Here is a 980406-nt window from a genome sequence, read left to right on the forward strand (position 1 = left end):
CTCCATAGGCACAAAGAGGAACCCTAGGAAGACTGTCTGCTTGAGGTGCTCTCTTAGTGTTGGGCCGTGGCACACCACTCCCTACACAGGGCTGCGATTTGCAAACTACAATCTAGCCCTGTGTGGACAGAAAACACTGTCCCATCAGATGGCTCTTCTCAGCCTGTCTTCTGATTGCTACCTGCGCACATGTGCTGAGTGCTGAACAGGAGAAACTGGACAAATTCCCCCTGCCAGAGACAGGTGAACATTCCATCCGTCTTCCTGTCCCTGAGATTGTGCTGCCAGGGGCTGGGGGAGAGTATATATTTTTCTGCTACAGCATTTCCCGCTTCAGGTGGTGGAGGGGGGGATAAGGAAATGCCACAGCAGCCAGAAAGCAAACCTCTGTATGCTCAGCCATCAGGCTGCGAAACTACCACGATTTCGTTGATTGGAATCCGACACATGTTCCCTGTCTCCGCTCCTAGACAACATTTCAGGAGCGCGAGGAGAATTTTAAGAGCTCCAGCATGGGGCAGTGCTGGCATCAGTGTCTGTGAATGAAGATCTGTATTCCTGGAGCCAGCAGATGGCTCTAAGGATGTCGATTTTCTGGAGACGTCAATGAAAGCATTTGCTACCTAGGAGAGAGAAGGTTTATTAGGATTATTTACATTTACAGTTTGATTTCCAGACCACAAGAGACAGCTGACTCATCAGATGGGATAACAGCCACAGTGCTGGAATCAGTGGGACCAAATCCTGGACCCAGCACAAAGCCTGAGTCAATGGGATTTGCACTGGGCTTCTTAGTTACAGTCAAGATGGGAATGGAGTTCCCCAACTCCAGGCCGTATCACACCTCAGTGCTGCCTTCCAGCCCCCTTGCACAGCAAGTTTGGCCATTGGACCTGCACAGTTGTGTGTCTACTGGCTATGTCACCCCCGGACTCTTGCACTTGGCTCTCCAAGTCTAGGCACCTGTCTTCACTCAGCATAACTGCAGCAGTTTAATTGGCTTTGGGGGTCTGTCCCTGGCCACAGAATCCAACCACCTTTCCTTGTATACTGACATCTCTTTGGTTAAAGAGCCTTATTTCACATGGCATCAGGATGCCTTCGAAAGCTGACAAAAACCCATTGTATACTTTTAAACCTGTAGGGTTAAACTATGCAAAAAACCTCCATATCAGATGGACGGTGATTGGCTGATAACTGTAACAGTGAACAGAATGGTCATGAAAAGGTTTGATCTCCAAACCCCCTTCGCCCCACTCCAACACACTTCCTGCAAAGTGTGCCAGATAAGATTTCTCTAAGCATGCACCCAAGGAAAATAGGCTCAGTGTGGTGGTGGCTGCTAGGGACTCTACTGTGTGTTGTCATTTTTCACAGACTTGTTTAATGCCCCAGGGATCCATTTATGGGTTTGAAGCTCTTCTTGCATATCACTGCCAGCATTGTAGAAATACCACAAAGAATCCACATCAACCCTGGCTCCTTGAACATTCAAGCACTTAGGAAAACAAACACAAATTACCAGTGTCATCTGCCTCACAAGTGCCCCTTGTGGTCAGGCATGGCTCTGCAGGGCACTCCATCCATCTCCTTTTTTCAGGGCCCCTTAAGAACTCCACACAATCTTTCTCATGGCTAACACCACCCCTCCTTGGTTTAATAACAGAAACCGCTCAAAACTATCCTCAAGGTCCCCAGAAAACATCCAGTGCTACCACACTGAGTTCTAGTATCTTCCACACTGCCCAGGGCTTGTCTTCTGTCCCAATCTGCTCTTCACAAAGCTGCCGCTCCCAGACCTTCCTAGCTGGAGCACACACCCCAACCCTTCTCCCAGTCAGGGTCTCCTGCAAGAACCTCCTACTCTCTGGAGCTCCTGTCTGCCAACACTTCCTCTCCCTTTCCCTATAAGGAGTCAGAGGGGAACAGGAAACAGCTGTCAGGTCCCATCAAGGCTGCTAATGAAGCTCAAGTGGTCTGGAGCAGTTCCCTCTTCAAGGGCTCAGTCCTCCCTGTGACAACCTGCTCTTTGGCTTTACACTAGTTTATTTCCAAACTGCTTTGATTTGGGTTCCTGTGGCCAGGGCAACACCCCTAAGGATAAGGACAGCAAGAAGCTGGACCTATTCGGCCACAAAATGTACTCTACTGCAGCCCTGCAGCTGAGGGTCGCAAACCATCAGGCCCTCCTAGGGAAATACAATTTGAACCTGTGGTCCTCACTGCAGAGGTTCTGCTCCGGGTTGCCCCCGGACCAGGCCGCAGACTTCACCACTGTGTCACAGGAAGGTGTGGCGGTAGCTAAGGCGGCACTTCAATCGGCCAGTCACGCAGCGGATACTGCCAGCAGGGTGATCGCTTCGGCCATCGTCACGCGCCACTGCTCCTGGCTCCAAGCTTCAGGCTTGTCCCAGGAGGTCCAACAGACAATTCAGGACCTCCCTTTTGATTACACCGGCCTCTTCTCCGAGAGGACGGATGAGAAACTCCACGCCCTAAAGGACTCACAAGCCACCCTGAGATCCCTAGGGCTATACACCCCACAGGCCTCAAGGTGCCAGGCCTGCCCTCAGGCCCAGAGGCAACCACAGCCTCCACCTAGGCTGCCCCTCAGACCCACTCAACCCAGGAGGGGTCAGGATCGGTACCGGGTGCCCAGCCGCCGCGACTGACAAGGGTCCTCTGCGGGTTCCCAGCAAGGCCCAAACAAGGGCAATGCGGCCAATAAAAGATTTTGACGGGGTGCACAAGGGTGGCACTCCTCCTTTCCCACTGGATCTCTCCAAGTTATTTACCCACGGGCTTCGGCCGTACCACACCGAATGGGAAGCCATTACCACGGACCAATGGGTCCTTGGCATAGTCCTCAAGGGCTATGCCTTACAACTTACGGCCTTCCCCCCCAACTCTCCCCCTACCCAGTCCCTCTTCAGGGACCCCTCTCACGACCAGCTCCTCATACAGGAAATCAACTCCCTCCTCACGCTCGGTGCGGTGGAGGAGGTTCCTCCACAGGAACGGGGAAGGGGATTCTACTCATGGTACTTCCTAATCCCCAAGGCCAAGGGGGGCCTGAGGCTAATTCTGGACCTCCGCCGTCTGAACAAGTTTTGTCAGGCGCACCAGGTTTCATATGGTTTCCCTAGCCTCCATCATTCCTGCCTTAGATCTAGGGGACTGGCATGCCACCCTCGACCTGAAGGATGCGTATTTTCATATCACTATCCTTCCAGGTCACAGAAAGTTCTTAAGGTTTATGGTAGCTGGATGCCACTACCAGTTTTCAGCCCTACCTTTTGGCCTTTCGTCTGCGCCAAGGGTGTTTATAAAATGTATGGCAGTGGTAGCGGCCCACCTGCGCCGCAGAGGGGTTCAGATATTCTCATACCTGGACAACTGGCTGATCCGGGGCAAGTCCAGGGCCCATGTGAGGAACAGCCTGGCTCTTACCTGCACCACATGCACCAGACTGGGGCTGCTCATCAACGAGCAGAAGTCTACTCTCACCCCGGTGCAGCGCATAGAGTCCATAGGGGCCACCTTGGATGCCCAGGCCAGAGCCTTCCTCCCTCAGACTCGTTCAAGATCATGACCGCCATAATCAACGATCTGCACAGGTCCCCCACGATGACAGCCAAGCGCTGCCTTCAGCTGTTGGGACACATGGCGGCATGTACTTATGTGGTGAGGCTGGCTCGCCTCAAGCTCAGGCCTCTCCAAGGGTGGCTAGCCTCAGTCTATGTACCGGCCAGACATCGGCTGAACAAAGTGGTCACGGTTCCCACCCAGGTACTGTCCTCCCTGGACTGATGGAGGGACCCCGGGGAGGTTCTGAGAGGTGTTCCCTTCAGAGACTTGGCTCCCTCAGTGACTCTGATTACGGACGCCTCAGACGGGGGTTGAGGGGCCCACATCAGAAGGACCTGAGCACCCAGGGACTATGGTCACCAGACGAGAGGGCTCTCCATATAAATGTCAGAGAGCTCAGGGCAGTCCGATTGGCCTGCAAGGTCTTCCTCAAATTCCTGAGGGGCAGGATGGTTCAGGTCCTTTCAGACAACACGGCGGCCATGTTTTATATAAACAGGCAAGGGGGAGCTCGCTCCTCGGCTCTTTGCCAGGAGGCTACTCATCTTTGGGATTTTGCTGTGAGGCACAATTTTCACATATCTGCCTCTCACCTCCCGGGGGTCAGGAACAACGAGGCGGACCACCTCAGCAGGTCGTTTTTACCCCACCACGACTGGTCACTGCACCTGGAGGTGGTGACTTCAATCTTCCGGAAGTGGGGGGTTCCCCAACTGGACCTGTTTGCGTAGTCCTGGAACAGGAAGTGCCCGAGTTTCTGCTCGCTCCGAGGTCGCGAGCCGGGCTCCCTTTCCTACGCGTTCCTTCTAGACTGGATGGGGACCCTCCTGTATGCATTTCCCCCCATTCTGCTCCTGCCCAAGGTCCTCTTGAAAATAAAGAGGGACAGAGCGGACATGATACTGATTGCGCCAGCTTGGCCACGGCAGCACTGGTACAGCATGCTGCTCGACCTGTCTATCGACACGCCGATTCCGCTCCTGAGGTGCTACGACCTGCTCTCACAGGACCAGGGTCACCTGCTGCACCTGGGCCTGGACCTGAGCAACACATCTCGAAGAACAACAGTTACTGGTAATAGTTCCAGAGGGGTAGCCATGTTTGTGTATACAGCAAAAACAATGAGAGTTCTGTGGCACTTTAAAGACTAACAAATTTAATATTTGCAGACATAAGCTTTCGAGAGACTTCAGCTCTCTTCTTCAGATGCAGTAATACAGAAAATAGGTAACACAGAGGCATCTTATAGATATCCTGGTGCATTGAGAACAATGGGGGAGGTGGAGTACGGTACTTAAGACCTAATGACGACCATTGAGTAGGAGGTGAGAATGGGTGAGCAAAGTAATTTACCTTCGGTAGTGAGATAGCCACTCCAAGTCTCTGTTTAAACCCAGTTTGAATGTGTCAAGTTTGCAGATCATTTCTAACTCAGCAGTTTCTCTTTGAAGTCTGTTTTTGGAGTTTTTTTGAAGAAGTACAACAACTTTCAGGTCAGAGACAGAATGCCCTGAGGAATTAAAGTGTTCTCCCACAGGTTTATGGATGTTGTTATTTTCTATGTCTGATTTGTGTCCATTTATCCTTGTGTGTAGTGATAGTCCGATTTGGCCAATGTACATGGCAGAGGGGCATTGCTGGCACATGAAGGCATATATAACATTAGTGGATATGCAGGTGAATGAGCCCCTTATGGTGTGATTGATGTGGTTAGGACCAGTGATGATGTCATTAGAGACGATGTGTGTGCAGAGCTGACAACGGGGTTTGTTGCAGGGATAGGTTCCTGGGTAGGATTTTTTGTAGGGTGTATGGTTGCTGGTGAGTATTTGCTTCAGGTTGGGAGGCTGTCTGTAAGCCAGGATGGGTTTGCCGCCCACTGCCTGAGCGAGAGATGGATCATCTGCTAGGATAGGTTGTAGATCTTTAATGATGTGCTGGAGAGATTTTAGCTGGGGACTGTAGGTGGTGACCAGTGGGGTTCTGTTGTTTTCTTTGTTGGGTCTGTCCTGTAGTAGGTGACTTCTGGGTATCCGTCTGGCTTTGTCAATTTTGTTTCTTTACTTCTCCAGGTGGGTATTGTAGTTTTAGGAATGTTTCATAGAGATCTCTGTCTAAGGGATCAGAGCAAATCTGGTTGTATCTTAAGGCTTGACTGTAGACAATGGATCATGTAATGTGTCCAGGGTGGAAGCTGGAGGCATGAAGATATGTATTGTGGTCAGTTGGTTTTCGGTATAGGGTGGTATTAATGTGCCCATCCTTTATTTTTATTGTAGTGTCCAGGAAGTGGATTTCTTGTGTGGATTGGTCCAGGCTGAGGTTGATTGTGGGATGGAAATTATTAAAATCCCGGTGGAAATCTTCAAGGGACTCTTTCCCGTGGGTCCAGATGATGAAAATGTCATCAATGTAGCGTAGGTAAAGAAGAGGTGTTAGGGGACGAGTTTTGAGGAAGCGTTGTTCAAGGTCAGCCATAAAAATGTTGGCATACTGTGGGGCCATGCGGGGGTGCCCATAGCTGTGCCACTGACTTGGAGGTATAGATTGGCTCCAAATCTGAAGTAGTTGTGGGTCAGGACAAAGTCACAAAGTTCAGCTGTGAGGTGTGACATATGATCATCGGGGAAAGTGTTTTTGATGGCTTGAAGTCCATCTGTATGTGGAATGTTGGTGTAGAGAGCTTCTACATCCATAGTGGCTAGAATGGTGTTTTCTGGGAGATCACTAATGGGTTGTAGTTTTCTCAGGAAGTCAGTGGTATCACAAAGATAGCTAGGAGTGCTGGTGGCATAGGGCCTGAGGAGAGAGTCCATATAGCCTGATAGACCTGTAGTGAGAGTGCCAATGCCTGAGATGATAGGGCGTCTAGGATTTCCAGGTTTGTGGCTCTTGGGTAGTAGATAGAATAACCCTGGTTGGGGCTCAGGGGGGTGTGTCTGTGTAGATTTGTTCCTGTGTTTCCTTAGGGAGTTTATTAAGTAGATGTTTTAGTTTCTTTTGGTATTCTTCAGTGGGATCGGACAGTAGTGGCTTGTAGAATGTGGTGTTTGAGAGTTGTTTGGCAGCCTCCTGTTCATAATCCAATCTATTCAGGATGGCAACGGCACCTCCTTTGTCTGCCTCTTTGATTACGATGTCAGAGTTGTTTTTGAGGCTGTGGATAGCGTTGCATTCAGTTATGGGCACCCGCATGGCCCCACAGTACGCCAACATTTTTATGGCTGACCTCGAACAACGTTCTCTCTGCAAGTGCCATTCTCCTTCTTTGGTCTCTTTGTTAGTCAAAGTACCCTAGTTAGTTTTAAGTAGTTGTTAAGTACTGTAGTTTAGTAAGAAGTCCCTGACGGACTTAAGGTCCCGGGCTATGTCCCGGCCGCCTGGTCTTAAACCCCCCTCTCCCCTCCCTGCTCGGTACCTTAAGTGCCTGGGGGGAGAGTAAACAGGAAAGACAAGAGTAGGATATGCAAAGCGTTTAAACAGTGAGCCCAGAGGGACAGAGAGATCAGGTTTAAAGCCTTGCTCTTAACGCAGCGCTCTGCTCTGTGTCCGGGCTGTCCTGCTCCTCGGCACCATCGGCACCAGATTTGACTCGGCACAGAACAGCATCCCAGGTGCCGACAACGAGGAGAGTGCATGGAGCGCGGACACTACCCTACGCCGTGGGTATGGGCAGGGTCGAGTACAGAGATGCACCGGCCACGGCCAATCGAGTTCTCTCTGGGTCTGCATCTCTGAGCAGGGAGCCACCCCCGACTCCTGGAAGTGGGAGAGTGCCCCTGCCAATGCGGAGGTTTCTGGTGGCAAGAGCCTTGTTGGCCTGCCTATGCCACCTCCACGCCACCCCTCCCCCCCCCCCCCGCTGAGGGAGAAGGGGCCGGGCTCCTGGGACCGTTGGCACCGGATTCGACTCGGCACGGAGCAGCATCCCCACTGCCAATGACAAGCAGTGCGCGTGGAGCGCGGACACTCCCCTGCACAATGATACGGGCAGGGTCGAGTACAGAGATGCACCGGCCACATGGTGCCGGAGCTCCACGTGGTGCCGGAACTCCCGGCAGTAGCGAGGTTCCACACAGTACCAAGACTCCTGGTGGTAGCGAGGCTCTCGCGGCGCCGCAGCTCCAGGCGGTGCCGGAGCTCACAGCAGCGCTGCACCTCCACGTGGTGCCGAGGCTCCCAGCAGTAGCGGGACTCTCCTGGCCCCACAGCTCCAGGAGGCGCCACAGCTCCACGCAGTACCGAGGCTCCCGGCGGCGCCGGGGCTCTCCGCAGTGCTGTGGGTTCTTCGGAGCTGCCCCTCGGTGGTCCTCCTCCTCCCCTGTGCTGACACAGGCAATTCTCATCATCCTCCATGGTGGAGGCAGCGAAAACATGGTCCCTGGCGCGGGCACAGCACCCAGGACCAAGGACGGCTGCCTGTGTAGCTGCTTGGGTCCCACGGAGGGGACAGTCGTCAGGACAGCCGACATCCCCACAAGGTGTCGAAGCAGGTGGCACAGTCATCCCCAGTTGGGCCCTGGGGTCAAGGGCCTTATTGGGCCCCATGGGACACCCAGATGGGACCAGGGCCCCAATCCTCTCTGCTAGCAGGGGTACAGTCCATGCCCTGGCACAGTCTAAGGCCCATAAACACCGCTCCTCGGCTGAGGAGTCGGACCCCGTGGAGGGACCCTCTACGGGTGCATCCCTTCAGCAAGGGGAGCACCCAAAAGACTTGCCTCGGCAGTCCTCTTCCTCCTCCCTTGACGAGGCAGTCTCCGGGGATCACATGGCATCACTGGAAGATTTTAGGGCGCACCAGGAGCTGCTCAAGAGGGGAGTCCCTACCTTGAGGTTGGATTCTGCCATCCTGCATAGAGGAATCATGGTGGCTAGGGCAGCACTCCAAATGTCCAATGATGCTGCTGCTGCAGCGGGTAGGGCCATAGCCCCGGCCAGTTCCATGAGGAAGTACTCAGGGCTGCTACCCTCAGGCCTGTCCAGGAGGTGCAGCAATCAATCTAGAACCTTCCCTTTCATGGGTCAGCCCTCTTCTCCAATCGGACCGATGCGAAGCTGCACGGCCCGAAGGACTCCAGGGCAACGCTTCACTCCCTGGGCCTGTACACGCCCCAGGCTTCCAGGCGGCAGTCGCGGCCCAGGCGCAGCAGCGACCAAGACCTCCGCATAGGCCCTTTCCAACCCTACAGAAATAGGGACAGAAATAGGGGGTTTAAAAGATGGACTCAGCCCCCCCCCAGCTCGTCCTCAGCCTCAGCAGGGGCCCCCAGCGGGTCGGGCAATCATAGGAGACAGTTCGATGGTGCACCCGAGGGTGGCGCCCCTACTGCTCTCCTGCCCCGCCCCGCCCTGTCCTGAACAGATTAAGGCCCTTCTATCCTGAAGGAGCACCCCCAAGGGTCTGAGACCCGTACTAGACCTGCGTTGTCTGAACAAATATATTGAAGACTCAGGTTTCACATGGTCTCACTAGTCTCCATAATCCCTGCCTGGATCCAGGAGACTAGTATGGTGCCCTCGTCCTACACGGACGCATACTTTCGTGGGTCCATCCTCCGGAGCCACAGGTGCTTCCTCTGCTTCACAGTGGCTGGCTCTCACTACCAATTTACAGCCTACCCTTTGGCCTATCTTCGGCTCCAAGGGTGTTCACCAAATGCGTGGTGGTAATGGCGGGCCGCCTGAGGCGAAAAGGTGTGCAAATCTTCCCTTACCTGGACGATCAGCTGATATGGGGTAGGTCCAGGTTCCAAGTGCAGGAGAGCGTGACTCTCACTTGCTCCACATGCAGCAGGCTGGGACTGCTCATAAACGAGCAGGAGTCCACACTAACCCCAGTGCAACACATATAATTCATTGGGGCCACCCTGGACGCTTCCCAGGCCAGAGCCTTCCTGCCTCAGCCACGTTTTAAGGCAATGGTTTCTATCATCTCCCAGCTGCACCGATGCCCCATGACAACAGCCAGGCACTGCCTACTGCTGTTAGGCCACATGGCGGCCTGCACATACATAGTGAGACTAGCTCGCCTGAGGTACAGGCCACTTCAGGCGTGGTTGGCCTCGGTATATGTGCCGAGCAGACACCCATTGAATTGTGTGGTCCAGTACCCCACCCGCCCTAGCCTCCCTAAACTGGTGGAGATTCCCCAGGGCAGTAGGGAAGGGCGTTCCGTTCATGGAACTGGTCCTGTCGGTCACCTTAATCTCCTATGGCTCGTATGTGGGATGGGAGCCCACATCGGTGCCAACCTGAGCACTCGGGGGCTCTGGTCGGGGGAGGAAAGGTGCTTGCAGGTCACCATGGAGGAGCTGAGAGCCATTCGCCTAGCATGCAGGTTGTTCCTCCGATTCCTGACAGGCAGAGTGGTGCAGGCGCTGCCGGACAACACCACACCCATTTTTACATAAAGGGGCAGGGAGGGGCATGCTCCTCCGCTCTCTGCGAGGAAGCTACCCGTCCGTGGAGCTTTGCCGTGAGGCACAACTCCGCTGGACTGCCTCTCACCTCATGAGGATGAAGAGCGACGAGGCGGATCACCTTAACAGGTTGTTTCTACCCCGCCACGACTGGTCACTGCACCCAGAGGTAGTGACTGTGATCCTCCAAAAGTGGGGTGTCCCCCAACTGGATCTATTTGCGTCGGTCTGAAATGCGCTGTGCTAAGGCTCGGCTTGCGCCGGGGTCATGAGACTGGGTCAGTTTCAGATACATTCCTCAGTAATGGGACAGGGACCCTCAGGTACGCGTTCCCGCCCATTCCACTCCTGCCCAAGGTCCTACTGAACATAAACAGAGACAGGGCGGATGTCATATTCACTACTCAGGCCTGACTAAGCCAGCGCTGGCTCAGCATGCTGCTGGACCTTTCGTTCGCTCCGCCCGTGGGGCTCCCAAGGCGGCACAACCCTCTCTCCCAGGACCATGGTTGCTGCACCCGGATCTGGACTCCCTGCAGCTCACGGCCTGGAGGCTCTGAGGCTGACAGAGGTAGAGGGAGCCTGCTCGGTGCAGGTCCAACAAGTCCTGCTGGGCAGCAGGGACCCTTCTACACAGGTCGTGTATCAGGCTAAGTGGACATGGTTTACCTCTTGGGCGGAGTTCTGGGGCATTCCGCCAGCCTTTTGCCTCCGCAGGCGACCCTGGAGTACTCCGGGGTCTGGTGCTGGCCTAGTTGACAGTCCACTTGGCAGCTATTTTGGCCTTCCATCACCCGCTAGCGGGGAGATCCCCGTTCTCCCATCCCATGTTGGTCAGGGTGCTCAAGGGGGTGGAGAGGTGGTATCCCCAGGTCCGCAACCCGGTCTGTCCCTGGGTTATCAGCCTGGTCCTCTCGAGACTCATAGGGCCCTCCCCTTGGAACCCATGGCTTCATGTCCTCTGCCACACTTCGTGGAGGGTAGCCTTCTGGGAGGCCATTACCTCAGATTGGGGGATCTTCAAAATTAGGTCATTGACCTCGGAGCCCCCTTATACACTATTCTATACGGATAAGGTGCAGTTGAGGCCGCGCCCAACCTCCCAGCCTGGGATGGTTTCCCAATTTCGTTGTAACCACAATAAATCTCTCCCTGTGTTTTTCCCAAACCGCATGGTTTGGAGGAGGAGCGGAGATGGCATTCGCTAGACACGAGATGAGCCCTGGCCTGCTACGTCGAAGACACGGCCGTTCTGGAAATCGGCACAGCTCCTTGCCACGGGGGGGACAGGATGAACGGATCACTGGTCTCCACTCAGCACATCTCCATGTGGATCACATCCTGCATCAAGTGCTTCTATGAGCAGGCGAATGTGCCGCTCCCGGGTATCATCACAGCGCATTCAACCAGAGCTAAGGCCTCATCTGCGGCTTTTCTGGAGAGAGTGCTCCTGCAGGACATCTGCAAAGCCGCCACCTGGTCATTGGTGTACACCTTCACGTCCCACTACGCCATCGTTCAACAGGCGAGAGAGGACGTAGGATTCGGCAGAGCCATGCTGAGGGCAACTCACCGGTAACTCCTACCCACCTCCAGGGTATGGCTATTTAATCACATATATTGGAATGGATATGAGCAATCACTCGAAGTATAAAACAGGGTTACTTACCAGTAACTGTTGTTCTTTGAGATGTGTTGCTCATATCCATTCCACACCCTCTCCCCGTCCCCGCTGTCGGAGTTGGCAGAAAGAAGAGACTGAGGGGGCATGGGGGCAGCAGTGCCTCATGTGCTGTGGCATGCGCAGGGCTCTCCAGGGGGCACCAGAGCCGGCCCTATGGGGTCTGTTAAGGGGAAAAAAGTTCCAGGAACCGTGCACTGTGGCGTGCACACACCTATATTGGAATGGACATGAGCAACACATCTCGAAGAACAACAGTTACTGGTAAGTAACCTTGTTTTCTAGGCTGTCACATATAGGGAATACGAGGGTTTCTGACTTCAGAATTATTGGCACATCTGCTTTGTCTATTGACAGCAGTATGTCTTCCTTTTGTACAGTGGCTGCAGGAATGGGCCCTGGGTTCTGTACACATAAGACACTGAGGGGGGAAAACGCCCACTGAAGTCAGGGGAAAGACTCCCACTGACTTCATTGGGTTTTGGATCAAGCCCAAACACCAGCACAGAGAGAGCCTGAGCTCATGTGAGCAAGATTTGAAAGCTCAGTAATTGATGAGACAGTTATTAAAACAGCTCTCCTCTCCTAAGCTCTGTCAGGCATCATTCAACTTTGGCGTAAAGCACAGCTCTCTGTACCGTCGCCGTGCAGATCCCAGGAGCCGCATGCTTCTTACCTCAGCTTTTAAGGGCTATTTCTTTTGAAGATGAAGATGCTATCTTTGGGGCCGCTGTCTGTACTGGAGGAGAAGTGCAAGACCCATCTCAGTGCTGGTGCTTTGGTGATGATACAATGTTAATATCAGCATTGCTTCTCATGGATATCATGTGAACAGGAGGGTGGGGAAAAGAGAGAGCCCAACTGGTGAACAGCAGCACTGCACTCTGAGAATGGAGGAGGGGAAAAAAAGAGGATCTGCACTACTTAGGCATGCTAAGTCCATACATACCTGACCTCAGAGGGCCACAGCCTGTGAGGCCGAAGGGAGCATGATTCAGGATCAGAGGAAGTGAAGTGAATTGCAAGGGAAGTGGCTATTTGGCAGGCTGACTTGCCCTCGGCAAAGGACTGGATATGCAATCTCCGTGCCCACTCAGCACCAACCTCGATGTGCCGCCTCCTTGTGCAATTGTCCAAGGGTCCCTCCCTGTCTCACACACACAACTGACTGCCCCAATTCTGACATTTCCTCACAGCTAACCTGGCCTGTTCAAGCATCTATAGCACCTTCAGTTGTGGCTTCATTAGCTCTTCCAGGCTGAGAAGATAGAACCTACTTAGTATTTGGCCTCTTTCTTTCTGAATGATCCAATGTGAATGGAAGATAGTATCCTTGTTGGTCATCCAAGGATCTTCGAATGCTTGCTCATATTCATTCCCAATTAGGTGTGCGTGCACCACATGCACTGGTGCCGGAATTTTTTCCACTAGTGGTGCCCGTAGGGCCGGCTCTGATGCCTTTTGCAGCGGCATGCATATGCACCCACATATAGGCGCTGCTGGGCCCCCCCAGTTCCTTTTTACCACCAGTGAGAGTGCTGAAATGCCTCTTGCTCTCACAAGTCTTATCAACCCTAGTATTTTTTCTTTGTTTACGTGTACATAGTTGATTGTTCCCATTAGTTGCAGAGTTAACGTAGTTAGTGTCCCAGGGCCCCAGGGTGTGCCCTGTTCCCCAGGGTTTAAACCCCGTGCTTCGTGTAATAAGCCTATGGCAAAGAGCGACCCACATCAGAGCTGCCTGAAGTACCTTGGGGAAACTCATGTTCATGAGAGGTGTAAAATTTGCAAAAGCTTTCACCCACAGGCTAAAGAGGACTGTGGCATTTGGCTCAAGGCCATTCTAATAGAGTTGGCACTCAGGCTGTTGTTGGAGCCTGGCAGATCATACTTGGTGCCAAGCACCGCAGTCTCGGCATGCAGTGCTCCTTTGGCACCTTCTCTTTCCCAGCACCGATCGCCATCCCCGGTACCAAAGAAGAGACTGAAAAAGATGCACGCAAGTGAAGGAGCTCACCAGCTAATAGGAAGAAGAAAAGTATGGGTGACCAGAAAAGACCCTTGTCGGGCTGCCAATCCCCCCAACCCCCAAAGGGTCCCTCGCTATTGTGAGCTTTGAAACCTGTACCGGGCCCACCACTGACTCCAGGTAGTGGTAAAGGGCCTCACCACCTGGTAGTGCTGTCAACTCCAGAGGCCTTTCAGACAATGACACTGAGGGAGGGCAGACTGCCATACTGTGACTCAGCGTCAATGCCAGCGGGCAGTCTATTGAAGGACAAATCAGCACTGAGACCTGCACAGCAGTCCCCGTCTCCTAGGCACCGCTCGCCAGTGTATAGATAGTGCCCTAACACAAGATCCCACTCTTCAGAGCAGAGCAGTAAAAGATCGGGTTCCCGCCGTCGGTCCCTGGATGCCCAGCACTGGTCAGCAGAGCAACAGCACTGGACCTTGGAACATCAGAGGTCACTGGACTCCTGGCGTGGGTCCCCAGAACCTCAGCCCCATCCTCCTAATCATTATAGAAAGCCTAAAGACAAGAGCTGATCCTGAGACGCCTGATGGTCAGACTTCCCACTCTGATCCACGGTGCCAGAATGCTGCCACGCTCCATACAGTGCTGAAAGATATTCGGAGTTGGCACTGCCCTGGTCCTCAGACAGTAGCTCCTTAACCTCTGAGGGTGAGGATGTGGTTCGACAGTCAAGACTGGCTTCAGTCCTGACACCCGGCTTCTTTACAATGTCACCGATGGGGGGTATGGCCTCAAGGACAGTGGCCTGGACTGTGGCAATATTAGAACCCCTGGGGGTTCCCCCCGGAGTCCCACAGGCCTATTAGGTGGCAGGGACCTCGGTACCAAGATCTTCCCCCAGAGCACGGCACCGCATTTGGATGCGAAGTCGGACCAAGAGAGGTCACCAACCCCAAGCCTGGGAGGCACTACCCTGGCCAGGGAAGAGGATCCTATTCTGCCGGTTACCAGTCTCTTCCTTATCGTCACCAGACAAGGCAGTAGTGGGACCCTCCTCAGTGACTCCATTAGATGATTTCAGATCCCATCAAGATCTGTTAAAAAGAGTAGCATCCAATCTGGGCCTCAATATAGACGAGTTGAATGTGCCTGCGGATGAGCTCTTTGGAATCCTGGCATCAGTGGCCCACTCCAGAGTGCTCCTTCCCGTTCATGAAGGGGTGGTAAAACTTGCCAAGGTGCCATGGCAAACCCTGGCCTCCTTGCCCCCCATGTCAAAAAGGGTGGAAAGGAAGTATAACATACCAGCAACAGGGTTTGAATACCTGTACACCCACCCCTCCCCGGGATTGTTGGTAGTCACAGCTGCCAACGAAAGGGACACACAGGGCCAAGTGAGCTCCACACTGAAAATTAAAGAGGCAAAAAGGTTGGACTTGTTTGAGCGCAAAATGTATTCTACTGCGAGCCTACAGCTGCGTGTATCTAACCAACAAGCACTGTTGGGTAGATTGGCAAGTCACTAGAGAAATTCGTAGACTCCCTGATGCAGGCCTCTAGGCAGGAGTTCAAGGCCATCCTGGAAGAGGGGAGGACAGTAGCCTGGGCATCCCTACAAGCAGGCTCTGATGCAGCAGACTCTGCAGCCAGGACCATGGTGTTTGCGGTATCGATGAGAAGGCCTTCATGGTTGCAATCGTCGGGCCTTCCGTCAGAGATCCAGCAATCGATCCAGGACCTTCCCTTTGGCCCTCTTTGTCAAACAGATAGACTTTAGGCTGCATAGCATGAAGAATTCGAGGGTGACCTTGTGGTCCCTTGGCCTGTACAACCTGTCATCAATCAGAAGAGATGTCAGGCCTCAGCAGCCGCAGGGGTTTGGAGGTCAAACCCGTAATGAGTCCTACAGAAGAAAGAATAGGGGTTATAAGAGGCACCAGGGCCACTCATCATTCCCAGTTGGGCTCCAGCTGCCACAATCAAGGTGGAAAACAGACCTTTTGAAGGTGCATCCGAGGGTTACCTACTAGTTTTAACCCTTGATCCAGCCTCCCTGTTGTTTTCTTCTTGCTTAGTTCCTTTCCTCCCAGCTTGGGCTACCATAACATCAGACTGCTGGGTAGTCAGCACAGTAGCTGCAGGATACACCCTCCAGTTCTCCTTCCCCATCCCTCTTCAGGGACCCCGCTCACAAGCAACTTTTCATCCAGGAGGTGCAAGCACTCTTACAAGTGGGTATGGTGGAAGAGGCCTTCCAACATCTAAGGGGAAGAGGATTTTACACCCGTTACTTTCTAATTCCAAAAGCAAAGGGAGGGCCAAGGCCTATCCTAGACTTAAGAGGCCTCAACAAGTACCTCAAGAGATGGTCTCCTTAGCTATTATTATTCCTTCGCTGGATACAGGCAACTGGTACACTGCTCTCGACTTACAGGTTGCCTATTTTCACATCTTGATCTTCCCAGGACACAAGAGGTTCCTATGGTTTGTGGTAGTAGCTCACTCCTATCAGTTCACAGTGCTTCCCTTTGTCCTTTCAATTGCATCATGAGTTTTTACCAAGTGCTTGGTGGTAGTTGTGGCCCACCTCCAACGCAGAGGGGTGCAGATTTTTCCTTACCTGGACGATTGGCTCATCAAGGGTAAGTCAAGATCTCAAGTTAAGGGCAGCATCGCAACCATCCAAACCACTTGCCAAGCACTAGGCCTGCTAATAAATGAGCAGAAATCAACGCTCAACTTGGTCCAAAAGATAGTTTATTGGGGGTGATTCTGGTTTCTACCAAGGTCAGGGAACTCCTACCAGCGGGAAGGTTCCTGGCAATGTCAGAAATTATAGCCCACATTTCAGCCTACCCTCTCAACATGGCGAGGGTATGTCTCAGCCTGCTGGGCCACATGGCAGCCTGCACTTACGTGGTGCAACATGCCAGACTACACCTCAGGCCCCTCGAAATGTGGCTGGCATTGATATGTTCCCTGGCCAGGCATCATCTGAACAGAGTACTCTCAGTCTCTCCACGGATACTTACCTCCCTAGCATGGTGGACAAGACCATATCAAGTGCTCTCAGGAATACCCTTCGAGGTCTCTCAACTGTTATCGCTGGTCTCAGATGCCTCAGACCTAGGATGGGAAGCTCACCTGGGCCCCCTCAAAACTCAGTCCATCTGGACGGCAAAAGAACTGACATTGCACATCAACGTCAGGGAACTCAGGGTGATTCATCTGGCCTGCATAGTGGTCCTGCCACAACTCTCAAACAAGGTAGTGCGGGTACTCACAGACAATATGGCCTCAGTGTACTATATCAACAGACAGGGCAGGGTCCGGTCCTCAGCTCTGTGTCAAGAGGCCATACGGGGACTTTTGTGTGAGCCACAACATTCACTTAGAGGTGGTGCATCTCCTGGGGATCAGCAACACTTTAGTGGACCACCTCAGCAGATCCTTTTTCTCTCACCAGGAGTGGTCCCTACACCCGGAGGTGGCCGATCACATCTTCCAGAGGTGGGGCAATTGCCAAGTGGATCTCTTTGCCACCAGAGAAACCAGGAAATCCAGTCAGTTTTGCTCTCAGCAAGGGCTCAGTGACAGCTCACTAACCTATGTCTTTCTCCTTTCCTTTTCAGGGAGTCTCATGTATGCGTTCCCACCAATACCAATGATCCACAAAGTCTTCATAAAGGTGAAAAGGGACCAAGCACGGGTCATCCTGGTGGCCTCAGCAACATTGGTTCAGAATGCTGCTCGAGCTACCGGTGTACCACCTGTGGATGCATCCCATCTCTTGTCCCAGAATCAGGGTTGCCTGCTCCACGCAGACCTGACCTTCCTGAATCTGATGGCATAGATGCTCCATGGCTGAACCAGAAGGAGCGAGCCTGTTCAGCCCAGGTCCAGTGGATTCTACTAAAGAGTAGAAAGCCATCCACCAGAACCTCTTACCAGGCCAGATGGAGACCCTTTACCTTCTAGGTGGCTGAACAGGGTGCTTCTCCAATGGAGACCCCAGTCCCAGTGATCTTGACTACCTGCTTCACTTGAAGCAGGAAGGATTGGCCTTCTCATTCATTAAGGTCCACTTAGTGGCCACATCAATATTTCACCCTACCGTTAATGGTAAAACAATCTTCTCATATGAGATGATGGCCATATTCCCCAAGAGCCTGGAAAGGCTCTTCCCACCAATGTGGGACCCAACTTCCCAATGGGATCTGAATCTGGTCCCACCTTTGGTAAAAAGGCCGGATGCGAGCGCAGTTGAACCTTGTCCTTATAAAGATAGTATAAGGAGGTTCTGAGGTCAATGCCCCGATCTCTGAGACTTGCCTTCCTCATGTCCATTTCACACCCACTCTCCTTCCCCTCAGTTGGAGTTCTGGCAAGAAGGAACTGAGAGGGAGGAGGGCCAGCAGTACCTATATGCAGGCACATATGCGTGCTGCTGCAGGGGGTGCTAGAGATGGCCCTACGAGTACCAGTAGGGGAAAAATTTCCGGCAATGGTGTATGTGATGCACACACACCTAATTGGGAATGGACATGAGCAACACATCTCGAAGAACAATGGTTAAGAGGTAAGTAGCCGTTCTTTCCCAGAGGAAACTGTCTGTCCCTTCTCTGGGAACTCAACCATCCCATCTTTGACTCCTCTCCTGAGAGAGCACAACATAGTCCACCCAACCCTCCCTTGGCCACATAGTAGGGTAGGAGATATAGCCAGTTGCATTGTCTTTTGCTCTAACTACCTTACAATAATATCTGCCATGTCCCTGAGTGACTAAATACTTAGCAGATATTTTTAAGATAAATGTTTTTATTAAAATAATGGAAAATTGGCAGTGATGGCTAATGCACTGTTTCTCCATCAGTGGCTCATGACCCCTTGGGCTATCATGAAAGGCAATCAAAGGGGGTTGCAAGGCGCTGAAAATTGTATTAGAGTTCTAAAGCAGTGAAAATAAAATTTCTAGCCTAGTTTTGGGGCAGCCAAAGCTTTGATGCTGTGGGGTTGTGAAAATGTTTGGCTTTGAATATGGGGTCAACAACTTGAAAGGACTGAGAGCCATTGGTCTAGTGGCTGGGGTATTAGACAGGGTGTCAGGGGACTTGGGTTCTAGTCCTGGCTCTGCCACTGACCTACTGAGTGGCCTTGGCAAGTCACTTCCACTCTCTGCCTGTTTCCCTTCCCTTCCAACTCCTCCTAATGCTCATCTTTGTGCACGGCTCCCGTAGGAGACCAGATCCCCAGCTGATGTAAACTGATGTAGCTCGGTTATAAACCATAGTCTAATTAATGAGTTAGATAAGAGGGTGAGATGACCATTTCCCCCCTTCACATGGAGATCTTCACGGTCAGCATGGCATTATTTCAATCCAGGGAGAGCAAGATCCCTTATGCCATGGAGCTTTCACAGCAGAACAGCTGATCGTTTGTCACCTATGGAGACAGCCTTGTTGCTGCTGCTGCTGTTGATTTCATGGATCCAGGGAAAAAAACTTCAAGGCAAAAACCACCAAATGTTATGTTCTATTTGCGAAAACGTGATGCTCCATCCTTCCCCCCCGCCCCTATTTTTTTTTATACTGCTATACTGCAATTGTGATGTAAGGGCAGTTTAAACATCACACCCTCCAAGGGGAAGGGAAATAAAAGGAGGTTGAAAAGGGAAGGGGTACCCAGGTTGTGGGAGACCTCACTACCCCCTGCCTTTAGCATGAGGAAGCCTTGTCCATGCCTGCCAGACAATGTAGTCACCCTCCTCTCACCCTGGGTGGGCTCCAGTGTCCCTGATGCAGGTGAGCAGTAGACACAGTCCAACCCCTGAGTCCTCCAAGCATCCACCTATGGTGTCTAGCCCATTCCCTTGGACACTCACAGCATTACCCGACCTGCTGTTCCCAAAGGAACAGAATACCACAAGCTCCTCGTTACACCTTACAGCCCAGTTCTGCTTAGCATGCAGCATTTAGATGTGCTTATAGAGAAAGCGAGTCAATGTTTAGTGAGCAAAGAACAGAGATTCCACTGACTGCAAACAGGAATATTGGAAACAAAGCAGTACATAGAAAGTAAAATCAGCCCAGGTGTTCTAGAGCCTAAATGTAACTGATGAGCTGTCCTCATGTCTATGGAGGTCCTGCTTCCCCTAAAGCCCTTCTTACAGGGTTTTTCCACCAGAATGGCTGAGACTCTCTGTTCCGAGCCCATTGGCAGGTTATCTCCCCGCATGCAGGATGCCAGGTCCTCTGTCTGCACCCCTAGTTATGTTAGGCCAGCCCTTTGTTTTCCACCAGTAAAATAGGGTGCCCCTTGCTGAAGTCCCCACAATCATTAACATTTGACCCAGTATGCAAACAGACTTCCCTTGTAAGATACATAATGGTCAGCCAGGGAGAAAAGTGCCCCCCACTTCCTGTCTGGTGGAACCTGTCTTAAGGCAGCTTACCTCTGGGTGACCTACCTTTTCAACTGAAAGGCTTTAAGAACATAATTTCTAATATAGAGAAATTATATATAAAATCTCATTACATATTATCTACACATACATTTTGTAAAAATTATGATGACCAGTGTGACACAGACTTTCAACAGAGACCTTCCATGACACTTTTTGGTAAACCAGTATATAAAAACCAGATCCTGTAACTCTTATGCAGCGTGTGCCCTTTGCCACTTGGCATCAAGAGGTTCTTGGGTCACAAACACACAGTTCCCAGCCTTATTTTTACTGACTTGCAGTAAATTTTGCTTATTAATAGCATTGTCAATACACAGCAAGGTAGTTAAGCACATGCCTGAGCTTAAGCACGTGAGTAACAGACCACTTGTTCTTAAAGAGACAGTTGCATAAGTACATTGCTGAATCAGGGCCTCAATAAAGCTGACTTCCCCAAAATGTGATTGTAGATAATTTACTAGGGCTCTGCATGTGCCCTAGCTATGCAACTCCTGTGCACATAGTAAAGACCAGTGGTTCTCAACCAGGGGTATGGGTATCCCTGGGGGTATGCAAAGGTTTTCCAGGGGATACATTAATTTATTTAGATATTTGCCTAGTTTTACAACAGCCTACATAAAAAGCACTAGCGAAGTCCGTACAAACTAAAATTACACACAGACTTGTTTATACTGCTCTATATACAATGCACTGAAATTAGAAGTACAATATATTTCAACTGATTTATTCTTCTTTGAGTGATTGCTCGTGTCCATTCCACTATAGGTGTGTTCATGCCTCCTTGCACCGCTACCAGAACATTTTTCCCCTTAGCGGATCCCATAGGGCCAGCTCTGGTGCTCCCTGGAGTCCCGCGTGCATGCCGTGGTATATGAGGCATTGCCGGCTCTACGCCCCCTCAGTTCCTTCTTTCCGCCCATGGCAGTTACTGGAACTGCCTGCGCTTCCATTGCAAGCGCTTTATTCCCCATGTTTAAACTTTTAAACTAGGTTTTTTGGTGTTAATTAGTTAGATTCGTAACTGCTGTAGTGCTAGTTAGACACTTGAAGATAGTCTAGCTTAGCTTTTTACTGGGTGCGGGTATGCTCCGGTGTCATGGCTTCAAGCCGTGCGCTCCAGTGGGAAGGCTTTCCCGCTAACTGACCCCACTGCCTAAAGTGTGAGAGGGAAGCTCTTCGTAAGTAAGAGAATGGATCGTAAGGCTTTCAGACCTCTGGAAAATCCACATGAAAGCCCGGCTCATGGAGCCCTGAGCCGGCTCTGAGCCACCCACTTTGATGTGGTGGTATCCAGCACGCCGCCGGTACAGAGAGCACCGTCGGCACCGACCCGACTCGGCACCACAGAGCCACGGAGGTCGGATCACGGAGACCTGCTGCCGGAGCCACCATCTCCAGCCAGGGAGCCTCCTCTGACTAGAGGAGTGGGGGAGCCCCTTGGCACTTACCGGCTTTGGTGGCCAAAGGGTGGCAAGATCCTTGTTGGCCTTGCATACGCCATCGCCACCCATACCTCCATGACAGAGAAGGGGCTGGCATTAAGGGGAAGCCCGCATTGAGACCCCTGAATGGCTCAGGAGATCCCTGGTACGGGGAGGAAGATCTCCTGCAGACCGGTTTCCTAGGGTAGAGCAGGATCGCTCCCCTAGAAGTCATCCCAGATCATGGTTGCTGGACTGACCTGCACCGAGGCGGTGAGCAGAGTCGCCTACCTGGCACTGGTCTCGACACCCCTGGCACCGTTGGTCCCCTGTCCGACTCGACTCCGCGGAGGCGGACCTTCCCGCACCGTCGGAGCAGGCAGGGTGGAACACCTACTGGCACCGTCGACTTCGGTGGCCAAAGGGTGGCAAGAACCTTGTTGGCCTTGCATATGCCACCGCTGCCCATGCCTCAATGAGGGAGAAAGGGCTGGTGTTAAGGGGAAGCCTGTGTTGGGACCCCCCTGAATGACTCAGGAGATCCCCGGTATGGGGAGGAAGATCTCCTGCAGAGCGGTTTCCTAGGGTAGAGCAGGAATGCTCCCCTAGAAGTCATCCCAGGTCGCGATCGCTGGACCGACCGGCATAGAGGCGGAGACCAAAGTCGCCCCCCCTGACACTGGGCGAGGTCCATCCCACAACCCCAGCATTGCAGAGTTCGCCCGCAAAGATACGGAGCTGATCCCAGTCACCGCAGGCAGCCTCGGTACCAAGGACTTTGCCAGACGGTGCAGAATCTGGATGCTGGAGATGGACTCAGCACCGAGGAGTTTGCTGGGCGGTACAGAACCCCGTAGCACAGACAGGCTCGGCACTAAGGAGTTCCCCCCACACCGAGGCACCACTGAATCCTGGATGCCAGAGATGGACTCGGCACCGAGGAGTTTGCCGGGAGGTGTAGAACCCGGCATCCTGAGACAGTCTTGGTACCGAGGGGTTTGCCCCCTGTACCGAGGCTGCGCCAAACTTGGTGCTGAGACAGGCTCGGCACCGAGGAGTTCGCCCAGCACTGAGGCTGGGCATAGATGGTTGCTGGAGCTTGACTCGGCAACCAGCCACATGTAAAGCACAAAGTCCTCGATGCAGGGATGATGCTCAGGTCAGCCCAGCCCACTGGAGCGTTGTCCGTATGCCTGCACCAGCCGCGGTACTCACGACGAACCTGGTAGTCAAGGTCGTCGTCAACAAGGGGTCACTCTCTGGAGCGACAGTAGCGCACAGTAAGAGGCTTTTGGGAGCCCCAGCAGTGGTCTGTCAACGATGCCAAAGTATCTCTTCGGGGATGCAGTACCTAGGGGAGCAACCATCAGCGGAAGGTGCCAGAGCCCTAGGTGGATGGCCTGAGTGGCAATGGTCACTCCAATGGCTGTATGACCTTGAGGTTTCCTGGGGGGGATGGGACCATGGTCCATCAACTCCTCAGGGATGCAGTCAGTGCCTCGAGTACAAGAAAAGGCCACCATGTGCCCTCGGATGACGGCTTGGCCCCACGGGCAGAGGCTCCTGGGGGGACTGCCTGTCAGCAGTAGAGTGCTGCGTCTTGCAGAGCCCCACCTTTTTCTCTCCTCCCCACCAAATGAAGCATGCACCCGAGCCCTGGTTGATTCTAGGGCATAATGGGAACTGCTCAAGAGGTGGCCTCCTCCTTGGGGCTGGAGGCCAAGGAGAAAAAAGGGGCATTGGACAACTTTTAATGTGATACCGATGGACTCCGCAGGGTGGTAGTGCTCCTGATCTATAGAGGGGTACCAGGCATAGAGTAGGTCTCGTGGCAACTTGCTCCTCCATATCCCAATGCCTAGAGGGAAGAGTATTACACCCACCCAAGGGGCTTGAATACCGTTCACCACCGCGCCCCAAGTCCCTGGTGGTGGTGGCCGCTGATCACAGGGACAGGCAGGGCGGACGGGCTCTACTCCAGAGAACAAGGGCGACTGCAAGCCAAACTTGTTGGAGAAAATTTTATTCAATAGTGCTACCAGCAGATGGAATTGAGCCCTTGGGGGACTCGGTGAGCCCCTTTGCTGAGGTTCTGCCCAGCAGCAGGCACAGAACCTGTATGCCATTGCAAAAGAGGATACCACAGGAGCTAGAGCAGCGCTCCAGGCACCCTCAGTTGCTGCTGATTCAGTGGGCTGAGCCAATGCCCCCCGCCACCAGCATGCCCAGAGGTTAGTGGCTGCAATCCTGGACTATCCCAAAAGGTCCAGCAGCTTATCTGGGGCCCATCCTTGGACAAGTCAACCTTCTCCTTGGCTCGGATAGAGGCGAAGCTGCATGGTCTCAGGGCCTCCTATACTACGCTTTGTTCCCTGGGCTGCTACGAGCCACAGACCTCCAGGTGTCAGGCAGGTCTCCAGGGACAGCAGCAGCAGGAGTGCCAGCCACGGCTGTCTCCCGACCTACAGAGACAGAGTCGGGGTCTGGGAGACACCATCTGCCCTGACTGGCTCCTTAGGCCCTCAGTAGGGGCCCTTTTGGCAATAAGGTGATTGGAAAAGGCCCTTCTTCTAGTGAATGCAACGGCGGTGCCCAGCCTATACCCTCCTGCAGGCTTGGGTGAGCCAGAAGGCCTTTGGACCACTGATTCCTTCAGATAGTTCAGTGAGCTAGAGGCCCCGATCGTCTCCTCCCCCTGGGCCCTTGAAGCCACCCCCTTCCTCCCTCTCAGTGGCATTTCCACATCCAAGAGGTTGAGGACGCCTCAGCCAAGAGCAGTGGGAGAGATCCCGCAGATGATGGCGGAAGAGGCCCTACTCGAGGTACTCCCTCATTCCCTCCCAAAAAAGGAGAATTTAAGGATGGTGGCAAACCTATGTCATCCCACAAATACCAAACAAGGGGATCAACTCTCTCATGGTCCCCCCAGCTCCAGTAGTGGAAGCATGCCGACCTGGATATCAGGGACACACATCCTCAAAGGTTCCCTCACTTCGTAGGAGTTGACTCCCCCTAATGCTTTACGGCTTGCCCCGCAGTCTGTTACTTGGCCAGCGGTGTCTACTGAAGGCTTGGCAGTGGTAGCCGCGCGTTGACAGTGCATGATCTGCCCATGCAGGCCCAGGAGCCAAGCCCAGAGCAGTGCGAGCCGGTCAGGCGTCTCTTGTGGCCGGCAGGTCCTGCTGGTAAACACACAAGTTCACGTTAATGCTGGTGCAGCCTACGGAATGCATCGGTATAACCAGTTGCTTCCTGAACCAGACCTTCTTGCCCCAGCCATGCTGCGGGACAGAGTCCCTCACGGGAGTCCACTTGTCAGCCTTATAAAGGGAACCTATCGGTCCTAGGACCTGGCGGTGATCACGTCCCGGGAGTTAGGAATGGCAAGGCGGACCACGTCAAGGGGTCGCTCTTCCTCACCATGAGGGGTTGTTGCACCAACTAAGGGCGTTTACGACCATCTGGAGGGGGTTTCCCCCCAAAGGGAATCCGTTGGTATCGGACTGCAGCACGAGGTGTCCGCAGTACTGCCCTCTCCCTGGTCAAGGGACAGGGGCGCTAGCCAATGCCATTCGTCTGCAGCTGTCAGAGGCCCTCATACTCACTTTCCTGCCTTCCCCCTCCTGTATGCAGCCCTGCTGGAAGTGAGGAAGTGCTAAACAGATGCCATCTTGATTGCTCCGGCCTGACCACGCCAGCACGGGCTCAGCATGCTGCTGGTTTTCTCAATCGCTGCCTCAGGAGCCTCCGAGCCAGCGCGATCCCAGCTCCAAGGATCACGGTCACCTGTGGTGCCCAGACCTGGACCCTAGGCACCTCAAGGATTCATAGATCAGTGGCTGAGAGGCGATGAGCAAACCGCTCATACCGAGCCCAGCAAGTACCAATGGGTAGCAGGAAGTCCTCCACGCAGGTCGTGTACCGGGATAAGTGGAAGTGGCTGTGGCCTGCTGGGAGCAGTCCCGAGACACTTTACCCAGCCTTTTGCCAGTATAGGTGATGCAGGAAATGCTTGCCGTAGCTAGGAGCCATATCGGCCTTTCATCAGCCACTGTAAGGGGGATTGCGGTCCTCCTGTCAGATGGTGGTTTGATCCCAGAAGGGGGTGGAAGGCTATATCCATAGGCCCGTGACCCAGTGCCTCCCTGGGATCTCGACCTGGTCCTCCTCGGCCCATGGGCCCCCCCCCCCCCCCCAAAACCCACGGAGTCATGCCCTCTACTCTGGCCTTCCAGGAAGGTGGTCTTCCTGGGGGTATATTACCTCGGCAAGGAAGGTCTCCAGGATCAGTGCTCCGACCTCAAAGCTCCTCCCTCATACTTTAGTGTATAAGATAAGGTTCAGATGGGACCACACTGGGCCTTCCGGCCCAAAGTAGTTGCCCAGTTCATTGGACCAATCATATACTCTCCCCAGGTTTCCCCAAACCACACGGCTCAGAGGAGAGGGAAAGGCAGCACTCGCTAAAACACGAATGGGGCCCTGGCTTTTACACCAGATGTACGAGGCCATTCTGGAGAGCGATGAAGCTCTTCCTCACAGCCTCCAACCAGATGAAAGGTTCACCGGTCACCGAATGGCGCAGTTTCCTTGTGAATAATTTCCTGCATCGCGTTCAGCCACGAGCAGGTGAAAGTGCCTCTTCTGGATGCCACAGCTCTCCCAACAGAGCTCAAGCTCCATCTACAGCCTTCCTTGCAGAAGTGCTAGGACATGGCATCTGCAAAGCAGCTGCCAGGCTGGCGGTACATACCTTCACGTCCCACCACGTCTCTGTCAAGGGCGTGGGAAGGAGTGGGCTTCAGCAAAGCTGGGCTGTAGGCAGCTCACCGCTAACTCCGGCCCACCTCCAAGGTACCGCTTGTTAATCACCTATAGTGGAATGGACATGAGCAATCACTCGAAGAAGAAAACAAGGTTACTTACCAGTAACTGATGTTCTTCGAGATGTGTTGCTCATGTCCATTCCACAACCCACCCTTCGTCCCTGCTGCCGGAGTTGGCGGAAAGAAGGGACTGAGGGGGCGTAGGGCTGGCAGTACCTCATATACCGCGGCATGCGCGTGGGACTCCAGGGGGCACCAGAGCTGGCCCTACGGGATCTGCTAAGGGGAAAAAAGTTCCAGTAGCCATGTATGGAGGCGTGCACACACCTATAGTGGAATGGACATGAGCAAGACATCTCGAAGAACATCAGTTACTGGTAAGTAACCTTGTTTTTTATAATTATATGGTAAAAATGAGAGAGTAAGCAGTTGTTCAATAATAGTGTGTTGTGACACTTCTGTATTTTTGTCTGATTTTGTAAATTTTTAAGTGAGGTGAAACTTGGGGATATGCAAGACAAATCAGACTTCTGAAAGGGTTGCAGTAGTCTGGAAAGGTTGAGAGCCACTGTCATGGACCACAGAAGATGCCTTTGCCCAGAGTATGGGGCGAGGATGCCTGTGGACCTATATCTAGAAAAAGGGGCCTACCCATTTTTTCGTAAGGAAGCCCTAGGTGTCTCCAGTATTTCAGCCTAGACAAGTTGACGTGATGAATAGAGAGATACTCTCACACACAGAGGCAGATGCCTTTTCAAGTCTGTGTTGTGTCTATAGCCTGCAGCCACACTCTGCTCCTAACTGAGAACACATTAGTGGTTTGCATTCCAAATCTGATTGTCTGAGACAGACTGGAGTCCTCGGAGGATGGTAAAAACAAAAACAACAAAGAGAGATTTCAGGAGATTAGATGCAGAGCCCTTGTGGCAACATTTTCTTGCAGCCCCACAGAACAACAATCTATTTAAGGGGTTTGTGCCATGTATACAGATAACATCCCAAAGGGAACCTTACAAGAACAGTATTAAGGTTGCAAAGGCAAGCAATCCATGGTTAGGAAAAACCCAAATTAATGGTGTCAGTATGACCTTAAGTCTGCCCTCATATGCGTATGCAGCATGATGCAGTCTTTAATTATGTGATCGTAATCTTCCAAGTTATCCATGCCTCATCCAGTGCACAGGATGGACAGTGCTCAATGGATGAGCAGCCAACCGATATTTTGTTTTCTCCTCATTTTTCAATGGGGCCTTATTTACTGCCCACTATTCAAAGACTGCTCTGGTGAAAGAATGATTAATTTCCTCATGGGTTTTTCTCTGGTGCTCATCACTACAGTATCTGCATGCTTCACAGACATGAATGAATTTATCTTCACGCCATCCCTGTCAGATGGGGGGTGGTGGTGGTGGTAGTATTATCCCCATTTTACAGATGGGGAACTGAGATATAGGGAAATTCAGGTCAAAGGTGTCCACTGATTTGGGGTGCCCAATCTAAGATGCTAGGCCCCAATTTTTCAGAGTACTCAGCATTATAGATAGTACTTTATATACTCAAGCCCAGATCCCCCTGACTTTGGGGGCAGCTGTGCGTGCTCAGCACTTCTGCAGATCACTCTCCAGGGTCTCAAGTTGGGCACACAGATAATGAGGATAGTTGGGTTTAAGTGGCTTGACCCACATTACACAAGAACTCTGTGGCAGGAGCAACAGAATCCAGTTCTGCAAGGCAGCATTCAACAGGCTTAACCATGAGGCTATCCCTTCTCTTGTTGCAATTCCCCTACCTACTTCACTACACACCTTCCAACTTCTGCAACAAATGAGGTAGTGTCCTACGGACAACAGACTCCTACACTACACACCCCTGATCCATCTCCAGAGAAGATCCACCCTGTTTCATTAGCAAGGAGTGAAGCTGAATGCAAGTGAAGTTGAACAAGCGGAGCTGTATTAAATCCTGTGCACTGCGTTGTCCACATGGCTGAGCAGCTGAACCCCCCTGTTGGCTGTTTCCCCTACTGTCCCATCAGTAACCATCTCCCCAGTGAACATGGGTCCTCCGACTCCATTTCCACTGGTCATGATATGCATCCTGGGCAATGATCTCCTCTGGTTCCTTGTCTGATCTTAATCCCCCTGCTCACCACCCTCTGGCTCCCAGTCCCAGGCTCCTTGCCCAGACAGTCCCACTCTCCCACCTCTGTTGGAGGCTTAGTATAATTTGAGTTGATTGACTACTGTTTTACAGGTTTAGCACAGCTTTAGTTGTTTGCTTGGCTATTTTAATTTTTGTAGCATAACATCTTCCAGTTGGCAAAAATAAATAAAAACTACTAAGTAACCTTGCAAATATCTCAGTTTCTGCATACCACAGCACATAACAAAACAAAATCACAACATACTTGCTTGCAGCTGCACATAAATAACAGTAATAAAACAACAAATTATCCTTAAACATCTGAAAATACACTTTTTCATTGCCAAGGGGCATATTTTTACACCACCCCTCCTATCACCAAATATTGTTTTAACAACCCCAATTATCATAATAAAAATAAAATATAATAAAAAATAAAAACCCAATATAAATAATTAACATAATAAATAAAACAAATTAAATAAAAACTATTTATAAAAAATAAATCACAACTTAAACAAAAAAACGCACTTCATCAACACCTAACTCCACAAAAAATGCTTCCAATCAACCAAAAAATCCACTAACTCCCTGGCGGGGCCCCTAAAAAAAGAAAAAACATTCCTGTATACAACCTTCTAAATAACTACTTAGCTCTCCAAACTTAATAAATATAATATAATTAATTTTAAACTTTATATTCAACTACTATATCTATAAAAAACCTTGCACATTAAATCTTATTAATCTGCAAATCAAGCATACCATATCTCACTAATATTCACACTAATCACTGAATATCTAATATCAACACCTCCATCTCCCAATCTTCCTTCCTGGTTTTTTGCCCCAATCTACTCCCTCTGTTCCTGCCCTCCTCCCCGCACCTCAAACTCCTGCTCCAGTGCCCAGCCCAGTGTCCCTTGGTTGCCAGTAGGAGCAACTGCAGGAAAAGGTCTGCTTAGCCCCTTCAACCTGGGATTGGTGCATGCTCAGTTGCTCTGTGTGAATGGTGCATGCTCAGTGGAGTCAGCACATAGGAGCCACAAGGGACTGGAGCATGCTCAGTGCAGGCAGAATCTTCAGAGAATTTAGTTGCCAGATGCTAACAAGTCTCTACTGAGCATGTGCAAACTGAGACTTTTTTCAGAGGCTCATAATTTGGCCACATTTGGGGTGTGTTTTCAGTTGCACCCAACTGACATCACCTGCTGTTCTTACAGCTGGAGCCTTCTCCATCGGTCTGTGCTCTGCACCTGCCCTGATGCTACTAACCAACCAGCTGCTGCCCTCTTTGCCAGTTGCTCCCCAGTTCTCTGGAGCACACAGGTCTGGCTCCTCTTGCTGGACTGTAAGTAGAGATTGACCCGAGCTGCAAAATTTATATCTGGATCCGAATTTACCAAAACTGGGAGTGCAAAGCCCAGAGTTTTGGTTCTGTCTCTTGTGGATATAGTCAGTGGCAGCTGGTGCTCAGAATAAGTGGTGGGGGCTGCAGGTAGCAAACTGCATGGACTCCTAGGTCTGGATGCTGCAGGAGACACATGCAGACAAACCCATGCTGCACTTCGGTAGGGCAGATCTGAGCTCCACTAAAGCATGTTTTCTATATTCTGCTTCTGCTGTCTGCAGTTGATACGCTCCAGTGCCATGTGAATCCCCCAAGGGCAGCAGGTGATACTGCACGCTTCAGTTCCTCAGTCACACTATCATTGTTGGAAGCTCCTTCAGACCAGCCATCCTCTGGATACAAGGGACGAAGCCCAGAATTTGCGTGGCACTTGGCCACAGGAAGAGAAGCAGCTAATGGGAAATGAAGAGGAGAAAAGGAACAACAGGAAGAAATCAAAGAGAGGACGACACAATAGGTTCAAAGGTCATCAAGAAAGTGCTTCATTAAAAGATAAGATGTGTGAGCACAGCAGCAATGCAGTAAAAAGAAATGGGAGATTTGGATCTTTCTTAAAATATGGCAGTCTTTAGAGCTGGGATACTGGTTTGACGCATGTGGAGCCATCTGTTGTAGTTTGGATCCAGTGCCAAACCTGTCCGAAGTTTGAGGTTGTGTGAGGACAGTGTGGTGTTTTGGAACCGTCACCAGTTGTGGGTTTCTCCAAGCACAAGACGATTGTGCTGCAGATTTATAGCCCAACATGCTTCCCTCATTGGGGTACCTCATGTGTCTGGTGAGCCCCTGCTACTAACAGAGTGCTGGGGAAAGTCTCCTTCCTGCTGTGGCTGTTAGATTTTGCTTTCCCTCTCACCCCTGCCATACCACAAGCTGCCAAGTCCCCTGTCTGCAGATAAACACTCCTGTGGCTCTTTATTTTCCGCTGCATCAAACGCCCTCAATTTTAGGATAAGACGTAAAACCACAGTTCTGCATCCTCATGCATATTTTGCAAGAGCAAAAGGTGTTAGAGACAGTCCCATGGAGGAATTCTAGCTGGGTATTTGCATCGCCTGCCTAAATCAACCCCAGTCACGTCAGTTGAATTCTTCACTTCCCCTTCTAAGCTGCTGTATAGTATTGCTGTGTGCTGCTAAACAGCTGCTATATTCCATCTCAGAAGTGGTAGTATTCCAGTGGTGGGTGAAGTGATCCTTTGTCTTTGCACATTGGTTTGTAAAGTGCTTTGGGACTATGGGGGGAAGTGCCAGTATAAAAGTCACTTTCTTATCAGGTAAGTCATTATAATCCTCCATTACACTGTCAGCCAAACTTATCCCCCTGCTCTTCATTTCAGCTTTTAATTATGTATCAGGCTGATGAGGCTGAGCTTGGTCAGTCAACATGGAGATGAATCCCGGCATTAACTTCACTGCTAAGGCTAAACGTGCCCCTGCTTCACTATTACCAAAGGTTCTCCTTCTCAGACTAATGGCAGAAAACCTTCCCTTGGTAGGAAACAAGTTCCAGAGCAACTAGAACTTGGGTCATTATTCTGGTGGCGTTTGGAGCTAAGAATTCCCTCCAGGTTCTGATAGCTTTCTCTAATCCCTAGGGTGGCAGATCACTGTTAATGAGGCTGGCAAAGGGCTTTCTCAAAGGTGTCAGCATGTAGTGCCAGATTATGCTAGCTACTGAAATAAGAGAAACTGGCAAGTTCTTCCCCTTCTAGTGATTCATATCTATCTAGTCACTAATGTCCACCATCACCATCATATTTGAGCACTTCACAATCATTCATGTGGTTATCTTCAACACCCCTGTGATGCAGGGAAGTCCTATTATCAGAGGCCAATGATTTCAGCCAGCACAGGAGGAGAGCCAGGTGAAGTGGTTATATGTAGTGGCTTTAATACTGGTGAAGGGTGCTGGATTTGAAGCGCTGGAGACTGAACTCTTCTATTTATCCCCGGAACAGGTACACAGCAATACCCGCTTCTGTTTCTCCACAGCAGCAGCAGTGCCTGCTTCTCCCTCCCTGTGCCCTGCGTCCCAGTCAAGTGCCTAAAGCCTGACCCTGAGTGCAGCGTCTCTAAGCCAGCCATTTCAAGTAAGGGGGACTCAGCCCACAGAGAGAACCTTGTACCTCAAAATAGCTGTTGCTTCTCCACTCTGTACTTCACCCTGCTGGCCTCTCAGTGGTGGCTGCCTCACCCTCTAATACCAACTGATGGGGCCGTACAGCAGCCCATGAGCCTGCACTGAATAATAGCCGCAGATGCCCAGAGGCAAGTACCACCTCTCTCTCCACTAGGAGCAGAAGCAACATGAGATCCTGGCTGAGAGGGACAAAGCCTTGAACACCCTGTGCCTGTAGCACCAAAAGTATGACCTCAGCTGATCGGCACTTGGAAGGGAGGGTGTGGGGATGTGCCCTTTGCAGTGATAAAATTCTGTGAAAGGCAGGGGGGAGATCTGTGCCCTACTTGCCCAGGAATGCCCTGGCCGTTGCGTATACTTAGACTGTGAGCTCTTTGCAGCAGGGACTGTCTTTTAGTCAGGTGTTTGTACCCCACCTAGCACAACGAGGATCCTTGGAGGAGTCTCGAGTGGCTATCTATAACATCGCACCCAGCTTGGGAAACCCAGGCATCTGTTCTCTTCACTTCCGTGTGTATAAATTCCATTGCCTAATTAAGAAATAAGCCGTCTCTCCAGCTGTGTATTTCAGGACACAAAACTCCCCCAGCCCCTGGCCTGTGCCTAAGGCCATTTCACAAGACTGAGTCAGCAATGCCAAGAAGAGAGATGGGACGTGGCCCAAGGGAATATGCCAAGGAGAGGCAGAATGTAATTGAACAATGGGAAACTTAGGCTCAGTAGAAGGAACTATTTCCTAACAGTCCAATGTTAGGCACAGTCTGTGGACTTATCTCCCTGGGGAAGTGGGGGACACCCCATTGCTTGAGACATTGAAAACTGAAGTGGGCAAAGCGCTGGAACTAGACTGGGGGGATAATCCTGTGTTGGCCACAGGCAGGGGGTGGACCTGGCAGGCTAAGGATTCCTAGGACACTAGAACTGCCCAGAACTGCTAAGGTGCATTAGACAATGGTCTCATCCTGTGAAGGTGCCAGGAATATCATGGGAGCGTAGGCAGGGCCCTCTCTATGGGGCAGGAGCAGACCATTAGCTTTCGGTGTAGGGGGTATCTGTATTGCACGCTCTGGGTGATGCTACAGTAACTTCCCCTGCCCCTTCTTGATCCAGACTTCTGCTGCTCCCTGCTCTGCCTCTCTGTGGACCAGCTCTGCCCTTCTGCTCCATTCTGTCTCACTCTCCTGGATACATTTGTGCTGAGGCAGCTGATTACACATGCATCCGCTGCAGAGGATCAGCCGCTGGGAAGATAAAAGTACGAGCTGGGACAGCCTGCGTTTTGCTCAGTGAGATCACTCCCTCCTCTGTGCAGCTTCCACAGAGAGATCAAGCCACTCGCCAGCCCTGTCTAGAATGATATGGGACCACAGGAGTGGACCCAGCAAAACAATGCAGCTCTCCTTCCTTCCCATCTCTTCAGCTCCCAGGGATGGGGCCTCCCAGTCTTGTCTCTCCTCAGAGGGACTCCAGTTTTCCTGAGATATTCAGCCCATCCTGGCAGGCCGTGGGCTGGCATTCAACTTACCACCATGTTGCTTCCCTTTGACTCTGCCCTTACTCTGGGGCCCTGATACCAGATCTTCTGCCTTGATCCAGACTTGGGGATCTAGGTATGCCCAACCTGACACTGTCTAATGAACGTGGGTGTCAGGGTGCCCTTGCACACCTTCGGAGCCATTCAGTAGCCTCAGCTGTCATTCCTACCCAAAGCAGCAGCCTCCCATGCTAGCCGCCTGTGACTTCACCTCAGTCCCTGATAGTTTCTCTGGGCAGGAATAAGGTCTGTGTCATTGCTGCTGTAAAGGGCAAGGACTCCCTGGGGAATATGTTCTATTCCAACTGCTAAATTTAGCTTCCTTTTTAAAGTAAAACCAAACAAAATGCATACCCAAATCTCTGCTCAAATGCCATTACATCCAGCACTTACAGTCTCCTGCATAACTGAATGGGGAGCAAGGAGTGAGGAGAGTTCTTCTTCACCCATCTACTGCTGTCTTCATGTTTCCACTGGCAGTTGCTTGATATGGACTTGTCAAGTGCCACGCCTTCACTGGGTTTACCAAGGTTTACGTGATCCTGCCTGAGTGCCGGGGTTGGACTTGATGACTTCTCAAGGTCCCTTGCAGCCTTACATTTCTCTGATTCTAAGCTACAGATTTTGCAGAGCATATTGTGCCAAGCAATTGCCTGCCTGGATGAGGATGGTCTTGTGAGATGGGCGCTAGACTGGGACTTCAGAGACCTGAATTCAGTTCCTGTCTCTACCACAGGCTCCCTGGGCAAGTCATGTAGGGCTAGGTTCACAAAGAAACTTCCCCAGGCCTAACTTTTAGGCACCTAGAAGTTCACCAGGATTCCTGAGGCCTGAGTACAGCACCTGAGCTCCCTGTACAATGCATGGGGAGAGATAGGCACTGCCGAATGGGATTTCTAAAAGCCAGCATGCTGGGCAGATCCTCGCCTAAGGCAGCGAGTGGGAGGTGGCAAGCCAAGGGTTGTGTACTATGCCTCACCCATCTCAAAGATATGTGCCTAGGTCTCAGCTGCAGGGAGGTGTCTCCCTCTGCCTTGCATTCTCGGCTGCAAACCTCTCTTGGTGTTAGGCGCCCGCATGGGTTTAGTAAAAAGCTGTGGGGGGGCGGGGGTGGAGGGAATGGACCACTTCCCTTATACTCTGTACTTCCACAGAAGAGCCTAAAGGAGCCCTACATCTCACCGCGAGGGATCCGCTTTCATTGGCGAGATCTGCGCATACTTGCCGAATTGGGCTCCGTGGGTGAGTTAGGCAGCGAAGCACTGCTCTTCCCCCACTTTGTGCAGACTTGGGGCCTTAGTCATCCAAACGCCTAGCATGGGGCTGCAGTCTGTGCTCAGAAGCAGAGGCATAGGTGGCTAGGGGACTTTGTGAAAATTAAAGGCACTGAGTGATTTTTAGGCACCTACAAGACTTGGGGGCAGCTGAGCAGGGTTTTGTGAATCCCAGTGGGACCTGAATCTGGGATTTTGGTGCCTAAAGTGGTAGTTAGGCACCTAAATCCTTCTGTAAATCTAGCCCATAGTCGCTCTGTGCCTCTATTTCCTATTTATAAAATGAGGACAATGATGCTTCTTCTCTCATCTATTTGTATTGTAAGGTCTTCAGGGCACGGGCTACCTCTTACTATGAGTGTGTGCAGCACCCAGTATAATGGGGCTCCAGTCTCGGTTGGAGCCTCTGGGTGTGACTATAATATAAATAATGGTAACTTACATGTGGCGAGCACCACCTCCCGAAGTGTTTTACTGACTATCCACAATGTATTCAGGAATCACTCCATGCACATCCCAGCTCCACTGAAAGGTGGCTATCTCTGGGGTAGAGTGCAACAGCTGTCTAACAGCACACAGCAATAGTATAATATTTTGGACAGGCAGTGAATAGCCAGTTGACTATGCAGTGAGAATGTTAGGGAGGCAAAATATAATGTGATGGGGTGTATAAACCCTGCACTGGCTAACCAGGGGTTAACAGGAGTCTGAGCACAATTAGGCCAGTAGGTGGCACCTGGAGAGGTATTAGGCATAATTAGTGATCAAACCCAGCTGGGGAGAAGCTGAGTTTTCACAAAGGAAGAAGCACAGGACAGTGGGCAACAGCCAGGGAGGAGACCTAGGTGAGAGGTGGCTAGGAGTTTCTTTCCTGGGGCCAAAGGCTGAGGTTTGGAGCCAGAAGCCGAGGGTCCTGAGCCAGGAGGAAGCCTGGGCCAGACAAGGGGTATTTGGCCTGGAGTTTGGGGAGCTGTACAGAGAGAGGAGTACATGGTCCCTGGTAGCAGGGAGTGAAAAACATATAAGGAACAGGAGAGCTTTAGCAGGCTGAGGAGACTGCCCAGGGGAAGGTTTGGTAGGAAGAAGTCAACGGAGGTGGCAGCAAGGAGTGTGGTGAAGTGAACCTTGAGTGCCTGTCCTAAGGTCCCTGGCCTGGAATCCAGTAGGGATGGGCCTGGGTTCACCTACCAGCCACTAGTAAGGTGGCATGGAGCCCCTGGGAAGGGATGTGGATTACTGGAAGTCATGAGGAAAGGGTACATGGGCCCCTCAGGCCAGAGTCAAGGGCAGCAGACCAGATAGAGTGATTGGCTATTGGTTTTTATTGGACCGTCTGTTACTCTGGAAGGGGTGGGACTAAATGTGATGTGGCCAGAGGACTGAGTCGCAGGGACCAGAGTGGCTGTTGGGAGGAGATGCTAGAGGAGGAGAGCTGGCTATGTCCTTCCCTGGACGTGAAGGGGTGTGACAGTGGTGTGTCCCAACTAGGGTTAGGCCAGGCCACTGAGATTAACAACACTGCTATGGCAAGGAAGGGTTGCAGTGAAATGACAAGGCAATAGTATGGCTTCCTGTTGTGGACTGAGACCTTTGGCACATGGCTCTGTTGCAGAAACATGCAAAGAAAGCGATGGCAGCATCCACACAGGTGTGTAAACTACATGGAGAACGACTGGTGTAGTCAGCAGCACTATCAGGGCATAGGAAACGGGCCAAGGAAGATGCTGTCTGTGTGGAGAAGAACCCAGCACACTTGTAAGTACAAAACTGTAACAATATCCTAAACACTTAAGGTGGATGTTTTCAAAGCTGCCTAGGGGGTTCCCTTTACAATTAATGGCAACTGGGCATCTAGCTCTTTAGGTAGTTTTAAAAAAACTCAGAATCTGTAGTGACTATATTTACTGGTATATGTTACAGACCACGCTAGATGCACACAGCTGGTGTTCCTTTGATATCAATGGCGCTACAGTGATTCACATGTTCTGTCGTTCTGGCTCCATGTCTTTAGAGGGCTCTGTTTTGTGGACAACATTGTTACTTGCAATTATATTGGAAAGTGTACTGCTCTCATCACTAAAGTTAAGTATCCCTGATTTCTAATGTATATAGATCAGGAAGTAGGTCTAGTGCTCAGAGCAGGAGCCTAGGGGTTATGGCTTTTTCTCCTAATTCTGATAATGATTAGCTTCATGGATGTAGGCAGACTATTTGAGCCCTTTGCCTCAGTTCACCATGTGCATATGGGTATAACAGCCCCAACCTCTCACTGATCCAGTGGTGAAAGTTTCCAAAGTGCTTTGAGAATCTCGCTGCCCTCTCCTTTGCAAGTTCTGTTTACCTCCTGCAGGTAACTGAGACTGAAAACTTTTGCAGCCAGTGCAAATATTAATAATTAGATGCCTATCTACCTGACTATGCTATTTACTGATGGGCTGTCATGCTAGACAAGAAGCAATGAGCCTCTGTGAATAATGAGCCTCTGTGAATAAGGTCTAGAGATGATCAAAGCCAGAGAGGGAGATAGTAGAGAGGAGTCTGAGATCCAAACTGTCCCAAGTTTGAGAGTCTTCAAAGTCAACAGTGTTAGCAATTTTTCTGCTGATCTCTGTAGCAGAAGCTGCCTGCTAACATGCTTATTCCTAGTAGCTGGATCCAGTGGTAGATAATGGAGGGGGTGTAGGGAGGGGGATGCTGCATGTTATGGCTTGCTGAGAGAACAAGGAGTCCAAACCCCAACTAAAAGTACCTCAAGTCACTGCCTACAATGGGGAGGGAAAGAGGAGATGTATCTATTCCCCAATACCAAGAGCCTTATTGATGTAAATGGAGTGGTGATAGCCTGGACTGTCTGAAGTTCTGTCCCATGTGTCCAAACCACCATCCACTTTCCCGGACCTTCCCAGAATGCCCTATGCACCAGTCATCAGCTGTCAAACCTCCAGCTTACCCTCCTAACGACCTCTTTCTGTGTCATCAATATTAAAATCCTGCAGTACTCTGAAAATTGGGGTTTAATGTAATATGAAAATAAATAGCACAAAGGAGGCCATGCATATCTTCATTTCCTGGTTGTATTGGATAGAAACTGCAGAGTATGGATTTGCTTGAGACTGCCATGCAAATTCCAGTTTGTTCTAGGAATGAGAGTTCTTTGCAACAGGATTTTGGATCAGTTTGCTTCAGAGTACACTGGGCATTATCACTGGCAATTCTGCAAAGCTTCTTCAGCCTTGTGAAAAGCTCTGTAATAATAATGTAGTGTTTTATCCTAATAATTCTCGCACTGTCCCATTGCTCTAGGGTGTGCGTGGCTTTCAGCCTGAATCGAGACTTTAAATCTGCCTTGTTTGTTTTGTAGTATTAATGACTAGTAATGAATCGTGCCTTTAGATAAATGGTACAATGAGCTCTTGGGACTTGTATACAGCTGACTCTAGGGCAGCCAAGGGAAGTCTCTTCCAGACAAGGGACTTTCATGAGGATTCAGGAGATCTTGGTTTGACTCAAATATGAGTAGATCTATGGCCTGTGCCATGTGGCGGGTCAGACTAGATAAGACTTGGTCTATGAATCTACAAACTAACGCAGGGTTGGAAGAGAATGATCCCTTAACTTAAAGATTCTCGTGTGGTGTTAGTCATCCCCAAGAATCAGTTACCCAGATAAGTAACCGCTTTTTTTTGGGCTAGTTTAATGGAGACCAGGAAAAATATAAACAAAGCTAGAGTGGGAGCAAAACTAAGCATTTTGGGGTAGCTCTTATTTCAGCACGAAGACAGCTTGTGTGCTGAGATCACCACCTACCCTGCTGATCAATCTGGTCTCCTTGTTTCCGTGTGCTTTTTCCATCTGTCTGCATCCACTTATTGTCTCCTGACTCTTGGACTGTAAAATAGTTCCTGTCTGAAAGGTCTTTTTGTTCTGTGTCTTACAGTGCCTAGCACAATGGGGTCCTGGTCCATGACTGGCGCACCTAGTCTTTATTGCAATGTAATCATACAAGACCGACATGTTTTAGCAGGTTTGCAGTAGGGGGCAGGGGAGGAGAGCTTTGTTTGCTCGCTACAGCACTTCATTGAAGCCAATGCAAGTCCTGCACTGCCCAGCCTGAGAGTAGAATTCAATGGTGTGGATTGTGGAACATGTCTTGAATCTCTGCAAGCTTGAAACATATTTGTAAATAAATGCAAGCAAAAAAGCTACCCTCCACCTGCAATGGATGTGTTTTCAAGCAGCAATGCCTTTTAATGACTTATAATGCAACAGATGAAAATTCTATGCATATTATCACATGCTTCCTTGAGAGCAGAAACTCTCTCATGTTGGATATTGTGGAGATGTAACCTCCTGGAATAGTATGCAATATACACATTTGGTACCTCCACATCTTATACCTATCCAATGCAACTCCACCCCCCAGCTATTTGGCCTGTAAGATAATGCCATACAACAATATTAATACTTGTATTATATATTTCACGTGAAAAATTCATGTTGTTGAAAATAACTTTCCCTGGATTTTTCAATAGGGTCTCTACAGGCACATCACGCTGTCCAGTATAATGGGGAGTGGATGATAACTAACAACCCTGCATCCAGACAATGCAGTCATAGCCTACAAGTGAGAGTGATCATTGTTAGTACTCAATTCACTGCATTAGATTACATGTCTATTCTGACTGGGCCTCAACATTGTGTAAAACTTGGCTCCCTAGGCAGACCCCTTGTGCATCCATACAGAGTAAGGACTCCCAGGTACTTCAGCTGTTCCCATCCCTAGCTGTAGCACTACTAAAAGCTGCATAGCACACGGGAGCGAATCGGTCTTGCAGCTGAGTTAAAACCTGTGTCAGTCTGAGGTCTTTAGGTCAATGATTAAAACATGGATTGGTCCCACTGGAATTACATTAACCCACTTTGTAACCATTCTTGCTCTATTTCTGGGCTGTCTTGCATCATATGGGATGTGGCAAAGTTATTTTGATCTTTTACTAATTACCCCAACCCCTGCTATTGTCTCAGCTTCTGGCATCTTATGGAGAAATTATGAAAACTCTACTTATTGCAAAAGCCTTTTAAGAAATTATTCCCACTCATTTAGAATTTCCTGCTCTAATAACTTCTATTTTAGTCCTTCACTTTGGGTCTCTGGTCCATATGTTTTTTTTTTTTTGGTCCCCTCCCATCCAAGAACAGCTTGCCAAGTCTGGCCACTGATAGTCTCAAGTTCAGCCACTTAGACATCAGAGAGGGAGAGAGGAAGGCTGCTTTTCTATGGATAAAAGGGTGGTGTACTGAGCTCAGTTAGGAGCTGGTGGTGACCTTCACTTCAGAGGATGCCCTAACTCTGACTTGTGCTCCCAGAAGTCACTGAGCTGGGGGGGAGGGCTTGTCTCTGTTCAGCTATCTCCTTTTGTATAGAATGGTTGGTATATAATGATGTTACTTTCTTGGATCACTAACTTGGGACCTCCCCAGGCCTGTACATCAGCTTTTTGTCTCATGGACCATTCCCACCAGATCTAATTCTCCAGATGCTGTATGCAGGTGTCATTGAACCCTTTGAGTTCTCCTTTGAGTGCTTGCTCATGTCCATTCCAATGTAGGTGAGTGCACGCCACCGTGAATGGATTCCCGGAACATTTTTCCCCTCAACAGACCACGTAGGGTCATCTCTGGTGCCCCCTGGAGTGCCGTGCACATGCCGTGGTATATGAGGCACTGCTGACCCTATGGCCCCTCAGTTCCTTCTTTCCGCCCGTGATGGTTGCTGGAACGTCTCTTGCTTCTCGCAAGTACCATTCCCCTTGTTGAACTTTGTTGTTGTTATATAGTTAGTTAGGTGTTAAGAACTGTTAAGTAGAATAGTTTAGTGATAGAATAGAAACCCTCAAGGGCTTAGGGGGGCCGGGCCATGCCCAGGTCACCTGGCTGTAAGCCTTGCGCTTCTTGCGGCAAGGCTTTTCCACATAGTGACCCTCAAGATTGCTGCCTGAAGGGCCTGGGAGAGCAGCACTGGAGGGAGAAGTGCAAGATTTGTAAGGCTTTCAAGCCTAGGACTCAGAAAGAGTGGGTGTTGGCGGGCCGCCCAAGTCGGCCCTGTCGCTGCGGCCCTTCCTCGGGTCCTGTCTCTGGAGGAGGCCACAGTGCCGTAAAACAAAGAGGAATAGTTCACTCTCAAGCAGTCTCTCGCCCCGGCCCCAGCAGGGCGGGCGAGTGAGCAGTCTATTCCTCCGGCCCTTAGGCTGGGCGAGCGAGTAAACAGTCTATCGCCTGGCCCTCAGCAGGGCAGGCGAGCAGTGGTTCTGCTCTTGGGAGTGGTGTGCAGGGTGAGGCTTTCCCAGGGGCTAGGGAAGGGGGGAGGGGGACGCAGGCCCACCCGTCTCCACTGCGTCCCAGCCAGGGCCCTAGTAGTGGCAAAGGCATTTGCCACTGGGTCAGCGGGGCTCCTGCCGCAACACACTGACAGGGTTGCCCCCAGACGCAGCCACTGCCTATGGCTGTCCCTGGGCTACTTTCTCCCCGTACCCCAGGTACTTGAGTCTCCATGGTCGCCGGGGTACTTCGTCCAGGTAAGGCCCGCCAGTCCCTCCTCGTCCACAGGCGGTAAGGCGGGTAGCTCCTCGGCGAGGGGCAGCTCCTCCAAGTCATAGGGTTCCGGAAAGCGTGCAGCCTCCGGCAGCTCATCCAGGTCTGGTCCTGACTCGGGGGCTCGGCGGCCGGCAGTTCCTCCAGATCCTGTCCGGCCTCAAGGGGCGTTACCCACCCAGGTTGTGTCGGGGCCTCGGTCTGGTTCAAGGGTGCTGGTCCAGTCCCCTGGTTCAGGTCCCAGGGTCCAGTCCCTCTGGCCGGGTTATATGGTCCAGCTACAGGATGGCCCTACCCAGTCTCTAGGGCCGGCTTGGCCCAGTGTTGGCTGGAGTCTCAGCTCCGGCCTAGTCCTCTGCCAGAGGGGCAGCATATCTGCCTCCGGCGGCTGTCTACCCCAGACTGAGCTCCTGGGCCTGTCTCTTATACTGTGGGCTGCTTGGGAGGCTCCGCCCCACCTTGGCTGATTGGGCAGCTCCGGTAACCCTATTGCGGCCCGGCTCCTGGGTTGCCGGGTAGATTGGCCTTCTGGGGGGTCCTCTCTTGTCCAACCCTGTCACTGCGGCCCTTCCTTGGGTCCTGTCTCCGGAGGAGGCCACAGCGCCTTCCTACAGTGGGACATTAGGCTGAAATCCATTTTGATGGAAGCAGTGCTCCGGCTGGCCTCCGAGCTGCCTCATTCCACCTCGGCACTGAGCATCTCATCAGTGCAGAGCGCACCACCGGCTCTGGAGTCAACTCGGCACAGGGAGGCATCTCTGATGCCGAAGAAAAATAGGCAGCAGCGCACGGGAGTGCACACACTCCCCTGCACCACCGGTACGGGCAGGGTCGAGTGTGGAGGTGCATCAGCCACGGCCCGTAGAGCTTGCTCCGGTGCCTGCATCTCCGGGCAGGGAGCCCCCTCCAACTCCTGGGGGTGGGGGAGTGCCCCTGCAGGTGCTGTTGATGCCGGAGGCTTGTCAGGCGGCAAGAGCCCTGATGGCCTTGCCCACGCCTCTGCCCTCCCCTCCGCTGAGGGAGAGAGAGCCGGTGTCCTGGGGCAAACCCACGCTGGGTGTTCGTCGTCGTCGTCCCCCCCCCCGTCCCCTGTCCCCGCCCGAAGGCTGGTTGAGACCCCTGCAGGGGTAGAAAAGTCTCCCACCGGATGGTCACAGAGGGTAGAGAGTGGAAGCTCCCCTCTCAGCTCTGAGTCCCGCTCGTCGAGCAGATCCTCCCCGCGGTACCTAGGTTGGCCCCAGATGCCGGAGGCAACGTGGACAAGGCAGTGCCACTCAAGTGCCACCTTGCGGCACAGGGACCGTTCATGCTCCCAGCCCCTGGAACCAAGCCGTTCACCCAGGCAGCACCGGACCCGGTCACCGGTGGGGAGTCTGGCACCGAAGGGCTCGCCCACCCCAGCATGTTGCAGATCCCAGTCTTCGGAGTCGGGTTCGGCACCACGAGGCTCCCGATGGCACCGCTCCCGGTCGCCTAGGGGCAAGCGGTACCGGAAATTGTTGGTGCCAAGATGGGCTTCGTCCTCGAGCTCCTCGGAGCACACCTCCTCACATCTGCACCGTTCGAGGAGACGGCGGCGATCCTCATCTGCCTCCTCGGAGTCATTGAGGGGTCGGTCCCTGGCACAGAGCGGCACCAAGGGCCGGAGACGAGCTCGACATCACCGCTCCAATGGCTGCGGGTCCCGGAAAGGCAAGGACGCTCAAGGGTCCAGCTGACATCACCAGGAGGCTCATCAGCCGATGACAGCCCTGGGTTGGCCCCAGGGTCCCAGGCAATGGCCCTAGTGGGGCCCATGGGGGTTTCATATGGGGCAGGGGACAGTTTCCGTCCCATCCTCAGGGGTGCAGTCGGTGCCCCACGCACCAGACAAAGAACATAAGGGCCGTTCCTCGGACAAAGAATTGGACCAAGGGGAGGGACCCTCCACGGGGGCACCCCATCTCCAAGGGGACGAGCGATTGCAGTCATCATCCTCTTCCCCAGATGAAGCAGCCTCCAGGGACCATAGGGCGCTGCTGAGAGACTTCAGGGCACACCAGGAGCTTCTTAAAAGGGTGGCCTCTAATTTGAACCAGGAGATCAAGGAACTAGCAGAGGAAGAGGATACCCTCTTTGGTGTTCTGGGGGCAGAGGGCCCATCAAGGGTTGCCCTGCCAGTTCATGACAGGGTCCTTAAGCTTGCTAAGGCCCTGTGGCAATTGTCAGCCTTGGTCGCTCCTACATCCAAGGGGACCAAAAAGAAATATTATGTCCCTGCTGAGGGGTTTGAGTTCCTCTTTACACACCTGGCCCTGGGAACCCTGGTGGTTGATGCGGCCAATCAGCGGGACAGACGGGGGTATCAAGGTTCCACTCCCAAGAACAAGGACAACAAAAAACTGGACTTATTTGGGAGAAAAGTTTATTCAACTGTGGCATTACAGTTCAGAATTTCGAACCACCAGGCCCTACTGGGCAGGTATAACTTTAACCTCTGGGACTCCCTCAGGCGGTTTGCTGAGGCATTGCCCCAGGAGCAGGCGGTGGACTTTGCCACGGTCCTCAATGAGGGGATCACGATGGCTGGTGTGGCACACCAAACCGCCAGTGACATTGCAGACACAGCAAGCAGGGCTATGGCCTCTGCCATCACCATGAGGTGATATTCATGGCTGCAGTCCTCGGGGCTTTCCCAGGAAGTGCAGCAGTCGATTCAGGACCTCCCCTTTGATGGGTCGGGCCTGTTCTCGGACAAAACTGATGAGAAGCTGCATGGCCTTAAGGATTCACGGGCCACGATTCATTCCTTGGTCCTCTATACACCCCAAGCTTTGAGGTGACAATCGCGGCCACAGGCACAGCAACAACCTAGGCCAGCGCCTAGGCCCTTTCAGGCCAATGGGGCAGATACAGAAATAGGGGGTTCGGACACCGTAACCGGCCTCTTAGCTCGTCCCCAGCCTCCCAGCAAGGGCCCCCCAAATTCGGGCAATAGGAAGGGGCAATTTTGATGGTGTGCCCGAGGGTGGCACCCCTACCATCTCCCTGGATCCGCCCCGTCTTTTCTTGGACAGACTAAAGCCCTTTTACAGGGAATGGGAAAACATTACGTCAGACTGTTGGGTCCTCGAATAGTTATCCAAGGATACGCCCTACAGTTCACATCCCACCCCCAAGCAACCCCCGTCCCTTTTCAGGGACCCCTCTCACGAGCAACTTCTCTTACAGGAGGTAATCACCCCCTTTGACCTGGAGGCGCTGGAAACGGTTCCCCAGAATGAAATAGGGAGATGATTCTATTCCAGATACTTCCTTATCCCCAAGGCAAAGAGGGGGCTGCGGCCCATACTAGACCTGCGCCGCTTAAACAAATTCATCAAGCGACTCAGGTTCCACATGGTCTCCTTAGCTTACATTATCCCTGCTTTGGATCCAGGAGATTGGTATGCCACCCTCAACCCAAAGGATGCATACTTCCATGTATCTATCCTTCCCAGCCACAGGCGCTTCCTTCGATTTATGGTGGCTGGTTCCCATTATCAATTTGTGGCCCTGCCCTTTGGCCTCTTGTCTGTCCCCCAGGATATTCACCAAGTGCATGGCGGTAGTGGCTTCCCCCTGAGGTGCAGGGGGGTGCAGATTTTCCCTTACCTGGACAACTGGTTAATCCAAGGCAGGTCCAGGTCCCACGTCCAGGACAGTGTCCCCCTCACCTGCACCACATGCAGCAGGTTGGGTCTGCTCATAAATGAGCAGAAATTGACTCTACCCCCGGTGCAGCACATAGAGTTCATTGGGGCCACTCTGGATGCTTCCCAGGCCCGAGCCTTCCTCCCGCAACCTCGGTTCGAGGCTATGGCTGCTATTATCGCCCAACTGCACTGGTGCCCCACGACGACAGCCAGGCATTGCCTACAGCTGTTAGGGCACATGGCAGCCTGCACATACCTGGTACGGCTGGCTCACCTCAAACTCTGGCCGCTCCTGGCATGGTTGGCCTCGGTGTATGTGCCGAGCAGACGCCCCTTGAACAACATGGTCACGGTCCCCCCATCAGTCCTAGTCTCCCTGAACTGGTGGAGAACCCCCGGGGCAGTGTTAAGGGGCATCTGCTTCAGGGATCTGGCCCAGTCAGTCACCCTGATCTCCGATACCTCGGATGTGGGGTGGGGAGCCCACATCAGTGCCGACCTGGGCACTCAGGGGCTCTGGACAGAGGAGGAGAGGCACCTCCACATCAATGTAAAAGAACTCAGGGCAGTCAGACTGGCATGCAAAGTGTTCCTCAGGTTCCTGACGGGGAGGATGGTGCAGGTGCTGATGGGCAATACCGCAGCCACGTTTTATATCAACAGGCAAGGAGGGCGTGCTCCTCGGCCCTCTGTCAGGAGGCCATTTGCCTGAGGAACTTTGCAGTGAGGCACGACTTTCACTTGTCTGCCTCTCACCTCCCGGGGGTGAGGAACGACAAGGCGGATCGCCTCAGCAGGTTGTTTCTACCCTGCTGTGACTGGTCGTTGCACCTGGAGGTAGTGACTTCCATCTTCCGCAAGTGGGGTGTTCCCCAATTGGACCTGTTCACGTCATCCTGGAACAAGAAGTGCCCGAGGTTTTGCTCGCTCCGGGGTCACAAGCTGGGCTCTATATCCAACGTGTTCCTCATTGAGTGGAAAGGGGCTCTCATGTATGCGTTTTCCCCCCCCCCCACCACCCATTTCCGCTCCTGCCCAAGGCCCTCTTGAAAATAAAGCGGGACAGAGCGGACATGATACTCATTGCCCTGGCCTGGCCGAGACAACATTGGTTCAGTATGCTGCTGGACCTGTCAATCGCCCCGCCAGTGGAGCTCCCGAGACGGCACAGCCTGCTTTCCCATCTGAACCTGGACTCCCTGCACCTCATGGCCTGGAGGCTCTGTGGCTGACGGAGGGGGAGAGAGCCTGCTCGGTGCGGGTCCAACAAGTTCTTCTGGGCAGCAGAAAATCTTCAACACAGGTCGTGTATCGGGCTAAGTGGAAGCAGTTTACCTGTTGGGTGGAGTCCCGGGGCCTTCCGCCAAGCCTCTCTCCTATCCAGGCGATCCTGGAGTACCTGCTCCAACTAAAACTCCAGGGTCTGGCGCTGGCCTCCCTGAAGGTTCACCTGGTGGCCATCTCAGCTTTCCATCAGCCGCTAGAGGGGAGATCCCTGTTCTCCCACCCCATGTCGGTCAGGTTCCTTAAGGAGGTGGAGAGGCTTTATCCACAGGTCCATTACCTGGTGCCTCCCTGGGATCTCAATCTGGTCCTCTCCAGACTTATGGGGCCCCCCTTTTGAGCCCATGGCTTCATGCCGTATGCTTGTCCTCTCTTGGAAGGTAGCCTTCCTGGTGGCCATTACCTTGACTAGGAGGGTTTCCGAGATTAGAGTTTTGACCTCGGAGCCCCCCTACACCGTATTCTATCAGGATAAGGTGCAGTTGAGACCTCACCCAGCCTTCCTGCCCAAGGTGGTCTCCCAGTTTCTTTGTAACCAAGATATTTTCCTTCTGGTGTTTTTTCCCAAACCACATGGTTCGTAGGAGGAGTGGAGATGGCACTCACTGGATTTGAGAAGCGCCCTGGACTCCTACATCGACAGGACAAAGCCCTTCCAGAAAATGACGCAGCTCTTTGTCGCAGTGGCAGATCGGATGAAAGGCTCACCTGTCTCCTCCCAGCACATCTCTGTGTGGATCACCTCCTGCATCAAGTGCTGCTATGAGCAGGCAAAGGTGCCGCTTCCCAGTGTCATCACAGTGCACTCAACCAGAGCTCAGGCCTTGTCTGCGGCCTTCCTGGAGCGAGTGCCCCTGCAGGACATCTGCAAAGCTGCCACCTGGTCGTCGGTGCACACCTTCACGTCCCACTACGCCATCGTTAAGCAGGCGAGAGAGGACGCGGGTTTCGGCAGAGCCGTGCTGAGGACAGCTCACCGGTAACTCTTACCCACCTCCAAAGTATTGCTTTTTAATCACCTATATTGGAATGGACATGAGCAAGCACTCAAAGGAGAAAACAAGGTTACTTGTTGTTCTTCGAGATGTGTTGTTCATGTCCATTCCACACCCACCCTCCATCCCCACTGTTGGAGTTGGCAGAAAGAAGGGAGTGAGGGGCTGTAGGGTGGCCAGTGCCTCATATACCACAGCATGTGCACGGCACCAGAGCCGTCGTGTGAGGGGAAAAAAGTTCCAGGAACCCGTGCACGGGGGCGTGCACTCACCTATATTGGAATGGACATGAGCAACATATCTCTAAGAGCAATAGTTACTAGTAAGTAACCTTATTTTTCAACTGTCTCTGGTTATGAGGCAATGACGCTTAGTCAGCAGTACCATCTAGCATGGCAGAGATCATGGCCTTGTACTGCTATCCTAAAGGAGGACTTTACTCTGGGACCCTATCCCTGGAGAACAAGAGGAGCAGTTGAGATTTGCTTTCATCTAATGTGGCTAAAACTAGAGAGAGATCCTAACCAGAACCCCACATCCCTTCTGTGTCCCCAAGTTTTGGGAGGCACCAGACAGGGACTCAAACAGCACTGTCGAGGCCTGTCTCTCTAGGATGAATTTAAATCAAAATACCTGATCTGAGCCCCTTTGTGGGGTGGAATAGTCTGCATGTGGTTCCAGACATCATGGCTCAGATTTCTCTTCCTATGGAACCTGAGCATCTCCAGGCCTTTTCCACCCTGCCTCTGAAAGTGGAGAATGCAGTGAGACAGGAGCGTGTAAGCTGTTTGTGGAGAGAATCAATTATGGCTTCTCCTTCACTGTGGGGGATTGAAATCGCTGGGTTAGGTTCTGTTTGACTCTCTCCTTTGTTCTCTGCGCACTTGCCATAAAGCCAGCATTTATTTCCCCGTTCCATTGGCTGACTTCCACGTGTTGCCTAATCCGTGATTCTCCCTCACTCCTCTCCCCTCTCGGCACACCTGTCACTGCTGTCATATGATAGCAGATAATTTGGTGGTTGATTGTGGGGTATTAGATGGATTTGAGTTTATTGCTTTCACGATTATAGTCAAACCTTCTTAATATCACTCCTGGTTTATAACACGCTCCCTCTTATTATCCACAAATCTCCAACCCCCTGAGCACGTACAATTCCATAGGAGCCAACTCTGGTGATTATCAACTCTTTCCTGCATGTGACACTGAAAGGGGCTGACAGCGTTCTGCCGATGTACTCTGCGGATTGTAATAAGCTCTGTCTTTCTTCTGTCTCCTGTTCATATATCAAACCTTTCTCAAATGAGTAAACCTTCATTGCTGTGTACCCTTTCCCTCTTCATCTCTCACCTGCTGGCTTTACTCTAGTCACAGACAGGGAGTGCATGGCTCAGGGGAGAGTTAAAGGGTTGAGTCAACCCTTTTTCACCTGGATGGCCTGAGAGAAATGAGTTCATGATCTCAGCCTGATTCCTAGGGAAAGGCTTCCCCATCGCAAAGCCACCATAACAGCCCCCAAGGGGTGACGGTGGGTGATCTGTCACAAGGTGAGTTGGGCTCAGCCTCACCTGCCTGGCTCCCAGGTTGTGGAACTGAGAAGCCAGAGAGCAGGTGACTGAGCATGTGAGCAAGAGCTAGGCCCCTCAAGACGGTTATAAGGGTCAGCCTGAGCTTGAATCAGCCAGGAGGGGCAGGAGCTCTGGAGAAAAGAAGCACGCAGCTGAGGAGTGGCCGTAAGTACAAGGCCAGAAGGGACACCTGGAGTTGGGGCTGCAGACAACCCTGGGTAGTTGGAGAAGGATCTGCAGGGAGTGGCCTTGCTGGTAGAGAGTCAGGGCAGCACTGAGTTTGAAGGTGGACAGCCCACAGGGCCAAGTACCATCACACTGGGACCCCCCACAGTGCCACCAGGAAAACTGGTGCAGATCACCTCTGTCCATGCCAAGTAAAATTATTATCTGGGGAGGGCTAAGAATGATTCCCACCCATGAGGGGGGCAGCCAAAGGACTGAGCCCTAGGGCTCAGTCGACGTAACCTGTTGGTAGAAGTGGTGTGCACATCCCTCCAACACAAGGAGACACCCAGGGAGGACAAAGAAGCTGCTTAGTTCAGGAAGGGCAGAAACTCCTTCCCAACCCTTGAGGAGCTGTGTTCCCTAACATAATGTCAAACATGTAGCTAGAGACTCTCTGTTGAGCAAACCCTGCTACAACCATGAGGCATTCCCATCTGAGCAAGCATGAGCTCTGTTGTTGGGGTGATGTAAGGGAAGTTTACATTCTTGCTGCCTGTTCTGACACTTACTAGAGGACTTACTATCAGAGCTGTTAGCTCATCACTAAACTAACTAGGGAAGGAAATGAAAAGCCCTCTGGAAGGAGGTGACTTACCTAATATGTCCTTTTTAATTGAATTCCCCCAGCCGCCTGTTCTTGCTGCCCTTAGTGCTTAGGGTAAAACACTTGAGCACAGAGTCTAGGCAAGTTGTCTTTCATGAAAAAGATAAAAGCAACCATCCACAGAGATCCTTTTTATTTCCTCCCCCCTCCCTGCCCTCCCCTTGCCCCCTGTTTTCCTTGCACATGTATGAAACTTCTGCTTTGCGCTGTCCCCCAGGCAAAGCTCTGAGGAGCCTGAAGGTGCTGCTCAGACCATTATGCTTCTTTCTCTGAGGATTTGACCATTTAGCCTCCCCATCCCCCAAGACAGTATCTCCACCCTGCTCCCTCAATGTTGGAGCTCTCTAAAATCCAAGACTTAGTGCCCCGCTCCCTCGCCAAAAGGGGATTCTTGTGCCAAGAAGCGTAAGGGCCATGTGACCCTAAGCGCTCATGTATTCACATCCTCTACACACTGTTGTAATGACCTTTGTACAAAATGTCTTGAGGTATCTTTGAATGAATAACTCACATCATGCAAGAATATTAATAATCAGTAAGTATGCAGAGTGTATTGAGTTATGGCTATATGCTGGAATTCTTTCTAAAGTATGCTTAAACCAGGCATATCAAGAGGAGTTGGTAAACAGGTCTGCCCTAGACAAAGGAACTTGTTTGCTTCTGTGACCACCCTTGTTATCAGGCAGAGACAATGAAAGTCCATTTTTGTTTACCTAATATACCAAAGCTGCTAACTGGGGGAGGAGACCGCATGGCTTCTGTGCCTCAGCTGGGGAGAGAAGCTTGGTTTGGCTTTTACTTTTTTAAAGAATACATTGCAAATGTTTACTGGCCAATAAAGATTGGGGAGAGGGGTGTGTTTTTGAGACTCTGAACCTCAAGTGATAAGCAACAATCAACTGACTTATAATGCAGTAATATTGTATACAAAGTGTATCAACTGAGGTCTCTTTCAAAAGCTTAATGACACATACATTTCACAATGATAATCATTATCAATATTAACGCTATAGGAGGAAATATGGATACTTAATGGTTTTATGCTTTAAAGTGTGTGGACAGGGAGAAAGAGGCGCCCCCTCCTCCCCCCCAGACAGGAGAAAAGGTGGTTATCGACCAGTCTCCTGTGTAAATTAAGTATAGTGGACTCAAAACAAGGGAAGCCCCAAGGCATGATGGCATCCTGCCTCTTGGAGCAGGGTCATTGAACTTTGGAAAATATAAACAAGGACAGGGAAGCCATCTTTGTTCCTTTGGGTCTGTCTAGTAACTGATGACAGAGCTCTTGCAAGCTGAGAAAGCTGGGCATTGACAGGCACCCAAGGTTGTTTTTACCACTTGTCCTGCCCCTCACTGGTTGGGATTGCACCCTGAATGCCACACAGCAGGCAAGCGTCCAACTCCCATAGACTGCTTAGAGCTGGGGTTGGCACTTCCTGCTGGAACAAATTTCTTGTAGTGTGCTTTTCTATAGCTTGGAAATGCAAAGGTGGTCATGCCAGTGTGACATTCTCCTAGTGCAATATGGACTGGTGAATTGCTGTCACCTCACTACCCCACTCCTGGAGCCAGTCTTGCTCTGCTCTGTGAACTCCCACTCCTGGGCTGTTCACGCACAGCCTCCAGCAAACAAGTTGCCCCCAACTAGGTGAGTGAGTGCTTCTAGCCAGCCATTCTTTGGAATATACAATAGAATGGCCCCAGCTATACCCTCAGTGCCAGATGCAACCCTAGGAACTTCCATCTCACAATGTTCAGTGCTGCCTACTGGACAATGGAAGCTCATAATAGTTCGTCAGTTTAACAGACATTGATATGCACCAGCCTTGTTACTCTCAGTGAAGTCTCCAACACACTTCAAATCAAATGCACTGCTTTAGGTAAAACAAACAAATGTATTAACTACCAAAGGTCTTTAAGTGATAAGTCAAAGGGTAACCAGTCAGATTTGGTCAGGATAAACAAAAGCAAAACATATTCTAAACTAAGCATAACACTTTCAGCAATCTTAGAAACTTAGGTGATTCTCACCACATGCTGGCTGGTTCCCTTCAGCTAGGCTTTCCCCTTTGGTCAGCACTTTAGTTGCTTTGTGGTGTTTGGAGATGGAAGAGAGAGAACATGGCAAATGTCTCCCCTTTTTAAAATGTTCCTTCTCCTGTCTGGGGCTTTGCCTCCCCCTTCAGGGTCAGGTGACAAACAATGTCCTTGTATGGCTTCATCCTTGTCTTGAGTCAGTGAACACTACCTTATCGTGATTTCTTTGTTGATGCCTAGGCCAGTCCTTTATTCCTGGAATACTGCCCTGGGTTTGTTCTATACATGCCTTGGTGAGGTGAAAACTGCCCCTCCTCTGTTCCTAGATCCAGGCAAAACTCTGTTTCAAGCCATGAGGACACATCTGTGGAAAAATGGAGCCTCATAATCATACACATGACATTATAACAGACATATTACTATAACAATAATATTCAGTACATCGTGAACATTCCGAAAACATCTTATGTGACATAATTTGCATTAAACAGTACACAATTATACTATAAGGGTGACTATGGGCATGCAGGCTAGCACAGTCATGTCCCACTAAGCCATTGCCAGGTACCCCCACTATTCCCCAGCTCAGACTACTATGTGGTGACACAATTGTAGAGATGTAGGGCTGGAAGGGACCTCAAGAGGTCATCTAGTTCAGCCCCTGTATGGAGGCTGGACCAAGTAAACCTAGACCATTCTTGATTAAATTTGTTGTTCTCCTCAGACTCTCTCCAATTTGTCCACATCTTTTCTTAAGTGTGGTGCCCAGAACTGGACACTATGCTCCAGCTAAGGCCTCACCAGAGCTGAGTGGAGTGGAACAACTACTTCCTATGTCTTACATTCGACAGTTGTGTTAATACATCCTGCAATTATACTAACCTTTTTTGCAATTGCATCACATGGCATTGAATCAGCCACCAGAACAATGGGCTTTGGGTATCCACCTACTTGCTTAATCAAATATGGATTGATGACATGGAGAAGGCTCAGTGTATAAGGTGGTGTGGAGCCAAACTCTTGATTTACCAAGAGATGCAGGAGCCCATCCAGTGATACCAATAATAATAATACCTAGCACTGCACAGGCAGGAACTAATTCTTCACAACACCTCAATGAAGGAAGTAATATTGCAATGGTGAAACTGTGGCATTGAAAGGTCGAAGGACCATGGTCAGCAATGATTCACTGTTTGGGCTGGGATTGCTACTTGGGAGGCTGGTTTCCAGCCCTGTGCTCAGACCCCAAAATCACACTGCTTCTCTAGCAGCACATGCTTCAAAGACAGACAAGGAAGTAACTTCCTGTACAGTTTTCAGGTATATTTGAAGACTTCCAGAGGAGTAGCCGTGTTAGTCTGTATACAGCAAAAACAACTAGAGGTATATTTGAAGTATCTCGATGTGTGAATCTTTCATGCCAGCAGAGGGAGCTGTTGTTACTGTATAATCATAAAGTGTAACAGACTACTGGGGCAGGGAATGCACCGCAGGCATGTAACTTGCATTGGCGATGCCTAGGTGCTGTTCAGGGCTAAGGTCACATTTTAAACTGATGGCCATTAAAAGCTGCTGTGCTAAGAAGACCATCTTCCTAATCCTAGTCCACGTAGGGCAGGCAATGCCATCCAGTCCAAGAGATGCACAGAGCTCAAGGGGGTCTGGATTTCTACAGCGGCCCAAGCATCTCTGGGATCTCAAGCTGCCAGAGCATGAATTGGCTGTTCCTCCAGCCCCGGTGCCAGCTGGGGGGGAGCAGACTGAGCTTCAGGCTAGCAGCACAGGGCAAGGCAGAGCTTCAAAGTGCAGAGGCCAAGAAGTTCTTGTTCTAAGATTAGCTCAGTCTGGAAGCCCCTGGGAGAAAAACCGTTACCGTATTATTTAACCCCCCAGATAGGCCTGTGGTTAGAAGCCAGGTAATGAGCAGAATCTGAACTAGATTTGTGCTTGTGCAGAATAGACTTGGTATGTCCTTGACTCTAATTGAAATAGATGGAATCTGAATGGATCCACATATAACTCTTTACCTTGGTGAATGGAGACATATGTTTAATTTTCTGTTAATTCAGTCTGGGAGCTCTGGCTCATTCTCTAGTGCGCAAATAATGATCACGCCTGGCAAGAGGCATCTCTGCTTGATATGCACTGGTTTGTACAGTAGCTCTCTGCTGGAGCTGCCATCTGTGACATTGCAATGGAAAAAACACTAGACCCTGGGTTAGAATTCCTCATGAACACAGGGGTCTGTGACTAACTGGCTTGTGTGCCTGTCCTGTGCACTGCATTGCTTACTCCTAAAATAAGACAGTTCTGCTCAAAAAGTTGTCTCTGCCAGCTGTGTGTGTGGATTTGGTCCTTTAATTCTCTAGTTGGGAGCCTCTATGTTAGGGACAAGAGGTGCCAAGTGTGTCTGTGTGTGTCTGGCCGCTGACCACAGTGCATGTATTTATGCAGCCACTGCTGCCTACAGACTGGCGCCCATCCATTGGATTGAATGCTTGTGAGCCTCAACTGTCTGGCTGGGAGCTTCAGAGCTTGCTGTCTCTATCTGGGGGGGGGGGGGGCAGAGCATGTGCTAAGCTGGCTTTATGTACTGTGCCTCTTACCACAGCCCTCTGTGCCCGAATGTAGCTAAGTGAGCTACTCTCTTTTTTTTAACCAATGGAGCTGCTCATTTCACTGGCTCAAGTTTAACCTCTTATTGTCTTGACCATGGGGCTGGAGGAACATGGGGTCCAGATCCCTATCTTCACAGATCTCTAGAGGCCTCTCTTACCCCCTCTCCCCCGTCAGCAGTGTTTCAGGATGCTACTTTGGGACACGGTTGTGACAAGGTAGCTGCCAACCAAGTGACTTTTCAGAGTAAGGAAGTACCTGCCAAAGCACTGTCAGATGTTGAGTTACAGGGTATTGGGAGCCTGTGATTAGTACACTAAGCCTCATGGCTGAGCTAAAGAATTAGCAGCTTTGTTCAATGCATCCAGCTCTGCTAGTGAGCTGTGCAAGGTGATTACAGTACATGTACACAATAAATGGGAGGGAGCTTCCTGGCATGGGCAGACAGCGTGCTAGCTGTGCTCAAGCTAGTGCATTAAAAATAGCAGCGTGGCCATGGTGGTATGGGCTAGCCACCCATGTACGAGTTCACCTGACCTTCCTGGGTATGTATATAGGTGGCTAGCCTGAGTCACCGCCTGTGCCTCAGTGGCCACACTGCTATTTTTAGCATGCTAGGTTGAGGAGAGCTAGTATGTCTGTCTACCAGTGCTGGGAAGCACCCTCCCACCGTGCTGTGGCTGTACCCTAAGGCTGTCCTGCCCCAGTATGCACTCAGTCCCATAGGGTGGATTATACAGGAGCTGTCTGTTTTGGATACTTCGAAGTCCTGGACTAGAAGAGGATAAATTTAAAATCTAACCAAGCTCTTTAAAAACAGCATTGTCAGTACTATTCTAGTAGCACCTAAGGTCCTAGCAGTGATCAAAGTCCCACTGTGCTAGACACAAGGTGTCCCTGCCCCAAAGATCTTACACTGGAAATATATGGGGGGGTTGGGAACTGTATAATCCCTATCTCTCAGATGAGGAGCCAAGATACTGATAAAGTTACTTAATCACTAGAATGCTGGTGTTTTTTGAGGCCCAAGGTTAATGCTTTCACCACAAAACCATCCTCCCTCTGTAACTAATCTCTTAGTCTGGTGAGTTTAGCAAGGTTAACCCCATTTTGCAGATCAGCTCATTGAGGCTAAGGGGTTTACTCAAGATTTCCAATGTCCTGATGACCAGTCCCTTGCTCTAACTGCCAGAGTGCACTCTGTCCAGGGCAGCTGGTGTTTTCTGGTGGTAAGTTGGTGTTTTCTGGGGTAGGGAGGGAAACCAGTTTCCACTAATTCTTCTCCCCTAGCTGGGAAGTTGTGGCGGCAATTGACTGGTGTGAATGGAAGCCTTCCAGCAACCTGAATGAGAAGTTATGATCACTGAGACTTTTTTGGTTGTGGGAGGGGGAGACTCACGCTCAGTTGCTGAAGTGCTTGTCTAGGGAGACCTGAACTACCTCATCCAGCTGATGATTCTGCCTTCAACATAATTTTCCTAATTGCCACAGCGACATGCTGCTGTTATGTTGCTGTTTGTTTACAGGAATGTGTTCATGAAACCTTCAGGGTTATGTACTTGGAGTGTTGCAGGAAATTTTCAGTTGCAAGAAGGTGTGAAGGTGCACAGCTTGCAGCTGGGCATTGCTGCCAAATGGCCTGCAGTAAAAGAACCTCCTTCAGACCAACCAAGATGCCTCAGTTGCTATTGGGCCAACCTTGCCTTTCCTCTGACAAACAGGATCATATTATTTGTGTTACAGCAGTACTAAGGGTCCTCAGCTGGGATCTGTGTCTGTACATACACATGGTAAGAGAGAGTCTAAGGCTAAGCTCTTCAGGGCAGGAACTAGACGAAACAAAGGGTGGGAGACAAAAGAGGTCGTGTCATGCCCCAGGTCACAGTGCTGCATGGGAAATAGTTTTTCCCATCCTGTGAAAATTTGAGACTTCAGAATGTCTTGGTTTTATCACAGTGGGAAAAATCTTCTGAAGTTTTTTCAAGAAAAAACATATTAACTCTAGACTGGTGGATGGAGCACTCACTTGGGATGGGGGAGATGCACAGTATGTCTGCACTGCATTTGAAGTGAGTCTCATGGCAATGAGTCTCTGAGCCCAGCTATACAGACTCAGGCTCATGCTACTGGGATAAAAACAGCAGTGTGGAAGCTGTGGCTCAGGCTCTGATGCCCATCCTGCTCCCTGGGCTTTGGAGCCCCTGCTCTGGATCAGGCAGGCTTGTACCTGGGTTTCCATATCTCAGGAGGGTGTCATAACCTCCAAGCCACTCAGGCATGGGGGGGGGGGGGGGGGGAAGGTGGTCAGAATCTCCATCCTGGGCTGTCAAAACAGCCCTCTCCCACTAAAAGCTTTGGATTAGACAAAACAGTTTTCCAACAGTCTTACCAAAAAAATTCCCAAGTGGCTCTATTACTTTCTTGCTTTGGTGCTGTCTGCTGGACACACTGCCTTCAAACTTCTCTATCAGGATGCTCCCCCTGCAACCATTAAACAAACCCTTCCCAATCTCAAAGCAGGCTTCTTCAGACTTCCTCACTGCTGTTCATGGAAAGGCCTGATCCAAAGCCCCCTGAAGTTAATAGAAACTTTACTTTCAATGGGCTTTGGATCAGGCCCCAAGCAACTCTAGTGCAGGGCTCCTTCTAATGACTTCTTGATATTAGGGAAGTGTCTGCTTTATATCTGCACTCTGTTGTAGGATCCCACAAATGATCTTTGACCTCTGGGTGTAGACCACTCTGGTATTTTTCTTCTTGGGAATCAGTTTTCCTTTTAAAATGCTTTCCCATTATAGGACCTGAAAATTACTGTAGTCTGTTTACAACAACCTAAAGCCACTCTTGATAGTACCAAAAATGGACTGCTAGACTGAGGGATCAGTGGGGGTTTAAAGTCCAAATTCTCATGACCCATTGAATCTAGACACATGCTTTATCTTGCTGAGAATTTCTGTTTTCCAGTGCTACAAGGCGTATGTGTTGGTTGTACAGTTCATGATTAGCCTAGAGAAGTGGGCCAGGGGTTGGGAGGGAAGAGCAGGATGGAAATCAGTATAATTTTAAATTGACTTAATTCTAGGGCTTGATCCACTGAAGTCAAATTGACAGCAGTGGGCTTTGGATTAGGCCCCATGTGAGCAATATACTGGGAATTTCTATATGTAAAGCTAATCATTTATACTATCTGAAGTCATAGAGTCTTCCAACTTTTCAAGGGCACAAATTGTGATTCAGCACCTATCTAAGTTAATGGTCTTTCCATTGGTTTCAGTGGGTGCTAGAGCAGGACGCGGTAGAACAACTAGGTGAATGATATTTTTTCAGTTCACTGGCAATTCTGATCATTTTATCTAAAATATATAGAGAGAGAGACCCAAAGCATTTTGTTTCGATTTCTGAGCATTGTCTAACTTCAGCACTTTTAAAAATTGAAGAAAACTTCAAACTGAAAAGGCATTTTAAATTGAAAAATCAAAACACTTAATTTTGAAAATGCCGAAATGGAACATTTCAACTCCTTGTCTTGGTTTAATTTTTTGGGGGGAGGGATTAAGGGCGGGAGGGGCAGGGAAATCAGCTCAAATTCACGTTTGTAGCTGAATCTGTGGGGCACTTTTTGTTGTCAAAAGCTTTGCATGAAAAATTTCACCTAGCGCTACTCCATACTGCTGAATATAAATGGAATTTGAAATGGAGAAAGGAAAGGTAAGATGTGAAATTTTTATCAGCTTGCTATCTTGCATCTTATTGGAGCTGTTTGGCAAACATCTTTTCTTGCTACAAAAAAAGTCTTGTTTTGCTGAAATTCTTCGGGGTTAAAAAAAAAATCAGCTTTCCTGTTAAATCCTCTCAACGATGTTGTCAGACACTTCCCATGGAAATTTCCATTTTGCCAAAAAAGCCACTTATCCTCGCATTTCAAATAAAAAGCTTGATCTGATCTACTAGGCATGCTTTGGCAATATCAGTGGTAATTCTTGGGGCCTGAGCTACCTTTTTCAAACACTGCTCATTAGTCAGTGATCAGAAAGGAGGAGGAAAAACAGCCTCTAGTGCAAGTCTCCCCAGCCAGGAGATTCTGCCAAACATGTCCTACCCATGATATGGTCCCCACCTGGTCCTTTCCCTATCTCTGGAGGTGTTTCTTTTAGAACCTTCCCGTTTGCTTCATAGCCAATGAATTTCTCATCCTCTTGACATTTCTTTCTCTAAAAAGAAAAAAGTATTTAGGGGGTAAATATTTTTTTCTTTTGCCTGCTGATTCTATGGAGGGTCTGCAGTGGCTGTAAAGCTTGATTGCCTCTCATTTTACTATACATACGAATGATACTAGAAATAAAAGCAGCACACTCTGGTGGCCTGAACAAAAATGCCCAAGAGTAACATGTCCTGGAGATGCAGGTAACATCGATTCACTCATGTCCTGGCTGTAAATTGCATGACAGAGTTGGATTGCAGGGGGAAGAGCGTGTAATACCCTGTAGCCCGCCCTGTGCTACTCTGCTGTATCCTTGGCCTTAAGGCTGGGATAGCACACTTGTAAGGTGTCCAAGTGCTGTAGTTAGTGATCAATTTTCATGCAGCTTAAGAACATGCCATGTGATGGTGACAAACATGGTGGTGCCATGATTTTTTGGGGTGGAAGTGTTAAGATGGGGGATCAGCTAATGGGAAGGGGTGGCGGCAGGTGTGGAGTGAAGCTGAGGTGAATTGACTATGGGAGGGGGAAGGAAGGATTGCAGCATACAGCCAATCAGCACAGGGCAGAGAAAATCCAGTCAAACCTACAGAAAGTTCTCCAAGAGCTAATGGTTCCAACTTTGGCTGCTTTTGTCCTTCCTGCCTGGAGCCTTGGGTTGACTCCTGTTTCCAGCTTGTTACCAAGCCCACATGACCTGGGTCCTAGTGCCTCCAGCGCATGTGTGCCTGTGTGTGGGGTGCGGCGGAATCTGTGTATCTTCCCTGCACAGTTCTGGGTCCAACAGTGTGTTGGGGAGAGGAGTAGCCCCAGCTGACACCTCCTCCCTCAGTGCAGCAGTCTGCTGGGACTGCTTCTGCCCTTACCAGCTGGACATTTCTTGCAAGGTTGTAGTTGTACCAGAAAGACTGTGGTGGAGGAGATGACAACTGCCCTCTTCCTTCTCTAATGGGCTATGGTGGCAGCAGTTCTGGCTATAGCAGAGAGGGCTTTTTGCCTAACTTAATGAAGATTTCACTGTGGGATCTCCAGTGGCATTGCGACAGAGACTCTCCCTTCTCCTGGAGAAAGTAAAGATGGATTAAGGCCACTTTATAATACAGGGCCTGCCTACAGTGCTTTGTCTTGCAGTCATCCTCCCAGGAATCCTGCCAGGGAGCTATATATTCTCCCCATTTTACAGAGCAGGAAGTTGATCTTTAGCAGTGGCAAGCAACTTGCCCAAGGGGTGTGTGCTAGGGCCTTCACATACCTTGGGTTCTTGAGGCTGCCACAACAATAGCCAACTTACCTATTAGCTTTGTACATCAATGTGGCACCCCTCCTGGCTGGCCCACACCTGTATCTAGCTGGCCCTCAGTAGCAGTCTCTGAGCATCTCTTACTGATGGATTCTATCCTTTCAACACACCTGGGATATAAGGTATTGGGATCCCATTTTACAGATGAGGGGAGCTGTAGGGCAGCTGGTACATTAAGTAGCTGACTCAAGGTCTTACAGGAAGTCTGGGGGAGAGCTAGGGCTTGAATCCAGGTCTCTGGCGTCCCAGGCTAGTGATTTAGCAGGAGGGGGGTCTAAGGGTTAATTGTAACCACGAGAGATTTTGTTCAGTTGAATCAGGAGAGGGCGTTTTGCAGCTGAAAGAGCAGGGTGCTCAGTGCCTGTGAGCTGTGCAGTAATGGTGACTGTCTGCAGGACCTAGGCTTGTTCCCTCAAACGGCTGTAGCAGGGAGTCCCGAGCTCGGCTCTTAACCAGGCGAGCCGAGGAGCGCCCTGGATTTAAAATACCCCTCAAGTCCGGGTGCTTATTCAGCTAGGGCCCTGGGAGCTGCCCCTCCGTTCCCCATCCCTTGGGCACACGCAGTCGCTTCTCTTCCCCTCCTCTCAGCTGGCGGGCCCTGCTTCTGACGCCCAGAGTGGGGTGCGCAGGACCCCCCCCTCCCAATGCCGGGAGGGGAAGTCCCGGCCTCCGCCCCCCAGGCCGAGGGTGGGCAGGCCAGGCGTGGTGCAGGCTCGCCCGTGCCCGCTAGGGGGCTGTGTGCCGGGCCAGGCCGGGGGAGGGGGAAAGCCATGCTGCTGAAATTTAAGCCAGAGCCAGCCACAGCCGAGCCATCGCGGGCGCCCTCAGCCGCAGCCTGCGCCGGGGCTCTGCGCTGCGCGCCGGGAGGCTGAGCCGGGGCGGCGGGCTGGAGGGGGCGTCGCCGAGTGCCCGGGACACCTGCCGCCGCTGGAGTGGGGCCACCCGATTCGCGTCCCTTGCTCGCCGGGCGGAGTGGGGAGCGGCACACGAGAGAGCCGGGATCACGGAGCAAGGGAGCCTGGCTGCGGCTGGTAAGTGCCGGGCACCTGTCCCTGGGCGTCCCCCACCCCCGTCAGGTTTCAGTACCATGGAGAGCGACTCAGGGAGCCGGCCTGGCTCCGGCGCCGAGCCCCGTGCGCGCAACCCCGGCCATGGCCAGGCAGCCCCGAGGGCGAGCCGGGGAGCTGCTCGCCGGGTGGCAGAGCGCCTGGGGGAAACTGGGAGCAAGCCCTCGACTCTCCCCTGGCGGATCAGCAACGCAGCCTGGCCGAAGGGGGATGCCACAAGTGGGGTGCCTCTGCCAGTGGCAGGGATGGTTCCTGCCTACCCTCACAGGAGTGGCTAGCTGAAGATCGGGCTCTCCATGGCTTAGGCGGGGAAGTGTCAGGGACGTGGCTAGCGAGGAGCCGTTTGGGGAGTTTCTGTGCCCTGGCTCTCGGCGCCTGCCACGGGAAACGTTCCCTCTGCCGGCTGAGGAGACAGGGCTGGGCCTTCCTTGGACACCGTCTGGGACAAGCCGGCTCCTCTTTACACTGTAGTTAAACATGGGTGTCCCCAGACACTGCAGCCCTAGTCCCCTCGCCTCCCTGCAAGCTCCTGCCTGATGGCATTCTTCCCTCCTCCCCTGCTGTCCCAACCCCGACACCCTGCCTGGGAAAGACCAACAGGAGGTGGGGTATTCACCTCTGAGGCAGTGTGATACTACCTTCCCCCCACCCCCCCAGCAGGGTGTTAAGGGGTGCTGGGCTCAGGGAGGTGCCCACAAGGTGGGATCATTAAAGATCCCATGGTGCTTCTTGCCAAGAGAGCTGGTAACCTCCTGAATTCCAACCTGGAGAGTTATATTTTGCCTCCTTAAATTCCCCTGCCTCAGTTCCTGCTGGGGGATGTGGTGTTCTTCGTTTCTTGTCCCAACTGTTGGGTAATGTTCCTTAAACAGCTGACACCTATCAGTGGCTGCATTTTAGTGGTTGGTAGTGATTTTTTGGGCATATTATTGGGCCAGATCCTCACTGGTGTCAATCAGCGGCATTCCAGCAGAAGTCAATGGAGCAAAAGTAATTCACATCAGCGGAGGATCTGGCCCAATATTTTGTAAAGCTCTTGGATCATGTAAGATCTCATTGATTTAGAGGGAAGCCAGAACCTGGGTGCAGAAAGTAGAATAAAAGGATGCAAGGAACAGGAGAGACATAGGAGAGAAATGGATGCAACCCACAAATCTGACAAGAAGCACTGAGCCACTTTGGTGAATTTGTGTCTTTTTCTTCCCATCTGAACTTTGGCCATTCCAGGGGACATTTGGCCAGTTTGATCACCCCTAGAACAGGTCCTGGAAGTGAGTCTGAAGTGCCCGAAATAAACTTCCTGAGTAGCTAGCTGCTTTGGTTTTCTTACTGTGTGTAACAGAGCTCTCATTTTTCAGGCTTCATGTAGGTTTCTCCTAGATGGGGAGGGTTGAGTGAAAGGGAGATTGGGCATTTCCAAGGCACAAATTAATTAAATGCACTCCATTAGCAGTTACTGATTACAGTTTCTAACAGGGAGTGGGGTATGTGTGGAAAGGTTGGGTCCAATGTAAGGTGCTTATTGGAGAGCTTGATCCCAAGTGCTAGCTATTGCAGAGAGCAGGGTTTCAATCTCATTTGTTTTTCTGTTCTCTCCTGTGAAAAGTACATCCCTGCTTAAAGATCTCACGTGAACAGCCTACAACAGAGCTGGGGGAGAATCCGGCCCAACGTGGTAGATGAGTAGGAAGGTGTATTTCTTTCTTTCCCTCTGGCAGCTGCACCTTCTCCTTGCACCCTTTAGATAGAAATCCCCTGTGTGTTTCATAGTTATCTGCCAATACTATTCAGGGAACATGCTCTGTTGGGAGATAATTAAGGCCATTTGTCTTCAGTTTCTACTGATTGATATTTTTAACTGAAAAGTCTCTGGATTTTACAAAAGCTATTTGGTTTTGACTGACTTCTTCTTTTTTTTTTTTTTTAATCCAAATTTTGGACCACTCAAGTTCATAAATATATTGACAATGTAATGCATTGGATTTTCTTAACATAAAGTAGATGTGTTTTTGTTAATGAGTTTGTGTAAATGCGAAGCTGTCAGTCAGGTAATGTAGTGGAAGATACAAATACACACGTGTGTAAGTGTACATACTGCTAACGTACAGCTCATTAAACAAACCACCACTTTTACTATACTTTTCCGTTTGCTGCTTTTTGTCCTTCTGTCCCCCAGTATTAACCCAATATTTCCCCAGAAAACAGTAAAATTGTTGTGTTTTGGGCACTGATTTCCACCCATTTTTAAAAACTCTTTTAAATTACTGACCAATTCCTGGGAAATATAAAACTATAAAATGAAAGGGCCTTAGTTATTCCCAACTTTGGAGCTTTTTCTGTTGTGGGCCCGTCTCCCATGCTGCTCTAGGCTGGACAGTGCCTTGCTCTCTCTGTTGGTTGGCTGGCTGGCTAGTTTGCCAGAGCCTGTATTATTAAAGGAATGTCTATTTTACCCTTGGATTTTTGCACACCTTTCTGATTGTTCTGTTCCCATGGCTTTTCCAGTACTGAATGGGTACATGTTTGAGTTATATCACTGGGCAGGGAAGCAGCAGTTTAATGAATGCATGTAAAGGCTGGGCAAGGACAAACAGACAGGGAAATATAAACTTTGGCGATGGATAGGCACTGCAGCTAGCTCCGCAGCCTTGGCAGAACGTGGCCTCCAGTCTGTTTGTTCATTAGGATGTGGGGGATTAAATACAAAGTTCTGTTGAAACAACATGTCAATTTACTGCAGATTGACAAGAGGCGGGAGATTCAGTATTCATACTCCTAAACTCGCCCTGTCTTTTGGCCTGGGACTCAGCACAGAATATGAGTTTCTGGAGCAGATGATCAGCAGCACTGGGACCTGATGGGAATTAAGTGACGGACAAAGTGACCTTCTGGCCTTTGTTTGTCCTGTCAATCTGTAAAGAGTTATTGGGGAAGATCTTCTGTCTGAAGTGCTTTAGGGCTGCTCCCTCTCACGCTGGAGAGCAGTATTTCCCATTGGCTTCTGTTGTCACGGAGTGGAGCTAGCTGGACCAAAAGAGGTGTATGGGTGGGGTGGGTGGGCTCCTGACTGTGGATGCCCTAGCTACAGTTGTAGGAAAGGCTGATATTGCTGCCTTGTCCAATCCTGCAGTGATCTCCTAGGCCAAGCCCATTTACTTGGCCTCTGTGGTCTTGGTTCCCTGCATAATCACTGGACAATAAGATTTAATCAAAGGCTGGAAACACAATGGTGTGAAGAGCTTTTGGATCCAGATCCCAGCCAGCAATGCATAACAGCTGCTTGGTGATCTGGGGACAATGAGTTTGGGCACCTCTGTGCCATTCCCAGTGAGTAGATCTCCAGATCACATAAACCATCCTTGCAGCAGGCATCCTACATAGCAATCTCACCCGGGAGGCCAAACACTGAGGGTTGAGCACCTAGATGCAGCCACTCCAGGGCAGAGTGGGAGCAGCTCTCCAGTGGCACCAGCACTGCTCTCAGGAGTGATGCCTGTTCGTCAGTGTAAAATTTGCTTTGAAAGAGAAGGATGGCCTGCTACTTAGTGGGCAGCGCCCTGTACTGGCATGTGGGAAAGTGAGGTCTGGTTGCTGATCCTGTTTCACACTGGCAGCACCTGGGTTTGCCCTATGGGCAGCACGTCTGCTCCTGAGCCAGAAAAGGCACTTCCTGGTGCAGCAACTCCTCCAGATACTTAAGCACTGCAGAGTTTGGCCTTTACTACTGAGGTCAGCAGGGCTGCTCGTGTGAGGGACATACTCGGGGTTGCTGAAACAGGCCTTGTGAGAGTGACTCTGTTCCACTCTTCCTCTGTGTTCGCTATCTCAGCAATGTAGTGATGGGTTCTGGGCACAAGCCTGCAGACAGAAGGGAGAAGGCATAGGTTAACAAGGGGCTGGCGAGTGGAAGGGAAATGGAATACTCTTCCTTGCTCTAGAGCTCTGAGGAAAACGCAATCCTCTCCTGACCCTGATAGCTACTGATGCTGTGGGCTCTTTGGAGCCCAGTGCAAATGAGGAGTATGGGCTAGTGGCGAAAGCACCGTGGGGGAAGAAGGACTCCTGTGCTCTGGCTCTGACTTCCTGTGTGACTTTGAGCTAGTCCTTGTAAAGACCCGATTCTGAATTCCAGGTGCTTTGACCCCCTTCCAGTGGAGTCCAGAACCTCTAAGAATGAGGCCCTTAATGTCTCTGTGCCCCTAATCTCCCCATCAACATGTAAAAAGGGGGCAATGATGCTGGTCTCCGTCTGCTTCACGGGTGTTCAGTAAAGCTTGTGGAGGGCTTGGAGGACCTTGGATGGAAGGTGCTGTAGAAGTGCAACCGTACCATCCTGGTGTTCGTCAGCTAGCAGCACGATGCTCCCTACCATTTGGGTGTGGTTGTGCCGATCGAGACTCCTATGAAAAGGCTCTACATTGAGTGGCCATGGGGTGTAAATATGCTACCACTAAAAATTGCATCTATGATCTACAGAGCTACACCAGCTGAAGCCCCTAGGCTAGGAATCTTTGCACCAGTACTGTTTATTTCATTGGGGAATTGGGATAAGCTCTACTAGCACTAGAACTCTTTTGCTGGTATAAGCCATGTCTCGTCTAGGAGGGTTTGCTGACAGAAAACCCTTTCAAATGTAGCTTAGGCTTGGATAGCTTAGGCTTGGTGCACTGAAATCTGAACTGCGGACTCCATGCTCAGATGCAACTCTTACCTTTTGAGAAAAGCTAAATTGTCCAATCCACTGTGTACATGGAGTGAACTGAATCGAGTATTCTTGGGGGATGACTTTAGATTTCTGTTCTTAAAAGAATAGGTTTTATAGTGAAAACAGACTTCCCTTTTTGAAGTCCAAACACTCCACCCTCAATCTGTAGCTGTGGCTAATCTGCTTGGGAATCTCCCGTTTTCTTGCTTTGGGTAGACCTGTCAGCTGTGCAACATTTAGTCCCAAAGTTTCACCCAAACCTGTTTTTCCTGAACCTTCTTCACATCAAAAATAACAGCACAGGAAGGGAAGGCTGTGGCAAGAGCTGCTTACAAGATAGGAAGGAATCCCACAGCTTTGTTTCCTGTAGGACTATTGATTGTTCCCCTCCCCCACATTCTGGGTCTTTGTCTTCCTGTGTCCAACGCTTAGGCCCACTGTAGGGCAATGGGATGTTTTTGGGTTATTGTTCAAAGTGAATTTAGGGGTGGTGATAGATACCACAGTGAGTCCTGCAGAACAAAGTCCATCTGAGACCTTGCCCGACCAAGTTGTACCACATCACTCGTATAATTAAAGCAGTGGATGCAGTTCTACAGGTCCAAATGTGCATATACTGGTATAATATTTCCCCTGTGGGAAGGGGAATAAGCAATATTGGTATAATATATTAGAAGAAGCGTGCAACGGTGCCCACTCTAGGACTTGTGCCAGTATAACCTGTATCAGTGAACTATCACATCCCTAAGCTGAATGGTAATGCCAGTACAAAATCTGTGTAGGTCAAGTCTCACTTCAGTCCCCAGGTCATCTACAGGGCAGGCAAGGGCAGTGCAAGGCTTCCCTCTACTACCTTGTGTCCATCCCCACTACCACAGAGGATGAAAAGGTGCTTGGTCTCCTTGTCCTGTCTGTTGGGAATGACCAATAAGGATGCAAATTAGAACCAACAGGGCTGCTGGCTGCTGGACTGGGGACCCCATCCCCAGGGGGCTCTAACTCTCTCACACAGGTCAGCATAGGGTAAGAACTTCACTCACTGTTCCTCTGGGTCGGGGGGCGGGGGAGACAGGTAAGCTAGAAGTGAAAGGGCTCTACAGCTGATTGCTAGTCCTCCCATTACATTGGTGTGTGAATCTTTCTTGAGTACATAGCAAAATACAATAAACACAGCTACAGAGGGATCATTAGCAGTGTAACTGTGTAGGGTACAAAGTAGGGGTTGAAGCATATTATATAAGCAAACATAAATTAGATGGTGGAAGAAGTCAATTAATTGATGAAACTGCCCAAGCAGAAGAGAGAAACCCGGCATGCAGGAGCTGAGGCACTGTGTGACGTGATACAGTATTCATTTGTAATCCTTTTTTTTCCCTTTAATTGTGTCCGTAATGAGAAATTAAATGTCAACTTCATTGGATTCTGCTTCCCCAAAGAGAACTCCTATGCCTGCCCACCATGGGCTTTTGTCCACAGGTGTAGTTGTGTCAGTAGAAACTCCTAGAGTGACCTGATTTACAGGGGTGTAGTGTGGCTTAGCCTGCTTGGAGACTGAACTCTTCTTGCTCCAATAGTGAAACTCCCCAGTATGACCTGCCCTTCACTGGCACAGTGTGACTGGCACCAGTGCAGATTACTTGGGGTGTGGTTTGCACTTCTGCAGTTATGCCAGTGTCTAAAGTCCCTGGGTAGACAAGGCCGGTAGATAAGACTGGTGGGACCAGCATGATTCTCCCAGATCACTGACTTCCCATATCCCAACACCTCCACAATGGCTTTAACTGGTCACTTGGGGCTATAGCACTGGCTAGAAGCAGTCACTAAGCTTGCTGGCTCTTGTGCACTTGAAAAGTGATGGGATGGTGATCAGCACTCCCCCAAGGGCATAGTAGAGAATCCACCCACTGGATGACTGTGTTGGTATCTCATCATCCCCAAACCACACAGCTCTAGCAGTTATGTTGTCTTCTCTCAGGCAGAATGCACTGTAAGCTTGATGTATTTTAAATGAATCAAGGAGGTAGATCATTTTTGTCTTTCCTCTAGTCCCTCAATTGGAAGGTGCCTGGACAGGATAAAAGAACAAAGGGAGACACGTTCTCTGACACACAATTCATTCATGTCTGATAGTTTCTCACAGAGACAAAAGCAACTCAGAGCCTCTTAGAGTAGCATGATTCTCACAGAATCTATCATTCTAGTTATACTTCATAACTTCCCTTTCTAATTATATCCTGCTGTATCAAGCAAGCCTGGATAGATGCCACGTGTATCTGTTGCTCTGTAACTATTTTCTTCTAATAATCTCTCTCATGACTTCCCTTTTACATAGGAATGCCTTAACTTAAAGCATTCAAAAGGTAGCCAATACAATTTAATTTGACCTCTCGTTAAAGACCATCTCTACCCGACCCCTAACTTTCGTTGGCCCCTAGGTGGTCATGTCAATCAGGTTTCATTGTAATTTAAGAATCCTTTGACTATCCCACTTGAGAGAGGGCCCTCTTTCTCCTTTCAAGACAAACTAAAGAGCCCAGGCTACAGGGTTGTCCCTATGAAGGTTGGAGTGAGTCACATGGACCCAGTGCAGACACAGCATCAAAACACATGCAAGAGTGGCCTGTGATATATAGGTACAGCTATATGAAAGGATTGGCTACAATCATAGAATCATAGAACTGGAAGGGACCTCAGGAGGTCATCTAGTCCAACCCCCTGCTCAAAGCAGGACCAACCCCAACTAAATCATCCCAGCCAGGGCTTTGTCAAGCCTCGGCTTAAAAACCTCTAAAGATGGAGATTCCACCACCTCTCTAGGTAACCCATTCCAGTGCTTCACCACCCTCCTAGTGAAAAACTTTTTCCTAATGTCCAACCTAGACCTCCCGCCCTGCAACTTGAGACCGTTGCTCCTTGTTCTGTCATCTGCCACCACCGAGAACAGCCTAGCCCCATCCTCCCTGGAACCCCCTTTCAGGTAGTTAAAGGCCGCTATCAAATCCCCCCTCATTCTTCTCTTTTGCAGACTAAACAAGCCCAGTTCCCTCAGCCTCTCCTCATAAGTCCTGTGCTCCAGCCCCCTAATCATTTTGGTTGCCCTCCGCTGGACTCTCTCCAACTTGTCCACATCCTTTTTGTAGTGGGGGGCCCAAAACTGGACACAATATTCTAAATGCGGCCTCACCAATGCCGAACAGAGGGGAATAATCACTTCCCGGCTCCTGCTGGCAATGCCCCTCCTAATGCAGCCCAATATGCTGTTAGCCTTCTTAACAACCAGGGCACACTGCTGACTCATATCCAGCTTTTTATCCACTGTTACTCCCAGGTCCTTTTCTGCAGAGCTGCTGCCTAGCTCGTCGGTCCCCAGTCTATAGCTGTGCATGGGATTCTTCCTTCCTAAGTGGAGGACTCTGCACTTTTCTTTGTTGAACCTCATTAGATTTCTTTTGGCCCAATCCTCCAGTTTGTTTAGGTCACTCTGTATCCTATTCCTACTTTCCAGGGTATTTACCACTCCCCACAGCTTAGTGTCATCTGCAAACTTGCTAAGGGTGCAATCTACCCCATCCTCCAGATCATTAATAAAGATGTTGAACAAAACCGGCCCCAGGACTGACCCCTGGGGAACTCCGCTTGTGACCGGTTGTCAGCTAGACATGGAGCCATTGATCACTACTCGTTGAGCCCTATGCTCTAGCCAGTTCTCTATCCATTTTATAGTCCATTCATCCAACCCATACTTCTTTAACTTGCCGATAAGAATACTGAGAGACGGTATCAAAAGCTTTGCTAAAGTCAAGGTATATCACATCCACCGCCTTCCCTACATCCACAGAGCCAGTCACCTCATCATAGAAAGCAGTCAGGTTGGTCAGGCATGACTTTCCCTTGGTGAATCCGTGTTGACTGTTCCTGATCACCTTCCTCTCTTCCAAGTGCCTTAAAATGGATTCCTTAAGGACCTGCTCCATGATTTTTCCAGGGATTGAAGTGAGGCTGACCGGTCTGTAGTTCCCTGGATCCTCTTTCCTCCCTTTTTGAAGATGGGCACTATATTTGCTTTTTTCCAGTCCTCAGGGACCTCCCCCTGTTGCCACGAGCTTTCAAAGATAATAGCCAATGGCTCTGAAATCACCTCAGCCAACTCCCTCAGCACCCTCGGGTGCATTGCATCCGGCCCCATGGACTTGTGTATGTCCAATCCTTCTAAATAGTCTTGGACCTGTTCCTTCAGCACTGCGGGATGTTCGCCTCCTTCCCATTCTGTGCCACCCAGTACAGTAGTCTGGGAACTGATCTTGTCTGTGAAGACAGAGGCAAAAAAGGCATTGAGTACCTCCGCTTTCTCCACATCCTCCATCACTAGGTCGCCTCCCTCATTCTCTAAGGGGCCCACACGTTCCCTAATCTTCCTCTTGTTGGCAACATGCCTGTAGAAACCCTTCTTGTTCCCCTTCACGTCCCTTGCTAACTGCAACTCCAATTGCGCTTTGGCCTTCCTGATTTCATTCCTGCATGTTCGAGCAGTGTTTTTATAATCCTCCCTAGTCCTCTGACCAAGCTTCCACTTCTTGTAAGCTTCTTTTTTGCGTTTAAGTTCGCCAAGGACATCTTTGTTAAGCCAAGCTGGACGCCTACCATATTTGCTTTTCTTTCTGCACATCGGGATGGTTTGCTCCTGTGCCCTCAATAAGGTCTCTTTAAAATACAGCCAGCTCTCTTGGGTTCCTTTCCCCCTCATATTAGCCTCCCAGGGAATCCTGCCCATCAGTTCCCTGAGGGAGTCAAAGTCCGCTTTTCTGAAGTCCATGGTCTGTATCCTGCTGTTCTCCTTTCTTCCTTTTGTCAGGATCCTGAACTCGACCATCTCATGGTCACTGCTGCCTAGGTTGCCACCCACTTCTACTTCCCCTACCAAATCTTCCCTGTTTGTGAGCAGCAGGTCAAGAGAACACGGCCCCTAGTTGGTTGCTCCAGCACTTGCACCAGGAAATTGTCTGCGACACCCTCCAAAAACTGATTGTTTGTGCTCTGCTGTATTGCTCTTCCAGCAGATGTCAGGGTGATTGAAGTATCCCATGAGAATCAGGCCCTGTGAACTGGAAACTTTCCCTAGTTGAGTAAAGAAAGCCTCCTCTACCTCATCCTCCTGGTCTGGTGGTCTGTAACAGACACCCACCACGACATCACGCTTATTGTTCTTGCTTCTAAGCTTAACCCAGAGACACTCAACTGACTTATCTCCAGTTTCATACTGGAGCTCAGAGCAGTCATAGTGCTCTCTTACATACAGTGCAACTCCTCCCCCTTTCACCCCTGCCTGTCCTTCCTGAACAGTTTATACCCATCCATGACAGTGCTCCAGTCGTGAGAGTTATTCCACCAAGTCTCAGTTATTCCAATCATGTCATAGTTTCTTGACTGTGCCAGGACTTCCAGTTCCTCCTGCTTGTTTCCCAGACTTCTTGCATTTGTGTACAGGCACTTGAGATAAGTAGCCGATTGGCCTACTTTCACAGTATGAATCGGGAGGCCTCCCCTGCTGCACCCTCCTCCTTCTGCTTCCTTGTGGTGTCCCTCTTCCCCACGTACCTTCGGGCTTAGGTCCCCGTCCCCCGTCGAAACTAGTTTAAAGCCCTCCTCACTAGGTTAGCCAGCCTGTCTGCGAAGATACTCTTCCCTGTCTTCGTTAGATGAATCCCGTCTCTTCCTAGTAATCCTTCCTGGAACAACATCCCATGATCGAAGAATCCAAAGCCCTCTCTTCGACACCACCTGCATAACCACGCATTTACTTCCACAATGCGACGGTCCCTACCTGGGCCTTTTCCCTGAACAGGGAGGATGGATGAGAACACCACTTTTGCGTCAAACTCCGTTATCTCTTTTCCCAGAGCCACATAGTCCGCAGTGATCCGCTCAAGATCATTCTTGGCAGTGTCATTGGTGCCCACGTGGAGAAGCAGGAAGGGGTAGCGGTCTGAGGACTTGATAAGTTTTGGCAGTCTCTCCGTCACATCCGTAATCCTAGCTCCAGGCAAGCAGCACACTTCTCTAGTTTCCCGGTCTGGACGGCAGATGGATGACTCCATCCCCCTTAGGAGGGAGTCCCCGACCACCATCACCCTTCTCTTCTTCTTGGGAATGGTGGTCGTGGAACCCCCGTCTCTAGGATAATGCATCTCTTGCCTTCTGATCAAACGGGTCTCCTTCTGATCCATTCCCTCTGAAGGGTCCTCCAAATCATTCTCCGCCGTAGTACTTGTGCAGAGAGGATGAAAATGATTCCTTACTTCTATCTGCATGGTGGGCACATGGGTTCTCTTTCTTCGGGAGGTCACATGCTGCCAATTTTCTTCCCCGTTCTTCAGATTCGCCTGCCCGGCCTTTTCTGAATCTTCCTTACACTCTGCCTGTGCCCAATGGAGAAAGACATTGTTTTCTGTAATGCACCGCAGAGTTGATATTTGGGTCTCTAGTCCTTTAATCTTCTCTTCCAGTAAGGAAACCAGCCTGCACTTGGTACCGATGAAGTCATCTCTATCCTGTGGGAGGAAGACAAACATAGCACATCCAGTGCAGGTGACAACAACAGATAGCTCCCTCTTCATATCTTTGCTCTGAGAGCCTCCTCAGATACTCTATTTCCTGCTCAGCAATGTCTGAAAGGCAAAAACCTGCAGTGGGCTCGCTCGCGCTCGCGCTCCCTCTCCCTCTCCCTCTCCCTCCCCTCCTGTTAGCCGCCCTTCTGTTCACCTCGCAGCTGGCTGCTTTTTATAAGGCTGGGGCAGTTGCCCCGCCCCTGCAATTACCCCTCAAAGCCCCACCCCCGCAATTAACCCCTCAAAGCCCACCTGGATCCAATCAATCAAACAGACAAACCCCCAACTGCCAAAATGGTCCCTGTAACCGCACCAGTCACAAGCACACACCCACAGTCAGCTGTAACTTGCACCAGTCACACACCTGGTCTCTCAGATACTCCCCCCTCTAGCACAGCACACACAACACAGCTCCCCTCACTTAGCACTTACCTGGTCCTAGTACTCCAAGCCTTTTCACTTGCAGTGTGGCTGTTCATCACGTGAGGACCTGTGTGAGATTAGCCACATCATCTCAAGGAGTGACCCAGATGTAGCAGGTTAGAGCTGTCCGTCATGGTACAGTTTATCAGTCCTTCATCACCATGGTACCTGAGTATAGGAAGGCGCTGTAGGCTTTTAGTTCAATGGAAGGGCACTTATGATATGTGAGAGTTATCTGCCGATGAGCAGTTGGTGGCAATCCCATTACCGTCTGTAGGTATAAGTAATCCATTCTGAATAGAATCTGAACTATTGTGTGTTAAGGTGCAGCAGACCTACTGTTGCCCAGTAGCGAGGTGGTGATATTTACAACTGCCCAGAAGATTGAGCTCCAGGACCTACCCCTGGAACATGGCTGACATGAGAAGAAGAGTGCTTGTTTATCCACAAAGCACCGGGAAAGAGAGAGGTCAGTTTCTTCGCCTGTCATCTCTGGAGATATGCCTGAGGTTTAGGTTCAGGCAGTTTACTGTACATTGACTTGAGTCCAAATCAGAACTCCGGCGTGTTGAGGCTCACCTTTCCCTACTTAGCTTGACATAACAAGGGGCAGATTAAGGCAGGATATGTGGGATCCGGGTCCTGTGATCAGAGGAGTCCTGGACAAAGCAGTGAATCTGAGGCAAAGTAGTAGGTGACACTGCAAGGCACAGCTGCTTGTGCTCAGCTGCTTGCCGGATGATGGTGCGGAAATTGACTCACTGGGCTGCCGCTTGGGAGAGGAAGATCCAGGACCATGCAATGGGAGGAAGATGGGAACTCATGTGGTGGGGTTGGGTTCAAGGAAGAGTTTGTCAAGGGGAGTTGTGTGTGGCTGGTATTCCAGGCACAGCATTGAGACCACATCCCTTTGTGAGCCCCAGGAGGAAGAGAGGCAATTTTCCAGGGGCTCACAGGCACCAAATTCTAAATACAAAAAGTTTCATTAGATGTTATGAGCAACCATTGATCCCCGGTGATGCGGGAGACAGTAAACTTTGGGGCTAAGGTGTTACAAACCTCAGTTATACCTTCCCATTGAAATTCCCAGTGCTCTTTCTACATCAGCTGTCTGAATCTGTGATGCTCCTTTCTGGGATCTAGGATATGTCGTGTGGCCATGTTACCACAAAATGCAAAAGGTAGTTGAGCAAAATGCCATCTTGTAACAGCATTTAACTTCTTGGAGCCAACCCAGTTGGGTACAGACCAAGTTTTAAGCAGCAGCAACAGCAGCACAAGACCCTGTACTCTGTTGCTGGAACTGCTGGCCGGAGATGTTTCCAAAGGTACTAGGAACAATGCCTATTCTACCCACCCATTGTTTTAAAGGCAGGCAGAAAGGCCCCTGAGTTCCATGCCATCGCTGGAATGGATGTCTCCCAGTGTCACTTGCCATGTCAGTGCTGGACAATGGGATGCTATGACATGTTTTTAAAATCCCTGAGGATAGCAATGGGCAACCCAGCTTCCCTCTACAGCTGCGTTCCTCAGGGCACAGTTCTGCCAGCTTTTAACCCCTGTGGAATTCTACCCTCCTCCACAGTTGCTTCCATTTAATGAAGGGGATCCTGCTGTTGGAATAAGCTGCTGCTTGGTATCCATAAGAATGGCAGAATCAGGCCCTTAGCCATGTTCCTGCTTCATTCCTGAGCAGTGTCACTCAGTGCATCTCTTTGTATTGGCTTTCCAGCAGCTTCTTCATACAGCCAGTGACTGTTTGTTTGTTCATGTGGCTTGGTTTAGTCCTCCATGGTGTCAGGGGCATGTGCAGAAATTTAACTTCTGACCCCTTTTGGAGGGGCATGTTCTGTGACCGCCCCAGTCCTGGCAGCAGCTCGTTCTTCCCTCCCACCGTGGTGCCGGGGCTGGAGGAGTTCTGTGCCCCTGATAATTATTGGGGGGGAGGGGCATGCACCCGCTTTTGCCCCTGGTGCGTGCCCCTACTTGGCGTTAATTCACAGCTGGTATTTTGTCTCACAGCATTAATGGTCTGGCTTGGCTGGCATTTTATATCTCCCTGGCATGAATAGTGTGGCTTGGCTGGTATTCTATATCCCTGGCACCCCTGGCCTGGCTGGCTGGCTGGCATTCTAGATCTCCTTGGCACTAACAGCCTGTGCTGGCTGATATTTCATATCTCTGGGGCTTTAATAAGCCTAAACTGGCTGGTTGCTTTTCCATATCTCCTTGGGCATGAATAGCTTGAGTGTGCTTGCCTGCTGCATTTCCTTTATGCTAGTAGCTTAGGCTGCCTTTGGATATTATTTGCCCCCAGCTAATCACCTGGAAGTGGTATTTTAATACAACTAATCAGTGCCTATGATGGTGCTAAGTTTAATGAGACTTGCCCCCACTGGGTCTGTACTGGCTGCTGCTCTCTAAACCTGGGGTCAAGCTGGTCTTTACACTTTCATTTGATCTTTCTCGCTTCCCCTTTCCTCTAACTCTGTTTCTGGGTTTTATTTTGAAACTGTCTTCCTTGCTTTATGATTATGTTTTCCATTGGAAGGATCTCTCACAGCAGCCTCCTGGTGGGGCCCAGGTAATTGTCTGAATTTTTTTGATGCTTTGTGATGCCAAAGCCTCGAGTTTATATAGATTACTGTGAATATATCTCCAGCAAATGCATCCAGAGAGGCTGGAGCCTGCCTTGTGAGGCATTGTAAATACTGCGGTGCAGGGAACAGCAGTACTTGTGTATTCTGTGTTCGCCTAAATGGATTTCAGTAAAACACACACTTTAATAAGTCGGTTTTGTCAGCCCTGCCTGTTTAAGTGGCGATGGAGATCTTCTTGCTAGCTTGTAAATATCAAGGTTAGCTTTGGCTGGCAAAGTAGCAAAGAAGTGTGGATATTAGGTTAGGTGATGTTGCAAGAGTCCTCTCCTTTCCCTACCCACACTGGGACTCAAAACTTGGAGGCAAGTGAGTCCTTGGAGTGAATGTCCATGAGAGAGAGAGCCACTGGGGACAGAGTTAGCTGACACCAGAGAGCTGGAAGCATGATTAAAGAGGTCTGGAAAACTTTAAGGGACAGCAGCACAAGTACTTTAAAGGTGCTGTCTTTTGCACAAAACAGTATCTCTAACCGAGATAGATGGCACTTGTAAACTCCACAATCAAACCTCCTGTTCAAAGCCATATATATTTATAGATGTAGAAATGAAGTTTAATGCAGCTGAAAGTTGCTGTAAAAAGCAAAAGACTTCATTTGTATCTATACATCAAGTGAAGAGCAATATACGTTCAGTGTGTGTCTGCATTTCCTGACCCCACTGTGTGGGTGTATCCTTTCTACATACAAAAGCTTACACAACAATTAAAGCAAACACAACTGGGAAGAGAGAAGTGGAGGGTCTCCATGGCATGGTAGGAAATGAAGGCGATGCTGAGAAATGCTCAGACTTCCCTAGAGACTTGCAAAAGGGGGGGGGGGGGAGGGAAGTCTTCTAAATTCTGATTTTATTCCCATCTAAAGTTTGTTTAAATTTGCCTGGTTGTTAGCAAGCCTCAGAGGTGGCCATCTCTATGTGGGCTAATACATGGCTGTGCTCTCCTTATACAAGGTTATGTATCGGATGAAGCATAAGGTGGGAGTTTGGGTTTGCTGGTAGCTCCTCAGAAGGAGGCTGTAGCATCTGGTACGATGAGGCCGCTGAGTGCATAGCGCTGGATGATGATTTGAGAACTCTGCGTGGGGGAGTGTGAAGAGGGTTATCTTAGTGCTATGGCCAAATTCAGACTTTATGGAAGGCTTATAAAAATCGTAAAATTTTTATTGTGCAAACCCATAAAAGGCAGCAGAAATGAAAGCCAGTGCACTTAAATATAGGGTTTACCGAAACTCTGGTCTCCACTGTACAATCAGCCCTGTCTTATTTATCCGTCTACTTCTACGGCCCTCGTCACCATAATATCTGAGCACCTGGCCAAGCCCAGAGAACTTCCCACTGGGAAGGAACCAGTGGCAGGAAGCGGTGGAAGCAAGAAGTGAGTGGTATAGGAGGAGCTGAACGTTGCAGAAAGTGAAGGGGGAATGGTTTGGTGGAGATGCTGAGAGGATGTAGTGGGGTTTCCAGCTCTCATGATTTGATCATGAGTTCTGCGATTTTGGTGCGTTTCTTAATGCCCCAGTGCCTGCAATCATGAGTTTGCATGAAAATTTCAGCTTTTATTTTTTTCTTTCTTGACTTTCTAACCCTCATGGTTGCAGAGAAAAGCTTGAAAGTGTGAAGCAAGTGCAGCCTAAAGACTCAGTAACCACAAGGCAAATGGAAAAGAACCTCTAATTGATTTAAAAGAAAAATCTCTGACTTAAAAATCATGACTCATGAGTCAGTTCTGACGTAGGGAGAGATGTGCAACGGATGGTGCTGACCTGTGTAGTGCAGCTAGGAGACTCCCAGAGGCAGGCTGGGAGTGGCAACAGGGAACTGAATGGCCTGGGGAGCACAGAGCAAGACTGAGGAGGAGCTGAGAGGCAGGCTGCTAGGGAGCAAAATAGGGGGCTGGGTGTTAGGTGGGCATGGCCTGGGGGAGACACTGAGGGTCCCAGAGAACATAGAGGGTGGAGATTGAGATAACAGAGGTCACAGACAGCCACAGGCAGAGACGCTGGGCCCTCAGGCTTGCCTACAATAGGCTAGCGCATGGGGAGAGGTGCACAGAGGGCCTGAGAGTCTCAGGTTCACAAAGGAAATGATGAGCACGGTGCTGAGAGCTAAGGGGCCAGGCCCCCAGCTGGGGTAGTCGGCACTGACCTAGAGGAGTTATGCTAGTTTGCGCCAGCTGGGAGTCCGGCCCACAGAGTGCATGAGTGGGGTGTTCAACAAGCCACCAGTCGTTGCTGGGAAAAGGCAGAGCGCTCCGTTCCGCTTCAGGTGTGCGGATGGGGAGGAAACATCCTCAGGCCTCTGTAATTGTTCTCCTGCGTGCTTGTAGTCTGTTAATGATGGAGCACAAGTTTTTCTGTGCACCGTCATCCGTGAGGACAGTGACATTTTCCAGGCCGTTGGCCTCTGTGAACGATTCCAATGTGATCTCCGTATGTGTAGACCCAGTCTGAGCCCTGCTGATGGGGATGTCCAGTTAGCCAACGTTAGTTATGTCCCCAGGCTTTCCTATGTTGTGCAGCAGCTTCAACCCTCTGCCAGTCCTGCAATGTAAGCTGGCTATATAAAGCTGGCCAGCCTTCTCCATCTGCCAGCCCTGGGGCACAGGTGCCTTTCTGTCAAACTATCTGACATAAGACTGCGAATTAGCCGTATCATGATACCGCAATGGGGCTCCAGATGCTAAGTGCTGCACAAACAAAGCAGAGTGTCCCTGACACAAAGAGCTCCTGCTCTAAACAGACAAGACAGAGGAAGGGACATGAGGGGAAACAGAGGCACTTGCCCAAGGTCACACAGCAGGTCATTGGCAGAGTTGGAACTAGAACCCAGATTACCTGAGTATCAGGACTTTAGCCATTGGACTGTGTCGCCTCTCATAAAGAAAGCTGTCCTGTACATCTTTGCTGCACTCTGGGTTCCCAAAGCCAGACTCTCCCCCTCATGAACAAGCTGACCAGCTGTCTTCATTTTATAATGGTAGGAATCAGTTCATAGGCTTAGAACTTGATTTCCCCCTGAGAAGATGCTGGGCACAAATCTCTGAACGGCCTGGTCTGGTTCCAGCCATACGTCAAAGGTTTGAGCAGCTGTCCAGGACCTACCCATACTTCAGACCTCCGGATATCTGTGATGGGAAGGGTGGGGCTGTGGTTAAGGCATGGGATGGGTGACTCTGGAGATCTAGATTCCGTTCTTGACTCTGTCACAGATTCCCTGTGTAACCTCAGCCAAGTCACTTCATTTCTGCATCTCAGCTCCCTGCCCATAAAATGGGGATAATTTTGTCTCCTTGTCTATTGAGACTGTATCACCTCTGCCCGAGGGTGCATTTCTCACTTTCTGACTATTCAGCACCTAGTACAGTAGAGGCCTTGATGCAGGGTCAGGCCTCTAAGAAATTATCTGTATTATGGCAGGTGCCTAAACAATCCACAACCTTCAAAGGGTTAACTGTGGGTGTGGGGGTGTGTGAGAGAACATATTCTGTATTCCTCAGCTGGTGACACTAGCTAGAGAAAAAGCAGGGAGTGGGGACTAAGCACAGGAATGTTTAGCAGAGGTGCAGCATTCCTCAGACCAAGCTTTGCCACCAAGACTCGGCCCAATTTCTGTAAGAGGGAATTCAGAATTTCAGTTTGTGGAGAGTTAGACTCATGGAGATGCAAGGAGCTACCGCCCTGGGCAGAGAGAGAGGGAGCTGAGTTCTCCTATCAAGGAGCTTTGCAATGCAGATCTAGATGTTGACATGCATTTTCTTTAAATGCATATCCGTTAATCTCATACTAAAATTGTCTGAGGCTGAGAAGCTGGAGTTAACATGCAAAATGGGAGCTGACCCTTGCTCCCTGCCTTTCTTTTTTGCCCCTCCCCTATTTGTATTTTGTCAGATTAATTTAGTGAGCCTGAGAGTGGAGGCTTTGCTTGCTGTCCCTTGGGAAAGCAGTCTCCTGCATTTGTCTGGAAGGCAGGTAACGCAAAGTTAGTTTCTTTAGTGTCACACTTTCTCTGCTGGGAAGTTGGAGTGGGCTAGCTGGTCAAGAAACCTAAGAGCCTTTCAGCTATTCTCCTTTATTAGATCCTTGGTACATGACGACTGATAATTAATCAAGCCAGTTCCCACTGACTTCACTTAGCTTTATAGGTACTCAGCACCTCTGACTTACAGTCTTCAAAGAGCTTCAAGCTGGACAATCAAAAAAATCAAGGCATCCAGAAGTGGCGGACATTTGAAAAAAATGTAATGCTAATTGGCTTTCCAAAGGTCACAGAGCATGTTATGTAGAGTCAGGAACGCAGTTCTGGAATCTCAACAGGAGCTATGCTAGCCTGTCATAACAAAACCCAAACTCATCTGGGTCTGGATTTGGTTACGGAGCACAAACTCCACCCGTGTCTCCTGATGGGTTCACTGAGGCTCATGGATGTGTTCTGAGAACCTTGGCTAAGTTTTCAATTCCTCAGGATCAGTTGATGCATCTTGAGTGCCTCATGATCTCCACCCAAGTTAATGAGACATTCTGCCATCCATCCCCAGACTATCACAAATGTGACACTCTGGCTGCAAGATCTAAGATTTTTTTTTTCTTTTTTGGTTTGTTTTTTTGTTAGGTCCTGTTCTCTTATCAAGATAACTTCTATTTACCTAGGCAGTTGTAGAGTAATTGCATTAGCTTCAATGGAATTATCCTAGGGAATAATGTGGCCCAATTCTGCGTCTCTGAACACAGTGTTGTTGGCTTGTAGGAGCCAGACAATTAATGCATTAACAAAGAGTAGACTTAAACTTGTTTGAATCCAATGCTCCTAGAAGATCTCACATTATCAAGGGCATCTGTTCCCAGATGCTGTCTGTCTGCAGCCTTGGGTTTCTTCTGGACACCTCAATGCTCTTGGATGCTCAAATAGCCATGGCTGCAAAAAGTGCCCACTTTCATTTGTGTCTGGAAAAAGACCACAGAACATTCTATCAGCGCACATGTGGCCATGGTGACCTACATGGTCATGACCTCTGGGTTTCATTGCTACAAAGAATGAAGGCCCCCTCCACCCCACCAAGCTCCAGCCAGTACAAAATACGGTAGCCCATTTGATTAGCGCCACAAGTCGGCCTGATCACATCACTCTGCTCTCTGAACTAGTTTCCCATGGAACACAAGCCCCAGTTCAGTGTCTGCACTGACGTTTAGAACTCTCCAAGGGACTGGACAACCTGGAGAGATCGGCTGGCTCCACTACCATGTCCTCCCCCCAGAACAACAAGGACACTGTTGACCAATAGGGGGAGGCTTGTGAGGTCAGCAGATGTTTATAAATAAAAATAAATTTGTATATAATATATAATTTTATAAATTAAAATACAAAAAATGCCAGCAAAGTAGCCTTGCATTCAGCAACTGAGCTGGTCCTTGGAACATCCCCCTGGGGATGTTATTGGTTGACGCACATGGAGAGAGAATGAGTAGGCTGCTTTCTCAAGGGAGATGGAAGGGCTGGATCCAGAGCCCATTAAAGTCAGTGGGTGTGAGGCCTTGAATTACTGTGTTTGGTACAAGATGTCTGAGATGGAGGGGGCTGTGGGCTTCCTCACCCATGCCAATGCCACGAAGGAGACCATAGCAGGCGTGATGAGAGCCAAATGACCTGAAAGGTACTGGGCATAGCAACAGCAAGTAAGCAAGGGGTAGGGTTGGGATGAGAGACGGGAGACTGTTAAACCCCCATTGCATCTGTAGAATCCTCATTGCTGGTCTCAGGTGTCTGCTACATAATAGGCAGGTTTACTAGTAATTTGTGCTTCCCCCAACCCCTCTTCAAAAGCTCAAATGCTGCAAAGTGGAGGAGAGCTAGTTAAAGAAGAAATTGTGTCTGTCTAGCACCAGGAGAGGGGAAAGAATACCTCTAAACACTCTAAACCATTCACAATAACCGTGGAGGCTGCTGTGGCTTTATTTAAGAAAATTGTTCTGTTCTGTTTTGTTCAACTCATTTTCATCTCGAAAGAATATGCAGCTTGGAAGCTGTCTCTAATGCGGGTGAGTCCGCTCTGCCAGAGCACGTTCCTATTGATTTGTGTGTCAGCAATTCAAATGGGGGTAGTTATACTGGAGCTGAGCACCTCATAAACATTTAAATTATTGTTAAAAAAACAAACGAGAGAAAGTGGTGGAGCAACAACAACAAAAGAAAGGTAAAATGCTAATGCCATAGTCAAGGAACAAAGAGGAGGAAGCTGGGTCTGTGTCTCATCTGAAACCTTTCCTGCAAATTCAAACTCCAGGGAAAAATTGTCCCTCCCTACTTATGTTGTTAGAATCCTAGGGCCATGTCTCTGGCTGGTGTAACTCAGCGTCACTCCACTGACTTCAGTTGACTTATACCAGCTGAGGATCTAGCCGGCTGAGCTCATTGCTAATTCTTCATTCCAGCATACGTTGGTATTAAGCTTCCTCTCTCCTCTTCATGGTAATTATCTTGGTTCTTGCAGGCAGACTTGGAGGTGATTTGGGTTTTACAGGAGTGTTTTGGCGTCTGCAGGTAGATGGGTGGTTCTGGCTACTGAGTCCTCTCTGGAGGAGTGGAGCAGTAGCAAGTTGCATTGGCAGAGCTCTGAGACCCAATATTGGGACAGCAGGGGCCCTGAAGGTCAGGACAAAGTTCCTTTAGCAAAGCTGTGTATAAAAAGTTTGGGCAATGGCTGCCTCTGGCTCATTCTCAAAGTTTCACTATGATCCCACTCAGTCCAAAAATCCACTGAGAGACAGTAAGTAATCCTGTGAATCATCAGCTGGAGCAAGCTTGGAAAAACTTCTCAGATGCGAGGTCTTGATTAGTGTGTTGGTGGGGAGGAGGGGAGTATGATCAAAGCATGAAAGCACATGAATTATTCAGGACACCAAAAGGTTGGGGGGGGATCCTGGGGCATGTCAAGGAAATGAAGATCCCTGCAGTGAATGAATGGAGGAAAGAGTGGCATGACAGAGAGACTGAAACCAGGGTGGAGAAACGAGAGCTTCCACATATCACATGGAAAAGTATTGGGAGAGCACCTTGTGTGAGCCCTGAGCAGCACTGCAATCACAGACAGATCAACCAATGCTGCGTCCACACATCGAAGATCACTTATGGCTATTGTAACAGTTGGGCAGCTCATGGCTGAGGTTAAATCCCAGGGAGTGGGCCGGCCAGCCAGCTCTCGAATTGCAAAAAGGGAGGAAACAAATCATAGATACAGGCAGCAGGGGATGGTCACGCGCCAGGGGCTTCCAGCAGTTCTGTATGAGTGGTCTAGTCCTCAAAGATGACGGGAGGTGAATCAAAGCATAGCTGATCAGCGGAATTGTGTAGCAAAGTTAAAGGGGGATGATGATTGCAGTAGCAGCTAAGATCAGGATTCCGTTGTGCCAGGCACTGCACAAACCCCTAGTGCAAGACAGTCCCAGCCCCCAAAAGTTTGCAATTATACACTGAGGGTCCCTAACATGGGAGTGGTAAGATGTCATGACAAGGAACATTTGCATGATTTTTAAAAGTTCAGGGGAAACGGAATAGGGGAAAGAGGGAGTGGGATATTTAACCAGGCTCCAGGATCACTGTTTATTTCAACACCCTGTGCACCTGTATTGTGTTAGTGTATGGGAACCAGGGAAGTGATACTGATTGGAATGGAGGTGTAAGACTGGCCAGACTCCCCTGCTCACTTTAGGATAGGAAGGATGACCCAGATCCACAAAGGTATTTAGTCACCTAATTTCCACTGAGATGAGTAGAAGATAGAAGCCTAAATACTTCTGGATGGGACAGATGTTTATGAAGGTAGCAGGCAGCTGTGGGAGTTGGGGAAATAGGGCTGTCCATAAATTACATAATGCATTAGAGGGTAGGTGGAGCCTTAATTTTGTGAGTTTGATTCAATGTGTTAAACTGTTGCAAGGACTAGGTGGGACTTGAAAACCGCCAAAAAGTACATTGCACAATTTACGGACAGCCCATCTACCCTAGCTTCCTTGGGTGAGCCATGGAAGTCCGTACTCTGCTTCCCCATGATTGCAAAAAGGGGGAAATATTCCTCCTGGAGGCACTGTGAGATGTAACTGGTGCATGTTTGGGAGGTGCTCAGATATTTCAGTGATGTGCGCCCAGACTTTGAAGGCAATGAGCTCGTTTCACTGTCAAGCTAGCAAGCATCAAAGGGTGATAGGTAAAATGAGTTTTACCTGTTCCATTCTGGTTTTAATCATTTAGGCGGCTGTTAGTAACAAAGGGAAGGGACTGTTTTGTACTGTGCAATTTTTATCTTGAGTGACCCTTTAATTTCAGAGCTGGTAGCTTGACATTCATGGCTACAGTGGGACATTGAAAATCCTGCTATGGTCCTCTTGGTTAGAGTTGGGTTTTCTGTCTCCCAACAGGAAGAAAATGCATCAAATAAATGTCTTTTCAATTAAGACCCTGCTTTCTATCCTATTTTGAGTGTTGCAGGGCTCTGAATCATTCTTAAGGCCTGATCCAAAGCCCATTGAAGCCACTGGAAAGTCTCCTGTTACCTGGACAAGACTCATGCCTCCATTCCTTCTCTATTCAGTTCAGTAGAGCTGTACAAAATGTTGTCAAACATGACTTTGAAACTTCATGCAGATTTTTGCAGAAAACTTGCTTCATTTTTAGTTCAAAATTTTCTGTATTTCAATTAAATAACATGAGAATTTTTGAAAAGTTCCGTGTTAGTCTGTATACAGCAAAAACAAGAGTCCTATAGCACCTTAAAGACTAACAAATTTCTGTGGGCATAAGCTGAAGATATCTGACAAAATGGGTTGCAGCCCACGAAAGCTTATGCCCGCAGAAATTTGTTAGTCTTTAAGGTGCTACAGGATTCTCATTGGTTTTTTAATGAGAATTTTTGTTTCCAGTTTAAAAATTGTATTTGTTCTTCAAAACCTGAAAGTATAGGTTTCTGGGTTGTGGGATTTTTTTGTTTTTGTTTTTTTGGGGTGGGGGTGACGGGTCCTCCACTTTTTCTCCTCTCTCTCACTGAAAGGGACAGAAGGAGAAGGGAACAAAAACACCAAAATGAAACATTACCATTTGAAACAAAAGGGAAATTTTCTTTGTTGAAAAAGTCCATGAAATTTTTGAACAAAATGCAATATTTTTTTGGTACATTTGGGACCTGCATGTTCCAAAGAGCACTCTGCAAGATTGGACTTACAAATAGAGGCCAGTTTGTGCATCTACATAAGTCCAGTAGCTACAGGGGGGTTGTCCCACTGCTGCACCAGGGTGCTGAGTAGATCAGAGGAGTGGATAGTTTTAATTTAACACTTGAAGGGGCATGTTAATCTCAAGTCTGGCTCTGTCTAGTGATCAATTGCAATACAAAACTAGTGCCTAGGATAGTCCAGCACTGGAATACCCATGGGTGCTTCCTGACAGATGGAGGTGCAGTGGGGGAACCAAGGCTGCTGCAGAGCTGGACCTCAGGTACGTTGGCAGAGCCAGTGGCTATGGGCTATCACAGCAAATGGTGCTGCAAATCCAGATCAAGGAGTATTACACGTTCCAAACACAGCTCTGTTATACCCTATTTTGATTGGCTCTAGCAACAGTCCTTGCTGTCATCACCCATTGATGTTCCGGTCTTCCAACCTTTGTAGAGGACCCTGACTATTTGTCCTTTGAATTTATTCCTTGGGGACTAGACTGAGCTCATCAAATTATCTGAATTTGTGGTTGTGGACAGGATTGGAAACAACCCTTGCAAAGTGGAAAGTCTGGAATAACAACCCACTGCCTCATCCAGAATTTAGTCAAGGTATTTTCATGAGAAGCCTCTGCTGGTATAGATGAGATAAACTCACTAGAAACCAAACAGCTTAAGTGCTGTCCTCTGCTATACACCAATATGCCAGCTACCAGTCTGCTCTATCCTTTTTCTACCTGTCACTCTTTATAGGCCATGAGCCAGTTTCTATGGCGAATGTATAAAGTTCACCTTTATTTTAGCTAAGCGAAGTAATATTGCACGTATTTCTCTATAAAAATTATAAAATTAGCTGGTTTGCATGAAGCTCAGAAGGTAAAGCCTGAACTGTGTAATAAATAATAAATCCCAGGAAAAAGACTCTCTGGAGTAAAGAACAGAGATAATTTATCCTTCACTTCAGCTAGCAAACACTTAAGAGAAACTGTATTCAACCCCCAAATATTACAAAGGCTGGAAATCCCAAATGGTGGTTCCAGTCAGCAACATGCAACTGCACAGTAAAGAGAACCAAAACAATCTTAACTTTGCCCTGTAGTGCCATCCTGAGAACAACCAAGGTTCTGTGACAACACTATTGATTCATCACTAAGTTTTGCCTCATCAGTGGTCACACAAACTGCAATATCTTCCTTCTCATCAGGCAACAGTTGTGCAAACTCTGTCTTTCTCTGTATAGCCATGGGAAGAGAATTACCTTGACAATTCCCGATGAGACACATAGCACACAGAGTTCATGTAAAAAGCATATGTGGAAGGGCATGATTGAACAGTCAATCTGTGCTTTCGTACTCCCATGAGAAGAACTTTAAATCTGTTATGATCTCCTACTGTTTTCAGCAGACCATTTATTAAAAAACTCTAAAGCACTTCTGCTCAAGAGACAAGCACTTTCTGACATTTGTAGGTACAGCTGTTTTGGAGATATGAAGAGACAAAGAACAGTAGGAAAATTGTTTGAAAGTGAACTAAAGGTATATTTTGTGAACTAGTCTGGGCAGAAACCCTCTGATTTACCTGAAGCTTTTTGTGGGAAAATCTTGGCAGGGAAGAGAAATGGTATTTGAAGTTTCAGATTAGTTGATTTGGGTAAGGGTCATGAGATTTGAAAACTGCTTTTAAAAAAACTTTTGATCTAAACAATGGAAGAGCATCTATTCATGCTTTGCAGGTACATAGTTATAGTGAGGAAGGGTGGTCCAGTAGTTGGTTAGGGAACTATCCTGGGACTTGGGAAGCTCATGTTTAAGTGCTTGCTCTGTCACACACTTTCTGTGTGACCTTGGGCAAGTCACTTAGGGCTAGACTTTCAAAGATATTGGTCTGCCTGTTGGTATCTAAATACCCCTGAAAATCTGGCTTCAGTTCCCTATCTGTACAATCAGAATAATAGCACGGCCCTGCCTCATAGGGTTGTTTGCAGGATAAATCCACTGGATTGGAGGTACTCAAACTTTAGAGTCTTGGAGGACATAGACAGATAGTGCCTTTCATCCAGGCTTGTCAAAATGCTTTACAAAGGGGGGGGGGGGAGGAGGAGTAATAGGGAGATTGAGACCCAAAGAGGCTACGTGATTTGTCACAGCGACTGCGTGGCAATGCCAGGAATAGACCCCCAAAGCCTTGACTCCCACGCCTTTGCTTTAACCACTTAACTCTGTGCCTTCCTCCATTGTTTTGCTGTCTCCTACCATGTGTTGTCTTAAATGATCCATGCAGCTTTGTCCCCTGATTTTCTCCTTAGAACTCTGTAACTAGAAACAAAAGGGCACAATAAGTAATGATATGAAGGTCAGGGTGCTGAGAGCCATTGAACCAAATTATAAGCCCTGTATATAATGGAAACCATTTCGAGCCAGGGGATGTGGCATCAACACCGGAGGTAATGTCTAAAGGGAAATTGGATCGTTTTGCATTAGTTGGGGCATGTGACTAGGTGACATAATTACTCTTCATTGGCTTGGCCGCCTGAAATTTGAAAATTGATTGCCAGGTCAATACCAATGCATTTGAACATGAAGGGCTGGCTGCCAGAAGCAAGGCGAGTGTTGTCTCCCTGGTTATGGGAGGCCTTGAATTAATACATTAAGATCCAATATTAAGGTAAAGAACTGGTAGCTTTCTTCAGAGCATCCAGCTGTTATGGAAGGCTACAAAGTGCAGTTCAAACACACTCACTCTGTCTAGGCTTGTCCAGGTCCCATCTAAAATCCAGGGAAGATTATTTAGAAGTCTCTCTTGGTTTTAAATGCCTGTTTGGGAATATGCAGGGGATCATTAGAAGGATCATCGTATCAACATCCATATTCCCATCTACCCTAGCAAGAGAGCTGCAGTGATACTCTTTCACTGTATTGTCATATACTATAATTTCTGGGGAAACAGGTAGTTTTGCTCTATGGCCTCAGATCACTCACCCTGTTTTTTCACATGTTGGAACTCATCCATCATGTGGGTTGTCTTTACCAAAAACTGCAGTAGGGCATTCGACTCCCTTTCTGTATAGTCAGGTGTTTGTATTTCATGTTAGAGTTGGGTAAGATCTGAAACTTCACAGGTTTGGTGTGTCTGGTATCTGAAGTAAGACCTAGATCCTGATTTTACAACTTGGGTCCATTTTCCTTGGGACCATCTCTGTTTAGCAGGGCAAAGCAACGTGTTAGGTACTGCATGTTTTGGTTAAAAATCTAAAACACTATGCACTCTTGTGTGGGTCTAGGCATGCAAGTGCATACACATTTCAAGAGCACCAAGCACTGTAGCATCTGAATACCAGATACAGTTCCTTGGGCCAGTTTTTCAAGTGCTCTGCACTCCACTGTGGGTGCTGAGCAATTTTCAGCACAGTTCAACTCAACTCAGTTTAAGCATCTAAACAAGGGCCAAGTTTTCCAAAGCGCCACAGCACTCAGACGCTCCTATTGTGAGGTTCATGGAGGGATTTTCAAAAGAGCACAAACCCAGCGGGCACCCATGTGCTGAGCTCATTTGAAAATCTGGCCCTTACTTATTTCATTGCCTGACCAGGAACTGAGCTCAGCTGAAAGTTTTGCCACTTTCTATGCAGAGGACCTCCTAGTGGGTTCTGTACTTGGCCCCTCCCGGGTTCTCGGCAGCTTTGCTTGCTGCTTGTGTTGTGAGTAGAGAACTCCTGGTGCTCGGTTACCATGGGAGGGTTTTGGCAAACAGGAAAGGTCTGTAACAGGCACTGAACCTGCAGTCGACTGGAGCAGAAGCTGCTGGCAGTGGTGCCGAAGGCTGCTCGGTCTGAAGTGCTGCAAGGAGGATAGCAACCGTTTTCTTTTGAGCACCTTAAGAGAGAGGAAATGAACCTCTAGAAATCAGGACATCTGGGCCATGCCCACCTGTAACCCTCATGTCTTGGCCTAGGCCTGTGTCTCTTGACCACACCACACAGTTTTTCTTCCTTTTCTGTAACTTGTAAATTATCCCTGGCTGCTGGGTTCCATGCCCACCTCAGAATTCACCATCTGTTATATCAAATCTTATTTAATGAACACTTCAAGCTGATCAAACATCAGAGTCAAAATACGGGTAAGTGTTCAATCGGATGCCCAGGCAGAATGGCCTAGACCATGGTTTTGCTACAAATCGAGGGCTTGGGCAGGGGTCCCAGCATGAGAGGTGGGCTCTAAACTGGCAGTTAGATTATTGTGAATGGAGCCAAGTCTATTTTATCTTCTCCTGAGGCTTCTCACCTCCCAAACTTCCAGTCCTGTGAGATCACAAATGTCATCTCCACCAAGCGATGTGCCACACTGAGTATGTTTGTTTCACTGGGAAGATGAGTCTAGCCAGTCTCTCTCCCTCCAATAGAAGGAGATATAAAGATGTTCTCCAACACTGGGCAGATGTGAATAAGTGTAACCAATCCCCTGCCATTGTAGGGGTCTTTGGCGTGGGTGCCCCTTGGTCCCTCCTGTTCTCTGCCTGTGATAATAGTTAATCTCCTGTGGGCTGTAATAATACTAAAGCCTAATTTCAGTTGTTGGGTTTCATGTGCGGGTGCTGGTGGCCTGTGACATACAGGAGGTCAGACTAGATTATCTGATCGTCCCTTCAACTCTGAATGTTCTAACCTAGCCTAACAACACCTCAGCCCGGTGGTAGGTATTGTTGAGGTTTCCAATTTCTGGATAGGGAATTCTGGTAGAGAGAGATGTAAGTGTTTTGCCCACGGTCATACTGGGAGTCAGAGGCAGGAGGGGATAGAACTCAAAGCGTTTAACTCTCAGGCTCAGCCCTTTAACCACCAGCCCATTTCTTTCCTCTTTCCCAGCTCTCAAATTGAAATAAACAGCCTGTTTACAGAGCATGCAAATGTCCCTGGTAAATAAACAAGGGAGGGGAGAGACAAGAAAATACACCATATAGAGTGGAGCCGAATTGCCTCTAAATGGCTTTGCATAGCTTTCCAGGTGCTGTCAGCTGATCTTTAATAACTCCAAATCCACAGCTATGCCTCATCTTTACATATGGCTCGGTTTGCTAGTGTGTTTACGATCTCTGTGCTCCTAGCATGTACAGAATAATTACAGCTGAGGCCCTGATGAATTTGGTGCCAGTAATTAAAGCTCTTATTGATTTTTTTCCCTACTTTGGAGTTCCCTGTAGCTAGAAACAATGAGGGGGCCGGGAAGGGATAAACAACCCCAGGAAGGTAATTTCTAAAGGGAGGCTTGTTTTGTTTGCATTAGCCAAGGCCTGCGACTTGGTGATACTGTCATTTTTCACAGGCCTGTTTGCCTGGAATTTGAAAATTGATCATCCAGTCAATATGGGTCTAGTTCAACATACCAGCTGGGAAGGACTAGGCAGGGTCACTTCACCAAGCCTGCTCAGCCAAATCAGCTGGGAATGTGTCTTTCTTTCCAGGGCCCAGTTGGTCAGTTTTTGCTTGAATGATGTATGTGTATGACTAGTTCCTTTTTATCATCTGTGCTCATCAATCAGCAATGGGGTTTTCACCAGCACCATTGCTGCAGTCAAAGCATGGGGTGGGTCTCCTCCTGGACAGCATGAGCCAAACATCTGAAAGTCAAGGAGGGGAGGGTCACAGAGGTGGGAGGGATGGTAAGAGAGGAGACTTGTAGAGATGTCAGGGGACACAGGGTGAGAATTAGAGTTGAGAGAAACAGAGACGGAGGTGATGCATCGAGAGAGACCAATGAAAGTTCATTTTAAACCCCTACTTAAAGATCCCTTAAGTCATTTGGGTGCATTTAAGTCTTAACTTCCTTTCAGTAAAGGATCTGCTAACTTACTTTCCAGGCTACCATCAAGGTCGGTTCCCACCAGGCCCCATCACTCCAGATTTTGTAATTTCCAGTCATTTATACTCTTCCATTTCCTGAACTCTGCCCATCTCGGTTACTTTCTTTCTCCTCATTTTCAGATATCAGCTGCTTTGTCGGTTTCGGGGGGGAGCTTGAATAGTCGGACTCGGAAATGTTACAGGTCGCTTTGTGCATCTCCTGACAGCACAGGATTGCCGTGCCTTGGATATAATACATTTTAAAACACATTAGGTTCCTTTTTTTCAATTGGAGGCAGCAGCAGCAGCAGAGGAGATGGGTGTTTGCACAAATTCTGTAAAAATCAGTGTCAAGCAGCAGTAATTTCTGGCTCTTACTCTGCTGCTTTGAGTTTGTTCTCCGGTTTTGCAAGTGGCATAGAAATGGTCATGCCAGATCAGGCAAGCTGGTCCAGCATCGTGGCACCAATATGGCATGCTTCAGAACAAGGCGCAAGAAACCAAGCCAAAAATCTGTGATTGAACCAGGGATGTTTAATTTTTCCATCTACCAAGCTACTGCAAATCCTGCAATGCTGGTTTGATCTGAGTTGGTTCTTCCCCAGGAAGAATCCTCTCTGCATTTGCTCTTTCCAGAAGTGATGCGGGGGGATCAGGCACATGTTTAGGTCAAGATGGTCACAAATGACTCCCGAGTTTGGGTGCCTCCATTTTTGGATGCCCGACTGGAGATGCTGTTGGCATGGTTTTCACTGGTGCTGAGCACTGACCAGCCCGATTGCAGTCAATGGGAACGGCAGGTGCTCAGGACATCGAAGATTAAGCCCAAAGTATTGCAAGTCGGGAGGGCCAAAAATAGAGGCATCCCAAATCAACAGCCACTGCTGGAAACATCTGCCTGGCCGCAGCTTGTTGGGTGTGCAGTAGTGGTAGCATGAGCTGGATTGAGCTGACGTTTGGGAGTACATCACACCCTCCCTTCTCTGGGCTCCCCTCCCATTTCTGAACAATTTATGCTTTCATTTTTATAACTGAGTTTCCTGCTTTTATGGTTGTGAATAAAACCTCCTGACTGTGACTCTGTGCCGTGCTGTCTACCTGAGTCTGCAGATGCAAGGGCTGCATTCAGACTTTGTGTCAGAGAGTGCAAGTTCCATGGATGTCTCCCAGCTAAACTGATTGCCTGGTGATGCAAGGGGGTATTCTCTGGGGGCCCACACCTCTGCTTTGTGGCATCTTCATGCTGGATTAGTTGGAACAAAAGAACCACAGGGCACCAGTGAATCACAGCTGGATATGTAAAATGAGTGTATTTTCCATAGTAAGGGGCAACATCAGAGGTAAAGCAGGAAAAGAATCTGCCCCAGAGAATCTGCTCCTCACAGTTACCTTTCTCGCAGTGAGTTATCGTGTTCCTGATGATACTTTGGTGCTGCAGCTGTCACTTGGAATCCAGGACATACGGGTGCCCTGGACATGGAAAAACAATGATGATGGGTGGGGCAAGAGGTATCCAAACTTGACTTAACATCCAGGGAGGTTTGGATTGGCATGTGTGGGGAAAATGTCAAAAAGTGTTTGTACAAAACTTCCAAATCCTTTTTATTCAACAAGGTTCATAAACTAACAAGTTCTTGTATAAAAATATGTTGAGAGAATTTGGATAAATAATGTTTGGTTTTTGAATTTTTTTGCTTTTAAAGAAAATTCTGTCCTCCCCACCTGCTTCTCCATTCTTTTCCAGTTTGCCACCAAAAAGGGGGCGGAAACAAAATAACTGGAAAAATATCAAGATTCATTTTTTACAGTTTTTTTTGTCAAAAAACAGCAGTTTTGAAATGAAACAAGAATTTAATTGGTGAAAATTTCCAGTTTCAAGAAAAGGCCAACTTTTTTCTTTGAAACGTTTTTCGATCTCCTCTAGTTTGGATTTGGGTTAGCTCTTATTGCAGCCAGATTGGTTCACTCTACCCCACATATGACATGTGTAAGTGACATGGGGATAGCAGGCCAAAGAGTCTTGTCCGTTCATTTTCCATCTCTGCCTATGAAGTGGGGCAGACATCCAAAGGGCATAGAGAAGAGGAAAAATCCTAGTACTGAATCCCAGAAAAAAAAGCCCTAGTACTGGAAGGTAGAAAGAAGAGCTCTTCCTTTGTCTCACAGGAGTCCAGATATCACCACTCCAAGTCTTAAACGATCATATAGTTTTTTTTTTTAATTGATTAACTTGGGGGCTCTTTATCAGCCTTTTAGCTTATGAATCATTAGGATGCATGAGTTGGCATGACTTGTCATAGTCCTATGACTGTCACAGGACTTTATCTGTTGCTTCCAGCATCCTCCTGCATTATCTGCACATAGTAGCCAAATTCAGTGGAGGAATTTTTCTCCACTGCAACAATAGGCACTACCCAGTGTCGTACTATGTATTGTAATTGTTTCTATAATTGCAATTGTTTTCTGTGCCCTTTTTTCCCCTGCAAAGTCTCCTCTGTCTCCGTCCGCTGCTGCAGGCTACTACTTTAGAACAAAAGCTGAACTGAGATTCAGAGAGTGAAAAAAGATATGTGCTATCACAGTGCTACGTGCTCACAAAGTTAATAGTCATAGCTAGTAATAGTCATAGTGCATCTGAGGTGCATAGCCCCTGTAACATTAATCCAAGGTCAGTCTGAATAGCATGGTGTTGGGGAAATCTCTGTTTACGGCTGCTGTGCTGAGTGCCACAAGAAAAACACTCCAGCAGATACAAAGTTCCCCTAGTGAAGAAGACCTCAAGATCTGGTGCCCAGAAGTGTCTATTAGTGATGGGGGTGCTCAATAGTGATGGGGGTGCTGCCATTTTATGCTGGCTTCATGAGAGAGGATCATCTTTGGGTTGAGGCAGTGGACTGGGTCCGAGGAGAACTCTGTTCAGTTCACTGGTCCTATCACAGATACTAGGTGTGACCTTGGGCAAGTGGCTTTGTGCCTCTGTGCCTCAATTTCCCCTCTGTACAGTGGGGAGAATAATCCTTCCTTTTTTGTCTTGTCTTGTCAGATTGTAAACTCTTCAGTGGCAGGGACTCTCTCTCTCAGGATGTGTACAGCCCCTTGCACCGTGGGGATCTGATTTTTGGCTGGGGCCTCTAATTTTTGTTCTAATATCAATAAGAGTGGGTGGTCTCTAGCTGCTACATTAATATAAATAATAGTGTGCATGCATGTGCGTGCATGTATACATGTGCACATGTTATTTGTGTAATTTAAATTATACATGTTTTTAAAAGCAGATTTTTACAAAAATCCATTTGTGAAGTACTAGCATTAAAGTGATCTAATTACTCAGTTAATTATGTAGCACTAGTAACAAAGTAAACCAGACAAATGACTCGACGTCTCAGGGAGAGCACTCAGAATTATTTAATTAATTTTAACTAAAGTAATTATTTACTGAAAGGAAGAATTTGCTGGCACGCCTCAAGGGACTCTTTACTCCTGACCACATAACAAACTCTGTAATTCCCGATTAATTACTTCACATGAGTGACACATTGTTTTCTTTGAATGGTAAAGGGAATTAAGAGAAAAAAGGTAGCACTTGAATTGTTCCTTTCCTTCCTGACCTTTCACTTATCACACAATCACACCTGCAGTACTGCTCCTGGGCAGTAGGGGGCGAGATTAGTGCAGTGCAGCCAATGGTCCAATCCGGCAATGTTCCGAGTGCCCCAATTTGCTCGTCAGTTCAATGGGAGCTCAGGGTCCTGTTAGGAGGCACTTGGTAGAAGAGTACTGCGCAAAGATGTTGGTAAGGTGCCAGTGGGTAGCATTCAAGAACCTGCAGCATTGTTCATAACTTTCATTGGCCCTACAAAGCTGAGTGGCTTTGCAAAATGTTCTTGCAGTTGCACCTGTGACTTGCACTGCCACTATGAGCATGCATAAAAACTGGGGGTCATGGTGCATGCACCATTAGTTGCATGACTAATCATTTCCATATGCAGTTGCCTGCTCCGTGCGTGTGCCAAGGCCCTGGTCCAGTGCTGGGATCCACATAGCTGGGTCCTTGTCCCTGTGTGACAGGCCACACAGGATGTCCTTGGATGTAGTTGCAGGGTCAGAGCTTAGGCATGTACATGTAGCTTTGTGGTTTGAAAAATTGCTCCCCTGCTCCAGACCTGCTGTTTTGCAGCTGGCCAGAAAAGCATCCCCATCCAGCAGGTCTCATTCCACACACTATCCCTTTTCAAATAAAAACGTTAGCATCTGAATTTTTGTTTTTGGTGAAGTTAAAGCAAGACCTTTTGTGCCCCCGCCCCCATGTACTTCTCATGAACGAGACAGAAAAGAAGGGAGCTGTTGATAAGTCTCAGTAGGCGCCTGAATAGGCAAGTCTCCGTCTGAGTGACAGGTTTGCATGTAAACAGCCGCGACTCATGAAAATAGTTTTTAATCTACTTGAAAGGCATGTTCACTGAAGGAAATAGAGTTCCCTCCAGGTGTGGGGGAGCGCTTTCAAAGAGCAGCTGCTGCAGCAATGCAAACTCTTATGGAGAGTCTCCTTTGATTATCTTAGATTCTCCTCCACCCACGTGCAAAGGAAACTGCTGTTGAGGTTAATTTGCTCCAATGGGGAGGAGAATCCAGAGGCAAACAGGGAGACGAGACAGACCCTCTTTTCCTATACCACAGTGCACAGGGGCTGATCTGAGATTGGAAACCTCAAGCAGGGGAGGGTTGTCTGGTGGTTAGAGGAGGAAACTGCAGTGAGGAGGGGCTGAGCGCTAGGGCTCACACTCTCAGAAATGGCTGTTGATTTGGGGTAACTCAGATTTGGGCACCCAGCTTGAGATGCCTCATAGAAGCCTGATTTTTCAGAGGGTAGGCTCTCTGCCCTCTCTGAAAATCAGGCCTCTCTCAGGTGCCTTCAATAGGGCACCCAGAAATGGAGACACTCAGAAGCATTAGTCACTTTTGGAAATCATGGCCCAGGGTCCTCCAGGAACATGAATAAAGCCAGCTAGCTCAAGCGTTGTTTGGGGGTGGGTTCCCACAGCCTTTTTGGTCTCCACTCAGATCACACCAGATCTACTCTGCACATGGTTCCCGGATGTCAGAAATGTCACCTAAGGCTAGATCGGGACGTTCTTTTGCTTCCCTGAGACATTTTTTAAAGGAAAGCTTTTGGGGAAAATATGAACACAAGGGGCCTGATTCTCCATAGCTCTTGTCACTTGTGCCAGTGCAAAGGGAATTTATAATGTATTGTTTGATGCTTGATTTGCAGTGATGTAGCTGATGATGCAGCTCGCTTCAGCAATGGATAGTTGGACTCAAGCACACTCTATGGTGAGACGTGTGGGATAAAACTTTAGATGGAGCTGATCCAATTGAATGTTTGCCCAGTGCTTGCAGTGTGTTAGATGCTAAGTTGTGTGCAGTGTATGAGTAATTAATTAATTGCCCTTAGGCTTTTAGCTGGAGAGTTGAAGGTTTTCAAATATCTTTTATCTCTGGCTCTTGCTCATTCCAGCCAGGGCTCTTTCCTTGATTAAATAAGTGAAGCTATCCTCTTCCTGAGTCCGGTGTGGCTGGGGCTAAGTACGAATGAAGAAGAAAGGAATGATAGTGAACCCAGGGCAAAAGAGCAGCCACCGTATCTACCACACTGTCCTCATAAAGCAGCTTTAGCTCACACATGGGGCAAAGGTTAAAGGTAACATGGGTGCCAGTGATATGAGAGCAGCGTTGCTGTGTGTGTCTGAGCCAGCGTGATTCTGTGCTGGAGTCAGGGCTGCGGGACGCCAGCAGAGCTGTTTGTGGAGCCCAGGATGGGATAGCAGCGGGCTGGCAGACCCTGGTCTGGGCATAAGGCATTCCATGCAGGCTCATGGACTGTAGCTGCCTCATTTGGTCAGGGATATTGGCTGCTCTCCTGCTACCTCCCTGACACATTTTCTTTTTATTTATATTTTATTAATATTCATAGTGCCAAAATCAGCCCCGGCAGAGTGGGAGTGGTGGGAGTTCTGCTTCTTGCTGCTATGCTATCCCTTCAGGAAAGAGATATCTGCTCTGGCTTCCGGGACAGATTCTTTTAACAATGAGTTGACTTGGCTTGAGGTGTGAAGTTGGAGCTCGTGAGAGTGAAGGGCTGAGGGCAGGGGTTAGACCCAAAGTCTTGTGCAAGTCTCAACCCTGGACACCTCAATCCTGACCTGCAGCACCCCTACAGCCCGGTCCTGAGTTCCCCACAGTCCTGACCTGCAGAATCTCCTGTTCTTCCAGCCCTGAGCTCCCACACACCTGAATGCTGAACTGTTCCCTGGCCTTCCAGTCATAGACCCCCCTCCACACACACACACCCCCAGCTGGGAGACTGCACCTCAGTCCTGGCCTGATATTTCAGTTTCAGAGCTCTGCCAGTGCACCTCACTACTGTCCTGAACACCCCAGGCTTTTCCAGCCCTGAGCTTCTGTGCAGTTCTGAGACAGGCCATGCTGACCTGAACCTTTTCCTGCCATTCCAGTCCTAAGCCCAATCAGAGCTCTAGCTAATGCACTTCATTCTGACCAACAGCATCCCATGCTACTCCAGTCTTGAAACTCTCCTGAACTGAGACTACCCATTATGCCAGTTTCTGCATTGACTTACTGCTGTGGGTCAGATAATCAGTGGACTAGCCTGAGTGAAGTAGAGCTGGGAGGTGTATAAATGGAAAATATGAACGCATCTGTGTCTTCGTGTTCTGATCGTGTCTGTGTATGAGGCTGTCTTCGGTGGGCAAAGGGGGGAATGTAATTCCTTCCCCCATATCTTCCTTCAAGGTTTCGAACTGGAAAGTCTTAACTTGAATGCTGCTTATTCTCCTCCATATCAGAAAATTCAGACCTATTGGTTTAATTCCTGCTAGCTCTTCCCAAACAAGAGACCCCATCAGCACTAAAAGTGCAGGATTCTGTTCTTTGCAACTCATGTTTCTGGCACCCATTAAAAAAAACCTGTCTCAAGCAAACAAAAGACTAGAGTGGACATTGGAAAGTTGGGAGATGCAGTGCAAAGAGCTCAAGGAGCACAGGATTTCTTATGTCCGATCAAACCATGGGTCCATTTAGTTTGGTACCCTGACTTTGACCCTGTTCAATATCAAAGAGGATAGTACGAAAAACAACCCCAGAATGTACACAGCCAGTTGTGCAACACTGTGTTTAGGGATGTGTGTATGTGTATATCTGTGATTGGAGCAAGGAAAACAAAACAAAAACCATACAGCTCACAACACCGTGTTTGGGACCAATACTGCACCATAGTCTGGAGCAGGGGTGTCAAACTCGACGATGGTGACGGGCCAAATTCACATAAACTCCAATTCGCTGGGGCCATGCAATGCCCGCCACCCGCTTCCCTCTTTTCGGCACCGGGATTTCGTGGTGGGCCCTGGCTGCGTTGCCGCTTTAAGGGATTTCTAGCAGCGATGCCCGCCACCGAAAGATTCAGGGCGTCTCACGCTTTTCGGCAGCAGGCTTCTGCGGAGGAAGATATTGCCGCTTTAAGAATCACTTCCATGTGTTTAGAAGAGCTTATGACAAAATTGCAATGGCAACATATGATGACTGATCCATTCTGTACAATCTACGTGGGGTCAATGCAGTAACTGGTGATGGGGAGCTACTTGGATAGCTCCATGCAAGAGGTGGGTTGGGGGATGCATGTTTCCCTCCAGTACCTCTCATGTAATTTACAGCTTGTGATGCAGCAGTAATTAGTCCATATTGTTTACGTTCCTTCTTTAACATTTTCCCCATGGTCTCCTGGTATTTGAATTGCTCATAAATTCATGCCTAGCTTTGTTCAATGACTTGAGGGGGGTGCACACACGTGTGGGTGTCTCCACAGATTCCAGAGCCTAGTCTGTGGCATACAATTCAGCATCTGTCTCTCAGCAGCAGCAATGTGACCCCTTTTGTGGATGACTGTAATTAATTCCACCCTGTCAATGGCTCTCCTAGAGATGAAGCAGCAAGTATCAGGGCTTTTGTGAACTAAAGGCAGTGATGACCCCTTCCTGCCTTTCCCTCAGAAGCTCTGGTGAGAGGGGTAATTAATTGCAGCCTTTCCGTGCTGTGTCTGATTCTCCTCTCTCAACATCCGACTCGTTGGATGCAAAGCAGACACCACTGCCTTCAGAGCACTTACTCCTGATTCACGCAGGGATTGGTCAGAGGAGGGCCACGTCACTTGTGTGATTTGGGCTTTTGGCTAGTTAGTTTGCTGTGTGGCTGGTGAGAGGTGCTGGCACTGACAGTCTGAGTTTGGTAGTCTGTGTCTCTACAGCACGGGAAGCAACTGGGAACCCTCCTTCCCCACTACAGCAAGTGAGTCTGCCATGCTTCTTGTTTACACCTGTATAAAATATCTCCTCTGATGCCAGAGGGCCCCATTCTCCACTTCTCTGTGTAACCCACTGTTCAGTCTGTCTCTCACACACACATCTGCTTGCTGCTGCTTCCAGCCCATAGACCTAGGTCTTGCCCATGTTTAGAAAATTGACACTGACCGCAAAGGGCCCTCTCGTTGTGAGGAGAGAGAAGGCAGTTGTCTTTGTGGCATATTCTCTCCTTCCCGTGTGTGTGCGCTCGTGTGTGCGAGATAAATCTACTGAGACCCTCCTACTCATTTCACCTAAGGCACAATCAGCATCTGTGAGGTGCTGAGCACCCTCAACTTCCACAGAAATCAGTGACAGTTGAGTATCCAGTATGTTGCAGGATCCAGCTCTTAAGACCTGAACTCTTCATGGCAGGTTGCCCTGAGGGGAGGGCTTGGGACTCAGGGGTATTCCCTCTCCTGCCATCCGCTGCAGAGCTTTATGGTACAACTTAGGAAATACCTTTGCAATCAGGCTTTTAAGTGATGCTAGGCTACTGTAGGAATGCGACGTGGCCTACTGGCTAAGACGCTGCACTGGGATACAGGAGGTTGAGCACTTCAGCATGTCATTCCTCCTCTCTGCACAGCTGTCGACAGGGTAGAATTGCTCCTCCTAGTTTTTAGGTGTCTTGTCTACTTAGACTGTAAACTTTTTGGGCAGGGGCTGTCAACAAATGAAGTAGTCCAGTGATAAAAGAAGCACAAATGTCACATGATAAGATAAGATTGGGATAAAGCATAAGAATACATAAGTGGATTTTGCCTTGTGTTTCGAGAGGATAAGGTTTAAAGTTGGCATTATAATAAAGTGGCTAGTGTGTGTGCACCACTGCCATCTACTGGACAGCATTGGAAGGGGTCAGTTCTATGTCATAGACTCTATACTGTTTATGGCTAAAAGTGTTTTTCTCATTTAGCGCAAGCCATGTGGGCCTTTTAGCGTAGAGTTCTAGGCCTGCTCACACCATGGAGTTCCAAGTAGCCATGGAGTGCCGCACAGTGACAGCCAGGAAGTTGCTAAGTGGTCTTGGATTTATTATTGCATTGCTATTTGCTTATTTATCTGCAGATCCGTTGCATTATTATTTCTGGCCCATTAGTGGCTAGGTCATGGTTCTGATTCCTGATCTGGGTCATGAATGAGTAGGAGACAAATCTGGTGAAAATCTGTCTTTCTCTCTAGCATGTCATTTCCTTTTGTTAGTTTTGCATAATGAAGACTAATCACAGGGGGACAAAGATTAACGTGTTGTGATTTCTGGCTGGATGAGTGGAGATGAGAAATGGCAGTCCATGACAGAGCTTTAGTCAGGTGAAATAAACAGTGTAGCAGCAACCAGCCCCAATGCTAACCACTGCAGTCAGAAGTTGCATTAGTACAGCTATGTTCCTGTGTGAGGAAGAAAGGAAAAATTATGGACCTGTGATAAAGGCACACAACTAGGAATCAGGAGATCTGGGGTCAGACCATCCTTTTGGGAGTAATGAAAAAAATGGGCAAGGGGAAATACTCATTTAATTACAAGGGGCATGTTACACTCTCTATGATTTATCCCATCTACCATCCACATCAGTCTGCAAAGTGAGCAGCCACTAGTAGATATGGGGAACATCCACCCTCGCTTAAATTGCAAGGAAAAGGCAATGTATACCCAGTGCTGCAAAAGTATCCTCATTTACAGCTCCCAGAGACCCAGCAGATTTGTCTGTAACCACAGCAACCAGTTAAAACATGAAGGCTGTCTATTGTGCATAGCATAGAGATAGGGGCAGCTGATAGTATCAGCAGAAGCAGGTAGACAGACAGTTAGAGCATGGAAGATTAACGGAAAATGGGAGAGCAGTCTCAGATCCCAGGAGAAATGAAAACTCATCACAGCTGAGGCAAACCCGAGGTATAGGGGGAGAAAAGCTCAGCTGACTTGGAGGTGAATGTACACATTCATCTCCCTGCCCTGTGCCTCAAAATGCTGCACAAGCAGTATTGGTCCTGCTGTACCAGGGCATGCATATTAGCTCGAGGGTGTTGCTCTTTCTTACTGATACAAATGTGGGGCAGAATGGCATAGAATCAAAAAGTTAACCATGAAGAGCAGTGAATAGGGATCTTATCTGTACTCGCTATCTAACCCAGCTGCAAGAGAGAAGTCTAGGGAAAGAGATGGGGGCATAAGTGGTTGGCACAAGCCCTTGCAAGAGGGAAAAATTGTGGGATGGGATGCTACTGTTCTGGAGCTCTCTGGTTTGTTATGCTTTCCCATACAGAAAGAGAAAACTTGTATGTTCAGTCAGAATGAACTTTATTTTGTGTTAACAAGGAGAGGGATGAAAGTAAACTCTCAGTGAAAGAGCATAGTGTGTGTGTGTCTTCTGACAGTCTGCACTGAACTGAAAACAAAATGGCTGCCTATCTCCTCCATCTAGAAATGCAGAGTAGCTGTACATGAAAATAAGAGTAAATCAGAACCGTTCCAGTGCATTGCACAGTCGCACACAGCAGTGGGCAACAGGTAGGAAGGAGGGGGAGACTGTAGGAGTGCATCTACCTTCTGTGACCATGCTAGGAGAGGAGTGAGATGGGAGCAGGGGGCCCCTCTACAGTGATCATGGGAGTGGGGAGAGAGATGGGGGGTCCTAAACCCAAGGGGCCAACTTCAAATCCCGTCACCGCCCCTTGTTTGTGACTTTATTGTGGTCCAGCCATCATCCTCCACCACTCCTTTCCTGTTGGGCTATGCGCACATTCTGGTTTTGGCTATGAAACAATTTCCTACACAGGCCGCCTGACGGGAGCACTGACTTCACTGTCAGTGCTGACAGGCTCAGGAGCCGGCAGCAGGGGTGCTATTTTCTTTCACTACATTAATTGCAGCTGGAAGCTGATCTCCTGAGGTCTCCTCACTCTCCAGAGAGAAGAGACATGGCAAGTCAGGATTGGTTGCCTGTTCAAGTATGGCTCAGTTCAATAGAGACTGATGTTCTGGCATGTGGGAGAGGACAATAAATTGGGCCCCATGTTCCTGTCTCCCACAGCGACCTCTGTGCCTTTTCCAGGGCTGTTCCTGACTCCCAGAGAGTCCTCCTGATTCTGAAAGCCATGCAGCCTTCCTCTTCTCCTTCACTGCCATCCTCCCAACACCCCTTCCCCTGCAACCCTTCCAGTAACAATCCTCAACTTCCCCTTTAAAAAATCTGCTACAAACCACACACCGTTAAACATACTGAGTGAGCACAGTGTGAACACCATGCCCCGTAGCGCCCCACGCTCTGATCCTGTGTATTCTGCCGCTTGCTTTCTGTCGCAACGTCCTCATCTTGAAATCAATGTGGGCTGTAAAATATTTGGACAGGGACTAGTCAAAACCTGTAAAGCCCCCTCTGCCATCGTGCTCACAGGAAATTGCTGTCCCAAATGGGTAGGCAGGTGGCAAGTGATCTCCGCTACTGAATGGCTAAGAACTGCGCACTCGCTAGTCTGCCACAACAGCATGTTTTTGTTACCGCCAGCCATCTTTCATGGCTTGTCTTTCAGAGTGTAAGCTCTTTGGAGCAGGGACTGTCACTTACTGAGTGTCTGTACAGTGCTTAGCACAAAGGGGCACCGACCTGGTCAACACCTCTATATAAATATTAAATAATAAAATATGGGGGCTCAATTCTGTTCTCACACACCAGTTTTACCCCACTGTAACTGCACTGACCTCAGTGCTCCTACTCATGGTTTACCAGGATGTAAGTGAGGGGCAGATCCGGCTAAATGTCTGTTTGCTCTGTAAAGTGCTAGGTGAACCTGTGGCACTCTGTACATGTATTCAATAAGGAGCTACTTCCCCCTGCTGAAATACAACCAGTACCTACCCCCACTCTGCCAGCACTGCTCTCCACTTTGTGATCCATGCTGTATCCAAGTGAAAGCACAGGGGGAATTTGGGTGAACACAATGCAATTACCTGAATTGCAGTTTGACCAGAGCCCTAAGGCGAAGGCTTCAAATGCTTTATGAAAAGTGCCATGTGATCTTTAATAACCATCCGCCATAAGGATCCGTTTTGTAGCACCTACCGCTGCCTAGTGTCCCATAGCAGCACACTGGCGTATTAGGTCTATACTGACTCCAGGGGGAAAAGGTTTCCTGCAGCAACCTGATCTTCCCTGGACTTTTCCTAGCTACGTATTGACAGGTCCTGCCCTGCTTAGTTTGTAATCCTTGTTCAAGATGGCAAGGCACCAGCCATACACCTCCTGCCGCTGCCTCCTCTTCCTCTTCTAGACTATAGCACGCTTTCCCCACAAGATGCTGGAAGACAAATGGTCTGCATGATACATCCTGAACCAAATAAAGGCCTCTCGCAGGTGAGGAAAGTAGGGCAGCTGCTGTGATAAAGCAGCTGCAGTGGGGAGATTATCCGGAGACTCGAGGGAACTTCTAGGAAGCTTGGGCTGTTTTTCTACAGGGGCTATACTATGGTGCCCTGGCTATGCTGCCATCACCCCGTAGCGTAGACATAGCCTACACCCAGCAGAAGGGGCTTGTCATTGTAGGAACAGCACCTTCCTGAGCAATGGTAGCTAGGGCAATGGAAGCAGTCTTCTGTTGACCTACTTGCGTCCACACCAGTATTGGGTCGGCAAAGCGGCAGTGCTGGGTTGTGGATTTTTAATTCGCTATATCAACTTAAAGTAATTGTCAACCAGGCCTTAGAGAGGATGCTGGGCCAGGTCCTCTGCTGGTGTCAATCAGCATAGCTGCGCTGCAATCAATGGACCTGCCTCGATGTACACCAGCTCAGGAGCTGACTGTCTGCTTTGGCAGACAGTTGTGAGGCCACTCTAAGAAGCAGACTGATGTAGAGCATCTCTTACCTCTGTCTCCTGCTCATATTGTTTATTTAGGGTGGAGGGTGGAAATGATTACAGCCTAGCTGGTGCAAACTGGTATAGCCCCATTGATTTTGATGCTGATTTTCACCAGCTGAGGCTCTGGCCTGTATTTTATAGCGTCCTCTCCCTCTCCCCTTCATGCTCTTGTTGTTTTGTATTTCTCGGTGCCACCTTATTATCTCCAGCAAACAGGCTCTTTCCCCTGCTCCTTCTGGAGTTTCTTGCACTGATGCTGGGATGTTTCCCTGCCAGCTTCTCTGCTCAGCCCTGCTGCTGCTCTTTATGATCTGAGGCCAGTTCTGTTCTATTCTGCCTCATCCCTCCAGAGCCTGCAGGCCTTGTGGAGTCAGTAGGCACCATTCTCCTTCCTCCCACATCTTCTCACATCATTATCCCACTTCAAGAGCTGCTTCTGCACTCTGCATCTCGGCTCTGCCTACTTCTCCCGTTCCTCTCTTCCTTTGCGCCTCTCATCTGCCTTTCTCTCGTTTCCTTATCTCCTCTCTTGTGTCCATCTCATCCTCACTTTCCTCTCTTACTGCTCTCTTCTCTTCTTTCCAGCCCTCCCTATTGCTCCCTCTCCTCTTTTTCATTCTGTATCCCAGTCTTCTCTCCCACATGCTTCCACATCTCCTGATTCTCTTCTCTCCTCGTCATCCATCTCCCCTCCTTTTCTGTGTGTATCTTCCTTCCTCTGAGCTGTGGACTCCTTTTTTCTTCTGCCTTTGTTAATTGCTCTTGTTTCCCCCTCAGTCTCTGCTTCCCGGCCCTGCTCACTTTCAGCCTGCCTCTCTCCCCTCTTTTGTTTTCCCCTCAGCTTCATTTAAAAGCTCTATTTATTACATTACACCCTAACATGAAGAGAGTCTCTCTCTCCACTGCAGATGGGATCCTTGTTCAATCCAAGTCCTGTTCTCTGCCAAAGAATAACAATGAACTCAGGCGCTGCAGAGAGACAGAGAAAGCACATCTCTGTGTTTCAAGAGACACCCCTGTCTCGGGGACTAAAATAACTTCACTTGTTTTATTTATAAACTCAGAGGGACCAGGAGTGACTGGTATACAGATGTTGCCGCAGCTGGGGCTGTTGACTGTGTCTGGGCTCCGAAGTGATTTTTGGGCCCATGGAGTGGTGGATTTTCCTCCCGTTGGGGAGTTTGAAGCCCAGATAGGTTTCCAGGGCAAAGGCTCAGGACTCTGAATTAGCTAGGAGGCAAACTCCAGTAAAGGGGAGGATTGACTGGCCTAACAGCTGTGACTGTGAAGAGTTATGGATGAGGGGGATGAGTTCATGATAAATAAGAACCAGTCCAAAACTTTTGGCAAAAAACATCTTGGGAGGGATCATGGTCATGGGATTAAGTTACAAGAATGGGAGGCAGGAGTCTATTCTTGGCCTCGCTTGGAGGCCGCTTGCCTCATCTGTGCCTCCATTTTCCCATCTGCAAGATGAGAAGGATAATGGAGGGCCCAAGGCCATGCTAATGCCTGTGAAGTACTTTGAGATCCTTGACTGGAGCATTCGATTAGAGATGCCAATTATCTATACTACAAATCCAAATCGGAACTTTCTTGAGGTCTTATAAAATTCCAATAAATTCTTTTTCCAGCCTAGTAATTTTCACTTTCCTACCCCTCTGCAGATGGTTTAGGCAGGCCTGGGAGCCTAAGGTCTAAATACTTGTTAGGTCCTTATCATTATCATCCATAGAGTGGTAGCCCTTGTTATTGCTGGTTGTTTCTATGACCGTCCAGGCCCAGTCAGGGATCCAGGCCTCACTGTGTCTATGCCAACACCTAGTGAGAGGCAGAGAGCTTACGGGGGGGAAAGTAATTATTTATTACCCCCATTTTACAGATGGGGAACTGAAGCCCAGAGACACTAGAGGCCAGGTTCTTCAAATGATCTCAGCTCCCATTTAGGCACCATGGACTAGATTTTCAAAGGTATTTAGGGAGCCAAAGCTGCAGCTAGGTGCCTAGTGGATTTACAAAAGGAGCAAGTCAGACTAGATGATCATGGTGGTCCCTTCTCCCCTCAAAGCCAATGAGTCTAGGCACCTAATGCTCAGTTAAATCAATGGGCAGTACAAGTTCCCATTGAAATCAATGGGAGTGAAGCACCTAGACTCGAAGGCCAGAAGGGACCATCATGATCATCTAGTCTCACCTCCTGCTTTTGTAAATCCATTATGCACCTAGCTGCATCTTTAGTTGCCTATATCTTTTTACAGATCTGACCCTAAACCAGGAGCCAGATTTTTCCCAAGTGTTCAATAGCGGTAGCTCCCAATGAGAGGAAAGTAGTTTGGGGTGGGGGTAGCAGTGGAAACCCACCCATTTCCCCCATTTTGAGAGCAACATACTGCTGTTCAAAAAAAATCCACTCCCTTCATTCAGGTGCTGAAGTAAGAGCTGGGGGTGGAGAAGTTCTCTGGGGGGGAAATGGTCATAACTGGCTTATGTCTAGAAAAGGAGTGGCAGAATTGGGAATTGAACCTGGATCTCCCAATTTCCCTGCTACTGCTATACCCAGTGAAATCAGTGGGAGGCACAAGTTCCCATTGATTTCAATTCTCTCCTTTCCTGATGTTTCTAGCCCCACCAGGAGCAAGAGTTTCCCGTTCAAATTCCCATGATCCAGCACTTGGCCAGCAAGTGCTATATTATAAAACCTGTGGTTTGCCTGGGGTTTTCCAGCAAAGCTATAAAGCCATGAGTGGTTTCTTCTTATCTCTAGAGTCCTGATGTAACAGCCCAGCCATAGAATTGTTACCCATTGGGTGTATTTTATTCTCTCTGGTAACTGAATCTGAACAAAAATCCACACAGATGCCTAATGTAAACTTCAGCTTTATTATTTGCAAACAGACATCCTTTCACATTTGATATTCTCTCTCTCTCTGCCTCTTTCAATGTCTCTCTCTCTCTCCTTGTCATCTTCCTAAGAAATGGGCAATCTGGGCATTTTTCAAGCCGTTTTGCTGTAGAAGTGGAATGGCAGAAATCTCTTCAAACACCCTCACAGTCGACATGTCACATCCCAGTCTCAAAGCAAACTGGAGCTGATGAGCTCTGGCATTCGCTCCCCTCAGCAGATGCCTGAGTGGCCAGCGCTGCTTCTGAAGTAAAACTGAACCTAAATAAATAAAAATAGCTACTTGAAGAAATTAGAGAAGAAGGGCATGGGAGGGGGAAGGAGAGAAAAGATGATATTATGGTTAAAGCATTTGACCAGTACTCAGAGGAGCGGTGTTAAATTTCCAGCTTTGCAATTGACTTCCTTTGTGAACTTGGGCAAGTCACTTATAATGATGTTTTGTACCTGACATCACCGTGTGGGCAATAAGATGTCACAGCCTATGACTGTCAATGATGTATCTGGAAAGGAACAGGCCCTTTACTCATATAGGCAGGCATCACTTCACCCACTGCTGAAATGCAGCCAGCTCTGGGGCGAGACACAGCAGCTGTTTTAAAGCGCCCAACAACACTGTATAAGAATTTAGTACAGGAAACTAAGATATAGTTTAACAAACTGCAAGCAAACTGCAAGTATGTGTGTAGAATGTAGGAACAAGCTCCATTCTATGGCTAACTATACAGCCTTACACAACTATAGATTGTCAGAGAGAGAGAGAGAGAGTGTGTGTGTGTGTGTGTGTGCGCGCGCGCACACATACACACAGAGAAAGACATGCACACAGCAATGTGTAAAACTAAACTAGATAAAACACTAGTAAAAGTGTAATAATAAACTCATGTATAATAATAAGCAAACCCTATTATGTGCCTGGTGTAACAGGGAATGAGAAATTAAATCTTATTGCAGACCCATAGCTAAAAATAATTAGTCTACAAGCATTGTTCAGTTTGATGGGCAATCAGGTATAGTTGAGATCTACCTCAAAATATGTTACTCTCTCCCCACCCTTTGTTTGCTTTTTATTTTTTTAGATTGTATGCTCTTTGGGAAAGATACTGCGTGTACATGTGCACGCACACTGCCATTTTATGTGCTACCAGAATTCTTCTACTAATGCTGCATTGGCAAAGAGAGGGATTAGATAGCTGAACTGGTCTTTTCCCTCTCTAATTTCTGTAAGAAGATACACCTACAGATGTGGAGCTATGAATGGATGTAGTCACAGATAGCACCCATGGTCTAGTGGTTTGGGGACCCGGATTCTGCTCCTAGTTTCAGCACTGACCTACTGGGCAAGTCTCTTGACTTCTTTGTTTCCCCTCCCACCCTTTGTTTTGTTTATTTAAATTGTAAGCTCTTGGGGAAGGGACTGTCCCTTACTGTGTGTCTGTGCAAGGCCGAGCATAGTGGGTCTCTGATCGTGGTGGGGGCCTGCAGCTGTGATTGGAATGTTAATAAGTATCCCAAGAATTAGCTGCCCGGCTGCTTCTCGGATGCAGTTCTGTGCAGTGCCACTCTCTATAAGGCACGTCCAGTAATGACGCTTGTAAAACTCAATCGTCCTCCTCATGAACAAGCTCTACAATGCTGCATATTGCTAACAAGCCAGCACAACTGGAGGCAGAGATTCAGATGTGATGGAGCCTTGTTTTGCTTCTACCCAGGGGCTCCTGGGCTGAGAAAGGGGAGGGGGAAGCCCTTTCTCATCATTTTATATGCTCTCAAACATGCACATGCAGAAAACCAAATTAACTTCACTAGCAATTTAGCAGATTCCTCCCCCCGCACCTGAGTACACCTCCCCCCCTCATACCCACTCTCTTCCCTTCTCTTCCAGAGTTCCCACTAGTGAATTGGATTAGTCACATTCTTAATTAACTGTGCAGTGTGAGCTCTATTAGGAATTAAATGTTTGTCACAATCCAATTAAAAAATCCATCTCAGCAGGGCAGGTTTTCCAGGCTGCAGCTCACAGGGCTGTGTTTACAGCTCTCTCAGCTGGCAATTGGCAACATGAGGCTGGTCCCACTGGGGAAGGAGCTGCAGGGTTGCAGTGACAGGTTTCATTTCCTCCCTGGGTGAGGGGAGAAAATGCTCTGCTTTTCTCCTTTACACCCTTCCAAGAGCTTGGCAGCCACGTAGACAGGTGGCTGCAGCCCCCATGACAGGAGAGTATGAAGATCCGGTAGTTGTCCTCAGTATCCCACAGATAAAAGGTAGCCTCTCTTCCCCAACCTGTGGAATTGTCCTGTGGGGCAGCCTCTCTCGGAATCTTTCCTTGGATTCCTGAGCTGGACACTGTCACAGCTGCAGTGTAACAGCAGGAGGGGATGTGTCAGGGCAGCTCTAGGGAGATTGACAGCTTTTGCCCCAGTCTAGCAGGTTCCTAATAACAAAGTGGCTTTAACCTTTGGAAGGACTTCTTCATGGTCATTTTAGTATTTACTCATATGCACACCAGGCTCGCTGATACATTAGAGCTGAGGACTTTTAGTAGAGCCAACTGGAGGGCAACAATTCCATTTCATGGTAACTTTGCCTTTTAACCTGTTACATGATTGTGCAAAAAAATGGAATTATGTCTAAATATCTGGGGAGGTTTCTACTATGGGAGTTGCATGGGTGTTTCACTTACCTGAGATGTAGAAAACCCAGGGTTAAGTCCCTTGGGTGCCCGGTCATGGCAGATACTTTGTTTGATGAATCAGGCAGAGCAGGGACATTATTCTGGGGAGGTTTCTACTATAGGAGAGTTGAATGTCCCTCTATAGCATGGGTGTTTATGCACTTACCTGAGATGTAGAAAACCCAGGGTTAAGTCCCTTGGGTGCCCGGTTGGCAGATACTTTGTTTGATGAATCAGGCAGAGCAGGGACATTATTTTGTTTTCATAATTGGAGTTTTCAGCAGGAAATTTCAAATTTTTGTTGACAAACTAAACACCCAAAAAACAACTTTTTTTGGCCAGACTTCCGGAAATGGACAGATTTCAGGTTGGTGGGTTTCAAAAGGAAAACAGACACACTTCATGAAGATTTTTGTTCGGTTTGTTTTCAACTCAATTTTCCGTCAGGGAAAAAAAGTTTTGACAAAAAATTTTCAACCGGCTCTAGTGCATTCATGAGTCTGTGAAGAAGAGGGTCTGCCTTTAAAACTTCCTGGGCTAGATACAATTGAACTGACCTTAGCTGGTGTAAACAGGCATAGCTCCATTTATGTCAATAGAGCTGTGCTGATTTACACTGAGAGAATCTTGGCTCTTGTTCCAAGAAAAGGCTACCAAGATTACTGTATATGTTCCTAATAACAAAGTGGCTTTAACCTTTGCTCTCCATCCTCTAGCTTCTTTTCTTCAAGTGCTGTGACCTGCATCACTCTGCACAAAAATGGCGGCTGAAGAGGTTGGTGGAGGGAGAAGGGCTGGCATGAATTAAGTTTGCTGTCCCAATTCTTTCTCCTTCCAATTCGCCCTGTTTGGGCAAGTCTCTTCTGTGCCTGCGCCCTGCTCTGTGATCAGCAGTAGTATGCCACTCAGTAGAGCTGTCCAACGTTTTTTTTTCCAGAAACAAAACCGCTTCCCAAAGGAAACTCTACTGATTCTGGAAAAATTTAATTTCCATCCAAATGTTCCAGGGTTTTGGGTTGTTTTGATGAAAAGTTAAAAAGCAAAAAGGTTTCCGTTTTTGGTAAAAATTCTCCATTTTCCAAAAACAAAAATTTTTCAGAGTCGATCAAAAACAAACATGCACACAAGAAATTTTCTAAAAATTTCCCATGGAAAAACAATTGGGAGTAAGAGGAGAATCAACCCATATAGTTTAGCTGTAGCTCAGATCACAAGTGAAATGAGTTTAGTAGCCACAGTATCCCATAGCTCCATAAAGATTTTCTCCTACCTCAGAAGCTCAAAGCACAATTCTGCCCTACTGAGTGTTTTCATTTTAAAAGAAGTCCAGAGACTAGTATAATTGCAGGTCAAAACTGAAGTGTTTTGTCAGAGCTGTGTATAGGCTTAATATATGATAGCAGGGGCCACTGGAGATCAGGACTGAAATGCATCAGCAGAGCTGTGCAGTCATCCGGCACTGGAGTGGCAGGAAGTGCTGTAGGTCCGGATTCAGGTACTTTGACAGAGCTGTATGGGGGAGGATTGTGCTGTCTGTTTTTCCCCAAGCAACTCCAACATCCCATGATCATTTTTTAAGGTTAATGCAGTCTGTGAAGTTTGATGGGGACATTCCAGGCATGCGCCGGTTGCCATGCACGCTCACTGTGTACGCTCCAGAAAGGCTCTTAAGGGGAAAGAGAAGCCAGTTAAGAGAGTCTGGGTGGAAGCGCTACTTTAGGTGGAAGCAAAGTCCCAGGCCCATCCAGTGAGTGAACTGAAAGTCTGGGAGCTTAACTTAATGTGTCAGTTGTCACTCCCTGAGAATGAAAGGCAGGTCAGGCTGTAGGTTTTGATATTGACACTCTATGGTAACCTTTCCAATACTCAAGGCAGAAGGTGGAGGCAAGAGAAACCTACTTCATTATTTTAGTTAGGAACAATGTTAGTTATCCAGTTTCATTTTAGCTTCCTTCTTTCAAGCTGGACTCAGCCGCCTTCTCTAAATTTTTGTATAGCCTATTCCTGGCGATAGACTCCATCCGTACAACTGCATCTTTTTAATCTGGTTTCCCCCACCCAGTGGAGATGGTTTTATTTAAAACATCAGCAATAATATACTAAATGGGGTCTGATACGACAGCCTCTGAAGCCTGCTACTTGCTACTAGAAGTGGAGATGACCCTAAGCTGTCAAAAATGTAAACACTTAAAATGAGGGTAATTTGGTGGTGGTGAAAATTTAATTTATTTTACCGTCTGTGGAAAAGATCTCCCCAACTGTATTGTGCAGTCAGGCAGCTGATGGGTTTACAGATTAGAGCTCTTCATCCCATGTTCCTTGCAAATTCTCAGAACTTGTAGAAGTGCCATGGTCTCTGTTAGGCATGAATTAACTGAACTAATTTCTTTAGCCTAATTTTGGAGGCACTCCTTTTTTTAAATGCATTCCTGGTCTTATCCACCATCCATTGAAATCAACAGGCTTTAGATCAGACCTACAGATTTTGAAGCTTGCGCTCTCCCTATCTGAGCTGTGCTTGGTTCAAGCTGATGAAATCGGTGCCTGCTGAGAGGCCTGGGGTCTGGACTCTTTGCCTCTTTTGGCTGTACAGTTATCAGATCTCTCGAACTAAACAGCAATTGCCATTCTGGGCCAGACCAATTGCCCATCTAGTCCAACATCCTTTCTCTGACAGGCACAAGTAACAGCTACTTCAGGGGAAAATGCAAAACCCTGAAATTTAAAGGAATTTGGTAATCGGCTTATGCCCTGAAGCATGATACTATGGTGATTAGTACTCTATAAATATCTAAGACAGACAGGCAGATAGATAAAATAAGGATTACTGTCCTTTATACATTTTATTATCCTAGCTAGTGCAACTGTGAATATTTTTCATATAAATATCTCATCCAGTTGTGCTATTGTCAAGTTCTTCTCCTCAGTAATATCAGTGTCAGTGAGTTCCACAGGTAAATTACATCATGTGTAAATGTTTTGTATTTTATGTGTTTCAGTTTCACAGGGTGTCTCCTTGCCTCTATATCACTCTTTATTGTAAATACTTCTGTCATGTTATACCGCCTATTCATTTTATCTCTAAGATGCTACTATTTTTGCACTCTCTTCATATGGGAATCTTTCTATGCCTCTAGTAAAATTGCTGTTCTCTGGAATTTTTCTATTTCTGTTCTGTTGTTTATGAGAAGAGATGAGCAAAATTGTGCACACTTCTCACATTGATGGTGTGCCATTGATTTATGGAATAACATTATAATATTTTTCACTACTATTCTTTTTTCTCTTAATGCAGCCAAACATCATGCTTGCTGCTGCACAGTTTTTTCCCCCCCTGAGTGGTTACAGTTAATTTAGAACCCATCAATGTGTATGAATAGTATAAATTGTTCCTTTCCTTGCACTTGTCAGCGTTGAATTCCATCTGCATCATGTCACCCAATTTTCTAGCTTTATTAAATCCCTCTGAAGCTCCTCACAATTCTCTCTAGACACAACTACTCTGAATAATGTTCTGGCCTACAGCAGATCATTGGGGCACCCCACTGTTAATTTACTTCCATGCTGAGATCTGATCATTAATCCTGTTCTCTGTCTTCTGTTTTATAGAGACAAGGCAGGTGAGGTAATGTCTTTTATCTTCTGTCTTATAGTCAGTTTCTGATCCAAAATAGAATTTTACCTCTCACCTTAGTTTTCTCAATAGCCCCTTGAGAGGGACTTTGTCAAAGCCTTTTGGACAGTTCAGATAAATGGTATCTACCCATTTTCCATTAGGCACTGTTTTGCTGACTCCCTCCCAGAACTCAAATAGTGACACAGTTTGCCTTTAGAGAAATTGGACTGGTTTGTCCCTATCATACTTATCTGGGTGTTTTTCTCAACTAATTGTAAAGCTCACGGGGCTGTAATTCCCAGGATTGTCCTTTTGTGCATTATTGAAGGCTACGTAAACCACCCACCAGATCCCTGGGCTAGTAGTTGATTTTAATGATAGGTTGCATATTGTTTTAGCAGCTTGGCTTCTTCATTCTTAATATCCTTCCGATCCTGGTGACTTATTGTTGGTACAACAAATGGTTTGTTTTAACACCTCCACCTCTGAAAGTAACCAGATGGGAAACCTCCAAAATGAATCCAGGGTGCTTCAGGAAGTGTGCCACTTCTCAACGGGCGGCACTCTTCCCTCTGAGCCAGTACTGTCCCCGCAATGTGCCTGCTTCATATTAGGCAACATAGTGATGCTAGAAGTTTCATATTCTTGTTAGGGCTTGGAGCTGAGCTGAGCTGAGCCCCTGACCACTTGTGGAAATGAACAATCAATAGTTCTTTGGTTTATTTCAAGAATTGGGATGTTAACTCTTTTGTCCTGGCTAAACTTAACTATACACTGCCTCTTTAAATTTCCACTGCTGTTGCAGTTGGAGATAGCAATCTTCTTCACCCCCTGCCCTGAGCCATTTGCATAGTGTAATGCTGCAGTGAGCTGTTAAACAGCTGATGTGTTGTAGTCCAGAATTGGCTGCATTTTGCTGAGGGCTGACATGATCCCTGCATGCAGTATTCTGCACTTAGAGAGATTTCGCGAGGTCTTTAGCTACCTATTAATATGATGATTTATTAATAGGGATGCTACAGGGCAGAAGACTCTGTCAGATCTGCAAAGAGCAAACTCTCAGCAGAGACAAGATGAGCAGTGCTCCTTCTGCCTTGGCCCAGTGCAGGCTCCCTGAGTCTGAGCTGGTAATGCAGACTTCCTGTGCCTCTCCTGGTGGAGCTGCTATCTGTAGATTACAAGGGTCCAGGGGTGTGTCAGCTGCAGTAATGTGCTGATGCATCCATGCTGGGAGATGAGAGCCTTCCTATAAGCTGATGTGTCTGCTGTGGTCTCCCACAATGAGGAGGTGCTTTGCTAATGGTTAAGGCTAACTCTCTGTGCTGTAGTACTGTGCAAACAGCATGTTATCTGCACTGCTGGGCTCAAATCTCCACTCTGTTGCACTGCGTGGAGGCAACTGTGTCTATAGGGAGTCTGCATTAAATCTCACCCTAGTGATCTGTGCCCACTGTACGCTGCAGAGGGGATTCTCGCCCTCACGCAAAGTGGGTGGAGTGGCAGGGACGCTGGCTGGTTCTGTGAGCCGAGGGGTTAACACCAAATGGGGTGTGGCTGAGAGCAAAAGGAGCGTGCTTAGCAAAAATCTGCACTGCACATATTCCCTGGGTAAAGTTGATGTAAGTGACTGGTGCAAAATAGAGTGACCACAAGGCTGCTCTAACCACAAACACAAAATTGTTGTGCATGGCTCCTATTCAGTAATCATATCGACCAGTGCCATGCTCCATGCCTGCCCCTCTGCTGGTGACACATCTCTCTCTTCATGCTCTCCTTTCTGTAGTGCCTTATTTTCTACACAATCATTCCCTGGTGTGTAGACCATGGAAACAACAATCTATTTGCCTTTGTGTAATCTAGAGAATTGCCCTCACAGAATGTCTACATGGGGACAGCATCTGAAAGCCACTGAAGACTTGTGAAGACTGGAGATATGGGAGGGAGGAACAAGGGACAAGACAGCTGAGTAGATCATTGGTTGGCAAGATGGATCCCTCATCATTCACCCAGTGACTGTCAGCAGAGATATGGGCTATTTTGCAGGCTGATGCCTGCATTGCACAAGGGCAGATTGAGGGGAAACTTTACAGCACTTGGGGAGTGAAGCTTTTCGAGGGAGGTAATTCCTATCTGCAGATGTATTTGATGTTTGCCTGGGCTCACACACAGGCAGTTTAGAGTCTTTTATCTTTCTGCTAACTTTCTACATTTCCTGAGCAGCAGTGATAGGATGAGCAGTTCAGGGGTGGCAGTCTTCCTGCCACAGGGGTAAAGAAATGAACAGGTGTGTGGTTATAAGGCTTCCACCCTTATCTCCTCCCATTATCCAAAGGCGCTCATGTCTGCGCTTGTGCATTTCTGGAGTGCAAACTACTGGAGAATCAGGCAGGGGTTATGGCTCAGTTGCACCAAGATTACCCAGGGAACTGCTGCTACAGCACTCACTTCACACATGTAACCTAGAATCAATCATCCTGGGTCTGTGCTTATTTCCATCCTGTTGGGATGACTTGTAACTAGGTTGTCTCATTGAAACTGCTGCCAAGTTGGGATGGTGAAGGTGAGTGTCTGACTCAGCAGATCGGTAATGGAATAGAGAGGCTATAAACTCTGGATTGCTGGGTGGAATCTAGCCCAGTAATCATGACTTAGGCAAGTGAATAGCCCTTGGAGAGCTATGAGTGAGATTGGGTCTCCACTAAGTCTGGTGTATTAGTGATGCTATCACAAAGCTTCTTCCTTAGTTGACTCTTGCTGGCAGTCAGAGCAGCGAGACTGAGGAATGAATGTGTATTCTGTCCTGTTGTACATGGTTTCTCCTAGTGCCCTTATCCTTGTAGTGTCTGAGCACCATCCAATCACGCATTAAGTGATGTGACTAACATATTTCACATGTGGTACTCTCTGTCATGCCCTCCTCAGGGGGAGAATTGTGTGTGTGGTGGAATGTGGTGTTTTGATAGGGCTTTACTGGGGTTTTGAAATGTACACTCTGCTTTGTGTTCAGACTGGAGAAGGCAGATCGAAGGAGAGTAACTGCCACTTGGAGCAGAAGGCGGTGAGATTGTCTGATGGACCTTAGTTCCTGGGAGAGTTCATTCCACAGTCTTGAGCCAGACCTAAGAAACTCCTCTCTCCTGCACAGATGAACATCACCGTTAGGGTAGAAAGTTTCTCTGTGCCAGAGGAGTGGAGTGGTGGACCATGATCTTCATCCTGGTGCTTCAGGCTCTTTTAAATACGCTGGGCCTAGGCCATGAGACCTTGAACTTGATGTGCTGTTCTCTAGGAAGCCAGTGTAGAGAGCAGAAGACTGATTTGTTGAGCTCTTGGTAGCTCGTGTTGCTGACGAGATGGGCTGCAGCAATTTGTAAGTGGAGTTTCCTACATGCTGAAGTCTTCATGCCCAGATGTATTGCGTTGTTGTAATCCAACTGAGAAGTGAAGAATGGTCTAGTTATTACATGGTCCTGCATTGAGTGCAGGGGACTGGACTAGATGATCTGTTGAGGTCCCTTCCAGTCCTACACTTGATTCTATGAAGGCATGAATAACAGAGACCAGGTCGTTGTCCTCCAAGATGGGACACAGTCTCCTAGCCAACCAGAAATGGTAGAATGTTACTCCATGGAGGCTGCTACACACGAGCTTAGCATCAGCAAACAATATAGGGGCATCCTGAGCTATAGACTGAATTGACCGATTACAGGCTGGTGCCTTCAACCAAAGGAGACTGCACCATGGTTCCAAACTCTTCAAAATTCTTCCCTCTGCCCACTAGCATTGCCTTGAGTTCAGCCTCAACCAGCTGTTCTTCACCCATGGGCTGATCTTATCCAAGCCTGGAGAGCAGACTCCACCCTCACTACGTCAAGAGGTCCGTTACACTTTGATTAGCGGCACATTAGCAGGGTGTGTCAAGCCAGCCCTGTTCACAAACCCAGGACTCGCCTCTTGGGTTGGCACCTTTCCCCAGTATGGAAGCTTGCCAGTATTCTTATAAAAACCTGATAAACCCAGCTGTCATGGAGGGGTTTGAGGGCCAGCAGCAGTGAAGGGGTCAATTATCTGCTGCAGAATGGGCTCTAGAAAAGAGCCCCCAGTGGGGAGTATCTCATTTGCAGCAAAGGCAGAAAAGCTTAATCCCTTTAAATTTCTCTTTATTGATTGCGGATTTACAGCTAAATCACTTGCTATAGAAATGCATGAGCTTCCTTATTCCAAGTGTATTAACTGACTGAGGGAGTCCCCTACCTGCCCGACGTTGGCACCAGCCTGGCTGACCGCATCAGGGAGTGCTTTGCACACAGCAATTGGCACCATCCAGAGGAAATTCCAGAACACATCATCAAACCCTGACAGGGCTTAAATTGGTCACAAAGAACAGCCAAGCCACTCATTGCCCAGCAATAGGATTCCATTCGTGTGCACCAAACATTAGAGGACTTGACATTGCTTCCTTTGCAGGGGAAAGAGGGTGTTTCTTTTTGAATGCAAGAGAGCAGAAGCAGACTGGATACTGAGGTGAAATGGGCTGAATCCCCGCCAGGGGACCATGCTTGCATATGTCAGCCCACTCTGGATATGTCTACACTGTAAGAAAAGACCCACAACAGTAAGACTCAGAGCCTGGGTCAGCTGAGTCGGGCTCTCGCTATGGGGCTCAAATAGCAGTGTAGATGTTCCCACTTGGGCTCTGAAACCCGGCGAGGGAGGGTGGTGCTGCCACAGGGTTTTTCTGTTTTCTGTCGCAGTGTAATCATAGTCCCAGAGGCCAGCTGGAGTTCCTAGGTCCCGGAGGCCAGGTGGGCTGGCGTGGCGCTGATCCCTGACTGGCAAAGGGCAGAGGTGCCAAACCCAAGAGATCAGTAGTTGGAAGAAAAAGCAAAATGGGCTCAGATAGCTTCTTGCCAGCTCAAAATGAATACAGACCGCATTCCCAGTGCACACTCCCCACATGGGCACCTCAGCACCATGGCTAGTAGCACCATGTCCTGACAATAACCAAGAGGGTGAGGGGGATTGGCTGATTGGTGCTGAACTCTAAGGGCCTGTAAACCTGCATACTTTGTGTGCTTTTAAGCCTTGCTCAGTCACCTGAGAATGGTCTCTGGTGATGAACCTGTGGCAGATGGAAATCCCAACAGCTGGTAGGCATGGATTCAAATACATGAATAAATGAGCAGATCATTGGCCAATGCATTTGAATCTTCAGCTGCAAACCTCCACATCCTATAGCTTTACCCCATTGTGTTCCTGACTCCATCGTGATTTAGGATCCCCAGTATCACCACCCTGTCCAGCAGGCAGTAAACCTCCTGCTGCTGGCTAGGATTCTCTAGGGCGGGAGTGACCTTTTAACGTTCATGACAGCGAGCTACTTCACTTAGCCCCATTAACAAAGGCCCTGATTCTCCATTGCCCCATCTCTTGTGCAGTCCCTTAGATCAGGGTGAAGTGGATTTAAAACCAGGCAATGAAGCCACTGGTAGGCCATGGGGACAAAATGAGCAGGAGACAGGATAGACTCAGGGCTGCAGTGTTTTACATTTGCTTTGCGCAGATGGAGAAGACAACACTGGGTGCAACGCAATGGGGAGTCAGCCCCAAAGCTCTGTCAGGTGTTCTGTGCTCCTCTGGGATGCGAGCTGCTGGCTGCCTGTGAGATTTTTATGATTGTATTATAGAATCTATCTGCTTCAAGCCAATCTGCAGCTCTTATGGCATCTGGCTGAGCTTGCGCATATTGTACCTATTGTGGCTTGTATTTTTCAGACCAAGGCATGCATTTCGCACTGGGTGGCTGAACTCCCTTCCCCTCCTATGCAGGCATTCCCTGATGCAAACATGCTACCGTTCTTCCTGTGCCTCTTTCACTGCACTGCCATCTTTGGGGTATTCTCAAAAGACCTGCTCCAATACACTCTTATATCCTCCAGACTGATCCACTGTGAACTGGGGATGAGGGGAAAAAGGGGTTTCCTACTTGTTATTGATCCTGAGAGCAGAGCATCTGCTACTTCTGAAGATTTGCTTTCAAGCAATCAATGAAATGTGTTTATCAGGAAAACATGTTTGAACTGGACAAGTGTTTTACCAATGTAAACAAACCAGGAGAGAGGGAGGAAGAGATAAGAAGGGGTGAGAGGAGAGAAAGATAGCAATACAAAGGCATGTTAGAGGAGAAGAGAGGGAGGAAATGACAGTGAGTGTTTATAAAGTGCTTTGAAAGTGTAAATCACTGTGGAAGTGCTAGGTATTGCCAGTGCAATTCAAGACAGAAGGAAAAGAATGGCGGGAAGGCAAGAGAGGAGAGAGAAGGTGAAAGGAAGAATATAAGGGAATGGGAAGGAGGAGGGAGAAGAGTTTAAAAGGGGAGATTTAGGCCTTGTCTCCACACACAAATTGTACTACTTTAACTATACTGGTAGTGTAGACACAATTATAGCATTTTAAAGGTGCCTTATTTCAGTATGGCTTATTCCTGTAGGGAAGGGAAATATGCTACTGGAATAAGGCATCTTTATACCAGTACAATTGCATTCACACTAGGGGTTGTACTGGTATAATTATAGCATTAAAAATCATACCTCTAACTGACATAGTGAAACTGATACAAAAACTGTGTAGACAAAGCCTTAGGCACCTACAGTGTTAATTTAAACTGGTTTAGTTAACCCAATGAAAACCCCTAGACAGCCTTTCTTAGGCCAGGTCTCCTCTACCAACTTCTGCCAGCACATCTGCCATATAGTGTACAGGATTGCCTACATCAGTAAAGCCCTCCTAGTGTAGATGTGATCTTATCTCTCTTTATTTAGTTCAAGTTGACTAGGAACAGGTTTAAGCTAAGCTGAAATAAGCTACTTTATACCAAACTCCTGTGTCCACACAGGATCTTGCACCAGTTTAACTAAACGAGCTCCAGTTTATGCTTTGAAAAGAGAAAAAGTGCAGGGGATGGAGGAAGGACTGGCTTTCCAAGGAAATGAGAGCTACAGGGAGAAGAGGAGAAAATGAAATGACAGAACAAAGGGAGGTGTAGTGGGAAGGAAGAAAGGAAAAAAGAGAGCAGTGTATTGATCAGGGCACATGTAGCTGGGATGCATTCTCTAGTGACTAGATGAGGGAGGCCTGGCTGCCAGCCATGTGCTTAGCTAACGGGGACATGAATTATGCCTCTGGCTATGCAACGGAAGCATTGTTAATCTCCTTCCACCCAACTTTTCTCTGACTGAGGACTAGGCAACCGGAGGTATCTAGGCCCAGAGACATTTGGGTGCCTAACCCCTATTCAAATCAATGGGAGTTAGGCACCTAAATAACCTTTGGTATCCTACTCCTCTGATCTGTCTCCTGTAACCTTTGATCCTGGTTTCTTTTGGTCACTCCCTTCCTCTGAAGGGATGACCATTGCTGGTTCTGTGAGACAGAATGAGCTGAACAGAGGAAGCCGTCTGCTGTGCACAACAGCTTCTGTCAGTCCTAGTTAACCTATGAATGATGCTGCAGAACGCTGCGTGCCGCCATCTGGTACACGAATTACTAACTATCCACATAGACACAGGCTGCTCTTCTTCAGAGCGCTTTCGTAACATGGGAGTTCCCCTCCATAAACTGGAGGTCAGATAGGCCAGCACCTTCCTCTGTGTGCTTCTCTATTCACTGCCCCAAGTGGCACGCTCCTGTTACACCTCTGACCCCAAATGGTCCCCTCTCTGTTTTCTTTCTTTTGTCTCCCCACTTGATCAGCCCTGATTTATTTTGGGTCCCTCCTTTCGTTTTCTCTCTCTCTCAAGCTCCTGTTCTCCCCACTGAGGGTTAAAGAGCTGAATGCTTTTTACAGTCTCTAGAGGTGTGTCTGAGGGTGAATGTAGAGTACCTGTGTGGAGATTGAAAATTGCAATGGGATCATCTTTGTGCTGGGGAATGCCACGTCTAAAGTTACTCCTTAAACAGACAGTATATTCTCCTTTCTATGCTGTGAGGCACAGTTTAGGGGAAGGAAGGAGTGTGCCCTGAGAGACAAATGCTGTGCCCAATTTATCCTGCTGAACTCAATGGCATTAACACCAGGCATCAGTTTCACCCACTGTGTTGTCAAATTGAAAGTCTTTTGCTCCCTCTGTAGAATTTTTCTCTAGTTAATTTCTCCAGTCTCTTCCTGCTCATGGCATGTCAAATTCTCAGCCGAGCAGAATAGGACATTGGCTTACTACATGGAAAAGGCCTTGATGAAAGTCTGTAACTGGTTCTCTGTTGCAAGATGCAATGACCTAATGACCACTTCAATGTTGTCATATTCCCTAAAGTTTGCCCCATGCATGTGGCACTCAAAGACTCATGCTCAAGTGCTCTGCTTCTTTTCTTTCTGTTAGCTCATTTTTAGGTTATTTCTTTGGGGGCAGGGGGAGGAGGAAATGCCCTGACCTTTTATGAGGTAGCTTTGTTTACAACAGGCATTTCAATGTTTATGCCAGGCATTTCATAATGGATCTTTTCTTTATAATATGTGTGCCTAGCATCATTTGTCCTAAGGGATCCCACAGAAACTTACAAATGAAACATACAGAAATTACCTTATCCAACACTGAAATACAGCCATCTCTACGATGACTTGGGACATCTGTTTAACAGCTCACAGCAACACCACACAGCAGTTTAAGAGAGAAGGCGAAGAAGCATACTCTCTCCATTTAAACTGCAAAGGGAGTTTAGCTAGGGAGAATGTAGGTACTCAAACTGGAATGCAGCCAGTTCAACATGCCTATCCTCTGCAAAATGTACCATAGGACCTTTAATGACTAGTCACCGATCAGGACTTTGGTCTTGCATGGTATCCAAAAGACTGAGGGTCAAATCCTGGCTCTGTTTAAGTCAGTTGGAGTTAACTAAAGTTAGGCACCAAAATCCAGATTTAGGCTCTTAATCAGAATAGTCCTGCTTTTCAGAGGTATTGTGTACACGTAATCCCACTGAGTTCTCTTTAGATCTCACTCGCACCAGTGACAATATGGAGTGACTCCACCAAAGTCAATCTTGTGAAACCGGTGTGTGCCCTGAATCAGGTCCATTATCTTTAGTAGCAGCTGTGGGTACTGAGCACATCTGAAAACCAGGCCTCTGATATCTAGGTACCAAAATATAGATTTAGGTCCCTAACTGTAGTCACCAACATTTGAAGACTTTGGCATAATTTTTTAGATTATTTGTAACAGTAGCAGGAGCAACATTTTCACTCAGGAAATGTGATTCTCAGATTGATGGGGTCCCTTTGATAGACTGTCAGTAGGCCTCATTTGCGGGGCATGATCCTAATAGAGCAGGGTTAAAACTTTCACTGCACATAATCATCATTGCATATGCATCCTACACAAGAGCATTCAAGTAGGTGCAACATGAGTGCTACAAGTGTGTGAGACCCAGATCAGGCAATTGCTCTCTCTGGTGGGCTGCAGAGACCTTCAGTGTCAGTGTTCCCACTGATTTTATATTGTCCCTTTGTCAGGGTTGATTGTGGGGAATGGTTGCACCAGATGAATATGTGGGTGATCACATGCACCATGCGCTCACCAAAAAAATAGGTCTTTGTACCAAGCCTCCAGGCCCAAACTGCTCAGCTAGTACAATGGCCAGGCAGGCATTCAGCTACGACAGCAACGAGCATGAAAGCCATTAAAAATAATTTCCAGACCTGGACGGTGCAGGGAGCTTCTAGCAGGATCTGGAGCTTGGTTGAAACCAGACCGGCTGGTTAGTTCCCTAAAGCTCTTCCCGTCTGGTGACTGTTTGGTGCCCCGTGTGAAATGAGAAGGTGTTCTCAGTCTAGTTCTGAATGGAAAGGGTCTGTATGTGATCCACATTTGGCCCCTGTGTTTGCAGTCCTAGAGCAGGTCAAGCATTTGAGTGGCCCACAGAGGGGGAGCTACTGGCGCCTCCATCAGAAGTAATTCCTCCAGGTCACTGTCGAGACACATCTGAGGGAGGCAGCTGACACCACACCAGCCTGTGCTCTACCTGCTCTGCAGATTGAAGACTTGGATCCAAGACTGCCTGCCACAAAGTTCCATTTTTCAAAGATATGCACACTTTACTTCCTGGAGATGAGACGAGTCGAGAGAAACAGCATCCTCACACTTTGATTTCCACAGCTATCTTCCACCTGAGCTCCCCCGTGCACTTCCATACATCTCTGTCCAATGTTAAATAACCATGGCAGTGTTTACTTTTGTACTAACCAGGAAACATACAGTGCTATCTGTCAGTTGGGGAAACGCACAGTGCTAATGCTGCCATGTATTGCTTCGCAAGGAGAGCCCTCTTAATGGCAGTACAAATAAGTCCCTTATATGCCAGGAAAACTACGGCACCTTCCATTATTATTAAAATCTGGATCCACCTCCTGTTTAATTACATTCCCCTGATGGACTTTTCTCAAGAGCTATGGAACTCAGTTGTATGGTGTCTATATGGGAAGAAATGCATTTTCTTGTACATTTTGTCCTGGACTTCACTGGGGTATATGTAAATCAGATGAGACATATAAGAAACTCACCTGATTTAATGCAGAAAAAAATAGGGCAGTATCCTAATTTTATTTTAAATATATAGGTAGGTGCCCGTACATACATAATTTTGCAAAATAGTTTTCATCTCGAAAGACACTGGGTGAAATCTGGCCAAGTCCCGGTCAGTTGTGATTCAAAGTTATCATCCTTTTGCCACCAAATAGTCTTCAATGTGAAATGAGTTGACAGTCTCCATCCAGTTCCTAATGGACAAGGAACTACAAAAAAAACCACTTTGACAATTGCAACTGGTTGGCAATCTCAGCAGATACACCAAGGATTTACTAGACCCTGGAGACTGAACTGCCTTAGAGGTGGATGCCATAGGTCAGAATTAAGGCACATTAATGGAGAAAAGTGGTGGGGGAAGCTTGCCCAACTGGGGAATCTAAATAGAGTAAATAAATAAGATTCTTCTTCAAGTGCTTACTCATGCCAATTCCAAGCGAGTGTGTGCGCGTCATGTGCACGATTGTCAGAAGGTTTTTCCCCCAGCAGTACCCATCGGGTTGGTGCATGCTCCCCCTGGAGTGGCACCTTCATGGAGCTATATATAGGGCTCTGCCTTCCCACCACCCCCTCAGTTCCTTCCTATCGCCAGTGACGGTTGTCGGAGCTTCCTCGCCTTGCGTTCGCAAGCATTCTTCTAGCATAGCAGTTCCTGTTAGTTTTAAAACAAGTTAAAATTAGTTATTATTAGAAAGTTGTAGTTTGTAATTAGTTGGGGGAGTTCCTCCTAGTTAGTGGTATTCCCCTTCCCAGGGCACCGGGGCATGCCAAGGGCCCAAGGCTTCAAGCCCTGCGGACCTTGCTATAAACCTATGCCCAAGGACGACTCACACGACTCTTGTTTGAGGTGCTCAGGGGAATCGCACCAAATCGACCGGTGCAAGACCTGTAAAGGGTTCCGCCCCAGGAGCAGAAAGGAAAGGAGTGCTAGGCTCAAGCAGATCCTGATGGAGGCAGCTCTCCAACCACAGGCCCCGGACCCAGCACCTAGTGCTTCGGTGCACAGTGCCCTGGCGTCGATTCGAGACTCGGTACCGAAAAAGAGCTTGGCCCTGAGGGGATCCCAGCACCGCTTGCCGGCACACAAAGCAGCGCAGCACCGATCTCATTCAGTGGTGCCGCGCAAAAAGCAAAGGACAGGTTGAAACCACTCTCCTACGGTGCCCAATGCAGGAAAGACACTTCTATACCATGCCCCCAGTTGCACCAGACCACGAGCTCCAACGGCACTCTATGCTGACCCTGCAGGAGCCCGCAAGTCTGGCATGCAAGGACTCTCCGGCGAGGGATAGCGAGTTGGAGGAGCTGGACCTCCCTTCCACGCTGGACACCTTTGAGGCGGCAAGGAACTTGATCGCCATGATGGCCCATCAGTCCTTGGCCTCAGCAAGAGCCAACCCAAGACCTCCAGCACTGCACATGGTGGTGCCATCTAGAGGCAAGCCGACAGTGATGCAGCACGATTCGCCTTCGCCACAGCACCAGCCCCTGACGCTTCAGGGCAGTCACCTTTGCCCCGGCACCAGTCGCCCGAACGGCACCAATTGTCTGAACCATGGTGCCAATCACCTTCGCTGAGACACTACTCGGCTTCGCCGCAGCACCAGCCGGCTTCATCGCGGCACCGTTCCCTGGCGAATCAGTGCCGTGTGTCACTGCCCTGGCACCAATTCCGAATATTGGCACTGTTCAGCGTCATCTCAGCACCGGTCTTCTGAGCACCGGCACCACTCCTCCACACACCATTCCCCAGTGCCTTGGCATGGCACTAAGCACCGCCATGGTTGCCAAAGGTGGGTTCATGGACCTCAGACTCAGGTGGGGGGTTGTATCCATCCAAGCACAGCAGACGCAGGTCGGGGAGGTGCCGCCTCACAGAGGACAAGGGGCAGGGCTGCCCATGGGGACATGGCTGGTTCAATGGAAAATGCCCCAGCAATGGCCCTTCTGGACCCCATGGACATACCATCAGGCCCAGGGGATGCAGTCAAGAGGCTCTTATTCAGTCATATCGGAGACCCAAACATCCCATGCCTCGGAACGCAGAGCCCCTCCCAGTACTGAGGTCCATGATTGCAGGGAGAAGGAGCCTGCGGTGACAGCCAGTGAAGGGCATGATGCCAGAGAAGGCGCCAGCACTGAGGAGCACCCTGAAGGGGATGTAGAGGAACCAGACAGGAAGGATCCGGATCAGGATATATTGGAGGCTGGCATCGGATCAAGAGCCTCTTCCTCCTCTTCCCCAGATGAAGCAGTGGTGGGCTCATCGGTCACCCCATCCCAATGGACAACAGAGGAGTTCTGAGATGGGTGGCTCAGAACTTGGGGTTGCAGGTGGAGGAGGTAAAAGAGTCAGTGGATCCAAAGGTGGATATCCTGATGCCAGAAGTGCCCTCAAGTGTAGTCTTGCCCCTCATTAAGACAATTCAGACCACAACAAAGACCTTGTGGCAGACTCCTGCTTCGACTCCCCCAGCTGCAAGGGGCATAGAAAGAAAGTACTTCGCGCCCTCCAAGGAATACAAATACTTGTTCACACACCCTCAGTCGGGCTCCCTGGTAGTTTCGGCGGCAAATGAGAAGGAAAGGCAATGACAACAGGGCCCAATGCCCAAGTCAAAGGAGCCCAAAAGACTGGATCTGTTTGGAAGAAAGGTCTACTCCACAGGTGGGCTCCAGCTGCGTATCATCAATCAGCAGGCAATCTTCAGCAGGTATAACTTCAACTCATGGGAGGCGATGTTGAAGTTTAAAGACCTTCTCCCACCTGACTCCAAGTCCAAGTATGGAGTCCTGTCCTTCTTCAGGGACCCCTCTCACAAGTAACTTCTCATGCAAGAAGCATGTCAACTGCTGCACGCTGGGGTAGTGGAGAAGGTCCCTCTGAACATGAAGGGAAAGGGATTTTACTCCAGATAGTTTCTGATCCCCCAGGCAAAAGGGGGACTCAGACCTATCCTATACCTGTGAAACTTCAACAAGTTCATAAAGACGCTGAAATTCCACATGGTTTCCCTTGCCTCTATCATTCCCTCCCTGGATCCAGGGGACTGGTATGCCGCCCTTGACCTAAAAGACGTCTACTTCCATATTTCAATGTTCCCCCCTCAAAGGAGATTCCGCAGATTCATAGTGGGACATGCACATTACCAGTTCACAGCCCTCCTGTTCAGCTTCTCCTCGGCTCTAAGGGTCTTCACCAAATGCATGGCCATCGTTGCAGCTTTCCTGAGAACCATGTTCAGGTGTACCCCTACCTACATGATTGGTTAGTCGGGGGGCGTTCCAGGGAGCAAGTGTGGGCCCATGTTGCATTGGGGAGATCAACCTTCACCAATTTAGGGCTCCAGCTGAACATGAGCAAGTCAACATTGGAGCCAGTACAGAGAGCCAGTACAATAGAGTTCATTGGAGCAATTCTGGACTCGGTCCAGGCCAGGGTGCTGCTCCCAGAGGCTCCTTTCCAGACCATCAGGGCATTGATAAGGGGCTTCAGGTGGTTTCCCACCACCACAGCTCAGAGTTGTCTCACCCTCCTAGGCCACATGGCCTCATGCACCTTCATGGTCAGATATGCTAGGCTAAGACTCAGACTGCTCCAGTTGTGGCTCATGTCAGTGTATTGTCCCCACAGGGACAAACTGGACAAGATGGTCTCCATTCCACATCAAGTGCCAGAATCCCTACGGTGGTGGCTAGACCCGCAACAGGTTTGAAGGGGAGTACCATTTGCTGCTCCATCGCCGTCAGTGGTGCTGGTCACAGATGCCTCAGCTCTGTTGCCTCATGCCCATGCCTCAGTTGGGGGGCACACCTCGGTTCACTCACAATGCAAAGTCTGTGGTCCGTGGAAGAGTTGTCACTCTATATAAATGTCCAGGAGCTTTGGGCAGTCTGGCTGGCATGCCAGGCTTTTCTGTCTCAACTTCAGGGGACAGTTGTGTCGGTGATGACAGACAACACCACAGCGATGTTCTATATAAACAGGCAGGGAGGAACACACTCCTCTCTCCTGTGCCAAGAAGCCATCAGCATGTGGGACTTCTGCATAGCCCACTGTATCCACCTGGAGGTGTCATACCTGCCTGGAGTTCAGAAGGAACTAGTGGATCATCTCAGCCACTCCTTCACCACTCACGAGTGGTCTCTCCACCTGAATATAGCAAGACACCTTTTCCGAAGTGGGGGTCTTCCCAAATGGACCGCTTTGCGACACATTCCAACAGGAAATGTCATAGATTCTGCTCTTGCCTGAACCACAGCCCAGGTTCTTTAGTGAACGCATTCCTTCTCCCGTGAGGCCAGTTCCTGTCATACACCTTCCCGCCGTTCCTTCTTATTCACAAGTCCTCCTGAAAGTCAGGAGAGACAGGGCCTCAGTCATCCTCATAGCCCCAGCTTGGCCCAGGCAGCACTGGTTCTATGTTGGTGCAGCTGTCCATAGACACCCTGATCACTATGCCTCTGGTCCCAGACCTCATCACTCAGAACCACAGTTGGCTCCGCCACCCCGACCTGAGCTCGTTCCACCTCACAGCATGGAGGCTGCATGGTTGAACTCTAGAGAGACCATGTGCTCATAGCAGGTGCAGGAGGTCCTCCTTGGCAGCCGGAAACCATTCACCAGGGCGGCATACTCGGCAAAATAGAAAAGATTCTCCATCTGGTCATCTCAAAAAGGTACTCTCCCCGACCAAGCTCCACTGCCCCTTATCCTGGACTATCTGCTGCACCTGAAACAGCTAGGGCTAGCTGCTTCATCGATTAAGGTGCACTTAGCTGCAATTTCTGCTTTCCACTCAGGAGGCAGATCGGTCTTTGCCAACCCCATAGTGTCACATTTTCTTAAAGGACTAGAAAGGCTTTACCCTACGGTTCATCACTCCATCCCGGCTTTGGATCTGAATTTGGTGCTTAATAAGCTCATGGGGGGCCCCCATTTGAGCCTTTGGCTACTTGCTCCCTTCTGTTTTTGTCCTGGAAGGTGACCTTCCTTGTGGCGATCACCTCAGCAAGGAGGGTGTCTGAACTTAAGGCATTGACCTCAGACCCACCATATACGGTGTTCCACAAGGACAAAGTGCAACTACGCCCTCACACAGCTTTCCTCCCCAAGATGGTTTCCCACTTCTATACAAGTCAGGAAATCTTTTCGCTGTTGTTCTGCCCCAAACTGCATGCTAGCAGCAGGATGCGTGCCCTCCATTCACTTGATGTTAGGCAGGCGTTAGCATTCTACTTGGAGCGTACCAAGTCATTTCGGAAGTCGAACCAGCTTTTCATAGTGGTGGCAGACAGGGTGAAGGGCAATCTTGTGTCATCCCAATGAATTTCGTCATGGAGCACTACTTATATTAGGACCTGCTATGACTTGGCTAAGGTTCTAGCCCTGCCCTTGACAGCACATTCTACCAGGGCACAGGTAACTTCAGCATCGTTCTTGGCATAAATCCCCACGCAGGAAATTTGTAGGGCTGCAACATGGTCCTCCATCCATACATTCACTTCACATTATGCCATTACCCAGCAGGATAGGGACAACGCAGGATTTGGCAGGGCTGTGCTGTAGTCAGCCACCTCGTGAGCTCCGACCCCTCCTCCTAGGGTCAGCTTGGAAGTCACCTGTTTGGAATCGACATGAGCAAACACTCGAAGAAGAAATGGCTACTCACCTTTTGTAACTGTTCTTCGAGATGGGTTGCTCATGTCCATTCCAAGACTCACACACCTACCCCTCTTGTCAGAGCTGAACGGCAAGAAGGATCTGAGGGGGCGGCAGGGCCCTATATATAGCCCCATGAGGGCGCCACTGGAGGGGGCACCTGCACCGATCCAAAGGGTACCGCTAGGGGAAAAACCTTCCGATGATCGTGCACACGGCCCACGCACACCTGCTTGAAATGGACATGAGCAACGCATCTCGAAGAACAACAGTTACGAAAGGTGAGTAATCGGTTCTACAAGTCTCCAAGCTGGGTCCTCTCACCAGCACTTTAAAAAAAATCATTCAGAAAGTTTCATCTCTTTTTCAGACATTTCTATCTATAGCTTTCCACCAGACATTTGAAATTGTCCCCCTCCCCCTTCTTGCTGGTCATATGTCTGAGTAAGATTCAGAGATGCAAAAGCCAGAAGGGATCACTTTGATCACTTAGCCTGACTTCCTGAATAACACAGGGCAAAGAGTTCTTTCCAATGGCACCTGCATCAGCCCAGTCACATGTGGTTGAACTGGCAGATATCTTAAAAGAAACGGCTAGAGTTGTGGGTCCAGGAATTTTTACAGGTACTTGGGGAAACTTTCCACTATTTCTTTGTCCTACCAACATTCCTAGATGTTCCTGGCTGCTTCTCTGAGGACAGTAATGTTTAGTTAAAGGATAGGTCCATGACCAAGAGGAATGTCATGGCAACCAGTGGTGTTTTGCAGGCATTTATTGTGAGTGGTCTGCTTTGCTGTCAGCCTTATTCCTATTACATTGCAAGAGAAGAGAGGAGTCCGCATACAGCAGATTTAAATGGGGAAAAGGGTGATTTTCTCACATTGCTAGGGTATGGAAGGTTTGTGCTGCTGCTGCCTCTTTGGACTTTCTAGCGATGTTCATAAAAGGTGAAACTTGCTCCTATGCAGAGAGCCAGCTCACAGCCTATGTACCACTTAACTCCCAGTTCAGCCCTCTTTTGAAGGATTAAGTGGTACGTAGGTCTTGTGCTGGCCTTATGCACAGCAGTGAGTTTCATCCCTAGAGGGTGTCCACTCAGAGCGGAACTGAAAGCAAAGAACTGTTGTGGGGTGGAGCACGCTATCGAGGAAATGGTCTGCAAGAAAAGAGAGATTTGCCTGACTGAAATTCTTCTCTTGTCATACAATTTAAACTTCCTGCACCCTGCTTATCCTTGTAGTCACAGCACTGTGCTGGGAATATGCTGCCACCCAAAGTCAGGTGTTGGGAAGATTCTATAGTTGTCTGCTTTCTCCCACCATGGAATGTTGCACGGTTTTACCATGGAAACTTTTTTGGTCACAATCATACTTTTATACATCTCAGGGACATTTTCCACCTTAGGATTTGCTGCATGGACCACCAGCTGTTTCAAGAGAAACTGATATATAACCAAAATCTGTTGAGAATTCTCCCTGTTGATATCTCCAGAGCTAATGCACTGTAGACAGCAGCTGTCAGACATCCAGTTAGTGTGCAAAGCAGGCAGTCAGCCAATATGCATTTGGAGATGGGTCTGGGATATCAACTTCAGGATCTGGATTCCAACCTTTCCAGAGCCAAGGGGGTTTGGATCCAGTTCAGACCCCACGTAAGAGAGAGGACTGTGATCCCCAATGCTTGGATCTCAATCCAGACTTTCCCAAAGCTTGAGCGAATTTGGACCAGAAATTAGGCACCTAAATACCTTTGTGGATCTGGGCCTTTGTATCTAGGTTTTTGGGTTAGTGCCTTCTCCTTGTGCAGTTAACCAGAGTAGCAAGATGTACAACATCATGAAGCCAGATCTTGGCCACATGAAACTTCTCCACATCGGATTTACTCCAGCTTCCATCGAAGGCAATGGAAAGCACCTACTGACGTCAGTGGAAGCTGGGTCAGGCCCACACAATAAACAGATTATGCAGTTAAGCAATAGGCATTTAAGCAGTGAGCACACTGGGGGCTATTGGCTTGAATGGAATCACACTGATTTACATTGGCTGAGGATCTGCATGTATGCCCAGTCGTGTTGGCCAAATGCATGGTTTCCTTGCCCATATGGGTAAGATATCTGATATGAAGCAGGGCTAACACAATTGGGCTGCAACAATCTCCTAACCAGAGGGGGCCCCACTTACTATCTACGCTATAGGAGCATTTAGCTCAAAAGTCTGCTGTAACTTACTGAATAATACCAGAGCTGCAGCATGGAGGTGCCAACTGCTGGCTTGCCTGCACAAGCCATGTCCAGCTGGAGCTCTTACACACCGCTGCCCTGTTTATCTCCGATCCTAGAATATGCTCTGTCTTCTCATGGCAGATGGCCTGCATCAACCCAGACTCGGGTGATGTGAAGTCAGGAATGGTAGAGATGAGTGGGTTAATAGTTGTGTCTTTTATTGCTGGACACCTGGTCTCAAGGGTGACTTGAGTTTTAGTTGACCTGAGCTTGGTGACTCGAATCTACTTATTTTGTGTGTTTGTACACATGACAAAACCACCAAGCAATCTGATTAGCTGAAAGTCTATTTAGGAGAGCCCCAGGACTGGAACAACAGGCAGTGCTACAGGTTAGCCTTGAGTGTCACGGGCACAACTGAGCATGGGCATGTGTGAAATTGCAGGGTTTGGTCAGGCTTCCGCCCAGCTCCCTGGTATTGTATCTCCTTCCTGATGTAGAAGGACCACATGTAGTGGTTCAGTTGTGTTTTAATCAAGATGTTCAAAAGCAACCAGTGACTTTTGGGTGCCTATCATGAGACACTTGAATGGGCCTGATGTTCAGAAACTGGTGACCTGAGACTTAAAACACCCAAAATCACTAGTTGCTTTGGGACACCTTGGTCTTCATACCCCTTCAATCCTAGTCCTCTTTGGTAATATACATGGGTCGCTACAACACGAGACAGATTTGATCCAGTGACCTAGAGTTACAATATTCCGTATCTCCCAGCTACTGTTAGTCTTGTGAGTTATCCAGTCTGTAGCTGTCATATTTGACCTGCTGGGGGTGGTCTGCCTCTCTTTGTTTTGTTTTTGATGTTTGTATGTGGCTACATAATCCATTCTCTATGTCTATCAAACAATACTAGATTTATTGGAAATGGTGAGTCATTGCAGCAAGAGATCTCTAGTGTCAATAAGAACTTGTTTTCGATGTTTTCTTCCCTGTGAAATAGAGGGTTTGTTATAGTAAGGGTCCATATGTCCAATGACTCACATCAACACAGATATATCTCTGAGTTATGGCTGAGTCTCAAGAGGGAAATAGATACCAGTAGTGTTGTTGGGAGAGACATGGTGGACTTCCTAATTCTCAGCCTGCCAAGGCCCAAAGGTGGGGCAGAGCTCCAAAACAAGGGGGACACTCACATCATTCATGCATGAAAATCACCATGCAGTGGGATTCCTTTTTTTAATGTAACTGACTCTTTGTGTAGTCCCAGCTTCATGATTTTTTGTTTCTGAAATAAATAATCCTCAACAATAAAAGTGAGAGGTGCTGGAGAGGGGCAAAAAGAGAGACGTCCCTTGAAATGAGAGATATGTGAAAGATGTGGCTTGACTGTATATTACAGAAATCCTCAATTCATTTCTAATCCAGGAGAAATTATGCCTCTGGCCATGGAAGAAAGATGTGTTTTATTTGCCTTTGTTAGCTGTTTCTTATTGCTTGCATATGCAAGTGTGGATGTATTGAGAGTGACTGTAGATCTGCATGAAGGAGGAGAGAAGAGGGCCTCAGATTAGTTGGCCCTTAATTCAGTCTGTGACCTTGGGCAAGTCACGTCTTTGCACACCAGTTTAGCCATCTATAAAATGAACATAATGCTCATAGGGATATTGTGAGACAAAATTCACTAATGTGTGTAAAGAGCTGTGAAGATGCATAAAGAAAGGCATAGAAAATAATACTGAAAATATCAGAATGTCATTCTATAAATCGAAAATATTTAGCAGAAATAGAGGGAGTCCAGAGACAGGTGATTAAATTATTTGAGCCATGGAGAGATTTCCATATGAGGAAAGATTGAAAAGTTCCAAAGTGTTTAATTTGGCAAGGAGATGAATAAGTACGGACACATTACGGGTATGCAAAATAATGAATGGTGCAGAGAAAGTGAATTAGGTGCCCCTGTTCATCCCATTTCATAATACAAGAACAAACAGATCCATGATGAAATTCAAAGGTAATACAGATAAAACTGATACAGGGAAACATTTATTTATTTATTTATTTATTTAATATTAACATTTCTTACATTCACAGTTACCTTGCAGAGAGCTCTACAGGTTATCTTTGAGGCCGAGAGAATTCTTCTTGAACCAAGAGTAGAATTCAAAAAAGGATTAGTAATTTCTATGATTAATGACACCATTCAGAGTTGTAGCCAACAGGAACAAAATAGTATTAGAAGAGGTATAAACCTTCATGCTTCAAGGCATAAATGAATCGCTAACTGCCTGTGGTTAGGCAGTAACTTCTGCTATGAGGCACCTTACTCCATAATTGTCCGTTGTGGGTTCCTGTCTCCTTCCTTTGAAACATTTGGTGATGCCGTAGTTGGAGATAAGATATCAGACTAATGGATCCTGGTCTTACATGGAATGACTGTTTCTATATGCAGACGTTTGTAAGACCTTCAGAGAACCAGGGCTATACTGAATTAATATATTTTTATCAAATGTATCACAAATATATATAATGTATCATCTGACTGCCAGTCCATAAATTCATCCATCTTGTGGCCACTTAAGGCATGTATTATAGTAAATGTTGCAAAGTAGTTTTTCAGAACTTGTTTTAAGTTGTGCATGACATCTTGGATTCAAATGTCCATGGGTTTCTGCCTGAAGCTGAGTATTTTTTTTATTTATTTTTTTTTAAACCCGAGCAAAATCTCTTCTTCTGTTTCTTAGTTCAGTGCGATTTATTTTAAAGGACATTTTTCCTGCTTAAAAAATTCTAACCCAGTCATTTTGAATGGGAATATGTAAAAAAAATTGCTGCTGTTAGAATGTGCAAATTTAGCATGGTAAATGTAACAAGGAATAGAATATCTTGCTAGGTTAAAAATAATGGTTTGGTTTTAGCAAAGTTAGGAGCATTTGAAAACTGTGTATAATTCATCTAGGTCCCAATTTAGCAAATTTTGAGTACATATGTAAATCCATTCCTATTCAGCACAACATTTAAGCATGGGTTTAAACAGAGATTTGGAATGGCTATCTCATTACAAGAAGTAAGTTGCTCTGATCACCCATTCTCACCTCCTACTCAATGGTTGTAATTAGGCCTCAAGTACCCGGCTTTCATCCACCTTAGCCCACTGTTGTCTATGCCTTTGAATATGTATATGTTGCCTACCATATATGTTGCCTGTATTTGCTATGTTATTTCTACCAACTGCATCTGAGGAAGTGGGGTGCAACCCACAAAAGCTTATGTCTACTGAAATTAAATTTGTTAGTCTTTAAAGTGCTACAGAACTCTCGTTGTTTTAGCTGTATACAGACTAATACGGCTACCCCTCTGGAACATTTAAGCATGTGTTTAACTTCAAGAACATGCTGAAGTAAATGTCTCACTGACTAGGGACAGACTGCTACCTCATCGCCTTTTCTAGGTAACTACATGGCGCTTATCACTGTAGTATTTGAGTGCCTCAAAATATTACTGGATTAGCATTCCTCAGAAGACCTCTGTGAGGCAGGAAAATATGATTTTACAGGTGGGGAATGGAGGCACTCAGGTCACCCCAGAATTCTGTGACAGAGCCAGTTGAATTCCAAGCTCCTGAATTCCAGTGCAGTGCCTTACCCACAAGAGGTTTTTACTGTCTGTTGGGGCAGGCTTAGGACATGAGCAAGCCCTTGCCATGTACATAGAAGAGAGATATATACAAATATAACAGAGGTGGATGGCCGGCCTCACACAGCGTCGGGTATCAATAGTGAGTGAGTGAATAGCTTAGGCAAGACAGTAACAAGAAAGCATGGATGGGGAGACAAGACAAAGGAACAGTACAAATGGATGGAGAAAGAAACATGTTAGAGAGATCAAAAGGGTGTCTGGATAACTAGGATGGAGGCTATAAAGAGGATAGATAGGTGGAGACTGATTCAGTGTTGTGTGGCACATGACAGGTGAAATTGACATATCTCGATCTCACAGAATTGAAGACAGACTTGATAATTCAGCAGGATTAAAAGCACCAAGCTCTTTGTATGGGTTCCTGATCCTTTTCTTTAAGGTCATTCTGCCCATCAGACAGCAAGGGAATCTTCCAATAAATTATTTTTGTGGTTAGTTTTGGCCTGCAGGGGAAGCACCTTGTGCTGCAGTCCTTTTAGCTCTTGTAAGCTAAATGGGCTATGGAGTTACTGGTGCGTGGGAGGGGGGGAGTCTGAGTGGCCAGAAGTGGTATCAACCTCCTGAAGGACCAACACATCTGTCACCAGGAGTAATTCCCCAGCCTGGTGCTAGGGGGCGCTGAGCTGCTGGCTGAGCCCTCATTCTGATAAGCAACACCAGAAAAGTCTTGACCATTTAAAGACCAGCCTGGCAGTGTTGCCAGCTTTCAGCTAGCCCCTGCCGGAGCCAGTCTTACATTGACACCAGAAGCTCCAGTTCTCTCTGTCCCTTAGGAGCTGGAGGAGTTTTTGGATGGGGAAGGGAAGAAAAAGCAGCTGATACCATTCTCATAAGAGGAGAATGGGGAAGAGGGAGCAGAAAGAGCCCAGCAGCTCAGGGCAGCTCTGATCCTTCTCCCCCCGCCCCCCATCCCCTCTTGTGAAAAATGGGTCCCATTCACTGCTCCTCCCCCCTCTGTTCTCCTGCTCTGTAATGCTGCAGAATGGGACCTGGAAGGCAGGAGAAGAGACTCTCATTGGAGCTGTCTCACCAGGCCTAGGATGGGGGTGGTGTGATGAACCACCACAGGGGATGTGGGGCAGGTGTGGAGCTGGAGGGCAAAGGCGGGGAGCAGGGTTGTTGTGTGACCAGGTGGGTGGAATTGAGGTGAGGACGGAGGACAAACCATGCCTGATTTGGGCCTGGGATGCAAAGCTAATGTGGGACTGCGGTACAAGATTAGTTGGCGTAGAAGTGCAGTGTCCAAAATAGTATTTCTCACTATAAACTGACAACAGCAAATGTGTGACACACATGGGAGGGAGCAGGGCTGGTTCAAAAATCAGGAGACCGCTCCAAAAACAGCCATTTTTTAACTTGTGTTTTGGGCCAATCTCATTATTTTGTGGGGGGGCAGGGCATGGTCTGCCTCATGGTTTTGGAACTCCTGGGCTTGGCAATACTTACCTTGGCTTCCCCCCTTCAATAAAGGATTATTAATTGTGGGGTCTTGGTGCATTTCTGGGTCCACTAATTACATTCTGCCTACTTAAAATGCTTCATGCAATTTCAGTTGGATATGCTATCCTTCACTTCCTGACCTAAACTGTTGTGATGTATTCCTAGTGTTTTAAAACAGATGACACATTTCAGTCCAGAGATGGATGTGTTTCCAAGTTGGGTGACGTGATCCCTCCATATCTCTTAAGTGAATCAGATGATGTTGAGCAACTTCATTAATTGATGTTTGTAAAGTGCTTTGAGACCCTCAAGCAAAGGTGCTGTAGAAGGGCAAACCGTTATTCTTATGTTCAGCTTTTTTCATCAGATGAAATCATCTGCCTCCGTTGATGTGGTGATGTCTGAAATGGAGTAGGCAAAAGAACCATGTCACAGTATATCCAGGGCCTTATTTTCAGCCATGGGGATATGTTGTATCTAAGGGTAATTTGACAGAGCAGAAGCGAGTAGATGCAAAACATACTTGGAGACGATAGGGAGCTCTTGAACAAAGAGTCGCAGGAATGTAGGAATTGCCATCCCAGATACTTCATCTACTCTAGTAATAGAGGAGTCAGAGAAAAGTGTAAACCCCTCATTGAGGGTAATTTATGCAATAAATAACCTTCCCCTAAAGGGAGTTTTTCTAACCAAGGGCAGTTAGTGCTTGACTCATTTCCTGACGCATGAGGGCTTTTGTTTTTTATGCATTTTTATCTTCCCTAATGTAACGGAGGATGTTCTTATCCATATCAATGGCTAATCCTTTCCAGGATCCCACTATGCTTCTGGCACAGATGTCAGATTCTCTGATATTTGTACACTGATAAGATTCATATTTGGGGTTGAGCTATTCAGAGCTGCTCACATTTTTCATGAGTATTCTATAGGTCAAATCAGAATGAAGATGGGCAGGAGCATCAGAATGGTAGCAATCTAGCTGTGAGTGGTGAACGGGAGCCATCCCTGTCCATTTCCCTTCTTCCCCATCCTATCCTATCCTCCCCAGACCTTTGACTGGACCCTTGTGTCCTGTGCTTATTGATGGATGCAGAGAGAAGGGTGAAATGTCATTTCCAAATAATAGTGCCCAGTGCGGAGGGTGGGATTGGCAATCCAGACCCATTGACTAAGCTGTGTCACTTCCCTGGAGCACTACTCTCTCCCCCACGGATAGTTCTTTGCATCTTAGTACATGAGGTGCGCATGCTTCAGCTGCTGGATGAGGTCAGCCGCAAGTCCTCTGTCTGTAAAACCTCAGGGCTGTAGCAGTGTAAGCTTCCTCCTCATGCTGCCCTGCCCTGGACCTTGAACTGGGCATGGAGGGACCATCTCTTGGAGTGAGAGATCCATCCTTAGCCTATTTGCTGAGCCTGTCAGCAAGGGAGCAGGTGTGACAGCATGTTTTTAAGGTGGACACTTGGAAACTGGCTTGAGACAACCAATCCTGTTCACACAGGCCAGCAAATAAGCTGTAGATGGCAACAGCGGTGGGCCACAACGTACTTGGGCTAGATTTTTCTCATTATTGTTTCCATTACACTGGTGTCTGGAGGCCCCAAGCAGGATCAGGGTCCTGTTCTTACACATAGTGAGAGAAATAGACAAGAGTGGGAGAAAAGGACTGTTATTGCCAGTTTACAGAGGAGGAACTGAAATGTGGAGAGATTAAGTGACTAGCCCAAAGTCAGATAGGGTGACTTTGGTAGAGCCAGGCACTGAGTCCAGATCTCCTGACGCTGAGCCCACCCTGCCTCTATCCTGGAATCTAGAAGTGAAAGACTCTATGTCCCCTTGCCAGTCCCTACAAGATAAAACCCCCTGCCAACCGCAGCACCGGCACTTTTTTCTAGCTGGTTCTTTTTGTTCAAGTGCTGCCCTTGTACCTAGGTCAGGTCATGTTAAATTTGTGAGTCGGGCTCAATTGACTCACAAATTGTCTCAGAGAGACCCGGCACCTCAACCCTGCTGAAAACAGCATTTACAAGCTGCCATTCCCCATCCTGATGCTTTACATCAACATGCTGGTAATTTACATGCTACAGTGCCACGGCTGACATTTTCATAGAGGCTTCACTGATTCCTTCCTCCTGCTCTCTTCTCGCATGAGCCGCCCGGCTTCATGTCAGTCGGGGCTGCAGCTGCTTTCCACCCCTCCCTGCTCATCAATCTTCATGCAAAACAGTTTATTTAAAACGTGCAAGGCGATAAGATCCCATTTGCAGCGTTTCCAATTTGTATAGCCTGCCTGATTAAATCAACTTAGCTACTGTGGGGAAGCCCTACTAATTAAATAATTTGGGCTACGGAATATTTAATGAATTGTAATTACCCAGGCCATCTAGCAGACCTCCCATTTAGCACCAGCTGGATCACTGCCCCATTGTATGTTTTTCTTCTCCTCTCTCTTCTCTCTGGTGTGCCTGTGCCAGAGGAGATGGAGAGGGGCTTGATGAAACCAGCAGCAGAGATGTGGGGCAGAGGAAACTGGAGCCTGATCCCTCCATAAGGAAACTGATTCCCAGTGCAGGGAAAGCCCATTTAACAGCAGCCTGACGTCAAAGGGAAGTTGCTGGATTGAGGTGGCAGGGGGTATCAGCAATCCATTTCAAACAGGACCTCATTGCAGAGAGACAGGTGGCCATTCGGGGCTTGTGTGAAACAAACTGGAGGGTGGTCTCACTCTGTTTTCCTGTGTCCTGGTGTCTGTCACAAAAAACAGGGTCATGACTGGCACTTATGGCCATGCAGTTCACCTTGGATTGTGCCGCCAGGCAAGCACGCAGCTAGGAGTTTCTCTTGGTGCCTTGCAGTGAACAGGTCTCTTTCTCCAGCACACACAATGGGAATGAGCCTGTAGAAGGGACCGCTGCTAATTATTGTTATGGTGGTGTCTAGAAGCACCGAAGGAGCTCAGGGCCCCCAGCGGTAGGTGCGGTACATACACACAGTGAGAGGCAGTCCCTGCCCCGAAGAGCTAACAGTCTAAGTGGACAAGAGATGAAGGAAGTGTTGTATCCTTCTGCTCCCCTTTATGCTGTATTTGTCCTGTGAGCATACAAAGGGTCAACTGAATCTGACTGCCGCTGTTCCACTCTGCAAGACCTTGCTCCAGCAGGAGGTGAACGCAGCTCACCCTGCCCATAGCCACGGGCCGCTGCTTAGAGCACGGCTCAGGGGAGCCGGCTGGCTTCCTATTCCAAGTGCTGCCTGCCTATCTTCAGACCAGAAGCCCCTCGCTCCCACAGAGCTGCAGAGCGTGAGCAAGACAAATGGCTCTGCAGCGTACCAATTAAAGTGAGTGCTTCCTAGGCCCCCCGCTGCCTAGTCTTTCTTCCCTCCCATTAAACGACCCAGGGTTAAACCTGTTGGAGGAACAAACCAGACTCAGGCTGAGGTTACGTGAGTCATCGTTGTTTACAGTTCCGTGCACTCTGCTGGGATATATAAAACCCTACTAAAAATGACCGTTTAATGGGCAGGAGAATACAGGCTGCTAGAAGGCACAAGCAGGCTGCGGCGGATTAGATAGGCTGGTGACACAGGGTTAGAGGGGCAATACACTCTTTGAAGCAGGAATCACACTGTCCTCTGTCAGCCCTGACCAGCCATACAGCAAATGCCGCAGGTGCAGTTCTCAGGCTATCTTCATGGTCTAGTGCCTAGGGCTAGGAGCCAGTAAGTCTGAGTTCCAGTCCCACCTTTTCTGCTGAGTTGCTGGGTGACCTGGGGCAAGACACTTAACCTCTTTGTCTCAGTTTCCCCATCTGTAAAATGCAGGCTTTTAACACCCACCCATCTCATAGAGGTCTTGGGAGAGGTGGCTAACGTTCGTAAAGCTCTTGGAAGAGAGAAGGCCAGATCCGTGTTTGCTGTAAAGCAGGGGTAAGCCCATTGACTTCAGTGGAGATCAGTAGAACTCCATTGGTTGAGATCCGATCCATACAGTGCTAAGCATTGAGAGGAGCACAGCAGCAGGCCAAGCGGTGCTGGCTGAGCCTGCCTTCGTGATCCGGAACACAGAGGAGAATCAGCCACCTCCCCATGGGTCCAGCCCCCAACCTGTGGGCTCAGCCAGACCTCCATGATGCCATAGCTACATCACGCTGTGATGCAAATGTGGACCAGCCACCTTTGTGTCAGCAATCTAACCACAGATCTCACTCAGCTAGCCCGTGAGCCTCTCACCCCTAGATGGGCTAGCAAAGGTCAGCGCAGGGAGGAGTTTTCTGATCATTGTCTGCGCTCTGGTGGAAATCTGCAAGCACCGTAGAACTCCAGCAGGCTGTGGCACAAAGGCCAGGCTCTTCTTGGAGGAGTGGGGGGAAGGGCGGTATTTGGGAAATGCTGGAGGTCCAGACCAAGGTGCGTTGCAAGGTGGGCTCATCGAGGTGGGGGTGCTTTGACAGAGCAGGGGGGAGCTCGGGATTGGGAGAGCTGGTGGATGACGGTTGAAGGTCAGAACGGCAGTGTTTTGGAAGAGCTGTGTGTGCCCATGACTAGAACCACAGCCTGCTGCTTGTAGGGTTTGCTGCAGGTCAGGTAAGAGGGGCACTGGCAGAGCTGGGGAGGGTGGGAGAGATGACTCAGTGCTGTTGTAGCAGGGGGTGCAGGTGCAGAGAGAGGGGCATTGGCAGAGCTGCAGGGGTCAATTCTGTGATAGCTGGGCATGCAGGTTAGGACAGCAGTGCTATAGTAGAGAAAATTTTCAGAGGGGTTGCTCACCATCATGTGGCTCTCTCTAGCCACAGGCCATTAGCCACTGACTTCCAAGAGCAACTATTTTCCTATCCCCTCCTGAACCCCCTCCAAGATCTTGAGAAGCTGACAGACATAGGGGCTGGTCGACTAAACAAGAGCCCCTTCTCCTGACAGCCTCCTCTCGGTCTCGGTACCAGGTCCTCTAGCAAACAAGCGCAGCAGCTAAGCTGGCTCTGCTTTGCCAGTGGAGTGCGGGTGCTGTTAGTGAGCCCAGCAGGGTATTCAGAGAGAGTTAGCATCACAGGTAAATTCAGTGTGAAATAGCCCTGACAGCTCTATGGGTCGTGTTTTATTTATTAAAAGAAGGGCTGACAGTGAAGATAAATGCAACAGTGGGAATGAGAGCCTGTAAGCCTCCAAGGAGGTGTGTGTGAAATGGAGCCCAGGTTTTTCCATGTTCACGAGGGGGGGGAGGGAGGGAGAAGCGGGGGGGAGAAGGGGGAGCTAAATACCCTTCCCATCCACACTACTCAGAGCGCTACTTCCAGGGGGAGAGGGGGCTGTAGCTCTCATTCAGATAAACTGGGAGCCTTCACCCTCCCCATCCCCACCAAACCAATCAGAGATGGGTGGAGCTTTTGTCCCCAAAGATGCATCAGTGCCCCCTATTCTGAGATGCTGAGTGGGGGCGTTTTTCCCCCAGACCCATTCATGTCCCCACATCCAAATTTGGAGTTGGGGCAGGGGCGGGAAGAGGACCCTCTTGTTCTAGACAAGTTCCTGCCCCTTTACTGCCAGCTTACTGGAGGGCAGGGGATGAATCAGTGACCCCCTGCAACCCCATTTGAATGTGCTGGAAGGCCCAGGATTCATCATGGTGCTTTGGGGAGCCTTCTCTCTCATGACATCTCATTGGCATCTCATTCAAAGCAGCAGTAGAGGAGCTTCATTCCCGTGAAGAATTAGTTCCTCTCACACATCCCCTCAGAAGGCCTCAGGCCACCCCAATACTGCCTTGCTGCCAGTGCCCTTGGAGGTGGGCAGCTCAGCGTAGAGTTCTCCACCTGCATTGTGTTTCAAGTGAATGCCGCCAGGCTAGCCCCCCATCTGCAGTAAGCAGGCATGGCTCCAGTGATTTGAGTGGAGCAATGCCAGTTTATGCTAGCTGAGGATGCTGACCCCCTTCTTTACTCTGAGTTTGGAGAGAACCCCAGAAGAGTGGGAGAGCAGACCGAGCACAAGAGTTTGGGAGTGAATGAAGTCTCCTGTTTTTGGCTCTGAATTTTCTGTGCCTCTTCCTAAGAATTGATCCTGCTGTGTAGTGTGGTTTTGCCTTTTCCTGGCAAATTCCACATTGGAATGACTCCCTCTCAGGGAAAATGGTAAAATGGCCCTTTGTGCCCGGGCGAAGAATGAAGCGAAACAAAGCCCCAGAACGTGACCCATTCCCTTCTTCCCTGTAAGCATGCTTTCCACACACGATGCTAACAGCCCCAGCACTCAGTGAATCCAGAAAACATGCAGCGGATCCTTTTCTCTGAACCAGCGAGGTGCCGACAGCATCACAGTTCTCTTAGCCCTGTATTCCAGCAAAGCACCGACAAGATGAGTCAGTCAAACCAGACAGAGAACACGTTATCAGAACAATCTCCCTCAGTGTCTGAGCCTCCCATCCTTTTGGCTAGAACTTAAGACTGGGATCATGTGGGGCAGGAAGCATTGCTATCGAAAATCCAATCTGATCCACTCAAACTGAGCTATTACACTCCAGATCCGATATCATCGCACTTTTTCAACAGGGAAAAATTAAATCCGAGAGAAAATGAGCTTGCTTTTGTTTCCTCTTGGGTCCTGCTGATACATGTTTGTGATGGCTTGACCTTGATAAAAGCAAATAAGATGGAATGCACAAATTAAATTAATTGGTTACTTTAGCTGTGTGCCTGTGCCTCGGTGCCTGCTGCGGTTGGGAGGTGGGGAGTTGGAAGAGTAGCCCATCACTCCTCTACAGCCAACATCTTTACAGGGCATCCTCAGGGAAGACTTTGCATTGGAAGTGGGTACAAGCTATCACCCAGCCAGCACTGCATCCAAAGCCATTCTCCACAGTGACTCCTGCTGGAAGAGGCTGGCGGGGAGGGGGGCTGCAGACAATGTGAGTCATCCCTGGCCAGCGCTCTTACACCAGTTCCTATAGTGCTTCCTGTAGTGGGGGAGAGGAGCAGATACCTTTGCCCCTCTGCATAACATAAGAACAGCTATACTAGGTCAGACCAGTGGTCCATCTAGCCCAGTATCTTGTCTTCCGACAGTGGACAGTGCCAGGTGCTTCACAGGGAAAGAATAGAAAAGAGCAATTAACGAGTGATCCATCCACTGTCATCCAATCCCAGCATCTGGCAGTCAGAGGCTTAGGGACACCCAGAGCATAGGGTTACATCTCTGACCATCTTGGCTAGTAGCCATTGATGGACCTATCTGCCATCAACTTATCTAGTTCTGTTTTGAACCCAGTTATACTTATGGCCTTCACAACATCCCCTGGCAGTGAGTTCCACAGGTTGACTGTGCATTGTGTTAAGAAGGTACTTTCTTTTGTTTGTTTTAAACCTGCTGCCTATTAATTTCATTGGGTGACCCTTGGTTCTTGTGTTATCTGAATGGGTAAATAACACTTCCTTATTCACTTTCTTCACACAGTTCATGATTTTATAGACCTCTATCGTGAACCCCCTTTAGACATCTCCTTTCCAAACTGAACAGTCCCAGTCTTTTTAATGTCTCCTCATATGGAAGCTGTTCCATCCTCCTGATCAGTTTTCTTGCCCTTCTCTGTACCATTTCCAATTCTAGTATATCTACTTTGAGATAGGGCGACCAGAGCTGCAGTAGTACTCAAGGTGTGAGCGTTCAATGGATTTATATAGTGGCATTATGATATTTTCGGTCTTATTCTCTATCCCTTTCCTAACAGTTCCTAATGTTCTGTTAGCTCTTTTGACTGTTTGCAGCTAGCGTTCCTCCACTGTGCACTATGGTGAGCTCCCCTAAAGCCTTCCCTACCACCCTTCCAGTAGTAACTAGAAGCTTCCCCTCCCCACTCTCATGTCTCCCACATTCCCTATTATGCCTCCTGCTGGGAAAGACTGGAACTGTGCATCAGAGAGCTTCCTCCCAGTCTGATAGCCTACAGCTCCCAGCAGCCCAGATAATTACGGTCGTTAGCATTCTGAGAAGCAAGGTGATGCCAATATTTTAACAAGATCAAGAACTCTGTCCTGCCTTCACCTGCTTTCCCTCCTGCACTAGGGGACCGTGCGCTGCAGGGGCAGAGACTTGTTTCTTTTCACCTTTAAACAAAAAAACGCTCTTCCTGAACTGGGAGGCGACAGGACACAGCAAATAAACTCTGATCAACTGCATTTCCCTGGAACTCTTCAAACATCATCCCTGGAAGTATATGTATCGCCCACACATATTGATAGTCTAGCGCTGAGTTCAGCCACTGAAAATTGAAATGGGAGGAGGGATGACTCTCTAGGGACGTTCATGGAGCTCATCCTCCAGGGAAGTTATTTGGAGAATGCCTGACACTTGGTGCATTCCACTTTGCTCTGCAGGGGGATTTCTAGGCGCCCCAGGGATAAAATGGGTTCAGGAGTACCCATTCCCATTCATTTGCTGGCAGTATTTGAAAAAGGGGAGCTGTGCACAGCCCCCTCCAGCACATGGCTGATGCCCTGGCTTGTGTTACCGAGGCAGGGATTTGTTATGTTCCAATGTCCCAGCCTCCCTGTACATCCCCTGGTGTTGGTGTTAACACGTTCCGCTTGGCAATCCCATTTCCAATCCTAGGCCCTAGGCTCAGACCCCTGCATCTGCTCCTGCTTTCATCTGTTGGCACTGGGAAACAACTCTTTCACTGTGAAGGGAGGAGAGGAGAGACACTGTTGTTTTGCACAGCCATAGGTTATTTAGCAAAAAAATTACTACGGGGATAGCGCCAAAGCCAAATCTCCAACTCTAGTCCATGGGTAGGGTCATTTGGGGGGGAGGGGTTGCAATTAGCAGTAAATAGATTCCTTCTCTTCAGCAGCTAGTTTTAACTTCTTGTTTCCCGTTGCTGAGTCGGGCTCCTCACAGCTGTTTGCTTTGTGATAATGCAGTGTTGGCTCTAAATATCCCTCCTTGTTTTCCTAAGTGTTAAGAGCCTGTGGAGGCAGATGTGCTTTGTGAATCACCAAACACAGCTGTGCATCATCGCTGGAGAAGAGACTGGGATCCAAGCATAGGAAGTCTTCCAAGCTCACCTTTATTTTCTATCCAGAGAGGGGAGCGGGCAGAGAGAGGGCATAGGAACAGAGATGAGTAAATGATTTGGGTAGTAAAACCACCTTCCCTAGGGCACTTGATACGCTCACTGGGAAGTTAAATTTGCACTGAACTGTGCCCTGAGGCTGTGGTGAGCTCTGGGATTCCTTCCCCAAAGGACCAGGGATGTGGCTATCAGTTTAAACTGACAGATATATTCATCAATGAACTGCCTCACCCCTAACGTCGCCATGCAAACCTGCTATCACGCTCGATCTCTTCACTCAGCGCAGGAGCAGTTAGGGAGCAAGCGAGCAGAATGCCAGTTAAAGACCTAACAGAAACTAAACAAAGGTATCCGTCACCACAAGAAGCGGGGTCCCCAGCAAACTATTTGTATGACAGTAGCACTCAGAAGCCCCAGCTGAGATCAGGGCTCCTGAGCGGTAGGCACCACACAGACAGTGAGGGAGATGCTCTAAATAGACAAGACAAAGGGTGGGAGAAAGAAAGGATCATCACCCCCATTTGACAGATGGGGGAATTGAGGCACAGAGAGTCGAAATGACCTCCTGAGGAGTCTGGGGCAGAGCCAGGAGTCCCATCCAGTGTCTTAAACATATGCCCAACCTTCCCTGTGCATTCAGACTTGCCCATCTTGACTTGCCTGGCGCACTGCCGCCTCCGCCCACAGTAGGAATCACTGAGGGCGTTGAACTTGGAGTTAGCTCCCCAAACCCTTGAATTTGGCCAACCATGTGTGCCAGGTGACCCCTGCTTTGAATTTCCCCAGCTCCCTTCTGATCCACCTTCCTTTCCTCAATACGCAGCTTCCCCGTATTCACCGCATCCAGCTTCTTTTTTCTCTGCCTCTTTCCACAGAAGAGAGGCACACATGGGCAGGGTTTATTTACCAGGCCTGATTTTCCCCTCTATGCAATTTATTAGTGATATGCAATTCATTATTGCATTCTATATGCAATTCATTAATGATCTGGAGGATGGAGTGTACTGCACCCTCAGCAAGTTTGCAGATGACACTAAGCTGTGGGGGTGGTAGATATGCTGGAGGGTAGGGATAGGATATAAAATGACCTAGACAAATTGGAGGATTGGGCCAAAAGAAATCTGATGAGATTCAACAAGGACAAGTGCAGAGTCCTGCACTTAGGACGGAAGAATCCCATGCACAGCTACAGACTGGGGACCAACTGGCTAGGCAACAGTTCTGCAGAAAAGGACCTGGGGGTTACAGTGGACAAGAAGCTGGATATGGTTCAGCCTTCTATCTTCGAGTGATTGCTCATGTCCATTCCAATATAGGTGTGTGCACGCCACAGTGCACGGTTCCCGGAACTTTTTTCCCCTTAGCAGACCCCGTAGGGCCGGCTCTGATGCCCCCTGGAGTGCCGCGCTCATGCCACAGCACATGAGGCACTGCCGGCCCTACGTCCCCTCAGTCTCTTCTTTCCGCCCCTGATGGTCGGATGGAACTAGCACTTGCTCTCTGCAAGTGCCATTCCCCTTCTTTGATCTCTTTGTTAATCAAATTACCTAGTTAGTTTAAGTAGTATGTTAAGTGCTGTAGTTTAGGAAGAAGTCCCCGATGGACTTAAGGTGGTCGGGCTATGTCCCGGCCGCCTGGGTTTAACCCTCCCCCTGTCCCCCCCACTCGATACCTTCAGTGCCTGGGGGGACAGCAGACGAGTAGGATATGCAAGGCTTTTAAACAGTGAGCCAGAGGCAGAGAGATCAGGTTTAAAGCTTTGCTCCTATCGCAGCGCTCCGCTCTGTGTCCGGGTCGTCCTGCTCCCCCTCGGTGCGGAGCGCATCGTCAGCACCGTCAGCACCGGATTCCACAGCACGGAGCAGCATCCCCAGTGCTGACGACAAGGAGAGCGCATGGAGCGCGGACACTCCCCTGTGCTGTGGGTACAGGCAGGGTTGAGGACAGAGATGCACCAGCCACGATCCGTCGAGTCCCCTCCCGATCTGAATCTCTGAGCAGGGGTCCACCCCCGACTCCTCGGAGTGGGAGAGTGCCCCTGCCAACACGGAGGTCTGGCGGCATGAGCTTTGTTGGCCAGCCTATGCCACCTCCGCCCCCCCTCCGCCAAGGGAGAAGGGGCTGGGATCCCGGGGCAAGCCCGCGTGAGTCCCCCCGAAGGATGGTGGAGATCCCCGGTACGGGGAGGACGATCTCCCGCCAGATGCCACCGGGGGTAGAGCGAGGACACTCCCCCAGCTGGTCGGCACCGCTGCAAACCTACCCCGGTACCGAGCCCCCCCGGGCAGTGATGGTTCCACCGGCGGTGGCAGGGCTCTCAGGCACCGCAGCCCCAGGCGGCAGCAGGGCTCCGGGCAGTAATGGGGCTTTCCCGGCTCCACACCCCCAACCGGGGCCAGAGCTCCCGCCAGCACCGGTGCTCCCGCCGGCTTTGCACCCTGAAGCGGGGCTGGAGCCCCCAGCGGCAGCAGGGCTCCCGGTGGCTCTGCATCCCCAAGCAGGGCCGGAGGTCCTGGTGGCAGCGGGCTCCTGCCGGCTCCGCACCAGAGCCCCCGGTGGCAGCAGGGCTCCCGCTGGCTCTGCACCTCAAGTGGGGCCAGTGCTCCTGGCAGCAGTGGGGCTCCCGCGGGCAGTGGGTCTCGTGCAGCACCGCAGCCCAAGGAAAAAAAAAAAGAAGCCAGGGTCGGAACAGACAACAACCCCACAAAGTGTCCAAGCAGGCGGCAAAAGTGCTAGTAGGGGTACAGTCTGTGCCCTGGCACAGTCTGAGGCCCATAAACACTGCTCCTCAGTTGAGGAGTCTCCCACAAGACTTGCCTCAGTAGTCCTATTACTCCTTCCCGGATGAGGCAGTCTCCGTGGACCACATGGCGCCACTGAAAGGTTTCAGGGCACACCAGGAGTTGCTCAAGAGCGGGTTCCCTACCTTGAGGTTGGCTTCCGCCATCCTGCATGGAGGAATCACGGTGGCTAAGGCAGCGCTCCAAACGTCAAATGATGCTGCTGCCGCGGAGGGTAGGGCCACAGCCCCTGCAAGTTCCATGAGGATGTGCTCATGGCTGCTACCCTCAGGCCTGTCCAGGAGGTGCAGCAATCTATCCAGAATGCCTGGATCCAGGAGACTAGTATGCTGCCCTCACCCTACAAGGACGCATGCTTTCATGGGTCCATCCTCCGGAGCCAACAGTGGCTGGCTCCTACTACCAATTTACAGCCTGTCCCTTGGCCTATCTTCGGCTTCAAGGGTGTTCACCACTTGCGTGGCGGTAGTGGCAGCCCACCTGAGGCGAAAGGGTGTGAAAATCTTTCCCTACCTGAATGATTGGTTGATAGGGGGTAGGCCCAGGTTCCCAGTGCAGGTCAGCGTGACTCACGCTGCTCCACGTGCAGGAGGCTGGGTCTGCTCATAAATGAACAGATGTCCACTGACCCCAGTGAAACGCATAGAGTTCCTTAGGGCCACCCTGGACGCTCCCAAGGCCAGAACCTTCCTGCCTCAGCCATGTTTTCAGGTGCTGGTCTCTATCATCTCCCAGCTGCATTGATACCCCACGACAACAGTCAGGCATTGCCTACTGCCGTTAGGCCACATGGCGGCCTGCACATACATAGTGAGGCTAGCTCGCCTGAGGCACAGGCCGCTTCAGGCATGGTTCACCTCGGTATATGTGTCGAGCAAACACCCACTGAACTGGGTGGTCCAGTTCCCCGCCCGTCCTAGCCTCCCTAGACTGGTGGAGATTCCCCAGGGCAGTAGGGAAGGGCGTTCTCTTCATGGAACTGATCCCGTCGGTCACCTTAAGCTCTGACGGCTCGTATGTGGGATGGGAGCCCACATGGGTGCCAACCTGAGCGCTCGGGGGCTCTAGTTGGTGGAGGAAAAGTGCTTGCAGGTCACCGTGGGGGAGATGAGAGCCATTCGCCTAGCATGCAGGCTGTTCCTCCGATCCCTGACAAGCAGAGTGGTGCAGGCACTGCCGGACAACACTGCAGCCATTTTACATGAAGGGGGGGGGGCGTCCTCCCTGCCTCTCTGCGAGGAAACTACCCGTCCATGGGGCTTTGCCATGAGGCACGACACTGCTGCACTGCCTTTCACCTCATGGGGGTGAAGAGCGACGAGGCGGATCGCCTCAACAGCTCATTTCTACCCCACCACGACTGGTCGTTGCACTCAAAGGTAGTGACTGCGATCCTCCAGAAGTGGGGTGTCCCCCATCTGGATCTGTTCATGTTGGTTTGGAATGCGTGGTGCCAACGCTCGGCTTGCACCAGGATCATGAGACTGGGTTGGTTTCAGATATGTTCCTCAGTAATGGGACGGGGACCCTCAGGTATGCGTTCCCGCCCACTCCACTCCTGCCAAAGGTCTTACTGAACATAAACAGGGACAGGGCGGATGTCACATTCACTGCTCAGGCCTGACCGAGCCAGCGCTGGCTCAGCATGCTGCTGGACCTTTCGTTCGCCCCGCCCATGGGGCTCCTGAGGCGGCATGACTGTCTCTCCCAGGACCACAGTCGTCTGTTGCGCCCGGTCCTGGATTCCCTGCAGCTCACGGCCTGGAGGCTCTGTGGCTGATGGAGGTAGAGGGAGCCTGCTCGGTGCAGGTCCCACAACTCCTGCTGGGCAGCAGGGACCCTTCTACACAGGTCGTGTATCAGGCTAAGTGGACATGGTTTACCTCTTGAGCGGAGTCCCGGGGCATTCCACCAGCCTCTTGCCTCCGCAGGTGACCCTGGAGTACTCCGGGGTCTGGTGCTGGCCTAGTTGACGGTCCACTTGGCAGCTATTTTGGCCTTCCATCACCCGCTAGCGGGGAGATCCCCGTTCTCCCATCCCACATTGGTCAGGGTGCTCAAGGGGGTGGAGAGGCGGTATCCCCAGGTCCATAACCCGGTGCCTCCCTGGGATATCAGCCTGGTCCTCTCGAGACTCATAGGGCGCTCCCCCTCAGAACCTATGGCTTCGTGCCCTCTGCCGCGCTTCATGGACGGTAGCCTTCCGGATGGCCATTACCTCAGCTTGAGGGGGTCTCCAAAATTAGGGCCTTGACCTCGGAGCCCCCTTATACACTATTCTATATGGATAAACTGCAGTGGAGACCACGCACGGCCTCCCAGCCTGAGTTGCTTTCCGAATCTCGTTGTAACCATGATTGATCTCTCCCTGTGTTTTCCCAAACCACGCGGTCTGGGTTTGGAGATGGCATTCGCTAGACGCGAGACGAGCCCTGGCCTGCTACATCGAAGACACGGCTGTTCCAGAAATCAGCGCAGCTCCTTGCCGCGGGGGGGGGGGGAACCAGATGAAAGTATCACCTGTCTCCACCCAGCACATCTCCGCGTGGATCACATCCTGCATCAAGCACTGCTATGAGCAAGCGAGTGTGCCGCTGCCGGGTGTCGTCACAGCGCATTCATCCAGAGCTAAGGCCTCATCTGTGGCTTTTCTGGAGAGAGTGCCCCTGCAGGACATCTGCAAAGCAGCCACCTGGTTGTTGGTCCACACCTTCACGTCCCACTACGCCATCTTTCAGCAGGCGAGAGAGGACGCGGGATTCGGCAGAGCCGTGCTGAGGGCAGCTCACCGGTAACTCCTACCCACCTCCGAGGTATGGCTATTTAATCACCTATATTGGAATGGATATGAGCAATCACTCAAAGACAGAAAACAAGGTTACTTACCAATAACTGTTGTTCTTCGAGATGTGTTGCTCATATCCATTCCACACCCACTCCCCGTCCCCGCTGTCGAAGTTGGCAGAAAGAAGGGACTGAGGGGGCGTAGGGCCGGCAGTGCCTCATGTGCCGTGGCATGAGCGTGGCACTCCAGGGGGCACCAGAGCCGGCCCTACGGGGTCTGCTAAGGGGAAAAGAGTTCCAGGAACCGTGCACTGTGGCATGCATACCTATATTGGAATGGACATGAGCTACACATCTCAAAGAACAACAGTTACTGGTAAGTAACCCTGTTTTCTTGGCAATAAGGGCATACTGTTAATGACATATTGGGCTGCATGAGTAGAAACATTGCTGGAAGATCGAGGGAAGTGATTATTCCCCTCTATTCGGCACTGGTGAGGCCACATTTGGAGTATTGTGTCCAGTTTTGGGACCCCCACTACAGAAAGGATGTGGACAAATTGGAGAGAGTCCAGCAGAAGGCAACAAAAATGATTAGGGGGCTGGAGCACAGGACTTATGAGGATAGGCTGAGGGAACTAGGCTTGTTTAGTCCGCAGAAGAGAAGAATGAGGGAGGATCTGATAGCAGCCTTTAACTATCTGAAAGGGGGTTCCAGGGAGGATGGAGCTAGGCTGTTCTCAGTGGTAGTAGATGACAGAACAAGGAGCAATGGTCTCAAGTTGCAGTGAGGGAGGTCTAGGTTGGATATTAGGAAAATCTTTTTCACTAGTAGGGTGATGAAGCACTGGAATGGGTTACCTGAGGAGTGGTGGAATCTCCATCCTTAGAGGTTTTTAAGGTGCTACTTGACCAAGTCCTGGCTGGGATGATTTAGTTGGGGTTGGTCCTGCTTTGAGCAGGGGGTTGGACTAGATACCTTCTGAGCTCCCTTCCAACCCTCATCTTCTATGATTCTGAGTGCATGGGGAATAAACAGCAGTAAATGTATAGCTCGAGGTGTGTGCTGAAAACACGGGGCCTGGCTCTCTGGCATGCTCTGGGACCTTTCTGCTGCTCTGGTAGCATAAAGGACCTTGAAGGGAGTAGAAATGGTTCCCTGAGAATACCTAGGTTCAGAAGGCCACCTTAGCTGGGGTAATGCTGTGTAAGGGCTCTATACAAGTCCTGCTCATAGCCCCTGGCATATAGGTGGGGAGAAGATGTGAATAGACTGCACTGCTCTACGGCTATTCTCTGCTGCCTAGAGCCAACAGGAGACCATGGAAAGCAGAGCAAAAATTAAAGAAGCCCTGAGGCTGCTCTAGCCAGAGCTGGGAGCTGGACTGACTACCGGCTGTTCCCAGTATGGTGGGAGCTCAGGAGCTCCGCGGTGGCTCAGAGCTACCATTGCTCTGCTGTGACAGACTATATCCCTGTGTTCACACCCTACTCGCTGGTGTAATAATGTCAGTACAAGGTCGGCCTTGTGAGGTATCATTTCAAAACTCATAATTTGCTGAGCAATAATAGCATGGTGAAAAGCCCACAGCAGCATTGTATGAAATGGTCGAAGGCCATCATTTTAAATTATAGGGCACAAGTTCTAATTGTTCATCATTACTTTTTAATTACACGGTAACTACAAAGCTATTACACTCAAAACCCCTCCTAACTATGTTCTAATTACAGGCGCCTCTTGATATTTGGTAATGATCATGCTTCAAACGAGTCCAAAAACAATTTCCCTGTAATTTGCGCTATGGTGTAGGAGAAGGAGCGAAAACCATGCTGGCTTTGTTATTGCAGGGCTGGTTACCCTCTAATTATCCTCAGGCTTCTTCTGTATGATGCCACCTGATTAAGCGATAAACAGTTACCTGGCAAAGAAAGAGCTCTCCTGAGAGATCTGTGTCCTGCAATGTAAAGGGAGGTCATTGGGAGAGGGGTTTAGTTAGCAATACACAATAAGGCACCTTTTTAACTCCTCCCAGCCCCCACCCTGCAGCCTTTCCTCCAGTGAAAAGTCCCGCTGAAGACAGCTGAAGACAACAGAGTGGTTCGTGTATGCATTGCAGATCAGGCCCAACACCTGCTTCCCGGGTGTTAATCCTCAACTCTGCCCCATCTGTTCAGTTCCCTGACAGGGACAGGTTAGTTACTCCTGTGAGCATTGCAGAGCCAGTAACAGCTGGCAAAGAGCAGAGAGCTGCATCCAGTTCTCTGATTCCATGATAACATCAGGGCTGATGTGCAAAGCCGAGAGAACACAGCTTGATTTCCAGATACAGGAGCTAAGCTGCCACTTCTGGTGGGCAAGGAAAACCCCCTCTTCTTTCCACATGTAAGCTGAGCAAATATGACGTGGGAGCCGAGTTTGAAGAATGAATATGGCCTGCTGAGATGTCATGTTTACAATTGCTTATTTATTCTTTAGGGAGGGAGCTTAGTGAGGGTTGAATAGCACTTGGTGGAGACAGGCAGTGCTGATGCGAGCTTTCCTTGTGCTATGCTGCCGAGCCCCCTTCATCCTCATCTACAGCCCCCATGGTATTCTCATTCTCGCTTACCGCCAATCATGCAGTGCCTTTGCTTTCCCAGTGTCACACAATCCTGACCTGCAGCGCCTGTGCTATTCCCATCCTGTGCTCCACATCACAATCTTGTGCTCCATAGGCAACAAAAACTGGATCATGGGCTCTTCAGTCTAGCAGACAAAGGTATCTCAAGATCAAGTGGCTGGAAGTTGAATCTAGACAAATTCAGATTGGAACTAAAGTGCAAACTTTTAACCACGAGGGTCATTAACCATAAGAACAATTCACCAAGGGTTGTGGTGGAATCGCCATCACTGGCAATTTTAAATCCAGATTGGATGTTTTTCTGAAAGATCTGCTCTAATTCACACACAAATTAATTCAGAGAAGGCCTATGGCCTGTGTTCTATAGGAGGTCAGACTAGATGTTCCTAGTGATCTCTTCTGGCTTTCTAATCTAGGAATCAATCAGTCTGCCAACGCACCGCACTCTTGACTTGCAGTATGGATGCTAGTGTGGTCTTGTGTTCTCCTATAGTGCCACCAGCGCCCACTCTAAGCTACTATGTCTGCAAATGCACTTCATGCTTGACCTGCTATTACAGTCACTCTCTTTTGTGCACTTCTGCCAGTGGACTTCATTTTACTTCAGGCTGGGCCTCCCCAGGCTGCTCAGTGTACTTCTACTCTGAGCCCTTAGGAAATATCCCCTTTTTATTCCAGTCCAGTGTATATTTGTTGAGCAGAGACTGCCAACTGTACCCTGGGTTCATAATATGAAGGCGCATTTGCCCTATGTGGTTGACTCAGGATTTGAAGCTAGGTCTCTTAAGGTGAAAGGGTAGCTGTATTGATCTAGTGCATCACCCAGTCACGTAGAGTGTCACTTTCCTTTCCAGACTCAAATTCAGTGCAGAACACCTGCAGCTGGGAAGTGCTTCTAACATCACGCTGCAAAGGGGACTATCATAACTCACGCAGAACACAAGGCTTGTGGTTGCAGAGCGAAACTGATGCAAAAAAAAATTGCTTTCCCTCTGCACCTCTATCTGCAGTAAAACATCCAAGGGAAGTCAATCAGGGAAGCACTGATGGAGTTTCTTTGGAGAGATGAACTGCACTGAGTGTCTGCAGTGATGCTTTAATTGGTGTGAATTGCAGTTTGGATCTGGAGCAGAACTGATTCCAGGGCCCAAAACTGGGGTGCCAAAGCACTATTAAAATACATATCCCCCACTATTATAATACATAGTCCTCACACGCATACACACACTATTATAATACAATTCTGAAACAGAATAGGAATCTTGCCACCTCTTGAACCTGTGCCTCTGGGCTATATCCTCAGCTGGTGTACACAGACAACATATCCCCACTGAAGTTACTGGAGCTGCAGTGACTGACACCAGTTGCAGATCTGGCCTGGATCTGCCTTTGTTGCTACGCTTAACGGCATCCCTACCAGCTAAATAAGGTGGTCTAAGGAACGCAGCTCCTTGCTTTGTTTCCCTTGTGAGGGGTGGAATAAACAGTTGCAGAGCCCGGATTCCGAGTGTAGAGCCGAGCTGGAAAAAAGCCTTTCAAATCCCCTTAAAAAGAGAAATAAGTTAGAGAAACTGGTCATGCCATTTTTTCTTAATGAATTTATTGCTACTTGAAATGTAACAGACAGGCAGCACTGGCGGGCTCTACAGATTCACAGAGACAGGCATTAACAGAAGCAGTGTTGGCTTCTCCTTATAGCCCTTCATACTAGATCTGAAGGGCCTTTCTGTCCGGGAGGGGAGAGGGGGGAGAATTTGGTCTCTTTCAGCTAAGACCCAAGGTAGTGTTGATTGTGGAGACTTGGGGATATGGACACTTGTCTTCTGGGAGCTTTCCTGAGATCCACTAAACTCATTTCACACTGGTCGCCAAAGAGTTCTCAGATGGTAACAACTACAGGGGCGACTCGGTTAGGCCTGGCTCAAATAGCAGTGTGAGGTATGTAAGTCTGTAGGGCTAGTCACTGACCCCCTCTGCTGTCCAGTCCACCCTTTAACATTTCAAATGCAGGTGAGACATTCTCCTTTTGGCCGGAAAGCTGCAGGTCCCTTAAATTCTCTTGTGCGCTCAGACTTACTACTGGGCACTGGGAGGAACCCTCTCTTCCTGCCTTCACACTGACCCTACTCTTTAGTAGGATGAAGGGGCTGGTAATGTGTCTGTGTCTATACCCCTCTGTAGCTGTGTCCCCACCAGCATCCTGTCATAAGAACGGGGATGGACCCCAAGGAAAATCCCAGATCTGAACACTCCCAAACTTTGGAGAAAGTTAGATCCAGCTTTAGACACCATGGCTTAGGCCTCTTTCTAAATAAGTCTTAGCCCTGCTATGCAGCAGCTTCTAGCCAAAGGATATTCCCAGTGTTAACTGATTAGCCTCACACCCCCACTCTGGGGAGAGGTGAGTGTTGCTATCTCCATTTTACTGCTGGGGAAACTGAGGCACTGAGAAACCAGGGGCTGGAATGTGTGATTGACACAACCTCCTGCATCCGGAGATGCAAGGCAGCACCATCCGAGAGTTGGAGACTGCACTGGAGCACACAGTATTCAGGCTGCACCATCCCTTTGAGTGGGTCAACCTGCTCTCCCTTGTGCAGGGTGGGATTGCAAGGAGGAAACAGGGCCATGGCCTTTGGAAACAGGGCCATGGCCTTTCCCTGGGGATGCTAGGAGGGAACAGCCCCTGTTCTTCCCTCCAAGGTCAGGGATTTTGATTGTGTCTGGCCCTTGCATGGGGGCACATGGCTCCTTCCCCCTTCCCCACACTGGCCAGGCACAAAGTAGCCCTATGGGATTTGCCCAAGGTCACAGAGTGAGTGAGTGACAAAACTGGGTTTAGACCATCTTCCTCCTAACTCTCTCCATTAGGCCACACTGTGCTGTAAGTGAAGATTTTAATGTGCAGGGTCTTGATAATATACTGATACAATTCTGCTTTCTGCCTCACCTGTGTAACCCCCCTAGCAGTCAATGGGGTCACACAGAGCTCAGTGGGGCCAGCATGGATTATCCCCTGGCTCAAGGAAATCCATTTGGATGGACACAATGGGGTCCTGCCGTGTTTAATCCAGACATATAAAGGGAGAGGTTAGAGACCATTTGCAGCTTTCTTTCTCTCTAAACTCATCAGTGATATGGGGTTTTGAGAGACACCCCCTGGAAGATTAAAGGGACACTGGCGCAGCTGCTAGGGCCTCATTACTCCTAATCCAATTGTCAATGTCGATGTAATTTTTTGGCTAGCAAAGGTTTCTTCAAAAATAAAAAAGGAATGATGATGCCAGAAGCACAATGCACGCAAGCCACCATACAAAGCTGTGTAGAGCCCACTGTAATCAATGGGAGTTAGGTGCCTGAAGACCTTGGAGGATCTGAGCCCGCATCTCACTGGGTGGGAGTTGCAAAGCTACTCAGGTGCCTAACTCCCATTGATTTCAATGGAAGTTAGGCGGCTAAGTACCTATGTATATTACTGAACCATCTGTAAAATGGAGATCCATTTTGCCCACCCTTTATTTGGATTCAAAGCTCTTCAGGCCAGGGGCTGTCTCTTGCCATGTATTTGACAGCACCATGTGACCCTGATTTTGGTTGGAGCCTCTCGACTAATATTTTTTAAAAGGTCTCAGCTTTGGCCCATGGTGTCGATAGCCCCTGGGATTAGGATCTCCAAGCAGACAGGTGAACATAATGTTTTCGGTAGAGTTCCAGGATGTGGTATTCACCCGAATAAGCTCCATTAGTAGAACTTGTTCTTTTCTAAAATGTAGTTTAGTCACCATGGTCACTTCCTAGTGGTATGGAGTGGTGCACGGACTCGAGGGGAATTCCACCCCAAGCCAGAAATCCCCTCCCTGTACAGCGATAACACATTCATGTAGACCACAACTTTAGTTGCCCCATATTGGGGTCGAGGGACTCCACTGTTAACTCTGTGCAGTGCAGTGGGAAGAGACATGACACAACCCAGCTGCTGGAGCAGGACATCTGGAGATGACACATTTTGACAGATCTTTAGTACAAAAAAATCTCTAGTCCCCTGAACTATGAAATAAAGGACAAACCCCATCAAATGCATTAATATCTATTCCAGGCTATGTCTGTGCTTGGAGCTGGGCATGCGATTCCCAGTTCATGGAGACATACTGAATACAAACTTCCCCACACCTTGCAGGAACGTATTCAGGGCAACTAGCCCATGCGGCCACTTGCCACTGTCTGTGCTCCCATGCTTACGCTATTATACTTAGTGAGCTAATGCAAGTATATCTACTCAAGCTGGGGATCATCCTCCCACACCCAGTTCCAAGTGTCAATACAGCCTAAAAAAGTGAAATCCTGAGTTAGCAAAGCAAGCTGGGAAGCAGATCATCCCTTCTCTTTCTGTCTGTCCTAACATCTGGGTTACTACGGAGGTGGACAACAGACTAGCTGACAGCTTAGGCGGGGTTAAGACTGACTGACTGAGAAACTGTGATGACTTTGGTGGGTAGGAGAATGGTGTGGGAGGAAATTGACTTGGCTGTTTATCAGAAGGGGAAGATTGACAGGGATTACTATAGCAACAAGGAATTATCAGGTACAATAACCAATCAATCAGTCAAACCAGACTGCAAATTCCTTTAGAGCTATGTGCAGTGAACTCTGTTTTAAGTGACTGCCCAAGAGACTAGTGAAAATCACTTGCCTAGTAGTGAAGGTCAACGAAAACTGTACTGGAAGCCATGTGGATGTGTTTAATTGGTCACTTAAGACAGGGAAGCGGGCGGTGAGGTGCGTCTCTTTCTCTCTCTCAAAGTTAAGGGCATAAACTGCAACTGCAAAATTTGTACATATCCCATGTGCCCACGCTCCCATAGTGGCATAGTCAGACAGGTGTTTCTGTGTGCAAAGGAGGTAACTGTATACACAGGTGGGTAGTCGGAAATAGACCCATGGTGCAAGAAAACCCAAAGTTCAAAATGTTGGAATCTGAGGCTTCATTTCAGCCTGTTCTAGGGCATATGGGGCCAGATGTGAAATGTGAAGCTGACCCCAGCTTTGAATCCCAAACCACCCTTGCAGGCGTCTCTGTGTCTGATGTTTGTTTGGGTTTAGCCTATTGCCAAGATAGGGGCCAGCGGTGAAATTTGGCTCCAGACTCTGACACTTCCATCAACAGTTTGAGTTCGGATCTGAGTGTTTGGAGCTGGACCATCTAATGTAGTCAGGCCTCTTTGCTGGGAAGAAGCACTAAAGGGGGACTCAGAGATCTGGTCTCAAGTCCTTATTCCATCACAGCCTCCTTGAGCAAGTCACGGAGGGGGAAATGTTCATGTGTGCTCAGCAATGGCCTAACTCTACTTCCACTGAAGTCCATGTAACGCTCCCATTGACATCGAGGGGAGCAGAGTTAAGCCAACACTGAGCACGTCTGAAAATCCCAGATTTAATCCCTTTGTGCCTCAGTTCCCCACTCATAAAATGGTGCTGATAATCCTTCCCTACCTCATGGAGGTAGGAGTTATGCGGAGGACCCATGTTAATCATGAAGTGCTCAGAAGCTCTCATGACAGAAACCATATAAGTACATAGGCAGAGTAGATTTCTGGATACAAGTGCCATTGGTGAAGCAGTGACTACAAAACTTCTGCCCTGCCACGTGCCCATGCGTCTCTGACTAACTTCTCCGAGAGCCCAGGTGAATGTGAAGGCAGATTGTAGCCATCAAAGCTGGCCAGATCCAGCCACACTTCCAATCCCTATAAACTGATGAGAGTGAGGCAGAAACCCCTGCCTGTTTGCAAGTAGGAATGGGAGGCTTGAACCTGAGCAGCAGATGTTTGAATACTCATCAGCCTCAGCTCCTCCTATGGGAGGAAAAGGACATTCATGCAGCTGGCTAGGGTCTTTGCTAGAGCCTTAGCCACTGCCTTGATGGGACACGAGTGGGGAGGGATGCCACTTTTACTGCTGCCCTGATTCTCCCCATCTGCTGTGGAGAAAGATAACAAGCAATGTGAATCCAATATTCGCTCTCAGTAGGAACAAGAGATAATCAGCATAGATGTACTGCTGGGGAGCACAGCCTGCTTGCTGTCAAGTCACAGAAGGAGAGTGCTTGCTAATCCCTCCTTAATCTCTCAGGTTTCAAATAAAAAAGCTCCTCTCTTTTTTCGCTCTTGCACTGCCCACAAGGAGTCAATTTGCCAGTATCATGGCCCTGGTTACCCACAGCAGTATATTTCTGGACTCTCTCTCCTCTTCCTGCTGGCAGAGGGCATCTCTGTTTCTCATTACAGAGCTCTTGAAGTCCAATCAGCAAGTTAACTCACTTGACTGGTCACACCCCCTCGCCCCTGCTTCTCTTGTCATGAAGGGAGGGTGCCTTGCAGGATGGGATTGCTTTCCATTTATTGAAAGAACCTTGCGTGACAGCAGCAGGAACAATGATGATCCACCATGAGAGAAGAGTTTCAGTGTGGACCCCTGGGCTGAGCAAACAGTTGGTATGCCACTGGGAGAGAGGGTTCACAGCAGCAGAGCTGGTCGTGGGCAGAGCTGTCTTTTTGTTCTGTGTTTGTACAGCACCTAGCAGAAGGGGGTCCTACTACTGCCATGCAAATAAATAATAATTTTCTCTATTAAGTAGAAGCATCAATTTGCATAGAAGTAATAAAGCCTATATCCAGTAGGCTAAGGTGGTGAATTTCAAAGCTTCCTAAGGGAGTTAGGCTCCTTTGAGAAACCCAGCTGGGAGTATGTAGATATCTATAGTTATATCTTTTAGCATGGCATTCCCCAAAATGTATCTAGCCTCAGTTACCCACTGGTGAGAGCTCAGTGAGCCATGGGACTTTCTCAACCAACAGAATGGATCCAGCGAGGTTCTTTCCCTTTGCAATTTCATTAGGAACTGCAGTAATGTCCATGTGAGCTCAGAGCCCTCTTGTCCTAGGTACAGAGATGCAGTGAGAGAAGAGCCCACAGTCCGTCCAACCAACCAACCTGAGAGAAAGGAAGAGTCATTATCTCCATTTTACAGATGGGGAGCTAAAGCCTAGGTAGCTTACAGGATTTGCCCAAGGTCACCCAGGAAACTTATGGTAGAGCTAGGATTGAATCTAGACCTTCTGAGTGTCACTACAGTGCACTAACACCATAGCCATTCATGGGGTCCCAGTTGGTCTGAGAAGCCAATAAAGCAGTACAAGAGCCAGGATGTACCACCCAAGTGCTCTCCTCAGGCACCATATGCTGCCCTTCAGCTGGCCAGAACTCCCTATTGTAGAATTGCAGAAGATGAAGGGAAAGGACCTAGGACATCACCCACTACATGTCCTGCCAGTTCAGGATTCTGTCCTGCAGTCCGCTCTCTACTTTTAAATGGCCCAAGCAATGGGGCTTCATCACTTCCCTAGAGACACTACACGGCTGAATATGTTTCAATACATCAGTGAGGTTTCCCTCATATTCAGCCTATTTTTTCTAGAATTCCCTTCTCCCGTGCACCATTCCTGGGTGTACCAGCCATTCAGATATTTGTAGACTATTAACTCACCCTCTAGGCCCCCATCATTTTTGCTTCTCACCCAACTCCCTCTTGTCTGTCAATATCTTCTTGATAACATAGTGACTGCAGTGTTCAAGAAGCTCCTATTGGTGCCTACACAACTGGCATGCTGGGGTCTAAGACAGCCTATGGCTGATGGGCTGTATATTTTTATTACATCATTGCAATGATATCCAAGTGCCTCGCAGAGTCCCTGCTAGGAGAGCAGAGCTTGGCCTCTCAAATCAATATAAAGAGGTTTCTTCACTGAGGCTGCCAGACACAGCCCAGATTGTCTGAATATGTGGGTCAGTTGTAACTCACAGCACAGCATGTTCCAAACCACCATTGGCTGGAATTAGTGTTTACATCATCCTCATCCAGGTGGTGATTGATTCAGGGACTAGTGTCAATTTTCTGGACGAAGAAGCTTGGGCTTCATGTCACACTCAAGGAGAACATACAGGGTCTGTCTGTATCCATCAGCGAAAATAAAGACTGAACTATGGACTTGCTACAACAAAGTCCTTTCTATTCCCTGCTACAATGGACGCTTCTGCCTCTGAGGAACACACTTTAACTATCTCAGATCCAGACACTCTTTGCCCTAGATGTCCTATGGCTTCAGATGTATCCTGTGTTGAGGTTTCTATTCTTAGGACCCTAGGCTCACCTGTCCCCTATTTAGCCAATGACTTCCTGAGCAGCAATGTTTGGCTTCAGCCTCTTCTGTAACAGTAGCCACAGAAGTCAGTGAAAGGGGATTATAGCTGTTTTGTAACCCAACCCATGTCACAGAGCTTAATTTGTGCCTGGGCTGAGCTCTGGCACCTCTAGGCTGGGCAGTTCATAACCCCGGCACCTCTGGGCTTGCCGCATCAGTTGTGAAAGTAAAAAATTGCTTGAGCCCCCGGCACCTCTTTCATTACAAATTAAGCACTGCCATGTCCTGTGATAGAGGCCTGGGAATCAAGATCCAAGCATTTCCATGTCTCCGACCTTCCTCCTTTCCTCTTCACCTATTGATTGACTAGAAAATAACAGTACAAAACTATTCTGGGTCACATGATCCTGAGCCAGCCAACTGTACTGTGTGGTTTGTGTGTGTGTACATATAAGCCTCACTCTGTGTGTGTGCATCTGGAATGAATTACCACACAGCTCCAGCCACTAGTTTAAATTGTGTTGTCAATTTAGGAGCAATTCCATTATCTCCCAATGAAATCCATTCCATAGCTGTGATATAATCAGCCAAGTACTGTGTTTTCTTCTGATCATGGGGATATAGTCCATGTATAGGCAGGAAGAATCTCTTAGTGGAATTTTCTCTCTCTTATCACTCTTCTGACAGATCGGGGCTGAGGGACAGAATCCAAGGGCAGGAGAAAGCGTTCACTTTAAGAGCCTGCATTTCACCTCTCTTACCACAATGTGTCCCTCTTATTCCACATGGTGCTTAGCTGGGCAGCAGTTCCATGGGGCAGGAAAACAGCTCTTCTAAAGGAGTCAAGACTATAGGAGGGCTCTGGCCCCCTAGCCGGGAGATCTGTTTGTGCATCCCTCACAAGTCATCCTCCCTCACTGCTCACTATGGAAGCCATGTTGGGCTGACTGGGGGAGAGCTTTCCATGTGCACACAACACCTTGCACATGGGCAGTCAAACCAATAGGAAGCCCTGCAGTGGGCTGCAGATTGAGTCTTGCTAGTAGAAGATGCCATATTCAGGTGAACACAGAATTTATTCTTCAGTTCCCATCCATTCTCCTGAGGGCACAGGGTCATCCTACTGTATGACATCTTCAGAACCAAGGACAGTCCCAAGCTGTGTAACCAGCTCCAGAAGGCTAGCGGAACCATCATCTCCATAGAGAGGGAGCCCAGTGGAACCATATCTCCCAAAAGGCAGATTTCCTGTAATGACAAAGCAGGCCTTCCCATCTGGTGTGAATCACTGGCACCCATACTCCAACTCTAGCAGGCACAATACACGGGAACCATACTTACACAGCATAACAAAGATAAAGAGATCAAACCTCCCAATGCCTAGGTGAGCACAGTGAGTATTATCAGCCCTATTTTACAGGTGGGGAAACTGAGGCAGCGAGACTGAGTGACTTGCCCAAAGCCACAGAGAGAGTTAATGTCAAGAGGAGTTACAGCTAAGGAGTTCCCAGCTCCCAGGCCTGTATGAAAGCCACTAGCCCATGTTACCTTCCTTCAGAGGGTACTGCAACGCAAGTAGGAGCTTCTTCAACAGGCAAAATGCCACATATCTCGAACACGAAGTAACACAAGGCTCGACTCTCCTCTCACACAGGTTTCACTCCCAAGTAAGCTAGTGAAGTTACTCCTGATTGACACTGGCACGAGAGGCGCATCAAGCCCACTGTGCTTATGCATGGAATATGACAAACCTTTAAGCCAGGCACATACCACGTGGGCATTTCACTGGTCTGCATTCACAGTGCGGCACAGCTGATATGTGGGTGACATTAGACGGGCTTCCTCAATGGGGGAAGAGGGGTTTCCACTGCTTCACAGCCCAGTTTTCCCACACAGCTCCTTTCTGAGGGATAACTGCTTCACTGGTGATGCCCAGCCATTTCCAGCTCTGCATCCAGGAGTGTTTAGGCTGAAAGATGAGCCATCAGAGATTGACAACAGCAGGTATGAGGAATGTGGAGGAGTTGCCGTTAGTTCAGATGAGAGTATGTTACATCTATTGTAATCAGCCTCTTTGGTGTGTGGAGGCTCAAGGTCAAGGGGAAGGTTATATGATGGTTTATAGAACGTATGGTCCAGCAAGTGTGCCCAGTCACCTTGATGTTCTTCACTGTCAACATCTGATCCATGGCCAAAGCATTGCTCAGTCAACCAGAGCATAGATCAATATATCTACATAGCCCCATGTACACACAGCTGCCAAATGGCTCCACATCTGTCAATCCCCCTAAACAATGTAGGAATTTCTTCAGACATGGCATTTCTCCCCCACCAGCCCCAAGCCAGCAGACTCTGTACTGAGACATCTCTTTCCAGCCAGCCCATATTGCAGACCTTTGCTCTCTATGCCAGTGTCAGACCAAAGGCTGTAAAAATCCTGCTACAGAGCATGGGAGGTAGATGAAGAAAATCCATGTTATATCCTAGATAATCTGCAGCTCAGCACAGATCAGGCAAAGGATCTCAAGGGAGTATACATCCCTGCTGGCGCTGTTGCTGCTTAGACATGCACAGACATTTAGAGGCTGGCTCTTCCTGGAAAGGGCACATGTTGCTCCTGTTATAGTTAATAGGAGTTGCTTGACCACAGTCTGGATGCTAAGTACCCCTTAATCCTTACACTAGCAGGTGCTGTAATTTGGATGAATTGTCCAATCACCCTATGCAAAGTCTCAAGACTAAAGCATTAAAATCTTCCTACCTTATGCCAAGGGCCTGATCCCGTTGTTATGGCAACTTTTAACAATGCTCTGCTGAGCCCTTTACTACTGGAGGAGAAACATGTGCCATTGGGATATTGGGAGGTTTTTTAATTTTTAATTTCAGGTGAATATGAGTCCTGCTGAAAATAAGGGACGGTAACAGATGTCACCATGTTTGCCTGAAACACCACATTCTGCTAGCAGATGTTGACCATCTGGGTAAGGATTAAATGGCTTCTGCTGACTCATTGAGGCAGGTGACTCATAACCCTACTTGGTATAAAAGAGGTGGGAGTGGCTCACTGAGGGGAAAGAGGATTGAGGGTGTGGGCTGAGCAGTCCTGAATGAGGAACTTTAGGAGCAGCTGAGCCCGAGGAGTAAATTTCAGCTAATCTTTATCTTTGTTAACTAAACCACTCAGTTTGGGTTTGGACTTTTACAAATTGTGTGGGCAGTATTTTTCAAACAGGTTCAGTTCAGTGCCTGTTTACAGTGACCAATAATCCTGATTTGCCAGGTGGAGTATGGGGGAGTGCTGTGCAAAATTGACACATGCACACACCTCTCATATACCCACTCCTAGCCTGCAGCACCGTCTGCTACTCCAGTTCTGAGTTAATGCCTAGGCAAGGCTTATGGCTCACCTCTCCTGGAACCTATCTTTCTCAGGGCCATGATCCAGCTAGAGACAAATGCTGTCTTCAACCCCGATTCTTTGCATCATGTGTGCTAAAGAAAATCCTCATCTGGTCCTTTCCAGACACTAGAGCAAACTGTTTCTGCGGTGAACAGAATCAGCGTAAGGGAAACAGACGAAGTTACAGAGACGTTAGTAGGGAAGAGGACAGGTCCTACAGTGCCAGGAAGGGAGCCCATGGTAAAGAAATAGGTCCCAACCTGCACAAAGGTGGTCCCTCCCAAGCTCTGTTGAGCAGCTTTATGGAAAGTTATTTCTGGGGGAAACTGAGAGTCCAGTAAAAGAAATTCAGCGCTGGTGTCCACACAGGCACTCAGCCATCAGTGTGAAATATCCCTCCTCTTACTGCTGGCAGCTGGGGAAGGTTTATGCCACCAGAAAGGAGCCATTCTTTCTGTATTGTAAGGGACAGCAATGGGCTGGAGTGCTATGTACCATTCAAGGGACCCACCCTCGTACACAGGTTATTCCCGATCACCCTCTAGGCTATGGAGCATGAGCCGCAGTTGTTGGTGTTATTTCATGGGAAGGGACTGGATGGCACTAACCCTATCTCCCCTGTCCCTTCCCAGGCCTTCTCTCTTTCCCTCCCTACCCCAGGTTCCCTCCTGTCTTTCTTTTTGTCTCTCTCTCTCTTTGTATTTATGAAGAAATTCAGCACACAAAGCAGGGAAATTCCTTTGAGCTCTGCACACAAGCCAAGGGAGACTAAATATAGTAACAGGCACAAATTCATCAGTTACTTGGCAATGCATTTTAACCCCATTTGCTGCTCCTTGTCCACCTTCCTTACTGTGTTGCCTTCAGCAACCAGCATTCTGCTGAAACAAATGGAACACTACATAGCAAGGCCAGTGAATTCCACCTGGATGTACCTGAGCCAGTCAGGAGCAAGGCAGGTGAGCTGTACCTGGGTGTACCTAGAACGTTCAGAAGCAGGGCAAGTGCACTCCACCTTGGCTATAACTGGGATGTTCAGCAATAATCCAATGCTTAATGTGCCCAGCTGTGGTTTGCTTCTATTTATCCATGAAGCTATTAAGCTCCCTTATATCTTGTAATAAGAAAATGTTCACAAATCCTATATATTTTTGCTCTTATGGTTCAAAGTTAATGAATTGCAGATACACTTGTTAGGAAGAGGGAAGCAGGATCACAAGCTGCATGTTGAAAGGAAAATGCCAGGGATATCTCCCAACACCTCAGCTAATGGACCATTTCAGCCAACTTGTACGGATGTGGCCCCTGATTTTGGATGCCTCAATCTCAGGGTGCACAACTTGATATGCCTTGGGCCTCATTGTCAAAGGTGTTGAGCACGCATTGCTCCCATTAAATTCTGCTGGAGCTGAGCACGTGTGGACATCAGGGCCCAAGCTAGCTCAGAGTCAGTCTCTCTTTCTGAAAACATTGGTCTCTGTGTTTATTTAGGCGTGGCGCAGGAGAAATCACTGGTGTTTACCTTGAAACAGACAGCTTTGAGCTCAGAATTGTCCTTCCCCTCTCAATAGCAAGCATATCCGTCTTTCATAGAATAGTTTAAAGAGCTCTGACTGTATAGCACAGGCGCCGTGGGCATTCCTGTGCAATCAAACCTATCTTCTAAATGGCTCCTCCCATTCTTGCACAGGCTGCTATTTGGTGAGTTACAAAAGGCGGTAAAGCTCAGTAGCTTTCTGTCTATCTCCATCTGCAGTCTCTGTTAGGTTCCTGTCTTCACCTGCCACTCTATCATCCCCCATCCCTCTGTTCACCCATTTTGCTTAACTTCCCCTCCGTGAACCTTGCATGTATTACAGTGTGCACCTGCTGTATCTAGATCTTTCATTTCTGCTTGCTCACCTGTATCCAGATCAAATGGGAATCCCAGAGGCAGGATCCTTTCATTTCCTTTTAACCATCCTCGGCTAAATATACAATGCCATACCCAGCAATGTGCAAGGGCTGTAGTCAGAATAACCCCTTTCCTGGGACTGATGTCTCTGTTCAGAAGTCTGGAAGACTCAAAAGGAGCTGAAAAGGAGGCAGGATCACTCTCTGACAGGGACACATTCTGCTTTCATTTTTATGGGGATGTGTTCATGTGTGATAGACCCAGCCCGTCGTCTCTTCCTGTTCATTTATTTATAGTGTTAATAAGTCCCCTGAGAGGTCTGGCACCAGATTGCTCAGGTGCTGCCCCAGAGGGATGTTGTGGAGGTGGCACAAGAGGGGTGAACCTGTGTTGAGGAACAAATCTGCCGCAAGCAAGCAAGACTCGGTTAAAGGCTTAAAGGTTAAAGCCCATAGCCTGCATCCTGGGCTGCATGCTTGGGGCAGTTCAGGTGGGAAGGTGGAAAAGAGGCATTAAGCCAACTTTTCACACCCTGCCCCCAACTAATCTGGAGCCATACCTGGGCCAGCCCAGCCATACAGAATAAACTATATCAAATCTACATTGGCTGCCCACAGCATCCATAGGTCAGCTGTTCCCCCTGTTATTTCAAACCAGGCCTCTGTTAGCCAGCCCTGTCAATGCCTCTCAGTCCTGGTCTTCATGAATCCCTGCTTCTCCATTGCTGTGTTTCCTCAGCAGAGTGCCAGCTCCATGCTTTGTGATAGGGTTGCTGTAGATGGACCCCAGACTCTATGATGAGATCAATGCTGGCTTTGGAGTGATTGCCACTAGAAGTCACCAGGCATTACAGAAAACTCACCGCTGAGCTCAGTAAGAATTGAACTGAATGGGACATGGTAGAGAAAATGACTTGTGAAATGCCAGAGAACTCTAACTCCTGCACTGTCTCATAGACTTTAAGATCAGAAGGGACCATCATGATCATTTAGTTTGACCTCCTGCACATTGCAGGCCACAGAATCTCACCCACCCACTCCTCTAATAGACCCATAGCCTGGGGCTGAGTTACTGAAGTTCTCAAATCTTGAATTAAAGACTTCAAGTTACAGAGAATCCACCATTTACTCTAGTTCAAACCAGCAAGTGATCCATGCCCCATGCTGAAAGGAAGGCAACCCCCCCCCCTCCTCCCCTCACCCCCAGGATTTCTGACAATCTGAGCTGGAAGAGACCTTCCTGACTCCAAATACAGCTATCCATTAGACCCCGAATATGTGCATGAGACCCGCCAGCCAGACACCTGTGAAAGAATTTGCTGTAGTAACTCAAAGCTCTGCCCATCTAGTGCTCCATCTCCAGCCATTGGACATGCTTGCTAATAGCAGTTGCAGATGGGGTCCCGCTTTTCCCCCTGGAAGTCTGGTCCAGAACGTCACTCCTCTGATGGTTAGAAACCATCATCTAACTTCAAACCTATACTTGTTGATAGACAGTTTATATCCTTTTATTCTGGTGCCAATATTGGACCGTAGCTTAAATGACTCCTCTCCTCTCCCTCCCTGATGTTTACTCCCCGATGTATTCATAGAGAGCACTCCTAGTTTCCCTCTGCCATTGTTTGACTAGGTTAAATAAGCCAAACTCCTTAAGGGTATGTCTACACTGTAAAAAAGACCCACGGCACGCCCATGGTGAGCCCAAGTCAGCAGACCTAGCTGCTTAATCGCTGTGTAGACGTACCCTAAATCTCTCCCTTCTGTCCAGCAGGCTATCCAGAGACAACACTCTCAGCCAGGTCAGAATCATTACATCATCTGACCAAATTTTCATTGGCTGATCATACTCTTTATGATTAGCAGTACAGTAGTATCCTGAGGCTCCAGTTCAGATCAGGGCCCAATTGTTTTAGGCACTGGACATGAGCCAGTGAGAGACAGTCCCTACCCCAAAAAGATTACAATTTAAATAGACACAGACATAGGGTGAGAGGGGAAACTGAGGCATAGAGCTGTGAGATGACTTGCATCACACAGCAGGTCAGGGGCAGAGCCATTCTAGCATCCTCGCCACTGGACTATGCTGTTTCTCAGCTGTTGTGCAAGCTAAATTTCCCCTCAATTCACCAGTACCACCCAGATCTCAGCCACCAAACTCACATGATGTGTGGTTCTCAGCAGGATCTCATTCTTTGCACCATCCCGTTCACCAAGGTGCCACCTCAATCATTAAGAAGCAGCTCAGATCACAGGCAGTTTTGGCAATGGACTCAGATTGCCACCTACAACAATGCAATATCTGCACTTAGCCTTTAGCACTTCTCCCCTCTCTGTCTGCCTGCACAGATCCAGGGAGCAGGTGTTATAATTGCACAGCGGGAGATCATTAAATCTCCTGCCGAGTATTCCACAGGTATGAGAAGATTTCACTGACTGCAGCAGAGTCAAATCATAGGAACAAACTTCTAGTCGAGAAAAAACACAGATCCAAGGGGACAGCTTGAGACGGGCTAGCAACTGCCACATTGTAACTAACTAGGGAATATTTGCCGCAAACTGGGCAAAGGCTCCAGGATTAACCAATGTAAACTTGATAAATGTTAATAAAGGATACTACAAATTACTGCCCATAAACCTGGCAAAACTGACCATGTCATAGCCCATAGTCTGTGAAGCTGGCAGGGCCACAGCCCAAGCAGTGAAAATGGTGATGTTGAAGCTGACTAAAACCTATTACTGGCTGTCCAGTACAGATGGGGAACTTGGCAAGCCACCCCTCCTCCTGCCGGAAATATTTCCATGCTGGTGAAATGGCAGTACCTTTTGCTTGCCACTGTTGTCGAAGGCAGGCAGTGACCTCCCCTAAACCCCAGATCTAGGTGGCCGGGTGACAATAATGCGAACTACAGCAAGCTACAGAACATGGCATGTGCGAGGGTGATGAAGTTTAGACCATACTGCAGTACAGTGATGGGAAAGTGATAATTAGCCTAAGCCAGCAGTTCCCAGACAAAGGTCTCTGGCCTGCAGCTACTCCACAAAGCACTTCCACGGAGCTATAGTGCACTCTTCAAGCAGAGATGCTTGTTGCTAGTTATAGCCCAGTAAAGGATTCTCGGCAGGTTCCCAGAGGCCTTATTGGCCAGCTGAGCTAGAAAATCCAAGCCCAGCTCTGCCCCTGCTGGGAGGCTGCTTCAAGTCTGTTGTGTGACTCTTTGATGTAAAGTCAGCAGTGGGGAAATTTCCAGCTGGCACCAAAATTCAACAGGGTGTCAGACACTTCAACGGGGCCCAGAGCTGCAGTGGAGGCCTGGAGCCTTTAAAAGAGATGGCCCAGCCTTCCCATGGATCTGTAGGGTTTCTGGACTGCTCACATGGAAGCATGGGGGCAAATGCTGCCCCACAGACGGGACAGTGTGGGAGAACTCCATGAGAGATCCCTGTGGAATTTTCCACCATCTAAGGCTCCTCCAGCAAACGTTACCTGACATGTGGAGGGTGGTATGAAGAAGTCATCAGCCCCGTGTGTGATAGTCTGTCATTGCTTCATTGTACCTATATGGCCATGAATGGTTATGGTGTGCACCCATATTACAGAGAGGGCATTCCTGGCAGGTGCACAGGTTTTCTGAATGGTGAAATCAGGGTTTTCCTTGAGGGCTTCATGGGAGCATTTTTTGGTGTTGATCCCATGCCTCAGCTTCACTTTGATTGTTGGGCTCAAAGATCCTGGGATCTTCAAACAAATCATTGCTATTTTGTCAAAATCTTGGAATCCCCACAAACTCCACATGCTTTAAATCAGGCCAGGTTCACTCAAAGTGAACTTCCAACACATCTCTTGTAAGGTTCAGGTCTGTGCTGACACCAGCTGAGTTTCCTCCTTCAGTGCACAGTACTGCTGTGTTAGTAGTGCTCATTGTTTCTGCCACGGAAATCTCCCTTGGGAATATGGCATTGCCCACCCCAATGAGTCAGGCCTAAAAATAAATCACATGATTGGTTAAAATATCATGAGATCTTTAAAAGTAAGAACTTGGGGCACTTTTTATTTGTCTTCTGGTTTGAGAGTCTGAAGGGGCCACATTTTCAAGCTTTTCTCCACAAGGGCTAAAAATGTACCTTTTTTAAAAATGAAAAGCTGAGATTCTCATGTAATCACCTGACTCCAGGAGCTGGGGCAATAAGAAATATCAGCGACTCAGAAATACTGGCAATAGGAGGTCTGCTGCTGCCAGAGCCAGACCCTACTCCCCTCTCCACAACCCACAGATAGTGTCCCTGCCCATTTCCCTCTCCCCCCATTCACAATCTCTCCCAGCCTCCCACAGGCAAGGATGCGTGGGGGAACACTCCTTAGCCCTTGCATACTTCATGTTCCTGGAGAGGGGTTCTCCCCAACTCTTCCCCCCCAGCTCTCAGGTGCTCTACAGAGCCATTAGTAATTATACCGGGGAAGGAAAGTAAAGGGAAGCAAAGAGATTCAGCGATAGCGGCAGCCTTGCCACTCTCCCAGGAGTTTTGTTCTAGCAGCAGTGAGAGTTACGAGCAAGGCGCACCCATGTTACTCCTGTGATGATAATCTCTCCAAAGGAAAGTGTTCCTGTGCAGCCTGGTGCTAAGCACTTGCCTTCCATTCTTCGAAGTTGCACTGGCAAGGCTCAAAAAGGCAGTTCTCCTCTACCTTCAGTGCTAGCTCCACTGTGAACTGAGTAGATCTCGTAGGAAGTAATGATTTCCCCTCTGGTATGTCTGATCTGGGTAATGACTGGATATGGAGGGGGGGAAGATGGGTCATTTGAACTCGCTGGATAATGTAAGCAAGATGAACAGATTGATGGCGGGGAATAAATGTGATTGATACCTGGACTAACAAGACGGGAAGCTAGCAAAGATGAAAAATATAAATAGGTGGGACTATAAAGACGACAGATAGGTCAGAAATAGCAGGCAGGATAGACAGAGAAAACAAAGGGGCTGAACTAGTCAGAGGGAAAGATAAACATAGAATATAAAAGTGACAGTATGTATAGAGAAACAACAAGGTGGATAAATAAAAGGCAAGACAGATAGAGAATATAACCAGGGAGACAGGGCTGCAGAGAGAATTAGAAAACATGGCAGAGGGATGAGGACTATAAAGAAAGACATTAAACAGTAGAAAAGTGTCGGGTTTTAGCACTGTTAGTTAACAATTTTCAGCTAGAGGAATCCAGTCCCTAATGGCTCTGGCAACGTGGTTTAATGATGAGATCCCTGGAGCAGAACGGAAAACACACGGAAGCCTTGTTGGGATTTGGTTACCTTCCCCAGGCTTGTCACTGAGAGGAACTTCAATCAGAACCAGCGTAGCAATTAGTGTCTCATCCAGCGGCTCATGGAGTGGAATCAAGGCTTCCGAGTGCTCCAGGCCTGGGCTGTGAAACATGCACAGAGGAAGAGAGGGGGAAAGGGGAAGCACAGAGGTGGTGCTGGGGACCCATTGTGTGAGTGAGGTGTTGAGAAGGAAAGCTGTAAGCTGCTTATCCACTGGATTGTTTATGTACAAACTTCCCCAATGGGGTCTGACTCTCTCAATCGCCCCTTTGCGTCAAGTGCAACCAGAGTGCAGTGCTCATGCCTGACAACTTCTCAGGGGAAGAGCTCGCTATGTCGGGAGATGAAGGGGGCAACACTGTTAGGTTGGCTCGTGCCCACTTGAGGCTGCCGTTTTATACCTTCAGTTCATCACCCCGTTCCTGCAAAAGAAGCTGAGGAGGAAAAGAATCTTGCTCATCTCTACTCCCCCACCACGCTCAAAATAATTTCTTATGGCTTTTCAGTTTCACCAGCAGCCATTCTGACTTGAATTTTGCAGCCCACACCCAAAGATATATTCCTCAGAAAAACAAGCTTTGAGTGGGAGCTCATTTCCCACAGTGGAAAGATACCATAAACAAATCCCAGGATTCCTCCCCCCTCAAATTAATGAGCCCCCCGCCCCCCCCCAGCTCATGCCACTCTTCAAGCAGCCTGCAAAGAGGCCTCCCTGTTAATTGCATGGTCTTTCAAAAGACAAAAGTCACTGAATCCCTCCCAGTCCCAGCAAGAGCTGCTTTTGCTCTGTGACAGCCAACCAGATGCTTTTGTTTATGACTATTGCTGAAGATGCTGCCGAGGGCAAAGGCTGCCTTCCCACTGAGAGCCTGGGAGAAATTCTCCCCACGTGTGGCAGGAGCAGATGCCTAGAAGGATCTGCTCACAGGTTTCACGCAATATCAGGTATAAATAATGGAAGCGATAAACCCTTATGTGGCTGCTGGGGGAATACTAAGGTGGACATGTGCCCTCTAATGTTATTAGCGACAGGCTTCTTGCCACGTAATCTAACTGGTGGATAATGTCTCCCTTGGGCTAGCCCGTTATGATCAATCATTGCTCTGGTATGTCTCTCAGCTTGGGGGGGCACTAGGGCACACCTGAGTCTGTAAAGCAGCTGTGTGAGTGTAACAGATACTGCATGGTCCGATATTCCTTAGCACTCCTCCGCGGACAGCCAACCTTTCCTGTAGGGGGAGGATTCCTGACTGAGGAAGCAATTCTCAGAGGAATTCTCTGTTCTCCCTGCCGCTACGGGAGAGAGAAAATATGCATTTCCCAGTGACTGCAGCAACGGGGTTACCTGCCAGTTTGCAACACACCAGCCTGCTTCTGATGTTGAAGGAACTTGTGCCTGCCGTCATTATGCCAGGGAGCATGCTGGCTTGTGCCAAGACTGTGAGGGCATTGGTGGGAGCCAGCTTGAGGAGAGGTGGGGGGAATATCAGAGGCTCCGTCTCCAGCACGTAGCGGGGTGAAGCTAAATGTGGAGCAGGCTGGTCTGTGTACCCTGGCTCCGCAGGATGCTTTGCATGCAGTGAGCTGTTTTAACAGCAGCACACCCTAGGGTTTGGGATCAAAAGCTTTGGGTGTGGTGGGACACATGGCCATAGTGATTTGCACCAAAGGACAAGTTCTGGTGTGGGGGGAGGAAGACTAAGGCAATGGCAGGAAAGGTGAGTTTGAATGTGTTGGGCTGGGCACCCAGAGGGCAGGAATAAAAGGATAGTTTGGATGTATAGAGGTGTGTGCCCTCGGTCCAGGGGAACCTCAGTAAAGGTCTGGAGGTGTTGGGGTGTGAGCCCCCTACTCTCGGGCTGAGGTAAAGGTCTGAAGACATTGGGTGTGAGACCCCCATTTTGAGAGTGGATGTAAAGCTCTGGAGGTGCTGACAGGAAAGACAGTGCTGTACCGGCATTAGGGGTCTGGTCTGGGACTTAGGAGACTTTGGTCCTATTCCTGTGTGACCTTGGGCAAGTCACTTCCCCTCCCTGTGCCTCAGTTTTCCCTCTTATCTCTTGTCCAGCTTGTTTAGGTAGCTTGTAATCTCTTCAGGGCAGGGACCAGTGGTTATTATGTGTGTGTATAATGCCTAGCACAATGAGTCCTCTGTTGCTAATAATAATGGATGTGTTTGCATTTCCTTGTGGTTTAGAGGCACTCCTCCTAAGTCACTCAGCAGGTGTATTGCTTTCCTCAGCTCGCTGGAGCTGGAACAAAGGGAAGATTTCTTGCATCCTCTGGGAAGCTATGAGGCTTTCCCCTTTTCCCCCTCTCTATCAGCCAAAGGGGCTGCTGTCACAGGCTGTCCCTTTACCTCAGGTGTATGTGACCCAGGGAGCAGATGGAAGGATGGCAACAGAACCGTTCCCTGTCCAGCTGTTCAGGAGACAGCACCAACCTCCAGACCACCCCTGGGGCTCTTCCTTTAACAGGCCTTTGAGATGGCTGTAGATCTAGCTGTGCAGAGCAGCTCTCTGCAGCTCCCAGGCTGTTCCCTCCCTTGTGCATTGCTCATTCCTCAGTCCCATGCTCACTGACAGGGAGATAAAACTTTCCCTTGTACAGTGTTTCTCAAACACAATGCTCCAGGGGTACAACTTCCCTCTTGCTGAGGGTCAGGCTGGGTGCTCCTATACCACCGTCTTCTGGTCTTCCTTTCTAAAACTAGCATGCCCCAGCGTTCTCCCCCCACCCATGAGATTCCCCCTCCATGTGTCCCCTAGATATCTGCTAGGGAAATGAGCCCATGCATTGCTTTCTTTCTAAAGAGTTTGGTGCTGAGGAAAGGTGAAGGCGTGGAGACTGGACTCCAGTCCTCGGTACCTCCACACACCCCAGGGAAGCAGCCTCTCACACTGCACTGCAGAAGTCCTCACAGTTGTATAATAAGGAATCCTCCAAAGTCTTCATTTGGATCAATCCCTGAGAATTTGGGGCCCTGATTCATTGTCACTCTGCCCCATGGTCAGACCAGCACGCCTGTGCAAAATGGGTGTGAAATGCTATATTACCATATTACACTCCTTTCCACAGGCAGAGCACCAGCATAGCAGCTGTCTCTGTCTGTCTGTCTGATGTCCGGTGCTGCCCTGTAGACATCTGTCCCAGATGTCACCAGAGCACCACCCACAACCACAGTCTCCAAACAGAAAGCCCAGAAGGAAAACACAATCTAGGTATGTCAGCCCCACTGATTCACTCCTACCACAAGCAGCTCCTCTGTATCTTCTTCCCCACCTCTTCCCTACTCATGGATCACCCTTCCTATGCTACTTTGTGAGTCCACATTCAAATGTCTCCTGTCTATTGTGAAGCATCCAGCAGCTTGCCAACTGATTAGGGGGAGGTTGTGGACTTAAGGATGACCTATAGATCTATTACACACAAAAAAGCTATGTGAGAAGAACATTATTAAAGTTGCAAAGTCAAGCACTCCAAAGTTAGGAAATGCCAGAATTAAGGATGCCCAGACAACCATAATGCAAGCCCTTTATGCGTATGCATTATAATACAGTCTTCAATGACATGACCACATTCTATTTTTCCATTTATTTCATTGTGTTATTAATACAATAGATTGCCCAGAGTGGCCTGTTCTTAGTATTGCCAACCCCAAGTATCCAAACATCATGAATCAGGCCCCAAAAATCACGAGATGGCCTGAAAAACCATGTGATTTTTTTTAAAAAAAAAATCAGTGTTAGGTTCTTTTTATTCACCTTCTGGTTTTTTAAAGTTTGTAGGGAGTCACATTTTCAAGCTTTTCTCCATGATCACGAGGGCTAGAAATGTCCTTTTTTTAAAATGAAAGCTGAGTCTCACATAATCACATGACTCCAGCTGCTGGAGCTTTAAAACCACCATTGATTATCACAAGCCATGGTAAAATCATGAGCAGTGGCCACACTGCTGCATTGCAAGTGCTTTGCTAATATATTGTCGCCCTTTCCCCTTCCCTCTGTCTGTTTCTTATTGAGATGGCAAACTCTTTGGCCAGGGGAATATGACTACTTTTTGTTTGTTCAGCACCTCACATATTACTGGAGGTATGCTGTACCATGAACAAGTTACCCACTACCTCCCAGATCACTAAACTTCATTTCATCCCTCTTGGATTCTTCAAGCTACCCTATGGTTTGAGGCTCTTCTGCAGGTGAGGAAATGTTGATTCAGCTGGCACACACAGTACCTTGGTGATCCATTGCATTTATCCCCTGGATGGTGTTCTGGAACATCACACCACAAAGTCATTTATACAGCTTCAGCACAATTGCCACTGGCCAGACAAGCAGACTGATGAATATCGTCTTCTTAACAGTGACCTGCAGATGATTTTGTTTTAAATTGGGCTCAGGTTTTGCTTCCATATGATGGATAAGGAATGCCTGCAAGGCTTCTCCTGGTTCTTCTTCTTCTTTATAGAAGATTTTTCGGACCTGTTTTCTTACCTTAGAAATAGCAGGAATGTCACATCTGCTCAGCTCTGATTTTCCTTTTGGGAAGCCCTTGGAGCGGTGCGTTGTGAGCTATTGGATCTTCCTGGAAGGGGCAGGGTGTCACATTTTTAACCAAGACATGTTTTCTCCCAAGTGTCTGTAAGGTATTGGTGTTAACAAAACAGAAGGGTTTCATCACCCCCTTCCTTTGGAGGGTGCTGAGGGAAATTTGTAACGTTGTCCTCATGGAGTTTTCTCCTGAACTATTCCATGGGATAGGGGGGTTGCACTTCAACTGAACAGGCTCTCGAGTCCCTTGGATCCCCAGAATCTATGATTCTATTCCCAGCAGCATCCCTTCCCACCCCCCATCTTTGACAGCACGTCTCCACTGGAACCACGCTACCAAGCTTCCCAACCCAGGAGCTGCTCCCCACATCCCCCTTTAAAGGTGTGTGGCAGAGAAGGGAAAAGTAATGCTATCCTGGCTTGCCACTACACACCCCTTGCACTACACAGACTGGTGGGGAGCTCTCCACAGGCTCTGGATGGGGAGAGGGTGCTGCCACAGAAGGCAGCTGATTTCCTCTGTGTCTGGATCAAGGGAGAAACATTGGGCCTGGCCCAGTGAATCTCAAAGAGCCTAACAAATCTCTCCTTCTCCCCATTGCTTGGGATCAGGCACTTGCAATGTCACCATTTCACCATGTCTCCTGTTGCTATGGACTCTTCCAGGGTCGACAGAACCTGAATGTCCCATGTAAAAACAAGCAGCCCCCAAAATATCCCCATCAGGCCTTCTCCACAAAGCACCGAAAAAGGGGACAAGCCCAATTTTCTTCTTCTTCTTGATTATTTGCATTGCAGTAGGAGAACCAGGAGTCCATTGGGCTCGCCTTTGTTCAACCAAACATAAAAATGGTGCCTGCCCCAAAGAGCTTCCAATCAAAGTGTTTCTCCTTTACAGGTCACCTGTAATAGTTGAACTTACGCAGTTCCCTAAAACCAGAAAAAGCCACTAATTAATTCCGTGCTTTGCCAACAAAAAGGAAGAGACGTGCTAAGTTTTATTACCCTCCTCCAGCCATTTGGCTTTGCCTGGGTTAAACAGAATGGGCAAGATTCCTCATTAGGCTTTTAAACACCAATCAGCTGTTAAGGCCTAAAATTCGGCCCCCAGCTGAAGATGCTTTGGGCCAAAGGTTCCAGTGAAACTATATTTCGCTCTTTAGCCCCTTCATTCATGTTTAGATTATCAGCTCCTCTGATCAGGGACTGTCTCTTTGAGTGTTTGTGCTGCCATAATCATCATCATCTAGCACAGGCTGCACGTGAGTCGATATGGCTGCACAGCACGACAAACGAGTGTGCCTGGGATTTAGAGTGTACTAATCATTCCCAGTTCAGTCAGCTGGGAAAAAAACCACCAGCTTGGGATACCGATAAGCCGATCATCTTGGATTCTGTTAGTCTGTTAAATCCCACTCTTGTATTTTTGCATACACGAGTCACGGTGATGTCAGTAGTTACTTGCGATATGCAAAGAATTCAGGCTGAGGCCCATGGGCTCACTTGGTACCCCCTATTTCTGGTATTCTTCTTTGCCTTTTCTATACTCTTTTTCATTTATTTTCATCTCTCAGCTTCATCTTCTTAGTCCTTCCCTGCCACTGCCGCCTTCCTAAAGGGTTTGCCTCTACAGTGTGCAGTGGATGCCAATCAGAAACTCCCCGCTTGCTGCTCTGCAGTGGCTGTGGAATCACAGGAAGCGCTAGTCTAAGTCCAGGATGAGCTCATAGTTACTGATGGACTTTGGGGCAGAGCATGTTGAGTTTTATTGGAACCGCTGTACACTGACCTCTTCATTTATAGATGAGCCATGCCTGCCAAGTGATTTCTTGCTTTGACAAGTTTAATACAGTAATGGACTGGTTGCTTTGTGTGCGTCTCTCTGTGCGTGTATTTCTCACTGTCCTCTACTGGAATGAATCTGTCGAGCAACTATCGAGCAACTATCTGTGAGCCTCCTTTTGTTCAAGCAGCAGGCATCTGGGCTTTTGAGTGCAGATTACCCTTTGCTATGAGGGCTGAGTGGGCACAGTGTGCAGCGCAGGGAGAGGCAGAATGTTCCAAATGGCCATAACTTTGTTGGGACATGTTTAATAAAGCTTTTATCCGTTCAACCAAAATGGCGTTTTCCTAAATTCAGGGCTGGGTGCTCTGGGGCAGCCAAACTGTGCTTGGTGCAGGACCAAGGGAGGCCAGTGGGCAGATCAATCCCTGGCATGGCTTAGAGCAGCCTTGAGACTGCTCTAAGTTCTGCCCATGGCTCCAAGGAGCTGTTCCAGCTGCTTGGGGCTTTTGGAGCATGCCCTGGGATCCAGGTGGAGCCACTTCTGGGCACTCGGAGATATTTTCTGCACTGGGGAAATGTCTAACTGCTAGCCTGGTAAGCCAGTTCTCTGCTTGCTTTGCACTATAGACCTGCACAAAGAAAAAAGATCCCGGGCCAGAATCTGGCTTGTAGACTTTGAGGCTGAGACTTTCAAAGCTGCCCAGGAGATGTGAATGCCCAATTCCCATCAAAATGAGGCTGCTTGAGCCATGTATTTTTAAAAGTTTAGGTGGCATCAAAAACCAGCAACATCCACAAAGAACTTCACTGATAACATTTACAGCCGCCTGCCATTGTCAGGCACTGAAACGCTGAGTTGCATTTTTGGTGTCTCAAAATAGTGGCTGTCATGAAAATGTCATGATGGCTGTTTCCCCTTTGATTGTCAATTATTCTTTTTTATTATATTTAAGACACTAAAAAAATCTAGGTGATTGATTTCCCTTTGTAATTAGATGTAGTGATTAGAATCTCTTTCATATTACACTTCAGTTTTCCTTTAAAGAAGCATTTCTGTAATGAATTCTCCCAACAGGCACACAGCACTGTTTCCGAATTTCCAATTGCGCCAGTAGCCCTACAAACAAGCGGCTTTTCATTTAGGGCAACGTGTGTTGGCTGCCTCCTGGGCACTGGTGTCAGAGTGGGCACAAGGAGGGGCTTCTCCTCCTCCCCCAGGCAGAAATGCGATGTGATCCAGAAGTAGCACTCTTCCTTTGACTCATAGATTCATAATTTTTAAGGGCAGAAGGGACCATGATGAGTGGATGATTTAGCTGAGGTTGGTCCTGCTTTGAGCAGGGGGTTGGACTAGATGACCTCCTGAGCTCCCTTCCAACTCTAATCTTCTATGATTCTATGATGTTCATCCAGTGTGACCTCCTGCATAACACAGGCCATAAAACCTCACCCAATAATTAATAGGTTGGGGACCCAGCTAAAGCAGCCATTTGCACCCTTTCTGCACAATCAGATGATCTGCCTGCAAGTCAGGGCACCTAGAGCCTCTGTAGCATTGTCATTGGGCAGGGTCCTTTTTGGAGCAGGAATATTATTCTCTTAATTTATATTACAATCACTCCTGGAGGCGCCTGTCAAGATCAGCTGTGTTGTGATAGCTTTTTGTGAACACAATACAAAACAGCACCTGCCACAAAGAGTTTATAATCCAAGTGATGATCTCGGCAGTCCCTCCAGGCCTTAAAATCAACGATCCTGTGATAAAGGAGCACTGCTCTAATGTCAATAATAATAACAGAGTTATTATACATGATAGTTATGTGAGAACAGAATCAGGCTGCGGATTTCAAAGTCGCCAGAACACCCCATGTATGCATAGGCACTTTCTAACCATGCCATGGTTAGAAACCATGGTTGCCTGAACTCCAGATGTGAGACAAGCCTTTACAAGACTTTTTTGCCAGTCGTTCAGATTTCAAGGGACAGTCGGCAGGGGGGGTTAATAATGCAAGCCACTTTTGTGAATCAAATTGTTTTAAAACCTTCCCGCAACTCATGACCTGTTTTTCTCTAAATTTGTGTCAATACCCCCAAATATGGGATTGTGTAACTGCCATTGGGAGAGAGGGAAATGCATCCCTTTCACTAACGAAACAGAATACTTTATGCTAACTGCCCCTGATGTACCTCAGTTTGTTACGCATGCTTATAAGGCAATTATAATGCAATTATTGAGTTAATGGGAACCACCAAAATGTGTGAGAAACATAGTGAAGAACTTTACCATTATCCTGGAACACAAAGGGAGGATTGCATATTAACACAAAATGAGCAATTAAAAGGAAACTTTACTGATTTATTGAACTTAAAAATAACCCAAACACCAGGAACATGTATTACAAATCAACAGTTGCCTGTACTGTCGAAAATGCTTGCTTCATACATATATTATGGGATTCTCTAAAACTACTGAAGTGTGATGGAAATTCTCCACTAGATCCAACGTTGGTTCTGTGGGGAATCCCTGTGAAAGACGAGTCTGCTTCTTCTCCCAAACAGACATTGCTCCATGTTCTTTAATGTTGTGCAATGCTATGTATTATTCAGCAAGAGAAATCAGAGAAGGGCCCAGAGGGTCATGACAGAAGCTCAGAAATTTTACAGTGTTCTACTGATGGATAAATAATGACAAGGCTTTAAAAAAAAAAAAAAAAAAAAAAACTGGAATCTGGTTACATACAATGGTCTTTCCTTCATCAGACTCTTTACGGGCCAGATCCTGGATACATGGGCAGTGGGCTGCTTCCTCCAGGATGTGGGACAGAGGCAGAAACCTCCATGGTACTGGCTGAAGCAGCCCCACCCACGCTGTATGCACCCCACTCCATTGGGTAGAAGACTAGAGCATCCATGCCGTAGTGGATTCCCCCCTCCTCTAATTTAGCTCACCTGCCCCTGAGCACAGCCAGCCAGCCAGCCAGAGAGCCCCTTACAATGGCACTCCACACCTTATAGGAGTGCACACTCTCTGCGCAGCCTCCCCCAACCCCTCAAATTCTGCCCTTCTTGCACAGCAGTGCTGCACATGTCCCACTGCCAGGGACTCTCCATGGCCTTGTAAACTGGGGCTGAACTCACCCCATATTTGTGAACGCAGATGCTGCCAGATGGAGCACAAAGCTGTGCCACATACACAAGTGCGGCTCTCTGACACTCTCTAGTGGCTGGACAACACCGAGGTTTACATCTACTAATGTAATATACGCCATCATGTGCCAGCAATGCCCTCCTCTGCCATGTACATTGGCCAAAGCGGACTGTCACTATGCAAAAGAATAAATGGACATAAAAAATGGTACCATCCATAAACCAGTCAGAGAGCACTTCAATCTCCCAGGACACTCTGTAGCTGACTTGAAAGTTGCCATACATCTACAAAAATACTTCAAAAACAGACTTCAGCAAGAAACTGCAGAGCCGGAACTCATATGAAACTTGACACAATCGAATTGGGTCTAAATAGGGACTTGGAATGGTTATCTCCTTACAAGAAGAAAGTGTCACTGTTCACACATTCTCACCTTCTAATCAATGTAAATAGGCCTCATCTACTCTAACTGAATGGACTTTGCTAACACCTTCCCTCCCCATTGTTGTTCCTTACCCTTGGATGTATATATATATATATACACATACATATATATATATACACCCCCTATCTGATTCTGTTTCTTGCATCTGACGAAGTAGGTTGCAGCCCACGAAAGCTTATGCCTGCAGAAATTAAATTTGTTAGTCTTTAAAGTGCTACAGGACTTTCATTGTTTTTGCTGTATACAGAATAACACGGCGACCCCTCTGGAACAGAGGTTTAAGTGTCTCTGCGGCCTTTTTGCTAGCTGCATTCAGCAGCCGTTCATGGTTTTAGATCCGGAAGTCCACGGCTCTGTCCTCGCTGCTGTCAACGTTGTGTTACACAGATTTCAGTGGTAGACAGGCAAAGCATCAATGACTGGCACAGAGTATGATCCTTTATGACTGTGGCTTTTTTTATGCTGTCTCCCAGATACACTATCACAGTGATACATTATGGATACATGAAATATCTAAATAGATCAGATTAGATGCAGCAACCTTTCAGATATTTACTTGCTGCTCACCTAAGCAGACGCTGGCTGTTAAACTATATGCATTTTTTTCTTTCAGTATTTTTTTAAATTGGCAGATAAAAAAGGGGGGCTAAAAGGGGGTGCAGCTCGAAAATGTTAGTTCAGTGCAACCTTGTCAGAATTGCTGTGTCCCCTGTGCAATGAGAGTTAGTAGATTTCCTCAGGACAAACCACAACTTGTTTTGGGGCAATTAGAAGAGAGTAAACTGGATTAGGATGTGCCATAATATCCCAGTCTCAGCTTGCTGCTTTGTAACCTTTCTCCCTGGAAGAGAATGCTACTCTCTGTGGTCACTGGTTCAATAGTGTACATGTATCTATTGAATTTCAATTTGTTTCCATTATAGTAGGTACCTTCGTTATTGAACTCCGGCTGTTCAGTAGACCTAAAGGCACCACTTAGCTCTAGGATCACTGGCTATATCTGAGGCTTCACCACAAGTCTATGCATGTTACATAGGAAACAAAGATGGGTCTGAGTCATGGAATCTAGACCTGGATCCTATCTCAACTGTATTCAAAACTCAGTGTGTTCAGATTCTGAGTTCCAGTTCAAGCCCCTGATAGAGCTGCCCAAGCAGGGAAGTCCAGGTGTGGATCCAAAACTACTCAAATTATGGGCATTTGGCTCCAGTTTAGGATTATCTCTAACAGAAAGGGAGGTGGGCTCTGGTATTTCTAGGGGTGTGAACACCCAGCTTGTCTTTAAATGTCAAAAGGCTGAGGTTGGTGATCCCCCACAGCATGTGGGACAGGGTCCTCTGATCACCAGAGGTGGGATAAAAGCTTCTCAGCCTCTCCTAACTGGAGGGGGAAGAGGCATGCTCCGCTTCCCCAGACTGGAAGGCCAAGGAGCTGCCTCTACCTGGGATAGCCACTGCTGGGAGGGGGATGCAGGCCACTAGTCTGCTTGTCCACCAGCGTAGGAAGGGAGAGTGAGGAGGCCCTGCCTGGCATCAGACTTTGGGCAGGAGAAATGTATAAGGTGGCTGGGTTTGGTCAGACTCATGGGGAGACGTTTAACTTCTCTGACCCACAGCTGCTGCCCCATCCCTGCTTCTCCTTCCCATGGTGTGTCAGACAGCTCTGGCAGATGGAGGGGGACCCCATCTCGTGTGTACAGGACAGTCCCTTAACAAACACAGCCCAGTCAATGGCCCCGAGCGTATACTGAGTGGCAGGTGAAAGACCAACTAAAATAGCTACAAAAGCCTCCCTCTGCCCCATGTGCGTGTACACGCACATTCTGGCTACTGACCCGATTCTTATGCCATTTGAAATAAAAAATGCAACTAGAAGCTACTTCTAACGTGCTTTCTGTAAGAGCGCCCAGGAGCAAGGGGCTGTGCACCAATGCTAGCAGTGGCCGTGCTATGTTGCTGAAATCTGCAAGCTGTCATCTACTCTGCTCAGCATGGCAGGCCAGTCTTTGTTCACATATCCGCCTCTCCTCCCCCTGGAATGAAGAAACAAACTGAAGCAAGACGAGCATGTGCAGCAGCCTTTGAAGATCTGTGAAAAGGCCATGCCCCCCTCCGGTATATAAAGAAAGTTCAGGGAACAAATCGGCTCATCTTTAGTCTCAGCACTTATGAAATGTTGCAACCTGTTAGGCACAGCAGCACTCTGCTCACCCAGGGCCAGGCTGTGTGGCCAACAGTACTGCCTGGCACTAAGCTGCAGATGTGGCACTGACTGGCTGCAGGTTCAGTTCCATCCTGCGCCAGGCTGAGCCGGGCGATGAGGAGGACCAGCTGCTGAGGGCGTTCAGAGCCTGATTGACCATTTCGCTGCTCCTTGATGCCTGACAAACTTGATGCTCCCCTCATTGATGCCTGACAAACTGAGTGCAGAAAGCAGCCCCATCTCAATTCTCCTCTTGGCCCAGTGACATCACTTTACACACATTTTGCACTGAGGTCCAGTGACTGCCCAAGGAACAGGGTGGCCGTATCCCCTGGGCACAGGAGAGGGCAGCACACTGCAGAGTGGATATGTCTACAGCAGCACAGGCATCCTTTCCTGCCTAGCTCCAACTCCTTTGGGGCCAGGCACCTGCAGGCAGCATTTGCTGCTTCCCTCCCTTGAGCCCTGCAAGATAGGGCTCTCTGTTGGAGGAAGGGGGGGGGGGGGGGAGACACCCTGCACTTTCTGCCACCTGTAATGCGCCAGCATACAGGCAGGACTAATTCAGCCCTAAGGTTCAGCCAGAGACCTTCTGCAACCTGCTCTTCCCCCAGAGGCGTCCCTCTATTGGCATAGGAAACAAGGATGGAGAGGCAGTTGGCACCTTCCCTGTTCAGATTCTGTGGGAGCTGGTGCAGCTTGATGGCTGCCCTCTGCTGTAACGACCCTGACGGGGCTTTGCAGGGTCTATGCCAAATCCGCCCCCGTCTTCCTCTGGCCTGCTCCTGCTCTGGAATACCCCCTGCACCAGGGCTGCTGTGGAGGCGGCTCAGATCTGCTGTGGAGGCGGCTCAGATCTGCTGGAGCTGGCTCTGTGCCTGGCAAAGGGGTCCCCTGCACCAGGAGGTATTCTCAGGCCTGCCCTGTGGACATTTGGGATAAAGGGGCCATAGCACAATGTCGTCTCAGACCCAGAATGTCTCCAGGCTTTGGCTCCCCAACAGCCTGGCTCCTCCCACACTCTGCTTTAGCAGGGAGCCAGCATAATTGAAACTCAAGTCTTCAAGAAGCTGCATTTCCCTGCCCTCCCCCCAGGGAAGTACAGTGATTCCAATAGTCCATTCAGGAGCATGTCTCCACTCGTCTTTGTTGTGAAATCCTGATATCTGTGCGGAGTCCAGTTGCAGGGTCTAGCTTGAACTAATCTTCTCAGCTGCTGCTGCTGCTGCTGCTTTTTTTTTTTTTTGGAGAGAGTTTAAGATCGAAACTGCTTCTAAAAAGATGTGAACTCTACAGCTCTGCGTCTGCTTTAATTAATACAGAAACCCTGATAATTAGAAACAAGGGGAAGGAGTGCTGGGGATTTGTTGGAGGATCAAAGACAGAGCGTTTTTTTCCAATGGTTGTTAGCAGCAGCCAGCAACTTGCAGCAGAGGATAAGAAGATACTGGAGGATTATTACATTTGTACATTTTTGTCGACACTTATCAAAAGGGCTGAAAGGGAAATTAAAATATCTGGGAGTAACAATTTCTAATAAGATGTCAGAATGATGCCTGCAGCCATTGCATTTTGTGCTGTGATCCCATTGCATGTCACACGCAGGTAGATAGGGACCTCCGAGAAGAGCTCAGGGAGCAGTAACTGAATACATCATGTCCTTTTGAGGCCTGGGGGCTCTGTGCAGCCAGGGGTGACGTCCTTCAAATGAGCCATAAAACTAAGTGACTGGGCATTATATAAGACAAGGGATTTCCAGCAGCGGGACAAGTTTTAGCTCTGATGTCCTGCTAAATTTCAGCTAAGATGGTTACATTCTGCTTAGCTAATTTTCTACTGTGTTCTCTGCTAAGCTGCTATGTGCTTCCAGACAGCTGCTGCCTTGCTTGCTGGGGTTGGAGGAAGTGGCCCCTCTGTGTACCTTGTTTAGCGACTTGTTAAGGACCAAACTGATGCTGGCTTCACAAGGATGCACAATGGAGAAGGGGCACAGAGAGCTTTCCTGTCCCACCAGTCACACGTCCCCCTGGGTTGAATTTAGAGTGTCGGGTGTGAATGGACTCTCAGCTCAGCATCTGCCAACACCTAGGAGCCAAAGCTGCTGGCTCACGTTTGCTAAGCCTGTGACAACCCAAACCAGGGAGCTCCAAATGGTTTAGAGCCAGCTCTTGCAACTGCTTCATAGCCCAGAAGGACCACTGGTGTCAGTGGGGCAGAAGCGTGCCTCCCAGGCTCCCCAGGCAATGCATGCTGCTGTGCCCCAGGGTGGGCTGCAGGGCGCTCCCCCACTTACAGCTGGACAAGCTCCACTGGCTGGTGCATAAGAGGGGTGAAGCCATGGCTTTCACTGCCTTGAGTCCCTCCCCACATTACCTGGGGATGCCATGTGCCACCTGAGAGCAGGGAGTCACTGCTCTGCCGAGCCCTGTCGCTATTGAGCCAATTGGCTCGTACCCAGGCAAAGTAAAGAGGGAGAAGGCTCCTTTACACTCTCACTCCCAGCCCTGCTGGACACACACACAAGGACCAGACAGAATCCAGCCCTTGCATAGCATGACAAATGCTCGTGGCAATTTACGGAACATAAAGTACACCCTCAATGAACATACGGTGATAAGAGCCATATCTGAAGGTTCAGGGCCTGATCCTCTGAGACATAACACAAAGATATAGGACAGTGGTTTAGTTACAGGAGCGGCAAGGAGGCTATTGGGAAGGAGAACAAGGCAGGAAGGATTCCTGCAGGAGGTGGGTTTGAAGTGCTTATGGCCAACAAGAACTGAAAGATGCTTCCAAGCCTAGGGGATGGCATGAAAGACTAAAGAGAAGAAAAGAGGCAAAAGATGGGCACGATAAGGAGAGAAGGAGCAGAAGAGTGGAGCAGGAGCCTATAAGAGCAGAGAAGTGAGTGAGGGCAAGATTATGTCAGAGCTTGAGGGTGAGAAGGAACTGAAATATGATCTGGTAAAAGGCTTGGAAGCCCGTGAAGGGATCCAAGGCTTGATATCATGTGATTAGAGCTATGGGGAAAAGATAGAGGCTTTGGCAGCAGACTTGTCCATTGAGTGGATGGGGAGGGGCCTGGCAAGAGAAGACTGTAGTATTCATCGGAGAGATGCCCAAAGTGCGGATATGAACTTTGTGGAGTTTACAGAGACCCCACAGCACCATGGTGGAAGTGAGAAGAAGACTGACTTTATTTCTGGTTTACAGAGGCTTATACTTCCCCACTCTATGCCCCCTAGTGGTTCTTTCTTTTTACAGCTAACACCACATCCCCTTTTCTGAGGACAGGTGATAAACCTTTATCCAAACCTTTCATTAAAAAACAACGTATAACTAAATACAATTGCAATGCAAACAAAACTAAACAACCCTAGGAAGGATGGGAAAGATTGTCCAAACCTTCAGCCTTGTGTCAGGGATTCATTCTGCCCTTTTATGACATTTGGCTATTAGTCCTCTGACTTTCTTGGGTTCTCAAAATCTTAAATAATCCTCCTGGAATATCTTTCTCTAGCTGGATACATCCTTGCAGGGAGAGGATCTGGAGGACATGCTAGCAGTTCTACGTGGGCAGGCAGGGCATTGTTAATAAGTTCTGTCTTGGCGTAGGGATCAGATTGTATTGGAGGTTCCTGGAGTGACTCAACAAAATGACATGGGTTTTGATGGATGAATCCCCTTAGGACACTAATGAAGTAGGATCAAGGGGTTCTGGCACATCCCTGCACTGTGTCCTTTTCTTGAGAGTCTTTCACCCAAACGTAATCTCCTGGATTCAGTACTCAAGGATTGGATTCTATGGCGCCTATCCAAGTCCCTCTTCTGGCAAGTTTTATATTGCTCTTCATTCTTCTGTGGTCTTGGGAAGTCAGGCCAACAAGGGTTTTTTGGGAAGGCAGGGTTGGGATAGTGGACGCAGCTTCCTTCCCATCCACAGCTCTGCAGGTCTGATACCATTTGCTAGAGGTGTCGACCAGCATGCCAATACGGTCAGATAAGGATCTCAGGATTGAGAAAGGAGTTGTTTTGGAGTCTTTACCATGAGTTTTGCTTCCCCATTACTCTGGGAGAACAGGAAGCTGGATGCAACGTGATTGAAACTGTAGGTCTCCGAAACCGCTTAATGGTCTCTGTGGAAAATTGGGGCCATGTTAAAGACTGCTTGCTTGGGAATACCAACAAGGGCAAAAATGAGTTTTATCTTCTCCACAACTGCACCTGATGTGGTGTTGAGTAACTTGGCATCTTCAATAAATCAGTTACCAAAAGACAGGTTGTATTATCCAGATGGTAAGGTCAGTCCCAGTCTTCTGCCACAGCCTGTCTGGAAGATGGTAGTAACGGTTCCAATGGGTTGGTTCTCATGCAAGTGGAAATATCATATTTCCCGATTCTTTGTTTGCTCAGTTTAGGCCACCAACCAGACTGTTTAGTTCTCTCCCTACACATTGTACATCCTTGGTGTCCCTCCTGCAGTCTGTCAAGGATTTCCTATAACCAGTCTGGACTCTAACAACAGGCTGTGGTGTGACTGAATGCACCACTGTATTTAAAACTAATAACTAGGGCCCTACCAATTTCACGGCCATGAAAAACTGTGTCACAGACTGTGAAATAAGCCCTTCTCCATGAAATCTGATCTCCTCCATGCTGCTGGGCATACCCCAGCCAGGGACCCCTAGCTCCTAGTCCAGGTTGGGCTGGGCTGCTCCCAGCGGCACACAGGAGATCAGACTCACCTCCCTGCAGCCTTCAGACCCCAGCTTTGAAGGCAGCACACAAATGAGAGTGGCAATCCTGCTACTCCCCTACAACAGATTTGCTATTTCCCCCCCCCCCAACCCCATTTTGGGTCAGGCCTTCCACAGTTACAACTCCCTGAAATTTCAGATGAAAACATCTGAAATTGTCCAATTTTCAAATCCTACTGCCATGAAATTGACTAGAATGGACCATGAATTTGGTAGGGCCCTACTAATAACTCACAGGTCAGTGATATCATGGTGAAATGTATGTAGCAACATTATATGTAAAGTTATGACCATAAGCTGAAATTTGGTCTGAAATGTGTTTACCTGATGAGTCTGGAGATGGGGTAAACCAATTTCTCTAAGACAAAGAACAAGCTGATGCCTCTAGCCAGGTGTCATCAAAGTTGATAGGCCACCACCTATCAAGTGGCAAGGAAGGGGGTGGTAAAGAACAGATCCGCGTCTTAGCAAACAACAGCATAAAACCTCTTTCACCATGAGATTCTATGACTCCAGCCTCACAGCGGGAATGAACTTTATCTAAGGGTAACCTTCAAGAAAATGTATTTCAAAGGGGGACTGGACTATAAAATCATGGGCAAAAACACTTAAAGTGATCTCTCCTATCCATCTCTCTCTCTCTCACCTAAGAAGACAAAAGAAAGAGTCATTTGACTTTGGGAACAGATCCTGACCTGAAACTTGGTCAGCCCTGTTGCTGGGAGCATGTGGTAAGAATTTTATCTTGAACCAAGTCTAGCTTGTTAAGGTTTAGCACTAGGAAGCGCTTTATCTTTATTTCTCTTGTGACCATTTCTACCTTTAACGCCTTTTACTTGTACTCACTTAACACCTATCTCCTAGACATTAAATAAACTTGTTTTATTCTTCAATCAAAACCAATCCAGTACTGTGAACTGTGTGGGTAACTCCATTTAGAGTAGCAAACTGTTATGTTGCCTGAAAGGGCAATGACCTAATATATCTGGACTGCCCAGGAGAGGACTGGACACTGCAAAAAATACATTTCTGGGGGGAAATTCGAGACTCAGAACATGTCCAGGTCACTCTGAAAATGGTAAACAAGGCAGCTGGAAACCAGAGTGTGACTGGTGTTTGCTGACAGGCTGCTGGGATCAGGGATGCTGCACCAGGACTGTGACTATACGCAGACACTTTGGGTGTGGCCTGCATGCTAGAGGTTGTTTGTGAGCAGCCCAAGTGAGAGCTACAGTAGCAACGCATTATGAGGCACCCCAGATTGCAGGGCAGGAGTGATAGAGCTACTCACTGCTCTGGACTGCACCTCAGAATTGTAGGAGAGTAAAGAGTTTAAAGCTGGACAAATGGTCAGGCCTAAATTACAGGAAACGGGGTCAAGGCACGGGCAAATCTTGTTTCTGTTAATTGGTATGAATTCTAGCTTGAGTCTGTTATCTCTCCTCTTTTCCTCCCTTCCTGGCCATCTGCGCAGAGGATGAGGCTAACTATCGCCACTCCTGCACAAGGCCTTTGGTGGGAAGAAAACATTATCTTCCTTCCCCGCCTGGCATACCTTTACTTCAAAGAATGTTAGAGTAAAATTAATAGGCTTTAAGGTGATGTGCCTGCCCTCTGCATGGTAATCCTGTAAAAAACAAACAGGGGTGGGTATAATTGTATTCATTATGTAGTTGTTAATATTCGTTTTATAGGTGTCAATATAACCAAATAAGGGTCTATGGGGAGTTGCTGGAAATGTATACATTTACATACTGTTATGGATAAAAGAATTGTAAAGTAACCCCCTCGTTGCGTACTCGCGGCATTGAGGTGGAACGAGCAGGCAATAAAGGGTTCCGTCTCCCCAGTCCGCCCCAGGGACAACCTGTTTTGGTTATTTCTAACAAGAATGTCACATATGGTTTATGGTAAGAGTCCCAGAAACTGCCCAGTGTGGGTGCCTGGAGGTTTCTGACTTTGTCGGGGTTGTCCAATCCTTTCTGCAATGGTTCATGACTTGGCTCAGTATGTCATCTGCCTCGTGTGTCTTTTTCAGTTCTTGCAGGCATTTTTCCGTGATTGGTAAAGTAATATTTACTGCATCTACAAAACCTTCCATGAGCAGCGCCTCCTGTTAACTCTCTTGCTGTGGTGCATCTGGAGAACGTATCAGGTGTGGCAAGGTTCTTCCCCATCATAACAGTAATTGAGAACTGAACCTGCATGAGTCTCATTGTAGCCAAGAGGGTAACTCATCTAGGTTTTTTGAACCTAGGAGAGTGACTGGTGGTTTATGATTAGTTTCCACATGAAATTTTATGCCCACAAGAAAGTCTCTGAACAGTTCACAAGCCCATGTAGTGGCTAGGGTGGCTGCTTCTATTTGCACATAGTGCAGCTCTGTATGGGTGAGTGCTTGTGAGGCATACGCTACTGGACGCCATGGAGAAAGGGACTGTTCCTGAAGTAAGACTGCCCCATCCCATAAGATGAGGCATCAGCTGATGGTGGTTTTATTTGGGTTATACAGGGCCAAACATGGTGGCATGCTTAGGTCTTGTTTGGTTTCTCTGAATGCCTGGCTCTGTTTAGTTCCCCAATACCAGGAATTTTGTGGACTCAGAAGATCTCACAATGGCTTTGTCTTCTCTGCTAGGTGTGGTAGGAATTTCCCTAGATGTTCTACCATATCCATGAGTCGACATACTTCCCTCTGAGGCTCCTTCATGTGGGTAATTGCTTGCACTTTCTCTGGATTTGGTTTGATCCTACACCATCAATGATCTCGCTTAGAAACTTAATTTTGTCTTTTGAGAATTCACACTTGTCATTGAGTGTTATGCCTGACTTCTCAAGTTGCTTCAGGACTGCAAAGAGACGTTGGTCATGTTGGGTTTGAGTTGATCCATCAATAAGGATGTCATCCATTTGGCAGAGAGCCCCTTCCAGACTCTCTAAAAGTTGTGATATTTTCCTCTGGAAGTGTTCAGGTGCAGATGATATGCCAAATGGTAATCAATTGAAACAAAACCTTCCAAAAAGTGCTCTGAAGGTGGTTAGCCGTGCCAATTCTGCAGCAAGAGGTATCTGCCAGAATTCAGACTGAACAATTCAATTTTGATAAGAATGGTGCTTCACTACATTGTTGGAGGATGTGTTCTGTGCAAGGGAGTGCATGCTGCTCTCTACAGCCATTGTCATGAAGGTTGGTGAGGTCTACACAGATCCAAACCTTATCGTTTGGATTAGGGAACACTACCTTGCATGCACATCATTCTGTTGCAGTGTCTGTCCTGGAAATGACACCATCTGTTCCATGTGGCTGAGTTCTGCTTTCACCCTAGACAGTAAAGGGAGGGAGACTCATCTAGGTGTCAACAGAGCCAATGGTTTGCATTTGGTAGGAGTTTAGTGCGGTATTCGCCTTCTAGTTTCCCCAGTCCATGAAACAATTTCAGGAACCCCTTCTTAATCTCAGGTTTTAGGTCCATGGTGACTGGTTCTATCCTCATTACTAGGCCTATGGCTGTGATTGTTGGGTGGCCCAGGAGAGCAGTGCATAAGCCATCTTCAACATAGACCTCATGGGACATAGTCTTCTCTTCCAGTTTCAGAGGGCCGAAATTTTTCCTTTGTCATTTAATGGGTCTTTTAATATCTGGGCCTTTTAATATCTTTTTTTGGCTCTTGAAGTTTTGGTGCATTCATCCTCCTATGAAGTGATTCTGGCTGTTCATGTCCACACTATGCTCTGTCAGTGGTGCATGCCCTCACCAGTAGTGCTTAAGTGAGGCATTGTGGGTCACTGACTGCCAGAGTCCCACAACCCAGGGCTGTCAACTGGAGCCCCAGGGTGGCAGGACTCCGACTGTGAGCCCCAGGGTGGCAATGTAAGCAATCTCGTGCCTACACTGACACTGCATTGACCTAGCTACATTGACCTAAGCGCTACGCCTCTTGTGGAGGTGGAGTTATTAGGTCAATGGAGCAGGCGAGTTGTATCAGTGGAAGGAACATTGTAGTATAGAAGCTTACTGAGTTAGGTCAACGTACTCTACCTTCCATTGACCTAACTATGTGGTGTAGACCAGGCCTGAGAGAAAGCTGGAGGTGTGCAACAAGGGACAGGCTGGGGGAGAGAGGCAGGTTTGGTAATCGGCCATGGAGAGATAGTAGTTGAATAAGCTGAGAGGGTTCATGGAGACGAAAAGGAACTAAAGACAGGACCTTGAGGGATGTCAACTGCTATGAGGAGGGGGAAGATGAGGCTAAATGGCTCGTCATCATTCAGAAATGATTTTAGATGTTCTGTGCGCAGCCAGGTGAAACAGACTCAATATTTCATAGTTCATCAAACTAATGGCTCATCTAACCTTTACTACCAAATACTTCAGGAGTCCCTAATGTACGTGTGAAATGCCATGGTGGGCAGGCCTCTCTTTCACAGCATTTTCGAGACCTTCACTCGGGGTGGGGGAAAGACAAAGGCACTTATTTTCCCATCATTTTTGCAGGCGTCCATTGTGTTCCGAAACAGGGCTCGCTCTCTCACAGGCTGGCAGTGAAGTCATAAATTCTGACTCAGAACCCTGCATTTACAACATCACAGTCTGGTGCCGCAAAGCTGATTTTGATCTCACAAACCCTGCATTATGACTGAATAGAAGTAGCAGACAGGCTGTGAGCTACCGAGCAAAGAGCTAGAACAATTAGCAAATATAGCAACAAATGTAGTCAACCTGCCGGAACCTGTGGTGAGGCTTTCTCCCTTTGGATCTCCTGGTGTCTAGGGAGGTGAGGTCAGCTCTACTGGATAAGGGGGAGGAAGAGAAAAGAAGACTTAAGGAAAGGGGAGGGAAAAATGGTGTTAGGCTCCTTTTCATAGCCAGAGCTGAGACTCATCATTTGAATTCAAATACATTTTTGATGCCACTTTCTTCCTGAATGTGTTGGGTTTGCAGTCCATGAGCATTTAAGTGCTTGCACTTTGCTCGTGCAAATACTCACCGCAAGTAACTTTTAGGCTTGAATAGTCTCCCAAAGTGAATTGTAAATGTCAGCCCAGCAGGGAATGGAAGCCATACTGAAGAGCCATTGCTTGGCGCCCGAAACAGGCTGGCGGAGTCCGTCCCTGACTTTCCCAAGCTTCATAATCAGGTGGCGGTTTGACATCCACAAGGATATTGTCTCTAATACAATGGCCCAAAGCCCTTTCTGTTCTACAATGCTCCCAGGCAATCTCTGTGAACACCCTGGACCTGTTCTTTGGGTTAGAAATGGATATAGGAAAAATAGATACTTACTGGGGGGGGCCTCTTTTAGGTGGGAATCTGCTGAGATCTGACTTTCCTGCAAGATTCCCCAACTAGAAATACCACAAGAGCAGCTTTCTTACTGTTTTGGCACTTTGAACACTTTTGCCCTTGTATAGTGCCCTTCAGCTGAGAATCTCAAAGCACTTTGCAAGATTAGAGAATTATGCCTCATGGCCTCCCCAGAAATAAATTAAATGTTAGTCCCATTATACAGAGGGAGAAACTGAGGCACAGAAAGGGTGAAGGGACTTCCCCAAGGTCATGCCAGAAGTTTATTGACAGAGTCAGGAATGGAATCCACATCTCATGGCTGCTCATCCTGTGTTTTAATCATAAGATTGTCTTTAGCTTCCATCCACAACATGGGAGGGTAGGGTGTGTGTGGTTAAACATAGAGAGTTAACTCAGCTGATGTGTTCCTCTGAAAAAGTTTTGGTTTAAGTGGTGTGAAGGTTCAGAGTGGTTTTTATTTATCATAGTTGGCTCACCTTTCCCTAACCAGTGTGGTCTAGTGGCTAGGGTACCAGACTGGAATTTATGACGTGGGGGAAGGGGGTGGTCTATTCTTGCTGCTACCAGGTGAGCTTGGACCAGTCACTTCCTGTGTCTCAGTTTTCCCATCTGTAAAATGTGGGTAATGATACTGACCTCCTTTGTAAAGGGCTTTGAGATCTACTTATGAACAGTGCTAGGGATTATTATTATTATTGATAACCACTGCTGTTTCAATGTGTTTGTATCCATTTGAGTTCTTGGTCATGTGGTCTTGCGCTGGATTTTATAATGATTTAGGGTTGTGTGTGCTCTTTAATATTATCAAGATTAATGTTTTTGTGTGTGCTGAATTTATGAGATGAGACAATGTTTAGAAATGGTGTTCTGCAGGAATTAATTCATTTTTAATCAGTTGACCATAATGATGTGATAAAAATGATCTTTCTGAGCCAAGGTTAATCAGCACTTGAACGCCCCTTTCGCATCATGTTATTTAAAGAGGGGAATTTTTATAGAAATACTGTTAGAGATGTTATTTAATCATGTATTTGTTTTCACTATGTACACAGCTTTCAATGGGCTTCTCAGTATTTAATGTAGAGGTGTTTTATTTATTTATTTTTATTGGTGGTGAATTTAGTACTGCTGAAAGGCACCAAATTGCTAGGCTTGGAGGCTGCTGCAGTAATCTTTTCATACCATTTGGGTTCAGTGTTAAAGAACAAGACTAACACAGCACTGTGTAACTTACAAGGGATGCACTGTTGTTCACCCCAGGAGCCGCTGTTCTCCCTCTCCTCAATATACTACCACACATCAGTGAGTTGGTGAGACATGCCTGGGTCCTGAGTGTGGCAACTCTACAGCCACATGCGGCCAGATTCTCAGCGGGTGTAAACTGACATTGCTCCATTGATTTCATGCTGAGGAATATCCCTTAACCCAATCTCTCCCAAAATGAAGGTATGTCTGAACTGCAGTTGGGAAGTGTGTACACAGCACATGTAGACATACCGCTATCTATACCCACACCTATATCTTGCAAGAGCTATGCAAGCTTCATGAAGCCATGGCAGCACAGGCAGCAACAGGTTGGGTCCTGGGCATGCAGCCTTCCACGTAGCTGCGACTTCACAGCTATTGTCACCCGAGCTAGCTTTGTTCTAGCTGGATCAAAGCTAGCATCAGGGATGTCAACCCATGCTGTAATCACATGTCCTGATTGCGGTGGAAGCAGACCCTGAGAGAAAGTTGTTTGGGGTTCCTCTTGATCATCAGATACCTGCGTCTGCCCTACTTATAAAAATTTGCAGCAACATTTATCACCACAGATGCCAAATCTGTGCTGGGATGGGGTGAGGCAGGCGGGACATGCAGTGTTCATTTTCAGGTGGAGCGTTGCAAAGAGATTTGGTGTCCAGGATCAGGCAGGGTTGCTCGCTGGGGAATTGTGGGCAGATTTGGCAGCTGGGAGGTTGGACTAAGTTGCATGTAGGTTCACCAGCTGGCAAAAGAGTCGGGTAAGTCATTAATAGGCACATGTGCTGCATGCAAATAGGCTGGGAACGTGGCCACCACCTGTCAGTCAGAGCTGATTTTTTGCTTAGATAAATAAATAAATGTACAATATAGAGGGTGCCTCTGTCTCTCCCCATAATTAGCCTTTACTATGTGCGGCAAGTTACCATGCAAATATGAGAGACAGCTGAACCCAACATCTTGCTCTGCATCATCCCTGAATTCTGGATCCAGATCTGAATTTGGAATTGGCATCTATTTCTATAAAGGACTGATGGCAGATCCAAACATCACAGAATGTGGGGGTGTCAGAAATCCAGAATTCTGCATTCAGGGCCATCAAGATGGGGCCACTCAAAAAGGGGGAGATGGGCTTATGCACTATGCTGTCAACTGCCAAAAGGGACTAAATTCCCATTCCAGAATGAAATATGAAATCCACTCATCAGCTTCTGCAAATAGTCATGGGGATCACATGAAACATTTGTTGCTGTTTTCGTACACAGAAACCACCACACGGCAAAAAAACTTGCCCCTGACAATTTCTGTCCAATTGCTCATTGCTTCATTGGTGCCGCTGTGAAAGGATCTGTCCCCAAGGACAAGTGACAGGAAATCAATGGGAGTTAGGCATCTACATTCCTTCAAGGAGCTGAGCCTTGGTTCCTAGCCGGAAGGGGCACTGCTGTGGACCATCTTTTTAAATTATTGAAAAATTCCTGTTTTCTTAAGAGATACTTGATTTTACTTTACTGAAATGATGCAGGATGGGACCCTGATCCTGCAGACATGCCCCTTTTACCTCACTCCTATCAGTAATCCTACTCACTTCTGTAGGACAACTCGTCAGGATTATGATTTGCATTGCGATAGTGTCTAGCCCCATTATACTAAGGGCTATGCAAACAGATTGTGAGAGACAGTCCCTGCTCCAAAGAGCTTAAACCCAGATTTTTAAAGGTATTTAGGTGTTGCCGCTCATATCCAGTCCATAAACCTATCACTCTCCAGCTGTACAGGACACGAAGTTATGCATATTTAGAGCACAATAGATAGTGCATCTCTCACTGTCAGACAGGGCTGGAGACTGCAGCCGCCCCAGGTCATAGGGAAATGGCAGCACATGCACAGACTGTGTTCACTTTGGGGCTGTGTCTCATTTTAGTGTGCAAAGCATATGTCTCAAGATGCTAAATTACCCCCTCGATTGGTGTATAACTAATGTAATTAAGCGACATTTAAGAGCTCTCCAAGATGCGCCCTTTTCAATGTAGCGTTTCACATTTTGTTATCTCTTAACCATTATGCACCAGAGGCTTTTTAATACTAGAGGATGTGTCAAAATCAGAGGGCGTAAAACAAAGTCACTGAATCCCCTGTTGTCAGGAGCTCATGTTGGGTTGGCGGGATTTTTGCCGAGGGGCTATCCCCACTGGGCAACAGAGCACCAGAAGGATATCCTGGTTTAACAATGTCCCTCGAGCAGTGACATAGACAGCAGGCAGTGGGTGTGCCACTGCAGAAAAGCCAGTGGAATGGACCTGTTTCAACAAGTTTGCACAGGCAGATTATGGAAACTTCCTCTGAGCTCAGGGAGCCCATTTAAACTCCCAAACAGAAGGTAATGAATTATTTGCAGTTTGCAATCATCTGTGTATAATGGCAATTGCCCACTTATAGGGGGCACCCACCAGATCTATTCAAAGTATGCCAAACATCCAGATTAGATCCCTGCCATCCATAGAGCAGGGCAAGGAAGTGTATTCAAAACCTCCCTTTTTACAGACTGAAAGTTTATATTTAGTCTCTCATATATTTGTATTCTGGTGATTTCTAGAAGTCCCTTTGTGCTAGACACTATAAACATGCAATGAAAAGATGGTCCATGCCCCCAAAGTGCTTACAAGAGATACAACAAACAGCTGGGGAGAGCACAAGGTAATGATTGTAATTGTTATAAGTGGCAGTCACATAACTATGACTCCAGTCCCTTCCATGCCAAAAGGTCCCAAGGCACTTTACACCAACAGCTTTTCAAAGGCCCTCAGCATGAACTACGAGGGCAGATATTGCATGTCTTGGACATGCTCAGCACCTCAATACCCTTGCACTCCAGGGGGAACAGCAGATGCTCCACACCACGCACGAGGTACTCAGGACTTCTCAGGATTAGACCCAGAATTTGAGCCTGGCAATTTATGGACCCCAAAATTGAAGGTGTGCATACCAATGGGAGCTGCCTGCTGGGGATACCAGCTCCCTTCCTATGCAGTGCTGCCTCATGGGGACACGTGAGATGGAACCTGCTGCTGGCTTACTCGGAAGGAGACTGCTCACACAATTTTTCTCACGTCTCCCCTGTGGAATCTGGTTGGTTATCTCACTGGACACATGGCAATGGCCCACTAGGCATTTGGGGACGGAGGGCTGAATGACATAGTAAGGAAATGGGATCAATGTTCTGACGCTGATTAGCGTGGTAGGTAAACATAAATGCTCCACTGCTGGGGGAGGAGTTTATTATACGGTGGTTATAAATGTCTGTTTAAAAAATGAGGTAAACATGCCCAAAGCAGAAGACAGACACTTGAAAGATGCCAAATCAAATGCTATTTCTGCATACAGTGGCTCCAAATGGGGAAAGCAGCCCTATTCAGGACAGCACTGAAGCAGAGGCTTAACTTTAAGCCCTAGCATAAATTGCATTGAAGTCAGCAGGACTTAACCAGGTGCTTGATTTTAAGTGCTGTCCTCAACTGCGGGCCAACGTGGGGATTTTTGCACACACAGAATTTTGATCTTAAACTCTATGAATCTAAGACTGTGGACACCCCAGAATTTTGAAGAGTGGTTTCAGACTCCAGGTCTGGCTCAGACTGTCCCAGACTTCACCAGTGAGTGAAGTCAGGGTGGAAAAGTCTCAGCCCGTTGGTGGCTTCCCATTGATTCCTTGGGGCTTTGGATAAAAATGTTCAGAAGTGCCTGAAGTAAGTTAGATGCCCACCTTTCTAAAGAGGCTCTTCTAAATCAAAGTCCATTGACTTTCAGTGAGAGCCTTAGGCACTGTAGGAAGCCGCTGTGGCCTCCCACGGAGCCAGAGCCTGAGGAAGGACGCCCGCGCTCTGATTGGCTCAACTCACACCCTGCCCTGGAGTCTGCCCGGCAACAAAGGGCCCGGGCCGGGATAGGACAACCCGGCCAGGCCAATTGGCTGCCGCAGGGCGGAGCCCCAACAGGAAGGGGAAGTACAAAAGCCTGGCCCCTGAGCTCAGTAGGCCCCAGACTGCTGCCAGAGGTGGATGTGCTTCCCCGCCAGCAGAGGCCTAGGCCAGAGCCTAACCGCCGACGAAGAACCCCGGCCCCACCTGGGCCCGGGGATTGGATAGGGCCCTCGAGAAGCTGGACTAGGCAACCCGGCCAGGACGACTGGGCCGAGTTACCCCGAGCCCGGGGCCGTACTCTGGAACCGCCAGACTGGGCTGAGACCCCAGAGCGGCCCGAGTGGCGGGCACCCCCAGAGGCTGGGCTAGATTTGGAGGAACTGCCGGCCGCCAAGCCCCTCCCTACAGCGGGGCTGGACTTGGAGGAGCTGCCCGAGGCTGAGCCGCTCCCCACATCCAATGACCTTGAGGAGCTGCCCCCTGAAGAGGAGCTCCCCGCCTTACCCCCGGTCAATGAGGAAGGACTGACTGCGCTACCCCTGGAGGACCACCTTCGTGGCACGGAGGAGGCAGGTACTAGGGTCAGTGGGGAGGAAGTAGCCCAGGGACAGCCATAGCCTGTGGCTGAAGCTGCCTTATAGTCGGTGTGTTGCGGCGGGAGCCCCGCCGGCACAGTGGCAGCCGCTTCTGCCACTGCTAGGGCCCTGGGCTGGGACGCAGTGGAGACGGGTGGGCCTGCGTCCCCCTCCCCTTCCCCTTTGCCCTAGCCACCGCAGGAGAATTGCTCTCCTGACCCCGCCTGAAGCTGTTGCCTTCTCCGCTCACCCTGCCTAGAGGTTGGAGCACCTGACTCCTGGTTCGCTCGCCCTGCCTGAGGGCCTGAGCGATCTGCCTCTGCTCACCCTGCCTTGGGGTTGGAGCACCTGACTCCTGCTCACCCTGATTCGCTCGCACCCTGCCTGAGGGCCTGAGCGATCTGCCTCTGCTCACCCTGCCTAGGGGTTGGAGCACCTGACTCCTGGTTCGCTCGCCCTGCCTGAGGGCGATCTGCCTCTGCTCACCCTGCCTAGGGGTTGGAGCGACCCACCTCCGCTCACCCTGCCTAGGGTTGTTGGAGCATGGGACTCCTTGCTCACTCGCCCCGACTGGGGGCTTGAGTGGCAGACTGAATGCTCGCCCCCCACATATGGGCGAATTGCCTAAACTGACCTCTCGCCAAACGCGAGCTATTCCCCTGTAGGAAGCCGCTGTGGCCTCCCACGGAACCAGAAACACTTACAGGCACCCAACTCACTTTTGAAAATGGGACGTAGGCACTTTTGAATATTTTACCCTTTGCGGGCTTTCAAAATATAGATTAAAAGTTTACAACTTGTATGCATCACAGTTCTGACATGCAGCCACCTCTGAAGCAGAGCCCAAAACTATTTTAGCAGCTCACTAGAACAGTTCAAAAGGAACAATACTTCTGTCTGGAACCATACAGAGAAAACAAGGGAGACCACCTCTGCGAGACAGCCAGTTCCCCCTGTGTGATTGTTTCAGACAGATCTGGATGTGTTTTATTTTTAAAGCCCATTCCAGGCATCAGTACAGAAAGCCAGACAGTAAAATTAATTAATTTTTTTTTAATGGATTGCCAAGGTGGCGGCTGTGTAATGTATTTAGAACTCAGTAAAGTCTCATGCGAGCATCCCTGAATAATTATTCCTAGGGGCTGGGAATGGGCCTTCTCCTGTGGACTGAAAACTGACTGGAGCACCACAGAGGCAGGGGTAGTGCAGAACAACAATGCAGCGGGCTGTGGCATCTGCTGAGCAGGGTGCCACCATAGGGATGGATGGTAGGCCCTGTCTTATTTAACAGTGTCGTCAATGAGAGGGCAGGAAGGTGGTGAACAGGGCATTTCTGAAGTCCATGGCTGATGCTAAATTGGGAGGTGTTGCAAAAAAATGGGTGAGGCTAGAGGAAACAATACAATAGGGAATGACAGGGGCTAAGAATACAAAGAGGAAATAATGTTGCAAGATTCCATCTGTAAAATAGAAGCTTAATACTGGAAGTACAGGGGAAATAATCCAAGGGCAAGGTTGTGATTCTGCTACTCACTTAGAAAGCAGCTGTTCACATGAGTAGTTCAATTGCAGTCAGTGGAAGTGCTCAGCTCCCCTCCCCCCACCCTGTGATCTGGAATTTCACCAGGCCAGTTCTTGAGATAGCAGCACTGCCCAATCTGGCTCCAAGCATGCACCTGCTCTGTGACTGTACACAGAGGCACCACACCAAAGAACAAGGAGATGGCAACTCTTCTGGATCTCACAGCAGTTACACTGCATCTCTAACCTCAGTTCGCCCCCTGACCTGAGCTCTGCTTAGCACAGGGAAGGAAGTTGTGGGTTGCTCTCACCAACACCACTGCTGTATGGTCACCAAGGGACCCTACACAAATTAGGGAACCAGTGGAGCTCTGCCATGCACCTACCTCCTCTTCTTCTCCCTCCCCCACAGGTACACCCCTCATGCTGGAGGTCAACAGAGTAGCTGACCCAGGATCTGGCTGTGCCAGCTTTATAGCAGTGGGGTGTTCCCTTCCACCAAGGAATTTGCCACTGGCTATTTATGGCCATAATTTACCCCTTTGCATCTTTTTAAAGGTGGAAGCAAGATTCAAGGAAATCTGGATTCTATCACTGATCCACTATGTGACTTTGGGGAAGTTGCCTGCTCACTCTGTGCCTCAGTTTCCCCACCTGCCAGATGGGCATAACAGTATTTACATACCTCACAGAGATGTTGCACAGCTTAATTCATTCAAGTTTCTAACAATCTTTGGGTGGCCCATTGCAAAGTAATTATATTACAGTACTGGAATGTAACAGCCCATTTCCATTTCTAATTTCTGTGACTCCATAAGAACCTGATCAGAATAATCAAAATTATTTCACTTTTGCTGGGGCCGATGCACTGCAGCACAGTATATTTGGGATGCGGCATGAATATTCTGTGCGCAAGAGCAGGTTCTGTTTTTACTGAGTGGCAATGATGCAGCAAAACAGAAAGCGGGGGGAGGGGGCGGGAGATTTCCATTCCTTCTGGCCTGCCAGCCTTTCCCCAGGGAACCCCATGTCTTATTTTGAGAACAATGGGTGCTGGCTGAAACAGGACTCAGAATGCTGTTCTGATTTAATAGCTAGGTAGCTCATTACTGCTTTCCAAACTGCAGGCTGTTCCAGCCCTCTCTTTGACAATGTAGTATCATCTGATGGTGCATCACCAGTGAGGATAATGCACTAACCTTCCACAGGTGGGTGGGAGCCTAAAGCACTAACAGAGGAGAAAGGGAGGGAGACATGCCAAGGTGTGCCATCCCCTTGCTACAAGTGGGAAATTTAGGCTGGAAATGTTCATGTCACTGAAAGCTGGACTCCTCAACAAGTACAAGCCTCTACCTTGAGATGAAAAGATAACGCCACATACCTTTCTCTCCACAGGTGGCTACAGCATAATACCTTGATAAACAGGCTGCTTCCTTTTGAGAACTGGATCCAGGAGAGTGTGCCAAGGAGGGAAAAACCAAATCACCTACTCCAGCAGGTACCAGATCTTCTTACTGTGTGCTTTCCCATCACGCCCAAATTTCCAACTCCCGGGTGAGGTTAATTGTCCCTTGGTGCTTTGCTGATAGTCCAGGCAGAACTCAGCTTCATGCCTTGCTGGCACAGCCATCATGAATAGCCCCAAACAGTACTTTATTTATTGGACACCTTGCCAGCTGGGCTTGGGACTGATAGGGGCTGTAGCAGCTAGTACAAACCTTGTTTTTAATAATTGACTTCAGGAAGCTAGCGATTATGCGGCTGGTAATAAAAGTGTATTATTGTGCTCAGTGATGCCAGTAGTTTGCTCTTTATTCCTGCAATACCTGAGTTCAGATGGGCCAGCACAAATCATTTTTTTGGAATTATTCACTAACCTAAGTGAAAATTTCCAGTGCTTCAAAACCCATAATAAAACATCTCCACGTCCCTTTAGCATTCGCCATAACTCTTTCTGATGTGGAAGGAAAACTCATGTTTCCTTTTAATTCCAAAGAGTTCCAGATGTTCTCATTTTTCCTTCACATGGTGCATAAAGAACCAGACAGTGCAAAATTCTTTGAAAAAAGTTATTTATGGTGATATTTTATTCTTCCCAGCATTTTCCCCTTCTGTCTGCTTTACAAAGAGTCTTTCCTCAACTTTATCAGAGAATAAAGTTTCTGGGCCAGATACGCAACTGGTGTAAAACACCATCGCTCCAATGAAGTCAGTGGATCAGCTCCTCAGTTGGTGTAAATTGCTAAAGCTGCATTGACTTCCATTCCAAGGTACACCACTGGAGTATCTGGCCCTCTGGGTTTTTAGAAGGACAAATGGGCTTAGAGGTTTCTCTTTGAAAAGGCTGGATAAAAAATATTCCCTTTTTAAACTTGTGAAACAAATTTTTCATGAAAATGCATTAGCTTCTTTTTAAAAAAAGAAAAACACTTTAATGAACAGCAAATAAAAAAGGTCATAATCACAGCCAAACTTTGCAGTATTCCACCAGCTCCAGTAATAAATCTGGTAAGGTTTGGGGGCACTGTCAAACTAATAAACACAGGTACATATTAGCTGGAAGAGTTTTTAATATGAAAGAATCAATACAGCAAAACATAAAATGAGCATCATAAGGCAGCCAGAGAGGTCCTAGGTATTTTGTTCCAGAATCTCTGGTCACTGTTCTGATGCTACATTAACATCACACAACTTCGTTGGGAGAGGGGATTGCTGCAAACAATGCTGACAAAACACTGCCCAGCTGATAATGGCGAAGCAGGTGGTAAATGTGGTTGCTATTACAGAGCTGTTATCTAGTGCCATTACAAAAATAAGCTGTGCCTATGTATTGTACACACAGCTAGTCTCTGCAAAAATCATATGTATTACTGCGACTTCGTCTCTTCCTTCATTTGTTCCTTTCCTCTACCTGTTGCGCCTTGTCGTAAACTAAGATTGTCAGCTCCTTGGAGCAGGGCCTGTGTTTTATACAAGTACAGCTCCTAGTGTAATGGAGCCTCAGTCGGGTGGGTGCTGCACTTATACAAAAAGTGGTAAGAAAGCACCATAGCCCAGACCAGTGGCAGCAGCACCTCCTGTTCCACAGGGCTGGGCTTGGCTCCCCACCCAGGCATTGAGACTTGGCGCATGGGGTTGCAGCACCATTCGGGTTTGGCCCATCATCATGATGGTGTGGCAGTCAGGCCAAGTTTGAGTGAGTGGCATTGTGACGTGGGATCACAGCACCACACAAAGCCATGTGCCGTGTCACAATGCCCAGAGCAGGCAACTGGGCCCAGCCCTTCAGGACAGACACTTCCACTGTTGGGTGAGTGGGGGCAGGTTCACACTCCAATCCAAGGTGAAAATGTGCCACATACATACCTAAAGGCTGCTGGTGGGTTGCCCTCCCCACTCCACCCATTAACTCCACTACTCCAATCCATCAAAGAAGCAAGAGCACTACGCCTCTGCTCTGAAGTACAAGTGGATGGTGTGGAGGAGGCCAGTTTCCTCTTTGATAACATGTAGGGTAGACCAGCCTTTCTCCATGTTTGCAAGGAGGGATGGTCTTATCGATGGCACCAGACTAGGACTTAGGCGGTCTGGGTTTGATGCCCAGCTTTTCCACAAACTCCCTGGGTGATGATTTTGGGCAAGCCACTTAACCTCCTTGTGCTTCAGGTCCCCATTTGTGAAATGGGGATTATAGCATTTCCTGTGGCTAGCTTGTCTATTTAGCTTGTAAACTCTTTGGAGCAGGGACTGGGTCTGTCTATGTATTCAGCATTTAGACTCTCATCTTGATTGGGGCCCTTCGGTGCTACTGTATGACAAAAAAATAACATGATGAAGCAGACAGCTATGTTTATATTTGCTTTCTTTTTGTTTGCTTTAAAGAAACCTGGGTTTACAAATGCCCCCAAAAGAACCCCACTGGAGTTCTAGCCGCTGAAATTACAGTTTGGATCTGTTTATCTTCCTTGTACACATTGCTGTGCTGGATTGCGTTATTCTTTTATTTCCCAAATCCGGCTCATGCTTTTGTAGCTCCTTGGACTCAGCTTCCAGGCAAAGGCAAGCATCTGAGTTTCTTCTGTCAGTGGGAAAGGAGTCCTATACCTTCTGGGATTTACTGTATGCCCAAATGTATTTGCACAGGCAAGCATGCCTGAGTCACTGCCATCTGTCACCGTGGAGATAGGGGTTAAGCAGATAGGGACAGGGTGGGCATGTGCATTAGCAAATCCCATGTTAAAAGCAGTGAAATGGTCCATTTTCCCATGATGGAACTCTGCACATACACATGGCACCAGCACATTAAGACGACAACCCATGCAAAGGGCTGGCTTTCTTTCCATAAGTCACAAAGCAGAGTTTTGGTTCGGTTTGATGCCTGCTCTGAAAATATGGCAGGTAAAAAGATTGACACAGTATCTAGCATCAGTTCAGTAGAGTGTGGGTGTCCTGCAGGGGGTTCAAATGTCAGCATAGCAAAGCAGCTTGTGAACAGGATGAAGTGAATGGCAATTATCTACAGACAGGACAGTAACACTGGTCACAGCGAATTCAGATACCTGGTTTTGGGAGTGTGCCACACTTTTTAGCAGAATGCCCTGCTATGCTGAGGGCCCTGGGCATACTTGACCTAGTCCGTAGCATAGATTCACAAAGGAAGCAGGATTCTGCGGATGTAATGATGTAAATGTAGGATGTGGAAATACTCAGCATTTACAAAATATGTGGATTTAAGCCACTTTAATGCCATAGTGTGTGCCACGCCTATGCCCCTGTAGAGATTATGGCTGGGCACCCATCTGCATTAGGCTCCTTTGAAACTCCCACCCATCCTGTGAATGAGTTGTTGGCACATTGTCTCCTAGAGCTTTGACTATTGATCAGTCCAGCTTGCTATGAAGTGAGTCCTGGTTCAGATACTAATCAGTACCGTAGGCATGGTACAGCTGTTTTGTCCATAGACAGGTCTCATTTTTTCTCATCTAACTTATCCCCATTCTGACATGCAATAAGTTCTTGCAAAGGAGCAAAGTCACACATTTGCTGTGCACGCTGACCAAATGATATCTTTCAACCATCACTTTAGGCATGAACAAGTTCTGTACATCTAACACTGCAGCAACAATCTAGGTAACATGATGAGGAAACATGATATAGGCTGGCCTTTTATTAGCAATTGGTTTGACTGGAAAGGAAGGGGGTATTCAGTAAACCAATGTGCAGGAGACAATGACTAACTGACTTTCACACAAAACCAGAATCAAAAGTGATTTGAAATTCTAACACTTTTAATTAACATGTCATGAAGGGGGAATATGGTAAGTCTTCAAATATCTAAAATGTTATAAAAAGGGGGGTGATCAATTGTGCTCCTTGTCCACGATCGGTATGACAAGCTGCAATTGGCTTAGTTTGCAGCAAAGGGGATTTAGGTTAGGCATTAGGAAAAGCTCTCTAATGCTAAGGATCGTTAAGTACTGGAACAGGCTATAAAGGGAGGTTGTGACTGGTACAGTGCATGTTACTCACCACCGGACTGGCACCTCTTCTTGGTCATCTTGGGGATTATCTCGAGGCTGGCGCTCCCTGTCCTCAGTCTGCACACCATCATTCAATTTCTGCTGTCTGCCTGCTGCCCCTCTCACAGCATCCTCTTCATGGCTCAGCCCCCCCAACCGTGTCATTATATGTGTTTCCCCCCCTTCCAAAGAAGTTTCTCTCCTAGTCCAGTCATTTCTTCCAGTGGCGACTGCAGTGAATTGTCCTGCCACTTCCCCAGCAGTGACTGGGTGGGATCCAGACCCCCACTACTCCGGGTCCCAGCCCATGGACCCTGTGGATCACAGCCTCCTGCTACACCTCTCTGCTGCTGCTATCGCTGCATCTTCCTTGGGCCACTTCCCCATGGCCACAGCACCCTCCTCTTTCTCAGCAGCCCTCCAGAGCTCCTTCTCTTTTCCCTGGGTTCCTGCCTGCACTGCTGTGTCCAAGGTGCTACAGCGTTGCAGCCTACTCAGACGCAGACCCTCCCTCTTGAGCTCCAAGCAGCTACTGACTCTGCTCTGTCCTGCAGCTCTTCTTACATGGGCATGTTTCTGCTAGGCCCTGATTCACAGCTCTTCTCCTATTGGCTGCTTTTCACACAGCCTCCCTAGAGCACTATTAACCCCTTACTGGTCACTGTAGGGCCTACACCCCACCACAGTGATACTCCTCTCATTGGAGGTTTTTAAGAACAGATTAGGCAAACGCCTGTCAGAGATGGTTACTCTAAGTGTACTTAGTCCCAGCCCAGTGAGGGGGATGGAGTACATAACCTCTCACAATCCCTTCCAGACCAACATTTTTATGGTTTGAAGGAGAGCAGCAGCTCAGTTTTAAGCACCTGAACTTATTAGAACTGAAATTCCAAAACAAAGACCAGCTGCATAGCATGGAAGGGAGAAAATGTGCATGGAAATTGGAGGAAGATTAGCACTAGGGAAAAGCAGATAAGGCAGGGTCCGGCCTCTCCCTCCCCCTCTGCCTAGAGCTCCTCCCTGCAGACAAAATGTGTTTGGGGGCTCCAGTGGAACCAACGAGAAGCTGCTCTGTACCGTGTGCTCTCCTGGGAAAGGCCACCCATTTCTGCAGCAACTGCAGCAGTGGAGGGGATAAGAATGTGTGCAGGCTTGGTGGCAGACCTGATCCAAAGCCCACGGTACTCAATGGAAAGACTCTCATTGGCTGCGGTAGGCTTTGGCTCAGGCTCTCTCTCAGTGGCATCAAAGAGAGGCCTACCCAGACGTCAGGTCTGCCCAGGGAGTCAATGGGGCGGTTCACCAGCCAGTGCACAGCTTCTGCCTCAGATGCCCTCCCTCTCTTCCGACAAGGGCTGATACAATGATGAGAACCTCCCAGAATCTGCTGCACACATTTTCCCCTCCACACGTCTTGTTGGCACTGTGCCTTTCAACATCTTCCATTTACAGTGCGGATCGATGCTGTTGCTGTGGAAAGTAGGCCTATTGTCATTGGTAGCCGTACGTTCTGCTCAAAAGCATGCCACGGGTAGGAAAGATGGTTCCAAGAGAGTGAGGGTAAATGGAAAAGCAGGTGGTTGAAATGCAGATGGTTACAGTAGCACTGTCAGCAATGAGTGGCTGCAACGGTTGTGTGATGAAACTCTAACTGAGCTGTTCTTGGAGACAATAGAATTGTGATGTGTGGGTGGGCTCGTGCAGACTGTAATAAACAAATGAATCAAAAGAGTAGCATTGTAATAGGAGCACTTCTCACTGTAATCAAGGTGATAATGAAAAGAATGGGGCTGTAATGGAGGTGCTGGCTGTAGCAGAAATGATTCTTAAGATACTAGTACTGTAATAGAGGAGATGGTGTGCTTCTAACTGTGCTAAAGGAGCAGCTGAAGGGAATGGAGCAGTGATAAGGATGCTAATGACTGTGAAGGAGCATGTCACAAAGATCATAAAATCAGCAGTGGAGATAAATCTAAGGATAATGAAAGTGTAATGGAGATAATTATGACCATAATAGAGGAGGTGTTGGTGAAGATAATAGCAGTGAACTGGAGGGGACAGGATGTCTATTACAGAGATAACAGTGATGAAGATACCAGGGTAAATCTTCATCTAGTGTAAATCGGCAGATCTCCATTGACTTCAGTATCACTTTCCATCAGCTAATAATCTGGCCTGTGACACTGTAGTGGGAAAGAGTTTGACAGATCAAGAGTGTGATAATGAAAGAATAAATCTGTAATGGAAAAATAATTAAAATACAAAAATCAGAATGGAGATAATTATGACTATAATAAAGGTGGTGATGGTGAAGATAACTGAATTATCTAATGGAGGCAATGAAGATAACTGAGTTGTAATGCTGGGCTGTTGCTTCTGCTGGTAACAGAGATGAAGATATGGAACTGGATGCGTGGAGATGCAGATATCAAAACTGTAAAAGGCTTAATTATGACTATAACTGGATTAGTAATAAAGATAATGGAATTGTAATTGAGGAGGTGATAGTTATAAAGAAGGAGGTGCAGATAAATATAGTAAAGAAGATAAGGAAGACAATGGATTGGATTTGGAATGGAGTTGTTGTTCAAGTTAATGGAGCTATAATGGAGATGATGCTAAAAGGGAATGGAGTTATAATGAGGTAATGACTGCAGTGCTAAAAAAGATTATTGTTGTAATGGAAGAGATGAGGACAGTGATGCAAGTGAGGATTATATTGATAACACTCATCATGCCAAGTGGTGGTGGAGGGGACCATGAGGGTAATGAAGAATGGATGCACTGGCATTGTCAATTACTGAAACAAAAATGAAACTGGGATAAAGACGGGGGACTGTATTATTGGAAATACAAGAGAAGTCCAGATCACTATAATGCTGTTCAGAGCTGCACTGGAGGTAAGTATCTAACAGATGTGATTTTTGATAGTGACATATTCAGTGGTTCTCAACTTTTTTTCATTTGCAGACCCCTTTGACAATTTCGAGTGGCAATGCAGATTCCTTTGGAAATCGATTGTCTGTATGTAGTTGAATTCTGTTCAGTCAGTTTTCAATCTAAGTCTTTTGCAGCTCCTTAGACATAGTCCACTGACCTCGAGGGGTTTATGGACCACAGGTTGAGAACCACTACATTAGGAGACCCAGGTGACTGTTGTAGTGCTTTATGCACTAAGGGAATGCTGCCCTTCAGAGCCTGGAGCCCACCAGGGTAAGGTGCTGGGAAGGCTTTGCTAATGCTTGTAGTGGGAATGAAGAAGATGAGGGTTGTGATGATAACAGTGATGATAATGAAGATGGGCACTGATGGGAAATGGCAGTAAGAGATTGTGGTGAAGAGGAATATGACTGTAATTCTCATGGAAGCAGTAAGGATGTTGGTTGACAGGGTCACAGTTTAATATTGCAAGAGTTGATCAGTGACTGAATGGGATAAAAATGTGTGTAAAAGTCAAGGAATCAATGGGAATACAAGGGTTACAGTGATGGTAATGATTCAGATAATGGCTTTAGTATTTCAGCACTATGAGGAAAAATATGTTATTCTGTCTCAGCTGGAAACCACATACCCAAATTAACCTTCACAGTAGCATTTGCAGAAGTCCAAGTACGCCCAGCCCAGAGTATGGGGACTGCCACATGGATCATGCATTGGGAAGCCACCTCTGGGTTGGTATGCCAAGGCTGTGGGAGGTCACAGAGGAGGCGATATGAATGGGCCATATTTTTCATAGGTAGTAATATCTCCGATGCTTATTCTTAATGGGGATTTTGAAAAAGACCATCTGTTTCACCCTTCCAGACCAAGGAAAGAAAAATAAGGTGATTCTGGATTGAAGGGAAATTAGGAAGGACAGCAGAAGAATGACAACTCCAAATGGAGAAGTGGGTTACAGCACAAACTCAAGATACCAAAGTTCTGATGGCATAATGATTCAAGTGGGCAAAAAACGACCTCCAGCATAACACAGAAAGGGCTCTGCTCTCTTCTATACAAGTTCTGACCACACCATCATGGTCTCTGAACACTCATTTAATTTGAACGTCAAATACACCCAAGACATAGAAATGAACCACTTCATTGCTAGACACCACGATTTGAAGCCTTCACTCCAGAACATTCAGCATCAATATTACACTTTGGGAGTAAATATTAGCCCTGAAGAAGAAGATATTCAGGGGTTCCAACATAGGAAGGAAAGTCCTGCTATTCTCCTGATCCTTGGCTTTAGCACAGTGTTCACTGTTTATCAGTCACTAATCCAGCCTGTAAAGTGTGTGTATTATTATTCCATAGCTTGCTTGGAAGGATTTATTTATTCTCTAAGTGCAGTCTCATGCCACATGAGTTTTTTTTAAGATAAAAGAGCTCCATGCATGACTATTCTAGGCCAACTGCATCAGTAGCAAGTGCCTGAGGCAGAGCTAGTCTCCTCTTTCCCTGCTCAAGCACCCCTGATGTTCTGGGAGCTCTTTGCTCCCTTCTATATAGATAGAGAGTTTGGAGGGTCTCCCTCCAGGATTATTTTTCCTGCCTCTGTAAGACAGAAGAGGAACTGAAACTGCCTCCAGCACCACTCTCCTACAAAGCACATGATGCCCCCTTGCCACCAGACACACTGGCCAACATCTTCACATGTGGGAGTCTTTCATGTTAAGCACCTGGATTCATATTTAAGCACCTAAATATGCAGTCTGGTTCTCAGAGGTGCTGAGCACCTGCAGCTTCATCTGAAATCAACTGGAGTTTGGAGGTGCTTGGCTTCTCTGAAAATCTAAACTCCCCAGACCCCCAGTAACTAGACACAGCTTTATTCCTTGCTGTCCTTAAATACACTGAACGCACCTTTTCCTACCCCACCCTTCCCCTGGCAGAAAAGCAAGCTTCCTACAAGTCATTTGGGCAACAGTAGTTCTAACAGCCTTGACAATGATCACAAATACTCACCCACAAACACACTAAGGGTCACCTTCATTTGGCATTGATGTCAATGGAAAGACTCTCAGTGACTACAGGGGATGTCGGATCAACCTCTAGCCCAATTTGGCAACCCTTAGTCAGTGGGATAACTCCCATGACTAAGGACTAGGTTGTCTGAGTAAGGCCTTCATGATCAGCCCTTATAGGTGTATAACTGATCCACAGTGCGGGAAGTAGTCTTCAGCCGCAGCCGGCTGCAGTCTGGGTTGGACAGTGTGGTGTGATCTGAACCTCAGCTGGCCATTTCACGTGGCGCTCACTGAGCATTTCTGTCCCAGTCTGCTGGAAGCCAATATTTTAATGTGCAGAGGTTTCAGGTGCTGGCTCCACATGCCTGAGGAGAAGAATAAATGTCCTTTAATGCTCAGGCAACTGTGAAATAAAGAATGGAAGATAAGAGCTAACAAAATCAACGAAATGGAGAAAAACTGGAAGGAAGAATACAGTAGATTGCACTTTCCTCCAAGATAACCTGGAAACATACTTTATCACCAAAAGTCCATTTGCAGGCACAGAAGGGAGTTTATTTTTTTAATCGGTTTTGAAAAACAAACAAAAAAAGTGAAGTCAAAATAACCTAGCTTAGCAAAGGACAAAGCAATTGGAAGTTAATTTGCTGGCTAATTGCCACATAAAACTTTGATGTAAAAAGAAAAATTTTTGCAACAAGTCTTCCCAAAACATAGGAGAAAAAAAACCTGCCCAATTTCAGAAGCAATTTAGCCATAGATATTCTATGACTAGCATGCATAAGTACAGGGCCCTGCTCCCACTGCAGGCAATAAAAAAACACCTATCATATTCAATGGTGCAGAATCAGGCCTAAAAATTAATAGTCACATCTGTGGGCACTATCAAATAATCAAAATGGAAGGCAGGGCAGAGCTTACAGCGACAGGGTTTAATTTTTACCATTAATCAATGCGATAATATTGATCTTGGTGGGGATGTTTGGATCTGATGTCTGATGCCCATAAAGAAAGAGATCCTTCCCCGGCAAGCTCCCTACACCACTAGACAGGGACAGCCATGCCAAGGGAGTAGAACAGGCCAGCAAGGGGAAAAAGCAGATACAAAGATGAACACAGTGTGCCCACCCACATCCCCTTTAAAAGCATTACAGCCAGCGGCGGCTCAGATGGCACAGGGCCAAACACCATGGCAGATTTCCTGTCAAACCACCACAGTAGGGAGCCGGCAATAGCTCATTGGTGGTCCGTTGTGATGAATGGGCCTGAATGAAGTGAAACAAGCCCATGGATGCTCCCAAGGTGAGGTGCAGAGCTGAGATTAAGACTAGCCAATGACCAATTGCTCTGTGGGGTGCCTATGTTAATCAGCAGGAGATAGAGCCAGATACCAGCTTGCCGGGTGACTCTGGTGCTGTGGCTTGGCATGATGAACTCTGGGTTTCAATTATAATAATAAATGTAATACCTGGCTCTTCAATTGCACTTTTCATCAGGTGGTCTCAAAGCGCTTTACAAGGGAGGTTGGTACATCACTCTCCCGATTTTATAGATGGAGAAACTGAGGCACAGAGAAGTAGCTTGCCTCAGCTCACCCAGCAGGCCAGAACCAAGACTAGAACCCAGGCCTCCTGAAGCCCAGTCTGCTGCACTGGCCACTAATCCACACTGCCTCCTTCCAGGATCAGTGCCTCACCATACATATAATGGTACACAGGGCTGCAGCTCACTCTGTGTGCTTCTATCCATTCCACAGGCGCCCACCATTAGTAACACCATGTGAGCCACATTACATGCATCATTGCTTCCTGCCTTGCTCTGCATCTATTGCATCAGCCACTGGAAGGAGGGCATCCACCAGCATCCTTCCAGTAACTGGGGGCAGACAAGCCCTCCAGCCCTCAGGTTGTGTCTTGTTCCATGGAGTCGCTGGAGAGTTTGGGGAGGACTGTAAGTTAGGGGAAGAGGAAGCCAACATCTCTTTCCTTGAGCCAGTACCCCTTTCTGGGTGCCCACTTGCCCCACCTTGGCAATGCTTAGAGTATGTGCAGCTGCCACACACGTCTTTCTCCAGGGCATTAATCAGTAGGGGAGCAAAACAGTGCTCCTGCTTACATTTAGCTTGCACTGTTTTTCCCATGTGCACAGCTTACATTATACCTTTTTGACATCATGCAAAATAGCAGTGCCTCGGACTGTCACTGCTGGAGGAAAAAAACCAAAATGTATCAAATTCTCCAGCCAACCAAAACACACACACACACACACACACACACACACACTCTCTCTCCAGCTTAAAGACTTCAAATCACTCTGCTTGTTACTGCTGAGTTGCTCTCTCTGCTTTTCCCAGGGCTGCATGAACACCAAGTTCTTTGCTGTTATGAGGCAGGCAGTTTAATCAACTCTCACTCCCCTATGCCTAATATACAGAATTTTAACTGTTCTGAGACCACTTACCCACTGAGTTCTGCATACTGCAGTTCTGAATGCTGCAACGTTAGTCACCCTCATAGATGTCCAATGTTATGTTTCTCTACACACAAAGTGTGGGCCTGGGCTTTCAGATTGAAGGGCTTTGATTGTACATGAAGGAAAGCAACACACCAAGAAAGAACAAATGTAGAATCTGCATGAGGCAAAGCACCGTGAGTCTGATTTGGTCACAGCATCCAAAACTGTTCTCCAGAATGGAGAGCCCCACGACAGCTGGGCAGGAATCCTCCTCCTATTTGAAGGGCCAGTATGCAAAAAAAAAAAAAAAAAAAAAAGCGTAACTTCTGCTGTGCAATTATATAGATACCCACCAAGCCTCCAGTGCTGGGATTCTTGCTCCTGGCCTTCTGTTGTAAACACTGGCACATCTGCACAGTCTTGCTTCAAGGTCAGAGGGCTAATTCATGAGGAGTCCTGCCTCAGGTCCAGACATCACCGGCTGACTTAGAAAAAGAGAGGTTTTTACACCTACTATAATCACTCAGTGAAAGCTCACGAGATGCTGGCCTGAATCCTAGCTCAGTATAAAAACCCCCACCAGCTCAGTCAGCCGAGCAGCATTTCTACCTCTTACAAGCATGAATATATCCTTGTTCTTTAATCAGAATGTAGTAATCACTAAATACATCATGTACAATATATTGGGGAGGGCACAGGTCTTCAGTCTGCCCAGTAGACCATGCAGAAACAATCACTACCATATCATGAAACCCTTTACGATTTGCCACCGATATCAGACCTGCATGGCATCATTAAGTCAAGTTAAATTGCTTAGTCTCCTGTTGAAAAAGAATCGGACAGAATGAAGTAGCAGCCAAGACCAGAGCCAAGTCTTTCTGTAGCTCGGCCTGCAGCCAGCACCCCTCAAGCTGTGCCTTCGTCAGATTTCATAAGTGAATCAGCTACGGATCTAGTATAATTTGGAAGGAAGGTCTATAAGGAAAAGTCACCTGCAGGTTGTGGTGGTGATGACTCGGTAGGTTGCACTCTTCTTTCTGAGTTACACTGGCTGGCTCCAATTGTGGGCGATGCCTGGACATGTAACATGTAAATCATTCTAGGATGAAAGGTGCTCTGTAAATAAGTCTTGTCGGATGTGTACAATGTCTTTCATTATGTATCCATTGCGGGAGAGGTTGAGGGAGCCCCACATCAGAATAAGCCCCAGGTCAGGGTTTAGAGCTCTCTCCTAAGAGATGGGAAAGCCGCCTGTTCGCTGCCTCTCTCTCCCTGGAGGGAGGGTGGAATTGAGCCTGGGTCTCCCACATTCATGGTGTGTGCTCTAACCACTAGGCTACAAGCTGTAAGATGGACACTGCTTCCTCTGGCTGGTTTGTGTGGAACAAGGCAGGCACCTAACTCATTCTCTCAGAAAGTAGCTTAGGGACTGAAGCCACCTGCCTGCAGGCAGCAGGTTTCCATTCTTGGATCTCTAAGCAGAGCTTGGTGCCTCCCTATACCAGACTGAGGTGCCTAGCGCCGATGGCTTAGTGCACACCCCTTGTGTCAGAATTGGCTAGCTAGGCACCTCAAAAAGTGATTCACAAAAGCCAGCCTGCAAGGTGGGGAGCTGCTTTTCTCTCCCCATTCACTGTATAGGGAGTCCTGACACCTAATGCAGGCTTCATGGATTGGGGTGTTCCTGTAAGTGCCTAAATGTTCAGCGCCATGATACTCAGCAGTGCACCACTTAAGTCCCATTGTGGACCCAGCCTTGGTCCTTTAGCTGAGGCTCGTGCTTTTAGATCCAGCGGTCCTGGATTCAGTCACTGCCGACACCCAGTGGTGTCATTAGAAGCACGGGTGTGTGTGCCAAAGGGTTAAAGGAAATCGACAACCCTCTAGCTTACCAGCTCTGGCTGAAGCAATTGCTATTAAATGGAGTGGTGAAGGGTAGGGTGAAAAGGCCAGACAAATTACAACTCAGTGTTCAAGAGGCTGAAGTTTCTGTTTTCTTGTAGCTTTTCTTGGGCTGGACAAGGAGCCTAGATCCAGCAGGGAAAGCCCAGGCTAAATATACTTGGGTCTCCCAAGACTGCCACGGAATGGAGTAGGAAATCCTGAAGCATTCTGGCTGGCCTCATTTGCAACCAGGAACCGTGCAAGTCCCTGTGCATATAGGGAATGAGAACACACACTTAGCAGAAGCTGTTCCGCGGTCTGGTTTGACAACCCTCGTTTGGACCCACTTAGCAAGATTAAGGCCAAGCAGCCTGTCAGTCATCCATTCATTCCTCCTGCCTGTGGAAGCCTGATAAATATTTCAGGAGCAAGCTCTGGCAGGGACAGCCTCCTCTCTGTAATGTAAAGGAAGACATCCAGCTCACTGGAGGGGCTTCATGAATACAAAACGCCAACCATCAGAGAGGCTGGGGAGGAGAGCGGGTGGGGAAGAGCTGCATTAAGGAATGAAAAAGAGTCTCTTTAGCTTAAAGAGGAGCTCTGTCTGTCACACTGATACTGATAAGGCAGATAAGACAAAGGAGGCTGTAGGCAGCCCCCACGAGGATTGCGAAGACTCCTTAAATTGTTTCATTGTGCAGGGGATGTTGGACCATGCTTAGAAATCAGGTGGTGCTAAATGAGCAGCAGGCAGTAGGTTTAAACTCAGTCAGCTTAATGCACCATACTTGGGGGTTCAGATTGTCACTGGATCTCTGTTCTGGGAGGCTCTGTCCCCCAAGGGACACTGCTTTACAGGTTCTCCGCTAATAAAGGGGATGGGCTGGGATTGCTTTGGCCGCAGTGAAGTTCTTGGGATCTGTCATTCTTTGCCCGGCAGTGCAGGGCCCTGTGGAAGTGATCAGCCTGACTCACTGAACAGTGACTACATAGCTGGGGCAGCAGGGCTGTGCACAGGCCTATGGAAGAGCAAACACTAGGGCTGGTTTTGGCCCAGTATCGGGACATCTATTCCCCAGCCCAAATTGGCCTCTACTGTCTTCGTATCTCCAGGACTCCTCTGAGTCTGACCTGAGCTGGACCTGCTAGTCATCTCTGGACCTATACTGCAGAAGCATCTAGTAGTGGAATCATTCTCTCTCAGCACATGACCACTGAAGACAGTGTTTGCCTAGGCGGAAGGGCTGGGAAGTATTCTCCTGCCATTGGTGCAGTCCCTCATGTTCTCTCAGTTCAGAGTTAGACCAAGCCAAAACCCCAGCACCAAACACCTCTGAACTTGGCTGGAGACAAATCTGGATGTGACATTAGCCAGTGGAGCCTCTGTGTGTGGCCTAACAGGTAGAGCATTGCACGAGCTTCTGTTGTCTCCTCTGCCATTTGCCTACTGGGTGACCTTGAGCAAGTCACTTCATCTTGCTCTGTGCCTCAGATTCCCCATTTGTAAATGGGGATGATACTAGCCTCCTTTGTAAAGTGCTTTAAGATCTACTAATGAAAAGCACTATAAAAGAGTTAAGTAGTATTATATAATGGGCTAAATAGTCTGGGACAGTTCAGATCTGGATGATCTCTTATTCATACTGACAGAAGATGGCTACTATCCTTGACTCGAAGAGTCTTCTGAAGAGCAGATTGCTGGCTTTTTGAAAGCACCAGATTGCACTATAAGACATGAATTTAACCAAGGATTATTCTCAGGGGAGAGTCCACTAGGACCTTAATATAATTTCACAATTGGCTTCCAACTCTGTCATGGACCAAAAGCCCAGAATAGGCCCTACCCCTCCACCCCAACTCTGGGATGATTGAAATCTAGATCCAAATGTTGTCATTCCCAGGCATTTCTTCACTAATTAGAGAGTCACAGTAGTTGAACTCACTGGTAGGTGAGTATCTATATATATCTGCTGGGTATAGTGGGTATAGATACATCTGCCTGGTAAGACGAAGAGACATTGGCAGGCTGCTCAGGGAAGTGACATTTCCTAGATCCTATTACTTACCATTAAATGGCAATCAGTTGAGCAAATCAAGGCAGCAGTTATGAAGGATGAAGGAGCTCTGAATTTCAAGGTAAAACGACATGTAATACAATGTGTTTGTCTGTAAATTTTCTTCTGTGTGCCTGTATCACTTGGCTTTGATGTATCTGCTGCATTCCTGACAGTCCTGCTTCACTCTGTAATACAGTAGGTTTTGGTCATTTATTCTCCCCTGGAAGGCTCAGGTCAAAGGCATCTGGTTCACAGCAAAGATTACCTTACTTTGTAAAATAAAATCCCCAGCCACGGTTGGCCAAGGCACAAGGAGGTCCCTTCTGAGGCCTCCAGTGCACAGAGCAGTTAGTCTCTCTCCTCCACTCAGGGGGAGGTTCGTTCTGGCTCCCGGTCCTTTGACGAATGGTTCCTATTTATTACAATCCATTAGTGGTTGCAGGATCACTAGTTAGGTAGCTAGTTTAGTTTTCAGGGCAGGCAGGCATCCTGACACAGCCACGCCAGAAGGAAACAGATGTACAAGGACACACACGCACTCTTCATCCTTGCACCCATACACACACACACCCTGAGGCACAAACACAGATCCATGTACTCACAGTCCAAGACACACCCCAGAGACATGTGACCTACACACACACCACAAGGAACACCCAGACACATACAAATGTGTGCATGCACACATCCAGAGATCCAGGTGCACACATACAACATCCCAAGAGAGTGCTCGGGGAAGGGCGATTAAGAGGGGGCCAAGAGAGAGAATTCACGGAACTGGGAAAAGATGGGAGCTCTTCAAAGCTGCCCTCTAGGTTCTGTTTTCTTCCCCACTAACCCTACAAAAGCACATCAGCAGCTGGGCAAGTCATTCCCATGGAGCAATGTCTGTTGCCAGCTGAGCTCACAGAGCCAGGAAGAGAGATAGGCTTCTGATTAGAAAGAGAGCTGTCTCTTCCCACCCCATTGTGCCTAGCACAGGGCCCACAAAGTCTGCCTGGCAGAGGAGCACAACCCCACATGGCTTTGACATTAAAATGCCACAGATAGGCACTGTCTCGGAGTCTCCTGCTCATGGCTGTGAAGGGGGATCCCTAAGGCTAGCAGTCCTGAGTCAGATGAGAGACCATCTCCCATCCTGGATCAACATTCAGACCCCAAGACCTTGCCTGCAGAATATTTAAATAAAATCTTGCCTGTTTACCAACCAGAACTAAAGGAACTTGCAGTTGCTAGTGCCACCTGTGCCCAGGAAACTCCAGACCACACAATCTCCTTGCCCGCATCCCCAGCTGCAGAGCATGAAGGGCTAGAGACAGAGAGAGAGCAGGAGAGAATCCAACTGCAGCTGAGAGGTGGAGGTGGAGCTTTAGAGCAGCATGCATCTGGCACAAGACTCTCAGCCTGGTTATGGGATAGTAGATTTGTTAGCACCGCTCCTGGACTGGCAGATCTAGTGCCAGATGGATCTGCTCCTAGACAGCTACCATTAGACCCTACAGCAGATGCCTGGACAACCAGCTTACTCTCATATAGCAGGCTCCTGCCTAGGTCTTGATGAATAACTGATTTTTTCAATTCACTGGCCCAATGGAAAAATTGGAGGGGGGAGGGGAATGGATTCATATTGGGTCAACCTGCAATGAAATGTTTTCAAATTTTTCAGCAAACTGAAAAAGTCAGGAAAAAAATCAATTGGGGGGTCAAAAAATATTTTGTTCGACCCAAAATGAAATGCTGCATTATGGGTTTAAGAGTTATTTATTCCCCCCACCCCCGTACTTTAAAAAAAAACTGAAGCAAAACACAAACAAAAAAGTTTTTTCATTTGCAACAATCAAAATGTTTCGTTTCAAAACTGTCAAAACTAAAGTTTTTGATTTTTTTTCTGAATTTATTTTTGGCCTTTTTCCAACCAAAACAATTTGGCAAATTTGACACAAATTCATTAAATGTTTCGGCCAACCATATTGGCATTCTTGGCAAAAAGAATTTTGTCCAAAAATGCACCCAGCTCTATGCCAGACTGTTCTAGCTCAGCAAATTTCTCTTTCTCTCTAAGCCACAGAGTCATAGAAGTTAGAGGTGGAAACAACCTATTCAGTCAATCTGTCCGTTCCCCATCTCACAAAGGATTGTGCTTTACAGTGTTTTCTCCAATATAGTTTTAAATATCCCAAATGACTGGGTTTTCTTTCTTTCCCTTGGGAGACTAGCCCACAATCTAATAGACCTGACAGTCAGGAATACTCTCCAGCCTACATTTTCCTTTAACTTTCATCCCTTTACACCCAGTTATTTCCTCTGGGCCCTCTCTAGAACAATTCCTCCTTTGCAGAAAGTTCTCTCAGTTAACTGATGTAAAATCCCCAGTAACTCCACTGAAGTCAGTTAGTTATTCTGCATCTATAGCAGTGTCACCAAGAGGCAAATTCAGCCTCAATGTTGATACTTTTCAAATATTTGTAGATCAATTGTTTGTAATCAAATTAATTGCCTTTGTTTCTTCCTCCCTCTTCCATGCTTTTGTCTCATCTCATACTCTATTACGATAATTCCCTATTATCAAGATCTCGGGGGGGGGGGTTTCCCCTTCTTGCTCCCCTCAGAAAGTGTGTGACTGCAGGATTTTTATGAGTATTTAACCTTTGATTTATAGCCAGGCTGGTGTGATAAATTATATAAGTGCCAAGGGATGTGGGTAAGAACAGTAGGTGATTTCCCATATCTTTCCCCACAAAATTCATTTTGCCAGATAACAAGATCATAATTAAACACCTGTGTGCCAGATGTGGACAGCTATAGGTGTTTAATACTGCTGATTCAGCTACAGAATACCTCAAGGGTCTGACTCAAAGCTCACTGATATCAATGGAAGTTGAAATATTTTGGTTTGTTGAACTGACCTAAAATGTTCGGTAGAGTCAGTTTAACATTGAACTGCATTTCACTGTAGTGGCACACTGCCTTATGGGAGCTATTAGTTTGGGGTGTCTGATGCCTCCCCATTCTGCCCTATAAACTAGACTCCCTGGGTGGACTACATTTCCCATGATGCAATACAATCCTCTCCCCAGGAATATGGTGCACCATGGAAATCATATGGCTGCAAGTGCATCACAGGAGATGTAAACTGGCCAGGGAGTCTCATCCACAGGGGAAAATGGGGCCCTCAGAAACCTGAACTACAACTTCCATGAAGCAATGTGCCACCATAGAACAACACAGTTTAATACTGATCTGATTTAAAATGAAATATTTTTAGATTGCACCCTCAGCAAGTTTGCAGATGACACTATAAGCTAGGGGAGTGGTAGATACACTGGAGAGTAGGGATAGGATACAGAGTGACCTAGACAAATTGGAGGATTGGGCCAAAAGAAATCTGATGAGGTTCAACAAGGACAAGTACAGAGTCCTGCACTTCGGATGGAAGAATCCCATGCACAGCTACAGACTGGGGACCGACGGACTAGGCAGCAGTTCTGCAGAAAAGGACCTGGGGTTACAGTGGATAAGAAGCTGGATATGAGTCAGCAGTGTGCCCTGGTTGCCAAGAAGGCTAATAGCATATTGGGCTGCATTAATAGGAGCATTGCCAGCAGATCGAGGGAAGTGATTATTCCCCTCTATTCGGTATTGGTGAGGCTGCATTTGGAGTAGTGTGTCCAGTTTTGGGCCCACCACTATAAAGGATGTTGACAAGCTGGAGCACAAGACTTATGAGGAGAGGCTGAGGGAACTAGGCTTGTTTAGTCTGCAAAAGAGAAGAATGGGGGGGATTTGATAGCAGCCTTTAACTACCTGAAATGGGGTTCCAGGGAGGATGGATCTAGGCTGTTCTCAGTGGTGGTAGATGACAGAACAAGAAGCAGTGGTCTCAAGTTGCAGTGGGAGAGGTCTAGATTGGATATTAGGAAAAAGTTTTTCCCTAGGAGGGTGGTGAAACACTGGAATGGGTTACTTAGGGAAGTGGTGGAATCTCCATCTGCAAGCCAAGAGACAGCCTCCTCTGTCCTGGCTTATAGATGGGCAGATCCCCAGGTCCCAGCCTGCGTGGAAGCCTCCTTCGCCTCCTTCGCCCAAGTGGCAGCTCCCCTCCCCGGCTCAAAGTCCAGTGCCCAGAAACCCAGGTGGAGAGCCCAGAGACTTGCCCAGTTCTGGAGCTGGGCTCTACCCACAGGCTTACTTGTCAATTTCCCTGCTCTAGCTCAGCAGTGAAATTGACAACTATGACAGCCACAGATTTTACCAGTATAAAAATCTTAAGAGGGGCCCACACAGTGTGATTTGCCCCAGACCTGCACCCCCCTAGGGACGGCCATGGGGAGCACTGCTATCCACTCTGGTGGGCTACTAGTGCATGCTCAGACATCAGAAGTTCCCGCCTGTGTGAGGAGAACACCACGTGACCCCACCATCAGGCCATAGTGATTGGCTGGTGTTGACCTTTGCTCCTATATGGCAGAAGGGGAGGAGGAAGGAGGGGAGAAACAGCAGGGAGTTTTGTGATCTGCCACAGCCACACAGCACTGCAGAACTCAGAACTCTCCTGCCTAACGAGAAATACAGTCATTCAGCGGTAAAGGGGAAAAAGACTGTTTCTCAGAGCGGAAAATTGAGTGTTGGGGTACTTATTAAAACTTTCAGAAGTTAGGGGGTACTTGCTATTTAAAAAGTTGAGAAATACTAGAATAGATGACCTCCTGAGTTCCCTTCCAGCTCTAATCTTCTATGATTTTGGGTCAGTTCAATACATTAAAATGAAACATTTCAAATCAAGAGTATCACAATGTTTTGTTTCAGTTGAAAACACCAAAATGAAATGTTTCACCATTTCTGAAGCAGCATTTTTGGGAAATTTTTTGTTCTGTGAAAAAATTTGATATTTCAATTTTTTCTCCTGATTTAGGAAAAAACAAATGTTAAAAGAATCACAATTTCCTGCAGGATGGAAATTCTGATCTTCACTCAGCTCTAAATACAATGTACTTTTAAATGACTTTTTTGATGTGAAGTATCACACATACACACACAATATTCAAAAGCAACATGCAAAATAAACTCCAATGCAAGAATAGAAGGAGTAACCCTTCTTTCTTTCTTGTGCCCTCTTTTCTTGGCTGCATGAGCAAAAACTGAGAGCCAGTTGTTACACTGAATGAGAGAACCACTGTCTCTTACGCAATACTGCAAAAATCCAATAATGACTCTCCTTAGATTCTGTGTCTCCATAGCCTGCACGCACACTCCTCCCCTCCCCCCAATAAATCAATTTCAAAGCTTTTCAGAGCTTGATTCATAATACTAAAATTCTGTATTATATACAACTTGGTGCTTTTAATGTCAAAGGTTCCCAAAGTGCTTTATAAAAAAAAATAAAATAATTTAAGCCCTCTTGAAATGCAGCCTCCTCTGGGGTGGAATCCATCAGCTATATGACTAGAACTTTATCCAATAGTTTAAGAAAAGAAGGGAAGCATAATGCTGTATCCTGTAAGGTATTGTTAGGTAAGCAAAATGTCAGTACCCAAAAAGGAATTTGGACAGCAAAAAGTGCCACAGCCTCTCTCATAGACACAAGTGAAAAGGACCTAGGTTTTACCTCTTGTCAAAAAGATGGCATCTTCAGCAGAACAGAGTATATACAAGGCCCTTCATTTTAGGTACTTACTGATTTGTTCTAAGAAAATCCCGGGTTTTCAAAAAGTTAGTATTCTGGTTTTACTGGTTTTCACCTGAATTTGGCTTTTTTGGGAACCTGGAATTTTGTGCAAGGGAGCGGAAGAAGCCATGCTGAAGGGCTGGGATCAGAAGGGGGCTCTGTCCAGCAGGGGAAACAGACAGAGGTGACCAGGGAACCAAAACCAGCAGAGAGCTGAGTCCTGGCAGTCTTGCACCCAGCCCCATATGCTTCCCCTGCTGGACAGAGCCCTTCCTGGCCACAGCCCTTCAGCATGGCCCCAGGAAGTTGATGGGACCATGTAAAAGGACTGGGGTCAGGAAGGGGATCTCTCCATCAGGGGCCAGTACTCATGGGGTGCAGCCTTCTGCTCCCCTGCTGACCCTGCCCCTTCTGGGCAGCCCTGTCCGCTTCCTCTGTGCAGTGGTGGAACAAGATGGGCAGGGAGCCAGCCAAAACCACACAATTGATACATTGTGAGCATCCATCCCCCAGACTGCTGTTTTTTTTATTTTTTACCAATTTTCACCTGTTTTTAAAATAAACACTGATAAATTCCCAGGCAATGTATTTAAAAATAAAAACCAACAGTAAAGTGAATGCTACTAGTGTAGGGGAGAGTACCATCTGTTGACTCTCAGTACCACCCAGGTTTTCCATGGAGGTCTTCCATCCAAGCACCTACCAGGATAGCTTTAGATGCTCACTGGGAGGTGTTATAGCTACAGGCGGAGTGCACAAAAGCCACCATTCAGAGCCATTCCAAATCTCATTTGGCTTCCTACTATTTTTGAAACCAGGCCTCAGTTCTGGAAGGCAAAACCAGACAAATACCAAAACCAATCTGTCTTTTTTGCTATCTCTAAAAAGTCTCATGGGATACGCTGAAGTCCTCAAACTCAGTGGATAATCCATCTTTCAGGGTCTTCCATCTTAGCACTTACGTTTTGCTGGCTTTAGCGATCCCTGGCTTACTGGCTGATTCTTACAACCTGAGCGAACCATCTCTCTTTTAAAAATCAATTGGGTCCCAACTTTTGCACAGAAAGAACATCTATCTACCTGTATGCAGAAGTTTCCCAAATATACTCTGTATTTCATTTGTATCCCAGTGTACAAACTGTGATTTTCAAATGCACATAGATTAGGAGACCATATCAACAGGATTTATGCTTCTAAGTGATTTAGGAGTTCTTGTAAATCCTGCCCATATAACCACCTGCTCCTTACCCTTACTAAAATGCCCCACATATACACATGTGCCATCCCTGCTCAGGCCACTGCTGGGAAACCATCCAGCTATATACAGATGATCAAACAGATGGTCTAAGAAGGGAGTCCCATTCACACCCCCTCACAAGTCATCACGCTGGCCAGCCCCCCTTTACCACATCACCATGCGCCCTGGTATAATGTCATATTTACAGCCAACTCTGGGAAAGATTTGAAAAAAACAGGGTTACTTACCAGTAACTGTTGTTCTTTGAGATGTGTTGCTCATATCCATTCCATTATAGGTGTGTGCGTGCCCCGTGCACAGATTCCCGGAATTTTTTCCCCTTAGCTAGCTCCGTAGGGTCGGCTCAGGCGCCTCCTGGAGTACTGCACTCATGCCGCGGTACATAGGGCGCTGCCGACCCTGCGGCCCCTCACTCCCTTCTTTTTGCTGACTCCGACAGCGAGGACGGAGGGTAGGTGTGGAATGGATATGAGCAACACATCTCGAAGAACAACAGTTACTGGTAAGTAACCCTGTTTTCTCTCTTCAAGTGATTGCTCATATCCATTCCATTATAGGTGATTAAATAGCCATACCTTGGAGGTGGGTAGGAGTCAATGGTGAGCTGCTCTCATCAGCATGGCTCTGCCGAATCCTGCGTCCTCTCTCGCCTGCTGTATGATGGCATAGTGGGACGTGAAGGTGTTGACCGACAACCTGCAGGGGCACTCCTCCCAGGAAGGCCGCAGATGAGGCCTGTGCTCTGGTTGAATGCACTGTCACAGCTCCTGGAAGCGGCACCTTCGCCCGCAAGTAGCAAGTTTTGATACAGGTGGTGATCCAATTGGAGATGCGCTGGGTGGAGACAGGTGAGCCCTTCATCCGGTCCACCACTGCCATGAACAGCTGCGTTGACTTCAGGAATGGCCTGGTCCGCTCGATGTAGAAGGCCAAGGCTCGTCTGACGTCCAGCGAGTGCCATCTCCGCTCCTCCTCTGAACCATATGGTTTGGGAAAGAACACGGGGAGGAAGATATTCTGGTTATAATGGAACTGAGACACCACCTTAGGTAGGAAGGCTGGGTGGGGCCTCAGCTGGACCTTATCTTTATAAAAGACCGTGTAGGGGGCTCCGAGGTTAAAGCTCTGAGCTCGGAGACCCTCCTAGCCGATGTAACAGCCACCAGGAAGGCTACCTTCCAAGAGAGGGCAAGCAGCGGGCATGTAGCCATGGGCTCGAAGGGGGGTCCAGGTTTAAATCCCAGGGAGGCACCAGCTCACGGACCAGGGAATACAGCCTCTCCACCCCTTTGAGAAACCTGACCGACATGGGGTGGGAGAACAGGGAACGCCCCTCCATTGGCTGGTGAAAAGCCAAGATAGCTGCCAGGTGCACCTTCAGGGAAGCGAGTGCTAAACCCTGGAGCTTCCGGTGGAGCAGGTACTCCAGAATCGCCTGTATGGGCAAGCCGGACGGTGGGATACCCCGGGACTCCGCCCAACAGGTAAAACACTTCCACTTGGCCCGGTACACAACCTGAGTGGAAGGTTTTCTGCTGCCCAGCAGGATCTGTTGGACCTGCGCCGAGCAGGCTCTCTCCCCCTCCATCAGCCACAGAGTCTCCACACCATCCGGTGGAGGGAGTCCAGGTCCGGGTGCAGCAGGCAACCCTGGTCCTGTGAGAGCAGGTCGTAACGCTTTGGGAGTGGGATCGGCCTGTCGATGGACAGGTCGAGCAGCATGCTGTACCAGTGCTGCCATGGCCAAGCTGGCGCGATCAGTATCATATCCGCTCTGTCCCTCTTGATTGTCAAGAGGACCTTGGGTAGGAGCGGAATGGGGGGAAACGAATACATGAGGGTCCCTGTCCAGTCTAGAAGGAACGCGTCGGAGAGGGAGCCCGGCTCGCGACCTCAGAGCGAGCAGAACCTTGGGCACTTCCTGTTCCAGGACGACGCGAACAGGTCCAGTTGGGGAACCCCCCATTCGCGGAAGATCGAAGTCACCACCTCCGGGTGCAGTGACCAGTCGTGGCGGGGTAAGAACGACCTGCTGAGGCAGTCTGCCTCATCATTCCTGACCCCCGGGAGGTGAGAGACAGATATGTGAAAATCGTGTCTCACGGCCAATTCCCAAAAATGGGTAGCCTCCTGGCAAAGAGCCAAGGAGCACGCTCCCCCTTGTCTGTTTATATAAAACATGGCCTCTGTGTTGTCTGTAAAGACCTGAACCATCCTGCCCCTCAGGAATTTGATGAAGACCTTGCAGGCCAAGCGGACTGCCCTGAGCTCTCTGACATTTATATGGAGAGCCCTCTCGTCTGGTGACCATAGTCCCTGCATTATCAGGTCCTTGCTGATGTGGGCCCCCCAACCCCCGTCTGAGGCGTCCGTTATCAGAGTCACTGAAGGAGCCAAGTCTCTGAAGGAAACGCCCCTCAGAACCTCCCCGGGGTCCCTCCACCAGTCCAGGGAGGACAGTACCTGGGCGGGAACCGTGACCACCTTGTTCAGCAGGTGTCTGGCCGGTACATAGACTGAGGCCAGCCACCCTTGGAGAGGCCTGAGCTTGAGGCGAGCCAGCCTCTCCACATAAGTACATGCCGCCATGTGTCCCAACAGCTGAAGGCAGCGCCTGACTGTCATCGTGGGGGACCTGTGCAGTTCGTCGATTATGGCGGTCATGGTCTTGAACCGAGTCTGAGGGAGGAAGGCTCTGGCCTGGGCGGCATCCAAAGTGGCCCCTATGGACTCTATGCGCTGCACCGGGGTGAGAGTAGACTTCTGCTTGTTGATGAGCAGCCCCAGTCTGGTGCATGTGGCGCAGGTAAGAGCCAGGCTGTTCCTCACACGGGCCCTGGACTTGCCCCAGATCAGCCAGTCATCCAGGTAGGGGAATATCTGGACCCCTCTGTGGCACAGGTGGGCCGCTACCACTGCCATGCATTTTGTAAACACCCTTGGTGCAGATGAAAGGCCAAAGGGTAGGGCTGAAAACTGGTAGTGGCATCCAGCTACCATAAACCTTAAGAACTTTCTGTGACCTGGAAGAATAGTGATATGAAAATACGCATCCTTCAGGTCGAGGACGGCATACCAGTCCCCTGGATCTAGGGCAGGAATGATGGAGGCTAGGGAAACCATATGAAACCTGGTGCGCCTGAGAAACTTGTTTAGACGGCGGAGGTCCAGGATTGGCCTCAGGCCCCCCTTGGCCTTGGGGATTAGGAAGTACCTTGAGTAGAGTCCCCTTCCCTGCTCCTGTGGAGGAACCTCCTCCACCGCGCCGAGCATGAGGAGGGAGTTAATTTCCTGCATGAGGAGTTGGTCGTGAGAGAGGTCCCTGAAGAAGGATTGGGTAGGGGGAAAGTTGGGTGGGAAGGCCGTAAACTGTAACTCATAGCCCTTGAGAACTATGCCAAGGACCCATTGGTCCATAGTAATAGCTTCCCATTCGGTGTGGTATGGCCGAAGTCTGTGGGAGAATAATTTGGAGTGATCCAGTGGGGAAGGAGGAGTGCCACTCTCGTGCACCCCATCAAAACCTTTTATTGGGCGCATTGCCTTCGTTTGGATCTTGCTGGGTCCCCGCAGGGGGCCCTTGCTGGTCGCAGCGGTTGGGTGCCCGGTAGCAATCCCGACCCCTCCTGGACTGAGCGGGTCTGGGTGGCAGCTTTGGTGGAGGTTGTGGTTGCCTGTGGGCCTGAGGACGGGTCGTGCCTCGAGGCCTGGGGGGTGTATAGCCCTAGGGATCTCAGGGTGGCTCATGAGTCCTTTAGTGCGTGGAGCTTTTCGTCCGTCCTCTCTGAGAAGAGGCCAGTGTAGTCAAAGGGGAGGTCCTGAATTGACTGTTGGACCTCCTGTGACAGACCAGATGCTTGGAGCCAGGAGCAGCGGCGCATGACGATGGCTGAAGCTATCACCCTGCTGGCAGCATCCGCTGCGTCACTGGCCAACTGAAACGCCGCCTTGGCCACCGCCACACCCTCCTGCGACACCGTGGCGCAGTCTGGTCTGGGGGCAACCCCGAGGAGAACCTTTGTAGAGAGGTCCACAGGTTTAAATTGTATTTCCCCATTAGGGCCTGATGATTTGTGACCCTCAGCTGCAGGGCCGCAGTAGAATACATTTTGCGCCCAAAAAGGTCCAGCTTCTTGCTGTCCTTATCCTTAGGGGTGTTGCCCTGGCCATCCTGGCAGTCCCGTTGGTTCACTGCATCCACTACGAGCGAACCTGGGGTGGGGTGTGTATAGAGGAATTCAAACCCCTCCTTAGGCACATAGTATTTGCATTCACCGCCCTTCAAAGTGAGGAGGAATGAGCACGGTACTCCAGGGGGCGCCTGAGCCAACCCTACGGAGCTAGCTAAGGGAAAAAAATTCCGGGAATCTGTGCACGGGGCGCGCACACACCTATAATAGAATGGATATGAGCAATCACTCGAAGAGAGAACAGTATTTTTTTTTTTAAATCTTATACTCCTTGGGATAGGAAAATATCATTAATTTAAAAAAAAAACCCGCTCCAAATACAAAAACGAGCTCCTTACATGAGGCATCTGTGGGTCAGTTCTATAGTGTGTCCAACATCCCAACACGGTTCATATCAACGACTGTAGCTGTCTGCTGCACATAGAAATATACAGCTGTGCTGTAATGAGACACATAGACATACAGATAACAGAGACTGTGTTATAAAGGCTGAACTAAAAGGTAACTAAACTCAAGATGCTGGGACCATGACTCCGTGGTGTGACACAGATCTGAACAGGAACAAAAGGAATGGGTGAAGCAGCTTAATAGAAGATTAACCTGACTGCTAATTACTTGGCACACTCTCTTTCTCTCAAGTGGTTTGGGTGAAGGGGAACAACTGGCACTGGGAGATTGTGAGGATGGCTTGTTGCAAAGTCTGGATTCTGTTTAATCTGCAATGGTAACCAGGGTCACAGGTAAGCACATCAGTCCCAAAAGCAGTATGTGCTACAGTTAGTCAGGAGACAGAGGGTCCCACTGCAATGATAACCAAACCTCTGCCGCCACTCCTATGACAGTCGCATCTGCCTAATGGCAGCAAGTTAAAAGACACCAGTCTAGTCCTGCTGAAGTCCTCTACTTTAAAGGGAGTTTTCCTGGAGTTGCAATTGCAGCAGGCCTGAGTTCACTGTAGGTTAACTGCTAGCTTGACATGGTGATAGGATAGATACCTTACAATATTTCACCCGAGGACAGCCTGGTCGCTCACTGGCCTCCCTACCAATATTAGCTACTGTTTGGAGATCCAATTGTGTATCCAACAGCCCCCATGTTCCCTAAAGATCTCCTGCTGGGAGGTTGCCAATTGGTCAGTTCTGTTCTCCTCACAGGTTCCCAGATGACTGGCCACCTAGCAATGATACACCCCGGGAAAAAAAATCTCAGGGTCTCCTGATATTTCCAACATAACGAACTCGCAACTTTGCTCCTTCCTTTGGAATGTAGCACTGAACAACTGACAGCACTTGACTCTCCCACAGACATGAAAAGGGCAGTGCTCCTTTTTAAAAGATTGTCCCAGTGTCCACAGGGTGATGAAGGGGTTTATTTTCCTCATACTCTGATCCATTTAAAAAAAACCTTTGCCCAGACCAATAATACTTGTTCTTCACCCAGTTCCAACTATCATTCCCCACCCACCATGCACCTTTTAACCCACTGTTGCCCCTCACCCTTCCCAGCACAAAGTTCCCCTGAGCCAGTTTCACAGACAACAGTACACAAAGGAGTGATGTGGCCAGGATTAGGTCCAACCACTTTTACCTGCCCTAACCAGATGGAGCAGGTACCCATTTTGCAGTTTGGTGAACTAGAAGAAGCCTTTCAGCTGGAGATCATGCAAGATTGAACCCTCAACCTTCATAATTGTAGGCAAGCAGCCATCACTCCTCATTCTCGGTGTAGTGGAATTGCTCTTATGTTCTGCTCATAGCAACAGAAAATGGACCAGATTCCCAGCTGATGTAAATCAGTGTTGACATCAACAGAACTACACTGATTAAGAGCAGCAGAGCAGCTGGTCTGATACCTATGAGTGCTGGTGCACCACATGATTAGGTACAATACCTTTGAGAGCTACACACAGTATATTTAAAATAGAAGTATATTTAAAAGATGAATTTCAAAACTATTATTAGAAAGGCCTGTCATTCTTTCTGTGTCTCTCTAAGAGTGAATGACATGAGTGTTTCTAGGAGACTAGCCCTCCTGCTATGAAGTCTAGTCATATATATTAGAATGATAATACTTTGTACTTACACAGAGCCTTCCCTCAGAGGTCCTCAGAGTGCTTTACAACCATTAGTGAATTAAGCTTCATGACTCAGCTGGGAAGCATTAGATTTTTATGGGTAAATGTTGGTAAATTTAAATTTCACTGTACACACACAAACCAACAAAAACATATTTCCATCAGTAATCCTCAAAATTTGCAAATAGGCAAAGTGAGAAAAATACTGCTTGAGAACTTAAAATCCAACAATTTAGGGCTGGGTTTCCAGTGGGAACTGACATCATCATAACCACATCTCTCAGGGATGTGGATTTGTCTTGCCCCTGAGAGACTTAGCTATGCCAACCTAACCCATGGTGCAGACAGCAATAGGTCGACGGAAGAATTCCTCCATTAAACTAGCTACAGCCTCTCAGGTGGCTTGATTACCTACAGTGACAGGAGAACCTCTCCTAGCAGCGTAGGTAGTGTCTACACTGAAGTGCTGCATTGCTGTAGTGGGCTAGACTTTTGAATTAGGCTTGTTACAAATGCACTAGCGAAAGAACAGTTATAAACCAATATGGTTTGTTGGTTTAAGGCTATTTACTTTCAGGTGTGAAATTAACAATGTAGGTTCTAATGCATACAAAGCTTTAACTTTTTGAATCTCAATGTCTATAGTCATTGAATAATTTTCTGCTCCCCTGCATAATTTCATGCAATCATGAATATTTAAAATTAATAAAAATCTTTAGAAATGCTTTAAAATATACATTGATACTATCTGTCTAAAAAATAAAAATGAAATTCTGGTCAAGCTTATGCATAAACTGCCAAGGGAGGTGCACTGGAGACAGCCTTTTGTGGCCAGAGCATTGAGGAACCAATATAGTAAACCCCAACATTTTCAAATGTTTGGGTAGCCAACTTGAGACATCTAGTGCCCTATCTCCAGAGATGCTCAGCTCCCACAACTCCATTTGAAATTAATGGGAATTGCATTGATCTGTGCCTCTGAAAATCAGAATCTAGGTGCACCTAGTGTCTCAAGAGGACAGCAGCTAGTAAAGGTAGACATTTTTAATCAGCAGGCCCAGATAACTTGCATCCAAGTGTTTTAAAAGAGCTGGCTGAACCATTAATGTTGATTTTTCACTAAGTCTTGGAACACTGGAGAAGTTCCAGAAAGCTAATGTGCCAATATTTAAAGAGGGTAAATAGGGTGACCCAGGTAAGTATATGTCAATCTTGGGCAAGATAATGGAGCAACTGATATGAGACTCGATTAATAAAAAATTAAATGAGGGTACTATAATTAATGCCAATCAACATGGAAAATATTTATGGAAACTAGATCCTGCCAAACTAACTAGATATCTTTTTTTTGATGGGATTACAAATTTGGTTGATAACAATAACATTGATGTAATTTACTTTGGCTTGGTACCGCATGACATTTTGGCTAATTGATAGGTCTCAAAATGTAATTGTAAATGGGGAATCATCGAGTGGGTGTGTTTCAGGTGGGGCCTGCTGAGACTGGTTGTTGGCCCTATATAATTTAATATTTCTATCAGTGACCTGGACAACATAAAATTACAAGTGATAAAGTTTGCAAATGACACAATTTGGTGGTAAATCCTGGAGTAGTAAATAATAAAGAAGACTGGTAATTGATACAGTGGTATCTGGATTGCTTGGTAAACTGGGCACAAGCAAATAATGCGTTTTAATATAGCTAAATATAAATGTATACATCTAGGTACAAAGCATGTAGGCCATACTTACAAGATCAGGGACTTTCCTGGAAAGTAGTGACTTGAAAAAAGATGTGGGATGCATGGGGTGGATAATCAGATGAACATGAGCTCCCAGTGCAACACTGTGGACAAAAGAGCTAACGTGATTCTTGGACATATGAACAGGGGACTATTGAGTAGGAGTAGAGAGGTTATATTACCTCTGTATTTGGCACTGGTGCAATAGCTGCTGAATTATTGTATCCCATTCTTGCATCCAAAATTCACAAATTATGTTGATAAATTGGAGAGGGTTCAGAGAAGAGCCATGAGAATGATTAAAGGATTAAAAAACACGCCTTACAGTGATAGAAGCTAAAAAAATTAGCTTAACAAAAAGAAGGCAAAGGGGTGACTTGATCACAGTCTATTAGGACCTACCTGGGAAACAGAAATATTTGATAATGGGCTCTTTAACCAAACAGAGAAAGTTATAACATTGTCCAGTGTCTGACAATTGAAGCTAGACAAATTCAGACAGGAAATAAGGCGTACATTTTTAACGGTCAGAGTAATTAATCATTGGATCAATTTATCAAGGGCTGTGGTGGAATCCCCATCACTGACAATTTTTAAATCAAGATGGGATGTTTTTCTAAAAGATCTGTGCTAGGAATTATTTTGAGGTGGTTCCATGGCCTGCCTTGTACAGGAGGTCAGACTAGATGATCACAACAGTCCCATCTGGCCTTGGAATCTATGAATCATGTAGGCTACCCAAACACCAAGTCACCCAAAACCAGTGGATGCTTTTGGCCTCAGGTATTTACCAACACAGCAAGTTGAGGTCACAGCCAGAAACAGAGCCCATGAGTCCCACTCTCCTGCCATAACCACATTTCCTCTAGGTAAATTAATTTAATTTTCTCAGCCCAGCATTTAAAAAAAAAATAGAATTTCCCTTCCTGGATCTTTGAAAAGCTCAGATTCCCTGCACAGCCAGAGACAGACACTAGCCTGAATCACCAGAAGATAACAATGGCAACTCTTGCTTTGATTGCTGATACTTTAAATGATTTCTAAGATACATGTTCAAATCTTATATTAATCTTTCTTTGTTAACTGCTGTTAAAACTCAAACCAACACGTAGGAGACAATGGGCTAGATTGTCATCATCGACTTCAAAGGCACTACTCAGATTTAAAGCAGCTGAAGATCTTGCCCAGCCTGCTTCATGTCAAATGAACAGACATGCAGGCCAGCTTACGCCCTCAGATCAACCCAATAATGGCTGGTGTTTTGCAATGGTGGGGGAACATTTTCAGTGACTAAATAATGTGCCTCCTTCCTTCCCTGCAACATGGTTCTTGCTCTGACAGATCAGTGAGAGGCAGCTGTGATGAAAGCACACAACGCAGCAACGAAGCCAGTCATCCCACTGTACTGCATGAAAAGCACCGTTTTTATTACAAAGCTCTGCACAACGCATATTACACAAAAATGCATGTTAAGCTGCTATTGATCTTCCAGCACAGATCATGCATTAAAAGAGAGTTCTCTCCCAGTTTGCCTACTTTACACATAAAAGAGGATAAGATATCAAAGGCACTGTGGTTCAGTCTTATCTCTCAGAGACCAGCTAGATGACCGATTAGAGATGGGCAGGCCAGTGGAGATATAAGAACTCACCTAAACTTCAGCATAGATCTCAAAACTGGCTATTTTCATAGCTCAGATATGGAACCCCACCCTCCTTTGTCTCCCTATTCCTGCTAAATCAGCTGCCTACATCCAGTAGATTTGCCAGGTGGCTTCCTGTTGTCATATCTCAGGCATTATGTGTTAGGGCACTTTGAGATCTATGGATGAAAAGGGTTCTACAGATGAAATTTACCTCCATGCAGAGGACCCGAATAAGGACTATGGGCCATGTAACACTCACTTAAGCCTACAAAATAGACTCTGCACAGAGGTGAATTTCATCCTATAAATATTATTATAATTTCATCTGAAGATTTCAGTGCACTTTACAAAGGTGGATATGGCTAGGTTATCCCCATTTTAATGATGGGGAAAGTGATGCAGAAAGTGATGAAGTGACTTGTACTAGTTCATCCAGAAGCTCAGATGGTAACTGAATACTCAGCTACTGATGTCCAATCTGACGCCGTATTCATTGGGCCCCACTGCCTCAGGAAAGGATTGATGATGCCCCAGGGATTTAAATCACAGGGAAAAAAGAATTATTCTGAATTTGAACGACCTGTGGAAAAAAAATGAGTATGGGAACTTCACGGTGCCTCCCACTCCACAAGATTTAATAGGGGAGGCCTCCTAATTCGTAGTGAGAAAGTAGGGCAATCGGGTAGTTATCTTAGCTGCCTGTACATGAACGCAAGAAGCCTGGGAAAAAAACAGGAGGAACTGGAAGTCCTGGCACAGTCAAGGAGCTATGATGTAATTGGAATAACCGAGACTTGGTGGGGCAACTAACATGACTAACACTGTCGTGGATGGGTATAAAATGCTCAGGAAGGACAGGCAGGGGAGAAAAGGTGGAGGAGTTACACTGCATGTAAGAGAGCAGTATGATGGCTCAGAGCTCCTGTATGAAACTGGAGAAAAGCCTGTTGAGAGTCTCTGGGTTAAGTTTAGAGGCAAGAGCAATAAGGTCATGATGTCGTGATGGGCGTCTGTTATAGACCACCAACATCAGGAGGATGAGGTAGACAAGGCTTTCTTCAGACAACTAATGAAAGTTTCCAGATCACAGGCCCTGGTTCTCATGGGGGACTTTAATCACCCTGACATCTGCTGTGAGAGCAACATAGCAGTGCACAGACAATGCAGGAAGTTCCCTGCTCACAAACAGGGAAGAATTCGTGAGGGAAATAGAAGTGGGTGGCAACCTGGGCAGCAGTGACCATGAGATGGTCAAGGTCAGGATCCTGACAAAAGGAAGAAAGGAGAGCAGCAGAATATGGCCCCTGGACTTCAGAAAAGCAGACTTTGACTCCCTCAGGGAACTGATGGGCAGGATCCCCTGGAAAGGCTAATATGAGTGGGGAAACAGTCCAAGAGAGCTGGCTATATTTTAAAGAAACCTTATTGAGGGCACAGGAACATACCATCCCAATGTGCAGAAAGAATAGCCAATATGGCAGGTGACCAAGTTGGCTTCACAAAGAAATCTTCAGTGAGCTTAAACACAAAAAAGAAGCTTACAAGAAGTGGAAGCTTAGTCAGATGACTAGGGAGACTATAAAAATACTGCTCGAGCATGCAGGAGTGAAACAAGGCCAAAGCACAATTGAAGTTGCAGCTAGCAAGGGACATGAAGGGTAACAAGAAGGGTTTCTACAGGTATGTTAGTAACAAGAAGGTCAGGGGAAGTGTGGGCCCCTTACTGAATGGGGGAGGCAACCTGGTGACAGATGAATTGGAAAAAGCTGAAATACTCAATGCTTTTTTTGCCTCTGTCTTCACAGACAAGGTCAGCTCAGAATGGGGAGCACAAAATGGGGAGGAGGCAAGCAGCCCTGAAGGGTGAAAGAACAGGTTCAGGACTATTTAGAAAAGCTGGACGTGCACAAGGCCATGGGGCCAGATGCAATGCATCTGAGGGTGCTGAGGGAGATGGCTGATGCAGAGCCATTGGCCATTATCCTTGAAAACTCATGGTGATTGGGGGAGGTCCCGGATGATTGGAAAAAGGGGAAATGGAGGATCCAAGGAACTACAGACCAATCAGCTCACTTCAGTCCCTGGAAAAATCAAAGAGCAGGTTTTCAAGGAATCCATTTTGAGGCACTTGGAAGAGAGGAAGGTGATGGGAACAGTAAACATGGATTCACCAATAGCAAGTCATGCCTGACCAACCAGATTGCCTTCTATGATAAGATGATTGGCTCTGTGGATGTGGGGAAAGCAGTGGACGTGATATATCTTGATTTTAACAAATCTATATACGGTTTCCCACAGTATTCTCGCCAGCAAGTTAAAGAAGTCTGGGTTGCATGAATGGACTATAAGGTGGATAGAAAGTTGACTAGATCATCGGGCTCAACGGGGAGTGATTAATGGCTCGATGTCTAGTTGACTGCCGGTAACAAGCAGCGTGCCTCTGGGGTCAGTCCTTGGGCCAGTTTTGTTCAACATCTTCATTAATGATCTGGAGGACGGGGTAGATTGCACCCTCAACAAGTTTGCAGATGACATTAAGCTGGGGAGAGTGGTAGATACCCTGGAAGGTAGGGATAGGCTAAAGAGTGATCTAGACAAATTGGAGGATTGGGCCAAAAGAAATCTAATGAGGTTCAACAAGGACCAGAGGAGAGTCCTGCACTTAGGACAGAAGAATCCCATGCACAGCTACAGACTGGGGACCGATGAGCTAGGCAGTAGTTCTGCAGAAAAGGACCTGGGGATTACAGTGGATAAGAAGCTGGATATGAGTCAGCAGTGTGCCCTGGTTGCCAAGAAGGCTAATAGCATATTAGGCTGCATTAATAGGAGCATTGCCAACAGATCGAGGGAAGTGATTATTCCCCTCTATTCGGCATTGGTGAGGCCGCATTTGGAGTATTGTGTCCAGTTTTGGGCCCCCCACTACAAAAAGGATGTGGACAAATTGGAACAAATTAGCAACAAATTGGCAACAAAAATTATTAGGGAGCTGGAGCACAAGACTTACAAGGAGAGGCTGAGGGAACTAGGCTTGTTTAGTCTGCAGAAGAGAAGAGTGAGGGGGGATTTGATAGAGGCCTTCAACTATCTGACGGGGGTGCAGGGAGGATGGAGCTAGGCTGTTCTCAGTGGTGGCAGATGACAGAACAAGGAGCAATGGTCTAAAGTTGCAGTGGGCGAGGGCTAGGTTGGATATTAGGAGAAACATTTTCACTAGGAGGGTGGTGAAGCACTGGAATGGGTTACCTAGGGAGGTGGTGGAATCTCCATCCTTAGAGGTTTTTAAGGCCCGGCCTGATAAAGCCCTGGCTGGACTCATTTAGTTGGGGTCGGTCCTGCTTTGAGCAGAGGATTGGGCTAAATGATCTTCCGAGCTCCCTTCCAACCCTTTTCTAGGATTCTGTGATCTCCGAAAACTAAAACTATCCCTGTTCTCAGGGTTTGTCTCGGTGCCCTGACAGCTTCAGAGCGGGATTTTTGTTCCTGTCTTTATAGATCTTGGCAGGGTTGGCCCCCTAAAGAGGAATTGATTAAACTGATGACAGGCTGGCTGAATGCACGTGTGCCTACAGGAGCACACCCCACCCAGTCTGGCATGTTATCACATAATTGCATCCACAGGCCGAGATGTTCCGAAGTGTCTATTGATTTTGGATGCTCCGTTTCAGACACCTTAACGGGGCTTGATTTTCAGTGGGCAGGAGCTCCGTACATTCTGAAAATCAGACTCCTTTAAAGGATCTCAAGTTGGTCAACCACAGACTGAAGCACCTAAAGGCCCTAGGCACTCTTGAAAATCTTGACCACTGTGTGATAGGGAAGTAGGGTGTCGCTGAGCTGAAAAGGGAGGGGTCAAGTAGGCGGCCGTATAGCTCCCTGCTGCCCATCCATAACATCCCTTCTGTGCCCACAACCCCACCCCCTTTCCCATGAAAGGAGTCCAATATTTTCACTTTGAAAATCTGGTCAGCCTGCACACCTTGGGCATGATCTGCTAGCATCTCCACATGGAGTCCCCTGTAGGTTTCCACCTCCAGGATCCGGCCTCTGGCCACTAGAAGTGTATAATTAGTGCAGTGCCCACCCAATCATCATTGTTAACAAATACATCATTCTACCTTTCAAACCAGCAAGAGAAGATTTTCACAGGCACAAGTGACAGGCACCTAACTCCCCTGACTTTCAGTGAAAGGCAGCGATCACATTACACTCACTGCTCACTACTGTAATATTCAGGGTGCATAGGCGATGGCGGTCAATTTCACTGCGAAGATTTCTGACACAGCTCAAATGTCAGTCAGGAAATACCCCAATTTACCCTACTCTCTTAGAACTGTACCCTGCTCCCAGTGAAGTCCAGGTGCATTTTCTCAGTGATTTCTGCAGGAAACTGAGCCATTCATCCCTAACTTTTACATTACTGATCTCCAACAATGAAAATATGATTTGATATTTCCCATTTTCCAACAGTGTGCAATTGCACACAAGTTATATAATTTCTCCATTCAGCAAACCACACTTTCAAGGCCAGAGTTTATTATTTATCATTATTTATCTAGCCAGTGGCTCATAACATCATGTATTTCTTTAGCATAAAAGAAAATACAGGAAAGGTTTCCAATTGTTCGCTTTAGTATCCATCCCTGTGATACTGTCCAGAGTTCTTGAGTAAGCAAATAAAAACTTTGCCTAGGAAATACCTGGCAGACAATATATTGGCTTCCAAATGCCTTCATCTTTTCCCAGCTCCAGGCTCAATGCCATCATGTTGCATATGTATCTGTGCTACCTATTTACATTCTTATGTTTCAACAGAAGTGGATAATACCTTCTGCTTCAGATCCACAGCTGGTGTAAATCAGGATAGCTCCACTGACTAGTGCTTTACAGCTGCTGAGGATCTGATTCTCTCTTGGCAATAAAACCTGATGTATGGCTTTATACCAAGTTTATTCCTAATTGCTACACAGTGATATAAAATGTGGATGGATTAATGCAGTGTCCCAGTTGCTCTGGGTTATAGGGTGAAAAGTCTATCAGGAACCGATACAGTTTTCTTACCCAATTGCTCCAACAAAAGGCTCTACGTCTGCAACAAAAAATGATTTCAGGACATGCCCTTCAGCATGCCTTGATTAAGGTCATTTTAGTTCAAATGCCCTGCTAGAATTTTTCATGTATTTGCAATTGAATAGCTTCTTGATTCTCTCGGACATACAGAATGGGTAGAATCTCGATAATCTGATTCTCACATCTAAGAGAGTCTGAAGAGTTTTCAGCTGCAAATATATATGAAATGGTTTGCTTGGAAAGCAGAACTATACTCCAAGTTCTCTGGAGATTTGGGGACAGATCCTGGCCTATTCTATATCTCCTTTGCACAGTGAAATAATAAGAACGAAGTATAAAGGTGGCTTTTTAATTTTTCATCACCTTACAGTCAAAGGAATAGTAAATTGTGGAAGCAGGAAAGATGTCCATTATGAATGCCCCTTGGTTCACACTATTATAATATCAGCATGAGATCAGGAAGAAGACTCTGTATTCTGAGCAGTTTATACAACAAAAGAGGCGTTATTTAGGTTGCTTTCCAAAATACTCCATTTTCCCTCTAGAAGTATGTCACCAATTTCTTTGCTACAGTCAGGTTGTGGTCTGCAGAAGGCAACCAAAGCAGGGAGAATTTCACATGCCTTTTACAGAGACAGCCAAATTTCACATGCTTTTAACAAAGAAGGAGTGAGATTTTAATGGAGGATACCAGCTAGATGGAAAGTGTGGAAGAGTGAAAAGAGGTGTATTTTTCTCTCTAGTTACAAAACACACAGGCAGGTCTGCACTGTAGTGAATGAGAAATAATTATTATAATACCTAAGTTTTATATCATGGTAGATCTCAAAGCACTTTACAAATGAGGTCATTATCATTACCCCATTTTACAGATGGTATTTGAATGAATCCAGGTGTCATTTCCAATTAAGTGGCATGGAGTGTCCCTGCAACCATTGTCACTGGTTACAATGTCTTGCACTAAGAGAAGCCACTTTCAATACCAGCCACTCTCCAGTCCCTTGTCCAGTCCATGCTGTCAGCACTTTTGACACCACAGGCATGTAGTGATGAGTCTGATCTAATCCCCTGGGTGTGAACAACCTCAAACTTTGCAGACCTTCAGAATCTAGATCCTAATCTGGTGGTTTGAGCCCATCTGAACAATGAGGGAAGGTCCCCTTAGTTCTGGCAGAATAAGAACTACCCAACACATTTATCCAACACTCAAAGCAAATGTCTTTTGTTCCAACAACCCAAAAGGTTTGGATCAGTTTCCCTTCATCCTTATTATTGTCACATTTGCTACTGCCGCTGCACTTCTTGATTCCAGACAGGGCCAGAAGTGCCAAAATGGCAGATATCATTTTCCTGTTTAGTTGTAGAAAAGCAGCAGGAATTAATCCATATTGCCGTTGAGTGGGGAAAAAAGTAAAGGAAATTGTAAAACAAGCACATCCTTAACAGGATTATAGTTTAATACCGGTCCTAGGAGACACAGGTTAAGAATTGTATCCTAGATAGGTTGGGTAGCCTTTGGATAGCAGCCATGCTTTAAATGGTATTAGGGCCACCTGCCACTATACACAGCTGGCCAGCAAACACCTGATGAACTCCTTAATTCCGCAGGCCTCCAGGCACAGCATTTCCAGTGCATTCCTCGCCTCCTTTGACGGAACAAAAGCCCCTCTTTGGAATCTGGCCACTGCAGCTTCGAACAGCAGCGTGGGGATAGTGGCATGCTGCATAATATGATCTGTCCAAGGTAATGCAGATATAGGGTAAAATCCTGACTCTTTGGAAATCAATGGGAGATTTTTCATTGATTTAAATGGGAGGAAGATTCCACCCCGATGGTAACCTGGGAGTTACCATTGATCAGACCAGCAGTAACTCTCTAGCACAGATGCAACCCCCACCTCCCACACACACTGCCACACACACTGAGTAGGGGAGCTATCGTGGCTCGGAGCCCATGGTAGAAGTACTCGAGGAAGCTGGGCTGTCACGTAAGAGGTAAAAACCATGAAGTGGTGCCCAAAACTCACTGGCATCTACTGGCTTCAGTGGGCTTTGCATCGGGCCCTTGGCCGCAGCAAGCCTGCTCCTTCCTGTAGCAGGTGTCCTCAGACCTGTAGGCTCAGGAGAGAACTACCACTCATTTCTGCAGGGGGACGGTGGTGTGTACTCCACCCCCATCCCAGACAGAAGGAAACCACAAGGAGACCCCTGTGTGGGGGTAGCCAGTATTTTCCTGCTGGAGGGATCACATATTTTCCCGCGAGATACCACGGAAAGAGACTGAGAATGATCCTACACTGAATAACTGAGAATGATCCTACACTGAATCAAAGGGCTATAAAAGGTCATCCTAAGGGCATCACTTATGTTGTGCCAAGATCACTACATTGATGCACCATTAAATTCCAATACAGTCTAGTGTGTTTTTCTTCTCCACCAAATAGACACCTCTCAGTCAACTCAACCTTAACCAATATCTCCAAAATATTTGGAACTGAGAAAGAGCAAATGTGTCCGATTCTTACACACACACAAACCCACAGGATTTAAACATTGCAATGGGAGGTATGCACTTGATCCACTGGGATAAGACTAAGGTGACCAGATGTCCTGATTTTCTAGCGACAGTCCTAATATTCAGGACTTTGTTTTATATAGGCACCTATTATTCCCTTTCCCATCCTGATTTTTTACACTTGCTATATGGTCATCCTCGATAAGATGGTCTCTTGTTACAAGCCTCAACTGGCATTCACCAATTTCAAGGGAAACTTAATAAAAATTACAATAGAAAGATTAATAAAAAACAAAACAAACCTAAGTTCTGTAGAATTCAAACATCCTGATCCCTACTGCTTCATACCAAAACTGTATGTGCACACAAAACCACCAATATGTATTTTGAGAAAAAGAAGAATTTTTCCCACATGGGGACTATACACAACAACTTATGAAACAATTATCGAGCCTGATGCTATAAATATATTAGGCCAGATTTTCCTCTGCTGTGTGCACATGTAGACATTCACAACTGTATAAAATGAATTCAAAATGCATCCAATTAGAATCTTCCCTTCACATCAGTCAAACCCCACTGCCCAGGTTTAAATGACTACACAAGGTGAAAGGCAAGGAAAAAATCAGCTCCCTTGACTTCCATGGGAGTTTTGCCTGGGTAAAGACTTCAGGATGTGACTACAACAATAAATTTTCAATGCTTGGTCCGCTCAGGACAGTTAGCCCTAGATTCTTATCCTATTCCGCAGTAATAGAATAATTATGGCAATAGGAACCCTCTTTATAATTGTTTGCTGTGCCTCTACTTAAAATATTGTTACATTGGCTCCATATCATGGGGATTGTACTGTTAAATCAGGTCAGAGCAGAGCAGCACAGACAGGCTTAAATATGAGACTATTCTGGCCAATACACACAAGTGGAACTACAAGGGATTTTATCTCCTCTCCTCCTAATATGATGGAAGCCCTGCCCCAAGAGGAACACACTGATGGGGCTCTGAAAGTCTTCCAAGGAGATTGTATGGCTGGTATAATGGAGACGGGAGAGGGTTGCTCTAGATGGTATTGGCTCCTACTCAACCAGCTGACTTTCCATTGGCCTCCTACCCCAAGATGCATCACTTTATCAAGCCCCCCACCATACAACACAGCCTGGTCCTCTCTACAACCTGGAGGACCAAGAGCTCTATGGGTTTAGCTTAATTTGTCAAACTTCACATCTTCTGCTGCTTCAAAACTACTGCCATGGTTGATTAGGTTCATGTTTCCATGTGGTTCTGCATGGAAAACATTGTTTGAGGAGGCACGGGTGAGGAGGAGGGCAAGCCCATCGTGTATAATACCCAATTTAAAGTATGTCCTAAATTTGTCTGGTTTTTTCATCTCTTTTACACTCAGCACAGAAATTAGCCCTGTTTCCAGTATTTTCAATGTATTTTATACATCGTTGCAATTAAAAAAAAAATCCAAGACATGCAACAGATCTGAGCTGACACAGCATGCACTGTGCATATGGCTTATAGATTACAGCATTTTGATGGTGTTTGGAAGGCAACATCCCGAGCTATGTAATTTTCATCTGACAGAAAGCACACTGTCTGAGTTAAGTGGAGAGGCCCGAGGAGGTCTGCATTGCCTCCAAGACTCTAATGAAACATGGCAACCATATATTAGATGTATGGGCATGAGACCTCTCTCTCTCTCTCTCTGCTTTCATCTCAGTTGAATGAGCATGATAGGAGGAAAAATTCTGATGTCCAGCCCAAGTTGATAGTGACCAAAAGTCACTGTCATCTGATGAACATAGGGTGGCCTCTGTGAATTGGGCTTTCATGGTCTCAACCCAGTTTCCAAAGAACAGGTGGGAACCAAGAATCTCAGCCGAGACCAAGGTTCAAATGGGCATGGAGAATGAATACTCCTCTCATTCCTTGGTCCAGGTGGAAGGACATAGACAAGGTAGTATGTGGGGAAGCTTGGATTTCTGCTGACCATTCTCTTCCTGATGTGTTGATGGAGGGCTTTGCTCTCCAGCGCTATCAGTCCAGCATCCTTCACCAGCACTACATTAAAAAATAAAAGCACAAATTATTGCTATAATAGGGATCCCGATTCTTGTGTTATTGTTTTAGCATGAAAGGAGTAGTAGCAGGGGAAGGAAGGCAGAATGCCATGGTAAAGCTCTGAAGGGCAATGGATTCACACACTGGTACAAGCAGGTAACAATCAGTATTTGGTGTGTATACACACAGTAATAGGATGACACCAGCCATAGGCTCAGTACTTGTGTTTAGTTTTCATCAAACCTTATGACACAGGGTTGATATATCAACTCTTGTTGCACTTTCCTTTGAAAAAGTCAAAAAGTTCCTGCCTGGAGAGGTTAATGGACACAGAAGAGGCTGGGGGAGTTTTAGGAAGGAGTGAAACATGACGACTAGGCAGCTGAGTGCGTGGGCATGGGAATCAATAACAATAGAGAAGTGCTGGAGCGAATAGATAACAGAATTAAATTTGGAGAGTGACTCTGTACCAGAGGATGTCCACATGAGGCATTCAGTAGCCAAGGAGGAGCAGCAGCAGCAGATATTGTGGGTGAGCAAAGGTTGAGAGTTGGTGGGATGGCTATGTGGTAGCAATGAGGGGTGGGGTGAATTTTCTCTTAACTCAGTGGAGGAGAGAGCATTGAGGAGATTAAACCAGGCAGAGAAGTCATGGACACTGATGGACAAAAGATCATGGAAGGGTTGAGGTAAGGTCAGGGGGTGGTGCTCAAGGAAATGAGGTGATACTCAGAGAGAGAACAGTGCTGTTGCAAGATCAGAGGAGGAGCTGTGCTTTGTGAAGTGAGGTTGATGGAGGGGCCAATATACACACACAGCCACATCATATGGTGGTTCCTTACCACCTGCTGACATCAGAACACTTCTGAGTAGCCCATATGGGTCACACTCAGAAACAGGACATTTCAGGGGTGAAATATGCAGATCCACTGAGCTCTCCACCCTCTTGTGTTGGACATTACCTGAGGTGCTAACCCAAGAATTTTAGAGAGAGCTCCTTGCTTGATTTCTTCTCCCCAACGCAAAGCCCTCAAGTGTTGATCCTCAGTCCATAGGATCTCCAATCTATATATCAGATGCTGGGGTTTAGCTGCTATTATAATGTTATTGGGCAGTTTACTGCTTAAAGCCATTAAGACAGCCAAATCAGACAAGTCTGAGGAAGAAGACAATTAAAAGGCCATTTGTTTTAACCGAACTAAGCAGGAGTTAACAGTCTCTGCTACGGGGCAGAATATCACAGATATTATCTTTCTTTATCACAAAGGGAGAACCTGATTGAGAGATCATTGTTGTTCTTTGTGCCAGGGCCCTTTTAGAAGCCCCGCCAACCTCCATAGGTGCCAGCATATTTTATCTCTATCACTGTAATTTTTATTTTAAAGTAAGAACTCCAGGGGTTCCAGTATTTAGAACATTTTTGAGTCTCTTGTTGTGAAGCTGAAGGTGAAAAGGGTGAGGGCAAGAAGGCTGATCAAGAGTTATGACATCAGCCTGGTATCAGGAGACCCAGATTTAGTTTTGTACTCTGCCACAGACTTCCTATGCAATTTTGAGCAAGTCACTTAGCCTCAGTGTGTCTCAGTTTCCCATCTATGCAATGGGGATAATAGTACTGCCCTACCTCACTGGGGTGTTGTGAGGGTAAATACATTCAAGATTGTGAGGTGCTCAGATACAATTCTAACAGGGGCCATATAAGTGCTATAGACAGAGAGCTCCAAATATTACACAAGGCCTCTGGATCTGTCTTCAAAGGTCAGACCAGTTTGCAACGCCTCTTCAAGTTTTACCATCATTTGTACAGTAGCTACATGATAATTACATATGTCTGTATTTTACTAGGTAATGTTACCCTCAAATTAATTATCATGAACACCCATCCCCCTGGTGAGGATAAAAATAAAATCGTATTTATTTTTGTACTTACATTTTACTTGCCATGTAATTAAATAATCAAGTGCTACCACATAATTAAAGAGGATTTACAGGGTGTTTATGCCCTGTGACTTAACATAATTACTGTTAATTCTTCCTTTAGGATTTCAGAATACTGTTGACTAAGCTATACTTGGTTATACATAGAAATATAGGATTTGCCATACCAGATCATGCCATAGGTCCATCAAGACTGTGATCCTAGGTCCAGCCCTGGCCAGTAGCCAACCCTTCTGACTTCAGATATGTGGATTGAACAAGTTTAAGGAACAGGGTGTTCAAAACAACGTAAGGGAACTTCTGTCATAGCCATGTTGGTCCCAGGATAGTAGGGAGACAAGGTGGATGAGGGAATATATTTTATTGGAGCATAAAAGCTATTATCTCATTGACCTTGTCTTTCTAAGAGAGCTAAGCACTCCTGAAAAACTCACCTCAGTAGGTTATTATTGCATCATGTATTCACACAGTCTAACCTGCTGATGTGTGCTTATTGGCTAGAAGTGCCTCGGAATGATAAGAAGTTATATGCTGTTGCAACCAATGTTGTAGCCTGCATTTGAGTTTAATTCATTAGTAGCCCTGAGCAAAGTAGTATAATGGTTTTCATGGACTTTCTTATAAAAATTATCACCATTTTGTTCTGCCTCCCCCTCCCATACACACAGTTTTGCCTGAAATTCTGTGCTGACAAAATTTTGCATAGGAGTAACATAGGCACCTAAGTCCAACATTTAGGCACCCCTGATATCCCCAAAACCACCACTCAGACTGTCGTCCAATGTCCCTAGGCACCTAAGTCTCCACTGTTAAAGTCTACTAGACACCTCCATTTCTGCCAGTGAGCCGGCACACAACCACCTAGGTCTAGGCACCCAGGTACTAGGCCAAATGGGATCCTCATCCTACTCATTCCATTGCCTATTTCACCTGTGGGGGCCCACTCCAATAGGTGTCCTCAGAGCCACAGCCCTCTCCACAGCCTAAGTCCTTTTGTGGATCTAGCCCATAGTGACTGTCTCTGACATTTTTCTTTTGGGCGCCATAATGGTACTGGCTATGACTGACTTCCCTTTCCTCATTCAAACTTTCTCCCCTAAAAAGAGATGTGGCTGCTCACATACACATAGTCAGCGGGCTGGATGCTAGTGCATATGTATGTTTGTTATGGAATAAATGATCTGACCCACTCTAGGTCAATGGCAGTAAATCATGAGTGAACATTTTTGCCTGCTATGCATTAAGTGAGAGGCATGACCCATTCAGGATTGGATATAGGCCACAGGATGCAGAGATCAGAACACTTGGCAGCAAACACAAGCAGCGGGAGAACTGAAAAAATAAGCTATGAGTATGCACAACTACACATCTTTGACAAGAACAGTAGCAGCCAGCAGCTGCTGATAAGCAGGCATTGCTTCCTGGCCAGCCTCTGCAGTGTACCCAAAGCATTAGTGATTCTTATGACTTGTACACAGCACAGAGACTATTACAGAAGCAATGACAACAATTTAGTAAAAGTACCGTGGAGCGAAGGCAGTTGCTCCATGTCTCCTGTTGGAATTTCTATTACCTCACCCCTCCTAAAATCCAAAAAGTGTCATATTGGCCTCACAACTGGTAGGTGGGATTTGGAGCCAAGATGGGATTTTTCTACAAAGTTTGATGTAGATCAGACATGGGGTTCCTGACACCCTGAAAACTCAGGTGCTCACTAAAGTCAAGAAATACTTTTTCCCTATCCAGTCCTCCCCCCTGAAAAAGCTCCAGAAGGATGAAAAATACAACTTTGCTTTTCCAATTCCCCTTGATGATGTGGCACCGAAAGTCTAATTTCAGATGTCATTAGCTCCTAAATTTGGAATATGGCTATTGAACATCTGCCCTAGAAAACCTGGTATAAGTTGGGCAGTTGGACTCCTCGCAGTGCATGAAGTTAAGCATGTGTGTTTGCAGGATCAGGGCCTAAACAGACAAAGCCATATTAGAGACTGAGGCACATAAAGATTAAGTGACTTGGCCAAGGTCACACAGGAAATCCGTGGAAGAGCTGGGAAACAACTTCAGCTCTCCTGCTGTAAACACAAGAACATCTTTCCAATCCAGCCCTTTGCATATCAGAGGCAGGCCCCAGAATGTAAACAGAGAGGATTATCAATGGAGGACAAAGGAGAAATTTTTTCTCTAAAGGTTTATGAGGGGGGCAACAATCTCTGGGGCTAATCCTCTCTTGCAGATATCAGAAGGCTCACAGAGAGGAAGGGAATGCCCCCAGTCTATCTCCTGCTTCCACCCAGATCCCCTAAGATCTAAAGGAAAGGGACCCTTTTCCTAGAATTTAGGAGAAATGGCACAAAGAGCAGGACCTCTCCCTATCTCCCTACTTGGGCATGGTGGAGTTCCCAGAAGGAGTGGACCAGCATAATTTGCTCCTATATCACCCCTCCAGCAGCCTCCAGCTATGGTGGCAATTCCCAGCTGATAGACAATCCCTCATGGACAGCAACCAGCTGGCAGAGTGAAGAGCAGCCTAGCGATTGTTTTAAACTGTATCAGGTCTTTGGTCAGCAAAAAACCAACCAGAGAATCATAGGATCAAAACAGGTCCATTTTCACAGGAGTGACTAGGTGGGCTGACTGGCAAATCTGGGCTGATTTTTTTTTTGGATGCAGAAATGAAATATTACCACCAATATTTTTCCGAAAGTGACTCTGTTTTTGGGACCTCAACTTGAAACACCTTAAAGGGGCCTTTTTTCCAGAGGGTGGATGCTGAGCACTTTCTGAAAACAAGGCCCCTTTAAACTGCCTCAAGATGGCGCCCAAAATCACTCATCAGTTTTGAAAATCATGACCGACGTGTTCAGGGAGGCTCTGTGAGCCCACAGGCAAGTGGTTTTAATTTTGCATTGACCATTTCACACAACTCAATGAATAAAATCAGGAGGCAGAGCTAGGTATTAGAGCTGTCGGGGAGCCGATTTAAGCTGATGTTCTAATCTCTGTCTCACCATTTCTTTGTCTAACAAAAGTTATTAGTTTATGGATGTATCCAAGTAGATAGTTTGTGATTCTGCAATACAACACCCCAGAGGAAAATGAAATACTTCTGCAATGCAGACAGCCATTTAGGGGTGTAGGGCATATGTGGCGAATTTCTTCCTGACAATTGTGGAAATAGACATATGCCCTGAAATACAATATGTCATAACCCTTAGCTCAATGTGTTTGGGAGGTTGTGTTAGCTAGCTCCTAGCCTTCTCCTAGCCCTGAAAGTGAGCCTTTTTGTGTTGAGCCATCAGAGTAATCTCTAATGTAAACAGTGAGAACATATTTATCAGGACATAGGTATGGGTGTAAGAATACAAAGAGTTGCTTTGCTTTTTAGGAGACACTGAGTATGTAGGTCTGGCTGCCTTAAAAAGGGCTATGCCCAAAGGGTTACATTTCCAAATGCTCTGCACCCTGTAAAAGGGGCACCGTCCCCTCTCAAGCACCCCTCATGTGTTTGACTGTGGCTCTAGTAGCTTAAGAAAGGAGGTGGATATACCTTCTTTTGGAAAGGAAAATCTGAAGTGGAATGTTAACTTCACGAAGCTGGAGTTAGCAGCAAAATTGAACTTATTAACCACCATAATGAGTTCCGTACTGGAATCTACAAACGCCTCATGAATCTTCGATTGGAACTTGCAGCAAACTGATATGCCACTGTTATCAGTGCATATGCCCTGAGACTTGACGCCGATGATGATGATGCCAAAAAAGAATTCTACACCAGCCTTGATCAAGTTGTCTCTGGTGCATCAATGACAGATCGGCTCATCCTTCTTGGTGACTTTAATGCTAGAGATGAACGGGACTCGAGACTATGGAATGGAATCTTCAGCAAGGAAGGTGTAGGAAAGATCCATTCAAATGGCATCCTCTTCTTGACCAAATGTACAGAACACGAACTCGTCACTAACACTTTGTTCCACCACCAGCAAATCAAACATCCGACATCATAGCAACAGCTACAATCCAAGCACTGACATCTGATTTACTTTGTCATTGTCAGGCCCGGGATCACAAAGACATTTGCATTACTCAAGCCATGACTGGAAGCGATGACTATTGGACTGATCATTGTCTGATCCACTCGATCATGGCCATCAGACAGGCCCCTAAACAGCTGCAACAGAAACAATGCAGACAGAAAATTAATATAGAGGCACTCAAGGATCCAGTAAAGCATGACCTATTTTGCCAATGCCTTAGCAAAAAGCCAATGAATTTCAAAGAAAGACACCTGGAATGTGTCAGAAGTACCTGGGATGCCCTTAAATCTAGCATCCTCAATGTCTGTGAAGACATGCTAGGATTCTCTACGAAGAAACATCATGACTGGGTTGATGAAAATGATCAGGAGATGTAAGACTTGACGGATCGCAAACACAAGAACATTTGTGTCTGGCAGAATTATATCAATTATGTGCAAGTGAAGTCATCTCACCAACAAGCAAAGGCAGAGATTCAAAGAAGAAGTTGCAACATGAAGAACAGGTGGTGGCTGGACAAGTTGAACGAGCTTCAATTCCACGCTGAAACCCATACTATGTGTGGCTTTTTTAATGCCATTAAAACCATTTATGGCCCATGCATCTGGAAGCCAACCCCCTGAGATCAATGGATGGAGAGGACTTGATTAAAGAAATGGAAGCTGTCAACACACACTGGAAGGAACATTTTGAAGATCTCCTCAATCAGGACTCTGCTGTTGATGACAGTGTCTTCGCGTTCATCCCACAACACCTGATCAGAGATGAACTCGGAATACCTCCAACCCTGGAAGAAGTGTGTAGAGCTATTAAACAAATAAAGAACAAGAAGGCATCTGGAGTCAATGGATTCCCTGCTGAAATCTATAAGCAGAGGGGAGAGGAACTCTCCTTACAGGTATACACTTTTATTTTGAAAATCTGAAACCATGAGAAAATTCCAGATGAACTTAGAAATGCTATGATTGTGATGATCTTTAAGAAAGGAGATAAATCCGACTGTGGAAATTATAGAGGAATATCTCTGCTAGCAAGGTCCTTGCTAGATTTCTCCTGAACTGTCTTCTTCCTCTTGCCGAAGACATTTTCCTGAGTCTCAGTGTGGGTTTAGACCATCTAAAGGCACTACTGACATGATCTTTACTCTCCTTACTCTTTACTCTCACCAGCCAACATCATGAAGGCGATGATTATCTATCATCAACTTCACTGGGCAGGTCATGTTGTGCAGATGCCTGATTCCAGACTGCCAAAACAAGTTTTCTATTCTCAACTCAGCCAAGGCAAACGTGCTAGAGGAAGGCAGAAAAACTCTACAGATGTCCTCAAGACTAATATGAGGAAGTGCAACATTAACATCAACTCATGGGAATTGTAGGAAGGCACAGTGGCCTTCCTCTGAGCCTGGGCCCGCGGAAGGGCCGCAGGCGCCCAATCAGACTCTAGACTTGCCGGCAGCCCAGTCTGCCCGACAACCAGACTACTGGGCCCCGATAGGTCCTGCCGGGCGGCCAACCCGACAGCAGGGGGGCGGAGCCTTAGGGAGGGCGGCAGCTATAAAAAGTAGGCCCTGCAGCTCAGATGGGAGAAGGCTGCCGGCGGAGACAGACACGCTGCCTCGCCGGCTGCGGAAAGGGGCTGAACCTCGCCAGACTACTGCCGCAGGTAACCCCCTCCCGGCCTTGCGGCCCTGGTGACCCGCCTCTAAGGCCTGGGTTGGGCCTCCGGGCCCTCTGGACTGGCCGAGGTCTCCAGGCCCGAGGCGCCAGGCCCAGCCTCAGGCCCGCAGCGGCTGGGATGAGCCACCTGAACCAGAGGGCTGGGAGTTCCGCCCAGAAGCTGGTCGGACCTGGAGGAGCTGCCAGACGCCCAACCCCAGGAGGCGGGATCCGACCTGGAGGAGTTGCCGGAGGCGGAACCATACCCACAACCCTGCGAGCTGGAGGAGCTGCCCCTCGCTGAGGAGCTTCCCAGTCTGCCCCCCGTGGACGCGGAAGGACTGACTGGACTACCCCGTGCAGTGTACCCTGACGACCCCGAGGAACCAACGGACATAGGTACCGGGGAACCAGGGGAGGAAGGAGCCCAGGGACAGCCAGAGGCGTGGCTGTACGAGGGGTAACGCCCCGTCGGCGTGTTGCGGCGGGAGCCCCGCCGAGTGAGTGGCAACACCCGTGCCACTGCTAGGGCCCTGGGCTGGGACGCAGTGGAGTTGGGTGGGCCTGCGTCCCCCTCCCCTCCCCCCTGATCCTTGCCAATCCCCAACAGGGAATCAGCCTCTGCCGCCCGCTAAACTCGAGCCACTGCTCCTTGCTCGCCCGCCCTGCCTGGGGGCCGGGGCGAAAAGACTCCTTGCTCGCCCGCCCTGCCTGGGGGGGGCGGACTCCTTGCTCGCCCGCCCTGCCTGGGGGCCGGGGCGAAAAGACTCCTTGCTCGCCCGCCCTGCCTGGGGGCCGGGGCGAAAAGACTCCTTGCTCGCCCGCCCTGCCTGGGGGCCGGGGCGAAAAGACTCCTTGCTCGCCCGCCCTGCCTGGGGGCCGGGGCGAAAAGACTCCTTGCTCGCCCGCCCTGCCTGGGGGCCGGGGCGAAAAGACTCATTGCTCGCCCACCCTGCCTGAGGGCCGGGGCAAAAGCCTAAAAGAATAACATTCCCCTGTTGTGTAGGAAGGCGCAGTGGCCTTCCTCTGAGCCTGGGCCCGCGGAAGGGCCGCCAGGACTGGACCGGGCAGGAGCCCGTCCTACAGGAATGTATAGCCCAGGACCAACAACAATGGAGGAATTGCTTGAGGCAGGGAATTAAGCACTTTGAGAACTATATGTGACTACATGAAACGGAAAAACAAGAGCAATGGAAAGAGCACGTCATGGCTCGAACCAACATCCCAGGCTCACATCCCTGCTCCGAAATATGTGTCTGCAATGTGGCAGAGTCTTCTAGAATAGCCTCATCACTCACCAGCGGACTCACAGATAACTTGAAATAGAGAATCCATGAAAGACAATCATCCTCGACTTCGAGTGATCGCCGATGATGATGAGTAAGGGCTAAACAGTCCTCGGTTCACCTGGGTTTAGGAGCTTCTTTGCTAAAAACCCCTGCATGGGGTAAGGGAATTCAGGGCCAGCCCACTCCAGTAGGTTCCAGCTCAGGACCCTTGTTTGAAACAGCCAGAACCAGTCCTTCTCAGCCCCTTGCTGTTCCCTGAGTTACTGTCTACCTCTGTAGTTTTCCCCAGACTCCTCCCCTGCTTCTCCCTCTTTAGAGTGTCAGTTTGTGTGGTCGCTTCTCACCAGTTTGCTGGAAGGGTTGGTCCGTTCGTCCATCTATCCATTCACCTTTCTTTCTCCTCAGGAGTTCCCCCTTCTAAACTAAGTTCCTTAATTTTTTATCATACCCAGATGCTTCCCTGCCTAATTAGATGCCTCCCAGTTACTCAGTGAGTTAAATACTCTTAGGAAAATCTGAGCTACCTCGTTCCGCCTTGTGGAGCCTGTCAGAGGTAGGATGGGCCCCTGACCACTTCCAAAGGCCAGCTGCCCTCTGACACACACACAACTGGGACTGCATTTTCAAAAAAACTCACTTCCCATTAGGCACCTATATAAGGGCCAGATTTTAAAAGCAGCTAGTACCTTCCTTGGGATGCTTGTAGTCAGCCATTCAAAAGAGCTCAGCATCCACTCCAGCCTCTTACTTATGACCCTAAATGGGTGCTGAACTCTTATTAAATGGGGCTAATCTTGCAAAGGATTGAGCAGCCACATCTCCCACAGAACTCATCAGGAGTTGCATTTGCTCAGCACGTGCCTGGATCAGGCCCTAGATGGTGATGGGAGCCTGGTTTCCAGACCCTTGTGCCTAATCTACAGCACCAAATTCTGTGTCCAATGCTCAAATCAGAATTTAAATGCCTAAATTAGATTGTAAGATTTTTGAGGCAGGTATCTTTTTGTTCTGTTTTTGTACAGCGCTAAGCACCATGGGTTTATAACCAGGGCTCCCAGGTACTACTGTAATACAAATACATAAATAATAATAACAACAACAACAACAACAAAACTGCTATGTCAGGAAGTAAGTGCTGATCTGAGTGTCCAGTGCTTTACTGCATGCACTAAATTAAGTGTCCACAAAATCGAGCAGGCAGCTTTCAATCTACATGGAGAAATATAGCCTTAATTGAAGGGGAAGCTAATTAATTTATATTTACACAGCTTGGAGATGTACATATAGGAAGACAGGAAAGTCACAAGTCATTCATTTTAGAGTTGCTAAAATGCCAGCATGGATTTGGATTACAAGTGGCACCATCGCAAAGATCAAAAGGCAATATCCCCCTGGGGGAAAATTTATACACAAGAATACTGCAGCATTTCTTTGGGTCTCGCACAGGAACAAGCTTTAGATAGTGATCCAACAAACCATTTTGAATATCACTTTAAGAAGATTTGAAGTCAAACATGCAGGAGTCATGCTTTACCTGTTAAGGTGCAAATGAAATAATATCACCCAGAACCTCTGTATTAAGCCACAGACTTCTTTCCTGTGGGAGCATCTACAGGCTATTGATGTAGGCTGTGAAAATTCAATTAAAAAAAGAATATATAATGAAAGAAAGATGTAATGTAGAGCTGCAATGACAATGGCATAAATGAATTATTAAGCCTGCAGGATTTACAGTCAGTTCAGGGAACTATAGATTTCTGCCTCCGTATATAGTTAGAGGATGCTGTTAAAAGCAGCAAAGTATTTCATTCTTAAATATGCATGTAGTCAGCAGAGATCAAAATCATAAACCATCTAAAAGTTGCTTGGTAGCCTGTCAGAAATGCCTTGCTGATCTCAGTCCAGTCCCCATGGTACAAGATAGGTGACTGTGTCTCAAAAAACACTCTTTCCAGGTACTGATCCTCCAAGATAGTGGCTCATGGGAAGTCAATGGGAGTTGTTAAAATTCGGCAGCTCTGAGGATCTGGCCCACATTTAAGCACAATTATGAAGACAATGGGCCCAATTTGCCATTACCTTGATCCTCTTACAAATCAGGATGGTTGCCCATTACACCCATTTACCTTGCACAGTCATAAATGACAACACAAGATGCAGAGCAAGTGAGAATTGGGAACCATGAGATTCTCCAAAGGTCATCTCCCATTATAAGCCCTATTTTTAGCTCCCCCTATAACTATAACTAGCAAACCTCTTTTGGTCTGAAAACTGCTCAGTTTCTCTGCAGGTAAAGTTGAATTTTTCAACAAAGTCTTAAGGCTCTTTGTGTTACAGGTTACAAAAAGATTACCCTGACTTAACATGTTTACTTGAGTCTAATCTCCCTCTGTATCTCTCTAGCCCAAAAGCGCTTGCTACCATTCCTGTAAATTTTCCATTGAGTTAAATTTCCATAAAAACTCTCATACAGGCCATAGTTTAAAAAAAAAGGGTTTCTAATAAGCAAAGTCATTAATGACTGTTGTATATTTGTATACACTGTTTTATGTGCTGTAATGTGTGCATAAGCAGCTAGATTGTAAGTTTTCCCAGGCATGGACTGTATTTACCTATATGTATATACATACAGCATCTAGCACAATCAGGCCCTGATGCTAACAAGTGTTGATGTAATAGAAATATTAAACAATTATAGTAATGGTCCTCTGTTAGGCTAGTGACAACTTAGAGAGAAGAGTTTTTCCCAGTGTGACCTTGTCAAATGGAGTTAAGTCTGTAGAACATACTACATTTTTATATCTACTCAGCTGAGCCATATCCCCAACTGGTAAAAACTGGCACTGAAGTCCATAGAGCTATGCAAATTTAAACCAGCTTGGGATCTGGCCCAATATTTTCAAAAATGTCTGACATAGTGTTTGTTCTGACACGAGTAGACGACAGCTATATAGGGGAGTGTTAAGGTTGATTTTGAAATATGTATATTTCACAGGTGTATTTTTTAAGAGCTTGTATGAAGTAAGATTGCATTTAAAGGTGTATCTTTCTTCCCAGATGTTTTCATTTCCTTACTTTTAACTGCATAGCGATTTTCAACGGTACACATACATAGTAGCAAACTTAATTCAAAGTGAGCAAAGTTTTTTGACTGCCACAGACAGGCCCAGGTCTGACAGGGTTATAGACACTAAAGTCTCCTCTGATTGCCTGAGATGTTCCCTCTGGATCACTATGGATGTGCACTGACAGGACACTGTGGTTGGGGGAAGGATTACTCTCATATAGCCCATGCTGTAGCTGCTCTCTGGATTAAAAAAAGGGATTCCCATCTGCAAGGCTTTCAATCTTTCACCACATCTATACTCACTTTAAACTCATACATTTGTATGTGATTCAAAACATTCCTCTGGATGTGATAGCAAAATTTCTACACTCACCCAAAGGAAACTCTTTTATTTAGGAGTGATTTACACACACTGTTGTTTGTATATGTATACAGAGCTGTTGTTTGTATATGTATAACAGCCTTCCAGTGTACACCTTAGAGAGACAAGGTGAGTGAGGTCATTTCTTTAATTAGACCAACTTTAATTGGACCAAAAAGACAAGCTACACTCTTTCAATAACAGAATTTGGTCCAATAAAAGATATGCCCTCACCCACCTTGTCTTTCGAATATCCTGGGACCAACACGGCTACAACAACATTGCAGACAACAATGGAAGTATATACTTTAAGCAGCTAAATTACTTTTATTAGTGCATATAATTAAAAATATCATGCTATAAAATACGTGCTCAATAGATCTATGGGTTGCTTCAAACATCTACGGGAATGTTCAAAGAAATATACGCAGTATTGGGTGAATATGTGGTTGTCTTCACAAGCCATTGCACACCTATTACAGCTTTTCAAAAGAGAGCCCATTTTTCACTCACAGAAACTTGTGCATACTTTACACAGAATGTCTGAAAAAGGGATTGCTCATATATTCTACTTCGAGTGATTGCTCATATCCATTCCAATATAGGTGAATGCATGCCAGCGCGCGCAGTTCTCGGAACTTTTTTCCCCTTAGCAGACCTCGTAGGGCCGGCTCTGGTGCCCCCTGGAGTGCCATGTGCATGCCACGGCACATGAGGCACTGCTGGCCCCACGCTCCCTCAGTCTCTTCTTTGGTTGCATGGAACTAGCACTTGCTCTCTGCAGTTGCCATTTCCCCTTCTTTGATCTCTTTGTTAGTCAAGTTAAGTAGTTGTTAAGTACTGTAGTTTAGTAAAAAGTCCCTGACAGACTTAAGGTGGCCAGGCTATATCCCGGCCGCCTGGTGTTAAACCCCCCCTCTCCCGGCCCCTGCTTGGTACCTTAAGTGCCTGGGGGGACAGCAAACAGGAAAGACAAGAATGAGATATGCAAGGCTTTTAAACAGTAAGCCCGGAGGGACAGAGAGATCAGGTTTAAAGCCTTGTTCCTATCGCAACACTCTGCTCTGTGTCCCAGTCGTCCTTCTCCCCCTCAGTGCGGAGCGCATCGTCCGTACCATTGGCACCAGATTCGACTCAGCACGGAGCAGCATCCCCGGTGCCGACGACGAGGAGAGTGCATGGAGCGTGGACACTCCCCTGCGCCGTGGGTACGGGCAGGGTCGAGGACAGAGATGCACCAGCCACGGCCCGTCGAGTCCTCTCTGGATCTGCATCTCTGAGCAGAGATCCACCCCCGACTCCTGGGAGTGGGAGAATGCAAACGCGGAGGTTTCTGGCGGCAAGAGCCTTGTTGGGTTGCCTACGCCACCTCTGCCCCATCCCCTCCACCAAGGGAGAAGGGTCAGGGGTCCGGGGCAAGCCCGCGTAGGTCCCACCGAAGGGCGGTGGAGATCCCCGGTAAGAGGAGGATGATCTCCCGCCAGATGGACATCAGGGGTAGAACGAGGACGCTCCCCCAGCAGGTCAGCGGCGCTGCAAACCCACCCCAGTACCGAGCCCCCCGGGGCAGTGCTGGTTCCACCAGCGGCAGTGGGGCTCTCCGGCCCCAGGCGGTGCCGGAGCTCCCAGCAGCAATGGGGATCCTGCCGGCTCCACAGCCCCAAGCGGGGCTGGAGCTCTGGTGACAGCAGGGCTCCCGCGGGCAGCGGGTCTCGCGGTGCCTCGGCCCAAAAAAAATAAAGAAAAACAAGAAAACAAGCGGGGCCGGAGCTCCCGGCAGCAGTGGGGCTCCCACCGACAGCGGGTCTCTTACGGCGCCACAGCCCCAAGCGGGGCCAGAGCTTGCAGAGGCACCAGGACTCCACGCCGTGCTGCAGCTCTCCACAAGGCTGAGGGCTCTTCGGAACTGCCCCTCAGCAGTCGGCAGCGAAAACACGGTCCCCGGCGTGGGCATGGCCCCCGGGACCAAGGTCGGCCGCCTGTGTAGCGGCTCAGGTCCCACGGGGGGGGGACAGTTGTTGGGACAGCCGACACCCCCACAAGGTGTCCAAGCAGGTGGCAAAAGTGCTAGTACGGGTACAGTCCGTGCCCTGGCACAGTCTGAGGCCCATAAACACCGCTCCTCGGCTGAGGAGTCGGACCCCGTGGAGGCACCCTCTACGGGTGCATCCCTTCGGCAAGGGGAGCACCTGCAAGACTTGCCTCAGCAGTCCTATTACTCATTTCCGGACGAGGTAGTCTCCGCGGACCACATGGCGCCACTGGAAGATTTCAGGGTGCACCAGGAGTTGCTTAAGAGGGAGGCCCCTACCTTGAGGTTGGCTTCTGCCATCCTGCATGGAGGAATCATGGGTCCATCCTCCAACAGTGGCTGGCTCCTACTACCATTTTACAGCCTGCCCCTTGGCCTATCTTCGACTCCAAGGGTGTTCACCACATGCATGGCGGTAATGGCGGCCCACCTGAGATGAAAGGGTGTGCAAATCTTTCCGTACCTGGACGATTGGCTGATAGGGGGTAGGCCCAAGTTCCCAGTACAGGACAGCGTGACTCACGCTGCTCCACGTGCAGCAGGCTGGGTCTGCTCATAAACGAACAGACGTCCACTGACCCTGGTGAAACGCATAGAGTTCCTTGGAGCCACCCTGGACCCTCCCCAGGCCAGAACCTTCCTGCCTCAGCCATGTTTTCAGGTGATGGTCTCTATCATCTCCCAGCTGCACCAATACCCCACGACAACAGCCAGGCACTGCTGCCCACTGCTGTTAGGCCACATGGCAGCCTGCACATACATAGTGAGGCTAGCTCGCCTGAGGCACAGGCCGCTTCAGGCATGGTTGGCCTCAGTATATGTGCCAAGCAAACACCCAGTGAACTGAGTGGTCCAGTTCCCCGCCCGCCCTAGCCTACCTAGACTGGTGGAGATTCCCCAGGGCAGTAGGGAAGGGCGTTCCCTTCATGGAACTGATCCCGTCGGTCACCTTAAGCTCCGACGGCTCGTATGTGGGATGGGAGCCCTCATGGGTGTCAACCTGAGCACTCGCGGGCTTTGGTCGTTGGAGGAAAAGTGTTTGCAGGTCACCGTGGAGGAGCTGAGAGCCATTCGCCTAGCGTGCAGGCTATTCCTCCGATCCCTGACAGGCAGAGTGGTGCAGGCGCTGCCGGACAACACTGCAGCCATTTTATATGAAGAGGCAGGGAGAGGCGTGCTCCTCAGCTCTCTGCAAGGAAACTACCCGTTTCAGCAAGTTAAAGAAGTATGGGTTGGATGAATGGACTATAAAATGGATAGAGAACTGGCTAGAGCATAGGGCTCAACGAGTAGTGATCAATGGCTCCATGTCTAGCTGGCAACCGGTCACAAGCGGAGTGCCCCAGGGGTCAGTCCTGGGGCCGGTTTTGTTCAACATCTTTATTAATGATCTGGAGGATGGGGTAGATTGCACCCTCAGCAAGTTTGCGGACGACACTAAGCTGGGGGGAGTGGTAGATACCCTGGAGGGTAGGGATAGGATACAGAGTGACCTAAACAAACTGGAGGATTGGGCCAAAAGAAATCTAATGAGGTTCAACAAGGACAAGTGCAGAGTCCTCCACTTAGGAAGGAAGAATCCCATGCACAGCTAAGGACTGGGGACCGACGAGCTGGGCAGCAGCTCTGCAGAAAAGGACCTGGGGGTAACGGTGGATAAAAAGCTGGATATGAGTCAGCAGTGTGCCCTGTTTGTCAAAAAGGCTAATGGCATATTGGGCTGCATTAGCAGGGGCATTGCCAGCAGGTCACGGGAAGTGATTATTCGCCTCTATTCGGCGTTGGTGAGGCCGCATTTAGAATATTGTGTCCAGTTTTGGGCCCCCCACTACAAAAAGGATGTGGACAAGTTGGAGAGAGTGCAGCGGAGGGCAACCAAAATGATTAGGGGGCTGGAGCACAGGACTTATGAGGAGAGGCTGAGGGAACTGGGCTTGTTTAGTCTGCAAAAGAGAAGAGTGAGGGGGATTTGATAGCGGCCTTTAACTACCTGAAAGGGGATTCCAGGGAGGATGGGGCTAGGCTGTTCTCGGTGGTGGCAGATGATAGAACAAGGAGCAACGGTCTCAAGTTGCAGGGCGGGAGGTCTAAGTTGGACATTAGGAAAAAGTTTTTTACTAGGAGGGTAGTGAAGCACTAGAATGGGTTACCTAGGGAGGTGGTGGAATCTCCATCCTTAGAGGTTTTTAAGGTGAGGCTTGACAAAGCCCTGGTTGGGATGATATAGCTGAGGTTAGTCCTGCTTTGAGCAGGGGGTTGGACTAGATGACCTCCTGAGGTCCCTTCCAACTCTAATATTCTATGATTCTATGGGGCTTTGCTATTAGGCACGACTCTGCTGGACTGCTAATCGCCTCAACAGGTCATTTCTACCCCACCACGATGGGTCGCTGCACCAAGAGGTAGTGACTGCGATCCTCCGAAAGTGGGGTGTCCCCCAAGGGGATCTATTCGTGTCGGTTTGGAATGTGCAGGCTTGCGCCGGGGTCATGAGACTGGCTCAGTCTCAGATACATCCCTCAGTAACGGGACGGGGACCCTCAGGTACGCGTTCCCGCCCATTCCACTCCTGCCTAAGGTCCTACTGTACATAAACAGGGACAGGGCGGATGTCATATTCACTGCTCAGCCTGACCGAGCCAGTGCTGGCTCAGCATGCTGCTGGACCTTCTGTTCGCCCCACCCATGGGGCTCCCAAGGCAGCACGACCGTCTCTCCCAAGACCACAGTTGCCTGTTGCACCGGGACCTGGACTCCCTACAGCTCATGACCTGGAGGCTCTGTGGCTGACGGAGGTAAAGGGAGCCTGCTCGATGCAGGTCCACCAAGTCCTGCTGGTCAGCAGGGACCCTTCTACAGAGGTCGTGTATCAGGCTAAGTGGACAGGATTTACCCCTTGGGCGGAGTCTCGGGGCATTCTGCCAGCATCTTGCCTCTGCAGGCAACCCTAGAGTATTCCGGGGTCTGGTGCTGGCCTAGTTGACGGTACACTTGGCAGCTATTTTATTCTCCCATCCCATGTCGGTTGGGGTACTCAAGGGGGTGGAGAGGTGGTATCCCCAGGTCCGCAACCCAGTGTCTCCCTGGGATATCAGCCTGGTCCCCTTGAGGTTCATAGGGCCCTCCCCCTTGGAACCCATGGCTTCATGCCCTCTGCCACGCTTCGTGGAGGGTAGCCTTCCGGGCGGCCATTACCTCAGATTGGGGGATCTCCGATATTAGGGCCTTGACTTCGGAGCTCCCGTATACACTATTCTATAAGGATAAGCTGCAGTGGAGGCCGCGCCCAGCCTCCCCTCCTGGGAGGGTTTCCCAGTTTCGTTGTAACCACGATAAATCTCTCCCTGTGTTTTTTCCCAAACCGTACGGTTTGGAGGAGGAGCGGAGATGGCATTCGCTAGACGCAAGACGAGCCCTGGCCTGCTACATTGAAAACGCAGCCGTTCTGGAAATCGGCGCAGCTCCTCGCCGCAGGGGGGGACCGGATGAAAGGATCACCTGTCTCCACCCAGCACATCTCCACGTGAATCACTTCTTGCATCAAGTGCTACTATGAACAGGCGACTGTGCCGCTCCCAGGTGTCGTCACAACGCATTCAACCAGAGCTAAGGCTTCCTCTGTGGCCCTCCTGGAGAGAGTGCCCCTGCAGGACATCTGAAAAGCTGCCACTTGGCTGTCGGTCCACACCTTCACGTCCCACTACGCCATCGTTCAACAGGTGAGAGAGAACATAGGATTCGGCAGAGCCGTGCTGAGGGCATCTCACCGGTAACTCCTACCAACCTCCAATGTATGGCTATTTAATCACCTATATTGGAATGGATATGAGCAATCACTCAAAGTAGAAAACAGGGTTACTTACCAGTAACTGTTGTTCTTTGAGATGTGTTGCTCATATCCATTCCACACCCATCCCCCGTCCCCACTGTTGGAGTTGACAGAAAGAAAGGACTGAGAGGGCGTGGGGCCAGCAGTGCCTCATGTGCCATGGTATGTACACGGAACTCCAGGGGGCACCAGAGCTGGCCCTATGGGGTCTGCTAAGGGGAAAAAAGTTCTGGGAACTGCGCACGCTGGCGTGCACTCACCTATATTGGAATGGATATGAGCAATACATCTCGAAGAACAACAGTTACTGGTAAGTAACCCTGTTTTCTCTCTCTCTTTCTCTCTCTCTCACACACCCAGCCACCCACCCACCCACAGTTTTAAATTTAGGCCTTAACATCTCAGTTTACTTGGAATCTGCCAGTCATGTTTGTGAATAGAAGGCAACTCATAAGTGCTGGCATCCCCTGTTCCCTGCTCTCCTGCAAGTATTTTTGCACATCTCCATTGAGACTTTTGTTTCCTTTTCATGTCTTGTTTTGGTAATTCTCAGGCTCATTTTAACAGCAGTGGCTAGAATGAGGCAGCTCGTTGGCAGGCACTAACACAATTCTCTGCCAATATATCTCAATCCTGACCTGTGCCACCTCCCTGCTAATTCACCTGTGCATCTCCACACATAGTTCTCCCACCACCCCTCTAGCCTAACCTGCTATTCCAGTCCTCTGTCTTCACACAGCTCTACCAATGCCCCTCAGTTTTTACCAGCAATATGTACCCTGTTATTGAGTCCACTTGCAGCCTGGCCCACATCCCTCAGATTTTGGAGCTCTCAACACTCCTCTCTCATGAATAACCATTGCCCAGGGTGACTAACCATCACCTCTGTCTCACTTCTGTGGTGTAACTCCAACGCCAATCCTTAGTAAGTCAAACTGACAGACTAGTCTTGCTATGATTTATTGGCCTGTTTTATGCCTCTCAGTCCCTGGTGTTTCATAAACCAAGTTGATTCCGCAAAGCAGATATTTTTTTACAAAGCTGAAAGGTGTAAAGAAGTGAAGCAGGTTTAAATTTAGAGTCCCACACACCTGGCATGCTTTCTCCAGGGCTTCTACTTCAGAGAGATTAAATGCACAGGCTCCTCTGTGAATCAAGAAAATGCCACAGGAGGCCAAGGGAATCCATCTTCAAAGCCAGGGAGGAGAATTGCCCCTGTAAATCCACATCTAGCACAAGGGTAATTTGGGATGGGAAGGGACATCCACTTGTGAAAGCAGCCTCATTGTTGACTCTCGCAAGCTGCTTTTATAGGGCTGCATATTTTATTCCTCCTCACTCAATCCTTCCTTATTCCTTTAGTTCTGGGTAATGGGGAATGTGGCCTCCTTCCTTCCTTCCTTCCTTCCTTCCCAAAGCCCATAATTCTACCAGAAAGAATAGGGCAGACCCATTTGGCTTCCAGCACTGGGAGTCTCTCAGTGAAGGGGTGCTTGCGCTTAGAAGGGAAGGGCTCTTAGCAGAGGGCAGGATTTTTGGAGCTTGTTAGGGCATGAAAGGCTAGGAGCTGCAACGGCTGTAAAGGATTGAGGGCCGAGGGGGTACCAACAGCCTGTTGGGGTGGGGAGCTGTACAGTGGTATGGTGGGACTATGGGGTATTCCTGAGAAGTGAGGACTCAAGGAACACTGCGGGAGAACCATGGCCTAAGTCATAGGTGATGGGACCCACAAACTGGCCAGGTTTGCTTAAAGCATCTAAATATCCAACTACAAATCTTTTCCAGGCCCACAGCTCCCCATGCTGAATGGACAGGTCATGTCCGATGGAATCCATCATCCAGACATCTGATGCCACAGAGTGAGACATAAGGGTACATCTACACTGACGGCAGCAAATTCGTCACCATCAGATCGATATATCTGGATCAATTGAGTGGAAGTGAAGACCTGTTCAATCGATCCAGAAGTCGATCTATTAAAACCACCTCCAAAAAAAGCACAGCGCTGCGTCGACGGGTAGTGCATTGATAGGAAGTTACGTAGTCAACGGGAGTTACGCAAGCTACTCTGTGTAGCTTGGGTAACTCCTGTAAACTGCCACCAAATTTCGTCGGCAGTATAAACCAGGACTGAGCCACCATTCAGTGGGACAAAGAATAACAGGAAGCAGTCTGGAAAGATGTGTGGGCTGGTGAACAACTTCCAAAAATCTCTCCAGTTTGAGTTCATTTTCATGATGGCTTACAGAAAATGTCTGACACACATTTAGATCTAAACCCCAGCCTAATATGCCTTCGGGGCTCCCGTAAACCCTCCGAACACCAAACACCATCTTTATTCAAAGCATTAGCAGGAGCTAAAAGGAAAACCATCAACATGCTATGGCTGCCGAAAGAAAAACCTAGAGTTGAGACGTGGCTGACGCATATACAAAAAGAAGATGTGGAACAAATCACAGTTCAAATTAGACAGCCCCAAGATCAGTTCAGAGACCACTGGGGCATTAACTAAAACTATGTTTGCAACATATTGCACAATGAACTAAGATATCACAACAGCCCCAAGCCATAAACCACTCATTATGTTCTTCACCCCTGTGCTGTTCCAGTCATTCATGCACCTAGCTGCAACCAGCACAATTTCTGCAAAAACTGCTTGCTTATCTACCTATATACAATAACTCTCTCACAGAATCCTAGGGTGGAAGCATGGGCTTCTGGTTAAGCTGCTGGCTTAGGACTCAAGAGTGTTTGAGTGCTAGCTCTGTTACAGCTTTCCTACCTGACACTGGACAAACCCACAAATTCCCTGTAGCATGGGCTGGCTCTCATTATTGCTCTATACAGTATTTAACACAAGGGGGTCGTAATGTCAGCTGGGACCTCTAGGTGCTACTGGAACTTAAATAATAGTGTCCATGCTATACTTTATATGGAACTATGCTAGGCCACATGCATGCTCTGCTACCTAGGTTTAACAGTATTCGATGTGTACAACAACCACTAACACAGCAATGCCATACCCAAATAATCCAAACAGTGTACACACCTCAGTGTGGACAAGTGCAGTGAATTATAACTGTACCCCTTGTACCTACCTCCAAACACCAGTAGATTTTAAAGCACAACGAAGTAGTTGCAAAATAAAGTGATATAATTTTGGCGAGTAAGATACAAATCAAACTAACATTGATAAAATGCCCCCTTCTGAAGGACAGATATAGCCACCCTATAAACTCAGCCAGCCACAGACAGTGTTCATGACGTGCAGGTGGACATGTGTCACATATGCTGAGCCATCACCTCATAACATGTCACTGCTTTGCAATGCAAGCGTTGGCACACTGTCATGCAGCTGCTGTTGGGTGCTGTTGTCTCTGCATGTTTCAGGCCACTTTCAATCATATTCACAAGCCTGGCTTGGAAGGAGGGTGGCTGCTTCAGATATGGGACTTGCCCTACAAAAACTGAAATGGCTAGCAAATCCTCACCCAATGACACTACTCTGAAAACAACCCTTAGCTCTTTACACCAGTAGAGCTTAAAATGCTTTACAAAGTACAGTAGTTATCATTACCCTCATTTTACAGATGCAGAAACTGAGACACAGAGCAGTGAAGTGACTTGCCCAAGGTCACTCAGCAGGTCACTAGCGGAGGGAGCAATAAACCCCATGTCTCTTGACTGGCATCTCAATTCCTTATCTTCTGGGACTGTAATTGGAGTGATCTACATATGTACATAGATAGCAACCAAACTGTCAATCGATGGTGCTCAAGAACTTGGAGCATAGCTCTTGGGTTTTGTAGGGCCAATAAAACTCATCATGCACAGCAAATGGCTTCCTCTCTGCACTTCTTTATGTAATCTCTTAACATAGGCTGCCTATGCCCTTGCAACATTAAAGATACATCTAATAAGCAGATACATCTAATAAGCAAAAGAATTAAGCAGTGTGCATTAGGTGATTTATTAAGACTTTTCTATCTCTAACCTTAACGGTCCATGAGACACAACCTTGGACAGAGAGGAGCCCAGTTTTGTTATGGGATTTGCAAAACCTCTTGAATATTGTTTTAAAGTTGTATATTATGTGCCTTTTTACTGAGCTTTGTGCAACTAGCTAGGATCCAGATCCATATTTCGTTAGGAGTGGAGAGTTTGGTTTGTGCCTATTTTTCATTTAAACAATTTTTCTAGGGAAATGTAATAATCAGCTGTGTTTTTCAAACCAAAAAAAAGCTTGTTTTACAAAGAATACAGATACTTGTTGAGAGTAATTTTTGCCTGGCTTCTAGGATATCTGGGGAATAAAATTATAAATCCATGCAGCTAGTGCTTTGCCAGAGGCACTTGGAAATTGAACCTCAAATGTTTCCCATCCTGTTCTAACTCTAGAAGCCATGATTTTCAAGTGGGTTCTACATCTGACTAAGTGATTTTTCCCATCTCTAGCTGAGAAGCTTGAACTGAGCTGAATCAGGCTGTCCAAAGCCTTGTATATATTTTCTTCAGAATAACCGATTGCTTTAGTGCAAGAGATAAAACCCAGGTGAAGTTTGCCATCTTAACTTTGGATGAGTAGCAGAACGGGAATCCCTGTATGTGTCAAAACTAAACAAATTCCTTTTAGATGGGTTTAAAACTCAAAAGAAGATGCAGCAAAACAGCAGACAAATCTGACTTGTAGTGTCACCCAGCACCAAATCAATGCAGTAAATACTAGGCATTTATTCCTCCCTTTTCCATCACCCCATCGTTTCATCTGCCACCCACTCTCTATACCTCTCTTCAATCTCCACCCTCAGCACACACAAAAAACAAACAACTCAAAGGAGTGACTTGACCTTAAGAACAGATTCGCCCATGTCCTGTTGCCAGCCATAAGTGTCCCATCGGAATTAGCTAATGACAGTGCTGTGCACGCCTGCCCCCCTTTAAACTGTCAATACAACCAAGGTCTATTCTGTCCTACCCCTGGTGCCACAAGGCCTGAAGTACTGCCAGTACATTAAGGAAGTGTGGGGAAAGATCCACTTAATTTTGCTTCTAAAAACACAGAGGTTCAGGGCCACTCCAATCGGCCTGAACTTTAAGCCAAAATAACCATGGAAGATGTAGCTCCTCTGCTCTTAAACGGAGCAAATCAGAGACAATAAAATCAGCAAAAGAAAGAATTACAATGCCTATAGCGGCTTCCCTGGAAATAGCAGGTTTAGAAATCAACACAACTTCGACTTTGCTGCTGGATCAGTAACACTTTCTGCCCAGTTTTACAGATACAAGAGGTTGGGATAGTTCAGACAAGTACCCCTCTGATTCTCTGAAATGAACCAAAACCAAGCCCCTGAACTTTAAGAGAAGTCTTGATTTGGAGCCAAGATTTGTGGCTGGCCCTTCTCTATGTAACAAGCCAAACCTGAATTCTGAATATATCCTCCCTATGGCTTTGGGAAAGTTCAATATGGATCTGACCTTTGAGGTTTGCTTCCATGTTTATTCCAAACCTTCTGCTGACCTTTGCCCATTCAAGTGAGGACACCCTGATAGCAGCACAGCATGTTAATATAGCCACATGGGGCAAAGATCAGTGAAGCTGAGCAACACAGTAGCACCACAAGCTGATCTCCCTCAACTTGACATTCTCAATCATTCATAAAGGACCCAGCTGTCGAAGGCAATAATTAGGGTTGCCAACAGTCTCTTATTACAAGAGACATCCCTTATTTTTTCATCTCTGTACAAGATCAGGAATTGCTGAGTGCTGCAAAAAGGAGCAAGAAATACCTCTGTCTTATTAATTATTATTAATATTAATAATAATAATTATTAATGATGAAGAAGAAGAAGAAGAAGATAATATCAGGAGGAAGGGTGAGGCAGTGATGCTAAGAAAACAGTCCCTTATTTTTGAAATACAATGTAGGCAACCCCAGCAATAATGCAAAATGAAAGAGAGCATTCAGAGACAGCTCCGCATCTCAAGGGGGTAAATTTTGGCCTGATGTTACTAATTTTATCCACAAAGGAATGCATAAACTTACTGCTTATTCCTACGGAGTGTCTCTAACTGGAGGGGGGAAACACTCTGTTCCAACTCAGTTAAGTGAATCAATGGTTCCAAGAGATTTTGCCCCTGGAATGATAAAATGAGGCCCATGCAGTGGCTGCACTTTGTAAGCCATTCATAGTATTATTAGGGATGAGGGAACCTCTGTAACAGCTCAGCAGGGCAGTAGACCCAAACCAGAACCACAGACTGCAACATTCCAAACGCAGGAGAAGATAATTTGACTAGAAGACCAGTTCTCAGTCTTTGACAGAGGAAAGACCAAAGAGGGTGCTGACAGGAGAGAGGCAGCAAGTGCCTGGGAGAAGGGGAAAAGATGAAAGGGTAGCAAAAGAGTTGCAGGTACCTCAGAAGGGGCACATCTGGACAAGTACAGGCCTGCCAGGGAGCAGTAGTGCTGTTACCCATGCTGGCTAGATTAAAGCTAGCACTGGCATGTGCCTAGCCTACCCATGCTACAAGCAGATGTTCACTTGCAGTGTAGACAGACCCAAGGAGAAAAATGAGGCCACGGTCCAACAGTGATCAGAGACAGAAGATGTAACAGAAGGGATCACACAATACGGCCCATAATGTGACTGTAAACCACAGCTTGCATTGGGAGATGAAGGGCAGGCAGCACTGCAAAGAACCTGGAAGAATTCCAACAGACTTAGCCAGAATTCTCCGAGTATTTGCAGAACTGGCAGCTATGCCGCCCTTTGAAGGGGTAGAGCATGCGGTCCCCTCTGAGATCTGGCTGCTGTGGAGGGAGGGTAGGACATGGATTCTCCATGAGGCACTGGTCAGCAGGTATAAACCACCTTTCTTGTTATTCTGCTCCACTTCCCTTTTGGGGGAAGGAGTGTAGAGTGCAGTGAGTTTGATGCAAAAACTGTGATCTTGGCAGCTTCTCTTTTTTCACGTTCTGCTTCGTTCTCCTCCAGCTTCTCCAGCATGTGTCCAAGGAGAAAGGAAAGGAAAGGCCAAGACTCAGGCCATCTGGGACATGTGTCCTTCAGAGCCACAGCTGTCCATGCTACTTCACAGCTGCTTGTAGATTGCAGGTGGTAGGCCAGGCCCAGAGAACTTGGCAGGGGAACCCACCATTAGCCTCTCCAAAAGTGGCTACAAGGATTTCTCCAAAACCAGGAGATGGGGAAGAGACAATCCAGAGTCTCCCATCTGACCTGAGGTCAGGCAAACATATTAACACTGTGGGGCCCCAGAGAAGTTCAGTCGTAAATATTGGCCACAAATTTTTGATGAAACCCCACCCAGAATGTGATGAGGGGTGTGTCACAAAGTGAACTGCATCAAGTCATTCTGGCAGCTTTGGATTCCTGTATGAACTATTCATTCAGTCTTAATCAGTCTAATATCTGTCAGTGAAGGCCACAGCACTCAATCCAAAGTGTATTTCCTTCTGCGAGCTGGAGAAATGCACCACGAAATTCATGGCACATTTTAAAGAGGGGAACTTCCAGAGTGTGCTGGGGGAAATGTTGATTTCACTCAGAATCAGAAACTGCAGTGTCTGCAGTGGCCACTGCAGCCTGATTGTGAGGGCTTGTCCACACAGGAAGTTAAGCCGAATTAATCAAAAGCATGAATTTAAAGTGCATTAGTTAAAATGCATTAAACCCCTGTGTGGACATTCTCGATCAGATTAAAGTGGACTTACGTCTTGTCTACACAGAATAGCTTTTCTTGATTAACTATTCTTGATTAATTCCATGTATGGATGCTCTTACTCCAGAATAAGTGTCTTATTCTGAATTAACACGCTTATTCTGGAAGAACATCTTCACACAGAGCTTTAAATTTATACCCTCACTAAAGCAAACTAAGGCCACTCTACTTCTGAATGAGTTTAATGCCCTTTAACTAATGTACTTTCAACTCACACCTTTGGTTAATTTGGTTTAACTTCCTTTAGACAGGCGCTTTGTCTCGGCTTTTAGATTTTGCATCCAATTTGATCTGAAGCATGCCAGGTTTTAAAGCCAGCCTCAGAATTAATCTGCAATGGCCAATGCAGACCTAACCCTGTCGTGATAAGGAAAGCCCCTAAGGAAAAAGCAAATTGCTCATACCGAGATGGAATAGGTATGAAGCTGCCTAACCATCAGAAAAATAAATTTAGCCCAAGCCAAGACCAGAGTGAGACAGAGAACGGAAAAAAAGGTGCAGCCTGATAGACTGTGGTAAAGTATCCACATGTTTGGCAGAGGTTGAAAATCACCAGCCAAATCTCAGTGACAGTGCTATTTTCTGTAAAGAAACTAGGGATGGATCACCTAAAGCAGCAAGTGCCAATTACAGCAAATCCAGCAGCATCCTATTGCTTTCCTTCTGCTGTTGCTGAGGGATGTAATGTGCAGAATGAACTAGATTTCTCCATCCCTGTTCTTGATGTTGGGATTGTTCTTGTCTATCATGTAGTGGCCAGACACTGGATGCACCTGGCCAAAGAAGTGACAATGACACTGAGGTGTAACATGTGCCTTCAGATTTCCTACCCTAACAAACTTGGCATTGAGCTTTATTGGGGATTAGAGACAGATGCAAAAGTTAATAGAAATATATCCTTTAATGACCAGCTGGGAGAAGCTGTTGGCCACAGTTATGCTCCCAATGTCAGAGACTCCTCCTAGATGCTCATTAATCCCCAGCAGTGCCTAGCTCTTCATTCATCACTGGATGCCTTTCTAAAGGAGATGAACATAAGAACGGCCATACTGAGTCAGACCAATGGTCCATCTAGCCCAGTATCCTGTCTTCCGACAATGGCCAATGCCAGGTGCTTCAGAGGGAATGAACAGAACAGGTAACCATCAAGTGATCCATCCTCTGTTGCCCATGCTCAGCTGCTGGCAAACAGGCTAGGGACACTTCAGAGCATGGTTTTGCATCCCTGCCCATTTTGGCTAACAGCCACTGATGGACCTATCCTTCAGGAATTTATCTAGTTCTTTTTTGAACCCTGTTACAATCTTGGCCTTCACAACATCCTCTGGCAAGGAGTTCCATAGGTTGACTGTACATTGGGTGAAGAAATACTTCCTTTGGTTCATTTTAAACATGCTGCCTATTAATTTCATTTCGTGACCCCTCATTTTTGTTATGAGAAAGAGTAAATAACACTATTTACTTTCTCCACAACAGTCATGATTTTATAGACCTCGATCATATCCCCCCTAATCATCTCTTTTTCAAGATAAAAAGTCCCAGTCATATTAATCTCTTCTCATATGGAAGCTGTTCCATACCCCTAATCATTTTAGTTGCCTTTTTCTGTACCTTTGACAATTCCAATGTTTTTTGAGATGGGGCGACCAGATCTGCATGCAGTGTTCAAGATGTGGGTGTATCATGGATTTATAAAGAGGCAATATGATATTTTCTGTCTTATCTATCCCTTTCCTAATGATTCCTAACAGTCTGTTAGCTTTTTTGACTGCCACTGCATATTGAGTGAATGTTTTCAGAGAACTGTCCACAATGACTCCAAGATCTCTTTCTTGAGGGGCAACAGCTAATTTAGATCCTAGTTCCTCTCCACGTTACTGAGCTTGATGCAGAAATTAGTGGGAGGAATTTGATGCAGGAGAGCCTTAACCTTCTGGGCTAAAAATCTGTGAATCTCTGAATAATTGCTTTTATAAAAATGAAAGTCACAGCCACAGATGTATGGAACATTTTTAGAGTTCTGCGGGTTCATCTGGTCTCTACTGAGCATGTCAGATCCGCAGTCAGTTTGGAGTTTACTATGTGTCACAACATGGACCTAAGTGCTCCACAGTGACAGCTGGGCAAGAACACACACAAAGATCCTTACCGAGGAAAGAAGACTCTCCTTAGTGGTAGCAGTACCAGAGCTGACGATACAGCTAATCCAATGGTTGGTTGGAAGCTGAACAGCCAGCCTAAAAATAAGGAATAGATTAACAGTGGATGGACATGGGAGATTCCCCACCACATGAAGTCTTTGATTCAAGACTGGATCTCCTTCCAAAAGATTCACTGTGGCTCAATCAGCAGTTATGGGCTTGGTGCAGAGTTTAGAGGGTGAGGGTCTCTGGCCTATGTTATGCAGGAAATCAGACCAAATGTTCCTAATGGTCCCTTCTGGCCTTAAAATCTATGAAGCTGGGTGGTTCAAATTCTGCCCAGTCCAGGGCAGTGGTACATTAACCAGTACCAGCGCATTGCCCGATAATTTCTAGAGAATGAGTGCCCGGGGCAATAGCCAAACCGCTTGCTGGAATCATCATGTATCCCAGACACATTCATCTTGTCAGACATTAGCAAGTCCCTGTTTTCCAGTGTTACCATTGCCAGCTCCACACTAAGCAGGCTGGACTTCCATGCTGATTCTCTGTGATGCTCTGCATACTTTTCCCAGGCCTGAAGAAGAGCTCTGTGTAAGCTCAAAAGCTTGTTCTCTCACCAACAGAAGCGAGTCCAATAAAATATATCACCTCAGTTGCCGTGTCCTGCTTATTCTCATCTCTTTGAATGTGAACTTTAACGTCCAGTGTCAGCACCTTAATAGCTGGGCTGACTTGTTGCCATCTCCCCTCTCAGTGGCTGCCCTGGGTGGAAATCCTCAAGGTAGCTCTTTTCATTTAAACACATCTTCTTTTCACTCCTTCCCAGATGGATGTTGTAAAGTGATTTCCTCTTTCTTCTCCTGCCTTTGATCCTTTTTCCTTTGATTTGCTTTCATTCAGAGATTTGTAGCTAAATATTGTTTTTCCTCCTCCAAAGCATTGGGGAATTGGGACTGGGGCAGAGGAGAGAGAGAGAGGTCGTGTGTATAGCTATTAAGTTCAGAGCTGGAGTTTTCTGACCCATCTAGCTTTAAGGGAGATGGGCTATTTCTGAGAACTGGTTTCTGGTCTATTACTTTTTGTGCTACTGCCAAACCTTACCTTGCAGCCACTTAACTTCTTCAAAGTCAGCATGGCTGTCATCAAAGGCAGACATCCAGGGACCTGCTCTTCTGGCAGGTGGAGCCCAAAGATAGTGTTAGATTGTGACCCAGTTTGCACAGCAACATGAGGCAGTTAAAGGGATGTAAGGTTCCCCCTTCTGCCAGCTACACAGCTTGAGGGTAGCAGCACAGGGGACAGAGCAGCTTCTGCAAGGCAGCTGCCTGCCTGCCCTGGGCAAGTGGGCAGGAATGAGCAGAATAGGGCAGGTCTTCCCCCACCCCCAAACATACCAGCTAGCCTAGCTACACCTACATACTGGAAGAGGTATGCTGCACCAGATATAGACCGGGCACAGTGTCCTTCCCCCTCCAGCTGCTCCAGGGTGAGCACATCAGTGTGCTGTTTCCTTGCCTGGGGTTCCTAGGAAAGCTACATTGAGCTCATAACTGAGGGAAAATTTTCCAACAAAATGTTTTTTTTCGGTGAAAAATGCAGATTCGGCAACAACTAAAGATTTTGTGAATTCAAGTCAGTTTCCGATCATTGGTGTCAAAAAAAAACAAACCCACCAAACAAGAAATTCTGAAAAAGTCAAAATGTTTCAGTGTTTTGATTCAAACCCCCTCTTTGTTTTGAAATTTCCTTCAGTTTTATTTTTAAAAGGAACATTTTAAAATGTTCAAAATAAAACAAAAACATTTTCTTCAGCCCCAAATTAATTTTTTTTGACTTTTTGACTCACCAACTGTTTTGAAAAATATCTCATTTTCAGGTCAACCCGAAATCAATTTTATTCTTTGATGTTTTGGAATTGCCAGCATACTAACAAAATCAGTTATTCCCCCCAGCTCTACTCACAACAGTTCATTAGGCCTGGTTCTACTGGAGATTTGCCCCAAGTACAGCCATCAGCGGCCAGCCACCAGTGTACCTGCTCCAGTACAAACCTCCACACATGGACAGACAAAGCTACTAATACACCTTACACCTGTTTGAAGCCAAGGTAAACTGGTTTGGTGCAAACTGTGGATTATATAGGGTATGTCTACACTGCATTTAAAAACCTGTGGCTACCCCATGCCAGCTGACTCAGGCTCACAACTTTGGCTATGGGGCTGTTTAACTGCGCTTGCAGATGTTTGGGCTCGGGCCAGTTGTGGGTTTTTAAATGCAATGCAGACCTACTCACAGAGACTTTGCCTTCCTGCACTGAGGGCTTGCATTAGAGCTGCTACATCACTAGCTTAAACTAGGGATATCCTCAATTCAAACAGAATCTACTCGGGAAAATGGGGTGGAGGGAAATGGGGATTTTGGTGAATTCCAAAGCATTTTGTGTCGTGTTGTGTTCCCCAACAACCTGATTTTCATGTTCTACATTTTCAACTACATTTTTTTGTAATTGAAATTTTTTTAATTGATTTTGTTTTAAAGGGAGGTCACAGAATTTTGTGACCAAATTCTCAAGTGAACATATTGTAGCTGCCCCATTTTGGGTCTCATCAGAAAATGGCCCATGTGAGAAAGCTTTGGATCAGGATCCGAAGCCAGGTCCAAACTCTCTGTTTCAGGAGCTTGGGTGCCAAGGCTCTAAGCTAAGGGCTTTGGGCTCCCACAGTTTTCGCAGCGTAGCACATGCAACTCCACACTAAGGCTCATGTGATGGAAACCAGGTCAGACCCTCAGGATACAATCACTCAGGACCTGTCTATACTTATAGCGCTGCAGTGGTGCAGCTGTAGCGCTTAATGAAGATGCTACCTGTGTCGACAGGAGAGCTTCTCCCATCGGCGCAGGTGATCCACCTCCCCAAGAGGCAGTAGCTATGTTGATGGGAGAAGCCCTCCCATTGATATAGCTCTGTCCACACTGCGGGGTAGGTCGGTATGACTGCACACCCCTTTTCCACAGCCCTGAGTGATGTAGTTATACCGACGTAAGCTGGTAGTATAGGCCAAGCCTTATTCTCCACAAACTCAGCTGCTGTGTTTCCGACTCTTCACATGTTATTACTTCAAACACACTAGCCGCTCCAAAGTAAATACAATTGCTGACAGGACTGGAAAGATATTTCCAGGAGTGGGGGCTAGATCAGGAAGCCGGGGGGAGCCCATCCTAGAACCTCTTAGTACATCCCCCTACCTATCATTTTAGACAACTGCTGTACCTTTCCTGCAGGCAATTTTCTGCCCTCTGGGCTTTTTCTGAAATATGACAGGCCTTGTGAAGGCCATTCATTGTTGAGGGAGGAGAGAAAAGACCTAGATTCTTATGGAAATCTCTCTGCTGACACAATGGGGCCAACGCAATCGCATTACACTCCCAGCCTCTGCAATTATCAGTCTGCTCAGCCTGACAAGGCAGTCGAGCAACTGGAGAAAACCATTTTTAAAATGATCCCATTTATATAAATAAATAAATAAATAGCAGAAGGTGATGTTTCCTTCGGCATTTTTACTTGAAAACCACCACAGGCCTTTTCCTCAGCTGCTGTCACGGATACCAGAGCGCAAAGGGGTGCATTCTCTGATCTCAGGGCCAGCTGTGTGCCCAGGTGCTCCCCAGGCATTAGAGCAGTCTAATAGCTGCTACAATTTACATCAGCAGCTAACCAAGGGCCAAAGTGGCAGTCAGGGATCAGCACCATTCAGGGACATTCTGGCCATTCCCATCTTAGCTTTGGTCACATCCTACATGCCAGTAGCTGATAGGGGTATGAAGGATGGCTGTTATGCTGCGCAATCCTCCATGGTTGGTTACACCAATGCTAAGTCCAAACTCAGCTGGTGATATGCTGCAAAGCAGACACACTGCACCCTGGGATCTGGTCACAAGTGTCAGGAACAGCAAATGATGAAGGCGGTTCACACTAGAAACATGGCTTGTTGCTAGGGTCTAGCGTATGTGAAAGTTCTTGCCTGCTCATCTATCTGCTGGCGTAATTAAGTTGGTGAGAGAGGAGTGCCTATCTGTTCCCCTTTGAAATAACTGCCATGGGAGGAAAAGAAAGAGGACGCTGCTTTCAGGAAGCAAGAGAGGACAGGCAAAGATAACAGCGCGGTGCCAAGCACATCTCATTAGGCAGCAAGGACTCGGCAGGAGTGATATGAACCGTGCTGGCTCTGGCAATCCTGCTGATTCTGCTGCGCCCCCAATCCGCCTCATTAACACTGTATTAAATAGGAATTATGGGAGATCCTATTATCTGCTGCTTATAAATTACTACAGGACACCGTCCCAGGCCTGCTGACGCCTGCTGTGATAATTATATTGATAAGGAGGATTGGATCAATGAGGCTGCACAGATTTCTACTGTATCAGTCTGTCAAATTACTCTATTGCTTTCTCTAGCTTATACAGGCATTAACTATCTGACCTGCTTATGGTCATTAATTAGTAATCTCTGTCCTGCATCAGTTCTCTCTTCACTGTGTCAATCCATCCATCTACCGTATCCTTGTACTGTTAGCCTCGCTCTTTCGTATCGCACTCTCTCCCTCTCTCATGTCCTCTGTGGGTAGATTTCTGTTTGCTTTTCTAAACCAACTCTTGTGTTGCTATTGAACCAGACTGAATTCTGCTCTGGAGAGAAGAGCAGGGGGAATTTTATATTCACACATCTAAGCCATCTATAATCCTGCAATGAGGTTTTATTGGACGTTCCAGTCTGGCTTTGTGCAACTGGCTCAGAGCCATAATTACCACTCTGCATCTTCCATTCCCACACAAAAGGCTGAGAGGGCCAAAGAGCAGGTAGTTAAGCTTCTAATGGGCACAAGTCCATCAAAAGCAATAAGCACTAATTGGTCCTCAGGATCCTCCCACTATTGCCAGCCATTGCCTGAGGAGAAGCTTTTCTCCCAGGGTCAGTGAGGCACTGTGGAGTCATTAGACACCCCAAAGAGAACACACTAATTGAAAAAGCCACCCTCCCACCTTGGAGTCACACTGGCAACTGAAGTGGAGATCAAGCAAAACAGGAAAGCCACAGAACTTCCCTCATGGGGAGGTTGAGAGCAAAAGCACTGATGTTCTTTTGAGGAGTCTCCAAGGACTCCAGGAAAGGAGGTTAGAGAACAAATGAGGCCAGAGGGTGGGAAAATACAACCCGCTGCAATGGGCATTTCTCAGGGTCAGGTCAAGTCATGAAGTTAGTAGCAGATACCTCAGGTTCAGCAGCACCTGAGCTCATTGTGACAAAGATGGGGCATCAGGACAGGCAGTAGTAAGGGATCAGCTACCAACAAGAGAGATCAGGTTCACAGAAAATGCCCCCAGTGAGGAGAAGGCACTGTATAATGCTGGAGAACTGCTACTGTATGCTGAAGTATCCTGGTTCTACATGAACAGCAGTGGAAATGCACACTGTAATCACTAGATATGAGGCTAAGTCAGAAAGTTTGGACCCAGATCTAAACTTCAGAAAAGTTTGAGAATGTTAAGATAAGGACTTCCAGTTGGGAAACATATGATAGAGCCAGGTCCAACAACGAAGTTCAGATCCAGGGGGGACCAAATTCAACCAGGTATTACCAAGCACAATGGCAAGTCAATTACAGTTGTGCCTAGTTACAGCCACCACATCCCCCCTGCCACCTCCTTGTAGTGTTCGTTTTCCACACCCACTGAATACTAAATTGGTGCAAGATACACTACTTCAATCTTATTACTTGCATTACAGTAGTGCCTAGAGGCCTGCAGCTGAGATCAGGGCCCTATTGTGCTAGGCAATGAATGAACAGAGTGAGGGCTTACAATCTAACAGATGCCTGAGGAGCATGCAATCTAAATAGACAACAGATGGGAAGGGAAACAGAGCTAAAAGGAGAGGAAGTGACTTGCCAAAGGTAACACAGCAGGTGATTGGCAGCATTGGGAAAAGGAAAACAGGCCCACTGACACCCAGACCAGTGCTCTACCCACTAGTTCACATTGCATCTTTGCCATTTACACCACTTACTCCCATTTTCTGGCCAACATACACCTGACGTGTGACTTGCACTAGGGAATTTGGCCAGAGCCATCCATGGGGGTTGGATATCAGCTCTAAATTAAATGTTTCTTGCTTTTCCAAGGAACATAAGGAAAAAGGGGAAATATACCAATGTGTTCCCATGTGCGTGCGTGCTTGCTAGAAACAGGCAGCATGCACCAAGCACAGGAAGGAAAAGCACAACAGAAATATTCAGATAATACAGGATAATAACCCCATAAATGCCGAAGAGGCAGCTGAACAGTTATGTTTTCAGGCACGTCATGGTAATGTAAGAGAGGGAAAGCAGTAAACAGGTATTTGCGAGGGGGAGGATATATGCTGCCATTCCCATGGGAAACAAAGATAACGTGGCAAAGCACAAAAATAATTATAAATAATACAGGACAATTTCACATGATTACTGAACTGGCAGTTATTGATAGAGCTCAGACTTTGATAGCAGTCCACAGTCTGGATCAGCAAATGAGTTCCAAATAAATTTGTACTCTGCTCCCTTTCCCCCACCATCTCCATGGGTACAACACTCAGGTATGATCCCTAGAACAGTGAACCGCCAATGGAGTCACAAGGCTGCTCCTGTCTCCATCCCTGGTTGGTACGCTGCTGACAGTGTTGCTAAGTCTCATGATATTCTCCTACGTCTCATAATATTTAGTGCTTTTCTTAGAGTTTGGGGATTATGTGAAAATCTTGGCTTTCAGTAATAAAAAATTAAGTTTCCAGTGGTCATGGTTGTGAAGAAAAGCTTGAAAATGTGACCTGTATGCTCCCAGAAAGTAGAAGACAAATGAAATGAACCCAACCTTTTTTTTTTTTTTTTAAATCATCTCATGATTTTTGAGGCCTGGCTCATGATTTCTGAACTACTGGTGTTGGCGACACAGTCACAGTTGGGCACCTCCGATCAATTGACTAGGCAGAGTGGGGGGGACACCACATCCATAAGTCTGCTCATTTCCAGGTCCTCGGCATTCCAAGGCACAGAGCAGGGAAGATGAGGAAATTAGACTGAGCAGTAAGGACCAGAGTGTTCCCATCCTCAGCACCCTGGCCCCTCTACCCCAGAAAAAAAAAACCCAACCTTTCCTCCCAGCTCTTCATTCCCTTGTCAGACCAGGTCCAAACTCACCCCCAGACTCCTTAACCTCCTGCAATGCCTGAATGAGAGTGCCGTAATATTTACCATTTACATTTACCAACATGAGAGTGCCGTAACATTTACCAATGTTAATTAATTCAAGCCCTTGCAAGCCCCCTGAGAGGTTAGATAAATAACTACAGCTGCTCAGGAATTTTTCCATAAAACATTTTTTCAACCGCAAATGCTGATTTGTTGAAACCCAAACTTGTCACAGAACAGGATCTGTTTCAAAGATGTTTTCGACTCAAAAATATCTCTGAGAAAAAAAAGTTTTGAAATGGTCCAAATGTTTTATTGAAACATTTGCTAAAGGAAAAATTCATTTTCTGGTTCAAAATTACTATAATTATAGTAAAAAAATTAAATAAAAAGAGTCAAAATCAAAACAAAATGTCTCAAAATTATTTAAATTACACTTTTTGATTGATGTCAACTGAAATTTTTGTTGGCTTTGGTCCATAAAAACAATTCAAGATTTCAGCTTTTGGTCCCAATTTGAGAAAGGACATTTTTCAGCATCTCAAATTTTCTTGGGATGGGTGGAAAAGTTTCCCACCAAGCTGTAATGGAAAACACTATGATTACAGCTGCCCAGAAAAAAAAAATGGGGAGAAGGGCACAAAAGTCAGATAAACTATTTTCAGCCAGACTTTATTACCACCCCTCTTTACAAGTGTGCAAACTGAGGCACAGGGAGGTTTAGTGAATTGCCCGTCATATGTACACACAGCAAGATGGTGATAGAACTCAATATAAACTGCAGCAATTCTTCCTCTCAGCACCTGTTCTTACTGCTAGACTATCTTCCTCCAAACAACTGCATTCCAATTATACAATATAAACCATAAACTAATGATTCAACAAAAACAAAATGCAAGGCAAACAGATTGGCAGCTGGTAATCAATGTGCAATCAAATTGTCCTTTCTGCTGCAGTAGGAGCAATTAAAGTCCTCAGGCTCACAGTCACAGTCCTACCCGTCTGCTGGCTTCATACTCTCTGCTATGTTAGGCTGCAATTCTTGAAAGCAGAACACTTGGAGTTAACTGCTGGTCAACATACAATAGTCCCAGCAAGAGATCTAGAGCCAAATCCATCCCTGGGCATCTGCACTCAAGCCAGTAATTTATACCAGGAATAAATGTGGCACTTGGGCAGATTGGGACTGCCACCTGGAGACTGTAAATCAATAAGAAAATGAAAAGTTGTCTTGTCCCAAATAAAGACACTTTACCCCATAATCCAGGGCACAGGTAGGGGATGAAATGACTTTAACAGGAGATATTTGTCTGTCCACAGCATAAATCTAAACAAACGTACTATTGTACAGACTAATTTAACAGTTAATACAGCCACTGAATTAAGCCCAGAAATCTAGTGCTCAGTTTCTGGGGCATAAAATGCCATCTGAGATACCATACTGACAATCTGAATATGTGTAATCACCACCCATACTTTTAAACCATTTTTCCCCTCCAGTATAATATTTGTTAGTGCACCCAGAATAGATCCCCATATGGGAATTTATGCCCCAAATATATTAGCAAGTAGATAGATGATGTGCTCCTACCAAATGAGCCATTCCACCACAAAAAAGAAAAATCAGCGAAGTAAGATGCAAAAGGTTCATGTCCCTCTATAAACGTTTGGAGACAAATCCTGTCTCCATTCAACTTAATGGCAAAACTCCCAATGACTTCAATGGGCCTGGATTGCACCCTGGGGGTGTATGTCAGTGCCCGAAAGGGAGTTACTGAGAACCTGACTAAATGAGACAGAGTATAAACCAGAGAGCAAGCTGATTACCTAAAACCCTCCCCCCGTACACCACTGCCAGGAGTGGCCATAGACCTTTTATTCCAATCTCTGGACTTTCTCACAAGCAAAGACATCCAGTATTGGTAAACTGCATCAGACTTTGGCCCAGTCCATCAAAGTCCTGAGTGCCACCTCAGAAGTGCCAAGCACCTTGCAGGGTTGAGCTCTTGGGACCAGAGACAATGCCCACTGACCTCAATACGCATTAGATCAGGCCCTTATAGTGAGGATACAGATGAATGTGAGGACTGGAATCTGTTGAGCTGTCCAAATGCATGACAGGACAAATTCTGCTCTATTTTACACCTCACGCAGCCAAAATTTGGTCCTTCAGTTGTGACCTAAGACCTCCAGCTACAAAAGGCTAGTGCATTATCAGACTGCACCATCTCAACGGCTGATGACTCACATTTAACCTTTCCTTAAAAGATACACAGCTATTGCCCTGCACACAGTGCGCCAGATTCCAGGCTGACTTGCATCCTGTGCAATCACACTGAGGCCAATGGGACGTCACTGGGTTACAACTATGCAGAATCTAGCTCCTTATGCCGCACTGCAAAAGACTCCTCCTGTATCTGAGCGTGGCTGTCCTGTTTAAAGGCTAATATTCATGTTCTTCTTGTTCTGGGTCTCCAGGTTCTCATACAGCTCTGTTGTTCAAGGCTGGCTTAGAAGTTGCTTTCCCTGCTCAAGAAAATGGGAGCTGACAGTGAAAACTTAGTCCTGAGGAACATGCTTATCGGTCTTAACTTGCTCCTGCTGGGATCAGTCCTCAAGCCGTTTGAGTGCCGGCTAGATGTGACAACAGAGCAGATGAGAAGGCAGGCCATGGATGAGGAAGGCAACTTTGCCAACTACAGCCCACCTATCAAGGAGCAATCAATGGTCTTCAATCATGTGTACAACATTAACATCCCCCTGGACAGCTTCTGCTCATCAGCACTCGAGGCATCATCTGACCAGGAGGTGAGTTCAGAAGACGACAGGATGACGGAATACACGGAGCAGACCTCAGACAGCGAAAGCCAGGTCACCTTCACCCACAGGATAAACCTCCCCAAGCAGGCTTGCAAGTGCTTCACCTCTGCCCAGGTCATGCAGGAGCTGCAGAGCAGAATTGAGATGCTGGAGAGGGAGGTGTCCATGCTACGGGACCAATGCAACACCAATTGCTGCCAAGAAAATGCAGCTACAGGTAGTAACTGATGCTGTTAGATCTTGCTGGGGACTAAGGTCTCAAGAGAGGAAGGCGTATGTGTTAGAGTGGGTGACATTACTCAGAAGATTAATGGAGGAAATCTTGCATTTGCTAATGGTGCCATGACATTGCATATACTCAGCACTGTCAATATTACTCAGCAATCTAAACAGAGAGGGCCAGATTCATTAGCTAGGTTCTGAGAGGTAGAAAGTCCATCAGGAGCTGGGTACAAAAGCACAAGTCTCCACACTTTTGGGAGTCCCAAAGCCAGCCTGCATAGCCCAGAAAGAGGGTGGGACTGACTGGGAAGAGGCAGGGCCAGAGCATTCAGGAAATATGCTGATTCAGGGAATCTCCCTGGCCTCCTCAGCTGCCATGGTTCCTATAGAGTCCTCAATGGAATTTAAAGCTCCCTTCCATGGTAAAACTCCTAAAGCAGTGTGGTGGCAGTTCTTCACCCACTAGAAAAAGAGATTCAGTCTCCATGTTCATTTATTCTTGAGTGTCCCAACCTGCTACCTGGATTTGTCAATATTTATACATGGGGGCAATTTCTTCTTCTAGACAGTGAAATTCAGTCGCTGGCCCAAGTTCAGCTTGGTGAAAGCAGGTACAATTCGCATGGAAGTCTCGGGGTCAAATTCAGATATACATGGTGCTGGATGTAAGTTACTCATCGGGTACAGGTTGGTCAGAAGACAGGTGAAATCAGCAAAGTGCATCAACTTGATACTCAGCCGATATGCAAAGTGAGTGTAACCTACACGGCAGAGAGGCAGAACGTGGAGGAAGAGCAGACAACCATGGGGTGCATGAAGACGCAACTCCTATTGGCTACAGTGGAATACCTCCTGATTTACCCTGATGAAACAATAAAACTGGGCCCACTTACCAAGGGCTGAATTTGGTCCCCACAAGAAATTGAACTGGTGTAGATTACACTCACACTTATTTTGCACACTCATGTTGACTGCCAGATTGGCACAAGTTACCAGACGCTACTTTGTCACATGCACCCATTTGCTGACCAGCTTATACCCCACATGCAACTTACACAGCCATGTACGTCACCACTGAATCTGCCCCTCTCTCTGTGTTCATGAAGTGTTGAGCTTTCCCCAAGCTCTTCAATATATTTAGCAGTGACCTGGAGGGATCACGGTCTACTCAGGTGAGAAGAGAGCTGAACTTCATTGCTTTTTGCATCCTGGTCCTCTCTCCACTGCTTCACCAATGACCCTATACCCTGACTGAGACCTCTAAACTTCTGCTACTGTACCACTTCATACTGACCTAGAAAGACTTTCTTCTTCTGAGGAGAGATGGGAGTCCAGTCCCCTCACTCATTCCATCCCAGGTTTCCCCACGCTTCTTCAATAAACTGTGCCTGGGCTAGCAAAATTAACATCTCTTAGGATAAGTGGAAATATTAAGGCCTAGATTTGACTTTTAGGCACTGGAGTGGTGTCTAAGATGCAGCTCTCCTGGAGTAGCCCCAGATGGCACACCCCTGAGTCACAATTCCTTCCCTGCTTCCTCCTTGTTAACAGGGAGGGAGTGTTTTTTTGCTACTAGCCCATAACAGCAGAGAGGTACAATACGCCCTGCACAGGCTCAGGGCTCTGCTAAGCAAGTGGGAGGGTAGGATCAAGGCCCTGCTCCTTCCTCTCCATTCCATACCTACACATGCCAGATTGCATCCCAGAACAGGTCTGGGTAGCCATGCTGGGAAGAGGGGGAGGAAAGTGGGATGCTTAATCCCCTTAAACTCTTATATGGTCATGCAGTCCAAGTCACAGTCTAGCTCCAATTCTCTACATTGAGCCACCTGAACTTTTTCCCTTATCTCACCAGTGAGGTGCAAGCATTCTAAAGACAGGGCCCAAGCATAATTTTTTCAGGACCAGTACAAACTTTTAACATGGGCCCCCTCCCATAATGGGGGTAATGGGGGTTGCAGCCTGGGCTGGGCCCCCCAGGGCCTCCGGGCCCCAGTAAAGTGTACTCTTTTTCCCCGCATGTTGCGGCTCTTTCTAAAGAGCTAGAGATAAACAGGAACTGAACTGAACAGCAAAATTAATCCAGAGAGACTCCCGCCAAGAACAGTCGTCATTTTATGATATCATTGCAGCTGAAGTCTTTTTATCAGTTAGGCCAGCTCTGTAACTTTTCATGGAATGGGTAGAAGAGAAACATCTACGGATTTCCTTAGTCCCTTCATGCAACACAGCACCACAGGAATTAGCAAGAAATGAGCTCTCTATAGTCTCCCCAGAGGACTGAGTGGATATGAAAATCACAGTTAAAAAAAAAAAAATCAGAAGATAACTTTAGCTGCCATGAAAGACAAACAGACCCCTTTTATAATGAAGGCACAAAACTATCAACAGAATATTCCATCTGAATAATAATGTGTAAGCTTTGTGAAGCTTTCTATAAACCTTCCATTAGGGTTACTCTTTCAAAAGACACAGTTCAGTTCGTCATCTCTACAAAGCTGTTCTTCAAAACTAAGGAAATAGTGTGTTGCTGTAATGAGATGGGTTATGAAGGGGTTTGTTGATACAATGAATTTCAACAGAGTGAGGAACAAGAGACAAGACAATTTTTTATATCTGAGGGAGCTTTATACAGAGGGATGTTTTCACAAAGAGTTTCTGCTTGACTCCTTAACAGCATGCGTCTGGGGCTCTGTGAATGGTGAAGCATAGAAAATGAAAGCTCTAGTGGGGCTTATGAGAACTCCTCAAGGGAAGAAATTTCAAGTTATGGAAGGTATTCAAGGACATTCCCAGGTGCAGAAAACTACTGTCTAGGTGGATGTGAAAGATAGGAGTTGGCTATAACCAAAAAGCCCCCAAACTTTGTTCCCCCACATCTCATAGTTTTTTAACTTGTAATTTTGTAATTGGCATAATACATAATTATGTTGGCCCTACCCCTGCTCTTAGTTACTCAGCAATGTACATCAGAAGTAACTCCACTGAAGTCAACAGTTGTATCAGTAGATAGATAGGAGGAGAATCAGGATCATGAGATGTGTGTGAGGGGGGATTACATGCACACACCATCATCACACAGAGAGAGAGAGAGAGAGCAGTAGCACACAGAGGAATGTGTATGGGTCAGATTGGCATCTGGTGAAGTCTGCACAAGTTCAAAGCAACCAACACCAATTTATATCCTTACATTCACACATACATATTAATAACTGCATTCAGTAAACATAAAATGTAAACTATTCCATCATTAAACTGATGTGCTGAATAATGACTGTTAAAATCAAGTAATAAAATTCAAGAGATAAAACATAAAAGGAGTTAGCTATCAACTGTGATGAGCCTTTTTGGGTTACTTGTAACATATGCAAATGAACTTACTAAATATTCCTCTCTCTATGGAACCTCCAGTCCAATCTCAGCTACACCAGAGTGATCTGGAGTAACTTCATTAACTTCATTGGAGTTACTCTGAATTAACACCAGTGTAAATGAGTTCAGAATTGGTCATCCCCTCCAGTGCCAGATGTTTCCACAAAGGATCCTCCACCATCTGACAACCATTCAAGCATCCTCTCGCATCTACTGACAACTTACCAGGAGTCTGGGATCTGAAGGCAACATCCTAACATCACCCCTGATATGTGCAGCCATATTATATATATACACTGGTGTATAACCTAAATCGGCCTGTCACAGTTTATAAACACCCACTTTTACGTTTGTTGGTCAGCAATATATATGATAGGTGGAGGTGATAGCACCACCTATAGTTAAGGTTACCTAACATTTTCCACTATAAGACCCTGCTTCAATTGCTTGTAACCTTGCCAAACTTCAACCATTTGAGTTGAAATTTTCCACACCAGGTTTATGCATCAGGCTGAATATTTTGAGAAAGTTCCAATCAAATGGTTCAGCCATTTCCAAGAATGAGTTTAGTGGAAAATACAGTGTTTTGCCCATGTTAAAAAAGTTCTTACAACCATCTCATGAGAAGCTCTAGCACCTCCATGCTTTGGAGCAAGGGATTGAAATTAGGCAACAGGGCTGCCCTAGTCTCGGGGATGTGCCTTTTGCTGTCCCTGTGAAAATTTGCCCAGATTTAGCCAAACGATACGCTTCCAAAAAATCTCATTTTGCACATATCAAGTAGAGACTTGTTTGGCAGCTAAACTCTCCAAAAATTCTGTTTGCACTGAGCAGCATGCTCCATCCCTGCGCAGCTCCTACATGCCAACCAGACTACATACATGCCATCCCTACAGAACAGCTGAGCTTTCTCTGCCTCTGGCCTGCAAGGGATGAGCAGGACTTTTCATGCAACTGTACCTCCAGCCAGGGGTTACTATGGTGCCAGGCACAGGAACTGAGAGCAGGGAGACTCTCTCTCCCTACTGCTGGCCCTCAGGCAGCATGACCAAGAAGAAGGAAGCAGCCCAATGGGGGTGCAAAGAGTTGAGGAACTGAGTGGGGAAGAGGTGGCAGGAGAAAGGAGGTTGCAGAAGCCGGGGGTGGGAAAGAGTGGAGGGACAGGAGCCAGTGGCAGGGTGGACAGGACCAGAGAGAGGGGAAGGGGATTAGGGGGACATAGGTGCAGAGGAGAAAAGGTTGGAGTTGTTTAGAGGCAGGAGCTAGGGTTGGAGGTTAGATAGGAACAGGGGCGGGGGGTAGGAGCCAAGAGTTGAGGAGGAGGGATGGATAGGAACAGAGGGTCAGAATGGTCAATAACCTAGGGCATTCATCCCTCTAGAATCTGGCCCAAACAGAAGATAACAGCCTGCTACTGCAATCAGTCACTCTGTTAGCTCAAGTGGTAGAGGTCTGTGCTATGGACCTAAAAATCTGAACCCTGCTGATGAGTCACAATGGAAGTGGATTTCGCTCCATATGATAGAATTTCTGGAGGGTTTTTTCAGTGTTATTTTTTTAAAAAAAGAATTAAGAAATTACATCTAAAAAGACTACATGAACTGATCTTTACAATTGCAAAGTCAAGCATGCAAAAATTAGGCAATGCCAGAATTAAGATTGCCAATGCAACCTTAATTCAGCCCCCTCATGCATATGCATTATGATACAGTCTTTAATTACATGCGCACACACTATTTTTCCAACAGGACCCTTGCACTTTAAGGATGTTGAATGCAGAGAACAACAATGCAGTTTAAGAAGGGTGGGGTGAGGTGGAAGAAAGCTTAATCTGCCAATAAGCAGATATGTATCGTGGATGGGCCAGACCAAAACACAGATTCAGATTTTGAAGCCCAACAAAATGTTTCCAGGTTTGGTTTGTCTCAGTTCCAATGGATGGTAGAGCATGCTAATCATGTGATACGCTGCAGAGCTATGTAGTAACTGCACGTTGCAGAACTATGGAATAATTGCACTTACCCCTCACCTTTGGCTACCCCCCTGCGCTCTGGGGGCTACTTCTAATGCTCTCCAACCCCCTGAGCAACTTCAAACAAATACCCTTTTATTTTAAGTCACCTGACAGAGATATCCTTCCTCTTCTTCCCCCAAAGCTGTCCCTACCCAAGGCCCAGACTGGATTAGAGATTCAGTTCTCAGCCAGTCACAGGTTTTCTGTACATAAAAATTTCACAAACCCAGTCCCCAATCTTGCACTCAGCTTAGTGCTGATGGACCCGTGCACCAGTGCAGTTAGTGCATATGGTTCAGAGGCCATAAAAACCTCTAGAAATAGCTTTTCTATACATCGCACTATCACAGCTTTAAAGTCGTTATCCTACTGCCATCCGCAGCTAGCAACTGTTGTCCAGGCCTGCACAGCATGTGCCAAATCAAAACCCTTTTTATGTGACTCCTGGCTGAGATCAGAATTTTCCAAATAATATACAATAAACTTAAGTGAAAATTGCATTAAGTGCATCTTGTACTAGCTCCAAATGGACCTTTTAACTGTGTCAGAAAAGCTACTGAATAGCTTGGGGGCAATTCAGCATGACTGGCACAAGTCCACAGCTGGAATAGCAGAGGAGCATCACAGGTCAAGACCAAAGTGCCCTGATAGGCAGAGCTGACGCATAAATGTTGATAGTGGGGGGGCACAATTTAAAGGTTCTGGTTGTATGCTGTGGGGTTCAGGGCATGGCATATAAACCCTGGCAGAAATGTGGGGGGGGCCTGTGACCCCGCCCCAGCATTGTCTCTGCTGGCACAGTTATGCAGAAGAATAATGCACAACGTAACCAGGCCCCTACTCCTATCAGCATTGAAGTCCCCCATCTAATGCCACATAAAACTACAGGGTTATTGGGAGGATATCATTATATTGGGGCAACAGCAGTTGTGGGGCTTCCTCACTCTCCACCACACAGCCCCTACTGATAGCTGACTTGTTGATTTTGATCATTCCAGGGCAGCTAGATTACATCCCTCACTGCAGTGGGCATGGTAACTTCAGTCTGGAGTCCTGTGGCTGCATCTGCAACGAAGGCTGGGCTGGAAAAAACTGCTCAGAGCCCCTTTGCCCCATGGGCTGTTCCAGCCGGGGCGTCTGCGTAGAGGGCCAATGCATCTGTGACAACGACTACAGCGGAGACGATTGCTCAGAGCTCCGCTGTCCAACGGACTGTAACGCCCGAGGGCTTTGCATGGACGGGGAGTGCATCTGTGAAGAAGGTTACGCAGGGGAAGACTGCAGCGAGCTGAGGTGCCCCAACAACTGCTCGGGAAAGGGGAGATGCGCCAATGGCACCTGTGTCTGTCAGGAAGGCTACGTGGGGGAAGACTGCAGTCAGCTGAGATGCCTGAATGCCTGCAGTGGACGTGGGTTCTGCCAGGAGGGGGTGTGCGCTTGTGAGGATGGTTACCAGGGACAGGACTGCTCAGCAGGTAGGAGAGTTTTAAAAGCATGCGTGGAGAGAGGGAGAGAGAGAGAGAGAGAGAGAGAGAGAGAGATCGAGGATATTTAGGGCCTGATCCCACACCATTGACTTTAATGGGAGCAGGATCAGACCCATCATGAGAAAGTCCAGGATCTGAGTCTCAATTACATGGAGGCCGTTTGTGCTGCTCTGGCAGTGTAAAGGGGACATAAGGGAGGCAGGAATGGCACCTGAGAATATCCCATGGGTAGGGGGCCTCCCTACCTGGCAGTGAGCTGGTGCCAGGGTAGGCTCTGCTCTCAGCCTGCTTGTGAAGTGGGTGGCTCAGGAGCACATCAGGATCTGTTGGCTTGGCAGGAATGCACCACGCTACAGTTGTTCTCTGCTTTCTGGCGCCCATACGGAGCCAAGGGATGCAAAGTGCAAGTCAGAGCAGCCCTCAGGTTGCTCTGACTTTTACATCAGGTCCCTGCTCAAGCCTAGCATACGGGCAGAGCTTTAAACACCCCTTGCCCCAACAACAGGAACACAGTCACCAAGACTCAGGCCCACATATGGTCAGGCGTGAGGTCACTGCATTTGGATGGTGCTAGAGCAAAGCTGTTGGACATTCTGGGGTAGTTTTTGCAGAGTAATTCATTTGGGGAGGGAAACAAGAAATATCATCGTGCTCTTTTCATAGTTCCCTAACTCAGCCAGGGTCTCCCCACTCTGCACTGTGCACCCCTGCACCTCTGGGCCCCAGCATTCATATTGCCTCCCTGCCTGGGCTCCTGCTGACCCTAGTGGAAGGGCCATGCCAGCTGTTGCACTAGTTCACATGGGAACTCCTGGCCAGTGTCACAGGGGAAGATTACTGTGTAACCAATGGCTGTTTCTATGGCAACAGTAGCCCACCCAATAAGTTCAAGGGCCTGCGCTGCTCCTCCTTGGGGCTATTACCATCTGTCTGGAAACAGCTTGCCCTGGGCCTTTTGCAGAGGAGTATTTAGGTCATTATCTAAAGTGTTTCTCCACTTGTCTCTCCTGACCACAGCTATTTGAGAACTAGGATAAAAACTATGTTTGGCATTTCATGCCAAGTGCACAGATAGCAACCCTGGCTCTGCAGAAGATGAGGGGAGTGGGGGAAAGGGAAGCAGTCACCATCCCAACCAAACAGATGCCATGTCTTTCTTCAGTAAGTTTCTCATTTCCCTGGGGGAAGCAACGCGCAGGTGTTGGCTGGGGGCACATGACGCAGGCAGGTTTACATGCATTCACCTCAGTGCTGATCTCCCTTTCAAGGCTGCCATCTCCCCAAAATATACATTTAGGCACCAGAGCTGTGTAGTTCCAGACAACAAGGATGTGCTCACCCCAATGAATGCCCACTGGGCCTGCAGCTTTGGGCACCACTCTGCCACGATACACTCAATTTAACCCTTTCATCCCAGCTAAAAAGGTGTGACAGTCACAGAGCAGCGAGGGAAGGCTTTAGTATTTCCATGTAGATGAACCTTGCCACTCACAGAACCAGATTTCGACAGTTGGCTTCGTAAACCCCTCCCTCAATGCTCAACCTTTTCACTCCTCCCAGGACACACTAAGGCTTCTGAGCTGTGCGTGGCCAACACACAAAGCCGCTCCTTTTTAGGATAGGCACCACAACCGCAGCTGCTACACATGTGCTGGCCATACAACCAACCACTTCTCTAAATTCCCTTTCTCCATCCCATGAGCCTCACTGTTGTTTTGCTGTCTGCCCAGCTTCTGCCCCTCTCACCGCTCCCCTGCACTTTGTTCTTGCTTCTACACAGGCTGCTCTTCTGGATTCACATTCTCTACAGCTGCCACTACCTACCCAATTTCCCCTTTCCCTTAACCCCCTACTGGAGCTGCAAGTTGCTTTTCAAATCAACTAGAAAAATGCTGTATAATGTGACTGGGTTGGGCAGGAGTGTGGGAAGTGAAGGAGGGGTTGAGAAAGCCATTATTTGAATACTGGTTCACATCCCATAGGCCTTCAGTGGAAATCTTAACAAGGGTTTTTTTGGATGCAGTTTAGGGCTATTTTTAGAAGCTTTATGCAGACCCAAAGAAACCATACTTCCCTCTCAGTCACATATGGTCTCTCTCTTTTTTTTTTTTTTTTTTTTTTTATTTCATTGAAGGCAATTAAAAGCAAAAAACAATTAGCAGAGAAGGAGAGCTAATAACTGATGACATCAAGAAGGCTCAGGTGTTTAATGCCTATTTGCGAGATACCCAACACAATTAATATTTACAAGGAGGAAGGAATGCAGGCCAAAATAGGGAAATAACAAGTTAAAGATTATTTAGATAAAGTTAGATGTGTTCAAGTCGGCAGAGCCTGGTGTAATTCATCCTAGGATGCTTAAGGAACTAGCTAAAGCAATCTTGGAATCATTACCTATTATCTTTGAGAACGGGTGAGATCCCAGAGGACTGGAGAAGGGCAAATATTGTGCCTGTCTTTAAAAAAGGGAGCAAAAGGATCCCAGGAATTATAGACCACTCAGCCTAACTTCTGGAAAGATAATGGAAGAAATTATTAAACAATTTGTAAGCACCTAGAGGATAGCAGGATTACAAGCATTAGCCAGCATGAATTTGGCAAGAACAAATCATGCCAAACCAACCTAATTTCCTTCTTTGACAGGTTTACTGGCATAATGGGTTTGGGGAAGCAGTAGTCGTGATACATTTGGCTTTTAGTCAGGCTTTCAGTACAGTTCCACTTCACATTCTCATAAGCAAACTAGGTAAATGTGGTCTAGATGGTCTGACTATAAGGTGGATGCATAATTGATTTCCTCAAAGAGTAGATATGAATGATTAGCTGTCAAATTGGGAGGGCGTATCTAATGGGCTCCCATAAGAGTCGGTCCTGGGTTGGATAGCATTCAATATTTTCATTAATGACTTGAATAATGGAGTGGAGATTATGCTTATAAAATCTGCAGATGACACCAAGCCAGGAGGGGTTGCAAACACTTTGAAAGACAAGATTAGAATTCAAAATGATCTTGACCGACTGGAGAATTGGTCTGAATTCAACAAGATGAAATTAAATAAAGACAAGTGCAAAGTCCTTCACTTAGGAAGGAAAAATCAAACGCACAACTACAAAATAGGGAATAACTCTCTAGGTGGGAGTACTGCTGAAAAGGATCTAGTGGTTATAGTGGATCACAAATTGAATATGAGCCAACGTGACACAGTTGCAAAAAAAAGTTAATATCATTAGCAGGGAGGTTGTGTGTAAGACATGGGAGGTAATTATCTGGCTCTACTCAGCACTGGTGAGGCTTCAACTGGAGTTATGTGTCCAGTTCTGGGCGCTATGCTTTGGGAAAGATGTGGACTAATTAGAGAGCATCCAGAGGGCAGCAACAAAAATGATAAAAGGTTTAGAAAACCTGAACTGTGAGGAAAGGTTAAAAGAGATGGACATGTTTAGTCCTGAGAAAATAAGACAGGAGGAACCTGATAATAGTCTCAAAATATGTTAAGGGCTGTTATAAAGAGGACTGTGAGCAGTTGTTCTCCATGTTCACTAACGGTCGGACAAGAAATAATCGACAATCTGCAGCAAGGGAGATTTAGGTTAGATATTAGGAAAAACTTTCTAACCATATGGGCAGAGCTGGAGTTTATGCACCCCTAGAAACAGCATCTTCAGTGTTGTCCCCCTACTCCACCTACAGCTGACCTTCCTGTTTTCCACATGGAGGGCTGACGGGGGAAGAGAAGGGCTGGCTGTGCCAGCTCTGGGGTGGGAGAGGGACGGGCGGGTTCAGGGCAACTGGTTCAGCCAGCTCTGGGCAGGGGAACGTGCTCATCCCTGGGCTCCAGCTTCCAGCCTGGCCAGGGGGCAGGACCTCAGGGGGAAGAGGAGGAGCAGGGCAGCAGGCCCGCAGAAGGGGAAGAGGAGGAGGAGAGAGGCAGGGCTCCCAAATTGGCCAGGGCCCCTAGGCACAAGCCCTGTTAGCCCATGGGGTAATCCACCACTGTTTAGGTGTCCCTAGAACACCAGCGCCCCTAGGCATGTGCCTACTGTGGCTACTTGGAAATCCAGCCCTGTTACCAAGGGAGGTTGTCGAATCATCATTACTGGAAGTTTTTAAGAGCAGGTAGACAAACACCTGTCAGGGATGGGTCTACGTTTACTTGGTCCTGCCTCAGTGCAGTGGGCTGGAATTGATAACCTCTTGAGATATCTTCCCGCCCTTCATTTCTATGATTCTATGAAGAACAAAGACTTCTTGGTTCTCGGTCACCTGTGAGCAAGTGACACAAAAAGTGCTTGATTGAGAAGCAAACAAAGGCAAATCCAGCACAAGGTCAGGAACAACTCCCTAGTAGCAGGGACTGTCTGTTTGTATAGGACCTGTCACAGTGAGGTCCTGGTCCAGGAGAAGGGCTCCAGCTGCTACTGCAACACTAGTAAAATAAAATAATAATAATAATAAGAGATGACTCCAAACCAAATCCCTGCACATGAGTAACTCCAAACTTTGAGGCCATTCAGCTTTGGAGCAGGATCTGCGGCTGGCTGCATCTCTGCAATTGGTCAAAACAAAGTCTAGATTCCAGACACGCCCAATTTGGGGGAATATTCACACCCAGATTTGAATTTCACAATCCAGGACCATCGCTGTTTGATTGTTCCTCCCATCACTAGTGTTACGCACACTGACATGGCATTCAGGCATCACACCTCACCCTGCCAAGATGGGTTCTAAGACTTAGCAGAAGCAGGAAGACAGCCTCATCTGATTGCATCAATTTTAATTCCATGTGTTGCAATGGCACCTAGGGTTCTAGACAGAGACCAGGACCCCACTGCGCTCAGTGCTGTACAAACACAGAACAATAAGACTGTCTCTGCCCTAAAGAGCTCCCAATCAAAGCATAAGATGAGAGAACAGATGAAACAGACAGATGAGGAGTACAACAAAATACTGAGATAACATTGGTCAGCATGACTGGCAGTGGATTCTCAGCTCCAGCAGCCTAGCTGTTGTCAAGTTTTTTGTAGGCCTCTTGTCAAAGGAGAGTTTTAAGGAAAGTTTTAGAGGAGGATGATGAGGTATCTTTGTGGATGTTTTCAGGGAGCTCCTCTCAAGTATGAGGGGCAGCCTGGGAGAAAACACAAAAGTGCTTGTTTGAAAATTTAATCCGTGGATGACTGAGGCTGGGCAGCATTACAGGCACGAAAGCTGCCAGCGCACTGAGTTAGGAATATACTTCCTAGTGAAGACATAGTTAAAAAGCATTTATTTGAAAATACACCTGCAGGAAATCACATTCATTCCTCCCTCTCACATTTGGTGCTATTAACACTGGCTTGGAATAACTGTTGTTCTCAAAGTTTGAGTCATTCCCTTGTTTGCCCCATGATAATAGACAGTTTAACACCCTTCCTACAAATGCACAAGAGTCCCACTGACTTCTGTTTACTGATGAAGATTCCCATTGTGCAGGACCATTAGGGGCATTTACTATTATTGATTATTTGTAGGACCAAGGGGCCCCACCAAGATTGGATCCCTGTTGTACTATACATTGGACAACCACATACAGTCCCTTCCCTGAAGAGATCAAATTGACAAGGCAGCCAATGTCAGGGCTGGGATGTAGGCGGCCATGCCTTGTGGTTAGCATAGAGCAAAGAGCCAGGTCACCATGTCAGTCTGGGTTCAGGACCAGGAAGTAAGGAGACAAGGTCAGGAACCAAGAATCAGATACCAGGAATCAGGCCCGGTCAAGAAAATTGGGTCAAGAGATGAGTTGGAGATCAGGAAGCATGAGTCAGACATCAGGAATCAGGCCAATTCAGCAAACAAGGTAGTCAGGGTCAGGAGACAAGAGCAGATAGCAGGGTGGAGCCCAACTGTACAGACGACTTCCTGTTCCTCCTTCTGGCTTAAGTAGGGGGACCAGGCCAATCAGAAACTCTCATGTTCCACTAATCAGGGCCCAGAGGCAGAGCCTTCTATTTGAGCTGTGTTTCAAAGGGTGCCAGTTCTCACTGATGCCAGTAACCCATTGGGTGGAGGATTGGTGCATGATTATCCCCATGTCTCCTATGGACCCAGCTTTGAGAGCCATGGGTCATGATACAAAGGAATGGAAGGAAACAGGCACAGAAAGGTGAAGCGGAACTGGAATTAGAATGGGACATCAAAGCTTCCAGCCTAATACCCTGTCCACACCGCAGATAAATATTGACACTAGTCCCCAACAAGGAACAGATGCAAAGCTTCAAGAGAGGCCACATATCACACATCAGACCGATTCTAAGTTTGATCCTAGTCACTAGCCCAAGAAGATCATCATGCCTGAAGGAGTGAGCTGGAGGATGGATAAGCCATGCATTCTTTGACACTGTGTGTATCGCCTTTCCCTTTAGTTGCCCCACCCAAGGATCTGCGAGTGGCTGGGATCAGCGACAGGTCCATTGACCTGGAATGGGATGGGCCGATGGCCATGACAGAATATGTGATTTCCTACCAGCCAGCAGTGCCAGGAGGCCTTCAGCTCCAGCAACGGGTGCCCGGGGACTGGAGCGCTGTCACCATCAAGGAGCTGGAGCCAAGCCTCACATATAACATCAGCATCTATGCTGTCATCAGTGACATCCTTAGTGTCCCCGTCAGTACCAAGGTGACTACCCGTAAGTACTGCTTCTCCATCGTATAATTCTATCCTCATTGACCAGAGGTAACTCACCAACTTAGAAACGAGAGTGGTCCTTTATATACCTCCTGACACTGATAGACAGCTTTCTCAGTCTAACACAGCACGCTTGCCATCATTTAAAACTGCTTGTTAAGGCTGGTTGAAATTTTTTCATCAAAACTGTTTTTCAATGGAAAAGTGGGGTTTTGACAAAACAAAATTTTTCACGAAAATTTTTTCACTTTCCACTGAAAATTTAAACTTTTTGTCAAAAACTTGAACACCAAAAAGCTTTCAGGTTTTGGCCAAAATCCAAAATATTTATATTAGGAAATACGGTCACAGTGCCTCCTGCCCCACATTCTCCTCTAGGACAGGATTCCCTACCCACACTGCATCTCTCATGCTGTTCTATGGCCAGCGACTCCCAGGATGCACACAGGTGGTGGCTCAGTAAGATGGGAGATTGTGGTGCATTCATATGAAATGTAGTCCAGTTGGGAAACTTGGCCCATAGAGGAGAATGGGGACATAAAGTGCTTGAAATACAACTCCCATTAGGCACCACCGCAATGTTTCCAAATCAAATTTTCATTTTTAAAGTGAAATTTTATGGATGAAAATTTTCAACTTTCAATTTTTTTTTTTTTTTTATTTTTTTTTAAACTGAAAAGTTAAAATTTTCCTTGAGGGGAGGAGGGGACATTTTCCAACTAGCTCTAATGCTTGTAAAATAATGCTTTTTTGGCACCAGATCATCTCTGAAATAAACCTAACACCATACAGGACTCTTCCTGAATTAAAGTCGGATGTTATTGACATAATGCTCTTGACAGTGATGCCTTTGCTAATATAGAATCTGATCCAAAACCCATCCAAGTTAATGGACATCTTTCTATTGATTTCAATGGGGTTTGGATGAAGCATATAATGCTGTCAAAATGACTAAAATTCTGTTGTAAGATTGCCCTAGACATAGGTTTCCCCTCAGCCTCACAAACACACGGGGTACAAAACTTTTCCTAGTATAACACTGCACTGATACCTGGATGCCTTTTCTGGTTTATTTTCTTTTAAATCTGTTTTATAATAGAGATGGACCCGAGCATCAAAAATTATATCTAGATCCTCAATGGTTGGTCTGTGTCTAGTATTAAATTATTTTGGTTCAGTCCATCCCTAGTATTGGATAATGAGAAGCGAACCCTGAAATGTCAGGAGTTCAGGTTCACTTTGAATAAACTTCTACAATTCCTTGAAGATAGGTCCATCAATGGCCCTTAGTCAAGATGTTCAGGGACACAACCCTTTTCTCTGGCTGTCCTTTAACCTTCAACTGCCAGAAGCTGGGACTGGATGACAGGGGATAGATCATTCAATAATTGCCTTGTTCTGTTCATTCCCTGTGAAGCATCTGCCTCTGGCCACTGGCAGAACACAGGATACCGGGCTAGATGGACCATTGGCCTGACCCAGTATGGCTGTTATGTTCTTAATTTTCAAAAGCATATCCAAACTAACTCCCTGAAGCAATCACCTACATAAGACTCTTCCTTACACAGCTTTACCTATTTGAGGTACTTATATGGCCCTTATTACCTTAATATCTGAAAACCAATGTGTTCATCCTCACAATACCCCTGTGAATTAGGGAAGGATAAATTATCTCCATTTTTGCATTGTATAGATGGGAAACTGAGGCATAGTGACACTAAGTGACTTAACCAAGGTCACAAAGGGAGTCAAAAATCTGTGTCAGAGCAAAAAACTGAACATAGGTCTCCCAAATTCCAGGCTAGCACCTACTCACTAGAACATTCTTCCTCTCTATCACATACATATTAAACACATGGCCTTGATAATATCAGCAGTGCTATTATAAATGTTCCTGAGTGTGATGATAGCTCGTTAAAAGCATTAAAATTGCGCCTTTTCATTATTAGCAGTGCTTTCCTCTTCTCATCATTGAGTTTCCATTTGACACAGGGAGCAATTTGGGGGGGGGGGTGTTAAAATAATCCCACTTTGTTTCTATCTCTATTAAATTGATGCTGGACATGATGCTTCAGTTCCTAGCACTGTTAATGACCAACTGTCATATGCTGCCATCATGGATACACAGGAGAGAGGAAGTTGCGGACAGTAGAACTGTCTGGAACATGATATTTCAATCCATGGAAAATTTTGAGGTTTTTGAAAAAAATGTCAGGATGAAAAGAAGAAACTTCAAAATTTTTCACAATGCAGAAATTCCAGAAAAATCCATTTTGGCAGAATCAAAATGGAATTTTTCAGCTTCTCATCTGCCCTCCTGGAAGGCTCATGTCAATCTGCCTTCAGGGAGGAAGTGAAATGGACATGAGTTTTCCAGACAGGTTGACAGAGGCTGAGTGCCCAATTTTCCACCTCCCCAGCTGTCAGACTTCCCACCTCCCTACCACCCCAGCTGGGGCTCTCAGGGGACAGTGACACCGACAAGATCCTCCCAGTCAGAGGGTGCCAATCATTTGGATTTTCCCAATATAAAATTGAAAATTTTCCCCCAAAAAAAGTTTGATTTTTGGGGGGTGGAGGGGTCAAAGCATTTTCCACTAGAAACTCATTCCAACAGAAAATTCTCCACCAGCTGTAGCTGACAGGGCCTATTCTGTGATCCCCCTTGGCGCTAGCAGTCAGGTTTACCCAGCCTGTTCCCCCTAGATGCACATGGGCAAAGGAGAACTGGGCTGTGAGGGATGTAGGGTGTCCTGTGCCTAGTGCTGTGGGGAGCTGTGTGTCATTAAAGCAGGAACAGAGTCACAGTGTAGCTAATATCACTCACATTGCTGCATTCCAGATCTCTCCACTCCCCAACGGCTACAGTTCAAGACGATCACAGAGACCACTGTGGAGGTGCAGTGGGAGCCCTTCTCTTTCTCTTTTGATGGCTGGGAGATCAGCTTCATCCCCAAGGTAACAACAACGTCAACCACCACATCATCTGCCCTGCCCTGCCCTGCCCTGCCCTGCCACTGCTGGCCACCCACAGTCAGCTCTGCAGGATAGTCAGAATAATAGGACCCCATTTAAAGAAGCAGTCACATACACCGAACAGGCACGGTACATGGCTGGGTAAACACCATCTGAACAATACCCCTATTCTGCTCCCCACCCCTCCACTCAAAAACAAAGCATTCAAACATCAGGATGCAATCTGGAACAGTTAATCTCAGCTCTGAACTGAACACTATTTTCCAGGATCCTCTGTATCAAGACATGCAAACCTATAGAGAGAATTCTATGAAAAAGATCCTACATTTACCATATAAATAAACAGGCCCTTTAGCTCTCCTTCCTTCTCTTCCTCTATCTGTCCTCTTGCTCTCTTCCCTTCTTCTCTTCCATCATCTCCTTTCCCATACCTCTCTCCCCTCTCACTCTATTTCCTCTTCTCTCCCACCTACCTTCTTGCCCTGACTTTGATTAGACTCTTTTGAACAATTCAGAGATTGATTCACCTGTTCTAACTTATCAGTGTGAAGACACCATCTCTAAAAACCCATTATAGAAACCTACTTGGGTGTCTAAAGCTCGACACCTAAATCCATATTTAGCCACCAAAATAAGTGGCCTGGTTTTCAGAAGTATTGAGCACTTAGTAGCTCTCAGACTCCAAGCAGCCTAAATCACAATTACAAATAACTGCTGCTGCAAAATTGTAACCATAATTATAGAACAAGTACAATTGGTGCTTGCAAAAATGAAGGTTGAGGGCTGAAAACGTTTCCCTAAATTTCAAACATTGTATTTGCATAGATAAAACAACAAGAAAGTTATTATTGATGTTATATTTAATATTTATTCTCAGTTATTGTACCATTTGTATAGAACTATAGCTCAAATTGCATCTGGCACCTCTCTACAAGCATATCTTACATATTTTACAATAAAAGAAATGTGGATGAAGAACCCAGTTATATACCCTTGACTCAGGAAAACTCCCACTGAAGTAAACTAGGGTTCTGTGTAATAAAGAACTGCAGAACTGGGCCCCTGAAGTTTGTGAGTACATACAATTAGAACCAGTACAAAAACAAAATCAAGATGAGCAGAAACTGACAAAAACAACTTTTTTTTTTTCCAGCTTTGGTTTCCAAAAGAGCTAGAAGGATATTTTTGTAATTTTGAGTGTGTACACCAAAAACACACAGATGCACGCACAGTTCTCTTATGAGTCACAGTTCATGTACTGCATTTATAAGCCCAGAGGTAATTTTCATTCAAAATCTGAATAAACTACTAAAAAATAAGACATTCTACTTACTAAGACATACTACCAGATCCTTAAGTGAACTAGCCAAAACTAGCACATTTTTGTAAAATGTTTTAAACACTAGTGAATCAATCCTTACAACATAAGGATTGACATAAATGCTATGATATCCATTTTAAGATGGGGAAACGGAGTCTCAGAAGCGCACTGGGCTGGCTCATCCTATTCCTTTATGGGGATCACCATCCCTTCCTAGAGTTACTGAACAGACCTAGTGTTCATGACTCTGTCCCATAGCCCAAGAAATTAATCCTTTGTCAGGCATGATGGTGCACGGATCAATGACACAAGCAGTCATGCCTTAACTTGACATCATGATGTGGAGGCACAAGTGTAATGATGTCAAGGTGCAATGCAATCCGTGACATTTTTATTTCAACCCACACAAGAAAGACAAACCACTGGCCACCATTTTCCTACTAGACCTTATCCACATGATAAAATTACAGTCTAATTTTCCCAAATAGGTACAGGTGCAATTAAGTAACACTTTGGAATGGAACAGGATTGATTGGTACAGTAGGAAAAGTTTGTGAGGCACCTGAATTTTATAAACAGTGGTGCACCACATGATAGGAGAAATAAAAGTATAGCTTTTAATCACCCTGCTGTGTGTGATTAACAAAAGTGGGCAAGTCTCTCCAATAGCTTTGAAAATCTTAGCCTAAATGCATTATCTGTAACTTTCAAGTGAACTTTTCAGGTCAAATGTATCCCAATTTTAAATTTTGTACGTTCTTAAAACTCTAAGATCAAAAGAAACATTTCCAGGATATTTTAAAAAAACACTCCAAATGGCAATAATCCCCCCCAGAACAGCAAAGCATTGCACTGTCTTTCTAAGACCCTGAAAGTGAAAAGTGACTAAACACTGACTATAACTAAGATGAAACTGACCAATCTATTTTCACTGTCTAGCTTGAAAGAAATGCAAACAATAAACAAACAGTATCAAGAGTGAAAAGTAAATATTAATATCCCGTTAACATTAAAGGTGTGGTGTATGTGGCTATCAAACTAAAATACCATTGCTTTCTGTGCACTGTACCGTTACATTTCTAAGAACTCTGTGTGAGACAGCATCCCTTTTGTTCTCGCAATCTCTGCACTGTTATAGAGATAGACACCCTGTGTTCTTGCAAGGACACTTAAATTCTGTGCTTTCTTGTTGCTGTTGCTCCATAATGTAAAATAAAAGTGATTTCAGACTGCAAATATATAGTGGCTCTTCATGAAAGGAAAAAACACAATGAAGATTTGTGGCAGTAGTGGGAATAGCTCTGTGAAACTATAAAGCTCAGAGAAAATGACAAAGCAACAAAGAGGTTAAAAAAAGAAAAGAAAGTTAGAAAAGGTAAAATGGCAATTAAGGGATAAAGTAGAAGATTTCTAGTTTAATGAGAAAAAGGAAGAATGTGAATGGAAATCTATGTGCAAAGATTTGTATATTATTAGTGAAGATATGACAAGAAAAGTTCCATTTGGCTAACACTGGTAGGAAAGGTGACATTTGCAGTTGTTTAAAGACTTATGTTTTCCAAAGGAAATACAAGAAGAATAAAGACTTAATAGAGATACTTCAAAAGCACTGTGTGCCAAAAACAAAGGCCTTGCGCTTTCATAGCTATATATAAACCACAAGACACACCTGGCAGCCAAGAAGTGCTAGCAAAGAGAAAGGAATGAATACTGGATCATTTTCATTGCCTTTTCTCATGTGGAGTCTATCAGCTTGCAGGTGCATGCACGCACACACAAGTTAAAACACGGGGATTGAAAAAAATGCTGTCTGGCCACCAGCCATCTGGAAACAACAACTGAAGGACAGGTGGCATGAGATGCATCTGACTCTGTGAGCCACTGCTGGCTGCGAGGGGTCATTGGGCCCCTGGTAAAGGAGTCCACCCATCCTGAGGCATGTAATACATTTTGTACCGGACTGTTCAGCCCTTATGCACATTTCTGAGCACTTCCACATGCATACAGGCCCATTGAAAACAATGGGGATAACTGAATGAGTAAGATTTCACCACTGTGTGAATAAGAGTCATTTATGAAACAGACATACAGGAGTATGTAAGTTTTCTCCAGGCAGGTACATTATCTCCAGTGATTGTTGATGCTCTATGTTTGGACACATGGTGTCTGACCGTCTAACCCCATCCTCTTCTCCAACTACTGCATCCTTTTAATACATTGCCAGTTCCAGACTTCCCCCACTTTTGTGCTGATTTCTTTTTTAATCTCCCCAGAACAATGAAGGTGGCGTCATCGCACAGCTTCCTAGCAGCGTCACCACCTTCAATCAGACAGGACTGAAGCCAGGGGAAGAATACATCGTCAATGTGGTAGCCCTCAAAGAGCAAGCCAGGAGCCCCCCAACTTCCGATAGTGTCTCCACATGTGAGTGACTCCATCCTTTATCCCTCGGTCATGTTTTGCATTTCCAGACCCAAAAGAGGGCATGGTCCCAGTGTTGTGAAGCAAAGCACAGCAGGTCCTTTCAACTCCAGGTCACCAGGTCAGATCTAATCCAGTTCAGCAGAGGCTGAAGGCTGGTATCACCTGATGGCGGAAATCATTTGGTGGTCACGTGAAATGAAGTGCTGGCCTCAGTACAAATCTTAACGAATGTGTGCTCATGTCACTGAAAACACCATCACAACTGACATCAATGGGTCCCCTTACTGGCAGTCTCAGCAGGGGGGCCAAAGAATGAATAGGCCATGGAAACTGAATTCCCATCTCACAGTTAGAGAGGGCCCCATCAGAGCATGGCAGGGGCACATTGATAGGCAGGTGTGGGGTAGTTTACATTTCTGCTGCGAATGTTGTACTAGTTCAAAGGGTAACAAAAAGCCAGTCTCCAGAGTTTTGTTACTGCACCGTTCACCAACAATACAGTCAAACAATGGACCAAATCCTCAGCTGGTGTAAGTCAGAGTAGCTCCATTGGCTTAAAACTGAACTGTTTTTAACCTCTGAAAAGATTCAAGTTTAGGTTTGCTTGGAGGTTCAGGTAAGGATTCTGAAAATTTTATCCAAATACTCCCACTTTGTTGAGGCTAATTTGCAACACTGGATTTACTCTCTGCTAGATAAATTCAAGAGGGCAAATTCATCCCTGGGGTAACACCACGGCCTTACACCACAGATTAATTTGGTCTACATCATTTCTGCCAGGAAGGTAATAATTAGAGACAACTCTGAACTGGAACATCAGAGCCAAACCCTCCCACTTTGAACTGTGGGGAAAGTCAGACACAAATGCAAATTCAGTAGCACAGGCCCAGCTATGCTAATAATACCTGACTGAGCTGTACAATTGCAGTGTCAGATACACACTAATGATGGATGAACTTCTAAACTGAATGGTGATTTGGTTTAAACAAACATCCTGAAATCTGGGGGCATATCTGAACTATCTGATTCCATCTGACCTGTAAACAGGGTCCAGAAACACCACAAGATGACTCGGTATGCTTGATAACAGCAAAGGGAAGATTAATTCCCCTCACTGTTTCATAGAGCTCACATTCTTCCTTTCCTTCTCTTTCTCCTCCTGTCCCCATGTCCCCAATGCATCCTGGGAATTGTAGTTCCTGGGCTCAAAGCTACAGGACCCATCTAGGAACAAACTTGCAGACTGGGATAGCTGTCTGCACCTCGCTAGATACAACTTCCACTCCTGGCCTGATGCACGGGCAGAGAGAGCCTGAAAAAAGGTTAATTGTGCTCAAACAAGGACCAGTTTGGGTTCTAAGTGAAGACTCAGGTCAATTATTATTCTGTCCAAGTAAATTCCCCCCTCTACTGATCTTCCCTGAGGCACATTTCTGAGGTTGGAGGTTTTGTTCCCAGTTTCCCAAAAGTACTAGTACCAATATACTCCCCACACAGCCCACCCAGGTAACAGGTTAAGGTCTAAATCCTGGGTGGTGCTGAGACTGATGGACTCAGGTCACACAACAAGTGAATGAGTGGCAGAGCCAAAAACCCAGATCTCTTCAGAACCAATTTGTAAAGCTGGGCAAGGCACATATCCAAGTTCTGTCCTCACCATGAATCCTTGCAAGCCAGTCCAATAGCTCCCTCCATCCACGCCATTTACAAATAGAAACACACATCTAAACCGCCATATGAAAGAGGCGATGTTCTAATGAGGTGGCTAATTATGGGTTTAATGAAGTTGGAAACTGAAGGGCTCCTAGGAAACTTATCCTAAAAAGCACAATATAACAGAGAAGTTGCTACAGTCAGCACAGGAGGGTTTTTCTATCATTAGAGAATCTATCATCTTGCTGCAGATGGTAGTCGACTTGATCTCCGCAAACATAAAACACAAATTCTTTCCTATTGCTTTGTTTTGCTTTGTTTGTGTCTTGTATGATGTGGCTTAACAGAGACACCTACTGGCCAAGCGCAAATGTTTCCATTCTCCTAACTAGTGAAGCTGTTGCGAGTAGAACAGCCTCAAACTCAGTGATTTCAGTTCATAAGGGATCATGCAAACTAAATTTGTAGATTCATAGATCTTCGGGCCAGACGAGATCATTGTGATCATCTAGTCTGACTTCCTGCAAAACACAAGCCATAGAATTTCATCCCACAACCTCTGCATCTAACTCAACAACGTATGGTTCTTGATAGGTTCTAACTACAAAGAAATGGATTCAGGCTGCTGTATCCCAGCTTTCCCAGCATGTGGGGGTTTACATCTGGGGGTTTGGTTTGGTCCATTATACAGAGAAGGGTCAGCCACAGAGTTTGGATCTGGATAAACCTGCTCCTAAAGCTCAGACGATTTTTGGATCTGCAGGTTTGGTTTGACCATGTCAAATGCAAGCCTTTCTGTTCTGTTTTGGTTCATGGAAGGTGGAACCCTATCCATTTGGTTTTAAGATACAATGAACCCAAAGTCTCAGCATGACGCTCAGTTGAAACAGCCAGGACTTCTCTTGTTTTGAGCAGAAAGGGGACAGGACTTTTCTTGTTTTGAACAGAAATAGGATTTCACAGGATTTCCACCCAAAGCCACTGTGCAGTCCAGGCTCACCAGCCTCTGAGAGATCCCAGTTGGTGTGGCTGGAAGCTGGTCATCTTTGTCAGTATATTTTAAACTTTCTTCACTGAAGTTTTGCCCAGCTCTGGTCACAAGGAATTCACCAGATTCTAGACAGACAGATGACTAGTTATAGTCCTCACGTATTAAATGTTCACACAGAAGCGAGGAATTTCAAAGGTGCGTAAGGAAATTAAGTGTCCAAATCCCAATGGATTTCATTACGGTTTTGGAACCTAACGCCCTTAGGCAGCTTTGAAAATCCAAGCCAAAAATCCAAGCTCAGCATTTTCTGCAGTCGCAACAGCAGTTGCCATGGCCAAACATTCTTGATTTTTAGCCACTAATTAGTTTTTCCACCTGAGCAGCAAACCATGCAGGACTTGTAGGCGTTGTATTCAAGGCCCATGATTATACCTGGCTCCACCAGAAGAGAATTTCATAGAATCATAGACTCCGATGTTAAGGTCAGAAAGGACCAGTATGATCCTCTAGTCTGAGCTCCTGCACAATGCAGGCCACAGAACCTCACCTACCCACTCCTGTAATAGATCCCTAGCCTATGGTTTAAAGACATCAAGGTACAGAGAATCCATCAGCAAGTGACCCGTGATACAGAGGAAAGTGAAAAAACCCCAGAGACTCATGAGAATCATAGAAATATAGAACTGGAAGGGACCTTGCAATGTCATCTAGTCCAGTCCCCTGCACTCATGACAGGACCAAGCATTATCTAGACTATCCCTGACAGGTGTTTGTCTAACCTGCTCTTAAAAATCTCTGATGATGGAGATTCCATAACCTCCCTAGGCAATTTATTACAGTGCTTAGTTACCCTGACAGTTAGGAAGTTTTTCCTAATGTCCAACCTAAACCGCCCTTGCTGCAATTTAAAGCCCATTGCTTCTTGTCCTATCCTCAGAGCATAAGGAGAACAATTTTTCTCCCTCCTTGTAACCTTTTATGTACTTGAAAACTGTTGTCTCCCCTCAGTCTTCTCTTTTCCAGACAAAACAAACCCAATTTTTTCAATCTTCTTTTATAGGTAATGTTTTCTATACCTTTTCTCATTTTTGTTGCTCTTCTCTGGATTTTCTCCAATTTTTCCACATCTTTCCTGAAATGTGATGCCCAGAACTGGACACAATACTCCAATTGAGGCCTAATCAGCACGGAGTAGAGTGGAAGAACTACTTCTCTTGTTTTGCTTACAACACTCCTGCTAATACATCCCAGAATGATGTTTGCCTTTTTTGCAACAGTGTTACACTGTTGACTCATATTTAAGCTTGTGATCCACTATGACCCCAAATCCCTTTCTGGAGTACTCTTTCTTAGGGAGTCATATCCCATTTTGTATGTGTGCAACTGATAGTTCCTTCCTGAGTAGAATACTTTGCATTTGTCCTTATTGAATTTCATCCTATTTACTTCAGACCATTACTCCAGTTTGTCCAGATCATTTTGAATTTTAATCCTATCCTCCAAAGCACTGGCAACCCTCCCAGTTTGGAATCATCCACAAACTTTATAAGTGTACTCTCTGCCATTATCTAAATCACTGATGAAGATATTAAACAGAATTGGACCCAGAACTGATCCCTGCAGGACCCCATTCAACATGCTCTTCACTGTGAACCACTGATAACTACTTTCTGGGAATGGTTTTCCAACCAGTTATGCATACATTTTATAGTAGCTCCATCTAGGTTGTATTTCCCTAATTTGCTTCTGAAAAGATCATGCGAGACAGTATACTATCAAAAGCCTTACTACAGTCCAAATATACAACATTTACCACTTCTCCCCATCCACAAGGCTTGTTACCCCACTCAAGAAAGCTATCATGTTGGTTTGACATGCTTTGTTCTTGACAAATCCATGTTGACTGTTACTTATTATCTTATTCTCTTCTTGGTGTTTGCAAATTGATTGCTTAATTATTTGTTCCATTATTTTTGCTGGTACTGAAGTTAAGCTGACTGGTCTGTAATTCCCTGGGGTGTCCTTATTTCCCTTTTTATAGATTGACACTATTTGCCCTTTTCCAGTCCTCTGGAATCTCGCCTGTCTTTCATGACTTTTCTAAGATAATCACTAATGGCTCAGATATCCCTCAGTCAGCTCCTTGATAATTCTGGGATGTATTTCATCAGGCCTTGGTGATTTGAAGACATCTAACTTGTCTAAGTAATTTTTAACTTGTTCTTTCCCTCTTTTAGCCTCCAATCCTACCTCATTCACCATGTTAGACATCCAATTGCTATTAACCATTGAGTAATGGGCCTACCCTGTCTTTGGTCTTCCTCTTGCTTCTAATGTAGTTGTAGAATGTTTTCTTGTTACCCTTCTAGCTAGTTTAATCTCATTTTGTGCCTTTCTAATTTTGTCTCTACATACTTGTGTTATTTGTTTATATTCATCCTTTATAATTTGACCTAGTTTTCACTTTTTATAGGACTCATTTTTGAGTTTCAAATCATTGAAGATCTCCTGGTTAAGCCAGGATGGTCTCTTGCCATACTTCCTGTCTTTCCTATACAGTGGAATAGTTTGCTCTTGTGCAAACCGATGTGTCTCTTTTAAAAACTGCCAACTATCTTGAACTGTTTTTCCCCTTAGTCTTGCTTCCCATGGGATCTTATCTACCAACTCCCTGAGTTTGCTAAAGTCTGCCTTTTTGAAATCCATTATCTTTATAGTGCTGTTTTCCCTCTTACCATTCCTTAGAATCATGCACTCTACCATTTCATGATCACTTTCATCCAAGCTGCCTTTCACTTTCAAATTCTCAACCAGTTTCTCCCTATTTGTCAAAATCAAATCTAGAAGAGTTTCTCCGCAGTAGCTTTCTCTACCTTGTGAAATAAAAAATTGTCTCCAATACATTCCAAGAACTTGTAAAACTTCATACATTTGCAAGCCGGACATTTGTGTCAGCTCCAACTCTGAATCCTCACTTGCCTGTGAGTCAATCCCTGAAATCCGGTTAAACTGCTAGGATGTCCTGTCAAGTCCAGATGAATAATAGTTGTATAACCATCCCCATTAACCTCCATGAAACATGCCTCATACCAAGTCACACAGGTAGAAGAAATAGAATAATGCAAGAGAGCCAGCCTACATAGAGCACAACATGTACATTGAAATGCAATTTCTATTTTCAGTCTCCCCCAGCTTTTTTCAGGTGTTGTTCATAACTGTCTCCAAACTAATTCCTTTCCAGCTCAACTTTTCAATGCGTAGAGCCTGGTACTCTTTGGCCCTGCCCCTTATGTGGTCAGTTACACCACACGAAGGAAATGGGGAGCATGATCATTCTGGGGTGGTAGCATTTTGCACTCCTTTTGCAGTGGTATAAGTGACTAGACAAGGGGCAGGGCAATAAAGAATCAGTCCTTTGGTCTCCTGAGGCACTCAGATGCCCCATTCCCCTGCTCCCCTAACACCCTCCTTGCTCCCACAACGTCCATGGCTCCTCCAATCATGCACTGCTTCCCAAGACCTCCCCCATTACTCCCTGATCTTCTATCCTTTGTTCACACTTCCTACTGCTTTCCTAGACCTCTCACCCTGTGCCCCTACTCTCCATTCCCCCCATTACTTCCATACTCTTGTCATCCCTGTTCCTACTTCCTGCTCCCCTTAGGGTTTGTCTACACATGAATATTAATCCGGAATAACATATGGTGTGAATTTAAATAAGAAATAGTTAATCTGCTTAACTCCATGTGTAGTGCTTTTATTGTGGAATAGGAGTGCCTTATTTCAAGTCAATGTAATCCACCAGTTTGGAATAAAGTGCTCTATTCTGGAATAAGAGCATCCACACTTGGAGGTAATCAGGGAAGAGCTATTTCAGAATAATTTTCTGTGTAGGAAAGCTCTTAGATCTCTCAAACACTCCAACCCCACTTTGGATATCTATATATTCAGTATATATTTATTATCCGATGTAACCTGTGACACATAAAAATGTTATTTTTTAAAGTGCATTTTGTGACTCGCAGTAAGTAAACCCTGATTTACAAAACCAGCCTATTTAGTGCTAGTTACATAATACAGTTTAGGCTGTTGCTAGTAAAAACAAACAAACAAAAAAGCCCCCCTACAGTATAAACCTGAATAAGAGGTCTCAGGTCCCCAGGGAGTAAATAAGTCTCAGAATTGGCTTTGCATGCTTTGCATATTAATGCTGCTGCAGTACATGAACAATAAACAGCTGTTTGGCTCCTGTCTTCAATACAATACCTATAGGCAGGACAAGAAGTTAGAATAAAAACAGCATCAACTCAGAATTCAAACACAAACTTTTCACACTGTAACTTTTTTCTAGATTATTTTTTATTTCCAAGGGTCCCTGCACTTCTGGATTTCTTCTAAGAGAGGAAGCAGAAATGTCAGCATGACCTAGTGGAATTTCCACCAAAACAGGGAGCAAATGGAAATCCCAAGAGGCAATGCTTGGCTACAATTCCTCTCTCTTTTGTAAAGGATGGGTAGCACCTCTGTGATATTGTAACTAATGTCAAGTTTTGAAAAGTCTCTTGAAAGTGCTAGTTGTTTTCTTGACTCTTCTCATATTTTCACCACACTGGAAATCCACAGATTATTAAAAATTGGCTGATAAGTGTTAAAATGTAATTATAGATGGGGAATCATCATTAAGTATGGGTGTTTCTAGTGGAGTCCTGCAGAGATCAGTTCTTAGCCCTAGGCTATTTAACATTTTTACCAAAGACCTGGAAAAAGACAAAAAATCATCACTGGTAAAGGTTACAGATGACGACACAAAGATAGGGGAATAATGAAGAGGAGAGGTCATTGGTACAGAGCAATCTAGATCTCTAACAATATGCATTTTAATATGACCAAATGTAAGGTCATATATGTAGGAATAAAGAATGCAGGCCTTACTTACAGGATGGGGGACTTTGTCCTGGGAAGTAGCAACTCTGAAAAGAACTTGGTGGGAATGGTGGATAATCAGCTGAACATGAGCGTCCCATGCAACGCTGTGGCCAAAAGGGCTAATATGATCCTTGGATGTATAAACAGGGGAATATTGAGTAGGATTAGGAAGGTAATATTTTCTCTTTATTTGGCACTGGTGTGACTACTACTGGACTATTGTGTCCAGTTCTTGTGTCCACAATTCAAGAAGGATGTTGATAAATTGGAGAAGGCTCAGAGAAGACCCATGAGAATGATTAAAGGATTGGAAAACGTGCACAGAACGTGAGAAACTGCACAGAAAGGGAATCTGTTTAGGTTAAGCAGGTTAAGGCGTGACTTGATCCTAGTCTAGAAGTACTTATATGGGGAACACTTCAGTCTAGCAGAAAAAGGTGTGACAAGATAGAATGGCTAGATGTTGAAACCAGACACATTCAGACTAGATATAATGCACAATTTATTTATTTTTTTAACAGTGATGGCAATTAACAATTGGAACAACTTACTGAGAGTTGTGCTGGATTCTCCATCACTGGAAATTTTTAAACCTTGATTGGATGTTATTCTAAAACATATGCTTTAGTTCAAACAGGAATTAATTCAAGGAAGTTCTCTAGCCTGTATTATACAGGAGGTCGGACTCGATGATCACAGTGGTCCTTCTGGCTTTATAATCTATTGGGTACTGTTTACTCTTGGTTTAGTCCCATTCCATATGAATCTTGGCATATTGGAAGAAGGCTCCAACACCCTAAAACTGAACCAAACCCAAGAATCTATTCAGAACCATCCACCCTTTAGCATGCCCCGTCCCCCAACATCCTATTGCGTGGCAGCCAGAAACAACTCATCCAACCAGCAAGCCAATCCCTAAGCCATGGGCCCTGAGCTGAGAACTTGAGTCACAATTTGCATTAGTTCTTTTCTTCCTGCTATTGCCTGGAATCTAAGTTGAAAGTGGTGGATTGGACCACTTCAAAGAACAGATTTAAGGAGAATAAGCCCTCTCTTTCCCAAGGCCTGGATGCCCTGCAGTTGACAAGTATTCTCTCTGTATTTAACTCCCCCAACTAACATGCTTCTTTGGTGTCCAGTAATTGATGGGCCAACCCAAATCCTGGTGCGAGACATCTCGGACACAGTGGCCTTTGTGGAGTGGACCCCACCCCGAGCTAAAGTAGACTACATCCTGCTGAAGTACAGCCTGGTGAACGGGGAAGGAGGGAAGACCATGTTCCGACTGCAGCCTCCCCTGAGCCAGTACTCAATGCAGGCCCTGAAGCCCGGATCGCTGTACGAAGTCTCCATATCTGGGGTCCGAGGGACCAACGAAAGCAACCCTGCTGTCACCACCTTCACAACCGGTATGTTAGAGCCATTTAAAAGTCAGCTGCTAGAGTCTAGTCCAGTACATGGCTAACGATCAAGAAACCCACAAAACAAACACAGCAATTCACTGGATGACCAACTAACAGATTGACTTGACTCAATGACACATAGGCTGAGGCACAGCTGACCTCACAAATCGATTGATTCCCTTTCTGACAGACTTGTCAGGGCCTTCTGCCTAACTGACCCAACAAACAGGCCAACTCACTGACTAACAGACTCAGACACACCCTGCTGGTTGGCCAGTTAATGGACTGGCAGACTTGGTAGGTAACTGGCTTTAAAATGATGGAGTGCCCGACAGACAGACAGACGCTGCAACACTAAATGCACTTCCTCTACTTGTAATGGGAGCAGAGCCTCTTTCCTTCAGGCTCATGGCCTGTGTCTTCTAATCTCACTACAGCAGTGACCAGACACAACATCTCACTCTTCCACTGCCATCTGCTGCCTGTGTGCACACTGCTGAACAAACACTGAGACCCTGTCTTATGACACCCTTAGAAACAAGCTGACTGTCTGACTCATTGCATAATCTCTGATTCTGCATAACATCAGGGTAAATACTTACTGGGTAAAGGATTTTTCTACCCTGGCAGATCTGCATGATCTCTCTGTATGTTTTCTTCTATAGTACATGCAAATTTATCAATATTTTAAAGTATATACTTGTCTGTCTTTCTATCTACAGCATCTGTGTTTATCCTATTTGCAATATGTATTTGACAGGAGAAAAAAATATCCTAGGTCTGCAGTGTAATACAATGGTTCAGATTCTCAGCTGGTATAAATCAGTATAGTTCTGTTGAAATCAGTGGAGCTATGCTGGTTTTTGCCCAGTAAATATTGCATTAAGGTAATGCTTTGTAACTCAGAATCATTGATTTGTTGCAAGATATGACAAGGAACAGGAATTCATTTCCATGAGTGTATGTTGTACTCCTGGATCCACAGCTGCGCTTTCCCAAAGTTCAGATCTATGTTTTAATACAACTCACATCCCCATAGTAGGTAAACACATCACAAGGACATAGTTTGGATTATTATAGTGGTAGGAGCCAGGCCCTGCATATTCAAAGGACATTTAGATCTGAAGATTAGTTTAAGCCCATACTCAAGATTTGCAAAACCAGAAATTAGGCTCCCAAATCCATATTTAAGAACCTTCCTACTGAAAGCTCAGTACCATAGAAAAGCAGGGCACTTCTTTAGGTGCCTAAATCAGGATTTAGGAGCCTCACTTTAGATACCCATTTTTTGAAAAAAAATTGCCCAATCTATACCTATCCAATAGGTGGGAGGGAGAGGCTGTACCATCTGAGACAATCTGCAGTCAAGCAGCTGAAAGTGACACAGTTAAAATGTGGTTATCTTATTTTTATACTTTATATGAATACTCTCATTGGTCGGTAAAACTTTAATTAATGCTAAGCCTGTGTATGGCTAACAGGTTTAATTTACCGTGCCATCAAGGAAAAGGTAGAGAGCATATTTCAGCGCTATTTTATGGTTTATAAATTACCTGTCATATGTATTGCCAGTGGATACTAGTGCTTCTATGATAATAACTGTAGTGTGTCTATTGTATATATTTAGAATGAGATGTACAGTGCTATCGATTTGCTGAATTCGCTTTCCTTGTTTTATTTCTATGTGACATTATATTAAAAAAATCCCTCAAAAATATATAGTATATATATATATAGTTAGATGTAATGTATTGGGTATAATTTTACCTGTAAACCAAAAAGTAACTATACCCTGGATATAAAATGGCCAAATCCTGCCCTCAGCTATCCCTGTACACTTCTGTTGATTAGAGTGGGGTTGCCCAAGTGTAAATGAGGGAAGAATTTGCTACAATATGTACAGTAATATGTAGCAGTGCTAAACAACAAGGCATGCTACCAAGGTGGGATTTACCTGCATGTAAATCTGTGATGAGGTATAAGATCTTGCAGTTAAGGCACTCAGGAGTCCTGGGTTCAAATCTTGTCTCTGCCACAGACTTCTTGTCTTACCATGGCTCGGTTTCCCCATCTGTAAAATGAGAATAATAATAATTCTTTACCTCACTGAGGTGTTGGGTGGATTCAATTTCAACATTTTTTTTAAAAACAGTGAGGGTAAGTCTTCATTAGAACAACTTGCCAAGGGATGTGGTACATTCACCATCAATTGAAATTTTTCAATCAAGACTGGGTGTCTTTTTAAAAAAGAGATACTGTAATGTCCATGTCCATTCACTACCCTGTGCTATGCAGGAGGTCAGGCTAGATGATCACAATGTTCCCTTCTGACCTTAAAATCTATGAATTAATGTAAGAGCACAGTGACCAGGGAACATACAAATACCTTTATAGCCAGACAGCTCAGCATGTGCAGCTCCATGCAGACTTATGTATGTTTTGGCTCAGAGAAAATGGTTAGATCAGTTTCTAGGGTATCGAAATACCATGGGCTCACAACAGCACAGCTTGGATTCCTTGCCAACATGTGCAAGCCCCAGCTGCAGATGGGGGCAAACCCTGTATTTGTTTTCTTATGTTGTACAGAGATTGATGCACCCAAGAACCTCCGGGTGGGCTTGCGAACGTCAGCCAGCCTGGAACTGGAGTGGGACAACAGTGAGGCGGAGGTGCAGAACTACAAGGTGGTATATAGCACGCTAGCAGGCGAGCAGTACCACGAGATGCTGGTGCCACGAAATGCTGGCCTGACAACCCGGGCTACCCTCACAGGTAAATCCCACTGGGGACGTGCCAGGATCTACACTGATGCTCAGCAATGTGTTCTCCACACACTGGACCACATTCAGAGATTAGTACAGGAGCCTAGAGGAAACCAAACCTATGCAACGTACAGCTTCTTCCACCCCACTACCCTTGTACTGAGAAGCCCCTGAGACAACTCAGGCCTTATTCTCCCACCATTAACACTGGTTTGTGTAATGCCACTGACTTCAGTGGAGTTTCCAGATTGACAGTGAGAAGACTTGGGGTATGTCCACACAGCAGTCAGGTGGTAGGATTGCAGCACCTACCGACATAACCAAGTAGCTCTGATCTAGCTAGCATAGCTAAAAATAGCAGCAAGGTCACCCCTCTGACAGGTCTTCCCCTGCACACAAGACCATGCACTATCTGTGTTCTCCTCCTGCATTTCTGGCATTATTTAGCTGATACCCCGGTAGTCTAGCACTTGACTTGCTGGAACCCCCATGTGTTTGCGGTATCTGGTTCTGGGCAAATCAAGTGATTTTTGGGGAAAGTCCAGGTCATACTCTGGTAGGTTGGGAAGTTGCAAACGTAACAGCATTAATCACAAAAAAGCTGCAGGACCAGAAAGCAATTTGAACAGTGAGTGTGACAAAGGGGGGAAGGGGTGAGAAATACAATATTAGATGTAATTTTTGCTGCATTTCATGAGGGGGAACTGCCTGGAAAAGCAGAATTTGATTAGAGGGAGACATCACATACTCATGAAACCAGGGTCCAGCTTAACTCACCTACTGGGTTTCTTCAAAGACATTTACTACCTTTGCAGACAAGCCCTGAAAGGTAAGTATTGTAAATGGACCAAATTCTGCTGTCAGGTACATAGGTGTAAATTTGGTCTTACTCCCTTGACATGAATATCATCCACCCAATGGAGTCCCTCTGGATTTGCCTCCATGTAATTGAGAGCAGAATCTGTTACTGAAATATTTCACTGAAAGCAGTTGCCAAATAAAGCCAATGAAAGCAAACACAATAAAGGTGTTTCCCAGACATGCACTTGTGCAGAAGTAAGGCTTGAAAGACATGCTGCAGAACCTGCAACAGGCTTAAAGAGAACAGGCTGGCGGTGGTGTCAAATGGCCTTTACAGAGAGTCAGAGACACAAACTAGACTGGACAAAATCTTAGACCAGTCCACTGTAGGGAATAACACCACTTCCTTTGTCCCCCCTTCGGTCTGTCTTGTTTGTTTGGATTTAATGCTTTGGGGCAGGGACTGTCTCGTAGACATATCTGTGCAGCGCCTAGCACAATGAGCCTCTGATCTCAACTGGAGCTTCTAGGTGTTACCACAGTGCAAATATTTATAATAGTCGAAATCATAAGGCACAAGCTTGCACTAGAGGACAAGCCTGGATGAAGGATCTATTTTCGGTCTATGATTCTGAGACAGGGAATTATGAACCCTGAAGAGAAGCAAGCACCAAAAGTCATCACCTCACATTGAGTCAGCAGCTGAAGAGATTGCAAAACTCCCATTGACTTTGGTGGAACCAGGATCTCACCCCAGGTTTGTCCATTGAAATTTGTCCATTTCCTTTGTAAATTCTTTATAGGAGTCTTCTGTGTTATTGCCATGGTGAGTCTACTCCTTATACTAAAGGGATGCTGTGAAAATCATTTAGGCCCCAAATTCTACATGGAGTTGGGGCCTGATTCATAGCCTGTTGAAATCAATGGGAGCATTTCCCTGGACTTTGAGGGCTTTGGATCAGAGGCATAATGAGGACAATGTTGGTGACTGACAGATTCGACTGAAAGGGTTATATAGAGTGTAACAGGTCTGAGTAACTTAGAGTCTCCCTTTAGTTGCTCAATGGAAAGAAATTCCATCTGGAATTCTTCAGAGTGTTTTGTCTTCCCAGATTTAGCTGGCACCCCATTGTTCTTGCAGTTAATATCAGCACTGGAAGTTTCATAGCAACTATGCTTTCTGTTCCCCTCAGAAATGTGTTTCCTTCCAAAAAGTCACCTGTTAATGCACTCTTTCCCATGAATCACTATCTACTGTCTCTAGCTGAAACAACTGGGTCTGTACTCAAATTTCCTTTCAAACCCAAAGGCATTCAGATCTGGGGTCTCAGATCAGGTCTTTCTCTAGCCTTTCCAAAGAAGCTATCCAGATCTTTGAAAGGTCCTTTACACAATGCAGAGGCCAGAATTAAGCATCATACTGCAACTGTATCTCAACCATTACCAATCTCCTATAACAGTGCTAAGAGATTTCCCACTGGATCACATTAAGAATAAGTTCTTAGAAAGCACTATTGTTGTATCTGTCTCGGTCCCAGGATAGTAAAGAAACAAGGTGGATGAGGGAATATCTTTTATTGGACCAACCACTGTTGGTGAGAGAGACAAGCTTCTGAGCTTACACAGAACTCTTCTTCAGGTCTGGGAAATCTAGAGCTCGGTGCAAGCTCAAAAGCTTGTGTCTCTCACCACCAGCAACTGGGCCAATAAAAGATATTACCTCCCCCACCTTATGTCCCTAGAGAGCACTGTCCTTCAGCACTCTCTATAATGATTCTTTCCCCAGGCTCTTTACTCACTCTTCCTTTACATGTCTCAACTCCATAGACTTGGAAGCTGACTCAGTGTAAGTGATTCATTTTTATATAGTGCCTGTCTTCCACTATAATCATCATCATCATATAATAGTATACCATCCAACTCCCATTGAAATCCTCAGGGCACCATATAAGGAAAACAAATACAGTATAATTAGAGCATAGTAAAACACTACTCTGTTACAAGAGAAATCACTTTAAGAAAGGAATCACTTTCCCCGTCACTGAAATCTGGCAGCTGTTTAACAGCACAGCCACACTACACCCCAGCCATGGACAGAGAGGGAAGAAGACTAGCCTTATCCAATTAAATTGTAGGAGGAATTTAGGTCAGCAGAAGGTAATTAGCCAAGCTGGAATTTGAGCAGGTACCCAGAGCAAACATCTCTACTTTTACAATGAGTGCCATAACATCTTTAATGATCACAGCTGGGGAGGACTTGGGTGTTACATGCCACCCAGAAGCTGGCCCATTCACCAGCACAGAACTCACCGACTCCAGGGGATTCAAGGCATTCACAGAATATCTAACACCACTTCCTCAGCATCATAGGCTTCCCTAAAGAGCTCCCAGCCAAATGATGATCAAGGCTAACATTGCTTCTTTCAGCCCTTGAGGGAGTAACAGCTGGAAACGAAGGGGGCACCCCTGCAACTGGAATCAGAGTGCAGCAATGAGCAGATGCGGAGAGCATGAAGGGGATACGTTCTGCTGCAGCGAAGAGCTGTATGTATGTGACCTTGCATTCATGCCTCCAGACACTCAGATGTGAGAGGAGAGACCTGAGTTTCAAGGAATATCTTGACAGCCCTGTCAATATGCAACTCTTCCCTCTTTTGTGTGGGATTCAGAGGGAGACAACTGGGTCAGGTTTTGTACTGCTAGCAACAGCATGTGCTTTCACCTGCCCCATCAGCCTGCCCAGCCCCTTGGATACCAACACCCCTTTATAGGTGTAGCTTCCACTGGGATTCAGCACACCCAGGGCAGTGGGCAGTAGGATGGCCTCTAGAGTGGTGCAGTTACTTAGAGGGCTGCAATGTTGCCATCGGTGCCCTTCCCGTCAGTCCCCACTCCCACACCAGATCAGACATATTTAGGCACTTGGGAGGCCATTTGACTATAATGCCTGGAAAACAGGGTTATCTTCATTATTCTCTGGAAAGAGCTGTGCTTCGGCGTTTATCTAGTACATTGCTGGGTGCTGCAGTGATGAAAGAATGTGTATATTCACATGGAGGGAACCACATTCCCCCCAGTGGAATCAGCCCTATGTGAGCTGACACCTGGCTAACAAATATTTCGGGCTCTCTCAGCCCACCATTTCTTTCGCTTTCCAAGTTCTCCTCCTGCCTCTCTTTTCTTGCAGCCCTTTGGCTTCCATTTCCTTCCTGTTGGGTAGAGTAGGGGACCAGTGTGCTGGCCATTCAACCTCTTCCTAAAGCACATGATTTTGGGAGAGGATCACAGCACATGGCCTATTCTGGCCAGATGGCTTCTTCTTGCAGCTGAATTCCTTCCAGCATCATGATGCCTCCTGAAATGCACTGCGCTGGGCAGCCACCTGGTCAGCCCACACTTAAAGCCAGGCCCGTGAACTGGGGGTGTCTCCCAAGTAATGATCTTTGCTTTTGGGGTGAATCTTAGCTACTGCCCATCCCCCCATCTGGATACTGATGTACCAGTGCCACATGTGCCAAAGTGCCTAACCATTTCACAGTCCAGCTGTTTTTCCTTGGGATAGGGGAGAGCCTTTGCAAACTCTGGTGTGTGGAATAGCACTGCCACAAAGTGACCAGTTTAGTGAACTACATCTTGCTCATCTCAGGACATACAGCGACATGCAGAAAAGCAGGTCTCTGCAGGTAATTGTCTCAGGAAGATGCCTACCAGATTTGCTCCATTTGAAGGTAAAAGTAGGCTTCTTAGCTGCTATCACAGTAACCCGAGCCTGGGATCTGAAAGTCAAGTTGTGTTCTTCCTTTCTAGCACAGCCTCACAGTAATCAAGATTCTGCAAATGGAACTTAGTTAACAATTCTGTTGATACATGAGCTAGAACATACTCCATCTCCGTCTGCTATAGCTGCCAGCACTAGCATCAACAAAAATTAATAGAAGCTTAAACCAAGATCCTCAACTGTTATAAACTGGTGTGACTCCATGGGAGTCTCTTTACAACAATCAAGGGTCTGGCCGAGACAGAGCTGCGCAGTAGAAAGAACAGATCCACTTTTGTGACCCTGGCAAATGGGCAGAGCGGGTACTAGATAGAGTTAGTCAAAAATTTTTAAATTAAAATGTTTAGTTCAACAACAGTCTTTTTTCAAGATCAGAAATGTTTGTGGGGAATCTTTTTGTTTTAATTTTTCAAGGTCCTTTCCCCATGGAATCGAAAAACAAATATTGTCAATTTTTATTTGGTCCTTCTCTGTTGATCCTTTTGCCTCTCTCTCTTTTTCCCCTTTTGCATTGGCAAAAATGGAAATTGGGGGAGGTAGAAGAGCAAATGAAAAATTTCAAAACTGAACCTTTTTTTGAAAAATGCCCACTAAATGAAAACGCCACTCCTTTTCAAAACTGGCAGAACAAAAACAACTTAGACCACTTTGAAATTTTTGGCCAAATTCCTCCCTGGTGTTTGGCCAGCTCTAGAACTGAGATTGGCATGGAACTGTTGTCCATCACTCATCCTCATACACAACCACACCCTGTCCTCTGAGGATTGCCTTTCCTAAGAATTAAAGGAAGGAAGGAGCCAGGGGAAGATTTCACTCATTTCTGCTTAACCGCTTGAGAAAGCAGACTCAGGGCCACACATATTCCATGGCTGGTCTGTGCTGCATCTCACAGCCATGCTTCAGAGAAGCATGAAACATGTTTCCTTTAATTCCATTGGCAAGGACATTCTGCCCCAGAAGGGGATTTATTTTTAGTGTTTGTTTTGTCTGTGTCTCTGGGCATGAAGTTGGGTGCCTCCACAGTTTGTCATCTTGCACAGCTACAGCCTGCTACCCTTAAAGTTTCTGTATCGTTTATGGGGTGCTGCTCTCTGATGGCTCTTCAGTGTTCATAGCAGCACTTGAAATTCAGAACCCTGATGGTGGCAGAGGTTTCCATTTGTTATATCACTTTTTTTTTTTTTTTTTATTAAACTTTTATGTGCATCGACACCTCTAGGATCCTACCAGGACAGGAAAACGCCACTTTCAAGTATTTCCAGCATGACTGGTACCAGGAAGTACTGCCAGGAGACTGCCATTATGTATAGTTAGCATGGTGTTCTCATCACTGCGGGAGATACAGGGGAGTGGAGGAAAGGTTTTGGCAGCTGTTAAAAGGGTGGCTAAAGGTTGGGTTTCCCTGTTCATAGTTGTGACAAGAGGGTGCATGCACAGAATGGAACCTTTGGAATGGCCACATTGGTTATGTGTCCTGTTCACCCCTCACTAATTATGCAATTAAGATTAGCAGCTCAGCTTCACAGTCCTCGTGCTGCTGGCCAGAGCAAAGACTGAAGCACTTTATAATCAGATTACATGTGCCACCAGGAGGACTCTGATCACTTCCTAAGAGCCTGGGAGAATGCCACACTCCCACTGATGCTCCGGGAGCCCTGACCTCCTGGCTAACCTAGGCCTTAATGCAACCAGACTTAATGCACTCTTTCTTTATCAAGGTGGGACCAAATGGATAAGTTGTAATGGAACAGATCTCTGCGAGCAGCATAGGCCAGATTTTCCAACCAGTTCCAAGTCGTATTTCCAAGTGCTCAAGCACCCACAATTGGGGTCAGATTTTCAAAAGGCATTCCATTAGGACACTTACTTTTCTGTCTAAATGAGCAATTTGACTTGTATCAGAGTAGCATTTACAGTCCGCAGCTGAGCTTAGGACTCTACTGCACGCGGTGCTGCACAAACATGCAGTGAGAAAGGCACAGCGTACAATCTAAATAGACGAGGCAGACAAAGGGAGGCAGGGAACAGAGGCACAGAGAGATTGCCTTGATGTGACTTGAAGGCCACCTAGCAGGTCAGTGGCAGTGAATACAATCTATGTTCCCTGCCTCCTCATCCAGAGCACTCTCCACTTGCTCCCGCTGCCTCTCAAAATGAGAGCTGAGCTCCTTTCACAAACTGGCCCTCTTGTAATGGAAGAGCATTGTCAGGAAAGGCGGCCAAGCTATGTGTATTCTACAGAATGACAGAGAGGGGTCAGAGATTGTCCGCGGCTAGAGACTCCCACACACTGCTGTATCACATTTTGGCAATTGTTGCTTCTGTGGAAATGAGTTTTGCCTAGCTGCTATTTTTTACAGCTTTATCTAACTTGATGGAAAAGATCAATAATGGCCAAGCAGGAGAGAAATAAACCCATCAGAAACCAAAGGGAAGTGACAGACAAACCCATGAGATATTCCACCTAGATAAAACAGTGTTCAGCCATAGGTGCCCAGGAAATTAGCTAGATTTTAATCTCCTGAGTCAGAAATCAACAGACTGTGCCTACCGCAGAGGACATGCTTGTTTTAGCTCTCAGAGCAAAGACAGCTCCTTCATTAATTATTGAGCATTTCATTTACACCTCATAAATAAGAAACGCAGATGACAATGTTAGACATCAAATCATTTTGGTAACAAATAAAGTTATCGTTTCCATCTCTTTGGCTAAGTCTTTCTGAATTTCTGTCTCTGTACAGGTGACTACAGCAGGCCTCAATAGCTGCTTTAAAATCATTGCCTAGTCTTTGTTCAAATAGTCCACTTTCCCTAACTAACGATGTACACAGGGCTCCTAAAAGAACCAACCACTTCAGCTCAAACCAAGACACAACTTACACTGGCATTTGTTGAACTCTTCTGTAGTGCTCTCCATTTTCAAAGTAGGGTCTAAAATATTAACTCAGGGCTTGTCTACACAAACTTATTTCATGGCACGCTGGGGTGTGAATCTTCCTTGCACTCATTGCCCATGTGGATCTAGCTGCTGCACACTAACAATTCCCTCATGTGTTTTGATGTATCCTGCTTTGAAACAGGGGTAGATCAGAGTGCACTAAGGAACTGTTAGACTTAGAGCATGTCTGCACAGACACTTACTGCGCGTCAGGCTAGTGCAGGCCAGCTTGCCGCAAGCTAAATGGTTATGTAGACAAGCATTAGTTCATGCTCTCAACACTCTTGTGAGGTAGGAATATATCACTGCCCAAGTTTTACAGATAGACAGAACTCCAGATTTTTCAAAGCTGGGTATGCACAATTGTGCACAGATCCTTAGCAAGCACCAAAATCGTGTGTGCAAATCAAGTGCTGCATGCAGTTATGGGTACCTTGACACCCAGCTGGCCAGATACAAGTGCAAACACCTGATTTGCATTCACACATCTGGAATCGCCATGCCTGTGTTAGATGCATTATATATTTGCATGCCTGACTGAAAAGTGTCCGCTAATTGGGTGCCCAATTTAGGACAAATAAGGCTTGATTTTCAGAGATTCTAAGCACCCACGACTTCACATGTAGTCAGTGGGGGCTTTCAATACTCAACACCTCTGAAAATCAGACCTTAAGTGTCTTAAATAGGGCTTTCAAAAGGGGGGGGGCAAAGTGAACAGCTGTTTTTGAAAATTCTGTCTTAAGCATATTGCCCAAGATTTCATATCAGTTGTCAGTCAGGAGTAGAACTTCAAGTTCCTGGCTCCCAGGGCACTGGACCGTCAGTTCTGACAGCACACTGTGTTCTAAGCTAGAAGCCTATCCTAGTCACAGAGCAACCAAACAGTCCTGGAAAAATTGGGACACCTCAAACAGTAACGAAGCAAATTAAAATTTAGTGGTGATAGGAGTTACAGGGGTACATATATAAATAGCTAATAGATAAGGTGCCAGCAAATGGTGATCAAGAATATGTATGTAGCATGGTTCCACTTCCAGGGTTTTAGAGGATCAACAGAAATTGCTGTGCACAGCAAATGGCTTCTTCGGGCAACTCTCCACGTGAACTCTGACAATAGCGAACTGTTTTCTGAGGTTCTGTACAATCTCTCCTAAGATTTCCCCAAGTTGTTTCACTCTAGAGAAGCTTTGGAAGATATCACTTGATACCCCAGAAAATACGTTTGCACCACTGAATAATTTTATTGGAAACATTTTCAGCAGCAACCTTAGCACCTAAATACTGTAAAGACTGCGCTCTTTATAAGTACCTAGACAGCTACAGGAGAATGTGGAGTTGCCATGACAAGGTTGATAATGAAGAGAGAATACAGGAGGCTGAGGCAAAACAAAGGAGATACAATCATGTGGCCGGTAACACACACACACACACACAAGCATAAAACTTGTCTTTTTTTGTATCTACTGGCAGATCTGGTTCCAGGAACAGAGTATGGAGTGGGGATATCAGCCGTCCTGGATAGCAAGCAGAGCGTCCCAGCCACCATGAATGCTAGAACTGGTGAGTTTTAAGTGCTATCAGATCACAGAAGTATAAACAGGCAAAACAAAGTGCAGAGCATGCTACTCACTGGCATCATTCTCAAAGTACAGCACTGCTTCCTTTGAACCAAGTCCAGTCTCAGCCTGTGCAGGGAGAGCAAATTGCTGCCTGGTGCATCCTCTGCTATAGGATCCTGCCAGCTAGCCCATCACTGTCTTCCTAAATGTGCTTGGCTCTTGTGATTAGGAAGTATCACTTCATGTAACAAAAGCACTAGCCAGTCCCGTTCCTGCCCCTCTCAGCCCATTCACATACCAGAGACGCCCTTCTTACCTTAAAGTCACCTCTGGGCACACCTGGGAAGCCATGCGCCATTCAGCAATGATCAGCTGCCCTGCTCTTGGTGTCCTGTGCTGTGGTATATGCAATTCAAACAGCAAAACTCCCCTGCTCTATGCCCTGTGGCTTGCATTACAATTTACCTCATACTTGTCTTCTCCCACAGAGCTTGACAGTCCTCGGGACCTCGTGGTGACAGCTTCCACTGAAACGTCTATCTCTCTAGCCTGGACCCAAGCCAAGGGGCCTATTGACCACTACCGCATCACCTTTACTCCAGCCTCAGGGATGGCCTCTGAGGTGACTGCACCCAGGGATAAGTCTGAGCTCACGCTCTCAGACCTGGATCCCGGTACAGAATACACTATCTCAGTCATTGCTGAGAGAGGCCGTCAGCAGAGCTTGGAGTCCACAGTGGATGCATTCACAGGTATGGAGAGGCAGGGGTAAGCTCAGCCAGGGGCAGGCTCAGATTGGACAAATACACAGTGATGCAATGTACTGGCATATTGCTTGACCTGATATCTTGGGCTCCAGAATCTCAATGTTTGATTTAAAAAAAAAAAAAAAAAAAGTCTCTAGCTGTTATGATTGCAAAGGAAACCCAGAAAATGTGAGCTGAGCATAATTAATGCAGAGATGTCTGCCTGAGTCTGGAACAGTTTGTCTGAGAGGTGTGAACTGCCCATACATCTCAGTGAGGTTAAATCAGATACCCATTGATGGTAAATAGTGGCATCATTCACTGTTTCATTGCTCAAGAAAGCCTGTAAGAAAGGGGAAGGGGGATCACAGATCTGCACAATCTACTGTGAGGGACGTTTTATTTTAGCATCATGGGTAGGCGGCATTGAGGAGATACCACCACTTCTATTTTTTCCTCCATCAAAGGGGCCAGGCCCAATGTGCTTGCAGAGCCCATGAGCATGTGCAAAAGCCCATGGCATGGAAGCCATGCTCAAGGAGCCTAGAAAACACATACGATCAGATTTTGAACATCTGACCAATCCACTGTGAATGTCTGGAGACTCTTGTAGGTGGAACTTATTTTGTGCATCAAGCACTCTTTTATCCTCAGTTGTCCTCCTTTTCAAGTTAATGGAGAGACCAGGGTTGGCTCCTCTCAATCTGACACTGCTAGCAGTGAGCCCCAGTATTTTACAGTAGCACTATACCCCATAGTAACATAATCCGGTGAGCTGTGCTTCAGCATATCACCCTACTTCTGCCTGGGACACTCGCCTGGAATGAGACTTATCATTTTATGTCATTAACTCTGTCTGATGGATGCCTTTTCACATGCAAAGATTCTCTCTTTGGTTTAAAGGTTTCCGACCAATCACACAGCTGCACTTCTCTCATGTGACTTCCTCCAGCCTGAACATCACCTGGAGTGACCCCTCCCCTCCGGCAGACAGGTTTATCTTGAACTACAACTCTAGAGATAAGGAGGAGACTAAGCAGGTCGTGCTAGATGCTACCAAGAGACATGCTACCTTGTCTGGCTTGCAGCCATCTACAGAGTATGTCGTGTCACTCGTGGCTGTGCATGGCTTGGTCAGCTCTGAGCCCATAGTGGGCTCCATCACTACAGGTAAAGTCATCAGCCGTCTGATGGGGTATAATGTTCATGCCTAGTCTCCGAATGGAGAAGAGATCCAAGATATATACAGGAGGTAATGGAGACTCCTGGCTCAAAGCCATCCTCCAGAGTTGGAGCTAGCAGAATAATTTATCTTTACAAAAGAAAGTTGCTGGCCCTACGAATCATTATTTTCAAGGGATTATTCATCTCAGGCTCCAATTCCACATGCCCCATAGCTAGACTGTTTGTCTCGGGCCTCCTGTTCTGCAAGCTCCATAGCCAGATAATCCATCTTGGGCTCCCATTGCAGCACAGTACGTATTCAGTTTCGTATTGTTTTTGTCTTGGGTTGTCTTTGACGTGGCAAAAGAATCCAAAACAACACAAGGGGATTAAACATTTAGCCTCCCTTAATCCTGGAATCTCCACCGCAGCCAAAAAAATGAATTTATTTAGCTTGTGGTCTGAAATCCCTGTAAAGCCAATGTCATCCTTCCAGTTCAGGATAAAGCAGCCACAAATAAATGCATAATGGGAGCTAACCCACTTCCAGATACACGGCAGTGCTCTAGAGAGGAGCTGAGTGCTCAGACCTGCCTTTGGAGCAGGGGGGCTGGAACAATTTGTATAGCGGGGGCTGTGTAGTGCTGAGAGCCATTGAACCAAGCTGTAAATCCTTTATATGATGGAAACCACTTCAAGCCAAGGGATGCGGCTGAACCCCCTGCACTCCTAGTTCCAGCACCTATGCTTTGGAGTTAGTCATTGGGCTTCTTTCGCTGACCTTTCGTTTCCCCTGCTCCCGCTCAGAGCTCCGTGGGATTTTGAACCCTAGAATGGGTTTTGACTTCAACATTCCTTGTCAAATGAGGCTCTTTAAATAGCTCCCCTGGCAGGGCTTCATGCTGTCGCTCCTTTGCATACGGCTGTACTGTCCTTATAGCCCAGCTTTTCTTACAGGGGAAGAGCCTGATAGACACAGCACCTCTCTCTGGCAGTTGGGATGACTGTGCTACGAAATGCTCTGTGCAGGAGTGCTGGGCTGAATCGGCCGCTGGTTAAGCTGGTGATTAGAGTTCCATGACTGCTTGGTGTGCTTTATTTTGTCTCTGCCTGTCTCCTCTAGGGATCGACCCCCCTAAGAACCTCACTATGGGCAATGTGACCAAGGACTCGGTAACAGTCTTCTGGGCACCTCCTATCGCAGCTTTTGACCACTACAGAGTATCCTACCGATCTGCTCAAGGTAACCCAGCTGTCAGCTCTAAAGGCTGTTCCTAAGCAGGCTATGAGCTATCCTGGGTCACTTCTGGCATAGCATAATAAGCAGCCACCTAGCAGACCATGACTTCAGGGGGAGGTAAACTGTAGAAGCCAGCACTGAAGAGTGCATGGTAGGAATGGGAGAGGGGGCAGGCAGGTTAGGAGGGGAGCAGCTCCCAACCCTAGTGAGGCCAGGTGGGGAAAGAAATGGAGAAGCTGTGGGGAAGGGAGATGGAGGGGTGACCTAGGAACCAGGGAGGGAAATTGCTGGGGGTGAAGCGGAGGCAGGGGGTCTATGGAACCAGTCTGCCTAAGGGCAGCCCTGGCACTTTCCGCCTCCCCCCAGAAGAGAGGATGAATGGAAATAAGAGTCTCTTATGGTAAAAGCTCTTAAACCAGTGCTCCCATTCCAGGCACAGAGAGACCATTTATTGGCACAGATATTTCCCATACACTGAGCCACAAGCTCCCGGTCTCCACTCTGGCTGAGCTGCAGCTGGCACAGGCTACCTCTGCAAGTCACCGAGTCCCTGGGCCAAGGTGATGGGGTCAGTTCAGCCTTGGCATAATCAGTTAAAGCCCCCCAGGGACACACCATGATGTAGTTGGAACACACACGGCACTCTAACTGACACACCCGCTGGAAAGAGGCCTCATGGGAGGGGGGGATCCTTGCACTGCTCAGGAACAGGTCCTGAGTCTTTCTCCTTCCTCTAAGAGTGCGTCTACCCGCTCAGAGCGCGCTTCCCAGCACAGCTAGGCAGACAGCGCACTAACTCAACCAGAACTAGTGCGCAACTTTAGCAGTGTGGCTGCAGCAGCACAGATGGTGGCTCAGGATAGCCTCCCAAGGACAAGCCTGCCCAGCACCAGTGGCAAGTACTCAGGTGCCTAGCCTGAGCCACCCCCTTGCCCTGTGAACACACTACTCTGTTTCATGTGGTAACCCAAGCAGAGCTAGTGTCAGCATCTACCCACACTGGATAGCATGCTACCAGCTGCAGTGCAGACATACCTGAAGGGATCTTGCCCCACTATAACGGCTCCAGAGCAACTCTGGGGTCTCAAGAGTCACTGAGCCAGAGGGGCTCCCGCATGGAGATGCCCAGATTAGGAGGCAGTGCAGTACCCAATGTCAGTGGAGGAAATGGTGCAGTCACAGTGCACTGCAGTGTGAGCCCCAGCAGCAGGCGCCCAGCCGCCAGCAGTTTGTGCCAAAGCCAGCAAGAACAAGGAGTGAATTTGGCCCTAGTGTTATTTATCCACTCTGGGGCTTGCAAGGCAGGTAGCAAAGGGCCACTTACATTGCTGTGCGTGCATCTCCTCCCAGTAAGTGCTTTTAATACCCCCTAACTTACCTGCACCTAGAGCTGTTGTCTGGGTCTCTGCACCTTCCACTGCAGCCTGAGCTTCTGCAAGCTCCTGCTCACAGCTGAGCGATTTGATGAGTCCTCATGAAGCTCTTTGCTCTGCCCATGCTTTTCAGGAAGAGTGGACAGCACAACAATTGCCAGCGACGTCACCGAATACACCCTCAGCCGCTTGCAGTCAGCGACCAAGTACGAGATCAACCTGAGTAGCCTGCAGGGCCGGGAGGAGAGCGAGCGTGTCTCCATCATCGTGTACACAGGTGGGGGACGTTTCCATCACAGTTACACCAAGTTCAGGGGTTGTATTGTGCAGGGCTGTCCAGCAAGGTGTGATGCGCGGAGCGGCAAAACTAGTGGAAGCCAGGACTGCCGCTGACTTGCAGGGTGACCTCATTGTTTGGAAGGCCATCGCTTCAAAGGGGGTCGGACTCAAAACTGCAGCTTCTGTTCCTCGTGACTTGTGGTGCACGTTAGTAGTTCAAGGAGATGGGCACTGCATAGTCATTCAGTGCTATTTCCACCCATTGAAATTGCTTCACAGTTTTCTAACTACTGTGCATGAGCCTGATCTAAGCTCCACACAGTGAATAAGGCCCCAGTGCTCACTTTATACAGGGCCTGTGGGCCCAACAGTGACTTTTTAAATAAGTCTAACAAAAGCCCTTAGGAAGACTGCCTGCTTTTGTGCAGAGGGGAACGATGTATCCAGGTAGCGGCCATGGTGTGCCAAGAGGGCTGGTCATGGAAGATGATGTTGATAGGAAAGGATATTTTAGCGCCAGACAAAGGGAAGTACCGTCGCCAGAAACAGCCCTTCTGGCACATATGCAGCCACGTTCTGGGCAGCATAGACATGGACAAATATGGACGGGTGTGGTATAAAATATGCCGGCAGTGGTGACAGAAATTCTGCCTATTCCAAGGGTTTTCTACCCCACAATTAGCAGCAGCAGCATAAAAAAGCTGTGGATAAAAAAAAAACAAACAAAAAAACCAACCTCCCTAGAACAAAGAGAAGCTATTGAAAGCATATGCAGTGGAGTTAGAATACTAGAACCCTAGTCTAACCCCCTAGACCCTAATCTAACTCCCTGCCAAGATGCAGGATTTGTTGTGTTTAAACCATCCAGGACAGGTGACTATCCAGCCTCCTTTTGAAAATCTCCAGTGAAGGAGCTTCAACGATTTCCCTAGGCCATAGGTCTGTTCCATTGTCCAACTGCTCTTACAGTGAGGAAGTTTTTCCTGAGATTTAATCTGGAATTCACTCCCCAAAGAGTCACACTACTCTTCACATCCTTAGCCTGATGAACTTATGGTTCCTTCTCAGCCATGGACCACCCTCTGGGTCTGACTGTCACCAATGTCACCCCAACAGAAGCTCTGCTGCAATGGAACCCGCCTCTTTCTGAAGTAGAGAACTACGTCATTGTGCTAACGCACTACACAGGTACATCTGTGAAGCCGGGAAGCTGATCTGGTTTGCCTCCAGCCTGTAAGCAGCTAGATTTGCGTGTGGCTTTAGTGCCTCTAGCTAAACTCTATTAGCTGCATCAGAAATAAATTAATTAACCTCAAGACAGCTGGTTTAAAAGGATTCTATCATTACCAGAAATTAGAAGGTGGATTTTGCTCTCTGAGTTGGTTGGCAAAGCCACAAAAAGAGCACAGATCTGAGACAGGATTGCAGAGGGGCCAGCCACCCCATGATTTCAAACCGATATCTATTCCTGCTTGAAGGCCACCACAGTCACTTTTTCCACACACACATTACACAGCCTACTCCTGTCTGAGTGTATTGTCAACCCACACAGAGATGCCCCTGACACTATACCAACAGGGAACATTCCCTCTACAATAATCCGGGCCCTGGCACTCTGAGGACAAGGAATCCTGAGGCTGACTCAGAAATCTGAGCTCCGGACACCCTAACAGCAAGCCCAGCTCACCAAAACTAGACATTAAACATGGGAGGGCCTCCAGTTAGCCCCGATCCTGAAGAGGGAAAAATGTTTGGAGAAGATGCAACCAATGAGCAAAGCGAGAATTCCCTATGGATAGGCCTGGCAGAATTTTTTTTTTTTTTTTTTTTTTGTGGCTAGTTTGATGGTCAATATTGATTTTTATTTTTAATTTTTTTCCTCAATTTTAAACCATTTTCATTTTTACAGTTGAGGGAAATAAAGGGGGGAATGGGGTTTAGATTAGTGCAGCACTGTCAGCAGGACTGCAGGGGACTCTCTGCATGGCCAAGGAGCCCAAAACACTGGAGAACAAAGTGCCAGGGAGGCTGAGATCCTGGCCCAGCACAGCAGAGACCCCAGCCAGAACTACCAGGAGGAGGGCAAGTCATGGGTTACGAGAGAGACCACCCCACTTCTGAATGGCTCCATCCCTAGGCAAGGAATTGGATGTCACTGGCTCTGCAGGGCTCTCTGCACTGCCACAGGGCCAGTGACACCCAGCTCCTACAGGTGCAAAGTGCGGAGGGAGGGCTGCACTCCCATTGACTGTTACCCAGGGATATTTTTTCATTGATTTCAGTGTGGTGGCTGAAATTGACATTTACCTACCTCTGATAATTTAATCCACTCCTGCCCAAGCCTGCTTCTACACAAAACAAAATTGCTCTGCTCAAAGATTGCAGGGCAATGAGGTTACAAGTTAGTAGCAAGTAAGAAGGCAACATGATCCAGTGGAAGGGAGCCAGGTTCTAATCCTGCTGTCTTGCTTTGTAGCCTTGCACAACTCACTCACCCTTCCTCTCTCAGCTTGGCTCCTCATCTCTGAAATGGAGATCACAATTCTTACATTCTTTGTAAGTTGCTTTGAGATCCGGGGATGGTTAGTGCCATGTGCGGGCCAGGTATTGGCATTGTTTTTTGTAAGGCGTGTGGGAAATGGCCATGCTCATTCTTCTGTGATCTGAAGGAATAAGGTCATAATTCACTGGAAGAGTAGAGACGTGCTGGTGACATTACATGGTAAAATGCCACCTGTTGTGTCCAGGCAATCGGCCAAGATAGGCTTTTGTTTCAAATGGTTCTTTCCGTGTCATATTTTAACAACAGTAGGGCTCCATATTCAGCCAAGCCAGCTCCATCTGATTTCAGTTGCAGGGGAGACCATTCTAGTGGATGGGGCCAACCAAGAGTACCAGCTTATTAACCTGATGCCCAGTACCATCTACATGGTCACCATGTATGCCACCAATGGGCCTCTCTCAAGCAGGACCATCAGCACCAACTTTACGACTCGTACGTACGGTAACTTCTTCCCTTCTCCAACTAAGTCTCCTTTGCGGGTTTTATTTTGTCCAACTGGGGAACAGAAGCCAAATAAGTTGTTGAACAGTCTGTTTTTTGTGCTCAGGGACCACAGAGGCATACAGACACCATGATGACAGGCATGGTATAAGAACCAGAATATAATGATACATGTGAGCTATCAGGTTCAGATAGATGCTTTTCAAAACACCCAGCAGTTCCTTTCTGCTGATCTCCCTAGATAAGATTTCCTGATGGCTTCAAGAGGAGACTCTTATCAGATCCTTTTCTTGCCCATTGCCATAAAGCTGCATTCAGAGTCTATTCCAGGAGAACTGAATCCATTTCACTACTAAATAGCTACTTGACAGATATTGTGCTTCATGCAGTACAGAGCAATTTACACTATAAAAAAAGGACATGGAGAGAATATTTATCTGGTTCCTAGTGCCCTTGAAGTGGAGCACCAAGCTAGGAATGAGAAACGTGGTCTGAAGAATGAGGGTAAGGATGAGCTGAGCACAGGATTGTGAGAAATTCCAAACTTCTGTGGTTCATCCAGCACTCCTGTCAACATGATTCAGGGATCCAAGATGCTGTTTCAATCAGCTGTAATAGCAATGCTAGTGTGTAAGAATCTCAATTCCCTGAGTTTCTATCGAATTTTGCAGTTCTGGATCCCCCAACTAACTTGACTGCCAGTGAGGTCACCCGCCAGAGCGCCCTTCTTTCATGGCAACCTCCAATGGCAGAGATCGAGAACTACATCATGACCTACAGAGCAACTGATGGAAGCCGGAAGGTGAGCTTTCATTGATAAAGGGGATCATGCAAAAACAAGAATCAGAGACTGGAGTGGTGGGTGAGGACTCATAAACAAGGTGATCCAAGTCAGCAGGAGGACAACCATGTAGCTGAGGGTTTTGCATAAATAGTGCAGCTCCAGCTGACCTGGATGACAAAGTTTCCTCATAGGCGCCAGTGGCATACCAAGGGTCTCCGGTGCCCAAGCCTACATTTGTGCCTCCCCCCAGGCCTCACAACCCCCGCAGGGCAGGAGGGGTTCCGTCACCACCCCCCAGCTATCCAGGGAGGGGGGTATGTAGCTGTGGGGAGGAGGGGGTCTGGAGGCTTGGGATGGCGCAAATGCAGGCTTGGCTCCGCTCCCCGCCCCCCAACCGCACTTACCCAGCACGCGGTGCCCTGTCTCTCTCACTGCAGCCCTACAATCCAGCGCTGGCTCAGACAGGGAAGCCTCTCTCCCAGCCTTGGGGGGTGGCCTTTCATGATGTGCAGGGGAGGCAATGGGGGGCGTCCCTCAGCGCCTCCCCACCAAAAAGGGCCAGGTGGCACCCTCCTCCCCCCCGCACTTACTTGCCATTCCAGTCCCACAGGGTGCCACGGGGCGGCCTCACCCACCGCCTGGGGTGGGGGACTAAGCCATCCTTTCACAATGCGCAGGGAGGGAGGCACTAAGGGGTGCCACTCAGTGCCTCCTGCCTCCCCTGTCCCCCACCCATCGTGAAGGGCTGGCCCAGTGCAGCGTGTCCCCCCTCTGCCCCTACACACACACTTATCTGCCACTCCAGCCTGGCTGAGGCGGCCTTACACACACACACCCCCCAGCATTGTGGGGCCCAGCTCCCCCTGCAGCATGGTGGCCTGGTCCTCCCCCCTTGGTATGCCACTGATAGGCGCTCCTATTAGACAATGCTCAGAGAGGCCACAATCCAAGGGGTAAGCCAGGCAATGGTGACAAAAATCAGTAACAGCATCTGCAGGTCCAAATGGACAAGATACACCTGGGAGGTTTGAAAGAACTAGTGAGCAAAATTTCAGAACCTCTGAAAATTAGTCATGGGAGCCAGGAGAAAGGTATCTGAGCAATGGAAGGAGATTAATGTTGTACCTATGTTTACGGAGAGTAAAAAGAGAGATGCAGGCAACTAATTCACTCTACAGTACAGTATGTTTGATCATTTAATGAGTGTATTGATATCTGACTATGAGGAAGAAACTTGCCTATGAACATTGGTTTATCAGAAATAGGTCATTGCAAACATGCCTAATCGTTTCCTTTGACAGTATTACTGGTTCACAAGGGACATAGGATATTGGCATTTCAATATAGGATTCAATAAGAGCCACATGATATGGCTGAACACCAGCTAGATTAAAGCAGCAGGGAGCACAGATTAGGAATTGCTTAACAAACAGGGCTGACCAGTTCCACTCCTTATGCTGCTTTGGGTGTCGGTGATGCCCCATTTCAAGGGAAAGATGTCCTCCTGAATTCAGGAGGTACAGATCAGGTACAGTAAACAGACCATCAGTTGTGCTTATTGAGTCTACAGCAGCAGTTCCCAACTTGTGGTCCACAGACCCCTGGCGGAAAAGAACAACAACATCCTCACCAAGGAAAAATACAATTTCAAATAAAACTAGTAGCATGTGGTGGTCCACAAAATGTTTGGAGGTTGAAAAGGGGTCCGCACACTCGAAAAGGTTATGAACTGCTGGTCTACAGGAAAGAGTGAAATACATTCCTGTGCAGAGGGCCAGGAAAAGGCCTGTATACGACTTAACCCCACCACTGCCACCCCGATACAGTAAGTGGTACACAGATCTCTGCTCGGGGCTGAATTTCACACTAAATGATTAGGGATTAAAAAGGCTTTTTGAACACACTCATTTTCCTATGACACACCTCAGTCACCTTCAAATGAGGTTGCACAACATGTTTCCTGGGCCTATGGGAATTAGTAATCTATGTACATAGGGACCACAAATAGCATCTGCACATCACATCCTGTTCTGGAGGATTTGCTCTGACTAGTCACCCTAAACCTCTCCTTGGTTGATGTTCAAATAAGAAACATGGCTCAGCTGCTAAAGCAAAGCCTAGGAGTCAGGCAATGGGGAATCTAATCTCTGTTTTGCCCCGACACGCAGTGTCTTAGGTAAGCCATTTTCCCCTCTGTTTGCTCATTGGGGAAATGGGGGTGGTAATACTTAGCTAGCTGCCAGGGTGCTGAGAGCTTCCCGCCTGTAATTGACTTTAAGTTCCTCAGTCAGACAGCATGCACTACAGAAATTTCTGTCTTCCGCTCTCTCTTTACTTGTTGTATGGGTTTTCCCTGTAGCTATTCTAGTCTGTTGCTCTTGACTTCCACCTCCTTTTGTGACCTGTGTATAGGAGCTGATAGTAGATGCAGAGGACACCTGGATCCGCTTAGAGGGGCTTTCGGAGACCACAGAATATACCGTACGTTTGCAGGCAGCTCAAGATACGATGAGGAGTGGATTCACCTCCACCAGTTTCATCACAGGTTAGGAGTTTATTCCACCCCTCGTTTGACCAGCTGTGCCATGCTGCACCAAGAGACTGCTGCACCAGTCTCCCCTGAGCTTTGGCCCAGTGCTGAGCCTCTCACGGAGGCTGTATATTACCTCTCAGTGCTAAGGGAGAGGACTCCTCCCCAAACCCTGTGCCTGCTCATGTTCAAAGGGCGTGGCCCTCTGCCTCTCAACTCACCCAAATACACAAAGCCAAGACTTAAGTACTACCTTAACTTTCCTTATCACAGGTATTATTCTCCCTTCTCCCTACAAAATGTGTAAAGCAGAGATAGGACCCAAATCTGAATTCTGCCATAGTCAGGTGGTATTTGGATCCAGGATTTGAATTCAGGTCCCACATCAAATACAGAGAGCATCTATTTCATACAGGTCCTTTTACCTTGTTCTTGCTTCTGCTCCAAAAAATTAGAAAATTCACTGCAGGGGATACCCTGGTAGTAGTCAATCCAGAGGATTGACTAAATGACCTAACATGTCTTTCCCATCTCTAAACTCTATGGGCATGATTCTGAACTTGTCCTGATCTATGTCAGGAATAACTCCACCAATGTCAATAAAATTACCATTATGCACAATGAGTGCAAGATGAGAATCAGTCCCTGTGATGTTATGACTGCCAGATATACCACTTAGGACAGCTCGAAATAATAGCTATTTATTAAATATTCTATCCTAGTGGAATGGATGTGGTATGAAGCTAATTGAGACTCTCAGTTACCATGGTCCTATTGTCAGAGTGTTTACAAGAAGCAGGCTGCACTGAAATACTGCATGTTGTAAACACTCATGTTAAAAATGTAGGCAGAATATAGCATCCAGTGTGGGAGAGCTTATTCAGAAAGAAGCACTCAGTAGGCACTATGTACATTATGCAGAGCTGAATCCAATTACATTTGTACCTAGACTCTTAAAAAGAGATGACAAAAAGCCTGAAGATGCTGTCCATTCTACAGTGCTGAAATCACTTCCTCTGTATTCACAGTTAGATTAAAAGGGCTCCCTTTGATTCCACTGAAGATATACACACCAGTCAAGGCATATGGGAAGTCCTTGTAACCTGCTTTTAAGTGATAACAGAAGCTAGCAATAACAAAAACCCTTCTTTTCTATCTATAGATCAAGGCCTCTTACGTTATTCTTGCCTCAACTTCAGTGGGCACAAAGGACTAGAGCATATGCTGTAGGGGATGGATGGAAAAATAGATATACTTGTTGAGGATGATTTTGAGTTCAGGATGAAAACAATAGGGCCGGATCCCCAGCCTGTATAAATCAGCATGGGTCCATTGACAAGGGATATTATGCTGTGATTTACAGCAGCTGAGGATCTGACCATATATAAAGACAGGGAACGTACTGCAGATGGCTTCTTCCCTGAGAGACAGTTAGAAGCAGGTTTAAGTGAAAATAACAGCTAGTAACAAGCACAATAAACTTCTTTCTTTTCTAATATATCTGTGAAACAGAAGCATCTGAGGATGGACAATGCAACTATGAGATCTGTAGACTGCTGTTGCTTCCACCATTCCCTTGTCTAAGAACCAGGGCATAGCATTTTATGTACTCTAGCAACATATCTGTGCACTTTCCAGGAGAATAATAGGTTATTTTTGTTGGACTTTTTTTAAAGACACCTTTATTCAAGATGTTTTTCTTCTTTGTGCTCATAACACACATAACAGGGCTCTTTCATTCTTTCTAGCATATTAATAGCTGTCTGGTCCATTGTCTTTCATGTTTGCATAAGGTTCTGGAGGAATTATATACAAATGGCACAAAGGAAAAAAATAGATACACTATTCATCATTTGTAGTTTAACACTTCTTTCAGAGTTAGCTTCAATTTTAAAGATCTGAATATAAATTAAGAAACGTAGTTCAGAGAGCACCGGGGGCTCCAAAGTGTGTGTCTCTGAGGCAAATTTCATTGTATATTTAATACTATAAAAGACAAATAAGTCTCTCACTAGATCTTGTGTTAAAAAGCACAGAGACTGTAAAATAGGGGCTCTTTGCCCTTTGGACAAAATGAAATCACTTGACTATTCATGCACCAAGAATAGGTATGGGGGAGACTTAATAGAAAAACAACAAAACCAGGGTGGTAAGTGTCTTCCAACTTCTTAATCACACCCCCTTTGATGTGAAACTTACACTGGCATTGCACATGCAGTGAATGCAGCTGACACCTATGTCCTGTGTAACTGACCCTGCCATTTAAGCTGTTGTTGAAACTGGACCAAAAAGATTTCCCCATATGTTTTTGCCCACCTGCACCACTTACACTGGTTTACATTACTGTAAGTGTGAATGTAAGTCCACTGACTTCAGGGGAGTTACTCATTATTTACACCTTGCACGAATGAAAGCAGTATCTTGCCTTGAGTATGAAATTTGGTCCATATAATTAATATTTTTCACTGCAGATGATCACAGCTGTGGCCACTGGGTCTTGTTCTTCTTGCAATTACACTAGATCATAAGTAATTCCACTGGATAGACTACATTCCCCCTCTCATTTATAAAAGCATAAATTAGTATAACTCCTATGCTAGTGCTAAACTAGTGTAAAGCTTTTGTGAGATAAGACTCAGACACGGGTTCCTGATACTGTAGACCTGTTGAGATCATATAGGATTGACAAATAATTACCTCAGGCCCCTGACTGTGAGCATGTCTTCATTAGAAAATTGCATCAGGCCAGATGACCATGAAGTACCATGCTATCCTACCACAGCTCTGACCATGACTTTGCAAACGGCATAGACATGTACCAAATGTGTTCTGTACCACGTCTGCCAGGTCCTGGGTACACCCTGCTGAATTTTCTAATGAAGACGAGCCCTGCATGAAGTGGATTGTCCAGTCACTTACGTAGATGTAGTAACTCTACTGAAGTCAGTCTGGTTACACGTTTGTAGAACCCGTGTTGATGAGGAAAGAACATTGGTATCTGCCAAACTATCTGTGTAATTTGGGGACAAGTAATTTCTGAGGCATCGCAAAGATACATGGAAAAATATCACAAGATGTCACACTCTCATTCATTGTTTCTAATAGAGTTACTGAGTGTCATGCCATTATACCTTTTGGCATATAGTGAGTTAATTAATACAAGCAATGAGCTTCTTGCATGATGTGGCATGATGTGTGGAAGCCAGCCAGGAGATAAGTGCTGTACTTGATGGAGTTATCATGATCTATCAGGCTAATTCATGACCTCGGAGGTCAATTCATGTCCTTCTTGGATTGTAGTATGCCTTGTATGATGTAGTATTGTATGGTATATGTAGTATGATACAGGCAGGGAGGTGTTGTGCCCTCTTTGAAGCTTTACCTCTCTAATTTCACAGGAGGCCGTGTGTTCGCTAATCCTCAGGACTGTGCCCAGCATTTGATGAATGGAGATACCATGAGTGGAATCTACACAATCTCTATCAATGGAGACCTTAGCCAGCGAGTCCAGGTGTACTGCGACATGACCACAGATGAGGGAGGATGGATTGTAAGTCTCCATGTAGAACTCATGAGAATTAGAGTTGGGGCACATTTTGAGGACAAAAAAAAATTCCCATTGAAAAGCACAGATTCTGGTTGACTGAAACATGCTGCGAATTTTTGTTGAATTTGCCAAAATATTTCATTTGGGTGAAAGGATTCCCCCTCCAAATCTAAACCTTTTTAATTCTTTTTATTCAAAATAATTTTCATTTGAATTTTATTTCAATTTCAATAAATAAAATTTGAAAGGGTAAAAAAACACCAAACAATTATTTTTTCAGTTTGGACAGCAAACTGTACCATCAGTTATTTGTACAGTTCTAAAAATGGTTCTGTTACCCAACACTTTCCTTCTATTCCAAAGGATCTCTCACAATGCTTTAGAAACCATACAGGGCCACATCATTCACAAAGGCAAAGTAGCCACCTCTGGGTTGGAATGCAGCAGCAGTTTGGCAGCACACAGCAACAGTTGTGGGCAGGAAGGAAAGATTATCCAATTCAAAGTGAAGGGATGAACCAGCTAGGCAGAATGTAATTTGGGTGGGACACCAGATTTAACATCACTACTCTGATTAGGGTTAGATTGCAACTGACCTTTGAGTGGTTCTGCAAAGAAGGGTGAAGGTGCAAGAATCCTCCATAGTCCTTGCGCTTTGGCCACAATTCAAAGTCCCTGGGCTCTTCTGATTGCAGGGACCACTCCACGCTAACAGCCTCTGGGGCACAAACCCCCTCAAAGAAGGTAGGGAGGAGTTATGTCCATGTTCCCACATGCATCAGCAGTGGCACAGGCCAGCAATGAGAAGCAACGTGTAGCACACCCCCTGAAAAGGCAGAGCAGTAGGCAGACTCCTCCTGAACACCTGGCTGGTCTTTGAGGCACAAGGCATCCTAGTGTCCCTGCATGAGCCCTACAGCCCTGTGCCACCCCCTGTGGAAGCATAGAGCTAAAAAAATAAATGAGTCCAAAATATGCCATAGAGCCTTCACTTCATTATTCCTCCAGTAATTTCATGGCTCCAACTCTAGACTGGGGCACTGGTACAACAGAAACAGTGATGTTTCCTGAATAACCAGAATTATTGCCTGCAGCAATGAGGTTTACCCTTAAAATCTCCCATCCAAGAACAAACCAAGCCTGGTGCTGCTTTGTTTGGGAGTTCAGATGAGACCACAACCTTTGGATGTGTGGCTGGCTATAAGCCATAACAGAGAAACACTGTATGCCCATAATAAATGAAGACAAAGCAACAAAGCTATGAAAGACAACAAAGCAATGCACCAGACAGAAACCAGAAGAGGCTCAATACAGTCAACTTCATTTTCCATGTTTTAGGGAATGGGTCATGAGTTGTTAATAACAGCTTCACCTGGAGAAATTTCCTTTGATGGATTTAAAATGTTTGCAGCTCCTTTTGGAAGCAAAAAGTGTAAACAGTTGTCCCACACATGAAATTAAATGGATACTAGCTTTCAAAGTAAATGATTTGCACTCATAGGGTTCACCATATGGTGGTGTTAGCCATCCACTGGAATGACTCTGTACAATGCTTTTAGAGGCAAATGCCACTTAGCTGAATTGCACACACACAGCCTGACTTGGGTGGATTGGCACCATAAGCAGAGAATACTTTGCGGTTCCGACTGCACTGTGTCATCACACTCTCTCTCACACACATTATTACATAAAAATGCTAGTATATATGCATTCAGAAAAGGGCCTCGTAAATCAAAGTATAAATTCCTAACACTGCTGGTGTGGAATCTTTAGTCAAAACATTAACCTGCTTCTTCACTCTACTTCAAAGCCTTACATCTGATTTCAAGTTGAAAGGCTTACAGAAATTACTGGTTAAAAACAAAATCATCTGCTGAAAAGTGGGCAGTGTTGTCCATTGGTTAGAGCAAGGGACTTGAAGTCAGAAATCCTGGATTCTATTCCCAGCTCTGTGACTGATTTGCTGTGGACATCACTTAACTTCAGTTGATCTATCAGTAAATTGGCTGTTGTCATACATATCTAACTTGCATGACTGTAGTAAGAATACATTAACCTGTCATGCTCTGAGCTCCTCACTTGAAGGGTGGTATAGAAAGGCAAAGAACTATCATTTAATTTCACATATAACAAAGCCCACTTGTGATCTGTCATTATTTCTGCATAGAGCAAAGATTCTTCCATGTGGCTTTCATTGGTTCTCCTTTTGTAGGTGTTCCAGAGACGACAAAATGGACTGACTGATTTCTTTCGAAAATGGATGGATTACCGTGTTGGCTTTGGAAACCTAGAGGATGAATTTTGGCTAGGTAATGCCCTCACCTCTTTGTCTATCACTGACACAGTAGTCAGTCTCACTGTGATCATTAGACGCTCTGCATCTTTGAATCGTACACTTATCTCTGCAAGCTGAATTTCCATCTCTCTGTGTATCATTAGAGAGGTTGTGTGTCCATCTCTCGCTTTTCTTGGACTTCCCTATTGACTTGCCTTTCTTCACCATGGTGTTTCCTCCTTTGTTCTGTCTGTACTCATATCATTAGTGATGTGTCATGTGGAGGAAATGTGACATGAAAGGAAGTCACAACATACAGCAGTTCTTGATTTGTTAGGTGGCACAGCAGGCTTTTTCACTGGCCTTTTACTTCTAGAGACCTGGTTTCAAATCTCCTTAGGTCACAAAAGGAATGGAACTTAGCCATTTTGTCCAATCCCTAGAAGGTTTTGTCTGCATTACAAATACACTCTTCAATTTAACATGATTGGCAGTTTCTTCTCAGAAGAGGCCCAGGGGTGGCAACTGAGGAATGAATGAGTGAGGCATTGGGACAGCTCTGTGTGAGTGGAGCTTATACAACTAATACCCTCAATGAATGGCTGTAACAGGCATTGATCATCCCTGACCTTAATGAGTGAGAATATTCATCTGAGGAAATGTACAAAAAGGGTATTGATGATTTAGCATTGCTCAAGATCAGAATGCTGTCACACAGGGACAGGACTTGTGCATGTACACACTAGAGATGGGCCCAAGGAGCCAACACCCCCCAAAATTTAAGGAGTTTGTCATCAGAAGGCAGATCTGGATTTTGCAAATAACTCCTCTTACAATGAGCCAAACCCCAAAACTCCAGAGCCAAACACCCCAGAATTAGTGGCGCTTAGAAATCCCAGCACCCAATGGATAAATCTGGGTCCAGATTGGATTTCAGTGACCAGATCCCATCTCTAATAAGCACATGACTGTGTCTTGTTACGTACATAAGTGTAGAGTCCAGATTCAGTCTTTAAGGGCAGAGATATGAACTGAGACAGGGTGGCTTTTCTTCAAAGAATTGGGGATTTCTGGGTTCTCCTCCTCTGCATTTGCTTGCCATGCATTTTCACTGAGCCCTGAATCTCCCAGAGTTGCCTGGCACCAGATCTCACCTGAACCCTCTGCTTCTCTCTGCAGGGCTGGATAACATTCACAAGATCACATCACAGGGACGCTACGAGCTACGAATAGACATGCGAGATGGCCAAGAGGCAACTTACGCTTATTACGACAAGTTCTCCCTCAGTGATGCCAGGAGTCTGTACAAGCTCCGAATAGGAGACTACAATGGCACCTCTGGTACACACTATCACTAACAAGCACCTAAAGTGCAGTAGGAAGCTTTCTGAAAAGCCTGCAGAGCATAAGCTTGAGCAGTGTAAGGAAATCCCAGCACCCAAAGGATTAAGTCCCTTCCTGGCTACTATCACTCTGGCTGATCCAAATAGAGGCCTTTAGTTTTCTATGCTTTCTTGTGGGTTATCAAATAAACCAGGATGATAATCACTGGGAGGCACATGTTTAATCAGCACATGGAATTTTCTGTTAGGGATTAATAGTACAATACAACACCCTTTGCTGTACAGCTAATCAGATCAATAATGAGAGCTAGTGCCTTGTACCACAGCAGCAGCCAGTCATCCTGTTAATGTCATACTTCCATATGGACTGAAAATCTGAAATCATAGTATCATGATATGTGCACCAAATGTTTGCAGTTTTTGCTAGAACATTAGCACTGCCACTCTTCTTGGATGAGACAGAGCTGCTAAGCTTCACCCACCACAGTGTTGTCAGGGTGATGGTCTAACATCGGGATACCTTTGGGGAGAGAACTCGCTTCCATGAATAAGGCTAGATAATAACAAAATTAGTGGCAATTTGTCAGGGACAGATTTAGGCAGCTGGGTCTAATGGTTAGCAAAGTACTTCCAAAAGATCATGTTTGGGTTATCAGGAATCAGGCAGGAGCCAGACAAACCAATCCAGACAGGGTCAGACACTACACAGGTCACCAGGAATCAAGCAGGTCAGCAGCTGAAACACCAGACAAGAAGTCCAAGCAGCAGCCACTTAAGTCCTAGTAGTGCAAACAGGTTTTTGTGCCTCTCTCTGGGTTTTCATAGAATGCCTTGACCAACCCAAGCTTCGGGTGTTCCTCCAAACAGGGCTCAGGGGAGGCCTCCCTGAGGTAGCTTAAGGTGTCATGGTTTTTCCACTTGGTCAATAAGGAGCAAGTTGCTAGGTGTGAGCAGGGAGGTGTTAGATGAGTGGTAACCCTGTGGCCCCCAGGTTCAAGACCAGGGGGGTCAGGACACAGCTATACTAACTTGGATAAAAATATCTAACAACCATAAACACCCATACTCCAGATACAAAGCAATCACTTTCTGCTTTGGGCTAGCAAGAAACCTTCCACCATATGTAAGATGCAGGATTGTCCATTCCTATAAAACATCTAATATGGGGAGAAGAAAGTTAGTGGACTAGATGAACCATTAGTTTGACACAGAATGGAAGTTCTAATAGCCAAGACCCTCAAAGGTATTAAGGCATTTAACTCCCATTGAAATCAATAGGAATTAGGCACTTCTGTACCTATGAGAAACCTGGCTAATGTTCTTATCATATCTTAGAGTCTGACATTCCTCTCCTATTCCCAAAATGGCTGAATTATAACGCTTCAAATGCAACAAACTCCTTTGTGCTCCAAACCCTTATATGTAAAGTTAATAATGACATAAAGGAGAACCCCCTTTTCACCCCTAGAAAGAGGAGTAAAGGTTTCCCAGATGGTACATTTTTGGGGTTTTCCCACGTGTACTCTGTGTGCACGCACGCACGCACATGCGTGTGTGTGTGTGTGTGTGTGTGTGTGTGTGTTCTTTTTTCAGGATTGTGCATAATTAATATTTTCTGGTCTATTTGGTATTCTTTTGGGGCATTACAAAGAGTTCATTTGCTTCTTATTGCCTATCATGTATTTAGGATTATTTTGGAAACATATGAGCATGACAGAAATGAAGCAGAAGATGGGCCCAACCCAAAACCTCAGATCAGAAAGTCTCCCAATTGTAGGAAAATTCTCATCAGAATACAAGTCTGGATCCAAACTCTGCAGCTAACACCTGCTTATAATGAGCCAAACCACATCCTTGGATCTGAACAGCCTCAAACTTTGCATCTCAGGCTTATCTCTAATTACCATATTCATTATCCTTTCTTTTCTGAGCCCATCAGGCCACAATTTGAAGGGACCAATCTTTACATGAAGAACCAGCTGTTAACCTTTAGCTGCTTTGTCCACCATGAAGCAAAATGGAGCTCCCTTGTCTATTACTAGCTATAAGAGACAAGTAGGTTAGGTGTTTGTTCTGGGATAATAGGTTGCAAATGTTCCAAGGGTTTTTGTCCAATGAGAAGAAACAAGGCTGAGTTTCCAGGACTAGTAGGTTGAAGGCAAGGCTGAAGTCGTGGTCTCCCTAGCCACTAGGAGAAAATGATCTCTTTGGCCAGTGGAAGGAAACATAAATCTTTCATCAGAACATGATTGGCCCTTGCCACACACCTACATCTGGATTTCCAGTTCTGGAGTGTCTGGATCCAGGAAAAGACGGTTACTTAGCTGTAACTGGTATTCTTCGAGATGTGTTGCTCATGTCCATTCCAAGTAGGTGTGCGCATGCCGTGTACACAGTCCGCCAGAAAGATTTCCCTCAGAAGTACCTCTGATGCCCCCTGGAGTCGCGCCACTATGGCACTCTATATAGGGGCCTGCTGACCTTCCGCCTCCTCAGTTCCTTTTTGCCGGTTGGCTCTGACAGAGGGATAGGTGGGTGGGTCTTGGAAGGGACATGAGCAACACATCTCAAAGAACACCCGTTAAAGGTAAGTAACCATCTTTTCTTCTTCAAATGCTTGTTCATGTCAATTCCAGCTAAGTGACTCCCAAGTTAGACCAAGGGGGTGGGGTCGGAGCTTATCGAACTACAGATTGGAGCACTACTCTTCCAAACGCTGCGTCATCTTTGGCTTGTTGAGTAATTGCATAATGAGCAGTGAATGTATGCCTGGTGGACCATGTGGCTGCTCTGCAGGTGTCTTGAATCGGGATCTGGGCCAGGTAGGCTGCCGACAACGCCTGGACTCTCATCAAATGGGCCGTCAGTTTAGGAGCTGGTACCTTGACCAAGTCATAGCAGGCCCTGATGCACAAGGTAATCCACGAAGAGATTCTCTGGGAAGAGACTGGAAGACCTTTCATCCTTTCTGCCAGCGCCACAAAAAGCAGGGTGGTTTTTCTGAACAGCTTGGTTCTCTCTATATAAAAAGATAGGGCCTTTCTGACATCCAGAGAGTGCAGTCTTATGTTCCCGACTGTCAGCATGGGGCTTCGGGTAGAAGACTGGTAGAAAAATATCCTGGTTTAAGTAAAACTGGGATACCACCTTCAGCAGGAAAGCTGGATAGGGACAGAGTTGAACCTTGTCCTTAAAAAACACAGCGTACGGTGGCTCCAATGTGAGTGCCTGGAGTTTGGAGACCCTCCTGGCCAAAGTGATGGCTACTAGGAACGCCACTTTCCAGAATAAGTACAACAAGAAGCAAGATGCCAGGAACTCGAATGGGGGTCCCATCAATTGTGAGAGAACAAGACTGAGATCCCAAGGAGGGACTGGTTCATGAGTAGGAGGATACAGCCTATCTAGGCCCTTTAGGAATCGTGATACCATCACATTAGCAAAAATCGAGCGGCCTGGAACCCCAGGGTGGAAAGCAGAAATCGCCGCTAGGTGTACCTTTATTGACGACTGCACTAGACCCTGCTGATTTAGGTGTAACAAGTAATCCAAGATCATGGGAATTGGAGCCGATTGGGTTTGGATGTCCCTCTCAGAGACCCATGCTGAAAACCTTTTCCACTTAGCCTGATAGGTAGCCTTTGTGGAGGGCTTCCTACTACCTAAGATCACCTCCCTCACTGACTCCGAGCAAGTGAGCTCCAAAGGATTTAATCATGGATCTTCCAGGCTGTGAGGTGAAAGGATCTGAGGTTGGGGTGGAGAAGTGTCCCGTGATCCTGCATAATAAAGTCAGGTAAGAGTGGAAGGGTGATTGGGTTGTCCACGGAAAGGTTGAGCGGAAAGGTTGAGCAGCAAGGTGTACCAGTGCTGCCAAGGCCAGGCTGGGGCTATCAGAATCACCGATGCCTTGTCCTGTTTGGTCTTTCGCAGAACTCTGAGAACGAGCGGGGTTCGTGGAAAAGTGTAAAATAGTTGACTGGTCCATGGGATAAGAAAGGCATCCGCTATCAACCCCGGGCTGTGCTTCTGAAAACAGCAAAACTGAAGGCACTTCCTGTTGGACTTTGTGGCAAACAAGTCTACCCAGGGAATTTCCCACTTCTGGAAAATGGTGTTCAACACATCTGGGTGAATGGACCACTCATACATGAGGAAGGACCTGCTGAGGCAGTCTGCCAGCAAGTTCTGGGCCTTTGGCAGGTATGAAGCCTCCAGATGTATCAATCAAGCGATGCAGAAGTCCTAAAGTCTGAGGGCTTCCAGACACGGGGAGAGGAGCAAGCTCCACCCTGTCTATTTATATAAAACATCGCTGTCATGTTGTCTGTAAGGACTGATACCACCTTGCCTTCCAGATGATCTTGGAAAGCCTGTCAGGCCAGACAGACAGACAGCCCTTAACTCTCTGACATTGATATGAAGTAGGAGCTCTGACTGGGACCAAAAACCCTGCATTCTTAACTCCCCCAAGTGGTCTCCCCAACCCATTGCTGAGATGTCTGTTACAAGGCATACCAATGGCGGAGGTTCCAAAAAGGGGACTCCTGCACATACGTTGTTCGGGTCACACCACCAGGTCAGGGATTCCAGCACTGACAGAGGGGGGAAACTATACTGTCCAAGCTGTGACAAGCTGGTCGGCACACTGTCGCTAACCAGCTCCGTAGGGGCTCGAGATGCAGTCTTGCATGCTATACCACATAGGTACATGCTGCCACGTGCCCTAACAGTCTCAGGCAGCTCTGGGCCGTCGTGTGTGGATGACGTCTCAGGTCCTCTATGAGAGTCCACAGCACATGAAAATGGGACTCTCGGAGGGAGGCTCTGGCTAGATCTGCATCCAGCCCCACTCCAATAAGCTCTATGCTCCTGATGGAGATCAAAGTCAATTTTTGAACATTGAGGATAAGTCCCAATCTGTTGAACGTGGTCCTGATGAACCTTATGTCCTCCTCTACATGAGCCCTGGTTTGCCCCTTGATTAACCAGTTGTCGAGGTAGGGAAATACTTGTATTCCTCTCCTCCTCAAGAAAGCCGCTACCACCACCATTCACTTGGTGAATGGGAAGCCGCTGAGAGGGCGAAAGGTAGGACTGTGAACTGGCAGTGCACTTGAGCAACATAAATCAACAGAATTTCCTGTGGCCCGGGAAGATGGCCACGTGGAAATACACATCCTTCAAGTCGAGTGCGGCGTACCAATCGCCCAGATCCAGGGATGGGATGATGGAGGCCAGGGTAACCATACAAAATCTCAATTTCTTCATGTACCTGTTGAGGTTTCGGAGATCAAGGATAGGGCGGAACCCTCCTTTGGCTTTCAGGATTAGGAAATACCAGGAGTAAAACCCCTTCCTCCTGAGATTCCGAGAGACCTCTTCTGCCACCCTGACCTTTAGGAGAACCTGCACCTCCCTGTGAAGGAGTTGCTCATGAGAGGGGTCCCTGAAGAGGGACATGACAAAAAACTGGAGAAAAATCCCAGCTTTACAGTGTGAAGAACCCACTGGTCCAAGGTAATTTAGGACCATGCACTGTGAAAATGAGATAAATGGTGTGAAAACAACGGGGTAGATCCAGGGAACTGAATGGTACGCCGTCCTTGGGTACGTCCTCAAAAGTTCTGCTTGTTGCCAGAAGACTGTTTCGCATGGCCTGAGCTACTACCGGACAAGGGGTTCTGGGGCCTTTTTCTGCTATTTTTTCTGCCCCTACACCGGTTTGAGTCCTGTCTGGACCAGCCCTGATAGTAGCAGGGTATGGGTTGTGGCCTAAAGGGTCTCCTTTGCAGTGCTGGCATGTGGACCCCTAAGGACTTCAGGGTGGCTTGGGAATCCTTCAGACTATGCAGCTTATCAGTCTGAGAGGAGAACAGGGCTGGACCCTCGAATGGGAGGTCCTGTATGGTGGTTTGCACCTCCTGAGGGAGTCCGGAAGCGTGCAGCCAAGAGCTCCTTCTCATCGCCACCCCAGACAACATTGTCTCAGTAGCCACATCAGCGCTATCCAGAGCTGCCTGTAGCAGAGTTTTTGAAACTGCTGTTCCCTCTTCAACATGTCCAGAAAACTTCGCCTTGGAGTCAGAAGGCAATGTGTCTGTAAACTTCTCCATAGAGAGCCACTGAAAGCGTATCTACTCAGTTTACGCTGTTGGTTCGCTATCTGAAGTTGGAGTCCTCCGATGGAATATGCTTTCCTCCTGAAGAGGTCCAACTTCTTAGCGTCCTTCGCCTTAGGGGTGGGACCTTGCTGCTTCTGGCGCTTCTTCTCATTGGCTGCTGCCACCATAAGCAACCCATGAGGTTGGTGCGTATAAAAATGTTCATGCCTCTTTGAAGGGACAAAGTATTTTCTCCTGACTCTTTTGGCTGTTGGGGCCAGAGAGGCGGGCATCTGCCACAGAGTCATGGTGTTGTCTTTTATGGTCTTGATAAGGGGAGCTCCACCCTAGAAGGGCCTTCAGGTGTTAAAATCTCCACCATAGAGTCCCCTCCCACAACAATCTCTTCCTCCTCTAAGTCCATACTCCTTGTGACCATGCAGAGCAGTTCCTGGTGCTCCCTGCTGTCATCCAGAACCAGTGGCATACCGAGGGGAGGGCGGGGGGGGCCAGTCCCTGGGCGCTGGCCTGTGGGGGCATGCTGGGCCGGCCCCTCACGACGCACAGGAGGCAGGGGGCACAGGAAGCTCTGAGGGACACAGAGGCTCCTGCACACCCTGCCCTCCATAAAGGGCTGGCCCAGAGCACACTTACCCACCACTCCAGCCCCGCAGCTCAGCACCGGCTCGGACAGGGAGGCCTCATCCCCCGGCCTGTGGGGGGCCTGGCAGGCCCTTCACGACACATGGAGGAGAGGGGCGCAGGAGTGGAAGCAGCCACCCCTCAGCCTCCTGCACCCCCCTCCCATCATGAAGGGCTGACCCGGTGCCCCTCCCCAGTGCTGGTCTGCGGGGCTGGCACGGGTGGGTAAGTGCAGGAGGGGCGTGCCAGACCGGCCCTTCATGACAGGTGGGGACAGGGGGCGCAGGAGGCTTTGAGGGGTGCCCCCAGCACCATCCCCCTCGTGTGTCATGAAGGGCCGACCCAGCCCCCCTCCCCAGGCTAGGTGGGGGGATAAGGCTGTCCCATCCAAGCCAGCACCAGGCTACTGCTACAGCAGGAGATGCGGGTGCCATGCACCAGGTAAGTGCGGGGGAGAGGGAGCAGCAGAGCCAACCCTGCCTTTGTATCCTCCCCCCCATCCCCCACAGGTACAGACCGCCCCCCTCCAGGGCAGTTGGGGGGTGGCACCGGGACCCCTCCTGCCCTGCACAGGGGGGCGTGAGGCCTGGGCGGGCACGCAAAAATAGACTTGGCCCTTGGGCACCGGAGAGCCTCGGTACGCCATTGTCCGGAACTGGCGCAGGTAGGGCTCCAACTACCGCCTCATCTGGTGATGAGGATGTCCTGACACCTGGGTCCTGGGCTCCCGACAGGTCTTGCGCTGGTTCTTCATCCTTGGTGCCAGGATCATCCATGATGTCAGCACCGGTGTCAGGGTCTGAGTTTTCTGCGGCATCACGCGAGGCACTTGCCTCTGAGTGGGATGGAGGCCATGGAGTGGGATCTCGCTGAGAGGGACCCCTGAACCCGGTGGTACGCCCATGATGTCCAAAACAGCTACTGCAATGGCATCTGCCACTGTGGTACCCCCGGTACCGCAAAGGGCTGAGCGTCCCGACCATGTGGTCTACTACAGTGCTGGCTCCTTCACAAGGCATATGACTGTGCCTCAGAGTCACGAGAGCTGCTTGCTTCTCAGTGACCCTGGAGGGGCGGTGCCGGTGAATGGTGCCAGGGGAATCACGACCTAATTATCATAGCCAGTTTGTCTCTGGACAGCACCGCGGGTCTCTTAGGTGCTGGGTCTCACTCTGGAGGACAGATGGATGGCAGAGCCATCTCTTCAATAAGGTCCCTGGCAGCCTTAAAAGTCTCTGGAGTGACAGGAAGCTGGATCTCCTCCTCTTCCCATGGGGGGAGAGGGCGGGAGAGTACTGGTACTGGATTCAACGAGACCCTTTTCCAGCCTGGAGTCAAGTGCTGAGGTTGAGTGCTGGAGGCTCGGGTGTCCCAGCACAGGTCATGCCCTAGCATCCTCCACAGGCCTGTACCTAGGTGTCGGGAGCACCATCTGTCCCTGCTCCTCTTCTGCGGCATCAGAGAATGGGAACGGTGTCACTTCTCCGCATGTGTTGGCTACGGTGCCAGAGATCGCCAGTGCTGGGATTCCTTCAGTGCCAGAGATGCCTGTGGATGCCAAGGCACTCTCGGTGACATTTCCTTCCTTGCCGCCAGCTCTTTTGTAGCTGCCGGGGCATTCCTTATGGATGTCGATGATCCCACTCTCTGCTCTGTATGTCGAAAGGCGGTCTCCATGAGCAGAAACTTCAAATGTTGGTTGCGCTCCTTCTGGGACCTTCTGGATCCTGGGCTTGAAACCCCTGCAGATTTTACACTTTTCTTTCTGATGAGACTCCCTGAGGCACTTCAGACAGGCTGAGTGCTGGTCGTCCCTGGGCATAGGCTTCAAGCAGGACCCACAGGATTTAAAGCCAGGAATGCCCCGTCCCTGGAGGTAAGGGGAGCTAAATACCCGCTAAGTGGGGTACTTAAACCTATTTACACTATACTAATTAACTAACACTATCTAAAGAACTATTGAAACTATTTACAGGTACTTAAAGAACAAACACAAAGGCAGCACTTGCTAAGCAAGGGCATCCAAGTTCCAGCGAGAAGGAACTGAGGAGTCGGAGGGTCGGCAGGCCCCTATAAGGAGCACCATAGCGCCGTGACTCCAGGGGGCACCACAGCCGACCATGCGAGTACTTCTGGGGGAAAACTTTCCAGTGGACTGTGCATGCAGCGCGTGCACACCTACTTGGAATTGACATGAGGAAGCACTCGAAGAAGAATTTGCTTTAGCCTGTTCTAAAGCTGTGAAATTCAGATCTGGATCTGGCTGCAGGTTTTTACCATCTCCAAAGTCCAGAAGGGTATAGATCCAAGGATCTAGGTTTTGTTCAGGGCCATCTCCAGCTCAGAGTGTCAGCAGACAGATCTAGAATCAATGAGGTCCCACTGCAGAATGTATTAATTCAGAGGGTTAGGAACTCAAACTAGTATTATTCCCATAGCATTCTGCCAGTCTTCCAGTCGGAAAGCTAAGTTTAGCAGAATGAACAGTATTAAAATTTACTCGTTGTAAACTAGCCAGGCCTGACACGGAGTCGTGGTTACACACCACAGGCAGAGTCCTGAGCCGGTCCTCACAATCTCTTTTTCCACAGGGGATTCACTCACTTATCACCAAGGACGTCCGTTCTCCACCAAGGACAGAGACAATGATGTTGCTGTTACAAACTGTGCCATGTCATATAAAGGGGCTTGGTGGTATAAGAACTGCCATCGGACCAACCTGAACGGCAAATACGGAGAGTCCCGGCACAGTCAGGTAAGTGCAGAACCAAGCCGCAGAGAGACAGCACTTCTCAGGTGCCTTTCCCGGATCCCTCACTTTCATTACACTGGACAAATTCCATATGGTTTCAAGAGAGAAACTTTAAAGCAATGTCTCTTGCCTTCTGAGTAGGAGACGCATGAAAACGGATGAGTTAGCAAATTTGTGAGAGAGGCGGGGTTATAACAAGGCAGAGAGAGAAAACTACACATTTCTTGCCCACAGAGTAATTGTAGAAGCTACTTCATTAAACAAACTCTTTTCTTTCTTCCCACTTATCTTCCAAGTTCAAACTTGTTTCCCTTTTTCCCCCCTACATTTTTTTTAAACCCTGTCTCTTTGTCTCCTTCCTGCCCACAGGGAATTAATTGGTATCACTGGAAAGGCCATGAGTTCTCCATACCCTTTGTGGAAATGAAGATGCGACCCTATAACCACCGTAACATCTTGGGGAGGAAACGACGGTCCCTACAGCTGTGAGCCAGCAGGAATTCCGCCCCACCCCACCCACCTGACCTTTTCTGTCATTTGTTTGTATTTTATAACATGAAAAGGGGAAAAAAATACTACTACTCTGAAATAGCAACCTGGTCCAAAGGAGTCCTGGAAGGGGTGACTGAACAGCTGGTAGGCTTTGGAAAGGGAAGGACTTCAATGCTTTGTCATCCTTCCCCGTGAAATGCAGAGTGCCCGCTCCCCCTGCCTCCAACGTGAAAAGAGAGAGAGATGGATTTTTAGTATTTTTTTTAAAGACCTATAAATCCCAGGTGAACCCTGTAGAAAATGTTTCTGTTGAAGGTGCTTCCCTCACCACTATCTCTGCTGTAGCAGGGCCTCCTTCGCACTGCAGGTCCTGTCAGCCAGAGGCACCGATGGAAGCACCAGCTTCCCTTTTCAGTTATTCTCTTGGACCAGGGGCTGCAGTTGAGGTGGCACATAGCACCAGCTGCACCCAGATAAGAGAGGCCACACACAGTGCCCTGACATTTGATCATACTCAGAGGCAACAAGTCCGATGCTCCGTCACAATGGCCAGGGAGACCCAACTCACCCAATTCCTCTGTTAGCCAAGATGATGCAGCTGTCCCTCTCCTTTTGATCAATGACACACAGTGTCCCTTACCCCATGAGCCCAGTACATGCGTGCACGCACACACACGGTAGGGAAAAGTGAATTTCATGCTTGGCACTATGTCCTGGGGAACTGCAAGTCACAGATCTCACAAGGAGTGAGAGATGCTTGTCTGCATTGTATCCATCTCTCTTTTCCTTTACAGCCATCATGGCCTACTTATAAACACACTTCCCCCCATCACCATGCAAGGTCACCCCCTATTTATGGTCAGTGCATGGGTAGTAACAGAATGAACGGTACACAGCATCAGCCTGTAGGTGTGAACTGCTCTGCCAGCAGGTAGCGTTTTCTGGGGTACAGTGGTGGCCCGTTTTCTCCTCTGTGTGTTGACTTCATCATAAACCTTTTGGTTGTGCGTTTTTTGGTTGTTTTTGTTTGGTTTTTTTGTTACTCTTATAAGGCCTAGCTCAGGGGAGAGCAGAAGTCAGAGAAAATAGCTTCTAGGAATCTTTAATGTCATTCTGAAGTAAGTACATTTAGGCTCCCCTTTCACTCTTATTTTTATATATGGTAAAGTTGTGTCTCATAGTTATTGGTTCTAAACCAAAGAGTATTGGAGGAAGAGCAGTGAGCAGAAGAACTGGCAAGTGGCCACAGTTCATGCTGAAGCTTACAGAGTAAATTGCAGCCGTATGCTGTGAAATCTAGTCATCCTGTTCACGTTCCCTGGTGTTATGGAGGAAGGATGGTATGGTGGTTGAGGCAAAAGACCTGCAGGTCAAGGAACATAGATTCTCTTCCCACCAGCCTCCTCTGTGATCTTGGGTGAGTCACAACCTTTCAGTGAGCTGGTTCCACCAGCTCTAAACTGGAGGACTGAAATCTTCCCTCCCTCACAGTGTTGTCGCGAGGCTTAATTCATTAATATTTGTAAAGCCCTTTCAGATCCTTGAATGAAAGGCCCATATAAGTTCCAAACATTATGTTTTCCCTCCGTAAGGGGCACTGCCTTGGTAAAAACCTGATATTTGAAAGCTCTATCCCATCCCTACCTGTTGTTACTAACAACATCTTTAATTATTAAAAGTGATTTTCAAACACTGAATTTACTCCTTAACGTTGATGCTGCTTATGTTTTGCACTTTAATCAGTTTGGCCAATAAGAACAAACCAAGAGGTTTCCCCTGCTGTGTCTCATACACTAGCACAAAGCTATTTGGTTGGGGTTCACCACACTGTAGAGGAAGGGTTACTGGGGATATCACTATTTGAAAGCTGGCATGATTCTCATTTACACTAAGGCTGCTTTGTACTAAATTGCATTTTACACCCACTTGCAAAGAACATGTAAAAGGGCCTGAGTAGAACAAAGCATTCAGGACAGAGTCTCTTTAATAGATTCAAGGAGCATGACTAACTCCCATCTGCTCCCATCCAGCCTGTGTCCAAGGAAGAGATGGGAGGCTGAGCAGGAAATGCAGTCTCCTCCTCTGCACCATGCATTGGGCCATAAAAACTGAACTAACCCTGAGTTCAGGATTAGATACAACCTTCAACCCCCTGACTTTTCCAGCTGTGAGGTCAATGGAAAAGACCCCATGTGTTGCTAGTCAGACCTGGTAGAATGGCGCTGCAGCTGCTCTGTCCTTCAAACACTTAGCTGTCCCTTCCAGTGAAGGGGCACTTGTACAGCCAAGCATTATAAAAGATGCTAAACTTTGCTTTCAGACCTGAACCCAGGGGCGTCCCTCCCTGTAGAACACATGAACAGGTGAGACAGTGGTGATTGGCTAGTGCTAGTTCTACACACGTGTTGGGTGTAGGGTTTGAGCTGAAGCCAGGAGAAAATCTCCTGTTGATTTTAGCGGGCTTTGGAGAAGGCCCTGAGTCAATCACCATGAACTGGATGAGATATAGGTAGATCAAGGAGGAACAAAAAGGCCTCAAAGGAAAAGGGGGGAGGGAAGGAGGAGATTTCAAGAGGATGTGCTGAGACTCTCATAAGAAGTATAAAATCTCTTCTGTCTTTAGCTGTGTGTGTCACTATTGGAATTGCAAAGACCAGCGAGAAGCAGCTAGGGCTGATGGAAGTTTAGGGAAACGCCTAGCAATTATTTGTATGAAAACTGTCCCCACCCACTGGCAGTCCATAAACAAGAGGTGGCCTTATGAAATGTGAAAGCAAGTTAGTGTAACAGTTAGAACGAAATGCAGCAGCTGAGAGAGTCCTGGCTTCAATTCCCATCTGAGGCAGTGGTTCTTTGGGTGACTTCAAGTTGGACAAGTCGGCTTGATTAGACTTTCATTGCCTCCATTGTCCATTCAAGAGGAAGCAAGAAACCTCACTGGAATTGCTGCTGCTCAGCACTACTGATCTAGTAGAGGGAAAGAAAGCCGTGTCTTTGGATTGGTACAAAAAACAAAAGAACCCACTCTACTAAATCACAGTCCTACCCAATCTTATCCCTATCCCTCCACTGAATTTCAGATTGAGCTCGCTTTAAGTCTAGTGTAGCTAGCAGGTATTGCATCTCCAGGAAAGGACAGTTATTCTCTAAATATATTTCCCCACCACACATCCCTCCCTAGCTGCCTCCTAGTTAGGACAGGAGGGCCCAATTGATAAGATTTCATTATCTGACCTGCAGAACACACTTCAGGATGAAGTACAACCAGCAGTCTATCTTCCGACTCTAGTGTATGCCATGAAGAGTCATTACCATAGGACTTGACCATGATGTTACTAGTGCTGTGTCATGGCACAAGGTTTTGGCAATCAACACTGACATGAAAGGGAATGGGCAATAAGGGGTAGGCAAGGCAGCCTGAGCATGGGGTCTCATTTTATCCACACGTGGAACAAGGTAAAGTTTTTCAAGCCTCCTCTTGCTTACTCTGAGTCAACCTTGGTTTTATCCCTCTGGCACTTGGTGGAAATTCCCTTCTTTCCATCCTCCCACTGTCCTTTGTAGCTGAGAGGTAAACTGAAGGTAAACTCTATACAGATGAAGCTGAGAGGATCATGACTTATTGTCTCTTTGTTTATCCAGCTCTAGTTCTGTGGAGATCACAGAGCTCTAGACTGGACCTCTCTGTAGGCCTGGTCCAAACCCCCCTGAAGTCAATGGAAAGACTCATTGATTTCAGTGAGCTCTGACTCAAGCCTTCAATTCACAGTGAGCCAGAGGCCTCAATGAAGTCAATGGGAGCTGTTCCTGTACAGGGTTTGCAACATCAGACCCAGGATTTGATTTAATTCTTGAAATGAATTTGAAGTAATGGTCCAGTCTGAGTGAGGTGCAAAAAGGAAAACTCTCAGCATCAGTGGTGAAAAGGGAATTTGGTGTTTGGCCTGGAAAGAGCTGAGCATGCCTCTGGCTATTGACTCGAATGGGAGCAGAAGTCACTCAGCACTGGCAGGATTTTAAAATTCTTTCCCAAGGTGCTATCAGGAAGAGGGAATGTTCTTTGTATACAACATTCCTCTGGACAGTGGCCCTTTGAACCAGGGTACTATGAGAAGAAAGCTAAACTCTCACTGAACCCTCTCATCATGGAAGGGATGCCCATGCTTACAAAAGAATACCTGGCAGCTGCCAGACAAAGTGCTCAAGTGTGATGATAGCTCTTTAAAAGCATTAAAACAAATCTCAGGCCCTGTTCAGTAATGCTAGGGAGGATATGAAGGAAGAGGGAAGCGGCTTGCTGAGGGGATGCATTTGTTACTCTCCTCCTTTGTTCTGGCTGCTTTATTGACAGCTTAGCAGCTGTAGCTTGTCTCGTAGTGGCTGAACCTCCATAAGGACTGGAGGTGGGCTTGGGTTTGGCTAAGAGTGTTCTGAAGGTCAGATGTTTCCCCAGACCACAAGCCAGCAAAATCAAGCTGGGAATCTTTTGCGAATAGGCTGTCATGGTGCATCCTGCTGCTAACCAAGCCAAAAATGATATTATTCCTATGTACGTCGCATCTAGAGGCCACAACTAAGATAGGGGCCCCGATGGTTCAAGAACTTGCCTCGGGGGTATTTCAGCATTTCTACTTCTGGTCCCATCTGCAAATGCAGAGGGGACTGAATATTAAACATAAGGGCATGTGAAGGGACTTTTTCACATCTCCTACAAAGGTTCTGTCTGAGTTTGGGTCAGCTTTAAGGGAAAGCTCAACTCCATTCCTATTTCATCTCAGCCAGCTCACCCCCGGTTCTATTTTTCATTCTGCAGTGGTTTAAGAAGTGTCTGAAAAAAAACAGTATCTGCTTCAAAGGGAGAGCTGCCTTTTCTGGCTTTGCTAAAAGCACATAAAAGTGAGGAATCTGATGATAAAGGGAGGCCTGATCCTCTCCCGCAGGCAGAAAAATATTCATAAGATGAGCTCTGATAGTTTGTCAAAGTTAATTGCTACACAAGGAGATTTAAGTAACCTTTGCCTTTGTGCTAGTTTATAACAGCAATACCCTGAGGGCCTCAAATCACATTGCAAACATAAATGAACTAACCTGACCCTCCACCCTCAAATGTTAGTTGTCCCCAATTCAGAGTAGAGAGAACCAAGTCCCAGGAGACAAGGGGAAGGTGGGGGATGAGGAGGCAGAAGTGACTTGCTGAAGGTCACACAATGAGCCAGATCCTCACCTAGTGTGAACTGGTACCTCGCCGACTTCCCTGGAGCTATGCAGAGTAACATCAGCTGAGGACAGAGCCAAGAAAGTCTGGCTTGTACTGGCTTTATATCACCAGTTATTTCTGTGATAAACCTGACTTTCACCAATCTGGGAAGTCCATGTCTAAGGAGGTCTCCTCCTCTGAGCATGCCCACAGCACTGTGTGGGGTAAAGCACCATGCTACAGGGCAGCCTGTGGGCATATTGTACAGGTCAGAGGTCAAGATACTCCTCACTGCACATAGCCAAATGAGTCATATCTATCAGTCCTTGGTTCCGGTACACTAACTCAGCTCAGCTGTCATGTCTTCACCACAGCATTACCAGGACTGAAACACTGCTTGCTAAGGTATCCACCAGGTCCAAACAACTGGAAATTAAAATATTAAGGAGTAGAAACTGCAACTAAACTCCCCAAAGAGTGAGACCACTTTCTCCAGTTATCCATGGAGACATGCAAGAAAGGAATGTTCTTGTCATTTCCTTCAGCATCTCTGGTTCATTAATATCACTCTTCTCACCCTGTAATGGCACAATCGGTAGTGACAAATACCAGCCAGAAAACAACAAGGCCAACAAACCAGTACGTAGCTCCTGAGGCTAGAGAAATGCAGCTGGCTCAGGTGAGCAAAGCAGAGTAAGAGCAGCCCCTGTGGGGGAGACAGGAGAAGTGCAACTGATTAAATCCCAGTGAGGCCTCTCCTCCTTCCCCTTCTTGTCTCATCCTTCTTCCTTCCTGTAGGTCAGGTAAAGTCAAGGTTTGGCACAGATCACTAGTTCAGACTTTACCCTCCCTCCCAACAATTTTCTGGAGCACTAAGGTGCATGGGAGGGCAACAGGAGAATGGGGGCAGGGTTTATTAGCCTCACTGCTTGATACATTTTTGTGTGTGTATATATGCTCTGAACATGAAGATATACACATATTAATACAAGCAAACAAGCTCACCAGCATATTTGTAGTGCAATGTCAGTCAGATGAGTAACTGACTCCAGACACTGCCAACAAAGTGCTCATCTATTCAGATTCTCCTCAGTCCTCTAGGGCAGTGTTTCTCAATTATATTTCGCCACGGCACCCTTGCACAGCCATGCCATACCCTCTGCCGACAAGTCCAGGAAATCTTCCCCTTTTCTGCGGCGCGGTGTAGGCTGGTTTCGGCGGCGCGCTCTCTAAGCTGTTTTCGGCGGCGGCGCAATTTCTGTTAATTTCAGTGGCGCGGTTCCACTTTTTCGCAGAACCCTTCAACTCAGCCCGCGGAACCCCAGGGTTCCACAGAACACTATCTGAGAAACACTGCTCTAGGAAATTTGCTCAGAAGCATCAATTGTCTGCCAAATACGGTGAATTCACTGCAAGACAGAGAGGATCATGTTCCATGCACCTTTCCCAGATGAAGGCAGCACCCCTGGAAATTCCCCCAGCAGCTCAGCATGATCTTTGTGTTCCTACAAATAAGGCAGATGCCATAGGTTGGTATGGAAATAACATTTCCCCCTGTTTATTACGGACTTGCCTGACAATGCTTACTTTCCATCCTGTCTAGATAAGGTGCTACTCTGTGGATTCTTTTAACCTTTTAACTCCACAGAATCTGCCACACCCTGCTATAGAATACAGCTGGGGCCAGGATTCTGCAGCCACTACTGTTTCAAAGAAAGGGGAGGGGGCAGGGAAGGTGTGGGGAGCCAGCGTCTTTCAGTGCGAGTCTGCGGGAATACACCCTCCTCAAAACAGAGTTTGGGGAAACAAACTCTGAACCCTCCAGACTTTTGCTGCCGTTGCTTTTTCAGGAGGATGGCAACCAAAAAAACCCTGGCTCCCACCCCCTTTGTATATACATTACTCTGGAATTGTGTTTATTATTTAAAAAGGAAAGAAGGAGGCAGAAGCTCCCTCAGACAAACTAAACTAAATCTACACAACTGATGTGGGCAGAGAAAACATAATAGTCCTCCCAACCCTGTAACGGGAATGTAACTGGGAGAATGGGATCTACGCTTGTTGACCATTGTTAACTAGTATTTTTAGTCCTGACTGCTCTTAGCCTATGTATAGTTCCTTTTTTTAAATGCATTTTCTATACATTAATAAAAGATTCCAAAGGAGCAACTTGTGTGTCTGGTCAGTGACACAGCGAGAACAGCGAGGACTGAGATTGACAACTCATTTCCATTTAGCCCTAATCCAGCCTCCTGATCTCTCCCCCTCTTACCCTATCCTCTGGATCTGGCAGAGAGATTTTCTGTTCTGCCTTCTCTCTCTCTCCTTCCTCCTTGATTCACCTCTCTTTCTGCTGCTTAATCCTTCTGTTTCCCAAGACACTGTTTCTGACGCCCGATCTCTGCGCATGCACACACACAGCACCAATGAACTGGATTGGCTTGTTACCAAATTGATATTAGCCACTCAAACCTGTTTAAGACCATTTATGCAAGGGACCTGCATTGATTCAGCTCAATCGATTGAACTAAACGAGGTTTTTTCAGACGGTGCAACTTCTGTGCAGACCAGCCCTAAATCGCTCCCTCTCTGCCCTAGCTGAATGATGGCTGGATTAAGCAGGAGGCAGGGAGTAGGATCCAACTGGCTACTGTATTTAACAAACCCAAAGCTCCACCAATTGATTGTCTAATAATCTACTACGGATTCCTAAACTCCCTCTAGTGCTCTCTAGAAAGAGCTGCACTCCCTCCTGCTCTACTCAGCTGGCATTAGATGCAGCTTCCCCTTTCTCTCCCTGCTTTTTCTCCTCTCTGTTTTTTTGTCCCCATGCTCTGGCCTCCTCTATCTAACTTACTCTTTCTTTCTTCATCCCCCTTCCTCTCACCACATCATTCTGTGTGTTTGACTCCCTCCCTCCTTGTTTACACAGATGTGTTTTGTTTCAAGGTGTGCCCAAACACCCCTGCAGAGCCCTTCTCTAACTTGGCACAGCTTAGAGCCAGCGGCAGACTTTGTTCCTGCAGACTGCCTGGCATGAATCACCACGTTTAGCCCTCTGAGGCCAACTCCCAAACCAATGGCATCCTCAGCTCATAAAGACCCCCATTCCAGTCTGTACTACCACCTATGCTGTGCCTCCCAGGGTTGGGGGGGGGAACATCAAGGAATCAAAGAGAGCACCCACACACAAAGCTCTATGACAGTACCAACTTGAACAAAGTAACTGAGTCCTGGCTAAAAATCAGACAGCTGTTACCGTTCTCCAGGGCAGTGAAGGAACAGAGCAGCTCCTTTGAACCAACACGCAAAGGGAACCACCAAAGTTGTTTGTTTCAAATCAGCACGACAGGTCAAATCCCACAGCTGCCATGGAGAGATTTCTGCAAGAGGAGGACAGTTCCTGGGATGCTAAACAGGCACAGCTCCTCCCCGCACAGTGAAAACCAGACATGTAGACTTGATATTGCATTGTAAACAGCTAGGAACATCAGGCAGGGCATGGGCGGGTAGGTGGGCGTGTGCACGCACAAAGCCCTCCATGGCAAGGAGTGCACGCACAATTCTTTCCCAAACTGATCATCTTATGATGGGGTGCTCCCCAATGCCGGTGGCTCTCAAGCACGTGGCAATGTGCCGTCTGATGGTGACACAATACACCATACCGAAGAGAACGGGGATGAGAACAAAAACATAGCTGACAGGAGTCTACCAGTCCCCCAGCTGCCGCTCCCATATAGCTCTGTGGTTCCCGCCTCCCCACCCAAGTCCTGGCCTAGCAGCTTCATGGCAGCCTAGCTCCCAAACCATCTTCTGAGCCTGGATCAAGGCTCTTTTCCCACCACCTTACGGTGGAAGGGCTGGCTCCTGGCTGGGCTCATCAGATACATACCTGGTGTTCCCTTCACCCCTTCCTAGCAGCACCATCATTTAGGCTCAACTGGGAAGGAGACTCTACACTGATTCAAAAACAGCAACGAGCAATGAAAGTCTGGGGCCTCCCCTGGAAGCACCTGGTGTACCCCTGAGATTCCTTGCACTTTGGAAGACTTCAAGAGAGCTCAGAAAATACTGTACAAAAAAGTGAAACTGCTCCTAGTGTTTCTATTCGAGTAGTTGCTAGAACTCCATGCCACACCGGGGCACCTTTGTGCTACGTGCTGCACAGACATACCATGAACAATAGCCCTTCCCAAAGAGTTGTATATAACTGTAGCATGACAGAGGTAAGTCACATCTCCAGATGTGCCCCACGGCCACTGAGCTTGGAGGTCCCACAAGAGGAGCTGGTGCTACTGCTCACGACAGCAAAAAGAGAAGAGTGTCTTCCCAGCACTCCTGTGCAGAGGTGCTGGAACAGTTTTCATAGTGGGGGTGATGGAAACCACGTATTTAGAGTTTGTTGTTACTATTTCAAACCAAAGGATGCAGTAGCAGCCCCCAGCACCTTTAGGTCCAGCACCACTGCTCCTGTGTCATCCCCTTATAACCAGCTTCACCATTCAACAAGGGAGCATGTTCTCCTGGCTCCTGACATGAAGGATACTAGGCTCCTGGGCGAGTCTCTCACCTAAAGCCAGCTTTCTCAATAGCCCTCGTCCTATGCTGCCATGCTCTTTGCATAGAGACTGGACAGCCAAGGGAGTCCAGTGCCATAGCATCACGCTTTCCTTGCTGTCTCTCTTCTTCCTTTCCCTGCATCACTCCAGTTTGCTCCCTTTCTTTCTGCCTGCCTCTTCTCCCCTTTGTTTTTCAGTTCCCCTGTGAATAAACCCCATCTATGTCTCTGCTCTTCCTCTCCTCTTTCCATTTTTCTTTCCATCCATCAGGCCCTGTCTCCCCAGCACCACCCCACTATCCCTGTGATAGTGTTCATGGCAAACAAACAGAGGGGTTAGATTAAAACATAAAATACTCTTTTGGGGAAGGTTGCAATGTAACACTATTTTATTTTTTTAAATCCAGGGCCTTAACACATGAGAACTAAAAGTAGAGAGAGATAAAACAGGCTGCTCCCTAAGTCAGAGACAACTCATCCCACCTTGCCTTCGGCTGGCAAGCAGGGGCAGGAACCTCTGAGAATTTAAGTGACAGCTTATCATTTTAAACAGAGTTTTTAATACTCCACAGCCAGGAGGGGGGGAAGGAGCACAGAGGGTCACTCTCTCGTCCCCGGGATTTTTCTCCTCTGAACCATCTGGGTGGGTGTCTCACCATCTGTTCCCCCCTCTCCTCTAGAGCGTCTCACCGAAGATTCCCTGCTGGGAGAGACCTTGTGTCACCAGCCAGAAGGGGGCAGGGAGGGGAGCCCTGGGGGAATTGAACCCCTCCAAGTCAAGGAATGAGTGCTCTCCCTCTGCTTTTAGTTTTTCTCCCCTTGATTTAAACCCTGAAAGTTAAAGCAACCACCTCTGGAGACTCAGGGTCAGTCAGTGAGGTCAGAACTTTCCAGCCTCCTAGCTGGTCCCCGACAGCAGTCATTGCATGTGCGCTCATATGCAACCACATGGCTTACCCTTCCTCCTGTGCGCTTCCCTCCATCACCCATCCAGCTGACAGTCCACCTCCTTCGCCCTCTGTGCCCACTCATGTTCCACTTTGTCACTCCTTTTCTCCCACCACTGCGCTGCCCTTTCACACTCTCCCCGGGCCACTGCCCCCCCCCCCCCCCCCCCATGCTGCTGCACCCTCTTCCCCTCTCCTTCACATGCTGCTGGCCTTCTCCTGTAAATGCAGTACTTGTATACAGCCGGGGGCTGCACTGATGGCCCCTGGACAGATCCAGCACAGGCAGGACTCCTGCAAGTTTCTCCCCACAGCCCTACCACTGCACTCCAGCCCTGACCTGTCTCAGTCACCTCTAAGAGCAAGAGAGCAGTTCAGCCTTAATGGCCTAGTCAGTCATCAGCCTCTCCTGCTGAGACTGCTCACAGGGGAGTAGCAGGTAGTGCCACTTATGATGTTGGTGATGTGGACACTAGGCATTGGACTGAGACCAACAACTCATTGACAATATCAATTCAATCACACTATTATCTCATCATTTCCTCATCTTTCCCGTCTGTCTGTCTGCATCCAGCTGTTGTCTCATCTTATTCTTAGATTGGTAGCTCTTTGGGGCAGAGATCTTCATACAGCACATAGCACATTGGTGTTTCATGTACCATTTGCTGACTAACAGTGAGGACTCCATGTTTCATAGCTGGCTCTTTATTAAGTGAACTGTTAACACAGGTGCTACAACTGCAGCGAGCATTCCAGCCATGTGCACACAGACTGACTTCCCTCCAAATTCTTCCCGCTGTAACCTGTGCTCCTCCCTTCAAGTTCCATGCAGGTTGCTACAAATGGGGGGTCCAGGTCCAAGATTGGGGACCAATACAAATAATAAAAGATAGTAACTCATTTCCAGCCAGCCATTCCAGCTCTGTCCCAGTTTTGTGCCCCTCAGAACTAAAATATAACAACTTAAAACAATTTACAGACTAAACAGAGATGAACTGATTGGATACAGTACGTAAGTAACCAAACATGTCATTTCAACATGCACTTAGCACACTGATGCCCTGTTCAAACTATAATAGTCTTCTATAGGCACAGCCTCTGTCCTTTTATCAAACCCAGTCACTGGCCTTCATTTACCACCATTTGTCATGTTGCTACGTCTAATTAGATTGTTAGTCTAAAGGGGCAGCACCTTGTGTTATTATGTAAAGTGCCATACTTGGGTGACATCTGGATGGTAGAACTGGACAGGAATTTTCCACTGGAATGATTTCCCGACAGAAAATGTAGTTTCTACAAAATCAAAATTTTGCATGGGAAACTTGATTTTGCTGAAAACTTGATTTTCTGATGGTGTAAATTGAAATTAAATATTTCATTTCAAGTCAGTTTGATCCACATGGGAATATTTTGGTTTTTTAACTGATCGTAAATGTTTTATTTTGAATCAGTGCCACAAAATATTAAAATGTATTTCTCTAGCAGCCCATTACCTGATGGGAATTGTAGTTCAGGCTCCCCTTCTCTTCTATAAACTGAGCTCCCTAGAGGAAGACTACATCTGCAATGTGGATATCCTCGTGACTCAGCTACATGGTGCATTCTGGGAGATGTAGACTGGCTAGGGAGCATAGGAGAGAATGGGGGGGGAGGGCATCCTCCTGAACTACAGCTCCCATAAGGCAATGTGTCACAGTGGGAAAATGCAGTTTAGTATTGAACTGACTCAAAATTCTTTGTTTTGGGTCAGTTGAGTAAACCAGAATGAAACATTTCAGTTTTGGGAACATCAAAAGGTTTCATTTCTATGAGAGATGTTGAAATGAAACATTTTGATACTTCCCAGTGGAGATGTTTCAGAATTTCCATTCTGTGAAAAATATAAACATTTTAACTTTTTGTCCCAATTTGGAATGAAAATGAATATTGGCATTTCAGAATTTGCTGTAGGACGGAAATAATTAATTTCACTCAGCTCTAATAAATAGTAATTTCATATAGGCCAAGCAGATGTCCTATGGCCTAGGTAGGAACGGCAGCCGGAAATGAAAAGCTCTACTCTCTACCTAACCCCTGAGGTATCTAGCCCCAGACTTGGGCAGAGAAGAAGAGAAAACAGATAAACACACTCCCCTTCATAATGCCCACACTGCATGTGCTGTACAATCAGCAGCTATACTGTCCCCACCACATCTCAATCAAAACCAGTATCCTTTCCCTTCAAAGCCTGCTGGGCCTGTAAAAATCCTTAGCAGCTGAAGACAAAGTGCCCAGAGCCAGCAAGTAGCATGTGCTTGTAACACACAGATGCTGCGGCTGCAGCACTTCCTGCTCAGCTTCAAAGTGTTTAGTTTAGTTTATTGTCTCAAAACCACATCTCCAAAGGGGGCCTGAATAGTAGAAGCACACCCTGAGCTGCAGCCCTCCTAGCCCACAAATGGCTGGTTTAGACTGCTTATTACTAACCATGCCCTTGACAAAAAGAGGACTACAGCTCAGATTAAACAACCCCCCCACCTCTCAGGTGAACTCACTCTTCTGGCCCTCCAAGCAAAGAAAGGGAGGGAGGAGTGGACAGTCCTAAAAACAACTGTCTTTGGGAAGCATCTTCTGGAAGGGCAGGGAAGGACATTGATCATTTTAGATATTTATTTTGGCTTTCCGGTTCCCCTTGAAAAGAACCCAGCAGTGCAGAAACTGCAGGAAGCTGCTGCCACAAAGGGGAGAAAGACCTTAGCTATTCCCAGAGGACGTTTGTCCCGTTCCCTCCTTCTCCCATGGATACACAGCCCACCCTTCCCTCAAACAGGGGAGAAGACACTTACTATTCTCCTGTGCTGCAGCCACATTCCCAGAGGCAGCGTTCGCTCTCGGTAGATGACAGAAGTTAGACTGCAAGACAGGAGCACCTGGAGAGGTGGATTTCAGGGCAGGCTTTTTAAAGTGTTATGGGCTGGCTAGTTACCTAGAGCGGAACTGCCATCAGAAGGCTGAGCTTCACTTGTGGGTCCAGCTTGGTTCGATTTTCCCTCCTGCATGGTTTTCCCACCTCTAAAATGCATCCCAAGACCTCCTGACTGAACAAGACTTGTGGTCCTTGATAATCTCATAGAAAGGGAAGGAAGTGTACCCTAATGGGACTGGTATGGATTGCAGAGGAGCTAATTAAACTGGAACAACAGAAGTGGTGGCACCTGTCTCCTCCAGAGCATATACAAAAACAAGAGGAATATTCCCTCAAAAATAACCTCCCCCACCATGACTCATGCCAGTGTGGATCCTATAAAGTATTGCTACTCCACATGGCACCTACTCCTGTTAGAGTAAAGGTCAGCATTGCCATTGAGTTTGCTAGCAGTGGGATCTAACCAGTGGCCTAGGGTCACTGAACACCCTCTCTGAACATGTCAGTAAAGCAGGGGGTAAAGCACAGCTGCTTGACATAATTCATTTAGACTTTGAAAAAGCCTTTGGTTCCACACAAGAGGCTACTAAAGAAGCTCACAACCTCCTGTGAGAGAGGCAAAATATTCTCATGGATCCAAAACTGACTAAGAGACGGGAAACAAAGTGCAGGAGTGAATGGCTGATTTTCATCACAGAAAAAGGATAACATTGGGTGCCCCAAAGTTCCGTACTAGGCCCCATGGTGTTTAATATATTTATTACTGATCTGCAGTAAGTGGGGGAATGGAGAGGGAGCAAAATTTGCAGAGGACAATTTAGGTTTATCAGGACAAGAGGGAGGAACATGAAAGAAATCAACGGCTTAGGTGAATGGGTAACATGGTGGCAGATGAAATTCAGTATCAATAAATGCAAAGTAGTACAGATTGGACCTTCCCTGGAGATTGCACTTTGATGCAGTGGGAAGGCGTGTGTGCACCAATGACCCTGAGAGCTGTTCCAACAGAGAGTTTTAACTTCCGAAAGGGCCACCCTAGCCAGGCAGGTCGAAGGGAAGGAACCAAATGAAAAGCAGCCTACTGGCACTCCAGGTTGAGTGACTGACCAACAGTCTAACCTGTAAAAAGGTTGAGCTATAGAAAGACAAAAAGGCAGCCATTTCAGGAAAAAGCACAATAGACAGGATGTCAGGTGGGACAGGAAAGATTCAGATTCAGAAAACAGATTAGAGGGAAAAAATTAAACTAGTCATACACCTTATAGGGTTCTAAATTAACTGTACCAACTCAGAAAAGGAGATTGGGTATCCCTGTAGACAGTTCAATGAAGACCTAAGCTCAGTGTGCAGCTGTGATCAAAAAAGCACACAAGATGTTAGGATGCATACAGAATGCATGGTGAATAATACAAAGCATACTATGAAGCCTTTTATATAAATCAATGGTGTGGTCTCACCTGGATACCTGTGTGCAGTACTGGGCACCCCATTTCCCAAAGGATATTGCAGGACTAAAGGGGGATCAGAAAAGAGCATTAAGGATGATCAAGGACATGGAAAAACTCCCATGTGAACAGAGATTGAAAAGACTGGGATTGTTTAACTTGGCAAAGAAATGAATGAGAGAGAACATGATGAAAGTCTATACAATAATAAATGGAATCTATAAAATAATAAGTGGTCTAGAAAATGTAGTTAGCTTCTGTTCTCCCTGTCTCCTAACCCAAGAGCATGGGGACAGTCAATGAAATGAAAAGATGAAAAATTCAACTGACCAAAGGAACTATTTTTTCCACACAACGTGTTTTTATTCTTGCACTATACAAAGTTCTGTGATGTTGAGGGTAGTGAATTCAGCCGAATGAGGCAGAGACAGCCCACCTTTCACAACCAAGAGCTTCCAGCTGGAAGACAACACCAGAACCAAACACAGGGCTCTCCAGTTCTGCTCAGGACTTTCCCCTCCCCACCCAGCTGCTTGGCTGCAGGGGATGGGGGGGTAGAGAAGCAATCTGGATATACTCACTCACTCTATGGGCCTTTCACATAAACAATGAAGAGAGAACTTGGTTTTTAGAGAAGTTCAAAAGAGCTTTTAAGTGAAGGGCCAGATTGTCCCTGTTGCAACTCAACTCTTCACAAACTCCAGCTTCTGTTCTAGCACTTTACAGCAATTCCTGCCAGGAAAGGCTGAGAGTATTGACCTCAGATGCTTCCCTACAGTGATCCCTGCACAGCTAGCCCAGGAGTGCCATTCCACCAGCATTTGCTAAATTCACTCCTGCCAGCAGAGGCTGAGTTTGGAGAAGGGGAGAGCACACTCTATGGTACCTGCTGCTGGTTTAGGTGTGGGTTTTAGTAACCATGTGCTTTGCCCTCTGATGAAATTTACTTGCATTATCCTTAAATAGTATTAGCAGGGGCACACGTCCCCCTAACTATCTACACATAAGGAGTGGTGTAAGAGGCCAGGAATGGAAACAGTTTGGCACGATGAGCACCAACACAGCTATATAGTCCCTGCCAGTAACCCAGCATTGCCAAACTGGATCACACATGGTCCAACTCACCCATTATCCTGTCTCCAATAGCGCCCAGTACAGGAAGGTGCAAGAAACCCTACAGTTGAAAATTCTGAAAAAACCTGCCCAGAAAAGCATTTCTTCTGGACCCTTCAATTAGTGGGTGGTTTATGCCCTGAACCATGAGAGTTTAAAACACACCTTTTCATTTCATTTTTGTTCTTCTAGAACCATAGATGTTCTCATTACCCATATAAAAATCTCATCCAATTTTGAATTCTACCAAGTTTTTGGGGTCCCATGGCAGTGAGCTCTTCAGCATAATTATGCTTTGTATGAATCAGTATTTCCATTTTGCCTTTAAATTTCATCAGAGTAGCCCGTTACTTATACTATGAGAATGGGTGAAAAGGAGTATGATTTACCTTCTCTGAGTCATTCCTTATCTTACATAACTCTAGCATGTATTGTTTTTGGTCTTCCCCTTGCTAAACCCAGCAGCCCTAGGGTCATCGATTTCTTTCCAGACAGAGCTATTTTCATGCCTCTCATTATTTTTAGCACCTGTCCTTGGTCCCCTTTTACTATTTATTTTAGAGATCGGGTGACCAGAACAGAACACAATGTTCATAGGATGGCATTCTAATGCACTCAGTATTATTTTCTATCCCATTCTTTATACACCTTCATATTTTGATTGATTATTCATCATCACCAACCAGAGGCTTTCATTAACCCATCCACAATGACACTTGAGTCTTTCTCCTCAGTGGTTACTCTTGATTAAGTACTCAGCAATGGACTGCAGTAGTTATTCCTATCAACCAGCATTTTATTTCCATATACTATCATGTCTCCCTATAGCAGAGTTCACCTAGGGGCCAGCAGGCCTAGTAAGCAGGCCACAGCTCAACAGTCTCCAAAGCTGGGGGGCCTTCTCAGACAATCTGGGTGCCTGGCAGTCAAGGCTTCCCAGCTCCCTATGCAGCATCCAGTGATTTCCTCCTTGTCAGGGACAAGGGGAGCAAAAAAAAAAAAAAAGGGTTGGGGGGGGTCAGACTGCCTGGTTGGGCCTTACCCACAATCCAGGGCCTTCCCTTGTGGAGTCCTCTAGTCCCAGAAGTTACTAACTGGCTTCTTTCCTATAAATAGCCCTGCCACCCACTTTGATTCTCAAAGTCCCATTCAAAGCCAGTCCTCCCTTGGGAGCATACGCGACAGCTGCTGACTGGCAGGGCCTTTTTGGCTCCATCACCCCTTTAGTCTTATGCAGGATCTGAAAACCCCACCACACACCCATTCACTTAGCTCTTTTTCATTCATTCATTATTTGTACTGCAGTAACACCCAGAAGTCCCATTCATGGACCAGAACCCCATGGTGCTAGGTGCTGTACAAACACAGAACAAAAAGATAGTCCCTACCACAAAGAGCTGACAAGACAAGGACAAGACAAGAGACAACAGGTGGAGACAGACAGGCGCACTAGGAAACAACAAGGCAATACTGGACAGTATGATAAAGGTGGGCTCAACACACCTATTGCCTAACTGTTGTCTAGTTTTGTGTAGGCAGCAGAACAGCAGCCCTATGGCAGAATCATCGGAGCATTCACTGTCATCTTTCAGCCATGCTGGAAACTGAACAATGATCACTGTGTTTACTGGCTCTCGCGCAGTTGCCCATCCGTGATAGAGCTCTACCTCTCACCCCTTGACTTCCAAGTTTCCTTAATAAGCTCTTGAGGGACTATGGTCAAAAGCTTTTTGAAAATTCACAGAAAGTATACCAAGCAGTTCCCCTTCAGTGACCTGTTCAAAGGAGCTGACAAACACAGCACAGCAGATCCTTTCACTCCCTCTCCCCCCAGTTGTGTGTCTTTCTCTCAGCAGATCCAATTTGCATTTCACTTTCCTTCCCCACAGTGGGTGGGTTCCACTGACAGGTCTAATGATTTGCAGAAGTGACTTTAGTGCAACACACCCTGCCTAAGCCTTAGAACCACAGCTGCATCCTCCCCGGGAGATTTTCGGGGGGAAGCCATTAGCAAATGAGCTGGGGAGGAAGAAAGCTAAGAGGCACATTTTGCCTGTGAAGGCCAAAGGTGAAATGGTTATTAGAGCATCGAGAAGCTTGGAGATCTCTGCCTGGTTTCTACTAGGAGACTCCCTACCCCAACCCTCCCCATCCCAGTCTGCATCACCAAATCACTACCCAATATTGCCCTCATTCTCAGTAACTGCTCTGGACTACATCAGGACTGCAGGGGATGCTGCAGCCTCAGGCCAGGAATCTGCAGCACTGATCAAGGTGTAGAAGGATAGGATCCAGAAGTGGGGTGGCACCAGGTCAGGAATGAGGTGCATTAGTAGAACTACAGTATGTGGGGAAGTTTGATATTTTATTGGCAAAACTACTAGTTCATCAACTTCACAAGCTACCTACTTTAAAAATATTATTCAGCATTTTCCAGCCAAGAATTAGGCCAAAAGAGCAAACTATCTGTGCAGGACATGATAAAGCAGGGTCCAGCAGAGACAGTGCAGTGTGATGCTCCAGGCTCAGATTCATTTGTAATAGTTTACGTCTCCTCTCACCAAACTCTCGCCCCCAAGAATTAATAAACAACAAACCCTCCTGTCTCTCTTTCAGAAGTGGCTTATGACTAAACCTGAGGGAAGCACTGATGTGGTTCATGATTAGGATGATTTAGCAGCAGTTTTTCGACAGAAGTAAATGCTGTTATATCTCTTAGCACTTTTTGCTCCTTCCCCACCCTTTGGTGACTATTTTGACTCTGGTGCTGGAAGGACGGTTGTAGAGTAGCTTTTGGAATTGTCAGGGAGAGTTAAAGGCTAAGCAACCAGGGTGGAAACCCAACTCAAGGTGAGTGATTGCAGAGCCACTGGTAACTAGGGATAGAGTATGCCAGAACTGATAATATGGCCCTTTTGGATAAGTCCCCTAAGGGCTCTCAAACTGTTTCAGAGCATAGAGCAGCAGCCAGATCAGCCTCCCAGCCATAGCTTGCAGACACACACCTTCCCTCTAGCAGCTATGCAGACATGTCTTGCATTGGCAGGGGACAATGTGGGTGAGGGAGGAACTCATCTCTGCAGAGAATCACATCTCATTGTCCAGTTGCACAGACATCTAAGGTTTGCCCTCATTGTAATGGGTGCTGCAGTCTCTGAGCCTGCTTCTGGGGAGATGCCATCCTTATCACCTTCCTTCTTGTCACCAGCTAGACGTTGTGTCAGACCTTTACGAACCTGTGGGAGATGTGATGCCTTTCTTGCTGTATAGGTGGGGCTGCAGCGAAAGTCCCTTAGAGATGGGTTGCAGGAGAGGGGCGAGGATTAAACAAAGTAATTTGTTTCTCTGGGTACAGAGTCACTACCAATGTGAATACAAAATGATGGGCTAAGCAGGGTGCAGCTTTGTTTGAAGTTTACAGGTATGGCCAGTAATGGTTGCAAAGCACACGCAAAGCCCCAGAGAGCAGGTGCTGTATAAATGCAAAGTATTCGTATTATCTGTCCCATCAGTTATACTTTCATCCCCCTCTTAGTCACGGGGGGGAGGTGAAGGAGGAGAGACAGCAAGCACGAGAGAGAGACTACTCCTGGTACAAATGCCCATTCAAATAAATGAAGCATCAGAACATGTTGCCCCACACCCCCCAACTTGGGTGCTCCAGCTGTTAACAGAGCTGGTTTTGTTCATCAGCATTAAGCAAGCCAGTGTTTCTCAAATGGGGTTCCGCGGAACCCTGGGGTTCTGTGGGCTGAGTTGAAGGGTTCCATGAAAAAGCGGAACCGTGCTGCCGAAATCAACACAAATTGCGCGCCGCCGAACAGCTGATCGGCGGAACAGCTGATCGCGCCGCCGAACAGCTGATCGCGCCGCCGAAAACTGCTTACAGAGCACGCCGCCGAAAAGGGGAAGATTTCCTGGACTTGTCGGCGGAGGGTATCGCATGGCCGCGCAAGGGTGCCGCGGCGAAATATAATTGAGAAACACTGAATTAGGCAATTCCTAAATTAAACACATGACATCATCCTGCCTGGGCTTGCTCACACCTCAAATCACCACCCCTCTTTGCCCCACCCCCTCCCTCTTCTCCCACAGAGAGCTTTGCTCTTAGGATTTCCTCAGGAAGGAATTCCTGTTCATAGCCAAAAAAATGGCAAAATAAATGGGTCTTGTAAAAAACAACCACCATTGCTATCTTTCCAAGTGCTGCAGTGTGTGCGCACACGCGTGTACACACACACACACACACACACACACACAGTAGGGACCTGGAGACATTCCTAAGGACTGTTCTGTCCACTCCCTACCCTGAACTAATAGCACTACAGAAGAACTCTGCTTTCTTTGGAACCTCGAGCTCTGGCCCAGAATCAGACCAGACCATGGTGCTCTCTAAGAATTACCTATAGCAGGAATTGCATTCTGATGGAGTGGGTATCATCTAACTTAGGTATGGTTCCCATCACCTTAGTATCCGAGAACCTCACAGTCTTTAAAGGCATTTAGCCTCACAAATCCCTGTGAGATAGGGCAATATTATCCCATTGTACACATGGGAAACTGAGGCACAGAGAGGGTGAGGGCCAGTATTTTTTAAAAAGCATCGAGGCACCTACCACCCACTGAAATCCATTGATTGCTTTTGAAAATTCCATTGGGCACCTAAATCCCTTTAGACATCGGACCCTAGCATCTTGCCCAAGGTCACCCAGGAAATCAGAGGAGAATTGAACCTGGGTTCCCCAAACACCTAAACAACTAGAGCATAACCACTGGACCATGCTTCCTCTCTGGAGAGCTGCAGTCGAGCTCCTACTCTGCCACCGATTTGCTGTGTGTCTATGGGAAAGTCATGCTGCCTCTCTGACATAAGGGGATCGCTCACCCCACAGGGCTGTGGAGACCTAGTATTGGGAAAGCGCATGGAGAGCTCTGGCTGAACGGCGATTGGAGCCCCTCAAAAAATGAAGACTTTTTCACAAACGTTTTCAGGAAAAATGTGTCCCTAGCTTCTCTCAAAAGACGTCCGATCTGGCTGTCTTCTGACCAGCTCTAAAGATGATCTCCCCAGGGGGGCTAGCCTCCGTCACCCTGCCCCTCGCATCATTACTCACACCACCAGCACCACTCATACCATTTGGTAGTGTACACACCTGCTGTGCGCTGGTGGCAGTGGCTGAGAGAGAAGCAGACTGCGTCAGTGCAAAATATTATTAACATAGGCAGAGCCTGAGAGCAGTGTAAAGAAGCCTTAGGACTGGAAATGTATGCTAAAGTCCCTTTATACTGCCTGAACACTGCAAAAGAGCCTGAGCATAAAGGAGAAGCAGGCCCAGCATGCAGCACTTGATATTACCATAGGGGTAAGTCCTATGTTGCCCTGGCAGGTGTAGAAGGGCTGAGAGGTAGAAGAACAGCCACCATTCCATGGAGAGGTGGGGATTTACAACTACAGAGCTGCCTTCCCCTCTCCCAGCCCCAATACTCTAGCCGGCTGCAGGATTCGGCCCCTGTTTTATGCCACTGTTAAGTGTCACGGCCTGTCCCTATGCTTCTACAGCTCACACAGAAACTGGGCTCAGCTGAGAGCTCAAGAGAGACAGTCAGAGGAGCAGGGCTGGCCTGTGAGTTCAGGGCAGGTAAAAAAAAAAAGAGAGAGAAGATAGGAGGCAGCAGAATAGCTGACTGGGAGCCTGCCAGTCCTTGGCTCCATGGATCTCAGCCAAAAAAGAGCTGTGTTTACTCTTCCAGAGACTGAACTGTGCTCTGGGGGGGTCACACATCCCACCCAGCTCCTAACTTTGGAGTTTTGCTCCAAAGTAGTGGCAGGAAAGGCCTTTGCTAATGCAAAAAATAAATAAATAACTGAAGAGTCTAATTTTAGCTGGCCTGCAGCTGGGCGAGTTTTATTTTTAGCATTTAACATTAAGCCCTGGAGGTGAAGGGCAGAGAAAAAGGAGGCATCCTGGAAAAACAAGAGGAATGCAGCTCTGGGAGCTGTATTTTCCATTGCTTACTTTAATCCCAGCCAACATGTGCAAAGAGAACTCATAGCTATCCTAACAGCCCACAAGAACCGCCTGCCAGGCAAACAAGGTGTGTTCCTGCCAGGAGTTTAGCCTGAGACTCAGCCACATTTCCTTCACTCTGGCTTCTACCCAGATGTTTAAAGAAAAAAAAACATATTATATTCACCCATATGTTTTTAATACTGTTTTATGGGCTGCACGGATAAGGGGCAAAATTCTCAGCTGATAGAAATGAACACAACTCCAGTGGCTTAAATGGAGCTGAATCTATTTATACTAGCAGTGGCTTTGGCCCATGGACATTATGAACCTGTTTCTGCTCTCATGTTGGTGTAAATCAGGGGCAGCTCCCTCCAATGTAAAACTGGGATAAGAGAAGAGATTCAGACCTTGTATGAGATGCTAAGTTGTAAAAACATTACAGTAGTGAGAGATGCAAGGAGTCCTGAAGATGAGCCCGAAACCACCCAAAGTTGGACCTACAACTAAACATTCCCAACAGATGGGAAAGAGGGGATTTTGGATTGGCCCATTATAGGAATGGAGATTACACTTATGTATGAAACAGAATCCACAGCCTGTGGTTTCATGATCAGACCCACGGCTCATCTCTACTATTAACTAACTATCTATACAACACAATTAGAGATGTTGCAAACATTTTGTTCCAAAATCCCAAACCATGACAAATGCAGACCCAAAACCAAGACCTCCTGAGCGAACTTGGGCAGAGGGAAGACAGAAGAGCAGAAAACATGATGAAATAAACTATGAAGATTTAATTTATTCGGGGAGCACTTAGATATTATATTGATGGATACTATAGCTAACCCTAAGATAACGTTTTAGCACTATGTAATGTTTTCTTTGTTTGCATGTGCGTAACCTGCAGGAAGTAGCTACACATAAGGAAATAATTTTTCTTTAAGAAAAAATTAGGGTAGAACAGACTTTATACTCAGCATCTAAAAAGAACAGCACCATAGATGACAATAAGCTTTTCTTCCAGATCTATCTCCTATATGTTCTGATAAACAGAACTAGCAAGACCATCTGCAGAAGTACCATCTGGTGGCTTCCAAGAGTGTTACTGCCCCCAGGAGCACAATGCGTTATGGTGAGATTGCTTATGTTAGCCTCAGTTGTTGGCAGCCATTACAAAAGATCAGAGTGGCAGTAATCCCTGAACCTTTTATACTCCAGCCCTAGTCATGAAAAATGTAAGTGTACAGTGCAAATCCATTTGTCTGTCTTATTTGGTGAAAAACACACCCATCCAGGCTACTGCCTGCTCTGCGACATCCCCTGATAAAAGTGAGGCATGAAATGTGCTACTGCTGCAGGGTTGGCTTCATCCTGAGGGATGGAAATACTACTGGTGGGACAGTGTTGAGTGGCAATCAGATTGTAATGATTCTTGCAGGGAGGGGCAGATTAGATGAGAGAATTGCTGCTGTTTGTGCAGTCTAACAAGGTTAAAATCCTTAGACCTGCCTGTCCCCATCCTTCACGCCGCTTGGGGCAGGGAAAGAGAGACTGTCTCTCTCTCTTCCCACTAGCCAGACAACAGTTACGTAATGGTCCAAATGCTCATGTGAGGTAAGAGGTCCCAGCTCTTGCTCTGGGGGAAAGCCTACCCCACATATATACTTACTATTCCCTCAAGGTTATAAAACCAAACAGCTTCCCTGTCCTGGCAAAGGAGTCAAGCTGACCCTGCAATGGCTGAAGAGCAGAGGGTGCACACCCACCTGAGTGGAATTCAGCTACACAACCCCAGGAGCAGACACCAAACAGTACATCAAGGGGGCATGCAAGGAGCCACACAGAGTTGTGCTCCTCCCTATTCAGTAGTTCATGCTCGAAAAGGGGAAAACCTTGGGTTTCGTTCCCCCTTGCCAGTTTATGGGTTGACATTAGCACCATAAGGCATGGTAAGGAGCAACTTTCCAAAAACAGACATTTGATTCGGGTGCTCAAGCTGAGACACCTTGGGCTGGATTTTCAGAAGGGCTGAGCACCCAGAGGTCCCACTGAGTTCAGCTGGGGTTCTGGGTGCTCAGCATTTTACAGATGGGGAAACCAAGGCAAAGAGTTTAAGGGATTTGCCCAAGGTCACACAGCGAGTCAGTTGGAGAGGCAGCAAGGAGAGCCAGGTCTCCAAACAGTTAGTCCTGTGTTTTAATCAGAAGGCTACTCTGCTATCCCTTCAATTTCTCCTTTACTCCACATTCACCCCAGATACTCCATTGGGTTGGCGCACACATCTGGCCAAGCAGAACTGCATGCAGCTTCCTCCACAGTCATGCAGTGCTGTGCTCACCCAAAAGGGGGTGCTACACATCAACATCAGGCACTTGTTGCTTATTCCTAGGATCTACGCATGCTTCTTTCTCAGCATGCCCAGACAGAGCTGTTTACTGCACTGCAATCTGCAAACCCAATTATTTTTGTCCCAGAGGACAAACAAAAATAGATGAGAAGCCTGTTCTTAGGCCTAAGATCAAAGCACCACAATTCTGAGATGAGAATTCAGAGCACTGCTATTAGACTGGATCCAGAATTGGACTTGTCCTAAAGTCTCAGGCATATGGGTTAGAGCAGATACTGTGGTTAGTTTATAAAGCCTTAATATTTACCAAATACATTAATTCTAATGAGGACCCATGGTTCAAGGACATAAATCTATGGTGGACTTTGGTAACATTATAAGTTGAGGCCTCAATTCAGCAAAGGACTTAAGCAAGTGCTTATGTCCCACTGAAGACAACAGATTTAAGTGCTTTGGTGAATAAGGATGGACTTACATTCATGTTTAAAGTTCAGCCTATGCTTAAATGAAGTGCTGAACTGGGATCCAACAGAGGCACTGTACACAATGGGAGCTTTGCAGGCCAGTTTCTCCTCCCTTGGAGAGACCTGTGCCAAGAACTTAGAGCTCCTGAAACACACATTGTTTACACAGAGAACAAAGCACGTCTGAATCTCTGTGAAGAGTCCAAACTGCAGTGCTGCCCAAATTATGCTTGCAGTCAGGGTAGCAGCATAAATAGTTACAAAAAGGAGAACTGTGAACCGGATGTTAACCCACCATAATACACAAGAGGCAGGGAAACCAGCAGGCATCTTTATGGGCTGAAATCAATGGGAGCTTTGCCTGAGCAGAGCCACATCAACCCCTACTGGACAGATTTTCAGAAGAAAGTGGCCCAAATCTACAGTCATGACCCATACCCAGCAACACCCACTGAGAACAAAGGAGAATTTAACCAGCTCTTGAGAACCATGGGGGTTCCCTGAGGTGGCTAAATAGGAGCTGACCTCTCTTGAAAATAACTGGCCCCATCTATATTACTGCTGCTTTCACTAGTGGTGAACAAGCCTCTCTCACAGGCCACTGAACATCCTCTTGCCAGCTTTCCCCCTTGCTTTAGATACAGCCACTTACCTGCTCAAGAATCGCTAAAGCTACAGATTTTATGGTGATCATATTTTAGTAATTAAAAAGTGGGCCACACCAAATAATAAGGGATGGAGGGAACTAGACACTGCCCAGCCTTCCCATTAACTGCAAGAACTGCAATTAGCTCAGATGCCAGGAGAGATAATCAGAACATTTTTTCTCCCATCATCTTTGATGCCCTGTAAGAAATTAAACAGTGGCTTCAAAAGTTATTCATGTTAAAGAGCTCCCAAGAGGATCAAGTGGAGGAAAGAGAGGGGATTCCATACACAGAGATTAAAGAGACTGACTAATTAGCATAACTTGAAAAGGAGCCTAATTAGAAGAGACAGGGCAGAGGTTGCTGATAGATGAGCTGAGTGCTATGCCCAGCAGGAGGCTTCTTCCCAGCCCTTCCATAACATCAAATCAAGCAGGAAACATAATGGAATTAACAGGCAGCAAAATTTAAAGTGCATAAGAAAAATCATTTGAGGAGTATGTAAAGTCCCTACCACAGGATATTATTGAGGCAATCAGATTAGGCCCTAATCTAGGGACTCTCTTTCTCTCTCTGTCTTGTGCAGCGCCAAATACCCCACCAGTTCTTAGCAACTGATGACAGGTCTGCAGTATTCAAAAGAGACTAGTATGAATAAAAACAGCACCTGCTGTGACACTAGCCAGGATAGCAATGACTCGGGCTAACAGTCCACATGCTAATGAGTCCGCAGTTGGGGAATCAGGAAGACAATTCTCTGACCCCATCACTATGGTATAGTATTGTACACCTAGGAGTATTAAAGCCAGGTAACTCCTTCCATTAAAGCATCCTGCACTGTCGCCTGATGGGAGACAACCCTAGATGGACTATTGGGTGTTTGCAACGTGGCATGGCTAAGGCTGCGAGTCCGTCATGGAGGTCACAGAAGTCACTGACTCCATGACTTTCCATGACTGCCACAGCTGCAGCGGCCAGTGCTGCTGTCCCCGGGAACCACCGGGGCAGTGGCCACAGGAGCAGACCTGGAAGCCATCAGAGAGCAGTCCCTGGAGGCCTTGGGGCAGTGGGCGGCCAGGAACAGTCAAGAGAAGAGCAGAGCAGAGCAGAGTCAGAGCAGAGGCCAGCCATCGGCCCCGGGGGCCCCCAAGAGCAGCTAAGATTTAGTCAGGGATATTTGTAGTAAAAGTCATGGACAGGTCACAGGCCATGAATTTTTGTTTATTGCCCGTGACCTGTCCATGAGTTTGGTTTTTTTTTTACTAAAAATACCTATGACTAAATCTTAGCCTTAGGCACGGCCCATGTTCCTAAATACAGTACCCGCACACATCCTCCCTTCACCTCTGAATCCCCAGTGTTTCCTTCTATGCCTGTCTTTATTATCCTGCTCCTTTTGTTCTAATTCCCATGCTCCCATCTTATTTCCTGCTTCTCTGCCCCTCTCTCCTGTTTTTATGAGTTTTCTTCTTCTTGACTGTGCTCATAGTGTTGACCTGTAAAGCCCTGCGCAGATACAAAATACACTATCCACAAAAATGGTCTGCAGATATAAAGTGGATATCTGTGGATTTGCAGGACTCTACTGACCGGGGATGTTCAAAAGGCACACATGCACTGGCTTCCTACCCTGCCTCTGCTGGTCACTACTGTAACTGCAGCTCTGGCACAGAGCACTGCATGGGATGTCAGTCTATGTAACTAGCACTCCTTGTGGTGCATAGCTGCAATGAGTGATCCAGTTTGCAGGAGGTGGGGACAGGCAATGAGCACAGGTACCTTGCTGAACCAGCAAGAAAGATATTATTTATATTACAATAACACCTGGAGGCTCCAGCCATGCTTGAAACCCCATTGTGCAAGTGCTGTACAGACACGTAGTGAGAAACAGTCTAAATAGACAAAGAGTGGGGGAAAGGAAATACTATTATCCACATTTTGCAGATGGGGAATTGAAGCACAGAGAGACTAAGTGACCTGCCCAAAGTCACACAAGCTTTCTTGCCACTAGTAATTGAACCTAGATCACCTAATTCCCAGTCCAATGTCTCCTTCAAAGTATTCCCAGAAAAATGGAACATATGATCAGCCCAGCAAGAGTAAATCAATCCCCCATGCATTCACTCAACAGCAAAGGTATTGCTGCTACTACATGGCAAGGGCCTCAAAGAGCACAATTCTCACAGAAGACTGACAATTCTCACAAGATTCCAGCCACATACAAATCAAAACTGAATTCTCAGCAGACTGGAAATTAGAGGGGAAGATTCATAGATTTTTTTAAGTCCAGAAAGAACTATTATAATTATTTGTATTGCAGTAAGACCTAAGACCTCGAGTCATGAGTGAGGAGCCCATTGTGCTAGGTGCTGTACAAACAGAACAAAAATGATCATCTAGTCTGACTTCCTGCACAGCATAGGCAGGGTCAAATTTAGGGGCAAGCAACCCAGGCAACTGCTAGGCTTGAGGGGCGCCGGGTTCTGGGTGCTGTTTTTGTTGTTCACGACAAAAGGGAAAATAGAATGTTTGAAATAAAATATTTCAGGTAATCTGTATGTGGATTCTTTTTTCCCCACTAACCTCCTAGAAAGTTCTGCACCTTTTTAGAAGCTCATGGAACCTTCCAGACTTTCTGAGAACTACATTTTCCTCAAACCATCTAGAATATTGTCAGCCATGGTTACCAGAACAGAGATGAGATGATGGGAAGGTTGGAAGAAAAATTCGAGTTTTTTGCTCTCTCATTGACACTGCTCAAGTGTCCATCGAAGAAAGGTTCAGACAAATGAAGCACCACGGAAAGACCTGGGATTTTTTGCATGACCGTAGCAACCTGCTGGTAGACAGGAAAACACTCCTGAACAATTGTACAGACCTTCACCGGACACTGACACATGGGGAATGTTCAGACGTCAATGATAAAAACCTCTGTCTTGAATTGGACAACATCCGTCACAATTTGCCGCATGGGAAGCACTTTCCACTCCAAGTTCTCCAATCCATTTATGATGTAGAGCTGAAGGACACTTTTCCTAATGTGTGGATAACTTTAAGGATTCTGCTAGCACTGCTGGCCACCGTTGTGAGTGCAGCTTTTCAAAGCTCAGGCTCCAAAACATATCTTTGATTGACAGTGGCCATCACGAGACTGACATCGCTTGCTATCTTATCATTTGAAAATGCTATTGGCCAATCTTTGGATCTCTCTGATGCTGTGCTTCAGCTTGTGAGGGCAAAGGATAGAAAAGTAATCTTTTAAACTAAAGGGACTAGGATGAACTTTCTGAGGTGGTCTCCTACTCTAACACTATTTAATAGTGGTCCACCCAATGCTGGTGCACAGTTCAGTTTCTTGATGTTAGTACAGTTGTTATTCTGAAAATTAAAAAGCATCTATAAGCTTAGAAGAAACTAATTTTTTTATTTGCTTATATATGGCATGTATAAATATAGATTCACAGATCCTAGCATGCAAATGTATCATCTTATATGACAGGGATAAATCATACATGCAAATTGTGCATCAGTCATGAAATGGCCTACAAATGCAATAAAAAAATAAGGTATTTGAAAGTTTAACAAATAGAGGGGGGTTGCCAAAGACATTCCTTGCCTGGGGCGCCATTTGGTCTAGGGCCATCCCTGAACACAGGCCATAGAATTTCACCCAGCGATTCCTGCATCCAGCCCTAGAACTTTCAGTTGAATGGAAGCCTCTCTTTTAGAGGGACGTTGTCTTTGGATTCAGGGATTCAAGTGGCTGGGGCATGAGTGCACTCAGACTGACAGAGGTTACTTGATTTCTAATAAATCACAAGATTTCTATTACCATACTATGCTGCAATGCTGCTTGGGTGGGACTCTGACACCCTGGGACTTAAAGCCTTTTGCAATGCTACCGTGAAATACATTCTGTACACGTGAGCAATGGGGAGGACTTAAAGCTACAGGAGATCATTGAGGCAATATAGCTTAGGAAGTTTCAAAAGGTATGAATCAGGACAGTGTCTCCCAGCAGGGACGCTCAGTATAAAGAGAGAGTCGCTGATCTCCATGAAGGGTCTTCAACTCTGGAATTCACCTTCCTCCTCCCTTCCTCTCTCTCAAATAAGCCAAATCTGAGTGTCAGGGCATGCTGCAAGGCCCATCTTTCGGGGAGGGAGAGTTGGAGGATCAGGGTTTGACTTTCATGGGGTATCCTCCATTTCATATTTTGGGGGTGGGTCAATTGCTGGGTTGGGGGAGTGGCTGATTTTGTATTTGGTATTAATGTCAAAGACATCTAGGGCTCAGGGTAGAGGCTCTTTGATGGATTTTAGATTTATAATAAGCAGTCAATCTGCACTCAAACTGACTGGGATAAAAAAATCACAGCAGCTGTCAATCCTTCTGGGGCAGAATCCAAGCCAGAGGCACAGCATTGGCCTGGAAGAAACGCTCACACAGGCGCAGGGTTGAAAAACTGCATGCATTAGGTAGGGGTTGGGAGCATCTAAAATCGGCTACTGTCAGAGGCAAAACTCTGGCCAAGATGAACCATAGGTCTATTCCAGTGTTCCATTCCTAAGGTTCTCATTACTATCCACAGCCCAGTAGCTGCTATTTAACTCCATTTAGAGAATTCATGGATAACTGCATAGCTTCCTTGTCAGTTCAGATACCAGCATGAATGATCCATTCTGCTTACACCTGTTTTAAGAGTGGCATGAGTACACCCTAGAAGAAGATACATTATGGGCTCAGAGCTAGCAACTTTTATTCCAGGTGACCCACAGGGCCCGGGGCAAGCTGCTGGTTCCTCCAGCTAGAAGACTGTCTCTCCTGGCTGTTGCAGCAAAGTGTTTCTTTCCTCTCTCTTGAGGCTGGTTCAAGTTATCACGTCCCCGAGTCAGCAGCTGAGACGTTGTGCAGTGCACAACTCACAGGACAGAGCGCTATCTCCAGCCATAGACAGCAGAACCCATTGTAATGCACTCCTAGCTTGCCAGATGCCTACATGGGTTGGGTCAGGCATATGGTGATCAGATTCTATGATGAAGACTGAGTACTCTGTCTCCCATCTAAAATGTGTGGTTATCCTTCCTGGGATACACTATCCCAGTGGTTCTCAACCTTTCAGGAGTCTGATTTGTTTTATGTACCCCAAAGTTTCACCTCACTTAAAACTACTTGCTTACAAAAATCAGACATAAAAAATACAAAAGTATCACAACACACTATTACTGAAAAATTGCTTACTTTCTCATTTTACCATATAATTATAATAAATCGATTGGTATATAAATATTGTACTTCTATTTCAGTGTATAGTACACAAAGCAGTATAAACAAGTCACTGTCTGTATGAAATTTTAGTTTGTACTGACTTCACTAGTGCTTTTTACGTAGCCAGTTGCAAAACTAGGGAAATATCTAGGTGAGTTGATGTACGCAGAGGTCTTCCTGGGTGTACCCCCAGGGGTACACGTAACCCTGGGGGAGAATCACTGCACTATACTACTTATTATATAATTGTCTTCATGTCCTTCAGCTGGTGCTCAGTTTATTCCGAGGCACGTGGGCTGTAAGCCCTGGTCATTGCTCTTAAATGGCTGCTCTGGGTCATTCATCTGCTTGGACAAATGGAAGTTAAAGGTCCCAGACCAGGTCCTCAAAACACCAGCCTCCACACTACATGTAAATAACTGCAGGTGCAATTTTGCATCAGCAATGACTTGCAGCCCCAATTCATGTCATTCAGATGCCTCAGCCCCTGACTGTGCCCACAAACCAGGAGGCTGTTGGACCTAAAGCTCCTAAATTGTGGGACAAAATGCCACCTGTTTATTTGTATCCACAATATTGCTGCTGCAAAAACCGTTTTGATAAAGGCCAGGCTAAAAAATATGGCCCCTGAGCCTGGGGTACTTTCCAACCACCCCAGTCTTCTGACCAGTGTTCCTCCTCTCTCTCAAACTAGCACCACTCAAGAGCCAGGGCTGGGTGGGAGCCATTTGCACCTGCTGCCACATTTCCCACCATGCAACCACTTTCATTGCTGGACAGTTTGAGCTTAGATGCTTTGAGATGAGGCAAAGGAAGCCTGAACCACCCAGGTCTCCCAGCCTAGTAGTTTGAAATGCTTGCATAATATCCCTGAGCCAGCTTATTAGGCTGACCACATACAGTCAATCCTATTCATCCCTATCAGTTATCTGATTCCTTCACCCAGTGGTGCACATTACCCAGCTTGTGCTGTTAATAATACAGTACCTCATTCAGGGAAGCAGCTATCATATCTCTCTCCACATAAGGTAGTGTGTAGCTTTGTGACATGGTATGTGTGTTGTGTGTGTGCATCTCTTCCTGTAGCATGTGTGTCTGTGAATATAGCATGTCTGTGCACGTGTGTGTTGTGTTGTGTGTGCCTGTGTGTATAGTGCATGGCAGTGTGTTCTTGTACATGCGGCTCTGTATCTGAGAGTGTGGGTCTCTCTTCCTTGTGGCATATGCGCCTGTGGCTAGGATGTGTGCGTTCTGGGCCGTGTGCGGCTCTGTGTCTGCCCGTGGGAGCGTGTTTCTCGTCCTGTACAGCGTGTCCGGTGGTGTGGCTCGGCTGTGAGGCCGAGGCCCGGGTGTCCCTCCGTGGCCTGTGCCCTGCGCGGTTCTGAAGGGCGGATGGTGGGTCACGGGTGGAAAGCTGCCGCGACGGGGAGGGGAAAGAGCCAGAGCCAGAGCCAGCGGGAGTCTCTCCGACACCCCCGGGCCCCGCCAGGGCTGGGTTGGAAACCTCAGCGCCGCAGGGCGGGAGCCAGCTAGGGAGCCGTGCCACAGGCAGCTCGGGCGGCCTCAGCTCAGGGGTAGCGAGGCGAGGGCGGGCAGGGCAGGGCAGGGCAGGGGGCGGAGCGCTCGGAGGCCGCTGGCTGGGCGGGCAGCAAACACCGGAGCCGTCAGCCCGGCACTTCCTCTGGCTGCCGCGAAGCTTCACAGCCGGCGGCGCGCGAGCGGGGCCGGCGCCCCGGGGAGCTGAGGTAAGTTGTTGGCGGCCGCCCGGCCGGGGCGCGCGCGGCGCTGACTGCGAGCGGAGCTGGGCGCGCGGACGCAGCCGTTGGGCGCGCCAGGTCCGAGCGCGCGAGCCCTGCACACAGACTCGCGGGAGCGAAGCGAGCAGCCTGGCAGGGGAAGAAGCAGCCGGCCCGGCCCGGCCCTGCTCTTGGACCCCTTGTGTCCAAGACGCTCCCGGGGTTGGCACCGCTCAAAGCGCTCCCGGGAACCAGCCCCCTAGCGGCCTCGTTTTGCTAAGGGGGAAACTGAGGCACAGCTACGCTCAGTGGTTTCCCTTAGGTCACAGCGCCACAACCAGCCTCTCACCGTAGATCAGAGTGAACCTTGTACAGCGGCGTCCCAGCATTGGTGTCCCGCAGCTGGGGCACTGGACTGGGAGTCAAGAGAGTTGGAATCTGTTCCAGTCTCTGCCACTGGCCTGCCAGGTGACCTTGGGCATTTCACTTCCTCTTTGTGCCTCAGTTCCCCTCACTCTATTCTGACTGTAAACTCTTTTGGCCAGGGCTTGTGTATGGAATGTGTACTGAGCCCAGCACGATGGGGTCCGGAGCTCTTAGGGCTTCCAAGTGCAGCTAGAAGCCAAGTAAACAACCACCACCTCCTGGCACCCTGGACTCTGAGCTATTATTTAGCTTTGAGCTTGGAAACAGCCAAGTGCAGCAGAGGTGCAGCCATCTCTAAGCCAAGGCACTCAGCAAGCAGAGAGGCAAGGCATCTCAGGCTCCCAAAAGGAGGCTGGAAATAGCCACTCAGATGGGCTGAAGGCTGGGCGGCCTTGTCCCTGCTATTCCCAACTGCAAATCCAGCCAGAATTTCAGATCAATCAGAAAGAAAAATGTAAGCAGAGGAGTCATGCCAGATTGATTACACGGGTTTTACATGGATCTAGTCAAAGCTCACAAGAGCCATCAATTAAAAATAGCCTATGTGGACCCATGGAACCTATTCATGTCACCAGAAAAGTTCTCACACACTATAGGAAGGGATCATCCCTATACAGAGCTCAGCTGATATCAAATAGGTCATCGATGCGTATTAGGGCCCCACTCCTGCAATAAGCTCCATGCAGGTGAATCTCTGCAGGACTTGGGCCTCTGGGCTACATACAGTAGATTCTAGAGACATCAGGGGATGGTATTTTATAGCGTATTGTGGAGGATAGATCATTTACCAAATCTCATTTTATAAGCTGTTTCGGACAAAGTTCATTAATAACGTTATGAGCATAAGAAGTCAGGTAGTAACAGTATCATTTTAGTGTTGTCTGATTATAAAAAGGGTCAAACTGATGATGGTTGTTCTTTAATTGTATTGCAATATCCCTATCTCAGTGCGTGCGCTTCTATGGTTAAGTTTGCAAAAATAGTTTCACTTTTAACCCTCCCCTTCCATTTTCAAACACTCATAACTTGCCAATTCATTCATCTTTGGGGAGGAAATTATCTATGCTTGGCTTCTGTCTGAAGGTGATTTTGGGGTGGTTAGCAGGGGGAGTTTGAGCATAATCTCTTGAGCCTTTTGTGAATTATAGGGAGAGTGAAGGGAACATACTATTCACCATTTCAAAAACATCCTAGCCAGGCTTTCTTAGACAATGTTACAAGGAAACTGGCTGAATGTGAAACTTGTACTGCTCATGGTTAGCGAAACATTTCCTTAAATTTACAGGTGTGCACTGAAAAAGAGCCTCAGTACATATTTGTGGGGCTAGTTAAGTCCATGTTGGTCCAATCAAAGAACTTGCAAGCTCTTATGGAGAAGTCAGCAGAGTTATGTATTATGTTTAGTCATTTAGACCAGTGCAAATGGGAAGCAGATCAGACCAATGTAGGCTAGCTCCTAAGTTAGGCCTTGTCTACGCTAAGAAAATGTGCATCAGTGCAAGTGCATTGATTTGGGCTGGTCTACACAGAGACTTAGTCCACAGCAAGCTGGAGTGTAAATCTACAGCACTCTAGCCCACAACATACTAACTGGCCAGATGGACCTTGCTATCTCGCCCCAAAAGTTCTGTAGTGTGCTTTGACCTTTTAGTGCACAGTAGTAGGGTCCACACAGTCAATGCACAACAAGTTAGTCCACTGCAGATTTAGACCCCTGGCCTCCAATACACTAAGGGTTGTCCACATTTACCTCGGAGATCGGCAGCAGTCGACCGGAGTTACACAAACTATGCAAAAAACTTGCGTAACTCCTGTCAACTTCTGTGCTTCTGTTCTGCACGGTCTTCAATGCGCTGTGCCAACGGGAATGCCACTTGAGGAGGTGGTCTTAATATGTCGATTTCTGGATCGACTGAGCCGGTCTTCACTGACTGCTCAGTCGATCCAGATAAGTCAATCTGATGGCCGCGAATTTGCCGCCGTCAGTGTAGACATAGCCTAAGTCCCTGTGTAGACAAGCCCTTAGTTACAGTGGTGCAAACTCTGAATGAAAGCAGGCTGCTCTGGCACAAAGTGAAATACACAGCAGTGTAGCTTGTTGATAAATTACTCACTTTGATTGATAAAAATCCCACTTTGGGCTAGTGCAGCCCATCTCCATTATGGGTTTGCGGTGATGTTAACTACATCCACACAGTTACACCAAGGCAAATATTTCCTTACTGTAGACTGGGTCTGAATAGGGACTTGGAATGATTATCTCATTACAAGTAGTAATTGTCACTGTTCACACATTTTCACCTTCTAATCAACGGTTGTGAATAGGCCTCATCTATCCTAACTGAATTGACTTTGTTAGCACTTGTCCTCCCCATTGTTATGTTTCTCACCCTTGGATGTGTGTATACACACACACACACACACACACACACACACACACACACACACACACACACACACACCCCCCTCCTATCTGTGGTTTCCACTTCATGCATCTGACGAAGTGGGTTGCAGCCCACGAAAGTTTATGCCCGCAGAAATTTGTTAGTCTTTAAGGTGCTACAGGTCTCTCGTTGTTTTTACTGTAGACAGTATATTTCATAGAACCACAGATTCCAAGGCCAGAAGGGACCATTGTGAGCATCTAATCTGACCTCCTGTATAGCCCAGGCCAGAGAACTTCCCCCCAAATTATTCCTACAGCAGATCTTTTAGAAAAAACAGCCCCTCTTGATTTAAAAATTGTCAGTGACGGAGAATCCACCACCACCCCTTGGTAAATTGTTGCAGTGCAGGACAAGAAATTGCACAAGTCAATACCCTCCAGGTTTTAGGTTTTCTATTTTCTTCTCTCAACCCTTCCCTTAAACATCCACCCACCCCTAGGAAATTAAATATACAAAGGTACCATTAATGTAGGGGCCAGTTTTGAGAACAAGTGCTCAAAAGTCACAGTATTCCACAAGTTAAAACCCCAGTTCTGCAAAGAGATCCGGACAAGCCTGCAAGGAGTCCTGATGAAATCGGAAGGGCCCTACACAGACATAAGGTTGTATCTGCATGGATCAATTTCTAGGATCAGGGCTTGAGATTGCTGCAGTCCTATTAAAATCAGCTACATTACACAGATGTAGGGTTCCCAGTCCTTTTCCCTTGTTTGGTGTAAACAACTTCTTTTTTTAAATATATGGTTGCTACAAAATATACAGACTGTGGCCAAGCTCATGTTGCTGGAACAACTCTTATATTTTAAATTTCCTTACACTTCTAGTGCTTGATCTTGCAACCTTTACATTGTATTAATGCTAATTATTTGTGTTTTGTAGGTCCAACTTGTTAATTGCAGATATCTAAAATTAGATGCCTAAATTCACATTTAGTTACCTAAATAAGTGATCTGACTTTCAAAAGGTGCTGAGCATCTGCTACTATGAATTTTAATTGGCGCTGCAGGGACTCAGCATCTTGGGGGAAAAAAAAAGTCAGCTCTTCTATTTAGGAACCTAACTTTAGACACCTAAAGTTTGACTGACATACATACATAGAGAGAGAGAAAGAAATAAAACACACAAAAACATGTCTATTGATACATCAAGCCGGTGCCTAAAGCCCTAGTTGCAGCAAATTCTTCAAGACCAAGTTATAACGTAAACTTTCCTCTGACTCATTCTTACTCCATGCCTGGTGCCATGAAGGGGTAATTACAATGCACTCATTTCTCTCTTCCATAACTGCTTTACAAGCAAACTAAGTGGCTCTCCTGAAAACAGAGCTCTGATTGCATTTGCACAGTACCTGCCTGTGCCATTCTCGGCTCTAATCAGTTCTGACACCTCTCCGAAATCTCTGACAATCCAAATGAATCTGAGTCCATAGCTCCCTCTCCGATTCCAGTCCTGAGCACTCATTGCGCACAGCTCCTGGCAATGCACCTCAGTCCCAACTTGCAGCACCCCTGCTCCTTCAGACCTAGGCCTGGCACATCAAAAGAAGGCGTCCGTTATGTCAAACTTCCCTGCTAGTTTGAAAGGTGCATAAAACAGGGATCTGTGCAACAAACTGCTACTCACTGCCTGAGGCCTAGGCTAGTGAGGCACCTTCAGCAGCCTTAATGACAAAATTAATCTGGGACCAATCTGGGCACCTGAGCGTTGTCAGTTTAAACCAACAAATCGCATAGCCCAGGATGCCTTTTTTTTTTTTTTTTAAATGAGGCTCCCCCACCCCCAATTATTGCACTGACAATCTTCATCTACAGAAGAAAAGACAACGAGTCCCTAAATAATAATTTAAAATCAGTAGTGTGTCACTCTGGATGACCAGAGGGTCAGATTAGGACCCCGGCAACAGGTCTAAGGCCTTATGGGTGTGTCAAGCACCCCCTTATTGCCCTGGGGCCTGGGCATTTCGCTGGTAGCAGTGTGAAGAGAGAACTTCTACGGGCTCCACCATCCCACAATGCATCACCAACACAACAGAGCCAGCCTGGGGTGCGAGGGGAAGAGGGAGGAAAGTAATTTACACTTCACCAGAGCCAGGGCTGATGCACTTTACTTCCCCCTTGAGCAAGGGGGAGAACCAGTCTCGCTTGTGGTCTGCTCCTCAGGCAGCACAGCTGTATGTTGTCTCTTACTCAGGGGTTGTGGCAAAAAGATTAGCGTCCCTTTATCCTAGCCACTTTACACACACGTTAAGAGTCATGTTCAATTCATTCAGCTATGAATAAGAGAAAAAGGCAGCAATGGCAACATTTTAAACAGCTCTGCTTTCCTGTAACCAATTAATGACAATTTAAAGTTTTAAGGGGGGGTTGGAACTTTCTTTTTTAAAGGCAGTAAAGTGTCTCAGTGCAGGAATTAAAATATATATCATGTTTTGTCTAAAATTACTCTTTTTTTTTTTTAAACGGAAAAGAGTGTTATGAGAGTCTGACTTCCCATTTCTGGCTAAATGGCAATGCAGCTTCACACACAGCACATCCAGACAAAGACAAGATATATTGTGTTTGTTTGTTTTGAAGAATAACTACTTTTTTTTTTTTTAATTTCACATGGATAAAGTCAATAGAGAAATACAATCAGTTCTAAAAATTCTTATTTACACTAAGCCCCAGGAGGTGGGGGATGAATGTTGGGATTCTAGCATTTTAAACAAGAGGCTCTCAACATTTCCCCTTAGCCTGTAACACCCCTCTGCAGGAGGGTGGGAATCTAGGGACTCCAGGAAGACAGTGTTGTCTAGTAGATCGGGGACTGATCTAGGACTCAGGAGTCATGGTTCTATTCCCATCTCCACTGGTGTTGGGTGATGTTGGGCAGGTGATGCACTTCTCTGTGCCTCAGTTTCCCCATCTGTAAAATGGGGATGATGATACTGACCTCCTTTGTAAAGCACTTTGAGATCTACTGATGAAAAATGCTATTACGAGCTAGGTATTGTGTTTCATTTATTTTCCTATTTAAATAAAAAAGGCTCTGTAATAACAATAACCAAGAAGAGAGGCACGAAGCTTGACAAACTACATTTTGCTGCAAGTGTTCATTCCCTATTTTACTTTGTTAATGTAATTTTTTTTTATCTCCATTACAGTAGCCCTAGAGATCCCAACTGAGATCACAGCCCCATTGTGCTCGGCCCTGTACATTCACAATACTGAGAGTCTCTTCTAGATTTTGGTCCACTGAATTAAATTGAGCTCCAGCCATTTAGGCCTTCACTCTGAAGCACTGGTTCTTGGGCACTGTCCTAGTTAAGCCTCTAAAGGGTGCACCAGAATCCACAGATGAACCTTGGGTCTATGCCAGACAAGTACATAAATCCACATCTGGTTCTTCCATCACCAGGGGCCATTTCCACAGTCCATTGCCGGTAGCACAAAAATTTAGACTGGGTTCTTCGCTCAGTTTCAAGTGAATAAAGAGGCTGGATATCTTTGCCCTCCTTTCATCAACACCAATATATGTTGGTAGTTTTTCCTCTGATTTCTTGAGTCTCCTTATCTGGGGCGAGGTGTGGGCTGTGATGGAGTGTGCTGATGTACACACGTGTGCTGGTTTGTATGGCACATGCACAAACCATGCACCAGGCAATCAGTGTGCAAGTTTTGGACAGATTGGTCCTCTCTATAGAACCCAGTAACAGGTTACCCTGTTGCCAGTAACCCATAGGCGTTTGGAGGCAAGTGGGGACACAGCATGCGCTGCAGGGACCCATGGACGGATACAGCACCTGGCTCCTCTCATTTAGCTTTGCCAGCAATGAATTGCAACACTGCCTTGGCACTAGAGTGAAACCCTCCCCCAAGCTTTTTGGGGCTGAGGCAGCATCACTTGAATGGCACTCTGCATTGCAAGGCAGTGACGCTTCCCTTCTGAGGGACAGTCCCACAGTAAGAGGCAAACATATGGGGCATGACAAGTTTGTCCCAGAGGCTGCTCTCAGCAGGATTCTGTCACAATAAAAACTCCTCCTGGCTGGAATGCAGGAAGGAGGAAAAGTGGGGGCAGCGGGGATGGTGTAATCAGTCTGAGTGTTGCTAAGGAGGCTGTAGTCACTCTGCTTGGCAGCCCTCAAGGCTGGAAACCAGGGGAGTTGGACACCAGCCTGGGCTGCCTTCTTTTTTTTAAATTCTGCTCTACCCCTTGCATGCTATTTAACCCCTTGTTGAATGTGCTGTGATGCTGTCCACACTCTATACACCATTCCCTGCAGCGTAAAGGATCCAGTCCCATTGTGACAAGGGGCTAAGGTCATTTTCTGTGGACTAAGGATGGGCATTTGTGTATTCATCAGCTAGTCAGTCAACCCAGCCACAGGTGTCCACAGACATTTGGCCTGCATGGCTAGGGTGCTCAGGGCCACCGTTTAGAATGATGTTGATTCAGGAAACACCTTTCTGAAAGCTTCCAGAAGTGACATCACTAATTCAGCCAGTCACATTGTGCAAGACAGTGATGCCCTCACTCCTGGAGGCAATAATAGCTTACCATGTCCCAAGGCCTGGCACCAAGTGAGGTGGCCTCATACCTCTATCTGCAGAGCCTAAAGAGAGGTTTCAGCGTAGCCAGTCTTAAAACATTAAATGATTTAAGCATATGATCCCCTTGTTAGGTAAAGTAGCAGCACTATCCCCATGTTACAGATGGGGAACTGAGGCAGAGAGCAAGTAAGTGATTTGCCCAAGGTCACAGAGTGCTCCGTGGCAGAGGGGAAGGGGGTGCAGAACCTGGCTCCTAGTTTTCTGGCACTTCTGCTTCTGGCTTTAGCCACATCCAGGCATCGCAAAGTCACATGCATATAAAGCCATGCAGTTCAAATATGAACATGCTTAGCAAAGGTATGATGTGTTCACTGCATGCAAATTGAGTTTGGGTTGGCATCACATAATGCTCTAAGGGACCACTCAAAATGCAAACAAGCCTTCCACCCAGGCTGTCTTGTGCCATGGGTTCTCCTCCTCCTGCTACCTTGTGAAATACATTGCCAGAGGGCACCACCCCAGAGTCTGCACCAGAACAGTACAAGGTTTGGGGCCAGGATTCAGTGTCAATGATATTCATCCAGGGCCAAAGCATCACAGAGCACTTAGGTATGTCTGTGCATGCATTAAAGGGGGTAGCTCACCTAGGTTGACATGGGGCATGAGGCCAGAATCAAGGGACACTACCCAGAAGAATTAAAGCCTATCATAGACTCAAGCCTGCTGCTCACCATACATTAGAATCACCTGCTCCAGGTGGAAGCTGTCTTTCCTTTTTAGGTCCTCAGGAGTTACACTGTTTGAGAACTATTCTGGGGACAGATCATCAGAAGAGCAGAGTGGCTGTCTGTTGGGTGCTGAGTAGAGCTGGTTGAAATCTTTCATTCAGAATCGTTTTTGAAAGACGTCATTTTCAGTGAAAAACTTTTTTTTGGTCAAAGCAGAAATGTTTGCAGGAAGTGTCCATTTCTGATTAAATGGAAGCAGGGGGGTTGTTTTGTTTTTTGGTTAAAATGCTGCAACCTTCCCGTCTGTTTTTTGGCAACCAAACTACAAAAATATTTCCATTTTCAGCAACAAAAACCTGAAAGATTTCAATTGGCTGGGCAAAAAGTTTCAATAAAACCAAAAGATTTGGCCCCACATTTTCCAGTTGCCAAACATCAAAACTTACTGAAATCTTTCCATTGTAGCTGCCAAAAAATTGATTTAAAAAGGGGGGGGGAAACCAAGCAACCTGCACCCCAAAAAACTGTAGAAAATTTAGATTAAAAGAATAAAGTTTGTTTTCATTGCAACCTGTTTTCATCATTTAAAAAAAAAAAAAAAAAATCTAAAACATTTCCCATCCAGCTGTAATGCTGCACTCTTTTGAAAATCTAGCTGTAAGTGTCCCAGTGTGAGCAGCCGGGTGCTGAGCACTTTGGAAATATGTCCCTTGGTTTGGTGTTTAAATAAGACCCAAGCTCTTTTGAAAAATCTAGCCTCCTCTGTGGGTGCTGAGCCCTTGAGAATTTGACTTTTGGTTTTCTGTGATTCAGCACAAGGGACATGGCCAGGGATGCATCATGGATCTGGATTGCAGACAGTGTTTAATTTCTTGGGGCCAGGATTTTTAATAGCAGACTTCTTCATTCTCTTTCAGGCCATGTAATGCACCAGGCCTGCTGCAGTAGTGGAAAATGGCAGGTCTGACTTAGAGCAGTATGTCACTGCAGACTGAGGGCAGCAAGGGACTGGTCAGGGTGCACGCAATCATGGCCCAAACTGCAGCCAACAGCCTTGTTTTAGGCAGATGTAAACATGCTCTGTGACAGATTAACACCCATTGCAAGAGTGTCACATCCTGCCTGTAATCAGGCAGATCAGTGACAGACTGGGAAGGGAGGCTATATATGTTGAATTGGTGTTTAGAAAAAAGCAGCCCTGTTTTGCTACTCACTAAAACAGGAGGATGAGTGCAAATCCAGAGCCCTGTGCGAGCAGGAGCACCCACACTCTAGCCAGCTATATTGGCCCACTAACCAGATGTGCCAGCCAGCACCACAGACATAAGCGAGAGGGTAAAACCTTGTGTATCTCACACAGGGGGGATCTTTGCTTGTGAGAGATACAAAAAGGGTCAGACAGCAATAAATGCAGCCCACAACAGGCCACAACAGAAATACAAATATGGGTCCTTTAATAAACTAGGGCCCCTGCTGATCCCCCAAAACAAAAACCATCAACAAAGCAGATCTCCCCCATAGGGAGCAAAGATAGTTTGGTAGTTATAGAACAGAAGCCAGAGTCCAGATAACCAGGTTCTGTTTCAGTCTCTGCCACAGACTGTCAGCAAGGACTGATTGTCAGAAGTGGAGAGCAACTACAACCCCCATTTAACTCTGGAGTTAAGTGTGGGTGTGTTCAGGCATCCAGGCTAAAAAATGTGGACCGTCCCCTCTCTGCAAAACAGGCATTCCAATATTCACAGTGCCTTCCCGGGAGGCTGTGGGACACAAGTTGTTAATACCGGCCAATCTCTCTATTAAATAACAATACTTAGCTCTCATGTAGCGCTTTTCTGCCAAAGATCTCAAAACATTGAAGTGGAAAACACTAGGTAAGCACACGGTTTGGTTTATTAGCCCCTAAGCCACTAGACAGTTCTTCTAGCAGTATTCGGACCACAATCTCAGCATCATCCTTAACCTGATCACCTGGGAGGGAGGGGTGGAAATCAAGCCTCCCAAGGCACCGCACTTTCAGACAGCTCAAACCCAGGACACCACCCCATGCAGCCCCTGGAAGGGCTTTGTTAGGTCCCTGGTCAGTCCGAGGCAGAGTGAACTCAAGAGGCAGAGCCAGCCCTCTGACCTTGCCCCAGTAAAAAGGTGTCTCCTGCAGATTGGCTCTCCTGAGGGATCCTGCAAGTCAGCAGCATCTCTCCCTCTCCCCAAGGGGAAGAAAACCTTACACTAGGCCACAAAAATGCTGCCCATCCCCCCCACAGCACCACCCACCTCTTTCAACAGTAGCTGAATGAGTCACAGACTGCATCAATTCTCAGGCCCTGTTCTGGGTCAAAGAGAAGCATTCACCTCACGGCATTTTCTGCCACTCTTGTTTAAGTGAAGCAAGCCCTGGGAGAAAGGTACCTCTGTGATGCCCCTGGAGACTGAAGTCCTCTGTTAATGCACCAGCAAGGGCATGCTTCGCCCACCTCCAGACACACTGTGGACTTCAGTGGGCATTGGAAAGACTCCCATTGATTTCAGTGCGCCTATGTATGCCTCAGCCATGACCTGCTGGGATCACCTTTAGTTGAAAAGAGAATTGAGTCCACCACTCATCTCTTGATCTCCTGGCTGAGCCTGCCAACCACATCTTGTTGCAGGTGCTGTGACACAGACACCTAACCACCATGGCTGGACAGATGTTACTGCCCTCACACAGGCAGACAAACAATGTTCAGTCACCACCAATCTAAATCTAAAAGGCTCTGTACCCTATCCATGAGCTCTACAAACTCAGCTGCTGTCTGTCAGCTGCAGTCTGAGCAGCCTTTCATAGAGCTGGCCATCTGCTAATTAAATCTGCTAGCAGCAGGAAAAGGGGTAATTAAAAAAAAAAAAAAAAAAAGTGATTTCCTAAGCACACTGGGGGCTGGAACAAATAGACAGTTTTTTGGTTTGGTGGACAAACCAAAAAAATTCATGCACAAAAATGTGGATGTTTTTAACCCAAACTGAATTTTTTGGGTTTCTCTCAATGAAATGAAAAAACATTTTGTTCAGATCAAATTAAGCAATTTGAATGTCGATTCGAATTGACATTTTCTGAACAAAAGTGTTGAAACGCTTCATTTTAAGAACACTGAAACTAAATGTTTCAATATTTCTCCCCTGAAAAAGATTCATGAGTTTTTTCTGCCAAAAACTATTTGTTGCATTCAACTCAAATTTGCAAATACTGTTTTGGTTCTCCAGAAAATGCATTTTTCAGTGAATAATAAATTCACCTAAAAAATTTAGCCCAGCTTAACTGCTGGGACCTCAAGGACTAATCAGAGTGAAGACACAGCTCCGGTGGAATCACTTGACAACAGGCCTTGTGGATTAATTGACAGCTTGGCCATCATCCATACGAAACATGATGGAAATGACTGAAGGTAACAGTTGGACCATGAGAGGCAGGAGCAATGCAGCATGCTGACAAGGGGGAAGTGGTCTGGGACGCTGCCAGGAATGCAGTGCTTTGCTGGTTATGTGCACAGCAAGGGGAATGCCATTGTTACGTCAACCTTTGTTCTGAGAAACTTGGAGGTGAGCCATTATCCACTATACAAGAAACCTCGACCATGAGAAACAGTTAAAAAAAATAAAACTTCAAGGGCTGCAGAGAGAGGGTGGCTCAGGGGACAAATAGTGGGCTACAGAGCCTTTAACTACAGAGTCACACATTCAAATCTCACTCTGGTCTGCACAGACTGAGCAAGACTGTCTGAACATTGTGGGTTTGTGCGTCCTGCAATCAAGGAGGCAAACCTGTGCTAGGTTTACCCATGCTAGAATGGCTTAAAATAGTGTAGATGCTGTGCAAGGCCCCTAGAGCTCTTTGTGTGCATTTGTGTTGCTAGCCTGGGACACCGCTTCTATGCTGCTGGTATTAGCTAGTCTTCTACCCAAGCTGCAATCACAACTCAGACTGCAGTGTAGATGTACTGTGTGTTGTAGTCTGTATGCTGGAGGTGTCAGCCCACTTTCTGGTCCTCATTACAGATGCCACCATCAGAGCCTCAGCCCAGAGGTAAACTGCTGAGCACACTGTGTAGGCTGCACTCGAAACGCACAAGCAGCAGCTGTTGTACTTAGCCAGGGTTGAGGCATGGGGCCAGGTGCTCTTCCAGTGTGAAGAATAGAGACTCTCACCACAAACCTCACCAACTTCTATCACCCCAAGGCCAAGGCGCACTTCTTCGACCTGCCTTCTCCAGCAGAAACACAGAGCTGCAAGTACTTAAAAAAACCCTGCACCATATGCACAGTTCTCTGCTGGGGAGAGGAGAGAATGACCCACACGTGACAGGTGTTAATAATGTCGCATAATGCACGACTGGAAGGTGCTCGTGCACTACCGTGATAAGGGCAGCATAGGAACCTGAATAGAATAGAGCTGGCACCTTGCACTGGCCCTAAATGTGCTTTGCAAGAGATCATTTTAAAAGCAAGTGAAGAATCATTTTGAGCGCATCTCTCCTCATCTGCATTGTCTACCATCGTTCCATCATTTAAGTTTGTTGTTTCAGCCATGGTCACATGCCACTCCTTTCCTTAGGGGGGAGTGGCCCATACAGACGTACAGCGTTGTAGTTAAGGTAGGGATGAGCAAGCCTCAAAAGGTTTCAAGAGTCAGTCCAGATAAAGCACTCACACATTTAGATAATTATCTTATCCTCTCTGGGAGGGAAATCTCCTGGGACCAGCTTCTCTGATACATTTCATTGCTTCTGGTCTCCAGGGGAAACCCAGACACACAGCGCTGCATGACAAGGAAAACGAACCAGGTGAAAAGCATTATTCAAACTACTTTGAACTTACTAGATGCTCTTATAACTAATTCTTATTAGAGCTGAGCCCCTAACAAAACTCCCCAAACACTCCCCAAAACTCTGGAAATGCCCATATACCAATGTAGTATCTGTAGTGCTTGTTGTATTCAAACCAATACATCCACCTGCAGCTAGGACCTTATGCTGCCACATTAGAGGCATGAGTTTGATGCCTGATGCTGGTCCCATTCGTCCTGGCCCAGAAGGGGTATGGGACTATGGGGCAAGTAGCACTCTCTGGCCATAGGAGTAGGGGATCCATAGGCATTACTCTGGTGGAAGTCCTGTGACTGAGCAGAAAGAGCAAGTAATGACCTAGCCAATGTCAACCAGCCTCCTTCCATACGCAAGCCCTTCAGGGAACTCAGTAGTTTTAGGAAGACAGCCGGAGCATTGGATTTACACCGTTGTTCCAGCCAGTGGGGAATTCTTTGGGGACTTGGAAGCAGCAGGTTTGCTGGAGGCTTTTCAGGGCTGCTGAGCGGAAGGTGGTCGGTGTGATTTGCCCTTTTGAGAGTACTCGCCAGGCAGGCAGTCAGTAGGGAGAGAGTGTTCACGCTTCATGGATCAAATGTGGATTTCAGAGCAGCCTCCTGATTCCCTATTGTTTCATCTGTCTTCACAGGCACTGACTGGAGCTGCTTCTGGGTCCCCTCTGCCTTCCCAAGGGGACTGTGAGCTGAGGGAGCACACCCAGCCATAGGCAGGAGACCCGGTGCCCAGCCAACCACCATGGAGCAGTTCCGCTCCTTCTTCGACTCACTCCAGAATCTCATTCACACCAAGCACCAGGAAGGCGTTTTCAACACCATCTGCCTAGCAGTGCTGATGGGGCTGCCCTTCCTCGTCCTCGTTGTCCTCCTCTTCATCTGCTGCCACTGCTGCTTCTGTAGCCGGCGGGGCAAGGCTGCTGCCACCATTGCTGCAGCCAAGAGCAACGGGCAGGTCCAAGCAGAAAGGAACAAAAAGAAGAAGAAGAAGAACGAAGAGGACCTGTGGATATCAGCTCAGCCCAAGCTGCTACTGCTGGACAAGACACCGTCGCTGCCTGTCTAGTCCAGCGGAGGGAGCAAAGACCCTCCTTCCAGAGACACAGTGAGCCCTTCTGGCCATGCACTGTGAGGAGCTGCTGTGATGGCTCCGCCTCCTTTGATAATGACTTTAAAACCAAGGCTTCCAGGATAAGCCAGATAACTAGTGAGAGCATTGAGACATCACTGGAGAGCACGCGGTCCAGCACATAATGTGTGTACACATCCATCATTGCACTATACAGCGTGCTCAAGGACAAACACATGCATACACAGGCACAGGGCCAGGCTTGTGCTCACACATAAGCACTCACACACCTATGAGCACGTGGATATTCATCTTCACATGCACAACATGCACCTACTTCCACGCAAACGCACCCAATGTCACGTGCATAGACACACTGCACAGGGATGTGCAAATACATGCACATGCACTTGAAAATTAACACACCCTTGCACTCTTCTGTGTGCACACAGACTCATGCTCCTGCACAGAGATGAGCACAGGGTTACATCATAATGAAAAGGGTTTTCCCTCACCCCGGGGGCAAGCTACTGCTTTGCAACTCCTGAAGACACAGGTATCCAGTCCACTACTGGAGCTTCCCATGAAGCTTCGTAGCCCAGCCTGCCTTAGAGACTCCCACAGCAGCAAAATAGACAGCCATACTGCTATCAGCCACCTCCAGAACAAAGAACAGCAAGAACAAATCAAACGTGGCACAATAAGGGACAAACTTTTGCACTGGCACCACAGACCCTTTTGAAGACAGCTCTCAATGCAGACTGGTCCTTTGGCAGCTCATTCTGCTGCAGGGATGGTGGCTTCATTTCATTTCAGTGAGAGGAAACCCCAGCTGATGCTGCAGAGGCTTGGCTCCAGCATTAGAGTGATTTATATAATGACTACTAGAAGGGTTAATTCGTGGACCAAAGGCTCACATATACTACTCAGGCCTAGGAACATTGACTCCATGCAATAACTCAAGCCATGCACCCCCCAGCACCCAAAACACACACACAGCCTGAGCTACATGCCCCCAAAGCCAGTTGCTCAGGCACAGGGGCGTGCCCATACAGCACAGACAGGCAGAGTGGAACGCACAAACGGGCACACACTGGTGGGGAGTAACTCCTGCCATCCAGCTGTGCACTGGTCCAGGGAGCACTTTGTCCAAGTTGCCGGATGGACAGCTGGCTCTGGAAGATAGCACAAGGGCATAGAAGGGGGCCTGAAATCCAGATACACTTCATGACTCTTGCCCACCAAAGCTTCCTTCCCTCCCTGCCCAGCCCCAAGAAAGATTGTCCCAGACAGACCTCCCCCCCCCCACCACTTCAGACATGTCTTCTTCCCACTCCAGAGACCTTCCTCTTCTTCTGGAGCAAAGCAGCTCATCCCAGCCCAGCAGGGAGCCAGTCAGATGACCACACCCGACTGTGTCCCCCTCCCCCCACCTCTCACTCCTGCCATGCCCTCTTTGACTGCAAAAATCTATTTCCCAGGGATCCTGCCTGATTCCTCCCCCTCCAGGCACTATTTCAGTTATCACTAAGGCTTATTTAAGTCTCATTTATATGTTTTGCAAATAAACAAAGTGGGTGGACGCCTCGCCTAGTCTCGTCTCGTCTCATCTGCTCTTCGCAACAAGCCAGTGCAAGAGACAAATATTTTCACTCTAAAGGCTCTGCTGAGAACATTTTACTTCTGTTTATTTTTAGTCTCCAGAGCAGGCTGCCCAGACAGTTCAGGGAAACATACAAGCCCATCCGGACAAGCCCCAGCGGAGCATGCCAAACGGCACAGCTTCCAGCATGGCAGACTCCAGAGTGATGACCTCATCTGCAGCAGGATGTCTCACCCTCTCTCCACTAGAAGAGCGCTGCCTCTAGGTTACCTTGCTCCTAAGGTACTTGGGCAGCAGGAGTAGCTTACAGAATGAGCCACTTGTGCTCTGCCCTTGCTGTGCAGCCCAGTTTGTCTGATTTTGTGACATCACCTTCACTCGATTATGTGGTTAGGAGACTCAACCCCAGACTCACCACCCTCCAGGCCCTTAAATAGATCCCATTCGGCTCCTTCATTCACTTCATTTCATGTCCATTAAAGAAACAGGGCATCCCAATTTCAAGGCTGAGAGGCAACAAACAAGAGTCAGATTTGAGCTTAAAATGCCTTAAGGGAAGCCTGATCCTAGATACAAACTGTCCCTGAGCATCTCTGGGTCCCTGCTGGTGCCCCACTGCCCCTGCCCTGGGGTACTCGATGAGCCAGAACCATCCTCATATTATTTCTTTGTTTCCAAAATGGTGTAATTGTATAATCTCTTTTGCACACTCACAGTTTGCTGTGTGAAACAAGCTTTTCTTGTGAGAGGGTCCCACCCCGAGGGGCGGACAAGTGGGGTGCTTCTGCTCAGCCCCAACATTATAGAACCAGGCCCTGTGAGAAGAACCATTCTCCTCAGGAGCATGTAGGGCAAAGATAGGGGAAAACATAACAGGAGTTACAAGCACTTACCAGCTAGCAGAGAGGAAGATACAAGTAGCTGTAACATGGCTACCTTATAGCTGCAGCTGTCTTGCTCTGCCATAGTTAGAGGGCCCAGAAAGGCATGCTGGGAAAATGTTTCCTGTGAGGGCAATCAACCCTGTACTGACAAGAGTCAGTAGGATTTCAGCATCAGCCTCTTTTCTGCACAGTTCATGCTCAAGAAAAATTTTAAAATAAACTTTTACACAAAACCCCCCAAAACTCCCATGAGCAATTCTGTCTCCAGATCTCAGTCATTTATGTGTTTGGGAAAATCCATTTGCACCATCACACTGGCCATGGATGAGACCTTTGTAGACATCAGTAGAGGAATGCTGTTGGCATCTGTTTTCAGCCAGTCACAGATAAATTATTAAAAGGATAGTTTAGGTTAGCAAAGTTTAATGTGCCTCCTTGTTAACAAGTGCAGGTAAACCTCTGTTGGCAGGAAAAAAAATGGGAGGAAGATATGTTTCTGCTCTGTATGAGTTGGGATGCACACAATATTTTTCTTGGTGGGGTTCAGTAGATCTTAGTTCCAGTCTGGTTTAGGTCACAAGTGACAAAAGCTTAATGATGTAATCCAATCCCTAGTAGTTGTTTGTATTGTACATATTACAAACACAGATTTGCATCTCCACTTTGGCCCCGATTTTCAAAAAAAAGCATGTTGGGTGTATGTGAAGTGCTAAGTTTTTTTTTCAAAATCTGGCCTTATTTACATGCAACTTATTTAGTGTCAGGGGAGGTGGTTTTGGAACAAACTGATACATTTGACAGTAACAGATCACCAGGACAAAATGGTATTCACCCAAAGAGTTGTGAAGGAGCTCATATGAAATTGCAGAACTGCTAACTGTGGTATATAACCTATTGCTTAAATCAGCTTATATTCCAGAAGACTGGAGGATTATTAATGTAACTCCAATTTTTAAAAAAAGGGTCCAGAGGCAATTCTGGCAATTCCAGAACAGTAAGCCTAACTTCAGTGACAGGCAAATTGGTTGAGACTATAATAAAAAACAAAATTATCAGACACATAAATGAACATGATAAGTTGGGGAAGAGTCAACATGGCTTTTGTAAAATCATGCCTCACCAATCTATTAGAATTCTTTGAAGAAGTCAAGAAGCATGTGGACAAGGGTGAGCCAGTGGGTATAGCATACTTGTCAAAGGCTTTCTGAAAGTCCAAGGTCCCTCGCCAAAGGCTCTTAAGCAAAGTAAGCAGTCATGGGATAAAAGGGAAGGTCCTCTCATAGAGCAGTAATTAGTTAAAAGACAGGAAACAAAGAATAGGAATAAACAATAAGTTTTCACATTGGAGAGAAGTAAATAGCAGGGTCCCCCAAGGATCTGTATTGGGACCAGTGCTGTTCAACACATTCATAAATGATCTGGAAAAGGTGGCAAACAGTGAGGTGGCAAAATTTGCAGATGATACAAAATTACTCAAGAAGGTTAACTTCAGTGTGACTGCAAAGAGTTACAAAGAGATTTCACTAAACTGGGTGACTGAGCAACAAAATGGCAGATGAAATTCAATGACACCTGCAAAGTAATGCACACTGGAAAACATTATCCCAACTATACATAAAAAATGATGGGGTCCAAGTTATCGGTTACCATTCAAGAAAGATCTTGGAGTCATTGTGGCTAGTTCTCTGAAAACATCTGCTCAAGGTGCAGTGGCAGTCAAAAAAGCTAACAGAATGTTAGGAACCATTAGAAAAGGGATTGATAATAAAACGGAAAATATCATAATGCTACTATATAAATACATGGTACGTCCACATCTCGGATACTGTGTGCAGGTCTCATGTCCCCATCTCAAAAATGATATCTTAGAATTGGCAGAGGTGCAGAGAAGAGCAACAAAAATGATTGGGGGGATGGAACAGCTTCCATATGAGGAGGGATTAAAAAGACTGGAACTGTTTAGCTTAGAAATGAGATAATGGGGGGAATATGAGAGCAGTCTATAAAATCATAAATGGTGTGGAGAAAATGAATAAGGAAGTGTTCACATAACTGCTTCACGTAACACCAGAATCAGGGGTTACCCAATCAATTAATAGATATCAGGTTTAAAACAAACAAAAGGAAATATTTCTTCACACAACTCACAGTCAATCTGTAGAATTCTTTACCAGGGGATGTTGTGAAGGCCAAAAGTATAACTGGGTTCAAAAGTCAGTGGAATAGGCGGACAGGAAGCTTTCACAGCACTAATCAGTGCCCTCCCTGATTCTAAGCAAAACAACTAGTCCCTCCCTTTTATGAAGTGACTTCCTTAACTCCCTGACAACAAAGCAAAACATCTGCACTGTCTGAGCTGGGCAGCAGAGTGACATCAAGATCTTTTTTCCATGGGAGTCAGATATTTCATGGCCAGATTTCCTAGGATGAAATGGACCTATGGTGCCATCTTGTGGCCATTTTCAGTATTGCAGTTCCCTATTCCCATATGGCTTTTCCAAGGGGAACATATCTCTCCCATGTTGAGTGCCACTCCTGGTGAAAGCTAGGAGCCCAAAATAATCAGGCAAAAATAAATTTCCACCCAGAGTTACAAATAAATGTGGTTCTCATTTTTGTGGAGGCCCCCCATTTAGGAAAGAAGCAGAAGCTGTCGTATATCAAATACAAAGCTCTCCTTGCCTATTAAAGTCTCCTGTATTAACAGCCTTCCCTAAGGTTCAGCTTCTGGAGCAGACCACTTTTGCCTCTGAGATTTGAATAGCAGAGAGCTGCTGGGAGCAGCTGAGCCCCCTGCTCTGCGAGAAAAGATACTTCCGATGAACTAATATATCTACATTTAGTACAATGACATTGGGCACATTTACAATACAGTTTACCAACTCAGTAGGTATTTGCTACCTTCAAACTTTGCTGTAGAGCTAGCAGCTGAAATTATAGCCCCCAACTGCCATCCACAGTCCCTTGCCCAGCCCCACTCACACCTATTCAGTTCCTTTAAGTGGATGAATTAGTGAAATAGCTTGTCACATAGAGGCCAGTGTGGGGATGTCACATAACAATGGTAAAGTCACTTACCTGAGACCCTTGCCAGATATTCTCCCTCTGTCTTTGGGTATCCCTGACTCTGAAGCCCGTAGCTAAGGCAATGTGCTGTGGGCTTCTGAGCATCTCCAGCTAACTACAATAGCACCATACTGACCCAAAGCTGCTGTCATCTGTTACCACAGCTGTAGGCTTGGAAACCTAAGATCAGGAACTTGGGAAGTGGCAAATGGAGGCCCACGTCCCCAGCTGGTGTAAATCAGCAGTGAAGTCAATGGAGCAATGCTAATTTATAGAAGCTGAGGAACTGCTCAGATTCTTTGGATACTTGAAAGCACCCACCTGTATATTGTTCCAGATCCACAATAAGCATTTTAAGTAGTTCATACAGCATTCAGCCCTTTGAGGACAGAGTAGGTATGAATCTGCTTCCAACTTTTCTCATAGGTAGGAACCACAGCAGCTCTGCATGGTGATTTCTCCTTTCCATGGCCTACCTTGCTGTGCTGCGCTGCGCTAAGAGGAGCAGTGGGGTGAGGATGAGAAAGCTACGAGCCAGGGAGAAGGCAAAGGGGGCCTCAGCTGCCTGTTCAGAAGCCCTGAGAGTAGTCTCTAGCAGCCAATAGGGGCAACAAAGATGGCACTTTGGCTTATTCCTGCCTGCAGCTCTCCTTAGAAGTGACATTTCTGCTGGAACAGCTCAGAATGACAGCAGGGGCTAATGTCTCTCTTACCCATCAGGTAGGAGGGAGAGGGGAATCCTGGAGACTCCTTTGCAGAAATAAATCCTGGCAGGCGCTCCCTTTAACCATGACCCTCTGTGATTACCTCCCACCTGAAGCATTGGAATGAATTTCATTCAGAATAAGCCACTTACCCCATCTGCACCTGTGGTGAGCCCTCTGCTGGGAGAGGGGGATTGAACTGGCAATGCTCCCTGAAACTACTGCAGCCCTGTCTTCCATGATGGAAATTGGCCCAGATGACTCACTATGAATAGCAGGCCCAGAATCTCTTGGGGTTACCCAGCTCATTCCCCCCACAAAAAACTGCATCTAGTGGGATGAAGGGATTATATTGCCCCATGTTCTGTTCATTTCAAGCTCCAGCCTTGTACGCACTGAGAGCAGTGGCTAGGAAAGCTCACTTCATTTGTAGCTAGATGGCTTTTCCCCCTCCTCTTTCTTCCCCCAGACTTTCATGCTGAACCCCAGTGCTGGAGCTAGCTGAAGCTTGTGGCTTTGCCAGGTTCCCCTGACACGGGCCACAGTAGTTACTGCTCATCACTACGTTCACATCTGAAAGGCAAACTACATGTTTCCATGGCAACAAAACCATACTGAGTTGTAAGAGAGTGAGGCCAAAATGTACAGCAGGGTGTCAAACATCCAGCTCACGGGCCAGATACGGCCCACCAACCTTTTTGGTCCAGCCCCTGGTGGCAGCGCATGCTGCTGCGAGATGTCACAGCTTTGTACTCTCTGGTGGCAGCAAATGAGTTTGACACCCTTGATGTACAGAGTGCGGTTTTGAAAGGGCTTATTAAAGGCCTTGGGTAAAGCTGTCACCGGTACAGAAAGCCGCAGATCTGGAAATGCCCAAAAGCTAAAAGCAACAGCTGACAAATGAGACTAGCAGGGTTTCTATATCCAGGGGTCATATCTACAGATAGAATCATTCATATGGCTCACATGGGGTAGTGGGGCTTCCGGAGAGTTTGGTTAGGAGGAGGTTAGGAGAAGGCGGGATCTTCAGTATTATCACTGAGGGACAGGAAGAGGACTGTTTACAACAGTGACAATCGAATATCATGTGGAAAAAATTCACCTTTCTCCGGCCAGCACTGGACAACACAGCCTGAACAGGAAAAGGGCACTTTGAAGAGAAACACACCTTCCTCCAGCAATTGCTGTCTCCCTTCCTTAAAGGAGAGCCATGGCCAGTGGTTCTTCATGAACTGGAGTGCCTCTTTTAGAAAGGCATCTAATCATGATTTGAAGACTCCAAGAGAATTTACCATATGCCTCGGGAAGCTGTTCCAATGGTTAATGACTCTCAAATAGACTGTAAGGGTATATCTACACTGTGTTAAAAGACCTGTGACTGGCCTGGGTCAGCTGACTAAGGCTTTTTATTTTGCGGGGTGGGGGAGTCAGGCTGTGGGGCTATAAAATTGCAGTTTAGATTCCACGAGAGGCGTTGGGGGGAAGGTCTCAGGGCTTGGACTTGAGCCAGAACATCTACACTGCAATTTTCTGCCCTGCAGCTCGACCCCCATGAACCCAAGTTAGTTGATCCAGGACCTGAGACTTGGTTCCGCAGGGTTTTTGTCTCACTGTAGATGTATCCTAATAGTCTTAGATCAGTTCACAGCCTTTGTATCTTAAAACAGCGATTAACCCACACATGTTCCTCACCCCCTGCGGGGAGCAGACACCAGGGCCCATGACAACCACAAGGGTTTAAAAATCATGACTCAGACACCCTCCCTCCACCTCCCAAAAAAAAATCATGAGTTGTTTTAATTATATTGTGGTTTTGGCCTGGCTTTTGATATTTCAACCACCCCAATCCCTGGTGTGTGTGACAATTACTGTTACCCCTTCCCCCACATTTATTGAGGTGAGTTTGTCCCCTGCTGCAGACACTCACCCCCACATCTGCTCATTCCCCTGCCCAGGAGTTAATTCTAGCCCCAGCCCCCAAATCAATCTTGTCCCCACATCAGTTATGGGCCTCCTCCCACCAATTCTGTCCCCCAGCCTCACTGATGTTCCTCCTAGATATCACAGAGTTCATCACCCCCTATCCCAGGCTAGGCATTGGGCTGCTGCAGGGTCCACTCTCCCCCTTCCCAGGAGAGGTGTTGTGGGGAGTAGCAGAAGAGCTATCCTTTTCCTGGGGGGGGAGGGGGGAGGAGGGGAGGTGGAAGGAAGGGAGAGGGTCTTTAAAGTGAGTGTGCATCAGAGCCCATCAACCTAATCCACTTCCCCAAGAGGTGGTAGCTAACTATGCCAATGGGAGAAGATCTCCTGGCAGTGTAGGAGCATCTTCATTTAAGTACTACAGTGCACTGGTGCAGCTGTGCCACTCTGTCAAGACAAGCCTCATACTGTGAAAATTCTTCCCAGTCATCTGTGCATGGCATCTTTTTTTGGCATCATGAGCAGGCAGAGTTTAAGATAGCACAACCACTTTTTTTCTTCCCCGCCACCTCGTCATAAAGACTGCCTAGGAGGATATGAACATACATATACCGTACACCCTACTAGGCATTTCTTTTGGCTGGAAGACACCAGCCTTCTAAAGGTTACAATTAAATTATACAGAAGGATTTTAATGTGACGAGACATGAAACTAGAGTTAGAAGACCCAAGTCAGAGTTTAAACCAGGGTTGATTTAACCTTACCAGCAGTTTAACAGAAAGCATTTCATGATGCTTAACTCCTTAACTGGCGGGACTGTACCTTTAAGAGTAGAGAATATTCTGCATCCAGCACTGAGATGTGAAGGAAGAGGAGACAGGTACCGCATGGACCAAGGAAAGAGAGGGATGAGTCAAGAGATTTCTCTCCTGTTAAGAATTAGATGTTGTATTCAAAATAATATTTAGTACTTAATTATCTTGAAATCGCTTTGCCAGCATTAACTACGTAACATGCAAAACACCCCCGAGGTAGGTTGGTGAATATTGTTCTCCCTTTTTTGCAGGTAAGGATGCTGAGGCAGAGGGATTAAATGAGTTGTCAGAGGTCGCCTAGAGAATCCTTTTCCTAGAACTCAGATGTTCTCAGTTATTCTGCTGTTATTGATGCCATCTGACAACAAATCTCCTATTGGTACATATCCTCAGTCAAATCCTTGTTTTCCTTTCCAACCAACTAGAGGGAGAGTCATTCCCCTTGTCACAACAGAATCCATGTCAGCTGGGGGAGCATTACACAGGGAACCTGGCTTTTTTATAAGACCAAGGAGTTGGCACTAAAATGGCCAAGCTGTGGACAAAGAATGATGGAGCAGCTGAGGGGTCAGTTAAAAATAATCCTGAACTCAGGAGCCCCTTAACCAGGAGCTTTAAAGTGACACTATTAGGTTTAATTTAATTGGAAAATGTAGGTTTTTATCAAAGGAAGCTTATACAAAAACTTAAAACAAGGTGAAATGTTCCTATGTTGTTTTTAAAATTCCAAAAGAAGCAATGGTTGAAAACCAAACCTTTCCCCATAGTGTATGCAACCCAAACACTGTGGTGTTGTGCTAGCGCATGAGGATCTGAAAGAAAAAGTGACTAGAGGGTGATCTTTGCGCTTCACTTTTATTAATAGTCTGTTTTCATCATCCAAGCTGGAAACCAGGAAAAGAAAAACAAGCAGCAGAAATAGAAGCAAGTAAACTAGAATCTTAAGAATATCAACCCACAGGGTTATTACCAGCATAGATAAGGGTATTTTTTTTTCAAGATGATGCATTTTAACTTTACAACATCCTCTTGAGGCCTGAGAGGTTACAGCAGTGGCTGTTCGTAAATGTCCTTCGCTACTAGATATTGCCAATATGCGGGTCAGCAACTTGAGTTTTGGGAAGCAGCAGCTTGAGTTAAAGCTTGCTTGTAAGGTTCATACTGATCAGGGAAAACAGATCACCTATGTGCACTGGACCAGTCAGGTCCTTGTCAAATTCTGCCAATCAGGATAGCTGTAAATGTTAACATTCCCCATCAGACCGGTCCCACACTGATGACTTTTGTCAATAGTCTCCAAATGCTTAAAGCAGGATGGGTTGTGAACTCAGAGAGCTCTGAGCAGGGGCTGAAGCAGGCTGGGCACCAGTTATACAAGTACTGGAACAAGCTGTCAAAGTCCTAACATTCTGTTACAAAATAATGAAATTCCATTGTCGGGAGGTAACTAGCTCGGCACTGCTTGGAGGCCATTTTAGGCCCTGTTCTTCCTCTTCCCTGCCATAGACCCTTTTTTCCTCCCCAGGATCGGTTCATTGCTGGATGATTGAGGACGGATCTTCATCTCAGTGTAAGGGATGGAGAACTCATGGCCTTTCCATGCCACCCAGTTGACCCCCTGGAAAGAGAACAAGGAATTCCCTTTATTAAGCATATAAATCATGGGTGGGAGACTGGGATACTATAATACATAACTCACTTATTGGGAAGATTATTATTTATTTGGATTTCTATCATAATAAGAAGAGGGAGTCCCTACCAGCTCTCTAGACACCCCTAACACAAGTTAATATATATACACAATTGGGCACCCCCCAGAACTGAACTCCCTACAAGCATAACACACACAAAAGCCTGTGTAAATAGACGCATTCTGTGTCACGCCCAGATGCCAACAGACCGGGACTAATTCAGGCAGGTGTCTGAGGGGGAGCCCACTTCTGAGCTGAGGTTCCCCTTGCAGAGAGTGTTGTACCACCGACCTTTCCCCCAGCTTTGAAAATGAGGAGGTTCCAGTTTAAACATCTCTGCCCATTTGCAGCTGTGGCAGCATGGCACAAGGAGAGAGGTGGTCTCTCAGGGTGTGTCTACACTGTAGCTGGAAGGTGTGACTCCCAGCTTGGGTAGACAGACTCATGCTAGCTCGGCTTGAACTAGCAAGCTAAAAGTAGCAGCGCGGGTGTTGCAGTACCAGTGGCAACTGAGGCTGGCTGCCAGAGTCCAAGCTGTCTGATCCCCTGAGTCTAAGCTTGGGTAGTTAACCCAAACCACCACCCATACCACAACGCCCACACTGCTTCAGTGTAGACATACCCTCATGTAGCATGGTCCCATGCCACCTGCAGTTTTATTGGTCAAAAACACCACCCTAAATTCAACCCAGAAACCAATGAAGAAAATGGGGCAGCAGTGAAATGTGCTGCCACCACCTTATAGGTGGGCCACTTCATTGAGCACCATGTCTACAGCCCTTTTCATATGGAGAGCTACAGTGTTTCACAAAGGAAGGCAGGGAGCAGGCTCTCCACTTTATGGATGGATTAACAGGCACAGACACATGAAGCAACTTGTCTGAGGTAATGTCCCTGGCGTTATCCTCTAGAGACAAGGATTCAAATCCTGGCTTGGATCACTTTCCTCCCCACAGAGCCCTGCTTCTTCCTGCCCTCTCCCCCGATGGCTTCTTTGATTGGGAATGCACAACAGCCCCTCCAATGTCTTCAGAGGATCATCTGCTGGAACCACTCCCTGCTCTGGCATCTTCAGCAGGTGGCCTGCTGGGCCTGCTTCCCCCATTTCAGTCTGAGGACAGTTCCATGGGTCTCCTCCCTCTTCTCTGCCTCTTTATCCAGTGGCATGTGAGCCAGTCCTAGCCCCTTTTCAGAAGAGAGCCGAACAGTCCTGCTCCCCCAAGTCCAGCCAAAAATACCAATGTATATTTCTCTCCTTAGAGAACCACCAGGAAGCAACCTGGCTTATGGGACTTTTAACGCATCCCAGTCTATTCCAACCCACATGCTGATAGGGAAACAAGTGTCCCAGATTCCAGTACTTGCTTCCATTATGTAATACAGAAGCAGCAAGGATACAAAGCATTCCTTACCAGTATTGCCTCAGTAATTCCCCACAGAGAGCCTGTATCTATCCCTGCTCGAAGCCACCCAGAAGAAGTCATAGACAGCATAGGCAGAGCCGTTGGAGGTCCGCAAATCAACCCGGATCTCATATTGGATGGGAGTGCTGCTAGTGAGATTATGCAGTTTGTCAAGACCTGGGAGAAGAAGCCAGGGTAATTATTCTATGGAGGTAAAACAGGTGTCAAAATTCATTCACTTTCTCTTTTCCAAAGTTTCTTCTTGCCACATTTGTGGTTAAATCTGTTATTTGCTCCTTTCCATCCCACCTTCTTCTCTACTTGATTCTGAAGTTACATCGTATTGATAATGATGAGTTTGCGCCGTCACACTCAGTTTCGTGGCAACAGCAACAGAAACACTGAAGTCTGATGTCACTGCTGGGTCCAGGAGAATAATCCAGACTGTGAAGGAACATTCTCTATCTCTAAGCAAATCTAAAGACCCCAGCCACTGTAGTATCTAGATGCTGAATGCAGCAATCTAAGAACAGTCAACTGAAATAGCAAGAAAAAAAGACACAAAGTGATTCGCCAAGTACATTACGTTTTGTTCCTATTCTTCATGTTTGAGTGAATGCCACATTCTCCTTTAAATCAGGCTGCTAATATCTTACAGCTCTTCTCCTGGTACAGGATCACACAACCCATGAACTGACCCGTCTCTGAGGGTATGGAAAAGTTTGGTTCACTCTGAGCAAAAGCCCAATGAAGTAAGTAAAAAGACTCCCATCAACTTCAGTAGGCACTGGATTTGTTTCATTTGCCTGTGCACTTCCAGGCAAGAGCAGAACCACTGACAAGTTCATGGCTGTTCCTGGGGTATTTCCAACCTGACTGCAGACCTGAGAGGCCTGGATATTTCAGATAAGCATCAAAATACTAGCCAACCTCTACAAAGCCTGCCTTTAACTATCCACCCTTCACCTGTCACATACAGATACAGTACCAAGCCAGAATTCCCCCATGGGGTCTCCAAAGCCTTCTACATAATTCTTCCAGTGCTTGTAGAAATCCAGCTGTCCTGTGTTCCACCTCTGAAATACCTGTAAAACAAATGCACTGCTGAGTGAGTCATAATGATTGAGTAAATTTAGCCTCATTTTCTGTGTGTGAAATATCCACCAGCAGATTGCAATTTCCTCCCATTTATCCAGGATTCAAACCTGTTCTACAAAGACGGGGGCCTTAATGAGTGTTCTTAATTCAAGCTGTTGGTAAACTGTGAATGGCTAAGTGATTTAACATAGCTTTGTTTTCTGTTCCCTGCTTGGATAAGCACACAAGCTCTTCTAGTGCATGTACTTGTGTGTGGAAAATTTAAAATTTGCTTTCCACAAATGTTTGCCCCAGTATAACTCAAATCACACTGTTTGTGGATAGTGAGGATAAAAGGAGCACAAATCTCCTGAATGTGGTATAAACACCTAAATAAACAAGAATTAGATATACAACAGAACCACCAAGAACATTTTTTAACATGGGAATGAATATTCATGGGAAAATTGTTTGCATTATTCAGCCTTCACTGAAATAAAAACCTAAAAAAAAAGAGAGATGAGAATAATCGTCCTCTGGTGGAGAATAGGGTCACCGCTCAGAGAGACACTCCAGAAATCACAGTTTTATGCTCTACTGTTGTACAATGCCCTCAGATCATGGTTTCTTTGCTGTGACCAGCAGTCCACTAAGAACTGGACTCAAGACTGCTAGTTCATTTCACATGAGCCACCATGCAGTTATCAGGTGACTGAATGTCAGTCACTACCACTGACACCGCTGGCCTGGCTGGAATAAGGAACCAAAAAGTGAAATGCTTTGCACCTCACTGAGCCACTCAGTCTCCAACCCCCCTCCCCACCACATGTGATGGGGTGTTCACCACACACCAGTTCCGAAGGGTTAAGGAAGCTGAGAAAGGGACCAAATAGTGAGATAGGCCACACAGAAGGGGATTAGGCTGGAGAAGCAACTCTTGATTGGAAGATGAAGCCCAGCTGAGCAGGTGGGAGGCTGGGCTAGTACAAAGCCAGGAAGTTAGCAACAGAAATGGCTGTATTGAGGACTAGCTCTGCAGCCATGCTCTGTGCATTAGAGAGAGGAGGAGGAGGGAAGCCAGGGAAAGAATTGCACTCAGGCCCTGAGGGAAGAGTGGAGAAGAAAGCCTGCTGGAGATAGAGTAGGAAGCAGCCCAGGGAGAAAGCAGCAAGGCTGAACACTCAGCAGACCTTGGCTGAATGTGGGGTCCCTGAGCTAGAACTCAGGGTAGTGGGCAGGCCCAGGTTCCCCTACCTGCCGTGGACAGAATGGCAGTGTCTGGACAGCAGTCTAGTGAGAGCCTATGCCCCGGAAGGGGAAACCAACCAATGACCTAGCCAGAGGCTGAGTCACAGAAAGGAAGCTGCAGCTCCTGGAGCAAGAGAGGGGCTGCAGAGTAAAGGAGAGGACAATGGGGGGAGAGGCCACAAGGGGAGGCATTGGAAGAGAGCTAATGCCCAGAACAGCCAGGAGGAGGCACCACCTGCAGTGGGCAGAGCACCCCATGACACCATCAGAACTGGCATCCTCCTTGGCAGTCTCATCAGAGGCCAAGGCTGAACAGGCATAAAGGTGGTACCTCCCAGGCAAGAGTTAAGAAACACTGGTTTTAGTGATTAGTGGTGTAGGAGCTGCAGGGCAAGAGGGGAGGATACTTCCAATGCTGCTGCCGTGTCATGCCGGTGCTAGCCATACCCAGAAAATTTCAGTCTCCAGGGATGTCAGGGCAGTATTAGATTCACTTAATTATATTTTTTAATAAGTAAATAGATGTGCAAAAGACCCCAGCACCACTCACTATCCATCCGCCTCTGTCGGTGGTCATATCACAGTACACCTGCATGGGTCTGCCAGCATCACCATTCAGATAGATGGTGTACATGCCACTGGTGGCATTCCCATTTTGCTGGGTCCGGCTGCAGTCAGCAGGGTATGGGTAGAGGAAGGCAACTGTGGGAACAGGACAGGGAAAAGCTCACACTGGAAAGTCTGAAAAGGAAGCTGGAGGAGGCATTCCCAACTGAGTCTCCTAAAGAGGATGTGGTTTGAACAGGGGCACAGGAACAATGACAACCTTAGGCTTATGGGACCATATAGACTCTCTTCACTATATGCACACCCACACACATCTGTCAGCTGAAGCACAAACCCTGATGCCATGGGTCCTGCCATGTTCTGGTAAAGACTGCCTTCCATCTAAGCTGTGTATCAGCATTACCTGCTGTCTACCTAGCCTAGGAATGGAGTCACTGAACTGCAGGAGGCAGCCTGGTCCTTCAGAGGATCTCAGGGAAAGCCAGAGACGTCTGGGGATGGTAGAGTCATGGATGGGTAGAGAAGTACTGTTTACAGATGGAAAGGGAGCTCACTATCCCATCCCCACTTGCCATCATTGATCCACAATGGACAACATCTTTGTGACCTTCCCCAACAGGACAAACTCCTGCATCACATTGGTATGAAAGGCAGCTTAACAGGATGCAGGTTTCCTGGGCCCTGTTAGTGAATTTGGCCACCTCTTTAATACCACAATCAGTGCCTACAAGATATGAGTTGCCCCCACATTACTAGGTTGACGCAAGCAGATCCAGGATGGACGATCGCCTTCCCTACCTCTGATCAGATTTCCACAACTGGTTTATCTACTATACTCAAATGATAGAATCCATCAGCAACATCATTCAGATCTGAGTTTCCACATAAGCCATCTCACTGTGTCACCTCATGCTCTTCCGCCATGGCATCCCCAACCCTCCATGCAGCACTGGACGGGGAGTCAGGAGATCTGCATTCTATTCTCAACTCACTGACTTACTGCATGATCTTTGATGAGTCATTTAATTTCTCTGGGACTCTGTAAAAGTGGAACTACCACCACTAATCCTTAACAGTGAAGTGCTACAGATAAGTAGTGTTATTAGTATTATTAGTGCCAGGCCCTACCTGTCGAGAAGAAGTTGGATGCCTTTCTGCTCCGGCAGTCTCCCTTAAAGGCCACCACATAGACTGTGTACCTCACTCCTTGTCCCAGGCCTTCCAACATGAACCTTTGCTCATTAGGACCCAGTTGCACTTCCTGCCAAACAAAGACAAGACAGACTAAAGATCTTCCCAGCCCCATAGTCCACCTCATCTCTTCCTGGGCAAGCTGCTTCCATATTCTGAATGCTTTTAGAAGTGAGCTGGGACCAGCCAGAAAAATACTAGTAGCAGGGTGTACCCTTTAAAAACAGGGCCCTCTGCATATCTGTGGGTAGGTTGAGGACTCCCTCTCCCTGGAACAAGGATTTGGGGAAAAGAGTGAACTTGCACAGAACCTACAGACAACTGTATCCACAGGCACTAGGCGACATGCATATTCTACATGCAAAGTGCCCTCTGCCATGTATAAACTTATTGGAAAAGCAAATTAAAAAAACATCCCTGCCCCCAAAGTCAAGGCCAGTTACCATGGAACTCTCCTATTCTGGGAAGCATCTGCTCACTCCAAAACATGAATCATCTGCCTACCCCACAACACCCAGCAGTTACAGTGGTATGTTCCATCCAGTGAGGCAATAGCTGCTCCCAACAGGTGTAACTAAGATGGAATGTTCCATTTCCCAAGGCACCTCCCCACTTAAATTCTAAGGTTGTGCATATGTTCTCCATAACAGGATCTGACTGACTAAACCCACGTCCCCCACGTCATGTGCACTTGAAACGGGGGCTGTTTGTAACAAGCAGGAATTAAAGAGCTCACAATACCTTGCTGGTGCCATCTGGAGCCAGGTAGGTCAGAATGTAGCCACTGATCTGTGCTGCAGGCGGTGTCCAGGTAACTACACCACTGGACTGTGTCACATCTGACACACAGAGGTTCTTGGGAGGGTCAATTTCTATTTCAAACAAAAGGCAGAGAACAGAACCAAACTCTGCGATTGTACGAGTACCTCTGAGAAGAAGCAATACATAAGGTCAATCTTCAGCATAGGGCATGGAGGTATAGAGTTTTTAACTCCTGGTATTGTTAACTGGGACTCTGGAACTTGCACCAGTTATATTTCATGGTTAACAAGGAGGAATGTGTGAGGTGCATTATCAGAGAGTTGGGGCCCAGAAATGAGATAGTAAAGATTGCTGCAGATCAGGCACCAGATATACTGGCAGTGGAGCTGCAACAGAAATAGCATGGTGTGTTGTAGATCAGAGAGGAGGTGGCACCCTGGACTGAAATAGTATGAAGTGCTACCGGGCAGAACGGTGAACTGGAATAATTGATGGTCTGAAATTTGGTTCACTGGCAGAACTACATGGGAGAAGCACACAGCACGTGCCAGCACCTTGAGCCAACACCAGGCTCATCTTCAGCCACTGTTACCTGTCCTGTGCATTTATGATTACCAAAAGAAGAAGTTACTCACCTTGTGCAGTAACGATGTTTCTTCGAGGTGTGTGTCTCTATGGGTGCTCCACTGTAGGTGTGTATGTCGCTGCGCTGCTGATCGGAGAACTGCGATAGCAGTGTCCATTGGGCCCGCACATGCACTGTCTCTCCTCAAGCTGTGCCATGAGGCTAGCCAGTTCCTTCTCTACCGCAGAGTCATAAACGAGAAGCAGAGGGAGGAGGGAAGGTCATGGACCACCCATAGAGACACATCTTGAAGAACCATTGTTACTGCACAAGATGACTAACGACTACTACTTCTTCAAATAGTGTCCCTATGGATGCTCTACGGTAGTGACTCCTGAGCAGTGCCCCTTCCGGAGGGTTAGGACTTCAGAGTCGGGTCAGTCACAGATGACAGTGCTGTGGAGCCAAAGATGGCATCAGAGGCAGAGTCCCCAGCGATCGCACAGTGCTCTGCGAAAGTCTGGACTGACGCCCATGTCGCTGCTCTGCAGATCTCTGAGATAGGGACATCCTTAAAGAAGGCAACAGCTGAGGAGATTGATCTTGTGGAGTGTATGTACAGATCAAATCTGGAGGGGTCATGTTATGAATTTGGTAGCACTGTCTGATGCAATTCAAGACCCATTTAGAGAGTCTTTGGGCTGATATTGCTGAGCCATTAGATCTCGCCGCCATAGAAAGGAACAGCCTCAGGGACTTCCTAAAGGCTTTTGTCCTATCAAGGCAAAAGGCTAGGGCTCTCCTAACATCTAAGGTGTGTGGTACGGCCTCCCTATTGTCTTGGTGAGGCTTGCGGTAGAAGGTGGATTGACTGATTCAGGTGAAAGGAGGAGGTTACCTTAGGGATGAACTTTGGATGTGGCCTGAGTGTAACCTTGTCCAGGAAGAACACTGTGTAGGGGGGATGCGCCATCAGAGCTGCTATCTCCCCTAGTCTTCTAGCTGAGGTAATTGCTATCAGAAAATCTATTTTCATCAATAGATATGTTAGTGAACAGGTGGCTGTAGGTTCGAAGTGGGGCCTGGTCAGCCCTTTCAGCACCTGGTTTAGGTCCCACAGGGGGATAAGAAGTTGAGGTTGAGGGAAGATATCGGTTGGTGAAATGCTGTGATGGCTGCTAGATGGACTCAGAGAACACCCTGACCTTTTGAGGGTCAGTGTATATTTCCAAAAAATGTGGAAGAGTTGTTGACATTGAAGAGATTGTTGGGATGTGCACCAAATTTGAAATCTGGACCATTTCTCCAGGTAAGTTCATCATGCGTGGGACTTTCTACTGTGCAGTAGAACCTCTTGTACTTCCTTCAGGCATACGGTTTCTAGGTGCTGGAACCATACAGGAGCATTGCTTTGAGTCACAGAATCCGCAAGTTGGGATGTATGGTATGCCCTTTGTCCTGTAATAGATGGTTGGAAGGGAGATCAGCGGGCACATCATGAGCTGCTTGGCCAAGTAGAAGCAATCAGGATTATGTAAGCTCCATCCCTCTATCTTCAGCAGGACTTTCAGCAGAAGAGGAAATAGAGGGAAGTGGGAGAGCATCACCCAGACAGTGCTGTCCCATCCCCACCTTGGAGCAGTATCGTGGACACTTCTTGTTCTGATAAGTGACAAACAGGTTTGTGGATGGTGTTCTCCACTGTATGAACAAGTTGTGAATTACTGACAGATGCATCTGCTACCTATGGTTGTGTGGGAATCTGCGACAGAGCTTGTCCGCTATCAAGTTCTGTGTGCCCAGGAACTAAGCCACAGACAAGGTTACACTGTGAGAGATGCTCCAGTTCCATAGTCTTATCGCTCCTGTGCATAGGGAGGGTGACCTGGCCCCTCTTTGGCAGTTGATATAATACATGCAGGCTATGTTGTCTGTTAGGATCTTCGTATGTGATCCAGCTATCAGCGGGAGGAAATGGTCGCAGGTATTCCTGACTGCTCTCAATTTGAGAAGATTGATGTGTAGGGATATCTCCTCAGCTGATAATTTGCCTTGTGTTGCGAGGCCGTTTAAATGTGCACCCCAGCCTATGAGTGATGTGTCGGTGGAAAGGAGTGACAATGCCTGCAAGAAGGGGATCCCTTTGCATGCATTGGCTGGGTTCTTCCACAAGTCCAGGGAGTTTTTTATCCTGGTAGGCAGTGGCAGGGGTTTGTCCAGACTGTCCTTATTTGGCCTGTAAATCGAGCTGAACCACAGTTGGAGGCATCACATGTGGAGCCTGGCATGTGATATCACCACTGTGTTCACTGCCATATGTCCCAGGAGTTGGAGACAGAGTCTAGCTGGTATTTGAGGGCTGCACTGAGCTGCGTCTATGAGTGAGACCAGGGAGAGGAGCCTCTCTTGAGGTAGGAAAGCTTTGGCTTGTAACGCATCTCAGTCAATCCCTGTGAATTCAAGGCATTGCACTGGTGTGAGGGTCAACTTCTGGGTACTGATCTGGAGGCCCAGTTCTGTGAACAAGTGTATCGTGGTGTCGGTGGCTCGATGAGCCTCCTGGATCAACTGGGCTCTGAGGAAACAATTGTCTAGGTAAGGGTAGATCATTATCCTTTGTGAGCGTAGATGAGCGGCTGCCATTGAGCGAACTTTGGAAAATAATCTTGGGGCCGAAAGGGGGATTCTGTATTGGTAATGGTCGTGTCCCAGAGTAAATCTGCGAAATCATCTGTGAGCCAGTAGTACGGAAATATGAAAGTGGGCATCCTGTAGATCAAAGGCCAAAAACCAGTCTCCCTGTTGGAATGATTGTCAATAAGGTCACCATCTTGAACTTCTGAGCCTTGACAAATTTTCTGAGAGTTCTGAGGACCAGAATGGCTCTCCAACCTCCTTTCCTTTTGGGTATTAGGAAGTAATGAGAGTAGAACTCCTTGCCTCGTAGATGTTGAGGTACTGATTCTATAGCTCCTAACTTCAGGAGTCGATCTACCTCCGGATGTAGTAAACTCTCATGAGAAGGGTCCCTGAAGAGGGATGGGGAAGGGTGTTGTGGAAGTGGTAGGGAGGTGAAGTGGGATGGAGTATCTGGATCAGACAATCTCTAGCACCCATTTGTCTGACATTATATGTTCCCAGGCACTGTGGAATGCTGCCAAATGTGTGCATGGTCACAGGTAGTGATGGGGAGTAGTTTTGCAGCACCTTGACCTGCCCATCAAAAGTTCTCATCTCATCACCACAGCCATGGAGATGGATCTGGCAGCCATGTTGGCGATGTCAAGAGTCAACTGCAACAATGTTTTTGCCAACAGTTGCCCTTCCTGGATGATGGCCTTAAGGGAATCCTGAGAATGGCAGTTTATCAGTAAAGTCCTGTAATTTATTGGAATTTGTGTAATTGTATTTTGGCATGAATGCCTGGTAATTGGCAGTACAAAATTATAAAATGGCCAAGGAATATGCATTCCTACCAAAGACATTGACGCACTTCCAGCCTCTGTCATAGGGTGTTGCCCTGGAATGATGTTGTCTGCTGCAAGAGTTTATAGCATCCACCATGAAGGAATCTGGTGGTGGATGGGAGAAAAGGAATTTCTCTAATTCCTTTGTGTGGACATAATATTTCTTGTCTGCCCACTTGCACATCAGAGCTACCAATGCTGGGGTTTGCCACACTGTCTTAGCCAGGTCTAAGATAGCCTTGTTGATAGGGAGGGCAATTTTTGAGGTGGAAGAGTGGAGGATATCAAAGAGTGATTGTGCATGTCTTTGACTTCCTTCAATGGTATGTGGAGGGTGTCTGCTATTCATTTTGCCAACTCCTGAAACAGGCGGAAGTCATCTGCTATGGAAGGTGGTGAAGGCATGACTGCTTCATCCGGGGAAGAGTAGTATATGACTTTGAGTTTCTCTCCTCCATGTCCCCTTCTGGCTCCTCCGTTTCTTGAGATTTGAGGACCTTGATGCTTTGGCCAAGAGATCGTGTCTGGAGGGTTGTTGGGTGCCATTTGAAGCCCATGAAGCAGGCTGCAGTGATCCCAGTATGGCCACTGTAATGACATAGGGCCTGCTGGAAGTGCCTGGGATGGCTGTACCAAGATAGTGGTGGTGCCATCTGCTGGTACTTTCCTGGATCCTGTTGGTAGTAGGTCCCATATGGGGCTTGGGAGAAGTACTGTGAAATCCACTCCGGCTCACTATCTGACTGCTCATTTGATAGTAGAGGGGCATGGCATGATTGTGGGGAAATACCCTGTGCCCAGCAATGGCTCAGTGCTGTGATGCCTAGGTCACTGGCCTGATGGAATTCCTTTGGTACCGAGCGTCCTGGTGGCAGTGCCAGGAGAGATGGAGACCTCATCTGTACTGGTCCCTCTGGTGCCAGACGTGCCATTATCACTGACAGTACCAATGTCAACTTAAGTACCGGGAGCATTTTAGGGCATTTTCTCTCAGTACCGAAGATTTAGTGCCTGTTCCCAAAGGGTCCATGGGCCTATCAACAGTACCAGATACCAACAATCGCTGTGAGGCATGGATGCTGGATTGTGCTCTCAGTGCCGAGAATACCGAGCAAGATGGTGATTGCTTTCGGCTATCCCTGGGCTCACAAAGGGGGCTGTCCGCTTTCTTTTTTGACCAGTGAGAGGCGACCCCAGCCTGTTTCTTTGATCCACTATCCTTCGAAGTTGAAGGTTGAGGGGGAGACTCATGCCTGCCAGAGGGCTGTGGTCAGAGAGATTTTCTGGTGAAGCTCTCTGTCCTTGTGGGATCTCAGCCAGAGTTGCTGGCAGAGAGGACACTTCTGCTGGGTGTGGCCCTCGCCAAGGGAATGGACGCTCTGGGACTGCTTGTCTGCAACTGGGATCGCCTTGTCTTGTCCGCGACTCGGATTGTACATTACTTCTTGAAGCACAGAGAGCTTCACATACCCTTGTCCAGGCAATCCCCCCCACCGTGGGTTGACAAAAGAATAGAGTCCTTTCTTCAACTGTTTTTTTTAAAGGCACAGCCAAAGAAACAGTTACAATGAGGGAAAGAAACAAAAGAGGCTTCAAAGGAAGCTAAAATTTGCAAATCTAAGAGAATTAATCCACGAATGGACAGCTAAGGCTCCGTCTCTCGTCAGGGGCTATTGAGAAGGAACTGAGGACTGCTTACCTGCATGTACTGGCTAGCCTCCTGGCACAGCACAAGGAGACAGCACATGTGTGGGCCCAAGGGACACTGCTACTGAAGTTCTCCGATCAACAGCACAGGGACACAGACACACCCACAGAGGAGCGCCCATAAGGACACTACTCAAAGAAGAATTCACAGATATAGACCCCTCTTTCCTTAAGAAGAGCAAACCAGCCTGAAAGCAAATATGTATTTTTCGCTTCTAAAGACTGAGGTGTTGAGAGTCGGTGTACTACACCCTAGTGTCTGTGCTCTGGCCTAGCTGTCAAAACTGGGCTGATGTCCATCAGTCAAGGATGGCCATGAGGTGGCAGTCAGCAAGCAGGGATCAGAGTAATCACTAGAGCTAGGATCCATAAGGAAGGATCAGGGTCAGAGACAGCCTGGGGATGGAGACTGGAGATCAGATGTAGTTATCAGGCTGGAATCAGGAGGCCAGAGTCAAGGTCAGAATCAGGCTGGGGTCAGAGACTGGAGATCAGCAAGTGAGGTGAGATCTGGAGTCACAGCAGGCCAGTCATCTGTGTAGTTGTCCACACAATTTCCTGGGGCACCCTCTAGGGTTAAATAGTGAGCATGGGCCAATCAGAGGGCCACAAGATGCTGTCCCTCCTGAGGTGCCTAATCTCCACAGTGCCTTTGTATGGCCATCTGGCAGCAATGCGAGAATGGGCTCCACAAACCCAGGTTCTGATCCTACAGCCGGGGTGCAGGGACATGAATTAAAGTGGTCCTTCTCTTTCTCCATGGGGAAACACTGCAACGCACATGGGGTTCTCTTCCCCAAACCTGGGGGCCTTGCATTAACAATCTATACAACATAATCCCTCCATGGGAAAGCGGCTCCCTTTGCAGGCATTGGAAACATTTTATTTAATGTGTTTGCTTACTTTAACAACTTACAAATACAAAATAATCCACATCTCTATGGTTCTGGTCTCTGTGGTATTTGGGGTGATCCAGACCTCCTCCATTAACAGCAAAGACCAAGCCATACATTTAAATATCTGTGTGGTTGTTTCCTGAGAGTGAAGAGCAGGCTGGCTTTATTTTTAACCAATACCATTTCACAGCAATCATAAATAGCCTCTGCTATTGTTTTGTAGGAGATATACAAGCATAAAGGGCATGAGGCATCCTTTATGATTGGAGGGTTTCTGACACTTGTGCCCTGGAACAATCCCCTCCTAGCCATGAAGCAAAATTTTTCAATAACAGAAGCAGAGGCAGCCACTGAAGGATCCGTCCCAGCTTTCTCACAGTGCTTGGTGCATTCTGGGATAGGGCAGGTTGGAAACCTGTAGTTAATTTCACAAAGACCTCCAACCATTCTATCTCACTCCCTCTATCCCTCACTGTCTCCATCTCAGGGTGTCTGATGGGCAGTGCGGATATTCAGGGAAGAGCACGAACTATTGACACAGGAGCCTGTGCACATACACATATGGCAGAGCAGAAATATTCAGTTCAATTCCCTGCTCCACAACAGGCTTCCTGTGTAACCTGGAGCAAATCACTTACTCTCTGTGCCTCAGTTCCCCATCCGTACAATGGGGCTACTCTCCCTCAGAGGAGTGTTGTGAGGATAGATAAATCCACTAAAGAGTGGCGCTCAGATACTACGGTACTGGGGGCTAGATAAATACCTAAAGTAGATAGAAAGAGGGGAGCATACAGGGTTGGGAGGCAGAAGCATCTTCATTCTCTTATGTTTAGAGAGCTTTTGTCTCATAAAATAGAAGCAGAGAGAAGAAATCAACACAGACAAAGATCCCTTATCAGGAGAGAGAGGCAGGAACATGTACATCAATGTACACATAAAGTGTTATTAACTGTGTATGAAACACCAGACATTCAAATGAGCTGTTATTCACATCAATTAAAGTAACTATTGTGGAATCAAAGAATTAATCATAAAATTGATTAATTGAATGCCTGGTCTGAACTTGGTTATAGAAGGCCTGGCCTGAAGTTGTAGCCTGAAACTGAAATAGAAGCCCGAGGCTAAACCATTAACAGAATGCCTCAACTGAAATTATGATAAAGATGCTAAAATCCCACAAGAGGTCTCTGAACCACACCCCATATGCAAGTTCTCTGTTATAAGCCTTAAGCCTTTTGAAGTCTGTGAACAGACTTCACCTGTTTTGATAAGTACCAGTACCTGCCCCCCTTTGTCTTACCGGCCCCATAGAAACTCACTCCATACTAATTAGCATTTGAACAGGTATTGTGTAACCACCCATCTTCAGGTGTTAGCCAGGGTCCCTGAAAACTACATTGTATACTCAAGTGACTCATTGGGCGTTCCTGTGAGGGCGTCTGGTATGCCCCACTGTACATTGTGATTGTCTTTCCTGTTAAGTATAAACTGTTAATCAAATTCCACTATACGATCAACATGTAAATGAACCTAAGCAACCCCTATATAAGTCTTTTGTATCTGGTAGCCAGGTGAAGTACATTTGCCCAGCATCCAGATATGCTGCTTGACTTCCCTATAGCCACCTGGGTTTTCCCTATGGCTATAGTACTCCCCATAGCTATGGTTGTGATTATGTGTGTCACAATTAAAGCTGCACCCGATCCAACTCTAAAATGTAGCAGTGTGATTCTTTTCCACGACACTATTTACTGAATTCCCAAGGTTAAGAAAAAATCCATTTTTATTATGTATGGAAGCAGAAATCCTCTCAGATTAGTACTGTGAAAGCTTATCCCCTTGGACAGCAGAGGGAGTTATAAGGTATTGGAATCTACTCACTGGAGGGCCAAATAAGCAATATCCTACTCCTGTGGTGCTGCTGTCAGCATTAACTGTGCTCTCGCAACTGATTTCACAGTGCTACTGTTATGGATCTGTCAGCAATTTCTGTGAGCTTCAGGGGATCGTTACAACTTGGACACCAATGAAAAAACTGTATCTTAGCCTAAAAACTTTCCATACAAGGTCTCTGCTACAATCCTATTATTTTAATTATAGGGAAACATAGTTGTTGTCTTGAGTAAGATTTTAAAGGTATTAGTAGAGCTGGTCGAGAATTTACTGGCAGAATGAGTTCCATTGGAAAACGTCATTTTGTTGAAATTGACACATTTTGCGAGAATGTATCAATTTTGACAAAATTTTATTTAGAAAAAAATCCATGTTTTGAATTTTCATTTTGCATGTTTTTAAAAAAACAAGCAGCTTGCAATGAGATGTTCCAATCCACTTAAAACAATTTTTTCAACTGTTTTGTTTGCAGAAAATTTCAAAATTTGTTCATTTCCATTCAGAATAAAAACAAATTTCAAAATGTTGGAATTTTCACGATGGAATGCTTAATCATCTCTAGGTATTAGCCCCAGACTCTCAGCCTCCTCTCACTCACTTTTGCTCTCCCTGATTCGCAGGAGTATTGTGGGGCCAGCTTGACCCCTGACATAACTGTGGGCTTGAGGCTCCTCTAGCCTACACCAATTTGTATCAGAAGCTAAGGATTATTACACCAGTGGAGATCACTGAAGTGCAGTGTCCCCTCCCATCCCAATATACCGTATATGCCACTCTGCTGGGGGAATCCACGGCTACTCAAGCAGGGAAGCTTTAAGGCTGCTTTACACTCTTCAGAAAGCATGAAGTAGCCTTACCAGAGCCCAAGATCTGGCCCTTTATTTTTAATCCTCTCTAACTCCAAAATGGAGTAATTCTGATAAAATATAAGGGGTCTGGTTCTCTGTTGCCCTGCACTTTGTGCAGTCATTAATACCAGTGTAAAAAGGGTGTAAAATGCTACCAAATCCAAAGAGTATCAGCTAGATGCCATTTGTGACAGACATTGCAACCATATGCAGTATCTTTGAGGACCGTGTTATATTAACTTTATGAATATTTTATGTAGCATTGTGGGCCAGGGATTGTATGCATCTCCATGGTGGGAGGGTTACTACAGCTCCTCTGAGAACTAAAAACAGAGGGGGGGTGATACTACTATTACCTTAGACTGCAAATAGCTCCAGAGAAGTACTATCCCATGCGGTGGTTTGCATATACTCTTTTAGGGCAGTCCGAGAGGAGAGAGACAAGAGAAAAAGAAAGAACTTGGGATATAAAAGGCTGAGTTTAAACAGACTCAGGGTATGTCTATACTACAGAGACTACAACTGCATAGCTACAGCACCAGAACTACGCTAGCATAACCCCGTAGTGTAGATGCAACCTACACCGATGGAAGAGGTTTTCCCATCACTATGGGAACACCACTTTCCCAAGCAACAGTAGCTAAGACAATGGAAATAATCTTCCATGTGTCTACATGGGGGTCAGGTCACCATAGCTATTGTACTCAAAGGTGTGGATTTTTCACACTCCTGAGCAATGTAGCTATGTCAACCTAAATTTTCAGTGTAGACCAGGCCTTAGGGTCTTTTTTTGGATTCAGCAAATGGGCAGACCTGTGTTCCTAAAGTAGCCCCAACCTTTCCTGAAGGGTTGGAAGGACTTAGGCCTACCAGGGTCCTATAAGACTGTTGGGCAATTTCTGGTACATTTAGTGTGCATTTAGATTCTGTTTTACCTTTTCTCTGATGCTTTTGTCTTTAAACAGATGTGCTTGCTTTGGAAGAGTTGTGCGGTCACCACCATTGTCCTTGAAAAGAAACTAAGGAGCAGGGATTGCACATTTGTCAGCCCTGCCTAGGATAATCACAGTAGAGAGCAGGGGGCTGTGGCCTAAAATTCCCAGTTGGAAGGGAGCAGGACACAGATCCTTGTCCAGAGAGAGGGGAAGGCTAGAGGCCTGAGACTTCAGGGGCGTTGCTGGATTGGACCACAGAGAGGATGGGTTAAAAGTGCAATTACCCTTGAAACTGAAAGCTTTCAGAGAGCAGATATCTCTTGCCTCATCTCGTTCTGCTCCCTGTGACATTTTTAACAGTTCATAATTCTCCATTTATCTCCATGATGGTTTGGTCATTGAAGAATTTCAAGTAGCTAATACCTGATTGGCAAAGTTACCTTTATACTCAGAGATACAAAAAGAGACCATGAACACCAGATAAGAAAGGAACAGAGGTGTCTCCATCTAATTTCCCTTCCCTCTTGTCCCCCGTTACCTGTCACAGCTTTAGTGTTTGCTTTCCTGCTCTGCTTGATGCCCTTCTCAGTCCAGATGTAGATGATGTACTCCATGCCTGGCATCAAACCTGTTAGGGTGGCAATGCTGTTGTTTTTCCCCACAGCTCTCTCTCTGGTGTCCCCATCAGCTGAGGTGTAGCTCACCACGTATCTGTCAATGGGAGCCTGTACCCTGTTCCAGGAAATGGTGGCCGTGTCCTCTGTCACTCGGTTGGTCACCAGGCTAATTGGGCTGTCAATGTCTGTGAATAAAAGTGCGGATTATTAGAACATTATTAACAGATTCTAAAGTATCTCCTTGAAGCCTGTTTCTTTTGGTCTCTAAACTTTATTTTCATACTCTTAGAACTTTTGTGAGGTGAAAAACAGTACGTCCATAGGTTCCAGCATTCATGTCTTGGTGGCTAAACATCACTCTTGCTACTGGGGTTTTAGGACTGGAATATTGGGCCAACTGAAGGTCTGGACTGAGAAGCAATTGGCAGATGCTCTAGCAGTAGGATAGCAAGTGATGCTGCAGGTAAAGTGAAATGGCTGAACTCCCTGGAAGGGCCAGGGCTGGAATTTTTGGCTGGGGGCTCCAGCTCAAAACTGATATGTGAAATGTCTCAGGACTGGGATAGCAAGATGCTGCAGGACAGGAATGAAGTCCAACAGCAGAGCTGTTAGGCTGAGGGACAGAACTAGATTAGGAGGGAGGCTACAGTTGAGGTACATTGGCAGAGGTGGGAGAGAGAAGTGCATATAGCATTTACCCATGCTACAGCTCACTTCTGCTAGTTCTATTATCCTCTCACAGCAGCACCAGTTTCTGAGAGCTTTGAGATGCCTGCAGGAGGCACACTCCTACAGCACATGCTGTGAGGCAAGAAGTCCTAAGTCATACATTGTGCGTAACAAAGTAGGGGGAGGACATATTCACAGCTAAGCCAGTATGAAGACAGCGATACTTCATCTGCTTCTATAGTATCACATCCCAAAGCCTCCCCGGGTCACCTGTCACAGCTTTAATGTTTGCTCTCTTGCTTTGCTGCCCTCCCTTCTCAGCCCAGATGTATATGGTGTACTCCATGCCTGGCTTCAGACCAGTCAGGGTGGTGGTGCTCTGGTCTTTCCCCACAGCTCTCTCTCTGGTGTCCCCATCAGCTGAGGTGTAGCTCACCACGTATCTGTCAGTGGGAGCCTGGACCCTGTTCCAAGAGATGGTGGCTGTGTCCTCTGTCACTTGGGTGATCACCAAGTTAGTTGGGCTGTCAATTTCTGTGAGTAAAAGCCTTGATTATTAAACTGTTATTGACTGATTCTCAAGTGACTCCCCTGGGCATCATGTCTTCTGGACTCAACGCTTTCCATACCCTTAGATAGTGTGTGAGGTGGAGGAAAACACAAGGCTGCTTGCTTGTCAGTCCTATCATTCATGTCTCACTGGGTAAACACTGCTCTCGCTAGCAGTGCTTCAGGGCTCAAGACTGGAGGACTCAAAACTTGGCAGAACTTTTAGGGGGCTCCAGCCTGGAGTGATAAGCTTGTTGTCGGTCAGGATTTAGATACGTTGGCAGAGCTGTGCATACTCCAGGGCTAAAATAGCAGGAAATGCTATAGGTGAAGATTGTGGTGTATTGGCAGAGCTCTGTGTGGGAAGCTTGAACAGCACCTATGTGCATTATGGAACCAATCAAGCACCCCATTACAGTTAGTGAACTTTTGCAATTGAGTAAATGGGAGTGGGGCTACATCCTAAAACTCAATTTTGGAGTGGCCTGCAGCATGTATGTACCCACGCCATATTTGGCTACATGACAAATTGTCCATTAATGTGCACTGTGCCATAAGTTGCAAGAAAACAAAAAACACAGCTAATCTTCAGGGAGCAGTTTGCAATATGCAGTCAGCTAGTACCATATACCAAAGCTTCCCGGGGTTACCTGTCACAGCTTTATCATTTGCCCTCTTGCTCTGCTCATCTCCCTTCTCAGTCCAGATGTAGATGATGTACTCCATGCCTGGCTTCAGACTGGTCAGGGTGGTGGTGCTCTGGTCTTTCCCCACAGCTCTCTCTCTGGGGTCCCCATTAGCTGAGGTGTAGCTTACCATATATCTGTCTACGGGAACTTGGACCCTGTTCCAGGAGATGGTGACTGTGTCCTCTGTCACTCGGTTGGTCACCAAGTTAGTTGGACTGTCTATTCCTTTTGAGATAGAGTTTGAAAGTACAGTGTTAAAAAACTCCCAAGCAATATCCCACCTGATCCTAACACTCACATTCCTTGTCATGCATAGCATTCTGCATTTCTTTTACTCTACAGTGCTCAGCAAACTCTTTCAAGAATTTGAAAATATTTTCCATCACCCAATTTTGTTGTCTTCTACACGACAAACTTTATTTCTCTTCCAGACAATACAGAGAAAAACTTAGCTTCATTTGGTTTACTTCCTGGTCTGGGCACCAGTGCCATTGTTGAGGTCAGCAGTAGGGCAGATAGCTTTGAGAATACAATTAATGAGTTAAATCCTGATGCAAAGCCAGAGAACGGGGCTAAGAGTGTATTACTGGTGGATCCTACAAATATGGTGGCTTTTAAAAACTTAAAATAAATTATCTGTGGAAGAAATGACAGAAATATTTTTAAATAACTGTTTAGAATCTAGGAGACACTCCTCATTAGACTGATACCATTTCAAGAGAACTGAAATTTGGAGAGAATAATAATACTTAGTACCTTTCATTTTTAAATTACTTTATCAATAATAACTAATCCATCTTCACAATAGCACGCTGGAGTCAAGTATTATCATCTGTGGATGAGGACAGCGAGACAGAGGAGCTAAGTGACTTTTCAAGGACACAGGAGTCTATATCAAGAGTTCCTGGTTCCCAGCTTTGTACTCTGAGGAACAGACTAGTCCACTTACTAAGAGCCTGACACAGGACACCTTTAAAGAGGACATTAGTATTCTCCATTAAAGCATTCCAGTGGCCCCTTGACCTCTCCACACTCTACCATGGAGAAGGAAGGAGAGAGAATGACCCAGGGATGACAGAAGAATCACCTTAAAGGAAAAACAGTAGCCTTGAAAGTTGAATAATTCATAGATGTTTAGGTCAGAAAAGACTGTTGTGATTATCTGGTTTGACCTCTTGAACCATACAGGCCAAAGAACTTCACCCAGTAAATTTTGGTTGCGCTATAGCTCCTTTAGAAAGAGATCTAGTCTTGATACAAAAAGTCAAGCAATGGAGAATCCACCATCTTCCTAGGTGAGTTGTTCCAATGGTTAATTACCCTCACTTAACATTTTGCACCTTAATTCTAGTTTCCATTTGTCTAACTTCCAACTTCCAGCGACTGGATCTCATCATGTCTTTTGTTAATGCTTTTTGATGTCTAGTTTAGGATCACTGTAATGTCTGAGATGTCCATTACTGGGGAACTGTACCCAGCTCTGACAATGGAGGATGGTCTTCTCCATGCCTGGCTTCTCTGGTACTAACTCTGGAGTGTTGGGAGACGGTATGCAAACAATCCATGTACTGTGCAGTATCTGTGCAGCCAACAAGCCTGGGTGAGTCTCTCCTAAAGGAGCTCTTGTTCCACAAAACCACTACACAGCTGGCAAGCCAGGCAGCTCACTCTGTGCAGTTGTTGCACTTAATGTTCTGCAAATTCCCTTGAACTTCTATGAGTTGGCTGATTTGGTCACACTGAAGAGGATGAGGGAAAAATATTAGAGGAATGAGCATATCCATGACAAGCCTTGGGGCTGTATAATAATGCACTATAATGGTCCTATGCAAAGCAGGGAGTGTTCAAGGAATAACTACTAAAAAGGAGAAGGAATCTACATGTTCACAACATTTGAAAACACAGATGACAGATGGAGCCATCATGTTCAGAAGGCAGCAGTGCCTCCCGGCCCCACTTCCTTCCGTGAGTAACTGGAATCAGATATGAAGAGCAAACAAGGGCTCTGATCAAAAGAGAAGTCCAGCAGACTCTGGCCAGGCAGCAGCCAACAAGAGACCTCGGCAGTGCCAAACCCACCCAGCCATGCCATTAGCAGAGAAGAGATGTGGGAAGGATGGGAGGATGATTCTATATAGGGATCTGTATGTTTCCAGCAGTGGGAGAATCCTGGCCATCTCCCAGATGAGAAACAGATGCAGTCAGAGTGAGAACAAGGTGGAATTGCTCTGCTGTTTGCATGCAGCTTTTGATTACTGGCGATTGGAGGACCTGGCCAGCTATCTGTGGTCACAGTGTGGTGACCAGAGCAACATCCCACCCATATACCTTCCTCACTCCTCTGAGCAAAGGACCCAGTCCTCTCTCTACCTTCCGTGTAGTCCAGTTGCTTCCCCTTGCTGCTGATCCTCATCGCCCACCTATATCCACATGCTCATCTGGGCTGGTGATGTTTTACATGATAAGTCACAATGCAGTATTGCTGAGTCTCACAATATGTGAAGTTTGTCTTACAGCCTCAGCTTCTGCAGTCTGGTGATTACCTGAGAGTTTCAGCTTTCTTTCTTTTTTTCTTTCTCTTTTTTTTTTTTTTTTTTTTTTTTAAAGTTTCTAGTCCTCATGGTTGAGGAGAGAAGCTTGAAAACATGAATCAACTCAAAACAAGCATTATCCCCTAGGGACATGTATCCCTTTGTACAGCACATGGCTCAATGGAGCTTTGATCCTCACTGGGACCTCTGGACACATACCAGTATTACAGAGGAGTTTGGGTTGTGGGACTGGGATTTGTACTTCTTGATTGGGGAATGTATGAATATGAAGTTTTGGTTCAGGTCTGTATCTACAGCCCATACTGCTCATAAATTGTGGCAATTTCCATTTTACCCATCCTTAATGTTCTCACATCTGAAATGAAAGAATAAATTTGATTCCTGATATGAGGGTAGAATTAAAGTTGAATGAACGTGCATTGAAATGTACTATTCATACCACATTGAGTGCTTTTCCATGTGATGTCGTCTACCCACCCACCCACAGAATATCCTCCTGATGGCTATTGGGTGAAGATGTGAACAAGTGCTAGACTTGGTGCAAAGTAGCAAGTAAAGCTATAGAGCCAGATTCACAGCTGGTGCAAATCACTGAATCCACTGAATTCAATGGAGCTATGCCAGTGTACACCAGCTAATGATCTGCCCCATATGATTGGAGATATTGAAAGTGAGACTCCCAGCTGGACAAAAAGTGAACAATACCTCTTTTTTTGCTATAAGGACAAGCTAAAGTGTTCTGATCATTCAAAAGGGAGTTTCAGAATCTCTCATGATTTGAGATCACATTGAATGGAAATGGGTCCCATTCTGAGGTTCTGCCAGTTAAATTCCAACCCCGATCCTTCATCAGTGAACAGATATTCCTAAGGGAATCTAGCATAGTTTCAAACTAAAAGTGACTCAGGCCTGGTCTACACTGGTGGCTTAATTTGAATTAAAGTCCCTTAATTCGAATTAATTACTCCCGCGTCTACACTTGCACATTGTTAATTCAAATTAAGGAGCCTTTAAAATTGAATTAATAAAACCACCTCTGCAAGTGGATTAGCGCCTGAAGCGCATCAGTTAATTCGCATTAGTGTGAGTGTGGACGCAATGGGACTTAATTTGAATTAATTGGCATCCAGACTGTATCCCATAATGTCCCATTTCAGTACCCTCCACCAAAGCAGCCCCAGGAAGATTTAAATCTTCATTTCCTGCAGTGAATGGGTTTAAAATCCAAGCTGTGATCACCCCCCCCACACACACACACACACACCAAGCCCTTTACAGTTTGTCCCTTTAAGGGTTTGAAAATTTCACGCCCCCTCTTCCCGCGTGGTGAATGCGTTTTAACTGCCCAGCAAGCCCTTTGTAGTTTGTCCCTTTAAGATTTGTCACTTTGAAAGTTTAGCCCTTTAAAGTTTGTCCCTTTGAAAGATTTCACCACTCACCCCCCTTCCCGCATGGTGAATACGTTTTAACTGCCAGCAGTGAGAGGAAATTCTTTGCTACATTGTTTCAGTAGCCAATCATGGAAATTGATACTTTCTTAAGTTTATTCACAGTGCTACATGTGGATACATTATATCATGCTTTCCATCAGTGAAATGGAAACATTTGTATCACTGTATTAATATACTGACTGACTCCATTGTTATTTATCTTACATTCTACAGACACCTGTAGAATCAAAATCAAAGGCAAGCAATATACAAGGGGTAGTGGGGGGGAGCATAAAAGGCAAACAGCATACAGTGCTAAAGTAATCCAGGATAAGCTGCGATGTATTTGTCACTGTCAAAATGAGAGCATAGTTAGCTGGCTCCATGTGCCTGCAGCAATGGCAATCGTGGGAGTAAAAAAACAGCATGAAAATCCTTTTCCTGTTTGTTTGGGGGTGGGGGAAGCAGCGCTGCATCCTGGGATGATGATACTCGTCACAACAGCCTCTATGGTTAGTTGCACTGTGGGATAGCTTCCCACATTGCACTGCTTTCTAATTCGAATTAAGGCTGGCCAGTGTGGATGCAAGAAACCAGCACAAACACTGTAGTGTGGACAGTCTGCAGCGCTTTCTATAAATCGCTTTCTGTAATTCGAATTAAGCTAATTCGAATTAGTGCAGCAGTGTAGACATAGCCTCAGATACACTGTAAGAGAAACTCTTGGCACTGTTCTTCCTAGTTTGACCAGTAAGTGCTAGAGGTGGCTAACTTGGAAGACTTTCAACTATGTACAACAAGGTTCATGGATCAAGGCTCCTCTGGAGGAGGGGGAGCATCAAGCATCGGTCTATTTTTCTGTCTGTCTTTCCCCATTTCTCCCTGGCCCTGCCCCGTCTGGGCTGTACCCAACCACTTACCACGGATGATATATCTGCTCTTAGGGTTACTGCTTTTAGGCACCACCACCTCCTTCTCCTGCCCAAGCAGTGAGCTGAACCTCAGCTTAAAATAGTCTGGCTCTGTTGGGGGGTTCTCCCACTCCACTTCCAGTGAGTCCTCCATCTCCTCTGTCACCCAGGTGGCACCAACTGCAGACAGGGCTAAGGAAGACAGAGTGGGGAGGGTGATGAGGAAGCAGCACATTATCATTTCAGCAGCACCAAAGCCACCTCTCCTCCATGTGTGCATACAAGACAGGAAAAAGTCAAATTGCACCTCCACCTGGGTGTTTCAGGCCTCAAAACCAGATACAAGTTCTCAGATGAACGGAAGAGTTGTTAACTAGGCAGAGCGCAATTATTCTTTCAACAGATCTGTACTCACTGTAAAGCTCTGTTCCAGTCATACAGGACTCCGGCTCCCAGCTCCTGTGTATTTTGTTACAAATAAATACACACTTCACACAATCCAACCCTTTACTGGTTTTACCAAGGGCATGGAGGTTGCACAGTGTGAACTGTTAATCATAGAATCACTGGCCTTTCACTTCTAAGGAGGTGGCTTCAGATCTGCAGACTGGGCTGTGAATTCATCAGATCTCATAACCTAGGTACGGTCAGACTAGTTCAGTGCTGGCCCAGAGATGCCTGAGGAAAACATAGCTACTGCAGGGAATGGTGCTGACAATTCAATACTAGCACTCTGCCCTCTTGAGTCCATAATGCTACAACACTCCAGCATCATGTTAGGAAGCACTGTGCATCTGGCATTGCCATATGTACAAGCAAAGTCCTGACTATTTGTACTCTTTAAGGATCTTCATAGCATGCTTTACAGCCTAAGTAGTAGCTCTCATCCCCTAGCCAAATCCCACCTGGGTAATTACATTCTCCTTCTTTGAAACCCTTTTGCAGAGGTACTGTTTCAAATAACACTTTGCATTTGTATTGCACATTCCAAAAGAAAAGCATGTTTCACCCCAAAGAACATCTCAAACAATGGGCAAAAAATCTTGTCCTTTTGAGTCTGAACCCCTTCATGTCTAACATCTTCAAAGGGTCACGGTGTAGTTCACAGAGAATAAGGAGGCACAGTTTCTTGGAGGGAGGATGGCACAATTTAAAAAGCAAATTCCTTTACCTCCAAGTGCAGAGAGGGAGCAGAGAGAAGGCGAAGATCAGAAGTGTGGTGTAAGGAGGTGTATATTAGGCAAGCGAGCTCAGGCAAAGATTAACAGATTGGAGTGAGCAGGCAGGGGTTATAGGTCACTATGAATTCAGAGGCATCGGGTGGAAAGAGTCCATGGAGGACTCTAAAGGCCAGCAAGGCATTTGAGATTGACAGGAAGACAATGAAGGTGACAGAAGAGGGAGGGATGTGACTGTGACACTGGTAAACCCAGGTCTGATCTGCACTACAGAGTTAGGTCGACGTAAGGCAGCTTACGTGTCTACATTACAGTGTCTACACTACAGCCTGCCTGCCAATGTAAGTGTCCTACTACACCAACATAAGAACTCCATCTCCACAAGAGGTGTGGGCTTATGTTGGTGTAGTTAGGGCGACACAGTGTTTCTTACATCGGCTGTTGGCTGTCATTCTTGTCAATTTCACGTACAGAGCCGTGAAACCTATGCCCGCTCACAGTTTGAGCTGTCACACCAGGACAGGTGGGGGGCTCCAGATAGAGCCCAGCTGTGCCCAGGCTCCTGGCTCCCCACTGGGAGCCCTGCTGCCCCTCTGGGTCCTAGCTCCCAGTCGTGCTGCTGCCTGTGCTCTCCACTTTGATCCGAGTTGCCGTGGGGGCTCCCAGCTCTAAGCTGGGCTATCGCCTGGGCTTCCTGCTCCCCACAGGGAGCCTAGGTGCTGCCCGGTCTGCCGGCTCCCTGCAGGAAGCCCGGCTGCCACTCCAGTTCCGGGTGTGGAGGTCCCCGCCAGGAGCCAAGGGGTCAACATAGGTTGACTTAAATTTGTATTGTAGACATGCCTCAAGTGCCAGATTTGGACAAGACTGTAGGCATAAGTTAACAGTTGACAAACTCATAGCTGGAAACCAAACCAGCTCACCTGTATGTTAGTTTTATTAGTCTTATAAGGATGTATTGAGTGTTTAGACTCTATGGAACATTTGTAAGTTGCTGTGTGCATTAATCTCACTTGTAACGTCGGTACTCCAGGTGATAAGGAAATATGTAAGTTTTATTTCATAACTCTGAAAATGTTTGCTCTCAGCATGTGACCCCAGGCACAGGAATCGTCCCCACAACCATTAAGGCCTATCAAGATCAAACAGACTATTAAGGAACATGACAATACAAAGGATTGGTAAATGGCCATATCACATCTTGGAAATGCTTCATGCAAGGGAGTTTGTCTCATGGACTGTAAGGCTAAATGTAAAAGATAAAACAGGGTCACAAGAAAATTTTTCATCTCTTTGCTGTTTGAACTCTCATAGAGACAGAGACACAAAACTAAGGCCACATCTGCACTAGAGAACTTATAGCAGCACAGATGTACCGATGCAGCTGCGCCGCTATAAGATCACTCATGTAGCCACTCTATGCCGATAGGAGAGAGCTCTCCCATCAGTATAATAAAACCACCTCCACAAGCGGTGGTAGCTATGTCGGCAGAAGAAGCTCTCCTGCCAATATTGCGCTGTCCACACTGGTGCTTCTGTCGATGTAACTTATGTCACTCAGAGGTGTGTTTTTAACACCCCGGAGCGACATAAGTTATACCGACAAAAGTGCTAGTGTAGACATAGCCTAAGGCAGAGATCCCCAGGAGTTACTCCTGGAGCCATCCTGAAAGACATTTGGAATTGACAGATTACTACATCTCTGTCATCTTTAGGAACCATAGGTGGTAACTCATTTGTGTGTATATGCTTGCTTGCTTGCTTGAACCTCTGAATAACTCTCATTTCTTTTTCCTAGTTAATAAACCTATAGTTAGTTTATTACAGTACTGGCTACAGGCATTGTCTTTTGTGTGAGATCTAAGATATTGATCTGAGATAAATGATTGGTCTCTTGGGACTGGGAGCAACCTGAATATTTTGTGATTTTTGGTGTAAATGACCATTTGTCACCAAGTCCAGATTACCTGGGCGGCAAGATAAACGGTAGAGCCTAAGGATCTGTGACTCTATGGTAAGACTACTATAGTGATCCAGGAGTTCCCATGTGTTACTGGGTTGGTGAAATCTAATTATAGATCATACTACCAGTTTGGAGTATCTGCCTGGTTTTTGACAGTCTGCCCTGAGCCAGGCACTCACGGTCATGAGCCACTCCAGGCAGCAGGACAGTGAAACGTTCCTGCTTCCTGTAATCAGAGAGTAGACTGTAGCCCAGCACTGTAGACTCCCTTGAATCCAGAAGCAGAGAAAACTGGCTGAGACTTGTGTGGGATGGGAAATTCATCCCGGAAAAACTTTTGGGAAAAACATATTTAAATGGGAAAAGTAAGGCTGAGAGAATGGGCCTTTCCAAAGGTGAGGCAGGAAGTCATGTGAAGCACCACACACCTCCAAAGCGTAACAGTTTGCTCCCCCTATGGTTTGAACCTGACTTTGAAGGCCAGCAAAACCTTTATTGTAGGAAAGGAACTTTCTAGTGCTCCCACCTGTGCTTGCTTGTAGCTGTTCTGGGTCATTGGAAATCTCCTTCTTCACGTAATGAAGTGTGATCTGATACTTCGTGCTAGGGTGAAGGCCCAGGATCTCATAGCTGAGCTGTCCTTTGGGCACTCGAATTTCTACTGCAGAGGCCTCATGCCCTATCGGATAATAGCTGAGGAGGTAATAATCCACATCGATCACCTGATCCCATCTGAAAGTCAAAGAATGTTCCGTGGTCTTCAGCAGCTGCACATTTTGAGGAGCAACCACTATAAGAAAAAAGGAGAAGAAATTATAACACTGACATCTCCCTTGGAGCCTAGTCCAAAGTCCACTGACATCAATGAAAGTCTTTCCATTGATGTCAATGGCCTTTGGATCAGGCCCATATTTTGCATATGTATAATGAATGAACTGCGGGTGACCACGACTATATTGACAGCCCTGGAGACTGAAGTCCTCTCCTTATCCACAAAGAGGTATAGTTGCAGTGGCCACTGGGAATTGAGAACACTCAGCACTGCAATGACCTGGGTATACTTAGCACCACATTGTAGCTGACCTGTCAAGTGCAGCATCAAAAGAATATCAAGAAATAATCTCTTTAACACTCTGAGTGTCACCCACGGTCCCAGGTGTGTCCGTCTAGGAAACATACACCTCCTTGATTGGCTGGATGAGTTCAGTTGCTATTTTATCATTCTTGTTCTCTGACATTAAATAATTTTGTACTGATGTTACGATGTCCAGAATAAGTACAGGACCCTAGACAAAGAGGCTTGTAAGACACAGTACAGACCCAGGAAGGTCTGCAGATCTCAGGGCAGGAACACACCTCTAAGATGGGCAGCACATCTCAGTGTTCTACACTGGAGCTATCTGGTAACAGGTTATCCTGTAAAGCCAGTGCTCTGGTGTTGCAATCCATTGCCTATAGTTTCAGTGGCATCCAAAGCAGTCACTGCAATAGTACTGTAAAATTCAGCTAGAGCGGAGGAATGATTCCATCACAGAATTTGAGCTGCAGCCTTAACTCTTCTCACTTCCTTCTATACTGAACCTCAGAAAGAATTCTTAGCTATTGCAGCAGCTAAACAACATAACTCTCCTCACACTATAGCTGCTCAGTCATTTAAAAAAAACCTGAAACTGCAGTTCTGAAGGTTAGCCAGGCACTTCCAATGCTCTGCCTACCACTGCTACTTCTGGAAGAAGGCCAAACACTGGGATGGTTTACAGCTGTCAGACACACAGTGAAAGACAGGCAGCTACTGCAGGAACTAACTGCTCCCTGGGAAAGTGACTTCCAGGGCATACAGAGAAGTTCAGATGTAAGGGAGCGTGAAAGAGAAAGTACATGTATTGGAGAAAGAGAACAAGTGCACCAGATTGCACCTGTGTATATAAATGAGTATGCTGGACTGCATGTGTGTCAGAGAGAGTGTATGCCAGACTGTACAGACGGACATGTGTGTGTGAATAAGTATGTTGGACTGCACATATTTGTGTATGCATAAGAGAAATAGATGGATCCAGAATCTCTAGTTTGGTTGTTTTATAAAGTCAGTATTTTTGGGCCTCTTGCTACCCTTGCATCAATAATAATTCTCTATCCACTGAGCACAGACCCTGTGCCTTCACAGTTTCTGCAGAAATCCTGCTCAATATTTGATGCAACTCAGGTCAAAGAGAAACTTCTCAGTAACTATTTGAGTTCTATCACATTTTGAGCTGAGTAAATCTTACACTTGCTCTCAGACAGTCAATTTACACGGTAAGGGCACCTGATCCCATTACATTTACAGAAAGCAGCAACTGATAGCAAATAATGGTGATAAATGCTCAATAGGATCCATCCTTAATTAACTCTTAATTTTATGCAGTATATTTTTAAACCTTTCTGAAGGATTCAGAAAACTAACCACTCTCATGCTTTTCAGTTAGTAAATTTTTATACACACTTGTTTATAGCTGTGAGTTCTATTTTATACACAGTAGGTATTAAAGCGACACAACCAACTTCTCTCCAAGGAAGGAGGAAGAACCCAAAAGTTCAGCTAAAATAAGCCATGGGCAAATTTTTCAGAAGTGCTAACGCAACTGAGGAGTCCAAGTTCCATTTTCAAGTGTGACTTAGGCATTTAGTCAATTCAATAAGATTTAGGCTCCGAAGTCACTTAGGTACTTTTAACAATTTTACCTCCAACCTTCTTGAACCCTTCCCAAAACTTGAATCAGATATCATTTTTTTTCTGGCATCAAAAAAACTGGATTAACTTTTTCACATAATTCAAGTTTTTATTTTTATATTTCACATGTATTGGAACTCCCTGATTTTGTCTAGTACTAAAGGCAGAAATACCACCTGAGTATTTCTTGGGACTATTCCCTATCATAGCCAAAACCAGGAAAGAGTGAACATCTGCTCAGATTTCCAACACAGAGGCTCAGATAAGCAACAGCTGAACTTTCGGAGACTGAACTGAATTTCTGATTCTGTTGAGTTTGGCTCATCGCTACACAAGACTGTCTCAGTTCCTCTTCCTATGCTGGGAAACAAGTGTTACAGTTCATTCCAATGGATTAATGTATTCATTTTAAGGGTTTATTTTACTGTATGAAGCAGATCTTTAGCTCTTCATTGTTAAAGTTACTTTATTATAATTAAAGATGCTTTACACTCAGTCTGGTCTACATGGACCAAGAAAATTTGTTAAACATAGTTTAGACTAACCAGAGCTCATGATCAGACCATCTTGTCCCTCTCTCCCCACCAAGTAGCCTGTTGCTAACTGCCAGTAAATATTGCTTACTGTATCTAATACAGTATTTTCCTGGCTTCTTTCCACTATCTTCTTAAACTCACACTAGCACCAAAACAAAATATATATTATGAAGTTGCTAGTTCTGATGATTTCGCAGAAGGAAAGAAAACTCCCTCCCGTTCCCTGAGTTATTTCAAAGTCCCAGATTATCACTAAAATTAGTGCATGTGACTTAATTCCTGAAGATGTAAACTGACTTCTGTAGTTGTGACAATCAGGGTCCAGACACCCCAGCGGGAGAACAAAAGGCCTGAACCCAAAAAAATAAGCAACTGAATCAACTGATTGCATACAATATTACTATACAATACAGAATGTATCAGGTAACATCTTTTATGAAAGCTGGTGACACACTGGTCATTAATATTACTGTGTGGTGTATGTACAGATTGTGCATACAGAATTACATGTGTGTGCTGGAGACACGTTCTTAAATTGTGTTTTGGAGGCAGTCCATACATTTCTAGACAAGGAAAGTGGATTTCCCAGTCTGACTGGCTTGATTATTGGCAGAGGACAAAGAAAGAATATTTACATATAAGATAAACAAAGCAATCAAGCTAACAAGCAGCAAAGGAAACAGTTTAGTAAGAGACATTTTAGTGAGCCATCACTTAGGGAACAAAGAGAATAGCACCCTCACATTCTGTGAAAAGTAGATTCTCTTGGCCTAAAGGGCAGAAGCTGCTGGTAACTTGTGAGGCCATGTCTATACTGACGGTGGCAAATTCAGGCTGGGGCAGAGGAGGCTTCCACGCCAACTGGGACCCAGGGATGTGGGCAGGCGGCTGCTGCCCATCTTCAAGCCACGGTGCGGGAGGTTGTCCCTCGGCTCAGAGATGGGGCGCGGGTGGCTGCCACCCGGCTACGAGCCCAGCTCACGAGACGCAGGAGGCTGCCACCAAGCTCCCACCTGGGAGCTGGGACCTAGCGGGAAGCAGGGGGCTGCTGCCTGCCTCCCAGCTGGGAGCTGTTATCGGGCAGGAAGCGGGGGGCTGCCGCCCGCCTCCCCAAGAGCCATCGGCTGCCACTCGCTTCCCAGCTGGGAGCTGCGACCAGGTAGGAAGCGGGTGGCTGCTGTGCACCTTCCCCAAAAGCCGGCGGCTGCCACCTGCCTTCCAGCTGGGAGCTGGGACCCAGCGGGAAGTGGGGGGCTACAGCCTAGTTTCCCGGGACTGTGGCGGCTACCGTCCACCTCCCAGCTGGGAACTGTGACTGGGTGGGAAGTGGGGGCTGCTGCCCCCTTTTCCCAGAAGCCGGGGGCTGCCAGACAACTCCCAGCTGGGAAGCAGGCTGCTGCTGCCCGCCTCCCTTTCATTCTGTTTTTCCCCAGGCACCCCCTGCCTGTGTCTTACGTACCCCCAGGGGTATGCGTACCACAGGTTGAGAAACTATGGTCTAGGGAAATGGCATGGTGAAACAAGAAAGGTTAGAGAGTGCTGCATTTTGGACGCTTACTTAAAAACCACTGAAAATCCTCCTCCTTTCCTTCCTCTTTGGTAACAAAGAACCTTGCATGGTATGGAGTAACAGGCTTCTTTACAGCAACAATACTAATTCCTGAAGTGAAGTATGAGGATGGATGGGGTTTAGGTGACTATGTGACAAAAGTCCATCTTGTGTTCTGATTACTATTATAAATCTCTCTCCATTAGTCAGTTTCTTCTGAGGAAGTAGATTAAGGACCCAATGGCCTAAGCAAGCAGGAAATCAGCAACATATTTACCAATTCACTGCTGGGTTAGAAGAGTTCCAGAGGGGTAGCTGTGTTAGTCTGTATACAGCAAAAACAACGAGAGTTCTGTAGCACTTTAAAGACTAACAAATTTAATTTCAGTAGGCATAAGCTTTCGTGAGCTTCAGCTACTGCATCTGAGGAAGTGAGCTGAAGCTCATGAAAGCTTATGCCTGCTGAAATTAAATTTGTTAGTCTTTAAAGTGCTACAGAACTCTCGTTGTTACTGCTGGGTTAAAAGCTCATATATCTCCCTGATAGGAATCCTGGCTCCATTGGAGAGAATGGAGGGTCTCATCTTTTCATTCTTTAAAACTCCCTCCACTTTCCACCATTCTCATTGCTTCTGTCTAACACTATGATTTCCAAGAAAAAGCAATAACTTGATAGAAAAACTTTGTTTTAATCAGGTGCCATATTTATTTAAGGTATCCCAAAGTGTTCTGTATGGTGATAAGGTGCTGTTCAAAAAGAGCACAAGTCAGTATCTGAGGTTTAATGCCTAGTTCCCTCCATAGCTCCTTATTGAGCAAAAATGAATTGTAAAAAAAGGATTATATGATGAGATTGTCTGCGATAGCAGGAGACTGGACTTTATGACACAGACTTCATGACACTTCCAATCCTAAATTCTTCAGCCCAGAGTAGATTACTGAAGGTTGTCATGTACCATTGGTCACAGTTTGTACTGAATCCACTGGCTAACTCACAACCAGCGCAGACTGCAGCAGGCTGGCAGACCTGGCTGATCCCTTTGCTTTTATTCCCAGGAGCGAGGTATGGGCTGGGTTAGCAGCCCTCCTTGGTTATAGGTCTCTATATCCAGCCCTTGGCCATGGGATGGGGCTAACCTGCAGAAGGGGCCAAACATAAGATACACTGGGCAGGCAGGAAGGGGAATACAGGGGACACTCCAGGATAAAAGAAAGAGGGATGAGATAAAAGGAAAGGGCTTCTCACCTTGGGAGCAGTCAAGCCCAAGAAACCATTGTGGCAATAGCACTCGCCGCTGTCACAGAAGCCATTGCCGCTGCAGTCATTGGGGCATCTCTTCTCGCTGCAGTCATTTCCTATGAAATCCTCATAATACTGGCACACACCATTGCTGCAGATCCCATGGCCACTGCAGTTTGCAGGGCAAAGTCGCTGACTGCAGTCCTCACCAAGATAGGGCTCGCTGCAGATGCATCTGCCATCAATGCAGCGTCCATTGCCATTGCAATTGTTGAGGCAGCTGGGGTAGGAGCAATCACTGCCCTCCCAGCCTTCCTCACAGTCACAGCCACAGATCTCTTGGATGAAAGTTCCATGGCCACTGCAATTCGAGACACCTGTCCAGTCAGGGACCAGGAACCAACATCAGCAGGTAGCATGCAGGAGAGAAAGAGGAAGACAAACAGAATTTGACATAGAGCTGGAGACAGATATAGAGAAGGTCTGTTCAAGTCCACTAGTAAGAAAGAGAAACTAAAGGCACTGCTTATAGCTGCACCCACAAAGACAAGCACCTGGGCATTCCTCTTCTTTTTGGACAGTTACCTATCAAAGAAAAAAGAAAAAAAACGAATTCCCAACATTTTCCTTTAAAATGCAAAATTCTGGGACTGGTAACAAAACAAAAAACCTAGGCATTCTACAACCAGCCTCCTGCTAATGTGGAATTCCAGAATGTCCCCTCTCACAAACTCAAGAACTCCATGCCCTGACTTCTGAGAGACTCCAGAATTCTTCCCAAAGCTGAGAGTCAGATGTTAGCACATTTTGGGAACTTCAGATTTCCCCGCCAAGCTTAGGTACCCGAGCACCACTGCACCTTGGAGATTCCAGAGTTCCATTCCCTCAAGATCAGGAAATCAAGTTATCCTGGATCTGCCTAACCCAAGCCCAACCTCTTCCAGAAACCCCATAATTCTGCACCCCGCTGGTGAATCTAAACTCTTTGCCTCTGTGAGGACACTTGAATCACCGCTAACCCTGCCCATCACCACTAGGGAGCACAGCAAACCATGCTTCGCATCACCTCTTAAACACTAGAATTCCAGCCCGAGCTCTGGAACCTGAGCTACCCGCAAAACCCAGTGAAGTCAACGGGAATCTTTCCATCGGCTTCAATGGACTCTGGATGTCCGATGTCAGGAACTCCAGGATTCTCCCCCTAAAAACTCAGGAAACTAATTGTTCCCATTAATCTCTCCTTCCATATGCCTCAGACTTCCAGATCCCTATGTCAGAAACCTGGGCTCCAGCCTGCCCAGGGCTTCTCCAGTAGGGAATAGCACAGCATGGAGAGGGACATACAATTAAAGTTACTGGACTTAGAGAGAACACGCTATAAAAAATAAGTTACAGTGTGATTCACACCTCGGCCTCCTCCATAGCACCTCTGTACACTGCAGGCCTCCCTGAGCTCCATCATTTCTTTCTCCATCTTTTCCATCCTTTCCAGCAGGTCTTTGATGTGCCCCAAAGCTTCACAGTCGCCTCTTGGTGTCTGAACTCGGATGTTGTGCCTGAATATGATATTCTGCTCCTCCTCCTCGTCTGCATCCCCAGCAGCTAGCAGCACATGACTGTCATCCTTGAGTGGCAATGGGTCCGCCTCCACCTTGATCTGGGATAACTTGGGTAGGTCAATCTTAATGAGTGGCCGAAGGAGATTTTCTGATCATTGCTGGTACAGTTGTGAGATTCATAGGGGAGCTGAACAGCAGATGTTTGGAGTGCAAGGTAGAGTAACATCCCCTGAGGGAAAGTAAGCCTACTCCAGAATCTCATCTTGTAGTTCTTCAGAGGGAAGGCTGATCCCATAAATCAGTGAAGTTGGTTTCAAGGAGAAAAAAAAAAGATAAGAAATTCTATCATAAAACCATTTTTCAGTGTATTGTAAGAGACCATGGCCTGCTACCACGCATGCTATCTTGTGGTGTAAGCTCACAAGTTCATCAGTGACAGCCTGGTCAGTATTTGGATGACACATATACAAAGAATACCCAGGGTGATGCAGGAAATTGTGATGATGTTGACTCAGTAGGTGGCACTCTTACTTATGAGTCAGTACTGAGTTAGAGTCCTGACCCATCATTAGCAGGCATTGTGCTCTGGAAGATGCCATCTTTCAGATGAGACTTAAAATCACAGTCCTGACTATCATGATTATTAACTATCCCATGGCACTTTTAGTACAAGTAAAGGTATTGGCCCTACCTGACATTAGGCTTAACTAAATTCCCCTTCAGTTTAAATGGATATAGTATTTTCTTCACTTATTAGATTAAGCTGCTGTACAGTGTTGCAGTGTGCTGTTAAACATAATCCACCATTGCATCTCACTGGTGGATGGAGTAATCCTTATACAGCGAAAAATGATTTAAGGCAGACATTCAAGTGGCTGACAAAAATCACTCCTTAACAGAGGTGATTTTCCAATAAAGTTTGTAGCAGAATTGTTCTCAGTAAATCCAGGATAATATCTTGGGGCAGCCTCTTAAGAAAAGAGGTTGGCTAATATGGGTGCTGTCTGGTACAAGCTTCCCTGCATATAGTCTGCAGATCTGTTTGTTAATTGGAAAATATTGCAGGATCCTTTGGGAGGAACTGCACTGTGCGAATGTACAATCTTTTTATTTATTGTACAGTGAATTCAGTGCTGGAGTAAGGTACCAGATTCATAACCCTGGTAACTGAATTGTTCTTTCCACACAAGTTCAGTGCAGGAAATGCCAGGGCATTTCTTTCATACACTGACTGTCAGTGTGCCTCAATCCTGACCTGGAAGTCCGTCCCTCTTCTAAGAGAGAGAGAGGGAGCACAGCCTCCATGCTGGGCAGGCAGGCAAGGGCACTAACTGTGATGAGTACACTTGTACATTAGGAAATGGACTGAGACATTAGCTCATTTCATATGGGTCACTGAATAACTATCATCTGGTAATGATTCTGGTTACCATCAGCCTGGGTGATATTTGAACCACTACCTCATATTATCAATTCCTTAACCATCCAGTCTACCACTCCAAAGACTCCTTTCCAGTCTAAATCTTCTGTTATTGGCCACTGTGAAATAAAGAATGGGACTCCATTTGTGCCTGCCCTTGGAAAGTTAATTTTGCTTCCAAGATGGTTTGCATTTTGATTCTTACACTGTCCTGAACCTGGGGAAGTCAAGGTGTTTCTAAACGATATGTGTGATGACATGGTGCCATCCTGAGTTTTGACCTCTCTTAAGGATTTGAAGTGCTTGCTTTAACTGGATGTCTGATTTGCTTTATAGTCATTTCCAAGATTAATCCAGGAGCCACTGCAGGTAACCTCATTGTTAGATTGAGTGACAACAGGTCTGACAAACTAACTGATGCCAATGAGAAAGATAATCTCTGGCAGGTTTAATCATGGTGATACTTGTAGTTAAGAGCAAAAACTGTTATAGAAACACACACACATGCGCGAGGGACAAACCTATTCTTCATTTCCCAAATTCTACCTAGAAACAGGGATGAGATCTGCCCATGACATTACATATCCTCACTTTGACTACCCAGAGCATGAAATCATGGCATATGGAGTTGTCATTTAACACCGCCTTGGCTTATGACCTAATACAGAATACCCTACTTATTCAGAAACTTGAGGCTCTGGCTCCTTAAAAAATATCAATAACAAATGTATGTAGGGCCAAATACTGAACACCTTACTTTGCTCAGGCTGAACACTCACTGAAGTCAATAGGAGATGTGCCAGGGGAAAGAGTGAGTGAAATAGTGCAAGGACTTCAGGATTCAGTCCATGAGCCTTTATAATGTATAAAGAACATTATAAAATGAGAAATAATCTGCAGCACTTTCCTACCAGCATTTGTCAAACTAATCTATTTTTTGTCTCTCAGCACATTATTCTGCTGAGGCAGGATTTCTTCATCCTTGTTCTGAGGTTTTGCAACCACCTGTTGGCCAAGAAAGATGCATATTTTAATCCCTTCTCTCCCATCCCCAATCAACTGCTATTGCATTTCCAAACTATTTCCAAACCTCCCTTTTCTTAGGCAAAGAGAGACAGAATTAACTACCTCCATCTCTCTTTAGCCCTCTGAGACAAATCAAATGATACTTGAGATCCACATACTCTCATCATAAACCACAGCAAGGGCGTCCAGAACCTTGTTTTACAGGATATGTTTTCAAAACCTTGGAGATGAAAAACCCACACACGCATACACACACACACACAAAACTTTTCTCTGAGCTCTGGGTATCGCATGCCATTCTGTGTTGTAACATGATATCACTACTAATTAGACTCTCTTGAACACCACAAATTGATTTCAGATTTTCCTGGGCAAGCAGATCACTTAAGAGAAAAACTCCTGAATATAGCACTTCTGTCAAGTGTAATGACAGAGGGTAACAGTTCTTCTGGCTTCCACATCATGTAATAAAGAGATTTTCCTCTGCTGTTTAAGAAGAGGGTGGATGTAAACAATCCTTCATTGAGAACATTATGTCATATGTATAAGATCATGTAACTGGAAGTAATAGGGTAAAATTGAGCATAGGAAAAGTTTAGATTTAATTTTTTTCCTAAACAGTCAGATCTATTAGACTATGGAATAGTCTCCTAAGGAAAGTGATGGAAGATACATTGCTTGTGATATTTAAACCTCAATTGAGTAAAGCACTAGATATTAGACACTGTAGAGAACATACAGTATTCTCATGGGAAGGATAAAATGATCTAATCCTGTAGATTTTTTTCAATCCTAATGTCTATGCCTGCATATTTTAGTGTACAGAATTTTGCAATTTGCTGTTCTGGACAATGGTATTTCTTCAAGTTAACTGGACATTTTATGTATTACTTGTACAGTACTGCCACTTAATCGCCCCAGGTCCTTTGTGCTAGGCACTGTACAAGCATAAAACAAAATAGGTCCTTGCCCCAAGGAATTTACAATCTAAGCATACATTTAAAAGGTACTAATAGTTTTAACATCCACTATGATCACTTTTATAGGATTTGAACCCACAACCTCTTATGCAAGGTTTGTGTACCTAAACCACAAAGCCACTTGAAGGGCTATTAATAAGGCAGCTGTATATCCCTGTAGGAAGGCACAGTGGCCTTCCTCTGAGCCTGGGCCCGCGGAAGGGCCGCAGGCACCCAATCAGACGCTAGACTGGCCAGCAGCCCAGTCTGCCCGGCAACCAGGCCGCTGGGCCCCGATAGGTCCTGCCGAGCGGCCAACCCGACAGCAGGGGGGCGGAGCCTTAGGGAGGGCGGCAGCCATAAAGAGCAGGCCCTACAGCTCAGAAGGGAGAAGGCTGCCGGTAGAGACAGATGTGCTGCCTCGCTGGCTGTGGCAAGGGACCGAACCACGCCAGAATACTGCTGCTGGTAACTCCCTTGCGGCCCCGGCAACCCGCCTCTAAGGCCTGGGTTGGGCCTCCGGGCCCTCTGGACTGGCCGAGGTCTCCAGGCCTGAGATGCTGGGCCCAGCCTCAGGCCCGCAGCGGCTGGGACGAGCCACCTGAACCAGAGAGCTGGGAGTTCCGCCCAGAAGCTGGTCCGGACCTGGAGGAGCTGCCAGACGCCCAACCCCAGGAGGCGGGATCCGACCTGGAGGAATTGCTGGAGGCTGAACCGTACCCCCAACCCAGCGATCTGGAGGAGCTGCCCCTCGATGAGGAGCTTCCCAACCTACCCCCCGTTGATGCAGAAGGACTGACCGGCCTACCCCGTGCAGTGTACCCTGATGACCCAGAGGAACCGACGGACATAGGTAGCGGGGAACCCGGGGAGGAAGGAGCCCAGGGACAGCCAGAGGCGTGACCGTACTAGGGGTAACGCCCAGTCGGCGTGTTGCGGCAGGAGCCCCGCCGACTGAGTGGCAACACCCGTGCCACTGCTAGGGCCCTAGGCTGGGACGCAGTGGAGTTGGGTGGGCCTGTGTCCCCCACCCCTCCCCCCTGATCCTTGCCAATCCCCAAAAGGGAAATAGCCTCTGCCGCCCGCTAAACTCGAGCCACTGCTCGTTGCTCGCCCGCCCTGCCTGAGGGCCGGGGCGAAAGACCCCTTGCTCGCCCGCCCTGCCTGAGGGCCGGGGCGAAAGACCCCTTGCTCGCCCGCCCTGCCTGAGGGCCGGGGCGAAGGACTGAAAGACTAACATTCCCCTGTCTTGTAGGAAGGCGCAGTGGCCTTCCTCTGAGCCTGGGCCCGCGGGAGGGCCGCCAGGACTGGACCGGGCAGGAGCCCGTCCTACAATCCCTAATCATTTTAGATTGTAAGTTCTTCAGGGCCAGGACTAGAATTTATAATATGTTTGTACAGTGCCTACCCCAATGGGGCCCAAATAGCTTGAGGCTTGTGAGTGCCAGCACAACACAAATGTGAGCTATAAGTCACTGATTCAACCGGATGGCTCCTAGCACTGACTCAGATGTTTGCATCTTCTCCAAAAGTAGCAACCTCCTAGAACTAGAATATTTTTTGGGTTTAATTAATTAGTTAATTTAAAAAAAAAAAGAATTTGGCAACTTTCAGTGCCCCTGAGAGCAAGAGTTTACTAGTTGAGTCAGATATAAAGTCAGCAGATGCTGGACAAACTGCCTCCCCAGCTCCCATCATGCTCTGCCAACACTAACGCAATGAAAGAAAAATGTAAGTCTCATTTAACTAGTTCTTAAACCATACCGATAAGGATCAGTACTCCTGTGTTCTATTTCTATCTCTGTCACTGACTCGCTTTGTGACCTGGAAGGAAATGACATAACTTCTCTTTGTGCTGTAAAATATAACAAAACTTTATCTTGGAATAGTGTCCGACAAACCAATTGTACCCCAAAACACTCTGTGACACAGGATGGTATATGAATGACCTTTTATAATATTACTGTTACCAATATTATAGAATTGCTATAAATATCATATAGGATATGCCATGCAAGGTATCGATGGATAAGTCATGATTTGTTAAGATTGATGAGCACATTTATATGTATGTATCAGTTTTGTATTATGAGTTCTAAATATGTATGGTATATTTGTATTTCAAACTAGTGCTGTTTCTGGGTGATACATACCCCCAGACAGGATGGCAGCAGCACTAAGCCTACTTAATGACTCATCAAGGGAACACAAATGTACAATGAATCCAGTGAAAGAACCCAGGGCTACACCTTATGAGTCACCAGGGTATGTAAGAACATGCCTATAGATACGTGACTCTGAGGCTTTTCCATGCCATGTGCTGTGTGGCTGTGTTTGGGACAAAGGAAGTAAAAGCCTCATGGCAGAAATTATAAAATGCAGCTGCACCATCTCCATCCTTAGAGCCCTGCATGGATACAAATATGTGGATCCGCATTCGATCCATATCTGCAGGAATAAACTTTGACCCGACTAGCAATCCGCCCTCCCTCTTTTAGATTTACCCGCATCGGCATCTGTTCATTAGCTGTTTTGGAGCCAGCAGCCCTCCATGACTTGTTGAGCCCCTGCCACCCCAAACAGCTGAGGAGCCACGCCTAACAGATGAACAGCTGTTGAGCCCTGCCTGGCCCTGATGAGCCCTGCCCTCCACCTAATAGTTGATGAATCCTCCCAGCTGCTCCTCCTGCCTAACAGCTGATCAGCCCCACCCTCCCGCCTAACAGTTGGTCAGCTGCTGAGTCCTTCTAGATCCACCACAATCCACAAGAAATGGTCTGCGGATATAAAGCGGATATCCACGGATTTGTAGGGCTCTATCCATCCTGTCTTCATCACTGCTTCCTTCCTATCTCTCAATCAACTATTCTACATCTGAAACTGTGAAACAAAGGACTGAGACCCATTCAGGTACTGGATGTACTCCAGAGGAACTGTACAAGCCTGCAAACTTCACAGTTCTGCTGAGAATCTGATACATATGGACTTTGAAGTCATTTATATGCATCTGATTGCTTTGACCATTTAACATCTCTTTTCCTCTGTTTCTTTCCTTTGTAATAATTTTAGTTTTAAAAGATTGACTGGCAGCGTAGTATTTTGGATAAGATCCAAACTTATATTGATCTGGTAATGTGGCTGGCCCTTTGGGGATCAGAAAAACATTTTGCTAAAGGAAATAGAGTTTTAAATAACTTATCTCTTTACTGAACCTAGCTGCTGATTGGGAGCCAGAGACTGAAATGTATAAAGGGGGTGTGTATTTTTGTTGTAGTTTCTTAATAACCAGTGTGGGAAATCAGGAACACAGTTTGGACTGGTCAGAGAATCTAACTTCAGTGTTACCCATCAGTTCTGGGAGAATCTGCTCTCCTTTTGCAGCCTGCCTTTACCTTGGTGTTTTCAGGTGGGCTACTATAGGTACAGATGAGTCACACATTCCATAAAGTTTTTACAAGTATTTAAAAAAAAAAAAAAAAAAAAAAAGAGCTGGAAGACAGAAATTAAGAGGGGCAAGGGAGAAAAGATACATTTTCAGATGAAAATAGATGCATAGTCGGGAAAGTGGAAAGTGCAACGAAGGTTGTTCCAGACAGCAGGATATGCAAAGGACTTGGACTAATGATGAGATTTCAATATGGGGCAGAGATGATGCTGGTGCTAGACAAGTCGGATGAACAGAAAGGGGAGTGGAGAGACAAGAAGCCATTTACTTTACTGGTGTAAATCGTCATGGCCTAATTGACTTCATTGGAACTCTACTGACCTACATCAGTGGAGGATCTGGCCCAAAGTCTATGAAATAGTCTGGAACAAATCTATGGAGGGTTTTAAAAACAAGGGGGTTAATTTTCAACCATACCCTGAAATAGAAGGAAAACAGTATGTTGTTTGAAGATGTAGGTGATATGGTTACATGTCTTTTTACAGGTGAGACGGCAGTGAGCAGCGTTCTGTACATGTGTGAGTTAGTTAAACCACGGGAGCACAACAGGGATGGAAGCCACTAAGATCAAGGCAAGAATGATGAAACCATGAATGTTGATTTCAGAAGAGGTGGGCCTGAGAGGGACATATGCTGGCAATCCTGCTAAGGAGGAGATAGAGACTCACAGGCATAGCAGGCACTGGAGGAAAAGGAGAGTCCAGAGTGAAGGATAACTCCAACGTTGCAGACAGCAGAGGCAAATACGAGGCCTGCATCCAGGATAGAGATAGAGGAAACGGAGTAGTATTTGAGGATGGCCCTTTTCCCCAAGGGAAGCACATCAGCCTTTGAGACATTTAGTTAAAGGAAGTTGAGAAACAGCGACAGTGGTGAAGACAGGCAGGGAGATGGTGAATATGAGCATACTGTAAAAGTTAGATGTGTTAGCTCAAATTAAAGGCAGAGGAAAAATGGCCATGAAATAGCAGGGGGCTGAGAACTGAACCCTGTGGGATTCCATAGTGCTGTGCTATTCCCAAAGAAGAGCAATTTCTATTATAAGGCCAAAATTAAACTGCCAAGGATATTGTGATTATTGGAGAGTTGAGAGAAGGCTGTTTCTAAAGCACTTTGCTGAGAAAGGGAGGGTCACAGACAGGTCTGAGCATCAAGGTGAAGGGACATTTCTTGAGGAAGGCAGTGTGGATGGCTCCTTGAAGGGGCTCTTTTCTGGGCTAGCTAAGGGGAAGTGGCCAAACAATTACCACTTATGTTGCAGTAATTCCATCCCTGCCAAACTGAACCTGGAAACATCAGCGTTGGGTTCAGAAGACTCAAATGCTATTGAGTATGAGTATCCACCATTAACTCCACCCTAATGTCCCTAACACAGACATTGGCTATAGAATCATTTGCTGTATTAAGACCCTAAGAGTTCAATAGCTCTGAAGCAGGGTGATGTGCAATAGGAGCTTGCAAATAGGAAAGTATCCTCAGAAGTACATGGCAAAATCCTGTTTCCGGTCACATTGGAGTAGATCTGAAGTAACGCCACTGAGATCAATTAATTGTTCCTGACTTATCTCAGTGTAAAGGAGAGCAGAATCTGGCCCATTGTGTGTTGTGATGCTACAACTTTGTACCAATGAAAAGTGCTTAAATAGATACCAGCAACAGTGAAAAGCAGAACTTATTCATAAAGGTGTTCTATATTCTTTGGCAGCCCACAAAATACCCAATATCCACTGTACCCAAAAGGCAAAAAAGTTTAACAGACTTTAGAAATGGAAAATATCTGTTCAGTTCTCTAATATTAGAGTCCATCTCCCTGCCAGCTGCTTCCTAGTATACATTTATTTGTTTTATCCAGTCTAGTGGGGCACTCAGCAATGTGGATTGAAGAGACAAGTTACTTATTTTAAAGAGTTTCCATAAACTTAATTTAGTGTAAATGGTTGAATTCCTCATCTTGAATTTCCGAACTGAGGCTATGCTGCTATTTCAAAGACCGTTTCCTGTAGAAAGCTATTACTAACAATTTTATTTTTCTGTGTGGATTGATGTTCCTAATATGATTTGTGTGTGTGTGTCTTTAAGTCTGATTTTAGTGAAACACAAAACATATTGGTGGCTCCAAAATAAATGGATTGCTGTAGCTACAATATGAGCTGACCACATTCTGTTTTGAATACAACTTGGTTAGACTGTTTCTTTGCATGAATACTATTGCCTTTTTCAAGCATATCACTCATGATTGACTCTTTACCTACATCTACAGAAATCTAATGATTTCAGTTTTTAGAAAACAGAATGGAAACTAGTCAGGTAAACCTCTGGGCTTTTGGCATTATCTTTCTATTTAACTTGCATCTTTTTCTTCTCATTTTTGTATGTGCCTGGTTTCCTAATTAATTGGTTTGAATAAAAGATCTGTGTCTAAATTACCTAGACAGCTTTGAAAATCTCTGCATCTTTGCTTTTTCTTATTTTTCGATTGAGTTGTTTAATATAACAAGGTTTCTGTAGCAAGTGTGTAACATTAAGTCCTAGGCTTCTTTCCATTATATATATTTACCAATCAGATACTTACATTATTCGTTCAGTATGTGGTTCAGGATTTTATCTGTGATTAATTGTTTTATTAAATTAAACCTCTCTCTTTAAGGCAAGAAAAAATTTTAAATGCTGTATAATTAACAATTTTTGTAATTATTATAATTGATCACTTCTATTTTCTTTCATTTTGTTTAGCCAGTGAATGTCATCTTTTTTTACATAATCATTATAATAAATAAAATAATTATTATGGAAAAGAAATATTCTATTTAATTTTACCTGATGATAAAAAGCTTCAAATAATTTGGCCCTATGGAGTTTTTGAAACGATATGTGCACTGTAAGGCATGAAAGAGGCTGTTGAGCAGGTAGACAATTTAAATATTGAGCATTTTGTTAGCTCATGTTGCAATCGTAACATGAAAATATGAATAAACAACCTTAGTATGATCCCATGACAAGAGGAAGAGCCTTTTCAAATAACGAAAAACCCTAGAAATGATTGTCCGAATAGAAATTGTAAAGAACACAACAGATCCTGAAATAACCAGGCTAGGAATGCAATCCTGACTCCACCAAAGTCAATGGCAAAACTCCCATTGACTTCAATGGAGTCAGGATTTCACTCTAGATATTTGTTTATTTGAAGGAAAACACCTTGAGCAAGTTTAAAGCTTTTAACTTCTTAGAGTACATGTTATATATTAATTGGAACACGTTTTCTCTGAAATATGCATTCTAATAATATTTACCTACCAGACAGGGGTGTTGAGGCTTATTTCATTAGAGTTTGTAAAATGCTTTGAAGTCTTTAGGTGAAAGGCACTATAGAAGGAAAAGAATAATTATTCATGCTTCATTAAGGTCTAACCCTATTCCCATTTCTTGTCCTAAATGAAACTCTGTAGAAAACATTCCCCTTACCTCTGGGATATTCTTCAGCTGTCTGACAAGCAATAGGGTACTTCTGATTTAGTTGCCACCTGCAATGGGAAATTTGAGCAAACTAAAGATTAGCAACTGCTCTTCTTGTCCCTGCTCAGTTTCAGATGCCTCTTTTCCCCTCTGGGACTTTAAATCTCCTTCAGACTAGATGAAAGGAACCAATAGAGACACTTGGGTGTTTCCCTTCTGAGCTTTTCATAAACAATGAAGAAGATTTGAAAGATGGTGAAAAATTTTCAGTGTCTCACTCTCATTCCCTATCATTTTATGTTTAGATTTTGACTATACGCCAGCAGATGTTTATAGTTTTGTAAACACAGGAGCAGAGATCTCAGAATTGTTGTGAATCCCATATATCGATAAGCACTTTTAAAGCATCATTTTGTGAATTCAAAGAAAAATGTATAGTACATTTCAAAACCACTTAAGGTTAAATCACAACACTGTGGGGCTCAAAAGTTGTCTCTTTCACAAACAGAAGGTGGTTGGTTCAATAAAGATAATACCACACATCCACTTCATCTATCACATCATTTGCAAAACTCAAGGACTCAGAATAAAGCAAATTAAAAGTTAAGGATGCCATTTATCTTTTACCGCCCACATAATAAAATTACATACCTACATCAAGGCAAAACCTAAACTAGAGTAAATTGGCATAGTTCCATAGAATCTAGGCCATTATTCTTACGACGTACTAGAACTGACTGAAAAATAAAAACCTACTTTCATGAACATTTTCAAAATGTTGAAGCTGTTTTAATTTCAGAAGATTTGAAATGGACCTTTTAAAAATATATTTAAAAACTTATATTACAAAATTATACTGAAAATTTTTGTTCACCAAAAACCTGATTTTTGGTAAACTAAATATTTCTATACCCATTTCAGTGTTTTCTATAATTTTTTAATGTATCAAGAACAGGCAAATTTTTCACAGAAAATGTCAACAGTGAGGACAATTTTTTGCAAAAGTTGTATCTTTTTTTAAAAATCTAACTTTGCATCGACAAATTATTGAAAATGTTATTGAAATTGTTCTCAAATGAAGTCTGCAGCCCACACAGATTTTGCTAAGGGCATAACCCAGCCTCCAATACTTTGCCATTTTTTGGGTGGTGTTTGGCAACTCTTAGGCACCAGGGAAAACCCACTAACTAATAATAAGCTTGATAAGGGGAGAGGCCTTTTGAATTCATGGTATTACTCCACTAATGGAGTGGGGGTCAGAAAGAGGGAGAGAGGGAAAAGGGGAGCATGAGTGAAGTTTTCTACAGTGAACATGTGCACCCAATTTGGGGGTGCCAGGGAAAGTTACACCACTTTCCTCCCAGTACTCCAGACTAAACTATATTGTAACCAGAGGCTGCTTTGGGTACTGTTTATTTTTGAGGCTTGGAACTCTGGGTTTACTTCTTGCCTGCTTTATTCATCACCACTTGATCTTTTGCCCAATGGGAACTGACACAGAGGAGGCAGCATGGCCAAACAGTCTTGCACAAGACTCCAAGCCAGAAGCATCTGCATTTTAGTCCCCTTTTTGGTCCTGACACACTGTGTGGTCTTGTGCATGTCAATTAATTTCTCTCAATATCAGTTTCCTAGTCCATAATATGGTGACAATGGCCTAGATCCTCCAGTGCTGTGCAGCACTTTATGCCTCCCCACTAGGGGAGGAAGGCTCTAAAGCCCATGGCTAATTCTCCACTAGCCTAATTTTTATGCCACCATCTTTTCCTATTGCTGACACAGGGAGCGTAGTCAGGAGACAGGGGTCATGCCCAAGTTGTCTTTGTGCCCGGTCAATTCCCATTTACCACAAATACTCTTAGGAACCAATGGCAGCTGGAGCAATTTAGAGTGCAGGCTGTCCCTAACTTACACTCGGGGACCACCATGTCTCAGAGTGGGCTCAGGACCTGATCCAGTAACACTTACCTTCCTCATGGGGATATTGAGGATTCCAGCACTCTGGAATGCAAGGTACTATGCAAATACTATGTATTGTAAGGCTTGAGATTGTTTTCAGCTAACAAGTTGTAAATCGAATCTCATGTAAATGGCTAACGAGCAAACCTGAGCCTCAAGGACAATGGCTAGTGTAAGCATCTGATGGCTCAGAAAGCCAGATGTCCTCTTAGTGATTCTAATGCCAATGAGAACAGCACATTTACTTTTAGAATTTCTGTCTGTCTGCCACCTATCTGTAAGGATCCCCCCTCTGCTTCTTCCTTCACCCTACCCCCCACCGAGTGTAACCCTAGCATCCTTGATGTAAGTAAAGTGATTAAAAGTGTCTCTTCATGTATGTAACGACCATTATCCCTGTTGTTCTCTCAGGAAGGGACAATGTTTGTATTTGTAAGTGAATAGATAAACAATTTAAAACGTACTATGTAATCGATAAGGAAGGGTATATAATTGACCACTGTAAAACCATGAAGTTGAAGGTGATTTATCAGACTTCCCGGTATCGTGAATAAACCTCTTCAGTATTGTCTGTGCTGCCTGATTCTTGGAAAAAGAATCCTTCGTGCTTTACAGTATCATAGACATGCATCGATCACTCCTTCTCTCATCTGCTGGGATCTGATATGAAGTATGGTGCACTTTATTGCACTGAGGATATTTTTCCAAACACTCCCTAGAATTGCAAGTCAAGGTGTCATACTTAAACTGTTGAATTAAGTAACTCCCACCAACTACAGACTGCTAGAAGAGAAAAGAAGACATTCTGGAAACTTTATCAGCTAAGGCGAACTGAATTTAAAGTCACATTTTTAAGAGATTCTGGACATTGTTTGAAACCACTTGGACATAACAATTGATGCTAAATGACATCCTGAAAATCCATATTAAAGGAACTATTAGCCCTCCTGGTTTAAAGACTCTGATGTGCCATATTTCTTCATTCGCTTTTCCCAAATGGCTGCTGGAGCAGGAAAGCAGAGAGGGCCCCAAGAAAAGTTCAGGAAAAGGCAAAATTGTGCTTTCCGATAAGCATGATGGATTTTGACTTGCTCTGAGAACTTCAAGGGTCTGTGCCACACAGGCAGAGAACATCAGAATCACAATCCATTAGACTGATCTGAGAGCAGTATTTATGTTATGCTCTATATCCATGACAAACTGTATTATTTTCAAACTACTGGAGAAAATAAAATAGCAATGTTCAGGGCTAGATTCTCCCCTTACTGAGATCTGTTCAGGGCAGAGGAGTGTGGCCATCAGAGTTCCCTGATTCTTTCCCAAGTGGCTCTGCTCCAGCATGGAGGCTGTTCTAACTTACACAAGCTGGCAGTAGTCTCCAAAGAACCATCCCCCAGCTAAGAATTGCTGGAGCACAGCAGTATGGCTCCAGACATACCCCCTCCTGCCCTGCTCTGGCCCCATTGCATCTCCTGAGTGGTTTAAGGGGGCTAGATTGGGGAGACTTTGGATCTCAGGTTTGTGAGCAGATAACTGCTTTTTAATATGAAATATTTTTTAAACCACTAATTGAGTAAGGCCAGAGGATGAAACACAGTACTTGGGAATTATGGAACCTTCCCCACACTGTTACACCCAATACCTCAGGAACATGTACAGGATAGCAAATATCCTCCAGAATTCCTATCTGCCCTGCCAGTTGTGCAACTGTCAGAATCATCATTCTGTTAGTGATAGAATACAGACACACAGCCTTCACAGCACGTGTCCATTAGAGTATATGCATTTCCACATTAACTATTTCTGCACTGGATGGGTCAAATAGGACCCTTAATAAAATGTGATGGGAGAGCAGGATTTTAAATTAGAGAGCTAACAGAGCTTAGAGCTGAGTTTGTCCTCTTGGATTGCTTTATACCTTTGATCTGGCATCAATCTCCTTATTATCTCCCCACCATGATCATACTCATCATACACAGAACCTTTCAAACTCACCTCTGCCTCTCTTGCCATCTGGATTTGCCAGCTTCCCCTGCAGATGCACAAGGATTAAAGCAGGGGAAAATGCTGCAATAAACAATGCACAATTATTATTTTGAATTTTTAAACAAAGTCTCTTTGACTGTGTCTGTGTCCCTTTTTGCATTTGCATTCCACAAATATTCTAGCAAATGAGCTCACTGGCCAGCATGTTTTCAGAAACAGAGAATTCAAGCAAATACTAGAGAATATCTATGAAAAGCAAATTTTTCATTCTCTTTCTGCAAGCACCAGAAACTTGATTTTAAGCATTCCATTCAACCTGTCAGAGACGAGAAACATACCACATAACTAAGATGCTCAGTCACACTTAGCCTGAATTTTTAATATCCGATACTCACAAAAACTGCTCACAAATGAGTTGTGGACCAAGGGCCTGGCTCACCCCATATATTCTGAGCTTTGTGCTCCTCATGCACTAGGGGATTCCCTTGGTGTAGGGGAATCGTCATTTGATGTAGGAACAACTGTAGTGGCTCCTGTGCCAGACTTCAATTAACCTCTTAAATCAGCTTCCTGACAGCTTTGCTCTGCAAGCAGTGCAAAGGGGCCAGCGCCTGGGCCAAGATTTAACCCAGAGCCTTGCACCTCTGGATTGGTGGTCCTGAACCATCTCAGGTGAGTAGTGACTGAAAATTGCTATCATATTATGGCAGTTCGGTAGCCTATGTGATGTGAGTTAGTGGTCTCTGTTCAGTGCCTAGAGGACAGACGTCCACATGAGAGAAACCATCCACCACAAGTTGCACCCCGGTTGGCGGGGAGGCCAAGGATAGAATAGGCTCTGGAGACTGAACCCTCACAACCCTAAAAACAGTCCCTTCAGACCATGGACCATGGACAAGGTTGATGTTCTTTGGCAGAGGTCAGGATTCATCATGCTACTGATTCTGCTGTGCATAAATAGACTTCAATCCCCAGAGCTATTAAACTGGCACATTCCTCCAGGACTCAAATCACACACTGCAAGAAACTGTACTTCAATTGTAACACTCTAAAACTCCTCTGCCTCTGCTCAGACATCTCAATAGGAAATCTGTCACATGGCTGAAAGGCAGGATGTCAGGCCTGCAAAAGGAGCTAATTTCAAAGGCAAGACTTTTTGGATGCTCCAGCCAGTAAATATGAATTGTTAATTTCTCAAGGGTTTGAGTTCAAAGTGAAGAGCTTGATATATGTTCCTCCTGAAGTCAGAACTCTGTTTACAGCAGCAGAAAATTATTTTAATACACCTTGACTGAGATCCCACACAATGCAAAAGTGCATTCATTCTTCTGAGGCAATAAAGTACAGAAAGAAACACACTGCACAAGCAGAATTTCTCAGTCATTTTTCATTGGTGAGAGGATCATGATTGTTTTTTTATGTTGGCTAACCACATGTACTTATGTGAGTTGAGAAGGTGTGAACTGTTACAACTGTAAATTAGCTACTACAAACCAAGAACAAGACCGATTCATAGGCAGGCAGGTGAAGTGCAACTTGAGAGAGAATAGAAAGAGAAGAGAAAAAGAGACTGGTAGATAAACCAAATGTGTAGTAATTATGGACACGCAGCACAGACATACTTAAATGGAAAGTGACCGCTTTGTGTGGTGTATTGCTCAATTGCATTGCATCACATTTTCCTGTTGGAACTCCATCCCCATCATTTTTACAAGCTCTCCTCGCCCAACGTCAGATCCTTGTGGTCTGTACAAAGACTTAGTCTGAGGTTTTGCAAAGGCTACCAGTTTAATATAATGAGGGAGGTATTTATTCAGACTGACATCAGCACTGGGATGAAGTTCCTACAGTGTACCCCTCAAAAATGGTTTGTTTTTTTTCCACAAAAGTACTTTAAAATGGAGTTTCACTATAAAAGGGAAGGTGTACAAGGCAGAAGATCCACCCCCTTTACTCCAAGAATGGGGGTGTTAGAGTGTAAGTATAATGTAAGTTCATATAAGTATTTAGGCCCATGTATCTGCCTGAGATGGGGGTTTGGGCCTCTTGTCTCTGAAATAGTTCCAGAGGGGTAGCCATGTTAGTCTGTATACAGCAAAAACGAGAGTCTTGTAGCACCTTAAAGACTAACTATGCCCATAGAACTTCCTCTTTCCCTGACCATGGTTCTGTACGCTGACGAAACCCCCTCTGCCCCTACTTCTTCTTGATAGCCTTAATTATACCTGTAGTCACACACACACACACACACACACCCTGCGCGTACCACTACTTCCAATATATGGTCATGTTCTGTTTTTGCAGGGTGTGGGGGCCTTTTGTACCCCATGGGAGGGGCAGGGAGCGGGGTCACATCTTGGCCACAGTCAGTTTATGGGGTTTTTTAACACCTCCCTTGCTTTCCCAGCTGGTTGCTGGGCCTCGCTCTGGCATCTGTCTTGAAGAAGAGTCAGAGCTTTTCCTCATTTGTGTATTTACATATCACACCTTCACTGTGCCTTGAAACATTTTAACTGCATCCCTTATCTTTTCCACAATAATAAAGAACAACCCATCTAATTGCGGGCAGGCAAAAGGAACACACTCTGTCTTTGTTCTTTGCTAACGTGTATTTCAGAGACAACAAGAGTCCTGTAGCACCTTAAAGACTAACAAATTCTTGCGGGCATAAGCTTTCCTGAGCTGCAACCCACTTCATCAGATGCATGAAGTAGCAATCACAGATAGGAGGTATATATATGTACATCCAAGGGTAAGAAACAACAATGGGGAGGGCAAGTGCTAACAAAGTCAATTCAATTAGAGTAGATGAGGCCTATTTACAACCGTTGATTAGAAGGTGAGAACGTGTGAACAGTGACAATTACTTCTTGTAATGAGATAACCATTCTAAGTCCCTGTTCAGACCCAGTCTGATTGTGTCAAGTTTGTAGATGAGTTCTAGCTCTGCAGTTTCTCACTGAAGTCTGTTTTTGAAGTTTTTTTGTTGAAGTTTGGCAACTTTCAAGTCAGCTACAAGTCCTGGGAGATTGAAGTGCTCTCTGACTGGTTTATGGATGTTACCATTTTTTATGTCTGATTTGTGTCCATTTATTCTTTTGCGTAGTGACAGTCCGGTTTGGCCAACGTACAAGGCAGAGGGGCATTGCTGACACATGATGGCGTATATTACATTAGTAGATGTGCAGGTGAATGAGCTCCTGATAGTGTGGCTGATGAGGTTAGGACCTGTGATGGTGTCACTAGAGTCGATCTGTGGGCAAAGTTGTTGCAGGGTTAGTCCTGGGTTAGTGTTCTTGTTGTATGGTGTACGGTTGCTGGTGAGTATTTGCTTCAGGTTGGAGGGTGTATTCCGCTGGGGTGGAGTGTTTGTATGAGAGATCTCAGTGGTGGAAGAAAACAACCAGACAAATATCCAAGCACATTTTTTATTAAAGCAAAACTTAAGACAACATTACAAATCAACTTCCTCATTGAAGCAGAAGGATTACAAATCTGTACAAATATCACATAATAGCCAAAGCACTATTGCCCAAGCAGCAAAGATCCCGAAAAGTACACAGACTGCTACGAGAAGGACTGGACACTCCATTCTAGGCTAAGGGGAAGTGCCTGCAATTACAATTGTTGTTATCTGCGCAACAGCAACATTTAGCAATCGAAAGAGCAAGGAACAGGCCTACCAGAAGCACACCCACCACGATGACCACCTGCAGGCCCATAAGCAATACTAGTATTAGCTCTTAAGCACTTATTAGCAGCATCGAGAAAAAGGGGAAGAATAATAATATTTGCTAGAGAACCAGAGTACAGCAGACCACGCTATTAAGAAAGCACAAATGGTATCTACTACCAAGATTGCATGAGGCCCTAGCTGTATAGCAATAACTGGCCGCAAAGGCTCAGGGTTATGTCTCACAGCGGGAGGACCCCTTAAACATCCTAAGTGGGGAAGAGGGCGCTTATCCATACGAAGGCGAGGAGACCCATTGTTCGCCTTGTGAAGCGAGTGGCGACCAAGAAACCGACCTATCCGAGGCATCCGATAGCGCCATAATAGATCCACGGAGAGTCTCAACAGGGCGGTGTCCAGGGGGTCCCTTTTAGATCCTTTATTCCCTGCTCCCAACAATGGGTTCTACTGGGCAAGAGCTGACGTATATCTCAATCCACTTAGGGATTGGGCTTTAATCTTGTTTTTCATTAATCTATTGGTTGTTTGTTAGGGGCTTTTTTGCAATAAGGTGATGTTTATTGCTGAATCTAATACTTTATTGCTAAAGCGGCTAATTTCTTGCTGACTCTAAGGTCAGTTGACTTCTATATTCGTCTCAAGGGTATTTCCAGACCTGGGGCTGGTTCCTCTTATCTTAGGGGCTTTCCAGACAAGTCTGGTTCTTGAGAGGCCTAACTCTTACTAAAAAAGCCTGCTGCTATTGTCTAGGGCCTAGCTCTCGCCAGGCTACGCTGACCACGCGTTACAATAATCTTGAGCGCCCTAACAGGGGGCTGTCTGTAAGCAAGAATAGGCCTGCCTCCCATGGCTTGAGCGAGAGACAGATCATCTGCTAGGATAGGTTGTAGATCCTTAATGATGTGTTGGAGAGATTTTAGCTGGGGGCTGTAGGTGATAGCCAGTGGTGTTCTGTTGTTTTCTTTGTTGGGTCTGTCCTGTAGTAGGGGACTTCTGGGTACCCGTCTGGCTCTGTCAATTTGTTTCTTCACCTCTCCAGGTGGGTATTGTGGTTTTAAGAATGTTTTATGGAGGTCCTGTAGGTGTCTGTCTCTGTCTGAGGGATCGGAGCAAATCCGGTCGTATCTTAGGGCTTGGCTGTAGACAATGGATCGTGTAATGTGTCCAGTGTGGAAGCTGGAGGCATGAAGGTATGTAATGCAGTGAGTTGGTTTTCGGTATATGATGGTATTAATGTGACCATCTTTTATTTGTATTGTAGTTTCCCGGAAGTGGATTTCTTGTGTGGACTGGTCCAGGCTGAGGTTGATGGTGGGGTGGAAATTATTGAAAACCCGGTGGAATTCTTCGAGGGACTCTTTCCCGTGGGTCCAGATGATGAAAAAGTCATCAATGTGGCGTAGGTAAAGGAGAGGTACTTGGGGACGAGTGTTGAGGAAGCATTGTTCTAGGTCAGCCATAAAAACATTGGCATACTGTGGGGCCATGTGGGTGCCCATAGCTGTGCCACTGACTTGAAGGTATAGATTGGCTCCAAATCTGAAGTAGTCATGGGTCAGGACAAAGTCACAAAGTTCAACTACCAGGTAGCACACCTATGGGCATATAGAACTAGGATTGGGGGGAAGGAAACTCTACCAGTGTATAGAAAAATAAGCCCAACTGGTGTAAGGGGCTTGAAAATATGGTTATGGTTTTAAACTTGTCAGTGTAACCCCCAATAAACCCTTTGCAGAGTGCCTGCAGATTGGACTCTGGATTGTTGCTTTTCGGTGAACTCTACCTGAACTGAGAGGGGACAGGGTAGGGGAGCCCTAACAGGGGGCAAGAATTCTCACCAACCCTGCAATGGCAGGGGGGTGCCAGCAGCTTTAATAATGGGCTCTGAAAGTCATATCTTCACTGGCATTGGGAAGCAGTTATAGCAAGCCCAGCTCATTTTTCCAATAAGATCAGGAATCCGGGTTTCCTCTCTCTCCCCACCAGCACAGTGGCAATTCTGCTCCACGTTGGCCTTGTCTATATTGGGAATTTGCCCCACTTCCCACAACTGATTGCTAGCCACCTCTACAGCTGTTCTGGAATGAAGTGTTGTGTAGACTAGGTATGTAAAAATTAGTTTAATTAAGAATCCATTTGAATGTTCTATTTTTAGAATGTTTAAACGGTTAAACATTGGCGGGGAGGAAGCAGTGCTGGGCTCGGCTCCTCACTGCCAAGTAAGAGCTGCCTACCTACGTTGGTAGCTGGGCAGCTTTCACTCATGGGGAGCAGAGCCCAGCCCAGCTGCAGCTCCCCTCCTCCTCTCCAGCACTGGGCTCCACACCTTCCAATGAGCAAGAGCTGCCCAGCTACTCTTGCTTGCGGGGAGCCAAGCCCAGCTGCGGTTACTCCCTCCTCCAGCTCCGCACCTCCCTGCCTAGCAGAGCCCAGCTGCGGCTCACCCTCCCTGCTGGGATCTCCACCTCCCCGCTGCTCGTGGGGAGCCAGCCCAGCTGTGGCTACCCAGTGCTGGGCTCTGCGCTTCTCCTTTCCCCACTAGCAAGAGCTGCTCGCCCAGCTGCTCTCGCCACTCCTCCCTCCCCCAGTTTAAACAGTAATCAGCTGTTTAAAATGTTAAAATTACCGTTTAAACAGTTAACCCTTACATTCTTAGTGTAGCCAAGGGAAGCCATGATGTGCACTTAGGAAATTCACCTGTTTCAAGCAGATTTTGTGGGGGAGCTCTGGAAGGTCCCCAGTTATGCTGAGGGAAGAGTATTTTGCAACACTCAAGGAGTACAGTATATTTTTCCTCCAGCAGCCAGACCAGTTCTGCTGCCCAGAGGTGGGAAGGGGAAAGGAAGCAGAGCCATAATTACTTCCCACTTCAATATGGATGAATTCCTCTGAGGAAACAACTGAATAGAAGCCCACATGCTGTGCAATTCTGGCCAGCCTTTACCCAAACCATGCAAGGGGGAGGAGTTTAATGTAGGGAATAACCCTCTCTCCATAATGTAGCCCTCAGTAAGTGTGTGCACTAGATTCTATCTACTAAAAAGTCTTCCTACCCTAGAATATAACTATATCTCATCACTGACTCTCACAATTTTTTTCACTCTCAGTGCATTCAGTCTCCAGTTATCACACCAATAACCCCTACATTCCTTGAGAATTTTGACACAAAGTTGCTCCTCTTTTGTTACTATTGTGGCTTGAAACCCAATTTTTACTTTCTTTCCACAGAAACAAGATTGCAAGAAGATCCCAAAGGTCCATCCCATCTGCTAACCTGTCTCCAACAGTAACCAATGCTGAATTCTTCAGTGGAAGGCATAATACCCCTCAGTGCACCAACTGAGCAATGCTACACACTGGAGGAATTATCCATTACCTCACAATCTGTACCACCAAGAAACACTTTCCTTTACAAATTCTGCCTTTGTGTGGTTCCATCTGTATGTGTGTTGGGGACAGCTTACATCTGTGGAGCACAGTAAAAGTTTGTTCCATGGAATGGAAGCCCTGGTGACAGAATGAAATAGAGAGAATAAATTAAAACATTGCAATTTCTTCAAAGTGTTGTGACTGTTTCAGCTGTAATCAAATAAATTTTATTATAAATTATGTTAGTGGGGTTTACACCTGCAGTCTGACTAGATAAGGAAACCTGAGAGACAAATTAGGGATCAGTCAGTAGAGGGATCCCTACAGCTGCTTAGGCTCATTGCTTGCATTATGGTACAATTCATTTGCAACCCACTCAGCTTTGCTGCATGAAGAGAAGTTGTCAGCACAGCTCTGATAGAGCACACCCTTGTGTACATCTTAATGTTCTCTCCAGAGAACCAAGGAACAATTTTCCTCAGGCCAGCCATCTCTAGAGCCTGTGTATAGCGTACATGGCGGTGATACTGCTGCCTGTCAGGTATGGGGAAGTCTCAGCACACGAAGGTGACCCCATAATGCTGAAGTGCAGGTCTGAGTAGCATGCCATATAGGTTAGTATATATTCTAGGTTAGCCAGAGAAGCCCAGCTGTTGGCATGGGTTTCATGATTAATTTGTCACAGACACCTCTGGGCCTCATCACAGAACCAACTTAATCTCTTTAGTGGAGCCCGTTGTCTGGGGTGTCACCTCTGGGGCAAGGCCTGTGTCCCCCTCTGGGGCTCTGTACAGCACTGGGAGGGCTGGCAGGGATTGACCAACTTGAATGATGCCACTCGAGGCTGTGAGCTCCAGGCTTCATGAGGGGACGGGACAGGGTCTCCCATTCCTGGGCAGGAGCTTTCACCTCCCGGGAGTTCCCTTTGTCCCTCAGGTCAGCAACTACTTCCCCTGGGCCTGAAGGAGGAGCCTGGGCCCGAGGCTGGGCTGCGGTAGAAGGGACACGCACAACGTGGCCCATCACGACCCACACCCCTGGCTCGGCCTGGTTCTGCCAAAGCTCCCCCCGACTCCCCTTTCTCTCCCACCCCCCCAAATCCACCCCTCCCTCAACTCACCCCTCCCTCTTCCTACAAACCCGCAACACACCCCTCACCCTCCAGCCCCTCACAACCTCCCCCGCCCCAGCCACGCTCAGTCCGGCCCCGCCCCGCCCCGCCAGTCTCTCTCAGCTCGGCTCGAGCGCATGCGCTAGGGGGGGAAGATGATGGCGGCCTCCTGGCTGGGCTGGGCGCTCCGTGTCGCGCGACAGGTCAGGGCCTCTCGCTCGGGATCCCCGGGGCCCGCCTGGGGTCTGGCAGCTTCTCTGGGCCGGGCCCCGCCCCGCCCCCGAGTGACCGCTGAGCCCGGGCTGCCAGCGCCTCCGAGCCCGGGCCGCCGGCGCCTCTGCCTGCCCCGCTCCGGTCCCTCCCGCGCACGGTCCCCATCCCCGTCCGTCCCTCCCTATCCGGGGCCCTGCCCTCCGCCCCAGCGCGCCCTCCTCGGGGCAGCCTCCGGTGCCCCCTCTCTGCGGGCGGCTCTGCCTCGTGGCCCATGGCTCGCCCCTGTGGCTGATCTTCTCCAGCTACTGCCAGCCCAGCACAGCCCAACAGCGGGTGTTCCTCTGGGTTTGGCCCTAGGTGACTTGTATCCTGCCTTCAGGTCGGTTCATTTAGGTGGGATTGATTGGTGGGTGGTTTGTCTGGAGGAGCATTTCGTAGAGTGCGCCACTTGGTCAGTGCTGGCTAGGACAAGGAACTAGAAACTCCTGGATTCTGTTCTTGGCTTGGGCACTGACTGACCTTAGACAATTAGACCTTGAAATCAATAGGCGTTATCGGCCTAGCCTGGTAAAGTGCTTTTGAAACTCCTTACAGGCACCTACATACCTTTCAAAATCTGTCCCTTACACTTTCAGTGCCTCGGTTTCTCAGAACAGAGAATCCTTAGTTATGTGACTGGGGAATGTGAGGACTAATTGCTTACTATTTGTAAAGCGCTACATACGTGCTAATCATTATTTTTAAAAGAACTGCTATTGCATCTTGGGAAATATTTAGAAACAACTTTGTTTATACTCCATCTGTATTTTCCCTTGTTCTTTGTCATTAAGAATGTTTGTGTGAAAATCGATCCTTTACTTTTTATGTGATTAACTCATGGTGTATTCCTTCTCTGAAACCGTAGTCCTCTGTAGGTGATCTCATGATCTTGTCCAATGCAACTGAATCTTATGTTACAACCAGAGGATTATGATTTCAGGTGAAAAACCAGCAACAGGAGAAGATTCATCTACAGAAAAGATCCAGTTTTCATGGAAAGATCCCTAGTGATTAAAAAACAAGGGAAGTGAGTTTAGTGCTAAAAATAGAAAAGGTCTTTTAAGTTATTTGGTGTGTGTGTCTCACTTACATGATGCATCCTCTCTTGGGACCACAGAGAATATTAAACTATTGTACTTGATACATTGTATGCTGTGTAAATAAATCACACCTGTGCTAGGATGCATGTTAACACTTGAAACTAAACACAGATTATCCTGGTATGCACTGACAGCTAAACATGACAGATCACATTTGTAAACAATTGTGTTCTTAGACATGGTAGAATTTCATGACCTAAACTAGGCCAACGAGAGAGTTAGTTTGTGTGATTAAACCTGTAGCTCAAAAAAATTCTCTGGGTAGGTGGAGAGGGTGATTGTTGCCAGTATTGTCAGACCTGAAAACCAGAGGAGTCAGAGAAGACAGGGATTGATTGAATCCAAATGAGGTAGAAGCTAGAAAGAGTAAATTGGAATAAGCAATGTTTGGAATTGGATGACTGATAAAATAACAGAAGCTGCAGATTTAACATTTATATTTTTCCCTCTTGTTAGATATTCCCCTTGCCATGCACCGGGCAAGTGCGGGGTTACTACGTGGACTGGAGGATGTTGCGTGATGTAAAGAGAAGGAAGATGGCTTATGAATATGCAGATGAGAGGTTGCGGCTCAATTCCCTCCGAAAAAACACCATCCTGCCTAAAGAACTGCAGGTAAGTCCATCTGTATTTTCCTGCTGGACCATAACCCTTTAGGGAGAAGGTATGAGCATCCACATTGCTACTGCAGCAGCATTCTCTGAGCATCACGAGCTACTTTGTATGAGTCTAATTGTGCAGCCAATGCCAGGCTTCAGATTCTGGGGGTCAATCTAGAATACCTGCATCTATCTTGCTCACAAGCTTCAGATCACATCATCTAGCTATCTCCTTAGTATTGATAGTTAGGTCCAGAGCGTTGTCCCTCAACAGAAATAAAATCTCTTGACTGGAACTCCTTTGCCATGTTAAAATCTCAGAAGTCAGAGAGTATTAGAACAGGGCGTGGCTATGTCCCGCAAGTTACATTGAACGGCCTCATGGTTACTATGGATGTTCCTGAAGTCTTTTGTTTTTCCTCCTGTACCTGTCACTAATGAGTGTTTGAGGGCCATTTCCCCCTTCAAGTATGAGGAGTTCACGGGCTAGTTTATTAGTTCTTAAACAGTGTACATCCAGGCTGATTTCTGCTCTCACAGCACTTTAAAATCTTGGGGCATGATCCTGCAAAGATTTATATATTTGAAATTGAGCATATGGTAAGTAGTCCCATTGACTTCAACAGGGCTATGTGCACTATTAACATTAGATGTTTACAAATCTTTCCAGGATCAGGGCCTTTAGGTATACATTTCTGGATTTTTCTTGTCTAGTCACCACTACCTCAAGCTGCCCATCTGAAAACCCTAATATAGCCAGCAGGTGTCACCATGGCTGTAGAAACTGCTAGATTTGGGATGAAAGGAGAAAGATAAATGCTGCTAATTTGAATGTTTGGTTAAAATGTCCTGATCAAGGTAGCTGTTCCCCTAGCTAACCCATCAGTTTCCTTATTTCCCAGCACCAGTATTTATCACAGGAAATACTGACTCAAACCAATGAGGGACTGATAGAACAGGAAGCAAGACTTTCCATCAGAACTCTGTCTTCAGCAGCTGTTTGCCTGAAATCTTTAGTTAATTTAAAATAAAGCTAGCAATCTTTTTCATTATAGCCTTACCACGGAAATAAAGCATCCAAGCTGCTGGTATGAAGGGTGAACATGGGAATAAGTTAGGGATTCTGCTCTGAGTGTTTTGTTAAAGGGGTGCAGAAAGAGTTGATGTGTAGTAGAGGACCATCTGACTTCAGTGGATGAGTGCTCTAGCATTTTCTGTGTGGTTGCACATAACTAGCATATAAACTCACTTCCTAATAGAAACTAATTCAGATCAGAAGAACAATTGATACCTCATTTTCAGAAGTACATACAGAACATTTTCTGTGGAGGTTTCTTTCACAGGGCTGGCTTTACCTACCCTCTTGAGTGAGATACAGGAAGAATTTTACTCATTCCTATAAACTAGCCTTTACATGCCATATTCACCTACCTATACTCAGGCAGCACCAGCTTGCAGTAGACATTTTGTATGAAAACAAGGATTGTTATTGGCTTATCTGCTTATGCAATTCCCCAGCTGCAGTGTTAGCTTTGACTCCAAAAGATGATCTACTGTAGTAGTGAATGTGACTTCTGGTGGGAAATCTTCAGTATAAAATCCCATTGTCATTCTAGTGCCCTTTGTAGTCTTAAGAATTAGGGAAGAAGAGCATGGAAAACAAAAATCTATGCTGTTTTCCACAAGGTGATATTTGGGATCTAAAGAAAAACTTACATAACAGACTCCAGCTAGTCTCTGAAAGGCTTCATGTTCCTTGAGTAGCATCAGAAAGGCATCAGTTAATTCTGAGCTACTCCACTCTACTGTACAACTCAGACTTGTCTAGCTGTTTAGCTTTAATATAGAAATATAATAATTTAAAGCCTCCAAAAGCTGATGCCTCAAACTCACTGTATCGGTAACAGGTTGAAAAAGGGCAATTTACATCTAATTTGATAATTGAAAGGATACTGTCACTTTCTAAAATCATGGGATTATTTTTGCTTTCTATGGCAAATTGAGGCTTGAAATCAATTTCCTTAAAGACTTGTTTCCCTAACCAGCCATCTCCACTCCCCAGTGCGGTGGCACTGGTCTTTTGTTATAGGATTGTTTGAAAATATTAGGCTTTTTATATAAAGCCCTGAAACATCTGGTTTGAAGGTAAAACAGTTACACTGACTTTGCAAAGGTAAGAAATAGGTCACCTGTGTGGCTTCTTGACTTTTTATCCCTTTGAGATCACATGACCTTTTTAGCAGAAAAGTTTTGAAAGAGTACTGCAAGCCTCAGGTAAATGGTAATTGAATGCCAACAGCATTTTACCTGATCCAGCATTAGACCTTGCCACTGCCTCAGTTCCTCCATCTTGGCCTTTCCAACGTGACTATATCCAGACTCTTGAGAGTCAAACATCTCTTCTTGCAATTTGGTTTATTAAAACATCACAGTTCAAATGTCAACTTCAAAACACGTCTCTCCCCAACTACCAGTTTCATAGCCTCTTGCTGGGCTCAACAGTTTTGTCAAAATCCAAATCCTGCTGCTTTTTTCAATTTCAAGCCTGTCCTTCACTGCAGGTTGCTCTAGCAAGGTTCTTCCTGCTGGCTAGAGTTGAGAGCTTCATCCCCAATCTTTTCTGATGCTGGGTCCCCTGCAAGAACTTTCCTGCTTACTGTAGGTCTCTCTGTAACTGAGCAGACTTATTTATCTGCCTGAAAGCCTATCAGCTGGGGAAGCAGCTAACATGAAGTGGAACTGAACCCAACTCTCCTAAAGGGTCAGGCCACCCCACCTTGTAACAGACTGACTAGTTGAAATTGTCCAACTCAACAGTTCAGTGACATGCAACACACTTCAGTTCCTAATGGTGCAGGGTCCTCATGCAACAAATGGAACCATTAATTCCAGGTGGAAATTTGAGGAGTGATGAGAACCTAGAAGAGTGTGAAGAGGTGATAGCTGTGGGGTAAAAAGGAGACATGCTGGTGGTACCCCTTCTGTGGATAAGGGAAACATGAGGCCTGTCAAATGCTGCTCCCTTCACTAGTACTAAACTGCCTTAAAAAAAAAAACAAAAAACAAACTTATGCCCAATACAGCATAGCACTTTCACTGGGTTGTGTGTAATTGCTCTTCCTTGGGTTCCAGGAAATAGCTGATAAAGAGATTGCTGCCCTGCCCCGGGACAGCTGCCCTGTGAGGATCCGGAATAGATGTGTCCTGACATCCCGTCCACGAGGTGTGAAGCGACGCTGGAGGCTTAGTCGAATTGTTTTCCGCCATCTAGCTGACCACAGTCAGATGTCTGGGATACAGAGAGCTATGTGGTAAATCACCCCCAGGACTTGTTTGCTTAGTCAAAGAGAGGCAGACTGGGCCCTGTTCATGCATTCCTAAGACGACTGTTCTTTTGTTTAAAGTCCAGCATAAATGTACCAAAAACAGGCAAGGGATGCAAACAGCAGTCTGTTCTGTCCATGGAGTAGTACAATGAGGGGACTAATGCAAATCTGATGGCAAAGAGATATGGGCAGAGTCGAGTAGGAATGCACCAAGCCAGTCTGTGCTAGAGCCAGTTTTATTTTCACAGCAGTTGCTACCCTGTTATAAGACCAAGCTGGCATTTGTAATGAAAAGCAACATCTACATTAAAAAAATTACACCACCAGGTTTGTTCAGTGATTCCTATTCACTCTTTACATTCTGGTTGCAATGACCTCTTTTGCAGTTATTTGGTCAAAAGTATCACTAAAAACAAATAATCCACACATTGGAGTAGGGAAGCATGCTGCAGTGAATATGAAGACAAGTGCCTGAAGCCAAATAGCTGAAAGGATACCCACCCCAGTTTAGGTGTTTAGACACTACTGCTGTTTGGTTTATATAAATAACTCCTTCATGCATCATTAGGGAACAAGGTGCAGTGATTCAAGACCAGGCTGAGAGAGATTACCTGGATTTCTTACTGACCCCCTGCATCTGAATTAACATTTCTGTGCCTTAGTTTTTCCTTAAGCTGCAAAATAGGAGCTAACACCACATGCTACCTCTGCTTTGGAGCAGAGAGTTGCTGCTTCCTGCAATGAAAAATAAGGCTGGAGTGTGTACTCAGCCCAACTCATGCTGCTGTAGAGAGTGGGAAAGGAATGTGACACTGTGAGAGCTGCACAAAGGAGCTAGTCTCAACCTGTGGCTTCTAGTGTACAGAGGCAGTCCTCACCCCTATGGTGAAGCAGCACCGTGAATTCCCTACATTCAGTGAGCTGTTTTGGGAGTGTAGAGGATTCCTGCCCTTTTTCTATTCTGCAATGCCCACTCCATCCCTCCCATCTCTGGAAGGGTGTGTTTTATCCTACATCCCCCCCTTTACACACATTGTCAGGAGTCCTGCAGCAGCTCCTCTCCTTGCTGCTGAACAGCTTGCTGCTGCTAAAACTCCACATTAACCAACATAAAGGCAAGGCTAAGGCTTAGTTCTGTTGACCTGTAGACTCCTACACATTTCTCAGTGTGGAGGAAGTCAACAGTTGTATTATGTGATAATAAACAGCACTGCCTTTTTTTTTTTTAAAAAGGGAGCATAGTTTCAGTAATTTTTTAATTCATTAGTGTAGTACAGAACCTTCCCATCAAGGATTTCAGTAACTTTACGCAGGGTAGAGAGTAGGTATCCTTCTGCCTTGTGCTAGTCCATACATTGTTCTTCCATCTCCCTTTTCTATGGCTACTAACTGCACTGCTGTTACTCAGCTGCGTCTCCTACATTTTAGGGAGGCAGGGGGAAGAATGGGTGGATTGCTTGCTGCAGGTAGATGCTGGGTAAGCTTATCAGATTCAACATCTGGGTACACTTAAGCCAGTCTCTTGCCTAATACATATATGCTGAGCAGATACCCCTCGATGCTTTCTAGGGAGTTCTTGCCCTTGCCTTCTGTAAAGAACACTAGATAAAGAGCTATAATTAACATCAAAAATGCAGATTCCACTCCTACAATTAAGCAGTCTTCAGCAATTTAGACATACCTGTCCTTCTGAGGTCTGTTTGATGGTTTCTCCTGCTTTCTGCAAGTAGAAAGGCATTAGGGCTGGGAACCAAAAAGCAAAAAGGCAGCCAAGTGACACGCTGACTAACACACAGTTTAAGATTATTTTCCTTTTACAGTGTTTGTATAGTTGTATAATTGTCAGTTTCACAAACATTTCAGATGAACAAAAAATAGAAAGCTCTTGGGATGGAGGAGAGGGGTGAAGAGACAAGTACTTCCTACTCTTCAGGGAAGAGAAGGAAACCACTTGATGGAAGGAAATGCTTTATAAGCATATTTTATTTAAATATTCTCTCCAACCTGAAATGGAAAACAGGTAAGTTGGAAGAAAGCTGTGTAAACAATCACTTGTAGAACTGATCTCTGAAGCACTGCAGAAGTCCCATATAGAAGGTCCATGTCAAAGTAGCCTTTGGAGTAGTTTCAAATATCTAATGGTATATCCCCTTTGGCCTGTTTCTCTCGGCTTTCAACCCAGGCCTTGTTAATGGTTCTTTTCATCTCATCATCTCCCTCTGCATACATCTTTTTCAGAAGGTTCATCAGCCCCTCACCAGGGTCTGAGGTGTCATATGAGGCTTTCCTGTAAGACAGAGGGATATGCATGGAACAAGCTTACGGTATTATTTCTATCATCATCATGTGTCGGAATCTCAGTAATTTGTAACAATTCTCAGCCAAACTTGAACTGCTTTAACAATTCTTTATGCAAAACATTGGCATGACATAGAATTTTGCCTTGGGTTTTAGGAAAGGGTAATATGGAGTCTCAAGATTAATCCTTCAAGCTTGGCATCTTCAAAAAAGAAGGCAGGCATTATCTAGACCAGTGTTTCTCAATTATATTTCGCTGCGGCACCCTTGCGCGGCCATGCCATACCCTCCGCCAACAAGTCCAGAAAATCTTCCATTTTTCAGCGGCGCGGTCTCTAAAGCTGTTTTCTGCGACACGATCACAGCTGTTTGGCAGTGCGGTTCTGCTTTTTCGCAGAACCCTTCAACTCAGCCCACAGAACCCCAGGGTTCCGTGGAACACTATTTGAGAAACACTGATCTAGACTAAGTGGAAAATAAAAAAACATGCTGGAGCTGTTCCAGTAAGGGGTGGAGGGGATGGGGGACAGAAGAACCTTGCAGTGGGCATTGGGGTTTGAAGTAGGTGTTAAGTTCATGGAGATGGTAACTAAAAATAGCACTGAACCAAGGAAGTGCCAAAAATCAATGTCTGCTGTTACCATGAAATCTATGCAAGAGATTACTTATTAAATCAGCCTTGTACCAAGGTGACAATCCCAAAGTATCCGCCACCTATATTACAGGACATCTATTAAACCACCAATGGACTGGCCCCTTAAAGACATGTTTCATTGCCAAAGGGCAAACTGCACCTACTTTGATTTATTTGGCACCCAATTTTACCAGCTGCATACCATCCCAAGCACATATATTTCCTTTACTGGCTAGCATAGGGAAACCCCACCCCACAGCTTCTCCCCTTACTTTGTCTTTTAAACTCTTTGGCTACTGTACTAATCAGCTGAAGGTTTAACTAAAAAAGCAAGGGATTGGACCAAGCTGTGTCCGACCAGCAGGGGCAGCAAGTTCCCTGGTTGCGGGACCCTATATTTAAGATCCAGTCTCCAAAAGTTGAGCCCTAGTGTGACAGCAAGACTGTCCCAGCTGATCTACAAAGTGGGTGCTGGGTCCTGCAACTTTAAGGGATTTATATATTGTGACTAACACCTTGAATGGGGAGTCAGTTCAGACCTTTGCAGAGTTGGCTTAGTGGTAGAGTACTGTGCTGCAGGAGCCCTAGGTTCAATTACCAGTCCTTTGTGCAGCAGGCAGTGGAAAAAAGCAAAAAACTGCTCATGAATTACAAGAGATGGATGCAGAAGGAAAGTAGTTTTGATCTGAATCCAAACTGCAGCTAGGACCAATCTCTACCAGTGAGCCCTCAGGAGATTCACTGGTAATCCTGTCAGGCTCCTGTTTTATTCATCCTTAAAAGGTTGCACTGCAGAGCTACAAAGCAGGGACATAAAGAACCTGAGGCCCTCAGCAGGGATGTGGAAAACATTCAACTACCCCCTGCAGCGATAAAGCCTTTAAGCATTTATTCCCATTAGAGCAACTCCTCTTCAGGAATACAGCCTCCAAGATAGGAACATGTGGCTTGATGGACAGTTAACTTTACACCTCTCATTGCTGATCTTCACTACCACACTTCTTGTACTGCACCATTCACCGATCTCCTATTAAAACCATTTAAGAATGTATCAGGTGTATCCCACTGGAAGCATTCAAGCAGTAGAAGATGGCAGGATTTTAGCAACTCAATGCAAATTCCTTCCCAATGCACTAATCTTTAGTGCCAAAGGAGTCCCCAGATCAGCTGATTACTAAGATCAGGAAAACAGCTATGAAATAATTCTCAGGCCATTAAACAGCTTAAATGTTAGGCCCTTGGACCAACAATTCTCATTTTATAGATTGGATGTGTTAAAGTCATAGTACACATCTGCTTTTTTTGGTGACACTAATGCAATTCTGTATGGGGTCAAGTGAAGGAAGGGACACTCACTCTTTCTCCTTGCTCTCTTTTTCCACCTGAGTCAGACAATCCCATTTTTCCTCTCGTTTCTTCCTACATAACACAAGGATCATATCTGTCTTGATCTGTAAGGGGAGGTAAAGAAAAATAATTCAGATGGAAAGTGGTGAATTAAAGATACTTATTATACCAGATACTGGTTGCATCCACAATAGTTGAAGTAGCAGAACAGTTTCTCAGTTACTCAGCTGCAACCTGGAGCTAAATTCTGTAATCAGACCCCTGTAATCTGCACAGACTAGAGATTTGGCTACAGCATCAGATTAATTAAAAAAAAAAAAAAAAAAAAAAAAAAAGGTTTTTATTGAATAAAATATGAAAAATGAATATATCTGGAGTATTCCCTCATTATTTAAGCTGATGTTAAATTCAATTTATTTTACACTGCCCTATAGAATTTTGGATCACACCCACATTTTTGTTATACCTGTCACTGGGGAAAGCTGCAAATGTTAGCAGTTGAGTAGAGGGGAATATTGTGGCTTTTGACACATAGGAATGTACGAGAGATGGTTTGGGTTTACAAATAGGCTCATTACCTGGAAGTTAAGATAATCAACACCGGAAGAGTTCATGAAATTTTCCATCATTTGATTTCAAAGCCAACATCCCACTGAGACAAATGGGGTAGCAAAGACAGCTCTGTTATTGTTTCAGGCTGCGTACAGATTTAGGCATCTATTTATACTCTGGTCTTGTCTACATACACATTTTGTTCGTGGCAAGGAAAGCTGTGGTGTCAATCTACACCACATTAGCCTGCTCTGCACTAGGTGTCCATTTGGAGCCTGCTGAGATGCACTAAGCATTTGTTTGGACTATTATCAAAGCACACTAGAAAACTCTTAGTGCACCTCAGCAGGGTCCATATGGAGAGGTAGTGCACAACAGGCTAACGCAGGGTAGATTCACACTCCCACTTGCCATGACCAAAACGTTTGTGTAGACAAGCCCTCTCTATGTCTGGAAAAACGTCCTATGCAAGCATAAGGGCTAGCAACTGGGAGCAGATTTTCAAAGATATTTAGGAGTCTAAAGATGCACACAAACACTTAAAAGGATTTTCAAAAGCACCCAAGTAGGTTGGGCACTTAACTCCTATTGATTTCAGTGGGTGTTAGGGATCAGACCCCCAAAAGGTTTAGGCACTTTTGAAAATCCCACTAAGCATTTGTCTGTATCTTTAGGTACCTAAATACCTTTGAAAATCTGGCCCTTGATGTTTTAAAATAAAAGCATGAATTCTGGCAAGCAATTCTGCAACAAGGAATGGATTTTGCAGCCACAGAATCTGTGAAGTCATTATTAGTTTTCCTTCAGAGGCTAAAGAGAGCAAGACAGAAGGTTTAAGGTTAGAGCAATCCTATATAAAGCTAAATTGGAGGATTCTGCTGAATCTGGCTAAGACGACTCAGATGGTGAGGGAATCTAAATAAGTATCTACAAAGGATAAGATACACAGACCTTCCTTGAGCTGCCTTCCACAGAGATGGGTTTCAGAAGGTTATTGAATGTCATGGAGTAATTCTTCCCATTCAGATTCTTCACAAGCAAATCAAATGACCTAGAATGGAGAAAGAAACACATGGGTAATGAATGCACACACTTTATTTCTCTATCATACACAATGTTCAAACTTATACTTAACAGCCCCCTCTTGGGAAACTGAACCCACAAGCTTTCGGTGTGTGTCCCACACTTCCGGATTCCCTACTTGTTGAATATTGGCAAATTCCATGGAGGGAGTATTGTCTAAAGATTACAAGGAACAACAAGTCAGGAGTCCTGTTTAGGGTTCTTTTTATGACTCTGCCACTGACTTGCTGTGGGACCTTAGGCAAATCACAATCTCTCAGTGTTTCAGTTTTGTCATCCAGAAAACGGGGCTAATAACACACCCCTAACAACAGTGCTGTATGGCTTAATTAGCATTAATAAAATGCTTTGAGATCCTCTGAGGACAGCTACATATGCATGTGCTAAAGTATTATTGGACAATTTAAGATTTTAATCCAGAAGAGAACTCAATTCAACAGGCCTCTGAATTTCAGGTACAGCACTTCCAATATGCTCTTGCTGGTATGGCATAGCAACAGTCTGGACTCACCTCTCTGTAAAGTGCACCTGCACATTCTCAGATGGAAGCTGCTGCACTCTATTTAAAGTGATGTAAATCTTCACAAACTTATCCGACTGATCCCAACCTAAAAGGGAGAAAACCAGATAAATTTCTTCCAGCCTTCCTTTGCTTGCTCATGAGTGGTATTCCTCTGAAACCCCCGAAAGAGAGCATGCCTTCCACCACGGTCCATACACTACTGCAACTGCCTTCAGAGGGCTGGGGGCAGACATTAGCTGCCCAGAGAATAGTGGAATGGAAGAGGGGAGGCCAGGCACACCCTTTAGGGCTCTGCTCCCCAGTCCCTGTAGTGCAGCAGAGAGCAACCCTACCACAGTAGCGAGAAGCAAAGCACCTATGCATGACTCAGCAGAAAGGAGTGGGGAGGACCAGAGCTGGAGCTGCTAGGCCAGGACTTGGGTGGGGAGGTGGGAACCACAGAGCTATATGGGAGCGGCAGCTGGTGGACTTTCCCTCATACTTGCCAAGTACTGGAAGGAGTGAGCAGGACAGGGACCAGTATCCCCTTTCCTATTAAGGTTTGAGGATTTGGTGCTGTTTAACCTGCCACCTTCTCCGCACACTTCAGCTGCAGGTAGACCTGAAGAGGCTCTCAGTGTTCCACAGTGGCAGCTGCGGGGCTGCCTACCTGCCCCATCTCCTGATGGTGCCAAGAAAGTGCACTACAGGGGCTCCTCCTCAAATAGAGCAGGAATGGAGACTTTTTTTTTTTGCTTTGAAGACAAGGGATCAAAAGAGCTCTAACCCTCCCTTAAACCTCCCACCTTTAAAACACAATCCCAATATTGGGCAATTATTATCCTTGTAATTTAAAGATACATACACAAGGTCAGTACGAGTGACAAACTGAGTTAACCAGTTAACCACTAGTTGGCACTACTGATGCCCTCTGTTCCATTTACATCATTAATCTTAGCTCTGTAGGAGCTGTGGAGTAGTGGAAAAGCAATCCTACCATAATTATTGATTTTCACTGTGTATCCCCCAGCTGGTGGTTTCTCTTCATCCACAGTGTCTTCTTTTAGCTTGGGTGGTGGCTGGTTCTTGATTTCCATCTCTAGTTTGTACTTTTCTGCCATCAAGACATCATGAGTTCTTTTCCTTGAGGCTTTTTTCAGGAGTTCTTTCACTTCTTCCAAGTCTTTCTCCAGCTGGGTTTAAGAAAAGAATTCCATGTATGTACATTAGACACATGCCTCTTTATTTGAGGTTTACTGCTGAGCCAATTCACTTATCTCAGCCAGGCTCCCACAACCCGCAGGGAAACAGGCAATGGGAGAAATGGCAATGGCAGCCGGAGGTACTGTACTTTCTCCTCTCCCTGTGACGGAGCAGGTGGCCAACAAAGATGCTGCTGAGTATCTCTGCAGCAGGGAAGGACCAGCAGCTGCAGGGGCAGTGATGGGAAGGCAGTGAGGACGTTGACTCCTGTGAGGACAGGGCCAGACCCAAACTCTTCCCTTTAAAACTGCAGCTCAGGGAGCAGATGGTGCCTTGTAAATCACACGGGAAATCGCTCAGCCGGCCGGGCCTGGAGGGCTGTGAGTAGGGGCTGGAGGGCCAGGCCCAGCAGCAGGGCTGATTGCCCAGCAGCTCAGAGGGCAGGGAGGCAGGCTCACACATGTGAGCGATAGCTACTGGGTGTGTGGCCCACCCAGAGCCCGTGAGCGCAGCGCGAGGCGGCGGGGCCGGCACAAGGGCCCGCCCGGCTGGGCTGGGGAGAAGGGAGGGTCCAGTCGCCGTGCTTCCCGGAAGGGATAACGGAGTCCGGCCAGGCCAACCAGCCCGGGGGCAGCACCAAGAGACCCGCCCCCGTAAGACTCTCACCAGCCCCTCCACCCCCAAGACCTCCTCCCATTCTCAGCCCCCCGCAAGAGCTGCCCAGCTTCCCCCCCTCGGGGCACTGCTGCGCCCCCATCAGCCCCCACCGCCGGGCGCCCCTCACCTCCTCCCGCGCAGACGCCATGACGGGGATATGCGGCGTGTGTGGTGTCACTCGCGCGCCCGCCCCGTGCAGATGCACCCGGGGGAGGGGGAGCCTGACAGGTGACCACCTCAGCGCAAGCGGGCGGCGCTGCTACTGTCGAGTCCCGCCCCGCTCCGCCCCCCTGGAACTTTCCGGAATCTGGAGCTTCCGTCCGCCACGCCCCCTAGTACGGATCCCAGCCCGGGCTTCAGCCTCAGAGCCAGAGCCGGGATCACGCCCCTTAGCGACCACAGCTGCATAAACCACGCCCCTCCCCGTAGGAGGGGACATGGAGTTCGCGGGAGACTAGGTGCGGCGTTCTAGAAGGTCCCACCGCACCTCTGCCATAGGGGCGCGGCGGCCATTTTACCGCCGTACCAGGTGTGCGCGCCGCGGCGCAGGAATGGAGTGGGCGGGGCTATCAAAACCGGCGGGCTGCTAGGCAGTAGCCTTGAAGCGGGCGGCGTTTCCATGGAGACGCCCTTGCTGAGGCGCCGCCCGGGCCCGGCCTGTGCTAAGGGGCCCTCGCCGCGCTCTGGCTCCATCGCTGCCACCCGGGGCTTTGTCCCGGGTTCGCTCGCTGACCCCCTCAGCCGGTGGCGAGATGATGGGCGGTGGCTGCCCATCACCGCGGCGGCAGCCTTGGGCCGGCGCCATGCGAGGGGAGCCGCGGGCGGGGGACGGGGCTCTAGGCAGGGCCCGTCCCGGCCGGCAGCGTCATTCGAGCCGGCTAGGCTCCCTGCTAGCACCGCCCCTCGGCCGCTTGCTCGCTCGCTGCGTGCGGGGCCGGGGTCCTTCCTCCGCCCAGAGGCCGCCGCGCCCTGCTGCCCTGGAAACAGCTGCCCCGCGCCGCGAGCGCTGGTGAGGTGACTGCAGCAGGCACGGCCAAGTGGCCCGAGGAAGGTACGTGACACCGTCAGCCCTAGCGCGGGGCGGGGCTGGTCTTTTCCTTTGGAAAAATCTCCGCTTACTTTTATTCCGTGTCTTTCTCGCCCTGCCGCCTCTGGCCTTCCTCTTCCCTGCTTCTCCCCCCTGCACCAGCTTCTGTCCCTTTTCTAGTCTGCTCCCCCCGCCTCGCTGCACCGCCCCTGCTCCTGGCCTCCCTGGGTGTAGTGCCTGGCTCCTCGCTGCCTGTTTCTGCTGGGAAGAATGCACAGCTCTTTGAGATCTCTCCTCACTCCTTGTGTGGCATGGGATGTATAGCAGTGCTTCCCAACCTTTTTGGGTGAAAGCCCCACTAGTTAACGGTAGGTAATACACATGTTCCCTCACCCCTTCTGCCCCACCCAGGGGGAGAGGACACACTTTACCAGGGTCTGGAAGTCCTGGGGGGGGGAGGCCTAGCCCAGGCTGCAACCCCTATGGGTATGTGTGTGGGATGGGGACCGTGTTACAAATTTGTACTGGACCTGAAAAAATTATGCTTGGGACCTGGCCCCATCCTGTCACCAGCCATAAACACATATAACTCCTATAAACACATATAATGATTATAACAACACTAAATTACCTAATAATGTCTTTTACCTGAATAAGAAGCTAAGTCTTCCCTGGTACAGCTGCCCCCTCACGCCCTGCCTCTTCCCATCCCTCATGGAGTGAGGGTAATGAAGGTGAGCTCTGGTGGCTGGGGATGCTCCAGGCCCCCAGGGGCTGTTCCTCTCCAGCCAGGCGCCTCTCTGGCTGAGTGAAGCTTGGGGCTGTTGTTCCCTTGGGGATCCACTCCTCTGCTCTGGCTGGCACAGAGCTCAGAGGTGGGGGGGTGCTCCTCCGTTCCAGCTGCGTGGAGCTTCAGGCTGCTGTGCCTGGTGGGGAGCTCGACGGGCTAAATGACCTCAATATTACTGAAGCCTCATGGATCTCCTGGAATCTTTAGCATCCTCCCTGTGGGGGCCCACCCCCCAGGTTGGGAACCGTTGGTGTATAGAGACAGACTGGTGGCACCTTTGTTCCCAGTGCCTTTTATAAATCTGCAGGATCTGAAGCCCCCAGACATCCCTAGAAACAATTGGAAAAGAGGAGCCATGTGACGTATCAGTTCTCCATAGCCTGCCAGCAACTGAGCCGTGGACCACAGATACAGGTACAGTACTGCATTACCCTAGGCCCTTGAAATAAGTTTACTGTTGCTATGTAACTGGCTGACTTCCTAAGTGTGAATTCAGTAATAGGTAAGGATACGATTTAGTCACAGATCCCGTGACTTCTGCTTCAGCTCCCCCGGATCTGGTGGGGGCTGGAGTATCCCTCTGCTCCAGCTTTAGTCCCTCAGAGGTCAGCCCACCTTCTTTCCCTATTATTTTTAGTAAACGTCAGGGACAGGTTGTGGGCTTCAGTGAATTTTTGTTTATTGCCCGCAACCTGTCCCTGACGTTTACTAAAAATAAGTGTGACCCAATCTCAATCTTAATGATAGGATTTGATACACTAATGCTGCATGCTTGAAAGTGACCAAATTGAGTTGCTGTAAGCATATCAAAAGTGCAGCTGTTTATTATTGTAAGTGGGGTGGGAGGGTCAAACCATTTCTTGAACAGACATTGAGGATATCAGTAACATGAGCAGTTTATGGAAACAAGCATCTGGTTCCCAACTTGTTTACATTTCTGTTTATTTTACAAGGTATCATTCACACAATGAAAACAAAATACTGATCTAAACATGTCTATAACAATTAAAAAAGTAAACATTTCTTGTGACAATGTACATTAAATTGCACTTTTAATAACAAGCATTACATTTATATATTTATATAGTGCATGGATTTGTTATACAGGGACTGATTGGCAGTATAGAAATGTTCCCAAATCATAGGTCTAACACAACAAAGCTCCTGTATTGCCCTGGTCCGCTAGCAATGTATTTCTCTTATAATTAGGGATGGACCCAAATCAAGACAGTGTAGCTGAATAACCCCAATAGGTGGGGAACCTTCACTCTGGCTCCAAGCTTTGCATTTGGTCCCTATTTAAAGAAGCTGAATAAAACCCCTGGAACTAAACTCCCTTTGAACTTTGGAGAACTGGGGACCTGAGTAGGGTCCATCTCTGCTTGCTATTGTCATCATTGCATTTTCTACTTAAACTATAAAGAAGATTCTCTCCGGAGTTGGGTTTTCTAAGAGAAGGTGATGGTTCTAAATGAAATGGCTCCCAATACGATTCTTGAAAACATCATACACATTAGTTCTCCCCTCCCCCCCAAAGGGGATTGTTGGAAGGAGAGAATGAGGAACAGAGGGAGCTGCAAAGAGGCCAAGAACATTTTCTTATGTTTATATGAATTTGCAGTCGGATCCATGTATTATATAAAATACAAAAATAAGAGAAACTGAAAGGAAACTAGTACAGTCCAGGATTCTGATGGTTATCAAATCACATGACTGAAAATTGTGACACCAGACCCTTTTGATGTATTTTATCTCCTCCTAATTCAGTTTCCTATATATTATTCTATATATAATATATAGTTTTTCAAAGAGGCATATATATTCCTTTACAGATTAAATAAAAACAAGTCTCACTGAATATGAAAGGAAGAAAAATTCTAATTTTTTAGCTGTAATTTTTTCAGTTAAAAATAGGCATGAAATACATTCAATAGCAAACCAGTGGGAGTCTGGAAGAAATTAATGACAGCTCTTTATTCCTGAAGCGCAAAACTGTACATAGTGAGTAAAGATCATGAAGTAATCTTGTTTCGCAGGCCTCTGAACTGGGAAAGGTAGGGTTGTAATTAGTACTCGTGTGCAGTGCCCCTTTTTTGCTCCATTTTCTAGTTCTCTTTATGAATCTCTTTAAAACTGGATGCTTTCTACATATCATAGCCCAGTTTTAGAGGCTGCCTTGAGTATGTGTTCCAAAATCCAGAAGTGAACTCGCTACGTTTTCTACACTGAATGGTCCAAAGTGAAAGGGAATGTAGCATGTAAGTATTTACACTATTTGGATGGAAATGCCTTTTTTAGTGAGACAGCTCTCCATGGGATGTTAGTGTAATAACCAGAAAGGGAACTTGGAACAAGTCTATATTTTTTAAAAGGAATATGTACGGTGCTATGGAATGCAATGCCATATGTCTAGTAAAGCCAGCTATTGAACAACAGACTGCTTTACAAGGCATCCAGTGATGGCTGCTGTGGATTCAAGAGAACTATCATTCAGCTCTTAGTTAAAACCACTGCCTTCAAAATATAAATCATGTACTAAAGGCTTCTCTAGGAGATATAATTTAAAACACTATTACATGACAAAATTCTGATGTTTAGTGTTGATGGTATTTAGGATTATTAAATTATGCAACCAGGTGTAGATTATACACTCTCTTCAGATTGTCTCATTGCTTAGTGACCAAATCAAGGGCAACATTCTGCTATTCTTACTCATGTGAGTAATTCCATGGATTTCAAAGGGACTACACATTTTCAGTAAGATATTACTCAGTACAAGGATGTCAGAATTCAGCCCCACACACTTCCTAGCGAGAGGTTGGGACATTAAGAAAGCAAGACTTTCCATACTTAATTTGTAAATCATGATACTGTAGCAGCCAATACAAGCCTTTTGTCTATTCTGTTAAAGAACATTATCACTTTGGCTAGTCATCATATCAAACTCAACTCCATGGGTGAAATCCTGGCTCCACTGAAGTTAATGGGAGTTTTGTCATTGTCTTACTGGGCCAGGATTTCACCCCAGATGTTTACAATAGAATCTAATGCTGTAATGTACTGTATTTCTCTCTACTTGGACTACAGGAGTCTATGACTAATGTGCTGTGGTATCAAGGGATAGGTTTCTGCTGTGCCTGAATCTCCTTTCTTGTTCTAGTGAATTGAGAAACCTCGCACCTGCTTTTTGCATCAAAATAGCTTTTTAATGAAATACCAGAGAAAAAAACAGAACATGTTAGTGTATAACAGGAAATTCACTGGCTAAACAAAAAATCCTTCCACACAACTTATAATACAAAAAGATTTTTCTGCTTATCTAAATGTAATTTAGGTATAGCAATTGGCCAGATGTACTATCTAATGAGCAGGGCAGAAGCTGGGATGTGTATGTCAGCTGGCTATATTGAGTACATAGTTGATTCTTTCCTTCTAGTGAGCACTGAAGCATATGAACCTTGAGCAATTTACCTGCATGAAGGCAAGTTGTTAACTTTTCAAATTTTTTTTACTCGCCTGGAGCTAATGTGGGATATGTTAAGTCATATGAAGTATGCACTACTATTTTAGATATATCTTTGTGGATCACAGTTGAATTTAAATGATTAGTGAACTGATGTACCATGTAATCAGTCCAACTTGCTTTATCCTTTGAAGTGTTTCACCCAAATAAAAAACTTCTGCATAAAGTGAAAAAATGTACTTTTTTTTTCTGCATTGTGCATACCAGTGAGGTATTAGTATCCAACAAGACTGATTGCACCAAAATATATATTTTACAGGGCTTCGTCCATATGTGAAATGAAGGCCATATTTCAGAATTACTTGTTCTTAATGGAAGTAAAAATAAAAATCCCCAATAATGCTTGCTCCTTACATATGGACACAAGTTACTTTTAGTACAACTGTTGGAACTGGACATGCATTTTGATATTGAATCTTTTTTTAAAAAAAAAAAATTTACTTCCACGCTTTGAGTTATGTTAACTGTTTCAGTGCTGTTTGAACAGATGCATATAAGCTTCACTGAGACTTTGAATTCAGGAAGTTTCCCACTGAAAATTATATAGAACGATCAGACTTTGCCAGATCAATCAGTCAACTCTGGAAGTGCACATTTCCATCACGTACCTGGTCCTGACTTTCAGCACTGAAAGGGCTAAATAAAACTGATTTTTTTTTTATCCTTATCACAATGTTAGGAAATGGGATTTTAGCTCCTATCCTGTAACCCTGCAATGTTGTTAGCTTTTCATGTTATTGACTATCACTGTGGTTATAGTAAGGAAAATGATTCTGAAAATGACATGGAGCTATTTTGTTCTTTCAATGATTCCAAATAAGATTTATAGTTTTAAAGTCTAAAGTTATTCTGAATTATAGGTGCTATAAACTCAAGTTGGGATGGGGGGGAGGGAGGGAGGGAATCAAGCTTCTTGTATCATTACCAGGAGTAAAAATTCTACCATCAGCAGTTGGCTAATAATTTTTTGCTTCCATGTGAAGGCAAAAATAGAACGTAGTTTCCTCTCCACTAGCTGTGTAAGGGCTCAGCATGGTTAACAGCAAACATTTTTGTCAGTGTTAATACACTTGCCAGTGATACCTCAATGCTGCAATTAGTATGCACATGATTGCAACGCTGGTCTTTATTCAGATAAGTATTAATAGCACTAAGCTGATCATGCCAAAATTCAGTTTCATTTGAAGAACCCTCTTATTTTGGTTCCACTATGTAACAACATTTAGACAAAACACTATTCTCCTGGGTAAGTTTATAAACCATTCTAACTAGAGAAATGTAACACTTTATTCATCTCTGTTCTTAGCAGAGAGAACCCACTTCACCAAACTTCGTGACTTTTACTAGCTGAGAATGGTGACTACATTTTGATATCTACTTCAAACAGCTGACTGCTCTTCAAAATGTCTCATTTGGCACAGGTAAATGTTAAACTTGTACTACAACATGTAAAAATCTTCAGCAGATATGCTTGACAATGAAGCATGACGTATCATTAAACTTTATTGTACATAACTGATAAGATATTGCATTAAAGTTAAAATCAAAACACAGCTAATGTCCCTGGAACATTTTATAACATGGGGAAACTTAACACACAAACTCTTGTCCAGCAACAACATTTCCATCAGTTTAAGCAATAGTTTAACAAGTATTTCTATAAACATTTATGTTCAATCAAAAAAAATCTCAACTGCTTTTGCACTTCAACTTAGAGAGAGAAAACAAAACAATCATGTTTTCAGACAGCCTCAGGAATAATCATCAGAAAAGTTTCTCTTATGGGTAAAGTCTCTATATATGCTTGCATCTGAAGTATTTTGTTCTTTAAAAAAATAAAGACCCAGCAACTTAAGATTCCCTAATAAAGTGTCAAAAGCAAATAAACTTTTCCATGGGGTGTTTCTCCTGTGCAAAAAGATCTTTTTGATTTGATGTTTCCAGTTTTGTGCCAAGTGCAATGCTTAAACTTTGGTCCAGTGTTTCATGTGAAAATGTTTCCACCACCTTTACACCGAAAAAACAGCCTTTATTGCACAGGTTTAGTAGAATGTCAGAAATAAGTACTGTTTTAAATCTTAGTGGCAAAACAACAAACAAACAAAAAACCCAAGGAATATAGTCATCCCTTTGTCCTAATGGATGGAATCATTTCTGGAGTTCTGAAAATAAACCATAGAATAAGAAGGGGGACTACAAGATTTCACTTTAAATTCAGTTCACGTGTGATGCACAAGAATTAAACAGTGCTGCCACTCAGTGCCAGGAAGACCTGCACTCCTTGCATCTGTGCAGAAAACTAATTGCCAAAAATCAAAATCACGGAATATTCGCAGGGAACATTATACACACTTGTGCTGTGCCAAAGAGCGCACAAGACTATCTGGGCTGTGACTTATGACTTACAATGAAAGGGAAATGCTTGTCTGCAAGATGCAATCACCACTGTAAACTTGAGATGATCCAATGGCATGAGTTACCCTAGACAGTAGTATACATCCTGGCATTACCCTGTGCTTTCTTTGACAAGATACATGCTTCAGTACTTTATGCTGCCCTCTCTTTCCCAAAAAAGAAAAAAAATCTATTTTGTTTTATGCAAGATAAAAATAATTGTAGTTATAGTCATGTACTAAACACTTAATTTTGAATTAATTATCTTAACATCTAAGCATATAAAATGTAAAAGGATAAGGTATTAGAACGTGGCTTTCAGGAAGGCAGCTGGGAAATAAGTATTTAACATAAAATTGGATTCTTTAAATAATGTCTCTTGGGAAGGGTCACACCAGAATGAGTGTGACCCTGAAGGATTTCACTTCAAGGCCTGCACTCCTGCCTTTTGTCCTTTCCACAAGAGGAGAGACCCCCAGGGAAAATCCTCCAGGATTTTAAGTTGCTTTGTTCTTTGTGCTCTTATGCCTGGGCTCTGGCTGGAACTATGTACTGCTCTCTTTGGGTGGCTGGGATGGCTGAGGCTGCTGTGGTGGCTGTGTGCCAGTGACCGTTTTGATAGAGTTCAGGGTTTTGCTAAACCAAGAGTTTTTGGCAGCTTGGATTTCATTCATTAGGGTTCCTCTCTGGTGTTCCAGCTCCTAAGGAAGTAGAATAGTCAGAGTTGATCAGAAAGCCATTGATTACAGAGAGGAATCTTCAAAATCAATCCCTTTAACTAAGCTTTCTTTCTACAGGCAATAGGGAAAGGGTGGAGGCTGTAGAACTACAAAAATACTACTATAAATTAGAACCCTTTTTCTTTGAAGACAAAAAGGGGAGAATGAAAAGGAATATCCCCTTTTCCTGGGAGTTCACAAGTCAGCCAAGTCCACTTAGACTGGCATAAAATAAACCCTCAGAGGTGATATGTGGGTGTAGCAATTGTACAGACAAGCAGTATACACACATTGTAGGCACGCAAGGTTCAAGACTGTGTTAGGGCAAAATACAATGGTATGGTGCCTTGATGGCAGCTGTTTGCAGAGATGTCCAGAAGTAGAACACGGATATGAAGGGAAGGGGGTATCTTGAGCTGCCACTGAAACAAATGGAAGAATGGAAGTGTCTGAGGAGTCGGGGCTGCCTTGCTTGGATGAAACTCCTTGCTACAGGTACTGACAGATGCATTATGGGATATACTATCCATGATGAAGGTTGTCACTTATACTGAGAGTGACTCCACAAGCTTAGCAGAAGAGAAGAGGGTACTTCAGAACAAAAGGGTGGACAACAGATAATCATGTGCCAGAGAGGGAAGGGGTAAATGCTGTTTTTTGGACATAGCACAATGTTTGTCACTAAAAAGGCTGGATTGGATTTTATAGTCACTGCCATGGACTGGGAAAGGTGTACAATTACATTTACCCTCGGGAGGTCTCCAGGAGGTACTGCGTTTCATACCCTTTCCAGAGCTCCCTATCACATGAGTGAAATGTGGCCATTGTGCCACTCTTTATGAGAGTGCAGTATGCATTCTTCTGCAAGAATCCTAGCCCCCTTTGGCTTGACTAGCCTTGTAGGGAGTGCAAGGATGACCGTATTCATTTTCTGTTCAGGGATGAAAGGGAGAGGAGACTCCTTACAGTTTGTGTTGCTACATAAAAGCACAGTATCATTCTGTCACCATCTACGCTACAGAATGGAACCAGGTGAAGGAGACAATCATGTTGCAACTAGATTCCTCATCGAGTTATACGCTAAATAGGGGCTTAATAGAATCACTCTTTTCTGCAGTAGTATACCTATAAAGTCATACCTGAATTTTGCACTTGGCTTCCACAAGCTGCAGTTTGGTCTGTGCCAATTCCAACTCCATCTCCCTCAGCTGCTTCTTGAGAGCATCTTTCTCATCATCTGTTTCTGTTCCCTGGGTGTCTCTGCTTACAGCAGGCAGCTTCAATGCTCCTTCCTTACTGAACATCTCACTGCAGTGTTTGCAAGCCATCACTTTACCCTGGGAACAGCCAGAGAACCAGTTTTTAGCCATGTTACAGGAGATGTCATGTTGCCTAGAAGAGCCTCTCTTATGTTAGATTTGCTTTTTGGTGATAATGGTAGAGCTGCTAAAAGTGTGTGAGATTGTCACACATGCCCCTACCTAAAATAATTTTAGAACGGGTTGGCAACCTCTGGCACGCGTCAACATGGCATGTGAGATGATTTTCAGTGGCACACAGGGAGAGGGGCGGAGCTCAGAGGGGGAAGTGACCGCCACACAGTGGTGCTTGGGGCCAGGAGCAGCTCCTTGGCAGGGTGCTGGGCCCAAGTCAGGTTGGGGGGGTGCCGCCATGCAGCATCGCTTGGGACTGGGAGCAGCTCCTGGCCAGGGCCAATGGCATACTGAGGTGGGGGAGCCATGACCCTGGGGTGCTGGCTGGGCCCTTCGAGGAGGAGCCGCCCCCCCACTGACATCCCCAGCCCCTCAGCCTTCTGGCCCCTCTCCCTCCTGCTCCCCGCCAGAAAGCATGGCCCCTCCTTGGTACGCCACTGCACCCACCATCCCCGCAGTGGGGGCAAGAGGGAACAGGAAGTGGGTCCGCAGACACACCTCCCCCGCCACCGTCGGCGGGTGGGGGGCGCAAACACAAATAGTGGCTCCTGGGTGCTGGACACCCATACTCCACTGGCCAGGGCACTGGGCCATGGCACATGAGAGGGGGGAAGGACTTAGCATGCCCCTTCCCAAAGGTTGTCAACCCCTGTTTTAGAAGTTCAGGAACAACAGATACGGGCACACACAACAGGATAAGAATTCCTAATACATTCAGCACCCCCTGTTTAAGCCTGCATTTTTCAACACTTCTAGACTTTGGAAGTTACATTTACCCCTCTTATTGCCAAGACTTCTGATATTTTTGCAGTACTGCATTAATGCAGGGATACCATGGGTCCCTGGCACCTGGGGGCCAAGCCTGCATTTGTGCCTCTCTCAGTCCCTCCTCCCCCCACACAGGGCAGGAGGGGTCCCTGGCTCCCACCAGATGGTACCACCCCCCAGCTGCCCCTGGAGGGTGGGGTCTGTATCTGCAGAGGGGCGGGGGGGACAGACACGGTTTACCTCGTCCCCCTCCTGCTTGGGGGACTTTCTGTGGCTCATTGCAGCAGTGGAGTCCAGCTCTGCCGCCCACCCCCTGCACTTACACACTTCTCTTGCTCCAGCACTGCAGCCCAGTGTCAGCTCAGGAGGGGCAGCCACACCCCCTGGCCTGGGGAGGAGACAGCGTGCCAGACCTCTTAGAGCCTCTTGTGCCCCCCTGACTCCTGCACAGCGTGAAGGGGCGACCCAGCGACCCCTCCCCCCGCAGGCTGCCCCCCACCCTTCCCCTCGGTACGCCACTGCGTTAATGTTGGCATATTTGTTGATAGAGTAGATGCCAGGGTTTTTTCTCTGGCTAAACTTGCTTTTTTAATATAAAATAGAATACTTTTGATCAAATATTAAAGTTAATATGGCTTTTGGCGAAAGAAGTATTACAGCCATGAGATATTGCTTAGAAACCTGCTCCCACCCTGGTTTTCCCTACTTCCCAGAAGGAAACGCTCTATGCTGGATCCAGTGGCTGCTACTTTACTATTACTAGCATATAATAGCAAAGTGACTATCTCACAGGACGCACCTAGTGCCAAGAACACTTGAAACAACAGCAAGTTCTGTATTGGGTTGGCCTGAAGAAGTTCTTACAAATTGATTGTTTAGCAATTTGTTACAGTAATCTTTTCAGGTATCGAAGTTAAGGTGTCTGATCTATAATGCCCGGGGTTCTCTTTGTTTCTCTAGTAAAAGTACTATGTTTGCCTGTCTCCAGTCTTCTGGAACCTCACTTGTTCTCCATGAGTTCTCAAAGTAATTGCTAACAGTTCTGAGATTTCTTCAGCTAGTTCCTTAAGTACTGTAGAATGAATTTCATCAAGCCCTGCTTACCTGAATACATCTAATTTACCTAAATAATCCTTTAAACTTTTCTTTCCCTATTTTGGCTTGCATAATATTGGGTTGGGTATCTGGTCACCATTAACAATAACCTGTGTCTGCTAATGTAAGCCTGCTGACATGGCTCTCACACCACTTAGCAATAGTAAACAAGCAAAAAGGTTTACTGAAATACTTCAAGAAACTAGATGAATGTCAGTACTAGTCTTTATTCTTGTGAAACTAATTTTAGAACAGTGGTAGTAGTAAGAGTGGCTAGAATTCTCATTTCAGAAAGGACTTTTTTTTATAAAAGGAAGATATGTATGTTGCTATACTGTGACCTGCATGTAAAAGATGTAAAGCCCTGGGTTTAATCTATCTGACATACTAGGCAGTAAAATATTTATAACCCTAACACAAGACAGACACTTGGCACTGGCTAGCAACAGATCATATGGATACTTCAGAAAGTTTGAGAACTACAGAAACAGAGGGAGGGATTCCATGTACATTGCTATGGCAGCATACAGGCACTGTGAAAGTCCCTTATCGGGAAAATTCCCCTAATGGGGAGACAGTGTAGGACAATCAGAGGTAGTTTTATGCAGATCTCCTCACAAGGCCTGGTGTTGAGGACAGGAAGCGGGATTCTTATGGAAAATCTGAGCAGGCCAGCATAATTAAGAGCAGCTTCCTGGTCTGCCATCATTATGCAATGGGTTTGTCCAAAATCCCTCTGGTCCAAAGTCACCTTTGCCTTTGGCCTACGTCTTTACACACTGTACAAAATGGAGATGCAGTTCAAAAGCTCCCCAAAGGGCTCCCTCTCTCGTCTTATTAGAACATTTAAAGATTTCTCTCTCCCTGCAAACTTCATACATGTTTACAGAGAAAAATACAGGCATTCTGTGCACCCCAGTTTGGAAGCTCCAGCATACCTGATATCCACAACAACATGGTGAAGAGAAATGTAGCAATGTTTCCATCCTGTGAAACATCTGAAAGGGTATTTTAGGCCATTTTTCTGGCTTTCAGGGCTGCTACTATGTGGCTGCAGTTCAAATTCCTTTCAGTATCTTACTGCCAGCACCTATGAATATTTGAGTTAACACTTCACATACAGAGGCATCATTCTCACCTTCACAACCTCCAGTTCCTCCTTACTTGCTGCCTGTTGTTTCTCCAGCCTGGTACTCAGCTGGGAACAAATCTGGAAGAGAGAAAACAAGACCTTTGACAAAGTTTATTTAAAAAATTATTCTTGCGGTACTTTTCAGCAGTGCTTATTACAGCTTCTTATGGCTTTACTTAAGTCCTGCCTCAGAAGTCATACAATCTCATTTCCTCAACAATGAATCCATTAGGGTGGCAAGGCTGAGAAAAGATCTAAATGGTAGTATTCAAGATGCAACCTTAATATGGAGATTGATTTGACTAATTTAGCAGGGAGCTGGCTTACATCCATTAGCCAGGAGCAGGGCAAAAGAGGCAGTTGCATTGTAGTGTGTTAGGAATGGCTGAATAAGGAGTTATTCTTATGCACAGGAATTGGCAGATTCCACTTGGAGAACTCCAGAAAGAAGATAACTATCTACAAAGCATGCTCTCAGAAAGCCTGAAATGAGACATGCCCTGGTCAAGAGTACAGGGACTAGAATGCTGAACAGACAGCTTTGCCTCAGATGAGGGGGATGGAGAATAGGAAGAAGTTAAAAATGGTTTACAAATAACTGTATGAAACAAGTGTTTCTCTATAAACATTACTTGTTTATACTCAGCAATAATGGCTGTGGTTTTCTTTATTTCAGATTCTGCCTTCTCTAGCTGTTTCCGGAAGACTTCCTTCAGCTGGAAAATTCAAGGAGAGAAGTCAAATTAGTGGGTGGGCTTTCAGGAATTTTCCAACATGTGAGCGATCACTTCACTCTTGAACATACTCTGCATCTAGAATAATGCTACAGTTCTTCATTACCAATTTCCACTACTTGATAAAGCCGCCAGGCTTTCAAAAGCCTTATTATAGCCTCTGTTTTACTCAGTGTAGAGTTATCTTTTAGTAGTATGATTGTATTCTCAGGAATATTAGCAGCCATTAAAGAACATGGATGAAGGACATTTACTGCATATCCTTTGTTGGGAAATCCTGCTGTAGAATATGGGGAACATCTTTGGTTACAACTGAATATAAACAAGCCCATGAGAATGCCAAATGTCATTTAATGTTTGGGTTCCCCAGATCCATACTCAAATATAAGCTTCTCCCGGATAAAAAGGAAGGAGGAGCACCCCAGGATTGTCATGATGACCTCTCTAGCCCAAGAGGCTCTGAATAGCAGTACAGACCCCCTGTATGGCAGTGCATTAAAATAGCATCAGCCCAACCCTGGCATTCAGCACCATAAAGAACACAGAGATCTTTCAGCAGAAGTAAATGTCTCTCTCTTGCCAGAGGTAGCAAAACTTTAGCATACATGGAGAGAGAAGGAGACTCTCCAGTTTAGAGAAACAGAACTATGAAGTTGGTTTTTTTTGTGGGAGACTGATAACCTTTTGTTAATGCAATGAAGCAAATAAGCCTCATAGTTGCAAGCAGACGCTGGAACAAAGTAGCAAAGAAAACCCCAAGAATGAGAGTGGCTTTTGCTATTGAAACACACAATGTAGGTCATCGGTCAGGATTTAAAATAGCTAAACATTAAAAAATAAACCATTCTGGAAAACAGTATCAGGTGAGACCTAGCAGGGAAAAATGTAACATCTATTCTGGCCTAGGGCCTGGAAGCATTGGTAAGGCAACTCATAGCTTTAACTTGTTGATCCAGCATGGCAAATTCTATGTAACAACCAAGCCTCCAGCTTCTTTCATAGGTTCAGAAGAGGGTCTGACTAGGCCTCCTTGGGTGGATGTGTTTTACATAGTGGCAGTAAATGTGAAAGTGGTCACTCTAACGGTGGGAGAGGGGATTAAAGTTGGGAAATGGGACCCTCCGAGCTCCAGTTGGAACACAGAAGATGCTCAGAAATAGAAAATTTTATCTTTTTCTCCTTATGTGGATTTATTTTCACTCAACTTAAAGATTCCTTTGTGGGGCACTAACAAATGTTTAATATGTTTATTCTTTAATATATATCCTCAAACCCTTGTGATGTGTGTGTTTGGTTAGGTGGAAAACTCAAACAAGTCTCACCTGGGCAGTTTCCTCTTCTTGCTTCCATTTTTCTTCCTCAGTTTCCACTAGTTTCTGTTTAGTCAGGAGAAGCTCCTTGTTCAAAACATCTGCCTTGTCTTCAGCCTGGCAATCGGAAGGGGTGAGCTAAAAAAAACCTTGTTGCAACTCTTCCTCCTATGTTCTCCCACTCACTTTTTGCAAGAAACACTTTTTTTCTAGAAACCGCTTGGTTATTGCATTATGTTTCAGCTGTTGTGCAAAGGCCACACATGACTATTTGACAATAACAGAAATAATGTGCTGGGCCATGTTAAGAGCAATTATGGATCCTGAACCACGTGTGACTCCTGGCTTATTTTAGGACATATATGACTCTGATGTTGGTTTCTGATGTAAATAAAGGATGCATGGTCTAGTGGGGAAGGTTCTAAACCAAGCTCCTGTGTGACCTGGGGCAAGTGGCTTGATCTTTCTGCACTTTGGTTTCCATATCTGTAAAATGGAGAAGATAGTTACATCACAGGAGGGTTGTGTGTTTGGATGGCACTTTACACTTCCAAATGTTGTTTGTATTACAATACTTAAGTGCTCAAGCCAGCATAAGAACATTATCTACTATTGTATAAACACTGCAAAAATATTTTCTGGAAAAGCCAGATAATACATGATGGTGAGGATGTGTGAATTTGTTCCCCCATTTGAAGAGCTAGGCAGGATGATGAGATGTTTAAGTGTACCAGCAATGTCTTGGTTTGATGGGGCTACCTTGCTGGTCTTGTTGATTATGATGAAAAGGAGGTTGTGTCAGTGTTAAGTATAATCAGTTGGCTAGCTGACTTCCCCATCTGATAGATAAATATTGCATCACAGCACTCACTTTGCAAAGCAGGTTGATGGAACAGGAAATGCCTGGCTGTAGCCAGAATATAACTCTCTGGCTGAAAAATCATGGGAAAAAGCACTGCAAAAATGATTATCTAATGCAGAAATTGTATGCGACCTGCACCATATTTCCCCACCATCACTGGCATTATCGTTTGCTTCTTTGCCATGTTGCCATTGATTATTAATAGTAGTTAAATGGAAAGGATGGATGAAATCCTGGCTCCATTGAAGTCAATGGGAGTTTTGCCATTAACTTCAGCGGGGCAAAGATGTCACTCAGTATGCTTAAGGTGCTATGAGACCAGAAGAACGTCCCTACCTTTAGGAGCTTACATCTACATAATCAACAGAATAACCAAGATGGACTGGGGATACCCCCAGGATTATTTTCCCCAAACATAGTGAGAGGAGTTAGTGTTTGTGGGAGGACGAAGCAAGTCTTTAGCAAGGATATGAATGAGAAGAAGGTGAGAGGATAAGTAGGTCATGCCACACATAGCAGCACTATGGAAGAAGGCCCAAAGGAGAGAATAGTAAATGGAAGGGGATGGTAATGCTGGCATCTCTGAGACAAAGGACGGAAGGTGATCTTAAAGGGGACTTGCCAACTTTTAAAAAAACAAACAAACCTGTTTTAGATCCTAGGCCAGTAACAATACATGGTTCAAAATAACCATTAAAAACACTTTGAAAGAACTATTTGAATATCAGTTCCTCTTTCTGTTTGCTGAGTCCCAGGTGCTCATCTTTCTAGCACCAATCATAGGTGTCATCAACTCTTGCAGAGAAGGTAGACAGACAGCAGTTGCATGTAAAGAGGCAAAGCTATTGTTGGCCCAGCATGGGTGAACTGCAGGTAAAAGTCACTTCAATCTCCTACACAGAGGACAGCTAAAATATGAGAGCAGGAATGGACGGAAAATAAGCAGCTGCAGGGCTAGCAAGTACTACAGTTCTACATGTATTGCACCTGGTGCTCGGGAGGATACACCTCCTGGCATCCCACAAAGTTTTATCATCTACTCCTGGCCTCCAGAAACATTACTCCTAGCCTCTGCCACTTGTACATGTCCCCCATCAGCATGGCTCAGGCTCTTAGAGTTGTAACTGAACCCAAAGCAGCAGACACTGACATTCAAAGGTAGAGTAATTGCAGGGTTGTTGCATGGACAGAATTTCTGTATGTAACTTGGGAACTGTAAGCAGTTAAAGCATAGTCACATTGAGTCATGCCGAGGAGCACCTTACTCCACAGCAGCTCCTATTGGTTTCAGTGGGAGCAAGGTGCTAATCCCTCGGGTAAGACTGCGGAAACTGTCCTGTTTATTATTTAATACAGTAATAATTACTAACAGTTCACCTCTGAAGAATGTAACCAAATACTCTGTGTAGTTTTGAAGTGCATTGCATTGTTGGAAAGAGACAACATCCCTATTTGTGTGTATAACCCTACAAAAGTCAACCTAATAATGTAAACAGCTCCCCTAGCACTTGTTTTCTGTGCCATAGCTTAGGTTTTGCAGGGAGTAGATTACTGACGGAAATACCAAACATCTCAACTTTTGGTGCTAGCCTTGCTCAGCCTTCTTGGGAGCGGTGTCTGCTACCTTGGTAACTGGAGCTAGGATTAGATGGTTTTGAAAGAGTAGAGGAATGTGGGAGGTGAGACACATATTGGAGGGCAGTGTAGCTACTTAATCTTTTGGAGAGTATGGCATATTTTTTTTCCAAGTTAGTAGCCAATATTTGTATGCGAGATTAAGGCCTACATTTTCTAAACCAGACTGCAATAGCACAGGTGCCAATATTTGTGCCTACAACTGCATCCATATACACATCTAACTTCTTGACTGCTGTTACAAATCAGGTAGTTAGGCATCTCAATGGGTGCAGATGAAGGCACTAATAATAATGCCTTCAATTTTCCACCCACGTTCAATTGTGAATGCAAAACAGTGCTGCCCCCCTCTCCATCCAACACCCCCCAAATATCAGGAGTCCAGTCTAAGGCCTGGCTACAAATCAGTCCCTGTGTTACCTGGTCCAAGTCATTTCGTAGGGCAATTTTGCTCGTTACAAGTTCGTGGGCAAGGTCATCATTCTCCTGTTCCAGCCGCATGCTGGCTTCCTGGAGCCTGCGGTTCTCCCTCTGCAGAAAGAGAGGAACAAACAGGAGAATAAGTTAATTCTTATCAATTTTAAAGGTAAGAACAAAGAGAAGTGAATATTTTGTGAGTGAGAGAGAAAAAAGTGTAAAACCCAAGAAGGTACAAGTGCACAGTTAAGACAGGATTGCTGCTTTGGGAAACAACATTGAATTAAGCCAGCAGTGCAGATGCAGTATCCCCTCTGACAGGGCCTGTTTAAAAAAAGCTGAAACAAACAATGCTCTGGAAATATAACTTGAAGGGCAATTATTCCAATTCTATCCCTGTGGTGCTCTTTATAAACATATTATATTTCAGGCCCAAATGACCCAATGATTGTAGGTTTCTCTGTTGAGAGCAAAAGCACCCTTCTTACCATGAAAATGCTCTGCTCCTACATGGTAATCATTATGGGAAATTGGGTAGATGATAAAATGCTACACAAAACACAATGGTAATGAACAAGAGACATTTGTAAGAGATACTCTTAATAGTTGTTTCAGGTCCAAAGTAAAATCTGTCCTGCCTCATTTTACAAATATTGACTTTAAATCTTCCATAAGAATATTATGTTTTGAAAATGATGTAGCATCAACTGTCCTTCCTCTGCTCGATCGAAAAAGAGTGTGACCTAATAATGAACCTTTGTACAGTTCAGTTGACTTCCTTTCTCTAAAAACTGCCAGTGGATTCTAGTGTATTCAAATGACATCTGCCAAGGAAGAGCGCAAATGGAGAGGCGGCCTCTCTTTTTGAAATGTATGCAGATTCCAGAAACATGATGCAAATCAACTCAAATGAAAAAAATATTCAATGAATAGAAGACTGTGGGCCCAATTCTCCCCTGCCTTGCACCTTGTTAATCACCTATCCCTGTGCAAAGTGGTTGTAAATTCTACCAAACCAAAGTAAATTGGGGAGAAGGGAGAGAGGAATAATTAATGCATTTTTTAGCCATTGGAATAACATTTCTTGTCCGAGGGCTGAAAAGGCAGAAACATTTGTTAAAAGATGTCTCAGGGCGAGCAGAGACAGGCAGTCGAACCTGCCACTGTAAGGGGCTCTGAGAGTCCCCATCAGGTAGTTGGCTTGAGAAGAACAGGCTAAATATGGGGACCTCAGTCAAATGAATTTGGACAGAGCAGCAGATTTGCTTGCCTTAGCCCTGCTTAATAACCTCTAGTCTTTCATACTGTCTTTCATACCAAAGATTGGACTTTTTTGGGGCGGGCGGGCGGAGGGGAGGGGGAGAGAGAAAAATCTATAAACTATGCAAAATAGAAAAAATTTCAAGTTTTTTATGAAAAACTTCCTTATGGCTGAAGAAACTGTCACATGCTAACATTTCAGAAAGATGTCTTTCACTTGAGGACAGATGTCAAGTTTTCTCCTTTGATCAGAAATAAAATGAAATATATTACAGCATCAAAGATAGCAAGATATTGCCTCTAATATTACTCAATAAACACATTGCTTCAAAACATTAAGAACCCTTGAACCCACTGCATAAACAGGCTACTCAGCTTTCTTAATTTTCTCCTCCTCCACAACTATGTTCGTAACAATCCTAATGGAAGATGTAGGTAAAGCATATCTCTTTTTAATAAATACATTCCTGTTTTTGCTTCAACATCTTTCTGTTGCAAGAGCATTTCATATGCTTGCCTAATACAAACAAGGAGAACTACAGCTCAGAAAGGATGTTATTAAAAAAAGGAAAAAAAAACTCATGTTGTTAAACAGCTTCCTCTGTGCCAGGAAGTGGAGCTTTTGCAAATACCCAGTCTTCAGTGTGACCTTATTGTGCAACAGTGCCTGAAACACTGCACTGCACAGAAAGGTAGATTTGTTTCCTTTTAAAGAGATCATACATTAAACAACTGCTACATGGTTATTGAAGCCTTAAATAAAAGACCTTATTTCTTGTGATTTGATACAAGTCAAGTAAACATCTCTAAAAGACACAAAACTTCTTAGTTTTTATTTAAATTACACTACTTTGCTATATATAAAAATTGTTAAATTATAATTCTTCAATCAAGTAAGGGTAATTTATACTTTGACGTAAAACTAAATTACAGTTTTCAGAAAAAAGTTGAAGTGTCTTTAGTTCAGTACTTTGTTCATACTATCAAAAAATTGCCAATTTTATTGGCAAAGATAGCTGCGAGACAGCAGCAGATATAACTGAGAAAGACAACTTAAAATTCTGACTAGATGGAAATTACTAACATAGCTGCTGTAATGCTAATTACAAGAATACTGCTTAAAGGGGGGGGAGGAGGGGGGAATCAGCTGGATTTCTTACAGATCTGTGTGAAATAACCCTGAAAAATGCTTGGCTTTAACATTCTTTGCTATGCTTTTGCCAGAAGCTTCAGTGTCTGCAAAGCAAGCAGCACAATGCGACATTTCAAACTCCTGCTCTGCACTCACACACAAGTGGGAAAGCAAGCTGTGTGGTTGGAAATGCACTATCCTCCTCCTAAATAGGAATCTGCATGGTAAATTTTAAAATGTTAGATGTGTCCTATTCATTATATCAAGCAGCCGCTACCTGTGATCAGGTATTTAGTCTCTCTGATTTGACATATATTTATTTTCTAGCTAAGGATCATTTATCAAGTTGCCTTTACTCTTCCCTTCCCTCAGTACAAGGGTGCAAACTAAATATGACAATCTATGACTGGTCTTCACCAGCCCCTCACCAGACCCTAGCAATGAAGAACTGTCTACTTCCTCAGGAGCAGGTTCTCAAAACTCTTTAAATCCAAATGAAGTTATATTAGCGAAAAAGAGGAAGATACTAACTAAACTATGTCTTTCACAAAAGGAAGTGAGCTACTTTTGCTGCCTCAAATGTTTTGCAGAGTTTTACACAGCCTCATTTGCAGGGAGAGCAATCTTTAGATTCAATTTAAATGCAACTTGTTATCTACAACCCGGCTCACATCAGAGCCAACATTTTGTAACCTTGCATGAGCTGATTAGGCAGACCTGCTAGATATTCTACAGGTGCAAACAGAGACTCCCAATCACTTCCTGCCTTGTCTCTAAATACACAGCATTTATAAAAGGTTACTGACCGCACTAAGTATTCCCTTCTCTTTGGTATCACTCTGTTTTAACAATCAATAAAGAAAAGGATGTAGCTTTCCCTATTAGTCTCCTTCCTTTTGCCACAGGAGACAGCTAGTTAAGTTTCATTAGTGTCTGTAAAAAGAGGATACTGCATTTCCAAAAGAGACAGAACACTGATATTACATACACACACAAATAAACTTACCTCCTGCAAAGTCACAGACCAACTATTGCTTTCAGTCATTGGTGTCAACACAGTGAAAACAGCATATCCAGTGAATTTTAAATACCAAACAAAAATGATTAGGAAATGAAAAAAACAAACAAAAAAATCTTGATTTGCTAATCCTACATTGGGACTTTCTCACTTTGTTTTTTAAAGGTATGATCTACTCCATCTTCCACTTATTAAAACAAACATTTGATTTAAAGAAGAAAGCAAATTTGAAACTTGCAGGCAAGTCCCAATTCAGGAAGACTGAAAAGCTAAACTCCACCCTCTGCTATCCTCAAACTAGCATGAAGAATGAATATACATGATTAGCACTGATGATGCAAATTGTTTTCATTGCTGCTACTAAAACTGGGTGTGACTTAGTATCACAAACCTTGCTGAAATCTTCATTTTCACATTTTGTTGTAACAAAAAGTAGATCTTTAAACATTAACAGTTTCTTACTAATGGAAATGAAAAAATGATTAGAAATCACATTCCTGGATGGCAGTAGGTTGAAGGCTTCATCAGTGGATCCAAAACAGCAGTTAATTAGGTTAATTCCAAGATGGAAAAATTGAGAACTGTAAACTGGCTAAAAAGCCACACAGCTTTAAAGGAACAATTATCCAGGACAAAAGAGGTTTTATGGAAGGCATCACAAAGTTTTTCACTGTGCTGTCTGCTACTATGATGAATTCTTGGCTCTGGTTTTAAATAAACATTCCTTCAACTGTCATATTGTAGGATTGGTTTTTTTTTAAACAAAGAAGAAAATCACTCTAATAGTTATCAAATATTTTGTCTCCTGCATTCAGGAATGCCAGTGCAACAATTAGCACCAAAATAACAATTAGTGGATTATTAAGTTTTACTTAGATATTTCAGGCATACAAAAAGGCCAAAGATTTGTATTAAAGTATAATAAAGATTAAAAACTGCTCCTGTATGGCAGTGGGAGCCATACACGTGTAATTGTCCCCCTCTCAGATCTCCTTGCAGGATTCAGGGCTCTAGTGTGTAAAATTAAGACATCAAAGCAACTTTGTTAAGGGTTATATTCTAGTGGTAAAAACTGAAGTGAATATTTACCATATTGCAGCAACATCACATTGTAGGAATAAGAAACTTTCATAGTTTATTTCATTAAGGTAAATAGTGCAGTGATATTTAACATTTTTGGTCCTAATCTGCTGTGAGCTGGGTGTGAGCAGACCCTTTTGGCCACATAGAGCTCCCACTGAAGGCAATAGGATTCTGGGCACATGCAGGGTCTACCTATAGGATTCTAGCTTTTGTTTGCATAAATACGTGACAGTTTTTACAGGATCCAAGTTTTCATCATTGATATAGCCCATAAACCCATATTATATATGAGAAATTCTCAGAGGCTGGAAAAATCACTCAGAGTATGGGGAAAGTATTTGTCTGAATTATTTTAGTACTTTTCTTGGCCATGCAGCTCACATTTTTTACTTGCTTCTTCTTACAATTTGTGATGTGTTTTAACTGTCAATACATTGACTGAAGAATGGCAACTCAGGTGTGTTTCTGTTTTAGTCTGTGAAAGTATCAGATGTTATATTTCTCTGAATGCAAAAATCCAACAATAACATTATTCTGCTGAAGAAATGTCTATATGTTTCCAAGTTTTCCTAAAGGAAATATTTCTAAATTGAGAAGAAAAGAAAATAAACCCCAAATTGAATTTCAGAGCCCTACTTCTGGTTTTGGAGGGGAGGAGGGGAAGGAGGATGGAGGAGGTAGGAAGAGAGGGAGGGTGAATGAAATCTGTCACAATTCACTTTCAGAAAATAATCATGCCCAAGAACAAATTCTTGCGTAATACTGTACATATAGCATAGTGTACTACATTGCTTCCACTCAGTCTGTGGAGGATCTGGCTAGTTGATGGCTGATCAGATGTTGTAAAAATCCCACTTTTAAATGATCTTGGAATTTACAGGTGGTTTGGTGTTGGACAGTTCTTAGAATGTAATAATCAGAAATGTACAATTCTGTCCATTCCTTACAGGGACACTGTCAGTCTGGTTGGACATACCACTTTACTGTAGCTGGGGAGGAATATCATGTGGATTGTTTATATTTGTTTTAAAAAAATTCTATTGCAGAGAAATTAATCTCTATGTCCAGGCTTGTTCCTCTGGAGATCTGCACTGGGGAGAGGGAATGTTTCCTCAGCAGCCCTTTTCCCCTCACCAGAACACCCGGATGCCCCTCCGTAGGTTCAGAGCGCAGAAGGGACTCCACTGAGTGTTGAGGGGGTGGGCAACAGAAGGGATTAGCCATTCTGTGCATCATCATCACTCGGTGTCCACTGGATTGCTGTGGAAATGTGGCTAGGAATTAATACACCTCAGACCTGTACAGCTCTCCCAGGTCCACTCTACGACGCCTACTGTGTAGCTACAAGATGACCATGCCAAGAGCAGCCATACTGCCAGCAGCAGTAAGGGAAGGCCAACTGAACAGACAGTTCCTGGCACTGTCAGTCAAAGGGGCCTGCTGCTCGTCCTTGCAGCACATAATCTGTAAGATTAATAGGCTTCAACCCTTCCTCACTCTGCAGTCCTCCAAGTCCTGCCCCCCACCTGGGGGGGAACGACAATTCAAAGAATTTTAGTCTTTAAGAAACTTAATGGGTCTGAATCACCAAGAGCGAACAAAGTGACATACAACAAGGCTGTCAGTGTGTATCTTAATGAGCAACCCAAAGTTGCACAGGTAGTGAAACAAACCAAAACACATGCTGAAAACAAGGAAGAGAATAAATGTGATCTGCGTCAAACAGATTAACATGCTGCACAGATCCCTGCCCCACAGAGCTAGGAGGAAATCATTAAACAAAGCCACCCGCCACTACTGAATGGTGAATTGAAAATAATTTTTGTCTTCTAGGAAAGCTGGGCCTTTAAGCCATAACCTACATGGAGAATATCATCCCAGCGGGAGCTCCTGAATGCATCATGCAAGGACAGCCTGGACCCATTGACAAGGTGCAGAGTGCTACCCTCCAGTCCTAGGGAGTCTAGCACTGGCAGTGGTGTGAATATAGTCCTTGCATCCCTGAGCACAATGGTGTCTTTTAAGGGATGAACAGGACTGGGTTGTTTTTGTTTCCTGCCCCTTGTGCATCCACGCAAACCTGTGATCATAACTGACTGATCTCTACGTGCATATTCTTCAAATGTTAATTCCCACTATTCTCATCTAGACACACTAACAAAATTAAACCCACAAAATGGGGTTAATACACTTGTGATAACAAACATGTTCACCCATTAAGAGAGAGAACTTCTTTTCCATGTGTGAAACCTATCAGATAAAAAGAGTGCAATTGGAACTTGAATTAAATGTGGCTCAGCTGGTTGTGAGAGATCTCTCTATTAATCTGTGCATCAACAAAGGTTGACCTGATCCAATTCAGATAAAAGTTACACAAGCAGTTGCATGACTGCAGACCAGAGCCCTACATTCTAGTCCTGGCTCTGACAGTGACTCGCCGTAGCCAAGTATGTCACTTCACCTGTTTCCCGAGCTGCCAAATGGGAATAATAATTCTTGCTCGTCCATCTCCACAAGTGTTGTCAGGATTAATTAGCTAATATGCTTGCACAGTGTTTTGAAAATGAACAGTACCCTACATTTTCTAAGTATTACTGCAGCTCTATATTAGCATGAACTGAAGAAGGAAAACAGTCCGAGTTAATGAGCAGTAAATATGGTTATTTCTACATAGGGAAATTAACTAACATTCTCTTGGACATGAATGCAGTCCTGGTTCTTAGAGAAAATCAGATATATGCTATATTCCATAAAGAAAGATATATGTTAAAAAATGTTAATTTGCCTGAGAAATCAAGAAATGCCAGTTACATATTCTCACACAGTCTTAACTCTGCCTCTTCATGTGTATGCATTATAACAGTGTTTCACTACAATATCATGCATTGTTTTCTACAACCTTAGATACTGAACACAATGGTAGTATCTTGTAGCACTATTGACTACTCTGTATATACCAGACAAAATATATGAATGTAATTCATTTAGAAAGTACATAGAAAATGGTATTTATATGTTATGTACAATATTGAGTAACAGTAAAAAAGTTACTGGCATATTCTGGCCACATAAATTCAAAGCAGAGTCACCCAATGGGCAGCTCAGTGCCTCTTCCCTGAGAAATGCACCTACAGAAAGCTGAGCTGCTGCTGAAAAAGAAAATGTGTAGTAAAAGGATACTGAATTTTAAATGAAATACAAGCCTTAGAGAGAACTTACCATATAAAAGTTTAAATCAATAGAATACATCATTATGATAATGAAATTCAAATATATTACAAAAAAAATATTACATGGTGCCACATTTATTAGGATTTGCAGGGAAAAAATCTACATATTACTATACTGTATTATCTGAGGAACAACATCTAGGCATGTAATCAAAGCCCAGAGTCTCTAGTCTGTCTGACCTATGCCAGGGGCAGGACATGAGTGGGGAAAGATGACTTTATGAGCATTGAGCTCATCTTCAGCAAAGTTTTACAATATCCGTTGTGTTGTCTTAACTATGCATCATTTGCCCCATTCCTGACAAATCTTCCCTCAATATTGTTTCAAATATAATGGCCAACATTGGTACATTCAAAATATCGCGTTTCCAACCCCCATTCTGTAAGAGTAGCAAGCTACCCTATATGCACAATACTGTTCTTCAAAGTTTTGCCATAAACAGGCAAAGTAAAAAAGCATTACCTCCCTATCTTGTGGTGAAATGTCAACAGCTCAGTCAGAATGTGCTTTCTAGCCCCAGCATCTGCACTGAGAACTGCATGGGCAGACCCCCTCCAACTACACAAAACCCCACTGAAGCCAGTAGGGCCCTAGGCAGGTGTCTACATGCCTGGTTTTCAATGCAAGATCTTGGCCATCATATGTTATGAGTAATTTATTCAGCACGTTTTTGCCTCTTCCTTCTGTCCATAACTGTGCATGAGTAGACCATGGAACTGTCAAATGTAGTCATTATTTGAAATTATTCACAAATTGCTTCACTGAATAGTTCTCGATCTGCCTGTGTCTGCAGCATCAGAAAACAACATAAGAAAGAATAACATCATGCATAGTTATGCCTGCTTGTAGACAACAGAGTGCTGGCAGGATGCTGCATAGACACAGCAGCCAGGCCTTGACCCAGCAAGCTGCTCTGTGTGGGCAGAGCTACATGCATGTGGGGCCTGCCTGCCTGCAGAGAGCAGTTTTCAGCACTGGGGCCCAAGTACCCTGGAAATCGGAAATTCGAGTGTATTGCTGAGCGAATCCCTTTTTGTGAGTCATCCAGCGATCAGACTAATAACGTGAGTGTGCCACAGTAACCAAAACATTTGACGTTGAACCTGCGGTAATTGATGTGAATTCAAATAAGTGTAATAACTACCAACATTATTCTGCTTCATACATCACTGGGGCTTTATTTTTCTCCTGTTCATTATTATTTCTATTGCAGTAGCACCAAGGGACCCCAAACAGAGATCAGGATCCCTCTGTCCTAACAAGAATTATTAAACTTTGCTACAAACAGAGATTAATGACAAGGGCCATATGTCAGTCTTGGAAGAGTTCACCTTCCTAAAGTTTTTGTGGATGTGACCATGCACAGCTTTTGCTAACCAGTATGTATTATTTCCTTCTTTTTGTGTCAGTAGTTGAGAATCACCCTCAGTCTCTCAGCATCTCATGCAGATTCCCAGTAAAAGCGCAACAGCAGGAGAGTTACCTACAAACATATAAACTGAAAGAAGAAAAATATTATATGTGGCGGCTCTCTGAGGGATTCTTGCAATCACTCGAAGTAGAATGATCATTAAAGAAATTAGATGAATTTGACCCACTACTTAAATTCCTTGTACAGTTTTCTGTACTGTACTGGTGTATCCCAGTATGTGTGAAATACTGATAAAAGCGCCTCTTTCTGACTAGTGAAATCCCATCACTATAGTGTCTCCTGTACCTTGTATCTGTCCATTGGATCTTCCTGCTGCAGCTGACTCTCTCGCATTGTCTGATACTCTCTCTCATATTTCTTCAGCTTCTTTGTGGGCACCTGTGGAATACATTCAGAAAAACATGTTCTTAGAGGCAGGATAAGCACAGGAAAAGGCTGCCAGAAGCCTTTACTTGCAAACAGGAAGCAGAGGAAGCTCTGGATATTCCCTACTGAATAATTCCTCATCCCACCATCACCAGAGAGATGCGGTGAAAGCTGGGGGAAAAGTAACCATTTTGCACTCTATTTTTGTTGACAGTAGAAAGAAAAAAAGCACACCAAACAGTTATCAATATACCACATGCTGACAAGATCCTTACTAAGCTTAATGTCATTTATTTTTAAATACTTTAAAAAGAAAACAGAATCCTGAAGTAGAAACCTTTTGAATAAGAAGCAGGAGGAGGGGGACAGGCACAAATATGGGGAATAAAAGAAGAGTGGCAAGGAGAACATGACTCTTTGATCCACTGAATTTTAATAGAGTTTGTGAGCAATGATGACAAAGTGCTGTGAAAAGTGATGTATCAGTATGTCTATGTCCAGCAGGAGGTTGTTGGGGAATGAATCAGGGGAGAATTAAGTGATATTTTCTCTGGCCGTAAGGATCAATTTTTTCATCAAACAGGAACAGACAGTATATAGCCCACATCACTTACATTGCTTGTTTAGACAGTGAGCTTAGACCTGTCCTAGTCTCATTGGGACATGGTCGATACTTTTGTGGTAGAACACTACCAATGACTCAGGTGGCTCTGCTCTCATTATCCTGCCCACTCACTGTCCACACCAAGTCTAGGCATTGTCCCCCATTAAGTGATGCCCTATGACACTGATAAAGTTGCATTGCTCACTTCTAGCCACAGCAGAGAAACAGTGAGTCACCTACATAGGCAGATTTGGTAGCAGCTATGCAAATAGGTCAAGTCATAGACAGCTGTATTTATATGAAACCATTCGTTTTTTGGAAAAAAAATCAGTCAAGATACAGAAACATCATCTGTATTTTTCTAAGGTGTAGAATGGAGATACTCAGCTTTACATTTTTTTAATTGGCTATAATGTACATTACTTTCTCCCTGGACAGACCTTTAGCAGCACTGTAATCTCCCCATACAACCCAAACAGGTAACAACAAGCTGTTAGCTGTACAGCATGTATGGGCAATAGGCAAGAACATTAATGGAAGAATATGTTGCAGTGATTTATAAAAATATTCACAATTTTCCTTGATCTGTTCCTGTGATATTTCTACCAGTCTTCTAGTCCTCCTTACTCTCCGGTTATTAAGCAGTTGACTAAAATCAAGAGCATTTTATGCTAGTCCAGAGCTCCAAGTGACAGCAGCATTGCAGTTACTAGCAGGATGGAGCTGCAGCACAACCATGCTGTCGTAGCGCTTGTTAGAGGGAGAAAGGTGGCCTCTAGAAGTTACAGCACGTGTGAGTGTGCATACCATGTGGGGTGGGAATTAATATAGTTTCTCTCTTCAGTTTTCCAGTAGGGGATTTTCTCCCCCTATGATAGGAAAGGGCTGAGGTGGTTCCCAAAGTCACAACAGAGAGGGTCAGCTGGAAGAAATGGAAGCCAATCCTGCTTGCAAGATTCAATACACTGTCACAGGGAGTTCTATGCTAGATACAGAAACGGCTAATACAGCATAATGGAATAGCTGCAGCCTATTGTAAAACATAAACCTATAGCCCTAAAATAAAGACTTTGAAGAGAATAAAAAGAAGAGGGAAGAACACAAGCAATGCAATAATTCTGGATAAATGTTCATGACAATTCTACTTTGATGTCCCTTAAATTAATATCTATGAAAAGTGATATATAAGAGGGAGATGAGATTATTATTATTACCTGAAAACAAAACTGAATGAAAATAATTTAACAGGAAATGCTCATTTATATGTCAATTGATCTACATCAACTCTATGAAAAAAGGGCTTCCTGGGAAAGTACAAACCATTTCTTTCCTACCATGCTATGGTTATTAAGGCTATCTTAACATCCAGTGCTAAATGTACATTTTAAAGTAAGATATTAAGGAAATGAACTAATCATACACAAAACCCAAACTATTCCCACCCTGCTGTGATTCCATGATGTTTACTTTGATCTTGCTCAGAGAACTAGAGCAGGTTTCCAGAATGATGTGTTGCTAGGATACCTTCCAAGCTTATTTCTCTTGTGCTGTTGTGTGATGCTTTGCATCTACCTGCTATTGGCACAAAATATATAGAGAAAAATAAGAGAACAAAAAGCGAAGAAGCATGTACACACATAAAAAGCACAGGTATTTATGAAGCAAAAAGAGAAATAGACAAGAAATTGCTACACCTTGAAGTGCTGTACTGCAAAACAACAATTCTTTTAGGCAGTGTTGAAAATTTCAGATCTGTATTGGAAGTTTAAGATCAATAACAGGACAAAACCACCAACCTCAGTGCAAAGAAAAGGGGCACAGCAAGGGAGAAAAATAATAAATGAATTATTGTACCAACCAATATACCTGATTCTTGATATTTTTAATTAATAGTGGATCAAATCTTTTAAGGTGCACATGCAAAAGTGTGCACGCGAAGCCTCATTACACAGACAAAGTCTTGGTTTGCACACATGCACATATGTACAGTCGTTAACTTACATCCTTCAGTGAGGGGTGCACATTCTAAATGCATAGGGTAGATAAAAATAGATTAGATTAGCTAGACAGAAAGATAAGCAGAAGCGGCCAAAGAAGGATTTCATGATCACCTGCACTCCTTACTTTCAGGTATTTGTGAGTTAAAGTCAAACCTTAACAATATATGATGTTTGTTTTGTATTTAGTATTCAGCAGAACTCCCAATTAAGCAGGCCCACTATAAGTGCTTTCTATATTATGCACACTTCTATTGCATCCACCAGTGCAGTCCTCCTGGATGGTGAAAGGGACTTGCTGGACGGTGATCATGCTTAAAGCATGGCCTCATGCAAACCTACCAGTACCTCAGAGGTCCAAACATCTAAAAAAGCTGTGTGAGTTTCTGCATGGCTTACACTAGAAGCACAAGGCCCAAGTTCCTGTGTTTTATATCTTGATATATAACTAGGTACTTATGTGGCCACTATCACTATAGCATCTGAGTGCCTCTCAAATATCAACCACTTCTCCACCCCACAGGTGTACAGATTATTACCCCACATTACAGATGAGGAACTGAAGCACAAAAAAACAAAGATCACAGAAGAAGTTTGTGGGAGAACTAGTAGGCAGCACTTGTTAATTTTTTAGAACATATTTGGCCATCTCCTGGGAGGGAGCAGCCTTACATGCCTGGTTTAAGGTATTGTTATGAGCTGGGTGAAACCTTGTTATGGGTGATGTTAAAACCACATTGAGATTCAGAGGTGTGAACGCACTTTTCAGTTAACATGAGAGACTCCATCTGGGACAAAAGTGAAGGACCCCAAGCCAATGGTTCATCGGGCTGACATGTTTAAGGCATGTCAGTTTCATAGCCAATGGTACACATGGGAGCAATGTGGCCTGCATCATGTCCAACTGCCTTTGCCTGCCCTAATCCGATGGATCAGGTACTCATTTTGCAGCTCAGTGAACTGGAGGTGGCATGTGAGATCAAAAGCAAGACTCAAACCCATAACTTTCGGTATTGTAGCTGAATGCCTTAACCCACTGTACCTATGAATTCCCCCCCCCAACACTTTTTGCTGAGTATTGTTTTAGGTAGGTGTGTTTGTGGGAAGTCAGAACACAAAATAGGGAGGAAGGCAGAAGCAAACAGCAGGAGAGACAAGCATTAACCTGTGGGCATAGTGTGATCCTGGTAAAAGTTAGAGAGAGATATTGTGTCTCTGTTGGCTAAAAAGGCTGGGGGCTGTAAGTTAAGAAACTGCTCCTTTTTGTTCTTGGTTCCTCCTGCATTTGGAGAAGCAGGACTTGTTATGCTCCTTGTAAATAAACAAGACAGCATCAAAGAAAATACCAGACTCAATCAATTTCTACTTCCACCTGGAACATCCCCAGGCCTTGAACTTTGACTAGCCTTTGGGTCGAAAGGCAACAACACTATTAGTTCTTATTAGAAGTGTGTTAGAGGCCATTAACAGGAAACTAAACACGCTAGCGAGTAATATGCAGCTCTCTGTTAAATTTTTAAAACAGACTTGGCCACGTAGGAGTAGCCTTGCTTGTCCGTTTTAGGAGATCGTTCTCTATCTAGAGAGGAAGCGGGATTCTACATGGTGCTTTAACCACCTATCCCAAGGGCAGCAGAAATCAACCCAAACCTGAATGTTAAACCATGAATGTTTATCGACAACAAGACAAACATAGGGAGTTCTAGAAAGAAGACAATCTACTGCCTCTCAAGCTTATTCTGTTCTGCTTTCTCACTTTTCCACTCACTGAGATTCAGTGGCCGGTTCTTGATATTTTAAAGCCTTCCATACAAACTATTTGTTTATACCATCTCTCCTCTGCTTTCCTAATGGCAGGAGCAGGCCCTGATCCTGTGTGTCTGAAGAAGGGAAGATGGCCCCCTTCCAATCTTCTTAGGACTAAACCCAATTGTATTGGGAGTGTGGGGGAGAGAGTAGGGACTGTGCCCCGGGACTCCACTCTGTGAGCAAATGTTAAACCTGTATTCTCTTACTGATGCTAAAGGTGACTAATACAATTTCCTTAATGCTACTACTAGACAGGGATAGAATTATGTTGGAAAATACAAGGGTAATTTGGTTGGAAAAGGTTTCAATACTCAAAGACAGAAATCCCAATTCAAACAAATTAATCTCCACTTATGCCCCATTCCTATCATCACCAGAAAAAAATATCCAAATACAGAGAAATATTGCCCCAGCAATTTGAGAAAAAGCAAACCTAGGAAGAAAACATTCCGCCCCAGGACACTAAGCCCATATATTTACTTCACACATGCATAAAAACTGGCATGTGGTCTCTACTACAGTCCAGCAGTAGCATTCTCCAAGGAGTCTGACAAATTATTACAGCATTTTCTTTTCCTAGATCCATGCAGTTTTGCTTTAAAAAAATACATAGTTCCATATATTCCCCAATTTACCTCCTTGATACAGTTTGCCCAACACATGATCTCAAACTGTGATCAGGGGTGTGCACAAGGGGGGGCAAGCAGTGGCACAGCCCCCCCAATAATCATCAGGGGCACAGAACTCCTTCAGCCCTAGGGCTGTAGTGTTCAGAGGGTGGGGGGGAGAGGGTGAGCTCCTCCAAGGCCTTGGATGAACTCCTGCTAGGACCAGGGTAGGGGGAAGGAAAAGTGAGCTCCTACTGGGGCAGAGTGAGGTAGGGGAGAGAAGAGCGAGCACCTCCTGGGGCTGGGATTCTGTGCCCCTCCCCACAGGGGTCAAAGTTAAATTTTTATGCACGCCCCTGACTGTGATCTATTAGTTTACAGACATCTGACATATCTCTAGGCCCGTTCATAAATAATTGCATTATGTTAACCATGTTTCAATCTTCATGGATTGCAGCTGAACTGAGTATCCTCATAAAAGTGTCCATGAAAGCTTCTGCAATATTGTTTTCTTTTCATTAGCACCTTGGGTTCTGTGTTGGCTGGATCTGGTGCTGTATCAAATTTAGGAGCCTCTTATGTTTTATAAACCTTGCTTAACTGTGTATCTCAATATCTCATGTTCCATCCTTGTACATTTGATTTTTATTTTATTTTATTGTACTCTGACAAAGATAGTGTCACATCCAGACACACACACAGAGCCAGTCATGCAGTAGATCTCAATAAAACACTCAAACATGAGCAACTGAACAAACAAAACTTCTCTCTGAAGAAGCAGTTGATTCTTTCACTGGGGCAAAAACAATGCCATTATCAACTGGAGTGAACATTCAAAGGATCATTGCAATGAACTGTCAGATAGCAGGTGGGGAAAAATAATATTTTGCATCTTTAGCTTGTTCTTCTGGTTCATAGGAACAATGAGATCTGCAATTGCTATATGGTCACCTTCTTTAAGGAGGAGTCTGAGGCATGGCATCACACTGCTCTCTACCAACCTTCGGTGGCCAGGACAAGAAGTGATCAGCGTCCACTCACCTTCTGGGCAGTTTTCTTTCATCCAACAATATTTTTAGTAATTTATAGACAATCGAAACCGATCCCACTGTATTAATGAATTGCACACATCTACGTCCCCTTTTTTCCAAGGATCTCAGAATGCTTCATAAACAGTAAGGGTACGCCTTCACTGTCGGTGGCAAATTCGCCCTCGTCAGATCGATCTATCTGGATCAATTGAGCGGTCAGTGAAGACCTGCTCAATTGATCCGGAAGTAGACGCGTTAAAACCACCCCCTCAAGTAGCACAGTGCAGTGAAGACGCCGCAGAGAAGAGTTGTGAAGTCAACGGGAGTTACGCAAGCTACTCTCTGTAGTTTGTGTAACTCGAATCGACTGCCGCCGAATTTGAAGGTAAGTGTAGACCAGGCCTAATTAAGCCTCAGCTCCATGTGAGTAAGATATTATCATGCTTATTTTATAGATAGGGAAACTGAGGCAAAAAGATGTTATGTGACTTGCCATGGCTTCAAAGTGAGTCAGTGGCTGAGCCAGAGACAGAATTCCCAATTCCTAATTCAGATCAATGCATGTTTAACTTTCTCCACACATATAGTCCAAAAATATCTAATGTTAAAAGTAAGTCAATTTTGTAATGATGTTTGGCTTATTGAAGTAGGTCAGCTGAGGATCAGAAGGTTTTGACTAAATACTAAACAAACATTCAGAATACAGAGTAGTGAAAACAAATTAAGTATCTTGGCTTCTATTAGAAGTTGTTATTGGACTAGTTTCTTTTAGTTAATATTCTGTATTAAAAAGAAAGCATTCCGCTAAACTAGGGTCAAGGAAGGACAGTTAATTAAGATTATTTAAGGCTTGACTAATAATCAAATCAATGAAACTGCCTTAAAGCTTCATTGCTTTGTGTAATCATTGATGCAGATCACTGAATTGTCCTTTCAATAAGATTGCTAAGAGTGCTCAAGAAGTACCTTGAGATATTTGTCACAGTGGATTAGATTCAAAATTAGATAAATAACTATTCTGTCCACACCAAAAAAATAAGAAAAAGAAAAAAAGAAGCCACAATGGCAGAACACAGTAGACTCCATTCATCCTTCTAGTAATTTTCAAGAAATCCAATCCTGAGGACTAATATATACCAGACATGATACAGTGCACGGTAATCCAAAGAATTTATTCTCCAGAGAGATTCAATTTAATAATAATCACAAGCATAAAGTGCCTGTGGGAGAAAGAGGGCAAATCTGAACTAGCAACGTTTTATTTATACTGGGCAAAGTTAAGGCTAATAATGAAAAAATTCTGACTCACTGATAAAGAAGAAATATGGAGATCATAACAAGTAGTCTGTGCCCATGGACAAGTCACAGGTTGGAACAATTGGGACAGAGGTAGAGGGATTCTCCATTTCTCCTTTTGTCGCTGTCTTGAGAACAGCTCACTGGTGGCTCTGTGACAACGAGCAGTTTCATAGTATCAAACTGCAAACTACAGACAATGCTTCACTCAGAGAGAATGCTTCCCTCTGCTGAGTGCCCTGAAACATGCATTCTAAAAAATACCCAACACTGCATGACAACAATCTCACTGACTATAGACTTCTACCTCTCATTCTCAGGCAAGATTATCAAGAAGGTGGCAGAAAGCAGATTCCAGCAGCACCTCACCTTCAACAATAAGCTTCACAGTCTGACTTCAGGCTAGGTCATGGCAAAGAAACAATGCTTATTGCTCTGTTTAACAACCTCCTCACAGTGAAGGAGAGAGGTGAATCAATGATGCTGATATTCTGATCTATTCTATTCAGGTTCCTGCACTGCATGCATCACTGTGGGACCTGCATGCCTTATGCTATTCTACTTTCTACACCATTAGTAGGGGGACATTTCATTAAAGCTTCCCAGGCCTGATCTACATTACAGTGTTGCTCCCCTCCTCCGCCCCTTCCACCCCGGTCAACAAATCTGCCCTTTTTTTCTTTTTGACAAAATAAAACCACCTCAATGAGAGGCGTAGAGCTTTTTTTGCCTATCTTCAATCGAAAAAGTGTCAGTGTTAGATACCACTGCTTGGTTATGGTATGGTAAATGGCCTCTGGAAGTGTCCCACAATGCCCATCCTGAGAGCTCTGGCCATCAGTTTGAACTCCGCTGGTCTGCAGCCAACTGCCCCTTCCCCTTTAAAGTCCCAGAAATTTTTGAAATTCCACTTCCTGCTTGGTCAGTGTAGAGAACTTGCATCTCATCTTAGCTGCTGACCATGGCGGCTCCATGCACCAAATCCTCTCCCGCTTGGAGCACACCGGAGCTGCTGGACCTGATTGGCATTTGGGGAGAGGGCTGTGCAGCCCCAGCTCCACTCCAACCAAAGGAACTTTGATACCTTTGGCCAGATTTCTTGTGCCATAGTGGAGAAGGACTATGAGATGGACACGCTGTAGTGCAGCTTCTGCAGAGCTACCAGAAGGCCAGGGAAGCAAATCATTGCTCTGGTGCAGAGCCAAAGAGCTGCCGCTTCTACAAAAAGCTGGAAGCCATCCTCAGCGGCAACCTCACATCCATCCCCAAGACACCCGTGGATTCCTCTGTGGCCCCAGGGCCCTGGATACCAGAATCAATCCTGACGAAGAAGTCATAGATGAGAAGGTGGAGATGGAGGACAACCCAGAGCCGGGGACCGGTTCGTTTGGTGAGGTTGAGAGTCAGGAGCTGTTCTCGACTCCAGAAGGTTGCAGCCAGCCCTAGTCCTACAGCTCTGGCGTTCAGGTTGCAGGAGAGGGGAGCTCTGGAAAGTGTTTGGAAGCTGATGCTGCTTGTGTACAGGAGGCACGAGGTTACTAAACTTTGCTAAAACAAACATAGTTGAAGGGATAGAAATGAACAAGAGTAGCTGTGTTTCCAGGTGCTTTCCCATTCCCTTGTACAGGTAGGCAGTGCTGCTCAGAAGCACATTAATGCACGCTGAGATTCCACAGGTATCCTCCGGTGAGATCTCTAGGCAACTTTACTGTAGGTACTCTCCAATTCTCTGCCTTAGATTCCTCGGCAGAGCAGCTCTGTTCCTTCCCCTGTTGAAGGACACTTTCCCATGCCAATCGGCAATCACTTGTGCAGGGACCAAAGCAGTGCACAGGTGGGCAGCATAGGTTTGAAGCTGTTCGCATGGAGGAGATGCATCCTAGCATCCTTGTTAACTCTCAGGAGTAAGACATTGCCTTCTATGGCTCCTGCCTGTGGAGAATGGTGGCACATTTTGAAATTTTTTCCTATTTACCTGCATTTATGTCCCAAGCAACTACCATCCAGAACCTTGACCCAGTTGGATGATCCACCTCCACATCCCCAGCAAAACTCACCATTCCCAGGCTGATCACGGAGGTGTGTTCTGCCCAGGGGACAGTGAGAAGGAGGAGTGTTTCACAGTAATGCATCTATAGTGTTAGCACAATAATGCTTCTGTTCATTGTTCCTTGTGCTTCCACAAATAAAATCCTTCACTGCTAAAACCCCTACACCAGCTGACCACCTATGGATGATAAGGAAGTGACCCCGGAAAAGCAAGGAGGAGATGTTCCAGGCCAGTCCTCTGAGGCAGCCAAAAGAGAAAAAAGGGCATGAAGACAATCACTGTCCAAAAGTCAGAAGATGGAGAGACAGGAAAGGAAGGACAACCAGGAGTGGATCATGGCAAGTCATGAGTGAATGATTAAGGCCATAAAGGAGCAGAAAGAACTGCTAAAAACAACAGTGTCATTGCAGACAGAGTTCATACATGATCGACCTCCTCTTGCAGCCACTACAGAACTGCTTTCCCTGCACTCCCCACACACATTCCTACCAAACTCCTGGCCCGTCTCGCTACCTCGTTCTACACTCCACCCCTTCAGAGAGCTACAAGAGTGACAGCTGGACTTACAACCAACTGTCACAGCTTACAGTGGCCCCCCGGCTTTCTCCCCTCCAGCACTGTGTTTGTTTTGTGTTGTGAACTGTTTCATGTGTAATATAAAGGCAAGCTTGGAGAACAATAAACACTCTTTATTTCTGTGTTGCAAATGGTACTTTTACCTGCCACTGATCCACAGCTCAAGCTGGATAGCGCTTCTCGAATAGCACAGTGCTGTTCACCAAATCACCCTATGAACTCTCATTCTCAAAATGGGCCCTCAATGCCTCCCTGATCCATATGGCCCCCTGTTGTGCCCCTCTAATCCCTGAGCATTTGGCTGTTAAAGTGATCCGCCTCTGCAGTCCACCCAGAGGGAAGCTTTTTGCCCTTAGTTTCACATAAATTATGGCGCACACTGCAGGGGACTATAACCATGGGAATATTGTCCTCATTTAGGTCCAGCCTGCCATAAAGGCACCTCCAGTGCATTTTTAATATGCCATACCCACATTCAACAGTCATTTGGCACCTGCTCAGCCTGTAATTGAAACACTCCTTGCTGCTATCCAGGTTGCCCATGTAAGGCTTCATGAGCCATGGCATTAGTGGGTAGGATGGGTCTCCCAGGATCACTATGGGCATCCCCCATTTGAATCTTTTGGTCTGGAAAGGAAGTCCCCGCTTCTAGCTTCCTGTACAGGTCAGTGATCCTGAAGATAGGAGCGTCATGTACCTTTCCTGACCAAACCATGTTGATGTCAATGAAACGCCCACAGTGATCCACAAGCACCTGCAGTACCACAGAGAAGTACCCCTTTCTATTGATGTACTCTGTCACGAGATAGTCCGGGACCAAATTTGGGATGTGTGCGCCATCTATTGCCCCGCCGCAGTTAGGAAATCGCATTGCCGCAAAGCCATCCACTATTTCACGCACATGGCGCAGAGTCACATTTCTTCGCAGAAGAATACGATTAATGGCCCTGCACACTTGTGATAACACAGCCCCAACAGTGGACTTGCTGACTCCAAACTGATTTACGACTGACCGATAGCAGTCTGGAGTTGCCAGCTTCCACACAGACATTGCCACACACTTTTCCACTGAGAGGGCAGCTCTCATTCAGGTGTCCTTGCGCCGCAGGGTAGGGGCCAGCTCTGCACAGAGTTCTATGAAGGTGGCTTTGTGCATTTGAAAGTTCTGCAGCCACTGCTCATCATCCCAGACTTGTATAACAATGCGATCCCCCACTTGGTGCTTGTCTCACATGTCCAAAAGCAGAGGTTCACTGTGTGCAGATGATCCGTGAGTGCAAACAGTAATGCAGTGCTATTTGTTTGTATGTCACACAGCAGATCAGGTGCCTCGGGTTCCTGTTCTGATTCGGAGCTCGTGATATACCGTGCGACCAGCCATGATGTAGGATCCATCCTTTCAGATAGAGATGGCAGGCACTCAGGAAATGGGGAGCCATTGAAAAATGATGCGAAATGCAGCCGGGAACACAATGAATGACAGGATGAAATCAATGCATCATGGGATGTTGAGCCAGTACCCATTCTACGTCATGCTTCTCTCCCCCATCCCACAAGTCCTAGTGGCAAAAGGTGGCAAGCTGCACAGTGGGATAGCTGCCCACAGTGCACTGCTCTCACTCTCGATACTGGAGCACTAAATGTGGATGTGCTTTTGTGGCATAATGAGGGCTGTGTGGATGGGCACAAGTGCTGTAATTACAGAGCTTTTCAATCACCAATGTAACTACCATCGCCAAATCTTTCTGGTGTAGACAAGGCCCCAGTATGGTAGGTTTTGCTACATAAGCCCAACTGTTTACAGTAAATCTACTTGAAAAGGCTCCTTTACATACAGCATGAATCTCCATCTAGTATTCCAGAAAGGAGGAGTTTACACAGATTCTCCTTTCATAGCAACAAGGCGGAATTGCCTTAACAATCACACCTACCACTAGTCTTTAATTTCAGCGGGAGAACTTTTTTTTTTTTTTTTATAAAACAAATCACCCTATTTTCAATGGATGATTACATAGATTTTGTGAATAAACAGTCTGCAGAAGAATAAGAATCCCATTCAAATCCTAACTGGAAGCCAAGGAAAACTGGTTGGGCTGAAGTTTGGGTCAGTTTTTATTTTATCCTAACAGGATCATCAATCCATTATCTAAATGCATAGGTTGCAATTAGACTAGAAAGAGGAACTTGTGGAATTCTAGAGAGACATTTTGAAAATATTTCACTTTACGGTGATGAATTATTCTGATTTCAGATGGCAGTCTCCACAGCCAAGGACACATGAGATGCTTTGAAACATGAGACACATCTAAGGTTGTGGATTAATCCTTACAAAGGATCTCCATATACTTAAAGTCAGCTGTGACTGGCATAACATTTTGCATTTCTATAGCCCTTTTATCTAAGGTTTTCATTAATTAGGCCTCATAATGCCCATGTGAGATAGTTAAGTAAATAGTAGCATTAAACTGATGCAGAGAGAGATTTCAATAAGTGAACATAAATTCAAGATTATACAGCAATTCACTGGCAAATCTGGGAATACAACCCAGAAATGCAGATTCCCCAACCTCTGGCTCTAGACACTGGACTGCACTCTGTTAATGTTTATTAAAGTATTCGCTTTTTGAGAGGCACATAGATTATCTACAAAAAGTTTCCGCAAGGGGGAAGAGCTGGGGGAAAGCATTTTTCCTTTGTAGCAGAGATTCTTCAGAATATTGAGATTCATAACCCTGCATTAGCACCACGCACTCCCAAATTCATTTTGATTTTAAATCTATACTGAGCATGTTATTGACTTAACCTTGGCCTGTTTGCCTTTTAAAAAAGATACTCTGAATTTCATAAATGTGTGTTTAAAAACAGATTTTTATAGACATGCAGCTGATGTATAGCAGCTTATACAGATAAGGGATTTAGCATGGTGTAGCACACACTTAAGAAATAACAGCTACATCCACTTTGTCAGACATCATCCGTTTTGTATTTGAATTGATTCTGGTCAATTGGAATAATGTAGTGAAGGATAAATATTCCAAGAATTCCAGGTGAAAAGAATATTTGTATTATTATCCATCATTTAAGAAAGGCCAGGGCTAACATTCCAAATAAGGTTCCTGCCTCAAAAATCTTATTGTCTAAGTAAGTTTATCCTGCGGGACAAAGCATAAGATCAGAGAATTAAGGGAAACGTCACTTTGGTTAGGCACTGGGAACAGGATTCAGTTCAGGATAACAGTTATGGATAACTACGGTTGTACTATCATCAGGTTTGTCCGTTGGTTCTTATCAATCCACTGCTATGTGTTTTCATTTTTTAAATGTCATATTTACATCTATTTGTATTTCTTGCTGTTGCTCCTGTTTATCTTACATGATTGTAGCATCACACTTCAACTCGGTACAAGGGATGTCACTCACTTTAGACCAAATTTTCCTCCATGCTCAAGTCAGTGAAAAGTCTTACAGAATGTTACACACAAGATCTGATTGGGAGAGAAAACCACAGGGACACTGCAGAGGGAGGCTATCACACGGTATGCCAGGCAGCACTGCTGTATGGTGGCTCTCTTCCATGGTATGAAGTGGGTGCGTGTCAGTAGGTCCCACCAACACTGCAGGTCCACCAGCCAAATATCCAATACAAAAGGCATGTTACAATGTAGGCTGCAGCCACTACTTCAGCTTGGAGGCTACCATAGTGGCCATATAGTGGTAACACTACTGTTCTGTACCCTGGCTCCAACTTGATTTATTCAGGTTCTGCATGGGACTCAGAATTTGGCTCTAAAGAAATGGGTCCCAATAAAAGGATCACTCAGGCCCAACTGGAGCACGTCACTGCTGGCAGACTTGTCAAAATGAGGGCAATAGATACTGTCCAAAGGGGCTGAGGCTTTCTTCTCCCAGGTCCCTCATCCTTCCACTAGTCACTGCACTGAGGAGGACAGCTAGGGGGCTTAGAGAGGACAGCAGAACAGCGTCACAATACACAGGACAGGTGAGGAAGTGTTGTGACATCTGGATTAAATAGAGTGTTGAACCCAGGGAAAGGAAACAGTCCAAGGACCTCTAAAACTTACAGCAGCTTCCAAAGAATAGCCAGAGTTCTCCAGCCATCTCCTTTCCTCTCCAGAAGACACACCTGATGCCGGGAGCTGCACAGGGCCAGCCCCACTCTGCACAATGAACAATCCTGTGCTAGGTATTCCTGAGTAACCAGTAAAACTGGCTTTCCAGCCCCTTTATAACCGCTCAGACTCCTTAAAGGGATTGCAGGAGAGCCTAAAACTGAGGCCAGTGGCATTGCAGCTAATATACTGGTCAGGATAATTGGATTACACAGCAAATTGTGGATCCTGTTCACTTTACAAGGGTGGAGCTGGTGTGCCTGTTGACTTGTCACAGCACATGGTGGAAGAACTAGTTGGAAAAGAAAAAGTTGATTTTGCAATTGGTAGCCAGAGCAAACACAGAAGACAGCAAGAATCCTAGAAATTTAGGAAAATACCCTTCAATTTTCTTGAATCATGCTGGGAAAAAAAAAATCCCTGTAACTCAGAGACCACAACTAAACTGTGTGAGGGTTAACTTCTCTACTTCTTACTTACAGTATGTGGAAACCAGTGCAAATGTGTTTTATCATGTTACAAGCTGTGGACACAATGTATACACAGCCACTACCCCATTAACAATGGGCCCTTAACCAGGTTCAGTGACATCTATCCTACAAAAGCTGTAAACTCTCCACATTAAACATACTTAGCACAGCCAACAGCTTTCAGTTCAAGCAATCAACTGAGTGCATCTTGTGAAACCTGCAATTAGACTGGTGAAAATCATCTGCCCAGCAAACTGGATAAGCTGATGCCTTTCAATAATACAAGCCATAATGCATGGCTTGTTGTCTACATATTATACAGAAAATGTTACTGAAAAAGTGCAGTTCTTGACATGAGGGATGGTTTAGTAGTTAGGGCATTAACCTAGGATTCAAGTCCCTCTTCACCACAGACTCCTTGTGTGACCTTGGGCAAGTCACTTAGTCTCTCTGTGCCTCAGTTCCCCCTCTATAACATCACAGTAATATCACTTCCATACCTCAAAGGGGGGTTGCGAACATTAAAGACGGGGGGGGGGGGGGAGGGGGGGGAAGGAGGAGGGGGAAAGGGGTGCTCAGATACTCCAGTAATGAAGGCTATAAGTACCATAAACCGACCAGACAGTTTGTGAACTGAGTGCCATGGAGGAGACCTGGGGTTGTGGATAACAGATGCAAGAGAAGAATTCCCAGTGATGTTCTCTATGGATGATATCAGCTGTATCCCTTCCTCCATTTTCTGGGTTAGAGTAGAGGAAATAGGTACAGATTGGATGAAATGCAGTGAATGAGGCAGGAGAGCACAAAAATGAACAGTGAGGATAAAAAAAGACTGAAGCACTGTCCAAGCTCTGTATTGATTAGCAACACGATAAAACTTTTTGCAAGAAATGGGTTCAGAATGAGTGAAAACAGTATAATAAAATCAGGGGCTAAATATGAGTAAGTGAGTGAGAGAGAGAGTGTGTGTGTGTGTGTGTTATTTTTATCTCAGGTTTTCACCTGGATAGGTGATTGTTTACATTTTGCTCCGTCCACCAGTTAGGGAGAAATCAGGCTTCTATAAAGAGTTTTATTGCTTTCTCCACTGGAAACTGATTTCAGTTAACTAGGAGGACAAAAACAAGCTTAACTCACTTTCTTATGAAAATCCCTCCAAAGAGGGTAGTATTTAGTCAGCATACACAGAGACGTGAAGCTTGCATTTATTATTGTCTTATTTATGCAAAACGTACTTGGTGCTTACTGCAGTGAAGCATGTTTCATCTTCAAAGCACCATGTAATGCATGGAAAGAAAAATGCTGCTGTTACAGCAGACTTCAATTTGATTATAATCCAATTCAATTCAATTCAATTCAATTATAATCCATAATTTTTTAACATAAAAGGCATTGCACTCAACACAGGGTACTATTTTAGACCTCATTATGATGCATAAAGATGAATTAAAAACATAAGAATTGTAATACTGGGCCAGACCAATTGTCCATCTAACCTAGTGTCCTGTCTTCCGACAATGGCCAATGCCAGGTGCTTCAGGGGGAATGAACAGAAGAGGGAATCATCTAGTGATCCATCCCGTTGGCTATTCCCAGCCTCTGGCAAACAGCAATCCCTGCCTATCCTGGCTAATAGCTCTCTCATCAGCTTAATAACTCTGAGCTAGTCTACACTTAAAATTTACAATGGCACAAGAGTGCTTGTGTAGCTGGGTTATGTCAACGGGAGAGAGCTCTCCTGTCGACATAATAAAACCACCAAAATGAGTGGCAGTAATTATGTCACTCTCCAGCAAAACTTATGTCGCTCAGAAGGGTGTTTATTTCACACCTCTGAACGACAAAAGTTTTGTCAGCATAAGTGCTAGTGTAGACAAGGCCTCTACCTCTGTGAGAGGCGGTAGCTATGAGAGAAGATCTCCCATTGACATAGCGCTGTCTACACAGAGGGTTAGGATTGGTATAGCTACCTCACTCAGGGGTGTGGATTTTTCACATTCCTGAGCATCGTAGTTATACCAGTATAGGTCTGTAGTTGCCAGCTCTGCCCACACATCGACTCTAGTGACACCAGCACAGGTCCTAACCACATCAGCCACACCATAAGGAGCTCATTCACCTGCACATCTACTAATGTAATATATGCCATCATGTGCCAGCAATGTCCCTCTGCCATGTACCTTGGCCAAACCGGACTGTCACTACGCAAAAGAATAAATGGACACAAATCAGACATAAAAAATGGTAACATCTATAAACCAGTCGGAGAGCACTTCAATCTCCCAGAACACTGTGTAGCTGACTTGAAAGTTGCCATACTTCTACAAAAAAACTTCAAAAACAGACTTCAAAGAGAAACTGCAGAGCTGGAACTCATCTGCAAACTTGACACAATCAGACTGGGTCTAAATAGGGACTTGGAATGGTTATCTCCTTACAAGAAGTAATTGTCACTGTTCACACATTCTCACCTCCTAATCAATGGTTGTGAATAGGCCCCAACTACTATAACTGAATGGACTTTGCTTATACCTACCTTTCCCATTGTTGTTCCTTACCCTTGAATGTATATATATACCTCCTATCTGATTTCTATTACTTACATCTGACGAAGCAGGTTACAGTCCATGAAAGCTTATGCCTGCAGAAATTAAATTTGTTAGTCTTCAAAGTGCTACAGGACTCTCGTTGTTTCTTCAGGTACTAAAGGGTTCTTTAATCTAGTGGAGAAATACATTAACAGACAACCAATGGCTGGTAGCTGAAGTCAGACAAATTCAAATTAGAAATTAGGCATAAATATTTTAATGGTGAGGGTGATTAACCACTGAAACAAAAGGGAAGTGATGGATTCTGCAACTCTTGATGTCATCAAATCAAGACTGGATGCCTTTCTGGAGGATATCATTTAGCCAAATACAAGTTACTGGCTCAATTCAGGCTTAACTAGGTGAAATTTAATGGTCTGTGATATTCAGGTCAGACCAGATGAGTTAATGGTCCCTTCTGGCCTTAAAACTTTATAAATCCATGAAGTATGAATGGCCCCCACGCATCTAAATAGGATGTTGACTCTGAAAACTAATGGTGGATATTTCATTATCAATGTTATTGGATATTTCACTGTAGAACATTTAACAGAAACATAAAAACCAAAAAGCCAATGTGCTTATCTACAGATACTGGATGCAGTCGTATATATTAAGGTAGGAGGCAGTGGAGTAAGTTACTGCTCTGATGGGGAATGAGGAGCTCAAGTTACTCCCTGTAAATTTCAGGTTACTTCCAATGAGGAAGAAGGAAGAGGCAGATGTATTTCTACCCCACTGCCAAAAAACTCAACTTCTTGAGTGCCCAAAAGCTATGCAGCCTCTTTTGCCATTCCAGGTACTTAAAGTCCCAACTGTCCCCTACCCAGCTGACTAAAGCAATTGCCACACCTCTGACAGCTTCTACAATATTTTAAGAATACATAACAAAAACTCTGCTTTAAATGTTAAAAATTTGGGACAGCGTAAAATACATTGAATTGTATGTAAAAACTAAAGAATGATGTACTGATTATTCACTTCCATATTTCATTCAATTTTTTTCCCCATTTACTTAAAGATGCCTCAGAATTTCCACCCTGCTACAAAATTCAGCCTCTTGGAGTCATAAAACCCAGGGCTAGAGTATCTGGGTCCACTTTACAACAAAGTTCACAGGTAAGTTGGTGTGAAAGCAAAATATACACTGGCCAGTGTCACGTTATATGCCACCTACATATATGTGAGTATTATGGAAAACATACGTATCCAGATATATGAATTCCATGACTGGAGTTAAATATACATACATACGCAAACATTTCTGGAAATTTTACTGAAAAGGTGTCTGTGTCACAATTATTTCCTTTTTGTCAGTCCCAGGAGAGAGAGCAAGAACTGAATGACTGCTGACTAATGAACTCCCCCTCTGACCCGTAGAGATCTTCACATCAGGGTTGAGACACCTGGCAGTGCACATAGGGTGATTTGCATGTATGTGTGTATGCTGTACCTGTTTCTCTAAATAAATGGAAATCAGAAAAGAATCTAAATATGATTCATTTGAGAGGGGAAAGGAACTGTTTAATTGTTTAATCCTCAAGGCTGTCAGTACAGTACCTTTCATGAGCAACAGTTACTCAATTTAAAAAAACCCTAAAGAAATCACAATAGAAAATATTTTTACACTTTCAAAGACTGAAATAAAAAGTTAAACTAATGAACAACTAATTAAGATGCAGTCGGTCTATAGCATCCAGTGACTTTGGCCCCAGTCCTTTAATTAGCTCCACATGGGCACATCCCTATACTCACATAGACTCATAGACTTTAAAGTCAGAAGGCACCATTATGATCATTCAGTCTGACCTCCTGCACAAGGCAGGCTGCCACAGAACCTCATCCATACACTCCTGTAATAAACCCCTAATCTATGACTGAGTTATTGAAGTCCTCAAATCATGGTTTAAAGACTTCAGGGTACAGAGAATCCACCAGAATCCATCGTGCCCCACACTGCAGAGGAAGGTGAAAAGACCCCAGGGCCACTGCCAATCTGCCCTGCGGGAAAATTCCCTAAACCATGAGCATGTGGGCAAGACTCAAATGCCCAAACACAGAATCCTACTGAAGTCAATGGGCTTATTGGTGGCACAGTTCATTATAGGACTGAGGCCTCTATACATAACAAAAGGATCTACATTTCACACATCATCCCTTTGCACAGTTGACGGTCTTTGTGATGCTGCTCATTAAGGGCAAAGCGATGTGTCATCATGGTTACATGGTTAAGAACACTGGCATCACAATGAAAGTAAAATACTACACGTAAACACAACATTAGCATCTTATCAGGCCTGTCTGCATACCTCAAACCAAACCATCTAACCGGCCTGCAGTGGATAGATTAATTATTCCCCTGAAATCTATCCAACAAATACAAGGCCTCCCATTGTCACAGGTGGATTCAGAGAGTGCAAGTAAACCTATTAATATATTTGTGAATGTTTAACAGAATCTGTCTGTCTATCCCACATATCTCCTTGGCCTTTCCAGGAGTAGATAATTGAGAAAGAGCAAATAGAGAACAAAGAAACCTGAGGCCTATGTTTGCTTCTTTTAGGCTTTGTCTACACTGGGGTATTTAATGCCTGGTCTATGCAGTTTTTGGACCAGTATAGCTATTTCAGTCTTTCCCTACAGGATTTATGTCAGTATAATTGCGTCCACACTAGGGAGACTGTACCACTTTAAGTTACAGGAATGAAACTGTGTGTGCAGACAAGGCCTTAGAACAAACAAAATCCCATTAAGAACTGTGGGAGACCTAGTGTACATCAATCAATTCTTAATTAACATGGAAGCCACTGGAGCCTTGTCTACATCAGGACTCACCCCCAAAACAGTACCAGTGGAATTATTAGGAAAATTCCTAACTGTAGATAAAGCCTACATGGCATGTTGGAGACCATCAGAAGATAGTGACATGGAAGTATTTGGTAGGCGGAAAGGTCAGACTGGGTCGAGGAGTTTGGAGGAGAGTACTGGCCACTAAATAGACTGGGTGAGGCTTGTTGTGGGTTATGTGGCAGGGCTTTAAGAGCCAGAGGGAGGGTGGTTGGTTTGTGAAATCACAAAAATACAGAGATTAAAATCTGAGCAACTAAAGAGGGAGAGGGGGAACTGTTAGAATGTTTTAAATTCTTGGGTTTTTTAAAAACACCAATTTAAACACAAGCTCATGAAGAGCACCTGGGAGAAAAGCACTCTAAAAATTTCAATAACCTTCCCCTTCAAACTGAGAACAAAGAACTCCCACTCAATTTTTCTAGTCCTCCTATAAGGCCTCTAGAAAAACAAAAACGGGAGATAAAACCATGTTCCTGATACTGCAAATTTTTAAAAAATACTATTTGGGGGAGGAGGGAGGGAGAAGGAGTGGAAGTAGAATAAAAAGGGCACAGTCAATATTTTTCCTTTGCAGGGCAGCTTTACAAATGACCTAAGGCTCACAACACAGCAGCTGTACATACAGGAGACAGGCCAAAACAGATGACCATATTATGGGGTGTCACTGAATCCAGAATAAAAGTCCCAGTTTCAACATAATAGGCCTGAAAACTAGGACACCCACCTAACTGGGATTTATATTCACACCATCTGTAACAGGCTAACACCTGACTTGATGTGGATCTGCTCAGAACCTGATTAGTATTAGGTACCCCAAAATGTTGGCTATAACCTGATAAGTGTAAATTTTGGTTCCATATGATTTATTCAGAAATCACTTTTGCTTATAGGTTGCTGCACACACAAAAGCATACTGACAAAAAAGGCTTAGCCCTATAATGCCACAGCAACATTATTCCTATACACTCGAGGTAGAAAAAGCCTGAGGGTCAAAAAGAGCATTTGCAGCATACATTTTAAAAATAGCCTTTCGTGCTGCACTGTTTGTTTGGAAATAGTGTCCCTGAAAAACATTAAGATGATGTTGGCTTGTTCTAACAACAAATGAGTTTTATGAAATAAAACAAAGTCCCCCAAACAGAGGTGCAAAATAATAGGACAGGCAGTCAAATGAAAATATAACTAAACTTCCCAATAGAATTTACCTCAACTCTGGATTACACTAGATTATATCAGTTAAACCCCTTTGATCCAAGTTTTCTGCAGCTAAACTGAAATTAAAATTCACTAGAGTAAAACTACTCAGTTCTGGTACAAACTGCACAATGACCAACTTTCATTTGCTTCTGTCAAGTTAAGAATATTAAGTGCACAGTAGTTTCAAATAGTCATCTTTCCCCTTTAATGACACACTGAATTAAAAGAGATGCATTCCAGCCTTAAGGTTGCTGTTTGCTGAAAATATTTTGCTCTTTTTCTCATTTTTTTAAATGTAGAAATCTATGCAACTGATTCTCCACTGCCTTGCACCTTCCATAGATATTTACACCAATGCAAAACAAGTGTAAAATACTACTATATCTTAATGGTAGCATTTTACACTCACTTTGCACAAGTGTGACTACGCAAGTGGAGAATCAGGCTCATAAATCTCTTTTTAATTTACTACATGGTAATAATGTTAGCTATGTAGCTGGAGTATAATAAATTAGGTTATTTAGAATGTATGATAAACTTTCAGCATCAAAAATATACAGAAGTATTGCTCTCATACACTGATGGTTTTGGAACGTAATTTAACAAGACCTTATCTGAGATATTCCACATATTTGGCACTTTATGTATTCAATTATTTATTATTTGTATTGTGGAACTGCCCAAAGGCCCCAGTTAGAAGCTGAACTTCAGTGTGTTAGGTGCTGTACACACACAAAGAAAGAAATTGTCAATGTCTTGGAGAGATTTATTTATAGGGTAAGTAGTCCCACTTAACTCACTGGTATTTATCTGAGGCAAAAGCAAGCTGCAGAAAAGTTGCTCCATTTCCTGTGGAAACTGTGGCTGAAATGAATGTGAGCTGGAAAATAGCTGAAACTGAATTCCATCATGGGTTGGGGGGAAGGGTTTTTCCCCTCTTGCTGTGAGCTCATGCAAAGTCATTACTGTTATAGTGATTAGAACTCAACAGCACTAGTAAGGCTGGGCTTAGACATAAGCAACAGCCTGTGGCCTCACAGTTCTTATGCTAATTTGGCAACTCAAAGGCTAGACTGATCCCTCCTGTACATCTTGATAGTGGGACCTATAACAAAAACCTGTGTTTGTTACTTTTACTTAGCATTAACCTTTTGTAACCCTGACCCATGTCAGATGACTGTCTCTTCTTACTAGTGCTCCTGTGTGTCATACACATATTGGAGGACGTATTGGACTGGAGAAATTATGATGAAACCAGTACTGCCAACCTCAAGCATTCAAAAATCATGACTCAGGCCCCCCAAATCATGAAATTGTCTTAAAATATTATGAGATTTAAAAAAATAATATATTTTGGAATCTTTTTATTTGCTTTTCAGTGCTGGAGCCTTCAGAATTAATGTTCTCAAGCTTTACTCTGCAACTGTGAGAGCTAGAAACTGCCTTGTTTCGTGATAAGGTCATGCAAGATGCCAACACCAAAAACTCATGATCTGATGTACTTTACCCCAATCCAAAAGTGAGAATGGAAAGGGGAAAGGACTCACAGAACAAACCTATGCTGGAAGCTTTGGAGTGCTCAAAATTGTGAGGCACTGGAGTTCAGATAAACTACACAGAGTCAGTTTGTAATTTTGGGATTCCACCCTCCATAGTCCTTCCCTCTCCCCACATTGAATGGGAGATAAACCACCTTCACAGTAGCACTCTTCCCTTTCCCTGAAGAGGGCTCAGGAGAGGTCCAGGGATCTGCATCTGGACCCAAGCTAAGGTGGGGATGGGAAAGTACACCTGGCTACTTCTGTGGGGTGGCAAAGCCTGGCACTAAAGAGGAGGAAGCAGAGAGAACTGTAAGGGGTACAATTAACTTTACTGGTAAATTGTTACTTCTGATAATGGAAGAATTTCACATTGCTTTCTTTTAAATGGTAAGTTAGTTTAGAAGCAAACAAACTTTGAACCATTTCCAAAACCAAATCCTTACAAACTACTTCTGGCAAGATCTCATTCAATGTAGCAAACCTATCTCCTGGAGCTGGCATGTAAAAGTGGTCAAAGCAGTCAACAGGATTTGCTATTTAACTTCATCCCAAAATCATATGCTATTCAGTCCAAAATGAGACAGTTAAATGTATTTCAGGACTGATTGAAACCACTAGCAGAGATACTTATGATATTCTGTATTTGCCTTATGGTATCAAAATGGAGCCTTACATGACTAAAAATTAACCAACTTGAAAATTGTCAAGTACCCGCATTTTTCAGTCCCTCCACTAACAGCTGCAGGTTTTCATCACTGCTAAGGATTTGGCCAGTGCGCTGCAATACATGCATGCAGCGACCTGTGCTTCAGAACCAAACCCTGTATATTTGATAAGCACATATATTTCGTTATGTTAAAAATAATATAGTAATAAGAATACTTTGCCCTTCCACAGTGTACTTCATCCAAAGATCAAAATATACTGTGAGGTACTAGCTCCATTTCACAGATGAGCAAAAAAAAAAAAAAGACTGACTGCAGGTGTTATTTCATCATATAGTAAGAGAGTAGTGGAATCAGTCAGGGCTATCACTGAGAATTTCTGATACCAACTCCTCTGAGCACTCAGCACTAGTGACTCACATCTGACCCGGGGATCAAATGTTGTAGAAAATTCAGACTGTACTGTGGCGCTGTCCCTGCACTTCTCTGAATTTGCACAAATTTGCAATTGCTAGATCCATGTAAGTGGAAATTCTCAAGTAATTAAACTATAGGCTAAGGCTCAGATGCAGTGTTTCTTACCATGAAAATGGTATTTAAATGATTTATGAGAAATAGCCCAGTAACATGGAAGCAATTCAGCATGGAAGACAGGAAAATATTCTTGGTTCTGGGCTGGTGAAACTCAACAGCATGACAGAATTTGAGAACCCAAGAATAGCTATGTGCATTACAACCAACTGCTCTAACAGTGCTTCTGCTAGCCAAATTACAGCAGTGACAGACAGCAGTCTTAGAGAAAGATCTTATGCTGTGTTTTTGGTCAGAAAGACAGTTGTTATGTCAATTGCCTAAGACAAAGAAGAGAAAATGGTCTAAGGCTTTGTCTAGACTAAGATTTAATGGTGTGCAGTCAGAACATGTTAGCTAGGATGACCAGATAGTATGTGTGAAAAATCAGGACAGGGGGTGAGGGGTAATAGGGGCTTTATATAAGACATATCAGCTCTGAATTTCACTACTGTCCCTATAAAATCGGGACATCTAGTCACCCTAAGTTAATATGTTAATAAGTTCCAATATACCTTAAATCTTAGTCTAGACAAGACCTAAGGGCAAGGATAAAAAAAGGCACCAGAATGAATGTGCTTGCACAAAATCTAAGGCAGGGGTGTCAAACATCTGGCCCGCGGGCTGCATCCGGCCTGCCAAACTTTTTGGTCCAGCCCCTGGCAGCAGTGTGTGCTGCTGCAACATCTCGCAGTGTTGTACTCTCCGGTGGCAGCAGCATGCTGCCGCCAGAGCATAGGACCGCGGCAGCAGTGCGCTACCTCCAGAGGGTAAAACGCTGTGAGATCTCGCAGCGGCAGCGCGCTGCCATGAGATCTGTGTACTCTGGTGGCAGCGCGAAGAGCACTGTGTGCACGAGACACAGCGCTCAGTAAGTGGTTGCTAGATATTTAAACCTGTTTAACATTTTACTCACTGTTCTATAGATCTGTTTGCTGCCTTTACAAGATTAAAAACAAACAATCCCAGTGCGGAAGGTAAAGTTGATAAAGGTAGGGGGAGAGAAAAAGAGAGATCTTTGAAATTCCAAAAAAGGAACAAATAACTTGTTTTAATTGGTCATTTATATTCCTATAGATCCTGAAAAATAGGACCTGCTTCCTGATTTCCCTAGTAAAACGAGTGACCTCACATATACTGTAAACAAACGTTCAATTTAATGGTTCTTCAAATTCCTATTCTAATTTATTTTCTTCAGAAGAGTCGTGTTATTGCTCATTTCTGGCAGAAAGGCCAAGAAGCAAATCAGGTTTGATTATATATAATGAAATTTGTCAAACTTTATTATAATACAGTAATACAGTACAATATAATACAATAATTTTAATTTTAATTTTTTCCCCCGATTTATGGCATGTATGGCTCACTTGAAGTACATTTAATTCAAATCTGGCCCGCCATAGGAAATGAGTTTGACACCCCTGATCTAAGAAAGCTGTCTGGCTTAGCTTTGGAGTCCTAACCAGGTGTAATGAGGGAGTGATCAGATGCACACAAATAGGGATTTCCACTGGTGGGGGAGGGGAAGCTAAAGTAGTCATACATTTTATGTATTTTAAAATACAGAGATACGGCATATTTTTTCTCTGTGAAGATTATAGATTTTGCCACTTACGGAGGAATCCAAAATAAATTCACTGTCTCTAATAGCTACTGAAACAGATCATATATGTGTATGTATACCTACATAGACCAAAAATTGCAAACAAGGTGCCTAAATTTAGGCTCCTTGATAAGAAATCTGATTTTTAGTGATGCTTAGTATCTGCATCTGTCAATAAAAAGTGAAGCTCAACACCTCTGAATAATCAGGCTTGTGTTTTGCAAAGCTTCGCTCTCACCATTGACTCACCATTGGCAGACCCTTGCATGAAGTCATTTGCAGAATCTGACCCTAAAAACTGTGGAATTGGGAGCTCAACTTCTGGCACTCTTTGAAAATCCTAGAGGAGACAAGGTGTATGGAGATTTTACCTTGACATAGCTAGGTGAGGTCAACCCTGTACCTCCTACCAGCTGGTGAATTTACCTAATTACATCACAGTAAAAACTACCTGTACCTCGTCTCAACTACGATTTCACAGCAGGATAGCTAATGCACGTGAGTTACCACACTCTGAAAAAAGGCACATTTTTTTTTGCTGTTGAAGAGAAAGCTGTTAACTTCAATGGGACTCCAAATATCAAACAGGGGTCCACATTAGCATATCCCAATGCAGGATCATGGCTATACTGTGCATATAATGTACATAAGTATTGTACATGTATCTAAAATGCTTTAGAATAGTAATTTGGTGCTGTATTTTAACTAAAAAGTTTGCACAGATACTTATGCTGATTTTAAAATAAGATATATAAGAACAACTCCTATAAAAATGAGTGTAAAGTCTATGAACCATTATGAGGAGCAGATTCTCAGCTCAGATTCACAGGAACTATGATGATTACACCAGCTGAAAAACCTGGCCTTGAGTTTTTGACATGTTAAGACCTAGAAATGTTAAGGTCACTTAACACCTGCTCTGTTTTTAGGAGAAAAACACTTTGAAATCAGTTCCAGTCCCATATTTACTTCTTTCAGACAGCTCAAAACACTTCAGAACCATAAAAGTTCAAATCAAAATTACACAACCCCCCCAACTATATATTATAGACTCCACAAAACTAGCTTTTTTTAAACTGAGCAATTCCTTCTCTCATCACCTTGATCTCTCTTACAGATATTAACTCAATATGAACAATTGAAATTATTACTACAAATTACATTACTATTATCATTGTTATTACTATGCATGCTACTACTCAGTACCTATAGACAAATTGCATACAGTTTAGATTTATATGATTTTTTAGAAGAACTGCATTGCTTTCAATGAAAAGGTTCCACTCCTGTAGGAGTATAGCCTTCACATGTTACAGTCAAAGGATCAACCACCTGCTATCAACAACAGTTCACAATCACAACAGCAACACCTACCACAGATTTGGGTTTGCTGATTGCCACTAGACTGGCCAGAAAATCTTCATCGTACAGCTGGCTAAAAACATGGGCATCGTAGGCCACCACTATTGAGATTTCTTCCATCATTTTGTCAGTTCTCCGTTAGCAGCAGCAGCAGCAGCAGCAGGTTCACTATCCAACAGTGAATGAACCTTATCTCAGTTCTGTGTCGGTGACGGTGGCCCACACCCACCTGAAGAAGCTAGAGTGGGTGGAGTGTCACAAGAAAAAACCCAGCCAACCAAAGCAACTCCTGTCTGTAGTTTGCCTTCTGAGGTGGGAGGGGGTCTTTCTTATATTTACAGGAAATGTGTATTATAAACACCTGCTCACATTCACAGAGAACTTGGAAAAGTAATTACTGAAGTTTTCTCAAATCCTGGGAAACTATTTAATTCCCCCTGTTCTTTGTAATGATTCACTCTTTGAATCCAATATTTATCCACAGGCAGATGACTCTTCTTCTTGGGGGAGTTGGTTTCTACTGAATTCTTGCTTTATGCTTATTCTGCAGATTCAAAAACAAGGAGTGTATAAATGACCTCTTTTATGCCGTCCTAGGAATTTTTCACAAGTTTATTAATCTATCCTCAGAAATACTTGAAAAAGTAGTCACTTTCTTCTGCGAAGATCTGAGTTGTTGTTTATGTCATTTAAGGTTTTTGGAACACCTGTACTAAAATTAAAGCAAAAGTAGAGCTGCTAGAGCAACCATATCAAATTACAAGTGAGAAAGAGTCCCACATATGGGGGAGATTTAACAGATGTTAGTTTCCTCTTGTAACACAGAGAGTAAAAAACAGTCATCTCAGAAAGTGCAGAATATGATGAAAAATCAAGAATCTTTTATCTAAACCATCCATACTCTAAAAAAGAAAATATTCATTTTCAAACAAAAGAAAACCAATAGAAATCCACATTATTTTTCCCAGGCTTAAACGTTCTTAGCATGAAAAATTCAGGACTTCTGTTCCTTTTAATTACAAAAATGATATGGTCACTGTGGTTCTTTAGTCTCAGAGAGACAGTATACAGTAGCCCTGTTGTTTGCTTCCTGGAGAATCAGTCTTGTCAAATAATTTGTCCTAAACATCCATTTGACAAAGAAAAACTGCCAAAACAGAAAAAATAGTTTGGAAAATGATAAAGAAATTGAAAGTTATCAAACTACAGATGAAAATATAGCTCTATAGAAAAGTATTAATTGATTTAAAGAAATAAACAAAACATACCCACTAAGAAAAACTCCTTTAAGCTCAATTTTACAAGGAAAAGTAATCATTGCCAAATTAACACAGAGTAAAATTATATAGTCTGTGCTTCTATTTAGCCGCATCTATTACATTTTTACCCCCTCTGGTAGCATTTTGTTCCAGTGATGAAAACTCTGACCTGTGCAAGAAACAGAAATGGATTCAGTTGGGTGTTTGTCCGAGATCAGAGTGAACACTGGACATTGCAAACCTTACAGAGATTTCCAGTCTGAATTGCCAGTAGCATATTGTCTCACGCTTGCTTTCCAGAACAAACAGGATAACACCAACATTGATCTTTTCTTCTTCCTGTTTTTCCTGAAGTATCTTTCAAAGATTATATGGCTATTTAAATAGCACCAGGTGCTATTTGCATTTGAATAGAAAACTTGAGCAACAGCTGTAGTGTTCAGGATTAAAAACCAACATCTCTTTTGCTTAAATAGAGGAAGAGAAAAATTACACGTTATTGCTAGGAAACAGAAGTGCGTTCTAATAGGCTTATGGCAAACAAAAATGCAGCACTTGAGGTGAAATCCTTGAGATTAAGACAGTTTTGGATCATGTTTAACCCTTACAGGAGGAAGAAAAATATTTTCACTTGAAATTTATCTGCAGTGCAGTTTTGTGCTGTACATTTCTGCTTTGCTTAGATGAGGTGGTCTTGTAATATTTCTTGTACTTGTTTCCCTCAGTGGTTCAGATTAAAAAATCAGAGTGACATCCAGTAAACAATTTGTTTATCAAGGAATCCATCAGATAGATCATACCTTGTATTCTAAAATCTTCTTATATTTTCAGAAGTGCTGTAACTTGTACTGGGAAATTCTTCAAGTATGTTCTCTTCTGCTTCATAGCTTCAGGTTTTTTTTGTAGCAACACTTGCTGGCAATGAAAGCAGTTCTTCCTGCATTCACATTTCTCAGTCATTATGGTGACTCAGTGTGCGCATACAGTACCTGTGTATGAGGTGTGCTGACAAAGACACCTGTTGTAGGAGGTGAAAAAAGTAACTTCCCATAATTCCACACTCCTTGCTGGCAGCTGTTCAGAAGCTGCAAACAGGGACTGAAATTGCATTTGAACAGTCATGTATGCACAGAGGGAACAAGCACACAGTACAACAACAAGTATTTCTGTGTTAATGAGAGCACAACTTAATTCTACAGCCAGGGAATGCAGAGATGCAATATAATACCCAGCAGCAAACAACATTCAGATAATGAATTGCTTCTAAATCAACTTTTTGCTATTCAGAGATTATAGGCCAGATTCTTCTCCCATTTTACACCAGAATAGTTCACTGACTTAATAGAGTTACTCTGCATTTACACTAGTGTGAAATTTGTCTCAATGTATTTGTAGCCAGTGGCTGTAGCCTTGGTGTGTTTTAATTAGCCAGCACCCTTACTAGGATTGACCTACCTGATTAGGTCCATTAGGATTGATTTACCTGATTTTGATTCTGAGGCCAGCTTAGTTATACCTTGAGGGACAAAAAGGGTATTTTTCAGTCATGTGAGCTCAGCCGAGTAAGCCTGATGTGACAGAAAAGCCCCATTAAAATGCAGGCTACATCTGAAGCTGTGTGGACTGCCTGGGTTGTAGCACCTGCATCTTTACAGTTACAGGGCTTTTTAGTCATGTTAAGATAACCCGATTGAGCTAACACAATTAAAAACACACCCTTTCTGTCCATCAAGACATGGCCCAGAATGTCATTTCACTGAAATTGGGAAGAGGGGGATATGCCTTTTCTACAGAAGCAGCTCACAATCTCTTCAAGTCTGCCCACATATTTTCTGACCTTGAATAATACTGAGGCCCCCCTCATCAGCAAAGATTTTTTAGCACTTCTTTGAGGAATAATATATCAGACACATATGGTGTAAACTCTATGTGCAGAGCTGCCTCATGTTCCTCCCCTTCCTTTGAATCAAATGCTGTTGCTTTGCATAACACAACACAGGTATTGCAGCAGCAGCCATCAAGGAAGTGGTAAAGCAGTTTTCCTGTGACATTTGTATTTCAACCAAGTGGTCATGGGGGAAGCAGGAGGCCAGTCTTAGCCAGACAGCAGATGGATAGGACAGCAGCACAAGACTACCTTAGCTAACGTAATTGAACTTAATTACATTTGTTGGGATTTTACACATTTGGAGGGAAAGAAAATATGAATGGAATATTACTGAATTGTGCATAACATTTTCCTTTGTGTAGCAAAATTCTGGTTACTTACTTGATAAAATTCCCTCCCACCCTGCCTCTAGCAACGTCTTATTGCCATATGACAAGGGACCTTTCCCCTGAATGACTGAAAAGAGGTATTAAGAGAGACAAGGTGCGTGAGGGAGTATCTTTTATTGGACCAACTTCTATTGGTAAAAGAGAGTGTAGCTTGCAACTTGTCTCTCTCATCAACAGAAGTTGGTCCAATAAAAGATATTCCCTCCCCCACCTTGTCTCTCTAATATCCTGGGACCAATATGCCTAGAACAGCACCGAAAAGAGTTATGTACGCTGAGCAAGGGGCCTCTCTAGATTCTTGCTAAACATTCACTGCTACCACTCCTTTTAAGAAGCAGAGTTTGGAGTATCCTTCAGTCTCTACAATTTGGATTTCATATGAACTTTCCAGATTCATTAACATAACAGACTTCAGACAATTAAATTCAAACCTCTTTGGATAGCACTTGAAGTGCTACTTGCCAGCATTTAAGAGATTTTTGCATAGTTTTTCAACCGATGCAGGATGAACAATGGTACTATCATACCCCTTTCATAACTTCCCTACCATCTACTGAAATGTAAGATTTGTTTCAAATGCAGCCTTTAAAGTGAAAAACAGCTGATTAGAATGGAAAATTTGTTAATCCCAAATTAAAGGTCTACACTCCTCCTCACCCCAAGGGGATTACAGGCAATTACGGAGCCAGAGGACAAAAAGAATTCTAGCTCTTAATTTTCATAGGGAGTAAAATTACTCCCGCACACAGTTAAATGGCAGAGAAATGTCCTTTGGGACTGTAAAATGGTTAATCAAACCTGGACAATCTCATACAATACTGCTGCGCTCTAGGAAGAGTTTAATCCCACTCTCTTCATTAGGCTGATTCCTAGGTTAAATCACAAACTTTTGTAGCCTGGGGAGTGCCAGACCCAGCCTTGACAAAGGTGTTAACTACCTCAAGTTAATTGATAATCCATACAGTCCTGTGTCGTTATACCTTTGAGAAGATATATTAACTACTAAAAAATAGCTAGCTGGAAACAGTGATCATAGTAAAGGCTCAAATTCTAATAATGAATTAGTTCCAGTTTTAACAGAAACATCATGAATAAGGAACCCCTGGGATTTTTTGTTTTTACGCCAACATTGAGCATTAGATGATTATTCATGGAAAGTGTCACATGTAACTTCATAGCAGTAGTGTATGCTGCACCAACTACCTATTTTTGGGCAAATACTTTTCAGGGTTTTACTTGTAAGTGTTGGATAACGTGGCCTACATTTTTTTTAAGTATGTGTGTGCGTACATGAGTTGTGCCTGCAAAAATCCCATCAGCATGTGTACAAGTCAGGGTTGTACATGCAGTAAGATATGTATGTATGCAAATCTTGAATTTTGCAAGTGCATTGCCTTCCTTGTAATTTAGGAGGCAAAATTGTGCACTCAATCTTACAGATTTCAGCCAGCAAGGCCAATATACTTTGGAGAGTTACTGTTATTCTTCTGGTGGCAGCAAAGGTCAGCAGGATTAGAATTGCTGAGGCAGGGCCTTTTCCAGCAAGCCCGTGACTCCGGAATTCTCTCCCCCTCAATGCAAATCTGTAGCAAGTTTTAGAGAAAAGATCAAGATCTTTGCCTCTTTTTTATTTTATGGCCATGTTCTGGCTGTGTTTGAATTATTTACTGTACGCATGGGTGAAGAGGGGGATATGAGATTTGTTTCCCTTGCTTTGCTCCACTCATCTTCTCAACTTTAAGTTGGATTTCTGGTTTTGCATTTAGCTGAAGCTTCAAGTAAAGCTGAAGCTTCAAGTAAACCTGAAGGACGTGAACCTCGCCAAACCAAATCCACCCAGTTTAGTTTCTAAGGCTATCTCTACACTAGCACTTTTGTCAATAAAACTTTTGTTGGTTGGGGTGTGAAAAAAAACCACACCCCAGACCAACATAAGTTTTACCAACAAAAATGCCAGAGTGGACAGCGCTATATAGATGGGAGATGCTCTCCTTCCAACATAGCTACTGCCGCTCAAAACCACAGCTCTCTCCTGTCCCAGACCATACAGGAGGTGGTACAGCTGTGCTGCTTTAAGATCTCTAGTATAGACATAGCCTAAAAGCTATGTGAACTTTAAACAGATAAAGCTCTGAGGCCGTGATTCTAAATTACATATTGACACCCAGCAACATTCATCTCCATCCAGCCTTTTAAATATGGCACTCTTGTTTTCTATTGAATTAAATCCAGATTTTTAAATTTAAATATTTTACATTTCTTTCCTATACTCCGTTTCATTTCCTTTCTAAACTGCTACAGTTTTCTCAGCACAATGGCTTGAACTCTATGCTTTGGTGTAGAGATTCACTATATATAGTTTTTACAAAAAATAATCATCTATGCAAACCATTGTCCTGAACACTGTGTCTGCATGTAGCAATCCTTTCCCTCACCCTCCACATACTTTTTGTATTTGTATTTTGTATTGGGATTTTCAAAGGAGCCTAAGGCTTAAACTGCTACAGCAGCACAATGGCAGTGCTTTGGTGTAGAGATTCACTATCAGCAGTGTTGTCAACTCTCATGATTTTGTCATGAGTCTCATGATAATTGTTGTTTTCCCTAAAGCCCAAGCTCCTGGAGTCAAGTGGATATGTGATGATTTCAGCCTTCATTCTTAAAGAAAAAGTAGGTTTCTAGCCCTTGTAGCTGTGGATAAAGCATCAAAATGTAACCCATTATGCACCCTAAAGGCTCAAAAAGCAGAAGACAAATAAAAATAACACTAAATCTATTATTTTTACATAATCTCATTATTCTAAAACCATCTCATGATTTTTGGTGAGCCTGACTCATGATTTTTGAACATTTGGGATTGGCAATACTGCTATAACGATGGGAGGGGTTCTCCCGCTGCTGCAGTTAATACACGTTCCTGAGAGGCTGTAGGTAGGTTGACGGAAGAATTCCCTGTCAACACTGAGAGTTAGGCTGGCTTACTTGCACCACTCAGATGTATGGATTTTTCACACCTCTGAATGACGTAACTGGGGCAACGTAACTGGGGCAACCTAACTTTTTAGAGTAAGTAAAAAGTAATGGGCTAAGTAATTTAGAAGCACAAGTCCCACTGAAAATTAGTTAGACCTATGCTCCTCCGTGACTTAAGGTACGTCTACGCTGCAGTTGAAGGTGTGACTGCAGCATCTAGCTAGCACAACTAAAAACAGCACTGAAGCTGCAGTGGCATGGGCTGTACAAGAGTACCTGCATCCTATGTACTCACATTCCTAGCCCATGCCACTGCAGCTTCATTGCTACTTTTAGCCACGCTAGCTAGATTAAAGCTAGTGTGGATATGCCTACCCATGCTGCAATCATTCCTTTGACTGTATATACATAAAGTATAGACATACCTACAGGCTCTTGAAAATCCTACCCTTTCTCTTATGTAAGCAAGCACTGCAATTTGGGGGTGTGGGTTGTGAGAGATTGTAGAGTACCTAGCATAATCTGTGGTATAAATTATGATAAAAGTACTGTCTGCCGTCCACCCATTTGCTTCATTATGCAGAACTAACATGGCATTTTTGCTACTTGCAGCAGCCAGAGACGTTACCCAGTTATGCCACATGATAAGCAAAGGGCTATTCTAGATATCTTTCTCTCTCAGTCAATCTCAGAGCAGAGCAGGCAGGTGCAGGTGACAGAGGAGTGGGTAAAAGCACCATAAATCTCTGTGCTTCATCTGTAAACGTGGACAATAGTACTACCTGCCTTATAGATGATGCTAATCTAAGGATTAAATAATGCTTGCACAGCACTTTGCACATTTAAAGCACTAAATAATAAACTGATCCAAAACAATAACCTTTAAAATGAAATCTGTTTAAAATGGCAACATTTACCAGCTAATCTAGTGTTTTTAAAGAGTTTTGAGGCTCAAATATATTTTTCTAGACAAATGTAACACCGCAATGGTTTGCAGTTGAAATTTTTTTATGCATTCTGGTTTGGCCCAGATAGCCGGCAGCAGTTTGATTCAGGGACTAGCTACACTGTTCTGAACGGGGCTCCTCAGAAATTTGAATGACCAGAACACAATTGTATCAAACAGAAGTCTTATCAGAGCGAAGTGGACCTGCAGTCGGTCTGGGCTCATCACAAATAACACCCGTAAGTATAGATTTATGTTGTTACTTTTGTCTTGGCATTACAATGATGGTCATTACATAGTATAGATGAACAGCAAATAAGAACAGATATTAACATTAAACAACACATTCAAAACTGAGATTTGCAAATATGAAGAGACTCAAAGTGAGCATGACCATGGGCCAGGAGTCCTTAGTTCTAATACAAAGTTTGCACCTGACTTGCTGTGTGACCTCCTGCTAGTTGGACCCCTCTGATTCTTTCTCCCCATCCACAAAATGGAGGTTAGAGACCTGTCTATCTCATTGTGAAAATTAGTTAATATTTGCATTGAAAATATAAAATGCTAAGTATAATTATTGGGAGGCTGCCAGTCAAGTTCTCTCCACACAGCTGTCAAAACAACTTATGAACTGGCAGACTGCCACGCCGCACAGAGTGAACAGGACACAGAAGTGGAATATGATGAAATGTTTATTTGGATGACCTGTCACAACTGGTTTTAATCTGATCGTTTAGGGCATGTCCACAAAACAGCTGGAAGGTGCAATTCACAGCATGGATAGATGGGCACATGCCAGCTCTGCTGGAGCTAGCACCTAAACCAGTGTGGCTGCAGTGGCCCGGGCACAATCCTGCCCAATCCTCTGGGTACATACTAGGGTGGCAAACATGAGCTGCTGCCCATGCCACGGTGGCCACACTGCTATTTTTAGGTGCTATGTTGAGCAGAGCTAGCACACCCATATCCATCCACACTGGGAGTTATACTGCCAAGCTGCTGTGTAGTGTACTCTTAGGGTCAGATCATACCTGACCCGTGTGCTGGTGTGCAAGGGGAGGAGAGGGAGCAAAAGGGGAAAACCGGGGAATAATGCACAAAGCGGAGTTTTCACTCACGGGGACTGTCTTTACCACAACAGTTAGACTAAGTTAGTTAGCACACTCCAGTTACTGCACTTGAGCTAGCCTAGCTTGAATAAGTGACCACATTGCAAAACAACAAGTTACACAGAATGATTGCAAAGCTGTTATAATTACAGTCTTCTAAAAAGAGGCAAACCCATGGTTCCTACTCCCACCACTCCAGACAAAAGAGCTTACCAGGTGCAGAAGAGAGGACACAGCACTATCTGCAATGGTGATGCAGAGGCTGTGATGTCCCTGGAAATCTGAGAAGCACTGTGCCAATTCCATTCAGAGCAGTGGCCATATAGTCCACAACTGAGCCCTTAATTTGATTAAAATGATGTGAACACTAGAAAGTGAATGCGAAGAAACTTTCAAGGGGAAATGTTTATTTTAAACTCTCTGCTAGAAAAGTCACAAGCTTTTTTGGGAGGTTTTTTGTTTGTTTGTTTTTTAATTTTAAGTGACTATTTTATTTCAATTTTAAACATTTTCCTTTGGAAACTATTTAGATTCTGTCATATTGCACAAGATGGTAAATTATATACACAATGACCAGCAACACCACACTTTAATCTGAGAGTCAAGTTATCCTTTGTCACTAAACCTCTGTTCATGATCATTGAACTCTATAGTGAAAATCCACATTTTAAGAAAAAAGAGATTTCAGAACCAAGAACAATTTCTCCTCAAAGGTTTATTTCGTCCAAGGATGATAGGCAAGTTGTTTCAATCCTTAATTGTGTTGATTCACACAACTGTGTGAAACTGTATCTACTACCCAATGGTTCAATAAAATGTAATACAATTAGAAAAGCTATTTCTTTACGATTTCAAGATAAATTTTTCTTGATTTGACTCTTCAAAGGCTTATCTTTGGATCTGGAGTGGTATGTGAGGGGGAGGGAAGGGAAGGGAGCATCTTACACAGTTTACGAAGCAGTTCTTTGCATGCTAATGAAATATTTCTCTACTCAGACTCGAACATCAAAGAGACTCCAGACATTTTCAAACATTTGCATGTTCTGTTTGCATCTCCTCATTTTTTCTCCTCCAACTCCAATTTGCCTTTTATCCATGTAAGATATTATCTGGACCATGACACTGCTATTATTAGCCTCATCAGTGCTATAAAGTCTGTGTAACTAATGGAAATGAGCCACTCCCTAAAGAAAGATAAAGGAATTTACCCAGCCTAGCACAGGCACCCCCTGGAAAAGAGATGGGAGTGTAGGGAACCTCTTCTCCTTGTGTCCATGTGCAAAGGCTGGATAAAATGTACCACAAGTTGGACTATTCAAGGCTAGTGCTTTTGTCCTCTGGCAAAGCTGACTGGCGACAGAAAGAAAGACACTGCACTACCATCAGTGCTGTAGTGGCTGTGCTACCCCATACTCCCTGGAGGTCCAATGACTTCTAGAGATCCTGCTGGTGTGGTGTCTCCCCACAGCATCTCAAAACAGGACTATGTCTTAAAGGCATAATAGAGCCATAACAGCTAATCCTACTCCACATTTTCAGCATGCCTTCTAGAAGCTTTAGTTCAAATTCTTCCCTCACAGATTACAGTGGGATTGCCAGATATAATGGAGGGCAGATTTTGCCTCCTATAACTACACCCTCTTGATTTTTAAAGGAACACAATCAATCTAAGCATCACACCTCTGCCTGAAATGTTTTTCCTTACTATTGTTACAAGTAACACCCAGGTTTATTGTAACTAAAAAGTAACACCCAGGACTGCTTTAACAGATGAGAGAAAGAAATAAAAAAAATTACACACACACACGCTTGTTTAGGTCTTTCACAAAACTTTAGAAAATATTTTTAAAAGAAGAAAATTTGGTTTGTAAAACCATAAAAATTTGCAGGGAGATTCTGAGACAGGTGTGCACTTGACACGACTTTTAACACGTTTCAAAATTAGCTACATTTCAAGTTGACAGTATTCTCTTTAACCCCGATTTGCTCTTTTGCTCCTACCAGTCAGCTTCTAGGCTGGGTAAGAATTGTAAGAATGTGCCAGCTCCTGTCTAACATCAATTTGTATGCAGAAGGTTCAGGTTTTATTAGATTCCATTCAAATAAAAAAGAGGGGGGGAAAATCAGTCTGTGCCCTCATTTGTTTACAAAAGGCTCTATTTGGAATCTCAAGAAAAACCCCTGAGGATTCTGTCTCTACTCTGTAACAACACTGCTTTAATCTAACACATGAAGTTGATCAGAAAACGAGGTGCTTTCAAGCAAACGTTAAAATTAATGTGGGAAAAAGAGACATTATTTTGCTGTCTCCCATATGACTGACCATATATAATGTAAATCTAGTCCTGTGGATACCCATTAACCTTAGGAGGGTTACAAACATCTGTTGTTTCAAGAATTGTTCTTGCTATGTTTGTGGGAGAATGACTCCATTTCTAATTATGCTGTGAAACGGGTGAGGGATTTGATCCACACTGCCAAGCGTGCCATGGCTACTTTACGGGAATGCCACACCGCCATTTCTTCTGTTGAAATAGCTGTCCTAAAGTGGAGTGTTTTGCTGCAGATCTTCATAACAGAATGGAGGACTACAAATAGACTCAGTAACTTTACATCTGAGGGAGTCCACTGAGGTACTGGTGATTGATTCAGCAAATACATTACCTGAACTTTCCATGGTATCTGAGTCTGAAAGTAGACTGGTAAAATTCTTTTGATGCAGCCTGTTCTATTTCATATGTTGTATAATATTGTGATTATTGATATGGCTGAATTCTCTACCGATCTTGTCATGAAAGAGAAAATACATGTTTTTCTAACACGGGCACACTCTTTCCCTGTTTTCAGATGCTCCAGGAACCTCTCAGACTCAGTCAATTGAGTGGCAACTTCATGTGATTTATTTATATTCCCATTACTAATACCAATACAGTCCCATGCAGCGATATTATGGTACTTCTCTACCTTTAGCCCTCTCCGACAAGGCCAGAGGTCTCCCTTCTTTGAGATCTCTGCACACACCAGGCTCAGTTAGCCCTGGTTACTACTTATCTCCCCCTGGTACTACCTTTCTGTTTTTCTTATATCCCTCAGCTGATAGACTAATTGGATCTTTCAGCCTCCCAGCCCACTTAGCCAATTAGCTTGCATATCCTCAGTCAGCCATCTCCTGATTAATGCCTAAGTGATCAGAATGCTGGCTCACCATGACCGGCAGCTCTTGTATCTCCATTCAAGGGGTCTTCCACAAGACTTCTCCGAGCTGCCTGTCTTCTACCAGGACCTCCTCCAGACCTGGAAGCTAGTCTCAGTGACCAGGTCCATGGTGGCCACCAAGAGGTAGATCTCCTCATGGAGCCCCTGCGACACAACCCCCAACTTGGTGTGCAGGTGGTGAAGACCCCTCGGTGCATTGGAAATTGGTCCAGGTAGGTGCCACCAGAATCGGAGACCTCCTGGACTACAACCAGTGGACTGGGTAGATCCCCTGGCACTCAGTTGGTGCATGGGGCTCTCCACCCCTCAAATCCCCCAATGCATACTCCAGGAGATGAGGGCAGCCTTATTGCCTGCCTCTCAGTTTTTCCTTGAGCCAGTCCTGCGGTAGGGTGCCCCCCACCCACTCCTCATCACCCCTGGCCCTCGAGCCCTTATTATCGGGCCCATCTCCTGCAAGCTCCCCTGTCCCCTTCCCCCCTGTAACCCAAGCCGGTTGCATGACCTGAAGCTGCTAGCTTCCCTTGGTTACTTCCCCGTGCTCTTTGACTTAATGACTGGATCCTGCTCAGACATAGCCAGGGGAGGCTCTTGACCTCTGACAGCCCCACTGGGCATAGTAGTGCTGAATCAAATGTCCAGTTCGATCTTCCCCTTCTGGCAGGGTCTTTTCCCTCAGGCCTCCAGGCCTGGGAAAGGTCCTTTGTCCTCTTCGGGTAGGGTTTTTCCCTCCCCCAGTCTTTGTACCTGCAGGGTTCTCCCTTGCTAGTGTTCTGCTCCTTCTCCTAAACCCTCCTGGCTTCTGACAGCCTCTTGCCTGCTCATACACTCTCTGGTAGTGCCTCTCACTCTCACAATTCCAGCCACACCCTCTCTCCGGAGTGGAGGCTTTTAACAAGTCTTGGGCAGGGCCTTGATTGGCTCCAGGTGTGTTAATTAACCTGGAGTAACCCCTGCTCAGCTACCAGGGGAAAAGGGACTTGCTGAGCCTGGGGTTGATATACTGGCCTTCTAGCGCTCTCCGGTAGCCATCTAGTCTGACCCTGTCACAGCAGCCAAAGGCAATGTGATGCAGGGCACCAGAGAGCAGGAGTCATGGGACAAGCACAGTCCAGAGACTCAATTCATGAATACTGTGTCCATGTTTTTTAAAAGTATCAGTTTTAAATAACTCTCCATCGGATTCATCCTTCCCTTTTCTAAATGGATACAGTATTATCCTACAGTTGTGGTGTAAGACACTACAGCTTATAATTGTGTTCAAACAGTATTTGGAGCCTTCATAATATAGTACTTGTATGGAAATAGCTATTGCAACCTAACACTGTGATTCCATAATCAGGGTTACCATGACTTTTACAGCCAGATTCTCCAGCGTGTTACAACTCCTTATGCTGCTCTGTTGGTTTAAAGCGACCATAACATCAGTGGACCTCACCACTGGGGAAAAATCTCTGGCAAAGGGGGATTCTAGTGTAGGTGCTGTAGCCAGGGAGAAAGGGACATGACGAGCATCACTGTCTGACGAAACAGCACCACTATGTTAGAGCAGCCGGAGAATAAGCACAAATGTGGCTTAAAGCCATCTTTGTTCCCATCTTCTCTTTTTCCTGTATCAAGAGTCACTGGGACTGAAAAGAGATTCAGAGCTGCTTTCTTTTGTTGAATGAGACACTCTCCTCGGCTGTGGCAGGCTATGCTCCTAAAATTCACATTCAGCATCTTTGGAGAGAATCTCTTGCTCAGCAAATATGACAAGAAGTTTGTTGAGATGATGGATAGGAACAAAAGGATAAAAATTTGACAAATGATGCTGTTAGAGAGAAGACAGATATCGAAATAAAGTTACCATGGTCAAACACAGAAGCTGAGAGCTTTCCATCCAAGTTAAGGCCAAATCTGTTCAGCTCTGGTGGTGAAGAACTATAAATAAATAAATAAATAAAAAGCTGCAAGCAAACAGATAGATATTGGCCAATTTGTTATTTTGGTGGTTGCTAAGCAACAGGCTCTCCCCACTACAGGGCTAAAGCAGCATGAAATGAGCAGCTTTTCAGAAAAAGACAAATTGAATATAAAATTGGGGATGTGTCATTTGAATAGCAAAAGGGAGAAAAGCATTAAATTGTTAATCAGATAAAGTGTGCATCTTCTGAGTGTACAGGACCTTAAATGATGTGGCAAAGAGGTTTTGCTCTGGACGCGTACTGATAAATTCCAAGGCATGAGTAACAAGTAAATAATGTAATCTTTATTAAAATGATGTCCATTATAGTCACCTGCTTATTATTAATTAACCTACCTTGAATGGCTGAAACTCCATCTCCTTAGACTACCTCCTGCTGGTATTAGTGACAGCTGACTATACACCACATGTACCAGAGATACATCAATTACATTTTCAACCTCTGGACAAACAATCTGAACTCCCCCATACATTTCCATCACAACTTCAACAACTACTACCCATCCTTCAAACACACCTATACCAGCATCAACTTCTTGGACACCAAAATCAGCTGCAACAATGGAACCTGCGACAGAGCCCACTTGCACCTGTACTCCTTCTGCACTGCTGCTAGCAGTGACCCCTGCTGGCAGTTAATCTTCTCAGACAGGTTTTTCAGTGACTCAGTCTTCCGACCAAGTCTCACACAGTCCGTATGTGAAACAAACATAAAACAGACCCCTTCCGGGGTAAATAGGGTCTGTCTCAGTACCCTCCATTGGTCTCTTCCTGCAGCACTCCCTGGGCTCAATTTGTCCAACAGGGCCTATCACAGTATCCTCTTTTGATGTTAGCCTGCAGCCTCATCCTGGAGCTCAGTTCTCAATCAGTTCACAGTACCCTCATGGGTATTGTCTTCCTGGAGCCCTGCCTGGGCTCAGTCCTCCATCTGACCAACAAGGCCCATCAAAGTACCCTGGCTGGCCTCTTCATCTGCAGTCCTCCCCGAGCTCAGTAACATCTTTATCTGCAGCCCTCCTTGGACTCAATTCTCAGCCATTGTTATGGAGCAGTGCCTCATGGCTTCCTCCCAGGAGACCTTTGGCTTACTGCCCCAGCTGTCCAGTGGAGTCAATACTTTAGCTCAGTTCATTCCCCTTCTGGGATATCAAAGTTCCATGAATGTGGCCCTATTTAAACTCCCTTTCTCGGGGATTTGTCTACTCCACTTCTGGAGGGGCCCAGAGCTGCCCACCAATCCAGGGACTCTACAAATAGCAGCCTCTTGCTGTATTATATACTAATCTACTGCATTTCCCTGGGCCACTTCCTGGGTGGCCCCTTCACCTTCTTCACTTTTACCTCAGGACTGAAGATCTTGTAGTAAGTCCCTACAGCCAGCCAGGAGTTCCTTTCTCGCTCCCCCTGTCTCTGCCAGCAACTTCTCTGTCCCGCCTTGCAGCTCCTGCAGCCAGCCAGGAGCACCATCCTTACTTCTCTGGTTCCAGCCAGCAAACTAACTTTTCTAGCCCTGCAACTCCTTTTACATGAGCCTGCTGCTCCATCAGCTGCTCTAGACTGCCTAGAAGATTCACCTCTCCTGCACTTTCCTAGACAAAGTGTGGTAGGACTACGAGGTCTCCAGCCGCAGGGCCTGGTACACCCCATCACAGAACCCTACAGACAAACCATATACAGGAAATCCATGGATCACCACACCTACCTTTGTAGATCTAGTAACCATCCCAAACACACCAAGAAACCTGTTATTTACAGCCAAGTGTTCAGGTACCACAGAACATGCTCTGAGGAGAAGGTCTGGGATACATACCTTAGTACACTTAAAAATCACCTTCAACAAACAAGAACACTCCACCAGAAAAGTAGATCGCATCATGGAAAGGGCCATCCAAATACCCTGAGAACCTGCTTCAATACAGAAAAAAACCCTCTGATTGCACACCCCTACTTATCACCTACCACCCCACAGTGGAACCCCTATGGGATATCATTGAATAATTACAACCCATAAACAATGGGGACCACATCCTGAAAAAAATCTTTTCTAAACCCTCTCTTCTAGTCTTCAAACTACCCCCCAAACTAGCCAAGCTCATCAGCAGAAGCAAGCTCCCCATAGACCAGGACACATCAGCTCAAAATGGCACCAGAACCTGCCAGAACAACAGATGCAAAACCTGCAGACATACCTCTACTGCTATGATGATCAATACTCGCCACAACATACCTTTCAAGATCCATGGCTCCTACAACATGCCTATCAACGTGTGGTGTACCTCATCCAGTTGTCTAAATGCCTCAACAACAAATATATGGGTGAAACCAGATGATCACTGTGCTCTCAAATGAACTCTCACAGAAAAATAATAAAAGACAAAAACATCACATCACTTTTCACAAATATTTTCCACAAAACAATCACTCTATATCTGAACTCTCAGTCCTCATCCTCAAAGGAAATCTGTATAACTCCTTGAAAAGACAAACATGGGAATTTAAACTCATAACTCTGGTAGACACTAATAATTATGGACTGAATAGAGACACTGGATATATGGCTTATTATAATAATCTGTAACCCACTCACCCCATTTTTTTGTCCTATGGCCACAGAGCAGTTAACGAGCCACTTCACCTTGAATGGTCTCTTAGAATGTGTGTTAACTACTTATGCTAAACAACCTGTTCCACCTCTTAGGTCTGGTCCACACTACAAACCTATATCAGTATAATTACGTCACTCAGGGGTCTGAAAAATCCACACCCCTAAGTGACGTAGTTTTACCGACCTTAACCCCCACCCGCACCCCCTGGGTAGACAGCGCAATGTCAATGGGAGAGCTTCTCCCATCGACATAGCTATCACCTCTCGGGGATGTGGATAAACAAAGCCAATGGGAGAACTCTCTCCTGTTAATATAGGAGTGTCTTCACTTAAACACTGAAGCTCTGCTGATGCAGTGTTTTAAATGTAGACCTGCCTTTATTTAGCTGTAACACTTTGAATACTTTTCCCAGACCTGAAGAAGAGCTCTGTGTATCTTGAAAGCTTGTCTTTTTCACCAACAGAAGTGTATCTAATAAAAGATAACACCTCACCCACCTTGCCTCTCTATACATCATCACATTCTTAGGTTCAGACCATCTCTCTTTAATCTAATTGCCCAGCACTTCAGTTCAAGGTTGTCATGATGCTGTCTTTGCATTCACCTGAGGATTCTCTCACTCTATGTCATTGAAGTAGCACAAACTCAGCCTTCAAGGTTTGCCCCTTCTGCCCAAGTAATTCTTCTAAATCATATTCTCTCTATGTTTGGAATTCTCTCTGGCCTTTCAGGGCATCAAAATACCAATCTATGCGCACAATGAGAAATCATCACACAGAGAATATCTAGTATAACTGAACAGCAAGAAGAGCAGCTTGGATACACGTTTCATAAAGGAATTAAACCAGTATTTGAAAGAAAGATTGTTCTTGGGGTTTGTAGGATGGCGCAGTGGCCTCCCCCGGAGCAAGGACCTGAGGAAGGGCCGCAGCGACCAGGCGGGACAGGAGGAGACTCGACAGACAAGTCTGTCCGGCTCCCAAACAGCCGGGCTGTGATAGGGCCGGCAGACCAATCTGCCAGGCAACGCAAGAGCCGGGCAGGGATAGGACCACACGAGCTGCCCAATCAGCCGCAGCAGGGCAGAGCCTCTCAAGAAAGGGGCAGTATAAGAGACAGGCCCCAGAGCTCAGTCTGGGGAAGACCACCGCCGGAGGCAGATGTGCTGCCCCGCCGGCTGAGGCCTAGACCAGAGCTGAGACGCTGACCATCCCCAGACCAACTTGGGCCTGGGGACTGGGTAGGGCCTTCTCGTAGCTAGACCAGGCAACCCGGCCAGAGAGACTGGGCCGAGATACCTGAATCGCGGGACTGGACAATGTCCCCTGAACCCTGGGACTGGGCCGAGCCCCCTGAGCAAACCGGGTGGACGATACCCCCTGAGGCCGGACAGGACCTGGAGAAGCTGCCAGCCACCGAGCCCCCAGAGTTGGGGCAGGACTTGGATGAGCTGCCTGAGGCCGCGCTCTCTCCTGAGCCCTGTGACCTAGAGGAGCTGCCCCTCGCCGAGGAGCTCCCTCCATTGCCGCCGGTGGACGAGGCGGGACTGGTGAGCCTATCTCAGATGGAGTTCCCCAGCGACCCTGAGGAGTCAGGTACACGGGATACGGGGAGGAAGTAGCCCAGGGACAGCCGTAGACAGTGGCTGAGTCTGGGTCAACTCAGTCGGCGTGTTGCAGCAGGAGCCCTGCCAACTCAGTGGCAACGCCTTTGCCACTACCAGGGCCCTGGGCTGGGATGCAGTGGAGACAGGTGGGCCTGCGTCCTCCTCCCCCCTTCCCTAGCCACCCCCAGGGAGAGCCTCATCCTCACTACCACACCAAAGGGCGGGACCACTGCCTGCCTGTCCTGTCTAAGGGCCGGAGCAATTAACTATTTGCTTGCTCGCCCTGCCTAAGGGCGGAGCCATTAACTGCTTGCTCGCCCGTCCTGCCTAAGGGCCGGGCCAAGACCCACAAGAGAGCGAACTGTTCCCCTAGGAAGGTGCTGTGGCCTCCCCCGGAGCGAGGACCCAAGGAAGGGCCACAGCGACTGGGCTGGATCTAACGGCCATCCAACACGTTGTGAAGAATGCGGGCATCCTCCCCTGACGCACAGGAGACCTGCTTACATGAGCACTTCAGCGACCACTGGACACCTCCGGGTCCAGTGATGGAGGCAGAGAAGTTGATCAAGTGGTGGGGGGAAGCCCAGCAGCAGCAGCAGGCAGCCTAGCTGCAACAACAGCAGCAACTCTCGCAAATTCTGGGCGCCCAGCAGCAGCAATAACTACGGGACCTGGGAGCTCAGCAGCTGGAGTTGCAGCGGTAAATGGTGCAGCAGCTGGGTAGCCCCACGGGGACAGGAATCCTGGCCCCCGAGGAGGCCTCAGGCTGGGTGCGGCCTGTGCCCGGGCCCCAGCCAGGCCTGACGAAGCTAGGACCCGCTGACGATCCCGAAGCATTCCTTGTGACCTTCGAACAGGTCGCCATCACCGCCGGGTGGGACCCTACCCAATGGGCAACACTGCTAGCCCCGTACTTGATGGGGGCCTCCCAGGCAGCCTATCGGGCCTTGGGGGATGACGAGGCCCGAGACTACCCGACGGTCAAAGCGGCGATCATGGACGCACTTGACGTTAGTCTGGAGATGTTCCTCTGGCGATTCCGGGAGAAGACGTATCCCCCTGGGGCCTGTCCCCGGGCCGCTGCTCAGGAGCTCCGGGTCACTGGCTGGCGCTGGTTGCAGCCCAACCAGAGCACTGTGGCGGCGGTAGCAAAACAGGTGATCCTGGAACAGTTCCTCCAGATCCTGCTGGCTCGAGGGCGGACCTGGGTGATACGACACCACCCCAAAGCCTTAGCAGAGGCAGTCTGCCTGATGGAGGACTTTCTGGCTGCGGAAAGACCCAACAGGCCCGCGTACTTCACTGCTGGACAAGCCGGGCCAGGGGGTCCGCGACGCGGCCGCTAGAACCCAGGGTCTGATCCCGCCGGACCCCTGAGGTTGGTCCTGGCCAGGCCCCGATGAGCGCGACCCATGCCCCCCCCCACGACATGTGGCCCCGAACTACCACCGGGCAGGGCGGACCACGCGCAGGACCTGGGAGCCCGGGCCCATTTCACCTGCGGTCAATGGGGCCACCTACAGCATCAGTGCCCGACCTTGTCCTGCACCTATGGCACGGTACACGCCAGTGAGGGGTGGGCCCGAAGCTGGTCGGGCCCCGTGACGACGGTCATGGTAGGCCTAGCCAGACGGCAGCTCAAGGCCTTAGTGGACTCCGGGTGTGGGCAGACCCTGATCCTGCGGGGCCTGGTCCCTGAGAGCGGGAGGACCCTAGGCCATGTCAGCCTCCGCTGCATCCACGGGGACCTCAGGTTCTATCCAACCTTATCGGTCCCCCTGACAATTGGACCAGAGACCCGGGTCCTGACGGTAGGGCTGGCCCACCGGCTGCCTTACCCAGTAATCCTCGGCCGGGACTGGCCAGACCTTGCTGGAGTTCTCCAATGAACAGACGACGGGCCAGGCCCTGGCACCGAAGACCCGGGGGACGGAACCCAAGGGACCCCAGACTCGCAAGGTGGCACGGACCAGCCGGGTCCTGCTGCGGAGCCGGCTGATGAAACCGAGAAGCCAGAGGATGGGACACCACCCGCCGACGGGGGCACGCCGCCCCCCCGATGGACGCCTGGCCAACTTTTGCTGCGATCAGGGGGAGGACCCCACCCTTGGGTGGGCCTATGAACAGCTGTCTGCCGCGGATGGGGTAATACTCGACCCACAATGAGCAACCCAGTAGCCATGGTTCGAACTACGGCGGGACTGACTCTACAGGCTAGACCGGGACCCCCAGACACAGGAGCCCTGCACCCAGCTCATGGTACCCCGGCCCCACCATAGGGCCGTCATGAAGCTAGCCCACGATATTCCGGCCGCAGGGCACCTAGGCACTGATAAGACTCTTGACTGAGTCCTCACCTGGTTTTACTGGCTGGGGGTACACCGGGAGATCCGGGATTATTGCACCTCCTGCCCCGATTGCCAGCGAGTGGTCCCGGCCGGAGTTCCCCGGGCCCCCCTGGTACCACTTCCCGTGGTGGGGAATCTGTTTGACCGAGTGGCCACAGACTTGGTGGGGCCCCTGGAAAGGAGCGTGCTTGCTTGCCCACCCTGCCTGAGGGCCGGGGTGATAGACTCACAAGAGAGCGAACTGTTCCCCCATTAGGAAGGCACTGTGGCATCCCCCGGAGCGAGGACCCGAGGAAGGGCCACAGCGACCAGGCTGGATCTAATGGCCATCCAACAGGGTTCAACTATTAAAGTATGGCCAGACTTTGGCCGTTAATTGCTGCCCAATGTTATGAAGCTGTCCTCCCCCTCAGCAAGACATAAGAGGCAGCTAGCTCATTGAACAGTGCAGAGCGGGTCAAGCCAGAGGAGCAGAGGAAGTGACAACTGTGGCTGGCCCCCGTGTGAGTTCAAGGGAAAGGAAAAGCAACTTGCTCCCTTTCTCCTTTCACAGCTACAAAGTGATAATCTCTAGCCCATTATTATTATTAAGTTTTATTTACATAATGCCTTTAAATTCAGTGGCTCTCCATAAACAGAAAAACATGCATTCCTTGCCCCACAGAGCTTATCATGTATAGGCCAAATCTTGTTCTTATTCACAGGAACAGTCCCACTGATTTCATTTAAACTACTTGTATGAGTAGAGCCAACCTCACTCAGCCCTGTGTGAGTATGAAAGGGTGCACAAAATGTTCAGGGCTCAATAAGGGAAATTTAGATGAGAGACTCCCAACACTATTTCAGGCACCAGAGCTATCCTTACATCATGCCTGTGAATCACAGATCACAGGACCTGGTTCTTATGGGGGGACTTCTATAACCCTGAAATTTGCTGGGAGAGCAATACATGACAGCACAGACAATCCAGGAAGCTTTTGGAGAGTGTTGCAGACAACTTCATGGTGCAAGTGCTGGAGGAGCCAACTAGGAGTCGTGCTTCTCTTGATCTGCTACTCACAAACAGGGAAGGATCGGTAGGGGAGGTAGAAGTGGATGGCAAGCTGGGCAGAAGTGACCATGAGATGGTAGAGTTCAGGATCCTGACACAAGGAAGAAAGGAGAACAGCAGAATATGGACCCTGGATTTCAGAAAAGCAGACTTTGACTCTCTCAGGGAGCTGATGGGCAGGATCCCCTGGGAAGCTAATATGAAGGGAAAAGGAGTCCAATAGGGCTGGCTATATTTTAAAAAAACCTTAATAGAGGGCACAGAAACAAACCATCCCGATGTGCAGAAAGAATAGCAAATATGGCATGTAACCAGCTTGGCTTCACAAAGAAATCTTTGGTGAGTTTAATCACAAAAAAGAAGCTTACAAGAAGTTGAAGCTTGGTCGGATGACTAGAGAGGAGTATAAAAATACCGCTTGAGCATGCAGGAGTGAAATCAGGAAGGCCAAATCACAATTGGAGTTGCAGCTAGCAAGGGACGTGAAGAGTAACAAGTAGGGCTTCTACTGGTATGTTAGCAACAAAAAAAAAAGGTCAGGGAAAGCGTGGGCCCCTCACGGAATGTGGGAAGCAACCTAGTGACAGATGATGTGGAAAAAGCTAAAGTACTCAATGCTTTTTTTGCCTCTGTCTTCACAGATAAGGTCAGCTCTCAGACTGCTGCACTGGACAGCAGAGAATGGGGAGGAGGTTAACAGCTCTCAGTGGTGAAAGAACAGGTTCAGGACTATTTAGAAAAGTTGGACATGCACAAGTCCATGGAGCAGATGCAATGCATCTGAGGATGCTGAGGGAGTTGACTTATGTGATTGCAGAGCCATTGGACATTATCTTTGAAAACTTGTGGCAATTAGGGGAAGTCCCGGACAAATGGAAAAAGGCAAATATAGTGCCCATCTTCAAAAAAGGGAAGGAGGAGGATCCAGTGAACTACAGACCAGTCAGCCTCACCTCAGTCCCCAGAAAAATCATGGAGCAGGTCCTCAAGGAATCCGTTTTGAGGCACTTGGAAGAGAGGGAGGTGATCTGGAACACTCAGCATGGATTCACCAAGGGCAAGTCATGTCTGACCAACCTGACTGCCTTCTATGATGAGATGACTGGCTCTATGGATGTGGGGAAAGTGGTGGATATGATATATCTTGACTTTAGCAAAGTTTTTTATGCTGTCTCCCATAGTATCCTTATTAGCAAGTTAAAGGAGTATGGATTGGTTGGATGAATGGACTATAAGGTGGATAGAAAGCTGGTTAGATCATCGGGCTCAACAGGTAGTGATCAATAGCTCGAAGTCTAGATGGCAGCTAGTAACAAGCAGAGTTCCCCAGGGGTCAGTTCTGGGGCCAGTTTTGTTCAACATCTTCATTAATAATCTAGAGGATGGAGTGTATTGCACCCTCAACAAGTTTGCAGATGACACTAAGCTGGGGGGAATGGTAGATATGCTGGAGGGTAGGGATAGGATATAAAGTGACCTAGGCAAATTGGAAGACTGGGCCAATAGAAATCTGATGAGATTCAACAAGGACAAGTGCAGAGTCCTGCACTTAGGACAGAAGAATTCCATGCACTGCTACAGATTGGGGACCAACTGGCTAGGCAGCAGTTCTGCAGAAAAAGACCTGGGGGTTACAGTGGACAAGAAGTTGGATATGAGTCAACAGTGTGCCCTTATTGTCAAGAAGGCTAATAACATATTGGGCTGCATTAGTAGAAGCATCGCCAGCAGATCAAGGGAAGTGATTATTACCCTCTGTTAGGCATTGGTGAGGCCACATTTGGAGTATTGTATCCAGTTGTGGGCCCCCCACTACAAAAAGGATGTGGACAAATTGGAGAGGACAACAAAAATGATGAGGGGGCTGGAGCACAAGACTTATGGGGAGAGGCTGAGGGAATCAGGCTTATTTAGACTGCAAAAGAGAAGAATGAAGGGGAATTTGATAGCAGCCTTTAACTACCTGAAATGGGGTTCCAGGGAGGATGGAGCTAGGCTGTTCTCAATGGTGGTAGATGACAGAACAAGGAGCAATGCTCTCAAGTTGCAATGGGGGAGGGTCTAGGTTGGATATTAGGAAAAGCTTTTTCACTAGGAGGGTGGTGAAGCACTGGAATGGGTTACCTATGGAGGTAGTGGAATCTCCATCCTTCGAGGTTTTTAAGGCCTGGCTTGGCAAAGCCCTGGCTGGGATGATTTAGTTGGGGTTGGTCCCACTTCAAACAGGGGGTTGGACTAGATGACCTCCTGCACTCCTTTCCAACCCTAATATTCTTTGATTCTAATGGTGCTGAACTGTATACAAGCCACCAGCAGCTGACCAGGCAGCCAATTACTGCTCCCAGAGAATTGGAACATTGGCTCTTTTGAATCCTCATGATTGTAGGCAGGGTTTGTGGGTCCTTAAGAGTTGAAATTCTGAGGCATGAATGGCATTATTTCACTTTCTAGTTTGTCTGGGGCATAACAGAATGCAGTTGAGGCCCACTGGTCAGGTGGATAGTTAGGACAGATGGCATCCATTTCCTTAATGAGCCAATTAAGAGAACCTACCAAGGGATCTCACAGGAAAGAAACAGAGATGGTGACTGCAAAATCTATCCTGAGAGCATTCCTAGGGCATACAAACCAGAGAAGTGAGTTATACAATACAGTAGTTAATTGGTAGCAGTGTGGTCTTGTGGCTAGAGCAGCATATTATGTCAAAGATACCTGGGTTCTACTTGTAGGTGTATCACTGACTTGGAACAGGTGACTTCCTCTCTCTGCTTCAACTTCCCCCTCTGCGCAATGGGGATAATAATATTTCATTTTCCAGGAGTGTTGTATATTATGATCATTACATGTCTGGCAAAACTGCAAAGTACTGTCAGATCGATGTATTCGGACAAAGTGAGTGACTAAACTGAGATAATTTTCTTTTGAGTCACAAGAACCTGTGAATATATTAAAACCACAAGGAGAGGTTTTCCTTCATCCAACTTTGTTCAGCAAATCTCTGCAACTGTGCCACCCTGGCCTTCCTGAGCCATGTTTCTAAGATTGTTTAGGTGACTGGATCCAATTACTCCAGCTCACTGTCCCACATCCCTGCCTACTGCACAAACTTTTATTTAAAAAAACTAAAAATGATTCAGTATGGTGCATTTTCCAATGTTTTGCCCAATTTTTTGTTCCTACGAACTAAACAAACATGCAGCACACTGCCATTAGACAACCTCAACTGCACTGCACATCTTTTTGGGAGCCAGCTTCCCCTCCAGAAATCCCATCCCAAATGGACACACCCCTGGGCTAGAGAGCCTTGTCATTTCTTATAATCTTAATATTTGTAATGATGCCAAATGTATTAAAAGCTTCTCAACCCACTTAACAAAAAACCCAAGTAAATAAAATCATACAGACTGGATTTTTAAGGGGTGTAGGCAGGGGCTTAGATGCCCAATTCCTCTAGGCACCTCTGAAAAGCCAAGCCACAAGCATTACAGTATTTTAAGGAAGATTAAACATGATTATTTTCTCTACTCAGAGGCTTCCATTAAAGAGTCTCCCCATTCAGTTTAATGAGCCCGCACCAAGTTTAAAAACTGAAATTTCAAGTCAAAAGGACATACAAACATAATCACATCACCCTTGTCCTGAAAATGTTTCAACAGGCTCCCCACGTACTACTTATTATTAATAATACTGCAGTAACACACTGCCAGCTCCAGTCAGGACTGTGCTGGGCTCTGAATAAAGGCAGAGTCCCTGCCCTGCAATCTAAGAAGAGGAGCAACATGTGAAGGACAGAAAAGAAGAAAACCATCAAATATACATAATTTTTATATGCATATTATATTGTTGGTGACTGCCAGCAAGTGTGTGTGATCCATGGGAAATCACAAACCTCACTGAAGCTGATGGGCTTGCTAGCCATCTTTCAGTCAGGCCAAGTGGAAGAAGCAATTAAGTTTAAAACAATTAAGACAGCTGAAATAATAAAAACTACTGCCCAAGGTACTGTACTGTATAGGAAGCCCTGAGCAAAATCTAACTCAGAGAGAATAAGGGTTTCTTTGGGACTGACTACAAACTCAAGGGCTAGGACACTGATTAGGGGAGCTGTGTGTGTCTGTGCGTGAAAGGAACCAGAAAATCAGCAGACAGGGAGAGAAGCAGTGAGAGCATGGCCCTGGGAGGAAGCCAAAAGAAAACGTGTTTTATGGCCAGTGTGCTGGCAGCAAAGGCAGGCTTGGAAATTGTGAGCCAGGAAACTCCCTGCTATTGTTTGTTGCTACTGTGTTCAGGGAAACAGGATTTTGTGTACATTCTTTGTAAAGAAACAGCATTGCACCAAAGAAATACCTGATTCTATAAACCCTTCTTGCCTCCTGATTATACTTTGGCTGATTTCTTGTAGAAGTGAGTCTTGAAAGGATATGAAGGAGGTGAGTATAGTCACCTTACACAGAGAAGGTTTTTTATGCATAAGAGGCAACATAGAAGAAATCAGAAAGGCATTTGTGGTAGGAATAGACAAACTGGTGATTGCAGCTGTTCTAAAGAGCCAGAATGGAGGGGGCTGGGGAGATAAGATGATAGAGGGAAAGTGTGGATACTTCTGTATTCATTATTAAATCATTTTATGAATTGCCAAGGCCCCTCATGGCTTCCCCGCTATCCCTCCTCCATGCTGCCGTCTCTCACCAATCTCTTACTCAGTCTCTCTGTTCTGCCAATTTCAGTCTCCCAATCCTCAACTACCTTCTCCACTAGAGGCTTCTGTGTCACTTGTGCACTGTGCTGCAGGCAAGCGGAGTAGCTACCTGCAGCACATAGGCACTCCAGTGCCTTCTGAGAGGGCACAGCCCTGGAGCAGATGCAGTACAGCAGCAGTGTCATCCCCACCACAATGGAGGGAGTGGAAGTTAATGCAGGTAGGAGCCCAGGGGAAGCCCCCTCCTCTGCAGGCTGGAGACAGTTGGCAGCTGCTGCAGCCTGCCAGGGAATGGGGTGAGTGTGCAGGAGCCTCTGGTGGTGAGCCAGGAAGGATTCTGGACAGTGGACTGGAGTGGGGGAAGCAGTTGGGGACAGGGAAGCCAGGGCCTGAATTTGGGTGTGTGCATCTTCTACATAGGGTCTCTGAGGTGCAGAAAACCCAGGACAACCAGGATGACCTTGAGCCAATAAAACTGGATAGATGGCAGCGTGTCCTGAGCACCCTTACAGATTTCTCAGGACAGCTAACTCAAAAAAGCGTCAAGCCTGGGAAAGTCTGGACAAGTGGCAGCCTTTATATTGTATGCATGGACAGTTGCATTTTCAGCCTGTGATTGTCACACACCCATTAGGGGTGGTTGGGGGAATCAGAAAACAGAAACTGTGCCAAAAACATGATTTCTTCTTCATTTGTTTTTCCCATATCTCATTTTTAGGTCAATTTCATAATTTCTGAACTCTTGGGAATTGACAGTACTCATGCAATTAAATTTTATAATGCATGTAATTTTATTGTAAGTAACTTAATTATTATACCAACAAAGTCACAAAAAGAAAAAAATATATTTTCCTATTGTACATCTTGTATAAATTATTTACATTTCTGTAGCAGCAGCCAACCTCTCCTCTTCCAGTGCTATCAAACAGGCCTTTATGTTCTCAGACAGACTTTTGGAGCTTGAAGGATTTTTAAGTTTCCGACTTTAAGTCTCTGTGTGCTAGCATTAGGAATATTGAATTGTGTAGTGCCATTACTATGGGCATTTCTGTGCAGCTAGACGTTATCTACATTTATTACTTCCCAAAGCACATAATTATTTATAGTCTCACTAATGCTTTACTATTTGTTTTTGATCAGCAAAGGGCAATGGAAGGACACCCAACATTAAAACCTGGATATATATGGTCTGATCGGTACTTGCCTTGTAATGAACATCACCTCATCATTCTTGAAAGTGCTTTAGGATCTCTTAAATAAATAAAACACGAGCTAAAATCCAAGTTATTCTATCAAATGCTGTTTACTACTTTCAGTTTAACCCCTTCAAAGCAGTATTATTCTTACTAAAAGTTCTATACTTGGAAATCATAGTTCAGGATCAGAAACAATAGGCATCACAGGACTATGGAGGGGGTTTTAAAGAATGAAAAGATAACAGACCCTTTATTCTCTCCAATAGAGCCAGAGTTCCTAACAGGCAGATACATGAGCTTTCAATCCAGCAATAAATCTATAAATATGTTACTTGTTTCCTGCTTGCTTAGGTCATTAGGGCCTTAATCTACTTCCTGAGAAGAAACTGGCTAATGGAGAGAAATTTATAATAAGAACACAAGATGGACTCTTGGCACCTAGTCACCCACAACCCATCCATCCTCATACTTAATCAGCAATTAGCATTGTTTCTGTAAAGAATCTTTTCATTCCATACAGTGCCAGGTTGTTTGCTACCAAAGAGGAAGGAAAGGAAAAGGATTTTCAATGGTTTCTAAGTTAAGTGTCCAAAATGGAGCACCTTTCTTGTTTTCATCATGCCATTTCCCTGGACTGATGATTGCAAGAAATGTCACATCTGTCTGGGTAGATGGTTCTGGGCAATGTCAGAATATGGCACAAAAAAGTGAATTAAAAATACTGTTTCTGGACTAGATGACACATGCATCTGTGTCAACACTTCATCCAAACACACCACTCTCATAATGCAAAACTGAAAAGCCAGAAAGGGGAAATAATGACAGCCTGTGATGTTTTAGCCACCTGGGTCACTGTCCCAGGCACGGGGCTAACAGAGAACTTTCTGTGCTGGGTCCTTCATTTTAAAAGGCATAGATACCACTTCTTCTAAACTGCACTCACATATGAGACAAAATCTATCCTGTGTATTTTTTTTTTTTTTTTTTTTTTACTACAAGTAAACCTAAATCCCACTTTATATTATAAGGCAACGAAGGGCCAAATTCTGCCCTTGTATCTACATAGCTTCCACTAACGGCAATGGGAACTGTGTATGCGCATCTAAGGATGGAAATCAGCACTAGTGAAATTGGAGGGAGAAGAGGAAAATTAGACTAATTAAATTAAAGAAAGCGCCCCCCCCCCCTTCCCTCCCGCACACACAATAGTACTAGTTATTATACCAACATCCTTATTGCCAAATGTGTAAGATGTTATTGCCATCGTAAGGGCTATTATGGACAATGGGTTTGCCAGGATCTATTTTCTTTAGACACCAAACTTTATTTAGTTTCCTTCAATACAAAAGTCACTTTTCTCTTCAACTTCAGGACTGAAGAAGCCACATGTAATAACAGTAGGAACCATTTCGTATTTTAAAATAACTCAGGCAGTGATAAGAGGAGGCTTTTTCCCCCTCTCTGCTAGTCAAGCCAGACTGCAACTTCATCAAAGCTAGCAACTTGATAACATATCGTTCCCTGTGGTGCCAATGTGGCTTTAAGACGCCAGTGAGGGAGGTAGCCTGGAAAATACTGTATTAGATACTGCATGCAGTATTTACTGGTACCTAGGAACAAGTTACTTGGTTTAGAGAGAAGACCAATCTAAGGCCAGGTCTACACTATAAACTTACATTGGTATAACTACATCGTCGGGGTGTGTGTGTGTGCGCGCGCGCACGAAAATCCTCACCCCTGAGCGATGCACTTATACTGACCTAAGCCCTGGTGTAGAAAGCGCTATGACAACAGGAGGGCTTCTACCATCAACTCAGCTGCCACCTCTCGTGGAGCTAGATTACTGGTGCGGCTTCAGCATTGCAGCGTTTTGAGTGTAGACCTGTCCTAAGAAATTGATTTTTTGTTTGGAAATCAAAGCTCTAATTAGTTTCAGTTTTCAGAAATTATAGCAGAGTGGCAGCTCTGGCAACTATTCTAAGTCCTCAAAAATCCACATGCTTACTTTAATTGCCTTGAAATTTGTTGTGCTTCATAGGGGTCAAGAATAGGGTTACTAGTCCAAATATAGAGTTATTTGTGAAAGGGGTTCCCAAGATACAGCACCCCCTGAAAAGCAACTCTACAAAATCACCTAGTTCTTTTAAGCTTTTTTGTGCATAGCTGGGGCTCAAACTAGGGCTCTGACCTTCCCCAAAGTAACCTCAAGATTTATCACAGCTAGTGCACAATACCCACTGCCCCTTTGGGGAAACAATATTGAAAAATTATGAATGATAAAATTTTAAACTCCAGGTCAGCATGAGATATACCAATGACCTAAAAGAGTGAAATGTGCATGTGTACAAGAGCAAGGCTTTGCAGGCAGGCTGTTCTCACAGTAACTGGATGGCTCGAGGTGATATGCTATGATTATTGAACCTGAGCTGCACCCTGCACTGTGAAGTTAAGGTGTATCCTCTGGCAGCTTTCAGAGAATATGTATTGTGCATTTTGTTCTCTGCCGCCATTCTGCAGCGGCTCCTTTGGGTGTTTTGCCATGAGACCAAAAGTTCTGGTTTAAGAGCTATGTTTAAAGCTCTCCAAAATTTTACTTAAGAATGACTGTCAAGGAAATTAGCATTAATAAAATAGAGGGAAGATGAAAGATTCTAGTATGCAGTTAAAGTAACACATTTCCTGAACAATAGACCTGACTGTAATCAAAGGAAAGCAAGTTGCTGGGTCATTTGATCAATGGGTTTCTGCTATATAGCCCTCTAAATATGAGCTGCTCATATATTTTTAGAGCGCTACGAATTGTTTTGTTGCACAGCTAGGTAGTATGGGGGTTGGAGCAGGGAGAGGGAATGTGAGAGTCATTGGAGCACTGTGAGGGTTGAGAGAGTTCAGGATGGCTGCTCAACCACCTTCATCCCTTAGGGCTGTGTTCTGGTGCATCTACTGAGGGGCCAGTACACCCTTAGATAATGACCCTTAATGAGAGTAAGGATTCATTTTAAAACCTGTTTTGAAAACCTAGTGATAACTTTGACAAAGAACTCGGTTTCTAAAAACTGGCAATTCTCCCTGAAAAAGCTGCAGGAGTGGATGTAAACCAGCCTTGGAGAAGAGAGAGAAATTTCCTAGTAACCAGGTTGTATATTGTGGTCAAGAGTTGGTATCAAAGTGGATTCTTCGTACCTTGGAGCTTAAGGTCCTATATAGAAAATCAAAATATAATAATAAATGCTAATAACTACAAGATAAATATTTCAGCTTTAAACAATGCTAGAACCTCAGACACCATGACACAATTTAAAAGAGGGGGAAGGAGTGAAGTCCTAAATTGCCTCTCAATTAAAAGGAAACACCTCTGTAAAAGGTGAAAAAAAAATACTGTGACTTTTCCATTTAGCTGGTTACTTAAGCAACTTCTTTTCTGAATATTTCAACACCTCAGCTGTTAGACACATTCTGTCTCAGTTCAACAGCCCTGCTTCCCTCTCTTTACACTTGTATTCCATCATGGCACATTTTTTTTTTATACACAGTTTATAAAGGCGACCCAATTTAACCCTTTCAGACTTGTCTCATTTACTTCTCCACAAGAAGCCAGAGCTGTTAGAAAGCAAATTAGTCACACACAGCTGAAGAAAGCCACATCAGTGGTATGAAGGAAATCGGAAAATATTAATATCACTGCTATGAAACTTTCAACTGGACTTCTAGTCAGTTAGAGATGTCAGCCACTGTAACAAATTTTTCTTTGCGTTTAATTCTGAAGCCTCCCAGATACCAATAATGTCTGAAATAATATCTGAGATACGTAAAGAAAAGTTACTCCCCTGGAACAGAAGTTCTCAGAGTATATTGTATATTGTTATTGTAAATCCCTACGCTTGGAATGTGTATGACCACACCATTCCATGCTCAGAACTATTTGGAAAAAAGTGAACATCAACTTCATGTGCAGTCCCTAGCTGAACCAAACATTCACTGAAAAGGGTATGTAATAAGGACCATGGCACCAACAGTCCCTCAGCATCTTTCTTAACTACATCAGCAATGGGGCTGAAAACACAATGGATCTTTTTCATGTTAGTCTTTTTGCCTTCTCTTTTATTAAAAACACCATAGCTTTCGGTCTCTTAGCTTAGCATTGAATCAAATCATTGGTTCATTTAATTTGTCCTCTGTATTGGAACGTGAGACTAATTCTTTTCCTGAGCAACTGTGTGGCATCTGTCATTGGTTCTGATTATCTGACCCTGTGTGTTTAGGGATCCTGGCTGAAGCTGAGAAGAAGTTGGGCTACAAGTGCTATGAGGCCAACAGCAATAAAATATCAATGACAAATGAGGATTTAGAGTGCTTAAAATATATGGATGAAGGACATTCACCAAAGGACTGCTCAGTCTTTACAGAGAAGGAGACTTCACATTCTCATTCAAACTCAATCAGTTCCAAATCATGGGGACTGAAAGATCAAACTTGGTCAGGTTCTATATTTGTGGAGATGTGACATATTCTAAGATTTCTAAGAACACAGGTAAAGATAATCCCCTTTCTCAGCAGCAAGACCCTAGTGTCTCCGAGCGCTAGGGAGCCTTCTCAAATTGTTCAGAGGGGAGAGCACAGGGTTTGGTCACATTATTGGAGGTTATAAAAATGATGAAAAAATTGCACATTCTTCACTGTCCCACTGCTCAGAGATGAAGTGCCCCAGCCATCACAGGAACTGGGGGCCAAGGAGGGTGGCAGCATTTCGGCACTAGCTCTGTTGTATCTGAAGGAGCAAATTTCTTCTGAAGCTGCCTTGTTGCTAGCTTCTACCTGATTTTGTAAGCTTTCTCAGAGCTGATTGCTCTGCAAGATCCAAAAAGAGATGGTGTACAAGATGAGGATCTTCCACCACTTAGAAGGTTTCTCCACCTTCAAGCCAGGAGAGCAGATTTAATCCTGAACAACTCCCTTAGTTCTGAACACGACATCCAGGAGTGTTCAAAGTCTCCTCCTGCCCAAATTGGGAGGGAACAAAAGGTTCCCTCTGTATTTTTGGATCCCAGAGTGTCTGTGGAGCCCAGGTATCCATCTTAAGAGTAGGAATTTGCAGTGATCATTCTCAATGGAAAACTAGGATTTAAGGCATGGAACTGAGCAAAGTAAAATTTAGGATGAATTCCTAACAATGTGGCCTGTTAGACTATGGAATAGTTTCCCAGGGACACCATTGTATTAGTTGATTTAAAACTATAGTTAACTTGGACAAGACTGTGTAGAATATAAACTGTGTGTAGGGAAGCAATGTTTCCCTAGGTTGCCTGGGGAGATGGACAATGAGTTAATAGGTTTTTTACATCTCAGATTTATAGGATTTTTGGAAAATCCATGGCTCCAACACAACCTTCTAATTTTTACTCCTCACACAAGTACAAATATATACAGAAAAACAATAAACAAATTGCTGCTTAGAGAACACCAAATGTTTATATTACAGTATGGTCTCAAAGCTACTTTGGAATTTTCCATTGGCTGCGATCTAGCAATATTTTTAAAATTGAAGTAAATCTTTGTATATTATTTTCCTATTTATGTGTTTGATCTGACTTAGAATGTCAATTGCAATTTTAAGAAAACAAAAGCAGTCTTACTAATGTTTGCGCATCATAGAAATGTAGACTTAGCCAACTCTGGGCATTTTTGTCAGTGCACAATGGAACACTAATATATCAAATTCAAATAAGAGATATGTAGGATTTGAATAAAGGAGACGACTATCTATGAGTTCCAGATGCACCCATTCTGGGGCATGGAGTCTTGCTGGTCCCAAGGAGAAGGGAGAAGCCACCCTCTTCTTTGAGGACTTATGAAAGGATTTGTCAGTCTTCCTATGAGGGTATCTTTCTCTACCCTCTTCATGCTTCCCCTCAGCGTCCTTGGATCTGCTGATGAGATCTATTGGTGCCGGATGGGCAAAGATCAGAGGCTCTTCTCAATGTTGTGGTGAGCAGGAAGGGCCTGGATCAGATGAAGAGCTCCATCAAGTGCCTGTGGAGTCTGAACACCCAAGATTGTCTATATGAGAGGGGAAGAAGTGGTGGATCTCACTCTTTGATGGGATGTGAGATTCCCTGTGGCAGTAGAGGCAGGTCTTGTGCAGATTGCTTACTGGGAAGACCCGAGGGCAGGCAAGGCAAGGCAAGGTTTGAAGCCTGGGACTTTGGGCATAAGTAACCTGCACATAGGGGAAATAAATGGAGGGGAAAACCCTTGCTGTCCACTAACTAACTACTACTTTAAAAGTAAACTATTAAAAAGAGTAAGATAACTAACATTAAAACTATGTACAACATTTACAGATAATGGATCAAGCTGAAGGTAGACACAGGAGGGTTCTGTCCCAGATGGCCAGTGCCAAAAAGGAACTATAGAGACAGTCGGTCCACACCACCCCTTATATACTCAGGTTGCAGCATGACGAGATGCAAGGCATAGGCAGACCAATGAGAATTTCTGGTCCCTGGCACACAGAGTGCATGCACACGCACAGTGACTACCCATAGGGACCAGCACTCAAAAAAGAACTCCAAGTTCAGAAATGATTTTGTAAATGGAAGACTTTAAATAACTAATTTTGTACCATTTCTGATGTTGTGACTACTACAGCAGTGTTAAACACCAGCTCTACTGGGGATCAGTGACACTTTGTTTTAAAAAGATAGGATTGCACAGACCAAAGAAACACCAAATATGTTTGACAAATTCTGTGTTGCTAGACAAATATATTTGTTCATGTAAAAATAAATGTACAGCATCCTAACAAAATAGACCCACCTTATCTGAGTTAAGGGAAATTATGAATCTAGAGGTTTATGCAAGAGTACTGTTCTTTTGTAGCACTTCAATCTGACATTCAGAGGTGCCTGTTCATTGCACTGTTATACCATGAATCAGAGATGTAGTCCAAGTAGAGAATAGAGTGTGCAGTAAAAAACATGACTCTCCTTATTATGATGACAGGATTGCAGCTCTGCAAACTGGAGATAACAGCACAGGGATAGTAAGTGGAACTGAACATCAGCTTTTAATAAGAAATCCCACATGACATGGCAGCACTTTCTATAGGCCTGAAAACAATTCTCTCCACTTTGATTTGGCTTCTTCTTCAGAAATTGATAAACAAGCAATTTTTTTCTGTCCTTTATGTTGGAAAATTAATTTGATGCATCATTGGCAGAGCCAGGAGAGTGAACATCTCTTGCAACCAGGGAGCCTTTCTACAAATATCTCCTTCACTTTTCTGCTGGGTTTTGGATGATTCTCCCCACCCATTGTGGCAAAAAACAAAATTTGTAGCCCTTCCCATTGTGAAGATAGAGTCACACAAATCTATGAATGGTTACTGCAGGAAACTTTCCAGACCAAACAGCAGTTTCAACAAAGGTGTGAACATTATCACTAATTTACCTCAGAGAGGTGTTAGCTTCAAAGCCTAGTTGGAACCATTTAAATAGCAATATTATTAATCAATGTTGTTTAAAGCTACCTAAAGAACAATTTCCAGTTGAAACAAATTTAGCATAGCTTCTACTAACTTTGTTTTTTCTTTTTGGCTCAACTATTAAAGTTATTATCTACATACCACCAAGGTCCTGCCTCAAGGCAGACCCAAGGTCATGTCTAGGATGCACAGATAACCTTGTTAACATGCACCAGTGACAAGAGTTTGGGTAACTTTCATATTGAAAAAGCCACAATTTTGTCAAAACCATCAACTGCTGTTTATGTAAGGTGGTGAGAGCAGCACTCCATCTTCTTACACTACCAAGCCAATGGGAGAACCCGACTAGCTCTGAAGTGTGCATGGAAAATAAGGTTGGAAGTGGCTGCTCTCATCAGGCTTTAATGTGCTGCTATTACCAAGTCTTTCCTCCCACTGGGAAGAAGGTGAGGAGGGATTAGAAGAGAAGCTGGCTAGCATATGTGAGCTATGTGAAGGCAGAAGAGCAGCCATTAACCAACATGTTTAGGCTGCAGGGAACCAAGCTCCCTGTAATCCCTAAAAATCTGCTCTTTTTTGCGATCTCTTTTATTTAGTTCCTGTGATGTCCCTTGTAACATGATACACTCAGTGCTGGGATGCCTCCTGGTGGCTGGGTCTGAGGATTAGCTCTCACCTGGTCTGGCACCCCTCTGTCAGTTGCCCACACTGTGGCTTCTTTCCTTCTGGGACTTGGGGTGTTCCCTCTTCATGACTCAGTCACAATTTAGTCTTTCCCGTCTAGGTGTCAAAGTCCCACTGAACAAGTGTTCCATATACCATGGTCAGGGAGCCTTTTGGTTCAAATCCAGTGCCACTTTTCCAGGGACTGGTAGAGGAACCTAGTCCTGCCCACTGTTCCGAGTTCCAGCACAGGGACCTAGCAACCATGGTCTACTCATTCTCACACCATGATGCTGTTTTCTCTGGTCTCCTTCCTATCTCACTTCTCTAGCTCCCAGCCCACCTCTGGGTTTACCACTCTGGGTTTCCTGCCCGAGTCTGTAATTCAGGGTAGGATCCCAGGGTTTACTCTCCTGCTAGCACACGCCTTGGTTCTAGCCAACTCCCTTTCTCTCTGGCAAGTGAGTGCAGAGGGTCTTCCTACAGCCTCCTCTTCCTCTTGCTCTCACTATCCTGACCTTATATAATCCTAGCTTGTCCCTGTCTAGCTGGGCTTCATCTTCAGTTATGCTTGAGCCAGCCCTGGCTCTCCTCCAGGTGCAATCTATAAGGTTAATTGGCCCTTTTTAATCTGCTCAGGTCTCATGTGGGGTGAACACCCCATCACACCCCTCTAACTGGTTCTCCCTGTCTTCATAGTAACATAAAAAAGCATAGACCTTTGGAATGGAGGTGCTGCACAGGTACTTTGAATAAAGGAGCTGGTAGAGAAAGACAGTCAGAGTCACTGCAAGGGAGAGCTTACCTGAGGACTAAAGAAGGTGAGAGAGGGGATGAACAGCAGCGGGGGGAACAGAAAAGCCAAAAATAGTGGAGTCCTTCTCCAAGGAGATTCAAATGATTATGTGTTGCAATCCAGAAAACAACCAAATCCAAGTGTGGCAGGGGTAGGCTTTCTAAGAGAACTAAACTGGACTCAAAGAATTTTATCCTTCACTGTTCAGGCATTCACAGATCTCTGCAATGGTTTCCATTAGAGTTTGAGAGATTACACACTGAAGTGGCATGAAGCAACTGTTGCACAGACCCATTATGCAATGTGGTGTCAGTTGTTAAATTAAAGGCTCACTATTGCGCTTACCAGTGATTAATCTAGAATAGGCTCTTCCTTTATCCTTCCATTACCTAAACTGGGTTTTCCTGGGATACAAACAACTTGTGGAACTTCCTGCCACAGAATATCTTTGAAATTCATAGAGCTGAAGGCCAGAAGGAGCCAATACATCCTCTATTCTTCACCTCTTGTGTCGAGCCCAATTACTTGTGTTTGACTGAAGTACAACTTGTGTTTTGGTTAAAGCATATTTTCCAGAAGGCATCCAGTTTCGATTTGAAGATATGAAAAGATGGATATTCCATCACTTTCTCCTGATAACTTGTTCCAGTGGTTAATTGACATTAACATTTGAATAGCTTAATAAGACTCAAAAAGAGATAAGCAACATATGAATAAGAAAAACATCTGCAATTAGACCCAGCAGTATAGCAATTAGAAAGGCTTTCATTCCTCATGCTGGAGGTTATAAATGAATAGCTAGCTGAGATCAGGAAGAAAATTCCATTCTCTCCAACCATTTTATAGACTTGGCCAGATACATTATGGAAGGTGTTTGCTTTCCATACGGAACAGGCCATTGCCAGAGGCAAGATACCTGACTACTACTATCTTCTTCTGGTGGGATGACTGGAAAAGAGGCAGAAACAAAAGTGAAAAATCCTTGTTCTTCTGTACTTTGTAATAATTATAAAATAGTGTCTTACTTCCTACTGGGAGAATGAACAACTGGCTCCTTCATTTAATATGCTCTGCGTGGCAAATACAGCTGTGAACAAGACTGTGCTTTTTCCCTTAAATTCTAAGCAGATAACTTTACAGTGCCTACCCTTTTCCAGTTGGGGACAAAATAAATCACTCCTTGGATTCTGTAAATGCAGGGCAAATGCAGCAGTCAAATTTGCCATTGGCTGTTGAAGATTTATGCTGATTTTGCAGTTATGTTACATGTTTGAGGTTGTGCAAGATGCAGAACTATGTAAGAATTTCCATCAATCTAATTAAATAGTACAAGTTACTTCTAAAGTGTCCCTCAAATGCATGGATGATCCCAAAACTGACTAAAAATCATAGCATTTCTTGCAAATTTCCACTGACCTTAATCATTAGAGAGCTCCTAACTACTAAACCATTCAAATCCAGAACCGCCATACTTAAATCTTTGTACCTGTCAGTGATTGCTGGAGCTATTTGAATGCCTCTCCAAATAAGACCTTCCATATATTTTAAGCATTTACCCAGTGTCTGAATACTAGCTCCCACACCACGAGGTACCCAGCTGATATTTGTATGTGACGATGTGGAAGAAAGATGAGGCCAAACCAAGGTAGCACAAAGTCATGGCCAAGTTTGACTGATGGTCTCTGGTCCAGAGATCTGGTGAGTTTCTGTAGTCATCTGATGGCAGTTGCTGAAACTGAGGCAACATGGCTTTTCTCCCTACAGGAAAAGGCCCCAGATCCTCCAAAGACCTCTTCAGAGAAACTTCTATTGTTCTGCTGAAACAATATTCTATTGTTCTGCTAGGCTTCTTCCTTCTACCTGGCAGATAAGATGCTGCTAGATCTATTGAGTTGGCAATACAAAGCTCCCACAATAGGGTCACTTCCTCACAGAGTGAGGGAGACCTCCCCTTGCTTGTTGAAGTAAAACATTGCCACTGTGTTGTCTTTGAGGACTAACAGGCTGCTTCCCCTGATTTGTGATAGAAGTACTTTGCATGCCAGTCTCACAGCTTTCAGTTCTCTGACACTGATATGAAAAGTTAAGTCCTCTAAGGACCATTGTCCGTGGGGCTGTAGAGAACCCAAATGGGCTCACCATCCCAGAATGCCTAACATGCATTGGCTAGGTTTGTCCACCAATTTATGTGAGGACATGGGAGGGCATTCTTACCACCAAGTCTGACTGAGGGCAGCTTGGCGAGTAGAGTGATGACAGCCAGCCCTGCAGTGTTCTGAGGCACAGTCTGGTGTATTGAACCATGTAGGTGCAAAAGGCCATGTGACCTAGAAGCCTCAAACAGTTTTGTGCTGTTGTTACCAGGTGGGCCTTCAAACATCTAACGATTGATCAGATTGCTTGGGACCTGGAGTCTGGAAGAAAGGCTCTCACTTGAGATGAATCCAGTACAGCCCCTCTAAACCCTATCCTCTGGACCAGGGAGAGGAGAGTTTTCTGTGTTCCTTGAACATTGACTGGATCAGGGCAACACTTGTGTTCTTGCAGTTCAGACTGGCTCATGATCAGCCAGTTTTCCAGGCAGGGGTAAACCTGAACTTTGGAAAAATGCAGCTACTACTACCATGACTTTTGTAAAGATCCTGGGAGCTGCTGATAGGCCAATTGGCAATACAGCGAACTGGTAATGATTCTGGATTTACCAGAAATTGGAGGTACTTCTTTTGACCTTGATTCACTGCTGCATGGGAATAGGTATTTTCTAAGTTGAGAGTGGCACACCAGTCCCCAGGATCAAGGGAAGGGATAATAGAAGCTAGGGTGACCATGTGAGCCATTACTTTTTAAGAATTTGTTGGGTTGATGCAGGTATAAAATTAGTCTGAGATTTGCCCTCCCTACCCATCTTTGCTTCTGGAATTAGGAAATATCAGGAATAAAACCCCTTCTCTCTGAAACCACCTGGAACCTCCTCTATGGCTTCCAAGCAAAGGATCGATTGTTCTTCCTGGATAGGGAATTTCTCATGAAAGTGGACCCTGAAGAGGGATAGGGAGGTAGGGTGGATGGGAGGAATAGAAGCAAACTAAAGAGTATATCCCACTTCCACAGTGCTCAAGATCCACTGGTTTGAAGTAACTCTGGACCAAGTACTATGGAAGTGGGACAGATGATTTGTGAAGGTGAAGGAGTTTGGGTCTGGAGAGATGGAGATTTATATGTTGATCTTGACTGGCCCATCAAAACGACTGCTTTGCACTTCCTGGGTGTCTTGAAGGGCCAGGAGCTGGAGCAAATCAACAGGAGGGGGAGGCCTACACGTATAATCCGTGGACCTCTTTTTTGACAGATCCTTTCGAGGCAGAGGAGTGGAATATTGGTGCATTTGTTGGAGATTCTGGACTTAACAGGGAAGACCTGAAGAATGCAACCAGGATGATCTATATAATCCAACTGCAGAAGCCACGGTTCTAGCTGTCGAATTTGCTGTGTCCAGCCCTGCCTGCAATGTAGTTCTCACAACTAAACTGCCCTCATTGATCAGGAAAGAGAACTCCTGCCTAGCGTTCTCGAGGAGCAACTCTGAACTTTTCCATGGAGCCCCACAAATTAAAATCGTACCACCCAAACAGACCCTGTTCTGTTGCAATATGCAGCTGTAAAATCCCATCAGATAAATTTTCCTGATGAATAAGTGCAGTCTCATAGCATCTTTTGATTTGGGGGTGGCAGTCTGGTGCCCCACCATTCCCATTAGCTGCTGTGACAACTAATAAGCCCAGAGGTGGATGAGTATAAAGGTACTCAAAACCTTAAAGAGGACACATAGTATTTTCTTTCTACCCTTTTAGATGTCAGAGGCAAAGAGTCTGCCATAAAGCCTCTATAGGTTCTGGTATTCCTTCGTGAATTGGCAGAGCTACTTTGGAGGAATCCACAGATGATAAAATGTCAACCAGGCAACATGAGAACTCCTTAACCTCTTTGACCTGTACATCTCAGTCTGCAGCCACTCTCCTTAACAACTTGTGATAAACTTTAAAAACATCAGGAGGGGGTGGAGTTGTCCTGGATGAAACAGCCTCAGCTGGAGACGGCAAAGAGGAGGCTAAGACTGGAGGTGGTAGAATCTTTTCTATCAGCTGTTGCTCAGATTCTGGAACCTCTTCTTGATGCTCAGTACTGGCCCGGTACTGGACTCTGAGGACTGAGCTGCTCAGTGAGCAGACTCTGCCCTCCTAGATAAAATCACTGAGTATTCATGGTATGGGGAAGATCTGGAAGCTGGGGGAACCCTCTGGGTTCCAAAACAGTCACTGATACAGGGCAGGGCCCTATTGTCCTGGCCACATTCCCACAGCAGGTCCCACTGAAGGGTTACAATGGTAGGTCAGAAGAGAGGGTCTTGAGGAGACCAGCAGGTCCTGCTTCAGGGTTGTGAGACATAAGATCCCAACTCCTAGTCCAGTGACAAAGATTCCCCCTCCTCTGACCATAGGGGGCTGATCCAGTCAGTCTAATGGGGGGATCACCACCATCATTGCAGGCTTCCCCTGAGATGGTACCAAGGACCTGTCTGCCCCAGAAGCAGGCAACTGTGGTACCAGCGGTAGAATTAATGGTGGATGGGACATCAGTAACAAGGGATCGGACTTCTGTAAGGAAGGAAACACCAGGACCAAGAGGCAGAGCAGATTTCCTGCAGCAGCAAATGCCTCCTGGGTTGCCAGCACGGAGAGGCTCTCTTGTTGCAGTGCTGAAGAAGTTGATGGTGCCGCTCCTGGCACCAGGTTCGACAGTGCTCCTTGCGGCACTAGGGCTGACTCAGTCAACTTAGGCACTGATTTGGAGGAAGAGTGCTTAGGTTTCAGGTGCACTATACTCAATTCCTTACCAGATTTAGAGGGTAGAGACCTTCCCCTGGCTGGGTCCTCACTGGAAATTTTCTATTTCTTCCCCGTTATGGGCAAGAGAGGATGGTGCTAGGATTCTGCTAAAGCTGGAGGCAAGTTTCTCACTGAAGCTGCAGCACTTGGTACCAAGTCAGATCAGGACAGAGGCCTGAGTGCCAACTCCATCAGCAAGAATTTCAGCCTAGCCTCCTCGTCTGTCTTCCTCATAGGCTTGAACTCCCTGCAAATCTGGCACTGGCCCTTTATGTGTGCTTCCCCCAAGCACTTCAGGAAGCTATTGTGCAGATCGCTCACAGGCCTCGAGCAAGAAGCGCACAGCTTGAAGCCTGGTGACCAAGGCACACCTTTGTACTGTGAAAAGGAAACCACCCAAACAGGGAAAACAACAAATCTGAAAAACTTTGTTTTTTCTTTAAACACAATTAAAACTTACTAACTATCCTAACTATACAGAAGACTAGATTCACTATCCACTATATTGTAAAAGGCTGAGAGAGAGAACTGTTTTGGTACTGAACAGAGTTCCAACGATTGTAAAAAGGAACTGAGGGGGTTAGGGGTGGCTCTGCCTTTTATAACTGCAAACAGTGAGGCACGGCAACAGGGGGAGCTCAAACTGCCCAAAGGGTACTGCTCAGAGAAAAAATTTCCAAAGGCCATACACTGGGTACACTAACCCCAAGAGCGGAATTCACATGTGCAATCACTCAAAGAAGAAATCAATGATAGGGTAATGAAGTTCAGCTCAAACCTTTTTACCAGGCTTGGCTGCTCCTGGGCTTCCTATAATCGGACTGCTAGATCCCCTCCCACCTCTCTTATGTTTGAGTAAACTAATGTGCCACTTGCTCCAGTGAGTCAGCAGAACACACTTAACATTCCTTCACAGGACTAATACCTTCAGACAGGGTGGTGCGTGGTGTTTCATACAAACACAGCTAGCTTCTGACACAATCTAAATTGATACTTTTCTTTTCTTTTAATTCCATTTGCCTCCACTGCCAATAACCTTCTCATCATTCTTGACCTTGAGTTGTCCTTCCCTTCCCTCCAACAGTGCCTACCTGCATGTGCATACCTCTGTAACACTAGCTATGTAGGACAGTGCCTTAACTCCACTTCTGCTGAGCTCATTTGTGCCTTTATCTCACCTTTTAAACTCCAGCAAAATTCTGTTTCCTGCCTTCTTAAACAAACAAACTGTGTTCACATTCACACCCTCAAACAACTCAGCTGACTTCCAATTCATTTTGGGGTTTAGTTCAGAATTCTCTTCCCTGTTTTAAAAAGACCCCATGCTCTTGCTAGAGTTGACCTTATAGCCTTGGTTTCCTCTTCTCTTGCTAAACTAGTATTGGGTTCCATCCCTCCCAGGGCCCAAGCATAATTTTTTCAGGCCCAGTACAAACTTGTAACACGGGCCCCTTCCCACACACGTACCACAATCTCTCATCCCATACATACAATCTCATGAGCCACGACAATAATTTTCCTCATGCTAATGGGGGTTGCAGCCTCTGGGCCCTGGTAAAGTATATCCTTTTCCCCCCCACATGGGGGCCCTGATCCCTGCACACAATATGGCTATCTTTTATGAAAGAACTCTCCTTTCTGCAGCTCTTGCTATCTGGAAGAGCATTACTCAGTTCACCTGCTTCATTTGATCTCCTTCCACTTTTTACAGGTCATATCTGTTCTCCCTGGCTTATCCCTCCTAATTCTTCTCTCCCTCTGTTATTGATCTTTTGGCAGACTGCTTCATCTATTCCCCACACACCACTGTTCCTTGTAATGCATATCATAATATTATCTTGTATTAATTAATGCTGTGAATCAGTTAAAGTTATAGTTTGCTATCCCAACAGATATGAAAGATGTTCCTATATAGAAAATAAAATTGTACTCTATTGAGGAGAAGCTGAGGGAACTAGGCTTAGTTAGTCTGCAGAAGCAAAGAGTGAGGGGAGATTTGATGGAAGCCTTTAACTACCTGAAGGGGCATTCCAGGGAGGATGGAGCCAGGCTGTTCTCAGTGGTGGCAGATGACAAAACAAGGAGCAATGGTCTCAAGTTGCAGTAGGGGAGGTCTAGGTTGGATATTAGGAAAAAGCTTTTTCACTAGGAGGGTGGTGAAGCACTGGAATGGGTTACTACCTAGGGAGGTGTTGGAATCTCCATCCTTTGAGGTTTTTAAGGCCTGGCTTGACAAAGCCATAGCTGGGATGATTTAGTTGGGGTTGGTCCTACTTTGAGAAGAGGGTTGGACTAGTTGACTTCTTGAGGTCCCTTCCAACCCTCATCTTCTATGATTCTATGACACTCACCCAAGCATTTTAGGCAGCTGAGATGGGGTTGCTTAGTGACATTGGCTTGCTACATGAGCACCACAATTTAAACCTTGGAGACAGGCATGGCTCCAGTACCAGTAGCACCAAAATTTAAACTGGTCAGAATAAAGATCTAAAATTGAAACTTACAACTAACACTAAATAACTACTACTTCTAAGAAAACGGGTATAATTTACAAGAAATGAGGGAAGAACTTGCAGTAGCAAGGCTGAATTCACGCCAATAACTGTCATGGGTAGTAAGAAGGAACAGAGAGGGCCAGAAGAGGCTCCATCCTCCTCCACACAATGGCGCACAGCAACAGAGGGCACCTGAGCCGTCCCGATGGGTTCTGCTGAGGGAAAAAAATCTCTTGACAAACATGCACTGGGTGCACACTCAGCCATGGTGAGATGGATATGTGCAGTTTGAAGAAAAACTGTCACTCTTTGTTGATATGTAGAAGTAAATTGGAGTTAGTGGTGTTTCAGATGGAAGGCTGAGGTGCATTGGCAGCATTATTTGGGGAAATTTGCACAGTATTTGCCTTCTATGTGCTGAACTCAACCTAGTGCTGAGAGTCTGTCACTTTCATGAGATAAGTGTTTTAAAATTAATAAATACAAAGTACTAGCCAAATAAAGTATTAAACTAAAAAAACAGAAATAAATTAGTTCTCAATAGTGCATTGTGATTAAATAAAAGCTTCATTTTCTCATTTCTTCCCAGAGGGAAGCTCATACTTTCTGGTGATAGAACTCTCAGCCCATTTTGTTGAGCATTACCTACACAATTCCAATTAATAGGAAAGGCTTAAGACTTGAGTTAAGAGTTTGTGTTTAGGACCAAAATTTGCTACCAAATGGTTAAGCTCTCTCTACTTCTATAATCATTCCAACAGAAAAATGCCAGAAGGAAGAAGAGATCCCTCACCCCAACATCCCATCTCTACATCCTCTTGCATTTTACCCATTTAAAGTTATTATTTTCCCTGGCAAAGACTTACAGAAAAACTGTAAGCGTTTCCCCAGGTTAGCCATCCTTCACTACTGGAATGCTATCCTACTACAGAACTCCTAAGAAGCCTGTTGGTTGCAGATAAGGCTTTGGATAGAGTACCATTTGGACAGAGGACCATTGTCTTGGTAAGAATAAACTGCAAGAGAGATTGTCTTCTATTCCAAAACATTTACATTATAAAACTCTACTTGGTAGATGAATAGGCAAGACACCTGGTAGCCCAAAGTGACAAATGTCTGTGAGAGCCTATCTGACATACCATTCATCTTTTTAGTCTTTTTATTACTTACAGATCAAGTAATTAAGAGACATCTCTGCTTTTACTTTCCAACTATAAATCAATTTCACTATTCTAATTAGTTGCTTTATTCAAAGCAGATTTTGAGGAAAAAAGCCTGATGCATTATTTTGTTTAAATATAAAAAGATTAAGAATTTCACTTTTATTTCCACATTCTGCCGTCTCTTTCCCGGTATACACTTTGGCTGAATTAGAGATAGTGAAGATCACTCTTACCTTAATGTTGCAGGCCTGTTCCATCAGTCTTCTAGCATTCTCTTCTGCTCTGTACCTTTTTGGCAGTTGAACTCTGAAGAATTTTAAAGCCCCTTCAAAATCAGCCTGTAAAAGGTCCTCCTTTGAAGTCTGCAATGAAATACAGACAAGAACTATTATAAACACAGAGAACATCCATACTTGCTCTATTACTGGATTTATCATCTGCTAAATTTATTCCAAATAGCCAGTATTCACATTAGCTCAAAAAACTAGTTCTCTAGGACAACTGCTCTCTAACCTATACCTCATAAGATGAAATGAAAGTCAAGAGTACATCCAGAAAAATCCCAGGCAAAGCAGCATGATAAGAGGCCTTTAACAAGCTGATGTACTTATCTTTCTATACCTGGAGGCTGAGAAAGTGAATCTGGCAAAGCCTGTCAAGATGGAACTCAGGGACAGAAAAAGCTAGGAGGAGAATTATGATGTTGTTGAGATGGTTTGTGCTTCTTAGATTGTTGCTGAGTTTAGTAGCTCCCTGCTAGAAAGACACTGTATATGAACAAAAGAATAACCAAATAGTTCCCTGTGGAACCCTACATGAGAGTTTTTGGGGCAGAACAACACTTGTTATCTGGAATCACACACAAAGGGAAACAGTGCTACTCAAGCAACTCCAGCTACTCTTTGGGGGTCATGAACCTGTCAACCATACCTTGTGATTAGTGGTAGCAAAGATTACCTACATGCCCAAAAGAATCAGCATGGACATTTGATCCTCTGTCATTGGGAGATCATTAAGTCAACACATCCAGTGTAGTTTGTGTCCCATACATGGGTCTAAAGCCTGAAAGATGTGTCTGATACATGGGTCTAAAGTCTGAAAACTGCCGAGTTCCCCTACTGCAACCGTTTCAATGACCTTTCCTAAAAAGGGAGATGAATACTCGTCAATAACTGGCAAGATTGTCAGTGTTCAAGTGGCATGCTTCAGATGCCACCCTCATGTGCTCAGCTACTCAAGAGATTAGTGGACCATGAAAATGCACCCTGGCTCTTCCTGCCACTTTAACAAATTAGATACACAATTTTAAGAAATTTTTAAAGGCTTTTTCCTCTGACATATGCACTGTGTCGTCTCACTATGGAAAATGGTTTATAATACAAATGGGAGGGAAAAAATAAACACCTTCACAATCTTGAGTACAGGTGAAAAACTGTTTTAAGTTTAACAAGATTGTTCCTGTCAGGCTGCTCCTTCCATCTCTTCTAGGCCCAGCTGCTACTGCATTTTTAAGAGGGCTCTTGTATGTGGCCAGCTGGACTGCTTCCTATGCTTGACTGTTTCTGGTACATGCTTTTACAGCCTGCAGGTTTTTTAATTGAAATATAATTTAAAGCATTTGGGAAAAATTATATTTGCTCTTAAAAAAAAAAAAAAAGCTTTTTTATATAGTAGATTTAATTATTTTTATGTAAATGAGACAATCCTGCAGTAAGAATATCCAGGTACACAAGGCGTGTATCACTGATTCATAAATGAAAGCATCAGGATGATTTTCTCCATGTAGATTTTCACAGATTTTAAGGCCAGAAAGGATCATTAGAACATCTAATGTGATCTCCTGTATAGCACAGGCCATAGAATTTGATCCAGTTATGCCTTTATGGAGCCCAATCACTTGTGTATGACTAAAGCACATCTTCCAGAAAGTCATCCAGTTGATGGGAATGGGACCATTCTGAATGCAGTTCTCCTAGGCAACTACAAAGTCAAGCCCTTGGACCTGCAAAAGCACCACACTCCTATAGCACTAGTTTTTTATAAAAAACACCCAAAGCATTGAACCAAACTTAGATGCAGGCCACTTGCTAGGAGTACCAAATTCTGTCTTGTATAATTTACATGTATTATTTTGTTGTTCTCCCAAGCTATTGCTTGAATCCCTGGTATAATAATGATTTTCTATTTAACTCCTAAAAATCCCTGAAAAACAAGGTTACTTACCAGTAACTGTTGTTCTTTGAGATGTGTTGCTTATGTCCATTCCAATATAGGTGAGTATATGCCACCATGCACGGGTTTCCGGAACCTTTTTCCCCTTAGCAGACCCCGTAGGGTCAGCTCTGGTACCCCTGAAGTCCCGCATGCATGCTGCAGTATATGAGAGACCGCCAACCCTACAGCCCCTCACTCCCTTCTTTCTGCCAACTCCGACAGTGGGGACGGAGGGTGGATGTGGAATGGACATGGGCAACACATCTCGAAGAACAACAGTTACTGGTAAGTAACCTTGTTTTCTCCTTCGAGTGCTTGCTCATGTCCATTCCAATATAGGTGATTAAAAAAAATACCTTGGAGGTGGGTAGGAGTTACCGGTGATCTGCCCTCAGCACGGCTCTGCCAAAACCCACGTCCTCTCTCGCCTGTTGAACGATGGCATAGTGGGACATGAAGGTATGCACCGACGACCAGGTGGTGGCTTTGCAGATTTCCTGCAGGGGCACTCTCTCCAGGAAAGCTGCAGAGGAGGCCTGAGCCCTGGTGCGCTGTGGTAACACCTGGAGGTGGCACATTCACCTGCTCATAGCAGCACTTGATGCAGGAGGTGATCCACGCAGAGATGCACTGGGTGGACACAGGTGATCCTTTCATCCGGCCCGCCACTGCGATGAAGAGCTGCGTCAATTTCCGGAACAGCTTTGTCCTGTCAGTGTAGTAGGCCAGGACTCATCTCACGTCTAGCGAGTGCCATCTCCACTCCTCCTCCAAACCGCATGGTTTGGGAAAAAACACGGGGAGAAAAATACCTTGGTTATAATAAAATTGGGAGACCACCTTGGGCAGGAAGGCTGGATGAGGTCTCAAATGCACTTTATCCTTATAGAATATGGTATAAGGGGGCTCTGAAGTCAAAGCTCTAATCTCAGAGACCCTCCTAGCCGAGGTAATGGCCACCAGGAAGGCTACCTTCCATGAAAGGATGAGCAGAGGCCTTGAAGCCATGGGTTCAAAGGGGGACCCCATAAGTCTAGAGAGGACCAGGTTGAGATCCCAGGGAGGCACCGGGTCACGGACCTGCGGATAAAGCCTCTCCACCTCCTTGAGGAACCTGACTGACATGAGGTGGGAGAACAGGGATCTTCCCTCTACCGGCTGATGGAAGGCTGAGAGGGCCGCCAGGTGGACCTTCAGGGAGGCCAGCGCCAGACCCTGGAGCTTTAACTGGAGCAGGCACTCCAGGATTGCCTGGATAGAAGAGAGGCTTGGCAGAATACCCCGGGACTCCACCCAGGAGGTAAACTGCTTCCACTTAGCCCGATACATGACCTGTGTTGAAGGTTTTCTGCTGCCCAGCAGAACTTGTTGGACCTGCACCGAGCAGGCTCTCTCCCCCTCCGTCAGCCACAGAGCCTCCAGGCCGTGAGGAGCAGGGAGTCCAGGTCCAGGTGGAGCAAGTGACCACGGTTCTGGGAAAGCAGGTCGTGCCGTCCTGGGAGCTCCATGGGGGGGTGATCGACAGGTCCATCAGCATACTGAACCAGTGCTTTCTCGGCCAAGCTGGGACGATGAGTATCATATCCGCCCTGTCCCTCTTGATTTTCAAGAGAACCTTAGGCAGGAGCGGAATGTGGGGGAACACGTACATGAGGGTCCCCGTCCATTCGATGAGGAACGCGTCCGATACTGAGCCCGGCTTGCGACCCCGGAGCGAGCAAAACCTCAGGCACTTCTTGTTTCAGGATGACACAAACAAGTCCAGTTGGGGAACACCCCACTTGTGGAAGATGGAAGTCACTACCTCCAGGTGCAACAACCTGTCGTGGCGGGGTAGAAACAATCTGCTGAGGCGATCTGCCTCGTTGTTCCTCACCTCTGGGAGGTGAGAGGCAGACAAATGAAAGCTGTGCCTCACTGCAAAGTCCCACAGGCTTATGGCTTCCTGGCAGAGGGCCAAGAAGTGTGGACCCTCCTGCCTGTTTATATAAAACATGGCTGCAGTGTTGTCCGTCAGCACCTGCACCACCCTGCCCGCCAGGAATCTGAGGAACACCTTGCACACTAATCTGACAGCCCTGAGCTCTTTCATATTGATGTGCAGGCGCCTCTCCTCCCCCGTCCAGAGCCCCTGAGTGCCCAGGTTGGCGCTGATGTGGGCTCCCCATCCCACATCCGAGGCATCAGAGATCAGGATGACCAACGGGGCTAGATCCCTGAAAGGTTCGCCCCTCAGTACTGCCCTGGGGGTCAGCCACCAGTTCAGGGAGGCTAGGACAGACGGGGGGACCGTGACCACCCTGTTCAAGGGGTGTCTGCTCGGCACATATGCCGAGGCCAACTAAGCCTGGAGCAGCCTGAGCCTGAGGTGAGCAAGCTGCACTATGTACGTGCAGGGTGCCATGTGGCCTAATAGCTGAAGGCACTGCCTGGCTGTTGTCGTGGGGCACCGGTGCAGCTGGACGATAATCGCAGCTATAGCCTCAAACCGAGGTTGCAGGAGGAAGGCTCTGGCCTGGGAAGTGTCCAGATGGCCCTGATGAACTCTATGCGCTGCACAGGGGTTAGAGTTGATTTCTGCACGTATATGAGCAGACCCAGCCTGCTGCATGTGGCACATGTGAGGGTCACACTGTCCTGCATGAGGGACCTGGACCTGCCCTTGATTAACTAGTCATCCAGGTAGGGGAAAATCTGCACACCTCTGAGCCTCAGGTGGGCAGCCACTACCGCCATGCATTTGGTGAATACCCTGGGGGCCAACGCGAGGCCAAAGGGTAGGGCCGTAAATTGGTAATGGGAACCAGCCCCCATAAATCGAAGGAAACGCCTGTGGCTGGGAAGGATAGATATATGGAAGTATACGTCCTTCAGGTCAAGGGCGTCATACCAATCTCCTGGATTCAAAGCAGGGATAATGGAGACTAGGGAGACCACGTGAAACCTGAGTCGCCTGACGTATTTGTTTAAACACTGCAAGTCTAATATGGGTCTTAGACCCCCCCTTCACCTTGGGGATGAGGAAATACCTGGAATAGAATCCTCTCCCTTTCTCATTTTTGGGGACCATTTCCACCGCCCCCAGCTCGAGGAAGGTAACTACCTCCTGCAAGAGGAGCTGCTCGTGAGAGGGGTTCCTGAAGAGGGACGGAGGGGGAGGGTTGTTGGGGGGGAGATGTAAATTGCAGGGCATATCCGCGGAGAACTATCCTGAGGACCCAATGGTCCGATGTAATGCTTGCCCATTCCCTGTAGAAGGGCCTTAATCTGTCCAGGAAAGGACGGGGCGGATCCAGAGAGATGGTAGGGGTGCCACCCTTGGGCACACCATCAAAATTGCCCCCTTATTGCCCAAGCCCTTGGGGGACCCTTGCTGGGAAGCTGGGGACGAGCTAGGGGGCTGATTTCATCTTCCAAACCCCCTATTTCTGTCCCTGCCCCTACTGGGCTGAAAGGGCCTAGGAGGTGGCCTAGGTTGTTGCTGAACCTGGGGCCGCGACTGCCACCATGAAGCCTGGGGCATATACAGACCCAAGGAGTGAAGCGTAGCCCTTGAGTCTTTAAGACCGTGCAGCTTTGCGTCAGTTTTGTTGGAAAACAGGCCCGACCTGTCAAATGGACTGCTGCATCTCCTGGGAGAGCTCCAAGGATTGCAGCCACGAGCACCGCCTCATTGCGATGGCAGAGGCCATAGCCCTGCTCGCCGAGTCTGCGGCATCACTAGAGGTTTGAAGCGCCACCCCAGCCACTGTGATCCCCTCATCGAGGACCGTGGCGAACTCTGAGGCCTGGTCTTGGGGCAATGCCTCAGCAAACCGCATGAGGGAGTCCCAGAGATTAAAGTTTTACCTGCTCAGCAGGGCCTGGTGATTAGCGATTCGAAACTGCAGTGCCGCAGTTGAATAAACCTTTCTCCCAAACAAGTCCAGTTTTTTGTTGTCCTTGTTTTTGGGAGTGGACCCCTGATAGCCTTGTCTGTCCCACTGGTTGGCCACATCCACCACCAGGGTTCCCAGGGCCGGGTGGGTAAAGAGGAACTCAAACCCCTCCACCGAGATGTAGTATTTTTTCTCCACCCCCTTGGATGTAGGAGCGACCGAGGCAGGGGTTTGCCACAGAGCCTTGGCAAGTTTAAGGATCCTGTCATGTACTGGCAGGGCTACCCTTGATGGGCCTTCTGCCCCCTGTACGTTGGAGAGGGTATCTTCCTCCTCTACTAATTCCTTGACCTCTAAGTTTAAGTTAGAGGCCACCCTCTTCAGCAGCTCCTGGTGCTCCCTGAAGTCCCTCAGTGGCGCCTTGTGGTCCCTGGAGGCTGCTTCATCTGGGGAGGAGGAGGAGGACTGCGGCTGCTCGTTCCCCTGCCAGCGAGGTGCCCCACAGAGGGTCCCTCCCCTGGGTCCAATTCCTTGTCCGAAGAATGGCCTTTACATGCTTTGTCCAGTGCAGGGGACACTGACTGGACCCGATGATGGGATGGACACTGTCCGCTGCCCCATCTGAACTCCCCATGGACCCCAGTAAGGCCATTGCCATTAACCCTGAGGCCAACCAGGGGCTAGCATCGGCACTGGCTGAGGAACCTCATGGGGGCATCGGCTGGTCCCATGAGCATCCCTGCTCTTTTGGGATCCCGAGTCACTGGAGTGGTGGCGCCGAGCTCGCCTCTGGCCCTTCGTGCCACTCCGTGCTGGGGACTGTCCTCTTGATGACTCTGAAGTGCAGGACGAGGATCGCCACCGTCTCCTCAAACAGTGCCGATGGCTGGAGGTGCACTCTGAAGAGCTCGATGAGGATGCCTGTCGTCTCGGCACTAATGTCTTCTGGTGCCATTTGCTCTTAGGGGAACGGGAGCAGTGCCGCCGTGAGCCTTGCAGTGCCGAACCCAACTCCGATGACCGGGATCTGCGTCACACTGGAGTGGGCGAGCCCTTTGGTGCCAGGGTCTCCGCCGGTGACCGGGTTCAGTGCTGCCTAGTCGTGGACGAACGGCTCAGTACCGGGAACTGAGAACGCAAATTGTCCGTGTTGCGAGGCGGCCCTCGGGCAGAGCCGCCTTGACTGCATTGCCTCCAGCATCAGGGACTGACTTCAGTGCTGCAGGGAAGATCGGCTCGACGAGTTGGACTCGGAGCTGCTAGCAGGGGAGCCTCCACGCTCTTCCCTCGGTGGCCGTCTGGCGGGAGACTTTTCCACCCCTGCCAGGGGTCTCGACCAGCCTTTGGGGGGACCCAGTGCGGGCTTGCCCCAAAACACCATCCCGCTCTCCCTCGGCGGGGGAGGGGATGGGGGCGCCGAGGCGTGGGCAAGGCCATCAGGGCTCTTGCTGCCTGACAAGCCTCCGGTGTCGACGACATTTGCAGGGATGCTTCCCCACTCCCAGGAGTTGGGGGAGGCTCCCTGCTCGTAGATGCAGACCCCGGACCAAGCTCGATAGGCCATGGCTGGTGCACCTCCGTACTTGACCCCATCCATACCGGAGGCACAGGGGAGTATGCGCACTCCATGTGCTACCGCTTTTTCTTCTTCGGCACCGGAGATGCCTCTCTGCACCGGGTAGACTTTGGTACCGGTGGTGCGCTCTGCACCGAGGAGATGCTCAGCGCCGAGGTGGATCGAGGTGGCTCGGAGGCTGGGCGGAGCGCTGCTTCCATTAGAATGGCTTTTCGCCTAATGTCCTGGTCTTTCTGGGTCCTTGGCTTAAAAGCCTTACCAATTTTACATTTTTCCCTCCAGTGCTGCTCTCCCAGGCACTTGAGAAAATGATCATGAGGGTCACTAAGCGGGAAAGCCTTCCCGCAGGAGGCTCCATGGCTTAAAGTCAGGTGACCCGGGCATGGCCCCGCCACCCTAAACCCTCGAGGGCTTCTAATCTATTACTAAACTACTCTACTTAACAGTACTTAACATTTTAACTAACTATGCAACAACAACAAAGTTCAACAAGGGGAATGGTACTTGAGAGAAGCAAGAGATGTTCCAGCAACCATCACGGGCGGAAAGAAGGAACTGAGGGGCTGTAGGGTTGGCGGTGCCTCATATACCGCGGCATACGCACGGGACTCCAAGGGTCTGCTAAGGGGAAAAAAGTTCCAGAAATCCGTGCACGGTGGCGTGCACTCACCTATATTGGAATGGACATGAGAAAGCACTCAAAGGAGAACAATCTATTTTGGGTCTCTTTTATTATTGTGTAACCAACAAGAATTTTCAGATATTATAGGGCTCAATCCAGAAAACCCTTACTTACATGAATAATCAATTAGATTAATGACTACTCATCTGAATAAGAATTATTTACATGAGTAAGAGTTTGCTGGATTGAGTTTATACCTACTGAAAAGTACAAATTATCAAGTTTTAGGGCAGGTACAAATTGTTTAGCTGAAGCCTTAATATTTGGACTTTTCTACTTCACTTTTCATTTTTAATTGAAAAAAACAAAAACCCCTTATTAATTGAAATGTTAAAGTTTTACAGTGAAAAATCATAAGAAGTCAAAAAATACAAAAGTTGGAATAATGATAATTGATTGCATTTGTTTATGTTTTATATTCTAAGTTGTTCAACCAACAGAAATATTTAGCTGCTTATTAAAACAGGGGGAAAAAAGCAATAGAAAGCAGCATATTTGTGTGTGATGGGGGTGTTCACTCCACATGGGATTAAGGTGGCAAGGTAAACAAATTGACTGCCTTTGTAAATATCAAAGATGTCTATGGCTATACCAAGTTGAAGTTTCAAAGGTCAGTCTGTTTTATTATAACCATGTTTGAAAAAGGGTGGATAAAAAATGTCAGGGTTTTTTATTTTACAATGGATGTGTATTCCTGTATATGTTTAAAAACCCTTCAAGAGATTTTGCTGAAAAACAGAAAAAATACCTCAGAAAAAGCACTTTTGGCTGCAAAGGCACTGTTTTGGAAAATCATAAGAGTGAAAGAGGAGCACAGAGTGCACACTGCTTTGAAATGATGGGCAGTATAATGTACCCACTTGGATTACTTTTTTTCTAAGAGTACACAATGTCACAACAAAGCTTCTCAAAATAGTTAAGAAAATGTGATGTGGAAAATGTGACAGTGACTTGGGTTTGTTTCTTTAATTTAATTCCCCGTCCTACTTTGCAGAAATTTTGGCCCACTTCTGTAGAAACAACATCAACTATGACTCTTATGGCCACCTAGGAAGTGATATGCCATATGAAATTCAGGGTCATCCACACTGTACGCTCTATATTGGATTCTTCACTGTCTTGCATCTCGTGTAGTCATTTACACTTACCTATACTGAGCAGAGAACATTACCAAATCAAAATAGTAGCATTTGACACTCTTTGACCAGAGGTCAAAGTCTGCCCAAAGTGCAAGGCAGTGGAGAGCCATCCTAAGTTCCCTACCATTATATTGGTTTTCTATGCTAAATATTCTTATCCTGTAGTTTCCCCATTTGCAGAAAGGGGATAATGATGCCTCTTTTTGCAAGGTGCTTTAAAAATGTATGGATGAAAAGGAAAGGAACTAGGTGTTAATATTATTATTGTTCTTGCACAATATAAAATGTACTCTTCTAAGATAAATAGGTTAAACTTTACATCTCTTATTTAACTTCTGACATATTCTAAATCTGGTCATCTAAAATCCAAGACTATCCACTAATTTTTTTAAAAACTTTGAATCCATTCCTTTTCCATTGGTAGCAGCAGGTCTGCAATGCTATATGTGACATAGTTCTTCACAGTGCTGCCCTATAAGTATTAGCCATGGATCCCACGTCATTAGCCACTCCAATAAAATAAAGTTGAACTACTGTACCCACTACACCAATAGAAAGTAATCGTTTTGAGAACCAAGGCCTTGTCTACATTAGAAAATAATCTGCCAGTATATTCTTTTAGTGTACATGAGGTTTATACTGGCAAAAAAGAACATTTGCCAGTTTAGATTACACTGTTTAACAGAATAAAACAAGATATACTGGCAAAAGCACTTTTTGCCAGAATATAAACGTCATAAAAAAATCACAATCCTAATCAACAGTACTGTACCAGCAAAAGTTTTAGATGTAGACCTGGCCTAAGTCTTACGCACAGTGGATTGACATCCACCAGAGCAATGCTTATTACTCTGTAACTGAACATACACGATGTCTCTTGCCAAAATCTCTCCAGTGTGGCTATGTGCAGACACAGACATCCAAAAGGCACTTGCAAAATAATCATGAAAGTGTATAGGCCCAAACACAAAATCAAGGACTAGACATACTCAGTCTAACCTTGATAATAATGAAGGACCCCCCACCCCTCAATTAATGCTATTTTAGTTGTCTTTCAGTCAGCATACTTGACTCAGGTGAACGGACAAGTAGAATTTTATAAGGCTGCTATAATTGCTATAGATCATGGTTTTCATGTCACTCCTTAATGGAATACATTCTGCAAACAGATCAGGATTTGGACACATTAGGAGTGCTAAAGGGGGAAGCTTAGACAATGCTTACGGTTTGATTGATTCAAACTTCTTATTAGCCTGTCTCTATGATGAGCACTAAATCCATACCCACACCAAATGGAGTTATTCAAATTTGCCATCACTTTTCGAGTAATTGAAGCTACTTGGTTTGTGATCTAACATCTCACAACGCAGAAGGAAGGGAGTATATCCTAATGAACTATCCACCTTTTTATATCTTAAACATCTTATAATGAACAGATTATGTTCACTTATATAGGTCTATTGCAGAACTTGGAGATCAAGAATAGGTTTCTAAAGTATTGTGAAAAATCAAGCTTAGGTCACTAGGAACAGTACAGGACTGGTTAAAGAAAAATAAAGAAAAAACCCATCCCCCTAGAGAACCAATTCCCCGTTATGAAACTGTCTGGGTCCAACTAAAGAACTCTCTCCAATACACAAAAACCAGACTAGTTAAAATATTTATGTTCAGCTATGTAATACTGGATATTAGATAACATAACTGCCTTGGACCAATTATATTACAGAACTGTAGCCTGGTTTAGTTACAGAAGCATAGAAGAGGACTGGCTACTGGTTTTCAGAGTCTTTTACCTTACTATTTTGTGGATTTGGCTTTGTTCTTCTGCTGTTTCACAAGTGATAAGCAGGTCAGACTTCTCTGTATCATAAAAAGCCACACTAGCTTCAGGCCATTTCACAGACACACCGCTCAGGTGCTCCGGCAGATAAGAGCATCTTTAACCGTTTCCTTCTCAGAGATTATTTAGACATTTTACACCTTGCCAGCTGGATTTTCACCGTCAAGCACAGAAACATCAGAAGTAAGCAAATATATAGCATCATTACTTCAGATTATGGATGAAATTGTCTGTATGTCTGAAATTAACTTTTGGCATCAGGAGTTAAGAATTCCCAATGCTAAGCACCAATGCAATCTGCATTAATATTTGGGAATGAGTGGGGGCATACTGCACTAGTCATCACCATGAAATGATGAATGAAAACAGTCACACCTCTCTCATGGAGCCCTGATTATGACCCCCTCACATCAGTTAAGGAGTGGCACTGATGGGCTCAGAAGGGAGTATCCATCCAGTCCTTCTTGGCTAAAAGGGCAGTGGGCAGGATTCAGTGTTTCTTAGGTGGGCTGTGTAAAGCAGGGAAAAAATGGGGGAATCCTCATGCATCCAACAGCTGCAGAACACCCTTGCCGGCATAGAGAGGGGAAGGGAGGATGGCAGATAAACTATGAATTAATTTCAACAAAATGTGATCTCACCGCAAGCAGCCGAGGCACAAACAGACGATGCCCCATCCCCAGAAGTTCCAGCACACGACATGCATACTCATTCACCAGCTTGCTCCTCTCCTCATGCATGTCCTGTGACTTTTTGACGGATGGTGTGAGCTTGGCAGCTGGGGTTGTGCAAGGTACCCCTTCTTCCATGAGCAATAAGCAGTAAGTATCCAGAGTGAGAAGCACAGTCTCTTAGCCACAATTTGAAAAACTGCAATATCACAGGAGCTAGCCTTAGGTCTCCCAAAGAGATACACACTTCTGCCTATAGCAGGGAATGTCAGCTAATGTCTCAGAAAGAGCAAGGCATCTTTGCTATGATTCAAGGAAGAATATGATCCACTGTGCTGGCTTAGCAGAAGTCCAAAGTAGATTTAAAAAACAAACCACAGAAAACATGGAAAGCAGGAAAATGGCAGAGAATGAGTGCAGGGAAGCTCTGATGGGAGAAAGCCAAAGGATAGCCAGCAGGGCCCAGAGCGTCTGTGGATGTGTGTGTGAGCAGACAGGAGCAGCAATAAGAGCAATAAAGCCACGGCAGTTATGAAGCTGCAAAGAGAAAAGGATGAGCTCATTGCAATCCCTGATTCGTGACAACAGTGGCTGCTGCCACCACCGCCTCTTGCTGTGAATCAGTAATGAAGGGGTAGGAAAGGAGGGGGAGGGGAAAGGAGGAGGTAGGTGAATGAGCATGCAGAGTGCGTCTCGGGGGAGAATGCTGTAATAAGAAGCCAATAGTGAGCTGTTGAACCGATAAGCTCTCCCTCCCAGTCTACCTTAAATCAATGTTAATCAGACAGTTTCTGCTGTTGAATCCTGAATTCACAGATATATGAACTACACTTGATTCTTAGAGGAAATCAAACAGATTGCCAACCAACATATACACCTTCATTCGTATCTGCTTTCAAAAAACACAAACGTAGATTTAATACTGTTCACATATGCATGGGTAGGGCAAGATGCTCCAGTGCTTCCTGGATTATTGCAGGGAAGAGTGAGAGATGCCAGGGCGTATTGATGGACTGCTGATAGATGGAGAACAGCACCCGGATTCTAAGAAGCTGAAATGACATGGCCTACGTTTGTACAGTTTGTGCAATTACAGTTTCAGGTGATATGATTTTAGCAGGCATTTCTGAATGTGGAGAAGATTTGCACTGATGGAACAGAATTTCTGCAAATGTATAAAATATGCTAGAAAAGAACTGCAAATATGGGGAAGAAAGCTGTGATGTCACACCTTCAATTGTTTTTCATTTCTCCCATGTATGGAAAAGGGCAAGTACCTCTGCCATCTGGCTAGATATATTGTTAAAGATTCTGCTTCATCTCATTGCGAGTGTGTTTGAGAAAGCATGCCTTTTATGAGGTTCTGCTTTTAAATCATTCATTTTGAAAATGCATTATACAACAGAACATATATTTGGAACAATTCATATACTAGACTGAAAACTAAAATAATATCCTTGCCTTAGCAGACAATGGAATTCTACATATTTCTAATTTATAGAAAGTTAGTCATTATAGATCTTTTCAAAATCTACAAGTAGATATGATCCTTGAAAATTACACACATTTCCGCAAATACAGATTAGCTTGCAAAAAATTTGTCCGTGGGCTTCCTATATCCAGGACAACCATCTTTAGCAGAGCTATTAGCCAAAATATTATTTGATAAAAAGGGAAATTCCACAATACTGGGTCACCAAATTGAAATCAGAATCAGAATACTCTCATACGTGTAGTCTAAATGTAAAGAGGATTTGACTTATTAAGATAAGTCTGGATAAACGCTGCAACAGCAGTGAAAAAATACTAAATTAAAGTTGATGCAATTCAGGCTAAAGCACCATCTATACTGAATTCCATTCAAACATGAACACATTTTCTTGAACTGACCAAGAACTTTACAGGAAAGGTATTAGCAAAAATAACTCCATCCTCACAGGTCATCTTGGTTTACTGTGACAGACAAAGTAAATGGAAAAATGGTTGGAGCAGAAATGGAAAAAGCTTTGGGCTAACAATGACTGAATGTATCCAAGATTCTTTAAACTCTTATGCATGGCTGTGCAGGAGGCAAAGAAGAAATTCATCATCTCACCCACAGCACCTACAGATTTACTCTGGCAGTGGATAGCCTATTTAATCCAAGCAGTCTTCTCTTGGCAGTTGATTTGAGTACATCCTACTGCAAGGAAATATCTTATTTTGCAAAGTAAATCATTCATATTTGAACTGGGCTGTCTGGAGAACAGAATTTTGAAGGAGTCAAGGCTAGATCATCTCTGACGTAGTTAAGGTAAGTGATGCCCATTGAGGTTTGGGATGTACAGGGAGAACTTTGATCCACCCTCTGCAACTTGCGGGTGAAGGCTGGTGGGGAAGTAGTAGGTCCATGGCTGGTAGATATTATCCTAGCATTCTTAAGAGAAATTGAGTAGATCTTTGCACAAGAAATCTTCACTTGTAACAGACAATCTGACCAACTATAATTTTTCATTTTGGGTTAAGATTATGGAGAAAGCTGTGGTGAGAACGCTCTGATTTTCTAGAATTCTCAGATCTTTGATCCTTGTCAATCTGACTTTAACCTGGTTATGGAATTCAGACTTCACTGGAGAACTGGTTGAGGACTACAGATCAGGAGTCCACATTAATAGATTTATTAACTGACTTCAGCACTGTTCATTATGAGGTGGTCCTGTCTTGCGTAAGGTCCAAGCAGGAATATATAATATTGCCTTGCAACACAATTCTAATGAATGCTCTCGCGTAATAGTTTCAGTGCAATGAATGGTTTCATGCATAGTTACCAAGGTTCTACCTTACCATATCTATACAACATGTAGGTAGGTCTCTTGTGGGGGCTAGCAAAAAGCGATGCATTAACTGCGTTCTGAAAACGCTGAGGGGTTCAACTCAGAAAAACAAAACAACCCAGTGGATTTTTTTTTCCAATTTTATTTTTGCATTTTTGACATATTTATATAAACATAACATATGTTGGAGAGTTTGCTGATACTAGAAATAGTAGAATCTAATTTAAACCTGTGAATAGATTTAATGGATTCCAAGGCCAGAAGAGACCACCGTGATCTTCTGCCCTCCTGTATACCACAGGCAATCGGACTTTCCCGAAATAATTGCAGTTTGAACTATAGCAGATCTTTTAGTAAAACATCCAAGTTTGGTTTTAAAATTGCCCATGACGAAGAATCCACCATGACCCTTAGTAAATTGTTCTAAGGGTTAATTCCTCTCACTTAAAAAATTATGCCTAATTTCCAATCTGAATTTCCAGTCTTGTTAGACCTTTGTTTGCTAGGTTGAACAGCCCATGATCATAATCAAAGTTTTCAAAATGAAAACTTTACATTAAAAATATTAAAAAAGAAACAATTAGAATATGAAGGTTCTTGATATACCTACTGGGAAACAATAAGGAGTTTACAGAATTGTCTAGATCATCGTTTCTCAACCTGTGGTACGCATACCCCTGGGGGTATGTGAGACACAAGCAGGGGGTACCCAAAGAAAAACAGAGTGAAGAGGAGGCGGGTGGCAGCTGCTGACTTCTGGGGAAGGCGGGTGGCACCTCCCGCTTCCCTCCCGGTCACAGCTCCCAGCTGGGAGGTGGGCAGCAGATGCCACAGTTCCCGGGAAGCTGGGTTGCAGCCGCCCGCTTCCTGCCAGATCCCAGATCCCAGCTAGGAGGCAGGCAGCAGTTGCTAGCTTCTGGGAGAGGTGGGCAGCAGCCCCCTGCTTCCCAACAGGTCCCGGCTCCCAGGTGGGAGCCCAGGGGCGGCCTCCTGCGTCTCGTGAGCTGGGCTCACAGCTGGGTGGCAGCCACCCATGCCCCGGCTCCAAGCCAAGGGACAGCCTCCAGCACTCCGGCTTGAAGATGGGAAGCAGTCGTCTGCCCACATCCCTGGGTCCCAGCTGGTGTGGAAGCCTCCTCTGCCCCAGGTCGGATTGGGTGGCAGTCGCCCACCTCCCGGGCTGGCAGCCAGGCAGCAGCCGCCTGCAACTTGCCCAGGTGGCAACCCCTCTCCCTGGCTCAAAGTCCAGTGCCCAGAAAACTTGTTAATTTCACTGCTCTATGACAGCCCCAGATTTTACCAGTTACCCTCTTTTCCTGTCTCTCTCTCGCCATCCTTCCCTGTCTCTCTCTCACCCCTTCCTCCTCTCAAATCTATGGCAAAAAATTTGGCATGGCACTTTATATTCCCCAGCATTGGCATGCTGCTCAAAGCCTTCTAACTTTGGCCAACATCACCTCTCGCCCAGGTACATACTTGAGTTGTGCACCTCAAGTTGTAAAGGTGGTAACCCTGCCCACACGAGATCTGACATCTGTCATATCACGGCCTTATATACTCAGCCCTTCTTCCAACATATGGCTCACGTTAGTCTGTAAATATAAAATCCCGTGGAAAATTGAGTGCTGGGGTACTTATTAAAATTTTCAGAAGTTAGGGGGTACTTGCTTCTTAAAAGGTTGAGAAACACTGGTCTAGATTAGAAACACAGAGGGGAATGGGTGGAGTGACTGGTGAGAGAGGCCTGGCTAGTGGGTGGAATCAGCAGGAGGCAAAACAGTTCAATTCAGCATTTGTCAATTTTTGAAAGACCTGCACTCTGATCAGCAGACCTCAAGCTAGTTTTAGTAGACTGGGGACTCAGCTATTGTGTTCTTTTGTTTTACTTACAGAAATGCAGACTTTTCGTTTTGGATAAGGTTTGTTTCTTTTTATGTATGAAGAATGAATGTGCTTGTGAAGTGAATACAAAGGTATCTCTTTATTCTAGCAGGCAAAGAAATAATGAGATCCAATTGCTGGAAGTTGAAGCTAGACAATTTCAGATTAGAAATAAAGTGTGATTTTTAGCAGTGAGGATAATTAACCATTGGAACAGCTTCCCAAGGGATGTGGTGCATTCTTCATACCTTGAAATCTTTAAATCAAGATTGACTGTCTTGCTAAAAAGAGACATGCTCTAACTCAACTAAGAAGTTATAGGTTTGATGCAGGGGGTGAAATCTGTGTTGTGCAAGATAAGAGTATCTTAATGATCCCTTTTGGCTTTAAAATATGTCTTTTGTGTTTCATTTTACAAAACCTTTAGGGTTTTTGTTTGTTTTGTTTATCAATGTGTGCTCCCTCCCAGTTTTTTCCTTGGTGGAAAAAAAATCTATTTTTTTTTGTTTTGGTGTGGAGGGAGCAAGGTTAGTAAAGTGATGATGTTCTGATGTCTTCATTGCATCTGAATCAGAGGGTGCAGTTGAATGTTTCCCTCTGTGTATGGCATACAGTATATTCAGATAATTAGCAATCCCTCAGTGGACAGCCAAAAGTTGCCATTTACCAGCAGTTGTCAGTAAGCGAAAGGCAGATTTGCAGGGCTGAAACAAGAGAAGGAAGCGCTGGGACATCCTGAGCCTCAGATGTAAGCAGGTTTGTGGGGGCTGAAGTCAGGGAATGAAGCACTAGGGCTATCACAGGCACTCTCCAGGGCTGCATCCTGCTCTGCCACTACGGGCCTGGGTTTGGCATAGATCAGCTCTTCCTTCCTTGGCTGCTGCCTCACAAACCTGCCTGCAGCTGGGGCTTTCCACAGGCAGGGATGCTAGATGTGTGGAGCCTAGGCCATGGTGCCAGAGCAGGACACAGCCTGGAGAACACTGGGAGAGGCAGCCGTTCAGGTCCGTGGGACCTCAGTAGACACCTGCTCCCTGTGGAAAGCCCCCAGAATCTGGGCATCTGCCTGCAACCTACCCTCGGGCATGGGCACCGCATGTCCCAGAACTTCCATCCCTGGCTGCAGCCCTGCAAATCTGCCTGCACCTGGGGCTTTCCACAAAAAAGTTGTCAATAGCCAGCATGCCTGTTGCCAGTATCCAGCCCAATTAACATTGTAGCCCACTGTATGGTTCTATTAACAGAAAACTGTTATTAACTAGGTCACTATTAAGTGGAACCTATTGCATTTGGCATGTAAATGAGAGAGAGGGGCTGAGGCTCAACCCAGACTGAGGTAATATTAGTAGGCAGGGAGAAACAGCCGGAAGATATGGCAATGATTTCATTAACCCATCGAAGTAAGAGTGCGTCTGCTGTTTGTAATTCAAATTTGCAATTTGGCAGTTGTTACACTCCCCCAGCTGCTACAGTTTTATAGCACAAGTGAGCAGGACATCTTATTTCCATCTGTTTCTTGTCAGGAAGTTCCAATCCTCTCTCTCTGCTGCAGACCTGACAACTGCCTTTCATGCAACATTGGACTATTGCAATGCCTTCTTTAAGGGCACACCTTCAATCAACAACAGACTGGTACAACAGGGAGCAGTCTGCAAGTTAAGCACCTTGTCTTGCAGTCAGCACACAGCACTAGTGCTCTGAATCTTCACTGGCTGCTCATTTGCTTCTCAGTGGACTTTAAGGTATTGGTTCTGACCAATAAATCCCTAAATGGCCTAGGGTTCTCCTATCCAAGAGACTGTCTCTCTGCCCATGCGACAATGCCACAGTTGAGCTCAGCAGAGGTGCATGATGTGCAGATCAGCCTGTTAGAGAAGTAGCTGCTAGCAGGCCATTCTCTGTGAGGGCTCCTCAACTTGGGAATTCACTCCCCAGCTTGATTCAAAATAGCCCACATTTGTTGACCGTTAGGGCATGGCACAAAGCCATCTCTCTGATGTAGCTTTAATATATAATTGATTTGAAAATGTGTCAAGGAGCCCCTAAAACAAATGATAGGTACTTCTTTTATGGAACTAGTATATACATCAAAATAAACATACATATGGAAAAGGAATTTGTTGAAGGATAAAGTTCAGGGGATTCTAAGGTGGTGGATTTTTATCTGGCAGAGATTACGGTTCTGTGATAGCTCAAGAGAGAAATTTTAGTTTTGTGGCATTGCCTTCTTCTATGTGCAAAATAGATGCTGGTGTGCTATGGCTGTTCTTTACTTTAAGTATTCGTCAAGTGTGCTCAGTTCCTGGGGATAGGGGGTCTTACGTCATACATATTTGTATTGGGCTCACACTCAGACACTACGGTAATGGGGGCCATATGAGTATCAAAACAGAGAGAGAGAGGCAATTATAATGAAAAAATAAACATCACTAATAGTTCCCACATCATAAACTATTGCTTTTGTGTGATAGTTTCTGAGCTACAGGAGCTGTTCAAAGAAAGCATCTCTTTGGATTATCATTAGTATTTTAGTAGCAAAAAAGACTGAGTCACTAAAAAGTTAATGCGACTCTAGCAGTGAAAAAATAGATGCTGTCTTTAATGAAGATTCCTCCCTATGAAAAGATAAAACACAGGCTGCAGTGCAATCAGAATACATTTGAAAACATGAAAACCATGTTTTTCATATATTGGAAGACAGGAGAAATAGCTAGACTCCTTCCTCCCTCTCATTTTACCAGCCCCTTTCTTTATACTCTTGGTTCTACAGTTATGACAGTGTTGGTGTGGTATCATTAGGATTATTATTAATTTTATCACCCACTTATATCACCCTACAAATCATTTTCACCAAGGAAGTCTAAAGATTTTCCTGGGATACCTAAATCTGACAGTTCAGGACAAGGCCTGGCCCTGGAGCATCTAATTCCAATTTTCAACACTTGTAAATTGTGATTTGTCACCTAAGAAGGGATGGCAGAATGAGGTGGAAGGAGACTAGAATGATGGTGGGCAATATGTTTTCAGAGAACCCTTTATCAAATAAGCCAGGGGTTTGGGACCACTATAGGGCTGAATTCTGGTGAATTTTAAGTTATTTTTCTGTTTCCATTCTCAAACCCTTTTAAAGAAAAAAAAAATAGTTTAAAATTCACATGAATATGTACGTGATACTTTAGCATAGTGGTCTCCAGATCCCTAGCTTATTAAGACAAATTGTCCATGGCAAACATTTTCACATGGGAGTTAATGGGTTCATCTACAGACTTACTTGTGTCTACAGAGTCAATTTTCAATAAATACACTCAGTAAAGTGGGCTTTGAGACCCACAAAATCCATTGCTGTTGACCTCCCTGAGCTGGAGGAACTAGAAACAAAGAAACATAACAAATCTTAGCTTTCTTTTTTTTAAAAAGTTAAATTTCTAGCTCTCTCTCTTGTGAAGTAGCTTGAAAAAACAGAACAGTAACCACTGATCACTAATGCTGAAAGGAATAACTAGCAGGAATCCACTTCTGCAGCAGGAGCCTTGGGAAAGAACCTAACAAACCCCTGTGCTTCTGCCACCTTGCACACATTTTTTATGTAAATGAATCCATTTCAGTTTATTATGCTTCCCAAATAACCATCTCACTAGCTCTGCCTCAAATCCTTAGGCCAGCCCTGTGCATAGTAGTGTGGTAATGGTGGACAAGAATCTGTTACACTTTGGATGTTGAGGGGAAAACAAAGGGTTGTTGCTTTTTTTCAGGGCTACCCAAAATGCTATGGGGCTGGCTCTGCACTTAGGCAGCTCTTGTAATTTGCTGAGAATTCAAATGTATCTCTTGGACATGCCTAGAGACACAGCCAGCGTTGGGCTAAGAAGGCCAAAAATGGCATCTTCGTTTCTCATGTAGAAGCTTATTCTCAGGAAATCCTTGTGTCTCATAATTCCTGCCGAGCAAGTTACTGACCCCGTATAGCTCACCAGAAAGAAAATCCAATGTGACCTCAACAATTTCAACAAACAATCAAGAAAGGAGTGACTGTCAGACATCTTCAACAGTGTTCAGAGAGAGCCTCATGTAACCAAAGATAGGGAAAAGACAAATAACTCCCATCTCCCAGAACACTGACTTTCTGGCGAAGTGGCCTGTGCCAGCCTAAGCCTCAGAAAATAGCCCATCCATTTGCAAAGGGTGAAATTAACTCCGTCTCTCACACCCTCATGCTGAAGGCCAGCCAGGGTATGTTTGCAAAGCAGCTGGGAGCATGCCTTCAAGCATGAGTAGACAGACACATGCTAGCTCTGTTCAAGCTAGTGTGCTAAAAACAGGATGTTGCGGCATGTGTTAGCCACCCTTGTAGGAACCCAAGGGGTGGGCCGGGCTTCTATTCGGGAGGCTAGCTTGTGCTGCCACCTATGCCACAACGGCCACAGTGCTATTTTTAGCACGCTAGCCCAAGCAGAGCTAGTGCATGTCAGTCTACCCTGGCTGGAACACATGCTCCCAGTGGCACTGCAGACATACCCCAAGAGGTGGGGAAGGGTACACTTTACCGGGGCCCGGAGGGGCCCAACCCAGGCTGCAACCCCCCTACCATGAGGAAAAAAATTGTCATGGCTCATGAGATTGTATGTCTGGAATGAAGGATTGTGGTATGTGTGTGGGAGAGGGTGTATTACAAGTTTGTACTGGGCCCGAAAAAAACAAGGTTACTTACCAGTAACTGATGTTCTTTGAGATGTGTTGCTCACGCCCATTCCATTATAGGTGAGTGCACGCCACCGTGCACGGTTCCTGGAACTTTTTTCCCCTTAGCATAGGGATGGCTCTGGTGCCCCCTGGAGTCCCGCGCGCATATCGTGGTATATGAGGCACTGCCGGCCCTTCTTTCTGTCAACTCCGGCAGTGGGAACAGGGGGTGGGATGTGGAATGGCCATAAGCAACACATCTCAAAGAACATCAGTTACAGGTAAGAACCTTGTTTTCTTCTTCGAGTGATTGCTCATGTCCATTCCATTATAGGTGGCTAACAAGCAATACCTTGGAGGTGAGTAGGAGTTACTGGTGAGCTTCCCTCAGCCCGGCTCTGCCGAATCCGACATCCTCTGTCGCCCGCTGGGCGATGGCGCTTGAGCTCTTGTTGAGTGCGCTGTGATGGTTCCCAGAAGGGACATCCTCTCCTGCTGGTCACAGAACTTGATGCATGATGTAATCCGCGAGGAGATGCCATCTCCTCTCCTCCTCCAAACCGTGCGGTTTGGGAAAAACACGGGGAGAAAATTTTCTTGGTTACAATGAAATTGGGAAACCACCTTGGGCAGGAAGGCTGGATGCGGCCTCAACTGCACCTTATCCTTATAGAATAGTGGTGTTCTCATCCATCCTCCCTGTTCAGGGAAAAGGCCCAGGTAGGGAAAGTCGCATTGCGGAAGTAAATGCGTGGTTACGCAGGTGGTGTTGAAGAGAGGGCTTTGGATTCTTCGATCATGGAATGTTGTTCCAGGAAGAAGGATTACTAGGAAGAGACGGGATTCATCTAACAAAGACAGGGAAGAGTATCTTCGCGAACAGGCTGGCTAACCTAGTGAGGAGGGCTTTAATCTAGGTTTGACGGGGGACGGAGACCTAAGCCCAAAGGTAAGTGGGGAAGAGGGATACCACAAGGAAGCAGAAGGAGGAGGGTGCAGCAGGGAAGGCCTCCCAATTCATACTGTGAAAGTAGGCCAATCGGCTAGTTATCTCAAGTGCCTATACACAAATGCAAGAAGCCTGGGAAACAGGCAGGAGGAAATGGAAGTCCTGGCACAGTCAAGAAACTATGACATGTTTGGAATAACTGAGACTTGGTGGAGTAACTCACACGACTGGAGCACTGTCATGGATGGGTATAAACTGTTTAGGAAGGACAGGCAGGGGCGAAGGGATGAAGGAGTTGCACTGTATGTAAGAGAGCACTATGATTGCTCCGAGCTCCAGTATGAAACTGGAGATAAGTCAGTTGAGTGTCTCTGGGTTAAGCTTAGAAGCAAGAACAATAAGGGTGATGTCGTGGTGGGTGTCTGTTATAGACCACCAGACCAGGAGGATGAGGTAGATGAGGCTTTCTTTACTCAACCAGGGAAAGTTTCCAGTTCACAGGACCTGATTCTCATGGGGGACTTCAATCATCCTGACATCTGCTGGAAGAGCAATACAGGAGAGCACAAACAATCCAGGAAGTTTTTGGAGAGTGTCGCAGACAATTTCCTGGTGCAAGTGTTGGAGCAACCAACTAGGGGCCGTGTTTCTCTTGACCTGTTGCTCACAAACAGGGAAGATTTGGTAGGGGAAGTAGAAGTGGGTGGCAACCTAGGCAGCAGTGACCATGAGATGGTCGAGTTTAGGATCCTGACAAAAGGAAGAAAGGAGAACAGCAGCATACGGACCATGGACTTCAGAAAAGTGGACTTTGACTCCCTCAGGGAACTGATGGGCAGGATTCCCTGGGAGGCTAATATGAGGGGGAAAGGAATCCAAGAGAGCTGGCTGTATTTTAAAGAGACCTTATTGAGGGCACAGGAGCAAACCATCCCGATGTGCAGAAAGAATAGCAAATATGGTAGGCATCCAGCTTGGCTTAACAAAGAAGTCTTTGGCGAACTTAAACGCAAAAAAGAAGCTTACAAGAAGTGGAAGCTTGGTCAGATGACTAGGGAGGATTATAAAAACACTGCTCGAACATGCAGGAATGAAATCAAGAAGGCCAAAGCACAATTGGAGTTGCACCTAGCAAGGGACGTGAAGGGGAACAAGAAGGGTTTCTACAGGTATGTTGCCAACAAGAGGAAGATTAGGGAAAGTGTGGGCCCCTTAGAGAATGAGGGAGGCAACCTAGTGACAGAGGATGTGGAGAAAGCCGAGGTACTCAATGCCTTTTTTGCCTCTGTCTTCACAGACAAGATCAGTTCCCAGACTACTGTACTGGGTGGCACAGAATGGGAAGGAGGCGAACATCCCGCAGTGCTGAAGGAACAGGTCCAAGACTATTTAGAAGGATTGGACATACACAAGTCCATGGGGCCGGATGCAATGCACCCGAGGGTGCTGAGGGAATTGGCTGAGGTGATTTCAGAGCCATTGGCTATTATCTTTGAAAGCTCATGGCAACGGGGGGAGGTCCCTGAGGACTGGAAAAAAGCAAATATAGTGCCCATCTTCAAAAAGGCAAGGAAAGAGGATCCGGGGAACTACAGACTGGTCAGCATCACTTCAATCCCTGGAAAAATCATGGAGCAGGTCCTTAAGGAATCCATTTTAAGGCACTTGGGAGAGAGGAAGGTGATCAGGAACAGTCAACATGGATTCACCAAGGGAAAGTCATGCCTGACCAACCTGATTGCTTTCTATGATGATGTGACTGGTTCTGTGGATGTAGGGAAGGCGGTGGATGTGATATACCTTGACTTTGGCAAAGCTTTTGATACTGTCTCTCACAGTATTCTAATCAGCAAGTTAAAGAAGTATGGGTTGGATGAATGGACTATAAAATGGATAGAGAACTGGCTAGAGCATAGGGCTCAACGAGTAGTGATCAATGGCTCCATGTCTAGCTGGCAACCGGTCACAAGCGGAGTGCCCCAGGGGTCGGTCCTGGGGCCGGTTTTGTTCAACATCTTCATTAATGATCTGGAGGATGGGGTAGATTGCACCCTCAGCAAGTTTGTGGATGACACTAAGCTGGGGGGAGTGGTAGATACCCTGGAAAGTAGGGATAGGATACAGGGTGACCTAAACAAACTGGAGGATTGGGCCAAAAGAAATCTAATGAGGTTCAACAAAGAAAAGTGCAGAGTCCTGCATTTAGGAAGGAAGAATCCCATGCACAGCTATAGACTGGGGACCGACAAGCTAGGCAGCAGCTCTGCAGAAAAGGACCTGGGGGTAACAGTGGATAAAAAGCTGGATACGAGTCAGCAGTGTGCTCTGGTTGTCAAGAAGGCTAATAGCATATTGAGCTGCATTAGGAGGGGCATTGCCAGCAGGTAACGGGAAGTGATTATTCCCCTCTATTCGGCATTGGTGAGGCCGCATTTAGAATATTGTGTTCAGTTTTGGGCCCCCCACTACAAAAAGGATGTGGACAAGTTGGAGAGAGTACAGCGGAGGGCAACAAAAATGATTAGGGGGCTGGAGCACAGGACTTATGAGGAGAGGCTGAGGGAACTGGGCTTGTTTAGTCTGCAAAAGAGAAGAATGAGGGGAGATTTGATAGCGGCCTTTAACTACCTGAAAGGGAGTTCCAGGGAGGATGGGGCTAGGCTGTTCTTGGTGGTGGCAGATGACAGAACAAGGAGCAACGGTCTCAAATTACAGGGGGGGAGGTCGTGGTTGGACATTAGGAAAAAGTTTTTCACTAGGAGGGTGGTGAAGCACTGGAATGGGTTACCTAGGGAGATGGTGGAATCTCCATCCTTAGAGGTTTTTAAGCTGAGGCTTGATAAAGCCCTGGCTGGGATGATATAGCTGAGGTTAGTCCTGCTTTGAGCAGGGGGTTGGACTAGATGACCTCCTGAGGTCCCTTCCAACTCTGATATTCTATGATTCTATGAATACTGTATAAGGGGGCTCCGAGGTCAAGGCCCCAATCTCAGAGACCCTCCTAGCTGAGGTAATGGCCACCAGGAAGGCTACCTTCCCTGAAGGCATGAGCAGGGGGCATGAAGCCATGGCTTCAAAGGGGGGCCCCGTGCATCTCGAGAGGACCCGACTGAGATCCCAGGGAGGCCCCGGGTCACAGACCTGCGGGTAAAGCCTCTCCAGCCCCTTGAGGAACCTGACCAACATTGGGTGGGAGAACAGTGGTCTCCCCTTTAGCAGCTGATAGAAGGCCAAAATGGTCGCCAGGTGAACCTTCAGCAAGGCCAGCGCCAGACCCTGGAGCTTTAGCTGGAGCAGGTACTCCAGGGTCGCCTGATAAGACGATAGGCTGGGCAGACTGCCCCAGACTCTGCCTAAGAGGTAAACCGTTTCAACTTAGCCCAATACACGATCTGTGTAGAAGGTTTCCTACTGCGAAACAGGAGTTGTTGGGCCTGCACCAAGCAGTTTCTCTCTCCCTCCATCAGCCACAGGGCCTCCAGGCCATGAGGTGCAGGGGGTCCAGGTCCGGGTACAACAGTTCATGAGTTTATCCAGTCATATGACCCTGGAGCAAACAAAACTTCAGACACTTCGCGTTCAAGGCCAATGTGAATAGGTCCAGTTGGGGAACGCCCCCCTTCTGGAAGATCATCGCCAACCACCTCTGGGTGCAATGGCCAGTCGTGGCAGTGTAGGAATGACTTGCTGAGGCTATCTGCCTTATCGTTCCTCATTCCTGGGAGTCGTTACAGAGGGCCGAGGGGCGCTCTCCCCCCTGCCTTTCTATATAAACCATGGCTGCGGTGTTGTCCGTCAGCACCTGCACTACTTTGGCTGTTGAGAATCGAAGGGACACCTTATACGCTAGGCGAATGGCCCTCAGCTCCTTCACGTTGCTGTGCAGGAGCTTCTCCTCCCCTGACCAGAGCCCCTGATTGCCTGGGTTGGCGCTGATGTGGGCTCCCCATCCTGCATCTGGAAGCGTCAGAAATTAGGGTGACCGACGGGACCAGTTCCTCGATCAGAACACCTTTCATCATTGCCCGGGGAGTCCGCCACCAGTCTAGGGAGGCTAGGACAGGCGGGGGAACTGTGACCATCCGGTCCAATAGGTGTCTGCTTGGCATATATATTGAGGTCAACCATGCCTGAAGCGGTCTGAGCCTCAGGTGTGCTAGTCTCACTACGTGCGTGCAGGCCGCCATGTGGTCTAACATTTGTGGGCAGTGCCTGGCTGATGCCATGGGGCATCGGCATGCACTCAGTGAACTCCATTGGAGCCGCGGTTAGGCCAAAGGGCAGGACTGTGAGCTGGTAGTGGGAGCCAGCCACCATGAGATGGAGAAACGCCTGTGGCTGGGAAGGATAGACACTTGAAGTGAGAGGGGTCCCTGAAGACGGATGTAGGGAGAGGATTGTTGGGTGGAGTAGGAGTAACCTATTTAACTGTTGTCCAACCCCTTGGGGGGCCCCTGTTGGAGGGCTGAGGATGAGCTGAGGGGCTGATTTCTCCTTCTAAACCCCCTATTCCTGTCCCTATTCCTATAGGGCTGAAAAAGCCTGGACAGAAGCCTTGGCTGCTGCTGCGCCTGGGGCCATGACTGCCGCCTGGAAGCCTGGGGCATGTACAGGCCCAGGGAGCGAACCGTGGCCCTGGAGTCCTTCAGACCGTGCAGCTTTGCATAGGTCTGATCAGAGAATAGGGCCAACCCATCGATTGGGAAGTCCTGAATTGATTGCTGCACCTCCTGGGACAGGCCCGAGGATTGCAGCCACGAGCACCTTCTCATGGCAATGGCGGAAACTATGACCCTACCCGCTGAGTCAGCAGCCTCATTGGATATCTGGAGCACTACACTAGCCACCGTGATTCCTTCATCCAGGATAGTGGTACGGTCTGTGGCCTGGTCTTGTGGCAGGGCCTCAGCAAACCACCTGAGGGAGTTCCACAAGTTAAAACTGTATCTACCCAGGAGGGCCTGATGGTTAGCAATCCTGAACTGCAGGGCTGCCGTTGAATAAATTTTTCTCCCAAACAAATCCAGCTTTTTGCTGTCTTTGTTCTTGGGAATGCAACCTGGCTGACCTTGCCTGTCCTGCTGGTTGGCTGCATCTACCACCAGGGTTCCCAGGGCCGCGTGAGTAAACAAATACTCAAACCCTTCGGCGGGACATAATGGTTTTTCTCGCCCACCTTTGATGTAGGGGCGACCGAGGAAGGGGTTTGCCACAGGGCCTTTACAATTTTATGGACCCTATTGTGGACTGATAAGGCCATCCTTGCTGGGGCAGCTGCCGCCAGCACATTGAAGAGGGTATCATCGGCCTCCTCTAACTCCTTCACCTCCAGCCCCAAATTAGAGGCCACCCTCTTGAGCAGTTCCTGTTGCGCCCTGAAATCCTCCAATGGCGCCGTATGGTCCTGGGAGACTGCCTTGTCCAGTGAGGAGGAAAAGAACTGCCGAGGCGCGTCCTGCGGGTGTTCCCTCACCTGACGAAGGGATGCACCCATAGAGGGTCCCACTCCTCGTCCAAGGAATGGTGTCTATGGGCCTTCTCCTGAGCTAGAGGCACAGACTGAACCCTCACTGACAGGATGGATTGTGGCCCCTGTCCCAGCTGGATGCCCAGTAAGGCCATTGTTGCGGCCATTGACTCTGGGGTCAACCTCAGGCTGACTGCGCTGCCAGTTGTGGCGCCTTGTGGGGGCATCGGCTGTCCCAATGACTGTCCCCCACTGTGGGACCCCGAGCCACTAGACCTGCGGTGACATGCACGGCCTCGGTCCCGGGTGCCGTCCGGTGCCGGGGACCATCCTCTTGATGCCTCTGACCTGGAGGACGACGAGGACCACCTCCATTGCTGCGAACAGTGCTAGCGAGCAGAAGTGCGCTCCGAAGAGCTTGAGGTACCGGAGCGTCGTCTTGGCACCGATGACTTGCGGTGCCGCTTACCCTTTGATGATCGAGACCGGCGCTGCTCTGAGCTCCGCAGTGCCAAGTCTGACTCCGGCGACCAGGTTCTGCGTCAGAGACTGCACGGTGCAGGGTCTTCGTATGGCAACCAGGTTCCACGCCACCTCGGTGCGGGCGAACCCCTCAGTGCTGGGGACCTGGAGCAGGTGTCTGAGTGTCACCTGGCGGACCTCGACCGGTGCCGCCTCTTGGCCTGCGCTGCCTCCGATGCTGGGGACCAATGTCGGCACCGAGAGGGAGACCCTGCATCCTGAGTCGAAGCAGGCCAGCTCAATGACGCCGACCTGGAGCAACTGCTGGGAGAGCTTCCTCGCTCTACCCCCGGTGGTTGTCTGGCGGAAGATGTTCCTCCCCGTACCAGGGATCTCCACCGCCCTTCAGGGGGACCCAACGCAGGCATGCCCCGGGACTCTGGTCCCTTCTCCCTTGGTGGAGGGGGGACGGAGGTGGCGTAGGCAAGGCCAACAAGGCTCTTGCCACCTGAAAAGCCTCCGGTGTCGACGGCGTCGGCAGGGGCACTCTCCCACTTCCAGGAGTTGGGGGAGGCTCCCTGCTCGGAGATGCAGGCACCAGAGAAGACTCGACGGGCTGTGGCCGATGCATCTCCGCACTCGACCCTGCCCATACCAACGGCGCAGGGGAGTGTCTGCGCTCCACACGCTGTCTCATCTTCTTCGGCACGGGGGATGTTGCTCGGTGCTGAGTCAAGCCGGGTGCCGGCGGTGCACTCTTGTGCCGAGGTGGAGCGGGATGGCTCGGACGCCAGGCAGAGCGCAGTCTCCATAAGCAGGAATTTTAACCGGATCTCTCAGTCCTTCTGAGTCCGCGGTTTAAAAGCCCCGCAGATCTTACATTTATCTTTCCTGTGCTCTTCCCCCACACAGTTAAGGCACCGATCGTGGGGGTCGCTGAGCGGGAAAGCCTTCCCACAGGAGGCACACTGCTTAAATCCAGGCGACCAGGGGATGGCCCAGCCATTCTAAGTCTCTCAGGGACTCCTTATCTAACTACACTACTTAACAACTACTTAAAACTAACTAAACTACTTAGAATAACAACAGTTCAAACAAGGGGAATAGTACTTGCAGAGAGCAAGGCTAGTTCCAGCAACCGTCACAGGCGGAAAGAAGGAACTGAGGGGGCGTAGGGCTGGCAGTGCCTCATATACTGACGCATGCATGTGGGACTCCAGGGGGCACCAGCACCGGCCCTATGGGATCTGCTAAGGGGAAAAAAGGTTCTGGGAACCGTGCACAGTGGTGTGCACTCACCTATAATGGAATGGACATGAGCAATCACTCGAAGAAGAAATTATGCTTGGGCCCTGAAGAGGCCTATATGCAGCGCTTAAGTGGGATTTAAGTGAGCCACATAAGCATTGTGCTGGCCTAGGTCAAATTTAGTGTTGCTAACTTGTACAATTTTAGTGCAAGTCTCAATATTTTTAAAGCACTTGGAGTCAAGTGATTGCATGAGAAGCTTGAGTCTCATGGAAGAAAAAAAAAGGTCTCTAGGCCTCCTGGGTGCTGAGATATCTTGAAAATGTGACAGTCATACATTCTAAAGGCTCAAAAGCAGAAGGCAAATAAAAAGATATTTTAAAATATATATTCTGTGTTCACGATTTTTAGGCTTGACTCATGATTTTTAAACACTTAGGGTTGGCAAATATTGCAAATTTTAACCAGAGTGAGCAAAGAGATGCAGTGCCTCTTTGCCCCCTGTCTACGCTTCACTGACATAGTTGTAGTCCTCCTGGTAGATGTCCAAGAAATCAATGTCTACTTTAAATAAACCATGGGAGAAACTCAGTCAGACAACTTATCATTCCAGTCCTCTCCTCTCCTCCCCACTCCCTCTCTTTGGTAGCTATTTCTAAGCCACTAATGCCCCAGGTTAAACATATCAATTGGCAAGTGATGGGAATTTGCAAACAGAATGGTTGAGTAGAGGTTTTACCAGAAATAATTGTTTAAAACATTACAAATTAAAAATACATAACTATTGTCTAAATTGGCCACCAATGTGTATTTTGATGCCATTTTTTTTTTAATGGCTAGCAGATTTGATACCTACTAATGCAGGAGTCTCCAATAACTTTATTGGTATCAAGCAATTAAAGGTCATAAGAGCCCTGGATCCAACTTGGAGGGATTTCCCCCGAGTGCAGGCTTGGTGCAAAATAATTCATGCTGTCCCAAAAGGCCTCCACTGCATATCCTGGCATAGGAGGTGTGAATGACAATGAAAGGAGGGGTTGACCATAGCACATGCCAGTATGGCCATTCTGGCTTGCACTACAGTACTATTTTTTAGTGTGGTTGCTCTCACTTGAGCTATGCTGTTTCAAGTGCAGTAACTTGAGTGCACTACATCGAACTGACCTTTGCAGTGAAGGCAAGCCTTGAGAGGCACAGAGCAAAATCTTACCCCTGATTTTTCAAGTACTGGGCTGACAAAGATGGCACTTCCCTGGTGATGAGAGATGGACAAAATTTGGCACCGGGGAGATGTAAATGTCCATCCAAAGGAGCTAATGTGGTGGCATGAGAGCAGAATGAAAAGGGCTCCCCACACTACTGACAAGATGCTTGCTACAGAGGAAATTTACCCCTATGCAAAGGGCCTTATGCTCCACCTGCATCCCATATAAACTCTGTCCCACCTGCATTCCATATAAACTCTGGGTTTAAGAGGTGCACCAGTTGCGATGGACCTCTGCACAGTGATACATTTCACTGCATGAAAGTAAGTCGTCCCTAAAAGGTTGGTTTGATGAATGAAGGTAGCAAAGGATAGAGAAGGGAAAAGACAGACACAGAGGAATAATGATATCAAATAACCCACCCATTTCATTCTAGTTTTTATTTATTTTTGGAAATGGGGAACCTCTGCCTGCCCACCCCACATGCTAGCTGACTGAAGTACTCCCTATGACTAACATTTAAAATGCTCTAGATTACAATGTATGTTAAAAGGATTTCCAGCTCCTGTACATTTGAACCAGTAAAGGATAGGATCTATTAGCAACCAACCAACATTTTCTTAGTGATTGCCTAGATAAATGCACTTGTTCAATAGCCAGGGTTTTGGGTTTATTATGAACTGTGGATAAGATTTTCATTTTGTCCAGAGCCTGTAAGTTGCTCATCTCCATAAAGAAAGTGTGCAAGTCCTTTGAACTATATGAAGAAGTCATGGTGTTTTGTTACACTTTTAGTTATTGTACACTATTTTCTTTGATTCAGTTTCTTGTTTTAATTTAAAATTTTACTTTAGTACGATTGCATAATTTTATACTTGCCTCATTCTGCTAGCCCCAAAACTGAACTGAAAACTGTGCATTTAATTTTCTAGATAACAGAATAAGAGTCGGAAAGTTAAAGCAAGGAAACAAATACATAATGTCTAGAACTTCAAAATCTGATTAAAAAAAACCTGACTTTCCTGAGTCTCCCTATGTTATTCTGATGTTTGCTAAACCATACACAAGAAAACACTTGCCCAGATGTAAAATTTTGTGATATAGCCACATAAGTTTGGAAGCAATTAGTCAAAAATGTAAATTTCAGTGTAAACCTTGCTTTACACTTGCAGCTCACTCAATTAAGATCTCACTGGGAATAAAAAGGCTTGCCATGGCTAAAACTGCATTCCATATTTGTCTAAAATGCGGTGTCAAATGACACTTTTAATGCACTAGGTTTCCTAATAGATGTAAAGATTCTAATGTTTACTTTGCAATTGACAACAAGGAAGCTGGCTGTATGGGTGACAAAACGCACTTCAATATGCTCAATGTACAGTGGAATGGGAATGCATTTTCCTTTACACCAATCTGAATCTATAATCTTGAGTGTCCTTTTTATGAAAATGTCAAGATAGTAAATTGCTTGTGAAAGTGCTCTAAATTGTCCTTCATTAACAGTATCTGCCATTTAAACATGAATGTTTATTTTACGATTTTGTGCCTTAGTCTGTCTCCCACTTGGGAAATGGGAGGTGAGAGCAAAGAACTAAACAATAAGCAACTGTATAATACTGCCACCAACAGGACAAAATGATCATTGAGAATCCTTTGTGGATAATACATATTCTACATCAGTGGTTCTCAACCATGGGAAAACATACCCCTGCGAGGTACACAGAGGTCTTCCAGACTGTAGGTCAACATATCTAGATATTTGCCAAGCTCATTGAGCCCTCCAGGGTTGAGAAACAATCTCCAGGAAGGTTGCAGGATGGGTTTGGGGGGTTTGCAAGTGCAGGGCCAGCATTGGGATGGCAAGCAGGGCAATTGCCCAGGGCCCCACACCACAGAGGGCCTGGTGAAGCTAGGTTACATGCTTCAGCCTCTGGGCAGCACAGCTTGGGCTTTGGCTTCACCCCTGGGAGGCGGCTCAGGCTTCACTATGAAATGTAAGTACAATATTTATGTTGCAAAGGATTGATTTTATAATTCTATGGTAAAAATGAGAAAGGAAGCCATTTTTCAGTAAGTGTGCAGTGTGACACTTTTGTATTTTTATGTCTGATTTTTTTAAGCATGTAGTTTTTAAGTGAGGTGAAACATGGGGTACACAAGATAAATCAGACTCCTGAAAGGGGTACAGTGGTCTGGAAGGTTGAGAACCACTGCTCTACATTAATATCTGAAAGATAGTAATTGTTGGAGGAAGATGTGACCAAATGCAACCCTTACAACTTGGACACTATAGGGAACATTTATTTTTTCAACACACTATGTTCCATACCCGATCAGACCAATACTCTATCAGGTGTGGAAGTCTATGACAGTGGCCAATGCCATTTCAGAGAAAGGCAATCAAAACACATGATGATTGTGCCTAATCATCTGTGCATTTCTGTAAATGTGTTAGACCATGGGTGGTGGAGATGGAAACGGATTTCTCCCTGATTCCTGTGACTATCCTTTTATTCCCTGAAGCAGTGAGCATGCTTGGGTTATTGGTCAGAGGAGTTTCAGAGCCATTTTAAACTCTACTGATAGTTCAGTTTTACTCTAGGCACCTGGTAAAGTAGTGACACCAAATTTACTAGGCTAATAAGCAGGTCAGGACCAGAGTTATATTTCTGTTGGTAACTAGAGGAAGACAGCGCTGACCATTCCTCATGCACACCAAGAAGAAATTATATTTACTGGGTAAAGGCTCTTCAATATCCTGCTAATTAATGATTCCTCAAATTAGAAATCATCCAAAAGGGCGTGGGGGAGAAAACTCCCTAAAGTTGCCATTAATTAAGGCCAAGGGTGAGGTCTATCTAAACTAAGCCATCGGAACTGTTGCAGTTAGCTGCAGTATCCATCTCCAGCTCTGGTAAGGAACAAGCTCATCAGAAGCACATGATTTCATAAAACTGTTGTTCTGAAGCACTCAGATTCGGTTCCTGATATCAGAAAAATAGATAAACTAAAAACATTGTTTCTAAGCTATAAGTCAGAGACAAATACATTTAAGTGGCAAATATTTATTCCAAAACTCAGAGTACAATAATCCTCTCATAAGAATGGCCATATTGAGTCAGACCAATAGTCCATCTAGCCCAGGATCCTGTCTTCCAACAATGGCCAATTCCAGATGCTTCAGAGGGAATGAATGAAACAGGTAATCATCAAGTGATCTATCCCATCAGTCATTCCCAGCATCTAGCAAACAGCAATCCTGGCCTATCCTGGCTAATAGCCATTGATAGACCTTTCCTCCATGAACTTATCTAGTTCTTTTTTGAACCCATTCTAGTCTTGGCCTTCAAAACATCCTCTGGTAAGGAGTTCCACAGGTTGACTGTACTTTGTGTGAAAAAATACCTTCCTTTTGTTTGTTTTAAACCTGCTGCCTATTAATTTCATTTGGTTACCCCTAGTTCTTGTGTTATGAGAAGTAGTAAATAATACTTATTTATTTATACTTTCTCCACACCAGCCTAATAGGAGAGAATTCCTGATGAAAGCAAGCCATAGTCTAATTTAGATCATCATCTCCATGTTGCTGCTGCTATAGAAATGGAGTCTTCTGTAACAAAGTGAAAGGTACATTCTTCTGAACTAATAAGTGGTTTCTAATTTAGAACCTGAATCTTACTTGACTGTATTCTCTTTATGGTTATTTTCTGCTTTCCAATAGGGAAATATTTATTTAAATAACTTCTCTATTACTATCTAGTGCCTATTACTGTCACAACATGAGGATGGATATAACATACTGTATATCTTAAGAGTTGCTAAAAGCAGAGTAAATAACAAACCAAAATGCAGACAGTTGCAAGCTTATAAAATGCTTATAATAAAGTGATTCCAGAATACCTTCTTAAAAGTTTTCCCTTCTAATCTTTTGAAATTTTCAATACAGAACTGACTCACTGGGCAAGGGAGGTGGAATGTACAGATAATCAAGCAATTAAATTGAGTGCTTTATGTTACAAATAACTAAGGCTAATTATTTAAAACAAGAAGTCTCCTTACTTGTAACAAGGGCTTTCTAAAGGCAGATGTTTACACGTTCAATCCTCTTCCTAACATGACACAAAGGCCCTTGCCTACACTTGAGAAATCTTTTAAAAACTTTCCATTGTTGCTAACATCAGCTCAGCGGCACAAGTGTTAGCAACATTGGAAGCTCTTCTGGAGACAGACGACTGAGCTGATGCAAATGTTTTAAAAACATGTCACATAGCCCATTCAGAACAAGTCTAATCAATATGGTGTTAAAAACACTGTCAGCAGCCTACCCATATGTCTATGACAGAAACGTCAAGGAGGCATGAAGCTGAAACATCTTTGGACGTTCCAATACCCCTAAGAGTAAAACATTTGCCAGGTCACAGCACATGTGTACATGTAATCTAATCCATTTAGAGAGACTCTATGCTGAGATAAATTGGCCCCTAGCTTTAGCCCCGGAAGCTATGAGTAGTCTAGGAGTTTAATTAATTGGCTTTGTCTTGTCTAGGAAATAAGTAAGAGCTCTCTTAACATTTAATATATATAATCTATCTTCTTTCAGAAGCAAATGAGTTTTAAGGAAGAAGACAGGTAAATTAATGACCTGATTAAGATGGCAATAAAAGACCACTTTAGTAAAACAAATTTTGGGTGAAAATATAGGGACCAGCTATCAGGATTTGGAACTCACTAACTTTGGGAAATCCACCCCACCTCACCCTTTACAATATTTTCGTTTTCTTTCCTAATAACTTTGAGAGACCAGCCACCATTGCCTGTGACTTTTTAATGTGGTTTTATTGCATGGTGGGGCATATTCCCTGTGACGCTGTGAATATCCTATACTACTTTATAATAAACAAAAGGGTTAAAATAAATTACTTACCTTTAAGAGTGCCAATGCTACATGAAAGATTACGTTCAGACCCTGAAAAGGAAAAGAAAAGAAGAGAATGGAATCAGTCCCCCTGTATCAGGTTTTATTTCTCCCTTAGTTCCTGCCATTTATTATCAGAGAGATTTGTGGAATTTTTGTCAAAGTCCTGAGGTGCCCCCACTTTCGCCCCCTTCACATCCCACATTTAAGGCCCCATGATGCTCCAAACTTCTAATTGAGGGGCACTGAGACTCTTTGGACTCGAGTAATCTTCCTCTCTAACTGGTCAGACAAGTGCTTTTGGGCAGTTCTCTGTCCTTTGGCTGAGGATCAGTCAAACCTGGTCTCTCATGGAGCAGTACAGAATACTATCAGCAGTAGACCATTGGGCCAGCCTGAGTTTCTTTAAAGCCAACAGAACCATATATTCTAGTCAATGCAATTTTTGCCAGTCTAGAGAAAGCAGCTTGTTATCTAAAATCTTTTGTATTAAACACCCACAAAAATCCCAAGTCTTAAACACACAGGTTTTCTGATATCAACTCAAAGGCAAGACAGTTCAGAGATCAGACAGCTAGATGTGTAAATTAGCCGTGTTGTGCTTGCCATTTTCACTACAATGCAAACATGTGGTTCTATATACATATAATAAAGGAAATAAAAATAAAATAATGACACCACTCTTTTCAGATCCCTGAGAGAAGACAGTGCTGCAATTGCTTGGTTCAGTGGAATTGAATTATAGGTACCAGTGCTCCTACCTATCCTTTCTAACAGACATTAAACAGGCCAACTCTGCCTTCATCGGGTGATGTTTTGGATCAAAGATAAAGATCTTATGGCTCCTTCTGACTGTACATAAAAGTTATACTGATTAACTGATATAGCTGTAGTCACAGCTATATCCGTATAAAGGTGCTTATACCAGTAAAGGTATTCCCTGTATGGCAAGGCATCTTTATACCTGTATAACTGCATCCACATGAGAGCTTGTTTCAGTATAACTATATCTGTAAAAATATCACACCCCTAACCTATATGGTTATACCAGTACAACTTGCAAGTGTAGACCAGACCAAAGAGTATAGTACAGCCATTTGTGCATGATCAAACATTCCCTCTGTCAATAAAACAGTTGCTACTAACTATGACTCTTTTGCCATACATAGCTCCATTTAAGTTTATATAGGGCTTTGAGATACTGTGGGTATGGAAGATAATACATAAAACCCACATTTATTGTACAGTAGAATTGCAGAGTTATGAACCTGGTTATGAACTAACCAATCAACTGCACATCTCATTTGGAACTGGAAGTATGCAAATTGGAGTGGCACACCAAAAAAAGCAAATATAGTACAGTACTGTATTAAACTACTAAAAAGTGAAGGGAAATGAGCATTTTTACTGTGCATAGTACAGTTTGATTGAATTGGTTTTGCAAAAATAAGAGTCCTTAAAACATTTGCCCATCCCTTGAACCATGTCTTCTTTTAGGTTCAGAAACAATTACGTAAATTCCCTCCATCACATTTCACCTCCAACAATTTGCTGTCAAGATCTATCCTGCTATCTAAAGCTTCCCAGTTAGTGACATATCAGATTGCCAAGCACTCCTGGGAAACTAGCTCACATATTGTCAGGGTTTCAGGCATGCTGTGTCATTTATGGGAGGGTGTTCTGTTAGGAAAATCCAGAGACACAAAATTCAAGAGAGGCAGTAGGTAACCACTAATGTCCAATATCATGAAGAGGGCAATGGAGCCATCTGCTCTGCCCCGTATAAAAATGCTGCTGATGGAGGAGGTAGAAGTAGCCTCTTCCTCAAGAAATTGGCTGATTCTGTGATGAGAAGTCCTCCAAGCCTCTCCCTAAATGTGATGCTCTATAATATACTTTCGGTGTAAATGCAAAACTGTGGAGTTTGTTTGTCCTGCACAATCCAGATTTCATCAAAAACTGCAGAACCTTTTAGAAAGAAGATTTTGTAGAATGTAAGCTCTGTCAGGCAGAATCGGTCTTTTTTGGTCATATGTTTGTGCAGTGTTGAGCATAATGGGGTCATGGTGCATGACTGGGGCTCCTGGGTGCTACTACTATAAAATTTTTAAAATTGCATTAGCTAGCAAATTATTTAGTAATTGTAAAATTAATCCCTATGGCAACAGATTGCAGTCCTCCACCAGAGGTCAGAATTGCAGCAGCATTGAAACCAGAGGAGCATTTGATGAATAATCTCTCTTTCCATGAGTGGTAGCAGCAGTTTCAGTATATGCCAAAAGTGATTTTGTTGCTTTTTTCTAGAAAAGTGCTGGATTGTCAACCATATTAATTGAAATTCATACAATAGGTAAAGTGCTGATAGCAACAGTTGAAGCTCCCAATATGGTCATTCCAATATCAATCAACCCGATTTCATTCTTTAGTGATAAAGAGGCTATTTCAGGCTCCATAGCCTTCTCTGCTGAGACTGCCAACAAGAGTGGCAATAAGTATGGAATTTTCTGTCGTTTGTGATATCAGTCCCTGAAAAATGCAGCTGAAACCAACAATTCATCTCACATAGTCATCGGATGGTAACAACTTTCATCCACAACTAAAGCGGAATAGATTTGAGCACATGCTTTATAGATGAAAGGCTCTATACCATGCAACAGCCACCTGCGTCGAAGTCATAACTGTCGTCATAATAAACAGTGATGTGCTCAGACAAGCAACTGTCAGGACCCCAGTATCAAACCCAAGGTCACCAGGTCCATAGGTCACATCCTTATTGCTGCACCACCACCTTGACCAACAGCCTTTAGTGCTCAAGGCCTACAGACCCACAGCAGCCTGCCTCTGTCCCTGGTTGGATGGACAGGCAGCACACTCCGTGGGCACCTGGAGGATATAAAGGAATAGGAAGAGGAAGCTGTCTGAGCAACAGACCATTGCCTGTTGGTTACTGCCTAGGCCACCTTGCCTTGCTGCTTGGCCTGACCCTATCTTATTGCCTGCTGTCTTTTGACTTTCCCTCCCCTAATCTGCTGACACAACCCTTTAGATTGGATCTTCCAGTTACTGACCCCTGCAAGGACTCTGACCATTGCCTCAGTATACCTTTGATATCAATCCATCTCCCGGCTACCTGACCACCCACACACACTTGACTACAGCTCTGGACTGCCACCTAGCCCACCTTGGCCACTGGTCATTACAAAACCCCACAATCACCATAGACTGACTGGCTAAAAATGGTTTTGTCATTGTATGCCAATATACTATCCTACTCCTGCCAAATTACTGAAGATTGGTGTCATGTGTGCAATTTCAGGCACTATAAACATGCCATGAAAAAAAATAAAGACTTTTCGTTTCTCTTCCCAAGAACTCTTCTCTATCACTGGCAGCCTCTGCTCTAAACACAAACTGTTTCCAGCCCCCTCTACCACATCCTTCTTTTACTGAGGTCACAGTGTAACAGCTCTTAGATCACCTCCCTTCCATTGGACATTAAAAGGGACATGGTGAGGACCTCCCTGTGCCCTGAAGATCCCCAGCTGCTTTAACTGCCTGTCAGGACAACTGGCAACCAGTGTAATTGTCAACAACCCTGATGTTGCTCCAAGTTACATTGGCCAACCAGTCAAATAGAGGAGAGCACAAAGTGACTTGAAACCTCCTTTACAAACAGCCCTCCTTGACTGCAGCCAAGGATCTGTGTTCTCTTCTCCCCAACTCACTGTAAACTTCCTCACCTCAATAGCTATTCTTGGGACACAGAAGTAGTTGTTAGTCAACCATCTGTGTCACTTTGTTATTTGGCAAAGCTGCTGTTGAGCAAATTGAGGGGCTTTGTTGCTGCTGAGAAATTAGAGGGAACTGTTTAGTCTCCACAGCACCTAGTCCTTTGGTCTGTGAATCAAGAGTCCTGAAGTGGAGGGGGTGGAATTGTTCCCTTAGGATCCATGCCTGGAACTAACCCTTTGTGTGCTGATTTCCCACACTTCCTCCACAGAGACGGAGAAAGGTCAGCAGATTCCATGGAATCATATGCAACCCCTCCATGGGGATGGCCATCTACAGAGCATCCCTCCACAGCAGCCAGCATTACATTCTTTGGAAAGATCAACTTTTCTGCAACCCCCTTACTGCTGGAGAACCCACTTGAGCCTGTGCAGAGTCTTAGTGCCTTTAACCAGTCTCATGTGATCCATGGGTTTCAGGGAAAGAACCTGTTCTAAAATGGGCAACTCTTGACCCTCCTGCAATGGAAAAGTTTGGTAAGACTCAGTGAAGGGGAAATTCATGAGTTTACCTATGCCTAAGGCCCTACTACCTACCCCTAAGGCATTTCCATATGAGGAATTGATATACCCTGCAGGAATCTATTCTGAGTTTCCTATAGGGGAGAATATTCATATAAAATACAGCTTTAAGGTCATTGGGGTGGTCTGAATAAAACCACTTTTAGAAGAGAAAGCTCATTGACACCTTGTGCACAGCTGGAAATAAAGAAATGAACAGGTGTATGGGCTTGTTAGGAAGTGATGTTGATAAAATATATGCTAATTAATAGTGTTCTTGAAACAAATGTAATATGAATTGTAAACAATATAACTAATGAAATACAGGGTTTATTTTTCTAATATCTTTGGTTCAGTTGTTAAAGGCTGAGGTTTTGTAACGAAAAAAGAAAACGTTTCCCATAACTTGATCAAAACCCAAGACACATGCCATTTATGCAAGTTATTTCAAAAAGAGAAGCTTGCTGACATGAGAGAGAGTCTGAAATTCACATTGTTGGCTGAATGTAGTTGTTGACCATCTTTTACACTTGCTCAGTTCTCTGGATTCAAGGATGGCCCTGTCAATCAAAATATTTTCTTCTCACAAGTCAAACCAATTAATTCTCCGTGAAGCTCTGGGACAGAATTTAGATTCAGGTAATTAGAAAATGAGAAAACTCACACCAGGTGTAAGAAGCTAGGCCATATTCCCTTTGTGGAGCTTCCTCTATATTGTTCTCTCAAAAGGCTGTGAGGTTGACCACTTCTGAAATAGACAAGGAGTTCAGTCCCCAAGCCCCTGAATTGCTTAGCTGAAAAAGCATGGGTGTCATTTTGAAGGTCTTGTGTGGGGCCCCATGGCTTCAGTGGACCCATGATTCCAGACTCTCTTACGCACTTTGAATCTCCCCTCCAATCCCCTCAGGTTGGTTCCACAGAGTTGCACACACAAGTCAGACGGATTCAGTATTAGTGCTGTAAAGCAATAACTTTCTGAGGAATCCCCCTCAGTGTTAGTGAGATGGTGATGCATGAAGAGAGCTCATCCTCTGGCAATCCCCACGCACCAGCTCAGATACTAATGCTCTATGCTAGGTATGTGTCCCTTCTGCATGATCTGGCCCTTAGTTTAAGGTTTTAAAACCAAACCATGATTGACTTATTTGAGTTAAAAATATGCCAAAAGACTGATTTCCCAGGGAGTTTTGCATTCCAGACTAACCAAATTTCATCAGAATAGTAAAATATGTAAAGTTTCAGCTGAAAATAATGTGTGTGTGTGCTCTGAAGTTAAGACTGGAAATTATTTAAATGGAAACTTTTTTTTAACTTTACAGTTCTGTTCCCCAAAACTCAGTGTGAGTGCCCTGCAGAGGGACTGGGTATTTTGTTGGGGGGAGTGGGGGAGGGGAAGGAGAATTCAAGGGAAGTCAAGTTAAATCCCCCTGCAGCTCAGATTCCCTCTGCATGGTAGTAACACACTTAGATAACTGTATATAATAAAAATTCAGCACAACACTAGGTGAATGCCAATACAGGATCAAGCAATCCTCAACAATCCTCAACTTTTAAGTCACGAATACGGCATTCATATCACTTAGTCCAACGTAAATAAGGGCATCCTTTAGTGAAACATAAATTGCTTGTGTACATACACTCTGAGAATATTTTCTCTACCTACTCCCTAAACATCAAAACACACCAACTAAAATGGATAAGTAAATTACAATGACAAGTGATTAAAACCCCCCTTTAAATACATTCTCAGGACCTCAGGAATAATTAACCATTTCATTACAAAGGCAATCATGTTTCTTGGATTGGTGAAGCTGACCTTCCAATTAGAAAAAAGAACTGTACATTTTTTCCCCTTGATCATAAAAGTAACCTAGTAGTCACAGTTCATGGGAAATCATATTCTTTCAAATATCATGAAAAAGTAAGATTAAGTGAGTACCAGGGATATTTTGATTTTTTATTATGGACTAAGTTGTTGTGGACTAAAGAAATTTTAATGAAAACATGTAATTGGTTATCACAAGGTACAAGTCAAACAACTCCTAGGGTACTTATGAATGAAAGAAATATACAATGCAATATGTTTGCTTAGTGCATTTTTAACCTTTTCACTCTAAAATTGGAAATGCAGAAGAAAGTGCAGCTTTTACCATGGTAGAAGCAGATATGGAGTTAAAAAGTGTTTGGCCTGGAATGCCGATATGTTTTCTTTTACACACCAATGAGCTGGATTGAGTTACTCTTTTATTCACATTTTATTTCATTGTTGAATTTAGGATTTGAGCTGTTACTTAAGAAAATCCTATCAAAAACAAATAAGCCCAAATTATCTTTTTTACAAAGATCAACAGGCTGGTGCCAAGCTGGCAACCTTCAGTAACCCCGTATGGAGCTGGCCTATGGAGCTGGGAAGAGGGCATGGCCAGGCAACCAAAGAATCATAAAAATGTAGGGCTGGAATGGATCTTGAGAGGTCAACTAGTCCATCCCCCTGTGCTGAGGCAGGACCAAGTACACCTAGAATACAGCACATCTCGTGTGGGGCTTTTATGGAACCCATGTCCAATTTTAGATCTATTCTCACATGGCAGAAGTCCCGAGGGAAGGTAGTGTTGGTACTGGCACATACCCTCCACAGGAGGCATCCCCAATCTGACATAGAGCAATGCTCTTTACAGTACCAACCCCCACTCCAGAGGGTGAATCTGGCCTACCAGATGTAATGGAAATTCATTTAATATATTCATCTGATTTGGGAGTGCATGGAGATGAATACATGTGCTACCCCTATATAAACATGGCTTCTAGGAGGAAATAAAAAGGATGTACTGAAAAAACGTTCTCTACAGCTCATATTCAGGCATACCAGGTATGTGTTAGAGACGTCTGCGTTGCTCCTAAATAACATCTGGAAAATCTTGGACTGAAATGGATAGTATCAAGAGAACCAGTCACTGTAACTTTGTTTCAAACTTCTGATCTTTAAATGTTTCTAATCTGGTTTTTAGAATTTAACTATTCATCTGAAGCTAATTTGAAACTGTTTTGTAATTACATGTTCAGCTGCACATTTTTCAAAGCCATAAAGGGTAATTGGGGTTACAGATTCTAAAATGGAATTACAATTCTATTTAAATTTTGGATTGGATCCAGCTGAATGTTTGTTTGGTGGCTATGATTTGTGGGGAGTACATAAAAGGGCCTGAGGAATAAGTTATCCTTCTTTGCTGACTGTTACTGTATAGAGTAAAAGGTGTGTGTCACAGTCCTTAATTTATAAGTTATGGAGGCCTGCTGAACATTTTCCAGGGATTGGCTTTGAATTAATTTAATAAATAATAATAATTTGCTCTTACATATCACTTTTCATAGCTTGGTAAGCACATCTAAAAATATCTGTTCCTTGTATGTATTCAGAATCATAGCTGCCTACTTCAGTGACTAAAATAAACTTTTAGTATTGTTTATTGCTGTTAGCACAGCAGAACCAGTACAGGTTAAGGGCAGTTTGATTCTATTTTGGTTCATCTATCATTAACAGAATTGCTAAATTTCTATTGCAAAATATTTGTTGCTGTTCTGTTAGAAATAATCCTACTTGGATCTCAAATTCCAGGGTGAATTTGCAGGGCTGGTAGCTTGAAAAAACATTTTACTTGTAATTCTGTAAGAGAGTGAACCTTGGGCAGGCAACAGACACAGCTTTCTTAGCAACTAGTCCTCATCTGTGGAACTCACTTATAAAAACATAATAAATTAAAAATAGAGTCCCTGTAAGGATAAGCAGAAAGGAAAGGATCAAAAACTTTGTGTCTATGTTTTAATATACAGTAAAAGCCCCTTTATCCAACCCTCCATTATCTGTCTCTCCGTATTAACTGAACAACCAGCACACACAGGTTCACAAGTGGGCAATCTCTCTTGTGGCCACTAGATGGCAATGCAGTCTCACACTTTCCCATTATCCAGTTTTAATGATCCAATCCAGCCCCAGGCCCAAGTAGATCGGAAAAACTGGGTTCTGCTGAATTGGTAATTCATTCAGATACCACAGTGATGGAAATAACATAAGAATCTAAATTAGATTTAACTGACTGGATTAAACAGGCAAGTAAACTGGATAGCTTAGTAGATGACAGAGATTGTAAAAACAGTATTAAGGGATTCAATAGTAAGTCACTTTTCAGAACAGAACCATTACTCAAGGGCCAGACTTCCAAGTACCCACCATGAAGAACTGCAGATGGATTTTCAAAAGTACTCAGTCCCGATTATAGCATTTTTGGCCAAATTTTCAAAAACAAAAGCTCAGCACCTAACTCCTAGTTCTTTAGAAAATGAGGCCCATTATTTTGGTGCCTAACTAGGAATTGAGCTCATTTAAAAATATTGCCCCAATTTTGAGACCCAACATGTGACTTGCCTAAAAATATACGAGTCAGTTGCAAAGTAAGAAAAAGAATCCAAGATTCCCAAATTATGCCTAATCCGCTAAACCACAGATGCCCAGTACAGGTTCTCTCGCTTTCCCTGTAAGTGGAACATGACCCAATACAACGAATTGGAGTATTTTCTTTAACAGGTCATACTGAGGGTACACGTTTTGGCAAATTGAGTTTAAGGGGTATAGATAAATTCAGTCAGCAAATGAGTTTAACTTGCCTATATATGATTTACATTCACTACATGTGAAGGATCTCAGAGTGACAGCACAGTGGATGCCATAAAAAAGCTGTACATTTCCCATTCCAAAAGCAATTCCTGGACCATAGTTTCTCTGTTCTAAAGTACAAGAAGATACTGCTGTGACTGCAGGTACGGTATATGGAACAATGCAAGATGAGTTTTTAATTATACCAAATGCACTTTGCACACTCAAAGGATCTGCTCCTATCTGTTTTATCTAGTTTACATAGCTCTCATCATAGTCTCTAGGTGCATTTAACAATTACATTAAAATACAACTATCGAATGGATTCCACGGTTGAGGGCCCTTCACTGAAAATGTCTTCTGATCAGCTACCTCCCAGTGGCTTTATATTATTGAGGGGCTGATATTACCAATGGTATCTTAAACCATAGTAACCTGTGTCAAAGGTTCATGGTCCCTAAGAGCTACAATATCAGAATCAGCAAGATGGGAACAGTATTAGAAATATCATTAGGTCCGGAGACTCAAAATTTGGGGTGTCCTGCTTTTCAGAGGCTATTCTCTGAGTACCCCTTATTTTTATGGGCATTTACATCAACAATTCCCCATGGAAACCTATGGCTGCTGCAGAATTTCCCAAAATGTTACAATCGGGCATCATGTGGTATTACCGAGTACATTATGGCATATTTTCCTGGAATGACTGCCTGGAATGACTATAATCTGCTCCTGTCCACAAGCAGCAGATGGCAGTATATGTTAGATAGGAATAATAGAAATTTACTGTACATCTGGAAAAACTGTCTACAGGGAAGTTAGCTAGAAAGTGGCTCAAAAGCTCTTTGAGTTGCATTATGGAGACTAAAAGTTCAAAAGCATGTTGTGATAATGCACTATATGGTTCAACACTGATGCTGAAGAAAACAAAGGAAAAACAGTGCAGTATTCTAAAAAATAAAGAGAAAATATATACAGATTATATATATTCATAACAAAAAGAGAACCCACCAAAGGAACAACAAATGCTCTTCTGCTCTCAGGGACTAATCTGTGCCCTCAGAATCTGACCACATTTGAAAGCCACTGTATTTTTCAAACATTATCTCTGCCTCTATAAAGACCTCATTCTGGCAAATTAGGAATTGTTTTCAATGGAAGCTGTATCAGACCCTTATTCCAAGAATTACTCCTACAGTGCATAACTCAGTGGAAACTTAACAGGCATGCTCAGCAGGAGTACTGTCACTTAAAAAAGACATTCTCACCATCTACTTTCTTGTACTTGGGAATTATTTGACTTCTGAATAGTTCCTTTTTGCAGAAGAATACCTGTTTAATGAATGTCAAATGACCAGAGAGCAAGTAAGTTTAATACAGGGGAATCTAGTAAAAACTTCATTTACAGAAATAAAGAGTGAGGCAAATTAAATGGGGTGCTCACACTTCAGTCACAACTTTTTCCTAGGACTTTACTACACATAAAAATTTTGTTGGCATACCTATGTCAGTTAGAAGTGTGGAAAAAAATCACACCCCCAAAAAACATAGTTATGCCCAGCAAAAGACCAAGTATAGATGTAGTTATGCTATCAAAATATTTTTGCTTGTATAGCTTATTTTTTGTGGGAAACTAGAATAAAGCTAGAACTCTTTAATCTGTGTCTTCTCTAGAAGAGCTTGCTGCTACAGCTATGTTATGGCTATACTGACAAACACTTTATAGTGTAGACAAGGCCTTAAACTCTGGCCAAAGCAACAATCTTAGAAAAGATTTAGAGGATTTTTATTAATTATGAACTACAAAACAAAGTTTAAAACTGAACTAAGATCAGAAATATGAGCTCAATGTCATTCAAGCTATGGGGTGCTTTCAACACATTATTTTAAAAAATGTATGTATACTCTTTATGTATGTTAGGAAGAACTGGATTTCCTGGAAGGTCCCTGAATGTATCTTTCTGGAGCTTCACCAAATCAGGAAACTTTGCTTTTGCAATGACCGGATGATTGAGTATCCACATTAAGTCCCAGTTTGATCTTTAGATTTACCCTTAAATTAATAATTAAAAAGATAAAACTCAAAAATATGCTACATGAAAAAGAAAATCATGGAAATGTTCCTAATCTCCCATGAGACTGCTCAATGACACAGTAAAGATTTCCAGTAGGGCAGCATTGAAGCCATAAAAAGATGAATTCTGAAACTTCAACAAAGAACTGAGATCCATCCAGTTGATTTAGAATCAAAGAATTCTTTCAAAGTTATTTTTAAAATTATGTGCTAAATGTCTCTTTCCAAATTTCAGTGTCCGAGGCATTTAGCACATAATTTGCTAAATTTGCAACTACATCGTCAAAAAAAGATTTTTTTTTCTGAAACAAAAGCAGCCAAAGCAATTTACTCCTAACCATTCTCCCCTTCATCTGCTTCTCCTCATAAAATCAACAAGACCAAGAAAGTAACTCCTGCTCACGTAAGTTATCCTGAGTTAAAGATTGCTCTGTGACAGTTTACACTTTGCTCATGCTTTGTCCTGAAACTGCACATTACTTTTGGGATAAATAAACTACATCTATGAATGAAAGATACCTAAATTACAGACACACACAGGACTAGTTGGGTGCAACAGAAGGGGTTATGTCAAATCTTGAATCTTCTTGTGACCACCTCATGCCCTCCTGCGTGTCCTCCATTAAATAGTCCTTTCTTAGACCCAAGATTGGTTTATTTTTTTTCTATACAGCTTTAGAGGTGGATAAATATGTTCTGTTTTCTGATTATCCAGTGGCAACGAAAGACACTACAACTCCACTGCTGTTGTGTGTGGCCCTTTATGATTCTAATCTGAACCATTTAAAACAAAAACTTTAAAGCTTCATCCAGTCATATATTACACCAATTGCTGAACTGTTTGTATTTATTTCTGTTCCAATACTGGAAATCCTCCCCCACACTTCCATGAGGTAAAGATGTAACCAGAAGATAAATTCAACTGGAATTATGTTTAAAATAGGCCTAAGCATCTGACCTAAACCCATGAAAGCAAGACAATTCAGAAATAGCAAACTTGATCTAACTCCACTGCCTTAATTTTGTGGGGAAAGGACACAGAAAGATGAATGAAGGCCACCAGCTGTATCGCTGTACTCTCAAAACTGACTATATAAAAATCTATATCATTTGTTATACAGCATACATCACCACAGTAGCAGAATCCTCCTTATTAAGTAGCATTCATAATCATGTCTACTTATTTTTAGTTGCTACATATAAATATATGTACATATACACATACACACACCTTTTTATGTAGCAGGTAGTTAGACCTGATACGAAGTCCCAGCATATCAATATTATTAAGATGAGTGACTACAGGTGTGTAATATTTTTTTTTAAAGGAAATTGTAATCTTCAATGATTTTTTAACATTGGGCAAAGGCGTCAGATTGACGATCTTTTAGATGAAAACCCTCTATTATATATTATACTATGCCTATTCAATACTTTGCCCCACCTGTGAGACTGCAAACAGCAGTGTCAATTAATGCCTGTGGTAATAGAAGGTATGTGATATGGAATCCTGTCAACTAGCAAATGGACTAAGACTACCAATTCATTTAATCTGTTCTGAGAGTGAAGTAACTAATTCATTTCCTCTTTTCTTTCAAACTAGCAATCAGAAAAATGCTATGATGGTGGTTGACAAGAAAAGAAAACATTCCCATAGGATCTGAGAGAGATGTGGAAGAGGGGCTGTGGACTAAAGAGAAAAAATAGTGGCAAGGACATTTAGCCTAAAGTCTGATCATCTATACCCTTTTTATTTAAAGCAAATAAAGTTGTTTTTGACTTACAGGAGTGAAGGAAACAATCTATTACACATCTGTGCATTGTTGCAATGGTATATTTTCATGCTGAAACTTTCTGCACTGAATTTTGATCTAAAGCTAGTTTTTATGTCTGAACTATTACAGCTTTAAAATAGGGTTTATTTTTAGAGAACCCTGTCTGCCATTGAATAAGCTTTAATAAAACAAGCATTATGGTAATGCTGACAGATGCTTAATTTCAGGTTTGATAGACAATATAGCTAATTCTGAAAAGTTCCACCTTTTCTGTCTACAGAACCTTGGTAAGATAAAATATAGTACACTATTTTTTAAAATTCACATTTTACCCCACTGTAAATTTGCAGAGGAAGTGGGTTCGTTCCAGATTCAATTCCTGAGGAAGTTTAACAGGTTAAAATATTAATCTGTTCTTTTTCAACTTGGCTTTGTTGATGGAATCACAGCAGGGTTGGACAACAATAGATAAAAAATAACAAACTATTATGACTTCTAGTATTGGAGTCAGAAGTAATGTGCCGAGCCAACCAGTCTTATGGTCTGAGCCATACCATACTGCTTAGCGTTTCCCAGCACTTCCATTCCTAGCAAGACACTGCTCTGGAAAAATCAAACTTTCAAATGCCAATGTTATTTACTGTGAGACTAACTATTTCATTATGAAACACAGCGTACCTCAAGAACCATATCTATACAATACAGTTCCACAATTTAACTCTGAATTCATGCCCACTTACTAGCTTTAAATAACATTTTTTAAGATTTATTTGCAAGCAAGTCTCATTAGTCTTTATTATATTACATAAATAACTTAACAAGGCTGATTCTGAACATTATTTTACAAAGTTCTGACTGAATATTTATGGAAGGAGAATTGTCCCGGAGTTATAATATAGGACAAACAGTCACGAGATCTCAGTTCCATTGCCAGCTTTGCCCTTGTGTCGTTGTGTGACCAGGGGAAAGTTAGCTTCACCTCTCTGTGACTCAGCTTTTCCAATCTCTAAATACTATAATTATAATAATTAATACACATAATTTACAAATAGCAGGTTGAATTCCCAGTAACTCATTTCTACTCAGTCGTCAAAAAAGTTGATCCCAAAATAGCAGCTTGACATGCAGAACATTAATTTTTGTGACAACTGTCTCTTTGCGAGATGACTGACATGCACCAATTCCTATCAGGTGTGTATTAATATTTAATGTATACCCTTTAAAAGGAGAAAAACGTAATCCTTATGAACTTCAACATTCTCAGAATTTTGCACAAAAATGGCCTTCAAAAACTAAACTTAAGATTTCAAATTACCATTAAAGTTTTGACACAAACCAACAAGTGCCAGGAAATTCAAAGTTAATAGTGGAATGACAGCTTTAGCTTTGAACTTCCTAGCTTTTGACAATACTACATGTAACACGACTCCTTGTGTTGAACATTTTCCTTTAACAGAAAATTTCATGAAAGGTTATAAAATGCATATAATTTACCTGTCAGGATTTTTTTTCTCTCTCTGATAAATACATAATTAGATTTACGTAAACACTTAAAAAAATGGATCTATCTGAAAAAAATGTAAATTGTCAACTCACTGAGATCCAACAAAATTATCTAACTATATATTATACATACACCCATTGACCAAGACTTCAGTGTTGTGAAAGTATTGAGTGTGTGACACAAGATACTTAGAAAGATCAGTCACAAGAAAGCAATTTGTCAAATAGAAACAGAAAGAGTAAGACAAGAGATTCTTGATCTATTAAAAATGATTTTCAGGATTTTTAAATCAACTTATGTACATCACAATAAGAAAGTCCTATCTATTAAAAGACCACTCTGTTCCACTATGTAGAACTGCACACTCCTTAAATCTAGGTTTAATTTAAACTAGATTTAATTCTCTGCTGCAAATCTTCCAACTATTAGTACCCTGCAGACCCTGTTCCAGAGAGCCCCAACTTGATGACATTCTGGTTAAGCTGCTAAAGTCATTTACTTCAGTGTTTGTGGGAAAAGCTAAGGATATGTTCCTTTATTCCTGAGATTTGTAGCCTGTTGTTCTTGTATGAGGATATGTTCCTGTTAATTGTTACAGTTTTTGATTGTTTAATGCTACTTCCAGGCTATATTTGCAATCCATATTTGATTTTTTTAATGCTGCTGTGTAGTCATTATTATGTTGTAAGATTAATTATTCAGAATGCCTACAGTGTTTTGAATGACCTTTTTTTTTAACGATATTGTTAAAATCTATATAAATAAATAATCAACCACAACAGTGACAACCATGCCCCCAATCCTAATCCTCTCTTGCCAACACTAGCAATTGCCTCTGCTCAAATCCCTCTCAGCTGTAAAAATCTTCTCCATTCCAGAGAGTGACAAGTGATGGACACTGGTTGGGAAAGGGGACAAATAATGAGGAATTCCTAGGAGGCATTACTGCAGGGAAAATGTAAATTTGGAGCAGCCTAGGGCTACATCACATCTTCAACATTTGGGAGATGGGTAGAGGGGAAATTGATGACTGGGGGTCACAGGGAAGATGACAGGGTGGGAATGCTCAAAAAAGGCAGTGGTTTGGATACACATCTGAGCCTTTGAATGCATGTTCAAACCTGGCCATTTGAGATTCTCCCAACATTCAGTGAGACCTTGAGTGGCAAGTTCCAGGCTGCTATGAATTTTAACAAAGAAGTTATTATCTCCATGTGTGTAAGGGAAAGAGGAAAAGACCTTTACTATAGGCACAGATACGACTATACTGCTAAAAAAAATGTCCTGAACAGCAGTTCATTACCTATCACTTTATTGTTGGTTTGCCATTTAGTTTCTCCTCTTTCCTATCCTCCATCCCACAAAGTTCTTATTTTCCCCACATATTAAGAGTCGTTAGTGACCTCTTCCAAGAGACTTTCAGTGGAAACAAGCATACTTGCTCATTATGAGATGCTGAATGTCACAAACAAATGATTTTCTTTTCTGGAGTAGATATTTTAAAATCCCCTTTCAATTATCAATGTTTTCCCCCACCCAGCATGGATAAGATAAAAAATGACAAACCCCATCTGAAATTATCCCTGCCTGGCACAAAGTGTTAATCCATTAGTACCATAATTAGCATCATTTTCAAGGGGACCAGAGAATTTCATTGAGAATGACTAGCTTTGACCATCTATTCCACACTTTGTTTCCCATTTTTTTTTTCTTCAGACATCTTTTTCCTGTATGAAAGAGTTGCTTAGGATGTAAATATTTTGTCAACTACAGGCAGGATAGAGACACAGAAAAAGCACAGCCCAGGAAGGAAGTTAAAAGTTATTCAAAATTCATCTGTATTTATAACAAAGACAAATTAATGAAAAGGCTGGAAACCCATAAGAAAAAAAAGCCACAATACGGCTCGCATCAAAGATTTTTTTTAGCTGGACGTTTTCCACTGTTTGCTGCTGCTATCTTTTTTTTCCTTCCAGTTGCTGGAATTACAGATATGCTGTATTCTGAGAAATAAAGCTAAGAGCTATTTAATGCAGACAATGTATTTGAGCGCAGCACAGCACTTCTTGGAGGCTGGTTGGAGATACAGCTTTACAACATGATTGCAGTCCTCCATTAAAGACCCGATTCTCATCTTTTCCGTCAAGCTTCATATGCCCTTAAGATTTGTTTTCCTTCTCTGTTGAGGGGAAGACATTTTTAATTTAACTATAGGCCAATCCTAATACTAATTTTGACCCTTATCTCCTCTTACAAATTCCCAAGAACCCAAGTAGTTTTAGGCTGGACTCTTTTTGGAAGTCAGAGTTATTTGCTGACTGGTCTGTACTGCTGCTTGTTTTTCTGTCTGTTGATACATTTCCCTGTTGGTGCTTGAGCTGCCTACAGATGGACTTCCTGCTCAGCCTCCATCTTTAACGTTTTTGATTATTGTTTAGCCATCATAAATTAGGCCCCTTTAGCTTTAAAAGATTTCCTCCCTCAACTGCTAGCAAGTTTACTTTTTTCTAGCAGGTTCTAATTTTAACAGTTTAATTGTAACAGTTTTACTTATACTCCCAAAAAGGAAAAAAAGGTTTTCATCTTTTATCAGTGTGTCTTCTCCAAGTAAGATAAGACAGAGGCTACCAGATATGACATACGTATTTAAATGTTTCTTCATCATTTGTATTTTATTAGCGGGGTTAATATGATAAAGTGTCAAGTGTGGTGATACTGTCAGATGGGCAATAACTGCTGTGATAAGCTGTGGATTTTTGTTGGCATACATCCAGTTTCTTACAATGACTGCTGCTGAAAGAGACTGGAGTGAACAGACGTGACTTTCTCTTCAAGAACCAGAATGTAGAGATATACTAGATTGACACAGACTGATCACACCCTCAGACACAATTTCATTCAGAAAATAAACTTGCTAACTTAATTCCAAAGAGATCAAAATGCTGAACTCGGTTAGTGTATGATTTACTCTGCAAGGAATAAGATGTGCACAAGTGAAATGGTAGCACCAATTTTCTCTCTTCCTCTGTTTGTTTTACTAAAACAATTGAGGACAATGAAGTAAAGTACTGACATTTTAATTAAAATAGACATTTCTGAACAGACTACAGATTGTAGCCTTCTTGTTAAAATTTTATCCCAAGTGACATAGACAGTATCAGAGTCCAAAGTAAGGTGGTAAATGAGTTCCTATCCTGTTTCAGTATTGTTTATATTTAAAAATGAAAAGGGTTTGTTAACATTAAAGATATTTTTATGATGGTTAAAACAGATTGAAAACATATTTCCAATCTCTCTCATGGGGCTCCAATACAGCCAGCATCTCAAAAAGTACAGTTTTTTTCCCCACAATAAGAAGCCCAATAACATATTTTAAAATGCTAACTGTAATTTCCAGATATGGTATATCTCGCATGTTTGTTTGTTTGTTAATGGTGAGAAAGGCTTCATACTGGTAGAATGAACAAAATGGTTGAAGCTTTTTTTTTTTTTTAATAAGCAGAGGACTAGAGCACAGAGAGTATAAATCGACAGGGAAATTGGAGGGTATGTAAACAGAAGCCATGCATGTCCTTTATAATTATGTATATGTATGATTACATTCTTCATTATTGCTGTGGAGTTTTTTGAAGGCAGAGAAACTATACTTCTGTATGAATATATGATGTCACAAGAAATTTACATGTTCTATTCTGTAACCTTCCTAACACCTGGATAATACTTCCTATCTGCAATATCTGAAGCATCCAGTTCCCTCACAGCCTTACACAGTATCTGATTAGAACTAACCTTTTAAGGCCAGGCAGTATAATGTTTCAGGTTACCAAGAAATTGCAACTCTGTTCTCTGGAGTAAGACAGGCCTTGATTATTTTCTACCTGTCAGACCTAAGAGTTTAATGTATCAGCACTGTTTGATAATTCTCCACTACCTGTGAAATACCAGGCTATCAGAAACAACATGTATTATTCACACCGTCTTTGGATGCTCTGTTCTGGGGAAACAAGGTAAAGTTCTACTGCAGCACTCTTATCAGAGCAATTGGATGGTTGCCAGAAGACAGATTTATTAAACTTGAATGAACTATCCATTTTAAAAATTAAATGGCTAACTAATTGAACTTACACTTCTTTAAAAGTGCATCCTGAAAAAATTAAACACTTGCAGCTAGTGCAAAACCACATTTATAAAGAGCAAAGTGTCTTGTTAGCATCTGCTGCTTAACACATTCAGCATTCATTTAGAAGTTAATCTAATGGATGATTTAGTCATTTGTTGCTTAATTTCTAACAAAACGAGGTAAAAAAGGAAACATTAATTTTTTGGACAAAAAGCATTCTTCTGATTCAGGATGGTGTCATTTTACCTCACAGAGTAGTAAATCAATGATGTGGAAGACCATGCAGAGTGGGAACTTGGCAGTAAAGAGGGTGAGAAACCATTGGGATGCATACATATGAGCTTCCAGGTTCAGGTCTGAGAAATGGCTATACAAATCAGGTAGCTGCTCCTAGAATAAGAAAATAAAAAGGGGAAATGTTTAAATGTCACCTTGGAATCCTTTGGTTTCAGAAACACACTGCCCACTTCATCAGTGGGTTGCAGCCCATGAAAGCTTATGCCCGCAGAAATTTGTTAGTCTTTAAGGTGCTACAGGACTCTCGTTGTTTTTGCTGTATATGGATTAACACGGCTACCCCTCTGAAACTGCCAGCAAGGTTACTGGAGGTTTGAGAAAAGAGCAAAGTGAAATCCTGGCTCCATTAAAGCCAATGGGAGTTTTGCGATAGGGGGTCAGGATTTCACCCTCATTCTTTGGCAACTTCCTCTCTGTATTATCCACCACAGATTCTATCATGCTAGGTATTAAAAGCAAAACCAAATCAATAATCTACCATGGGATTAGAATGAGAAATTATAGGACCTTAAATATGGAAAGGTAGAGTAGTTGTACAATGTATACCATGTGTGGAACTATCTATTTAAAAAAAATCATCAATTCTTTTGTTATAAATATTTTCTTCTGGTTAAACAGTGAAATTATGGATGTTGGAGCAGGGAGTTTAAATCAACCTCTGGGATCATGAAAGATAATAAAAAATTAAAATAAACATTAACTAAACAAGGAGGCAAGTTCCACAAGCCAGGATGTAGTATGCACCAACATCAGGTGTGTAGTAATGCCAATTCTAGATTATATAAATTGGTCATTAAAAATACACTTACTCAATAAAGGTCATTGTAGCTGTTTGGTTCAAATATTGAAAAAAAATGGAGAACAAATTAATGGTTTTTTATATAGCACCACATAACACTTTATCTGAAAAGCATCAGTGAATTATAAACATACACGAATTGACATCCTGGAAAGCGAGTTCAAAGGGATTGTGTGCCCAAGATTTTATTTTAATTTTTAAATCTCAGAAAGGGAAGTTTACAGAACAGTTGTATTTTTATTCCGGGTAACTGATTCCAACAGCCAGCTTCCATTATTATAATTTTGCCACAGGTCAAATCTTAATGGACTGTTAATAATGGCTTATTAGTAAGGACAACAGTGTATAAAACTTGTAATGGTTTATTCACATTTAAATTGCTTTTAATATGAAAAATTAAAATGTGAGAAAAACTAGATGAATATCAAGTCACGATAAGATGACCTGTGACCTGCAAAATGAGCTGTGTTGGACTTATTTTTCACATTCATAGGATTGTCCTAGTTTGTATGATATCTTAACTCATAATGCAAGTCGTGCAAATTAAAGCAATCTTATGGTACCACACCAAAATATTCTCATGCTCTGGTAGAACTCAGAAGTTCTACTGTAGTCACATAAATTTAACACTAAAAAGAAAAGGAGAGAGAATCATAAATATCCTCTCTTTGAATCAAAAAGTTAGCAAGAGTAAGTATATGGAAGCCAAAAAAAAAACCAGAGACAACCCCAACCACAATGTTTGGCTTCAGATCTTAAATATCGCTAGCTTTGGGGCTCTTAGGATCCAATAATTTTGTCCAAGATGCTTCAAAGGAGAGAGCTGTATTTTTCTATAAGATGTAGAAAAAAGGTTTCTTCTTTGAGCATGGGTCCCTATGTGGATTCCATATGGGCGGTAGACATGAGAAGTCAGAACTGTTTTTAGTAGTGTCCATCGACAGCGTGCGTGTGTGTCGTATGGCGGCCATGTGATGCGTCCAAGGTCTTATGGAGTTGCATGGGTTGACACCCCTCCAGTTCCTTCTTACTGCCACATGGCCAGAGTTGGAATCCCTCTTCCTCCTCGCTTGTTTAGAAGCCTTTTTCTTCAAAAGTCTGCTTTATAGTTGTAGTGTAGATAATTTTCATAGTTGTACAGTTAGTTGGTTAGTTAGTCTAGTTAAAACTGTTAGTTCCCCTTGTGGGATGTCCCACCTGTTTTGGGGGACTATGCCCCGGCAATCTGGCTTTAAAAGCTGTGTGTTATGCCCACACTCATTCTCCGTGAGTGACGAGTACCAACGGTGTTTGTACTATCTCAGAGAGCCTCATGTTGTTGCCTACTGTTCCATTGCTGTGCCTTTCCTCTGCGTACCTGCGAGGTTAGAGAACTTTGCCTCCGGAAACATCTTATGGAGGAAGGTAATATGCCACACGTGCATTTGGATCCGGAACTGATGGATCCGTTGGAGCACTGTGCCTCACCATTGGTGAATGCTTCCCCATCTCCCTTCCAAGTGGCACCATTGACAACAGCCCACTATGCTCATAGGAAGCCCAGCCATGGGCATAAGGGCAGCTCTCCAATGGAGACTGCCCCAAAACACAGCGTTAACTCCACGAGCCACACCAGGCTGGGTAAGAAGTCACTCATTGATACAGCTGCTACACTACCAAAGACCAAAATGGAGCACAGGTCTAAGCATCACAAAGACCAGCCTGTCCCACCCTTGGCACCAGAGACTAGACCTCCATCTTCACCCCCGGCACCGTCCACACCTCCGGGACTGTCTGGACTTTCACACTCGGTCCCATGCACACCTGGCTGCTTGTTCCCACTTACACCAATGGGCAAACTCCTGATGCGGCATCCTAAATGACTGGCGCCACTGGCGCCCATGCAGATGAGCCACTGTTCCTTGAGCAGCACACCTTTCCGCTCCATCGGCTCCATCAATGACTGGATTGTCTTCACACACCTATGCTGGGCCTTGTGCACTGCTGGTACTGCCTGTTCTGACTGCGCCACTTTTCCTGGACCAACCTTCTGACTCCAAGTGGTCTTCAGAACCAGACCCTACAGTTTCGCTGGCATGATCATTCTGCCTGGAACCTAAGCATCTGCTCTATGCACCAGCATACAGACCCCATGCAGAGACATGGTTCCGTTATCCTCGTGGACCCCCATTTCTTGCAGATTTCCATGCCTGGCCTTATTGGCATACTTCAGACCCCCACCATGGCCATGGCAGACCACCGCCTTTCACTGCTGACCTTCGTCTGCTCACATGGTTCCTCCCTCCGTCTATGAGGAACCTTGGGACAGCACCTCACCATCCACTCTGTCGACACCGTCGGAACTGCCGGTCCCATCCAGAGCCTCATCACCCCTAGATGAGGCAATGACACTGCCTTTTCCCTTTTGCCTCCTGATAACCACAACCAATATCAGGATTTGCTTTGTCGCATGGCTGATGCTCTCAACTTTCCTGTGGTAGATGTACAAGATCCCCAGGACCAATCCCTGGACATCCTGCAGTCAGCTGGTCCATCACGAATGGCAATCCCCATCCATAGCACGCTTCTGCAACCGGTACAGGCTGACTGGCACACCCCAGCTTCTTGTACTCCCACACCAAACCAATACTTCTTTGTTCCTGGTAAGAACAGATTTCTGGTTCTCCCATCCCTCACAAACTCTCTAGTGATGCAGGAGGAAACCGAATATGCCTGCCAACAACTGCTCAAAGCCACTCCTTCAGATTGGGCAACCAAAAAACTTGACCTACTTGGGCGCAAGGTCTACACCTCTGCGGGCTTACAAGTCCACATCGCCAGTTACCAAGCCATACTAGCGAAGTATGACTTTGTTTCGTACTCCAAACTGGCAGAGTTTCACAAATCCCTTCTGAAGGAATAACAGGCTGAGTTTAAATCCCTCATTGATGAGGGTAAACTGGTAGCCAAGGTATCCCTTCAAGCAGCAGCTGACGTCGCAGACACAGCATCTCGCATCTCTCGTATTGGGTGCACTAGTTCATCGCGACTCCTGGCTTCAATTCTCTGGCTTCTCTAAAGAGGTCCAGACCACACTTGAGACCTCCAGTTTGACAATCAAAAACTACTTAGTGATAAAACTGATGAGTCCCTCCATTCGCTCAAGGACTCTCAAGCCACACTCCAGTCCCCAAGTCTATACACTCCAGCCCCAACTTGTCGACAGCACCGAGCTTCCTTCTGCTCATGCAACCCGCCCTGCTCCATTTACCAAACTTTCTCTCCGCAACAACAGGAATAGTCTCACCACCGTCAGTGATCCCAATGACCCCGCTATTCCACTGCTACCGCATCCACCTCCTCTGCTCTCCTGCAGCTACCTTCCAAACACCCCCCTTTTGACTCTTTCATGAACCTTCCTCCACCTCCCCTGCGGTCCATCCAGTTGTATTCAGGGGGCCATCTTGCTCTTTTTGTGGGCAATTGGGGCAAGATTACCATCGATCATTGGGTACTGAACATCATTCACTGAGGGTACCTCACAGAGTTCCTCTCCTTCCCTCTCTGTCACCCACCTTGTGGTGGCCCTGGGGATCCATCCAACAACATCTCCAAGAGGAAGCATACCCTCCTCAGGAAGGGAGCCATAGAACCTGTCCCACATTGCTATTGTGACCATGGATGCTACTCCCCCTATTTCCTTATACAAAAGAAAGGGAGTGGCATTTGGGAGAGGCAATTTTAGACCTAAGGGCAGTGAATCGATTTATCCGCAAGTTTTGCTTCCAGATGGTCACCCTTCCCCTAATCATTCCCTCTCATTCCCCCAGAGCCTGATTTGCAGCTCTTGATATGAAGGATGTGTGCCATCCATTCTGCCCATCACAAATTCCTTCATTTCATGGTGGGGTATTCTCATTATCAATTCCAGGCCTTTCCCTTCAGTATTGCCACCGCTCTGCGCATCTTCACAAAGGTCTTCATGGTACTTGAAGCGTACAAGCAACATGTAGGCCACTCCTTGTTCCCAAAACTGGACAACTGGCTCCTGGTTGCTTCATCCCGCAACCACCTGCTCATCACCATCAGTACCATATGAAACCCCCTCACCAGCTTGGGAATCTGTATCAACAAGGACAAGTTGACCCTTGTGCCCACCCACTTGCTCATCTTCATAGGACCTGGACGGGACTCCCTTGCGGGGCAAGCCTTCCTCCCGTCGGACCAATTCACTGCCCTCACCTTGCTTATAGTGAGCTTGCACCGTCATTCCCACACGTGGATCCAACAGTGCCTTTTCCTTCTCAGGCATATGGCAGCTTGCGCTTCAGTCACACCGTATGCCCACCTGCACATGTAATGCATTCAACTGTGGCTCCACTCTGTCTACGACCCACAGATAGACCACATCAGCAAGCGAATTCACATTCCCACTTCGGTCCTGTGTCCCCTCCTGTGGTGGCTCCATCAGATTAAGGTCATGGCTGGTATTCCTTTCAACCATCCCACACCTTGTTCCATTCTCACCACGGAAACCTTGCTCGTAGGCTGGGGCGCCCATCTGGAAGGCCGCATGGCCCAGGCCTCCAGTCCTCCACAGAGGCAAAGATGCACATCAACATCCGGGAGCTACAGGCCGTTGGTCATATCCGCCAAGCATTTCTGCCATTCCTCCACGCACACCACGTGCAACTCCTTTTGGACAACATGGTGACACCAGGTCTCCATTCCTTTACACAGAGGCAATACACCTTTGGAACTGGTGCCTCCGACAAAGAATCACATTACATGCTGTCCATCTTCTGGGCACTAGGAACTCCCTTGCAGACACGTTCAGCTGTTCATTTCACAACAACCACAAGTGTGAGCTCCATGACCCCACTATCCGCTCCGTCTTCCAATGGTGGGGCACGCTGCAATGGGACTGCTTTGCAACCGCGACCAACCACAAGCTTCTCCTCTTCTGCTCCAGGGGCACTCCCGGACCCGGCTCTCAGGGAGATGCACTCCTCCTCCCCTGGACATTGGGCCTCCGATATACCTTCCCACCCATCCCATTCCTCCCACAGGTCCTACGCAAAGTGTGCTGGGACTGAGCAGTCCTCATCCTCATAGCTTTCTATTAGCCTTGCCAATATTGGTTCACCGACTTCCTTCACCTCTTTGCCTACTCTCCAATCTGCCTTCCCTCTTTTCTGTATCTCCTCACACAAGCAAACGGTCAGATCCTACACCCCAGTAGATGTACAGCACACTGTACAGTACTCTGCAGTACACAGTATGCAGTACACTGCAGCAGATGAGGCAGTTGGACGCGCAGTTCTACACACTCTCACTTCCAACGAACCCTCGCTCCCATCTCTATGCAGAATACTGCTCACTGCGCTACCCATATATGGAATCCACATAGGAACCAGCACTCAAAGAAGAAATGGAGGTTACTTACTGTAACTGAAGTTTCTTCAAGATGTGCGTTCCCTATCTGGATTCCAATCCCGCCCCCCATCCTCCCTGCATCTGTTGGTAACAGGGACTTGGAGGGGCGTCAACCCATGTAGCCTCATGAGATCTCAGATACACCACGTGGCCGATGCGCAATGCACAGGCGGGTTGATGGACGGTTCCAGCTCCGGCGCATGGCACACATGTGCACCTCATGTATGGAATCCAGATAGGGACCACACATCTTGAAGAATCTCCAGTTACAGTAAGTAACCTCCATTTTCCTATTCCCCAACCCAACATTCCCACGTATGAAAAGATAAGAGTTATTGACCGTAGTCCTACCTGCATTAGTTTCTCCAGCTGGTAAAATTTGCAGTGAAGATCTTCAAAGTTATTTTTGTAGAGGTCTCGCAAGCCATAGTCATACATGATCTTCGCCAGCACACAGAAGGCCTGTTCCTCTGGCATCTGCAGGGAGAAATACACAAAGACCATTTGAATAACGTAGCTGAGATTTTAAATACCTTAGCTGTAAAATTTTAAAATTTCCTCTGCCCAAGGGATTGTGAGAGAGTCTGAAAAAAATCTGAATGGTTCAATTTTTTTTATTCAAAATTACTTTTAATTTTGAAATTTTCTTAAATTTCATTTTTTAAAATATTAAAAAACTCAAAATAAAAGCAAAATGTTTTGTTTCAGGTCAAATGAAATGTTTTGTTTGACCTGAAACTAACTTTTTCCCTCCTTTTCAATTCACCAGAAATTTTGAAAGTTTTGTTTCAAGTCAACCTGAAACAAATTTTTTTTTAAATTGGAACTGCCAGCAAACCAGAAAAATCAGTTATTCACACAGTTCTATTAGGCACCAAAAAAAACCTTAGGGGAATAATTTATTCTCCTTGAAGAAAACATTAGCTAGGCCTTGCCTATACTCATTTGAAACAGTGTTCAGAACCTTGTTTAAATAAAGTGTAAACATTATCATTGTCTCAATTCAATGGCTGGGGTTGTAGCGGGACAACGGCCATTAACATTCTCATTACCAAGGTAAATGAGAATATTTAGCTTAGTTGGTACACAGTTCTCATCTAGAAAACCATGGTAAAACACAAACTGTTATCAAAGCAGTCTTTGTCAACTGGAAATTAGAAAAACACTTGTAAAAAATTCTGGGCTATATCAGGCCCTCCCAGGGGAAAGGTGCAGACAGGGCACATTTACATCCAAGTTCCTGGTGCATCAAGCAGTTCCAGATCAGGTTTTCCAGGACTAAGGAGGTAACTATGAGCTTGGCCCTCCAAACCTGTGAACATTCTAAGATGTCTCCCAGCAGCACGACGCTCTCAGAAGCCTTTCCTCCATTATCTCCTTTTCACCATGGCCATACCTCCTCATCCAAATGATATTAAAAGCTTTAATCTGTAGCAGGGCTCTACTCAAGACTGATTTAGGTGTTGATCTACATAAGCACTTTTGGAGTTGTGCTGGCTGGCTGCACGCTCCATGGGAGGGGAGGTTGTGGGAAGTCCTGTGTCATCATAATCTCCCTTGACAGAATCCCTGCTTTCAGGGGATACCAGAACTTTAATTTACTTCTGTAGATACCATCTAAGTGCCGATGACAAGAAACTACTTCTGAATATCTGAGTGACAACTCTCGACCTTTTACTATTTCCACTTGTGTGCAGAATCTCTCTCTAGACAAATGTCAGCAGTGGATAAAATTCAAAGAGAATTTCAGTCTCTTATCGATTTCTAGGGTTTCACTTTTTAGTGCCCAGACTAAGATTATGCCCTGCCTCTAGGTCTAAACTGGTGCTGAGTCCTTTGTCTTTAGCCAATTTATGTGAAAGTAGCTGATAACTTCAAGAAATGCCAGCCCAGCTGCCAGCTGTCTGTGCAGACTAAGATCAGATATAATAAGCTGTTATGGAATCTCAGATCTCTCACCAAAATTTTTTCTGAAAAAGACAAACCCCTACACGGAAGAGAAATGAATAGCTTTATCCTGCATGAAGAGCTTGGGAACTTGAGTCTGTTCTTTATAAAAAATAAATATAAACGTTTTTTTACTTGTTCATATAGACTCATAGACTCAAAGGTCAGAAGGAACCAATATGATCATCTAGTCTGACCTCCTGCACAATGCAGGCCACAGAACCTCACCCATCCACTCCTGTAAGAGACCCCTGACCTATGATTGAGTTATTAAAGTCCTCAAATTATAGTTTAAAGACTTTAAGATACAGAGAATCCACCAACAAGTGAGCCATGCCCCATGCTACAGAGGAAGGCGACAAGGAAATTATGTTCACACACACACATGCATGTTCACCCAGACATGTACATGCGCACACATGTCTTCACCGCAAAAAAAGTGTGTTCTTATCTCAGGTTCAAATACCAGTGAAAACCCATCAACTCAGGTTTTTACTTGGGTTCTCAGGTGAAGATTAAACCTAACAGGGAACCTGGGGCTTAACTCAAACTGCTAACTTGGGTTGAACACCAAGTTGCTGTATCTTCACTGGTATTTTAACCCAAGGTAAGAATAGACCACCTTTTGCAGTGACGACATACCTATAAGGAGTAGGGAGGGAGTGGAAGTTTGGTGTGAGGCTAAGTCCTTTACAGGAAGCAGCCAAGGAGATTCCACTCTCAGTTTGGATAGAGATTCCCCAGTATTACCAATCCCAAGAATCCAAAATCATGAGTCAGTCCCCAAAAATTATGAGATTGGCTTAAAAATAATGAGATTTTAAAAATAATAAATGTTGGTTTCTTTTCATTTGCTTTTTTTTTTTTTAAGCCTCTTTCCAACCATGACTGCCAGAAAAACAGGGTTACTTACCAGTAACTGTTGTACTTCAAGATGTATTGCTCATATCCATTCCAATATAGGTGATTACACACCCCGTGCACTGGTTCCCGAAACTTTTTTGCCCTTAGCAAGCCCCATAGGGCCGGCTCAGGTGCCCCTGGAGTGCTGCGCTCATGCTGCGGTATATCAGGTGTCGCCGGCCCTGAGGACCCTCAGTCCCTTCTTTCTGCCGACTTCGACAGCGGGGATGGAGGGTGGGTATGGAATGGATATGAGCAACACATCTCGAAGAACAGTTACTGGTAAGTAACCCTGTTTTCTATCTTCGACTGATTGCTCATATCCATTCCAATATAGGTGATTAAATAGCCATACCTTGGAGGTGGGTAGGGGTCAGCCTCAAGCTACTCTCATGAGCACAGCCCTGCCGAAACCTGCGTTCTCTCTCGCCTGCTGCACGATGACGTAGTGGGATGTGAAGGTGTGGACCGACGACCAGGTGGCAGCCTTGCAGATGTCCTGCAGGGGCACTCTTTTTAGGAAGGCCGCCGACGAGGCCTGGGCTCTGGTTGAGTATGCTGAAACAGCTCGTGGAAGCGGCACCTTCGCCCGCTCGTAGCAGGTCCTGATTCAGGCGGTGATCCAGGTGGAGATGCGCTGGGTGGAGACAGGTGAGCCCTTCATCCAGTCTGCCACTGCCACGAACAGCTGCGTTGATTTCCAGAACGGCCTCGTCCACTCAATGTAGTAGGCCAGGGCACGTCTCATGTCCAGCGAGTGCCATCTCCGCTCCTCCTCCGAACCGTGCGGTTTGGGAAAGAACACGGGGAGGAAGATATCCTGGTTATAATGAAACTGGGACACCACCTTAGGCAGGAAGGCCGGGTGGGGTCTCACTCGCACCTTGTCTTTATAAAAGACAGTGTAAGGGGGCTCCGAGGTCAAAGCCCTTATCTCAGAGACCCTCCTAGCTGATGTAATGGCCACCAGGAGGGCTACCTTCCAAGAGAGGACGAGCAGCAGGCATGTAGCCATGGGCTTGAAGGGGGGTCCCGTCAGAGTGGCGAGGACCAGGTTCAAATCCCAGGGAGGCACCGGGTCATGGACCTGCGGGTATAGCCTCTCCACCCCTTTAAGGAACCTGATTGACTTGGGTTGCGAGAATAGTGACCTCCCTTCCATCGGCTGGTGGAAGGCTGAGATGGCCACCAGATGCACCTTCAGGGAGGCCAGAGCTAGTCCCTGCAGCTTCTGGTGGAGCAGGTACTCCAAAATTGCCTGTATGGGCGAACAGCTCGGTGGGATACCCCGAGATTCCACCCAACAGGTAAAGTGCTTCCACTTGGCCCGGTAGACCACCTGAGTGGAAGGTTTTCTGCTACCCAGCAGAACCTGTTGGACCTGCACCAAGCAGGTTCTCTCTCCCTCCGTCAGCCAGAGAGTCTCCATGCCGTCAGGTGGAGGGAGTCCAGGTCTGGGTGCAGCAGGTGACCCTGGTCCTGGGAGAACAGGTCGTAACGCCTCGGGAGCAGCATCAGTGTGGCGATGGACAGGTCCAGCAACATGCTAAACCAATGCTGTCTCGGCCAGGCCGGGGAGATCAGAATGATATCCGCTTTGTCCCTCTTGATCTTCAAGAGGACTTTGGGCAGCAGAGGAATGGGGGAAAACGCATACATGAAGGTCCCCATCCAATCAATAAGGAACGTGTCAGAGATGGAGTCTGGCTTGTGACCCTGGAGCGAGCAGAACCTCGGGCACTTCCTGTTCCAGGATGATGCAAACTGGTCCAGTTGGGGAACACCCCACTTGCGGAAAATGGAAGTCACCACCTCCGGGTGTAGTGACCAGTCGTGGCAGGTTAGAAACGACCTGCTGAGGCGGTCCGCCTCATCGTTCCTGACCCCCGGGAGGTGAGAGGTAGATATGTGGAAGTCGTGCCTCACTGCGAGGTCCCAAAGTTGAATGCCCTCCTGGCAAAGGGCTGAGGAGCGCGTCCCGCCCCTTGCCTGTTCATATAAAACATGGCTGCTGTGTTGTCCGTGAGGACTTGCACCATCCTATCCTGCCCCTCAGGAATCTGAGGAACACCTTGCAGGCCAGGTGGACTGCCCTGAGCTCCCGGACGTTGATGTGGAGATACCTCTCCTGTGCCGACCAGAGCCCCTGGGTGCTGAGGTCGCTGCTGATGGTGCCAAGTCTCTGAAGGGAACACTCCTCAGTACCTCCCCTGGGTCCCTCCACCAATCCAGGGAGGTCAGTACCTGAGTGGGAACCGTAACCACTCTGTTCAAAGAGTGCCTGGCTGGTGCATACACTGAGGCCAGCCATGCCTGGAGAGGCCTGCGTTTGAGGCGAGCCAGCCTCACCACATATGTACAGGCTGTCATGTGTCCCAACAGCTGGAGACAGTGCCTGGCTGTCGTCATGGGGGACCTGCGGAGGTTGTCTATTATGGCAACTATCGCCTTGAAGCGAGGCCATGGGAGGAAGGCTCTGGCCTGGGTAGCATCCAGGGTGGCTCCGATGAAGTCTATGCGCTGCACCGGGGTGAGAGTAGACTTCTGCTCGTTGATGAGAAGCCCCAGTCTGGTGCATGTCGTGCAGGTGAGTTCCAGGCTGTTCCTCACATGGGCCCTGGACTTGCCCCTGATCAGCCAGTCTTCCAGGTAGGGGAAGATCTGAACTCCTCTGCGGCACAGGTGAGCCACGACTACCACCATGCACTTAGTGAATACCCTGGGAGCGGACGAGAGGCCGAAGCAGAGGGCCGAGAACTGGTAGTGGCAGCCAGCTACCACAAACCGGAGGAACCGTCTGTGATCGGGAAGGGTAGTAATATGAAAATAAGCATCCCTTAAGTCGAGGGCAGCGTACCAGTCCCCTGGATCTAGAGTGGGAATGATGGAGGCTAGGGAAACCATACAGAACCTGAGGTGCCTGATGAATTTGTTTAGACAGCGGAGGTCTAATATAGGCCTCAGGCCCCCTTTTGCCTTGGGAATGAAGAAATATCGTGAGTAGAACCCCTTTCCCCTTTCCTGTGGAGGAACCTCTTCCATAGCTCTGAGGAGGAGGAGAGAGTTCACTTCCTGTATGAGGAGTTGCTCGTGAGCGGGGTCCCTGAAGGGGGGAGGGGGAGAGCCCGGGGGGGGAAGGCCGTGAGTTGGAGGGCGTAGCCCCTGAGGACTACACCGAGGACCCAGTGGTCTGAGGTGATGTTTTGCCACTCGGTGTAGTATGGCCTGAGTCTGTGGGTAAACGGTAGGATCAGATCTAGTGGGATGGGGAAAGTGCCACCCTCGGGCGCACCATCAAAACTGCCACTTGTTATTATGCCCCTTGGCTGGGCCTTGTTGGGGGCCCGCCGAGGACCCTTGGCAGTCACGGTGGTTAGGTGACCTGTATCTGTCCGAATCCCTCTGGGGTTAAGCAGGTCTGGGAGGTGGCCCAGGGGCAGGCTGGGGCTGGCGTTGGGCTTGCGGCTGAGACGGACACCTCAAGGCCTGAGGGGCGTATAGCCCTAACGATTTCAATGTAGCCCTGGAGTCTTTCAGGGCATGCAGTTTGTCATCGGTCTTTTCAGAGAAGAGGCCAGCGCCATTGAAAGGCAGGTCCTGGATGGACTGCTGGACCTCTTGAGACAGTCCCAATGATTGCAGCCAGGAACACCGCCGCATCACAATGCCCGAAGCCATGGCTCTGCTAGCGGTGTCCACTGCATCACTGGCCGTTTGTAAGGCCACCCCTGCCACTGCAGCGCCTTCCTCAATGACCGTGGCAAAGTCCGCTGCTTGGTCCTGTGGCAACCTGCGCGAATCTCTGCAAGGAGGACCAGAGGTTCAGGTTGTAATGGCCGAGGAGCACCTGGTGGTTGGTGATCCTCAGCTGCAGGGCCCCTGTGGAGTAGACCTTGCGGCCGAAAAGGTCCAGCTTTTTATTATTTTTGTTTTTGGGAGTATTGCCCTGAGCCCCCTGCCTGTCTCGTTGGTTGGCGGCATCAACCACAAGAGTCCCCAGAGCAGGGTGGTTGTATAGGAATTCAAACCCCTCCACAGGAACATAGTATTTCCTCTCGGCACCCTTGGACGTAGGGGCAACCGAGGCAGGGGTTTGCCAGAGGGCCTTGGCCAGCTTCAAAACCCTCTCGTGCACTGGCAGGACGACTCTGGATGGCCCCACTGACCCTGACAAACCAAAGAGGGGGGTCCCTCCTCCTCAGAGAGCTCCTTGAGCTTGAGGTTCAAGTTGCTTGCCACTCTCGTAAGCAGTTCCTGGTGTGCCTTAAAGTCAGGCAGGGGTGCCCTATGGTCCCTGACGGCCACAACATCAGGGAAGGACGAGGAGGATTGTGGGAGGGGCCGATTTCTCCTCTGAGGAATGGCCCTTGTGCGGCTGGCTTGGAGGTGGGGTTGCTGGTTGAGTCACCGAGGACTAGACCGAAACCGTACCCTGACCCATCTGGGTCCCCTAGAGCCCCCAGCAGGGCCACTGCCATGGTCCTTGAGGCCACGCCGGTGCCGGTGCCGACTGGGAAGCATCCGGATGGGCACGGGACCCCGAGCCGCTGGAGCTGTGCCGATGATACTTGTGGCCCCGGCCAGCCCTTGTCGATGACCTGCTCCAAGATGACGAGGAGGATCGTCGGTGCCGATGCCTGCGGTGCTGGTGGGGGGCGAGCGGCTGGAGGAGCTGAAATAGGATCTCCGCCTGGACGCCGAGGTCTTGCGATGGCGCTTGCCCCTAGGAGATCAGGAGCGGTGCCAGCTGTGACGTCTCCACCCTGGCTCCAACTCCGAGGATCTCGACCGGTGGTGCAGTGCCGGAAACGCTGTCAGCGCTGAGTCTTTTGGTACTGGGATCCTCGCTGGGCTACGGCCCGGGGATTGGGATTGGTGCTGATGAGTTTCCGCCGGTGATGGTGGTTGCTCCAGGGATCTGGACTGGCATCGCCTGTCCGCGTTGTCAGGCACTGGGATCCAGGCTGGGCTGCGAACCGGGAATTTGGACTGATGCCGAGTGCGTTTGGTCTCTACAGGCGACAGGACCCTCGCTGGGCTGCGTGCCAGGGATTGGGACCGGTGCCAGGTGTGCTGGGTTTCGTCTGGAACCAGGATTCGCGCCGGGCTGCGTGTCGGGGATCAAGACCGGTGCCGAGCGTGTTGGGTCTCTTCTGGAACCGGGATCCGTGCCGGGCTGCATGCCGGGGATCGAGACTGGTGCCAAGCATGTCGGTTCTGGTCAGGCGCTGGGATCCACGCTGGGCTGCGTGCTGGAGATCTGGACGGGTACCGAGCGTGTCTGGTCTGGTCAGGCACTGGGATCCGCGCTGGGCCGCATGCCAGGGATCGAGACCAGTGCCGGGGTGTGAGATCCCGAAGTGTGATCCCTGCGTGAGGCGGAACTGTAGCTATGTCGCCTCTCATGTGAGCCTCTAGACCGTCCTCGGTGCCACGGTGTCGAGGAGCTCGACGACTCAGAGTCAGAGCTGGGAGGGGAGCCCGCACTCTCTACCCTCCGCGACCGTCTGGGGGGAGACCTGGACTCCTGCCTTGACCACCCACCGGGGCAACCCAGCGCGGGTTTACCCCAAGACACCGGTCCCTGCGCCCTCGGCCGAGGAGGGGAAGGAGACGTGGGCATGCTGATTAGGGTGTGTGCCGCAGCAAACGCCTCTGGTGTCGACGGCCCTTGCAGGGGCACTCCCCCACCCCCAGGAGTCGGGGGAGGCTCCCTGCGGGGAGATGCCAGTGCTGGAGTACTCTCCACGGCATGTGGCTGGGGCATCTCCTGACTGGCCCTCGGCCTGACAGGCAACACGGGGAAGTCCTTGTGGGCAGCTTCCTCCTGCTTTTTCTCTTTCTCGGCACCGAAGGTTGCTGATGAGACGACTCCAGTGCTGGCGGAGCGCTCCGCACCGAAGGGACGCTCGGTACTGCGGGGAATCGCATTGATTCGGAGTCCGGGAGGAGCCCGGACTCCATCAGTATAGCCTTCAAGCGGGCATCTCTCTTCTTCTGAGTCTGCGGCTTGAAGGCCTTGCAAATTTTACACTTATCTTTGTGGGTGCTGCTCCCCGAGACAACGGAGGCAGCGGTCATGAGGGTCACTCACTGGAAAAGCCTTGCCGCACGCAGCACAGGCCTTGAAACCGGTTGAGCCAGGCATGGCCCAACCTTAAGCCCCTGAGGGCTATCTATCTATTGTCTAACACTAACACTTAATTATTCAAACTAAACTGCTATCCTAAACAACAATCTACTAATCAACAACGAACAATAAAGAACGGGGAAGCTACTTGCTGTTAGCAAGAGGCAGACGTTCCAGCAATCGTCAACGGGCGGAAAGAAGGAATTGAGGGCCCTCAGGGCCAGCAGCGCCTGATATACCGTGGCATGAGCGCGGCACTCCAGGGGGCGCCTGAGCTGACCCTACGGGGCTTTCTAAGAGCAAAAAGGTTCCAGGAACCAGTGCACGGGGTGCGCACTCACCTATTGGAATGGATATGAGCAATCACTTGAAGTAGAACTTACCAATTTGTTAATAATGAGAACTACAATTCTCACATATTCACATGACTCCAAGAGTTGGGCTTCAAGAAAAACACCAAATATTGCAAGACCTGTGGTAAAATTATGACAGCTAGAAGAAAATGGTTCCCTGTGATTAAGAAATCTCTGCTAATATTTTGATGGGGATTTCTTCAGCATAGGGGACCTATGAAGACTCGAGATGGAGGTTCAGGCTACCCATCCACCCTGAGAAGACAACTACAGGGGAGAGAAAAAGCACCTCCTATCCCAGAAAGATACAAAAGGCATGGGGACAATGGAGCCATATAGAGATTAACAAGGGCTAGAGAGGTTCAGAACTATGCAGAGTCAGTAAGCATTCAGGACAATGGACTGGTTGGGCATGGAGAATCTGGGGGAACTAGGGGTATGTAGAGTGTGATCTTTCACCTCTCCCCCCCTTGAGCTCCTAAGCTACAACAGAGAGAATTTGCTTCCTCCCCTTCTCTGACCATTTCAGTTTAATTAGGAATGACTGTATTATAAAGGCACATTAAAATGGGCGTAATTGCCATTTGGTGGTCCACAGAAATATCTTTCTAATTTCATCACAAACTCTAAAAACACTCCATGGCAATTCTCCACAGTAATGCCATCATGACATCACACATTTGGAGATAAAGGGAGCCAAACGAAAATTAATCACATTTAGAATTTGACAGCCTATTCATTTTTGAACACCGGTGTCTCTACAAATAGCTTGTCTTATCTGAACCAAACTTTAAAAAAAGTCTACCTTTGGGTAAGAAATGCCATGTAAAATATCTGATGGCTTGTTTGATTTTGAAATATTTGGGAAGTGGGTGGAAAAGGAGGATGATAATGTGATTCTAGTTTAAATTGTGTTTATAAAGAGATGAGCATCGCTCCACAATGCTCTTTCTGATTGGCTATCAGCTGCTTAGATCTTCAAGAAGTCACAGTTGCCTTTTAAGAAGTTAATACTTATGCCTAAAACCATCTGAATTTTCTCTTTTAAATGTCTTACATAGTTACATTTTTCCTCTTGGGCTACACATGTGGGCTATAATCTTTAAGGGTCTTGTATAGAACCATACTCTAAATAGAAATAAATTCTAATAATGATTCTAATGTGAAATTGCCAAGAAAAGCCTGGCACTGAAAACACGCAACAGCCAGCATAACTCGTTTTTCAAAGTGCTCTTCACAATACCCCATTTCTTAACCATCTGTTTAGGAGCTTGTAAATATCTCGTATTTTTCAAGTGTTTTAGTATCTTGGAAGCGAAAGATGACAATACAAATTATCAACCAAGTATGTCTTTCAATTACAGGGTCAAATCCTTTATTCAGTTTTTGCTCATGAGGAGATTTCAAAAGTGCTCAAGTGACTTGAAAGCGCAAATCCTATTGAAAGTCAATGACATTTGTTCCACCCTCAGACAAACTCCCAGTAACTTCAATAAGAATTTCCCTGGTGAGGAGTAGGTTAAAAAAGAAATGAGAATCCATTAAAAATATCAGGATTTGGCAAACAAAACAGATTATTCAAAAACGTATCCTTGAGTATCAAATAAAAACTGACCTCTACAAAATATATAACAGCTTCTTTTATAACAAAACCTAATTACTCCTGACCTAATGGATTCTTAAGAACATAAGAATGGCTATGCTGGGTCAGACCAATGGTCCATCTATTTAGCCCAGTATCCTGTCTTCTGACAGGGCCAGTGCCAGAATCTTCAGAGGGAAGATTCAGATTCCTGTGCTCAATCCTCTGTCATCCAGTCCCAGCTTCTGGCAGTCAGAAATATAGACACTCACAGCATGGGGTTGCATCCCTGACCATCTTGGCTAAAAGCCACTGATGGACCTATCCTCCATGAACTTATGTAGTTCTTTTTTTGACTCCACACTCATACTTTATGCCTTCACAACATCCCGTAGCAACAAGTTCCACAGGTTGACTGTATATTATGTGAAGAAGTACTACTTCTTTGTTTTCAACTTGCTACCTATTAACTTCATTGAGTGACCCCTGGTTTTTGTATTGTGTGAAGGGATAAATAATACTTCCTTATTCACTTTCACCACACCATTCATGATTTTATAGACCTCTATCATACCACCCCCTTAGTCTTCTCTTTTCTAAGATGAACAGTCCCAGTCTTTTTAATTTCTCCTCATATGGAGGCTGTTCCTTCCATACTCATAATCATTTTTGTTGGCCATCTATGTGCTTTTTCCAATTCCAATGTATCTTTTTTGAGATGGGGTGACCTGAAGGTGTGGATATGCATGTGGATGGGGGGGACCTCTAGGTGTGGACATCCCATGGATTTATACAGTGGTATCATGATATTTTCTGTTTTATTATCTATCCATTTCCTAATAGTTTGTAACATTATGTTAGCTTTTATGACAGTTGCTGCACATTGAGCAGATGTTTTCAGAAAACTATCCATGATGACTACAAGACCTCTTTCTTGAGTGCTAACAGCTAATTTAGACCCCATTATTTTGTATGTATAGTTGGGATTATGTTTGGAAATGAGCATTACTGTGCATTTATCAACAATGAATTTCATCTGACATTTTGTTGTCTAGACTAGACACCCAGTTTAATGAGATCCGGTGACATACCCAGGTACCCTTTGTAACTCTTCACTGTCAGCTTTGCACTTCCATGATTGAGTAATTTAGTATTGTCTGCAAACTTTGCCACCTCACTGTTCACCCCCTCTTTCCAGATCATTTATGAATATGTTGAACAATACTGGTCCCAGTACAGATCCCTGGGGGACCCTGCTATTTACTGCTTTCCATTGTGAAAACTGACCAATTATTCCTAGCCTTTGTTCCCTATGTTCTAACCAGTTCCTGAGCCATGAGAGGACCTTCCCTCTTATCCCATGACTACTTACTTTGCTTCAGAGCCTTGTCAAAGGCTTTCTGAAAGTCCAAGTACGCTATATCCATGGGATCACTCTTGTCCACATGCTTGAAGACACCCTCATTTTTATTTGTGAGGCATGATTTCCCTTAACAAAAGCCATGTTGATTCTTCCCCAACATATTGTGTTCATCTGTGTGTCTGAAAATTCTGTTCTTTACTATAGTTTAAACCAATTTGCCTGGTACTGAAGTTAGGCTTACTGACCTGTAATAGCTGGGATTGTCTGTGGAGCCTTTTTTAAAAATTGAAGTTACATTAGCTATCTGCCAGTCATCTGGTACAGAGGCTTATTTAAGCGATAGGTTACATACCACAGTTAGTAATTCTTCAATTTCATATTTGAGTAGCTCATATTCTTACTTGCAGATGAACCACACATTTGTAAAGGTATAAACCACATGTACTCTCTCTTGGCAACAGGCAAAATGGATTCAACAGGGAAGGAAAAAACAAACACACAATTAGCACTGGCGAATGTCTGACTGACATTAAGTTACAGTACTAAAATTCTTAAAACTGCTTCAGTTTCACCATGTCAGAGCTTTCATTTTCTAATTTACTCACATGCAGCAGCAACACAGCAGCAAGGAAGGACTGACCCTGACAATAGCCAATGTCTTCATCATAGACAGAATATGCCTAGAAAAAAATAAAGGCAAGTTTAATTTCTTTATTGAATATTTAAAATCCATGTATCTCTTGTTCCATAATGTAATATAACTAATGCAGTTTTCAGATCATGTGACATTCTGGAGCTAGAGGCATTGAAGTGCATGGAATTGTAACCACTTTGGTGAAGGCTTAATGTGCATTACATAAAACATGTATAGATCACAGTTTGTCCTCTACTGACACTGTATATTTGCAAAAGTGCTGCTTTATCTGCATGAAAATATTGGGCCTTATTCTCCTCCCACTTAAGCCAGTGTAAATCAGTAGTAATTCCATTGAAATCAATGGAGTTACACCAATGTAAAACTGACATGAGAGGAGAATTAGAAGAGTTATCTTTAAAAAAGCCAAACAAACTATTACATGATAAAATTCTGGGACCTGAGGATGTATAAGAAAACCATTGAGGGTCATTTTAAACTGACATTTTCTCTGTAAGACAGCACTCCGTGCCTCATTAGGATACTGAAAACAAAGAATATTCATCTGCGTATAACAAGGTTGTAATTCTACTGAGGATTTCTACTGACATCATATGAATGAGGCTTAAGACAATGTTTTCCAAACATTTGAAAGTTTTCCTTGAGGAAATGAAACCAACCGCATCCCTTTTCAAGCCATCCTTGCATTGTTAAAAGTCTACCAATATTTGAGAATTTTAATTAAAATAAACAAAAATTAAAAAAACAAAATAAAACAGACATGACAGAAATAGCAAGAGCCGTAGACATAGGCTATGTTTCCATGTCACATGGTGGATTGTTTACCAGGAGATAATACTGTGCACTAGCTAGCTGTAAAATCCTAGTGGAGACGAGGCACAGGTAGCTTTTACCACAAGATAAATAAGCGAGGTCACCTACAGGATGTTGACTTTGCCTAGCTAACTTGTGATCAAAACTAGAACCTTGTTCTCCAGTAAGATTTTACCAATAGATAGCTCGGACGTGTTACTTATCACATGGCAAACACATCTTTTTTGGCAGTGAGGACAAAGCCATCTGAAAGATATGGGGGGGAAAGGAAGATGAAGGAGACTGGTGACAACATCCCAAGGTTCCTCAGCAAGAGATGACTACATCTTGATGGTTCTTACTTTTGATTTTGTTTTTTTAACCTCTCTGAACCCCTTACTTCTCATTGGTGATACAATGATTTTTAAGAAGCATCAGAATGTGCTGAGGTGTGGCAAACAAGTGAGAGGAGGGTGTCCAAAGTGTAAGGATCAGTTTGGAAGAAGGTTGAGAGAGAGAGAGAGAGAGAGAGAGACCCACCTGAGAGAAAGACACAAAGGGATGATATTGAGGCTAGGACTAGGAAAAATCACTGGGTCAGAGATACAAGCAACGACCGTGCAATGTAGTGGTTTGAGGGCCAAGACAAAAAGTGTGAATCACAAAACAGTCTCCACACCCTTGCAAAGGTCTAATACTATAAGATAATGGTTTGAATTGGGGTCCTACGTAAGTGTTTCATTTCTAAGTCTCAGATTAGACAAAGTTGCAAATTCTACTTAGCTGGGGATAAACTAGATAGCATGGGTTTAGGATAGTGTACACAATATTCATGCATAGCTTTTTGAAAGGTGTCATAACAGATGAAAGGTAGAATTACACACTGCAGTTACATCTTGGATCAGATGCTTTTTGGACAACTTTCCCCTTGCCTTTGTACCAAAAAGGATATTCACAGCATTGGGAGAATTACCAATATAACCCACAATGTTTCTGATCAGAGAAACCAAATTCTCTATTTTCTATTCTTCTAGAGCCCCTCTGAAATAAAAGTACAGAACATGCCACATGTGAAGTTGCCATCATCAAGTGCAGTCAGTGGCAATGAATCCTTTTCTCAGTCCCTGGGAGGAAAGCCACTTCCACATTTGTTTTAAGTTCTTTTGGCAGATTTTTAGCGGAAGAAGACTCACTTAATACTTTCCTTAGTGCATTTTCAGTGGATGATGGCGAGGAGCTAAAGGGCAGTAAGATACAGATAAGATTATCTTGCTGCTTGTCCATATTTCAAGGGTGAAATTCATAGCCCTCCCATAGATGCTAGGGCTTGCCCAACAAAACACTGATATATTTTGGGAATTTCAACAAAAGCAAACTTGAATCTCAAAGAAAATATCCAGAAACTGTTCTTTGCTACTGCTGAAAATTAAATAATTTTTAAAGCGACCATCTGACCAAGTGAGAGTAACATATCTGTCGTGAGTTCTAACAAAGCATTTTTCTTGCAAAATATTTGTTGAATTAACTGCTTCTTTTTGGCACCGATGCTGGCAACAACTATAGAACAATCTGAGGCAGACTCCTGGTGTTCATGACATACACAGCAGCAAATAGAGTTGCTGTGTTGGTAACAAAGGGGAACTAATATGGTATTCTTCATTTCAGAAATGTCATCACTATTGCCCAGTGTCATGTGTCACACTCACTAGCACGTTTTTCACTGTCATGGCTCCAGGCTAGATGACACGTTCTTAAAATACAAATGTAGTCTGAAAAAAACCATGCTTGCTCTTACTCATCTGAATCAACCAGCTACAAAGAGAAGAAATAATTGCTTTTAAATATCATGTATAAATCTTACAAACCAGGAGTTTCAGTCTCATTTATACATTGTGGCATACAAAATCAAAACCATCTGGGTCTATCATAAAATATCTCAGTGGAGAGGTTATTTACCTCTCTCCTCAAAAACTGAGAGAAACTTATCCTAGCTGACAGTTAACTTCTCTGGCCAACAGTCATAACACAGTTATCAATGATTTCTGCTAGGAAAGGCTAAAGCTTGGGAGCTGTAATGCATTCAGTGTCTCTAAACTATCCCCTTTTTTGCCTTTGATTGGCAGAAACTAAGGAAGAAGTAGCTCAGAAGTCCTCTGTAGAGTAACAATTCTAGAAAGTTTCTATAAACAGCATTCATTAAATGTCTCTCTTAAAAGGAGTCCACAAGCGTCTTGCACAAGGAGTCTCCTGCATACATATTTCCTACTGTGTTATAGCTACCTTTGCTGGAAACTAGCTGTGGCCCATATATAATATCTTTTTATCTATATGGCTTATTATTCTTTGGTTGTATTAAACATGTAGTAACCAGAACAGAGACAATAACAGCCCAGATCCATTCTTTTTTCATTTGTTCAAAAGCACAAAAAAAAAAAAAAAGAGAGAGAGATTAACATCCTTAATTAGTTAAGGAAACTGATTAACAAACAGTTTAATACTAAAACTGAAACCTCAATACTATTTTAGACAAATTTAGCAGCTGAGGATACTAGGCAGGAGGACTCCATAGTGCTTAACAACTGGCATGAGCTGTCATTTTTGTAAATGAATGCTGGTTTTGGTAAGTTTAATTAAAATTAGTCTCCTAGTCTACTAACCCCAACCACTTGATCAATACAAATGCATTTAATTGTGAGTTAAAATGGAATGGATTCTGGACAAACAGTGCCAGGATTGGTTTAAAAAAATTAGTGTGTTAATTAAGAAAAAGCAATAAGGGAATATGTTTTATTTTCATCTGAGTTCCCACTTATCTTCCCAGTTTGTGAGTACTTAATCCCTTATTTATTTAGTACTTTCAAAAGTCATTTCACATCTGCCTCTTAAAGGACAGTGCCATTCAGTAGCAAATACCCAAAGAAATAGCCAATCATTTATTTTCAGTATAACAACATTCACTAATTTTTAAATATTTTTTGAAGAAAAAACATTGTTATTATTGTTTTACTTTTTAAAAAGTTATCTAAACAGTAATACAAAACTAACAAGTGATATACATAATACATGCTTCTATCTGTTGTGGGCAATAGTTACATAATAGTTAATCTGTTTAAAAATAGCTACAGCTAACTAGTTCAAAGTTTTTAAAACAAGTATATACTACATCAATTAATTATTGATAGAATATCATGGTACATAAAAGAGGAAGTATTCTTGAGATAAATGCTCCTTTCTGATCATCAGATTTTCCTTTCATAGTACAGCACTTGTAAATAGAAACATAGAAACTGTGATAACAGATCAGATTAATGTTTCCTCTATTTCAGTATCCTACCAGATGCTTCAGAGGAAGATGTAAAAAACCACAAAATGGATAATTATAGAGTAACATGCCCTTCGTGGGAGTTTGCCTTACTTCAGGAAGTTACAGGTTGTCTTACGCTCTGAAGCATAAGGATTTATATTTCTTGTAATTTAAAAAAAAATCTTATCTTACTTAATTGGGTATGTTCTTATTGTTCACATAAATATCAAACCCTTTTAAAATCTTGATACACTTTTGGAACTCACTGCCACAAGATATCAAGACCACAGGTAGATGAGGCTTTCTTCAGTCAACTAGGGAAAGTTTCCAGTTCACAGGACCTGATTCTCATGGGGACTTCAATCACCCTGACATCTGCTGGAAGAGCAATACAGCAGAGCACAAACAATCCAGGAAGTTTTTGGAGAGTGTTGCAGACAACTTCCTGGTGCAAGTGCTTTAGCAACCAACTAGGGGCCGTGCTTCTCTTGACCTGCTGCTCACAAACAGGGAAGATTTGGTAGGGGAAGTAGAAGTGGGTGGCAACCTAGGCAGCAGTGACCATGAGATGGTCGAGTTCAGGATCCTGACAAAAGGAAGAAAGGAGAAAAGCAGGATACGCATCATGGACTTCAGAAAAGCAGACTTTGACTCCCTCAGGGAGCTGATGGGCAAGATCCCCTGGGAGGCTAATATGAGGGGGAAAGGAATCCAAGAGAGCTGGCTGTATTTTAAAGAGACCTTATTGAGGGCACAGGAGCAAACCATCCCGATGTGCAGAAAGAATAGCAAATATGGTGGGCGTCCAGCTTCGCTTAACAAAGAAGTCTTTGGCGAAATTAAACACAAAAAAGAAGCTTACAAGAAGTGGAAGCTTGGTCAGATGACTAGGGACGATTATAAAAATACTGCTCGAACATGCAGGAATGAAATCAGGAAGGCCAAAGCACAATTGGAGTTGCAGCTAGCAAGGGACTTGAAGGGGAACAAGAAGGGTTTCTACAGGTATGTTGCCAACAAGAGGAAGATTAGGGAAGGTGTGGGCCCCTTAGAGAATGAAGGAGGCAACCTAGTGACAGAGGATGGGGAGAAAGCTGAGGTACTCAATGCCTTCTTTGCCTCTGTCTTCACAGACAAGATCAGCTCCCAGACTACTGTACTGGGTGGCACAGAATGGGAAGGAGGCGAACATCCCACAGTGCTGAAGGAACAGGTCCAAGACTATTTAGAAGGATTGGACATACACAAGTCCATGGGGCCGGATGCAATGCACCCGAGGGTGCTGAGGGAATTGGCTGAGGTAATTTCAGAGCCATTGGCTATTATCTTTGAAAGCTCATGGCAACGGGGGGAGGTCCCTGATGACTGGAAAAAAGCAAATATAGTGCCCATCTTCAAAAAAGGGAGGAAAGAGGATCCAGGGAACTACAGACCGGTCAGCCTCACCTCAATTCCTGGAAAACTCATGGAGCAGGTCCTCAAGGAATCCATTTTAAGGCACTTGGAAGAGAGGAAGGTGATCAGGAACAGTCAACATGGATTCACCAGGGGAAAGTCATGCCTGACCAACCTGATTGCTTTCTATGAAGAGGGGTCGGGCTCTGTGGATGTGGGGAAAGCGGTGGACGTGATATATCTTGATTTTAGCAAAGCTTTTGATACGGTCTCTCACAATATTCTTATCAGCAAGTTAAAGAAGTATGGGTTGGATGAAAGGATTATAAAATGGATAGAGAACTGGCTAGAGCATAGGGCTCAACGAGTAGTGATCAATGGCTCCATGTCTAGCTGGCAGCCGGTCACAAGCGGAGTGCCCCAGGGGTCGATCCTGGGGCCAGTTTTGTTCAACATCTTCATTAATGATCTGGAGGATGGGGTAGGATTGCACCCTCAGCAAGTTTGCGGATGACACTAAGCTAGGGGGAGTGGTAGATACCCTGGAAGGTAGGGATAGAATACAGGGTGACCTAAACAAACTGGAGGATTGGGCCAAAAGAAATCTAATGAGGTTCAACAAGGACAAGTGCAGAGTCCTGCACTTAGGACGGAAGAATCCCATGCACAGCTACAGACTGGGGACTGACGAGCTAGGCAGCTGTTCTGCAGAAAAGGACCTGGGGGTAACAGTGGATAAGAAGCTGGATATGAGTTAGCAGTGTGCCTTGGTTGCCAAAAAAGCTAATAGCATATTGGACTGCATTAGTAGGAGCATTGCCAGCAGATTGCGGGAAGTGATTATTCCCCTCTATTCGGCATTGGTGAGGCTGCATTTGGAGTACTGTGTCCAGTTTTGGGCCCCCCACTACAAAAAGGATGTGGACAAGTTGGAGAGAGTCCAGCGGAGGGCAACAAAAAAGATTAGTGGGCTGGAGCACAAGACTTATGAGGAGAGGCTGAGGGAACTAGGCTTGTTTAGTCTGCAGAAGAGAAGAATGAGGGGGGATTCGATAGCAGTCTTTAACTACCTGAAAGGGGGTTCCAGGGAGGATGGAGCTAGGCTGTTCTCAGTGGTGGCAGATGACAGAACAAGGAGAAATGGTCTCAAGTTGCAGTGGGGAAGGTCTAGTTTGGACATTAGGAAAAAGTTTTTCCCTAGGAGGGTGGTGAAGCACTGGAATGGGTTACCTAGAGAGGTGGTGGAATCTTCATCTTTAGAGCTTTTTAAACTGTGGCTTGACAAAACCCTTGCTGGGATTATTTAGCTGAGGTTAGTCCTGCTTTGAGCAGGGGGTTGGACTAGATGACCTCCTGAGGTCTCTTCCAACTCTATGATTCTATCACACATGTAAATAGTATGAAAAAGATGAAAAACTTTTGAAGTACTTAGTGATTAATTAAAGAAATGACAGTCAGTCATATTTAGGCAGGATTTGAGTAATTTACCTAGCACCTGCTAGTCTGAGGACTAAGTCTTCTTGCCAGGGTGAAAGGGACTTGTGCTGCCAGGTCCCAGGCCACAATCATGAGGGCCAAAGATTTTTTTTTTTAATGAAATATTTGATTCTGAAAAAATTGATAGCACTGAAAGTTTCATACTCACCCAGGTGAATGGTTTTTTCAAGCCTCATGTTTAAGATATTTCAAAATACAAGGTTTGGGTTGGGTTTTGTGTTATGGGTTTTTTTTGTTGGTTTTTTTATGGTTAGGTTTTTTTTTTTTTTTGTTAAGTATCCTATAAAACTTTACATTGTAGAGCATCACTACAAGCTTTACTTCATCAATTTACCTTCAACAAGAAGGGTTCTACCTATAGGTATTGTCACAATATTATGTAACTAACAAGACAATTCACAGGAGGTGTTTTTCAAGATGACATCGTTTTAGGAGCACCTATCTTGTTTTTCCAGACACCTTAAGGCAAAATCATGCTCCCAGGGAAATAAATGGGAGTTTTACCATTTACTTAAATAAGAACAGGATTTGTCCCTTAATGACTTGGGTCAATTTAGCAAACATTTATGCTAGTATTCTTCTTTGACTGCTACTCAGAAATCTTTGCTTACTGTCCTAAGTGAAGAGTTAGATTCCTACAGCTTCCCTTCCCCACCCAAATTATATAGGATTTTTAAAAATATAACAGACTGCCCAGTAGAGACTTAAAGCCTATTTTGTTAAACTCATTAAGAACAAACAGAAACTGAGCCACATCTAAATGATCAGTAGCTTCTTTATAACAGCTATCAGTCTTCTAGAACCTGTAAGGGATTTTCAGGTTATCTCAACATCAATAAAAAATGCACCTTTTGAGATCAGCATAGCCTCCTAAAATAGCACTATTGATATGGAGTAGTCTGCTGACCCAAATAGAAGAATGCAGAAAGCCAGAAGTCAACAGGCAACAGAAATGCACTTTAAAAAGCTGTTACAGAAAATTGATTGAGATCCTAACCCTTGACAGAATTAAGTAGGTTTAAAAATTAGAAATATATACATTTCAAAGGTAAACAGAAAGACTTCTGGCCTGAACTTAAACTCTCAGATTTCCGTGGTTCTACTGCTACTGTGGATGATGTCACTAATACTTAAAGTAGAGTAAGGAATGCATCTCCAAGATCCAAAATGAGATTGACTTTGATCATTTTGCCATCACATTTAAGAAAATCAATTCAGACATGACAGCTCAGCTCTCCCAAGGTTCCATTGTACTCAGAACCCATAAAACTTTAACATACTAACTAGGAAATGTGAAATGACAGTCATATTCCCAATTTGCCTTTAATACAGTGAGTCAGTAACATTAAACTACAATAGACGATATTCAAATATCTTTCTACAGCTTCTTTGCCAGGAAAATCATCTGCATTTTTTCCAGAGCTCCCATTTCACCCCCACCTTTACACCAATATGGGCCCACAACAGAGCTCCCCTTGTCTGGAAAAAGTCACGGACAGAGCTTCCTTAGAACCGAGTAACAGGATATTTTACCCATCTGCAAGGGTCACTGGTGAGCAACACAGCAAGCTCCCTCTCCCCTGAGTAAGTATCAAGCACACTGGATGCAGAGGATACCCAGCTTCTGGTGGCCCAGACAGAAAAAAACAGAGACTGGGAGAAAAATGCAGATTTTCAGGACTACTGCAATCCCAGTTGGCTTTTTTATTTTTGTGTCAGTACCAAATTTATAAGGATGGTCTGAGGAATATGTCAACAATGCATGATGAAGGAATTAAGCCTTTATATTACCAAAGTTTTGCTCTAATAGAACTGGCTTTATATTATACTTGTGTTAAGAGAATTACACTGCACTTCAATGACTCTGTCCTTCCAGGAGCTGATTTTGAATTAAGTTTCTTTTTTCTGTGTGGCAGAGGGTCTTATATAAGAGTCTGAGCTCTTTGCCATTTCCTTATACACAGGCAGGCTCCCACCTACAGCAATGTCAAAGTGGGGGTTGTAGGGTTTTCACCTCTCTTTGCTCTGAACTGCCTTTTCTGACCCTCACATAATTTACCTCTCTTCTTCCTTCTGCTCTGCCCACAACAAGAATCAGGCTGTTGCTCTCATAATTGGGTTGAAAGAGAAAGCATATTGCCCAGAAAAAACAACATTGCTCTATCACCAACAGCTAGGGTATTCAAATGAACTGTGCATGTTGTAACACAGTCTGCTGGAGTCTTGTAGTATCACCTCTGGACCTGTCTTCAGTCCCCAAGCAGCAGTGTGACTATCCAAGGTTGCCTCTGAGGTTGGACCGAGGCCTCTCATTGAACAGCATATAGTGCTAAGAGGCTAGTACGTTATTTACTTCATGCTTGGTCTCTTAATAATTTTGTTTGTATAATTATTTACAACTCTGTACCCAAATCAGTTGAACTGCTAATTGTACGTCCAGGTTTCAGAGTAAGAGTATTCATACTCCTTTATCTAACAGGCTGGGACATCTTGGCTATCTCATATAATACACACTCCCACACCACTGTGTTTACATAGGAGCTATGATTATTAAATTATTTAATCCATTTATAAAGTACCCACTGCAAGGCATTTAAGTTTCACACAATAAGTCTCATGCAGAGCTATAACTACAATCCGAGACCAAGAGAATAAAGAAATATTTACAATCTCTTCAGGCAGGCCTCCTAGCACAATAAAGCATTTATTTTCTTTCCAGCACTGTAGCTTCACAAAGCTGGTCTTTTAACTGGTGCAGTTTCAGCAGAAAATTCATATGCAAGACCAGCATTATTCTGTTCTAGCTGATGCATAGGTGGAGAACCTTATTAATATGTACATTGAAGAGAACATAATATTACAAAAATCTTTTGCTTGAAATAAGAAAATGTTTACAAAATCACTTTTCAACCCTATAGTAAAAAAAATCCTTAAACCAATGCTGTTTATGCTTTAAGCATCCCCAGGGGCTGGCACAACAGGCTGTAGAAGGAGTCAGGCCTGCCCACTGACTGGCAGCAGAAAGGCAATGGATAAAGGCAGCAACTTTCCATACTGCAACTCATGGAGAACACTGGGGTGATGATTAAGCAAGTTGCAAGTGTGATGTTTTCAGGTTCACCCAAGCCAGTAAGGGGCTTGGTCACCATTTGCCTTATAGCCCTGGGGTGTCTTGTGGCTGTGCAGCTTTGGTTCAGAGCTCTAACCTTAGCAGCCTGCCAGCAGCCCACAAGTCTCATCCTGACTTTGCCCAACCTAGTTACTACTCCTGGCAGGCTGACCTTAGTATGCTTCCAACCCTGAATTTGCCCCCAAATCCTCCTACTGCAAAGGGACCAGCCCCTCTCACTGGTCCCTCACAGAGAAAGTGTTAGGTTTGCTGCCTTTACAAATACAATAAAACATTCCACCTGTTTGCTTCCTAGAAGCACACACTTTACTGATCTCACAAAGCATTGATGATTCATAATGAAAACAAGTTTGTTAACAAAAGAGCATGGATTAAGTGATACCAAGTAAAAAAGATAAAAGGTAGAAATGGTAGAAAACGTAAAAAAGATAAAAGGTAGAAAGCAAATAGTGAAAACATGCATCTAAAAGACTAAAACTGAATCTAGCATGATACAGCCTTTGTTCAAGATGTTTTCTCTCACTCAGTCCCCTTTACAATTTTCACTAATGGTCACCCTGGCCAGAACCTATCACAGAGATCAAACCACTTGGTTCCTTTGTTTCCTAAGGTTAAGGATAAAGATGGAGTCTCTCTCTTATATCGTCAAAAGGATTGTCTTAGTCTTACAAGCCAGGAAGGCCTCCTGGGGACTCAGTCTCCTATGTCTCTCTGGGGTATAGGACCAATATTAATTCTGTCTCTCACGTTCAAGATCAGGATAAACCCCACCAATTTATCTCGATGGCTTTGCTTATGGTTAATATAAAAATCGAGGTAAACCCACATTCCTGTGTCTAGGAAAGACATGTTTATCACCTTTACCTAGGCTAGGCTGTCTGGTCTTAAACATGTTCCAGTAACATCATATAGAGGGAATTCATAACTTCACATGTAACGTTAACACATGCATTTACAGTGATATTAATAACCAGTTACTAGCTTTGATAGGATACCACACAAGGCATATTTTGTACAAACATCATTGCAGTAATGTGCAGAGTCTGGATACAGGGATGCCTAGGGTCACAGGAAGGATATGTACATATAAAGAAGAAGAGAGCACTGAGGGAGAAGACACAGTAATGGAGTGAATCAGGAAAGAGGTTTGAAGGATAAACAAAGGAATCGACTGGATAGCATTATGGAGCAGCCTTGGCACACTGAAGGGTGAGCCAAAGAGCAATCAATCAAAATAGGCATATCATTGGTATAAAAGTTACATGTCACGATAGCATGAATCAATAGAGACATTGTTCAGCGTTTCCATTACATTATCTCCTATAGCTAAGAGAATCCACAGGAAAGTACATTTGGTCATGATCTGGTACTAGCGACTCCAAAAAGTCAGTTTGTAATTCCCTCTCTAAGGATGAAACACACAGAGACTTGGACAACTGCTACAGTGGGATTATGTTATACCATGTAAACCAACTGTTGTGTTGACTTTGATCAAGAATAATTCATCCCCATTTCCAAACGCACGGTTAGGATTAAGAATAAATGATAAACTAGACAAGCAAAAATAGCAAGTAATAATGACATGAACCCTCTTCCAGTGCCTCAGTTCTTACTGGAAACATTGACACCTCTTTGAACCTCTGAAATAAAATACAACCATGTATGCAGAAACAGGTGAGTGCTGCATTTATTTTTGTTTTGTTTTTTGTACAATAAGGTTATTAGCCTAGACAAACTGGGACATTGATGGAGAAACAACCGCTGTGACTTTAATAGGAAGAATCAAATATGTTGCAGAGAAATCAAATAGGAGTTGCTTTAATCAGAAAATGAGAAAAAAAACAACATGGCTCAAATTAAATTGCACACTGCAGATACTCCAAAAAACCAAACAGCTGAGAAGACTATTTCTGCCAATTGCTTTGCATCCCCATAGTATACTGTCTTTAACTACATGGGTAGGCCTGGAAGTAGGTCACCAGTACTGTTTAATTATACACTGTGACACAGAGGATGAACTCTTCAAAAATAGCATAAAATTTACAAAAGTGAAAGAAACAAAAACCCTTTTTAGAGAACATTTGATCTGTACAAGACTAGCCAATCTGAGGCCTCCAAATAAGTCTTATACAGTCAGCAACTGCTGGTTCTTTTCTCATCACCCATCACTATCTTCAACGTTACAACTTACTTTTTAGAGTCTTAATTTCATCACACAAATGTGCTGCAACAGAAAAAGCTTCCAGCTTTCCTGATTTCCTTCTATGCTGAAGAGATTAAGAGAAGAAACAAGAACTGACAAACCCATTAAAACATGAAAGTTTGCTTTTAACAGTCTTCCTTCTTATCTGACAGCTCAGATCATTTCTCATTTCACTGGGACACAGAGAAACTCTCTGGTCTTCAGCTTTCCACTCTCCTACTACAGAAAACAGAGACCTTTCCTGGCCCTATTAAACAGAAGCATTCTTCAAATGTCTCCAGTTTTCACATTAGGAGAGCAGCAGGAGTACACAGTATCTGTTAAAAGACTCTAATACAAAGCTGCCATGCCATTGCTTTCAGCACTGAAGGTTTTCATGAAATTATCTCTCTTATAAGCAAGCTCATTAACTTTTAAAATCATTTCTTTAAAACTTGACAAGGCTCTTGTACTATGTAGCAAACTCAGGACCAGATTAGATATAGGACAATAGGCACATTCCCAGGGCCACGGCTCCCAAAGACATGTGCTGCTATCAGACTGAGTTCTGAGGTTTGGTTTTTTTAAATTATGTTTCGAACACTTATGGTACTGTCATAGAGTGGCTGCCTCCCAGATGCTCCTTTGTGGCTTCTGCAGCCCCCCGCCTTGATTTTCCTCTTCCAGGCACTGACTGCCTGCCCATGTTCTCCACCATATGTGATAAAGTGGCCTGGCCTGGCTGGTGCTCCTGCGGCAGGCCATGGCACAACCAGCACACTAGCCTCAGTTTCCCATTTCCTCCAGAGTCCCCAGTAACTCCATGCAAACTTTCCAAGAATAAATAGCTTTATCAGGGTTAATTTATTACAAAAGATTCCACACAAACATAATTCAGATTTCCCCAGCCCAGGCTGAACAGCAGATTCACTCTTTCAAATCCCAAGGCACCATAAATACAGCACAGCTCTGAGCATCTCTCACCATGCTCCAACATCTTTCTTTAAACTGTCAAGTATAGCCCTGGCATCTCTCACCACATGTCCCCCACGTATGGCTCCGGTGTCTCACACTATGCCTCACACCAGCCCCACTAGCTGTGGTGCTTCTCTGCCCTGCTTCATTCTCACATCTGGCTCCAACTCTCATATGGAGACCTTCGCAAGTTCATCATTCTCCAGCTTTCAGCCCTCTCTGGCCCTTCGCTTCAGAGAGCCAACAGGCATCTCTGTCTTCGGCTGGCAGTCTTCGACCCTCTCCAGTCATCTGTGGGCATAGCTCCCTTGCCTGGGGAAGTTCACAGGTGACTCCCCTGATTTACTTTCTGTCTTCTGCTTTCACCAGCCTGATGTGGCTCACCTTTTCACAAGTGAACTCTCCCTCCTTCAGCACATCCCCTCTCTAAAGCTCTCAACCCAGCCCAGCTCTCCTTTTGTGCTTTTTCTCCGGACTCACTACCTTTCTCAACTCCAGGTTCTGAGCTCTCTCTTGCTTTTGGGCTGTTTCCAATTTATAACTCTTGGGACAGCCCCAACCTCCCTGTGACACCAAACTAGGGTGCACCTGGACTGGAACAGGAGAACTGAGCCCAATTTCATAGAAAGGGCCAGCTACTCTGTTACCAGTGTGGAGAAGAGCCTGAAAACATGACCTCAATGCAACTACTGCAGCAATCTCTGTGTAAGTCTGCACAGAGTCTGCAACACAGGTAGGAGCAGCACTCACTAAAGCAGACCAAACTATTCAAGGAGGGCACTATGCCAAGGTTTACAGGGCAAGCTTCCATTGCTCAGAGAGCTATGCCAGTACTCTTGCCACTGCTGGAGGGCCACGGACAAGCCAAAGTCAACAGTCCAGAGAAGAGGGAGCTTCCTAGTTCCTGCAGGCAGCTGGGGTAACAACAAGGGCAACCTGGGGAAGAAGCTGGCTCCTGCCAGGCCCCTGGTGCAGGGGTCTGTATGAACAAGAGCCCCAGTTACTGAGGGAGATGACAAGGATCATAGCCTTGGCTCCTGCATTCTGCAGGAAGTGGAAAGAGGGACACAGTCACTGTCACATCTCCCAGAGGTAGGGAAGGTCCAACATCTGCAGTCCCCAGCTGGCCAGGAGGAGTAGGGGCCACTACTGCCAGCAACTTCCAGCTTTTGGGTGCTCCTGAGAGAGGGGAGAGCCTGGCATCTCTGCTGCTCCCAAACAAGCTGGGGGGAAAGCTCAGGGCTTGCCCTCTCTCTTGTCCCTCCTTCTCATCTCTTTTTCTGGGTGCACAATAACTGTCAGCAGTCAAGATGAAAAACTAGGAGCAAGAGCACTGGTGAGGTAATGAATATGGAATAGGAAATGGGGGGAATGAGTTTATGAGAGGGTATACACAGATACATAGATTTTAAGGCCAGAAGGGACTCACTGTGATCACAGAATCATAGAAATGTAGGGCTGGAAGGGACCTTGATAGGTCATCTAATCCCATTCCCTGAATGGAGGCAGGACTTAGCATTATCAAGACCATCCCAGACAAGTCCATAACCTGCCTAAGTAATTTGTTCCAGTGCTTAACTATCCTTATAGTTAGGGAGTTTTTCCTGATGTCTAACCTAAATCTCTCTTGCTGCAATTTAAGCTCATATTTTCTTGTCCTGTCTTCACAGTGGCAAAGGAGAATAATTTATCACCCTCCTCCTTACAACAAACTTTTTATGTACTTGAAGACTATAACATCCCCCCACCCTCAGTCTTGTCTTCTCCAAATTAAACAAACCTATTTTTTTCACTCTTCCCTCATAGGTCATGTTTTCTAGGCTTTTAATCATGTTTGTTGCTCTCCTCTGGACTTTCTCCAATTTGTCAACATCTTTCCCAAAAGGCAGTACCCAGAATTCGACACAATACTCCAGTGGAGGCCTTATCAGAGCTGAGAAGAGTGGAAGAAATACTTCTTGTGTCTTGCTTATTACACTCCTGCTAATACATCCGAGAATAAAGTTCACCTTTTTTGTAACAGTTACACTGTTGACTCATATTTAGTTTGTGATCCACTATAACCCCAGATCCCCTTCTGCAGTATTCCTTCCTAGGCAGTCATTTCCCATTTTGTATTTCTGCAATTGATTATTCCTTCTTAAGTAGAGTATTTTGCATTTGTCCTTATTGAACTTCATTCTATTTACTTGAGACCTTTTCTCCAGTTTGTCAAGATCATTTTGAATTTTAATCCTGTCCTCCAAAGCACTTGCAACCCCTCCCACCTTGGGATCATCTGCAAACTTTATAAGTGCACTCTCTATACCAATGGTTCTCAACCTACTTACCATTGTGGTTGAACATGCAGCTCCCTATGTGTTATGTGGGCCGCATCCACACAATATATATTGTGACAAAGCTCTTCCTCTACCCTGGTGGGTCCAGCGCTTCCTTCTAGCAGTAGGTCAGGGAACTGCTTCATCCCTTAGTGTTCTTCCACCCTCTAGTGGTGGGGAGGGTAATACAGCCTCTCTAAGATGGCCACTCCCTGCTGGGTCCCAATCTTGTCTCTGGTTCTCACAGACCCTTGCCTCTTTGCTGGGGCTCTTGCCCCTCCAGTAAATGGCTGGTAGGGGGCGGGAGGGCCCTGTCCCACCCTCAACTCCCAGCCCCAACCCAAGGACCCTACAAGTAGCAGACTCTTGCTGTGGCTTCAGAAAAACTGCTAGCTCCCCTTGGTTACTTCCCCGTGCCCCTTGACTTAATGTCTGCACCCTGCTCGGACAGGGGCCCTTCCTGGCCTCCTTGTCAGGGGAGGCTCTTGACCCTTGACAGCCACACTGGGCGTGATGGTGCCGAACCAAATGTCCAGTTCGATCTTCCCCTTCTGGCAGGGTCTTTTCCCTCAGGCCTCCAGGCCTGGGAAAAGTCCTTTGCCCCTTCGGGCAGGGTTTTTCCCTCCCCTAGTCTTTGTATCTGCAGGGTTCTCCCTTGTCAGCATTCTGCTCCCTAAACTCTCCTGGCTTCTGACAGTATCTTGCCTGCTCAGACACACTCTCTGATAGCGCCCCTCACTCTCTCAACTCCAGCCACACCCTTTCTCTGGAGGGGAAGCTTTTAACAAGTCCAGGGCGGGGCCTTGATTGGCTCCAGGTGTGTTAATTAACCTGGAGTAACCCCTGCTCAGCTACCAGGGGAAAAGGGATTTGCTGAGCCTGGGGCTGATATATTGGCCTTCTAGCACTCTCCGGTAGCCATCTTGTCTGACCCTGTCACAATATACTACCTGTATGGCCCTGAGGATATCACATGGGCTGCAGTTGTGTGCTGAGTTGTGTGCAGTTGTGCACGTTCTAAGCGGTGCCCGGGCTTAGAACCACTGCTGTATACCATTATCCAAATCATTTATGAAGATAATAAATACAACCAGACCCAGGTCAGACCCCCGTGGGACCCCACTCAACGTGCCCTTCCAGCCTGATTGTGAGCCATTGATGACTCCTCTCTGAGTATCATTTTCCAGCCAGCTGTGAACCCACCTATAGTAGCTTTGACTAGGCTATATTTCTCTAGTTTATTTATGAGAAAGTCATGTGAGACAGTATCAAAAGCCTTACTAAAATCAAGATATATAACATCTAGGCTTTTCCTATCTATCCCCTTGTTACACTGTCAAAGGAGGATATATTAGGTTGGTTTCACATGATTTGTTCTTGACAAATCCATGTTGACTGTTACTTATTATCTTATTTCCTAGGTGCTTACATATTGCTTATGTGATTATTTGCTCCATTCTCTTTCTGGGTACCGAAGTTAGCTGACTGGTCTACAATTCCCTGGATTGTCCTTATGCCCTTTTTAAAGATAGTTACTATATTTGCCCTTTTTCAGTCCTCAGCTATCTCTCCCATCCTCCACAAGTTCTCAAAGATAATTGCTAATGGCTCAAAGATCTCTTTAGTCAGTTCTTTAAGTATGCTAGGATGTATTTTAACAGGCCCTGCTGACCTGAAGACATCAAACTTGTCTAAGTAATTCTTATCGTCCCACTGCAGTTAGGGAATCCTATTGCGGCAGAGTTACACACTAATTCACATAAATTTCCAAGAGTCACAGTCCTTCATAGAAGCATGCGATGAATGGCCCTGCACACGTGCATTAATGCAGCCCCAACAGTGGATTTCCTGACTCCAAACTGATTTGTGACCGACCGGTAACAGTCTGGAGCTCCCCAGTTCCACATAGCGATTGTTATGCATTTCTCCACCGAGGGGGCAGCTCTGATTTTGGTGTCCTGGCACCACAGTGCTGGGGCGAGCTCTGCACACAGTTCCAAGAAGATGGCTTTCTGCATCCAAAAATTCTGCAGCCACTGCTCTTCATCCCAAACCTGCATAACGATATGATCCACCACTCAGTGTTTGTTTCCCGAGCTCAGAAGTGATGGTCCACTGTGTGCAGCTGCTCCATCAATGCCAAAAGTAACCTGGTGTTGTTTCTTTCCATGGCACACAGCAGATCAGGCACCTCTGATTCCTGTTCAGATTAGGAATTCATGATATTCTGCATAACCATCCGCAAAGTGTTCATAACAGTGACTACATCAGAGGACAGCAATTCAGGATCCATCTTTTTGGATAGAGATGGCAGACGCACAGTAAACAGGGGGCATTGAAAAATGTTGCAAAACGCAGTCAGAAAATGATGGGATGGAAAAAACTGCATCATGGGACATTGAGCCCACACTTGTAATGCACTGTGATCCACTCTGCCTTCCCACAACTCCTTGCTGCAGAAGATGGCAAGTTGCACAGTGGGATAGCTACCCACAGTGCACTGCTCTCACTGTTGATGCTAGAGCACCACTGACAGAAAGAGCATTGTGTGTACATGCACAAGTGATGTAATTATAGCACTTTTTGATTGTTGGTGTAACTTGCGTTGACAAAACTCTGTAGTGTAGACAAGGCCTGAGTAATGGGTGTACCTTGTCCCTGGTCTTCCTCTTGCTTCCCATGTATTTGTAAAATGCGTTCTTGTTACTCTTTATGTCCTAGCTAGTTTAGTCTTGTTTTGTGCCTCAGCCTTTTTAATTTTGTCTCTACATACTTGTGTTGCTTTTTTTGAATACTCATTCTTTATAATTTGACCTACTTTCCACTATTTCTATGAATCTGATTTGAGTTTCAGGTCATTGAAGATCTCTTGGTTAAGCCAAGGTAGCTGCTTACCATACTTTCTATCTTTCCAATGCATTGGCATAGTTTGCTTTTTTGCCCTTAAAAATGTCTCTTTGAAAAACTGCCAACTGTCCTGAATGCTTTTTTGCCCTTAGACTTGCTTCCCACAGGATCTTACCTACCAATTCTCTGAATTTGCTGAAATCTACCTTCTTTAAATCCATTGTCTTTATTTTGCTGTCTTCCCTCCTATTTTGCTTAAAATCAAGAACTCAGTCACTTCATGATCACTTTCATCCAAGCTGCCTTCCATCTTCACATTCTCAACTAATTCCTCCCTGTTTGTCAGAATTAAATTCAAAGTAGCCTCTGCCCTAGTCACTTTCTCCATTTTCTGTACAAGAAGTTGTCTCCAATGCATTCCAAAACTTGTTGAATAATCTGTGCCCTTATGCATTCTTTTACCAACAGCTGTCCAGATAGTTGAAGGTCCACCTCCCCCACAACTCCTGTGTTTTGGATGATTTTGTTAGTTGTTTAAAAAAAGTCTCATCCATGTCTTCTTCCTGGTTAGATGGTCTATAGTAAACTACTATCTGACATCAACCTTGTTCTGTACCACTTTTAGCCTTACCCAGAGACATTCAATAGGTTTGCCTCTCACTTCTGTCTCAACTTTAGTGCAAGTGTATACAAGGCGACACGACACCTCTTCTTGACTTTCCTTCCTGAACAATGTATTCTATACCACTATCCTGAGGATATCACATGGGTTGATACCCGCTATACCAATATCATCTAGTCTGACCACCTGCACAGCACAGGCCATAGTACTTCCCTGAATTAACTCCTGTTCAAATTAGAGCAGATCTTTTAGCAAAATAACCAATCTTGATTTACAAATTGCCTGTGATGAAGAATCCCCCACAACCCTTGGTAAGTTGTTTCAGTGGTTTATTATCCTCACTGTAAAAATGTATGCCTTATTGCCAGTCTAAATTTGTCTAGCTTTAGCTTCCATACATTTGATCTTGTTATACCTTTGTTAATTGGAGAACCCAGTACTATCAAATTTCTGTTTCCGATGTAGGTATTTATAGACTGTGATGAAGGCACCCCTTACTCTTGCCTTTGATAAATTAAATACATTGAGCTCCTTGAGACTATCACTATAAGCTATGTTTGCCATACCTTTAAGCATTCTTGTGACTCTTTTCTGAACCCGCTCCAACTTATCAACATCTTCCTTGAATTGTGGACACCAGAACTGGACACAGTATTTCAGTAGTGGTAACACTGGTGCCACATACAGATGTAACTGTAATATAACTTTTATACTCCTACTCAATTTTCCCAATTACACATCCAAGCATCACATTGACCCTTTGGCCACAATGTCACACTGGAAGCTCACGTTCAGCTGATTATCCACCATGACCACCAAGTCTGTGTCAGAGTCACTGCTTCCCAGGATAAAACACCGCCTCCTGTAAGTATGGTCTGCATGTATGAATATGGCCATACCGAAATGCATATTTCCATGCATCAAGGATACTATGCAATCCAGATCACTCTGAGTCAGTGACCTGTCCTGCCACTCCAATCTCCATGTCATCTGTAAACTTAGTCAATAATGATTTTATGTTTTCTTCCAGACCACTGATAAAAACATTAAATAGTGTAGGGCCAAGAACTGATCCCTGCAGGACCCCATTGGAAACACTGATGATGATTCCCCATTTACAATCACACATTGAGACCAATCACATAGCCATATTTAATCCATTCGAGATATGCTGGAGCCTTTTGTGTATTGTTCTAGTTTCTTAATTATAATGTTGTGTGGTACCAAGTCAAATGCCTTATAGAAGTCTAATACTATTACCTTTTTATCTACCAAACTTGTAATCTCATCCAGAAAAAGGTATCAAATTATTTTGACAAGATCTTCTTTCCATAAACCTATGTTGATTGGTATTGTGGAATCAAAGAATTAATCATAGAATTGATTAATAGACTGCCTGGCCTGAAATTGGTCATAGAAGGCCTGGCCTGAAGTTGTAGCCTGAAACTGAAATAGAAGCCCCAGGCTAAACCATTAACAGAATGCCTCAACTGAAATTATGATAAAGATGCTAAAATCCCACAAGAGGTCTCTGAACCACACCCCAAATGCAAGTTCTCTGTTATAAGCCTTAAGCCTTTTGAAGTCTGTGAACAGACTTCCCCTGTTTCGATAAGTACCGGTACCTGCCCCCCTTTGTCTTAACCGGCCCCATAGAAACTCACTCCATACAAACTAGCATTTGAACAGGTATTGTGTAACCACCCATCTTCAGGTGTTAGCCAGGGTCCCTGAAAACCACATTGTACAATCAAGTGACTCGTTGGGCGTTCCTGTGAGGGCATCTGGTGTGCCCCGCTGTGCATTGTGATTGTCTTTCCTGTTAAGTATAAATTGTTAATCAAATTCCACTATACGATCAACATGTAAATGAACCTAAGCAACTCCTATATAAGTCTTTTGTATCTCGTAGCCAGGTGAAGTACATTTGCCCAGCATCCAGACATGCTGCTTGACTTCCCTATAGCCACCTGGGTTTTCCCTATGGCTATAGTATTCCCCATAGCTATGGTTATGTGATTGTGTGTGTCACAATTAAAGTTGCATCCGATCCAACTCTAAAATGTAGCAGAGTGATTCTTTCCTCAACAGTATTAAAACATTACTCATTTTTAATTACTAAATGAGTCCTGTGTAAGTTGTTCCATCATTTTGCCCAGGATGAATTTCAGGCTGATAGATATATAATAACCCAGATCACCCTGTTTATCCTTTTTAAATATTGGCATGAGCTTTCATCTAGTCCTCTGGAACTGCCCCAGGATTCATTGAACATTGATGTTAACATTTCAGAGAGCTCCTTGGCCAGCTATTTTAAAACTCTTAAATGCAAATTATCTGGACCTGCTGATTTAAAAATGACTACATTTAATAGCTGATGTTTAATATCTTACTGAATTACTGTTGGAACAGAAAGACTTGCACCATCATAATATGATATGACTACATTATCCAGCTTTTTCCCAAATACGGAACAGAAATATTGATTGAACACTTTTGCCTTTTTGCATTATTATTGATAATTCTACCATTTTCTGTCTAGTAATGGAATGGAGGATGAGATAAACAAGAGAGAGAGAAGGGGAGTGGCAGAGGTAGTGCTTAGGCTGTTATTAATTCTTCATACCAAAAAAAATTAAAGGGAATGCTGTTTGCAACCCCCACTCCCTTGCTGGAAGGGTCCCTAGGAAAGGAACTGTCCTTTGAAGCATGGATCCCTATGTCAGAGGTCCCCCACTGATACCACTCCAGCAAAAGTCTTTGTGGAGGTACAGGTCATCACTACTGCCACCTCATCCTTATAAAAGGAGGGAGACACAATTAACACACTTCTGGCTGCCTACAAGACTAGGTATATATTGTTTAAAACAGAAATTTAAGATATCTTGGGGTGTAAAAATATGAAGTGGGTGTGAAATTTGTCACCTGGCCAAACTGGCTTTAGACAAGTGACTTATACAAATATTTGGGGGGTGGATTCCTCCTCTCCAACTCACAGAACACCTGCACAGCCACTACATTCCCCCTACACAACGTTTTGGCAAGCAGATCCATGACGTTTGTGAATCTACTAGTTATGCACCTGCCCCATGAAAGCCCACCTGCAGTTCCACGCTGACCTGTCCTGGAGAGAACTGCCAAAGAATGCAGTGCTCCCTGTATGGTCTCTCTTTGGCATGGTGACCATGCAGCAGAACCATAGCTCTCTTGCTTTGCAAACCTCGGAAAGGGGCAGGCAGGATCACCCCTGTTTTAAGAGATAATCAAGGTTTGCCATGGGTAAAGGGAAAGACCCTTGCATAGGTTATACTTCTTTATATTAAATCAGATCGCTGAAGTTTTTTTATGTGTATCAGTTCAAATTGCATGTTGAAAATCTTAGGATAGCCAGTAACTGATTCTACTGTAGGGCAGACATGTCAGTTTGCAATAGGATACATAAACTTGGAAGTAGCCATTTGAGATATAACTCAACATAACTAATAATCCAACAGCTTCACCACAATGATTCCTGCGGAAAAAAGAAAATAAAACCTAATCTTATTTTTCACCCATGGCTGAAAATTACGATGGTGGAAGAACATAAACAGATGTAGCTGTGATGCCCCTCTTTGTGCATCTCTTCACTGTGGCAGGTCTACTTTGTATGCCCCAGAGCAAGTTACTTCACTTACTGCCTCAGCTTCTTATTCTGTAAAATGGAAAAAATTATATCCTCTTCCATCAAGTGCTTTGGGATTTCTGAGTGAAAGTGATACATAAGAGTTAAGCGTTATTTTCAGGAGTCAGCTGCCCTATACTCTGAGCAGCTGCAGCAAGGAGGCTCTTTGCTACTGTCAGTGCAGAATGGCTCTGGAGGCTCATACTGCCTGGCAGTTCTCTACTGCAGACTGAATGACAAAGCTCAATTGCCCTGTGCTCTATTGCAACAGACCTGTGAGACTGTACTGCCCAGTAGCAATGGTGATTTGAGGTCATAATATTCCCAGTCTCACTTAAGGAGATATAGAATATGAAGTTACGATATCTATTTTAGTAGGTCTAGTTCTCAGGGAACACTGAAATTATATCTGTAATTCAAATAAAATTTTGAGATCTTACTGACCACAGATTTGAAACAGACCAAAGTTACAAGGAAGAAGTAAAATCATAGCAAAATCTCAAACCACTTTTTTTACTGAGAAAATCGACCATACCTTACATATCTTGTATAGCGATTCCTGCCCGTCTCCTCCTGTGTCTTTGAAATAGTCATGTGCTGGAAATGTGCGATGAATGTCCCGTGTAATGACACTCTCCTGGGCAGAGTCCTGTGAAAGAAAAAAATTACTATTAACACAATTACAGTATAATTAAACATCAAGGAAGTAAAATTCTATCTGCAGTCAACATGGATACATTACTTACTGATTCATCCCCCCAAAATGCACTTAAAAAACCCACAACTCCAGCTGCTTTAATAAGAGCAATGCAGCAAATTTTTCTTCCTCCAGGCTTTGGGTCCAAAAGGCTTAAACTCTGTTAGCACTTTAAGGAAATCATTTAATTGTAGTTGCTTTTTTAACTGGAAATGTCGGTACTGTATCCCTCTGAATATCAAGAAAGCAGAATCAGACTGCCTCTAGCAACCTTATAGATGCATTTCTTCAAAACATATCAAGCCAACAGCAAAACAGTGCTAATTACAAATTAAAACTAGTAGTTTGACACTGGCTATTAGAAAATACTTAAAATTGACCATTTAATGCTTTCAAGAAAAAGAGATAGAAAAAGTTATTATTCTAGAATCCATAATGACCACACACTAATATTCATCCTGTCTCTCTCTCTCTCTCTCTCTCAAAGCAGCAAAAGGAGGGATTAAGTGATTGTCAGGCAAGTCCATACATTCCCTTGCTACCCGTACCTCTTTAATTCATCTGCATTTTCATGCTGGTTTGTAATTAACCTGTCTATTTGTGTGCAAGAGGAAGCAGACTGCTTGGAAAGCTATGTTTCTGTTGAAAAACATCCATTATTATTGCAAATCAATCCTGAGAAAATTCTACTGCATATACCAAGCAGAGATGCCAACCTTGTTCTGAGACTTTTAGGGATGTTCATGAAGAAAACTAGGGAGGAATTAGGGAGCTTGTTTGGATCTCTCTCTCCTTCCTCCCCGCTATCCCTGAAGAAACTGGGACCTCTCCTTCTCCTCTCTTCTTCCTGTCTATGCCCCTGTGCTTGGGGGGGGGGGGGGAGGAGACGACGGGGACACGACATCTGGACCCCCTGACACCCATCCCCAACAGTTGCAAGTTACACACTCCAAAGCTTGGAAATGCCAGAATTAAGGTTGCCTATGGCTTGCATGTATGCATTATGACACAGTCTATATTACATGATCATATACTATTTTATTTGTTTGTTTGTTTACACAGGACTCCCTCTCCATTCAATGCACAGAAAGGATGGCCTAACTTAATGAGAAGATATACTTTATGAAGCAATGTCCATGTGACAAATTGCACAGAGATGTATTTTAATCACATACCTATCCCAGCTTCACCTATCCATTAATCCATCTGCCTAGGACCTATTCTAACACTCCAGACCTCCAAGTAACTTCAAACAACTGATATTTATTTTATTTATTTATTTGTTTATTTATTTGTTTGTGAAATTATCCCAGCAATGTTTCCTTCTTTCTGGCCTTCAAAATCACAGCTTCTGGAGACCCAGGAAAAGCAAGATTCAGTCCTGGACCAGCAATCAGATTTATATATATATAAAAACATAATGCATTTGAAGTCTGATATGTCATGCTCTTGTAGGGCTAGAAATGGAAGCTTTACACCATCGAAAAAGGAATTCCCAGATTTTCATTGGTGCTCATCACTTGCTTTCAGTTCTGGAAGGTCCAGAGATACTGATCTTTTAAATGGACATTTTTAGATATTAAAAAGCTACTTTAGGACACTTTCAGAAGTTTTTATGGCTCTCTCTGAGCCCCACAGAGTTGAGCAAGAGCAACTAAGGTACCTGGCTTTACAGGCTCAGGAATATGAAAACTAATCCCAACATATTTTTTTAAATTCCCTAAAATATTTGTAAAATGTGACACATATACAACACATGAAGATGTGGTGTAGTAGAGGTTTTGTCAGCAATGGTTTGGGATGAAAAACCATTTTTTGCCAGTTGTGATTAATGTGGCTTTCCCAAACTCACGCCTCAATAAAACTTTACATCACACAATCATAAAAACACATTCTCTCACTCCCTTTCCTCTCCTCATTCTCCAGATTTTTAGATAAAAATATATAAAATTGACATAGCTTGTATATAATCCCACACAATCCAGGTTCGCTATCAATTATTATTTTAAAAATTCAGTAGTCTTTTTTCCTTTTAAAATATCTCACATTAAAATTTGTTTGTCGCAAATTGGGAGTTTTGTCTATTGAATGAAAGAAGAGATTTTTATAAGAATTTTTAGTAGTTCAGTTCAGCTCCTTTCCATAAATAGACCATCTCTCAATTATCATCATCTTTTATTCATCTGGGAGTATAAAATGCACTGATCAAACAGTACTAATTAAAAGAGAGACAGCAATTGAGAAAAAGCAGAAGGGGCTATTCCTGGGAGGCTTTTTAACAGAGTTAGATATCAAGATATTGGATGAAGTGAATGGTTAGGTTAGCCCAATAAATACACTGGTCAATTTAGTTCTGTAGTATGCTAGTTTAATCTCAAATGTGTTTGCTGTCATGACAAAAATAACTTGTACTAGCATTAGAATATAATAGTCTTGCTAGAAATCAGCCCAAATCAAAACTTCAGATCAGAACAGTCCTGAACATCTGAGAATTCAAATCTGATTATGAATTGTGTGTGTCCTGGGCCCATCTCTGATCATTACAGTATTTTGGATTGTTAATTCACCTTTTTTCAAGAGGGTAGAAATCTTATTTCAACCATCTCCCACTGTCTTCAGCCTATTTACTGGCCATAATTTTCAAAAACAAGTGATTTTTCATGCCTCAGTTTGCGGGCAAGCAACCTGAAACACTGTAAATGGATCCAATTTTCAGAAAATGTTGAGCACCTACCCTCTGAAAATCTGGCTCTTTCAAAGACACTCAGTTTGGGAACCCAAAATTACCAGCCATTTTAAAAATCTTGTCTTCTAGGTATTATAACAGCTTGCAGCTAAGGAAGTGAATCATTTTCAGACTGAGGAAGTTCGGATTTGGATTGGTCCTGAGTAAAACCAACAAATTCAAATTAGATCCTATATTCTTTCGGTTAGCAGTGCGGGTGATTAACTAGTGGAATAAACTATCAAGGAAAGCAGTTGATATCCAGTCCTTGATGTCTTCAGATAAAAAACAGATGCTTTTTGAGAAAATATGTTTTAACCAAACAAATTATGATTTAGCTAAACACAAGTGGGCTCAGTACAGGAGTAACTGGTGAAATGTAATGGCCTATAACACACAGGAGGTCAGACTAGATGATCTAATCGATCCTTCTGGACTTAAACTCAATGAATCTATGAAAAACTACCCCACATTGCCATAGTACCATTTATAGTTAGTTTTACTACATATCTAGATGCACATTCTTCTTCTATGGTAGATGGTATTATTTTGTCGACCAGTAGATGAATCAGGGCCAAATTCAGAGGTTGAGTCTAAGCAAGTCAGTTGAGAGTGTCTGTCTAAATTGCTGTAAGTTGTGCCTTTCTCCAGCTCTCTGAGTCTGCATGTTCAATCAGTTAACACTCTCTTTCTCTAGGCTCACTTGGACCTACTTATACTCACACCCACATACCATCTTGTAACTTACATGCCCCTTTACTTACTTTAGTTACCATCTTGTAACTTACATCCCCTCATCTCTGAATCTGGTGCAATGGAGTCTGTCGAAATGTAAATTCAACTTAAGGAATTTAGGATGGTATATCACACATCAAGGAGCTATGAGGGGAAGAGGAGGATTAGAAAAGAAAAGAACGGGATGTAACAATCTGTACGTGAAAGCAGACCACACCTTACTTTAATGTATACCTTCTCACCCCTGCTTCCTGCTATTCAGCATGTACTTACACCAGCTCTTCCTTACAGATTAGTAAATTGGTCTGAGAAAGTAACCTATATCACTTTATACATTCCTCTGAATTTCACCTGCAGTGTACAACGCACCACGAGAATGCTGTAAAAGTAAACTCTGGCATTGCAAAGCGTGGCCTCATCTGGAGTAACATACAAATCACTAATTCTCAAAAAGGATATTGCAGGATTACAGAGTTTCAGATAGGAGTGAAAAGAATGAGCAAGAGCATGAGAAAACTCTCATATGAAGAGAAATTGTAAAGATTGGGATTGTTTACCTTCACAAAGAACTGAATAAGAGGATACATAGTAAAAACTACATAAAATAAGAAATGGCTTAGAGAAGGTTGAATGAGAATTTCTGTTCTCCCTGTCTCATAACACAAGAAAAAGGAGACATTTAATGAAATTCAAAGCTGAGAAATTCAAAACAGATAAATGGAAATATGTTTTCACACAATGCATAATTAAATAGTGGAATTCATTGCCACAAGAAGTCGTTGAGGCAAGGAACTTAGCAAGATTCAAAGACATTTGAATATTTATATAGAAATCAAGAAAAGAGTTGTAATTGATAAAAATTTTGGAAGGGATATTAAACCTCATGCTTTAGGGTTTAAGACAATGTCTATCAGAGCTCAGAATGGGACCTAATGTGGGGGAGAAATAATGCCACATCTGTTTAGAGTGGGGTTTCCTCAACTTTTCTCTGGTGCATCTGGCGCTAACTTCTGGCAGAGACAGGATCGCAGACCACATGGACTTTGGGTCTGCTCCAGTCTGGCAATTCCTATGTTCCAAAAAACTTTTCGAAATACAAAATAATAATACTAATAGTTTAAAAAAGCTAAATACATATGTAGATACTGTTTCATACTTGTCCATTTTTCAGAACAAAAAAAAGGTGATATGCCAAGTTCAATGGGGTCAAGTAGCACCAGGTCAAACCCAGAAAAAGGCTACCATCCAACTAAAAGGCTAGTTGAATTTTTATTTTTTTCCTGTAAATATTCATTACACTATTAGATCTATGCAAAAAATTAATAATGCCAGATTTCTTTAAATTTAAAAAAAAGCCCTTTACTCTGCCTGAGTTTTTCTTCATTCTTTCCCTTTTCGCTCTCCATTCTGCACTCTCTTTATTTCTCCTACATACTGACACTTTTCTTCTTTTTAGCTGTTTCAATCTGTTCTCTCTTTTAAAAAAAACCAAACAAACAAACCCAAAACAAAAAAAAACCAACCTACCACTTTTCCTTAGAAACCTCTGGGCCCCTTTTGCTTCAAGGCATTAGGGTAAATCTTTGAGTGCTCAATGGTCAGTTTATTCCACTGTAATGGTGTACTGTGAATTTAAAGTGGTCCTTAAAAACTTATCAGGAAGCCTCCTGAAGCTGATTGCAGAAGACAAAGACCCTGTACACCACAGAGTGTTTCTGCCTCTGGCATAAGGGAGTTGGAGGTGTGGTTTGCAAAAAAGGGTGTGTGTCTGTCCACTGGGACTTACCCAGACCATGGTGTGCTTACTCAGTGCTATTCAACAGTTCTTATAGGCCTAAGATGGAGCAGCCTCTAGTTCTTCTGGAAGGCTCTTTTCTACTTCTGCTTTCCTTATTTTTTACATGATTCTATGGCAGGGAGATTCCTGAATGGCTGCGACTGGGAACCATAAGAAATCTAATTATAAACAACAGATGACAATGCTGCACTTATTATTATTTATTTGTATTATTGTAGTGCTCTTGCTAAATATTTCATATTTTGCTCTCATACTGCTTCCATTAGCTGGGAGTTGGGATTGCTTCATTCTGTTAGAAGGTATTGATTTGATTTGTCAAGCTGCTGATTTTACTTAATAAAGAATCAGTAAATATTACTAAAAAGTTAAAGTGACTGCACTGGAGACAGAGTTAAGAATCTTTGGTTTAAGATTGCAAAAGGAAGACTTAGGGCATGGAGATAAATGATTGAGAGCACTACTCTCACTCTTAATGAGAATACCATGGCTGTAAACCACTAAGAAACTGAATGGATAATCAGAGATTTAAGACTGAAAATAGCAAGCTGGTTTGAGGTTTTTAAAGACATGAGGGCCTGCAGTACTGATATCCTCCTTCTCATCTCCAACAGATAATGAACATGCAGGGGGGGAGAGAAGAGAAAAGAGGGTTGGAGAGGGATCTGATTTAAATCCTCTTCAGTGTGTCCAAAACTAGCCAACTAGCCATTACATGAATGGTAACTGTAGACCAGGAAGGGCAGTTTTGGTATTAATTTCAAAAACTGCCCATCATGGTCTACAGTGGGTGTAGATGATAAATGATCAAATCATAAAACCCACACTCGCAAAACTATAAACAATCCTCCCCCTTCAACAAATGCCAGAGATAATCTGTGAAAGACAAGGTGGGGGAGGGAATATCTTTTATTCAACCGACTTCTGTTGGTGAAAGAGACAAACTTCTGAGCTCCTGAGAGCTCTTCTTCAGAAATAATCTGTGTTGTCCTCCAGGACAGAACTCAAGCCTGTTTTGGTTTCTTTTGTAAGTGCACATGACCTCAGTGTGACCACTGTATACAGAGAAGAGATGGTAGAATTTTATTTTCCTTTTTGTCCTTTCCTGTGCTTTATTTGGGTCACACTGAAATTTGGTAAATATGGATTTTTAATCTTCTTTAGTTAAAGTGAGGAGATTTCTTTTGGGCAGCTCTGAATATTAAAAAAATATATATTGTTATTAACTAGAAAGGTCTGATTCAGATAGGAAGACATTTAAGGCCCAAGTAAAGGCCATCTGACCCAATATGCTTGCTTACACTTTTTACACTGCTCTTAATTCCACCAGCCTTCTCAATCCCTCCTCTTCTCCAGAAACAAATCTGGGCACTTCCTCTTGAACAAGCAACTGAAAACTTATTCCACAGATTTATTAGTGTTTACATCAAATTCATTTTGTCCAAGTTCCAGATTTTTTTCTTCTTCTAATTTTTAGATTTTGTCCTTGTTCAGGTCTCCTTCATCAGACTAAAGAATGTAAAGTATAACCAGATTTAAGGAATTTAACTGGAGGATGCTCTTGCGGTTAAAGCACAAGACTCAGTCAGAATATTCCTGACTGTGCCACTGACTCATTGTGTCACTCTGGGCAAGTCGCTTCAGATCCAATTTGCCACCATAACTCACAATAAATAGTACCTTACTTCACTGATATCAGATTACTGCAGAGCACTGATTTCTGATTAATTGTAGAATATGGCAAAGATGTCAAATTTGGGCCCTTACCTCCCAGGCACCTCAGTTTTGTCATCTGTAAATTAGTAGCGCTGCAAGGCTTATCAAGTTTTATAAGGTACTTTCAGAGCTTCACAAGAAGCACTATACAAGGATGAAATATTTTTATTGCTTCAGAAGACATCAGTCAAATAAAAAAAGAGGTTAAGGTTAAACTTTAATTAAAGTGAGAGGTTTTCTTTTAACATATTAGTCAACGGACTGAGAGGCTGTTCAATCGGCTGTCTCTCTTCTGGCACATTTATTTGTGTTCTGAAATGAAACATAGTTTTGGAGATGAGAAGACCAATGTAAACAGTTAAGATTTCTAGGATCTGCTGCTCTCCAGAGTTGGCTGATTTTTCACTTGCAAGCTGAGCGACTCCAGCTCTGAGAAACAGCCCTAATAAAATTCAGTTTAATAGGCCTTCAAATGCATGGCAGCCACTAACATTTGTACTGCCTGCTGCTAGCAAAATATTAATATTTGATGTTACAGCATTTTCATTTTATGTCTATTAAGCTCGTTTCTTCAGTGTTTCTGGGTTTTGTCATGAAACAGCTTTCTTTAAGCTTTACACAGACTGAAAAAGTTGCTGATAGACTGATTTTAAAATATATCCTAAGCTTCCAATTGTTTATCTGCACATAGTGATCTTTATAAAAAGGAGACATGAACCTTTTTATATTTTCTGTTTTGCCCTTCCTAGGACTGCTCAGTTTTCCCCATATCCAAGCAGAAACTGTACAGCAGTATTTTCAACTGACTGCAAAAATTCCAACCAACAAGGATACCCAGCTGATCACCTGCCGTCACTCTGGTGCTAGGTATACAATCCAGCAAGCGTTTTGATACCTCAAATATATTCCTGTCAATACTTGCCATCACAGCATTGCTTTTTAGGTCCCCTAATTTGGAATCAGATCAGTTGTTCTGAAACGTGTTCTATTCTCTTGATCCCACCCTTCTTCCAGAACGGTTAAGGGTCAACAATCTCATTATAGTTAGAGTAAGCGCTATAAATTGCCAGGAAGGTTCACTGACAGGAGACCAGCTGGAAATCTTTTGGATAAGGGAAGAATTTTTGGAGTCAATCATCTTTGCATATTATATAAGAAAATCCAGTATCAGTGGCTTGGTGTTTCTGTGTTGGGTTGGCAGCTCTTTGCATTACTTGGTAGTGACATTGGCTTTGGAAGAAATTAAGACTCCAACTCTTTGGCTGGTGGAATTTTGCTGCAATGTTCTTTCAACATCACCCATCACACAATTCTAAAAACAGTCTTAACTCTCGTCTGCAGAAGAAAATGCATCCCAAGAGATGAAAGGTGGTCTTGGTGTTAAGGAACAGAAACGGGAGTCAGAGAATATGCCTTCTAATCCCAGTTCTGTCACAACCTGCTGGACCTCTGCATAGGCTGACTGCTGCATATTAGCTTCTGTACATCAGTTCCCCCATTTCTAACACTGGGGTGATAACACTCACAGGAAAAGTAATTAATATTTGTAAATCATTTTGATATGTTAGATGGAAGCCATTAAGAAGGTGCAGAGCATTCTTCTTAAACCACCAATACTCAGCATCTATGTAACGCTAACTAACAATTGCCCTAGAAGGTAGTCAGATGTGACCCAGAGAATACCACAGAAATCATAACAATGACCAAAGAGTGACAAGGGAGGATGAGATAAAATAGATACCCTTTCTTAAGTTCTTTTCAAACAGTATCTATGCTTTTCAAACTGTATGCTATGCAGGGTGGATAGGTTTAAATCACTGATTTAAATCACCAATTTTAATCATGATCTAAATCAGCAATCAGGAAACCTTGGTTTAAATCACCAATTTCAATCTTGTTTTGCATTTGTATTTTCAGTTATTTTCCTGAAGAAAGGTTATTCTCATTGATTGGCATAATTTGGTACTTTTTGCTAACCAGAAGATATACTATAATTATACACATGCTTAACATATCTTTATTCAGTTAGAATATCGTGAATGATGTGTTTCTTATTTACTCATGTAGGGTCGAAAACTGTGGGGGAAAGATCTCAAGATTGATGCAGAAATGATAATAAATTATAATATATTTTTAAAATCATTACAAACTTGTTTGCACCTTTACTGAATATTAAGATATAGCTACAAGAATGTTATACACAGGATGTTTGGAAATATAACAATACACATGTTTAGCTAGTTATGTTACAAAATGCTAAAACTAATCAAAGAAATTCCTAGTTTCTGCCTTTTTCTTCCAAGGACAAGCACACTTTGAGAAGACAGACCCTGCAAAACATTCATGTTTTAAATAAAGGACTAACTGTAAAAAGGAATGTACAGTTTTATGTCAGAGCAATAAATCTAGGTAAATTGGGCTCTACCAACCCCTAGAAACTTGCTTGTGTTCTTAAAAAGTCTAGAAAAAAATGTGCAATTGGAGATGTTTTAAACTTTGATTTACTGTTAAAATGTTTAAATTCTTACAGCCAGAAATTCCAAGGCCAGAACAGACCATTGTGATTATCCTGTATAACATAGGCCATAGAACCTCCCCAAAATTATTCATAGAGCAGATCTTTTATGAAAATATCCAATCTTGATGTAAAAGTTGTCAGTGAGGGAGAGTCCACCATGACCCTTGGTAAATTGTTCCAATCAGTCATTACCTTCGCTGTTCATACAATCATAGAACCATAGGGTTAGAAGGGACTGCAAAAGGGTCATCTAGTCTAAACCCATTAAAAATGTATGTCTTATTTCCATTCTGAATTGGTTTAGCTTCACCTTCCAACCAATAGATCATGGTTATATCATTCTCTGCTATACTGAAGAGCTCATTATTAAATATATGTTCCCCATTTACGTAAGCATAGATTGTGATTAAGTCATCCCTTAGCCTTCTCTTTGTTAAGCAAAATAGATTGAGCTCTTTGGGCCTATCACTATAAGGCATGTTTTCTAATCTTTTAATCATTGTCATGGCTCTTCTCTAAACCCTCTCCAATTTATCAACATCCTTCCTGAGACATCAGTTCTGCAGAAACCAGAACTGGACAAAATATTCCAGCACCAGTGCCAGATACAGAGGTAAAATAATCTCTCTATGCCGACTCAAGATTCCCGTTTTTATGCATCCAAGCATAACATTTAGATTTAGCAACAGCATCGCACTGAGAGCTCATGTTCAACTGATTATCCACCACGATCCCCCAAATCTTTTTCAGAAATCACTGCTTCCCAGGACAGAGACCCCCATCCTATAGCTATAGCCTACATTCTTTGTTCTTAGATTTCACATTTGCATTTAGCCATATTAAAACACAGAATGTTTGCTTGCACTCAGTTTACCAAGCAATCCAAAATTATCTGTATCAGTGACTTGCCTTCTTCATTATTTATTACTACCCCAATTTGTGTGTCATCTGCAAACTTTATCAGTGATGATTTTATGTTTTCTTCCAGATGTTTAATACAAATGTTAAATAATTTAGGGCCAAGAACCGATCCTTGCAGGACCTCACTAGAAACAGATCCATTCGATGATGATTCTCCATTTATAATTACATTTTGAAACCTATCAGTTAGCCAGCCTTTAATCCATTTACTGTGTGCCATGTTAATTTGGTATCTTTCTAGTTTTTTTAATCAAAATATCATGTGGTACCCAGTCAAACATCTTTGAGAAGTTGAAATATATTATATGAATACTACTACCATTATCAGCCAAACCTGTAATCTCATTTTTTTTAAAAAGAGATCAAATTACAAATGGATACTTGCAAACACGTTAGCTAAATGGAAAGCTCCTATTATAGCACCTAATGTCACTGCTTTGTAAATGGTATGATGTTTTATGTACCAACATGGAATCTAATGACCTTGCTAAACTAGTGTAAGAAGCTATTTCAGTATAGAATATTCATATTAATGGGAAATTAATTATTTACTGGCAGTGCACAAGCAAACTCTCAACCAATTCTGGAAGATAAGAATCATCTTTCCAAAGGCAATAACTTTTACCTATTTAAGCTAAAAATTTTGTAAGCGTTATTTAATTTAAAAGACTGTTTTGAGAACTAAAAACCTGGTATAAAAAAAGAGTGCTTGGACTTTTTGAAAATACTATTTCATTTTCTTACAAATGACAAAAAAATTGAAAGAATATCTCAGAAACTGGATTGAATAAAAAGAAAGTTGAAACTAACTTCAAAAGTTATCTGGATCTTTCCTACCACAAGAAGAATAAAGGTAATTAAAGAAATGTTACATATTCATTAAACAGACTTCATATTCAGGAGCTGAAAGAGTCACACGAGCCAACCCTGAAGACATGATGTCAATGAAAGAGTGACAACAACCAACTCTGAATTTAAACAAGCCTGAAAGGTGTGTTCTCCTATAATTTCACAAAAATATGAAAAGGGGTATAAAATACTCTCAGGTGAGCGCCTCTCACACACACCTTCCACTACCCAGCTCAAACACTGTTCTCCACAAACAAGCTCCCAAACAAACAAGATTACTTACCAGTAACTATTGTTACTGATGTGTTCGAGATGTGTTGCTCATGTCCATTCCAATATAGGTGAGTGCATGCCACTGTGCACAGGCTCCTGGAACTTTTTTCCCCTTAGCAGACCCCATAGGGTCGGCTCTGGTGCCCCCTGGAGTGCAGCGTGCATGCCGCGGTATAGGAGGCACCGCCGACCCTACAACTCCTCATGTCCCTTCTTTCTGCCGACTCCAACAGCGGGGACGGAAGGTGGGTGTGGAATGGATATGAGCAACAAATCTCAAAGAACAACAGTTACTGGTAAGTAACCTTGTTTTCTCCTTTGAGTGCTTACTCATGTCCATTCCAATATAGGTGATTAAAAAGTAATACCTTGGAGGTGGATAGGAGTTACCAGTGAGCTGCCCTCAGCACGGCTCTGCCGAAACCCACGTCCTCTCTCGCCTGCTGAACGATTGCGTAGTGGGACGTGAAAGTGTGCACCGATGACCAGGTGGAGGCTTTGCAGATGTCCTGTAGGGGCACTCTCTCCAGGAAGGCCGCAGAGGAGGCCTGAGCTCTGGTTGAGTGTGCCGTGATGACACCTGAAAGCGGTACATTTGCCTGCTCGTAGCAACACTTGATGCAGGAGGTGATCCACATGGAGATGCGCTGGGTGGAGACAGGTAATCCTTTCATCCAGTCTGCCACTGCGACGAAGAGCTGCATCGATTTCTGGAACGGCTTTGTCCCATCCATGTAGTAGGACAGGACCCGTCTCACATCCAACAAGTGCCATATCCACTCCTCTTCTGAACCATGTGGTTTGGGAAAAAACACGGGGAGGAAAATACCTTGGTTATAATGAAATTGGGAGACCACCTTGGGCAGGAAGGCTGGGTGAGGTCTCAACTGCACCGTATCCTTATAGAATACGGTATGGGAAGCTCCGAGGTCAAAGCTCTAATATCGGAGACCCTCCTAGCCAAGGTAATGGCCATCAGGAAGGCTACCTTCCATGAAAGGGTGAGCAGAGGGCATGAAGCCATGGGCTCAAAGGGGGGCCCCGTAAGTCTAGAGAGGACCAGGTTGAGATCCCAGGGAGGCACAGGGTCACGGAACTGCGGATAAAGCCTCTCCACCCCTTTAAGGAACCTGATTGACATGGGGTGGGAGAACAGGGATCTTCCCTCCAGTAGCTGATGGAAGGCCGAGATGGCCGCCAGGTGGACCTTCAGGGACGCCAATGCCAGACTGTGGAGCTTAGCTGGAGCAGGTACTCCAGGATCGCCTGGATAGAAGAGAGGCTTGGCAGAATACCCCGGGACTCCACCCAGGAGGTAAACTGCTTCCACTTAGCCCGAGACACGACCTGTGTTAAAGGTTTTCTGCTGCCCACAGAATTTGTTGGACGTGCGCCGAGCAGGCTCTCTCTCCCTCCGTCAGCCACAGAGCCTCCAGGCTGTGAGGTGCAGGGAGTCCAGGTCTGGGTGGAGCAGGCGACCATGGTCCTGGGAAAGCAGGTTGTGTCATCTCGGGAGCTCCATGGGTTGGGCAATCGACAGGTCCATCAGCATACTGAACCAATGCTTTCTCAGCCAGGCCGGGGCAATGAGTATCATATCTGCTCTGTCCCTCTTGATTTTCAAGAGAATCTTGGGCAAGAGCGGAATGGGGGGGAACACGTACATGAGGGTCCCCATCCATTCAATGAGGAATGCGTCAGATATCGAGCCCAGCTCACGATCCCAGAGTGAGCAAAACCTCGGGCACTTCTTGTTCCAGGACGATGCAAACAAGTTCAGTTGGGGAACACTCCACTTGTGGAAGATGGAAGTCACTACCTCAGGGTGCAACGACCAGTCGTGGTGGGGTAGAAACGATCTGCTGAGGCAATCTGCCTCATCGTTCCTCACCCCCAGGAGGTGAGAGGCAAACAAGTGAAAGTCGTGCCTCACTGCAAAGTCTCACAGGCGAATGGCTTCCTGGCAGAGGGACAAGGAGCATGGACCCCCCTGCCTGTTTATATAAAATGTGGCTACAGTGTTGTCCGTCAGCACCTGCACCACCCTGCCCGCCAGGAATCTGAGGAACACCTTGCACGCTAGTCTGACGGCCCTGAGCTCTTTTACATTGATGTGCAGGTACCTCTCCTCTCCCGTCCAGAGCCCCTGAGGGCCCAGGTTGCCGCTGATGTGGGCTCCCCACCCACATCTGAGGCATCGGAGATCAGGGTGTCTGACGGGGCCAGATCCCTGAAAGGGACTCCCCTCAACACTGCCCCGGAGGTCCTCAATCAGTTCAGGAAGGCTAGGACGGATGGGGGGGAACGTGATCACCCTGTTCAAGGGGTGTCTGTTTGGCATGTATGCTGAGGCCAACCATGCCTGGAGCAGCCTGAGTTTGAGGCAAGCTAGCCACACTACGTACATGCAGGGTGCCATGTGGCCTAACAGCTGTAGGCAGTGCCTGGCTGTTGTCGTGGGGCACCGGTGCAGCTGGGCGATAATTGCAGCCATAGCCTCAAACTGAGATTGCAGGAGGAAGGCTCTGGCTTGGGAAGCGTCAAGGGTGGCTCTGATAAACTCTATGCGCTGCACCGGGATTAGAGTCGAGTTCTGCTCATTTATGAGCAGACCCAGCCTGCTGTATGTGGAACATGTGAAGGTCACATTGTCCTGTACGTGGGACCTGGACCTGCCCTTGATTAACTAGTCATCCAGGTAGGGGAAAATCTGCACACCTCTGCGCCTCACGGGGGCAGCCACTACCGCCATGCACTTGGCGAATACCCTGGGGACCGACAAGAGGCCAAAGGGTAGGGCCGCAAATTGGTAATGGGAACCAGCCACCATAAATCAAAGGGAGTGCCTGTGGCTGGGAAGCATAGATACATGGAAGTATGCATCCTTCAGGTCAAGGGCGGCATACCAATCTCCTGGATCCAAAGCAGGGATAATGGAGACTAGGGAGACCATGTGAAACCTGAGTCACCTGATATATTTGTTTAGTCAGCACAGGTCTAATATGGGTCTCAGACCCCCCTTCACCTTGGGGATGGGGAAATACCTGGAATAGAATCCTCTCCCTTCTTCGTTTTTGGGGATCATTTCCACCGCCCCCAGCTCAAGGAGGGTGACTACCTCCTGCAAGAGGAGTTGCTCGTGAGCGGGGTTCCTGAAGAGGAGGGTTGTTGGGGGGTGAGATGTGAATTGCAGGGCATGTCCCCGGAGAACTATTCCGAGGACCCAATGGTCCGATGTAATGTTTGCCCATTCCCTGTAGAAGGGCCTTAATCTCTCCAAGAAAGTATGGGGCGGATCCAGAGAGATGGTAGGGTGCCACCCTTGGGCGCACCATCAAAACTGTCCCCTTTTATTGCCCAAGCCTTTGGGGGGCCCTTGCTGGGAGGCTGGGGACGAGCTAGGGGGCCAATTTCGCCTTCCGAACCCCCTGTTTCTGTCCTGGCGCCTATTGGGCTGAAACGGCCTAGGCGGTGGCCTAGGTTGTTGCTGAACCTGGGGCCACGACTGCCGCCATGAAGCCTGGGGTGTATACAGGCCCAAGGAGCGAAGCGTGGCCCTTGAGTCTTTAAGGCTGTGCAGCTGTGTGTCAGTTTTGTTGGAAAACAGGTCTGACCCATCAAAGGAGAGGTCCTGGATGGACTGCTGCATCTCCTGGGAGAACCCTGAGGATTGCAGCCATGAGCACCACCTCATGGCGATGGCAGAGGCGACAGCCCTGCTCACCGAGTCTGCGGCGTCACTAGAGGTTTGAAGCGCCGCCCCAGCCACTGATTAAAGTTGTACCTGCCCAGCAGGGCCTCGTGATTAGCGATTCAAAACTGCAGTGTCGCAGTCAAATAAACCTTTCTCCCAAACAAGTCCAGTTTTTTGTTGCCCTTGTTTTTGGGAGTGGGCCCTTGATACCCCTGTCTGTCCCACTGATTGGCCACATCCACCACCAGGGTTCCCGGGGCTGGGTGGGTGAAGAGGAACTCAAACCCCTCAGCCGGGGCATAGTATTTTTTCTCAGCCCCCTTGGATGTGAGAGCGACCGAGGCAGGACTTTGCCACAGGGACTTGGCAAGTTTAAGGATCCTGTCATGAACTAACAGGGCTACCCTTGTAGGCCCTCTGCCCCAGTACATTGAAGAGGGTATCCTCTTCCTCTACTAGCTCCTTGACCTCAAGGTTTAAGTTAGAGGCCACCCTGTTAAGTAGCTCCTGGTGCGCCCTGAAGTCTCTCAGTGATACCCTGTGGTCCCTGGAGGCTGTTTCATCTGGGGAGGAGGACTTCAGCCACTCATCCCCCTGGCGACGGGCTGCCCCTGTGGAGGGTCCCTCCCCTGGGTCCGACTGCTCATCCAAGGAATGGCCTTTATGGGATTTGTCCAGTGAGAGGGGACACTGACTGGACCCCTGATGATGTGACGGACATTGTTCCCTGCCCCATTTGAACTCCCCATGGACCCCAATTATGCCATTGCCATTGACCCTGGGGTCAACCCGGGGCTGGCACTGGCACCGGCTGAGGAGCCTCATGGTGGCGTTGGCTGGTCACCCGAGTGTCCCTGCTTTTTCAGGATTCCGAGTCACTGGAGTGGTGGCGCCGAGCTCACCTCTGGTCCTTGGTGCCGCTCCGTGCCGGGGACCATCCTCTTGATGACTCCGAGGTGTCGGATGAGGATTGCCTCTGCCTCCTCGAGCAGTGATGACGAGTGGAGGTGTGCTCCGAGGAGCTTGATATGGATGCCCATCGCCTCAGCACCAACGACTTCCAGTGCCGTTTACCTGTAGGAGACCAGGAGCGGTGCTGCCATGAGCCTCGCGGTGCCGAACCCGACTCTGACGATCGGGATCTGCGTCACGCTGGAGTGGGCAAGCCCTTTGGTGCCGGGCTCCCCGCTGGTGACTGGGTCCGGTGCTGCCTAGTCGTGGACGAACAGCTCGGTACCGGGGACAAGGAATACAAACTGTCCTTGTGCTGCAAAGCGGCCCTCGAGTGGCACCGCCTTCACCGCGTTACCTCCGGCGTTGGGGACTGACTTCGGTGCCGTGGGAAGGATCGGCTTGACGAGTTAGACTCGGAGCTGCTGGGAGGGAAGCCTCCATGCTCTACCCTCGGTGGCATTCTGGCAGGAGACTTTTCCACCCCTGCCAGGGGTCTCGACCAGCCTTCAGGGGGACCCAGCGCGGGCTTGCCACAGGAAACCGACCCTCTTTCCCTCAGTGGACGGGGGGCAGAGGCATGGGCAAGGCCATCAGGGCTCTTGCCACCTGACAAGCCTCTGGTGTCGACGGCATCTGTAGGGGGCGCTCCCCCACTCCCAGGAGTCAGGGAAGGCTCCCTGCTCGGAGATGCAGACCCCAGAGCACGCTCGACGGGCCGTGGCTGGTGCACCTCCACACTCGAACCCGCCCGTACCGGTGGTGCAGGGAATGTGCGCCGTCTTCTCTTCTTCAGCATGGGAGATGTCTCTCTGCACCGAGTAGACTCTGGTGTCGGTGCGCTCTGCACCAAGGAGACACTCGGCGCCGAGGTGGATCAAGGCAGCTCTGAGGCCGGGCAGAGCACCGCTTCCATTAGGATGGCTTTTAGCTTAATGTCCCAGTCTTTCTGGGTCCTTGGCTTGAAAACCTTACAAATTTTACATTTTTCCCTCCGGTGCTGCTCTCCCAGGCACTTGAGACAGTGATCGTGAGGGTCACTAAGCAGAAAAGCCTTCCGGCAGGAGGCACAAGGCTTAAAGCCAGGTGACCCGGGCATGGCCCAGCCACCCTAAGCCCTTGAGGGCTTCTAATTCTATCACTAAACTACTCTACTTAACAGTACTTGACACTTAACTAACTATGCAAGAACAACAAAGTTCAACAAGGGGAATGGTATTTGCGAGAAGCAAGAGACGTTCCAGTAACCGTCATGGGCGGAAAGAAGGAACTGAGGGGCTGTAGGGTCAGCGGTACCTCATATACCGCGGCATGCACATGGCACTCCAGGGAGCACCAGAGCTGACCCTACAGGGTCTGCTAAGAGGAAAAAAGTTCCGGGAGCCCGTGCACGTTGGCGTGCACTCACCTATATTGGAATGGACATGAGCAAGCACTCAAAGGAGAACAAACAATTAAGAAAAAGAGAGAAGACTCCACAAGAAATCAATTCAAGGTAAACCTTCCGAAAACTTCAACATGGATTGTTGCGAGGAAGTTAACTCAGACACAGCCAAGGGATTAGATTTTAAATTATTTGTTAGAATACTATAATGCTGCTGTAATTTAAAAAACTAAGTTTCTTTTGTTAATCACCAACCATTTAGACAATGAATTCCTGAAGAGGAGAAGGAGAGCTAAAAACTGGTTAACAGAGAAATAACTAAATGTAACTGGATTTAAAATTCTAATATTCGTAATTGGCCTGTCTTAAAACAGCTCCTTAAATGGCTTCTTCTAAGTAACTAATTTAAAAATCTTCTTTGAATTATAGGATTTAGTTAAGATTCCTTATTTGGCCCAGCTATAAACTGTTTAGATTATTAACAACTAGACAGGTTTCACTTGTCCTTAAATTATTTTGCCGGTACATAAACAGTTTTAAGTATTTAATAAGATACTAAAACCGAAATGTGGAATCACAAAAATTCAGACAAGACACCTTAGACTGGAACAGTGATAGAAATGCTAAATTCGGGCAGGATGTCTTAGAACTACAATAGAAATACAAAATCATTGGTCTATGTTGTAAGACGTTAACTACCTTTGTAACAGCACCCAACCATACCCTGTCAGATAGATAACAAGTGACTATGTGACTCGGGACTCACTGGCACCAAAAGAATCACGGGACATGCTGGCACTGTAAGACCCCCACTGTGTGTTATAAGTACCCTATGTGTTGGTAAATGACCTGTTAAGTATCAGAAACTCCGCTATACGATCTATATGTAAAAAGGTATCTTAAAAACTTATATAAGCCATCTGTATTTTGTACCAAGGCGAAGTTCCAGAGATCAGCACAGGGACATGCTGTCTGGGCTTCCCTATAGCTACAGATTCCTGTGTATATGTCACAATTAAAGTTCTCCTCGATCCAACCCTAAAAGAGAAGCTGCGTGATCTTTTCCACGACACCGAATTCACAATAATTTTGGAAAATAATATACTTTGCTCTTAACTTATAAAGAGAAAAATGTCCCAAAAGGCAGTTCACTCTCAAGGATGTAGACTCTGTTAAAAGTTCTCCAGAGAGACATACAAAAGAGATTGTACCAGAAATAATTAGTTTATTGTTTGTGTTCAGTCATTTGTATGGTTTTCTCTAATGCCTTCTTTTCCTTTTTTTAAATAACAATAGTCATGGTTAATAACTGTGATCATTTTACTTGGACTTTATCATAATATTCCCTAAGGTCCATAAAATAATTCCTGTGATTAAATAATGGGAACACACCCCTGAGTTGGTGGTCAGAGAAACAATTAGTAGAGCTGGCCTACCATTTCTTGTTTTTCTCAACTAAATATTTTTAGTGATTTCAAAAATAAAATTACTTGGCATTCAAGAATTTAACACTATCCCCTTTGACCTCACATTCATGATTTGTGTCAAGCTGTATTTGGATGGAAATTGGAATTCAATTAAAATACAGAAAACAGAATTTTTAATTGTTTTTTTTTAGTTTTAAAATACCTACTTTAATTGTGCTAGGTCAGAAGAAAAGCTTATGAAAACATATGAACAGTGAAAACTAACTGATTTATTAAACAAAGAAAGTATTATCTGTAGGTCATGAAATGAACTGCTTGTTTCTGGTCACCATATCTTTCACGATTTTAGAACTAGTATATCCGATCCTCTCACACCTCATTTGTAGTCACAGATCAGAAGGGAAAAATAAGCTTTCCTGTGTTTTCAACACCCAATTGGTTTCTCAACTTCAAATTACCTAGTCATAGAACTGAACTGATTCAATAAACTGGAAAGAAAATATTCTCTCTGTTCCTGCAGAAGAGAAGACACTGCGCTGAAAAGCTGATTTAACACTTCAACAAACTCTGGACCCAGGTTCTTAGCCAGTGACTTCCATCAGTTCAGAAGTCTGATTTTCTTTAAAACTTCAGCAGTAAACAATTAACAACTGTTTTTTTAAAATTTAATTTAAATGATTTTAGTAAATTTAGTCCTGCTTTGAGCAGGGGGTTGGACTAGATGACCTCCTGAGGTCCCTTCCAACTCTATGATTCTATGATTTATGATTATAGTAAACTTACCAAGATTAAGGAAAAAGAGTCCAATCCAAGAAGAATTGTGGGATGTCATAAAGGAAAACATGTTATGTGTTGTGGTAGAAGATATAGCATTGAAGAACACTTTGGAAGGAGAAGACTAGTACAGCGGAACCACTCTGATGGGATAAATTACAAGGGAGGAGGAGAAGAAGAGGAAGGTTATACCTTAGCATAGGTTATTATAATTTAAAATTTAATTTATAATAGCTTTTTAAAAAACATGTATTTAATTTAAATTTAAAACTGTTTTTTCAATCAGTGATTTTAATCCATCTATTTCTTTAGCACCCATGATCATAATACCTAAGCATTTCCCACATAAATTACATGGACATAGTGAGATTTCTAGTGAAAGTCTTATGCTCTTCTCTTTTCCTTGGTTGTAGGTAATTCTTTCCTCTTTCTCTCCCTGCTATTTCATTTATTAACTTAATTAATTCTAATTGCTCTGGTTATGGTGGGGGAGGCTCTCTCGTTAGACAGATAATACTGTCACTTCACAGTTGCCTCTCATTGAATGACATTTTCAAAATAATAATACATAGCACCTAAACATACTCTTTCAATATATGAATGTTCTGCCATGACTAAAATAACCCAGAATATGTTTAAATATGCAAATGTATAAGTTAACTGACAATACCCTTTTTCTTAGTGCCCTTGAACATTCATGTCAGTCAGCAGAGCAGATAAAAAAATAACGATCTCCTACCTCATCAGAAGCAAAGAATAACCATGAGACGCATGAAAGCTGCTACTTTCATTATCAGAAAATGCAGTGAACTACATTCAGTATGTGTCCTCAGGCATGGAGGAATGAAAAAGTTACACTGATATAATAAAAACAAACCACAAAAGAAAAAGATGCTAATTACTTCACATAAAGGGTATTGTTGAGAACATATCAGAAGACATGGCCTGCTTTGAAAGTTAAATTAATGGAAAGGTGGTTCTGTAATAACATAATACCACCCAGTCACACATTTTCCTAAATCACAGGTTAACAACTATGACATGTCAAAGAAAAGCTACATTAATAAACAGATTAAAAACATAGCTCACAGTTCATTTTCTTACAATATGTTTAAAGGGTTACTGTCAATTAAAAACATTTTTGTTTAATTTATTTTTAATTTAAATTGTTACCAGAATACTATGACTGAAAGACTAGAAGAAATCATGTTTTTATAAATTTGTTTCCTTTGTGCACTTGGCATTCTTTCATAGTCAGTTTCACTATTTCCTCTATGTAGATAGCTAGCTCACTTCCCCAATTATGTCTGTGGGTCTTTCATACTGCAGCAAGGAACAGGTTGGCACGTTTTTTTATTTTGTTTTGCTTTGTTTTTTAAACAGAAAAATGTGATTTTAGGGGCAGGTGTAGCATCTGAGACTGTTTTTAACTCAATTGGTGTAACTGATTAGGTTTCAAGCTGGTGTCCCTTTAAGATACATTTTATCATCAGAATTTCACTCCTTCCCAAACCAGTCAACATAAAACAAAACAAAAATCCTTTCTAGGAAGGCTGGACAACATAACAGTTATTTGACAGATCGCTGGTAAACTAAAAACAGCCCACACTGTGCTTGTTCTGGCCAACCAGTTACCATATTACTTTTCTGCCTCAATGTTCTTTTTAACCCCAGGCATAACAGAACTGCTCAATAAATATTTTTTTGGGGGTGACACAGTGATAACCAGAAACAGGCTTTGTAATCATGTCTGAACAAACCTAGAAGGTAACCGGACACTTTTACAGAGCTCAGTAGACCTAGCTGGGCTGAAGAAATGTTTGGCAATTCTGACGCTTTCACAAAATAAGAAAAATGACTTTTCTTAAAGGAGAACCAATTAATCCTGTATTACATGTAATGACATCTCTCTGGTTTGTGGTACTGTAGCAAATACTGTGTTGTTTAACAAAGAATAACACCTAGGCATATGGTGACAGAGTTCCACTGATGTGGTATCATTGCTTTAACTTTTTGTTTTACTCCTGCACTTTTATGGCTTTGCATTTGAAATTTGCATTTTACCATATCAGTTTACTTCCTTTATTATAAATATATCTGCATTGCTCCTAAAAGATTCTAACCTGTGGTTAAGTCTTGACCTTGAATTCTTTAGAAATGTGATGATGACAGTCAGAGCAGTGTTAGAACGGGAAAGGAATTCTGCAAGATACTTGACAGAACATGGAACAGACAAAAAATAGAGAACAAGAGAGGAAAAAGAGAGCAGACGGGGAGAAGGGCTAAAAACAGAAGAGAAGGAAAGAGGAATAGCATAAAAGGGATGGGAATGGATCAACAGGACGTGGTGGGAAAGATAACATAGGAAGGAAGATGTACAGGGGAAATGGAATAAGATAAATGATAGAAACAAAAAAGACAGAAGAAAGTTACCAGACTGATTATATTTCACTCTCATTCACCCACAAACGGAGGCTATAAATCAAGCATCCTACCTTCAGTTTGAACCAGTGTAAATCAGATTGCCAGACAACTAAGATCAGTTGTACTCTGACCACGCTACAGAGCTCTATAAGATCCATGTATAGTTATGAAATGGAAGAATGGCTTTTTCTTTTCTGAGCTCTACAGAATCTATCACTAGATCTGTTATAAAATCCTACTGTTTCCAAAATACTCAAACCCTAAAATCTAAATCACTAGATGCTGATGTGTTTAAATTTCAGTTTTTCCCCCCAAAGTTGCTTTGGGAAAGTGGATGCGCCTTTCCTGGACACTATTGCTCACTACTTGTATTTAATTGCTATGAGTAAGTGGAAAATTAGATTGTAAGCAATATGGCTCATCCAGGTGACATGCTTCCTTTTTTGAATCTTGTGTATTTACTTTTATTGCTGGAAGGTGGATCCAGAATACAAGTGCCTTGGCTCACTTTCAATCTCTGTCTTTCTGATAAGTGTTACTTGTGTCCTACATTTTTATATGAGCACTGCACTTCCGATTAGCTTTTGGATGCTTTGGTCTGGTTATTAAGTATGAGGAGTTATCTGGCTGCCCAATGCTCATGTTGTATTTATCATACAGTATTTTTATAATCGTATTTTTGACATCTTTGTCTCTAGGTGCTATGGCTTAACTTTTGAAATCTAAGAAATAAACATTTAACATCGCTATTTTTAAAAAACTTATAAAGGTATCAGAGAATGCTGCAAACCAAAGATAAATTATCTTTTTTTTTTTTTTTTTTTTGCTACTGTGGAGTTTGCACTTCTCTTACATTTATATTTATATGTAGAGATTATTTGACTCACATAACACTTGTATTTTTCTGTTTTTAAGGATATTTAAAGAACCATCCTAGGTACGCCTGCCTGAGGCTTTGTAGCCTACCTTAGTTCGGATGATGTTCCACGCAAGATGATATCTATCCAAGTTTTGGATCTTTCAAGTCAAGAAGTTTACACTGGAAAGGTCAACGGGTTTATTAGGATCCCTATTATTTACAGATGCTTAGTTCTGTTTTGAAATACAAATGCTGTATAAATTATTCAGAATAGGATTTTGTGCATCAGACATAACTATTTCAGAGATGCACAAAATATAGTCTAGGAGCCAAATGAGGCCCACAGAGTTATAAAATCCTATCCCAAAATACACTCTCCCTGCAACTACAATATCAGGGCAAAACTAGTTTACTGATGTTATTTTTATTGCTGGTAAACTTAAACAAGCAATGCATCTACCAAGGAAGAACTGAAATACTATGGTTGTGTGCAAATACTGTAGCTTTGTGCATTTTTCTTAAAAATTTGAAATGTACATACATGTATATGGGTGTAACCGCTTCCATCACAGCAAGTTACCAGTGCAGCCCTCAGTATGACAGTTTGGCCTTATTTGACTTACATAAAATTTGCCTTCCCTTGTTAATCTAATATTTTCCTTCCCCATACATGAGGTAAAGCTTACAAAGCAGTTGCTTGACCCTATGGAGCTCTTGAGCATTCATGATTCTAAACTGGCTTATTAAAAAACTGAATTTGTTGCTATTCTAGGTGTTCTTTGTATCCTGCCTTATTAGATATATGCATAAGAGAAATAAGGAATAGAAAGACAACATCCAGTTTGGGATCAGTAATCATTTATATATTTGACTTCCTAAGAACATTGTTTAACACAAATATCCTATTACAATATTATTGTATTAAAATTATTTAAGTGTTACTGTATAAGATGCATGCAACCAGCATTTTAAGTCCAAGTATTTATTTCTGGGGAACAGAGCTGTGATTCACCAAAGTACCACAATGCTTTGCAGAATTGGGGCTTAGATGGCACAATAAGAGACTTTGTTCACAGTTCTAAAAGCCTATTGACACCTCAGTTCCCAATACACAGAGCTGTACCTACATCAAAGACATTAATACACAGAGGTCACTGAAATACATCATTCTGAAAAGTGCCGAGAGGTTTTTAAAAGTGACAACTTATTTTCCAGTGGCAGCCAAATCTAGAGTAACAAATTCTCTATCTACCCAGGCTGATCTACTTCTAAAATTAATGAGGCAACCTGGAGGCCATATAGATGACTTCCTGTGTGTCTCTGTATCGTTAATACCAGTCTAAACAGAAAACCAGTCACACTCAGTGATTGTTGCTTTGTTACACAGATGGCATCAGTAAATTCTAGTACTTGTTATGCATTTAAAACATAATAGAATTAAAGGGCAAATAGCACAAGAAAATAAAACTACAGTAGAACCTCAGCGTTACGAACACCAGAGTTATGAACTGATCAGTCAACCACATAACCTTATTTGGAACTGGAAATACGCAATCAGACAGCATCGGAGATTTAAAAAAAAAAAAAAAAAAAAAAAGCAAGTACAATATAGTACTGTTTTAAATGTAAACTACCAAAAATAAAGGAAAGCAGCATTTTTCTTCCATATTGTAAGGTTTCAAAGCTGTATTAAGTCAGTGGTCAGTTGTAAACTTTTGAAAGAACCACCATAATGTTTTAAACATTGCAGTTATGAACATTGCAGACTTACAAACAACCTCCATTCCCAGGGTTCGTAACTCTGAGTTTCTACTGTATTTCAGTATCACTGTTGTGCTTTGATAATATGATTCTCCAGAGGACCACACTCATGAGATTGCACAATTTAGGGGAGGTGCAATGCCTCCAACCTGAAGCGACTGTATCACATGAAAGCTCTCAAATATTAGGTCCTTTGGACCAAATACTGGCTAGGAACAGCTCCCACTTCTACATAATAAAGATGGTTAGGGAGGATAGATGCACTGTACTTAGAATAATATCTTCAGAGAAGAGTTTCAGTTAGTAATTTCACTTTCTTAACAGATAAGGATTTATCTTTGGAGATTGTATAACTAGAATGATGACTGTTCCAGGTGTAGGTGAAGTTGAATAGACAACATGTTTCCCTAATAAGCCATAAACTCCTCCCTCACTCTCCTCCCTCCCAAATCTCCCCCCAAAAAACAAACAAACAAACAAACAAACAAACTTACTATGAGGAAAATCCTGCTTCCTCCACCAGGGATGTGGTGAATGCTCTTGCAATGTAACTGATGCAGTTCCATTGCACATGGTGGACGTGCAGGATTAAAGGGGAGGAGTGGAGAATGCATGGGAAATACATGGCTTTTGAGTGGAATGGAGCCCTGCTATGCAAGGGCTCTCACACAGCAACATGGAGGAGGCAGATGGAATATGGGGCAGAAGATCTGCCGTTTCACTGATCCTCTGGTGTTCACTCCCCCAAGAGAGGGGCCATGTACTGGGGGACACAGGGTACCATTGGTCTGAAATAGCCTCTACAGGCTGGGAAGAGGATTTTTTTCCATTACTCCATTATACACCTTCCCATTGACCGGGCCAGTTAAAAGGGCTGAAAATGCTGTTGAGATTTTGGACTTGGGTGACCTAACCCTTCAAAAGGGACACAGTACATACAAATAGTGCAAAGACTGATATTAAAGGGACTTTATCAAGACAAAAGCCATATTTAAAAAAATTCTACCTCTGTTCAAGAAAATCTTAGATTATGAAAACCGGGTTTTAAAAATCTTATTCAAATTTCTCTGTTTATGCCCTTGATTTTGCCTTCTTGCCCGACTCAGCAAGAAAGCTATATCAGCCAGCATCATTTTTCCAGTTCTCATACAAGATGCTGTTAGGCTTGCATTATGAACAATGCAGGAGCATTTGTTACACACAATTTTGTGTCATCATTTCAATTCATATTGGATCCTGTAAACCTCTTTTCTTACAGAATCTAAACTTTGGGTCAAAACCATGTGACAGTATTTCTTTAAAAAGGAAGTGAAAAGAAGTGAATTATCTAGAGTTAAACTTGTGACAACAGGAGCAGGACATAGCTCTTTAAAAATAAGGAATGAAAATGACCTGATCTGAAATAACTCAGCTCCTTCATTGATAAATAAAGGATGGAAAAATTTTAACTAGAAATTTAACAACATGTCAAATGTGACTGATTCTATATCCAACTCACAGTACACATTGAAATAAATATAATCACAGCAACATGAAACCTTGGCACTGTTCTCTATAGACTTTGTGTCTGATTAAAAAAAGCAGGTTTTAAAGTTTTCCTGTATGTTAATTATACGTTTTAAAATGACAAAATTATTGACATAAAACTTTTCATACAGATTAAGTCCCGCTCAGCAAAAGTTAAAACCACAGTTCTCTAATGCTTAAAAAGGGAACCAATGAAAGAATTTAAACACAGACTACAGTAGTTCAGAAGATTACAGACAGAAAATAATTTGACCAAATCCATGCCATTTTTAAGTACCATACATCGAGACCCACTCTTCTAAAAGGCAGCAAAAATTATTTGAAATGAATGGCCTGTGGTTTTCTCATGAGTTCTGATGATTTGGAGACTATAAATCAGCCAGTTCCAGCTACAAATAACAGCTTTATAAAAGAAAGTTTTCTACGGGAAGACAAGCTCTAATGTAGAATGTTCAATTACTACTAAATACCCGTAGGTGCCCTCTTTTCACAGCTTTAAGTTTTATCACATATATTACAAAAACACTGTATTAGAGGCAGCACTACCAGCTCCAGTTACAGTTAAAGCTGCCCAAAACATCATATTATAATACACTGTTTTCAATTGATTGTAACTTCACCAAACTTCAGTTGTTCATGCTGAAATTTCTAATGTCGGGTATCTGAGTGCCTCAGGCTAAATTTTCATTTAGAAAATTTCAGTAAAATGGTTCCATCATTTTGAAATGAGATTAAGAAAAATACATTGGTTTGCACATGCTAAAAAAACGTTCTCACCACCTTTTCTTTAAGAAGCTATAGCCAGGGATGTGCCTTTTGCAGCTTCTGTGGAAAACTGCCCAAATTTGGCCAAGTTATATGCCTTTGAAAAATCTCACACTTATTCAGTATAGTTTGGCAGCTACATTCTCTGAAGAGTCCATCTGTACTAGGCATGCTCAAACCTGGGGGTGAACAGGACATTCCTTGCAACTGCTGCTCCCAGCTGCAAGGGGGCTGCTGTGATACTGGAACTCAGAGAAAAGAGACCATCTTTCCAATCCTCTCAGTGCTTCCCCTGCTGGAACCAAGCAGCGTGGAGGAGGAAACAGCCTAACCTGAATGCATAGGGATAAGAGCCGGACCTAAGGGTGATAACACATAGGAGATAAGGAGGTGGAATTGTGCCCCACATCCGATGCAGGAAAGCAACACTTGTTCCACTGCCATACACTGCAGTTGAAAAGGCATGGACAGGATTTGCACCTATGAACCTCAGTTTCAAGGTCATCCAAGACTTACACTGAAAATTTCAATTCCTCTGAACAAATAGTTATGTCCCCTGTCCCACTCCATTTTTGTGTGCACAAAATTCTGTGATTTCACACTATCTTGCTAATAAATTCCAACTTTCTTTTGGAAAGGAAGATGTTTTGATCCCTGTTTCACTCCTCCTCTTTCAGTGCTTGAAAGAAAATTGTATTTTCTGAATGTTGAAAAGAACTTCTTTTATATTGGTTCTTTTCTGTGAAGGTGCGAAGAAATTCTTACCCCATACTTAGATGGCCATAGTGCAGCTGAAGGGTTCCTCTAGGAACAAGGTAGTGTTCTTTGTTTTTTAAAAAACTTCTTAAGAAATGTTTGCAACATAATGAAGGACTATAATTTTCTCTTCTATTTCAGTACCGCAAAGCAATCCACAAAATTCAATGTCCACCAGCTTGCTGAATGAACTGAAGTAAAGCCTTTGAAGTAAATTCTGTTTCTGGTTTCTTTGTCTACAAAACTGCATATGCTACCAGGCAGGTAAATTGTACTAGTACCAGTATCAGGTAAAACTATATTAAAGAACAGAATTATCAGACACATAGATGTATACAATTTGTTGGAGAACAATCAATGTGGTTTTTGTAAAGGGAAATCATGCCTCACCAATCTACTAGAATTCTTTGAGGTGGTCAACAAGCATGTGAACAAGGGTGTCCAGGGGATACAGTATACTTAAATTTTCAGAAAGCCTTTGACGAGGTCCCTCACCTAAAGGCTCTTAAGCAAAGTAAATGGTCATGGGATAAGAGGGAAGGTCCTCTCCTGGATCTGTAACTGGTTAAAAGAGAAGAAATAAGAGAGGTTATGCAGGTGGTGGTGTCGGAGAGAGGGCTTTGGATTCTTCGATCATGGGATGTTGTTCCAGGAAGAAGGATTACTAGGAAGAGACGGGATTCACCTAACGAAGAGAGGGAAGAGTATCTTCGCAGACAGGCTGGCTAATCTAGTGAGGAGGACTTTAAACTGGGTTCGATGTGGGATGCAGACCTAAGCCCGAAGGTAAATGGGGAAGTGGGATACCACAAGGAAGCAGAAGGAGGAGGATGCAGCAGGGGAGGCTTCCTGATTCATACTGAGAAAGTAGGGCAATTGGCTAGTTATCTCAAATGCCTATACACAAATGCAAGAAGCCTGGGAAACAAGCAGGAGGAATTGGAAATCCTGGCACAGTCAAGAAACTATGACATGATTGGAATAACTGAGACTTGGTGGAGTAACTCACGCGACTGGAGCACTGTCATGGATGGGTATAAACTGTTCAGGAAGGACAGGCGGGGTGAAAGGCTGGAGGAGTTGCACTGTGTGTAAGAGGCACTATGATTGCTCTGAGCTCCAGTATGAAACTGGAGATAAGCCAGTTGAGAGTCTCTGGGTTAAGCTTAGAAGCAAGAACAATAAGGGTGATGTCGTGGTGGGTGTCTGTTATAGACCACCAGACCAGGAGGATGCTGGAGGAACCAACTAGGGGCCGAGGTCCTCTTGACCTGCTGCTCACAAACAGGGAAGTTTTGGTAGGGGAAGTAGAAGTGGGTGGCATGAGATGGTCGAGTTCAGGATCCTGACAAAAGGAAGAAAGGAGAACAGCAGGATACAGACCATGAACTTCAGAAAAGCAGACTTTGACTCCCTCAGGGAGCTGATGGACAGGATCCCCTGGGAGGCTAATATGAGGGGGAAAGGAATCCAAGAGAGCTGGCTGTATTTTAAAGAAACCTTATTGAGGGCACAGGAAGAAACCATCCCGATGTGCAGAAAGAATAGCAAATATGGTAGGCGTCCAGCTTGGCTTAACAAAGAAGTCTTTGGTGAACTTAAACACAAAAAAGAAGCTTACAAGAAGTGGAAGCTTGGTCAGATGACTAGGGACGATTATAAAAATGCTGCTCGAACATGCAGGAATGAAATCAGGAAGGCCAAAGCACAACTGGAGTTGCAGCTAGCAAGGGACGTGAAGGGGAACAAGAAGGGTTTCTACAGGTATGTTGCCAACAAGAGGAAGATTAGGGAAAGTGTGGGCCCCTTACAGAATGGGGGAGGCAACCTAGTGACAGAGGATGTGGAGAAAGCTGAGGTACTCAATGCCTTTTTTGCCTCTGTCTTCACAGACAAGGTCAGCTCCCAGACTACTGCACTGGGCGGCACAGAATGGGAAGGAGGTGAACATCCCGCAGTGCTGAAGGAACAGGTCCAAGACTATTTAGAAAGATTGGACATACACAAGTCCATGGGGCCAGATGCAATGCACCCGAGGGTGCTGAGGGAGTTGGCTGATGTGATTTCAGAGCCATTGGCTATTATCTTTGAAAGCTCGTGGCAACTGGGGGAGGTCCCCGATGACTGGAAAAAAGCGAATATAGTGCCCATCTTCAAAAAAGGGAGGAAAGAGGATCCAGGGAACTACAGACCGGTCAGCCTCACCTCAAACCCTGGAAAACTCATGGAGCAGGTCCTCAAGGAATCCATTTTAAGGCACGTGGAAGAGAGGAAGATGATCAGGAACAGTCAACATGGATTCAGCAAGGGAAAGTCATGCCTGACCAACCTGATTGCTTTTTATGAAGAAGTAACTGGCTTTGTGGATGTGGGGTAAGCGGTGGACGTGATATACCTTGACTTTAGCAAAGCTTTTGATACGGTCTCTCACAGTATTCTTATCAGCAAGTTAAAGAAGTATGGGTTGGATGAATGGACTATAAAATGGATAGAGAACTGGCTAGAGCATAGGGCTCAATGAGTAGTGATCAATAGCTCCATGTCTAGTTGGCAGCTGGTCACAAGCGGAGTGCCCCAGAGGTCGATCCTGGGGCCGGTTTTGTTCAACATCTTCATTAATGATCTGGAGGATGGGGTAGATTGCACCCTCAGCAAGTTTGCGGATGACACTAAGCTAGGGGGAGTGGTAGATACCCTGGAAAGTAGGGATAGGATACAGAGTGACCTAAACAAACTGGAGGATTGGGCCAAAAGAAATCTAATGAGGTTCAACAAAGAAAAGTGCAGAGTCCTGCACTTAGGACAGAAGAATCCCATGCACAGCTACAGACTGGGGGCCGACGAGCTAGGCAGCAGAAAAGGACCTGGGGATAACAGTGGATAAGAAGCTGGATATGAGTCAGCAGCGTGCCCTGGTTGCCAAGAAAGCTAATAGCATATTGGACTGCATTAGTAGGAGTATTGCCAGCAGATCGTGGGAAGTAATTATTCCCCTCTATTCGGCATTAGTGAGGCCACATTTGGAGTATTGTGTTCAGTTTTGGGCCCCCCACCACAAAAAGGATGTGGAGAAGTTGGAGAGAGTCTAGCAGAGGGCAACAAAAATGATTAGGGGGCTGAAGCACAAGACTTATGAGGAGAGGCTGAGGGAACTAGGCTTGTTTAGTCTGCAGAAGAGAAGAATGAGGGGGGATTCGATAGCAGTCTTTAACTACCTGAAAGGGGGTTCCAGGGAGGATGGAGCTAAGCTGTTCTCAGTGGTGGCAGATGACAGAACAAGGAGCAACGGTCTCAAATTGCAGTGGGGGAGGTCTAGGTTGGACATTAAGAAAAAGTTTTCCACTAGGAGGGTGGTGAAGCACTGGAATGGGTTACCTAGGGAGGTGGTGGAATCTCCGACTTTGGAGGTTTTTAAGCTGCGGCTTGACAAAGCCCTGGCTGGAATTATTTAGTTGAGGTTAGTCCTGGTTAGTCCTGCTTTGAGCAGGGGGTTGGACTAGATGACCTCCTGAGGTCCCTTCCAACTCTATGATTCTATGAAACAAAGGATAGGAATAAATGGTCAGTTTTCAGAATGGAGATGGGTCAGTAGTAGTGTCCCCAGGGGTTTGTACAGGGACCAGTACTGGTCAACATATTTATAAGTGACCTGGAAAAAGGGGTAAACAGTGAGGTGGCAAAATCTGCAGATTATACAAAACTATTCAAGATAGTTAAGTCCAAAGCAGATTGTGAACAATTTCAAAGGGATTTCACAAAACTGGGTGACTGGGCAACAAAATGGCACATGAAATTCAATGTTGATAAATGCAAAGTAATGCATATGGGAAAACATAATCCCAACTATACATATAAAATGATGGGGTCTAAATTAGCTGTTACCACTCAAGAAAAAGATCTTGGAGTCATTGTGAATAGTTCTCTGAAAACATCCACTCAATGTGCAGTGACAGTCAAAAAAGCTAACAGAATGTTGGGAATCATTAGGAAAGGGATAGATAAGACAGAAAATATCATATTGACTCTTTATAAATCCATGGTATGCCATATCTTGAATACTGCATGGAGATCTGGTCTCCCCATTTCAAAAAAGATATACTGGAATTGGAAAAAGTACAGAAAAGGACAACTAAAATTATTAGGGGTAAGAAAAAGCTTATATATGAGGAGAGATTAATAAGACTGGGAAAAGAGACCATTAAGAGGGGATATGATAGAGGTCTATGGTGTGGAGAAAGTAAATAAGGAAGTGTTATTTACCCCTTCTCATAACACAAAAACTAGGGGATCACCAAATGAAATTAATAGGCAGTAGTTTTAAAATGAACAAAAGGAAGTATTTCTTCACACAACACACAGTCAACCTGTGGAACTCCTTGCCAGAGGATGTTGTGAAGAACAAGACTAGAATGGAGTTCAAAATAAGTTCACGGTCCATTAATGGCTATCAGCAGGATAGGCAGGGATTGCTGTTTACCAGAGGCTGGGAATGGCCGATGGGATGGGTTTCTTGATGATTACCTGTTCTATTTATTCCCTCTGAAGCACCTGGCACTGGCAACTGTCAGAAGACAAGATATTGGGCTAGATGGATCATTGGTCTGACCCATTATAACCGTTCTTATCTTAAGCGCCATTGGTTGGGGTCTGCCAAAAGCTAGTGAGTTGGTAACTCCTAAGTAATGAGTCCATTGTCATTTTAAAACAACACTCTTGGTAAAAAAACCCAAGTGCAGTAGCAACTGTTTCCCAATTTGTATAGGCTTCTGTGCCAAGACATCTATGACTTGATATAAAGTTCTTTAGTGTTATCCTAAGTTTAGAAAGATTCCACTCAACAGTAATCAGACTGCAAGTTACCTCATCCACAGCACATTCTGGCCCCAAAATTAACTAAGCATTTGTCAAGCATCCTAAAACTGTTTGGAAAGCAGGTCTTTTATGTTATCAGCATTGAACAGTTCTGCCTTAAGCATGGAATAAACATGTTCGGAGAGATAATATTTAAGTTAGAGATGTGCAAGAGGTCCCAGGAACAACTCATGAAGCATTTTTCTCACATTTGACAATTTGTACTTGTTGCAAATGCCAGGACTTGAAAATATCTCTTTGAATTGTTAAAACAGACCATGTCACTATCTAGATTTTTAAAGTCTTGGAGAAGTATATTAAGAATACCATATTATCATATTGTCTTTTGTTTGCTGCTGGGAACACTTCAGTGTGGAAGTTAGAAATGACAAGTAATTCCCAAAATTAACAATTTTTGTGCTGAAAACTCAAAGCTCAGTAATGGAACATCCAAATATTTAAAACAAAGTATTTAATAAATCATTACATTGGAATAAATACATAGAATGTAACCTTGATTATTATAAGATAGTAATTTTAATAGTTTTGTAACAAACAAGGTATTTCTCAATAGACCTATAGATTTATAGCAGCCCTGTCAACTTCAGTAGGACCAAATTCTGTCCCCTCTAAAACTGCTAAAAGGACCTGACTCTTCCTGCTGGTGCGATAGGAAGTGAGAGCTAGGAAGCACTGCGGGGGGAGGAAGTGAAAGAATGAAACAGCTTTCATGCAGACAGTCACTAGAGAAGATCACTCCACACAGGAGAAAATGGCGGGTAGGGACGGTGACGGCTCAGAGGAGGACCTGAAGCAGGGCGGGGAAGAGGCAGAGCATGAGTGGGAAGGCCGAGAAGAGCAAACAGCATGGGTAGGGAGGGGCAGGTCAGGGGCCAAGCAGGGGTAGAGCATGGGCAGGGCCTCAGGGAAGGAGGCAGAGCAGGGCAGAGCCTGTGGTGGAGCCAGCTCCCCAAATGCAAGAGGCATGTGCTGCCTATGGACCCACATACCTTTTCCCTCCCCATATCAGAGTGGCCTTTGGGAAAAACTGCACAGAGCAGCCAGCCAGAGACTCAAGCTGGGTGGAGTTGCTGCAGAAGCAACTTAAGCAGTGGGCTTCAGGTACAGATGATAGAGTATTTTCTACAGTTTTCACTGCACTCTCTCTACCCACTGATGACTGGCTCTTTGCTCCCATCTCCATCTACCCTTTCCCACACAGTCTCTTCACCTGACCTCACTCCACCTGTCCTTACTGCTCTTTCCACCCCTGCTTTGTCACCCCACCCCCTCCCTTTAAAGTCCCCTCTCCCTTTCCTGGTCTTTCCATCTCCCAATTAAATCACCCCCACCCCAATGAAACTAGCATATTTACTGCCATCATATTGTTCATTCTGCTTGTGTGTTATACTCTTTCACACATCCCAGCCACTTAGACTGTAAGTTCTTTGAAGGAGGGACTATCTTTTACTCTGATTTCATTGGTCCCTAGGAAGTACCACAACAAACACAGACTAATAATAAATAATCATCTGAATAAGGATTACACAAAGCAGTCATTGTCAGTTAAGTTCTAGAATCATTTACAAATAATCTGAAGGATAAGGTCATAAACTATCTTACATAGCCAACTTCTTCTTACCAAATAATTGGTCTGCAGAAGGCATTTGTCAGCAAGCAATACATAGTGATCTGCACTTTCACAGCCCAAACACATGAGCTCTGACACCTGGGAGCCAAACCTCAAGATTGTTTCTCATTTCCCCACTCTCCAGTGCATTGATTCTCTCAAACAACTACCAGGCTGACCCAGAGTAAAGGTTTGATTGAGTCCTTCCTAAAATGATCTATGCTAAAACAGGAGTTTATTTAGTCTGAGTAAAGTTGTTTAAGAAAGTGGCTAGATGGCACTGAATGAAGTGCAGAGTCATCAAGACTGGTATAAAAAGGCATGTTGCCATAGAGACCATCTCTGAGCTGCTAGCTGCAGTTACAATTGTGCTGTGTGACTAGATATACCATCCAAGGCCAAACTAAATTTAACCTTGCTTAACAAAAAGCAAAACAAATGGATTACTTCCCTAGCACAACAGAATAGAACTATAATGAAACATTCTGTGCTAGGTTAAATACTAATGCTGAAAATATGTATCTATAGTTCAAGAAATTATTTCATGCCCCAACCAGAGCTCATTATTAATCTTACTTCCAGAATTTAATCAAGCTCACATCACACAGCATGAAAAATAAAGGTCCCTTAACCAGTAATTGTCATCTTTTCAGTAGATTGTGAATATAGCTCCACAAGAGCTCTAAGCATTGATGTGATGAGCCTTTCAGAGCCTTTTCTTCAAAGTCTATCAAAAATTTGAGAGATGGTGGGGTTGATTTCACTCCCTGTCTCTGGATATTGCTAAATCTTCCCTTCCATAGATATCTTATACTGGATCCATAATAAGGTACAATAATTCTGAAGAGCAACCAGGTACACCTCTTATTGACGTATTTAGAAAAAGCTTTTTAAGACTATGATGCCTATGGCTCCCTCTACAAGGTCTTCACCACCACTAGTTTCAAACAGCAAAGTTTAATACTATGCTACGCTATAAATAGATTCAATACATTCTTTCAGAACAAAACAAATAGTATCAGCAAATTTCTGTCACATGCTTGTTTGCTAGTCTTGGCTACAGTTATAATTTAGTTGTTTAAATGGAAGATTCACCAATTCCTCAACCCCCTCTCTGCAAGTAATAGACTCTCTGGGAGCTAGATACAGAAGCAAAAGCCTCTGCTGGAACATTATCTTCTGGCAAAACTGACCTAGCACATGCATCCTCAGGTTCCTGCTATAAAACATTTGGTGAATCTCTCTGTTTCTTTTTAAATCTTAAGGGCAATTAGACCTAGAGCAAAACCACTACAGGTAAGTGTTGGGATTCCCTCCGAGAACTTTTCCATTTGGCTTATCCAAAACATCTTATCCAGTTCTCAGAGAGCACTTAATCCAGTTCTCTGGGATCCAAAACACACAGTTCAACTCCAGATTTCGTCATTCAGGTTCCTTTACATGGCATACAGCCACGCTATACTGAGTTGGTCAGACTCAAATGCAAGGAGGATGGCTGCAGCATATATCACCCCTCCAAAGATACACAGATACATTTCCTTTTACATACATTTACATATCTCACTGTATTTATTATACATTACATCACACATTTTTGGATTGGTTACTTTGCAGGAACGAATCCCTATGCAGCATGCTCTGTCCATGCAATGTCCACGTTTGACCTATTCCTTGCCTCATCTCCACATTTCTAATTTACCTTGTTCATTGTTATTCTTGGCCGTAATTAATGGTTTCCTGGGCATTCTCCCTCTTATCTTAGCTGGCTCAGACATTGTCTTTTTTGCCTACTGACTTATTTACGTTATCTTATTTAGTACAAATGTTCTGTTTTCAGTCAAATGATCTGTTTATCTCCCTAATTCTATCCTCCAAAAAATGAGGCCTCCCTTCATGAGTTAATGACTCATTTCAAGTCGGTCCTCAGCTACACTAAGTTTTAAGAATTTTTTATTTTTAACTTTCAGAACTCTAAGACACGATCCAAATGATACTTCACATCTGCAAAGTAATCTAATGACAGAAAAAGTGCACATGACGGAAGCTTTCAGCTTTACATAGCACATATTATGTCACTTCCAGAAAGTTAGGTGGAATGATTGATACAAGGAAAAACAGACCAATGGTCTTGCATTTGGGGAAAGTAAAAAACAGAATGGTTTATATAAAAATAGCCTCTTTATTCCAAACATTAAAAGCTCAATTTCAAATGGGATAGCACAAAAGTTTCTATATATTATATATTAACTTTATTTTTCTCATCAAAACAGTTCTTACGTTTTATTTTAAGCATATAGCTTTAAAATCTTTATTAGGCAAGACTTACATCTTAACACCATATAATATAGTGTGGTAACACTTTTGTATTCTGATTGTAACAGAATCCAAAAGACAAACAATGGCAGCCATAGGCAACCTATGCAGTTGCAGAGGGTCCTATTTCCAGTGGCCACATGTGCATGTCTCTTCAAACAGCCAGAGAGCTAGCCCTAGTTCTCCTTCTATGATGGTGTCCTACTCTGGCACTAGCAGGCACCAACTGATATCAAATTCCTTACTTGCTCTAATGCTCTCTTCCAATCAGTAAGCTGCTCTTCTTCTTCCCTGCCTGAATTGCTGGGAAGCTGACATGTACGCATCAGCAGCTTTTCTAATACACCTGTGATTGACAAGTAGGAAGTAGGCTAGAACATTCAAACTGTTTGAGCCATTGTGGCTGGAGTCCATGTCAGCCAGATGAAGCAGAGGAAGTCAGTCTCATCCTACAGTGCATTGCAGATTTATGCCTGGTGGTAACAGTTCTCAGACCAATCAAATTAATCAATCAGACTGGGAGGCAGTTTGCTGGACTCAGAATTCTCACATCTCACCCCTCTGCCTGATTCTGCCTTCCATCAGCACACACTGCTTGTGGAAGTGAGAGTTGTAATGTCTTGGCCCTAAATCCAAAGAATGGGCTAAGCTGCTCCCTTGTACTGCTGCATAAAGGCAGAGTTCAGAAATAGCCAATATATACCCAGATGCCATACTAGCACCTCTCTGAAGCTAATCTTGTTCTTCAGAATTTCAACTTCCATTTTGAAACAAAAAGTCATCCCCTAGGGGTAAGGATCATGTGGAAAAAAGCATCCTCAGAAATGTGAACCATGTGGCACCAATGCAAAAAGGTCTAAACCTGTCTGCAGAGAGCACAGTATCTCTGAGAGTTGCATACTGCCCCAGTCATCACAGAAAGGTGTTAACTCAGATGCCCACTGATGAGTGTTAACAGTATTGACTTTCAAATTACTTAATTTCTCATGTAAGAAGGATCACAGCGTTGCACAATTTACTATGAAGGACATCTCCTTTCAGTGCCACAAGTTGGTAGCATATGTACATACTACTATCTATTTTGCCCTGAATCAAGCAGCCTTATCAGAGAGCATGGACATATTCAAGCCCCACTGAAGGGAAGCCAACTGGCACACAAAATCAAATTTTGAATATCTGCACAATTTACTGTAAATGCCATCTTGTTTTGGTGATCCACATTGGTGAAACTTATTTGGTGGTACTCTTCCAAGACATGTTTCCAACTTCCCTCTCCCTTCCTCCCCCAATCTGATCCCTGCATAAAGGCCTTCTGGCCTTCCTGTCTATAGAGGTAGTCAGTCTTATTTTAGGTGTACCTCACCAGAGAAAAATGGTATTTTCTTCTGCTCACTACTTTTTTCTCTCCCACACATCCTGTTGTGTTCCGCACTAGACTTGCGAGTGCGATGCCCTAGTACAAAGAAGATACAGGTTTCAGACAGGCTTATTGAGTTAGGGAAGATATATCCAGAAAAGGTTGGGAATGTTATGGGAATTAATCACCAGTCCCCAGCAAAGGCAGTGGAATCTGCATCACTTGCACATGCCATCTGATGTCAGACCCAAAGAACAGCATTACAACTTGTTTCAAACAGAAATTGCAGCCTGGATAAAAAGAAGTAAAATTATCATTTTCAGACAGACCTATTAAATAGCCATGATCTCCAGGAAATGAGAACTTCTTCCTTACCTACAATTCTTGATGATGGCATTTGAGGTGGATCTCTTGCAAAAGAAAATTATTTACATATTTATAGTCCAAAGGGCAGGTTTTAAAATAATTGATTTGTGAATGTGCTTCAGAATTGTTCTCCTATCAAAAAGTAGGCTAGTTATTTGAATGGGCAGCGACAATGCAGATCCATTTAGAAAGTGGTGCTGGGAACTCTATTTGAGCCTTATCAACATCTTCAATTTCTTTAGTTGAAGAGAAGCAGCTAAGTATAGTGTCATAGATAGATGACTTCTGGTGAGGAGAATAAGCAGCAGAGGCAGATGAACATTTTTGCACATAAATGTCCTTCAAGATGCAAAGTAAAGGAAGGAAAACATTGAAAATATTATATACAGATAGATTTGATTTTAAATAGAACATAGAAAAAAGTTTTCCATGAAGTATCAGCAGCTCTATCTGGGAAGAATCAGTAAATATAAACATGGATTGCTATTTATAGGCAATACAAAAAATGCACGTCAGGAAAACACCTGGGATCTCTCATTCTAAGATTTTGTATAGTTCACCTCTACATGACAAATATCATAAAGAGAAAAAATGCTTTCAGACTCAATATATTCACAGCTCCTCTATTTAGAAATGTGAAAAATCTTTTTTTTTAAAATAAGAATAACGGACATTTGTAAATCCAAGAGAACTTTATAAACTACCATTTCATAATGAATACTACTAGTAGTTGTAGTTAATAGTAGGCCTTTTATGCTACCTTCCATCCAAGGATCTCAAAGAGCTTCATAAACAGTGATTAAGCCTAACAATACCTCTGCAAGATAGGTATGCAAAGTATTATCTTCATTTTACAGGTGGGGAAACTGAGGCATAGAGCATTGAAGTGACTTCCCCAAGACCACAAAATGGGTCTGCAGAAAAGATGGGAATAAAACACAGGAGAGTGCTCCTGACTCAGTGCTATACTTTAACTACAAGACAACATTAATTCTTAAACTAGTGTTGCCTCCTTTTTCTCTATAAATTCCCTCATAACCTACTGACATCTTTTTTATCCTCCCCACCTTGCTGTCATATATCAAATGCTATCCCGGGATAGGATGTAAGATGTCTGAAGTCACTTCACAGTCAATAGTAATGGTGTTTGAATAGCAAATCAGTGAGTACTCTCCTTTCTAAATGGTCAAGAATATTACAACCTACACAAGGTAAAAGGGTTTTCTCCCCTAGACTTGATCCTGGATTCTTGCACAGCAACACAGAATACTATCAAAAACCACATCTTCCAGGGTTATCCCTTTCTTAGTGGCACTTATTATGAAAAAAAGCAAATGAGAGAAAAAAAACCAACAATAAATGCATCGTATTCCAGGACAGGGAGCTGGTTATTTAGGGAAGATTTTACTTAATTTATCAAATCCTGTAAAGTAACTGTGTAGTTCTGTTTTCTTAAAAATATACACTGTGACAGCAGCTCATTCAGCCGTCGCCCACATTTAGGCTTAAGGTCTATTTTTAGTTCATTTTTGCTTTTTATCATAGGAAAAACAGACAGACCATGAAAGTTTATCTTGAAGGAAGGGTTTAAAATTATCTTCATGGTTTTCCTGGGACAAAATTCACAGCTTCAAAGCAAGCAGTAAAAAAGTGAGATAAAAGTGTTGGCCAACACAAGGAGCAGTGCCAACTATGGAGAAAAAAATGGGAAATTTAGAATGATAGGACATTTACTATAAGGGAAGAAGTGCTCCTGGATTGAAATTCCAGACAGCACTAGAAATATCAAATGTGGTACAAAACTCATTTTAATTTTAAATTATTTGAGAATGATGCATAACATACTGCTGTTTTTTGATCAATTCACACATGGAGCAGAAGAGTGAAAAAATAATCACACCTCTAGCATCAGTGTTGCCCAATGGCGATTCATGCCTAGGAGAGGGCAAGTGTTTCCATTAACTACCATCCCTTAAAAGGGCTAAAGGGATGGTAATAAAATCTGAGAGAGTCCTGACTCTACTCCTTCCCCACCAAGGAAGGCTTATTAGTTGTGGGCTGACAGTCCATACATGCACACAAAATTACAGGTGGACAGTGTCCAGGAGACATGTTAGTTCAGCACAGTGCCCAGCTGCGCTAGCCACAACCCTTCCCAAACCAAGCAATGCTCATTTTTTGGGCTGGGTTCTGAAGTGCAGATACAGAATCCAGCACTACACAATCATGAATCAAGACCTCTATCTGAAAAGAAAAGAGAGATAATTGGATAATTGGTTGTCCCTAATTCCAGGTCTGCCATATAATTAGTTAGTGTGCCAAGTTTTAATTAAACTCTCAAAGGGGCAACAACGCCTTTCGCACTGAAAATAAATAAGCAAATCTTCATTTAAAAGGCAGAGAAGCCATTCTGTCATAAAAATTTGTTTCTGTTTACTTGATTTTTTACTATTTACTTGACAGAAGTATCATTTCTGGAAGATGATTTTTACCTCAGCCATAGACTCATTTTATATTCTCCCTGATCCACCCTCAGCTACACACACATCATTGCTTTGAATGAAAAGCAATAAAAATGGGGAAGAAATAAAGTGCCTGAGTGACATAAAGGGACAATATTTTTCTATTTGGGAATCACACAACAATTTATCATTCCTAGTCATTGTAGGTATAGGTCATGCATTACAGTTCCATAAAAGAAATATACAGTACACACTGCATTTCAAACAAAACAAATTGCTATTGCTTTGGAATTTTTCATTCCCAACTCAGCACTCTAAGAAAAAGCAATATAAAACATTACAAAATGACAATACATTAAATTTGCAAAGTGGTTTTTTTCTGCCTTTGGAATTATTCATTATGAACAAATGGTCCAAGTGCAGACCTCATCAATAATTGATAAACTGATAGAAAGAGACTTGCAACAGGAAAAAATAAGCAGTAGTTGAAAGGTCTGGAATGAAGTAAGGACACAAAATGCTTACAGAAACTACAGGACCACAGGGCAAGCTAATATGTCCTGATGTTAACAACACTTCAGTGGTCACATGGTAAAGTTGTGAACCAGATACATCCTTTCTGGGCCATAAAAATTTCTATGTTCATGAAACTATACAGTGTCTGAAAACTGATATAAAAAGCAAATGCTACATCCTGAGTTCACAAAAAAATGTTCACACTCAACACCAAGACTTTGTTTAAAGAATAAAAAGGTATTGACAAATTAAAGTGATTTAAATAATATCGTCACATATTTTTATCATTTAAGATATATTTTTTCATAATGTGTTATTATACGGTTGTTTGCAATTGCTGGGCTCGTGGTGTGGATTTATTTTTTAAATAGACAATTTATTTTGGAAAAAAAAATTAAAAATGATTACCGGCTCTTTGCAAACAGAAGTCCCAAGTATTGAACATTGTTAGCCTTCCCACAGTTAATCCTTTAAAATTGACATTTCTTTAACCCTCGCCATTATGCTTAAGTGTTATATCACATTGGGCCACTGCATGGTTGCACAATGGAAAAGGGGCAATCCCCACACCAGGACAAGCCACAGCTGCCGCTCTTGCACTTCTGAGACAGTTTAGCTTTGAATTGCTGAGTACACACAATCCCAACTGAAGTCAATGGAGCTGCACATGCTCAGCACCTCTGAAGGTCAGCCCAAAGTTGAGCACCAAAAAACAGACGCCTGAAAATTTGGCTGCATAACTTTACAATAGGTGAAATAAGCAACTCTCTGCTACATTACACATCATTTGAAAATAGGATGTAAAGCCTCTTTTCCACTTGAAACTGGAGAGAGAAGTTTAGGTCATCAGAATGTACTTAGCACAACTGGAATTTGAGTTGGACATATGGGTTAACATCCTGAACTTTTGTGAAAAGTGCCACTGTGACAGACACGCCCAGGCATGTCCTGGCAGAGACTGACCATTTTCTCAATATTAAACCAAAAGGGGTTGTGTCGGTCCCAGGGTATTAGAGAGACAACGTGAGTGAGGTAGTTAGTGTCTTTTATAGAACCAACTTCTGCTGGTGACATAGAAAAGCTTTGTCTCACAAAAGATGTCATATGCTGTCTCTGCAGAAAGCTAGATGTTTTAGTTTATTGTCATAGTTATTGTGAGATGTTTGTATAGGAAACAAGTTTACAGTTATATAATATTAAGGATATTGTGTTCCAAATCTGCTGGGTGTGAAACTTATCACATGAGAAAAAGGAGTCTGCAAGCTGACCCAATCCACCTGAGAACAATGGACATCCATGGAGACAAGAGAAGGTTACTCACCTTGTGCAGTAATGGAGGTTCCTCGAGATGTATGTCCCTGTGGGTGCTCCACTCCAGGTGTTGGCACGTCCTTGATCGGAGATTTCGCCAGCAGTGCCCGTCTGGGTCGCACATGCATCGTCCCTGTCTCACGGTGCTGTTGGCGCCCTTTTCGGCGTGCGCATAGACCCCTCTGTTCCTTCTCTACTGTAGAGCCATGTGCTTGACTCCGAAATAGAGGGGAAGGAGGGTGAGTAGTGGAGCACCCACAGGGACACGCATCTCGAAGAACCTCCCATTACTGCACAAGGTGAGTAACTTTCTCTTCTTCAAGTAGTGTCCCTGTGGATGCTCCACTCCAGGTGATTTGAAGCAGTGCCCTCAGTTGTAGGAGGGAGCTTCGGAGTTGTTAGGTTGAACAGAAGAGAGTACTGATAGTCCGATTGCTGCTTCATGTCTTGATGCTTGGTCAATAGCGTAGTGTTTTATGAAAGTGTCGGCCGAGGCCCAAGTCGCTGCCTTGCATATTTCAGTAATTGGCATGTTATGCAAGAAGGCCGTGGATGTAGCAACTGATCTGGTTGAATGTGTCCTGATGCTTTGGGGTGGCATCACACCTGAATGTGTGTAGCATGTGTGGATGCAGGCACAAATCCAATTTGAAAGTCTTTGGGTGGATATGGCGTTACCTTTGGAACATTCCATAATTGATACAAAGAGTTTAGAAGATTTCCTGAAAGGTTTAGTTCTTTCCAGGTAAAATGTGATGGCTCGTCTGACATCCAGCATGTTGAAGGCCACATCCTGTGCGCTAGAGTGTGGTTTCAGATAAAAGGTAGGTAAAAGGATTTATTGGTTAAGGTGGAATGCTGATGTTAACTTGTGGAGGAACTTTGGATGAGGTCATAGCGTCACCTTATCTTTGTGAAATATTGTATACAGTGGGTGGGCCATAAGTGCTCTGAGTTCACTCACATAGTGTGCCGATGTGATAGCGACTAGAAATGCTACCTTCATGGACATGTGCAGTAGTGAACAAGTTGCTAAAGGCACGAATGGTGTCTTAATAATCACCCAGAGGACTAAATTGAGGTCCCACGGTATTATGGGAGGACCTATGTCTGGATATACATTTTGTATATCGGTCATGAAGCGTTTGATAATTGGATGCGTGAAAATCATGGTATCATCATTGAGATCATGGAAGGTGGTGATAGCTGCTAGGTGTACTTTGATTGAGCTAATTGCTAATCCAGATTTTTTTTATTTCCAGGAGATAGGTATAGTGGGGATTGATGCCATTATGGTGTCAACGAAAGCAGGTCGGCGCACTAAAGAGAAACTACGCCATTTCTGAAGGCAAGTTTTTCTTGTGGCAGGTTTTCTACTGTTCAGTAAAACATTCCTGACTTGTTCCGAACATTGTAATTCAGCTTGTCAGAACCAGTTAGGATGGCGTATGGTTTCATTGTTCTGGGAGAGGAGATTGTCGACTAGTGGGAGAAGGTTTAGTGTGTGGATCAACATCTGTGTGAGGTAAGTGAACCATGGTTGCCAGAGCCATGCTGGAGCTATCATTATCATGCTCGCATTGTCCCTGTGTATTTCGTGTATGGGTTTTGCTATCATGGGAATAGACGGGAATATGTACAGGAGACCTGTTTTCCAGTTGATGAGGAATGCGTCCCCCAGTGAGTGTGCATCTAGACCTGCTCTCGAGCAGAAGTAACAGCATTTGCTAGTTTTTGTTGTTGCAAATAATTTGATTAAGGAGTAACCCCACTGACAAAAGATGCTTTGCAGGATTGTATTGTGTAATTCCCACTAGTGATTGTTGCTGAATTTTCTGCTTAGGCTGTCTGCAGTGGTATTTTGGGTACTGGGTAGATATGCTGCTGAAACGTGGATGTTGTGGATATGCATCAATTCCACAGTCTCATTGCCTCTGAGCATAGAGAGCCAGACCTTGCACCTCCTTGGCGATTAATGCAGAACATGCAGGCGATATTGTCCGTCATTATCTTTATCATTTTCCCTGCTATTAGAGGTAGGAAATGTATACATGCATTATGGACAGCTCATAACTCCAGTAGGTTTATGTGTAATTTCATTTCCTGTGGTGACCATTTGCCTTGACTGGTATGGTCTTGTAGGTGCACTCCCCATCCAATTAGTGATGCATCTGTTGTGATCATGATTGAGGGTGTTTCTGTTATGGAGTTCCTGCTAAAAGGTTGTTGGGCTGTGTCCACTATTTCAATAATTGTTCCATGTTTTTTGGGATTGATACTGTTTTGTATATAGAGTGTCTGTGTGGTTTGTACACTGTCACGAGCCATATTTGAAGTGGCCTCATGCATTTTGCACTATGAAGGTAGTGGCTGCCATATGACCCAACATTTGAAGGCATGTACAAACATCCATCGTTGGGCTGCTTTAGATTCCAGATTTACGATAGTCTGAAATCTGTTGTTTGGTAGGAATGCCCTGGCGATAATGGAATTCAGGTGCGCCTCTATAAACTCTAGTTGCTGCGCAGGTTTCAGGGTAGATTTTTTGTCGTTTATCATATGGCCTAGTGTGCGAAATACTGACCTTGTAGTGTGAACTGCATGTACATCTTCCATGTAGGAGCGTGCCCTTATTAAACAATCATCAAGATAGGGGAATATGGTGACACCCAGTCTGCAAAGGTAAGCTGCTACTACAGCAAGGACCTTGGAAAAAACTTCTGGAGCAGTGCAAAAGCCGAAGGGTAGCACTGTATATTGATAGTGGTTTTTGAGGAGTGTGAATCTTAGGAATTTTCTGTGGGCCGGATGAATAGTAACATGAAAATATGCATCCCGAAGGTCGAGGGCTGCAAACCAGTCCCCCTGTTCCAGTGCCAGCAAGATAGTAGCCAGAGTAACCATTCTGAATTTTTGTATCTTTATGAACATGTTCAATTTTCTTAGGTCTAAAATGGGTCTCCAACTTCCAGTTTTCTTTTGGGTGAGGAAATAATGGGAATAAATCCCTTTCCTCTGTGTTGGGAGGGAACATGCTCTATGGCACCTATCTGGAATAAATGACCAACCTCCTGTTGTAATAGTTGTTCAAGAGGGAGGGGGAAGGCAGTAGTGTTGTGGGTATAGAGATAAAGAGGATAGTATATCCAGATCAGATAATTTCTTGTACCCATTTATCTGATGTTCATGTTCGCCCAGACAAGCCGCTATTTTCCACAATCCCAAGGCTAGAGACACTCTCTTCCTTGTCACAGCATACCTGGCTAGACACAGACAACTGCTTATAGTAATGCACCCCTCCTTCAAAAACTTCCCCATTGATTACCAGTTACACAGGAGACTTACATTTATACTCCCTTTGGGACTGGGTGACATTAACTTGGTTACATATATTTACCATATCAGTATCAAACATATCAAAATTGCTATAAATTGGAAAGATTTTCTTCTAATCATTGTTAAGAGAAGTTGAGCTTCCAGAAAGATACAGTTTCTGCTTTTCCAGGATCTGGAGTTGGAGTCTTGTTTTTTCCATCCGCCTTTGATGAGCTCTCTCAGCCATCTCATCTGCCTTTTGCCTTTCTCGCTTGGCCATCTCAGCCGCCTTTTCCCACAAGGAAAGTTCTGCCATTTCTCTCTCTGCTTGGATTTCATGTTTATGTTCGGAAATCCTTGCCTCAGCTTCTAATTTCAGCCTTCTGAGCTCCTGGGCTCTCTCTCTTTCTATCTAGCCTAGCCCCAGGAGAAGGAGCAGGCAGATTTTTCATGCATGAGGGCTTGCTATACAGAGAATTCCCTACAAGGAAAAAGCAGACTCATGATAGAAACTGCCATCAACTTGGAGTACCTGTGGGATATGGAATTAAGTTGTTAAAGTTGGTTCATGATGATCCCTTTGCAGGACATCTGGGCATAGGAAAAATGTGTGACAGGCTAAAGCAAAACTTTTATTAGCCTTACATATCCAACACAGTGAGGAGTTATTGCAGAAGCTGTGATTGTGTCAGAAGTGCAAAAGTTTAAAGGGTCCTAAAAAGATACCCCTACAGCCAGTGCCCAGTATTGGGGAGGCAGGTCAGGGAACCTCTGGATCTGATTTGTAATTCCTGGGAGGGTAATGTAGAGGTGGCAAAACAACGAATGGTGGAGTATGTGTCACAGTTTAGAGAGAGCTTGAAGATCACATAAGAGGGGCATAAATTATGCACCAAAAACCCACTATTAAGCAAACTAAACCCTTACAAATGTTTGTAAAAAAATTGAATAGCATTGTTACCTCCATAATAAACCTTACAAAGAAAAAGCCTGTTTTAACTACACATGATTTTGCTGTTAATGTTTATGCAAATGTTAAGTCTTGTAATTTGTTGCTAATGCCAATAATTGTAAAAATGTACCATGTGCCTGATACTTTATAAAACCCTCAAAACATGTTAAAAACTAAAAAGGGAAAGTTCCTATGATGCATTCAGCAGTGTCCAGGGATACCCCTTTCTGCATCAATTTTGTGTGGGGAGATGTCACACTGCCTAAATCAGGGGGGCCCTTAAGGTGTATCCAGGAACTCTGATTATTCCCTTCTACACCAGTCTCGCGTTGGGGGTGTCACGCTGGCTGAATTGGGGGGGGGGGGGGAATTTATTATATTATGTGACATCAGTATGTCAAAATCGTCATAATTCATGTAAGATATGCCATGTAAGGTACTGTTTGAAAGGCTATAATATGCTAAGTAAGATGATAATACTTATGTTCATGTGTTATATGTGTAATGGAAGTTATGGATATATTTGATATAGCTGTATTTCAAACTGTGCTGTATGAAACACACCCTAGACAGGGTGGCAGCAAAACAAAAGCCTGCCTAATGGCCCTTTGAGACATCCACAGATGCAAGGGGCCGGGGGGGAAAAGCCAGAGGCATACCTGATGAGTCACCAGAACTTGCTCATGTGACTCTGAACTCCATTTTGTTCATGTAAAATTCCACAAACAGCATCGGAAGGGCTAGAGAGTATATAAGGCAAAGACCTGGGAATCCATTTTGTCTTTCAGTTGGGATTCAGCTTCAGCTACCAACCTACCTCTGGATCAGCTCATCTACAACTGAACTGAAGCTGTGAAACAAAGGACTGGTCCCATCCAAGTACTGGATGTATACAAGAGGGACTATATAAGCCTGCAAATGCCACAGTTCTTCTAGAAACCTGATGTACATGGACTTTCAAATCATTTGTATGTATCTGATTGCTTTAATCCTTTAACATTTATCTTATGGTTTGTTTCTTTCTTTTTATAATAAATCTTTAGTTTTAGTTACTAAAGGACTGGCTGGCAGCGCGGTATTTTGGGTAAGATCCAAACTTATATTGATCTGGTACTGTGGCTGATCCTTTGGGGTCAGAGGGAACCTTTTGAGTAAAGAGCATAGAGTTTAAATAACTGGTCTTTTTACTGGACCTAGTGGCTGATTGAGGAACCAAAGACTGGAATGCAGTAAAGGGATGGGAGGGTGACTGTTCATATCATCTGTTCTGCGAATAATGTTGGTATATGGAATTATAGGATTGATACCTGAACGGTCGTCTTCTTGTTGCAGGGGTATAAATTCCAAGGGTGCATAGCATAGCTCTGGAGTCCTTCATGGTGTGCATGACTTCATTCATTTTCTCTGCAAAGAGCTTCACTTTATCAAAAGGAAGATCCTTGATGGTTGACTGCAGTTGTTTAGGTAGGGCTGCAGAGTGAAGCCATGATGCCCTATGCATGATAACTGCAGTTGCTACAGTTCTAGCCGCAGTGTCAGCCACATCAAGGGAAGCCTGCAGTGTTGTTCTTGTGACCAGTTACCTTTCTTTGATCAAGGAATGAAATTGCTGTTTTTTGTCATCTGGGAGAAAGTCAATAAATTTGGATAGTTTTGAATAATTTTTGTGGTCGTAATTTGAAAGCAAGGGGCATAGTTTGCTACTCTCAGCTGAAGAGTGGCCGATGTGTATACTTTTCTTCCCATTAAGTCCAACCTTTTATCATCTTTGTCATATGGGGTTGACTTATGATGCTGCTGTTTATTCCTTTGGCTGGTCACTTCTATAACCAGGGAATTAGGGGCTGGGTGGGTAAAGAGGAACTCAGAATGTTGGGTTGGGATATAATACTTTTTATCAGCCCTTTTACAAGTGGGGGGATGGTGGCGGGGGTCTGCCATATATTATTTGCTGGCTCCATAAGGGCATCATCCATCAGAAGGGCGATTTTGGTGGAAGTTGAGTTCTGCAATATCTTAAGCAATTTATGTCGCGACCCTGCCACTTCCTGGATAGGGTTCTCTAAACTGTCCGCCACCCTCTTAAACAGTTCCTGGAATTGCTTAAAATCATCTGCAGTCGTGCGGGATAGGGGAACTATGGTCTCATCAGGTGAGAAGGATGAGTTATGTGTGGTAGGCGGCATTTCTTGCTCTACAGCTGCATCCTGTTCGTCGGCAGGCCCAGTTAGTTTGGGTCTTGTCTAATTAGGTGACCTGTCTCTGTAGCTATATGAAGTTGAGGATCTAACTATGTGGTGGAGAGTAAGTATGTCCCAGGCAGGCCACTGTCCCAGGCAGGCCACTGCATACGGTATCATGGGTCAAATTAAGGAGGTGGAAACCATGGATATGGCAGTTGTCTTTGATGTCCCTGATGTCTGGATGGGTGGGCTCTGAGTGATGATAGCTGGGACGAAAAGGGCTGTTCACCCACATCCTCTTCACCACTGGAAAAGGTAATGGGAGACATGGGCTGCTCATGGGTAAAGTGCACTGGAGATGTGTCAGTGCCGTAGAGAGGTGATGATAGGGAAGATGTTAGAAATTCCTCCTCATTATCATGGTGTTTGGTCTTCTGAGCATGTTTTCGCAGAGCGGGAGTGATGGGCTCCATTGTAAGTGGCTGTGCCAAGGTGCGCTCCGTATCGTTTCCCGGTACGGATGTGCTCGTCGGCACGGTTGGTGCCGTCGGTACACTCGAGGCCATCTGTTGCCCAAGCTGTATCGGTGCCGTCGGTGCCATGGGGTTTTTCAGTGCTGATGTAGAGTGATTGGAATGTGTTGGCGCTATACAACTTATTGGCACCAAGGTGTCAGTCGGTGACACTGTGCGGCCCGTTTCCTTAGACGGTACCATGCCACTTCTCGGTGCTGCTGTCGAGGCAGTTACTGCCGTTGTGCAGATCGTTGCTTTAGATGGTGCCATCTCGACACAGGGCTGTTTGTTTTTATCTCTCAGCTCCTTAGAGGAGCGATGAGTCTCTCTCCTTGTCGATGAGGTCATAGTACCGGAGGAACCTACAGCCTCTTTGATACCGAAATCTTTGTCTTTTTCAGGTGACCTTTTCTTGGCATGCTCTGTTGTGGATGGAATAGAATGCCTTTTTCTGATTTTTTTTGTGGGATGACATTACTCTGCCCAGGGTCTGAGGCAGGTCTTAGAGACCGCTCCATGAGTTTCAGGTGGAGATCCCTGTCACTCCTGGCTCTGGCTTTTAGGTTTGTGAACCTAGGCATCTGATGCACTCGGAGTGCCCATCTGAAGCGAGCACAGTGTCCCTGCACGAGGTGCAGCGTTTGAAGCTGGGGGAACCCGGCATAATGCTATCTATAACTAAAGGGTAAGTCTGAGGGAAATTTTTTTTTTAAATGGGGAAGGATTAAGGTAAACTACACTAAACTACGGATAAACTGAATAACTTTATGAAAATAGAAAAGAAAAGACTTATCGAAGATTTCTAGCAGGCTATAAAGAACTACTGGGAGGTCCATCCTGGACCATGGATGGTTGAGAAGGAACTGAGGGGTCCACATTGCATGCACTGAAAAGAGCACCAACGGCACCGCGAGACAAGGACGGTGCATGCACAACCCGGACAGGCACTGCTGGTGAAATCTCCGATTGAGGACACGAGGACACGCCAACACCTGGAGAGGAGCACCCACAGAGACACTACTTGAAGAAGAACCTATGTTTATTATCTGGAATAGAGACACAAGGTGGGTGAGGTGATATCTTTTATTGGACCAACTTCTGCTGATGAGAGAGACAAGCTTTCGAATCACATAGAGCTCTTCTTTAGGTCTGGGAAAGATACTAAGAGTATCACAAATAAAAGATTGAACAAGCAGTTTAGCATAAGTAGCTGGCAGATATTCTAAGGGACCATTCAAAGTGAATTGGCATGTTAACACTCCTACAATCATAGGACAAAAAGGGGGTTAGTGTGTTATAGATTGTCATAACAAGCCATAAATCTTTATAAGTCTTTATTAACACCATGATTTTTAGTGTCTAGCAAAATTATGAATTTAAGCTCCCAGGCTCATCCTTTGTGCATGTTTGCTTTGAGCACGAGGACTGATAGGTCAGATATAGAGTGATGGCTTTGTGACAAGTGTTCATCCACAGGTGATGTGATGTTTTTGTCTTTTATCATTTTCCTGTGTGAGTTCATTCAAGAGTGTAATGACTGTCTGGTTTCACCCACATAGTTATTGGAGTATTTAGCACACTGGATGAGGTACACCACAAGTTATGATAGGCATGTGTGGGACCCATGGATTTTGGAAAGTGTGTTGTGGGTGGTGTTGATCATTGTAGCAGCGGAGATACGTCTGCAGGTTTTGCATCTTTGTTCTAACAGGATCTGGTGCTGCTTTGAGTTGGTGTGTCCTGGTCTGTAGGGAGCTTGCTTCTGATGATGATCTTGGGGGAGTGATTATTTGAAGGTCAAAAGCAGGGGTTCAGAAAAGATTTCATTCAGGATGGGGTCTCCATCAAGTATGGGTTGTAGTTGTTTGATGATACCCCTTATAGTGTACGGTATGGGGTGGTAGATGACAACTAGGAGTGTGCTGTCAAAGGGGGTTTTATTTCTGTATTGAAGATTCTTCCTGGGTATCTGGGTGGCCCATTCCATGATGCAGTGTACTTGTCTGGTGGAGTATCCCTGTTTGGTGAAGGTAGCTTTGAGTGTGTTAAGGCATATATCCCAAACTCTCTCCTCAGAGCATATTCTGTGCTATCTGTGTGCCTGGCTGCAGGTAACAGATTTCTTGGTATGTTTGGGGTGGTTCCTGAATCCATATTTGGAGTAGATGCAGGCTGGAGAGTTACAGAGACAAATGAACCTCAAGCAGTTTCTCAGAAAAGGGGGTCCCAGGGCTAAGAGACTCATAGACTTTAAGGTCAGAAGGGACCATCGTGATCATCTAGTCTGACCTCTTGCACAATGCAGGGCACAGAACCTCAACCACCCACTATCATTGTTATTTACAATTATAATTTGTTTACATAAGTTTTCAGTCTCTGTCGGAGTGTTCTTATACAAGTTACAGGCCAATTTGAATATATTTTTATGTAGGATTTTGAGAGTCTGTATTAAATCTTTTATTGGAGTCCAGATATATTTTAGCCCTTCATCCACTAATTTTATCATTTAGAGTGTAGTTTAAATGCCAAGGACTTTCTGCCTGTGAAGCATCATGTCAATGGATGGCATTCGATAAATAATGAATAGGTTAGGTTTATCTAGCATGAATTATAAACTCTCACAATTTATCATCATTCATGGTTCCACTACCTGGATTTCTGTATACCTTTTTTTAGGATTTTTTTCTCTCTCAATATTTTTTCTATTATTTTATTAAGTATTGAAGTTAGACTTATATATATCTAGTATATAGATATATATGAAAATCAATACCACATTTGATGTTTTCCAGTCCTCTTGTAGCTCTCCAGTTCTCCATGTTTTCTAAAAATAATTGTCAGTGGTTCAACTAAATTTATTAGCTAATTTATTTAGCAATTCTGGGGCCTATAATCTAAACCAGATGGTTTGCATGCTATTTTTTTCCAAAATGATTCTCATACAGTAGATGCTATTTAAAATCAGTAAATATTTTTATGTTTTCAGCTCTTCCCAATAATCTGTACTTCATTATTTGCTTCACAAAGACATTTTTTTTTAAAGTATCGCAGTATCTCTGCCATGTTAGAATTATTTTAATCTCCACAGGGTATTGCTGTGTTCCTCAAATCCATTCCATATTATGTTAAATCCAACTAGCGGAGGTTTTTATTAAAAAGAAGAAGGTAAATTATAACCACTTACACATGAGGTCAGAATCTGGCACAAAGACTGCAGTACAAGTTAACTGAAGCCAAAAATAAAAAACTCAGAAATAGACTTAATCGAGCTGAGTTAATTTTATGATAAACCACACAAAATAAAGGTCACTCTTTCATGAGAAAATTGCAGCTGATTTCAAATCTCACATCTTTTATATATGAGACGTACAATACAAGTAGCACAGATGGCACAAACTCAACCCTAATCAAAACTAATGAAATTGAACTTGACACACAACTGTAATGAACAGAATGAATTCTTGCTTTCCTACCAGTTTGAAAAATATCAGCGAGTCTTGTAAACCATTACTCTAGCAAAGTAAATACACAAGTGCATGGTAACAGAGGCACTATTGAGATACAGTCATTGCAGAATAATGAATTACATTAATTTTTAAAATTACATTGTAGATGGCTTTCCTGCTTAAAAATAAGATCATAAAGAGGAATTTACAAAACTTTAACACTTAAAAGGAGCAGATTTTTTTTAAAAAGGAAAAGAAAAGACAGCTTTGCAATTTAAAGATATTTTGAAAATAAACAACAACAAAGAATTAAGCTAATCCAATCAGTACCATGGTCACCATTCTGGTTTATTTATCTATTTTATATGCTTATAACTAAATATGTGCAAACACACTATACTAGATTAAAACTAACTCTATACTAACTCTATACAGGAAGAAAGGGAAAACTTACTGATGCAAAAGACCAGAGCTCCAACAACCATCATTGGTGATGGGAAGGAACCAACAGAGGTGTGGGGCAGCGCAGAATGCATACGCTGGTACATGCTACCTTGATGGGTACTGCTGAGGGAAAACTATGACAATTGTGCACAAGGCAGGTATATACCTACAGTGGAATGGACGTGTGCAATCACTCAAAGAAGAAAGGGACATTTTTTTTTAATATATTCATTAGTCTTCAACTGTCAAATTAGATGAAATGAGCAAATCAGTTTATACAAGAGTTTATGTTAGTCTACAGCTCGTAGATTATATACAGTACAATGTGACACCATTCTGAGCAATTTACAGAAAATACTGTTTGTCTGATTCTGTTTTATCCTATCAAAAACATGGGTGTCTTGTACAATGTACTGATGACAGGGATGGGACAAGAGGATACAGGGAGTCTCTTTTACATAGCATCCTGCACAGAAGCAGATCAGAAAATGGACTGCCTACTAGATGGGGAGCTTGGATAATGCACCCAATATTGCCCTATGGTCTCACTGGGGTATGGTTAGACGGCTTAGGGATGTGGACAAATTACTGGCCGCCTCTCATATGATAATATTAAGAGCAGGTATTAAGGGGGTGTATGCACTCATCCTTTCCGGAGCAGTAAGAAGTGCTGGTGAATGAGCTGTACTTTCTTCCCTCTCCTCCCCAAGATATTCTCCCAGGTGCACACACAGAAAGGCTTTTAGGTCCTCTATTTAGCCACTATTGCTCCATTTCCTTCCCTAGTAAATTTACACTCAAAAGCAGACTTTTGACCATTGTTCCATAGGAATTTGTACTTTCAATGAGGCAAACTTTTAATGAAACAAAAATAAAAGAAAAAACTGAAGCTAATGTGTTTGTTGGTATAATACCTAGATAATTAAAATTAATGCCATCAATTCCTCTTTTTCACAGTCTGTTCCAGATTTATATGGGTTTGAAAATCTAGGCCTATGTTTTTACATGAAAACAACGTTTAGGAAGATGGACATATGGATGATTCCTCACAACAGAACCAATAAAACTAGAAATGAAAAAAAGTTGTTCCTCCATTCTCCCAAAACTCAGAGGCGTGAAAGACCCGGTAGGGAAGAGAAATGTACTAGTAGCACCACTGAAAACATCTTAATACTAATTTTTATTAGTTATTCTTATAAACCTACATGGTGCCTTGCAATTAAAATTCAGTGTGCCTAAGTTGCTATGGCAGCCGTACTTCCACAGAACAATAAATTCCTCAAGCTCAATCATGAATAGTGCTACAAAGCTGAAATGAAGTCTGAATTTGAAAGGTTTGTGGGGGATTTGCAGGGGGAGGAAGCAAGAGAAAAAGATGTGGTCTTTCCAGTTATGAAATAAGTAATCAGTATTTGAAACTACTTTCCCATCTCCAGCAAAGCTCCTGAGGTTCAGGATTTCTGGATTTTTATCTGATTTTCTTTTTCCGTATCCCTTTAGTAGCTGAAAATATTCCTGATAACCATTTCAGCATCACTCACCTCAGGCAGATTGGCTCAAGCTAATAATAGCACATTCTGCCATCTGCCTTTCTATTCTTGTGCTGAATGCAGTGCTGGCATTGTGTTCACACTTCAGTGATGCCAGGCCTGATGCTGTATAGCCAGCAGCAACGGAAAATAATAGTGCAAGACAGAGATAATGAAGTGAGGAACAGAAATGGTACTACTATATTTAACTGTGTTTTGATATTCACCACAGTGAAGAATTCATAATGGTGGTAAGAGAATCTTAAAAGCATATTTAGCAATATTGTGTATATCCTGTCAGTAATAGAGCCTGCAGAATTATTCTTTAGTGTAACGGTATTCACTCAAGCATTTTTGCTTTCATTATCAGATAATCAAATGCACCTCAATCCTGACCTGTGGCAACCCCTGATACTCCAGTCAGGGGATCAAATTTAGCCTTGGTGCAGCTCTTTTTAAACAAGAGCCAGACTCAGCATTTTAGGGTGGGTTTACAAGGTTTTGTCCCTTCCAGTAAGTAACCAATTATTATCCACCATTAGGCATAGGTAGGGTGATCAAACATCCTGATATTAGGGGCTTTGTCTTATATAGGCAACTATTACCCACCCCTGACCCACATCCGGATTTTTCACACTTGCTATCTGGTCACCCTATGCACAGAGCCAACCAAAGGATTTTAGAAGGGTTAGATAAGATGATTTTCAAATCCTCAAATGTATATGGATACATTTTACATAAAGAACCATATTGCTATGTTTGACAGAACTGAGCATTGCACAGGACCTGAGAAAGGCGGGAAGGTGCTTCAAGCCACTTTTTGGCTCCCGTGATCTAGTGACCAGCCTGGCCCTCAGCACAACTTAGAGCTGCAATTGGTTACAGTTGTCCCCTGCAGACTTCTGGCTGTTCAGGGATTGCCAGTGTAGTGTGCTCCACATACAACCAATTCTACCCCCTCATGCTCCTGGCCTGCCTTGGCATTCTCTCAATATGAGGAGGAAGTTGGGGGGCAGTGTGTCAGAACACAAGTGGTGTAGAGAAAACTATGCTGTTCTTATGTCACCCATACATTCCTCTATGTCAGGAGAAACCCCAACTGCCCTGTTCAGGCAGCTTTACACTATTTTCACAACACTCCTGCCAGTGACCAGGATCTGGCCCAAAAATTGTATCCAGGAATATGAGAGAAGGAGTTTTCTTTAGATCTCCACATTTTCTTCTACAGAGTGGAATTCAGCTGCTCATTCCTTTCAGTCTTATTAGAGATCCATTTACAACAATCTATATTTATGCTCTATTATGCTTTCAAGGCCAACTTTGCAAGGAAAAGGGTTAGAAATTTAAGCCCTGCCTGAGCAAGGAACTAATGCATGTACCTGACCTCAAGGTGACTACTAATATGCATAAAGTTAGACACATCCTTAAGTACTTGCTGAATTGAGGCCTTTGTTTTGTTTGTTTTTTTAATGAAAGCTGTAAATTTTCTTTATCTTTCCAATTCCTTCAAATCAACAGCAGCATGTTTACAGGGCCAGTGGTTGACTCTCTCAATTGACTTCAAGATCTGATCTCTAATCAGCAATTTTGTTTTCACATGTGAAGAAATGTTAGCTAAAAAAGTTAGGCTGAGATGACCAAACTCGTTTTCATTTCTGACATAATCAAGATGGTTATGCAGGACTTCAGGGGTAAAAGATTAGTGCATTAATTTCACTACAGCACTTACTACTCTCTACCCCAAGAACTTTATTAAGCACTAGAGTTTACAAACAATTAAGCAATACATTTTACCTGGAACTATCTTCACATGTAAAGTAACATTACTACAAAAAAGACTGCTAAACAAGAGATCCAGCTATAAAATCAAAAACAATGTAAATGGCAAAGGAATTATCACAATCGGTATGGGTCTCTTCTTCAGCTGGCTTAGCTTTTAATCACTATAACCTATACTTACTTAGTGGGGCTAAGTGGAAAAGAAATTTCTTTTTTTGAAGAGTGCTTAGTGCTTGATCCTCCTCTCATTGTGGTTAATGGAAAAATTCCCATTGACTTCAACAGAAGTAGGATCAGGCCAAAGTAGCTAATATTTTCCTAATAAGTGATGTTAAAATTACTGTTCTACAAGGTATATTTGTAACTTGCATCCCATTAAATTAATTGACTTAAATTGGCATCTTTTCAGTCTTCTGAAATCTGAACAGTAAGAAAGTATCTGTTGCCTTTTCCATTAAAACCCCAGATAAATACAGCATGTTACTAGAATTTGGCTCTAATTCATCTGCTTTAGTTAATCTATACAATCCTGGAATCCTACATTTCCACCTACCTTACATGTGGTAATCCACTGAAAACTTTCAGCCCCTGTAAAAGACAGACCCTCCCTTTCTGCAGAAAAGGCAGAATTTTACAACTCCATTGTTTTGTGAAAAAAATATTTCCCCCTGTTGTATGTTCACCTTAGCATGTTATTACATCTTCTTAGTGAGAAGGTATACATTATCTCTAAAATGATCAATTGGACGGTCTGAATATAAGTGAGAAAGCTGATGGTATGTCTGCATTGCAGTAAAACACCCACGGCTTAGTCGTGTCAGCTGACTTGGCGTCTATACTGCAGTTTTAAGGCCTGCAAGTCCAAAGCCAGCCATGGATGTTTTATTGCAGTGTAGACATACCTAAGATATTGATTCTCAAACTGGGGTCGCGACCCCTCGGGGGGTCGATACATGATTATGTGGGGGTCATAAACTGTGAGCCCCAACCCTGGCCAGGCCCGGGGCTCTTAGCCTCCCTACTTCCTCCTGGCAGAGGAACATGGGGGGGGTGGGCAAGCGTTGACACACAGATACTGCTCACTTTCCCCCAAACATTCCACTCCCTCCACTCCCCCCACATCGCCTGTTGCATAAGGGGAGGAAAGAGAGCAGCAGCTCCTAATGCTCACCTCAAAGGATACCCTAGGGTGAGGAAAGTGACCTGGACACAGGGAGCTCTGACGTCACTTCTTAGGGTGCACGGAGGAGCAGCATTTGAGGGGTGAGCGAGCAGCACCACCAGGTACTCCATGCATGCAGGTCTGTTTCCTCACATGGGCACAAGAGTGGGGGTGCAGGGATTAGGGGCAAAGAAAGAACAGTGCATGGGTTAGAGGCAAAGAGGGAGTGGGGGAGGCTTCAGGGGCCAAGGTGAAGGGGAAGGGGAGAGCCATGGGGTCACACTCAGAGGCTTGCTTTGTGAAAGGGGTCACCAATATAAAAAGTTTGAGATCTACTGCCCTAAGAGTTCTCTTTTTAAGATTTGAAGTAGAGCACAGAGGAGACTAAGTCCATAAGATAGGGATAAAACCAAAGAACATTGTACATATACCCAACAGAACTGTAAAATGTTCTGTTCAAAAGAAAAACAATAATACTGGTTAGGTGCAATTCTGGCCAGGTGCAATACTGGCCTAATATGACCAAAACTAAGTGGGTTACAAATACTTTTAGCAGCTACATTCTGTCAATAGTATTTTACAGAAGTCCCAGGAGGCTCCCAAACAAGGACTAACTGCACTAGGCAATGTACAGACATGAAGTAAACAGACAGTCCCTGCCCTAAAGAACATACAATTATAGTTGCTGACCAAATGCAGCAGGTGGACAAAACAAACAGTGGTGGAGGGAAAAGGCAAGAATGAAAAAAGAGTGAAATGAGGCATGTTACTTAGTAATCACAGTTTGTCATCTGCCGAGCCATGATCAGCCATCAGGGTTTTGTAGGCAGCACAGCAGAGCAAAAACTGGAACAGGTGTGTCAATGGCAACAATTAAGTTGTAGTACAATCATTAATATAAAAATTACATGGCAATGACAGTAGATTAAAAGTGACTAAACTTTTCATATACCTTGGTCATGACGACACTATGACATGTTTGTGTCATACGCGGACACGGAAATACCTTTAAAGGAATTTTTAAAAGATTCAGTATTCTAAGTGGATTGCATGTACCAAGAAGCATTAGGCCCAATTCTGTGGTCTCTTTATATGCTTAACTCCAGTTGAACACAATGGAAATTGTGTGCAAACAGATTGTAGGATCATGTCCATAGAGTAAATATTACATTACAGATTATGAGCTTGATTCTCTTTCTATAGCAGGAGTTATTCCAACTGAAGTCAAAGTGGGCAACATAAATGGCACTAACAGATGTTATACACATCAGTTCCAGTTCTGCAAGTAACTGTGAGGATGGACTATTGCACCTGTGTGGAATCCTGCTGGTTTCAATGGGACCCTGTACAAAGGCAGAGGCTGTTCTCATTAAATCACATGTAGGACTGGGGCTTTAATACTCTATGTTTGACACAGTAAATTTACTGTAAAGTCTGCCTTTTGCACAACACACACATTTTGGACTCCAATTAGTAAATGAATTAAAAAGTTAATCTTTCAGCTCAAATGAAAATGAACATCAATGCTTTCACAAAGCAAATGGAATATCAGCATGGGTTTTGAGCTTGTTTCTTCTCTGATTAAATTACCTGACTCTCCTAGTCTTCTGGGTAATTTCTCTCTCAAGTGGTCCAACGAACAGCATTGTATTTTTTCTCACTTCTAATAATACTGTGATGATAATGCTTCCAGATTTTTCTAGTGCACAATAAGTTAACTTTAAATAGAAAGAGAGGAAAAAAACCATAGTCCAATTTTTAAAAAAATAAATCATATAGAATTTTATCTTAAGAACATTTTTATAGGAACACAGAATTTGTCACATCAGATCATTTGTCCCCCAAGTCCAGCACTCTATCTGTGGCAGTGAACGCCAAAGCCAACACCCAACCCAGCATACAGCCCCCAAACCCACAATATCATGCACATATACATAGTAAAATGTTTTATTCGTCCTGGAGGAAAACAGTTACTTAAGACACCTGTAAGCATGATGTTTGATTACCCTTCTAATTATTTTCGTTTGCATGATTACAAATGTTAACAATCATAAAATTACCCAGTCTTGGAGAGGGGAGTGGGGAGGGGTGTCAGTGTGACTACTCGTGAGCAAACTTAAGCAAGATCATAAATATTTGCAAGACCACAGCCTTTTTGATTACTTCTCACTTCACCATTTTGAAAACCTCAGCCAAGTCTCAAGTTCTTTATGTCCTAACATAATGATCTTAGTCTTTTGCAATCTCTCCCTGTACGCCATAGCTCTAAGTATTTTTACCACCTATGCTTGGGGCTTCCCAATCTTTGCTGTATCTTTCTTGAGAGCATTTTTCCATTTATACCTTACCCTTAAATTGAAAGGAGTTACATACAAGTATTGAGAGAAGACTGCCTCTCTGTAGACGTTTCACTAAGACAGAACCACTGTGTTATCCAGATTCCTGTAACACATCATTTGCTTCATCACACACAGATGGATAACCATTTTTTGGTAACACCATCCAAGGCTATTCCTGGAAATCATGTTAACTTTTTATCTGATGACTCCAGTATGTCTTTCCCTACCAAGCCTCAATATAAAATGCCTGCCTGTTTTGGAGAATTACATATATAGATATTTATAACTAGTGTAAAAGGATGGCACACTTAGGACTTTCAAAGGGAAGCAGGATTTCTCTGTTGAGTCATCCTGATTGTCAGGCATTTGAACACTACATATGAAGGGAAAGTATAATTACTGCTGATTCACACTACAGATACTGTTACCTCCAACCAGGATGTAAGAGGTCCTGTAAGGAAAATTCTATAGCCAAGTTTGGGGAGAAAGATTATGCTTATGTCTGGTTATTATATGAATTACCAACAAAGCCAAATTCTAGGGAGGGATAATGTTGGGACTATATACTGCATGTATATTATATATTCTGTTCATAGCAGAATGGGAATTGCGTCTGCCTACAATGAAACTTATGGATGTTCATGGCAACAGCGATGCTTTCAAAAGAAAACACCCATCCAGAAATGTATTTATGTAACCAGTAATCACACTCCTTTTAAATATATTAGCAAACATATAAGAAAAGCCGTGAAGACATATAAGAAAAGATTAATATGACATTTTAAAAAATATTAAGACAGCACTTTCTTTTTCACCAGGAATAAAATAATATTGACATAAATGCCTAGCACATAAAATTTAGGTATTATTACACCTTTTGTGGAGGAATATTTCATTAAGGAGATGTAAGATCTGATATATCAGATCAGTCTACACAGTCTTTTTCCCCTTCTGCATCACAATGACATTTCCAGGCTTGAAGCTAGTTTTGATTGTAAAACACTATGCCTGAAGCAGTGCAGTAGAGCAGTGGAGCAAAGGTACATATCATTACTCTTTATGCTTTAATTACCTTTCTCAACCACCTGAGACTGGCTATTTTAAAAAGATTGCTTTTCACGAGCAATACTGTAATTACCTTTCCTTGAAATAGATTTCTTCATCCCTACCGATTTAAAAATTACAAATACATTTCTGTAGAGAGCTCATTATGATATTTATTCCACCTTATTTAATTCAAAACACCAATTTGCCTTTTTTTTTTTTTAATTTCAGAAATCATGCTGGGAAAAAGTTAAAAGAAAAAAGTAAAAGGGAAATATATGTTATTAAAGAGATGTAGTACTATATAACAGAATTTAACAGTAGGTGATTTTTGTTTATAAAGTATATTCAATATCATTAAAGAGATATGGTCAAGTTAAAAATCTTATTTTAAAATAACATTACATATGCTACAAATAAAACTTGATATTAAAATTGAACATGATTAAAACCAATGTACAACTATTTATTCTGTTTGGTTTTTGTATGCCTGGACAACGAAAACAAAAATCAGTTTTACTTTTGTTTACAGTCAGTTTCTAGTCAATTTCATTTTAGACTAAACTTGGGTTGCAGAAAACCCTGTCAATAACTGCAGGGAAAGAAATATTTATTTAGAAAACTATTTTCCACTGGGACCTTTTCTTTAAAAAAGTGTAGTAACATTTTATTGATCATAGTTTTTTTATTTATTTGTTTTTACAAAGGTGGTTTCCTTTTTTTTTTTTTTTTTTTTTTTAAAAGAAAAGCTACATTTTGGAATAGATTTAATCTGGAATAGATTATATAATTTCAAAACAACATAATAGGAAGGCGTCCTTCATTTTAACCAAATTCACTGGTGAGTTGTTAGATGAATTTATATTTGTGATATACCTAAAAGGAAAAATCTCTCTCTCTCTGACGAACTATAGTTTAATAATTATACTAGTATAATAATAATATTTCTGATAGATGACTAACCTTTTTGTGTAAAGTTGGGTTTCAATAGAAAATATGGCCAAAAGATAAAAATATTTATTGGATAGGTTACACAATTGCAAATAATGTGCTAATTCATAATGTGTCATCAGATTTAATTGCAAATAATGTGCTAATTCATAATGTGTCATCAGATTTAACCAATTTATCCTTGTCTACAGGTTCCTTTAATTGTAGTGGTCAAAAGTACCAAGAAAAGCAGAAGGAAGAAATGATGAGGGCTATATTACAGGATGAAAAACTAACCAATTAGATGGAACTAAGTAATTGGTTAATTAAGACAGTACAATGGCAACATAGGACAGATAAGTAAATTACAGTACAAAGACAGAGTAAATACCCAAGTGAGAGGCAAGCAGAGAGCTCACTCTGCATACAAGATGAAAACTAAGGGCAGCAAAAACTGACAAGGACAGTTTTAATTTACATCAAATAGTTTGCTAAATTAGATCATAACAGGTTGGTAACTACATCTTGTGCCTAGTTCTGCCTACACATGCTTAACTCCTACTCACTTCAGTGATAGCTGAATATTTGTAAATGAGAGCAGGAAGGATGGTTCAGTGGTTAGCCTGGGACTCTAGAGACTCAGACTTATTCCTCTGCTCAATCACAGACTTCCTATATGATCTTAGAATCATAGAATATTAGAGTTGGAAGGGACCTCAGGAGGTCATCTAGTCCAACCCCCTGCTCAAAGCAGGACTAACCTCAGCTATATCATCCCAACCAGGGCTTTGTCAAGCCTCACCTTAAAAACCTCTAAGGATGGAGATACCACCACCTCCCTAGGTAACCCATTCCAGTGCTCCACCACCCTCCTAGTGAAAAACTTTTTCCTAATGTCCAACCTAGACCTCCCCAACTGCAACTTGAGACCGTTGCTCCTTGTTCTATCATCTGCCACCATCGAGAACAGCCTAGCCCCATCCTCCCTGGAACCCCCTTTCAGGTAGTTAAAGGCTGCTATCAAATCCCCCCTCATTCTTCTCTTTTGCAGACTAAACAAGCCCAATTCCCTTAGCCTCTCCTCATAAGTCCTGTGCTCCAGCCCCCTAATCATTTTTGTTGCCCTCCGCTGTACTCTCTCCAACTTGTCTACATCCTTTTTGCAGTGGGGGGCCCAAAACTGGACACAATACTCTAAATGCGGCCTCACCAATGCCGAATAGAGGGGAATAATCACTTCCCGTGTCCTGCTGGCAATGCCCCTCCTAATGCAGCCCAATATGCTATTAGCCTTCTTGACAACCAGGACACACTGCTGACTCATATCCAGCTTTTTATCCACTGTTACCCCCAGATCCTTTTCTGCAGAACTGCTGCCTAGCTCGTCGGTCCCCAGTCTATTGCTGTGCATGGGATTCTTCCTTCCTAAGTGGAGGACTCTGCACTTTTCTTTGTTGAACCTCATTAGATTTCTTTTGGCCCAATCCTCCAGTTTGTTTAGGTCACTCTGTATCCTATCTCTACCTTCCAGGGTATCTACCACTCCCCCCAGCTTAGTGTCAACCGCAAACATGCTGAGGGTGCAATCTACCCCATTCTCCAGATCATTAATGAAGATGTTGAACAAAACCGGCCCCAGGACCGACCTCTGGGGCATTCCGCTTGTGACTGATTGCCAGCTAGACATGGAGCCATTGATCACTACTCGTTGAGCCCCTATGCCCTAGCCAGTTCTCTATCCATTTTATAGTCCATTCATCCAACCCATACTTCTTTAACTTGCTGAAAAGAATACTGTGAGAGACTGTATCAAAAGCTTTGCTAAAGTCAAGGTATATCACATCCACAGCCTTCCCTACATCCACAGAGCCAGTCACCTCATCATAGAAAGCAATCAGGTTGGTCAGGCATGACTTTCCCTTGGTGAATCCGTATTGACTGTTCCTGATAACCTTCCTCTCTTCCAAGTGCCTTAAAATGGATTTCTTAAGGACCTTCTCCATGATTTTTCCAGGGATTGAGGTGAGGCTGACCGGTCTGTAGTTCCCTGGATCCTCTTTCCTCCCTTTTTTTGAAGATGGGCACTATATTTGCTTTTTTCCAGTCCTCGGGGACCTCCCCCAGTTGCCACGAGCTTTCAAAGATAATAGCCAATGGCTCTGAAATTACCTCAGCCAATTCCCTCAGCACCCTCGGGTGCATTGCATCTGGCCCCATGGACTTGTGTATGTCCAATCCTTCTAAATAGTCTTGGACCTGTTCCTTCAGCACTGCGGGATGTTCGCCTCCTTCCCATTCTGTGCCACCCAGTACAGTAGTCTGGGAGCTGATCTTGTCTGTGAAGACAGAGGCAAAAAAGGCATTGAGTACCTCAGCTTTCTCCACATCCTCTGTCACTAGGTTGCCTCCCTCATTCTCTAAGGGGCCCACACTTTCCCTAATCTTCCTCTTGTTGGCAACATACCTGTAGAAACCCTTCTTGTTTCCCTTCACGTCCCTTGCTAGCTGCAACTCCAATTGCGCTTTGGCCTTCCTGATTTCATTCCTGCATGTTCAAGCAGTGTTTTTATAATCTTGGGCAAGTCTCTTTGTATCTCCCATGTGTAAAATGGGAATATTCATACTTCCCTACCTCACCTAGATGTTGTGAGGATAAACATATAAAAACAATGTGAAGTGCTCAAATATTACAGTAACAGAGAGCACATGATTGACATATTAGCTAGAATCAGGCCATTTCTATAAATTAACATGAAAGAAAACATGTACCTTGGAAAACAGCAGAGAACTTAAAATGACCACTTAAAATTAAGTGGGCAATTAAGAGTTATCATGCAGTAGAGTGTATTACAAATTGTTGTAGTCTCCTACAGTATGTGTAAACCCCTTATGCTTAACAATCTGTCCCAGCTCAGACACTCTGGTTACCTTCTTCAGACCTGAAGAGCAGCTCTGTGAAGCTTGAAAGTTTACCCCTTCCACCAACAGAAGCTGGTCCAATAAAAGATATTATCTTGTCTCTCTCATATCTTAAAGCCAACATGACTATAACAACACTGCAAACTTACTCAGAATGTAATATTAGACTAAATAAATCTTACAAGCTTGAAAAATGGAATATTCACGATTGTGTCTACTATACTGTGTAAATAAGAGTAGAATTTGGACCTGTTTCATGTACACATTGCTCCCTTTTTATCATCTCCATTTACTGTCTAGTTTTAACTCATAGTACACACAAAACCCCACTATGTTAACAGTACATTACTATTGTAGTGTCAAGCATTCAAAAGTTAGCAAATGCCAGAACTAAGGTTGCCTGCCCAACTTTAATTGGGCCCCTTGTGCTTATGCATTGTGACACAGTCTTTATTACATCCTTCCCCCCCCCCCCCCCACCACCCCCCACCACACACACACACACACACACACACACACAGTAAGCACAGCAGAGACAGGCTCCCTGCTGTCAGTTCCAGTGTCCAGCCCCACCCTGGCCTGAATCAACCATCCCAGGGAAACTCCAGCTTCACCCCTGTAGTGCTGGGGTGGAGGGACCATGCACAGTCACTCTGTGGGGACAGAGCATGTGCAGTTTGGTTAGTCGAAGGCAGACACTTGGCATGGAAAATTTTAGCCTAAATAGTTAAGTTTGGCAAAATTAAAAATAACTTAAAACAGAGTCTTATAATGGGAAATGTTGGGCAACCTTAATAATAGGCAGTGCTACCATCCCAACCTATAATCATCAGTTTGCATTTTAGAAATATGAACAGTGTCCTGCCGAAGAGAGATTACACATAGCTGTTTATTTCCCTGTGCCCCATACTGATCTACACATCCTTTAGAAAGACTCACCTTTCAAGACTAAGAGCCTGTTCCCGCAAGGGGTTAAGAGCCCTCAACTCTCTTTACAATTCAGAGGGTTTGGGGACACTTACCACCTTGTACTGCAGGTCCTAAATTAATATAAATATAAATCAATATCTCCAAATCCAATGAATAAAACCTAATAAAACACTAAATGAAGATTCTATCTAACCTGCAAACAACATGTGTAGATTTAGTGGAAAGAAATTAAATAAAAAATAACTCTAATGAAGTTGAGCCCATGAAACTAACAGGATCCAGGAACAAATTAAGTCTGTAAGGTAATGAGTTTGCAGACCTTTTGTCTTTCCTTCTAGGCAAGAGTGCTCTAATTACAGTATTGTTAAAGCCTTAGAGATGGGATAAGAAAGAATGGAATTAATTTCTAAGTAATCAATGTCAGAGTTGCTAACATCTTCCTGACATTAATAGAGACTCACTGCCACAAATGAAGTGGAGATGGCCGATAAGCTGCTTATATTTTTAATCAACATCTCAAATGAAGAATGTAGTTTGTGAAAGAGAAGGGTTGCTGGGATCTTTATTCCAGTGCAACCCTTCTGCAGTTTTTCAACATTTACTTTAAAAATGTGAACACTGAAAATACAAACAAAACAGACAACAGTGTCTGATTATTTCTCCAGTGAAAATTAGGATAAGGATCGTATCAGTCCCTGTAAGCAAGGATCTACATCGTTAGGCATCTAATCCCATTTGTGCCATGCACTTAGCAGGTAAAGTAGCCAAATAACTGTCCATTCTTTTGAATCCCAATAATGTTGATTTTATCAAGGCCTTGTAAATCAAAGAATCCCAAAGGCTGATTGCATCATGGGAGTGAAAGCCCCAGGCTATTTAATGTGAATTTTATTTTTTAAATTTCTAGGACTGGCCTGGCATGTACCTGTAGCAGATTGGTTATAATTACATAGCTAGCTAAGTTAATTTACCCCATTTGGGGAGCCCCCAAAGAAATTTCTAATTTCCCCCTTTTCTAGTCAGAAGGTTCCTATCACCTGCCAGAAGCTACTACCTATTCATATGTCATCAGCAGAGACAGTGTCAGCAACAGCACCAGAGGCAGCCTAGGCGCCAATGAATGCAGTCTCTCTTGCTGCTGTTGTGGCTCTAAGAAAGCAGCATGAAAGAAGGAACACCTCCAACGAAAGAGGGCTCCTCCTAGTGAACTGGGGTGGGAGGAAAATAAAGCAATCTCATTCACAGCCTGCACAAAATAGGGAATAAGCGAGAAGGGCTGGAGAAGCTCTCTTGAGAATAGAGAGGATGGAGCTAGGGTGAATTGTACTGAAAGAAACCAGAGACAGTGAGTAGAATACAGAGGGACCACCTATACTAGACAGACGGTCAGAGTAGCAGCAGTGAAGTTGGACCAGTAATTAAGCTATACTCCACACCATTGGGCATCCAGCTACAGAGCCATTACCTCCCTATAATCCTCTCAGGATGATCTTTTTATCAGGTGCTAGGTGAAAACCTGTACCTTGTTTCTCCCCCACTGTGAGGTTCTGAATCCCCTGCTCTGAGACAGGATATGAGGGAAAAGATAGGAAGATGGGGTCCTGTCAAGAGATCAAAGGGCCACCAAGGGGGGAATAAGACGTAAATGGACATAGCTCAATTCTGCAATAAGAAGAACCATGAGAGCTCAATGACCTTACTAGACTCATTGCTCGCTGAGCTCCCAAAAAACAATACGAGCACCCTCTGCAAAGCAGCTTCCCATCACTGCCCCCTTACTCCAGAACTGTTCTCTATACAGTTCCCTCTTATCTCCCTCATCTATTCTGGGGGTGATGGTGCTTTTCTCCAAACTCCCAGAACGAGAAGTGTTCTCTGAACAAAGGTCTTTCTTACAGCAGGAGCAGCTACTAGAGCTGTCCGTAGTGTTGCTGCTCCTAACCCAAAATAACTACTATTAGCAAATCCCAGCAAGAAGCATGGTTTCTCCCTAGAAATGGGGCATTGACTTTCACAGCACAACATGTGGGTTAAATTAATTATTAAAGGTTGGCTTGTTACTTCTTCACTAACTTGACTTTTCTAAAGTGTGAAAAAGCCAAACCATAATTCCAGATGTGTTTTATGGTACCTACACACTTTAAGAATAACCCTCCATAACTTAAGTCCACCAGCCTTTCATTATTATTAAGAACATGAAATCTTTGATCAATTTAGAGTGGTCATTAGTAAAACTTCTACAGTTACTTTCTTCAAGTAATTATATTATTACTACAGTATTCTCAATATTCCCTATTAATATCATGGATATATTAATTAAGAAAAAGGTAGACTTATAAAGATTCCAGTGATGAGAACTAACAACTCTTCCCTGGACTTTCCCTGAATTTGTACCTCTCATTGGAGTTAGGGGTCAAAAAACGGACAGAGCTGTAGCAGCAGCAGGGGCCTCACCTACAATAACGTATTTTCCTGGACTTGTCATTCTCATTTTGATGCTCCTCAGAATCCTGTAGGCTTTATTTGCACCAATTGAACACTTTATATGTTTTCATTATCATGTTTCTTCTAATACAAATCCCTATGTATTGTCAGTTAATTTTCAATGTGTACATTTTTAATAAAAAGTAATAGCAACAAAAATACATATTACTTTTCGTTGTCTTTTAAGACTGTCTGATGGAAATAATTAGTTCTCTGAGTCCTGGAGACAAGAACCATAACCATCTCTTTCTTATAAACTCCCTTTTTCTAAGCCAGCGAAGCTGTTTAGCAGCTTTAAAATTCTAAAGTTTAATGAATTCCTACCTGTTCTTCCTGCCAGCAAATATCAGTGTAAGAAATGGTAAACAGCAAGTGGGCAAGCTGGTAAAGACATTCACTAATTACTACTTATTAATCATCTAGCAACAATCCAGCCTTGAATCCAGGCCTGCAGGGTGAACAGTAAATCTATCACCACCTCCCAGAGTCCATCTATACAATGACTCCTGAATACCTAACTCAATTCAACTTTCATTTAAAAAATTAGAAAATGGTTGAGACTGTATGATAAACATCAGGACTTGAAATGTAATGCTATGGCCCATGATGGGGATTGTAACTGAGCAGATCAAAAAACAATGAAATGTTGTCTTACATGTACTGTTCTGACAAAATTGTCCATAAGCATTCCTTCTGGAGGAGAAAGTACAATTATTACTCTGCTCTCCATTAACGTAAGAAAAACCATGGTACATTGCATTTGTGTGAAAGCCCAAGGGGCATCCCTGGTCTCAAAACAGGAACAAAATAGCACTCTTAAAAAAACCCCAAACTACAATACATCATCAGATAGCCATTTTGTGGTTATTTACACAGTTATCAGGAAAATCCAACCTTTTAGATCCACGCAGCATTCAATGCACAGGATGAAGCTGCTCTGACGATGAATCGAGGTCAGGTAGTGTCGTCCCCAGGCAAAATAACATAGTTTTCCCTAGCCTTGATCTTGGAAATAGCTGAACCATTTTTGTTTAAGTATTTCAAAATAAGTCAGCCTGTAGCAGACACATGGGATGGAGAATTTCAGACCAAACAGTTAAAATGTGACAAAAAGTTATAAGCCACTGAAAACAGGGTCTTATATAATGGGAATTGCCAGCAGCCTTAATAAATAGGCGGAATCAGCAGCACCGCTTATAATACAGTAATATGTTACTACAGTTACATCATCTTATTTCCTTATCAAAGTACAAGAAACATTGCAGTCTCATAACTGTTAATTAATGCTACTTTTTAATAGAAACCACTGTGCTAGTAGAGGTAATAGCTGGCAAAGGACTGATAGGAGTAGCAAAGACTAGACTGTCACCCTAGATTTTTAATACATGAAGTAAAGCAGATCACATGGTAAGGAAGGCAGATGTGAGATGACCCCCTGCATTTCTTTTTCTATCACATCTTTTATGCAGGTAGTATCCCCAAATGCTTCCCAGACTGTTGATGTGTCCAGAAATCAAAATAATGAGACCACATTCTATATTACTACCTACAAAATTGAATCAGTAAATGTCAACACTACAAAGCTAGGCACTCAGCGGATGTACAGAAAGGAGAACCATGTTACAGGCAAATGGATAATAATAATGCAAAAGAGGTTTGGAAAAGTTCATAAAGAGATTAAAAGAAATTGCATATATAAAAGGTTTTATGATGATTTGTACATTATAAAAATAATAAAACACTAATAGGATGAATGGCATTTCATTTCTAAGAGTAGAATGACTTTTTGCTTGTAATTATAGCAATTGACTTTAATTTATACTACACATTAGAAAATGTATTCAGAATATTAGAAAGTGTTATAGGATTTTCAATATTTAAAATGAATAATTCTTCTTAATAGCAGATCAATGTCATTTCCAGTTGACTACTACTAATCCTCTCTTTGAAACAATCTGAAAACATTAATGATGATAGATGTTCCTTGGAGCATTCTTCTTTTGGAGAGCTGCAGCTGTAGGCAAGTAACTTTCTCTGTTCCATTCTTATCTGTTAGTGAGCTGCACTACTAAAGACTACACAGTTACAGAAATGTCTCTGCAACACAACAACATGGCAGGGATGATGCACTTATTCCTGTGATAAAACAAACTACATTTCTAAAACAGCAGTGAGCACAAGATGTATTTGTGAACCAACTACTGGTAACCTTGCCAAGTAAACTGTAAAGAGTCCCTATTGTAAACTAAAGGTATTTATAGTGTGAATGTAGAAATTAAGTCACATATATTCTATTTCCTTCTCCCCCCCCCCCCCCCCCCCCAAAACACTCAACATGAAACACTTTCAGCATACAAAAAAAACTCACCTTCAAAGAGCCTCCCCCTCACGAGTCACCAAATGACCAGCTTCTCCACCTCAAAAGCCCTTTCTTTTTGTATTGCATTGTTCATCTGCCACTATGATGAGTAACTCCACTATTGCTCATGAGTCTTTTCATTTGTGTTACCTTGGTCTAAAGTAACTGTAAGCACCTCAGAAGAAGAACACTATCCGTAAACTAATAATACCCACAGCAGTAAGCAGTAAATTCATTATTTTTCACATAGTAGGACATGAGATAATTGTCTCCTTAGGAGCTTCAGAGGAGTGAGAGTGGGAACTACAGTGATGTTTCTCATGAATGGGGAGGAACTATGTGGACACCTAAGGTGCTGTGCTGCTCCCCCTGTACTTTCACTATCCTGGGAAGGAGATTTTTGGTCCTGAGACGCTATTCCTTCCTGGCTGATAGCTCACTGCTCTCAAGCTGGAGGGCACTTGCTCCCATCACTCCTCTCTTCTGCCAATCAACCTGATCCACAGACTGGAACATCAGGGGAGGCACTGTATCCACCAGTAACACTTCCTAGAACCCATACTTCCATTTGTGGCAGTGGAGATGGAGTCAGTGACACAGTAAACATTACATGGCTGCTATTGAGAGTAGGAGAGTATAACTGGATTTCCCTTTTCTAAGCAAAGCTCAGAAAGCTCCATGCTATGAAAAGAGGATGGGACGGGAAATGGGGCACATTGCCTTTTTGTTCGTAAGCTGCAAGGAAGAGTAAACATTCTTGAAAACATGCTAAACAATACAAAAATAAAAGTAAATGAAAATAATTAAACATATCCAGGGATACAAGGAGGTACCCACCAACATTCTATGGGGGAAAAGATTTCAAGTTTGAATTAGAAACAAAAAATATTGTAAAAACAGAGGAAAATATTTATAACTTTATTCAAGATGGCAGCTGCCATACCACTCAAGCTCTCATATGGGCTGAATGTCAGCATAACCTATGGGGGAAAATTCAATCCTGCTGTAAACTGGTACAACTCCACTGATTACAAGAGAGTTGCACAAACTTACATTAGGGCTTAATTTGTCTCACTGAATTTCAGACAGAAGCCTCAGAAGGCAACAAATGGTAGCATGTAGAGTAAAGGAATATTTTTAAAGGAAATAATAAAAATTCCTTATGTAGACTGGAGTTTAAGCTTGTAGGAAAAATCTACTGTCCCTAGTGTCAAGAAAGTGACAATCAATCAGTGGGGAATAATGCCCTGAGCTTGTGGCTTTACACTCACTCACGGAGTATAATTTTTTACTATAAACATCATCTCCAATATATATATTATATCTTTACTTCCATTCTGATATTTTTATTATTTTTATTTTCTTAAGTATTTTTTTCTTGAATCAGATGATTGTGCATTGCAAAATGTTGCTTGAATGTTTTAGAAATATATTTAATTTCCATAGCATTAATACCTCTTGCTAAATTTTAGTTCTGGTGTCATTCATATATTATCTTTTCAATGAAAAAATATGTCTTGTCTACACTGACCACATTTTTCATTGTTTTAAATCTTTAACATCATTTTAAAATGCAGAAAGGGAGATTTAGGTTAGACATTAGGAAAAACTTCCTAACTGTAAGGATAGTTAAGGACTGAAACAAATTATCATGGGAGGTTGTATCTCAGTCATGTGGGGTTTTTAAGAACAGGTTAGACCAACACCTATCCTGCCACACTGCAGTGGATAGGACTAGATGACCTAACAAGGTCCCTTCTAGTCCTGCATTTCTATCATTTTCAGAATTAACCTATCTATCTTGCCATTTGCATGGTGTTTGTTATGTTCACTGATGCAATATGTATAATCCCTTGCTTACAATCCCCAATTGAAGGAACAATGTTCTTTTGTATATGTATGCAGTATCACACAGGCAAACTTTAAATTTACACATATTCATTAATCCACTCATTCATTTTTATTAAAGCACTTAATTGTATTTTTATTAGCAGTTGAACATTTAGAGGAAAATTATGGCTGAAGATGGGGCAATCCCATGTTACATAGCACAAGAATTTCTATACTACTCCATATTTTCATGACGTGCTAATGTGAATTCATCTCTTTATACTGAGACTAGCCAGAAAGTCATTTTATAGAAAACGTTTCTGTGATTACATATGTACAATAGTAAAAAGATTGCAGGAGCATTTGTCCCATAAAAGAATACATTGCATCCATGTCCTTTCAGCAACCATACTGCGAGTGAGCACACTAGTTAGATCATTCTTGGTACTTTGTATTCTGATATGCCTGATTTTTAGATAGAAAGGTTTGGGACATTACTGCAAAAACAGACAAATAAATCTGCTAGTCTGTCTAGTACTGATGATATTACTAAATCTGTTTTTTTCCTTGTCTCTGCAATTACCCTTCAACAATAAAAATAGCAAATGCATTAATTTGTTTTACTGCTGACTAAGAACTCCTTATTTTCTAATGTTTAATACAAAAATCTGTTAAGTACTATCTCCTTATTCCTTAACCTCTAAATCCTGAGGGGTGGAGTTTTAAGGGGTGCATTAAGGGAGAGAGAATGTGTTTTGTTTTTCTTTTTTACTTCCTAATCTGTTAATTCCTCATAAGAATCTGTCTCAATGTGTTTCAGTATGTTTGTCAAAATGTTCTTCACCCTCCTGACATAAGAGGTAATCATACGTGTCTTGTTTGAAGATTACGTGATCTGGGACAAACTGTCTTTCAACCTGATTCTTTATGCAGTTCGTTTCTTGATAAATTACAATCTCCTCTAAAATCCAGTCTAGAATGTCTAATATAGGGTATCTCACATCCTTCCATAGGGTGTTCCACAACTTAGGCCTTGTCTACACTTGCAGTGGTGCGTGGAGTACAGGTAGTTACATGTGGCAATAAAAGGCAGACAGCATTCCACACTGTGGTGTGTAGCTACATGCAGCAATAAAAGGCTCTGGCATGTGGGAAAAGTTCTAGCAGTTGGGAACTCCTGGAATCTTTCCTTCGCCTCCCCCTTCCAGAACCTTTCCTCATTGAGGGAGCCTTTCATTGTGGTGGGGAAAGGCTCCGGCAGCAGTGAGGCAGTGGGACACTACTACACTGCTAAAATCAGCAGTATAGAAGTCAGAGGTTCTGCTTGTGTATGTAGAGAACCAGATATGACACAGACCATCCTAAGGTTCTAGCATATCTGTATTCTACTCACCTAAGTACTGTCTCATCATCTTATACCTGTGCTAGCTGGGCATGTAGTGTCAGTAATTTACACACTGCCATAAGTGTAGACTTATCCTGCATGGAGAAATTGTCTCATGCACATTTCCTCTCCCATTTGCATTTTCTCCTCCCTTTCCAGGGCCACCTGCCCTTATCAAATAGTTTTCAAAACACCTCCCTGTGGCCATTTGCTTAATATTAGGAAAGCATTTACTGCTTTTTTAAGTTGTCTTTTATTGTGATTTAGCAGCCAGAGACAAGGAGAGTCAGCACCATGTGACCAGCCAGTTTTACTCAAGATTACCAGCAACAAATTCCCCATAGAGCAGTTTGAGAAGTGCCACTCTAGTACATTCAGAAATTACCTGGTTCACAGTAATATTTACCTTTCTTCCTGGGAAAATCTACAGAGAAAACTTTTGTGAGCTCCCCACAGCGTGAATGAGAGTAAGACAATTAAGGATAGTACAAACCAGATAATTTAGAGCTATTCTTATTCAGGCATAATGAAGGCAACATCTATATAACCATTCCATCCAACAGAGTGCATGGAAATAACAGCAAGTACAGAAAATCAGCACAATGAATTTTCAGATCTCTCACACACTCCCATAACTTATGTTACAACACTTCTATTTTGCTGCTCTAAGACTCCTGATCACCCAACACCAAGGTCACAACTATAGCCCATATTAAAAAGTTATTTCACTTCTCTGCTCTTCTCCAATTTCTGCCGATTCTAATATAGGTAGCAGATTTATTTTTTTTTACTTGTGATCACCAAAGATGAAAACTCATCTCATTTTGGTGTCACAATTTATGTGCTGACTTGTGACACAGATGGATGCAGTGTTTCTAGTCAGTCAGGATATGATGATAAAGTCTTGGAAGGGATCCAAGAGGTCCAGCTACTCCAACCCCCCGTTTTACATTTTCTCTTCTACTCCAAACAGTCACCTGCCAAGCCAAGACACTTCTGTTCAGGGTGCACCTAAAACAGTATGACCAGCAGATGGGCAGACAACAGACAACAATTAACAGAGCTTGTATGATTAGTAAGCAGCAAAGACTGATAATAGTATCTCAGAAATTCAGAGAGGGAAGGAGACACACAGGAAAGGAGAAAAGCAAAGTAGGAAGAATTCAGAAAATATGAAAGGGAGGAAAAAAGAAACAAGGAAGAAAACAGGAGGACAAGACTAGAAATCCATCCTGCCAAAAGCAGTGCCTCTTTCATATCAAAGAAAGAAAAGCACTGGCTGTAGAAAAGCCATTTCAAGCATCAGGAAGTGGCAAGGAGCTATATTAAAAGCTCAAGTAATCTGACTTAGGTATAAAAGAATTTATAATATAAGACAAAAAAGGGCGGAAGAAAAGACTCACATTGCTATGCCATCAAGATGTTTATAGATTGGATTTCTCCCCAAATATATTCCAGGGTGAATCCTCAGTTGTTGAGTGCCTACACCTCCCACAATCTCAATGAGAAATTGGGTTGCTCAGCAACCGTGAAAAATCAGGCCACCTCTACCTAGATGTCTAAATATGGAATTAGTGTGTTAACTTTAGGTACCCAGGTTTGAAAATTTTGTCCTAGTTTTTTCTGCTTTGGGACTGCCTTCAAAATGTAACAGTACACCAGTTACAGGTTTTGGAAAGCTTTAGATATAATTTTTTCCCCTAAAAATCCTGGTTATTCACAGTCCTTTCTATACCATCCTGCAATGACTTTTAAGGCCGAGGAAGCCTGTGGCTTTCGCTCTCCTATATCCCCTAACTTTTTTTGGGGGGGGTGGGACAGGAAATTGATCAATTAGCAGCTGAAGTGGAACAGCTTGAATTTCTGCTCATAGCATTCTGGCTTCTGTGAGTGAGCGCCCAATTGCTGACTGGCTGCTTGCAAGCAAGCTCCTCTTGTGAGTGTGAACACAGTCTCTGTGCTTAAAGAGTCAACTCAATTGAGGCTCGGGGAAGAGATAAGGAGACAAAACTGGTTGGAAGTTACCTATTTGCTCCCCACTAAAACTGTATTGGTTAAGTTCTTGATGTTATCCAAATAATATTTCACAAAGTATACAATATCTTCATAGCACAGTGTAAACAACAAATATTGACATACAACCCGTTCCTGGCTGTCTACGTAGTGTGGACAGAATAGAATTAAAAAATGCAAAATAAAGAGAGACTGAAGATAAAAACTTAACCAAAATATAAGCCAGAATACATGAAGGTCAGGCCCATAAAAATTTATTTGAAAGAAAAAAATGGGCAATTATATCAATTATCATTTTAAAGCCATCCAAGATACTAACAAGAAAATGATTTTCGCTCTTGTAAGTAACCTTTCAGTTCACAGAGCCAAGAGACTGATTTTTTCCTAGAAATCAAAGTATTAAGAGATCAGAGGAGAGAGAGAGAGAGAGGAAATGCAGGGATGGTTGTGTAAGTCACTCTCCTGTTTCATGTTGAGGACTGCTGAGAGAAATCAATTAATTAGCCAAAAGCACAAAAAGAGCAATGCAGCAAGAGAACAGCTGACAACAACTCCAAAAGACATGTTCTCAAAAATAAGACACAAGCTTTTAGCCAAAAGGCTATTTAGATAATATAATGGAAACCACCCCAAAAAACAACCCACAAAGAGCACTGAAGTTTAGTCTAAGAACTTGATGCTTTATAACACCATAAATGCCAGGTATGGAAAAGAATCATTAGGTCATCTTGTGCATCTTTCTGCCAGGGAAGGATTTCCTATGCTACATTTCCTTGTGCATTTCCTGTCTGCTTCAAGGATTTGTGACGTTTACTGGATTAGTACCAAATCCCATCTGGAGCATACCCCAGGTATCCCAGAAGGTTTCGCTGCGTGTGGGAAAGTGGAGAGGAAGGATGCTTCCACCTCCAGCTGTGGAGATGAAGTAGTCAGCAAGCCCCTATCACAACAGGATCACAATGAGGCCAGAAGGATCAACAGTGCAGTGAGGCCAGAGGATTCACTACTAACTGCCCCACGTGATGGCAAACAGGCACCCCAGCAGTCCTGAACTGGTACACCCGGTTGTGGGGCTTGTACAACCTGTGGTCGAGTCAAACTTCCCACCCTGAGTTTTAGGGTAGTCTTGCCTAGTAGTCTGAGTCAATGTGGCTGCCCTTGCAGTCTGGGCTGTGTGGCCTAGTGGCCAGAGTCAATAGGGTGGCCTTTTCGGTCAGGGCAGCAGGGACTAATAGTCAGAGTTACTAGAACAGCCCTTTCAGTCAGAGCAGCGGGGCCTTATGGCCAGAGTCAATAAAGTAGCCCTCTTGGTCTGGGCAACGGGGCCTGATGGCTGAGTTCAGTAGAGCAGCCCTCTCGGTTTGGGCAACGTAGCCTAATGGTCAGAGTCAATAAGGTCACCTTCCCCTATGGGGTACTGTGGCTTACTGATACGTTGGGGGGGTGGGGAGCCACCTAGGGCTGCGTGGACCTGAGGTAGGGGAGCTTGGGCTGTCCCTGTTCCTCCAAGCCCCAGCCTAGGGCCCTGGTAGTGGTGGGGGTGCTCACCACCGAGTCAACGGTGATCTTCCAGAAACACACTGGCCAGTTCCCCGATTCCCCCACTGTAGCAAAGTTTAAGTCCCCTGGGCTACTTTCTACCCCTTTCCCCGGTAGCAAAGTCTGTAGCTCTCCCAGATCTCTGGGGTCGTCAGCTGTTGCAGCTCCAGGCAACTCTGTTTTCCTCAGGACCTCCTTTAGGCAGTGCAGCATTCTCCTGGGTTGCAGTACTGTGTAGTACTTTGCAGTCTGCAGTGCAATGCAGTCTGGGGCTCTGTCCAGTCCAGGGACGGAGCCTACAAGCTGCATCCTTTCTCCTCATCAGTCCGCCCCAACTGAGCTGAGCTGCTCTCTTTTGTACTGAGGCTGCAGGTGGAGCATGTCCAGTAGAGCCGAGAGGGCATGGCCTCCTCAGCACACAAAGTGGGATTAACCTGGCCAGACCAGTGCAGTTTTTGTACACCTTTTCACACACACAAAAAAACACTCCAAAGTGGTGCACGCCTCCTACACACTCCACCCACCCATAATCCAGCACCATGATAAAACTTGAAATAAGCGATAGAAATTAAATGGAATAAATGAATGTTATTAATCTATGTACAAAAGTATGTTATACAGTATATATATATCATCTAAGATTTAAGTACTGCAATAAAAAACATAAGCTGAAATAACCCTTAAAGGTTAAAAGATTAAAACCCTTAAAGAAAAGCAGAAGAGCTGCTGATGACAGATGTTTAGATCTGATATAATACCAAGCAGAACAATACTAGTTTTCTGTAAATACAAAAAATATGCATTATAGACTAATTTTAAACCTCCAAGGTCAAATGATTAAATTTTTGCCAGCAACACAAAGAAGGGAGTATGTGTTCTCCATATACCTTTTTTCTTCATACTTTAAATAAAAGAAAATTTTACAGCCAGCATTTTCAAACTTGGATGAGGATAAAAGAACTAATGTTTGGGAAATGTTAAAATTCTCTGGTGATGGTAATAAGTACCTACATAGATCTGCTTCCAGAGGAATCTCTGAACTTGTGTAGAGGAAAGATTTGCCCCTTAATACAAAAGTGTTGTATTTCAGATGGCAAGCATTATAAATCCCCAAAATTATGCCATGTTTTAATAATAAATAACCATAACAGAATTAAAATGTTTTCAGATCAACCCCCAAGTCACAGAAAGTAGAATAAACCCCAATGAAAATACTGTTCATGCAAAACAAGAATTTCAGCTCATTACTAGTCCCAGACCATTAACAAAAATATCTGCTTTGAATGAAATGCTTAATTTGTAATGAAATAGGTTCTGGGGCTCAAGCAATTTTTTTACTTTCATAACTGACACGGCAAGCCCAGAGGTGCCAGGGCTCTGATCTGCGAAGCCCAGAAGTGCCAGGGCTCAGTCCTGGCAAGCCCCAGCACAAATTGAGCACTGTTTTAATGTAATGCCTATATTAAGCTTCTGCTTAACAAGTAGTTGGGCTGAGATTAGCTGTGTACAGTCTTGAATAATTCTCACACAGGCATTATATAAAGAGACCTAACTTCTTTAAAATAGACTGACAAGGCCATGGTTTGGGTTTAGTTTTGGAAACCTCAGGTGGAATTTAGGTTTGCAAGATCAAAGCCATGGTGATTTGCATCTGGGTTCAATTTTATCTAAAGCAAAGTTCAGGAGGATAAAGCTAAAAGGCTTCAGTTTTGGCCCATCTTTATTTCCAAAGATCACTTGACATTCTGTAAGCAGTCTACTAATAATACAACTTCTTGCCTCTTGCACAACCCTATAACCACATATAGTAGTCTAGCACTACACCTTTTAATTCATTTTCCACAAAAATAAGTAGAGCTATTTCTGGTAACCAAAAGGCCATGTTAACTTATCCACGTGTGTGACAAAGTTTCTAAATAACATTCAGTATTGAGTAACAACTTAATATTCTTTGAATATTTACAGCCTCTCATACACAAATGAACATGTGCTTTCCTGAAAATGAAGTATTCTTCTTACAAGATTTTATTAGAAATTTCATTTCAATTTTTAAGTATTCAGTATTGTCATGCAAATTATGATTTAACATGGGAGCAATAAATACAAAAATATCAAACTGAAAAGGATATAAATTAAAATAAATATTGCTTAGTGAGCAAACTGAATTAAATTTACAATCTTTCTCAAATCTGAAGACTCCAGCTAACAATAAAGAGCTTGTGTGATTTCCTAGACCTTTCATATAAAAGCTACAGCTGAAAGTCTCATTACAACAACTCAGTGATGCAGACAGGTTAAATGTAGGTGGGAATATAGCTCCCCATCTTGTGTTAACAGCTATGGAGTGGCTCCCTCGTTTCTCTGTCTTGGATAAGCACTAATCTCAGCAGTTCCCCTCTTAGTTCAATCTCCTTTGCCTACTACAGAGATCTTTACAAACAACTGCAACACAAACTGTCTAGTAATGCTGGTGACCTCCAAAAATTCCACAGATCTATCTAGTTTATTTGAAAAAGATCTTGCTAATGAAATAATAGAGGATTAAGATGTTATGGGGAATGTTTCCTGCTTGTTTACTACCATTTCATAACCTAGTTTATTTGGAAAAATATTATCAAACTCCTTTGAAGAGATGTAGCATTTTGAGAAAAATATATTTTGTAAGTCTTCACATGCTATTTTTTAAGAGAGCACACTGCCTTCTTAAACCATTGATACTTTTTGTATTAATAAAGGCATGCAGGCAGCTTGGTTAAGAAGGCTGAGCCAGTTATAGTCAGGTTTTAAGGCTCAGATGTGATATTAAAATAAAGGTTGCACATGGAAGTCATTGCCATTTGTTCTGTATCCTACTGCTTGTAAAATGAGTTGGTATTCTCAGTTCAGTTACTAAAGACAAAAATCACCCACCATGATTAGCATCCAATAATGACAATCACAGCAGAAAAACCAGAGACCAAATTGATCCTGGAAATTGATGCTGTGGATAAACAGAGAGCCTCTTCATCCTCTCATGCTGTCGACATCCTACCACTTGTAATGGAAAGCACTTCCCAGTGGGCCGTCTCTATTCTACCATCTTCCCATGCCCTGTGAGCATAGATGCATGGCTGACATGGTTCATGGTTGCCCCTGATGCCTGACCCTTCTGCAAAGAGGAAGACCTTGGCACACATCTACCTGCAGTGAGCCAGGCAGCAGCCCCACTTCTGGCTCCTCCAGAACTATCTGCTTAGGTTGTAACTGCACTTCTCCCCACATCCCTCCCAGAATGCACTTCTTATCCATGCCCCCCACCCCGCCAAGACAGAGACCTAATCAGCCTCTTCCTGGCACTGGCCAACAACTAGTCCAGAAAGAGAAAGTTTGATGGGAATATTCTCTGTGACAATGGGGCCTTGTTCTACTCCCTAATTGTCTCATGTATCTAGGCCAAATTGTTCAGGGTGATGTCCACCCATTTCCTGGACTACTTCACAAAGCAGTGGAGGTAGTCCAGGGTTCTCTGCTCATCAGTTCTTTGACTTTCACTCTGTGTCCTCTTTTGTTGCTCATGCAATTAATTGATTCACAGGCTCGTGGCCCCTCCCTCATCTGAGAAGGCAGGCCTTCTGTTCCTGGTGGAGCCATTTTTCCAATTCAAATAGGCTGGCTCCTTTCCCTTTTGAGGTTCTCTGTTTGGTGTCCTCCATTGTTACACGTTTATTGTATCTCTGACCTCACCCTGTGCATTCCATTTCTCAATTTGTTTCATGTACTTAGCTGACTTGCTTCTTTGTGGCCTTGGCCCTACTCTCTCCTCAGAGGGAGGCCATTGTTCTGTGGAGAGGCCTGTCCAGGGTCCCCATTACTCCTACAGAAGTTGGCTCCTTTTCCATCACTCTGGGAGAAAGACAGCACCTTTCCCAACATTGTGGGGGATTCCCTGCTCAGTATCCCTCCCACTAGTTCCCTCCTCTTACATGTTTGACTTTTTTCATGATCCCACTCCATTGGCCTTACTTAACCAACTCCATTTGATCCCTCCCATCTAGCTGAGAAGGGACTTTGTTGCCCCAAAGTAGGCCTCTTTCATGAGCTTTGTCTATTTCCCCATACACAATTACATTACATTGGCCTCTTTCACAATTACACAATTGGCCTCTCTCATTACTTTAATGAAAAAGGGTATATGAATGTCTGAACATAAAATAAGATCACTACCCTTAAAGAGCCCTAGTTCATATAGTAAACTGATACCACTGACTATACTGCATAGGAATAAAGTCCTTCCAGCAGGGAATATGAAAATTCTAGCTACTCAAATATCAAATACAGTTATTTCATTCAACTCGTTTCCCTGAAATATGTTCATTAACTGTGCAGTTTTATAGTTTTAAGTCATTTGAGTAATAAAAACAAAGAAATCATTACTAGTTATTAATAAACTGCTTGTATAATATTTTAGTACCCTGAGATTCTTTGTATGTGGTCACATTATGCTTCCAAAAAAAAATAAGTTCAGAATGTTCAATGTTTAATTACAGACAAAAACAGTATACTATAATATTAATCACTGGATTATTTCTATAGAATCACAAATACAAAAGATGATAATTACACTGATATATTTAGCTGTGCGCTCTTTGTGATGCAGAAATATATCAGTTCTGGAACAACATCCTGTTAGAGGAGTTATGTTTTTTTCAATGTATTACAATTTACATATATAGTTAACCTGTATTAAGAACCTTGGTAATTCTCTAAAGTAATACAATTTGGTTACAAGTCTCATATCTTCTTAGAGGAACTCATATTTATAAAATGAAAAAATAACCAGGTAATCCTAAATGTAAAGCCTAGGGTAATTGATCTGCTTGTCATGAAAATGCCAAGTTTTAGATATGATGGGGCAAACTGATGTTACTGCATACTTTCCATTTTTTCTTTAATGTACTGTGGATTTTAATAATTTCATTCAAGAATAAAGTAGAGATTAAACATCAGATTTTGTTGAACATATTATATGTCTGCTTCAGCCCAACCATGCAAATACTTAAGCAGATGCATAATTATACTTGTGATAATCCTATACAAATAGTCTGGTTATTAAAGATTCTGTACATTCCTCTTAATAATAGGACTACTCACAAGCAAATTATGCACCAGCCTAAAGTGTTTGAAGAATTGGAACTTTAGATATTACTCTGATTAGAATCTACAATCTAAAATCTGGACATGCAAAACTAATAAAATAAGATTCCTTGCAAACTTAAGACTCCCACTGAAGTTAATGAGAGCATTTGATGCGAAAAGAAAGCATCATTCTATAAGTAATAAATACCTATGTTAAGAAAAGACTACGTTAAAATAATCTAAGTGGGTGAAAATGTTGCAGATTTATATTGGCTATTTTTAACCAAAATCTCTTGAATGAATATGGTTGTAAAGAAGCAAATTTTTGCTGGTGCATACATCTTTAACACTTGAAAACTGAAAGAAGAAACATCTTGTAGAGGAAAAAAGAAACAATATACAGAACATTCTAACAGAAAAAACAGTGTTGAAGCAGAAAAAGTTCTGGGAGATAATTCCCTTTTATTTCAAATAATGTATTCATTTCTCTAGTTTATTTGATATTTAATGCTACAATTCTTCATGTGATCAAGTATCCACATCTTTTGCAACTGCTTTTAAAACAAATCTTTAGAATTGGATAATAGAATTGGATGGATACAGAAAAGTCAGCTTTTCAGTGAAATCTCTCATTTACTGCCTTTAAATCCATATTGTAGTAAATTAATGCTTATTCATGTACTATGATCAAATGCCTCAAGTAAAATGATGGCTTACCACTGAAATTAGAAGTGCCTTAAGGCACCATATGCTTATGTTCATTATGCAAGCATATGGATATGTGGTTTCTGCATCCCTACATATGACAATGAATAGTACCACTATTTAAAAATCTGTAATACATACTTGATTCTGATTCACAGACCAACCACAGCATAAATCAGGAGTAGTTTACTTTCACCTTCACATATATTTTTACAAATTTTAGAAAGCAGAGTTAAGGTTGGGTGGATGGCATATGTGAGGCAGGGTGAACATGAGAGAGAAAGGGCAACATGAGATGTGTGGTCTAGGGGAGAAAGAACTGGACTGAAACCCAGGATTCTATTCCCTACTTAGCCACGGACCTGTAGCGTATACGTAGGCAAAACGCTTATACCCTCAGTGACTCTGTTTCCCTTTGTCTTGTCTATATAGAACGCAAGATGTTTGGGGGCAGGGATTGTATCACACTACATGCTTGTACAATGGGACCCTGATGTAGAACCTTGAGGTACAACAGTAATACCAAATTCATAAATCCCTTAACTATTTCAAACGTAGTAAGGTTTTGGCTGTTTGCAATTGTAGGATTTTTGTAAGAAATGTGTAGTATTGGGTTTTGGATATATGCTGGGCTCAATTAACACAGTTTTAACGTTAAAATTTTGCTCAAGGTTTTATTTGGAAATTTCCCTATTTTTGAACAAGTGCCAAAAAAATTATTTGGGTTGACATATAATGTTCATGGGAGAGAAGCCCTACCTTGGCATTTCTTATGTAGCTCTCCAAAGCACTACCCTTCCATGCCCTTTCTCCTGCCCTTTATTCATGCCCCAACTCCTTTTTGCCCCCAGTTTCCTCTCATCCCCTTCATCTATCTTCCATGTCTCGTCAGTGACCTTCCCCTCTCCAGGAGCCTTCTTTTATCTCCATATTTCATTTCCAATCTGCCCTCCAAGCTCACTGTCCTCTGCCTATCTCTCAATTCATAGAATATTAGAGTTGGAAGGGACTTCAGGAGGTCATCTAGTTCAACCCCCTGCTCAAAAAAGGACCAACCCCAAGTAAATCATCCCAGCCAAGGCTCTCTCAAGCCAGGCCTTAAAAACCTCTAAGGATGGAGATTCCATCACCTCCCTAGGTAACCCAGTCTAGTGATTCACCCTCTTCCTAGTGAAAAAGTTTCTCCTAATATCCAACCTGAACCTCCCCCACTGTGACTTGAGACCATTGCTCCTTGTTCTGTCATCTGCCACCACTGAGAACAGCCTAGCTCCATCGTCTTTGGAACCCCCTTAAGGTAGTTGAAGGCTACTATCAAATCCCCCCTCACTCTTCTCTTCTGCAGACTAAATAAGCCCAGTTCTCTCAGCCTCTCCTCATAAGTCATGTGCCCCATCCCCCTAATAATTTTCGTTGTCCTCCGCTGGACTCTCTCCAATTTGTCCACATCCTTGCTGTAGTGGGTGGCCCAAAACTGGACACAATACACTAGCTGTCACTTCACCAGTGCCAAATAGAGGTGAATAATTATGTCTCTCAATCTGCAGGCAATGCTCCTACTAATGCAACCCAATATGCCATTAGCCTTCTTGGCAACAAGGGCACACTGCTGACTCATATCCAGCTTCTTATCCATTGTAATCCCCAGGTCCTTTTCTGCAGAACTGCTGCTTAGTCAGTCGGTCCCAAGTCTCTAGCAGTGCATGGGATTCTTCCGTCCTAAGTGCAGGACTCTGCACTTGTCTTTGTTGAACCTCAGCAGATGTCTTTTGGCTCAATCTTCCAATTTGTCTAGGTCACTCTGAAACCTATCCCTACCCTCCAACGTATCTACCATTCCGCACAGCTTAGTGTCATCTGTGAACTGCTGAGTGTGTAAATCACCCCATCATTCAGAACATTAATGAAGACGTTGAACAAAACTAGCCCCAGTACTGATCCCTGGGGGCATTGTGCTTGATACCAGCTGCCAACTAGACATCGAGCCATTGATCATTACCCGTTGAGCCCGACAATCCACCCAGATTTCTATCCACTTTACAGTCCATTCATCCAACCCATACTTCTTTAACTTACTGGCAAGAATACTGTGGGAGACCGTATCAAAAGTTTTGCTAACTTCAAGGTATATCACATCCAATGCTTTCCCACATCCATAGAGCCAGTTATCTCATCATAGAAAGCAATCGAGTTGGTCAAGCATGATTTGCCCTTGTTGAATACATGCTGACTGTTCCTGATCACCTTCCTCTCTTCCAAGTGTCTCAAAATGGATTCCTTGAGGACCTGCTCCATGATTTTCCTGAGGACTGAGGTGAGGCTAACTCATCTGCAGCTTCCGGATCCTCTCTCTCTTTTTTTAAAGATGGGCACTATATTTGCCTTCTTCCAATTGTCTGGGCCCTCCTTCGATCACCATGAGTTTTCAAAGATAATGGCCAATGGCTCTGCAATCACATCAGCCAATTCCCTCAGCACCCTTGGATGCATTACATCTGGTTCCATGGACTTGTGCATGTTCAGCTTTTCTAAATAGTCCTAAACCTGTTTTTTCATCACTGAGGCCTGCTCACATCCTTCCCATATTGTGCTGTCCAGTGCAGTAATTTGGGAGCTGACCTTGTCTGTGAAGACCGAGTCAAAAAAAGCACTGAGTACACTTCAGCTTTTTCCACATCATCTGTCACTAGGTTTCCTCTCCCGTTCAGTAAGGGGTCTACACTTTCTGTGACCTACTTCTCGTTGTTTACATATCTGTAAGAAAGCCTTCTTGTTACCCTTCATGTCCCTTGCTAGCTGCATCTCCAATTGTGCTTTAGCCATCCTGATTTCACCCCTGCAGGCTTGAGTGATATTTTTATACTCCTCCCTTGTCATCTGTCCAAGCTTCCACTTCTTGTAAGCTTCCTTTTTGTGTTTAAGCTCGTGGAAGTTTTCTCTGTTAAGCCAAGCTGGTTGCATGCCATATTTGCTATTCTTTCTGCACATCAGGATGATTTGTTCCTGTGCCCTCTTTAAGGTTTCTTTAAAATTTAGCCAGCCCTCCAGGACTCCTTTCCCCCTCATATTAGCCTCCCAGTGGATCCTGCCCATTAGTTTCCTGAGGGAGTCAAAGTCTGCTTTTCTGAAGTCCAGGGTCCGTTTTCTGCTGATCTTTCTTCCTTTTGTCAGGATCCTGAACTTGTCCATCTCATGGTCACTGCTGCCTAGGTTGCCATCCACTTCTACTTCCTCTACCGATTCTTCCCTGTTTGTGAGCAGCAAGTCAAGAGGACCTCGGCCCCTAGTTGGTTCCTCCAGCATCCTCCTGGTCTGGTGGTCTATAGCAGACGTCCTCTACAACACCACCCTTGTTGCTCTTGCCTCTAAATTTAATCCAGAGACTCTCAACAGGCTTTTCTCCAGTTTCATACAGCAGCTATGCGCAATCATACCGCTTTCTGACATACAATGCAAATCCTCCACCTTTTTCTCCGCCATCTGTTCTTCCTGAACAGTTTATAACCATCCATGATAGTGCTCCAGTCATGTGAGTTACCCCACCAAGTCTCTGTTATTCCAATCATATCAGAGTTCCTTGACTGTTCCAGGACTTCCAATTCTTCCTGCTTGTTTCTCAGGCTTCTTGCGTTCATTTACAAGTACTTAAGATAACTAGCTGATTGCCCTACTTTCTCAGTACGGATCAGAAGGCCTCCCCTGTTGCACCCTCCTCTTTGTGCTTCCTCCCAGTATCCAACTTCCCCACTTACCTCCAGGCTTAGGTCTCCATTCCCTGGTGAACCTAGTTTAAAGCCTTCCTTACTAGGTTAGCAAGCCTGTCTGCGAAAATGCTGTTTCCTCTCTTCATTAGGTAGATCCCATCTTTTCTTAGCAATCCTTTTTGGTACAACATCCCATGGTCGAAGAATCCAAAGCCCTCTCTCTGACATCACCTGCGTAACCACGCATTTAATTCCACTATTCGATGGTACCTACCTGGGACTTTTCCTTCAACAGGGAGGATAGACAAGAACACCACTTGTGCCTCTAACTCCTTTATCCTTCTTCTCAGAGCCACACACTCTGCAGTGAACCTCTCAAGGTCATTCTTGGCAGTATCATTGCATGAAGACATAGAAAGGCGTAGCGGTCTAAGGGTTTGATGAGTCTTGGCAGACTCTTCATCGCATCCTGAATGCTAGCTCCATGCAAGCAGCACATTTCTTGAGTTTCCCAGTCTGGATGACTGGTGGATGACTCTGTCCCCCTTAAGAGGGAGTCCCCAACCACCACCACCTGACCCCTCCTCTTGGGAGTGGTGGTCATTAAACCCCCATCCCTAGGACAATGCATTCCATGCCTTCCAATCGATGGGGTCTCCTTCTGAACCCTTCCCTCAGGTGACTCTTCCAAACCATTCTCTGCAATAGTACCTGTGCAGAGCCTGAAAATGGTTGCTTACCTCTATCTGCATTGGGGATATATGGGTTCTCCTCTTTCTTCTTCTGGAGGCCAATTTTCTTTCCCATTCTTCGGTCCCACCTGCACTACACCTCTCTGATTCTTCAGCATGCTGTGCCTGTAGCACCAAATCCTGACTTCTATCCAGAAAGTCTTCATTTTCTCGGATGCAACATAGGATTGATATTTGGGTCTCTTGTCCTTTAACCTTCTCTTCCAGTATGGAGACCAGCATGCACTTCATACAGATGAAGTTGCTTGTATCATCTGGGAGAAAGACAAACATGGCACATCCTGTGCAGGTCAAAACAGCTGATCGCTCACTATCCATATTGTCTTCCTTCTAAGAGTCTCTTAAGATGTTGTACTTACTGCTCACAGAAGCCTGAAAGGCAAAAAACTCTGCGGACAGTCCCCCAAGGCGAACTCCCAGGCAAACTCCCTCTGTTTGCTTCTCCCCTGTTCTCAATTCCCATCCATAAATTCCTCCCAAATGCCTGTTCCAACAATATTCATTCCTCCATTTTCTTACTCATACCCAATCCACTGCCCACACCTCTATTTCAGTCCAGTTGCTGTTGCAGGAAAAAAGCCAGGAGTTAATAGCAGGTCTGTTAATATTTATCATTTTGATAGTTTAAACACTGCTCTTTATAAGTTAAAATATTATTTTTATATTTTTAAATATGCTCTCCTACACACACACACTCCTCTCAAAAATTAAAAGGCAATCTTCCACAAGGCCAATAAAATCAAAAGAAATGTGGAGTTTTTAAGACAAGCCATTGTAGAGGGAAGTTGGGAAAACCTTGAAAAAGTGAAGAATGATACATTTTCAAGACATCATGGGCCTGATTTCAAACTTCAACCATTTGTGGTTTAGCTGCATGTAAAATGTATGGTTGGAATGAAATTTCAAGCATGGAAGATACAGCCCAAAAGGAAATTTCAGAAAGTTATGAGCATCTGAAAAGAGTTAGCGGAAACCATTTTGCAACCTTAAATATAGCTGTTCAAAAAGATCTATGAAGTGGCAAGTTTAAGATCTTTAAATGTCTCCTGTGGCATGAGACCAAAGAAATAAAGGACTGGGGCTAGCAATGGAATTCTTAACAATTGCAGTTTAAACAACCTGAAGAAGAGCTCTGTGTGGCTCAAAAGCTTGTCTCACTCACCAACAGAAATTGATCCAATAAAAGACATTATCTTACTCACCTTGTATCTCTAATATCCTGGGACCAATAAGGCTACAACTACACTACATGCACGTGTATCTGCAGTCATTTTACCCTTAGTATATTTTAATTCACCATTGGGTAAGTCAAAAAAAGCATGGCAAGAACATTTTTCTTTGGGACACCACCTTAAGATTGTTTCTACTTTTTTTTTTTTTTTTTTAAAATAAGGGTCCCAGGAAAATAGCCAAAGGAAGCAACATCATCGAAGTATATACATTAAACTTTAAGATTCACTGTGCAAAAATATATTTGTTCTAATATAGAATATGCTCCTTTTGGTCTCAAAAGAATTCATTTTAGGAATGAGAATGAAAAATAGTTTTACAAATTCCCAGGGTATTGCTCGTATCTGTTTAGTCATTTGCATACTTCTACGATAATATGAACAGGATGTTTTAAATCATGAAATAATTTAAACATGGAAGCTTCACTGTTTTAAGTGTGATTTCTTACAACACCTTGAATTCATAAACAAGACAAAGAAGATTCAGGCTAGCCTGAAGGTCCAATGGCACTCTAAACTGCAACATAGGAAACGAGAATGCAAAACAGAACTAGAGCTTCATGATTTAACCATTCAGGGACGAGACACTGAGAAGGTCAGACAATCTAGAGGAGGAAGGACTGAATGAATGTCTTTTAAACCCTCCATCCTATGAGCAAGTAAACTGCAAACCAAAAGAGATCAGTATAAACACAAAGCCCCCTCCCTTCACTACAAATGTCTACCCATGGCTCTATTGCTAAGTATTGTGAAGGTATACATACACAGCATACTAATCACTATTTTGAGATATATGCACCTCAACACGAATGACATGGAGGATTGATTCCAGTCTGAGATGTGGCCTTCTATTTGAATGGAGAGTGCACTGGTTAAGGACCTGAATGATCCTCTGCTGGTTCTAAATTGTGGTGGGCCACATGGCCAGTAGTCACATTTGATCACTCAGCAGCTTTTGTTATGGCTGACCAAGATTATTGCTTGGGTAATTTAGGAATTTAGTTGCTGGGATATCTGTAACGTTGGTGGTTCCAAGGAGACCTAGGAAAATGTGAGTCAATTAGTCATGCTGAACAATTTTAAGCCCCCATACACAGACATCTGATATGCTGTATCCCTCAAGAATCTGTCCTCCCATTTTTTTCAAACATTAGTGGCCTCTTGGTGAGATCATTTTTAAACATGGAATAGATATACAACTGCTTATCTCTGCCTCATTGACCTTGTTAGATCAAACTAGCCTTGGAAGAATGTTTCATTGATACTGCTAGGTGTATGCAACATTGCTGTTGATCCTCAATCCCGTCCCCACCCACCCAAAAACCGTACTTCTCCCAGATGCAATACAGATGTGGATTCCATGTGGGATGTGCACCCTGCACATGAGAGCTGGAGAATTTTGCCTAGCAGTACCTGTAGGGGCGGTGCTGACGCCCTATGGCCATAGCCCTTTCACTCGCCGTATACAGACGGCAACACCCTGACCTCCTCAGTTCCCTCACATTGAACATCAGAAGTACAGACTCTGATACAGAAGTGACAGAGGGTGGGTCATGGAAGATGTCTGCATCATATCTAGAAAAACAACAGTTACACTCACTAACCATTTTTTCTTTTTTGAGTAGATGCAGTCACGTATTCCATGTGGGTGATTCACAAGCAGTACTCGCAGGAGTTGGGGCTCTGAGTATATTTAAAGAAGGACTGCCTTCCCAAAGTTTGCGTCTGACCTGGACACAGCTGTAATGGCATAGTGGACCAAGGAGCTGCCCTGCAAATGTCCGGTATAGGAATGTCATTTAGAAATGCCATTGATGTCACCTGAGTCCTTGTGGAATTAGCTCATCCCTTGAGAAGGCATAGCCTGGGCTAGTTTGTACACTGTCATGGTACTGGAAGTTATCCATTTGGAGACTATCTGAATAGACAGCTTGGCCCTTCATTTGGAGCACATATGAAACAAACAGATGAGGTAAGGAACGGAAAGATTTAGTTCTATCCAGATAAAAAGTTAAACATCATCTATCATCCAATGTGTGAAGACTCTGATCTTCTGGGGTTGAATGTGACTTATGGAAGAACATTGGTAGATGTATAACTTGGTTCAAGTGAAACTTGAAAGTCACCTTAGATAATAACTTACGGTGCAGCTGCAGGATTACTGTTTTTTGGAAAAATGCATGTAAGGAGTTCTCTGCCATCAAAGCCTGCAATTCGCACACTCTCTTTGCCGATGTTATTGCCACAAGGAAGGCAGTTTTCTGACACAGAAGGGAGAAAGAAGAAGTTGCCAGAGGCTCGAACAGAGGTCTCATAAGAACCGCTAAAACAGTATTAAGGTCCCACAAAGGAGCCGGCTCTTTAACCAGTGGGTGAAGACGAAAGACTCCTTTCAAGAACCTCATTGCCATGGGGTTAGAAAACACCGACTTCCCATGGATGGGTGATAAAACACCAAAATCGCCATCAGGTGCACTCTCAGTGAACTAAGTGCAAGAGCGAGGACTGAAGGTGTAACTAGTATCCAAGATGTCCTGTCCACAAGTCAGCATTGGTTGAACTTCCTGGGCTAATAACCATATTGAGAAATGCTTTCACATGGCTGAATAGGCCATTCTTATGGAGGATTTTCTACTATAAGCAAGACCTGCCAGATTGTCTCAGAACATCGTTCCTCCTCCTCATCTAACTATGCAGCATCTACGTGGTGAGATGCAGGGAGCCAAGCGCTGGATGCAAAACCTGACCGTGATGCTGAGTTACGAGGTCAGGATGAAGAGGAAGGGATATGGGAGCTGACCAAAAATGCGAGGAGGTCTTGGCCACACTGGAGCAACGAGAATAAGTTTGGCAGAGTCCAATTTCAGCTTGAGAACAATCTGCAGGTTGATCAAAATTGGAGAAAAGGCATACAGGAGTGCTGATTCCCAGCTCAGATGAAAAGCATCAGTGAGGGAGCCCAGACTGAGACCCCTTTGGGAGCAGAACAGATGGTATTATTCGTTTGCCATGAGAGGCAACAGATGGCTCACTGGGATACCCCAAACTGCAAGACACTGAGCTTCAAAGACCACTTGTGAGTCAGACAGAAATTCCTGCCGAGGTGATCCACCAGGTGATTGTGGTTCCCAGCAAGTGATTGGCCATGGAGGTAATGCTTTTCCTGATGCAAAACTGCCAGAGACAGGTTGCCTCCTGACACAGCATGTTGGAATGTGCTTCCCCATGCCTCTTCACATCATAGATTGTGGTGGTATTGCTGGTGAATGTGACACTGGATGGATTAGGGGGACCATTTATGATATTATTTAAACTACAATATTTAAATTACAATAATTCATATGAGATAGGCCATATCAGGCACCGTTAGAAAGGTTACAATTTGCTAAGTATGATGATATTGTTTATGTGCATGTGTCATATTTGTATTGGAAGTTATGGATATGTTTGATGTATCTGTATTTCAACTTGTGTTGTGTTTCTGGGCAACACCCCAGACAGGATGGCTGCAGCACTAAGCCTACTTAATGGCCCATTAAGGAAACTCACAGGTACAATGGACCCAAGGGGAGAAGCCAGGGATACACCTAATGCGTCACCAGGACTTACTCATATGACCCTGGACTCCATCTTATTTCTGTAAATTTCCACAAGCAGCATGGCAAAGGCCAAATAACATAAAAGAAAACTGCACCATATCCATTTTGTCTTCAGTCAGTCTTCAGCGTTCACCTACCTCTGGATCAACTCATCTACAACTGAAGCTGTGAAACAGAGGACTGACACCCATTCAGGGTATTTACTGGATGTACACCAGAGGGACTATAAACAAGCCTGCAAATGCCACAATTCTAATGAAAACCTGATATATATGGATTTTCAAATCATTTGTATGTATGTGATTGCTTTAATCATTTAACATTTCTCTTATAGTTTGTTTCTTTCCTTTTATAATAAACCTTTGGTTTTAGTTACTAATGGATTGGCTGGCAGCGTGGTATAATGAGTAATATCCAAACTTACTGGTTTGATCTGGTAATGTGGCTGACCCTTTGGGGTCAGGAGAACATTTTTGGTAAAGAACAGAGTTTTAAATAACTTATCTCTTTACTGGACCTAGTGGCTGCTTGGGAGTCGGAGACTGAAATGGAGTGAAGGGAGCTGTGTGTATTTTGTTTTAGCTTCTTGATAACCAGTGTGGGAATCAGAAGCATTGTTTGTGGCTGGTTGGGAAGTCTGACTTCAGTGTTAACCCACCAGTACTGGGAGAATCTGCTTTCCTTTTTCAGCCTGCCTTGACCTTGGCATTTTCAGGTAGCTACCCTAGGCACAGAGAGGTCACAGTGAGCACAAGAACCACTGAGCCCCAGTGTGATCCTGAAAGGTCTGACAGACATTATAGATGGATGAAGCTCCAAGACACAGATATGCAGAGAAGCTTCTTCTTCTGACAACAGCCTTGAACTTTCAGTAAGTCCAGATGAACAACCCAATCTATTAGGGAGCCAATAGCTAACTATAGCCCTGTCGGTGGAGGCCAAGCAAAAGGAACGCCCTGATATACATTGTCCTGAATCATCCACCAATGTTAAGAGCCCAGTATCAATGAGGGAATCAGACCTGCATGTCTAAGGGATAGCGATTCAGATGACAGACCGACTTCAGTCGCATATGAAGAAGATGCAGGCACAACCTGGAATATTGGACTACCTGTGTGCGTGCAGCCATGTGGTCTAGCAACCTAAGGCATATACAGGCTGTGGTTGAGGGATGAGACTGCAGTTCCAGACATAGATGGTAGATCTCTTGGAATTTAAGAAACAGTCTCAAACTTGTTGAGTCTATCAGAGCCCCAGTGAACTCAAGTCTTTGAGCTGGAACCAATGATGACTTCCTGTGTTCAGGATGAGTCCTCAAAGATCAAGCAGGTGTAGTGTGAAGTAAACATGAGAGAGGACTTCCTCTCTGGATTTGCCCCTCAAAAACCAATCTTCTACATACAGGAAGATATGAATTACCTTTTCCCCTGAGGTACACTGTTACCACAGCTATACACTTGGTAAAAACCTGAGGAGCAGAAGACAAGCCAAAAGGCAGCACTGTGTGTTAGTAGTACCAACCAGTCATGACCAACCAAAGGAACCTTCTGTGGCTCAGGAAGATTGCTATGTGGAAATAAGCATCCTGCAGGTCCAGGGCAGTAAACCAGTCATTGTGATTCAAGGCGTGAGGATAGTTGATAGGAGCCTTCATATGGTCATCTTGTTTCTGATTTGTTTGGATTGCGGAGGTCGAGAATAGGTCTCATTCATGTTTTGAGCTTGGGAACCAAGAAACACTGGGAGTAGAACCCCTGCCACCAATGCCACAAAGGGACCTCTTCTATGGCTCCCAAAACCAGTAAAGACTGAACTTGCTCAAGAAGCAGTGTCTTGTGAGGGGTCCCTGAAAAGGGATGGGGCAATAGGGTGGGGAGGAGGGATGGGAAGGAATTGTATGGTATGTGCTGGTGCTCAGGACCCTGTTGTCCATTGTAATCGAGTCCCAAACACTTTAAAAATGGACCAGCCTATCCCCAAACACAGGTGACGAAGGAGAGGTTACCACTGGATCGCTGTCCTGGAGATGATTCATACTGGGTGCACGTTAGATTCTGGGAGGCAAGGGGGGGCAGCTGGTTAAACCCAGAACCTGAGGAACTTCTCCTCTAGGATCTATGACTCTTTCTGGAAAAGTCCTGCTGCTGCACAGGAAGGGCAGATTGTCCAAAAATACACTGTGAGCTGTATTGCTACTGCAGCTGCTGACCACTATAGTAGCATTTCTTCACAGCCAGGGTATATATTCCCAAAGCATACAAAGTAGCTTGGGAGTTTTTAAAACACTGCAGGGTTTTGTTGGCCTTTTTGAAAACAAAATCTGGCCATCAAACTGCAAGTCTTCAATGGTCTGCTGCACATCAGGAGTAATGCCCAAGTTCTATAGCCATGAAGCCTTCCTCATGGTTACTGCTGATGCCATAATCTTGGCCAAGGCAACTGCCACATTGACCAACCTGAGCTGCCTGAAATGAAGTTTCGGCCACCAAATGGCCACACTTTAAGTGGGGAGGCCATTGTCGGGGGAAGGTGAGTACCTCTTTAATGGATTAGACTAGTTGTTCTCAACCCACAGCCCAATCAGCACACATCTGCAGCCCATGTGACATCCTCAGGGCCATACAGGTAGTGTATATATAGTGTATAGGTGCGGCCCATATAACACAGAGAAAGCTGCATACACGGCCCACGATGGTAAATCGGTTGAGAACCACTGGGTTAGACAGACATCCCTCCCTCAGGTGACCAGAAGAAAGAGTATACTACACAGGTCCATGCTAGGCAGGAAAAGCCCTCTTTTACGTGGACCAGGCGGAGCAGCACCCACCTGCCCACCCATGGAAGTAACGAAATATCAGGTTGTCAGGGTCTGCTGTGGGCATTGCATTAGTTGCTCCTTTTTGAGAGGGCTGGGAAGGAATTTTTCCCTCACTGCCAGATTGGCCAAGGGGACTTCCCCCCCCCATATTTCCCACTGCAGGTTAGTGAGGGCTTACTTGCGGCTAACATGGAATGGGAGTTAGGCTATGATGTCACAACTCATTATGTAAATGTGGAGCGGATGTCCAGTGCAGATACTCTGTAGGGAAGGGATACAGGTTAGAATCACAGAAGATTCTGGAGGTCATCTAGTCCAACTCCCTGCTCAAAGCAGGACCAACCTCAACTAAATCATCACAGCCAGGGCTTTGTCAAGCCAGGCCTTAAAAGCCTCTAAGGATGGATATTCTATCACCTCCCTAGTAACCCATTCCAGTGCTTCACCACCCTCCTAGTGAAAAACTTTTTCCTAATAACCAACCTAGACTTCCCTCACTGCAACTTGAAACCATTGCGCCTTGTTCTCTCATCTGCCATTACTGAGAACAGCATAGCACCATAGTCTTTGGAACCCCCTTCAGGAAGTTGAAAGCTGATATCTCCTCTCACTCTTCTCTTCTGCAGACTAAATAAGCCCAGTTCTCTCAGCCTCTCCTCATAAGTCATGTGTCACATCCCCCTAATACTTTTCGCTGCCCTCCACTGGATTCTCTCCAATTTGTCCACATCCTTCCTGTAGTGGGGGGCCCAAAACTGGACACAATGCTTCAGCAGTGCCAAATAGAGGGAAATAATCACTTCCCTCGATCTAGGTTAGATAAAATGGATTGGTAAAGGATCTAAAGGGGATATTCATTAAAGGAACAGAAACAGGGACAGGGTTCAGGGCTCCTATGACTGGCACTGCAGGGAGCCAACTGCTCTGTCCTTTATAGTCCTCTTCCCAAATCTCATTTGAGGGATAGAGATGGTGAGGTACCAGCAGCAGATTGGCTGGGGTCCAGGATGGGTATGGGGAGGGCTGACAGAAGCCCCCCAGCTATATATGAAAAGGACCATAGAATTACCAGCACTGGACACTTATCCTCCCGGTACTCCCAGACAGTTAAGAATAACGTTGTAGCTTAATTAAACGACATCCAATGCCTCCTGTCCTTCTTCCAGCATAGCCATACAATGCTGCAAACTCTTTCCTTGAGGCTGCTGGCAACTTGTCCACAAACTTAGACATGGCCACCGAATTAACAAAGTCAAATTTAGAGAGCAACGCCTGCTGGTTCACGATGCACATCTGCAGGGAAAAGGATACTGTGACGTTCCCCTCTGCAATCCGGACTGGTGTATTGCTGTGTTATCCCAATCCCTCACTTTTTGAGCCCGTCCTACTCTGCTCCACTGCATGAACCCCCACTCCTGGGTCAGGCAAGATCCCCTGTCCCGACTGCAGGACAGATGTGAAATGTAGGTTCCAATAGTGATCCAAGGGAAATCTCTGGCACCTATTTGATAAGGAGTGGGAGGACAACACTGACCATGAGTAATCCTAGAGATTCTGTGATGACAACAGGGGAGCCAACCCCAATGGGGCAAACAATTGGGCAGTTTTATCTGCAGCCCAATAAGGAGGTGACTTCAGTGCCAAAAAAGAGTGGAAAATTGGCACTAGCAGCACCAAATGAGACCTTCCCACTGGTACCAGGAAAGGCATCGGCACTGTGGTCAATACCAAACTCGACGATGGGATTTGCCACCAAGACAGTGACAATGCCAAGGGATGCACCAGTGTCAAAGGAGGCTTTTGGTGCTGGGCCTGGTCTCAAATCTGTAATCTGCAGCCCAGGTGGTACTAACAAAGCAACAAGGCTAAAAGGTGCCAAGAGCACAACGGAGGATGATCTGGTTGGAAGTCACAGTACCAGAGAACTGCTGAACCTATACCGTGTCCTGGATTGAGAGGCAAAGCAGGTCTGATGACGCCTGATGTGCAATCGGTGTGGAGTCGGTCAGCACTGGTGCTGACATTGTCTTTACTGGACTCAACGCATACACCATGGCCAGAACCAGAGGAGATGATATGGGGCCTTGCTGTGGTACCAGGGAGCGGTTGAAGGGACCTGCACCATACCGCGTACCAGCACTCCTCCTAGAAGAGGAGGAGGAAGAGTCTCCCTGAGCCCTGGAATGCTCCAACTTGTTTTACAGGACCTCTTCCTCACCACACTAGCGAGGGTGAATGACTCTTTTCTTCTTGGGGCAAACACCAGAGCCCCACTGCAGAGCTGCACCACTTGCTGGAACTAAAGGCAAAAGCCAATCAAATGAGGGCCTTTGTGCCAAAGCAGGCATCATGGTCTGGCTCTAGTAAGTGCTGCTTCAATGACAAGTCTCTCACCACCAGAGGTTTTTTTGTGAATGACTTGCTGATGGTGCACATCGTTTTAACGTGTCTTTCGCCAAGACTCAATAAGCACTTCATATACGAGTCACTGTTGTGGATGCTCTCCATACGACAGACAATGCTTGAACCCTGGTGAGGGCATCCCACAGGGCCACCAACTACTCTACTAACATTAAACTAACACAAAGTAAATCTAGAGTACTACTGTTACTATGTACAAGTATACAATACTATATACAATACATACTAGGACTGAAAGTGTGAGGTGAAGAAACCTCACAGAGCTCAGACTCTAGCTACAGGCAATGAGAAGGAACTGAAGGGGTCGGGGTAGTGCCACTCATACAGCCAAGGGAGGTGCTACAGTCACAAGCATGAACACCACTATGGGTGCTGCAGGCAAAGTTCTCTAGCTCCACTGCACAGGGATCACATCCCACATAGCAAACATAGCTGCATCTACTCAAAGAAGACCTGAAACTTTGCTGATCGATATGGGTCATTTATATGGGAAAGAAGGACTAGCCTCTATGCCCCTGCTTGTGGTAGACCTCTCCTAACCCCACATGCCCACTCTGGGAGTGGAGGAAGAGGAAGACGACTTCTAATTAAATCAAAGTTTAAAACTGTAAGTTGTCCTCACTGGGATTTGAAACCGCAGCTATAGCAGCACACAGTCCCCATGATACCACAGCTGTGGCTGAAAATTTGCCACTCTACAAGAGTTTTATTTGGTGTAGCAGGAAAGGATGGGGAGACCTGAAGCACAGCAGTAATTCTGTTCTCTCAGTCAGCTCCACCCACACACACACACCCCTGAGTGACAGCAAGAGGTTTTTACTTTTCATCCTCCATTTATTTCAAAAACAGCTGAATGACTTCCTCCTGAAAATTGAGTAAAATCACTTTTGGACAGAGACAAAGAATGAAAAATATCACCCATCAAGGTCAGTATTTTGGATAGTTACAAACATGTGAAACCAATAATCAAAACTTGCAACTTTTACTGTCTTGAGTGCTGACGCCCATTTCCTCCCATACTTAACATTTTCTTCTTCCCATTTTACCAGTGTAGGATCTTCCCTCCATTTTCTCTTTTTTGCCTTTGTTGTCTTGTGAGGGTAGTTTTCTAAATTATATTTTGTATTTGTTTTTACAACTATAGCATTATTTAACTACCTATGCCACCATTATTACTACAAGTCCTCCGCCATAGTTTTCATATTGTACATGCTTTTTAATTATGCCTAGACTTAAGGAGATATGAAGAATATAAAACAGCCAGCAAAGTACAAAGTTCACAAGTGCTGACCCACCACTGTTTAAAGAAAGAAAAATAAAACTTTTTCAGAAACTGAAAGATTGTTAAATTTATTGAAATCCACAGAAATTACAGTATTTAATCCAATGAGACAAAAGGATTTTCTTTTCCATTTATTAACTCCTAGGTTTGGAAAAGGTCACTAAATTTGTCGGCAGGTAGTGCACTGGTGATTGCTGATAGCCAGCTTTCTGCTAATAGCACAACTTGCACAAACCAGACAAAATAGGCAGAGTAAGAGAAGATGCAATGAACGTTGTTATAAGGGCAGAGTTATGATTGAAGGGTGGGATTTTCATTGAAGTAAAATGTATAACTCACAGCACAGTTAAGCCAATGTGGAGTGCTTCTGAAAATCCAATCCAAAATGCTGGAACACCAAAAGGGAATTTCCCAAGTTTTTATCCTTTACAGTTCATTTGTTTGTTGTTGAAACTATAACAGATGAATGCCACTTGTAAGGGTAATACTTGTATATTTTTATCGTTAACTCTCCAAATGTGAAAGTTTTCAGTAAGCAGATTTGGAATTCCAAAAATCAGAACAATTTTCAAGATGAAACACCATCATTTTAAAGAGGTGCCAAGCTCAAAGGATTTGTCCACTTATGCTCAAACTTCCATAAATGTTCTCTTCTGGGCACAAATTACACATGAGAAATTTCATGCAGAAAGGAACATGAAACTTTCTTCAAAAAGTTTGGGGGGGTGTCAAAATGGTTTTATAATGTAAAAACACTTTAGACTCTTAACAATGGAATCAGCATGGTAAGTCAAATTATTTACAAAAATTAATCAATTAAATCAATGAGATTACAGCTCATAAGGCCCCCCAACCCCCCCAAGGAAGTGTTGAGGATCTGAAAAGAGAAGATTACTGTGGAAACCACTTTGTTACCTTAAGTACAGATGTTCAAAGAGATATGCCAAGTATGCTAAATATGGTATAGAAACAGACAACTTCATTTCCAAATACTGGAATATATCCTAAGCAGATGAAAGACTGCAAGATCAAGGCCTTTCATAAGAAATGTAACTCAACATTTACATACATGCTCTCATATAAGTAAAGTTAAGCATGTGCCAAGTGTTTACAGAATTGGGGCCTTACTTCTGAATAGTGGAACACTATTGAAGATAAAATGAAAAAAGGTAGAAACCTTGCAGGTGGTAAAGAAAACAGTAACTAATTGGCTAGGAAATCCCAAAATGTAAGGTAATAAACTCTGTAGACCAATAAATTATTGGTTAGAAATTAAAGAGAAAAGAATTTAAAATTACAATTCACAGGAGAGATTTTTAAAATTGAAGAGTTCATTAACTGTAATAAATAGAACACAGAGGGACATGAAGTCTAATAAATATAAATAAACCTATGTAACTTTCATGAGCCCACCTCGCCATCACTGTGAATAGGTCAGATTTGAGCTGACATTGAACAACCACAACTGAGGCAGAAATATCTTTGGACATGTATCTATTATTCGGGGGGGGTTTATTTATTTTAAATTATACAAGCACATATTGTAAGGTTTATCAGATTATTCTTACAAAATGGCTCCTGAAGCCCTAAGGGTAAACAAAACCCATCACTGAAAATCTAGCCATTGTAAGTCTAAGACTATCTTGATTTCTCCAAGATACATTAAAAATTTATTATAACAAAAACTCTGAATGTATAAAGTGCACCTGATAAAATAATAGATTCCTTTATGAAGAAGTTAAAAGGAAGTAGTGCAATCACAACCATTCATCTATTGAAGGCAGAATTGTTCAATTGCAGATTAGTCCCTATTACATTTAACTACTAATCCATTCAGTAATTCCAGTAGGAAGATCTGCTTTTTAAATGCATTCAAAATTTTCTTGCCTTTATATGGCATGCCTTCTTGGTAAAGGTCTACAAAGGACATTGGGTATTATTTATATATTTCAAGATTGAATACATAATTTGTGTTTAGAATTAATTTGACTGAAACAGGGAAGAGAACCAAAACAAAGATATGATATTAACATAAACCAAGAATTTGTACAATTTTCCTGCCCCTGAGGGTTTGCCCACAGGAAGCCACAATTTGGCCCAACATTTTACTCCAATGAATTCTTTCAAATATAAAAATCGTTTGCTGCAATAAATTAATGCGAGAGATTAAAAGCAGCTCAGAGGTAGACTTGTTAATTTTTTGCCTTAATACACAAATCCTATTACTCATTCTCCCATAATAAAATAGCTAATGGGAAACTGAACAATTTAATTGGTTAATAAACATTCCAAGCCCTGTGGGTACCTTACATGCCTTTCACGGGTCAGAACAAATTTGCCTAATCATTGAAAATATCATTTGTCCATTTACAATTCTAAACGTAGATGTCAAACAAGGAGAACTGCCTGAAGCAAAGTCTGAAAAAAAAACCCCAAATTAAATATAAACACACAAATTAGATAATACTTAAAGAGGTCGCATACTCAAAATAAAAAACAACTCTTATAACTGGCACAGTATCTGAAGCGGTTCTCATCTGAGGTGTTTGAGAATCCAACATATTTACAGGTCCAGGAATTAATAACGTACCATACTTTTTTTCATGCAATTCCCAACACATGGAACACCCTATCCGCACTTTTCATTTAAATGTCTCCTGAAAATTCACTTCTTCCATGATGCCCCCAATAATTCATTAGTTATTCATTCAATTTCAGTAATATTAACTCATCTCTACACTTCTTTTCAAATTAAATATTTATAGAAGGGAACAAGACCAAAGGGGAGAAAAGAAAAATAAACAACAATACCATCAAGTTGTGGACATGCCTTAACTAAGTAACCATATATATTTTGTATTGCCTCAGAATGTGTCACATTCTTCTGTGGATGGGGCTGGGCACTGTAGGGAAGGGCCAACTCTGCATTTGTCTTGAAATCTGATAAAATCATACTGATCTCATGGCATCCATAGAGGGATGGGGCATTCAGAGTCTCTGACACCCCCCCCCCCACCTCTTATGTCAGCCTGGCTGAAAAAGTTGCATTGTCCTTGCATCTCACCTGTACCACAAACCACCGCTTGAGGGGAGTTTGAAGTTCTACAGCAAGAGTCCACAGGAATTAATTGTGAAATGGTCAGTATTAATTCTTGCCTATATTTTCCCATGGGTTTGCTGGAGGACAGAGTTGTTTACAGGTGTTTCCTCCTTTTCCCAGACTCTGCTCCCTCAACACCAAAAAATTCCTTGATCAGAATTTACAGAAAGAATTCCAGTGTGTGAAGAGGAAGGAAGGACATGATTTCGGAAGGATATGATGTTACTTAAAGCACAACTCCCTCTAACTCTCAGACACACTTGTGATTTAAGAGGATCCACTCTTTTTTCCCCTCTGTCACTGAAATCTGAGGGCATGAGCTGACACTTCATTATCAAAACTTTGTTAATGACTATAGAATTTACAAAGTAAATAAAATACTTAATTCAAATATTTTTCATTTAAGGAACCTTTTTGTCAAAATAAAAAGTGAAAAAAACATTCTGCTTGTACTTTGGCTGTGCACAGTTTATGATTATGCTTCCATTAATAAATGAAATACCATCTTTAAGCAATGCTCCTGGAAATACTGCCCATTACAAGACAGTCTAGCCTGCACACTGATTATCTTCCTTATCTGTTCTTTTCTGAAGAAAAGAACCAAAAATGAATCATAATGCCTCAAACATTTAGCAGTTTAATGTCTAATTTCTTTTATTTCAAATTACAAATGTTCACAAAAGTAATAAGAAAAAGACAAAAGCCATAGTGATTTTTAAATTACTAAAAATTTGTTTCTGCTAATAGTAACACAGGGCCCAAGCCCCCTTCCCATGGAAAACCGATGGGAGAAAGAAAGGGTTAGGAGAGGATTTTTCACCTATCATCCCATTGATAATGTTGGGGTAGCAGGGGTTGCCTCTGCCCCATCTCCCAAGGATCAGAAAACAAACTTCATATATCTTCAGAAGGCCATGGGCATCTTCATGGAAGTTGTCTCTCCACAGCATCTTTGACCCCATGTGCTGCTTATACTTCTCCTTGGAAGATCAGTTCCAATGGAGACATATTGCCTGGCACTCTACAATTGGCTATAAGACCCATTAGATAGCTATTTCCACTGTGGATGGAGGCATAGTCTAGGGTATGACAAGGCCCTCAGAAACTTACTAGCATAATAAGAAACCCACCATTCACTTTTATTTGCTTGTCTACATCTTTAATTACAGGGAAAGAGGATATAATAATTTCATGTTGGTGAAAGTACTCTGTGGTACTGTAGTATCTGATGTGTTGCCAGGCCATCTTGATGTGCAGTTGCACTAACTATAACTTTTGTTTATATTTAAACTGCATTTGTCATACACATGATAATAGACTAAGGCAATATCTAATCATCATAATGATGTATTTCCCTCCATAGCCATTTTGTGGTATTATGCAATTTGACCTGTAAACTACTTTTAAAAGATATTCTGATTAGATTTTGCTCATGGTAAAATCTAAAAGTGATCAAGGATATTCAATAGGGAAATAAAAATGGACATTAAAAATTTTCACTGAAACAGAATAGCAAATACAATTTTTAAAAGGACCTTTAATAAACCCTGTACAGCCAAAATATAAGATCTATATGGCAAAAACAAAAACAACTTTTTTTTTTTTTTTTGGGGGGGGGGGGGGGGGGGGGGGGGAAAGGAATAGCATAGACTTGGTACAAAAACTGAAAAGGGCATACAGCACAGTATGTAATTCTTCCCTCGGTACTGCCACATGATGACATTTTAGCTTTTTCAGCAAACATGGAAGATCTTCCTATTAGACAATCAACAAGAAACATATTTAAATGTGGCATTGTGTCTTTTGCTGCTATGGTTTTCTCTGCCTTAATGGAGAGACATGTTAGAAAGAGATCAAAGTTCCCAATTCAAGAAAATAAGGAAGCACATTTCCCTGAAAAAAGTCACTCTATGGATAATATTCTTATCATCAGAAAATGGCTACTAATTTTTTTTGCATTACCCAAGTATTCTGTCCTTTCCACCCTCAAAGGTAGGCAGTTGCATCTAAGTAGATGCAAATCTTCACATATCCTCTTTCATATTAAATGTAAAATCAGATTCAAACTACCAATACAAATACACAGGAAAAATGGAATGGCAAATGCCATGGCACGATATATGCAATCTATACACATTTGCACAAGGAAATTTCATACATCAATGTAAGCGAATTTGCTTTGCTCAACCTACAATACAGGACATGTCCTCATTTCAACCTTTTCATTCTAATTTTTTGCTTTACTAGCTAATTTTTTTACTATGAGCCATTTCCTAAAATGTTTCAGAAGACTCCAGCATTCTCATGGCACAGGGAAGGTTATTATGTTCATTTTATTAACCACGTTGATTTGATGACTTAGTTGGACATGCTGATTTATTTAGTTAATATTTGTACTATTATTTACTACATTTTGTTTTTATTTCAAAAGGTCTTTGAGCACATGGAAGTGAGGAGTATGCCATTATTAATACATTTATGTGACTTATAGTTAGCAAAGAAATAGTAATTGCAACAGCAACAAAAACTTAAGAAAAAAAAATCAGAGCTCTCTCTTTAACCTGTTTTTCACCTGCAAGAACATGAGTTCATCATACTGGGAGACTTGGTGGACAATCAGGACATGAGACAAACTGAGCAGTTGCCTGACTGATATAATGAGAAGAAGTATCTACTGTACTTCCTTTTGTCCATCAAAAGGAATTAAGCCTCCTGTGGAATCCTCCAGTGCATGCTAAGGAAAAAAAACCTTGGTGCAAACCCTACAGAGAATTCTTATTTGTTAGACAACCCCTTCTTCAAAGGAGCAAACTTAAAAAATAAATAAAAATTATAGCTAGTCATGCTGCTTTACAGGCCAGATTCTGACATATAGCAGTTATGGACACATTGGTTTTTAACCCACGAGTTAGAAAGTTCAGCAATCAGACTGACAGATTTCAAGAACAGGTGGGTGAGGTAATATATTTCATTGAAACAACTTCTGCTGAGGAGAGAAACAAGCTTTTGTGCTGGTCTCTCATCAACAGAAGTTGGTTCAATAAACTATATTACCTCATCCACTAATATCCTGGGACTGATACTGCTACAAAAAGAATCCAAGACAGTCAGGCTGGTACAGAATAGGTGAAGAATGGCTACAGAGCAGTCCCATCTCTAGGACCCAGATAAGCAAATTAATGCCTTACTCCCATCCGGAATTTAGAATATGCACCCCATCCACTCCACCCCAATACAGAGGTTCCTGCAGCCTAGAACTGCAGTAAACTCATGTCTGTGTTACAGGAAATAAAAAGCAGAGAGAAAGAAACGAAGTGAAGTCATGTGGTGTGGAGGCATGGGTGTGTCCAGGAGGAGTTCTCACATACTCTTCCTTCAACTGCTCTTTGTCTGAGGGTGAGGAGAATCTTCTCCACAGCTGATATCTGCAAAGGCTGAGAAGATGGATAGGGAGATAAGTATCACAGATTCTGCCCCTTGGACAAGGAACAAAGGCAGGCCACCAACTTACACTCTGCTGCAGCATCTCTAGGGTGGAGCTCCATCTCAAAATTCTAACTGCCAGGTAACAGAGTTCCAGCTATCTCTACAAAAAGAAGTTCAGCATGGCCAAGTTTTGCCCTTGTATGACAGAAGAATGACTTCATATGCAAAAGAACTTCCCTCTCTACCACTAACCATTTGCATAAAGAGGGCTTGCAGCTAGGGCACTGCAAGCAGAAGTGAATTAGACCCTAGGTCTGTAAACCCTCACACACACCTATGGTGCTATAGTAAAAATTTGTTAAACTAATATTACTTTTAAGAAGTAAAAGATTTGTTCAACTTTAAGGAATTCCTGTAACTTGCTGAGTAAGTGTTAACTCTTATTGCCTTATCAAAAAAAATACTGACAGGTAGTCATCAGGATGTACGGGGTCAATTAAACACCTTTTACCAGTTAATATGTAATTCCTCACATAAAACATTAACTTTGTTTGTCAGTATTTGCTTTTCCCCACCTTGTCACTGCTGCAGTGGAATTCTAATAGCATAACAGGAAAGCATCTTTCCAGAACACAAGCATCCCTTCAATTTGTTTTCTCTTTTTTAAAGGTTTCATTCTAACCTCAAGAAAGCAATCATACATTGGGATCATATGGCTGTATTTAGAAGAGAAGTCATGCAGCTTTCTGGATTTCATACACTTCAGTAGGTCAAATACAGGGTTTGTTGACTGGGTTGACCAGGAAGGTCAGAGGAGAATATGAAGGGGAAGAGTATCCAAGTGAGCAGCTTGGAGTAATGGAGCTGCTCTGGGTGACATAGGTGGGACAAGCCAGGGAGCATAGATAAATGAGCTTTTTCATTTATTTCTTGGCTGCCCATATAACTGACCGTTTCCTGCATATCTGGGATATGCTGAGCAGGCTCAGGACACCCCCTAACTTTATTTTTATATAGAATAATTAAGCTGGGTGGAGTCCAAGTCTGCTTCTGGGAACTCGATAGGATTAGGCAGCCATCAAAAGCTGAAATCAGATAGAGGAAATTCTCTGGAATAAAGAGAAATTATTGCAGCTGTGACATCCTAGAGGCTCACAGAGCATATGAAGGCTACTCAGCCATGGAAATAATGATAATCATATACCCAAAGCCTCGAAAGCATGAGTCACATTGCTAGCACAAAGTTTTGTGTGCTCAGATGATGGTAAGTGATAGACAAACTGGTTAAAAAAGTAGTACTACTGATCTGAAGAAAAGATTATTTTCTTATTTTGGTCCCAATCCTGCAAGCCCTTATATAGCTGTCCTATGGATCAGACACTGTCAGTTACAATAACTCATAACAAATAGATTTAGAAGAAATAAAAAAGACGTTAATTGGTGACAGGTACTCTAGTTTTTCCTTCCTTACCTTAAAAAATTAGCTTCTTTCATTGGAGGCTGGTGTACTACTTCTTCACCCCTCCAATAGGCTGCTTTGCTACAAACTGAATTATGAATATGGGGGCACAGACTGCTGTTAGGCCAATAAACAGGTAACACTTCCCAAAAAAGGTCAAAGAGTCACCATGTAGAGTTTTGAAAAACTAACTGCAGCCTGAAGACCTGAGTTTGTTTCCATACACTACAGATACAGTTGGGGATATCTATGAAGTATCTATTGGGTAAAATTTTCAAAAGGACCTCAAGCCCATTTTCAAAAATGACTCAGGTATCTACTAGGTGGATTCACTTAAATCACCAATTTTAATTTAAATCAGAAAGAAATGACTGATTTTAACCTTGTTTTGCATTTATACTTTAGTTATTTTCCTAATGAAAGGTTTTTTCTCATTGGTAGGTATAACCATTAAAACATACTGATTTACAAATATAACCTTTACATTAAACTGATTACTTTTTGCTATCCAGAAGACCCTGTATTTATACACTTAGTTAAACAATTATATAGTTTTACATTCATTTATTCATATTCTTAATTTTTATTTTTTTCTTGTTAGAAAATAGTTAATGATGCATTTTTTATTTACTAGATGATTAAGTTACTTACTCCGCATTTATGTTGAGTTACATTTGGATAGCAATTGGAATTAATTTTAAAATGCACAAGAAAAACATTTAAAAATTGTTTATCAGTAAAATAAAACTACCTTAAATGTGCTAGATACCTAAGTTTATCATAACTGGTTTTGCATTTAAGACTAACAGAATAATTGAACAAAGGAAGTATAAATTGTTGTTAGAGAACTGACGGACTGGAAATATGGCCTATGGTGACCCGTAAATAAAAAAGGTATTTGGGAGCCTAAACAATGCAAATAGGTATCTAACCTGCTTAGGAACTTTTCAGAATTCCACAAAGCCCCTATCTGCATCTTTAGGCATCTAAATACTCTTGAAAATATGGCCCCATGTCCTTCAACTTTTAGAATTTGTAGATCTAATTCTCTCTTATACTTTGTTTTTATTCAGAGATTGAATGAAAACAAGTTTTCCTGCTTTTTCAACTCCCAGTTGGTTTTGCAATTTTGAATGAATTCATCCAAATGAAAAAAATATTCTTTCTTCATCTGCTAGCTAAACTGAAAACAAAAGTAATTAAGGCAAAAACTTTTCTGCTTAGCAGAAACTGAAAGTAAATGTAAATATCATTCATTACATTGCAAAGATTAAAAATAATATAGATACTAAAGCGGTATTGTGACATTTTATAAAGCTTGAGTTGACTGCAGAGTTAGATATGTTTTCTCCTTGATTCTTTATATCATTAAAAAAGCAGCATTCGTTAAGTCATTAAAACTTGGAGGACTAATTAAAGCAGCATTTTTCTTTTATTTAAATTATTTTAATAGATTACAGTAAGTTTAAGCCTTAACAAAGGTTGTCACAATTTCAAAATTAATTTTAAAGGTTTATTTTTAAAGAGAAAAAATAATTTAAATAAAGTCTTTTTTTGATTTTTTTTAAAATAGATTTTTATCCATTCTGGATACATAGAAGCCTAAATCTTCCTGTCTTTCAATGAGGTGTAGGCTCCAAAATGCCTAAAACTCTTTTAAAAATGGAACTAAACCAAGCACTTTTAGAAATTCCATCTATTGTCTTCAGCAGGGAAGGAATAGGTTCAACCATCTAGAATGGAACAACTATGAGCTATGTAGGATGAAGACAAAAGGTAGCAAGGAATTCCTATCAACTTTTATCTGGAGAATCAATCTTGGGTAATTATCAACCCCAAATAAGCTTAGCTAGAGGATAATTCCAAGTGGCACTTAAACCTTTATCACCAATACACAATATTAAGAGACAATGACAGACACATGATGTAGGGAAAACAAAAAAACAAGAATTAAAGTTTTTTTTTAGTTCTAATTCCTTAGTTCTCACCCATTAGGACTTTCAGAGAGAACACAGCATAACATCAGGGAATTTAAGCCAAGTCTGGTTTTGATATACATAATACTACTTTATTCTTTTTATTTTTTCTTACCTTTCTTACAGTTTTAAAAATGCACAGGGGTTCAGAACCACCTCAATAAAATAATGCGTACATTTTTATTTTTAGAGGGACTGCTGTAGTCAAACCACCGGTGTGCAAATATGGTTGACTTCCACTATGAAAAGTCATAGGCACAATTTCATTATATGCATTTTGGTAAAATAAGAAACTATAGCGCAGCTGTCAAGAGGACCAATAATTAGGCCTTTTTAAAAAACAAAACAAACTATCTGAGAAAATGACACTTTGGGTCAAAAATAATATTTAAAATATTTCACTGCCTGCCACACCACACTATATCTGAACCCCAGGCAATTTATTACACATGTAGTGCCCTTGCTAAACATTTTATTTAAGTGGTGAACCTGAAAGGCAGTTCATTACAAAGGGCAATACTGAGGCTCTTATCTGTACTTTATACTAAATTGTCTCCCCACCTCTAATAAATATTTATTTAACAACTGCACAGAAGTATTTCTCTTAAAGCAAGTAATTATTTTTTTAAAATCCTGCAGACTTAAAATAGCATTGACCTACTCCATGTGCTATGAAAACATTAGGCACAGACCACATACTTTACATTTTCTTTTTTTTTTTTTTAAATACAATATGTGCAAGCAAGGTTCACACAAAGGATTGGCAGCTACAACAGTTAAGCTATTCAGATCCCACAAAAAAGTTATTTTTCAATAAAAAATCATTTTTAAATTCACAGAGCAGTGATGTTACACTGCCATGTGTGGTTATCATATTTGCATTAGGATTATTTGTGTAACTGTTAAAGGAAAAGCTTTAGTACTTTCTAAAGGACACCACATCAATACTGTGTGCTAATTCAACATGATCCAGAGAACAAAAGTTTGTTAAAGTCTGTAGAATATGGTGAATGCAATCATCTAACTAGTCAAAAATAGCCATAATTTTTTGAAGGAAGAAGTTATTTGAAATTAAGTTTATTTGATGGGCTCCCTCATTAACTAAGTCACTTCTGAAAAATGGAACCCAGGGTGCAGAGCATGAAAAAAATGGAAATGGAGGGGGGAAAAGCAGGCTTTCTGGAACTTGCACCAGAAATGCAAAAAGAAAACTTGAACTTTATCTAAAAAGCATACCCATCAGTTTATTTAATTTATATGGTTTTTTGGGGTGGAGGGAAGTTTTATAGAATCATAGGACTGGAAGGGACCTCACAAGGTCATCTAATCCAGTTCCCTACATTTACGGCAGGACCAAGCATTATCTAGATCATCCTTGACAGGTGTTTGTCTAAACTGTTCTTAAGCAGATATTTGTACAACAGAAAATAGTACAAGACACAAGCAAAGATTGTGCAGCTGATTGTTAAACTGCAACATTTATTATGCACCCTCTATCAATATCATTTATGGACAGCCATTCACTGTGTTTAAAAAAGTGTATTTTAATGCAAAGGCTACTGTATATCCTGCCACATTTATGATATATGGCAATTTCTCTACAAGGAAAAAAAAATGTAATAAGTCACTAATTTATTCTAAAGGGGGACCTGCTTTGAAGTGCCAATTATTTCATGCCCTGCGGAAGATACGAGATATTGATTTCTTTCATCTTCTGTTAAATTTGACATACCACCACACAATTTCACAAAACCCATATTCATAATAATTTATGTACCCTTTCAGTGCCTTTTAAGAACAACCTTTTCCTTTCTTACGAATAACTTTCAAACCCACATCTCACGTCATAGGAATTATTCAAGTAAACATTTCTATTGTGGCAAATTTCCAGATGTATCAAACACTATCCAAACGCAATGTCAGACTGCATTTCATTAGTTGTCGCAGTTTTCTTTAAATGGAGCAGGAATTAGCCCGTTTTCTAGGTTTGGGTTCTCGTACATCCTTGTCTTTTAAACACATACAAGATGAACATATTGTCTCCGACAGTCTCCGGAGTCCCAGCCGGAAAACACTGTTGGAGAGGCTATATATCACACAGTTGCAGAAACTATTGCTTATCGCAAGCCATGTTGTTAAGAAGGAAAACGCTGGATTTTCCAGCACCCTAGAGCTCTCCAGCAGAAAGTATATGATATAGGGGAGCCAGAGCATGTAAAACACACTGGTTATCCGAAATAAAACCATGGCATAGCGGCGGTCAGGGCTGTGCCCTGTCTCTCCAGCAGCATCCACTTCATGGCTAGGAAAACGAGCTCTCCGATCATTTATCTCTTTGGTGTGCTGCCGGCAAATTTTGAAGATATGGAAATATGTGAAGCAGATAATAAAGGCAGCTGGAGCATACAATAAGCACACAATAAAGCCAGTAAAATAGGCATTTGTGAGCCAGGAGGTAGCACACCATTCAAAAATATCACCGTGGTATCCAGGTTTTCCCCAACCAAAAAAGGAAGGCAAGAAGATCAGACAAGAGTATATCCAGATCAAAATTATACAGATTCTCAAGCGACAAGGCGTGACCAGTTGATTATAAGAGAGAGGTTTTGTAATAGCAAGATAGCGGTCCACACTGATGCAAGCAAGACATGCCATGGAGACACTCTTCAGCACAGAGATGATATATCCAAAAACTTGACAAGTCAAGGACTCATGGACACCTGTAGAGTAGTGAAGCAATGATAATGTAGGAACCAGGCAGCTAACTCCAACAAAAAGATCAGCATAGGCCATGGTCTGAATAAAATAGCTGGTGGTATAATGATGTAAGATCGGAGCACAGTGAAAGACGAATATTACAGTTAAATTACCAGCAATAATTAAAAATGTTAGCAAAACAATAATGACCGTCTCAAGGATGCAGATGTCGACTGCATTGTAGTGGCCAAATCCTAGTGGGCAGGAGAGATGCTCAGACACATTCACAATGCTACTGCTCATGTTCAGAGTCCTCCATTCATTCCATCTGGAGTGGTTCATGGTTTGAGATTAGGGAACACTGCAATCAGAGTTACAGTGAGCAGGTGACCTGCCTAACATCAGCTAAACTCTGCTTCAGAGTCTCATGATCTCACTTTGTAGACGCTGCCAACACTTCTATCAGGGAGGTTAGAGTCTCATAGCTATTGATGCCTCTTCAGCATCAGTGCAACACTCTGACACACCTTTACTTTGAAGAAAGGAAGAAAAAAAAAAAAAAAAAAAAAAGGCCAGAAAGAGGAAAAAAGGCCACTGACCAGTTTTCTCCAGTGCTCTTGATCCATCTTTATCAAACATAAGGCACTCCTAAAGAAAACAGGTTCTTTTTACTGTATTTGCAGAAGATGAAAATAAAAACCAAAACAAAAGGAATAAGAAAAAGTCAACTGCCTCAAAAAATTCTGTGGATACTTTTTCCTGAGAAAGGCAGTTTCTTTGGAATTAGCTAGAAAAATACAACTGATAAAGTGGGGAAAATGACTCAATACAATACAGGTTTCCTGAATCAGCAATCATTAGAAACAAATTAATATTTTATGTTCATTTAAATAATTAAAACTACAGAATATCAAGAAAACCAAGGAAAAGTTCATCGTATCATGCTGTGTCTTTTGGCTTCGTTCAGGATATCTTTGCCTCATCTATCCTATTCATTAGAGAGGTAAGGAAAACATTTCTGTTCAGGTTAATTCCAATAGACTCACCATAGTTTGTGTATGAATAATGAATTTTATTTGGAGGGAGAAAGGTATGGGGAGAGTCAGATTTGTCTCTGACTCCCTGGAAGGAAAACATACATCTACCCATACAGTGAGGAAGGTCATGTGTAATCACTTAAAAATCAGAAAAATGTAAGAATAAATTTTGGAGCTTTAAGTCAGTATTCAAGACTCTTTTGAACAGTTATGGTCCAGTACAATTATCAATGTCAGCAGCACAATCCAAGGTCCTCACAGACCAAATAAATCCTTCTTGTATTTAATTACAGCAACAATAACTGAAAATAATTTTCTTCAGAAATAATGCCATATCTGCTACAGTGGATCAGTACAGTGAAGTTCATAGGTATATCCATGATAATTCTCACCTCTGTAGCAACACCTGGATCCTTTCACAAGCTCCATAAAATAAGAATAGAAACTTCCATCGGCATTCTGCTGTGAAGCTAATGAAATGCTGATTTGACTAGAAAAGATGCCATTGTTTACTCCATTATTCTGTCATTCAGCTTCATTATTTAGGTTGCCACAGCCTTTCTGTTTTCATTAGACGATTAGCATGATAAATCACTGCTTCAAAAACAGATCTTCTAATAGCTGGACAATACCTGTTAATTGTATTTGCAGTTACGAGCAGCCATACATTAAAAGAAACCCTCCTCTTCTGTATTCATTTTTGAGTAAATGCTTGATTAGTGCAAGGACCATTAGCTAGGTTACTAAGTGTACACAGTCTTGTTTTTAAAAGCCCGCAGAAATACTAAAAATATCTTTAATCCTAGAATTCCTGAGATTAGGAACATGCAGACAAGAGTGAATCAATCCAAATAAAAAGATTTCCAAGGTCATTCAGGTATTATATTAGCATTTGCTTAAAGTCCCTTTAAAAGTACTGACATCTCACTGATGCTTTTGATAGTCTTTGCTGCTCCTTCAGAAGGCATTTCGTTCACTACAAAAGAAGCATTTTCTCCACTTCTGATGCAGTAGTTCGATAGAAAGCATTCTTTTGAAGTTAATTTTCCGATGTGCACCAGCATGCTGTACAGAAGGCTCTTTATTTTATTACATCCCAAAACACCTGCCAGTTGTTCATTGCCTCTGTCTAAGTAATCTAATCTGTTATAAAATTACTACTATTTTTTAATTCTCTTGCTACAGCAATAAGCCAATGTTTCTCACCTACATTCATTCTTATCAGCTTTTATGGTGAACTGCTTGATATAGAAGTCCGATTTACCGTGAGACAGTTACAAGGATGCTGTCGCTATTTCTCACATTCTCTCTTGAAATTATTGCTTGCACCTGAGCCTGCTCCTCCTCTTTATCCTTAGCTGATGCAGAAGAACTCACCATCAGAAAGGTGACTCGGTCCTTCTGCCCCAATCAACAGTACAGCCAATGGCTAAAGCAGCTGAAATTGTCACTAGGTAACAGTTGCCAGGCACAATGCAGGCTTACACAGCAAGCTGCAAATAAGAATGACAAATGAAGACAATGGAATTGACCATTCCCTATAATATATTAATGGCATTTAGAAACTTCTGAAAGAGGCTTTCCTTCTAGTACTTCCACAGGGTTATATCCTGCAGATTAGCAAAACATGAAATTATTCATAGAGGTACCTTTGCATACCACATAGAAACTATCATAATATTACTATAACAATCACCAGCAAAAGCAAGTCAGCAGTAATCTAATCCTTACTGGCAGGAAAGACCTATTAATTATTAAACAAATAAGTGCTAACCTTCATAAAGTCAAACTGATTGTTTTAAAATAAAAAACATGCTGTTCTATTTGGATCAATAGAAGTTTAAAATCACATTCTACCCTCTTATCAATTCAAGTTACTGAACAATTTAATCAAGACAAATGTAGACAGGTTAATATAACTATAAAATCATAAAAAATACATTTAAGCAAAGTTTAAAATCCAAAATAAATACACAAATGCAAAGACATTTAAAATTAAGGCTGAAACTACCTGATTAACTCACTCTATTATCTCTAGATATATAGAGGTCTCAGAACAGTATATTTATGAAGTATACTGTATTATCTACTGCAATACTTAACTACAATGTTGAGCAAGTTATTTTCTTGTATTCTTTGAGAATGAATCTGACATCTATTACTTCTAAATGTTAAAGTGATTTAACATCAATCATTTGTTGTAGTTTAATGTAAAAAATGCAGGGACTTACCAATAGTTTTTAAAGGGGTAAATGAAAATAAGTCCCTAAAATATTTCCAAATTTCTAACTATATATTTAGGAAGTTATTAAAAAAAGATTTTTGGTCAGAAAAAATTTCTTTCAATGGGTAAGTCTGAGACAATGTAATTGACCACTGATGTGTTAAAGTCTCTGAATATATACCTATAGTAGTTTGGTACATTTCAGACTGCAGATTTTTTAACTCAATTCACTGATTTACATAATACCAATAAATATTCATGATATTATTCCTTTTCTGATTATGGATCCATTAAATATATTTGTGTTTTGTGATTCCATGATACAAAATGAGTATAAACTACAATGATTACATCAGTAGCCACATTTTTTAACATTAAATTGAAACATTCAATATATTTAGGTCTGTAAATACCCAACCATACATCAATACTTATTTTGGACTAAGAACTAGCAAAACACATTTGTCATCAAGTTTTGTTTTTGAGGGTGAATAAAATAGAATAATTTAAGTTTCTAACTATTAATTCTTGTAGTTCTGCTACATCAAACCACAGACCAAATTTGGCAAAAGTTGCTCCTGGGTTAACACCTTGTATTTCAAATTTAGCCTGGAGCAAATTTTCAAGGCTGAATGACAAATCTCTAGGAATCAGAACTGTATACTGAACTGAAGCAGCATAACTAAATCACTACAAATACACTGGTAGTAATTTGGCACTTATACTGTATTCCTCCAGTCAAGGGATTTAAGAAAAATAATTAAGCAATACCCTAGTGTAATATGAAAGATATTTCAATCACTTGCAATTGTAAACGGCTGCAACAAAATGCTTTAGGACTAGATTGAGCCTTTAGGCTCAGGTCTGAGTAACATCTAGCTGCATCACAAGGGGAGCAAAGGAAAGGAATTTTGATTGCCCTCCTTTCCCACTTGCTTGCAAAAAATGACGGGGGTGAGAAGGTTTGGGAGAGGAAAAGTGGATGAGACATTCCAACTCCTCCCTTCCTTCTGCTGGACTCCAGACATGAGCCAGGCTAAAAGTGAAGAGCTCTTTTACACCTTTTAAACCACTGAAAACTAGATATTTAAAATTTAACAGCAGTTAAATTTAAGATTAAGTGAACCATAGAAAGGTAAATTAAAAAATTAAAGTTTACATGGCAACAGTTTTAAAATTTATGATTTCTAAATAAGAACGCCCATACTGAGTCAGACCAATGGTCCATCTAGTCAAGTGTCACATCTCTGACAGTGGCCAGTGCCAGGTGCTTCAGAGGGAGAGGGAATGAATGAACTGGACAATTTTCATCCCTTGTCATCTAATCCCAGTTTCTGGTAGTTGGAGGTTTAGGGACACTCAGAACACTGGGTTGTGTGCCTGACAATACTGGTTAATAGCCACTGATTGACCTATCCGCCATGCATTTATCTAATTCTTTTTTGAACCAAGTCATATTTTTGTCCTTCACAACATCACCCTGCAACGAGTTCCACAGGTTGACTGTCTGTGTGTGTGTGTGGTGGGGGGGAGGGGCAGGGAGGAAAGACACGTACGTCCTCATATTTGTTTTAAACCTGCTGCCTATTCATTTCATTGGGTGACCTCTTTGTTAAGAGAAGGGATAAACAACACATCCCTAATCACTTTCTCTATACCATTCATGATGTTATAGACCTCTATCACATCTCCCCCGCCCCAGCCATCTCTATTCTAAGTTGAACAATGTCTTTTTAATTTATCTTCATATGGAAACTGTTTCATATCCTAATCATCTTCCTTGCCCTTCTCTGCACCTTTTCCAATTCTAATCTTCATTTTATTTTAGAGATGGGGTGACCAGAACTGCTTGCAACATTCAAGATATGGGCATAACAGGGATTTATATAGTGGCATTATGATGTTTTTTGTTTTATCATCTTTCCCTTTCCTAATGGTTCCTCACATTGTTTGTTTGGTTTTTTTTTTTTTTCCTGCTTCTGGACATTTTCAGAGAACTATTCACAATGACTAAGACCTCTTTCTTGAGTGGTAACAGTTAATTTAGACCCCATCATATTGTATGTATAGTTGGTATTATTTTTCCCATCTGCATTACTTTGCATTTAACAACACTGAATTTCATCCGCCATTCTTTTGCCCAGTCACCCAGTTTAGTGAGATCCCTTTCTAGCTCTTCGCAATCTTAAGACTTTGGACTTAAATATCTTGTAGAAAATTTGCAGATGATACAAAATTACTCCTCAGTATTCACCTCTTTTTCCAGATCATTTATGAATATGTTGAACAGCACAGGTCCCAGTACAGATCCTTGGGGGACCTCGCTCTTTACTTCTCTTCATAGTGAAAACTGATAATTTATTCCTACCCTTTATTTCCTGTTTTTTAATCCATAAAAGGACCTTCCCTCTTACCTCATGATTGCTTAGTTCCCTTAAAAGCCTTTGGTGAGGGACTTCTGAAGGCTTTCTGAAAGTCCAAGTACACTATATCCACTAGACCATTCTTTTCTACATGCTTGTTGACACCCTCTGAGAATTCTAATTGATTGGTGAAGCACGATTTCCCTTTATAAAAGCCATGTTGACTCTGATCAAACATATCATGTTTATCTCTGTGGGGGATAATTTTGTTTTTACTATAGTTGCAACTCATTTGCCTGGTACTGAAGGGCAGGCTTAACAGGCTGTAATTGCCAGGATCACCTCTGGAGTCTTTTTTAAAAATCAGCATTACATTAGCTATCCCGCAGTCATCTGGTACAAAGGCTGATTTAAGTGATAGTTTACATATCACAGTTAGTAAATCTGCAGTTTCATATTAGGTAAATACCATCTGATGGCTTATTACTGTTTAATTGATCAGTTTGTTCTAAAATCTCCTCACCCATCTTGCACCTCAATCTGGGACAGCTCCTCAGATTTGTCACATAAAAAGAATGGTGTGGAGACCTCTACATAATAATTTTGAATGTTGAAGCTCATACTTTGAAGCCCTAATGTGCATAATCAAACTGGGCTTCCTGCAGAGATGCATCACTAAAACAGAAGTTGTGACTAAGAACCACCTCATTCATTAGATCTAGTCCAGCAGATTTTGGAAACTTCAGGTCTTTCTACTGTGCTCAGAAAGAGTCCTACACATATAAGAAGCAACCCTGCCCTCACATTTTGGAAGTTGTACAAGAAGTCCAGGAGGATACTAACCAGCCAGCATGTAACACAGTGTGGAAACAATGTCAACATATGTTGACCCCTCTTCAGTGTGTAAAATTATACTGTTTCATGAATTATAATAAAAACGATTAAGTAATTGGATTAATTAAAAGTTGCCCTTCTTCTTCGTGTGAGAATTATCTTACAAAACTAGGGGAGTTTGAAGTCCACTCAGGGAGTAGTCAGACTTTACTCTCTTTCCCATAACAAGAAGCCAAGTGGCAAGCTGCCAGTTGCTCCCCAGACCTCAGCTGCTCCTAGAGCCCGATTCATTATGGATTTTCTCAAACAGCTGAGCGGGAAATAGTGCAAGTTACAACAAACTGTCTAAGGTAATTTATGCTATCTTCTTAGATGTTGGGGAATGGGGGGAGGGGAGGAGAAATTAAGCAGAAACCAGCCAACCCTGCCAAACCCATGAAGTTTGCAGGGTATGAGGAAACTCCATTTCTGCATGGGCAAGGGGAAAGACACACACAAAAAGGATCTTCATATGTAGATCATTAGGAGACAATCTAGCCCATAATTATTTTTTAAACATTTGTCTTCATTTTTTGTTCCGTTTTATTACTTTCCCTTTATACACAGCAGTATGCTAAAAGGTGTTAATGGCTGCCATCAAGCAGGTGTTTGATCTACAGACAATCACAGATCTGGTTCAAACTACAGGAACCTTCTAAACACCTTCTTTCACGCTAAATGGATAGAATAATAAAATGCCCCTTATATAGTAAAATGGCTGAAAACAACAGAATCTACCACCCAAGGCAAGAGACCACCTGGCAAGGCCTAAGCAAAACTATCCCAGGGAGATAAACAGGGGTTTCCCCCCACACAGCTTCTTGAACACAAAAATCACTGGAGAGGTAGACTTGGAAATTGTGAGCCAGGAAACTCTCTGCTGGTTTTTTGTTTTGTTTTTTAACTTTGCCCAGGGAAATAGGAGTTTGTGTACATTCATTGAAAATAAACAGGATTGCACCAAAGAAATATCTGAATTGCATCACCATCTTCTCCTAACAGAAACAACTCTATGAGGCCCAAAATAGTGGCTACTTGCTCAGGCCAAAGGGACAAAAATATTCCATATTTTTTCTAAAATATTTAACTTCTAAATAGTTTACTTAATTTCTATCTAATTCCATCCTTTTTTTTCTTTTCTACTCTAGATATTTTTCCTCCTGAGTTTGTTTACCTTGATTCTCCTTTCATCCCAACTGTCTATTTCCCTTTCAGTTCTAAATATTTTCCTGTACTTTTTCATCTTATTTTACATTTCTCTTCCCCTGATCTCACTGTTTTCCATCCCTTCCATTACTGCTGTTCCGCAATCCATTACTGTCTTTCCCTTCTGCTCTCCTCATTTCTGCCCCTCACCTGCAATCTTTCCTGTTCTCAGCTGCAAAAGTAGCCCTGCTGCCTCCTTAGTTCTCCTCCACTTTTATATTTAAGTAAATACAAATTGTGTGTCCCTCTTCCCACCTGTAGTCTCAAATTCAGCCCCCTAGTCTCTTTCCTTCTTCCAGGCTGCACTCAAATCACCTCACCTGACAGCTGCTAGCATCAATTCTCTTTTCCATGTCAAGTACCTCCCTCCCCATGCTGTCATCCTGCATTCACTCGGCCTGCTGGCACTAAAAAAGTTATTTCCACTATGGTTGTTACCATGGTGGAAGTAATCAGACCTGCAGGGAACCGTGCAGAATTGATCACCCAGGGAAAGACAATAAGATGAATCATCTAGGCAGACAGAGCTAATCGAACAATTGCTGGATTCTCAAATCTGTGCCTGAGCAAGCTTTTGAGAATTTAGGAACTGACCAGAAAACAAATGGAAAAAAGCTGATCAGATTTTTGATAACAACAGATGGGATACACTCTCAGGCAGTGGGTGCTCTCTCCCCTTTTATGCCATGCATTTTATCCCAATCACAAGCCCAAACACAGGGATGGCAGTGAAGGAGTTAAGGGTACATGCTTAGGGACCATCAGAATTGTTTTCAGCTTGTTTTAACTTTGAAATATCTAAATTATTTGCTAGACCATTGTGCCTTATAAAAAGCCTGACAAATATAACCACCACCATATAAAAATTAATATATGGGAGGAAACCCTGTGCTATGAGAGTGGCTGCAGCCCCAGTTCAAGCAAATATATAGAGGGGAAGAAGATAGGGAGAAATTATCACCCATCCAGTTGGTTTTAATTTTTAGATGTTACAGTGGAGTCCCAAGGCCAGTATTATCAGTTCCAGGATGCCCTATGAATCCCTCCTCCTACACCCACCATAAGAGAAACCCCTGTGGTTACATATTTAGTAGCCTGCCTCCAACAGCTCTAAGGTACACAAGTTATATAGGGACCCAATCCTGAGAATGCAGTACCCTAGTTTGTGAAATGTAATGTACTTATGCATGTACAAATGCATTATATGTCCCCTAAAGACTGATCAGGAGTAAATGCATAAGAGCACGTGATAAAGAAACTGGTGAATTATCAAAGAGCTAAATTACCTTTTACAGAGTCCAGCATGTGAAATATTGCCATTTGAGGCCTGATTCATCCTTCACCCTGTTCCTTAGACCAGTGGTTCTCAATCTTTTTTCTTCCGTGACCTTAAGAACAGCTCTTAGAGACCCACCTCTCAATGTACCATATCCCACAATCCTGTGAGGCTGCAAAGAATTGTGGGATTTGGGTCACATGACTATTTTTCAGTCATTTGTGGAGGAGGGTGGAAGGAGGACCACTGGTGTCGCTGAAGAGGTGCTTGTGGAATGGGGACATTGACCCAATTGAGTAGGGAAACACAGGTTTGCCCACCCGTGTTGGCCCATGTTGCCCACCCGTAAGGCTGGCCTTGTAAGTAGGCTACTGTAGAGGATGAACAAGGAGTAGCTCTCCTTATCCCAGGCTTGGATAGGAAATACTGAAAGCTAGTAATTATTTTGAAAAACTTCCTTTAATATAAATTAAACCTGTACTTCCACATCTGTTAAAAACCAGAAAAATTTAACTTCCTCATATTAACTGTAATTCATAGTAGTGCCTCTCAATTGGTGAGATCCTGCTTAATGCATTTCCAGCCCCTGCAGACCTGCCCAGCTGTGTAACATTCCATTGCAATCAACTTAAGGCAGCCAAAAGGGAAGCTATTATTTGTTATTTCTAATGTGAAGACTGTTCGTTAATATAATTTAACTTTTAAATTGTTAATGTTATGGTTTATTTGCCCACTTTTAGTTTGTATTTACACTTTACTGTTCAGAACTGGATCAGTGAAGGGAATTGGCCATGAATTTGTGAAAGTTCTCTGTCTGGTCCTTTTATGTCCCTGTATACTATGCATCTTTTATAATGATTAAAAACTTGGTATTAATGACCAACACAGAGACTCCATTTATATATTTGTATTAGTAAATATTAAGCTAAGTTCTTAGCACTAATCACTGCAGCTTTCCTTTAAAAAATGTTTGGAAACTCAAGGATTAAATGGCTACACTTTTGAATTTTATATTGACAAAAGTACTTGATAGGAGATAACTACATATTCATTTGAGATTATACTGGTACCAGAACTCACTAGGACATGTGGAATTCAAACTACAAAGTCAATTCAGAGCTGCACATATATCTATCAAAATAGTCAATGAAAATTAAAAGCCCTGTGGAAAACTGACTGAAGGATGATTTACCCGAGCATGGTGCTGTGGAGAAGTGCAAAGGATACTGCTCTCTTGCATCACTTAGTAGGTGGCTGTAATATCTGGCAGCAAAAGCAGCACTACTGCCTCAAGTTAGATAAGCACACATTGTTCGAGCATCTATTGAGTGCAAAGAGAATATAAAGCAGGGAAATAGGTGACCTAGCACGAAGGAGACAACCATCCGTGACTTACTTTAGTTGGGTACCCATCTCAAGGTACTGCTTTAGGGAGGGGAAAAGAATAGAAATCATGTATATGTCCTCAGCCAGAGTCATGTGGCTAGGGACACTGCCACTAAAACTAACCTGCCTGCCTTCATATTAACAGTAAAAGGTAGGCAAAAAATAATAAACTGGCAAATATACAAAGTGGCATTAACTACCACTGCCCCAGGCACCTTGATCAAGGGCACTGTTATTTGCATTGCCTTTTCCTTTAACCACTGCTTCTGGTTATGTGACAAATGTTTATTTAATGGCTGTGAAAGCATATTTAAGGTCTAAAAACATGCATTCCATTTAAAACTGCCCTTTTTGCAATCCAAATACCAAAACATACCCATACACTGTGCAGCTAACAATGTTATACACAGCCTCAGCACATGGAAATATACTGGAGTCATATGAAATAAATTATCTATTAAATACAATATACAGTACTTTCAAGTGCCAAATAAAAGCTGAACTGCTAAGTACATTACTCGACACATGACTAGCAATTAAAAGCACCCAATGAACCTGGCAATCTGCTAATACCCTTTGCACCACCTGTATGTCATGTACCTCCTGCACTTGTAGACAAGATCTGAGCACATAAAAGACAATGGTATCATTTGGGAGGGGGAAGGGCTTATGGATTGGAGCTCACCCTCTGTGATTGTATACAAGAAGAATGGTGATATTCAACTGTTCGTAGATTTTAGGACACTCAAAGGAGACACAAGCAGTTTCAATTGCCAGCCTTTGAAGAAGTGACTTGCTGGATATGTGGATCCCAGATTTTCTTGTGTTGGATTACCGATAAGGTTATTGGCAAATACTTTTGGCTGAAAGTTTGTGGTTATTGACTTTTAGCATGCCATTTCAGAGATACGGCTATCAATGATTCCCTTTTGGCTTAGTCTCTGCTCCTGGGATATTTCAGATAGTGGTCTCTCAGCTCCTTCATGATATATAGGATGTCTGTTGCTATTTGAATGATATTCTCATCTTTGTTAAAACCATTTCTGAGCATAATGCCATTCTGGAACAGGGGCTAACCTGACTCCAACATGCTGGCATAAAATTGAATGCAGTTAAGTGCAGTTTTGCAAAAGATGCTGTAGAGGTCAGCCGATGGTGTGAAGCCAGTGCCTGAATGGTTACAAACTGTTGCTTTACTACTGTTACCCACTGGATTGTAGCAGTTTACATTAATTAATTGGCCTACCTCAATACATAGATGGATGTGCTCTGTGCCATTTTAGTACCCTTCCCATGCCACTATGGAATTTAATCCAGGGCCAGGAAAAGTTAGTCTTGACAAAAGAAGCAAAGCAGGCTTTTGAAACCCTGCATTAAACCTTCTGTTGAATTAGATCATATGCTTATTTTGATCCACAGTGATTCAAACTGAGGCATGCAATTGAGTCTGGGTGCAGTTCTGCTCCAGGTGGGAGGGACGGTTATATCTGTGTCTCATAGGCTCATCCTGACGAAAGGGAGGTATTTCTAGATTGAGCTACAGTTCTTGCTATTGTATGCTTCAAGGTCTACTTTGTGGGAAGACATTTCACTTTAGAAACCAATCATTTTGCCTGTTCTGGGACTTTATCCTAAGGCTATTGACCTGCTGAGTGTGAGGTTGAAGTGGTGGATTATTCAGCTGCAGCAGTATGACTTCAATTTGGTATATATCAAAGGAAGACGTAATTTACTTGTTGATGCTCTTTAGAGAAATTCTTCTGAGTTGGCATCCTTGGAGGCAGAAACAGCAGGTACTTTGTATGCTTTTTACTGAAATATATGCAGTGGACCGCTGACATCAAACTTCAAGATGCTGAACTGTGAAAGGTGATATGTGCTGTAGATGTGGTTTGGATGGATCCAGTCCTTAAGAAAACAGTGTACATTCTACAAAATTCATGCCAAGCTCACAGTGAAGACATGTGTTACTCAACATCTCTTATGGAGAGGAGCCTGGGTGATTGTCCCAGCAGTCTTGCAACAAACAGTCCTGGATGTGTACCATTTAGGAGTTACAAAGGAACTGCTTAGTTATGCTTGGTGGTCAGGGCTGCACTCAGACATTGAGCATCAGAAGACATGCTCAGTCCACCCAATGCATAGAACTACTACTTCTGGTGCCTTTGAAACTAGTAGTCATAGACCATGGCAGAGAACTGCAGTTGATATTACTGACCTTTCAACTGCACAGCATGGCTACACGCTGTAGATTGTTATAGACTATTACTCATGTTACCTTTCCACATTCATAATTTCACAAGACAACTCAAAGGAGCTCATTTCTTGCTTAACCACTTTATTTGCTATTTTTGGCCTACTAGAAAGCCTTGTTTCAGATAATGAGATCTTTTGTATCTATAGAATCTGAAGGCATTCCAATGAGTATTGGTACAGGACATTACAAATCTGATACGTACCATCACCAAGGAAATGGAATAGCAGAGACTGCATGGAACTCTGAAGCAGCATGTAAGCACATGAGAGAAGACAGATGTCTCTTTCCTCAACAGTCCCTAACTTTAGGGTGTAAAAAGTTGCTCCTTGCTGTCTGGTGACTTCTGCTGCTGTGTACACATCACAGGCAGCAGCTTACTAGAAGGTCACATACCTGCTTGGTTATATAGACCGAGTTGTACATAGAGACAAGCCCTGTGTTCTCATCACACATCCTCCAGCTGGGCTACCTCATCCCTACTCCAGCCAGACCCCCCCAGCCATACTCCTGGCCCACCCGGTCTTCCCCCTCTCTCCCCCTAGCCCTCATGCAGAAGTGGTGTGTACCTTAACATTGTATTTCTTGATTTTCAAAGGTTTACATTTATCCACTCTCTGCATTCTAGAAAGCCACTAGATACTACTGCACCGCCTTAATTCTGCATTAATGAAGTTTTGGAGTATTTATTTTTCTTAATTCCTTTTTAAAAATTATCAGCACCCCCTATTTACCATAGCACAGCTGTCCTTGCTCCACTGCCTCCTCAGTAATGATTATCCCAGCCACAGAATGCTCCAGCTGCATGTTGATCCCTTCAGTGTCTCTGCATCATCTCCCATCTCTCTGACTGGTTCCCCTGTCCCAATCATTCTCCCCAAGGAGAAGTAGGCATCAGCACATGACCAGAAAGTTGAGAAGCTGAGAGCGATGGCAGAAACAGTGCAGGGAGTCAGTGGGGGCATTTTTGAAGGGGGGCCAGATGAGAGGGACATGAGATGAAAGATAGCCCAGTGGTTAGAACCTGGGACTTGGGAGACCTGGGTTCAATTCCATGCTGGGCGACTTTGGACAAGTCTCAGTCTCTGTGCCTCAGTTCCCCATCTGTAAAAATAGGGATAATAGTACTTCCCTTCTTCACAGGGCTGTTATGAGGATACATACATTAAAGATAGTAAGGTGCTCAGACACTATGGTGAGGGGAACCATATACATTACCTATCACTGACTGACAGAAATGGAGCTTTTGGAGGAACAGAGCTGAAGACACCCCCTTTCCCCCTCCCTCAAACATTCCCCTCTGATGCTCCCTTTTCCAGCTCACTCTTCCCTGCACTGGTCCAACATTTCCCCATGCTGCACTGACCCCCATACCTCCCACACAAAATGCCCAGGTTCCCCTACCAGTTATCTAACTCCTCCAACATTCACATTGCTCAGAGTCCCCACACACAAACCAGCTGAAGAAGATGGGAATTTAGGGAAGATGGGGCATAAAAATATTAAAACTATTAAGTTGAAGAGTGCCACAAGGTAAGCTAGTCTGCTAAGGTGCATTTAGGCCCACTGCCACCTGTGCCTGCTTTTCCTCCTATAAGTAATGATGAGCCAGGGCTAGTGGGATACATATGAGGCACCTGTTCCCAAGCAGAGGAAAGAGCTACTTGGAGCACCTATAGGCTGGGCATAACCAGTGTATGGAGGAAGATCCAACAGTAGCTTACTGCTGCAAAGAAGCTAAGGGGAGATTTAGGGAAGGACAGCAGATTTGTGAGGCGATTCCAGTGGTGGTTCTCAGTGGAGAGGGAGCCATGGAATGAGCCTGGGTGCAGCTAACAAGATGACCCTTCGACAAAATGTTTCTATTTTCTTCAAAGAGTTAAGTTGAACTTAAAAAAACAATCTGGAAAAACAATCAAAAACAGTAGTAGAGCGTTACAGTTGATCTTTATGCGTTTTAACATTTGCTGTTTAATTATCTTTAGCGTCCAATAATTAAATGTGGGGTTTTTTTGTCTCAACATTAGTATAACCTTATTGCATAACAAGGAAAATTTACCCTTTGTAGAAATAAAGTGATACGTATTGTAAATATCATGTGGGCTGGAGAACAAGTCTTCGATTTCTACTTGGTTTTAGGAAACTGCCACTTTTCCCATAAATATCCTCCCACCTTTCCACACACAAAAGAAATAAATTAAACATATATATATTTTATTGGCACACAGAAGATTAGCTTAACTGCTGGTTAAAAACAAGTTTCCTTAGCTCAGTTACTAACAAACTTAGTTAATTAAAACACAATTGTAAGAATTTAGTTTTCAGTATTTATGCTCTTTGTGTACAGACTTTCTTCATTGGTCTCTGTTGGACAAGAGAAACGAAGTGGTCAGTTTTCTTTTTACATACAGTACATTTCACTTTTGAGATCTTATATACTGGCACAATGCAGAGTTGTAAATCCTACTGGGAGATTTTGCTGAAACTTTTTTTTATTTTTAGGTCATGTCAAACTTTCTTTAAAAATCTAAATTTCGGGTCAGAGTTAATCTGATAATGTCCCTTTTAAAATAAGAAGACAAGATTTGCTGCAAATGTTGGGGAATATTTTCTGACTAATTTCTGTAAACAAACACCAAATGCTTACTAAGCACTTAATTTCTGTTCCATGGTGAGATTACTTGAGTCCAATGGGACTACTTGAGAGTTCACTAAAGCTTACATTTGGACATGCCAAGTATCTTGCATCTCACATGACATTAGCTTAGTTGGCAATTTTTTTCATGCGTTCCTGCATGTCGTGCAATTTATCACATTTTTGCAGAAGAACGAATTGCCTCACAAAACACCCTGTAGCCTAAGAAAATAGACACTGAGCTACAAATCCGGAGACCATCACTTCAAGCCTGATGTCTTTCACTAGCAATAAAACCACAATTTTTAAAAAAACTAAAATTTATGATTATAAGCATACTTTTTCAAACAAGTAAGTCAGTTCCCTAAAACGTCTCACAGAGCATAACAAAACTTGGCAGCTACGCATAATGTGTTTTATTATAGGCCTTCCACCATGTCTGGGAAGGCACAGCAAGTCCTTACCCCAGTGCACTCACATACACGGACAGATGAGATAGAGAGAATTAAGCTGAATGTGTGAGGAATTCTGGGTGGGGCAGCATAAGGAAGAGCATAAGCAGAAATATGGAAGCACTGTCTACCTATTACATTGTTGTAAGCTAGTCCCAATGCTTCATTACTGGTTCCTCCCTACAAGGCCTCTGAAGTTAATTTGCTTTACGCAGTCCAAATAATTCCATGCACTGCAAAAATAATTCCAGTGCCCCTTCTTCTCCCCAACATGTCTCCACTTTGTACGGCAAGCATAAATGGAGCCCAGAATTTTCCACCATTCTTCTAATGAGCACAAAATGGACAGGTATAATTAAAGAATAGATCAGAACACCTATTTTGGAAATACCATAAATTAAAAAAATTAAGTTGGTTAAATAGATGATCCCCAACTCCACCAAAACTTCCTTCTTGGGACATCAACTGGCAACCTGAAATTCAATTAATGCATTGGTTTTAATGTGTACAAATATGGTGTCAGACATTATTTTGTGTTCTTTCTATATGCATGGTATTACTAACCTTCTATAATTTTTTAAAAATATGAATGTTAAATGCCAGATTTAATCAGTCAACAACAAAAAACTTGAAAGACAAATCTCTAAGGCAACTTTTAGAGAATTCAAAATGCAAATAACAACATCAGAAGAAAAGAGGGATAAGCTTTCAACAGCAAAAAAGAAAAAAATCAGGCTTCCTCCTGTAGCAGATATCTGTTATTCTTGAAAAATAATCATTCACTATAAAAAAACATGTTGGGGAAAGCTAGATTTTGTTTGAATTTAGAAGAATTAAACTCAAGAACAAAATGTATTTAACATGAAACAAAATTCCAGCACTAATTAATTTTCTACCCAAGAGAAAGTTCGATGAAGGTATATCCATTGATTTTCCTAAGACATCTGTGCACAAACTCAATTAAAATTAATAGAAATAAAAGATCAGCCTTCAAAGGCTGTGAAAACCCATTAAAAGTTGTGAAAACCCTTTAAAAGTATATGAAAACATTCACATGGGCAACATTATATTCTAACTAAAGTGTTCATATTATGGGGGGAAATTTGCTACACATTTAAACATTTTCCCCCCAGAAAAAGTTTCTCTGTAAAATAAAAAGGACAAAAAAATGAGAATAAAAGGTTACATTCAAAAGCTATATTTTATTGTTATGGCAACTGATGTGCTAAAAATAAAGAAATATCAAAGTTGTTATGGCAACTGGAAATTTAAAAGCAGTCAAGAGTAGAATAATCAAACCTTCAGCTGCCTTAAAATGTAACATCTATGACTCAATTTTCAGAAGAGCTTTCAGATACAAGTTCTTTTGCTTTTATGAATCTACTTTTAGAGATCAGAATTACAGTGTAACTTTTCTAAAACTCTTCAGGGTAATAGAATGTGAGGAAAGTACAAGTGAATGGAAAATAATAAATTGGTCATTCAGACATCTCATGCTCGGCTGGTAAAGATTCTTATTTTGTTACTTCTCTTGTACTCCTGCAGCTTTAGCTAGGCCAGGGAACTACAACAGTTTATTAGAAGTTAGGGATAAATAATATTTATGGCATTCATTGTAGTGGTGCGAACAAATGACATTTTAAAAATTGCATTAAGAAACTATGTTAAAAGTTATGCAATCAATCAGGAAACATAAAAATTAAGGTTGCCTTCCCAAAGTTAACTCTTATAAATTAGGAGACAGACTAATTAATGGATCACAATTTTTCTCAAATATCACAATGTATTTAAATTTCTAATATATATAACACATTTTTAGGGATCCTAGCTATGTACACATTTACTATGAAGCTAAATTTGCTGTGCACGTCAGTTTAGCACAGCCTACCCTTTTCCCTAAACACCATCAGATGATTATTAAATTACCACTTTTGTTAAAAATTTAACAGACATGCTCAATGTACAACTTTCAAAGCCTCACAACTCAGCCAAATCCTATCCAATCTTTGACCAAAACATTCAAAGCCTCATCTCTGTAAGAGCTCACTTTTTAAAATTTAAATTTTCTAATTAGTTTGGCTGTATCTCTATTTTTAAAAAGACTGCAATGATTTTTATTATTTTTTTATTTAAATAGGAAAATCATTTTTGCTCAAACTGAAACCCTGCATTTGAGTAGAAACTAGGAACAGAAAATTTCAGCATTATGAGTGAAATTTTGGAAAGTTAGCTGTCACTGAAAATTATTTATAAATGAAAATACTTTGGCAACCTGATACTGTAGCTGTTGCTAGCACTCCAGCTATAACAATATTGGGGGCCAAAACCAAAGGGAGCATGTGTCTTACGATACATCTTCACTGTATCATTAGCCCAAGCTCTTGCCAGGGTGTTTTCTCTAACCCACTCACATCCATACACAAAAACCTCTTATGCAGGTTTGGTGGCGCTTTCAACCAGGGCTAGCTGGCACTGCTGGGAACATGAGTTAGAGATCAGGTTCCACTTTCACTCAGGCTAGTATCCCACACACTTTGCAGTGTGGATGCAGGTTAAACCACTCCAACTGCTAACAGTCCTCCAATGCCTTTCCCACAATTCCTCCCCATGTACCCATCAGGACCAGACATAGTCTCCCACAATTTACGGGAGTGGTTCAGCTTACTGCAGCACAAATAACCATGAGATATGCCTCCAGAAATCCTAGCAACACACCCAGTGGAGTCCAGCAACAGTCAGGATGCAGTAACTTAGTTATGGCTTTGTAGTGGGGCTACTCACACCTGTACTAAGCTAACCCAGGCTAACCCTGCAGTGAAGACATACTCTCTGAAGTGGGGAGAGGAGATAGGCTGACAAAGAGTCATATCTCTTGTCTTGAGATGCAGATATGGATTTGGGATGCTATGATAGCTAAGCAGTCTACCCATAAATCCAAGATCTTTGACTTCCATAAAATCCTTTGTGTAACAATGCCTCTGGATACCAATAAATTGCAACCCCCCAGGTTGAGAAACAATGAGAGTATATAGAGCAGTATAAACTAATAAACTACAGAATTTTTTGAGTTTTTTTTCAAAGAAACAGTTTCAACATTTGACACAAATTGATCTTACCTTGTGTATAACACACAGCATTTGAGATACAAAAGGATCTTAACTTGTATGTAACACAACAATTTACACTACACGTTTTAAAAGCTGACCTTTATACTTGTTTTTAATCTTATAATATCTGTGCAATTACAGGCAGGGCATTTCTACAGAGTTACTGCCCTTCACCTGGCTGAATGCATCTTTCAGATTCATACAATTGGAACCAGGAGAAAGTTGCTATACCACTTTACTTCACACACACACGACAATTCTAAAAATGAATAAACCCAAATGATAGGCAGAAGCACAGATGAGTAAACATAAACCAAACATTCAATCTTTACTGCATTTGGGCATGCAAATCTGCACTGTCATATGCAAATATGGTAGGTCAGCCTTCAACCACCTGATCTACATGCACAAATGTGTTTGAAGTTTCATAAGCCAGGTTGAGGTTGGCCAAAATTTGCCTTAATGAGTAAGGTTTACATTTCCTTTACCATCAGTGTGTTAAGGGCAGAAGTGAATTAGCCCTAAAAGCAGAAGTAAATGCTAAATCTAAATTCTCTGAATTTCAGTGATGCCAGACATTAGGTTTCCAGAATGGAAAACTACTAGAATACACTATATGGGACTAAGTCTCTACTTCCCCTAAAGGCACAAGTCTCCTGGCAGTTGTTCCACACACAGTCATGTAGAAAGGTTAGTGCTAGCTCTGTCTCTCTCACCTTGAAACAAATCTCGTCCTTTAGTCATTCGATGTCCTGACTGGCAATTACACAACCCTTTGTTTGAAGGTGGGGGTGTTTAGAAAGGAGTCACAGTGCAATCACTTTGAAAGGAGACACTAATAATCACAGGAGGTTCATTTTTGGGATTTATTTTCTCTTTAGAAATTAGTGACCTGTCAACAGTGTACATCTGCAATAATTCTTTATATTTTGTGGAGTTCCTTTGGCTGTAGCAGTTAGGTGCTTATATATAAACTGAACACAAATTACATACAACTGCCCACAATGGGGAGTACTTAAGAACAGCTAATTCCTGCCTTCAGAAACATTAGCAGATACTTTTACAACGTGATATAGAAAACACATACTTTTAATACTTTTTTCATTCTAATTGCTGTATGAACAGCGATGTGTTCACGCTCAGAGCATAAAACATATCGTTAAATATCTAGAGTAAGGAAGAAACCAATAGGTATTTTATTTACCCTTCTTGCTATCTCTCCCAGTTTGGCCTGGACTGCCCTGGGGTTTTTAAACAGACCTGCGGAGTGTCAAGCATCTTGCAGAGCTATCATTCAAATATGTGTGTGAGAAGAGGAAGGAGAGACAGTGACTCTAACCATCCACTACAAAATGCCCTGATACCTTAGGGAATGTGTACAAAACTGCAAACCAAGAGACCATAAATTCAAATCCCAGCTTCTCCAGTGACTGTTGTTAATACTTCTGCACACTTCATAGCCCAGGCTTCATCACCCAACTTTAGGGGAGAGGCAATTATCATTCACCTATTTTAAAGATAACTGAAAGTTGTATAAGATCAATTCACACAGCGATAGGAATAGAATCCAGGTCTCTGATATGACAGACCCAAATCTCATTCACTTTGCCATACTAACCTTCAGAAGAAATGTGCCATATTATGTACTTTGATATGCTGTCTCTAGCTAGTAGGCCACACACTGATCCCAGAGCCAGGAACTGTATCCTAATAACCAATAATGCAGTATTGTGTCAACTTACGAATGAAAGAGTTAAATATATGGAATTACTTCTTATGTTACTGAATATCCTGGAATAACTGTGGTTTTTGATACACTTTTATATTGCAAAATATTGTACTTAGAAGTGAATTTGGATGACTGTTAATGTTTGTTTTATTGCTCTATTATTATTTGTATTTTGATCAATAGGAGCTGTTCCTTTAAGAACAGCTTTAATTACAGAATATATTTGACTATGATGGAGCAGTGTGGGGAAGATTTTGCCTCTGTATCCAGACAGAGAGAAAAGGCAAAGTGTCAGCTCCCAAAGTTCCAGAACTTAATTTATTAAACTTATTTTTCCAGAAACTATACCTAGCATTTGGGACTTGATGCTTCAGGGAATTATTAAAAGCTAGAGGACCTTCTATCTATAGGTCACTAGCCTGAATCCAGCCTACGTCAGTAAAAACTAAAAGCTGTTGCTATCTAATGGATACTCGCTGGCGCCAATAGGAAATGAGTTTGGTGGGTCTCAGATCCAGCTCCTTCATCACAAATTCATCACCATATTTGGCATTAAGACTCAGCAGAAAAGCCCAAAAACTGAATGGGGTCATGAAGACTGAACGACTCGTTACCCCTAGAGGAAACTTCTTATGCCCCTGTGTCAGAGCTTATGAATATTGAATAAACAGAGCCACTGAGCCTACACTCTTCACCAGCATCAGAGCCACACATCTGTTTTAAGCTGAGGTTTGTGGCTATTTGCAAACTTTTTCAATAGAGAATTTGCTTAACTGTCACATATGGAGCTGCACAAAACTTGACAGTTAACTTTAAATCTTTTCCTCGGTGCTATCAATCCAAGCTAAAATCTCAAGCCATACACTGGTTCCATTTTCTAAAAGAAATCTAGTGTCTAGTCACTAGGCCACAGCAGGGAGCTATACTTTCTCCCAGAGCCTGCAAGGGGTAGCTGCTGAGCACCAGAGGCTGGTAGAAGTCAGAAAGAGAGCAGGTGCCAACCCGCTAGCCTGGTCTCAATAATGGTGAGAGAGCACAGTTCTCTCCCACTCAGAAACCCACCTTAGGGCTCATGGAGAAAGAAATGGGGAAAAGGCTGATAGGAGACTTGCAGGAAGTTTCAAATACCATCCCACTACCAAAATATTGTAAATGAGGAAGGTCTCTGACATTCCCTAAAATGAGATTCAATGAAGGGAAAAGCCCTATCGTCCCCCATTTCCCAGAGTGGTGGAGAGAGGAAAGAAAACACTAGAAGTGGGATAGACAAGGAAAGACGTTCTCCATTAGAAATATCAGAAGTATGCAGGTAGCCTGCTCATGTCCACACATCCCCAAGATAATTACAGACAAAGAGTGCTTGTTGCTAGAGGGAATTATGTGGGGATGGAGAAACATGGAGTCTAAATTTGGGCCCCCGGTGATGTGAATAAGCATTCAAACTTTGGGATGTTATAAGATACCCAAACCTTTAAAAGTAAATAAGTTAAAGTTAATCAAAATATACAAAACTTTCCAGAGCTAGATGCTTTTTTATCCCAGATCCATTGTTTTTTTTAAAAATTGCCCCTGGAAAAGTGCTTCAATTATTGCAACTATATCTACTGTACAATTGTTCGTTATTGAGAAATTTCCTGTGAAGCCTCTGGAATTGGCCATTCATACAGGATAATGCACTAGATTGACCATAAATCTGATCCAGAATTGCAATCGCTATATTCCTTACACAGCTGTTAATGAAAGAATAGATGGTCTTTTGTGACAAGGAGCATTGTTTTCGGCTTCCACTGTTTTTGGTCACACTTTGCTTAATCCCACTGGAGTCACTAGATAACTGCTTTCTCTCCTGTCTGGGAGGGAACTTCTCCCCCCCTTTCTGGCTACAGACTAAGGCATAATATCACTAAGCATCCATATTTCCTTATATAGTGTTAAAATATAAATTTCACAATGATATTAAAATCACCAGTGTGTCAATAACTTTCAGAAAAGACCTAACTCTACACATTTTTATAATACAGTAATATTATATACAATCAGTTGATTCAGTTGCTTATCACTTGAGGTTCAGCTCCCTCCTTTCCCCCACCATCTTTATAGACCAGTAAATCTTTGAAAAGTAAAACCCAGACCAAGCTTCTCTCTCCTGAGGGGACACAGACGCCATGGTGTCTTCTCCCCCACTTGTTGGCTTGATAGCATTGTTTACCTAGTATGTAAGAATGGACCTTCATTGTCTTTTCCTGACAATCAGGATGATCATCGAATAAAATACACATTCCTTTGTCTAAGGTGGACAGTGCTTAAGCATTACTTGTCAAACGAATTTTAGGACTATAACTCTAGTTTAGATTCTTAACTTTTGTACACACCCTGTGCATACATCATGCAGGAATATTAACTATCATGCCATGAGTTTCCCACAACTTAACTGATCAGCATTATTCTCATACTTGGGCCAAAAACAATGAAAATTCTATCAATCCTTTGTTCTATCCTGTGCTACACTGAGCAAATCAAAGAGTTGTTTGTTTGTTTTGTGGGATTCTAAGGACTTTCCTTACATGTAAAAATTGAGGATGCTCTACCGACTAATTACCTGAATAAAATGATGTTAGATAAACTTTCAGAAAGACAAACTATCTTCAAAATGATGTGCACAAAGCCATGAAAGGAAGGAATGCTTGAGACACATAAGTGACAACTAGTTACTTCAGTATTTCAGTTAATTATGTAATATTTAAATGAAAAAGCTATTAATTAAGACTCTAAAATCTGACATTCGTTTTCTAAGCACTTTCCTGCTCATAGATAAATCAAGAATTGTGAGCCAGATTCTCAGCTGGTGCAAATCACTGAATCTGGCCTGTCACGTTATTTGTAGTTATAAGTTTCTCATATTATTTTCATACAAAATATAGTATATGCTTTTGCCTCACAGGTAAGTCTGTCTAATACATGCATGAGACCTGGATATTCTAACAAACAGTAATAGCAGGGCTGGCAGAAAGACAAGAGACAAATGCTTCATCAAATGTTATCACCTAGGCTCGCTGATGATTTGTCAGAATTTTTCTGCCATTGTCTATGTTTAAGCGGGCCAACCAAATGGCAATGGCATAAAAATGGTTACAACTACTAAGCAAAAAAGATAAACATATCAGAAACCCCACAATAGTGAAGTAACTGATCTTGAAATTACTGCATCTCTTCTCCAGGGTGCCAAGCACCCTTAATTCTCAGTAAAGTCAATGGAAGTTGACAAGTCACATGATCAAGCTCTAAGCATTAAGAAAGTCTTTAAAACTGAATAAAACTAATTTCTAGCAAGAGTATATTTTAGGTAAAGTGTTTTAACAAATACACATCACTGATTTTAAATATGAGCTTTTGTCATAATTAATGTTCATTATTTTCATCAGATAACTTAATTCAAATCTGGTATCCAAGTTCCTCATTGTATTTAACAATTTTATTCCTTCATTAGATATTCATTTATTACACACGGGTTCTGAACAAGCAGTGGACAACAAACCATTATTATTATTATTGATTTGTTTAGCACTAATGTGTTTGGCACTGTGCAAATACCATCTGACTAGGTTCAATAGATTAGAGAACACATTTTCAAACAGATATGTGTGTGGTTTTTGTGCATGCCATATAAGCTGTGGTTTTGGGCACTGATCAGAGCTTCACACGCCAACTTAAATATGCACAAAAATGTGTACACAGCTCATTGAAAATCTGGGTTTAATTATTTTACTAAAACATAATAAAAGGTATTTCTTTGAGAATCACTTCATTTCAACAACAAAGGTTACACAGAGGAACACAGGAATAGGCTGGCTTTCAAAATGCAATAATATTCCTCAACATTTACTAATTATTTTTAATAAATGTTTTCAGTTCATATGGCATGTTAGTCCAGTATCTTCAAAGCTAAAAAAATGTAGCACTACTGAAATAATTTTAAAAGTTATGTTAGAAAACATTTGTAAAACACGAGATCTTCCTATCTTCTAACTTCCAGCACTTATAAAACTCAGAATATTATTAACTTCAACCAGAAAATGACATACTGTCCTTTCAGTCTGAATGGACACTTGAAATAACCTTTCTTCTTGAGAAGTAAAATGTATTACACTTTTAAAAGATTGAGGATTTACATAACATGGCATGAACAATCTAAGAGTGTGGAAAGAAGATAAATTAAGAATCGCTTTATCATTTGTCTTCTAGGAAAAGTAGATAAAATTAAGACAGCAGATATGCTATTGGTATTGAACAAATTAAAATTAAAACAAAAATAAAATTGGATAACAAACACATAGACACCTCACAATGATACTAATATGAAGGTATGTTCTCGAAATAATTATTTCACCCAATACTCACACCACTCATTAAGAAACTGATATACAACTCAAACCAAGTGTGATATGATTAACAGGAATTATTTGTACATTATTTTTGCTGTTTAATAAGGAGGATACAATCTTAATTGCCTTTATAATGTTTAAATCATTGGATTTTTTTTCTTTTTCTTAGCAAATTGCAAAAATTTACCTTACACTTGATCAGTTACAAAAGATTAACATGAGCCTGCAGCCATGCCACCCGGGGAAGATGATCTTATCTGTAAGCAGGCAACGAGGTCATGCCTGGTCAATATTTAAATGAACACAGCCAAGGAACACGCTAGGGGCTGCAAGAAAAATTGAGTAGGTCAGAGGTTTCCACAGAGTTACTACTGAGCAAATTTCCCACACTACAACAGTGTTAGGAAACAATGTGCAGCTGAATGTGCTTCCTTTCTAAGGAGGTTTGAAATCACAGTTTGGACAAGTTGTGGTCTCCAAAGATCCCAAGACAAATTTTCACAAAACTAAGGATGTTAACCTATGTCCCCCGGCCATAAATCAATTTCTAAGGATCTTTGTGGTAAATACTTGTCTTATTAGGAGAAGAGAAAGTAGTTTATTTAGAAATAATAATAGCACCTCACTGCAAATACCCATTATCGAGAAGTTGCTGGACTTGAAAATGAATAAAATCTTGCCTACTACTGACGCTCTCATGTAGGTTAACATTAGAGATAGACCACTAAGCTGCAAGAAATTTAACGGCAAGGGATGTTTCCTAGGATATAGACAGTAGGAAAAGAAGATTCTCCACTCTAAATGGAAGCATAAATTCACCCACTCACAGTTAGGACAAACAGATGAACTGTCCTGTACAGGAGAAATGTGCCAGAAAGTTGCTATGCAAATATTCTTTTCCATAGTTTATTTCTGTAAAGCAGCCTGCACAGATAGCTGGTGCACAGTGCCCTTTTTAATTAGAATCCTTTATTGATTAATTAGTCCCAGAACATTTAACAATGTAAGCCTGCATTGTGCATTGGGATAAAAGATGCTTCTCCCTCTTGGTTTTAACATCATATCCTCTGTTGCTGTTAGAAATAAAAAGCTTGATCTATTTTCTATCCAAATCAAAGGGGTCTTTCCATGTTAGAGGTAATCCTCATATCTACAAGTGAATATTTCAAGGCTACTTTTTAAGTCAGAAATTAAGATGGGGGCTCCCTAAAAGAAATAGAAATTACAAAGCTTTCAAAGGACTTGAAAGTAGACAGGATTTACTCACGTTTATATAAGCTTTGGCTCACTTCCAATTTCCTTCACTTTCGATCTTCTGGCTGCATTAGTTAACTTAGAAAAATGAACATTAGCTAAGTATATTAAAAGCAAAGTATATTAAATATGTAGCAAAGTTTTTCCCACTGTAGAAAAGGAGTTATTAGAATTTGAAATGTTGAAAAAATAAATGCTTACATACATTCTTAACAGGTTTACATGCGGTATTTGAAGGCTGATTTTTTACTTGAAGCTTTTGAACTCAACTTGTGCACAGAATTAACAGGAAAATGCATAGAAAAAGCTGTATTAAAACTTTGTTAGCATATAATTAATTCAGTTCTGTGGAAAAATGTGCTCTTCTAGAAAATGGAACCACAGATCAAAATAAGTACTTTTTAAAACCCCAGAATTGACCAGAATAGAAGGAAAGACGACATAATGGGAAAATCCTTACCCTGATTCTTACCTATACTCTGGGTTGTTTGGAATGCAACATCTACTTATTAGTTATATTTGTTCTCTAATTTTGGACCACAGACTACTGATAAAGGAGCTGTCCATTATCGAAAAGGGTAAAAAAAACCCCACCTTCGTCTTTCTTCATATTCCCTCTAGTATCTGTGTATTCCTGCTTTGAAACGATGCTCTAATCTAACTTCAGACACCACTGATGATAAAATTCAAAGTAATTTTCCCTTTTTCATATTTGTAATGTCCCTTTTCTCTTTCTTCATTTCTCTTTTTGTATCTTTATTTTCTCTTCTCATAAAATGTGTATATATAACAGATTAATCTTTTACTGTCCCCCTGTTAGGATGCTATTGTCTGAGAGTGGGAGAGATCTATTAATCTTTGTAATTCTGCCTAAATTGTTCACATAGCGTTGCATAGCATATACTGACAGAAATTGAGAAGGGAATTTTATACATTCTTTTGACCTCTTCATTAGACATGAAGATTTCAGCCCGAAACAGCTGATTCATCCACTTAATGTTGCCCATCTTCCATAAAGTCCCTCCCAACCCTTCCCCCAAACCCACCACACTGTTTGGGTTAAAATCAGGGCCATTTACAACTGGTAATAATGGTTATGGAAATAAATAAGCTTGTTCAAAACGTTTATCCCAGAATTCAAGAGTTGGCTTTCTAAATGAATAGTTGCAAATACTGGAAAATCTATACTTTTTTGGTATCAAGAGGATTACACTCAATTCTACCTCAGAACATTGACTGCTCTATTTGCTGTCAATGCTGTTCTTGATTTTGCTGCAAGCAATTCTTTTCAGAGGACATGCTTGCAAATTTAATTTTACGCAATTTTACATAAAACCTCCTAATTTAAAGGGTCTGTAAAGACCTGAAGACTTAACTCTGACTATTTTCTTTTCCCATTTAAATTGAGATAGTATGAAATAAATTATGAAATTTATATCTGATATCACAATAATATGGCTACTGCTTGAAACAGAAAGAATAAACTAGGTAGATTTTAACCTGCTAAGAAACAGTATATTTATTCAATGCTTCCATAACTCCCCTGATCTGTATCAACAATAGCATTTATAGTTACTTTCATACAACTGGCCCCTAATGAGATGGCAATTGCTTCCCTATGCTCATTTCAATTAATTTTTTTAAAAGCGATTTGTTGTCCTGATTTTGTCATTTAATCCCAGAATCAAACTTCCCATACTTTGAAACCTAGAAGAATTTCCAGAATGGTCACTCTCCAATTGAATGGCTTGCATATATATTCTTGGCTCAGATACAAGCATTACACAGTAAGCTAACAGAACTTTTATTTAGCTGATTTTTCCCACTTCTATTCCTTTAATTACTTGATTATGTCTAATTTTCTGGGCAAACGCTTCTATTTCCATAGCAAATAATAATGGACAGCCTTGTCCGGTTCCCCTTCACAAGTCAGATCTTTCAGAAATACAGCCATTAACTCTTGCCTGAAGTTCTTCATACAAATCTCAGTCCATTCCAGGAAATTTGTATTGCATTCTCGTCCAAATTTTTTACCCCATATAACCCTAAATGCATCATATAATGAGAATAATTTTGTTCTTTGTCTCAGTATACTAAATAAACCACTTTCAGTGCTCTTTTAATATTGTCTGCTAATTGCTTGTCCTTGATCGTTTGTTCCTATGTATACAGTTAGGAAACATTTTTAATATTTTATCTAGCACCTTAGCAAACAGAGAAATGTGATTTTAAACTGACAGCATCACATTAAGCAATCACAGAGAACTTCAAAGAACAATAATTCTCTAGCTGATTCAATTTTGGCAACACTAATAATAGAACAAGGCAAACTATTACAAGTTTGCTTTTTCTTAAGAATCAAGCCACAAAATTTAAGGGAATATGAAACATTAATGAGATGCACCTAGGATAGGAAAGATTTTATTCACATTCAAGTCCAGTAAGTCCTCTGCAGTGTGGGGTTTTTATTATTTCTAAGTCTGTGACTCCATGTTAAGGCTGTTACAGTACTTGAGGAATTCATACTTGATTGGTTAAAGCTAATATAGAATATACAACTAATTTGAGGTTTCTATCCTGGTTGTTACGGTCTGCCCTGAGGTGGGCATCCACATTCGTGAGCCACTCCAGATAGCCTGACACCACATCCCTTTTCTCTCTCATGATAAGTGCTTTCCTGCTTCAGTTTCCCTACCTTACATGCCATTTGCGCATCTTAGTAGGTGGATCCATTTGGCTTTCCTGCTTCTGCAGGTTGCCTCTCTCAGTGTTGTGTAGAGAATCAGCAGACATGTTTCTTGGAGGACAAAGTATGTTATAGATGATCTTTTTAACAAGGGGTGAAATCTTTCTTTCCTGTGTTTAATTTAAAAAAAAAACCAAAAAAAAAACAAAACAACCCCATTCCCATCCAAAACAGATTCAAACACTCACAAATAAAAAAGTAAAACAAAGTGATAGATTTCAAAGTTGTTTGTGTCTAAAATGCTATTTTGATATGGTTGCATAGTTAAAAATGAAAATAAAATAACGATTATATATTGTCACTGAACTATACACTAAAATGTGGAAACATTACTTATGAAGTTACTTGACAATACAAGGTTAGACAATTTGAAGTATTTTTGCATTACTATTTGTCAAATGTATGACATTTTCAAAAAGTTTGTTCATTACTAGATTTCCAAATTAGAATAAAATTTATTTTTTATCTGCCATAATTTAATTAATCTTAGGGTCCATGTATGATATATTTCCTGCTGCCTGCCTACAAGTAGTAATTCTCCATAACGTCAAGCAGACAGATCCTCACTGTGGATGATGTCATATCAGTGTTGGAATATTTTCAAAGCCTCCAGATACTAACATAACTCTCTTCCCGACTTGAGATAGTCACAAGCAATAATGGCAAGATACTATACATTCAGTATTAGAGCCTCCAACTATCAGTCCCCCCTTCCTGTTTAGGGACTAAAGCCAAAGTTTTCCAACTTTGTGCCTCAAGTTTGGCCCCCTAAATCCATATTTGTGAACATTCGATTGAAGATCATTGATTTACTCATTTGTGACCAAGTCTTCTACTGTACATAATGTAAAGATTCTTACTTTTAGAGACTATGCTACTAAGAAGTCAAGAAACCCAACAATACACTGTGTTTCCAGAAATGAGCCTAAACAATGAATACATATATCTAGGGCACACAAAGATACAAAGAGGTTAACCCCATCTCAAAAAATGTCTACAAATAGGAAAGGTCAAGAGAAGAGTACTGGGAAGTTGCTACAATCTTCGATTTTCATCAATTAAAGGCTAAAAAGATGATGACTAGTTCAGAAAGGAGATAAATAAGAGAGGAGGTGACAGAGGTATCTGAATGGTGCAGAAAAAATAAAGGTGAGTGTTCCTATTTACCCTCTTTTCATAATACAAGGGCAAGAGGACACAATGAAATTAGGACAGGACATTTAAATTTTTAAACTGAACAATCTATGAAATTTATTATCATAAAACATTATTACAGCAAAGAGCTTAGTAGGATTGAGAAAAGGATCAGACATTTATATGGATAAAATATCAAGTTTTATTATCCCAGATTAAATTAACATTTTCTTTTAAATGACAAAGAAAGTTCTTCAAAATATAAACAAACAAACTCCTAACTGACAGGGTTTAGGGAAAAACTTTCCTTAGGGGCAAGATTATTCCATAATTGTCCATTAAGAGGATATCTGGTACCAGCCATTGCTAGAGACAAAATATCAGAAGAGATGGACCCTTGATCCAGTTCACTATAGAAATTCCTACTTTCCTAGGTTTTGTAACAACTTAAAGAAATGTTCATGGAAAACAGAAAATGTATTATATGAGCATATTACATGCAGAGAAATAAACTACATAAAATATTAGAAGAAAATATACATAAGGCAAAATGACCTTAGCATACAGGATGAAGTGGCATTCAACTCAGCAATTTAAAAATACACTGTGATGAACAGAAGAGTTGAACCTGGATTCATTGCACAACATTACCCAAGCCAGCTGGCTGGCAGAGATTTATTTCTATTTGTAATAAAACTCCAAAGTTCTGCATGAACATACAGTTTACTTTAATTAAAAAAAAAATTTCATCATTGACCATAAAGAACTCCCCCAAAGTCCACCGAAGTAAAAGCAAATAGCCCTCAATACTTAGTCCACCCCTCAACCCCCAAAATAGCATGAGAAAACAGTTCCATTGTTTGCAATGTTCCATGAAGATAAAGATTCAAGCCTTTTGAAACTAAAGTGAGTAAGGAAAGATCTACTGTCCAGGGCCCCTAACTGGCAACACCCTGTCACCAGCCCACTTACATTTAAACATGAAGGCTGTTAGCTCAACTACCACAGTTGATCGTTAAGTCTTGCAGTTTCGTGCAAGCAAAGAAGCAGTCTATAAGGGAGCCAGCGCTTAGCAGGTCACACCTAAAAACAAACTGCAAACTTCTTGATACAGAGTGGCATGTACAAAGCTTGCTCCATTGTGTGGTACATAGAAAGGGTACCTCCATGCACCCCACCATTTAAAACCGAGTCACAATGTGGCTGACTACACTGCAGCAATCCAATCTGGACATCACATGCAGTAGTACAGCAAGGCATGCAGTAGTATAGCAAGCTCTACATTCAAAAGGTAAAGTCACAACCTTCTAATAAAGCACAGCTAGAAAAAAATACTCTCAGTGACCTAACTGAAGAAGTTGGGCTGAGCTGCTTAGGTGGTTTGAATGTGCTGTTTTCACGGTTAGTCTGCAAGCATTACATTTTGTGTGTCAGATTTCTACCAGGTACGTTTGTTCATAGGTTGGGTCCAATGGTTAATTTGCAATGTATTGCATTGCTATGTGCTGGCTAAAACCACTGGAGTAAAGGAAGTCACTTACACTTAACTGGTGATGCATCTGCATTTGTTTTGTGAATAACTCTTTGGGATCCATTACTTTTGAGCACTGGGCCAGCATCCCAGGTGCTAACCACCTGTATTTTACTTATATAGCACCAGTCCGGTCTGAATCTTCTTGGACTGTTTATGCTGGGGGAGGTGTGTGATTCTGGAGTTTGTCCCCTTATAATTCAATGTCTGTCTTTCTTCTTTTACTCCAATATTTCTTTCCTTTAACTCAGAGAAATTTGGCAGTGAATGTTGGAATGTACGGATATGTACACAAACTGTTTTGAGTGCTCTCTAGTGGTATTTCTAATTACAATACTACTTTGTACAAGAAATTTCCTGTTGGATTAACATTACCCAGACTCTTTCACAGGAAATTGGGTGTTTCTGTGTCTAGAAAGTGGAGAAACAATAAAGCATGGTGGATTCTTAGGATAGGATAGTTTTGAAGTTTCTATCCTCTTCTGTAGATACATTTGATGAGTTTATTGAGGGGATGGGATTGCCTACAATGGCATGTGGCCCATCGGTTACTGCTATTAGCAAATAGTTCCAATGGCCAGAGATGGGATACTAGATGGGGAGGCCTCTGAGTTACTACAGATAATTCTTTCCCTGGTGTCTCGCTGGTGTGTCTTGCCAACATGCTCAGGGTCTAACTGACCATCAAATTTGGGGTTGGAAGGAATTTTCCCCCAGGTGAGATTGGCAGAGACCTTGTGTGGTTTTCGCCTTCCTCTGCAGCTTGGAACACAAGTCATTAGCTGGTTTGAACTAGAGTAAATGGTAGTTCTCTTTATCTTGAAGTCTTTAAATCATGATTTGAGGACTTCAGTAACTCAGTCAGAAGTTATGCATCTATTATAGGAAAAGAAGGGTGAAATTCTGGGGCCTGCAACATGCAAGAGGTCAGACTACATGAACATGATGGTCCCTTCTGGCCTATGAGTAACCACTCATTTCTGCAAATCCAGCAACAGACCAGGAACCCCCACCTTGTGAACCTGACCAACAAAAAGGTAGACAAATGCCTTCATTCAAGGAACTTTATACAACCTTTGTTTTTCCTTCCACTGTTCTTCCCTGTCTGCCATCATTACCCCTGTCTTCCCTAAACTAAGCCTCTGCCAAGTAGCTCTCATTAAAGCCTCTATCTTGACTAGAGATTGGAAAAGCTGATATATCAGTCTCAGACTGCACAGTCTAACAGGAACATAGTACTAGGTATCATATGTATACTAAAGGCACTGCAACTCATATCACTTAACTATCTCCCGTAACAGCCTCAGATCCATGTTGAGTAGGAAGCCTGACAGAATAAAACCCTGCAGTACTGCAAATGAGAGAATCCACAGATAAGCAATTGTCTAAAACTCTCTTTTTGGTCTTGTCAGAGAAATAAAGAATGGCGCTGGTTCAACTACCATGCCAGGGTCCACAAATGTCCATGTTAACATTATCTTGTGATCAAAGACTGATGATAGATCCAACTGAATAAGCATGGACACTTGATCTTCAGTCACCAGAAGATGACCATCCTAAAATGCAACTCTCCATACCATAAAAAGGCCTAAAATCAGGGTCCTCAGAGGTCTTGACGGTCTAGATATCATCTGAGCTGCTTTGCCCACAGCCAATTCAATAAATCTCCCTTAAAAAGAGAGATTGTGGGCATGACTGCAACTAAGGTTCTCTGTATCAAGAGTCTAACAACTGCTTCTTTAAGAGATGCTAAAAAGGCATCATTGATAATTCCTACTCACTGCTGATCAAATTTCTCTTCATTCACCTTTACCAGCCAAGATAATCATGGGTACAACTTCTCGGGTTGTGCCCCAGCATGTTGAGAATGGAAGGAAGTGATATTGGCTTAAACTCTAAAGGAAAAGTCTTCGTATTTTTCTCTCCCTCCCATTCAACTCCCGAGGCACAGTTACACCAAGTAGGACTAAAAAAAAGTTTGCTACAACCAATTTTAAACATGAGCCTTTGACTGATAGGAACCAATTTTAAACATGAGCCTTTGACTGATAGGCCTCCCTCAGAACAACTGGAAATGAAGGATGTTAAAACAACAGAGATTGTATAGATTTTGTTAACACCTGCTAGATGTCAAAAGGTTTTTAGGTTCACACTGATAAAATAAGACTTCACTAGGACAGGCATGAGGGCTGGTGAAAGATATAAGCAAAACGATGCACATTTAAAGTGAAAATAACATCTTCACTGAAAACAACCCTTCATCTCACTTTACTAACCACTTTATCCATCATATGCCAAGTTATATAGTCACCAGTTTTTATATATAAGTAGCAGATGGGCCAAAGTTCATGCCTTCAGAAAGAAAGATTTCCATTCAGTAAAACTGAGTTTGCAAAAATGATGTGGGTCACAATGGGATTTCATGAATTTTCTAATTTCTACTGCTATTCCATGTGACAATGAGATATTTCATTGGAACTTTAGATGCAGTGTGTCCCTTAATAATCTTGAAAAATATAAGCCATCTAGAAATCCTTACCTTCTACTATCTCATGAAAATCCCAAATTACAGCTACATATTTTTGTAATGCAATAGGTTAAAGATCAGAGTCAAATAGAAAATAATCAACTTTTTTACCCCATGATAAACAGTTTCCCCACTGTTAGAATGGAGAGGCAGAATAATGGTTAATGGATTTGATGCAGCACACAACAGAATGGTGGTCTCAGATTGGCTCCCAGAGAAAACTGTGTCTAAATCACAAAAAGCACCATCACAACTGCCACTCTTGCTGGCAAAGCTAAATAGGTCATGAACACTGAACACTTCTAAACTCCAAGAGCAGCTTTCTCACCTTATACAATCTTAATACAGTAGAATAACTGGCCTTTGAAAATGCACAGAAGCTTTGTAATTTTACAACCAATGATTTTCAAACTGTGGTCCATGGCCATCTGGGAAGCCTTTTTTGATAATCTGCAAAATCTATTAGAAGACCCAAGCAGCAGAGGCATTGGGATGTGGAGAGGGAAGGTGATCCATGAGAGGATATTCCACTAACAGAGGGGTCCATAGAATGAAAAGTTTGCAGAAACACTGCTCTGGATTACTAATGATGCTATGCACTGGAAACCATGTGATGAGAACAGGAGCCAAATCTTTCCATACATAAATATATTTAACATTTTATATAAAAAAGCCTTTGCCAAAACCATATTCTTTCAATAAAGAGCAAAAATTAAAATACACAGTGATTGGGGGCTGATGCTAACAAACAATAAACCTTAATAAGACCCAACACTTTAAAAACAAGGCTATGCAGTTACTGTTATCAAAGCAAGCAAATATAGTTAAATGTCAAGCATTACTATGGATATAGGTCATTGGTTTCTATTGTTAATTAATGCCATCCAGCAGCTACCCATGGCAGGGAGTAAAGTGTGTTAATTACAATTTCAATTACTGCCCCCTCATCTCCCCCTCTCCCCCGCCCCCCTTTTTTTTTTTTTTAAAGAGCTCTGCGAACTTGTCGCTTTGCAGCCACACAAAACTGAGGCTCTATATAGTTTATTCTAGAAAACAAAAGTATAAATAAATTTTACCTTTGTGATGAGAATTCTGTATTTGTCCAACATGGCCTGATTGTCATGGCACCCTGCTAGCAACTGCCAAACCTCTGCCCTTAGTGCTTCTGGAACGCCACTCTTTACCAGTGTAGACAGTCCTTTTGGTCGCACAGCAAGGTTATTGTGCCTGAGAAAACAAACAACTATTTATCTCTCCTATATGAGGAGACACAGATATACACTATGAGAAACAGATAGAAAGTTTTCTGAGTATGTATGTTATTCAGAAAAGTATAGTCACTACTAAGTCAAGCCATAAATGTTTATTTCATTGCTCATGTTTGCAAGTATTTCTCAGGTTACCAGCAAAACTGCCACAAGAATCTGCTGAATACCTAAAATTAAAATTTGCTCATTATCCAAAAGGTCAAGGTTTAATCAAGACTAGAAAAGTGAAGAACTGAAGAGGGAGCAAAGCTAATCAATGCAGAACATATTGGTAAATGAAATTCATTGCAGGCAAGCATAACAATCTGTAGTGCACAGAACAATTTGACTATTCATACACATACATAGGTGAGCACAAAATTAACTAACTATTAAGGAAAAAGACATAGTAATCACCGTGAAAGCTCAATTAAAACATCTGCTCAACATACAGCAGCAGTAAAAAGGCAAATAAAATACACTTGGTTCTATAAAAAAGAGGCATTGAGGATATTTTAATGCTATTATTATGGAGGTACTAGTTACAGCTCCATAGTTAAGGCGGAGTTGAGTTTTGCATGTAAAGCAGGGATTCAACCTCTTTTTTATGTATGAAAAGTGCACTGTATCTCCACCAAATTACAGCACTGTATCTGACTATTGAATTAATTTTCTGAGCATTTACAAGTAAATCCATTTATTTAGTTTATGTGTTAAAATTAATTAAAATAGGTATTTAAAAAAAATTAACACTTCTCTATCAGACCTCGTCCACTGCTTCTTCACTTAGTTCCACTCTCTAAGTAGAAGATGGAAAAGGGCTGGAACATATGTTTTTAAAAAATTAACACATAATTAATCTGTGGAACTCGCTTCAAAAATCAAGGGAAAGAGCTTTGTAGAATTTTAAAAGAATTACATGAATGATAAACGCATCACTAGTATCATGAGGAATTACATTAAATGGGCTGATCATTTACAATGCATCAGCCATCATATTTCACAGAGAAAAAACCTAACTATTAATCACCTAACGTTAGGATGACATTTCCCCCATAAGTATACTGTGTAATTTTCAATTATGGAGGCTTCAGAACTTCTTCTGAAGCATCAGATAATGTCCATTGCTAGAGAGAAGACTCTGCACTAGAGATGGACCATTGATTTGATCTAGTATGGCAATTTCCAAGAATTCAGCAGGAGGGCAGTGTCTGAATTCATTCTTTGGCCTTGCTGTACACTACACTGCACTCTTCTTTTGGCAGTGTGTAATAGTAGACACATGTAGTCCCCCTCAGCACAGGCATAAATGGCAGTATAGACGACAAGGCATGGATTAGGTGAGTAAAGACACACCTAAAGGGTGTGGGTACGTACTCGAGTACATAATCTACACAGTTCACTATTCACCTAAACTATGCCTCCCTGTCTACACTACTATTTTTAGCAATTTAGTGTCTGGTGCTGGAGCCCTTCCCTCAATGTGGGGAAGCTCTGCCAGTTCCCCATTGCTGGAGCTCTTCTCCCACTACAGGGAAAGATTCCAGCAGCAGGGAAAGGCTCCAGCAGTGGAGAAAGGCTTTGCTAGCTCCCTCTGCAGGAGCCCTTCTCTTACCACAGCAGAAGACTCCAGCAGCGGGGAAAGGCTCTGGCAGCAGGGAGCTGCTGAAGCCTTTCCCAACTGCCTTCCCTCTGCCAGATCCCTTTACCGACAGGTGTACACACCACAGTGTGGACGCAGCCTGTAGCTATATGTACCCTACATGCCATCACCAGTGGAGTGGAGTGTAGACATAGCCTTGGAAACGCTTGCAAAAATTTTTAATTGTTGCTACCACCATTTCAGTTCTGCTAGCAAGAATGAGAGCGCCAATTCAGACAAAATGCTAGCAGGCTGCTGGAGTGTTAAGTTCTGTGTTGTGCCAACAAACTTTTTTATCAGTGTTCAAAATAATAATAATAATAATTGTTTTCAATAATTAATGAAAACATGAAGAAAGTCTTCTGGCTTCTGTCTCAAACTTAACTGCTTTGAGATATTTTCCAAACAAGCCTGTCTTTCTTGTACTCACAGTTGGAGAACAAGCTTGTTTTCAATGACTGATCATAAACATGAACATTTTCTGTTTTAAAAAATGTCCATGAACAACACATTTGGGTAAATGTTGAAAATTAAAAGTCTTGGCTCAGGACAGGTCATTCAAACTCCACCATTCCAGTCAGGCAAACAAAAGACATAACAATCCCCTTCCTACTTTGTATCATGTTTTATAATGGGTCACCTGTGACTAACGGATTTCTCATGGGAAAAGTCCTAGGAGGAGAAGCTATTATCCAACAGAAATATTTTAAAGGCTAGATATTTTAAGCATCTTCAAAGTAAAGAAATTTCTATTCAGGAGCAAATAAGTGGGTATGAAGTGAAATCTCAAACACAAGTTACACATATGGTGAGCATGAACTAGTTAGTGAGATATCCATACCCAGGAGAAAGTAGTTCAAGATGTGTTTGGTAATTACTCATATAGTGCCACTGCTATGTATAGACAAGTACGAAATCAAGGTCCCTATCCTAAGCACTTTATAATCTAATTTAAACTGATAAAGAGAAAGAGAAACAACAACAGACCAAGCAAGAGATAGAAAGGACACAAAAGAAAAAGGAATTTAATTATTTTGTCACAAAACTAAACAAATAACTTTGCCCCCCAAATTTAAACAGTGTGAAATGGGATGATGAACGTAATCAATTCCAAAGCAATAATTCCATAAGATACATGCTGTACTTTCTAGAGTGCTTTCCACACCTGCACATTTAACTACAATTGCTTTTTCTGTTTAGGCAGTTTACAGACACCACAGACGACAATTTTTCTTTATAAGTAACAAAGGCCTACTTAATTCTGAGCCTTTTAACATGTAAATAAATCCAACAAAGAGCTAAGATGGTAAGTTTTCACATGAACATGAAGGACAGTAAGCAATTCTTCATTGCCATCAGGAAAAGAATACAGATAATAATCTACTGTAATAGCCAACAGAACTTATACACCATGTATTACCACCATCATTTATGTCCAAGCATGTTCAGACTAGAGCACAGGATCATAATGGATTTGTTACATAAATATTCACATACATTAACTTTACTGCAGACATGGCACTTCATTTAATAGCATTAGATAGTTCAGCTTGTGTTATAAAATAACCATACAGTCAAGCAAACTCTGTACCTTTATAATAAGCAACTCTTCAGGTTTCTGAGTGTCTGTCTGGGAAATAGTTTAAATTATTGATATTCCTTGCTGTTCATTTACTATAGAAAATAAATACATGTGCTTTTTACTTGTTCTGTTGCTAGATGACCCACTGCCATCTGTTTGGCCGTGGAAACAGATTTTTTATTTAAAAAAAAAAAAAAAAAGTTTTGTTTATTTTCATCTCACAATTTGGCATTTGGAAATAACTGGGTCACTCATGGCTGTTGGTGGATTCATGTCTTTAATTTCTTACAAAGTGCATTTATTATCTTGGCTATACTTCAGCAGCTGTTAGTTAATAGGTCAAAGAACAAATGTATGACATTATTAGAGATGCCAAGACCATATGATTATGACCTGGCAGGACACATACAAAAGAACAATAAAAAATTACAGTTGCTATAAATATTTCTGTTTAATGACTACTATGTATGCCCATTATCTTTGTACACATCAGAAGCTGTTATCCACATCTTTCTGAGCATTCAGCTGCTTATGACCCAAGTTCAACATAAAAAATTAAAGCTCATTCTAAGGATACCCTACATACTGTGATTTACTAAATAAATCAGAAAGCCTCCCCCATTTTCCTTTTTGTGTTTGTTATATTTTATTTTAAAGTTCGGGGTTTTTTGCTTATCTTGGTTTGACTTCTAGTTATATAAATTATCTTTTTGGGGAAAAAAATCTCTTTCAGACTACATCTATGCAATTTTTCTGTCATGTCAGTCCACTGGTTTACGGTAACATTAAATGACAGGTAGCAATTAACATGCAAGAAGTTTTTATCTCCAACACAATCAGTGCACCAACTCTCAGAACGGAAATGTTAATTTCTTATGAAGGCATGTATCTTCTTTCAGCATATGCTGTAGTGTTTGGCACGTTGGAGGAGCTTATTTTATTTGATCTATTTTTAATTTTCAAACAGTTATATTTCTCATCAACTGTTTAATGCTATACTTTTCAAAAAATCCTGGAAAGACTAAGCTATTCCTCAAAAGTTCAAATACTGAACAGGTCAAATTCATCTCTGATACAACATCAGTGGAGTTGCACTAAAAATTAATTTGGCCAAGAATGTTTTAGGCTCAATCCATTTCCTCCTACCTCTCCTTAACGCAAGCCTGGATTAAGGCAACCTCTGGCTCCAGGCCCATCTCCAAGCCCCCACTCCCTGTATAAGGTGGTAGTAATGAAGACCATCCACACAAAAATCATCTGCTAGGACAGTGGACAGCCTACCCGTTCTCTTCTTTAAGAGAACTTATACAGTATATCTAAACCCATCTCTCTATTTTTGAACAGGCTGGGGTCAACACAAGACCAGGAATGCCCCAGCCCCTCCTCAACCCCACAGAGGTCTCCATGCAGAGACCTACCACCCCAGCAGAAGGCCCTGTAGAGGACAGAACCTGCTGCCACCTAGACAGAGGGCTCTGTTGGATTATTAGTAGCAGAAGGTCTCCACAGAGCAAGTCCTCAGATAAACTGGCAGGCAGGAGCCTGCAACTGCTAGTCATTAAGCTGCCTGAGGTCCTTCACCTCCTAGGCTCAGCACTCATACACCTGACTGTTTTCACAGAATTTGCAAATGGAAACTGGGGAAGGAAAAGTGCTTTGCATTCCAATGAGGGCGTGTTGAAGCTAGATCCCATAGCAGATAAATTCCACCCCATTCCTTCAATTACTTTTGTCAGAAAATTTAAACCCTTAAATGAACACTGGGTATAACTGTGGGACAATTTAGCAGAAACAACCACAATCTTATTATTGTAACCTTATTACCATATTAGCACTCAAAAAGTGCTAGGTACTTTACAGAAAATAAAATACCCATAGCCCCATAAAGATCTTGCATTTTAATAGCCGACTTGATTCAGAGGGTGAAAGCAACAAACAATAGAAGGAAGATAAGGAAGCGAGGATCATAAATAATAAGGGAATGAGGATACTCTGATTTCGTGCATGGACATCTTGCTGGTCGGTCGGTCGGTCGGTCGCGCGCACGCACGCACGCACACACTTTGTTTTTGTTCTATTCTATTTCCTGTTTAGCCCTGAAGTCCCAAACTAACAGTCCATCCATGTTGGCACTATCCATGTAGCTACTTTTCTTCCATGTTTATTTATGTTTATTTTCACAAGCATAAGCAAAATTCATTATAGTTATTTGCAAAACAGTTTCTTCTTCCACATTATGGCCAAAAAATTCCCATGGTTGGTCTTTATCTCAAGATAATTTTATTTTAATTTGGGCAAAATCTTTCTGGCCTTTTGAGTTGTGAAAAGGTGAAATGAAGACGTTTTTATCACTGTGTGGAAAAAAAGATTGCAATCTGTTTTCTAGGTGTTAGAGAATTTCTAAAGTATTTCACCAAATTCTACCTTTTCTTAATCCAGATTTCACAATGCCTTTCATGAAACCTGGATTGCCTTCTTGTGAAATATGCATTTGTTCACCTGGGAGGACCAAACTCCTTGAACGTGTAAGACCTCAATTTTAATTTTCTAGACACGTGTGAATATGCAATTGAATGTTAACTTGATATTGAGAAGTTTGACAAAAAACACATTTGATCAAATTGAGTCTAAGTAAGGCAATTTGATGTCTGTTACATGATTTAAAAAAACAAAAACAAAAACAAAAAGCCTCCCTCTGTTTGGCATTTGAGAAACAACAGATTAATGTCCCCTTGGGATACAGTTATGTATAGGATCAACAGGAATAATCAATACCAATCATAATCATAATTCACAATAATAATTCACAAAACATATCATAAAAAGGAAAGATTTGACAATGGACAAATCTATTACAAATGAATACATCAGGCTATAAAGATAAGCATTTAAACAGGATGTGGGCCAGGGGCATAGCTCTGGGTGGGCCTGTATGGGCCAGAGCTGCCCACTTTGAAAGCAGGCCCACCCAAGCTCCACTTAAATTACCTACGCAACCGGAGCTTTCTCGTCCGGTGGCTTCCCGTGGCCGGAAGCAGGAAGTTCCAGAAGTGACCTGCCAAGAATCACTAAGCTGCCCGACGCTCCAGTTGCCCTTGGCAAGTAGAGCGTCAGACTTCCCGAAATTCCTGTTTCCAATCACGTGACGGAAAGCAGAAAGTTCAGGTTTTTCAACCACCCCACCCATGTCAGCCAGAGGTCTTGCCAGAAGATCTGGTCTGGTTATGGGGGGGGGGAAGCATGAAATAAACTACTTTGAACACTAAGGTTGAGCAGAGGAATTAGTAAAATAAATATCTGAAAATACAGTAAAACAGAAACCAAGGCTTTCACAGAAACACTGGGAGAGATCCCTAGAATAACCACCAATTAAAAATACAAATGTGCTAATCCTTAATACACTGGGTTTAAATACATTTTCATATGCAGCATCTCTACTTTTCAATCAAACAAAACATTTGGGGGTTTTTTAATGGAGAAAGAAAATTAAAATTTAAGACTAGGGAATTTTAGGCCTTGTATTGTTTTATGAGCCATTATCTGATCTTCTGAAAGGTGAAAAGGTTCAGTATTTAACAATCTAAGTGAGAAAATTAATTTTTACCATCGCCACAGTAATTCTCCCCAGGAATACAAGACCTTCTCAGGACAATCCTTGGACACATCACCAGTACCACTTGAGAGTTCATTATCGCTCTCTGCAAAGACACAAAAACATGCACAGATTTACCAAAGAAATAACAGATTTATAAATAAAATTTTTCCTCACTAAAGCAGTTGTATGACACTACACAAAAAAAGATAGAAAATACAAATGAATCGGGAAAGCTTGAGGATTTGGTCAGACAAGTGTGGGATGAAATTTAAGATGCTGAAGTTTAAGATAACACATTTAGCAGATTATTAGTCCTTTACATTACACCACATCTAGGATATTATACACAGTTCTTGCCTCAAGAACCCTGATCACACCCGACACTGATGAAATGGTATTTTACTGAAAAAGATCCATAGAAGATCAACGAAAATGATATATATCTTCTGAACATCTTAAGTGAGTTAGGAGTCTAAATCCCATTTTCAAAAGTGACAGGAGAAATTGACCAGCATAGCTATTTTGGTATAATTTAGCTATACCAGAATAACTCCCCCATATGGACACTATTCTGGAACGACATCACTTTTCTTCTGGAATAGATCATTCATACAGGGAGCTATTCCATCATAGCTATTGCAAAACATTTATTCCAGAATAGCTATGTTGGTCAATTTTCCTGTGTAGACAAGCCTGAAGTCTCGCTGACCTCACTTCTGAAAGTCTGACCTTATCCTCCATTCAATCAGGATAATTCTCCATTCAATCAGGATAATTTGAGATTTTTTTTGAACCAGGAATTTGGGGCTTTTGAGCCACATGAACTTGGTGAAGATTCTGCTCAAGCTGTGGAAGGACTGGCCCAAGAGCTTTTGGCTGTATACCTACCACAAAATGTTTACAGTCAGAGTGCGAGAAAGGAAATATCATCCCCATTTTGCAGATGGAGAACCGACATGTAGAGTTTAAGTGACTTGCCCAATGTCACACACTGTGTTGGAGTTGGAAACTGAACTCAGATCTTTAGAGTCCTAATCCAGTACCTTAACTATAGGAAATTCCCCTCTGTTTCACACTGGGGCATTTCAAACTGTTCTCACCTGACTCCAGCTAATATGGAAAGTGATGCTCATGAATTTATGGCAGAGTGGGGCCAGATTATACTGCCAAAAGAATCAAATGATATTAGACCTTTGTAGTTCATATATGGAGGGAGATATCAAAGGACCCACCATCACCAAAAATAAACAAAGATACCAAAAAAAAAAACTTGTCACCATCTATACAAACTTTTTCTTGCTCCCAACCAATGAAGGCAGATCACAGATTTCTGATTATATGTTTACTGGTAATTTTGTATCTTTAAACAGAATCTTAAAGGCAAAATAAAAACCAAATAGTATTAAATATTTAAAACTAGAATGATTTAAAAGATATTGGGCCTGATCACAGTGCCAATTCACAGCTCTTTTGTACCACTTTGGCAGCACGAAAGAGTCACCGTCACATTCCCTTTATCCTTGGGGACCTAAAGCAGCTATACATGATTCAGAGCAGGCCTGAGTATGCTTTAAACATTGCCAAGTAGCAAACTATCCCAAGAATCCAGGGACCACAAAAAGTGGCTTAAAGCAACTTTTGCCCCACAAGAGTTTGCCCCAACAGAGCTCAGCCACACACTTGAGAGTTTCCCAACATCTTTATTTTTCCAAGAATTTTCAACATTTCACATTAGAAATAAGTTGATTTATTATAGGCATCAGTAGGTTCATGTAGAGGAGGATCCGTCCAACATAGTTGCATGATTTCTCTCCTAACTAAATCTTCATCACTGTCACTCTGACTCCAATTACAGGTTCCTAATTAAATATCTCATGAGTTGCCAAGTATAAGTCATTATTAAAAACATATCAATCCTTGAATTTGACAACCAAACATGAGGACAAAGACAGCTCATGTGCTATACCTCAAAGACATTCAAAGCAATGTGAACAGAAATGCTGGTTTGGAAAAAAACATTAGATTGCTGCAATCTTCTCCCATTTTAAACCAAAACATGGTTCATGAAATTTTTTGGCTCAGAACCAGTTTGCATAGTTTCATAGGTCCTGAAATAAAGGAGACCTGGGTTTGAATGAATCCCCTTGCCCCATTTTTTAAAATCTCAATAGAATCCTACAAGCAAAATTTTGATTTGATGGGTTCACATCCTTTTGTGCAGATTCACTGGAACCAGAAGCAGAAACACTGAACTCAGAAAATCAATTTTCCCTTATACAGCAAGGCTATAATTAGGTGTATTAAAATATAAGATAGTAAAATGAAACAGCTCCGAATGACTGGAAGAATTTGTTACGACCCATAGAACCAAACTATATTTTGAAGCCCAGACATGCAAAGCATATTAAATTCTAAAGCAAATAATGGGAAATATTGTGGACCCATTCTCATTTTCCTCACCACCTGAGCAATAACTTAAATTTAGATTTAAAAACAATACATTTTAAAAAGAATTAATAGCATAAATGAAATTTTAAAAATTATCCCCTCTCCTGATTTTTCCAGCTGGATCAGATGGTTTAGATACTATATTGCCCTCTTTTCTCCCTAAGACACTGAATAAAGATAGATTCTGCCGAGCAGATCCATTATTGGTCACATGGAGTAATTCAGCCAATCACAAGAAAAATATGACATGTTCCACTGATCTATCCCAGCAAACCTGGCCCAACCCTGAAGCTCTTTACAAATAGCAACTTCAAAAGGTTTGTACATATCCAAAGCAGAACAAAGCAAAATTAATCTGAAAAATGTTCTAAGCTTAAAAACAAACAGACAAAAAAAACTTGAGAGCCTGAGTGGTAATGTATGTTTACAGGTTAAAAGATTTTACTAAACCACTGCTGAAAACAAAAGCACAACAAACTATTCTTGCAGTCTGAGAAACATATGATTAAGCTCCACAAAACATGTTCCAGCCTGGCCAGCAACACTAGAAATAAAGGTTACTTAACCTGTAACCGAGGTTCTTTGAGGTGGACTCTGCATAGTCACACTCTTGGGATTTGTGCTGACCAGTTCCATTGAATGGTGCAGGCTTCTAGTAGCAGTGCCAATATAAGCTCTCAGACACCCCCTTCCATGCTCCTCTCCTCAACATTTGAGCATGTACTGATGGCAGGGCTATAAAAGCAGGCACTGTAACAGTTGCCACCTCTGTTCCTTCCACTGCTAATGCAGAGCCCCAGATAGTTAAGACTTTGCAGAAGAGGAGAAGAAAGGTACAGCGTGTGAACATGCAAAGTCCATCTTGAAGAACCTCAGTTACAGGTAAATAACCTTCTTTTCTTCTTCAAGTCTCCTCTGCATAGTCCTATCCTTGGGACTGTTTAGACAGCAGTATATAAGGAAATCAGATGGTGGGAAAGGAGTCCAAACTAAACAAGGAGTGCAGAATCGATCTACACAACAGAGCATCCAACTTAGTTGCGATATCTAATGCGTAATGTTTAGGAAAGGAATGCATAGAACTCTCCGTGCCTACTCTACAAATTTAAATTACTGGGACCTGTCTTAGACACGCTATAGATGCAGCCATCACTTTAGTGGTGCATGCTCTCAGTCTAGCAGGTGGAGATTGTGAGGCATTCTTATGTTTCTACTATGCATAGTTTGATCCATCTAGATCAGCAGTTCCCAGCCTGTGGTCCACAGACCCCAAGTGGTCTGCAAGGCTATTACAAGGGGTCTGAGGAAAAGAAAAACAAAACATCCTCACCAAGGAAATGTACAATTTCAAATAAAATTAGTAACGTGGTAGTCTGCAAAATGTTTAGAGGTTGAAGAGGTGTCCGCACTCTCAAAAAGGTTGGAAACCACTCATCTGGATGTTTATGCCGAAATGGGATTTCCATTAGTTACCTTGTAATACAGTACTTGGTGGATCAGGTGGCCTAATGGTTAGCGTCCTCAGTGCCACCCCACTGTGGGTAGTGTTTGCAGTACAGTCCTTCTCTTTCAATCAGAGGTGCATTGAGGTGGGCAGGAGGTCTATGTCCCTCTTGTTATAGGGGCAGTTGTGAGAGGAGTCTGGGCTCACCCACTCCATAAGGCTCTGACCAAGAACCCTAGTAGAGTCAACCATGTCAGACCCCTCAGGGTGCCATCTGAATTACCCTCCCTGGGTCACTTCTACTATCTGCCTTTCTCCTCCCGCCTGATAGAAAGCAAAAAGGCAACCAAAACTGTCAACCCCAAACAAGCTCAACATTGTCTTCTTCCCTCAGGAAGCTTCCTCCTGTGCCCTTGTCAGGAGCCTTCAGGGCACGTCTGTCCTCCTCCCCAGCCTTCCCCCTTCTGAGCTGGATTGTTCCCTTTTCAACCCTTACTCCAGTTGGAACATGCTCTGCAGGTCTGGTGGGTTGGGTGGTCCTACCTGGTCCCAGTTCTCCCATTTAACCTTTTAAGGCCCAGTGTGGGGTCTGTACACCCCATCACATAACAGCATATGAAAAACAATCTGCATCACTATCTGAAATTTTTGGTCCCATCTATTTAGAACGATAACAAACTTAGCATCTAAACAATGTACCTTCGTTTCACCCTTGTTTGAATGTGGTTTGAGGAAAAAACACTGGTAGAGTAAATTGATTGCTTAACGTGGAAGTCCAAAATTATAAACATTGGGTGAGGATGAAGAACTATTATCTTTATGAAAAACTATGAATGAAAGATCAGCCATCAAGGCATGAAGTTCATAACCCTCCTAACTAATGTTGTTGTTATAATAAATGCAGTTTTAACTGAAAAATGAAACAGAGAACAAGCAGAAACAGTTCAAAAAGGGGGGACAACCTGTGATACAACTAAGATTAAATTCCAAACAGGAATAAGCTTTTATTTATTTTGTACAGGAGGATAAAGATTAAGTAAACCTTTTAGAAATTTCTTAACAATATGATGAGTATAGACTTTCTATCTAGTGGTGTATGAAACTGCAATTGCAGCTGAATGTACCCTAAGTGACACATCAGATAAAGCCTTGTTCTTTAGAAACAAATATTCTAAATATGGATTGAATAGGGGTTACCCATAGTGAAAATCTTTTCCATTTCAAATCGTAACATTTTCTGGTTGATTGTCTTCTAGCATTTAGTAACACATGCTGTACATCTACGGAGAAAGAGTTCTCTAATTCTGTCAGAGACCTATTGCCTATGCTGTCAGATGTAACAAAAGTGGATTGTAGAGGTCCATGGCCGTCCCTCCCCATCAGTCTTGGAGGGAGCCCACACCCCATCACTATGGCATGACAATGAATGCAAAGCTCAATAGGGGGAATTAGCAATCTCAGGGCTCCGGCTGTCTGAGCAAGGCAGAGCAGCAAGCAGTCTAAGGCAGTGGTTCCCAAACTTTTCTCTGCCGTGGCACACCCTGATACCTTTAATTATTTTGAGGCACACCACCATATAGTCTCCAAATGAACTCATGAATATTCATGAGCCAATTCACAACTCTTCAAGTAGTTTTTAAAAAAATTCCATGGCACACCTGCTCAGGTCTGATGGCACACCAGTTGGGAAACACTGGTCAAAGGGGCTCCGGCCCTCTGGATGGGGCAGAGCACCAAGTAGTCTAGAGTGGGTCTGGCCCTCTGGGTGGGGTGGAGCAAAGCAGTAAGTCAAAACAAGCCATCCAGCCTTAAGGAGGGAGGCTGCCATCTCTAGGGTGGGGCTGGAAGCAGGAGTAGGGGGAATTGGCCCACCCTAACTCCACTGGGTCTCAGACCAGAGCCCTGACAGTGGCAGACGGTTCTGCCACTGGGTCAGCGGGGATCCCACTGAAACATGCTGACCTAGACTCTGGCAGCACAACCAGACCAATGTCTGGTGTCCCTGGGCTATTTCCTACTACCTCTCCTGGGTGTACCTCCATTTTCTCAGGATACACAGCCGGCAGCAGTCCCAATAACTCATCCAGGTACTGGTCAGCCAGCAGTCCTGGCACTCCCTCTGGGGTACTTGGTGCTGTATAGCTCAGTCTCAGGTGTACGTCTCGGCAGCAGGGTGGATAAAAATCAAATTTTTTTTTAAATAAAAAAAATCTCTTTTTTTTTTTTTTATTTAAATCTGATTTTTTAATTTTTTTTTAAAATCATCTATAAAATACTAAATTTCTCTTGTTTAAAAAATAACAGTTACAATTAAATCTCATCAAAAACATGCTACATACAGTGTCATAAAAATGAACCAATGGCTCTAATCTGTCCAGCCGAACTACCAGCTCTTTGCTTTTTGAAAGTTCTGGGCTTTCAGTTTCTGTTTCTCAGCAGACTAAAGTCACATGTGCAAAGAAAGACACAGGCTGGATAGGATTGTTGTTGTTCTGTGCTTATGGGGTGGTGGAGCTGGGCCTTTATTTGGAATTAGAAAATAAGAGGAAAAGCTATCCCAATTTCTGAAATTTACCAGAACCTCTTCTACTGCTCCCTCCCTTAGTACAGAGTCGTTTTTAACACCATCTTGTGACGGGGTTCCTGAACAGGAAGAGAGGGGAAGGTTTGTTTGGAGGATTTTGAACTAATTGGTATAACTGATTTTTATAGCGTGCAAAACCCACTTTCTGTGGTGATCTTTCGGCAGTTGCTGTAAAATTGGTTTAAACAGTCTCCAAACAAAAGAGGAACGAAATTCAAATTGGGTATTGCTGTTCTCAACCCTCATGTCAAACCGGAGGTCTAACTGGTTGTTTGGTAAACGTATTTTTAAAGAAACACATATGCAGACCACGCTGAGTAATATGGCTCTTATCACTACCCCACAGTTGATTCTGAAGCATTGGAACTTTCAGGGGTATGTCCAATTGTTTTAAAGTTTTCTTAATGAACAGTGGCAAGGAAACTTTACAGTATTGCAATAGGTCAGCTTAAAATATTGCTGCCAAACATATTAACAGTAGACTTCCTTCAGGACAGCAGTCCCCTTTTTATAAAGCTAACGGCTGGCTCCTCCTCTTGGTCACTCCTGGTCCCACTCATAACAAAAGAAAGCTATAAAAACACAGTTGAGAGTCCAAGTGATACAATATGTGCACTCATTTGCTGTACCTCCCCAAGGAAGCTGCTGAGAGTGTGACTAAAACAAGAAGGGAACTCCAAAACCCAATCTCAGATTAGTGCTTCCTAAACTGGATTAAATCAGTGGACTCTTGTTTTGTCAAGATTTATTTGACTGTGTCCGAATGTAGTTCTCATTGATTTAATTTTGCTGACTACTAGATATTTTTTTGCTCGATGGACATCTTTACACTAAGTACAGTATTCAGTATCTTGCACGAGATATTCATATTTCCTTTTATTTATTATATCTACTATAGCTCATCCAGTACAGAGATTAATCATTTGCAATACTTCAGTGAGGAGAGGAGGAAAGGAAACAATTTTGGAGTTACAAAAAGCTACAACACAACCCTAAATCAATAAACTGATTTTAAAAAAATTGATTAGCTAATCTTTAGTAACCACTTTTTCTTAATATTGGTACAACAGTATTGTCAAGATGAAACTTGTACAGTATGCCAAATTTCAGCTGAAGATAGTACCAATCCTTTAAATAGAGTTTAATCATTAGAGTTAGATTAATAGTTTTCAGAACTGCATTTAAGAATCCTAACGAGCACAGAACAGGAGCAGGGGATTTAGGGGCAGTATTTTGAGATCCTACTGGTAAAGAACACTAGGTATTGCTCTTGGATGCCCTCTCCCCAGCACTCAGAGCAGCACGTAACAGGGGCTGCACAGGGAAAAATCACATCTTCCAAGAGGGTATGCATGGAGAACCCCAGAAAACCCATCTTCCCTTCAGTAATAAGCTACCTAGCAGACTTTTGTGCAATCTAATAACAAATTCATTATATTTCGATTTTCTGCTTTAGAATGAACAAACAGATTCTGGTTCAGAATTGTTACTGTAACAAATGGATGTATTTTAAGTGCTTATTGAATGTTTTTGGTCTGACTGTATTTATAATGAAAAAACTAACCGCTCCATTTTTTGTGGGCCTTTTGTTGAATTCAACTTAATAAATGATCTTTTAATAGACTTATTACTCTCCCACTAGTATTTAAAACCAATCACATATATAGAGAGTACTTAGCACTACATTTTCAATAACTGCAAGGTAGTTCTTTAAACAGCAAGGCACAGTAGATCTGATTCAGTGAGTATGATGTTAATTTATAGAGTAACTGTGGCAAACGGCCGGTTTCATCCTAGTGGGTCTTGTGCTTTTGCCTCTCATAGTAGGCCAGGGCATCACCAGTTACCCAGTCTCCCCATCTGCTCCGCCGGGTCCCAGCCCATGAGCCCTATGAGTAGCAGCTATGTGCTGCTGGCACCCTACTCCCAGCTGCAGTCTTTTCCCCTGGGCTAATTCTCCCCCTCTGTCCTTCTGGCTTCTTGAGCCCTGTACCTTCCTCAGCACTCCTTTCTGTTCCTTCACACACTCTGCACTCCTACTCCTCCAGCTCCTGCCCTCTGTCTGTCTGGAGCAGGGGGGTTTTAATCAAGCACCTGGCTGGGCCTTAATTGGCCTCAACTGCTCCTAATTGCCCCCTCATGACTTCTAGCTAGTCTGCAGGGAACAGAGCCCTGAGCATTCTGGGGCTTACATGCCTCCCTTTGAGCACTCTCCTACTACCCTCTACCCTTTGTATATCACACAACTTAGAAGTAATTATTCTAAGTGTCATCTATTGTAAATGCAAATTAAAGAGAAAAACACATTGCTGCCCAAAGAACTTAGTTTGAAGGTATAAATAAGTGCAGTAGATACTACGAACAATGAGCAGTAGTGCACGAATATTAAAGCAGATTTGCTTGGCTAACCAGGTGGATTTTTGGTAGCGACCTGAAGGAAGAAAATAAGTTCATGATGAATTTTAACAGAGAACCTGTTACAAGCAAAAGAAACTTTGGAGTGGGTGAGGGTAACAAAAAAGTAGTTAGGAGAGAAGCTTGAACAGAACACAGGGAGTGGGTAGGGATGTACAGGAGAAGGAAATTAGGTCAGACGTAGGTGGTAATGTCATTCAAGTGCTTTAAAAATCAGAAGTTTAAACTAAATGTAGGAGAATAGGGGAAGCCAATGGAAAGGATTGAAGGTTTCACAAAGTATGGTCAGAGTAACTATAGGAAGATGCTACTGACAGCAGCATTTTGAACATATTAAATAAAACAAAGATGACAGTGATGAAGATCAGAAAAAAACAGGGTATAGTAGGTAAGATGAAATAAGAAGTACCAAAGCATGGACCAGAGTTCTGGCGCAATGACAGAGAAGAGAGGACAAATTATCAGAGCTAGTCAGGAAATGTGTTATTTCCTATGGAAAAACTTTACAAAAATGAAAAAAATTCATCTATGTTAAAAAATGGGATTATTAATGACAATATGATTTTTTGTTTCAATATAAATGCAAAAAAATTATGAAAAATAACCTCACAAAAATTTCTATTTCATTGAAACAGCATTTTTTGTTAAAAAATCAGCCAGTTCTACAAATGATATATTAATTATGGAAGTCCAGAGAAATAAGTTCGCAACAGTAAATTAAAGGTACATTACATTTACATTAAGGTAAAACAGTTCATAGGGAGAGAAGATCGGTTCATAGGAAGCAGCAATGGCTTTCTAGATGCAGTTACAAATTTGGACATGAATATGAACAAAGCAAGTCACGTTGGCTACTGTTCCTTGAGGAAAAAAAGGCTGGATATTTGTAATTTACATATTGAATTGGTGGTGGGGGGAGGAGGGGGAATATTTCCCAACCGCTATTTAAAAGATCATCTAAACAGAGAGCAAAAATTAAATTAAAAAAAAAAAAGGGGGGGGGGGGGAAGAGGGGACTTGAAAAATCTACAGTGAACAGCTATAGCAAACAAGTTTTTCCATTCGGTATCACCCTTATTCCTGTTCATGAATTGTTTGAAGAGGCTTCAATTTTTACAGAATTTGTTTGCTATTCAAAATTCTTCAACGATCATTTCATGCTGACAAATTCCAACACGTTGATTATTTGCAAACTATTTGCTGAGTGTCTGCTATTTTTATTATCCAGTGTTTGATTAGTCACCTTCATCATATGGTATTGATTCTTTTTCCTGTTTGGAAGAACACTTAAAACAGTAGCTGGGGGAGGATGGAATCAGATTATTGTAATAGAGGCTGAGGGCAGATACAGAATTATCTCATCACATCAGTATGAAAAGACGGTTACTTACCTTTGTAACTGTTGTTCTTCGAGATATGTTGCTCATGTCCATTCCATTCTAGGTGTGTGTGAGCCCATGTGCCTGGTCACTGGAATTTTTTTTCCTTAGCAGTATCCATAGGGCTGGCTCTGGCCCCTATGGAGCACCGTGCTCATGCCACGGTATATAAGGTGCCACCAGACCTGCGCCCCTTCAGTTCCTTCTTGCCGTCAACTCTGATGGCGAGAACAGAGGGCAGGTCATGGAATGGACATGAGCAACACATCTTGAAGAACAACAGTTACGAAGATAAGTAACTGTCTTTTCGTCTTTGAGTACTTGCTCATGTCGATTCCATTCTAGGTGACTCACAAGCAGTATCCCTAGAGGTGGGCTCGGAGTTTACAGGTGCGCCGTTTGCAGCACTGCTCTGCTGAAGTTGGCATCATCCCTTGCGTGCTGGTTGATGGCGTAATGGGACGTGAAGGTGTGGACTGATGACCAGGTAGTGGCCTTACAGATGTCCTATATTGGTAGCTGTGCCAGAAAAAGCTGTTGAAGAGGCTTGCGCTCTGGTAGAATGGGCCATGACAATTCCCAGCTGAGGAACATTTGTCTGCTCATAAAATAATTTGATGCAGGAAGTTATTCATGAGGAGATCCTCTGGGAGGAAACCAGTAAGCCTTTCATCCTTTCAGCCACTGCAACAAAGAGTTGTGTGGTCTTAAGGAAGCATTTTGTCCTCTCGATGTAGAAGGGTAAGGCACGCCTAACATCAAGAGTGTGCCACCTCCATTCCTCGTCCCAGCCATGTGGTTTCAGAAAAAACACTGGAAGAAATGTGTCTTGGTTTTTATGGAATTGAGACACTACCTTGTGTAAGAAAGCCAGGTAAGGTCGCAACTGGACCTTGCTCTTATAGAATACTGTGTACAGTGGCCCTGAAGTAAGTGCTCTAATCTCAGACACCCTTCGTGCTGAGGTAATTGCTACTAGGAAGGACACCTTCCAGGAGAGTAGCAACAACAAGGAGCAGGTAGCTAGGGGCTCAAAAGGGGGGTGCCATGAACTCTAACAGAACTAGATTTAGATCCCAGGAGGTCAATAGGTCCCGAACTTGAGGGTAAAACACTTCTAGGCCTTTCAGGAACCTAATCATCATACAGTGGGAAAAAATTGATTTCCCTTGTATTAGAGGGTAGAATGCGAAGATGGCTGCCAGATGGACCTCTAATGAAGAAATAGCTAGGCCCTGAAGTTTAAGATGCAACAAGTAGTCTAGAATAGCCTGGATCGACACCCAATGGGGCAAGATTTTTTTGGCGTGACGCCCAGCAGGTGAATCTTTTCAAGTTGGCCAGATACGACACCCTAGTGGAGGGTTTCCTGCTGCCCATCAGGGTTTGTTGGATATAGGATGAGCACGCTTGTTTTTCTGGGTTTAGCCATTCGGTCTCCATGTCGTCAGTTGTAGGGATTCTAGATCTGGGTGTAGGACCGGCCCCGGTTCAGGGAGAGGAGATAGTGCCAACATGACAATTCTAGTGGAGGGCGACTGACAGTTCCAGCAGTGTGCTGAACCAATGCTGAGGCGGCCACAAAGGGAGCTATCAGGATCATATCCACCTTGTCTCTCTTGATTTTCAACAGGACTCTGTGTATCAATACTATGGGCGGGAAGGTGTACGTGATATCTCCCATCCACAAGAGAAGGAAGGTATCGAATAGCAACTCCTCATCAAGCCCATGCATTGAGCAGAAATGACGACACTTCTTGTTCAGTTTGGATGCAAAAAAGCCTGCTTGGGGAGAGTACCATCTCTGGAAGATCATGCTGGCCCACCTCTGGATGGAGTGACCATTTGTGGGGTGGTAAGAAGGACCTGCTGAGGAGGTCCACTGTGGCATCCTTGACACCTGGGAGATGAGAAGCCATGATGTGAATATTGTGGCGGATGGCAAGGTTCCACAGGCACATGGCCTCTTAGCTCAGGGCTGGCAAGTGGGTCCCACTTTGCCTGTTGATGTAGTACATTGCAGCAGTATTGACCGTCAGAAACTGAACTACCTTGAATAACTGAAGGAATGGAACATTTGGCATGTCAGACATATCGCCCTGAGTTCCCTGATGTTTATCAGGTCTCTCGCTACTTGAAATGCCTCCAGAGTTGATGGCACCATAAGTTGGAGGGGCCCTCTTCCACTCCCCAGAGTCAGGGGTGGCTCCCTCAAGGGCCTCGGTGCCCTGGGTGGCAAACCCAGATCCGGCTGCCCTGACACAGGTGGCCACTCCAACACAGGACCTACGCTCGACCCCGCTTCCCTGCTCTTTTTCGGTGCAGGTGAATGACCTCTGTTGGAGCGCTGCTTCTTCAATGGTGATGAAGGAGAGCAGCGTCTAGAAGGCACCAGTGCCAGTGGTGCGCTCTGCACCAAAGCAGAAGTGCTAGGCACTTAAGATGGAATGGGATGGTTCTGAAGCCGGTCTCAGTGCCACCTCTAACAGCAGGGCTTTCAGGTGGATTTCTCTCTCCTTTTTAGTCGTAGGCCTGAATCCCATACAAATCCTGCACACGTTCTTCCTATGCGATTCCCCCAGACACTTTAGGTAATTGTTATGGGGGTCACTAAGCGGGAAATGTTTGTTGCAGGTAGAACTAGGTTTGAAGCCCAGAGACCGGTCCGTACCCTGCTCCCGGACAGAGGGCCCTAATGGAACTAACACTTAACAACTACCTATATAGAGACTAACTTAACAGAAAACAAAAAAGGACAACTAAACTAACTACTTGAGAAACTCTGAACACTTGCAGTAGCAAGCAAGAGCAAGGGTTCTAGCAACCGTCACAGGCGGAAAGAAGGAACTGAGGGGACGCAGGGCCGGTGGCGCCTCATTTACCGCACCTTGAGCATGGGGCTACAGAAGGTGCCAGAGCCGACCCTACAGATACTGCTAAGGGAAAAAAATTCAGGTGACTGTGCACATGGGTGCACACACATCTAGAATGGAATCAACATGAACAAGCACTCGAAAAACTAATGGGCAGGGCATGTATGGTCCCCTCCCCATCCATGAAAGGCTGAGTCATATTCTAGCTTAGTTGATATTAATAAACAAAAAATATATATTTAGAGACTATTAAAGTGATATCATGACCCATCCCACCCTCTCAACATCTTAGAAACATATAAATAAGTTCAGGGAAATGTCTTCTGCATTCTCTGCTACTTTCACATTGCCTACAACAATCAGTAACACACTCCCATCAGGCTTTCATTTCCCACTCCAAAAGATACCAAAAAGCAATACATAGCCCAACTTCAAACTCAAAACCTTAATGGTGACCTCATATGCTCATATCATTTATATGAGCAGACTAGCATGTCTGACTGTCAAACAAGCCATTCATAAAGGAAGTTAATCTGCCACTGCATGACTATGGTCTTCATTAAGATTTTGCATGAAAACTCTGGGAGAAAGCTCTTTGGTTAGGACACACAGTAGTATGAGCAAATGACCATTACATTGTGGCTATTTATGTGGATTTCACTTCATAAAGTATCAAATGTATTTTATGTCCATTACTCCCTTCTCTTCCTGAGGGGGAAAACAGGCAAATAACTGGTAGCAAACATAAATAGACTGGCAACATGCATTCAGCAAGGGCCTGATCCAAACATCAGTCAGCATCATGCTACTCAGAGGAGTGCAACAGCAATAGCAGCAGCAGCATGACAGAGGCAATTCAGGAGGTGAAAAGAACCCTGTGAAGCAATTTGGAGAACTCCAGGCTTGTCAACATTTTCCCCACGCTCCCAATAGATACAGCTGAAGCCAGGGCTGCACAGATAGCCACAAACTATTAATATTTATATCATGCTCATCACGTCTCTCCCCTTCATTCCCTAGCACAGGTAGGATATTTGCAAGGTCTCATTGTTGTATTGGCCAATACAGACCCTTAGTTGTATTCTCAATGTTAAAGGGATCTGCCACTGGATTGTTTCACCTGTACAGTTTAGTTCCCCCCCACCCAATAATTTATTTTGAATTACTTTTTAGAAAGGTAGGTTATACACAGGTAATGTGAAGAGAATTACTTTAATCAAAACAAATAGCCTTTTCCATGCAATTGCTAAAAAGAGAGCACTTCTCTAGTAGGAGCAGGGAAGAACAGAAAATGGAGGTGGATGTGAATGAGGACAGCATTCAAGGACTCTGTACATCCTCCTTGGTGAAAATTTGCAAATGACTGCCTGATCTTCAAAGAGAACATGTACTGCCTTTTTTTTTTTTTTTGGCAGACCATTTAGCTTCAGTTATATAACAAAGTATGGGAGTGGACAAGGGCCTGCAGGACAAAGCAAGAGCAAACATAGATACTACCTTCAGTACTCAAGGACTAGCATTTGGCAGACAAACTGCATCAATAGCAACCTAGTTTAGTGTAAGTCAATACATCGAAACTGTTCCGAACTGACCATGTCTTTTACTGTGTTTGATTACACTATGTTTGCATTCATCTGCATCTTTGTACACAAATGAAATCTAAAAATTTGTAGCAGGGAGTGGCCACATCTTCCCACTTATGTCTATTCTTAGTTTAGCATTATTGTAGATTTGTATGACCTATAAAGGCAAACTGTTGTGTATTCTCTTGAACATGTTGTGGGACAGGGCAGTATATTGGCCTAACTTAACTGGCTAGGCTACACTGACACCACTACTAAAGTCTGTTCAGAAAACCTAGGGAATGAGACACTTTGTACATCTAAAGAGGATCATTCTACTGCTAGTGTTCTACAGCATAATTTTTAAGCTTATTTAAAACAATTTTTCTATTCTATTAATAGCAACATTATGTTTAACATTATGTTTGTGTGATACTTTCAGAATTCTACAAGGTCTGTCAGTAAGTCAACATAATAAATGGTCCAACAATGAGCGTTAGTGTTCAAACAGTTCTCTGTACAGTGAAATGTTTTAGTACTCCAAGAACTCAGAAATTAACAGAAATGATCATCTCATGTCACTCATGAATTCCTTTAACAATGAAACAGTTCCCTCACCTTAACATATTTGTTTCAAAATATTTTGGAATAATTTTAGCAAACATTAAGCTATAACTATTCAAACAAAAAGTTAAAATATGGTGAGTGTGAATGAAAAGTTAACACAGTAAACACACACACTCCACTCTCTCTCCTCCAAATACAATCCTTCTGTTCTGATTAAATGGGAAGCTAGATATGGACGGCATAAGTAGGGTAAGAAGAAAAGGAGGTACAGTGATGGAAGGAGGACACAAATCAAGAGGACACACTCTTCATCTCTCATTCAAGTAAATATATGTTCACCCCATTATCCAGGGCGTGGCTTTGATGTGGCTGGGAGCAATGGCAACAGCTTCTAGCACAGGGGGGCTAAAATCTCAATGGGGAGCAGCTGAGGCAGTGTTCCATGTGCCTTTGCACTTGCAACCCTAGCTGACTTCATCATGTGGGGGCTGCTTCTCTCTCCACTCCTCTCCTTCCTCATATGGCAGGAGGTGGGGCAGTGAGAGCCTAACACACTGCATCTGAACCTGACCCATCCACTGCCACTGGCTAATGTGTGTAGTACTGGGGCCAGGTGATTGAGTCTCATTTGGTAGTGATGGAGCATTAGGGTAGGCTGATGCAGTTTTCTGCTTGGACAGGGTAACCATTTTGGGCTCCGTGTTTCAACCCTGCCCTTCCCATCTCTTAATCTAGTGCTAGGTCTACAGTGATGATGGGAGCTAGGCTAATCATCAGAGTTTTGGCATCTGGAAAGGATTTTTCTCATATTACAAAATTGGCAAACTGCTGTGTGGGTTTTTTCCACCCTCAACCTGGCATCCAAAAGGTCTCCCTTTAGAATTTAATTATTTCAACTTCGACAGAATCCAGTGCAGTTGGTAGGTTAAAAAAGGTCCTACTGAGAACCCTGTAATCTAGTGGACTACTTGGGCATTGACCCTGGGCACTCAATGTGTCTCTCGCTGCTTTCAACTCCACATCTTCTCTCTCCTTTTCTACATTGGAGGCAGGAGATTTGGACTTCCAGTCAGGGTCCCTTGGCAGACCTGAGGGTGCAGAGGGGGCATGACTTTCATATCCACCCTAAGGTTTATAATACATCAGGGTATACCACTTAAAAGATTTGCAGTTGAACAATTTTATTGGTGAATTTGGGGTGGTTTCCCCAGTTAGGTAATATTTTAAATAAAGCTGTGGCCTATGCATTTAACCAATATTTTGGTGTGCAATGCTTCCATTTCCACAGAAAGAACAGTTTTCACAACCAGAGAGTTCCCTCCTTCCCTCCTCTTCCAATGTTTGGAAGAAGGGTTGCAAAGACCCCAAAAAAGGAGAACCAGCAATCCCACTTCACAGACAAGGGATCCTCTGGATGAATCTTTGCCAACAGCTCTCCTCACAACTTTTGCTCTTCTATTGGTAGATTAGACCAATATTATTCTGGGCACGTTGGCTCACCTGACTTGCAGATAGCAACAGTCTCTCTTTCTGGAGTCTCTGAAGCAAGCATGAGCCAGTGGACCTTTCCAGCCCTGTCTCCCTTGATCCCTGGCTTCTTGTTTCTCCCTCATTTTCAGATAAAATACTATGGGGCCCTTCCCTACTTCCACTCAAAACAAGTTTTGTTTACTCACTGAACAAATGCCAGCTGTGGAGCAAAACTTTGGTTGTAAAAACATTTGTACAAAAAAAAGAAGACTCCACTCATGTATATTCATGAACAGCTAATACAGAAAGGGTGCTAACCATGTCAAATCATAAGTTGGTATATACTTCACTTAAATCTTAATAGATAATTTTTCCCCATTCTTCATCCAGCATTCATTCTCTTTACAGTTCACTAGTTTTACACCCACATTGATGACAAAGTCAATTAAATGCTGCACAATAGATAAGTGTTCCTATAAATGTAAATTCCTTCAAAATGTACTGTACCATCTGAGTTTGACATCTCTATGAAAATGCAAAAAAGTGAAGTTTTTGATTTAAAGAGTAGGACAAGAGAAACTTGGATGTCTAGTGGGAGTAATTCAGAATTCCAAGGGCCCACAACAGTAACAGTTCAAGTTAATCAACCTAAGGTACAAAGGTGGAACCTGAAAATGTATTGTGCATCAGAATCCACACTCATCAGAAAAAGGGCCACAGAGGTTATCATAGATAATGCCATCGCCCTTGGAGACTTTATAAACTAACAGGCACACCTTAAAAATCAATTTGTTATTTTATAGATAATTAAGGTAAGGAACGCAGGGCAAGCACAATGTGATCACAGCTGTTCAATCTCATGAGCAGGCTTCTTTCTGAGGTCTGCACAAGCTGCAGCAATTTATTGTTGTTATCTATTATTTAAAGGGTAAAGTGTCAGTTTTGCAGCACATAAACTGAAGTGACTACATTTTAGCCTTTCATTAGATTAGCAGGTAAAATTATTATAAAAAAATCACATTTTTAAGCATTCTAGAAAGCCAAATGATTTGAGTTGAACCTGAGCTGAATTGGAGTTGATAGACCAGATTTTCAGAAGTGTCAAGACAGATTCCAAAATGATTTTTTTTTTTAAATATGTCAAGTGTTAGTGCATTCAGGCATATAATCCATTTGTCCTCAGTTTGCACTACGGGGTGCATGAATGAGGTCTGCAATGTAAGTTTCATGATTTACACACTGTGCACAAGTATACAAAATGTTTGGTCGCACAAAGTTGAATGGGCAGAGATTAGTAGTTTACAAATTTAGCCTAAACAAAATTGAAGTTATTAAAGAAAACCTTGCTTAGGGCCCCAAAATATCCTATGCGGTCTATTTCCACACAGAGGACTGGAAAATCCTCAAGTTTTTGCTAGCTATATTTCTTCTCATCGTTCTGTTGGAGAAGTGGGGCTTGCCCCAAACAGAAGAGATGACAGGAACTGGCCCAAAGAAATGGAGGTTACTTACCTGTATCTGGAGATGCTTCAAGATGTGCAGTCCATATCTGTATTCTACATGTGGGTATGCCTGCACGCCATTTGCTTGAGTCCAGAAAATTTTAGTAAGCAGTGTCTTGGTCCACACATGCACAATTGTTCTGCTTGTGCTCCACAGAGCATTAAGGGCAGCATGGACAGACATTTCTCCAATTCCTTTTCTTATGAGGATGTGCAGCAGAAGGAATGGAGGGTGGCTAGTAGAATAAAGATAGGGACCACACATCTTGAAGAACCTCTAGTTATAGGAAGTAAGGAGATGTTATGGCCTGTCTGTAATTCAGCCAGCCCCCCAGCTGTATCTGTGCCAAAAGAATAAACCAAAGCTTCATGTCTTGTGAAGATGTGTAAGGTGCTCCAGGTAGCCAGCCGCCTTATATATTTCTAATAAAGATACATCTTGAAAAGATATCACAGAGGTTGCTTATGCCTTGGTGAAATGGGCTCTCACCCACTCCAGGAGAAGAATATGAAGAGGAGCTGGGAAGATGGTTTGTGATGGAGAGGAAAAACAAACTTGATTATGTAGCCTTGGTGGATGATGTCTAGAACCCATTTGTCTGTAGTTATTATTGCCCAGTTTACGGCAGACTGGGTGGGGTTGGGTGGTGGTTGTGTAGGTAGACACAGCCATATATCTGGATCTTTGAACTCTTTGCTTGTTATGTGGGGGTTCATATGGGTGTTGATCATAGAATGTCTAAGGAGGTGGTCTGAGCCTATCAGGTTGCTTATTATGTTTCTTCTTCAGGGCCAAGGTGTAAATGTCAGGGAGTGGAGGGTCAGAAAAGATGTGGACAAACTGGAGAAAGTCCAGAGGAGAGCAACAAAAATGATTAAAGGTCTGGAAAACATGACCTATGAGGAAAGACTGAAAAAACTGGGTTTAACTGGAGAAGGGCCTGATAACAGTCTTCAATTATTTAAAGGTTGTTATAAAGAGAAGCATGATAAATTGTTCTCCTTATCCACTGAGGACAAGAAAAGAAGTAATGGTCTTAAACTGCAGCAAGGGAGATTTAAGTTAGACATTCCAAAGAACTTCCTATCTATATTGGTGGTTAAGCATCAGAACACATTAACTAGGGAGGTTGTAGAATCTTCATCACCGAAGGTTTTTAAGAACAAGTTAGACAAATGCCTGTCAGGGATGGTCTAGATAATCCTTAGTCCTGCCTCAATATTGGACTAGATGACCTATCAAGATCCTTTCCAATCCTACGTTTCTATGATTCTATTCTATGACTACAGCCATGCCTCATGGCTACAGCTACGGCAATGGCTCTAGAGTGCGTTTACTGGCACTTGAAGTGATGTCTTTGCCACCAGCCTGCCTCCATCAATAAGGACTTGAAATTGGCCCTAGCTTCCCAGGGAAGTCTGTCTTTAAAGTCTGGAAATTTGACATAATTCAGGAAATTGTATTTTGCTAACACATCATAATTGCCAACTCTGAATTGGAGACAATACAATCCTATCCAAAAGGTTGAGATGTTTTGCGCTCTTGTCAGTTGGGGTAGACTTGGAGTACTCTAGGCTTTTGTGTAGCCGCTTGAATCACTAAGGAATTGGGAGCTTAATAAGCAAAAAAACAAAAAAACAAACAAAAAAAACCCCTGACACTACCTGGCATAAAGTATCACTTCTCAGCTCGCTTTGGGGTAAGGAAATAAGTGGCAGGAGTGTGGCATTCCAATCTGGTGGGTTCCAAAACTGCTTACTTAACTCTTCAAGGAGGTATCTGGAGCTCAGCTGCCCCACACTGCAACAATTCCTGGTACTGCTTGTGGTCATCATAGAGGGTGATGATGAAGCGACCGCCTCTTCCAATGAGGAGAATGATATATCTATCAGAACTGGATCCATCTCTACCTCCTTCTCCATAAATTCTGCCAGACCCAGTTGGTATCAGCTTGGAGAGGACAATTAGTGTGATTTTTGCACAGATCCACGATGCCTACTATATGGATCGCACGGGCCCCAGTAAGATCAGTAAGGATTGACCAGAGGGGGAGGGCCTAAGGCATCAGATACCAGCAGTCCCCTTGGTAGCAGTATTCGGAAGAAGCCAGGCCGTTCCAATACCTTCTTTGGTCTTGTTCCCATTGAGGGGAAGGAGGGAGATGGGGAGCCTCATCTGGAGTGTCAGATTCACTTATTGAAATGTTAGGCTCCTCTTCTACCAGCAGTGCCAATAGTACCAGTGAAAGGATGTTCCAAGTTATGGACATACTAAGTATTCATACTGGATACAGTGATCAGTGTGAATACCAGTGAGACACCGTAAGCCCAATTTGCAAATCAATAAGGTTTAATGTGCAAGGTTTTCTATAGATACATTAGCTGAATACAAAGCCTAAAATTAACGACAATATATCATACTCACTAAGCCTAGAAAGCTAAGCAGTCATTTAGAAGGCTGTATACAGGAACGGCTTTCTTCAGGGGCCCACCACAGTGGCCTCTGGTCCAACTGGCAGCACCTCTCGCAGAGTCAGGTGTTGATGGAGCACGCCTCTTTGTCTAAGTAGTGACTTCTTACACCTTTCCATAAACAGCTTTCACCTAATTACCTCTCTACTCATTATCATGCTAATTACATACATTGGGTTTTCACCCTTAACTACATTCCATTCTCACCATGATAAGTGGGCTCACTAAAACAATATCTGGTGATAGGAGGGGCAGTGTAAAAATATGCCCCTTGGCAGTGAAAAAGTGTACCCCTAGACGTTCAAGGATAACTTGTCGTTCCCATCACCATTATCTATGTGCAGCTGCAAGCATACATGTTGTGTATTTTGACTTGTTACGTGCTGTGGAATGCAGAAACTGAGACATCTGCAAGGTTACTCAGTAGTCCTAGTCATCTCTGCCAACCGGAAGATGTCATGCTACAGGGATCAGAATAGCCAAGCAAGCAACTAAAGCTATGCTAGGCCTGTAGGACAGTGGTCAAGCAACTCAAATTGCACTAGGCCTCCAACACTAGCGGATTACACTCTTCCCCACAAGGTGGTCTCCCTGGATGTAGGGATGTTTCTAGAAGAGCCAAGCACAAGAGCAGAGGAGATTGTGGCCAGAACAAAGCAAAGACATCCTCCAGCAAGACAAAAGCTTCGGTCCTCTCTGATGTTTCGGAGGCTCCCAAGGATTCAGGTCATGCGAATGTCTCATGTTTGAGAGATCCGGCATGGAGAACACTGGAGCCATCGGATGGGATCCCATCACTGAATCCCAGACAGAACCGTTAAGTACTGCTCATTAGGTTTATGGGATGGTGCAGGAGCCAGTACGATTGGATCCTTCTTCCTTCATGCCTTTCCTTCTTGGACAGAAGGTTATATGCAAACCTAATTCTTTAGGACCCATATGTGAGGATACACTCGACTTTGACAGGATGGGAATGGATCCCATTAGAGGCAGATCTGTCTTTATGCCTATGTTCATGTCCCCTTCTCTTGTAAGAGGGTTCTTCTTAGGTCTAAGAGTTTTTGCCTCAACTCTGGAGCTCATGCTCAGAAGTCTGCTGCTCATCGTCCGAGGCCATTTTATGGAGATGGTCTCCCCAGCCTGAATCTGAATGTCCTGCTCCATAAGGTGCTTCTGAGGAAAAAGCTGTCATCCCTCACAAGTCTGGGGAGGGAAGGAACAGAAGATATTGCACCTGATGGCAATAAAGGCAGTGCTAGTGGAGTCAGTGATGGAAAAAGAAAGAGGGCAGGGGAGACAGTTCTTGAATACCAGAACTCTTGGCATAGTCCCTTCTTCAGGAGAAGCTCCCTGGGGTGGGGAGAACTAAACTAATTATGCTAACTATAAAAACACTAAAAAATATAAACTATTAACAACTATTTATAAATTGTGTTCACGTTCACAGTAAAGAAAGACTGAAGACGATTCTGACTCTTTCCATGCAGTGGCAAGGAGGAACTGGAGAGGTGTTGGTCCACACTACCCATACTTAGTTTAGAGTACGAGAATAACTGCACATGTGCAGCCCAACGGACACTGCTTACTAGAAATTTCTGGACCCAGGTACATGGTACACATGAATACCTAAATGTGGAATACACATAGAGATCTTCACTCAAAGAAGAACCCACAAAATCCCACAAAATACTCATGAATCTCAGGATATGCACAGAGGGCCAAGCTCATTCACAAGAAAGCCCTATGCTGCCAAATACATCATACTGAACCTGCTGCAGATGGAAACTATTGCTCAGCATTCGAGGGGAGCAGGTTTGACAGAGAGAAGGGAGAACCCACTCATATAATGCTGACTCAGTCCACCACAACTTGCATCTTTTTAATCATGTGGATTTGGAAGAAGGAAGAATATGATGCTGTACAGAGCACCCATCATCCCTATTTCATCCACTCCCAACCTGGAGACCTGGACCACAAATGATCTCCCACAGACAAATTTTAACACAGTTGGGGATATTTGAGGGGTAGGGGAGAGAAGAAGAAAAGATGTCATGCAGCTAGAACCCCAATTCCAACTATTGCCCCCTTGCAACTTTCGCTATAAAAATATTCTGAAAGAGAAGGAGGAATAAAATTCCAAATTTCACCATTTGTCATGGAAAATGTACCTGTCATAATAACTCTAGGTAGGTTTGCATCCCATGGAAATGTTTTGCATTGAAATAACTTTTTTAACTGAGAATAGAATCACTAACTTAACAGGTTGAACATAACTCAAAGTAAACCATTAAGTGTGTGTTACATCATTCAGGGCAAGAAAAAAATTTAATATACTGTACTCAATTAATTTTTTACTAATTAAAGAAGGGATTAGAAACTATTGCTGCAGTTTATTATTAATAACTGAAAGTTTAATTTGCAATGCAGTAAGAATGGTCTAATGTTAGAGAACAAAATGTACAACCTGTAAAAATGAGATATCGACTCATCTCAGATGTAATTTTTTTTAAAGTGGAATGCTATGGATTTGCACTCATTAGAAGCTGTTGTACAAAAAAGTTAAATCTTGTAGGACTACAACAAAGATTTCTATCTGACTGAACATAGGACAAGATTACCTTCTAACTGACTATCCTGGTTAATTTAACATTTTTTTATTTTTATTTTTTATGACAATAATGGGAATTAAAAGGCAAAACATATTTAAATTTTGTTAGGCTGAAGGAGGAACCAACAACATCAGCCTATTTTAGGGTTCTGACACAATTCTTATGAATTAAACAAAATTTCAGAAAGTTATTTTTAATTTGTATAAAAATTCAAAATTGCCTACTTCTCCTCCCAACAGTTTTAATGTACTTTATTAGTTTTTATGTAATTTCCAAAAAGTAGGAATTCATTCTGAGATCTATTCTCTCCCACTAATTCTGCTTCTGTAACTGCTTCTTTATTCTCTCATCCTCATTTCTCCTGCTCCAGAATCCATGGTGATGATATTGAGGTTCTTTCCACTCACTGTTTCCTTCTCACTCCCGCAACTTTTTTTTTTTTTCCAGAGTCAACTTCATAAATCTTTGTAGTGTTGTTGCAGCCATACTGGTCCCAGGATATAAGAGACACAGGGGTAAAGTAATAAATTATTGGACCAACTTCTGTTGGTGGAAGGTACTAGCTTCCAAGTTACACAGAGCTCTTCTTCAAGCTCTGGGGAAGGAAGCAGAGTGTCTGAGATAAATACAAATTGGGACACACAGTTAAGCAGAAGGGGTAGCATGTTGGAGGTGATCACTTGAAATGAAGTAAGCAACTAGGGGATAGACTGTTATGCATAACGGGTTTGAAATGGGCAATTCAGGACAGAAGACAATGTGGTGTGTTACAAATTGTGGGAATGAGCCACAAAACCATGTCCCCATTAAGTCAATGTCTTTTGGGGTCTAGTAGAGTTGAATTTAAGAACCCAGGCTTGCCTTTTGAAGGAGTTGTGCATGTTTCTTTTGAGAAGAAGTATTGAAAGATTACGTATGGAGAGATCACTATGAAAACTGTTCATGCACAGGTGATAGTGTTTTTGCCGTCTTATATTTTTTTGTCTTTTACCAAACTCTGATATGATCAGATCATTTAACATTTTTCAGGCTGTCCTTTCCTACTCTCTTTTTCTGGGTCCTGTCAGGCCCCTGCATCACTTCAATCTCCCTCTGTTAGGGAGCGCAAGACTTTGTAACACGAAATCAGTATAGTTTGACAAGAGCAAGGCCCTGAAAGCAACGCTAAGCCAAAAAGGTAAGAGTTAAGACCTCTTAGGAGCAGAACCCAGACACTGCCCTCTGCCCGACCTTAGGCCAGAGGAGGAAGTGCCTTGGGGTCTGGAGCATCCTGAGATGACCACAGACATTTGCTAATGCTTAATAAGCTAAAAGGTCCCTATTTTAGTAATAATAAAGGGGAAGTAAGACTATGGCTGAGTTCTTTTTAAAGTAAGCAACTAACGTCACTTTGTTCCAGAAGGTCCCTAGCTAACTACCAATAGACTAATAGCAACTAAGTGTTAAGGCCCAATCCCTACTGGGATTGAGATATACGTCATGTATTACTGGATAAGGCTTGCTACAAGGTGAGGGGGGAAAAGGGGTATATCAATCCCCCGAGAGCCTCCCCAAGCTGAGACTCTCCGTGATCCGTGGAAGCGCTAGCGGATGCCTCGGGCAGGCGGTTCCCGTACGTCACCCGCTTATCAGAACGAAGTATCGGTCTCCCTCGTTCTTGCAGTGGTAAGCGTCCCTGCACACGTTTAGATAAGGCTAGCTCTCTTACATTGATGGGCCCCCAGGAGTATATTGCTATAGGTATCCTCTTGGCAGGTCTCTTCCTTGCTTAAGGTTCACTTCTCTGTTCACTAACTGCAGCTGCTGCTGCGGTTGCTCAGCTTATGATAATAATAAGTCCTGTGCCTATAAGTTGCTACTTTATATCCTTGTGGTTAATTGTACTTTCATTGTACTTTTCGCCTTAAGACTTGTGCCGGAGCTTCAGTTCCTGTATGGTAAAGGACTCCCGCTCCTGTCTTTCTTATGCTACCTCATGCTACTTTATATCCTTGTGGTTAATTGTACTTTCATTGTACTTTCCACCTTAAGACTTGTGCCGGTGCTGCAGTTCCTGTATGGTAAAGGACTCTCGCTCCTGTCTGTCTTTCTTATGCTATCTCATGTAATAAATAAGCACTTTTGACATCCTTTTGCCAGTGTGCTCCATTCCACCACTGAGATAAAAATACCGAACACTACACCCTCTCATCTTCAAATTTCATGGTGTCCACATTAACACCAGTCTCTCCTCCACATTTTTCTACTCACATGCAATTACTTTGTTCTTGTTTCTGGAGAGTGGAGCTATCTTCTGCTACACATTTATTCTTCCCTTCTACAATTTTACCTCCACCCTCCAAGCTGGCTAACAAAAATTCAACTTTCCCTCCCTAATAAGACTCATATATACTTAATCACATTCCAACATAGCTTTTATAGCACAGTCCCTTACTTCTGCACCAGTATCAGTGCAGAGATTCATGCTTTCATGTTTGGAGGATGCTCAACTCAATTCCTGGCACGTAAGCCACAATGGCAGCCTAATCATCTTTAAGAAATCTGTTGCTGTAGCAAAAGGCTGACTGTTCCTTAGTTTTCCAATCAGCACTGCATTTCAGGAAATCATGAGAATGTTCTATAAGATGACTGACCTTTGGGTAAAAGCTTCTTCCTTATGAAGTTACAATCTCTAGAAGTGTCATCTGACTAAGAAAGTGTTACTTATTAATTGACTTTTTTTTAAAAAGAGAAATCACTTTTTGAAGACTATTTTTGTAAAATATTTTTGTAAAATTGGCATGTTTACTTAGGAAAACAGTGTGAATAAAACTACAGTATCTTAAAGTTGCTATACACTAACTAAATTAAACTTTTGTATAATTTTGGCATGTTTGTAAAGAAAGCATTTTTATTAATTAGCAATTTCTTACTTCTGAACCACTTTCTGAAATCACTGAATATATAACTTTATGTGGGCAACAGCAAGGAGCTATAGTTTTTGAAATACAAAACAATATCAAGAGAACTCAAAAGCCAGCATTGCAATAACAATTTAATGACTGTGGGAGATGCAGAGATGACAAGTTAATTTGTGAAATAGTTTACACCTAGTTGCTGTATATCAACCTTATATCAAAAGAGCACTGAGCTGGTGGACTGATTCAGCAGACACAAAAAACAGACTGAGTCACCAAGGACTGTCTTCAAAGGGTAGCAAGTATAATTAAAAATCAGAACAAATTAACTGAAAAAATACCACTGTTCCCTCTCCCCTAATCAATCCAATCTTAGGACCTTGAATGTGGAATCCTGCCTTCCCATGAGCAGCCTCCAAATCTGTCTCCTTCCCCTGAATATCTATGCAGGGGTAGAGGGAAACTGAGGCTAATACCTGTCACAATTTGGTGACCGTACACCAGGACCAGTTCTGACAGGCTACAGAACCCACAGTGGAAGGGAAAAAGGGGAACCAGTTCAGCTGCAACCATAGCAACAGTAATGAGCAACACTTTCATTTTTATGCCTCGCTCAGTGCCTACTTATTCTTCATTCCTTTATCACACATTAAAAGGAGTGAATGTACGAAAACTGTGCTGTACTTTCTAAGTCTAAAAATTGCTTCCCTCCCCTACCCCTCCCAGCCTTCCAAAAAGCAGATCTGTCATGTTCTAAGAACCAGTTCTCAGGAGCTCTTTCCTGGCCATTGAAGGTTCTTTGCCTGGGGACTTCTGTCAGGGCAATTGTAAATTGGGGAGGAAATTTAAAAATGGTTATAAAGGAGGCCCCTATGCAAGTGTGCTTGAACCAGTCGTGCCTTGCACCTTGTCAAATTTCTGTACTCAAAATTACACATTAATAATTCACCCTCCTACTACTTTGCCATGCATTATGAACATGAGTACAGATACCCTAATTAATTTCACTTGAGATCTCTTCCAACAAATATACAAGAGGAAGTTTAGTCAATATACATCTGGATCTCTTTTTAGTTAAATTATAGTCTGAATTAAACAACCTTGTTAGCAAGGTAAGACAATTTAGTGTGGAGGTTCAATGCATTCTTTTGCTTTGACAAGCAAACTGTTAATATTAATTAAATAAGACTATAGTGATCCCCTAAGCAGGGGATCATTTCTGTGCCACCTCCAGCTCTCAGGTTTGATGACTGAGCTGACAGAAATATCAACGGCAGTGCTAGTGATAAAACATAATTAAGGTGTATGTGAGGTTGATCTGAAAAATTCTTAAATGACCACTGTGTGATTTTGCAGAGACCTTTAAAAAAATGGCAAACTGGAAGTTAGTATGATAAAACCCAGGCACTGGTAAGAACCAAGATATGATTTATTTAGCAGAAAAGTATTATCCCAGTTTTCTATAAGCTTTTGCTCTAACTGTGCAGTGAAATGTAGTTCCCATTCGCACTGATACGCTAATGACCTTAAAATCAGGATGGAAAGAAAATCCACACAGGGTCTGCCAATAGAACAGCAGCAGAAAATTCCTACTGAACCACTCTCTTCATATGATAGGGACTGAAAGAATATTCTGTCCTGTTTCTTAAAGTGCCATTTTCATTCTCAGTCATGGCCTGACTCATCTAGCTCATAAAGAACCACAGGATGCTTAGTCCTTGGGTTGGCAGAAATTGAGAGAGTTGCAAGCAGTAAGGAAGCAGGCTGAGGATGCAAATAAGGCATCATGCATTTGTATGGCACTATATAAATAAATAATATTGGAGGCTTCAGATGTCATAAAATGAATCATGAGGAAAATGATGGAACTAATGGAGTGGAGAATAGCACTTCATAAAGAGTAACCCCCAAAGCCCTTACATGGATCAACTAACTGTTAGCCTATGAGATGGGAAAGCCCCTACAATATATAATATATGACATAGCCAGGACCAGGTAGAAAGGAAAAAATATGTAGGGAGCTAGGTATCTATGGTCAGAGACCCTAAACAAAAATTTTAAAAAATCTAAGTTCAAAATCTAAAGTACAAAAGAAAAAAGTTTAGGAACTGTAAACTATCTAATTTTTCCATGATAATAATAAATAATCTACAAAAGAAGATACATTTCCATTCTTATGTATGTGGAATAACTGGCAGTAACTCATTTAATCTGCGCATCTAGCAAGATGGATAACTTCTAGGCAAGTACTCTAAATATAGTTTCAATGAAAACAGTATTACAACGCAATGACATTTTTAAAATAATTATTTCCTTAGCAAGCATTTTCAATTTAACATATGGAAACTATCATTAAGTTTAACTCACTGTTTTATTTTTCCTGCTCTGCACTCCTCTGTAGTATTACTGACCCTATTTTTAAATAAAGCTGTTTTACAAAGTGTCTAGAGGGCAATAGCTACTTTACTCTCTAATAACAGTCTTCATTAAATTCTGGTACAATCACTAGTTATTCTCAATAACAGGCACCCCCCCCAAAAAAAGTAATAACTAGTGCAATAGTAATTATTCAAGCCTGTGCCATCAAACAAGCTGCTGAAATGACTATTACTATATACATTTAAAATATACTCAGGATAGATTTCCAGCATGAAGAAAAAAATCCACAAATAATTTTTCAGTTACATAAAAATGATCCACAGGCACTAGGGATTAAAGTCAGAAATCATTACTACTATAAACAGCACAGAGCTTCCTGGCATCACTGTATTATAAGAGCTCTTTCTAGAGAATAATGGACTCTGATTGGAAGAAAAATACTTTAACAGAGGTTTGCTATCTTGTTAGTCTAGGAGGTGAGGAGGAATGGAAAGTTTTAGTGCACAGTGCTGTATGGATGCACCCTGTCTGCTGATGCATCTGAATAAAACAATCTAGATAGGATAGTCTAAGGCCTGGTCTACACACTGGTGGCTTAATTCGAATTAATTACCCCCGCGTCTACACTTGCGCATTGTTAATTCGAATTAAGGAGCCTTTAACATCAAATTAATAAAACCACCTCTGCAACTGGATTAGCGCCTGAAGCGCATCAGTTAATTTGCATTAGTGTGAGTGTGGACGCAATGGGACTTAATTCGAATTATTTGGCCTCCAGACTGTATCCCATGATGCCCCATTTCAGTACCCTCCACCAAAGCAGCCCCGGGAAGATTTAAATCTTCATTTCCTGCGGTGAATGGGTTTAAAATCCAAGCTGCGATCACCCCCCCCCCACACACACACACACACACAACAAGCCCTTTGCAGTTTGTCTCTTTAAGGGTTTGAAAGATTTCACCCTCCACCTCCCTCCCCGCGTGGTGAATGGGTTTTAACTACTTAGCAAGCCCTTTGCAGTTTGTCCCTTTAAGATTTGTCCCTTTGAAAGTTTAGCCCTTTAAAGTTTGTCATCCCTCCTCAGGTGGTGAATGCCTTTTTAACTGCCCAGCAGTGAGAGGAAATTCTTTGCTACATTGTTTCAGAGTCCAATCAGGGAAACTGATACTTTCTTAAGTTTATTCACAGTGCTACATGTGGATACATTATATCATGCTTTCCATCAGTAAAATGGAAACATTTGTATCACTGTATTAATATACTAACTGACTCCGTTGTTATTTATCTTACATTCTACAGACACCTGTAGAATCAAAATCAAAGGCAAGCAACATGCCAGGGGTGCTGGGGGGAGCATAAAAGGCAAACAGCATACAGTTCTAAAGTAATCCAGGATAAGCGGAGATGTATTTGTCACTGTCAAAATGAGAGCATAGTTCAGCTGGCTCCATGTGCCTGCAGCAATGGCGATTGGGAGAGTAAAAAAACAGCATGAAAATCCTTTTCCTGTTTGTTTGGGGGGTGGGAGAAGCAGCACTGCATCCTGGGATGATGACACTCATCACAACAGCCTCTATGGTTAGTTGCACTGCATCCTGGGCATCCCACATTGCACTGCTTTCTAATTCGAATTAAGGCTGGCCAGTGTGGACGCAAGAAACCAGCACAAACACTGTAGTGTGCACAGTCTGCAGCGCTTTCTATAAATCGCTTTCTGTAATTCGAATTAGTGCTGCAGTGTAGACATAGCCTAAAAGTGTCTTAGAGTATTGTTGGTAGTGAAGATGCACTAGTTGTAAATGACAGGTGATTTGGGGGGACTGGCGGCTATTATAATACATCCCTGATGGGCACAAATAGCAATAAATCTACATGGGAATAAAAGGCAGAAAAACTATGAACATAGCAGCATATATGGGAATTGTACATGTTCATTTTACTCTTACCCTCTTCTGCTTCATCCTCCTGTGGAGATACTGGACCCCCTCCACTTGTTGGGCTGACTGATTCATCGTCTCTCTCAGACTCCCGCTGTAGACTTACAACTTCATAAATTGCATCTCCATCATTTGTGTGGTTTTTCCCTTCAAACTAAAAATAAGAACATAAAATGAGTTTTAATGTTACGTTCCTGCTATTCACCAACTTCATGTTTCTGCTAGTTTGCTCAAAATAAGGTTTACACCAAGGACTGATACAGTAGTTTTGAGGGAAAGACTCACTTTCATTTCACTGGCGGTTACACTTGAGGATTGAGATTAGTATATGAACTGCTGAATGTTATTTGAGGAAGAAGAAAAACATAGCAATGAAAACAGGAACAACAATTAGTGTTAAGCTCCCCCTTCAACAACCACCTTTATGTAACTGAAGAATTATAATATCAACTTTACAATTTAAATGAAACAGAAAGAGGGAACTGCTGCAAAAAAAAATTGCAGAGAACAGATAGGAAAAACATTGTGATGACAAAAATAAGTACCAAACATTTTTGAGAATCCAAGTTTTTTAATGCATTTTGTATAATTGATGAGAGTTGGCAGTAGGCAGGACATTCCACATAATAAAGACTACAATACCCACTGCGTAAGCAATGTGCTATTAAAGGATCCTCAGAAGCAGTTTGAATAAGTGCAGATATTCACCTGTGCACCTTGGACTGCAATGTCTTCCATTTAGTTCCTTGTATTTATCTGTAAAGCCCTTTAGGATTTGTTTCCAGTGTATTTATGCTATACTTAGTACTTGAAATTAGCTGGGATGCTTGAGCTCAATACCCCTAGTTGAATCAGTTTGGGGAACAAGGCACTCTCACTGGAGAGCACTTGACACTGAAAAGCAGCTTCATGCCTGACTGTACCTGAATTTGATAACTTTTAAAGCACATTTTCTCACATGCTTTTCTAGTATAGGTGTGACATAAGATCCATTAAATATCCATCAAATCCTTTTATTGATTGAATCAACTTGTACTTAATATTTTTAAAAATGTAATGTACTTAAATCTTGAGCATTGGATAAATTAATGTTAAGTTTAGAAGAAAAATAAATAAATAGCTCTGTATTATGTTAACATTATATTATTCATAAATCTTGGAAGAAAAGAACCAGACACCAGCATTTTTCCTATATGTCTCCTCTCCAACACATGCCCCAGCTGCTTCACTTCCTAGAAGTCACAGAATAGTTGTACATGTCTCTCCTTCCTGCCCCCTCCCACCTTAAAAGCTATCTTCTCTGATGTACTCAATATTTTTATTCAAAAAGTGCTGTTATTCATGTATTTTCATATGGTTGTACAATAATAAAGCCAAATAGCTGTATTAAATTAACTGGAGATAAAGTAAAGCCAAAAAATACATTTCAAGACCAGTTTTAGATCAGTTTTTTCAGGCTGCTTCATTCTTTGCAAACCTTATATTATCCCAGTTAAAATAAAGTAATTTTTCAAACAGGCTAAGAATGTCAAGTCAGCCTCAAAAAGCAAAGGAAAGTAGTCTTACATAGGTACTGTTAAATTTGTCTCAAGCAAAATATTAACCATATGAGAAAAAAAGAAGATCCAATAAAGGATTAGTCAAAGAAGAAAGTTACCAAAGATAAGAAGTTACTCACTTTGTGCAGTTAACTATGGTTCTTCGAGATGAGTGTCCCTATGGGTGCGCCAATGTAGGTATGTCTGTGCCCCCTGCTGCTGAATGGAGATTTTTGGTAGCAGTCTGTACCACTCATGCACGCGCTGCTTCTCACCAGCAACGAGATTAGCACTGCGGGCAGGCATTCCCTCCTCAGTTCCTTCTCTACCACAGAGTCAACTAATTGAGCTCCGAAACCTCCTGTGCCTCAATAGAGCAGGATGTCTCTATATGCTGGAACCATGAAGAAGCCACACTTTGAGCTGAAGGACCCGAAGACTGGGATGGAGAGTATGTCCCTCACCCCGTGATAGAAGGCCCAGAGTGGTTGGGAGAGACAACGGTGAACAAAGCACCAGCTGTGACAGGTAAGGATACTATGTCTGTCTGGGCCACGTAACAGCAATCAGTATGACAGTTGTTTTCCCCCTTTATCTTTAATAGGACTTTTAATAGCATTGGAAAAGGAAGAAAGTCCTATAGTAAACCTTCACCACACAAGAGGAAGAGAATGTCTCCCATGAAGTGGCAACCAATTTCCGTTCTGGAACAGCATTTTGGGCATTTCTAGTTCTGATTGGTGGCGAACAGGTCTATTGCTGGAGATTGCCGTAGTTGAAAAATATTGTGGAGTATCGCTGAATCTAACTCCTACTTGTGGTCATGAGTAAATCTGTGGCTCAGGGTCTGCTGTTGCATTGTGTATTCCCAGTAGGCAGGCCACTGATACAAATATGTTGTGGGCTATGCACCTATTCCATAATTTTAGTGCCTCTATGCATAGGTCGTGCGATCTGGCACCCCACTGCCAGTTTATATAATATATGCAGGCCACGTCTGTCATGACCCTTGTGTGTGTGTGTGTGTGTGTGTACGCCTTTCATCGGTGGTAGGAAATGAGTACATGCATTTCTGACAGCTCTGAGTTTGAGCAGATTTATGTAGAGGCATATCTCACTCAAGGACCATTTGCCCTGTGTCGTGTTGCTATTGAGATATGCACCCAATCCTATGAGGGATGCAGCTGTGGTCGGGAGTAATGATGGGGGAAGCTGGACAAATGGGATTCTTGAACAGATGTTTACTGGATTTTTCTACGAGTCGAGGGGTTGTTTGACCCTTGTGAGGATTGACAATCATTTGTTTATGCTGTCTCTGTTCAGTCTATAAACAGAACCAAACCAAACTTGCAAGCATCTCATCCGTAGTGTGGCATGGGCTAATACTGATGTCCCTGTGGCCATGTGTCCCAGGAGCTGGATGCAATATTTGGCTGATGTTTGGGAACTGGACTGAACTGTCTATCAATGAGGAGAGACTGAGGAATCTGTGATGTGGTAGGAGTGCTCTCGCTTGAACAGAGTCAAGGTCTGCTACTATGAACTCCAGCCTTTGCATTGGTATCAATGTTGATTTTTGTTCATTGACTTGCAGGGCCAGATTTTGAAACAGGTTCAAAAGAGAACTGAGTGACCTGCTAGGGATCCACAAAGGATCGAGCCCTGAGGAGGCAATCATCCAGGTAAGGATCATGATGCCTTGAAAATGTAAGTGGGCTGCCACCACCAAGAGGACCTTCGAGAATACTCTGGGGGCCAATGAGAAGTAAATGCGAGGTGACGCAGGTGGTGTCAAAGAGAGGGCTTTGGATTCTTCGATCATGGAATGTTGGTCCAGGAAGAAGGATTACTAGGAAGAGACGGGATTCACCTAACGAAGACAGGGAAGAGTATCTTCGCAAACAGGCTGGCTAACCTAGTGAGGAGGGTTAAACTAGGTTCGATGGGTTCGAAGGTAAATGGGGAAGAGGGACACCACAAGGAAGCAGAAGGAGAAGGGTGCAGCATGGGAGGCCTCCCAATTCATACTCTGAAAGTAGGCCAATCGGATACTTATCTCAAGTGCCTGTACACAAATGCAAGAAGCCTGGGAAACAAGCAGGAGGAACTGGAAGTCCTGGCAGTCAAGAAACTATGACATGATTGGAATAACTGAGACTTGGTGGAGTAACTCACACGACTGGAGCACTGTCATGGATGGGTATAAACTGTTCAGGAAGGACAGGCAGGGGCGAAGGGGTGGAGGAGTTGCACTGTATGTAAGAGAGCACTATGATTGCTCTGAGCTCCAGTATGAAACTGGAGATAAGTCAGTTGAGTGTCTCTGGGTTAAGCTTAGAAGCAAGAACAATAAGGGTGATGTTGTGGTGGATGTCTGTTATAGACCACCAGACCAGGAGGATGAGGTAGATGAGGCTCTCTTTACTCAACTAGGGAAAGTTTCCAGTTCACAGGACCTGATTCTCATGGGGGACTTCAATCATCCTGACATCTGCTGGAAGAGCAATACAGGAGAGCACAAACAATCCAGGAAGTTTTTGGATAGTGTCGCAGACAATATCCTGGTGCAAGTGCTGGAGCAACCAACTAGGGGCCGTGCTTCTCTTGACTTGCTGCTCACGAACAGGGAAGATTTGGTAGGGGAAGTAGAAGTGGGTGGCAACCTAGGCAGCAGTGACCATGAGATGGTCGAGTTCAGGATCCTGACAAAAGGAAGAAAGGAGAACAGCAGCATACGGACCATGGACTTCAGAAAAGCGGACTTTGACTCCCTCAGGGAACTGATGGGCAGGATTCCCTGGGAGGCTAATATGAGGGGGAAAGGAATCCAAGAGAGCTGGCTGTATTTTAAAGAGACCTTATTGAGGGCACAGGAGCAAACCATCCCGATGTGCAGAAAGAATAGCAAATATGGTGGGCGTCCAGCTTCGCTTAACAAAGAAGTCTTTGGCGAAATTAAACACAAAAAAGAAGCTTACAAGAAGTGGAAGCTTGGTCAGATGACTAGGGACGATTATAAAAATACTGCTCGAACATGCAGGAATGAAATCAGGAAGGCCAAAGCACAACTGGAGTTGCAGCTAGCAAGGGATGTGAAGGGGAACAAGAAGGGTTTCTACAGGTATGTTGCCAACAAGAGGAAGATTAGGGAAAGTGTGGGCCCCTTAGAGAATGAGGGAGGCAACCTAGTGACGGAGGATGTGGAGAAAGCTGAGGTACTCAATGCCTTTTTTGCCTCTGTCTTCACAGACAAGATCAGCTCCCAGACTACTGTACTGGGTGGCACAGAATGGGAAGGAGGCGAACATCCCGCAGTGCTGAAGGAACAGGTCCAAGACTATTTAGAAGGATTGGACATACACAAGTCCATGGGGCCAGATGCAATGCACCAGAGGGTGCTGAGGGAATTGGCTGAGGTAATTTCAGAGCCATTTGCTATTATCTTTGAAAGCTCGTGGCAACAGTGGGTGGTCCCTGAGGACTGGAAAAAAGCAAATATAGTGCCCATCTTCAAAAAAGGGAGGAAAGAGGATCCAGGGAACTACAGACCGGTCAGCCTCACCTCAATCCCTGGAAAAATCATGGAGCAGGTCCTCAAGGAATCCATTTTAAGGCACTTGGAAGAGAGGAAGGTGATCAGGAACAGTCAACATGGATTCACCAAGGGAAAGTCATGCCTGACCAACCTGATTGCTTTCTATGATGAGGTGACTGGCTCTGTGGATGTAGGGAAGGCGGTGGATGTGATATACCTTGACTTTGGCAAAGCTTTTTATACTGTCTCTCACAGTATTCTTTTCAGCAAGTTAAAGAAGTATGGGTTGGATGAATGGACTATAAAATGGATAGAGAACTGGCTAGAGTATAGGGCTCAATGAGTAGTGATCAATGGCTCCATGTCTAGCTGGCAACCGGTCACAAACGGATTGGTCCTGGGGCCGGTTTTGTTCAACATCTTCATTAATGATCTGGAGGATGGGGTAGATTGCACCCTCAGCAAGTTTGCGAATGACACTAAGCTGGGGGGAGTGGTAGATACCCTGGAAAGTAGGGATAGGATACAGAGTGATCTAAACAAACTGGAGGATTGGGCCAAAAGAAATCTCATGAGGTTCAACATAGAAAAGTGCAGAGTCCTCCACTTAGGAAGGAAGAATCCAATGCACAGCTACAGACTGGGGACCGATGAGCTAGGCAGCAGTTCTGCAGAAAAGGACTTGGGGGTAACAGTGGATAAAAAGCTGGATATGAGTCAGCAGTGTGCCCTGATTGTCAAGAAGGCTAAGAGCATATTGGGCTGCATTAGGAGGGGCATTGCCAGCAGGACGCGGGAAGTGATTATTCCCCTCTATTCGGCATTGGTGAGGCCGCATTTAGATATTGTGTCCAGTTTTGGGTCCCCCACTACAAAAAGGATGTAGACAAGTTGGAGAGAGTACAGCGAAGGGCAACAAAAATGATTAGGGGGCTGGAGCACAGGACTTATGAGGAGAGGCTGAGGGAACTGGGCTTGTTTAGTCTGCAAAAGAGAAGAATGAGGGGGGATGTGATAGCAGCCTTCAACTACCTGAAAGGGGGTTCCAGGGAGGATGGGGCTAAGCTGTTCTCGGTGGTGGCAGATGACAGAACAAGGAGCAATGGTCTCAAGATGCAGTTGGGGAGGTCTAGGTTGGACATTAGGAAAAAGTTTTTCACTAGGAGGGTGGTGAAGCACTGGAATGGGTTACCTAGGGAGATGATGGAATCTCCATCTTTAGAGGTTTTTAAGCTGAGGCTTGACAAAGCCCTGGCTGGGAAGATATAGCTGAGGTTAGTCCTGCTCTGAGCAGGGGGTTGGACTAGATGACCTCCTGAAGTCTCTTCCAACTCTAATATTCTATGATTCTATGAGATGCCTAGGGGTGTACTCTGTATTGATAGTGATCCTGTCCTACCGTAAATCTGAGGTAACGCCTGTGACTCGGTATAATTGAGATGTGGCAATATGCATCTTGAAGGCTGAAGTCTGAGAACCAAGCTTCCTTTTCTAACACTGGAATGATCGTGGATAATGTAACCATCTTGAACTTCTGAGCTTTCACAAATTCGTTGAGCACGCTGAGGTCTCCAACCTCCTTTTTTCTTCAGTATTATGAAGTAATGAGAATAGAAGCCTCTGCCCCTAAGATGCATGGGCACTGGCTCCATCACTTCTATGCTGAAGAGGTGGACTATCTCCTGTCATAGCAAACTCTTGTGAGAAAGGTCCCTGAAGAGGGATGGGGAAGGGGGTCTGGAAGGTGTAAGGGAGGAAAAATGGATGGAGTATCCCATGTGGATCATCTCCAAAACCCACTTGTTGGAAGTTATGCATTCCCAGGAGCTGCAGAATGGAGAAAGATGGTTTCCAAAGAAATGGGAGAGATGTTCCAGCATGGAATGGCAGTGAGAAGACTGTTCTATCGGCACCTCGGCCAATACATCAAAACTGTCACTTTGATGTAAAGGGCTGAGAAGAGGTTTGCTGGGATCCTAACATCTTACATCCGGTTTGGATCCTGGGTTTCTTTCTCTGGGGCTCGTATGGCCTCAGAGTATTGACATGGGGATTGGATTGGATATGAACAAGAGTGTTGTGACCTGGGTTTCAATGACAACTGAGGGTTGTACTTCCTCTTGTATCCAGGTGTGTATATCCCTAAGGAACTGAGGATGGCTCTTGAATCCTTTCAAGTATGGAGGGTAGCATCCGTCTTCTCAGCAAACAGTCACTCATACAAATGGGAGGTCCTCCACAGTCGCTTGCACCTTCTTGGGGAAGCTGGAGAGGTGAAACCACAAGTCCCTTCCCTTTACCACTACAGTTGAAATAGAATGGGCCACTGCGTCGGCTGCATCCAGAGCCGATTGGAGGGACATCTTCACCACCAATTGGCCATTATTAACTAGGGCCTTAAATTGTTCTTTATGGGAAATCAGGAAGCTGATCAATAAAGGTGTTTAATTTCATGTAATTCTGGTAATCATATTTTGCCCATAGGGCCTGATAATTTGCCACTCTGAACTGGAGGGTGGCTGACAAATAGGCTTTTCTACCAAATAAGTCTAGCCACTTGCAGTCTCAGTCATAAGGAGTGGACTTGAAGTGGTGTTGTCATCCTTTGGAGTTTACCACATCCACAATGATCAAATTGGGGAACAGGTGCGAAAATGAGAATTCCATACCCTTTGCTGGAACACAATATTTCTTATTTACCCTCATGCATTTTGGAGGGATGGATGCAGAGGTCTTCAATACTGTTTTGGCAAGGTCCAGTAGGGCTTCATTAATTGGTAGGGCAATTTTTGCATCTGTGGATGAATGTAAGGTGTCCGCCAGCTTATGATGCGACTCAGTCACTTTTTGTAAGGGTATTTGCAGAGCCTCTGCCACTCTTTGCACCAAGTCCTGAAAGGTTTTAAAGTCATCCGCCATAGAAGGCAGAAGGGGCATGAGTGTCTCCTCTGGTGACAATGATGACACCTGGGTCTGAGGAGTGATGACTTCCTCCATCTCTGGTTCACTCATTGGTTCCTACCTTGTTTGCTCAGGGGCTTCAGAGGCCCTAACAGCAGCAGCTGAGGTATAGTATTTCCTTTGCTGGTGGAAAGGTCTGTTGCCTTTGGGTCTGGCCAAAGGTCCCAATACAGCTATTGCCTCAAAAAAGGTCCTCCTGGTTGGAACCATGGCTGTCCAAACCAGAGAGGATGTTCAGTTGGGTGGTGTTCTCTCTGTAGAATTGAGCACCATAGGGCGGGTGCAATGAGCAGTGAGAGATCAAGTCCTCTCGCTCACTTTCTGACTCTGCTGATGACATTGGCAGTGCAGAGCATGAGGCTGTTGGTGAGTCCAGGGTGCTGGATGAGCTTGGTATGAAGGACCTGGTACTGAGCAATGGAGAGTCCATTGCGTGCGACACCAAAAGGTCCATCATACACCAGAAGTCAGGTGGTGGAGGAGATGATGGTACCGGCACCAGCTGTCGGTGCCATGTGGCTTGTACCGACAGAGTCAGAGATATAGACCTGATGGGTAGGGTCCATTGGTTCTGGCACGTTGTCAGCGGTACTGATATTGATGGCGGTACTGACTGAGCCTTTCCCGGGTTGGATCTTCTTCGCTTTTCATGCCCCCATGGTACCAAGACTTCAGTGCCTGTGCCCATTGGGTCTGTAGGAGCTCCGACTTGTTTTGTCAATTTGGTACCGTGCATGCCCTGGATACTGAGGTCTAGGTGCCATCGGTACCAATGTCACTGACTGAGCCAAGGATTGTTTTCTGCTCATGGGTACTCCCTGAGGACTCTCTGACATTTTCTTAGAGGCCTTCTGTGAGTGGCTTACAGGCATCTGCCCAGACTCATCTCCCCTTAAAGTGGAGGGTTGCGGAAAAGGCTCCAGAGGTTGAAGGGCTGACTCCACAAGAAGGAGTTTCAGCCTCAGCTCTCCATCTTTCCTCGACCTGAGCTTTAGTTGCTGACACAATCCACATTTCTGTGGAATGTGCTTCTCTCTCAGGCAGCAAACACACTGCGAATGTCCTTCAGTGACTAGGATTGATTCTTTACAACTGATGCACTTTTTTAAGTCAAGGGAGCTGGGCATACCTTGTCCAGGGGGGTCTCCCCCACAGGGGTGTGGAGGACAGGGCCCCTTTCTGTTCTTTGTTGTTTCTTCTTTTTCTTTTTTTTAAGTCACAGCCAAAGTAAATGCAAATGAATAAGAAAGAAAAGGGAGCATCAGAAAAGCTAAAATGAACAATTCTAAAAGAATTACTGATCCGCAAATGGTCAGCTATTAGCTCTGTCTCTAGCCAGGGGCAGCTGAGAAAGAACTGAGGAGGGAATACCCGCAAGCACTGCTAGGCTTGTGGCTGGTGGGGAGCAGCGCATGCATTGGCGGTACGGACTGCTACTGAAAATCACTGATCAGCGGCATGGGGGTGCAGACACACCTACAGTGGAGTACCCATAGGGACACTACTTCAAGAAGAATAAGACATTATGTTTTCTGCTTCAGGAAAAAAATAGAAGTAACATATGAGAAGCTGCCATGTAAAACCAAGGCACTGACCACTTGTCACTGAAGAGCTGCTGATATCATTCACAAAAAAAGAAGTATTAACTCCAGCTTGCTGACCAATTTCCACCCTCAGTAATTGACATCTCCCACTCTGAATATCTCCTGTAGTTTCAATTCCAGTTGGTGGAAATGTTCCATGTAATAGTCTGAATCTGGACTGCCTGTGATTGCACACAGTCAAGTGACTTCCTCCAACTCTGCAGTTATGTACAGTCAGCAGAGTTCAGTCCATCACACCTGTTTCTATGATAACCTTTCCATGTTGGGAAAAAGCAGGACCTAGGCCCTCTTCTGTCTCTGAGTATCAGACAGATTTTCATACAGTTCTGGAAGTGCTGGATGAAATTTGGGCTACAGCTTGTAATTTAGATCCATGTCCCTTGTGATAGTGTAATTTAGCACGGAGACATTAGGTCCATTATCAATGCATACACGTTTCATCTCCCAGGATGTCAGTATCAAGTAATTGCAAGGCCCTTGGTCAAGCAATTATCTCGATGCTGATAATTTAATCATTTATCAAGGTCTCAGATGTTCCTTCTGGAGGGATAAAGAAGGGTGTTATTGAGAACACTGCAGCAGTACAGCTTTAGAGTAAGTCTATACTTTAAATAGACTTTCACCGCCGAATTTTAGAAGTTGCAGGAGCGTGATCACACCACGCTCCTTGCGCCAGGCTCTTGCGTCCCCACCCGCCATGCTTGGATCAACATTCAACGCAGTGCACCGTGGGTAGCAATCCCACAGTGCAACTAGCCACAGAGGCTTTTGGGAAGCTTATTGTCCTCCTATGACACAACATGCTCCTTCTTATCCCAAACAAACCGCACACACTTTTTTGCGCCGTTTTTCTATGACGTGCACACGTTGTTGCCGGAGAGACATGGAGCCCGCTCAACTCTGCACTATCATTGTGAGCATCACAAATACCTCATGGCTTATCCTGCAGTATTTTCAAAGGTGAAAGAGGAGCCACAGCACGGAAAATAGCGATGTTACTGAGGCCGCCCTGTTACAAGCCATAGAGAGGAACAACTCCCATTTGCTGCAGGTTATCACGCATCATGTTCAGTCCATGGAGCACCAGTTCTGGTCCCAGGAAACAAGCACAGATTGGTGGGATCGCATCATTATGAAAGTGTGGGATGATGAGCAGTGGCTGCATAACTTTTGTATGTGGAAGGCCACTTTCTTTGAACTTTGCACGGAGCCATCCCCAACCCTGAAGCACGTAAATACTCGCTTGAGAGTAGCTCTGACAGCGGAGAAGTGAGTGACCATCGCTCTGTGGAAGTAGGCAGTGCCAGACTGCTACCAGTCAGTTGGGAATAAATTCGGAGTTGGTAAATCCACCATTGGAGCTGCTGTGATACAAGTGTGCAGGCCATCAATAGGCTTCTGTTAAGAAGAGTAGTGACTTTGGGAAACATGCAGGACATAGTGGATGGATTTGCCACAATGGGGTCCCCAAACTGTGGGGAAGCAATAAATGACATGCATATCCATAGCCTAGCACCTGACCAACTTGCCACCAAGTACATAAACCAGAAGGGATACTTCTCAATGGTGTTGCAGTCCCTTGTGGGGCATTTGGACCATGCAGTTGCCATGAGCTACAAAGCTCTCTCCATGCTGTTTAAACCAGAAATGGAAATTCAAAATTTCCTGGGGCTTGAGGGGAGGAGCTATTTCTTGTTTATGTGGCCACATTACAGCAGAGCATGAATGTCCAGAGTGGTCACAACGGGGCATTATGAGATACCTCCCGGAGGCCAATGGCATCGATTTACATTGCGCTCTGCTCTGCACTCTGACACAAATTTGACCCATGGAAATCAAATTCAGCACTACACCACTTGCAGAGGTGGTTTTATTAAGTCGACTTTTGCCACGCTTTAAATCAACGCAACTTATGTGCCAGTGGAGAAGCATACTTTAGGGTGTTGATGTACGTGGCGTTACGTCAATCTCCATTACCAGTGTAGACCAGGCCTTAATGTTACTCTGACGACTTGTTGTTGTATTCGGAAAAAAGTTTAAATTACTTTTTCAGTTTTCTAAAATGTATTTGTCTGAAACTCCAGGCACATATAATAAACATTTTAAAAATACATTAAGAATGTCAGGTTAGCCTACTTCCAACATTTAGGAACCATTAAGAAAGGGATAGATAATAAGACAGTAAATATCATAATGCCACTACATAAATCCACAGTACGTCCACACTTCGAATGTTGCATGCAGTTCTGGTGGCCCCATCTCAAAAAAAGTGTATTAGAATTGGATCAAGTACAGAGAAGGGAAACAAAAATGATTAGGGCTACGGAACACTTTCTATATTAGGAGAGATTAAAAATCCTGGGCCTCTTCAGTTTAGAAAAGAGATGAGTAAGGAGGGGATACAACAGAGGTGTATAAGAATCAAGAATGGTATGGAGAAAGTGAACATGTGAAGGGATAAATAACCTTCCTAACTCAAGAACTAGGGGGCACCCAGTGAAACTAATAAAAGCAGGTTTAAAAACAAACATAAGGAAGTACTACTTCACATAACACACATTTAACCACTGGAACTCGATTCTAGGACATTGGGTTCACAAAGAATTAGGTAAATGCATGGAAGATAAGTTCGTCAATGGCTATTAGCCAAGATGGTCAAGGATGCAACTCCATGCTCCTGGTGTCCCAAAACCTCTGACTGCCAGATGGTGAGAGTGAACGGCAGACTGGATTGCTCTATAATTCCTCTGTTCTGTCTATTCTCTCTGAAGCATCTGGCACTGGCCACTGTCAGAAGACAGGATACTGGGCTAGATGGACCTTTGGTCTGACCCAGGATGACCATTCTTATGTTCTTATGACATTGATTCAAGCAGGCCAGGAACCCTGCCAATTTTGCATCCTTACCAGCAACATTCAAGAGAAGACAATGTGGCAAATTGCTCCACACACCAGAACCACAGGTATTTTCAGGTCAATTATCTGCTTCTATACATTTTTTTTTTTTAAAAGCCACACAGTAAGGTGAAGTTACAGCCCCATTTTCAAAGAACAGTAGTAATAGCTGGATTTTCTTTTAAACCATTATACCAGGCTTTTATTCTTCTGCCTGATCACATTCCTATTGCTGCCTCTGTTACGTATCAATTTATTGGACACTGAAGCAAGGAAAGATTCATTTCTGATCACTACCAGTCAAATAGGCTTATAATTTTTTAAGTCCACGCACAAGAGTGTGAGTGCATCAATTATGCATGTAAACTCCCTATTATGTATGTGTAAATCAGGGTTGCTCAAGCTTAAGTGTATGTGGCATGTGAAAATCCACAATTTACACATGCACTGGATGTTTGCATGTATATCTCATGCAGGTGCATTTTTAAACATTTGTGCTATGACTAGTGAAGACCAACTAATGGCAGATATTAGAATTTTTTTTTTCTGTCACTGTCAGTTTTAAAGTTTCTGCCCTCACTTTTGTATTATTTTGCTGACAAACTGTGAAAATTACCTACTATGCCCAAAATGATCTATGCCTTCTATTTATTTGCTAAGTGACATCACACTTCTTCAACTCAGGTCTTTCAGTTAGCTAACCCATCTTAATCTACGTCCACTATGGTGCCAGAGCTGGACTCTTTATTAAAAAGGAAATGTGCACACAAACTACTAACCAGATATATGAAACAGAATTTCTATTATCTCAATAAAAAAAATGCTCACCTAAAATTCTGTATTTCCTTCCCATTGTGTATTTATTCTTCTCCTTCCTTAATCAACCCTTCTCTGTCTTCAGTATATGCTTTGTGATCTAATTTAAATTGCTTCAGGGCTGGGACAAAGGATGTCTTAAAGCTGACCTATAAAGAATTTCTTAAAAATTGGGCTTGCATTCTCATTTGCTTCTCTATGATGTAAACAGAAGGCATGTAAGTTTTTCTGTTTGCTCTTTTTACACCTTAGAAATATCAGAAATGTCAAGTCTGGTCTTCCTTCTTTTTTCTAGAGAACTTCCTGGGAGTCTCAGATGGATATTTCAAGCACTCTCATCTTGAAGGAGTCAGGATATAGTTAAAAATTCAAAGTTTTTCTTCTCCTAAAGTGATAGTCACTAAAGTTAATAAGTGCTAACCGAAAACCAAACGCAAAGTTTTAAATATTCTAACAAATTCACCCCTCAGTTGCTCAACCTTCATCCTTGATTTTTGTGATATCACCATTTCACTAGTTCTTCAGTCACCAGTCTTCCAGATTAGACAGAACATGCATTTCTAAAGATTAAAACAAACAAAGAGTATACATGGTGTATGTGTTTATGTTACACTCTCTCTCTCTCGCACGCACGCACAGTGTGTGTATAGAGTACGGAGGGGATGAGAACACACAGTAGCCACAAAGAAGTAAAAAGGTAACCTGTGAAGTGCCTTGCACACAAGTGGCATTGTACAAAGGAATATGAAGAATAAATGACACTGTAATGAACTGCAGTATTAGAGTGAGCTGTTGATATTTAAATATATAAAGATGCCAGAGTTGCTTTAATGTCAGAGCTACATTATTGTAAGTTCACGTAGAAGTTTACCACTCCATCAGTGAGCAATTTAGAACTAGACAGGAAGCTTCCAGTTTAAGCATTTATAAAACGTGTAACGCCGGGGAATACAAACACAAATGCCTAAAGATGAATAATGGCCCTTTCATTGACTAGCATAAAAAGAAATATTTGAAATTATGCAGAGTAACCAAGCTAGACCTGTGAATTTGTAACTCAACTGGACCAACACATTTTACCAAAACAAAATCAATTAATTACTTTTATTTATTTTATATGTGAGTGCATATAAATAAAACTAGATAAAGATAACATGATAAAATTAAGACTTTCTAAGGATTGACTTTTCTTTATTTTTAAATGCTATTCTTTATCATGATTACAGAGGTGGTGCTAGCCCAATAGGGAGCCTACGCAGCAATATTTTCTCTCTCTCACACACACGCACGCACGCAAAGATAAAAAGCAAATAGGAGGCCCGCTTGAGCTGCTGTTGGGGCCCTAAGCAATTGTTTGGTCTGTTTGTGCCTAACGCTGGCTCTGCGCCATTATCAGGTGTCTTGCAAACATCTACAGAAACAAATAATTAGAAAAGGTAGATCTAATGCTCAGAAAGTCAATTTTTCCTAAAGAAAGGCAATTTTATTCTTATTAAAAAACACTGCTGTACCTGTTTTAGCTTCATGTAGAAAGTTTCTGTGAAGGTTTTTCTGCTAAAATACCAGAAACGCTCATTAGCTGGATACACGCGAACAACAGTCTCCAGCAAAAAGCGGACTGGCTCTACCACTTCAGTGATCACCATATCCACCGCCACAGTCATGTACACACGTTTATCTGGAACACAAAAATAAGTTCATATTCACAAAAGTAGTCAATTTCAAAAAATGTCAATTTCTCAAGATACTGAATAAAAATCACAGTAATAGATGGCTACTTAGGTTCAAATCTCTTCCTATTAAATCCATCTATTGATTCTGCAGCACGTATGTCTACCATCCGAGTTTTAGATCTTGTATATTCACATAGAATGAAATATACAACAGCCAATTCTCCTTTAATTTCAAATAATTCTGGCAGTTTTCTCACAGAAGTAAGCATGTGCAAGAATGGAGGCAAAATACTCCATATGGGGTGAGAAGGAGGAGGGAATGAAGAAACTGGACCAGAGACATGGTCTTGAGGTCAAATGACTGGAAAATTACACTGGATCAGGTCACAAATCTTTAGGTTTAATCTAATGTTGAAGGAGTGAGCTGTATTAGAAGTCAGTTATTCAGAGTCAAGGCATCCCCTACACCATTCTCCATTCTTCCCTCTTGGCACGCAGGTACAAAATGGATGAATGATGCCTATGCCTTGTAAGTTACAAATAAGACCCCTTATATACATGATTTTACAGTTGCAGGAAGCACATGTCTTAAAATAAGTGTTAGTTTTTAATCATCAGGGATTTAGTAGAGAGCCTCAGGAAATAACAAATGCACGCAACTGGCACAGTTATGTGATCAGACCAGAAATGGACAATGGAAAGAGAATGCAGCCAAGTCATGAACTGGAAACCGGGTCAAGCTGCATAGCAAGAGCCACGTCTATACTACACAAAAAGTAAAACAGGGTTACTTACCAGTAACTGTTGTTCTTCGAGATGTGTTGCTCATATCCATTCCCATATAGGTGTGTGAGCGCTCCGTGCAAAGTTTCCCGGAACTTTTTTGCCCTTAGCAGTCCCAGTAGGGTCGGCTCAGACGCCCCCTGGAGTCCCGCGCCCATGCCGCGGCATATAGGGCACTGCCGACCCCACCGGCCCTCAGTCCCTTCTTTCTGCCGACTCCGACAGTGGGGACGGAGGGTGGGTTTGGAATGGATATGAGCAACACATCTCGAAGAACAACAGTTATTGGTAAGTAATCCTGTTTTCTATCTTCGAGTGATTGCTCATATCCATTCCCATATAGGTGACTAAATAGCCATACCTGGAGGTGGGTAGGAGTTAGCGTTGCGCTGCCCTTGCCAGGACGGCTCTGCCGAACCCCGCGTCCTCTCTTGCCTGCTGCACGATGGCGTAGTGGGACAAAGGTGTGAACCGACGACCAGGTCGCTGCTCTGCAGATGTCCTGCAGGGGCACTCTTCCCAGGAAGGCCGCTGATGAGGCCTGGGCCCTGGTTGAGTGCGCTGTTACAGCTCCTGGAAGCGGTACCTTTGCCTGCTCATAACAGGTCTTGATGCAGGCGGTGATCCAGGTGCAGATGCACTGGGTGGAGACAGGTGAGCCTTTCATCCGGTCCGCCACTGCCACGAACAGCTGCGTCGACTTCCGGAAGGGCTTGGTCCTCTCAAGGTAGAAGGCCAAGGCTCATCTGACACCCAGGGAGTGCCATCTCCGCTCCTCCTCCGAACCGCGTGGTTTGGGAAAAAACAGGGAGGAAGATATCCTGGTTATAATGAAACTGGGACACCACCTTCGGCAGGAAGGCCGGGTGGGGTCTCAGTCGGACCTTATCCTTGTAAAAGACCGTATGGGGGGCTCTGAGGTTAAGGCCCTTATCTCAGAGACCCTTCTGGCTGATGTAATGGCCACTAGGAAGGACACCTTCCAGGAGAGTAAGAGCAATGGGCATGTCGCCAAGGGCTCGAAGGGGGGTCCCATCAACATGGCGAGGACCAGTTTCAAATCCCAGGGAGGCATCAAGTCACGGACCTGGGGGTATAGTCTCTCCACCCCTTTAAGGAATCTAGATGACATGGGGTGCGAAAACAGGGATCTGCCCTCCATCGGCTGGTGGAAGGCCGAGATGGCTGCCAGGTGAACCTGAAGGGAGGCCAGGGCTAAGCCCTGCAGCTTCAGGTGAAGGAGGTACTCCAAAACCGCCTGTATTGGCGAGGAGCTCGGTGGAATGCCCCGGGACTGAGCCCAACATGTAAACCGCTTCCACTTGGCTCGGTATACCACCTGGGTGGAAGGTTTCCTGCTGCTAAGCAGGACCTGCTGCACCTGAATGGAGCAGGTTCTCTCCCCCTCCGTTAACCACAGAGTCTCCACGCCGTCAGGTGGAGGGAGTCTAGGTCCGGGTGGAGCAGGCGACCCTGGTCCTGGGAGAGCAGGTCGTAACGCCTCGGGAGCGGCCAGGGTTGGCTATGGACAGGTCCAGCAATATGCTGAACCAGTGCTGTCTCGGCCAAGCTGGGGCAATCAGTATGATATCTGCTTTGTCTCTCTTGATTTTCAAGAGGACTCTGGATAGCAAGGGGACAGGGGGAAATGCATACATGAGTGCCTCCGTCCATTCTATAAGGAACGCATCAGAAAAGGAGCCCGATTCGTGCACTCGGAGTGAGCAGAACCTCGGGCATTTCCTGTTCCAGGCCGATGCAAACAGGTCCAGATGGGGAACTCCCCACCTGTGGAAGATAGAAGTTACCACCTCCTGGTGCAGTGACCAATCGTGTCGGGGAAGGAACGATCTCCTGAGGCGGTCTGCCTCGTCGTTCCTGACCCCCGGGAGGTGAGAGGCAGATATGTGGAAGTCGTGCCTCACTGCCAATTCCCAGAGCAACGTGGCTTCCTGGTACAAGGCTGAGGAGTGTGCTCCCCCCTGCCTGTTCATGTAGAACATGGCTGCCGTATTGTCTGTTAAAACCTGTACCACTCTGCCCCAGAGGAACTGGAGGAAGACATCGCATGCGAGGCGGACTGCTCTGAGTTCCCTGACATTGATATGTAGGGACATCTCGCTTGGTGACCAGCGCCCTTGGGTGCTGAGGTTGCCAGTGATGTGCGCTCCCCACTCCACATCTGAGGCGTCCGTGATCAAAGTCACCGACAGTACCACCTCCCTGAAGGGAACTCCCTTCAACACCTCCCTCGGGTCCTTCCACCATAGGAGGGAAGCTAGTATTGGGGTGGGCAATGTGACTATCCTGTGGAGAGGATGTCTGGTTGGGGCGTACACTGCGGCTAGCCACGTCTGGAGAGGCCGGAGCCTGAGGCGAGCCAGCCGGACCACGTACGTGCAGGCTGCCATGTGTCCCAACAGCTGAAGGCATCGCCTGGCTGTCGTCGTGGGGGACCTGTGAAGGTCGTCTATCAAGGCAGCCATCGCCTCGAAGCGGGGCCTCGGAAGGAAGGCTCTGGCCTGGGTGGCATCTAGTGTGGCCCCAATGAACTCAATGCGCTGCACCAGGGTGAGAATGGACTTCTGCTCGTTGATGAGCAGCCCCAGGTTGGTGCACGCTGCACATGTGAGTTCCAGGCTGTTCCTGACATGGGCCCTGGACCTGCCCCGGATCAGCCAGTCGTCCAGGTATGGGAATATCTGGACTCCCCTGCGGCGCAGATGTGCCGCCACTACAGCCATACATTTTGTAAAGACCCTGGGGGGCAGACGAAAGGCCAAACGGCAGGGCTGTAAATTGGTAGTGGGTACCAGCTACCGTAAACCTTAGGAACCTTCTGTGCCCCGGGAGGATAGAAATATGAAAGTATGCGTCCTTGAGATCGAGGGCCGCATACCAGTCCCCTGGGTCTAGGGTAGGAATGATAGAGGCTAGGGAGACCATCCGAAACTTGAGGCGTCTGATATACTTGTTCAGACGGCGGAGATCTAAAATAGGCCTCAGGCCCCCCTTGGCCTTGGGGATTAGGAAATACCGGGAGTAAAACCCTTGTCCCCTTTCCCCTGGAGGAACTTCCTCCACCGCTCCCAGCTGGAGGAGGGAGCAGACTTCCTGAGTGAGGAGGTGCTCGTGCGAGGGGTCCCTGGAGGGGGACTGGATAGGAGGGGAGTCCGGGGGGAAGGCCGTAAGTTGTAGGGCATATCCCCTGCGGACTATACCGAGGACCCATTGGTCCGAAGTGACACTTTGCCAGTGGGCGTAATATGGCCGCAATCTGTGGGCAAAGGGTCGGTTGAGAGGCAGGGGGCAAGTAAGAGTACCACCCCCTTGTGCACCGTCAAAAAGACTTTTTACTGTTTTGGCCCTTATTGGAGCCTTGGGTCCCCGCCGAAGACCCCGAACGGTTGCGGCAGTTAGGGCCACGGAACCTCTCCCGACCCCTCCTGGGTTGAGGGGGTCTGGGGGGTTGCCTCAGAGGTGGCGGAGGCTGCCGCTGGGCCTGAGGCCGAGACTGTCGCCTCGAGGCCTGAGGGGTGTAAATCCCCAGGGAGCGCAGCGTGGCCCGTGAATCTTTTAGTGCATGTAGCTTGTCATCAGTTTTGTCTGAGAAGAGTCCAGCTCCATCGAAGGGAAGATCCTGGATAGTGTGCTGGGCCTCCTGAGACAGTCCCGATGACTGGAGCCACGAGGCCCTTCTCATAGTGATGGCCGATGCAATGGCCCGACTAGCGGCGTCCGCCGCGTCACCAGAGAAGTTCAGGGCTGCTCCTGCCACTGCAATCCCCTCCTCGATCACAGCCGTGAAGTCCGCAGTCTTGTCCTGAGGCAGGACCTGCGGAAGGATCTTGGCGAGCCTCTGCAGCGAGGACCACAGGTTGAGGTTGTACCTCCCTAGAGCGCCTGATGGTTGGCGATCCTCAGCTGCAGAGAGGCCGTCGTGTAGACCTTTCGGCCGAACAGGTCTAACTTCTTGGCCTCTTTGTTTTTGGGGGTATTGTCCTGACCCCCTTGTCTCTCCCTCTGGTTGACCGCATCCACAACCAGAGAGCATGGTGCCGGATGATTGTATAGGTACTCCACCCCCTCCGCCAGGACGGAGTACTTCTTCTCGGCTACCTTGGCAGTGGGAGGAACCGAGGCTGGAGTCTGCCAAAGGGACTTGGCCACCGTGAGCACCCTCTTGTGAATGGGGAGGGCTACTCTAGATGGAGTATGTGACGGTGCCCGGTGCGTCGGTGCCGAGGACGCCGGTGCCGGATGCAGCGGTGCCGAGGACGCTGGTGCCGAAGCTGGCGGTGCCGAGGATGCTGGCAGTGCCGCCATGGCGGGCACCAGGATCCGCTCCGGGCTAGGTACTAGGGATCGAGATCGGTGCCGTGGGCTGCGGTGCCAAGCCGGACTGTCGACATAGGATGGAGTAGTCCTCCACGAGCTCCTCGACCTCCCACGGTGCCGAGGAGCTGGACTCGGTGCCGGAGCTGGGAGGGGAGCCCGCTCTCTCGACCCTCCTTGACCGTCTGGGGGGAGACTTGGACTCCTGTCTCAACCACCCACCGGGTCCATCCAGCGCGGGTTTATCCCGGGACGCAGGTCCCCTAGCCCTCAGCCAAGGGGGGGACGGAGGCGTGGGCAGGCCCATGAGGGCGCATGCCGTGGCGAATGCCTCTGGCGTCGACGGTCCTTGCAAGGGCTCTGCCCCACTCCGGGGAGTCGGGGAGGGCTCCTTCCACAGAGATGCCGGTGCCGGAGTATTCTCGACGGCACGTGGTTGGGGCATCTCCGGACTCCCTCAGTGCCGGGTTGGCGGAGCGGAGGAGTCCTGGTGCGCTGTCTCCTTGCGGCGCTTCGGTGCCGGCCCCTTGGTGGACGATGTCCGTGCCAGTGGAGCGCTCCGCACCAAGGAGACACTCGGTGCCGCAGATGACCACGCCGGTTCGGAGTCCGGACGGAGAGCAGACTCCATCAAGATAGCCTTCAGCCGCGCTTCTCTCTCCTTCTGCGTGCGCGGCTTGACGGCTCTGCAGATTTTGCACATGTCCCTGCAGTGCTGCTCCCCGAGGCATCGGAGGCAGCTGGAGTGAGGGTCACTCACGGGGACTGGCTTAGCACACTCGGTGCAGGGCTTGAACCCGGTTGAGCCAGGCATGACCCAACACGGAAAAGGAACCCCTAAGGGTTTCTAAACTATCTAATTAACTGACTGTTTGAAAGACAATGAGCTAGTAAGGGTACTGCGAGTTGCAAAGCAAGAGGCAATGTTCCAGCAACCGTCAACGGGCGGAAAGAAGGAATTGAGGGCCGGTGGGGTCAGCAGTGCCCTATATGCCGCGGCATGGGCGTGGGACTCCAGGGGGCGCCTGAGCCGACCCTACTGGGACTGCTAAGGGGAAAAAAGTTCCGGGAAACTGTGCACGGAGCGCACACACACCTATATGGGAATGGATATGAGCAATCACTCGAAGATAGAACAAACTTTAAAACATTTTAAAATCCCCTTAAAAAAACCCAATAATAATAAGAATAATTATGCTGTCCTAGGAATCAATACTACTATGAAGGCTGTAGCAGGTTCACACAGGGCCCCCCGCTGGTCAGGTCCTCTGCGCCCACAAACCATGCATAGTCCTCAGCTTCGTGCTTTCACCAGTGTTCTTTATTTACAGGCTTCCCCACCAACAACTATATACAACAACAGTCCCAAGCTAGGGCCACGCAGCCTCAGCTCCCTAATCACAGCAGCTTGCTTCTAACTGTGGCTTCGCCCTTGCAGGCTGAGCACTCACCCCTTCTCTTGCGGCTTCCCGCCACCACGCTCCCCTTAACTTTTATATGGCTTGGCTGAGTGAGCCTACCAGCTGCTCCTTGCTAGCCCCGACCCTGCAAGCTTTCCCAGCTGGCTCCTTTCCCCTCTTAAATTAGGGCTCTGGTGGCAGCAGGCTGACTTAACCCCCAGGGCTCAGCCAGCACCCTGTGACAAGGCCAAAATCAAGGTACAAAAGGATATGAGCTCCAGATTCAACCAAGCAGTAAAACAGGAACTATGCATGGCGAGGAAATAACTCCTAAATACCCTTGGGATTGAAAATTCTGATCCCCAGGGGAACTTGCCTGTGACCTCAGACAGGGTTCTGACCTGGCAATAAGAGCAAATGCCAGAATGAGCAATTCTTTATGTGGTATGTGCTTGTACAGTTCCTAGCACAGTGAGGTTGTGATCCTGACTGAGGCCTTTGGGGTTACCATGCAGTTACTATTAAACTTAAATATGCAGCATGTTCTCAGCGAAATAAAGAGAGAGAACATTTATTAAATCAGGTTAAATATTCTTTACCATATTAAGTAATTACTATGCAAGCAAATGGCATTGCTAAAAAAAATTGGTTACCTTTAGGTGTTTCTTCATTAAGTACTAGAAAGGTAGGTGCATTGGGATTCCACATTCCAGTAATAACATAAGCTGTCCCATCACAGCTCTTTCCCATGGATTCCTAAGGACAAACACATGTATTATTTGCATTACGGTGGCACCTAGATACCAACCAGTATCTAGGGCCCAGTTGTACTAGGAACTGTACAGTGAGACAGTGCATTGCCCCAAAGAGCTTAAAAATCTAAACAGACAAGATAGACAAGGGGGAAAGATAAAACTTACAAGCAGAATGAACAATATCATAGCTGGCCAACATTTATTTTCATTTAGTTCAATTATTTGTGTTAGTATTTTATTCTGGCAGAGGGTGTTTCTGGCTTTATATTTCACTGTTTTTGAGTGGGGGATTAGACAAACAAATGAAGGGAAAGGAGACAATGAAGAGAGTGAGAAGATGAGGAGAGGGAAAGCAGACATGGAGGATAGGGTAAGGAGAACTGACTGCAGGAGTAAACAAGACAATCAGCAAGAGGAGAAAGCATTCAGAGTAAAAACTAGGAAAAATCTCTGAGGACCTCATCAACATCCAAATGTCCGGGAAGGGAGTGTGGGGGAGCAGAAATCTCTCACAGTGCAGCTGTACCTGTTCCACCTGTGTGTGCAGCTGGCTGAAAGATTTGTATGTGCCACCAATGAAGTAGATTTCTTTGAGAATTAAACCTTAAACTTTAGGGCCACATATCAGAACAATGTACAGATGCACCCAAAACAGCCCTCCCACCCACACCCATCTTTGTTAACGTCTCCCTGTGTTTGCACTGAAAGACAATGCCATGCAGTGTCCTTCACTTCTTAAAAAAAAAAAAAAAAAAAAAAAATCAATCTTGGGAGATTTAAATCTGAACACAGGATTATGTGTACAAACTTTTGCCATGTCTGTGGTTATATGTGCATAAACACTAGACTCTTGAAGCCCTCTCCCTGTTTTAGAGCACCCCTTCACTGCTCATATCAAGGAGGGCCTTGTAAAGTGAACCCTCCACAGATTTTGAGGAGACAAGTATCATCCATCCTACACCAAATTTGACACAGTGCTGGGTAATTAATCTGAAGTGCTCAATAGAGCTGAGTGAAATTTTTTTGGTGAATAGTTTATTCACTGAAAAAAGCAGTTTCAGGCAATCCAAAACTATTTGCAAATTCACACTGAGTTTGCAGAATAGTTTCAACCAAACTGAACATTTCCAAAACATTTTCATTTTTTCCAGTCAAAATGGTTTGACAATGTCAAACCATTTTGATTTGTCAGGCTTGTGATGGTGGTGCCTTTTTTATAAACTTACTCTACCCACTGGGCCATAGTCTCCTGGAACGTAGGAAACTTAGGTTCATTTTCTCCCTCTGCCTGATGCGGAGCAGTGACTTGAACTTAGGTGTCCCATATCCAAAGTGGGTGACCTAAACACCTGGCTATAGAGTCATTCTCACACACTTTCCTTGGCCTAATGGCTATTCATTGCAATCATGGATGACTAAAAACTGTCACTATGAACAACAACGGAGAGAGCGAGAGACTCACATGAGAATATTTCACAGCCTCGTGGCTAAGGCACTCTCCTGCAATGTGGGAGACTCAAGTTCAAATTCCATTCTCCACCGTAGGCCATGGGGGGGAACTGAATCCTGATCTGCTACATCAAGGGAGACTATCCTAACCACTGGACTAAAAGTTATAAGGAGGCCTTGAGCACCCTCTCACCCCCATCTCATTCTCCAGAGATTTCGTGACTCTGGCTGTGATGTTGTATGAAGCATGGATGACCATTGATAATATTTTTAATATCCATATAACAAAATTGCAATGAATCTTACAAGATAAGCCATGTAAGATATCATTGGAAAAGTTAGAATTTGCTAATTATGATAAGCTTATCTATATGCATGCATCATCTTTGTATTGTAAGCTATAAATATATGTTATATGTCTGTATCTAAAACTTGTGCTGTGTTACTGGGGGACACCCCCAAGCAGATTAGCATCAGCATTATTCAGCCTGCTTGAAGGTCCATCAAGGGCAACCAGCTATACAGTGGCTCAGGGAGAGAAGCCAGGGGCTATGCCTATGAGTCAGCAGGACATGTAGGGCCATGCCTGTGGACTCCAAGTGCTATTCCATGTCCACATTCTGTGAGTTTGCATTTGGGACAAGCCACATGGCAAAAGATATAAAAGGCAGCTTCACCATCTCCATTTTGTCTTCATTCCTGCTTCTTATCTCTGGATCAACTTCTCTACATCTGAAGCTTTGAACAAAGGACTGACAGACCCATGCAGAGGAAATTTACAAGCCAACAAACTCACCGATACTGGCAAGAATATGATATATATAGACTTTGAAATTATATGTATGTATCTGATTCCTCTGATCATTTAATGTCTCTCTTCTCTTTTGTTCCTTTTCTTTTATAATAAAACTTTAGTTTTAGATACTAAAGGATTGGCTGGCCGTATGGTATTTTGGGTAAGATCCAACCCTATATTAATCTGGTAATGTAGCTGCTCCTTTAGGGATTAGAAGAACATTTTATAAAGGGAATAGAGTTTTAAATAACTTATTTTTACTGCACCTAGTTGCTGATTGGGAGCCAGAGACTGAAATTCAATAAAGAGGGCTGTGTGATTTCTGTTGGGCTTCTTGATAACCAGTGTGAGGAATCAGGAGCACTGTTTGTGACTGGTTGGTGAATCTAACTTCAGTTAGAACCACCAATTTTTGCAGAATCTGCTCTCCTTTTTGCAGCCTGCCCTGCCCTTGGCATTTTCAATGTGGGCTACTCTAGGCACATCAGGTCACACTAGTCTTCCTAGGTTTTTGTTAAAATATCCCAAACTGAAATGAAAGACATTGAGTTGCATTGAACAAAACTTTTCACTTGACCCAGCTCGAGGGGGAACATTATAAGTAATTGAATATTTAAAAGAATGTTATAAAGAGGATGGTGATAAGTTGTTCTACATCTCTACCAAGTGTAGGACAAACAGTAATTTGCTCAGGTTTGCAGCAAGGGACATTTAAGTTAGGTATTAGGAAAAGAATTCTAGCTCTATAGTTAAGCACTGCAACAGGTTTACCTCGGGAGGTTGTGGAATCCCAAGTCATTGGAGGTTTTTAAGAAAAGTTTAGATAAACACCTGTCAGGGATAATCTATGTATACTTTTTCATGCCTCAGTGCAGATCAATGGACTAGATGAGCTCTTGAGGACCCTTCCAGCCCTATATATTTATATGATTTCCTAAGTGCGCCCAAAATTTGCATACTCTGTGCTTGGCTTAAGCTAATATCATTTAGTCCCACTCTGTCATCAGCACGCTTTTTTTAAAAATAAAGAAAAAAGATGGTTGTTGCAGGAATCTCATTAGGGAAAAAAACAGGTTGCAGCAGGGCAGGAAGAAGAATCCTTTAAAGTGACTGAGGGATTTGGATGTCAGTGAAGACAACAGGTGGTAGACATCACATCAGGGTCATTACTCTGATCTTCACAGGGAGTAAAATACATCCTCAACATCTGAGCCAGAGCCAAAGCCAAACCCCTGAGACGTGCCAACATTCTGAAGCATCTTTCACTGCATTGACATGTCTTTTTGACTGCGGGCATGGGACAATGTAGAATGCTTTGAAGATGTCAAACCACCACTGGAAATTTTCATCTTGAGTCAAATCTCATTTGAGGAAGATTACTTTTCCCAAGAAAAGGAATGTCTTCCTGACTCCTAAAAATTACTTTACCATGAAATCTTTGGGAATTATCTTTCATGCTGACAACTCACTCTTTGAGGAAAGAGGAGTATTTAGTTAGGATCTAGGATTCTTGTGCCCTGACTGCTAGAGGGGACATCCTAAACAATTTAATGCCATCGACCTTAATTGCTTACTATGAAACACACCAGGATCAACTTGTCATCCATTTTCTCACTTTACATAGGAAACCAAAGGGACATAAAAGGACTGGGAGTAAATCTAGGTTATTGTACTGATGAGCAACACCTGATCAATTTAAGTTAAGCACTTCTTGAAGATCTTGAGATTTTAATATTGTAGAACACTAATCAAAACTCAAACATTAAAATATTATAGAAATTTTTAACTTGTGATTTGTATCTACAATCAACTCACTACAGAGTGTAAAATAGAAAAGTTAAAAGCTGAAAAAGGTCAAGTAGTAGTTAAGAGCAACGGATAAAATTTTAAGTTCCAGGGAAACAAATGAGAGGTTGATTGTTTCTGAGCATCTAAAAAAAGTAAGGTCACTTATTTAGATGTCTAAGTATGAATGCAGGTACCTAATTTTAATTATCTATATTTGAAAATTTTGGCCTATATGCCTAGCATACTACTGAAAGGCCAGTTACTTTTAACAATTAAGTGTCAGCTCACCAAGCAAGCTCCTCCACTGCTAACAGGAACTGATGGCTACAGGTTGTGATATCCTAATACAGTGAAACATGCATAAAAGGACAATCTTCAGTGGGCAACTCCTTGTCTTACGCAACTTCTTTAGACCATCTACATATGGTTTCTAGTACACTTTTCCTGAATGTTTAATTAAAATCCAAGGGCAAAATTTAGCCCTTGTTATAAATGGGTACAATGGGTACAATTCCACTGACTTCAGTGGAATTGTGTCTACTTACGGCAGGGCTAATTTTGGCTTCCCCGCTAATCAGTGAATATATTTTAGTACTCATTTTAGCCACCAGTTAAGTTATAGCTAGTTCTCATGCTGTTGCTTGGATAGCCTAGATAGAGGCCATCATGTGTGTTATATTTTCATGATGTTCTATCCTGATCCAAATTTGATGCATTACAAGACAGTCTGACAGATCTGGCAATTGACTAGAATATCTTTGGGAGAGTTTATCGTATCAAGTTTATGTATCATTGTGGGCCAGCAATTGTATGGGGAGGGTAACTAGAGCCCTCCATGAACTAAGAACAATGTGGAGTGATTAGGCAAATTCACTTAAGTTGTAACACCTCCAGAGACACACCACCCCCTGGGGAAGCTCACCTATACTAGTTCAAACTGGATTTTTAGAGGCCAATGGACAATGAAAGGATTTTTGGATACATAGCATAAATGTTAACTGAGTTAAGGCCTATTTCTGATCAAGCAAACAGATAGAACCTTCTGTCCAAAGGGAGGGCCTCAATTTTTGGGTTGGAAGGACTCACTCAATCAGAACTCTTGTAGAGGGGGGACGTGATCTCTGATAAGCTTATTAGTATATGTGTAGGTTCTTTTATTGTTTTTAATATGCTTTCATAGTCATCTTTTACCTTAAGAATAAATGTGCTTGCTTAGAAAAAGCTGTGTGGCAACTTAAAACCAGGGGCAATTACGCTGTTTATAGTTTCTGATGAGAAAAGCTAAGTGCACACAGGCCTGTAGAGACAGTCTGCCGTGCCGGGGGAACTCTGCAGCCTGGAAAAACCCCAGTCAGGAGGGAGAGAGAGGCAGGTCTTCACCCAAGAGAGGTGACAGATGCAGAGCCAGAAGCCTAAGGGTGGGTGCCCTTGCTGGACCACGAAGAGGGAATACAGGTGCAGTTTCCCTGATATGGGACAGGTAGAATGATTGTAATAGACAGGTGTCTGTTGACACCATCCAGGCATTGTGTTTTAGGTTTCTGGATGGTTTTTTCCATTCTGCATTCATTGGTCAAAGATGACTCTCACAAGGAAGTTGGTAGGCTTTCAAGAGCAAATGACCATAGCACCTTAGAAAGCATTGGGCAACTGTTTGAGAGAGCAGGACTTGTTTAGTTAGAAGACTGATCTCTTCATTTGACTTGCATTCCAACCACTGGATGTTTTCAATCATTCAAGATGTTTCTTCTGAATGGTGTCCAACTTCTTTTCCATCTTAACAATTAGAGGCCATGTTTCAGTCCCATAGGTCAAGATACTGATCATTGTATATCCTCAATTCCCTCTCTCTACTTATCACAGTGTTTGGTTTTCAAAAGATATTCTTGATGAAGCGCCCCATTACTGCTAACGTTTTTGGAATGAAGGTTTCGAGTTCTTCCTTGATGCCATCCATGCTACCCATAACATAGCCAAGGTAGGTGGTCACCCAACACAGTCATATTGACTAGTGGGTTCCCACACCACATTCAAAATCACCAGCTGGAAGAACTTCAGTTTTATTTCAATTAATTTTCAGCCCAACTTCTGCCATTAAACATTCCCAAGCTTTAAGTGCCATTGATTTGGCAATTAGTGGATCTGACAAAGTGAGAATTTTCTGTAGTATTTTTATGAATCTTATGTGTGCCTCAGTTTCCCCTCTATGGTGCATTGCTACCCAGATAGCGAAAAAGGATTACGTTTGCTCTCCAGGCAGGCAAAGGTGTGTTCATCACCTGCCTGTCTGGGTAGAATGAAGAGCCCTTAAGGAATTGGTTGAAATCAACCCAGATCAATAAGAAGGGCGGACAGACAATGCAAGCACCAATGACTGATGGATTTCCCTGCCTCTCAGCAGGGAAGCTGAGTAAAGACCCCATCTGAAGAACGAAAGACACAGACTGGAGGTGAGTGGGTAGAAGTGTTGGTTTCTGGAGGTAGGTGGGAGCTCTCTCGCTTGGGAACTAACTAAGGAACAAAGAGAGAGAGTGAGAGAGAACATGTGCGAGCATAAATCTGATAATGGAGTTCACTACAGTTGGCTGGGGCTCTGGGATGACCAGAATGGACTATTCTTTAACCTTAATTTATCTGTGCTAATCTAAAGACTTGTGCGTGTTTCTGTTTACTAAAACTCCACTGTTTTGAAAATGTGTTTGAATGCCACTACAAACACTGGGTGAGGTGCTTTAGTCCTTGAAAAGTGTGTAAGTCTCTAGCAGGAATCTATCTCAGTTGGACTCACTGAACAGAGTTCACAATGTGAAGCAGGAGTGCTGATGCCCCAGAGGTTCAGTCTCAGGAGGTGGAGAGGCTGAGTGGCCTACCCTGAAGGAAGAGTCAGATCCTTTGGGGTCCAGCATATCAAAGGATTTCTTCCAAGAGATGGTTCCAAAGTTGGGTGGAGTAGCACCGATTCTGGGGATCCATGACAGTTGGAGGCCTGTATGGGGATTGAAGAATGCTATGCCATCGGCAAAACTGATATCGGTGAGGTTCTTATTATCCAGATATATTCCTAAAATATATTTACTCGGTGTTTGGTCAAGCACATATTCTGACAACACTGAAGAATTCTGGGGCAGCGAGACAGCCTTGCTGAATATCTGACCTACTTCAGAGGAAGTCAGTTCTTTTCCCATTTACAAGAACGCAGCTTGAAGAGTCATACAAGAGATGAAACACTATACGGAATTTGTCAGAGATTAACATTTGATTTACTGAATATGCAATCTGAATATACGATATATGTTACTTCTACTATGGGTTTCCAGAAGTTTGTGGAAATTTGAGGCATATACAGTGGATATACTCTAAGATAAAAAAAATTGAAAATAAGGAGGAACAGAGGAGGGACTCTTTAAACAGCCGTGTCAGTTACATATGATAGATTAATGTCTTTTTTTTAAATAAGTGACAAAATTTGTTTGAAGATGCAAGTTATCATCACACCTTTGCTAGATTTAAGTAATCAAGTCAGACAAACATAGAAAGCTCTACTTTATTTGCTAATTTGAGTGACCATTTTCTTTAATTATGGATTTTTTTCTTCCATTGAGGGATACTGTCAAGGTTGGCATTTAAAAAAATTTTTTTTGGTATTTTTATCATCTTTGTATGTAAAGTCCACTTAATTCTTTTAGAAATACTTTCTTCCCCAGGATAACAATGTTTCAAATGTTTTAGTTAATAAACCAATGGGAGCAGCCTAAAATTCAAGAACAGCTCTACAAGAATAAACCAATATATGGAAGAAATATTTTGGTAAAGGAACAAATTTCAGCTTCAAGTTTCAAAGGGGATTATTTCAAAACTGGTATTTTTAAAAAACTGAATTACAATTACATCCCATAGCCTCCAGTTGGTTAGACAAGATAATTTTTACCATATCAAGTAGATGCATATCACTGTTCTTCACATTTCGACCTGGGCTTAACAGCATACCAAAGCATCTGCAAAAGGTTTTTAAAAAATTAAAAACATTAGAGTCATTGAAAAGTACAGCAGTATCTTCTTGAGTGTGCACATAATGACACAGATCACCCACTATTTTCCCTTTGTGTAGGAGAATCATATCTACAGTAAACTGCTGCTGGTGCTCTGTTGTCACACACATTCAGCAAATGCCATAATATATACTAGACATGGCCAAGAAATGGTTTACTGAAAAGATAGGTAAAGACAAATCAAGTATCAATTTCTGTTATGAACAGCTAACCTTTACTGAATAAATATAAAGCTTAAAGTATAGAATTTAAACATTAAAACAGTTCCAATACATAGGAAGTATTTGAGAGGAAAGCAAGGTATTCAATATTTCACCAAATCAAGGAACATTTATAAAAAATTTAACCTATCTTTGTACAGAAGGACTAAATACTATTTTTAATGCTGTTTTCCACCATTTATAATACAGTATCAGTGTTCCTTCAAAATGAAAATGCTTTTCTGTTCATTCCCTATTTTAGTGTCATGTTAATTGCTAACCTTAAATTTGAATTGTAAAGAAAAAACATGGATTGTTGCTTTCTTTTTCTGTATTTCTTTATATACATATCAAATGAGCTGAAGGGTTTTGTTCAAATTTGAGCAATTGAGAGGGGAAAGGATTAAGTTATAAAATATATAACATTTTGAACTGTATACACACTGTTGACCATTTGGGAGAAAGTATATACTTCTTCAATGTTCATTATTCCAGTCCCTTCAATTAAGGTATGGGAGCTTACAAAACACATGATTTATACTATAGTAGCCTGCAGAGGGTTCCAACTGAGATCAGGACCCCATTGTGTTAATTGTTTATATACATAATGAAAGACAGCACCCTGTCCCGGAGACCATGAAGTCTAAACAGATAAGACAAACAAAGGAAGTATTACCATACCCATTTTACAGTTGGGGAAACAGGTACTGGGGGTATGACTACAATGCACACTAAGCCCAGGCTCTGACTCAGGTTCAGCTCCCACTCCACTTCTGTCCACACATAAATCAGCCTGACTCAGGTCAGCAAGCACTCAAGACCCAGTTCCTAAGGCTATGTTCAGACTGATGGTGGCAAAATCGCCGCCGCCAGATCGATCTTTCTTGATCAATTGAGCGGTCAGTGAGACCTGCTCAATTGATCAGGAAGTTGACTGAGTAAGTCCACCCCCTCAAGTAACGTAGTGCTGAGCCGACGGGAAGAGCGACAGTGAGAACAGCGCGCAGAAGGGAAGCAGAGCAGTCGACGTCAGTTACGCAAACTACTTGGTGTAGTTTGCGTAACTCCCGTCGACTGCCGCCGAATCGCGCGGTAAGTGTGAACCAGCCCTAAGGCTCTGCTATGGAGATGAGTCAGAGTCTGAGTCCCACTGTGACTCAGGTCCAAGCCCTGTCATTTTGCAGTGTGGATGCAAGCACAAGGTCAAGCAGCAGACCCAAGTCAGAAGGTCAACATAATGCAGGATGGACATGTTAGTCCAGCTGTGAAACCCAGGCCCTGCAACATAAACCCTAGTTTACAGTGCAATATGGATGTTCAAGCACAGGCTTGGAAACACTGAGTTCACAAATCTGGGTATCATAGATTCTGGCTGAGTGATCAGTGCAGCCATACCAGGAAAGATTAAGTGGCTTGCCCAAGGTCAGACAGGAGTCTGCACTGAACCAAACTCTTGAATCCCAATCCAGTGCTTGAGCCACAAGGCTATCTTTCTACAAAAAATAAATAAAACAAAAACAAAAAAAATACTTCCTCTAAAGTCCCAAAGAAGACTTCAGCAAAACCTGGAAAAAACAAACTTAATACGTCTCATATTTTTAAGATTAAATAAAGCAGGACATTTTTTAAAACAATCTTTTCAGACTTTATTTATACAGGATAGGGAAACAAAGGCACAAAGCTAGTTTTTAAAAAAAATCCTTGGTTTGTCACAAATAGAATGGTTAGTTTTATATATATCTGCACATGTATAAATGGACAAATTTTATACAATATTACACAGAATATTTTTTAAGAAACTAGATCTCAAAATCAAGAAAGTATCTGAGCAGCATTAGTAACAGACAATTATAAAAAAGCAGACAATATTTTAGTCTTTTTGACAGTTTTTTTTTGCACAATAGCCTAATTTTCTCTAATGGAAGAAAGGTTTGACTGTTTCACAATGAAAATTTAGGTGTTACAACAAATAGGGATCATAAGGAACAGACAGTTTAGACATATAGTATTCATAGGAATCCACAAAAGCAGACTCACAGCTAACTAATTAATAGTGTGGTGAGCATGGTGTGTTTTAAGTGGAGATGTAATAAACAATACAATTACATTAGCAGAGTGAATATCATATTAAAAACTGTTACAAACACAGGTTTTTCCACATAAGTGATTATTACCCTATTAACCAGGTTTGTTCCTGTTCATTTTATGCATGTGATATTCTTTTTCTGCTTCATTATATAAATAAGACATAGTAGTAATTTATATAAAAATTATCTTTTTCTCTCTTTCTATTTTATTATTATAGAGCATAAAAAAATGAACAACTACACAGGCTTCAAAAGGCAAGTGAGTATATAAAAGCAATAGGTAGGATTAACGGGGAAGAGACAACAAACTGGAAGATAGACACACAATTCAGAACTGTCTGTTGCCTTTTTAGGCCCCAATCCTGCAACTTGTTGCATGTGGGTCATCAACTGTATCTGCACAAAGCCCCACTAAAGACAATGAGGCTACACAGAAGTGCGCCACTCTGCCTGCATGCAACAAGTTGCAGCATCAGAACCACCTTGAAAATAAACTACGGTCATCCACAAATTAATAAAGATTTCCATTTATGCAACAAGTCTTATCCATGGGTACACCCAGTGGCCTTAACATAATATGCAGGGGATTAGAGTTAAGGTTCAGTTCTTTGATCATGTGCATCCAGCTGATGTTCTGCACCTATGATCTAATGATACGGGTCAAGATTCTAACCTCAGTTATACTGGTATGAATCAGACTCTCTCTGCAGAAGTGAATGGAGTTACTCTACATTTGTAAGTGAGGTCAAGTCAAGCTCACTGCCTAGAAATGAAAGGGTATTTCAGTCTTCAGACAAATTCTGTTGTTGGCTTCTCTGCTGCCTGAGAGTGAGACTTAAAATATTTAACAGCTGTGATGAGGATACCTACACAGAGAAAATTAACAACTCATTTGACCAGATAACAATAACCAGTCACTCCCTGCCAGAGCAAGACTGAAGTCAGTGGCCCCAAATGTGAAAAACTATATCACATTAACAACATCTTATAACATCTAATTTCTCCTTACCTTCCAAGTTCTAAAATTTAAATTTCTCTGAATCTGTCAACATCCTTTGTATAGTGTAGATGTAGACATCAAAACTGGACATAGACTTCCAGTAAAGTTCTTGTTAATGCCATATACAATGGTATTAACAACTCCCCATGTCTAAACCCCAGGATTTATTTGCTCTTCTAGCCACAGCACTGCACTGCAAGCGCATGTTCAGTTGGTTATCCACCATGACCCTTAGCCCCTTTTTGAATCCCTGCTTTCCAAAAATATAATCCCACCCTAAAAATGTGACCCATATTTTACATTTCTAGATGCACAACCATGTATTTAGCTGTATTAAAATGCATGTTGTTCATGAGCCCAGTTTACTGTGTATGCAGATTGCTCTACAGAACTGACCTATCCTTAATATACCACATTGCCAATTTGTCTCATCTGCAAATTTTACCAGCAATAATATATTTTCTTCTAGACTATTGATAAAGAGAATAAATAGCATGGGGCCAAGAACAGATCCCTCTGAGACTCCATTAGAAACTTCCCTTTCAGATTATAAATCCCCATTTACAATTACTCTGAGATCAGTTAACCAGTTTTTAATTCATTTAATGTGTGCTGCTCTGATTTTGTATAGAGTTACTTTTTTAATCAGGTTATGCAGTACTAAGTCACATGACTTATAGAAGTCTAAGTAGATTAGATCAACGCAGTTACCTTTGTTAACCAAAGTTGTAATCACAAAAAACAAAATCTAGGAGGTCTCCTAGAATTACCTCAAGTTGTAATACTTTGTTAGAAAATCTATAATTTTTTAGGAATTCCAAGGTAGCATGAGACTTCCAGTGTATGTCCCCAGAGTGAAATCTCCCACAATAGTGCGATTTTTCTTTCTACATATTATAGATGGATGTTTAAAGAAATGCCTTATCCTGTTCTCTAGCCTAATTTGGTGGTCCATAACAAACTCCCATCAGCATTCTCATCCTGTGATTTGTCAGTTAAAACATTGATCCATAAGCTTTCCAAGTACTGTGCTTTAGAACTGTCAATTACTCTAAAGCAAGTGAACCTTTTTATAACAGATTTCTTACTGCACTTACTTAAAGTAGTTAATAAGATACTCATATCAAATCATCATTTAAGACTACTAAAGACCAAATGTTTTACAGATCTTGAAGTTTGCATGAAAATACAAAAAAATGAAATAAATGTTCTGATGTCCCATAGCCTCCAACTACAAAAGAAATTAGAAATTAATTCTGTAGCCTCTCTAACTATCAAAACTTGGAAAATCATCTAAATGACACTAAAAAGAAGTGGGAATCTTTATAGGCAGAGCTTAAATTAATGTTTTTGAAGTAGAGAATGAAACAAATAATTCTTAATGTTTTCCCAAGAAAATACACCGTTTGAAGAGAAGAGAAATCAGCTAGAGGCAATTTCATTTTTGTAAAAACTAAATAACTAGGCACTAATGCAACAACTATTCCTGAATTGTCACTGGTTGCTAGGAGCTGAAAGAACTCTGAGGATCATATGTGAGCCAGTCATTAATTAACCCAAAATCACTTTCATCCACTAGGCCCAAGAGGAAACTATTAACACATGCAGATTTACAGAACCCAAACTGAGCTTCATCAAACTGGAATATAGGAAGACAAAAATACAATTGTTTTGGGTGTAAAAGAGACTTAGCTCTTTGCTGTTCAGCATAGTTAGCTATACAAGAATTTCCTGTATGAATTTCCACTATATATTATCCATGTGTAGCCTCACCAGGAGCATAAATTCTCAGCTTTGCAAAAAGTTGAGTTTCCTTTTCAGACAGACAAGCTGGAACACTAATTACTTCCTTACAGACCACTGAAATTCAGGAAAATGAAGAACTGACTAGCTAGGGTCAGCTATGTATCTGCACAGCCTCACACACACACCACAAAGAGTATAATTCCTGTCTAACAAAACATTTGTATTGTTTTCCAGACTCCAACTTAATTCCTTTAGAGCTGAAATTTTCCATGGCTTGCTTGATATCAATGGGATTTTTGTGAAGTTTGAGCAAAATCTGTTTAACCATTTTTGAGTTATGTGGTTATAAACAAGATCTTGTTTAAATACTAAAATTAGAAATTAATTTTCCTTTTTTTGTGCTTTGGTATTTTTACAAATATATATGTATATTCCATACAGAAACTAAGTTCTTTAGGTTGCAAATTCAAACACCCAAAAGATAGGGAATGACAGATTTACAGCTGCCCATAAAGTTACTGTCTTGTATCCCTCCACCACCCATTGTGCATAATGAAAAAGACAGGGAAAAATTAGTGTGCAATTATGTAATTACAGACTATCATAATGCCTCCCACTCCCACAGCAAAGAAAGGGTTGTATTTTAATACTATATTTGACATACCATTTACAGATAGTTACTGGATACAGAAATTAAGTTGTATCAGGACATTGGGCGTGGATTTACAGGCCAAATTATTCTATATCCTGTTTTCAATTCTATTTTCCCAAAGAGAAGAAATGGAGTTTCAGGATACAGAAAATCACACAAAGGAGTTTAAAGGTAATATTTTTACTGTATTTTAGTTGTCTAAAGAGTTTTAATTTTCATTTTACAAGAAATCTGGAAGACAGTGAAAGATACACACCTTTTAAAAAATTTTTTTATTATTATTTTGTGCTGAGACTCTCTTAACCACTTCAAGGTACTTTCTCCTACTAATCACTGATTAATGTATTACTTTTCTCATCTTTTTCATTATATGTGACTTGAAAGTGTACTTGAATTCTTTTGATAAGACTGCCACCTGGTGGACTTTTTCATTTTAATTTTTTTCATGTTACTATTCAGGAGGAACTTCCCAATTATACTATACCAATCATTCCCCTTGCCAATGTAGTTAAGGGCAGTTAGGTATTCTCTATTATGAAAGAACAACTACTTATACAGTAACTGGTTCTTTTAGATGCGTTATCAACATGAATTCTTCTATTGTGATGGGACCTATTCTATTGCCCCCAGTTGTACCTCTTATTGTAACAGGTGCTTGTGAGAGGGGTCCCTGAAGAGGGATGGGGAGGAAGGATGGGTGGGGGTGTGGATGTGAAACAGTTGGAGTAAGCCCAGTTGGATGATCTGTCGGGCCCATGTGTCTGTAGTAATTGCTGCCCAATTGGTGTAAAAAGGACGTAAATGATGACCGAAAAAGGTTGCTGCTTTGGCCATTGGGGTGCATCTCAGACCCTTGACCAATACTTCAAAACACCTGTTTTGTCTGTGACGGTTGTGAGGAAGTTGACTGATTAGATGTTTGTTTCCTCCTCTGGGGTCTCTGTTTCTGTCTATAGGTGTCATATGGCCTCTGCTGATGCATGGAGGAGAAGTCTCTCCTCTGGTAGAATAGTATCGCCTGTGTTTAAAGGACAGGGTGTAGATTCCTAGGGTTCTGAGGGTCATCCTAGAATTCTTCATTGAGTGTAGGGTTTTATCCGTCTTTTTGGAGAATAGTTTCTCCTTGTCAAATGGCATATCTTCCACATTTGTTTACAGGTCCTAGGAATACCTGACGATTGCAGCCAGAAGGTGCTGCTGCTGTTGCTGTTGTTCAAGCTGCCGTATCTGCAACCTCGAGGGATGCCTGCAGGAATGTTCGGGTGATTAACTGGCCCTCATCTACTAAGGATTTGAGAGTTGTGCTTGTTTATCCTCTGGTAAGTACTGTGTCAGTTTGTTGATCTTGCAGTAGTTATGATCACATTGGGCCAATAGGACATTATAGTTAGCCACTCTGAATTGCAAGGTTGCTGATGAATACACCTTGAAGCCAAATAAGTCCAATATTTTGCTGTCCTTGTCCTGTGGAGTGGACTTCTGTTGTGATTGTTTGTTTCTGTGTTGCACAGCGTCGGCTACCATGGAGTTAGGAGGAGGGTGAGTGAACAGGAATTCCATGCCCTTTGAGGGAACATAATATTTCCTGTCTGCCCTCTTATAGATTGGTGGAGTCGATGTGGGTGTCTGCCAGATAGTATCAGCATGTTGCATTATTGCATCATTAATGGGCAGCGCAATTTTTGTATTAGCCAATGTATACAATATCTGTAATAGTTTATGTTGATTCTCTTCCATCTCCTGTAAGGATATTTCATGGCTTATTGCCACACATTTAGACAACTATCATCAGCTGAGGTGGGCAGTGGTGGCATTATTGCCTTGTCAGGAGATGAGGATGAGTTATGGGATGGTGAGGTATCCTGTTGCACCCCCTCATCTGTCTCATCCATTTCCTCCTCCTGAGTCTCCCATGGTTCAGGGGATGGAGGAATAGGTTTATCTGTAGCTGTGGCAGATGCTGTAGGGTAGAGCTTTGTATGATACTCATGAGTCCCAAGGAGGCCACTGTGTAAGAAAAGATCTCTAGGAAAACAGTTTCATTTGTTCTATCCACTCCTTTATGGTTTTCTCGATTTGTGCCAGTGATCTAGAGGAAGATACTGACTCCCTTCTGTCCGGGGATGAGTGGTATGGGGAGAAAACCCCTCCCTGCATGACATCCTCATCATCGCTGGTGAATGGAATGGCGATGGGCGAGATTGATAATTGCGATGCCTGTTGTTTGGGTGATATATTGGTGCATTGAGAGGGTAATGTGATGGAGGAGTGTCCTTCCGTGTGCGGTGCCATGGCTGTTGCTTTAGTGCTGTTGGTATCAAGGTGGTCTTTTCAACCGGCAGAGTGGTCGGTACCATAGAATTAGTTTTTGCCTTCTTTGGTGCTGAGGGTGGTGACGGTGCTGCTGACAGTGTTGATGATGGTGCCAGTGGTGGTGGCATCTGTGTCATGATGGATCTCAACACCATCTTGGCCAGTATTGAGGATGCCGTGACAGACTCCGGTTTGCAGCTCGGCACTAATGTCTTCTTGATGCCGTCAGTGCTGGAAGTAGTCGGGGCACCAAGAGTGCTCTTCCCTGAGGTGGTCAGCATTGGGGGTAAAGATCTGGCCGTGTTCTTTTTGGCACATCTCTGCTGGGTGAAGTTGGGGCTCTTTTCCTCTTTTCAGTAGAGGTTTGAGCCAAATCCCTGCCCTTGTCTCTGATACTGGGTTCAGAGATGGGTTGAAGGGATTTCTCCACAAGAATAAGTTTCAGGCGGAGATATCTGTCTCCCCTAGCTCTCGCCTTAAGGTTAGCACAGTGAGTGCAATTAGTTGGGACATGTCCCTCTCTGAGGCACATGACATAGAGGGTATGACCATTGGAGACCAAGATTGCATTTCTGCAGGTTCACATCTTTTGAATCCTGGTGCTCCAGGCATTTTAGGTAGTCTAAGGAGGAACGACCTCCTCTCTTCTTCTTCTTCTTCTTCCCCTCCCCCCCCCCCCTCAAAAATATACCCTCTCTTAACTAAGTTATCTGTGAGTAAAACGTTCTCTAAAACTAACTATATCTGGATTATATTCTCAGGCAAAGAGAGTGCTGCGGAGCTCCGTCTCAGGCCGAGGATGGTTGAGAAAGAACTGAGGGGGTTGGGCTGCGCAAGCGACGGTTGAGGCACAAACGGCGCCCCGAGACACCCTCCGTGCACATGCAGCCCGGACAGGCACTGCTGCAGAAAGCTCCGATTTACAGCACCGGGATGCACCGACACCTGAAGTGGAGCACCCACAGGAACAACGCTTGAAGATTTTGAGGCCCAGTATGATAAGAATTGTAAGGTCACCTAAATCAAGTTGATATTGGGGTGATCTTCTGAGGATCACTCAGTCATCGAGCTATGAGTAGAACTGGATTACCTGTTTGCTTAGATGAAATGCCAGGACTTCCAAGCATTCTGAATGCCCTCCGTCCTGTGGAAAGACCAAAGGGCAAGACACCATACAAGTGGTGAGATGTTCCTACTAGGAATGGGAGGAATTTCATGAGGGCCAGATGCATTAACATGTGAAAATGGGCATCTTGAAAGCTGAGAGCTGTGAGCCAGTCTTGAGCATTTAACAAAAGAATTATGGAGGCCAGAATTACCATCCTGAACTTGAAATGCCAGATGAACCTGTTGAGATGCTAAAAGTCCAGAATGAGATGCCAAACTACTTTCTTCTTTGGAATGAGAAAGTAATGGAAATAAAATATCCTGCCACGGCCTGTTGCAGGCAGTAGATGGAGTCCACCTCTTGTTTCAACAGTATCATGTGAGAGGAGTCCTGAAGAAGGGTGAGAGGTAGAAAGGGATTGGAATTGAATGCAGTACCTTTTGCTGACAATCTCCAGGACCCACTGGTCTGAACTGACCCCATTCCAGGCTTCCACAACAAAAAACAAAAAAAAACCAAAAAAAAACAGAGACAGAGAGGGAGGACATTTGTAGGATGTTCTGACAGACTCTCAATGGTGGTGTCAAATTTGTTGGTGGGAGGAAGATACCAAGTGCACCACAGCTAAGAAAGAGCTCTCCTCCCCGTCACACTAATATCTGATGCTGCATTAGTTGACCTGGCAGGAAAAGTTTATACTGTCTTTTGAGAGAAGAGGTATCTAGCCCTGGAAAGGGGGACAAGTAGCTAATGGTTTTCAGGGATAGGTTACCTAGTAGGCAAAGGTTGATAGGTATATGGATACTGGACTAGCGGACAAGAGAAGGATACCAGGTGACCTGTTCTCTGCAATCCATGCCTTTTCCTACTGAGAGAACAGTCCCTGGAGTCTATCCCGGATTTCCACTGAGATCCCAATAGAGGGAAGGAAAGGAGAGTGGGAAATAAGCCCATAATGTGCACCAGTGGGGAGGATGAAAAGAAGTAAGCCTCCTACAAAAGTGGGGCTGCCCTTCCAGGAGTTACAAGGGTGCTCTTTTGTCCCTTCGATTCAAGTAGGGGACTGGACCAGTGTCACCAATACTTCGCTTGTTTGCAACATTAAGGTCTCAGTGACGAGTGATCTAGTCAGCACCATCACCAACCTATCCAGGGATGGTGATCTTCAATGAGGCCCACAGATAAATCATTTGGTCCATATATACTGTAGGTGCCAACAGGAACAGCACCAATATGCCAAGTACTAAGGTGACTGTGCCACAGGAAGGGCAGTTCACAGGTTTAGTGGTATAGACCATGAGTGTAATGTTTGCTTATGCTAACTGAAAATGTGTTGAAATGCAAGTAGGGAGCAGGCCTTTAGGCCTAAGGTTCAGGCTTCACACTAGCTAAAGTGAAGTTGTTAGCATGAATGGAGATATTAATAAAAATGACTCAAGACATAACCTTGGGTCATGTAGTAAATATGTTTTTGTTTTAACTGGGGTTAGCTAGTGTTGTGGAGGAATTTTTGCATGTTTTGGAATACTAGTAACCACTGAATTAGCATTGATGCAAATAGTAATTAGAATGATGTTTAATATTAATAGTCAATAAAGAAGTATAAGATATTTGTGTTTTCGGGTATGAAAGATTTAATGTGCTAGAGGAAATATAGATACAGTATAAGTGCTAACGAGTGTTATAATTTATTATAAAAGGGTATTGCACAAATTTTAGATTAGCATGCTCATCCACCATCAGAGTGCCGTTACAGAAAGGACTATTCACCCATTCTTCTCATCCAGGAACTGATAATCCCAGAATGCACCATTTATTCTCGGACTGTGAATATAAATGTAGTGTATGGTTATATTGTTATTCCGGTTTGCTTTAACTAATTTTTTCATTAAATAGTGTCTGTAATTCAATCACTCATTGTCAGTCATAGTCCTCCACTAAATTAAATTATCTGTAACCACCCTGGAAGCTCAACCCTTATAGAGTTCAGTATGATTTTATTCCTTATGTTTAAACTATTAATTGAAGACATATCAAACAAGGTTACAGTTGGCACCCAGGGATCTTTGTCAGGCAGTTGGCTGACCTTTGACTGTTGAGTCAGAAACAAATCAGAGCCAGAGACACTGATGCCTACCAAGTTGAGACACAAGAATCAGCAGCAGAGGGTGACGTACACATTAGCTCAGAACTGGAGCGATGCGCCTTCCTACCCTTCTCTGAGGTCACAGACACCAAAATGGAGGCAGACTAACACAGGAAGTCAGGGTGGAATCTCAACTCACTGTAGCACTCATGAGTAGGAAATGACAAGAGGACTAAAGTAGAGCTACATGCTTCCTTTTAGTGTCCGTGATTACTTGTAGATAGCACTCCAGAGGAACATTTTTAGGTGGGCCTCTAGCTTTTGAGTCCATTTAGAGAAGGAGCAACATACAGAACAATTGCTCAGGAATATGTCCCTCTCAAACAAAAGAGGCACCAGGTACAGCTACACTGCAATGAATAAAATAAAATAAAAACCCTGCAACAGCAAGTCTCGAAGCCTGAGTATACTGACTCAGGTTTGCATGGCTCACACTTTAGGGCTAAAAACAACTGTGTAGATGTTTCTGCTCAGGCTGGAGCTTGGGCTCTGAAACCCAGTGAGGGGGTGGTTCTCAGAGACTGCGTAGGAACATCTACACTGCTATTTTTAGCCACATAGTGAAAGCCCCACTATCCGAGACAGTTGACCGAGGCTCTGAGTTTTGCTGTCATGGGATTTTTTGTGTGTTTGTTTTGCAGTGTTCATGCATCTATTAAAGCTTTGCACAAAAGGGGCAGGTTTTGAACCCAGGAATTTTGCTTCTGTCAAATTGTCAGAGACCCTGTATATGGTGGTCTTACCTATAAACTGAATTTCTGCCTAAAGGTTAGGGCTTGTGGCAACTGAATAAAAAACTAACGCTAGTAACTAATTAGCAATACTAGTACCTACTAACACTAGCGCAGAGGGAAGCAAGCAGACAGTATCTCTCACTGCCACAGGTGGTAGAAAAGAACTGAAGGACTGTCGGACCACTCCACCCTTTAAGTCTTCAGGTGGAGGAGGAGGGACACAAGTAACGTAGCATCCAGGCACAGCACCAATAGACACTGATGGCTGAAAGAATCCAATCTCGCACATATGGGGCATATGCACACCAAGAATGGACCAATCACACAAAAAACTGCAGTTTCCAAGGAAGAGTTTTAATGCCTGAGAGCATAGTCAAATATTTTTATACAATTCTTATATTTATTTATATATCTTACTAATTATATCATTACTTGTACATGTTCGATGCATATTATTTCCTAAATAATTTTATTTAAAATTCACTAAAAGAGGGGCTTTAAGAAACATTGGCCAGATCTGAACAGTAGGAGACTTCCATGGAAGAAAACAAAATGGAAAACCTTATGGCAGATTCAAGAATTTCAATAAATGGGCATCAGAGCATTAACGTCAACTTACAGTTTGCTGGATCTGAAATTAAGCTATAGGAAGAGGATTCATATCCCATTATCAATCCAGTGAGCCACCAACTCCCCACTGTTTCTATATTATTAAGATGTTAGAATAGCAAATGTGGCTTTAGCAGATATGGCTGCCAGAATTTCAATAGGAACATACTAGACACAAAAGGCTGCAATGGATGTACTACATTTTTTCCATATATTTGACACGTTAAGCAACACCAAAAGCAGTTAAAGTCAATAAATGACAAAGAATTGTAGGCAAATCCAAAAATGCAAACAAGAGGTGAAGCAGAGCAAGAAGTAGGGATAGGATACAGAGTGACCTAAACAAACTGGAGGATTGGGCCAAAAGAAATCTAATGAGGTTCAACAAGGACAAGTGCAGAGTCCTCCACTTAGGAAGGAAGAATCCCATGCACAGCTATAGACTGGGGACCGACGAGCTGGGCAGCAGCTCTGCAGAAAAGGACCTGGGGGTAACGGTGGATAAAAAGCTGGATATGAGTCAGCAGTGTGCCCTGGTTGTCAAAAAGGCTAATGGCATATTGGGCTGCATTAGGAGGGGCATTGCCAGCAGGTCACGGGAAGTGATTATTCCCCTTTATTCGGCATTGGTGAGGCCGCATTTAGAATATTGTGTCCAGTTTTGGGCCCCTCACTACAAAAAGGATGTGGACAAGTTGGAGAGAGTGCAGCGGAGGGCAACCAAAATGATTAGGGGGCTGGAGCACAGGACTTATGAGGAGAGGCTGAGGGAACTCGGCTTGTTTAGTCTGCAAAAGAGAAGAGTGAGGGGGGATTTGATAGCGGCCTTTAACTACCTGAAAGGGGGTTCCAGGGAGGATGGGGCTAGGCTGTTCTCGGTGGTGGCAGATGACCGAACAAGGAGCAACGGTCTCAAGTTGCAGGACGGGAGGTCTAAGTTGGACATTAGGAAAAAGTTTTTTACTAGGAGGGTGGTGAAGCACTGGAATGGGTTACCTAGGGAGGTGGTGGAATCTCCATCCTTAGAGGTTTTTAAGGTGAGGCTTGACAAAGCCCTGGTTGGGATGATATAGCTGAGGTTAATCCTGCTTTGAGCAGGGGGTTGGACTAGATGACCTCCTGAGGTCCCTTCCAACTCTAATATTCTATGATTCTATGATTCTAAGTCTTGTCTGAATATTATGAGTCAGATTTTCAGAAAATATGTCCCCTCTGCCTCCTTTAGGTACCAAAGTAAAGAGCCAAATCTTCATGCAACATACAGAAGGGTTTTTGTTTGTGTTTGTTTTAAATCAGGCCTCAATCAACTGTAGCTCCAAGTATTTGCTGAGCCAATATTTGCCCCATAAGTAGTGAAGGCTAATCTTAACACTGAAATAATTCCAAAAGTGATATATTAGCTAGAAGGTGTTTTGGCCACTAGTAACCAGTTAACCTATATACAACATTAACCTATATTTTTCTATTCCTTTGGATATTTAAGAAGAAGAAACACTAGGCCATATACACAAGTTAGCTCATTAGAGTTTCAAGTCTGAATTCAGTGCACATGTATTATTAAATTAGTACATAAATGTATTCAGTGGAACTGAATCACAGGTTCAGTTAGGGCGACGACAAGCACATTAGAGACCATTTCCTTACACTTAACCTGTTTTACTTTATATGATGCTTACCTTTCAATGGCCAATTCTTTGTTTGAGAGTTGCTGGACTGTGATCACAACTTTCTTCTCAATTCCTTGTTTCAATTTGAAATAAAATTTCTCTCTGTCCTTTGGCACAGGGCTAAAAACAAGAATTAGTTCCATTTGCATATATATATATATATAGCACAATATAGGTGGATAACTGTTAGTGATATGATGTAGTGATAGCTAGAGCCTCATAAAAAATTATATATATATATTTTCATTTTATTTTGGGGGAATTTCATTTTGTTTTATTGTGGGAGGAGGGGTGTCTGGGCCTGCCCCACAGCAAATGGGAGACCTGGGAGGGGTGTTGCAGAGTGACACTGCACTGCATTCAACCCACAGTGGTGACATTTGTCCCACAAAGCATGGCTTCCCACTCCCAGTGTTGTGACCTGGCGCACAGGATTGCAGAGCCACTAGGGTTTGGCCTGGCTAATCCACAGGACAGGAGCAGCAGGAGCTGCCAACACTGGGTAAGTCTTTTTGTTTTATTTCATTTTATGTTGTGTTATTTCATATTTGTGAAAACCACAGGGTTCTAGTGATAGCCCCCTTAGTTCCAACAGAGCCACCCATGTCTGTAATCATTTCACATCCTCTCATCCTTTCATTCACCTTTTATCAGCAAATGAATACTGAACAAGAGAAATCTTTGCCCCATACCTTTCGGGGCCAAAATTTCTGTACTTTTCATTTTCATGTTTGCAGATATTATTTGCATGTTTACCTCCTATAGTTTAAGGCTGCTTCCCAATCAATAGCTATCTTAAACTACAGCATAAGAACATTAGGTGCTCATAGTTGGGCAGCAAGCAAAATATAAAAACAGAAACAAGTGTTACATAAAATAAAAATGAATTCCGTTACTACCCCTTTCCATCCAAAATTCCCACATCTGTGTGTCTTAAATCACACCCAAAGAGGGCTGTGTGTTATTAAGAGAAGTCTGCCCATGCTTAGTGAAATTTGTTTCCTTTGCCACCTCCACAATGCTTCAAGACATTTTTCCAAGATTTTCTTCTGTATCCTTAACATCCTGATTCAAATTTACCGGCTTATTAAAACTCAGTTAAAAGAGTTTAATTGTAATGAAAGAAACCCCAGAAAACATTGGTACAATTTTTCAGCAAGCTAGGACTCAACTAACTTTCCAAGTTTCGTAGGAACATTTGAGCATGTCCACCAAGAACTAATATTTTAAACAGTTATAAAGCTTGATTCATATTGAATCAGGTTAGGCTTCTACAAAAAAAGGAATTAAGACAAACACAGCAATAATCTCTTAAAGAAAAAAATTAGCATATAGCAAAAAAACCCCAGCCAGTTTCTTCACTACATGCTAGCTAGCCACACACCCCTCAAAACAGCTGCACATGTTTTATGGAGGCTTCTAATATTTCTCCATTTTTTCAAATTACCTAAAATTTCCTTTACCGTCATCTTCTTTGACCTCTAAGGAGACACTGAAAGTGAACACATCACTATCTGGGGTCGGAAGAACAGAATCCTTAACATGATCTGAGGCTTGTTTGGAAGAACGTCTGAATGCTGTTGAGAAACTATATAAAATTCTGCTGACCTGAAAAGGGGAGGGGGAAAAAAGAATAAGAGTACTGATCCTATTTATTCATCATCTTATGAAAAACATGCAGTTGTAATGTATTCCCTCAAGAGATCAGTTCTCAGCAAGCATATTTTTGAAATTCTTAAAAGGAAATAATTTTACCTCTCTTCTCTCCTACTCTCCCTTCCCACGCTCAATTCGAGTGTTTAATAAGGATATGTATGGAAAAAACATGGGTTTTAGTGTAACAGAAGTATGTTCACTTGTGATGCAACATATCAAAAATTATCAAGTCAGCAAGTTTCACCTATACCAGTGGTTTTCAACCTGTGGTTTGCACTCGAGGGTCTGCAGACTACGTTTAATGGGTCAGCGAAACTGACTATGAAAATAAAGTTTCAGATCCCAGAAAAGGCATTCCATTTTTCTGATCAATCAAAAGTATGTGAGTACCCCCACCTACAGGTCAAAATCCAGAAGTGTTGTCATTAGTGTAAAAGCCCATAGTTTGGCACCCTTTCTCTTGCTGCGTCAAATGTGGAGTCGAGCATGTGCAACATTTATAGTTGAATTCTAGGGAGTTTTCAGTCTAAGACTTCTACGGTACGGGTCCACAGACCAGGATGAATTTCCAAAAGGGTCCACATCTCCATTCCAAAATTTCTAGGGGGTCCACAAATTTAAAAAGGTTGAAAACCACTGACCTACACAGTTCATGAATGTGATTTTATTGCTAAATGACCTGCAGATTTTTTATTGTAATTATTTTTAGGTTTCAAATGTCAAAATCTGTACAGTCTACTGTTTGTACCTACCAGGTCTTAAAAACTACATGGTCTTTCCTTTTTTTTTTTCTTTACCGTTTCCACCCAATTCCCGTTCCCAATATTGTGCTGTTCATAAACTCAAGGACAGCAGTAACTTGCTCTCTCAAATGTCCCAATGCTCTTCTTTAATCATCCAGAGGAATCACTACTGAGGGATTTAAGATGTTCCTTTGTAACTCCAGGGTCTAAGCACACTACCTCCTTGGTTATCTCAACCCAGACTCAAAGCAGGAACGAAGGATTAGTTAAAGTCTTAAATTCAGATCTCCCAAATCTCCCTATTATATTGTAGTGCAGTATATTGTAAGCTATGACTATGCTTGGGCAGGACCCACTGAAAGATATAAACTTCAGTAAAAGGAATTAAGGTAAGCTCCTAAATTATTTAAATATTCAACAATTAAAATCTACTGCATACATGCCAAAGTACTGAGGTTGATTTGACATGATAGTATGTGACAGCATTTATTTAAAGAATGGGAACAATCATAGAAAGTACCTTTATTACGCTCAGTAACAAGTCACTGTGGTAGTATTTCATACTTACTGCCTCTTTAATCTCACAGGAGAAAACATGAATCTGAAACTCCTCTGTTCCACAGTAGCTTACAGTAAATGCAAAGCAGTCACTCTCTGCAGTTCCATTTTGTCCACGTGCACAGAACAAGACCTTGTAGATTGGGAAAGAGGCTATCTCCTTATTGCTGGTTTGGTCTATTATCCTACAGGGGAGAAAGTGATAAATGTGAAGTCAGTCAAATAAATAGGAACCAAATAAAGATATCCACCAGCTTCTTTCTGTAACTGAATGAGTATAACTACTATTCAATACAAGCACCCAAGATTAAAATACAATTAGGAAACTGTAAGGAATAAAAATATTCAGTTTCAACTAGATTTGTTTTAATACAGTTTGTATCAAAATAAAATAGGAAGCATATAGTATCCTAAATTCCACAAGACCAATATTCATCATAAAAATCACTGCTCTGCCGTTTTTCACCAGAATTAAAGGGTTGGGTTAACTAGGAACCACAGCAATTGTGAAAATGCACTTTGTATACATACAGGGCCAGACATTCAGCAAATGGAGATTGATTCTGTATTTTGTAAACCCCCTGTCTGAGAAGATACTACTAGTCTGAAATGTAGGCTGTTATGCTGTGTACTGCTGAAATGTCAAGTAATGGTGAAAATTGACCATAATATCTTCTCCAAAAATATCAATAAAAGGTGCACGACTCCCGTTTGAGGTCAACTTCTGAACAATAAGATTTCCTTTACCCTGTCCTGTAAGCTACTTTAAGGACCTGATATTTTATTTTTACATAAAATTGGGGCGTGCTATCTTCCCACAACCATCAGTAGGAAAAAATACAGCCAAGAGGAATAAACCTCAATGGACTTCCAGCTCTTGCATTTCATAAAGAAGATACACAATCTGTTTCTGCCCAAGGAAGGTCTTTGAAGTGCCCTGAAAAAAAAGGAGATACGTCCCCAGTCATATCATGAACAAGCACCAGCTCCTTTCTAAATGTAGATCTAGGACTGGGTAGAAAGTACCCATATTCAAAAGTGCTTGGAAAAAAATCATTTTAAAATAATTTCAGCTTGAATACATGAAAGGCTTCCTTTCTAGAATTTTCAAAAGTTACCAACACTGCAGGTATGCTACTCCAAATGGCTTCTATATATCTTGTGAACTGGATTTCTCCAAATACTAGTCTATGCTGACTCCTCAAACTTCCCAATTCTGCTAACATTATTTGCTATCTCAATGTGCATTTAAACTAATCCTTTATGCCATAAATCAGAAAAGTCGCCTCATATACTTTGCTACAATGTGCATTGCATTAATACACATTTTTTAAATAAACAGAGAAGTAGGTCTCTCTAAGTTTTTCACTAAGTGGGTCAAACCATCAACAGATCAGCAAAATATACAAGTGCCAATGATCTGTATGTTTTTTCTGCTAGAAGTGAATCCTTTTTCCTCTCTGTTTCTCTCTTGCATAACACTTGCAGTCTGATGCTTTAGCAAGGTCACATCATCTCCAATTATATATTAGCTTGGAAGCATTTCCAAGGCACCACACCTGGTGGCTCCCACCAAGAACGGTAAGAAACATTTTAGTGCACTGGAAAACCAGATAAAGATTTTGCTCATTCAGAACCTATTTAATGCAGGTAATTTTATTTGTTTTTGTTTTAAGGAAGGGTACCAGGGAAACTGATTACAATAATAATGAAAAGCAGAACCAGTAAGGGAAAGCTAACAAAAAGGTGGGTCTTTTCCAAAGGAGGCACACTTCTCTAACACCATTTCATTATGGAAAAAACATAAAGGAACTTCACTTTATGCACTTATACAATACTACAATATGCGCTTATATCATCTAATATTTACAGAATTAAGCTCAAGTACAATATCTAAAAAAAATCAATAAAAAGCAGATAAAACTTTCATTGAAATCAGTGAGATCTGTGCCCACTTACTTCAGTTCTGAATTTGGCTTACAGTACCAAGATATCATTGTAAATGTATGACTACACTCTTTACAGGTTATTGGCATAGATCAGGGCCATTCTTTCAGTTTACAATTTCAGCTATAGGCCTACACAAGGGTCAGCAATAGAATCTTCTCAACTGTCCTTTTGCAAGTACACATTACTTTTGTAGTCTTCAAAAATATTCTATTTAGTGAGTGTATAGAACTTTTTGAGAATATTACTGTAAGGTTAACTGCTTGCAAAGGTCTTTATAAAGTCTGCAATTATGAAATATTGTATATTGGAAAATGCTAATAATTTGAACATGCTTTTGGTTATAGAAATACAGCATGCTCAGGAACATCTCACTTATTTCAACATTAGGTATGTTTATTTTGTATGGACAGGCTGAATATTTCTCATTATACAGTGTGATCTGTTAAACACAATCTAAAATATGTCAAATTTGCACACAAATTAAGAGAAGGTGGAGGTTTTGTTTCATACAATGCATGAGGGAGGTTGAATTTATATGATTGTCTCCTACCACCACTATGCAATAAAATTAATTTAATATTTAAGGATTCAAGATTCCAAGCTCAATTTATGCATTTTTCTCACTTGGATATTTTACTTATTGGTTTAAATATCCTTGATTTGTATTCATTTTATCATATTCTTCAGCAAACAGAGTTTGTGATGAATTATGCTTTTGGACAGGTCTATACAGTTCTCATTCACTTCACTGAAAGCCCGGAGTTTGCAACCCATGTCAGAATTTGAACCTTTTGTGTCTGCATAAGTAATGAAGGATAGACCATTGTAGTTCACCTTACAGAGCCTTCTGGTATATTTGGAACATAGAGAGTCACATGAAAAGAAGACTGGCATGAGGATTTCATAGCCGCCATAGCACGTAGAGCTTCTGACTCGTTGCGAGGAGCAGAAACGTTCATAGAACCTAGGTACGTCAGTTTGTTAAATAATACACTGTCCTCTTCTGAGGGTTCATTAGGGGAACACGGTGCAGAGATTTCTGAAAATGGAGAAAGTATAAGTTAACAATAAAACTCTCAGCCATTGCATGAAATTAGTGCAAGCTAAAAGCTGCAAGCCTACATTTGTAAACCTCAAAGAAACTATCACTATGTCTGAACAGGCTCTCTGAAGCATTACCTTAGACCAGTGGTTCTCAACCTATGGCCCACGGGCCAATTGCGGCCCAGTCAGCACACAGCTGTGACCTATGTGACATTCTTAGGGCCATACAGGTAGTATTGGATGTGGCCCACAAGGGTAAATAGGTTGAGAACCATTGCCATAGACATTAATCTCAAGGACCTGGAAAGGTAGTTATACTGAATCATGGCCATTTCATATTTTGTGAAGCTTTTGCAGCATGGGATGGTTGGTTTACCAAAACTAAAAGGCATTTTAAAAATATCTCCATATTTAGTGTCAGTCTGTCCCGATTGATTACAGGTATATCTTGCTGAATGAGTGTGAATAGCCTAAGGTTGACTCATCAGTCCGAGCACTTTGCAAGCATCCCCATATGGGCCATGTTGAGGAGAATATTGGTCAAAGACTGGTTGATTAAGCAATTAACAAGGTAATTCAGCTCATCAGCTGAGGACCCTTAAAAGAGAGACAGGAAGAGCCAGGAGGGAGAGGGGAAGGCTAGAGAGAGGGGCCAGAGAAGCCCAGGATCTCAGAAAAGTGAGGTCTCTCCCCACCCCTGTATCTGGGGAGAAGGTAAGCCTTATATTGTGAGGGACAAGCACCTATATAGCAACTAGTAAATAAAACACAGTGTCCTACCAATGCAAGAATCTGAGAGGATTGCTTGCAGCATGGAATCCAGGGTGACGGAACCCCACCCTTGACAAGTGAGAGCTTGTCCAGGATTTCCCACTTTGGTGCAAGTGAAGGACATGAGAAAGGCGCCAACAAGGAGGCACAGTGGAACAGGCAGCGGGGAGGGAGTCTTGTACTAGGCTGTGGAACAGCAGGAGTTACAAAAAACCCTCCAAGAGCTCCAACAGACTCAATGATAAGAAAGAGTCCTAGTTTTCCTGGCAACTAGCAAGCAGAACAATAGATCCTACAGTAATTTATTGCAGGCCACTCACAGGAGCAGCAACAGCCATTGGAAAAGCTGATGAGTCCTCCAGCCAGGCATGATAATGGGCAATGGGTCAGGAGGCTTGTAAAATGGGCCCAACAGATGACCCCGACACCTTTTTGTTAACATTTTGTTAACATTTTGTTAACATCAGGGAGCAGACTAGGAGAAGCGGGTATGGACCCTCCTATCGGTTCCCTCCCTCTATGGAGAAGGTAGGCTGCTTTTATGGTGCTGAGCAACAAGCAAGCATCTGATTATGATACTATAAAAGGAGCTATTTTGGATCAGATGGGTCTGTCTGCAGAACAATATAGACAGACGTTGCAAGTGGCAAGGTGGTCGGAGGGGACATAGCTTACGGTGGCTGAAGCCAGATGACTGAAGAATTGGGGAGATAATGGATTCTTGTTCTGGAGCAATTGTTACAGAGTGTCCCGAAGGTCACTAAGGTGTGGGTATGGAGGCACCAACTGGTTACTTTAGAAGCCACCATTAAATTCACTGACAAGTATGCATAGACTGGCGTCCACAGTAAAACGACCCAGGAAGGAAAGGCAAGGAACTATTGCCGATATGAACAGGAAAAGAATTGGAGAAGAAGGAGACCCCATCCATGAACCATCAAATTGTGTGTTACCTGTGTGTGTGTGTGTGTGTGTGTGTGTGTGTGTGTGTGTGTGTGTGTGTGTGTGTGTGTGTGTGTGTGTGTGTGTGTGTGTGTGTGTGTGTGTGTGTGTGTGTGTGTGTGTGTGTGTGTGTGAGAGGAGCGGGGGGAGAGGGCGATATTCAGGGCATCTGAAAGGGGTTGCCCCTATATGGGCTGTAATCTAGATGAGTTTTGTGAGTGGACAGAAACCCTTGGGAAAAGTCAAAACAAACATCTACAGTCTCCATAAGAGTAGGACAGTGACATGGGATGCGGCCTGATAGACTCTGTCACGGAGCATTCATTGGTTAAAGGAGACCGGGTGAAGCCCTACTGGATGGTGACAGGAGAAAAAATTAAAGCTAATGTATATTCACAAGGAAGAGAAAAATCTGTCCAGTGTCCAGGTCACCTAGAGAGATTCAGGGAATATTTAGCAGTAACACCACTTCCTTAAGTGGGATTGAGCCATAATCAAGGTACTGAGGTCAATACAGCATGAGTGCAGACACTGCATTACTCTAACAGCTGTCCAGCAGCTGTCCCACAGTGCCTGACTGACTTCTCTGGTCACAATTGTGAATTCCACTTCCCGGGTTTTGAAGACTAGAATTGCCCCCTCACTTCCTTTAAAACCTTGCAGATTTTTTAAATGCCTTTTCCTGATTGTCCAGCTTGGCAAGCACTCTTTATAGCTCTACATTTGTTGCATGAAACTGCCCAGATGACCATGCCAGCTATACGCTCCAGGTGCTCTTCACCTTGGCATAGACAGGAAATAATGGATCTCCTGAGACTGTGGGGAGAAGAAGCTGTGCAGGCACAGCTATGGACCAACTGTACGCATGTGGACAAGTAGATTGCAGGAGGGGAATACAGGAGAAGGGGTCGATAGGAATCAGTAGCAGTTCCACGTGAAAGCAAGGGAACTGTGGCAGGCATATCAGAAGGCCATGGAGCCAATAGTCAATGTGGTGCCACACACCTGCCACTTTTACAAAGAGCTGCATGCCATCCTTTGCATCCCGACCCCCAACTCATGCACCACCATGGATAACTCTGATGAGCCAGGGTCACAGGCCTCTTCCACAAACAGCAAGGATGCCTCCAACTTAAGACACAGGTATCAATTCTTCATTAATTTACTTGTACTAGAAGAGGTAGTGGTACAACAAGAGGTAGAGTTATCTCCTCTTCATTCCCCTGAACAGTTAGGCTGGAGGGGGCACCATGTGGAGCAGTTTATGTACACAGGGATGTCACTTTAATTCTCCAGAGATATCTCAATGAAACTTTCATGGAGCTACTCTGCAATCCTCAGCCAAATGTTTCGAGGGATGGCAGCTTTATTTCTTCCTCCATCTCATGACACTTTCCCATGCCAGTCAGTGGTAACTTGAGCAGGGACCATTGCAATAAACAGGATAGCAGCCTATGGGCCTGGGGCAGCTTTAGGACATCAACAGCAGCTGCACTCTGTGTGCCCGTCACCCTCTGTAGTAAGATATCAGGTAAAATCACCATTGTCTGTGGAAAATGGTGCCTGTATTCAATACCATTGTCCTATACTCAATTTCATGCAACCAAGCAATTCCCTCACCCCTGGCAGGTCATATTCACCATGGCTGGTACTGCAAGTGGCGCTGTTGCACAAGCACTCCAAAGCACGAGTGCCAATAAGCATGTCTTGTTTAAAACTTCAAGGGAGAAAGGGAAGGAACTTCTAAATCTTGAGTTTCACTTTCCATTGTAACTATACTGATAATGGTACCTCTGTGCATTTTATCTGTAGCTGCTGCCATTGCAGCCTAGAGGGATTCCCCTCTCAACACCCGTGGAATGCCTGAACCAGATAAAGAGAACTAAGAAAGAAGAGGAATCGGGATGACATGTTCGGCAAGATCCTGCAAACCAGCACTGCATCAGATCATGAGCATGGGGCCTGAGGGGTGAATATGCATCCTCTATGGAGAAGGAAAGAGCAGACAGGAGAAAGGCCCAGAAATCCCATTAAGAAAAGGAGAGAGAAATGCATCGGAACATAATGGGGCTTCTCTGGCAGCAAACACAAAAGTTGCAGACTCTTGTGGATCTTCAGATGCTACAAGCTCATGTAGTCCATGGCTCCATTATAGCACTTCTTTACACGCACACCCCAACATTCCATCTGGTATCAGGGTCACATCCCTATTCCTACTAGTCCACAGTAGAAGACATTAAGGACAAGCACAGTTCACATACACTGACCCGTGAGAGCCACAATTGCTGTATGTGTAGCTAAAATGGATGTGGATGTTCTCTCTCCTCCATTAGCTCCGTTCCATAAATGTATTGACTTTTTAATGTAGTTGCTTTTAACTTGCACAGAATTTTTTTCCCATTGTTTTCACTCATCAGTAAAATTCTATTGTTTGGGAAATAATTTATCTTTATTAGTTCACAGCATACACTGCAGAGTGCCTAGCAGTTCTGAAAGCACACATTTATTATTGTATAGTGTGGCAAGTCATAGGATCAATGACAAACAGTGTAATAATTATAAATGTACAGAAAGCACCACGAAACTAATAGGTGCTTTGACAGTATTATATTCACAGATGTACATTAAGCACCACACAATTCCTAACAGGCCCCAAAACAGCAGGGCCAGATAGAGCACAGTACACAACACATTGCTGTGGCTCATGATTAGAAAGCTCTTTTCAAAGCCTCCCTGAGCTGTATAGCTCCATGGTGTGCTCTTCTAAGAACCCTTGTGTCCAGCTGTTCAAACTCAGCATCCTGGTGGCAACTTTTTCCTCCTTTGCTTCACGGTTATTTTTAAGGACAGGCATTTCAACATTGCCAGTGGTGATTCTGGGAGACCCAGCATCATAATGCTTGGTTACTTGGCTCATGAAACTATACACTGACTACTTAGACAGCACCAAGAAAAGATTTGACTACTGCCTCAGGGAGTGCAGAATGATAGTTAAATATGTTTTTGGTAGATTGCAGAGGATGCTGGCTTTGTTGACTCACAAGATTGGGTCTTGGTGAGGGAAAAAAAATCCAAATGCTACTTGGAGTAAAGACTGAAAGTAAAAAGTAGCAAGATCCTATTCAGCCCTCCCCACATTCCCATCAGTTCCTGCTCCTGGAAGCAACAAAGGGAAGCAGCAAGTCACAGCTCCCTCCAATGGCCAGGAGAGCTAAAGAAAACCCAGACAACTAAGAGGCAAAAAGGGAAAGGGAGAATTTTTGGGGTAGGGAGTACTTTAAAGTATTCATCTTTTCCAAGTAAACAAGGCCCTCAAGAAACCTTCTTTTACAGATTAATTTAAACAAGCAGGGCTGGGAGCATTGTCAAACTGGCAATCAGACCCTCTGTGATCAGTTTTGGTTCCTGTGTCTGTTGCTGGAGTCCCATCTCATATTCAATCTCTTGGAGCACGTCTACATTATTAGTCATGTTCTATTGTTTCTGCAAACTAAATTTGTTCCTCTAAGTCTGCTTGCTTTTGCCTATGTTTTCCCTAAAATAATCATATAAGATTTGTCCTTATTATTGCTTTAAAGGCTTCCCACCTAGGTCCTAGGAATATATCCTCTAAGAGCTCTTAATATATCATCATCAATACGGTTTTTCGTTTTTATTAAAAAAACCTGTGTCTTTTAGCAAAGATATATATAGATATATAGATATAGATATATATAGATAGATAAGATATATATATGGAGAAAAATAAGCTGGAGATTTAGCCCTAGTGTTAAATTGGACTTTATTTTCATATACAGGCACCTGCTGGTCACAGATATATACTCCAATTCCAATGTTCAGGATTTCACATAAGAGACAGTTTGATATCAAAATTAAATCTGTTCTATTATGCATTTTGGCAGTTTCAAAGTAAAAAAGTAAAGACCCTCCCATTAAGGTGTAGAAATTTCTAAATATTCATTGTGTCCTCTTCTTTATACGCTAAGTCCAGTATTTAAGCGTTTTTAGATTGAGCTTCTTGCCTAGTTGGTATTCTTATAAAAAATCAGTTTCAGACCAGAGTTGAAAGCATTTGCCACTATTAGCCATGAATACTGGACCATTGCAATCATTCCAAAAGTATTATTGAAGAAGGTATTCTCATTTGAGCCATAAATGTCACAGGTTTACCCTCTACACCCAACTGGCTCTTGATCTGTTTTGATTCTTTTATTCCCATGCTACTGTTTACTTAGTATATACACCCCTCTCTTATGGGAGCTGAAATCTGTTTCATATACATGGGATACCCATACCTTTTTAAGTTTGATTACTTTTCTTGTTTTAAGATAAGTTTACTGAAGTACTGCTACCAATATCTTTTTAAAAATGTATTGGGTGGATTAATCCCTAACATACCCAACAGGAGCCCCAGATTGTTCCTGATTCTTACTCAGCACTCAATTAAAACATACATACTTGAGTCTAATTAGTTTCTACTTCTTAGTCTACTGCATTTGATTCTGGCACTGAGGTCAGGAACTTTTGGGCTTCCCCAATGTGTAGAAATATTTTCAGGATTCCTGGGAGTTTCAGTGCAAATCAATTTTTTTTTAACCTATGCCACTACTCTCAGACTTTCATAAATTCAGCCTTTTCTCCTCTGTTCACCTATAATATTGATAAAAGGACACTCTGCTGCTCTCCACTCATTCTTTCAACTTCCTGGATGTATCAAGAATCGAAACCTGATCCATCTAGTTATGTAAACACACTATGATTGGGCATGATATAGTTGAATTTGTTGTGTACTGAAATACCAATCCACTGTGCCCTTTCAGTCTTTATTTTATTTGATCAGACCGTCAGAATCAAATCTTTGACAACCCATGTTTCAAAGAACTGTATGGGGTATTTGCCTGCAGATTCCCCTGGTAGTCCTAAAATTTGAATATTTTACCTATAAGTCCCTATTTTCAAGATCTTCCAACTTTACTATCAATGTTTTCACCTGAGAGTCTAGGGCCACAATTCTCTCCTCTCAATGCTGCATGTCTTCCTCAACATTGGCAATTCTAAAATCCATGTCTGTAGTGACTATTGCTAGCTTACCTGACTATACTGTGGCTAGTTTGTCACTCATTTGTCCTTCAAACTAGCTGAAAAGGGTTTCTATAACCACAGTTAAATTGGAAATAATCTGTGTGACTATTTTACTAGCTATCACCACAACTGCTTATGCTTCTTCTGATTCTACTCCCTCGATTTGTATGTTTCCCTCTTCTTCTACCCTTCCCCCCCCCTTGTGGTTTTTGTCCAGCATTTCCAAATGTTGTATATCCCAGAAATATAGGCATATTAAGCTGCAAGGCCACCTGTTCTCCCCCCTAGTCCTGGAGGCTACAGTACTCCAACCTAAAGCCACAGGCAAGAAGAAAACCCTCTGTTCCTTCAGTTACACAGCTGTCTGTTAGATTCTGGCCTCGTCACTCAGACCATACAGTGACACCACACCCAGAGTTTGGTTCAGGTCCTTTTTCTCAAGGCTTCAGCTTTATTTCTTCCACATAAAACTGATAAATGCCACAACTCAAACCTGTCCCCTCCACATGACCCAGGGGATTTCTGCCAGAGACTCCCTGCTTGTGGCAGCTTTTCCCCATTTCTCCTGGAGGTTGTCTGTCTGGGAGAAACCCTGCTCCAGGTCCTACCATGGGAGCCAACATGCTTCCTGTAGCTTTCCCTGCTGTCCTGGGTCTCCTGAAGGAGTCTTCCTGCAACTCTTCAGCCCTACTAAGTTACTTTCTGACTTTTAAAATCACCTGATCCCCATCTGATTAGTCACAAGTGAGGCTGGGCCCAACTCCCCTTAAGGAGCCAGACACCCTGTGACACTACCACTGATGCTTGTCTGAGATGAAGGAAAAGAAGGTGTCACGTTATAGCTGGTGTAGTCTCTCTTCTGACACTGGTCTTTATGTGTCCACAGCATACATATATACCTTTATGACATCTTTGAGCTCACAGGTAGTTGTGTGTGATGCTGGGTTCTGCAATGGAGTGTCTGCTACAACCAGATTTTCCCCAGGAACATATTTAGCAGTTGCGTTAAATTGCATTAACTTTATGTACAGACCTTGGCATCTCAGTGGTGCTTGATCCAGGTATTTTCCATTGAGGAGGGTTACAAGCAGTTTACGGCTGTTCTCAGTGTAAATCTACAGAGATCTGTAAAAGTTGTCTCACATGCCCATAGACTTCCCAGGCACTCCTTTTCAATCTATGCATGTCATTTTTCTGCTTCTGTGAACATGTGAGTGCAAAACACAACTGGCTTCCACTCAGATCAATATTGTTGCAACAATACACCACCTAGGCCATAAATGCTTGCATGCATAATGACCATTGTGGATTTGTTCACAGCCTAGTACTTGAGAACTGGAGCTGTGAAGATAATTTTCTTTTTTGTAGGAAATTTCTTGACTAGGCCCCTATAGCCATGATATGTTGTGCTTTAACAGTTCATTCAATGGTTTTGTCATCATAGAAAGGTCTTGTATGTATCAACCAAGGTCATCTACCATCGCCAGTATGCATCTCAGTTCTGGTACATTTGTTCATGCATTCATTTATAAAATTGCATTTACTTTCTCAGGACTATGACCAATTCCATCTTTGTTTAGTGCCTGTCCCAAAAACTGGATTTGGAGTAAGCAGAAAACACCCTCTTCCTTGTTTACATTCAGTCCAGAATGACTTATTAAGCTTAGAACTTTGTTGAGGGTTTTGACGTGTTCTTCCACTGATGACCTATATATGAAAACATCATCCACGAAAACTACAACTCCATTTGTGTTTGTTAACTGTTCTGTTGTCTTTCTTTGGAAAATTTCAGGTGTACTGGAATCCCAAAAGATAATCTTTGAAAGAAAATCTCCCAAAGGGTGTGATAAACAAGGAGAGTAGCCCAGTAGCTCAACGTGGACAGATACAGGTCCAAAAGATCACTGTATCCAGGTTTTTATACTGTACTTGGCAGTATTTTAATGCTTACAAAAGGCTGCAACTTCTAAAAACTTCAGAGGCTAATGAGCAGAGCTGGCCAAAAGACTGGTTTGCAAAAATTTCCATTTTTTCCCCTTTCATTTTTTCATCAAAATTTCAAGTCTTGACAAAAGATTTCAATCAGTTCTAGCAAACAGCCAGTCTTAACCACTACTGAAACCATATGTATAAACAAAAAAAACCTGCCACAGCTGCAAAACCTATTTAGGATACATCTCATTTGCTGATAGGGCAGTCACCAAACAAATGAAATCATAGAATCATAGAAGATTAGGGTTTTTAAAGACCTCAGGAGATCATCTAGTCCAACCCCCTGCTCAAAGCAGGACCAACCCCAACTAAATCATCCCAGCCAAGGCCTCCAGGCAATTCCCTCATTCCATTTTTAATACTTCTCTCTTACCCAGATCAAGATTCAGCCAGCTGTCTTCCAACCCATTGAGGCATTGAGTGACAAAATGAAATAATCTTGATCATGATGATAATGTAGAACTGGGTAGTTAGATATTACTATTCTATTATTGTAGGTACTCTTATCCAGCATGGGAAGGGAGACTAATGAGTCTCTACATAAACATTCTCCATGGTTTTGTCCCATCTAGTTCTGAAAACAAAGTTTAACAGACCTCTGGATATTCATTCCAATGTTTCCTTTACTCAATTTCATCCCACAACTTCATTACATACCCAAAAATATCTTAACCAGTACCTGTATTAGAAGGGTCCAGAATTAGATGTAAAGAAGGTTGGTTTGTCTGACTGGCTGACACATCTTCAGCTGACTGCCTGCAAGCATCATTGGAGTCTTTACAGTCAATAGTATAGCTTATTTGGCCTTTTTCAGAATCTCTCAGTATCTCTTCCATGGCTTTCTCCAGCTGTTCATCTCCATTTGAAAATATCTGTATGAAGGACAAGACTCAAAAGCCTTTAAATTGTCTGCTACTTTACCTTAAGAGTTGTTATACAAACATTTTTTAAATATTTTTTAAATTTTTACTTTTTTAATAAGACATTTTGCCAACCAACACTTCCTCAGCTAAACATATCAGATACCAACGTAGTCAGGTGGCTAAAGCCATGAACGCACCTGAGGCTCAATGTTCATTAAGCCAACAAATAAAATATGCATAATGGAAGAATATATCTGACTACCAAAGGTTCCAACATCCAGTATTACAACTCAGCATCCAGTATAACTGCTCAGATAATGAAAATTTATATTTCCTCAAATCTTTGACCATATAACAGTAATAAAGAGTACCATGGATGTTTTACCTGTTTCAATTTATTTTTCAAACACAATATATTACAGATGTCACCTCTTCAAATACTGTATCGAGTATTAAAACAGAATCCATGAGTCATGGATGTGTGCTACACTCAAGTATTTTAAGAGGCAAAAAGAAATTAGTTGCAATTAGGTATATCTTTTCCCCCTCATTTTTAACATACATCTGTAATGAATGCCAAACTTAACTGGGAGATTTTGTTCTTTTTTCTATTTTCATTTATCTTTATTTCTAAAGAAAACTGAGAATTTAAAAACAAAAAAACAACAGAGCCCTCTCCAGGAGTCTGGACAATGGTAAAAATGTTATTCAGAAACTGAATTGTATATTAAAAAAAGGGAAATTACTTAATCATAGCAAAACACTTTTGGTCAGTTGAGACAACTAACTGAGAGAGACATTTTCATATACATCATCTCCTCAGGACAGTTCAACTTTGAGCCCCACTGAAAGCTAAAATTAATTTCCTTACCATAGTTTTCTCTCTTCTTTGAGTGGTAGCACAATGCTGTCAGTCAAGTGTGGACAAGTTTTCTACCTTGTTGCACACTTTGGATGAAGAGAATATCCTGAGATCCCCCTCTCCACCCCTCAGTTACTTGCCAACTAAAGTGAAGAATAATTCCCATTCAGATAAGCTCTTATACAGGAGCAGTTTCTGACAAAGCAATAGAAGTTTAATGATAATAAAATTATAGTAAGGAAACTAATTTTACCTTTCTCCCATATAAACATTCACTGCCCGCATGAGGCAAGTACTTAAAGGAAATAGCAAGCAACAGAACAACATCCATCAAATGTTGAAAAGAAAGAGTAACTTAAGTCTTCCAGCACTTGATAGCTGCATTGGATGAGTCCGTATCTTATAAGGCCTAGTAGAACAGTGCACTGAAAACCAAGTAACCACCCAACAGATCTCAAACATTCTCCGTGTTGCTGAACCAATAAAGTAAGCAAGCACTTGCTAGTGTGTGCTCTCTCTCTCTCTCACAAGGGAAAAGGATTATGGAATAACCAATATACCTAAAAATTACATGGACTATTTTGCAATCGTAGACAATCTTTTACTTTCCACTATCTTTCAATATTGGACTTAACCTTTCACTTTTTAGGTCCTCCATACAAAACAAGGTTACTTACCAGTAACTGTTGTTCTTTGAGATGTGTTGCCCATGTCCATTCCATACAGGTGACTGCACACTGGCGTGTACGGTTCCCAGAACTTTTTTCCCTTTAGCAGAACCCATAGGGTTGGCTCTGGTGCCCCCTGGAATCCCGCGTGCATGCCGCGGTATATGAGGCACTGCCAATCCTACAGCCCCTCAGTCCCTTCTTTCTGCCAACTCCAACAGTGGGGACAGAGGGTGGGTGTGGAATAGACATGAGCAACACATCTCGAAGAACAACAGTTACTGGTAAATAACCTTGTTTTCTCCTTCGAGTGATTGCTCATGTCCATTCCAATATAGGTGATTAAAAAGCAATACCTTGGAGGTGGGTAGGAGTTAAGGATGAGCTGCCCTCAGCACGGCTCTGCCGAAACCTGCATCCACTTTCACCTGTAGAACGATGGCGTAGTGGGACGTGAAGGTATGCACCGACGACCAGGTGGCAGCCTTGCAGATGTCCTGCAGGGGCACTCCCTCCAGGAAGGCCGCAGAGGAGGCCCGAGCTCTGGCTGAGTGCACTGTGATGACACCCGGAAGCGGCACATTCGCCTGCTGATAGCAGCACTTGATGCAGGATGTAATCCATGCGGAGATGCACTGGGTGGAGACAGGTGATCTTTTCATTCGGTCCGCCACTGCGACGAAGAGCTGTGTCAATACTCTGGAAGGTAGGAATAGGATACAGAGTGACCTAAACAAACTGGAGGATTGGGCCAAAAGAAATCTAATGAGGTTCAACAAAGAAAAGTGCAGAGTCCTCCACTTAGGAGGGAAGAATTCCATAAACAGCTATAGACTGGGGACCGACGAGCTAGGCAGCAGTTCTGCAGAAAAGGACCTTGGGGTAACAGTGGATAAAAAGCTGGATATGAGTCAGCAGTGTGCCCTGGTTGTCAAGAAGGCTAATGGCATATTGAGCTGCATTAGGAGGGGCATTGCCAGCAGGTCACGGGAAGTGATTATTCCCCTCTATTCGGCGTTGGTGAGGCCGCGTTTAGAATATTGTGTCCAGTTTTGGACCCCCCACTACAAAAAGGATGTGGACAAGTTGGAGAGAGTACAAGGAGGGCAACCAAAATGATTAGGGGGCTGGAGCACAGGACTTATGAGGAGAGGCTGAGGAAACTGGGCTTGTTTAGTCTGCAAAAGAGGAGAATGAGGGGGGATTTGATAGCGGTCTTTAACTACCTGAAAGGGGGTTCCAGGGAGGATGGGGCTAGGCTGTTCTCGGTGGTGGTAGATGACAGAACAAGGAGCAACTGTCTCACGTTGCAGGGTGGGAGGTCTAGGTTGGACATTAGGAAAAAGTTTTTCACTAGGAGGGTGGTGAAGCACTGGAATGGGTTACCTAGGGAGATGGTGGAATCTCCATCTTTAGAGGTTTTTAAGCTGAGGCTTGACAAAGCCCTGGCTGGGATGATTTAGCTGAGGTTAGTCCTGCTTTGAGCAGGGGGTTAGACTAGATACCTCCTGAGGTCCCTTCCAATCTAACATTCTATGATTCTATGATTTCCGGAACGGCTTTGTACGCTTGATGTAGAAGGCCAGGACTCATCTCGTGTCCAGCGAATGCCATCTCCTCTCCCACTCCGAACCGTGCGGTTTGGGGAAACAACATGAGGAGAAAATTATCTTGGTTACAATAAAACTGAGAAACCCCTTTGGACAGGAAGGCTGGGTGCGGCCTCAACTGCACCTTATCCTTTTAGAATACTGTATAAGGGGGCTGCGAGGTCAAGTTCCTAATTTCGGAGACCCTCCTGTCCAAGGTAATGGCCACCAGGAAGGCTACCTTCCATGAAAGCATGAGCAGAGGGCATGAAGCCATGGGTTCAAAGGGGGGCCCCGTGAGTCTCAAGAGGACCAGGCTGAGATCCCAGGAAGGCACCGGGTCACGGACCTGCGGATACAGCCTCTACACCCCCTTGAGTAACCTGACCGACATGGGATGGGAGAACCAGGATTTCCCCTCTAGCAACTGATGGAAGGCCAAAATGGCCGCCAAGTGAACCTTCAACGAGGTCAGCGCCAGACCCTGGCACCTTAGCTGGAGCAGGTACTCCAGGATTGCCTGCAGATGCGAGAGGCTGGGCGGAATGCCCCGGGACTCTGCCGAAGAGGTAAACCACCTCCACTTAGCCCAATACATGACCTGTGTAGAAGGTTTCCTGCTGCCCAGCAGGACTTGTTGGATCTGCACCAAGCAGGCGCTCTCTCCCTCCGTCAGCCACAGGGCCTCCAGGCCGTGAGGAGCAGAGAGTCCAGGTCTGGATGCAACAGGTGACCATGGTCCTGGGAGAGAAGGTCGTGTTGCCTAGGGAGCAACATGGGTGGGGCGATCGAGAGGTCCAGCAGCATGCTGAACCAGTGCTGTCTCAGCCAGACCAGAGCGATTAGTATGACATCCGCCCTGTCCCTCTTTATTTCCAGTAGGACCTTGGGCAGGAGTGGAATGGGCAGGAATGCGTACATGAGGGTCCAAGCCCAGTCGGTGAGGAATGCATCGGAAATCGACCCGGTCTCGTGAGCCTGGAGCAAGCAGAACCTCGGGCACTTCGCGGTTCAGGCCGACATGAATAGGACCAGTTGGGGAACACCCCACTTTTGGAGGATCGTAGTCACTACCTTCAGGTGCCACAACCAGTCGTGGCGAGGTAGAAAGACCTGCTGAGGCAATCTGCCTCATCATTCCTCACTCCCAGGAAGTGAGAGGCAGTCAAGTGGAAGTTGTGCCTCAAAAGTCTCACAGACAGGTAGCTTCCTTGCAGAGAGCGGAGGAGAGCGCCTCTCCCTGCCTGTTTATATAAAACATAGCTGCGGTGTTGTCCGTCAGCACGTGCACCACTCTGCCTGTCAGGAATCGGAGGAACACCCTGCATGCTAGGCAAAAGTTCTCAGCTCCTTCACACTGATGTGCAGGCACCTCTCCTTCCCCGACCAGAGCCCCTGAGCGCTCAGGTTGGCACTGATGTGGGCTCCCCATCCCACATCCAAGGCGTCGGAGATTAGGGTGACCGACGGGACCAGTTCCCTGAAAAGAACGCCCTTCAACACTGCCCTGGTAGATCTCCATCAGTCTCGGAAGGCTAGGACGGGTGAGGAGAACTGTGACCACCCAATTCAGTGGGTGTCTGCTCAGCACATACATCGAGGCCAACCACTACGTGCAGGCCACCAGATGGCCTAACAGCTCTAGGCGGTGCCTGGCTATTGTCGTGAGGCATCGGTGTAGTTGGGAGATGATAGAGACCATCGTCTCGAAATGTGGCTGAGGCAGGAAGGCTGTGGCCTGGGAAGCGTCCAGGGTGACCCCAATGGTTCTATGCGTTGTACTGGGGTTAGTGTAGTCTTCTGCTTGTTTATGAGCAGTCCAAGCCTGCTGCATGTGGAGCAAGTGATAGTCACGCTCTCCTGCACTTGGAACCTGAACTGTATGTGGTGAACACCCTTGGAGCTGAAGATAGGCCAAAGGGCAGGATTGTAAATTGGTAGTGGGAGCCAGCCACTGTGAAGTGGTGGAAGCGCCTGTGGCTGGGGAGGATGGACCCATGAAAGTATACATTCTTGAGGTAGAGGGCTGCATACAAGTCTCCTGGATCCTGGGAAGGGATTACGGAGGCTAGGGAAACCCTGCGAAACCCGAGTCGTTTGACATATTTGTTCAGATGACGCAGGTCTGGTATGGGTCTCAGACTCCCTTTTGCCTTGGAGAAGAGGAAGTACCTCGAATAGAACCACTTCCCCCTTTTGCCTTGAGGAACCGTAACCACCGCTCCTATGTTGAGGAGGGTATCCACCTCCTGCAAGAGGAGTTGCTCGTGAGAGGGACGGAGGTGGGGGGTTGTTTTTGGGGGGGGAGGGGAGGGGGAGGAGTTGGTAGAGGTAAACCGTATGGCGTAGCCCCCAGAGACTATCCTGAGGACCCAACAGTACGACGTAATCTTTGCCCATTCGGAATAGAATGCCCTTAACCTGTTCAGGACAGGGCGGGGCAGGTCCAGGAGACCAGTAGAGGTCTCACCCTCAGGCGCACCATCAAAACTGTCTCCTACAATTACCCAACCACCTGGGGGGGCCCTTCTGGGAGGCTGAGGATGAGATGGGGGGCTGATTCCATCTTCTAAACCCCTTACTTCTGTCCCTATTTCTGTAGGGTTGAAAGGGCCTAGGTGGAGGCCTGGTCACTGCTGAGCCTGGGGCCGTGATTGCCTCCTGGAAGCCTGGGGCATGTACAGACCCAGGGAGCGAAGCATGGCCCTGGAGTCCTTCAGACCGTGCAGCTTCGTATCGGTCTGACTGGAGAAGAGGGCCAATCCATCGAAGGGAGGTCCTGGATTGATTGCTGCACCTCCCGGGACAGGCCTGAGGGTTGCAGCCACGAGCACCTCCTCAAGGAAATGGCGGAGGGTATAGCCCTACCCGCCGAGTCAGCAGCATCACCGGACGTTTGGAGCACTGCCCTAGCCACCCTGATTCCTTCATCCAGGATGGTGGTGAAGTCTGCAGCCTAGTCCTGGGGCAGAGCCTCAGCAAACCGCTTGAGGGCGTCTCACAAACTAAAATTATATCTCCCCAGGAGGGCCTGATGGCTGGCAATCCTGAACTGTAGGGCTGCTGTGGAATAAATTTTTCTCCCAAACAGATCTATAACTTTTTGTTGTCTTTGTTCTTGGGAATGGAACCGGATTGACCTTGCCTGTCCCGCTGGTTGGCTGCCTCCACCACGAGGGTTCCCGGGGCTGGGTGAGTGAACAGGTACTCGAACCCTTCGGCCGGACATAATACTTTTTCTCAACCACCTTTGACGTAGGGGTGACTGAGGAAGGGGTTTGCCACAGGGCCTTCACAATTTCGAGGACCCTATTGTGGACTGGTACGGCCACTCTCGGTGGGCAGCCACTGCCAGCACATTGAAGAGGGTATCGACGGCCTCCACTAACTCCTTGACCTCCAGTCCCAGGTTAGAGGCCACCCTCTTGAGCAGCTCCTGGTGCACCCTGAAATCCTCCAGTGGCGCCATGTGGTCCTGGGAGACTGCCTCATCTGGGGAGGAGGAAGAGGACTGGCGAGGCACATCCTGTGGGTGCTCCCTGCCTGCCGAAAGGATGCACCATAGAGGGGCCCTCCATGGGGTCCGACTCCTCATTCGAGGAGCGGTGTCTATGGGCCTTCTCCTGTGTGGGGGCACGGACTGCACCCCCTGCTGACAGGGTGGATTGGGGCCCTCCCATCTGGAAGCCCCCATCTGGGGCCAAACCAGGGCTGACGGTGCCACCTGCTGTGACGCCTTGTGGGGACGTCGGCTGTCAAAATGACTGTCCCCCCTGCGGGACCCCAAGCCACCAGACCAGCAGTGCCATGTCCGTCCTTGGTCCCATGTGTCATGCCGGGGACCATTTTCTCACCGCCTCCAACATGGACGACGATGAGGACCGCCTCCATTGCCGCGAGCGGTCAATGGATGGAGGCGCGCTCCGAAGAGCTCCCAGTACTGGAGCCTCGGTACTGAGGACGTAATTGAGACCGGTGCCACGCCAAACTCCATGGTGCCAAGCCTTAGTCCGGTGACCGGGTTCTGCATCGGGGACTGCATGGTGCGGGTCCTCGAATAGCAACTGGGTTCCGCACCACCTCAGTGTGGGCAAATGCCTCGGTGCCGAGCCTCTGACGGTGACCGGGTTCTGTGCCGCCTCGGTGCGGGCAAACTCCTCAGTGCTGGGGATTGGGAACTGGAGGTGTCCAGGCGCTGCCTGGCGGACCTTGACCAGTGCCGCCTCCTGGCATGCACTGCCTCTGGTGCCAGGGATCGACATCAGCACTGAGAGGGAGACTCCACATCCCTTGCTGGTGCAGGTTGGCTCGATGCCGCTGACCTGGAGCGACTGCTGGGGATCTCCACCGCCCTTTGGGGGGACGCAACATGGGCTTGCCACAGGAAACAGGCCCCTCCTCCCTCGGTGGGTGGGGGGCAGAGGTGGCGTTTGCAGGCCAACAAGGATCTTGCTGCCTGAAAAGCCTCCGGCATCGATGGCATTGGCAGGGGAACTCTCCCACTCCCAGGAGTCGGGGGAAGCTCCCTGCTGGGAGATGCAGGCAGGGGAGAAGACTCGATGGGCCGTGGCCAGTGCATCTCCGCCTCGACCCTGCCCATACCGACAGTGCAGGGGAGTGTCCGCACTCCGCATGCTGTCTCATCTTCTTCGGCACCGGGGATGTGGCTCAGTGCCGAGTCGAGCGCGGTGCCTGCGGTGCACTCTGCACCGAGATGATGCTCGGTGCCAAGGTGGAGCGGGACGGCTCAGATGCTGGGCGGAGCGCTGCCTCCATAAGCAAGGCTTTTAACCTGATCTCTCTTCCCTTCTGAGTCCGCAGTTTAAAAGCCTTGCATATCTTACACTTGTCTTTCCTGCTCTTACAGCAAGCACTTACGGTACTGATCGTGGGGGCGGCTTAAATCCAGGCAACCGGGGCATGGCCCGGCCGCTCTAAGTCCCTCAGGGACTTCTTATCTAACTACACTACTTAACAACTACTTAAAACTAACTAAAGTACTTTGAATAACAAAGAGTTCAAAGAAGGGGAATAGTACTTGCAGAAAAGCAAGTTCTAGTTCCAGCAACCATCATGGGTGGAAAGAAGGAACTGAGGGGCCTTCGGGTCGGCAGTGCCTCATATACCGCGGCTTGCACACAGGGCTCCAGGGGGCACCAGAGCCAACCCTATGGGGTCTGCTAAAGGGAAAAAAGTTCTGGGAACCGTGCACGCCAGCATGCACTCACCTATATTGGAATGGACATGAGCAATCACTTGAAGGAGAAAGACAAACTCGTATCAGACCTTCCCCTGGGCTTTGTTCTATGCAAGTCAAACAATTTCCCTGACCACATCTCATGGGTGTGAGGTGGGCTGGGGTGGAAACAGGGCAAGGAAACACTGACTTAAGTGGAAAGCTGTGTTTTTCCTGGGCAACAAATTCTAAATCTCATCTAAGAGCTACCTTAAAATATTTTTTTAATTGAAATTAAATTTTAACATTTTAAAAACCCACACCCAACTACCCTGCAAACTGCGGATTAATGGATTCTGCCTCCAATTCACTGACTCTCCTTGTTGATGTAATTACTAAAAGGAAAGCCACTTTTCATTGTAAAAAAATGAAATAGCAATTCTCCCAATGGTTCAGATGAAGATTTGGTGAGTACTTGCAAAACCAGACTCAAAGCCTTTTAAACAGGGGGCTGTGCTTGGTTTCTTAAAAGCCGTGTTTCAGAAAGACAACTACAGGTGCACCAGTTCCTGTGACTGAAATTAAGGAGTTCTTTTGGTAATTGACTGGACAGTCCCGTTGGCATGATCTTCAATGAGCTACCTGCCACACATTTTCAAATACTTCAAGGCCACTATTTCCTTAAATATTCTGGAACTGGGAAGACAGTTTTGCCCTCTCTCCATCATTTTATGTAAAGGACTTTTGAGTTGGGTGTCCAGATCTGCAATATTGAAGGTGGAATAAATGAGATCCAGTAACTCAACTCATCCTACACAACAGACAACCTAAATCATTGGATTTGGACTTGGCTAATGCAGAGCACCAGAAAACAGGTGAAAGAATCTGAAAACTCCAGATTTGCCTTCAAGACTTCCTTCAAAAGCCCTTTCAGCATTACTACCAGGTGGGATAATGCAGAGAGGTGTCGTGTACAAACACATGCTGAGAGCAGCTCCTTTGATTTTAGTACTAGGCTTTCCTCTAACCACTTCTAGCGCTGGAGAAACACACTGGGTAAAAGAAGTCTCCAACTTCCCTTCAACCTACCAAAACTGCTATTAAATTCAAGAGAGAAGATGGGGTTGAAGAGAAAAGTCTGTCTGGGCAGAGAGCTCAGGGACAGAAACTAGGCTGAAAATATAGCGTAGTTATAAGTATGTCAGCAAGAGAAGTTGGGTCATTTTCTACAAATTTCCCACAAGTGCCAACACCACTATAGTTGCACCAATGTTCACTATGCTGGAAACAAGTGACATGAGACAAGGTTCCCACAGCCAGAGCCATCTGTAACACTGTCAGCCAAAAATGCTTAGAGGAAGTCTAATTGACATGGTATTACAAAGTGTCTCCAGTTCCAATGTTAGCAACAATGGGAAGTTTTTAGAAAGTGTCCCTAGTGTGGACCAGTGTCTCTCAACCTTTTTGTGCTAGCGACCCCCTTTGGACTTTTTAAAAAAAACGGTGACACCCCTCCCTGCCAGGTAAGACTTGAAAAAATTGCAACCCTCTACCTAAACATCATGAACTAGATTATGAATAATACTCAGGGCCAGCGTTAGGGAGTGGCAAGCACAGTAACTACCCGGGGCTCAAGCTGAAGCCCGAGCCCTACCGCCCAGGGCTCAAGCACATAACTTAGCTTCATGGGGCCCCTCTGTGGCATGAAGCCATGGGCAATTGCCCTGATTGGCACCTCTAATGCCAGCCTTACACTTGCAACCCTCCCTAAACCCATCCCATGACCCCCCAGGTTGACAAACACTGGTGTAGATAATGTTAAGGAAAGCAGCTCAATAAGGCAAGAGGCAGTACAGTCTATATATACACAGAAAAACAGCAGAGTCTTTGAATCCTAAAGCCACATTGCTTCCCACCCCCCCGTTTGAAGTTTATAAATATATTAGAAAAACAGTTTTATTTTTTGATTGTTTTTACCTGAAGGCTGTGCAGATGGCTAATAAGTCTTGCCACTTCAAGTTATTATATAGTAACTGGACTGAAACTTTTATTAAACAAACATATTTCATAGAATCACAGAAGATGAGGATTGAAAGGGACATCAGGAGGACATCTAGTCCAACCCCCCTGCTCAAAGCAGGACTAACCCCAACTAAATCATCCCAACAAGGGCTTTGTCAAGCCGGGCTTTAAAAACTTTTTAAGGATGGAGATTCCACCACCTCCCTAGGTAATCCATTCCAGTGCTTCACCACCCTCCTACTGAAAAAGTTTTTCCTAAGATCCAATCTAGACCTCCCCCACTGCAGCTTGAGACCACTGCTCCTTGTTCTGTCATCTGCCAGCACTGAAACAGCCTAGCTTCATCCTCTTTGGAACCCCCCTTCAGATAGTTGAAGACTATCAATTCCCCCCCCCCACACTTCTCTTTTGTTGACTAAATAAACCCAGTTCTCTCAGCCTCTCCTCATAAATCATGTGCTCCAGCCCCCTAATCATTTTCATTGCCCTCCCCTGGACTCTTTCCAATTTATCCACATCCTTTCTGTAGTGAGGAGCCCAAAACTGGACACAATACTCCAGATGCGGCTTCACCAGTGCTGTATAGAGGGAATAATCACTTCCCTCAATCTCCTGGCAATGCTCCTACTAATGCAGTCCAATATTTCGTTATAGCCCATCAACCAACTTCAACACCCTTGGATGCATTGTGTCTGGCCCCATGGACTTGTGCATGTCTAGCCTTTCTAAATAATCCTGAATCTGTTCTTTCACCACTGAGTGCTGCTCACCTCCTACCCATACTGTGCTGCCCAGTGCAGTAGTCTGGAAGCTGACCTAGTCTGTGAAGACCAAAGCAAAAAAAGCATTGAGTACTTCAGCTTTTCCACATCCTCTGTCACTAGGTTGTCTCCCCCATTCAGTAAGGGGCCACATTTTCCCTTCTCATTGCTAACTTACCTGTAGAAACCCTTCTTGTTACCCTTTAGATCTCTTGCTAGCTGCAACTGTAATTGTATTTTGGCCTTCCTTATTTCATCCCTGCATGCTCCTTTTTGTATTTAAGCTCACCGAAGATTTCTCTGTTAAGCCAAGCTGGTCGCCTGCCATGTTTGCTATTCTTTCTGCACATCGGGATGGTTTGTTCCTGTGCCCTCGGTAAGGTTTCTTTAAAACTCAGCCAGCCCTCCTGGACTCCTTTCCCCCTCATATTAGTGTCCCAGAGGATCCTATCCATCAGTTCCCTAAGGGAGACAAAGTCTGCTTTTTTGAAGTCCAGGGTCTGTATTCTGCTGCTCTCCTTTCTTCCGTCAGGATCCTGAACTCGACCATCTCGTGGTCACTGCTGCCCAGGTTGCCATCCACTTCTACTTCTCCTACCAATTCTTCCTTGTTTGTGAGCAGCAGGTCAAGAGGAGCACAGTCCCTAGTTGATTCCTCCAGCACTTGCACCAGAAAGTTGTCCCCAACATTCTCCAAAAACTTCCTGGATTGTCTATGCATTGCTGTACTGCTCTCCCAGCAGATGTCACGGTGACTGAAGTCCCCAATGAGATTCAGGGCCTGTGATCTGGAAACTTCTGTTAGTTTTCTGAAGAAAGCCTTGTCTTCCTCATCCTTCTAGTCTGGTGGTCTATAGCAGACACCCACCACGACATCATCCTCATTGCTTTTGCCTCTAAATTTAATCCAGAAACTCTCTAAAGACTTTTCTCCAGTTTCATACTGGAGCTAAAAGCTATCATATTGCTCGCTTATATACAGTGCAACTCCTTCACCTTTTCTCTCCTGCCTGTCCTTCCTGAACGGTTTTTACCCATCCACAACAGTGTTCCAGTCTTGTGAGTTACCCTACCAAGTCTGTTATTCCAATCACATCATAGTTCCTTGACCATGCCAAGACTTCCAGTTCTTCCTGCTTGTTTCTCAGGCTTCTTGCATTCGAGTACATGCACTTCAGATAACTAGCTGATTGCCCTACTTTCTCAGTATGAATCAGAAGGACTCCCCTGTTGCACCCTCCTCTTTGTGCTTCTTCCCTGTATCCCACTTCCCCACTTACCTCTGGGCTTAGGTCTCCATCCCCCAGCGAACCTAGTTTAAAGCTCTCCTCACTAGGTTAGCAAGCCTGTCTGCGAAGATGCTCTTCTCTCTCTTCGTTAGGTGGATTCCATCTTTTCCTAGCAATCCTTCTTGGAACAATATCCCATGGTCAAAGAATGCAAGCCCTCTCTCCAACACCACCTGTGTAATCACGCATTTACTTCCACCATTTGAAGGTCCCTACCTGGGCCTTTTCCTTCAACAGGGAGGATAGATGAGACCACCACTTGGATAAAGGAGTCTGAGGTGCTTCTTCCCAGAGTCACATAGTCTGCAGTGATCTACTCAGGGTCATTCTTAACAGTATCACTGGAGAAGTAATAAGAGGTAGTGGTCCGAGGACTTGAGGAGTCTCGCCTGACTCTCCATCACATCCTGAATTCTAGCTCTATGCAAGCAGCACGCTTCTCAAGTTACCTGGTCTGGACTGCAGATGGATGACTGTCCCCCTTTGGAAGGAATCCCTGACCATCACCACCCGCCTCCTCCTCTTGGGAGTGGTGGTTGTGGAACCCCCATCCCTCACTTGGATTTGCTCAATCAGAAATACTTATTTTACAAATATATACAGCAAGGACAAAAGTTAAGGATTTTGTGTTTGGGCAGATTCTTAAAAGTAATTTATCTTAAATAAATTATAATATAAATCACAACCTTTTGATGCCAGGGACTCTTAAAATGCATTTAAAACAAAAAAAAGAAGTGTACTTTTAGCTGAGGTTTCTCATCTTTTGCACAGGGATCCTCAGGTTGCTGATGAACCAAGACATATTCTTCACTGTTTAATGTGGACACAGATTCAGATGATTGATTAACTTTATCAAATGAAGACCGGACTTCCATTTCAGGAGTGCAATCCCCTCCTGCTGCATCAACCTAATAAAGAAATGTAGAAAAATTAAGCATGTCCCATTTTACCTAGCTGTAAAATAGAAAGACCACATGCAATAATTTAAGTTGAGAAAGTCTTAAGAATTGTTCTGACACTGTAGAAGGAAGGATAGTCTTGTGATTAAGGCAATGGACAAGATACAGGATATTTGAATTAAATTGCTGCCAGTCTCCTCCACAGATTTCCTGTGTGATTTTGGGCCAGTCACTTAATCTTTCTAGGCCTGTTTCCAATTTTTGCTCATATGCAGCTTCCCGTTCTCCCATCCTTTTTCTGTGTTGTGTACTTAAGAGTATAAGCTCTTTGGGGCATGGACAGTCTCTTACTATACATTTGTACAGTGCCTAGCACAATAAAGCCTTGATGTTGATTGTATAACGATAGTGCCTTATGGATCCAAATGGCTTTTTATGTTTAGTGCTATGAATTAAAAAGAAAGCCACAGCAGAATATGTAGATTAAATTAATTGCTCCTTTCTTGAAATAGAAGTGATTAAATATAAAACACTGCAACAATTTCTAACAGGAAGTTAGTTTCCTGTGCTCAGAGCAACCAAAGGCAAGTTCCTCATGTGCATGTTTCACATCATACCTAACAAGGGCAGGACAGGCAAACTCTTGCTTGGTAAAGGTGACCTATTTTATATTCAAGTATATTCAACTCAATAGTTATGCCAGCTGATCACAAAATTCAAGTGTGACAAAAACAAAAAAAGTTTATTTACCAGTAACTGTAATTCTTGAAGAGTTGCCTTGTATTTATATGTATTCTTGAGAAAAGTGCCCCCTGGCATATGAGCGGGTCCTGGAACTTCCTGAAAAGCTATGTCTGTTGGGGCTACATAAGCTCCATCTTATGCTGCTGATCATTCAGCAGCCAATATCATAAGGGAAGTGTAGTCCTTAACTGCTTCAGTTCTCTCACCTAAACCACAGAGACCAATATATTTAAGAAATCAGAGGCAAAGGGGATGATGGGTGGAGAGTGTGAATATACAGCAGCTGCTAAGGAAATATAGCTACTAGTAACCTCTTACTTCTTCTAAGGCCTCTGTTGCACTCCCACTCAAAAAGGAGATTAAATGAGCAGTAATGCCTAAATAGAAGGTGGGCTGAGAAGTTCTTAGTTAAGACAGAAATTAACATTATTCTCCAAAACCCAGCATCAGAGCAGAATGTTAGGTCTCCCCCCTTGCACTTTTTCCCTTCAGCTGCAAAAAAAATTGAGTGAGAGAAGATGGAGAAGACTTATGCAGAATCAGGTGACAGGCCCTTCTCACTATCTTACACCAAATTCAAAGTTGAAAACTTCTTAGATTGTAGAGAATTGCTTGAACTTGAGCATGTTGCATATATGGAAGTTGATATCTTATGACTCATGCTGCCTGGTGTAGAGACTCTGGACTTGGAGGAAAAACTAGACTATCCCTTTGGGATAAATGATGCTAAGGCAGAGGTGACTAATGAGAGAACTCTAGAATGCCAGTATATCATTGCTACTTTGGCCAATGAAAGCAAGCCTCTGTCTTGACTCAACTTTTGAATAACCAATTCCCCTCATTTTGATGGAGTCAAGGTTTTTTGGGGTTTTTTTTTCTTTTAATATATTATTCTTGTAGCTAGTTTATAGTTAACCACTCACTGTTCCTGAAATCACATCATATCATCTGTAAATAACATTCCCATACATGTTCTGTTTTCACTTGCATTTATGCTATGGGATAATTCTCGATCAGGAGTTTCAGTTTCTTTGAATATTCCTCTCCTCTGGATGATGGAAGACTGGTCAATTACAATGTTAACAGATATATAAAGCACAGTCAATCTCTAAAAAAGTTTTCAACTTTTCTAAACATATTTTTAACAAAAGGAAAGGAAAGAAATTATTATTAATAATAGAAGCAGACACCTGTTTCCATGGTTACTTTACTTTGCTAAATATTGTCCTTTTTCCGCTCCCCCTTCACCCTATTTAGTTCAGATCTCTGGATAGCCTAGATTCTGTCATATCCTGCCCTTCCTTTCTCCTGCAATTCTCTAGCAGCTTGTTATAGCTAAAGCTCAGCTTTCAAAGCTTTCAGTTTTGAGCAAATTATGTCTATAGCAGTGCTTCACAACCAGGTGTCTGGGCTGCAAACAGGTTTCAGGGGAGCTGCCAAACAGTGTCAGTGTCGAACTCACTGGGATCTGGGGCTGGAGCCTGAGCAACTGAGCTTTTTTATGGTTGAAATTTTTATGGTTGAAATTTAAGTGTTGTTTGCACAGAGATATCAAAGATAAGCAATTAAATGAATGGGAATGTTTATTTTTACTCACTCAAGTTTAAAATTCTGTTTTTGTTAATACCTATTTAAAGCAAATGCCTGAAAACTCCCAACAAATACACAATTACCCAACAAGTCCCCCAACAAAACCAGAAGCTGAAGACAACATTCCTAGCATTTCTAAAAGTTCAAAATAAAAAAGCAAAGAGAAAATAAAGTACACAGAGAACACCCACAACATATTCCACACGACGCACACAAAAAAATACCAAAATTGGGTAAAACCCTTTAAAAAAATCCATTGTAGGATGTTTAACTATAAAACAATCCAGGAGCTTCTGGAGAAGCAGTGTATGGCTCTGGAGGATTTTTTAAAAAGTGACTGGTGTTCTCTTCTTGCCCCCACAATCAAGTAATATTTTCCTAGTAACCTTTTAAAGTTATAAATAGATACAAATATTCTTGCATCTGAAGCTTGTAATTATGTAGTACAAAATACCAGTCAAAAAAAAACAAAAAAAAACAAACAATTTTTTCCACCATCTCCATAACCATATTCAACCTACATAAAAGTACAGATACCATTTATGAAAAAAGATTCTATTTTATGGGAGAATTAAACTGACCAACAAAAAGGCTCATTCAGCCAGCCAATTTGACTCTAGCTTTTGGAAAGCTATGTCCAAAACCATACCAATTTTCTCTTTCAAACAAAGAAAAGCAATGTGCTGGATAATTAAACAGAAAAGGTCACTTTAAAAAAAACAACAGAATTTTGTCAATGACTAAACTGAACCTTTTTAATCTGGTCTGATATTTTTGAGTCATCTTACAGTAATATGTGCAGTGTTTTTCAAATTTCTAGTTTGCTAAAGTGATGTGCATCACATACTAATTTGCTGCTGGGAAGCTACATATTGTTAAAATCAGTATACCCTGAGGACTGAGGCCATGTCTACACTATGGGCATTATAGCTACATAACCACGGCATTGCAGCTATGCCAGTGTTTCACCATAACGCGCAAATAAAGTAAAGACCATCAAGGAAAAGAAACATTTAGAGGCAAAAAGTATCCTTTAAAAATCAAAAGTTAAGAAGAAAATAGAAGGAAACAAACTCTGGCAAGTCAAATATAAAAGTATAATTAGGCAAGCCAAAAAAGAATCTGAAGAGCAACAAGCCAAAGACACAAAAGCTAACAGCAAAAAACAGGGTTTCATATCTGTCTGCTTTAGGCAAAGCCCAACACAAACTTCTACCACTCAAAAGGTGGGAATCCGGAATACTACATTGTAGTCATGATAGGGTTGCCAATTTTGGTTGGACATACTCCAGGAGGTTTCAGCACATGACAATCTTTAATTAAAGAGTCATCTTTAATTTTTGGAGGCTCCAAGACAATCCTGGAGGGTTAGCAACCAAAAGTCATGATGATTTATGAAATAAGTGGATCCTAAAAGTGTCATTGGCCCCTCAAACTAGCACTATTGTTTCTGGAAATGTTCCAACACTTGACTTGGCAAGTCCCAGTCCTTATTCCAATATAATTTTTTTCTTCGTAACAACTATGCCATTTGTGCCACTACAGATAAGGTTATGTTAGTATTCTTTTTTAAAATATCTTTTTACCTGTCAATTTTTCTTCCCACATCTTAAGTCCACTGATTCTTAAAAGACGGTTGGGTCCCTTCACTCCAGCATACAAAAATAGCTACAGCCATCGCTCACTGAGAGCCTTGATGGTGTCCATTATTATTATTAGGTGGAAAATTGCTGATGTTTCCAAGTTGCTTTTTAAAAAGTTGACTGTTAAGCTCATGACACTGCAGGCTAAATAAGACAAGATCTAGCTAGCTGTCCTGGATAAGGATGTCCTCCATAAACAGATGCATGCATTTCTCCTGGGTTTAAAGATTAGCAGTTACCTTGATGAAAATCCTGCGTGCGGATGACAACCAAAACGAAAGCACCTTTTACTAATAGTGATGCAACCTGAATGCAACACATACATTTCCTATGCTGGGGATACATCTGCCTTTCACATACAGAGAGGCAGAGAAATCTTCAAGGAAATGATGGAGGTTAAGGTTTCCTGAATTTGATTAAATTTTTTAGGTATTTGAGATCCAGCACAGTCCATGTCCCCCCAGATTGGTTGAGGACCTAAGCAAAATCGAGTAAATACCCAAAAATCTCTCAGGGCTATGAGCAAAGAGAACAAGACTTATTACTTCATTTGGATCAGGTGATCAATGCAGCTTTGCAACATGAGGTGTATCTGGACTGGATGAAATCTCCTTTGAGGAGGTGTATGAATTCTATAATAAAGCAATCTCTGTTTTATTTTCACAACCCACTCATCAGTTGTCTCCAACATGGGAGAAGGAAGGAAGGAAGGGAGGGCGAAAAAGAGTCTTCCACTAGACCTTGAAAGATGCAAGTTTGAGAAGCTCTGAAGAGCTCTGTGTAAACTTGTCTCTCTCACCAACAGAAGTTGATCCCATAAGATATATTACCTCATCCACTTTGATTCTTGCCAATTCATTGTCTCAAAATGCTAAGTGGTAGGGTTTCCTCTAATTTTTAACTCTACTGATCACCTTCATAAGAACTAGATCCTCTTGTGGACCATTTTTCCACATAATACATGAATCCTGCACTTCTTGATTCCAAAAGACACATTTCTGCTGATTACAAATTGAGAACCACTGCTCTGCAAGTGCTGAGCCTATTATTAAAATGCTTGTCATTGTCGAGATGCCCGGGGTAGGGTTTCATTTGCCAAAGAAGCAAGGGGTAGGCAGGACCCCCCAGGGTCACTATTGGACTTTCCAAATCCCCAATGTTAATTTTTCAGTCTGGGAAGAAAAGTGCCTGCTGCATGTTCGTGAACAGACCTGAGTTCCTAAATATGCGTGTGTCATGCGTCTTTCCAGACCACCCCACACTGATGTTGGTGAAATGACTCCTGTGATCCACAAGGGCCTGCAACACCTTTGAAAAGTACCCCTTACAGTTAATGTACTCTGTTGCAGGGTGGTCAGGCGCTAAGATATGGATGTGTGTGCCATCAATAGCTGCCCCACTGTTTGGGAAGCCCACTGTGGCAAACCTGTCCAGTATATCCTGCACAATTCCCAAAGTCACTACCCTTCGGAGCAGAAGTCTATTGATGGCCATGCACACTTGCATCACAGCAGCCCCCACTGTAGATTTACCAATTCTGAATTGATTCCCAACTGAACAGTAACAGTTGGGGTTTGCCAGCTTCCACAGAGTGATAGCCACTCGCTTCTCCACCATCAGAGCTGGACTCAAGCGAGTATTCACACACTTCAGGGCTGGGACAGCTCTGCACAAAATTCAAGGAAAGTGGCCTTTCGCATACGAAAGTTCTGCAGCCTCTGGTCATCATCCCACAGCTTCATAGCGATGTGGTCCCGTCAGTCTGTGCTTGTTTCCCAGGACCAGAACCAGCACTCCACCGACTGCAGATGATGCGTAACAGCCTGCAGCAATAGGGAATTGTTCTGCTCTATACCTTGTAGCAGGGCAGCCTCAGTGACATTGCTGTTGTCCGTGCTTTGGGTTCTCTCTCGCCTTTGAAAATACTCCAGGATAAGCCGCGATGTATTTGTGATGCTCACAATAATAGTACAGAGTTAAGCGGGCTCCATGGCTCTGTAGTGATGGCGAGCGCGCGGCATAAACAAACAGCGCAAAACCCGTTTCCAGTTTGCTTGGGGCAAGAAGGGCGGGGGAAGGAGCGTAGCATCATGGGACGATGTTAATCTTCCCAACAGCTTCCACGGCTAGTTGCACTGTGGGATAGCCACCCACGGTGCACTGCTTTGAATGTCGACCCAAGTGTGGACACACAAGCCCGACGCAAGGAGCATGGTGTGAACACACTCCTGCGACTTCTAAAAATCGGCAGGTGAAAGTTGATTTAAAGTAAATCGACTTCACTCTGCTGTGTAGACATATTCTCAATAAAATGACAACTACACAGAATCAAGACAATCAACTGAGCAACGTAAGAGGCAGGGTCAGCATCCCCAGGTATAAAGACCAGTGTCAGAGAAAACAGTGTGGAAAAAGCTGACAAAGAGGCTGATGACACGGGGGGGTAAGGCATCTTACATCAACCTAACAATGTAAAGTGTCTACATTACAATTTCGTTCTGACTGACATAAATGCCCTGCTATGCTGACTTAATGACTCCACCTCCTCAAGAGGTGAGTCAATGTGGATGTAATTAGGTTGATGCAGTGTCAGACTAGACGTACCCAGGGGTGTGAACGGAGGGGGGGGCAACCCGGGGCAATAATTGTCAGGGGTAAGAAACTCCTTCATCCCTGGGGCAAGCAAGCACCTCCTGGCCCTGGGGCCTGCCGGGAGAAAGGGGAGCCGAGCAAGCAAGTGCCTGCCAGGGATGGGGGCACAAAATGTGCCCCTCTAAAAATGGTCAAATTTAAATTCCTGCGCATGCCCCTGGATGTACCCATAGTAAATGGTTACACTGTTGACCTAAGTACACAAGCAACATAGACCGTCATTTATGTAGATCTTCATAAATCACATTTGGATGAGAAGAGCGTGGCTTGGGAAAGTTTCACCCATTTATTTCAGATACCAGTCTGACACATGGAACTAATGAACCAGAGTGGAGCCAGGAGAGGTATCCAAGTTTCACTAAGAGCCAAGCCCAAGATATACAACATAGCCCAGAGGGGCATTCAAACTCCCCACAAGGGGTAATCAAGCACAAAATACCAACAGGGACAGCTGAGACCATCTGAAGGAGAGCTAAGCCCAACCTTCAAGGTGCCCAGCAAAGCACTCAAGCCTCACCAACATAGAGCTAAGCCTGAGGAACCCAGGGGATCCCAGCAGAACCCAGGGGATCCCAAGCAGTCTACTGAGAATGAAGTCTCTCCAAGTAATCAGAACTTGGTTGGTGAGTGAAGTATAGAAGAATGCAACTACTTCCCTTCCCTTCCCCCCTCTCAATATGGTGCTTGGCATCAACATAATGAAAGACAAGGGCGGACAAGTTGAGTGTGTAAAGCTCTAAAGGACCTTGAAGGCTAGGGCATGATTTTTGCATTTTATACAGGGCAGGAGAGCAAGTGCAGAGATTCAAAGAGGGGAATGAAATGGTCACACCAATAGGCAAGGGAACCCAAGAGAAACTAAGTGTAAAGGGAATTTCCAACCTAATTTCCTTTCTGGATCTGGCGAAAGACTTCCTTTGATATGTCAACTTTTTTTTTTTTTTTTTGTGCACAGGACTCTTACCTGGGTCAGTGCCCAAGAAAGAGAGAGGTAAGCAGCAGTACTGACCATACTGGTCAAAAGAATTAAAAAATATTGAATTTTCTAGCATTTGTCTTCAGAAGATTCTTTTTCCACTGAAGTGGTGAACCATTTCTTCATCTTCGAGAAGGATTCAGATAGGTGGTTCTCTGTTTTCTGGAAGTACTATATTGTTAACATAAGCTATTATTTAAAGTGTTCACAGCTGGGATCAACTATGGTTAAAGGAAGAATATATCTTTATCTTATATCTGTGTAATGTACATAAAACAGTACAGCTTCTATCTGTAAAGGCAGTGACAACCTACAAGTACAGAGAGGATTAAAAATTAATACATTCCAGGGAAGACAAGGGTACATGGGATTGAAACAAAATGTAAACAGTAGAGCCAAAGGACAAGCCTCTTACTAATCACATTTAGAGATCTTAAGATGCTAATTTTACACCAGAAGTCAGGCTCTGAATTGTGCAAGCCCCCACCTCTCTGCACTAAGCAAAAAAAAAAAAAAAAAAAAAAAAAAATCCCTACAGTGTCGTCATGTTTTTAACTAATATCAAGCCCTTTAATGTGCTACCCAAAAGTGGCCCAAACAAGGAACAACGCTCATCTGTTGATCATTTTTTTCAAAAAGATTTTCCTGATTGTCTGACAGCAATGGAAGTAAAGAGTTTGACTAAACAGAATGCTACTGTTTTCTTTATACTATGAATATGTAGCATATTTATCACTGAATTAACAAAAAAGATGTACAGCTAACAGTTGGGACCTAGGACGTGCTAGCATAGAACTTGGGAGACCTAACTTCAACAAACTTCCTTGTGTGATCTTGTGTAGATTTGAGTTCATTTTTATTTTAAAATTAATCCTGAACCTGATAAAAGAAAGGCTCAGGACTTTTTTTGTCGCAAGAAAGTAAGTATCAACTTCAGCCCACCAGCTAGCATCCTGTTCTCAGCCTTTTTTACATTCAGAGAGCATGATGCAAGAAAAGAAACAAACCCAGCATGACCCTCAGCCTATGCTAAGTTTGCAGGGCTGGCAGTTACTTTTTTAAACACATTTGATACAGAAACCCTGGACAAAAAATATGGACCCTGGAGTCCATTACTGGTAAAGCCATTTTTGTACAGTCATATTTCAAAGAAAAACCACAACTAACATTTTACACATAGTACAGGGATAAAAAAAATAAACTTACTTTCTTGATTACTGCTTATGCAGTAGATAAGTATTCAAGTTGAAACATCTATCTAATTTGAATAGTTTCCAGGAGAGAGGGAAGGGCAAGATTATAGCTTTTTCAAGACCAACTGCTATTATTTTTGTTCAGCATATGGAAACAGAATCCAAGTTTCACATTTATGATACTCTACTGTATAGTCTACAGCTTATAAGATGCTTTTGTGCTTAATCAAATATATTCAGCTAGCAACAAACTGAAATGTTTGTATCTTTCAATTGTAGTGTTTTTAAATATTTCTAGTTTGTTAAATTAAAAGCAGAGCAGCAGGAGACAAGCCACTTACTACAGAAGTATTTATCAGGTGTTATTGAGACATTGGGGATGTTTTCAGACACAATTAGGCACGTAATTCCCATCAGAAGTCAATCCTTAAATAAGGTCTTTTCCTCTAGAAGTCAAAATCGCAAAAGAAAATCTAAAATTCTTACTTAACAGCTGAATTATCCATGTGTACAGATGTTTGATATGCATCCTTCCTGTGAAAAATTTGCCATCATGTCCCTAAAACACAGAATTGACATACATGTGTAAGAAGAGTCTTACCATGCTTGAATTAAAATTGCAGCCTATTAGCCCGCTCAACAGCCTGAGGGTATAGAAGGTAAGAATCATTCATCATTTGTTAGATGGGACAATGGGGTCACTCAAAACAACATTAGCTATGTAAAATACGTCTGCCTGCAATTAGACTCAAATGGTTACCTAATAGCTTCAAAGATTACAAAGCACTAAGAGATTCAGATGCATTGTCACTTTTAATCTATTCAAGAACCCATAGTATTTGGGTGGGATCCTTTGAATTAAAATCGACTCCTCAGCACTTAAAGGGAAGCTCTCATACCTCCTAAGATGATAACATTTCATTAAGGTTTTTTTTCATAAGGTTTCCATTATCAGGGCATCTGAGCACCTTCAAGTCTGAAAATGGTCAAATTTAAAATTTTTACCTGTTTACCAACCCATCCCAAAAAAGTCCATAAGGCTCAGTATTCTATTTTTATTGAATGTAGCAGCATCCCTTCTGAGCTTTCCAGGTGACAACAGTGCTCCATGCACTTCAGTGACTCCCATCCGATTGCAAGTCTAATTAAAGATTCTAATAAAAGGCTCTTAAAAGACAAGGACTAATTTGTCACAAACACATCATCCTCTTGCACCTATCAAAATCCATGAAAGAAAGTTGTCAACTGTAGCAGGCAGGTTGTTCTTAGCAGAGGACTCTAGATGTGAGACCCTTGCCAGGAGAAAGAGAAAACAGACTGAATGCAAATTTAACGTTAAGGCAAACTGCCAAACACTTCCACCCCTCGCCAAAAGGAAGATGGAAAGAGGAGATGCCTCGTCCTCCAGAGTACCACATGTCTCAAATGCCTCTTGTGTGTCAAAAAACTGCCTCCAGTCCCCAAACTAGTTATTAAAACCTCAAGCTTCCATCTTGACAACTTCTACAGTTACTAACTGCAATACAAAAATACACTGCACATTGCAGTTTGATGGAGGAAGGAGTAAAAAAACAATTTATAGGAAATGAATACAAGGGATACAGTGCATCTTAAACTGCTCAGGCGGAAAGGATTGGGGAGTGATGGGGTGTGATGCATGTAAAACTAAGTTTCGATAATTTAAGGGTCATTATTGCAGAGGATATAGCACCTGGAATATAAAACTGTAGCTTATTGAGTTTAGTAGTGAATACTGAGAAGAGACTTTAATTTTGTCTCTAAGAAATCAAATGAGTTATAATTCTTCAAACAATCAAATTATAGCCTCATTATAAACTGCACCCAGCCCCATCCTACTCAAAGGCACTGCGCCTTGTGACACCTTGGGCAAGTCACTTCACCTCTTTGCTTCAGGTACCCTATCTGCAAAATGAGGATAATGCTTAGCCTCTTTGTAAAAGTGCTTTGAGACACAAGTATTACTTGTAGATTCAGCCTCCAGCTTAACTCCAGCTGTGATTGAAAACCAACTACAAAAAGCCGTTACTTGCTCTGTAACTTATATGCAATGTGGGTGCAGACTTATATTCCACTCAGGTACGTTTACGCCAAGCGTGCTGGTGTTGGAGATTTTTACTTCAGCAGTACACACCAGGAAAGTGTATATGCCCTATGCCTCCACCTAGCCCATCTTGAGACTATATAAGGGCCATGATGGCCCAAGGACTCTCAGTTCTTTTGCACTGGAGAAGTTGGCTTAAGACTCTAATGGAAAGTAGGTCATGGAATACATCTACACCCACACCTCAAAGAACAAGTAACAGTTCTTTCTTCTTTAAGTGGTTGCAGACATGTATTCCACTCAGGTGACTCCAAAGCAGTACAGTTTGGAGATGGGATTGGAATCTACTTGAACAATGTTTGCAGCACCACCTTGCTAAAGTTTGCATCAGACTTAAAGACCATTGTGACTGCATAGTGCCAGGTAAACGTATGTACTGAGGACCAAGCAGCAGCCCACAAAAATTGTCTAGTATGAGAACATCCCTGAAAAAAGGCACTGATGTGACTGGGGCCCTCATCAAATGAGCAGAGAGCATCTATAAAGGAGAAATGCAGGCTACACCACACACACAGCTGATGCAGGAAGCTATTCAGTCAGATACTGTTTGTACCAATACCACCTGCCCCTCTCGTGATCCGCTCAGGAAAAACAGGGTTACTTACCAGTAACTGTTGTTCTTCGAGATGTGTTGCTCATGTCCATTCCAATTTAAGTCAGTGCACGCCACCGTGCACGGGTTCCTGGAACTATTTTCCCCTTAGCAGACCCTGTAGGGTCGGCTCCGGTGCCCTCTGTAGTACTGCATTCATGCCGCGGCATATGAGGCACCGCCAACCCTACGGCTCCTCAGTCTCTTCTTTCTGCCAACTCCGACACTGGGGACGGAGGGTGGGTGTGGAACGGATATGAGCAACACATTTAGAAGAACAACAGTTACTGGTAAGTAACCCTGTTTTCTACTTCGAGTGATTGCTCATATCCATTCCAATATAGGTGATTAAAAAGCAATACCTTGGAGGTGGGTAGGAGCTACTGGTGAGCTGCCCTCAGCACGGCCCTGCCGAATCCCGCATCCTCTCTCACCTACTGCACAATGTAGTTGGACGTGAAGGTGTGCACAGACAACCAGGTGGTGGCTTTGCAGATGTCCTGTAGGGGCACCCTCTCCAGGAAGGCCGCAGACAATGCCTGAGGTCTGGTTGACTGCGCTGTGATGGCACCTGGAAGTGGCACATTCGCCTGCTTGCAGCAGCACTTGATGCAGGAGGTGATCCATGTGTAGATGCGCTGGGTGGAGACAGGTGATCCTTTCATCCGGTCCGTCACTGCGACGAAGAGCTTCATTGACTTCCGGAACGACTTTGTCCTGTCGATGTAGTAGGCCAGGGCTCAGTCACATGTCCAGCGAGTACCATCTCTGCTCCTCCTCCGACCCGTGGGGTTTGGGAAAAAACACAGGGAGGAAAATACCTTGGTTATAATGAAACTGGGAGACCACCTTGGGCAGGAAGGCTGGGTGGGGCCTCAACTGCATCTTATCCTTATAAAACACGGTGTAAGGGGGCTCCAAGGTCAAAGCTCTAATCTCGGAAACCTTCCTAGCCGAGGTAATGGCCACCAGGAAGGCTACCTTCAAAGAAAGGACGAGCAGAGGGCATGTAGCCATGTGCTCAAAGGGGGGCCCTGTTAGTCTGGAGAGGATCAGGTTAAGATCCCAGAGAGGCACCGGGTCACGGACCTGCAGGTAAAGCCTCTCCACCCCCTTGAGGAACCTGACTGACATGGGGTGGGAGAACAGGGATCTCCCTTCTAGTAACTGATGGAAAGTCGAGATACCTGCCAGGTGGTCCTTTAGGTAAGCTAGCACCAAACCCTGTAGTTTCAGCTGGAGCAGGTACTCTAGGATCGCCTGGATAGGAGAGAGGCTTGGCAGGATGCCCCGGGACTCCATCCAGCAGGTAATCACCTCCACTTGGCCCGGTACATGACCTGTGTTGAAGATTTTCTGCTGCCCAGCAGAATTTGTTGGACCTGCTCTGAGCAGGCTCTCTCTCCCTCCGTCAGCCACAGAGTCTCCAGGCTGTGAGGTGTAGGGAGTCCAGGTCCGGGTGAGCAGATGACCCTGGTCCTGGGAAAGCAGGTCGTGTCGTCTCGGGAGCTCCACTGGCGGGGCAATTGACAGGTCCAGCAGCATACTGTACCAATGCTGTCTCGGCCAGGTTGGGGCAATGAGTATCATGTCCGCTCTGTCCCTCTTGATTTTCAAGATGACCTTGGGCAGCAGCAGAATGGGGGGGGGGGGAACGCATACATGAGGGTCCCCTTCCACTCGATGACTAACGCGTCGGAGATGGAGCCCGGCTCGCGACCCCAGAGCGAGCAAAACCTCGGGCACTTCTTGTTCCCGGATGATGCGAACAAGCCCAGTTGGGGAACACTTCACTTGCGGAAGATCAAAGTCACTACCTTGGGGTGCAACGACCAGTCGTGGCAGGGTAGAAACGACCTCCTGAGGCGGTCTGCCTTATCATTTCTGACCCCCGGGGAGGTGAGAGGCAGACAAGTGAAAGTCGTGCCTCACTGAAAAGTCCCACAGTCGAATGGCCTCCTGGCAGAGGGCCAAGGAGCGCTCTCCCCCCTGCTTGTTGATATAAAACATGGCTGCAGTATTGTCCGTCAGCACCTGCACTACCCTGCCCTTCAGGAACCTGAGGAACACCTTGCAGGCTAGCCTGGCGGCCCTGAGTTCTTTCACATTGATATGTAGGTGCTTCTCCTCCTCCGACCACAGCCCTTGAGTGCCTAGGTTGGCACTGATGTGGGCTCCCCACTCCACATCCGAGGCATTGGAAATCAGGGTGACCAACGGGGCCAGATCCTTGAAGGGGATGCCCCTCAACACCGCCCCAGGGATCCTCCACCAGTTCAAGGAGGCCAGTACCCACGGGGGAACCATGACCATCCTGTTCAAGGTGTGTCTGCTTGGTGCATACGCCGAGGACAACCATGCCTGGAGCAGCCTGAGTTTGAGGCAAGCCAGCCTCACCACATATGTGCAGGCTGCCATGTGCCCTAACAGCTGCAGGCAGCGCCTGGCTGTCGTTGTGGGGCACCATACAGCTGGGCGATAATCACGGCCATAGCCTCGAACCAAGGTTGCGGGAGGAAGGCTCTGGCCTGGGAAGCGTCCAGGGTGGCCCCAATAAACTCTATGCGCTGCACCAGTGTTAGGGTCGACTTCTGCTCATTTATGAGCAGCCCCAACTTGTTGCATGTGGCACAGGTGAGGGACACATTGTCCTGTACATGGGACCTGGACCTGCCCCCGATTAGCCAGTCATCCAGGTAAGGGAAAATCTGCATCTCCCCGCGCCTCAAGTGGGCCGCCACTACCGCCATGCACTTGGTGAATACTCTGGGGGCGGACAAGAGGCCAAAGGACAGGGCTGTAAACTGGTAGTGGGACCCAGCTATCATAAACCGAAGGAAGTGCCTGTGGCTGGGAAGGATAGATGCATGGAAGTATGCATCCTTCAAGTCGAGGGCAGCATACCAATCTCCTGGATCCAGAGCAGGGATAATGGAGGCTAGGGAGACCATGTGGCACCTGAGCTACTTGACAAATTTGTTTAGGCGGCATAGGTCTAATATGGGCCTTAGGCCCCCTTTTGCTTTGAGGATGAGGACATATCTGGAATAGAATCCTCTCCCTGTTTCGTGAAGGGGGACCATTTCCACCACCCCAGATCGAGGAGGTTGTTTACCTCCTGTAGGAGGAGTTGCTCGTGAGAGGGGTCCCTGAAGAGGGACAGGGGGGGGGGGGTTGTCTGGAGGGAAGGCTGTAAACTGTAGGGCGTACCCTCAGAGAACTATTCCAAGAACCCAACGGTCTGATGTTACGATTTCCCATTCTGCATAGAAGAGTTTTAGCCTGTCGAGAAAGGGACGGGACAGATCCTGGAGAGAAGTAGGAGTGCCACCCTCGGGCGCACCATCAAAATTGGCCTTTCTTGTTACCTGGCCCCTTGGGGGGCCCTTGCTAGGAGGTTGAGGACAAGCTAGGCCTATTACGCCATCCAAACCCCTTATTTCTATCTCTGCCCCTACTGGGCTGGAATGGTCTAGGTGGTGGCCTAGGTAGCTGCTGCGGCTGTGGCCACGACTGGCGCCTTGAGGCCTGAGGTGCATAGAGGCCCAAGAAACATAGCATGGTCCAAGAATCCTTGAGGCGGTGCAGTTTTTCATCAGTTTTGTCGGAAAACAGGGCCAACCCATCAAATGGGAGGTCCTGTATTGCCTACTGCACCTCCTGAGAAAGCCCAGAGGACTGCAGCCACGAACACCGAATCATGGCTCTGCTTGCGGTGTCTTCGGTGTCACTGGCAGCCTGTAGTGCTGCCCCCGCCACCGTGATCCCCTCTTCTTGGACCGCCGCCAGCTCCTGGGACAACACCTCAGCAAACTGCCTGAATGAGCCCCAGAGATTGAAATTATACCGGTCTAACAGGGCTTGGTGGTTTGCAATCCGGAATTGCAATGCCCCAGTGGAATAGACTTTCCTCCCAAACAAATCAATTTTTTTGTTTTCTTTGTTCTTGGGAGTGGAGCCCTGGTACCCCTGCCTGTCCCTTTGATTGGCTGCGTCCACCACCAGGGTTCCCAGGGCCGGGTGAGTGAAGAGAAACTCAAACCCCTCCGCAGGGACATAATATTTCTTTTTGGTGCCCTTGAATGTGGGTGCGACCAAGGCAGGGGTTTGCCACAGAGCCTTAGCCTGCTTCAGGACCCTGTCATGTACAGGTAAGGCCACCCTCGATGCCCTTTCTATCCCCAACACACCAAAAAGGGGGTCCTCCACCTCAGAAAGTTCCCTGACCTCCAAATTCAGATTGGAGGCCACCCTTTTGAGCAACTCCTGGTGTGCTTTAAAGTCTCTGAACGGTGCCCTGTGGTCCCGGGAAGCCACTTTGTCTGGGGAGGAGTAGGAGGATTGTGGGTGCTTGCCCCCTTGCTGGCGGGGCCCCGTGGAGGGTCCCTCCTCTGGATCCGATTCCTCCTCTGAGGAATGGCCCTTGCGCTCTTTGTCTGATGCAGGTGGCACCGATTGCGGTGCACCTGAAATGGGACCGATACTGTACCCTGTCCCATATGAGGCCCACATGGGCCCCAATAAGGCCATTGCCAGGGACCCCGAGGCCAACCCGGTGCTGGCATCGGCACCGACTGCTGTGTCTCCAGGTGGCGTTGGGTGTCCCTGTCTTTCCGGGATCCCGAACCACTGGAGCGGTGACTTCGGGCCCGTCTCCGGCCCTTGCCGCTCCACACCGGGAACCGGCCTCTTGACTCCGAGGAGGAAGAGCGGCGGTGCCGACGTGAACGGTGCCGACATGAGGCGCACTCCAATGAAGTCGAGGATGACGACCGATGCCTCGGCACTGATGACTTGCGGTGCCACTTCCTTTTGGGGGACCAGGAACGGTGCTGTCTGGAGCCTCACGGTGTCGCACCTGACTCCAAAGACCAGGATCTGCGATGCGTTGCGACGGGGGAGCCTTTCAGTGCCGGACTCCGTGCCGGTGAACAGGTCCGGTGCCACCTCGATGAACGGCTCGGTGCCGGGGATTGGGATTGAGATTGAGAGCTGTCCCTGCGCCGCAAGGTGGACCTCAAGCAGTGCTGCCTGGAATGCATTGCCTCCGGTGCCGGGGTCCAACCTCAGTGCCACGGGGAGGATACGCTCGATGAGTCCGACTCGGAGATATGAGGGAAGCTTCCACACTCCACCCTCGGTGACTGTCCGGCAGGAGACTTTTCCCCTGTCGGGGGTCTCGAGCAGCCTCCAGGGGGACCCAGCGCGGGTTTACCCTGGGACACCAGCCCTCTCCCCCTCGACGGAGGAGGGAGGCGAAGGTGTGGAAATGGCCATCGAGGCTCGTGGCACCTGGCAAGCCTCCGGCGTTGACGGCACCTGCAGGGGCACTCCCCCACCCCCAGGAGTCAGGGGAGGCTCCCTGCACAGAGATGCAGGCACCAGAGTGTGCTCTACAGGTCGTGGCTGGCGCACCTCCGGACTCGACCCTCCCGGGTCGATGGTGCGGGGGAGTGTGAGCATTCCGTGCGCTGCCGCCTCTTCTTCTTCAGCACCGGGGATGGTTCTTTACGTCTAGTTGACGCCGGTGCCAGTGGCGCACTCTGCACCGAGGAAACACTTATGGAAGCACTGCTTCCATAAGAATGGCTTTCAGCCAAATATCTCTCTCTTTTTGAGTCCAGGGCTTGAAAGTCTTACAAATTCGGCACTTCTCCCTCCTGTGCTGCTCTCTCAGACACTTGAGACAGTGATTATGAGGGTCACTGATTGGGAAACCCTTACCACAAGCGGTGCAAGGCTTAAAGCCAGGTGAACCGGGCATGGCCTGGCCACCCTAAGCCCCTAAGGGCTCCTATTAAAACTTAACTACTCTACTTAGCTACTTAACACTTAACTAACTATACATGATGAAGCTGTAACAGGGGAAAGTACTTGCAGAAGCAAGAGACATCACCAGCAGAAAGAAGAAACTGAGGGGCCGTAGGGTCGGCGGTGCCTCATATACCGCGGCATGAGCGTGATACTCCAGGGGGCGCTGGAGCCAACCCTACAGGGTCTGCTAAGGGGAAAAAAGTTCTGGGAACCCATGCACGGTGGTGTGCACACACCTATATTGGAATGGATATGATCAATCACTCAAAGTAGAACAAAAAGACAAGGAGACTCCCTAAAGGGCTTTAACCTGTCAAGGTAAAAAGCCAGTGCTCTCCTAATGTTTAAAGTTTACAGACATTCCTCATCTCTGCCAGAACGTGGCTTCAGGAAGAAGAAAGGAAGACACATCATCCATTAAATGAAATACTGACAAGACTTTAGTTAAGAACTTGGGATGCGGTTGTAGGGCTACGTTGTCATTAAAAAACACACTGTATGAAGGGTCCGCCCTCAATGCGTGAGCTCAGAGACTCTTTTGGCCAAAGTTATAGCTATAAAACAGACAATCTTCTGGCTTAGGTAAGACCAAACACAAGTGGCCATCTGTTTGAAGGGCAGACTCAAGAAGGCTGCTAAAACTGTCTTGAGGCCTCAGGGACATACTAAGTCCTGGATTGCAGGGAAAAGGCAGATTACCCCTTTAGGAAGTTTAGCAACCATTAATTTGGCAAAAACGAATCAGCTCTGTTTTGGATCATTGTCAAGTATGCCCTCAGCAAAATTAGAGGCAGGCCCAAAGATTTTAGATATAGCAGATACTCTAGTACATCTTGAATCTTTGCTTCCAAAGGTTGTACCCTGCAAAGACATGCCAGATGGAAAAAAATTTATGCTCAGCCTGGTAAACCAGTCTTGTTGACTGCTTTCTGCTACTGAGATGGATTTCTTGACCCACTATTGAATGCTGTGATGAAGCAGAATGGCCAGCCAGCACATCAGGGGTTAAAGAGCCTGTGCCCAGCTAGCCCTGCCCCGTTATAACCGCAGCCAATGCCATGCCTGGAGGGAGGAGAAAAAGGAAAGAGCCTGGCTTAGTTAGGGGCTGACTTGCAAAGGGGCAGGAAGCTAACTGCCTCTCTAACTGATGGGAAGGATCACTAAGCTGCCTACCAAGGCAGCCACCTGGGAGGAAGCACTGTCTCCCCAGCCAATGGAGACTCTCAAGGAGACCTAGCAGCCTCCAGTTCTGGAAGCAACTGAGTGGGCAAAGCCCAAGGACATTGATGGGCTTGGCCTCCCCAACTTGCAACCACCCACCCAAAGGAGTTTGGGACCATGACGAGGAGCCATTCAAGACCCATAAGAAGGACCCTTCAGGAAGTAGACTGCTTAACTAAGTGGGCTACAGGAGCCATGCCCCAAATCAAACAGACTGGCAAGAAATAGCACAGGGCAGTGAATTTAAACTCTCTGCCGGGAGGGCTACCCCTGTTCAGGGGGTTGACAAACACATGGCTCTGGGCTGGGACCCGGTAGAGAGGGAGGGCCTGGGTCTCCCTATCTCCCCCCAGCTTAAAGACTGAGGCCCTGTAACCAAGCAGGGGGCCGGCAGCCATGTGCTCTAACCACTAGACTGTCCAATCCTCCAGGGCACCCGCTACAAACACATTCTCTCTCTCTTCATGGTCTAGCCAGTCAGAAGCCAGGCTGAAAGGTGGAGGCTGCCCATGCCTGGATGCTGAATTTGGCCATTCTGTTGCTAAAATAAATCCAGGAGAAGAGGCAGGGGTGAAGAGGATGAACAGCAAAACTAAGGAGAACCAAAAACCAACACTGCCTTGGCCATGCCAGGGCTCTAAGGATCAATCTGGCACAATCTTGCTTCAGCTTGTCAAGGACTTGTAGGAGAGGAATCAGGAAACACACATTAGACCCCATGTCTATTTCAACATGAAGGCATTGGCAAGGGAATATGGGCTGTGCTTTGCTCAAGAACCTGGCGACATTTCCTGCTCACTTTTGTTGCAAACAAATTGATGGACGGGATGGCTCCCCTCTGAAAAATGAGTCTCAACACTGCTCTTGAGAAATCATTCATGACTGAGCAAAAGTCTCCTGCTGAGGAAGTCAGCTAACTGGTTCTGGGCTCCAGGTAAATGTGCAGCCACAGGTGAAGTGCAAAACTCCCAAAAGTTGATTGCTTTGACACAGCAGGGTGGGCCAGGCCCACTCAGCAACCACCTGTACAAATAATACATTGCAATAGTATTATCAGTGAAAGTCTGCACCGGCAGTCCCTTGATATGAAGGAGAAAAGCCTGGCATGTGTGGGTTGCTCAGAGCTCAAGGACAGTGACAAAGATTTACCTCATGCTGTGACCAGAGGCCTTGAGCCCAAGAACCCTCTACATGAACTCCTCATCTTATTAAAAATGAATAAATTACAACTATCAACTACAGGGGGTTGGGGAGAATAGGGAACCCCTGCACACACATTGTTTGAGTTCATTCATCCACCACTGTAAGGACCACAACACTGCTCGTGTAGTCAGACCAGCTTGTCTCAGTGATGCTTGCTGGGCCAATAGGCAAATCTCATTCATGTTTGAAGTATGCAGAAACATAGTCAGATATACTTGTTTAATTCTGTACATAAGACCAGATGGCTAACCAAGCTCAGATAAGTCCAAGTCATAGTGGATGGGTGAGTCCTGAGAGATAGGCACAGGTTATGAATCACCTGAAATCTCTGCTGAGACAAACAGTTGAACTCATATAATCAAGAAGGGCCCCAATGAACTTGACTCTCCAAATAAGAATGAGTGGTGATCTCTCTTTATTCAGGATGAGTCCCACATGACTGAAGATATGGATGATGAATTTGACATAACAATAAATCTGACTCTCAGATGACGCCTAGACCGGCCAGTAGTTGATGTAAGGAAAGACATGAAAACCTTCTTTCCTTATAAATACTGTCATTGCCACTACCACCATTCAGCTGGGGAAAACAAAGGAAGCTGATGAGAGGCCAAAGGGAAGTACTGTATACTGTGATGTCCCCTTACAACAAAACAGAAATTTTCTATGACCAGGAAGCACCATCAAATGGAAATATATACCTCAAAGACTGAGGCCAGTGCACCAATCACTGTGATTCAGGGAGGGGAGGATCTAGAGATTCCATATGGTTACCCACTTGCTTGATGAATTTGTTGAGTACAGAGACTGAGTATGAACTGCAGTTGCCCTTTGGTTTTGGGGATTAAAAGACAGCAGGATTAAAAACTCTGACCCCAAAACAGTGGAGTAACCTCTTCTATAGCTCCCAGGGTAAGAAGCGAATAGACTTCCTGAAGGAAAACAGTCTTGTGAGATTGGTCCCTGAAAAGGCAGAGGAAGGGAGAGTGAAGAGGGGGAAAGTGAGGGAATTAGATCAAGCATCCCAGATCCACAGTACTTAACCTTGGACAAGCGGGCTTATCATCTGCCAAGTGCTGAGGAAAAGAGATAGTCTGTCTCCAAACTGAGGGTAAGGAATAGAAAGATTGCTGCTTGTTGTGTCGCTGCCCTCAAAGAAGTCAAATAGTTGCTTCTCTGTCACAGGTGGAGGCAGACACAGCTGATTTGAAATAGAGATAAACAATATCTTCTTTTGACGTCTCACCTTCTTCTGAAGGTCTCGTGGTCCTTGTTGTTCTGTCTCAAAGTCTCCCGTGTTGTTGATAAGGTTGAGAAGGTTTGTATTGGCACTTTTTAGTGGATACGGTACACATGCCCAGAGGGCAGGAGGCAGTTTTTAGAGGAATGCAAGACTTCATCCATCCTATCAAATAGCAACTGTCTACCAAAAGTTAATTCCTCATCTCAACAGACTGTTGAATGTTCAGTGCTATTCCAGAATTGCATAACCATGATCCCCTTCTTATTACTGCAGAGGCCATAGCCTAGAAGACGCATCTGCAACATCAAGTGCCAACTGGAGTGAGGTTTTTGCCACAAGCCTACCCTCTGTGAGGACAACCTTGAACTCATCCCTTGCATCCTCCAGGAGCTTGTCAAAAAACTTAGCCATCCCCTCCCAACTGAGGAAATCGTATTTTGCCAAGAGCGTTTGCTGGTTCTCTATCTTCATCTAGAGGAAGGCAGTCAAATAAATTCTCTTTCCTAACAAATCTAGACTTCTCGTTTCTTTTACTTCCTAGGTTGCTTTGCACCTTCAGTGCAGAAACCTCTCATTGGCAGTTGTGACAACTGAAATGTTAGGCATTGGGTGTGAATAAAAAACATTTAAACCCCTGAGCAGGTACATGATAATGCTTGTCCATGTTTAGCCTTCAGGGAAACCAAAACAGAGTTAATCATAAAGCCTTTGCAAGTTATAATAAGGAGTCATTAATCCAGAGGACAATCTCCTTCGGTAGTTTTCTGTGTGAATATTTTCCTGGACTAGTTCAGTCTCTATACCCAAAGCTGAAGCCATCCTTCAAAGCAGGTCCTGGTAAGATTTAAAATCCTCTGGAAGGGGAGATAAGGAATCTGGAACTACTTATCTTCCTGATGCGGCAGGGAGGGAACTGGGTGGGTATAGCAAATATAGTCCCACAAGGGAGAGATTCAGAGGGGTAGCCGTGTTAGTCTGTATACAGCAAAAACAATGAGATTCTTGTAGCACTTTAAAGACTAACAAATTTAATTTCTGCAGGCATAAGCTTTCGTGGACTGTAACCCACTTTGTAAGATGTAAGGAATAGAAATCAAAGAGGAGGTATACATACACATCTAAGGGTAAGGAACAACAATGGGGAAGTTAGGTATGAGCAAAGTCCATTCAGTTAGAGTAGTTGAGGCCTATTCACAACCAAACTGAATGGACTTTGCTCATACCTCACTTCCCCATTACTGTTCCTTACCCTTAGATGTGTGTAGATATATACACACACACACACACACACACACACACACACACACAGCCCACAAAAGCTTATGCCTGCAGAAATTAAATTGTTAGTCTTTAAAGGGAGAGATTGTTGTTCTGACAAAGGCTTCTTCAGGAATTGTGGATTGAGAGGATGGACATCTTGATGAGGCTGCTCCCCCTGAAGGTAGAAAGATCTGCTTGCAGATGGGGATGAGTCCTAACTCTCTGTGAGCAGGAGGCACTCTACAGGTCCCAAGAGGGACACTGCGAGAATGGATATAGCATAGAAGACCAGTATATCAGGGGCCAAGATGGTCTGTCCTTTCTACAGGAGTGGGAAGAAACTCAGTACCAATATTCTCCCTTTGCAGGTTGCTTAGGGGGTCTGCAAGATTTCTTCCACTAGTGTGGAGAAGAGCTGGAAGACTTTATAGCGGAATCTGAGAAGTCCTCTGTGTAGTCTGAGGGCTTGAGTGGAGACCACTCATATGGGACTACAAGATATTTTCACTTGTCGACAAACCAAGAAGAAAAGGGCAAAGTCGTCTCGGGGATGGGAGCATTGTTGGGATGGGAAACATCAACAAAAGTCCAGGAAATCACCTCTTATTGGTGCCAAGGACCACAATGGAGTTGGTACAGTCTTAGAGGGGAGTCTAGGTATCGAGATCCCTAGTGACAAGGTGAAGGATATAGATAGTGCCATAGAGGAGTGCACCAGTACCAAACTTACAGCTTCTTGCACACACAGTGGCATCTGTTTCAACTCCAGTACCAAGGATGTCAATGGCATCGACTTCAGCTTCGTTGCTGAAAAAGCCGAAGGCCCTGGAATAGCAAGTGGTATTGATAATCCCAGTAATTCCTGAGGTAGGCGAGGCCAAAACGGACGAAAAGAAAGTTAATTGCTGTCACGTAGGCCTACAAGGTTGAAGATACCATAAGTGGCAGTGCCACAACTGTGTTCATGGGTACTGAACTCAATGGCCATCTCCCAAACTGACTGGAGTAAGTGGTACGGTATCGGAAATCTCCTGCCCATGTCCCGGGAAGATGCAGGTCAACTGCCCAGCTCTACCTGGATACAGTGGTCTTGCAGATGTCTCGAGGCTGCCTTTGAGGAGGAAGATGATGAATCCCTCCTTTCTTTCGGGTGCCCCCAATCTGAGTTGTGGCTCCCGAGATACAAGACAACCCCTTTCCCTTTTTGAGGGAGAACCAGAGTCCAGGGGTCTGTTCACCGCTTCTTCAGAGGTGAAAGGTGGCTAGACCCGGAGGTTGTGGAGGGTCCTGGTGATGATGCAAGCCTCATTGCTTGCTCCATCAAGTGCTGTTTCAGATGATGGCCTTTTATGATCTGTATTCTCTTTTTACAAGAACCCAGATGCAACATTTTTCTTTAATGTGACCCTCTCCTATACATAGCAAGCATCAAGTGTATGGGTTACTGATGAGAATAGAGACCCCACACAGCAGGCAATGTTTGAAGCCTGGAAAATGCTGCATAACCCTCAGGGCTGGGCACCACAAAATACAAAAAAAACCAACTAATTGTAAAAACGACACTAATACGAAACTAGGCTACGGGTACTACTTCTAACAACCAATAAAAACTATTTACGAAGTGAAAACTCAGCAACACAAATGTGATGCAGAGAGAAAAAAAATATGAGAAGATTTGCACACAGGGAGCTATGACTAAGGCCAATACAGTGCAGTAGAATTAAAGTCCCACATTTTCAATGCCCTGTAATGTGCAGATCACAATCTCACTCTAAACCCCAACCTATACTAAGGTATTTCTGTGGAAAAGTAACTTCACTATAAGGCCATCCCACCATATTTGCTTATATCACAAATTATGATCAAGAGACCTTCCAACCATGCTACTTTTCCCCACAGACTAAGTCAACATCTCATGATCTTGCAGTTAGACATTCTAAGCTAAGTCAGATGAGCTTAGTTGCTGTTCTTACTGCTATGCCATGAAATGAAGTACTAATCTGTTCAAAACAATTTTTTTTACTCAACTGGCCTACCTGCAGCTTTACTACAACACTATTGCAATGCTACCCAGGAGACCCAGGGTGTATTCCCAGTCTCCAAATCTGACTCTCTAACCAACAGGAGTGGATAATTTTCTGTAAGCAATGTCTCTGCCCTTCTGTGGCCATGCACAAAAGGAATGAGTTTCTCAATCATTTTTATGGCTAATTGAGTAACAATGGAAAAATGTGAAGGGGATCCCTGTGCAGTCTGCCTCAGTGGGGTGCCTATCTACTCTCTCCCTCAGTGATGGAAGAATGGAAAGCAGATGCTGAGGGAAAGGAGAAATCTTCAGCATACCCACAGGAAGGCAAAGAATGCCATGGGAGAGTGAACTGATTTACACTTGCAAGCTACATACAACAAGTACCCACGAAATGAAACGCTGCAACTCCCATGCCACCAAACTGGATTTTCAACCCTCAAAAGTAACAGCAACATTTAGAAACTTTTGTTTCTAAAACTGCATCTACTTGAGGGCTCCATATGACAGTCTAAATATATTTTGAACTTTAAAGGCTATTCAAATAAAGAACATACCACTGAGATACAGGATTCTTCTCAGCTTGATCAGTCAGTGCTGCACTCTCATATATTCATTTCTAATGACTAGCAAAAGACTTCCTATAGACCTTTTTTCCAAAGATGGGGCCTAGAATTTTTTGCAAGCATTTTCAATGGACACTTTCGGATTCCAGAAGTAATGGACTAACTCCCTCATGCTTGTGAGATGTTGGGTACACTTCTTAAGGACTTTGCTTTTTTACCCTTATTGTACCTAGATTTAAGTGTTTAGCTACAATAAATGGAGATCTGAGTGGATTTTCATCTGATTCTTTTAATTAAATAATTTTTCTCTCTCAAAACATAAAGTTACTTCAAATTTAATCTGAAGTTATAACAATTGTGTTAAATCTTAAATTTATAATCTATTAAAATTGTTTACATTAAAAATTAGATTTAAAAATACCCAACCATTACTTGTTTGCTGCTAAAGTTTTAAAGAAAGTCAAACCATTGAGCTGGTGGCAGTCATTGGCTAATCAGCTGTAATCACGGTTTGTTGAAGTGCTAAACCAGTTTTTGATAGCCTTTTTCAAGAGCAGAGGGAATATTTTCTTCATTTCAGTTCATTCAACTAGCTCAGTTCAAATACTAGTTCATTCAAAGTTAAGAGACTTAGTGGGAGCTGAAAAAGCAGGAAAGCTTGTTTTCTTCTTCCAATTGATGAATAAAAACTAGGGGCTAGTCTACATTAGAAACAGCTGCGCTGTTGTAACACACCTGGTGAAGACACTATGCTGATGGGAGAGAGCTCTCCTGTCCGTATAATAAATCCACCTGTGTGAGAGGCAGAAGCTATCTTGGTGGGAGAAGATCTCCCGCCGACATAGCTCTGTCCACACCAGCGCTCAGGTCGATGTAACTTATGTCATTCAGAGGGGTGGCTTATTGACACTCCTGAGTGATGCAAGTTATACCAAAGTAAGTAGGAGCATAGATCTGGCCTTACTGTGGAGAATGAGATCTACGGTCTTTAAGGGCTTAAATAACATGGTGATCAGAAACAACCAGTTAAATTCACTAACCACAGATAATTCCTTTGTTTAATACATGGGTTAGCTTTAAATGTAAAACCTGTTTTAATACACTTTTGTCTTACATATCTGACACATACGGTTATTTCAGAAAAAATTAAAATCCTGTTATTGTGCATTTTTAATTTAATTCTAATGTCCATCCAAATACAGCTTGACACAAATTATGAGCAAAAAAGATCAATCTAGTAAATAAGAAATTCATCACCATTCATCATTCATCACCATTCATCATTTCCTAACAATTTAAAAATCTGTACAAGAATCTGAAAATAGTATTTTGAGCTATATAAGTGCTTGAACATACACAGACAGTGTATCCTCCTGGTTAACAAGAAGTAGTACCAAATTTAGTATAGAGGCTATAATTAGTTGACAATTAACATGTTTTAATGGTTACCAACCTCTCTCTACAAAAATAACTAAAAAGTAAAAATGCTAAACAAGAGTGATTTAAATCAACCCATTGTGGTGCAAATTCAAGTTCTGGAATAAACTAGAAGGTACTACCACTGCTTGTCCTTGTGGTCTGTGGATGAAGAGAGGATTTTTTTCCCCATAAGTATTATGTTCATTTTTAAAAGAGGGTAAGCGTTGCCATGCTCCCTAGACAACAGAAGGTAAGATGTCAGCTAGTGTCAGTCTATTCAGGAGGTATTCTGCCATTCTACAATATGTGCCATAAAAGGGTGCTACAAAATCCAAGCTTTCAAGTTAAAAAATTACATTCATAAGGTCTAGAAACATAAAAGACTTGTCAACATACAAAAGCAGTTCAAAACCTGTAGCGTATACACAGTTACACCTACATAAAGGTGCCTTCTAATGGTGTAGCTTATAGCCCTTATAAGAGAAGGGGAATAAGCTATACCAGTAGAAGGCATCTTTAACCCAGTCTAACTGCATTCATACTAGTGACATTGTACTGGTGCAATTTTTTCAGTTAAAGAATCTAACTCCTAACCAAAATCATATGGGGGAAGACACCCTATGTGTAAACCTGGCCAAAGACAACCTTGAACATGTGAGCACACTTTAAACCAATACAATGCTGTTTTTCTGTGTATGCAAATAACTTGAAACAATCGTTCAAACCTCTCAGAACTACCCAATTGACCTTACTGGGTTAAGAAGCCTGAAATGTGAAGATTACAATTTAAATGGTGAATGGGCTCATCCCACAATCCCAAAATGTCTCCAATACCTCCTCAGATACCATACCATACAACTCAACTGCCAAAACCTTCAGCTTCATCCCTGGTGAATTCTACAATGGAGTTATGCATCAATTAAAAATCACTTCTGGCATGCTGAAAATGTAGAGGAAACCAATTTAATACCAGGATAAAGGGCTAGTGTATTGATTGTATTACTCAATTTCTTATTAAATCCCGAGTACTTGCAGCCTTGATTATATTTATAGCATTCCAAAAGACAGGCGAGTGTGCACAGAAAACTGTTTAATAAAGTTACTACCTGAAATTGTTCCTTTTAGTTGTTACAAAAATAGTTATGCTATAGTTCATATTTCCTATCGGTGTCTTTCATCTGTACATCAGTACAAGCTACGTCACTCATTTTAGACTCATTATCTTATCATCCAAACCTGCTGTGTTTCACTGTTTGTTTTGACAATTAAATTACATCATTAATTCCAAATATGTTTTAACAGAGTTTAGAGAAAATCTGATCAATATTAAAAAGACTCCCTTTCAATTTTCCACATAGATTTTAAGTCAGATCTCCTGTATAACTTCGGCCATACTATTTCACCCAGTCATTTCTGAATCAAGTCCATTACTCTGGTTTAACTAAAGCATGTATTTTATTGCATATCTCATTCTAGGTCTGAGTCATAGCTGGTTAATTTAGACACACCTACCAATGGGTCTGTCCACACTTAAGCAGCCTCCTTGTCTGTGGGCCCATAGGAACATCTATCTCACTGGGGAACAGCTATATTCCAAGGTGGTAGTTCTCTCTTATTTATGGTCACCACATGCCTAAAAACACAATAGAGTCATTTAAATCCAGACCCAACTCACATTTTTCCCAACCAATGTTCCAAAAGAGTATATTCCTTTGATGTCCTAATTTGTGGGAGAGCACTTTCAAAGTGATCTGCAAAGAATAAGTAATAGGTTTGTGAACCTGTTTTGTTCTAGGACATATAAAAGAGGCAGGGTAGAGTGATCTAAATCACCAATTTTAATTATAAGTGAAAGTAGAAAGCAGGCATCCTTAATTTAAATAATCAATTTTAATCTTGTTTTACATTTAATAATTTAGTTATTTTCCTAAAGGAAGGTTGATTCTCACTGGTTGGTAACCATGAAAACATGATGATTTGCAACTAAATATAACCTTTATACTAAATATGTTACTTCTTTTTGATAACCAGGAGGATACATTATAACTGTACACATTTCTTTAAGCAATTATATAGTTTAACTTACATTTATTCAGATTCTTAATTTTCACACTGTTTGTTAGAAACTCGTGAATGATGTATTTCTTATTTCTAAATGACAAATAGTTTCCTTGAGAGACAAGGTGGGTGAGGTAATATCTTTTACTGGACCAATTTATGTTGGCAAGAGAACTGGCCCATCCACCTTGTCTCTCCAATATCTTGGGACCAAGACGGCTACAACACAGCATACAATTAATTTACTTGTGATGTGTGTCCAGACTGAGTGGCTCATCAACACTGCTGAGTACACTACTCTAGTCAACTTTGTTACAAGAGCATCTATTAAGAGAAGTTTGAGAAGGCCTTCCTGATCCTTTTCCTAGAGTGAAGAAGAAAAAAGAGAGAGAGCATTGGTTGGGACTGTGCTCTTCACAGTACCTTTTAGACCTTGGACAGAGCCATCTTTGCATCTTGCAATGCCAGCTTTACCACTAAGTCAAAAGCTAGTTTTCTTACCAGTATCACCCATGAGCTCCACAAATACCCACAGGCCTAACAGCTGCAAAGAAGAAGAGGCAACACAATAGGAATGAATTCAAAATTAAGTCCATATTTGTGGAAGCAAGGCTGAAAACAGAAGAACTCAAGAGAGTTAAGACTACAGTACCTGCAATAATGGGAAACTAACTAAAAATACTTTTTAAATTAAAAAAAATTAGCTAATACTAAACATTCTAAGAGATGGAAAAAAGCCCAGAGGACATCACCAAAAAGGAAGAATGGCATTTAGTTTTTGGGAATGTCTACACTGAAATAAAAGACCCATGGCACAGCCATGGCTGGCCCCGTTCAGCTCACTCAGGCTTAAGGGGCTCAGGCTGAAGGGCTAAAAACTGCTGTGTAGACGTTTGGGCTCAAGCTGGAGCCCAGGCTCTTGGACCCTCCCTGTTTACAAGCATTTGAGAAAGAAACCTTTTTGTATTCTGGGGTTCAAATGTGTAATATTGAAAAGCAAGTGTACGTGGCCCAGGAGGTGCTGCTGGCTAGATTACTTAAGGCTTGCAAATATCTTTCAAGAACAAGGACCTACACAGGAAAAAACAGAATGAAAAAGTGAAAGAGACAGATTCACTAGTGATGTGTTACTAAACAAATGCAAATGAAGCACAGGTTGAATTATACCACTACCAGAAAAGAAAGGAAACAGATGCTGTTTGGATAGTTAATAGAATTAACTTGTTTCAAATGTCATAATTATATAAGGGTGTTATGTTTAAATTGTCTAACGTCATAAAAAAATCAAACAACCAGCCCAAGGGTTGGATCTGCCCCACTTTGTATATTTATGTGGCCCACATAGAATGCTCAAATTCTACAAAATCTGAGTTTTCAGTAAAAACAAAGGTTGCTGCCCTACCAATTGCAAAGATATTCTTAGCTCATGACTGAAAGTTTAACTGATATACTGTTCTCTTCCTGAATCTGCAGACAGCCTGAAACAATGACTGAGAATTCCCCTGCCCTATTAATCTCACTAGGATGTTAATGATATAAAGCCTAATGATAACACTTTAGAGGTCAACATTATTCATTAATTTAGGAGATGCAATGCAGGGGGTGGGGGGGAGTGAGAGCAAAGTGGAGAGAGAGGAAATGGGATTTGCTGCAGGGAAAGAAATGCAGAGGGAAGAAAGACAGATGCATAAAGACAGGAAGAGGAACAAGGGTCAGAACTACAGGTGGCTATAAGGGCAATGCGGGGGGGGGGAGCGAGAGTAAAGCAGAAAGAGAGGAAATGGGATTTGCTAAAGGGAAAGAAATGCAGAGGGAAGAAAGACAGATGCATAAAGACAGGAAGAAGAACAAGGGTCAGAACTACAGGTGGCTGTAAGGGCAAGTACATTTTCCCACTCAGTAACACTGAAAGCAAAAAAAAGGAACTAATAATGATGGTAGTTATGACATAAAAACCATATTATACCTTCGTCTTTTTGCTATCTTCTTATTGACATCATTGGAAGCTTCGGTGCAGGCAAGGGTAGTACGTGGCCCTAAATGTACACCTTAGCACATGAACCAAAATTTAAAATGGAATTCTGCCCTCTAAACAAAATGTGGCTCAGTATTCCACCATACCTCTTCAAGGTTTTAATTAAAAATATTAAAGTATTTCCATCTGTTTTCAGATTTAACTTCGGCTTTTAGGAACACTGTTCAGACAATTCTGTGCTAACAACTCAATCAGTATTTCAGGCCCATTCAAGTTCAAACTGCAAGTTTACCTCATACCAATGTCATTTGATGTTTAATTATGTCATATGTACCATAGAATCCAAATGTGCTGCACAAACAGTTTTTGTCCCAGTCCTGCAGAGATTTATACATGTGCTTAAATTTCTGAAGACTCACAACGCATGAAGTTAAGCACACGTACACAGGATGTCTGAAGAATTGGGGCATTAACCTGTAAATCACCAATACCAAACTTCAATGTATGCAGATGTCATAAAAAGGCAAAGAGAAGTATTTTAAAAACTCATTTGCACACAGTCACTTTGTTACAATAATTTGCAGATGGTTTTACGTACAGGATAAAGTGAACTTCAAGTCCCCAAAGCACGCAGCACATTTACACACAGGACTTTAGAGTTTGCTTAAATTAACTAAACACTTAGTTCAGGCCATATCAGCTTCAGTGGGGTTACATGGGTTTGCAGAGAACAGAATATGTTGTTTTGCATCCTAAGATAGGAGATGCAGCTGCTCTTTACTAAAGTCAGATCTGGCATCATGTCATCAGTATCACAAAACCAAAGCTTGACAATGAAAACTAGAGAAATGTTTCTACACAAGCGCCTTTTAAATAGAAGGCTGTTTCTTGGTTGTTCCTTTTTTTAAAAAAGGCTTATATCTTTTCTGTAGTTCAAAACAGAAGACACACTCAGAATCCCTTGCTAAGAAAAGAAACATATGAGATATAACTAACATACAAGAAAATTAGACTCAAACAGCCCAGCCTCCAACCCTTGACAGTGAGAGTAAAGTACCTTCCACACTTTAGAAACATACTGTACGGCAGGCTTGCCAAGTCTCACTCCTTCAGAGAAAGGCTTCCTATTTGGGATTAAGTTTTAGGGAGTTGTTGAAGTGTAGCCATGTGGAAATGAAGGGTTTTGGTGTGTACCTCAATGAAGTGTTTGTGCTCCTCATACTCGCAGACAGATGAAGCAGACTGCTGCTTTGCTAACTTTGGGCTTCGGAAGTGACTTCACTTTTCCCCCCGCCCCAGCTCAAGAGTAGAGCAACTTTACCATTACACTCCAGCTCCCCACCTCCCTCCCGAGGCTGCATTAACCCAGGGACCATTGGCGTGCAGATCAGCCCGCTCCCCTTCCCACACACACAAAACACCTAGACACGGAGCAGGGCGACACAGCCAAACTCTCACCAAAACAAACACACACCTCACACGTCTCCTCCTCCTCCTCCTCCCCCCTCCGGGGAGGCGCAGCCTGCAGATCCCAGAACACGGGGGGGAAGGGCGGGAGAAAAACCCAGGCAGCAGCAACGTCCGCAGGTCACAGTTAGTGCCGCTCCCACCCCCCGTGGCAGGAGAAGACAGCCGAGGTCACGGGGAATCGATCACAGACTCCAGTCGCCCACCCTCGGCAGGGCAAGGCAGACCCGAAAGAAAGCAGCTCCTTCCGCCTCCTCCATTCCCTTTGCAGGCACCGACGGACAGACGGACCCAAAAGGAAACAGCGCGGGCCCCCAGAGTGCACAACGGCCCGCCACCACCCCCTCCGCACGCAGGGAGCAGCCCAGGAGGGGGGGCTCGAGACGTCATCCCCCTTCCCCTCTCTCACCAGCCGCAGAAGTCTCCTTACGCCAGGCCAGCTGCCCCGGCCCGTCCCGGCTTCTTTGCTCCACCGCCACCGGCGCTCCGAGAGGTGAAAGGGGGAGTGAGCAGAGTAGCAGGAAGGGAGGGAGAAGGGGGAGAAGTCGCGCAGCCGCGCTGAAGCTAGAGAGGACGGCCAACGTTCCGACAGCGGGGCGGGCGGGCGCGCGCTGCGCGCTAGGGATTGACAGAGCTGAGGGCGCCTTCAGAAAGGGCGGTGCGAGCGCGCCCTAGGCGGCTCTTGCCGCCTCCCAGCTGGGGCGCGCGAGGCAAAGAACAACGGCGTTCCGAGGCTAGCGCTGCGCGCGCCCAGTCAGTCAGCGGTGGTTCACAGGGCGGCCGCGCCGCATACCCTCGCGCCGTGCGCCCCAGTCTCGTCGCGGGCCCAACTCTGCGGCCCGCTCTCGCGTCGGAAGGGGCGCTGCGTGCTACTCGCAGGGCGAGCCACTGGGGGCCCGGGTTTTCCAATGCAGCGGCTAAGCTCTAAGCAGGCAGCTAAAATAACTGGCCTAGGCTGAGCTTTGCAACGCCGACTGCGGGGGGGGAGGGTGGTTTAGCCGCGCGTCTCCTGAGCGGCGGCTATGCCATCCTGTCCCAGCCCATCGCCCAGAGGCGCCTGGCGGTCTGGGGCTGCGTTAGGGTGGCTGGTTATGTTGGTGCCTCGCTTCAGGCAGTTGAAACGTTGGCGTTCGTGGCTGTTCGAGGACATGCATGTCTGCGGCTTGTCTCTAGCGCGGCAGCACTCATGCCAACCCCAGACAGAGGCCAGAAAATTCTCAATCAGCCACTCCGAAAAGAGCACTGCTGTCCGTGAGATTGGCCTTAAGAGTCATGAGCTTCTGTCAAACGAGTCGGCCGCGGTTTTCCGTCTCTCTCCCGATTTGCGAATTGCCTCCCCCTGCAAGCCCATTACCGGCAGCTCTTGCAAATTAAAGTGCTGCAACTACCGTGGCAGTGAGGCGAACGCTTGCTTGCTTTCATGCAGTTGTGGAGCAAGTGTCTGCAGGTCCCATAACCTCTCTCCATCTCTGGCCCTGTCAGCCACCTGTTCCCCTAGTTGCCAAAGCTTGCGCGGCTCCGTGTGTAACATTTTCTGGAATTCTGACCAGGGAGAAAGTCACTCATGTTTCCTACCTGGTTATCTGTTACTGCTTGTCTCAATGTGAGGGACATTGGAGAATGGCAGGCATGGAGCAGCACAAACCTTCACATCCGCCCCCCAAAAAGTCAATAGCTATTGACTATCCCATTCCCCCAACCCCAAGGAAATTTGTGCCTGTCTCCTTTTTTGCTTGACCTTCTACTGTCTCTGGTCCTGCTCGACCAGTTATTTAATGGCCTAAGAAAGGGGAATTGTATCTCTGTATAAATCTGGCAGATAATACCAATTTGCTTCCACTTATATTGGCCTGTCAACAAGTATATGTCCATTTATGTAACTAGATATTGTCCTGTTAGTTTCCTTTCTATGTTTCTTTCATTCTGAATCTCTGTGCTGAAGCAAACCATAAAAAATAAATTGTAATTAAAATTAAATATATTTGTTATACGACCTGTCAGGGCTGCTTCTGTCTCAAAGATAGATGAAGGGTGCTTGCCTACAAGAGCAATGTGTTAGGGTTAGGGAGCATCACTCCAGAATGTTTAATAATGACTGTTTATTGGGAGAATGACTGGGGTTGGGTGGGGCAGATGTTTTCCAATTAATGGAAGCTAGTAAAATTCCTAGTGTTGGCATACATATCATTAGCTAGGCTTTAGGAAAGGGTGTGCAGGGATGTCCCACTCATGCAGTGTTCTATACTAGCTTTTCTCCATAGCACTGTGCTGGTACTGGTGGGGATCTTAGACAGGATCAGCAACTATGTGGATCCTTTAGCCAAAATTCTTTGCTTTTGGATAGTTCAACAGGTTTAAAGACAACACCATAGTTAGAACACATCATCTCTACATTACTACTTACATTATTGCTACCAGCATGTACTGGGGGAAAATGTTAAGGGAAAAGGCTAGTGCAGACAAGGCCTTACATTAGGAGTTAGTGTAATAACAGTAGATAAAATACTTATATGTGGAAATGTGATTTTTCAAGATCATGGTGTTCTTTGAACTTATTTAGTGTGACTAGAGAAAATTGACACATCCAGAATACAGACATTCCATTCAGATGAATTATTGTTCATATACTATAAGCAAAATCAGTAGAGTGCAAAGCTCAATTTCATGTCCCATTTGCACGCACACCCTTGACTTGCACAGCATCCAGGACCCTGGATCTGACCTTTAGAGTACATTTAGTTTCTTTTTAATTATTTGGCTTACTGAGGTGCTTGCTACATCCTTTTACATCTTCACCTTTTGCAAGTTTGTTTATTTAATCTTTTTTGACCTTTACATTTTAATTTAATTAATTTGCATCCTTCACATTGTCTTCACTGAGAAGCAATTTTCCCTGTAGCTATAAAGGCTACATAAATATAGCAAAATAATTAGTTTATCATCTAGAAAACTTTTGAGATTTTCCTTTCAGCGTTGTAATGCATGTAATCAATAGTTAATGACAATAATATTTATTGATAATGGTGCCAATTATTAATAAAATCAATTAAATTAAATTGTAATTCATATAATCAATTATAAATTAAATTCATTCATAATCATCTAATTTGTAGTGCATAGCACCAATTAATGCAGTTGACTGTTGATCAGTTATTTTGTAATTCAAACACCATTTATTATCAACATCAATGTGAAATCCATATCACATTTTTAATATAATGTATTCCCTATTAGGTATTTTGTAGTGCATACCAACAATGAAGGATATGATTAAATAAAAATTAATTAAATTGCAATGAAAATACCATAACACATTATTTAACATCTTTCATTCTTCCTTATTATTTTGCAGTTCATCTCAATTTACCTTTCTAATACAATAGTTGTAATTATCTTTATTGTGTTCCATTTATTTTATCTTTAAAATACTACTATCTTTTGCTTAAAATGCTTGTTTTCTATTTAAAGAATAGCAGTGCTTCCCAGCCATTGGTATTCATCACTAGTGCTGATGCATGAGTGTTTAGGGCCCAATCCAAAATTGAGTTAAGTCAGTGGAAAGACTCTCATTTACTTCAATAAAACAGCGGGAGTCCTGTGGCACCTTAAAAACTAACACATTTATTTGGGCACAGGCTTTCGTGGGGCGAAACCCACATCGGATCTGACGAAGTGGGTTTCTGCCCACAAAAGCTTATGCCCAAATAAATTTGTTAGGCTTGGTCTACACTTACCTGGCGATTCAGCGGCAGTTGACAGGAGTTACACAAGCTACGCAGAATAGCTTGCGTAACTCTCATCGACTGCTGTGCTTCTCTTCTGCACGCCGTCTTCACTGCACTGCGCCAACGGGAACCTTGTTCCCGTCGACGCTACGCTACACCACTTGAGGGGGTGGATTAACAACATCGACTTCTGGATCGATTGAGCAGGTCTTCACTGACCACTCAATCAATCCAGGTAAGTCAATCTGATGGTGGCAACTTTGCCGCCGTCAGTGTAAATGTATCCTTAGTCTTTAAGGTGCCACAGGACTCTTGCTGTTTTGCTAAAAACAGACTAACACAACTACACCTTTGGAACCCTTTTACTTCAGTGGGTTCCAGATCAAGGACCTGGAGACTGATATTCTAGCCTTTACCTTTCCTGCCTTCTTCATTAGCCTGTTTGATCCCTGTGCACTTCCAAATCCCCCATTCAAACTGTGTACTCTAATGGAGCACCACTAGATCTGTTTTAAGTATAAGACCTGGATTTGGAGCAGCTGATGCTCTATTAGGTAGCATATTATAAGGGCTGATCAGGCCTTTTTGGGGACACAGCAGGGACTGTATGGTACCTTGGGGCCCATTTAAGCTTGTGAGATGTGTAGTATCAGGTCTTTAATCTAGTAATCAGGTATAGCTGTCCAAAAAAATTTCAACCAAAAAAAGATGTTTGGGGATTTCCTGATCCAGCCTTTCCAGTAAAAAAAATAAAGTATTTAATTAACTTTGTTACTTGGAACTATTAATACATTGAATATATCCTAAATTATTAGGCATTGACACTCCTAGCTATTTATTAAAGTCTCAAACTTAAACTATTAATTTAATGTCATATAAGATGGCTCTTCTTAATATATCCAGATCCTCAAGCAGATAACTTAATTGATAGTTTAAATAAACTTATTGTGAGATAAAAAAATCCAGTAACATAATTAATGTGTTTCTAGAGGCATATAATTTTTTTTTAAATATAGAAAAAGACATTCCTAATTAAATTTCTTTTTATTCATCAAAATTATTTGCATTGTTCTTTATTTTACAAGTAAGCACTACAAATATCAGGTGACTAAGAGATAGACTAAAGATATACACTAAAGTAATTTTTCTGAAGTTTAATCAAAGTAATCCTTATTAGTTTAAAATGTATCTACCAAAGCTACAATGCCAATATCCTCCTATTATATCCACTAGGGGGAGCCACAGCATAACATGTTGCCAGGTACATTATGTGAAGGAGTCAGGCTGCTTAGTTAATTAAGAGTGTGTGGTGGGGTGGCCTATTCATTCCCCCACCCTGACCTCATGTCACAGTGCTTTAAAAGTAGAACTTTCTCTCTGGAATTGTAAATGGAATAGAACAATTGCCCTCTGTTTGGAGGACTGTGAAGGGAAGTACAGGTCTTCAGCACCTCCAGGAAGGACCCCATGGTCCACTCACTCACAGGGCAGCCCTGAAAGCAGACCCCACTGAGTCAAAAAGCAATGAGATTTTTTTGAGTTAACACCTAGAAATGTTTCTGACTTCAAGGAGGCATTTCCATCTAGGAGTTATTTAGGTGAGCTGGTTAGGCTCAGTACTAGGTTAAGGAGGATGGAGTTATGAACCAATATCTGGGGCAGAGGATCTGGGAAAACATGATGCTTGTGTATTTGTTTTGTCATATTGTAACTGTGAATTAGCATAGAAGGAATGCACCCAGAAACTTCTAGCAAGTTTGCATCATTTTGGTTAACCTACAGCTCCTGTAATATATCTGAAAACCTAGCAAGGCTTTGGTGTTTAAATCTTATCCTGCTGAGAACTTTTTCTCTAGCTAGTTAGACATTGGCTTTATCGCAGGGACCTTGCCTCAGGTCTTTATACTGTGTATGAACATCCCACTCTAATTTATTGATTTTAGTCTAACTGGAGTCAGCTTTAAAAACAAGCAAAGCAAGTAGCATCTGGGAGCCCCACATCCCATGCAAAACATGTAACTTGAAGGAGTCTGATTGCCTGTTGCCCTGCACCTTGTTTAGTTATTTATACCTGCGGAAAGTGGGTGTAACATGCTTCCATATTGTTTTAGTAGCATGTTACGCCCACTTTACGCTAGAATAAGTGATCACACAAGGTGCAAGACAGTCAATAATTGGGCTCGATATCTTTCTAGAAGCAGAAAGCGTAGGGCCAGACCTCTTTTAACAGGACTTGAAGTGGTGTGGGGACAACTCATCGTATGATATTCTCTTTCCAGAAACTCAGAACCTGGCAAATCTTAAGGCTGGTGCTGACCATTGGGTATGTGAAGTACTGTATTCAGTTAGCAAATTCCCATCTACCAACTGTGAACTGGTCTTTATGCTTTTTTGGGAAGGGGAGGAGGGTATCACATCTCAAATATTTAAGCATTTTCTAAAGCATAAAAACAACTGTGTTAGGGTCTTCAGTTGAACACAGTAATGCCCCCCGGAACATTTAAAACCAACTTTGCTTTTTCTTCTGTAAACAGCACAAAATCATTATCAAATGGTTCTGCAGCCCTGAATTTACAAGGCTGTGCCACAGTTAAAACACCATGTATATCTCTGTACGTGGTCAAGAACAAACTATATTTTATACATTTTGAAATGTAACTGGCTGTCCAAATTGGTAATTCGGTAGCACAACAGAACCTTAGAAGTTAGTTCTAGCAGAACAAATCAATACTGATCTGTTTTCACCATGTCAGTGTTATGTGAAACTGAAGCAGTAGCTTACTTTAATTGGTAATTAAAATTGGACAGAAAACATGCATTGAATATTGTTGCTAGCATAATTTTATCTACAGTGTAGACCTGGTCTGTGTGATATTCATTGGTTATAGCAGCAGATTGAGGATCAGGACTCATTAGAACAAAACCCAGCTCCTGTAGTGAGTCACTGGGTCAGTGGTTCTCAACCAGGAGTACGTGTACCTCTGGGGGTACGCAGAGGTCTTCCAGGGGGTACATCAACTCAGCTAGGTATTTACCTAGTTTTACAAGTGGCTACAAAGCAAGCACTAGCGAAGTCAGTACAAACTAAAATTTCATACAGACAGTAATTTGTTTATACTGATTTATGTACTGCATATGGAAATGTAAGTACAAATTTATATTACAATTGATTTATTTTATAACTATATGGTAAAAATGAGAAAGAAAGCAATTTTTCAGTACTAGTGTGCTGTGACACTTGTATTTTTATGTCTGATTTTGTAAGGAAGTCATTTTTAAGTGAGGTGAAACTTGGGTGTACGCAAGACAAATCAGACTCCTGAAAGGGGTACAGCAGTCTAGAAAGGTTGAGAACCAATGCACTGGGTGAGTTTGGATAAATAAATATTTCTGTGCTTCAGTTTGCCAGTCTGTAAAATAAGGCTAATCCGCTGACTGAAGTCTAATTAACTGCAATGAAGTACTTTGAGACCTAGGGTGGGAGGTGCTGTAAAAGTGCAAAGCAACATAATATAATTGAATTTTCATTTGAAATGCAAGACTTTCTCTGTTGAGATTCTAAAAGTATAGGAAAATGACAGAAATTTCCTTTTGTGTAGATCAAATAATAATTTGCCATTCTAATGTATTAGTACTAGATTTTTATGGGTTTTGGGTTATTTTTGGCATGTTGCAGATTTATCTATTTTAGAGCTTCATTCCTTACTCTTTAACTTGGAGTGTTACTTCTGTGTTATTCCTTTAGGAATTTGATTACCTTTTTATTATTTAGTTAGGGCTTTTAAGTTTAGCTCTCATTAGTATTGAAATAAAGCTAAATACAATGAATAAAGGCTTCTTGAGTTTGACTACGTATCAAAATTGCCACCAGTTTGCTTCTTTAGTCATATTGAGAAGGACTGGTGGATAGGAGACTCTGATGAAAAGTAGTTTGATTTTTAAATGTGCAATTACAACTTTGTGAATTACACACAGCTCATTGTTTGAAAACTCAGTTACAAAGGACTCTTGTGGTTGTGGGTCTAGCTCTTTCAACAGCGTTTGGCTAGTCATGTACAAACTTTCTTGAGATGTGATTTGCAGGTTGCAAGTGGCAGTTAGAGATAGCCATGTGATACCGTGAACATACAAGATACTTGTGCTAGCAGCCAACATGATCTGTGTCTGTCCAGTGGAAAAAAAAAAATTTGGTTCGGAGCCCTGCGGCGGGACTGGGATCCCACAGGCTCCTGGAAGCTCCGCTGCTATAATAGTGGGATCAGGTAAAATGTACTTTGTTACGGGCAGGATTTGCTGGGCAAAAAAACCAGATTGCAGTAATTTGCAGGAAAACACTTTAAAACTTTAAGTGAGGGATAGACAGAGATTTGATGTGTATTATAACAGGAGTTAAAGTATTTTTTACATGGTGTAGACATGATTTGTTTTATTTTTTTAATGATAAAAATTGTGTCTGAATTCCATTTATATATATATATATATATATATAATATATTAACGGACTGTTTTTTGTTTTTGTTTTTTTTAGTAGCACAAAGGAATCTGTCTCTCACTTGAGATTTGCAGGATCTAAGGTTTTTGCAGATGGGAGCAGGATAAATATGCAAGAAACAATGTGAGAGCAAGTGACAGTGGGTATTGAGAGATGGGACAGGAGCAAGATTAAAAATATAGTCCTGCACAGGGCTCTACTCTGGTCTTCCTCTTTGACTGAACAGGGCACTTCTCCTTGCTTTTAGTTTCTTTATCTGAGTAGAATTCCCTTCTATTTTAAAACCCCTCATCACAAAATGAAATCTGTATTAAAGCACTAGTTCATGATACCCCTCTGCCAACACTTTGACTATAGTTGATTATATTGCTCTTCATTATATTCCAATATCTGTGTGTGTAGATAATATAAAATTATCCCATCACACATATTCTATAAAGATGTTATCAGCATGACTTTTGAATGGTTGCTTTAATCACAAAATAAAAGCTAGTTATATAGATAATCCCAGCGTGAGCCAGTAGACTTTAATACCACACCATCATGTAGTCTGTATATGCTAGGTATATTACAGAACTATTTTAGGAATATTTCAGAGTTCTAAAGCTTTCTTTTAGGACTATTTCTTTTATGTTTTGGGCTGTAAAGCCAGGTGTGTTAATTCCCACAAGTCCAAATGCATAAGGTTCAAGAGAAATAAAAATCTTTAAATATAAAACACTTCCAAAAATTAATGAAAATATTATGTTTCTAGACCTAAATATGTCACTGACTTGGCTGGATATCTTGGTCCCTTCCCTGTCAAGCAGCAGTTGCCAGACTTCATTGGGAACCTCTCTACAAAGGTATAGAGGGTAGCTGCCATTACATGAAGCTCAACGCAGGAAAGAGAGCCCTCTGAATTACTGCCATTTGGGCCCTACTCAACAGCCAGATGAGCTAAAGCTTCTAGTCTAAAAAGCCCCTGAACTTCAAAGTGACCCTCACAGAGGCCTTTTCTCTACCAAAATGGAGTGCAAGCAAGGAGGGGGAATGGCAAACAATTCTGAGGAAAGTAGCCCTCAGTGTGAGTGGCTGAGGAGAACCCTGTCCCTCAGGACAGTCTCTGAAGACTGGGCAGCAACGCTGGTGCTATTCACGAGGGGCAGAGGGTACTGAAAGGCGGACTAATGTGCTTGAAAAGGGAACCTTTTGCTAGCCTCTGAGACTTGAAAAAGGCAGAACAACATAGCAGATCCAGTCTGACAGAGCAGCAGATTCCTGCAATAGAGGACTTGCAAAACCTGGAGAGAAAACTTTCTGAAATAGGTATTAGAAAAAGAGAGCCCTGTTTAGTTAGCTGCTCCAGCCCTGAGGTTGATGCAAGACTGTTCCCTTTACTAAACTTTCTAATTCATTGGTACATGAATGACCTTTAGTATAGATCATAAATCAGTGCTGATGTGGATTGAGGAGCTTGCAATTCCTAGACTTCCAGTTCCTATAACGATGGGTGTGAACTCCAGCAAAGTCAACTCAGTTCTCCTGAAGCAGATAAAAATTCCATGTAGAGCACTGTGACGAGGTTTTTGGCTGAAATCTCATAAACTGAGGTTCTGGGTAGACATTGAAGATTTCATGGTATTTTTTAATAAGGGTTTGGTCAAGTTTCTTAAGCAGCTATGTCCATTTCCCACACCATTGTCTCCCCATTGATTTGCCAGGATGGCCCACAAATAAAGATTGGGAGCCTAGGGCATCTTTCATATACTATAGCTAGTAATTGTACAATTCTTATTAGTGCTAGTTATCTAGTTTTTCTATTGCAGATCTCATTGAGCTGAAACAGTTGGAAAGATCATTTGATACAGCCTGTTTCAGTCTTAAGCGGAAGAGTAATGGTGGTTTCCTTAAATGTGACTTGCAAAGGAAAATTGGTCTTTTGTCCTGTTTAGTCTTCTTGGTACTTAAAGAATCTATTCTTTTAACTCTGTTTTATGCCTTTTATTTAAACAAACATTAAAAATTCAAGTCTTGCCTGCTTGGGAAGATTGTGTGGCTGGCTGGAGAATTAATAGAAGTATGAAATCACAAGGGCGAAGGAAGTGAGGCTTAACTGGCCAAGGGAAAGTGACTTTTTTAAATTCAGATTGTTTAAATCTTTATTTGATTATTCCCTATTTAACAAAGTACCTGGGTGAAAAATACCCTTCAATTTCTCCATCCATTTAATAAAGTTATAAGAAAGCTAGTCCCTGTATATGCTCTGACTGAGGCATTCAAGAAGTCTTTTTATCAAAGAGAGAAGGTGAGATTTGCCATTCCTGATATTTATAAGGAAATAGGAAAGTAGGGGGTAAACAAAAAAGTTGAGACAGCATATTGCATTACACAGAAAGGAAAACTTACCATAGTTTTAAGGTCTTTCTTCAATACCCAAGTGCTTCATCTGTCTTATCTAGAGGGAGCTTCAGACAGCTTGCTCTTATTCAGATCCCCATCTTGGCTAGCCACTGGAAAAGCACAGACATGTACCGCCATTAGGTCTGATGAGAATAAGATCTGGAGTTGTGTCTTCTGTGCACTGCTGGCATTGCAGCTCAGAACTTGAATTAGCATTTGCTTAATTTACTTTGTATCTTCTGTTTTTGCTTGGTTTTGTTGTGTAATATCTAGCTTCCAAGAGTGATGACAATGGTTATGCAACCCATTAGGACCAAATTTTTAGTATCTGATAGTTCTGTGAATGCAAGAACTGCACTCTCATTGAGCCTGGTCACTCTTGTGAGTGCACAATCAAGCCTAATATGTCTTAATCTCTGCATCTTGGTACTTATATACTATGGTTATAACCCGTGAAAAATTAGTGAATTAATATATTTAAAGTATCTCTTTTAATGTTTTGTAAAGCTAATACATTTGGTTGTTTAATTTCTTGGTGGCTTTTGTTTTGATTTGTGTGTATTTAAAATAAACATTTCATTTTGTTTAAGCATTTACTACAAAAGGAGAATTGGGGAAGAGGCCTTTGATGTGTGGGGATTAAACCATTCCTTGTTTGTTGTCTTTTGCAGAAACTGCAGTTATGAAAACACTGACAAGAGGAGCAGCTGTCTTAGAGAAGCAGTGATAAGCAGCAGTATAAATAGCTTACTGATGTGAAATTTTAAAATTCTGTTTCTAAAGTTCTAAAGTTGATGCTGTCTTCTTAATGAGCTGAAAGACTGATGGGGAAAAGGTATGTCACACATCCAGCTCCTGATTTCTTGCCTCTGATGGATAAGCTGACACATTACCTGCAAGCCATTAGAATAGCAAAAACATTGGCGCCAAATAGACTGGAGACACTAAGGCCTTGTATATGCAGGAAGGCTTTTTTGGTATAACCTAAGGTGTGGGTTTAATCTGATATAAGCCTGTTATAACTAGTATATCTTTCCCATGTACACAAGCCCTTAGGCAGAACTAGGTTGGATGTGAGAACAGAATTGCTGCCCTTGTATCTTGTGTCGTCAGTGGCCAAAATGCTGGCTAAAAGTAGTGACAATGCAATTCTTTGTTATAGGAAGATGATGGAGTGGGGAATGTGATGAGAGTTGCAGAAAGAGAGGAGAGAACCACATGCCAGAAAGGAAAGCAATAGAAGAGGATAGTATTCACTACCTGACGCATTCTTCATCTAAAAAATTACAAGTCCAGTATTACACTTCAGGCAGGCCTTATGCTAGGAGAACAATGACTGTATCATGTTGTTGTTTAAAGTGCTTGTCCTTGAAATGCTTCATTACATCTATGTAGCAACACTGGCTTTGTGAACAAGTCAAAATGATCTTGTCCACACAGCTGGTCTTGTGTTTGTGACTGTACAAATGTATTCTGTACAAGTGACCCCGACACCCCCCAATCCCAAATTTTCCCAAAACCATGTGCTCTGCAATGTCCAGCCCTCTCCTGGGCCATTCAGAGAGATACTAAGATTTGTTTGTTCCTTTAAAGATACTACAGTACCCAGTAGCTTGTCACATTCACTTTAAATCATACACAGCACTGAGTTGGTTTAGATTAAAAGTAAAGTAAGTTTATTAACAAAAAAGATAGCATCTGAAGTGAGTTCAAGTATAAAGGATAGAGTTAGAAATGGTTACAAGCAAATAAAAGTTAAAAACACTTTCTAAGATGCTAAAACTTACCAAAACAAGCTACAGCCTTTTATCAAGGTAGTTTCCTTCCAGCAAGATGGCTGGCCATATCTCTGATCAGCATCTCCCACAAAGTCCAAAGAGATCAGTTCCTTTTTCTTCATAGCTAAAAGATAACTTGGGGTTCTCTGCCCATCTCGCTATAGTCCAGTGAACCTTAGGAACTGATTCTTCTGAAGGTTACCTCCCAAAGTAAAGTTAATTCAAGCTGTGAGAAAGGTGACATGGAGTTTCTTGGTAAAGCTACTTTCATGGTAGTGTCTTCCCCTGCTGGTGTTTGCAAAAATGCAAGTTGATCTGTTTCCTGCAACCTCCTCCCCCTGCTGTCTTGATGGTCCTGTTTACATTCTATATAATTTGCATTCACATTGTCTCTTAATGTACCTTGGCAATACCTTCCAGGTGGCAGAACCACATTCCTTTGTCTAAGGCGGGGGTGATTTTAGCCTTGCCTGGCAGACACACTTTAATAACATAATTCCCAATATGTTTGTAATTTTGAATTTTTCCTCTGTACAAACACCACACTCAAGTTCTCAAACTGTAGACTTGATGACAGGAGATGATCCTCTTCCAGCAAACTTCAAAAAGTTCCACCAGATTTCTAAGGCCTGGTATATACTTAAAAGTTAGGTCAACATAGCTTTGCTGGTGTGAGAGGTGTGAAAAAACACAGAAACAAAAACACACACCTCTGGCCAACATAGATATGCCAACCTAACACCCAGCCTAGATGCAGCTATATTGATGGATGAATGCATCCATTGATGTAGCTACAATCATTTGGAGAGCTGGTGTTCCTATACCTACAAAATCTCTTCCACCCTCATTGGCTCCCTGTACACTACAGGACCATGCCGGCATAGCTATAGCAATGTAGCTATTCCGGTACAGTCTCTGTAGTGTAGACATAGCCTAATTAGTTATCTGTTTTCCTTTTCTGCTGTAGAACTTGACTTGAGTTAATTTTTCTAGTATCAGGATTTCCCAAATATATTGATACCATAATTTTAGGGGAGCCACTCCTCTTCCACCGCCTTGCTATAGTAATTCTAGCATCAACTGGAAAATGAGTGATCAGTTCTTTATAGCTTTTATAAGATGCCAAGTTCCCAGGACAATTTAA

At 44.4% G+C, this 980406-nt stretch overlaps 7 protein-coding genes and 4 long non-coding RNA genes across 27 annotated transcripts; 5 read left to right on the plus strand and 6 right to left on the minus strand.

Moving 5' to 3' along the window:
• Positions 1 to 35636: 35636 nt before the first annotated feature.
• LOC137142951 (uncharacterized) lies at positions 35637 to 36969 on the plus strand. Its single transcript, XR_010917059.1, has 3 exons — positions 35637 to 35724; positions 36492 to 36634; positions 36800 to 36969. It is a non-coding gene; the product is annotated as an uncharacterized lncRNA (long non-coding RNA).
• Positions 36970 to 212718: 175749 nt separating this feature from the next.
• LOC137142952 (uncharacterized) lies at positions 212719 to 215462 on the minus strand. Its single transcript, XR_010917060.1, has 2 exons — positions 215335 to 215462; positions 212719 to 212892 (listed from the first exon to the last, which is right to left on the minus strand). It is a non-coding gene; the product is annotated as an uncharacterized lncRNA (long non-coding RNA).
• Positions 215463 to 230349: 14887 nt separating this feature from the next.
• Positions 230350 to 405159, minus strand: LOC137142943 (uncharacterized). Of its 2 annotated transcripts, XR_010917049.1 has the most exons (4): positions 405112 to 405159; positions 314693 to 314809; positions 255608 to 255702; positions 244407 to 245151 (listed from the first exon to the last, which is right to left on the minus strand). It is a non-coding gene; the product is annotated as an uncharacterized lncRNA (long non-coding RNA). The 2 variants fall into 2 exon arrangements; XR_010917050.1 differs by lacking the exons at positions 244407 to 245151; positions 255608 to 255702 and adding an exon at positions 230350 to 230474.
• Positions 283006 to 353863, plus strand: TNR (tenascin R). Its single transcript, XM_067532478.1, has 21 exons — positions 283006 to 283504; positions 289894 to 290370; positions 296782 to 297045; positions 299887 to 300002; positions 303615 to 303765; positions 312475 to 312744; positions 315325 to 315510; positions 324488 to 324577; positions 325065 to 325328; positions 326226 to 326492; positions 327610 to 327729; positions 329233 to 329376; positions 330447 to 330566; positions 332230 to 332373; positions 333054 to 333184; positions 335579 to 335711; positions 339095 to 339246; positions 341456 to 341552; positions 342698 to 342859; positions 352199 to 352362; positions 352729 to 353863. Exons 1-21 carry the CDS (start codon positions 283006 to 283008, stop codon positions 352846 to 352848), a joined length of 4071 nt encoding a protein of 1356 aa, XP_067388579.1. The 3' UTR covers positions 352849 to 353863.
• On the plus strand, positions 385399 to 402273 carry KIAA0040 (KIAA0040 ortholog). The gene is made up of 2 exons (XM_067532479.1): positions 385399 to 385501; positions 399113 to 402273. Exon 2 carries the CDS (start codon positions 399220 to 399222, stop codon positions 399541 to 399543), a length of 324 nt encoding a protein of 107 aa, XP_067388580.1. The 5' UTR covers positions 385399 to 385501; positions 399113 to 399219; the 3' UTR covers positions 399544 to 402273.
• A 4216-nt stretch (positions 405160 to 409375) lies between the features above and the next one.
• Positions 409376 to 445200, minus strand: TNN (tenascin N). The gene is given in 17 exon segments (XM_067532524.1): positions 409376 to 410157; positions 410853 to 410878; positions 411652 to 411810; positions 412622 to 412718; positions 414509 to 414660; positions 415654 to 415786; positions 416458 to 416588; positions 427328 to 427591; positions 428346 to 428609; positions 429275 to 429575; positions 430788 to 430843; positions 434216 to 434398; positions 437871 to 438134; positions 443386 to 443400; positions 443403 to 443756; positions 444787 to 445065; positions 445068 to 445200. Coding segments are annotated over 17 exon segments (2955 nt in total). The 3' UTR covers positions 409376 to 410013.
• A 22267-nt stretch (positions 445201 to 467467) lies between these two features.
• On the plus strand, positions 467468 to 472961 carry MRPS14 (mitochondrial ribosomal protein S14). Its single transcript, XM_067532392.1, has 3 exons — positions 467468 to 467563; positions 469169 to 469327; positions 472444 to 472961. Exons 1-3 carry the CDS (start codon positions 467516 to 467518, stop codon positions 472624 to 472626), a joined length of 390 nt encoding a protein of 129 aa, XP_067388493.1. The 5' UTR covers positions 467468 to 467515; the 3' UTR covers positions 472627 to 472961.
• CACYBP (calcyclin binding protein) lies at positions 472858 to 482117 on the minus strand. Of its 3 annotated transcripts, none has more exons than XM_067532389.1 (6): positions 482033 to 482117; positions 480051 to 480246; positions 479063 to 479159; positions 478420 to 478519; positions 476926 to 477020; positions 472858 to 474924 (listed from the first exon to the last, which is right to left on the minus strand). In XM_067532389.1, the coding sequence occupies exons 2-6, from the start codon at positions 480172 to 480174 to the stop codon at positions 474765 to 474767; spliced, it is 576 nt and encodes a 191-aa protein (XP_067388490.1). In that variant the 5' UTR covers positions 480175 to 480246; positions 482033 to 482117; the 3' UTR covers positions 472858 to 474764. The 3 variants fall into 3 exon arrangements, with proteins under 3 accessions (XP_067388490.1, XP_067388489.1, XP_067388491.1); XM_067532388.1 differs by lacking the exon at positions 482033 to 482117 and adding an exon at positions 481041 to 481196; XM_067532390.1 differs by lacking the exons at positions 472858 to 474924; positions 482033 to 482117 and adding exons at positions 475615 to 476596; positions 481041 to 481204.
• Positions 481830 to 497642, plus strand: LOC137142906 (uncharacterized). Of its 2 annotated transcripts, XR_010917040.1 has the most exons (5): positions 481830 to 481964; positions 483038 to 483144; positions 486167 to 486211; positions 487560 to 487674; positions 494471 to 497642. It is a non-coding gene; the product is annotated as an uncharacterized lncRNA (long non-coding RNA). The 2 variants fall into 2 exon arrangements; XR_010917041.1 differs by lacking the exon at positions 486167 to 486211.
• RABGAP1L (RAB GTPase activating protein 1 like) lies at positions 483622 to 967515 on the minus strand. 13 transcript variants are annotated; one of them, XM_067532377.1, is made up of 26 exons: positions 967295 to 967515; positions 934963 to 935130; positions 921672 to 921864; positions 911996 to 912200; positions 909222 to 909396; positions 907702 to 907862; positions 906264 to 906374; positions 891872 to 891938; positions 883809 to 883911; positions 876476 to 876642; positions 861625 to 861769; positions 831087 to 831180; positions 824088 to 824238; positions 676695 to 676808; positions 653387 to 653461; positions 640855 to 640980; positions 634239 to 634382; positions 615592 to 615633; positions 580196 to 580324; positions 508194 to 508286; positions 498756 to 498866; positions 495851 to 495955; positions 494427 to 494510; positions 493801 to 493872; positions 490506 to 490703; positions 483622 to 489348 (listed from the first exon to the last, which is right to left on the minus strand). In XM_067532377.1, the coding sequence occupies exons 2-26, from the start codon at positions 935095 to 935097 to the stop codon at positions 489193 to 489195; spliced, it is 3156 nt and encodes a 1051-aa protein (XP_067388478.1). In that variant the 5' UTR covers positions 935098 to 935130; positions 967295 to 967515; the 3' UTR covers positions 483622 to 489192. The 13 variants fall into 13 exon arrangements, 11 of the variants coding, with proteins under 11 accessions (XP_067388478.1, XP_067388479.1, XP_067388488.1 ...); XM_067532378.1 differs by lacking the exon at positions 967295 to 967515 and adding an exon at positions 944406 to 944448; XM_067532379.1 differs by lacking the exon at positions 483622 to 489348 and adding an exon at positions 489403 to 489788.
• On the minus strand, positions 785995 to 789333 carry GPR52 (G protein-coupled receptor 52). The gene has a single exon (XM_067532444.1). It carries the CDS (start codon positions 789235 to 789237, stop codon positions 788152 to 788154), a length of 1086 nt encoding a protein of 361 aa, XP_067388545.1. The 5' UTR covers positions 789238 to 789333; the 3' UTR covers positions 785995 to 788151.
• Positions 967516 to 980406: the final 12891 nt, after the last annotated feature.

This window comes from Emydura macquarii, unplaced genomic scaffold (genome assembly GCF_026122565.2).
Source record: "Emydura macquarii macquarii isolate MOO-44397 ecotype Brisbane River unplaced genomic scaffold, CSIRO-AGI_Emac_v2 contig_3287, whole genome shotgun sequence".
NCBI lineage: Eukaryota > Metazoa > Chordata > Testudines > Chelidae > Emydura > Emydura macquarii.

What these genes read in the sequence shown, in the direction of transcription:
- TNR (XM_067532478.1), top strand. Translation starts at nt 283,006, where the DNA reads ATGGGAGCTGACAGTGAAAACTTAGTCCTGAGGAACATGCTTATCGGT. An exon ending in CAGTACCAAGGTGACTACCC is followed by an intron (nt 297,046 to 299,886) that starts GTAAGTACTGCT and finishes GCTGCATTCCAG; the next exon opens with ATCTCTCCACTCCCCAACGG. An exon ending in CAACTGATGGAAGCCGGAAG is followed by an intron (nt 333,185 to 335,578) that starts GTGAGCTTTCAT and finishes ACCTGTGTATAG; the next exon opens with GAGCTGATAGTAGATGCAGA.
- KIAA0040 (XM_067532479.1), top strand. Translation starts at nt 399,220, where the DNA reads ATGGAGCAGTTCCGCTCCTTCTTCGACTCACTCCAGAATCTCATTCAC.
- MRPS14 (XM_067532392.1), top strand. Translation starts at nt 467,516, where the DNA reads ATGATGGCGGCCTCCTGGCTGGGCTGGGCGCTCCGTGTCGCGCGACAG. An exon ending in CGCTCCGTGTCGCGCGACAG is followed by an intron (nt 467,564 to 469,168) that starts GTCAGGGCCTCT and finishes CCCTCTTGTTAG; the next exon opens with ATATTCCCCTTGCCATGCAC. An exon ending in TCCTGCCTAAAGAACTGCAG is followed by an intron (nt 469,328 to 472,443) that starts GTAAGTCCATCT and finishes CTTGGGTTCCAG; the next exon opens with GAAATAGCTGATAAAGAGAT.
- CACYBP (XM_067532388.1), bottom strand. Translation starts at nt 481,061, where the DNA reads ATGGCGTCTGCGCGGGAGGAG. An exon ending in AGTGAAAATCAATAATTATG is followed by an intron (nt 479,160 to 480,050) that starts GTAGGATTGCTT and finishes TCTCCCTTTTAG; the next exon opens with GTTGGGATCAGTCGGATAAG. An exon ending in TGGAAGGCAGCTCAAGGAAG is followed by an intron (nt 477,021 to 478,419) that starts GTCTGTGTATCT and finishes CTCCCCTTACAG; the next exon opens with ATCAAGACAGATATGATCCT.
- GPR52 (XM_067532444.1), bottom strand. Translation starts at nt 789,237, where the DNA reads ATGAACCACTCCAGATGGAATGAATGGAGGACTCTGAACATGAGCAGT.
- RABGAP1L (XM_067532377.1), bottom strand. Translation starts at nt 935,097, where the DNA reads ATGGAAGTCCGGTCTTCATTTGATAAAGTTAATCAATCATCTGAATCT. An exon ending in AAAGAATTGGCCATTGAAAG is followed by an intron (nt 891,939 to 906,263) that starts GTAAGCATCATA and finishes AACCTTTTGCAG; the next exon opens with ATGCTTTGGTATGCTGTTAA. An exon ending in AAGAAGAGGAAACTGCCCAG is followed by an intron (nt 494,511 to 495,850) that starts GTGAGACTTGTT and finishes TGAATTTTCCAG; the next exon opens with CTGAAGGAAGTCTTCCGGAA.